The sequence below is a fragment of the Lissotriton vulgaris genome, chromosome 5 (assembly GCF_964263255.1).
Source record: "Lissotriton vulgaris chromosome 5, aLisVul1.2, whole genome shotgun sequence".
Taxonomy (NCBI): Eukaryota; Metazoa; Chordata; class Amphibia; order Caudata; family Salamandridae; genus Lissotriton; species Lissotriton vulgaris.
The window spans coordinates 143,117,771-144,271,203 of NC_141693.1; the positions used below are offsets into that span (position 1 = coordinate 143,117,771).

Consider the following 1,153,433-nt stretch of genomic DNA (forward strand, 5'->3'; position numbering starts at 1 on the left):
GCAATGGGTGATGTGCCTCATTGGAGCAAATAATGGTGAGAGCACTGTGTGCTCTGTATCAGGGGAGCATTAGCTGCTGTGCTTGAGCTGGAGTGCAGGGTATGGAAATGGACATTAGGAGGGCACAAGAATGTGATCAATGCAGTGGCATAGGATGAGCCTCATATCAATGCTCTCAAATGAAGCAAGCACCAGGGGGCGTGTTACATATACGGAGCACTTTCCCTGTTTGAGCCATGGTGCACCATTAAATAGTTGTGCTGTACGCAAACAGGGAAAGTGTGCCAAATTACCATGAATGTGCTGCCCCAAGGCAGCCGCCAGCTCATGCTGCCCTGGTGGCAGTGCATTTTAGTGAAATACAGAATGGCTGCTTCAAAGCCACTCCTTGTACTACTTGGCAGGTGGCAACCGTCCTGCACTTTAAAGAGGGAGAGGGATCCCTTGCAGGCGGGTACAGTAAGTGACTGTACCCATCTGCAAGGGGATGTCTGGGGGGGGCCATGGACCCCCTTTCTCCCCAACAGATGGCTGCCTTTAGGGGACACACTGAAAGTGTGCCACCTTTTTGAGGTGCATGTATTATGGATGTGGCAGCAGAGACAAAGTGATTCCCTCATTTGCATGGGTCCACACCCCCATGCAAATGAGGGAACACCCTCTTGAGATAGCGCTGGCACTACATGTGCTATCTTCCTATAAGACGAATATCAGCTATACATGAGTAATATAATGCCCAGTTCACAAATAAGTGTCTGCTATGAGAGGGAACCTCTACCACGGCATGTGTACATTTAATCACAACATTCCATTTTAGACATTCCAGCCAGGATGCCACATACCTCCCTCTAGAACAGAAATATTATGAGGACATTAAAAACAAGGTCAACTCTACGTGGGAACAAAACAAATGTATCTACACATTCTTGGCGGTAATCCTGCCACCATTGTTATGTATATTTGGTAATCCTCACCTATTTGTGGATAGTTGCACAACTGGTGGCCCCTCACATCTCCTCTCTTAACATTAGTGGGAAATAGGTCAGAACTTTCATACATTGTAATTCCCGCTGCTTTTAATCTTACTCCTATCTCAGCAATCTTAGCTAAGTGCCACATATTTTCACCTGACAGTTCGAAAATCTGGCTCTCAGCACTGGTTACACGTAAGGGTTCTGAGGATTTTGGCAAACCATATCTCACCACTAAAAATTCCAACATGCCCTCAATTACCCACATTGAATTTCACCTTTTTGATGTTCCTGTCACACATATTCCCTGCGTCTTCTTCCTGCCTTAACCCCTTCCACAATTCTAACATTCACAGCTGTTGAAGGTTGCACAATGCCACAGTTCCCCTCATTTTTGCAAATGTAATTTTCTCAGCTCAACATTGAGGTGGCGTATTGGTAGGCCTATCACCAGCTCCTTGGCCATTTCTCGCATCGCAGCACAGCGCAGCTCCTGATTGCTGGCTCAACAGACCTGACGCAGCACAATGCAGAGCCTGACATCGCAGCACTGCACTGCCCCCACACCAAGACTAAAAGGTACAACTCACAACAGGTTACACCTGGTCCTTGAACAGATCAGTGTTTCATCACAGTCAGCCTGAACTTTTGACTTTGTTCAATGTGACCAGATAACCGCAGTTGGTTCTTCGCAACTTTTTGGCACTATTTTCAACCTTAAAATTCAAAAGCTGATAAATCCAATTCAATTGATTGGATTTTTGTTGTTTTGGGGTCATTTGGTTTGGGATTGTGTTGTTTTTTCACTTTATGACTGCTTGAGTATTGTATATATACTTTACAGAATGCCTAACTGGTTTGTGCGAAGCTACTAAAGGTTCATTATTATTATTATTAGTATTGCAATGCATTTTTTTTTGTTGGAATCTCCGAGATATCTAATAGATAGGCTCCAGAGGATTCAAACAATAGCAGCTAAACTGGCATTGGGGAAGTCATGATGCATCTCTACTTCCTCTGCTCTGTCAGAGCTGCATTGGCTCCCGATATTGCAGAGAGTCCAGTTTAAATCCCTCAGCATTGTCTTTAAGGCCCTGCTTTGATCTGGACCAGAACTTATGCAGAGGAAATTTGCTTGGTATGTACCTGAGAGAAGTCTTTGCTCCTCGTCAACTAGACTGGTGAAGGTGCCAAGATTAAAAAAAATAAAATCAGGAGGTAGAGCCTTCAGTACCTCTATTGATTATGGAATAAGCTTCCGCTGGAACTGAGACAACTGGTGGATCTCCTTCCATTTAGGAAAAGACTAAAAACCTGGCTCTTCCTTAGTGCATAATATGGTTATTCTGACACATCTTCGGAATAGTAGTCTCACGATGCACTTATATGTTAGCGCCAGGATGCCTGATAGGTGATAGTGCGCCTTATCAATGCCAAAATAAATAAATTAATTATTTAATTAAAGTATTTTTGTGATTCACCCTGACAAGGACTGTGATCATTATTTGAGGTAGGTTCTCACCCTCCTCAACCAATACTCCAATTTCTTACAGATTTTATCCCATACACGTCCATACTGAAATGCTCTACAATATTTGTCTTTTGAGTTACATTTACAATATCCCACAGCACGCCTGGAGCAACACTGCTTCGAGACCACCATAATTGTTTAAAATTTCAAAAGGACTAAACACAGAAGCATCTGGGATAGCTTGTTTCATTGTAGAAAATACTTTGACACACATCTCACCCTACAAAAAACTTGTGTTCTTCAATAAAGTATTTGTGTGTACAGTTTTGTCTGCAAATATATTAAGCATAATATTAGATTAAAGGTGATGTTTTTAGGTCTCTCGCCTAGCATTGCAGTGCGCAGCCCTGCCTGCACAGGGCGAGACCTCTTGGAAGGGGGTTCAGAAAGCTGACCACACGCTTTTGCATGTGATCAGGCTCTCGCCGGCACACATTGGCTTTCACATGTTTGTTTTTTTAAAGGCACGCGTTTGGGTAAAGGCGGATGCATGTCCTGCCTTTGCAATGCCCATTCCTGTCCGTGTCTAGCACGCGCAGCAGAGCTTGTACGCCTCACTGCCGCCCTCCCTCCCCCCGCTCCTCTGTGGTGCGCACGCACCACTGGTTTACAGAATGCCAGCTCCCTTAAAGCTAGTTGAACAGGAAGCGGCCATGCTGCCACAATCATCCCGTTTTCAGGTCATGCTACTTCAGCGGAGTCGGAAGCGGTAGCGGCTGATTTAAAATTGTGCCACTTCTAAGATCGTGGAACCTCCACATGAGCAAAGGTGTAGTTTTTGGGGTGGTATGTATAATTACGGGGTTGCTGTCATCTTAATTGATTATTGCCTGCTTGTATCACTGCTGAAATTGCCGCAGTGGTAGAATTACTCACTTCATATCGCTTGTTTTGTCTAATGTGCAAGAAGCAGGTGCCAACTTCACTTGCATTTGGGAGGTTTTAGAAGGCTGTCAACCTGCTTTCAGAAGACCTTTCTGTAAAATAGCAGGAGAAGATGGAAGATTAAATTTACTTATATTGCTTGCAACACAGAAAGATAACTTTTTTAAACCAAAAATCTTGCTTTGAGGAGAGCCCTGGTAAAGCTGGAGATTACATCTAGCCCCCCCCCCCTCCTGTCCAAGAGGATGATGGAACGACCCTTCCTCCAATTTCCCTGTCAGATTTGAGGACTTGTGTCGCGTGCACCCGTCCCACGCTGCTCACAGAGACTGGTTGGACTTCCTGGATTCTACTTTCATATTTTTTAGCATGTTAAATTATTCTGAACCTGCGGTCCGGCAGCACGTGGATGTTATGTAAATCACCCGGTTACAAAAAACAATCTGAGCCCGTTCAACGGACGCCATGTGGCGTGGATACCCTGCCGGCCCTGCGTACCTGGTGCAGGCAGTCATTCTGAAAAACATGACTCGTCTCGCAGGCCATTGGAATTATGCGATTATGCTGCTGCTGCGCTTTCCGCATAGTTGTGCATGTGTTACATACTCCATCGTCTGCTGAGTAATTTGCATATGTTAACAAAAACAGTTTCTAACTCAAAAGTTAATAAAAACAAGGTTACACGTGTTGTTGCTTAGTGGAGAGTCCTTTTCGGTTGCATATTGCTTTATTTGGATGATAAACTGATACCAATGAGGCGAAATCATTGTCCAGTGTTATAACATTGGAAAATAATGAAGGAATAATATAACAAAATGTGCCTCATTACATTGCATAATTTATTTGGCTTTTCTTGCCGCATAATTTAGGCACCCCTGCAGCACAACTTGGCCATTCCCTGTCCCATAATTCCAGTGGTCCTGTTCGTACGTATTTAGTGCACATAGGACTACAACTCTGTCTCTCCGGAGCAAGGGACTCAAGAAGAAAAGCGCACTGGTCCTCCGAGTGTGGCTTTGTCTTCTTTGGCTTGTGCTGCTCCACCGACAGCACACATGGCAATAATATACAAGCATTTGCTGCACCACTCAATGAATTATTTTTATAAAATAATTCCTAAACTTGAATAAAAATGCTGGCAATTGAGAAAACGGTAGGGGTGATGTGCTGTGGCCGAGTGGATGAAATAAGGGGCGCGCCATGTACTACAGAATCACTTAGAACGAGCTAACCTCCTCCTGGGCAAACCAATTTCACGCCAGGTTTAGACATTTTACATCATGGTTTTTGAAGGTTTATACCTATGGCCCATTCAGACTGGTAGCCACGGGGCCTAGAAATCTGTTTTTAAATGTATGAAGCTCTGTACTTGAAAGTAATCTTTGTTCCCACCAGTGCACCATTTAATCTCTGTATCACATTGCATAAACTTAAAGAAAGTCCTGGTTCCTTCTTCCTGCCGATTCTTGCTTGACCGAAAAGTTGGCGAGGCACTGATAGAAAAAGAAAGCAGATGGAAACAGAGGCGATCTGGCCCCCGCTCTCCCGGACTGAGCAGCGAGGCCGGGACGGAGATGGAAGGGAGGGAGGGAGGCATGTCTTGGCCTGGCGGCGCTGATCCACAGCACGGATCGGAGGGAGCCGGCAGGACAGCGGCAGGAAGCTGGAGCCACGCTGCCCTTGGACCATCTCCTCTGCGGATCAATGAAGGGCGTCCGCTTCCTTGCCTGTCAATAGGGAGCCTTTCACGAGCACAGCGATTACTGGAAATAAAAATGATGCTTCAGAAAGGTATAAAAATGGCAGATGAAACACTACTTTGTGAAGAAGGGAGGAGGGAGGCCATTGAATTGCGGCTGTGCCTAGGACGGAGATAGAAATGTCCTTATTTTTTACAGTGTGGTACCCCTTTAAGGTTAGACACCACTAACCTATCATAAACTATACTACACACGCACACAGGTACAATGTAAGGCCCCAGATCTGCAGAATCTGATCAGAAGGTGTTACTTCGCATGTAAAGTATGGAAAGGTTTCTAGAGAGCCGGCAGGTGTTCAGAGAACCAGGGCCTGCTCCCTGCAGAGCCAGCAGAGTTCAGATGCACACCGAAAGATATCCAGCTCAGACAGGTGACAATGTGTCACGTGTTGACCCATGACCTCACCAGTGGGTGACGTCTCAGATTTCTGGAGCTCCACATTTCCTTGGAAGTAACAATCACATAATACGTGTGGCTGTTGAATCTGTGTTCAGCCCTGGGGGTGAATAACAGCTGCTTAATGGTACTCCTTTTACCGACCTCAGAAGAATGAGAGACTGAGTGGGTCCGCTGTTATTCGATCCTGTAGTCATGACGTCTGATTCATGCCCCTGGTGGGCACAGAGGCCCCAGATCACCCACCAATGCGAGGGCACCACTGCCAGTGTGTTTCACTGTGACTCACAACGGTTTGCAATGTGTGCACTGAGAGTGACAGCATCGTGTGAATTGCAGTGCACCTTCTTCCGTTCTGAATTAGGAGTTTGCATTTCCAAACCCAGTGAATTTACGCCTACTATGCATGGATATTTCTTCTGATAGTAACTTACCTACGTCACTCAGCTGAAAGGTAAGCAGTTCATTAGCCGGCAGAGCGAAGAAGTGTCCTCTTTCTCACACACAAAGAGGGAGGGATGATTGGATAAAGGTCTCTGCAGCTAGAGTGCTTACTAATCAAGCTACTGAAGTAGTATGGAAGTAGGGTAAATAATCCAGGGAGATCCAGTTCTAGTAAAGAGGTGTTTAATGGAGCATCCACCTTTCTGAAGATCAGCGGTGTAACTGACAACTGCCTGCTCTTAAGAATATAAGAAAACAATAAACATATTCAAATGAATACAAATCATGCACAGAATGCAATACAAGGAACATTCCAAATAGAGTGAACAAGGAGAATTCCAAAGGGAATTCTCAAATAGTAAACATTACATAAAGAATACAAACTTAACACAATACTACAGCTACTTAACCGTCTTAAGAAATAAATTCATATTTTCCTACGTACAGAAATCAGAGGAATTGACAAAATACAAAACATATCAACGATGCTCAAATGTAAGACCACACAAGAAAAATGTATTTTAATTGAAAGTAACTATTTCAGGATCTGCACACAAACTGTGGCTTTGTCGCTGGTGTCTTTCTGAGCATCTGTGCAAAGCACAGCACTGAATTACAAGGCGGATTCCGATTCTCCCTTTAGGGAGCACAAGCCAGCCTTTACCGCTGCTTCTCGTTTAGGGGGAATGTCTTGATACAGGGCCCTTTTAAATCCCAGGCCCTACAAAAACCTGTGCCAGTCATGCCCCAGTTTCAAACTCACAAAACACCCCTGGAAGACTTGGCACAATGAGTGTGCCATTCTTCGTCTCCATATAACACTGTGGAGGAGAGATGTGGGAAAAGTACAGGGGGAATAAAGAATAGGACGGATATAATAACATAAAAAAACAAGGGTATTTGGAGTGAGAGAGCGGACAGTGGCAGAAAAGAAGCATCAGCAGAGATGGGGGAGGGGCTCAAGACTGTGGAGGGGCCTGTGATAGGACAGAGGAACAGGAGACAGAACAGCACCGTACGTTTAACACCCTTAGGCCAGTGTAGTTCAGTGTTGCATATGTCACTCACTGTCACCAAGAGGAAAGTATATTACCAATGCAGACAGCCATGCCTCCCTAAACAAGACTGCACACTAATCCCCCTCTTCCTTTCTCCGCATTCCCATTTCTTAATTTGAAAAAAGACCCAATCAGATGAGCGCAGCGGCCCAGCGATACTCCCAGTTAAAACCATCTCAGCAAGGAGTTCTTGAACCACCTTGACTTCCCCAATTGTTCCTAAAACTTTTTTACCCTAATGGCATTTATGTCACATTTATTTCGCTTTGCCTTTTCTTTGCTCATGAATCAGTCCGATTCATGCATCTTTTATTGTATTAGACTAAAAATGTATTATTGTAAGTTGAACAGTATGTAGTAATCGCAGACACCTTTTTTCTTTTCAATAAAGATTTCTTTGAACTTAAAAAAGATGAGTGCAGCGGCCTAAACTTTTTGTTATGAGGCTCTAGTTTTTGGGCAAATTTGCCGAATACCCCCAGAGTCTAGGCTCGATTCCACCTCATGCTTTTTTCCCACCACACTGCACTCCCCCTCTCTTATCTCACCCTTGCAGGTAAAATGTAAAATGTAAATTGATACTTGTATAGCGCACTACTCACCCGCAAGGGTCTCAAGGCACTTGTGCGAATACCAATGTGGAACCCATCCTGGCTTTCCCTGTGAGGCATCCACTCCTGGGCACCCCCAAGGTGGAGGCCAGGCATCCTAGCACTGTTGGGGCTGTTGTGGAGATTAAGCAAGCTATTGCCCAGAGTTGCAGAGTGGGACTCCATGATTGGAATAGGCACCGAGGCGAGAATTATCAGGTCCGTGGAATTTTTAGAGCCCAAGACCCGCCGAGGCGGGGAATTGAACCCTGGTCCTGGGCTAGACCTCTGCATCAGGGTCTGCTGTTCTAACCATTGAGCCACACGTCCTTTTCAACTCCGATTACTCCCTGTGACTCCCTCCTCCTTGCTACCTTGTCTGCTTTTTCTTGACCTCGGTCAAAGTCTGATGGTGAAAATGAATTCCTAGTCCCCAATAATGGGTGCGAGTGACTACCAAAGGCAACCATCAGCAGACATTATCACTGCTCACTAGCTGCCTAAAATCACAGGGTTCTGAAGTTAGGAGCCGGGCTTCATAAATCTAAAAAATAAGTCATTGGTTCAGTTCAGTGCAGCTTTCATTTACATCAGACAAATTAGGAGGGCAGCAGCTATGCACCACAATCACACTGCAAAACCTTGTAGATACCACACAACATGTTTGCACTGTATTGAAGACTTAGAGTAGCACTCACTACCCTTATCATGACAAGCTTTAGGGTAGTGCGACCGGTGCAACCGCACCAGCCGCTGACTTTGGTGGGGGGGGGGGGGGGAGCAGGGGGGTGCTGTGCTTACAAATAACCTTTGGTTTAAAAGCACCAGAACTTCCTTGCGTGTCCATCAGTTTTTAGGCAACAATAAAAATGTCAAGGTAACTCTGGGGATTAATTTTCCTACTGGTGAGAAGTCCGAATTTTCTCTAGTGGCAGTTTTGCCTCCTCATAAAGTAACACAGAGGGTTAATGTGCCTGCGGCAAAGAGTATGTACATGCAGATCACAGAAATGAGTGTGGGTGAACTATAAGTAGCACCATAAAAACAAAAGTGCAATGTATGCCAGAGAGAAGCAATGGGGAGATGAGGTGCACTGTTGGAGAGTGGTAGTGAGGGAATTCATGAAGAAGTAGGTCATTAGGGGGGATGCCCAAAAAGATTTTGCACCGGGCTTCACCAGCTCTAAAGGCTGCCCTGACCCCTATGTGGGAACTGACGCTCTTACCCACAGAGACAGCAAGCTATACCATTTTGGGTGTCTGGTGGGGAGAGGTGTATTTTTTGTTTGAGCCCATATGGGAAGTGGTTTCAAGTCATGCATGATGACTACTGAGGTGTGGTTATCTATTATATGTTGCAGTGCATTATGGGTGACAGTATGCGAGAGATAGATGTTCAAATTATAATATTATTTAGCACCTGTAATAAGGTATGAATGAACCCTGCAGAGACTGAGAGCCAGAAAGGAATACATTATTCAAGAGCCAAATCTATGGTAATGGTGCAGTTTTGTCTTTCATTCCAAATGTCGCAAGAAAGGCTTTGCAAAGGTGAGAGCTCAGTGGGGGGATGAACACGGCGGGGACTCACTCCTCTAACACAGCTTCTTGTATTATGTTTGTTAAAGATGCCGGGTTCCCGGGGCCATAAACGCGCGTAAAAGGTCAGCCTCCCACCTGCATCCCTCGCTTGGGTTTCCTTCGGAGCTCCTTTGAAAGAGGCTCATTTCACTCCGGTGCATTTGTTGGCGCGCGCCTGTTGCCCTGGACCTCGGCTGAGTGTCGTGCCCCGCAGTCACATGCGCCTTCCATCAGCAGAAAGCAGACTCCCTGCATCCCGACCGTCTGCTCGACAGCATCCCTCTGAGTTCATACAGACTGACAGGGCGGCTGAGCACCGTGAACAGCGCATCATTGGACCGTGGGCAGTGGCCAGCTTCAGGACCCCACTGAACCCATCAGGGCTTTGTTGGGTACCAGAACTGAATGAAGCTGAGAGTGCATGACGATTACAGCTTCCTGGAGAGGTCTCTGTGCTTGAAGCATTAACAACTCACTCGTCATACTCAGTCTGGTTCTCTGGGGTTCAGATTTGCTAGAAGGCTGCGTGGAAATATGCAGCACCGTGCTGCACGAACTGGAAAAATGCTGCACATATTGACAAAGAGATGTGCTCACAGGGAGTCACAGCCACACTCACGCTAAAAGGCCAAGTCAAGTCAAGTCAAAATTTTGCTTTATTCGGTTAAAAATGTGAAAACCATCAAAGCGCATACAATATTTAAAAGGCATTTTAGCAGGATGCTTAGCACTTCGCTAAGGCACAAAGGCAAGACAGCGGTGCCTTTTGTGAAATTTGTCCCGAGGTGCATCCTGCAGTATTCATTTCAATGCGAGGGCAACTGTCCAAAGGGAAGCCACGAACAATGTGTAAATTCACAGAAATGATGCGTTGTGCATAGGAGCATAGGGACTTATTTACAAGCCCATTGCGCCGTTGGCCCTTCACTTTTATTGATGCATCGGCAGCACAATGGGCTTCCGCGTATTCAAAAGGTCATGTAAAGTCGCCCTGCGCTGAAATTTAAAACATTGTAGATATGTTTCCCTTTCACGCATAACTCTGCATGAAAGGGGCGTCCCATGGGTGTTGCTGCGGGTGTTGCTGCGGGTGCTGCTGTGGGAGTTCCCACGCAACAACCATGGAAGGTGACGCACTCCCAGATTAACAGCATTTTGTAAACCTGGGAATGCGTCAGAATCCTATGACTCCCCAGGGCAGGGGTAAGGAGGCGCAAAAGAGGAGAAATACAATTCTCCTTGTTTTTTCCTCTTTCTATGCGCGTTGAATTCTGCAGCACGTATGCAAAATGGCATAAGGGTGTCTGCGTTGGTGCACAGCTGCTGTTTGTGTGCCGGCGCAGAGGAGAAGGACAGGAATGTGCCATATCTTAGAAGAAAAATTCAAATGTACACATCAAAACACATTTAATATTGCAACAAAGACAAAAACCATAAAACGACAAAGACAATGAAGTTATCCCAGGAGCAGGGGGAAGAATACCCGCAATAAAATTAACAAGACTTAGGAGAGATTGACAAAATATCCACTCTCCTACTAATAACATTTTGGGTTAGCAGCCCCCAGTAGCTTAAACCGGCAGGATATAACATGTTAAGAAACATAAACTAAATATTCTGCTAGGTGTTAACATGTTAAATGAAGGACTGGTGGAAGAAAGGTCAATCACATTGTGTGTATTTGAATTCAGTGGGATAACTTTATTGTCTTTGTCATTTTATGGTTTTTGTATTTGTTGCAATGTTAAATGTGTTTTGATGTCTACATTTGAACTTTTCTTCTAAAATAAGTTTGCCCTTCATTAAAAAGACATGTAAGATGAGGTATATGAAACCTTGCAGCTAATAGAGAAGAAAAGTGAAATAAATCGCAAGGGCTAATGGAAATAATATTATTGATCCTTTTCTTTTGAGTAAGCATAATAAATACTTTGCAACTCGATACTTTGTTAGCATATAAAGTTTAAGGAGGACTAATCTAGTTTGCGGGCAAGGGCCCAACCCCTCTCTCTTTTAACTGTATAAGTATTTTGTCGATACGGCGCAATCCTGGCCTTTTATTTTGAAGCACAGCAGGAATGCCTGCTGCACTGCCAACTGTCAAAATATTGTAAATGAAGCCCATAATGTGATACTCGGCTTGTGTTTTGTATGCATCTGGTTTCATATGGCCAAAAGATTTATCAAAAAGCCAGACTCCCACTCTGAATTGATAACAGTGGGGCTTGTGCTCCACAATCGAAGGAATCTCGATGCTGAGCTCATCAAATTTCACAAGGAAAACGTCTTTTGCAAACGAAAGTGGCATAGCTTCCAAGTTTCCAAGGTCCATGTGTGATGTGCTGCTCCAATCCAGGGTTTTTTCCTTAGAATTCTGGGACGTGCAGTCCTATTTTATAATGGAATAAACAAGACTACAAGTCCCAGAATTCAAAGGAAAAACCTATACTGAAGGAGGCTGAAGGAGACTGAAGTTGATCAGCGCTGACGTTTGTACTGCTTGGTGTCACAGATTGCCAGTTAGAACTGTGCAAATGCTCCCGCAAAAAGTTAGCTAATATGAGCCAATGTGTAAAATTCCATAGCATTACCAACTTTTGGGATTACCCTAAAACTGCCAAAAAGAGAAAGAACTGTGCACCGGGACCTCCAAGCTTTGAGCACAGCAACCCTGTGTAGCTATGTCTATGTCAATGGCTGCTTCAACCTCGGCAACAGCTGATGCAAAACTGAATTTTAAAAAATTCGACCCAGAGCTGAGATGTCAATATTGTTAATGGTGTTAGGGCTTTCGTAATGTGCAAGGTAGTATGGACTAAAAATATTGAGATTGCAACTAATAGATGTACCCTTCCATTCACAAAGATTCTTCATGTTCCCATTTTGAATCCTCAATTGTCAAGCAAAAGAGGACTACGACTTGGTTGGAGTTTAGACCATGGTGAGATCACAGAGAACAGCTCCTGTCCCACCGAACACTCCAGCAGGCGGCTTCGGAGCAGTAAACATTCTTCTGCAAGACATGGACAGCCTCTTTATAATGGGCCTATAGGTGGCAGAGGCAAAGGGATAGAAAGTTGTCTTCACAATGATTTCAGAAGGAATAATGTCTTTAAGATGTATCCGCCCTAAAACGATTGACATACTACGGATACAAACAAACTATAAACTGTGAGTTTGTAAATTTTTTCCCATTAAAAACACGAGTCTGCATACACATAATCCACCCATCTTCTAAGGACCACAGGCTTCCAAAATATAGAAGGCTCCACTGCAGCATCTAGATCCTCACACCTCACATATATCTAACACCATTTCAATGCATGGATCTCTGAAAATCTCTGTTAAACCTTGGTTCCGATTCTACAGAGCACCAGAGCTTTAGCATGGGCCCTAATAAACTCTTGATGTTGCAATCATTCTCAAAAGCACAAAATTATTCGTCTGAACCTCACTTTACTGATCAAAGATATAGGGCCAGATGTTTCAAAGGGTTTTGCCCATTCTGGAGTTATGGGGAAATGTGTTAATACATATGGCCCTATAGTGCGGTGAGTTTATGCAACTAGTGTAGAGGTCCCTGTGATGGTCTGATACATGTTCAATTCAGGGGGAAATAACCTATAGCTATAGTCTTGCATCCTGTCAAGACTGATAATATTGATTCCATTGCAAAATTACCCATTGGGGTTCCTTTGTGGTTTACTCCAAGCAAGTCACATCATTGTTCTGTTGCAACTTTTAAAAAGTAACCTCACATCTTTTTTGTTCAGGGCTAATAAGTTAAATCCCTGCAGTTTCCACGTGCACACGTTTTGTTAAAGACAGAATTCAGCCCCTCATAGGTCTTGTCCTACATGTGCCATCGATTCTGGCATTTTTGGCCAACTGTGGAGACCGCCAAATGTTATAGATTTTTATGAGTACTCCTGCACCACCACACTTACACAGGGGGATTTTCCAAAAGCAACCCATTCCCCATCAGGAGGTATAACAGAAAGATGACTATGCACCTGTATCTTCCTTTTCGCATGAGGGAAAAGAAATTGCATTTCTTGTAGAATAAACCCCTTGAGTTCCTTAGATTTAGGAGTGGGCATATTGGAGTGGGACAGAAACTCTGATTCCGTAAGGTATCTCCACACATAAATCTGTGGATCATGAGTGATGTCCCCCAGAATAAGGAATAACATGTGGATCCAGGAATAACAGATCCAGGGCCCGATGTAGGTAAATCTAATTTACCACTTCTAAAATACCGAATCATACCGATTCGGTATTTAAGAAGTGGTAAATTAGAGGGGGGGAAATGTAGGTAATTCTGATTTGGTAAATACCGAATCTGTAAGATTTGGTATTTACCGATTCTGTAAATACCGAATCGGTATCCCCCATGGATTCCTATGGGCCTTGAAGCCCAAAAGAATCAATGTGGAATACCGAATCGGTATTTATCGATTCGGTAATTACCTATTCTTGCAAGGGTGCAGGGGGTGTCACTTTGACACCCTCTAGCACCCCAATTACAGGCTTGTGTGCCATGTGGCACACAGACATGCCCTATGGGCATGTCTGTGTGCCACATGGCACAGGTGTGCATGCACAGATGTGCATGCACACCTGGATTCGGTATTTTACCACCCGTTCGTTTCAAAAACTTTATTCGATACATAAATTAATCATAAAAGTATTGAACATACGATTCATCTTGCCTCATAATGTTAAAAGAATGCTAAATTAAAAGCACAATTATGCCCCAAATTTGTTTTTAAAAGGACATGATGATAACAATAAGAGAATATACAAAACATGATTTTCATTTAAGAAATTTCTATACATGTGGTACTACCCATAGTTCTTCCTGATCTTTAGTGAGATTCTAATGAAATTTAACATAGAACAGCAGATTTCTACTGAGGATAGTGATGACAAATATTCGTACCCTTCCTTATAAGTGCAAGGTTGCCTCCCCTTAAGGATTGGTTTGATAAACCGGAGTCTTGGCTCCTTATACAAGGAGCAAAAAAGGACCAGATGTAAGGTACTTTGCCTATCCCTGTTATTACAAGGACAAGGGGGCAGCCTCTCACGCCAACCCCCTTGTTTCGGAAATGCAAGTAAAAAATGGAGAGTCTCCAGTCTAAACCTTGTTAAAAGGAATCGCCATTGCGCGTTAAGGGTAAATTTTAGATAGAACTGTGGTTGGGGTTTACAGGCATTAACAATACCATTGTCAGTAACATTATCCATAGACGACTGGTTCAGAGACTTTAGATACTTTGCCTTTATGTTCACCTTATAGTTTCCCTCAATTTTTTCCGGGTTGTTAAAATAAGAACTTAGTACAATTTTATTCAACATGTTACAGACATAAGACAACCAGGGAATCTGTTTTGAGTTTTCTAAAGCCATGCAATCAATGATAATATCCTTAGTAAGTTGCAGGTCTTCAGATTGCCAGATTTTACCCCATAACAGTAAAGGGGACAAACGGATTGTGTCAGAAACACTGACCAAGCCGATTTCATTGTGGCAGAAAGTGTTTGAAGAACTTTTGGAAAGGGGCGACCACTCGGTCCCCCCGAACGTATGGTCGGGTGCCCCGATCCCCCCGGGAAACCATTTTGGGCGGGAGGCGTGTCACGGCTGGTATGCCCGAAGCGGCGTAGCCGGGGCGCGCCTTTTCCCGCCCAAGAGGGGTTGTCCTAGACACCTACACTGTCGGCCACGCCCTGTAGGCGGTCGGAGGAGGGTCCACGCCCTCCCAAAAGAAGAATAAAAGGAGCAACAATCCAAGGAAGCATCCTCTTGTTCCTGTGCTTGGAAGCTGCACCTCTTCGTTGCACGTGAGCCCGAGACGGAACAAAGAGCCAATTTTGAGAACTTGTAATTTTGTGTTTCTTCTTTCAGCGATTTCGAAGCTTTGATCCAGGACCTCGAGTCGAAGATACGTGAACGATGCCTGGCAAGAAGGTCGGAAAGAAGGTTGGGACCGAACAGATGCTTCGTATGCTGGTAAAGGACATGGCGAACATGAAGAAGCAGATGGCGGCAATGAATGGTACGGGGAGACCGAAAAAAGTAATCGGACCAGCATTGCCGGGAGTAGTCCCTACCGGGAGGGGTAAGAGGACCAGGAATGGGGCGGCAGGAGGGGAGGCTCCGGTTCCTGAATCACCTCCAGCGAGCCCGGTCAGTCCGGTCGAGGCCCCAGTTCCGGTCCCGAACGCGGGACAACCGATCCCTGTCGTGGTCACACCTGTGAACGAGGGGGATATGCCTCCTGAATTGGCTGCCCAATTGGCGGCATGGTTGGGCAGGGACAACGAGGGGGCCACGGCCGAAGAGGCCAGGTCGATAATGAAGCAGTTGTGGCAATCGAAAGATGCTGCGAAGGCACCTTGTCCTCTTGTATCCCCGCAGGTTCCCATGGAACAACCAGTATCGAGCGTTGGAACAGCAGCGAAAACAGTCACAGCTACTTGTTCGGGTAAGCAGCCGTTGCCAATAGCGGGGGAGGGATCGTTACCCTCAAGGAGGGAAAAAGTGGTTCAACATATCCCGATGGATGTGAAAGAAAGGATTTGGGCAGATAAATATGTGAACATGTTTTCGTTATTGACCGATCACTACAAGATAGAGCATGTGAGAAATCAGAAGGAGTTGTTGCATCCGAGTGTATGGCGTGCAAAGATGGCGGGTTTCAGAGTAGATGAAACGATCGCTAATTGGGCCAGGGCGTTTGGAATGTTCACTGCAATCATGGGGGAACGTAGGCCTGAAGTATTGTTGGAACTAGCTTGTTACCAGACACGTATTATGGAATTCTATGAATCGTACGGAGGCAATCAATGGTTTGGTTATGATAACAAATTCGTAAGGCCAAGGAGCACGACCCATCCCTGACGTGGGATTGTTTCGACTCCATTTCCTGGCAGAAACTGGTTGGGTCCAACACGGCGAAGTCGCCTTCTTTGGGCGGGAATGGGGCTGAGCCTTCCCGCCATCAGTGATCAGAACGCAAAGGGTAATGGGAACTCAGGTAGGAAAGGGGTCTGTTGGAGCTTTAACAGGGGCAAGTGCACTAGGCCACAGGGGACATGCAAGTTCAGGCATGAGTGTGCAGTGTGCGGACAGTCCTCGCACCCCGAGAGTTCGTGCAGAGCCAAGACTGGTGACACGGGAGGTAGAGGAGGCGCCAAACAGGTCTAAAATCGACCGAGGGGCACCGTTACCTACTCCCGTTGATATCATGGCAATAATCCCCTGGCTGAACGAATACCCTGATCATGTCTCCGCCGGGGTGTTGCGAGACGGTTTCTCATATGGTTTCCGCATCCCGGCGGGGGATTTTCGGGGGACAGCACAATGTAAGAACCCACTATCGGTTCAACAAAATGCGACGGTGGCACAGGCAAAGATTGCAAAGGAAGTGGCCCGAGGTCGGGTTGCGGGACCATATGGCAAGCCGCCAGTTGTAGACTTTGTTTGTTCACCGTTGGGAGTAGTCCCCAAGAAGGACCCAGGTGAGTTTAGGTTAATCCACAACTTGTCCGCTCCTAGGGGTCTTTCGGTGAACGATGCGATTGACCCGGGAGTTTGTTCGGTGCGGTACGCATCCTTCGATGAGGCCGTCGCCATTTTGAATCGCCTGGGGCCCGGAGCGCTGATGGCTAAATCAGATATCGAGTCAGCGTTCCGGTTGCTCCCGGTACACCCAGAGGATCAGCGTCTCTTAGGTTTTGTGTTTCAAGGACGATACTACATGGATAAATGTATGCCAATGAGTTGCTCCATCTCTTGTGCGTATTTTGAGAAGTTCAGTACCTTTTTGCAATGGGCTTTCACCAGGGCCACGGGTTTTACACTGGTCATGCATTACCTTGATGATTTTCTGTTTCTGGGGGCGGCCGGGGACACGGAATGTGCTCAGGCCTTGAGTGAATTCTGTAATCTCATGAAAGAATTTGGCGTGCCACTGGCACCAGGCAAGACGGTAGGGCCATCTACTACACTCGAGTTTCTGGGGATTGAGCTCGATTCTGTGGAGGGGTGCTTCCGCTTGCCCAAAGAGAAGGTAATGAAATTTAAGGCCTCACTAGAAATGTGCCTCGGCGAGAGAAAAGTAACTCTCCATCAGTTGCAACGAGCTGTGGGTCAGCTTAACTTTGCCCTTAGAGTAATGCCGATGGCTCGTCCCTTTTCCCGCTCTATCGCCCAAGCTATGGTTGGCCTCAAGGAAGGGCACCACCGCACAAGACTGTCAGCAGAGGTTCGCCAGGATATGCGCATATGGCTGGCATTTATGGCGGATTTCAACGGTCGTGTCGTGTGGAACAAACCACCAGTTTCCTCCGAAGAGCTGGGGTTGTGGACCGACTCGGCAGGGAGTGTTGGTTTTGGCGCCATTTTTTGTAATCAATGGTCGGCACGAACCTGGCCGGTCTGGTGGCACGACGATGGCCTCACAGGCAACATTGGGTTTCTTGAGCTGTTCCCCATTCTGGTGGCCTTAAAAACATGGCCAGAGGGGTTTCGTGATCGCTCGGTGGTATTCTGGTCGGATAATATGACTGTTGTGGAATGTATCAATAATCAGGCAGCACGCTGCAAATGGATTTTGAGATTGCTGAAGGAAATTGTCCTGTTATGTATGAGACTAAACGTCCACTTTAGGGCAAGACACGTGCCGGGTGTACTGAACCAGGCAGCTGATGCACTCTCTCGTTCCCATATGCAGGCCTTCCGGGGTTTTCTGCCCTCAGCGGACTTGGTGGCGGCACCATTTCCCGAAGCTCTCTGGTCTCTCGGTGCCCCGGATTACAAAACTTCGTGGTAGAGAGTCTAGCACCCAGGACAAGGAAGGCTTATGAAGGGGCGTTCCGTTCCTATTGGTCATTTTTGGGTTCAGCTAGGGAGGAGCAGTGGGGGCAGGAGGAGTATGTCCTGAAATTCCTGGTATCATTACATCAGGCAGGCAGATCAGTGGCCACAGCCAATAGGCACCGGGCCGCCATTTCCTTCATTGCACGGGCACATGGAATCCAGGACCCCACAGCGTCCTTTCTCGTACAGAGGGCACTGCGTGGGTGGCAACGCCTTGAGGGTCGTAGAGTGGATGAGAGGCACCCGATAGGTCTAGCAAGGTTGTCCCTGTTAATGTCCGTACTCCCTGCGACATGTTCATCTCAATCAGAGACGGTGCTGTTCCGGGCCGCTTTTGCATTAGCATTCCATGGGGCTATGCGGGTAAGCGAACTAGTAGCAAGGAACAAGCAGGATACGGGGGGAGGTCTGTGTCGAGAACACATTCAAATTAAGGGGGAGACAATGGTAGTCTCAATAGCCAGGTCCAAGACCGATCAGGGAGCGATCGGGGACAGTGTGGTAGGCCAGCGGATTCCGGGATCTCCCATATGCCCGGTAAAATGCGTAGAGGAGTATTTAGCGCAGAGGGCGGCATCATGGGGAGGAAGCTTGCTGAGGCACACCGACGCCACCCCACTGACTAGGTTTCAGTTTCAGCGGGTGTTAACAATGGCAATCGCGGCAGCGGGCTTGAACCCGAGCGATTTTGGGACCCATTCCTTCTGGATAGGGGCTGCGACAGAGGCTACAGCCAGGGGTCTGAGTGTTGAAAAGGTGAAACAGTTGGGGCGTTGGTCCTCGAACTGTTATAAAAGGTATGTGCAGTTGCACATGTTGTGAAGCTTATGTCATGTACTCACGCTTCTTGTTTTCTGTTTGGTTTACAGTTTCGCGAGCAGGCTTTGCGGGGCGGACTGTGCAGTTGACCCGACACCTGGGGACCAGCGGTCAAAGATCACCGGCTGAGGAAAGAGTGGTGTGGGTCATTGGCCACTCATACGTGAGGCGTGCCGCGGACGTATTCAAAGCAGGTGACATGATTCATGTGGCTGGGGAATACGGGTACAGGGTGACCTTCCACGGAAGGGGCGGGCTCTGTATTGACCAGTTTCAAAGTTTTATTGAGGGACTGTTAGGGCGGACGAGGTCACTGCCATGTGTAATCATAGTGCATCTTGGGGGCAATGATTTGGTGACCATTGGTCGACGAGTACTTCTCGAGTCAATTTTGTCCGCAGTAAGTTGGTTGTCGAGAAGGGTTCCGGGGTGCACAATTGCATGGTCACACATGATTCCTCGGAAGGTGTGGCGGGGGGCCCTCTCTGTGTCAGCTTTGAACCAGTCGGTAAAGAAGGTTAATAACAAAATGAGTAGGTTGTTTCGTACAGGTAAATTGCATTGTATTCCACACGGATGTATCCGGGGGGACCATATGTATTTGGAGGATGGGGTCCATTTGTCCCGGGAGGGTAATGTCTTACTCATAGGAGACTTCATAGCTTGGTTAAAGAGTTTACGTAGCCATGACCTTTAGTAGGAGCTTTTGTGGGGGGTCCGGATAGCCGGTCAACTATCCGGCCTGTGGCGGTAAGGTCATGATCGGTGAGCAGTAATTGGAAGATCCCTAGAGGTGGGGCGCCACCCATTATGGATGGGAGCGCCCGGGGGGAGGCGGCCATTGGCCCCTCACACGGGGAGGCGGTACCCTTCTAAGGATGGGACCGCCGAAAGGGAAGGCGGTCATAGGCCCCTCCCTGGGGAGGAGGGGCTACGGGCCCGTCCTTGGAATTTCCCGGGGCCAGGACATCCGCGACGGCGGATGTGGTAAGCAGTGTGGGGTGGGAGGGGGGTCTACGCTACCTTCTAGACACCTCACACGAGTCCTCGGACGACCACCAAGATGGCGTCGAGTAAATATGGGGCCCCCGTTACGACAAGGGAAATTGGAAGTTGGCACAGAGGTACAGTCCTCTGTGCGCCCGCCCCTCACAAGTAAAGGGGGGAGTTCTGGTATTAGGGATCTGACACCGGGTACCACCTTGCCGTTGGCCCGTAATGTTAGGATGTACAATTTGAATTTTGAGAAATGCATTTACAGGATGTTTTAGAATCGGCTAGGAGAACCTTTGTATTAGAGATATGTTAAGGTTAGCCAATAAACATCGTAATGTATAAATGAAATTGTACATGATATGAAACTGTTATTTTAATGTTTTCATTTTGTTTCATATTTTAATAAATACGGCCGGGAGGGTAACTCCCTCCCGCCTTCCAAAAGTTCAAGAACCGTTTCCGTCTACCCATTCTTGGGGATTGTGTTGGGAGGGGGTGACGGGTATCCCGGCCATATTGGAACTGATAGGAACCTTTTTATAAAGTTATTTTCCACCACCTGTATCACAGATGGCGTTTCAGTCCCCCACACCCCTGCCCCGTAAGTAGCTACAGATAAACATTTTGAGGTATAGAGGGTTCTGAGATGCATGATGTGCTTTTGCCCCAGTTTGCTACAGAACCGAAAAATACCCTCTATCGCCCTTGTCATATTCTGGGCTCGGACCTTCATTACCGGTGTCCAACTTAGTTTACTATCAAACAGATTACCAAGGTAGTTGAAATTTCCCACTTTCCCAATTATGCGATTGTTTACCACGAACTTCCTAATGGTTGACCCCTTTGGGCCACAAGACATTACAAAGGATTTTTCAAAATTTACCTTTAGATCGAGATCAAGCATGAATGTGTTAAAAGCATCTAAACACACTTGCATGCTGTTTCCTGTCAATGTCATTAGGACAGTATCGTCTGCATAAGAAAGCATGGGAATGCTTTTACCATTAATTTTTGGGAAGTCACAGCCCTGATTTAATAGGTACTGTTCTAATCCATTTGTATAAACCAAGAAGAGGAAAGGCGCCAAAATACATCCTTGACGCACACCTTCGGTTGAAGGTATCGATTTCGTTATTTCCCCTCCAGTGCCAAATCTAATGGATACATTTGTTGCTTCATGTAACCTACGGAGCAGTGTGACTAAAGGTTCCTCAAAGCCCATGTCGCTCATCATCCTCCACAACTTGTGCCTGCAAACAGTATCGAAAGCACTTGTCAAGTCCATGAAGGCTAGATGTACAGGAGATTTTTTGGCCTTCATGTACTTGCCCAAGATAAGTGCCAAATTAAGGCACTGCTCGTTTGTCCCCTTTCCACGTCTAAAACCATACTGGGAATCAACTATAAATCCGGTAGAATCTGCCCAACTTTCTAATCTCGCTAAGATTACCCTACCCAAAATTTTACATGAGGCATCTATTAAAGAGATCGGGCGGTAACAACGTGGATCAGACCTATTACCCTTCTTAAAGATTGGCACTACAGTTGCCTCCTTCCATGTGCCAGGGATACGGCCATCCACTACAGCTTTAAAAGCATTCAATAAAATGGGTGCCCACAGACTAACATTGGACTTAAAAAGATCCAGGGGGACAGCATCTGGGCCTGGGGCTTTTAAAGATGCTCCTTTCCCTAGGGCTTCCTCAATCTCAGTCAATGTAATTGAAGAGCTGAGGGTCAAAGCCGAGGGAGGTGACACCAGGTCCCCTGTCCCTTCGATGCTTGCCATTATTGCATATGAATTGGGATTAAAAATCTTACTAAAATGTTGAACCCATTGTTCAGCAGTGACCTGCATAACTATAGATTCCTTGTTATCACTCTTAAAGAGGGGACGATTGATAACCTCCCAAAGAGCCTACTGTCTTTTAGTCTTTTTTCAAGATCGTCCCAAGCCCTACCTTTCAAGTCCTGCTTTCTTTTTGTGATAGCATCCCTATAAGCCTTTCTACTGATCCTTACAAGCTCTTTGTTTCTTGGCTTTTGACACAGAGCTAATTTCAATGATCTATGTGTAGCAGAACACACAGAGTCAAACCATCTAAAAGCCTTTTGGCCTCCCTTCCCTTTGGGTTTTTTTAAGCACTGTCCTACATGGCAACATAACTTCTCAAAGCTTTCAATGACCTGATGGGGGTCGGATCCTGGTGCTAAACATGATTCTATTTCCGATTTACAATTTACAACAATATCTTCCTCCAGTTTAGACACATTTACTTTCCCCCATTTCAAAGTGACACCCTGGTTTTTGTTATACTCGATCGGCTGTTCCCAAGTCCTTGGTGGTTCTTTTGTTGGCACCCACAGTGATAACATTAAAGGGTTATGATCACTAGCGGGATTCGCCACCACCTCCAACTTGTCCACATACTTAAGAAAGGTGCTCGATACCAAAACAACATCAATTGTACTCATCTCCCCCCTCAAGCCCTGAAAGGTTGGTATATGCAGAGTGTCTGGGGGAGACCAGGGGTCTACTACACACAAATCATTTATGATGATTATATTATTCAAGGCATCCCCCTGTGGTGTATGTCTAAAGTGGTTTAGGGGCTGGGCATTCAAATCCTCTAAACCACATACATTCGATCCTCCATGACTGCACAATGTACAATTAAAGTCACCGACCCAAATGAGAGGCGAAGAAGGGTGCCTACTGCGGACATTACCCAAAGCATCCTCCAAACCTTGAATTATTGAGATATCATATCCGTTAAAGATGTTATAGTACCAATTAATTAGTAACACTGATTCAGGGAAAAGATGTTCCAATAACAGCACTTGGTACCAATTTGTCTCTACCAGTATCGAGGTTTTAAGCTCCTGTAGTTTTGTTGATAACGCTGTCATTATTCCACCTTTTGCCCTCCCCGATGTGGATGGGACAGCCGAGACAGCAAATGTTTGAAAGCCCTCGATGTCACAGGTGGTCCTAGACCACGTCTCTTGTAGACATAGAATTCCATGAGCTTCCACAAAATCTAACCATATCTCATCTTCTAGTTTGTTTATTAATCCGGAAATATTCCAGGACAGTAGAGATAGTAATGATGATGATGAGGGCTCTTGTATTCCATGATTACTCCCCCAGGCATCTCTTACGACAGTGGTATTTTGTTCGGGCAGTGATAACCTATTCCTATCATGGCCCTTGATGATGTTACCCACCGGCATAACAGCAGTCCCTATCTGCAGATGTCTACCATTCGCATTGTCAAGTGGGTAGTGTATGCAGAAATCTGCCAGTACATCCCCTGGGTAGGCACTCCACAGTAGATCAATGAAATTGATTCATAAATGATTTTCACTTTCAATGCTTTTATTCAGCATACATGTGTTCAATTGAATATTGGTTGCATATCAATTGGCGACATCTATTCCATAAGGGTTGTTCTATGAACTATCATCTCCAATGCATTTCGGGCGGGGGCCCTTGATCACAGAGCGCTGTGGAGGAAGGCGAGAGGAACTAAGGTAAGTGAGGGTGTGGTTGGTGAATTATTAATGGTGCTGATGTGACAACTTACTAAAAAAAGGTTGGTGCTCGTTGTGCTAAAGTGAAGGTAAGGGTAGTGAGAGGATATTAACGCGTGTGATGAGTCGGACCGCGTAGGGTAGACAGCGTGCTAGCAGGCATGTGATGGCGAAAACTGGGACTTACTTCATAGTGCCGGGAGGTAAAGCATACCGTCCTAATGCTTGCAGGTTGCGATGCGCTGGGTGCTGGCGAGTGCGTGCAAGTAAATGAGACTAAACGCGTGTGACGTAGGGTGTGTAATGGAGATAAACAACGGACCAGGGATAGGGTGAGCGACGCTGGGAAAGCGTGGCGGCCATCTTGGAACGGGGTAGGGGTGAGCGTGTAACTAACGTTAGGGGATCAGAACAAATGTAAATAAACAGTTACTACATTTTATACATATAGACATAAACAGTAAGTCATGTTACGGTGTTATAGGTAACAACTGTATTCGATGCGGTCGTTGAGACGTGTGGCTTCTGGGTCTGTAATGGATAGATCCATTCAAGTTCACGTTTCAGCAGGAGTTTGTTGTTATCAATGCCTTCACGTTTAGTTAGGATTTCAAGTACGATGTATTTGAGTTGTGCGATGGTGTGGCGTGCCTCGGCAAAGTGCATTGCCACATTGGATTTTTCTGCTTTCAGCCTGATGTTAGATTTGTGCTCGTTGAGACGAGTTTTGATTTTACGTTCAGTTTTGCCGATATATAATTTCCCGCAGGGACATTTCAATGCGTAGATTAAGTACATGGAGTCGCAAGTTGCATCAACTTGAAGTTTAATGTTATGCCCCTTCATGGGGTGTTGGATCTGGTTACCTTTGATGACACAATTGCAATGGTTACAATTCAGGCAAGGTATGGTTCCACGGTGTTGTTTGGTGGTTTCTGTGGGTTTAGACAGAATCTCTTTGATGTTGCGGCTACGCGTGTGAGCAAAAATAGGGGGTTCTGCAAAGATGCCTTGGAAGTCAGGTTCGACTTGTAGGATGGGCCAGTGTCTCCATATGATTTTTTTGTATGCTGGACTGGCTGTGGAGAATTTAGAAATTAATACCATCCGTTGGTCTGTCTTCTTTTCAGATTTTGAGAGACTGTCTTTTCTAGTGATTTGATCCACTCGTGTTTGGGCTTCATTCAAGGTGTGCTCAGGGTATCCTCTGTTGCGGAACCTCTGACGCATTTCATTGATGCGTTTAGTGTAAATGTGTTCATCGGACACTATGCGTTTAACGCGCAGCATCTGTGAAAATGGCAGGTGTTGCTTTAGAGATCCTTGGTGAAAGCTAGAAAAATGCAAGATGTTATTGCGATCGGTACTCTTCCTATGTAAATCAGTGATTAATCCTTCTGGTGTTATCTTGATGTGAACATCAAGGAAAGAAATTTCAATGTCACTGATAAGCCATGTAAGTTTAATTCTGGGATCCTTTGAGTTGACTTCTGTCAATAGCTGATTCAATGAATCTTTACTGTCAGACCACATGAAAAATAAATCATCTATGTACCTGGCGTACATTTTCGCGTGTTTCTTGAACATGTCATGGGTATATATGTATTGTTTTTCAAAGTTCTCCATGTATACATTCGCATACGTTGGGGCAGCACAGTTTCCCATCGCCATTCCGGATAGCTGTAAAAACCACTGGTTGTCTACCTTGAAGTAGCTGTGGTAAAGGATAAAGATCATCAGCTCCATTAAGAAGGCCTGCATGGGTGTGTTGATATCGCTGCTAAGCAAAATCTGTTCGATGGCTTCTATGCCCCCAAGGTGTGGTATCGATGTGTAAAGTGAGCTTACATCTGCGGTGCAGAGTATCAGAGGTTGTGTCTTTGAAACTTCAACAGTTGATAATTTCACTAGAAAGTCAGTAGTGTCTTTAATGTAACTGGTTGTTTTGTTTACATAAGAATTTAACGGATCCCCCGTTTAGACCAATCGTGTCCACCAAAGGGTCTATCCATGAGTCAACAGGCAAACTGCTGGACAAGTACCTACAACCTCTTATCGTCAAAACAACCAGTTACATTAAAGACACTACTGACTTTCTAGTGAAATTATCAACTGTTGAAGTTTCAAAGACACAACCTCTGATACTCTGGACCGCAGATGTAAGCTCACTTTACACATCGATACCACACCTTGGGGGCATAGAAGCCATCGAACAGATTTTGCTTAGCAGCGATATCAACACACCCATGCAGGCCTTCTTAATGGAGCTGATGATCTTTATCCTTTACCACAGCTACTTCAAGGTAGACAACCAGTGGTTTTTACAGCTATACGGAATGGCGATGGGAAACTGTGCTGCCCCAACGTATGCGAATGTATACATGGAGAACTTTGAAAAACAATACATATATACCCATGACATGTTCAAGAAACACGCGAAAATGTACGCCAGGTACATAGATGATTTATTTTTCATGTGGTCTGACAGTAAAGATTCATTGAATCAGCTATTGACAGAAGTCAACTCAAAGGATCCCAGAATTAAACTTACATGGCTTATCAGTGACATTGAAATTTCTTTCCTTGATGTTCACATCAAGATAACACCAGAAGGATTAATCACTGATTTACATAGGAAGAGTACCGATCGCAATAACATGTTGCATTTTTCTAGCTTTCACCAAGGATCTCTAAAGCAACACCTGCCATTTTCACAGATGCTGCGCGTTAAGCGCATAGTGTCCGATGAACACATTTACACTAAATGCATCAATGAAATGCGTCAGAGGTTCCGCAACAGAGGATACCCTGAGCACACCTTGAATGAAGCCCAAACACGAGTGAATCAAATCACTAGAAAAGACAGTCTCTCAAAATCTGAAAAGAAGACAGACCAACGGATGGTATTAATTTCTAAATTCTCCACAGCCAGTCCAGCATACAAAAAAATCATATGGAGACACTGGCCCATCCTACAAGTCGAACCTGACTTCCAAGGCATCTTTGCAGAACCCCCTATTTTTGCTCACACGCGTAGCCGCAACATCAAAGAGATTCTGTCTAAACCCACAGAAACCACCAAACAACACCGTGGAACCATACCTTGCCTGAATTGTAACCATTGCAATTGTGTCATCAAAGGTAACCAGATCCAACACCCCATGAAGGGGCATAACATTAAACTTCAAGTTGATGCAACTTGCGACTCCATGAACTTAATCTACGCATTGAAATGTCCCTGCGGGAAATTATATATCGGCAAAACTGAACGTAAAATCAAAACTCGTCTCAACGAGCACAAATCTAACATCAGGCTGAAAGCAGAAAAATCCAATGTGGCAATGCACTTTGCCGAGGCACGCCACACCATCGCACAACTCAAATACATCGTACTTGAAATCCTAACTAAACGTGAAGGCATTGATAACAACAAACTCCTGCTGAAACGTGAACTTGAATGGATCTATCTATTACAGACCCAGAAGCCACACGGTCTCAACGACCGCATCGAATACAGTTGTTACCTATAACACCGTAACATGACTTACTGTTTATGTCTATATGTATAAAATGTAGTAACTGTTTATTTACATTTGTTCTGATCCCCTAACGTTAGTTACACGCTCACCCCTACCCCGTTCCAAGATGGCCGCCACGCTTTCCCAGCGTCGCTCACCCTATCCCTGGTCCGTTGTTTATCTCCATTACACACCCTACGTCACACGCGTTTAGTCTCATTTACTTGCACGCACTCACCAGCACCCAGCGCATCGCAACCTGCAAGCATTAGGACGGTATGCTTTACCTCCCGGCACTATGAAGTAAGTCCCAGTTTTCGCCATCACATGCCTGCTAGCACGCTGTCTACCCTACGCGGTCCGACTCATCACACGCGTTAATATCCTCTCACTACCCTTACCTTCACTTTAGCACAACGAGCACCAACCTTTTTTTAGTAAGTTGTCACATCAGCACCATTAATAATTCACCAACCACACCCTCACTTACCTTAGTTCCTCTCGCCTTCCTCCACAGCGCTCCGTGATCAAGGGCCCCCGCCCGAAATGCATTGGAGATGATAGTTCATAGAACAACCCTTATGGAATAGATGTCGCCAATTGATATGCAACCAATATTCAATTGAACACATGTATGCTGAATAAAAGCATTGAAAGTGAAAATCATTTATGAATCAATTTCATTGATCTACTGTGGAGTGCCTACCCAGGGGATGTACTGGCAGATTTCTGCATACACTACCCACTTGATAATTTAATGGTGTTTGGACGGACAACACCACCCTGATTGAGCACCCAGAACCTCTTATAAACGACCAACACAACCATTGAACCTACGCAGTGCACCACCTATTTCCTATTTCTGAATTTACCATTCGCATTGTCACACTCAAGAGTTACCTGCACTAAATCATCATCATTAATGCATATCCCTGGTTCTTCATTCTTTCCCCCATTCAGAGTGGAAAATGCCATGTCTTTGATCCCGGGTGGTAGTCAGTCTACCTCATCCAGGTTCATTAAAGGGTCAAAGCGATTCCTCAATGGGATGTTGTTGTAGTTATTATTTGGAAGCCAACCAGGATAGTCTGTGCCCCTAAACCTTGATCTTCGTGGGTTATAAGGGATTTGTGTAAAGTTGCCCATACTTGGTGGCCCCATAAAGTGAACTGTCTCGTGCCAAGGGGTATAATGGTGATGCGGGCCTTGATTCATATTCAGGTTATGTGTCCAACCCGTTTGATATCTACCATTTGTGCTATGTCCTTGATGGAAGGGATTTTGGTCAGGGATAGTCTGATAGAGGTTGGGATAGAAATATTCGAGACCCACACACTGAATATCCCCCATCCTCCCAAACCTGGCCTTACTGCAAATAATATCCTTGACCCAATTGTCTCTAAAATTTATCAGGATGCAATAGCCCTCCAGGTCTTTTTTACTTGGTCCAACCCAGGGAACCCTCCGTACACTTAGGATTTTAGTGACAGTATCCTCAGTCAATGCCCTATTTGTATTTATCCAGAATTTTGTTTTATTTAAGAGGTCCTCGTTTTTCTCATATTTATTCTCTGGGATTAATGGAACACCTGTCAGGATTGCCATGTAAGGTGCAGACTCCGGGGGTATATTTACATAGATCTGTCTACCTTGTAATGGGGTTTTACTAGGGGCCTGAGGTTTACTCAATGGAATTTCTTTCTCTTCGGTGTTAATCGGGGTGGGGGCAGATGTATTAACCGGTGTAGTTACCACCAGCGAGTTACTAGGCTTAGGGCCCAGTGTATTCCCCTGCTTGATTTTATTTAAAGGTGCTGGTACTGCACAAGGGGTAGTACAAGGGGTGATACCACTAGAATCTGCAGGTGTTACAGATTGAGGTTGATGTATCAGGTTGGTCTTCGGGCCCTTTTTCCCTAAACTGGTATGATTGCTATTAGTCTTACCAACAGTAGTAACTGGTTGTTTTTTATTTCCTACCAGACTCTCCAATAGGGCGGTATTCTTAGATGTCAAAAACTCCAATTGATCTAATTTTGAGTTTATATAATTTGGGTTTTCTCCATCAGGGGATTCAGTAGACTTTTTATAAATTTCTCAAAACTGGCCATGAGATCTTTATCTTCCTTGCAAGGGGGTTTTTTCCCTGGATGCGAAAAGTTATTTTCAATGTTTGAGAGCTGGGATCCTATCTGTAATAATCTATCCTCGAAGGGATTTAAAAGCTTTTTAAGCGTCTCCCACACTACAGTCAGGAATTCAACATCTTCCCCATTTATAACACAAAGTGGCCCCTCATTGTTTTCCTTCACTATTGTCAGTTTGTCCTTATCTTGAATTATCGCCAGCGAGTCTACATCAACCTCTGATATAAAGTCAGAAGGTTGTGTATTAATCGCTGGGGACGGAGATGGCAACTTGGTGGATAATTGGGACTTTGCAACCTTAACTTTTTTCCTAGCGTATGATGTTTGGTTACCACGCTTCCTTTTAGTGTGTGGCCCTTGCTGTTTAATATCAGGAATTCCCCCAATCTGCTCTATAGATGTTATTTTTAAACCCAACACGGGAGCACCTTTTTTACACTCCTTCGTTACCTCTATTAACCCAGTCATAGGTGTTTTTAAAGAGTTAGGGGATAAGGATGATGATGATAAGATCTCCTTTGGTATGGGTGTAGTGGGAACAGTTGGCTGATGAATGTCTGCCATTGTTTCAACCAGGTTCAACGGCTGGCCGGTGGAACGGTCAGGGGTTTTAGCAAAGGCGATAGCACCTAAGGAAGATTTTTTGGCCGCAGCTAACTCCTGTGACAGCCTCCTTGCAGCGTCCAGTTCAGATGAAACTCGACGTTGCATTTTAGCAATCTCATTATCTATAGCAGAATGAGTTTGGTGATGAAATCGTCTAGGGTTCCATTTTTCAGTTTAGATTTTGCAGCCCTCTCTTTGTACTCCCGGGATGACATGGTATCTAATGACAACGATAGAGCCTGTATATTGGGACCTAGAGGGCTGGCCCAGTCCACTCAGTCCTCGAACGGCCTCAAACGGCCCGCTCTTTGCCCGGTCTTAGCCCCGGCCTTGGCCCCGCGGGCGTCCCGCGTGTGCGTTACTGTGTCAGTTTATCAAGAAGAAGGGCAGGTGGAGGGGGCGGGAAGAGGACCAGCTGCGGCCAATGAGCGCCGCTCAGCACGCTGGTCCTCGCAGTCCCGCCTCTGGCCTTGCTCTGTTGATGGACAATCGGCACCCGCGGAGCGGCACCCGCGGAGCGGGGGCCGCGAGGCGTGGCGTAGCGGCCAGACAGGAAAGCAAACAGGATAGCGGTAGCAGCACTCCTACAGGGTCAGAGGAGAGTCCCAGGCAGCTCACACTCCGCAGTGATTTTAGCGGGTGGAGGGGGCGGGAAGAGGACCAGCTGCGGCCGATGAGCGCCGCTCAGGACGCTGGTCCTCGCAGTCCCGCCTCTGGCCTTGCTCTGTTGATGGACAATCGGCAAGCGCGTTGGTGCTCCTATGCACGGACAGGGAATCCAAGGACACAATCCCCACCAGAGTTCTTAGCCTTCGAGCGGCCCCCGCGTCGCGGGGGCCGCGAGGCGTGGCGTAGCGGCCAGACAGGAAAGCAAACAGGATAGCGGTAGCAGCACTCCTACAGGGTCAGAGGAGAGTCCCAGGCAGTTCACACTCCGCAGTGATTTTAGCGGGTGGAGGGGGCGGGAAGAGGACCAGCTGCGGCCGATGAGCGCCGCTCAGCACGCTGGTCCTCGCAGTCCCGCTTCTGGCCTTGCTCTGTTGATGGACAATTGGCAAGCGCATTGGTGCTCCTATGCACGGACAGGGAATCCAAGGACACAATCCCCACCAGAGTTCTTAGCCTTCGAGCGGCTCCCGCGGAGCGGGGGCCGCGAGGCGCAGCGTAGCGGCCAGACAGGAAAGCAAACAGGATAGCGGTAGCAGCACTCCTACAGGGTCAGAGGAGAGTCCCAGGCAGCTCACACTCCGCAGTGATTTTAGAGGGTGGAGGGGGCGGGAAGAGGACCAGCTGCGGCCGATGAGCGCCGCTCAGCGCGCTGGTCCTCGCAGTCCCGCCTCTGGCCTTGCTCTGTTGATGGACAATCGGCAAGCGCGTTGGTGCTCCTATGCACGGACAGGGAATCCAAGGACACAATCCCCACCAGAGTTCTTAGCCTTCGAGCGGCTCCCGCGGAGCGGGGGCCGCGAGGCGTGATGTAGCGGCCAGACAGGAAAGCAAACAGGATAGCGGTAGCAGCACTCCTACAGGGTCAGAGGAGAGTCCCAATTGGATTGGGTGGTAAAATACCGATTCTTAAAGCCCTGTGGCACTCTGACATGTGCCAGTTACATCTTCATTTACAGAATCGGTATTTTACCGAGTCTGTATTTACCGATTTGGTATTTTTACAGAATCGGTAAATACAGAATCGGTAAAATAACGATTCTGTAAATGCATGCCCTACATCTGAAAACCCTAATACCGGTCGGAAACGGCCAAAATAAGCCGTTTCCGACCGGTATTAGGGCTCCTACATCTGGCCCTCAATTCCTTATAATTTTCTATATTTAGATGAAAATAACAAGCCCAAATCTGTTGCCACCTGCTAAGCAGGTGGTTTATGAGTGCAGTTCAGGGGTATAACACAGGCCCCTAAAGCCACTTCAGCGCATGAGGGGCCCCAACCCTTCAAAGGGCCCCCACACCTTCAGTGGGGTCCCCATTTAGCCCAAGGCCAATGTATATCTGTGAGATATGAGATACTCAGGTGCCCCTTTACACATACCTCGTGGGGCATCCTTTTGTGTCCTACAGGGTCAGAGGAGAGTCCCAGGCAGCTCACACTCCGCAGTGATTTTAGCGGGTGGAGGGGGCGGGAAGAGGACCAGCTGCAGCCGATGAGCGCCGCTCAGCACGGTGGTCCTCGCAGTCCCGCCTCTGGCCTTGCTCTGTTGATGGACAATCGGCAAGCGCGTTGGTGCTCCTATGCACGGACAGGGAATCCAAGGACACAATCCCCACCAGAGTTCTTAGCCTTCGAGCGGCTCCCGCAGAGCGGGGGCCGCGAGGCGTGGCGTAGCGGCCAGACAGGAAAGCAAACAGGATAGCGGTAGCAGCACTCCTACAGGGTCAGAGGAGAGTCCCAGGCAGCTCACACTCCGCAGTGATTTTAGCGGGTGGAGGGGGCGGGAAGAGGACCAGCTGCGGCCGATGAGCGCCGCTCAGCACGCTGGTCCTCGCAGTCCCGCCTCTGGCCTTGCTCTGTTGATGGACAATCGGCAAGCGCGTTGGTGCTCCTATGCACGGACAGGGAATCCAAGGACACAATCCCCACCAGAGTTCTTAGCCTTCGAGCGGCTCCCGCGGAGCGGGGGCCGCGAGGCGTGATGTAGCGGCCAGACAGGAAAGCAAACAGGATAGCGGTAGCAGCACTCCTACAGGGTCAGAGGAGAGTCCCAATTGGATTGGGTGGTAAAATACCGATTCTTAAAGCCCTGTGGCACTCTGACATGTGCCAGTTACATCTTCATTTACAGAATCGGTATTTTACCGAGTCTGTATTTACCGATTTGGTATTTTTACAGAATCGGTAAATACAGAATCGGTAAAATAACGATTCTGTAAATGCATGCCCTACATCTGAAAACCCTAATACCGGTCGGAAACGGCCAAAATAAGCCGTTTCCGACCGGTATTAGGGCTCCTACATCTGGCCCTCAATTCCTTATAATTTTCTATATTTAGATGAAAATAACAAGCCCAAATCTGTTGCCACCTGCTAAGCAGGTGGTTTATGAGTGCAGTTCAGGGGTATAACACAGGCCCCTAAAGCCACTTCAGCGCATGAGGGGCCCCAACCCTTCAAAGGGCCCCCACACCTTCAGTGGGGTCCCCATTTAGCCCAAGGCCAATGTATATCTGTGAGATATGAGATACTCAGGTGCCCCTTTACACATACCTCGTGGGGCATCCTTTTGTGTTACGCCACTGGTGTAGTGGGGCTATTTCCAGGGCTGTAGTGAGGGTGATCAGAGGCTGGGGCACCGATTATGTGCCCCCTCTGTTGTGTATTAAGTGGGTGCTGCACAAGACTTTGGATCCAGTGTCTTGAGCATGAGATTACCGTGTCTCACATGTTTAAACATGGAAGCCTGAAACGCTATCTACCCCCAGGAATACCACTCCGCCCTACTTGTAAAGAGAGTCTAAGTGAACGAACTTTGGGGCATATTACCAAGCAATAGCGATAATTATCGCTATTGCTTGGTTAGAGACAAAAATTTACCGCTGAGCTGCGGCGATTTTTACCGCAAATAAACCTTGGTATTACCAAGGTTTATCGCAAATGCGATAAAAATCGCCGCAATGCATGAATATTGCTGAAAAGTCAGCGATATTCATGCATTACCGAGCTAATGCTCTTAGCCATGTTATCCACCTCCCATTGGAAAACATGGCTAGGAACTGCTCAGGACAGGTGTTAGCTTTTGGAGATATTTGCACTTAGCGCGAATATCTCCAAAAGTTGGTAATAGGAGATAGCGATGTTAGCGACTGTTTTCAGTCGGTAACATCTTGGCACGCCCACTTTGCATGTCATTAGTGATAAATTTCACTGACATGCAAAGTGGGGCCCAAGATGGTCGCTATCTCCTACTATCTGTCGCTAACTGGTGTTAGCGACAGCTAGGTAATAGGGAGATAATTTTATCTCTGCTTTCTTGGCTTTTAAAGCCAAAAAAGCGGAGATAAACCCCTTGATAATATGCCCTTTTGTAATTCTACCTCTTAGTACCTTTGATAAGAGGGCAATATTACATTGAGGAGTTGCATGCGTGGGTCGATCCCAGCACACATCAATGAATTCTGAGAAATGGAAGGAGTAAATCAAACCCACCGAGACCTGTGCCGCCCCCCTCCTCCGACCCAACACCCTCCTTCCTCCCCGCCACTTTCAGGAACATTTCATGGAAAAATGCAAGTTTTAAAACTACATCCGTTTTCAGAAGTTGGCCAATACATCTATAAATCATGGATCCAAAAATGAAGAGCGCCTGATTCTGTAGGCTAAGCAGTGCCATGTACATCGAGTAAGCAGGTTAGATGAGTATTGTTTGCCTTGGCAGGTGGATGCCTGCACAATGATGGCAACAATTAAGAAAATGTTAAATGTACCTGAAGTAAAAGGTTAAAGAGCATTTCTGCGCAATGCAAGTGCAGGTAAGCATGATTTGAACACCAATCCTGATCGCAATATTCAATGACTTTTATTTCCAGTTCCCTCCAAAATTGTTCATAGTGAAACAAAAACGCCCACTTAACGAAATGTTGAAACCACATAATACATTTACCCTATTTTTTTTTATTATTATTATTATTTATGCATTTTTATATAGCGCGGACTTTACCCGAAGGCGTCAGAGCGCTTCACAATAGGAACACAAATGAAACATGATGAGAACATTACACAGGATTCCCTAAACTCGGAGGACTTCAACGGACCTGCTGTTTCGAAAGTGAGGAGGGAGCCGAGGGTGCTTGCTGCTGCTTGCCTTGCCTGTTGCCTGCTCCCGCCGCTGCCCCTCGCCGGACCCGCTTCGCGGGTCCCGCTTCGCGGCCAGGAGTGTGCCTAAGGCTGAAAGGGTTTGCTGTCTGCTTGATCACCGACCGGCAGGGCTGCGAGCTACAGGCGGGGGACTCCAAGTTCCAGGAGCCCCCGCGCGCCCGTGGTCATCTGGGCTGCTCTCCCTGCCGGCCCCGCCCCCACCTGGACAGTTAAAGCGGCGTCCCTCGACGCTTTCTGTGGATTCCCTAAACTCGGAGGACTTCAACGGACCTGCTGTTTCGAAAGTGAGGAGGGAGCCTAGGGTGCTTGCTGCTGCTTGCCTTGCCTGTTGCCTGCTCCCGCCGCTGCCCCTCGCCGGACCCGCTTCGCGGGTCCCGCTTCGCGGCCAGGAGTGTGCCTAAGGCTGAAAGGGTTTGCTGTCTGCTTGATCACCGACCGGCAGGGCTGCGAGCTACAGGCGGGGGACTCCAAGTTCCAGGAGCCCCCGCGCGCCCGTGGTCATCTGGGCTGCTCTCCCTGCCGGCTCCGCCCCTAGAGACCAACCAGCCAGTAATAAAGGAGGAGTATCATCCCCGCTGCGCGGGAGCGCGCGGGAGGGCGCCGGGAGAAGCCCGGGACAAGGGCGGGACCGTCTGTGGCCGTCCGGGGCCGAAGGAGGCCGGGCTGGGCCATCCCCCTTGATCCTGTGATACGCCATCTATTTCAGTAAGTGACACAGATTCTCTTGTATCACCTTGTATTCATTATGGCGACTGCTACTAACACTAGTCCTACAACCAGTCAACTGATGTCTTTTCCAACGGAGCCTGGCCCTTTGGCCATTGGTCCCTTAGATAAATTCTTTTTCAATCGCTCACTGGCAATAGATAAAGAACTAACTTTGGCAGAGAAGCGCGCCGAGCGTAGACTATCCATTGAAATACTCAAGAACTCTATGGACAAGTCTTCAAATGTTGTCTACCCCACTTTGGTAACCCCTCTTTCATCAGTGAGCCTTCCAGTTACAAACGAAGGCTCTGACGCCCTGGGTGACAACATAATCGGGACTCCCGCGACGGATTCAAACAATACTTGTAGTAGTACATCTCACCCATTATCGCTCTCAGATTTGGGCCTTCAAGTTATACCTGCCAATTCCAAAACTGGGGCTAAAAGGAAACGTCCAGTTGCTGCAAAAAACTGCAAAAAAATGGCCCGACCACCACCAAAAAGTAGGAAGTTACATACATCTGTGAACATTGGGAATACAGTTAATGAGCCAGTTCAAAGAACAGGACGTGTAACACCAACCACTCCTACTTCTCAAGATAATGGAGACAAAGTGGACGATTCTTGTTCTGTTCCAAAATTACTAAGTAAAGACAATGATGTATTATTCGCAAATGTGCTTCCTGTATTGGAAAAAATGTTTAGACTGGTACTCACTCCCATAGAGGATAGAATTGCTAAACTCATTGATAGGTTAAACCACTTTGAGCAAAAAACTTTAGACAATTTCTATTCTACAAAATCCCTGATCAAAGCAAGCAGGGTGGAAACAAATTCAAACCCTCAGGTCGTGAATACCCCCGACATTCAGGTTAAGGGTAGAAATCCTAGAAATGGCTCCCCTTTACCTTCCAAACAAAATAAAGCCCCAGCAAAAGTCACTGCAAAACCTACAGCTAGGGCCGATAAAGCGGCTTCGGGTTCTGAACCCTCACAGACGAATCCGATACATCCCATACAGTCCTCATTACCCCAGTCACAAAAACAACCAGCCAACGTAAATGTTGTAGCTAACTTGTGTCAACAAGTGGGTAAAGCACCAACATCTGTAAGCGCCACTACTAATACATGTATACCCCCAAACATCAAGGAGGTAGGAAATGGGGTTAATATTTATCAGCTGGCCGCTAAAGCCCCTGCAGCGCCCCTAGCTAATAGCAATCGGGTGCAGAAACCTGCCCTTCAACCTGTTCCCCAAGTTCCCAAATCAATACCAACGTCCTTGCCAAAGCCACCTCATAGAAAACCCCCAATCAATCTAACTCCAGACTCCTTCCCCTATGTGGCAGTTCTCATCAATGTACCACCTTTACCCCCAGGACAGAGAGAGAACTTCCAGATGCTCAAAAACAAGACCATGCACTGGTTAAAGGAAAATCGTCCTCTGCCGGGTGGTATAGATGGGCTAATAATAGGGGCTAGGAGAATTGACTGGATGGGCTATACACCAAAAACCCTGGGGGGGGAATGTATAGTGGTTAATTTCCAAGATCCTAGGGTGGTGGGATGGATAACAAGGCAGGGATGGGGAACAAATAAGGGCGGTATTGGTATTGTGGACCTTACCTTTTTTTACCCCAGACCTACAAGTGTAGCTACAAGCCTTCTAAACGAACCTATAATCCCCCCCATTGCGCAATGGCCAGTTGTTTCTTTACCACCTCCCCATGCTAGTTTTAATTATGCTCCACAAACATACACTAATCCCCACGTAGGATGGCAGGAGTCGGGCTGGGGATATTGACACACTGGTACTGACAGCATGGGCGGATTTTCAACAGAAGTAGAGGCGTTGGGTGATGTCTGTGGTAATATTATTGCGACAAATATAAAGGAGAACAACGCAGAGGCTGGGTGTGTGGCCGAAGAAGGTGGCTTTAGACTAGGAACATCAAATTCAAATGCAATATATCCTGTAATGGACGACTTAGTTGTGGGTTTAATGGATGACTCAGATAGGCTGGCTAATTTAATGGGAATTTCTATGTCACCCCACGAATCTTCGCTTGCCAAAGCTTGGGACGGAACAAATGCAGATATTGGCACCCTTTTGTCTTGGAATATCGCCGGGTTGGCCAGCAAGTTGGACTCCCAGCTTTGGGTAGATTTCATAAGCGGCTTTGAGATTTGTTGTTTTCAAGAAACCTGGGCTTGCGATCCACTTTTTTGCTTAGGTTACGTGAATTATTATATACCAGCAATCAAAGGGGTAAGGGGGCGGCCGAAGGGTGGCCTAACAGTGTGGGTCAGACAGGGTTTGCATATTGATATAAGAATCCTTGACTTGGGAAATAGTGATTTACAAGCCCTTAGAATCTCTGTTGCAAACGGCCAACCAATAGATTTATATAATATCTACGTGAGGGGTGGCAAAGTAACAAATCTATCCACCATAGAGCTGTTGTCTGATGTTATGGAGGCCAATTCCCAGGGAAATGCAAAGATAATTGCAGGGGATTTAAACAGGACCTTTGAACCCTTGAACTGTATAAATGACCCTAATGAGTGTGAAGAGGATAATCTCTGGGGAGTACCATCTTTAAACTTACAACCTGTGAAGCGATGGACCAAAGAGATTTTACAGTTAAATGGAATGTGTTTGGAATGTGGTATAAGAGCCCTCAATGGTAGAACACCTGGTGATAGGGAGGGCAGTTTTACTTTCGATAATGGTATTAACAGGAGCCGTATTGACTACATACTGTGTAGTCTCCAGTTGTGGAATGGGGTTGTTGACATGGCCGTTAGGCCCCGGGTTGAAAGCGATCATAACCCCTTATGTGTGTCACATAAGTGGTGGAATGCAGGTTTAGGAAACCCTACTGAGACACACGACGAAACTCCTCTTTTAAGTAACGATGAGCGAAGGCTAAAATGGCCCAAGGTGCAAGCAAACGACGTCACTATGACGTATATCATTAATAAGGTTGATGATGCAATCTCCGAGATTGAAGCTGCCGTCCCAGTGGCTCCCGGGGACAATGTTATCACTGAAATCCACAACAAGTTATTCTCCTCTTTAAGATCATGTTTTTTTATAAAGAAAAGAAAAGGGAAGAAAACTAAAGAAGTGGGTAGGTGGTTCGATAATCATTGCAGAGCTGCACGTCTAGATCTGGGGCAGGCAATAAGGAATAGGGATCGAGCTGCAGTGATCAAGCATAGGAAATTGTACAATGCAGCCATCTATCGTGCAAAAAAGAAATGGGACGAAGACCATTGGGCCAAATTAAAAGAAGCCTCCGATAATAAAGATTCAATGTTATTTTGGAAAATCATCAAGTGGGGTAGTGGTGCGGGCCCAGCAAAACCTGATAATAACGTACCAGTGGAATCCTGGGTCGATTATTTCGGGCCCCAGTATGCGGAAAGTAATACATCCGTGATAGCTGAAGATATAGTCCCGGTCTATGCAATCGAAGATCTATTCTCCCTCAATGAAACAGAAATTGCCATTAGTTCTGCGAAATCTGGGAGGGCGCCTGGCCCAGATGGCATCCCCCCTGACATTTTTAAACATGATGTGGCTAGATGGGCGAGATACATCCTGCTTGTAGCAAATGCCCTAGCAAAGGGGGCAATGGTTCCAGATATTTGGAAAGGTGCAACCATTATCCCCATCCACAAGAAGGGCGATCGCTCATTGCCTGCAAATTATAGGCCCATAAGCTTAATAGCCACTGTGCAGAAAATAGTTGGAAAAATGGTAACAAACCAGCTAATGGACTGGGTAGAAGACAACAGCGCCCTCTCCCCATATCAAGCGGGATTTAGGCGAGCTACTAGTACCATTGACCAGGTCTTTCGCTTCACAATATTGAGGTGGAAGACCGTTGAGCTGGGAAGGGGCAGCCTGTATGTCGCGTTTGTCGATCTGCGGGCTGCGTTCGATCTAGTCCCCAGGTACAAGCTATGGTCGGTGCTCCAAAAGCTGGGTATTCCTGCAGAACTGCTAACATTAATTATGCGACTGCACGAATCCAATTTTGCCAGAGTCCAATGGGGAGGAAGTAGTGAGACAACAGTGGACTTTCCTGTGGAAAGGGGTGTTAGGCAAGGCTGTTCTATGGCCCCTCTACTTTTCTCGTTATTTATTAACGGGATAGTCGAGAGAATGCTAAGGGCTAGTGTCGATGCCCCTTCGTTGGCGAACACCAGGGTTCCGATCCTGATGTTCGCTGACGACACTCTCATTTTGTCCAAGACTCCCATGGGGCTGCAGCGTGCATTAAGCATTTTCGATGCTTTTTGCGTGGAGCACGGGCTAGAGGTAAACGTAGGAAAAACCAAACTAATGGCCTTCACTGCTGGAAGAAGAAGCTTTCCTAAGATAACCCTAAATAACAGCAGGCTTGAACTAGTCAATGAATTTACATATTTGGGAGTGCAGATTGCAGGAGGGACTGGCTGGACGCATCATGTGAACAAAGTAGTCCTAAAGCACCAGCAGCTATCAGGTGCTTTAAGGGGGGAACACCGTAAATCAAAAACCAAACCTATAAGACCCGCACTGACAGTATATGATGCGAAGGTTTTGGGTGCCACCTTATATGGCGCTGAACTATGGGCTTGGAATAGTCTGATGGCTCTTCAGACCTCCGAGAACAAGTTCATGCGCGGGATTACTGGACTTCCGCAGAGTACCCCCCTGATCCCATTGTTTATGGAGCTTGGCAGACGAACGATCGTCGACAGAGCTCGATTGCAACCAGTTCTTTACTGGAGACGCCTTTGGACGACTCCAGAAATAAGACAGTACGCGGAGGGCTTTTTGTGGATAATCAAGGAAGATATCTTCCATAAGATAAAATGGTTAAAACATCTGAAGACCATGTTGGAAAATCTAGGGTTTTCAAATCTTTGGAATAACCCTGAGGGGGAAACCTTCCCAAGCAAAGAAGCCCTCAAAGAGCAATACTGGGATTGGGTGGGAGGCAAGATGCTGAATGATACCAGGGCAGATTCAATGTCTGGTCGTTTCCTGGAGACTAAAATTTTACCTGTCCTAGAAAATTATTGGGATAACATCACGGTACCAATGGACAGGAAACTTATTTTCCAGTTAAGGTCAGGATCTATCCCCCTTAAGAAATTGACATCTGGTTGGCACAGACCCACTAATAGCCTATGTCCTGCCTGTGAAAATGCCGAGGAGAGTATAGGCCATTTTCTCTTTTCATGTGTAGCCTATGTGAATCCAAGGAGGAAATGGCTCTCGCCGGTATGCAAAAATTTGGGGACACGTGATAGTTCCGTGGCCCTAAGAATCCTATGTACAACATATCAGGATTCGATAGTCATGGGTGTCGCCAAATACATGGGTTGGGCTTGGGCGATAAGAAGACGGTCCATAGGGGATTGCAGGTAATTTAGGGATTCCTTTTAATTAATTAATAAATTTTTATGTATTGGTATAAACTGTTTTATCTGTAATGTTGTATGAGCTGCACTGTGTTTAATGAATTTTTACTCTGTATTATGTATTTTGTGTAACTGTTCTGATTTTATGTGCTTTTATGAGAATTGTCTCGAATAAAGCTTATACAAAACATACAAACATTACACAGGAACCGATTACAAAAGTAGACGTTACATTGCATAAGGTAAAAGTGACAATTGTGAGCAACCAAAAATACATGAGGTAGTAAAGAGTGCAAAGAGGAAAAAGTGACAAGTGTGCAGGATATAAGAGAAAACAAGGTATAGTTAGAGGTATAATACTGCAATATGAGCTAGATACTCAGGCACAAGAACAAGCGTTACATAGGCAAAGGTGGCCCTTGTGCAAGTATCAAAGGCAGAAACATGTGAGAGTTAGCAAACCGTGTGTTACAAGGGCCAAGTGATGTGTGCATGTTACAAAAGGGTACCAAACACAGGTATATGGAAAATACTGCATAAAAAAAGGCAGGCATTCCAACCACAAGAACACACTGGGAGCCTACTAGATCATATACAATAAAAAAATAAGCAGAAATGAAATGTAATAAGACCAACAAACATGCTTGAAAACTGCCAGTGCAGTAGTACTGCTGCTCTGCGGCTTGAATCCATTTCGCTCAAGAAACTAACAATCCCGGCGCATTGCAGTTTAAACTAACAAGTGCTGTCTGTCCCTGACCCCTGGCTGCCACAATGCGACTTCATACAACTCCGCCAGCCGCAGGGAGATTTATGGACTGACTGCATTGAGTAAATGCCAATCTTGTAGCCCTGACCCTGTGACCTGCGGCACTTACCATTTCTAACCGCGGTGGCGACGTGAGTTCATGTCGTCATTTGCATAATAGAGTGTACTTGACATTTGGAGCGCACACACTTTCAAAATAGATGCTGATATCTGGAATCCCGCGACGCAGTCCGTAAATATCCGTTATTATCCATAAATCTGAAGGATGCAACCTTCAGCTTAGCCTTTGATTATGTCCAACAGGCAGCACTTTGTTGTAATTGTATAGGAGGGGGGCAGCAAATGCACTCTCTCTGCTCAGACACGAGACATGGTGTGACCCCCTCCTGCACGTGGCAGTTCTAGGCACGTGATAAGTACAGAAGAAGGTGGTTTTAACACAATGCAACGTTTTAGAGAATAAACAAATTGGTGTCTGGGCTACCAGATGTGCCCTAGTTTTTAGGTCTGGCCTAAAAACAGCCTTATTGGCTTGCCACCCTCATGTAACAAAAAGATGAATGCAGTGTCTGCTGTCTGCTGTCTGCAGCGAGGGCCCCTTGTGGTACCCACAAGGGACCCTCTATACCTCTTAGCAGCCAGTTTGGCACGCTGGTGCATAAAACACTCAGCAGGCACTGCCACCCAACATCTCCAACATCGCAGACGTGAAGGAGCACGCAGTGCAAAGTGGGAGCCCAGCTAGACCATGGAAGCAAGATTATCCCCTGTATACAGCATCAAGTGAACCTTTTCTGGAGTGGAGAGGCATTGCATATCACTGTGCTGTAAGCAGCCATGTAGGGCAGAGGTCGCAGATAGCGGGAGGCCTTGGGGGGAGCGGGGCTGCCCAGCCAGCACAGCATTCCTGGGCCTGGAAATGATGATCTTGCTGTATGAGGAGACGAGCAGGAATTGGGACAAACAAATATCAGTGCTTAATTTGAGCAGGTGGTTTCCGGTGCTCGGCATCGGCACTCAATTGTCAACACCGACATATAAGACAACTGCCACATGGTGGGGCTGTTTGTGTAATTTAGATGTGAGCAGAACAACAGTTGTTTATAAATTCAATATACATTAAAAACAACTAATACCTGACACCCAAGTCATTCTTATATCTTTGGAGGCATCGAACAGTCTGAATTGTCACACTTTAGTAGTGAAATGGTTGGTAGTTGTGTAGGAACTGTCATTGGCAGCGCTGACAGGGGCAATGGGTGGTACTAGCTGTGGTGTACCAAATATAATCCTCTAGGGTCTAATAAGTGGGTAGATGCCCTAAGCGAGATTATTCCCTGGATGCCAACAAGTAATCCAGATTCTGAAAATGGAGGACATTTCAGCTGAGCCCGTGCTTCCTTTCCCACTTGTGTGCAAATTTAGCAGTGTGCCATCCTTCTGGCAGGGAACCAGGCAGAGGTCAGGCACTTCTCAGAAGCTACACACAAAACCCAACCAGCCCCTCAAACCCCACTGGGCTGGAGAAAGACCATTGGGAAAGATACAGTGGGTCATGAGGCCCCGTTGACCTCTGCCTGTAGGTTCAAAGAGCGGAGCGGTCGGCTAGAGACCATTTTTTCCCCAGCATACAACTGCGTGCCCCCTGCACACCATATGACGCATTCTTTCTTGTGGGCATCGTGGAGAGGGCTTAGAAATTCTTCTCTCAAGTTTCATGCTGCACCTAAGCACTCTTACCTACATGGAGACCCTCAGTCCCCATTTATTGTGATGGATCTGTGGATGCAGACCGGCCTTCCCCCCAACCGCTTTACATAGCTGGACTGTCACTAGCCACGGGCCCTGTAACAAGACATTTGCATGTGATGACATAGAGCGCTATGACATTGATGGTACTTTTGCTAAAAATGGAATACAGTGCTGAATTGTGCAATAGAAAATATTGTTTAACTGTAAAATGCACGTTATGTCTGAAGAGGTTACTGCTCTTCCATGGACAAATGGGAATTTTGCTATATATTTGCAAAGATTTAATTTTTATTTATTTTTAAGAATTTATAAAGCGCGACTGTCACCATTGCAGGCATCCTGGCGCTGACAGAATCAGAGGAGAGCAGGAAGCAGAAACAGAGAGAGTAGGTTAGCCAGGGAAAAGCCAAGTTTTCACCTTTCTTCTAAACTGCAGGCGTTCATTGGTATGCCTAATCTCAATAGGGAGAGTGTTCCATAGTCTGGCGGCAACCACTTCGAAGGATCTACCTCCGGATCTGACCTTCCTAAATCTGGGGACAACTACCAGTTTAGCGTCAGATGAACGAAGTTGTCTGGTAGGAGCATACCATACAAACTTTGATTGTAGAGGGGCTGGACCGCAACCATGGAGGGCCCTAAAAACTATACAAAGGGCCTTAAATTGAATCCTCTGTCTAAGAGGAAGCCAGTGTAATTTAGCCAAGGCAGATGGTCCGTGAGATCTTCTCGGCAGCCCCAGGGCCAGTTTTGCAGCCGCAGATTGGACCCTTTGGAGCCTGTCCAGCAGAAACTCAGGGGACCCAAGCAGGAGGGCATTGCAATAGTCCAGCCTGCTCAGGATGGTACATCTAACCACTTGGGCGCGAGCCTGGGTGGGTAGGAGGGGCAGAACTTTCCTTAGTGAACGAAGGATGGCAAAGCAGCAAGCCGCTGTTTTTTGAACATGGGTCTCCATGCTGAGCCTATGGTTCAACATGACCCCTAGGTTGCGGACAGAGTCCGCAGGCCGTACTTTGGACCCTGTTTCCGGGGGCCAGAAGTTGTTAGGGAACGGTCGGGGGATCCTTGTTCCAGCGCTAAAGAGCACCTCGGTTTTCCCAGCGTTGAACTGAAGTGAATTATCCTTCAGCCACCTTGACGTGTCCCATAAGCAATTATGTAAGACCTTTTAATTAATCAAGCCAAAAAAAAAAATCTATATCTATCTACTGCTCCTACGAGTAGAAGGCTCCATGTCTTTTTTTTCTGTCTCACTAAAATACCTCTTCATTAGAAGACTGGCTTATTTCAGACATGGAAATTGCCAAGTTTGTAATCTGGATTTAAGCAAGCTTCGGTGAGCTTGCTGAATGCTCTAACAGCAGAAGATTTACTACTGATATGTTCATTAGTTGTATTAGCACTATCACAGAGTATGCCCTTCTTGTTTTAGTTTATTCTACTAGCTCTGCTTCAAGTTAGGGAACACTCACAAACGAAAACAGAGGGTTTAAACGTCATCAGAGGGAATCTTCATGTAGTGTTTCATTAGCCACAGAGAACCCCAATGGTCTAAATATAGAGGAAGGGATTCACATGTTTCCTTCTAACTGTACTGCCCCACTTCAAGAGAAGCACTATTGTGTGTGTTTTTTTATCTACTTCTGAAAATGTATGCTGTGTCATGTAAATAGCTTAATATGTATTGGAGCAATAAAGTGATCTATTTCACCTCCGTATGGTCAAAATAAGACATGAACAGGATGTCCACTTCCATGACTCCAAGTAGTTCTTTATGCACCATTACAATATTATTGGACTACTGCTGATAGCTGCCTATGAATGGAAAAATAAAAAGTTTGAAATTGAATTAAATGATGATATGTATACTATGAGTTTGTACTTGATACAACAACACATGTTGTCAATGGAACGTGGTCCAGTTTCTAAAATGAGTTTTACAATATTTGTGCCCATGAGCCACTTATGTGATGATCGATTCCTAAATAAATCCAATAGCATAACGTAACATAAGGTTACATAACATAAGACGGTGAGGGGTGTTGTCTGTATAATAAAGGAAGCACTGGAAAGAGTAGGGGAGTTCGAATACTTAGGAATTGGGTTGTGGAATCGGGATTGTGGGGCCCACAGATCCTTAAAATATCATCTACAATTAAATTAGAGCAGGTGCTATATGTAGATGTGTGTAAAGGAAACACAAGGAGATGATGGACGCAGCACTGAAACTTTTCAGACACTCACCCCCAGTCACAGACCTGGGATGAATCCATCATCATTCTTTAGCCTACTTCACCTCCCCAGTTCAGACACAGCCATATGCAAATCAGTTCTGACCCTGTGCCTCATGGGAACAGTCCAGACCGATCTGCCAAGCCATGTCTTCCCTGGGCTGGAAACAAGCATCCTGGGACCGGTTTCGGGGCAACACCCCTCATCAGTCAGGCTAGCTTGAATCCAATGGCAAAGTGAGCAAGGGACCCTGCCAACTTAGGGTGAACAAAGCACACACAAGGAGATGATGGACGTGTGAAAAGGGCCTCTTGGTTTCCAATTCTCCATGCTATGGAAATTTACAAATCACAAGCCAGGGGCGTGGCTCTGTGCGGAGCCGGCCTATGGGGTAACTGTAATATGAGCACTTTAAGTGTGTCTGATAACAATTTCATCAGCGCTCTTACTGGTTTAGGGAGTTGTGCACCATTAGTGCCACTAAGATTGGATTTGGGCATTAAAGCAATTGCAGAATTGGCTGCGCTGAAACCATTAATATACTGGGTGCGCATTTGGAGTACAAGAGAACTGCACAAGGATAGAGAGGGGCGTGCAGAGATTTTAAGATTATTATCATCCTTAAAAATAAAATGGTCGGTTGTGTAAAAAAAACGTGGCTTGATCCTAGCCTGACAACATTTTGGGAACAGCCCTCTTCTATCCAAGCCAATGCTGCCCTTATGGTGAAAAAGGGATTTTATGAGGAAGTTGCTGTCTGCAACAAGCAAAAAAATCCCATGGGCAGCCATACTAGATGCTTTTACTACACAGATTTACTAGTAAATATCAGGAATTTGCAGACTACATCCACCCGGCACGTACCTGAACACTTTCCTTCTTTGAAGAAACTGAGGAACACTTACTGTTCTTCTGTCCTTTCTATGCCAAAGCTAGAAGTAAGTGAGTTGTTCCCCTTTGTCAGTCCCCGACTTTGACTGAAAGAAGGCAAGCCCTCAGGATTTGCAAAAGTAATTCCTTATCAATAGTTGAATTTGATATGTCCAAGTGTTTGTATGCAGCCTGGTTAACCAGGCAAAAGTTACTATCCAATTTGATGAAACGATGTACAATGGGCCCTGTTTTGATGCACTTTACATTTTAAGGACTTTTTTAATTTGTTAATGTAGCACAGGCACATATGTGAGCATTTGGGAGTTGTAATGATTTATTGCTGAATTTGTTTTTATTCTATCCTTCGTTTTATGAATTTCTATGATATTTTGATGAAGAAACAGCAATTTTAATCAATCAATGAACGCGAATCTTGCCATGAACAGGATGTCCCCTTGCATGACTCCAAGCAGGTATTTATGCTCCATTTACAGGTTATTGGGCTACTAGTGATAGTTACCAACAAATAAAGATAAGAAGCTTGAAATGGAATTAAATGATTATAGGTACACTATGAGTTTGTTATTGATACAACAAAACATGTTGGCAATGGAACGTGGTCGAATTTTCAAAATGAGTTGCAGATATTAGTGACCACGGGCTACTTATATGATGACAGATTACTAAATAAATCCAATAACATAACATAACGCAACATAACATAAGATACATTGTTTTTAAATTTAAAGACGTACAATAAACACAGAAAACATGTATACATTATATCACAATTTTAAAATAAATGTTACAATAAAGTCACATCTGACACATGTCCACCCTTAAAATAAATATCACTAGCCAAAAAGACATTACTCATCAGATTTGAGATGCAGGTAATACCTCATCTTGGCAGCAGTGTGCTTTTTAGCTCTCCGCACAAAGGCATCGATCAAAGCCCCAATTAAGGTGTATTGTTACAGCAAAGTAGTCATCGCATCAATCCAATTTAGATAACCTTGAAAACATCACCTACTACTTCTATAAGGATAAGGCCCTATCCTATACAATGAAAGTATAATTAAATAGGGCCCTTCCCTTCATCAGGCGGTACAATGTAAAAATATACGTTGTATGGAGTCCCTTACATGCACAAGTGACCAGCTGTGTTTTAGCAGCCAAGATATACTTCTAGTGGCTGCTAACCTCAAGCAATGATAGCAGTCTGAATAACATCTAAAAGCATTCTCATTCACGGGGTAGATTCTCTTCCAAAAAGGTCTGTGGCCTAGTGGTTGCCTAGAAGCCAACATAAACTAATATTGATGGTGTAGTAGATAACACAGGCACATCAGAACAGTTCTCCAGCACACTGCAAGGTATTAATTTTGATTGGGAGCACTTGTATTCACTCTAGACACACAGCCTTCACATGAGATCCCACACCCAAAAAAAACACTTCATCTTCCTAAATATTCCGTCGCCTCAGCTCAACGCACACACTTTATTTGTTCTTCTCCTTTTATTGTGTCAATCAACGTCCAGTGATGCTGAACAATTTTCAGAGTAGGGGTGCTGCCATCACTGTTAAATCACCAAAGGGTCACATTTACTCAGTGTTGTCTTAAGAATTTTTGGGGCCCTGGCAAAACATGTTTTGGGGGCCCCTGTTCCTACGAACTCTGAATTGTATTGTCCAACATTATGTTAATTGTAACCTGTACAAGACCCAAACCATATTTCAGAAACTGGGATCACACAAAAACAGTTGAAATATGTTTTTAAAAGGGACCCCAAAAATCCTTGAGTTGACACTGAGCAAAAAAAGACAGAGGTAGACGTAAGCAGAGAGAAGACAAGAGGTTCATAAATAGAGAAATGTGAGCTAGAGAGGGATAAAGTTGACATTCCCTTGGGGGGCCAGGAAGGGTGGGGACCCGGGGCAATTGTCTACTTTACCCATAGTTTAACCGCATGCGCGCTAGCGGGTTTTCCCGCTGCGCGCTGAAATTTGAAAATCGACGGTTACGTGACAAAGCCAGCTCGTCATGCGCACAGCGCAGGTAACGCCCATGACGAGCTGGCTTTGTCATCCGCATCGAAGGGGTTAGAACATCTCTGCATTTATTATTATTTCACACAACGCAGCGCAGCAAGGAAACTTTTCTCTCTCTGTCCCATGCCTACAATAACCAATATAAGATCACAGGTAAAAAAGAAGTTCAAATCATATCCATGAATCGAAAACTGAGCCTGAAACAAAAGTACAGTCAATGACTGATGGTGATGGCTTAATCATATGCTGGAACATCTTCCAACAGACCCGGCACATGGAAACAGTCGAAATTGATATGTAGAGATATCTTCTGGAAATTCTGAAGAGGTGCAGCACTATGGGTTTGGTCCTCTTTGAACTCTTGGTTGCTTGTCACACAAAAGGCTAATCCACACCACTGTAATAATGAAAGAAATGTCTAGGACAGCCCAGAAACATATTTCCCTCTTTTGCAGCAAATACAAGGTTGCCTTAAGTGCTTTGGAATCTAACTGACAATGATTACATGAGTTGAGAAGTCCTGCATGTTTTTTCACTTAATTTATTTATTAGCAGAGTATCATAGAGCTGACAAGACCCAATGGGTGGTCAGAGTGCTTTCTATAAGAACAAAGTCCAACAAATAGGGCAAATATGACATGGTACATAATATATAATGATATAATACGATTTCATAGTATGTTATATAAAACAGTTACATTGGGTGACTATAATAAATAGTTTGAATAGCACATGATAGGATCAAAATATTGTCAAATAATGCACATACCAGAACATACTGCAAAGAAATTGGAACCTTTCAAAGTTCGAGTGGTGCTGAAATGGCAGGCTTCTCAGCTTTTTGAAAGTACCTTAAAAAAGGAATAATCCAAATGTCCAGTGAGAGAGAGCTCCATACTGTGAAGGGACTTCCTGAGATCAGTTGTTTTAGAGTTTTCGCCTTCTTAAATCATTGTGTTTAAAGGAGAAGTTCATTCTTACTCCAAAGGGGGCTCTGAATGTCAAAGATGGACAGTGTGTGGCAAAGGTAGTGGGGGATCCTAAGAAAAACCTTCTGTAGGATGGGTGCTAGTTCAAAAATGCACCTCTCTTCTACGGCAGCCAAATCAGGGAGGCTTTAATTGGTGAGATCCAGTCGAACATTCTAATGCCTGTGACAAGCTTGGCTCAAATGCTGTAGATGGATTTTGGAAATACCTATGAGTAGGTACTTTCTATAATCCAGTCTCAACATCACATAGGTTTGTATTACGAGACTGGATGCAGGATAAAATGTTTGATTTCATAGAAAAGTGTGTTGAAAATCTGACCAATTTACCATTGTCCACATCAAGTTATGTTCAGTTAATATATTATATATAGCACTCGAATACCCGAGGGAGTCTTGGCACTGCCTTGAAATCATATAAGAAGGGAGGAGGTTTGGAAACTTTTGATTAAAAAAGCCATGTTTTCAGAGTCTTTCTGAATTGAAGGAGAATTTGGGCTGCTTTGAGATTGATAGGGAGGGAGTTAAAAATCTTTGCAGTGCTGATCACAAAACTTTTTCCCCCCACCGTGCTTTCTTGAAGGTAGGTACTGTCAATAGTTTTGCATTAGAGGACTGAAGTGGTCTAGGGGGTCTGTACCAATTGAACTTTTGTACAAAAGATTTAGGGCCAGAATTATCTAGGGTCCTATAGGCAATACATAGGGCCTTGAAGGAGATTCTTTTCTGTACGGGTAGCCAATGCAGTTCACGTAAGGCTCAAGAAGCTGACTGATGTTTAGGAATGTTAAAGATAAGGCGTGCTGCCGCATTCTGTAGAGTTTGAACTTTTGTCAACAATTTCTGTTGTAGTTTTACATACAGTCCGTTACAGTAATCTAGTTTGGACAAAATAAGTGCTGTGACCGACAATTTTTGAAGCTGAATCTGTATAAATGGCATGATTTTCCTGATGGTCTTCAGAAGGTAAAACACAGCAGAGGCAATTTGATTTACCTGTTTTTCAAAAGTAAGTCTTTTATCAAAGATTACTCCAAGATTCAAAACTTTTTCAACTGGTGTTGGGGGAGGGCCAAGATTTATTGGTCACCAGTCCGTAAGCCAAACAGCAGACCTCAGTTTTGTCTTAAGGCTCAGGCAATTCTCACTCATCCAAGAGCTGATGTTTTGCAGAAAGTTGCAAACCTTTTCAACTGTCAGGGCATGGTTGCCTGACACTAATATGATGATTTGGTTGTTGTCAGCGTACAACACCACAGTGAAACAAAATTCCTAATAAATGTCCTTAATGGGATAGTATAGAGGTTAAAAAGTGTGGGACTAAGGAATGCATCCTGGGGGACGCCCCATGAAAGGGTGAAGGATTGTGATACAAAGCCATGGTGACTCGTTGCTCTCTCTCTGATAAGGAGGCTAGAAGAGATAGGGTGGTGTCTCTGATTCCCAGACCATGAAGGCGATTTGCGAGGATCTTATGACTGACAGTGCCCAAAGCTGCAGACAGATCCAGTAAAATCATAGCCGCATTATCACCTTGAACAATTATTGTTCTTGTGTTCTCAGCTGCCATTATAAGAGCTGTTTCGGTACTATGCTTTTTACGAAAACCGAATTGGTCAGCATTGAGTAGATTGTTTGCGCTGATAAAGTCTGATAACTTAAGGTTTAATGCTTTATCCAAGACTGTGGCTGGAAGGGGCAAGCGCGAGATGGGGGTGATAATTCTTAGGTTCTGAGGAGGAGGAAGTGCTTTTTTTATCAGAGGCAAGACTGAGGCTTTCATTCAAGGATTTGGGAACTATTCCAGTATTTATAATTTCATTGTAATTGGGGGTGAGCTGAGCAGTAATTGTCTCTGCATCTTAATGAATAATTTTTGGAGGGCAGGGGTCGTCAGCTAACCCTGATTTGGTTTTAAGAACTAGAGGGACTACTTATTCAGTGGTAAGTGGAGAACATTTATTTAGATTTTTAATTGGTTGAGATTGACTTATGACCTCAGTTGTGCATGGCGTCCCAGAGGTGACAGCTGAGAAGGCATTTATGACTTTCGATTGAAAGGTTAACGCAAGCATATCACAGAAAGAGTGACAGATATTAAGATTGTCAGAGGTGGGTGGAATTGATAGGAATTTAATTGTATTTTTTTGCCTGTTCAATTTTTCGTGTAAAATAATTTGATTTTTCTTCTAGAATCATGGATTAATAATTGGAAAGGGCCAATTCCAGTTTGTCAGAGGCTAAGTAGTGCCTCCGCCATCTTTCTTCCAAGTTCTGACACACTTTTGTTTGTGTTTTAAAATTTGTTGAATACCAGGGTTAAGAGGATCCTCTTGTATTATTTAGGTGTCTAGCAGGCGGGGCTAAAAGAGTTGTAGCATTTTTAAGCCATGAATGATAGTTGATAGCCATGTCATCTGGATCGATCCCCACTGCTTTAGGGGAAGATAAAAAGGTGCTATTGAGTTTTCCAGGGAATATTTTATGCCAGGGTCTAACTGTTTTCAGTGATAGGACAAAAGCAATTGGGCTAGGGCTTTCATTCATAATATCAAATATTAAGGCTGAATGGTCAGACCACGTGAGAGGGAGAACTATGCCGAAAGCAAGATTCCGTCCAATGTATGTCCGGCTGTGTGGAAAAGACGGTTCACAATTTGTTAAAGGCTGAAACTGGATGTAATGTCTATTAGATGACTGGCCTCTATGTCAAAAGAGTCTTCTAGATGATAATTAAAATCACCAAGGATAGTGAAATTTGTATAACAGAATCTAGATTCAAGACACAAGCTAATGGATTTTAAAAATTTGGATTTAGTTGTTGGAGGACGGTAAACGAGTATTCCATTAAAAGTATTTTTTGCATTTAAGTTTAGTTTAAATGTAAGTGCTTCGTAGTCCTCGTTATGGAGGAAGGGTGTGCAATTAATGGAGTAGGAATTTTTTAAAGATAACAGCGATGCCGCCTCCTCTGCACACAGGTCAGTCTAGCCGAAGTATGGAGTATTCAGAAGGCAGTGTCAGGTTAATATTTGGTCCTGCAGCTGGGTTTAGCCAGGTTTCAGTTAAAAATGCTACATCAATTTGATGTTGCTCGATAAGAATTTTAAACTCCATTCTGTTTTTCACTATTGATCTGGTGTTAATGAGTACACATTTTATAGGTTTGGCTGGTTGTTTATTGACAAGCCCTGTGTTGCGAGGAGCATTCTCCTTTATTTTTTCATTGCTAAGGGTGAGTTTGCAAGTTGTGCAAGTCTTGTTGTTAGAGTTATCCCCCGGCTACAGTATGGCGACTTACTTACTGGTTAGAGGGACAGCAACGCTTCTCTTGTGTTAGACTATTGTAAAATCGGATCTGATGCGAAACAAACAGGGGGGCTGGCGCTGGTCACGTTTGGGTCACGGATGGACGCAGACGGGCTTGCCTTCAGCGTGCCTAAGGCGCACCAGCAGCGCAACTGCGGGGGCGTGGCCACTCAGCACTAGAGCTGGAGCGGTAAAAACAGAAACAGTGAGAGAGGAACAAATTGCAAAACGGGAGTCCAGCAACTCCTTGTTGCCTAGCACAGGCTTCGATGCGGGTAGGCAACTACTGGTAAAATAAACAATATTTAAATGAATAGGGAGTAACAGTACAAAGCATAAACAGAATAAAAATGACCAATCGGTCTAAAGGTAGGGCGCTACCCTTGCAAGATGGTTCTGCTAAGCGCTGGGAGCCAGGCACCTGTTATTTTGACCTGTCGGATGAAGGGGAGCATATCAGGGGGTGTGGCACCAGAGCTAGAGCAGTGAAAACTAAAACAGTGAGGGAGAAACACAATGCAAAATGGGGGTTAAGGTTAAGGTTTTTGTCCTAGGCAAAGCTAAGAGGTTTAGCACACACCATCACTGAATGGTTAATGTTCAGAACCATAGGCAAATTGTGCATTGTGTAATTTGGGATAGGGAGGCTGGATGGGGATGACAGGAGGAATTTATTTAGGCAGTTAATTATTAGGAGGTGATGGGACATCCTAATTTGAATGTCCTCAAGAACTCTGGACATGAATTTCACCAGTGGAGGAAGTTAGAGGGAATCTGAATGGAAGCAAAGTGAAAATATAATCTTGGGTAACCACTTGTTGGAGCATCACAGTCGTACCAGTGGAGGTTATTAATTTCTGTACATTGACACTGGTTTTCCATGTATGGCAAGAATAAATTGAATGCTGCTCTATTCATACCCATTCCATTCTTGGGGATTTTCAGTACAGTGGCTTGGTTCACCATGTAAAAGAAGGATAATGAGGCAAGTACCTTTGTTATCTAATGTGCTGAGAGCATTTCTTATCCTTTTCATCTTGGTCTCCACCGGACTCTGTAAGACTTTAGCAAGGAAGGGAAGATGGGAGACTGGGCAAAACCTATTTGGATCCGTAGCTTCTGCTCTAATTTGTTTTAGTTAAATTGGCACTTGTTATGCATTCTGGGATTGTTGCTAGGTTTAATGAGATAATAATCAGGTTGCACAAACAGGATGCAACAAAAATGCTAATATCCATTGATAAGTGTGGTGAGAAGAATGTTCAGTTTTGGCAATTATATTGGGCAATACTATTGAGTGGACACCCGGAGCTGTAATGTACAGAACCTGGGAAGAAAAAAACAGTGAAATATTGGGCACAACGCTTGCTTTTTTTCCGTAATCCAGCGCCCCACACATGCCCACGCCTCCAGCACACGCCCACAGCACACGATATGAGACATGGCATGAAGGGCGGAACGTACCACATGCCCCCAGCGTTGTCACGCCCCCAGCACATGCCCACAGCACAACGCAGACCCGCCCACAAGGGACTACTTTGCTGGCACGGTTCTTTTACCTTTTAAATGTATATGGTGGGCGTCTGCATAGCCTACGTCCTTCGGCTGCAACTGCCCTTTCCAACGCTGTATTGGGTGTTGCTGGGGGCGTGACAAACCGCTAGGGGCATGTGGTACGTTCCGCCCTTCATCTGGTCTTAATGAAGACCAGATGGTGCTAGATGTTTAAGAGGTTTCAATGAGTGTGTGAAGAACACTTGAATTCCTCAACGCTTTCTTTTGTGATATTGGTGACCCTTAAAGCATAAATCGAGTTGAATGTTTCAGGACCTCCAAAATCATTTTTAGGCAATATTTTGCTTAGTCTATCTAGTTGGCTTTGAAGCTGTGTTTCCCTTTTCTTTTTTTTTGTTTGGATTTACAACTGTGCAAGGACCTCCAGAAAGTAATTTTGTTGCCAAATTCTTTTAGATGCTCTAAGAGTTTTTCCAACTTGGTTCAGCTCTTTAGAGTGTCATTGCAGCGATGTTTCTTGTCATTAAGTGTTTTAAATTAAGCCTATAAATCCCCCATCAGCAGGAATAAATTGCACTATGAATGCTACCTCTGGGATTATCATGAGAGTAACAATATTTTTCCAATCACTTACACAGCCCTTGGGTCTCTTGGCATGCCCGGTGGCTTCAACTCTTGAACATCAAACACTCACCTGTTTATTAATAGTCATTAGCCACACTCTGAGGGTATGACGTTCAATACAGGTGTGTCTATTTTTCAACTAGTTGTAGATTTGCAAAGCATTAGTAGTTGGACTTGGAAATGGAAAAACACTTTTTATTTTGTGCCACTGCACAAAAGGTTGGGGCTACGAAGGCACCACATTGTAAATATATAGCAATCACTTGCAGAATCAGAGTTTATTGAAAGGAAAAACTTTAGTTGTCTACGAAGATTCTATTGAGAGTTTAGAATTTAGAACACATTTTGAGCAACTATTCTCATTATCTGAAATTGATTAAAAACAGTCCTTTCATTTCTAAAGAACATTTGAAACACTTGTTTGTATGGTCATTATTGGAAAGAGCTTTTGAGGCAATACTTTAATGTCAGATTGAATCACGACTCATTGTATTAACTGCAGGTATCACAGTAGCAAGATGCCAAAATGGACAGTATATAAGCTACAATTAATCAAATAGTTTACTATCTTTTGGGAGTACATGTATAATCCCTCGGTACTCATCCAGAAACCATGACTGACTTAATGTACGCATCTATATGTAACATGTCCATGTTCAAGCATAAGTGTGACTTACTTCGATGTCCATAACTTTATGCATGTTATGTACACACATCATACATAGCACATGCTAAGGCAGAAAAGAAATTGCATAAAATGCCTTCCTTTTTTAAAATTAGTGTTAGTATACATGATTCCCTTTCAAAGACAAATGCTGTTTTGGCAAGGAGGCCAATTGCTGCACTTTTCTGCAGTTTCTACGTCATTTGCGCTTCATCTATATGGATGTAATTTATGGAGCAGATACATGCAGCAAATACATTCCTGAATTGTTAAAGTAGCTAAAAGTATCCTTTTTGATGGGTGGTTACCGAATATGCATTGCATTTCACTGGCCTCTCTTCTGACTAAGCATGAGCGAATTTTGCGGATCTCGCGTTCGCGAATTTTGCGGATTTGCGGATTCGCAATCCGCAAAATCCGCGAATTCCCGCGAATTTGCGGATTTTTTTTTTTTGTGTTCGCCCGTGTTTCTGCCAGTTCGCGAGGGTTTTGTACACTTTCGCAAATTGCGAACTTACCTGTCGGGTCGCAAGTTTCGCGAACTTGTTGTTTCTACGTGTCCAGCCTGTTTGGGACACTCTTCTTCATCACTGCCACTCTCTGTCACCACTGCCACTCTCTGACTACTCATGCCACTCACGCGAACAGTGCGAGCAGTGCGAGCAAAATCCGCTGCTCGCGGATTTGCGGATTTTGCGGGAGATTCGCAAATCTCGCGGATTGCGGATTTCCCGAAAATCCGCAAAATCCGCGAGCGGAACGGATTTTCCGCCCATGCCTACTTCTGACACGAGCTAGGTGCAGCCACATTTCATATAAGTGTCAAATTCTATTTGTGCATAATTCATGCATTACACCCAAGCTCTCACTCAAGCATGTATATTACAGGTTTAATCGCTTGTGTGAATCATGTAATATACACATGCATACATTATGGCCTTTATTCAGAACCTGCACAATGTCATACATAAAGTAATACCACAGTATGAAATGAAAGGAAATGATTACGCACTTGTATAGCGCACAACTACCCGTAGGCATCTCGGCGCTTGTACGAATACCGCAGAGGAACTCTTCCTGGCCTTTCCCTGTGAGGAGCCCACTCCTGGGCACCCCCAAGGTGAAGTCAGGCATCCTCAGCGTTGTTGGGGAAGTTGTAGAGATTAGCAAGCTATTGCCCAGAGGTGCAGAGTGGGACTCATGATTAGAATAGGCACCGAAGCAAGAATTATCAGGTCCGAGGAAATTGAGCCTGAGGCCCACCGAGGCGGGAATTGAACTCTGGTCCCAGCCAGACTACTGCATCAGGGTCTGCCGCGCTAACCATTGAGCCACACTTCTCTACAATAGTCAGTAGTGACACTTACTACAAAATGCAATCCATAAATGACAGGCCGGAGAGCTCTGTCTCTACTATCTTTTTCTGTGTGGAGATCTCCACTGTGGCAGAGATATACGCATACATAAGTATTCTACTTTGCAGTAAATGTAGAAGTGACCAGGTGCAGGGAAGGGAAAATGGGATTAATACCCAAAAATAAGTGGGGAGTATGGAAATTTAAGGAAGGGGCTGAGAGGGACAGACTAATGCAAAATGCATCCCCCAAAAGAGTAAGACATTAGCAGTTCCCAAGTTGATTGGCTGATCACTGCCTTTACAAATGTGAAAGGCAGCCATCTTGTTTCCAGCATTACTTTCCCTGTGTTCTGTGTTACGGTGTTCAATTAGGCGAGTATTAGGTTTGATATTTTCCCCATACCTATTACCACTTTAGTCAAGTGGTAATTGGTAAGATAAAAAAATCAGTAAAACCGCGGGAGTACCGAAAACCAACATGTCTGCCGTTGGTGGGAGTACCTGCCGGGCAATGACGTGGGGAGGGAGAGGGGCAGGGTGGGGGGTAGTAATGTATGGATTACGGAGTTTAACAGGTAAGTAAACATATAAATAATTAAAACAAATTTAGTTGCGTGCACGGAATCACCATATTCGATGCAGTGCACGCAACTAAATTCCTTTTATTTATTTATATGTTTACTTACCTGTTAAACTCCTTAATCCATACATTACTACCCCCAACCCTGCCCCTCCACCTCCCCCCCACGTCACCGCCCGGCAGGTACTTCCACCACCGGCCGCAGCTGTCTGCCGTTATCTTTTGTAAAGGCAATGATGACCTAATAAGCTAATGACTTGTGCTAACTATGTACCATGTGACTACCACGAAATACCCCCACATTTCTCGAACATACTGCAATAACAAATATAACTAACTTTCTATACATTAAAACATATGAAATCATTACATAACTTCCCTGCACTGCACAAAATAAACATGTGCGCACCATATAATGTAATCTTGCCAAGTTAAAAATAAGTCCAACTCCCGCTTTTCACACAACACAAATTACAAAAGTGAATATGAAATATATTCGATTAAAGCACGTTTTGGGACCTCCCTTTTTTCTGTACACCCCCTTCAGTCAACCCAGCAATAGGTTTACTCCTTCCAGAGTTAAACCAGTGGTAGAAGTCTGCTAAAATGTGCAGGCATTCCGCAAACGGGTGCAAAGTTATTAAACTATAACATATAAAAGTGGTAATAGGATGTTAACAATATTAAAACGCCAAATGTCAGCAAACCGTTGACCATACAATAATGCAAAATTGTCATAAAAACGACTTAGCTGATTTCGCCCTTTGGTAAACACAGCTATTAACCAATCACATCACCAGTTCTAAGCCCTATGCACTGTAGTATAACGTGAACTTTGCATGGTATATCATAGCACAATAGATAACTACATTTTATACAGTGTATACGTTTATATTTACTTACATTAGTTATGTATACATTCAGGAATTTAGCATTAAGATTTTAAAATAATAATTTTTCAGATATGACGTTCACATCTTTTCATATAAATATATATATATATATATACACACACACACATACATATATATATATATATATATATATATATATATATATATATATATATATATATATATATATATATATATATATATATAAAAATATATATATCACAATAATAAACTTAATTTAAATTATAATTTAAAATGTTTTTAAAAATCAAAACATTTCTAAAATGTACTATACATTAAATATGTATGTTTTACATTAAAACATATTCAAACAAAAATAAGGTTTATTAAATTTTCCTTTATTTTATCATAAGAAGATCTCCACCCCACTGGCGAAGAGCTTCACCGACTAGTGAATGTTACTTGTAGTAACACCTACATTTTGCTGCAGGAGACTCTATCCCTTCATTGGAAGGGGTGGAAACTTGTAAACCTACACAATGGTGTAACTCTCCAATTGGACATGGTTCATGGCAAAAAAGTGCTGATTTACACTTAGGTGTAGGAGTAGATTACATATGAATAAATCTATACATATATATTTACCATTGTGAATTGTGCCCTAGTTCTTTTAAAGGCATAAATCTAATATTGTAATTGGAAACAGGCCAGTGGAATTCTTATACTAACTACATCTCATGACCTGTATCTATTGTGTTATTTGAATTCGTTGGTTGGAGCTGTTTCAAGACCTTGATTTTTCAGAATATGTGATGGTTAAATGCCATTTAATATTAGCTAGATAGGCATGTCTCGAGATGTCTAACGTTTGTGAGGACTAACTTTTTTATTTCAACATTTAAGGCATCTTTCTGAGTCCAAGGATGGTTCCAATTGTAGTGTAAATGGTAGTTTGTACTGGTATTGCCATCACAAGTGGTGCATCAATACAACACAATTTCACCAGGTAAAATCTAGAGCAAAATGGATATGGAAAAAAACACATGTTCATAGCTTTGCAGTTGAGACGTGCAGAATGATTGTATTTTCCATGGCTCAGAGGTGTGGCAGGGTATACTCAGACATGAGTCCCTTTCTCACTGCTCCATCAGGATTCAAGCAAGCCGGGCCGAAGAAGGCTGAAATGCCAGAAACCGGTCCCCGGTAGCTTGTCTCCTTTCTGGTGAAGAATTGGCTTGGTAGTTTAGTCTGCCCTGTTCCCATGATGCACTGGGCCAGGGACAGACTGATTTGCATATAGCCAGGTTCTGAGCTGGGATGGGGCAGTGAGATAAATAACGGTGATGGATCAAGCCCTGATCTTTGGACTGGGTAAGAGTGGTCTGTTTAACTCAGACACTCTGTTCATCACCACCTCCCTTTTCTAAATCGTTTTTGGCCACTATAGGTGTGACAGGGTATACTCAGACATGAGTCCCTTTCTCACTGCTCCATCAGGATTCAAGCAAGCCGGGCCGAAGAAGGCTGAAATGCCAGAAACCGGTCCCCGGTAGCTTGTCTCCTTTCTGGTGAAGAATTGGCTTGGTAGTTTAGTCTGCCCTGTTCCCATGATGCACTGGGCCAGGGACAGACTGATTTGCATATAGCCAGGTTCTGAGCTGGGATGGGGCAGTGAGATAAATAACGGTGATGGATCAAGCCCTGATCTTTGGACTGGGTAAGAGTGGTCTGTTTAACTCAGACACTCTGTTCATCACCACCTCCCTTTTCTAAATCGTTTTTGGCCACTATAGGTGTGGCAGGGTATACTCAGACATGAGTCCCTTTCTCACTGCTCCATCAGGATTCAAGCAAACCAGGCCGAAGAAGGCTGAAATGCCAGAAACCGGTCCCCGGTAGCTTGTCTCCTTTCTGGTGAATAATTGGCTTGGTAGTTTAGTCTGCCCTGTTCCCATGATGCACTGGGCCAGGGACAGACTGATTTGCATATAGCCAGGTTCTGAGCTGGGATGGGGCAGTGAGATAAATAACGGTGATGGATCAAGCCCTGATCTTTGGACTGGGTAAGAGTGGTCTGTTTAACTCAGACACTCTGTTCATCACCACCTCCCTTTTCTAAATCGTTTTTGGCCACTATAGGTGTGGCAGGGTATACTCAGACATGAGTCCCGTTCTCACTGCTCCATCAGGATTCAAGCAAGCCGGGCCGAAGAAGGCTGAAATGCCAGAAACCGGTCCCCGGTAGCTTGTCTCCTTTCTGGTGAAGAATTGGCTTGGTAGTTTAGTCTGCCCTGTTCCCATGATGCACTGGGCCAGGGACAGACTGATTTGCATATAGCCAGGTTCTGAGCTGGGATGGGGCAGTGAGATAAATAACGGTGATGGATCAAGCCCTGATCTTTGGACTGGGTAAGAGTGGTCTGTTTAACTCAGACACTCTGTTCATCACCACCTCCCTTTTCTAAATCGTTTTTGGCCACTATAGGTGTGGCAGGGTATACTCAGACATGAGTCCCTTTCTCACTTCTCCATCAGGATTCAAGCAAGCCGGGCCGAAGAAGGCTGAAATGCCAGAAACCGGTCCCCGGTAGCTTGTCTCCTTTCTGGTGAAGAATTGGCTTGGTAGTTTAGTCTGCCCTGTTCCCATGATGCGCTGGGCCAGGGACAGACTGATTTGCATATAGCCAGGTTCTGAGCTGGGATGGGGCAGTGAGATAAATAACGGTGATGGATCAAGCCCTGATCTTTGGACTGGGTAAGAGTGGTCTGTTTAACTCAGACACTCTGTTCATCACCACCTCCCTTTTCTAAATCGTTTTTGGCCACTATAGGTGTGGCAGGGTATACTCAGACATGAGTCCCTTTCTCACTGCTCCATCAGGATTCAAGCAAGCCGGGCCGAAGAAGGCTGAAATGCCAGAAACCGGTCCCCGGTAGCTTGTCTCCTTTCTGGTGAAGAATTGGCTTGGTAGTTTAGTCTGCCCTGTTCCCATGATGCACTGGGCCAGGGACAGACTGATTTGCATATAGCCAGGTTCTGAGCTGGGATGGGGCAGTGAGATAAATAACGGTGATGGATCAAGCCCTGATCTTTGGACTGGGTAAGAGTGGTCTGTTTAACTCAGACACTCTGTTCATCACCACCTCCCTTTTCTAAATCGTTTTTGGCCACTATAGGTGTGGCAGGGTATACTCAGACATGAGTCCCTTTCTCACTGCTCCATCAGGATTCAAGCAAGCCGGGCCGAAGAAGGCTGAAATGCCAGAAACCGGTCCCCGGTAGCTTGTCTCCTTTCTGGTGAAGAATTGGCTTGGTAGTTTAGTCTGCCCTGTTCCCATGATGCACTGGGCCAGGGACAGACTGATTTGCATATAGCCAGGTTCTGAGCTGGGATGGGGCAGTGAGATAAATAACGGTGATGGATCAAGCCCTGATCTTTGAACTGGGTAAGAGTGGTCTGTTTAACTCACACACTCTGTTCATCACCACCTCCCTTTTCTAAATCACTAGGTCTTTTAAAGGCATAAATCTAATATTGTAATTGGAAACAGGCCAGTGGAATTCTTATACTAACTACATCTCATGACCTGTATCTATTGTGTTATTTGAATTCGTTGGTTGGAGCTGTTTCAAGACCTTGATTTTTCAGAATATGTGATGGTTAAATGCCATTTAATATTAGCTAGATAGGCATGTCTCGAGATGTCTAACGTTTGTGAGGACTAACTTTTTTATTTCAACATTTAAGGCATCTTTCTGAGTCCAAGGATGGTTCCAATTGTAGTGTAAATGGTAGTTTGTACTGGTATTGCCATCACAAGTGGTGCATCAATACAACACAATTTCACCAGGTAAAATCTAGAGCAAAATGGATATGGAAAAAAACACATGTTCATAGCTTTGCAGTTGAGACGTGCAGAATGATTGTATTTTCCATGGCTCAGAGTTGCGGAACTCAGAAGGTTGTGGTAATTTCATCCCCGAAAGTGCAGCACCCCACAGTATCACTATCTACCTGTTGTGGTATTAATAGAACAAAAAGCAGGCAAAATTAGGCCCTTAATCTGCTTCTTTTGACTCACTTTCTATGAGTACGTAATGATGTTAAATATTCATACAATAAGTTACCATACCTTATCTTATCTAACTGTATCTCAATCTTAAAGAAAGCTTGGCTAATCAGGCTTGAAGTTGAATTTAAATCCTCATTGATTTAAAATGGTTAGGCAATCAGTCGGTCCTCTTCAGTTTTTCTCCAAATAAACTGAGATAAGTCTGTTTAGACCAGCCCCATCTCTAAATGGCTAATGCTAAACAGACGTCTTTGTGTAAGCTGTATATCCAGCGAATTTGGTAAGCTTTGCATATGACAGCGTTCTGTAGTGTCATTGCCTGTAATTGCTATTCATTAACAAGCTAAGTATTGACAATGTTGATTTTAGCATTTTGAAACAAAGTGGTACACTGAAAGTCACAAATATAAATTATTCAGTGCTCCCCAAATTAAAAATTCAAACCAGAAACCACATATTAACTATACAATAAATTAACTATACAATAAAATAGCATCTAAACTTGTTTAAAAATGACTATTAAGTGAAGGAGATTCACAAGCTTTAATAAACTTTCACAGCCTAGGATCTAATACCACCAATTATATGATCTGATATTTCCAGGAAGGATTATCAGACTACCTCCTTGCTTTCTGCTGCATGGTGCTACATTTATCACATACCAACGTTTGGTGTTTCTTCCACACAGATATTGCAGGATGTAAAAATGTTGAATAGAGTGGCTCTTTCTTTTTATTTGATGTAAGAATAATGCCACCAGCCTCACCAAGTTAGTGCTCATCTTGCTTAGGTAGCACACTATAAACCAAAAGAGCATTGGCATTCTATTTATGTGCAAATTAGGCATGCAAAGGCACAGAAAAGGGTAAGCATTAGACCTGTTAACGGATACAAATATGGAGAGTTAACATATTGGCAGCGACAAACAGGAGACTGACACCGAAGCACTTGTGTAGAAAGCATTCATTATTAAAGCATTATTAATGCTAATGGTCTGGCTTTAATGTACCAAGTGATGCAAACACAGCCATTCACCAATGCTGTTCACATATACTGCGTTTAGAAGCATTCTTTGTCACAATAAATACATACATACTTTATAACCAAAAATGGGAGTTACCTATGACATGAATCTAGGTATAATAATGTATGAATATCTGTCGTTCACCCAAATTACTAATTCATAGTCTGCTAACACAAATACTCGAAGACTGATAAATATATCAAAAATTGAAATGTTTATACAAATAGTCAGACTTCTCCGAGATAGAATGCAAGTTGAAGAGTTATAATGAATTAAATATCTTGGATCATTCGGGAAAATATATTTGTTTTACTGCACAGTGCTCATGAAGTGCTTGTGCGAAAAGAGCAGTGAAAGAAGTGGCAAATAATAGGTATGTAAAACCATCAAATAATGTATTATGGTGACAGACAATCAATGGTATTGTCTTACAGTATAGTGCACTTGGTTGTATGTCATTTCGACCTGGAGGAGAATATATGGGTTATCATGATTAAATTAGCGAACAACTGAAGATGATTGCGAGACCACAAAATAAATATTACAAATTAGGAAAATGGTTTTGATTGTAAATCTGTCTATTAACTTGTAAAGGAATAGATGTACTCTTCCAAAGGATTAAAAAAGATTTAGGGTATGCAATAACTCGGAAAGGGCAATATGGGTCCAACATGTTTAAACCTAGAAATAAAATGGGAACAAATCATAAGTAATTAAACAATTCCTTTGGAATAAATATACACATTACTCCAGAGGAGAAATGTACTTATGTGGGAAGTAGAGTAAATGGGACAAAAAGTCCCACAATGATATCAATCGGGGAGAAAAGAACAGCATGTGATTGTTGCCTGAGGGACAGATTAGTCACCTTTACATTGAAAACGTAGGGCAATCTCTGGTATTTGCCAGTTAGTGCTTGAAAGTCTGAAAAGAGTAGCCACACTTCCATCATGCAAAGAAAATGGTTAAATGTGTAAAAGCTAATCAGAATTGAGGTGGAAGAAATATATCCATCATCTCTAACCGACACAACGGCAGGATGAAAGTACCCTGTTCAGAATCAGCAATGAATGTCAAATACTGTCTTATGAAAGATAACTCAACACGCATGTTATGTGACTGCAAAACTTGTCTGTGCCCAGTAAAGTCCCACAAAAAACATTGTTAGCAGGGAGGTTTAGAATGGGGGGGGGGGGTGAAATGGCTGTGGTATTCATTCACCAAGGATACAATGGAGTTACAGAGACTGGCAAAGAACATTCGCCACCACAACGTTGGAAAAAGTGACGTTGTGGTGGCGATAGGGGCTTGTACATATGCCCCTCAGACTCAAGCCTTTGTGCAAGCTGTACATCCAGCCAATATAGTAAGCATTAAACATGACACGGTTCTGTGGTGTTATTCCCTGTAATCACCAACATCTTTGTGTCTAACTCTTGTTTTTCATCAATACGCTAGGTACTGACAATAATTATTTTTAGCAATGTTGAAATAAGGTTGAAAACTCAACAACCACAACTGTAAATTATTTGCGTCTCCCCAGTTTGAAAATTCAAGACAGAAACCACACATTAAAGAAACTATACATTAATAGTAACTTCTAATTGTATTTAAAATAGAACATTAAATGGAGCACAGGCATTAAAGAAGTTTTACAGACTGACACCATATACTTGAACAGCTATATATATCTCTGTGTCTAACTCTTGTCTTTCATCAATACATTAGGTACTAAAAATAAAGCTATTGATTTTAGCAATATTGAAAAAAAGTGGCTAACTCAAAAACCACAAATATAAATTATTTGTGACTCCCCGGTTTAAAAATTCAAGACAGACACCACACATTAAAGAAACTATACATTAATAGTAACTTCTAATTGTATTTAAAATAGAAGATTAAATGGAGCACATGCATTAAAGAACTTTCACAGACTGACACCATATACTTGAACAGCTATATATATCTCTGTGTCTAACTTTTGTCTTTTATCAGTACATTAGGTACTAAAAATAAAGCTATTGATTTTAGCAATATTGAAAAAAGTGGCTAACTCAAAAACCACAAATATACATTATGTGTGACTCTCCGGTTTAAAAATTCAAGACAGAAACCACACATTAAAGAAACTATACATTAAAAGCTAACAATTGTATTTAAAATATAAGATTAAATTAAGCACAAGTATTAAAAGCTTTCACAGACTGAGACCATATACTTGACTTGTTTTTGCTGTATGCATCAACTTGTATTGTGTATGCTCTTCTTAGGGCTTCTGCTGGATAAAGAGTACAGGCTGTGCTATAATGCTGAATCATGTGCTTTCTTTGCTGTTATGTTTGGCTGTAATAATCATGGCAGCAGCTCAAAGGGCTAGTTTCATCTTGATTATGTCAAGTGTTTAAAAAAAACACATAGACAGTCTAAATATGTAATATGCGCAATGGCACATTTCACTGGCAAGCATAACACCAGTCTATGGACAAAAACAGAGGGGATTATTTAGAATTTGGCAGATGCAGGAAGGACATCCACCATACAATAGGCAGATGCCCTGCCTTAGTGATTGTGAAAAGCTGTGTATAGCCTCTAAATAGGGTGGATGTGGCAACCATCACGTTCTGCATAAGCCCGAAGATTTTTAGTATAGAGGCACAAGAAAGACAATCACAGAAAATATTCAGTAAAAACAGATAATACATCGTCTACACTCAACACAGACGCCCCTTTCAAGCAAACATTTTAATATGATAAAATACTTTTAATAACAAATGCAATAAAACTAACACAATTGTGATAATGTTAACCAAATATTCATCATAATAATCTATACTGCTATTATAAAGGAAGAACTTTGAACCTTTGAGGCGGGTAAACTCAGGAACCACAGCGCCAATTCACACACCCGATACATCATTGTAATCGTCAGGGTGTGCAGATGGACATAGGCTATATAAACGTAATAAATATACGTTATTTAAAAAATGTACAGAAAAAAAAGTAGTCCCTTGGAACAAGCGCCGGCAGCGACGTGCGTGCCCAACGTGAGGAGCGCAGGGAGCAGCGTCTAGGAGCGCAAGGAGGACTGACGGACATGGCGCAGGGAGGAGCGGTGAGGAGCGGCGGACAGGCGGTAAGGAGCGGCGGACAGGCGGTGAGGAGCGGCGGACAGGCGGGGAGGAGCGGTGAGCGGCGGATAAGGTAGGTTATTTATTTATTTATTTAGGAGCGGTGAGCGGCGGAAAAATTAAGCAAAAATGAAAATCGTGAGCAAGAGGAAGCAAACTTGAGCATTACAAAAGTGAGCCAAACGGTGCATTACAGGAGGAAAAAGTTACATGTGCAGGTTACAAAAGCGTACATCGTGAGCAAGAGGAAGCAAATGGAGCATTACAAAAGTGAGCCAAACGGTGCATTACAGGAGGAAAAAGTTACGTGTGCAGGTTACAAAAGCGTAGAAAGTAAACATAGAGGTATAGGAGGAAATATTGACGTGTGCAGGTAGCAAGAGGAAGCAAACTGAGCATTAAAAAAGTGAGCCAAATGGTGCATTACAGGAGGAAAAAGGTACGTGTGCAGGTTACAAAAGCGTAGAAAGTAAACATAGAGGTATAGGAGGAAAAAGTGACGTGTGCAGGTAGCAAGAGGAAGCAAACGTGCATTAAAAAAGTGAGCCAAACGGTGCATTACAGGAGGAAAAAGTTACGTGTGCAGGTTACAAAAGTGTACAAAGTAAACATAGAGGTATAATACTGCAATATATGGAGGAAGGCTCCGGGTGACCCACGGACAACGTTGGGGCGGGCGGGGGCCCTAAAGCCTAATTGCTCCCGGACAACGTTTGAGGTTCCGTGACAATTGTAAGTGGTGCTTCTGACTCGTACGAATATGGTCGAGTCTGGTATCTATGGACCGCAAATGAAGAGTTTAGTAAGTGTGCGCAGTTTCGCTGTGCTAGCTTAAACCGTTCATTTGTTATGTGGGTTTTTCATCTGTACCCACGGGTTCCATCTTAGATACGGCATCCATTTTGTCTCTTGCCCTCAAGTAGCCAGCGAACGGACGTTGTCCGCTTCGCGACCCTGGGACTCCCAAGATATTTGCGGAAGACACATGTTCTTTGTAAGTGTCTTTATGACGAGGGGGATGCTACTGTAAGGCAGATGACGCCGCTTGAGGCTCATCTTGCCGCACGGGCTTATTGTCTCAGCCGTGCATCTTATTAGGCACGTCCCTTTGATGCCTGCATCTCGTGTTTCCCATTACCTCCCCCTTTTACACCCTTTCCGATCTCACCACTGTCTCCGTCTTCCTCTACACCTGTCTTTGTTCCAATTTCGATCTGTTTTACTGCTGATTGGAATTTGCTAATGGTGGGAAGATGGGTTTTTTACAGTTGGGAACCGCCAAATGTTTCCGCACTTATGCTTCGGACCTTATGTGTTTCAAAGTGACCAAAGCGACCCCTCTGGGGGATAATTGTGGGAACCGGGTTGTAAACTTTGTGTTCAATGTTGTCTTATGGGTAAAAACTGTATAAAAGGAGCGATCCACAGAACCAATTTGAAGCAGTCTCCCCAAGTTGCACGCCGTGTACTTGTCGTGATCTCTGTGTTCCCTGCAGCAAATAAACCTTGAATCGTTGACGCCGAAGGAAGTGTCCCGTGTCTCTGTGACTTGTACGCCGGAGCAGGTTACCCACGAAGGTTTCAGGTGTTGTGCCCTGGCACCGCTGGGTCTTACAGAACCCAGTCCTTCAGTTGGCGCCCAACGTGGGGCTGCATCAGTGGTACCGGTCCAAGCCCGACGATCGTGAGGAACTTCGTGTGAAATCTCCGAGGGAAGGTGCACTCCGCTTCATCGATCCTGTTGTCGAAATAAGTGGCCCGAAGACTTTTCCCGCGAAGATTCCCGCCTCCGGACGGCTGCGACGGACTGCTGCCCTGACTGTAGACCTGTTTTGGCGCCTGGCGTAGACCTTGGTATAGCGAGACGATTGACGGGCCTTCCTGGTGACGCCATCGATTTTTGAGTTAAGTATTTGTGGGTCGCTCCCATAGCTCTTGGTTGTTGACACTTTAGCGAGTGTTTTTGTTGTACACGCTGTGTGAGTGTTTTTGTCGGTGACACTTTGCTAGCGTACTTTGTTGTGTTGTTTGACGACTGCAGCCGCCAAAGACCGAGGGTTTTGTTCTTTGCTGGGACTTGGTAAATCCCGTAACCCTTGAAGTTTGTGAAACTCGGCTAGTGTGCAAGATGCCTGGTCGCAGTACTTTGTTTAGTTGTTTCAGACCTTGTGGTGCGGATTCCCGACTGGAGGACTCGTGTCCGATACCTCCGGTTGGAACTCCTACTTATGATCTATATAGCAAACATGGGCTAGGCCCGATTACCTTTAACGATTATTGGATTAAATATACAAAGAAGGACGGCGACCTTCGTTGGCCACCTCACGGTAGCTTCGAGGCGTCAATCTTAGATAATCTAGAAATGAAGTTGTTCGAACGAAAATCAAGGCCGGCCATGTTTGATGCCTTTCGGTTGTGGCGCAAAGAAGCCCGACAGAAAGAGATCAGACAAAATAAACGTAGTCAGCGAGATAATGTTGCTACCATAGTGAAGAAAGCTGAGCAGTTCCAGCGTGATAAGGAGGATAAGGATAAGGAAGTGTTTGAGAGACTACAGCGTATGACCATAGATAAATGTTATCCTGCTTTGCCTACGGAGTCGGACAAGAAGGAAGAGGTAGTTGAGGATCCTTTAATGTCCTATCTTATGAAGTCGCCACCCCCGTACGTACAGGGTACCGCAGCTCCTGTGGTCCCTGCCGTACCTGTCCTTCCACCTATTCCTCCTCCACCTGTTCCTCAACCTGCACCCGTTCTTCCGACTGTTCCTGCTCCTTTGTCTGTTTCTATTCCTACTGCTCCTTCGCTTCCTCATACTCCTGCTCCCGCTACTGCTCCTGTTTTGTTAACCCCTGCTGTCGCTACTGTTTCTACTCCTTCTCTTGTTAGCCCTGTGTCTTATTCTTCTCCCTCTACCCGTAGTCGCAATTCTCCTCTTGCGGCTAGCTTCTTTCAGTCGCTCGGACCTGTTCATGGGTCCGCTGGTTCCGATGGTCCCCAGAGACGAAGTCAGCTTCCTGGAAACAGAGAACGCGTTGCGCTATATAATATGGCGATGGGTTGGATGGTAAATCCGCAGAGAAATCCACCACGTGTTGTCCTCGAAACGTTTTGTCAATTTAATATACCAACCCAGAGATACGTGTTTGATGAAATGTGCAAGTTCCTTTATGGTCAAATAGCGGCCGATGCGCCTGACGAGGTGCTGACCGCCCTGTCTGATCTTCAGCTTCAGTTCGCAAATGGACTGATAGTGGATACCAATGTTCGACGTGCTGTGGAACGATTGCTATCTTTTCGTCCCGCTCCGATCCCTCATGCATTGTTTGTTGAAGATATTGAAAAACAGCCAGATGAGTCTGGCCAATATCCTATGCGGGAAGTTCCACCAGTGTGGATGCCAGGCGATGCTACTGCTATTCCAATTATTCCGCCGCATTTCCAGAGAGTATGGATACATCTCCCATGGAAAAGATCGGAAGTGTTACAGGTGAAGCAATCATTGCCTGACCCTCGCAAAAATCCTGCAGGGTATTACAAAGAATTATCGCAGCTTGTAGATGCTACGATTATGAATCTTGCCGATATCGACATGTTGTTTGGCAATGTCGTACCGCAACCGGTATGGGCTAAGATTCGCCAGCAAGATCACGCAAATGAATTAGGTGGTGATTGGGCGGCCATCTTGGCGGCAGATGCTTTACAAACTGGTGGAGCTAAACCTGAACAGTTGATTGCTGCCCTTCCCCAAAGAATAATAACGTTAATGAAGACTCTTATGCCGGCTATGCGGGTAAACTGGGACAAATTGTCAGCCTGTAAGCAAAAGAAAGATGAGAGTGTTTCCGACTTCTTTACAAGGTTTGAGGAAGCATTCATTGACCATAGTGGTCAGGATATGGGTACTGAGGGTGGACAAAGGTTGTTTGTGGATAAATTTGTTTCAAATTTATTGCCCGACTTGAGCAATAAATTGAGAAATTCGGAGAGTGCATGGGCCGTTTCCACCTCAGCTCAGATATTGGCTACGGCACAATATTATGAGAATAGAGAGAAAGAAGAGAATGACCGTGCTGACAAGAAGACGAAAGATCTGAAAACTAAAGTGTTGTTGCAACAAGCGTATCCTCCGCGGCCAAATCAGAACAATTCACAACAGAATCGATCGCAGTCGCAATCGAATCGGTCACAGCCGCGTAATGATTCCTCCTCCCAAAGATCATCGTTAGGGTACAATCAATGTGCTTATTGTAGACAGGAGGGACACATTAAATTTAACTGCCCTGTTTTGAATGAACGTAATAGTGGTAACTCATCTAAAGGAGGTCGTGGTGGTTCGCAACAGGCGTCACGTGGTAGAGGTCGTGGTGCTCAGAATGATCGCTCAGATAACTCATCTAATTCTAATAATTGTTTTGATCAACGTGGATCATCGCAAGGACGATCTGCGCAGTACAATGTAGACGATTATTACGTCGATCAGGGAACTGACGACAGTAATTACTAGGACAGCCAAAGACAAGGAGAGGGAGTGGTATCAGTTCCGGTTGATCAGAGAGGGCCTTACGTCGCAGTTGCTACATCGGGCGTCGTTGAGCCTTTTCTGTTGGACACTGGTGCAGCGAAAAGTTCTATCATGCATTCCAAACTCCCTGGCGCACCTTTGTCTGGCATAACAAATGTTTCCGTTGGATTCTCTGGCGCCCCTGTTCGCAATCCAGTTTCGCGCCCTTTGCCCCTTCAAATTGGGCCACGTGAGCTAGAAGCTCCGTTGATTTTAACCACGGGTTGTGGCGAGAATCTCTTGGGCCTGGATTTGCTTAAACGTTTGTACGCAACTTTGTATTGTTCTCCTGCGGGTGTAAAGCTTACGTTAGGAGAGAGGGTTGTCTCTCCTATGTACTTGTCTCTTGATAAGCTTCCACCGGAATTGAGTTCTCTTCCTGCGTCTTTGTGGGCGACGGGTCCAAATGACGTGGGCCTACTTGATATCTCCCCTTATGTTGTTCAGTTGAAATCTAATGTGCGATTGCCACGTATTCCCCAGTATCGTATCTCCCTTGATGGTGAACGAGCGCTGTTGGCGATCATTTATGATCTAATCGAGAAAGATGTTATTGAAGAGACTCGGGGAAACGTGTGCAATAGCCCTGTACTGCCTATTCTTAAACGCACAGATCCTACAAAACCGCCTGTTTATCGTTTTGTTATCGATTTACGGGAGGTGAATAAAATTGTGGTTCCTCAATTCCCTGTTGTGCCTGACATCACGGCGCTCCTGACTCTGATTCCAGCTACTGCGTCATGGTTTTCGGTGATAGATTTGAAAAATGCGTTTTTCAGCATCCCGATTGCCGAAGAGAGTAGGGACCTTTTCGGTTTCTCTCTCGGTGGACGCAGCTTCCGGTTCAAACGCGCTCCTCAGGGCTACTGTGAAAGTCCATCGATTTACAGTCAAGCCTTGAAGGGTCAACTGGATGCGTTTAGGTTGCCGGTTGGTGCGGCCTTGATCCAATACGTCGATGACTTATTGGTGGCTGCCGATACTCAGGACATTTGTAAAATAGCTACGGTATCATTACTGCAACATCTCTGTGAGCTAAATCATAAGGTGTCCCCTTCTAAACTCCAATATTGTTGTCAAGAAGTAACCTATCTAGGTCACTTATTGTCAAAGGAGGGAAGGAGATTGACCCCAGAGAGAATTGCAACGATTGCGCGAATGGCTGTGCCAAAAACCCAAAGAGATGTGCGTGCCTTTCTAGGTATCACGTCATACTGCAGGCAATGGATTCCTAATTTTTCATTGCTAGCGAAACCATTGGTGGCTCTTACGTGCAAGGATGTTCCAACTCCTTTACCATGGACGGAAGAATGTCAGAAAAGTTTTTCCGAATTACGTGATTCATTGTGTTCGGCTCCTGTGTTGGGTACTCCTGACTATAGCAAGCCTTTTACATTATATGTTCACGAGAGAGAAGGTTGTGCTTTGAGTGTCTTGACGCAACCTTTTGGTGGTAAGCAGCGTCCATGTGCATATTTTTCCTCGACCTTGGACCCAGTAGCTAGAGCATTGCCGAGTTGTTTACGAGCAACAGCGGCAGCTGCGGTCTCCATCCGACAATCAGCAGGATTGGTCATGGATAATATGCTTACGGTGATGGTTCCGCATGCAGTCGATACTCTTTTAAATCGTACGAAAACTCAGCACTTGACGAGTGCGAGGTTGTCTGGGTACGAGTTGACGTTATTGGCAAGCCATATTCAGATAAAACGTTGTAATGTCTTAAATCCGGCAACTTTGTTACCAATTAGTGCAGAGTCAGATGAAGTAGCAGAACATGACTGCTACTTGAGGACTGAAGAGGAAACGAAAGGTCGAGTGGACCTTAAAAACACCCCATTGGAAGATCCGGATGGCACTCTGTATGTGGATGGGTCATGTTTTAAGTTGCCGAATGGTGATGTGACTACTGCTTATGCAGTTGTAACATTGAATGCTGTTGTTGAGACTGCAAGATTGAATCAGAATTCTGCCCAAGCTGCGGAGCTGATTGCTCTTACTAGAGCGTGTATGTTGGCGAAAGGGAAACGTGTGAATGTGTACACCGACAGCCAATACGCTTTTGGTGTAGCGCATAGTTTTGGACGATTGTGGCGAGAGAGAGGTTTCTTGACGTCGCACGGTACGAAGATTCAGCATGGCCAGCTTGTGAATGATCTTTTGGATGCATTGACTTTGCCTACGCAAGTTGCGATTGTTAAATGTAGTGCACATCGTAAGGTGACGGATGATGTTGGTCGTGGTAACGCGTTTGCGGATGAGATTGCTAAGGAGACTGCCCGGAACCTTAGTACTCGAATGTATGTGACGAGTTCGGTTAGGTGGCCTACGGAATCGAGTATGTGTGAAGACACCATCGAAAGTGTGAAAGAAATTCAGAATGAGGCCACCGAGACTGAAAAGGTGAAGTGGAAAGAAAGTACGGGAAAGTTGGATGCGAGTGGTTGTTGGATTGACTTGTCGGATCAGAAAAGATGGTTGTTGCCTGATGCGTATGTACTGGCCGTTGTGACAATGGCACATGGGTTAGCGCATATTAGCGTGAAAGGCATTTGTAAATTATTGTCGCCTGTGTGGAAGAATGATGGAATTACGAAATGTGCTGAACGATTGGTGAAGAATTGTATGGTGTGTATGATGTATAATCCTGGCAAAGGAACCCCAACTCCTCCTGGCAGTTTTGCTCCCCCTTCGTATCCCTTTGAGGTGATTCAATTGGACTTCATCCATATGGAGCGATGCAATAACCTGAAATACGCTTTAGTTGTGGTTTGCGCATTCTCCCGATGGATTGAGGCCTATCCTCTCAAAGACAATACTGCTTTGTCTACTGCGAAAATCTTACTGAAGGAATATTTTCCTCGGTACGGAATGCCTAGAGTCGTGTGGTCAGATAACGGAAGTGAGTTTGTTGGAAGTGTGATGAAGAGTGTGTGTAAGGGCCTTGGAATAAATCAAAAATTCCACAGCGCCAATCATCCCCAGTCAGCTGGATTGGTTGAAGGGTACAACGGCACCCTTAAACTAAAGCTAGCGAAGATTCAGGCTACGACTGGTCTTTCGTGGCCTGACGCTTTGCCCTTAGCATTACTGTCAACTAGGGCGACTGTACACTCCCGAATAGGGCTTAGTCCCTACGAAATAGTGTTCGGCCGTCCTGCGAATGTGTGGGGGGTTCCTAGGCCAGGAATGTTTTCTGATCTTGAGTATCCAATGTTGATTGACTATTTACATGACTTGACTGCTAAACTGAGGTTAATTCACCAACAGGTTTACGACGCATTGCCGACGCAGACGGAGGGTCCAGGCCACCAGCTCCAGCCTGGAGACTGGGTGGTGACACGCAACTTTTCACGCAAGAATAATCTGGACCCGAGGTTTACCGGACCTTACCAGGTGCTCCTGGCCACGAGGACTGCCGTTCGTCTTGAGGGGCGTAAAAATTGGGTGCATGCCACCCATACGAAGCGAGTCCCTATCCCTTTACCGGCAGACCCGTGGGTAAGGAAAGGCATTGCGTCAACAGAAACAGAAACATTGCCGGCGTTTGTACCTTTCAGCGACGCGGAGCCTGTTGGAGAATCCTCAGCGCAGCAGAAAGACACTGTTGAACAGTTGTCAGCAAAAGACTCAAGACCAGAACAATCGACTGATCAGCAGGACGCTGTCTCTTCAACGGATCCTTTGTTCGACGAGCAGACACGTCCCGGGAAACACCGATATTCTTTGCGATCCCGCACTAAGGACAAATAAAAATTTTGTTTTGCTGAATTAACGACTGCATTATCCCCGTTTCCCGTGATCAGTTTTGAACATTCGTATCACTGTGATTTTTTATATATATCTATATATTGAGCTTCCTCCCTTGTATCTTTTTACTTCCACAGCCGAGAGACTTTGTGTTTGTATATACATATTGTGTATTGAAGGCCGTAGGGCCGCGCGCGTACTTCCTTCTGGATAGTAGGTCTTGACGCTAGGTTAAAGGCCGTCGGTTCCTAGGAACTCCTAGGGATTGACTATTGCTACACAGAACGAAGTGCGTCAAGAAACGTTGCGGACGGTCGTAGGGAATGGCATTCTCGAAGCTGAATGATTTGGAGGGAGCTAAGGCGCACAGGTTTAAGCTGCAGCAACTCAGTCGTACCAAATGTTTTATATTCCAATTGTTTGTGTTATTTTTGACTGCTTCTGCATTATTGGCGGGTGGGGTGTACTATACGATGTCTTACTTCTTACCTGCTACACCTACTCCTACTCCTTACCCTAATCTCACCTCTACTGCTTCTCCCCATTCCTTTCATATGTTACCGGAACACGAGCAGGCTAGACGTGTAGAATTCCGCAACAATTCCTTTATTCAGCTCCTCCATCAGCATCAGTTAGTGGTTAACACTACTAATTGTTGGGTGTGTGGGTTGATGCCACATACTACGGATAAGGGAATTCCATATCTGGTGTTACCGTATAGTTCCCAAGGGTCAGCTCGAGCGTTCCAAACAATGTTTCGAAGCGCACTGGGTTTCCACCCCATTCGAGAACCACGTTCCCCCTACTCTGGTCCTACCTCGTATCAGAAGCCTTTGTCGATAGCCATAGAGGATTTAGATAGCGATATCTATGATCCCTCGCTTATCCCTGAAGAAGAGGTACAAGCCTATAGAGTCCTAAGTAGAGGTGAATATAGTGTGTTCACTAGCGAAAAGCAGCTTAAAAGCTCGCCTCCAATATGGGTCGTACCCCACACTGGTAATTTCTGTCTTATGGGTCGTGGTCGAAGATCGCAAGCCCGACTTGGAGCAAGTGCTTGCACTGAAAATTATATTCTGCCGATGTCCTCGTCCCCTGTGTTTCTGGCTGCCAAGGGTACATACTTTATCTGTTATGATCGCGCATATGCATGGTTGCCCGCTGACTTCATGGGCTCATGTTTCATTGCAAATCTGTTGCCTCCGACGTTCACTGTAGACGCCGATTATCACAAGACTAGAGTTGTGAGAGGCGTAATTAGCGAAGAGGATACTGCCGGTCAAGAGGCAGGAGACTTTTTCAAGGGTTTCCTCCCGTTTTGGGGACCTATGGTTAACAGTAGGAACCTGAGACAGTTGACTCGAGTGGTAGAATCGACAGCTAATATTACTGCCAGTGCCCTTGGTAATATCACCACAGAACTTCAGGCGGAGAGACTTATGACGTTACAAAACCGTATGGTTTTAGATGTCATCTTAGCAGATCGCGGTGGGGTATGTAAGGTGATCCATTCGAGCTGCTGCATTTTCATTCCAGATAATGCTCCAACTGTCTATCAAGCCATCTCGAGGTTGCATAAGATCTCCGAATCCATACACGTGGATGTAGGGGATTGGACGCTGCTGGGGTGGTTTTGGGGCCTGATGTCGACTTGGGGTTGGAAAATTCTGATGATCATCGGAGTTGTGGTAGTGTTCCTGTTCACGTGTTGCCTTTGTGTGCAGTGTGGTCCTGCCTTATGTGGCCTTTGTGCTACAACGTGTATGAGACAACCATCTGTTACCAAGGGGACTCAGTTGGACAGAGCTATGCTACAGCAACATCTCGATGGTCTGATGAATATCGAATATGATTCCGACTAGTGCTTGCCTACATGAGGGCAAAAGGAGCGTCTGAGGTTCCGTGACAATTGTAAGTGGTGCTTCTGACTCGTACGAATATGGTCGAGTCTGGTATCTATGGACCGCAAATGAAGAGTTTAGTAAGTGTGCGCAGTTTCGCTGTGCTAGCTTAAACCGTTCATTTGTTATGTGGGTTTTTCATCTGTACCCACGGGTTCCATCTTAGATACGGCATCCATTTTGTCTCTTGCCCTCAAGTAGCCAGCAAACGGACGTTGTCCGCTTCGCGACCCTGGGACTCCCAAGATATTTGCGGAAGACACATGTTCTTTGTAAGTGTCTTTATGACGAGGGGGATGCTACTGTAAGGCAGATGACGCCGCTTGAGGCTCATCTTGCCGCACGGGCTTATTGTCTCAGCCGTGCATCTTATTAGGCACGTCCCTTTGATGCCTGCATCTCGTGTTTCCCGTTACCTCCCCCTTTTACACCCTTTCCGATCTCACCACTGTCTCCGTCTTCCTCTACACCTGTCTTTGTTCCAATTTCGATCTGTTTTACTGCTGATTGGAATTTGCTAATGGTGGGAAGATGGGTTTTTTACAGTTGGGAACCGCCAAATGTTTCCGCACTTATGTTTCGGACCTTATGTGTTTCAAAGTGACCAAAGCGACCCCTCTGGGGGATAATTGTGGGAACCGGGTTGTAAACTTTGTGTTCAATGTTGTCTTATGGGTAAAAACTGTATAAAAGGAGCGATCCACAGAACCAATTTGAAGCAGTCTCCCCAAGTTGCACGCCGTGTACTTGTCGTGATCTCTGTGTTCCCTGCAGCAAATAAACCTTGAATCGTTGACGCCGAAGGAAGTGTCCCGTGTCTCTGTGACTTGTACGCCGGAGCAGGTTACCCACGAAGGTTTCAGGTGTTGTGCCCTGGCACCGCTGGGTCTTACAGAACCCAGTCCTTCACGTTGGGACGGGCTGCTAGTAGTTTATATAGCAAGTGTTACCTCATTTTTGCCATTTCTAAGCACTGTTATTCATAGCTGCCAAACAATATTTTTCAGCCGCATGGCTAATTACGTGCTTAGAGGTTTGTGGGAATTTGCAAATCTCTTCTCAAACATGAAAGTGTTTTGTTGAGTCTCTCTGAACCTCCCTGAATTTTAGGATCTCATGGACAGAATCGGGCAATTTTGGAAATAAAATAGAGACAACCTTTGGCGATTGAGGCCAGAGATTTGTAAATAAAAACATTCCTCAATATGTAGGTAAAGGGATACATGACATGAAGAAGGAAGCGGGAAAGTTAGGAAGTAAAAATTTGTCAGGATAAGGGGCAATATATAAAAGCCTTTATATACAGAAATACTCCTTTAAACTCCTTTATGAACTATAGCGAAAACATCTAAAATGGGGAAAAACTGGGATATTCAGGAACATTCAGATATAATTGGTACAAATAGAAGGTATTGGGTCCTGTGAAGTGTACTTCTGTAGTATTACTTCCCATACTCATTAAAGCTTTTTTGAATCTGCCCCTGGTGGTGCAAATGTTAAATTTTAGAGTGCCGATAATTATGCATGTGAATGTTATAGACATGAGGCAGGCCACTATATGTTGGAGAGTCCAGTGGACTAATACATCTGTCGCAAAAGTTGGTCTATAATCTAAAGGTCGGGCATTTAAATCTGAATGAGAACTCAGCCTTTCATCCTTTTAGCATGATCCTGTACAAGCACTATACATGGTGGAAAATCTACCAGAGGCATTTCTCCATCTCATTTATAGAAAGGTCGATTGTTAGTGAAAACTATTCTTCTCTGATAAATCTGAAAATTTATTTTTTCCATCCAAATCTAATTCAGGCCCAAATCTCCAGAAGATGATTAGTCAAGAAATATCGGACTGAATTAAACTAGAGGAAATTTTCAAACATGCTTGAGCTTTCAGAAATCTCTACAGAGCTGTCAAGAAGTACGACAGCAGGAGGAGGAGAAATGTAATTTTCAAGTAATTGCAAAAAAAGTTAACTCTCTGAAAAGTAACTATCGGTGATCTTTGTGCCCTCTTATTTTTCCCAGGTCTTAAAAAGAAGTCTCATTGCTTTTAATGATGTATTTCATTATTTGGTGTGCCATTGTTTCCTGATATCTGTTTCTGCACCTTACTTGCTGTTTAGAGCCTATGTGCTTGGATTCTTTGCTCCTGCCTGGTAATTGTGTGATTACTTGCTAAGGCTACAGTAATAACAACTTCTGGCAAAACCAATTAGTCTTGTCTTTTTGACCTACTGGCCTTTCCAATGCTTTTGCCACTCCTGTGTAGCATCAGTAAACAAGTATTAGCAAAGAGGTCTAGCGCTGGTCACAAACTTTTTGACTTTGCCAATTCTTGTGTTTTTCCTTTTTTGGTTTTTGCAAAAAACGTTTGTTGTGTAATCTGGTGGCTCATTATCAATCAAAAAGTGGTTGAATGCAAAAATGTCATTTGGTCTGCAAAAATGACACATTACTTAAGTAGTCCCTTCGACTGAAGAAACTACTTTGTGTGTGGATGTACTACTTTTGAAAGGGCAGTAGGCCGTAACTCACAGTAAAGTCAGGCAATGGCTAAAGGGGACTGACTCATTGCCCCATAATGCTGGAGTGGGTGGAAGAAAAATTTGAAAGACACAGCAACAGACTAATGGATGAAGTCTGGCTGAAAAGTCCTATACCCAACTATGCTACACACTTTGGGCCTATTTCGTTGTAGGGCGGAATAGCGTCCTGGGACTGACCGACACCCAGTTGGCAGTCCCGACCACCTCATTAGGAGGCAACCGAACACTGTTTGGTCGCATTCCCACGTTTCACCATGGGAGCATGCGTTACAGCTGTAAACCGGCCGTAACCGGTTACAGAGCCCAGGTGTTGGTTACAGGAGACTATTCCTTGGAGTCACTCTGATGGTTCAGGTTACAGGTCTAGTCCTTCCCACCCAGGCAAGAGGGCAGCAAAAGGCAGGTCAGCACGGCAGGCAGCAGTTCTTCAAGGCAGCAGCCAAGCAGAGTGGCAGTCCTTTCAGCTGCACAACAGTCCTTTTCCATGGCAGAATCTTCCACAGCTCCATAAGTGTAAAGCAGATTTGGTGCCTGAGGTCCAATATTTATATCTGGAGCTTTTTTTGAAGCAGGAGAAACTTCTAGAGGTTTCCCTTTGGAGTACACATATTTCCACTGCCCTAGTTCCAGAACAGATACAGGGGGTATCTGCCCTTCCATCCTGCCAGTGAGGGCCCATTTAGGGACACCTAAGCTTTATATTGTGTATGGGTGTCTAGGAGGAATGCACCAAGTCCAATTGCCAACAACACCCAGTCATGTGACCCAGAGACAGGCTGTAGGAACACAGGGCCAGATGTAGGTAATTTCTATTTACCGACTCTTAAATACCGAATTTTACCGATTCGGTATTTAAGAGTCGGTAAATAGGAAGGGGGGAGATGTAGGTAATTCGAATTTAAGAATTACCGAATCGGTAGGATTCGGTATTTACCAATTCGGTAAATACCGAATTGGTATTGCCCATTGATTCCTATAGGCCATGAAGCCCATAGGAATCAATGGGCAATACCGATTAGGTATTTACCGAATCGGTATATACTGAATCCTGCAAGGGTGCAGGGGGTGTCACTTTGACGCCCTCTTGCACCCCAATTCCGGGCTTGTGTGCCATGTGGCACACAGACATGTCTGTGTGTCACATTGCACAGGTGTGCATGCACAGATGTGCATGCACACCTGAATTCGGTATTTTACCACCCAGTAGGATTGGGTGGTAAAATACCGACTCTTAAGGGCCTGTGGCACTCTTAGGAGTGCCACCTATATATGGATTTACCGAATCGGTAAATATACCGATTCGGTATTTTACCGATTCTGTAAATTTACTGATTCAGTAAATTTACAGAATCGGTAAAATATAGGCCCCCTACATCTGAAAACCCTAATACCGGTCGGTAACGGCCGAATTCGGCCATTACCGACCGGTATTAGGGCTCCTACATCTGGCCCACAATATCTAACACAGAAAAATGCCATCTTTCTAAAAGTGGCATTTTCAATATTGTAATTAAAAATCCAACTTCATCATAAAATAGGAGCTGTCATTACAATTCCAAATACGCAAAACATGATCTGTTCCCCGTTTCCCATTTGGAAATGCTTAGCCCCGTAACCCTGTGGCCCATACATGGTCAGCCAATGGAGCATGGTCCACTGTGTCAAAGGCCACTGACAGGTCATGCAGCACCAATGCCTGAATTTTCCCCTTATCCATTTCTCTCTGCAACTCGTCCAGCACTGATGTGACCACTGCTTCAGTGCAGTGTGCTGGTCGAAGCCCTGTCTGACACTGGTCTAGAAACCATGACTTCTCTAAGAAATCGCAGTGTTGGTGAGCCACATAGGCTTCCAAGATCTTGGCTAAATATGGGAGACGGGACATTGGGTGAAAGTTCTTCATGTCTGAGGGGTCTGCCCCCACTTTCTTCAGGAGGGGTACGATGAATGCCTTTTTTTAAAGGATTTAGGTACCAGGCCCGAACTGAATAGTTAAGAAATTGTAAGAGACTGTCTACACCATAGGTGTCGTTAGGTGAACCTGATTTTACTTTTGTCATAAGTTCCATCAGGTCGTCCTGTGATACATTGGGGAAGTGCGAGAGCCTAAGGCTGTTCATGTTTCCCGGCAGAAAGTCAGGAGCAGACAAGCCCAAGGCGATGCTCCTTTTTAGTGTGGCAATCTTGTCCACAAAAAATTCATTGAGAATGTCACACAGCCTCTGTGATAGGGAGATTCACCCTGTCTAAATTAGATAATTCGTTGACGATTCTGAAAATTTCCTTGGATTTATTCGATGACTTGCCCTGGGTGCATATAGTACCACTTTGCCAGGGACTTATAAGTAAATTAAAAATGCCAATTGGAGATAGGCCTGTGTTAGCATGTTTTAAGGAATGAGCACATGCATTGTAGCACTGGTCAGTAGTGATAAAGTGCCCAAGGCCTAAGGCCAGCAAAAAAGTGATCAGCAAAAAATGAATGAGAAAGGCAGAATGTTTGGAGGATAGACCATCTGAAGCCTGACTGCTCTAACATGTTTCGCCCCCAGCTGAAAGTATGGAGAACTACCTAACCTGCAGAAGAAACTGGATAACCCGGGGCAAGATGGCGTCCGCACGACGGACGTGTGTGTGAGGGGCTCCTAACTCGGCTTTCCCGGAGACAATAGTGCAGCGTGTTTCGCCAGTGAGCAAAAGCTGGAAACTTGTCTTGAAGCTTTCGTAGCTTCTTTAACGTTGGTTAATGTGGAAACAAGTTTGTTTTTTCAGCAAGAGCCGCAGTGTCCACTATGTCCAGGGGTGTGTAGAGGAGAGCGGATCATGGAGCGTGGAGCACAGAGTGGTGCGGCTGTTGTTGAACGCCAGCTGGGCGCGTCGCAGCTCACCTGAGGCCGTTCGGAGCTGTTTTGAGTTTGTGTATGGCGTCAGGAGGAGCTGGAGGAGAGCTTTGCAAGTAAGGCTTGGAAAAGCTTTAACTAAATACACAGCGAGGACTGGTGTACAACGTACTATAGCGGTTTAAATCTCTTTCTGTGGAAGAAAACATCGAAGCAGAGCCGCTTGGAAAAGTTTCAGTTAAATAAAGGGGTGAGCACTGGAGCATAACGCATTATAGCATTATAGCGTTATAGCGGTCTAAATTTTTTGGGGAACAAGACGTGGAAGTAGAATCACTTTAGGCATTATTGGGCACCATTGGATATTGTTGGAAATTTCTGTGCTGCTGCAGACTGACGATAGACTAACAATGAAACCAATAAAAGAGCAGTTGAGACTATTTTGGTGAGTTTGTGAGCTGCTTTCTGAGAAGTAATTTAATATTGGAACCTTTTTAACCTCTTTGTTGTTGGAGCTCGTTAAAACACACCATAACAGGGTAGGGGGTGCTACATTGTGTGTTCTATCGGATGTATGACGGTACCACGCGTACTTTTACAACGCGTACCGTTACCACGCTACTTTTACCGTGCAAGTCGTTACAACGACTTGCGTGGAGGGGCGCTGGATAGTAAATTATTTAATTTACTATTCCAACTCCAGTCCCCGTGGACTCTAGGGAAAGGAGTTGGATAGTAAATTAAAGTATTTACTATCCTGGAGCGCCCCCCAGCGCATTTCGTTGTAACGACCTGCGTGCTAAAAGTAGCGTGGTAACGGTACCGCGTTGTAAAATATGAGTGGTAACGTTGTATACCGTTCTATCTTGAGACATTTTTTTTAGGCTTGTCATGGCACCCAAGGTCGCTCGTGGAGGAAAAACTAGAGCTACAGGGGAAAGTGTGGTAGGGACATGTGCAGGTAATGCCTCGTATTACGTCGACCATGGCCCTGTGGTTATGAAGCTGGCTCGTTTTAACATTATGAGGGAACAGCGATCATTTACATTTAGTAAAAAGCTTGTAAGCGATGAGGAATATATATGTCACATCCAACTTGTGAAACTCTGAGTTATGGCTGGGTTAGACAGAAGAAACAGAAAGCTTTAATAGTGGATTTACTGGAGGATTTAAGAAAGGCTGAGTGTGAGCTTATCTCAGTGCTCAGTGCCAATATGGACAGTCAAATAACACAAACTAAGGTAGCTTGTAGTAAGGCTAAGATTAATGGGGTCTGGAGTCAAGAAATAGCAACCCAGTTTAAAATACATAAATGTGAAAGATACGAATATGGAGAAACGACAGGTAGATGCCTAGCTCAAAGACTGCGGGGTAGGTAGGCCTCTCAACAAATTGAAATCTTGGAGAATGATAGCAGGGGTACAGCTGAGACAATGGAAGGCATAATGGAGGTATTTCATTCATACTATAAAGAATTGTATTCTTAAAATCCTGTTGCTCAGGACCAGATTGAGCATTACCTTTGTGAATTTGACCTATCTGAGCTAGGGCCTTTTGATAGAGAAGAGCTGGAAGCTTCAATTTCTATGCAAGAATTACAGACAGAACTAGATGACTTAGCGCTAGGAAAAGAAGCTGGACCGGATAAACTTCCTTTGGAGGATTATCGGATGCTTTTGCTGATTATAAAGGATGATATGCTTTTTACTTTTGCAGCTGCTCAAGGTGGAAATCCCCCTCCATCTTGGGATGATGCAAACATAGTGTTTTTTAAGAAGAAAGACAAGTCCTCCAGACTTCCTGGGTCATATAGACCTATATCATTAATAAATGCGGATGCCAAAGTGTACTAAAAAATACTTGCAACTCGGCTAGTGCAAGTCCTTCCACCATTGGTATCTCGGCATCAGCATGGTTTCCTGCCTGGTAGGAGCACGGTCAACCATCTGCATAGGGTTATAGCGTTGCGGGACTATGCCACTTCACTACAAAAAAACATTGGCATAATTTTTTTAGATGCTGAAAAAGCATTTGACCGCGTTTTATGGGCATTTCTATGGGCTGCAATGTGTAAGATGGGGTTTGGACCCCAGTTTTTGCTAGCATTATGGACTATGTATAAACGACCGTGGGCTAAGATCTGTACAATGGGTCAAGAATCATCTTTTGTATATATAACCAGGGGTGCACGGCAAGGATGCCCATGTTCGCCTTTACTTTTTGCAATATGAAGAAGGCTCTGGATTACCAGAGTCTGAACACGGTGCACCGCTTAAAGGACAACTAACTGTTGTCTCCCAATTATTTGCAATATATTTGAACAATAAACCAAATGGACTCAATTGTCATTCAAAGCTTAGTTAATTATTTATATGATAATTTCAACAAAGCAATCTGATTATTGCAAAAAGAAGTGATGAACATAATCAACAATTTCAACAAAGTAAATATCTAATGTGCTACATACAGTCTTTAAAGTATCACTGAGCAACTGTACAATGAGGTAAGTGCTGATTTGACAAAATGAAAAACCAAATCCCAATGAATTTCGGGTTCCTACATTTGAACCCTTCGTCAGGGGAAGACAATAAATGAACAAACAATAAACTTATTTCTCAGAATCAGCAAAATCCTCCAATTGTTATCATCATCCCCAGGAAGCCTACAACACAAAAGTTGACTACTGTCAATTCTAAATGGTATGCATAGTCATACCCAAACAAACTTCACCTTTTACAAAGTGATAACATAGAATTTGCACTCACGTGGAAAGTGAAACATGCTTGGAAATGAAATGGAATAGAGAGAAGAGATAAAGAGTGTGAAAAAGTGTGGAAAATGTAAAGTCCCCGGAGGGGTGCGAGTTGTATATGGTGATACTCGTGAATTGTGTCCAGTGCAAAATAATAAGGACATAATGAAATGTGTCATCCATGCTGTGAACCACGAGTTAAAAGAAAGTGAATGATCTACCTTCACCCCAACGGGTTAAATGAATTGTATTCTTACCCGTGTTTGGAGGCAATGAAACAGAAGAAAAGTTAAACTCTGGGTAGTTTAGATACACGTCGATAAAGACGTGTGATGGTTCTCTCTAGGGGATAGAGAAACAGTTGCACTTATCTGGCTGCTGTGTAAACGCTAGGATATGCGTAAGGTTATTAAGATAGGTCACTTCATTTGGCATAGAATTTGAGGCAAAGTTCAGTGACGGACATCACACGAAGATTGCAATTTTCGCTCAGATACAGATTACTGGTAAGCAACCTATCTTAATAACCTTACGCCTAGGGCTGAGGGAGAACAGAGAAATAAACTGACACATCTAAGGGCCACAGTCACTCTGCTGCTCTGGTTCAGAGTGGGGAGAAGTTAGCACCCTCCACTGACCCATCATACTCCTGGGAAAACAGGAGGTCAGGGAGATGTTCAGTCTCCTCTTCCACTCCTTCATCTGTCTCTAGGAGCATTTTAACTTCAAACCACTCAAATTGGGCCTGGAAGCAGTTTATGTGGTGCACCCTTAAGGGGCTTCAAGGGGTCTTGAGATCCATCAGGTAGGTGGGCTGTCCCTTCCGCTCCTTTACCTCGTATTGGCCTGTCCAGTGATCCTGGAGAGATATTGGCTCCACAGATGACCCATAACCCACACCTTTTAGCCATGCTCAATTTCAACCAGTGTGGGCTTCTGGTTATACCAGAGTTTCCCTGCTTCTTGACTGGCCTCAAGATTGTTTTTCGCCTTTTTTGAGAAATAATGTATTTGGTTGCAGGGTGCCAGCATGTAGCTGACCACATCCTCAGGGAGCTTCCTGGGAGCTTGTTCCCACCCCGCTCTGACAAGGCTGGTAAGCCTCCTAACAGAGTGTCGTTAGAGGATCTTGAATGGGCTAAACCCCACCCTCCTCTACGGCACCTCCCTGTAGGTAAATAATAGGCATGGTAGGAGAACATTCCACTTACGACTCATGGGCTCACGTAGGCCTATTATCATGCCTTTAAGGGTCTTGTTGAATCTCTCCACAAGCCTGTTGGTTTGGGGTGATAGGGTATGGAGAAATGGTTTGTGACTGCACGTTCATCCCACATGGATTTAATGTATGCTGACATGAAGTTTGTGTCTCTGTCAGACACAATCTCTTTGGGGAACCCCACATGGGTAAAAATCTCCATCAGGGCCCTGGATACCGCAGGTGCAGTCACGGACCTCAGAGGAATGGCCTCTGGTTAGTGGGTGGTGTGGTTCACTAATTCCAGGATTAACCTGTTGCTTAAAGCTGTCTTAGAGTAAAGGAACCAACAAAGTCAGCTTGCAACCACTCCCAATTTTTTTTTGAAAGACCACAAGGGTTTCAGGGAACAATGGAAGAGCAAGTGGGGGAAGCGGGTTGGGAGAAGAAACAGGGAGTGGGCAGGGAGTGAGAGATCAATGAAGGCACTTGAGGCAGGGCCAATTGGAGGCCAAATAAAACACAGAAGAAAAGCGAGGAAATGTTGGGAAAAGCAATGAATTAGCTTAGGGGGAGGGATGTGGGAGCATCACAGCGTGCAGGATGGGTGTTTGGGGAGACTAGCACACAAGGGAGAGCTAGAAAACATGCACACTCTCACTGAGTGCTTAAAGAGAAAGAAAAAAGTAGTTCCCTGAATGTTGAAAGTAGTAGAAGAATGCAAGTCATTGAAGCAAAAGTAGGGTAAACACAAGAAGAGGAAGGCAAACCATCAAGTAAGAAGCAAGCACATGAAAGTGACAACAAAGCCAACCAATGGTTACCCATGAGCTGGCTACAAGTCCACTGTACGTTTTTGGTATGGTCCATAAAAGGATTTTGCCTGTCAGATCAATAAAGTGTGCCTTACCACCACAGTACTATAAAATATTAAAAACTACCACTGCAAAAAAATATTAAAATGTTGAGAACTGTCAAAGGAACAGGACAGCCTGCTAGCCCCATTCTAGAAACAAGAGTTCATCCAATAATGGAAAAGGGCTTTGTCCTGCTTGGGGAAAGTTCTAGTCCACTAAGACCATCCAGTCGGAGATTTTACAATCCCAGTTACAGCTCTTGGAGCTCTGTTTTGCTTTTACACATGGTAAATGACTACTGCACCTGTCTGAGCTACTGAGAATGGAAAAAGAGCCAATGTGCGAAAGTTTCAATCTGATTTGCTCTCATCTGTTATCATAACTTCCAGTCTTCCAGGGTGAGAGAACATCTGGTTCTGGGAAGGTAGGCAGGACACCATTGTTGCTGAGGGCTGACAAATGAAGTTGCAGTAAAGGACAAAGTGAAACAGCTGAGTTTGCTCTGTTCATGACTAATACCTGTTCTTGACATTCCATCAAATCACTCGTCAAGTGAGGTTTGAGACCTTCTTAGCCAGAGGATCCATTTACAAGAAATATAGACTAAAGAATAAATAAAACCTACATATCTATATAATTCCGGGAGGGACCATACATTTGTTGAGACAGAACAAATGAATTCTATAGTGAGTAATAGATTCTCTTGTACCCTTCTTCAAAAGACAGTAAGGTGCCTCTCTCAAAGGGTGGGGAGACTTGTGAAGTCAGGTTTAGGACGAAGAAGCGAGTCAACGTGTTAACCACATGCGCGCTGCACTTCTTCTCCTCCTATGCTGACTTTTTAAAAAACCCATTGTTCATGACGAGCTGGGCTCGTCATCAGTGTTTGAGGAGGCTACACCATGACGAGCCCAGCTCGTCATCAGCCTCGAAGGGGTTAATGTGCTTTCTGAAGAAGAAACTCTCAGTGGCGGCTGTCAGGGAACGGGGTTGGTAGGGGTGGGGGGAAGAGGGGAGTATATATATATATTTTTTTTAAACTACCTTTTAAACAACCACCGTCTCGCTGCTTCTCTTCTAGGCGACATCTGAACCAGGAAGCAGCCAGGCTTCTGATAGCCAAACACACTGCTCCAATGCAGTGCTGTAATTGGCTCCCCATAGCCAATAATAACGCTGCAATGCAGCGTTGTGATTAGTCTGAAAGCTGTGGTTCGGCACTCAGACGGGGACAGGGGGCCTTTGCATGTTCCTCAACAGGCTGTGCATTACAGCCTGGTTGGCAACATGCAAAGTGCGCAGGACTGTTTGTCTGGGCCGAGACGGCCAGCAAAACAGTTAGGCGCACTTGGAGTGTGCAAACCACTCCTCTCCCTGTGACCCCAGCCCTACCCCAACCGAGCCCCATAGCAAAGAAAAATACAATGATAATAACAAAGTTATTATCATTTTGTTTTTGTTTGCTCTGTAAGCAGAGGGGCAACGCTCCTCCTCCTTAGCGGAGGTAACTCTACTAGTCTGGGATCTATGGATCGGAAGTGAGACAGGGATCCTCCTGCCCTCGTCCCTGATAGAAGATGGGTGCTTTTATGGGTCTGCCCTGAGAAAGCAGACATTAGTCATGAAGGGGAAGACCTCAGAGTATAAAATGAAGGGGCATATTATCAAGGGGGTTTATCTCCGCTTTTTTGGCTTTAAAAGCCAAGAAAGCGGAGATAAAATTATCTCCCTATTACCTAGCTGTCGCTAACACCAGTTAGAGACAGCTAGTAGGAGATAGCGACCATCTTGGGCCCCACTTTGCATGTCAGTGATATTTATCACTAATGACATGCAAAGTGGGCGTGCCAAGATGTTAGCGACTGAAAACAGTCGCTAACATCGCTATCTCCTATTACCAACATTTGGAGATATTCGCGCTAAGCGCGAAAATCTCCAAAAGCTAACACCTTCCCTGAGCAGTTCTTAGCCATGTTATCCAATGGGAGGTGGATAACATGGCTAAGAGCATTAGCTCGGTAATGCATGAATATCGCTGACTTTTCAGCAATATTCATGCATTGCGGGGATTTTTATCGCATTTGCGATAAACCTTGGTAATACCAAGGTTTATTTGCGGTAAAAATCGCCGCAGCTCAGCGGTAAATTTTTGTCTCTAACCAAGCAATAGCGATAATGGTAATATGCCCCGAAGTGTTTAAGGTCCCATGTTAAGATCATGTAAGATGCGATCTTTCGCACAGTTCAACAGTTAGCAAAATCCAAGAAGCTGACAGGGTTAAAATATTTTCGACAAGTGGAACATCAGTGAGAACAATCTACACATTGTTACAGCGCTAAATCACCATTGTCTTGGGAGCACTACACCTATTTAAACATGAAAAACAGGCTATCGTTTTCTTGTACTGATGGGACATTCCGAAAAGACGTGTTGGAGAAAAAACACCGTAAATGAATTTAAGAACGTCTGGGACAGTCAGATGAGAGAAATAGTTTTTAACAAGCGAAAGCAACTATGACGGTGATTGTAGTGATTATGTGTCAAGAGCAGACATCAAAGGTAGAGAAAGGGTATGCACACTCGTCTTGTCTGTCATCAGCTCCGTGACTTGATCTGTTCACCTGTCTGACGTAGGTAGACATGTTTTTAAGTAATTCATCATGGGAACTTGCACCTTTCAGAAGATCATGACCCAGGTATTGTTCCTTCATTCAACCCCTGAAAAACATTGGGCTGTCTCGATCTTCCTGTCTTTGTGATTAATGCTTTCCTGTTTATTCAGACACTTGGTCTGATTTAGGAATGCAAGCAGATTCTTGTGTATTCATAGACATTTCGAATAGACTGCTTATTTTAGTTATTTTCAGTCCACAAATAAAAACATTATGCTTTTCTGAGTTTCTCTTTAAATCTCTATTATAATGCAACACAATAAGGGAATGTGAAGTGCAGGGCAAACCTTGGGTTCAAAGCCCACCTCGCCAGTCTAGAGCCTGCAATCAATGGTAGATCCATGTCCAAAATGAGTCACTGGATGCCTGAGAATGATTTGTCATGCTGCCTTTATTCTCTACTTTTTGGGCTAGATGCATCAAAGGTTTTTTTTTGCCCATTCTGTGTCTATGGGAAAATGTGTTCATGCATATGGCCCATGTTTTAGAATGAGAATTATAAGAACTCAGATGTCATATAAATATGCAAATAGATATACACAGAGATCATAGCAGAATCAAATATCACTTTTTTAAGGTAATCTTATTAGGAAGCTGGGAAAGATTAAGTCAAGACTACGAGCCTGATATAGATATTGCAGTGCAGGGTACTCTATCGCAAACATAACTGAGTGCTCTCTGTATTAAGAAACGGCTGGACCATGAGCTCTTTGTTGACAGAACCCCCTTAGACTCCATTGACGGAAACCTTCCACTGACACAGCCCAACTGATTGGGTCCATCGGAGGTAAGGCATTATTACACCACTAGCCCTATTTAGGGAGGGTGGTGTGATGTCCCTTTTCTTCTTGCCATCATCAAATATATGACCCCCACATCCTTGGAAACCTCCCCAGGGTGTGGTCATTGTTAGTTTTTTGTTTCTCAAAAACAAAGTCCCACTTTGGGAGTTTGTTTTTGAAGCATTAAAAAATGTAAAAGTTTGGTGGACAGCCATCAAAACTGACGGCAGCCATCCGCCAAATGTTGTACCTTTACGAGAACTATCTTAATAGCGGTTCCTTTCAACACACGGAGATGACCTGTGGGCCAGTGGTCAGCTCTAAACCTAGCAGACAGTAATCTGTCAGGGTAGTGGAGGTCATTTCCTCTGCCACCCTGATGGGTGTTACTCCATTCGCCAGAGACTAAATCAGCCCCTGGGTGATACTGGAGAGAGGTTTGTAGTGGGTCTTAAATGTACTGGATAAATGACTCCTCTGCATAGAAATCCAGGAGGTCTCCCAAACCATTGTAATGATGTGACACCTCAGTTTGCAAGATAATATTTCATTTCAACATGGCATGCACGTTTATATTAATGTCAAGGTGGATGTGAAGTGTTATGTGACGTTTTGTGTTATGCGGTGTGATCGGAATTGTATGCCAGAAATGTTTGATGGTTCCAGAACAAGTCTAATGGGCCACAAAAGGCCTCATGGAGCTAAGTTGAACCTGCAAAGTACCTGCACTGATCGTGGTCTTCTACATAATTTAGCTCCAATGTACTAAAAAGATTTTAAGAAAATTCAGTTGTGAGCAGAAAGGTGGACTAATTATGTGCTAATATGCCACCAACATTAACTTTAGGAAATGGGAAAAGAGTGACAGAAATGCTGCACTATGGTCGTGGGAATGGACACACTGCCCATTGCTGAATACCAAATTAGAAACCGGGCGTGCAAGATGGTGACCCTTTGAGCCTACTTCCCTGCTTGCCGACAGCCCCATCTTCCTCTGCTCCCAGTGACTATGTGACTGGTGTCCCTGATGGACTGTGGCACAGTGTTACTTCTGGCTATTCTTTTCCAGTCACAGTCTGAAGGGTGCTTCCTTTTCACCAGATATAGTCTATGTCCATCTCCATTCCCATGTCTGCAGCTAATATTTACAATATTTTTATTATTTCCATGAATGCCATCTGGTGCTTGCCTTAATGTACACATATATTCAAAACGAGTGCTTGGAAGCCATCTCGGAGTTCCCAAAGACTTATTTAATAAAATAAACATGGCAGCTTGCAAAATGCAAATCTTTTTAATTGTCCTGAGCGGTTCCGGCTCCGTCTCGAGCCTTGCTCACAGGTAAAACAGGTAAGAATTTTATGCAGGCTGCAATGTGCCCTGTAGTTTTAAAACACCCCACTTCCCAGCATCCATTTGAGTAAAATACTTGAGTCATGGCATGTGCACATTGAATACATAGTACAGGTCAAATGCCTTCAAAGCACTGTGAAACATAGTGTTAAAGTCCATGATGCTAGAAAGGAAAGTGACTATATGCATATTAATATTCAAATCATTTGTGCACTGTGACACGTTTGAAAAAAACTGATCCTCATGTAAAGCGCTCTGATACCTCCGGGTCTGCCAGCGCTATATAAAACTCTGCAAATAAAATAAAATAAATAAATAAATAAAAGCAAAGGGATCCAGATCAAAAGGCAGCAGTTACTTACAGCGCCTCTCTCCCTTACTCGCCTTCCATGTGCCACATTCAGGGTAAGAGTCCTCTCGGGCCACAAAGGCAAGCTGGTCGTGGCCCCCAAATCCGTAACAAACAGCAGCAGTGGTTTCCTCCATTACCGGCTCTAGGCTCATGGTGGCCCTGGGCAGGGAGCGTAGGTAGGGGGCCCCGGAAGAGGGGGTCCGGGCGAGACGGAGCGTGGAGGCCAGTGAAGAGGGGGGGGGTCAGGGTGTTTGGAAGAGGAACAGAACCGGAGGCCGCCAAATCCCTGCCAGGGGCCGGCACGCAAATATGTATCCATCCTCAGAGGATTATTATATTAAGGATATATATTGGCGTGGTGGCCCCTGGGGTTTGGTGGCCCTGTGTAGGTGCACAGCTTGCACATGCCTAAGGCCGCCCCTGGGGGTCCATAGACCATGCAGGGCAGCTTCCAAGAAGTGGGAACAGAGCACCCGTAAATCAATTCAAAACGAGTGCTTGGAAGCCATCTCAGAGTTCCCAAAAATGTATTGCAGTTGAGCGACGTGGACATTTTATTTGACGCTGGGACCCATAAAATAGGCTGGGGAAATGTTTTAGTTAAAGATGTAAAAAATTAACTATGGTATTTCTAATATTTGCGTAGTTTAAATGTGCTGTGGAGATGGGTTCTATTATAATAACCCCTAGCTATAACTTACTTCTAACCTTTGGTTTATTGTGTGAATTTCATGGGTTTTTATGGTTTAAATCTTTTATTGATTTTCAATTAGGTAAAGAGAGAAAAAACAAGACCCCCTGCTTCCTAGAGACAATGCAGTACAGACACTGAGTGTCGCAATTAATAGCATTACCAAGGTAACATGCACGAAGCGGGTCTGCGGAAGAAGACATGTAGAAGGAGCGGAAGAAAACAGGACAACAAATGAAACCCCATATTACCACCCTCCACCCCATCTCCCCCCCCCCCCGCCTCCTGGGATTGCTTGTACACTTCTTCCTATGTTATTAATGTGATTTAAATATATATATAAATGTTATTATTTGTACAACAGCTGTTTTCCCACTTTGATAGAATTTGACTACACTTGTATAGCCTAATGTATTGTGTGTATATGTTACTTTTTAAAGTTTTTAAAGTACTGGTATGTTAGTTAAGGCTAATAATACATAGTGTTTGTTACGAAGGGTTGTGTTGTCTAGTGTACTTGTGCATTGTATTCAGGGATTTTTTCTGTTTTTGCCAGTACTTCAGTACTATCTCGGAAGTCCTGCAGTACTTTGTGATACTAAGGAAGCCTCTGATAGACTGGAAACATTTGGTATTAAACCAACAGGAAGCTGCTTTTTATTTCTCATCATATTTGTGTTTTTGACCTGTTCAAAAGTCTAACATTTCTGCTGCACCTTTTCCTGTGTTTGGGTGGAATTGTTCAACATGGCTGAAAGAAGAGAAGCCAGTGCTGTTGGTGGTGTTGAAATGGAGGAGGAAGAGGAAGCGATTACTGCAGAGGAGCAAGAACTGGAGTAGTGAAAGCTGCTACTTAAAGAGTTAGTGGTGTGGCAGTTCTTCACTTTTCCTGCGGGTGAGAAAAAAGTGAATGCCCGGCATGTAACATGCTCATTGTGACAAAAGGTTATCACCCATGGAAGCAGACTACAGTACTCCCTGGGGACAACAGGAATGTTAAAGCACCTCTGTGCCATGCATTCCATTCATTTGGCTCAGGCAGAAAGGAGAAGAGAGCTGGGGCTAGCCCAACTGGACGAAGGAGTGTTAGTCTCTAGTTGGTAGAGGTAGGTACCTCTGTCCAAATAGGGACGCTTGCTACTAGTCAGGGTAAGGGCAATACACACTTGAGATAACCCCTGATGACCTCCTGGGTAGCTTGGCACAAGCAGACAGACTTATCTCAAAGGCATTGTGTAAAGTATATGTACACAAAACAAACAGTAATAAAGTGATAACACCACAAATGGACATTACACCAGTTTAGAAAAATAAAGTATCTTTATCTAAACTCAACAAGACCAAAAAGACAAACATCCTACATACATGTAATAAGAATATGACTTTTCAAAGGTTTCAAGCAACTGGGTCCAACTGGGTCTCACAAAGTACCTGTAGATGCATAAAAATTCACAAGGCAAAACAGCTGCAGAGAGGGGAAGTGTCAAAAAACAAAGAGATGCGTGAATTCCTGAGACCATGAGGAGGCAATGCGACAGTTCTGGGACTAAATATGGGTAGCTCATTGGATATCGAGAATGCCTTCGATACTAGGGGGTGAACATACCTTTTCGCAGTGTTGCATACAATGGGGCTGGGACTTGACTTCCTTGGGTGGTTCAAACTCCTTTATTCTTCCCCAATGGCAAGAGTATGTATGGGGAACGTGATATCTGACCCCATAAGGAGGGTAAACTTCTGTCTCCCATAATTTTCACCGATGCTATGAAGACACAGGCATGCTTACTGCAAGCTAAGAGGCCAGACTGTAGAATTCAGGTGGCAGGGCAGTGACATATTTGTCCCTATACACAGATGATGCCCTAATCTGTATCTGTGAAGATGGTAACAACCTACAGAATCTTGCAGAATTGCTGGACAGCTTTGGTAGGATGACGGGCAACAAGATAAATTGGCACATAACATATCCTGCCGATTCCCATTGACTTAATTATCTGAAGGACAGCATATCTCACTGACTGTAACACCCATGGTATGGAAATATGACTCGACTAAATATCCGGGTGCTCATATATATAATAATGAAAAGGGACTCATAGCTAAAAATTTAGGGTGGGCACTGACATATGTGAGACAGTCGATTCCTTTTTGGCGCACGCTTCCGTTATCACTAGGTGTGGGCAGAATGTTTCATTCTGCCTGTTGAATTGGTGGAATTTGGCAATTCCACGTTATTCGTGTAAAGCCGACTTCCAGCCAAACTCCTCCAATCGCCGCGTGGCGGATTGTTTTTTCATGGGAGTCTCCTGAAACACGAGCTGGTGAGGACGAGTGAGATTTGGTGTCCCCTAGTGTGATTTTCTCACATAAGTGATCAGAGGACTGCTTTTCAAGTAGACTTCCTGCCGCTCAAGTAGATTTTCTTCTCAAGCGACAGCAAAATCAACTTTAGTGGCTGTGCGCTCTTGCGCACCGCATAGTGCCATTTGCACTGATTTTTCAGTGCTGCTCGCACCACTAGCACTAAATTGCAGCTCGAGGAACACAACATGCATATTTTCCTTCCGTTGGTGGTACTCCGTGCAATCTCGTTGAGTTTTTATGTAACTCCGCGGAATTCTGCGGAGTTCTCGCTGCTCCAAACTATCATCCATGGGAAGGATCTTGTTATAACAGTTGTTGGTTCTCCAATGCTTTCTGTATTTTTTCATTGCTCTTCCAGTGGTGCTTCAGAGAGGGTTCTTTCAAGAACTTCAAACTCTCTTAAGTGCACTAATATGGGCCATGAGAAGATGCAGGGTTCCCTTTATAACACGGTATGCCCTCGTATATGAGGGTGGGTTAGGAAATCCCAACTATGAGACTTATTACAAGACTGCGGGGCTACAGTGGCCGAATCAGTGGTTGATCAATGAGCGCTGCCTGGAGTTAGGTGATTGGTTCACAGATGGCACACGGAGGGGGAGTGCCAGCGTTGCTCATGGGAATAGGGCTGAGATTAGGAAATAACGAGGGAAACTGTCCTTATGAAGACAGCCAAGGCTGTTAGAGGAAGTACATTCAATGGGGCAGACAAACCCTGTATGCGCCGGGTCTATCCCTGTGGGTGTTGCCAGACTACAAGAGAGTAAAGACAATGTTTGTTTGAGGTCCTGGGCTGTGATCAGCTTCACACATGGTGGGACCTTGTGAATGACAAGATGCTCCAACCCTTTCAAGACCTGACAGAGACTTATGAGCTGGCCCCTCAGAATTTTCTTTTGTACTTAGCACTAGCCTGTTAATTCTTTTCAACTTGGGGCAGGATGCATGATGCTCCTGATACCTCTTGCTTGCTTCAAACACTCCTGACACAGACTAGTGTACAAGGGCAATAACATATCATTATAATGCACTACAGCATCAACAATGCTCAAAGAGTGGTGGAAAATCCAAATTGGACAGTAATTTACAGACACCATCTGGACACAGAATTTAAATAGCCTTTTCACAAATGCTAGACTAAAATAAAGGAAATGTAATTACTTACACCACACATTCTTGACACCTAACAGGATTAGGATTCACCCAGGTGCTCCGCACACGTGTCCACGGTGCGTGGAGAAAGATGCTGATTTTTTCCATATGGTATGGCTATGTCCAATGGTAATTAAGTACTGGGACAGAGTGTTGGCATGCGTCTCTGACATCACAGCATTTTAAGTATTTCGGGAGCCCGCTCACTGCCTTTTGAGGCTTACAACACATTTAAAAACCTCAAAGTATTTGAATAGGTTCACAGACCTTGCTTTTGTACTTGCTAAAAGGCATGTTGCTATGGCCTGAAAGTCCTCTAGGGTGCCATTGGTGGAGATATGGACCAGAGATTTAAGGAAATGGATGTATGTACAAAGAGGGGTAAAGTCCAAAGGCTAGCACAGGACAGTTTGGGGGGGGGGGGGCACTTGGATGCATACTTCGAGAAAATAGAGTCAGAGTTGGAAGGGCACACGCCTTGATGACCGTCATTCCTTTATATATAAGAATGGGTGGGTCATGTTTTACTCTCATGTCATCTATGCACAGACTACCATTTTTATGGCGGGCTCCTGTAGTTCTTTCCATCTTTGTCCACATTTTATTTGTTATAGATTTTTTTTCCCTCCATTACAGTAGTAGATGATTGGCACTAGCTACCTGTCTTTTTTGCTTAGTTCTTTTTTTCAGTTCAAAATTACTAGTTCTCAGCATATGTCATGAGACACAACATACTTACCCAGCCTTCTAAATGTGACTGTGCCGTTGAATATGTTTTAATTCAACATTGTGTGGTAATTTTGCTTTCGGAGGCACTAGTATTACCCTAATAATACTGTACAACTTTTGGAAAATTAATAAAGAAATACTGAGTAAAAAAGGTACACGTAATTGGAGTTAAGAACAGAAAAGCTATAATTACCTAAATGCAATTACCGTCACAATATTTTGGTTCTCAATATTTAAGTTCAAAATTAATAGTTTTCGACATATGTCATGAGACATGTTGTACATATAACAATGCAGTTATACGCTGCTCCATTGCTTCCCCAATTCTGCACAGAGGTAGAAGAAATTAAATCCCTCTCTTTGGCAAAAACGATACATTGAGATTACAAGATCTCCAGCAAAGGGTCCCCTCGAGGGGCCAGCTGGGTATTATAGCACCAACCCAGCGAGGAACACTGCCCGATGATGAAGCATGCCCCGGTGGGTGAGGGCCAGTGCATCCCATTAATGATGCGCTTGATGACCAGTTTAACTTCATCTACCTCAGTGCAGAGTTAACGAAGCAGCGGAACAGCCCACTATTGCATTGTTAGTTATTCTTATTGGGGAGGACGTGTGCAGGACCGCCACATTCCTCTCCATCCCCTTTTTTTGTTGCAGACGTGTTGTACATACCCAGATTTGCAATTCTGACTGTGCCTTTGAATATGTGTCTATGCAACATTATGTCTCCATTGCTGTTTGGGGGACTAGCATGACCCTAATAGTACTGTACAACTTTTTAAAAATTCTAAAGAAAAACTGAGTTAAAAAAGGTAAGTAGATGTGGAGTTAAGAATAGTAAATCTATACTTACACCTATATGTAATTATCTTTATCATATTTTGGTCCTAGATAGTTAGACCTCAATAGATTGGCCTCACAATATTTATATCCTTGATATTCTGGCATGCAACCACAACGGAGGGGATGTGCAGTTATGTAATCTGGGGGTCATGGGCCCTAGTCTAAGCAAGAAAACGCCCTCCTCAGTCAGATTTAAAATAAAGATATAATTGATACTAGTGTGCCAATGATGGCGCTGGACCTTGGTGTCACTGCACCTGCTGCAATAATGATAACTGCACTCTTGCTTACAGGTCTCTGAGTTTCCCATTCTATCTGGCATTCCTTCTCTCCTCCTATCCTCATCCATTTGTCATGTTCTTTCTCCCTTTCATGCTCTCTCCTCACTATCCCCTTCCTCTGTCTCACTTTTCCCCCTCTTCTGTATCTTTCTTAGTCTCCTTCCTATCTCTTAACATCCTTATTTCTGGCCCCATTCCTTTCCTCTTCTCTTTTGATCATCTTTGCCTCCTTACTCTTTCGCTCTGATACTTAACTCCTTCTCCCCATTCCATAACATCTTCCTATCCTTACAATCTTTCACCCACTCATTTTCTTTCATCATTTTCCACTGCTCCATTTCTCTCTTATCTTCTGCTCCCTACGTACCCAAGATGCTCGGACCCTCGCCGATGTGTAAACACAATGCCAGACCTCAGCTGTTTCTGTGTTTTAAAACTTTTGAAAGAGCAGCCTATGGAATAACAGTGTTGGTTCAGGGCAGAGTTGGTCCCCTCTCACCTCTGGGTCCTGGAGCCACTGTGCCCGCTGCTCCTCACATAGCTACGACCCTGACTCGCAGATTGTTCATGACATGCCCCTTGGGAATCAGCAGGAACGTAAACACCATAAAGCAACTTGCACGTAAATGGCATAAGTTACACACACTTTCCTGAACTTTTCTAAACGACCTCAATGGCTTTATAAATCAACAGATTAACAGAAACAGGGGCAGATTTACAAGGAACTGTCGCATCTATATAGATGCTTCAGATTCCTTGTGTCACCTCCAAATAACCTTGTGCCACAATGGGTATGCTATATTTACAATACAGTGCACCATGGGGCAAGGAATTACAGATACGTCAGAAATTCTGATGCATCTGTTGGAGGAAAAGTGACGCATTGTTGGAGTGTGTCACAAAAACAGACGCAACTCCAGCAATGCGCCAGAAAACATAGGCTGACACGAGCCATTCTGCCCGACAGCACTAGAGGTTACACCGACCCTAAACTAACAGAGATCGATACCAAGGAAAACTGAATTCCCGCCGTTCCTCGGCAGAACTCGCACTCCATTGGCAGGACCAGCCATGGGCATTGACCCGGTCCATTCACCGCTGAACACCGGCTCATTCACTTAACTGCCGGTTACCTGGGACTCCAGAACCTTCCCCACCCTGATCTCATGGCCACAGCCACTGTGACTCACCTTGGGTCCCAGCCCTGCCTACTCGCAAGGCTTGCATAACCAAGACTCAGGCAATGTAACGTTAGTCGTGATGATGATCCTTCATTTTTACAGGATCGAAACTCTGTCGACTGTTTATGTAGTTATACACTAGTCTTTCCATTGTGTCACTAACGTGTGTTTACTACATGGGGATAGCTAGACTATTCTCAATTTCTTTAAGTAAGCGTCCCCCGCTTAAAATTGCCTGGAATTACTTCCTTTTTCAATTGTCCCTGTTGGTTTTTAGGTTTCGCCTGGCGTCCACTGAGCAGCAGTGTTCGCGCAGGCGAAAACGTTTGATTTTCAGTAAGGGCCTTTCACCCACCTCTCTCTTCCATTGGCTAGCTCCATAAATGGAGGCTAGCCATTGGAAGATATGGTTGTCAATCACTCTTTTCCCCGTCACAATGCGATTCGTGGGCGTTTCTTGCTTTTTTTCTAATCTTGGTATTTAATCTTGACGCCACTGCAAGAACACGCCCCCGAATCTCGAAAATGCCGGAGCTTTGTGGCAGCCATTTCAGGCCAACCGCCGCCGGGTGACTGCTTGTTTTTTTTTTTCTTGCCTTCTGCCTTTTGATTGTGCCCGTTCCCGCCCCCCCTCCCGCTGTCCGTGTGCCTGTTCCCGCCCCCCCCTCCCGCTGTCCGTGTGCCCGTTGCCGCCCCCCCCTCCCGCTGTCCGGGTGCCCGTTCCCGCCCCCCTCCCGCTGTCCGTGTACCCGTTCCCGCCCCCATCCCGTTGAGCTGCAAATCCAAAATTGTGCATGTTACAAAGCACGTACATGTCCACACACACACAAGCAGTTGCCTACATTTCGCACCATCGGCGACCTAGGAAAAAACAGGCTCTCGCAGTCATAAATGTTTTTACTATCAGCTGACATTTCCTGTCTCCGATTACCGTTTGCTGCCTTTTTGAGTATTACACATAGTTGTTTTCAGAAGTTTGTCGGGTGTGCTCATTAGTTTGAGATTTTGCAACGACTTTGGACTCATGCATGTAAGCCGAGCCCCCCCTTGTTTTGCTGCTTAAACTGCCCTGACGAATCTGCTCTTTTCGCGGTCCATTATCTGCACGCCCATTATTTACTGTTTACTTTTCTCTCTGTGACGGGATGAAGCAGTCATGCGTCAGGGCTCCTTCTATATTTTTAACAGCTTTCTGCCTGCCCTTCCATTTCTGCACAAAAGGTCAAATAGAATGGAGCTTGGGGGATTTCTGCAGCTTTTCTTGCAGCGCACTGTACAAATCTGAGAGCTGCTACTTCTCTGAGATCAACCAAGGACTCAGTCTCGCGAACAAGCTAGCCAGCATGGAAAGGGAACAATAGTTTGTGAGTAGTAAATAAAAGGTTGGGAGGTGCTGCGCTCTGCCTGCAAAAAGCAAAGCCGAGACGGACACGGTGTGTGCTTCATGCAGTTTTTTGAGGCGTTAAATGCACTATTTGTGTCTTCATCTTCTGCCTGTAGAACACGTTAGCTGCAAGGGACTCGTACTGTGATTTTTTAATTTTTTATTTAGATGCACCACATATGTCCTGGTAAACGTATAAGGGCCAAGCTGCTTTCCCCGGAGCAGTTAGTTCGAGTGTGATTGCCAGGAGGGAGCTTTCCCTCTGCGATATTAAAGCTGTAATATATATTCTGGGCAGATTGAGTTGTTGCATGTGACAAGGACGGGTGCGAGCTGGGATGCGACCGTGCGTTTGGAGCTAACGCAGCGCGGGTTTGATTATAACAAGCAGTGATGGACATTCTTAATAATTAATAACACTGACGGGGCGGAGCTAGCCAGCAAGCGCAATGACCGCCTGAATCCGCAGCACTGCCGTGCCCGACATAATAATCCTACAAATATACCGTTGGAGAAGCGTTTGAAGCCCGACTCCTGCTTCCCCGGACCACCCGAGGTGTAGCCGACAATTGGCGGCAGCAGCGGTAGTGTGGAGTAACACACAGAGGGGTGCGGAGACTGAACGGCCTCCCCGCACTGGAGGCCGAGAAGCTACGGTCTTGCGTGCACACAGGTCTGCACGGCGTCACCTGACGTGCGGCTGCGGAGGGGAAAGCGGGCCGATCCTCCGACACGAGCCTGAAGTAGAGTGAGACGACTGCCACGAGAGGGCCTACTGAACAGACGGTCCCCTCTCACGACGATCCTTCGGTTTGGACCTCCTAGGGCTGTATTTCACTCCCGCCCGACGATACCATCATGCTGGGAGTCTCTCGGACGTAAGAGCGGGCATCGGACTGGCGGCCCCCGAGTTCCGCCTAGGCGACGGCCCGCAACAGAAGTGTCCTACACCCTCTCCAGACGTGGCCGGTACATTTGCTCGCAACAACACCCACTGAGCTCCTCAGCCTCTACTATCCCCATGGCAGGCGACGGGGAGATGCATTACTCTCCCTGAGCAGAGAGAGGGGCCACGGCAATACAGAGACTAACGGGGGGTGGCAGAGCGATTGGATAAACATGCGGAGCGACACGACATGGCAGAAAGGAGTGAGGTAATTGAAATTTTTATGGTCAGGTATGTCCCCTAACGTGTACCCCAACGTCTCCATGTACGAGTTTAAAGTGCATGTAACTTCCCTCCGCAACCGGATCTGAAGACGCAAATACATTTGCGTCCAACGTTAACATGTCCTCTATCAGATCCACCATGAATGGATCGATAATTCAGTTCTTAAGTATGCCATGCCAACGTCTTTACATGGTGCACTTTCACGATTTTCCTGGCTCTGCCGAGCTAGGCCCTGATTTCTGCCCTCGAGCCACTTCTGTCTCTGCCTCCGAAAGCTGCAGCATGGAGATGCATCCCTGACCTCTGCCTTACTTCCTGCCAAGCGAAGCGGTGCCTGGCTCGGCCTGGCCTGCCTGCCAAAACAGTATTTTGCCTTCAAGTTATCAGCGTAGCCAGCTCAGCCTCCTCGAAAACACATTCCTGTCTAGTGAAATAGGTAAACATATCCCCGGCTGCAGAGCAAAGGGCCAAGCCTTTCTGTCTCCTTCATGTAATTCATTGCTCCCGTTACCATGGTAGGCCCATGGCCCCGTGCATTGCACTTAGACACATATGCATTCAGTATAGAATAGCCTCTGCCCAAGAGACCTTTTACTTCAGATTGAACATCCCCCAAATACAAGATATCAGACATGTTATAGGAACAGGTCGATCTGACATGCCAGACTTCTGTCTCTTCTACTAGTGCTAAAAGTCAGACCCTCAGCTTTCCCCAGATACACGTCAATCACACGTCATACCAACTGCGCGCGCATCCAGGTCATAGGTTTCAGCTGACTCTGCAGAATCCTCTACGCAACCACCCACTTATGACACTTTCTGTGACGTTTCCAGCACACACCTCCGTGCACGCCTTTGTACACGCCTTTTTGCTACGCACATGTGTTCTTATCATATTCTTTTCACTTGTCACGCCTACTGTATCCATTGCCATTGTGTGTTTTACTATATATGTCATGTACAGTTAATAAATCGTTGACATCTTTTTGCCATCATTGCATATACCCCCGAACCCTTGTATTGATGGAATTGATTTCCATGGCTCGAGCCATCCCGATTAAAGCCCGTATGACTCAGACACCACGGACTCTGCCTCTCATTTGATTGAGCTATTCTTTTACCTGTCTGAAATTATATGGATAAACTTGTACGGTAAAATATATTTACCACATAATTTGGCGCCCGATTAGGGACCCCTCCCCCACCCCACGCGCCGGCGATGCATTGCAGGCCTTGCCCCCTACCACAGCCGTGACGGACTCCTATGCGCATCTGCAGGTTTTCCTGTATCTCCCTCAGGCCTACGGTGGAGACGGAGACTGCGGGACAGCATCCAGACGAGGCGGTGAGGAGTGCGGAGGATCCCGACCAGAGCCCAGCCGAGAGAGCAGTGTCCGAGGTGTCCAGAGGCCCACCTGTCCGAAGCGTTGAGGCGCATGCGTAGTGCGCAGCAGCAGTGACGTCGTAGCGGTCCAGTCCAGTCGAGTTTCCGAGGCCTTCCGTTCCGTGCTTCCCGGTGAGTACCGTTGCTGGGGATGCATCAAGACGGGTGCATTAATTTGTATCCGGTCAAGACGGGTTTGGGTACACAGATCCGGTCTGCACTGTTTTAGCAGTGTATCTGTACTGTTTAGCAGTACATCTAGTAATTCAGTTATTCAGTGATTCATTGTTTTTGGTTATAGAACTTATTAGTCAGTATCTGTTCGAAATGTTTCAATGTGTTTAATGTCGTGGTATGAGTGATTGTTTGCATTTCATTACTGTGTTTATTGTGTTCGCGTCCAGGGTAAGGTAACCATGCCGTTATTCTCAAAGTTACGACAGATAGGAACTAGGAAAGGGATACTCAAAGAAGCAGTTCCCGTCCCACCTAGGGACACTCCAGGACATTTTATGTACCATAAGCATGGCTTAGATGCCATACTGTACTTAGACTTATGGGTGGACTATATGAAAGACTTGGAAGAGAAACAGAGATGGCCCGTTACAGGGACATGGGATGCCGAGTGCATCATGAGAGTAGAAGAAGCATTATGGAAAAAGAAAGCCAGACAATCACAGAAAGATGCCATAGAATTGTGGCGTAAAGAATCGCATAGACGGACAGAGAAAGAACTCAGAAAAGCAGAGAAAAGTAGAGAGGATTCCGAAAAAGCTAGAGAAAAAGAACTACTAGAAGAAGGACAGCGAGTCAGAATGGAACAACACGACAGACAGAGTAATGCCCTTATAACAGGACTGTATCCAGTTCTGGCCGAGGGCCTGCCCAAGGCGACCCCGGAAATACCAAATGATCTGCCACCTCCATTGGTTCCGACTAAAGTACGTCATAAAAAGACCGCAGCAGATATTTTCCTTTCTTCCTATTTAGATGATGTAGCTCCCGCGTATACCAATGTACCCGTACAACCTGCTAATAATAATCTGCCACAGCATATTCCAGCTGATCAGGCCACGACCCCTCCACGTCACCTAATTCCCGCACCTGTTGTCACTTCCCCTACTGTTCCCCCTACTATTGGTCCTCTTAACCCTTTTGCTACAGATGCGACTCAGAGTCAGTCGTCCCCGTTAAATGTACCTTTCCCACACCCAATGACGTCAAGTCATGCTCATGGTTCTGCCTCAGGAGGTGCTTCAGGAGGTCCCTATCACACTCCGCCACAATTACATCGATTGACAATGAGAGAATTAGCAATGCAACGTACACCTAAAGCAAGCCCAGCTGAAAAGCTCAAACAAACAATTGGAGATTGTAGATATGATCCTGTCCCTGGCAAGCAAGGGGACCTGTTGTTAGCATCATTACGTTTAAGACGTGTTACAGATTACTTGATGACATTACCAGAAATGCCAGAACATCTAGACAAAATATATCACTTTATTCGATCGGGGGAGGGTCCAGAATGTGTTCGTGAAGCCATGGCATATCAGAAAGTCGAGACTCAAGGGTTAATTTTGCGATTTTTGATTAATTGTTTAATAAGGGAACAAGATCAGCCAGGTTATTCTCAAAAAGAAATGGAAGGATTGACAAAATGGAGTCAGAATATTGCAGATTGTAAGCATGACAAAGAGAAATGTATAGATGCCATGTCCAGAAAGATCCGTAAAGTAATAGTGGCCATACATGCCCGACGCAAAGCTGATAAAACACCCGAGTCAGACGAAAGGGAATCCTCAGAGGAGGAAGAACCAGAGAATCAAGCAGCGACTCAAGACACGATAGCTTACGTAGGTAGGGCGAAACTCCCTAAACAGTATTCTCTTGATAGACCTTTCGACAGACCCATTCGTCCAGAAAGCAAGAAACGTTACCTTTCCCCGATACCAGAGCAATGTTCCCTTGAACATATTTTCCAAGTTACTGATAAAATCCTGAAAGAAAGAGTAGGTTATCATGAACTCAATACCTTACGTGATCAGGAACTAGCCCGGTCCGCAGTCCAATGGGCCGGGGATGACAGTATATATAAAGATGATTTAGTAGTGCAAACATTTTTAAGTCTTACTCCAGAAGAACACCGACTAGCTGGTATATACATGACCCAACATCTTATTGTACAGTATGAAAACCAACAATCTGACCCAGGTCCGTTGTATAATCTATTGCAAGACTTACTCCTGAGAAGATGGAGAGGTCTAGGTACCGATTTAATTGACATCATTTTAGAACAACGTCACAAATATAGAACTTTCCTGACTCCACGTCTTGTTTCCGTTCCACCCCCAGTAAGACAACCATATCACCTAGATAGACAGAATCCTTTACGAGAAGTACATCCAATCCGGAAACCAGATGATACACTCGAACGCGTATTTGTATATACGCCCATAACTAAAATGGAATTATTGGAAATGAAGAAAATAGTGGCGAGTCATGATAAAGATCCAGCAGGGTTTCACCGTGAAATAAAAGACATGTTACTCATGGGAGATTACACATATCCTGATATTATGAAAATATTAAAGGTTTTATTGCCTGCAGGTATTTACGAGAAACTCAAAGAAAAAGAATGGGAGTTGGGAGATAAAAAGATTAATTGGACTAAATTGGAAAATGAAGAAACTGGTCGAACCCCAGGTTTAGGTCTTGGGGAGAAAACTAAAGCATTACCAGGTTTATTAGTACAGGTTTTGCCAAGATTGTTGACAACTAAAAAGGAGGACTGGGATGCAATCTCAGCCTGCAAACAGAAACACGACGAAGACACTAGTGATTTTTATTCCAGATTCGAGAAATGTTTTATTATTAATAGTGGCCTGAAAACAAGTAGCGAGTCATACCCACATCTTTTTGTGACCAAATTAGTAGAGAATTCATTGCCCCAGGTTAAGAACCGTGTATTGAAAGTCGAGAGCACATGGCAAGCAAATACGCCTTCCCAAATGTTACAAATGTTACAGTACCACCAGAATAGAATTAGGGAGGAACATGATCACGAACAGAGACGTATGAAAGACACGAAAATGAAAGTGCTAGTTGCTCAGTCAGTTCCAGCTGATGGTCAGAAAAGGGGTACGACACAGTCCAATAATTCAGCCGCTCCTGTTAAAGGGACATGCAACTATTGTAAACAGCCAGGTCACTACGTAAACGATTGTGCAGTTCTGAAACACAATATAGCTACAGGTAAAACTAAAGAGAGACCACGTCCACCTAGACAGGACCAGGTCCAACAACATATTCCGCAGCACGTGCAGCCTATGCAGGTTCCACAACAGACCGTAGCGGTACCACAGCCCCAGCCCATTGCCGCGACACAACATGTTACACAGCAGATGTACCAGTATGCACAATCCGATTACCCTGATTATCAGCAGTACACATGAAACAGCCTAGAGAGTGAGGTTGGCTTGCCTCTTATTGAGGTTCCTGTAGATCAAGAGGGTCCTTATGTACATAGCCAGGTATTAGGAAAGGATAGAAAATTTTTGATTGACACAGGGGCAAGCAGAACTACCATCAGTCATGACGAGGTTCCAGGGGCACCCCTCTCAGGCTCACAGAATGTTTCCCTTGGATTTTCAGGAAAGCCTATTGTTAATGAAGTATCGAAACCAGTTCCCCTTGCAGTTGGTCCATTATCCCGTACTACAGATTTATTGCTCACGAAATCATGTCCAGAAAACTTGCTTGGTATTAAAACCCTGAAAGCTCTAGGAGCTGTAATTTGTTGTTCTCCGGAAGGAGTGAGGTTGTTCCTTCGTGATTTCAAGGGACATTATGTATTGAGAGATTTTGATCCCAGGTTACAGAATGTTCCTGCACATTTATGGGCAAAAGGCCCCACTGATGTAGGTTGTATGCACATTACTCCATACCGTGTCACACTCAAGCCAGGAGTTGTACTGCCCCGAATCCGACAATACAAGTTACCACCTGATGCTGTAGTGGCTTTACTGAAAATCATTGACGAGCTCATTGCACAAGGAGTGGTTGTAGAAACCGACTCCAATGTTTGTAATTCCCCTATCATTCCGATTCTTAAACGCACTGATCCGAATGCACCTCCAGTTTATCGATTAGTGATTGATTTGCGAGAGTTAAATAAATGCATTGTACCACAGTATCCAGTGGTCCCAGACATTTCGTCACTATTGACAGCTATTGATTCAGAGGCGACGTTCTTTACTGTAATAGATCTCAAGAACGCCTTCTTTAGTGTCCCCATTGATCCGGAAAGCCAGTACCTTTTCGGATTCTGTTTAAATGGCCGTAGCTTCAAATTTGCACGCGCCCCTCAAGGATTCACAGAAAGCCCCAGCATCTACAGCCAAGCATTGAAAAGACAACTTGACAGTATTCACATGCCCCCTAACACTGCCCTACTCCAATACGTCGATGATCTATTGATCACCGCCCGAAGTGAACCAGAATGTGAACATGCGTCACTGACAGTCTTGTATTTTCTGGCGGACAAGGGACATAAGGTGTCTCCTTCGAAGCTACAATTCTGTGCCCAGCAAGTGGTGTACCTTGGGCACTTGCTGTCCAAGTGGGGTAGGCAGCTGACACCTGATCGTATCCAGTTAATTGCACATCTTCCGCAACCCAAGACACAGAAGGAAGTACGAGCCTTTATTGGACTCACTTCTTATTGCAGACAATGGATTCCGCAATATGCATTTCTGGCTAAACCACTTATACAGTTGACAACACAGGAGGCAGCGTCTTCGTCTGTTCTCCCATGGACTCAGGAACATACACAAGCTTTTGACGAATTAAAGAAAGCCTTATGTCAAGCACCTGTTTTAGCGACACCATGTTACAGCAAACCTTTTACACTTTTTGTCACAGAACGCGATGGCACAGCGTTATCAGTTCTCACTCAGATTCAAGCAGACAAACACAGACCGTGTGCTTATTTTTCGAGTACATTGGATCCAGTAGCCCAGGCCTTGCCTGCGTGCTTAAAATCAGTTGCAGCAACAGCTCTAGCAATCAGACAAAGTGACTCCATTGTATTAGGACATCAATTGACAGTACAGGTTCCACACTCTGTGGAAGTTCTCCTAAACAGGACACAGACTCAACACTTGACTATAGCACGACTGACAGGTTATGAATTGACATTGTTCCAACCACACATAGAGATCAGACGCTGCAATACACTAAATCCTGCTACACTTTTACCATCGAGCACAACAGATCCTACTCCACATGACTGCGTGGATGTCATTAATACAATTACGAAGCCCAGACAAGACTTGACAGATGTTGCATTACCCAATCCAGACCTGACACTTTATGTGGATGGTTCATGTATGAGAACAAGTACAGGAGAATTAGTGGCCGCATATGCAGTGACCACTGAAACTGAAGTCATAGAAACACATCGCATTGATACCCTGTCAGCTCAAGCAGCAGAGCTCATTGCTCTGACCCAAGCCTGTATACGAGCCAAGAACCTTAAAGTAAACATATACACAGATTCACGTTATGCATTCGGAGTCGTACACGACTTCGGTGTCCTCTGGCAAGAAAGAGGTTTTTTGACCTCTCACGGAGCCAAGATCCAGCATGGCCCCCTCATTCAAGCTCTGTTGGAAGCAATACATTTGCCTACAGCTATAGCCATCATGAAGTGCAAAGCACATACAAAAGTCACAGACACTATTTCCCAGGGTAACGACTTTGCAGATCGAACAGCGAAACATACAGCCCAGACTCATACTCATACGACTGATATGACAAGGACTGACGTATCTTCACTGACACATTGCATGACAGTCAGGGATCCCACACAAGATGTCATCGACATACAGACACATGCTACTCCAGATGAAATAAAGAAATGGACTGAACAAGGAGGGGTCCAGACAGAACAGGGATGGATGACGAGGGGAAAGACCACATGGTTTCTCCCCGACTCTATGGTTCAAGTTATCATCAACACAGCACACAGTCCAGCACATCTAGGAGAGAAAGCCATGTTAGACAGTTTACAGAACCTCTGGTTCAACAAACATTTACGAGCAGCAGTAAAACAGAAAGTGCGTACCTGCATGATCTGTTGTCAGTTCAATCCAGGAAAAGGGATTCCCGTGGAACGGGGTGGATTCCATCCTCCCGACCATCCTTTTGAAGTCCTCCAGATGGATTATATCCAGATGGACAGATGCCGAGGATTCAAGTATGTCCTCGTAGTTGTATGTGCCCTATCCCGATGGACAGAAGCATATCCCGTCCCAGATTACACTGCCCCGACCACTGCCAAGCAGTTGGTTCGTGAATTCTTCCCGCGGTACGGTTTGCCCCGTGTCGTGTATTCAGATAACGGTCAGCCATTCTCGTCCGAACTCATGAAGCAGGTTTCACTTCTGTTAGGTTATCAATGGAAGTTTCACTGTGTCCGACATCCCGAGGCAGCAGGTCTCGTGGAGAGACACAATCAGACTCTGAAAACCCGTCTTGCCAAAGTGTGTAAAGAGAAAGGCGTAGATTGGATAGTAGCTTTACCAGTTGCCCTTTTTTATATGCGAATGGTGGCTCATTCTAGGACAGGGCTATCCCCGTATGAGGTGTTCTTTGGTAGGCCTCCTAATATGTGGGGGACGCCTATGCCACGTAAAATAACCGATGTTGACAGTACTATGCTGACAGATTACCTTGCCTCCTTGATGTCTGCACTACTATCATGTCGTTCACAGGTTGCGGCAGCCTTCCCAGACAACACAGAGGTGAAACCGCATGAACTGGTCCCAGGAGATGTCGTCGTAGTCCGCAACTTCGATCGGTCAAGCCCTCTGGAGCCCCGCTGGAAAGAGCCGAAGATCGTTTTGTTAACCACCAGGACTGCGGTGAAATTAGAAGGAAGGAAAGGCTGGATCCACTCCAGCCATGTTAAAAAATTCTATGGACTTCCGCCAAAGACTGATTCCCAGCCCTCTCGCATTCCAGAGACTGATACCAAACTCCCCCTGTTAGAGAAAACTCCTCAGCAGGAGTACCGAATGAAATTGAGGTCTAGTAAGTCAGACAGTTTAATTGTTTAAGTCCCCTCCTGGGTGAAGCGGTTAGACAGTTTCTTGACATGTATAAGTTAGACCCCAATAGAGAGAGAGATAGACAGGAGACCAAGAAACAGAAATATTGTAAAAGTCTCCGAAGCCGTTGCATCTGCACATTACTTATTATGTTTTTTCTGAGTCTTACGATTATTGTTATGAGTTGGATGTTATATATGTACTTTCCCATTGCACATTCTTTTTCTAATATCACTGCAGAGCACACGTTTAGTGAACTACCTCCTCACGAATTGTCTTATCGACTTGCGCTGCGCAACAATACATTCATCCGTATGTTACACCATTCACACCAGATCAACAATGCTACTAATTGTTGGATATGTGGCCGACTCCCTCCCTATCAGAACTACAAGGGAGCTCTGCCCCTCTTTCCTTACCCGTTTACACATAATGGTTCCTGTGGTGCACGGTTTAGTTTAATATCCTCTTTAGACACTGAATCCAGAGTTTCCCAAGGCAAATGGATATGGGGAAACCTGAACACAGTCAGGAACAAAGCATGTTTCCCAGACGAAGAAGGTCTACCACAAATGACAGGGACCGATCTAGAAAATGAAGTGTATGGATTAGGTAACTTTACACTTAACCTCATGATTCTAAATGTTCAGTCAGAAACTAGTCCAGACTTGCCATCTATATCAGTCTTACCAGCAAAAGGTATATTATGCGTCAGAAAGAATGGTTCAGTACATCTAGGCCATAGTGACTGTACTACTGTGGTCGAATTCAGTGATGAAGGCAAGTCTACATTCAAAGCTTCCCGACATTCCTATTTCATTTGTGGTCATACAGCTTATGTACGTTTACCTCTAGACTGGGATGGTACCTGTTTCATTGCATTTCTATTGCCACCAGTTTCTCTAGCCCCATCTGACTATCACAGGAATTCCCGTCTCGATCTCGTTAGACACAAGAGAGATCTCCCAATAGTCGATCAGACTGAAACTACATGGGAACAATATACAGATTTCAATAAAGGATTCTTTCCCTATCTAGGCACTGTCTCCAATAGTAAACTGATACGCAAACTAACCAGAATCCTCGAAGCAGTAGTGAATGAGACTACTTCTGCTTTGGGCAACTTGACAGAGGAGCAGTCTGCTATGAGACTTGTTGTTCTTCAGAACCGCCTTGTCCTTGACGTCATCCTGGCCGATAGGGGCGGAGCTTGTAGAGTCATCGGATCCAGTTGTTGCGTTTATTCCTAATAACGCGCCATCAGTCTATAAGGCCATCACCAGACTTCACGAAATTGCCCATCAGATACATTAGAACCCAGGCTCCTGGACTTGGTCCGGTTGGCTCTGGAGTGTAATAACAGCCTGGGGATGGAAGCTACTGTCATTCCTAGGAATTATATTGGCCATAGTATTCAGTTGTTGTTTATGTCTACAATGTGGGCCGGCGATTTGCGGCTTGTGCGCCACAGCTTGTGTTCCCCATCCAAGTTCACGTTCCCATTCCCGAATAAAGAAAGATGAACAGATGATGTTATATGAACAAATAGATGGTCTCATGAAAATAGATATATCCTGATGGGTCCGTAGGGGATAAGGAGGGAATGAGGTAATTGAAATTTTTATGGTCAGGTATGTCCCCTAACGTGTACCCCAACGTCTCCATGTACGAGTTTAAAGTGCATGTAACTTCCCTCCGCAACCGAATCTGAAGACGCAAATACATTTGCGTCCAACGTTAACATGTCCTCTATCAGATCCACCATGAATGGATCGATAATTCAGTTCTTAAGTATGCCATGCCAACGTCTTTACATGGTGCACTTTCACGTTTTTCCTGGCTCTGCCGAGCTAGGCCCTGATTTCTGCCCTCGAGTCATTTCTGTCTCTGCCTCCGAAAGCTGCAGCATGGAGATGCATCCCTGACCTCTGCCTTACTTCCTGCCAAGCGAAGCGGTGCCTGGCTCGGCCTGGCCTGCCTGCCAAAACAGTATTTTGCCTTCAAGTTATCAGCGTAGCCAGCTCAGCCTCCTCGAAAACACATTCCTGTCTAGTGAAATAGGTAAACATATCCCCGGCTGCAGAGCAAAGGGCCAAGCCTTTCTGTCTCCTTCATGTAATTCATTGCTCCCGTTACCATGGTAGGCCCATGGCCCCGTGCATTGCACTTAGACACATATGCATTCAGTATAGAATAGCCTCTGCCCAAGAGACCTTTTACTTCAGATTGCACATCCCCCAAATACAAGATATCAGACATGTTATAGGAACAGATCGATCTGACATGCCAGACTTCTGTCTCTTCTACTAGTGCTAAAAGTCAGACCCTCAGCTTTCCCCAGATACACGTCAATCACACGTCATACCAACTGCGCGCGCATCCAGGTCATAGGTTTCAGCTGACTCTGCAGAATCCTCTACGCAACCACCCACTTATGACACTCTCTGTGACGTTTCCAGCACACACCTCCGTGCACGCCTTTGTACACGCCTTTTTGCTACGCACATGTGTTCTTATCATATTCTTTTCACTTGTCACGCCTACTGTATCCATTGCCATTGTGTGTTTTACTATATATGTCATGTACAGTTAATAAATCGTTGACATCTTTTTGCCATCATTGCATATACCCCCGAACCCTTGTATTGATGGAATTGATTTCCATGGCTCGAGCCATCCCGATTAAAGCCTGTATGACTCAGACACCACGGACTCTGCCTCTCATTTGATTGAGCTATTCTTTTACCTGTCTGAAATTATATGGATAAACTTGTACGGTAAAATATATTTACCACAGGAGGATGACCGAAGTAGAGGAGGCGCAGACAGAGTTTGATACGACGAATAAAAAAGTGGAAAGAATGATGCAAATACTACAGGACAAAACCGAGGATTTAGAGGCGCAGTCACAACGGTGCAACCTGCGCATCACGGGCCTTCCGGAGAGTACACAGACAGGCCCTATGGAACGATTTGTGGAGAAATTACTTACAACGCTCCTGGGGGAGGGAGTGTTCTCTGCCATGTTCACGGTGGAGAGGGCACACAGAACATTGGCTCCGCGCCCAAAACCAGGAGCGCCTCCACACCCCATAATATCGAAACTGCTTAACTATCAGGACAGAGACACTGCGCTCAGAATGGCGAGTTCCAAACAACAACTGCATTATGAAGGCTCCGCCATATCGCTGTATCCGGATTTCATGGCTAAGGTACAGGAAGAGCGCAAACAATTCATTCCACACAAAAAGTGCCTCAGAGAGATGGGTTTAGACTACGCTCTGCTATATCCGGCCAAGCTGCGGGTCAACAGACGTGGCCATTCTCATATCTTCACAGACCCTAAGGCACTGCAGCAAGCTATGAAGCGCTGGTCGAGAGAGCAGGACCCAGCGAGCGAAGATACTCTGGGAGCTGAGGAGGGCGGTAGTCGCCTGGATGACCAAGACTGACTGCCATGCCTGCAAAGGAACTGATTGCGCGTCAGCAGTAAGACAATCTGGGAAGTTCTTTAAGGGCTCTACACTGAGACGAATTCTGGGAGGTTGGCCCTGCCTGCGATGAAGACAGTCTGAACAGATGAGTGGTTCGGGGAGAGGGAGGGGAGTGGTGAAGCTTGTTATACTTAAAAAAAGGCCATGCAAGTTCGCGATTTTCCCTACATGCTACACATGTGATCTAATTTAGCATATTGAATGTAACCTCACATTACACAGGGATCGTTGAGATGGTAATGATTCGAGTTGGGGATAAAGCGACTAAGGGAGCACAAGACAAAATAATGGTTGGGAAAACGTTTCTCTATTCACAGACACAGTGCATGGCGGGGGCGGGTGATAGGCCACTCAATGGTTCTGAGACTTAGGTGGAGACTATGACCCCGGGCAACCTGTGCCCCCAAGCGTTAAGCACACTGGTGATGCTGGTGATCGAAGTTGGGGTTTTGAAGTTGGTGAGCGGGTTGGGAGATGGACTTCTGTCGGACCAGGTTGGGGTGGGTCTGCTTCGGGAGGGGGGATGGAGGTATGGGCAAATGGTGTTCATGTTTGTAGTTTTGATGCTGGTTCCTCAGGATGTACATAAGAGTGCATGTTGGGCTGTGATGACTCTCTACTATAGTCCTTCCCAATGGCACAGATGACTAGTTCCGCTGGAATGCACACTGGTAACCCAACGGAAACCCTTAGGGCTTTAACCTGGAATGTCAGAGGTTTGAACGATTACAGGAAATTGCGGAAGGTTTTACATTATTTACAAAGACATCATATAGACTTGGCCCTTATCCAGGAAACACATCTCCCTCTCACCAGTAAAATGTTGCAAAACAGGGGCCTATCGGGTAACACCACGGTGGCCGGGTTTACTACACACTCCAGGGGAGTCCTGACTTGGGTTAATCCGAAATCTAACCTAGACTTGAAACTGGTTCAAGCTGACTCCGAGGGTAGGTACCTCATCTCTAGATGCTCAGGAAAGGGACACGAGCTCCTAGTGGTTAATGTGTATGGGCCAAACTACGACTCTCCGGAGTTCTACGAAAAGCTAGCAAGATGTTGTTGAGCATTCCCCAACTCTCAGATGCTCTGGGGCGGGGACTTCAATCTGGTGATGGATCCGGAATGAGATAGGTCATCGGGTCCACGACGCGGCCCCTCTGCGGCTGCAGTCGCCCTACAGGCTGAATTACTGTCATTAGATTTAGTTGATGTATGGAGAGGGAGACACCCCACTAGCGGAGGCTACACACATTACTCAGCATTCCACGACATCCACACCAGGATTGATTATTGGCTGTCTTCCTATTCTACCTCTAGACACATACTGTCCTGCACGGTCCTCGCACGCACTCTCTCTGACCACTCGCCTATACTACTGGTTTTGGAGACTCCGATACATAAGATCTCCCCTTTTACATGGCGCTTTCCCCCCGCACTCACTGCTAGACGACAACTTCAGGGGAGAATTGGCAACAGAAATAGATCTTTTTTTGAGAAAAATATTGGCTCAGTTGATAGTTTTCAGGTGTTCAAGGTGTTCATCCGAGGAGTAGCCATGGCTAAACACTCCAGCGTTCTAAAGGCAATTCGCCATCGCCTGAAATATCTGGAGTCGCAACTGATAGACTTGGAGAAAAAACAACTGTCTGACTCGGACCCCGCAATAGCGACCCAGATTAGGTCCCTTGTCTCAGATTTCAATGAAGAGGCTGACAGGGAGGTTTACCACATGGGTAAATACGCGACAGCACGAACCTATGGGGAGAGTGAGCGTCCTAGTTCTCTATTAGCTAACATAATACGCACTAGCAAAAGAGCCCCCAAATTGTCTGAGTTGGTAACTGCCGCAGGGGAGGTGATCACGTCAGAAGATGAGATCTTGAGGGAGTTCAGAGACTTCTACTCGGAGTTATACACTTCTAGGACAGAAAATCTGGAAGCAGACATGGACGAATACCTAGAACACATACAAATGCCGTTTCTCACACATTCGGACAGGGAGTTCTTAATGTCCCCTATACAGCAAGACGAGATATTGGAAGCCCTGACCAGCATGAGCGAGCACAGCGCCCCGGGGGCGGATGGGTTGACCGTAGGGTTTTATAAGGCGTTTAAAGATAAATTAATTCCGCATCTCTCCTCTCTTTTCGATGAGATATGCGAGGAGGGCTCCATGCCTCAATCTATGAGAGAGGCCTTAATAGTTACCATTCTTAAACCTGGAAAACCACATACCGCCTGCGGTTCGTACAGACCATTATCATTATTGAATGTTGATGCGAAGTTGTAAGCGAAGGTTCTTGCCACACGACTTGCTTTAATAGCACCAGAAATAGTGGCTCCGGAGCAGTCCGGATTTATCCCAGGGAGGAACCTGAACTACAACATCCGAACAGTATTGGGGACCATTCAACATGTTAGGCAGGACTCAAAGGCTGTTGCCATCTTCTTAGACATGGAGAAGGCCTTTGACTCTGTGGAGTGGCCATTCATGCTGCGGGTTCTACGACGGTTGGGTCTCGGGGAACCGTTCTTGCAAATGATAGGCGCTTTGTACTGGAAGCCGATGGCCAGACTGCGCTTAGGGGATTGAGTGTCTGACCCCTTTGAAATCAGTAGGGGCACCAGACAGGGCTGCCCTCTCTCACCATTGTTGTATGCGCTGGTCGCGGAGCCTCTGGTTTGTGCGCTACGGGAATATCATTGGCACTGAGGAGTTAGCTTCCCGTCGTATAAGATTGTGATCTAAACCTACGCTGATGATACGCTTTTATATGTCCGTAACCCTGAAGCAAACCTGACTTCGGTTTTGCGAGAGGTGGTCCGCTTTGGAGCGCTTTCCGGTCTCAAAATTAACTGGAAGTAGTATTCCCACTAATTCCGGTGACGACCCGCTTTAATTTGGAATATCCGCTGCAGTGGTCTACTGACCCGGTGCGATATCTAGGAATAATGATACACTCGGACTCAGAGGTGCTGTTTCGTGAGAACTATGGCGTGGCTTTTAGCAAATGCGAAGATGACGTGGAAAGGTGGTGCAGACTCCCATTATCATTGATGGGGCGTATCACCATCATGAAGATGGTGGTGTTGCCCCGATTTCTCTTCCTCTTTAATACTTTACCTATCATACTGTCGAGAGCTTTCTTCAAAAACGAAACTTATGGTACGCTTAGCCTGGGGCGGGAAACAGCCTAGAGTGCAATGGAACACACTTACACTCCCATACGAGCTGGGGGGCCTGGGGGCTCCAGACTTGGCGCGCTATTACAGAGTCGCGCAGGCTGCCCATTTACATACGTGGCTGCATAGAGAATAAATCATCCCACATGTAAAGATGGAGAGACTATTTGCGGACCCCCTTCCACTGCCGGCCACGATATGATCTCCCATGGACCGCAGAGTTGGAGTGCTAGACTCCATCACCGCCACGAAACACACGTGGTATGCGCTACTGAAGGCCAGAGGAGGTAACTTGATTTACTCCCCCCTAATGGCTGTGGAATGGATGAGGTGGTTACCGCCGATAGAAGAGAGAGGCGTAATCCGAGCATTGCATGAGCTGGGAGTAGTGACTGCCGGGGAACTGTTTGTAGATGGCAGAGTAAAGACTTGGGAGCAGGTTACCCAGGCAGCAGATAGCACATCTCTCATACAGAAGTTTCAGTTTCACAGAGTTCGTAGTGCTCTGAGAGACATACTGGGTCCAGATATGGAGTAACCTCCTGAGCTTCCGGAACTTTCCCATGTTATTACCTCGGAGCAATCACGGAAGATGACAACGCACTTATACAAAGCGATTATTCCCCACAGAGCCCAGGAACCATCGAGAGCTAGGCTTGCTTGGCAAAGTGATCTACAGATCACTATAGATGATGCTATTTGGAAATACTGCTGTACGAACACCAGAAAGCTCTCCTTAAATGGAAGGCACCGCCTGATCCACTTTAAATTTTTGCAGAGGGTTTATTACACCCCAGAACATTTATATAGGTACGGTCTCAGACACTCCCCAAAGTGTGAGAGATGTCATGCCCTTACAGCAGACTTCCTCCACTTGGCATGGGGTTGTCCCAGAATACTCGGATTCTGGGAGTCAGTCATAGCGGAATTGGGAGAAATACTTGATTTTGAACTGCCGGTTGATCCGGCCCTCGCGCTACTAGGCCACTCCAGGACCCTACCGGTGGCGATGAGACGACTGGCAGACATGGGCTTATTGCTGGCCCGGCGTGCGGTGGCACAATGCTGGATGAGGGGTCCCCTCTCGACGAAGAAACGGTGGGCTAGGGACATGCTATATTGCTGCACCCAGTCAGAGCATTACAGTGAATTACTCCCCCCCACGAGCCGTCCGAAGAACTTCTGGGGACTATATACTACCTTCAGGAACGCCAGGAAGGGCACTCCTGACACCCAACCAGACGGTCAGGAGGAAACACAATAGTGCTGGTAAGATTCATGCTCACATGAAGCCCCACGGTTGAAGCACCCCGCTGTCTTGGTTCGGGGGCCGGTCAGGCACCCTACGAGGCGTGCAAGTCGATCCTCAGCAGAGTCACACACACACCGCGAGACCTGTGGCGTTTCTCTCATTCCTGACGCCAGTTGCCCGATATGGGACAGTACACTTACGACCTTCTGGGAGGACCGTACAAGGGGAGGTACATCACACTAACAGACGCATCCCGTAGAGAGCTAACTAGACAACACATAGACTTGGGAACTAGGTTAGAAACCAGGGGAGAGGGAGTTACAGGGAGTTGGTATTTTGAGGCTGGAGGGTGTTGTACTTAGGGGCCTTGGAGTTAGCGAGGATTGTCTTATTCCAAAAAACACACCTCTGTTACCAGCTGTTGATATAAGCCCTACACAGTACTTACATATAGCTGTTGAGATTCCCTGCGACCGGCTTTTGCATAGACAGTCCGATTCTTAGGAATATTATCGTTACATAGGAAGCCGTACGCCGCCGGACCCCAGGGTTATCGGCACAATGGCTGTGTATCCGCACATTGTTGAAAGCTCGATCATTGTGAATGTTGCGCTGCCGGCCCTGGAGGTTGTAGGCTGTTAGCCGTGTATGTATCTAAGTATGCTAATAAAGGTGTTTAAAAAAAAAAATAATAATAATTAATAACACTGACATCTTACTTCCATAATATATGCGACTAAGGTGGAAAATGTTACATTCACAACACACGTCGCCTGTTCATCCATTCTTAAAATATATTGTGTCATGAAATCTATCAGTATTTTTGACGACATATGAAAAGGCAAGCACATGCATACCGAAGTTTTTAACGTTGGCGCGTGTTTCTTAGGTGCAGGTAAGTTACCAAAATTGCTAAAACTGCTCAGAGCGTGCATCCTCTATTCAGCAGTTAATTTCACTGTGCTTGAGAATGAGGCCTGAAAGACCCCAGTAGCATGGCTGAAGAAATGGCACTGGCTAAGTTACACCTCGTGAGCTCCGCGGTTTCAAATGAAGTGTGCTGTGGTCAGGAAATGAAAGCTACAATGGCCCTTGAACAAGAGGTTTATAAGCCGCCGCATCTGTCAAGCAGAGGGGCTTGTCACATTCATCCTCCGCACGTCTGGTGTGACTGAACAGCTTTCAGTTCCCTGCACGAGCCCAGGATCGTGAATATTTCTTAGCTATGTTCAGTCATTTTGGCATGCACGTTAATTCACTTTTACCGTAATCCGATTTTAATCTCGTTTAACGACATACACATCTCCTTAAATGTGTGCCAAAAATATGAGAACACTCGAGGTTCATTCCCTACCAAGAATTAACTGCCAAAATAGTAACGTGAATCAACATAGTTATATTGCAACTGGGGGTTTCCATTCTGTAGCAGCATAAAACCAATCATTATTATTGCACAGCCACAAACGCTTAGTTTATGGCCATCGGGAGAAGTGACTGCCAGTTACTCTGGCTTTCGTGAGTAGCGCAGGACACCAGGGCAGCCCTAGAAAAGAACGGACGTGAACAACAGTGATGGTTGGGGCACTTCAGTTCATCCCAGCCACTGTTAATTACCTGGGGTCTGAGCAGGGGTCATCCAATGATTGAGAAGAGGTATTGTGGGGAAGCCATACTTATAAAAATGTCTCCTGCTGCCTCACTCCACATTGTGAAGTATTAATGATATCCACCCTCAAAAATATAAAAATGATACATCATATCCTACTGCAACCCCCCACTCCCATCCTCCATCAGTATTCTTCCACTCATGAAATAAGAAATACTATCTATTGGCCTAACAGCCATGCCAACTCTCTAGGCCTCACTAAGAAAGGTCTCCTGCCATCCCACTTTAACTTTTCTCCTCCTCGCTATGACTTCCATAGACTTCCCAGGGGTATTCCTGCAATCTTTGGTCCTTTTTACTCCAAATTTGACAGAAAAGCTACAGGAGCAGATTTTGACTTCCAGAGCTTTGGCAATGTGAATTCAATTCCGAGAGAGTAGGAACATCATCATCACCTACATTCACAAGCACTTCCATCAGGCTGGGCAAGGGAAGGGAAGGATTTAGGAGACACTGCTGCATGCCTCTGTTGCCTGCTTGAGATCCGGTTTTGTGTGCCTCTGTTGCCTGCTTGTGATCGGGGTTTGTGTGCCTCTGTTGCTTGGTTGTGATCCGGTTTTGTGTGCCTCTGTTGCCTGCTTGTGACCCGGTTTCGTGTGCCTCTGTTGCCTGCTTGTGACCAGGTTTTGTGTGCCTCTGTTGCCTGCTTGTGACCCGGTTTTGTGTGCCTCTGTTGCCTGCTTGTGACTCTGTTGCCTGCCTGTGACCCGGTTTTGTGTGGCTCTGTGTGTGTGTGTGTGTGGCTCTGTGTGTGTGTGTGGCTGCGTGTGTGTGTGTGTGTGTGTGTGTGTGTGTGTGTGTGTGGGTGGGTGCAAATGCAATAGGTGTCGCATTTGCGAGAGATTAGGCTATTGGCATTGTAAATGACAATGCCATTTATTTATCTGTTTTCAAAGCCAACACATAAATAAAAATGTTGTCATTTACAATGCCAATAGCTCTAACTTTTGCAAAGGCAAGACCGTTGCATTGTAAATGCTTGTTCTTTTTGTCATATATGTATTGGATACAGGTTGTATCCCACTGTATATTTGTTCACCTTATTCCTTTTGATTTTCTTACATTGATTAAATTAGTATCCAACTGGATACCTTTTGACTTATAGTACACATTGTTGTCTATAAATTATTAACTGGTTCTGAAGTATCTAATTAAGTTAAGGACCCTTGTTGCCTTATCATACTGTCACCCCTGGTCCTTGACTACCTAAAGGGTTCCCTTGTTTCTTTAAAACCAGAAAACATAGATAGGTCCCATGTAAAATGCCCTGTGTCAATGTTACGCCTGGTCTGAGCAGGCGTAGGGATTTTGACGCAGTGAAGGCGTAGAGTGACGCAGGGAAATCTTGGAAATTTCATGCGGCAGTTCTACGTGTCTTTTTGCGTGGGAATGCCTACCCTTCATACATTTGTTATGTTATGTTATGTTATTTTCGATTTATATAGCGCCAAATCACCAAACAGGTCTCTTAGCACTTGCTTTGGGAACCCGTCCTGGCTTTCCCTGCGAGATAACCCCAACTGGGCATCCCCAAGGTGAAGACCAGGCATCCCATCACGGGGGGCCGTAGTGGAGATTAAGCAAGCTATTGCCCAGAGTTGCAGAGTGTGAACCCATGATTCGAGTAGGCACCGAGGTGAGAATTATCAAGTCCGTGGAGGTGTAATGTGACGCATGGTTTTACAAATAGACGCATCTCCCTAGATGCAGCACGTTGTAAATGGGGTGCAACTTTTACGCCACCGCTGCGTCACAAAAGTGACGCAACAACGGCGCAACAGTGACGCATGGGGCTTGTAAATCTGCCCCATAGTGTTTAATGTGCCATTTCCAGCAAGTGTATAAATATGGCATGTTTCAATGTATTTTATGTAACTTTTTCTATTATAGCGGCAGATACCTGCAGGACAAATCGCAGCTCCAGCCCCTGAGAGAAATCCAGCCGAAGAGCGGACGCCACTCTTGCTGGAGGCGGTTTATGTAACAAGATGGCGGGATGCCCGAATACAGATGAGACGAGGACGGTTCTGTGTTTAGGGCCTACAGAAGCAATATTGTGGAGCGGCTGGTGGAACAGAAAGGAATCTGTTCACAGGAGCCACAGGGAGCTGAAAGAGAGTTAGAAACCCTCTGGTGGCAGAAGAAATGAGAAGTGATTGAAGAAAGCTGCTGGCACTGCAGCAGTGTGATGGATAAGACTGCATGAAAAGGAGAGCAGAGCAATGCTTTGTGAAAGCATCAAGTGGGTGGACCAACTTGTGCTCAAGACGCAGGGGAGATAGTCAAATTACAGAGATATCCTACACAGAGTATATCGCAGGACTAACATATAGATATCTTTTTAATTATTTAATAATTATAATTAATATTTCACTATGGTTGGTTCTGTTCTGTACACCTAATTCTAAATAAAAGTGTGCAAAAAAGGCCACTTTGCGAATGATTAATGTCAATAGCAGTCCACAGAATTAGGATAATGGGTAATGGGTATTTGTATTTGAATCAGCAAGAGGCATTTCCAGAGACTCTTCTCTCCTAAACGCAAAGGGGGGGGGGGGGGGGGGGGGGAGGTGCAATTTGGGCGTTTTTGAGAGCGGCGCCTTCTGGGTGTAAGTGAACACCAGCAAACAAACATGCCTTTCTGGGTATTCACACACCACTTTCACAGTTTCCCAGCTTGGAAACACACATAAATTAGTGATTCAAAGAGAGGATTACGTCCTTTTCCAGATTGGAAATAAGAAAGGAAACGTCCCAATATTTGATTGCATCGCTGAGTACAATGTTTCTCCACTGGGAAAACTATTTACACAATGGAGCAAAAAAAAGGTTAAATATGCAAAGGCTCATTAGTATCAAATTTTCAAAAGCTGCATATTTTCTACGTTGTGGAAATGTGCATGTTTTCATTTTATCTTGTGACTGACTGACTGGCAGCCTTTTTATAGTGCACTCTCTTGGCGCTGGATTTAAATACAGCCTTATTTTGGGTTTTTTTTTACAGTGAATACAACAGTTTTTCCCCCCAAAGGAATTAACTTGAGATTTTGCACTTTTGCCTGACTCCTTTGAACTTTCTCCTTCCTTGGCTGTTTGTCAGGAAACCATCCAGAGTGTAGTTATCTAGTGCCATGTAACTATAACCACAGCCTCAACAAAACAATGGAACTGGATGAAGGGGGGGGGGGGGGGGGGGTTGAGCACCTTCAGATAACACTGAAGGTGTTCAGCAGGGCATTAACAACAAAGAGGGATTCGGTTGTGTTTTCTAGCAGTACTTCTTGTGTCAAAGGCCAAGCATCTCCTCTGACAGATGCTAATTGTGCTGACATAAAGAGCTGTTTATCTGTCCCCCACTTCTAACTGCATAGTGAGGGCATAATGTAGCTTTCAGCCAGTGATGCACTTCCCAGGGTCCAGGAGAGTGTGCATAAGGACAATGCTGCACAATTATGGTTTACTAACATATCTAAACGGTATCATACTCCTAAAGCGGAACTGGAGTAGGGATTTTCCAACAGTCAGAACAAGCCAAGACACATTGGCTTCATTTTGCAATGCATGTCAGGTAGAGCCAGCTCTGATGTATTTCCTTTTCTCTAAATATATCCTGTTTTCAATGAAACTTGACACAATGTCAAACCTCAGAATTGCTGTTTTTTGCATCATGTTCCTTGCCATTGACCATCTGGGTGAGGCTGGCCCCCAACCTCCTATTACTTGCGTCAGTGCACAGGACAGTGGGTTTAGTGGGATCTAATCTGCCTAACGGTGGGGCGGAGGCAATGCTCTCCTTCACTGTGATGAACGCCGTTTGACAGTTCTCATTCCATACAAAAGGGGTCCTAGTTTTGAGTAATGATCTCAAATGCTTCACAATACTTGCATAATTTTTCACAAACTTAGCATAGTACTCAGATAGCCCTAAGAATGATTTCAAGTCTTCCACACTCGCTGGGGCAACTGTCCCTTGAATGGCCTCTACCAGGTCTACTTTAGGTTTTATACCATCCTCAGAAATCGTATGACCCAGGTACTCTAGGGATCCTACCCCTATGCGACACTTCTCCTTCTTTAATGTCAAACCTGCTGCTTCCAATTTGGTCAACACCCTCCTCAAAATGGCATTGTGTTCCTCCAAGTCTTTCCCGTAAATAAGGATATCGTCCTGGAAGCACATGGTACTAGGGAGGTCCTCCAGTACATGTTGCATGATCCTCTGGAAGGCAGCATCTGCTGATGCCAACCTGAAGGGCATGCGAATGTACTGGGAGGCCCCTAGAGGAGTTATGAAGGAGGCTAAATGGCGTGAGTCTGGGTGCAGTTCTATCTAGTGGTAGGCAGACGAGAGGTCCAATAACCTGCAGCAACTAGCAGCCTTGATTAGGGTAAGAACCTCATGTATGTTTGGTAATGGGTGCCTATCCACGCATATATTACTGTTTAAGTCTCTAAGGTCCCCACATAATCTGATTTCCTTGCAAGATGATTTGGTTGTAAGAACGATCGGGCCAACCACTGTGAGCTTTCTATGGGTTCAATGACCCCTTGTGATAAAAGTTTGTTTTACTCGGCTTGCAGGGGTGTTTGCATCAAGTGTGGTATAGGCCTAACTCTGTTAGCCACTGGTTTGGAATTACTTTTTAGCTTGATAGAGTGTTGGCAGTTCTTTATGAGGCCCAGCTCATCTATAAAGACTCTGAGGAAATCATCACAAACCTCAGTACCCCCACGGACTGGTCTACCAGGAGTACCTGGTCAGGGTTATTGGGGTGTAACTTGATGTCCAGTTCCCTTTGGTGCTTCCACCTAACAAGCTGGATGCTTTCTGCGTGACATAAATCTTGCCCACTGTGTTTCTACCTTTGAACCTTATGTTCATGGTCGTCATGCCTATCAATGGTATGGGGTCCCTATTGTAACCCCCGGGATGTATGTCAGGAGGCTGCATGCTCTGTTGCCACAAGGGAAACATTTTAGTGAATATCTCGGCTTCCACCAGAGTGTAGGGTGAGCAGGAATCAGCAAACACCGTCACCTCTCTTTTGTCCAAGGTGATGGCACAAGACGGGAAATACTTTGTCTTGTCGCCGTTTTGTAACTGGAACACCAGTTTGGATTCTTGGGGAGGTTCTTGCTCAATAGTCAGAATCGCTTTGGGTGGGTGATCTCTACATAGTCTGGCCAAGTGACCCCTCCTCCCGCATTTGTGACAGGTCAATGATCTAGCTTGACACCCTATATAATTGACCAATTATCAGGGGGGACAGAAACGCCGCACGGAGCGGAAAAAGCATCTTGCTCACCGGAGGCTGCCTGACTCACCTGCTCACCGGACACTCCTGGGGCCCTGACGCTGTTGGTCTCCCCTGCCGCCGCAAGCACCATCCCGCGGCCGCAGAGGGGGAGACTACAGCTCCCAGGCTCCTTTGCCTGCCCTGCCCACTTCCGCCGGTCAGCGCGCTCGGAGGCGCATAAAGGACAGGAGCTCCCACTGAGGGGCGGGGGACAGAAACGCCGCACGGAGCGGAAAAAGCATCTTGCTCACCGGAGGCTGCCTGACTCACCTGCTCACCGGACACTCCTGGGGCCCTGACGCTGTTGGTCTCCCCTGCCGCCGCAAGCACCATCCCGCGGCCGCAGAGGGGGAGACTACAGCTCCCAGGCTCCTTTGCCTGCCCTGCCCACTTCCGCCGGTCAGCGCGCTCGGAGGCGCATAAAGGACAGGAGCTCCCACTGAGGGGCGGGGGACAGAAACGCCGCACGGAGCGGAAAAAGCATCTTGCTCACCGGAGGCTGCCTGACTCACCTGCTCACCGGACACTCCTGGGGCCCTGACGCTGTTGGTCTCCCCTGCCGCCGCAAGCACCATCCCGCGGCCGCAGAGGGGGAGACTACAGCTCCCAGGCTCCTTTGCCTGCCCTGCCCACTTCCGCCGGTCAGCGCGCTCGGAGGCGCATAAAGGACAGGAGCTCCCACTGAGGGGCGGGGGACAGAAACGCCGCACGGAGCGGAAAAAGCATCTTGCTCACCGGAGGCTGCCTGACTCACCTGCTCACCGGACACTCCTGGGGCCCTGACGCTGTTGGTCTCCCCTGCCGCCGCAAGCACCATCCCGCGGCCGCAGAGGGGGAGACTACAGCTCCCAGGCTCCTTTGCCTGCCCTGCCCACTTCCGCCGGTCAGCGCGCTCGGAGGCGCATAAAGGACAGGAGCTCCCACTGAGGGGCGGGGGACAGAAACGCCGCACGGAGCGGAAAAAGCATCTTGCTCACCGGAGGCTGCCTGACTCACCTGCTCACCGGACACTCCTGGGGCCCTGACGCTGTTGGTCTCCCCTGCCGCCGCAAGCACCATCCCGCGGCCGCAGAGGGGGAGACTACAGCTCCCAGGCTCCTTTGCCTGCCCTGCCCACTTCCGCCGGTCAGCGCGCTCGGAGGCGCATAAAGGACAGGAGCTACCTCCGCGTCGCGGACGCGCGCGGGCGGCGCCGGGCTAAGCCCGGGCAAAGGGCGGGCCCTCTGTGGCCCTCAGAGGCCTGAGGAGACTGGACTGGGCCAGGGACCCTGTAGCGCCCAATTCTGACTATCATCGTGCGGTGTGCACGTAAGAACTCAACTTTTATAATTTGTTACTATTGTTGTTTTTACTTGATCGTGAGTGAGCACGCTAGTGTGTATTTCGTAGCCTCGCTTCTTATGATGTCCAAACCCAAATCTGACAAGGTTAAGGTAGGTCCAGCTTCACTGGATAATTTCCTGGTTAGGAAAGTAAACCAAATTAACAATAACAGACGTGCATCGTTGGGGAAGGCCAATATGACAGGGGACTCACTAGACACACCCCCTGATATTACTCCACCCATAGACCCTGTTGCTAATATTACTGATCTTATTACTATTGACCCCCTTGTGCCCATCTCTGTAAGTGTTGAGGTCTATGCCGAGCCACCAGTACAGCTAATTGACGACACCGGTGTTTTGAATGAGACCCAAACTGTAACCCAACCTGAAAATAGGCCCCTGAGAACCTGTAGAACAGTATCTCAAAAAGATAATGGTAAACCTAATAACTCCAAGGGTAAAAAAAAGGATGGTAAGACGACTAGTGGCCCTGCTACTATAACCCCTTTTGTCTTTACGGGCATTAATGGTAATGGGGTTCATCAAAATTCTGACTTGCTTGCCTCTTTATTAAAAAATCTTGAAGCTTCATTAACATCAAAAATTGAAGAGCTTATCAAGCCTTTAACTAACAAGATTGACAATTTAGCAAAGGAAGTTATAAGGCTGGGTGGTCTCTTATCATCACATAAGACTGCAACATTTGGTGGTTTAGTTCACAGTGGGGGGAAAGGGAAAGAATCTGATAAAGCCAATGACACACGGATGAAGGATAGGGATAGGGGGAATACTGTTATAGTGGTACCAGCGGAGCCTGATAGACCCAACATATTGGATACGCCAGTGGTATCAGCTCCACAACCACAACTATCTACAACACCCCAAAACAGTAGAACCCTTAGTCACCCAAGGCACAATCGCTACTTAAATCTACCACCTGATTGTGCTCCATATGTGGCAGTACTAACTAATGTCCCTCCTTGCGGCACACATCCTGCATCTCCTTATGATGAGTCCCATAGTTCCTTGAAAAACAAGACTGTAGCTTGGCTTAACAAAAATTGTGGTTTTCCCATAGCATACTCGGACCAGATCATGTTAGTTAGACGCGTGAATTGGGTGGGACCCTCTAGAAAATCTAGCTCTGGAGACTGTATAGTCATTAATTTTAAACACCCTCAGCATGTGGCGACTGTTCTCTTGAGAGCTTCTTCACTGGTCTATAATGAAAACAGTATCTGTGTACGCCCGCTAGGCTACTTTTATGCGCATCTCTGTAAACCTACACCACAACAGAGCTTATCCAGGCGGGCATTTGAACCTTACACCCCTGTTCAAGATTCTCAATTATTTTATAACATCATGAATCCTTGTAGGTCAGCTGGACCCATTGATGTTTATAACAGGAGTAATAGTGTTGGCCCCTATCGATATGGCACGGATCTAACTACACAGAACAGGTATGAAGCATTATCTGGCCTTGAAATGTGCGACTGACAGATGGCACCTGCGGCTCAGGATACTGTGGCTACAGGTGAACTTACAAACATAATCTCAGATATCCCGGAGGTTACTAACCCAGCATGCCAAGCTATTTCTTGGAATATTGCAGGTCTTGCGGCGAAAATGTGTGATGAAAATTGGGTGATCTACATCAAACAGTTTTCGATTATCTGCCTTCAAGAAACCTGGGAGGTGGGCTGTAACCTCTTTTTGGAAGGTTATAAGGCATTTTATGTACCCGCTTTGCCATCCTTAAGGGGTAGGCCGAAGGGGGGCCTGGTAATTTTTATTTCAATACTATTACCTTGCGGAGTACGCAGAGCTGAAGCCAAGCATACAGGTGTATTGGGCTTGGTCTTATCTGGAGGAAATGTCAGTGTGGGTTTGGTGAATTTTTACAATGCTATCTACGACAGTGAGGCTAGGAATGATATTTGTTTCCTACATTCTTTTGTTTCTAATAATATGAAAGACCTAGGCCATAATTTGCTGATTATGGGGGATTTTAACTTACATCCCTGTATAGATCCTTTACATAAATGCTTACCTGAAATGTTTTGTGAACGTGCATGTTATCTCCATATGGAACACACCAAGGAGGGGGAACTGTGTAACAATCTGATGGAGGATCTTGACCTCTCTTTGGCGTTGTCTTTTAAAGACCCGTTGTATCGTTTTGATACCCCAACTTTTAAGGGACATGGTAGGGGTACCTTTATAGACCATATACTGGCCTCTCGGACGATGCAAAATTTTTTAGACTCTTTTTGCATTGTCTCGAGCGTGTTCAGTGACCATAATCCCTTAACAATCTGCTTGAAATGTCCCTGGGCAAAGAAGGGAAATAAGACCACTACTCAAGGTAGCCTGGGAACAACTGATGGCAGGAGGAGGTTAAAGTGGTCACTGGAATCTGCAGATACCCTCTACAAAACTATTGTTGAGAGTTGTACAGAGGAGATTAAAGTTTGCATGATTAAGGGGGATGACCCCAGGCTAGTACTAGAATCTTATCAAAATGTGTCGGAGAAGGTGTCAGCGCTTCTTACTGTCCCTAATAAAAATCAGGCTAAAACAGGTCCGAAGTGGTTCAGCCATGACTGCACCAAAGCTGCACGCAATCTAAGGATTGCTTTGTCAGCCTCACCGAGGAACCGGGAGGAGGTGAAGGCCTGCAGGAGAGAATATAAGGCTATTACCATCGCCCGTAAGGAGCTCCTCAGGAAGGAGGCTTGGCAGGAATTACTTGATCCCTCCACCCTGAAGAGCAGCACCAAGTTCTGGGCATTGGTTAAAAAACCTTTTTTAACCGATGACCCCTGTATTGAACTTGCTTGCTGCATAACTAAAGCAGAATGGGAAAGCCACTTCAAAAGCCTGTACTTTCTAGAGGGTGCTGGTACTAGTGCTCCTGCCCCACTTCTGGGGAGCAGTAATATAACATTTGAAATAAGCGAGGTTCGGGTTGCCATCTTGGGTCTTACAGCCAATAAAGCACCAGGTCCCGATGGAATTCCGCCGGACCTTTATAAATATGATCCAGCTTTCTGGGCTCCAATTCTGGCTGCTGTATTTAATGCTGCGGCCAGGGTAGGCTGTCCGGAAACGTGGGGATTATCAACTATAGTCCCTATCTTCAAGAAAGGCGACAGGGGAAGTCCTCTTTGTTATCGACCAATATCCCTTATCGATTCACTGGTTAAAATTATGGGGAGAGTTTTACTTCAACGTCTAGTAAGCTGGGCGACCGATAATAACATTATGTCAACTTGCCAATATGGTTTCTGTGAAGGCCGCTCTACCATAACTCAGTGCCTTAATTTGTTTCTTATTTTGAATAAATATACTGTTGTTCAAAAAGGAGTAATTCACTTAGCCTTCATGGATCTGTCATCAGCCTTCGACTGTGTCAACAGGGGGAGGCTATGGCAGACCATGAGGGACAAAGGCGTGGACATGGGGATTGTGGATTTCCTTGCGGACCTACATAATGATACAAAAGCCAATGTGAGGTTCTCAGCGAATGGGGAAACCACAGGCAAGTTTAGCACCAACAAAGGAGTACGGCAGGGTTGTATTCTGGCCCCATTTCTTTTTAATTTTTATATAAACGACCTAGAGTCTGCATTGCAAGAGATAAAATCAGATTGTCCAAGAGCAGGAGAGAGGGGCATTCCCCTGCTTCTATACGCGGATGACGCAGTTTTAATATCACGAACAGAGAAGGGTCTTCAAGCACTGCTGAATGCTTTTAATAATTTTATGTCTGACAGGGATCTCATGGTCAATAATTCGAAATCCTACATTATGCATGTTGGCCGTCAACCAAAAAAGAAGTTTGTTTTTAAATTAAATGATGTTGTGATCCCTGTTACCAATACATTTTCATATTTGGGTGTTTTATTTGATACTAAGCTCAACTGGGCTCCACATCTGGCCAGAAAGAAGGGTGAAATGACCAGAGTGAATGCCTCGATTTTTAATTTTGCCAGTAAATTGGGGAAAAAGCCGATGGTTGCCATGATGCAACTATATAGTGCTAAATCCATATCCACCGCAGTATATGGCAGTGAGATATGGGGCTATACAAATGGTGAACAAATACAAATAGCCGAAAATAACTTCTTAAAGCGCTTGCTGTGTGTCCCAGGTAGTACACCAAACTTAGCTGTACATGAAGAGCTTGGCTGTCAGTATGTCTCAGACATTGTCGGTCTGAAACCACTGTTATGCTGGATTAAATTATGGTTAAGCCAGGATATACCCTTAACCCACCAGATACTGGAAGATCTTGTTTCAATGGATTATGCCATGTGTGTACCCTGGCTCAAATATCTGAAGTCCCAATTTTTGAAGCTTGGGCGCCCAAATTTGTTTGAAAACCCGGGGGATATAGTCAAGGGTGATGTTGCAGTAATTAAGAGGGCCTTTTTTATGAATCGTAGTGCCCTAAGAGATGAAGTGGAGCTCATGAAACCAAATGTCAGAAAGTACATTATGTTGAGAACATGTGTGACCAAATGGCTGGGGCTGCCACACCTGTAACACTTAAGTTTAGCCCCTGTGGGAAGAATGCTGGGTCCCTTACTCTTGTTCTCCTTGTGGACTTGCTGCTTGCTTATTGCGTTTACCTCTGTACCTTTCTCTCCCTCTCCCTTCATGGCTATCATGCAATCTGCAGTGTGTTCAAATCCCACTGCAATGTCAATAGCTTGCTTAAGGTCTGGATTGGCAACTAGGAGCCTCTCTTGTATTTTTGTGTTGTTGGTACACCTTACCAACTGATCTCTAATTAAAGAGTCCCGCAGAGCATCAAATTTGCAAGTGTTAGCCCAACCCTTCAAAGCCGCAATATATGTCTTCACTTTTTCATTCTTCCCCTGCACCCTTGAAAAGAACTTGTGTCTCTCTAGTAATACGTTGATAGTTTTCCCAAAGTGTTTTCAAGTCTATTGACTTCAAGTAAGTATATATTTTCCTCATCATCGCTATCCTCATCCAGTTCTGCTGATGCTGTGATGTTGTCATACGTCTTACGCCCTTCGTTCCCTAGGTTGCGAAGCAGTGTGTGCAGTTTCCGCAGTGAAGAAAACCTTTCCCCACCTATTGCAATGAGGTGAGACTCCAGCAGTCCAAACCACTGCTTCCATGGTAAAAGTGGCTCTCCCAGTTCATTTAGGAAAGGGGCCGGTTGCAACATATTTGTGATGGCCATAGCGGATTGGGGAAACCCTTATTTATTTTCCAGTAGCACAACACACGCTAAGGAAGCACGTTGAATAAAGCCTCGAATCACTGACGTACCCCCGTGAAAATTTACAGCTATGCTAGTCTGTGTATTATGTTAGACAAGCGTTTTGCACAGAAGGGTTAACCTCCCTGCCGATCTCCTTGTAATCCCCACGAAGAGTTAAGAGAAAAGAAAGGAAAAAAAACATTAACTTTGCTTGCTGTGCCTGCCAACGAGGACATCGGAGCAGGCTGAAGCAATCGGTGAGGAGAGAGTTAACTTTCCAAAATTTCTCTCAGGGGGCGGCCTCTCAGCATGCTTCAGCGGTAGGCGATGACGCGCTGAGGCGGAAGGCTGCCTGCTGGAGAATCTCCACACACCAAAGCCCGCTCTGAGAAGCACTTGAATATCAGGAAGCGTTTGGTACTGGGCTTTGGTTCGCTGCCTCACCACGCCGATGTTAGCCCAAAAAGACGGGTAGAAGGCGGCTTCCCCAGGAAATCTCCTCGCCGGATCCCGTTCTGTGAGGGACTCTCTCAAGTGATGGGACCCGTTTAGGCCTTGAATCACTGGTCCGCCTTCAGACCATTAAACACTGCTGCCCCTCACCTCACGTTAGACCTCTCCAGGCGAAGGATCCTAAGGCGGCCACCACCAGCTCCTTCTCTCAAAGTGCCTCACCGGAGGATAGTGGGGTAGGCGATACGCTCAGGACGAGCTCCTCCTTCCCGCGGCAGCCACCACTTATACAGGACTTGACAGCGCCACAGGTCACACGTCTTCCCCTGCTGCTCTGCCTCCCTGCTGGGTGCTCCAGTACTGCGCTATTCGCCACCTCCTCAGTTGTGACTACTGGAGAACTGGGATGTCCAGACACTCCGTCAGCCGAAATAACAGGTCCCACGCAGCTCTCGTGAAAGAATTCCAAGACACCACACAGTCCGCTCTGTTCGCCGTTTAGCGCTCCCATCCTCGTCGCCAGTGTTACAAAGACGAGGTACACGTAGTATTTATAAGAGTCTTCTTTATTCCATCTTAACGCCATTACAAGTTCCAGTCAGCTGTGGAAGGCTCACACATTCTTGCCTGGGCTGTACCATGTGGTGAAGGGGGCAGGGGAGTGGCCGGGTGTACCAAGAGGGATTGCAACACATACCATCCTGGAAAAAAGTAAATCCTCATAGCAAATCCCAGAGAATGTAAACTGTGAAATGTAAACAGGAGTGAAGTTGCTTCTCCCAGGCTGAAAGGGCAGGGTCTGTTTTTGCTGGCTGTTACCAAAGATGGGGGACAAGGCAGAACAGAACATTACCAAATGGCGCCCCAGCCCCACCAAGGCCCCCTCTAGTGATGCCAGAGAGATAGAGGCATAGTAACAGAGAAGAAACTATTTTACCTGCTCGAGTATTCCTTCCTCTCCCCTCAGAGGAACAATTAGTTTTTGGGTGTGCCAAACTTGAAATTCGGTTTTCTTGATTGGGTGTGCTAATTCCCTAACCAACAAAGCACACCAACTGAAATTCTGGCTGCAACAGCTTTACTAATTTCACACATTTCCTCAAACTTGGGTTGAGGAAGGAAGGGAGTGCAGGGAGAAGAGTTGTAGCCAGTGCTTAATTTGAGCTGGTGGTTTCCAGTGTTCGGCACCAGCACTTAATTGTCAACACCGTCACTTGTGACAGCTGCTAGCTGTTTGTGTAATTTGGAGATGAGTAGGGCAACAGTTGGTTAATAATTGAAAAGAGCTAATGCATGTCGCCCATATCATTCTTTTAGCTTTGTCGGCTTCTAACACTCTGAATTTCCTCATTTGTAAGAGTGTGATGGTTAGTAGTTGTGTAGGTACGGTCATTGGCAGCATTGGCAGGCGTTATGTATGGTGCGAGCTGCAGGTGCCTCCTTAAAAGGGCCCTGTAATTTTTTGTTTTGCAAATTAAGCACTGGTTATAGCACGGTGTCAGCTTGAGCTCTGTCATCACAGCTGTCTTTAGGACAGACTATCAGCAGGCTGTGAAAAGTATTTAAGCCCTCTCTTCTCTCCTAAAGTTTGCAGTCCAAGTCTGAAATCCGTTCCTGCAGCATTGCAACAAAATGTCTTCCAAGATGCAACAGCAAGGAACACCTTGGCTCACTCAAACGTTCATCTCTCCAAGACTGATAAATTAGCGGCCATGAAACTTTAATAATGTCTGGTTAATTTAACTCCTAAACCTTTGCAGTGTACAAAATACCTCAATTGTGTCACTGCCTGAAGGCAACGTGCTGAGTGGATATTTGCTTGTGTTGTTTTCTTCACACATTGAGCCATCTACAAACACCCAATAATTGGTGAGTGTGAACTGATAAACGGCCGAGCTCTCTAGTAATTGATTACTGTTAATAAGGAGGTGTGAAATGTTTCTCATCCACTAAATAATATCACTTTAGAATTAAGATAAAAGCCTGTGTGGCCTCGTGCGTGATCTGACCCTGATCAGGGAGACAACTGGAAGCGCAATGCTGCAAGCACCTGGGCTAATACAATGAAAGTTTATTTTGTTAAATACATAATGCGAGAAAAGCAAAAAATCTAAAAATGCAAAGCAACAAGTATTCATGTTCACATCATATTAAAAGCTTCGAGATAGCTGTTATATTTTGGTAGGTAAGTAGCTAGATCCAGCCTAGATGTTCTTCCTGGCTTTGAATGTTGTCTTATCCTGATTGTAACGTGGATTAAAGTTACAGGACGTGTGTTACAAATATATAAACAGTCACGCCCTACAGAGAGTGGGCTCAGAAACCCGGTATGAATTAGAGTGTTTCACATTCTCGTCAGGAGAGGGGCCTCCTCCATGAGAAGGGAGGAGTGTTGCGCCACAACGCAAAAAAAAAGACCCCAGAAAAGCCCCAGAGCTGAAAAATGAAATGGTAATACATTTTAATTATTACCATTTTTTTTTCGTCAACCCATGCCGAACTGAGTGTCAGGACAGGGCAGGGCTTTTGCTGCTGAGTGGCAGCAGGGAGCTGTGCACGTAACATTAAAACGCCCATGTCTCATTGGCAGTCGTCTTGAGACGGCCAGCCAGGCATGTGTTTTTTAAACCTCTCTAACCTAGTTGTCTAAGACAGCTGGGTTAGAGAAAGGGCAGGCCTCCAGTGCTCTTAAGAGTGCTGCGAGAGGCCGCTCTCTCCAATCCTGATGCATTTCTCATGCTGAGAGACGCGCCAGGATTGGTGGGTGTAGTTTCTTGGATCCTGTGTTGCCTTGAGATGACCCAAGTTTGGAGGATGTTGCACCAGGAAGGTAAGTACATTTAATTTACTACTTATTTATTTTTGAGCGGCCATCACTGCCTCTTCTCAAACAGGCATAGCAGCATATCACCACACTTCTCAACCACATGGACACTGCCATTCACATAATGAATTCCACAATGTGGCCTCCAGGTGACTACCAACTTCAATTATGCCTTCTTCTTTATTTTTTTTGTTGTAACAGCTTGAATGTCTGACATAATATCGACAGACAGAATATCGAAATACAAAAATATCGGCACAAAAATATCGACATCAAAAATATCGAAGTCATATCTTCATAAAGGTAAGTACAAAAATATCGAAAAAATAATATCGTAGTACAAAAATATCGAAATTAAAAATATCGTTTCTTTAAATGTATTAATAATAATGTAAAAATAATTTTAAAATACATATAATTTTACAAATATTAAATAAAAATATTAAAACAAAATGAAAACTAATACATATACATTTAAAATAAATAAAGCACTTAATAATTTAATGTAATTTTCTTTTTTTTAATTTCATTTAATTGATTTAATGTAAATTATTTTTATTTTTACCCTGTACGCCTGTACCACAAAAACCCAAAACTGACCCTGAACCCTTAAAATATCCCTGTACCCCAAAAACCCAAAACTGACCCTGAACCCTAAAAATATCCCTGTACCCCAAAAACCCAAAACTGACCCTGAACCCTAAAAATACCCCTTTACCCAAAAACTGAAAACTGACCCTGAACCCTAAAAATACCCCTTTACCCAAAAACTGAAAACTGACCCTGAACCCTAAAAATACCCCTTTACCCAAGAACTGAAAACTGACCCTGAACCCTAAAAATACCCCTTTACCCAAAAACTGAAAACTGACCCTGAACCCTAAGAATACCCCTTTACCCAAAAACTGAAAACTGACCCTGAACCCTAAAAATACCCCTTTACCCAAAAACTGAAAACTGACCCTGAACCCTAAAAATACTCCTTTACCAAAATTAATTAATGTTATTTAATTACCAATTAATTATTAATTAACAATAACAATAAAGTAAATATATTAGCACATTCGCAGTAATTAATTTAATTTAATAATTAATATTATTTTTCCCAATTAATTAATTAAGAATAACAAAAAATTATATATAAAATAATTACTCTAATTAATGTAATTAACTAATTAATATTAATTAATTACCAACTAATTAATAATTCAAAATATGTAAAAAATGATATTAATTAATTAACTAATTAATATAACTTAATTACCAATTAATTATTAATTAAAATATTTACAAACATATATTAATTAATTATTTATTATTAAATTACTTCCCACCCTATTCCCCTATAAACCCATAACCCGCTACAGAACATATTTATCAATTAATCAATTAATTAAAATTAATTAAAAATGAATTCTCAATTAATTAATTAATAATTCCTACTAATTAATAATTAATTTACCATAATTAAATTACTTCCCACCATATTCCCCTATAAACCCACAACCCGCTACAGTAGTAAAAGACAATATTTAATTAAATTACATTAAAAATAAATAATAAAACGTAATAAATACAATATAATATACACTAAATTTATTTAAAAATTGATATTAGTAACATCGAAGTTATTTATTTCGATATTATTGACATCGATATTTAAAACTTCGATATTACTGATATCATACTAATATCGATATTAAGACTGTCGATATTACTTACCTTCGATATTTTGTCCCATCGATATTTAAACTTCGATATAATTGTATATCGATATTTAAAAATCGATATTTTGTCTGTGTACCAACAGCTTTTGGTCTAACTTATTGTCATCTCAATCACCCCTTATCCTGAAGCAGAATTACTGTTGCGCTAATACGTCGAAGCAATCTATGAAACAACAAAGGAGCACGTCTTGATAAGTGTCTTAGTACTAATGGACCTCTGGCACTAGCTTCTTAGAATGTGGCACACAAACAGTATTTTTTCAAGTTTCTAGAGTTTTAATATGGAGTTCCACCTTCCAATTTACTTCTAATGTTATGCGCAAAATATTTTTCAACTTTTGACTGAAATTCTCAAAATGAGTAGAAAGTGGTTTAAGCACCTTTGCCTTTTTTTTTTAATAAGAGTTTCATTTAGAGAGAACTCAACCCGAAGATATCAGGTATCAGAACGCTTTACATGAGCACTATTTTCATCACAGATGGACACATTAATTTTTTGTTAAGCGCGAGAAGATTAAGTGATTTGCCCAAAATAATAGGATGTTGAACGTCCCTGCCGAGACTCAAACCCGGTTCCCCCAACTTCGAGGTCGACTGCTCTAGCCGTAAGGCTACATCCTCTCCCTGTTACAAATCCTTTTTAGTCTGATAAATGGGAACCATTTTTTGAGTGCATAAAAATACCACTCCTGTTCCATATAGAAAAGACAAAACCTTTCTGTCATTAAAAAAAAGTTTTTCTGGTATAGATATTCGGTACTCGTGTCTACGAGTCCATGAAAGACTCAAGTACAACATAATAGCAATATCAGAGCTCCAATCGCCTGCTGTGTCAAAACTCCACTTTTTCATGTAACTCTAATATTCTCTGTAATGGTATTCATTACCTACCCCATTTATGTTCTTGTGGAAATTAAGTCTGTAATGAAACCATTCAACTCCTTTGTAGTTTATTAATGCGGTCATCCAGATGTGGCTACTGTCTGATTTAGATTTTGGTGGACAGGATACTCTGTCAAAAACGTAAAGGATCTCCAGTCCGTCGTTTTACAATTGCCACAGGATATAATGCACTTGTAACATCAACAAAACTAGCTAACATCTACAAAGCCTCCAGGGGTGCTTATTGGTGTTAATACATAGAGTCCACCAGCCTGAATGCGAAATGTCCTCTTTGCTCATTTGCCTTACTTTTGTTCACTGTAAACGATTCTACTGCCCCTGGGCATGAAACACGTTTATAGGACAAACAAATTAGTAGAGCAAATTCAAGGTTGATGTTTGTACACAGCAGAGTTGATGATTCACTCCAGAAGCTAAACTAGGGCCTTCCATCACAGCACATACAGTGTCATGAATTGCTAATTTGGCTCATGTAAAACCTCCAATGAACAGATTGAGATATATTTATTTTAGCAAGTCCTGCATCATGTCAGAATAATGCAGTGAGCCTAAAAGCCTCACATCTTCATCTCTGGTTGGTTTACTGGCAGACATTAGTCAACTGTATTGGACCTTTAATGATCCTGTCTTAAGATATGCTTTATTGTCTGAAATTATCTCCAAACATTAATACCCACAGTCAGTGTCAGTATCACAGCACACAGCAGAGCACCAACAGAATAGATCGCAACTTAGCTCTGGCCTTCATGAAGATGGTGGTACAAAATACAGGTGCAATTTGCAGATGTGCAATGTGTGCAAACAATGCATGTGCACTATGTTCTCCTGCAGGTTGCAATGGGGTTCATCTGCCGCACTTCACCGGACCAAAAAACTCATGATTTGCACTCATGTTGCTGTTACCAAAAACAAGGTTACAAGCCACACTGTGATCGGGGCCAGGTAGGAGAGCGCAGATATGCAAGGCCACAACTATATATTATATATCACATGGGGATGTATTACACAAAGTGCCCCGGGGGTAGAACTGGGGTTAACGCCCGCTGTGCGCTCCTGTGGAGCACTTTGGTATTACAGAAGGGGCCGCAGACGTTTGTGCGGCCCCTTCTGTAATACCGGTAGTGCTGGTGCACATAAAGCACTAGCTCTATCTTCAGCGAGCATTCCCTCATTTGCATGGGGGTGTGCCCCATGCAAATGAAGGAATCCCTTTAGGTGACGCACTCTGAGTGTACCTCCTAGGAGTCATTTGCCTCTGCGCCCGCACCATATTATAGACAGGGGCGTAGAGGCAAAGAAGCTCTCAGGAGGCACACTGACTGTGCACCACCTTTTATGTGTCCCACTGTCACTGTGGCCCCTGATGGCAGCCCTCTGGTGGGGACAAAGGGGTCCCATGGACCCCTACACATCGCCTTGCAGGTGGGTGTAGTCACTCACTGAACTTGCCTGCAAGGGGATTTTTGAAGAGTCAGGACACATACATTTTTATAAATGGTGGTTTATTAAGATAACAGGAGCAGACCCCTGGGACACAAGCGCTCTCCAGTCCCTCAGCTCTACTTCTGCTCCCTACATTCCACTTAAGCATCAGAGCAGATAGGTTGCTAAGGAGCAGCAGTGTTCCTGAGCATTATATAAAATATGCAAGAGTAAATGATAAACGGAGAAGAATGTAACACGTCTCCCTCCTTTAAAACAATAAATAAATTACATTATGAACATATATAATCCTCCTATTTTTTAGGCATTGCAAGTAAACGTTCAGAGTAGTTCTGACTGTAGGAGTAGATACATTATTTGGACAAGGAACAGCTTTACATGCATTAGCATCTTGTTGAGAATTGGAAGACACAGCAACCTCGGTGTCTGAACATGGTGACACTTTTCTGGTGTTCCACCATATACCATCAGCAAGCTTCACACTGTTTCCTTTAACAAGAACAACCTTTTTTGGAGAAGACCATTTCGAACAACCATTTCTAGCTTTGTCTCCCACAAACACTCTTACAAACATTCCTTGCGTGAACAAACGTTTGGATTTCACAATATTCTTATTATGGTGATGACAATAAGCTTTTGGTACTTTTCCACTCTGTATTGTACTCTATTTAGATTCACATCATGTTTACCAGCTATGTTCATCCAAGCTGGTACAGCCACAGAACACGGTACTCTCCCCTTGAGTAAGGAGAAAGGTGTCTGTTTTGTCACCAAAATGAGGAGTGGCACGATATGACCATAACATGTCCTTGACTTGTTGCCTCCAAGACTTACCACTCATACATGCTAATTGAACACACTCAACCAATTCTCTATTAAAGCGTTCTACGAGGCCATTATCCCTTGGATGATAAGCAGGTGTAGTAGTGTGTTTGATGCCCCACTTTACAAGGAAAGTTTCAAATTCTTCTGAGATGAATTGGGATCCATTGTCTGTGACTATCTCGGCAGGACAACCCTCCCTTCTGAAAATATCTTCACAGAATGAAATAACACTAATGGACTTGACTTCTCTAACAAAAGCTACTTCCGGCCACTTAGAGAAATAATCTACCATAACCATGACAAATCTCTCAGACACATTCAAAGTGTCAAAAGGTCCACAAATATCGATGGGCAGTTTATCCCAAGGACCCTTCGGCATAAGTGACGAAACAATGATGGTTTCCTGGGAAGAATGGGTTTTGTCACTACATGCACAAGCTATGCAATCATGAACATAGCGCGCAATTTGAATGTCCATCCTGGGCCACCAAAAATCCTCTCTAATCCTTCTTTTCATGGCAGACATTCCACCATGCCCCTGATGCATGATTCTCAACAATCTTTCTCTCAACTTCTCAGGTACAACCAACCTACTCCCTCTTCTAAGTAAATCATCTATAACGTTCAATTCAGACCATATTAATTTGAATGAATCTAAATTTTTGTGTAATTTCCACCCTTGTTCGTAACATAAAACACTTTTGACATTATTCAATGCTTCATCCTCTTGAACAGCTTTCCTCTAATCCTTCTCACTAATGGCACTGCATACATCTGTCACTTCTGCCACCATCCATTCATCATCCTGAATTTTATCTAATGGTAATCTCGATATGGAATATATTTTATCTCAAATATATACTCTTGGAGGCGATATAACCACATGGCGATCCTATGGGTGGCATTACCTGCACCTCTTGTGGAGAAAAGATCTACCAATGGTTTGTGATCAGTATGGTGCTGGAATTTAGTTCCCCACACAAATGTTCGAAAATACTGTACACCCCACCAGCATGCTAGAGCTTCATTTTCAATGGTGGAATATGTGTGTTCTGCACCTCTTAATGTGCGGGAAACGAAAGCTACTACCCTTTCGATTTCTTTGTGCACTTGAATTAGTACTGTACCAGGACCATTTTTACTGGCATCAGTGGAGATAATGGTCTGATCTGCAGGATCAAATGGCTTCAATGTGTTAGTATTGGCAATGTTTTTTTTATAGAATCAAAGTTTTGTTGACACATTTCTGACCATTTAATTTTGGCACCTTTTTTCATCAATTTTCTTAGCTCATGTACCTTATCAGAAAAATGGTGTACAAATTTTGAGTAATATTCTGCGAGACCAAGAAATAATCTAAGTTGGGCTATATCACTTGGAGCAGGTGCTTTTTCGATGGCTTCAACTAGATTCCGTTTAGGTTTCACGCCATCACACGATAAGGTGTGGCCTAAATACTCAACTTCACTCACGCCAAATGTATATTTTTCCAAGGCTATTGTGAGTCCAGCATCTGAAAGTTTCTTCAAAACTTCTTCTAAAATGTCATCATGTTTGATTTTATCACACCCTGACACTAATACATCGTCTTGAAACACTACAACATTTTTTAAACCCGCTAAAATGGATTGCATCACTCTTTGAAATACAGCCGAAGCTGATGCCAAACCAAAGGACATGCGCACAAATTGGAAAGCCCCCTCTGGAGTGATGAAAGATGTGATGTGACTAGAATCTGCATGTAGTAATATTTGGTGATACGCTTTGGATAAATCCAAAGTGGTGAAATGTGTACCCCTTTTAACAGTTGCTAACATTTCATTGATACAGGGAAGAGGATGTCGGTCAATCCAAATGTTGTCATTAACGTCTCTCAACTCAATTCACATTCTAATATTTCCATTAGATTTTCGGGGCAAAACAATTGGACTTAACCACACAGATGCCTCAATGGGTTCAATTACTCCTTCATTACAAAGAATAAGCAATTCATCTCTGAGTTTTTTTCTTAATATGTAAGAGACATTTCTTACTTTATGTACCCTGGGATCTGCATCAACCTTTAAGATGATCTGATGTTTACATTTTTTTAAACATCCTAATTTTTTACTAAACAAATCAGGAAATGTTGTAACCCACTTGGAAGTGTTACCTGGTGATGTTAATAACACTTGCTGAGGATGATTCGGGTTTAACACAATATTGAGAGCTCTTTCCTCTTTCCAACCTAAAAGAGATTTTTCTATTCAAAAAGCACATTTCAGTTTCTACGTACCCCAAAACAGGTAGTTTTTTACTACAATACCCCTCAGGAATAATATCGGTAGATTGTAACTCCACTAACTTACCACCTAAACTTTCCCAAGTGGATTTGTGTATGATGGTAAATGGGGAACAAGAATCTGCCCATACTTGTACATCCTTGTCCTTGATTTTAATTGTGCATTTGGGAGGGCGATAGCTATCCTATTTGTCCACTTCACATTTGAGGGCCTGATTGGACTCTATGACCATTACTTCTACATCGTCATTATCACAATCACTCTCACACAATAAGCCTTCCATTTGAGACAAATTGGTTTGATCTACGAGATTAACAGATTTAGAGATTACAGAAGGTCCAGAACTCTTGCACCATCTCGCAAAATACCCCAATCTTTTACACTTGTGACATCTGCTTTTAACAGCAGGACAATAATTAGCATCAGCTGTGTGTTTTGGGCTACCACACCTGAAACAAAATGTAGGTTTGAATTTAGCATTTTCTTGTCTGTTCCCTGGAATAGATTTTTCCACCACTTTTTTAACACTTTTTTTATATTATGTACAGTTTCATCTTCTTGGACAATTTTTTTAGATACTGTATTACGTTCTTTTACATACCTGGAGGTGTTCTCCATCCTTTTAACTACAGACATTGTTTTGTCTAAAGAAGGATCCTTTAAACAAAGAAGTTTTTCTTGAATTTTGATATTCGACATTCTATTGATTAATTGATCTCTGATAAGATCATCCCTCATGTCATTGAATTTACAAGTGACAGCCAACATCCTTAAATTTGCAGGATACTGCTCAATGGTTTCTCCATGCGACTGCACACATGAAAATAATTTGTGTCTTTCCACCACACACTAACCTTCTTTCCAAAATTTTCTTCCAAAGCTTTTAAAGCAATTACATATACATCAATAGTGCTATCCGCTGCAGATTCACTGCATGTGTTGAGTTCAATATTAGTAGCTTCCATTAGAGGTAGTGTTTTTAAAACATTTCTACCTTCCAATCCCAACAATTTTTTCAGAATTGCTAAATTCCTTTTAGAAACATAATCATCACCCCCAATAGCTTCTAAATATGTCTCAAATGTTCCTGTCCAATGTTCCCACAACATACATGGTTGACCAGGACTTTGCAGATAGAATGGTGGTGCAGGAATAACTTGAGATGTCATTTCTTACAATGAAATCTAAAAAGAAATACAATAAATAACTAAAAGCTGCAAAACTGTTATAAATTTAGTAGAAAAACAAATGTCTCTGTATATGCATATACTATTTGTGCTTGAAAAGGTCAAAATAATATATACATAATAAATAATGTGTTGAATTTGCAAGGTGGAGAGTACCCCTCTGAATAAAAATGGATAATAGTATGTCTTGGAGTATTAAATTCCTTTCTGGAATTGACACGCTCGTAACGTTGTGCGTGTCCCCGATGAACTCAGGATAATGAATAAATGTTGACACGCTAGTAATGGTGTGCGTGTCACCGATGAACACAGGATAATGAATAAATGTTGACACCCTAGTAATGGTGTGCGTGTCACCGATGAAATGAAACAGCATGTGACCAGAAACAACACTGGACAGAGAGAAGAGGAAAGAAAAACAGTCCGTTTATTTCCCCAAAGATGGAGGCACGTTTCTCACGCACGCAGCGTGTGTGACGTGAGTGTCGGGATGTTCCTTCAACACCTTACACAGTGGAAAGCTTTGTTTACAGATGGCGTGGACTCCCAGCGCACGGACCTCAGAATGCAGGCAGCGATCCTTAAAGACTCCTCAGCACACAGATCACAGAATGCAGACAACTATCCTTCAAAAGTAAGCAGCGCACGGGTATTGTAACGTAGACTGCCACAATTTAAAAGTATACTATATGCAAAATTCTTGCAAGGGTTTTTTTTGTGTATTTAAACTTATTTAGAAACAGGAAATTGATCAAACTTAACTGCCAGAAATTTTGAGATCAACTTAAATTAATTAAAGAACCTGTTTTTCATCTGATTCAACACTTACTTGATTGACAAAGTGGTAACAACTCAGTGTAGTAAAATGCTACACGGGAAGTAGTTTTTATGAAAAAAGTTTTATATATCAAATTTTCATTTCATGGTGTACAATTTCTAAAAAGCAGTAAAAAAAAATCAACAATATACAAGTGGACAAGACATAGATGAATTGTTCTTTGAAATCCACTTGCGTTGTAGTCCACTCTTTTTAAGTTATAACACAACGAAACTTAGTCACTGTAACCAAAAATAACGTTACATAGAATTAATCTGACAAAAAAAGAATAGATGTGGACTGATATGTCTAAAAGTAAGCAATCTTCCCCAAGCTTGACTCCGCTGTATGTGTTCACGTCCAGGCTAATACAATGTCTATGAATCAAAGTGGAGAAAGTCGCACATTGACACAGATCTTTCAGCGCACACGCTCTATAGCGCTCGAACCCCTTTTTTTTTTTAACTCATCAAGGCGCAAGCAATGCAAAATACGGGCCTCACAACCGTCGTCGACTCGGAAGCTTCCTTCCTCCAAACAAAAATTCACGGTAGTGTATCAACACGCAATGAGTTTAAAAGACAGAAAATGTCCGTTGATACAGTGAAAGAAGCTCAGTGGCAATCTACCACAACAATAGCAGCTCGGGTTAGGATAGAGAGCTTTACTATTATACCAAGGAAGGAAGTCTTAGTCTCACAATGAAGATATCGTCATAGCTACAGGTTAAATCTGTGGCAACTTTCTGCTTTTTCACCCTTAATTCCCAGAGTAATGCCCATTCTTTTCTCCCAAAGGATATACTTGCTTTTGTTTTTGGCACCTGTGTATTTGGTAGAATATTTATTGCAGCAGGTTCTACCTGGATCTACCTGTGCACCTCTTGTCAATTCTTCAGTGGACCCAGAATTGTGCTGCCAGAGTTGCTAAAAATCTCCACAATACGATCCTCAGTGAGTTCTGTACTTGCTGGCAGTCAGGCAGAAGGTAGAATGTGAGGACCTTTGTACGGCCAAGAGGATACTGCAATATCAGAACTTATCAATGTATTACAGACTGTTAGCTTGCTCCTTTCGACGAGAAGGCGGTGAATACTGTGCTCCAGTCACATCAGGTAAGAACATACAGAAAGTCACTCTTTCAGCTGCTGACTGCCTACTCTGAAATAATCTAACTCCTAAAAAAAACTCTCATGGTCGTTTGTGGTGCTCTAGGGTATTGAAGACATTTTTTTCAGTTCTCCCTGTGGACGTTTGCTCTTTGTCATTTGATTCATAGTGTCTTTTAAGAACCATGAAACCAGTTGGGTATCTGTGTGCTCTAAAATTAACTAATTAGGACACTGCAATTACACTTCATTAATGGTCTTCACTGGCCACAACCGCAGACATTTGGTGTATCTGTGTACGTTGGATCTTCCACTTGCCAGTCCTTTGACAAATTAAATGTGATATAAAATAGGAAATAATTTACCAAATACATAGCACATATTGTACTGGAATGTTAAAATGCCATCTCTGAATTCAGGTGGCCTTTTCAAGCTACGCAGCTGTCACCAAACCTCCCTCAATGTCTTTATGGTGCAAAACTACAAGACACCAATAGCATCTATAAAGCTCGAACCTAGCTAGGGAGCAACAGAGAACTTTCCTTGGGGGGGAACAGTAGGCAAGCTAAGGGACATTGTTGGACAGGCCACGTGAAGGTCCGCTCCCCCTCTGCCCGACCAGGCCCGAGCCCGGTCCCTCCAGTGTCACACACCACCACTTCACGCTTTCCGTCCCCTCCGGGACCCTTGCCTCTGAACATATCGACCTCGTGGGCCCGATCTCTCACTGGCCCGCGCGCCCAGCCTGGGCGCCATCTTGGACACTCCGCCACGAGGCCGCGTGGCCCCCGAACGACCCCAACCCTGGGCCTGGCCAGGCCTCAGACATCCCGGCACCATCATCCACCCAGGAGGTGAGCGGACCACTTGGCAGGTCAATGGGAGAAAGAGGTGTCGATGGTTCTCCCTCGCCAGGTGCCGCTCGCCCACCATCTCCCCGGGCGCTGGCTCCACCCCCCTGCTGGGTGTCTGGACCCCTTCATCCCGGACCCCCCAACCTCCAAGGGCGAGGGTCCGGACATCAAAGAGGATCAGCCCTATAACTGGGGCAGCTCCAGAGCAGGAAGGCAGTTGTATCCTGGAGTCGAGAGACGCAGTGAAGAACTCATCCTTGACGGACTACTGGCGCTGCCGTAGCCCTGCCTTGCGAACCATCGTCCTGCCTGTTGGCGCTGCCGAAACCTTCGTAATCATCATCGTCGTCGGGACCTGCTGGCGTGGCCGCGGACCGTTTGTAACCACCATCTTCATCGGGACCTGCTGGCTCCGCCGCGGACCGTCGCTTCCTTCATCCATCTCGGGACCTGCTGGCTCCGCCGCGGCCCGATCATCTAGAACGCCGAGCTCGAGGATTGAGAGCTATTTTCATCTATTGGTAACAAGACTGTCCCGCTACCCTTTTCCCAATCCAGAGACCAGAATCGAGGGGACCCCTGAGTCCAGACCTCCTTGTATAATTTTACCGTAACTAAAGAATTGCTGATAAAGTATCGTTGAACCTTATCCTGGTGTGGTGTCCGTCTGTGGGGGGGAAGTTACTTGTCTGTACGATCGCTGGAGACGGCTCTCCCCGGAGACCTCTCCCCTTGTCCTCGGCCGACCCTCCCGGTCCGTCTAACATTGGTGGCCAGCGGCGCGATCCGAATCACCGCATAATCGTACAGAGAGTAGCTCACCCCACGACGAAATCACGATGACAACTAAAGAAAGCGGATCCACCGAGAAATTTCAAATGGAGAAATTGAACGAGTACAGCCATCGTGAACTAAAACAATTCTGCATCGAACTGGGTATCGCTACCACCGGTCTAAGTACCAAAGACGATTTTAAGCAGGCCTTAGAGTCCTGGGCAGAAACCGGGGCCGTGGAAACCACTGACCAAAATATCACAGCAGTAGAAAAAAACACCACGGCACCCGAGGAGCAAAGAACGGGTCTCTCGCAAGACGAGATCCAGGAACGAGAGAAAACACGACTACACGAACTAGAAATGGCCCGGCTTAAAATGGAGATTGAACTAAAACTGGCCGAACAAAAAATAAGCTTAGAGCACCTGCGTCTCCGAGAAGAAAGAGAGGAAAAACAGAGACAAAGGGAGCTCGAGGAAAAGAGGCTGGCGTATGAACATGAGCGCAAACTAGCGGAGATAGACTTACGCAAGCAGAACAGAGAATTAGGGGTGCCCGAGCAACCCTGCGACCCAGGGGCAACAGAGAAAAAGGTACACATCCCCAAGGATGTCGTCCGAGAATACTTCCGAGAGGACGACATCCAGCAATGGTTCAAGGCCTACGAAATCGCTATGACCGCCCACCGGATCGATCGAAGCGATTGGGGAGCCGGTCTCTGGGGGAGATTCCTCAATGAGGGCCGCGATGCCCTGCTACAGCTCCCGGACCATCAGATGACCTCCTATGACCACATGAAAGCTGCCCTCCTCACCCGCTATGGGCTCACACCCGAGATGTACCGTCAGAGGTTCCGAGACTGCACCCGCATCCCGGGTACAACTTGGGTGGACTACGTGAACTATTTTAGCCGAGCCTTCGAGGGCTGGATCAAAGGAAGCAATGTCACAACGTACGAACAACTCTTCAACCTCATGGTGTGGGAGCATCTATCAAACAATTGCTTCATTGAGCTCCGGCAGCACCTCCTCGACAGCAAATTGACTGATCCACGGCAGCTCGCAGCCGAGGCTGACCGGTGGGAAATCACCAGAGTGGGCCGAAATGGATCCTATGAACAGAACCGGAACAACAACGGTCAGCACCGTCCCCGAGGAGGAGGAGAGGGCCAAGGGCGAGGAAGAGACAACGCTCCGGTCGCCCCCACTACCAGCTCCACCCCCCCGGCCAACCGGGGCAGCACCCCAGCGCGACCGGGATACAGAGCCAATGTCACGTGTCACCGGTGCCAACGAGTTGGCCACTATGCAAACGACCCAAATTGCCCGCAGTACCAGAGCCCAAGACCCCGCCAAATGGCCGCTGCTGCCCTAGGGGAAGAACAGATCTCCGAGGAGCAGGAAGAATACGAACAAGAGCATCAAGAATGGGAGCCAGCCGCTATGACTTTAGCATGCTTAGGGGGGAAAGACATGGTCCCGCGGGTCCCCCTACCCGCTAACACCCGGAAGTACAGCCAATGGGTGAGCATCAATGGACGCCGGGCCGAAGCCCTCCGTGACACCGGGGCCAGTGTAGCAGCCGTCCGCTGTCACCTGGTGACCCCAGAACAGTTCATACCAAACATTCTCTGCCCTGTCCGTTCAGCCGATAACTCAGAAAGTCTGTGTCGGATGGCCTGCGTCCCTTTCGAATGGGGGGGGGTCTCCGGCATGTTGAAAGTAACGGTCCGAGATGATGCTCCCGTAGACTGTCTCCTGGGAAATGACCTTGAAAGCTCGCCCTGGGCAGCCGTAGAACGAAGAGAACACCTGGGGATGTTGGGCGTCCCGGACTGGGCGTGCGTCACCACCCGGCCCATGGCCGCCCGTGCCAATCCCCGACAAGAGGAACCCGAATGGCCGGCACCTCCTCCCCCGGTCGCCCCAATCGAAGACACCGACCGTGCCGTCCCCCCAGAACCAGCTCAACCTCCGGACCTCGCTGGCCTCGACCAGTGGCATCAAGAAGGGGGACCCACACAGGAACAGTTTCGCCAAGAGCAAAAGACCTGTCCCTCCCTCGAGGGACTCCGCCAACAAGCCCTCGCCCAGAGCGCAGGGGATACCTCCGGAACACATTGGGTCTACTGGGACAATGATCTGCTATACAGTGAACAGAGGATCGCGGAGTTGGGGGCCAGCCGAGTGCTAGTGGTGCCCCTCCGTTTTAGAGACTTCTTGCTAAACCTAGCCCACGATGTCCCCCTGGCGGGACACCTGGGTCAGGATAAAACCTACAGCCGCCTAGTAACCCACTTCTTCTGGCCCAAAATGAGGAATGATGTTCTCCAGCATTGCCGATCTTGCCCCACGTGCCAAGCCAGTGGAAAGAGCGGCCGCAAACTAAAAGCCCCCCTGCAACCATTTCCCGTGGTCACCACCCCGTTCGAGAGGGTCGGGATAGACATTGTGGGGCCCCTGGACCCCCGTACAAAACAAGGACATCGGTTCATCCTAGTACTAGTGGACCACGCCACCCGCTACCCCGAGGCTATTCCCCTGCGAACTGTGACAGCCCCGGTGGTCGGTCGGGCCCTGATGGGGATCTTCTCCCGTGTGGGCTTCCCCAGAGAAGTCGTCAGCGACAGGGGCACAAACTTTATTTCCAAGTATATGAAGTCCCTCTGGCAACAGTGTGGGGTCACCTACCGATTCACGACCCCCTATCACCCTCAAGGAAACGGACTCGTTGAGCGGTTCAACCGCACGCTCAAAGGAATGATTGGGGGGTTGGAAGAGCCCCTCCGTCGCCAGTGGGATGTGCTGCTGCCGTGCCTCCTCTTCGCCTATCGAGAGGTCCCCCAGAAGTCCCTCGGCTTCAGCCCGTTTGAGTTGTTGTATGGACACCCCGTACGGGGGCCTCTCAGTCTAGTCAAGGAAGGCTGGGAATTGCCCCCTCTAAAGAACCCCCCGGATGTCTTCAAATACCTCCTGACCCTCCGCAACCAGACCCGACGGTTCAGAGAACTGGCAAAAGCAAACCTGGAGGCCAGTCAAGAGGACATGAAAAAGTGGTACGACCAAAATGCCTCCTCCATCGAATTTGAACCCGGACAACAGGTATGGGTGATGTCCCCCACCGAGCCCTGCGCCCTGCAAGACAAGTGGACAGGGCCCTTCAAAGTAGTCGAACGTAAGGGTCCTGTCACCTATCTCATCGACATGGAATCTTCACGAAACCCCCTCCGGGTCCTCCACGCTAATAGGCTGAAACCCCACTTTGTGCATTCAGAACTCAGCCTCCTGATGGCCACAGACAATGGAGCCGAAGAAGACTCTGAACCCCTTCCTGACCTCCTACGGACTCGGGAGAAAGATGGTTCCGTGGATGGGGTCCGACTCTCGGAGGCCCTCACCCTGGAACAACGCCAGGAATGTCGGGACCTTCTGTTGCAGTTCACCGACCTGTTTTCCCTCACCCCAGGTGTCACCTCCTGGTGTGTGCACGATGTGGACACGGGGGACAGCCCCCCTATCCGCCACCGGGCCTACCGCGTACCAGATCGGGTACGGGCTTGCATCCAGGAAGAAGTGACCAAAATGCTCACCCTCGGGGTCATTGAGCCCTCAGACAGCCCCTGGGCCAGCCCAGTAGTACTGGTCCCCAAAGCAGCCGCTCCCGGCACCACACCGGAACTCCGGTTCTGCGTCGACTACCGGGGCTTGAATGCGGTCACCAGAACAGACGCACATCCCATCCCCCGGGCAGATGAACTAATCGACCGCATGGGAGCTGCCCGCTACCTCAGCATTTTCGACCTGACGGCGGGCTACTGGCAGATCGGCCTCACACCCCGGGCCCAAGAACGATCTGCATTTTCCACTCCTGATGGCCATTATCATTTCAAGGTCATGCCCTTCGGCATGAAGAATGCCCCCGCAACATTTCAGCGGCTAGTCAACCAGGTCTTGGCCGGGCTCGAAGGATTCAGCGCCGCCTACCTAGACGACATCGCTGTGTACAGCCACCACTGGTCCGACCACCTCCGAGCGGTGCTACAGGCCCTTCAGCAAGCCGGCCTCACGATCAAGGCCAGCAAATGCCAAATTGGTCAGGGGTCCGTAACCTACCTCGGACACCAGGTGGGAAGCGGCCTGGTGGCCCCCCTGCAGCTTAAGATTGCCGCCATCCAGTCCTGGCAGCCCCCCATCACCCAGACCAAGGTCCGCGCCTTTTTGGGACTCACGGGCTATTACAGACGGTTCGTGAAAGACTATGGTACCATAGTGGGGCCCCTCACGGAGCTCACGTCCAAAAATCAACCCAAGAAGGTCAACTGGACCCCAGATTGTCAAACAGCCTTCGAACAACTGAAGGCCGCCATGTGCTCCGCCCCTGTGCTCCAGGCCCCCGACTACAGCCGGGAATTCGTCGTACAGACGGATGCCTCCGACCACGGCATTGGGGCGGTCCTGTCTCAATTGAACACCGAAGGCCTTGATCAGCCAGTGGCCTTCATCAGCAGGCGACTCCTGCCTCGAGAACAACGATGGAGCACCATCGAGAGGGAGGCCTTCGCCGTGGTGTGGGCCCTCAAAAAACTCCGGCCCTACCTCTTTGGCACACACTTCCGGGTGCAGACCGACCATCGACCCCTGCAGTGGCTGATGCAGATGCGGGGGGAAAACCCAAAGCTACTACGTTGGTCCATCTCCCTACAAGGGATGGACTTCACTGTTGAACACCGGCCTGGGCCAGACCACGCCAACGCAGATGGCCTGTCCCGGTTTTTCCGCCTCGACGAGGAGAGTCCCCAAGAGGATGGGTGACTCTCCCCGCCTTCAGCTGGGGGGGACGCATGTTGGACAGGCCACGTGAAGGGCCGCTCCCCCTCTGCCCGACCAGGCCCGAGCCCGGTCCCTCCAGTGTCACACACCACCACTTCACGCTTTCCGTCCCCTCCGGGACCCTTGCCTCTGAACATATCGACCTCGTGGGCCCGATCTCTCACTGGCCCGCGCGCCCAGCCTGGGCGCCATCTTGGACACTCCGCCACGAGGCCGCGTGGCCCCCGAACGACCCCAACCCTGGGCCTGGCCAGGCCTCAGACATCCCGGCACCATCATCCACCCAGGAGGTGAGCGGACCACTTGGCAGGTCAATGGGAGAAAGAGGTGTCGATGGTTCTCCCTCGCCAGGTGCCGCTCGCCCACCATCTCCCCGGGCGCTGGCTCCACCCCCCTGCTGGGTGTCTGGACCCCTTCATCCCGGACCCCCCAACCTCCAAAGGCGAGGGTCCGGACATCAAAGAGGATCAGCCCTATAACTGGGGCAGCTCCAGAGCAGGAAGGCAGTTGTATCCTGGAGTCGAGAGACGCAGTGAAGAACTCATCCTTGACGGACTACTGGCGCTGCCGTAGCCCTGCCTTGCGAACCATCGTCCTGCCTGTTGGCGCTGCCGAAACCTTCGTAATCATCATCGTCGTCGGGACCTGCTGGCGTGGCCGCGGACCGTTTGTAACCACCATCTTCATCGGGACCTGCTGGCTCCGCCGCAGACCGTCGCTTCCTTCATCCATCTCGGGACCTGCTGGCTCCGCCGCGGCCCGATCATCTAGAACGCCGAGCTCGAGGATTGAGAGCTATTTTCATCTATTGGTAACAAGACTGTCCCGCTACCCTTTTCCCAATCCAGAGACCAGAATCGAGGGGACCCCTGAGTCCAGACCTCCTTGTATAATTTTACCGTAACTAAAGAATTGCTGATAAAGTATCGTTGAACCTTATCCTGGTGTGGTGTCCGTCTGTGGGGGGGAAGTTACTTGTCTGTACGATCGCTGGAGACGGCTCTCCCCGGAGACCTCTCCCCTTGTCCTCGGCCGACCCTCCCGGTCCGTCTAACAGACATCAAGTGGTGATTATACAAATACAATGAAAACTTTTAGGCACATGGAGATTAAGTGATTTGCAAAGAATCACACAATATAGAGTTAAGGCCAAGAGTGGGATTGGAACCCAGGTCCCCATGGTTCAAAGTCAGCAGATTTAGCCACTAGGCCACATGTCCTCCCCTATCCTTCAACAAAAGACACAAGTGCCACGTAGCTAGGCAGAACAGGGCACCCTGAGCCAGACTGGTGAAAATGTAGCGCTGGCAAAAAAAATCCCTAAAATAGCGCTCCCATGATCAGGGGAAGCGTCCCCTTGGTGCACTACTGGTATCCCTGGTTAGGGGTGTATTCCAATAGTTTCAAAGATTTTTTTCAAATAATTTGACTTAAACTTGCAAACTCGTGTCTAGGTTTTTCAAATTGACTTCTTTTAAATAGCCTCACTGTTACATTCATGTCCAATTGCACGACAAACGTTTTCTATTTCAGAATTAATAACATCCCATTTTTTTCAAATATACCGATGCATTTCGGCAGGGCCCTGCCTCAGGAGATATATTATCCTGCAAAGTGATGAAGATGGTGAAAATCGGACTATAACCTTCAAGCGTAGGTCAGTATACAACATAGAACCATGGGTGTTACCCAATCGGATTCCCTTGTTGTAAGTGCTCTGTACTTAATACCTATGCTCAAAGATCGTCAGTTACCATCCACTGTGAAGCGGATGATATGCAGCCCTAAGAAGAATGAAAGTTTCACTAAAACAGAAGGTGACCGGTAATACTAGTCAAAATAACAGCCCATTGCAGTCGTACATGCTAGGCAAGCTCATTCAAATCATGGTAAAACTAAAAGTGCGAAAAAAATAAAATACATACATAGTAGTTTTCAATGTGTGTGATTGTGCGTGAGTTCCAAATAGAATATACGTGCATGTCAGACAATAGTGACCAGATAATTAGAACAAAATTGTTTGATTGCTCCTGTGAACAGAACACATAATTGTAACAGATGGTTAAAAAAAATCACCTACTTCCTGTCTGTCTGGCTGGTTTTTGGCATTCCACTGCGGTGCCTCAGAAAATGGGCGCCACAATGGGAATGCCAAAAACAGTTCCTGCATGGCGTGAACTAAAAAGTCCATGCCGTGCAGGAACTGGGGTGCATGCACATGTTGTGCCCCCCTGTGTGGATCCACATGCAGAGGTTGTACTGGGGCCCCTGCAGGGCCCCCTATGTTTTCAATCCACCACTGTGTTCATGGAAGAGGAACCTCAATGGCACCACCAGCGGAGAGGAAACTAGTAATATCCTCGGCAGGACCGCAGTTGCCCTCCAAGCATATCGCAGCCTCCTGACTGCAGCAACACCACCAGGGAATTCTTGTTCCCTGGCGGCTGTGGCTGGGCTGTAGCAGACTGTCTGCCCTAGTTGTAATAGGGGTCGGGAGACCGCCATGCCCCACGAGTTGCGGTCTATGGACCGCCAGACTCGTAATCGGGCCCTAAGTGTGGTTAAGTACATGTGACCGGGTGTCAGGGCCACACCAGGTGGTCTCAACAACTATGCCAGGATGATTCACCACGGCCCCCCCACACATATGACACCACACCGTGAAATGGAAATACAACCATCCACACAATTGATCTCACAGACATACATACCGGCAGCTCAACAACATCTTCCCAGTTCACCCCCCAAGTCAATACTTTTTCTCCTTCATCGACATTTCCGAGCCCGATGACTCTAAAATGGGAACGCATCCATGCAAAATTATCTGTGATAGCACACAAAGGTAAATGTGGGGATAAAACAACAATTCACACTTATTGGAAACTAACCAGGCCAGGTTTTAGAAAGAATAATACTGCAGGAAACAGAGTACGGCAAGGGGGTCCCTCCCAGAATATGTTTATTTTAATTTATTTATTTTAATTTCTTGTATAGCGCAAGAATCGACCCCATACGGGGTATCTCCGCGCTTTTGCTCGCAATGAGGTATGGCAGGTGTTACCAGAGGGTGGAGTCGTCGACTGATGATTAGTTATTTATTCTTCCAGGAACAAGCAAGTTTTTAGTTTTTTCCTGAAGGAGGAATGGTTGGATGTTTGTCTGATGCAGGGGGGTAGGTTGTTCCATAGGTTGGGTCCTATCAGAGAAAAGGCTCTGCCACCTTGTCTGGTTTTTTTTTACCAGTGGAGTTTTTATTAGTAATTGATTGCTAGATCGTAATGCTCTGTCAGGTTTGTAGAGGGGTAGCTTTTGGGTCAGATAAGTGGGGGCTTTCCCGAACAGGCATTTGTGAACAATGCAGCAGATTTTGAATTTGATGCGTTGTCGTATTGGCAACCAATGGAGTTCTCGGAGCAGAGGTTTGGAGGGGGTTCTGGGGGGGGCGTTCAAAACCAGTCTTGCCGCTGTGTTTTGGACTACCTGGAGGCGGTTTATGGCATCCTCGTTGGCTTGTATCAGGAGCCCGTTGCAGTAATCAATTTTACTTATCACCATGGTCTGCACAAGGGTCTTTCTGTGGTTATCAGATAAGTATGGAAAGACTCGTCTTAGCAGACCAATTGTGTGGAAGCATGCCCCCGCAACTGCACTGGCATGTTCCTTTAAGGTTAGATTTTGATCTAACTTCACCCCCAGATTCTTTACTGTGAGTTTTGGGGTGGGTACTGGACCCAGATCTAGAGGCCACCAGTCGGGGGACCATAGTATGGACGCTTTTCCAAATAGCATTAGTTCCGTCTTTCCAACGTTGCATTGGAGACGGTTGACAGCCATCCAGTTGGAGATGGCCCTCATGCCTTCCGCGAAATTGTCCCTGACATTGGAGTTTAGGGAGTGGAAAGGATAGAGGAGTTGGGTGTCGTCAGCGTAGGACACCGGGGTGAATCCGTATTTTCTCACAATCTGAGCAAGGGGGGCCACGTACACATTAAACAATGTGGGGCTTAGGCATGAGCCCTGTGGCACCCCCTTCGTGAGCGTTCTTGAGGGGGAGCGATACGGTCCCAGGCTGACGGATTGTGAGCGCCCGGACAGAAAGCTCTCAAGCCAGGAGAGGGCTTGTCCTCCTATGCCTACTCCCTTTAGACGGCTCAAGAGGATCTTGTGGGACACAGTATCAAATGCGGCCGACAGGTCTAACAGCACCAGAATCATAGAGCCTCCTCTATCCTGTGACATCTTGATGTTGTCGGTCACGGAGAGGAGTGCAGATTCGGTGCTGTAGTTGGGCCTGAACCCAGATTGTGAGTGGTCCAGGCCCCCTGTCGCCTCAATGAAACTGGACAGCTGGGTGTTGACATGCTTCTCGGCCAGTTTACTCAGGAGCGGCAGTAGGGAGATAGGACGGAGGTTGGAGAGCTCTGTCCAGGGGGAGATGGAATTTTTCCGAATAGGATTCACCACTGCCTCTTTCCATTGTTACTGTGCTTAGTCTATAAAGTTTGATTTGTAGTAACAATGTACATTCTATTCTGTACAGTCATTTTTCTATCTGTCTGCAACCACATGTCAATATACTATACCGATTTTATGTGTTAACATGTAACATGAAATGCTCAATCCCAATAAACACATTTTAACAAAAAAAGTACATGTTACCGGGCGTCATAAACATAAAGGAAGGTCAACCTTGATGCACAACCCGGGCCATGATGGAATAATGACTAAATCAAGTGAAATCAGCCAATGCAAAAATATTCCTGGTGTATACATTGTCAAACAGTGTGATGTTGGTGCTCATACGCTGTATCCTGCTGCAGTGGTGTGCCATGTCTAAAAACATCACCATTATAACATGTGTGCCACGACAGGAGTGCATTACCCACCCACTGTTGCTACACTACTTTTCTGATTTGAGACTTTCCCAGGTGATCCTCTATCTGCTGGGTCCCCTCTTTTGGAATCCTACTCTAAAATTTGAGAATGTGTAACTCAAGTGCAGATGTAGCTTTTTTGTTCTCACACAGTTCAATGCTCATTCAGTTCAAGCTTTATCCCCTTTGAGAATATTGTGTGAATTGGGTATACAACAATTGAATCTTCAGGTATTGCTTGTAGCTTAGAAAGCCACTGAGATTGGGCAGTTCACACGGCTCCTGGGAAGCTGGGTGCAGGCCACGAATGACTGCATGCCTGCCCAGCTTCTCTCTCAAGGCTGCTGCACCAGCTCTTTGGCAGTTGCGGTAATGTGTCCCCACCTTGGCCTATGACTGTCGCGGTTCTGATTAGGCCCATGATGATCACAGCAGTTAAAGCCCGAGTTGAGGCATACTGTGCTCACGGCAGGTGGAGCCAAAGTCAAGATTAACAATAATCATGCATTGGAGGTGGATCTCACCAGAAAATGAGCAGAAGGACTAGGAGGACAGGTCTCTCCCAGTTCCCTCTCAGGCAATCAGCTATCTCTGAATGTCCCTCAACCACGGATGGCATGCTGGGGCTCTCTCCTCCTGAGGGCCAGGCAGTTTAATCCCTCTTTTGGAAGTCAGACAAGATTTTAGCTGTGTCAGGCAGATCCACAGCTCTTCCAGAAGAAAGTGCAGACTTTGGGTGATGTCCCCTCATCTCTGGAAGACAGACTGCCAGGTAGAAACCAGCCCTAGTCATACAGCTGTCCTTTCAGTGATCTCCAGGGCACTCCCTTCCCTGGTCATTAAAGACGTGGAACTGGAACTGAAGATCCACTGCCTGAAACTGCAGAAAATATTGTGTTAGTTGTTCTTTGACATGTCCTACCCTCTGGCTGCTCTCCGAACACACACTTTGTGCAAAATGATGCTTCTCCCAGCAGGAAGCACTGGAGCCGTCTCCAACACAAAGCTTCCATAACATGGGCACATAATCTGTCGGGTTTCTGTACCGGGCTGTCATCAGCCCAACTGATGAATAATCAGTGACAAACAAAAGGGCTGTAGTCTCAACTCTCGTCCCTACCATCCACACATGGTGGTTCTCAGGAAGAGTAATCAGCAGACCTTTGCTATGAAAAGGCCTCATCAAATTCCTAAAGTTCAACCTGTCTCCTTCCTCCTCACTTCAGTACCTGATACGCCTCCATCAAGCTTCTGTAATGCAGGCAAAACACGTCCACTGATTGGGAGCACAGTACTCTCCCTCCATCTTATGCTATGGAGGCAGGGACATCCAAAATGGAACCTATCGGGTCCGATTACTCAGCATCACCCATTCACACAGCTGATGACCACAAATGTGTTCCATGCACTGCACATGCGCACTCACTTGAGATTCATATGGGATCAATCACTTATTTGTAGAGCGCACTAATCACCTGTGAGGGTCTCAAGGCACTGAGCGGGGGTCGGGGTGCAGTTACTGCTCGAAAAACCAGGTCTTGAGAAGTCTCCTGAAGGTCAGCAGGTCCTGGGTCTGTCGCAGCAGTGTGGGGAGGGTGTTCCATGTCTTGGCAGCGAGGTAGGAGAAGGATCTGCCGCCGGTGGAGGTCCTGTGAATACATGGCGAGGGCGAGGTTGGCGGAGCAAAGCTGGCGGTTCGGGATGTGGAAGGTGAGTCGCTTGGTGAGGTATGCTGGTCCGGCGTTGTGTAGTGCTTTGTGGGCGTGGGTGAGGAGCTTGAAGGTGATCCTCTTCCGGACTGGGAGCCTGTGCAGGTCTTTCAGGTGGGGAGTGAGGTGGGTGTGGTGGGGTATGTCTAGGATGAGGCATGCAAAGGCGTTTTGTATGCGTTGGAGCCTTTTCTGGAGTTTGATCATGGTCCCTGCATAGAGGGCGTTACCGTAGTCCAGTCTGCTGCTGATGAGGGCCTTTGTGGCCGTCCTTCTGGTTCCGGTGGGGATCCATCTGTAGATCTTGTGGAGCATGCAGAGGGTGTTGAAGCAGGAGGAAGAGACGGTGTTGACTTGCTGGGTCATTGAGAGCGATGAGTCCAGGATGAACCCCAGGTTGTGTGCATGGTTGGTGGGTGTGGGTGCAGCTCCCAGGGCAGCTTGCCACCAAGAGTCCTCCCAGGCGGCGGAAGTGGATACAAGGATGAGGACCTCTCTCTTGTCTGAGTTAAGTTTCAGGCGGCTGGTCTGCATCCAGCTGGCGACAGCCTTCATTCCTTCGTGGAGGTTGGTTTTGGCGGTGTCGAGGTTTTTGGTGAGTGAGAAGATCAGTTGAGTGTCATCGGCGTAGGAGATGGTGTGGAGGTTGTGCGAGCGGATGATGTTGGTGAGCGGTGCCATGTAGACGTTGAAGAGGGTAGGGCTGAGGGATGATCCTTAGGGCACGCTGCAAATGATCTTGGTGGCTTCGGAACGGAAAGGGGAGGTGGACCCTCTGGGTTCTGTCAGTGAGGAAGGAGGTGATCCAGTCTAGGGCTTTGTCGCATATTCCTGCGTCGTGTAGGCATGTGTGTAGGATGTGGTGACAGACTGCGTCGAAGGCGGCCGAGAGGTCCAGGAGGATGAGGGCCACGGTTTCGCCATTGTCCAGTAGGGTCCTGATGTCGTCTGTGGCAGCGATGAAGGCGGTTTCGGTGCTGTGATTGCTGCGGAATCCGGATTGGGACGGGTCCAGGATGTTGTTCTCCTCGGAGAAGTAGGTCAGTTGCCTGTTGACGATCTTTTTAATGACTTTCGTCAAGAATGGAGATGGGACGTAAGTTCTTGAGGTCCTTTGGGTCCACTGTGGGTTTCTCTGCGTGCTTTCAGCTTTCCATGAAGGTGGGGTTTTGAAGGAGCTGTTGATGATTTTCTGAAGTTGGGCTGCAATGATGCGGTTTGCTTTGTTGAAGATGTGGTGAGGGCAGAGGTCGGACGGTGAGCCGGAGTGGATGGTGTTCGTGCTCTTGATGGTGTTGTCTTCGTTGACGTGGGTCCAGGATAGCAGGTGGTTTGTGAGGATACCAGTGCCAGGCTCTGTGCATACACATATTAACAGGACTTTGCAGTGAGCAAGTATACCTTATTCCAGTAACACAGATAAGAAGGTCTGGTCACACTAGTGATCCTTCTGAAAAAGACAGTATGCTGCCACAACCACGTTATGTGCTACGCTGAGAACAGAGACATTTAGTACTCTGCCAAAACTAAGGGCACACTTGGTACATCGCTCCAGACAGTTTCAAGACCTCATATAGTCCAGGAAAGGCCTTGACCTCTGCACAGACCCTTAGTTTAGCATGACACCTTGTCTAATATAAATGTCGATGTACCAGATATGCAAGCAGCTGGATTTAAGGGCAGTTAAACACACCTATATACCATACTTCGCGGTGGAGTTTGAGTTTAAGTCTGAGTCTATTTATTTGTGCTTTTAGCAAGAAGAACAGCCTTTCACACAGGATGTGTTACCATATCAAAATCTAACAAGAGTGAAAAAGAGAAAAGAAAAAAGGAAATGAAAAAAATTCTCACGCCATGTGTTCCTAAGGATAACTTCATACGGTTTTGCAAATGTTTTGTGCAGGAAGGGTGTATCATACAGGGAACAAATATTGTCCCAACAAACACACTTACAGGCATATTTTCGAAGAATTGGGTAGGTCAGCATCGCAAATCATTTTGCTGCGCAGCCCTATGCCATTTCGAAAGGACAGGAATGCACCATAGTTACAAGATGTGGTGCATTCCTATCCTTACTGCTAGGGCACATTTTGCAGCCATGCACCATGGCACAAGGAAGTCTGTGTTTTTGGCACAATTGTTTTTGTGCAAGAAGGGGACCAGATGCAGAATGCAGCACACGTGGAAAGAGGAAAACACAAGGAGACATGTAAACATTTCTCTTCGTTACACCTACTCCAGGGAGGCGCAAGGTTTTGGCACAGCCCCAGGTTTACCTGATGTTGTGAATCTGGGGCAATATCAAATTCCATGGGTGTTGAGTGGGAACACCCACCACAACACCCATGTACCGCCTCTTTCATGCAGAGTAAGGCAAGGCAGCAAATTGCACTGCCTCGCCTTGCTCCATATCTAAAAGAACATATCACTCCATATCTAAAAAATATAAAAAGCCATACAGAGTGGCTGTACGTGTCCTTGTATATATGGTTAAGTCCTGTACGCCACGGGACCGTCACAAAAAGTTATGTTCTGGCTGCGCCCAGGGCTTGTAAATATGCCCCTTAGTCTTATTTTTAACAAGCTATCTTTCAAATTATGCATTAATAAACCCCTTAGCTTCTTCATTTCCTACAGCAGGCACCATACAAACAGGTATGAGTTTCGGGGCTTCTGTTCCAGAAGCACGACTTCCATGACTGCCTTCCTTTTGTTCTGTCTTCTAGATAGAATCTCAGTACTCTATTTTTTTTCGAATGTAAACTATTGACACATGGTTAGTTGAGAACACATAATTCTATTGAAGAACGACGATAGCCTGGCAGTGAACCCCCAATTCACATAAACCTCCACCCCTCAAAAAATCATGGCACGGTCCGTGATGAATTTGTCGTGGGTGCTCGGCTGTGCCATCAGCTCTGTGAACACTTTCGAAGATGCACCTAATATAGCATTAATATTTGCAGCTGGCAGGTGACAGTGCAGACAGTCCCGGCAGATTGTACTGATGACATAAACTCTAGCAGTGGGTATTCCTGCCCCTGTCTTTCAGATAGTGGTCCATCTCGCCTTCTGACAGGACCAACCACGTAAATACAAAAAAGCAACAAGCATTGGCAAAGCTAATATAGTTCACTTCTGCAAAATCTATTGGCATTGTCAATGTGTGTTTTATATGTTGCACAGCAGTGCACTGCTACTTACAAGAAGGCAAAGGGATCTAGGCCATGAAAAAGCACAAAGCTACCCATCTCCTGCTTCTGCAGTAAGAGCGCAGGTCACGGTGTTGTGTGCAAGCATAACACACGGATGCTGCTTCACAAACAAACACAACGTTTTTCGGTAGCATTCTTGAAACAACTGTCTGGGAAAGGACAACTGGATATTGTGTTCATTTCACCTAAACAGAAAAAAATGCACAAGCAAACAGTGTTTGCTGAAGTAAATCTCGAACAGGCAGACAAATGCAGCCGAGCTTTCCTGTGTCGTTTTCAGTTTTCACCCTGCATGATGGAGGGTGAAACAACAGTGGAGGGCGGGCGGAAAGAGGGTGGGGGCGGATTTTAAAAACAATGGAGGGGTGGTTTAAAAACAAGGAAAAGCTGGAGAGGCAAGAGGTGGGTTTGAACAATGGTGGGAGCAGGGAAGGTGGCTGGAAGGTGGGTGAGCAGGAGCAGGAGGAGGTTGAAACAATAGATAGCGGGAAGAAGGGGTGGGTTAAAAGCAGGAGGATATAAAGAAAAAGTAACTCCAGCAATGAAGGAAGCAGATGAAGACTTCAAAAGGAAGAAGTACTTTGGTACACACTACACAAAAAAGACAAACACACGAGGGGAGATGTTAAGAAAACAGAAGCCTACAGGAAATGGCATGCAATAACCAATAAAAAGCAGGGATATTTGAGTGACAAGCATGCCAACAAGTGGTAAGTAATGGGTGGGCTATAAACCCATGTAAATTTTTTATTTTATTTACAAGAGATTTCAAAAGTACAGCGCAATATAAATGTCGATGTACCAGATATGCAAGCAGCTGGATTTAAGGGCAGTTAAACACACCTATATACCATACTTCGCGGTGGAGTTTGAGTTTAAGTCTGAGTCTATTTATTTGTGCTTTTAGCAAGAAGAACAGCCTTTCACACAGGATGTGTTACCATATCAAAATCTAACAAGAGTGAAAAAGAGAAAAGAAAAAAGGAAATGAAAAAAATTCTCACGCCATGTGTTCCTAAGGATAACTTCATACGGTTTTGCAAATGTTTTGTGCAGGAAGGGTGTATCATACAGGGAACAAATATTGTCCCAACAAACACACTTACAGGCATATTTTCGAAGAATTGGGTAGGTCAGCATCGCAAATCATTTTGCTGCGCAGCCCTATGCCATTTCGAAAGGACAGGAATGCACCATAGTTACAAGATGTGGTGCATTCCTATCCTTACTGCTAGGGCACATTTTGCAGCCATGCACCATGGCACAAGGAAGTCTGTGTTTTTGGCACAATTGTTTTTGTGCAAGAAGGGGACCAGATGCAGAATGCAGCACACGTGGAAAGAGGAAAACACAAGGAGACATGTAAACATTTCTCTTCGTTACACCTACTCCAGGGAGGCGCAAGGTTTTGGCACAGCCCCAGGTTTACCTGATGTTGTGAATCTGGGGCAATATCAAATTCCATGGGTGTTGAGTGGGAACACCCACCACAACACCCATGTACCGCCTCTTTCATGCAGAGTAAGGCAAGGCAGCAAATTGCACTGCCTCGCCTTGCTCCATATCTAAAAGAACATATCACTCCATATCTAAAAAATATAAAAAGCCATACAGAGTGGCTGTACGTGTCCTTGTATATATGGTTAAGTCCTGTACGCCACGGGACCGTCACAAAAAGTTATGTTCTGGCTGCGCCCAGGGCTTGTAAATATGCCCCTTAGTCTTATTTTTAACAAGCTATCTTTCAAATTATGCATTAATAAACCCCTTAGCTTCTTCATTTCCTACAGCAGGCACCATACAAACAGGTATGAGTTTCGGGGCTTCTGTTCCAGAAGCACGACTTCCATGACTGCCTTCCTTTTGTTCTGTCTTCTAGATAGAATCTCAGTACTCTATTTTTTTTCGAATGTAAACTATTGACACATGGTTAGTTGAGAACACATAATTCTATTGAAGAACGACGATAGCCTGGCAGTGAACCCCCAATTCACATAAACCTCCACCCCTCAAAAAATCATGGCACGGTCCGTGATGAATTTGTCGTGGGTGCTCGGCTGTGCCATCAGCTCTGTGAACACTTTCGAAGATGCACCTAATATAGCATTAATATTTGCAGCTGGCAGGTGACAGTGCAGACAGTCCCGGCAGATTGTACTGATGACATAAACTCTAGCAGTGGGTATTCCTGCCCCTGTCTTTCAGATAGTGGTCCATCTCGCCTTCTGACAGGACCAACCACGTAAATACAAAAAAGCAACAAGCATTGGCAAAGCTAATATAGTTCACTTCTGCAAAATCTATTGGCATTGTCAATGTGTGTTTTATATGTTGCACAGCAGTGCACTGCTACTTACAAGAAGGCAAAGGGATCTAGGCCATGAAAAAGCACAAAGCTACCCATCTCCTGCTTCTGCAGTAAGAGCGCAGGTCACGGTGTTGTGTGCAAGCATAACACACGGATGCTGCTTCACAAACAAACACAACGTTTTTCGGTAGCATTCTTGAAACAACTGTCTGGGAAAGGACAACTGGATATTGTGTTCATTTCACCTAAACAGAAAAAAATGCACAAGCAAACAGTGTTTGCTGAAGTAAATCTCGAACAGGCAGACAAATGCAGCCGAGCTTTCCTGTGTCGTTTTCAGTTTTCACCCTGCATGATGGAGGGTGAAACAACAGTGGAGGGCGGGCGGAAAGAGGGTGGGGGCGGATTTTAAAAACAATGGAGGGGTGGTTTAAAAACAAGGAAAAGCTGGAGAGGCAAGAGGTGGGTTTGAACAATGGTGGGAGCAGGGAAGGTGGCTGGAAGGTGGGTGAGCAGGAGCAGGAGGAGGTTGAAACAATAGATAGCGGGAAGAAGGGGTGGGTTAAAAGCAGGAGGATATAAAGAAAAAGTAACTCCAGCAATGAAGGAAGCAGATGAAGACTTCAAAAGGAAGAAGTACTTTGGTACACACTACACAAAAAAGACAAACACACGAGGGGAGATGTTAAGAAAACAGAAGCCTACAGGAAATGGCATGCAATAACCAATAAAAAGCAGGGATATTTGAGTGACAAGCATGCCAACAAGTGGTAAGTAATGGGTGGGCTATAAACCCATGTAAATTTTTTATTTTATTTACAAGAGATTTCAAAAGTACAGCGCAATATAAATGTCGATGTACCAGATATGCAAGCAGCTGGATTTAAGGGCAGTTAAACACACCTATATACCATACTTCGCGGTGGAGTTTGAGTTTAAGTCTGAGTCTATTTATTTGTGCTTTTAGCAAGAAGAACAGCCTTTCACACAGGATGTGTTACCATATCAAAATCTAACAAGAGTGAAAAAGAGAAAAGAAAAAAGGAAATGAAAAAAATTCTCACGCCATGTGTTCCTAAGGATAACTTCATACGGTTTTGCAAATGTTTTGTGCAGGAAGGGTGTATCATACAGGGAACAAATATTGTCCCAACAAACACACTTACAGGCATATTTTCGAAGAATTGGGTAGGTCAGCATCGCAAATCATTTTGCTGCGCAGCCCTATGCCATTTCGAAAGGACAGGAATGCACCATAGTTACAAGATGTGGTGCATTCCTATCCTTACTGCTAGGGCACATTTTGCAGCCATGCACCATGGCACAAGGAAGTCTGTGTTTTTGGCACAATTGTTTTTGTGCAAGAAGGGGACCAGATGCAGAATGCAGCACACGTGGAAAGAGGAAAACACAAGGAGACATGTAAACATTTCTCTTCGTTACACCTACTCCAGGGAGGCGCAAGGTTTTGGCACAGCCCCAGGTTTACCTGATGTTGTGAATCTGGGGCAATATCAAATTCCATGGGTGTTGAGTGGGAACACCCACCACAACACCCATGTACCGCCTCTTTCATGCAGAGTAAGGCAAGGCAGCAAATTGCACTGCCTCGCCTTGCTCCATATCTAAAAGAACATATCACTCCATATCTAAAAAATATAAAAAGCCATACAGAGTGGCTGTACGTGTCCTTGTATATATGGTTAAGTCCTGTACGCCACGGGACCGTCACAAAAAGTTATGTTCTGGCTGCGCCCAGGGCTTGTAAATATGCCCCTTAGTCTTATTTTTAACAAGCTATCTTTCAAATTATGCATTAATAAACCCCTTAGCTTCTTCATTTCCTACAGCAGGCACCATACAAACAGGTATGAGTTTCGGGGCTTCTGTTCCAGAAGCACGACTTCCATGACTGCCTTCCTTTTGTTCTGTCTTCTAGATAGAATCTCAGTACTCTATTTTTTTTCGAATGTAAACTATTGACACATGGTTAGTTGAGAACACATAATTCTATTGAAGAACGACGATAGCCTGGCAGTGAACCCCCAATTCACATAAACCTCCACCCCTCAAAAAATCATGGCACGGTCCGTGATGAATTTGTCGTGGGTGCTCGGCTGTGCCATCAGCTCTGTGAACACTTTCGAAGATGCACCTAATATAGCATTAATATTTGCAGCTGGCAGGTGACAGTGCAGACAGTCCCGGCAGATTGTACTGATGACATAAACTCTAGCAGTGGGTATTCCTGCCCCTGTCTTTCAGATAGTGGTCCATCTCGCCTTCTGACAGGACCAACCACGTAAATACAAAAAAGCAACAAGCATTGGCAAAGCTAATATAGTTCACTTCTGCAAAATCTATTGGCATTGTCAATGTGTGTGTTTATATGTTGCACAGCAGTGCACTGCTACTTACAAGAAGGCAAAGGGATCTAGGCCATGAAAAAGCACAAAGCTACCCATCTCCTGCTTCTGCAGTAAGAGCGCAGGTCACGGTGTTGTGTGCAAGCATAACACACGGATGCTGCTTCACAAACAAACACAACGTTTTTCGGTAGCATTCTTGAAACAACTGTCTGGGAAAGGACAACTGGATATTGTGTTCATTTCACCTAAACAGAAAAAAATGCACAAGCAAACAGTGTTTGCTGAAGTAAATCTCGAACAGGCAGACAAATGCAGCCGAGCTTTCCTGTGTCGTTTTCAGTTTTCACCCTGCATGATGGAGGGTGAAACAACAGTGGAGGGCGGGCGGAAAGAGGGTGGGGGCGGATTTTAAAAACAATGGAGGGGTGGTTTAAAAACAAGGAAAAGCTGGAGAGGCAAGAGGTGGGTTTGAACAATGGTGGGAGCAGGGAAGGTGGCTGGAAGGTGGGTGAGCAGGAGCAGGAGGAGGTTGAAACAATAGATAGCGGGAAGAAGGGGTGGGTTAAAAGCAGGAGGATATAAAGAAAAAGTAACTCCAGCAATGAAGGAAGCAGATGAAGACTTCAAAAGGAAGAAGTACTTTGGTACACACTACACAAAAAAGACAAACACACGAGGGGAGATGTTAAGAAAACAGAAGCCTACAGGAAATGGCATGCAATAACCAATAAAAAGCAGGGATATTTGAGTGACAAGCATGCCAACAAGTGGTAAGTAATGGGTGGGCTATAAACCCATGTAAATTTTTTATTTTATTTACAAGAGATTTCAAAAGTACAGCGCAAGGGCTATGCAGATGAAACCTAAAACTAAAAACAAGCATTTGCAATGCAATAGGTCTCGCATTATTTAAGTTTGAGCTATTAGCATTGTAAATGGCAATTGTTTTTTGCTTTATGCTATAGTTTTTTTTTTACATAAAAAGCTTCATATAAAATATGTTTTATTAAAGTTATTTATGCAGTATCTAAATTTTGTTTGCATAAAACAGTATAATAATATCTTAGTAAAAAAGTCAAATATTTTAATGGAAATTCACCAAATGTTCATTTATGTGTTGGTTTTGAAAATAGCTAAATTAATAGCTTTGTCATTTACAATGCCAATAGTTATAACTTTCGCAAATGTGACACCTATAGCATTTGTAATGCAACATTTGTATTTACGTGACTTAGATGTATTGATATTACAAATAACAATGGCTTTTAATTTTTTTAATACTTAATAAAAGTGATTGTAATTTATAATGGCAATAGCTTAAACTTTTGTAAATAACTTTTGTGAAGATTATGTTCAGTGTATTTTATTGTAACAAAATCCAAGAACAGAAGTGAAATATTAACATCTTTTTGTGACATTTGTAATAAAGCTTGAAACATTGAGAGAACATATTTGTGCTGTGGTGGTGCTGAGTGATGCTGTGGTGGTGCTGAATGGGGCTGTGGTGATGCTGAGTGATGCAGTGGTGGTGCTGAGTGGTGCTATGGTGGTGCTGTGGTGGTGCTGAGTGATGCTGAGTGATGCTGTGGTGGTGCTGAGTGGTGCTGTGGTGGTTCTGAGTGATGCTGTGGTGGTTCTGACTGATAATGTGGTGGTGCTGAGTGACTGTACTCACTGTCACTCTGCACTCACTGTCACTCTGCACTCACTGTCACTCTGCACGCACTCTGCACTCACTGTCACTCTGCACTCACTGTCACTCTGCACTCACTGTCACTCTGCACTCACTGTCACTCTGCATGCACTCTGCACTCACTGTCACTCTGCACTCACTCTGCACTCACTGTCACTCTGCACTCACTGCCACTCTGCACTCACTGCCACTCTGCACTCTCTCTGCACTCACTGTCACTCTGCACTCACTGTCACTCTGCACTCACTGTCACTCTGCACGCACTCTGCACTCACTGTCACTCTGCACTCACTGTCACTCTGCACTCACTCTGCACTCACTGTCACTCTGCACTCACTGTCACTCTGCACTCACTGTCACTCTGCACTCACTGTCACTCTGCACGCACTCTGCACTCACTGTCACTCTGCACTCACTGTCACTCTGCACTCACTGTCACTCTGCACTCACTGTCACTCTGCACTCACTGTCACTCCGCACTCACTGTCACTTCGCACTCACTGTCACTTCGCACTCACTGTCACTCTGCACTCACTGTCACTCCGCACTCACTGTCACTCCGCACTCACTGTCACTCTGCACTCACTGTCACTCTGCACTCACTGTCACTCCGCACTCACTGTCACTCCGCACTCACTGTCACTCTGCACTCACTGTCACTCTGCACGCACTCTGCACTCACTGTTTCTGCACGCACTCTGCACTCACTGTTACTCCGCACTCACTGTCACTCTGCACTCACTCTGCACTCACTGTCACTCTGCACTCACTCTGCACTCACTGTCACTCTGCACGCACTCTGCACTCACTGTCACTCTGCACTCACTGTCACTCTGCACTCACTGTCACTCCGCACTCACTGTCACTCTGCACGCACTCTGCACTTACTGTCACTCTGCACGCACTCTGCACTCACTGTCACTCTGCACGCACTCTGTACGCACTGTCACTCTGCACGCACTGTCATTCTGCACGCACTCTGCACTCACTGTCACTCCGCACTCACTGTCACTCTGCACTCACTCTGCACTCACTGTCACTCTGCACGCACTCTGCACTCACTGTCACTCTGCACTCACTGTCACTCTGCACTCACTGTCACTCCGCACTCACTGTCACTCCGCACTCACTGTCACTCTGCACGCACTCTGCACTTACTGTCACTCTGCACGCACTCTGCACTCACTGTCACTCTGCACGCACTCTGCACGCACTGTCATTCTGCACGCACTCGTCACTCTGCACTCACTGTCACTGCACTCACTCTGCACTCACTGTCACTCTGCACTCACTCTGACTCTGCACGCACTCTGCACTCACTGTTTCTGCACGCACTCTGCACTCACTGTCACTCTGCACTCACTGTCACTCTGCACTCACTCTGCACTCACTCTGCACTCACTGTCACTCTGCACTCACTGTCACTCTGCACTCACTGCCACTCTGCACTCACTGCCACTCTGCACTCACTGCCACTCTGCACTCACTCTGCACTCACTGTCACTCTGCACTCACTGTCACTCTGCACTCACTGTTTACAAAAGCATTAAAAGTCGATTTAGTTAGTTGTGTGCCTTGTGCAAGAAAGCTTAACTGTGCACTCACCCAGTATGCTTTCAAACGCTCATCAACATCAAGGTTGTCACTGTATGTGACCTTTTTCCAACAAAATACCAAGCCTCATAGGTTAAAAACACATTTATCCCACATCAACTACGTGCAAAGGAAAAGTAATGTATGTTGTACGTCTCTTAACAGCAGCTAAGTGGCCCCATTTCAAGTATGACGCCTTAAGCAAGTGCAGGCTGTTGTTAAGTCAATAATAAGTAGCATTTGGGGATTTGTCTTAACTTTGGACGTTTGTAAAACTCCTGAAAAGTGCTGGTGGTTAAACGACTAGGAGTGAAACTCTGCCTGTGATAAATAGGCAGGATGTTGTCTTTGTCTGACATTTATGTGGGAAAATCTGGTGTTGTATGGAAGCTTGCACTGAAAGAGCTTTGGCTATGTTTTGTAGCGGATAAAGCAGTCACAAATCAAAGACCATGTGCTTAGCGTGTATGTAAAACTCTGAGAAAATGACAGGTGTAAAAAAAGAACAAACGGAAAAGCGTTTTCAATCTGTTATATTAACTCATAAGTGACGGTCAAAGTGTTCCGGTAATAATATTGTTGTTGTTCCAAATTGAGAAGTGGGCCATGAATGACGAGGTATTTTACTACAATCATTCTTATCTAATAAATATTTTAGCGCCTCGCCAGGGATAATTAGCACTATATGTAGTAAATACTCACAGCCCGGTCGGGGTTCTCGAAGCGGTGCGGTGGTCGGTCTCGAACTTTGTGAGACTCAGACTGCTGCTGTTCTTAATCAGCTGGATTGTCTGATCGCTGCCTGTAAATCGCTCTTCACTGCAGCGAATCCACTAAAGAGAGGCCATGGCGGTGGTGCTCGTAACTAGTATATTTTTCTGTACAGCGCGGGGACTGGCTGAAAAAGATTCCCAGGGCCGTCATTAGCGCTTTCGCGCGCTACCAGATTGACGGCCCTGGGATCCACATACACTGTAGGCCGAGCCCTGCACCACCACTAAGGTAGGTGGTGCAGTATTTGCAAGCATGTGCGCTTGCACTTTCCAACACGTGTGCAGTGCCAGCTGCTCAGTTATAGCCGGACGTCGGGGGTGACCGGCTTGTACATCACTGTCCCTTTCAGTCCCGACTGACTCCCTACCAAAATCCTGCGCAGCCGCCGCCCGCAATTTAGTGCCGCCTGGGGCGGACCGCCCCCCTCGCCCCCCCCTAGCTACGCCAGTGGCTGGAGGGGACGCGCGCATTTTTTATGCAGCGTTTTGCGCCGGCCTGCGACCAGGAAGTCAGGCAGGCCGGGCGGGACAACCGGAAGTAGGAGGGCGGGAGCCTACCCCGCCTCCCACGGAAGAGCCGCGATTGTTTGGCGCACCGGAGCAGGCAGGAGCCTACCCTGCGCCCCGGTGCCGAAGAAGGGAAGAAGAGTCTTGCTGCCGGTGGGAGCCGCTGCACTGAGGATGCCGGTGAGTGGGGCTTCGCCTTGTGGGGGGGGGGGGGGGGGGGGGGGCATCTGTGTGCGCGCGCGCGCGGCGGCGGACTGTGTATGTGTGTGAGCGTGCATGTGTGTGTGTATGTGTATGTGTCCTGGAGTCTGTGTGTATGCGTGTGTGTGACGGGGGGGGGGTTGCCTGTCTGGGTGCCTGCGTGTCTGTGTAAGTGTAAATGCGTGTGCGTGTGTGTGGAGCCGAGAGGAGAGGGGCTGGTGTGTGTGGAGGGGTCTCTGTGTATGCGTGTAGGTGACGGGGGTGTGCGTGTGTATGTGCGCATGCGTGAGTGCTGTGTATGCGTGTGGCTGTGATGTGCGCATGCGTGAATGTTGACGCGCGTGCACGCAGCTCAATCCAGCCAGGATAAGCTCGTCACAGTTTCTTGTCCCTCATTCCCCCGTGTCAGGCAGCTTTAAGTCTCCAGCCTGGACGCATCCTTCGGATGCGATGTCCAGGCGAGACCTAACAAAAGAAGATTGTGTGGCTTAGACGTAAATTAGGAACCTATCTTCCCTCATCAAATCCCAAGCATGACAGTATCACTTTTAATTTTTAAGAAATTGTCTGTTGTGAAGATTAGTGCTTCCTAAATTAGTGAAATAGACCTCGAAATATTCATGCGTTTGCATATCAAGGATTCCCAAGTAGAGATAAATCGAACATTGTACATGACTGGCGATGTATTGCTATTTGTTTAAAAGTCGTTATGTTTAAAAATGCTAGCTCCTCTAGTGCAAGAACTTTGGGAGTCAGTGAAATGCGTTACTGCATTGGTTGTCCCCCCCAAAAAAGAGACTTGGGCAGGGAAAGCAAAAGTCTTCACCCAGTTCAAACGGGAAGTTGTGCAATTTCATCGACATCTCCACTCTCCACAGGTGGGCTCATTTTCAGTCACATAATATCCCCCCAAAAGAGGGCGGGGCGTCCTTCATATGACTGGGAAAAAAACAAGGATCGAAAGATTTGGCATGGGCCCCGGGAGGGGCGGGGAGAGGGATACAGGACTGGTCAGGGGAGGGCCCGAGAACGGCCTGGCATGGCTGGAGACGCAGCAGGACGGCCACAGGGGTGGGTGTTCCTGGAAAGTGTGTACTTATAATCTATATTGCATACTTCCTCTAAGCTCAAGAGACCTTTGATCACACATGGGAGGTACCGTGTAAACGAAGATCTGTTCTAAACATGCTTCATAGCAGAGCAAAATAAGGAAGCAAAGATGTGAACACAGATCCCTATCAAAGGTGGAGTCCGGAAACCGTGGTGGAGAGCTGGCCTGGATCAGAGGCATTCTGACAAGTATGCCAAGAGAGTCCAGCATGATGTCACCAGTCTTTCACTTCCGGTAACAGCCTCTTCCTGGCGGTATCAATGGGAGAACGATGGGGTCTGACACATTTATAAAGCAAGGACAGGCACAGCAGCTTCCAGGCGCAGAGATCAGCAAGTCAGATGAAATCTGGCCGAGCACAAGTACTCAAAGCTGAACCAGAGAAAGAGCAGGGCACAGGGGCAAACAAACCCATCAATTCGAAAGTCAGACTACAGCAAGATTAGTTCAGCGACCAGCAACATAAATGGAACCCCAAAACAGCGAGGCTGGAACATTAATTGCAGATTAATTCTCAAATTACAAGGACGAGGACCCTCTTTAACTTAGCTACAAGTACTTTTCTGTAGCAAGAACTTACCGCACAGCACATATTTCATGCATTACACTCGAGCTCTGATGGTCAGTAGCAGTATGTGGCATGAACCTGTTAGTGAGAGTATGTGGCATGAACCTGTTACTTAGCGACAGTTTGCAGCATGAACCTGTTAGTGGCAGTATGTGACATGAACCTGTTAGTGACAGTATGTGGCATGAACCTGTTAATTAGTGACAGTATGTGGCATGAACCTGTTAATTAGTGACAGTATGTGGCATGAACCTGTTAGTGAGAGTATGTGGCATGAACATGTTAGTGGCAGTATGTGACATGAACCTGTTAGTGAGTATGTGGCATGAACCTGTTTGTGAGTATGTGGCATTAACCTGTTACTCAGCGACAGTTTGCAGCATGAACCTGTTAGTGACAGTGTGTGGCATGAACATGTTAGTTCAAGTTCAAGTTCGGTAATTTGTGTAGCACACTGCTCACCCAGAGGGTCTCAAGGCGCTTGGGGAGGGGGTTCGTTATTTGTCAAATAGCCAGGTTTTAAGTTCTTTTCTGAAGGAGATGTGGTTCTGAGTAAGGCGAAGGTGAGTAGGGAGTGAGTTCCAGGTCTTGGCAGCAAGGAAGGAGAAGGATCGGCCACCCATGGTGGGTTTTCGGATGCGCGGGACTGCGGCGAGGGCTAGATTGGACGATCTTAGTTGGCGGGTGGGTTTGTAGAAGGACAGTCGAGTGTTGAGGCATTCAGGTCCAAGGTTGTAGAGGGCCTTGTGTGCGTGGGTGAGAAGGCGGAAAGTAATTCTTTTGTTGACGGGAAGCCAGTGGAGGTCTTTTAGGTGACCGGTGATGTGATCTTGGCGAGGGATGTCTAATATAAGTCTCGCTGATGCGTTTTGGATGCGTTGGAGTTTTTTCTGTAATTTTGCTGTGATTCCGGCGTATAGTGTGTTACCATAATCCAGTCGGCTCGCCACCAGTGCGTGGGTGACAGTCTTTCCTGTCTCGAGGGGGATCCAGCGGAAGATCTTTTTGAGAATGCGAAGTACGTTGAAGCAGGAGGATGAGACTGCGTTGACTTGTCTGGACATCGAGAGAGAGGAGTCTAGGATGAAGCCAAGGTTGCGCGCATGGTCTGTGGGTGTGGGTGCTGTGCCCAGAGCGGATGGCCACCAAGACTCGTCCCAGGCAGAGGGGGAGGGTCCTAGGATGAGCACCTCCATTTTATCTGAATTGAGTTTGAGGCGGCTATGTTTCATCCATTCGGCTACTTCTTTCATGCCTTCGTGGAGATTGGTTTTGGCGGTGTTGGGGTCTTTGGTGAGGGAGAGGATTAGCTGGGTGTCGTCGGCGTAAGAGATGATGTTGAGGTTGTGTTGACGAGCGATGGAAGCGAGTGGACTCATGTAAACGTTGAAGAGGGTGGGACTGAGTGAAGATCCTTGAGGTACACCACAGATGACTTCAGTGGCCTCTGAGTTGAATGGGGGAATTCGGACTCTTTGAGTTCTCCCGGCAAGGAATGAGATGATCCAGTCCAAGGCTTTTCCTTGTATGCCGATGTTGCTAAGGCGTTGTATAAGGGTGCTGTGGCAGACTGTGTCGAAAGCGGCGGATAGGTCGAGTAGAATGAGGGCCACTGTTTCTCCGTTGTCCAGAAGTGTTCGGATGTCGTCGGTCGCTGCAATGAGGGCGGTTTCGGTGCTGTGTTTGGCTCGAAACCCGGATTGAGATGGATCGAGGGAGTTGTTGCATTCAAGGAAGCCGGCGAGCTGGCTATTGACCGCTTTCTCAATGACTTTGGCCGGGAATGGGAGGAGGGATATGGGTCGGTAGTTTTTGAGTTCGGAGGGGTCTGCTGTGGGTTTCTTCAGAAGGGCGCTGAGTTCGGCGTGTTTCCAGCTTTCTGGGAAGGTGGCAGAGTTGAACGAGCAGTTGATGACGTCACGGAGATGGGGTGCGATGATGGAGTCAGCTTTGTTGAAGATGTGGTGGGGCAGGGGTCGGTTGGCGAGCCAGAGTGGATTGAGTTCATAAGGCGGATGGTGTCTTCGGTGGTGATTGGGTTCCAGGCGCTAAGGTTGTTTGTTGGCGGGGTGGGATCTGAGGGGGGGAGGGTTGATCGTTGGGAGTAGTCTCGAAGCTGTTGTGAATGTCGGCAATTTTGTTGTAGAAGAAGGAGGATAGCGCATTGCAGAGGTCTTGGGAGGGAGTGATGTCGTTAGATGCTGCGGCGGGGTTGGTGAATTCTTTGACGATGTTGAAAAGTTCCTTGCTGTTGTGAGTGTTGTTGTCAAGGCGGTCCTTGAGAGCTGATTTCTTGGCGGATCGAATCAGTTGGTGGTGTTTGCGGGTGGCTGCCTTGAGGGTGGCCATGTTGTCAGTGGTTGGGTTTTTTCTCCATGTTTTCTCCAGGGAGCGGCATAGCTTCTTGGATTTTTTAAGGTCATCATTGAACCAGGGAGCCTTTTTGCTGGCTTATTTGGTGTGGTGTTTTTTCAGGGGTGCTAATTCGTCAGCACTGTGGGTAATCCATTGCTTGAGATTGGTGGCCGCTTGGTTTGGGTCCAATGAGAGGGTGGGAGGGTTTAGGCTGAGTGATGTGCGGAGTTGGTCGGAGGTGATTTTGTTCCAGTTTCTCCTAGGAATAGGTTGTGGGCGGTTGTGGTTCAGGGTGGTTTTGTAGCTGAAGTGAATGCAGCTGTGATCCGTCCAATGGAGAGCTGTGGTGCGATCGAAGGAGATGTGTTTGCTGGAGGTGAAGATAGGGTCCAGCGTGTGTCCGGCTGTATGGGTGGGGGTGTCGACAAGTTGTTTGAGTCCAAGGTTGGCCAAGTTGTCCAGAAGGGTGGTGGTGTTGCTGTCGTGTTTGTTTTCAAGGTGGTAGTTGAGGTCTCCTAAAAGAATGTAGTTCTCGGAGGCGAGGGCATGTGGGCAGACGAAGTCAGTGATGTCATCGCTGAATTGAGTGCGGGTACCTGGAGGTCTGTAGATGAGGGTACCTCTAAGTGTTGTCCTAGGGTCGGTGTGGATCTGAAAGTGGAGATGTTCGGCGGTTGCAAAGTTATCGTCGGAGCTGGTCGTGATTTTGATGGTGTTCCTATGGATGATGGCGATGCCTCCTCCTGTTTGGTTGGTGAGGTCTTTTCGGATAATCTTGTAGGCGTCTGGTATGGCTATGGCGATATCGGGTGCAGATGATGAGTTCATCCATGATTCTGTAAGGAAGGCGATGTCCGGTGACGCGGTGTCGAGAAGGTCCCAGAGTTCAGTTGCGTGTCTGGGGACCGAGCGGGTGTTCAGCAGGATGCACTTCAGGCGGTTAGGTTCGGAGCTGTGTGTGGAGGAGGTGGGTTTGGTAAGGGTTCTGAAGCAGTTGAACTTGCAGGAGAGGCAGGCGAAAAGGCCGTGGGTACGTTCAGGGCTGGCTTCGCAGCATTGTGGTGTGCGTCCGGGGTTGAGGGCGAGGAGGGTAGCGGCATTGTATGTGATTCTAGAGGGGTGGGAGCGGCGGGGCCAGGGGGACAGGAGCTGGGCGCGGTCCAGGCACGGACGGGCGCAGACGGGCTTAGTGGCAGTATGTGACATGAACCTGTTAATTAGTGACAGTATGTGGCATGAACCTGTTAGTGACAGTATGTGGCATGAACTTGTGATGAGGTCGTGTTAGTGGCTCCCCCATCCAAGCATTGACTGGAGCGGACACACATACTTAGCTCAAAGTCGGAGCAGATGAACACCAAAACCAGATCCGCCTTTGTTATAGCATCGTTATGGAATTGGTCAGATATCTCTTCCTCCAACATCAGCCCATTTTGTCCCCTCTGAAGCCTCTTAAAGGCACCATCACATAGTAAAATATCAGATTTTCAATGTAAAGTCCGAGAAACAGGCACACATCGGACAAACACACACACAATACTTAAACACACACATCAGACACACATTCATGCAAACACATCGGACACACACATGTGCGCACACATACGTGTAATGCACACAAACACATAAACACATCAGATACACACAGATGTTAGATGCTCTCAAACACATCAGGCACACATAGACATGCTTGCACGCTTACTACACACACAAAAACATCTCAAGACCTTCGAAGGCAAAACATTTCTAGCACTCCTACTCAGTGGCAAAGAGTGTAGTGCTATCAGAAGATTCCCAACAGGTTCTGAATGGGTCAGAAATAAGCCCAGGCACCAAAATATAAGTGACCCTTATTAGCGAACCAGATGGCTACAAAGTGGGCCACATTCGCACATCTTGACAGTTTTGAACTTGTTAAGTCAAGCCGTATGACTATGGATGATTGCATGCATTTGTATTTGCTTCATGCAATGCGTGTGGTAATATCAGGGAAATCAACATTAAAAACCGACGAACCTGGCCAAATGAATGTGTCCTTTTGTAACAAAACTGGTGCTATGTAAAGCGCTCTGATACCCGATGTCTCGGGTCTAGTTCGCTCTATATAAAACTCTAAAAATAAATAAATAAATAAATAAAAAAGGGTCACAAACTGCTAAAACAAAGTCCAATACACTGCACTATCAGAACAACTGATTGGGCACTGTCTGACTGTCCTATAGACCAATCTGACCCTGAATACAATGCCTTAACGTAACTCTTAATGTGCTCTAAAACACAAGAAAATTTGTCATTTTTCAAATACAGCAAAGGAGAAATTCCTGTCTGTGGGTATAAACCACACCAGAAGAGGAACTGCATTCTGATTACCCCGGGTGGATGCATGCTTTATATTCAAGCCAGCAGACTGAAAACTCCGGTTCCTCTCAAGTTTTGAACAAGGCATAATGCTCCTCGGGGCCAATAAAAAACTCTCAAATCAGATGGCACAGGTTCAGATTTTGCTGTCAAATTCCCATCCTCTTTTACTCTCCTGCTGCAATGTTTTCTTGATCAAAATCTAGCTTTCTGCCAAACGGGTGTAATTGAGATCTGCCATTTTTATTGTATCATCGTTCAATTTTCCTTAAAGATTTTATATATATATATATATATATATATATATATATATATATATAAAAGATGTTATATGTATGAAAAAACCAAATGTTAGAGGGATGTAATCGTTAGGCTCAGGTTTCACTCATACAAAATCAATGAAATTCAGCAGTTATAGCTAGCTGTGCTAATTATAACTCATGCCCCCGCAATGCACTGCTTATGACCTCACTTATTACATGACTCATGACATGGTCAATGACACCACTCATGACATTTCTGATGACATCTCAAATGACATCACTGATGACATCATCTGAATTTAAGGCAAACCCATATCTGGGGGGACAGGGTATTCATACCCTGCCCCTTTTTGTTTTTTTAGAAATATTTTTGTGGGACTTGACTTCAAGCCAAGTCCCAAGATGACTGCCAACATTTTCTGGTTGAAGTGCTGGCAGCCAATCAAATTTCAGTAGCATTTCTGTAGGATTTTGTGCTCCCACATATCAATTTTCTTTTAAACTTAAATATCTCTGAAACTACTGAACAGAACAGAACAGAACCAAATTACAAATATTACACTTTCTGGACCAACATCTATCTTTCTGTCAAATTTGGTGTCATTCCGCTCAGTGGTTCAGGCTGTAGTTGTGTTAAAAAAAATGAAAAATCCCCATAGCATAACATGGGGAAAACACATTTTGAGGCCCCCCCCCTTTTTTCTCGGCTCCTGCTAGACGGATCACCTCCAAACTTTCAACACACCAGCTGCACCAAAAAAGGGACGTTTTTTGAAATTACGTGAAGATTCGTCAAGCAATACCAAAGTCATTGGCGAAACAGAAATCACTTTTCTTATTGTAACTTTGGTCCAAACTATAACTACCTACTGGATATCGCCAGTAGGATACATATATTACCTACTAGCAGTCACCAATAGATAGTCAAAGTTAGGACCTAGTTTCCATAGAAGAGTTTTTTGCTTTGCTAAAAACGTTGGTGTCATTTGACGCATTTTCACAAAATGTTCAAAAGTAGTTTGCCACTCATTTCAGCTGCTGTCTGGAAAGTTTTATTCTATTAATGTGCCAACAAGGGAATTTTTTCAAGGATTAAATCAAAGGTAATTGATCACTTGTACTTTTGTACATAGTAAACAAAAATACTCAAGAAGAAGGAAAGCTACACGGTTATTGAGTTTGTAAAAATGAATTATTCTTCACGTCCACTTGGATAGAAAGGTAACAAAATGATTATTATATCTTTCACAGGGGGTCTCTACTCTCTAAAGATTGAATTGTCCTGAGGATGGCCTTAAGAATTTAACAACTACAAGGCCGAAACGTCGACTTCTTTGTCCATATCTTTTAAGTTGAAAGAAACTCAGACAAAAGAATCATTGTTTTAAGTTATGCAAGATTCATTGTTAAAAATTCACTAAGAGTGGACCACAGCGCAAGTGGACGTGAAGAATAATTCATTTTTTCCAGTCCATTTGTCTTTGATGAATTTTTCTTATTGTAAAAGTACCCTTCTTAAACAAATATATATAAAGAGATATTATTTTACAAACTCAATAACTGTGTAGCTTTCCTTCTTCTTGAGTATTTTGTTTACTATGTCCAAATTTATGTGACAATTCATAATAATAACAGGTATCAATTTAATTCAGTTGATTAGAAGCACAAAAGTACAAGTGATCAATTACCTGTGATTTAATCCTAGAAAAAATTCCCTTGTTGGCACCTTAATAGAATCAAATTTTAGCCCAAGCTCGCAAGGGTATATTGGGTCACCCACCTCCTCTATAACTATGTCTGGAAAGTTTAGGCGTGATTTTTGAAGCGGGCCGAGAAAAAGGGTGGGGGTCCCAAAACACATTTTCCCCATGCATTTTCACATAGGGATTTTAGACATGACTACAGCCTGAACTGCTCAACGGAATTACTGCAAATTTGGCAGACAGCTAGCTCTTGGTCTCTATAATTTGGTGTAAATCTGTTCAATAGTTTTGAAGTTATTAAAGGAAAAAGATTTATGTAGATCTAGAGATGCTGATCCAACATGGATCCACTGCTTGTGGATCCATGATTCCATGCACCAGCATCAATGCCATGATTGGCTGACCACAACCTGAGAGAAAAGTTGTGGCAACCATTTTGAAAATTGGGAGATGGTTTCCAGGAAGTGAATAAAGTTGAAATGGACATAAGGGGTCAGGATAGAGGTATCCTGACCCCATGGGACTGCTGGAGGAGTCTGTGAGGACCCTTCATCGGCAAGAAATTGTCCATAAATGTTTTATTTTCATGCACGAGGATCCACGTATCCACCGCGGTGTTCAGTGTGGCCCGCTCTATGACTCCGCTGCAGATCCGCTCATTGTGAGGGGCTGTATGTGCATCTGAGTGGTCTTCTGGGTCTTCTGGGTCTTCTAGGAGTACTTTACCACTCCTAAATGCCTTTTGCCAATACCGAAAGTCATAAAGTTAGGATTTTGTCTCAGTTTAGGAGTAGTAAAGTTAGGAATCCTAACTTTACTACTCCTAAATGCCTTTTGTGAATACTGAAAGTCGTAAAGTTAGTATTTTGTCTCAGATTACTTTTGTGAATCAGGCCCACAGTGACTTGCTAAGTACAGGAGTATGAGTGAGAGCACAGCGGAAGGGTAGCCATTCTAGGTAATTTTCTACTGAGAGTGAAGGAGGTTTGCCATAGTTCTGACTTGAGATTTGCTGTGGAAAACAGATGGTAATAGATGTTAAAACAAACGTGGGACAACAGCAAATAGATTTTGGAATTAAGTTGTACTATAAAAAAGTATATTGTAAAAATAAAAAACAATGAGTGTATATAAGCAGAAAAAGAAAATGTGTAGTTTATAGACTACAGTAAAAGGCAAAATAGAAGGGTGGTTAGATGAGAAAATTACCTAAAAGTATAGTGAGCAGGAAAGGAGGAAGAGGAATTGCAATACTGAAAATATAGTTATTATATTGAGCCAGTATGAATGTATGTGTTTGAAATTAGATGTGGGTGTTTGCTTATAGAATGCAATTTAATTGTATGTAATTTGCATCCACTCATACAGTCAGCAGGCACTCACACACCCAGTTAAACTCCCATAAATGCACTTATGTTATGTTAGTATGAATTTGTAGAGCGCATGTTCACCCTGGGGTTTCTTGGCGCTGTGTACCGCTGGGGAACCCATCCTGGCTTTCCCTGTAAGATGGTCCCTATTGGGCATCCCCAAGGTGAAACCAGGCATCCCCGGCAGTGAGGGGGCCGTTGTGGAGATTAAGCAAGCTATTGCCCAGAGTTGCAGCGTGGGACCCATGGTTTGAGAGGCACCAAGGTGAGATTTATCGAGCCCGCTGACATTGGTTCCGTATCCTGCCGCGTCGGGAATTGAACCCTGGTCCCGGGCCGACCTCTGCTTCTGGGTCTGCCGCCTCTAACCGGTGAGCCACCCTTCTCTACTTATGTACCCACCACTCATATAGCAAGAAGGGTGACTGACACACTATATCACTCACCCTTAAAACCATTCACACACCCAGTTACCTACCTATACATCCACTTACATAGTCATTTACACAACCATACAGACACTGTCACACCCACTCACACTCATACACAGCCCTTCATGTACCCAGCACTCAGACAGTCAGTTACACATGCACCTCCCAGTTATACACCCAGTCACCACCCATACAGTCACTCACCTACCTATTCACAAACCATACGGCCACTCACATGCCAGTCAGATAGCGACAGAGGCAGTTACATATCCACTCACACAGCACTTATGTACCAACACTAACTAAGCCACTTGCACACAGTTACATACCCAAAAACCCACTAACATAGCCAGTTACTAATCCGTACAACCACTTACATACCCATTTAGACACCCATACTGTCACTAACACACCCAGTCACACACAGCCAGTGATACATATCTACTTAACCACTCACAGACCCAGTCGTCCATACCCATTTATACACTTATACTCAGACACTTACACAAACACTTGCCCACTGACATAACCACTTATGCAGCTACTCACTTGCTTATAGTATGTAATTTACATTTAAATGAATTCTAAATTTGCTTTTCAGATATCTACTTGTGTTTAAAGAGGAAGGAAGGTGGAACAGTGATGGGAAAAAATGTAACAATTATCCTTGTTCACAGCATCCATAAACTGTGCAACAGATGAAATTTTTAGTGCAATTGGCATATGGTATTTTCCTGAATGAGTAACCATGTCCTGTAGTTTTGGTGAAACAACGGGGATGGTAACTATCTGTTCAGTAGGTAAGGGTCCCACAGATGGTCCAGCTGCTGCTGATGATACACCACCTTCCCTCTCTCTGAACCTGTGATATGTGTTTGTATGTATGGCTTTGAGGGGCTTCCAAATAGAGGACGTGCCATGTGAATACTTCTTCACTGTACCTCTTGAAAGTTTTTGCTGCATAGATTGCATTGAACTCATTTTGGAAGAAATTTCATTTTCTCCTAAATGGATGGAGAAACACTTTCAAGCATTGGACAAATTCTTTGGCGGTGGTAAGCCTTCTTCTTTTTCGTCTTGCTTTTTCTCTTCTCTTCTATGACATCTTAACTTATAACTCTCTTCTTTTGAAGGAAAGACAAAAAATTATGAGGCTGTGATTTTCAGACTGTCTTAGGAGAGTCGTGAAAAACAAATAACTGCTTTAGGGTGTGGTTTCCAATGTCAATGGGTGGAGACTTACTGTCTCCAAAAAGAAGTTGAGGTTTGGGTGTGTTCCTGAATTTGCAGCAGATTCATGGTGGTATCGCAGAGGAACAGTGGATCCATAAAATGAATACAAAAAAGAGAAAGACTTGGTGTATTGCATTTATGGAAAGTTTAAATTACTTACATTGAATTGTTAGTTCCTTTTAAAATGTATAATAGCAATACATGTGTGAATAAAATGTTTTATAAACTTGCAAAAATATTTATTCCTAAATTGAACTTATAGGTGAAATTGTGGTACAAATTATATTTAAAGAAACAGGGAAATTCACAAACAAACCAATGGTTATAGAGATGTCATGGTTAGGAAATAGCATTTAAAAAACGCAGAAATTCACTGAAAAAACAAAAGGTTACAGGCACATTATAGTTAAATAGAATTGAAAAAACTCTAGAAATTCACTGAAAAAAACCTAAGGTTGCAGGGAGAATATAGTTCAGCTCAGTTTTTACACACACAAAACCATAGTAATTCAGCAATTATAGTTACCCGAGCTAACCAAATCTTCCGCTGCTGCAATGCACTGCTTCTGACCTCACATTTATTATTATTTTGTTCTTATTTATATACTGTATTTTTCTTTTTAATATTTTATCCTTCAGAAATGTGATAGTCTTGATTTGACCTCACATCTAAAATGACATCACTGATGACAACACTGATGACATCATACAGTGAGTGTGTTTTGTAAACTTTTCTGAGGCTTAAAGATAAATACTAAGCTACTGCAAAAGTTACATTACTATTCTTTCTGTAGTACTAATGAGTAATACCATTGCAAACATATTTCATCTGATCTATAATCCTGTTTTTTAGCCTGGCCCCGCGCCCAACCCCATTATGCACACGGCCAAGCTTGTTACGTTAAATTATGCAATTACGCCAACTTTGCTTAATTATGCACCATTCAATGTAAAAGTTGTCTGTGAATGACCCCATTCATGATAAAAATGTTACCACAATAGTATGGGAAAAACAGAACTGGAGTGGCTATTGTTTGTGGTGCATTTGTTTAAATTCATCTCCATGCCAAAAATTGAGACAAGGACACTTTTTGCGCTATAATAAACCATATAATGACTGTTAGAAACGGGACCCTGGCCGGCCAAGACTCGCGTCGAGGTCAGTCAGGGATCGCCATTTCTAAAGTCAGGGCAAGGGAGTCACACACCAAGGTAACCCCCACTCGCCCTCTAGGTAACGTGGCGCGAGCAGTCTAGGCTAAACTTGGAGGCGGTATGAGTTAAGTATTTGCGCACGCACCCCAGCAACAACACCCAAGGCCCACCACAAAGAAAGACTCCACACAAGGATATATAAAAAATAGCCTTTGTATTATAATAAACAAAACACATTAGATAACACACGCAAACTGTACAATGTGCCAGGGGCACGGGCAGAATTTACAAGGGGAATTATGTACAGGACAGGGCCACATGGACCACTGTCAGGGTTAGGCACTTGTCAGAAAATAATACTGGTAGATATACACTTATGTCGTAAACATAGAATGATTAGCACCAAAATTATAAATGCAACACACATCCAGTAATCACTGGAACAGAGTAAAGACCTCCTACGCAACCCTAAAACACTGTAGGTAAATCACGCAGGTAACTAGGACCTTCTCATCAGGACCTAAGGAAGGAATACCAACACCTAAGCAGTTCACTCTTAGCAAAGGGAAGGAAACCTATACATAAAATGAAACATCAACAATCCTCTATGCAGATCACATTTAGCAGAGTGGATAAACCTAAACAATCCTCTATGCAGGTCACATTTAGCAAAAGGGGATAAACATGAAATACCTAATCAGGTCACTTTTAGAAAAGGTAAGCGGACATAAACAATTGCACATGAGGCATTAAACACAGAGGTGCAGATTAGAACATTTCGCGCAAGAATCACATACACAGAAATCACAATGCGCGGGGTGCACACAGCACAACACTCACAATGTCCCTCAGGCCAACTGGCCTCGAAAGGGGCGGAATGCCCTGAGTCTCAGTGTCAGGGAGGTCTGCGCAGGCAGCACAGAACACAAAGCCTAAACGTGGCAACTGTCCACTAAGTGCTGGACAGTTGTTAAACAGGACTGGGCAACGTTGGAGCCAGGAGGGCTCAAGAACAAGGTGGGCAAGGAGCCTCTCAGGGGCTCACCAAGCAAATGTACAAATAGAGCTTCAGCGCTCTCAGGATAATCAAAATGCCCCAGAGCCTCTCTCAGGGCTCTCAATCACGATGTGGGCGTTGAGCCTCGCTGGGCTCGTGGATTGACTGTGGCAATGAGCCTCGCCGGGCTCTCAACGAACAAATGGCCCCCAGGAGCCTCGGGGCTCCAATCTCACGCTGTGGCCACGTTGGAATCCCTCACGGGGGACTCGAAGATAGATAATGCCCAGAGCCTCTCAGGGCTCGTCGCTAATGTGGCCAGGGGGGGCCCCTCTCGGGGGACCCCAGAACAACTGTAGAGCCACTCGGGGCTCAAAGAACAAATTGCCCCCCAGGAGCCTCGGGGCTCCACACAACAAGGATGCGGGCGTCGGGGGAGCGGCCCTCTGCCAACTGGGGCTGCTCGGGTCACACAGAGAAACGCCCCCGCACTCACCGGGTCTCGCTGGGCCGGATGCGTCTCCTCTTCGGGTCGGCGCGGGGCTCCCCTTCACTCCGGGAGCCTCGAGGGCAGAGCCGGCTGCTTCCTCCTTCGCGCTGCTCGGCTGCGGGGCGGGACTTCCGGTCGGCCTCGAGGGGCCGCGCTGTGATTGGCCCGTCGGCCAAATACTTCCGGGTCGCCGCGGGCAGCACGGCGGCTCGCTTCAGACAGGCAGGCGGGCTCTCAGTACCCGAGGAGTGGGCTCCCTCGTGGTAATTACGAACCCAAGAACGGGGCAATGCCGGGTGGGCTCCGGCTTCAAAAATAAATATGGCAATAATCCGAGGTGGGCACTCGGAAGTCAACAAACGGCAAATCCCCACGGGCAGATGCCGGGTGGCACCGGTTGTGCAACGAGCGCTCCCCAGCACTCAGGGACAAAGCACAGCGCTCTCAAGCGCCAAGGGAAGCGCGCTCAGCGCTCCAAGGAAAAATAAAGCGCGCCCAGCGCTATAAATCAAAGTCAGGGTGCCTCCAGGCACAACAAAGCTCCAGCAGGGTCTGGAGGCAGGCAGAGGGGCAAGGCAGGGCCAGAGCCAGCACACTGGGTCTCCAAGCAGGGAGACAGCCAAGTGGAGGTCCTCTTGGCCCCTGCAGCAGCAGCAGCCCCCTCTGGCAAGGTCCAAAGCAGAACAGAGAACAAATTGTATGGGGACACAGCCCCTTCTTATACAGCAAAATCCCTTTGTCTCAGGGTGCAGGGTGGGGGAAAACCAGTCGCAGCTGGTTCTGAAGTACTCTGTTTACCTCAACCACCCTCTCTATTCACTGGCAGGGCTAGGGCCATCAGTCGCACTACAGGGGGTGGAGCCAGCATTGTCTGGGGAAAGTCCAGGCCCATCAGGGACCAGGGGCACTCCTCCCAAGCCATCAAGCATGCTGATCTCACACTCACCACCGGGCAGACCCATCCAGCCTTCCTGGAGCCAGGCTCACCAGCCAGCTCCAGCCAATCACACTGCAGGCATATTTTACAGTAATATGCCAAGTCCCAGAAATGGTATTTCTACTCGTGACACACACATGCCACCTACACCATTGCAAAGCATTCATTCTCACGAACTCGCACATACCAAACTCGAGCATGCACTCCCCACACATCAGGAACTACTAGGGACACAGACATTCCCCATGCATCCCTATGGGAGAGCAGGCCAGCCTCACTACATGCACGCACTTTGCTCTGGGACACAGAGAAAAAGTGCGCACAGACCAGAAAATCATCCACGCATATCACAGATCTAAAGCAAAAAGATTAGGGGTGAACCTGCCTTAAGGGCCAAGTCCAACACAACCCCCTTCCAGCCAAAACGCAGGGCAGATCAATCACCACCGTGATGGGCTTCCCTGCTTGGGGCGATAAACACGGACGCGGGCCCGCAACTGCAGGGACACCCTCCTGTTTTACGCCACTGTGAACCCCTGGGGTTCTTTCTAAAGCTACTGTAGGGACTAACTGGGCTACCCCACTGGTACTCTCCAGCTGCCCTCGGCCAGGATCAGGCCCTAGGCCACCTAGGTGCCACTGGATCCTGCCAACTCACTAAGTGGGGGGTAGTAACCCCTGGCACATAACAGCCATGCTCCACTCTTCCTGTCTGCAAGACAGGGCTAGACTGCCACTGGTTCTCCAGCCTGGGGTCTACAACCTTAGGTGGACCAGGAGTCTCAGGGAAGGCTCTCCTCCCCTTACCTCTTCTCCTAGGGTTCCTCCTCCTCCTGCGAGGGGTACCCTCTAAACACCACTCTCCCAACCTAGGGTTTAACCCCTCAGGTGGTACCGGGGTCAGAGGTGGGCTTTCCCACCCTCTGCACCCCCTTCCAGAGTCCTGCTCCCTCCCAACCGGGGCGGTACCTCTGGAGAAAGAACTGGTTAGGACACTGCTTACAGTATTCCCACCCTTCAGGTCAGGCAAACCCTGAACCTGGACCTCCAACCTCCGGTCTAGAACCTTTGGTGGAATCACTGCCTGGCACTCCAGGACTTCTGAGGACTCACAGGTCACTCCCAAATCACTCCTTTCACTGGACTTCTGTACTCTCCCTACTGGAGCAGTACTGCCAGACTCCACAACTATAGAAGCTCCGCTCACAGATGCTCCAGGTCCTCCACACACTAGGAGATCTCCCTCAAGTGGACTAACAGGAAAGCATAGGTCCCCACCCTGGTGTTCCCTAAAGAAACCATCCAGGCTCTGAGGCAGGGCTTCGGGCATCTGGGGACTCTCAGTCTCACACTCACTTCCGCTCCACTGAGACAGACAGCAAGCCCCTACACCCTCCTCACTATACTGAGACCCAGCTGGGCTACTCTCACCCTCCTCCACCACGCTGGGTTGGAGAAAACCTGACCCACTATTATTGGAATCACTCGCTAGCGGCGCTAAGGAACCTCTTGCACCTTCCCATTGGTCTGCTTCCGCTGCAAGCTCAAATGCAATGAACGATCCAAACTTCAACAGGTGCTGGCGCAACTCTGGCACACAATAACTGAGCAGGTGCTCTGTGACAACCATGCTAAACAAACTGCCAGACTTGCCGTTCACGTGAGTCTCTCTCCAATCAAACAGTGCTCCACAACACTCATCTTCAAAGTCTTCCCAAGACTGATGAGGCAGTTTCCTAAGTCTCCTGAACTTCAACCCAAACTCTTCTGCGGGGGAAACAGGCAACATACTCGGGGAACTGGGAGTGGGACTGTCAACACCAACACTTAAAAAGCTGCCACCACTGGACTCCACCCTCCCTGGGGAATCCAGACAATTACACATGCACTCAGGGTGTAACCTACTCTCTTGGGCTACCTTCTCCCTGAACAAGGCCCTCTCTTCCTTCCTATCCAACCACTCCTCTGGGGACAGGGAAAGGGATGGGGCGCTGGTACTGACACTGGACCCAGCAAGGGACTCCCTATCTATGGGGTCCTCACTCTCTGCTGACATCCATACACTGTCATCACCATCCAACTCACATTCATCATCAGAATTTTCAGGGCTCCCCACAGACTCACCACCCTCATGGCGTGTGGCCCGGGCCCTATCTCTCTCTCTGTGCTCAAGATCCCACTGACCCTTTTGCCACAGGATCAGGCTGTCCCTAAGCTGGGACTGAGTAACCAACTCACTCACCTCTATGCCTCCCTTTTCGCAGAATCTGACCAGCTCTAACCTACTGTACCTAAACAGACTACAGAGATCAAAAACTGGCTCCATTTTGGCGGACGTTCTCGGGAAAAGTTTGACACAGGGAACCTGGGGGTCTGAGCTAAACAGGAGAATACAATCACAAAATTCAGCAAGATTCCTATCTCAGAACTTGCACTCCACTGTCCAGCGTAACACACACTCATTCACACACAACCCTCCCCTCGGACTGGTAAGGCAGTTTCTACCACCCCTGATTTTCTCAACCTGACCAATAGCGACACAGGTACCAAACTCTGGGAGCAGGGCGGGGAACAAGGTACTGGACAAAATACAAAATGCCACCTTTCAGGAGAAGCCAAACTGAACTTCCCTAAAAAACAATAATCCCCAAAATGCGGTTATCTAAAAAATGCAGAGCTTTGAAGTGTGGCCTGTCGCCACTGTGGTACAGCGCAAACACAAATTCTTATCCTCACCGCTGCCTGCCAATGTTAGAAACGGGACCCTGGCCGGCCAAGACTCGCGTCGAGGTCAGTCAGGGATCGCCATTTCTAAAGTCAGGGCAAGGGAGTCACACACCAAGGTAACCCCCACTCGCCCTCTAGGTAACGTGGCGCGAGCAGTCTAGGCTAAACTTGGAGGCGGTATGAGTTAAGTATATGCGCACGCACCCCAGCAACAACACCCAAGGCCCACCACAAAGAAAGACTCCACACAAGGATATATAAAAAATAGCCTTTGTATTATAATAAACAAAACACATTAGATAACACAGGCAAACTGTACAATGTGCCAGGGGCACGGGCAGAATTTACAAGGGGAATTATGTACAGGACAGGGCCACATGGACCACTGTCAGGGGTAGGCACTTGTCAGAAAATAATACTGGTAGATATACACTTATGTCGTAAACATAGAATGATTAGCACCAAAATTATAAATGCAACACACATCCAGTAATCACTGGAACAGAGTAAAGACCTCCTACGCAACCCTAAAACACTGTAGGTAAATCACGCAGGTAACTAGGACCTTCTCATCAGGACCTAAGGAAGGAATACCAACACCTAAGCAGTTCACTCTTAGCAAAGGGAAGGAAGCCTATACATAAAATGAAACATCAACAATCCTCTATGCAGATCACATTTAGCAGAGTGGATAAACCTAAACAATCCTCTATGCAGGCCACATTTAGCAAAAGGGGATAAACATGAAATACCTAATCAGGTCACTTTTAGAAAAGGTAAGCGGACATAAACAATTGCACATGAGGCATTAAACACAGAGGTGCAGATTAGAACATTTCGCGCAAGAATCACATACACAGAAATCACAATGCGCGGGGTGCACACAGCACAACACTCACAATGTCCCTCAGGCCAACTGGCCTCGAAAGGGGCGGAATGCCCTGAGTCTCAGTGTCAGGGAGGTCTGCGCAGGCAGCACAGAACACAAAGCCTAAACGTGGCAACTGTCCACTAAGTGCTGGACAGTTGTTAAACAGGACTGGGCAACGTTGGAGCCAGGAGGGCTCAAGAACAAGGTGGGCAAGGAGCCTCTCAGGGGCTCACAAAGCAAATGTACAAATAGAGCTTCAGCGCTCTCAGGATAATCAAAATGCCCCAGAGCCTCTTTCAGGGCTCTCAATCACGATGTGGGCGTTGAGCCTCGCTGGGCTCGTGGATTGACTGTGGCAATGAGCCTCGTCGGGCTCTCAACGAACAAATGGCCCCCAGGAGCCTCGGGGCTCCAATCTCACGCTGTGGCCACGTTGGAGTCCCTCACGGGGGACTCGAAGATAGATAATGCCCAGAGCCTCTCAGGGCTCGTCGCTAATGTGGCCAGGGGGGGCCCCTCTCGGGGGACCCCAGAACAACTGTAGAGCCACTCGGGGCTCAAAGAACAAATTGCCCCCCAGGAGCCTCGGGGCTCCACACAACAAGGATTCGGGCGTCGGGGGAGCGGCCCTCTGCCAACTGGGGCCGCTCGGGTCACACAGAGAAACGCCACCGCACTCACCGGGTCTCGCTGGGCCGGATGCGTCTCCTCTTCGGGTCGGCGCGGGGCTCCCCTTCACCTCGGGAGCCTTGAGGGCAGAGCCGGCTGCTTCCTCCTTCGCGCTGCTCGGCTGCGGGCGGGACTTCCGGTCGGCCTCGAGGGGCCGCGCTGTGATTGGCCGGTCGGCCAAATACTTCCGGGCCACCGCGGGCAGCGCGGCGGCTCGCTTCAGACAGGCAGGCGGGCTCTCAGTACCCGAGGAGTGGGCTCCCTCGTGGTAATTACGAACCCAAGAACGGGGCAATGCCGGGTGGGCTCCGGCTTCAAAAAAAAATATGGCAATAATCAGAGGTGGGCACTCGGAAGTCAACAAACGGCAAATCCCCACGGGCAGATGCCGGGTGGCACCGGTTGTGCAACGAGCGCTCCCCAGCGCTCTGGGACAAAGCACAGCGCTCTCAAGCGCCAAGGGAAGCGCGCTCAGCGCTCCAAGGAAAAATAAAGTGCGCCCAGCGCTATAAATCAAAGTCAGGGTGCCTCCAGGCACAACAAAGCTCCAGCAGGGTCTGGAGGCAGGCAGAGGGGCAAGGCAGGGCCAGAGCCAGCACACTGGGTCTCCAAGCAGGGAGACAGCCAAGTGGCGGTCCTCTTGGCCCCTGCAGCAGCAGCAGCCCCCTCTGGCAAGGTCCAAAGCAGAACAGAGAACAAATTGTATGGTGACACAGCCCCTTCTTATACAGCAAAATCCCTTTGTCTCAGGGTGCAGGGTGGGGGAAAACCAGTCGCAGCTGGTTCTGAAGTACTCTGTTTACCTCAACCACCCTCTCTATTCACTGGCAGGGCTAGGGCCATCAGTCGCACTACAGGGGGTGAAGCCAGCAATGTCTGGGGAAAGTCCAGGCCCATCAGGGACCAGGGGCACTCCTCCCAAGCCATCAAGCATGCTGATCTCACACTCACCACTGGGCAGACCCATCCAGCCTTCCTGGAGCCAGGCTCACCAGCCAGCTCCAGCCAATCACACTGCAGGCATATTTTACAGTAATATGCCAAGTCCCAGAAATGGCATTTCTACTCGTGACACACACATGCCACCTACACCATTGCAAAGCATTCATTCTCACGAACTCGCACATACCAAACTCGAGCATGCACTCCCCACACATCAGGAACTACTAGGGACACAGACATTCCCCATGCATCCCTATGGGAGAGCAGGCCAGCCTCACTACATGCACGCACTTTACTCTGGGACACAGAGAAAAAGTGCGCACAGACCAGAAAATCATCCACGCATGTCACAGATCTAAAGCAAAAAGATTAGGGGTGAACCTGCCTTAAGGGCCAAGTCCAACAATGACGGATTTGCAAATTGTGTAACCACGCATAATGTTCCCTGAAATTATAAGGAATTACGCAAAAGCAAATTAGGTGAATTTTGCACACCCTAATAAAAAATAAAATTTTCACTGGAACCCAGGAAATATGGAAAATATTTTATGGGTGCCTGTGAAATATAGAAAATATTTCATGGGTCCCTGAAAAACGCAAGTGTTTTCTTGGTAAAGACAGCGGGAAACGACTCAACAGAGGTTCATTATTGTCTATTGTCCATTGTTTAGTCAACAATCAAAATTATGTTCATGAAAGGCAAACAAAAGTTATATTTCCGATCAGTTAATATATAGGTACATTGCAGAAAACAGCTTCAGCAATCTCTCCCTTATAAGAAAGAATGTTTTTTTAAACAAAGTATTGTGTGTGTGTGTGTTCGTGCATGCACAAGCCCACGTGTCTGTGTGTGTGCATGCATCAACACTTATACCCATCATTTCTTGACCCCTGGGCTTCAATCCATCCATTTCGTCCTGTAAGCAGCAGCCGCGGCCGGTAGTGGGAGTACCAGTCGGGCGGTGACGAGGGGAGGAGGAGGAGCAGGGTGGAGGGTAGTAATGTATGGATTACGGACCTTAACAAGTAAGTAAACATATCAATAAATAAAACAAATTTCGTTGCGCGCACTGCATCACCAAATGCGATACATTACATACATTACTTCCCCCCACCCTGTCCCTCTCCCTCCCCCTCCCCACGTCACCGCCCGGCAGGTACTCCCACTACCGGCCACGGCTGGTAAGCGGGTGTCAGGTAGCCTCTAAACTCGCTTGTGTTCACTCCACTTGGAGTCAGAGTAGATTAAAAGATATAACGTAAAATAGAAAATTGTGCAAGGGCAACAAATACTATGTTCTGAAACGGCATTATTAACATTAAAATAGGAGCGGACCGCAAAGTTAAGCTTGTTATTAATCTTTAGAAATACAAACACTTTAAAAATCTAACACGAGCATCAACTTTAGTAAATGCCGTTATCAGTATTTACAAAAAAAATAGCAAATAAGATAGGCTCATGCAATCTTTAAACAACGGCACAGAAGCTGATGGACCTGACGCGTTTATCAGTATTTTGACAGGAGTTGATAAAAATACCTTGTAAAGGTGCCTCAGATCGGGAACAAAAATATGAGCTTCTGGTGGACTGAATAAAGAGCTGCAGCTGAAGGCCAGCCTACAGTGATGTCATTAAACACAGTTCATGTTGTTGTTTTTAACCCTGTCCTCCGGTAACGTCCTCAAAAAAAGCCAAGCACTGTTTTCCAGGGAACAAACAGAAGCTCATTAACTGCCAGGCAAAGGCACAGACTTTGAAATATTAATGGCATGTTTATGGAGTAACTGGGAAAATGTGTAGCAATGACCTAAACATGTACTAGTCTCATTTGGCATTAAAAAGAAACATCCACTCTTCCACGTCATAATTACGCAATATCAACGTTACTTTAGCACATGTGCCTTGTGTGGACTTAATATCAGTGGCGGCTCCTCTATAGGGACGTTTGGGCGCCGCCCCCTGCTTTCTCGCAGTGCGAGAAGGCAGAAACATAAATGGTTAAACTATCATTTGTTTCTGCCTTCTCGCACTGTGAGAAAGCAGAACTTCCTGGTTGGGGGTGGGCTGTGTTGCTCGAGGGCAGGGGGGAGTGGCTGCCCAAACAGTCAGTATTAACAACAGTGGGCTAGCCACTCCCCCCTGCCCTCGAGCAACACTGCCCACTCTCCCTGTCTCTCTGTATGCTGCAGCATACAGTGAGAAAATGACGCAAGTGGGGCAGCGGCCGCACCAACCACAGCGCTGCGCTGTGGTGGAGGGGAGGGAGGCTGCCTGCCGCCTTCCTGATGATGAGCACACTGTCTGAAGGAATTCAAAATGTAGGACGGCACGGCGGAAGTCGGGAGTCTCGGGACTTCACCGAAAGCGGGACGGTAAGTTTTACAATTACTTTTATTTTATATATTTTTTCCTCTTAAACCCCTCCCGCCTCCCCCCATCCGCTCTGCGGCGCGGCAACCCCATTCCCCCCCCCCCACAATGCCGGCCGCGACAGGTCACTGTTAAAGTGAGCAACCTGTTCCAGGGTTCGAGTTTGCTAGGTAGGATCGACAAACAGAAGAAAAAAACATAATCACAAAGCCAACAGCTCGGTTGTTAGTTTGTGGATCTATGGAAGGCTGAGTGGGTTAGTATGAAAATAAGTCGATGATCACGTGAAAGGATGGACGAGGGACTTTGTGAATTCAGGAGTGAATGTTTACATAAAATGATGGAACGGTGACAATGTGTGGATAGAAGAATTGAAGAAAGGGAGCACGTGGATAAATGGTTGAATACACTAAAACAGGACATATACTACAGGAGCACACAAGTGCAAACGTCTCCTGCTTACAGAACAGGCAGAGCATGGGGCCTCAGCACTGTGACCTTCCAGCCCTCACACAAAGATTTTTATTACGGGGACGGGAGAAAGGGCAGTGCCAGGCACACGGGCAACGCAGCACAGGACACAAGGGGGCGCAGCAGCACACACAGAAGTGCACAGTGCACTGCAGGGTCAAAGAGAAGGGGAGCAGAGCACTCTCCATGGATGGGTGGGGAGGTAGGAGCACAAGTTTGGGGCTCAGCTTAGGTTTTCTGCGGTGCGCAGTCCAGGGTTTAAGATGGTGGAGGTTGTTCAGGATCCAAGACAGTGACACATGAGCAACTTTACCAGCGCAGCTGCGTATGTGAACCGGATATGAGCACTGACAAATTATTAATCAAGTATCTTCATACATATATGTTGCCTGGAAAGTAATGACTAGACAACTGTACTAACACTGTTATCTAAGGAGATTCTTTTTACTTAATTATTTTATCTGCGCATATTGTTGATTGATTTACAGTTGCTTATATTTTCTGTGGAATACTAACGGCCCCACTGCCACTGAGAGTAGATTATCTTAATTTCCACTGCTGGTGCAAGCAGGACTTTTTCATTAGCTCCCCCTCCTTTCTCCTTTGCCTTTAACCCCTTCGATGCTTGTGACGGAACCATTCCGTCATGCCTCACGGTTGAGCTGTGCGGATGACGGAATGGTTCCGTCACGACCACACCCGCGAATGGAATGTTCAGCACCGGGGGAGAATCGGCGCAGCATGCAAGGTGTTAAACGTTACTTATGAATGGGAGGACTGTTCCATAATTAAACAAGTGCCTGTAAGATTTACCAACGGAGCAGCGATAGTTCAGGCCAGGCCGATCCCCTCCCCATCAGGGCTTGATGGAAAACTTATGGCTTAGCTGGCCGTGCCCTCAATAGTGAACTACTTAACACCTTGACTCCACCAGTACTTTAGTGAACCTCCCCTTCTCTCATATAAGTGGTTCCTGCGGTATGTGCAGTTGTTCTGTGCTTGCACCTCAGAAAGTCGGTCCAGTGCCAATGGTTTCCTGTCGGGGCAGGCAGGTGAAAGCGATTTGTGACATGCATTAATACATCAGGCAGCGATGGCTCAGCTGGACAAGAAGAAAGTGTGACTCAGACAGCTGTTGTCACGTCTTTAAGATGATTGCAGGGGGTTGTGCATGTCACTCACAGGAAGGAACAGTGCTGGTGTTTACTTGTGCATGTGAATTGGAGGAAGAGGAATCATACACTGTAAATCTGGCACCTTTTAATGCTTCTTTTCACCTGGTTAAATTCTGTTGGTTGACTTTAAGTTGCTCATTAAAGCATGTCTATTGCGGCTGGCTTTAGAAGTAATCCAGGCCCTTTTAAGTAAAAAGTGACACATGTTTGCATTTTCACAATTGCTTCATTAACCTTCCTGCTATCTCAAAATTGCTTAAAAATGCACCATTTGCTCACTCTTTTTTAAAAAAATTATCGGCGGGGGAACTCCCAGAATTCCCCCCGTCATTGCAGTGCGGGTATTGTTTTACGCCTCACCACTTTCGAATGTCACCAGCCGCCACTGCTTAATATCACTATTGAAGTGTGTTCTCTCTAGAATTAAGAATACATATATATACTGTGTGCCTCAATTCATTAAATGGCATTTATTGTTTTGGTGATGGCGTTAAACCACCCTCATGTTATTAAATGTATTTTCTTTAGAAACAAAAATGGTTTATATATTGTGTGCACTATTGTTTCACCTTTGCATTCATTATGTACTTCTCAGTCACATTTAAAGATGTGTACTCAAGTTATTTTACCTTTATGAACCTTAATGTGAGTCTAATGTACTGATAGTTTTATTCATATGTGTTTGGAATTGTAAACGCATATTTAGGCCCTCATTATGATAAGAGTTGGAGGCTTTCCGAGCCTCACAGTGATTTCAATTTTTGGAGTGCAGTTTGACCTTGCAAACATATTTAGGAAAAAACCCTGGAATGCTCAATTTTCATACATGTTGAGCTGGGTGCAAATGCAGTATTGGGTCCACACTTGGGATTGGTCCTAAAGCGCCCCTAAAAATCCTCTTACACAGTACATGCCAAAAATTTGTGGAAAGCTAAATCACCCACTCTGAGTGATCTTAATCAACCTCTGCCTCACACACAAACACTTCAATAACAAAATACAAAATTCCCCAACAGAAAAATAAAACATTACACCTCCGTATGATTAATCCTCTTCACCAAAGATCTACTCCCCTAATTTTTAGAACATTCTAATCCTTAAAGATGCATCACACGTATGTATGTATGTATACAGTATTTCTACAGTGCAACTATAGCTGGAAGGCAAAGGTGCGCTATACACAATTGAAGGCAAAGCTACAGTCAACTTGTGATTTGAGGGTAGCTTGAAATTAAGGAAGTGGACTGTTAATGCATTGTATTGTAGTGTTCTTAAAAGATGTGGGGGCATATCATCAAGAGGGGGCGATAATTATCGCAAAGCACAATTAGCGCTAGGATAATTATCGCCCCACAACTCTAAATTTTATCGCGGAGATAGCGTGCTATCAGCAACGCTTATCTCCACAGCGATAAAATTCAGAGTGAAGCTGCCTAACTGTGCGATTATCGCTGGAATTCCAACGTAGAAAGTACAAAGTGCACCCCATCATTTCAAGGAGCTAGATATAGAGCAATCATCAGACTGGGATATCATTATAAACATTAAGGTGGGAGTGGTACTGGGAGAGTCGCTGTCAGCAAATAATAGAGCAGTGCTACAGACAAGTGAGTCTATATTGTAGAGAGGATGGTTTTCTCAAAGAGGCTCTTTTAGGATCAGAAGTCCAATTTTCTTTTGTTTTTGTCGCTTTCTGGGCCACCCAATGTGACCACCCTGCTTAAAGTCTTGTTATATTCCGCACCATTTCAACCATTAAAATGCCTTCTGAGTCCAAACACTCCACAGCATAGCATGTGAGCATTGGCTAATTAGCAACCCTAACAGAATATCAGGAAATGCATTGTGCGTGAAACAGCTAGAGCTTTATCGTGCAGTCCATCTCTCACAAAAGCATGATGATAGTTGTATGTCACAATATTATGGTAAAAGATGACAACCAGCCAGACGGAGGGAGGTATTGATCTCCCGAACCTCCGACACTACTACTGGCCCTCACAACTTCTGACAGTCATTGACTGGCCTTTTTCATCGCAGCATGAGCCCGCCCTATGGGGCTGATTACGATTGTGGTGAGACTGCCACCAACAGGCTGTCGATGGCGGTCTCACCGCCATCGGAATAATTTTTACCACCCGCCACATTAGGATGGTGGGCGGAGGGGTGGCAGTCAGAAAGACCCACTGCCACAAATCCAATGGGCTCCTTGAGCCCGCTGGTGCGGTGGAGGGGGTTGTACTCCCTACCATGGTGGTGCCTGCCAGGCACCGCAGTAGGGATTACAATGTCCCTTACCGCCAGCCTTTTCATGGCTGTTAACCCTGCCATGAAAAGGCTGGCCCTCTGATGTGGGCACTGGGGAGGCACCTATGGTACCCCACCTACAAGTCCCTGCCCAGGTGGCAGGCACCGCATGGGATATGTAAAGTGACCCCTTTTTGTATTGCTTGTGCTGCAGGCAGTAGCACCCCCATAATAAAATGATAGGTCGCATCATAATGCCTTTTATGAGACCGTCGGATGGCCCCGATTTCCGATAGTCCGCCTGCCATCATTATCAGCCCCTATGTGCGGATCGCTCAGCTATGACCCCAGAGGGATACCAACATTGTGTAAATGGAAGCATAGGGCTCCCCCCAACTCCGACACAGATGGCAATTACCATATGAAAAAGGGCAACACGAACATTAGGATGGAGGAGTAGGGTGATGTTACGGCCTACTTCATGGCCTAAGAGATATATAGGTCCACTAGAAGTGGGATCTGTTGGGAATTTCCCAACTGGGGAATGTCTGGAGAGAGGGAGAAATAATATCTTTTGAAGAAGTGCAATTGGAAAACGACCTCTACGGGGGCCAATGCCTGCGATACCAACAATTGAGGTTCTTACTCACAAACTGTGAAGCATTATAGGGCAAGTTTGAGAAAGAATCCCCATTGGAGTGTAGTGCAGTTGTAGCCTTCCCTCAATGGACCTATTGCGGGATAAATGGGAGAGGGATCTGGGCAGACTAGAGGACGATGACTGGGCTCATGCATGTGGGTACCCTAGAGATGTAGCAATTTGAGCAGGGTTCTGACTGATCCTGTTAAAAATCCTACATAAGGCATATTATACCCAGACTTGCCTGTATCATATGGGGCGGGCACAGGATGATTAGTATCTCAGGGGATAGTGTGGGTAAACAAATCTATGAGATTTGGGGTGAAGAGGTGAAACTTACGCCCCAATTGGTCACACTGTGAATTTGGAGCGAGCAAACGCTGGACCGCTATGCCCTTCTCTTTTGTAATGTGGCTTTGATGCTGGTTCGTAGGGATATTTTGAAACAGTAGGGGGTGCTCACTCCACCCACACTGCGGGAATGGGAGGATGGTTTGAACTGGTTCCTGGGAGCCAGGCGAGAGGGTGCCTGAGTAAATTCGAAAACATTTGGAGCTCATGGAGAACAGGGAGTGAAGAGGCTGGGGGTTTAGGGGGAAGAGGCTACCCAGATTGTGGAAAGACTGGATACCCCCTAAAAATAAGAAGGAGACAGAGTCTCGGACCTCGGGCCTGATTCAGTGGGAGGAACACTGTCTGACACGTCTACCCTTGACCCTGACCGGACCAATAAGATGGGAATTGTTGTAATAAACGTGTATCTAGCCTACATGCAATTGGATGGTGGGAGGGGGACTTTTGATGTTTGCATCTTCTCCAAAACAAATAGATTCTAAAACAAATGTCAACCATCACATATATCGACTGCACAATATTGACTGTCAATATATCGTCAAGGAAAGCATATAAAAGAAAGCATGGATTCATCATTCTTAACTTACGTTGACTCATATTGAGAAGTCGATCGATACAACTGTAGGTTGGAAGATGTGCATAGGCGTGTGTTTGACTCATTCCCTAGTCACATGCAACCAAAACGCTTTTCACTATGCAAATACAAAAACATATGGCTTTATAAGTGCTTGTTTTTCTTTATCAACTGGGACCACATATAATGATGTGCAAAGTTATGTATTTTGCCTATGTGAAAAAATAAAAAGTACAATTGCTATAAAGTGTTAAGTCTTAACATCAGACCCTGTATATATTAGCAAGACTTTCGAATTCTAAAAAGTCTTAGCACAGAAGAAGACTTAATGAGCCCAGTTCTTTTATGTTGTAAGGACGAGGAAATTCATGCGGCAAATCTGTTTCCGTATGCTTAATATTTGCCTTTGTGCAAAGAGTACAAAATAGACCCCAGAGGTACTTGTGCAGCTCCAGGCATTTCTAGATGTTCTCACAAAAGCCCATGCCTGCTGACTTCACATTCCTGTAATATCCGCAGAGGTGGCAATGCTGTACGTTCTGCAAAGCCTGTATAATTATAATTGTTAAATTCAAATTCATAGAGATAAAAACTAAATCACGAGAAGAGTGAAAGAAAAAAAGGAAACTTCATTTGAAAGCTCATAGGACATAGTTTATAGTTAGTGGATCAGATGTTGGTTTAACTCTATAAATGTGAACATTTTTATTTTTCGCAGAAGTAAACCAACTATTTGGGCTGGCTTAGTGAACAGAAGATGGTGGATTCAACCCAGATCTGTGACTGGGGGGTGAATGTCTGAAAAGTGTCATCACTATGTCCATCATCTCCTTGTGTTTTCTTTGTTCGCCTTAAGTTGGCAGGGTATGCCCATTGTGGGTCCCTTGCTCACTTTGCCACTGAATTCAACCTAGCCTGGCAAATTAGGGGTGTTATCCCGAAACCAGTCCCAGAATGAATGTTTCCTGTCCAGGGAAGACCTCGTTTGGCAGTTCAGGCGGGACTGTTCCCATGAGGCACAGGGTCAAGACTGGTTTGCATATTGCTGGGTCTGTACTGGGGAGGTGAAGTGAGCTAAAGAGCGATGATGGATTCAATCCAGATATGTTACTGGGGGTGAGTGTCTGAAAAGTTTCAGCGCTCCATCCACCATCTCCTGTGTTTGCACGGAATACAGTTCTCTAGCAAAGTTTTTAGAAAAGCTTACTTCACAACAACATCCACATTACGGGGGTGCTTTGGTGAGCCAAGGGATCAAACTTTGAGCGGGTGGCAGGTGGTAGGATGCTTTTTTAATCCTCCACCTTGTACAATTGTTGAATGTCTAACAGAAAACAACATTTTTAAAAAACAATGGAATCTTAAAAGGAAGTCACTGAACTTTTTTAAAGGGGTCATCCAGGTATTTGTGAACTCTAGTCACATGGGAGGATGGCCCATGTTTCTTTAGGCTGAGCCGTGTAAGTAAAGGTTACATGATGTGCTTTCCATGTAAAGATAAAAGATGTATGAAGGAAGTTTTAGCAATGTTATGTATGTCTAAACTCTATCTTAACTCTACTCGCTATGCATACGGTTAGCAAAAACAGCCATATGACTTGAAAAGTACAACATCGATACATTTCATACGCATATAGCTTCCATGTCTCCAAAATACAATACTCTAGTCTTGTGGTATTATTTTATAAATCATTGTTTTTTAATGTCTTAGTTCAATTGTCCCAAATGACTACAACACCCAGAGTACACTACTTTGTTAAACCACAACTCAGTGCTAGAGCACTATGTCAGTGGTGAAATTAAGTCAGCGGGTAACATTAAAAATCATACATCTCTGGAGTGGGTTGGTTTACAGAATATTAAACAGCGATAAGTGAAAAGCATGCTCGATGTTTTTATATATATCTCAGGCATGTTAATCCGGCATACCAATGTCATGCACGCCCTGGGCTTATTACATCAGTTTCAGGTATGTTAAGGATATTTATTTAAGTATAGCTATGCTATTGTGATAACTAATAATAAGGAGCGAGGGATCAGATGAGATTATTTCAAGTGGGAGCGGTGAAAGTAAGGTCACTTCGCATTTTGGACTTGTATATGGAAAAAACATTTTTGTAGGGTCGAGAAAGTATAAGCAATAAATAAAAATACCTATACATTTTGTACATGTCACAATATCATATTTTTTTACAATCTCCTCTCACTTTGCAGTCAGAGGAAATAAAGGAAAGTGGATGATGTGACAATCGTCCTAGAGTACTAAGAATGTGAAAGGAAAGACTGCAACACGCAACTAAATGTAAATACTGTACACATTCAACAACTAGGAAACCAAACTCTATTACTGTTCACTTTGTATGCACTGCTTGATAAAAATTAAAATGTAAATATGGTTGTCCTACTTTATTTGCTAACAACTATAATGATGTGAACCAAAAAATACACAGTTCCACCTATTTTATCAGTATTTTGTTTCTTTAGAGCAGTGCTTCACAAACCTTTTAGAACCACAATGCACTTTTAAAATTAAAAACTTTCATGACCCCTTTTGCTCTAATGGAGAGGTGGTGGGCTATTTTTCACTGTAACTAAAGCACTGTGTATCAGTTCACTCATTTACAGATGGCACATTTTCCATTGAATGGCCACTAAATTTGCACCGACATACAATTTTACTACTCAAACTATAATGAGTACAGTATTTATATTTTGGTGTGTGATGCAAAATAATTACCTACTACAGCTTTTCCTTTGGCACTCTCAATACTCCAGCAAGATCATCACATAATTCACTTAACTTTTCTTTCTCTGACTGCAAAGCCAGAGTAGATTGTAAACGTCAAGCCCTACGTTACAAAACAAAGCAGCAATTTGTCAGAAGACATAGCCTGACTATTGCCCTCTGTCTTTGAAGGACAGTAAATGTGACAAATTCAGAATTTAAATGCATTTTTATTTATTGCTTGTACTTTCACAACCCACCAAAAATCAACTTGTGACCAGGGCACACTGATTTAGATGGAAATCTGATTCTTATCATGATAATTGGTCCTACAGCTATGAATGTCTCAAGATACACACTACTGAATTGTTCTGATGGAAAATAAAAGCCTTTGCTTGCTATCCAAAATGCTGTCCGATGATAGTCTTGAAAAAATTGGTTACACATCTATTTCATATGAGGCTGGATAGTTGCCCAGGTTACTAACATGAGGCATAGATGTGCTGCTATATTCCTCAGACTATTAGAAATGAAATACAAGAGATAGATTCACTGCCAGATGCTTGAGCATATGAGATCTCAGTAAGCTAAAGGATAGTTCTGTTGTAAGGGGCCTTAAACTGTGAGATTTGAGTAACCCAGAGGAATAGCATGCTCTCAGATACCTCATCCTTTAAATTATGAGTTTTCTCAGGTAATACTTTGTGGTCTAAAATCAAGCTTGTAATGTATTGTCATGTGTGACAAGAGTTCACCCCATTTTTCCAAAATGTGCCTTGGGTGTAAGCATGGGCGGAAAATCCGTTTCGCTCGCGGATTTTGCGGATTTTCGGTAAATTTGCAATCCGCGAGATTCGCGAATCTCCCGCAAAATCCGCAAATCCGCGAGCAGCGGATTTTGCTCGCACTGTTCGCGTGAGTTCGCGGCTTCCCAGTACAACTTCGCGCCCCGCGAATAAGTGCAAAATTGCAGAAATACGATCTTAGCAAAACTGAAACTACTTACCAGGTTCAAAAGTTCAGGCTCATCATTAGTAGCCATTTCCTGTAGTGCTTCCTGAGGGGCCCCTCCAGAGTTCAGTTGCCAGTTGCAACTATTATGTGACCCTGCTCTGAACCTCAGAATAGTTACACATATGCCACAAAGGTCCTGAATTACAGCTAAGGGAGACAAGCAGGAGCCAGGCTGGAAGTTCAAATCCATTAATCAGCCCCTAATTCATTATTGTCAGTTGGGGCAGGGCAGGTGTTGTAACTAATTTTGCAACAATGAAAGCACTTAGCAAGTGCAAAAGATCACTAATCAGGAAGCACTAAGGAAGCAGGTGCCAGCTAAAAAAATATTCTGTGACACATTAATCAGCCCCAAATTAATTCAGGTCACTTGAGGCAGGGAAGGTGTGCTTGCGTTGCCACAATAATGTACACTGACTGGACAACCAGAGGGTGCTGTGATGAAACAGAGGGTGGCATGGGTGGGCCAGAGGGTGGCATGAGTAGTCAGAGAGTGGCAGTGGTGACAGAGAGTGGCAGTGATGAAGAAGAGTGTCCCAAACAGGCTGGACACGTAGAAACAACAAGTTCGCGACACTTGCGACCCGACAGGTAAGTTTGCAATTTGCGACATTGTACAAAGCCCTCGCGAACTGGCAGAAACCCGCGCAAACACAAAAAAAAAAAATCCGCAAATTCGCGAGAATTCGCGGATTTTGCGGATTGCGAGTTCGCAAATCCGCAAAATTCGCGAACGCGAGATTCGCAAAATTCGCCCATGCTTACTTGGGTGTTCCCCATATGTTAAGAATGATCTCCAGGGTGCCAATGTTACCATTTTGTCATGAACACCTCCGTAAGCCAAGAATTAAATACATTCTATCAGTACCAGAGTTTTGCCATTGTTACTGCCCGTATACCATGGGTGACCCATATGTGAAAGATTACCTCCAGTATTTGAGAGACAGCATTTTATCAAGGCTTGTCTTACCGAACCTGACCTCTCAGCCACAATATGTCAGGATTGCTCTGTCTCCAGTATGCAAACACCAGCATTTTCCTATAGGTGTCTAAATATGTCTTCTAGTATATCTGGTCTACATTTTGCCATGCACCCCCTGCTTTATGCTAAGAATTACCTCCCATGTCCCAGCTCTGTCATTTTGCCATGTCCTATGTTAAGAATGTCCTCTAGTATGCTATTGCCAGCATTTTTTTTAAAGGGGGCCTGTTAAAAATGTGAGTCTCTAGTTGGCAGAGGAATGTACCTTTGTCCAAGTAGGGTCCCTATTTCCTAGTCAGGGTGAGGGGGATACACTTCTAAAATTACCCCTGCTAAGCCCTTTGGTAGCTTGGCACGAGCAGACAGGCTTATCTCAGAGGCAGTGTGTAAAGCATTTGTGAACACATGCAGTAATACAGTGAAAACACTACAAATGGACACCGCACCAGTTTACAAAAATAAGTAATCTTTATCTAAACCAAAACAAGATCAAACGACAAAAATCCACAATACCGTACTAAAAATATGATTCTTAAAAGGTATAAAGAGTTCTGTTCCAAGAAAATGTTGGATGTGACACTTTTACACAAAGGCCCTTCCTTGGCTGCGTCGAAAAAGGCAAGCAAAAAGGGTAACAGGGATGGTGATGCGTTGGCTCCTTACACTCAGGGAAGGTGATGCATCGGTTCCTTGCTCCGGGGAGGTGATGCGTCGGTTCCTTACAGCTGCGCAGGGGAGGTGATGCGTTGGTTTCTTACTGCATGGGGAGGTGGTGCATCTCTTTCTTACTGCGTCCCCCAATGATGTGACAGACTTAGCGCTTCAATACGGGGCGTGACAATCTGGTACAATGCGATGCGTGAAGACCCGGGATGCGCAGCAATGACTTCAGCTGCGTCCCTTTGATGTGTCACTTCTTCTCCAACAAAGCCTGCATCAGAATCGGTGCAGTGTTCTCAGACGTCGGAGATCGATTCACAGGATTCGTCGCATGTCAGACACTTCAACTGCGAGTAGGTGTTGCATTGATTCGTTGGTGGTGGCAATTAGTCAGAAAATTCTTCTTGCACCACTGCGATGCGTTGGAAACAGACGATGCGTTGATTTTTACAGTTCTTGCAGTTTCCAGTACCAAAACAACCTTCAGAGGTCCAGAGAACTGGCAGGCACCTCTCAACAGTTCAGAACTCCCAGCAAAGGAGTTCAGGGGGGACTCGGGGTGCAGTCTGTGTGTCCCTGAGACTTTATAACAGGAGGCAAGATCAATTTCAAGCCCCTGGAGATCTTTCTCAAGCAGGGGACACAGCAAATGGTAAAGTCCTTCTCCTTGACTTGGCAGAAAGTAGCCACTGCAGGACAAACCCAGACAGAAAACAGCACAGGGGCAGTATTCCTCCTCAATTTCTCCAGCTCTTCTCCTTGGCAGAGGTTCCTCTTGATTCCCAGAAGTGATCTAAAAGTCAGGGGTCTGGCCCTCTCTTTTATTAATCCAAAATCCTTTGTTCTCTGTGGCAGAGAAGCTCTTTGCCCAGTCACAAACAGTTCTGTTCTCTCTGGTGCAGCTTCCTGGCAGGAGGCAGACCAGGCCAATTCAGGTGTGAAATAAATCTCCTTCCCCTACTCTGTATGCAGCCCAGGTCTCTTTAGCGCAGCCCTGAATCCCCTGGAAAGGCAGGAAGCACCTCAGCCCCAAACCGGCTATTGAACAGAATGCACATCGCCAGCCCCTGTCACTCAAAAGTCAGACAGTCAGTACACAACCTAAGCAGAGGCCTACTGGAAGGTTACGCAAGAAAATGCCTGCTTCCTAAAAGTGGTATTTTCAAACCCAGAATGTAAATATCACCCTCACTTAAAGATGCATGTTAACATTCTGAGTGAAAGGTATATCAAACTTTATGTTCACATTTTGTTCCCATGGGCAGTAATACTCATAAGATGTTATGAGCAAACTACCCATTCTAGCCTATGGGGACAGATAGCCTTTCAATAGTGAAAAACTAAATTGGCAATAATTCTCTATCAGGACATGGCACACACATCAGGGCATGCCCTATCTTTCACCTATCTTTCACCTACACTGTACCCTGCCCACAGGGTACTTGGGACTACCTTAAGGGTGACTCACATGTAAGAAAAGAGAAGGTTAGGGCCTGGAAAGTAGGTGCACTTGCCAGGTCAACATGGCAGTACCAAATTGCACACAGACACAGCAGTGGTAGGTCTGAGTTACATTCAAAGGCTGCTGATGGGGGAGGCACAATCAGTGCTGCATTTGATTTACCGGCCCTGGGCACACGCCATACACTGTACTAAGGACTGACCAGTAAATCAAATATGTCAATCATGGAATCACAAATCCATAACAACACTTTACAGGGAGCACATGCACTTTGGTACTGAACAACAATGGGAAAAAGCCCAAAGCATCTAGACCAGCAAAAACGTAGTCCAACATACAGCAAAAACACAGGAGGCAAAGGCAAAAATACAGGGGAAATCCACGCCAATGATGCCAGGTCTAACAGGGCCCATATAAAAACAATTACTTTTTGTATGTAAGGTTCCGTACTTTGCCATGGGTGCCCTTCCTAATGCAAGGAATCACCTCTAATATGCCAGTAGCTACTGTTACCTTGGGTGCCCCCATAAACCAAGAACTATATCAAATATGCCACCGCCAAATGGACACTAACAAGCATAAAATACGTAAGCAAACACACTCTTACTCACTCGCCATATCTCACTCATTTTCACACACTCCCTCATTCTCTCTCTTTCCCCATCACTCACTCTAATTCGCTCCCGCTTCATCATGTATTCATTCTCGCTAATAGTCAGTCCCACTCACTGTCACTCATACACAAACATACTCACACTCATTAGTTCGCACTCATGTACAAATGCACTTACACATACCCTTTCAAGCTCACTGACTCTCACTCACGAATCCTGATGTGTAAGTACTCTGCTTTAACAACAGTATTCAGTAGGCCCCTCTGGGTCCAGGTACAGCTGAATATGATAGCTGTGCACCTGATTCACTTTAACACCCTGTAGCAAACACCTCTCATCGCTCCTAGTTCACTTACAGTCCTTCATTCTCTCCAGCACACTATTTATACTCCAAGTGATTCTCACTCATTTTCACTCTCATTGACACTCTCAAACACACACATGCACTCAACCTCATTCACTCTCAAATCACTCCCAAACAGACACTCACACATGTAAAGAGAAACTACTTTTTTTACTTACCTTGCTTCCTTTGCTACCAGCTGGGAGGCTCCATGGCAGCAGTGTTGGGCATTGGAACCAGTAAGCCAAGATTCCCAACAAAGAGCTGGACAGAGCAGCAGAGCCACATTTATAAAGGGGAAGGCACACCTCAATCCCTCTCACAGCTTCTTGAAAGGACATTAAAGTGCAGCCAAATAAGAATCTTGGACAGATCTAGGAATCCTGCCCCTGCTGCTCTCTTCTTTGGCCTCTTGGATGGACTGATGCGCGCCCTGACAGCCCCTTTTTAGCAGATATACTGTTCTACCTGAAACATATATCTGATAAATAAAATGGATTGTGCCTGTGTGAGAGGATCCTAGTTGAACTACGCCCCTCTCATGCACAATTCGGACAGCAATCTACAGAGTATCATATTTTAAACAGCATTCTGTAGATGGGCGGTGCCTCAGCCCCCATAGCCCACTCCTTCTTGTCGTCTTTAGGGCAGGAGACAAAGCCAAGAAGGCTGATCTGCACGCTGGAAGTGTTCTTGAAAACACAAATGCCATGGTTCAAGAAGTCTGCTCATTGAAATATGAATCCGTTGTAGGCAGTAACTGGTGCTCCACAGGAGTCAAGACTATGCCCATCAAGCCCCTTTTAGGGAGTTGCCACGGTTTGTCACTGATGTGGTGGTGCAGTCAATACATCATAATGCAAAGCAAAAAATGTGGGTAATGCACCTAAATTACATTGTGGGTATATTATACCTTAATAAATGCAGCCATGCTTCTAGACAAACGTGATGGATATCTTAGATTTTTAAATTCCCTAGAATATAAGATCTCTGTAACCTCCTAAAGAATACACGTGTTGTTATAGATAAATTCGATGTCCAGTAACTGCGTTCAGCAACCTAAGTGATAGCTTTGCAGTCAAATTCCTGAGCCTCTAAGATCTTTGGCACCTTAACACGACCTTTCTTTCAGAGGACTTAGGGCCTCATTTATGACAAGTGACGCATCACTGCGTGAAAGCAGCGATGCATCACTTCTCAGTGCACCCTCCTAGCGACATGGTTGATGCATCAAGTTTACTGTATGACACTTCATGTTGCAGGGAGTTACAGATACGTCAGTATTTCTGATGTATCTGTATGGCGCAAAAGTGACGCATTGCTGGAGTGTGTCACAAAAGTGATGCAACTCCAATAATGTGTCCTTTCACATAGGGCAAGCCCCATGTGAAAGGGCCTGCGTCAGTCTTACGCCTGCTGTGAGATAGGCGTAAGATATTGACGCATTTGCGTCCTAGAAGTGGCGCGGTGAAATCTTATAGATTTCACTGCGTCACTTCTATGACCCTTTCTTGCATCAGAATGCCCCCCCCCCCCCCGTATAATGTGGCGCAGGGGTTTACAAAGTGACGCATCTACCTAGATGGGTTACTTTGTAAATATAGTGCAACAAGGCACATTTTTTACGCTGCTGGTGCTTCACAAAAAGTGACACACTTGCGGCGTAAAAGTGAGGCGCGGCCTCATAAATAAGGCCATGAGTATATAAGAGTTGGGGAAACAAACAAACAGCTCAGATGTCAGAGGACTTGAAACTAATATGTTACTTAGGAGTCTGTAGGAGTTCTGTAACCTGATTAGTAAGTCTCACAGTGAAATGACTCAGCAACTCCAGATGGACTACCAACAATGCATTATTGCCCCATATGGTAAAATACAAGAGTGTTGGGGGGGAAAACTAATTTCTCTCTCATGATCCCCATCTTACCTGCCTCTTGGCACATTTCACATGTCTTTGAGAGATGCTGGTCTGTAACTGATGGACATCTTTGGAGGCTAGCTATCTGTGACTCTTTTAGATTTTTATAAGGTGCCAGGTTGTAATTGTTAACCTTCTTTGAAAGGTGTCAGTCTGTGATTCTACATGTTTGAGACAATGTTAGATGGATGCATAATCCTCATCTGTGCACATTGTGGAAGGAGACCACCTGTGCCATCCATCATGCAGAAGTGGCCCACCTACCTCAAGCAAAAGATCAAACCTGCTTTTAATTGACTGATCGGATATAGTGACATAATATCAAATATTTGGGGGCGAATTTCTTGCAAGTGCTTCTCAGAAATGCCCACCCTACGTTTATAAAGCAAGCGAAACACTCATGTCAGATTCCAGAAATGACTTTCAGCGCATCTCATGGCTGATGGTCTGCACTTTCAAAAGCACGATTTAGCAAAATATCTTCTTTCATAGACAAGCTATCCAAGGAATTAAGGGCTAAGCTCTTTGGAGACTGTTACCTTCTCAGCAAAATATCCCAGATGACTTTTAAAGACACTTTAAGGCAAACGTTAACATTATTGCCTGGAAATCATGCTGTGATTTAAAAAAATCAATGTTACATTCCGGCCAGGATACATAAAAAGATATGTTTATTTAGATGAGCTTTTTCCTTTGAGCTTTTCTGGGCTGCGTTAACAAGACAGATTGCTGGTAAAGCCGTCTGCAGATGTTGTCGACAGATAGACTGACATATGCTGTTTTGCTGGGCTCCTTGACCTCACTGCGAGAGTATGTAATAAAGAGATACTTTGCTCTGTTTGTTTACCTACACACACACACACAGCTATTTTCCTCCCATTGTTATATAACTAGAACACGGAAGCAAGAACTTTCCATAAGCCTTTATTGTTCTAGCACTTTTTTTGCATTTTAATTGCACATACCTTTCACTCACATAGACACCTGCGTTCCTGCCTGTGTTAGATCATGGGTCAAGGAGTAAAGTTTTCTTTGGCTTAGCCTCATCTAAACAAACATCCACATAAAAAACAAATGCTCAAAGTAGGTAGGCTGTCCCAGCTTTTCACTTCCTGGTGTAGAGCAAGCTGTGACTGATGTCCACAAGGGTTCCGCTTCATGTCTGTTCTACAACTCGTCCACCTTTGCAGGCAAAAGTTTGCAAACTATCAAAAGGGTATAAGGATTTCATTCTAGCATTAATTGCAGTGCCACAGTAAAAGCGCATGGCAGCACATGAAGTACACCTATAGGACATCTATAACAAGCATTTACAATGCAATGGTTTTGCCTTTGTTAAAGTTAGAGCTATTGAATCTGCAGCTCCACTCTGAATCTGCAGCTCCACTCTGAATCTGCAGCTCCACTCTGAATCTGCAGCTCCACTCTGCACTCTGAAGCTCCACTCTGAAGCTCCACTCTGAAGCTCCACTCTGAAGCTCCACTCTGAAGCTCCACTCTGAAGCTCCACTCTGAAGCTCCACTCTGAAGCTCCACACTGAAGCTCCACTCTGAAGCTCCACTCTGAAGCTCCACTCTGAAGCTCCACTCTGCACTCTGAAGCTCCACTCTGAAGCTCCACTCTGCACTCTGAAGCTCCACTCTGAAGCTCCACTCTGCACTCTGAAGCTCCACTCTGAAGCTCCACTCTGCACTCTGAAGCTCCACTCTGAAGCTCCACTCTGCACTCTGAAGCTCCACTCTGCACTCTGAAGCTCCACTCTGAATCTGCACTCTGAAGCTCCACTCTGAATCTGCACTCTGAAGCTCCACTCTGAAGCTCCACTCTGAAGCTCCACTCTGAAGCTCCACTCTGCACTCTGAAGCTCCACTCTGAAGCTCCACTCTGCACTCTGAAGCTCCACTCTGAAGCTCCACTCTGAAGCTCCACTCTGAAGCTCCACTCTGAAGCTCCACTCTGCACTCTGAAGCTCCACTCTGAAGCTCCACTCTGAAGCTCCACTCTGCACTCTGAAGCTCCACTCTGAAGCTCCACTCTGAAGCTCCACTCTGAAGCTCCACTCTGAAGCTCCACTCTGCACTCTGAAGCTCCACTCTGCACTCTGAAGCTCCACTCTGCACTCTGAAGCTCCACTCTGCACTCTGAAGCTCCACTCTGAAGCTCCACTCTGCACTCTGAAGCTCCACTCCGAAGCTCCACTCCGAAGCTCCACTCTGAAGCTCCACTCTGAAGCTCCACTCTGAAGCTCCACTCTGAAGCTCCACTCTGAAGCTCCACTCTGCACTCTGAAGCTCCACTCTGAATCTGCACTCTGAAGCTCCACTCTGCACTCTGAATCTGCACTCTGAAGCTCCACTCTGAATCTGCAGCTCCACTCTGAATCTGCAGCTCCACTCTGAATCTGCAGCTCCACTCTGCACTCTGAAGCTCCACTCTGAAGCTCCACTCTGAAGCTCCACTCTGAAGCTCCACTTTGAAGCTCCACTTTGAATCTGCACTCTGAATCTGCACTCTGAAGCTCCACTCTGAATCTGCACTCTGAAGCTCCACTCTGAAGCTCCACTCTGAAGCTCCACTCTGAAGCTCCACTCTGCACTCTGAAGCTCCACTCTGAAGCTCCACTCTGCACTCTGAAGCTCCACTCTGAAGCTCCACTCTGCACTCTGAAGCTCCACTCTGAAGCTCCACTCTGCACTCTGAAGCTCCACTCTGAAGCTCCACTCTGCACTCTGAAGCTCCACTCTGAAGCTCCACTCTGAAGCTCCACTTTGAATCTGCACTCTGAATCTGCACTCTGAAGCTCCACTCTGAATCTGCACTCTGAAGCTCCACTCTGAAGCTCCACTCTGAAGCTCCACTCTGAAGCTCCACTCTGAAGCTCCACTCTGCACTCTGAAGCTCCACTCTGAAGCTCCACTCTGCACTCTGAAGCTCCACTCTGAAGCTCCACTCTGCACTCTGAAGCTCCACTCTGAAGCTCCACTCTGCACTCTGAAGCTCCACTCTGAAGCTCCACTCTGAAGCTCCACTCTGAAGCTCCACTTTGAAGCTCCACTCTGAAGCTCCACTCTGAAGCTCCACTCTGAAGCTCCACTCTGCACTCTGAAGCTCCACTCTGAAGCTCCACTCTGCACTCTGAAGCTCCACTCTGAAGCTCCACTCTGAAGCTCCACTCTGAAGCTCCACTCTGCACTCTGAAGCTCCACTCTGAAGCTCCACTCTGCACTCTGAAGCTCCACTCTGAAGCTCCACTCTGAAGCTCCACTCTGAAGCTCCACTCTGAATCTGCACTCTGAAGCTCCACTCTGAATCTGCACTCTGAAGCTCCACTCTGAAGCTCCACTCTGAAGCTCCACTCTGAAGCTCCACTCTGCACTCTGAAGCTCCACTCTGAAGCTCCACTCTGCACTCTGAAGCTCCACTCTGAAGCTCCACTCTGCACTCTGAAGCTCCACTCTGAAGCTCCACTCTGCACTCTGAAGCTCCACTCTGAAGCTCCACTCTGCACTCTGAAGCTCCACTCTGAAGCTCCACTCTGCACTCTGAAGCTCCACTCTGAATCTCCACTCTGCACTCTGAAGCTCCACTCTGAAGCTCCACTCTGCACTCTGAAGCTCCACTCTGAAGCTCCACTCTGAAGCTCCACTTTGAATCTGCACTCTGAATCTGCACTCTGAAGCTCCACTCTGAATCTCCACTCTGAAGCTCCACTCTGCACTCTGAAGCTCCACTCTGAATCTCCACTCTGAATCTGCACTCTGAAGCTCCACTCTGAAGCTCCACTCTGAAGCTCCACTCTGAAGCTCCACTCTGCACTCTGAAGCTCCACTCTGAAGCTCCACTCTGAAGCTCCACTCTGAAGCAGTCAGTGCTCGGAGATGCGAAAAAAAGTATTTCACAGTGCAGAGTAACAGTCCTAAAATCCTGGCTGAACATAACAGTCTGCAGTTTCACACGTTACATTTGTGTTAGCTGCATTACGTCATAATTTATTGTCAAAGGCGAAATTCTGATTTAAATGGTGTATTCTGCAAACCGGACCCCGTTGTCTCCACTGCCCAGTGATATGATCAAATGCTTTCAGATGTTAAATCTACAGAAAGTTAAGCACTCCATTGATAGGATTCTCGTAGAATGGCCTGTAATTAATTTGGCCTCCAGGTTCGGAAGCATTCTTGAACTGCAGCAGGTATTAATGAGCGGGAGGGCGGGAGGGGGCGGGAAAGGGGGTGGAGAGACGCAGAAGACGGCCGGAGCAGGAAGGCGGGTGCCGGCAATCCCGGACCAGATTCGGGGGCGTTCCCGGCGTCGCGTGATGTCGGCAAAAGCCAAAGAATCTCGGGAACGCCCCCGTGTCTGGTCCGGCATTGACGGACAGGCCCCTCGTCCAATGGCTAGGCTCCATTTATGGAGCCAGCCAATGAATGACGAGGGCCGACCCAAACCCACACACAGTACTCATTAGGTTTTTGCCTGCGCAAAAAAGATGCGCAGAGCGCATCTTTTTCGCGAGGCAAAACCTAAAAACGAAGTCCCTGATTACGAGTGGGCCAGTATATTCAGACCTGTGCGTTACCCCCTGATTAAGCACGGGTTGGAATTATGGGTTTGGCTGGATGTAACACATCTGATAGTTATCAGATGCGTTAAATACCTCAGCTGTCGTAAAATTCCGACATCTTAAACCTGCCAAAATGTAATAGGGGAAATGGTACGGTATTTATCACACCATGTGGGTTTTGGGGCATTAAGCAACAAAATGTACATGTTATTCCCCACAAACTCATGATAGGAGTTATTTATCACACACAATAAATAACTACCCTGTGGTATCGCTATTTATCATGTGCGATAAATAACTAAGGGCCCGATGTAGGTGGCCATTTACCGGCCGGTAACGGCCGATTTCCGCCGTTACCGACCGGTAAATGGGTTTTTGGGATGTAGGGGGCCAATTTTACCGAATCTGTAAATTTACCGAATCGGTAAAATACCGAATCGGTATTTTTACCGATTCGGTAAAATACCGACTCAGTATTTTTACCGATTTGGTAAAATACCGAATCAGTATTTTTACCGATTTAGTAACTTCTAGATGTAGGTGGGACTCTTCTGAGTCCCAAAGGCCTATCAGATTCTGTATTTTACCACCCAATCCAATTGGGTGGTAAAATACCGAATCCAGGTGTGCATGCACACCTATGCCATGTGACAGACAGACATGCCCTTAGGGCATGTCTGTGTGCCACATGGCACACATGCCTGTATTTGGGGTGCTAGAGGGTGTCAAAGTGACACCCCCTGCACCCTTGCTGGAATTGGTATTTACCGAATCGGTAAATACCGATTCGGTAATGCCCATTGATTCCTATGGGTTTCAATGCCCATAGGAATCAATGGGCATTACCGAATCGGTATTTACCGAATCGGTAAAATACTGAATCTTAACGATTCAGTATTTACCGATTCTGTAATACCTACACCCCCCCCCCCTCTATTTTACCACTTCTTAAATACTGAATCGGTAAAATTCGGTATTTAAGAAGTGGTAAAATAAAATTACCTACATCTAGGCCTAAGCTGTTAATCAGGGCCTAAGTGTGCAACAATAAGAGAGACAATGTTCTTCTTACTCACATTCACTTATTTTTACTCTCTCTCACACTAACAATGATTCTCCCTCACTTTCATTCTCATTTACAACCTCAAAAGCACACGCACACACTCGATTTCATTCACCTGCAAATATACGTACAAACACACACTCACGCATACAAAGAGAAACAACTTTTTTAACTTACCTTGCTTCCTTTGCTATCCACTGGAATCTCCATGGCAGCAGCTTTGCAAGCCATGACCCACAACAAGGAGCCACACAGAGCAGAGGCCAGGTTTCAAAAGGAGTAGACCGACCTCAATCCCTCTCCTAGCTTCTTGAAAAGGTTGGAAGCTCAGACCTGTAAGAACCTGGGACAGAGCTGGGAATCCTGCCCCTGCTGCTCTGTGTGGGTCCCCAAGGGCCCCGGGGATGCACTGAAGTGCCTGACATTTCAGCAGATATACTGTGCAGCTTAAGGAATTCAAAGTATGTCTGATAAATAAAATAGATGCTGCCTGTGTGCGGGGGTCATAGTTGAACTACACCCTTCATAAGCACATTCCACACATCAACCTACAGATTATCATGTTTTTCACTAGCACTCTGTAGCTGAATGGTGCCTCAGCCCCATCATCATCCCCCCTCAGCTCCCTCGGCCTCCTCTCAGAAAAAGTCTGGAAACGAGCCTGAGAGGAATAGTCCACACACTATTCATAAAAATACATAAGTCATATTTTCATGAACACTGCTCATGTAAATAATTAGCAGGTGTAAGCAGTACCTGGCTCCTCATAAGAGTCGTGGCTTTCCCAGAAGCCCTTATTAAGGAGCCATTACTGCTTGCCACTGAAAGGGTGGTGCAAACAATGCATCATAATGCAAAGAAATGCAGGGCATACACTTGAATTGGTATTTTGGGAAGATCATACCTTAATAAATGTAACCATGCTTCTAGACAAATTAGATGTGGAAGTGCTGGTGAGGCAGCCTGACTGAAAGGTAATGTAAATAAATGTACAGAACAATCTGTTTGGTTTTTGTGGGGGTAAACAGAGCAGGATTTGACTCAAATGCCAACACGCTCTGACCAAATGCAAGAGCAATATAAATAATAGCAAACTACGGATAAGCCACAGATAAAACGAAAGATGTAAGAACCCTTTCCCCCGAGGAATTGATGCACTATTAACCTGTAGAATCTTGGTAGCCTGAGGAAAAACCCTGTTGCCCGAAGTCTGAGCCCTCAATATTTGGGTGATCTGAGGGTAGCATTGAAGTCTGGTTTTGATTGGATCACAGTTGAGATGCAAGATTTCCCAGAAGGCTGCTAATAGGTGCGCTGACTTTTCCGCTGACCCAGGAAAATGCACATTAGCACTAATGCAGCCCCAGAGTAAAAATATGAAACTGCAACATCTGTCCCAAAAATGTATGATGAATTTCTTCCTATCCCTTCAAAAGGATTGTTTTGCTGTGGGCTTCAGGGTTTCTTTTGGTTTCCACCACATCCCTCTGCAGTATCAGATGCCCAATAGTAAAAGGTATACAGATCTAATGAGGGATTATTGCTCACAAAAGCCTACGGATCGGAGATCTTTGTAACCTAAGTCAAATTTGTCTGCATGAGTCCTTAGCTTGTAAGATCTTTTTTTACTGAGTAATATGCTTTTTAATAACTGTGAAACCTATTCATTGCTCTTGTCCTTCTATCAACGAAGAGTGAGGTGGCAGGTTGCTGGGCTAGGAGTAGACACCCAACATGCCAGAATTGCCTACCTTCATCTATTGCAATAAACAACTCCAGCTTTATGCTGATTTGCTACCGCTGACCTCCAGACACAGACATATCAAGGGCCTCTTGAAATGTTATCTCCTCACATACAGGGATGACCCACCATCTACAAAAGATCTCAGCCTTTGGGGAGGAATGCCCTTACCCACCAGATAATTAGTCACACTGCGCTGTGCCTTCTCTTACCTCCTCAGCATTCTCCTAATTGACTTTCAACCCTCCTTGGGAAGTTGGGTTCCGATGACACGGATCTATCAAATGTCGTAATGTCGTTCAAACTTTGTAGTCAATAGACACTTTTAGGTATTTCCATTGATGTGCCACTGTCGCCTGTGCTCGTTGACTGTAAATTACCACTTTTTTATTCTTGAAGTATGATGCTGTTTCTTCTACATCAATGCGGGCATACCAGGCTCGCCCTCTCAGACGTGCTGGGGTGGTCGTTATATCCCAAAGACTCTCCCTAAGATAATGCATCGCTTTATATGTTTTCTGTAAAGAGATGCGTAAATAAAACATATTTCACAGAGGAACTGGGAAACTTGATGGATTGCTTTGATCTAAGATTCCCGAGCTTGTAAGATCTATGTACCCTTCTTAAGAGAACATCTGTTGTCATATAATTTAGTTTTTGAAAATGTGTGCAAAGTGAGGGATAGCTTCGCAGTCTGTTTGGGTTCTGCAACCTCAGTGATGATAACTTTGCTTTCAACCTCCTGAGCCTGTAAGATCTTTGGAACCTCAAAACTAGTTTTATTTTCAGAAGACTAAGCCTATAAGAGAAGGAATAAACAAACAGCTCTACTGCCCGAGGCCTCGCCAGTTGTGTTATATGTACATGAGTCGATAAGAGTTCTGTACCTTGATTGCTAAGTCTCACTGTTAAACGACAACAGATTCGTGGGCTACCCACAAAGTACTATGGTCTCATATGGTATAGTGCAAGCGTTGTTGGGAAAAACAACTCAAACCCCATGGTTTTGCCCTCATTTTCTCTATCTTCCCCTTCCCTTTTCTTTCTTGGCACCCCTCACTAATGATATTGGTCTATAACTGTGGGACATCTTTAAGAGCTACCTATTTGTGAATGTTCTACATTTTTAGAGATTCCAGGTTGTAATTGTTAAGCATCTGTGTGAGGTCTCAGTCTGTGATTTTACATGTTTGAGACATAACAGTATTTAATTGTTAGATGGATACATAAACCACTTGTGTCATATATTTCTTGTTGCACACATCTTGGAATGAGGCCATCCATGTCTTCCATGATGCAATAGTGATCCACCTACCCCGAGAAAATGATCAATCCTCCTTTCAGCTGACTGAGCTGATGTAGGGACATAATATCAATATTATATTAAATATTTGGGGGGCATTTGCTTGCAAGTGCTTCTTAGATATGCTTTCACCAAGTTAATAAAGAAGGTGAAATTCACATCTGATTCCAGAAATGACTTTAAGCACATCTCATGGCCTGCATTTCCAAAACCACGATTTCGCCAAATATCTTCTTCCATGGAAACGGAATCCAAGGAATTAAGGACTAAGGGCCAGATGTAGCTAGCTAAATACCGGTCGCTAATGGCCGAAAATCAGTGAATTTCCCTTTACCGACCGGTATTTAGCCCCTTCTAATGTTGAGGAAATATAAATTTTATGGTCAAGAAATGTTCCCTAACGTGTACCCCACCGTCTCCATGTACGAACTTAAAGTGCATGTAACTTCCCTCCTGTGACAGCTATGAAGACGCAAACACATTTGCTTCCAACGTTAACATGTCCTCTTTCAGACCCACCCTGAACGGGTTGAATATTCCGTTTCTAAGTATGCCTTGCCAACGTCTTTTTGTGGTGTACTTTACACGTTTTCCAGCCCAGGCGAAGTAGGCCCTGAATTCTGCCATCGAGCCTTTTCCTGCCTTCAGACTCTGAAATGCCTCAGCCTGGGCCGGCCTCTGTACCCGTGACCTCTGCCTTACTCCCTGCGCGGCTCACGGCGCTTAGCTCAGCCTGTTGCCTGCCAAGACTGTATTCAACCTTCGAATTATCTGTTCCGCTCCTCAAAAACACATTCCTGCCTACTAGTTTAAGTAAACATCCTTCCAGCTGCAGAGCAAAGGGCCCGGCCTCACTGTCTCCGTCCAAGTAATTCATAGTCTCTGTTACCATGGTAGGCCCATGCCCCCTCGCATCTCATGCAGACACCTAGACGCTTATACACGCACTCACAGTCAGTATAGAATAGCCTCTGTCCGAGAGACCTTTTCCTTCTAGATAATATGGTTCCCAAACATCAGATACCAGATATGATATAGGAACGAGTTGATCTGACATGCCAGACTTCTGTCTTTTTCCTCTAGTGTAAATGTCAAGTCCCCTGCACCCTCCAACTTTACGTCAGTCACACGTCATGCAGCTGCGCGCGCATCCTAGCTACCGATTCCTGCTGACTCTGCACTATTCTGTCATAGAGCCACCCACTTCTGACACTTACATGTGACGTTTCTAGAACACACCTCTGTGCACGCCTTAGTTCACGCCTTCTGATTACGTATTGCCAACACGTGTGTATCTTTATCTTGTCTCTCTCCGCTGTTACGCCTTCTGCATTGACTTCTATTGTGTATATTAAGTATAAAAGTAATGTAATGTCAATAAAGTATGCTCTATCCCTTCCTGCACCCCAGTGGTGGCAGGAACCCGATATCCGGTACCTGACCCATTCCTTTTTAAGGAATAAAACCCCTAAGAACTCTAACACCACGGACTCTGCCTCTTTCTTTCCGATTGAGTTATTTTTGTTTAAGTACTTACCTGCATAGAAATTAAGACGGTAAATCAAATATTTACCACATTATTCTGGCGCCCGAACAGGGACCCCTCCCCCACCCCACGCGCCGGTTGGTGCGTTGCAGCTTTGGTCCCCTGCCACAGTCGTGACGGACACTACGCGTACCCGCAGGATTTCCTGTATCTCCCTCAGGCCTACGGAGGTGACGGAGACTGCGATCAGCACCCAGACGAGGCGGTGAGGAGTGCGGAGGATCCCGACCAGAGCCTAGCCGAAAGAAGCAAGGTCCGAGGTGTCAAGAGGCCCACCAGTTCCGAAGTTCCGAAGTATTCACGTATCGAGTCGAGTCGAGTCCAGTCCGGTCCAGTCCAGTCGAGTTTTCCGAGGCCTTCTGTTCCGTGCTTCCCGGTGAGTACCGTTGCTGGGGACGCATCTAGACGGGTGCATTATTATGTATCCGGTAAAGACGGGTTTGGGTACGCAAACACGGTCTGCACTGTTTTAGACAGTGTATCTGTGCTGTTTAGCAGTACATCTAGCATACAAGTTCTTGCACTGTTCGCAACAGTGTATCTGTGCTGTTTAGCAGTACATCTAGCATAAAGGGTAGTCATATGTGTTCAAAATGTTTTATGTGATTAATGTCGTGGTATGAGTGACTGTTTTGTGTACATTACTGTGTTTTTGTGTAACTAGCTGTGTTCAGAAGTAAGTAACAAGTATCGAGTATCCAGCACTAAGTAAACAAGATGCCGCTTTTCAATAAGTTAAGAAAGATAGGAACTAGGAAAGGGATGCTAGAGGAAGAAATTCCTATCCCCCCTAGGGACACTCCTGGAAATTTTATGTATCATAAGCATGGCTTAGATGCCATACTGTACCTAGATTTATGGGCCGATTATACTAAGCACCTAGAAGAAAGACACAGATGGCCCGTTACAGGAACTTGGGATGCCGAGTGCATCCTGAAAGTAGAAGAAGCGTTATGGAAAAAGAAAGCCAGACAATCTCAGAAAGATGCCATAGAATTTTGGCGTAAAGAATCACATAAACGTGCCGAAAAAGCACTCCGAAGAGAAGACAGACATAGAGAAGAGTCGGATAAAGTCCGAGAAAACGAATTAGTTAATGAGGGGATCCGAGTAAAGGCAGAACAAGTAGACCGCATGCGAAATAACCTTGTAAATGACATGTACTTAGTGACCGAGGGTTCGCCTGAAGCCACTTCAGAAATACCGAAAGATCTGCCACCGCCATTGGTTCCAACTAAAGTAACTCACAGGACTACAAAAGACATATTCCTTGCTTCCTATCTAGATGACGTAGCTCCCGCTTACACCAATCCACCTGCCCAGGTACCACCTGCTGATGGTGACGGAGGTGGCAACCCACCCCAAGACCATATCCCGCCCTTACCACAACAAAGTTCACCCATCCGGAATCCTGTTCCACCTATTCCTCCACCACTTCCTACACCTAAGATGGATACTCTGAATCCGTTTAGGCCTGACCCTGGAAGAACACCAGTTCAGTTACTTACACAGTCCCCACAGACAAGTCTTGCTCAAGCCTCCGCCTCTGGAGGTGCGACAGGAGGTAACCAGACCCCGCCACAACAACATAGGTTAAACATAAGGGACATATTAAAGAACCATACACCCCGAACCACAAATTTCGACATGCTAAAAGAACCCCTTCCAGTTTGCAGATACGACCCAGTACCCGGTAAAGACGATAGGATGTTATTAGCATCTCTACGCTTACGAAAGGTTACAGAGTACTTAATGTTGTTCCCAGGAATGACTGATCACCTAGATAGAATATACCATTTTATCCAGACTGGGGAAGATCCTGACTGTATTAAAGAGGCCCTGGCTTACCAGAAAGCTGACACTCAAGGTTGTATATTACGCTTCTTCATAAACTGTCTAATAAGAGAACGAGACAGGCCAGGGGTAGACCAGGACGAATTGGATGCACTAAACAAATGGGGCCAGAACATAGCCGAGGGAAAACACGATAAACAGAATTGTATAGCAAGTATGTACAAAAAGATCAGGAAAGAAGTAATAGAGATACACGAAAGAAAGAAACAAGAAAGGGAAGCAGATGACGGTAGGCTTGATTCCTCAGAGGAGGAAGACCGAGAGGAACCCGAACAACAACCTAAAGAAACGATAGCGTACGTAGGTAAGGGAAATTACCTTAGGAAAGGTATTCGCCCAGAAAGCAAGAGAGTTTTTCTGTCTAGTATATCAAAACCGAATTCTTCTGAATATCTGTTTCAAGATACTGATAAAATGCTTCAAGAACGAATGGGGTACCATGTACTCAATTCTATGGATGAACAAGAACTAGCCCGGTCAGCAGTACTATGGGCTGACAATCCTAGCATATACAATGATGATACCGTAGCACAGACATTTCTGAACCTTTCCCCAGACGAGCAGAAATTAGCGAGTGTATACATGATTCAGCATCTTCTCACGTTATACCGAAACGAACATTCGGACCCAGGTCCTTTACCTGATACATTAGAAGCACTACTTATGAATAGATGGAGAGGTCTAAGTACCAAGTTGATTCAAATAATTCTAGAGCAACGACACAGATATAACGCTTTCTTAGGCCCTCAACATGTTTCAGCTCCGCCCCCAGAAAGAAAAATGTTTCATTTGGAGCATTTGGACAGACAGAATCCTTTACGAGAAGTGCACCCAGTTATGGGTACTGATAATACCCTGAAACGCGTATATGTGTACACACCTTTGACAAAGTTAGAATTGTTAGAAATGAAGAAACTAGTACCCTGTCATGATAAAGACCCTGCAGGTTTTCACCGAGAACTTAAGGATATGTTACTCATGGGAGACTACACATATACGGATATTATGAAATTGTTAAAAGTACTGTTGCCTACTGGCATCTATGAGGAACTCAAAGAAAAAGAATGGGAGGTGGGAGAGAAAAAGATTATATGGGCTGAAATAGAGGACGAGGAAAAAATTCGTACTCCAGGGCTAGGCCTTGGGGAGAAAGCTAAAGCATTACCAGGTTTGATAGTACAGGTCTTGCCAAGATTATTGGCAACTAAAAAGGAAGACTGGGACGCGATCTCAGCCTGTAAACAGAAACACGATGAAGATACTAGTGACTTCTATTCAAGATTCGAGAAATGTTTTATTATTAATAGTGGCCTGAAACCAAGTAGCGAGTCATACCCACACCTTTTTGTAAGTAAATTAGTAGAAAATTCCCTAACACAGGTTAAGAATCGTGTATATAAAGTCGAAAGTACATGGCAAGCAAATACGCCATCCCAGATGTTGCAAATGTTACAATATCATCAGAACAGAATTAGAGAGGAACAAGAACATGAACAAAGACGTATGAAAGACACGAAAATGAAAATACTAGTTGCCCAGACAGTCCCAGCTGACGGTCAGAAAAAGGGTGGGACGCAGACAAATAACTCAGCAGCTCCCGTTAAAGGGACATGCAACTATTGCAAGCAGCCAGGCCACTACGTAAATGAATGTCCAGTCCTGAAACACAATATAGCGACAGGTAAAACTAAAGAAAGACCGCGTCAGCCTAGACAAGACCAGGTCCAGCCACAGACTTCACAGAACACACAGCCTATACATGCTCCATCACACACCGCCCAGACCGTAGCGGTATCACAGCCACAGCCCATTGCCGCGACTCAGCAAGTTTCACAGCAAATGTACCAGTATGCCCAATCTGATTATCCCGATTATCAGCGATACACATGAAACAGCCTAGAGAGGGAGGTTGGCTTGCCCCTTATCGAGATTCCTGTAGATCAAGAGGGTCCTTACGTACATAGTCAGGTATTGGGAAAAGACAGAAAGTTTTTAATTGACACAGGGGCAAGCCGCACAACAATCAGCCATGACGAAGTCCCAGGGGCACCCCTCTCAGGCTCACAGAATGTTTCCCTTGGTTTTTCAGGAAAGCCTATTGTAAATGAAGTATCAGAACCCGTCCCCTTAGCAGTAGGTCCATTATCACGTGTTACAGACTTGTTACTCACGAAATCATGTCCAGAAAACTTGTTAGGAATAAAGACGCTGAAGGCTCTAGGAGCTGTGATATGTTGTTCTCCGGAAGGAGTTAGACTTTTCCTGCGTGACTTTAAGGGTCACTATGTATTACGAGATTTTGATGTCAGATTGAAAAATGTACCTGAACACCTGTGGGCACAAGGCCCAACTGATGTAGGTTGCATGCACATTACACCATACCGTGTTACACTCAAACCAGGAGTTGTTTTACCCCGAATCAGACAATACAAGTTACCACCTGATGCTGTCGTGGCTTTACTGGAAATCATTGAAGAGCTTATTGCCCAAGGAGTGGTCGTAGAGACCGACTCCAATATCTGTAATTCCCCTATCATTCCAATTCTTAAACGTACTGATCCCAATGCACCGCCTGTATATCGGCTGGTGATTGATTTACGAGAACTGAATAAATGCATTGTTCCACAGTACCCTGTGGTTCCCGACATCTCATCTTTATTGACTGCTATTGATTCAGAAGCGACGTTCTTTACTGTAATTGACCTCAAGAACGCCTTCTTCAGTGTGCCCATCGATCCGGAGAGCCAATATCTCTTCGGATTCAGTTTAAATGGACGAAGTTTCAAATTTTCACGCGCACCTCAAGGATTCACAGAAAGCCCCAGCATCTATAGCCAAGCACTGAAAAGACAACTTGATTGTATTCAAATGCCAGTTAACACTGCCTTACTCCAGTACGTCGATGATCTGCTGATCACCGCACGAAGTGAACCTGAATGTGAACAAGCATCATTGACAGTTTTACATTTTCTGGCCGACAAGGGACACAAGGTGTCTCCTTCGAAGCTACAATTCTGTGTTCAGCAAGTTGTGTACTTGGGTCACTTGCTGTCCAAAGTGGGGAGACAGCTCACTCCTGACCGCATCGAGTTAATTGTAAATATGCCACAACCCCAGACACAAAAGGAAGTGCGGGCCTTTATAGGCCTCACCTCGTACTGCAGACAATGGATTCCCCAGTATGCATTTCTAGCTAAACCACTCATTCAGTTGACAACACAGGAGGCAGCGACTTCGACTGCCCTTCCTTGGACTCAGGAACATACACAGGCTTTTGAGGAATTAAAGAAAGCTTTATGTCAAGCACCAGTTCTAGCGACACCATGTTACAGCAAACCTTTTACACTTTTTGTTACAGAACGTGATGGTACAGCATTGTCTGTCCTCACTCAAGACCAAGCAGGTTCACATAAGCCTTGCGCTTATTTTTCGAGTACATTGGATTCAGTAGCCCAGGCACTCCCTGCGTGCTTAAAGTCAGTTGCAGCGACAGCCTTAGCAATCAGACAGAGCGACTCAATTGTATTAGGACATCCATTGACAGTACAAGTTCCACATTCTGTAGAGGTCCTTCTAAACCGAACCCAGACTCAACACTTGACTATAGCACGGTTGACAGGTTATGAATTGACACTATTCCAGCCACACATAGAAATCAGACGCTGTAACATTTTAAATCCTGCCACATTGTTACCCTCGATTATAACAGATTCAGCCCCGCATGATTGTATAGAGATCATTAATGCAGTAACAAAGCCCCGACGAGACTTAACAGATGTTCCACTGACCAACCCAGACCTGACACTTTATGTGGACGGTTCATGCATGAGAACAAGTACAGGAGAGTTAGTGGCCGCATACGCAGTAACCACTGAAACCGAAGTCAAAGAAACACATCGTATTGACACACTGTCCGCTCAAGCAGCAGAGCTTATCGCTCTGACCCGAGCCTGTATACTAGCCAAGAACAGAAATGTTAACATATACACTGATTCTCGTTATGCTTTCGGAGTCGTACACGACTTCGGAATGTTATGGCAAGAACGAGGTTTCTTGACTTCCCACGGAGCCAAGATTCAACACGGTCTCCTCATTCAAGCACTGTTAGAAGCAATACATCTGCCTTCGGGCATATCCATCATGAAGTGTAAAGCACATACTAAAGTTACAGACTCTGTTTCCCAGGGTAATGACCTGGCAGATCAAACAGCAAAACATACAGCATTGACTCACACCCAGACAACTGATGTGACAAAGATTATAGTACCGACACATTGTATGACTGTTAAGGATCCCACACTAGATGTAATCGATATTCAGACACATGCCACTCCAGATGAAATCAAGAAATGGACTGAACTAGGAGGGATCCAGACAGATCAGGGATGGATGACGAAGGGAAAATCTACATGGTTTCTCCCCGATTCTATGGTTCAAGTCATAATAAATACTGCACATAGTCCCGCTCACCTAGGAGAAAAAGCCATGTTAGACAGTTTACAGAATCTCTGGTACAACAAACATTTACGAGCAGCAGCAAAACAGAAAGTGCGTACTTGCATGATCTGTTGTCAGTTCAATCCAGGTAAAAGCGTCCCTGTAGAGCAAGGTGGATTTCATCCTCCCGATCACCCTTTTGAAGTCCTCCAGATGGATTATATCCAGATGGACCGATGTCGAGGATTTAAGTATGTCCTCGTAGTTGTTTGTGCACTTTCCCGTTGGACCGAAGCATATCCAGTCCCAGACTACACTGCTCCGACCACTGCCAGGCAGCTGGTTCGAGAATTCTTCCCACGGTACGGCTTGCCTCGTATCGTGTACTCAGATAACGGACAGCCCTTCTCGTCCGAGCTCATGAAACAGGTTTCACTCCTGCTAGGATACCAGTGGAAATTCCATTGCGTCCGACATCCCGAGGCAGCTGGCCTTGTAGAAAGGCATAATCAGACACTAAAGACCCGTCTTGCTAAAGTTTGTAAAGAGAAAGGGGTCGACTGGATAGTCGCCCTGCCAGTTGCATTATTCTACATGAGGATGGTTCCTCATTCGAGATCAGGGCTATCCCCGTATGAGGTGGTTTTTGGCAGGCCACCAAATATGTGGGGGACGCCCATGCCTAAGAAAATAACTGATGTTGATTGCAATATGCTGACAGATTACCTTGCCTCCTTGATGTCTGCACTCCAATCATGTCGTTCACAGGTTGCCGCAGCCTTTCTCGACAACACTGATGTAAAGCCACACGATGTCCGCCCAGGAGACACGGTGTTGATCCGCAACTTCGATAGGAGGAGTCCGCTGGAGCCCCGCTGGCAGGAGCCGAAGCTCGTCCTTCTGACCACAAGGACCGCTATCAAGGTTGAAGGCCGCAAGGGGTGGATCCACACGAGTCATATAAAAAAATGTAATGAACTTTTACCAGAAACTGACTCTTCCACCCCTTCAAAGGACTGCCTAGAATCTAGTGACTTTAAAGTTGCCAAAAGAGAAAAAACTCCGCAAGAAGAGTACAAAACTAAATTACGATCTAGCAAGTCAGACAGTTTAATTGTTTAAGTCCTCCCCTAGGTGAATCGGTTAAATTAGTTTCTGACATGTATCCCCTAGATCGAGATAGAGAGAGAGAGAGAGACGACTCAAGAAACGTGCATATTGTAAATCACTCCGTAGTCACTGTATAGTGACATTATTGATTCTGTTTTTTCTGAGCCTTCTGATTATTGCTGCTAGTATATTGCTGCCTGTATATTACCCTATCTTCAAGCATACACAATCTGCTTACAATGTTTCTGCCGAACATTCTTTTAGTGAATTACCATTACATGAGTTATCTTACAGACTTGCGCTGCGCAACAATACATTCATTAGTATGTTACATCACTCCCATCGGACTAACAATGCTACCAACTGTTGGATATGTGGCCGACTCCCTCCCTACCAGAAATACAAGGGAGTTCTGCCTCTTTTTCCGTACCCGTTCACTCACAATGGCTCCTGTGGTGCATGGTTCAGATTAATTAATTCTTTAGATTCTGATATTGCTATTTTCGAAGGAAATTGGGTTTGGGGAAACCTGAACTTAGTTCTGCTTAACGCCTGCTACCCTGACAAGAGGGGACTTCCCACTAGGACAGGAACTGATCTAGAAAATTAAGTATATGGTTTAGGTAATTACACAATTAACCTCATGATTCTTACTGTTGAATCCGAAGCTGCACCAGTTCTCCCTGCTATGTCAGTATTACCAGTCACTGGTGATTTATGTCTCAGAAAGAAGGGTTCAGTACACTTAGGTCATAGTAAATGTACCACTGTGGTCGAATTCAGTGATCAGGGCAGGTCTACATTTAGAGCTACTCGTCATTCCTACTTTGTTTGTGGCCATACCGCATACATACGCTTACCTCCAGATTGGGATGGTACCTGTTACATTGCCTTCCTTCTGCCCCCTGTTTTCCTAGCTCCTCCTGATTATCACAGGAATACAAATCTAGTAAACAGTAGACTCAGACGAGATCTCCCGATTGTCGACTATACTGAAACGGCATGGGAGCAATATACAGACTTTAATAAAGGTTTCTTCCCCTACTTAGGTGCTGTTTTTAATAGTAAACTGATACGCAAATTAACTAGAACCCTCGAAGCAGTAGTGAATGAAACTACCTCCGCTCTAGGCAACTTAACAGAGGAGCAGTCCGCTATGCGGGTTGTTGTTCTTCAGAATCGTCTCGTTATTGACGTCATCTTGGCAGATAGAGGCGGAGCTTGTAAGGTCATCGGGTCAGAAAACGCGCCAACTGTGTATAAAGCTATCACACGTCTTCATAAAATTGCAAGTTTGATACATCAGAATCCAGGCACCTGGACTTGGTCCGGTTGGTTCTGGACAACGTTGACTGCTTGGGGATGGAAGATCCTATCCTTCCTAGGCATTGCCCTTCTCATAGTATTCAGTTGTTGTCTATGTCTACAATGTGGGCCAGCGATTTGCGGTCTGTGCGCCACGTCATGTATTCCGCATTCCAGTTTTCATGCAAAACGTGAAAAGAAGAAAGAAGAGCAAATGATGTTACGTGAACAGACTGATCGGTTCATGAGGATCGATATATCATGAAGGGTCCTTAGGGAACAAGGAGGGAATGAGGAAATATAAATTTTATGGTCAAGAAATGTTCCCTAACGTGTACCCCACCGTCTCCATGTACGAACTTAAAGTGCATGTAACTTCCCTCCTGTGACAGCTATGAAGACGCAAACACATTTGCGTCCAACGTTAACATGTCCTCTTTCAGACCCACCCTGAACGGGTTGAATATTCCGTTTCTAAGTATGCCTTGCCAACGTCTTTTTGTGGTGTACTTTACACGTTTTCCAGCCCAGGCCAAGTAGCCCTGAATTCTGCCATCGAGCCTTTTCCTGCCTTCAGACTCTGAAATGCCTCAGCCTGGGCCGGCCTCTGTACCCGTGACCTCTGCCTTACTCCCTGCGCGGCTCACGGCGCTTAGCTCAGCCTGTTGCCTGCCAAGACTGCCAAGACTGTATTCAACCTTCGAATTATCTGTTCCGCTCCTCAAAAATACATTCCTGCCTACTAGTTTAAGTAAACATCCTTCCAGCTGCAGAGCAAAGGGCCCGGCCTCACTGTCTCCGTCCAAGTAATTCATAGTCTCTGTTACCATGGTAGGCCCATGCCCCCTCGCATCTCATGCAGACACCTAGACGCTTATACACGCACTCACAGTCAGTATAGAATAGCCTCTGTCCGAGAGACCTTTTCCTTCTAGATAATATGGTTCCCAAACATCAGATACCAGATATGATATAGGAACGAGTTGATCTGACATGCCAGACTTCTGTCTTTTTCCTCTAGTGTAAATGTCAAGTCCCCTGCACCCTCCAACTTTACGTCAGTCACACGTCATGCAGCTGCGCGCGCATCCTAGCTACCGATTCCTGCTGACTCTGCACTATTCTGTCATAGAGCCACCCACTTCTGACACTTACATGTGACGTTTCTAGAACACTCCTCTGTGCACGCCTTAGTTCACGCCTTCTGATTACGTATTGCCAACACGTGTGTATCTTTATCTTGTCTCTCTCAGCTGTTACGCCTTCTGCATTGACTTCTATTGTGTATATTAAGTATAAAAGTAATGTAATGTCAATAAAGTATGCTCTATCCCTTCCTGCACCCCAGTGGTGGCAGGAACCCGATATCCGGTACCTGACCCATTCCTTTTTAAGGAATAAAACCCCTAAGAACTCTAACACCACGGACTCTGCCTCTTTCTTTCCGATTGAGTTATTTTTGTTTAAGTACTTACCTGCATAGAAATTAAGACGGTAAATCAAATATTTACCACAATGTAGGAGACTGGAAATAAGGATTCAGTAATTTACCAATTCCTTATTTTAAGGAATCTGTAAAATACCGATTCCTTATTTTAAGGAATCAGTAAATTACAGAATCCTTAAAACCTATGTAGGTAGCACTTAAGTGAGTGCATTTTTGCTTTAAGGATTCGTTATTTACCACCAAATACAAGTTGGTGGTAAATACTGAATACCTTTCAAAAAAGCAATAATTTGCTTTTTTCAAGGTGCCATGTGGCAGACATACATGCCCTCAGGGCATGTATGTGCCCCACATGTACACACATGCACAATTCAGGGGTGCAACAGGGTGTCAATGTGACACCCTGCCACCCTTGAATACGCTCCCGGTATTACCGATTCGGTAAATACCGAATCAGTAATAGTGAATGGCTTCCAGGCCCATAGGAATGAATGGGAAGGTATTCCTTATTACCGAATCGGTATTACCGAATCGCTAATAAGGAATATACCGAATCGGTAAATTTTACAGATTTTTTACCTACATCATATTTACCGATTCCTAAATACAGAATCGTTAAAATTCGGTATTTGGGAATCGGTAAAATGAGATTACCTACATCGGGCCCTTAGTCCTTTAGAGGCTGTTACCTTCTCAGCAAAATATCCGAGACGACTTTTAAAGGTACATCAAGGCAAGCATGAACATCAAAAATCCTGCTGTGATTTAAAAAATCAATGTTACATTCCGGCCAGGATACATAAAAGATATGTTTATTTAGACAAGCTTTTTCGTATGAGCTTTGCTGAGCTGCATTAATAAGACAGATTACTGGAAAGGCATCTTGCAGATGTTGTCGACAGATAGACTGACATATGCTGTTTTGCTGGGCTCATTGACCTCACTGCATGAGCATGCAATAAAGGGAGACTTTGCTCTGTTTGTTTACCTACACACACACAGCTATTTTCCTTCCACTGGCAACATGGAGGTAAGAACTTTCCACATACCTTTATTATTCTAGCACTCTTTATGTATCTCAAGTGCACAAACCTTTAACACAGGGACACCTGGTGTGGATGTTCCTGTCTGCGTAAGGTCATAGTTCAAGAGAGGAAAGTTTGCTATGGCGCAGCCTCTATTGAACAAGCATCCAGGTGCTTCAAGTCTGTTCTACAGCTCTTCCACCTTTGGAAACAAAAGCTTTTAAAGAAAAGTTAGCAAATGATGAAAATTGTTCAGGTCTTACATTCTTGCGTGAAATCCAGTGGCACATTTAAAGCGTATGACAAGAAGAGAAGTGCACGTACCAGAATGAGACATAATTCTTTCCTCTGCTCTGGTGACCTGGAACAGGGAGGACTGTGTCTATAGATTAACCTGGCGAAGACCAGGATTTCTGGGTAGTCTGCTGACAGCATGAGAGCTCATTAACTCGCCTCTTTTGAATCGCATTTCCTCACCTGATTTATGTCCCAAGCATGCAAATCAGTGTCACACAGAGCACCCGGTGGCCTTTGCACTCAGACTGCTGCACCATGAAGGACAGCAACTCCGGAGTTAATGAAGAGTGTTCTGTCTTTCCCAGGCCAGGAGCATACAGATGAGTTACGCTACACAGGAGCTGCGGTCAAGCTCTGCTTTATTCTTCAGCATACACTCATACACTGTGCATTACACCATACTTCACAGTTAACCACACCCTAACACCTCCCCACATATTATGCATTTCCTCTTCAGAGTTCGCCCAGAACCACAAGGGTCCTAGCGCGCATAGCAGCAATATGCAAAGGAATTACACCAAATTTGGCAGAAAGGTAGCTTTTGGCCCACAGATCACGCTATCAGTTATTTGATGTAAATCCAGTCAGAGGTTTGCGAGATATTAAAGTTAATACAAATTTGTATATCTGTGGTTGGGAATCCCTTGAGAACAATGGCAAGCTTGTGCAGAGGTCTGCAGTGCTCTGATTGGCTAACAATACTTCAACCAGGAAGTGTTGGCAGCCATCTTGGGACTCAACTGAGTCCCAAAGAAAAAATGCAAAAAAAAGGGGAGGGGGGGAGGGGGGCAGGGTAGAAATACCCTGACCCTCTAGTTCTGGTTCTTGACCCTACCTGAGCAAAAAAGCACTTTTTTTTAACTCTTGGTCTTTTATCCAACAAGAGTTCACCGTTTTGCACAAAATATCTACCCAACTGGAGTCATTTCTGCTGGTTAATTACTAAGTGCTACCTCGTTGGGTAAATGTCCAGTATGTATTCTACACTACAGCTGTGAAATGGACCACAAGGAAATGTTACCAGTGACCTTGTGTGCGTTTTGGCAATTTGATTGTTCCTCATGAGTGTTTATTCAGAAATATGTATTACATGAATCTTCCTATAAAGAGGACAACAAGACTACAAAGAGGTAAATCTCCACCAAACAAGGGTCCTACTTTTTAACTATATGAAGTAAGTGCTTCGTTGTTTGGTGGAGATGTCCTGATATTCCCCAGCATCAAGAACACTTCACCAAAATCAGTGGGAAATGTTCTGGAGGGGGGCCCCTTGTTAAACTCTCCATCATCCTAGAATAAGGCTGGAAGATCTTTGCATAATATTATGGTGGGCATGGCCAAATGGGCGATTTCCTCATTTGCATACTCATAGTAATTTAAAGGGAGAGCAACGGACTCTTCTCTCACCAGGTAAGGACAAGGAAGAAGACACTTGTCGCTGTCACTACAGATTGCGCTCCAATAGATCAATGATGCATTCACCAACCATTATTTCAGAGAATTTTTTTTCAATGTGGAATTGCAGAGAAAAAACATGTGCTTTCCCCCTACCAAGCCCAGGAGGTCAGGATCATGTTTCCTTTATAGAAGGGGATGGGCTGCAAGTGCCCCCCTCCTTCCTGGGCCGATTTCATCTCCAAGGACCCCATTACCTAGAGCCCGGCCAAGAATTAACGGGGGAGGGGGGCCACACAGCCCCGCTCCATGGGTCTATTTTTACCCCAGGCCCCCATCCCCTGGGGCGCGGCCAAGTATTGGTAAGGTAGTAGGAATGCAGAGCCCCGCCTTCCAAGGCCAATTTCAGCTCAAGGGACCCCACCCACCAGGCCAACCTCTTCATGCTGGGTGCCCTAGGGTCCACCCAAGGCTCCCAATGTGTAACATCGGGAACCACGGAGAAAGCCCCAATGCCCCCAAAGTTCCTGCCTGCTCCCTTCGCCTCCAGCGGGAGCCGGCAATGCTCCGGCATGTAGAAAGCAGCCAAAAATGCTGCTACATGCATGCAGAAGCAATTCTTTCATCTGCTTTACTGCCTGCATGACAGCGGGCAAGAAAACAGTTGAAAAGTCTGCTCTCGTTTGGAGGGAGCTGTCAAAGTTCCTGCCAAGTAAGAGCAAACAGCTATGTCCCAGGGGTGAGCACCCCGGAACATAGGGAGCTGGACCTAGGGCATGACAGTCCCCAGGCCATTAGTGGCTCAAAGAGGGGGGCCACGCTGCTCTCCTCCTTTGTTCTTGTAGGGTCAGCCCTGGGGAAATGTTAGTCCCTGGAGCCAAGAACGGCCAGGAGGGGAGCGCTGTTTGATGCAACTTCATGAATTTTTAAAAACTAGTTTGCCACTCATCATCATCACCATATATCTTTATTCGGTCATTTGTAAAAAAAAAACATCAAAGTATACAAGGTATAAAACATAAATATATCTACAATTAAAATAGTATTAAACCATTGCAATCACAGATACAAACGACATCTCGAATCAATTTAAAAACATGAATACATGTACCGTCAATCTAATCATGCATAGGAAAGGAAGCAATATGACCACCAAACATATGAGAAATTAACCATATAAATCAGCTAAGGATATAAAATACATGTATATCATGATAAAATAAAATAAATGGAATTAAAATGGTGTCGTAACTAACAAAGGAATTTTTAAAATGGTGTCGTAACTAACAAAGGAATTTTTTGCGAATCAACCAAAAGGATAACAGGAAACGACTGAGGGAAAAAACAATTGGCCTGGAAGTGTCTGCTTTTAAGATTCTAAACGCAATCTGATACTTCCTAACACCCATGTTGAGGCAAATAGGTCTAATCCATCTCCTGCGTAACTGCCTGTACTTGGGTCAAACAAACAATATATGTTCTTCGGTTTCGTCAGCTTCGCAGCATGACGGGCAGATGTCTATAACTAGGCCCCTCTCCTCTTTCCCCGGAAATTTCAGTAACAGATTACCATACCTAAACCTGATATACAGGCCACTCACTTCAGATGTTGTGTTAAAAGTTTTGAATGATTCATCAAGTGGGGGGCTGAGTAAATGGGGACCCCAATATGCGTTTTCCTCATGCAATTTCCCATTGGAGTTTTAGACACGACTATAGCTTGAACCGCTGGACGGAATTATACCTAATTTGGCAGAATGCTAGAACTTGTCAAGAAAGATCTCTTTTTGGAATTTGGTGTAAATCTGGTCAGTAGTAATGGAGTTAAGTAAGAAAAAAGGTTTAAAGAGCTCTAGGGGCGTGGACCCACCACAGGGGAACCATGGATTCGCGTTACGCTAGCAGTCCCATTATTGGCTGGCAGCAACCTGTGAGGAAAGTTGCTGCCATCATTTTATATCAGGACACAGTCCTGGGCCCGAAAATAAAAGTGAAAACTGATAGAAGGGGTTAGGATAAATGTACCCTGTCCCCGATGGGTGTGATGCATGTTGAAGGACCATCAAATGGGCAAGAAATTACCCACAACTTTTCTTACATGCACAAGGATCCGTGAATCTATTGTGGTATTTAGCATGGCTCCCCATGTGAATCCCCAATGGTATGAAGATCCAGAGGCCAATAAAAAAATACACCCACTCGCAGACTCACTCAAGTAATGTTTCACACCCCCACTCAGACACCCACTCAAAGACTCATGCAGCCATTCATGCACCCACTCACAGACCCATACAGCCACTCACTCACACACCCACTCACAGACCCAAACAGACACTCAAATACCCACTCACAGACCCATGCAGCCACTCACACACCTACTCACACACCCAGTAAACCACTCACACACCTACTCCCAGACCCGTACAACCACTCACACACCTAATCAAAGACCCATCCAGCCAATTTCACGCCAACTCACACACCCACAAAACCACTCATGCACCCACTCACACACTATCTGACACACTAATATGCCCAGTCACACACTGATATACCCACTCACACAACCACTCACACATCCACTCACAAACACGCAAACTCACTCACACACCCACTTACACATGCACACAAGCACGCACACATTCCCACTCACAGTCCCACCCACCAACTTACATACCCACACAAACACTGACATACTCTCTCACAGACCCACACAGCCACTGACAAACCCACACACACAGATACTGCCCTATGTCGGGCCCACGGTTTGGCTGTCTTTGTGGTGTTGGCCACAGGCCAGGCCTTATGGCCAGCCCCCTGCTGCACATGTTATGTTATGTTATGTTAATATATATTTATTAAGCGCTCGTACGCCCGGGGGATTCATGGCGCTATAGAAGAGGAACACAACACAACAGTTAAAAGTGAAATACAACTCAGCAATAGGCCTGCATGAACAGTCAGGTTTTAAGAGAATGGCTGAAGCTAAGAAGGTCTCCACTCAATTTCAGTTGTAGGGGAAGCGAATTCCAAAAGGTGGCTGCAAGATGGTCAAAGCAGCTGCCACCAAGACGCTTCCTTTTGAAAGATGGAACAATCAATAAAGATTTTTTAGCAGAGCGAAGGTTTAGAGATGGATTGTATCTAGAAACAAGATCTTTTATAAACTTCGGGGCTGAGTTTTGTAAGGTTTTAAAAATAATACACCCCGTTTTAAATGCAATTCGCTGCGCAACAGGTAACCAGTGTAGTTGTTTCAAACCAGGTCTAATAGATTGCCACTTTGTAAGTCCAAGAATAAGCCTGGCGGCTTGATTCTGGGCCAACTGAAGTCGTTTTAGCTCGCCCGCTGGGAGTCCCAAGTAGAGACTATTAGAGAAATCCAGTCGGGATAGGACAAGGGCAATTATGACCTGGGTGAGAGCGGCCTGCGTAAGAAAGTGAGCTATTTTCCTTATTTTTTTGAGTTGAAAGAAACTGGCCAACACTACGGTACCTACTTGTCTTTTCAAAGAAAGGTCTTCACTTATTGTTACTCCCAAGCTTTTGACCGAGGACGATCTCGTAGGTGGAGCCCCCATGCTAGAAGGCCAAAAGCATGGGCTCCAGCTTAGCTCACTTTGCCCAGGCAAGACCAATTCAGTCTTGCCTGGGTTAAGTTTCAGATGATTAAGACTCATCCATCCCTGAATGTGTGTCATGGTGTTATAAAATTCTGCCACAGAGTCCTTGGTGTTTAAAGGGAAGATGAGTTGTAGATCGTCCGCGTAGTTATAGATGGTAACTTTAGCATTTCTTAGGGAGTACAGTAGTGGGCGAAGGTACAAATTAAAAAGCAGAGGTGACAAAGATGAGCCCTGGGATACTCCACATGTGGTGGAAATAGTGGTAGCTGTAAAAGGGCCCAATCTTACTGATTGAGTGCGGCCTGTGATAAAGGAGCGAATCCAACTCAAAGCGGGCCCCCTAAGGCCAGCTTGTTCGACAAGGTTGACCAGAATGGAATAGTCAACCATGTCGAATGCTGCCGAAAGGTCGAGTAGTACCAGGGCCTGGTGGATTCCTTTATCTGCATTCCGCCTTAAAGTATTTTGTACCGCCAATATTACAGCTTCCGTTGAATGACACGAACAGAAGCCTGCCTGATTGGGTTCAAGATATTCCGTTTGTTCTATGAAATTAGACACGTTTGCACAGACGTGGGCTTCCAATAACTTAGAGGTATAAGGCAGCAGTGATATAGGCCTATAATTTAACGGATCAAGCGGATCTGCTCCAACTTTCTTGATCGGAGGGATAAGCAAGGCCTTCTTAAGGCTATTGGGGACTTTGCCCTGTGAAAGTGATCCATTTAGCAGAGGATGCACGCCCTCAGGAATGGCTGTCCCCACCTCTCTCAGGATGTGCGGAGGGCAGGTATCATCAGGTGAGCCAGATTTAACCCTTGCAAAAAGGTTGGACAAAGTCTTTCCATCAATAGGGGGAAAGGTTTCTAAAGTGTGAGGATTATAGTAAGCATCATCCAAAGGTGGAGGGGTCAAGGAATTTAAGATACTCTGTTTTATGGTGCAAATTTTGTTAAAGAAAAAAGCATTCAATGAGTTACAAAGATCCCGGGTAGGGGTAACCGATGGGGTGGTTCTGTCACTACTACTGAGATCATTCACAATATTGAACAGGTCTTTCGTCTTATTACGAGAGTTCAATATTTTTTCAGAAAAGTTGTCAGTTTTTTGTTTTAGGACGAGTTTTTGGTAGACTTTACGAGCCTTGCAATAGTTGGCTTTATCTTGTGTCAAATACCCAATTCTCCACTTCCACTCTTTTTGACGCACTTCCAATTTTAAAGACTTCAAATGTGGAGTAAACCACTTATGTGCGTCATTAGGGCGGGAGCGGGGAATGTTTATACAGAGAGCGTAGGCGTAAGCTGCCTGACGTAACCAGTTAGAATAGGCTTCTTCAATGGCATCGATGTCCTTGGCCATGGGGGAGAGGGACAAAGCCAAGGTGTCCAAAAAAGCTGATGTATCAATGTCCTTCCATTTTCTGATTTTCCCACCTGTTTGGAAAAGCTGCTTTTTGCCCTTCTCAATGATAAGTGTAAAGTGTATGAGAAAATGGTCCGACCAGATACAAGGAGTTATAGAAGAAACAGAGAGGGGGATATTCTGGGACCAAATTTGGTCAAGGCTGTGCCCTTTTTCGTGGGTTGGCAAATGGATCTGTTGTATTAAGTTGAGATCTAAAAGTAAGTCCTTAAGTTCTGCTGCCTGAGCGTCCAAGTCAGTAGCATCAAACCAAAGGTTCAGATCACACATGGCATGGGGTTGGCTGCATGCGGGGAGTTGGCTGTAGGGCCTGTGGCCAACCCACCCACCTCTCATGGCCTTTGGCCATGCACAGCCACAGTTGGATTAACGTATGGTAATTAAATATTACTTTACTTTTTAAAAAAAATAGGAATTCACTGAAAAAAACAAAGGTTACAAGGATGTTATAGTTAGGAAGTAGAAATAAAAATTCTTAGAAATGATCTAATAAAAATCAAAGGTTACAGGTACCTTATAGTTACGTACAGATTTTAAATACACAAAAACGCAGTTATATTTCCAGAAACTGCAACACGAGTCCTAAGGTAACTATAACTCATGTCATCGCCATGCACTGCTAAATATCCCAGATCAATCATGACATCTTCTATGACATCATTTATAATATCACTGAAATATTTCCAAAGAGAAAAGTGCGCATAGCGTGGGCGAAAATTATAGTTCCCTTAAGGCACCAATCCCAGAGGCAAAATGGGCCCGGGGTCTCCATCTCCCAAGACCAAACATCTAACTGTAGGAGAGGGGGACGAGCGACCACCCTCGTCAAGCCCAAATGGGTCTTGGAGACCCCATTCCCGGGGCCAGACACTTTATTGTAGGGGATGAGCTATGCTGCTCCACTCCCTGAGCTTAAATGGGCCCTATGGACCCCATACTCCATGGTCAAATATGTTATTGTCGGGAAGGGGGCACGTGCCTCCTCCCCAAGCCTTAGATGGCCCCAGGGAACACCATGACCCAGGGGCAACTCACAGACTGTTTCCCGGGAGCCCACCTGGGATACAGTAGCATGTTTGCTTCTGCCTGATGGGATCATTTTTAAATCTCCTGCTGAGTGGGAACAAAGATGCCTTTGCTGCCTGCAGAAGCTCAGACAGGGACGGCATATCTGCTCCCACAGGATGGGAGCTTTAAATATGCTTACGCTGGGTGAGTCAGTCAGGACGCGATCGCCGAGTGTGACGCTGGATCCTCTTGAGCCCAAAGAATTGTAACCTGCAGATCGTCCGATAGTGGCATTTCCACACATCCATACTTCTACCATTGATGCCATTACCTCGAAATCGTCTACAATTTGATGTCTTCATTACCACATGTTCCGTGTCTAAATCGTGATTCACATAACCCCGCACCACCCCTGTCCTGAGGAAGACCCCCCTGTAAGGCTTCACTACTGCCTACCGTTTCGTGGGGTCGAAACGTCGACAACCTGCCCTATTACCAGCTTCCATCCCAAATGTGACAATTTATGTATTCCTAGAAGCATGGTGGACCTGATTTGAATTTTACAAACATTCATTTTTTTGTGTTGGGCGGATTATGCCCAGTGTATATTTTTGTTTATTATGGTCGTTTGACCTTCACTATGTCACCAATCTCTACCTTACACTACTCCCTACACAGACACCCTTCCCATCTTTCGCTCTGGGGCACTAATATTTGATGACTTTTCAATGCATTTGTGTGTGTAAATACATTACGGATACCTTGTGATTAAATAACAATGTTTCCCTCACCTAATTTGATCACTCGTGTTCTTAATTTATAAAGGAATACCCATTGTTTAACTACATTATAGTGTTCTGGGACCCCTCTCTCCCGTACTGTGCCCGCTGGGTGAGAGCAGACTTTTGTTTCCCTGCCCATACTTTTCAGGCAGGGATACACATATTGCTACCGACCAGCGGGAGCAAGTATAAGTAGCTGCTCCCTCCAGGGCTCGGCCGTGACACTCATTGAAATGTTTTGGGTGTGCCTCAGGTAGGCACCGGGTCACCCACTTAGACTGCAAAATGCCCTTGGCCTCCTAAGTCTTGGGGAGGAGAAGCACACGCCCCGTCCCCTAATATTCGGGGTTGGCCCCTAGGGATGGTGTCCCTGGGCACATTTTGACTTGGAGAGGGGGGCCACACGCCCCCTCCCCTAAAATACCTGTTTTTGGCTCTGGGAGATGGGGTCCCAGGTGCATCTTAAGGTTTGGGCCAGAGGCAACTCACCTTCCCTACCCTAAAATTAGTATATTTGGCCTCCTCCTCTGATATAAATATGTTTGGCCCCAGGCATGGGGCCTCAGGGCCTCTTGAGGCTTGAGGGTAGGGGTCCCTAAAATTAATGTATGGCCCTGGGGGATGGGGCCCTCAGCCATGTGCCACCTATGAATACTGTATGTATATATGTACGTCCTCCAGGTTAGCCCTCTTACAGGTGTGTGTAGGTGCTCTTAAAAGTATCACTGTGAGGTGATGTGTATCTCCTCTGTTGGCACTGTGCAGTGCCAAAGCACATGGAACAAGTGCATAACAGTGATTGGGAACAATTGACATACTATGCCATTGATCAAGTAATGAGAACAGAGAGGTGTGGTGGCAGAGACAGAATCCTGCGACAGAGAGAATCAAGGCACATACTGGTGATACATACCCTTATCCCCCAGGGGCTTAATCAGGATGAAGAATTACATGTTCACTTTTAGGAATGCATGGCAATTGATGTAAGGATTCATCAAATCAAATGTGGAACAAGAACAAAGATGGAGTGAAGTCACACAAAATACAAAGAGGTGGAATATACACCAAGGATAAAGATTTATCCACCAAGGGATACACAAATCGAAAATGTAAAGAGGACAAACCCACCACCTAGTTTACCCAATCTGACTTGCCATAATGTACACAAAAGAAGGCCTTAAGATCATGTAAAAGAAACACAGATATCCTCTCAAGTTTATAAATCCTTGGCTAACTTTAAATACTTGTGTGGAGCCCGAACTATGTCCCTAACTTGTATTGCTGCTACTCAAACCATGGGTTCAACCACAGTCATGAATAGACTATGTGCACAACATACAAAAATAAATCACCATTGAAACAGATCACCAGACATGAAGCTCAAACTCTAGGGTATCACTTTCCCTAATGCCAACCCCAGTAACCACTATATCTAAGTGTAAAAACAGTGCTGGTGTTGCCACTAGATCTCCAAATTGCGCTATCCCTTAATGCAGGAAAATATACTTGGATGTGAAATTGGTGTCATTTAAGGCCTCTAATATATCAATTTAACCTCCTTGTAATGACCCTCCACAAATGAAATGCTAATGGTCAAAGTCAAACATGCTTCAGACTTCCGGACAACATGTTATATCACCTGTGTCCATTTGTCCAGTCAACGCATTTATCTGCTCCAGTCAGGAGCAGATAAATGCTCTGTTACAACATACACCTCAAAAATTATCATAGTGCCCTCGTGTGAGGATCAACTTTTACATATCTTCAATAATCATCTAAAAGAACTTTTTTCCAATACTATGATGATTAGCAATATCACCGGTGATCAAACACCAATCTATACAACAATAATTGTATATGAATTCCTACAGACTCCCACACTATCACACATCCACATTAATGTTGTTTCTTTTAGCCATCTTTCTGCTGACATACAACACGCAAGCACAATGTCAATTAGTCAGATGGAACCAAATCTAGTGACTGCAAAGGAAAAGAGAAAGACAGGAGAGAATAACATAACCCCTCGGTATGAAGAATTCTCTGTCATTTTCAGCTAGAAGGGGGCAGATTCATACTCCCCAAATCGGAAATATGACTACCAAATTGATTTGATGCTTGGAGAGGCCATTTCTCACAGCAAAATCGACCTCCTGACAGTAATGAAGATAAGGTGCTCTAGCAATAGCTATGAGGAAATTTAGAATAAGGGTTCGTCCAGCACTCCACATCACCTGTTGGGCGCGGATTTTCTTCATGAAGAAAAGCAACTGGGAAATTTCAAATGTACGTATTACAGAGAACTAAATGCCATCACTACAGGCAACTGATATCGGCTTCTCCTAGTCTCCATACTCTTTAACCATGTACATTTGTCAAGATGTTCTCTAAACTAGATCTAAGATGAGCATATAACCTGATACATATAAGAAACACAAGAAGATAGTGGTGGCAATAAGGGTCGCACCACAAGAGTTAGAAAAAGTATCGGCCTTATACAATAGAAAAACAATCGTTACATGAAGACAATCAGATTGGTGCCACTCAGGGTGAAACACCCCACTACCTAAGGGGTAATAGCACAAGAATCAGCAGGAACGTTTTCGAAAAAAAACCCTTTCACTCACAAAATATCAAATTTCATTAAAGACACTAATCTGTCAGTTTGACCCATAGAAAAAGAGAAGAGAAGAGATTCCTCATGACACAGCAAACAAAGCAGATGCAATCATACATTCCATTAATAATGAATTTCTTATATATTAACAATGTGTTATACTTGCTACAAAAGGGCAAGGACTAAGGCATCAGCAGTAATGGAGACAGAAGATGACTGAGACACTGCTACCTTTAAACTTTAAAGGGTGATTTTAAAATTAGATGGATTACGGGTCTTGAGCTGTCAAACTTCTCTCTATTATCTGGACAATATAGAGCCTTGAGAAAGTCACGGTGGAGATGAAACTCGCGTTGGCTGTTTTTCATGTGTTTTCTGAAACAAGGACTGGACCGTCATTACATCCTGAAAGAAATCTTTGATAATTGTGTCAAGCATGATTTATTTGTCTTAGTCCTTGCCCTTTTGTAGCAAATATAACACAGTGTTGATATATAATAAATACATTATTAATGGAATATATGATTGCATCTTCTTTTTTTCCTGTGTTAAGAGGAATCTCATCTCATCTGTTTTTCTTTGGGTCAAACTGACAGATTATTGTCTTTAATGAAATCTGTGATGAGTGCCAGGGTGTTTTCCGAAAAAACCTGATACATATGTGAGGGGAACAATTGGAAAATGGCATTTAATACTTGTTATGGACTTTTGATATTCAAACATGAGATCAAATATAAAAAAGTATTTTGAAGTGTGTAACATATGTGAAAAAGTCATATCATCCCATATAGCAGCAACAGGAGTTTTGCAAAACCTTCCAAGTCCTACACCATAGCATCTATGGAACATCATCCCAATGGGCTTTATATTTGGCCTGCCCCCTTTTCAGGATTATACCACAGTATTGCTCCTTATAGACTATTTCACTATGGTCGGCCACTTCATTTCCATAAATAAACTTGCCACAGCAATTGAATTGAAAGGGATTTTTATTGTTAACATTTTTTTGTTTCAATGGTTTACCTGCAGTAATAATCACTGACAGAGCGACTAGCGACAGAGCTCTCTTTTGGGCAAACCTCATAAAAAGAGTTGGCAACAGGCACTTCAAAGCAACTAGGTACCAGCCTTAAACTGATGGACAGACAGAATAGTTGAATCAGTTATTAGAAAAATACTTATACTGTGTTTTGATATACCATCCTACTGCTTAGTACCGCTGCATTGCTGTAGCTGAGTTTGCACACTTTAACTCATTGCATTCATCACTTGAAAGGTCCCTAGGACCAGACTCCATCTTGAACGGGAATAGACTCAATGTTCTCTATTTTTGTAGAATCATTGACATGTCTCCCTTTGACACAAATCGTGTCTATGCTTATCTTTCCAAGAATCTGTGAAAGTGTCAAGTCATCCTTGACTATGACATTGATAAGACAACTGATGATGTGCAGGCAACTATCTCGATAAGACACCTGATGAGACATCAGTCTAGAACAAGTTCCTTGTTATATCTCTCCCAAGGTCAGATAATGATTACATAAACAGTGTAGTCTGATTTGTATTTTTACCATATTTGTTAATAAGAATTTGTCTCAGACTAGCTTATTGATACACATAGGTTATGTCAGACATTCCTACGTTTATGTCAGAAATTACCATTTCAGATAAAATACAGTATAAATGATCCATCAATTGACCACTTGGCAGGAGAGATCCTCTGCCCCAGATGCAAGATACAGCCAGAAGATCTTCAGACTGCCCTGATGCTGCTGCATCCTGTTCTGCACTGAAAGCTGATACCTTGCCAAGCCCGGGAGGAGAAGAATTGATTCAGTTGCATGTTTTTCTTTCAAGGGAAGGCTCCTGACTGCTGATAACTACAGTGATTTGCTGTAAACAGTTATGCAGTGTGTTACTTCTCCTAAGAAATTCTACATGCAAGTTACACTACTCCATGCTCCCCTAATATAGCGCATAGAAGTAGGTTTTAGAATGTCTCCTGGTCAGTGTCAGGCTCATAACAGCTCTATCCACTGCAGGAACTGGTAAGCTAACTTCCACTTGTTGTGAGTTGTTAGTAGCTGGATTCCTGCTTACTATCTGCCCTCTGTCTCCCAACTGGTTCAGATCTACAAAATCCTGCCTATGCAAGTTGGACCATCCCTTAAAGCAGACAATCTTGAAGGGGTGTGGACGCCAGTCCAGGATTTCTCGTTTACTTCCTTTCTCTGTTTCTCCTCTGATTCCCAAATCTGGTGCTGTATTCAGTTTCTGCCCATCAGCATAGGTATTCAGGGATGACTGGGACTTTCATTGGGTCTAAAACTGCAGATCCTGACATCAGAGGATAGTGTTCAATTGGAACAGAGAGTGCAACCTATTTGTTTACTGTGGCATTTTGCCTGCACATTGTAATGTTCAGCCACTTGGTGATTGTTGTTATCCCCGTGTACTATTGCTATTATGGCATTTAGGACCTGAAGGCTTGATTGTGCTGCATTACAATCAACAATCAGTATTTTCAATTTATTAAAATTGTATTTTAGATATCAGAAAACCGCATCAGTGCAGATTGTCCATAACTAGGTCTCCACCGAGTACTGGATGACTTCAGCATGGCTATCCATGAAGTAGTCAATGATGTTGACACTAGTGCACAATAAATCAATAATATTATCAAATGAAAAATGGTTCTTATATAAAAGTCTATTTACCAAGTGCCTGTTTCAAAGGAAGAGAGGTAAAATGGTGCAAATGATGCAACTGTGGTCAATCCCCAAACCTTCCTCCCCATTCAGCCATCACAAGCCTAATCATGGTATCAAAATGAGCAATGGATTGTACAAGCAGCACTAGTCACAATAGTGACTAAATTGATGCAAATCAATACTAAGGTGACTGATGGATATTTGCATTTCAGAAAGGTCAACCCAGATGTTGCCTTCAATAGCTGAAGTTGTTCTATTTTGTTGGCCATAAAACTCTGTGCACTTTACCTCTATCAACTAGTGGTAAAGTGCTTGTGCTCTGCATTTCAAATGTTACAATTGGTATACACCTATTTGACACATTTAGTGTACTTATAAGTCTCTTGTATATGGTATTATCAGTACCTAGAGCCTGTAAATTAAATTGTAGTTGTGGGCTGGAACACTCATTATGCCACCCACTAAATCAGCACTGTAAAACATGGCTCCATGACTGCTATTGCAGCCTGAGGGTGTGCAATTTTAAAACTGGCATTTCACCCAGGCAAAACAAAGCTTTTGCCAGGCCTCAACATTCCTTTTCAATATTTGTAGGTCACTACTAAGGTAGACCCTACATTCCCATTGGGCATGGTGTGTGGTATGTCAAATGGTATACATGTGTATTTATGTGCTGTGGCAAGGAAAAACCTACAAAGTCGTTTTTCTCTGTGGTAAGGCTGGCTCTCCCATATCTAACACTGTTACCTTTTATAAGTGCTAAATTCATTTTGGGAGTGGCAAGAAAAATAGTTCAAGGACTAATTTTTATAGTAATTAAAAAATCCAACTTGAAATTCAAGTCGGATTTTCTATTACTATTTTGAAAATGACACTTTCAGAAAGTTTGAATTTTTCTGCCTAAAACCAAAAGGCTTTTCTACCAGTGCCTAGCTGTCACCTCACCCATGATCGCCGTGCATTGCTCCCAGACAGAGGACAAAGGGCCCTGGGAATGGGGAAGGGAACTCCTCCCTTGAAACAAGGACATGGAAGCTGTGGCAGCCCTTTCCTGAGCTTCAAAGGATTCATACCCTGTCGTCGGTAGATGAAGCTCACACCTAGGCCTGTCTCTCTTTTGTTTCTCTAGACTGGCCAGTGCTAAACGCAGTGGGAGGTGAAGAACTGACCAGAACTGCTCTATGGTATGGACAAAGACTTGCCCTCCACCCACAGCTGGCCCTGGGCATAACATTGGGCCCCACACATCTCTCCTCAGAACACATCTTGACATGTGGAGAACCAGAAGGAGGACTGCACTGCTGTTTGAAAAAACAGCAGGAAGACTGAACCTGATTGCCTTCAACCCAAACGTGACTTCATGGGGCACTTGGCTGACCTCCTGTTTCAGATACAAGGATATTACAAGCTTCCAGAGGCCTCCCTCATTGCAACTGCCCAGCTGACCAGTACCAACTGGACCTGCTGTGGACCCTGCTGCTTGCCTCTGTTGGAGTGAGTCCTAACCCTCCAAGTGGTGCCCCAAGGTTATTGGCCCTTGGCTGCTGTTATAGGGTACTACTCCTATAACCAGTGCAAAAGCTGAGACTCAGAAATTATTTGCCAATTTTTTTACTGGAGAACCAACAAAGACAGGGATCACTGTAGAAACCACAGCCATCAATGTCAAATCTCTGATTGACCTCAGCTTGCTGGTTTGCTCTGCTGAAGGGGATCAGACTTCCAGAAATGTTTCTCAGTCTGAACATAGAGGGCTTCATCAGGACAAGCCCCAAGCAGCCATCCCTTCAGCATCGAGGCCTTCATGGGCACAGACACTGGACTTCACCTGCTCAGGACTTTCCTGCCTTAGTGGCCATACCAGGGGCCTACTCTTCAGCAAACCAAGGTCATCATGCACCATGCTGGATCCAGCTTGCAGCTTGTCCCACCAATGACTCTTCGGCAACCATTTTTTCTCCATAAATATCTCTAAGTCAGCCATAAACATCGTGGTCAGCCTTAACTCTCAACTTTCACCCGGTCTGGTCACACCATACAAGCACAGTTAGGGCTTTGTGTTTTTTGGCTCTATTTTCAATTTAAAACTTAAATATTCATAGAATCAGTTCTACTTATTCAATACATGTCAATTTGGTGCCAATTTATTTATTAAATGTACTCTATTTTTCTAAATATGTCTTGCCCTGTATTTTCACTTCATTACTGTATGAGCTCTGCATAAATACTTTACATATTGCCCCTAAGATAATCCTGTTTGCTTTGTACCAAGCTACCAGAGTGTTACACACATTTAGGGGCCTATTACGATTGCGGTCTTTACGCATCCTCCAGGCCGGCGGAAGCCACCGCCGGCCCGGAGGATGCGGAAAAACCGCAGCGGACCCACCAAAGACCCACTGCCACATTAGGACGGCTGGTGGGTCCTGGTTTCCGTCCGCAGCTTTTCCACCGCGTTTGGCTTACAACCGCGGCGGAAAAGCTCTAATATGGTGGCGGTGTCTCTCAGACACTGCCAGCCATATTAGGATGGGCTTTAAAAAGTGCTTTTCAGCGGCGGGTTTTCCGCCATGGAAAAGCATGTGGAACTTCACTGCAGGGGCCCTTTGCGGGTCTCCTGGGTGAAGGGGGGGGTGCACATGGGGGGTACCTATGGTACCCCCCTGCATTTGTATGCAGAAATCGGCAGGCACCGCACAGTGCCTGCCGCTTTCTGCATACAAATGCAATGTATGCATTTTTACCATTGCAGCGGGTGCAGCTTGTAGCCGCACCCGCCGCAATGGTAAAAATAGAGGATGTGACCTCTAGGGTGGCGGTCACATCCTAATTGGACAGGAGGGAACTCCGCAGGCCATGCGGAGGTTCCCACCTCCTCTATGGTTGAGGACGGACTCAAGTCCGTCCGCGATTGTAATGGGCCCCTTAGTTTGTGACTATAGCAGTTCACCCTGACAAGGATAGTGAATATTGTTTGAGGCATGTTCTCACCCCTCTCAAATAATACTCCAATGTCTTAGAGTCACCAAGCTCCAGCAAATCCACCACCTTCATGTTCAGTGGCTATGACTTCTTTCCTTAGCATGGTGCTGTCGATGTGCTTTTTGGAAGGAGCATGCAAAGCAGTCAGCCAAACCAACACAAAGGTGGCTGCAAAGTGTATCACTCTCTTGGTTAAGACCTCTTTGTACTTGACATCACTCGTAAAAAATCTAAATTGAACTGTGTATGGTATCATCATATATTGCCATTTCTTGCAATTTGAGACATGTATGTAGAGGCAGGCCAGGGGAACATTTGGACACCTATCGGCCAATACCTCAAATTAAGTTTACCCATGAGTCTTAGTAGAACCAGGGCCTGAAGTCTAAGAATGCAGGTTTTCTGGTAAGAACAACACAACAAGCAGATTCAAGCAAGATACAAGACAGATTATTTGTACACAGGAGTACTATTTGGCCACTATTGTGACACAAAGTCACACAGCCTGCTGAGTCACTTTATTCTTGTTGCTGGCAAGACTGACCTAAGGCCAACTGCAAATGGTGCATATGCAAGATGCAGAAGTTATCTCAGGATAAGAGAGTTCAATGAACAGTCTAATCTAGATGACATCCTTGAACATCGAGCTGCATATTGTAGGAAATACAGCGTGGTATGCCAATTCAATGTATTGTATTTACTTCTAACTTCTTTACTATGCTGTTCCTTTATTTTTCTAAACCAACAGCTAGATTCATCAAAGTCCCGATTTGCGAGTCCTTAATAGCGATTTTTAAGGAATCGCTATTAAGGACTTGCAAATCGGGATTCATGTAGAAATCGCAAAATAAATTGCGATTCCTACATCCTCCTTATTTGCGATTGGCCTTTGGCCCATAGGAATGAATGGAGAGTTATTCCTTATCTGGCCCTTTTGCGAGCGCATTTCGCTTGATGAATCTGGCTGCAAGTTTCCAAAGATCCCATTGGATATTTAATGACAAAATTATCCTTAATCAAAGACAAAACCTGCCCCTTGGTTGCTCTACATTTTAGCCTTCCAAAGTTGGTTGAAAGATAATTGGTTGAGCCTAATTGCATTTAAATTCGAGCTGTAGTTGGCCGTTTCCCCCAGAAGCTTAATAAAGTAAGTTCCAGCTATTAGCATGGGCACATGGAATCCTGGGGCGGTAAGGGGAGTCGGGGGGGGCCATCTTCCAGCATTGTAAAGAAAGAACCCTGGGAAATAATTTTTTAATTCAACAAAACAAGGAATGGCAATTACTGTGGTTGTCTCGTTATCAATTTAGCCAACATTGATCCTGTGCAAAATGATCCCCTTTTTAGAAAAACAACAGGTAGTATTGCAGTAGATATTGTGGATACGACGAGAAGTCGCTGCATTGCCTTGCTACTTGCCTCAGCTGAGAAGCACATCCATGGATCTCAGGCCTTGCAACCCTCTGCGACCACAGCCATCGCTAATATTGTTAAAATAGATCATATGTCTCTCTTTCCCATCCCATACAGAGCGTGAAGCTTCAGATACACCTTAGTGAGAAAGCTAAATACCCACTTTAGGGGACTGGTATTTGTCAAACCTTGTTTTACCACATACAGATCTGTCTTCCAAGACACCTTGTATTTGTAGAATGTTAGTCCCTTATTCTGGTTTACTAGTTTTCTGAGCGATTACAGCATTTTACACAGGATCTCCAAGACACTTGATTTAGGAGTAATACTGGAGAAAGTCAAGATGCCTTCTAAATGGAATGATAGCACAACTAGAACAAACAACAGAATTTCAGCAACACGCCTCTACTAATGGGACGACGAAAACAATGTGGCCCTAATATCTTCAACGGTTATAGGCATGTCTTGTGATAACGAGTACTCCCCCCACACCATCACTCCTCTAAAAATAGACAACCTCATGGAGTTGGGGTTCTGAGTTTCTGACCTGTATACTACTGATTAGTAAACTTGTCTATTAAAGAATACTGTCAATTCTATACAAATAATTAATGAACGAGCTGTAGGTCTCTCTCCTAGCGATGGTAGGCAAAGGTATCCCACCAGTAACGTAGATGAATAGGGCATTCATGTAAAGTATGTGTTGTCTACTTAACTGAGAATCTAGCAACAAGGCCATAGATAGTTGACACCTACTGGCCAGCAAGCGTCTTATAAGACAATATGTGGCAGGTTAAACAATAGGTCATACAATATGGGATTCTTCTGATTCAAACTAAATCAATTTATTAAACTCTTCTTATCTAGATGGGAAAGAAATAAACAATGACATGCAACAAGTATAAACTGATGTATTCTAAGACATCTATGCACACATCACAGTGTACTTCATCATACAGCTAGTTGGATGACACATCCACCCTCCTGGTATCTCTCCACATCCAATGGAATATAGCAATTTGTTGGTGTCCTGGTGGTGTAAGCGGGGGTGGGGCAATGGTGCTTTAATCCAGGAGCATTAAAAGCCGCCCCTTGATATGATCCAGGTGAAACAGCGTCTCCAAGCTGTAGCTAAGCAGAGCAAGCAGACCCTCACAACATAGAAATAGTGTTAGAAAATTGATGATGGCGATATCGCAAAGCAATGAGGACGACCAATATTGCAATGATCCATCATACTTGTTTATACAGCATCTACAGATAAGGGACAGGGGAAAATGTATTAAAATTAAATGGACCTCGTTTACTGGGGAGACACAGGGAAAGAGCTCAGTCCACACAAGATCACAAAGGGGCATAGGAGCTGATAACACTGCTCATCCCCTGAAAATTATGCGACAGATTGCTTTTCAGCATTTAAGGCAGGGGACCCACTCAAAGAAGTAAAAGGAAAGCAACTGTACTGTTCATATACTTCAGTCCTGTTGTCCACTCTTGCAAAGTAAAACTAACAAATCCTCTGAACTGTGGCAGAGCAGAGTTTACCATTCTTAGAGTTAGCAGCCAATTTACCAGAAATCAGGGTGAAGAGATGATGCAGTCTTGCATGCAGCAACTCATATCGACCACACTGGATGGGTAGTGGAACTATGCAGGTCACTCTGGTGCTGGAGAATGGGAGAGGAAGGGAAATCCAGCCTTCTGCTGTCCAAACACAGAAATAGTCTTAATGTCAGTCACAAACAGGCTCAGGGAAACTAAAGCCTCCCTCCAGACTTATTGTTTACTTAAAGTGGCTTTGAATCAGCCCATGGTTCACAATTGGATGGCTTTGTCGCCTATGCCAGATACCTGCTCTTGATTTCATGGTGTTCCTCCCTATTCTTGTGTGGGTTCCAAACAGGAGCTTTTTGGTCGTACATCCCTCTGTTTGAATGTGTTCTAGCCTGCCAATGCTGACTTTAGGGACTATTTTTTTCTTTCTCTTTCAGCTCTCCTTGGTCTCTGCTTGTTCCTCATGACCTCCCTACCCCCTGCTCTCTCCCCCTGCAGGGAAACATCCGGAGCAACGAATTTGGAAGAACGACTAACCTTAACAACGAAGACAGTACCACGACGAACCTTGAACAACGAAGTCCTAAACCACGACTTTCAACAACAACAAAGATGAATCGCAACAAGGAATATGCCACTTTATTAGGATTCGACAGTGTTGGAGTGTTACGTCACACATTTCCGCTCCCTCATCACTCTGAACTGCACAGCAGTGCAAATCAAAAGGCATGTATGTTACTCTATGACGCTGCAACAATGATTGGCACATCACCTTTTTTTCCGGAATACACTCCTCTTCGTCAACGAAACGGCATTGCTGCAATCAGGATGGCAGGCGACGAGGAATTCTCTTCAACACCAACCACACGGATTCAGAAGTGTTGCCTCTTGGTGACGGACTCTAAGGAGTTGGGGGAAGCAGTTTGCTCTCATCATGCTTTCGTCATGGGAACAGCGTCTTTGGGAATGCTATGTCATTGTAAGGTGCATTTCTAATTCATATTAAAAATTTGTTATGCCGCAAATAAAGTGATCAATGCAGTCAGCATTGTAAAAATAGATGATGGACTGTTATTTTTGTGTCTCCATGCGCAAAAAATTTACTTATTACTGTTCGACCGGTATTGTAAAGTATGTCTTTAAATTAGAAAAAATATATTTTAAAGAATACTCACTTAAAAATAAATATTAAAAAAGTGTATTTATTATTACATTATTATTAAGAATAAAAGGTCAAAAACATGATAATTTAAAAGTAAATAGTGTCATTTGGTAAAGAGAAATGTAAAGAATTTTCGTGCTTCAGGAAGTCGTTGTTTAAAAAGTAGTGGTTTAACAATGCTCGTTATTTAGCATTCGTGGTTAAGGCAGTCGTGGTTTAGGCAGTAGTCGTTTAGACATACAATCCTTTCTGCACCCTCCCATAACTCTCCCTCATTCCTCATATTATCGAGGAGAGCCTTATATGTCATGCGCTCTCTATTTACCACCCTACTCTGCTAAACTGTTGCTCCCTGATAAACCTTCGTCCCATTCCCAAGCCCACTCACCACTATGATTTTATTTTCCTTTTGTCTGTTTTTTTTTAAATACAAGCGCCTGGCAGCTGCAAAGTGCTACTGGGAGGCGTGCTTCCTTATTTTCATGCTCCTGAGTACTACCTTTATTACTATTAATGTACCTCTAAAGCATCCATCTGCCATGCCAGAATGGTAAATTAAAAATGGCAAAAGGCTGCTGGCACGACACGACACATGCACTTGCAAATGTCTTGATGCAGGCACATGCATGCGTTTGCATCATTGGCCATGTTGGAAGGGCTTCACGCATCACAACGCATGTTCACCAATGCACATTGGCAGCCATCTTGAAATGGCTTTTCTTTCATTAAAAACCTATTCTAAGATTGCCATCCACGCATCAAGAAGCGTATGCAAGCATCATGACACTCTGGCGGCCATTTTGGCATTACCTGATGCTAATGCAAACAGCCACTGACAAGGCTCTCATAGTCAGGGCCTAGTGGCGTTTCCAGTGCTTGTAGAGTAAGATATTGCACAATTGCAGGATTGCTGTTGAGCAACCCTCTTCTAAACCTTAAAGCGCTCACACAAACATTTCAGGCTATACCTGAGATATGCAAAAGGGTTGTCCCACATGGGCACCTTGAAACAATGAAGTACAGGGAGAGTCCATCCTCGACGTTGCCTGCTTCAGTGAAATGCTTAAAACTCAGAAGTCTCCCTGTACTGGCCAGTATCGAGTGGGACAGCACAAACACTGCATTGGACTTCACTTTAAGTAGCATAAGCCTAAAATGGATGCTTGAGATTCTGAAAAGAATTAGGACTTCTAAAAAAAAGAATAACATTCATACAGTGTCAAAAAAAATAGCAACAGCATGGAAAGTGGCATAACCAGAGTGCCAGGTACACTAACACAAGCATGGCAAATGGGTCCCTCATTCTTCCAATTGGTCTTAAAAGACAGCCATAATTGTGGTTTAGTGGGTCCCTCGCACCCATGGGCGTTGGTGCCACTGAACCTACTGCATTATTAATAGCTAAACCGCTGAAAATGCCTACGGGCAACAAAAGGCTAACCTACTACAGAATACGCCATTATTTTATATATTTATATATAAATAATTATATTTATATTACATATTTAATATTGCGTTTTCACAAAGCATTCCTTACCCTCTTATCCCTTAAGTAACTGAATCTTTAATCATTTAGTAAAACGACATTATCAACTAATCGATGTATTATATAACCAAATCTCCTCTTGTAACCCCTGTTAAAAGGAATTATTGTTAATACGAAACTGATCCAGCAAGCTTAGAATAAAGAATGAAATTATGCTCAGAGTTGCCGCATTATACAAACATAAACATGATATAGAGGATTATTTATATTGTGCATGTATAGCACAGTGCCAAGCAAGGCAGGCTAGCTTAGAAGCAGTAATCACGGCTCATATATTTTCCTTTTGGAATAATATAATGACATCCAATTTGTAGTTAAGATATTGAAAGTACAAACAAGTCACTCTCAGCCTGCGTTGCTGATGAGAGCTAACAGCTCAGCAATCATTCTCTGTAGTTTGACAGCAGGAATGACTGTACACGGTGAAACATTTGATTACTGCATTACTTACCGTATTGTGGAATACACAACACAGGCATTATTCACCAGAAGGATAACTCACTCTGCACATTCTGCAGGTAAGAGGAAACCACTGAGAAGTCTCAGGTGCAAGTATTGAGTTTTTACTTCAGGGATAAACAGAGGCCTCAGAATAATGAGCCATCGAGGGACCAGCACATGACTGAAGGCGGTTCATGATGCTCTAAGGAGACATCTCACTAGGGAGAGGCAGAGAGAGCACAACGCTTTGCTCCATTTTTATCCAGCAGTAATGGGCTGGATGCGAGCAGGCGGCATTCATGTATGCCTGTGTGGTGCTGTAATGGTAGTCAAGTGATACCTCTCAGCAGATGTAAAATACAGTTCACTCTTAGTTTTATTTGTACTAAACAAAACAATTACTTGTAACAACTTTACTTACGGAATAAACTGATGATCAGTGCATCTTTCACTAAATTACACATTGGTCCACTTTTATTTGTTTTTTTCTTTTAAACACGTTGCACGGTCTTAAAGAGCACAACATTTCCCAAGGTTTTCTAAAACATTGGGGCATATTATCAAGGGGGTTTATCTCCGCTTTTTTGGCTTTAAAAGCCAAGAAACCGGAGATAAAATTATCTCCCTATTACCTAGCTGTCGCTAACACCAGTTTGACAGCTAGTAGGAGATAGCGACCACCCTGGGCCCCACTTTGCATGTCAGTGATATTTATCACTAATGATATGCAAAGTGGGCGTGCCAAGATGTTAGCGACTGAAAACAGTCGCTAACATCGCTATCTCCTATTACCAACTTTTGGAGATATTCGCGCTAAGCGTGAATATCTCCAAAAGCTAACATCTGCCCTGAGCAGTTCTTAGCCATGTTATCCAATGGGAGGTGGATAACATGGCTAAGAGCATTAGCTCGGTAATGCATGAATATCGCGGACTTTTCAGCGATATTCATGCATTGCGGCGATTTTTATCGCATTTGCGATAAACCTTGGTAATACCAAGGTTTATTTGCGGTAAAAATCTCCGCAGCTCAGCGGTAAATTTTTGTCTCTAACCAAGCAATAGCGATAATTATCGCTATTGCTTGGTAATATGCTCCATTGATTTGTTTTTAGGCTATACACCGCCCTAATTCTGTTTTTCCTGTCATGTGGGAAAAACAAACCAATGGGGAAGCCAATAGATCTGTGCTCAGGCATCATGGGTGAGCCATATTGGTCTTGCCAATGCTTGTTCTAGATCCAGTAAGCATTACAGTACTGGTCCTCTTTGCCCCCCCTCTCCGTGGAGAGCTAATGTGAGTTCACCTTTCTCAAGGTCAGTCCAAGAAGCAACAACCATCTTTTTTGGTGTTCATAATTGTTCTGCACCCGTTTGTTTCTCTTCCCCTTTTTCTAAACTCCTTCAACCAGATCGTATTAGACACCAACTTGTTCTTTGCGAAATTGCGGCCCACCTTCATTTTGTGATGTGAAAGATGTACTTCTCTGTTGGTGCTCGAAAGAATGGGATTCTCAGAATCCGGCCCCATTAGTATGAGCGAGGCCGGATTCTGTCTGCAAATCCCACCTAACCTGTTGCAAATGCAGGGATGGAGGCCGGCGAGGGCCAACAGACCTCAATCACTGCATTTGCATTCGCACAATGCCTAATTCCAGCTCCTCTGACTTAAGGGGATGGGATCTGCAATCAAAACATAATTAGGCATTCTGAGAATGTCATTGGGAGAAGCAGGCAACCACTGTTCCCAGTGAGAAAAGCTCACATCCACCGAGTGGAAGCTGTCAGAAAGACTTTCCCAACTCACAGTGTGCCTTTGGCTATGTGTGGGCTTTGTGGTTGCAACATCTGTGAGTTTGGGAAACATAGGCTTTGTAACAGCAAATTCACTTAGTATATATGACTTCAAATATGTATGGTTCCCTCTCCTTCCCAACTCATTTACTTCATGTCCAGATGGTCCACAGACCTGTTCATCTGAAGATCTTTCTTTCCTTGAGGATAATGTGTCCCCGTGAAACTATAGGCATTAGGGTGGATTCTGCTTTCCATTTACATGAGCCAGTAAACGTTTGTGGCTTTCGCTTCTGGATTTTTTTAAAGTGGTTTGTAGGGGCAACCATATATAATGCATGCCCTAGCTAAGACAGAGGGTGGTTTCTTCAGATAGGTAAAGACTATAGCTCATATGTTATGGGCTTGACACATACCCAGCATTATGCCTCGTTGTTGTAGCAGAGAGCAATAGGCTGATAGACACCACACAACCCTAAGAGTACCGACGGTGACTGCTCATGGGTTAGTATTTCCAGCTTCCATTACTTTAATGCCCATTGCTGTCCTGCCTCTGCCTCAGTGCCAAATGAGAGATTTCACTGGACCTATGTCATCATTACTGGCCCACCACAATGTCCAACGTAGAGTAGGACACCAACATCATTGCCTGATTCAAACCAGTGTGAAGTTTAAGGATAGCACGAACAGGGGTAGCATAAGTCCAGATCTAAGCTGGTGAAAGACCCTTTCTTCCTGAGCATGATGAAAAAACATCAGGTGCTTGGAGGGAAATATGGTGGTACAGCACCCATAGATAAGTAAAATCCTTGGGATTTCCTCCAAGCCATTCTTAACCCTTGGAATTGCCCCATGCATGGCCAGTGGATAAAAGTATTTGGAATCCCTATGCATCTAAGGCAAGGGATTCCCATGTATACCAAAGATCCCGGCGAGACCTTTTAGGGAGGAAGGGGGTCATTTACGCCTCTCTATCTACCTGAATGTTATTTATCTTAGGTGATCATTAAATCTAAAATTTTAGGATATTGGATGAGGTGGTCTCACCCACGTGATGTGGCATGCTTCATCATTGTTATTGAAAAACAAATGAAGGAGTATCCCCCGATGAGTAGGTTGAAGGTTTTCCAAACGTGGAATGAATATTCCTTGTAAAAAAAACCTCACTCACCACCTAGTGGTGACATGCTTCATCATCGGGGTCCACCCTGGTGGCCTAGCGTCACCAGGGTCTGCTTCGACACCTGAAATGCAGTGGAGCAGGTTGTGAAGTGTAGGTGCAAAAGAAAATACAGTGTTAAAAATTGTCCTGGTTTTGGCTTTGTGAATAAATTTTAATGAAAAAGCAACTGGACAATATTAAAATAATAAAGAGTGAGATACTGGAAGGGGAGTTACGACCTACGTATCTCAATTATGTGTTCGTAGTGCATTGGTCAACATGTTTCAACCATCTGGGAAAAATCCCCGGTATTCTTCAGGACCAAAGGAGATGGGAGGTATGAGTCCCCTAAAAGACTCACCCTGTCCTAAATCCTTAATAAACCAGTGGTAAAATGTACCATTGGTAGGACACTCACAAAAATGTGGAACATCAGTAAAAACCTGTGGAGAAAAGAGATGAAAGAGGGAATCAGGCGCAGAGTATTGTTACTAGCCTGTAACGTTGTGCAGACTCTTAGTGCAGACTCTCAGTGCATACATACTGCATACCACAGTGGTGTTTGGAAAGGGCTTCTAACGTTGATAAGCGTGCTCATATGGTGGGAGTGAACGCTTATCATGAAGGCTGGGATACCGTTGTATCAAGAGCTATAGGTGCGTGCAAAATAGCATGCAATAATTTCATATTATATCTTGTGGTTGGATGCGCAATGGAGATCAGATTCAAATGTTCTTGGTGATATGCGCCATAGTTAAATTATATAGACGAATGCGCATTTGCGACATGAGCAAAGACCATGTTTTGGCCCTTAGTGCTAAAACATCGACATACAAGACTCACAAACACGTAACATGGAGGTATTCACAAACGTAATATGGCAGAGGGCAGGCTTACTTGAGGCGTTTTCTTATTAGGCTTCAACGTGCAGGGGGTAGGTGCCTCACGAAGTACAACGTATTCTAGGTAAAGAAATGTTGTACCCGTGGTTAGGTATAGGGTTTGGTTTCAAGGTAGTTTTAAAGGTAACCGCTGAAGAACAGGTGAGGAGTGTGGCATCTGTTCGCGTCAGGATACTGTGGGGGAGGAAGATTTACTTACAGTTTTTTGCGTGGCAATATGCCTGTTACCTACGTCTACCGTCCGCTGCTCGGCTATGAGTGCCGTGTAGCGCGAGGCTGGTAATAACGTGTGGTTGCTTCCGGGTGTGGTCACGTGCGATGCCCGTCACCAGTAAGGAAGCCTGTTAGGCCGTCTGTTGCCATGGGGACGGGATATGGAGAATGCCACGCAAGAAACTATAAGTAAATCTTCCTCCCCCACAGTATCCAGACGCGAACAGATGCCATACTCCTCACCTGTTCCTCAGCAGTTACCTTTAAAACTACCTTGAAACCAAACCCTATACCTAACCACGGGTACAACATTTCTTTACCTAGAATACGTTGTACTTCGTGATGCACCTACCCCCTGCACGTTGAAGCCTAATAGGAAAACACCTCAAGTAAGCCTGCCCTCTGCCATATTACGTTTGTGAATACCTCCATGTTACGTGTTTGTGAGTCTTGTATGTCGATGTTTTAGCACTAAGGGCCAAAACATGGTCTTTGCTCATGTCGCAAATGCGCATTCGTCTATATAATTTAACTATGGTGCATATCACCAAGAACATTCAAATCTGATCTCCATTGCGCATCCAACCACAAGATATAATATAAAATTATTGCATGCTATTTTGCACGCACCTATAGCTCTTGATACAACCGTATCCCAGCCTTCATGATAAGCGTTCACTCCCACCATATGAGCACGCTTATCAACGTTAGAAGCCTTTTCCAAACACCACTGTGGTATGCAGTATGTATGCACTGAGAGTCTGCACTAAGAGTCTGCACAACGTTACAGGCTAGTAACAATAATCTGCGCCTGATTCCCTCTTTCATCTCTTTTCTCCACAGGTTTTTACTGATGCTCCACATTTTTGTGAGTGTCCTACCAATGGTACATTTTACCAGTGGTTTATTAAGGATTTAGGACAGGGTGAGTCTTTTTCGGGGACTCATACCTCCCATCTCCTTTGGTCCTGATGAATACCGGGGATTTTTCCCAGATGGTTGAAACATGTTGACCAATGCACTACGAACACATAATTGAGATACGTAGGTCGTAACTCCCCTTCCAGTATCTCACTCTTTATTATTTTAATATTGTCCAGTTGCTTTTTCGTTAAAATTTATTCACAAAGCCAAAACCAGGACAATTTTTAATACTGTATTTTCTTTTGCACCTACACTTCACAACCTGCTCCACTGCATTTCAGGTGTCGAAGCACACCCTGGTGACGCTAGGCCACCAGGGTGGACCCCGTTGATGAAGCATGTCACCACTAGGTGGTGAGTGAGGGGTTTTTCACAAGGAATATTCATTCCACGTTTGGAAAACCCTCAACCTACTCATCGGGGGATACTCCTTCATTTGTTTTTCAATATTCGTGATCAGGGGATCAGGAGTATTTCTCGTCCATCGTTTATGAACAAACAGGTACATGCATCAATCTCTGCATTTGCGATTCCTTAATTGCGATTTTTAAGGAATTGCAATTAAGGAATTGCAAATGCCTATGCATTAAGAAATCGCTAAATAAATTGCGATTTCTAAGAATTCCTTAATTGCGATTAGCATTTTGCGAATCGCAATTAAGGAATCCCTTCCCATTCATTCCTATGGGCCTAGAGGCCCATAGGAATGAATGGGAAGACAATCTCAATTTGCGATTCGCAATTAGCTAATCGCAAATTGAGATTGCGATTTCAAGGGTGCAGGGGTGTCCAAAGGACACCCTGTTGCACCCCTGAAATCAAACAATGCACATATGTTGTGTACACACATGCCCTAAGGGCATGTGTGTGCACAACATGAAAGTTAAAAAAATGCACAAAATTGCATATTTCTAACATTTCGCAAAATTATCATGAGGTCCAACCTCATGGTAATTTTTTCTCTCTAATTGCGAAATCGAAATTTCTTTCAGTTTCATGCATTGCTTTTAAGGAATCACAAAATTGTGATTCCTTAAAAGCAATCGCACTTTAAAAAATCGCAAAAATAGCGATTTCTTCACTTTTAGGATAATGCATCCCAAATAGTGATTTGGGAATCGCAAACGGCCGAATTTTGCGATTCGCACCGTTTGCGATTCCTAAATCGCTTGATGCATGTGCCTGAATCCCTTACTCTCCATTTTGGTGTTTTGGATGCTTCATCATTGGCCACCTCAGCCCACGCTGGTAAGATGGTACTACCAGGGCGGACTCAACCTCACAATTGTTGAGGGAGTCCTTAAGATATAATAATCTTCTAGATAAAGCTTCAGGGATCCAGTTATCATCTAAAAATACCTTATGGAATACCACACGGATTACCATTGGTAGTACGGTGGAGGACCCACAACCCCTGGCAAGAATGTAGAGATAATCCAACACAGCTTTAGTACAGTGGTAAATGTTGCTTATTCTACTAGAGGAGCAACATGTTCCATCTGACAGAGGAATCCATGCTCCAAACTATGATGTTTCTTTGGCAGCAGTCAGGCTAAGGCAGAGAATCTACCAATGCAAGCCGGTTGGCTGGCGGGTTACTGTATAGAGATTTGATACAGCATTTTCTGGGCCCACTTGTTTACCATTGGTCCTCCAATGGACCTTTTGAATCCGACTGAGAGGAGATGGGAGATAGAATTTACATTCAATCAAATTTAAATTAACTGTGCAACCCATTTGGCTGCACAATGAGGACTAGGATTCGGGAGTTTAAGAAGGGTGATTACAAATGAATAATCAAGTTCAAATACAGAACTCTTAAGACTTGCTTTAAAGGAACAGAAAAGCAACAGGAAGTCCCAACCTGTTAAAGAAATTGAGGCGGACTAGTATTAAACAAACAAGCAATTCTTTAATGGCCATGCAAAAGAGGAGCATCAATATTTAGTGCTAAGAAAATGGTCTAAGACTTCCTCGCCTGCACATTAGAAATCTAAATATCCCAAATCCAGTCCAAGTCAAGCGGATGGTTTTGAAACCTGAAATCTCTCCATCTAGGAAGTTCCATAAATGAATTTAGAACAAGGCAAAGCAAAACAAGGAAGAAGGTATTGGCATCTCAGAAGCTTGGTCAAGAATCTTCAAAGGATCAGTAATAAGTGTTAGCCTAAGTCACACTTAGAACAGAATCAAAGGAAAGCATTGAGGTCTAAACCTCACAAAGTCCATTCAGGTAGTTGAAAATCAGGGAAGGTGTCTGATAGGAATTTGGCAACAAAGATCTGAATAGAGTCTGCCGAAGGGTTCAGTGAAGCAGTTCTGAAGTCAGGGAAAGTTGGGAGGGTGTTCTGAGGGGGACGAGACACACCGACACTCTGCACACTAAGAAGCTCCCGCCGTGAGGGAAATGGGTGCGAGGCTTCTGAGCTTCACTATCCATCGCCGTAAGGGCAACGGCTTGAAACTCCAACTCCCAGGTGCCCCAGGGACCCCCGGCGCACCGGTGACCACACAGCCTGCGCCCGGAGGCGCTACTAAACAGCGGAGCGCCGAGCGCTCAGGGGGGACGAGACACGACGACACTCTGCGAACTAAGAAGCTCCCGCCGTGAGGGAAACGGTTGCGAGGCTTCTGAGCTTCACTATCCATCGCCGTGAGGGCAACGGCTTGAAACTCCAACTCCCAGGTGCCCCAGGGACCATTGGCGCACCAGTGACCACACAGCCTGCGCCCAGAGGAGCTACTAAACAGCGGAGCGCCGAGCGCTCAGGGGGGACGAGACACGCTGACACTCTGCGTACTAAGAAGCTCCGGCCGTGAGGGAAACGGCTGTGAGGCTTCTGAGCTTCACTACCCATTGCTGTGAGGGCAACGGCTTGAAACTCCAACTCCCAGGTGCCCCAGGGACCACCGGCGCAGTGGTGACCACACAGCCTGCGCCCGGAGACGCTACTAAACAGCAGAACACCTCCCGTCCCGCGGGATGCTCGCGGGCGGTGCCAGGCTAAGCCCGGGCAAAGGACGGGCCATCTGTGGCCGTCAGGGGCCAGAAGAGGCCGGGGTGGGACACCTCACTAAGTCCCATAAATGGGTAAGCGAAAACAATTATGTAATGGGGGTCAGGGGGGCCAAAAATCAAAGTCCCGCAGAAATCGTACTCTATTATTTCTTATCTAACCTCAGCTGTGGGTGTTATTAGCAAAGAAATTGCAAACGCAGAGAAGGAACTGGGATTGAGTCCTTCGGTAATCCCTGTAGACGGGCCAAATCGAAACAAAATGATCCCGCCTGGGGCAAACGCAGAGATTCTGCCAGCACAAAAAGACCCTATATCAGTGAGCGAGGCAGAAGATACTATAGTGGAAGAAACAAGTGAGGTCATTTTGGCCTCTCCGTCACTCCCAGATGAGTTACCCAGTCTAAGTGCTCAACAGATCAAGGGTAAACGAAGCACAAAGAAATGCGCCAGAAATACAAAACATGTTATCAATCCGCACATCATTAATGAACAAGCTATTTTAAACAAATTGAGCAGCAAGATAGCGGAAATGTTTAACACCTGTTTAGAGCCAGTTTTATTGGGAATTGCAAAAGACATTGTGGATACACTTAACACTTGCGTCTCAGGACTTTTGAAGAGATGTGACGTAATTGACTCTTTTGTTAAAGAATATCGAGGACAACATGATGTAGCGATGCATGTCCAGACAGCACATACTTCTGGCACAGGGCGGAAGGAAGGCTATCCAATTAATGCTAGGCCATGTATTTCCCAGGCTAAAGTCACCTTGACATCAGTTAATAAAGAACAGAGTATAACTGCCACGCCAGTGGGGAACCCTCCGCTACTAACGGCATATGCATTTGACATTTGCCTCTAGAAAGCGATCAAAACTCTAAGAAGAAATCTTTATTACCCTGTGAGACCAAGTTGCACCTTCCCCCTGAAGCAGTCCCCTTGTTGGCTGTATTAACAGGAGTACCCCCGCTAGAAACATATTGTAGAGAGACTACCCAAGAGCTCCTAACAAAATCTAGGAACTGGTGTAGGCAGTACTCTAGTGGGGCGATAAACATTTCTTCATGTATTAGCATGGTTAGAAGCGTAGTATGGGTTGTTAATTGCCCTAAGAATCTGGCAGGAGACTGCATTGTTGTAAACTTTAACAAAATCGATGTAGCTGATAGCTTATTTTGGGATGGTTCCGATCTGTCAAATACCGGCATTAGGTCTTTACCCTTAGGTTATTTTTATCCACCACCTACTACCCAGAGAAGTGTTAGATCCATGTCCTCACTGCCCCCATCACAGATAAGGTACCCTGCCCTACGGATTGGCGAAATTCCCGCTTTGTCTCGAATTAACACCCACCCACCCCAGACTTCTCAAGTGACTCCGAATATCCACACGGGGAGTGAAAGTTCACAGGGTATAGGTCTAACCCTGACTAATCGTTTTTCCCCTCTGTCATCCCGTGATTTTAGAGGTGGCCCCTTGGGACCTTTTGGGATTTAAGGAAATACAGGTTACAGGAGTTAGCGACTTGACACCAAAAGACCAGGGTAAAAGACTTAAATGGTCTAAGGTGGTACCGGAAACCTTCCTGTTGGAAATCTTGACCAAGGTCGAACCTGAGGTGGCTATCTGTTTGGATAATGCGGCACCGAGTATAAAGATAGTTGGTGCTTTTGACGCTATCTGCAAACAAATAAACACCAACCTGATGGCTAAAAATAGACCTGGCAGGCATAAAGATAAAAGATGGTTCGACAGTAGGTGTTCCAAGGCACACCCTGCCCTGCTTAAAGCTTTGAAAGTAAGTCCTAGAAATAGGGAACAGATAGCAAGTTTAAGGAAAACATACAACCAGGCTATCCAAGTTCGGAAACAGCAGATTAAAGAGGACGCCTGGAGCAAACTTCTACCAGTTGAGGTCCTGCGGGAAAGTGTGAAATTTTGGTCGACCATTAACCAGCCTTTTTTTTCAGGTGAGGAGAACTCCCCTCTGGAGTGTAATATCCCAGATGACCGGTGGTTAGCTCATTTTGGGAATATGTACGGGCTCCAGAGGTGTGAGATCCCCTCAACGGCTATTTCTCTCCCACAACTAGTTACCCCCGTAGTTTTTCATGCAACTGATGTGGAAAGAGCTATTGGGGAGATGCTGAAGAACAAGGCGCCGGGCCCAGATGGTATTCTTGCTGACCTGTATAAGAGTGCCCCTAAATTTTGGGCTAAGTTCTGACAAACATTTTTAACGCATCAGGATCAAACTGCTTTCCCGCTTCTTGCGCTAAATCTATTATTATCCCGGTTTTTAAAAAGGGGCAAAGAGGAGATCCCTCCTGTTACAGGCCTATCTCCTTGATAGACTTTGCAGTTAAAATCCTGGGAAGAGTCATCTTGTTCAAACTGACGGATTGGTTGGAGGGCAGAAAGGTCTTGTCTAATGTCCAATATGAACAGGTCAAAGCTGTTGCAAATTTTATTGGATCTGGGCATTCATCCTCCCCTAGTTAAATCTTCATTGCGGTCTTTTAGCTTCAGTTAGGGTTATCCAGGAGGGGAGATGCACAAGTCACTTTAGGTCAGAGAAGGGGGTAGGCAGGGGTGTATATTGGCCCCTCTTCTCTTTATGTTATATATTAACGCATTAGAGCCTGCCTTAAGAGAGGCTTCTTTGGATGTGCCGCGTATGGGAGAAACTGTCATCCCGGTCCTCCTTTACGTGGACGATGCTGTTCTTCTAGCTCGATCTTGGGTGGGTTTGAAAAAATTGCTGGATATTTTCGGCAATTTTATGGAGTCTCTGGACCTGTAAATAAACACAAAAAATCACAGGTCATGATTGTAGGGGAATATAGTAGAAATAAAAAAGTGAAAACTTTCTTCTGTTGTGGTGAAGAGGTGAAAAGGGTGCCCATTTTTACATACTTAGGGCTCCTCTTTGATGAAAGAGGGACCTGGGGCCCCCAACGGAAACATAAAAGTAACGCACTGGCTAGATCCACCTCAGCCCTCATGGGATTTACAAAACGGCTAGGGGTTAGACCAATGGAGGCAATCTTAAAGGTATATAAATCTAAATATTTAGCAATTGCTACTTATGGTTCAGCAATCTAGGGTTATAACCCACAAGATCAAATTCAAGTGGTTGAAAACAAATTTCTAAGATCTTTATTATCAGTGCCACAGTCTACCCTTACTTTTGCCATCCATGCAGAGTTAGGGTTGGGGTATGTTACAGACTCACTGAAAATCACCCCCTTGATCTGCTGGCATAAGAACTGGCTTAACCAGGAAATTTCACTGAACCATCTGATCCTAAAAGATTGCCTCGCCCTGGATAGAGCCAGTAGGATCCCATGGTTGGTCTATATTAAATGAACATTCTCAAAATAAGGGCGACCCGAACTCTATTTTTCCCCTGAGTGTATAAAGAAAGAGGATGTAAATCAGATAAAAACCGCCTTGGTAAACCTTTTTGCATCAGAGAGGGAGGAGCTGGAAATTAGAAAACCCACTGTAAGAGCGAATTACGTACTAGTAAGCTCCCACAGACTTGAGCCCTACTTGAACTTAGTAACGCGACCCTTCCATCAGTACTTGCTAACTAGATTTCGTTTTAATTTAATTCATCTTACATTGGGCTCTTTTCCAACATGGGGCACTCCGGATAATAACCCCTGCAAGTGTGACAATTTTTCCGCAAAAGACACTTTACATTTTACCATGTTTTGTGAGTACTATTCAGATATTAGGAAAAAGTATTTGTTGCCTATTTTGAGGGAGGCGGGGTTTATACAGGTCAGGCCTGCCCTTCTTTATTTGCAACTGCTAAGTACTCCCCGTGTTACATTTCATGTCGCTAGCTTTTTAGTAGCCGGTGTGTGGATCAATAAGAAGAGTATATGTGCCCCGAATATCCCAGTTTGTTTTTGAATGTACTAGAGGGTTATTTTAAGATCCATTATATGAATTAATTGATAAATTGCCATTATGTTTTAATAGTACCCTGATGAATTTAAAAAAAAATTAAATGTAAATTGTTTGTTGTTCATTGTACATGAATGGATTGTACCTGTGTCTTTTTATGATTTTAAATTATCAAATAAAAGTGTTTTGACTGACTGACTGACTGAAGGGGTTTGAAGTCCTATGGGATCTGCAAAGTGATGTGAACAGAATTACAGTGGGGTCTGAAGTTAGATTTACATTTACATTTGCATCCAGAGAAAATCACCCGTTGAGCACGGCAAATACATCTCCTTCTCACACTCAGAGCAATTTGGCACATTGCTAAATAGGCTTTTCAGTTAGCGCTCTAGCTCTCCCTGTAAATTCTTCAAAGTTTTCTTTTCATGCTCCTTCCTCTATCTCTAGTACAGTACTATATATATTCTTAACTAACAATGCTTGAGAATACCTGCAAGAAATGTTGTGTTAGCAGAAAATGGAAAACAGTAATTTATGAAATACAGCATTGTGAAATACAGGCCTAGATTGTTAGGTCAAGCTAAACATTAACTCAATGGTGCACATCTGAAATGTGTGTGCACATTTAAACACAAGTGAATATATGTTTCCAGCACATGTTATTAAATTCATACTACATGTGGCATACAGTAAATATTTGATCAAGTGTATGTATGGTTTAGAACTACATTTAAATGCATATCCATGTAACATTAGTGCACACATTACATAAACAATATCGTTTTACCACATTCTACATATATGAGGATGGTTTTAATCAACATTTCAAGTCATTACGTGTTATCCATATAAAATAGCACATATTTACGAGAATCGAATTTCATCTTCTCAGAAAGTACATTATCTACTAAGAGAGAATGGTTTTAGAATTCATTAATACTTCAATTAATAAGTATATTAGAATGATTAAAACACACACACATAAGTACATTCTCTAATTCCACAGTAAAATCATTCTTTAATAAAAATGTTGAATGCAACATTTTCATTAATCATGTAGTCATGTAAGAAACATGTTAGGGCACATCATGTCACGTATCTATTAACATTTATGTGACGAAATTGTGACATGTAAAAAGTGGGCCAGCTTGTGCTGCACCAATTAAGAACATGCAGTGAAGAGGGTTCTCATTCTGCAGTGGCACAACGGGTATAGAGGTGAGCTCCGCTTGCACAGCAAGAAGGAAGAAATGCATCAATTACATACATGCTCCAGAGTGTTTTCAATTTTCTTTTCTCGCCTGGTGTTCCAGACCCTTTGCAGCAGATAGACATCTTTTATGAGTGGTAGTGAATTTTATATATGAATTTTATCAATATTGTTATTTTTGCGCTGTTCTGTACAATCAATATTCTCTATTACTGACTGGACAGAAGACGAAGCAGAGAGCAGGTTCCACAATCCACACTTAGGGACAGATGGAAGGAATTGTCCCGAGATGATCACATTTCCAGTTTTGTAGTGACTTTGCAGTTCCTTTATTGCTTCCAATACCAAAGCCTGTTCTCCAATCTGCGGCTGAGATTAGTTCCTTTAATAAAAGTCTTTGTTCATGCGCTTCCTTGTCCTCTGGGCTTCTGTTACTGTCTTTTCCTTTCTCTTTCATTGCCTGACAGGTAAAATGGAACAAACTACTTCCTTTCCACTGCGAGTGGGTTAATACATTTTCTGCACGTGTAGCCCACCCCTGTCATTGGTTTTATTGGCAGCTTAAGCCAGGGAAACTCAGTTAGGGTAAGCAGAGTGCAGCTCGAATGCCGCCAACCCTTCGCTGGGCTGTTTGAGCTTTCTGTCAATACCATGTACATTAGTAGTTTGAAGGCTGTGAGCAGCCTGGAATGATTTTGACAGATCTGCCATACGTACATAAAAGTGCTTTCTGTCATATTACGAAGAAATAGATGTCTTCGGTATTTTTTCCCCGGTATTTATGTTTTCATGAAAAAACAGGATTTTGCTAAGAATTGTGATAGTAAAGGCATAAAAAGAAAAGTTGGGGTTGATCTTCAGCAATAGATGTGCACCTCTGTTACAGATGTTTGAGCATGCAAATGTAAGGGCACAGCGGAAACAGAGCCGGTGCATGGGCACCAGCACTTTACGGCCAAAGAGAAGATAATTTTATTTTGCGTAATGTTACATTTAAACATGAAAAGGTGCACTGAATCACAAGCGATCGTATTTGTGCAAACAGATCCACGTGCTAGGCCCTCACTTACAGTATTGTTCTTGTGCTTTTCACGACGCAAGGTAGTAAGGAAACGTGTCTAGCAGCACACTGATTGATTATTTACACTAATATAGCTCACTAACAAGACAGGCCATTTATAGGCGCTGCAACTGGAAAGCCAATACCCATGTCCAGGAGCTCCAAGGCTGGAACTCGAATGATATAAGTCGGCATGTTTCCAGTCCATTCACTCCCTGCGACTTTCTTTCATCTCTACCTATCTTTAGGGAAATGACTGTCTATAGCAAGAACCGCATCTGGATTATATCATTTATTTACTTATGTATTATGTACGTATGTATGGGAATGTATGTATTTTTATTCTAACTAATTTTATTATTACAGTGGTATTATCATTATCGTTATTCTTATTATTTACTATAACAAAGATAAACATCATCATCATCATAATAATAATATTAATAATAATAATAACAACAATAATAATAATAATAATAATAATAATAATAATAATATTAAAAATAATAATAATAATAATAACAATAATAATAATAATAATAATAATAATAATAATAATAATAACAATAATAATACAAATAATAATAATAATAATAGAACTAATTATCATTCTTGGCATTTTTATTAGGATTATTAACATGAATATTAATGTTAATATTATTACTGTCATCATCATCATCATCATCCTTAAAGAACTGTATAAAATGTGGCATTTCCCCCACCCGGTCCCTTGGTGATCAGCTAAAGAAAGTGAATTGGACTGGTCCAGCAGTACAGGACTGGGTACAGGTTTAAAAGTCAGGCCGATAGGGCATTATGGAATGGAGGGGGATGGGAAAGCTCTGATTCCAAAGGCCGAGATTGTGAGAATGTTTCACTGTAGCGTGGCCAGGACAACTAGGGCATGTCTGCCACTTAGTAAGTTGTGGAAAGAAGGGCTGGAAAGGGAGCGGCGGAAAGAAGAGTTGCGATTACTCATGTGGTTGTACTAGTGGACTTTGGCCAAGTTGGAAGGTGTGTTTTTTGTTTGTGGAAGGTAGAGTGAACGAGACACAGGACCTGTGGACATTTGGCTATAAAACTCTAAGCCTCTGTGTCTGCACATCTATAAAACTAGGTAAACAACCTTTACAACGCAACTTTTACCACGTAGTGCCTTTACGACGCAACTTTTACAACGCAAACCATTACAACGTATTGCACTGGGGGGGCGCTCTAGGATAGGGAATATGTTTAATTTGCTATCCAACACCTTCCCTACTATCCACTGGGACTGGAGTTGGAATAGTAAATTAAACTATTCACTATCCAGCGCCCCAAAGCACTATGCGTTGTAAAGGCATGCATTGTAAAAACCGCGTTGTAAAGGCATGCGTGGTAAAAGCATGCGTTGTAACGTCAAACATCCATAAAACTATGGTCCGTGCACATTGCAATTAAATCATACTGGGATGAAGCATTAGACCACAAGTCCATATCCCATTGTCACGCTTTGTGTTGATGTAATTACCTTACATATCAAGCCCAAGAATGGCATCATGCATAACGGGTGCTCCACGATACTAAGATGTCACATTCCTTAAGGACTCTTTTAGTATGTCACAATATTTATAGACTAACAGGTGGCAGTCACAGAAAAAGCATAAAGTGGCTCAACACCCCAAAAATTATGATGCGGTCTGTCGATCTGCCGAGGCAGTGAAGAGGTCACTCTCACTTTTTACTCACTGTGTCCTGGGTACTGTAGGGAGAGAGATCCTGAGTTGTAAAGTGTTCCAACCTAATGCTGTTCTATGCCTGGCCCAGTTGTCTCTAAAGTAAATCATGAATCAGTCTCTTTCCGCTGGCTGGAAGTTGAATGATTACCTCACTTAAGACAGGGAATTCAACTGAGGTTTGCACATGTCTGGCCCAGCCACGGCCCGTGGAGGGAGAGGCGGGGCGGGGAGGGGCAGGGTGGGGGGTGCTAAAAACTGGAGTATGGATAATTGAAGGTAAGTATACAATTTAATTAATAAAACGAATTTTGTATCGCGACCTGCATCGCAAAATGCAGAACTTGACAGTTTTGTAGGATGTGAATAAGCCCCTAAACGTTTTAGAAAATTGGCCTGATAATGAAGACTTGTCACCCTAAACAATTATCAGCAACACTAAAGATGTTACTTTGTTTGATCTCCTACAAAAGACTTTCGTTTATCAGAGTACTCGATTTAGCAAGTGGAGTACTTTCTCCTTCTTAGGTGTCTTTTACTATTTCTAAATGAACAAAGACTAACACCAGGCATGTTTCATATCATTCCTTTCCGCATCATCACAAACTTTGCATGGTAAAATGTCCCGAAGGAATATGAGAATTGCACAAGGAAATTTCAACAACACCCAACTGGGCAATTGTTGATCGCCCTACAGAAACCGTTTGGTCCGGTGTCTGCGGCTCACCAGGTGGTTACATTGGTTATTGACTGAGGCAGGGATGGATGTATCTATATTTCAAGCCCCTTCTGTGCGGGACGCAATGCCTCAAAATCTTTTTTCTGGGTACTGGATTAGAGGACATCATGACCCCAGCAGATTGATCATCTGTATCTACATTTAGAACCATAAGCCTATTGTAGACATAGCCACTGTGGTTGTGGGACACCTTTGAACAAGCATACTCTGAGCCTCTGATCCTAACATAGAATGTACATTTTTCTAGCTTAAACTTCAAGAATTTAAAAATCTATTAAGGACACGGAGGCGAGGATTATCCCACCCAATGACTAATGTTGGTGTTATGTTGCTATTGATGTTATTATTGAATTGTAATGAAAATTAATTTAATTGATATATGGATATTGTGCATGTATTTCTTGTTGTTAACGCACACCGCTTTGATGTTATGTTCAAGATTCTCGTTATAATTGCTACGAGTCATTTCTTTTCTTGTGTGGTTTCAGGTTCTGAAGGCAGACAGGGGTGACCTTCCATCTCACTGGATCAAGGATGGGCAGAGATTTGGAGTATTTCAGTTCACAAAGGATATTGGAGATCCTACCAGTTTATTTCTATTTCTGTAATTGTTGCCAAGTTGGCAGTGTTCACGTTGGCCATCTGTGGAGAATCTAGGACTTCTTACGTTCACTCACTGAAGAGTTCTTATTCAGTTCTAGTTCAGACTTGAGCAAAGAAAGGAGGCAATATTGTGTTTCTAACATTTATGGGGTGAGGTTCAAACTCGGGTCATGTGACCTCTGGGAATGTTGAAGTGTTTGTGGGTAATGTAGTTTTTTGATTGTAATGTTTTTATTGGCTTCTGTGTTTGTGGCAGTAAAGATTGAGAAGCATAATCCGTGCCTTTGTGTCCTTAATAGAATTGAAAATTCTTGACGCTTAAGCTGGAACATTTTACACTGTTTGCTAGCTTGTGAGTTAAGCAAGTGTCAGTCGTCAGAGTGTATTGCCGACTTGAATAAAACAGCTGATTTTCTCCATGCACAGGATTCAGAGTCCTTTCATCGCTTATACCAAACATCTGTCGTGGACTTCAAGGAGAAGTTGCTCGTCGCCAAAATGTAGAGTTGATTCAGGCGCTAAAGACTGAACAAGTAAATCCAAAAAAAGTAGCTAATCCTTCCAAATGAAGAAGCTCATGTCTGAGGAGTCCTAAGAGTTTCCAGCAACTGACAAGCTCAGGGCGCTGAAACTCTCCAGAACCTCCAGAGGAATTCCAAAGTGGAGCCAGAACAATAACATCAAGGTTAAAAGGACAAGATGTTCATATTAACAAAAATAAATACATAACAATGAAACAAAAGCCTACCATAACCCCCAAAGTTATTAAAGGTTACAATGAATGGGTTCTCCTCTTGGTAGTATATTTTCACTGTGGATGAATTCAAATGCTATATGCGTTGATGCCAGGCACGGCCCGTGTCGGGCGTTATACTGGGGCGGTGACGTCAGGCAGGGGAGGGTCAGGGTGGGGGGTTGTAAAATGCGGGATATGGACCATTAGAGGTAAGTACCTAAAAAAAAAAACGAATTTCGTTGCCCACACTGCATCACATTTGGCGATGCAGCGTGGGCAACAAAATTCGTTTTATTTCGTTTTTTCGGTACTTACCTCTAATGGTCCATATCCCGCATTTTACAACCCACCACCCTGACCATCCCCTGCATGACATCACCACCCCAGTATACCGCCGTGCCTGGTTGATGCACTAATCTCTTAAACACCTTCCAGTGATGTGTGTAATGCTTTGGTTAATAGGAGCCAGTGCAATGACTCGCGCTGCATTCCAGTCCATTGTTTTGCTCACTTTGCCTCTTCAGACAGGGAAATCTGTAGGCAAATCAGACTTGAACCTGCTCCAACAGGCACAGTCCAGTCAAACTGCCAGGCTGTGTTGCCTCTGAAAGGACGAAGCAACCCCAGACCAGTTTCAGCCTTGTTGGGTTTCATCAGTGGAAGTTCTACAGCACAGGGCCCACATCTGGGCGTCCAGATCAGGCAAAGCTTCAACAACGCTGAAACCGGTGTGCTTCTAGCGTTCCCTTTCAGAAAGGACCTCGCTTGACAGCCCCTTGTGGGGCTAATTTGCATATATCTAGTCCCTGTTTGTGGCACATAGACAAGCTAAAGAACAACGCACTCCAATGTGACCTAGAGCAATCACCAGTAGCTCGGATTAAATAAAAGCAGTTCATTCATAACTTTTTGTCCTCCTCTTAATGCGTGCTTGTGGCTTATTTATGTATTCGGTTTTCTATCTGATAGAAAACACCAGCGAATAGATGTTAGACATTTCAGGACTCACAGAAATCTACAACTGTTGTATATTTCCTGAAGCAATCCTGTGATTCTTTGTTAATCGCTTAATAAGCAGAATTTTAACAAAACGTAGGATCATGAGGGAACACTCTGAGTTGGGGTCAGAGTTGCTTGAATGCAAAATAAGAGGAGAGCGAGGAGACTGGAAACTTTGAGAAAACACAAACAACACGTAGGAACTGCAGATGTAGGAATAAAGAATGTACCGAAAAGAGTTACTAATTAAACACAAAGGAGGAGAACTTTCAACAAGAAAGATAAGCAAGACGCTGTAAAAGAAAAGTTTAGAGAGTTAGACAGAGCAGTAGAGCGGCAGATGTGCATGGAAAGATGGGGTAATTGAGCTTGGCGCTATCAAAGGAAAAGAGTGAGTGAAAACACATACAAAACACAACGTAAAGCTTTGAATTGGTAAAACATGTTGACAATCGCAACAAGGCAGTGAGAGTTTAAAAAAAAGAGTTATCCTTAGCGGGCCAAAGCAAAACAGAGAATTCAAAGTAAAAAGCAAAATGAGGCTCGTTTTACAACTTGGAGAGTTTCATTCAGGACTGAGTTAACACCAACGAGACCTACTTTGTGGAGCAGACTGGGGACATATCTCATTACTTGCTTGCCCAGCTAGATGGGGTCTGCCCTTGCTTCCAAGTTATACTTGTGCTACATAAAATACACACATACACTAAGTACATGTATAGACACAAAATACATTAGTGCACCAAGCACAGGTATTAGAATCTGACAGGACTGCATGGGCTGCCAGTGAACTATGATCCGGCCCCGGTTCATAAAGAAGGTAGTAGACCTTCGCTCACAGATTTACGCCTACGTGTACGTAGATATTCAACTTATGTGGGACTCACAAAAATGTTTGAAATCTGCACCAGGTGTTACCTACTTAATATCCATTTTATGAGGACTTCGGGGGGGGGATCTTTCCTGTCGGTATTCTATTCCTATAGAGAAAAGGTATTTTAAAAAAGAAAAATCATAGGTACATTGCAAGAAGAAGAGAAGCATACAATATTTAAGTGAAGGGATGGGAACTAAAAGTCAGAAATAATGATACTGTTAAAAAAAAGACCAGATACTTTGAAAATGCAGTGGTGGAGGACATTTTGTTCAATCACCACTGCACCAGTGAAGGAAAAATGTGTTTTCTGCTCCATGAATATATATGAAAAATACATAAGAGAGAGTCGATAAATTATTTAAAGTAGCCCCAAGGTGATATTTGTTATAAGTGCATGTGGAATATACCTGCTATGTGAGTGCAGTTCTTTCAGTAGACGTGTGCCAATTTTAGGATGTGACAAAACTGCCTCCAGGCTACAGAAATGACAAATATCATGCATGCACCTTCATCATTGAAATGGGGCGGGATATTTCTTCAGATGACTTACAATTTCTGTCACGTTTCTTAATCAGATTTTATCCCAAACAGTTTCAATAATATGTAATGTATTTATTGAAAATGAGATATTCACTATTATACACAGAAGAAAATAAATGTAACTCTTCAACATCTACCCCTCCCCCCTAACAAATGTAATACACCTCACTCTCTACTACAGTGAAATATGTTTAAATTTATTTGTATATTCAAGTTTAATTGAATCTTAAACCACTAGCCCATACTGTTAGGTTTCCTTGGCTGAGATACCAGGCCGCTAAGAACTTTAGGCCCACGTGAGTATGAACTTTGCTCTATCATTCCTTATACTATATATCCCGGCTGATATTGCAGCTGTTGTGGGGGCCACAGCCCCCGGGGCAGAGCTGTAGGTCCCATTTTGAGGACTTGGGCATGGACAAGGACGTTGTGGCCTGCCAGCAGTAGGCCTAGGCCGGAGGAAGGAGAGGAGACTGGGTCGCCTGCTGCCCGGACATGTCCGCATTGAAAAGGACCAACGGCCAGTCTTTTCTGCTCGGGCCCGGTGGATGGGCCGCAGCCCCGCCTCGTAGGCATGCCGCAATGAAGGAGGCCAGGTCTTCCCAGGTTCTCAGCCAAAGTTGCTTCCCAGTGATCTCCTGACTCAGAGCACAGGCCCTAATGGACTTGGGCCAGGCCTGGGGAAGCATCCATTGCCACTGCAGCAGTCATGTGGTCCGCGACCGCCGAGAATGGTGGCTGCACTGTGGATCCTGTGATGCTGCCTTGGCTGTGACCACAGACGTTGTGGCAGATGAACAAAGGGCGTACCGAGGGAGACGGAGGGGCTGGGGCAACCTGCTGCCCAACACAGCTGCTTTATGAAGGACGGACGGCTACTTTATTGTGCTAGGGCCCAGCTGGTAAGCCACCATCACAACAAGCGTGGATGACATCTGGACATCACCAGCTTGGGAATCCCTCCAGGCCCAAGATCATTGCCTGTGACTGCAACAACACCCTGAAGGCTGGGCTGAAAGCAAGAACCCCAGCAATGGCAAGATGATCATGCTGTGTAAATATGTATATATATTTGTCCAAGCGTGATCGCTTCAAGATTTCATAAAATGTAACTGTTGGATTCACTGCTGTGAGGCTGCCCTCTCATAGGGATGCAGTGGAGATTCCCTGATATGTGCTTCAGTGGTAATTCCTGACCTGAAAGGTCATCATAATTTTCCGACAGAGTGATACCCAAGTACTCGAAGGTCTTCACTCTTTCCAGATATGTCCCATTTAAAAGAGGGTTAGGGCGAGTTTTTTTGGGAGGGTTAAAAATCATAAACTTGGTCTTATCCAGGTTTATCTCTAGCCCGCGCGATTTGCAGAAAGCTGCGAAACCGTCCAACGTGCGCTGAATGCCCGTTGATGTTTAAGATAACAACAAAGTGTCATCTGCAAACATCAAGGCGGGCACCCGCCCAGTCACCAGCCTTGGGGCATCATTATCTTTTACTCGCTGCAGATGATCAACTAGCCCATTTATAGCATAGGGTTCGGCCTGGAACGCTCCAGTGGGACACCTCATCAGACTACCCTGCTCTCTTTCCCCCTACTTACCTCTGATGGGTTTGACAAACTTGCGTTGCAAGTTAAATCTGGATCTCCATCTGATCCAGTAAGACCTGCTCTCTTTCGAGATCAGACCTTCATGGGACGCCCCGCTGTGCGTTCCCTTGTCAACCTCTCCCTGGAGTCGGGTGTTGTTCCAGGTAAGTGGAAGCAGGCGGTGGTGTCCCCAATTATTAAGAAGCCCTCCTTGGACCCGTCTAAGCCCGAAAGCTACCGTCCCATCTCGCTGTTACCCTGGCCAGCAAAGATTACAGAGGCCCACGTCAATCTGGCCCTGTCGGAACATCTAGCCCGGACCAACGCCCTCGACCCCACACAAAACGGCTTCCGTGCTGGACACAGCACGGAGACCGCTCTTCTTGTGATGGTGGAACATCTCCGTGCGAGGTTGGATGCTGGTCAAACGGCGGCGCTGATATTGTTAGACCTTAGCGCCGCCTTTGACACGGTATCTCACAGCATCCTCCTGCATCGGCTTGAGGAGATAGGTATTGGTGGCCAGGCGTTGCAATGGTTCCGCTCCTTCCTCGACAATCGTTCCTTCTGTGTTGCCATCCCTCCCTTCAAGTCCTACTTTCAACCTCTGGCCATGGGGGTTCCGCAGGGATCCTCGCTGAGTCCCACGTTGTTCAATCTTTACGTGAGGCCGCTGGCTGATGTCGCTAGGCAATGGGGCCTAACTCTGGTCTCATATGCCGACGACACACAGCTGGCGGTTACCCTCAGCGGGGATGCGGAACAAGATGCCCCCAGGTTTCAGTCTGGACTGAAGGCGGTGGCAAGCTGGTTGACAGGAAACTGTCTCCAGCTCAATGCCACTAAAACGGAGGTAATGATTGTCGGCAGGGGAGTGGAGCTGTGGGGCGACCAATGGTGGCCTCTAGAGCTGGGACCTACTCCAACCCCGGTGTCGGAGGTGAAAAATCTGGGGGTCTGGTTGGATGCGGGTCTCACCTTTATAGGGCACACCAAAAAAACAGCTGCCTGTTGTTTTGGGCTGTTGAGAGGTTTGAGACCTGTACTCAAATTTTTTGACGCCCTGACCAGGCAGCTGGTAATCCAAGCAACTATCATCTCTCGCCTGGATTACGCTAGCTCTCTTCTGGCGGGGGCTAATCAGGCTGAGTTAACTCGCCTGCAGCGGGTCCAAAATGCTGCGGCTAGGGCTGTTGTCGGCCTGCCCAGATTTTGCCCGGTGGCAAGTGTCCTTCGTTCCCTACACTGGCTTCCAGTGAGGAAGCGTATCCTCTTTAAGGTCCTTTGTTTGACCTTTAAGATTCTGAGAGGTATAGGCCCTGAAATCTTGTCCAGCTGCCTTTCTTTTTATGTCCCCACTCGTACCCTCCGATCCCAGGGCCAGGCCCTTGCTGTTGTCCCCAGATTCAGACTAAGCCGCATGGGGGGTCGTTCTTTCAGCGTAAAAGCTGCCTTAGCTTGGAACTCCTTTCCCGTTGAAATCCGTTTGCTAGAGGACCTCATGTCCTTCCGGAGAGCGATAAAAACATTTTTGTTTTAGCTGCCTCTATTATATCTTATCTTTTCCTGTTGTGTTATGTTTCTCCTTGTATATGCGCCGGGACGCTCCTTGGCTGGAGTAGCTGTGCGCACAATAAATTAATATAACATAACATAACATAACATAACATAACATAACATATAGAGGCAGAACAAAGTTGGGGCCAGGACATATCCCTGACGTACCCCTTTGTTGACAGGGAAGCGGCCCGACAATTCCCCGTGCCTCCCACACCTAACTTGAGCATAGTTGTTCATATGGAGTCTCATCAAAAAATCCAGCAAGTAAGTCGGTAAACCCATAACTAGCAATACACCCCACAATTTTTCGCTCGGTACTAGATCAAATGCGGCCCGCAGGTCCACAAAGATGAGGTAGAGGCTGCCACCCTCTAAACTGATCAGTAAATATGACATTGCAAGCATAAGCTGCAAACCTAATTTTCTCTAAGGAGGTTGTGCCTGAAGATCTCAAAGTGAGTACCACAGTGTTTGAAACCCCAGAGGATGCACTGGTGGCCAGACGTTGTGGCGAGGCCCTGGAGAGATGGATTCTGGACCGTACCAAAGTCAGTGAAGCGTGAGCCACGCTCATAAATCAAGTGAATAAAACACGTATTATGATAAAGTGTGATAAATACCCGCATCGACATTTGCAGCGCCCCTGATAATTTACCTTCATTTGTTTATCCCAATGCAAATATGTAAATATCATCATTATGCAATTAGAAATGCAGTTAGAAATGTTTTGCTGCGCTGATTAGATAGCAGCATGATTCAAACTGTGCAGGAAAATAAATTAGACATGTCTGAACAAGTCCCACTGAGGGGCTTATTTGGCTCATATTGCACTTCATTTTCAGATTGGAGATGGACAACATGGAGAACGAGCATGCATCCAACTCCTTCTTACCTTATGTTGTGCGTTTAAAGGCTTAGTAAAAGCTGGCATTTGTTCAGAGACCCCTTCAACCAAAGGTCCACCGGTAGAGGCACTGGGACAGTCAGAAGTTTCAGTGTGCATTCTAGTGTGCATAATAGAAGCTTAGTGTGCCACTGCATGTTTTTCAGTCTTAAGAATCTGGCTTTCATGCACTTGGTGGTAATTAAATTAAATATAGTCTTTCTGTCTCATTGTATTGTATGGTATTGTAATTGCATTTATATAGCGCTTACTACCCCTGACAAGGCGTCAAATCGCTTTTTCGGCAAGTAGCACGCTACTCCGGAACCCATAAAGGATTAGTGTTGAATTGGTATAGTGAAATATGAAAGTAATTTGAATGGTAGATATTGGTCAATTATTTGGATGGAGAAGGACAGTGCAGGGATTGAAGAGCTGAAAAAAGGTTTGCATTTATATAGTGTTTGGTACCCCTGATGGTGTTTTGAATCTTTTTTTTGGCAAGTAGCACGCTACTCTGGGACCCATAAAGGATTAGTGGTGAGTTAGTATAGTGAAATATGAAACATAACCACATACTGCAAATTACACCACATGTGAACAAGGAAAAGACAAAACAATTTTGCCATTACTTGCCTTGCCCCAGAATGAAACGTTTGATGGTCATGTTCACAAAGACCCAAGAAAAGCCTAGGAATGGGACCAGATTGTACATGAAGTGGTAGCCCTTCTTCAGGTGTCCAAATCGGTCTTTGGGACGTCTGTCATGTCACTTCTTACTTCACATCAGCTCTTCTATCTCACCCTTCTCGATTTACGGCTATTCCCTTATACCTGTATCTACATACCTATGTGCCTACACATTTTTCTATTGCAGCTCAAAAGGTATATCTAGACGGCAGCTCAGTCTCGTGTATTGGAAAGCGGCTCTATGCCCAACGAGTGATGAAATGATTGCTGATATTTTCCGAATGCTTCTACACCTTATACTTAATTGGGTAACGTGTTTCCTACCACCAAACAGGTGACCGAAGTTCCGCGTCTCAACAAGGATCCAACCGCATCATTGAGCAGCTTTCCAGTACACAAGACTGAGCTGCCGTCGACATATACATTTTGACATTATTATCCCTCGGAAGACACCTTAGGACATACGAGATCTGGGATCCACAAAATTGAAAATTGGAAATAGATACAATCAAAGGACATTCCTGGAATTGAATGCATTTACAGATCAGTGACAGGATCTGTTTGACACATATATGGCTTACTGACAAAGGCTTTCTGCCGAAACACGTGTAGGAGATTGTGTTATACAGCCATGATAGATAAAATGAAGGAATGAGCTTATACAGCCCTTGAGTTACAAGGTTGTCTGGAGATTGGATTATACAGCCATGACAGATCAAATGATGGAATGAACTATACATCCCTTGAGTTACAAGGTTATCTGGAGATTGGATTATACAGCCATGATAGATCAAATGATGGAATGAACTATACAGCCCTTGAGTTACAAGATTGGCTGATGAAGAAGGAAGAATATATTGCATTGTTATTGTTTAGATATTATACCGGATAATAAGGATGTTGGTCCAACTTTAGGAATAAGAACTCTTTTTTTTTAATACTAACTGATCAAGGGGCATATGTATGAAATAGCCGTTTTGCGAGTCCTTAATACCAATTTTTTGCAAATCGCTATTATGGACTCGCAAAATGCTATGGGCCCGATTCACAGAACTAACTTAAGAGAAAATCCTAAACGTACTACTTTTGGTATTCACAGAAGTTAGGATTTTGTCTTAAGTTTGTCTTAAAACAGACTTAAGACAAAATCCTAACTTCTGTGAATACCAAAAGTAGTAAGTTTAGGATTTTGTCTTAAGTTAGTTCTGTGAATGGGGTCCTAGGTATGTAGGAATCGCAATAATAATTCTGATTCCTACATATGCATTAATTGCGATTCGCAGTTAAGGAATACCTTTCCATTCATTCCTATGGGCCTAATGAATGGGAAGACATTTGCAATTTGCGAGAACGCATTAGGTACTCGCAAATTGCGACTGCAATTTCAATAGTGCAAGGGTGTCAAAAGGACACCCGTAGCACCCCTGAAATATGTATGTGTGCACATGTGGCCACATACTTGCCCGAAGGGAACATGGCACATTGAAAAACGCAAAAAAGTGCATTTTTCAAAGAAATCGCTAATTACCACCAACCTGAAGTTGGTGGTAATTTGCAATTTCTTAAGCCAAAATCGCACAACTTGGGTGCTTCCTACATTGCATTTAAGGAATCGCAATTTGTGATTCTTTAAATGCATTATCAAATTAGGGAATCGCAAATTTTGCGATTCCCTATTTTGCGAGGGCTTTTTGGGATGATACATCCCAAAAGGCTTTTTCTCGTTTGCAAACAGGCCAATTCTGAGAATCGGCCCATTTGTGAATGGGAAAGGGGCTTGATACATATGCCCCCAAGTCTCTACCATCCTAAGTAGAAAGGCATGTTATATTCTTGCATGGGCCTTAAAATGATTATATGGAGGTGACACTTCGCACTGTGTGGAAGGATGAGAGGGGATGTATGATTGTATGTTTGAGATATTTATGAAATGTAATAGGGATGGTATGTTTTAAATGAAGTTTAAACTATACTGAGATTATGTATGTAAATTGATATAGATACAAAAAACTATTTTAGATAAATAAAGAATTGAATAGTCCTGGGTCTCTGGTCATTGGTTAGTATGTCCCAAGACTATAAAGATAAGACTAATTGACTGTTGAAACATAAAGTTACCTAAGAATTTTCAGTACAATCTGTTCTTCCACTTGTGACAGCACTGTTAGAGGTGTGGTTCAGATTTCATCAGTGTGTCCGAAAGGCATATTTAAACATGAGAAGTCACTGCACCTTGACTTTCACACAGGCTTGCATAGTGTGGCACAGCATACAGGCCGAGGACTAGTCGCTGCCCACTTCCACTGTGTCCTCCCCCCCACCCCTGGAGGGCTCCAGAGAGGGAAAGGAAATGCAGAAGGGAACTATGAGCAAGCTGGTTGCTGGGTCTCCAGCCGAACGTAGTGCGCCCAATTATCGCATTTTACCCAAATTCGAGTAGGCCAAGAAGTTAGGCCAGAACAGGACAAAATGAAATTAATTAAAGAGGGAATAAAACACTAGTTTGTCAGAGTCAAAGTGTGCACCTCCAGCCAAGTCAAAATACTTCTCACATTAGTCTATTGGGGTGGGGAATGGCGGCAATTGTAGCAGGAAAGTAAGAAGAGGGAGGTAAGTGCATATCTACTTGAACTATTACAATTTTAACCCCTTCGATGCTCATGACGGAACGGTTCCGTCATGAGCATCGGTTGAGCTGTGCTCATGACGGAACCGTTCCGTCATGACCACACCCATTTGAAAGGATCCAGCACAGGAGGAAAATCTCCATAGCAGCGATGAGGTTAAAAACAATCAGCTTAAGATAATGAAACTTTACAAGGAGCTTCTCAAAACGTTTACTCTCTCTTCTTTATCTTGCTGTTGTATCTTATTCTACAATTAACCTACTCTTTGAGTCAAAGTCGTTTTCATTATTCCTATATCATGACACGTGCCAGGAAGAACTGTGTCCAAGTAGGGACCAGTAAACATATAGAGGTAGTGGAAGAAGAAGAAGGAGGAGGAGGAGGAGCAAATGTGGCATGGCATCAGACGAGAACCCACTAGCTGCTTCTCAGTCAATAAATAAAATCACATATCAATCCCCAATCACTATTTTGCTCTGCCAATAACAAACTATCACACCCCTCTTCTTTAATATAGGAAACAAATCCTGTTAGACCTGCCAGTGTTAGTGTGGTATTCCCCCAAAACGTTTTGCTTTACTCCTCCATTTTTGCTGATTTCGTTTTTATTGGCCTCAGGACTCTGCACACCTTACCAATGCTATCCAGTGCTAAAGTGGTTGTGCTCTTTCCTCTAAACTTGGTAGAACTGGCTTACACCCAATTAGCACATTTAATGTACCTGTAAGTCCCCATTAAAGTTTCAATACATGTACCCAGTGGGGTGGGCCTGCAGCACTGATTATGCCACCCACTTAAGTAGCCCTTTTAAACATCCCTCAGGCCTGCCCTTGAAGCCTGTGTGTGCAGTTTAAACTGCCATTTCGGCCTAGCGAAAACATCTTTATCAAGGCCTAAATCTTCCTTTGTAATACATACAAGTCAGCCCTAGGGTAGGCCCCAAATAGCCAAGAAGGAAGGGGGAAATTAATATAAAAAGTTGAACATGTACTTTTAAGTGTTACCTGTCCTGGAAGTGAAAAACGTTTACATTTGTTTTCCCTAAGTGCAAGGCGTACCTCTCCCATGGGAAATTATTGGATTGCCTTATTACAATGAATGAGTGCTAACTTTTAATTGGGAGCATGAAGGAATGGTGAGTTTGGTGTCTAAAGAATTCTAGTTTAAACCCCTCTTTAATGGTAACGTTGGATTTTAAGTCATAATTCTGAAACTGTTACCTTTAGAACATTCATAATTTCTTTGCCCAACCATTTGGTGCCTGCAGCCTGTATCCTGGGTCATATGACGAGGTGTAGCTGGCAGTTCGTCTTTGTAAATTGGACCCAGACACTGTTCTCCACACCACTGGAGTCAAGCTATCCTGGCTGAAGACGGCTGATAGCCAGAAACCGGTCCTAGGAGGCTTGATTCCAGTCCAGAAAAGACATGGCTTGGCATTTTAGGCTGGACTGTTCCCTTAAGGCACAGGGTCGGGGCTGATTTGCATATGGCCATGTCTGAACTGGGGTGGTGTGGAGTGCAAAAAAACGATGGATTTAGGCTCAGATCTCTGTACTGGGGTGAATGTATGACATTGTTCTGCATTCTGTCCATCAACTGTTGTTTTTGCAACGTTTAATTAGGAGCATGAAGGAAAGGTGAGTTTGGTGTCTAATGAAGTTGTAGCTGGCAGTTCGTCTTCGTAAATTGGACCCATACAATGAAACAAAAGAGAATAGGCCTTGGCAGGATAGATCATCTCTGACTTGATAGGGGGGCGGCGCTGTCACCTCCCACACTTACACATCAAAAAGCCTCTGACTGAGCACACTCACAAAGGGTTTGTCACTAGTATTTTGTGTCCCCAGACAAGATGGTCAGGGAGGCAAGAAATTTCAAGCACCTCTCAGGTGGAAGCCTCTAGAAACCTCTCCTACTTCAAAGTCGGTACCATGTATAGATAATGGACACCCAGTTTCAACCCTTCACTACACTTTTGAACCTGTGGAAGACTCAGAAGGACTGCTGTACTGTTCTGCAAGAAGGGCTGCCACTCTGTTGCCTTGCTGCCTGACTGAAAGAACTGGACCTGCATCTTGATTCTAGGACCACCAGAGTGATTCCTGGCTAGCCTCCTCAACAGAGCCTCCGGGACAGAAAAAGCACCAACAACCTTAACAAAGCACCTAAACTCAGCTGCTGTGAATCTTGCCCCCAAATTGGTGCCACCCCAGTCCTGAAGCCTTGGAAGTGGGACTGAAGTCTGTGCTCCTATAGTCATGACTGGCGCAGGTGATGCATCACCTCTCAGCCCAGCAGCACGATGCATCCCCAATGCCGGACCTCGCGTCACAGCCCTCAACCTCCTCAGAACCGCTGCTGCTTTGCGCAACCTCGACACAGGCCTCCACATCACAAGCCCCTTGTCAATGGCATCCTTAATGATGATGCAGGACATCGCAGCTCTCATGCTTCTATGGAACCACTGGTGCACAACACATCTATGACCGGGGATCTCACAATGCTCCACAACCAGGACTTAAGGTACTTTGTTCAGCAGGCCTAATTTTTCCCTGTATATGGCCCGTGCTTCATCACGGTCATCCTGAACTTGTGACTTTGTCCCGGTCAAGTGTGACCAGATAACCACAGTTGGTGCTGTGTACTTCTAGGCACTATTTTTACTTAAAACGTCTTAATTGCATATCTCCGGGTCTAAAGGTTGGATTTTTGTTGTTTTGGTCTCAAATAATTTATTAAATTTAAATCTATATTTCTAAGTTGTGTGGGATTCTTCTTGTTTTGTGTTTCACTTTATTATTGTTTGTGTGCTGCATAAATACTTTACACATTGACTCTAAGTTAAGCCTGACTGCTCTGTGCCAAGCTACTCGAGTGTTGAGCACAGGTTAATTTGGAGTTAGCTTGTGTTTCCACTGATAGAGATTGTGGTTGCGGCTTGAGTAGGGTTTCACCCCCTCAACCAGTAACCCAATTTCCAACAAATCTGTAACGTAATATAGTACTTTAAATGCAACCACTGGAATTAGCTCAGTACATTTTTCTACTATCATTTCTGCATAAGCCTCTAAGCTTTCAAAATTAGAGTCAATTTACAGCTGTGATGATTTTCAGACACCAATGTTAATGACAGCACTGATCCGTTTTCAGTTCGTTCAGGTGATCTCAAGTGATCTCGGAACTCTAGCTCCAGCTTTCAACCTCCACATGAAAAATTCTATCAAGAATTTAACAATATTAGCAGAAAACTTGTGAAAATATCCATCATCTCATACCAGTATCATTCGACACATTAGAAACTTGGAGCTATTGTGAACCCCACTTCTCAGGGCAAGGGTCATTCAGAGGGGAATCTCCTAAGACTGAGAGAAATAATACGTAGCATACCCTCCTCAGATAAAAGGAAAACGAAATGGCTCTATCATAGTCCCAATTTTTAAGAAAGGTGACACATGTGATCCAGGCTGTTATAGACCCACATCTCTCATTAACTCTACAGTTACATTGTTATGAATTGAATTCAGGTTGGAATTCAGACCTGGAGTGATGCAAATGTCCTACTCAGAGAGGTGCTGAATGGATATAGTAAGGGTTTAAACAGGTGGTGACAATGGCTAAAACTGCATATTATTGTAAAATATATATATATATGTGGTTTAAAAATACAGATTAGTCCTTCTGGGAGTTAGAGACCTGGCATCTGCTTTAGATGATATTAATAAGATACATTTCCTGTTAGTGCTCTGGTAGGTGATCCACTCCAGATCATATGTAAGTAATCCTTGATAATATGCATATTTGTAAATTGCTCATTCAGCCAGAAGGTTATCTAGATGCTAAATGACAGGTGTTTATTGCTACTCAACTCAATTGGACTCATTTTATCAACCTCAGAAGGATGAAGTACAGAATGGACCTGCTGGAATGTGACCAACAGGCCAAACGCAGACCCGAGCAGTGGATTTATTAGCACATTCAGCCACCAGACCCATCATTAGCATGGTAATGAACTATGGTGTATAAAAACATCAAATAAATATATAAACATATAAATAAATAGAAATATCCTAAAAGAGATAGGAACAGAGCCCTCGCTGATAATCTTTCTATATAAAATTCATTCACATTCCCAAGCATCAGCCTGGTGTGGGCCCAAGGGTAGTGCACCAAAATATTCGACCACTCAAAGCACGTTTTGTCCTGGTAGTCTTATTTTTTGACAAATGCAGCAGCTGTTTGGACAACAAACTCCAGAAAGATTGCTGGGATCTCCAATTATAGAAGACAGATTGGCTCTCAAGCTTTTATATACAGATGATACTATGTTAATTGGTAGGAGAGCTAATGGTCTCCAGTCATTAGATAATCTGGATGTCCTTTCGACAGGATCTCTTGTCCTAACCACAAATTTGAAGAAATTGTAGAGAAAATCTACCCCTAAAATTAAGCCATCCTATGCTGGTCATAGAGGACTATGTATTGAGAAGTTTTTCACTTATTTGAAAAAGAAATATGACTGTCATTTTAAATAGAAACTGTTGCTGGCCCTCAGTTAACCTAATGGAGCAGTATTTAGCCCATCACGTGGAAAGAATGTGTGCCCTGCGTAGCCTGTATAGCAAGGGTAAGAGTATCCCAACCAGCGCTTAACTTGTAAAAGAATAAGCGCAGGGCACAGTTTTTCTCTGGAGCTCGTTGCTAGTGCTCCGGAATGTCCTGATTGGCAAATACCTATGATATCTAATCTTGATCCCATCTCATGCCTCTTTCATCCACTACCATACACTCCTTGCCCATTTATATAATTTTTGCAGTTTCTTTGCCATCATTGCATTCCCTTTATCATTGTTACTCCATCTTTATCTCCCTCCTTCCTTTCTTTCTCTTGTTTTAGGTCAAAAACCAAAATAAACTCTTGGGGGTATATTTATGAGTTCTGGCGCATCTTTGCAAATCAGCAGGGATGCGCAAGAACAAATGCATCATGCAAAACTACCCTTGCGTCACGGCGGATGCGCCGCAATTACAATGCGGCGCGCCGTGGCGCAAAGGTAGGCAAATGCACGACGCATTTCATGACGTAAGGGTGGCGCATCGCTGGAGTTGCGTCGCAAGCGAACCCGACTCCAGCAATGCTCGGTTGTGCCCTATACTTAACCTGCTGCGTCAGTCCTTACGCCTGCTTCAGGCAGGCGTAAGGAATTGACGTTGCAGCGTTGCACAAGTGCCTGCGTGAAATCTTGTAGATTTCAAGCAGGCACTTTTGCGAGGCACACCTGCCCCGGAACGCCCACCCTGCGCCGGAACGCCCACATGTGGCGCAGGGCTTTACAACGTGACGCATCTGCCTAGATGCATCACGTTGTAAATGGGTCGCAGGGATGCGCCACGTTTACGCCGCCGTTGCGTCACGCAACGGCAGCGTAAACGTGGCGCAAGTGCCTTGTAAATCTGCCTCTATGTCCCCAAAAATGGGTGCTGGGTGGTCCCACATGTAACCATCAGCTCAAATTAAACACTGATCCCACCCTCTCTGTGGAGCAGGCATGGGAGGATGTACAAACAAATCTCTTTTAGAGGGTTAGTAGGACAACCACAATCTGTTTCCACTCTTTCCACACTGGGATTATAACTTTACCTAAAACGGAGGATTACATAATTTTTGTCTTGCCTCAAATTAGCCCCATAGAAGACTGGTTTTTCTGGGGCCTTTCAGACAGGGAACAGACTGAAGAAATATGAGATAATTAAAATATCAGGGCTCAAATACACTAAACATTTGTATCTTTATCTAGGTGTACCTGAATTGCTTCACTGACCCCAATTCTCAAGTTATAAAGAAAACTGGGGGTATAAAATCGTTTTTAAATGTCTGGAGCGCTGAAGACGAAGCAGCGAAAGGGTAGACATCTGTTTGATTGTCCATTTTCCTGAAAAGATGTACAGGCTTGGAAATATATTTAAGTTGGGAAATGATTGGATTCATTTGATATCTCTTCGCTCTTTCTCCCGGGTGTGGCCGTTTCTGACAACAATACATGCAACTATTGCAACAACACACCTTTAGAGACGATTATGCATTTTTTGTTTTATATGTACATGTTATAACGCAATAAGAAGGCTTTTCCTTATAGTTAAAAAAACGTAGTGGCTTTTAATAGCCTCCGCCAGCCCTCCTTGCACTGTTATTAAAGAAATCTTCAATGGAATGTTTGGCCATTGGCAAATTCATTTCAGCAACTGTCATGGTTAGAAAAGGGTATAATTACAAAACGCTATGTTGTGAGCTGAGCCCATGCTGTCAATTCTGCACTGCAATTATGTGGGATGGGTGGAAGTTATTTCTACATTTTATGATAACTAATGAGTTCTGATTTTATTATGTTTATAGTAACCCGGTATTTTCGAAACTCTATTTTCAGTAACGAGAACATCTACAATATGTGTAACGGATTTCGGTGTATTATTCAATAGAATTGTTTTAGATATAGTATTTATTGTGATTTTGTTGTGGTTTTAGGTTTTTTTCATTAGATAGTGAATAAAGCTAAAATCGAAATTAACTGAACGGAATCGAATTGAGTGTAAAGAGTTTCAGCGGTCTGCCTCAAATCATTCACTACTTTTGTGACTTTTTTCACAGGGTAAATGAGATCCAAACACTGTTCCAATTTAGCTTTTTTTCTTTTTTACATAATAGAACAGTTTCAGTGCATCCTTGTTATCTGACAATGTGAGGGCCCATCCATTTGCCTGTATTTCCTCTGCAACGATCTGAGAAGTATTATGCAGAATGTATGCCTGACAATTCTAGGTGCAAGTGAAATAGTGCCTTCAAGCTGAATGATTTCCTAGCATAGCCAGAATAAGTCCTTGGACAGCTCACACTCATCACCAGAATGATCTCCTTGGAGGTACCTTTCTGCCCCTGCTTAATCGGAGCACCATTTATCTGAAACAAGGCGCCATTTCACAAGACTGGACAAAGGAATCCGCAGGATTGTGGGGAGCGCCCGTACAATAAGGGGCGCACATCAGCAGTGAGGCCATTTAGATGTTCACTGGTACAGCTGCAAGATTAGGGTTTAGATCCATCTTTGGCATATGGTGAAGCATCATTGTTTGGCATAAGAATGGGTTGAAGGTGAGCTCAGGGGAAAGCATCAGCTTCCTAGAAGAGTGTGCGATGCTAGTGTCCAAATGTGCTCACAGATGCCTCGTACACTGGTCGCACATTGGGCCAGGGGGAACAAACTTCAATCGTCATTCAGCCGAATGCCCCACACCAGGAGCCTACCGGGGTTCGTCCTCCATTGGCTGCGTTGTAACATCTGATTGTCTGTTAAGTTTGCACGAGGTGCAAAAATAACATTGCTGGTGATTATTTTAATTCTAAGTGGAAGTCGTTCAGCAGACTGGGGCCAGGGGTAGATCAGCAACTGACAGCTTCAGCAAGATCTAAAGGCTAGAAAGCTCACAAATGTCAGCGATGACTTCAAGGCGCTGCATAGCCATTACTATGCCAGTCACTCACACGGTGTCTGTGGAAGTGACAAGGGTCTTTGTCCTGTGTACTAGGCTCAACAAAAATAATGATCTCCAATGTCAAAGAAAACAGAAACAATAGCTTTTGTTGACTAATTCAGCAACGCCACTGCAGAGGTGTCCTCGTTGTGGCATTCTATGGAACAGTCAGGGCAGTGAGTGAATATGTTGTGTGCAGAATGGAATTCACCTGCATGGTGCAAAATGCTGGGTAGAAGCAGATCACAGGAGCAGCAGATCACAAATCACAGGATCACAGATCACAGGAGTGAGACTCTAAAATGGATCAGAGAAGTAAGAGGCTGGGTATTCTTGGGATTATTGTTTGATTGGAAGACCTTTCCTGTGAGGGCAACTAGAGAACTGGTAAGAAACATACGACGCTGTTGAGTTACGCTTTTCATTGACCTGGAACACCCTCCCCATCCTCCTACAGCCGACACCCAACACCTACTAACCTTCAGGAGGCTTCTCAAGACCTGGATTTTCGAGCAGTAGCAGCAGCGCCACCCCTCCCCCCTAGCGCCTTGAGACCCTCACGGGTGTGTAGTGCACCCTACAAATTTCCTGATTGATTGATTGATTGACAAGATTGGCATGAACCTTATACGTTTTGCATTGGCTTGCAAAAGATTTAATCAAAGGTGTTCATAGCAAAATGTTTTGGTGGTACTACAGACAATTCTTGCAGGTCTGACCTGTGAAGTGATTGGAGATAGTATGCCTGGAAAATCCAGTGATTTCAAGCTGTTTGTCCTTCTTCATATCTTAATGGGCATAAGACTCGCGCAGGGTGCTCCGTGATTTCATATTTTTGCCTCTGGGAAAAGCTGATTTTTCAAATGGGTCCTAAAAGTTTTCGATTTTTTGAGGAGCTTTGGTTGAGTTGCAGGACATCCGGACTGGTCTTGCATTTCCAGTACGCTAAGTATGCATGAATGATACACACAGGAATATTTACCCATTCCTCACTACCCTACTCACCCTCCACACCAGGGTTTTGTCTGTCGCAGTCAGCCTTCTCAGAGAGCCATGCTCTATGCTTTTCTCAGATGTACCAGTGGAATGTGACTCCTTCTTTAGTGCAAGTAACTTCTACAAATTTGCTAATCTTGAGTGCACGCTCTCAGATGTCCAGCCCAAAGGAGAACTTCACAGTGGACAGGACATTGAGGACAGTACAAATTTCTGTTATGCTACTTTTTCAGAAGTGTGACTGATACCCATGAGGGATGTAAAAGTAATCACCAAATGTATTAGCATGACTGGTAAGTCTAATAGGACTTTCTATGGAATGATGCTATTGGTTCAGCCAATGATCATTAACTTCTGTTATGTGCCTGCACTACAGTTAAGGTTAAACTATAGGACATGGAGGAGCCCTGGACAATTGTCTTGCTTGTCTGCTTGCCAAGGGTAAACTTAGAATTCGGAATGGTTAATAGGGCAGCATCTATTTTCCACCTCGCGTCACCTCATTTTAAGCACTCGCCATCGGGTCAGGCCTATAATAGTTCGGCAGGCTATTAACAACTGTTAACACCCTATACTGAGGGAAGTAACACTGATACTCACTCATCAGAGATCAATAACAATTACTGTGTAACAGAGAAGTGTGGTGACTAGTGTAGGCAGGCAAAACGATATTTAAGTAGGTTCTTACACTATCACATAAGAAGGCATCAGGGATGAGTCGCTCCACTCACTAATCAGGTTACGCTTATATCACCGAGTGGCTTCCCACAAGTCCCAGAGTCGTGACCCCGTTTCTAACCTATTTGCATGGCAGACATATGCATGAAAGCTATCTGCATCAGGTAACATGTAAATGAGAATCCATGAGCTATCTGTGCTCTAGTAAAAGTCATTTCCGAGTTTAAGGTATCACATGTCACAAGCCAGAGAAGGGCGACTCTATGAAGCGCCAGTATCCCTTACCTGGGGCGCGAGGATTCATGTTCGCGACACTCAGAAAAATAAATGAAAGCACAACTTCCCTCCTTTTAGGAACCTTACTTAGAGCATCCTACCAGACTCCATACAGTGCTTTCTACTTTGTTTAGTGCAATTCATTTTGAAATGCTGGATCACAAGATTGAAATCAAATGAGTCTTTTTTTCAACTTCTCCAGTAATTACTAGCTTAGGTTGTTGCTATTATGAGTTTACCGCTGACTGGATTGGCCACTACTCACATGTAATGAAATCTTCTTGCACTGGGTCATCCTGGAAACCTGTCTCCTTTTACAGTAAACCAATAGTATCCCTTCGCAGTAGAATATCAGTAAAACCTCTATTTGACCAGTTCATCTGCAATCCAATAATCCAAGCATACCACAGCAGGCTAAAGAGGGTTTCATCTGAGAACCGCACTCTAATTTACAGGCTCCTATGTCGAGCATTTAACTTTCAGCTGAAATCCTCCCTTGGCCTTTCACCGCCTTGACTGGTCCTTAAGAGTAGATCTCTGTGTCCTAATTACATAAATTATGTTGTGAAAACCCCCCTCTTCATTAACTTGCCACTCAGAGGAGTGCCTGGCAGAAGATATTTGCTGGAACTGGTATGTCTCGATCCATTATTCGTGGAGTTAACTATCTAACACTCAAAGTTATCTAGAACAAAGTGTTCACTGACGCCTGCCAATCACGGTGTACAGGTGACTCAGCAATATCAAAAGGCTAATTGTAATTGGACATGTTTGAAACATAAAAATTGAAATCCAGCCAGACGTACTCAGTTATCTGCTGTTTCTAAAATGGTGCACAAGCGTCATTATCCATTGAATTATAATAAGGCATATCACTGAGTCATGTTTCCAGATTAGCAGAGAGTTACATGCATGCCACGAGTTACAAAGCCATTGCAATGCAAGAAAAACTCTAAGTGACTCACGGTTTACAGATTTTCCAATATTGTGTTTATTCAGGACTTCTATATTTCTGGATACCCGTAGTTAACCAGTTAAAATAAATAAAGCTACTCCAAAGAACCCAAATTAATTTCCCACGGTTACAGAGGGTTATCTTTGCTTTGTAATTGCTATATTATTACCCAAAGCCCTACAAATAATGCAAGTTAATCAGAGAGACAATAGCAGAATATATCGGAGATTTTCTAGAGCTGAGGTGAAAAGTGCAATTCACTGAAATATTTTTATCTGCCATTCACAAATTTCATAGCAGTGAATCCTAAAATGTCACACACTTTTCCAACCTTAGGAGTCGTTCCTCCTGTAAATACCATCAGGGGAATCCCCAAAAGTTCATGTTCATGCCATGAAACAGTATCTTAATTATACAAAAATGAAACTCGTGCATTAAAATCTCATAGAAACAATATTCTAGCTTCCCTGATGAATGAATGATTTAAAGTTACATTACTGTTACACTGCGTTGTCTTGGTGCTAGATACAACTGTATATCAGGTAGTCCTCCGAGTTCAACATTTTGTAAGGAACCGCAGAGTAAGAGGCAGAGATTCCATCAGGTGAGACCTTCACCTAAGCACGAACAATTAGATAATTGAATGGTCAAGAGTCATGGAAAATGATCTAAGAGTATGACTGGGCACGTAGGGCCCAACCCTATTGCGCAGATAGAAGCGGTCTCAGTAGTGACAGTTTGGTTTACTAGGCAAAGACATTACCATGAGCGGTATGTAACACTTACAACGCAACTTTTACGTCGTAATGCTGTTACAACGCAGCTATTACAACGCAGGATCCATTACATCGGATGCCATTACAACGCATGGCATTACATAGCAGATGGTATTACAACGCATACCATTACATCGTAAGTATTGGTAAGTATATAATTTTTTTTATTTTATTTAATATTATATAATTGATTTAATTATTATTAATTATAAATAAAAATAAATAAAAATATTTATTTATGTTTTTAAATATTATAAATTAAATATATTAATTTAAGTAATTTTGGGGTGTTTGGGTATTTTTAGGTTTTAGGGCAGGGTTTGGGTTTTGGGGTACATGGGTGTTTTTAGGTTTTAGGGCAGGGTTTGGGTTTTGGGGTACAGGGGTGCTTTTAGGTTTTAGGGCAGGGTTTGGGTTTTGGGGTACAGGGGTGTTTTTAGGTTTTAGGGTAGGGTTTGGGTTTTGGGGTACAGGGGTGTTTTTAGGTTTTAGGGTAGGGTTTGGGTTTTGGGGTACAGGGGTGTTTTTAGGTTTTAGGGCAGGGTTTGGGTTTTGGGGTACAGGGGTGTTTTTAGGTTTTAGGGCAGGGTTTTGGGTTTTGGGGTACAGGGGTGTTTTTAGGTTTTAGGGCAGGGTTTGGGTTTTGGGGTACAGGGGTGTTTTTAGGTTTTAGGGCAGGGTTTGGGTTTTGGGGTACAGGGGTGTTTTTAGGTTTTAGGGCAGGGTTTTGGGTTTTGGGGTACAGGGGTGTTTTTAGGTTTTAGGGCAGGGTTTGGGTTTTAGGGTACAGGGGTGTTTTTGGGTTTTAGGGCAGGGTTTTGGGTTTTGGGGTACAGGGGTGTTTTTAGGTTTTAGGGCAGGGTTTGGGTTTTGGGGTACAGGGGTGTTTTTAGGTTTTAGGGCAGGGTTTGGGTTTTGGGTTACAGGGGTGTTTTTAGGTTTTAGGGCAGGGTTTGGGTTTTGGGGTACAGGGGTGTTTTTAGGTTTTAGGGCAGGGTTTGGGTTTTGGGGTACAGGGGTGTTTTTAGGTTTTAGGGCAGGGTTTGGGTTTTGGGGTACAGAGGTGTTTTTAGGTTTTAGGGCAGGGTTTGGGTTTTGGGGTACAGGGGTGTTTTTAGGTTTTAGGGCTGGGTTTGGGTTTTGGGGTACAGGGGTGTTTTTAGGTTTTAGGGCAGGGTTTGGGTTTTGGGGTATAGGGGTGTTTTTAGGGTTCAGGGGTAGGTTTGTGTTTTGGGTTAATTAAATTATATTTACCATTTTTAAATTAATTAAAATATATTTAATAAATTAAATTAATTTTATTACCTTAATTACATTTTTATATTAAATTAATTAAATTAAATAAATTATTTCAATTAATTTAATTTAATTTCAATTATAAAAATATGTACATTATGTTAATTGTATTATTTTAATTAAATTAATTTATTTCCATTTTCTATTAAAATTACATTTAATAAATAGATATTATTTTATTTAATTAAATTAATGGCTATTTTAAAATGTATTTTATTTAAATTAATTAAATTAAATTAATTAAATTAACTTAATAACATTTTTAAAAAAAAGTTATACTTACCTATACTTACGATGTAATGCCATGCGTTGTAATACCATCTGCTATGTAATGCCATGCGTTGTAATGGCATCCGATGTAATGGATCCTGCGTTGTAAAAATTCTGTTGTAACGGAATGCGTTGTAAAAATCCGCGTTGTACTGACACCAATCCCCATGAGCTAATGTTCTAGACATATTTTTTGTCTAGAAACCTTGGGGTATCTAGTGGTGTTGAGGGGTTGAGAATTATTTGTATCTCCACTGACATGCCCATTGTGCTGGGAACAGCAAAGTACTTGGGGTGGGCATGGTCCATTAGGCGGAGGGCTTTATCTCCCAATATGAATTGAAATTTTATAGTAATTTTTATCATCCTTCTTGTTAAAGCTTGCACAACTGTTCTAAATGTATTTTTATGTATGGAATATGAATTTTAACTACAATGTATTTTAAAATGTATGTATTTTAAAATGTATGTTTGTGCTTTTATGAGTCTATAACTCGAATAAAGCTTTTTCAATCAATCTAGACATATTGATACTTTGGAGTGTGCTTTATTTTCAGTGCATGGGGCAAAAGGCACTATAAATATGAAAGGTGCCGCCCCAGTCCAACCCACCTCCCCAACCCATTTCCAAAAACTCTAAATTGTGCAAAAGACCTATCATTCTAAGGAGTAGGAACATTTTATGGGCCAGAGTGATCCTCTAGTAAGTATTAGATCTCTCATCCTTAGGGTGGTCTTACCACAACTTTTTGCCTGCTTACCTCCACTTTTTGCTGACCTTAGGACTCTGAGCACTTTACCACTGCCAACTAGTGCTAAAGTGCATGTGCTTCTCCCCTAAACAGGGTGGTATTGGTGTGTACATGATTAGCATATTTAGTTTATGTATAAGACCCTCGTGAAGTGGTATACCATATACCCAGGGCCTGTGATCTAAAGGCTACTAGTGGGCCTACTTTTCTAAACCTGTGTGGAGTATTTATGTGGTGTTTTCATTGTGTTACTGTGTGTGCATGTGTGTTGAACAAATACTCTACACATTGCCTCTTTAGATATGCCTTTCCGCTCTGTGTGAAGCTACAAGAGGGTGAGCACAGGTTATCTTTTTGTGTGTGTCTAGGTTGTCGAGGATTGTGGTCCCTACTTGGAAAGGGTGCATACCTCTGCCAACTTGACACCCAGTTTCTAACAGTAACTAATTAAAGATGTTATATTAACAATGGCAGGAGTAAAGTAAATATAGACTTCCTTATGTATACAGTCTATGGCAATGAGAAGTCATACATTATTTCTTCGCAGTATCAGGGAGCATCAATAGGATAAAAAAAAAATCCGGTCTACTGTTTTTCTCTCAGTGGAGGTCCATGAGACAAGATGCAGAAGGGGACGTTTATTCATCTTGTGGCAAGGAGGTTTCTAGGTTCACTAGAATAGGTCAGGAAAGTGCTGCAGGCATTTATCGGCATTGCTGGTGGGAAAACATTCTGATTCACATAATCACACTTTCCGAATAGACTGGGAATGCCAAAGGTTAGGGATGATATAGTGTTGTTCAGACTCACCACAGAATTTGTATCCATGTTAGAGACCTTAAGTTATTTGGAAGGTACAAAAATGGGTACCGAGTAACGAAGGTGACCATTATCTCTTTTGAGCATTCAGTGCTGTCTCAAAATGCATGGAAATCTGTGATTGGATGATGACAATAATGAAGATAATGGTTCTGCAAAGCACACTGCTACCTCAGGAGGCTTCCTGACTCTAAAGATGTTGTTGCTACACATACAGAATTTAGCTATCAAAAGTGTCAAATAATCGACTAGGATCATTATACAAGTGATCATTGGATTTCTTTCGATCACAGGAGATGCAATTACTTCATTCATTTACCTGGCAAGAAAACCCCAACATACGAAATTTCTAACAGCTTAACAACTAAAAGAGATGACAATTATTTTTGGGGGATTTAATTTTTTCAGCCCATATTACAGTGCAGTGCAGTTCAAAAACTATAAACTGCATTGTGGATCATATCACTGTAAACTCAAATGCAGATTATGTTGTGAAAGAATTGGGACTACTGAATGATACTATGGGGTTATGCTGATATTGAAGTTTAATATAGTCTGGATGCAAGTAGTTGATAGTAGTAATATGGATGCATGGTTGGTTGAGAATCCACATTTCCCAGAGAAAAGGTTCTATCTAGCCAGCTGAAGTCAATGTAGTAAGCCTACTAATCTACTGATTTGGACCATGGATGGTCGCAGTCAACATTTTTACTATATTAAAAGTAGATCTCACCACTGATGTGTTTAACAATCTCAGTTTCACATGGTACAAAAAACTATTCCAGACTAGTCACGAAACACTGCAAAAACACCATCTATGTCAGTCACTGGTAAAACTGTTCCCTCAAAATTGATGTCAATCAAAATTCCCACAGAAACACAGGACTATCTCACTGATTTTGAAAACAGGATAATTGAATGTCAGAATCACACTGCCACTGTTGTAGAATATAATTAAACAACAGGGGGTGGTGATGGACAGAGTTTCTGAATTAAGCAGAATACTCTAACCCAGTCAAGAGATCAGGGCTTAATCCAACACCGTTTTTTAGCTCACTGCACCATCCCAGCTCAGAACCTGGCTATATGCAAATTAGTCTGTCCCTGGCCCAGTGTATCATGGGAACAGGGCAAACCAAACTACCAAGCCAATTCTTTCACTGGTAAGGAAACAAGCTACCGGGGACCGGTTTCTGGCATTTCAGCCGTCTTCGGCCCGGCTTGCTTGAATCCTGATGGTGCAATGAGCTAGGGACTCACGTCTGAGTATACCCTTCCACGCTTATGGTGGACAAAATAATTAAACAACAGGGGGTGGTGATGGACAGAGTTTCTGAATTAAGCAGAAAACTCTAACCCAGTCAAGAGATCAGGGCTTAATCCAACACCGTTTTTTAGCTCACTGCACCATCCCAGCTCAGAACCTGGCTATATGCAAATTAGTCTGTCCCTGGCCCAGTGTATCATGGGAACAGGGCAAACCAAACTACCAAGCCAATTCTTTCACTGGGAAGGAAACAAGCTACCGGGGACCGGTTTCTGGCATTTCAGCCGTCTTCGGCCCGGCTTGCTTGAATCCTGATGTTACAATGAGCTAGGGACTCACGTCTGAGTATACCCTTCCACGCTTATGGTGGACAAAATAATTAAACAACAGGGGGTGGTGATGGACAGAGTTTCTGAATTAAGCAGAATACTCTAACCCAGTCAAGAGATCCGGGCTTAATCCAACACCGTTTTTTAGCTCACTGCACCATCCCAGCTCAGAACCTCGCTATATGCAAATTAGTCTGTCCCTGGCCCAGTGTATCATGGGAACAGGGCAAACCAAACTACCAAGCCAATTCTTTCACTGGGAAGGAAACAAGCTACCGGGGACCGGTTTCTGGCATTTCAGCCGTCTTTGGCCCGGCTTGCTTGAATCCTGATGGTGCAATGAGCTAGGGACTCACGTCTGAGTATACCCTTCCACGCTCATGGTGGACAAAATAATTAAACAACAGGGGGTGGTGATTGACAGAGTTTCTGAATTAAGCAGAATACTCTAACCCAGTCAAGAGATCAGGGCTTAATCCAACACCGTTTTTTAGCTCACTGCACCATCCCAGCTCAGAACCTGGCTATATGCAAATTAGTCTGTCCCTGGCCCAGTGTATCATGGGAACAGGGCAAACCAAACTACCAAGCCAATTCTTTCACTGGTAAGGAAACAAGGTACCGGGGACCGGTTTCTGGCATTTCAGCCGTCTTCGGCCCGGCTTGCTTGAATCCTGATGGTGCAATGAGCTAGGGACTCACGTCTGAGTATACCCTTCCACGCTTATGGTGGACAAAATAATTAAACAACAGGGGGTAGTGATGGACAGAGTTTCTGAATTAAGCAGAATACTCTAACCCAGTCAAGAGATCAGGGCTTAATCCAACACCGTTTTTTAGCTCACTGCACCATCCCAGCTCAGAACCTGGATATATGCAAATTAGTCTGTCCCTGGCCCAGTGTATCATGGGAACAGGGCAAACCAAACTACCAAGCCAATTCTTTCACTGGGAAGGAAACAAGCTACCGGGGACCGGTTTCTGGCATTTCAGCCGTCTTCGGCCCGGCTTGCTTGAATCCTGATGTTGCAATGAGCTAGGGACTCACGTCTGAGTATACCCTTCCACGCTTATGGTGGACAAAATAATTAAACAACAGGGGGTGGTGATGGACAGAGTTTCTGAATTAAGCAGAATACTCTAACCCAGTCAAGAGATCAGGGCTTAATCCAACACCGATTTTTTAGCTCACTGCACCATCCCAGCTCAGAACCTCGCTATATGCAAATTAGTCTGTCCCTGGCCCAGTGTATCATGGGAACAGGGCAAACCAAACTACCAAGCCAATTCTTTCACTGGGAAGGAAACAAGCTACCGGGGACCGGTTTCTGGCATTTCAGCCATCTTCGGCCCGGCTTGCTTGAATCCTGATGGTGCAATGAGCTAGGGACTCACGTCTGAGTATACCCTTCCACGCTTATGGTGGACAAAATAATTAAACAACAGGGGGTGGTGATGGACAGAGTTTCTGAATTAAGCAGAATACTCTAACCCAGTCAAGAGATCAGGGCTTAATCCAACACCGTTTTTTAGCTCACTGCACCATCCCAGCTCAGAACCTGGCTATATGCAAATTAGTCTGTCCCTGGCCCAGTGTATCATGGGAACAGGGCAAACCAAACTACCAAGCCAATTCTTTCACTGGGAAGGAAACAAGCTACCGGGGACCGGTTTCTGGCATTTCAGCCGTCTTCGGCCCGGCTTGCTTGAATCCTGATGGTGCAATGAGCTAGGGACTCACCTCTGAGTATACCCTTCCACGCTTATGGTGGACAAAATAATTAAACAACAGGGGGTGGTGATGGACAGAGTTTCTGAATTAAGCAGAATACTCTAACCCAGTCAAGAGATCAGGGCTTAATCCAACACCGTTTTTTAGCTCACTGCACCATCCCAGCTCAGAACCTGGCTATATGCAAATTAGTCTGTCCCTGGCCCAGTGTATCATGGGAACAGGGCAAACGAAACTACCAAGCCAATTCTTTCACTGGGAAGGAAACAAGCTACCGGGGACCGGTTTCTGGCATTTCAGCCGTCTTCGGCCCGGCTTGCTTGAATCCTGATGGTGCAATGAGCTAGGGACTCACCTCTGAGTATACCCTTCCACGCTTATGGTGGACAAAATAATTAAACAACAGGGGGTGGTGATGGACAGAGTTTCTGAATTAAGCAGAATACTCTAACCCAGTCAAGAGATCAGGGCTTAATCCAACACCGTTTTTTAGCTCACTGCACCATCCCAGCTCAGAACCTGGCTATATGCAAATTAGTCTGTCCCTGGCCCAGTGTATCATTGGAACAGGGCAAACCAAACTACCAAGCCAATTCTTTCACTGGGAAGGAAACAAGCTACCGGGGACCGGTTTCTGGCATTTCAGCCATCTTAGGCCCGGCTTGCTTGAATCCTGATGGTGCAATGAGCTAGGGACTCACGTCTGAGTGTACCCTTCCACGCTTATGGTGGACAAAATAATTGAACAACAGGGGGTGGTGATGGACAGAGTTTCTGAATTAAGCAGAATACTCTAACCCAGTCAAGAGATCAGGGCTTAATCCAACACCGTTTTTTAGCTCACTGCACCATCCCAGCTCAGAACCTGGCTATATGCAAATTAGTCTGTCCCTGGCCCAGTGTATCATGGGAACAGGGCAAACCAAACTACCAAGCCAATACTTTCACTGGGAAGGAAACAAGCTACCGGGGACCGGTTTCTGGCATTTCAGCCGTCTTCGGCCCGGCTTGCTTGAATCCTGATGGTGCAATGAGCTAGGGACTCACGTCTGAGTATACCCTTCCGCGCTTATGGTAGACAAAATAATTAAACAACAGGGGGTGGTGATGGACAGAGTTTCTGAATTAAGCAGAATACTCTAACCCAGTCAAGAGATCAGGGCTTAATCCAACACCGTTTTTTAGCTCATTGCACCATCCCAGCTCAGAACCTGGCTATATGCAAATTAGTCTGTCCCTGGCCCAGTGTATCATGGGAACAGGGCAAACCAAACTACCAAGCCAATTCTTTCACTGGGAAGGAAACAAGCTACCGGGGGCCGGTTTCTGGCATTTCAGCCGTCTTCGGCCCGGCTTGCTTGAATCCTGATGGTGCAATGAGCTAGGGACTCACGTCTGAGTATACCCTTCCACGCTTATGGTGGACCTTCACCACCCCCTGTTGTTTAATTACTGTTGTAGAATATGGCCTAGCATGCATGAATTTTGTTTTGGAAGTGGGTCAAAAGAGCAGACAACCCTTGAATGCTTTAGTATAGCAAGCAAAGTACAACATTTTGTTGACATATGTGGAGCATACCATTATGGGCACCAAGGAAGTCTTACAGGACAATCCGTCTCGAAATGCCATTAAGAAGCTCTTTGAGGATTTGTAAGAATTTGGTTTACTGTTTGAGTGGGGGGAAACCTTACTCAAGCAGAATCCACAATCCTTGCCACGGTGAAGTCACAAGCAAACCCTAAATTAACCTGTGCTCACCATCTGGTAGCTTGGCACAGAGCAGTCAGGCTTAACCTAGTGGCAATGTGTAAAGTATTTGTGCAACACTTCAAACAGTAACACAGTGAAAACACACTATAAAAGAATCCCACACCAATTTAGAAAAATAGAGTAATTTTTATTAAATAAACCAAATCCAACAAAGGAAAAATACAATCAGTAGAACAAGAGATATGAGGGTTTACAGATTTCAGTAAAAATAGCACCAAAAAGCACAAAGTGCCAACTGTGGATATCTGGTCACATCGTACCAGGACAAAGTCACAAGATCAGGTCGATTACAATGGAGCGCGGGCTGGCTACAGGGACCCAGTTAGGCCCGCTGAACGAGAGTACCTTAAGTCCTAGTTGGGGAAACTTTTGAGCTGACACACTGAGAAACTGGACCAAAAGCTGACCTTGAAGGAGCACACCAATTACATCGCAGGATTATGCTTCTACACTATTGGCCTGCTTAGACGTGTCTTTCCGTATCTTCCTGCTTCTTACAGGAAGACACTTGTGCAGGCTTTAGTGACCAGTCGTCTGGACTACTGCAACGGCCTGCTGACGTTAGCAAATGCTGACGCAGTATGTCGTTTGCAGGTGGTCCAGAACACGGCAGCAAGACTGGTTATGGGGGCACCAGCTAGGACACCCTCCAAACCCCTGCTCAGGGAGCTGCATTGGCTCCCAATAAGACAGCGCGTCGATTTTAAGATCTGCTGCACGGTCCATAAATGCATCTATGGCACAGGTCCTAAATACCTGTCTCAATCTTTGGTGCCATATCAGCCCAGTAGGTCCCTTCGCTCAAGCAGTCAAGCCTTGCTAAAACCCCCGTCCACAAAGAAGTCCAGACAAGGAGACCGGGCCTTCTCCTCAGTCGGACCTGCCTTATGGAACAGACTGCCCCTTGAAGTCAGAACAACCACTAATCACCTATCCTTTAGGAAAACACTAAAAACTATCCTTTATCAAGAGGCATTTCTGCCCATCTAATTAATGTTCCTTATTCACCGACTGAGTTTCCTACTGCTGGCACAGCGCGGAGATACCCTTACGGGATTGATTCCTGCGCTTTAGAAGAATTTAAATAAATAAATTTAAATAAATGCGTGAACAGCCAAGGTGATTCGCCGGTACCGAGGTGCTGCTACGCTGAGATGCAAGGTTCTGCGTCATCGCCGAGGATCCTTTCAATGAGGGCTTGCGATGAAAAGTCTACTATTGAGGATGTGTTGCACAGTGAAGGTGATAGGTCAGTTCTAAGGTGCTGTGTCTCTAGTCAGGAGGCCAGACAACTAGCTATTTGTGTGAGTTTGGGGTCCAGGGCTCAATAGATGCAGGTCCAGTCCTCTCACCCAGGCAACATGGTAGAAGGTCAGCAGAGCAGGGCAGCAGTCCTTCAGAACAGCAGTCCAGCAGAGTGGCAGTCCTTTCAGCAGCACAGCCTTCCTTCTTCCTGGCAGAGTATCCACAGGTCCAGAAGTGAACTGAACAGTTGGTGTCTGCGGTCCAATATTTATACCTGGTGCCCTTCCTCTGGATGGTGGAAGAGGCTTCTAAAAGTTCTCTTTGAAGTGCAGAGGCTTCCTGCCTCCCCTGCACTGGCTCCAGCATGACTACAGAGGGTATGCATCCCTTTGTGTGGCAGCAGGGCAGAGCCAATTCAAGTGAAAATAAGTCTGTGCCCACCTCTGCCCTCTTGTCCACCCACGCACACCTACACTCTTTATAGTGGGTGCAGTCTAGGAAGAATACACAAAGCCTAACTGTCAGCCACACCCAGTCATGTGACCCAGAGTCAGGCTACCGGCAGTAAATGGCTAAGTAAGAAAAATGCTAACTTTCTAAAAGTGGCATTTTCAAAATTATAATTCAAAATCCAAGTTCACCATGAGAGAGGATTTTTCATTACAGTTACAAAGACACCAAACATGAACTGTGACCTGCTCCCATTTGGAAATGATCACTTATTAAATGTAACAAGGTAACTCCAATGTTAACCTACGGGAGAGGTAGGCATTACAGTAGTAAAAACGAATTTAAGAGTTGTTCGCTGCCAGGACATGTAAAACTTATAGGTACATGTCCAACTATTAAAATGCCCTGCACCCTGCCCTCTGGGCTGTCCAGGGCCGACTCTAGGGATGACATATTCATGAAAAAGGAAGCTTTGAGCCTGGCAAAAGGTTTATTTGCCAAATCAAAATGGTCGTTTAAAACTGCACACCTACAGGCTGCAATGACAGGCAATGGCAGGCCCGAGTTTAAAGGGCTACTTAAGTGGGGGGCACAATCAGTGCAGGAGGCCCACTAGTAGCATATAATATACAGCCCTGGGTATGTGTACTACAAATTTACTAGGGACATACAAGTACATTAAATATGCCAAAAGGGAATAAGCCAATGCTATCATGTTTTAAGGAGTGAGCATATGCACTTTAGCACTGGTTAGCACTAGTAAAATGTGCAGAGTCCTAAGGCCCGCAAAAACGAGATCAGCAAACATAAGAGGAAGAAGGGAACCATTTTGGGGGAAGTCCGCCCTAAGACTAACAGCTATAACAGGATATGTCTGCTGAGCTAGCAAATGCTGTAGTGCAACGGAGAACATGAATACAGCAGTAGCAAACTTGTGGCCTGACATCAAGGAATCACTTAGAACATTGAGTGGGAAGATCATCAGTCTGATGAGTAGCATACATGAATTGGACAGGTGTCAAATGAGCATCAATTTCACAGATACCGCGATTGCAAAGAGGTATCACCATGGCTTTGCAATGCATTTGTAAGGTTTGAGCTCTTGTGCACACTCAGTCCCCTGCTAGGTCTCAGGGTGAGAGTCACATCAGTCTGTGTTTGAATGATTATCAACCATGGGGGACCATGCCGATGAAGACAAGAAAATAGCTCCATGACATAGTGTGCAAAGTTAAAGCATAATTTCACACTGTATGAAAGGGAATCCTAGTAAAACATTGGCAATTAACAAAGTTGCTCTCAATGCAATGTCACCAAGTAATATTTGATAAATTACAAGTTGGTTCATGGTGAATGTGGTTACATTCACGTGTCTGATGTGTGCTTCGAAATGCACAGGCAGTTTCAGAGAGAAATGCATCTACAGATATCTGGGATTCATCTTAATTTTGTCATTGTTTACAAATATAGAAGGTTTCTTTATGAACATTTGCATCTTTGCTAGCATGTTTTCCTCACTCTACTGTGCACGATGTGTACAGCTATTGCACAGACTCACAGGTAAAGAATTCCTGTTTGAACGTGTCTCCGCATTCTTCTATTCTGTAACGCTCTGTCAGAGTTGTAGTCTGTTTTAATGTCTTCATTGTGATGTTGCACAGCGCTGTCATCAAGTGGCATTTAACTTATACAGTGAAGTTGTGTAAAGTGGAACAAATTAAAATCTTGTCACATACTATTTCTGTTCTGTTCAACAGGGATATGAAACTTGATTTGAGAATGCCTTCACTTCTCTCAACCATTCTGTGTGTCTCTCTATGCAGTACTGTATGCTTTTTTCTGCTGCTCTATATGTAGACATCTATGAAGTAGTAAGTTGCGTTGCTGTTGTAAATAGATGACAAGATAGATGACAGGATACTTCTAGTTGATTACATGTAGATTTATTCCAAGACACAGCTGAGTACAAACCTCGCCAGCTGACCAGACCATCAACTGACACAGGTAGAACACTCTGGTACAAGTTAGAACACTCACAGGTATTCTGGGAGGCTGAGAAGGTGAAAACACTAAGGAAGGGCTAATGACTACTGTCAGCCATATTACAAGAAGAATCAATATTCAACAGTTGCCTATGGCAAAGTCACTAGCCTTCACTTTTTGTATGATGAAGCCTGGTTTGGGGACCTGAAGTGCGGTGTGTTTTGCTCAACAGTGCCTCCGGAACGGGTGGCAGGACTACAGATAATGCAGTTAGTGAGACAGCGTCTCCTTCTGAACATGTGATGTCGAGGGAGCCTGATACCAGCAGCTGCAGGGAGAAAGTAATTTAAAAAGTGCTGAGATTGCATTGGACCTGCCTATTATTTCCTCAAGGCGCGGTGAGAGTACGCCTTCATATTATTAAACTGCTCAGTCTATACATTTGTTTGCTGTAGTCTTCTAGTCTGGTAAACCAAACAGGCCCAGACTCACTCTGAATATAGGTTTCCTACCTATCATTCTATGCGGTTAATTTTTTGGAAATGACACTAGCCGTTGTCTTTGTGAGCGTATTAAGGCCTCCATTCTGATTCGCTTGTGGAAAGGGACATTCTCAGTACGTTTTACTGCCCACTAATTGCACCTGTTCTCATTTTATGTCGTCTTTTATGTTTTCTCCCGCGTGTTAAGTGCTATTATGTTGTGTGAGGTTGGTCAATTCCATTTTATGGTGTTGCCTGTGCTTAGTTTGTAAAATAATAGGTGCCAGGGCCCTGACGAGGAGGCCACTGCAGCTTGCACCACCCTTTGCCCCTGACAACGCTGCCAAAGGCGGTACCAAAACAACTGCTAACCATCTCTCTCACCTGCGGGTGCACCAGTTCAGATTATTCCAGGTCCCCAAAGCTAAAGGAATGGCTGGAGAGGCAGGTATTAGTAATTTTTTATGTAGAATGAATTCATAAACAACCATTGTTTTGCTCCTCTCTAATTTAGTCAAGCAGCTCCACCATGTGGCAGACTGTCATAATTGTGGTGTTGACAATTAAGTGTGGGTGCCGAGTACCGGAAACCACTGGCTCAAATTAAGCACTGCCTATGGGATTTTTCATTGAACATACCTGGTTACACGCATGTTGCATGCGATAGTGGCGATCCCATAGCTGTGTGACACTTACAAGTGCATTTATTTGCGCTGCCCTTGTACGGCTGCTACTTGTTAGCAGATCTGTTCCTACATTAGTGTTTATAACACATACTAAAGAACATTAAATTATTTGCATTTTTTAAAGTGTTTCTGGCATTTCATCATTATAATTAGGGGTGGGCAGAATTTGTGTAGCCCGCTACGCAAAGCTCGGCGAAACGGTAAAAAATGTCCGTGAACATGCGGAATTGCTTGTTCTGCCCTTTCGCGATGCTCTTTTCCTGTTCGCCAAATGCGTTTCAGCGCACACAATTAAATTTGTTTTAATTATTTATTTACTTACATTACTCCGGTTGGCCATGAGCCGGAGTTTACTAACCCCCACCCTACCCCTCCCCTTCCCTGCCCCACCACCCCGTGGCACTCGCTCCTCGGGCCGCTACTGATTTGAAAGCAATTTTCAACCGGTCAAACATATGCAAACTTTAGGCCTGATTCACAAAGTAAACTTGCACTTTTGTATGAGTTTACTATTGTTTTTGGTGTTCTAAATCTATGAGTTAATAACAGGACTGGACTGGGAACTCAAAGCAGCCCTAGAAGTTTTGTCAGACAAGCCTCTGGGGGAGCATGGGGGTTGAAAGCACTGCTGCTTTTGTCACTGGGGGCTGATATTGCAGCACCACTGCAAAACCGGCCCACAGTAACAAAACCTGTCCCAATTGCTGCAAAACCAGCCCCCATCCTTCCAGCCGGATGCCCGCTACCGCCATTCCAGCCCTGGTTAATAATCATTTTGATTGATTGATTGATTGAGTGATAGGCTTTATTTCGTAAAAAGAAAATACCGTAAAAGCTTACAGCAATACAATTTACAATAGTTATCAAATGCAATCTGTTTACACACAATAGATTAAAACAGGGAAAAATTGATTAAAAAGGTTAAAACCAGAATTAAATTGACAAGGAAAGCCTTCTAGTATGAATCAACCAAGCCCATTTTAAAAATTTTGACACAGCACATACAATCACAGGGGATGTGTCAGTCATTAAAATGCGCATTGCCACTATACACTGGCGGGTGCCTAAGAGTCTGCATAGTGGCTTTAGCCAGCGAGTCCTCGGTGCACGATAGTCCGGACATTCAAAGAAGATGTGGGCTACAGACTCTACTCGAGTGGAACAGGATGCACAAAAAGGGGAAAGTTGATAAGGCCGCTTCCAGTGGGCGACTACCTCACCTACTGGTAGAATCCCCACTCGAAACTTAAAATACAGGGTGCGGTCAAACGGAATGGAGATAATGTCTAAGTAGGGTTCATATGCCACCACATCCTTGATCCTCACAAAAGCTACAGTAGAGTTGCAATGGCGTGAGTCTAGATGTAATTTTGCAGAGACCCAGTTCCAATACAACTTTTTAATAGTAGCTTTTGGTGGGGCGGTTTTCAAAGTCCATGCATCAGGTAACCCTATCTCCATTAATAATCTTTTGACATCCCTCAGCCATTTGATCCTGAACCACCCTGCCATGGCCATAACCTCAGATAGTGCTTCCGCATAGGAGACTAGTTCGGGCACCCGCCATAACCGTGCCCAAAGGAGCAGGGGACGAAGTTGTGCTTGGTCCCTGATAGGTCTGCAACCTAAATCCAGTAGCACTAGCACTGTTTTTTTTTTTTTGAAAACCTTTATTATAGCATTCAAGAAAATATAGGCATGGGCCTACAACCGCGGGGGCTGGCCGCTAGATAGAGTAAGACCACCGATATTACAGTACTACACAGCCCATCAGCCGACAACCCAGAGGTTCGGCGGCGATTCTGGACAAAGCTGGTATAAGAATGCATAATTAAGTTTCAGAATGAGTCAAAGGTTTCGTTTTCTTTATATGAGAGAGGATCAGGTGCCATACAATCAAACCAGATAATGCGGGGGACAGGGTAAGAAACAGGATAGACACATAATAACCAATGTGATGGAGAATCGGCACCATAGGTTACAGATCGATGCAAATGAACACACAATATACATTCCATGTTGTGCCAATTCTCGGAGCCTGCCCACCCGGAACTTGGATATCAGAAAAGCATGGGCACTAGAGACAAGCATACGATAAAAGTCCGAATGATTCGTAGCTATACTGATCCTTAAGAAAGAAAAGAAAGGAAAAGAAAGGCCATGGAAAATAAAAAAGGCAAAATAAAAAAAAAACCCGTCCAGCCCCCCACCCTGCACCCCTGCAGATGGCTACAGCCTAACCTCACTAGCAGCGTGCCCCTAATAACTAAAACCCTAAAGGAAGGAAAAAGAATGGAGGAGGGCATAGACATTCGGGTTCCCAGCCCCGTTAGACCCCCCGCCAGATACAGCCATCCCCTATCAATAAAAGAACACTTATGACAACACTATAGAAGAGAGTAGAGGGTACCGGAAAACACCGCCCAGCCTGTTAGAGCAAGCAGTTACAGGTCGAACACTTGTGAAAGTCACTCCTACCCTTCCCGACCTAGTCAATCCTAACCTTGGCCCTTCCGAACAAGAACACGGACCCCTCCCGTCGAGACCCCAAGGCACACAAAGAGGTAATAAAGGAGAAAAGAGTCATCAAAAAACAATCCATGGCGACTCGCAGGCAGTAGGTCCACGGGAACTTTAGACTCTGAAGACCTCTCCCTCCTGGCTGAACAGTCCCAATGTATTCTGCACAGGAGTCGTAGAGTCACCAAGAGAGGAGAAGACGACCACAAAGTGAAAGGAAAGTCACAAACAAAAGTCTCCAGGAGGGGAACGCCTTTTGATATCTCCAGAGCCGGTAGCGGCAGAAGGTTCGGTGATACCATAACATCCTCGGGAACACCGTCTCCCAGGGCACCATCCGATGGTTCCAATGCCGGTTTCCTCACGGGGCTCTCGCACAGAGTCAAAATGGCCACGGTTTGAATGGCTGCAGATTCCAGTTTCAATCGTAAGGCCGGGTCCGGGTCTACCAAGAGCATCTCTGATAGGCGCGAGTTCAATTTGCTCAATAAGACATCAACCTGTGATCAAAACGCCCAAATTTCCGCCAGTACTGACTTCAGCGATGGCTCATGCATCGTTCGATCCACGGTCTCATTCCCGATATCAATCCCAATCACCTCCCCGGGTGAATCTGACATCCTGGGGGAGGACAAACAGGATCGCGAACGTGCATATGCAGAGGGTGACCGGTCTTTGCTCGCAGCCACTGTCCACACTGTTAAGGCCGCAGGCCAGAGGCCCCGAATCACGAACCTCGGCGGCCCCACTTACGGGGTCCGCGGGACAGGGACCCCCACTCACAGCCAGCAATAAGCAGGATCACTCCTCCATCGATAATGAGCTATTGAAACGATTGCCTCCAAATTCGGGTTTAAACAAAGCCTCCACTCCAGTTGACCGGACCCAGCCTGGATCTTCTGGCCGATGTTGTTGCACTGCAGCCCGGCTGTGAAAGTACTCGAGGCCCCGGCTTCACCGCTGGAGCAGGCCGCAAACTTCAACACGACAGAACTTCTCCCAACAAGCCGATAAAAGTTTCCGGATTTCACCATCGGAGTGCGGAACAGTTCACGCACACAGAGACTGGGCGAAAAGTCAGGATAATGCACAGGATATTGCGGCGGGTTACGGAGGTCGGCGGAGCCGGGAGCCTAAGCAGCCAACTTGTTTGCTGACGTAGCTCCTCCCCAGCACTAGCACTGTTGGTGTGCTCCATGGGAGAGCCATCAGATCTTTCAAGAATTTGTTCTCTGATTTGGCTAGTGGATCCTATCATAATCATTTTACGAATGCAAAGATTCCCCAGTCAGGGCGGAGAACTTAACTCATAAAAAAGATAAGACAACAATATATTTTCATGTGCGGAATTCTCCGCCTTGACTATGCATTCTGAAGCACACATAGAAAGAGGAAAATGCCTCCAATTATTGTGCACGAAGGTGTCCCATTCATGCCAGCAACATGGGCCTGTGTTGGCGCACGGCTGCTAATTGTGCGCCAGCGCTGGCTGAAAGGACAGGAATAAATCATATCCTGCCCTACGCCAATTCCTTGTAAATAAGCCCTACAAAGTTTTTCATCTAGAGGAAATTCCACATGGTCGAATTTTACACATGTGAATTACTACTGGTAAGCTACGACGGCCAGAGTTTCTAGAATTCCTGTAATTCTTTTTAAAAAATCCATAAAAGTGGGACATTTGCTGAAAACGTAGAAATCCCACAGTAGCACATTTTCACCATTTTTCACTTACCTTTTATGAAAACAGCTCTAGGTCTCTCTCAAATTCTGTATCACATTGTGTGCCTTTTTCTCTCATTAAAATCTGCCTTCCATGAATAGCCAGAGAATTACTCTGTTAGCGTCTGCCACAGGAAAAAGAAAAAAGATGTACAGGTAACAAAATGTAGTTTTCTACTGACACAGAAAGGCAGCCACGTCACGTGGCCAAAAGATGCCGCTATTTGACAGGTTCGTGCGACGCATTAGCAGCCACATGCATCAAGTGATTTAGGGATCGCAAACGGTGCGAATCGCAAAATTCGGCCGTTTGCAATTCCTAAATCACTATTTGGGATGCATCAATTAAAAATACATGAAATCGCTATTTTTTGCGATTTGTAAAAATGCGATTGCATTTAAGGAATCGCAATTTGCGATTCCTTAAATGCAATGCATGACACCTTAAAAAATTGCGAATTCGCGATTAGGAAGAAAAAATTACCATGAGGTTGGCACATATGTTGGGCATGTGTGTGCACAACATATGTGCATAGATTGATTTCAGGGGTGCAACAGGGTGTCCTTTGGCACCCATGCACCCTTGAAATCGCAAATTGAGATTGTCTTCCCATTCATTCCTATGGGCCTTTTGGGATTCCTTAATTGCGATTCGCAAATTGTGAATCGCAATTAAAGAAAAATAAGGAATCGCTAATAAATGTGCCATTTTTTGATGCATTGCCGTTTGCGATTTCTTAATTGCGATTCTTTAATTTTCGCAATTAAGGAATCGCAACGGCACCAATGATGCATGTACCTGTGTAGAGTACGTATATACAACGTTGATTGTAGGGCTTTGGATATGTCAACAAGCTTTACTCCCTAATTTCTTAAACCCGGTGACTGAATTTTGATCCAGATGTGCTACAGTGGTTTGCTCTCTTCAGCACTCTCTGTTAATTAACAACAACAGAAACATTTTGGATTTCGGCTCTTATTGAATACATTGTTACATGATAGCAGAAACATGTCACTGGCCCACCAGCTAGATGTTTGATCGGCCGCTGCGCCGCAGTGTGAGGGGTTACAGATGTCAGTTCCGCCCAGCAGGTTCCATGCACTTTTCCTATCGCTGCATTATTCATGCTAGCGCTGCAAGCCTTGAATTCAGACCCAGCGCTAATATGCTGACACAACACCTTCCCTCGCGAGCATCTATAAAAAGATCCGGAACATCTGTTTTTCCAATGCGTTTTGTGCTTGTTAAAAGCGTCAGATAGACAGTTTTGGAGATTCAAAACCCCCCTGCAGGCAGGTACAAAGGCCTGCGCTCTATCGCTCAATCCCCCCCAAGTCCTTCCTTGTTCAGGAGAGATGGCTGTTCTGTCTCAGTGAATCAGTCTCTGGAACTCAGCCACTTAGAGCCTGATCTGGAAAGATTTCAGACAACGTGGGAATCTGTTTGCATCTACCTGAACACATGGCACTCACTCTGGAGTACCATGAATTTGTATGCAAAGTCCAATCATAAACAAAACCAACAAACACAGGGGCCCTCAGTGGCTGCTGCTCAATTTATTTTAAAACAGTGTTGTAATTTTTAAAACTTGCACGACCTACCTCTATTCACTCCCCTGCACTACTCCCCTCATAGCCGACTAGGCGCTGTCACGGGGATCAAGCCGCCATCTTGGGGGTAGACCGGGTTGCGGGTACAGCTGTCCGGCCACTTCCTCTTTTTTTCCTTACATAATGAGTACCCCCACCGTCCGCAGCGAGCACGCCGTGGGCGCACCGAAGGCGCGCCCAAGGCAAGCCCGTCTGCGCCCGTCAGGGGCCACAACCCCTACATGTTTTTCTGGATATCGCAGGTGTTATGGCCCTAACTTCCTCCTTAATCTAAGAACTAAGGTAAACGTGCCGTGTCACCATTCTTATCATCCATTAGCCCTGCCCGCCATTTGCTCCCAATGTAACACTGAGCTTGGTATGACTCATTGTAAAAAACAAAGGCTGGAGATTAAAATGTTTCTTTTGAATTGCAGGTCCCTACCCAAACACCGCATAGAAATCGCTTTGCTACTGGACGAACTTGCACCAGACGTTATGTTCTTAACCGAAACTTGGTTTACTGCGGACTCCGAACCTGATTTGGTGCAGGCACTTCCCCAGGGCTATCAGATTGTACAGAAAGACCGCCCTTATGGGAAAGGAGGCGGCATAGCAATTATTTGTAATTATATTTATATGTGCCCCTGTTCCTCTGAATCTCTCCCAGATTGTGAGAGTCTCACTTTTTCCATCGATTTCTCCCCCAATAGGAGTTTCTCTGGAACTCTTGTATACCGCCCCCCTGGGCCCCTAAAACAGTTTCACACTGTTCTACCCGCCTTTATTGCTGACTTAGCGACCACTCCCTCCAATTTTACTTTGTTGGGCGATTTTAATATTCATTTCGACAATACCTCCGATCACACTGCCTCAGAACTAACAGCCAGTCTCTCCGCACTACAATTGGAACAACTTATTCTCTCCCCCATGCACACTATGGGTAATCTTCTCGATACGGTGTTTAGCAACTGTGCTGACCTTAGGGCAAGCTCTCCCATCCGTCTTCCTTGGACGGACCACTTTCTTATCCCTCTGGTCTGAAACTCACATAACTCCCTCCCCCCCATCCCCATTCTAAGAAAATCACGTAATTGGTCCAAACTCCCTCTAGATAAGTGGACCGGAGCCCTTGAAATCTCCAGGCCCCCAATGAACCAAGAGCCCATTTTAGCTAATACCAATTATTATTATTATTATTATTATTATGCTGTTTTATAGCGCGCTTCATTACTGCCGGAGTATCCTGGCGCGAAAAGAAAAAACAGAATAAGATGGATCTCAGATACACTTGACTCCACACTCCCTTTTCGCAAAACTGCCCTGAAACGATCCCGCAAAACTGCCCCCTGGTATTCGACGGGGCTCAGGGAGAAAAGTGGCAGTGTAAAAAACTGGAAAGGAAGTGGCGTCTGGGCTACGCGGTAGCAGACAAAACCACATACAGGGAGGCGATACGATCTTACAAAAATGAGAATAAAACTGCGCAGTCCGTTTTTTACACAGGGAAAATTACTGCGGCCAGTTCCAAACCAAAGGAAATTTACTGAATTGTAAAAAGTCTTATTAAGCTCCCTCATATCCCGCCACCCAATTACAACATACAATCTCGCTGTGATGGCTTGGCAGAATTTTTCTTTCAAAAAATTCATCAAATTTATCAATCATTTCCTGCGGCCGATATAGATCTTCACGCTAACAATTTTCCACCGCCCCCTCAAGAAACTATGCGACACTCAGCTACTGTTTTGGACCATTTTCCCCTGCTGGACCTGGAGATGCTCAGTCCTTTACTGCTTCAAATAAAGTCAGGCTCCCCTTGTGACCCAGCCGCTCCTTGCACCCTAGTGGCTGCTTCTCATACCATTCTTCCAACCATTCTGGATCTACTTAGTGTATCCATATCCTCAGGTACTGTTCCCCTGGCGTGGAAACAAGCCATGGTTCGAGCACTTTTGAAAAAACTGAATCTGGACCCTAACAACTCCAGTAATTACCGTCCCATCTCCCTGCTTCCCTGGGTAATCAAAATCCTCGAGAAGCACGTCAATGGCCATCTGACGGGGTTTCTTGAGAGTAACCATCTGCTCGACCCTTTCCAGACGGGTTTTCGCCCCAAACATGGGACGGAGACTGCCCTGCTTGCGGTAACAGAGGAAACCAGAGGGATCCTGGATCGGGGGGGATCGGTGGCAGTCATCTTCCTCGATCTAAGTGCTGCATTTGAATCATAGAATTTTACTGCATCGACTCCTTAGCCTGGGAGTATCAGGGAAAGCGATAACCTGGCTTAAGTCATTCTTGAGCGAGAGATCTTTACAGGTCTTTGAAGGGGACATTGTCTCTTCCAGCAGACCTTTGGACTGTGGGTTACCGCAGGGGTCATCTTTGAGCCCTACGCTTTTCAATGTGTACATGAGACCGCTGGCTGAGATCGTCCGTCCATATGGCCTTAAGATCATTACATATGCGGATAATACCTAGCTGGTGGTCTCTCTCACACAGCAGGACGGCCAACCAGCACAGGCTGATCTGGCAGGTTGCTTGGAAGAAGTTAACAACCGGATGACTTCCTCCTGTCTTAAACTTAACGGAGACAAAACGGAGCTTATGCTTCTTGGCTGTTCTGTCTCCCCCACGATCAACTCAATATGGCCCTCCTGTCTAGGTTTACCACCAACACCCAAAGACACCATAAAAAGCCTTGGTATCTGGCTGGATAGGCCCCTTACTTTTAATAGCCAGGTAACAAACTGTCGGCCATTTGTTTTGGTCTCATCAGACTTCTCAAGAAAATTCTTCCCCTCCTGCCTTTTGAGGCCAAACAAATCGTAGTCCAGGGTTTGATTCAGTCCGGCCTTGACTTTGGCAACGCCCTCTATCTAGGAGCCCCCGAATACACCCTTCGGAAGCTTCAGTTGATCCAGAACTGCGGTGCGCAAACGCTACTTCAGCTTCCTCACAGGCCCGCAGCCAGGCCCGGGTTGAGGAGTCTACACTGGCTCCCTGTCAGGGAGAGGATCAATTTCAAGTCCCTGTGCATTTCCCACCAAGCATACTGGAAAACGGGTCCGACGATTAATCACTCTCTTATCATCCCATACCTCCCTAATAAACAGCTCAGTTCTGCTCATGTTTTCCTTGCTACGATCCCCAAAATCAGGAGATCAAGATTAGGAGGCCAGTGGTTTTCCTACAACACAGCCAAAATGTGGAATTCACTGCCTCTCTATCTTAGCTCCAACTCCAATCTGTCTTTATTTCGTAAACAGTTGAAAACTTTTCTCTTTAACAAACCCGACTAATTTTTTGTTGTTGACCGTTTTCATCAGATAACATTATTTTCTGTTAGCGCTTGGACGCCCCAGGGCAGCTATCGCTCTCTATACATTTTCTTTTCATTTAATTTCATTTCAGTACACGTTGGTTAGGGTTGGGTGTTTACCACAACTGGAAACTACCATTACCCCAAGTTGAAGTATTGCCCAGGACTCAGTGCTTGATTTGTGAAAAAAGAAAACAAGTGCCAGGTCTTTGTCAGGAGACCATTGCAGCTTGTACCACACATAGCACCTGTCATGCTGCCGATGGTAATAGCAACACAACTACTAACCATCACACTCCTACAAGTGTGACTATTCAAACTATTCCAGGCCACACAAAGCTATAAGAATGACTCGTGCGGCAGGTAATAGTCATTTTAATGCATACTGAATTAATAATTGACTGTTGTTGTGGTCATCTCAGAAAGCACCACCTTGTGGCAGAACCACAAGTGCAAGTGTTGACAATTAAGTGCCAGTGCCGAGCACCGGAAACCACCGGCTCAAATTAAGCACTGGCCAAGGTGTGGTAACTTCCTCCTATTCTGAGTTTTCCACTTGATAAGGAGGCATACATTACAAACTCGGTTTTTAACATACCAAATTCCACGTTTCCAAATTCCTCATATTTTAGCTTTTTGTCTGCACCCTTTACGTTGTCGATACATTTCAACAGGATTTCTCTTCTGGAATCTGTCAGGGGACTACTGCGATGGTATGATACTGATCACACAACTCATAACTCCAATCACATGTTTGCATAGTGATTTTAATTTAGCCCTGAGCATCCTATGAGGACCATGGTGTCAGAGTCTATCAACAAACATAGGCCTGTACATGTGACGTTTTTTATTGCTCTGAAGCACAACATACCCTATAGCTTCTTGGTGCTACTTTAAAAATAACACAACTCAGACAATACAATTCACAATGACAGAAAAAAGTAAGGGTGGGTGGCTCTGACAAAGAGTATACACAGCTAAAAAGCAAGGTTTTTAATTTCTTGCGATAGAATTGAGGATGGTAGTTGGTGCGTAATTTCATTGAATGCTTTATCCAGGCCTTTGCTGCAACGATGGAGAAGGCTCTGTCACTAACTGTTGCAGACTTGAAGACTGATTTAGACATTGGCACACTGAGAGCAAAGGCAGTCAGAAAGGCAGAGGACTTTACGCCTGCCACCATGCCTTTACTCTATCTGCCAAATTTAGAGTTCACCACCAAGTCGATGGTGAAATCTATGGATTTGTTTGAGACAGTTCACACCAAGCCATTTACAAGTTTGGTGTGCATCCATCTTTGATGATGGACAGTAAAAAAAAGTCACCTGACTCCCCACACTAAATAGGGCGGTTGATTGGATGGCTTACCTCCGACAGCAGAGCAAGAGATGGCATACAGTTAGTCCATAATAACACTGTCTGCTAAGCTCTAAGGGGCTCATTCCAATGTCAGTCATTGCAGTAAAAGTGAAAGCACCCGACTAGTAGTCGGCGGTCCCACTCCCAGTATTCTGATGCACCCGCCAGCATAGAGGTCGGAAATATGCCTTTTCCAATTGCAGATTGTGCCATGGCCTGAAAGAGGGCAGCAGCCTAAGCTGTAATTGGAAAAAGCATATTTTACACATCCATGTCCCTGGTGTCAGGCACACTGTGCATGGACATGTGGGGAGGCACCACAATTGCCCCCCAGATCCCATAGAGGAGGCCTAGGGGGGATGGAGGCACTGCTAGGGGACCCCAAAATCTCTTTCTGTCTGCCATTTCATGGCAGTTGGGCCGCCATGAAAAGGCAGAGGGAAACGGGCATTGTGATCCCTATGGCGGTGCCTCAGCAAGCACCGCCCTTATTGTAGGGATTACTGTCCATCTGCTGCACTAACAGGCTCCTTGAGCCTGTCGGAAAAGCAGCAGGTGGGCTCCCCGCCCAGTGCATCCTACCACTAGATCAGAATCCGGCAGTTGGACCGCTTCTGCAGATGTTGGTTGGCCCGCCACCGACAGCCTGTCGGTGGCGGGACCACCGACATCGGAATAAGCCCCCAAATGAGGCCCTGGGTTTTCTGCCAGACTGTCTGAGGGCATGAGGTGAATTAAATTGACCTGATGGAGAGAAGGGATACCAGTGACTCCATTACGCGAGTACTTAAAAAAATAAAAGATCTCAGTCAACATGTGTGCTCTGTAGTATATTTATTGAGGATCTCTGTTTTAAGCATCAATTTTTTAAATAAAGAATTGGTTGACACCAGGTAATTGCAGTGTTATGTTGAGTGAAATGAGTTAAAGAAATAAAAAAAAAAACTCACAATAATAAGCAGGAGAGAAAGTGTAGACTCTTAGAGCTAGACAAAGTAGCCTGATTCAGCTGTGCCACGCAGTTGCAAATCAAGAGGAATGTTCCGATAGCTAAGGGATCCACCTAGGGATGGAACCACGTGGCCAGTCACTGCGAAGCACCTTGCCCTACTCGGAACACCCTAGCCTCACCAATACTTGGCCATTAAGAGCCATAGGCTGGTACTTCCCACTAGGTACAGATCCAAAACAGATGGGATTCTAGTACAAAAATTTCCAAGAGGCCTCTTCAAAAATACTTTTAAATAATGGTTAGTGATACGCCTAAATAAAAAGCAATTAGGAATGACAGTGTGACTTATGCATAATTATTAATCATGTTAAGAGGTATATTTTTGTGAAGATCATAAAAGTTGGCATTTCTTACCTATGCAATTTGGCATTAACCGGAAAGAGCTGGCATCAACAGTGGTGACAAAAGAACTTTGATAGTGATGGAGACCCAAGCACCGTCCTTGTATTACGGAGAGAGTGAGTGGAGCAGGAAAGTCCTACTTTCTCCTGAGGTGGTCATGTGGGTCTTTCCCTCAGAAAATGTTTTCAATCTTTTATGACTAAATGTCTACTTGGAAGATGCAAGGTGGAAATACTAAAAGTTGCCACACCTCAATAGATGAACTGGATGCCCATAATATGCCAAAAGTCGATGCCATTATGCCATGGGTGGGCCCTGGTATTTTTGAGGGGTCACCAAACACAACAGAGTTAGAGTGTCTAGAATGGGATGTCGATAGGTCAAGGGTCAAACAAAAGCAAGTAGACACACATACAAACACACACAAAGGCTTGCCCACAAAAACCCTGAACTGATGTGCATGTATTAACATGCTGATGCATGCACGCACATGTATGCCCAAACACATGCCCCAGCCGCCATGATAGCAATCAATTTCTTTTACCTGCCAGTCACCTTGACTTATACTCTGGCTCAGTCCTGCAGAGGGCCCACATCACAATCATTCACTCCATGTTCTGTGTTCCACTTTGTAGTCCCTACACCGTAGCACACAGTGTGATTGACTGTGCTGCACCTCCTACATTAGCCAGTCATCATTTGCCATGTTGCAAGCCTGATGCACACCATCAAGCAGACATTGGGCCCGATTCACAGAATGAACTTAAAACTCGATCCTAAACTTACTACTGTTTTGGTATTCACAGATTGCACTTACTACTTTTGGTATTCGCCTAAATGCCTTCTGTGAATACCAAAAGTCTTAAAATTAGGATTTTTCTCAATTTAGTAGTAGTAAAGATAGGAGTCCTAACTTTAATACTACTAAATTGAGAAAAATCCTAATTTTAAGACTTTCGGTATTCACAGAAGGCATTTAGGAGTCCTAAAGTTAGTAGTCCTAACTTTACTACTACTAAATTGAGAAAAATCGTAATTTTAGGACTTTCGGTATTCACGGAAGGCATTTAGGAGTCCTAAAGTTAGGAGTCCTAACTTCTGTGAATACCGAAATGAGTAAATTCATTCTGTGAATACCAAAAGTAGTAAGTGCATTCTGTGAATGCCAAAAGTAGTAAGTTCATTCTGTGAATACCAAAAGTAGTAAGTGCAATCTGTGAATACCAAAACAGTAGTAAGTTTAGGACTGAGTCTTAAGTTCATTCTGTGACTCGGGCCCTATGTCTGTGAGCATAGCACCATGCAATTTGCTGCTCATGCTCACCAGTTCCATTAGAACAGGAGTATTGCACCAGTAGCACACTACACAAAATTAAAAAAACAATCTTCATTGACACCATCAACATAGGAAACAGTGATATGTGCTCAAAATTGTCTAGGGATATAGAGGTCGGTTTTCAAGATACTCTTGCAAAACAAACTCAGTCAATGTGCCAATCGGAATCTGAAAATAAGCTATACTGCAACCATTCAACAACCCTCTGAACCCTATTTGAGTGAGATGTCTTTCAGATAATGATCAATCCTATAATATGTTACAGGACTAATTAGTGGAACCCCCAAACCTTCTTTCATTGAGGAATAACACACTCAAGAACACTAGAAATCCTCTGCCAAACCAATTGAAGACCCAAAGTACCGCCTCAAGAGTTGGGGTGGAATGGGCTTAGTCTCCGCCACGTCCAAATTATGGAACTCCCTGCTGCCTCACTTAAAGTGGGCTTCTGATCTGCTAGCTTTAAGGAAACCACACAAAATATGCTTCTTTATTCAGTAACATGGGTTAGTTCCAATCCCGATGTCTTTTTGTGGTTATTTTTTTCTCTATTGCAAGTTTTTTTTTTACTTTCTCAGAGTGGGCAATGCCAAGACGGCTCTGGGCATTAGTTGCGCTCTACAAATAAAATGTAATAAAATATCATATCATATCAGAACATGAAGGATAGATTTTAAAGATTTATTTTAAATCAAAATCTAGTGCACAGTATGTGAACTGCAATCACAATAAAGACAAGTAAAACGGCAGTAGCAGCATTCCCCAAAAGCTTAAATTATAGGAACCACTCAAACATGATTGATGTTTTAAATCTATACCAAACCTACCCTCATTCTGTTACTTCTAAGCGCTGATCTAATTTTAGCACAGGAAAAGAAACTATTTTGAGTGTCAGAGATGGCATGCACCTGCATACCTGTTTGAACAATAGAGTTTTATGTTCAATGAAATAGCAAGAACTGCCATTCTCAAGTGGTAACCATAAGACAAAGACAACAGCCCATGAAGACCGCACCGGACCTGTGTTCCGAATATGCAATTCACATGAGTAGTTAGAAGGGTGTGCACATGCTACAAGCAGATGCTGCCAAGGTGCATGTACCAAACAGGTTTCAAGTAAGAATATAGAACTTGGAGGTGCACCACATCGATAACCCAGAGAGGATAAGGGGAGAACACCCCAATCAAACAAATAAACCACTTTATGTGGTTCTTGTCTTTATTTCATTTTCTTAAAAAGCATGACATATATGCTGTGAAGACTGCCGCATATGTGTGATGGTTTTCAATTAAAGAAAGACAGGAACCACCTGAAGTTCATTTGTTTGATTGGGGTGATTTCTCCCCTCATCCTCTTTGTGTTATTGATGTGGTACACCTCTAAACTCTATATTATTACTGCTATTCTCATGTCATGAAGTAAGCTGCATTGCTAAAAGCATCCTGTCCATGTAGCCTTCACTTAGGAGCAGAGATGTCATTCTGTATGGCCTAGCCCAGTGTCACCAGTTAGAGATTCCCCTCTGCCCTTCACACTCTGTGCTTGGTTTTTAAAACCTTATTTCATTGTTGTTAAAAATTATTTGGCATAAACAATGAATAGAAAGCGGCCTAATGCCCTTCCACTTATTTTCATTCTGGCAGACTAAGGGCCCCATTACGATGGCGATGGGACCGCCACCATCAGGCCATCGGTGGCGGTCTCACCACCATCGGACCCTGCAGGACCACCTGCTGCATTACCATAGCAGGTGGATGTAGGGATGGTGGAGAGACCGACCGCCACGCATTCGACGGGCTCCATGACTGCAATCCCTACAACAGTGGCGGTGCCTGCTTAGGGACCACCGTAGGGATTACAATGTCCCTAGCCGCCAGCAGTTTCATGGCGGTTAACACGCCATAAAAAGACAGGCAGAAAGGGAATTTGTGGGCCCCTAGAGGGACCTCTGGTATGGGGCCTGGGGCAAGGTGCCCCCCCCCTAATCATCCCTGCACCGTGTGGCAGGCACCGCATGGTCAAGGATGTTCACAAGCATGCCTCTTAGCAGTGAGGCTTGTGCTGCAGCCATTTTTCGGGCCGCAACACAAGCCTCAATGCTGAGAGGCATGTGTTTGACCGCCTCCACGGCGGTCGGATATTAATTCCCCTGGCTGGACCAGCCACTGACTCCCTGTCGGCCGGTCCCAATCCCGACAGGATGGCGGTGACATCATAATGGGGCCCTATGTTCTTTTGAATAATAACAATAAACAAGACATGTAATTGGCAAACTTCTGGAAACTCTTAGAAATTAGGAACAAAATACTACAAAATTAGGCATCAGCATTTAGATAAACTACTGCGTATATATTCATGTAAACTTAATTATCCCTGCAAATCATAACAACACAAACTATACACGCATCATATTAATCACGGGTATCCACTTTTGATTGATTGTCTGGCACATGCAACTCAAGTAGGGGAATGCGCAGAATAAACAAGACATAATACTCATAACAACAATAATCCTCGACAAATAAAGGAAGCCAGGATAAGACCACATTTCATTTGTCTTGAAGCCACTTTCTGAGTGCGGGGATGTGGCAAATACCTTTTGCCCATCTGTTAATTTGTCACTGCATCTTACAATGCTCTTGGCATGAGATGGGCCTAAAAGACCCGCTCCTGTCCACGCGACGACCGCACATTGTGCCTTGGCGCAAACCGTTTCAGCAATCTCTATGAGTGGTCCTTAATCAGGAACTCTCATCCGGGAATCAAGGGATGATTTGAAGGCGAAGGCACTCAGAATCACGAGTAATTTACTGGCCCATCACTTGTCTCCAGCTGCTGCCGCTGTGTTCATGACCTACTTTCCTCTTCACACGTACCGTTTTCAAGCAAATTTGCAGAACCCTTTTCTTTATTTATGGGCTGGTATACCACGTGCTCCATTACTTCACCAGGAGACGGTGTTGCTGCTTTACAGACATTAAACTGTACAGACATTAAGTTCCACAGACAGTGAGTGACACGCTGAAATCACATTACCTAAAAGATAGGAGGACAGACCCGGCAAACGAGGAGATAGTTACTATAGGAAAGCGTTTTGGTAGCTTTAAGGGTTGGATGTCAGTTTAAAGAGCGGGATTTTCAGGACTTTTCTGAAAAAGCGGTAACAATTTGACTTTTCATGAGTCTGGTGTTTTTTTAATTCTGTGTTAGAAATTGACAGCTTCGCTTGGCAGAAAATCATAGCTTTGCCTGTCCTAAGCCCTCACTTGGGGTGCGGTTTGCGGTCAGTGGCTGCAGGGAGCAGAGTACGGCGGGCACCAGAGGTGGGTCAGAGATTTGAAAGGTTTAGATGTCAATCCCAGCAGGACTGACTCCGCTTTTTATTCTCCAGGGTCAATAAAGAAGATGCAATAAATAGCACCTGTTATTTGAGCAACTTTTAAAGTGTTATGTTTTTAATTTATGTAAAGATGTATTATGGTGCAGGGGAACTATTGAAAGTATATTGGCGCTCTACATCTCATCAACACAAAAATCGTAGCGGTAAATGTGGGGTGGGAGGGTAGTGGGAACAGTATGCATGGATACCATAAGCCTAGTGTTCTGTATAAATATTCCAAATTGTAGACCAGGTGGTAACTTCCAAGTAGTTCCTTTATTAGTTTCAATCGTAGATGTAGAAAGATGAAGGTAAAATGGTAAATAAGATAAAATTATAATTGTATAGCCCTACCAGGAGCAGTCTCCCTCTGCTCAGCCTCTCAGCCTCCAACTGACGCTCTCCACCAGTCCACACACCAACATTCCATGACATCATACATCATTCTCCTGCCATGCAGGCTGAACAGAAGAGAGAGCATTGATGTGAAGAAAGAAGAAAGGAATTAACCATTACAACATATAGCAAGATTTAAATAGGCCACAGTGCAAGCAAGTAAAATTCCCCACATCTGGCCTGCCTCAGATTAAATAGTAAAAGACAGCTGTATTTGGGATGCAGTGGGGCAACTCAGACTGCTGGGCCACGGTGCCACTGCACCTTCAGCACAATCGATAGCCTCAGCCCTGATGGGCATAGACTATAACAGGCTGAGTCAAATAAAATTGAGCTTTTAGATGTTGCCTGCACAACAAATGGGAAGGTCTGAAAAGAATGGAATTTACTGCTTATGAAAATGAATGCTGGTAAGCTTGGGAAATTCAGAATCTCGGGTGGTTTCAGCCTTTAGTCTGTTAGCTCTGTGTGTAGTCTTTTAATTACTATGATTTTGATACTCAGGATTCTGAAGTTTAAAAAGAAAATGTTTTAATCCACTGTGGTGACTTAAAGGTGGGTTTAATGTCTGGGCTTTTGTTAATTATAGAAAGACAATTGCACCCAAAGTTATCATTTGGTGAGATAAGAAATTGAAAAAGCTAAATAGCCGCTCGCATTCAATGAAGAATGACAAATTCACGCTCAAAACCATCAAGGCACTTCAAGAAAATATGCATTTATAATGTACAACAATGTTCAAGTTTTTACAAAATTGCAGATGACAACCCTTAAAAAACGAATTCATAAATACTTAGTGCCCCCAGCACAACAGAACCACAAATAACATAGGTAGCCTGTAATACGAGATAACATTTTTGTTATAACACATACAATTAACGTAATTAGTCCATCGTCCTCAATGTGCTATCAAATTGTGTGTTTGTTTTTTACACTTTGTCAACTAAGTTTCAACCCGAAGGAAGGAATAACCGGGCCTCATCAGGACCTAAATTGACAAGGGGATCATCTTCATCCAGATATTAATGTAAGAGAAGGGCAAGTTTAACGCACACTTGGGAGCAAATACAATCCACTTACTAAGAGGGGGGAAGGATACTCAGAGGGGGAAGGATACCCCGAGTACAAGGAAATAACCTCAAGGTTTCAAGACATCAAGGCAGATTGCTTACCTCAGTGAAAAGCAGTAGAGCGACCAACCATCTCCGACTCCTGTAGTGGTGGCCATCACTGTCTGAATCCTGTAAGGGAGACCATGACTGTCTGAATCCTGTAGCACCGCTACAGGATTCCAGTGACGGTGGGTGGCCTTACTGTCTTTCATTGATGGAAGCACTCCTTCTTGGCATCTTGGATCCTTGCGGTCCACGCCGTTACTTTCTTGTTTCTTCACATCAAGCCAGTGGCTCTGTCTAGGGTAGCTTGAAATTAAGGCAAATTTACTTGACCAAAAACAACTCTAACAGGTTTGTATTAATAGGTTGTAACTTGTGCAAAACTTACTTAGCAACCACAGATAAATGAATTTGAAAAATTCTAGGTGAGAACGGACAAAAATATTCAAAACCATGCTAAATCACAGAAAAGGTAGAAATCTTATTAGGTTCTCATATATAAGGAGGTTCTAGAAACTTCATAGATTTTGCTAACAGCAGAAAGTTAGTCAATCAAGGCTCCCCAGTTTCTCACTACATTTAGTAGAGTAGCGCAGATACAAATTCAATTGGCCAAATGGTAATACCCAAGTACTTGGAAGAAGTTTGGGCAAGCAGGATATTTGAGTTAGAAGGATTCCATTTTTAAGTCTATCGGTAGTCTTAGACCTTTTGATTGTACAAAAAGGATAATATCCTTACTTTAACACCTTGGCTGCTAGGTGTTTTCCCCCCCTGTGCTGGAAACTGCACTTAGGCTGTATTCATGACGAGCTCAGCTCGTCATCAGCACAGCTCAACTGTGCATCATGACGAGCTGAGCTCGTCATCAGCATCGAAAGGGTTAAGGGGGCTTTCCATCAGCTTTCTTCAGCAATTGTTCTGTGTTTGTATCATTTACATTTTGCTTCTGCCACTACTGCATAAAACAAGGGTCAGTTGGTCAGCCTAATTGAGCCATGTGTTAACTTCAATTTGAGTAAGTGGATTTTGAGCTCGACATTAGCACATCCGCACACAAAGTAGTTTCCTTCAATACCAGTGTTTTTGTTTTTGCTTTATAATTACTTTAGTTTTGCCTTTGTGTTTAGAGCCTGATGTGACAGCAGTACGTTTCTACTAGACGTGAGTCCATGGAATGTTTCTGCTTTAGTAGCTTCTGTCTTTTGCCAATGGTGGTGTAAATTCCTTTTAGAGTGGCCTTTGTTTATCTGATTAATAGTCATTTCACAGGATAACATTACGTCCACCTTTTGGAGTGCCCTTTGTTTATCTGAATGCTAGTAATTTATTGGCAAACAGATTGCACTCATTTGACTATTCAGTATTAAAGGTTGTCCTCTTTTTACTATGCAAACACTTCACATATCAAACGCTTCAAGGCTATATGATGTGAATTTAGAAGCCAATAATTCTGTAGAACAAGTTTGTTAAAAGCAAAATGACAATCGTGAACATTACCTGCGCCATCTTGTCTGGTGCAAATTTCTATGTGCACATAAGCTGCAGTCATTTTAATCTATCGCAGCCATTTTTTACACTGTTGATCACCTTTGTTTCACCCTGCCCTTTCTAGTATCCCTCTGACACTCTGACCGACCAGGTATGTGTGCTGGGGGCTATAAACTCTATTGCCACGACACACCTCAGCGCCACTTACTACCACAAACTCGTTTTTCCTCTCATCTCTGTTTACAGGCAAACCCTTGGACACTCTACATCTTACTGCACCTAGTTACACAAACAGGTTCCAAATACCAAAAAGAACTTTGCAAACATATTTTATTGCACTGCAAACAGCAAGACTTGTTTATACCAACAATGGGACCTGTTTTTATCAACAGAACGTACTCTTAGATCTGGCCGGTCTCACATGTTTTAGACCCTGAATCAAGGTCCAGCTGCAAGATAAGATTGTCTGTTTGACCTGGGTGGGAAGAGAATTACTGTTGGGCTTGTGTGGCAACCTGCCCGGGGCGGGGACTCCAAGCTTGTGTAACCATGTTGATGAAACAAATGCATTGTGTGAAACCTGTATAAAAGGAAGAGCCAAAGTAGTTATCAGCAGAACACCTTCCTCAGACATCTCGGTGTCTGCAGTTGACGTGGTCTCCTCATGAGAAATAAACCTTTTTCTTGTCTTCTAGATACCAGCGCTTGCCTCTTTATTTTGATAGAGAACGCAAAGTGAATTATAGGTGGAACCCTGCACCGGGCAGAATGGAGGGTCTTAGAAGACTCGCTGCCTTTCACAAGTTTATTAGCTCTTTAAGAAACCTTGCCTAGAAAGAAAACTGGCCTTTATAGTGTTTAAAAACCAGCGCTTATAACACTATCTTCCTTTCTTTCTTTCTTTTTCTTACTTTCCTTACTTCTTTCTGCCTTTCCTTCTGACTTTCTTGATTTCTTTCTCTTACTCTCTTTCTTTCCTAATTAAATTTCAATTTCTTATTGTTTCCTTTTTCTTCCTTACCTACCTTTATATTTTACTTTCGTCTTTCCTTCTTTTTCTATTGTATTCTTTTGTTCTTTCCTTGATTCTTTGTTGTTTGCTTTCTATCTCACTTGCCTTCGTATTTTTTCTTTACTTATTTTCATTTTCTTGCTTTCTTTCTTGTTGCCTTTCCTTTCTCCTTTTCCTTTTATGTCTTTTCTGTACTTTTGTTATTGTCTTCTTTTTCTTTCTTTTGTTCTTACCTTCTTTTTATTTCCTTCTTTCCTTCTTTTTTCTATCCTTTTTTCTTGCTTTCTTCCTTCATATTTGACTTTATTCATTTTGTCTTTCTTCTTTCTTTCTTTTTTCTTGCTTCCCATATTTTTTCCTTTCCTTCCTTCTATTCTACCTTTTTTCTTTCTTTCCTTCTTCCTGTCTTGATTCCTTCTTTGTTTCCTTCTTTCTCAAAGGCTAGAAGCTGGAAGCCAATTTCACAACAATTGGGTCAGTGTTAGCCAATACCTTTTGAATTTACTACAGTTTTGTGTATGGGAGATACATATAGGGGATTTTAGCCACACTTGTCCCATATGTCTATGATTGTGTCATTTACATTTTTCTTCCACCCACTTGAGCATCATCAAGGGGGTACATGCCGGCCCACTTCAGCAATTGTTTGACTCTACTAGGAGTTATGGCATGCTGCCCTTTTACAAGGAGCACATGACCCACAAAGTAGTTTCCTTCAGCGCCAGCGAGTACTATGGTAATGTGTGCTTTTTTGAGGCCATAAAATATTTTTGTGTGTAGCCAATGTTCTGTTTTAAATTGATGAAGGCCCATCAGCTTCCTGAACAATAACGCATTGCAAAAATCATGACAAAACAAAACGAGGATTGCCAAAAGGCTGGCGGGCAAAGCCAGACCTATTGGCTTTGCCATTGCCTGTTTAACGTTTAGGTTAATACATCAACACACATGGTCCAGAACCTTAGGGACCCATTCAGGGGTGCTCAACAAATTCTGCATGTTGTCAGTGTAGATGAAGAACAAGACGTTTTTTACTGGTGGTGACATGCAGAAACAGCATCTACCCTAAACAGGGAGGGTAGAAGAATGCTCTTCCTAGTAAGGCCACTGGAGGAGGTTTTCTATTCACTGAGTGAACAGAGCCTACATTGGCTCAGTCAAGAGAAATCCCACTTTCTTTCTAGCTCTAAATGAGGTTCATGGGCCAGGAGTTTGGTGGACAGGGTACTCCATCACATTTGCAATAGAGTACCCAGTCTGGTAAACTCTAATTTAAGCACTAAATCAGGCCCTTAGTGAGTTTGTCCTCTCTGTTAAACTCTAATTTAAACACTATATGAGGCCCTTAGTGAGTTTTCAGATAAAATATCCTGTTTTGGTAACAGCACTGAACTACAAGATGAAAGGTAGGGTTTGGGTACAAGAGTGCCCCACAAGCTTCTAGTCACATTTCCAAGGGTCAGCTGGAGCACTTATCACCAGAATCACCGTTTTGTTGTGGTTTCATGTTTAGTTTGTTAACATCTATGCTTTAATCATGAATGTTTCCAAGTAGGCTGGCCACCTTGGACATATTTTGAATATGACTAGATACCTTCAGCAAATGTATAGAGCTTTATCATAATGTGCCTCAGTTTTAAATGTATTTGTTTAGGTAATTCCAACTTACAGGTGCATAACACCTGATTTATGAGTTCCTAACCACTTTTCTAACTCAGAAGGTTGCTTTAAACTCAGAAATGGATTTGTACACAAAATGATTTTCAAGTAGGTAAATCAACAAGCGGCGGGAGGGAGTGTTTCATTGTAGAAATGCACTCATTTTAGTCACCTTGTAAGGATGAAAAACTAAGTGACCCTACTGATATTTAAAACGGTCACCATGACGTCTAATGCAGATCCTGGAGTAGGTTCATTAGTCCACTGAGCCACTAGTGAAGAACCAAAGCATTCCCCTTGATGAAGGATTGTAAGTGCACATGCTCATTTAAATCTCACTCCACTTCATTCCATATCAAGCATGAGTGCAGATACTCAATTAGACCATCAGAAGAAGGGCATTCCACTTCACATTATTCACAACAACAAATCATTCGTCATCATCCCCATAATGGCTTTATGTCAGCAACCTATGCCAGAGCACTGCTCTGGTCACCAGGTACAACGTCAAAAAACCTTCTCAGACAGGTTGAACTACAGCTCAAAATTCTTCCAGTCAAGCACTTCCTAGGATTTAACGTGCTACACATCTGATAAAGTGCCTCACTTCATCATCAGGAATATAAAGTGGTATTGAAGTTTAAATTGCTAGAAGCAACAGGATGCATGTTAACCAGTCTGTTGAAACTGCAGGCTAAGACAAGGCAGAATGAAAGGCGGATCAGATAGAGCCAAAAACTGTTCACCAAAAACAGTGACAGCCTCATTCCAATTTTATGAATATGTATTTTAGCAGACAGAAAGACAGATGAGCCACTCAATCTGAGCTACATAAATGTTTTCATTCACTAACAGCCCCACCTTTGCTAGATTGCATAATACTTAATAGGTCAGAAAGGAAGTCAGCTCAGTTAAGAAGAAATGTTAATATTTGTTACTCCTTTGTTATCAACAAACATTTGTAACACTCCGCACTAGAGGAGGTGCTGTGTTTTTTCTTAGAAGTCGTCTTGTGTTCTTTGACACTGTGGCTCTTTTCATAAACAGCTGATTTTCAAGCCAAATACAAAAGGAACCTGTTGGATTTTACATTCTAACAACCATTCTCCAGATGTTACATCTAAATTTGTTAGAGATAAGCACTGTAGCATAATGATCTTGTGCGCACTGGGGCCCGCATTCTTTTTCCACCACTGCCATTTGACACTTCTAAGAAGCAGAACATTGGTCCAAGGTGGGCTGCGTGTATCAAAACATTTGATGACTTCATAGATGCACTAGAAGGAGAAGATAATCAAATACTTAAAAAACCTTGCAGGCGATTGAGAGAAGGAAGTGCTAAAGGAAATTTAACAGACTAATGCAAAATCATTTCAAAAGGTAAAAGAAACGTTGGAGGCCAAGTTCAACCCAATGTCGAATGTTGACTATGAAAGTATATCTTTAACCAAGCACAACGACAGGTTGGTGAAACAATGTACACATTTGTTGAAAGACTTGATACACTCATTAAGCATTGCAAATTCTGGAATTTCAACAACAAAGAAGACATGCGCTTCTGAGCCATTGATGGCTGCCTTTCAGATTTGTTTAGAAGGCGCATGTTGAGAGAAACACACAGCTTGGAGAAAATGCTGATGGCTGCCAGAGCAGAAGAATGAGCAGACCGACAAGCTGCTGACATGGAAGCGGGAACAGCACACATTGAATCAGCGCTGCTTGTGAAAAGCAAGTAGTAGCATAAGCAAGATACATGTAAGTCGAAATCTTCAAAGAAAACAAAATTATGCTTCCGATGTGGATTTTCGTTTCCCCATGAAAGAGAATGTGGACAAGTCTGCAAAGGTTGAAAGAAAAAGAATCCTTTCATAACTGAGCGCCGAGCTAAAGAAAAATCAAGTGCATCACAGTGGAAAGAAAAGATGGATGTGAGAACGTTCCAGAAGCATTCTTGCCATTCCCACAAGGCCAAAAAGCAACATCAGCTACAACAGGTAGCGACCAGGAAAAATCAATCGTCATCAAGCTCATTGTACAAAGACTCCTCAACATCATTATCAAGTGCCTGTAAAGAAGATGTTGCATGCTGATGATGTTTGCCAAAGGACAGCATGCACATGTGGGGTTAGCCACTTGTAAGGAAAGTCACAGGTCAAAGACAGCTCACCAAATAAAGCGACAAAATTCATTTGGACACTGTCCACGATCACATTGAAAATGAATGATCACCTCATAATTTTCATCATAGACAGTGGTGAGTCGATTAACATCATGCCAGTGGGAAACTTTACTAGCCTGTATATACCCTGTGCCTCTCCTCACTCTGTCAGGCACAAATGTGTACACCGGGGCTGCTTCTGAGCCACTGTAGAGTCAAGGGTCGTTCACAGCGACGATGCGACACAAATAGACATTGGTGTGAGACACCATTCATGTTCTAAAAGGGACTTCATCGATGGCCTATTTGCTCAACTTTGCCACCACAGCTGACACGGGGTGGATATCCTTTAACTACAAACTCTGTTCTGAGATCACAAGCCGATTCCCGTCGCTGTACCTTGGCCTGGGAAAACTAAAAAAAATTAAAGTACAGCTTCATATCAATGAAGACATTTGCCCTGTTGCTCAGTGACACCAAGTTGCTTTTCATCTACAAAAATGCTGTAGAGAAAGAGTTGGAAGCACTTTTAAAACATGATATCATCAAACGCTCCACAGACCCTATGCCTTGGGTTTTTCTCATAGCTGTAGTAGTACCAAAAAGGACAATAGCGGAGCGGTGCACATCTTTGTGGATATGTGCCAGGCAAACAAAGCCATTAAAAGAGAAAGACACCCAGATCTACACATAGCGGACATGATCATGTAATTAAATGGTGTCAAATGGATTTCCTGGCTCGACTTGAATAAAGGATACCACCAACTTGAACTGGAAGAGAACTGCAGGTACATTAATATCGTTTCGACTCATGTGGGTTTGTTCCGATATAAGAGACTGAGTTTTGGAGTACCTTCTGCTGCAGAGATATTTCAGGATGTCATTCGCCGAGTAATCAGCCAGTTACACATGCTGTCAACTTCAGCGATGACATTCAGTTTTTTTGGAAGAAAACAAGAAGAATACGAAAAAGCCATTAACCAAGTGTGCCAGTTATTTGTTGATGCTGGTCTCATTCTGAATGCTGCAAAATGTGTATTTCACAAAACGAAACACACGTTTTTTGGGAACATATTCTGACGGGGAATGACTTCAGACCTAGACAAGGTGCAAGCACTATCATCCATTTGCCTCCGCCAAGTTTTTACCATGCTACGGTCCTTTCTAGGTATAGCTAGTTATTGATTAAGATACATTCACAACTTTGCTACGATGAGCGCCCCATTGCGAAACTAGACTAAGCAAAATGTACCATTTCAATGGTCTTTAGAATGCGACAGCAGTTTCAAAGACATTAATCATGAAATTGAAAATGCAACTGAAATAGCCTACTTCGACCCCAGACTATATACTCAAATAATAGTTGATGCAAGTCTGTTAGGGCTAGGGACAATCCTTGCTCATGTGGGCCTGCAAACATTTTCATGTATTCCTCTACGGAAAATGATTCACTGTCATCACAGATCACTAGGTGTTACTTACAATTTTCGGAAGCTCGAAGGCTAAGATGCCCCCTCCCATCAAGAGGTGGGGGTTAATACTACAAAATACAACTATGAGATTGTGCACAAAATGGGAAAAGGATCAAAACCCAGCAGATGACTTTTAGCGAGTGCAGCTACATCATCACAGTTCAGCATACAAGACAGCTGAAGCATTTCTCAACTTTATTGTGCGTTCCAGCACACCAGTGGCTCTATCAGTGGAACAAATCTTGCTGCCACTATTGCTGAAAAGACATGATCATCAGAGAACATATTGTTACGCAGTCATGGAGGAGAAGTACCCGGCCTCTTGCTGATGATGTTGAATTCCAAAAGTTTCAAAATTTGCAGGATGACTTAGCCATTATACAAGAAAGAGTAATACTGAGAGGTTCGGGAATTGTCATGCCTGAAAGCTTAAGACAGCGGGTCATATTTGCAACGTGAGGCATTCCTAAAATCCTCAAATCTAATAATGGCTCATCTTTCAAAAGCAAAGAGCTCAGAGAGTTTCTTGTTTGACTCAATGTCAAACACCAAATGAGTACACCTCTCTGGCATCAAGTCAATGATGTAGTTAAACAATTCATGCACACCCTCAAGAGAGTCATCCAGTGAACGTCCATGGCAGGAATTGATCTTAACCAAGCCATGTGCCAGGCCTCTGGGCCTATTGATTGACCCTCACTTCATAACTGGTGAGAGTCCCACCACCTCGCTCTTTGGGAGAGACAGCAGAAGAAAACTACCTCAGTGGACCATGGATCGACCAGTGAATACTGATCACATTCGAGACATCAACACGACTCAGAAAAGGAAATGAAAACATATGCTGATCGGTGTCGTCATACCTAGAAGACAGTCTTTGACAAAGGAGATTGGGTATTGGTTAAGCAGAAACAAAGATGAAAAATGAACACTCCTTTTGCCGCTGATCCTCTACGGTTGTGGCATGCAAGGGACATATGATAACAGCACATCATCCCAGAAAATCTATCCCTTGCGGCACTTCACAATTCATTTACCATGACACTTGTCAAGTCCTGAAACCATGCATGAGGCCATCCTGCCAGTAAGTCCAGCTTCACCACCTGAGCTTATGCCACTGGTGTCCAATCAGAGTGGACCATATTCATCTTGGAGCACCAGCTCTGTACGAAAAGTTCATTAACCTCGCCGTTTGAAGAGATATGATTTTCGTGATGTTCACTACTTTTTATTTAACAAAGATGAAGATGTTGTGTGCCCTGGGACCCTCGTGATTCAGTGGCGGACTCTGCACAGGAACTGCGTCATATGCGTGGAGGTGGTAAGTATGAGTTAATGCGCAGTATGTGAGGGTATGCTGAGGAATAAAGAAGCGTTCAACTACAGCTGTAGTGATCTATCTGTGTGCTCCAGGGCTGGGGAAGATGCTACAAGCACTTCATGAGCAATGACAGCTCATTTTAGAAGTTAAAAAATTACTTTGTATATGATTCATAACAGAGCAAGAATACCATCATTTTTGCCAATCAGAGTTTAGACCATGATGGCCAGGGATTTGGAAGCTTCAGGTAACATGGAATGTCATAGTGTAAAGTTGTGTCTTGTGTGAAGAGTCTTGAGGTCAGGGACTTTGAAGCTTCATGTAATATGAGGTGCCATGGCATTATGATTCGACTTATGTGAGGTTCATTGAGGTCTGGAACTTGTAAACTTCATGCAAATATGGTGGTATGTTATTTCTTGTGTGAGGTGCCTTGAAGTAAGGGGATTTGAAGCTTCATGTAACATGGAAGTCAGAGTGTTATGTTGTGTCTTGTGTGAGGTGCCTGGAGGGGTGGGACTTGGAAGCTTGATGTGTAACACTTAAGCACTAACCTATTTCTTTCTTTGGGTTGTGTAATCTTGTAGAAGCGAGTTGTGATCCCAGAAGTAAGTACCCAAATGCCCCCCCAAGACAAGTCACTGCTCAAATCCTGCCTAAAGAGTCAAGTTGCAGCAGACCTCAAGAGAAAGAGGAAGTGAATTAAGAAATGAAAATAACCTTCTCTGTTCAGCCAGGTACCTTTCCCCATAGGTACTGTACACCTCTCAGGACATGTATAAGTGCATCTATTAAAACACAAGAAACTGTGTAAACTACCGACTATTCCAACACAAACTCCCTTTCAACTAATACCGCCCCTAGTACCCAGCTTATCTAAAACTTCCCTCTAGCTTTTAGGACTCAGGTTTTGGTGGAAACATCTTCGGACTTCAGTAACTGCTAGAGGCAAAAACAGATAGAATAACCACGTGAGCCCTTATAAGAAAATGTTTGTATTTAGGTACACCCCTTGACTACCTGATATATCACTCATGGAAGTCATTCACAATAATCAAAGTTGGAAATTATAATATCATTCCCAAAGACACAATAAGCTTTTTAGGCAACAATAGAAGCATACTGTGTCAGAGGAACATCAACTTGAAGTCTCAAAAATCCAAGCATGAAGTACCATCAACAGTCTCTTAGTGGTTGGAAAATGCTCTTTTGTCCTCCATCAATTTATACTTTATCCTTATTTTTCAGGAACTTCAAAATCTGGAATAGAGATGAGCAGAGAGTATCCAGTACGCTAAATTGAACTCCAAACAACATTTATATTTTACTCTTTACCATCTTTTTATGAGCATTCCTCTGGTAAGGGATCTCTAATCCTTTGTCTTGCAGGTTCCTCGGTGTTATCCTGAACACCAGAAGTGCAGGAGAGACTAGCAGCCACAGGATGAAAATTGCAAGCATCATGACTTAGGGCACGCCAGAAAAAACAAACTGAAACAATGGAAATCAGGTAAGTCAGATCGGGTCTGAAAAAACAATAGCAGGCACCGTGGTGCTCGCAGATGTGGCTTTTGTAATCTGCTGCATATGAGCACTATGACCGTTAGGGGTCATTCTGACCACCAAAAGTGCAGGAGAGAGCAGCAGCTAAGGGCATGCCAGAAAAAAACCTGAAACAATGGAAATCAGGTAAGTCAGATCGGGTCTGAAAAAACAATAGCGGGCACCGTGGTGCTTGCAGATGTGGCTATTGTAATCTGCTGCATGAGAGCAATAGAACCGTTAGGTGCGCAGACTTATGGGCCACGATGCAATGGGTGAAACAAATAGACTGCATCCTGTGCACCTAAACTCCACCTTCGCAGTTCAAGCTGTGCAGGTGTGCTCTCTAAGGAGCCACTGTGTAAATTTGGGGGTTTGGCCTTTACCTACAACCACCTTGGGCCTTAGATAATTGTATACACAAAACACATCTTCACTTATGCATGAGATACATTTTACTTAATAATCATGACCTCCAATTTGTTTTAGTAATGATTGAACACAAACGTTTTTTTAAACTTTCACATTTGGTGCGATAAAAGAAAGGACAATACACATTCAACTTGATGGATATACAGTGAAAAATATTTGAAAAACGTGTGAAATATGAAAAGATAAATCAAAAATACATTGTGATAACGCAAAAATTATACATGAACTAGGCTAAAATTGCATCTTCACCAATTCAAGATTTTACAAGACCAGAGCATTACATTCACATTAAGTGCTCTTAGTACTGGAACGTATAAAGGGTCCAGAGGTATCTAATATGGGCTTCCAATATTTTCTTAGAGGCAAATGAATTTATAAGTCCATATTGATACTGGTTGAACTAGGATCCCTTATTGATCCCGGTCGACGCGTTTTGAACCCACACTTTCTTTGGGGTTTCTCTTCAGGACAAAAGTTTGGTGAATTCTTAGGGGGCACGACAAAAGTTTTTGATTCCGACTAATCAGTTATCAAGGTAATTAGGGATTTTTACTCATGCACCAAATCAAAGGAGCAGGACAGGCTTTTCTGGATTGCTCATGTTGTTCTGTGAGTCTCTGTGATTTTTATTTGTTTAGAAGTGAATACTGGAGGCCAATGTGATTCCTTTAAAAAAACTTGTTAGGGCACCCTCTGGATCACATCGTCCTCCCGGCACATGGACAATGCGCCACAGCAGCCATGACAGTACACCCCTACCAAGGTCTGGTCCTCTCCATAGGTTTGAGCTTGGTTGGATTCTTCAAATTAAACTTTAATAATAACCCCGGAGCAGGTACAAGACCCAGAAGTTTCCAGGACCTACTCTCAAGACCATTTCCTTTCCAATCAATGAGGTAGAACAGGCATGCTCTAATCCTCTTAGAATCTAGTGTGGCCTTAGTCTCATACTCAGTGTGACTCCCTATCTGATTTATATCCTTCCTACAAAACCGCTCTCAACTAATAAAAATAAGCAACCAGACCTCTGATACAATGGCAATAACCTGGGGTGTCCTGCAAGACTGCGCTCACTCTGTTTAACATCTACATGGAACCCCTCACCGTCATGCTCCTTCCATCCATACACAGATGACACCTACATATAAATGGAAATCTCCTCACCAGAAAACACACACCGGCTAAACTCTACCCTCAAAGAAGTCCAACACTGTCTATGTCGTAACTACGTAAAACTTAACCAAGACAATGACCAAAATTCGCCTCATATCAAAATCAGAAGTGTCACCCCAGATGCAAGATTAGACAAAATCCATAGATGCTCTTAACTGCATTCTAACCCTACCTAGCTCCATCAAATCTTTAGGAAACCCACTGGACCCTAAATTGACCATGAAAACCACATAAAGAACAATGTGAGGAATGCCTTTTACAACCTGAAACTATTAAACAAAATCAAACCCTACCTACCACTCAATGATCTCAAGTCCGCCACGCACGCTCTAGTGCTGTCTAGATTAAACTATGGGAACTAAGTGACTCTCACCTTGCTCCCCTCAGAAGCACTCTCAGTGCACCAGCCAGAATGGTCACAGGATTAAAAAAATATGACCACAACTCCCCCGCCCTGAAAGAATTGAAATGACTCCCTAAGGAAGCCCGGTGCAGCTTCAGAACTGCTTGTCTCAATCACAAAGCCCTCCAAACTAGAAAACTTGTCTTCCTTGCCTCAAAACTCAAAAAAGCAGGTGAGACGAAAAACCTAAGAAGCTCAAACACACTACTCCTCATTACACACAAAACCCATAAACAAAAAACTCTGGAACGCTTTTTCTCGAGCAATGCCCCTGAAATCTGGAACTCCATACCAACGCACATCATGACAAACCCCTTCCTCAGCTAAAGAATTTCCTCTTCAAGAGCCACCTCAACTAGGGGAATCATCACTTTCCCATCTCTTCAACCCATGCTCTCTTTATACTCCACCCAAGCTACTTCTCTCCCTCTGTGCTCAACCGATGACTCCATTGAACTCAAATCAGCTGTCCTGATTTAACTTGTATTTTGTGTAAACGGAGTGTGTGAGCTGTAATGCGCACTGATACCCTCGGGTCTTGCTTGTGCCATATAAAACTCTTAAACAAATCTCCACAGGTGGTACTGCTGATAAATGAGTTTCATCAGATTCTGGTTTGATCAAGGAAACTGGGTGTACTGGTAGAGAGGTGGGGTTATCTAACTTGACAACTGCAAGGTTAAACACTTCGATAATCGTAAAACTTGGGTAAAAATTTGTTGCGACCCCCCAGGCATACATATTTTGTAAATAACCATACCTGTTCCTCGACTTCACATTTTCTTGGTATTTGTCTTTGACTGCAAATTCCTTATACCTTTTCTTCTACTTGTTCTAGATTATCCTGAGCAGTATTCTGTATGTCTCCAAGGCGTTCATGAAACTCATAAGCTGCAGGTAACACATTTTATTTGTTAAATTGCACATAAACAGCAGGGCCCTGTAACCCAGAGGCGTCTGCACAATCAGAGCATGTAATGCTGACCTTGACATTTTTCATAATGATACCCAGGAAAAAAGAAAATTGAAGGTAATACAATAAAAATCTAACTCCCCCCTCTCCCAACTCTTCCCCCTGATCGCACTATACACTCACTCTCCGACAAACCCATTTGAATATTGCAGTAATGCAAACCACCGGGGTTCAATGTCCAATCCTGCTCCCTGGATCCTCCCCGAGAAACCCAGCTCTCTATAAGTGCGGGTCCTGGGCCAATGGAACTGGCTCTAGGAGCAGTCCCCGATAGTCTGCCCACCTTTTCCATATTTTAAAATGTTTTTGGGGCACCCAATAACAATGAAAATGGGTTTTTCTAGGCTCATGTAAAAGTCCAGACCATTCTTCTATGCGGCTACTGCAGGGGGGCCTCGGTGCTTTCCACACCCTCGCTCTGTCCCGTTTTGCTAATGTAAGACCCAACAGTAATAAATGGCGTTTGTAAACATTGGCACCTATCCCCTCCATGACGTGTAATAAGGCAAGTTTCGGTGAACTGGGGAGGTCCCACCTGAGGACCTCTGATAAACAAGTGTGAACCCCCCTCCAAAAACGATCCAGGGAAAGACACTGCCAAACCGTATGTACCAGAGTACCTTCCTCCCGGTTACATCTAATTCACACCAGAGAGGGAATCAACCCTGCTTTCCACAAACGCTTCTGTGTGTAGGAGGCCCTGTGGAGGTATTTAAACTGGATCAGACGCACCACTATGGCCGTCCCGCACGTAGCAGCCAGGGCCTCTGCCCAGTCCTCCTCCTCCAAGGGACCTATATCCCCCTCCTAATCCTCCAGGAGTTTCTGCAGTGTGGAGGAGCAATGAATAACAAGAGTTTGGTATATTCTGGAAATCCTACGATCCTGAAGCTCTCCCATAAAAACGTTGGCTTCCAGGGGGCTGAACTCAGCCAGGAACTCCAAACCTTCCAGACTGGGGGACAGGGCGTGCCAGAATTGGAAGTACTTGATGAACTGGGAATTTGGCATACAGACTTGCGTCTGAAGGTCCTGGAGGATTTCAAGACTGGACCCCTCATAACGTCCCGCAAGACCAATATCCCTATACGATCCCAGCCCCGGAATCTCTGCAAGGCAGCTAGTTGCGGTACCCACCCGTTATTCCAGAGGGGAGTCTACCGTGTCATTGTGTTCCACCACCCCATCCTACGCAATGCCTGTCTCCAGACCTGGAATATGACCTGCGTAGCCGAAGGCAACAATACCCGCAACGGTGCTGAATATAATACCCTGTGTAGCCAGTGATCTCCAATGAGCCGCCGCTCCACTGCATAAGCCGGATGCTCCCTATTGCCATACCACCGTTCATTCAATACAAGCAGATAGGATGCTTGATAGTAAGACAAAATGTCAGACGATGCTAGCCCCCCGCAATAGGTAGATAAGAAGCACATACGCAGGGCGACACGCACCTTGCCCCCTTCCCACAAGAACTGCCCAAGAACCGCATTTACTTGCCGGAACCATCAGGGGGGATCGGATATGGGTGGTTCTGCATCTGGTAGAGATGCCGGGGAAGTGCCACCATCTTAAATATAGCCAATGTGCCATAAATGGTCTGGGGCATACGGGACCAGATCTTCATGTACTCGCTCCCACACTGGTACCAGATTGCTCTCCCAGGAAACCACAGGCACGTCCATTATTAAGACGCCTAATTATTTCAATCCTCCCACTGCCCACTGAAGCAACAATACCCAGGCACCTAATTCCTTTCGCCCTCCGAGCATCCACAACTTTGATTTACGGGGTTTCATATACAGACTAGAGGTCTCCCCAAATATTTGCAAAATACGCAGGAGTCGAAACCCCATTCGATCCACATTCGTGGGGAGGAATAAGATGTCATCCACATATAATGCGATCCTACCTGCCAATCCCTGAGCCCATTCGAATCCCTGTACCTGCACATCCATTTGCACCCACGCAGCCAGCAGTTCTGTTGCAAGGGCAAATAAATAAGGGGACAGGGGACAGCCTTGCTTCATTCCCTGACCAATAAACGTGGTGAGGTCCGTATATAGAAGAGTCAAATAGGATATAAATCGTGGTCTGAAATTCAGCCTACGTATTAAGGCAAAGAGATACACCCAATTAAGGGAGTCAAACACCCTATCCCGTGGATCCGTAAGTGGCTCACCACCTGGGCCCAATATGCCTGGAAGAGTCTGGGAATGAAACACCCGCTGACAGAGTCGGTGGATCATCTTGCATCTTGCTAGATTTCCCCCCCCCCACCCACTGGTCTACTCTATTGTGCATCGTCAGCCAGGCTTGCCAGGCCTCGTCCAGTAGTAACGCGGTGTAATTTTGTTGGGCAAACATCAATTTTCAACTGGCCTGATCACCACCAGCTTCTCGATCCTGACGTTCAAGATCTTCAATGTCCGCCTCTGCCTGTAGTAATGCCTCCCCACATGTTCTGCGAGCCGCCGCCCACCAGGATATGTCCGTCCCCCTCAGGGTAGGCTTTATTGCCTCCCACACTGAATCGGCCCCGGAAACAGACCCCACATTTACTCTCAGATACTCATCTATGGCGTTACACATATGTTCTCTATAGTCATCGTTTTGCAAGTGCCACACCGACAGGCGCCACCGAAACGGTTGCCTCATCCGTCCAATCTGTATGGTGATGGCCACTGGAGAATGGTCCAATAGACCCCTTGGAAGAATCTCTGCCGCCTCCACTCTGCTCACTTTCACTCAGGGGACATAGAGATAGTCAATCCTGTAATGTTTGAGACATTTTTATCCTTTCAGTTTGATACTGGGAGTGGTGACTAGAAGATAGCCTAAATTTGATACTAATGGGATTATAGAGTGATCACCAAAAATGTTAAATGAACTCTGAACCCCCACCTGAAATAAGCACTGAATGGATTAAATGTTCCCAAACTACTGATTGAGTAAAGATTTCTGCTAATCTTTTAGGCAGATGGCACTCAGCTCAAGGGAAGCGAAATGTGCCATTTTTTTCAGATGATTAACAAAATTGTGTCGAGCCTTTCATGAGTGTGGGGTATCTCTACAATGAAATCAAGAGAATCCATGTGCCAGGGGTGTGGTGGAACTGGGATCGGTTGGAGCACACCAGTAGGGGCTGCATGAAAGGCCTGACTTTGGGCACATACAACCCATGTTTCCACAAACCTTTTAGAATCCTTGAGTATAGTAGGCCATCAAAAGTACTACTTCATCAAATTCAAAGTTTTGCTCTCTCCTGCGGATGTCCTGCCAATCGCCTGGAATGACTGCAGTGTGGGGTCTGTCATTGCAAAGGACTGGTCGGTAAGTATAGTGCCTCTCTCACATAGTGTAAGTCATTCTTTCAAGTGCTTAAATGTTAAGCCAATACCATTTTGATCTCTTCAGAGTTTTGTTCTTTCTGAACATAAATTCAGTGTCTGATATACCTCTACCAATTTATCAATGTATATAATCAATAGAAGATCAATCAGCCCATAGCAGGACAAAACATAATCTTTTCCATTTCTCTTTTCAGGTTGAAAAGTAATAATGAAACCATAATCACTAGATGATTGTGCCCAATGTAAATGTCTGCCAGAAAGGCATAGGCTGATTTCAGAAACTTTAAATTGTGAATGTCTGTCAAAGTAATTGTATGATGAGCGCCCAGAAGGTAATGACACCCTTCCTCAAACACCACTTTTATCGCCAATAATTCCCTATCTGCTACTGCATAATTGGTCTCTGCGGGGTTAAGGATGTGCTAAAAATATGTGACTGGGTGTAATTGTCAAGTATATGGATCATGTGGTGATAATATTCCCCCGATAGCACTTTGTGAAGCATTAGCTCCCACAATGAAAGAAAGGGTTAAATCTGGGTGGCTAACTATTGGTACCATCACAATTCTTTCTGTTAAGACCTGAAAAGCTTTCTCAGATTTAGAATCTGAGGTTGCGTGATTCTGAACCCATTCAATAAAGGTCGTTGGATAAAGACGATTTTAGTATCAGCAGACCGCAAATGACGAGTGCGGCATGTACGAGTGTTTTCGTCATAATCGATCTATGGAAACACTACGTATTCATGGATTTCGTTCGAACCTTCGGGTTCCATTTTGTGTACGGCAGCCATTTTGTGGTTGCCCTCACATAGGCCGATGACTACGGCCGAACGAGTTCTTGGGACATGTACACCTTTAGCTGACTTTTGTGTGACCTGAACAAGCTGACTCCCTTGCCCGAGGCTGACCTCGTTGAGCCAGTTCCTTGTTAGGCAGCTGGTCAGATAGAGATCAAAGAGCAGGACATTGCTGAGTTTATGGTACATGCACACACCCTTCTATCTTGCTTCTCATCTGTTTCTGTTCCTTCCTTTATGGCTTAATTTCTGATATGGGTTGAGGCCTTTTATTATGGGTTCGTCCGGCCTGTCCGAGCAGGAATGTTGGATTTTGCCTTGTCATTTCTGGTGGGCTGGACAACGGAAAGTGGGTTTGTCGTCATGCGATATGTTTGAAATGTCATCATCTGATTGGTTCATTTGAACGTAACTGATGCTAGCCAGGAATGTGATTTTTAGCATAAAAGACGATGCTTCGCTCTATGAATTTGTGCAGTCTCTAGCGAACCACCCGTGTTGTGCTTCGTAGACCTCTGTACCTGGTTTCAGCCAATAAACTTGGTCTTTGACGTCACCGAGAAGTATCCTGTGTCTCTGTATTCTAAGACAGGTGAACCCGAAGACATCAGGCGTTTCCCCTGGCGCCGCTGGGTTCTAAAACCCGGTCCTTCAAATCCCATAGAAATGTTACCCCTTTTTTCAACAAACAACTAATGGGAGGGACAATAGCAGCGAACTGGTTTGGCGGACATGTCTAAGTTTGGGAGGCGGCACCTCCATCAGACAGAGAAGAGGGCAGTCCGTCCCAAAAGAAAATCTGACTCTTAGCTGACTCGCCATATAAACATGAAGGTGCTAAAGGTGCTGTGTGTTGAGTAATAACCCAAATTACTGAAAATGTATCTACTCACCTGTTCGCACCCTCTACTCTAAAGACTAGTGTAGATGGAGAGTCAGTGTAAATAAAGGTAGGTGGACTGATTGAAATTGTGGTCCTGCACCTCCTACTATCATTTGTTTTTCCATGATACTGTTGTACTGTTGGGCATAAATCCTTAATCTCATTTTGTAGGGCTACTACTACATTGACTACATCTACTAGGGACAATATATATATAGGCGACCTTGAAGGAGCGAGATGCGATCCCAGAATCAAGTTCCCATTGCGATTTCATGTTATCATGGTGACAGATTCGGTATTGTTAGTAAGCCTTTCCAATAAGGCCCTTTGCTTGTCAAAGAAGTTGACAAGTGGCTCTTCTGCAAAGCCTCAAAGGTAAGTAAGTGAGCCTTAAACATGAAGGTCATAAAGGGAGCGGTCTGTTAAATATAACTGGTGAATTTGTGTGGTTTTTGAGTTCAAATCATTAATGTTGTCACTGACATATTCACCTAACTTTAATGTTACTTTATTCTTTGTTTTTTTCAGTGACTTGCTACTAAAGTTTTTATTAAACACAACAGACCTTTTTATCACACCTAACTATAACAATACATTAATGTTTGCTTTTTCAGTACATTTCTAGTTTTATTTTTATAAGGAATGTAATATTTTATCACCATATGTAACACCAACACCATGCCGCCAGGTCCAGCGGCAAATCTCCCAAAGTAGCCCTACCCCATTCTGTGCATGACCTTCAGCCATTTGCAGTAGTGGGTTTACAAAAGGGCCTGGCCTGTAGTCTCCTCTTCTTAATAAGTCACGGGGAGTGGGGCTGTGCACCTCATCTTCTAAAAAAGGCATCCCCACATGATGGGGACCCACATCATGAGGCCCCTGGGGCTGAAAACAGCTTGGGAGGGGGCTGCATGCCCCCTCCTGTTTGTAAAGAGATTGGGCCCGGGGATGAAGTCCCATGGGGGAAAAAACAGCTCGGAAGGGGTGTCCTACTGAAACCCTCCTACCCCATTTAAATATATTGAAATAGTGGTTGGCCATTTATTTTGGGGGGTTTTGCCGCAATCCCTTGGGTGTCACGCAGGATTGTGGCAAAATATGCAGATTTGTTTTTTATTTGGGCCTTAAGGGGGGTTGCGGAGCATTGTATCCCTATCATGCCCATTTATATAAATTTATTTCTAAACTTCAGGACAGGGTACTAAGTCCAAGAGTCCTGAAATGGCTACTAGAATTTTTTTTCTCATGTTGTTGGCAGCCAAATTGAGCACTCACTCCTGCAGTAGTCTGACTCCCGCAAGAGTGAGATGGCACAAGGGAAAAAAAGCACCCTGGGCCAATCGGAATGCTCTATTTTTAAACTGACACTCCTGCAAGAATCTCGCATGTCTCTCGATGACCCAGCCATCCAGATATGCAATTATATTTGTACCTTAATTTCTCAAAAACGACAGAATGTATTTACACCAAATCATACAAAGCACGCTTTCTGGACCAAGATCTAACTTCATGCGACATTTGGTGTAATTTTGTTCAGCAGTTTTTGTTGTAGCTCTGTCTAAAAAAAGTCTATGGAAAATTCATGGATATTTTGCATTTTGGGAACCCCTTTTTTCTCAGCCCCCACATGACAGATCACCTGTGCAAAAACTAGGCAATACAAAGCACTTGTTTGGAAAGTTTTGTGTAGATTCATCAAACGATGCCATAATTATTAGCAACCCAATAAAAGCAATTCCTATGGAAACACTGACCTACCTATAACTACGCAGTTATAACTGCCACTGGGTAATATACATATATATGTGTGTGTGTAAATATATATAAATATATATATACTAGCAGCCCGTACTGACGTTGTCCGGGTATGAATTGCTGCCGGCCAGTAGTATATTGTTTTGTAAGATTTCGTTTTGATAGCATTTCTTGTCTGTGACAGGCCTGTGAAACACTCTGATTCACAGTGCACTGCTGATGCACTTAAGAGTGCGCGTTCAGTAGTGTGTGAACTCGAGTTTCCCTACTTTATTTTTCCTTGCAATATTATATAGCGCAAACTCGACAACATGGCATGAGCACAATTTACATTACAGAAGAACACATTCATTTGTGGTAGGCACTGGGAGACAAAGCGATTTGCCCGGAATCACAGGATGTTGAGCTGATGCCGGGATTCGAACGTATCTCCCCAGCTCTAAAGTTCGCAATTCTAGAACTTGTGGCGGGAGGTGTGTCTAAAAGTGTATGTCGGTGCTGCCCATCAATGAGAGAGACCTGTGCATTTTTCAAATGAGTGATGAAAAAATATGAGTATGTTGCTGGAGATGTGGGCCGCCGTGCCACCAATGTACTTACCGGGGGAGGGTAAACACCCATTATTCCGCAACTTTCTTTTCGCATACCATCACTCCGCATACTTTCATTACGAAAGTACCATGACTCCGCAATGCCATTATAATGCATGGCATTACATTTTATATGCTTTTACCACACATACATTTACAACGAAATTCGTTGTAAATGAATGAAGGGTAAAAGCATGTTTTTTTTAATGTTTGGATAAGGTAAGTATGGGTATATGGGTATATGTTTTGGGGTACTGAGGTATATGTTTTGGGGTGTTTGGGTATTTTAAGGGTTCAGATATAGTTTTGGGTTAAGGGGTACAGGGGTAGTTTTAGGGTTTAGGGATAGGTATGGGTTTTGGGGTACAGGGGTGTTTTTAGGGTTCAGGGATAGGTTTGGGTTTTGGGGTACAGGGGTATTTTAAGGGTTCAGGGCTAGGTTTGGGTTTTGGGGTACAGGGGTATTTTTAGTGTTCAGGGCTAGGTCTGGGTTTTGGGGTACTGGGGTATCTTAGGGTTCAGGGGTAGGTTTGGGTTTTGAGTACAGGGTATATTTATCGGGTTAAGATGGCTTATTGTTTAAGGGTGTTGGGGTATTTTACGGAGTAAGGGTGGGTTATGATTATGGGGTGAAGGGGTATTTAAAGGGAGCAGGGTGGGATTAGCACATGAAATGAAACATGGCATGAAGGGCGGAACGTACCACACGCCCCCAGCGTTTGTCACACCCCCAGCACATGCCCACAGCACAACGCAGACATGCCCACAAGCGACTACTTTGCTGGCACGGTTCTTTTACCTTTTACATGTATATGGTGGGCGTCTGCATAGCCTATGTCCTTCTTCTGCAACTGCCCTTTCCAACGCTGTATTGGGTGTCGTGATTGGTGCTGTGGTTCCTGAGATTACCCGCCTCAAAGGTTTGGGTTCTCTCTTTATTATATTAGTATAGATTTCACGCTTTGGTGAGTCCGCAGAGCCGGCAGATCTCACAGTGAGAACTGATTGGGTGCCATCACCTCAACCAGGAAGTAGTGGCAGCCATTTTAGGATTAAGAATTAGGTCCAGAGTTCTCAGAAAAAAAAGACATAAGGGGGCAGGGTACAGATAATACCAGGTGATAAAACATTTTTTTTATTTTGCCGTGAATTTGCAGAGGATGCGTGGCACCATTTTTTGAAAAAGGAAGCACGGTCTTTCACATTTCTTTTTTAAACCGCCGGGGGTGGGGTAGGGCCCAGGGTACAATGGTATTTTTTGTCGGGGGGCTGGGCATGCGTGGCCCCCACCCCAGGACATTTCGACCTCCGGGGACCCCATTTCCCGGGGCTTGATGCATTTTTTAGAGGGAGGCTGCATACACAACCCCTCCCATGCCATCTTTGGCCATGGGGATCCCATCCCCTGGGGCCTGAATTATGTTTTAAGGGGAGGGAAATTGGGGCCCCCTCCCCAAGCCACTTTTTGCCCAGGGGCCCCAACCCGGGGCCTGAAATTATTTTTATAGGAGGAGGAGGGCAGCCCCTTTTCTAGGCCGAATTCGGCCTGGGACCCCATCCCAGCTGGGGTGTATGGAGACAGCCCTGGGTGGGGACTTCTTCACCCACCTTTAAGTAATGTGGGCCCTGGAGGATGGGTCCCCAGGGCTGATAATGGATCAGGGAGTGGGGCCGTCAACCCCTTGCCCTTTTGTTTTAAGTAGTGGCCCTGGGGGATGGTGTCCCCATGACCTAAAAAGATTCAGGGAGGGGGCATGTGGCCCCCTCCCCTTTAATTTTAAAAAACAGCCCTGGGGGATGGTTGCCTTGGGCCTAATAAGGCTCAGGGAAGGGGGCCATGCGCCCCCACTCTCTTTTAATGAAAATAAAAGAAGGCCCTGGAAATGGTGTCCCCAGTGTCTATTAAGGCTCAGGATGGGAGATACTCGGCCCCCTTCCCCTTTAAAATAAATATGGCCCTAGGGGATGTATCCACAATGTTATAACAGTCTCAAGGAGGGAGGCACGTGGCCAGCCTTCGATTAAAAAAAAAAAAGACCCTGGGGGATGAGGTCAAACCTCCCCCCCCCCGCACGATCAAAGGTTCTGCACAGTGTGTGATTGGCTGTCTTTAGAGGGGTTGGCCACAGAGCAGTTGTGCGCAGCATGGAGTTGACTTCATCTTGGTTGACTGCAGGGCCTTCCACCGGACAGGCCTTGCAGCCAAACCCTGCCACACAAGGCCACCCACCATGCGCGGAGGGGGGCTGGATGTACATTAGTTATTACATTACATTTAAAAAATGTATACTACACTATATACTATAGAAACTATATATATATATATATATATATATATATATATATATATATATACACACACACATTAACTGAAAAATGTGTATATATATATATATATATACACATTCACTGAAAAAAGTAAAGTAGTGTTAGTTGAAAATTTCAGTAACAACGTCACATTGTAAACTAAAAAAACACTAAAATTAACCCTTTTATATCATTTCAAGATACTAGAATTATGCCCGAAAGAAACTAGAATTGGCACCCTCGCCATGCGCTGCTAATGACCCCATATATTACATCAGTCATGACATGTTCTATAAAATCACTGGTATCATCACTGATACATTTGAAACTGTTAAACCTTTGTTGGTGGCCCCCTCCCATTGTTAACTGTGGCCCAATGTGTGCTTCCCCATAAAAATTCACTTTTATAGGTGCCAATGGCTCTTAGCTCGCGCCTTTTCTGCCTTGGTTCTACCTTTGTGCATTTTTATGCTGAATCTCTGGAGGCAGTGTAGTGCTTATCATATTGACATACTATCTATCAGAGTACAATGTTATATTTGAATACTGAAGTCCACAATACAATGTTAATATGACTCACTATGTTGATTCATATCTTCAGGGTATGATTAGATACATAGGGCCAGATTCATCAAAGGGTTTTGCCCATTCTGTGTCTATGGGAAAAGGTGTTCATGAATATGGCCCATAATTTACTGTTGCAAATCATGCAGGTACATAAACATCGCTGATATGACCACAATTACATAACAGTTCATACAAGTTTTTTCTAATACCATACATGATACACTGTGCAGAGTGTGCATGTGAACTATGTTAATATACACCACGAGGGCAAATGTAGTAAACACTGAGGATATGAAGATTGCAAAAATATATAGTCTGGTGAGTCAACACAGGAGACCATATAAGCCACAAAAATACAAAATAAAAGTGATTAATCAAAGTGACCAGCAAGTCTTAATCCTCTGCAGGCTTTTGTTTAAGACAAGAGGGCATAAATCAACAAAGGTGTTTTTAGTCCTACCAAGAAGGCTTCTGGCTATTATGCATGCACTGCACTATATATTAACATCTCATTTCATAAATCAGTTGTTGGAAGAGATTGCTGTCCCAACGTATAATACTCAAAGATATATCATTATCACCCACATTTTGTAACGCATATTAATGGCATAATAGTAACCTATTTGCGTTTTAAGTATTTCAAGAATTATTATATGACACAGTTCAAATGCAAATTAGCTGTGCTGTGTCATAGTGATGCCCCTACTTGTAGTACCCGTAAAGGAATGTTTGAGCACTTGAAAATCCACTCTTGAAACTTACATCAAAAATATGCTTTTCCTACTTTGTTTTTTTTACATAGAAAAGAGAAAGCCGAATGAATTACACATGGTTATGTAATCAGTCACAATTATGTACTCTACCATCATAACCAGTGACATAATAGAACGGTGAGCAAACTGTATTTCGCACTTGCTATCCCTATGTGGGTTCTTAAAAGCTAGCCTACCTGGCTAAGATGCTACACCGTGTAGCTTGGGTTGTTTTTGTTTTCATCCAATGTAGCAAGTGTTTCGCGGGTGATGATCAGAGAGGTGTGCTGGTCATGTGTTGGAATGCATCACCTAGCAGTGTCAGGGTTTGCCAAGGCGCCTACCAAACATTGAAGAACTACATCTCCCATAAGTCCTGGTAGGGGGTGTGGCTCTATAAAGGAAGGGTGGGACCACATGACTTTGTTCGTGATTTTGTGCAAACAACCATGTTTGTTAGTGACTAGAGTGTGTGCTGTTTAGTTATCCTCTCTGGAAGAGGTTTGGTTCCTGTTTCCTAGTTTGTTCAGCAGCACGAAGGGATCGAGAATTGTGCTTGGGATTGACGCGTTCTGGGTTTTCTTCAGTAGCGCGTGGAATGCGCTTTCTGTTTGTATAGAACATTTCTGGAGTTCCTGTTGCCGTTAAAGAATAGACTGCCGGCGGAAGATACAAGCGGAGAACAAAGGACCGGGACTACGCTGTTTCAGTACTGTGAGTTTTTGTGCAGCGCGTGAATGTTAACGCGTTGTTTTGCCAAAGAGCCGATGTGTTCTGCAGCATTTCAATAACCGGCAAAGGGAAAATTAAAGCGCACATGAGTTCACAGTCGGATTGAAGGGTTTGATTTTGGTATACAGTGAGAACGGAGTACGGCGGATTTAACCCTTCTGCGTACTACCGTTACGAAGTGAGTCACTAGTGCCTATCACCGTAAGTGCCAAAGCGGAAGGTAGTGGGGGGGAATCCTACACCTTTCCGTATTTGGAGAGGAGAACAATTAAAGAACACTGTGTTGTTGTTTTGAGAGCGGAAGATGGTAGTAGGCGCTACGTCTTACCGTGTCCTTAACGGATTGAACTGATACCATTGTACATAGGCGGACTGGCTTCTCAGAAGATGAAGATTGTTTTGGAATTCACAAAGATTGTTTGATAAGCACAGGTTTATTATTTATGCACGATTCAACACAAGGCAGGGTAGGTACAACACCAATAGAGAGCATTGTATTTTGGTTCTGGGAGAAACCAGAAGTTAACCAGTGTTTATTTTCCTTAGGAGCTAGTGTGACTCTTAACACTATTCAAGACACAGGGAGGAGGTGGAGCACTCATCTTTTTGGTAAAGGTGAATATCTATGCATACTTAGTGAGAATGAAACGAGAGTAGGATTTCCTGATTACCCATTATAATTTGTATGCTTGTTCTCTTGTCTTTCAGCTATCCCTTCCCTGCAGTTCCCTTCCGTCCCCTCCTTGTTTTGTTTTCCTGTTTTTTCCCTCGCCCTATCACTCGAACACGCTGTGTTGCTAGTACTAGCGTGTTGGTGAGATAGGGAGGTGGATTCATATGTGCATCATCCGGATTCCGCAGAGTGGGGTCTGACAGAATCACGAACCCACGAATTGCATTCTGCCTGATCCGGTTGGGGTACATATGGCCACCTTGGATGATGTGTTGAGGGCCCTGGTTTTGGTCCAACAGGAATTGGCAGCGTCCAAGGCGGAGGCTGTAATTCTTAAGGATAGGGTAGAACAGTTATCAAAAAACCCTTTTTCTTCAGGTCCTTCTCAGATTCAGGTTACTATTCCTCCCCCTATTCCTTTGGCTACCCCTGAACGATATGGGGGGGACCCTCGTAAAACACAAGCTTTCATGACTCAAATCTTGCTCCATTTTTCTTGTAAACCAGCCTCCTTCCCTACAAACCATTCCAGGGTGGCGTTTGCAATATCTTATCTGGTGGGGGACGCGGCCAATTGGGCGGTCCCTCTGGTAAAAAGAGATGATGCCATGTTGTCCAACTGGACCGCGTTCAGGGACGAATTCGAGAAGGTTTTTGACAGGAGGGCCACCAATTTCAGCGCAGATAAGGAGTTATTGTCCCTGCGTCAGGGTAGGAGTGACTTGATTACTTATTTAACCATGTTCGATCGTTTGATTGCCGAAACTGAATGGCCCGAAGGCAAAAGAATGTCTCTATTCTATCAGGGTTTGAGGGATGAATTGAAGAACGCTGTGGCCTATATAGATCCTCAACCCACCACTTGTGTAGAAATGGTGAACTTGGTCCTGAGATTGGATGGTAGGCTGACTGAGCTGAGTGGGGATAGAAGAAAATGGGACAGGGGTTACAATAGTATAGTGAGTTCCCCTTCTAGAGTTCTAGAGGCATCGGAAAACGGGGCAGAACCTATGGAAATAGGAGCTATTAGATCCCCTTTGTCCCATGATGAGAAAGAAAGCAGAAGAGTACACGGTCTTTGTATGTACTGTGGCAAAAAAGGGCATTACGTGCGTGAATGCCCTTCTAAGCCCCAAAACCCCTCTAGTTGGAATAAGAATAAAAGAATAGCGGTTTCCTCTATGGGAAGGGAGACAGACAACTTGTTAGCACTTTCCTCCCGAGAGAAAGAGATACCTGATTGGAGACTCACTTCACTATCTTCACCTGGTATAGGAGTGAATGGGTCACACCTGGTTCTTAACATGTCATTAGAGTATGAGCAAATAAGTCATCAAGTTAGGGTTATGCTGGACACAGGAGCCACAGGTAATTTTATTGATAATGGGTTAGTGTCTCGCTTAGCTATACCCAGAGTACCTAGAGATATACCAGAGGAGGTCTTGGCAGTAGATGGACAGCCTATAAAATCTGGTCTAATAGTTGAGAAGACGGCTGAGGTAATGTTGTCCATAGATGTGTCAGAAGGGAGACATGTGGAAATGATAACATTGAACATCATAGAAGCTCCTCAATACGAGATCATATTGGGGATGCCGTGGTTTACGTTCCACAACCCTTCTATAGACTGGAGAACTCGAACAGTACACTTTTTGTCTGGGTATTGTCAGGAACATCTGATGTCTTCTGCATCCTCACCTTTAGCGGTAGTCGCATGTCAGTTTAGGGTGGCCACCTTGGCAAAGAGAGAGGGGGTCACCGTCCGCACTGGGTTGAGTAGTCAGAAGACAGGCACATTAACCCAACTGATACTGCCAAGCAAGGAGGGAGTGGACGATAAACAGTCTATCATTCGTACAGGGAAGGTTAATTGCATGATGAGGGCGGAGAGGTCCAGTAAGAATGTGTGGCATAGGTCCCCTGGAATGTTCCCCTTCCTAGCTAAATCTGGAACTGATGCCAACTCTTCTCCGGTTGATATTCCTGTTGATCTCCAATTTCTACCTTTAGTCAAGGAAAAGGCGTTAATACTGCAGAGGGCTCGCTATGGGGTACAGGGATGTTTGAACGAGGTCAATGAGGTGAACATGCAAGGGGTGGGCCGTTCTGAGGTGCCTGCTCATGGGAAGGTGCCGTCTCTTCGTTACTGGTTCCCTGCTAAGCCTGGCCATAGAAGGCGCTAGGGACGGGGACATACTGTCAGGGTTTGCCAAGGCGCCTACCAAACATTGAAGAACTACATCTCCCATAAGTCCTGGTAGGGGGTGTGGCTCTATAAAGGAAGGGTGGGACCACATGACTTTGTTCGTGATTTTGTGCAAACAACCATGTTTGTTAGTGACTAGAGTGTGTGCTGTTTAGTTATCCTCTCTGGAAGAGGTTTGGTTCCTGTTTCCTAGTTTGTTCAGCAGCACGAAGGGATCGAGAATTGTGCTTGGGATTGACGCGTTCTGGGTTTTCTTCAGTAGCGCGTGGAATGCGCTTTCTGTTTGTATAGAACATTTCTGGAGTTCCTGTTGCCGTTAAAGAATAGACTGCCGGCGGAAGATACAAGCGGAGAACAAAGGACCGGGACTACGCTGTTTCAGTACTGTGAGTTTTTGTGCAGCGCGTGAATGTTAACGCGTTGTTTTGCCAAAGAGCCGATGTGTTCTGCAGCATTTCAATAACCGGCAAAGGGAAAATTAAAGCGCACATGAGTTCACAGTCGGATTGAAGGGTTTGATTTTGGTATACAGTGAGAACGGAGTACGGCGGATTTAACCCTTCTGCGTACTACCGTTACGAAGTGAGTCACTAGTGCCTATCACCGTAAGTGCCAAAGCGGAAGGTAGTGGGGGGGAATCCTACACCTTTCCGTATTTGGAGAGGAGAACAATTAAAGAACACTGTGTTGTTGTTTTGAGAGCGGAAGATGGTAGTAGGCGCTACGTCTTACCGTGTCCTTAACGGATTGAACTGATACCATTGTACATAGGCGGACTGGCTTCTCAGAAGATGAAGATTGTTTTGGAATTCACAAAGATTGTTTGATAAGCACAGGTTTATTATTTATGCACGATTCAACACAAGGCAGGGTAGGTACAACACCAATAGAGAGCATTGTATTTTGGTTCTGGGAGAAACCAGAAGTTAACCAGTGTTTATTTTCCTTAGGAGCTAGTGTGACTCTTAACACTATTCAAGACACAGGGAGGAGGTGGAGCACTCATCTTTTTGGTAAAGGTGAATATCTATGCATACTTAGTGAGAATGAAACGAGAGTAGGATTTCCTGATTACCCATTATAATTTGTATGCTTGTTCTCTTGTCTTTCAGCTATCCCTTCCCTGCAGTTCCCTTCCGTCCCCTCCTTGTTTTGTTTTCCTGTTTTTTCCCTCGCCCTATCACTCGAACACGCTGTGTTGCTAGTACTAGCGTGTTGGTGAGATAGGGAGGTGGATTCATATGTGCATCATCCGGATTCCGCAGAGTGGGGTCTGACAAGCAGTGTAATGGATGACGAAATGCACAGCGGATAGTTTTTAGTAAGCTGCCAGCTTTGAACAACTCTACAAATCTCTTTATGTTATTTCTTATTATCATAATGCACTAACCTGGGTACCACACTGGATTGTTCATCTGAGATCTTTATTTTATAGTTTAATGTAGTTAGAAACAAATGTGCTAGCCAATAATATTGATAGATCAATTGAACCCCACAAAACATCACAAATCAAGTTGTGTTGTTGGCCTCTAGGGTAGATCTACCTACCCATACATCAGAGAATGGACAACAGTTGTCCACAATATATGCTTGTGTTTCATTACATGCGTCTGACCCGGCTGCACCTACTCTCGCAGTACTCAGATGCTCCTTTGCACCTGATGCCAATTCTGTTCTTACACTCGCCCTGGATGTCTGCACTCTCCCCTCTTTAGGTCAAGGACTGAGCGTCCCCTGTCCGTCAGTCCTTTTTCTGTTTTTATTTTGGAGATTAAAAATGACACTGGTGCACTGTCCTGCTAAATGATGTTGTATATCTGTTTAGCATCAGAGAAAGGAGAAGTACACTGTGCAATGTGACCACAGCCATAGCCTAAAAGGCATGCTCTAGTCCTTTTCATTATTTATAAGTGTATTTTTATCATATTGTTCATATTTTGCAAACGTTCTTCTTAGCATTGAAGTTTTATCTGAATGAACGAAATATTGAACAATAAGTGTACTAAACAGAATAGGGTTTTAATACCGCCAGACATCATTTGCCAAAAAAGGAGAAATCATTGGAGCACTACTATGCATTGACTGAACAGAAGCGTGGTATGCAATGACATCTCAATGGATGGTGAAAAATACCCATCAGTCACCACTCGGATCCGCCCTTCATCATTTGGGATTTATCCAGACCATCTGTGTGAGTATGTATTGTCACAGACGTAAGGAGACCAGATGGTAAATAGGTCACCTTCGCTGTACCAACAACAGTATGGTCTACCACTCTGTGAAACCTTGTGAGTGGTAAGGCGTGGTGTGACTAGGGAGTGCAGTGCAATAAACGTGAAAAAAACATAAACAAAGTGTTATAAAATTGGATAAGGGAGCATAGAACCAACTTTATTCAAATGATGCTCGCTTGACCAAGATTAAAATTTTTGTCAAAGACAGTTAGAAGGAATGGGCTGTCTAAAGGTGGAACCAGGTCAACATGTTTCAGCAATTTAGGACATATTCGTCCTTGCTTTCATCAGGACCATATAACAAAAAGAATGCTACTGCAAGATATGAAATAAATAAAAAGTGACAACTACGAAACAGTGTAAAACAAACAAGTGCAAAAGTCGCCTGCAGTTTCCAAAGTGCAATGTCTTGTCGTAAGCTTACAGCTAGTGTTGTTCACATAGTCTGTAAGATATGAAGACCTCACCCCACCTGGCAGTGGCTCAGGAGCAGAGTGAAGCACCGCTCTGACCGTCGGTACTCCTTAGCCGGCGTCTGAACCGACTGCCTCCCCAGTCGGTTCAGACGCCGGCTAAGACTATGCTGTAAGCTTACGACAAGACATTGCACTTTGGAAACTGCAGGTGACTTTTGCACTTGTTTGTTTTACACTGTTTCGTAGTTCCACCTTTAGACAGCCCATTCCTTCTAACTGTCTTTGACAAAAATTTTAATCTTGGTCAAGCGAGCATCATTTGGATAAAGTTGGTTCTATGCTCCCTTATCCAATTTTATAACACTTTGTTTATGTTTTTTTCACGTTTATTGCACTGCACTCCCTAGTCACACCACGTCTTACCACTCACAAGGTTTCACAGAGTGGTAGGCCATACTGTTGTTGGTACAGCGAAGGTGACCTATTTACCATCTGGTCTCCTTACGTCTGTGACAATACATACTCACACAGATGGTCTGGATAAATCCCAAATGATGAAGGGCGGATCCGAGTGGTGACTGATGGGTATTTTTCACCATCCATTGAGATGTCATTGCATACCACGCTTCTGTTCAGTCAGTTTAAGGGTGTTGTATATTTGGTCTGGTATCTGCCATTTGCAAACTCTTCCCCTTTCTAGACCCTCTGGTACTTCTTTGTAGTTGTTCTGTATTGGGGACTGTATCCAGAGTTTGGTCTTTAAATATTCCCCTGGGTCCTACCCCACCGTTGTGTTTTTGTTGCACTACTATGCATTACCACAAAGTATCAAATCTTTCCGTAAAACTAAGAAAATTCCAACCAAGAGGACCTTTTTATTTGATGTCAAAAAATCTGTTTTGGTTTCATTTCCTTATCTGAATAATTGTAAAGCGTTAGGTGCTAATGACAAGCTAAAGTAATACATGTTTAATGTTGTTATTCTCAAAATACCAGCTACTATAAAAAAAATCATGTAAACAGGGATTAAATATTTACTTTCAGGATACAGATAAACCTAGAAAATATACATGAAATACCTTAAACCTGGTGCCTTGCCAAAGTAGCTTTGTTGTGGCTTGCAACATTGCCACAATGCCTAGGGTCTTTCTAGCAACATTCTACCAAATGCAAACAAGAGAAACATTTTACCATATGCATGGTTATTTTAAGTACGAATTAAGTATTGTTCTCTTTAACCTATGCAAATAAATGCAAATTAATAGATGCTAATTGCAGGCATAAATAATTATTATTAAATGTGTGTTCTCAAAATAACAGCTGCTGCAACTGCAAAAAAGATCCACTTAACACAGATGGAATGTTTCAAAATATGGATAAATTGAAAAATATGAATTACTTTAAACTTGCTACCTAGCCTCCTCAAGTTGGTTAGTCTACGGATTGTAGTGTAAATGGTTCCTTCTTTTAACTAAACCTGCAATCCTTCACTATCACATATTATTGGCCTGCCTTTGACTTGGCCTTGGACCAGTTGTATGATTGCCAGTAGCTAGTTTGTTTAGGACCCTTGTCATCACCCCAATATTAAAATTCTTGCATTTACTTCCGGAGTGGAGTTTGTCATCCACTCCCTGTCGCCACCCACCAACACCACTATGAGTCTCAACAAAATATTCAGACACCGTCAAGAACTTGGTGATCCAATGGGATGGCATAATAACCTTAGGCCTTCCCTTCAACGAAGTGGCCAAAGACTCTTTCTTAAAACGTCCCAATTACACGGAGTCTTCTACTTTCTTCCAGATCACTCCTGTTCCCTGGTGGATGGGACCTTACTCATTTCCAAGCTTGACTACTTAAAGGACACATGTGCTTCTTCCTCCTATTGCACATCTTGAACTGCCACCATTTTCTTCAATTTATAAAACAACAGTGGTCCTTAACGTATTTGATACAGAAAAGGTCATAAAATATAGTCAACAATGTGTGCTATATTCAAAAAGAGGTGTCCAGCCGGACACAGCATTTAATCAATGTAAAGTACATAGAAATTTTAAAGAAAAAAATATACAGTGGGATACACTCCTGTATCCAATACATGAAAACATAACACAAAATTATAAAGAAAGGTTTTCAGGCAACGGCAAAGAGGATGCTTAAATTCAGTAGTAATGCATATCAAAGCTATCCAAAAATAGTTAGCACACGAATAACACCCAATTGCAAGCTGTGTGTAACTATATTACTGGTCGACGGTGTTTCGATCCCAAACAACAGTTAACGGGATCATCATCAGGACTTGTGAGTATTGTGCCTGAATGTAGTAAGCAAGCCTGTAAAGAATTGAGGGAGAAAAAGGCAGGGAGGGCTTTAAACAAGAGCACACAGCTTAGTTTCCTTACAAGTATATAGTGACCATGCACGGTCGGGCTAAATCACGTATGGTGGACAATCCGAAGTATGTGCCAAATGGTGCGGATCATATTTTAAATGGAATTGTCATAAAAAGTGTTAAAGAATTTCAAACATGCATCAGCAGCGGCATGCATGCATCAGCAAAGGGACATGCAGGAAGTGAGGAATGACAGTGCTTCATTGGCGAGTGGTAGCGAATTACTGATGGTGAGAAAAGGATGACCAGTGACCAAGTCGGTCGTGATTTGGAAACGGCGGCGAACGGGTGATGAAAGGGATGCCCGGTTACTAAGTTTGGACGTGATATGGGACTGCAGAACAGTTGGGTGAAAAATTGGATGACCACTCCCTACAGTCGTGATGCGGACATTGCGCCGAGGGCTGGTGAAAACTGTAGTGCCTGTGTGGAAGAGAGCTGGCACGGAGAACTGGCGCAGAAAAGCCGGTATTCACTGAAAGACCAGAAACTCCGTTCGGTGGCGAAATTACAATGAGGCGGGTGACGACCGTATCAATGGTTTCGTAATGTGCGCTAGGTGAATTTACAGGGTGGCTAATGTGTGTGAAAAACAGACCAAGGGGACGCAATATTGGTGGAAAGAGTCTAACCTGTATTTACGGCAATTGCGGGGAGGATCAGGTCAACGATTTAGAAGGAATACCATGGATCCTCATTTGTTTGGGAAAAATTGTCTCAGTGCATCAATGGGGCACCTGGGAGAGCCGGTGGGGAAAAGGGGAAGTTAGCAATGCAATTCTTACCGAAAAATAAAGGCAGGGTGAGAGGATTACACACGGCTGTGAGGTTACCTTGGGTTGGAGCTGCGTAAACAGAGGTTATTAAAATTGGCACAGCGTTAACTGCGGGCAAGAAGCTCATCGTCGTTATCCTTGGCTGAAGGAAAATGCCTGCCAGGGAAATCAAGTAAGAGTTTAGCGGCATTTGTGGGTATAGGAAATCGTGAATTGTTTGTATCACGAGTGGCGCGCTTACCTTCCGGCTTGTTGGCGATATCACGGGCTTGATTGCTCGAGGGCGTGTGCAGTGATGACGGTGTATTTAGGTTTAAATAGGCGGAAGTGAGGGCGGACTAGGGCGGCCATCTTAGGTGAGGAAGTGATGTGAGTTAAACGGATGTGTTAACCGGCCAACATGTGAGAGTATAGTGGAAGGAGATAAAGCGCTAAGGAACACTTTACCAATTAGACACATTATGATGAAAATAGAGAAAAGTATATGTTATTTAGCAAGAAACGGGAGCGACATTTAAGAACATAAACAATTTGTGATCAATTTAGCAATTCAGTTAAAAGGGTACATAGTGGTAATTTTCATTCGGCGAATTACATTCTACTGGGCAAGTGTTATAGGAGAGAAGTCCAATCTTCGTTCTTATTCAATCCAGTTCTGATACTGTCCATGAGAATTATCATTTTGAGTTCTTCTTTGTTCAAAAGGAGCGCCATATCTCCACCACGTGGGGGTAGTTTTAAGACTTTTTAGAACTGTCCATTTTATGTCGTTTTCATTGTGGTCTGCTTGTATGAAGTGATCCACAAGCGGTGCGTTGGGGGTTTTACATCGCACCCTGCTCCTGTGCTGTCCAATCCGGGTTTTTACCTTCTGGGTGGTCTGGCCAATGTATACTTGCAAGCAAGGACACTAAATTAGGTAAATTACATTGCATGTATTACAGTTCGAGAAAGACCAACAGTCTATTTTGACATTATTGAAGGTGAAGGACTTCCCTTCAATCTTGAAATCACATACATTGCATGAACCACATTTTGAGGGCCCCACCAATGGAGCTAGATTCCAGTGAGCATTGAGGGTGGAGTGTTGTGTAGGGCTAGGAAATGCTGCTCTAACCAAATGGTTTTTCAAGTTGGCACTTTTGCGGAATGCAAATAGGGGCCTTTCAATGCTGAGACCTCCATTTTCTTCAAGTCATACTATTAAAGCTTCGCTCCCTTTCTGCTCCTGAGCCCGATTCTATTCTTTTTGCAAAGGGTCCTTTCACAAAACAATGGCTTTCTTAATTTTTATTCTTATCCTACTTTCACTCAAGCAGGCAAACAACATCTTCCTGATCAGCCTCTATAAGTCCTGGAAGAAACTTCTGCACAGAGTATCCTAGAACCTTCATGTAAATCTTTGCCTCTGTGTTCAACAGAGCTATTAAGCAAATTCAAGAGCAGCAACAATACTTCTTATCTGGTTTCAGTCTCACTTATAAGCAGAACATTCAACAGCACTGTTAGGGTCATACTGTGTTGCACACCTGTAGGAAACCTGTCAATCTAAACTGCCCCTCTACCTGTCTGAGTTCAGTTTCAATTTTTTGTTAAAAGTGGCAGTGGACTCTATTTAGCCAACCACTATGTTGTATTTGTACTTTTGTATGGTTACTTATAAAGCACTCTTTCATCCCTAATAAGGTATCATGGCACTGATTTAGAGATTTCCAGTAAACATACAAATACACCACTACCTCAAGCTACTATGTGCGAAGGAACAGCCAAGAGTCTTTCATGAATTCCAAGAGGTCTGATTGACAACGTAGATGCAAAGTGGGCAAGTTCCATTAAAGGGCAGCTGCAATGAAAAAAGCTCTATTGCCCATTGATTTTACGTGAAAATTTGGAAATGTAAGAAGATAAAGGTTAGCAGATCTCAATGCATGAGCAGTACGACACCATTTAAAGTGATGCTGGCTCGGTACCTTCCAAGGAGAATAAATCACTTTAATCACTTTATGTACCAGACAAGGAGAGTTGGAAAGAATCTTTCTAGCCATCACCTTCATGGCATCTCAGGGTATCAATGGGATTGGCTCCACATCTGTAATGTTTCATGTAGCCCAAAATACATTCCTGTATTTACCTCCTAATGTGTGCATCTTTAAAAATATGATCTCCTATTCTCCATGCTTTCGATCGATGGTCCACTGCCATGAACAGCGACATCACACACCGGAGCATGATCAGATACTTATATTGCACTTCCCGGAAGACATAGCTCACAAGGTTATGTGAAAGAAAATAAGTCGTCTATCCTACATTTTGTCTTGTGCATTTCTAAGAAAGTATTTTACCCTCCTTAGGATGCCTGTTTGTTCAAAAATACCCAATTCCTCCGAAGCCCTTGATTATCTTGAGGTAGCTCTACTTGATCTCACCAATTTCAGATCCATAACTAGGTTCAAGTATCTTCCTTTTATCCTTACAAGTTAATCAAACAACCAAATGTCCTGAGCATGCTCAGTAAAAATACCTCCTGAACCTCATTCGGGATATTACCTGAACACAGTGAAAATTCTTGAATTCACAGCAGTCCCCTCAGTAGGATAGATCCACAGTGTTTACTCTCATCCATGTGCTCTCCTTTTAAGGTTTTGTTTGAAAACGCTATTTAAATTTTATAGCAAACTAGCAGCCCGTCCCGACGTTGTCCGGGTATGAATTGCTGCCGGCCAGTATTATATTGTTTTGTAGGATTTCGTTTTGATAGCATTTCTTATCTGTGACAGGCCTGTGAAACGCTCCGATTCACAGTGCACTGCTGATGCACTTAAGAGTGCGCGTTCAGTAGTGTGTGAACTCGAGTTTCCCTACTTTATTTTTCCTTGCAATATTATATAGTGCGAACTCGACAACATGGCATGAGCACAATTTACATTACAGTGAACACATTCATTTGTGGTAGGCACGGGGAGACAAAGCGATTTGCCTGGAATCACAGGATGTTGAGCTGATGCCGAGATTTGAACGTAGCTCCCGAGCTCTAAAGTTGGCAATTCTAGAACTTGTGGCGGGAGGTGTGTCTAAAAGTGTATGTCGGTGCTGGCCATGGCCATCAATGAGAAAGACCTGTGCATTTTTCAAATGGGTGGTGAAAAAATATGAGTATATTGCTGGAGATGTGGGCCGCCGTGCCACCAATGTACTTACCGGGGAGGGTAAACACTCATTATTCCGCAACTTTCTTTTCGCATACCATCACTCCGCATACTTTCATTACGAAAGTACCCTGACTCTGCAATGCCATTATAACGCATGGCATTACATTTTATATGCTTTTACCACGCATACATTTACAACGAAATTCGTTGTAAATAAATGAAGGGTAAAAGCATTGTTTTTTTATGTTTGGATAAGGTAGGTATGGGTATATGGGTATATGTTTTGGGGTGTTTGGGTATTTTAAGGGTTCAGATATAGTTTTGGGTTAAGGGGTACAGGGGTAGTTTTAGGGTTTAGGGATAGGTATGGGTTTTGGGGTACTGGGTTATTTTTAGGGTTCAGGGCTAGGTTTGGGTTTTGGGGTATAGGGGTATTTTAGGGTTCAGGGCTAGGTCTGGGTTTTGGGGTGCAGGGGTATTTTAGGGTTCAGGGGTAAGTTTGGGTTTTGGGGTACAGGGTTATTTTTAGGGTTCAGGGCTAGGTTTGGGTTTGGGGGTACAGGGATATTTTTAGGGTTCAGGGGTAGGTTTGGGTTTTGGGGTACAGGGGTATTTTAAGGGTTCGGGGGTAGGTTTGGGTTTTGGGGTACAGAGGTCTTTTAAGGGTTCAGGGTTAGGTTTGGGTTTTGGGGTACAGGGGTATTTTTAGGGTTCAGGGCTAGGTCTGGGTTTTGGGGTGCAGGGGTATTTTAGGGTTCAGGGGTACGTTTAGGTTTTGGGGTACAGGGTTATTTTTAGGGTTCAGGGCTAGGTTTGGGTTTGGGGGTACAGGGATATTTTTAGGCTTCAGGTGTAGGTTTGGGTTTTGGGGTACAGGGGTATTTTAAGGGTTCAGGGCTAGGTTTGGGTTTTGGGGTACAGGGGTATTTTAGTGTTCAGGGGTAGGTTTGGGTTTTGGGGTACAGTGGTATTTTTAGGGTTCAGGGCTAGGTTTTGGTTTTGGGGTACAGGGGTATTTTTAGGGTTCAGGGGTAGGTTTGGGTTTTGAGGTACAGGGGTATTTTTAGGGTTCAGGGCTAGGTTTGGGTTTTGGGGTACAGGGGTATTTTTAAGGTTTAGGGATAGGTTTGGGGTTTGAGTACAGGGTATATTTATAGGGTTAAGATGGGTTAGTGTTTAAGGGTGTTGGGGTATTTTAAGAAGGGTGGGTTATGATTATGGGGTGAAGGGGTATTTAAAGGGAGCAGGGTGGGATTAGCACATGAAATGAGACATGGCATGAAGGGCGGAACGTACCAGACGTCCCCCGCGTTTGTCACACCCCCAGCACACGCCCACAGCACAACACAGACACGCCCACAAGGGACTACTTTGCTGGCACAGTTCTTTTACCTTTTAAATGTATATGGTGGGCGTCTGCATTGCCTATGTCCTTCTTCTGCAACTGCCCTTTCCAACGCTGTATTGGGTGTTGTGATTGGTGCTGTGGTTCCTGAGATTACCCGCCTCAAAGGTTTGGGTTCTCTCTTTATTATATTAACTAGCAGCCCGTCCCGACGTTGTCCGGGAGCAATTAGGCTTCAGGGCCCCCGCCCGCCCCGACGTTGTCGGTGGGTCCCCCAGAGCCTTCCTCCATATATTGCAGTATTACACCTCTATGTTTACTTTGTACGCTTTTGTAACCTGCACACGTAACATTTTCCTCCTGTAATGCACCGTTTGGCTCACTTTTTTAATGCACCGTTTGCTTCCTCATGCTACCTGCACACGTCACTTTTTCCTCCTATACCTCTATGTTTACTTTCTACGCTTTTGTAACCTGCACACGTAACTTTTTCCTCCTGTAATGCACCGTTTGGCTCACTTTTGTAATGCTCCGTTTGCTTCCTCTTGCTCACGATGTATGCTTTTGTAACCTGCACACGTAACTTTTTCCTCCTGTAATGCACCGTTTGGCTCACTTTTGTAATGCTCCGTTTGCTTCCTCTTACTCACGATTTTCTTTTTTGCTTCATTTTTCGCCGCTCACCGCTCCTAAATAAATAAATAAATAACCTACCTCATCCGCCGCTCACCGCTCCTCTGTTAAAACCTAGACTGCAGTGTCAACATTATCGGCGCCATCTTGTTTCCCTTTTGAGCCCATTCATGCGGTAAGCGGCAGCCATTTTAAAATACCATGGCCTCTCTGCCCATCGCCCACAGCCAGCGCGTCTCTCTCCCTCTCTCGACCTCGCAGGTATCCCCCGCGCACTGACAGCCCCCGCTCTCACATGCCTTGGGCTATAAACCCCTCTTCAGCGCAACTCTGCCTCGGAACCCCATCCTGTTCCCAGCTCAACACCTCCCTCCATTCCTTTCATGATCCGGGGTCCTTTGATAAAACCCCCCCTTTCCTCTATGCCCGATTGTCTTACTCGTTCCCAGGCCGCCACCTGGCCCTGCGGATGCTGTTTATTGCCCCCCCCCCCATACAGTAGGAAGCTTCTCCCATCAAAGGATCCCCGAGTTGATCAAAGCCCCCACCCCATGAGATCCAATCAACCACATACATTCCGTGAATCGGCGGAATGTCCAGCTGCGCAACAATCGTCACCTGTTGTGACCGGGGTGGGAACTTCAACTGAAAATGTGTGTCGGAACGGGCCTGAAGCGGGGATTCCGAGGATGTCCTTTCATACTTCAAAGCATTCGCAAGAATGTACCACATGCAATAAACTGTAATAAAGATCATAAACCTGTGTATAAGAGGCCAGGCCTGAGAGATGCGATTAGAGCACCTCGAGAAGATACCCTGTTGTCTGATTTGATGTGTTCTGCTCCATCGGAATAAAACTTCTGTTTCCTGCCTTCCAGTCTCCAGCGCCTGCCTCTTTGTTTGGTAACTTGAGTGGTAATAGAGGCGGTTAACGCCGGGCAACTTTGAAAAAGGTCATCGGCCCTACCTTTTTCCACAATTGGCGTCCCAAACGTGGGGCCCATCAGTGACTCGTGGATCCAGTGGGAGAGGTCCTGACGACAGAGTGAACGACTGCAACGATCGGGAGTGCACCTGCCCGATAGACCCTCGTCTGGCAGACGATCATCCGAACTTCACTGGTTCCGAACAGACCTGTCTCGAGTGATCTACGGTCCTGACTGGGAACCATCAGGAGTGCCGCGAAGATCACGAAGAATAGAGGACGATCGGGCGCTGGATTCGGAAGACAAGAAACTGTCCATGCGGTCCGGGTAAGGTCGTGTAACGCGACAAAATTGCGAAATGATTGTTTGATTTGGATAATACTAGTATTGAATTGTTGCTTCTTTTGGAGATTCACTGTCTGCAAACGGAGAAACAACAGGCTCTCTCTTTGCAAGCAGTGAAGGATAGGTAACGCAGACTTTTGTCCCCGTTGTAATCCGTTGTGCCTATCTTCCTCCCCCACTGATTGATTGTTTGGCCCGAACTGTTGTTCGCGGATTGTTTTCTGGAGATTCTCTGTCTGCAAACAGGGAAGAACAGGTTTCTCTTTGCAGGTAGTGAAAGGGTAGGTAACGCAGACTTTTGTCCCCGTTGTAACCCGTCGTGCCTACTTATTCTCCCCATTGATTGTTTGATTGACCGAACATTGACTGTTCGATATTGGTTCTTTTGAGGTATTCACCGCCTGCAAACAACGAAGAATAGAAATATTCTGTCTAGTCTTTGCACGCAGTGATAAGATAGGTAGTGCAGACTTTTGTCCCCGTTGTAATCCGTCATGCCTATCTTCTCCCCACTGATTGGTAGCCTGTTTAGCCCGGACCGCTTATTAGAGATGAACCATCCAGCTCCACTGGAGGGCACCCCTAATAAGGACATGTTCATGAAGCATGGATTGATCGCTATAGCTTATAGCAAGCTGTGGCATTAATATACGAAGAAGGATCAGAAAGGTCAGTGGCAACTGATAGGATCCTTCAACGAAGATAAAATAAGCGCGCTAGAAACAGCCCTTGGGAAACACAAGACAACGCCCACTATGCTTGATAGTCTCGGCATGTGGCGCAAAGAAACCGAACAGCGTAAAAAGAGAAATGAAAGTAGGTTGGGAAAAGAGCTGCGAAAGGCAGCCCACCTAGCTGCTAAGAAATTAGAAGAAGAGATTAAGGAAAGAGAAGAAGCCAAACAGAAACTAGAATTAGAGACATCAAGCCAGTGTCCGGTTAGAACACCCTCTACGCTCTATCCTGAATTGCCCTCGAAACAGCGAGCCCACGATGATCTTTTGTTAGGTCCTCCGATCATCTACATGCCCCCTCCATATGCCCCTTCCCAACCCTTAGCACAGCACTCGCTACCCCCAAGCACAGACGAGAGTAGTACCAGAGCTTCGGTCCCCATGGCCTCCGCGCCGGCCGAACCCCTTGTACTAGATACAGCACAAGCGACAGTGTTAGATGACCCAGAGACCCGTAAGGCAGATTCCACAAGAATGAACAGATTAAGCAAGGATGAGCAAGCAGGGATTGACAAGATAGGATACTGGTAGAAAGAAAGGAAAGTGAGGAGCACATCACGGATATGTTCAACTCATATGCAGGGAGCCACAGACGGCATTTTGCCGTACGACTGTGTTATCATGCCCTGAATGCGTATGAGGACCGATATCGAGACAAAGGTCCCGAGAGCCTAACGACTCTGTATAGAAAGGTCGATATCGGGGATGAGGGCGAGTGTGACGTGACGGACCTCCTTATGCATACGCTTGAGGTTTTCCGCCACCTCACTGAACAAGAATCGGAAGCTAAACCCACGACACCCGTAGCAACCGAACCACAAACTGAGCGAGCTAGCACCATGATGCCTATAAGAGAGGCTGCCCCCTACTGGGTTCCTCCACGAGGTCTAGGAACACACGATGACGTCAACCACCAAGATGCAAGAGGGAGGGTAGTGTACAACTGGGTCTACCAGCCATGGGATCGGCAAGATATTCTGACGTTCTGGAAATCTCTGCCCTATTTACGTAAAAACCCCACTGCCTTCTACAATGAATTAGGTACAGCCCTAGGTTCAACGATTATGACCCTGGCTGACATCGACTTGTTTTTCGGGTTATGTCTGCCAGCTGATGTGTGGAAGCAAATCCGGAAAGTCGACCACCTTGAGCTGTTCGGACATACCTGGTCACAACTCGATGGCATAGATAGGCAACGAGAACCTCAACAGCAGCCTTTGAAATCCATTTTAGACCTCCCAGACAAAATTATACAGAAATTGAAAACCCTGATCCCAGAAAAGAAAGTGGACTGGTCGATAGTAACGGCTTGTCGTCAGAAACCCCAGGAAGACGTATCGGACTACTTCTCCCGGTTTGAAACGGTGTTCTCCGATTACAGCGGCCAGGACATGACCACTGCAACCGGACACCATCTGTTTGTCCAGAATTATGTAAAGGGTTTGTCTTCGGAGGTCTCTCAGAAACTGCAGGCCAGTGAGAGTAGTTGGGCGGCCTCCAAACCTGCGGCTATCCTTCAGATGGCCCAATATTACGAGCACCAGAAAAATGAAAACGATAGAGCAACTGAGAAAAAGAAGAAAGACTTAAAAGAGAGGGTAATGATTGCGCAGTTGCAAGGGGTGACTGTAGGACGAGAGCAATACAAAGGAAACTACCAGACAAATGTCCCTAGGACGCACCTCCTAAAGACCGCACCCCAAAACCCCACATTGGACGTAGAGACATTAGCGAGGACCAGTGTGCCTTCTGCAAAGGATTCGGTCATTGGAAATCCCAGTGCCCGGTTCTGTTGGAGATGAACAGAAATAGGGACCCCAAGGACGTAGCGGGTGGACCGAGAAATAGAGGACAGCAACGGGGGTCCGCAAATGACACGACTAACGATAGATCAAACAGACCAAATACATTTGACCGACCCCGACAGAACCAGTACCAGCAGTCTGACTGCGACGATGCCCACGACTTCGCATAGAACTGCCAAGGGCAAGGGAGGGATCCAGTCGAGCTCTATGTTGACCAGCAAGGTCCTTATGTCACCGCTAAGGTCCTGGGTACAAAATCTCCATTTCTGGTAGACACTGGCGCGGCACGTAGTGCGTTATCTAAATGACTGATTCCAAGGGCACCCTTGTCTGGCTCACTTGTAACATCGATAGGTTTCGATGGAACGCCCTCCACTAACCCTTTGTCCACACCGATCCCCTTTGACTTAGAGAACAACACAACTGACACGACGTTTTTGCTTTCCGCCAATACTCCTGACGCCATTATGGGACTTGACTTGCTGAAGCATTTCCGAGCGACTATTAGATGTTCCCAAGACGGAGTTCGAGTTTTCCTGTACGACAACCCCATTCTGCTCAGACATTGCCCTTCCCGACGCATGTTTTCTATCACTGACACTGACTCGTCCCTACTTGACACTCTGCCTCCGTATCTGTGGGCCAAGACAGATTCGGACGTAGGATGCATGATGATTGACCCAGTGCACATCACTGTTCGACCAGACGCAATACTCCCAAAACTTCCACAATATCGGATATCGCCCGAGGGCGAGAAGGCATTGGTAAAGATTATTCAGTCACTGATAGACGCAGGAGTGGTAGAGGAAGTGGTTAGCAACGTTTGCAACAGCCCTATCTTGCCCATCATCAAGAAACAAGGAGAGGGAGATGAGAAAGCATACCGCTTCATCATCGACCTTCGAGAGATCAACAAAGTAGTTGTACCCCAGTACCCCGTGGTCTCAGACATCACCACTATCCTGACTTTGATTCCTTCTACTGCCACCACCTTCACTGTCATTGACCTCAAAAACGCATTTTTCTCTATCCCCATCCACCCAGACAGCCGATATCTCTTCGGCTTCACCCTAAAAGCCCGCTCATATAGATTCTGTCGAGCACCCCAAGGCTACACAGAAAGCCCCAGCATCTACAGTCAGGCCCTCAAGAGACAACTGGATAAGGTCCAGTTGCCCGATGGAGTGGTGTTGATACAATACGTCGATGACATCCTTTTGGCGGCCGACACCACTCCACTAGCAGTCACCACCACCATTCAACTCCTGCACTTCCTTGCGGAAAATGGCCACAAGGTCTCCAAGAAGAAGTTGCAATTCTGCCAACCCCAGGTCACTTACTTAGGCCACCTTTTGTCCAAAGACGGAAGGAAACTTACTCCCGACCGGATCCAAACCATTCTTGAAATCCCTGTCCCTAAGACTCAGAAACAGGTCCGCTCCCTACTAGGCCTCATCTCCTTCTGTCGGCAGTGGTTGCCAAACTTCAGCCTCATTGTGAAACCGCTGCTTTCTCTGCTGGCTAAGGATGTCCCCTTCCCACTCCCTTGGACCCCTGAATGCCAATCCTCCTTCATAGAGCTACGAGATGCCCTTTGTTCAGCCCCGGTCCTAAGAACCCCCGACTACACGAAGCCCTTCTCCCTCTATACTCACGAAAGGGAGGGGTGTGCTTTATCTGTCTTGACCCAGTCCATTGGCCCAAAGCAACGACCATGCGCTTACTTCTCTGCCACTCTTGACCCCGTAGCCAGAGCCTTGCCTGCCTGCCTTCAAGCTGTAGCTGCCGCTGCTATCTCTATCCGACAGAGTGAGGGGATCGTGCTCTCGAATTCCCTCACGGTATTAGTACCCCATGCAGTTGACACCCTCCTGAACCAAACTAAGACGCAACACCTGACAAGTGCACGACTGACTGGATACGAACTGACTCTGCTCGCACCCCACATCACCCTGAAAAGATGCACCACACTGAACCCGGCAACTTTGTTGCCCCTACCGGAGAACGATCCAAATGTGTCCCCTGTACATGACTGTGTGACCCTCACAGACGAACAGACTAGAAGTAGGGTTGACCTCAGAGACACGGCTTTTCCTGACCCTGACGGAGAGCTGTGGGTGGACGGCTCTTGCATCAAACTCCCCGATGGCACCACTTCAGCTGCCTATGCAGTCACCACGGCCCGAACTGTAGTAGAGACAGCCCGCATCACACAACGATCAGCACAGGCAGCAGAACTGATTGCCCTGACACGAGCATGCATCCTAGCAGCAGGAACCACAGCGAACATTTACACCGACAGCCAGTATGCCTTCGGGGTGGTTCACCATTTTGGGCTCCTTTGGAAGGAAAGGGGATTCTTGACCTCACACGGCACCCCCATCTTACATGGAGATCTAGTCTCCACCCTGATCGAAGCTGTCCTTCTCCCCAAAAGACTTGCGGTCATCAAATGCCAGGCACACAAGAAAGTGACAGACATTATTGGACAGGGAAATGCACTAGCCGACATCACTGCTCGAACCACAGCTGAAAATAGGACGACGACACGCATGTACGTGACCAGGTCCCAAGCAGAGAAATGGACCGACGCTAGGGACACTATTAGGGACATTCAAATGGCTAGCTCACAACACGAATTGACTGAATGGGCACGGGTGGGACTGAAAGACGATGAAGGCTGCTGGCGGACAAAAGACACAAACAAATGGTTGCTACCTGACTCATACCTGATTCCCATACTGACTATGGCACACTCCCCTGCTCACATAGGATCAGCCCCCATGATTGAACTTGTCTCCAGAGTTTGGCACAACGACAAAATCACAGACTCCGCCAAACGTCTGGTCCAACAATGCTTGATATGCTTGCAACATAACCCCGGGAAAGGAACTGTGGTACCCCGGGGAGGGTTTGGGGTTCCCAATCACCTGTTTGAAGTCCTGCAGATGGACTACATCCAACTAGACAGATGCCAAGGCCTGAAATACGTACTTGTTGTGGTGTGTGCATTCAGCAAATGGGTGGAAGCATACCCAACCCGTGATAACACTGCTATGGCCACTGCAAAAGTACTATTAAAATAATTTTTCCCTCGCTACGGCCTTTGTCGAATTTTATGGAGCGACAATGGCCCCCACTTCGTAGCCGAATTTATCCAGCTCATCTTAAAAGGGCTGGGTGTAAAACAGAAGTTCCACGCAGTCTTCCACCCCCAGTCTGCTGGACTTGTTGAGCGACACAATGCCACACTAAAACTAAAACTAGCCAAGATAGTGGCTACCACAGGACTGAAATGGCCAGACGCTCTCCAACTGGCATTGCTATCGATGCGTTCCACCCCCACCAAACACCACTTGACACCTTACGAGGTCGTTTTCGGCCGACCCATGAGCGTCTGGTCTGCACCAAAACCGACTTCCATTCATGACGACCCGGACGTCCTAATGTCTGATTACTTGTATAGATTGACTGAAACTCTGTCTGTCATTCACCAACAGGTGCTGCATGCCATCCCTGACGCTTCCAGGGGTCCCGGACACAACCTGCAACCCGGGGATTTTGTATTGGTAAAGAATTTCCCGTGCGCCAAGAGTCTGGAACCCCGGTGGACGGGCCCCTGGCAAGTCCTACTCACCACCCGAACAGCTCTTCGAGTGGAAGGAAAGCGGACCTGGGTGCATGCGCACCACTGCAAACGGATCCCCCCGACTCTGACGACAACAGAAGACGTGACCGTCCAGGAAGAGCTCCTGAACAAAGACCGACCATCGCTGAACTGCTATCCAGACACAGAGACACTCGAACTAGCAAAGATTCCTGACCCCACCGTGCCATCCAAAGAAGGGTATAACCTGCGACGAAAGGAGGGAGTTTCGGCTAAGCAGACCATTGACTAAGTCATAATTATCAGATCGGTGGCCTAACACTACAAAGGCTGTCAGGAGAGAAAGCCAGACAAGGTTTTTTGGTTCTGCCCGCTACCGAGCTCCCTTGAAAATGATGGAAGCGCCCGATAAGAAGATGATGGAAGCGCCCGATAAGAAGGCGATGAAAGCGCCCGATAAGAAGATGATGGAAGCAACCGGACATCCGAAAATTCGCTACAGAAACCCAAAGACAGACAGAATCCACAGTTCAAAGACAATTGCACTTTTTATCACAATCCTCTTCTGCCTTCTCCTCATGACCACACTCTGGATTGTGGAAGAAAACGCACCCGCTCATGAGACATTCCTGACCACTGCACAGCCTACCACCATGAAGGAACATTATTTGATTTCTCTCTCTCCCCAACTCAGAGAAAGGCGAAAGGAGTTTTGGAACAACTCCTTTGTACAGCTGCTGCACCAGCACAATCTTGCCACCAATGCCACCAACTGCTGGATCTGTGGGTTTGCCAACCCACGCCACTGGACATTCGATACCCTTCATCCCTTCACCCTTCTCAATTCACGGCTCCTGCCTTGCTTGGCTGATCCTCCTGCAAGAGAGCTATAGGGACAATGCCACCTCCAGCAATACCATGACGCATTTCTTTCATGAGGTCTGGCGAAACAAAACGAAGACACATTTCTGCCCGCAGACCTCCAACGACTCTATCCACATGGACATCCCTGCCAAAGAACAAATTGAAATGCAGGTGTTCAACAATCCGACCAGACCCACCTTCTCCTACCTTCGGAAGCGAACAGCCGCCACCCTGACTGTGGCCCTATCTGTCATCAACGTCACAGGCCTTATGTGCATAGAAGGGCTTGGGGCACAGCTGGTGGGCCGCAGTGCTTGCCGCATCACCAGAACTTTGGATTCCACCGATCCACCTTCCTTTGTATCCTCGCCAAACATGTACTTTGTTTGCGGCACAAAAGCTTACACCTGGCTCCCCAAGGGCTGGGGGGGCACTTGTTTTATCTCCTTCATCCTTCCTCCGACCTATGTGGCTCCGGCGAATCACCATAGACAAAAACGAGCCAAGAACATTGAACAAGCCGACTCTACAGGAGCACAGTTCCTCGATGCAATGAAGGGACTTGTTCCACTCTGGGGCCCGATGGCAAACAGCCGTGCCATCCGACATTTGACTCAGGCAGTCGAGACAACAATGAACATCACAGCTGGTATCCTTGCAAACAACACAGCCGAGCTTCAAGCGGTCCGCCTGGTGGCTCTCCAGAACCGCCTTGTTCTAGATGTGGTTCTAGCGGATCGTGGTGGAGCATGCCGCATTATTGGGTCCAGCTGCTGTACATATATACCGGACAATTCACCCTCAGTGTACAAGGCCATCGAACATCTCCACAGACTCTCCTCAGAAGTTCACCAGGAGCAGGAAGAATGGTCGCTTGGTGGATGGTTTTGGAGTACTGTTAAGAACTGGGGCTGGAGACTGTTTACCATTATCCTGATTCCTGTGGTTGTAATACGTGGGTTCTGCTTAGGAATTCAATGCCTACCGCCTCTGTGTTCATTATGTGCGAATTGTATCTGCCCTAAAACTGTGGACTTTGGAAAGGAACGCATGGGAGCACTGTATGATGTCGGGGTTAGGAATCTAATGCAGATAGACATTGAGTAGACAAGCTGGCTAGATATGTTGAAAAGGGAGGACTGTTAAAACCTAGACTGCAGTGTCAACATTATCTGCGCCATCTTGTTTCCCTTTTGAGCCCATTCATGCGCGTAAGCGGCAGCCATTTTAAAATACCATGGCCTCTCTGCCCATCGCCCACAGCCAGCGCGTCTCTCTCCCTCTCTCGACCTCGCAGGTATCCCCCGCGCGCTGACAGCCCCCGCTCTCACATGCCTTGGGCCATAAACCCCTCTTCAGCCCAACTCTGCCTCGGAACCCCATCCTGTTCCCAGCTCAACACCTCCCTCCATTCCTTTCATGATCCTGGGTCCTTTGATAAAACCCCCCCTTTCCTCTATGCCCGATTGTCTTATTCGTTCCCAGGCCGCCACCTGGCTCTGCGGATGCTGTTTATTGCCCCCCCCCCATACAGTAGGAAGCTTCTCCCATCAAAGGATCCCCAAGTAGATCAAAGCCCCCACCCCATGAGATCCGATCAACCACATACATTCCGTGAATCGGCGGAATGTCCAGCTGCGCAACAACCGTCACCTGTTGTGACCGGGGTGGGGACTTCAACTGAACTGTGTGTGGGAACGGGCCTGAAGCGGGGATTCCGAGGATGTCCTTTCATACTTCAAAGCATTCGCAAGAATGTACCACATGCAATAAACTGTAATAAAGATCATAAACCTGTGTATAAGAGGCCAGGCCTGAGAGATGCGGTTAGAGCACCTCAAGAAGATACCCTGTTGACTGATTTGATGTGTTCTGCTCCGTCGGAATAAAACTTCTGTTTCCTGCCTTCCAGTCTCCAGTGCCTGCCTCTTTGTTTGGTAACTTGAGTGGTAATAGAGGCGGTTAACGCCGGGCAACTTTGAAAAAGGTCATCGGCCCTACCTTTTTCCACACCTCCCCACCTGTCTGCCGCTCCTCACCGCCTGTCCGCCGCTCCTCACCGCCTGTCCGCCGCTCCTCACCGCTCCTCCCCGCCCCATGTCCGCCAGTCCTCCTCGCGCTCCTGGACGCCACTCCTCCCCGCGCTCCTCATGTCAGGCACGCACGTCGCTGCCGGCGCTTCTTCCAAGAGACTACTTTTTTTCTGTAAATTTTTTAAATAACGTATATTTATTACGTTTATATAGCCTATGTCCATCTGCACACCCTGACGATTACAACGATGTATCGGGTGTGTGGATTGGCGCTGTGGTTCCCGAGTTTACCCGCCTCAAAGGTTCAAAGTTCTTCCTTTATAATAGTAGTATAAATATAGATATGTGAGCGTAGCATCAGCATTCATAAGTGATCACATTTCGTAGGTATCAACCAGCGAACTTAAATTGGCATTCATCAAAAACAAGTTCTTAATCCATCTCAATAGTGGCTTTCCAGAGACATTCGATTCAACACACCATTACTTGGAAGAGATTAATATATACAGTACACTGTAACAGTGGAGTTTATGTGTCATATCTCAGCAGCCAAAAATCTGTCTTCACGGTCAGCAAGTAGATGCGTAAGGGATCCCAACAATTTTGGGGGCTAGCAGCAAGATGAGATATTGCCGGGACATTTTTTGTGTGCATTGGAGAACCCTTCTGATTACCCTAGCAAGGCTACTAAGGGCAAGGTCTCTATACATGTATTAGTCATCAATTCTATATAGAAGAGTACTTCCCACCAATACCTTCACACAGGAGGACAGAGCTAAGCTAAATGCAGAACCCCCCCATTTTCTTCTATACACTTCTGACATCTAATTGGCCCATCAGTGGTAAATTTAGGCATACATTGTGTGTGATATATAGTCTATGTAGGAATTTAAAATGTATGAGTTTGTGTTTGTAATTAAACAGGGCACCTCAGACTTGAATACATCAATATTTCCAACATATATCCAAAATTGGATGTCCAAGCTCTGATTCTCACTTACCTTTAGCCACTAACACTACTCTTGTCTCAACTTTAATAGTTTTAGCCACAGGAAGGGGACAGTTTTCCCCATCTCACCATGTTAATGCATTTTAGGGATCATAAGTAGTTCTTCCAGTGGGTTCGGAAATGTTGACTACAAACTTTTGACAGCGAATGACAGACAGTAGTATATCAGAATAGCCAGTGGGTTGTCTCTACCACACATTCGTATTCAGTCTATAATGGATTTCTCCGGGACAACGTCTCCTATAACAGTGATGTTTAGAGAGCACACTATATCAGCATTCCCATTTTCCAATAAAATTTGAAGACAAGGATGATTTTGGTAGGACATTAGAGGGGAATAGGGTAACCCATCCCACTTTCTATGCTAGGTTCCACCACGCAGTACAGATGGATGGCTGGAAGTGTATCTATGTGCCCCAAATAGTTGGGCTTTCTAGTCAAAATCATAGGCAGCGAAAGTTGTTTGGCCAATATATGTTCCATCACAACATGTTAGCATGGAGTGAGTGGGAGCAGCAAAAAATGAACAAATAGTTCCTGTGAAGTTATATAGTACCGGTACAAATCAGGAACTGTCTGTGAGCCTTCCATCTTCTATGTGGGTGGGTTACAAGTACCTTCCATTTAATACGTGGTTGTTCATCTTTCAAGTTCAATCTTATCACTTGCTGTCTAAGAGATGGAAAAATTCCATCAGTGGGCTAACTGGTAAATTATTAAACAAGCAAAGGAATTTAGGAAATATGATCATTTTAATAATCTAGACTCAGCCCACCTGCAATATTGTTAAAGAGATCCACCTGCCTAACTTTGTTCTCATCACTTGTGGAATGCCATAATTCTGCCGGATCATCACTAGCACCCTTTTAGAGCTCTGAATTCCTAGATATTTCACACTCTCTGGCTGTAAACGAAGCAGATGTTCCCCTTGTATTTCTTTGCCTCGCTGCTGCCTCGTTTGCCGATCGCCGGCTGCCGCCGCTGCGGTTGTTTTTGCCCTTTGTTTTTACGTTAATTTGTGCCTGCTTTGTTTTTCCCTCTTTTTGCCCTTGTTTTTGCGTTTTTTTGTGCCTGTTTTGTTTTAATTTGTATTTTCCCCGTGTTCTTGCTTCCTTCCTTGTTGTCCGCCTACCCCGCCGCCCTCCGCCCTCCCTTCCCGCCACCGCCGCTTGTCCCCGCCCCTTTTTTCTCTTCTGTAACCCTCCCCGCTCCCGCCTCCCAGCTGCTCCGCCCACCCGCGCACTTCGCCTTATATGGCGACCGTGCGAACGCGCAGCGGTCACGCGCAGCGGGCGCGCCGATTGTGCACCGAAGGCGCGCCAAAGGTAAGCCCGTCTGCGCCCGTCCGCGACCGGATCGCGACCAGCGCCAGGACCCCTGGCCCACGAAGACCCCGACCTACCCGCCTGACGTACTCAGCCGCCACCCTCATCGCTCTCAACACCGGCCGACTCCCAGAATGCCATCAAGCCACTCCAAGACGTACCCACGGACCTTTCAGCTGCCACGCCTGCAAGTTCTCCTGCATCCGGACCAGCCCCGCACCAGCCCCCGCCAAGTCGAACACCAGCAGCACCCACCTCAAGTGCATCCTGCTCAACACCCGCTCCGTCCACAGACACGCCATCGAACTCTGGAACCTCCTAGACGCCACAGCCCCTGACGTTGCCTTCCTCACGGAGACCTGGATGAACGCCTCTTCAGCTCCAGACATCGCCATCGCTATCCCAGAGGGCTACAAGATCGTCCGGAGGGACCGAAACGCCAACCAGATGGGAGGAGGCATCGCCATCATCCACAGGAACACCATCCGTCTCACGACCAGCACCGACAACACCCTGACCAGCGCCGAACACCTGCATTTCCAGATCCACACCAACCCGAACACCACCCTCAGAGGCACCCTGATCTACCGACCCCCTGGACCACGCACGCAATTCAGCGAGGACATCGCCGACTTCGTCAGCCCGCATGCCCTCCCCTCCGCTGACTACATCCTCCTGGGAGACCTCAACTTCCATCTGGAGAACAACAACGACCACAACACCAGCACCCTGCTCGACAACCTCGCCAACCTGGGACTCAAGCAACTGGTGTCCACCCCCACCCACCTCGCCGGACACACACTCGACGCCGTCTTCTCATCCAGCACAGACATCGACTTCAGCCACGCCTCAGAGCTTCAATGGACGGACCACAGCTGCGTCCACTTCACCTTCAAGAGAACGACGACCCACCATCACCAGCAACAGGCCGCCCGCAGAAGCTGGAACAAGATCACAGCAGACCAGCTCGCCACCTCCCTGAGCCAGCACCCTCCTGCCAGCTCAGCGAACCCCACCCAGGCCGCCGACAAGCTCACGAAGTGGATCAGCAACTGCGCGGACGAACTCGCCCCGCTGAGGACCCCGCCTAGCAGACCCGGCAGCAAGAAGGCCCCATGGTTCACCGACGAACTCAAGAGCTCCAAGAAGAACTGCCGAGCCCTCGAGAAAGTCTGGAAAAGGGAACCGACACCGGACAACAGGACCTCCTTCAAACTTGCCACCCGGAAACACCACCAGCTGATCCGCGCCGCCAAGAAAACAGCATTCAAGGACCGGTTGGACAACAACGCACACAACTGCAAGGAACTCTTCAACATCGTGAAAGAGCTTTCCAACCCCAGCGCAGGAAACAACGACGTCACCCCATCGCAAGACCTCTGCAACTCCCTCGCTTCATACTTCCACAACAAGATCACGGACATACACAGCAGCTTCAACAACCAACCAACGCACACCACGACCGAACAACCACCCCCCACCACCACCCTCCACGCCTGGACCCCGATCAGCACCGAAGACACCATCCGCACGATGAACTCCATCCACTCCGGATCACCGACCGACCCCTGCCCTCACCACGTCTTCAACAAGGCCGACGCTGTCATCGCACCCCACCTGCGAGACATCATCAACACATCCTTCGACACCACCATCTTCCCTGAGAGCTGGAAACACGCCGAACTCAGCGCTCTACTCAAGAAACCAACAGCGGACCCCACCGACCTCAAGAATTACCGCCCCATCTCGCTTCTCCCGTTTCCAGCCAAAGTCATCGAAAAGACCGTCAACAAGCAGATGGCCGCCTTCCTTGAGACGAACGGATCCCTCGACCCCTCACAGTCTGGCTTCCGAGCCAAACACAGCACCGAGACCGCCCTCATCGCCGCCACCGATGACATCCGAGCCCTGATGGACAATGGAGAAACAGCGGCCCTCATCCTCCTAGACCTCTCCGCGGCATTCGACACGGTCTGCCACCGCACCCTAGTACGGCGCCTCAGCAACATCGGAATCCAGGACAAGGCTCTGGAATGGATCATCTCCTTCCTCGACGGAAGAACACAGAGAGTCCGCCTACCACCGTACAAGTCAGAGGCCTCCGAAGTCATCTGCGGCGTCCCCCAAGGATCATCTCTGAGCCCCACCCTCTTCAACGTCTACATGAGCCCCCTCGCGGCCATCGTACGCAAACACAACCTCAGCATAATCTCCTACGCCGACGACACCCAGCTGATCCTCTCCCTGACCAACGACCCCGCCGCCGCCAGAGCCAACCTGCACGAAGGGATGAAAGAGGTAGCCGAGTGGATGACGACCAGCCGCCTGAAACTGAACTCGGACAAGACGGAGGTCCTCATCCTGGGCTCCTCACCCTCCGCCTGGGACGACTCCTGGTGGCCTCCCGCCCTGGGCACCGCACCCAAACCGACAGACCATGCACGAAACCTGGGCTTCATCCTGGACTCCTCCCTCTCCATGACCAGGCAAGTCAACAACGTCTCCTCGGCGTGCTTCAACATCCTACGCATGCTACGGAAGATCTTCCGGTGGATCCCCACAGAGACCAGGAAGACCGTCACCCAGGCCCTCGTCACCAGCCGACTGGACTACGGCAACGCCCTCTACGCCGGTACCACCGCCAAGCTCCAGAAGAGACTCCAGCGGATCCAAAACGCCTCAGCCAGACTCATCCTCGACATCCCACGAACCAGCCACATCTCCGGACATCTGAGAGACCTTCACTGGCTCCCCGTCAACAAGAGAATCACCTTCCGCCTCCTCACCCACGCACACAAAGCCCTACACGACCAAGGCCCGAGCTACCTCAACAGCCGAGTCAACTTCTACGCTCCCAAACGCCACCTCCGATCAGCCAACCACGCCCTCGCCGCCGTCCCCCGCATCCGAAGAGCGACTACAGGAGGAAGGTCCTTCTCCTACCTGGCCGCCAAGACCTGGAACTCCCTCCCTCCCGACCTGCGCCTGACCCAAGACCACCTCTCCTTCAGGAAGAAGCTGAAGACCTGGCTGTTCGAGCAGTAGCGGCACCCCCCCCCCCCCACCCCCCCCCCCAGCGCCTTGAGACCCTACGGGTATGTAGCGCGCTCTATAAGTGTCACTGATTGATTGATTGATTACATATTATAAATAAGTCTCATTCACAGTGACACTCTCTTAGCAAGCAGGCCAGAGGTCCGATGGCAATATTAAACATTTATGGCGATAAATGGCATCCTTGAAATTTGCTCTGTGTAATGTTAAAAGGGGCGGATCAAGAATTGTTCATCATAGTCTGCTCCATGGGTCGTTTGTACAGAAGGCTAATTATAGTGATGAAGTACTTGACCATGCTGTTACATCAGTGCACGGCAAGCAAAAAAGCCCATTTAAAGAAATTAAATGCCTTTTGGCCATATGGCAACCACTGGCAGGTAAGGGAATATGTGACCTAGAATAATAATAATAATAATAAATCATTTATAAAGTGCCTGATTACACCAGCTGGTGTGTCCCCGTGCTAGGAACCACTATGTAAAAATGGATGAAAAGGACAGAAGTAGTGAACAGGAGCAATACGAACATAGAACCTCAGAGCTGGAAGAGCCAAGTTTTCAATATTTTATGGAAAGTATTCTCCAATGGCTGTGTTCGGAGAGAAAGGGGTAATGCATTGAACTTCATATTAAGCACATTTTGTGTTGTCGATCTTTGGTGATAAAATCCAGATTGGTCTAGTAAACTAAGTGTGACATCAATAGTAATAATCAATTGGTGATGACTTTGGCTAAACTTTTATTATCCACATTAAAAAGGGGCAGTGGTCAAAATGAAGAAACATTTTGTGGATCCCTTCCAGGGATATGGAGTGCCATGATCACTACTTCAAGTGTGGTTAGGGCTTTACTGCGCCATACGTAGGGTCAAATATTTCTTCAGTCAATAAAGGAATCTTTAGGAGGTCACAGATTTCTCCCTCAGCTAAAGAGAACTTCACATCATTGACGAATTCTGTGAATTGATGCGGAGGTAGGAAAAGTGAGCTTCATATACCTGTATATACTGATGGGATAAGGTATCTGAAATCTCTAATGGATGTGATGTAATATTCTCCTTGGTGTCAGCGATGCTTACAACCTCATGGTCTCCTGCGTGGCCTAAAAGGGATCATGCATGTTCTTTGTCTGCACTATCAACTTCACCAAATCTTCTTGAGTGACCATACTTCTCTAAATATAGGGTTTCCTGAACTGCGATGTCCCTAAATGCTCTGAATGTGTCATGTATTTTGAAGAATAGTATCTGACCCAACTTGCAATCATATTAAGTCTCTAGTTGTGTTAGGGTTTTTTCTAGCTTATATAAGCATATGTGAAAAGCCTTCAACAGTCCCGCTACCATCGCTATACACACCCCACGAATATAGGCCTTAAAGACCTCCCATAAAACATCAGTCTCTGAGACCAAACCCATATTTATTTTGAAATATTCAACTAGAGAGGCTCTAATTTTAGATTTCAATACCAGGTCCAGTAATTCGGTCCACCTCCTGGATAATTGAAGCAGAGGGCAAACATTCAGAGTCAGTGGTAAGAACGTTTTCTAGTCAATATCCTAACATTTTAAACTTTGCACATCGTAGCTAGCGACATCAGCCACAGATCTATTTGAGAGCTAATGTCCTGCACTGAAGAGTAGCAGGTATACTGAGTCTCTGTGCAGTGAAAAACTCTGCAGGCATCAGAAAGGTCACAGAACGTATGTTTTACTTCTGGAACTGCTCTCGGAAGTGGTGTGACAAAGCACACAGATCTATCCGGCTATAAATCTAAGGTAATGTTAAAATGCCCTCATCACACTATAGTCATGTCCACAAGGGATCAACATTTCTTCATAATCATGTCAACATATTCCAGTGAGTCTATGTTAAGCAATATTAACAAGGTAATGGGTGCCACCTAAAATAACCCTATTATCATTACATTTCAGCCCTGAGCATCATAGGAACAAGAGTATTCCCTAAAGATGAGGGTCTTACAAATCAGTGTAACTATGCCTCTAGCAAATGATCAGTAAGACAAAAAGTATCCATGTTGGCCACAGGAATCAGGATAGGTATAAGTGTCATGCGGCTGCAAATGTGTCTCCTGTAATAAAGCTACATTTATACCATGGTAATCCAAATAGGCCATCACCTGCTGTGCTTTTCAGTGGGTATTTAGACTCCTCATATTCAATGTAAGTGTTTTTATGGACTGTGCATTAGGTGACATGGTGCTGTGTTAGAAACATGACACTGTGGATTCAAATAAGCATCTGTATAGCTTTAGGCAGTTTTGAAGACTCACTGGCTGTGGCACTGATGCTAGCAAAATTGAACCTATGTAGAACCATAAAAACATCCAGCCCCTCCTCCCCCACCAGCAACAACTCTAATCGTCAGTGCACATCTGGTATAGATCAACCATTTATATTCTCAAATTTCACATAAACAGAGGGAACATCAACTTTTTCTCTCTGTGGCAATATTACTGTGATATCAATGTTAACAGCCCTTATACTGCCTAGGTCACATATAAGTATACCTCTGCCTGTTTCTTCTCAACTATAATTTTTACTATGTCCAGATACTACTTAAAAAGTGGATCATATTGCTTCTGCATAGTGTAGACAGTCATAAAGACTGCTCTGGAGATGTCAAATTCTGGAACACCCTCCCCCTTTCCATCAGAAATCTTCCATCGCTAATATCCTTTTGTAAAGATAAATTCAAAAGGGTATGAGAGGCAACATATATAAAGTAAACAGTTAGTATGTACACAAGATCTGATTGACATTCCCACGCCGTAACAGGACTGCGTTGGACGCGGCTCGCATACGGAGCTCTTCTCACAAATATTCTTTACATCATATTACAGATTCAGTCTAACTTCGAGGATTACTCAAGACCTCCTAAAACAAAATACAAAAAATAATAATTTGGGGGACTATCGTTTCTTCTAACTTCAAAGGTTAATCCCTTTGACATCTTCTGTCCTGACGTGGACTTGATTGGAATTTGGACCTGACTTTATTTACCTGGCATATTGAATATTCCACACCATCGCCCTGAAGAAGCCCATGTCTGGGCGAAACGCGTTGGCTGTCTTCATATGAAAACGAAGTGCATCTTTAATAAAAGACACCTTAAGATCAAAACACTACAATGTGGAATTTCTTCTTTCTCTTTTGTGCATACTGACTGTTTACTTTATATATGTTGCCTCTCATACCCTGTTGAATTTATGTTTAACTTTGTGGTCATGTGGTAGCTGGCCATCTTTGGTGGGAAATATTTGGTTACGATTGTGACTAGTCTTGGCAGTGCAATCCTCTCTTACCCGGCTGCCTCTTCTTGTGTATTATCCTTTTGTAAAGAATAGTGTCCCTGCCTGCTTCCGGATTGTTAGCGCCAATACATAACAATCAGTAACATAACATAACAAAGGCTGCAGTCTGGATCTGGAAGATCCAGAGCTCATTCCAAGCAGATCTTGATGTGCATTCCAAACAAAGTCTAAAGTTGTGTTCAGCCACAAAAAGAAGAGGGCTTTTCTATCACACTTAGTCCTCAACTTCGCTGGAAACAGCACTGCAGATTTGGCAGTCTTCTTTCGAAGAATATTTTTAACCTCCAGAAAGGATCTCCTGATGTCCTGCTCGGCAGCCATTAAGTACAGATAGAAGGAAGCAGGAGACTCTTCATATTGCATGGTGGGCTGGACCTGCTGAGTCAAAGTATTGTGTCTCTATTTTTATAATTGAGTCATTTTGCATTAATCTGTCTTGGGATTTGCCCGGTTGAGTCATTAGTCCGAGTGCCCTGGGTGCTCGTTCAAGAGTGAAGACTGGTGAAAAAGCATCTTAGCCAAAAGTTGCACCAATAAGGTCTCCACAACTCTCCTGCTTAGGTCATTTGTTGCACCAGTCCTTCAAAATCATCATATTTTGCCTTGACTGCCTGAAGTTCTTTCATGTAGTCAATAAGTTTATCTGATGCTGCTTTCCCTGAATCTTCAATGTCTGAGATCCTAGTTTCCACTGAAATTAGCGGATTGGGTGTTTGTCAATGCAGTCTTTCGGTTGGTCCAGTCTAAAGGTCAGACGAGCAATTTTATCATCATCTGTTGTAAGGCTGATTTTCATGTCCTTTAGCAAGGCTGTCACCTTGTTGTCAATAGGGCGCCACTCTTCTGCAATCGGTCCACAATTTGTGAAGCACCCTACTGAAGCTTTCCTTGTACATATCACCAATTTAACGTTAGCATGATCAGCGCCCCTCTCAGACTCCGAGCATAACAAAGTCTGAGCTCATGACCAACATTTATTTTGACTTTACAATTGAATAGAAGTACTAGGTTGTGTGGTGCAGCTTCCTTTCCCTACGTGGGTGGAGGGCTGGTTTAATAGGGGGAATCTTTGCGGACTGTAGTGTGTGCAAGCAGATCAGTTTCTAGGGAGGCGGGTATCAGATTATCACCAGGAGCATACCCACATTGCCTCAGTTTAGTGAGCAATTTCCAGGGTCGCAGCTTGATATTTTCACTGATAAGCACACCTTCACAGCACAATCACAGTTCTGGACAACAGTTTGCCATCAGGAGAGCAAACTCAGATAAAGTATAGGGTGAAAGTAACAGCTCTCAGATGTGTTGCCCTGAGTATGCATCTCCAATCCCCATTAACGAAGATCACATCCCGCATTGAAGCATCCTCTCTCTTTCATGAGATCCAGATCAGCATTCATCTGAGCTCTGTCGCATCCACTAGCCGTCAGTTGCCGAGCTCTGAGTAGACCCTCACCGAGCAATGAGAGGACTGCCCCTCACCTCTGAGTGATGAGTGTATACTATGGGGCTGTGTAGATGAGGTGATGTACTGCTTGAGATTGCGAATAGAGGCAGAGAGGATGGAGTCTTGACCCACCGGGTCAAGAGCTGCTGTCTGGAGGACAAATCAGACACAATGGTCAGCTGTGCAGCCCCTTAGCTCTCCCTTGACCCATCTGCCATGCTTTTGAGACGGGTAGTTCAGCTCAAGTGAAAAGAAAACATAGCAAAAAACATAAGGTCAGGATACAGTAATTCAGAGACAGAGTTGAGCGGAATTAACAAGGATAGTGGAAAAATTCAAACGGGGGAGAGAAGGTAGAAAGTTAAAGAAAGATAATTAATACTCGCTGTTAGGCTGTAGGCTTTGGTCTCTACACATCTTGCTCACTCAACCACACAGACCAGTAGGAAGAGACAGCGAGAGTCACTGGGATATGGTGCTCTCCTCTGGCCTTACTAACCGCCTCCACTATTGCTTAAACCGGTGTTCCCTTTTCTGTCAAATCAGCCACTTGCTTTATAGAGAGGTCTTCTTTCCCCTCATCAGTGGGAGTCAGAGCAGGTTCCAGAAGCCAGCAGAGTGAGGCAATCAGTGGTTTTCCTTGCCTCCCCAATCACTGTGAACGACTCGCTGTCCCACTCCAACTAAATCACTGCTTCAAATGATTGTCTTCACTGGGCCACCAAAGCCCAGAAACCATCAACTATGTAACAAGCTGCTCCATCTTGTGAATGTTAAATGTTGGGACCAAGTATTAAGCCCTGTAGTTTTCACTGCCTCATTGAAGCCAATGGAACCTGCAACCGTCCAGGCTCAATTCATGGCCATGCCCTCACAGGCTGGACATAGTCAGCAATTTCCTGAACAGAGAAGATTGAGTTTGTAGCAGAAGTCCTGAGAGGAATCTATTGGTGATTCTGAGCAGGGTGGTTAAGTAAGAACTGCATGGTTTGTAAGAGATTAAGAGTTGGATGAGTTCCAGGGTCTGTTGGCCTTTTTGGGTTGAGGATAGCTTTACAGTAGATTTAATGCACCAGTCTGAGATTGGTGAGGTCGCATTGAGTACCAATTTCCCTCTAGATGCCTCCATTTGTATTTGTTTTTTTTTTTAGATATGAGCGGAACAATGTAGATGTGATTTGAATATGAATTGCAAAGCTCTGTGAACACCCAGAACTCTTTTTGGTGTTAAAAAAGACATACTTCACAAAAAATGAAACAGCGATGAATAACTTAGAGAAAAAGACATTTCCACAAACTCAAGAGAAGGAATTCCAAAAAACAAGAAAATTGAGTGCCTTTCTGCAAGCCACTAGGTACTCAGGTGATTTATGGGAGGTCATTGTAAACTAGATTACACATCACCATACTAAGACTGCTTATTTCCCGCTGTGTGTAGGAGGGATAGGGCTCCACAACTTTTAAAATAGACTAAATACTCTTCTAGTCTAGGGAACCGAGACCACCACAGACCTTGTTAATCATACATGTAAAGAGAATCAGCTGACGTACTGGGAGCCTGTAGAGGGCCTTTGAGGCCTGTGATATGATCGAATTTCCTCGACCAACCCCACTGGGCAGTGACATTTTGAACTCGCTGTAACTTCTCCAGCACTTATACAAGGACCAGGCAGAGGATGTTACAATAATCAGGGGAACCCACAGTTTCGCATCATCTTCCGGAGGAAGAAATGGCAGAATCTTCCCACATATTAGAAGCGAAACGCAACATTGCTAGAACACATCAATGTGTGCATTGAAGGAGAATCTCGCATTTAAAATAATACCCAGGAGCGTGATCTTATGGGCTGGCACGGGAGCCCTCTGCAATGGAACCCACTATGTATTCCATTGTTGTGTATGTTTGTGTATCACCAGATGCTCAGTTTGGCTATAATTTATCAAAAGCTGGGCACATCCATTGCTGAATGGCAGCCAGTCATCAATTTGGGCAGGAAATATTATCTGGAGCGCATTAGTCTAAGTGAACAATCAGCTACAGAGTCATCAGCATATGACGAGGCACAGGACTCAAAGGATCTGATTAAATGAGCATGTGCCCACACATACACAAGAAACACTAGTATGGAGGTGCAGTGGGTGGTCCTGGTGGCAGGGGTGGCCAAGCAAAATATTGCGAGGGAGGGGAGACGCGCTGCTCCACCAGGGCAGAAGAAATGGAAATCTGTCCTAGATTGGTGCCAGAGAGCGGAAAATGTGGTCTATCAGAGTAGGGGGGTGGCACAAGAAGTGGCAAACGGTGTGGGGAGCCTGGAGGGTGTATAGTGGTACTGAAGGGTGATACACATACTTAAAGGGTTATGATTACTTGTGCTTGAAGGGAGATTAACAATTGCCATATAGTGTGTGCTGTGCAGTGAAAGCGCCTTTATGGATTGCGACCAGAGTCATGCTTTTGAATGTTGCCTCTTCTTAAACTGACATGTATGCACCATGATATCTGTTATGTCTTGATTGTAAGCATTGTATGATGAGCATGGTTTCAATAAAAAAAATCTTTTAAAAATATAGGGGCATATTATCAAGGGGGTTTATCTCCACTTTTTTGGCTTTAAAAGCCAAGAAAGCGGAGATAAAATTATCTCCCTATTACCTAGCTGTCGCTAACACCAGTTAGCGACAGCTAGTAGGAGATAGCGACCATCTTGGGCCCCGCTTTGCATGTCAGTGATATTTATCAGTAATAACATGCAAAGTGGGCGTGCCAAGATGTTAGCGACTGGAAACAGTCGCTAACATCGCTATCTCCTATTACCAACTTTTGGAGATATTCGCGCTAAGCGCGAATATCTCCAAAAGCTAACACCTGCCCCTGAGCAGTTCTTAGCCATGTTATCCAATGGTAGGTGGATAACATGGCTAAGAGCATTAACTCGGTAATGCATGAATATCGCTGACTTTTCAGCGATATTCATGCATTGCGGCCGATTTTTATCGCTTAGGAGATAAACCTTGATAATACCAAGGTTCCTAAGCGATAAAAATCGCCGCAGATCGGCGATAAAAATATTGCCGCTAAGCCAACATAGCGATAATTATCGCTAGTTGTTGGTAATATGCCCCATAGTATGGAGGTACAAGGACCCTGAGGCATCCCACGGCAAACAGCAGAGGTATTTGAGCAATAAGGAAGTAAGGAAGAGCAGAAAGAAAGGCCACTAGATAAAGTGCAATATTGAGTCATTAAAAAAAGGGGTAGGGTAACATTCATCCCCTTGCAGTTGCATGCATTAAGGTTTAGGACATAAGTAGACCCTAAAACAGGCTATTTACTGACATAAACACTGGGGGGCATATTAGCAAGAACCTCGTTAAAACTATCGCTGTTTTAGCGGCAGGAAACTGCCGCTAAAACAGCGATAATGGGCTTGCTAATATGCGCTATAGAATTCCAATAGAAGCCCAGGTTAGATGTCCTGCACATCTAACTAGGGCTTCTATTGGAATTCTATAACGCATATTAGCAAGCCCATTATCGCCGTTTTAGCGTCAGTTTCCTGCCGCTAAAACAGCGATAATTTTAACGAGGTTCTTGCTAATATGCCCCTATATTTGCATGAATCTGGGATATTCGTCGGTCATTTTATTTGTTACATAGTAGTTGTTCCTGGGTCGTGTGCAAGGCGTGCTTCTATGTGTGCCTCCTCCTTGCCTTCCTGCGGGGTTTCTTATCATAACATATTGGTCAGTGTTGTTGAAAAAGGAGTGAATGGAAAAAGCCATCTGTATTGTATGTGCTTAGTGTTGAGTTCCATTGTCACTTCCCGCATTTCCTTCGGTATTGCACGCTGTTGTGGACGAGCTGTGGTATCTTTAGATATTTGTTTTTAGATGTAGCAGAGTGGTGCTCGGTCCCTGGCTTCCTTAACTATCCGATCTTTAAGCTGATATTTTCACCAGAATGTCTTTTCCTAATGGTTTTCCTCAGCCTGACCGATTGGTGTGGTCTTTCTATTCCATCTTCTAAAATGGTGCACTCCAGCATAATGTCGCTGAAAAGATCCATCACATACACTTGAGGTGTTCTTTTCCAGAGCCTCCCTTAACTTTATACAAGCAAATGTCTCTTCAGAACTGGTCTTCAGCATCATCACACTTGCCCTGGAGTGATCAAGCCTATTCTTCTATAGACTTTGGGCCAGATCTAGAGATAGGCAGATGGTTTAATGTCCGTCAGGGCGACAGAGTAGTTTAAAGGGCATCCCATCCACTAAATTTAGAGATGTCCATCGGCCCCACGCACATCTGCATAAATTGTCATGATCCGCTGTCAGAGCAGTTCCTGTTAATGTTGGAAAAGTTTGTCGGATGGCCCTGTCAGACATGACAGCCAGCCATCAAACTTATCCAAGGTTTTCCTTGTTTCAAAAACAAATTCCTAAAACTGGAGTTTGTTTTTGAAAAATGTAAAACTAAGCACCCACACCAAAGGGAAAGTTTCCCTAATGGTGTGGAGGTCATCTTTACTGCCCCTCCCCCCAGGTTCTACCGAGTAGAGACGTACAGCAACAATAAAAAAAGCCATCTGACGGCACGCTCTATATTGGGTGGACAGTCGTATGGCTTAACTCTGGCAGCCCGTACTGTGTTGTTGGGCAATCAAAGGAGTTTATTGGCGATGGAGCCAGAGTAGGTTTCATCATTGACTTACTGTTGGTCGACTCAGCCCTAAACAGGTGGGGGGGTCGAGAGTTTGCCAGAGAGGGTACTTTGTCGCTCAAGAGACAAAGTGCCCTCTTTGCCAAAGTCAAATTCAGCCCCTTTATCTTTTCTGTAGAATCATTTAATGCATCAGACCACTCCTGCAGCTCCAGTTAATTTAACGTTGTCCAATCTGTGGAATAACTGTCTTAACATTAAATTGATTTGTCATTTCTACCTTCATGTTTTGGAATTTAATATTGAAAATTCAAGTTCAGGTGCCCTATTATTCTTTGAGGTACTGAGTAAGTTCTACTTTTCTTAGTGTTGTATATTCTGCTCCTTTGCCTAGTATGCTGCCATCAGCACTGTGTACACTGACTGTCATGTATACCCTCCTGTGTACACTAACTGTCATGTATACCCTCCTGTGTACCCTAACTGACATGTATACCCTCCTGTTCCAGAACGCCCTCTGGGCACTTGGTTTCCTTCTTTTATGTATTTCCTTATGTAAAGTAAAACAACAATTAGCTTGGGGAATGTCACCTCGTCTATTGCCAAGGGCACATTTTTCTGAAATCTAATGACAAAGTGCTCTAAGCTGCCACACTTTGGAACGCTGAGTGTTTGTGATGAGTAAACACCCCACTGCCACTGTTCATCAAGTTAGTTCCTATGTTTATTTAACTCTATTCATGAGCTGTCATGTGATCCTTGCTATTCTTCATGTAGGCCACTTGAGTCAACTTTGGTAGAGCCAATCTATTGTTCGGGGTGTAGTGGCACTTGTCGTATGGTGCAAACTGTCAGGGGCATTGCTCCATGGGTGCCTCTTCGTTTCCCATGAAACTTCACTCATGGCCTCTCCTTGCCTTTGCTAGTCACTCCCACTTTGTATCTAGTTTGAGTAGAAGCCTCTTTGGTGGTTTTGTGTCCCTAAAACTCCGAATTGGCTCACCATTGGATGATGGTCACAGCGTGCCTCCACAAAGACTCCCATATCCACTTTCTAGTGCACTCCCAACATCCAATCCAGGGCCAGCACTCCCCCCTAGTTATGTTATGTTATGTTATAAGTGTTTATATAGCGCACGGCTGCCCCAGCAAAGGGGCGTCCTGGCGCTTAGTGCCTCTGTGACCACCTCTTGGTAAGACTGACGCCTGTTAAATTTCACCTTGGATAGCTTGGCGTGGAAGATGGCACAATCTGAGCTTCAGATCACATAAGAAGTGCCTCTCACCTGACAATCCATGTTTTGAATGATTTCCTCTCCAGGACTGATGTGCGGACTTGGTCCTCCTGGTGCTCAGGTTCACTTTCTAGGGACTTACCTCTCTGTAGTTGTGATGATGTCTCCAAACAAAGCATAAGCCACTTGAGGCCAGATGTGCAAAGCATTTGTTGGTTTGCAAATGGCCTAATTCTTCAAATCTGGCTATTTGTGAACGGAAACATGCTTTTTTAAATGTACAAAATTCACAATGTGACTCAGTATTTGGAAGGGGCGTGTTTAGGGCGTCCATTCCTAATTCCGAATCCGCATGGTATGTATTACTGTTTTGCGACCAAATTATTGTTGCGCAACAGTAATACTTTACCACCAGTTTAAAACTGGTGGTAACCCCTTCGCAAAGTGCAAGGGGTCCACTGGGGGCCCCTTCCCCTTTGAGAATGAAAATAAAAATATTTTTTTAGATCAGGCAGATCACTGCCTACTCTTAAAAAATGAAACTTCAAAGTTTAATTTTTTCTTTTTAAATGCATCCCGTTTTCCTTAAAAGAAAACGGGCTACATTTTAAAAAATGTTTTTTAAAATGATTGCTATATCAAAAAGTAATCACAGTGGACCACAATACCTGTGATGGTTGCGATTCCGAATTGGTCACAAATTGGGACCTACCTTTTTAATATGCATGAGGTAGGTCGATTTGGGACCCACTAGGAATAGCTAATGAAACTCAAAAGAGTTTCATACATTAGGAAAACTGATTTCCTAATTGTAAATTGGAGAGATTCGCAATTAGGAAATCGGTTTTCCTAATGTTAGTACATTGTCCTGTTTTGCACTTTATATTTAGCCCCTCTGTCTTCCTTTTTGGTCCTTATTTTGCGAAATACAAACTTGAGAAAGCATAAGGAGGGGCTCATGTTCTTGCAGCGTCTTGCCTCAATAGAGGTTTGTTATGCAATTTTAAATTTTATACGTGTGGCGTTTATCATCAGGAAATGGTATGAGCTTTTATGTTCTGTGATGTCGATATATTTCTCTGCATTTATTTTGAAGACTCTATTTCCTACATTCCACAGAAGTGGGGTCCTGGATGTGGAAGGTACGTGATGGATTGAGGAGGGTTGCCGCATTTGAGGCTAATGTAAGAGCTTTGGGTGCATTTATACTGGACTGAATAAAGGACTCACAATCCCAAAATACAACGAGTTGAGCCAAATGACCTGCCCATCCTGGGCGCACGATATCGCTTTAATTGAGTTAATGAGTCACTATTATGCACTCTTTCTGTCGGCCGCTGAAGAAGAGAATTGTGAAAAGCGTCAGGCCAATCAGATGCTTTTAAAAGAATAAAGGCACGGAACTCCCCATACCAGATTAAATGCTTTGGGGAAGGCTCACGCACGCCGAGTGTGGCTCGATTCTTGGACACCCCAGGAGCGTAATGCAACAAGCAGCCGGAAAAGAAAATGGGGGCCACTGGACTCAGTGATGTCATTTGAGATGTCATCAGTGATGTCATCAGTGATGTTACTGACCATGTCATGAATGATGTAATATGTGACATCATCAGCAGTGGATTGCGGGCGCGTGAGTTATAGTGAGTCCAACTAACTATAACGTGGGAATTTCAATGGTTTTGTATGAGTAAAATGTTCAGCTAACTATAACTGGTGTGAAACCTATGGTTTTTTCAGTGAATTTCAAAAGTTTTTTAAATGCTAATTCCTAACTATAACAAGTGTGAAACCTATGTTTTTTTCAGTGAATTTCAAAGCTTTTTTTATAAGTTAATTCCTTGCAATTTCGAGTTTGTAACCTACGATTTTTAAAGTGAATTATTAATAAGCTTTTTTAGTTGTTTTTTATAACTATTAATTATTATATTTTTTATAAAAAAAAATGTTTCTAAAATTAATTTCCAAAAGTATTTTTCATGGTTTTTTTTTTTATCATTTTACCCCGGAGCGCTCAAGGTACGCGCACCGGTGAGCGCACCTGGTAGCGTAGTGAGAGCGCTATTCTCGCGTGTGGAAAAAAAAAGTATGTATTTAAAGTAAATAATAACGCAAGACATTCAGTGGCATACTTATAAAAGTAGTATTTTTGATTTTAAATAACCATATTTTAACTTTAAACGCATTTCCTAAAATCTAGCAAAACATCATTTAGGTGCGCCGCGTAAGCACCCCCGGAAGCGCCTACGTACGTGCCGCGTAAGCGCCCCCGGAAGCGCTTCGGTGCGCGCAGCGTAAGCGCGTCAAGTCATGTGACCTTAAAATAACACTTTTCATTGGATGGTAACAGTTTTTTTTTTCAACTAATGAAAACCCCACCCATTTCCTTCACTACCACTTTCACTTTGGAGAGAGCAAGACCTATTCACTTCTTGTTTCCAATTCTTTCCAAAGAATGGCTGCAAGACCACCAAGCAGCAGTGATGAGTCTGATGGATTTCTTGAGGCGGACCCTCCTCAGCCAAAGGTGAAGGAGCACTTCATATGGAAATTTTTTACAATTCCAGAAGGGGAGAAAAAGGTAAATGCACCTAAAGTGGAGTGCATGATTTGCCAAACTGTTCTTTCTCGTGGTGACCGTACCAAAATATATAGTTTTGGGAACTCCACGATGATTCAGCCTGTTCAAAGGAGGCACCCCCAGAACTATGCCCGGGAGAGTGTCAGAGACCTGGCACGGAATGCCCCGAGAGATGGTGCCTCAACTTCCACCGGAGGACAAACATCATCGGGGAGAGGAAGATCACTGGAGCTGATACCCAACATTCAGCCTGTTTTCAGTGACATCAACATTAGGTGTAAGCAGTGTAATGAACTGCTTTGTGTTGGAGAGCTGAGCATCCTCCTGATTGTTCGCAAAAGGGAAGAACACCGCTGCCCTCCCCAGCCCTAATTTTCCCCTTTTTTTTGCTCCTGTTGAGCAGTTTGGCATTCCCCATTTTTGTTTTTGTTCTGATAAAAATACCCCAAAAAAATTAAAACGTTCGGAAAAAGACAAAAAAAAACTAAAAAAGAAGAAAAAAAACAGTTCTTTTTAGAACTACCTCCAATTTTCCAAAAATAGCTATATTCTTAACAAATTCAAAAGGAGTGAGTGAAGTGGAGTGCAGTGAGAGAGGAAAGGAAAATGAGTGAGGGAGCAAAGAAAGGGACGAGAGGGGAAGGGAAGCGAAGTAGGGGGACTGAAAGAAGGTGAGTGTGGGAGGTGAGTGAGGGGAAGGGGAGTAAACATGGGAAATGAGGATAAGTGAGGAAAGCGGAGTAAGGGAACGGGGGTGAGAAAGGGTAAGAGAAGAGCAGTAAGGTTGAGGAAAGAGTGGTGATAGAGAGTGGATAAAGGCAACTGAGCGTGAGACAAGGAGAGTGAGGGAGTGAGGAGACAGAGTAAATGAAGGAAAGACTGAGAGAAGAGGACTAAGTGAGGGAGCAAAGAAAGATAAGTGAGAGAGTGTATGTGAGTTATACAGAGTAAGTGTGATGGAAGAAGAGTGAGAGAGTGAGGGGACGGAGGTAGTGAAGCTTAGACAGAGGGAGTGAGTGAAAGAGAATGAGGATATGACAGGACAGAGGTAGTGAGAGAAAGAGTGAGTGAAGTGGAGTAAGGTGAGTACGGTAAGGGGAATGAGTGAGTGAGCGAAGGAAGGAAAGAGAGGGGAAGAGGACTGAAGCATAGCTACTGAGAGAAAGTGAGTGGGGGATAAAAGTAAAGGGAAAAGAAGAGAAAGATATGGAATGAGGGGTAGTGAGGGAACCAGACTGAGTTGACATATTATTCATTTTTATTTCTAATTTATGAGGTAGTATCGAAGTGATTGTAGTATAATGTGATACTTATAATATAGAGTGCAACACTTTTATGTAACATAGTAAGTTTACTCATATTTACTTCCCTTCTCCCACTGTATTTTTTCCAAAGTATATTTGACATCTCTTCTTCATCTCCTTGCTCTCACTATCTGTCTCTGATGCACCCTATCGCCCCCATTTTGTGTAGTTACAGAAGAGAGTGAAATATAATACTTCAAAACGTGAAAAGGGAGCAGGATAGGGTGCCCCACACACCCTAGACCTTCTCAGGGCTGTCCCAAAAGGATCTGTTTCTGCTTTCCTGAGCGACTATGGTATGAGTTCAATATACCACAATAACTTGCATTACAACATGCAAGATATCTACAGAGGAGACAATGTACATTTCTCAGATGAGGAGAACAGAGTCTTTCTCTTGAATTTTAGACTCTGCATCGGTACCTACTTGTAGGTACTTAAATCACCCACATAACACAACAGCTCTTTTTCGAGCTACCCTACCTCTAAGCAATCAAAATTCTTATGTAAAACTATTTTCTTTCACTGTTTTACCCTGTGGTGCGCTCAGGGTGGGCGTACCGGTGAGCGTACATGTGAACGCACCCAGCGCTTACCCCGCGAAAATTGCCAAAAAAAAAAAAAGTTTTTTTGTCCTTTAGGGTCCTTCTAGGCCCCCCTCAGAAAACCTAGGGGGTCAGGGGGAGTCTACCCTGCCCCCTTTTAAACATTTCCCCCTTTTTATTTTCACCTCTTGTGTCTCGATTCTACCGAGACACAAGATGGCGGGCTCTCCGGACTGTTTAGAATGTTGACAGACATCCGACAGCCAATCAGCTTTCCGCTCGTGCGCTCCTGTAGCGCGCCGGGTGCGCTCCCCGGTACGCGTACCGGTGAGCGCTTGGAGCGCGCCTATAGATATGTATGTGTTTTTTAAGTTAATTTAAAAAAAAAACACCAAAGCAAATTTCACCAAATATAGCAAAGGCACATCTGTGTACCAGTCCCTACAATTTTGCAAAGTTTGGCGTAATTCCGTTTAGCGGTTCGGGCTGTAGCCGTGTCAGAACGTCCTACGGAAAATTGCATGGGAAAAACATGTTTTGGGACCCCCCTTTTTTCTCAGCCCCCACTTCACGAATCCCGCCGAAACTTTCAGGGAAGGAGCGGAGCGGAGCTGGCCAAAATTTTGGAAAATTACACGCAGATTCCTCAACCTGCGCCAAAGTTATTCCCAATACAATGTTACGGATATCCTATGGTAGCTAGGTCCTAACTATAACTACCTACTGGTGACTGCCAGTAGGTAATATATATATATATATAAGCGCTGAAGACTCACCTGTTTAGAATAGCTGTCTAGTATGTTTGCTGATCTATGCTCTGCGTCTACTGTTCCCCTCTTTCCGCGCCAGGATACTCCGGAGTAATTGTGCGCGCTATAAAACAGCTTAATAATAATAATAATAATAATAATAATATATATATATATATATATATATATATATATATATATATATATATATATGTGTGTGTGTGTGTGTGTGTGTGTATATATATATATATATACATATATCACACATATAGGTTACCCTCAAGGAAGAGCCGCACAGGTAAGTATCACTTCTGTTTCTTTATTGATGGAGGCTGCAGTTAAATGAAGGCAGAAAACTGGTCATCTTCGTATTTTCGATAGACGCGTTTCGGGTCTCTAACCCTTAATCATTGGCGTGCTCAAGCAGTAAGACAACGTTCTATGATCAGTTTAAACTCTTCCAGACCCCCCAATGTGCGTTGTTGCTCCCGCAGCCTTCAGGTTGAAGTAGTTCATTCAAGTATTCCTTCAGTGAGTTAGGTCTTTAAGCGAGCCAGTAAAAAGTTCAATAAAATTCACAGTGGAGTGATGCACAATCTCGTTCTCCAAATGTATATTATTATACATAAATAAACAAGCATCATCATTACAAATGTGAGACAACTCATAATCTCCGGTTATGCACAAGTGATGGAACTAAAATGATGGAGTATATAGAATATTATTAAAAAGAAATAAAAAGGCATTAGCCAGCACCTCCCTAAACAGGTTGCTGAAGGACCTTTAATACTTCAATTCTACTTCAGGGAGAAAAAGCAGAAAAGCCATCTTAGAAGGCAGTGTGAGTACACCAACCCCCATGTCAAAGTAAAGGGACTTTGTACTGTGCCTCCTCCTACGTTTTGTATGAATAACAAACTTCAAGAGTTGCAGGAAACGAAGTTCCAGTTTCTTGTTCCAATGGAGGAACTGTGAATCCCAACATGTATTTAAAACCAAATACAGGCAACAACCAAAGGCCAAGTGCCAAGAAAAGCCAATGTATACTGGGGGTTGTCAACTTGTGGCAGGCTGTTCTCCCTAGGGTAGGTTGGCTGCAGGGCCTGGTCTTGGTGATGCCCAGTGTGTGCAACTATTGACCTTGTTCATCTCAGAATTGCTTGCCCATGGTGGGTTGGGCACAGGGCCTGGACAGAGGCCAGGTCCAGCGCTCAACTAATGCTGTGAATGCCTGAAGGCAGCATGTAGAGCATGTAGCACAGTGTATCTACCTATGGCAGGTTGGATGCAGGGCCTGCAAGAGATCTGTCCTGAAGTCAGTAGGGTTCTTCACCTACAGTGAATTGACTGTCAGACCTGCTTAGGGGCCAGCTAAAGTGCATGGTGTCCTCCAGTGGGCGGTTGGGCATAGAGATGGGCTAGAGCCCTGGCGCACAAGACAACCCGCCATGCCCATGCCTGAAGGCAACATACTGCATGGGTTATCTGCCCACAGCAGGTTGAATGTCGGCCTGGCCAGAGTTCTAATCTTGCGAGCAAACTCTGCAAGCAACCCTGGTGAACATGGTCAAAGACTGTGTGCAGAGGGGTTGTCTGCCAGAGCTGGCTAGGAGGCCCTACAGGCAACTCCTGCTGCACACGGCTGCAGAGGGTGTGTGCATGTGGTGGGCTGGCTGCAGGGCCTAGTAGGCGGCTAGGCCTTGTAGGCAAACTCAGCTGTGCACGGCTCAAGGCCTTGCATACAAGGGGTTGCCTGCTCACTGAGGGTTGGCCGCAGGGTCTGGTTGGAGGACAGGCCCTGCGGGCAACCCATGCTGTGCACAGTCAAAGGCCATGTGTAGCGGAGAAGTTCTGTCCGTGGCAACCCCACAGTACTATCCTCTCTACTCCATTCCTTACTTTCACACATTGGGTTACTGACTCTGTCATGCACTTTCATTCAACCATCTCCCCTTGTGTATCACTTGCACTGACTCTCTTTCAGACTCACTCACAAACAAAACAAACAAAATACATTTTTATATTTCTTACCCATTAAGTTGGATTTTAATAGAACCATTTTTTGTTTTTATGATTTTTTTTTGTTTGATTTTATGCTTTTTTTTACTCGGGAAAAACAAAACAAAAGTTCAACTTTAAAAGTGATATTAGAACTGGGTAAAAAGCATTTTTTCCTGCATTTCTTCTGGTAGAGATAATTGCCAATCACACTAGGCAGTGCAAACCAACATTGACAAGGCATGGATCGAACTTGTATTGCTTGCACTGTAGGACATCTCGGGGCAATCTCTCACCCAGGATGGATGGTGTGCCAGAATGCTGAGGCAAATGTAGACGCCTCTTTGGCATCCCTTTCCCTGTTCCTCTTGCTAAACTGGCACTCATACCGAGCATTAAGATGATTGTGCATCGAAGATGCACCAATGCTGTACTTGCATTGCCCCCACTACCAGCACCTAAAGGCTTCTTTTTGCCACAATGTGCATGTCACATACATTAAGGTGAGTTTTTATTTTTACCTGCAGGGATAGTAAAAATCCTTGGTCCCATTTCCCTAGTGAAGATGCAAAAGCAACAATCTGAGGGAGGGAACGTGAAAACCTTTGCAGCAGAACTCCTCCAAGCAGCAGAAGAAATCCGCATATTGCAGCTGTTCTCCGCCTAATACAATCTATGAAACAAGCATTGGTTTCGCCTATGTTGTGAATAAATTACTGTTTTTATCAGTCATCAGTCAACATCAGTCATCATCTGGAAGAAGGAAAGAGCTCCCTGACAAATAACACAAAGGATGTAGCACAGTGGCCAAAGCTGCTGACTCGAGAGCTGGGGATCCCGGTTCGAGTCGTGGGGCAGCAACATTCTGTGATTCGATACAAATCACTTAATCTCCTCGATAATAAATTGCTATGTGAAAAGAGGCAAAACTTTATGACAAAAAAGTTCCACCAAAGTGGATGTTAACAGTATTTCTGAGATGGGGATCTGATAAGAGAAGCAGACCAGGAGCAAGCATTGGTAAATGTAGGAAAATATACTACAGCCAATGGAAATGAAGGAAAAGTAAGTAGCACGCACAGGAATCAATGAGAAGCTGGGAAAGAGGGGATTTAAATTTGTAATATAAAGAATAGATTTCTCAGGCACAGCACAATCACTGTGCAGGCGAAACCTAAAAAGATACTTTGCTTGAGGAAAATAAACACAAATACTACCTCATGGGCAATGAAGTGGAATTTAAAAAAGTACTATTAGTCCTTCTTTGAAATGTTAACAGTACAAAAAAAAGGAAAATTATTTTAAAAACGTGAATTTTTTTAAAAGTATGAAAAGGTAAAAAAAATTAACATGAAAAAATACCAAAAGAAACAAGCTCCACTAAAGAGATGTATAAAATTACATAGACAATTTTTTAATGATATAATATGTTATGATATCAATGATGTCATGAGGTAACTATGCAGTGCAAAGGGGTGGCGCGAGTTATGGTTTGCACCATGAATTATATCCAGCAGATATCAGTGGCTTGTTACATTTCAGCCAGAACCATAGCTCTGTTTTTGCACTTTATGAAGTGAAATAGATTGGATGGATGGGTGAGTGGACAGACAGACAGAGACAGACAGATAGACAGATAGATAAGTAACAAAGTAAATAATACATTTCCTGCAGAATTGTGTGCACCCTCTCCAAAGTTATGTAACAACAATATGTATGCTTTGCAGACAATAGTTACTGGGCATGCTGTAGGCATAAGAGGTCAGCTCAACATACAGAGCTACGGGATTCAACAACATTCCAGCACAAGTTAATGTGATGTTTTAACAGCTTCCCGCCCCAAAATATTCCCTCTGGCAAAAACTCATGTAACATCATATGCATAGAAAATTGTGCTTTAACGGCGTTGAACTGAATAGCAAGTTGCCATTCAGGTTATGCTAGTTAACAGCCACTTCTTAGACAGAACAAGAAATTCTGGAACAAAAGTAACAATTAAAATTACATCATGTCACAGGTGCCTAGTATGAACAAACATTTCACTCAGCGTTTGAAATGTTAAGCTGGTGTAGCAACAGCAAATGTAACATCTCCCTCTTCAATTGTCAAAACAGACAAACCACCTGGCAAGCTTATTGGGTAACTAATTGTTAAATTAATGCCTATTGGTCACTTATAGGGTCACTCATTGTTAGATTAATGCTTTATTGGTCATTTATTGGGTAACTTTTTATTATTATTATTGAGTGTCTGGCAGCACATGGCTACCCAAGGGGGTTGCTCAGTGCTTTGGGTGTGGGTAGGTCATTTGGAGGGCTAGAAAAGCAGGGTCTTTAATGCTTTGTGAAAGCTAAAAAGGGAGGTGCAGCATCTCAAGGATTCAGGAAGTGAGTTCCATAGTTTAGGACCATGGAAGGAGAAGGATCGCCCCCCCCTCCCCCATCTGGACTAATTCCACTCTTGGAACTGCAAATAGCAATTGGTTTCTAGATCGTAGAATGCGAAAAGGATGATACAGGGACACCAGGTTTTGCATGTATTGTGGTCCTAAATAGGTGTGGATTTTGTACATATAGCAGAGAGCTTTGAAGTTTATTCCCTTATCCACTGGAAGCCAGTGTAGTTGACGGAGGAGCTCAGATACTGAGGAATGTTTAGGAAGACGAAATAGGAGCCTTGAGGCAGAATTCTGAAACACCTGTAGGCGTCTTAATGGCGCCTTATCAGCCCCTAGGTACAAGATGTTGCCATAATCAAGTCTGGATAATATCATGGCCTGGATAACTGTTCTCTGGGCAGAAAAGGGAAGTATCCAAAAAATCTTCTTAAGCCATTTCATAATGGCAAAGCAAGTGGAGGCTACTCTGGCCACCAGTGGCTTCATAGACAAGGTGGATTTGAGCCAGAAGCCAAGGTGTTTAACTTTATCAGTGGGGATAGGTGTCATACCCAGCATGGCAGGCCAATACTGAGGGTCCCATAGCAGAGGGTGGATTTCTGATACCATCACCTCCGTCTTGTTGTCATTCAATTTCATGAAGTTGGTGTTCATTCAAGTGGAGACCAGGCCTAGGCAGGAGTTAAGGTCTTCAGACAACCCTCCCATATGACCGCGAGCAAATGATCTGGATGTTGTCTGTGGAAGAATACAGAGGTACCCCGCAGCCTCCACCAGATCCACTACAGGACAGATATAGATGTTGAAAACCATGGGGATGAGGGTGGAGCCGTGCGGAACTCCTGAAGTAAGTGGGAGGCATTTAGATTTTGATGAGAAGACCTGAAATATACAATCCGTAAGGAAAACAGAGAGCCAGGCCAGTGCCGTGCCTTGAAGGTCCATTTGGTTCAATCTGTCATTCGTGAATTTTGTATGATATGGTGCTGATAGCCGCACTAAGATCCAAAAGGATCAGAGTGGCAGTGCCACCCCGAGTCTGGCATTTGCCTTAGGTGCTCAGTGGCTCCTAGCAGGGCTGTTTCGGTGCTGTGCCCAGTTCTGAAACCCGACTGAGAGGGGTGAGGGCACTTCGCCGCCTAACTCATTGTTAGATTAATGCTCTGTTAGCCATATCTAGTTTTTGTGCTCTCAGGGAGACTTGCTAAAGTATACGCATGATGACAGAGTATTTTTCATTGATATCTATCTCAGAAACGTTAGCTTTGAAAGTTCCTAGAGACCAAGTTATATGAAAGTGTTCTAGCATAAGAGTAGTGGACATATTGGAGAGAGATCATTAGACAAACATTGTCAGTATTTGTTCAATTGATTGCAATGTTGCCCGGTTTATATTTTTAGATATTAGCCTTCATTATGTGTGAGGAGCAATTAAGTGAGACAATTTATTCCAGGTGGTCTGAATTCCATTATCAGCAGGAATCTCTTTGTATAAGGACCCCCACTACAAGCTAAAACCCACAGAATGAGAAATAACTGCATGGACCCAGATTAAGCAAGATGAATTCTGGATGTTATTACCAATTCTGTGGGCTTTAATGTAGAGATTTACAACTTCCTGTGTGCCTTTGTGAAATTTCTATAGGTCGCCAGTGCACTGCAAACTAGGGAGGGCAGGGGTGGGATGCAGGGTAGGATTGGGCTCAAGAATAGCCCAGAGTAACCTAAACAAAATTGCCCAACATTTGCGGATTTTGCCTTTTCGCAGAAATCTGCTTTTGTGTTTGAAGTATTAAGAAAAGAAGGAGGGGGTTCTCTAAAAGAGGAATGTTTTCTTATCTTCCCTGAGCTAAAAAAAAAATTCATTTAGCCAGGACTCTTTGTGCACGGATTAGTTTGCAATGGTGAACCCCACTTGAATATAAGTGAGACCACTTCTGCTCAGGACCCCTGCTCAATCTGCATACATTAATGGGCCGGCCCAGTGAGAGGCTGGGAATGACACCTTTGCCCCATGGGTAAAAGGGGGTAATAGAGACCCATCTGCCTCCAGAAAGCCGCTCAGGCACCCACTGGGCTGCTGGCGGCATATGAACTCTATTATACAGAAACAAAGGTCCTTAGCTTATATAGGATCAGGAAGAGAATAAAATATAGGCCATAATAGGTGACTATATTTGTCCACTGCCCAGCCGGACAGGGTTTTTTATTTTTCAATCAATGTAAACAATTAGGAAAATTGGTTGTAAGGGACAATCCTGTACTATACTGGAGGGAAAAAAACAACATAAAAGGGAGTTACAGGCAAAACATGAGCATTGTTGGCCACTTTCAAATCAGTGTCAAATTAAAGTATTACCAAAAGAGTGCTAGACACAACAAGATTAAACATAATAGTCGGCCAGATCGCAGGTACGTATCTGGGGTCACAGCCCACAAGACAGGGCGGTTGTATTACAATTGTGCCAGGCAGGCAAATGTTGATATTGTCAGTCCTGATGATGGTCCCACTAATATAGAGCATAAGGGATCGAAACGTCGACTTCTTACAGTGCTTTCACAAGCCGACTATTATGTTTAATCTTGTTGTGTCTAGCACTCTTTTGGCAATACTTTAATTTGACACATTTAAAAGTGGCCAACAATGCTCATGTTTTGCCTGTAACTCCCTTTTATGTTGTTTTGTTTTTCCCTCCAGTATGGTACAGGATTGTGACTTACAACCAATTTTCCTAATTGTTTACATTGATTGAAAAATAAAAAACCCTGTCCGGCTGGGCAGTGTACAAATAGTCACCTATTATGGCCTATATTTTATTCTCTTCCTGATCCTACATAAGCTAAGGACCTTTGTTTCTGTATAATAGAATTGATACCCACGGTCCTCAGCAAACTGTTTGGGTTCCCTTGTTTATAAAAAAGGCGGCATATGAACAGCACAGACACAGCCCAAATCAGCCACCACGCTGGGCACAAAAGCAGCCCACACCTGCAGCTTAGATACCATCCCATTGCCTGAGTGCCCGCCTTATCCAATCCAACTCTGGTGTGATGGAATGGCCTGGGAGAATGCAGTAGAGAGGGTGGGGAAGAATACAGCCTGAAAAGGTGAGCATAGGATGCTCCCCCTGTGCCTTGAGGGTGGGTAACAGGGAGGACCTGGCCTGGCAGTTCGGGCTGGACTGAGGCACAGGTTTAAGACTGATTTGCATATGGCTGGGCTCAAACTGGAATGGCATGGTGAGCAAAAAAACTATGGATTTAGGCCCAGATCTCTTTACTGGGATGAATGTATGACATTGTTCTGCATTCTGTCATCAATTACTCTTTTTGAATTTGTCACCCCGAGTGGGCCAGGTATGCCCAGACGTGGGTCCTGTGCTCTCCATGCCACTGGAGTCAAGCTATCCTGGCTGATGAGGAGTGAAACCCCGAAACCGGTCCTAGGATGCTTGTTTCCAGTTCAGGGAGGACCTGGCCTGGCAGTTCGGGCTGGACTGTTCCCATGAGGCACAGGGTCAAGACTGATTTGCATTTGACTAGGTTTAACCCCTTGCATGCCCATGACGAGCTCAGCTCGTCATGAGCTACAGTGCTCCGGTACTCATGACGAGCTGAGCTCGTCATGGCCTTTAGAACACTTGCACGCTGGGCTAATTCCCCTGCTGTGCTGAGCGCTCTAAAGAAACGGGTGCGGCTGTGACGAGCTGAGCTCGTCATGAGCATGGGAGTGCTGCGCCCTCCCACCCCTCCCCCCAGCACAGTAGGGGAATGTGCCGAGCAGGGAAGGGGTTAACTGGAATGGCAAGGTGAGCAAAAAAAGGATGGATTTGGGCCCAGATCTCTGTACTGGGGTGAATGTATGACATTGTTCTGCATTCTGTGCAATCAATTGTTCTTTTTGCACTTAAAAAAAAGGATGGATTTGGGTTAAGAAGGGGCTGGGCACTGGGGACTGACAAATGGGGCCAGGCAACACGGCAACCCTTTCTCAAAGTGATATTACTGGTCAGATTTCTGGATGATAAAACTGGGCCTGGTGTTCCAGCACAGTGAAAATCAAAGTTGTGAATATCAACCCACATATAATTGTGTGAAGCAGAACTCTGTACAGGAATGCTACTCAGTACAACTCATGACTTGGGCCCATGTGTTTAACCCCTCATTGGAAAGTGATAATAATTACCTTTTGTTAAACGCAGTGTCATATTTGCACTTTGGGACACGGTATAGGCGCAACAATACTTTCTTACAAAGTATCTAAGTAGTTCCATCAGGAATACTCCTATTCCATTCCATTTAGACTGGAAGAAAAACTGTTTGCAAATTTGAAATTTTCTTTTTTTGATTTTGTTTATTGTGGTGATATGTTACTATATTGTTAAGTAGTGTGAGACTTATGTCTGTGGATTTGTGAGTGTTTCACTAAAGCACTAACTGCCCCACACTGAACACCTATTAATTCTAAATGAGTCGGTAACAGCAGATTTACGAGTTGAGCAATAACTCAGATCTAGTATCTTTCACTGGAGGTTCCGTATGCTAAAGTAGGAGGAATGTGAAACAGGATAACTTTAGAAGCCTTTCCAGAGTCATCGGATGATCACCCAACTTGATTAGTAATTTTCTCATCATCAGACATCATCAAGTACCTGAAGTCATCAGCAGAGTTTAGAAACCTGTACCTGTAGGTTTGAGGATGACATGGTAGCAGCCCATTAGCTTATGAATCTGTTCATCCCAGAGAAAAAGAATTAAAAAATAAAAAGTAAACTTTAGGGAAGGAAGTAGAAGAGGGGTGAGCATAAGTTGCATATTTCGCTGAAGCATAATTATGCGAAATTCTACCAAAATTTGGGAGCTTACGCATCATTTTGCAGGCACGGTATGCATGTAGGTGTCTACAAATGTACGCGGTCAATGGTGGTCGCATCATCGGACCTTTTTTGTTTTGGTAATCGTGCACAGTATCAGCAAAAAATGCTCTCTGACAATGCTGTACAGCACCACCAAAAGGTACTGGCAAAGCCATTGGTCCTAAAAGCGAGACCTACAGGCTTTGCCAATGCTTTTTATGTTAAGAACTGTGTTGCAATGTTTGGAAGGCTATATTTAATTTATGTAAAGTGAGGCTGTCTGTGGCTTCTTCTTCCTCTGAATGGAGGATGGATGTCTCCAAATACTGAATGGCTGCTGGTTCCTGGGCCACAGCAGCATACTCCCCCAGGAGAGATGCCCTGGGCGGAGTGCCCGGACTGCACTAGCATCCGAAAGAATATTGTTAGGGTCACTGTTAGACCTGGCATCATTGGAGTGAGGCTCCCTTCCATTTTTGATGGATTGCATCCTCTGTTTTGATATGTTTTTGCTGGTTTTATGCTTTGGGCACTGTGCCACTGCTAATCAGTGCCAGAGTGCAAGTGCTCCCTATGTTAAATTGATGTACTAATTGGCTACTTTATGATTGGGTTATTTGATTTATCTGTCAGCCCCTAGTACAGTGCACCATGTGTGCCCAGGGCTTGTAAATCAAATGCTGATGGTGAGCTTGCAGCACTGGTTGTGCCACCCACAGAAGCAGCTTGTAAAGTGTGTCTCAGGTCTGCCTTTGCAAGGCCTGTGTGCAATCTTGCACTGCCATGTCGACTTGGCTAAGTGCACCCACTTGCCAGTCCCCAAACCTTCCCTTTGCTTCATATTAGACACCTCTATGGTAGGCCCAATGGCAGGGTGCATTGTAAGTACAATGTAGGACATGCTCTGATGTGTGTAGCATGTTCTAATAGTGAATTACAGCCATTTTCGTTTTTCAGTATTGAAGGCTACCTGTTCTTATAGCCCAGAATGGGTAGTTAGATTATTACATTCTTATAATCCTAACTGACTCAGGGAACATGGTAGAAATTCGAATTTAGTATGCCTGAACTCAGAATATTAAAATAAACCTTTTAGTAAAGTTGGTTTTTAATATTCTGTGTTTGAAAATACCACTTTTAGAAAGTAGGTATTTTCTTGCCTAGCTATCCAGGCCTGCCTCTGTTAGGTTGTGTATTCCATGTCTGGTTTTGGGAGTAGGGTATCAAGAGGGGGTAGTACCCAGCTGAAGTCACTGGGACCTGGGTTGTCAAAGTGATAAGAGGAAGGGGTCCCAGTAATTAACGAACAAATTGCAGAACAGAAATAAAAATAAATCAATCAAGAAACGAATATGTCCACATTGTTTTAATCACAATGTGAATGTATATACCAAATATATACTTATATGTCAAAACGGAAGTACATTAGTGGTTTCACAGTGCCCCAAGGGCTTGAACTGTGCTTGCCTCCTGCTGAAGTCTCAGGGACAAAAGACTTCACCTCCAGCTCCCTCCTGAATTTCCTTGCTGGGAATTCTGACTCCAGTCACTTGCGTGCAGCTGATAGCTGGAAGCACGACGCATCGAGAAGAAGCGTGTCGCCGCCGCAGCTGAAATCGTTGCAACGCAGGAGAAGCGAGCCTTCGCCGCATCTCCCTGGAAGCCTGTGTTCATCGAAGCTGTCTGCTGTCGCATCACTGGAGAAGCGTGACGCCATCGTGAGAGTTGCCATCGCATCACCAGAGAAGCGCGTCGCAGGGCCTGTCGCGGCTCCAAAGTACAGAGTCGTCGCAAGGCTGCCAGGGCGTCACCACATCGTCATCGCATCGCAGCATCAAGGTGCCTTCTTGCGCACCGCAACGGGCCCGCAGGCCGAGAATCTACGCATCAGCTCCGCACCGGTAAGGCTCATGACGAGTCCCCTACTCTGCGCAAGCATTGAGGAAGGACGCAACCGTTCCCCTGAGTCACGGAACCGACGCATCTCCGCTTTTGCGAGCCTTTTGTTCACTTTGCTTTACGCATCCAGGTACTTTGTTGAGAACTTCGTCGCATTTACCAACAACTTGAACTAAGAGACTTTAAACATCTTTTAAGTAATCTTAAGCGTAGTATTGTGGATTTTTGTCATTTGTGGTCTTGTGTTTAAGTCTATATGAAGAATACTTATTTTTATAAAACCTGTGTTGTGTCTATATGTAGTGTTTCCACTGTATTACTGTGTATATTTACAAATGCATAACACACTGCCTCTGAGATAAGCCTGTCTGCTCGTGCCAAGCTACCAAGGGAGTGAGCAGGGGTTATTAAGGAGTGTAATCCCCTTATACTGACTTAGAAGTAAGGGCCCCTATTTGGACAAAGGTGAATACCATTGCCAACTAGAGACCCCCAGATCTAACAGCCACCATTGTCCCATATCAGTATTTTGGGTTCTGAATGGACGACTTGGGAACAATAGATGGACTAAGAAAAAAAACTCTGGAGAAGTTAAATCCTCCTTTCTACTCATTCGATTGTCCTTGGTTGTATGCACTCGTTTGCACATGCATCCTTCAAAGAAAATCGGTCTTTTCTGTGAATGAATGCCTCCTAACACTCTTGCAAAGTTACTACGCACATCTGGTGGCACCATAGGTTACGTGACACGCCGTGCAAATGTTTGTGTGAACTCTTCATGGAAGCTGAAGAGCTGCTACAGGGGAAAGGCATCACCAGCAAGCAAGTCGGATTGGATTGTAAAATCCCAGCGGGCATCAAGTAACAATTGAAGGGCAATGTTTATTTTCTTGTTTCTAGGGATACATTTGTGTAGAAATTCAGGTGTAGTCTACCCTTCCTGGTTTCATGTTGGCTATGAGCGTGAAAGCATGACTTGAGGGAACATGCTTTTGTAAATAATAAAAGTTTGAAACCAACTAAAACATCAAGAATAAACCTTAGCGGCTGAATTGAATATTTGTTTAAAACATACGCTCTTCTTTTCCATTCAGCTTAGTTACTTTGCGTGTAAAAAATTACATATCTTGTCAAACGTGTTCTCTTATCTCTCTCTGCTTTCAAAAACTATGCCAGTCTTAGGTCTTGTGATCCCCTTTAAGTACAGTAGGGAGAGCTGCTGAAGTATTGCATGCAAAGATACATAAAGAAAGTGTCAAAGCATATCTGATGGTCCATAGCTTATATACATCTCCTCTAACATTGAATACAATGGTTGCCTCTTGGCCACATTCCATTGCTGATCATAAAAGTCACACCGTTCTGTTTGTACTGCGAGTGCCTGCTATTCATATCTGAGCTAACTACTAACTGTTCTCGAGGCCGTATGTGGTCAGCTGAGTGCTAAGGTCAGTAGGATATTTTTGGAACTGTGTGTACTTTATACCAATGATCAAGACCCCCAACTCGGTGACCAGTATTGTATTGCATGTATTAAAACTCTGGTTTCAGAACATAATTTGCTGGTGTGTCTATTTATGTCTTTTGTGCAAAAGGGAGTCTGTTCACAAGATGGAGTCACTGTGGGTATTTCTATTTCCAAATTCCCCTCTCTTGTTTATTGATCAACAATTATTTGGTGCAGGTAATCTTGTAGCTGTGCCTCATCTCCACTATAAACATTAATCACTTCCTCGCATGGTACTACTTCATATACCTTACCCCAATTGTCCATTAAGCAAATTTTTGTTCTACCTGAACAAATTCCTATTCTGCCCATGTTTCCCATCCCTCCCTGGCAGCATTGTAGTATTATCTGGAAGCAACGCCAGCATAGCAATAGTACTTTTATGGTGGGCAGGAGGGCTTTAATTAACCCTGACATCCAGGGTGGTAACCATGAAAATCAACTTGAAAACCAATCAGTAGATTTAGTTTGTTCGTTGCCATGTTTTCTTTCAGAGTGTGCAAAGCTAGCATTGCTTTGAATAGGGTATTGTTGTATTCAACATTTCCTCGAATGAACGTACAGCAGGAGGAGCCAGTCTGGGCACACACTCCTCACTTCCATGGCCTTTAGTAAGTGCAGTACAACACGATGCTGCATTACCATTGTTTTCATTACGCTATATTCTTCTCGGATAGCATAAAAACCATCATTTCTGCCGCTGACCAAAAACATTGGTTCATTTACCATCTGTTGCAGCCATCTGGCATTGGCAACTGTTGGGAACATTGGAAACAGTCCTCTGGGGACATACTCACACCCCAAACCTCACTTTCGGAGAACAAAAAAGCTCTTCTGGCACACCTTTCACGTCCAGGGCAAATTGTTGATGGATGCTCTTCTTCCACTTGTGTGTTCGGACATGTTTTCTCTCTTGTGCATGTGCATAAATGTCAGCCACTGTAACATTTTCATGTAATGGTACCACCAGCATTTGAGACATTGGCATAGTAAGGGAACCAACAACTATCCTACTTTTGGGCAATTGATAATGGGCTTGTGTACCACATGCCCAGTAAGTACCCATCAATGCTGCTGTTTCTTCCTGTAGGCTTTGAAGGTCTATTATTCTCTTACTGTTTTTGTTTTGTTTCGATGGGCTCTGTCCCACTCCCTCGAAAACTAATTGTACTTCAGGGGTGTAAAATATGTATTGGCACTGTTAATGGGTCAAAATTAATCATACCAATGACTTCTTGGTCCCATGGAGGGCTACATATATAGTGTGTGGTATTGTATCTATCTGTGACATTGAATGACACTTCAGTACTCTGGAGGGACATGTTGCAACAGTGTTATAAACCCAGAATCCCTATCTGTGGTTGGTTCCCCAAAGGTAAGTGTAGGCCATTCTTCACACTCCTGTGCCATTGCTACAATGTCTTTGTGCTCTTCATTCTAACACTGCTGTGTTGTTATTTTTTTCTGAACTAAAAGTTTACTTTGAATACTGTGTCTGGCCCCCAAAGTGTCAAGACATTAACGCTAAAAGACACGTCGGATCTGTTCTTTCATTCATTCTCATTGTTTCAGTGGTATCTGCAGCATGTGGTATTAGTGAGCAAACAAAGCATGATATGTTGGAATTCTCTCCAACAGTGGTGTGTAAACTACTATACCAAGCATTCACCATCCATAATGTAGGTAAAATGTGTGCTGTAGAGTTTAGTTTTTGCCTGGAGAATCAAACAGATACGTTCCTGTTGTCCCAAGGTGCTTGTGGCGTTACATTTGCATTGTTACTTAGCAGATACTTATTTCTTAAGGAGGGCATCAGCAACTCTTTGCTAATACCAGGTAGACCCTTATCTCATAAGAAGGAGCTCAGCAACATCTGAAAATGACTATCTAGTGGGCTCTACCCTTTATTAGTGTGACAGACAGCATCACAAACAAAAACAATAAGTAGCATAGAATAAACACAGTGTTACTGAGTCTCTTACTCCTGGGGAGGAAGGCGTATGTACTGTGATAGTCTTATGTCGGAAAGGTGTATCCAGTGCTCCAAGTTCCTCAACCTGCACCACCACCGGTGTGACTTGAAAGACATTGAATGGCCCGAGGAAATGTTGGCCATTCTATTGTCGCACAAAGTATTTCATGAAGACTTGACATCCCGGGTGGATGTTTTTCTGTGGTACCACTGGTGGGGCAGTGGAGCTCGCTTAGTGCAACTGAACCTGTTTGGAGTAAACTTGCACAGCGCGTTAGTGCATTCATATATGCTGACATTTCTTGCCACACTAAATCAATCACTTTTTGTGCATCAATATATTGTTTCTGATGTACATCGCCCATAGGCATCAATCTGCCTGAAACAATTTGATGTGGTGTCAAATGATGGTCTGAGGAGGGAGCATTCCTTACAGCAAACGGCAATGGTAAACAGTAAAGCCAATTTGTATTTTGTATAACTGTTAGTTTACGTACTTTGTCTTTTAGAGCACCATTAATGCAATCAACAATTCAGTTACTTTGTGGGTGATTCGCTGATACTAAAGCGAATTGTATGCATAATAATTTAGCAATGTGTTCAAATATATGGTTGGCAAATGTTTTCCATTGTACAAACTAATCCATTTTGAAATTCCCCATCTTCTGATAACTTCTTTCACTAGGAACATAGCTGCACTTTTGGCATCTGCAGTGTGGCAAGGACCTGCTTCTATCCATCTAGAGAATGGACAGACAACTACAATCACATCTCTCATGTTCTGGCATTTGTGAATAATTTCCACATAATCAATGTGCAACTCTTGAAGGGCCCTTCGGGTTGTGGAATGGATGATGCTGGTGGTTCTGCTGTGCAATACTGTTTACGTATAACACATTGATGGAAAAAGAGGTTATTAACTTAGGAAGATATGGGACAAACCAAGCAGCTGAATTTGTGTCTAATAGTTTCTTTTTGGCCACATAGGATGGAAAATGTAATTGAGTCAATGCTAGGTGTAGCAATAGCTGTGGCATTATTAATTTCCCTGTGTTTGTGTGTCTATAAAGGAAATCGGTTGAAACTGCACATCTTCTTTGCTCCCAAACCGCTTCATCTTCTGGTGGAGCTGTTTCTTGGATGTCTTACAAATGGTGTGCTGCTAGTGTAAGATATGATACTTCAGTGTGTTCAATTTGTTCTTCTAGTACTGTACATATCGGTGAGGACATCTGTTCTGCTTCTTTGACTGCTTCATCTAATAAGTTCTTCCCTGGGGGAAATGGTGCCTAATCCCCTAGTATGTGCTTGACATTTCACTATTGCTTTTACTTCCCCTCCCCGCTTCTTAGTTTTGAAATCCATTCTTGTAAGAGGAGGCCACGTGCTACTGGTGTTCCATCACTTTTCTTGAAGCCCATTCTTTACCATTTACTGAGGCCTGAATGTACTGTAGAGGTGATTTAAGCTGAATCGGAATAGACAGTAACATCACTTGGATACACTATTCTTAATCAATCAGGAGTTTGTTAAAGCGCGACTACTCACCCGTAAGGGTCTCAAGGCGCTAGGGGTGGGGGGGGGGGGGGGGGGGGGGGGGGTGCAGGTTCCATTCCATCAAGGAGGGGGTCTGTCGAAGAGCCAGGTTTTGAGGTTTCTTGCGAAGATGGGGAGCGATGTTGTCTGTCTGAGGTGGAGCGGAAGGGCGTTCCATGCTTTGGCCGCGAGGAAGGAGAAGGAACGGCCTCCCGATCTGGTCTTTCTGGTGCGGGGGACCACGGCGTAGGAAAGCTGGGCTGATCGTAGGGTCCTTTGGGGTGCGTGGAATTTGAGTCGGCTGTTCAGGTATGCTGGTCCGGTGCCGTGGAGGGCCTTGTGTGCGTGGGTGAGCATCTTAAAGGTGATTCTCGCCTCGACGGGGAGCCAGTGGAGTGTGCGCAGGTGCTGGGAGATGTGGCAGTGTTTTGGCAGGTTGAGGACCAGTCTTGCGGCGGCGTTCTGGATGTTCTGTAGCTTGCGGATGAGGTTTTTATTTATTCCGGCGTAGAGTGCGTTGCCGTAGTCAAGTCTGCTGGTGACCAGGGCGTGAGTGACTGTCTTTCGGTGTTCGAGGGTGATCCATTTGAAGGTCTTAGGAAGGATGCGGAGGGTGTGGAAGCAGGAAGATGAGACAGAGTTGATCTGGCGGTCCATTTTGAGCTCGGAGTCCAGGATGATTCCCAGGTTGCGTGCGTGGTCTGTGGGGGTTGGCGGGTTTCCGAGGGCGGTGGGCCACCAGGTGTCGCTCCAGGCGTCGGGGTTTGGGCCCATGATGAGTACTTCTGTTTTGTTGGTGTTTAGTTGAAGGCAGCTGTTTTTCATCCATTTGGCAACGGCTTCCATGCTTTCTCGAAAGTTGCGTCTGGCGGTGTTGGGCACGTTGGATAGGGAGAGGATGAGCTGGGTGTCGTCTGTATATGACACGATGTTGAGTCCGTAGGTTCTGACGATGGGGGCAAGTGGAGCCATGTAGACGTTGAAGAGCGTCTGGCTGAGGGAGGAGCCCTGGGGGACTCCGCAGGTGATCGGTGTGGGGTCCGAGAGGAAAGGGGGGAGTCTGACCCGCTGCGTCCTGCCGGAGAGCAAGGAGCAGATCCAGTCGAGGGCCTTGTCCTGGATTCCTGCATCGTAGAGTCTGCGTATTAGGGTGCGGAGGGAGACTGTGTCGAACGCCGCTGATAGGTCGAGGAGGATGAGGGCTACTGTTTCTCCTTTGTCCAGTAAGGTGCGGATGTCGTCTGTTGCGGCGAGGAGGGCGGTTTCCGTACTGTGGTTTTTTCTGAAGCCGGATTGGGAGGAGTCGAGGATGTTGTGTTGTTCAATGAATGTGGCGAGTTGGCTGTTGATGGCTTTCTCGATGACTTTCGCTGGGAACTGGAGCAGGGAGATGGGTCTGTAGTTTTTGAGGTCGGTGGGGTACGCTGAGGGTTTCTTTAGGAGGGGGTTGACCTCGGTGTGTTTCCAGTCGTCGGGGAACGAGGCGGTCGCCAGGGAGCGGTTGATGGTTTGGCGGAGCATGGGTGCGATGGTGTTGGCGGCTCTGTTGAAGATGTGGTGGAGGAAGGGGTCCGTGGGGGCCCCTGAGTGGATTGACTTCATTGTCATCAGTGTGTCTTCGGTGGTGAGTGCTGTCCAGTCATCAATCGCTGGTTTCCGGGTGTCGGGGGTGGTTGGTGAGGGTTCAGTGTGTTGGTTGTCTTCGTCGAAGTTGTCGTAGATGCTCTCGATTTTGTGGTGGAAAAAGATTCTGAGTTTGTCGCAGAGGTCTTGTGAGGGAGGGATGTCGGTAGACTCGCTGGTGGGTTGGGCGAACTCCTTGATGATGCTGAAGAGTTCCTTGCTGTTGTGTGCGTGGGTGGAGATTCGGTCTTCAATAGCTTTTTTCCTCGTTTCTATGATGAGTTGATGGTGGGCGTTGGTGGCGGCTCTGAAGTTGTTGTGGGCTTCTGTGGATTTGGTGTTTCTCCAGGCCTTTTCATGCATGTGCGCCTGGACTCTCGAAGTTCGGTGGTAAACCATCTGGCTTTCTTGGCACAGGTGTTGTTTTCCTTGAGGGGGGCTATGGTGTTGGTGCTGTCCGAGATCCATCTATGCAGGGTTCGGGCTGCGGTGTTGGGGTCGTCGTTTTCCGCGATGGTTGGGGTGGAGTTGTTGAGTGAGGAGGTGAGCTGGTCATCAGTGATTTTGGTCCAGTTTCTTTGTGGAAGCAGGTGCTGGTGTCTGTGGATGGTGAGTGTTCTGAAGGTGAAGTGGACGCAACGATGGTCGGTCCAAGGGAGTTTGGTGGTGTGGCTGAAGGTGATGGAGTTTCCTGTAGTGAAGAGGGGGTCGAGGGTGTGTCCTGCTGAGTGCGTGGGCTCGGTCACGATCTGGCGGAGTCCAATGTTGTGGAGGTTGTCCAGGAGGGATGTGGTGTTGGGGTCCAGTTGATTGTCGAGGTGGAAGTTGAGGTCTCCCAGCAGGGTGTAGTTGGTGGATGCGATGGCCTGCGGGGAGATAATGTCCGTGATGGAGTTGGCGAAGGGTCCGCGGGGTCCAGGGGGTCGGTAGATGAGGGTTCCTCGGAGGGCGGTGGTGGGGCTGGCCAGTATCTTGAAGTGAAGGTGTTCCATCAGTTCTGTGGACTCGTCAGGGAGTGTGCTCAGGCGGAGGCTGGATTTGTGGACGATGGCGATTCCTCCTCCTGGGTGATGGGGCGGTCCTTCCTGGAGATCTTGTATCCTTGGGGGATGGCGATGTCCGGTCCCGAGGTGGGGTTGGTCCAGGTTTCGGTGAAGAATGCTACGTCTGGGGTGGTGCTGTCGAGGAGGTCCCAGATTTCTGTTGCGTGTTTGTGGAGGGATCGGACGTTGAGGAGGATGCATTGCAGGGTCTTCGGTTCGGTTGTGTTCTTGTGGGCGGGTTGTGCTGGATCCGTGTTCTTGGCGGTGCTGCAGGTGTGCCGGCAGCGGTGACAGCTGAAGGGTCCATGGGTGTCGGCTGGTGATGCTAGCTTGCAGTTGTTGTTGCAGCCTGGGTTGAGTGCGTGGAGTGCTGCTGGGTCGTAGCGTTGGCGGGGCGGAGGTCCAGGGTTCCTGGTGCTGGTTGCGGACGGGTCGCAGACGGGCGCAGACGTGCTTGCCTTTGACGCGCCTTCGGTGCACCAGTGGCGCGCCCGCAGCCGCGCAGTGGCCGCCATTAAGTAGGGGTCGGGGAGGGCTGGACAGCTGGGAGGCGAGCTGGATTGGGCCGGTCGTGCTGGGGGGGGAGGGGCCGCGGGGGCAGCAGCGGCGGGGAAAGGTAAAGGGAGGAAAGAAGGGATAAAGAAAAAAGGGAAAATAAGCAGAAATCTCAAAGCTTGTATCAAGGTTTTCAGTTCAGCAGCTTGTGCTGAAAATTTTGATGGCAGCAGTAAGTATTGTAATACTGAATATATTACATTTGATGCTACTCTTTTTGTTCTACTATTGTTGCACCTGTTTGTCTTATTCTTGTCTGTTGGTCTATTAGGAATGATGCATTAATGTACAGCAGTCTGCTGCAAAGTAAAAGTATTTGAGGCATATACTTCTATTTTTTCTTGGTGTGTTGCACAATCATGGTCACCCTTTGTCAAGGGTTCTATTAGAATTTGAGCGGGCTTTACATTGAGAACGCAAATTATCTTAACTGTATTTGAAAGTATCACTTCATATCCATATGCTGAGTTGTCAACACAATTTTTACATACAGTGTTTTAAGACTTCCTGTTATCATGGCTATGAATGCAGCAGCTGCCAGTCCCTGCTCACAGGGAAACTGCCCTTTCATTATTTCATCTAGCTGTACACTAAAATAAGCAATTAGCGTGTGACCCATTGGATATTTGTGTGTTAGTTTGGCTATCATAGTATTTCCATTTGTGTAGGAAAACAGAAAAATACTCTCCGTTATGATCTGGAGTCGCTAATACTGGGGCAATTGCTATACACTCTTAATTCTTGGAAGTGTTGTTGTAATTCTGGTGACCAGTGTAACAAAGTGGTCCATGAGGCCATGCCCCTGACCATCTGGCACAAGGTAGCACTTTTGGAACTATAATCAAAATGTAATTGGCTCAAAAAATTACATAGACCAAAAAACTTCTGTAATGCCTTTACTGTCTGAGGTAGTGGTTGGTTTCTAACAGTTTCCAGTCTGTCATGGGCAATGTGGCTGTCATCAGCTGACACTATCTGTCCTAAATATTGTACTTGCTGTTGTGCAATCTGGGGTTTCTGTTTTTCAACTTTGTAACCCTTGTGTGCAAGAAGAATCAGTAGTTCTACAGTGTCCTTTGTGCACTGATGCTTTGTACTGCTACAGATCAAAAGATCATCAACATACTGTACTATCACCTTGAAAATTCATCATATACATTATTCAGAACTCTGTTAAACACTGATGGTGATACACAATACCCTTGGGGCAATCGAGGATACAAATATTGAACACTGGAAAATGCAAAGGTTGTTAGATAATGGCTTTCTGGGTGCCATGGCCCTCCATAGAGAGCATTTTTCAAATCAATCACTGCAAACCATGTTGCAGTACTTGGAATGTTGGTTGATATCACCGAGGAGTCTGGTACCACACAAAATTCCTGTATTACAATAGCATTCAAGGGGTGAAAATCCTATACGATCCTACAATTCTTTCCTTGCAAATTGAGTACTGGAAAAATCGGGACATTGCATGTAGATGGTGAGGGATATAACACCCTGCTTCTCTAAGGCTTGTATGGTAACTGCTATTCCTTCACTGGCTTCATGTGAAAAAGAGTAATGTTTAACTCGTGGTAATTGTTACTTTCGATTCAACGTCATCTTGGAGGGTTCTGCATTTATTATTAGTCCTACATAATTGTACTGGCCATCAATGGGAATGGAGACAAGGTAGCTGTAAATTTCCAAGAGGGCATGCGAGCGATTGGTGATTGGATGGCCTCCAACTGCTTGAAGCTAAATGCTGAAAAAACAGACGTCATATTTGGACACCTCTCCCCCGGATGGTCAAATACCTGGTGGCCCCCAACGCACGGAACACCCCCTACACCAGCCACCACCGTCAGAAACCTGGGGGTGATTTTTGACGATAAACTGACTTTTATGGCCCACGCTAATAAAATAGCATCAACAGCCCACCATAAACTCAGGCTTATCAAAAAAATCAAACCGTTTGCCAATTTCTGCAGGTAAGACGCTGGTAAGCGCTCTCGTGTTGTCATCTCTTGACTACTGTAACGGCCTATTCACCAACACCCAAGCAAGAGTGACTAACAAAATGCAGACCATCCAGAACGATGCAGCTCGTCTCCTGTCGGGACTCCCAAAGTTCTCACCTATCTCTGATACTATAAGGGACTTGCATTGGCTTAAGATTCGAAACAGGATCAAGTTTAAAGCGCTGTGCATACTCTATAAAGCTTTGCACAACTGTGGTCCACATTTCCTGAAATCCCAACTCAGACACCAATCCTCCAGAAGATCACTCCAATCTAGTAACCTCAAATTACTACAAATACCACGAACAAAAACTGTCAACTGGGGCGATAGAGGCTTCCTTGTGGCAGCTCCCAGACTATGGAACTCCCTGCCAGTCTCCATCAAAGACAGCCGTTCCCTGATGCATTTTCGCAGAAAGTTAAAAACCTGGCTGTTTGATCAAGAATAAGCCCCGGTATAAACCTCGGGAATACATCCACAGTTTTCTAGCGCCGAGACGCCCACGGGCAATTGCACGCGCTGTATAAATCTCAAAAATAAATAAATAAATAATTTGAATCTTGGGGCTGTAGTGGTACTCTTGTAAGTTCATCGTTCTCTTCTGCATCTATTTTGGGTATTTGGGGTGGACACATTTTCACCTGTATCTCTGTTCCTGCTGCTTCTGGAAAGACTATCCAAATATCATCTTCCTTATCCTCTAATAACACACTGTCTGCGATATCTGACATTTTAACTCCTGGGTTAGTAAATATTGCTGTAGCCCATGCATTTCTTTTGTGATCTTCTAGGACCCCAAATGTTTTTGTCAGTCGTATGCTTTTTAGGGATATTACTAATACCTCTTCTGTTTCTAGATCAGGGAATTCTAGCCTAAACCGTAGCTTAGATGGTACTTCTATCTATTTACCTCGCAAACTTGGTTCTGTGATTATGAATCTTATTATGTGCCCTTCTGTAACATGGGTGTGTTCAGAGGTATTCCTCTCATTAGGACTTCTGTATTGTCTGATGTAGTTTGTAAAACAATGCACAAGGATGGTATTCCTGGAGAGGAATAAAGCATTGCCCCATCAGAATGTAATATAATTGGCATGTTGAGCTTATGTCATACATCTCTTCACATTATATATGTAGGAGCTTGAGGTGCATACAATAATGATTCAGATACTACAGAATCTACCTTAATTGGAATTTACAAGTGTATGGTACTGTCATTATTTCATCTGAGAACCCTTGTGCTGCTGTTTTTCTGAAAGCGGTAATACCCCATCCTAAATGCATGATTTAGTGGCCCCTGTATAAAAAAAAAAGTAGATTTTCTTCCCATTATTTTAATAGATGTTATTGGCTCTTGTTGGTAGTGTTATGTTTTCGCTGTCATAGGGCACAATAGAGTCTCAGGTTGAGTCTGTCATGTTGTACAGAATGGGTTTGTCTCAGCTTGGAAAACGGTGCCTCCCCTCATTGGCGGAGGTACCTTTTGTGTCTGTTACTGTTCAGTATATTGTGGCTGGTACACACTAGTACCTGTCCTGGAGTGGATGTGCTTCTTGTGAAAGGGAGGAATACTGTCACTGATGGTAAAGCTAGCTAAAGGCTGAAGTGGGCTGACCCACTGCCCCCTGCTGTTCCATAATGGACGGATGAAAAATATGAATGACAGTAACAGTCCAATGGGTGAGGAGTTCTGGCTGAAAGCCTCAATAACTAAGTATATTACAGATAAGATTTTAGTAAGATCAAAATGTTTTAGCTAACGGCAGACTTAAAAATAGAGCTACGGGGGCACGGCCAAGATGGCGGATGCTGAGATGTGTGTTTTAGTCTCTCCACTCTGCCGCCAGGCCCAACCGCCTAGAACAGCATCGGACCCTGCTGGGGCCCCTTCCTGTCCTGCTGAAGACCCCAGGATCCCCACAACAGCACAGGGTACAGGATATAAGGCGTCGCACCCCATGAATCACAGACCGGGGTGCGTCAATCCCAAGGCCATCCCCACTGGTGGATTTCTCGTGCCCGGCCGCCCGCTCGCTCGAGTAGCGGTCGGAGCTGAGAAGAAGTGTGCACATCAGCCCCAGAGAGAGAATTGTAGCGGCTGAGCTGGGATTGCACTCTGGAACAACGCGAGGTTCCAGAATACCGAGGCGCACAGGGGGAAACACGATCAGCATCGACCAGAAAGAAGCCCGGGCCCTCTCGAGCCGGGAGGACCACCCGTTGAGGTCCCCACCACGCCGCACAGAGGTAGAAGTGGTGCGCTGGGAGTGTGGACCGGGAGGGAGCAGTCGCAGGTGGGCCCAGAGAAATGGAGGTGTCCCGGCATGTTGTCTCCCCCCCTCAGAGCAATCAGGTGGGCCTGGCCTACTGCGGTGCGGCAGACCTCATACAGCCGAACCAACCAGCCAGATTGCATACACGGCGGCTGCAGTGGCCCTAGAACCAGCAGGCCCAAGCGACACAGAGGTTCGGACTCGCCATCGCCTGGAAAACGCCCTGGTTGCATTGCACCAGGACTCCCAAACGAGGCCTACCCAGGAGGGAAAGAAGGCGGAGGAAACAGCAAGAGGGGCCCGAAGGCTGGGCACCCCGGGCCTGATTCCTCCCATTGGAGGCTCAGTGAACAGATCCAGTTGGCAGTGGCGGGCCCCCCAGGTCTGACAAGAACGGGAGACTGCGTGGGGGCGGCATAGCGAATATGAGCGGGTGATCATCCCACAAACACTGACTATAGGCTGTCGGGAAAGAAACCTGGAGCAAACTAGAGACAACCCTGCAGTACTAGAGGCAGCCGAAAGTGGGGAGGCCCGGGAGAAGACACAGGAGGGGAGCCACCGAGTGGCGAAGACTCTTGGTCCTGACTCCTCAGGGTGCCTAATAACCAATCCTGGCTGGACTGTGACCACAGCAGGTCCCACATACCCGAGGGGATAAAGGCCACTTGAAGGATTAAGGCGTGACCTCCCCCCGACTCAGAGAAGAATTCCGAGGCAATTACAGCCTATGAATCAGAATCCACCCACCACCTGGCAAAACCAACTTGAACCAAAGCCCACAGAGCCTGGCCGATGGACCAAGGCAGACTATCAATCAGTACCTCACAACTCTAAGCGCTGGGGAGTCCGACGGAGCCGGTCCCACAGACAGTATATAACAAGCAGTCCCCTACCAGAACTTTAGAACCCCGCAGCAGCAGCTGCATGGCAATAGCGGGTGGAACACGGGGCCCTTGGAAGCGGTCCCAGTCGTGCATCCTGGGGCTGGCCCCCGGGAGCGCTGCGTGGCGACGGGCCTCGGGTCATATCGGCATGGATGGGACTACCGGGATGACTTACGAACCTGTCACGTCAGGAGCACACTGACCTTGATGCAGTGGGTAGAATAACGGACGTCCCACATCAGGAGGGAGCAAGCTGCAGAAACCCAGAACATGCTAAAAAAGTATACAGGCCAGCCATCCCAGACTACCAGTTGCATCGATCACAGGATCCTTCCATAGCCCGACACCTCTTGCATGATAGTATTCCAGGTACTTAGCCAACCCCCAAATGGCGGCTGCGAGAGGGAAGAAGGATCTCGACCTTAAAGACATGCATATTAAAGTACCTGGAGGATCCGGAGGGGATACACCTTCGGAAGCGGCATCCTGGAGCTGGGGTCCAGGATGAGCCGATCACTCGCCCATATCTGTAATCAGTATTTGCCACGCTACGTGAAAACCTCCAGTACTTCAAGAAAGAGCTAACCCAGGAAATTAAAGATACCCAACGAGACCTGGATGAGCTGGGTGAGAGGATCTCTATGCTGGAAGAGCATGAAACAAGCAGAGAGGAGGAAATTGAGCAACTACAACAGCAGATACTTCGACTCCAAGATCAGCACCCAAGACCTTCAAGCCCACACAGAGGACCTCAAGAACAGGTTGCCCCGGAAAAACATCCGCATACGGGGATTCCATCTGGGGAAGAGGGATCCAACATCACCTCATTCCTGAATGACCTCTTCAGATCCATCTAGGGGCCTAGCCCAGAGGTGGACATCAAATTAGATGGAACACACAGAGTGGGCCCCAAGTGCTCTCTCGAGGCCCTACCTCCGGACATCCTCAGGTGTGTTCATGACTTCCCTCTGAAAGAGCACATCCTCCAGCAGGCGGGAGACAAGCACCCCATCCACTACAAAGGCTTTCAACCGGTCCTATATCAAGACCTTGCAGCCATGACATTCCAGAAGAGTAAAGCCTTTTGCCCCATCACTACGTACATCTATGCGGCCGGGGTGCAATACTCATGGAGTTACCACTTTCGCATAACCTTCCGTCATGAAGGGAAAGTACACCACATTCGATTAGTGTAGGGTGCACGTCGCATACTGGGTCTGGAGGACAACCCAGCCGACTCTACAAGAAGGGACAGAGAAGTCCATGGGCTTCCAAGGCTGAATACAAACCAGATCTGGCAACAATAACCAGGCAAAAGCAGGCAGTCATCGATTTGCTCTCCAGATCATCTTCAAGACCAGCGTCACCTTGACTTGCATGGTGCGATCTCTGTGGGACTTTCACTTTGCTGTGCTCACCTGCTCCGTCCGCTTTAGCCTCACCATATTGCCTTAATCTCTGGATGTGATTGGTCCGGGCAGGAAGGAGGGCCACTGCCATGCTCCCAAACTCAGGAACACACAATTGACTCACCAGAGATAGACTTTGACCAATACCCCTTAGTCTTGATTTGTTGTTGCTTTTTCACCATGCATTTAGGCGTTTTTTTCTTTTAGTTCGGCCCGGGCACCACCTATACAACACTGTGACACTCCCACTCTATAGTGCATGACGCACTACATACTTTCCATATCTGGCCTTTTGGTCATACTCTCACAGCCCCAACAGAGTACCTCATCAACCCACTTGATGGCAGACAAACTGAAAGTCCTCAGATAAAACGATAAAGGCCTCAACCACAGCTTGAAAAGAAAGGCTATCTAATCATACTTGGAAAACTCCGGTGCGCATATTTGCCTATTGCAGGAGACACACTTGTTCCCAAGTGATTAACACAGGCTTTGCTCCAAATACTTCCCTCACCAATACTTCTCATCTCTCACGAACAAGAAAGCATAAGTGGCTATTCTACTTGCTCGACACCTCAGGGGCAAGGTTTTAGCCAAGAGGCGGAGTTAAAAGGGAGGATGTTAGCGCTTTCAATACAAATAGGCCCCAGAACACACACAATAGCTACTATATATATACCCAACTAGGGTCAAGAACCATTTCTGAGATAGCCGGTGACGGAGATCATGGGGACTTAAAATCGATAATTCCTAGTTGGGGGGGGGGGGGGGGGGGGGGGGGGGGGCTAAACCTTATCTAGGACAATTAACTAGACAGGTATGCTCAGAGACCTGGCCAGTAAGGTGCCCAGGCTAAGGGGGGTTTGGACTGGTTTAAAGACATCAGCCTAGCTGACCTCTGGAGGACCACCCATACACATTCCCGAGACTACACATATTACTCATTTGCACACATAACTTACGCCAGACTAGATTACCTCTTGGGCTCACATGAATTGGCTTCCCTGCTACAAGAAGTAACTATTGAACCTCTATCCCTATCAGACCACCCTGCAGTAGTCGCTACTTTAGAAATCCCCAAGCACACTTGTAGCCACAGGACATGGCCTCTGCGAGACAAGTCTCTTGTACAGACCGGAGAACATAGCCCATATCAAAAGAGCCATTGAAACTTACCTGGTCCTTAACAACAAACAAGACATAGCCAACTCCAGCACGTGGGATGCATTGCAGGCCGTGGTTAGAGGGGAACTGATTGCCTTGTCATTGACTGAAAATAAAGAGCGTAGGGACAAAAGAGAGCCTCTTTCCCTCCAAATGGCAGAACTCGAACGCATTCTCAAACATACTGGAGCCCCAGGAGTTTGGAGACAGAAGCTGCCAGAACCCAATTCACTGGCCTCGACACAGGGCAGAATACGCTGCACTTGGCCTAAAACACCGTTACTATATCGTGGGAGACCGAGTGAAGCGCCTCCTGGCCAACTGGCTGAGGCTCAACAGCAAGAGCATTGGATCCAGGAGGTTCTGGATACAGAGGGCCAGGTAATGACTGAAGACCCCCATATAGCAGAAACATTTTGGAACTAATATCAAGAGCTGTACGTGGCGCAGAATCTCTTTCGGTGATATACCGTCCTGCCTCTGAGAAGCACACACCTCCACCCTAAATTCAGACCAGAGACAGTCTGGACAGCCCCATTAGAACGGAGGAGGTCGTCTCCTGCATTGCACGCGTAAAGCTCAACAAATCGCCATATTCAGACGGTTTCCCAGCCATTTTCTATCAAACCTTCTTCCAAACCTTGGCACCTTTTCTTACCCGACTCTTTAATGCCCTAGGGGACTCCATGACCATCCCCCTTCTCTGAAGATGGTTCCCACTGCAGTGATTCCTTAACCAGGGAAGGACAAAACCCAATGCTTTTCTTACACACCTATCTCCCTTTTAAATGTCGAACTTAAAATCTTTACAGGAATCCTGTTGGCGCGCTTTAACACCGATGCCAGGTCTTCTTTAACCGAACAAAGCGGGTTTTATCCCTCAGCGCCAATGTTGCAACAACACATGCAGGGTCCTCCATCTAATAGATAAGATGTAGTGAAACGACCAAGAGTGAATGCTTCTGTCGGTAGACGTTGAGACAGTGTTCGACAGAGTACACTGGCCCTACCTTGAAGCCACCCTGGAACATTTTGGTATAGGTGACAGATTCAGAAAGTAGATCTCCAGCACCTATGACAGCCCAACAGCAACAATACGGGTTAATGGCTACTCCTCCAATCCATTGACCAGACAGGGTTTCCCCTTATCACCCTTACTTCTCACCCTATACATGGAAACCATGGCACAGAGACAGATTCCATCCCACAATCAAGGGGATCAAATGCAGTGGCGAGCATCACACAATTAGCTTATACACGCACAACATTTTGGCAACCCTGGAAACCCCATCCTCCTCCCTACCAGCGTTTCTAGATGAGCTTGCAGCATTCTGTAAGATGGCCGGGTTCATAATGAACATCCACAAATCACAAGCCCTCAATCTAACCCTGCAGCAGCAAACACTAACCACCCTTCAATGAACATTCTATACCTCCAGATCACCTCCATGATTTCTGAGACTACAGGTCGTAATTACTGCACTCTGATATGTCAGATACGCTCTGATCTCAGTCGCTGGCAGAAACACTACCTCTCGTAGCTTGGGAGAATAGCTGTGGTGAAAATTACAATATTACCCGCATCTTATTTTTATTCCAAGTACTCACAACCGACCCATCGCCGGGCTCTCTCGTGCACTCCAAGACGACTTGAACAGATATTTGGGCGGACAGGCGTCCCAGACTCCATAGAGACATAGCATACAGGACCCCAAACCCCCGAGGGCGGCTTGGGTGTACCAGACCTGGCCCGATATTTTCAAGACACCCAACTGAAAATTCTCGTGGTGTGGTCACTGGCAGAGTTGAAAAAGCATTGGCTCTTTATGGAACGGGCTCTTGCTGGGCAACCTCTGTGGAGGATCCCCTTCCTCCCTAAAACCGTTCAGCCACCCAACTTATACCGCACTTTCATTACAAAGCCGTTCCTAGCCATATGGGACAAAGTAGCAACCAGAAGGAACCTTACCTCTTTTCTCTCCCCCATGACTCCCATAGTAGGAAGTCCCAACTTTACACCGGCCCTCTCTGACCAAGCCTTGCACTGCAAGACCCAAACAGGATGCAGATCGGTGAGACACATGTTTGATATAGAGTACCCTATACCGTTTGAAGCTCTTCGCTCTGAACAAGGACTTCCCCCGAGAGCGAGAGATGGCATTACACACAGATACGTCACTGGGTGTGGCAACCTTCAATTCGCCCCGGGGCACAGCAACATTTTACCCATATGAGCTTTGGTTGCCTTCCTCGCAAATACATGCCTCATCACAAATTTATGCAAGCGATTAAGCCCAGACATCCACTAAATCCCCTGGTCAGCAGAGGTGGGTATCCGAAATTGGCCGCAAACTGTCTCAGAAAGAATGCAATGTCAGACACAAGGCCACTAACATCCCAGGCATCGAAAACAACCATCAAGGGACCGATTCACAGAACTAACTTAAGCCAAAATCCTAAACTTACTACCATTTTGGTATTCACAGAAGTTAGGAGTCCTAACTTTAGGACTCCTAAAGGCGTTCTGTGAATACCGAAAGTCTTAAAGTTAGGATTTTTCTCAGTTTAGGAGTAGTAAAGTTAGGACTTCTAACTTTATGACTCCTAAATGCTAGTACAGCAGTGGCGGGCCCACCACTGAAGGGCCACCGTGAGTTTGGCAGTCCTTGGACAGCCAAACTCATAATTATGCATTAAATAGCATTCTGTTGACATATGAAATTGTGGCTTTGTCCCAACCTTAAAGTACAGCACATCACATAAAATAGGATTGAAATTAAAAAACTGATAGTGTGGCTTCTGCTCCACAGGTCTGATTAACAAATTTTCCATTTACAAAAAGTGTTCGCAAATGGGTTGAATTTTGCGAACCAATCTTTGTACTAATGAGTCAGTTCACTAAATTCTGAACCATTGTGGGTCGCAATTTGACCTACCTCATTAATATGCATGAGGCAGGTTGTAATTAAGACATACTACACTTGGCTAGAGTTAAAGGAATGGTGGCCTGCTGGGGGTAGCAGACCAAGTTAGTGATTGTTTTCAAATGAAGCAATGTTTTTTTCTTTTTTGCAATCCTGTTTTCCTAAGTGGGAACATTTTAGAAGGAGGCAGTGGTTTCATTGAAAAACTGTCTACTCCGTACAAACTTTTTTGTCAACATTCTCAAAGGGGAAGAGGTGTGGAGAACATTTCCCGTTTGCGAATGACTTACTGATTTGGAAGCAAAACATCAATACATCTCAAAGATTCTTGGACCCATCCGGATGAAGTGTAATCAATGGGTCAGAATGCAATTTTTACAAAATGGAACATTAGGAACATAAGTTAAATGGTAGAGGTCATGAAAATCAGTTTGGGCAGGAAAAAGGGTGTGACCAGACACTGCATCACGTCCCAGAAAAGTTCTCCTTTGCATCATGGTACATGCAGTGCACAATTTGCACTCCCCTCAGTGTTGACGGTAGTGTTACACCAAAATTTGGTGTAACACTGCAGTCAACACGGAGTGTGGTGTAGCACAAAAGTCAATACTGAGGGGAGAGCACATTGTGAACTGCAGACCACCATGTATGTGATTGGTCTTAAATGAAGTAATTTTATTTTAGATGCACTTCATATGGTATCTCCAGGGGTAAGAGTTCAGCTCCAAGCTCCAGTTCATTTGATACACGGCCCTCTTTAAGTGGGAAAATGAATTTCAATGAGCACATTTTCTTGTGGACAGGGGAATAAAATCATATATTCACCAAAGAAGCTGCAAGAAACTACACCTTTATTATGGTATTTATGTGGATATGTTTATATTTAACACCTAGGTTGCACAAACATTTGTTGAATGAAACATCTTTTAAGAATGTATTTTCTTACAAAATATCCTCTTTCTTATTTGATAGACCCTCATTCGTCATGGTTTCCTAGTTGCGAAGAACAATCAGTAGCGCTGACCATGATTTTATAGAGTCCTCCATCAGATATTCAGCTTACAAAGACACCACCACCACAGGATGAGCCACAACCAAGGCAATGTATAATTTGATGATCGTGAATACAGTAACTTGGGGCCAGAAGGGGAGGAGCCATGCTCTGATTTAATAAAAAATAGAAACACTGTCATAGCGTATCCTACAGTACTTTAGATGAGATTGTTTATAAAGCGCCTGGTTACTCCAGATGGAGTGTCCCCAAGCTAGGAATTCCCCTCTCTGTAGAGTCACCCCTATCCGAAGAACATTTCTCTAGTACCAGTCTACATGGGATGCCCTAAACAACGCTTCTGAGGGCAGCATCCTAAGATCAAGTGGTAGTTGGTTCCGCCTGTTAGCTCTTAAGAAGTTGAAAGACCTGCCTCCCAAACCTGCCTTTTGAATTTTCTGAACTGTCAACTTAACATTACCTGCAGACCTATGGTTCCGAGTAGGTCTATATGGGGCGAGGAGAGGTCGAAGGTAGCTATCTTCCTCCAAGCATGGGTTCAATTTTGCACCAAATGCAACTCCAACTTTTGCTCTCCTTCCAAGGATCATCTTCATGAGGGGTTTTCTCTCAAGAATTGTGCTGGCAGCCCCCGACTGACCCTCCCCTGCTTAGTTTGCCCACTTCTAGGAGCACGCCAAGGATTTTCCTCACCATCTTCCTTTTTTTGGATGCTATACTTCTGGATCCCACAGGACATTCCATTGTCTTACTGCTACAGGGTCACTTCCGTCTTCTCAGATATTTAATCTCTTGGGAACTCTTTAATGACCATGTCTTTCGAGAGTTGCTGCAGACTCTGTAGATGATACCTGGGCTCCTAGAACCAGTCTCCATTTGATGTGACATGTCAAATTAGCTTTATTGGGGCTTAAAGTGGGATCTGGGTCCTCTTGCTTCCTCTCCTACTGCTTTGGTTAATTATCAGATCCTGTAGAACCAATCAAAATGTATCCTTCGGCAATCACCAGGCACCTTTCCCTCTATAACTACTTCAAAGTGGTCGAGTAGCCCCACAGGATATCACACAACTACTGATTTCAACTAATATAACTCTGCATACCTTACAAATATATTACCAGATATGTAGCAGTCATGCTCTTCAAGGCATGAAAAGTCATGGAGTGGGCCCAGTTGCTTGGCCAGAACGGCCAAAGTACAGCAAACTGAAAAAAAGTTGGTTTAATATAGCAAAGTAATCCTGGCCTGCAAATCTGGCGCTCCTTCCGATTCCTGCACCCCACGAATTCTCCATCAGCTAATTGATGTGTTGAATCCCATCATAAATGGGATTGTAAACTCTTCTCTCAACACAGGTATAGTTCCACGAGAATGGAAACAGGCTGTTGTGAAACCTTTGATGGAAAAGCTTAATAAATCCACCACAGACCTCGCCAATTTATGTCCAATCTCACTCCTCCCAGTCTTGGGTAAGATTACTGAACAGATGGTCTACAAAGAGCTAAGAAGCCATGTAGAAACCTACAATGTCCTCCATCCCCAACAATCAGGTTTCCGTCCTCATCATTCTACGGAAACGGCCTTGATCGAACTCACTGATTCTATAAAGCTACTGCAGGATCAAAGAAAGAACGCTGTCTTGATTTTATTAGACCTCACAGCAGCGTTCGATACCATCTCGCACTCAATACTGTTAGGTAGACTAAGAGACATTGGTATTTCAGATGTGGTACTGGCGTGGATAACCTTTTTTAACAGATAGATCTCGAACCATTGCACTGGGTCCTTTCCTCTCTAAAGAAAAAAAGGTTTTGTCTGGAGTCCCTCAAGGCTCCATTTTGAGCCCTTTATTATTTAATATTTATTTGGTCCCTCTTATTTCCTTGATTGAATCATACGGCATACTTGTTACATCGTATGCTGATGCTACTCAACTCATTGTGCCCCTTGATGAAAACTACTAATGCTGAACAAAACCTTAAGAACTGCCTGAAGGATGTATTCCATTGAATGGAAAAAAACATCTTAAATGTAACGCCAACAAGACAGAAATCCTCCCCATGGGAAAAAATTGCCATTTCTGTCCCAGCAAATGGTGGCCAGAGGATTCCACTGCTCCCCCTCAGACAGTGGCGACAGCAAGAAATCTCAGTGTCCTGTTTGACACAGAGTTATCATTCGACCAACATGTAAGGAATGTGGCAGGAAGCTGCTTTGGTATCATAAAATCTCTAAAGAAGTTTTTTGACTTCCTGCCCACTGACTCAAGAAAGGCGGTAACAGTGGCCTTAATTCTCGCCCACCTCGACTATTGTAATGGCCTGATGGCAGGTGTGAAAAAATCCACGCTGAAAAAACTTCAAAGTGTACAACATTCAGCAGCCAGATTAGTACTAAAACTACCAAGGAAATCTTCAGCATCGGCTGCTTTGAAAACCCTTCACTGGCTACCTCTGCATAAAAGGATACTATTCAAAATCCTGATCATCGCCTTTCGTGCATTTAATAGCACAGGCCCAAAGTATCTTACTAGGCGTTACCCCCACTACAACCCTTCCAGGAAGCTAAAATCCTCTGGTGATAATCTGATAAAATTAGCCAAATTTAACTACAAAACCAAGGGTGGTAAGACCCTAACTTTCCTGTCCTCCAGAGTCTGGAATGCAATGCCCAAGAATCTCAGGTTTTTGACCCAGGAAAACCAGTTTAGGAAGCAACTAAAAACCTGGATTTTCAATCTTCCAGATGATTATGTCATGGCCGCTATCCAATTCTGTATTGGTAATTGTTTGCACACTATCTAGCTAGCGCCAGGATGCTCCTTTCGGAGCGATAGTTGTGCTTTATAAATATACAATACAAATACAATGTGGACACACTATGAAAACACTTTTGTTGAAGGACCCAAGTGTTGGTCAAGGATAAGTACATAGGCTTGCACTCAATTAGCAATGTTTATGGTAAATTGTTCCCAACAGTATGCCATATTTTCCCACGATACATGGGACATCTATTTTGGGATGCTCAGCATTACAACCTCTCCAGCCACTTTTTTGAGCATCTTCTTACACTTGTCATTTTCACCCAGATTGAAAGAATAGGACCAGACCGAACCTTCTGTAAAACCCTTTGAACACCCTTTCCTGTCAAAGGTAAATGTTTGGCTTATTACTAAGGTCCATGGAAACACTGGTTCTGATTAATAATTGTGTTTTAGTTACCACAGAAGGTAGGAGTACACCACCAACCAGCACCCAGGGGACAGGGGAGGGGACACATTATGAGAACAGAATTGTTAACCCCCCCGGGCCGCAACTAAGCATGGCCGTCGTACCCGCAAAGGACAAACAACCAAGTCCACCGAAAGGCGAAGGTAGAAGGACTCCCAAGGCAATAACTTATGATAACTTACTTATAGCTACCTGGAACATCGCAGGGCTAGCGACAAAGTTTACATCTCAGGACTGGCTCAGCTACATAAGGAAATTCCACATCCTATGCCTCCAAGAGACCTGGGCTACTGAACCGCACGAATATAGCATGGAGGGCTATAAAAGCTTTTTCGTTCCTGCAAAAAAGGCTACCTCAGGGAGAGCGAGTGGGGGGCTCGCGATTTATGTCCACCTAGACATTGATGGCACCTGGTCCAACACCAAATGGGTCACACGTCACCTTCAGGTACTAAGGTTTACTTCGTCAAGCCTAACCTTCCTGTTAATGAATTGGTATAATACACCGGCCATAACTGAGAAGGGAGTAGCTATAAAAGAACTTGAGATTTGCTTGAACTTTTTATCTAAGACACCAGAGCCCATGAATTTAATTTTAATGGGAGATTTTAATTGTCATCTCTGCGAAAACCTGTTACCTGCCAATAATGACTGGTCAAAATGCACAATCATGAAAGGCCCACACTTCACCCACTCACCGGAGGGCTGGGACCTAGAGAGACTAATGAAAAGGTACAACCTCGCCCACACCATGGATCTTGCCATCCTAAACGAGAGAGGAGAACTTACTCCAACATTCAAAGGCAGGGGCTGTCATTCTTATATTGACTTTGCACTAGTTTCGGCTCATTTAAAAAGACTTATTAGCACAAACTTCATAGAGGCCAGTAGCTTCAGCGATCACAACCCGGTGATCATCAAAATGGAAGGTTTTGTCTTTTCAGCGGTAAAGGGAAAGGTCACATTGGAAAGAGTGGTAGACCAGGGCAGAAGAATTAAATGGGCCAATATTGATGGGAGCTGTTTTTATAAAAAACTCTTATGTGAAGCATCAGCAGCGATCGACAAATGCCTCGACCCCTGCGTAACTGGAGGTGCGGTGGTGAAAGCATTTGAAGAAATCGCGCAGGTAGTAAATAACGCCCTTCGAACCAAGGGAGCGAATAATAACATGCCCACAAACCCCAGATGGTTCGATTCCAAATGCACAAAGGCGCTGAAAAACCTGAAGGACCGTCTACATGCCCAACCAAGGGACAAAATAAAGGTGGCAAGGAACAGAGCCGAATACAAAAAAGCCGTGAAGGCACGAAAACAGAGCATACAAAACCAGGCTTGGGTAGACCTAAGGGACGCCGCAGAAAGAAAGGACTCTACTGCCTTCTGGAAAGTGATCAATGCCCCATGTTTTCAGGACCAAGGAGCCCCAAAAATCCTGAATACCATCTTGCCGGAGCAATGGCAAAAACACTTCCACAGCTTATACAACCATTCAAATCATGCACCCCAAGAGGAGCTTTCCAAGGCCCATCAGCCCACTAAACCAAATTTCACCTTAAAGGAGGTCGAATTGGGAATAACCGGACTAAGCAAAAATAAGGCGCCGGGTCCGGACGGAATACCACCAGATTTATTCCTAAGCAAACCAGAGCTATGGGCTCCGCTACTCACGAGGGTGCTAAATGAGGCAGCGGAGGTAGGCCTCCCCCAGTCCTGGTCAACGGCGACCATAGTCCCTATCTACAAAAAAGGCAATCGGGACGACCCCCAATGCTACCGACCCATCTCACTCATTGATGTGACTGCCAAGGTGCTGGGTAGAGTCATCCTATCAAGATTGCAAGATTGGGCAGAGGAGCACCAAATCCTCTCCGAAACACAATATGGCTTCAGGAAAGGCAGATCTACCACCGACCAATGCCTAAATTTATATCTCCTGATCACAAAATACACCATCGCCGGGAGGGGGACAATACATATGGGGTTCATGGACCTCTCTGCGGCTTTCGACCGCGTAAACAGGAAAAAGCTGTGGGCTCTGCTAATGGATCTAGGCGTGGACCACTCCCTAGTTGAGACCCTACAAAATCTACATCGCAACACCTCAGCAAGCGTGAGATATAGTCAGGAAGGAAAAAAGACCGACCCCTTTAGTTGCAACAGTGGAGTAAGACAGGGGTGTATCCTCGCCCCATTCCTTTTCTCCATTTATATCAACGCATTGGAGCAGGACCTTCTTAAACTTAAAGTTGACTCACCCCAAATCGGTCATCGAGCAGTACCTGTACTACTTTACGCCGATGACGCGGTTTTGCTCTCAAGAACACCCCTGGGGCTACAAAAATTAATCGATGGGTTCGTCAAATTCATGGACAAATTGGACCTGGCAACAAACCTGGAAAAATCCTTCATCATGACATCAGGGAAACCAACGAAAGGATCTTTCTCCTATAACATCGGGCCACACAAAATAGACCAGGTCAAGTCCTTTACATATCTGGGGGTATTATTTGACCACGACCTATCGTTTAAACCCCTGATCGAAAAACACTCGACCAAATTGGCGGCCGCAGTAGGAGCAATCATGGGGTATGGGCAGAGACTAGGGAAATGGTCCCCGGAACAAATCTTGACTTTATATAGATCCATTTGCTGTGCAAAAGTAAATTATGGAGCAGAAGTGTGGGGCTTTTTGGGAAAAAAAATCCAGCCACTCCAGACGGAAGAGAATAAATTTCTACGAAGAATACTGAAAGTCCCACAGAGTGTTTCGGCTCACATCATACATGAAGAGCTGGGAGAACCCTTCCTGGAGGATAAAATTAAAATCAAACCCCTTCTGGCTTGGGTGAAGGTATGGACCAACCCCGAGGCGGCCCTAACCAGACAAATTATCGAGGATTGCCTCAAAAGAGACAAGGGTCATGCAATCCCCTGGTTGAAATTTGTTAAAGATTCGTTAACAGAGATTGGCTGCTCTGAATACTTCTTAGCCCCCGACTCTTTAACCCCGGAGTGCAAAACCTCGGTCAAAAAACTTTTTTTAGCACAGCTGAAACTGACAAGGGCAGAAAAAGAGAGGCTCAAATCCACCAATCTCTCTTATAACAATCTCACACCGAAGCAAGGTATGGAACCTTATCTAAGGGTCATGTACAATGCGCAGGATCGCTACCTCATAACCCGATTTAGAATCAATATGTTACATCACATCCTTGCAGTACCATCTGGATTTACCCGCACAGTGGAGGAGAAGGGTACCTGCGGCTGCGATCATAGATCTCCGCAGGATACCCTTCATTTTGTCCTACTGTGCCCCTTTTACGCGATACCAAGACGTAAGTTCCTGGTGGGTATCCTGAAAGAGCAAAGATTTAAGCAAGCGAAACTGGCGTTGAGATTTTTAAAGGAAGCAGAGGACGCTTACACTTTATTCTGCACGATAAACTTCATTCGGATCGCAACAAGACTGAGGACTACCAGAGATATTGTCCCTTAAAATTGCATTGGACAGTTAAATTCCCTAAAACTATCCTGGCCCTTCCATCAAGTACATAAAATCTGAAACATTTATATTTTTTAGACTAAATATTTTTAATATTGCTTTTTAACTTGTGTATGTTGTATCTGTGCTTTTATGGTGTCTTTTTAAGAACCGAATAAAGTTTATAAATTGAAATTGATTAATAATTGTGTTTTAGTTACTATTACAAGCTCTTAATGTCTTAAGTACAGAAGATCCAATGCCACATTTTAGTCCACTTTAAAATCAGTGCCCTTGATTACAGTCAAGTCACCCAAAAGGATACGATGATGGAAATATCCTGAAATGTGTTCTGGAGATCCCAATCACAAAGCAGATTGCTGCCAGTCCATATGGACAGCTAAGTGTTAAGAGCGTAGGACGACAAAGCAACCTAAAACTCACAATATCAGTACATGCATACCACAAGGAACAAAATGAGCAAAAACAACTCCGTAAAATGGCCTTAAAGTGGAGTCCGAGTCCTCTAGACAGCTAGGATCAGCAGGTAACTGAACTGCTTATGAGCATTTTACCAATGGCCTGTTCAAATGTTTATCTAAAAAAAAAAAAAAGGATTTTTTTTTCCAGTCAAATGAAAAGAAACTGATGTCAAACAAAATGCAAAAGTTAGACCGTACAAGGTTTTACAGTAAGTGGTTAGCTGAATGCATAAGTTTAAAAAAAAAAACATAGCTCATTTATTGAAATACAGAGCTAAGTGAAGGCTATCAGACTCCTGCTGCGGATACAAAAGTGCATGGTCTGTATAACAGAAGGTACAACCACCAACATGACGTTTATATGAGGTGGGGGCCGTCACGATCTTTAACATTTACGAATAACATCAGTTAGGTCTTTATGCAGTCAACACTAAAGGATGTAAAGAAACTGAACTCTTAGACCATACGAAAGCCTACTTGCACCAACGTTATCGTTGCTGTATTTCATTACAGTACATGAAATGGTTGGAAACAAAACACGCAACACTTGACCGACTGATTCTCTCAGTCCTTACTGTGCGCAGTTTTTAAGAACGTTATGTGAAGATGGTATTGAGAAGGAAAATAGGTTTACAGGTTTGTTAGCACATTAATAAAACAGAACTGCGTGTCACAGTCTCATGCGGTGATTCGTGATAAGCTGTCTGTACCATTACTAGTTTGTTTTTTCCAAAGACGGTTGCTCTTGCTTATTAATAGTGCCCAACACAATGCACCCCTAGCCCAATTGGCTCAATCACAGATTAGAAAACTGAATGGCTGAGATGCTGCTGGTAGCTATGTAGTGATGCAGGATTGTTCGTTTTGGTTTTTTTAAATAGTACATCTACATTTCTGCAAAGGTTTTAATGTTTAACTGGGGGACTTGGGCATTCTTTTCTTTTAGCAAAGGACAGCCCCAATGATGTGAGGTCGATCAAAAGCAGAGGAATGGAGTTAGTATAAATATCTTACATTTATAACGGCAGGATCCTTCCTATAGCTGCCACCTATTTGCAAAGTGCACGTAAACATGCCTATTTAACAGCAGTAGAGATTACGAGTTTCTACCGTGCGTTTATAAACCAGACCTTTACAGAAGAAAAAAAGTCTGCTAACAAAAACATGTGGCGGAAAAGTATTGTCGTGCTTTTTAAGCAAACAGAAGATGCTCTGGAGTTCCCAGATATGCAACACATGAGACTAGCGAGAACTAAGTCCATGAAATCAACACTTTGTATTGCACAAAACATGTACTTCTGCAAATAAATTGAGCTAATGTTTCCTTGATCACCAATCCTGATGACAACAGTATTAGGAGTATCATGTAAAAAGATTAACTTATGTTGTGCGCAGTAAGCAGATAACCAGCGACATTACGTATTCCTGTTAATAAACTATTCTTGGTATTGTGTAGTCTCTTGAGCATCCAGTATTAACCACAGTGTCGCAATAAAGTGACCAAGGGGATCTACATGGCCCTTCCTTAGCCACACAAGCAGTGAAGGTGAGACACTGCCTTTGGGGAAGACTTCCTTTGAACCTGCATCAAGCATGCAAAGAACAGATACAAGCGAAAGAGTCCTGAGCTAGGTACTACCTCTGCAGAATCACTTCAACTATACTGACACTGATGCAATCATCAGAAGCGTGCTTGAAATGGATATTTAGGCTGAGAACTGGTAGTTGGATGGGAACACAGGGATACGCGCAGTATACCAGGCTATCACTACCATCGCACATTTTCCAGAGCAGAGCCGTAAAACAAACTCCGCGACTCGCGTGTCAGATAAAACAACCCGAACATTGTTTTAGTGATCCAGTGTTTCTGTCCGATAACACATATCTCTCCCGGCTTCTTTACTCGCGCCACTCTGTATGAAATGATATGGTTGCTAAAGTGCTTATTATGGACCCGACCGGGTACCTAAATCTACTCGCCGGTATCCCAAAACTGTACATTTTTGGCATAGCAATGCACGTTCGCATGCCCATGGTCGCTGGGACTTCCCAAAGAGGGAGCAGCTTGAAAGCACGAAGAAATGCATACACATTACGTTCAACAAAAGGAGCGACTCTCAAAAATACCACTTCTGCAACAAGCAACTCCAACGAGTTAGTCCACATGCACCAGATAAACATACTCTAGTGTCACTCCCAATAGTGACCGCGGTCTGATCTTGGAAGGAAGAAAGGCTGTGTCGGCCCTGCCAGGAGACGAGCATCCCACCTGAATGAATCTAGTCCATAGCGTGAAGTACTAGTCTCCTAATTCGGCAACGCCAATCCACTCCATGCTCCGTCACCGAGCGCGGCGTCTCGTTTCTGTCAGAAGGCACGGATCCGCAGACTCAGTCCTTCGCTCTCGCTCCACCGTCGAGGTGCCAGCGGTGTCTCGCTGTCCTGAAAGCGCCTCACGTTACTTTTTCTGAGGACAACCAGCCACTCTCCGGCAACTCGCCCCCTCTGAGCCTCGCTAACCAGACGCCTCATCTTCGGTCAGCCTAGGAGAGACTCGGACCGACGCACGTGCGATATCTTCGGACTACGCAACACGCTGGAACCAGTGCCTCACCTAGGACATGCCGAGACACACAATACATAGAAAAACGCATGTGCCCCGGTGAGCAGCTCCAAAGCCCGCACCGAGCCGCTGTACGGGCACCCAGCGAACCAACCGACTCGGCCAAACAACAAAACGCACATCGAGGGCACCGCGATTGTTCTGCGCACCTCGCACGCGCGCGCCCACCACTAGGGGCGGGGCCAGGGGCCGCGCGGGCACGCCAGGCTCCGCCCTCCTCCCCGGAGCGGCGGCGGCACCAGCTCTGCCTCCTCTCTCAGGTGCGGCGGCGGTGGGAAAGGGGAGGAGGCAGCGCGGGAGGGGAGGTGGGCTCGCGCAGCGTCTCCCAGCAGCGCCAGGGACTCCGTGCTCGCTGCCATCGGCCTATCGGCGCCTCGGGTGCCCGCACACGTGACTGCCCCGGTCCCACCAGTTCTGTGAGGGGAAGAGAGAGAGAGCGAGCCAGATAGAGGCACTGAGAGGATAAGGGGGACCGTGGAGGGACTCGGCACCGGCTGCGACAGGGTAGGACGCCACCTTCGCTTGGGCTGTTTTTTCTGCCGTCTCTCTTTCATTTCAATGCGGGCGCGCGCTTGCGGGAGACTGCGCGTGGGGGGACAGGCGAAGGGGCTGCGCGAGCCGCTGACTGTTGCCCAAAGCAAACCGGCAGGGGTAGCGCTGGGGACGCGAATTTCAGCGTGACAGTCTCTGGAGAGGGGACAGGGCTGTGGCGACCCGGGCACCCTGGTGTCTCACCCTTCCGCTGTCGCAAAACCCACTGTCCCCTTCCTCTGACAGTGTCACTTGGGGGTGAATGCAGCAGCCTGTGCCTGTTGGTGATATGGACGCAGGTCTCACCTGACTGGAATAAACATTGCACTTCTGCTTCAATTGTATGCCCTTGTTTGGATTGAGCGAGACCTGAATGCGTGCAGTATGCTTTGGAGTATGGTTTATCCCATTTTCTAAATGATAGGCGCACACAGGACCGGATTACCGCCCGTATGCGGAAATAAAGTGCGGCATTTTTATTTGTCAGGTGAGACCAGCGTCCCTTTAGTTGACTTCAGAGCCGACCTCCGTGCTGTCTGGAAAGTTCCACCCTCACCCTTGGACCTGCGAGGAAAGTTGCTGTCATGCCCTTCAGTATCCCGAGTGCAGCGCTCAGTGTGGATACCCCTGCTTGCTTGTTGTGCTGGGTCTCGGTCCGGTGTCATGCCCGTCCGTACCGGTCTCCCAGGAGTCTGGGCCCCGGGTGCTGAGGCAGGTTGCTGGCAGGGGATGAATAGGGGATGTGTTCTCTCTTCTCGCCCCTCCTGCTCGCACGCTTGCGCACTCCGCCTTTGCATCCGCTGCCAGATGGTGTCCCCTGGGACTCGGGCGTTTTTTGTTGGTACTGGAGCTTTTTCAGTACGAGGACTTATCCCCTTGCAGTCCTCCGCTTTTCCCAACCCCTCACTCACCCTAGGTTTGTCTCACCTTTCCCCAGCCCCTCACCCACCCAAGGTCGGTCTCCCCTTTCCCGCTGCTGCTCATCGTTCCTCATATATTCTATCTTTCTCCTTCCCAGGACCATCTTAATTATCTCCCTTCACCTCCAGTCACACAGGTACCGCCCCCACCACCGAAGTGCTCCCATCTCTCTAGCAACCAGCGCTCACATACATCCCAGCGCGCGTCTGTGATTGAAAAGTGTATTTGTAAAGCACGCTTTACCATAACCAGTCTCTGGGCGCTGATGCTGCGCCCTTCGGTCAACCTCTCAGCAACCACGCTTTAGCGGTTTCATTAAATGGTCCATTGAGGAAGTGAACTGTTCTCCAAGGAGACGAAGTTATAGATACTGACGCCTTGTATAAAGGACCTTCCCTCATTCGACTCCAGCTTAAAACAGAGAATGGCTTGGTGATGTCGCTTGAAAAAACAACATCGCAATGATTTGATAGGAAGTCTGGATTTACTTTAACGTGTAGGTTGATTTGGGATTGCATGTGAATGCATTTGTATGCCGCGCATCTGTGTTCCGAAATCACTATCCGCTGTAGACAGTTAATGAACAAACTCCCTAGACGCATTTTAGCTGACGCTCAGCACAACCTTTATAATAGAACAGGATACCCGTTTGCACAGTGAAAAAACATGCTTTGTTTTCAAATTACTCTTCACAAACTTCCTAATTTCGGGCAATTTGAAAGCGATGACTGATTGCTTTGAGAGGTGAATGTCTGCAGCCACAACTAATGTTGTCCTTTGTTAGGTGTGGGAAGGGGACTTGTTTTTTTGTAAGAGCGAAATGCAGAAAGAAACAGTTTGGGAACTCATTTATGATACTTAATTTGTCACTGGGATTGCATCTACTTTTCAGCTCAGCCCTAACCCCCCAATTACCTTTCACCTCTCCTCACTAGCAGGTTTCTCTAATTAAAGCAGGCCTTCCCATTGATCTTTCCCACAGTTCTTGCAACGTCAGCTTGCGATTCTTCTTTGTAACCTGTCTACCATTCACACACTTTTGTTTACTTCCTTCCGTATTTATCTAGAAATCTCTCAAGTATTCTCACAACTTTGATATATTTCAAATCGTCACACAGTTCTCACCTCTCTTCCAGACTCTCTCTCTCCCCCTCTCCTCGCATGTGCTTTGTTTGGAAGACCTGTCCCATTTAACCCTAATGTTACAGGTCAGTGAATAACTTTTCAACTCCAGAGTACATTTGCAACATCGCATGTGCTTTGTGACAATTGCTTTTTCTTCGCCCAGGTCAATTATTAAAACTCGTATGGATATCTATCTCTCTCTAATCTCAAAATGCACTGAAAAAAAACAAAGGTTAAAGTGACGTTATAGTTTGGTGAATGTCAGTGATAACATTTTGAAGTATAAAAACTTACAGAAATGTACAAGTTGTAGTTATCACCATGAACTATAACTTGCACCCCCATGCACTACTTATGACATCACTCATGACATGTTCTGTGACATCACTGACATCTCAAATGATATCATTGATGACATCTCAAATGACATAACAAGTGTTTTTTAGTTTTCATAATATAACAAGTGTTTTTTAGTTTTCATAGAGGCGCGTGCATACCATATTACTTTTCTCCCTAATTTTGTATAGCATGTGTCTGTCTAATAGGTGTTAATGTTTACAAAACGCATGTGTAGTAAAGCATCATAGGTGTGTAGAGGTACTGAACACGTTATAAATCTTTGAAGAGTGGTGGTAAATTTCTTGGGGGAAATTTAATTCCATGAAACATACTCAATTAAAACATCTAATTTTGCAATATAATCAATCACTTTAGGTAACACCTATAAAATCTGAAGCCGAACAAGAAAAAGCCAAACAAGAAAATGTGAAAATGAGCAATTAGTAGCATTTTATCACCAAGTAGCACCCTGCCTTTTTACCTTAGCCCTATTGAGAAAAGGTACTTAAATTAAGCAGACTTGAAGTAGATGCATCGCCCTTCAACACCCTTTAAGCCTCAATATGCCTCCTGACTCCTAAGCAGCTACACATTGGATGCATCCATTTGCTTCGGGGTTTGTTATATGTGGGGCAAAAAACAAGACCTGGCTTATGCTTTCTTTAGCTGGCTGGCAGCACTTTGTACAGACATCAATAGATTTAGGGCTCCTGCCATCGTTCTGCCTAGATGAGAAGGATCCTGTTTCCAGTGTGTCATATCTGAACTTGAAATACAACGTTTTTGCCAATTGCTGTTGGGGGAAATCTACAAATGCTTCATATAAGTTACTATCTTCGAGCAAAAATTGATTAGTCAGTCTCCAGTGGGTAGACGTTTAATGGAGACTGGCTTGGGTATGCTCCCAATAGCAATATTTTAACTGGTTCTTTGAGGCTACAATCAACAATCTTGGATACCACCAAAAGGATCTAAGGGCCAGCTTTTTCTGACCCTGATTGGATGTATCTAAACCACGGGAAAGTGAGGCCTTAATCTAGAGACATCAGTTTCTCTACTACGTTCTGATATGGCTTGAGCTCCTTCCTATTCCAATTCCTCACCCAATATACAAGTAACCTTAGCCAGGCAATTTTTCCCACCCTTTTCAGCGCCACATCAAGAAACATGGGGGTTTAGGGAGTGCTCTTAGGAAGGTGGATACGTGAACAAATGTACTTGTTTTCGCAAAAAGTCAGTGGCTCTGTGTTCAAATTGCCCCAAATTTCAGCACCATGTAAAGTAGCTCATTAAGCCTTTAATTTGTATAGCTGTGTGACCGGCAGTAGGGCTCTAGTGATTGTTCCCTGGTATTTTTTGTAAATAATTGAAGCTTGGTGCTGAAGCACCACCTTTATCTTATGGGTATGGGGATCACAAAACCCTGCTATCTAGCATAATACCCAAATTTGATAGGGCGGTCCACAAAGTAGGCTTCTATTAATGGAACCATGCCACCTGTGTTTCAATAGTCAAGCTAACTCTAGCCACCAGGGGAGGGCATGGAGACACATGATTTTGTCTTTCAAGTACCAAATGTTATACATTTTTAATGCAAGACAATTGTATGTTTTAATGTGTACTTTTATGTTGCCGAATAAAGAAATTTTGATTGATTGAAACGCAACTTTCAAATCTAATAATTCCCTCCACGTTCTCATTGCTCAAGCCTAGGGAATTTCTTAAGGCTTTGCGGATCTAACTACCATGATTTTTGTTTTTGAGATATTAATCTCCAGGCCCCTAGCTCCACAAAAAGTATTGAAATTATCCAGTAATTGCTGCAGTCCCATAGAGGTCTGGGAGACTAGGACGTTGTCGCCTGCAAATATGAGAGCATGGACACTTGCCCCGCCAAATTAAGGAGCATCTGTTTTTCCGTAGGAAAGACATCATTAACAAATGAGGATAAGAAAGTAGGGGCCAGCACGCACCCTTGTCTCACCCCTCTACATATTGGGATTGTCTGTTAGTTGTTCCTGGGGTTCAGACCACATTTCGGTGCAGTTATGTTGGTGAAGTCTTATTAACTGTCCTTGGAGGGTTTCGGAAACCCCTAAGGTCTTTAATGACACCCACAACAACCCACTAGAGACCAAGTCAAAGGCTGCTTTGAGGTCTACAAAAGCTATTTAAAGAAGACCTTCTTTGAGCCTTGTGTACTTTCAGATTGTAAGTAGCAGCCTCAGGTCTTGGGCTGTTGTACTGACTTTAGGTCTGATCCCTGCTTGATAATGGGTCAAGATTTCTGCACTCTGAATCTAATCGTTCAATTTGCTTAGCAGCCGTCTCCTGTAGACCTTTTGGAGGATATCCAAGAGACTTATTGGCCTATATTTACCAGGACTTCTCAGATTCCCCCCTTATATAAATGGGGATACATTCTGCCCCTTTTCACGTATCTGGGAACGGAGCCCCTGGCATTGCTCCAACAGTTGACATATGTTACCCAGACTGACATCATGGCAAAGTAATTCTCCAGGAATTTTTTTGGGGACTGGAGCCTTTTTCAATTTAATTGCAGCAATAGCTTCCCTAATTTTCTCAAGAGTAAAGTGTAGGCCTGGGGAAATAGTCTAGGCGGTAGCAGGCGGGTGCACTGAGGTCTTGCTCATAAAGTTTAGTAAAGTGGTTTACTCTGGCCCCTGGGTTTAGATAAGTCAATCTGTAAATTTGAGCACCTGCTCCTATGAGCAATTATTTCCCAAAATGATCTGTTGTTCCCGGACCTGGCAGCCACAACTTGGTCGCCCTAGCTAGCTTCCTCCCACTTGCGCCATCCAGTTCATAATTGTTTCTTCTACGTGTCCCTTGCAATAAGAACCTCAAAAAGGATTTTATTTTTTAATCCATTTAACATTGTATGGAAGAGTAACTCCATGTGCCAGTGACTTGTGTTGATTATGTTCTACACACTTTTTTTTGGGAACTTTAGAAAATGTTTACAGCAGGGCAAAGATTTTACATACTAGGTATTGTAAGCAGCCTTAGGTTATGAGACATAATAGTCTCAGCATGACCATTTCTACTCAACATAGAAGATTGTTTGCACCCATAAATAATTTATGTACATGTCCTTGGTTTGCTTCAGAAAATGGGTAAGAAGTCTGCTGGTAGTATGATCTTCAGCACCTTCAAACCGTGGTTATTTTAAGTGAATAGTCGCTGTTTGGATAAGTTTTGCATAGAGTGTACTCTGTGCTTAGAAGATACGTTTTAATATTCTGTGGTGTATTTCTCATGTGAGTTTCACTGTCTGAAAACAGTGTGGTACAGAGTAAACTCTCCCATAGAGTAAACAGTCTTAATAGTACCCATTTTTCTACTCGTATTCAATTCATTTCTCAATGTAGGTTCAGTAACTGTAATCGGTTTGATACCGGTAAAGACAGTCTGCAGTAGGGCATTACTTTTGTATCCGGGTTCAAGTATCTGGAGGAACTTGATGTTCCCAGAACAGTTGTATACATATTTCAGTGGTGTGGAATTTAATAAACTATCCATTTGTCCTTGGGACAGGTTGCTTTATAAATCTACTTGTCCTGTAAAAAAGTCCACTTGTCCCTTTGATGTCATGTACTGCAGTGACAAATTGACAGCAATTTCATTATATAAAACTCTGATATTAGCCTCTTTGATCATGCCAGGGCTCATGCTATAATAGGGTTTGAATTCTAGCAATTTCAATTTTTTTCCACCTTTCCACAGATCTACATACTGGGGCTGGAGGTTGCGTTCAGCAATAGTTCCAGGGTTGGAATGCCCCATTGGGTCTGTGCAAACCTACTAAATTGCATATTTTAGGGGTTTTGACCAGCTTTTATCAATTTTTGTTTCCATACTGAGAAAAGTTGGAAATGTACTCCTGACAATGGCATAAGTAAGACTCCTTCTAGGGTTAGGAAAAAGTGGTTGAGGTAAAGTGAACTTGTAAATGCGCAATAGATTTTCACATGAGGAGATCTACACCCACCTATTTGCTCACGCTAAAAAGGCAGTTCACAAATATTTTCTTGAAGTACAACTTCCTGGCCTAATTCTGTAAATTCTCTTGAATTCATGAAAGCTGTAAATATGTACTGTTGCACGGACATATACCATGGGTGCAATTATGTGACTTTCTTTAAGAATTGCCCCCCCCCGCTGCCCCCCCACCCCCACAATTAGGTCTGGAGTTAACTAAATCCTTTTTTGTTTTTATCGGTCTATCTAGGCACACAAAATAGTTCTGTTCAGTGCCAGGGAGGACTGTGCTTTTTGAGACAAAGCAATATTATAATTTTTTTGCCAATGTTTGTTATAATGGTGAAGGACTGGCAGATCCCGTAATGTTTTACAAAAATCATATCAAACAAGACAAGCATTGACAAAACCAAAAGGCTGACCACCAATATAAGACCTATCGGTTTTGCCAAAATGCTTGTTTATTTTCATGTTTTTCCTTAGCTTGTTGAAAGTGGTTGCACTGATTTGCCATTATGAATATTTTTAGGGGAAATACCAGCATGCATCAACTCTTTGCTAAACAATCTTTCAAAGAAATGTTCACTACAATATCACAGTAAGTGAGCAAAACCTTTTTTTCCCCCAAGTTGCATTACATTTTTTTTTTTTTTAAAGCAAAGGATCATCAATCTTGCTTTCAAACTTCTGTAGATATGTGCATCTAATTAGAGAGCATTCTAGGAGCACTGTATGTAGCCGCATATTGTTATACTTTGAAAACGTGGAAAAGATCTGCGCCCACAGAGAGAAGTATAGGCAGGGCTAGACACCAGCCTGGGTGGGCATTCTGATGTAACTGAACTGTAGGGCTGGGAAGTCATGATGGGAGAATGGAGGACTCGCAGGGGAAAGCCCCTCATTTTCCAACTCTGTATACCATGGATTGTTTTCACCTCTATCTTTGTTAATCGCATTGATGTGTCCAGTGACTGTTTTAATAAAAAAAGTTAAAAAAAAGAAAAAAAAACTTTGCAAACCTGTTAACACTGGCACCGCTGTGAATAGTGCAGTCCGAGCTTTCATTTCAATAGCGCGCTCGCCCTAATAAGAAAGGCTTTGTATTAAATGATCCATAAATACAATTTCGAACAGCATTAACATATGGTCACCTAAATATTACATTCAGACAATCCCCTTCTCAGATCCATAATGTGATACTGTAAACTGTCATCCAGAGGGTTTATGCTGCAGGGGTTGGGCCAATTTGTCCCAAGGACAAAATAAACATGAAAACCTGTTGTCATTGATTCCAAACAATATGTCCTGGGAGTCGGGCTATAGGTGTTCCACAACCCTTAGATTGAATACCGTGTGCAGGATAGATAACCAGTTCATTTGGTGGTCATAGTCAACATAAACTTGGCTACTCATGAAGTGTATGGTATAGGGTCAGTGTTGGAGAGAAAACAAGCCTGCTTTTCCTATGGGGGGGCTGTATGTATGATAGCAGTAAAGACGTTACATATTATTCGGAGCTATTTTGCACTTACTTTCATAGCGCCAATAGTATAACTGTTTAAAGAATGATATGTTCAAAATAAGCTTGGATGATGCCATCAAATGATGTCATTAGTGATGTCATAAATGTCATCAGTTATGTCACAAGTAGTGCATGGCAGGGTGCAAGTTGTAGTTAGTGCTGCTAACAGAAATTGACCAGTTGGTGTTTTTCAAAGATTAAAACATTTGTCCTCACTCATTCACCTAACTATAAAGTTAAATTAACCTTTTGCTTTTTTCAGTGGATTTCTAAGATTAGAACAAAATAAACATCTTTTTCTCACACACGTAGCTATAACGTTGCTTTAACCTCTGTTTTGTTCTGTGATTTTCTAGGTTTTTTTTAAACGTAAAGTAATACTTAATTAACTCACATAAATGCAACCAACCACCGCCCATGGCCATGCACAGTGGGGGGTTGGCTGCAGGCTGATTGATTTAATGTCCCATCACTTATCTCTGTGACTTGTGTGATCCTCGCCAGGTGGCAGCGCAGCGCTGTTCGCCCGGGGCCAGTGCCTATGTAATCCTCTGGTGGTGTCATGGCATCTCATGCGCTCTTATTATTGTTATTATGTCAGGCGCAGGGGTGCCAGTCATATTCCTAGTCACTCGTGGTGAGCGAAGCGGGGGACGTCCATATACGAGCCTCCCTCGCCGCGCTAGGCCTCAGGACTGCGCATTCCCTGCAGCGTGGACCTGCCAATATGTCTCCTGCGGCGGCACAATTCTAAGTGATGCCTCTGCTGTGTGTGTCCAATGCGGGCCTCCACTGCCCGTGGTTAATCAACAGTACGCGTGGTCAGTGGTCTCGCTCGGGTGTCCCGGCCCGCTCGATCTCGCATTGCGCAGCTCTGCCACCAGCCCCCCCCCCTTTTTTTTTTTTTTGGACCCTTAAATTCTCAAACTACTGAACTGATTAACACCAAATTTCAAAATGCACATCCGTGGGTCATGATCTAAATTCGATGTGATTCCAGTCAGCAGTTTTGGCTGTAACCTTCTCTTAAGAAGTCTATGGAAAATCCATGGGGATTTTTGGTTTTGGAACACCCACCCCCTCCCCAGGGGTGTGGAATTCAATAAAATATCTACTTGTCCATGGGGCAGTTTGCTTCATAAGTCTATTTGTCTTGTAACAAAATCCACTTGTCCGTTTGGTGTCATGTAGTGCAGCGACAAAATATGTCAGTAATTTCATTGTATAAGAGTTTTGATATAGCCTCTCTGATTATGCCAGGGCTCATACCATAGAAGTGTTTGAATACTTGTAAACCCCTTATGTTGCTGGGACTGAAGGTAGTGTGGTAAGCAATAGTTCCAGGGTTAGAATGCCCTTTTGAGTCTGTGCAAACCTACTAACTTGGTATTAACTATGTTTTAAGAGTTTTCAACAACTCTTCTCAAATTTTTTCACATACTGAGAAATGTTGGAAATGTAGTCCTGACAATGGCAGATGTAAACCTTCTTCCAGAATGGAGAAAAAAGTGGTTGGAGGGAAAGTGAACTTGCGAACACTCGGATCTACACATGCATATTTGCTAATGCTAAAATGTAGTTCACAAATATTTTCTAGGAGTACTATTACTTGTCCTACTTCTGTAAATTCTTGGAAATTTACGAAAGCCGTATAGTTGCACTTAATGCAAGGACATATACTACGGGTGCACTTTTGAGACTTTCTTTAATATTTGGCCCCCTAATTTGGTCCGGCGTTGACCATGACGTTTTGCGTTTATTAAACTTGTCTCCTTGTCTCTCTCCCTCTGCTTCACTGTGAGTGACAGCATTATGATCTTTCACAAGGAGCATATCAGCACACAAAGTTGTTTTGTTCAGTGCCAGTAACTACTGTCGTAGTGTGTGCTTTTTGAGACCAAAAACTATTTTTGTTTTTGCCAATGTTTGTTATAATAATGAGGGCCTGGCAGCTCTAACACCAATAAAGTTTTACGAAAACCATAGCAAAACAATTCACACATTGACAAAACTAAAAAGCTGCCCACAATTTCAGACTCACTGGCTTTGCCAAGGCGTGTTTATTTTTTTGTTTCACATTTTATTGAAACTGGTTACGCTTATTTTCTATTATGAATATTTTTTGGAAATACTAGCATGCATCAACACGTTACTAAATGATGCTGCAAAGAATTGGTACCTGAAATTTGAAAGTAGTTTAGCGATTTCTCTTTTTCTTTCTTCCTGCTTTGATTTTTTTATGAACATTTTAATTTTAAAGCAACGCATTGCTTTCAAGCTTCTGCAAATATTTGCATCAAATCAGAGTGCATTCTGGGAGCATTATACATAGCCTCATATGGCTAAACTTTGAAAAACGTGTGTACACTTACCTATACTGGAACCACTGCCAGTAGTGCAGTCAGAGCTTACAACATTACTTAGAGCGCTCACGCTAATAACGGGTTTTAAATTAATGAACCACGAATATGAGTTTGAACAGCCTTACCATATGGGCAAAATACATTACCTGCAGACATTGTCCTTCCCTGATGCATACTGTGGTACTGGAAACTGGCATCCAAAGGGTTTGTGCTGCAGGGCGTTGGGCCTACTGGTCCCAAGAACAAAATGCACATGAAAACTTGTTGCCCTTGATCCCAAACAATATATTCTGGGCGTCGGGCTATAGAAGTTCCACATCCCTGTCCCCCTCTTTTTTGCCAAAAGATCGCTTTTCCCATTTTAATTCCCATAGGATAGTTTGCTGTTTACGAAGAATACTTCTGAGCTCTGTAGCAACAATATCAAGTTCAAATTATTCAAGGAATGTCCTTTTTAGTTTTCTTTATTTCGTCTTCTTGTACATCCATTAATCTGGTCTGTTCTATATCCAGATGTTTTGTTATATAGGCGTATCAACCAATGACTGCCTCATGGCTACAATAACAAAATAAAAGTGTGTACTTATCAAGTTCAAATTATTCAAGGAATGTCCTTTTTAGTTTTCTTTATTTCGTCTTCTTGTACATCCATTAATCTGGTCTGTTCTATATCCAGATGTTTTGTTATATAGGTGTATCAACCAATGACTGCCTCATGGCTACAATAACAAAATAAAAGTGTGTACTTATGTACCAAGAGCACACTAACAATGTTTCTACCATAACTGCACCAATCGTGTCGCATATTTGGCTTCCTAAGTTTTAGAGCCATAAATTAATCCAAATAAGACATGGAGGTGTTCATCAACACATAATGGGGAAGAGCAAGAAAATGAAAATAAAGTGATGTTTAGAGATTTCATATTCAGGCATCATTGTAGTAAGCCTGTGCAGGAGAGGATAGAATATATCTACCTTATTTTCCCAAAGTGATCGTGTAAAACAAGCCAGATAATGTGCAAATCATGAGACGTTTATCAGAGTAAAATAGTAACCCCATAATTACCACTATTCTTATTAACTCTTACCTAACTTAAATTCTAATCTGGTATATTAAATAGAGAAGTGTGGCTCACTGGTTAGAGGCGGCAGACCCTGAAGCAGAGATCAGGCCCGGGACCAGGGTTCAATTCCCGACGCTGCAGGGTCTAGGATCAATGTCCGCGTACTCTATAATTCCCGCTTCGGCGCCTTCTCTAATCATGGGCCCCACGCTGCAACTCTGGGCAATAGCTTGCTTAATCTCCACGACGGCCCCACCAGCGCTGGGATGCCTGGCTCCGCCCCTCACAGGGAGAGCCAAGAAGGGTTCCACAGCCTAAGGGCAGAGATACCCCCATGGGTGATTCAGCGCTATATAAATTAATAACTATAATTCAATAACTAGAGAAGCAGTCCACAGTCAAGATGGAATCCACCATCTATATCCTAGAATGGTACACCTTAATATTCAGAAGTTTTATACTGGCGACTCTTATTTACAGGTCTGCAAAGTTTGGGTTGGATAAATCAGTTCAACATACACATAATTATTAGCCCTAGGGGGTGAAGGCCAATTTATTGTGGTGTAGGACCCCAATGTGGATAAGTTCGAGACTGGTACCGGATCAGGTATTTAGAGAACAAGTTGGGGTTCTTAGAAGGCTATAAACGCAAAATAAAGTTAAAAACAGAGAGCTGAGTCATTGAGGCATAAGGTCAGGAGATTACCACTGACAGTAAGGGAAGAATTGAGAAAAATGGTAGCTGAAATGGTGTCAGTGGGTATAATTAAATTGGTAGTGGTGATCGAATGGGAGTCTGCAGTGGTTAAAGCAAACGCAAAGAGGTGATGGATGGAGTGCTGAAACTTTTCAAACACACACCCCCAGTCACAGATCTGGGTTGAATCCATCATCATTCTTTAGCTCAGTTTGCCACCCCAGTTCAGACACAGCTATATGCAAATCATTCTGGACCCTGTGCCTCATGGGAACAGTCAAGCCAGTCAAGGGTGAGTGTTTGTAAAGTTTTAGCACTCCGTCCATCATCCCCTTGTGTTTGCTTTCTTCGCCCTAAGTTTGCAGGGTATGCCCAGACGTGGGTCTTTGTTGTCCGTGTTCGCGGAGTGAGATATTTTGGGTAATTTGATTTCTCTAGTGCGTTAAGCTCTAGGTTTATTTTTTTATTTCTCTGTGCTTTGATACCTATAATTACACCTCTAACAGTTGCTTTGAGTGCATCCTATAGAGTGGGGGTGTTTACATCAGGGAGGTCATTTAGTGTGATGTATTCCTTAATTGCACTTTCAATCTTCAGTTTGTTTGCTGGATCAGAGAGTATGTTATCGTTAAAACGCCAATGTTTCGGGGGTAGCATGTTGTGGGTACCTGTGAGTGTTGTGCTGATGCAGGAATGGTCTTAAACTAGTTTGAGAGCTATATCTGTTTCCTGTATCAGATGTGTGAACGAACTGGAAAGTAGGATGTAGTCAATCCTAGAGTAAGTGTTTGTGGCGCTGAATAAAATATGTAGTCCCTCATATCTGGATGCTTGGACGGCAGCGGTAATGGCTGCCTGAATCAGTCACCCGGTACACAGGAGAGATTCTAACGCTGCAATCGGGAGATAACCTGCGAGATAGTGAACACACAGTCCAGTTTTCCACCCCGCCAGGACCTGTGGAACAGGTCGGGACCGAGGGAGCCTGGTTTAACGGCCCCTAACATGCCAAACTCAACAACGCGTGGGCCGATGCGTGGTCACCGGCTGGAAGAGCCAAAATGCAGGTGGCGCTGAGGCGATCCTAAACCTCGAGTAAGTGGCTGACTCGCCGTGTCTTCTGCGCGCATATCCTTCTCAACACCCTGTGCAGTCTACACCCCTAAGAAGAAGTGAGTGATAATCTCCAGGGCACCGACTGATAGCAGACGAGACCCCACACCGAGATGCCTGACTCAACAATGGCGGCATTGGCGGCAATCGCGGTTCTGGCCAGAGCTCGGGGCGAGCGCTGACTTCCACATCAGACTATGTTCATACCTATCAGCATCTCTCAGCAACGCCACGCTCTCGCAACGGCAGTTAGAAGGCGAGCTATTCACTTTGTGGTGCCTGACTTGGTAATGGCAGCAATGACGGCATTTGTAACCCGGACTAGAACCCACTGCCCAGCGGTTATGCATATCTTCAGTGCCCGGCGAGCCGCTCACTCTGGGAAATCCAGGTCTTCCTCTGCTTCGAAGATCAAGAGGGAGTGAGCGCCCCGACCTCTTCCTGCAACCGAGGGAAAGCGGATCCTTTTTCACCCGGCCGCTTAACCTCCAGCAACACAGGGAAAACGCATGATGCGCCTGGTGCCTGACTGTATGCTGAAAGCGGGTTTTTGCCAGGATCCCCACGAGATGATGCCCGGCTTCCTTCTTGACGCATACACATGCTAGCATATTTAACCACTCATAGACGGTTTCCTGTGGCGGTGACTCCTTGTGCACACAGGGACCGTGACTCTTACTTCCACCGGGCCGCTATCATGGCCTCCGTCTCCGCTCTGCCTTCTATCTCCTAATCCGCCCACAGCATTGTCTGATGCCAGTGTACCATCTATACGCCGAGGGAAGAGCACTCCTGCTGCCGCTACTAGTTGTGCACGGTGGGGGTACTAAGGATCTCTAGTAGCTAGCCTTTCATTGTTGGCAATTAGAGCCACACTCATTGCCACACCAGAACCTCAACGGAGCTCCGCGAACAATACTGGGGATGCACTGGGTTGTCTGGTGCTAACCGGAATCACCGTAGAACCACAACACCTCTCAGTGCCGGGTCACTACACCTACTCACAGCCATTGCTCACCGCCCTAGAGCTGCGCTGTCCGTCTGACCCACGTAGCCTACACGCGCATTGGTGTGTGCGACATCCCTGCACTATCTGCACTGATAGAGTCTGTGCTTTAGACACCAATAAGAGAGAGACTGCCAATCAAGACCCACTAGGGAAGGGCTTGAGCCAACAGTTTACCACCTCTACCACTTCAACCCTGTCAGACATTGGCGGATAAGGAAAGCAGAACCAGCTATAAGAAAGTACGACCGGAACCGGCAACATCAGACTCTCCTATAAAGGCCAAACCAGATCTGAACAGCACAATGGACATGATATTAAAAAAATTAGCGGAGGCCCACGATCTGGCTAAATCGACGAAAAATAACACACTCTATGCAGTTGGAACTTACAGCAATCCGCGCAGATATGAGCACTATGAACAAGAGCATCTGTGAAGCAGAACAAAGATTAAGCGAGGTTGAAGCTATGACCTCCCAAGCCTCCAAAGAAATTAAGCACCTCCAGATCGTCACAAGTGAGCTATAGACAAAACGTGGAATTGGAGGATCGAAACAGAAGAGGGAACATATGCATCTTTGGCATTGCGGAAGAATCAGAGACAGGTGCCGGCTCATGTGTGGCCTTCCTTGAGTCCTGGATACAGATCATCACTGGGATAAAATTCCATCATGGCCTGGAATTGGACAGAGTGCACAGGATGCCAACGTTCAACTCTCCAGGTAGGAAAGGATCTTGCCACTCTGTTATTAGCACGCAGAAGCCATTTTACAATTTGCCAGGAAAAATCATCACGACACCTGGGAAGATCAAGGCATAATCTTCACGCAGGACTACTCCAAGGAGATTGTTGACACAAGAAAAGGCTTCCTACAACTGAGGGACAAACTGAGGGCAAAGAACGTTCAATTCTCTTTTGCAGGCCCATCGAAGTTTAAGATTGTGGAGAATGGCAAAACACACGTCTTTACAAATCCCCAAGACCTCGCACACCACCTGGAGGACACTCTTTCCCAAGAGATGGATCTATCTGGAGGATCCTCCAACAAGCGGAAAACCTTTTATCCTTTGAACTGATATCCCTTGATCTGTTTGCTCCACTGGTGTTTGTCTTCTTATAGGAATGCTGTACTTAGTTCTGTCGAGAGCCATTTATCTCTCGCACCAACACATTGGCACATGCATTAATAGGTATCCACAGAAGCCCCACAATGATGCTGCCTCACAGTCATGCATACTCCACATTGCTCTTTTCCCTTTGTAGAGTGGTCTTGTTCTCACTATATGAGGGCTAATCACAGCTTGGGTTATTGACCGACAACCCTCAAGACCTTGCTGGTCACTCTACTTGAAACACCTTAATGCGCTCTAGTGGCTCTGCGAATCTGCCTGCTCTGTAGCTCATACACGCTCACAATCGGTCTTCACCAACCACATATGGTGTCAGCAGATGGATCTTCTATCTAGTTTTAATCACGTGCTACAAATTGTTCTTCCATCCTGCAGTGGTACTCACAACTCCTTATTATGAACCTCTTTGCTCGGTAGTTCATACAGTTCATAAGTGTTTATTTACGTTCATATACACTCTGTGTTAAACATACATGGTTACAACAGCTCATATACTCATTCTCTTAGTGGTGCCCATGTGCCATAATTACCCTTCAAGTCTGCAATGGGACTTGTAACTCTCTTCTTACGCACCGTCTCTTATAGTTATGTCATAGTTCTCTTGCAAATGTTTCTCCTGTTGAGACCATGCTCCATCAATTCTCTCCGGGTTGCCCTCAGACAGACCTGCCGTCACAGCTAATGTGTTTGAGTTTTTCAGGGAGCGGGGAGGGAAGGGAGGGCTTGGGGAGGGGGACTAGGGGAGGAGTTGGGGGATGCAGGGACAGTGGGTTACCGTAAATTTGGCTGTTTCCTATCTGTTTTCATTTAGTTTATGTCTACTTGTTGACTTGCGCTCTAATGTAGTATCACAGGCTCTATATTGTACATAGGCTCAGAATCAAACCCCACGAGTATGCCATCATGAGGAGTGTTGCACTAATGTTTAGACCCATGACCCGCTACACACGATTATCCTGTCATACTTACTTAGAGACAACATTTCCACGCCTACACCCACGGCAATGCTATTCACAAATATAGCGACAACAGACCCGTAGATGGCTAAGACTTAAACTCTGTCAGAAAACCTTACTATTGTTTCTCTGAACGTCAAAGGCCATAATCACCTGGCGAAGCACAGAAAAGTCTTTGAGTATTTAGCAAAATCTAAAGGGGATATCATTCTTCTCCAGGAAACAAAACTCTCAGAAGAAGATGTAGGGCTCATAAAACACAACTGGCCGACCACAAGAAAATAGGAGTGATCACATTTATTTCCCCAAAAAATCCAACATTACTACTACCTCACACAGTCACAATGTGGATGGAAGGCTTTTACTCACTCATCTACTGAGAGGTGATGACCCCATGCACGTAGTAAACATATATTGGCCTAACACCGACGATCCCGATTTCTGGGAGTCCGTCTCAGGAAGACCTCATTGTATTTGGCGGTGACTTCAGCCTCCCGATGGACCCTCCTTATAGACCGGCAGTCTAAATGTACATACCAATCCTCTCATTCACATGAAGCCCTCAAACGAATATGCTCCAAGTTTAACCTGATGGACATCACTTCTTACCCAGGGCATTTTGCAGGGGTACTTAATTTGTTGATTAGACTACAGAGTGGAAACACAGCTAGAGTGTGCTGGGGCACAGTAGCCAAAACTACACTTCATTTCCTCATTGAAATATGTGGGTGTGTCAGGGCAGCTCACTAGCTCTTGTACTATTCTCCTTATATAATAAACAGGTAGTGAAAGCTGCTGAACCATGTCGTAATGATGCACAGAGAATTGGGGTGTCCACAATTGCTACTCTACTGTTTGTAGATGGTGCTCTATTTGGGCTCCAAGACACCAAGGGGCCTATAGAACCCGCTTAATAAGTTTGGTGGGTTTTGTGAAAAAACAGGCTAGCTATTAATAAGTCAAAAATATATTGAATATTTCCTCCTCGTAAAGGGGCCAAAAACTACTTTAGAGTGGACACCTCTTGCATAAAGCAAATGAGAGAATTTGCGTACCTGGAAATTGATGTAAAACACTATGCAAATGGAAGAAGCACACACAGGAAGAGCAATCTCCTAACATAGCAATATTGCGCTTGGGAGGGGGGAGGAGGGTACTTTATTTCTCCCACATTGAGGTAATTAGCTACAAGCTCAGAATGGAGCACTGTTTGAAGGACAGATCTCGGGCTATTCTAATCTTTCAGAGCTAGCTAGTGAAAGCATTTCTTAAACATCTATTACATTCACTCTCCAGCAGCCTAGTAGTGCCATTATGTCTCAACTGTAGGATGCTGGATACTTCTTGGTTAGCAAAGCTGATATGGAGCAGTATAAGAAGGTGCTGCAGGAAGTGCATTCCCTCACTGGAAGTGGCTCATTAGCTTGACTCAAACATGTCCGAATCATTTTTTGACACCTGGGTAGTTCTGATCTATGGACTAAGTCTGATTCTATAACACAGGGAGTTGTGAGCAAGAAAAAACTTGCATACAAAAAGTGGTGCATGGAAATGCTATATTCCGACATAACCAAGGACGCGTTAACTAAGGACCTTCCTGACAGTAAGTGTTCTCCTTTTTCTGAGACTTGGAGGAGGTTGAGCCCTCATTGGCCTAAACTTTGTATGTTATGCTAAGACATGGCACCTTGCCCCTCAACCATTTCATGTGTAAATGGGGGGAAAGGTTATGGTAAAACCTACCAGGATTACATTGAAAATGCAAATCACTTTTTATATTTCTGTCCAATGTATAGCTGCCCCATGGCAAAACGCATAAGATGCTCCGTAAGTTCCTTCCTCTGCTTTCAGAGGAACATAGGAAGACGACGGTGCAGGCCTTAATAGGCTCAAGATTGGACTATTCCAACGTCCTATATCTCGGCCTGCCGGAATATCTCCTGCAACGGCTGCAGGTGGTCCAGAACTCGGCCGCAAGGGCCATCTTCGGTCTGTATAGGCGAGCCAGAGTTTCCGGTCTTTTGCAGTCGCTCCATTGGCTGCCTATCCGGAAGCAGATAGTTTTCAAGGCTTTGACCTTGGCCCATAAGGCTCTCCACGCCTCGGGAGCCAAATATCTGCAGAAGAGGCTTGCCTTTTACCATCCGGCCAGATCTCTGAGGTCTGAATAACTGTTTCTTGCTGTGGTCCCACGACTAAAAAGGGCTCGTATTGGAGGTCGCTCTTTTAAGCTGTTGGCGCCACAGCTTTGGAACACTTTGCCCCTAGCATTACGCAGTACCTCTAATCTGCTGAACTTCAGGAAGGGCCTTAAAACCTGGCTTTTCGCCCTTTAGGTTGCTCCTTTTTCTTTCTGCTTGGTCCGTTTATTTTACCGTGTTGTGTTTCTCTCTGTTACTGGTTCGTCAATAAAAGCGCCGGGACACTCCTTGGAGTAGCCGTACGCTATAAAAAAACCATATTAACCTAACATAACATAACATAAGATAAAGCACATTGTTCAAGACAAATGTAACTTATTTTTTAAATAGCTCTTTGTCTCACAATCCTGCTTTTCCTAAGCATTATACCTAAAAGGTGTTCTGAACCTGATACGCAATTTACAAACTCTGATGGATGGCAGGTTGAAGTGGAATTCTTGGAATTAAAATCGTGCCTTGGAAATCCCTGCATGTTTCAGTGGTGAGCATTCAGTTCTCTGACCATTCTGCTGGTTAGGTGTGGTGTGCATGGCCTGTATTGTATACAATTTATTTTGTCTTATAGCTAGTGCTTGCATTTGCGGAGCAGTCCGATTGCTACTGTTGGTTGACCTCTGCATCCGTTTTGCCTTTTGTACTACCAACATGGTAAAACACTGTATTGAACCGTTGATACTTTGTCAACATACTTTTTCAAAATAATTCTGTGGTTGCACCCATTTTTTGGTCTTGCCTACGCAGCGCGCATGTGCTGCATAGGAGGTCCTTTAGCCGTTGCTCTGCTCATTTTCAAGCACACACTCGTGCTTGTGGCGTTATCCACCTTGCGGGAGTGCGCCACAAGTGCAGTGCTTGAAAATGAGCAGACAGCGCGCGCACGTGCCACTCCCAGGCTCACCTCATGCTCCCCCCTCTCTCTCACGCACGCATCTCTTTCAAAAACATATGTTTTTGTAGTCCCTTTTAATATCTAGTTTTCAAAATGCACTTCCCTGACACTTCTAATATAGGTTCTCTATATATTTTATTGACCTTCAATGCGCTGTTTTCTAAATAAGATTTTAGGTACCTTTTTGAAAGATTGTTGCCCCTACACTGTTTAATTGACATGCTTTTACATCTACTTTTAGGGCTTTTCTATGCTCCGCTTTTGTAATCTCTGTAGTTGATTTTGGAGACACTTTTGTTACATGCTATTGTACAGGCAGATTTATAGACACCTAATACAATTTTTTAAATATAAATTAAATCCTCTTTTACATATGTTCTAAATGCATAGTTTGTACATTGGCTTTTTGTGTGCTTTTAATGCACAGTTTTCTGTACTTTCTTTTCCGACATTTAAAATACTGTTTTATATACAAGTTTTTAGGTCTCGCCTGGACATCGCATCCGAAGGATGCGTCCAGGCTGGAGACTTAAAGCTGTCTGACACGGGGGAATGAGGGACAAGAAACTGTGACGAGCTTATCCTGGCTGGATTGAGCTGCGTGCACGCGCGTCAACATTCACGCATGCGCACATCACAGCCACACGCATACACAGCACTCACGCATGCGCACATACACACGCATACACAGGCACACCCCCGTCACCTACACGCATACACAGAGACCCCTCCACACACACCAGCCCCTCTCCTCTCGGCTCCACACACACGCACACGCATTTACACTTACACAGACACGCAGGCACCCAGACAGGCAACCCCCCCCCGTCACACACACGCATACACACAGACTCCAGGACACATACACACACACATGCACGCTAACACACATACACAGTCCGCCGCCGCGCGCACAGATGCCCCCCCCCCCCCCCCCCAACAAGGCGACGCCCCACTCACCGGCATCCTCAGTGCAGCGGCTCCCACCGGCAGCAAGACTCTTCTTCCCTTCTTCGGCACCGGGGCGCAGGGTAGGCTCCTGCCTGCTCCGGTGCGCCAAACAATCGCGGCTCTTCCGTGGGAGGCGGGGTAGGCTCCCGCCCTCCTACTTCCGGTTGTCCCGCCCGGCCTGCCTGACTTCCTGGTCGCAGGCCGGCGCAAAACGCTGCATAAAAAATGCTTAACAGTGGTTCCCAAACTGTGCGCCGCGGCGCCCCGGTGCGCCGTCATGAGCAGCCAGGGGCGCCGCGCTCACGTTGGGAAAATTGACCTTATTGCAGCTGCAGCGCAAAAAACTTGCTGCCTGCACAATCCGGGAAAATTATTTGGCCCAAGAGCGCACGTACGTACGAGTCGTGCTTTCACAGGCGTAGTAGTCGCCATTACTGGCATATGCAGCTCGCCTCTGACCGTTTGAGGCACGTTATTGCTGCCCACCGTGGGATCCTCTTCGCAAGTAAGGTAAGGAACTGGCATGGGAGGGATTCCTGTTCAGTAGAACAGGAGAACAGGAGTACGGCAGTGATACACAAGCCAAGAAGCCAGACTGTAAAAAAGCGGGCTCCACGGAGCTTGTTAAAGCAGCCAGAGAGAAGGCTTTGCCTTGTCTTTTTATGTCTGATTTCTTTAACGAGCTCCGTGGACCCACCTTCTTACACTAAAACTAACGCAGGTGATACAGGTGTAAAACGGAGGTTGGGCAGAAGATCGGCATGGCATTTGATTATCATCAATTATTAATTAAATGACATGCCGATCTTCTGCCCAACCTCCGTTTTGCACCTGTATCACCTGCATTATTTTTAGTGTAAAAAGGTGGGCTCCACGGAGCTCGTTAAAGACTCAGAATGCGGGCATGATGTTCCCCCCAGATCCAAACAGCGTACAGATGCACATTTGGCTCCCCTCGGAAATGACATGGTAGAAGTAGTTTTGGCTGTCATGGTTGAGCAGCACATATTGGGAACATATTACTACGTGACAAACAGCACATTCAGGCCTAAAATTGGTATTTCCTTAGTATTCCCCCTCAGCGAAAAAGTTGCAAACCTTTGGTAATGTTTGGTGTAATGGATACGGTTTTCTTTCTGCAGACTCTTTTTGCGTTTCCTGACAGTCCTCAATTTAGGTTACTCTGCAAGATAATTTTAGGAACTAAAATAATTAGATGTTGCTTTGCCTTTTAAACACTCCAAATCCTAGATGGCTGGTGTCGAAAGAGGTAACATGAGACAGAGCTCTGGGAATGCATGTACAAAGTGTTCTGAGATCCCAAGTTTTTTGACGGATACATTTTAAAGGTAAAGGAGGTGCAGATTGGGAAAAGTGTCTCCTCAGCACCAGTGTTACCAAAAGGATGCAACTATGCTACTATGAATCAAATGCCATGCTGATCTTCTGCCCTACCTCCGTTTTTTACTTGAACTAGATTTTATATACTGACAATATCATGTAAAACACGGCTGTAAAATGTAGTTCAAGTAAAAAACAGGTTGGGCAGAAGATTGGCATGGCATTTGATTGGGATTGCTTGGTGCCTAACTGCGTATCGCCAGTGGTATGCCTGGAAACCAGTGGTTAATTTGTAAAATAAAAAGTGCTGGGGCTCTCCTCAGGAGGAAGCACTAACAGGAGAAATAAGAAGGTGCAAACTGCCTCCTGAACAAAGCCCTGGCACTTATCCTTCTGGAGAGGACTGGGCCTAATAGCTAGAGCTAATGATTTCGTAGCTGGGAAACCAGGTTCGAGTCTTAGCGTGGTTCAAAATCCTGTGATTATGGGGGAAATTGCCTGCCTTCCAAATGAATGGGTCCTTAATTGGTGCTAAAAGCACTGGTGCTGAGCACCTGAAAGCCCCTGCTCAAATTAAGCACTGCTGGAAACTTTCCACTGCCGCAGCTTTGCATGCCATCTACTTGGAATGTTGGTGAATATGAAATCAGCCTAAAAATACCTTCAGTCGGAGAAGTAAATCTCTGCCCATGTTTTTATGTTTTCTTTCATGAATGGGACTCCATGTTTTCTTTCCAGCAATAGCAGCCTCTCTACTTGCACTTGGTTTGTACGTAGCCGTAGTTTCAAAGCGTGTGTGCGCTATTAATCTTGCAATGTTTGTCACTTAACAAGATTTTATTAAAAAACTGTTATATTTTTATTTTGTTACAAATATGAGTATAATACCTTCAATTCTTCATTGCATCCCAATTAATTTACGGAAGACAACAAAGGTCGGGCTTACAAACCTCCCCCCAACCCGCCCACCGGTAAAAAAAATGGTGGAACCCGCCCACCGGTAAAAAAAAATGGTGGGGAGCCACGGCCAACTGCCAATTAGGTCAAGGGAGCCACAGGTCAAAAAAGTTTGGGAACCACTGGCTTAGAACAAAGGCTGCTTCTCAGTTTCCGCGACCGCGCTCCGGTTACCGGCGTCTTGTGTTTTTTCTTTTTTAATTGCGACGCAGCCTGTATTATTATTATTATACATGAATCAAGATTCGTTTATTTATGCTAACCTTCTATAACTGAAGTTTTTGTAAGGCACAGATCCACTATTGAATTAATTCAATGTGTTCTCAAACGGGATGGCTAAGGAAAAGTGAAGTGAAGCAATGGGCCGTGGAGAGTGCGTGCAGAGTGAGTGCAGAGTGACAGTGAGTGCAGAGTGACAGTGAGTGCAGAGTGACAGTGAGTGCAGAGTGACAGTGAGTGCAGAGTGCGTGCAGAGTGACAGTGAGTGCAGAGTGAGTGCAGAGTGACAGTGAGTGCAGAGTGACAGTGAGTGCAGAGTGACAGTGAGTGCAGAGTGACAGTGAGTGCAGAGTGACAGTGAGTGCAGAGTGACAGTGAGTGCAGAGTGACAGTGAGTGCAGAGTGACAGTGAGTGCAGAGTGACAGTGAGTGCAGAGTGCGTGCAGAGTGACAGTGAGTGCGGAGTGACAGTGAGTGCAGAGTGCGTGCAGAAACAGTGAGTGCAGAGTGAGTGCAGAGTGACAGTGAGTGCAGAGTGACAGTGAGTGCGGAGTGACAGTGAGTGCAGAGTGCGTGCAGAGTGACAGTGAGTGCAGAGTGACAGTGAGTGCAGAGTGACAGTGAGTGCAGAGTGACAGTGAGTGCAGAGTGACAGTGAGTGCAGAGTGACAGTGAGTGCAGAGTGACAGTGAGTGCAGAGTGACAGTGAGTGCAGAGTGACAGTGAGTGCGGAGTGACAGTGAGTGCAGAGTGCGTGCAGAAACAGTGAGTGCAGAGTGAGTGCAGAGTGACAGTGAGTGCAGAGTGACAGTGAGTGCAGTCACTCAGCACCACCACATTATCAGTCAGAACCACCACAGCATCACTCGGAACCACCACAGCACCACTCAGCACCACCACAACATCACTCAGCACCACCACAGCACCACCATAGCACCACTCAGCACCACCACTGCATCACTCAGCATCACCACAGCCCCATTCAGCACCACCACAGCATCACTCAGCACCACCACAGCACAAATATGTTCTCTCAATGTTTCAAGCTTTATTACAAATGTCACAAAAAGATGTTAATATTTCACTTCTGTTCTTGGATTTTGTTACAATAAAATACACTGAACATAATCTTCACAAAAGTTATTTACAAAAGTTTAAGCTATTGCCATTATAAATTACAATCACTTTTATTAAGTATTAAAAAAAATTAAAAGCCATTGTTATTTGTAATATCAATACATCTAAGTCACGTAAATACAAATGTTGCATTACAAATGCTATAGGTGTCACATTTGCGAAAGTTATAACTATTGGCATTGTAAATGACAAAGCTATTAATTTAGCTATTTTCAAAACCAACACATAAATGAACATTTGGTGAATTTCCATTAAAATATTTGACTTTTTTACTAAGATATTATTATACTGTTTTATGCAAACAAAATGTAGATACTGCATAAATAACTTTAATAAAACATATTTTATATGAAGCTTTTTATGTAAAAAAAAAACTATAGCATAAAGCAAAAAACAATTGCCATTTACAATGCTAATAGCTCAAACTTAAATAATGCGAGACCTATTGCATTGCAAATGCTTGTTTTATTTACTTTTAATATGTGGTTTTCTGTCCTTGAAGTAACTAGGACACATGTAACAAACGTAGCTTGGAATTTTGCGACTGAGAGGTTCACTTTGACAGCTGCATGAATGTTAGTTTGTTAATGAAGGGCTATTCTGTTTTCCTTTTGACCCAAATTGGTGGCCGCAGTCCCAACAAATGCAGAAATGAGGGGGACCCAGTTTGATCCCAGTCCAGCAGCTATTATTGAGCTGAACTGGTGTCCAACTTTTTTATGGTGTAATCTGCAGACACCAGGACACATTGAGCTGTACTTGCGTGCTATCTGCTTTCTGTTCAAAGAAGCAACCAGCAGGCGGTGAGTGGTCTTTATTATTTTACTTCCAGTTTGGCCCAAAACAAAGGCCTGATTTAAAGGACCATCAGGCATTTTTTGTTAAGGTATCCTCCTGGCTGGGAGCTATCTGGAGTCTAACACCTAGACTCCAGTGTAATAGTGGAAATAAAGGCGCACAACGTGTAATCACTTGTCTGTCTCAATGAATAGTGTCAGTGTTTTCATCACATACATTATACAGAGACAATATATCATACACGTGTATAAATCAATGCACAGAAAATGTCATACAAGGCAGTAAGGGTTACAGGGTGCAGGAAGCACATATCGTTCTTACTGGTAGGCATTAAATATAAAGAGTACATCGTCTGGAAAAACACAAAGTCAAGTTTAAAACATAACACAGAGGTCATGGCTGACTGTACTAATAAGACTTTATTACCACCCACAGGAACCCTTTTTTCAACCATAGAATAACAAACAGATTGAGAATAAAACAATTCGGTTGTAAACCCGTGCCTTGCAGATTGCATGTAGATTATTGATTCTGGTTCATAATTCATTACTCAATGTGCTATACTAGAAGGGTTGTAATGAATGAATTCCAAATAATAACTAGCATTGGCGAAGCCAATAGGTCTCGCCTTTGGGACCTTATAAGTGTTTAGCCATGCAACACTTGATGTTGCACCAAGGATATTGTGCTGGATAACTAAACACTTATAAGGCCCCAAAGGCGAGACCTATTGGCTATGCCAATGCTTGTCCATTAATAGAGTATAGCACAATAATATCCCAATGCTGGTATTGCCTAGACTTGAATCCTGGGGGTTTTCATATTCAATCTTCATGTTGTGTTCATCAAACAGCGCAATGTCAATAATTATGAAGGCGTCTGTGATATGTTTCGTCTGTCCACTCATGATTTAGTAGGACTCTGCTTTCCTCATTTTCTGAGAACATCACATTTATTTTTTATGTGCAAAAACGTAAATGTGTAATTTTGATTCCTGTTTGAGACCGACACGGACTGGTTTTATATTAGCCCTACAAAGGTCACAGGTTTCTTTCAGTTCAGTGTTCTACATCAAGCATACTGTGCAGTGTTATGGGCAAAGTGTCAATATTGAAGGTGATTTTGGACCAGTTTTCCTCTTCACGGAAGAACGCTAATGCAGCTAACAACAAGTTTTACTAACTATATAGGCTGCGTTACAATGCTGGATATGCTTTTCATAAAATAGTTTGACAGTTTTGTTCTTAGTGACTTAAATATCTTTTGTCAGCGAAAACAGCCCTGTCACAGCTTCAAGTCTCAAGTTCTGCCATTTGACAAAAATCATGTGATTGCAGGCAAAGCATTGTATTGCCTTATTCAATAAGTTGGTAATATCAGAAATGTAAAAATGCGTATTAGAACATTGGAATGTTGAGCGCTCCATTAAAAACAATTGAGTGCTCTGGTCTTCTACTGTCCGGTAGAAGCCTGGAGAGCAACATTCCAATATATTTTTTCATTCCACAGCTCTTGCTGTGAACAAAGGCCTCTCAGAGCCCGAGGGGATTTAAACCTCCTCGGACTCCGAGAGCCTTAGTCTTTACAAATTAGAACATTCTGCTCTCTAGGGGTGGAATGTTCTAATAGCCTTAGGACCCAACACTTCCTTATTAAAGTCCCTCGCCTTTAATGGCAGGTAGAGCTTGCTACTTTGGGGTCTAGGGCTATATTCGAACATTGGAATGTTGAACCCTCCTTTGAAAACTATGGAGTTCTCCAAGCTTCTAATGACTGGTCCAATGTTTTCCTTCACAGCTGTTGCTGTGAGCAAAGGTGTTACGGAGCCCTAAGTGATTTCAATCCCCTCTGGCTCTGCGAGACCGTTGTTGTTTTTGTTGGAATGTTCTGCCCTCTTGTGGTGGAATGTTCTAGTAGCATTATAGCCCTCCATAGCTGGCCAATACTGGCATTAAAACCCCGCTCCTTTGTTAAAGGCCTGGGTCTAACGCTAGAGTGGACCTTTAATAGCTGTAATAGCTCGCTACAGCAGTCTAAAGGCTATATTGTAAATGATTTGCATGCAAGACAATTAAATGGCATAAAATGCTAATTCATTCATTGCCAGTACTCCCAGCAGCAAATCTACATATGCGGTAAACTGTAGGTGCATAATTCTGCCTCATACCTCTAAAGTTGTGCAACAGCACATCATCAATAGAGTAAAACTCTTGTCTCCTATCTCAACCCAAAAAAATATTTTCAGTCCGACTTGTGACTAATATGTAGGGTTTCTGTCATAAAGGTAAATTAATCATTTCTGTTTTCATGGGACAAAGGACACACTCAGTCAGCATAGCACTTTTTATTTCCGATTTATTTTTGATTTAAAGTTTGAGTAGAGAAGTGCGCACTCCGGATATTTAATTTATTGAATTGATATTCCTGTTTCAACCTAGCTCACGTTTCCTATTAGTGGGTGAACAATCCAATGTTTGGTGAATTTTGCTTCATATTGACAGAGCAGAAATCCAGCTTCGTAATCCAAAAGTTTTAGGTTGGATAATTTTCTAAGTATTGTCTACCTTCTTCCACTTGGAGATTTTTCCATTTTTTAAATTATTCTTTTCTCCTTTTGTAAGATGCTAATAATTGCAAGGAGCAGTCTAGGATTCGGCTGTCTTGATAGGTTTAATAGTTTTAGGTTGTGAGTTTTGATAATTGTATCAATATATTGTTTATTAGAACATTTGAATATTGGAAGATCCTTTGAAAACACTGGAGTACTCCAACATTCCAATGCTTCTTTGTTCTCTTGTTGACAGCTCTGGCTGTGTACAAAGGCTTCAAGGAGCCTGAGGGAATTTCAAGCCCCTCGCGCCCACTAAAGCCTTTGTTTAATTTGTTAGCGCATTCTACCCTCTAGTGGCAGAATGTTCTATACCGGCTATTAAAGTCCCGCTGCCATCTTAAAGCCCCTTGCCTTTGGTGCGGGTCTTTAACGCGGCAGCGGGCCTTTAATAGCAGCCATAAGGCTATATTCTATTTTCTGCATACATGTAAGAGTAAGCAATGTACAAGCTTGAAGATTCTCTGAGATACAATAGATTGTTTACATTGTTAATTCCTATAGCTTTGCACAGGTTTGCTATGCCTAAGCCACCATGTGATATTTTTTAGGACAACAGACCATCGCAGATGCAAGCAGGTAGATGCAGATAGTTTGTGACATATTTCTTATTGTCTGGTCTGGTGCAGAGAGTCTTTTTTTCCGTGCCTGCCATTTACAGTTTGAATGACAACTTAGGAACCAGATATTGACATGGTATTTTAACCTCTTGTGTGGCCTTGAGTGGTTGAATGTGGAGCTTTTTAGCCCACTCTGTTAGCATCTCGTTTATTTTGCTGTTTTTGTATGACCTGTGTGAGGATCAAAGTTCAATCCGAGGTACCTCTTAGTATCACCTGAATGTATGTTATCAATGGGTTTTTTCTCCAAACTGCTGTGTTTTGCAATAATTCACCAGAACGTTGTCTTTGTGATGACTTATGAAAAACCGATGTGTCTTTTTGACATTTAGTTTTAGTACTTTTGTTTTACTGAATTTTTCAATGAGTTAGTACTCAGCCATCCTATGTTTATTACTTTGTACTGCTAAGTTTACAAAGCTAAAGAAGTGCTTTGTTCAATAAGTCCATCTGAGACGAATTTAAAGCCTTTGTGATTCTCACTTTGTTCAACCCCAGACTTCATTATTATTAGAACATTGGAGTCGGGCCTGAAGCCTGCCGAGTCTGGTCAAGTCCGCCCCGGGGGAGCTCTACGCAAGGTGCGGTGCGGCGCAGCAGAGGTGGGTCCGGCGTGCTCGTGAGTCTCCGGGGGTGGAATTGCCTGGAAGCTACTGCGGACCCACCGACAGCTGTGTGGCCCGGCCAACACAAGTCTCAGCTGGAAGCCTCGCAGTGGAGGAGACAGGAGCGGCCGTAGGTCGGCCGAGGTCTTTTCGTATCCCCACTGGTGGCTGCTAAGGGGAGTGGAGCGGGGGCCCGGCGGCTCCCGCGGCAACATGGAGAGCGGCGGCTGGCGACTAAGGCTCCTGCGGTCGGAGCGGAGGTGAGGCGCGGCATAGCGGCCTGGCGGACGGACTGTGGAAGTACGGCCAGAAGCACGTGGAGCGCAGGGCCGGTCCCGGCTGGCTGCTGGGGAGTGGTGCCAGTCCCGCCTAGCACCTGAGATAGCGGACTGTGGGGCTGCTGGAGCTAATTGGGAGCAGGAAGGGAGTCGACCTGTGCTCCCTTGCCCCCTGAACAGAGTGTGAAGAGCCCCCATACCTGCTGAGAGACCTGAGCTGGGATTGGGCCTGCGAGGTGTGTGGACTCTGTAAGCAGTGAGCCTGGACCGGCAGGAGCTTGCAGTTTGTCGGCCTAGTGGGCCCGGCGCTTGAAGAGCCGAGAGTGGTGGCTCGCCCTGGACTTTGGTGCCGGGGAGACCGGGTGGAGATTCCCATCCCACGGCTGGAGGTCAGGCCTTGGGGATCGCCGGCGCACACTGGAGGCTACCCCGTGGTCGAGGGGGGGTCTTGGTAGAGGACGGCTGGAGGGAGAGAGTTCGGGTCGGCCTGGTTGGAAGCACCCATCGGGTGAGGACTTTTGAGCGGTTCCCGTGCCAGGGCAGGCGGGCACAGAGCGTGGTTTGGCGGGCGCTCTCCTGGACTCGCAAGGGGAGCTCTATAGACCACGTGCTGACTAGTGCATTGCGAGCCGGGGGGGAGGTCCTTCTCAACGGAGTTACCCCTGGGGTGGAGTCTCTCTTCGAATGGGGTCAGGTGGACGGACTTTGCTCGGGAGCTGCTGCCTCTTTGGCCTAGGGGGGAGCCCTTGTGCTACCCAGGGCCCGGAGGCGTGCTCCCGCAGACTATGTCCGCAACTAGGGGCCGGAAGGACAAGACCATCAAGGACCTGTTTTCTAAGGCCCCGACGGACAAGCAGTCGGAATCTACGGCAATGGCGCCCGGTCCGCCTGCCCCGGGCCAGTCGGACGACTCAGAACCTATCACTAAGTCCTTTCTCGAATCCCTATTCAATACCCTAGGGGATAACATCCATACTTTGAAGCGAGAACTCGAGGAGGAGATCAAGGAGGTCAGGCGGGGCACGGACGCCATAGGGGAACGTGTGGCAGACCTGGAGGGCAAGGCCGAGGGCGGGATGCAGAAATGGAGGCGCTACAGCAAGAAATCATTCGTATTCATGATCAGCAGGTGGATCTCCAGTCCCATGTAGAGGATCTTGAAAACCGTTCTTGATGTCATAACATCAGAATTAGGGGCGTGAAAGTGGCCGAGGACAATAAGGATCTCTTTTCATTTGCTCAGAAGCTGTTCGACCACATATTGGGACGCCCCGCTGAATCAGAATTGTGTATTGACAGGGCACACCGAGTGGGGCCGCCGCGCTCGGCTTCTGCCCCACCTCCTGATATCTTGGTCTGTGCCCGGGACTTTCGTACAAAGGAGGAAATCCTTCAAAAGGCCCGCCAGTTGAACACCCTTACGTTTGGAGACCACGCACCGATCCTATTCCAAGACCCATCTGCAATTACTCTCTGCAGAAGTGCAGGTCCTTCAAGCCAGCAGTCCCTGCTGCAACAACGCAATATCCCATATAGCTGGGGTCACCCGTTCCGCCTGGTGTTCAGATGGGACAATAAGGTTTACCGACAGAGGCCTGTCGGCTTCTAGGCATCGAGGAACCGGTGAAAGACAAGGAGGCTTCTACCCAGGCGAGTACCGGAGATGACTCCAAGCCGCAGTGGCTTCAGCAGAGGAGGAGGCGACGTGCCAGGCGACCTCCAGTGGCAGTGATTGAGGAGGGCCAGAGAGCAGCGGTAGAAACGGCGGCGACGGAGTTGGCCGCGACTAATTGTGGCTGAACTACAGTTTACATGGCCTTTGATGTTTGAATTCCTTTTTCTGGCAATGGCCGGCAGCGGGGGATGGGGGGGCGTGGTGAGATTGTTCGAATTACCCATATTGTTGTATTACCACGCATCTACGGATGATGGACACACTGTTTGGACACAACGTTTTTCCTTCTCCTTTTTCGGGGTGGTTGGTAGGTTGGGGTGGGAGGGAGTGGGTCCATTGGTCCTTAGTCCATTGGCAACATAGGCAGGTTGTTGATTGCCCAGGACTGCTGCGAGGAGTGCCTGTTTTGTGGGGGGGTAGAGCAGCCTCGCGGTGACTCGTAAGTTTCACTAGCTACTCCACACATAGTGATTAGATGCCAGTAACAGAAGTGAAAATACTCACTCTTAATGTAAGAGGGTTAAATAATCAAGTCAAGCGTAGGGTGGTGCTGCTGTCCCTAAAGCAGACCCACGCTGACATTTGCCTCCTACAGGAGGCACATCTTACAGCGGGACTTTCATCGCCTGCAATCTAAAAGATGTCATCTACAGTTTTTCTCCTCTAGTCCCACTAAGACGGCAGGGGTAGCCATCCTTGTGTGGTAGAGGTTCAAGGGGCAAGTTTTGGATAAGCTTGCGGAGATTACGGGGCGCTTACTTCTCTACAGATTTTCCTTAGGCTCTACCCTTTTCTCTATTGGCTCAGTTTATGCACCCAGTAAAGGACAGGAAAGGTTTTTTTCATAGGCTTCTTACAGAGGCCACTTCTACTTCGGATCGCCACATTCTGTTGGGGGTGGGGGGGGGCCTTAACCTGGTATTTGATAATGTCCTAGATAGGTCCTGCCAGCGTACCACACAAGCAGGGACGTTGTCAGATGAAGGATTAGCCAGGTTGCAGGAATTAGGCTTTAGGGACCGCTGGCGCTGTTTTCATCCGGGGGAGCGGGAGTACTCATATTTCTCGCATGCACACAAAACATATGCTATATTGGATTACCTGCTCGCTACAGGACCCACACATGCCTTAGTCACGAAGGTGGAGATTGGAGTTGCCTCTTTGTCGGATCATGCCCCTGTGAGTGTCAGTCTGGCTCTACCTCCAGTTCAGAGCGCACAGCGGACGTGACATCTTGGAGAATCGCTCTTGCATCGGAAGGAAGGGATTTCTCAGATACAGCGCCCTTTAATAGATTATCTCTCACATAATGGAATTGACCGACTACACGGGCTGTCCAACAACCCTGAACCACGGACACTAGATTATAACACCTAACAAAGGTTCAGGTGAAAAAGTCAAAGTGAACAATCAAACTTTAAACATAGAAAAAATAAAGGAAAAAGAAGAATGAAGAAGCCTACATGTACACATGGGCAAATTGTGCAAAAACAATTACAATTTATTATACATGAACTTTTTTGAAAGGTTCCAGGAAAGAACAAAAACGCTCATAAAGAATGTTGGCATAACAATTACAAATAATTCACAAGCCAAACAAGTGGCTAACAGACAGACATTATATATACAAAAAGGAACAACAAAGACAAAAGGATGTCTCCTTTAGAAATTATGGCCACAAAATGCGTCGACAGCGTTTCAACCGCTAGGTTACTATGCGGTCATCATCAGGACCGGAGATGGTTTGAGCATTAAATTTCTGTATAATAAAGATTTAAACATTAGATTACATATGAGGGGTAGGCTTCTTCAGAGGAAAAAACTAGGGGAAGGGAACCACCAAGTGTAAATAGTCAGAGTTAAAACAGGGAGACAGAGGAAACTGGCACCACACCACTTGTGAATCCATCAACCACATAAATACAATCAAATTAACCTAGGTATAAAAAGCCAGTCGAAAATGGAGTGGCATATAGGTAGAACTTCCAGCTCTGCAAATAAAGCGGATATACATTTAGTAATAAACCGCCAGTGCAGTGAGGCAAAGAGTCGCAATAGTCAGTTCGGAAATTCAAAATAAACTTACTCGATAAGGCCAGTGATAGAAGCAGTCTTATTCTTTAATTCCAGGCATGCAATTACTGCCCACTGATATCTCCCATACTAATGAATATGGTGGGTGGCCTATAAGTTGCGCCCACCAATATGCCCAATTAATTGGCTGCAAAACAAGAGAAAAAAAGGGAAAACTAACTAAATATGTTCCATGCCAAAACTAACTAACAGACAAAATAAACAATAAACGTTTCGGCATTAGCTCATCAATGACGAAGAGAGATGTTGCTTCAAGTAGCCGGAAAAAAGGTGAAATTCCTTATACTTGTTAAATTACATTCGGCAATCATTTGCATTAAAAGCGTGTCAACCATAAAGGAGACACGTTTTCTTTATTACTTATCCTGCCATTTATTAGTAGCAGGGTTTACACTTGAGCACTATTTTCTTACTGCCAATATCCTTCAACTTTTTGTTGGAGTATCGGCAATGTAGGCGCACCTTTTACGAGTCACGATTGGCCACACTTTACTGTAAATGTAATTTTTATTTTTATTGCCCGATTCATTCGGCCTGATCTCCGGTTTCAAGGTCAACCTGGGCAAATCGGGTGCGCTTGACTTGTCTCTGGAGAAGGGCACCCGAGAGCTACTTGCTACGGAGGCGGTTCCTTACTTAGGAATCAAGTTGGCCCCCTCTTTGAAAGATACGGTAGAAATCAATTACGCTCAGCTACGAGCCAAAATCCGGGGGCAACTAAGGCAATGGAAACACTATCCTTTGTCATGGCTGGGTAGGGTTGCAGCGATAAAAATGACTGTTCTGCCACAGGTTTTATATTTATTTTGCACCATCCCCCTGCGCTCCCCCAAAGACTGGATAAAGCAGACACAATCCGAACTGGCACAAATTATTTGGAATGGGAAGAAGCTGCGCCTTAAACTTCGAATAGCGTTGCTTCAGCCGGAGGCGGGAGGGATTGGCCTCCCAGACTTGTCATTATATTTCCAGGCGGCGCAGCTCCATCTCTTGGTGGAATGGAGCAGGTGGGAGTCAGAAAAGCACTGGCTATTCCAAGACCAGGCAGTGGCAGGCAGACCTTTGCAGGGAGTTCCTTTTATCCGTAGGCACCATTGGAAATTTGGGACAGGACGAATATTTGCCACGAATTTACCACCTCTCCGTTCCCTCTTACACCGATCTTAGATAACCCGGACTTCATGCCAGGGCTGGATGCGGTGGCCTTCGGGAGATGGCGAGAGGCGGGATGTTGCTTCCCCTATCATCTTTATACACCAGATGGGGTGGCTTCCTTTGCTCAACTTCGTCAGGACTATGGACTGGCGGAGGGGGAACGATTGCGTTACATGCAGGCACGTCACTGGGCCCTTAGTGTACATGTTCGCTCAGGAGCGGATAGACGACTTACGGCCTACGAATACTGGTTAATCACCCGTAAGACAGACAAGAACTTAATTTCCGATTTGTAACCGATGCTTTTGAATAAATACACGTATGTCTACAATGCTGGTAGGGCGCGCTGGGAGAAGGAACTGGATAGGACTTTTACCCGTACAGAATGGGAACGCATTTATTTTAGGGCGCACCATTCCGCTTAACATATGGGGCTGACAGACACGCTTACCAAAATTGTAACTTATTGGTATTACACCCCTGAACGGCTTCACGAAATGGATCGTACCAAGGATGCACTTTGCTGGCGGGGTTGTGGACAGGTGGGGACTCTGGTGCATTTGCTCTGGGATTGCCCACATCTTAGGGGCTATTGAACATAAGTGTTGGATGAGGTGGATTCACATTTTGACACGGAGATTCCCCGCCTCCCATCGTATGTCCTGCTGGGGCTTCCAAACCCTCTAATGTATCCACTACTTTCCCGTAGAGGTCCCTGATTGCGATTGCGCTGGGCTCCGCATTGCAGAACATTGTGGCTCATTGGCGGACAGCGACTGTGCCCTCGTTGCTTGGTTGGCTCCACCGCCTGTGGATGGTGCTAGGCCTGGAAAAAAAGTTTCGCGAGGTTACCTGTCCTGGGTATCTCAGACTGTTGCGTCTCTCTGACACCGGCGATGGAAAATAGGATGGCATGTGAAGGCTTGGCTTGAACTGGATGGACTGGGACCGTGGGGAGGGGTGGGTTAGGGGGGGTCGGGTGGGGGGATAGGTTGGGGTTGGGGTTAGGGTGGGTATGCTTTCTTTCTCCCCTTCGTTTTTAGTCTCTCCCCTCTACCTCTGGATGGGTTGGCGGAGGAGTTACACGCCTATACACATTGCATTGCTTTGACCTGTGATTGAGGCTTGGGTACGATTTATTTGGTGTATTAGGCCTTAGACAAGCTACTTTCAGTAATATCACTGATATGTTTTTTGTGTATGCTTTCCTGTACAGTTTTCTCAATAAAAATGATTTAAAACTAGAACATTGGAATATAGGTAGCTCCTTTGTAGATAATGGAGTGCTCCATGCTTCTACAGGCCGGTAAAGTCCCGCATAGGAACAATCTAATGTTTTACAAAGGCCTTTTGGAGCTCGAGGGTATTTAAATCCCCTCCAGCTTCGAGAGGCCTTTGTTTTATTTGTTAGAACATTCTGCCCTCTAGTGGCAGAATGTTCTAATAGCCCTATAGCCCTTCGTAGCGGGGCTATACCGGCTATTAAAGGCCCAGTCCATTGTTAAAGTTCCTCGCCTTCTGTTCGGGCATTTAACGCGGGAGCAGGTCTCTAATAGCCGGTATAGCCTGCTATGGTGGGCTGTAGGGCTATATTATTCTTTCTGGTATAGATACATTGGTTCTTCTCTTGAAAAAATTTAGATTAATCTGTGTATACGTCTCTCATTTAATCTCGGATATGACGGAACCTTTTCTTTCTAGACTCTGTATGATGTGATAGTGACTGAGTCAAACACTTTTAAAATGTCTATTACCACCACTGCAAGCAAGTGTTTATTCATAAGTGCCCTTTTTATGAACTTTTGTAGGAGTGTCAGGTTTTGGAAACATCTCACTTTCATGAAACCCTTTTGTCTTTATTCAAAGAGTCTTTTAGTCAGGATTATTGTTAGTAACATCATGAATGCTGTACCAGTTGTAGTCTGTGACCAATTGGTTATTGTGTTCAGATTTTTATGGGTATTTTCTTGGAAATAAATATTGATCAGTTCTTTTTGATATATTCTGGGACTCTTTCTGGTTCTAGCCAAGGTGATAGCATTCTGGGAAGCAAAGTTGGTTCTTTCGAGTAAATATTGTATACATCATTTTAGCCAACATTGTAATACCCACTGCTTTGTTTACGATGGCTTTCTCAATTGCATCAGTTATTTCAAGAGCTGTGATGACTTTACACAGATATTTGTAGCCCCCTTAATTCTGTGATTCAGGCAATTGGTACAAATTTCAGGGTTTTCATATTTTCTTTTTTAATAATAACTTCGTTACTGATAATGCATATCAATATTACAATCTAGCAAGTGGCATCTTCTGCCTCACCAGTAATTATTCCCGTAATTTTCTTTTTATCTTTCTTGAACGTTACCCGATATTCTTTAAAACTGTCATTTGATTTAGTAGATGTTTCTTAATATTTTTAGCGAGCTTTCTGTTTATATCTTTCTCGGGTACTTTTTGCTTTGTACTGAAACAGTCTTCAACAGTGAACAGTGCTCATAGGCTCTGCACCATTTTCGTTAGGTGTTTTACTTTGATTTTGTTTGGCTGGTTTGGATAGCTTCTGCTGGTATTTTCTGTGATATGAATCACAATTTCTTCCATTATGGCTTAACAGCTTCGTAATGTTCAGGATTTTTGCAATAGTTTTGCACTTCTGATTGTAGTAGACATCACGTTTGTGATTTTAGACTGTCTTTTCTGTTTATAAAGTCTTTAGACATTTATCCCATTGTTCCCACTTATAGTTCTAGTTTACCATTACATTTGTTTTCACTATTGGTTGCTTGTTGAACATCATTTTCAAGTTTTTTTGCTTTTCACGCTTAGATTCTGCCTTTTTTCTGCAATCTGTTAAATATTATTGAAGTGCACAACCATAAATACATTAATTTTCCTTTTTGTTTTCATTCAAATTCAAGTAGCAATATTTAACCTTATCACCAAAGTTTTGAAAGTTTGCTGCTTGATAGAGCCTCACTGGGACATCAACATTTTTGCCGAATTGCAAATCACAAAAGCTACATAGGAAATATAGCTCTCCTTTCCTTTTTACACTTGGCATAATGACTTGCAGTTTTATGAAACTCTGCTTCTTTGTCACATTTCAAGTAATACAATTTTAGGAAGAATCCTTTGTGTGTGTGTTGGAGACGTTATTAGGTCTCGCCTATGCAGCGTGCAATTGCTGCTTAGGAGGGAACCTTTTGGAATCGCTCAGGTCTTTGGTTCAAACTCGAGCATGTTTTGCACTATTCTGTATTGGCACTCGTGCACGTTTGGCGTTTCTTTTGTGGGAGCGAGCAGAGGCACCATCTGTTTTTAATTATCTTGCTCGTGCTTTTGAAACAGATGGCGCCGCTGCTCGCTCCCGCAAAGGGAAACGCTGTGTGTGTCTTGTCCCCTTTTTGAATGCGCCAGGTGCCGAGGTGTAGCTACCAGCATATGGAGCTACCAACACAAAGCCAGGGAGGAGCACTGTTCAAGCCTATAGCCATGCCTCCAGCTTGCCACCGCATGCTCCCGGTGTCTGGCTCATTCCAGCCAGGAGGCATCGCCCACCTTCTGGTTTCTTGCTCCGTTTTGGCGTCCGCTGTGCAATCTGTGTCCTCAGAAACTGTTTGCATTTTGTTGTCAGGTCTTGTGCATAGAACCGCCTCTGCTAGAAAGACCTGCAAAGAATCTGGCTAGGGTTTGGTCTTTCATCTAAACCTTCTTGGTAATGTGCAAGTCAACAAGGCTGCAGGCATCTCCTCTAGGGGGGGTCACTCACACAGTTACGTTAATTTGTGCTCCGCGAGACGGCCGAGCGTGGAACAGTATTTTTCCCTCAACTGCATCCGCCAGACGAGGAAGCTTGATTCCCACAGAGGATATAAGTCTGACATAACCAGTTGTAAGTATTTGCCTTCTTTGAAGCGTTCAAACCTAACCCGCCAAGTGATGGTGGACGCACTTTAGTGTGTGTCAGGTATTTTAATTGCTACCTATCCCACCTGCTTATCCTTTGCCTCACTCTTAATGAGGACAATGCACACAAGGAGGTCTTTTACAGTCTGCTTATCTTTAGGGGCTGTTGGGGGTAGGTAGGTCTCCAAGTGTTTTGTTTTCACTCTGTAGGCCCATTCATTCTCTGCCATATCCTCAGAAATAGTAGTGTGTTCCAAAAGGTTTTTGTGGGGACTGTTAATAATTTTTCTTGGCCTCTGTGTGTGTTTTTACTCGGTGCATGCCTGCAGCTGTGCCTAAATCTTACATGCAGTCAATAAATATGGGACCTAGCGGTGCTGTTTACTAAGATGGCTGCTTCCGCTCCACCGGATGTCTTTCCATACATAATATGTTGTGTTCACCTTTTGGAATAGCGCAGCAGTTTACAGACCAGTCACTTGCGTTTTTTGTCTCTTGGCACTTCTCTCTGGCCTTTGACTTCTTGTTTGGTGTTGAGACAGCAGACGTTGCTGTGCTTCAAAAACATATAAGCTATGCTCTATTGTTATCCAAGAATGCACCATCGGGCAAGCAGGCCTACTTTCTCCTGAGAAGAGGAGCTCGAGTTTAAGCATTGCAGACCCAGGTAATGAGATTACAGGTAGCGTGTTTTTGGCGGTCTGAGGGAAAGGTTTACTGGTGTATTTAGCATTCCTACACACTTTTCTTGGCATTCGGTGCCATAGCAGCTCAAGTGTAAGCATTTCCAAATCCGTAATTTAGCGCGTTCTGCATGTGGCCTTTGGGAAGCATTTTGGCAACAAACACAGTTTAAAGTACACGTTTATTTTTAACTCCAAATAATCCTGATGTTTCCCTATCCAAAATATTTCCTCACTATCCTATCCTGTTTTTATTATGTACCACATAAGCAAAGTTTCTTTTGCCACCCTTACTGTTTTAGTGAGTAAATTTTCTTGCTCACAGCAAAGTAAGATTTGCACTGCTATCGTATTCGCGCCATCATTTTGGATTAAATGCAGGCTTCACCAATGAGTAGCTCGTGAGCTACTGGTAGGTCTCCTGCTATTTGTAAGTAATCTCTTGTGAGCAGCCCAGCCTACTACATTAGGTTTTACATGGTTGAGTTCATATACATACCAACATTAAAATTATCCATGTGGAGGCATTCGACATTGACAACAGATTTTTACATTACTGGTGACTATCCTGCCTGATACTCCAAGGTGACCACTGCTGCCACTAATTCTATCTCGTCTCAAGTGGTCAATATTAAAGCTCTAATATTAGTAGCATGGGATGATTTTCTTGAACATAAGTAGCTCTTACTACAGAAAAGGTTGGAGACCCCTGAATAATGGGTTATGCCTAATTACGTCTTTGCAAGTCGGTATTTTAGCAGGGTGTTTTTATGAAGATTGGTTTTGTGGGGGAGAAGATTGCTGATCGCGCATTGAATTCAGTTGGAATCTTTTAAAAACGTTTTTTATCAACGAATACCATTGACAAAGCCAATAGGTCGCCCCTATGTGAGAGCTACTGGCTTTGCCAATTTTTTTTGCAATATTGTAAAGCAGCGTGGCTGGTGTGCAGCATGGTTAAAAGTGATTAAAAAAAAGCGCTTTAATGTGGCCAGCACTGGTCGCATCAGAGCATTTTTTAGGTCGAGCCTCACCAACACATGCACTGCTCTGCGAAGCATGCTGTATTCGAGCATGGACTTGTAGCCCCACCCACTCACCGCCCATATTTGTTATTATCTTGTGTCACTGTCCTTCGTAAATGCTGGCTTCTGATTCGTTAAAAAGTTTGTTAGTCACTCCTTGGTACCGCCTTGTCTTAAGTTGTAACCGCCCATGAGGACTAGCCCTTTTACTTTGGTTGTTACAGAGAACGTCTTATTTAGTCTGTAGGCACTATTTGTTTAATGGGTTTTCCTACAGCTGGCACAACATGCTTTTCTGCAACAGACAACGCGCCATGCACGCATTCACTTTCCAAACATCCCGGGACAATGGCGGGCGCTTCTTTGAAATGCAATTGGTCTCGCGTTTACAAGACTTTGCGCTATTGTCAAATGACAAAGCCTACTATTTATGTGTTAATTATCATAACAGATAAATAACCAGCATCGACATTTGCAATGCCAGTAGCTGAAACTCTCGCAAATACGAGACCTATTGCATTGCAAATGCTTGTTTAAGTTCTGTTATGTCTCGACAAAGATCACAATAATTTGTTTTGTTGGAATTTTTTTATTGTGTAACTTTCTTGGTGAAGTCACTTTTCCTGGGCTTGTGGGAGTAAAACTGTATCCCAAAATGTATCCACCCTAAAAATTGAGCACCCCACAATTTAACCTCATATGGTTTTCTGGCAGATTGAATTGCCCATTTCCACAAACGTCAATTAACAGAGTAAAGAATTTCCTTAAATAATAGGGCCTATTCAATTATTGATTTCTAGATCAGTAAAAAAGTTAGTTTATTACAGAAATTCAAAATAAGTGGCACGGAGTAAGTGCCATGAAGGCTCTCTGATGCAAAAGTATACAGAGTATGTACAAATTAGAAAAATTTGTCAATGAGCAGCAAAATCTTAAGGAAATTTGGCAGCATCCCTAGCAGCAAAGGAAATTATTTCTCAAAAACTGGCTCACCCTTAAAATCAAGGGGTTCTTATACACACTTCTTGCATAGCAAATTAGAGAAATTGCAAGATCATTGTGGTGTGGGCAAGTGTATTGCTTCTTTAGCAAGCCAGAACACAAAATAAAATGTCATTATCTTAACACATAAGCACCATCCCATTTCTAAAAAACTAATTCATTACCATCTATGCTAATGTCATCCAGAGATGTTCTAACTAATGTGAAACATTGAATAATAATAACTTTCGGCGAATGAATAGACTAGTGATCACAGCGGAAGGCAGTGGTAAGAGACCTTGAGAAACCTTACAATTTGGCCTGGGCGGTGAACTTCGCTCCGTTTGCTGAGTTTGCGAGTTTTCTGCACTGCGCACTCCGCGGAGCTGGCAGAGTGCAGCAAACTCCACTTTGTGATGTGCAGCAGAGTTTTTTTCCCCGAAACTGCAGTTCGTACTGCACTCCGCCACTCGCGGAACTACGTGGAGTCATTTTGATCCGCGTAGCAAAACTCCGCCCAGGCATACTTACAATAGAGAGCAGGGAAGAGTTCATCAAGACCAATGAAGTCATAAAAGTGGAAATAAATGACTACACATCGGCTTGATTTGCTGCCTGGAGCCTGTGGGGAGAAGATGTGTGCAAGGGTTACAGGAGTTGTTGACAGATGACTTCAATCCAGTCTAAAATGTCGTTTTCCATGAAAATGTTGCAGAATTAAAGCCCTTAATAAACATGTTCCTTCATATCGTATGGAATTAATTTCAGTTTTAATTATGTCAGTTCAGTGTGTGTGTGTACACACATATAAAAAGAAAATATTCCTAAGCATTATTTGTGCACAAAATAGAAACCAGAAAAAACAATAGTTGCACCTGCATAATATGTATTAAAAAACTTCATACATGGAAGAAAATTGCACGCTCACTTGGGGAGAGGTGAAAGAAATGTGTTTATTCACCACATCAGCACACCAGATGCGTTTCGGCCCAGCATGTGACCAATGCCTGCGTGGGCTGAAGCGCATCTTGTGTGGTGAATAAGTATGTTTCTTTCACTTCTCCCAGAGTGAGCGTGCAATTTTCTTCCATGAATGCATATATATGTGTTATATCATTGCCTAAAATGGAAACCACGAAAAAAGAATCTCACAAACGTCATCCAGTTTTTCCATTTTTAATGCATGTGTTACTCCTCTAACTGATAAAGTTAAAAACTCGATTCTTTCACTGAGGTTGATAATTTCTGCATCAATTTGTAAGGAGATAGAACGTGGTGACAAATTGTGATTCATTTTGTTATTAATTGTGTTATTGGAGATGGTGTAAAGTTCACTAATTCAGCGAGGAGGTAAATGATTTTCGGAAAAGACAGCACTGGCTTTCGCCATTTGAACTCAGTTTTTATTATCCAGGAACTATCCTATCTGGAATTAGGATAATTAGCTTTGCCATTTGTTGCTGTCATGGCCATGACAATGAAAAATACCTTGTTAGGCGTATCTCTACAAAGAGATTAGTGTTATAGAGATAGTTACCAGCAAGCCCACCTGAAGGTAAAGTCCACTATGGCTCAGAAGAGGTTAAGTGAGGCCGTTACTCCTGTTTACCCGTGCTTCATTGAATTTCTTCACTTTGACAATCAGAGGACTGGGCAAAAATGACATTGCCTCAATGCCAGCCTCGGGCCTTCGCAATGATTTGTTTTAATTAAATAGTAAGATTCCCCTGCGCACTTCAGTTCTAAGTCACCTGCTAGGTGCCGGCTGAGGGTGCTGTCCCGGTGACTTGGCGAAGGGCATTTGATAATCCTACTGGGTACTGTACATACAATTTGGAGGATAGAAACATCTTTAGAGCCCGAGAAAAGGATTCCAAAAAGCTAGATTCGGAGATGGTCAGTCGTTTTTGCCAATTCAGAGAGTGTTTATCTATATCATTCTTCATTCGTTTATTGAGGAGGGAATAGATAAATCCAATGGAGGGTTTATGCCCATCAACCAGGTCACACCTTTGAAAGCCAATCGGACCTCCTCCCTTGCAGTATAAGAAATCCCTAACCTGGAGGCATTTAAAAAAATTCTTTCTGGCTGATATTGAATTACTTCCTGATCTCTCGGAACAACCCAACACCCATGGGGGAGAAAAAAAGGCCCACCTTATTTAGGCCGCTTTTCACCCACCGTAAGATGTATTGACTCCCAAAAATACATGGCAGGTACAAATTATTATTTAATGTGGTGTGGAAATGTAATCACCCCAAGCCCATTATTTTACGGACATTTTACCACACTCTAAAGGTGTTCAATAATACCTTAAAGTGAACTCTCTTGCAATAGTTGAGCTCAATTTGCCTCCACAGGTTTCCCCATGCCCCGTCTTCCCTGTAATCGAGGAGATAGCAGTTGAAATCTCTTACCAAGGGGGACTCCCCTCTAGACCCTGCTGCTGTTATTCACTAAATCTCAGGAAATTAATCATATCCGTTTCCTGCCCCTTGCTGGATTCTAAATATAACGCCTGATAAAAACTTTTAAATGCTACCCTTATTCCAACACGATCAGATATAATAATTTGTACTGGGTCCCGTATTTCTCTTGCTTCATTTTGGCCGACATTCTGTTTTGCCCTTATGGCAAGGGTATGTCCAACTTGCTCACTACATTCATAGGCTTGCTCCCTGCCGACTGTAAATTTGTCAGCTACTTTTGCTATTATGATCTCATTAATGACCCCCATCTGGGCCTCTTGAATATTCTTTCCCTGTGGCTTGGCACCTATTAATGTCCTCTCTTCCATTGCTAGTGTGGTATTTAGCTCAATATTCTCTGTTTCTCCTGAGTTAAGGTGAACTGGAATGGTTTCTCCCCTAATCCCCGCTTTCAATGCATCCCAGACAAATTCCAAGGAGGTACTACCTAAGTTTTCCTTGAGGAATAATGGTATCCAGCTCCTCAAATGGCATAAGTATTCCCTATTGAGCAATAGTGCTCGCTCAAAGCTCCAATTATTGCCTTTTTTAGGATACCCCCCTTTTTGATTACCAATATGAGGGGATTATGGTCGGACATGACCCGGGGATAGATCTCAGTATCACAATCTTGAATTATAGACCGAGACACCAAAAAAAAAATCTAATCGAGCAAGCGACTGGTGAGGAATGGAAAAAAAAGCCTGGTTCCGGAGGTTTCTTAACATGCCATACATCCATTAGGCTGTGATCTTTGCAAATTTCTTTTAGGGACTGAAAACTTTAGGTTTCCTTTCGCCATATTTATACTATTCCTCGCAAGACCAGTTAGTGGATAGGTTAATGTTTAGGTCCCCACACAAAACTATGGGAATTGGCCAGGATACAAATTCATTAGTTAGCTAATCATATATCCCCGGGTCATCTAAAATGGGTCCATATATTGAGCACAAGGTAATTACTAGCAGGAGAGCGAAATTCCGTAATGACCCATCTTCCAAGTCTATCTGTGTGTGTCTGCATGAAAAACTGCATAGAGTTTATTTTAGCTAAGACTGCCACCCTACAGGTCTGTGTACCTTGTAGAGTTCCCCCAACCAGGTTGAATCCCCGTGTATCCAATAAAGAAAGTTGATCTCCCTCAATATGGGTCTCTTGGAGACAGATAATGTTGGCCTCTAGGGCTTGTAATTCTAGAGTTACCTTAGTCCTCTTTTTTTTATCGTTGAGCCCCCAGATCTTCTTCAAGGCAATTTTTAATTTACTCATAACCTCCCTTTTTTAGGTTCCTTTTGGACACTTTACACCCATCAAATTGATGCTGATCTTCCAGAAGGATCATCCTATAAATCTCCTATAAATCTGTACCTGTTGTTCCCTTGTGTGGCATTCACCCAAATCCACCACCCGTGCCCAATCACCCCCCCCACCAAATGAGCAATCCGGCCGCAAGCCTGATGGATGACGCTAGTGAGAGCAAGCGTCACCCGTCACTCCCTAAAGGAACAGGATTAAAGAAGCAGAACTAGACGCCCCAGACCAAGACAATATGTAACGTAAACCAAGAAATCAAAACATTAGGTTCAGGAGATACAAGATACTTTCGTCTGACTTGACACCCTATTTCATAGTTTGGAGTCCAGCTGGAGAGGCCTGCTACTACCTAGCATTAGGTTGCCTATAGTCTTGCTATAATCTTACTGCTGGACCCCCACTAATTTCTTTTAAATATTCATGGGCTACAATCTCAGATGTAAAGCTAAGGGTGCATCCTTTATATTCCACTTTCAGACAGACTGGGTTCTGCAGATAGACTTACGCCCAAAGTTGCTGAAATGGATTAAACGATTGCTGCAGCTGCCATCGTCTCTCTACTGTGGCATGTGCAAAATCTGGGCTTACAAAAAAGTGACACCACCGAACTACTTTCTAGCATTAAAGGTCTGGCTTGTTCGAATATTTCTTGGTGCAACAAGTAATTCTCCAAGTAGAGTAGGATGGCCCTAGGCCTTTCCACTTCATTAGGGTGAGTTTTCCTTGATATTAAGGGGAATCTGTGGGCATATTGGATCTCTGCCTCACAATCCCACTGTACTTTTTCTGGAAAAGCACCCCTTAACAGATTGATAATGTAAGCTCTGGTGTCTGCGCCTTCCACGCCCTCAGGCACTCCCAAGACCCTGAGGTTTTTGCACCTCTGTCTGTTCTCTTGATCCTTAAGTTTCCAAAGGACATTGGACATAGCTGCTTCATGCGAGGATTCCTGTAGTTTCAAAGCATTGACTTCAGTTTCCAGGCTTTCAGTTCGTTCCTCCACCATTGTGATTCTGCTAGCGACATCTGAGCTGGTTTTATTTAGTCTTTTTGATAGTTCCATGTAGTTTTTTTATAGCTAGTCTGGCCCGGCGGCTAGAGCTTCTAGCTTCTTCCCACACCTGTTTAATTGTTTGAAAAATTACTAACAGTGAACCTTCCACGGTGAAGGGTTGTAAGGGCAAGGCCGCCTCTGTGCTATTAAGATCTTTTGGAGTACCTCCAGGATCCTCTCCTGAGAAGGCCAGCTGTGTCACCAAGTAGTCACAATGTAGGTTCTCCGTGGAAGTCTCTTTTCTACTAGTGTTAGAATCTTCACCTCCGCCTCCCCTTTTATTATTCTTCTTCTTTTAAATGTGTAAACATTCTATTTATTTCCCCGATTTTCTACTTTATTTGATCTTCATTATCTATGACTTCCGTGAAGTGCTGTAACACCGCCTGACAGCTGGTTTGCAGGAAAATAAAATAAAATCTATTAATACATCAATTAGTGATAGAAAAAGAACTAAACAGGGGTCCTCAAATACACTGTGACAAGGTAACATCTAAATCCAGCATAGGGAATACGAGGCAGAACTATTATAAACGCATGAAGAAAAGCTTTTATCGCGGACATGCACACACTGTAAGCTAAATGGTTGATTCGCTGATCATATGCACTGATAGAATGGAATGTCGCAGAAACATATGAGCTGAAGGGTTTCGGATTGCTGGGATAATCCAAGATCAGCAGAAAGCAGTTAACATATGAAAATGCACAACAAGGGTAAGAGAACGCTTTAGTGTGGGGAAAAAAACTCTAACTTAACCACCATACGTAAACCGATCGAAATATATAGCATATCTCTCTGTATATAAGCATTTATTTGTACCATAGGTATGTACCTATATGTGTATTGCTTTATATAAACGTGTAGAATACTTATGTTTAAAAAAAATTATATCTAGATATTCATTAGTCCTGTTAAACAAATTTACATATTAGTGAGTTATATTATTCTATGTTTTAACATGAATATTAGTGCATTAATAAGTACATCTTTTTATCATAACTATCTATCTACAATTACTTCACTATTGATTTCCAAAAAAAGATATGTATAATATGTATAATATGTATGTGTGTATGTATGTATATGTATATATATATATATATATATGTATATATGTGTGTATATATATATATATATATATATATATATATATATATATATATATATATTATTTTAAAACAAACACTTGAAAGCCAGAGTTGATTTAATGCATCTTTAATTGACATATACTACTTTCCTTTATGCATCTATACACCTTCCATGTACTTATGGATCTATATCTTTATTACTTTTGGATCTATATATTTCTTACTTTGACTTTTCTTCTAATTCAGCCTATCCGATGCACTATCTTATTTTTCACCCTATGCCGCTCTCAATATATCCTCTAGCTCAACTCTGACTCACCTCAAACTTCTTTCTACTACTATTCCCAATGCAATAGCCTATTTCTCACCCTATAACTCTATCAATATATCCATTTCATTCCAGTCTCTCATTCATCTCAAACCCCGGCCCCTACTATGACCCCCAAAATAATGCTTTCGAGACTCTTCCATACTCCATCCCTCCTTGCATAATCTCATACCTCATTTTACTGTTCAGATCCCCCAGGACAAGCCTTTCTAAACCCTCCCTCTGAGTCTTTCCCTCTACCTCCCTTTTACTCATCCCAAGCCTCCTCCTACTGCTATGATCTTCAAAACAAACACGCAAAAAAATGAAATCCCTCCCTTGTGTCCCTCCCCTATCCTTTTCAATCCAAATAACAGACTAACATATCCACCAGTCAAATTACTTTCATATTTCTCTATATTAATTCACCACTAACACAGCATGGGTTCCAGAGTAGTGTGCTAATCGCCGAAAAAGCACTTCAACACCCCATCAGGGGTTGCGAAAGCTATATAAATGCAAATCTTTTAACCTCCTCTATCGCTCCACTATCCTTCTCAATCCAAATAAATGACTAACATATGCCCCACTCAAATTAATTTCATATGTTCACTATACTAATTCTCAAAGAAAAGGAGGACCCCACGCAGACTTGCGAGGGACTGGGGGGAAGAATATTTAACCCCTTCCATGCTGGGCCGATTTTCCTCGTGTGCTAGGCTTTTAAAGAATCAATGGCTTTATGACGGCCCCCAGCCGTCATCAGCACACGAGCACTGTAATGCATGACGGATGGGGGCCGTCATCAGCATGGAAGGGGTTAAAAGAAAGAAGTCCCAAAAGAATGGACAGTATAAGGATATGCCCAATTCCAATACGTACTCCTAAGGGTATACCTAAGCTATGAGGTGTCTTATTTGTAATAGAAAGGAGTGAGGCCCCTTGAATAATAAAAAAATTTGGGAATAGAACCGAGACGGATGGGTTTTTGAGATGTTTGCCGGTGTATAAATTAAAAACCGAAACCAAGCAGAGTACAGAGGACGTTAGAGACAGTTGTTATATGGTGGCACACATGGTGAGAAGTAGTCACAAAAGAATATACCATCTCTAACACCTATACAGGTAATGACAAACTGATGAGGCCAGCCCCATTTTGTCCTGTGGTTCTCCACTAAGAACGGACCCAATTGAAAGCGGACCGTATTGGAAGAGGATCGAGATTATAGGAATGACTCCTTTACCTAGCTTGAATGGTGAGTCATAAATCAGTACTTAATAAGGTCCCTTTGTATTGATTCACTAGAATGGTAATTAAAGCATAAATTGTTAATCCCTTAGGTAAATTCACGACTGCAACGATTATATAAACGGTGGCTCCTCCTGGCAGACTAAATCAAGCAAGATTACGTCCTAATTACAGGTACAAGATGAATGGAACCAAATTAAAACAAATAGATGGATATGAGCCATGCAAACCTAAAAAACTAAGGGTTTTCTTTGTGTGTTTCTTATGTTTTAGAGACTTCCATTCATGTTGAATAATAGAGACAGATGACCACAAAAAGGAAGGTTGTTAACACTTCTCTACTAGGGAGGTATGTAATGACGATATAGCCCGCCCAAATTCAGCAAAGACATATAAAAATATTATCAAATAAATAAGATTCGTTTTTCTATTTAGAGACATCACACTTTGCTAACTGAGTACAGCATCCTGTGACGGGGCAATCAACCAAATAGCCCATAGGAATTTTGTCAATCAGCATTTTCCAGTAGAGATATAACCTCCATCTGGAATAAGGTATGCGTGCTGAAAACATTATCACAATGGTTTTAAATGTCCAATATAGGGAGTGACGGCATTGGACAAACGGGTCCAAGGGAGAGGCAAACAAATCTAGATGTGTAATAGGTGTATAAATATGTGCAGATAATAAACATCACAAATGCCGTAGGGGATGACATGTATATTAGACTAAAGAGAAAAAAGAAAAACGATAGTGTGTTGTGCAGTAACAGTGAAAAAATATGGGCAATTGTTGGGAAATGGTTATTGGATTTATATGACAATACTAAAGGGCAATCACTTGTGTGATATTGTGTCAGATATAGAGATATGTCCTCGTAAAACTGTACCCAAAAAAATGGATGGCAACTCTGTGTTTTCTTAAATTCATTTAGAATCAGTCCTGAAGAAGGTGTACTAATCAGAAAACCGAAACGCCGCGTCGACTCTTTTGTGATTCTTTGTGTTTTTATTCTTTAATTTTTAATAAAATGTACAATATGATGTTTTTAATACTGTGATTGTGAATGATGAATTAATTTTTTATATGAATAAATCCAAACAGACTTTTACCAAACATGTATTGTGATGATCATGATTATAATTAGGAATTGTGTCATCAGTTTAAGATAATCCATAATTGCCCTTTTTTGTGATACTGTTATAACTTGCATACACCACTTTGTACCTTTGCCGCCCAATTGATGGCATGCTGTTTGTAGAGAATAAGGTATACCCTTAGGAGTACGTATTGGAATTGGGCATATCCTTATACTGTCCATTCTTTTGGGACTTCTTTCTTTTAAATACACTATACTAATTCAACACTAATCCTTTGTGGGTTCCGAAGTAGTGTGCTACTTGCCGGAAAAATGCTTCAACGCCTTGCCAGGGGTAGTATGTGCTATATAAATGCAATTACAATACAATGCAATACTTTTTATAAACATCTGACTAGTTGCTCCATTTCAGCTCAGTTGCTTAATGTAAAATGCTGCAGTGTGAAAAATTGCTTCTTATGAGTAACCACGTGCCCAATGGTAAAAATATAATTTACTAAGCACGACTAGTTTTATCCATCGTTTATATGAAGTAAAATTATTCCATAAATAGATTATTCATTGTTGTGGCTTCCACCCTCATCCGGACATCAATGTGTTCCAACTTTCAAGTTGTTGTAGCCTGTTTTGATTGACGTCTTTGCCATTGTTGTACGTTTCCTGCCCCCACCCAATAAAACAGTCTGCAAATGAACATCACAGGGAGTCTGAGTTATCTACTATCCCTGAATATGTCCAGCAGAATTGTTTCTGCAGTAGCACTTGTTTCTTCTTCTTTTTTGTTTTTTTAGGTTTGCGCCATCATTTAATCTTACAAAGATTTTCATTTTGGCCTGGTAATTCCCTGACGTCAGATGACTATTTCACTGTAATTTTTACATCGTGCTTGTCGTCCGATCGGAAGCAGGACTAGTGATATTGTTTGTTCAACGTGCCATGACAAAATGGACATTCTGTTTTGTTTTGCATATGGAATTTTCATTACGACTGTAACCTTTGTAGGGGTGGGTCATTGTTACTAGATATAGTTAGTGGGGCAGTATATGTTTCTTTTATTGATGCTTTAAATATATTCGTTTACATATATTGATTTTGGTTTAAATAATTTCTGGCACTTAGTCCTTGGGAGCTGATGCTGTGTGTTGATGCTGCGTTAAGGTGTGCTTATAAAAGTGGTCTGGTGGTGCAGTTTTGATTGTGGCTTTTAAAGAAAATCGTGACTATGATCTTCTGACCACCGAGATTCTCAAGAACTCACATCTGCCAAGACGTCGTTATCTCATGAGTTGACATATCCTTTTTAGGATCATACCAGTTGGAGAGGTTTAATTCAGAAATATGTGGTTGGCATGTGATTGCTGATCTATTCTGCACATATTATGGCCGGGGTTGGTCTCCCACAATCCAATCACATATTTAAAAGAATTATACCAGTGAGCCTGTGTTCACATATTAACTACTATAGCACAAATGTCAAACCCCACATTTTTAACATTGTCTTGGCAAGTGAAGAAATTGCTACTTGCTCCTAACAGATACCACCTTACAATCGCGTTAAAGTAGAAAAGTAGTCCCACACACACAACTGGCTAATCAGATGTTATACTGTTGCACGAAAACAATTCCAGATGTTGTAGTTAAGTACTTTGTGTACAGTGTGGGGAGAGCTGGCATTTAAGGCAGCTGTTTGCTTATAGTCCACATGTCGACTATTATCAACTTTTCAATATTTTGTGCGGGTCTGTGCCTACACACTGTTTAACTTCTGGATTTTTACTACTGCCCTACCATCATTCTGCATGTCCAGTGTCTATTCATGGAACGTTAGCTTTCGAAGGTAGCTTTGTGGAGTGATTCTGCGGGTTCCAGGTAGCAACCAGAATCCAACATGGTAAATTGGTGATAGGTGGTCATGACCTCGACCACTGCTGAGAAGACTCGCACAACAACATTAGTGGCGGTCTCTGGGACTGCTGAGTCTCCACTTTACTGTTTGTGAGTCTGCATATTCTCTTAGGCCTGGATTCACAACTGCCTTCTGCCATCTGCAAGTTGGGCATCTATGCCCGACATCTCCTCCAAATTAGATGGGTGTATTGAGATGTATTTCATGGGCATTATAACTGGATAGAGACATGCCGTCGTTCCTCGAACTAGCTGAGTTTTCACTCGTTGGCTTTTCTTGATACTGCGTAATTTGCCTTCATAGACCTCACTGACTTGAATGGTCTGTAATGAGCTACACTTTGACACTGTTCTTCTGATTGACAGTTTGTGCTGTTTGTTGACACTTTGGTTGTGCTTCTCTTTCCCTGTGTTGTATGGTGTTCTTTATCTGGAGCAAGACCTAGTATTATTTTTTAGTGGCCGGGGTTGGTCTCCCACAACCCATAAGTGAGATCACAGCCCTTCTCCTATTGTCATTTTGTCTTGTCATGGTAACCTCATTCACTTATGTGGTACCTATCTTGCTCGAGTGCTACCAACCGTTTGGCCATCCCTTCATCCAACTTGTTCTTAGCACACTGAACAGTTCTAATATTGTCTCTGGTTTTCTGTTCATTTCTCATCCACCGAATGCCTTGGTTAACTAGAAAATGCAATTAAGTTTTATCAGAGCATCACCCTTGTTACTTGCTTTCTCTACCAACGTTAAAACGTTAAACCTAGCACTGTCTCTGAGTCCAAGTTACTACTGATTATTATTTGCATGTCTTGTGAAATATTGTTACTGAAGTTTATGCCCCGAAATGTGACAATGTTTCAAATAATAATTCAACAAGCAAGCTTGGTGTGCTGTTTGCACCCAGTGTTGTAACTGAGGTTGCGAAGGCATACAGGCACTGATCCTACAGCTACATATCACTGGGTGCATTTACAGGAACAGTTGGTGTGTTCTTTCCAGATACCGAGAGAGGACACTATACAACAGCCTGAGAATTGTCTGCTAGGAGCTGTCTAGTAGGTTTCAGCAAACTTCTAAACTGAAGTGTATGGTATTTGGCCTCAATGACAACATCACATAGAGCAATTGGGGCCGAGTGATGTAGCTGCGGCTGTTGATTGACACAAGACCAAGAAATGGAAGAAGCATTCTGATATAACCACATTTGACTTCTGGGTCTGTTAGAAGGGGATATATGATGTTAGCACGCATACTTTTAGCACGCATACCATTACCACGCATTTTTTACAACGCATTACCTTTTACAAAGAATACCTTTACAACGCAATACACTACAACGCAGATACTATTACAACGCATGCCATTACAACGTAAGTATAGGTAAGTATATATTATTAATATATAATGAAAATAATAATTATTTTAAATTTTTAAATAATTATTAAATATTTTATTATTAAATATTTTAATTAAAAATATTAATTTTTATTTTATAATTTGTAAATATATGTTAAAAATACCCCTGTACCCCAAAACCCAAACCCAGCCCTGAACCCTAAAAATACCCCTGTACCCCAAAACCCAATCCCAACCCTTAAACCTAAAAATACCCCTGTACCCCAAAACCCAAACCCAGCCCTGAACCCTAAAAATACTCCTGTACCCCAAAACCCAATCCCAACCCTTAAACCTAAAAATACCCCTGTACCCCAAAACCCAAACCCAACCCTGAAACCTAAAAATACCCCTGTACCCCAAAACCCAGCCCTGAAACCTAAAAATACCCCTGTACCCCAAAACCCAAACCCAGCCCTGAAACCTAAAAATACCCCTGTACCCCATAACCCAATACCCCTAATAAATGTTTTAAAAATGATAAACTTACCTTTACTTATACTTGCGTTATAATGGTATGCGTTGTAATAGTATCTGCGTTGTAGTGTAATATGTTGTAAAGGTATGCGTTGTAAACGATCCTGCGTTGTAAATGTATGTGTGGTAATGGTATGCGTGGTAAAAGATGCGTGGTAACAGTTACATATCGTTAGAAGGAAGTGAAAGGATTCAATATAGCCCTAAATTGAAGGCTCTGTCCATCAATGGTTGTACAACATTACCACACATGTTGTTAACACGCATAATTTTACCACACATTCAATACTACACATTGACCTTTACATTGTGTGGCAGTGCATCATGGACCTCATTTCACCTGCCACTGCTGCTGTTTCACGTGCAATACCGAAGCCCTCACTGCATCCAGACAGCCGTCCGCATGCCTAGAAACCGCTCCAATGCATACTTCTCAACCTCTGCTCCCTTTGCAAACCCGCAACTGCAATCTGGGACACCGTAACCACCTTCACCCTAAGGGTGATCATCACAGAGACCTGGCTCACCCCCTCATCAATGCTTGACATTGCCACACAACACCCTATAGCTACAGAATGATGCACTGAGACTGCTCCAACAAACTCAAGAGGCCAAGCCATCCTCCAATGCACCACCTCGAAGGCGAAAATGTGAACTTCCAGATCAGATGCAAAACTACCATCTGAGGAAACCTCGCTTACATACCCCCGGGCCTCTGCTTAGGCTTCTGCAATGCCATCTCAGATTTTGTCACCCCCTGGCAGTAGACTCCAAGCACCACATTTTCCCCGAAGACCTAGACTTTCACCTTGACAACCCCAGCAACACCAACTTGCCCAACCTCCTAGAAAGCATGAATGACATTGGCCTCACCCAGCAAGTCAGCAGCCCCACGCACAACGCAGGATACACATTAGACCCCATCTTCACAATCAGCAACAGAATCAAGTTCTCCCATGTAACCGATGTTAACTTGGACCGGCCACAGCATCATCCACTTCACTTAACTTCCTACTGAACCCCCCCAACCGTCCTCGCCAAAGATGGAGCAAAATCAGTGACCCTCTAACCACCGCCCTCAAATCCTCCAGGCCTGAACCCACCACCATCCTCCAGCTAGACTTCCAGAACTTGTCCAACTGGTACTCTGCCGACTATGTTTACCTCATGGGAGAGGCCAGCACCAGTGAATCTATCAAGCAAGCAGGCTGGTTCACATCCGAGCTCCGACACCGCAAGCGTGGATACAAGCAACTGGAGAGATGGCGCCCAAGCAGGAAACCCCGCAGACCTCACCACCTTGAAGTCAGCCCTCCGTAGCTACCACCACCACCACCTCAGGGAGGCCAAGAAGGACGCCCTAACCAACCGCATCGAAGTGAGCTTAAACCTCACTAAAGAACTCTAAATCATAGTCAGAGTGCTCCTTCCTGGCTGCCACCGAAAACTTGATCTGCCCATCCCAGGCCCTCTGAAGGCAGACTACTTTCACAGCAACATATCAGGCATCTACAGCAACTTCGACCCAGAACCCACCAACCTCAATCACCGCCTTACACCCACCGAGACTGCCAACATCCACTTGTTCACTGAGTGGCAACAGCTCATCACATAGTGCACAGTTATCATCATGAACTCGATCCACTCCGGCGCACGGATGGACACCTACCCCCACCACATTTTCAATCTGGGATTACAAGAAATCGGCAGCACCCTCCTGAACATCATCCCATTCAACACCTCGGTCACTGTTCCTGAAGCATGGAAACACGCTGAGGTCCAACCACTCCTGAAGAAACCCTCCGCCAATCCCAAGAATACCTCCCCCATCTCACTGCTCCCCTTCCTCACCAAAGTCCTGGAGAAAGCCATTAATCACCACCTCACTGAGCACTTAAAAGAAAACAACCTGTTAGACTCTTCCCAATCCGGCTTCTAATTCAACCACGACTCTGAGACTGCCCTGATTGCAGCTGCCGATGAGGTCAGATGCCTCCTAGACCGAGGCAAGACTGCAGCCCTATCTTCCACAACCTCTTTGCAGCCTTTGACACTGTATCCCACCACACCTTAATCACCAGACTCCATCACATCAGCATCTGGGGCAATGCCCTCAAGGGGAACACCTCCTCCCTCACAGGACGAACACAGAGGATTCGCCCGCTACCCTTCACCTCGGAATACAAAACCATCATTTGTGGTGGTCCACAGGGCTCCTTTCTCAGCCCCACCCTCTTCAACACCTACATGATGCCACTAGCCGACTTCGACGGCACCCATGGACTCATCATCATCTCCTAAGCCAACAACACTCCACTCATCCTTTTCCTCGCTGTAGTCCCCCCCTCCCCCAACCCACCCACCACCAGATCCAACTTCAGAACGCCATGACCAGTGTTGCTGACTGGATGAAGTCTAACTGCCTGAAGCTGTACATGAACAAGAAGGAAGTTCACATCTTCCAAAACAGCACATTGCCATGGGATGACACCTGTGTGACCCATGGTCATACCATGGGTCCGCTGCACGGGGAACGACACCCGCAGACCACTCCCGTAACCTCGGCATCCTCCTAGACAGTCAACTGACCATGAAACAACAGGTATCCACTGTGTCATCTTTCTACTTCCACACCCTCTGCATGCTCTGCAAGTTCTTCCCTTGGATCCCCATCGCCCACCGGAAAACAGTCACCTAAGCCCTCATCTCTAGCCCACTCGACTACGGTAACACACTCTATGCCGGAAACACCAACCATCTCCTCAAATGTTTTAAGACCAATCAGAACACCACAGCCAGACTCATTCCAACCTCCCAAAACTGACCAGCACCACTCCCCACCTCCGAATCCTCCACTGGCTCCCCGTCCAGAAGAAATGCCATTTTAAACTGATGACTCACGTCTACAAAACCCTCCATAACAGATATGTCACTTTACTCCGCCCCCATTTACAACGCGTGCTGTTACCCCGCATTTTCCTTTACAGACATCACGCATTCCATTACAAGATATTATTCATTACAAAGCAATTTATTATTCTAACGCCACGGGCGTTGTAATGGGGAATGCGTTGTAATGGTTTGCGGTGTAAAGTCCTATGTTGTAAAAGATTTTGTAGAGTAAAAAATGCAGGGTAATGGACTTGCTTTGTAACGCAGTCGTTGTAAAGGATGTTTACCCTCCACAACATCAGACCCACATACATTAACCACGGTCAGTCATTCTATCTTCCCACCAGGAACCGCCGCTCCGCCTCCCTCACACGTACCCTGCATCTGAGCTGCATCAAAGATCGTTCTTCCTCCTACCTTGCTGCCAAGTCCTAGAATGACCTCCTCCTCTTCTGCCATTCTCCCTTTAAATCACCAACTTCAGGAAGGGGCTCAAGACGTGGCTCTTCGACTAGAGTCACAGATCCTCATCACCTGGATACCCCCAGGGATTATAGGTGCATGCCGATTGATTAGTTTACCATGCATTTTAGTTTTTTCTCTCTTTTGCTATACATATATATAGTATGTAGCCTTTTTTTGGGGGGTAGGATGCTCTATCCTCCTTTCATGCCAAACCCCCTTTGCCTCCCTTGAACCCTAAAATTACACTTACCTCCTTTACATCTGCCCACACCCAAACCCTAAAATGACACTTACCTCCCTTTCCCCACTCCTGAACCCTAAAATGGCCCCTTACCTTCCTTTACCTCTACCCACCTAATCACCCTAAAATTGCACACACCTCTTTACCTCTCGCCTCCCCTAAACCCCAAAATAACCCTTATCTCCCATTATCGCAACCATTCTTATAACTCTAAAATCAGTTTTACCACACTTTAGCTGAACCTTTACTGCCCTTTTGTTTTTTTAAATAACATTAAAGATTATTAAGAAAATATTTACCTGCGTTGTACAGAACAGTGTGGTAAAGGTGAAAATACTGACCTGATTATTAGAGACTTAGTGGTAAAGGTGCTGCATGGTAAAAGTATTTTACCTCAATCAGCTCTTCCCAGGGAAGGCGAAGTTGTAGTATCTATTTATTGCAATAGCCAACCGATCTACTGATCATTATCTTCTTCCAAACTACTCTCTTTGACCTGTGATTTGAGCCATTAACAGTCGGCTCAACCGCCTGGCTGCAGCCAGAGAAGCTGTACAACATTGACATAATGGTGTTAAATTGTCCTTTTCCTCCTGCCTTTTCACCAAAATAGTATGCAAAGGTTATGGTGCAGCTAAGAAACAGCTAGCTTCTCTCAGGATGTAGTATACCCTGTTATAGACCACAGCTACTGGTAAACTAGCTAGAGTTTGATAATTCTAAAGAGGTTCAATAATACCCACCTACAAAGCAGCTATGCTGTTTTTGTTTACTTTACCATTCAAAGTTAGCTTTGGATGTTGGGACTTGAATTATCAATGTACTGCTTACTTTTTGGGACCTAGAGTCTGTATTATGCACTGGTTGGTAGCCAGGAGCTGCTGGTATTTCTCGTTTGTTGCATTATGTCTAGACTTTGCTCATCCCACTTCAGCAGTTAACTCTTATTTCTCTATGAATCCTTATTAAATGTACTACTGTTTTAAAGTATATTAGTTACAAATATTGTTATCCATGCTTAGAACAGGGTATCTGAAATTCAATACTATGCTGACAAAAAATTCGCCAATCTATACATTAACCTATAAAATTGTCAAATCATTTTATATATTTTCATAGATTTTGAATGTGATCAACAGGAAATAAAGAATACACTATTAATTTGTACAAAGACAGAAGAAAAACAATTCTTAAAAAACTGTATTGACACTATCTCTATTTAACCAAATAGCCCAATGCATTTCGGGAAGACTCCCTTCTTCAGGGGCACTGTGAAAAAAAACAATGTGAAAACGTGATATTAACAATCTATGTACTGAACTGACAATATTCTTCTCTTTCAAAAATGCTAAACATGAACACAAGTACATATATAGAATTTACTCAAAGAACAGTTCTGAACGCAGTTGTAAATTCACAACAAGGAATACAGAGTCAAGTTTCATGATGGGCTTATGAATAGGTCAAGAATGGTGTACATTGAATTCTACAATCACCATGTCTCTGTCGATGTTTCCAAACGAGAACATGAAGTGTTTAGGGCTCAGTTAGCCGACATCTTAGGATATTATGTTGCTAAAAAGAGAGTATGATACCTGACAAAATAAAGGAAGATAGTTACGGTTAATGGTTTATAATTACCTTGGCATTAACAGTCTGAGCAACATTTGCAATACCTTGGAGGAGTTGCTACAATAGTATTAATATAAATATACACGCAGTAGACCGCACGCAGTTGTGAATACAACCATGTTGTCAAGGTAATTTTTTCCCCTAATCAGACGTATTAATATTCCATTAGGTTGTACCATCGAGTAGTCGCAGACACTATTTCAGGACCACTGCTCTAACAAGAGTTCATTTTCCCAAAAGTAAGTAAGCTCTTCAAATTTTCAGGTAACACACATTTTCACTTATAAATGGGTTTTCAACTTCCACAACTGCGTCCATGCTTTTGAGCTATAGTTGGAATTCATAAACAAATGTCTAGTAAACATATCTTTATTTTGGTGGAGGTTTCTATCAGTGGTGTCTCTCACATTTTTGTAACATTTTATTCACCGTGGCTAACCTTGACCTATTCATAAGCCCATCATGAAACTTGACTCTGTATTCCTTGTTGTGAATTTACAACTGCGTTCAGAACTGTTCTTTGAGTAAATTCTATATATGTACTTGTGTTCATGTTTAGCATTTTTGAAAGAGAAGAATATTGTCAGTTCAGTACATAGATTGTTAATAAACGTTTTCACATTGGTTTTTTTCACAGTGCCCCTGAAGAAGGGAGTCTTCCCGAAATGCATTGGGCTATTTGGTTAAATAGAGATAGTGTCAATACAGTTTTTTAAGAATTGTTTTTCTTCGGTCTTTGTACGAATTAATAGTGTATTCTTTATTTCCTGTTGATCACATTCAAAATCTATGAAAATATATAAAATGATTTGACAATTTTATATGTTAATGGATAGATTGGCGAATTTTATCTCAGCATAGTATTGAATTTCAGATACCCTGTTCTAAGCATGGATAACAATATTTGTAACTAATATACTTTAAAACTGTAGTACATTTAATAAGGATTCATAGAGAAATAAGAGTTAACTGCTGAAGCAACACCTTACTCCTGAGAGCCTGCTAATTCAGGCTTCTTCTCGCAGGTTTAATCTCAACTCATTTCTCACTCCCCCCTACCTCGCCACACACCTCTCTCAACATAGTGGAAGAGAATTGAGGCATTTGGGAAACGGATGTTCTCCACAGGTAGCCTCACCTTTAAGTATGTGCCAGCTGCTTGCTGGGGAGGTACTCCACTTGCTATGGGGCATTGTTGCAGAGACCTTGGCAGCCATCCCAGAGAAATTTCATGCAAGCCATTCCGAATGTCAGGATGCGCCCAAATATGTCATATGGTCTTGCCTGGAGACTACAGACTATTTTGGCATAGCAGTCGGGACTTGTGTGGTACTCCGTCCCCATGAGAAACCACTGGCTTCTCTGGAGATTTTCAGGCATCACTTATCGATCTGCCTTTTGACGGGTCTCACTTATTTGGAGAAAAGGCAGATTCCGCCCTACAGCACTTTAAAGAAAGCAGAGTGACAGCACTCACCCTCAGTCTCTCCACTCCTGTAGTGCACTATTCTCAATGATTTTACTCCTTTTACGGTATTGCGAGGGGCTGTGCATACAGGAAAACCAATGCCCACCCCACCAGTAACGAGCACACCAGTGTGTTTTGGTTGGGGATCTAGCAAACAATGTTCAGACCTGCAGGGACCATGAACCCTCATATCCCCTGCTTCACTAGCAGCAGACCACTCAGTGGGAGGCAGAATCATGAATTTTCTCCACGGGTGGCAGACCATAACACCTCGGTCCTACAAATAGTTCAGTGGGGTTACATCCTGTGATTCCTTTCTGACCCACTGCATCTTCCACCTACATCGTGAGGCTTTCAAAAGAGCACTTGTCAATTTTGCTGCAGAGATTTGAGGCTCTTGGCAACAAGAGCCATAGGGAGTTTCCTGGCCTCTGAAATCGGAACGGGATGTTACTCCTGTTATTTTCTAGTGCCTTAAAAGGGCAGAGGCCTTTGTCCTGGTTTATATCTCCGCCCTGTCAATTTTTTCCTGCTAAAGGACACATTCGAAATGCTCAGGCTGGCCCTGGTTCGATCAACCCTAGATCTTGGAGACTGGATAGTAGTGTTGGACCTGTAGGATGCTTATTTCCATGTTTCTCAGGCTCACAAGCCCTACTTGGGGTTCAAGTTGGGCATTTTCAGTTTGCTGTGCTTCCATTCAGCCTCGAGTGTTCATGAAGGTGATGGTCGTAGTATACCTTTAGAGGTCTGAGATACCAGCTTTCCCCTATCGCTCCAGCTGCCTGCTGAAGACAGCGGACTGGCCATCATCAGTTGTGGACTAGGTGACAGCAAACCTGACATTGTTTGGGTTTGCTATCAAGGTGCCAAGGTCACATCTGAGTCCTTTGCAGAGGCTTACTTTCATGGTACCATTCTGGATGTGGTGAATTATTGGGCTTTCCCTCGAGATAAGTGAGTCCATGACATTTGGGTTATGATACCAACGTTTCAGCCTCGTTCCTGGCCCTGAGCGAAGGTGGGTCTGAGGCTTATTGGTGTATTGGCCTCCTGTGTTCTGCTTGATGACTTAGACAGAAGGCATATGTGTAGTGAAATCTGATGTTTCAGTAGACCCAGCACCAAGGGAATCGGTCACATTCTCCAGGGTATTGTGCTACTTGGAAGATCTGGGCAGGAGCATCTGTCCTCTGATCACGCTTCCTTTTTTGAGAGGATCTTCTGTTGCAGCAGAATGGAAGGGTCTAGCACATAGACCTGCACAATCTACACCTTAATGTGTGGAGATTGAGTGGCGGCAATTGACTGCATTTGATATTCCTCTTCAAGTAGTGGACGTCATCCTTGCGGACAGGTGTCCTTTTACTAAGTCTGTTTACACTGGAATATGGGAGAAGATTGTGGCTTGGGGTGGCACCCAAAATTAGGACCGGTTGCTGGCCAAACTGTCAGATGTAATGTTGTTTGTTTTGTATATGACTCACCATGGACTTGGACTGGGCACTGTTAAAGGTTATCTCTAAGCCTTTTTCGCCTTTTTGAGTTTACCTACCAGCTGTCCTTGTTCAAATCACCTGTTGTGATCCGATTTCTTAAAGGTTTGCTTTATATGTTTCCTCCAAAAGCCTTCATGATGCCACAGTGTTCTCATTTGGGTTTTACTGTATTTGCACACCTTATGAGCTGATGCTCAGCTCCTCTACACACCTCCTGACTCTAAAGACTGTCTTTTTTTGTCGCAGTAACTTCTGCTTGTTGTGTGAGTAAGGTTTAGGCTCTTTCAGTCCAGCCTATTCCATTCCTTTCAAATTGTATTTCTTGAAAATGTATTTATATTACTTCTTCAAATAAATACTCAATACATTATCATCAATAGTTCATATTTGTCACTCCAAAATAGCTCTTCACTCAATTATTTTCAGAAATCACCTCTCTTGCCCAATTCTTTACTGAGTATTTGTTTATATAATGGGATGGTCGTCTTCGAGTACAAGCTATCAGCTTAATGTGCTACCTTTTCGTTTGAAAAACAGTTAGTCTTTATTCCATAACAGAAACCAATATAACCGCATTTCAGCAAGGAATGGCGATCCAGGGCAGTTTTTGCTCACCCAGGTGTTTCTTTCCACTAAATGAATTGACCCAATCCACATTGATAAAAGAAGCATTGGCAAATCCAGTAGGTCTGGCTTGCATTTTGAGTCCTGACTAAAACATAAAACTCTGCTGTAATTATAAAAAAACATAACAAACACGATTGCTTTTTCTATAAAATACCTATATTACTTTTGTGAGAGAACGCATTTAATGTGTGCTGATTTGGTGTACTTTTTGAGCTGTTAAATGTTCCTTCTTCCATATCAATTCTAGTAATCCATAGAAGTTGGAAAAATGTATTAAACAGCCAATAGAATGAGATGAGAGAGAAATAGTGTTTTGGGTGGAGCCAAAGCTAATTTTATGTGTGTGTTAAGGATTTGGCAACAAAAGGTCATAGTAGTTGCGGTCAGTCCAAATGAAATGAGCATTGGCAAAGCCGGTAGGTCTGACCTATGGGTGAGCTATTGGCTTTGGTAAGTGTGATTGGGTGATGAACGGGAAGGCGGTGGTTGGTGAATAGCAGAGTGTTTAAAGAAAAAAAAGTGCAACGAAGCAGGAAACACTGCCTGCATCATTTTTTCCCTTCTATCTGTAGGGAGGGCGAGAGTAGAACCGGGGGCAGATGGGGATGAGGAGAATAACCAGGGACGGGGGCTGGTGTGGATGGAGGGAAGGATTAAATCACCTAAATAACATTCAATCTGTTTACAACCCATAATCATGAAAAATCTTTTGTACATACCATAACGTGAAGCTTTTATTTTCCAACATGTTAAGATGCACTTTAGAGAAAGCAACAACAACATGTAGCTATTTAATTTTTTTGCGTGGTAATGTTGACTGTTTTCTTCAACTGTTAACTTCTTGAGTTCCTTAAGGGACATACTATAAGTTGCAGGTTTTGCTGAGTATTCCCTCTTGGCTATTTTGCAGGTGCACAACAACCAGGATATAACCCAGGTTTGTGACCCTGTAGGCGGTGAAATTTCAATCCTAAATGGAGGTCCTACTAAATTAATCTGCATTCAACAGAAATTAAAGTGGAAGGTTACACATACGGGAAGAAGCTGCAGTTCTCCATCAGACCATGGTTAGTAAAGTTCTATATTAATGCCTAAATTGGTCTTTTGTGTACTATGTTATCAATCACTAAGCTAGAGATGTTTTTCTGTTTAGAAAGCTTTATTGAATATGATAAGCATAGTAAAACATCATTACAGAAACATTTGGCATTAAAAAGAAAATGATATTAAAATAAAACATATATGCAATTCAATTCCAAAAAGGTATATAGAAACTATACCAAGGAAAAACGTTTAAAGGTATTTTGATTTGTGGGAATGAGGGGGAAGGAAAAAGAGAGAGGGGAAGAAAGGGGGAAGGAGAGAAGAAAGGCAACATGAAATACAGATTGAATAATGAATAATCCATAAACAAATAAGTGAAATGCTAATTAATAATAACAATAGAATATTGAAAAGGAGAAAAGGGAAAATTCAAGGAACATGTCTAGAAAGAAAATCAGTTAAAGGTAACCATAACAAGTCCTTTTTGATAAATAGAGGTACTGTGGTGGCGAAGGCACGGTCAAGTCTATGATGATGACATAAAAGGTTCCACCTGGACCTGTCGAAATTTTTGAAGCATCCTTCCAGTTAGTTGTGGTGATCTGAAAGGAAATAGCTAAATACAGATCTATAAATTTACATACATTACACTGAACATTGCATAAAGGTGAGGAACCGCCCAAAAAAAAAAATGAACAATCTCAAAAGGAAAGTCTGTGGCTAAAATGTTTAGTTTTGACCAGCTGTGAAACCAAAGGGATTTAACCAATGGGAAATGAAAAAACATATGAAGAAAATCACTATCAACAAGTACTCTGAATTTATATAGATCGGATGGGGTGAAAAAGAGTCTGTTATAAAGATTTTTTAAAAAAAGTATAAAGTCTGTGTAGTGCTGGCAGAGCGGATGTCAGGCGGATTGCCCCCGCCAGGTTGGCGGTGGCTACCGCCAGCCTGGCGGGGGCAATCCGCTTGACATCCATGCTAGTTTCCCCTCCCCGCCATTTTAGTACGGCCGGGGAGGAAAAGTAATAATATGGTGGCGGTGTCTATTAGTCACCGCCAGCCATGTTACGATGGGCCTGGGCAGGTGCCTTTCCGTGGTGGCAATGCCGCTACGGAAAGGCATGCGGTCTTCACTTTGGGGGCTCCCTGCGGGCCCCCAAAGTGAAGGAGGGGTGCATCTGGGGGATACCTGTGGTATTCAACTGCATTTGCATATACAATGCAGTAGGCACCGCGCGGTGCCTGCCGCATTGTGTATGCAAATGCATACATGCATTTATGGCATTTTGGCGGGCCGTGCAGAGAGCACCGCCCGCCACAATGTTATAAATGCAGGATGCGGCCGCCGCATCCTAATTCCAACCACGGGACCCCCGCCCTTATGGCGGGCGGTCCCTAGTCCCGGTAGGATGGCGGGCGGACTAAGTCCGCCCGTCATCCTAATGACCCCCTATGTGTTTTAGACCATATAGAGTCCCAAACCTAGAAAGAGCATTCCGGAGCTAGATAGTTTTCCCATAAAAGTTCTAGTTTAGACTTGGACCTATCGACAGATGGATGGGAAAGTAGTTTATAAGTGGCAGCATCTTTGTGAGGAATAGAAAAGTCTGGTAGAGGGGAGAGGGTCGGAGCAGGAGCGGTCTGGGAGCTATTTTGAGAAATAATAGAGGCTAGGGCGTTTTTTTAGCAAGGGGTATTAGGAAGAGTGTGTTTTGGAAATATCAAATGAGTCACGAATGTCTGAGAAATCCCTCAGGGAGTTATCTTTAAGTAAATGGTCATAAGTAATGATACCTTTATCAATCCATTCCTTCCAGAATATGGCTCTATTATTAATCTTTAAGATTTTATTATACCAAATCGGAGTTTGAAAGTGAGAATCAGCATGTGAGAGAATGGAACGAGACAACAAAATAGCAAGTGCTTTGGAGTGTTTAAATATGGGGGTGAGAAAACGCTTCGGGGCTGAGATAAACGAGCAGCTGTAAGGAATGAAAAGGGTGAGAATTGCGCGAGCTCAATTGAACTCCAAGCTTTTAAGGGAGGACAAAACGAGTCCGTTAAAAAAGGCCAGATTTTTTTAAAGTGAAAGCAGAGTGATTTGGATTAAGGTTGACTCTGTGGTTTATGGTTTTAAAGAAAAAAACAGGAGAGAAATAGGGAGCATCGAAAGATAAAAACTAACGATGGGGAGGAGAATCATTTTAATAGTTGCTAGCCTCCCCCGCCAGGATGAGAAAAGAGGAGACCAGCCTTCAATGAGTACAGAAATCATTGTATGTCCGTATGGTTAATTTTAATAGTTTCTCTAATGGTGTTAGCGTAAAGGATGCCTAAACACTTGATATTCCTGGGATTCCATTCAAAGCCAGAACCATGAAACATATGGGAAAGGCAATATTTGTTTAGAGGTAAAACTTCAGATTTGTCTATATTTAATTTGTATCCAGAGGCTAAGGAATATTCTGGTAACAAAGAGAAAAGAGAGGGTAAAGAGGTAGACGGGTTAGAAATGTAGAGTAGGATATCCTCAGCATAAGCAGAAAATGTAATATCAATATTCTGAAATTTGAAGCCTGTATAAGATGGTGAACTGTGAATTTTTACTAGGAAAGGTTCTAAAACGAGAACAAAAGGAAGAGGGGAAAGGGGACAAACTTGTCTGTTGCCTCTACTAAGAGAAAAATATTTAGATTAAGAACCATTAACCCAGATAGAAGTAGAGGGGGCAGAATACAACAATTGAATATATTGATTTATAGGGGGGCTAAGCTTACTCTATCAAACGCTCTTTCAGCATTCAATATGATAGCTGCGACTGGGGAGTCAATTTTTTAAACAAGATGGATGATGTTAAGGAGAGTTCTCGGTAATTGATCTACCTTTGACCAACCCAGATTGATAGATAATAATACATTCAGGGATAACCTTGTTAATATGAATAGCTAAAATATTGGCATACATTTTACAGTCTGTATTGATTGAAGAGATGGGCCTATAATTTTTGCAAAGGGAGGGATCCTTATCTTTTTTAGGGATTAAGCATAGCGTTGCCTGTGTAAAAGATCCCCTGGTCTCTCCTTTGGTAAGAAAAGGGTTAACGAATGAAAGTAAGTGTGATATTACATTTTTTTTTAAAGTGGAGATAAAATCGAACAGTGAAGCCATCCGGACCGGGCATTTTTTCTTTGGGTAGGAGAGTAATGGCATTAATTATTTCCTTTTCTAAGATAGGAATTTCTAGGGATGAAAGATCTGTAAAATTATTGGGAGATTTAGGAATAATTTGAAAGAAAGAGTCAATTTGTGTGGAAGAAGGACTGGACTCGGGAGTGTATAGGAAAGAATATTATTGGACGAAACAATCAAGAATTTGATCATCAGTGGATTGACGGACTCCATGGTTGTCTTTTAGACCTCTGGAAGAAATAGCTTTATAAAAAGTGTTCTGCATCTTATTGGGAACGTACCTGGTTTGTGATTTCCGGTCCTAAAAGGGATCCATGAGTTGGTTACAATCACCACCCACAATTAAATTATCAGTCGCATGCGAAGAAAGAAGTGTGGAAAATTCATTCCAAAAAGTTAAGTCAATGCCATTTGGGCCATAAACATTACAAAAGGAAAATTGTGTGTTGTTAACAGTAGTATTTAAAAACAACCATCTACCATTATTATAGTGAAACTCATTTTGTAACTGAACATTTAATGACTTATGAAACAAAATAACGCCATTTTTATTATACACTGCCGGGGAGCAGAAAGCGTCTCCTACCCATTGTTTACGCAGTGAAGACAGATCTTGCAATTTGAGGTGCGTTTCTTGCAGCAATGCAACTTAACATTTCAATCTCGCTAAATGAGATAAAACACATTGTTTTTTAGCAGGATTATGAATGCCTTTAACATGCCATGAGATAATGCAAAGACCACTCATCCATGGAGTTTGAAAAAGGGTAGGCTTGAAAGTGATAAAGTCAAAAAAGGAAGGAGAAGAGGAGGAGGAGGAGATGAAAGAGAAGATGAAAAGATGAAGATAGCAAAGGACATCAAAAAGAGAAGAAATTGCACTTTATGGCCACCACATGAGCAGGCTGAGAGAAATAAAGGGAAAAAGAACTGGAGAACAGAGCAAGAAAAGGAGAAGCGAAGGAAAAAGAAAGGGAAGGAAGAGCAATAGAGGAAGGGAGAACAGTCACATGGGAAAAGTTAGAAAAGAGGAGATGACAGAAAGCCAAATGGCTTTAGCCATAACAATCAAGAAAACAAAAAAACTTAATGTAGGAGGAGGGACAGCTAAAACCTAGACGGCCACTCCACTGGGAAGAACGAGAGGAAACCAAGGGCACCAAGACAATGAAAAAGGTAGGGTTGAAAAACTCCCAAAATAAAGATGATAAATGAATGACACTAGAAGGAAGGGACTTACCAGACATTAGGGAACAAAGCAACGAGATGAATCAAACATTATAGATAAACAGATGGTGGAGTCATGAATCTTCAACAACAGAAAGTCACAGTCAGAACCTAAAAAATATGAATGAGAAACATACATGAGAATTGACATTACTAACACCTTTCATTAGTCCTAGGGGATAAAAATAAGCGTAGAGAACAAATAGCAGGTCATTCAATGCTTGCAAAGTACTCCTCGATGAGTATGGATGAACTTCCGAATGTCAGCTGGATCCTCGAAGGAGAATGTTCTATCTTTATAAGTCACTTTGAAGAAGCAGGGGTATATTAGGCAATACCGAGCATTCATGGATTTCAAAGCTGGTCTAAGATCAAGAAATTCCTTAAGTCTACTAGCTGTTGGTTTAGAGACGTCCTGACTAAAAAAGGTTTTGTGGCCAGACCATAGCATTTGTTTATGTTGTTTGACAACATTAAGGTTCGCCATACTATTAGAATACAACAGAAAATAGGCAATGATACCTCTTGGTTTAGTAGAAGATGCATTCTGAGGTCCTAGTCTGTGCGCTCTTTGGATATTGAAATCCATTGATTTTGGAAGGCCAACAATCTGTAAGACTTGAGATTTCAGGAAGGAGATCATGTCAGTACCTTCAGAACATTCTGGAATTCCCTAAATGCGTAGGTTATTATGCCAATTTCGATTTTCCAAGTCCTCTGAAGTTTTCTTGAGTTGGGTAACTTCTTTGGTGAGACTGTCGCCCTTGGCAATGACATATTGTGTGTTTCTTATATTTTGTTCGACATCAGAGAGTCTTAATTCAAGGTCAGACCATTTGTCTTCTTTTCTTTAGAGGGTAGCAGTGGTGTCCGACATAAAGGGGTGAATGAGGCGAAGGTCATCCTTAATATCTTCTAGTGTGAGGGGAAGAGGTGATTTAGGTGGAGAGGAAGGATTCCATTTAAGTTGCTTACTAGTATTAACTGAGTCTTTTGACCTCCGGAAGAAGCACCTGCACCCCCATGAGGTTTGTTAGACTGCGAGTGATCCATGGTAAAAAGGATAAGTGAGGTGGACACAAAACACCACTTGTAAAGGCCAGGAAAAGATAACAAAGTCACAATAAATATAGTCAAGCAGAGGCAGAAGGGTGCTGAGCCAGGGGCTCACACACAAGTTGCACACGAAAGGGCCTTTTATCAGAAATAAATACCACAACTTGACAGATGCAACCAGCAGGCTTGTAAATAGGTTGTAAAACCAAAGCCATAGAAAAAAGTCTGTTACAAACATTATTTAGTAGTGCATAAAGCGCTTTAGAAAGTCCAAGCAGACATTGTTGTTAGCCTGAGCACTCTTTCCCCTCCTGAGGCGCTGCCGGGAGGTTCTTCACTCTATCCCTTACCTGCCTTGTTTTTAGCGCAATTACTTGTACCCTGCTTGATTAATAGGCAGTGGTTTTTAACTTGCATTGGGAGCATTAGCTAGTGTTGTTGGAAGCTTCTCTTACCTCCTCCGCTACTCTGGACGCTCTCAGCTGAGTATTGACGCTGAGAGTTGGTCCCGAGTAGGCAAAGGGAAACGCGGCGGCCATCTTGGGGGTGAGACTCACTGTGACGCGCTCTAGTTGATCATAAAAGGGCTGTCCTGGCTCGGCGTCTGTTGTTAGCCTGAGCACTCTTTCCCCTCCTGAGGCGCAGCCGGGAGGTTCTTCACTCTATCCCTTAACTGCCTTGTTTTTAGCGCAATTACTTGTACCCTGCTTGATTAATAGGCAGTGGTTTTTAACTTGCATTGGGAGCATTAGCTAGTGTTGTTGGAAGCTTCTCTTACCTCCTCCGCTACTCGGGACGCTCTCAGCTGAGTATTGACGCTGAGAGTTGGTCCGGAGTAGGCAAAGGGAAACGCGGCGGCCATCTTGGGGGTGAGACGCGCTGTGACGCGCTCTAGTTGATCATAAAAAGGGACATCCACTCTCCGCGTAGCGGACGTGTCGGGCGGACGCGCCGGACTCACGCCGGAGTCATGCCAGAGTCCTGCCCGTCTGCGCCCGCCCGCGTCACGGCAGCGGACGGCGCGGCGGGAGGCGCTGGCCATAGGCTCACTTACACCGCTGTGGACCTACTATCTTTCAAGACTAATACTGCCACCTGTCGCCATGTCTTCTCTGGCCGATATAACGGTAAATGCGGCTGTCCAGGTTGTGGGTGGTACCCTAACCTATATCGGGCTTCTGAGGGGCCCCATATACTCCCCATTAACAATTTTAAGTGCCTATTACTCAACACCCGCTCTCTGCACAGGCATGCCTTAGACATTTTTGAGCTGTTGACATCAGAAAAACCACTATGTACTATGTCTTATGCTCACGGAAACTTGGCTCAATGAGTCTTCTAACCCAGATATCGCAGCAGCCATTCCTTCCGACTATATACTTCACAGACAGGATAGGGTACTGGGTAGGGGTGGTGGAGTCGCACTTGCAGTTCAAAGATCTTTCACTTGTGCGATCATACCATCCTTGCCTATTTCTGATTTCGAATCCCTCGCCTTTTCCATCCCTCTGTCCCCTCACCAATCGTTTTCTGGGCTTGTGATTTACAGACCTCCTTGCCTGCGGGGTTCTTTCTTTGATGAGTTTCAATCAGCTGTCACCACTCTTTGCCTGAAGGTTAAACATTGTATAGTGCTAGGGGATTTTAACATCCACATGGATGTCGAGTTAGACAGTGAAGCTATCAAAATCAATGACATCACCGCCCCTCTAGGTCTAACTCCTTACATCTCGAGTGCGACTCATGACAAGGGTCACACTCTGGATCAAGTGTTTTCCACCATTCCCCTTATTACGACCTGTTCTATCCCTGTTCTCTGGTCTGACCACTCCTTGATCCGTTTTTTAATTCAGGGCAGAAGTAAATTATCCTGCATAAACTCTAACAATCCTAGGCACCCTAGTAGACCTTACCATAAAATCACTCCCGAAAGCCTTGCTCAAGCGTATCAGGAACATCCCTGCATTCTATCTGGTCATTTAGAGAGGGATCTTGATACGTTTTAGAAATGTCTGACCGAGAGGCTTGATGATCTTGCTCCACTTTCTATGCCTCGTTCATCTACCAAGCGTAGTTCGGCTCCTTGGTTCTCAGAGTCACTTGCTCTGGCTCGGCGTAACTGTAAGTTAGCCGAAAGACTCTCGCGGAAGCAATACGATGCGGAAGCCAAGTCCGCCTACAAATCTTCCATCAAGTCCTATCACGCCGATATTCTGGAGGCAAAAAAGAACTATATTGCCAACAGAATTGAGTCAGCATCAAGCTCCTGTAAAGAAATCTTCACCATCGTTAAGGAGTTTGTCTCTCCTAAATCCAGCACAGCTCAGCACAAGTTTTCGGAACCTTGGGTAAAGGAGCTGGCTATTTTCTTCACTACTAAAATCAAACTGATTCAAGAATCTTTCCGTCCCTCTGTTCCCAGCTCATTTCTCACCGATTGTAATCCATCGTCCTTTTCATCTGATTACTTTCCCGTTTTATCGGAGTTTCCAGTTCTATCGGAATCTGTTTCTCTGGATCTCCTACTTAGGATCAAATCAGGCTCTCCATTGGACCCCTGTCCGGCGACCTTTCTAGCCAGCAACGCCAAGATTCTGAACTCGTTAATTAATCCTGTTCTTAATCTGTCTTTGACAAGTGGCACTGTCCTGCCGGCCTGGAAGAAGGCAATTGTTGTTCCACTCTTGAAAAAACCTGGCCTTGATCCGGAGAAACATGCCAACTACAGACCCATATCTCTCCTGCCCAGTTTAGCTAAGATCGTCGAGAAGCACGTCCACTCTGTGTTCTCCTCCTTCCTTGACTCCACCCTACCCAGTCAGGCTTCCGCTCCAATTTGAGCACTGAGACCGCTCTATTGGAAGTAAATGAAGCCATCAAGGAAGCTCTCGACTCAGGCGGAAGAGCTATGCTGGTGATGTTGGATCTGTCGGCGGCCTTCGACACCGTCCCTCATGAGGCCCTCTTGAGGAGACTTTATGAGATCGGTCTCAGAGGGACGGTGTTGAGCTGGCTGAGATCTTACCTAGCGGGTCGTCGACAAGTGGTCTGGGCACCCCCGTACTCTGCCGAGGTGCCGCCGATGGATGTTGGAGTCCCACAAGGGTCGGTGCTTAGCCCGACCCTCTTTAACATCTTTATGACTCCATTGGCGGTACTGGCGGAGTCTCTGGGTGCCCAGATCATATCATACACTGACGACACCCAGCTTCTCTTCACCTGTAAAAAAGGCACGGAGTTCGACGGGGAGAGCATCCGCGGTTGCCTTGGGGCTGCCTTCGACTGGTTTCAGCGAAGCATCCTCAAGTGCAACCCCGACAAATCGGAGGTGCTCTTCTTTGGTTGTCAGGTAGACCCGCCTTGGCAGGAATGGTGGCCAGTGAGTATTTCACCCCCTTCTTCTTCCTCCACGGTTGCTAAAAACCTTGGGATTAAAATTGACAACACCCTATCACTGAAATCCCAAATTACAGGTCTCACCAGTACTTGTTTTGGTCTGTTAAAAATGCTACGCAAATTCCTTCCTCTGCTCCCTTTGGTCCACAGGAAGCTGACAGTACAGGCTTTAATTTGTTCCAGGTGTGACTACTCCAATGTCCTCTACCTTGGTTTGCCAGACTACCTCCTGCACAAACTTCAGGTAGTCCAGAATTCCGCGGCAAGGGCCATTTTTGGCTTACCCCGCCATGCTAGGGCATCGGAGTTGCTTCTTTCCCTTCACTGGCTTCCTGTCAGGAAGCGGATTACATTTAAGGCTCTTACATTGGCCCATAAGGCACTCCATTTGGTAGGTGCCTATTACATTCAGAAACGGCTTTCTCTCTATAAGCCCACTCGATCACTTAGATCTGAATCTCTTGGCCTGGCAACTGTTCCACCCATTAGGAGAGTCAGGATAGGTGGACGCTCGTTTAAACATCTCGCCCCTAAACTGTGGAACTCCCTTCCCGTCGATCTGCGCCGCATTCTCAATCTGCTGGCCTTTAGAAAGGCCTTGAAAACGTGGCTTTACAATCAATAACTGGTATGTCCCCTGTTTCCTTATCTCTCTTTTCAGCTACGGGTCAGAAAGCGCTGGGACACTCCTTGGAGTAGCCGTGCGCTATATAAGACACCTATTAACATTAACATTAACATGCCTTGTAACAAGTGACTTGCTGTGATAAAACCAGTACATCAGCTGATCAGAAATGACGCAAAGGAGCAGTGCTGACATCATGCCGAGAAGAAAAAATTACAAGTAATGAACAGAAGCAAACAATGAAATGTTGCTTATTATCACAAACATCATGGATGCAGAAGTAGGAGCAGTGCCAAAACGCTCAGTGTGTGGGCTGTGAGGAAGGCAGCATAACGGTTATTTATGCGCCAAAGCTGGAAAGCACAAAATGGTGGCCGCTATACTAGAGGCAATGAGGTTATACAATAAAGATGTAAAGAAAAGGGTCTAACCGGCCATAAAATCATCCGGAAACTTGCCTTGTTCCTGGCAGCGAACAGCTGCGTTGCGAAACAAGGGACCCTTCACGTGAAAACGTAGGTCGGCGCTATGGAGCTTCTCAGGTCGCTGCCATCTTGCCTCCGCCGCACGCTCTCTCCAGCTAGAGATGTTTCAATATTAAGAATTGTGAATCTCTTTGAAAACATTTGATGTCCTAAATGAGGTTTAAAAGCCTACGTGATAGAGACTTATCCCCATGAGTCAGACTGGATCTGGAAATATTTTCATGAGCAGTACCCCTGTGTGAAGGTAGATGGCGTCGTTTGAGTCTTCTGCACCAGAAGTTACATTTGTGGTGCCTATATAGGCACTAACCTAGGTGAGCTGATGTCTGTTTTTTTCTTTCTGCCCCAGTCAGTGCTGATCCGGAAGAGCTACAGCTTTTTAACTAAGCTTTTTTCGACAGTTGTTGAAGTCTTTTTTTTTTTTTTTTTTTTTTAGGTCTTACCTCCTGTTGTGGCAGAAATGTCATCTAAGAAGGCTGGCTTCAAGCCCTGCTGCGCCTGTCACCGTCCGAGACCTGCACCTTGTTTCCCTCTGGTGCCTCGATAAAGACCGTGACCAGACGGCCTGTACCGATTGCCACATCATTCAACCGAATGCCTTGAGGGAGTGATCCCTCAAGCTCTTGGCGGCACAACGTGTGAAGCTCGAGGTCCCGGTCGAGAGCAATGTTTCAGTGTCTGATGTAGTCATCGCATTCCAAGCCCTTGAGCAATTTGGGTACGTTTCGGTCCCACACAAAGAAGTCGTTGAAGCATGCTTCGACTTCACCTTGTCCATCAGCTGACGAGACGAAGGAGCGTCACTCAATGCCTGACTCCATAGTTGAGCCAGTGCCTGCCCATTTCTGGGAGCAGAAGCGACCTCGCTCAACTTCAAGTGTTTTATGAGGCCGTGCGCCTCATATTTGAGGGGCCCTTTCCCTCTGGCGTGCCTTTGGGCTTATTGGGTTCGGGAGGGGCCCATGGATCCACAGGTGGATCCGGATTGGCACCGGTCATGCCATACTGACCTTCCCCAGCGCCAGTCCAGGGGCTGGCGCTGTCAGCGCACATCGGTGGCGCCATCCTCATTTACATTCCCGATTCCGACATGGAGCCAGAGGGGCATCACCCTATGCCGACTGGAGCCAGGCCGGAGCCTGAGCCCTATTCCTAAGTGCTGGGAGTTGGGAGAGAACGGGAGAGTCGCTGGACCATGAAGAAATTAAGCCTTATGAATCGAAATTTGCCTAGCTTAGTAACGGTAAGTTTCAATTCTATTAAGGACACGGAGGCGAGGATTATGCTTTTCCTTCTTGCTGTTTAATATAATCCAAACACACAGCAGCCCAGAGAAGCTTCACAGAAAAATGCTTGTATATCCAAAACACAGGAAAAAATGTTTTTAAAACAAGGAACAAAAAACGATTTCCACATAAATCAACTACAAATCCCATCATTCCATCATACTCCCGAGTAATATCAGTCCTTCCATAGTGTCCATGACCATTAGATAGGGTGTCCATCTTGTGTCTTCTCCCTCTTTCTTCGCGCGAGTCATGCCGACTTCACATCAGTCTTGCTTGGAACCTTCATTCCCTCAGCAGCGTTAATCAGGGTACCCACCGCGCACCCTGCTCCTTCCTCTCCAGCCACGCAAGCGTCTTTCCTGCCCTGTCGCCAAGCTCATATAGCCTATGTTGGGTAGCTGCCTGTTTAGCCAACATGTGTTCCCGTGCCTTGAGCTTGTATTCCTCCTTCTTTAACGTCAAGCAATGCAGTGCCTCCTCTGAATAACGTAACGCGTGAGCCGCCTCAAGCTCTCGGAGGGCTTCTTCTAGCTGTATCAGAATCTCACGCCTTTTTGCAATATATTTCACTTTCAATAACAGGGCATATCCCTTTAGTACCACTTTATACGCCTCCCATATTGTTTGCGCTGATGCCACCGACCCTAAGTTTTCCTCTAGGACATATCCAGTCTGCACCCCAAGTTCCTCCCTGATATCCGGAATTTTCAACAGCCATGGGTTAATGACAATGGCGCAAGGCTGCTGCTTTTCCCCGTGAGTGAAGTCCACTTCCACTGGGGAGTGATCCGAAATACCTCGGGATACGTCCGGGGCTGTCTAAAATTACCCACCGAGGCCGTGTATGTTAAAAAGTAGTCTATTCGGGAGAGACTGCCATGCACACTAGAAAAATACGTAAAGTCAGAGCCTACGTTTTGCAGCTCCCGTCCCACATCTGAGAGGCCCAATGCCGTGGTAAATTCCGCCATAAGCTCATTTGGCCTCGCCCCTGCCTCTGCGGTACCTAATGATCGCATCCTCCATTGTCATGTTATAGTCCCGCCCATTAGCAAAGTACCGTTAGGAAGGTTAGTCAATATTCGGCCTAGTTTTACTAAGGCATCTCTACCCAACGCTGGTGGCAGATAAACACAAACTATATTCAAAGCCCTTCCTTCCCACTGGGCCTCAGCCTCCGCAAACCGCCCTCCTCGATCCGCCCATGTGTTATGTACGTTCAGTGGTGTGTTTTTCCAAACCAGGATACCTGTGCCCCTAGACCCAGTGATATAGTGAGCATTCACTAGGAGCCTGTACCCCCATCTATTAGGAGCCTTACTTTTATTACCAAGCCAGTGAGTCTCCTGCAGGAGAACCAGGTCTGGGGACTAGTGAGGCAGGTTGTTTAAATGCAAGCGCTGACCTCGCATAGTCCTTTCACTTTCTTTTTCCCTGACAAGTTAGTACTTCAAACTAGAACTGCTTCCCTACCCAAGGTAGTGACCCGATTCCAATGCTGTAAGTCCATTACTCTTTTTTTCTTTCATCACCTCCACTTCCCGCTAAGAAGGAGGAGAGGGTGCACAGGCTGTTTCAAAAGAGGGCAGTCGGCTTTTACATCGACTGCTCTTAGGAATTCCGAAAGGACGACCATCTTTTTCGTAGGGTGTTCAGGCAATAAAAAAAGAAAGTGGTGCAGATGAGAGCTCAGTTTATGTGAATCATTCTGTGAGTCGAATTTTCTATGTTTTTGGCCATAAAGATGCTATGGAGGATATCTGGGCCCATTGCACCAAAGCCAGGTCCTTCACAACGGCATTGGCCAGAGAAGATCTGGCAGCTGAAGTGCAAAAGGCCATTTTGCTTGTTTTGTTCTCCAGGACTTCCTGGTGTAAATGTATTGGCATTTATATAGCGCACTACTTACCCGTAGGGTCCCAAGGCGCTTCGACCGCTGCGAAACCCTTCCTGGCTTCCCTGAGAGATGGTCCCTTAATGGGTATCTCCAGGGTGAGACCAGGCATCCCCGGCGGTCTGGTGGGGCCGTTAGTGAAGATGAGGCAAGCTAATGCCCAGAGTTGCCGAGTGTGATCGCTGATCAGAGTGGGCACCGAGGCGAGAGAATTATCGAGTCCGCTGACCCTGGTCCAGAAACCTGCCGCGCCGGGAATCGAACCCTGGTCCCGGGCCGTCCTCTGCTCTCGGGTCTGCCGCCTCTAACCAGTGAGCCACACTACTTCACTAGTGGTGTAGTCATCCCTTCAAGACCTTCCTCCATATGTGTACTGCTTGGCAGAGAAGGCCAGGAATCTGCAGATAGAAATATCTGTCAGAATTAAAAGTATCTTTCTTTGGTAACATCATTCTAGTGGCTACTCTTTCTACCTGCAGATTCCTCACCGATCCCACCCTCCGTCACCGCCTTGAAGGATGGCCATAAGCTGTTCATTAAGGCCTCAATATTACGTCCTGCCGATAGTTGCCTAATAATGATCCAAATGTTTCTTTCACTGCACCATTATCTGTATTGCGGTCTCAAGTCCTACCGCCTCATTGGGGTAGGAAGAAATGTTTGGAAAAACTGATGTTGCACAGCCGGTGAGAGTTCCCAGGCATTACCATGTCGTTGATTCCATTGCCTATGCAGAAAAGGTGCCTTCTGCCTGTATCCGAAAGCTATGAAAATGTTCTGGACCCAGTCTGCGCCAGAGGATATTCAGAAAGTAATGAATCGGCAGGTAGAGTGCACACCAAAGGTAAGCAACTTTTTCATTTATTTTACCCCTGCAATTACAAATCGTTATTGAGTTAATTCCACAAAATACCTAATGGAGAGAGCAAGAGGGGGTCTAATGAAATGGCATCTGCTCTGTTTTACCTGGCCAGTGAGTGTGCATCAATAAGATTAATGTTTTACCACAGCTATTATATTGTTTTCAAGCACTTCCAGTGATTAACACCTAAAAGTTGGCTACTTTGCAAGCAGTGTTTGACACCTTTGTTTGAGATGGTAAGACCTGAGGCTATCTAGGAAGTTGTTGAAGTCAAAACAGACCTGGGAAAAGGGGAATGGTAGTACTTCTCAATGGATTATCAGGCAGTTTAGCTATGCATAGTGTTTCGAAAATCAGTATTGGAATGCACGATTCACTGGATTCACATGGAGGCTGCGTTAGTAATAAGACTGCTATGGGGCTTGGCTTTGCTAATAAGTCATAGAACTGCGGTAGTATACATCTCAGATGTGATAAGGCCAACAATGGATGCACGATGAAGTGACAAAAGGTCAGTGGCTAACAATTTTTGTTTTGCAATTTACTCCACGGTTCCATAAGCTGTTTATCACACCAGTGAGGGAGGAAAGGAGACCGTGGGATCCTTTTCAGGATGGTGATAAAATAGTTCGACACCTGTGAATATGAGTTCACCACACTAGATACATTTGAGAGGCTACACCAGTGGTTCCCAAACTTTTTTGACCCGTGGCTCCCTTGATCTTACTGGCAGTTTGCCATGGCTCCCCACCATTTTTTTACCGGTGAAAACATTTTTTTTATGATGCGTAAAAGCACCTGCTGCCCCATTCCTGGCATCTAGCAGGCGAGATCAGAGTTTTGTCTAATAGAAGTTTTGATTCGAGGAAGTTGTTATTCTTGGTTAGGTAGTGCAGAGGGTTGATATGCCTGTTGCACAGAACATGTACCATGCAGATCACAAAGTGAATGTAACATAAACAGGTCCGTGGGTTACTGAGTTTGTCCTTTGTCTTATGTAACATGTCCTATATGCTGATTTGCACACCTATGATTGATAGTCTCAGTGTAATGTGTGCGTTATGTACAGTGCTCTAACACCATTCACTCAGGGCCGGCTCAAGGGCGGTGCAACCGGTGCCACCGCACCGGGTGCTGACTTCACAAAGGGGCGTAAATACAACAATAATACTGATTCTTACATTATACAGGCTGTCGATGTGACGGCTATGCTTGCTGCAATGTTAAAAAGCATTTATTTTGTTTCAAGGATTGGAAACAATCTAACGTTGATTATAAAAGTGAGTTTGTTTAGCATATACAAAAACAGCAAAGCTTGTTTGCTCAACATTGATTGAAAAGGCGCTGCCTGGCCCTGCTAGCCCTGTCTGCCTGCCTCAACTGTGCCTTGGCTCTCTGGCCCGGCCTCGCCCTTTTGAGCCCAGCTGCTGCTGCACTAAATCTGAGACCCACATCTGCTTCTCTATTTTAGCCTTCTTTTTCATTTCTGTCTCTTGCTATTTGCCTTTCACCTTTTTTCAGTTTTGCCTTTCTGTGATTTTGCCTTTTCCTCTCGCCACTTTAACCTTTATGCCCCTTTTGGCACCTTTAAGCCGCCGTGGTTCCCAAACTGTGATTAGCATTTCACCAGCATTATTTTTACTGTAACAACGGAGCACGTTAGAAATCAGACATAAAATATAAGCCAAATCAAGGCGTTCTTCTCTCTGAGAGAAGGCCTTGGCTTGGCTTATATTTTATGTGTAATTTCGAACATGCTCCGTTTTTACAGTAAAAATAATGCTGGTGATACAGGTGTAAAACGAAGGTTAGGCAGAATGCCGATCTTCTGCCCAACCTTTGTTTTACACTCGTATCACCAGCATTATGTTTACTGTAAAAACGGAGCACGTTAGAAATCACACATAAAATATAAGCCAAGCCAAGGCCTTCACTCTAGCTTCTTGGCTGCTTCACTTTCCCACATCGTGCCACGGCGCCCCTGGCTCCTCATTACGGCGCACAGGGGCGCCGCGGCGCACAGTTTGGGAACCACGGGGCTACACTGTTGCCAGTTAAGACTGGCTAATATCCCAAAACAGTAAAGAGGCAGGGTATTAACTCCTTTGGAAAAACTGTTCAACACATTTTCCTCCAGAAATATTGATAGTGAATATTTAATCCTGACTGTCAGAGAAGGGTGGAGAGAAAGTGGGCTACTCCCTCCCCTTCAAGACTACCCCTCCAATTAAGCAAGCTGCTAGTGACAGGTTGATGAAGGATCATCTTTCCTTGCTCCATTAGGAAGTGACGGCTCTCTTGGCCAAGGGGGCTAAAGAGAGGGTGCCGAATCCAGAAGTAGGTTGTGGGTGTTAGTCCTGCTTCTTCCTGCTGCCTGAGAAGTATAAAGTACTCAGGCCTATCCTAAATCTGCATCCTCACAGTTTCTTCCTCAGGAAGCAGAAGTTCAAAATGTTCACGCTTGCTCAATTCTTGTCTGACCTGGACCCCGGAGTCTGGATGGTAGCGTTGGACTTGCGGTACACATATTTACACATTACCATCCTTCCTGCCCACAGGGGTTACCTGCAGCTCACAATGGGCCACAAGGGCTTTCAGTTTGCTGTGCTCCCTTTTGACCTCACCATCGCCCCTCTGGTGTACCATCGCCTTTTGGGTGTTCACCAGGCTGACTGCTGTGGTTGCAGCTCATCTGGGGAGATAAGGCGTACCAATCTTCCCCTATCTCAACAACTGATGGGCTTGTCTCAGACTGTTGTCTTCCACCTCCAGACTATGGCGAACCTCCTTCATTTGCTGGGGTTCACTATCAACGTGCCGAAGTCATACCCGACTCTCTCACACGCTCCCCTTCACATCGGTGCTGTTCTGGACACAATGCAGTTTCTGGCCTAACCTCCCAAATGGCGAGTCCAGGATATTTGAGCTATGGGATTTCGGTGAGACTGACTGAGTTTGCTGGGCATCATGCTGGTGACACATGCCCGCTGGCATATGCGGGCTATGCGGTTTGGCCTGAAGTTCCAGTGGGCACAGCAGCAGGGAAACCTCTGACAAGGTCCAGGGAGCTGCCCAAGATCTGTAGTGGTGGTTAATAAACCGCAATTGGGTCAGTGGCAGACACCTCTCCCTTCCCCAATCGCACCTGACATAAAGTGAAATGTGTTACTCCTCGGATGAGTGGAAGATAAGAGGCCTCTGAGCACTGGCTATATCCGAACTCCAAATCAGCCTGTTGGATCTGGCTGGCATTTATTCTTTCTTTCCTCCAACAAGGGAAGGCTAGCGCAGGTGTTCCTGGACAACACCACCGCCATGTGGTACTGCAACAAACCGGGCTATGTGGGGTTGTGCACTCTATGTCAAGAGGCACTGCATCTCAGGATTTGGCTGGAACATCAGGGCATTTCACTAATAGTTCAAAACCTGGTGCACGCCTTGGTGAACGAACTCCGATGCAGATGCCTTGCAAATCACAAATGGATTTTCTATCTGGAGGTGGTGCAAGTACTCTTTCAGCAGTGGTATGTGTCTTGGTAAAATCTTTTGCCACCGCAGAGAAAGTGCAATGCTTGCAGTTCTGCGTGCTGGAGTTTCCAAGGCGAATCTAGCTCTGAGACGCTTTTCTTCTTGAGTGGATGGGAGAAAATAGGATTTTGTTGCAGTACCCCCCACTTTGTGCCTGGATTTTGATACAACTTTAACTTTAGAGTACTGAGTCCTAGTTGTCCAGGTTCCCAGTGCCTGTGTTCTTTCCCTAAAACTGTGCCACAATTGGCCTTTCATGTCCTCTAGAAGTCCCTAGTAATGGGTACCTAGGGCACGGGGATGGAAGAGGGTCCCTTAGGGACCCATCACATGGGCCGTGCAGGCTGCCACTGCTGCATGCATGGCCGGGTGCAGACAAAACAACAAAGTCGACCTGGTACACTGCAAGTGCTAGGAAAGCCATGGAGAGTACATGGGCTGGGAATTTGACAACTCTAGTTCCACAGCAACATGATGGCTTCACTGAACCCAGGAGTGTTTGGTACCAAACGACTCCTTGTAATAAATCCACACTGATGCCAGTGTTAGATTTATTACAACATGCACTCAGAGGTGCCCCCTAAAACTTACCGACCTTGGTTTGGGCACTGACTGGCTTTAGGCAGCCTGCCACACGCAGACATGTTTCTGGACACCTGGGTGGAGAGCCTTTGCTCTCTGGAACTAAAACAATGCACATCTTTGGCGGAGGTTTCACACCTCCTCCCCCAGCATCGTCCACAGCATGTTTATGTCTGCTAAAAATTAAGTCCTTTGCAGACTCTAGACAACTAAAAGATAACTCTTCATAAAACATTCTATTGATACTTCAGTACAGTTAGAGGGAGCTACAGTGTCGATTTCCACCCCTCTCTTCACATTTGGCCTAATGCCAGAACAGTACAAAGTGCTCTCAGTGCAAAAAAAGTGCTTCAAGTATTTTAAAGGTCTTATCTTGTGTTTCGCTCCAACATGGTTTGCTCGTGCTAGACAGAGTTGTTCTGGGCTTAGTATGATGTTTAAAACTGTCCCCCTTTAAAATGTGGCTAGGTGGAAGCAGTAGATCATGCCTAATGCTCGTGGCATGGGAGATGTAGGGATGATCCAAGAAAACCTCCTTGGTCGTAAGCTCATCCATTAGTCTGGCATTTTTTTGCCACCAGTCTCAGAAACTTCACAAGACAACAGTTCAACTGTGGATCTCCATGTGCAACCAAAGCCAGCACTGCTCTTCTCCTAGTGCATATCCCTCGTTGGTTAAAATGAGGTTTTAGTAGTTTTTTCCTTGCTTCCGAAAGTTCTTTGCATGAGCATAGGAGATGCTGGAGATCTTCTGATACCTTAGTTGCTGGGTTTCCCTCATGCGCAATGACGGGGTGTCTAAGCTGTATGGGAAAGCGTTTGCAAAATGGCAGTCCAAAGAAAATCTCTAGATATTTATTTTAACTAGGGATAAGATTAACAAGTTACATTTTTCACTGTTAAAGGGTGCAAATCTGCGAAGTATGCAATTTTCACTAAGTGGCTGCTATATAGAACTCCTGCCATCCTCCATAAGATTAACCCCTTGACCACGGTGCAAATTCCGCCGCGGTGCTGGGCAAATAATGAGTGGGCGGGGTTCGGACGGCCCCCGGACGTCCTCGATACACGCCCACTGTGACGTCGGACCGACACATGCAAGGGGAAAATCGGCTGATTCTGGCAAATTGCTTTCGATGCAATGCAGAGCTAGGGGGCAGTTGGATGCATAATGTATGGATTTGCCAAAGTAAGGTAACTTCTAGGATGAGATTAGCTAGCTTTGCAGTCACACATTGCAATTGCAACAACCACTAGATATCCAGACAGCCATTTTTAAATATTCACCTGATCTAAAAGCTGACTTGCTATAGAAAAAACAATTGTAGATTGTAACTTAAATGTTTTAAAGGTAATTATGCGATTGATTAAAATGTTTATATTTTGTTGGTATGTCTGGAATTTTAAATGCTATGGCAGTGATGAAATTGCATGACATTTTCCTAACTTTATTTGTGATGTTTTAATGAATTTTGTACACAGATACACTTTTTTAATAAAAAGATATATAAAAAAAAAACAGAAAAAAAACCTGTGAAATGTCAAACTTAATCTTTTTTTATTTTTTATTGATTGGATTCAAATATGTGATCATAACTGTAGAAGTCAATCCGGTCTTTTGGAAATAATGATGATCGCCATGTTATGGCAAAACATGCAACGATCTACCCATCTCCAGAGGAACTCAAAGCTGTTCAAGATATGGTATCTACAGTTGAATGTGCTCTTAAGCATGTCTCCGACTGGCTGGATGAAACCAGCAGGTCTGTTAAAGTGGATAATGATGTTGTAATGAAAGACGAGTCCACAGAGATCACAAGCAGGTGAGTGCACCATGTTTTGTTTCCAAATCAAAACAATACGTTTCTTTTTTTGTGCGATGTTCAACTTGTTTTTTTTCCAGTTTCCAGACATTGTTTGTTATGACCGGTATTGCCACACAATTCATTTGTGTTGAGATAAACATGTAAACCTGTTTTGAAACATACACAGTTAATTTTAGCAAAAAAGTAGCAGTAAAAGTCGAAATGCTAGACTGTTAAAATCTATTAGAACATTTGAGATTTACTAGCTTCTAATTAGAGCAGCATACTGTAGAAAGTCTGTTGATTAGATCACTTGGGATTTTTACCCTTTCCATGTCTCATTTCTTGTGGAAAGGGAGTAATTGTCCAGTGTGCATCTTTCGGGACCTTTGATCTTTATTGGCAACCAAAACACTTACAGAGTTTTAAAAGTGTAACACATGTTTATTTCTAATTACAAAGTTCAGATGAGAACCTTCTAAAAATTAAACATATCTATCCAACCATAATGCTGAGCTGATTTAGACCTGTTAGTCCGAGTAACGGAGGAATCGCTGTGCAATCGCTTAGATACCTCGGGGTGATATAGCGCTTTATAAATGAATAATAACATAACATAACATTTAACAGTATTGGATCTTACCCAATTTATAATCTTTAGAATAACACCTGCTGCCATGTTGGCCTTAAACGTGCCTCATATTTTATTTAAAACTAGCAGCCCGTCCCGACCTTGTCCGGGAGCACCAGGCTTACCCGACCCCCGCCTGCCCCGACATGGGTCCCCTTACCTCAGCCGCCGCTCCTCCCGCCTGTCCGCTGCTCGCACCGCCGCTGGCCTGTCCGCTGCTCCTCACATCACAGCTCCTCCCTGCGCCATGTCCCCCGCTCCCTTACCTCAGCCGCCGCTCCTCCAGCCTGTCCGCTGCTCGCACCACCGCTGGCCTGTCCGCTGCTCCTCACGTCACCGACCTCCCCCGTGCCATGTCCACCGCTCCTCATCGTGCTCCTGGACGCCGCTCCTCCCCGCGCTCCTGACGTGAGCACGCACGCACGCACGTCGCGGCCGGCGCTACTTCGGAGGGACTACTTTTTTTTTTTACTGTACATTTTTTACAAATAACGTTTTTTTTTACATTTATATAGCCTATAACCATCTACACACCCGGACGATTCCGACGGTGTATCGGGTGTGTGGATTGGCGCTGTGGGTCCCGAGTCTACCCGCCTCAAAGGCTAAAAGTTCTTCCTTTATTATAGTAGTATAGATAATGTCTATCATATACAAAATAATTTCTCTTCTTTCCCTTTCTTTTTTTTACTTTGTACGTGTCACAAACGGGGCTTAACACTACAGCACCCAAACAAAAGGGTGGGGGGGCTTGTTTAAATGTTTTTGGAGGTTGGTGCTTGTCATCAGTCAGAGAAAACCAGCCTCCGCAACCTTTACCTTGTTTCTTTTTTTATGTTCTTCAAAGTATGGCTGTGCAATAATTGCATTGTAAACAAAATGTTTACTCCATCATTATTGTCGTTTTTTAATTCTGTTTAAACATTCTTTTTATTTAACAGTCGCTTAGTACACCATTACAGATAATGCAGAGACAGGGTACAGTTTGAAGGCAGTGAGCAGAGAGTAATACAGACTATGAGAAGAAAAACTCAGTTTCTTCCCCCTACAACTCGTAGTCACACTCCTCAGCTGTTCCAATACTTCCACACACACACACTACATATTTAGCTTCTATATTCCTCCCACGGGGTCCAGTTTTTAGGTCTCGCACCTGTGACGCATCGCGAAGCGATGTCGCAGCGAGACCTATAGTCGGAGAGTCTGCTTTCAAGGAGACATGAGATGGGCACGCGCAGCATGCCGGAATCGGATCAGGTTGCGCGCGTGTTCACCATCTCCTGTCTCCCTTGAAAGCCTCATGCACTTCTCGCACACACACACACACACACACAGCCACACCCCCCCTGCTTTCGTTTCGCTTTCGCACACGCACACATACGAGCGCACACACAGACGCACGCACACACACGAGCGCACACACAGAGACGCACACACAGAATGACGCGCACATACACGAGCGCACACACAGACACGCACACACACAAGCGCACACACAGAGACACACGCACACACAAGTGCACACACAGACGCACACACACACACGAGCGCACACACAGACACGCACACACACACATGAGCGCACACAGAGACGCACACACACGAGCGCACACAGATGAACACACACGAGCGCACTCAGAGAGATGCACGCACACACACGAGCGCACACACAGACACGCACGCACAAGCGCACACACAGACACGCACGAGTGCACACACAGAGAGGCGCACACACAAGCGCACACAAAGAGACACACGCACACTCACGAGCACGCACACAGAGAGACACACACACGCACACTCACGAGCACGCACACAGAGAGACACACGCACACACACAAGCGCACATACACACACACACAAATGCACACATACAGAGACACACACCACACACCCTCCGCCACCAGTACAACTAAGCCCCACTCACTGCATCAGCGCCACTCGGGACTTCTGCAGCCTCCGCGGGGCTCTCCCTCGGGCATGGGAGCCTCGCGTCACCACTGCTTCTCAGGGTCTGCCACTCCGCGGGCTTCAGAAGACGGAAGTCCCGCCCCACAACAGGTTTCGGTTTTGGCAGTGCACGCTCACGTCTTGGTTTTTTTTTTGTGGCCGGCTGTAGCTCTCCATTGATGGGGCTGCGGAAGTCTTTCCTCACGCTAGAACTTTTTGGGACAAAAGTAGTAATTTTAACAAGTTATTAATTCACTGTTATATATTTTGTATAGCTCTTTGCCAGCTAACACTGAAGAGGTAGTACCCTGTCCGCAAATGCACACTAAAGAAATTGTGTGCGTCCTGCCAACGTGCTCGGAGGATACAGCACCCCCCCTGCCAAAGCGTAGAGGGGAGACAGGGCACACAATGCCACCCGTTAGCAGTCTAAAAGCAGAGCCCGCATTTACTAAGCGCAGGGGGGAGACCGGGTCCCAGATACCAGCACGTCCCCACGAGGCAGCAACCACCCTGTTGACGTGCAGAGAGGAGTCTGAGCCCACCCTGCCAACGCGCACTGGTGAGACAGTTCGCACCCTGCCAGCTTGTATCCAGGAAGCAGTGCCCCACCAGTTGGCGCACACCAGGAACAGCGTGCACTGTCTGCCCGTGCACGGTGGTGACACCGTACACTGCCTCCTTGGGTCTAGTGCTCGGATGTTGCATAGTACACAGTGCGGACTTGGTGCACTGCCAGCCTGTGCCGTGCCAGCCCCCGCAGAGAATGCTCCATGCCCGGGCAATTACCTGGGAGTGCAGTGCTGCTGCACGGCAGGGGCTCAGGACACTACCTTCTTGGCCTCGCCCCTTGCAGGCTGTGCTCCCTGGCGGGGGCTGGGCCCTCACCTGCACAGGTGCAGCTCTCAGCGGTCTCCCTTTGATGCATGGAGCCTCGGCAGCAGCGGGACACGGCCTGGCCGGCAGGTGACCCGGCTCATACCTCCGAGCCCCTCCGCAGCCGCCAACCATCCAAGATGGGAGCCAACGGCCTCTACATTCTCTTCCAGAAGCTGACCCGCCTCCGAGGGTCCCAGGAATACCGGCCAGTGGGGAACGGCAAGCTCCTGAAGGAGGTGAGGGTCGCTGGGGGAATATGTGGGTTAGATGGAATAAGAGGGGGCTGAGGGCAAGTAAAGGGGTCTCCAGCAGCAGGGAGGGATGGGGCGTCCCCTGAGACGAGGAGACTGTATGGTCCCCAAGGAGGTGAGAGGGTGAAGAGTTCCTTGAGTGGCAAAGAGAACTGTCAGGGTTAAGGGGGGGACTGAAAAAGTAGTGGAACGATAAAGAAGTGACTGAGCCCTCCCTATACTACTTCGAAGGTAAAGTTCAGTGGTGGTGGGGATCCCTTAGTAGCCATAAGATGTTCAGGGGTACGAATATCCACATTGACACTGTAGGGCCCGGGGTTGGCTCTATGAGTAAGCAAGGGCGCCTGCTCCTAGGGAAAGTACCATGAGCGTCACGGACTCCCGTCTCCGACACTGTATTGAAGGGGGGTGTTCCTACAGTGTGAATGTCCTGTTTAATGTTTACAGATCAATGGTTAATGGCAGGACTTGTTGCTTTACTTTGTGACATGGAATTTCTCAAATGTATCTACGCACAAATTTGTCTAGTTTTTCAGGAGTTGTCTCTCCCAGAGTACGGTACCATCCGGCTTTTTTAATTGAATTATTTACTCGCGGCAGGAAGACAGTGAAGCAGAAACCACTCACGACTCAGGAGTAACAGGCAAGACACGTGGTACCTGTCACGGCCCCTCACATCCCCTTATAATCAGGAATTTAATTGTGGTTCTTGAATACTAATACTTTCAGTTGTGTTTTATAAAGTTGTGATTTATAGACCAGATAACATTTTAAGAACAGGAGCTTATGGGGTTGATTTTCACTGAAGATGCGACTGAGTTTCTTTATGGGAACGAGGACAGGTGGGTAATGCATCCACTGCAAAAATCTGTGTTTTACTGTATGGTCACATGTTTCAGTCCTGGCAGCTTCTCATTCAGCCTTTCATTCTTCCGAGGTCGATAACAGTTCCTAAACAATAAACTTCTGTTATTTCAGTCTAACACAAGATATTGCTGCTAGGGTGAACGTGCACTTTACAAATGCAATTGGTATGTTACAAACCTCAAAATGAGTTGCAGAAACACCAACCCCAACTGTGTGTGTGGTGGGGGACTCTGTGTGCTAATAGCTGCGCTGAAGCATTTCCCAAGAGTTGTAAACAAAGGTACAGACGTTAAGTGATGTACGTGAACCCAGGCGGCACATTGTGCCCTCAGTGGCTGAGTTTAGGTTTAATTTGCAGCTGCTTGCTTGGTTTATTGCATATCAAATCTCCACCAGTAGCACGTTGCTAGTAACCAAAGGTGGGGAGTGTCTTGTGGGTGTAATGCTACGGACCAATTCACAAAGGCATTCATGTGTACCTGGAGCAGTATTCTCTATTACTTTTCCACGTACTCTTGCATGCCTTTGTGAATTGGCCTGAAAACTTCTAAAATGGGAATATTCATAAATAAAAACGAGCAAATGCAATAGGTCTCGCATTATTAAAGTTTGAGCTATTGGTGTTGCATTATTATTAGCAATACCAATAGCTCTAACTTTAATAATGCTAGACCTATTGCATTGAAAATGCTTGTTTAAACATTTTTTGGGACATCACCATCTCTGGTAAACTACTTTCTCCGCCTGCCTGCTGGCACCTCTCTAAATCGTGTTTCCAATCCCGAACCCCCCCCATGCCCTCGTAATATTCTTTTTCCCACTCATGAGGCAATCATGAGCCAAGTTTTTATGTGCTTAGGCAAATTCTTCTCGCCTGTCACTCCCAGTAGGTGCCATCTTGCCTCCACCAGGACTTGGAGACACACAACATTAGTCATAACCCGTGCCACCCCGGTCCAGTAATGCTGAATTTTGGCCCAGGCCCAGATAATGTGAAAGAAGGTCCCGACCTCGCCGCATCCTCTAGCGCACCGATCTGAGTCAAAATGACACAGTTGATGTTGGAGTGTCCTGGGTATATACGACCTGTGTAAGATCCGGAATTGTATCAACCAAAAACGTGCTTGTATATCAATCTCTCTAGGGCTCTCTATCACCTCCGTCCAGTCTTCATCCTCCAATAGGCCTAAGTCTGCCTCCCACACCGGTCTCAAGAGGCCCGTAGGGTCTGGGAAATTAAGTTTGAGCTTCCGGTGAGAGAAACCGCCTTATGCACCATCGCATGGCATATTTCAACTGCATGTAGTGGAGCCGCTCCCCGTTGGGTATTTGATATTCTTTCTGTAGGTCCTCAAATTTGATCATGGCCCAATTCCGCCAGACATCTCCAAGGCAGTCTATCCTGTTGAGGCTCCACCTACGAAAATGCTGCAAGCGCCCCACCTTGCCCAGCAGCCACATTTCCAAAGTGTGGTTTGTTCCATCAGTTTGGTCTCCCCCCCCTCATTAATTTCGTGGCCTCTCGCCATGCCTGTACCACTGCTCGCTTGTGCGCAAGAAGTTTCTCGTGGCCCCTGCGAAACAGCATGGCCGGATAGCTTCTGATTCCCATTGTGTGACAGCCCACCTGATATGCTGGTTCAATGTGGGGTGAAAAAACCCAGTCATCTATATTAATAAGCTGGGATGCCAGGAAATAATTCCTAAGGTCTGGAACAGCCAACCTGCCCTCATAGACTCCTCGCTGTAATTTGCTTAACGCTATGCGCGGGCTGCGACCCTCCCACAGCAGGCTGTGCAGTTCGCCCTTGGTTGTCTGAAAGAACATACTCAGGATTTTATAGGGGGTGTTCTGTAACACGTGTAACAGGCGAGGTAGGGTTATCATCTTAAATAGGACGCCCGACCCCTTAGAGAGACTAGGAGCCGCCCTCAGCGGGCGCCATTACCCTGCAGTCTCTCCAGATAATTGTAAATTAAGTCATGAAGTCCTCCTCCAACTTGGTAATCTGAATACCTAAGTATTTGAATTCCTCTCTCTGTACCAATGCCGCACAAGCGGATGCAAGAGGGGGGATTTCGCCGGCCAGGCGAAAGACCAGGGACTTGTCCCAGTTTATCTGATAGCCTGAGTAACTGCCGAAAAGTTGAAATATGTGAATGAGTCTATGGAACGTCTGGTGAGACTTGCATGCATAGAGCAGACCATCATCCACGTATAGGGAAATTTGCTCCTCCCAGCCACCCTCACCATCGATACCATGAACGAGAGGATCCTGACGTACCCACGGCATGAGTGGCTCAAGCACCAGCGCAAAAATCATAGCGGAGAGCAGGCACCCCTGGCGCGCACCCCTATGTAGTGCGAATGACCTGGATTACTATACCGCAGTGAAGACTGCGAAAGGCGCTTACTTTGCGACCAGAATCTTAAAGGCGGATAATAATAATGAGATCTTCACTATAGTCCAAAGTTTTCTGTCGCCTTTAGCGGAGCAAAAAAAGATCCCGGTTTCTGCCGACTGGTGTGAGGAGCTCTCCTCCTTTTTCATTAATAAGATAAAGCTTATTGAAGAGGGATTAGCCTTGAACAATGCTGCCTCACACCCTTTGGCGGAGACGTCCGGTACTACTCCTAGCAGTTGCCTTGCCAAATTTACTATGGTTGATCAATCGGACATTCTTGCTCTGCTGAAATCTCTTAAATCGGGCTCCCCTTCGGACCCTTGCCCGGCAAGAGTTTTGGCAGGAGTAGCAGATTGTGTAGGGCCGGAAGTTACAGCTATGGTAAATTGGTCACTGGTACCTAGGCAGCGGAAGCAAGCTAAACTTCTGCCTCTCCTGAAGAAGCCATCAGCAGACCCCCTTATCGCAGCCAACTACCGCCCCATCTCCCTGCTTCCGGCACTGGCTAAAGTCTGCGAAAAGGTTGTCTTTCGGCAGTTGAACGCCTTTGTGGAAGAGTCTGGGGCACTTCACCCAGCCCAGTCGGGTTTCAGGGCCTCCTTCAGCCTGGTGGAGGTGGTGGAAACCATTAGGGAGTGTACGGACAAGGGTGGCAGAGCGGCGCTAATTTTATTGGATCTCTCTGCCGCCTTTGATAGGGTCCCTCATAAACTCCTCCTGGCCCGCATCACTGATATCGGCCTCACTGGGGCTGTGTGGTCATGACTGGAGTCTTTCCTGGACTCCCGATACCAGCAAGTCTGGATGCCCCCGTACTCCTCCTCGGACTGGTTAGTTCAGACTGGGGTCCCACAGGGCTCAACATTGAGCACACTTCTTTTCAACATTTATATGACCCCGCTATTCTACCTGGCCGAGGAGCTGGGTGCAAAAATTATGGCTTACACTGACGACACCCAGCTCCTGTTCACCTGGGGTAACTCGAAATTAGAAACGGCTGCAGCACAAAAGTGCCTGGCGGCTGTATTTACCTGGTTGGCCCGTGCCGAACTTAAATGTAACGAGGGAAAATCGGAGATCATACTATATGGCCAATTTCCAAACCAATTTACTGAACGAGTTTGGCCCCCTGATTTCCCCCGCCCCCTCGCTGAAGGTGGCCCAGCCAAGAATCTGGGTATCTGGTTCAATGAAGATTTGAGGTTCTCAGAGCAGATGACTGACGGGTGCCTGCTTTGGGACCCTAAATGTCTGGGCAGATTCTTCCCTCTATTGCCCCAGCCGGCCAAAGAAACGGTCGCTAGAGCCCTCATATTGTCCCGCCTGGATTATGCTAACGCTCTTTATTTGGGCTCCGCCTCCTTTCTGTTAAACAAGTTGCAGCTCATCCAAAATGCGGCCGCGAGACTTCTGCTGGGCATTCCCAGACACATCAGCATAAGATTGCAAATAGCCACACTCCACTGGCTGCCGGGGGCCCAAAGAGTTCAATTTAAGGCTCTGGTTCTCACTCATCGAGCCCTACATGATATTGGCCCCGCTTATCTCAGGAAAAGAGTGACTTTCCACGTCCCCCGGCGAACCAGATTGGGCGGTCAATCGTTCTCGGTCAAAGCGGCTACCCTCTGAAATTCCCTTCCATTCACTCTCAGGGATACCAGAGACCTTAGCTGCTTCAAAAAGCTCCTTAAAACTCACCTCTTCAATCAAGCGTACTAAAAATGCTGTTTTCTCTCGATTTCTTTGTGGTTCTGCTCCGCGCCAGGATACTCAAGAGTAGTTGTGCGCGTAATAAATACCCATATAACATAACATAACATAACATTACCATCCCATTCACACAAACTCTCACCAGCGGGTCACGATATTGAAGTCCAACCCAGGCACAAAACTTCGGTCTGAAACCCATCCTAGACAATACCGCAAACCGATATGGCCATTTGATGCTCTAAAGAGCACAGCTGTGGCTTCAGCCTGCCGAGTCCCTGTCACATGCATGACGCCATATAGACATCGGAGATTAAGCTGTGTGCTTCTCTGTGGCATAAACCCCTACTGGTCGGGGTGTATTACCATGGAGATACTTCAAAGTAGACGATTAGCCAACACCTTTGCTAGGACCTTGGCCTCAAAATTGAGTAGGGAGATAGGCCTGCAAGAGCTGCACAGCGCTGGGGGTCTATCCTTCTTTGGAATAACAATTATGGTGGGGAATAGTAAGTCCTCTGGCAATCGTCCATCTTTCTGCGCAGTTTGAAACATATTTAGCATCGGCTGAGCCATTTTGTCCACTCCACATTTATGATTCCACAGGCAAGCTGTACAGGCCTGCTTCCTTTCCGGACTGTAAATCAGGAATGGCCCCCTCCATCTCCTCCCTTGTCAGGTCTCAATCAATTTCCTCCCTATCTTCTGCCTAGGGTTCTGGCTGGGAGATGTCATTGAGCAGCTCAGCACTGTCATCTCCCATTCTACTAGAGACTGACTTTTATATTGCTTCTTAGTAGGCTGCAAAGGCCTGGGCTGTGACCGCTCCGTACACGCAGGGAGGACTGTCGGGCATCCGCAGCTCCAAGACCCAATTCCGGTCCCTGTTCCTCCTTTCCAGCCAGGCTATTTGTTTGTTGGCCTTATCGCCTAGGTCATATAAATGCCTCTGCGTGGCTATTGCATGTGAGCTGGCTGCATTCTCCTCCAGATGCCTTAGTTTCTTCTATTTGAGGTGCAACCGGTTCCCCAAGGTAGAGCCAAGAGACCCCCCCCTACGCCCCATCAGCGCCTCAGTGATTGTGATTTCCTGCTCTAACTCTTCGCACAGAGTGCCGCTCATTCCTCTTGCCCCCAACCACCGCTTGGACATAGCTCTTGGCCACCACTTTTTAGGCCTCCCACATGGTACAATGCAAACGTAGTGATCTAGAATTGAAAATAAAATATTGTTCAGTTCATTCCCTGAACTGATCTCTGAACTCTCGGTCCTTAAAGTGCCAGGGATCTATTCGTGGTGGGAGAGTGTGGTCCTGGGCAGGCCCGGGAGTAATACCTCACCTGGCAAGTGATCCGATATATCCAGCACTCTGTCGCGCTTAGCAGAACTGCCCTGCATGCCTGCATTGTGTGAAAAAGTGGTCAATCGTGACCCACTACTATGTTCCGCCGAGATGTACATATACTGCCTAGCAGTCGGATTATGTGCTCGCCACAGGTCAGTTAGCCCCATTGCTTCCGTGAACGCCCACAACGTTTCTGGACCTGGGGTCCGAAGAGCTACTGTGGCTCTATCTAGATCTGGGGGCATTGTGGCATTCATGTCCCGTCCAGTATTAGGACGGCTGGGGGCATGTGGAGTAGTATTTTACTAAGTCCGGAAGGGTTTCAGTATGTAACCTCAGTGGTATGTATACAGAGCACAGGTTAAGAGCACAGACCTCCCATGTCCCGGCCAGCACCACGTATCTGCCAGAGGGGTCCTGCCAAATGTGACCCTGCAGGAAGAGAACCATATTCCTAACTAGAATCACCACACTTCTGGAGCATGTCATAAACCCAGCATGGGCCAGGAGAGGGTATCCAAACCTGTTGTGTGATAAGTAATAGCTATCCCGCAGATGTGTCTCCTGCAGAAGAACTAAGTCGGGGAACTGTCTACAAGAATACTGCAAGACCATGGTACGTTTGATTTTGTCGCCTGGGTCGTTGACACTCCATGTCGGAACCTTCAGAGCAGTTTCAGATTGTAATACCCTATCTTAACTGGGGGAAAATTTGGCCTATCCTCCCACCCCTCCGCCCTCCCCTACTGGGTCTGAATGTCATGTACCTCATGAGTTGGTGTCCCTAAAGCTGGATCAAAAAAGAACATAGAACTTGCATAGCCTAGAACTACATAAACAGATCCCCATTAGAAACACCCACCACCCTACTACCCTGCACTGTAGGTCTAAAACTATCATCCTCCCAACTATCGCCATCACAGTGCACTGGGATCAGCTATCACTATCATATCAAAACAGGTAGCGGCCCCCCACTCTCTATATATCCCTGGTTTTTAATGCATGTCCATTTGTGTGTTGTAAAGAAGTCCCATTACTTAAGTGACCTTCCTAAGGCCCTGAGTCTGAGACGGTCCCACTCTGCCGTCCTCCAACTTCAAGCGGAGTTTGATTACTCTCCCCCGTCTTTCACCTGAAGCATCTACTTGCAACTCGTGGTAAGAGCCTCCACTCTGTTCCTTGGGCCACCGCCGGTCACGCTCCTGGCGCCGCTGTTGCTTGGCTGCTTGCCCGCCTTCATGCCAATCCCATACCTTCTCCGGCGCTGTAAAGTACCAGGACTTGTCATTGTCAAACACCTGAAGTTTAGCCAGGAATAACATCATGTACTTGAGATTTTCAACAAGCAGTGCTCTCTTAACCTTCTCAGAGGTTCACTGTTGGCGTTGCACCAGGATGGTAAAATCTGAAATAAATGGATCATTGCATTTCATATGGCAGGTCTCTCCGAGTGCGAGCAGTCTGCAATATGGGGTCTCGGTCGAGTTACTTTAGGATCCTGGCAATAATGTTTCGAGGGAGGAGGGCAGCAGGCTTTGGGATTGGTGCCCTGTGTGCCCTTTCAAAGTAAAAAAAGTTTGAGAGGCGTTTGGGCTTCAGGTGATTGATGAGGAGATCCTCCAGAAAAAGGTCCTTACTCGGCCCCTCATCTTGATGTTATTCTTCCGGGCCCTCCCTTCCTGGTCTTTGCAGCCATCATCTTATGTTGGTGGGACAGTTGCTGCACCCGTTCTTCCAGTTTATGAGTGGCGGATTGGAGTTAGTTAATGGCTCCTACATCGACCTTCTCGGAGGTCTTATTCTCGGAGGTCTTATTTATGTCCGCCCAGAGGAGGATTACCTCTATGGTCAGCTTCTCCATTTTGGACTCTGGTCATTCCCAGATCCTGGATGGCCGCCATTATGGCCCTCAGCGAGGGCTCTGCCGTCTCTTGAACCCCCAACACTGCCGCGCCCTCCATCATTGCCTGTGTGGGCACTGTGTACTTATCCCGTTTGTTGGCCTGGGGCGCACTTTTAGGCCGCATGGTGTCCTCCCTGGGGGAGAGTTCCCTTTCCTCCGATCTCCTCCACCGGTCATAAACTAGGTTCTGGTAGTTGCTGCCGACCATGTGCCCTGACAGGCGCGGTGATAAGAAAGGGGGGATCCACCAGGCCACCAGTTTCCACCAGGCGTCGTCTCCCTCGCCGACCCACTCCCCCTCTGTCTCAGCATAGACGATCGAGGTCCACACCAGCATTAGCAGCCCAAGGGGCGAGGGGCGCTCTCTCAGGCAATCTTGACTTGGCGTACCCATCTGCCACCGGTTGTCTCCCCTGGGTCCCGAAGCTGAGGCTAGAATCCTAGGATCTGGATGACTGCCTCAGGGGGTGACATTAGCTTTCAGGGCAGCAGACCTCACCCCTGCTCAGTACAAATGTGCACTGTTGGCCCATTCAGTTCTTATGCCCCATGCTCCACAACTGCCTCTGCAGGCTGCTGCTGTCTCAGCCCTTAGCTGGGTAGTGGTCCTCTGTCCCTGCCAGCAGTGACCTTGCATTCGTCCACGCCCACCACCACGAAGGGCGGCTCTGGCACACCCCGCTGCAGGCAGTCTTATCCGTCCGGAGCCGCCTCACCCCAATCAGCAGCAGATGCAGGCCCTGGTCGCTGCCTGCCCCCCCCCCTGGAGCTCGCTCCAAGACACCGCAGTCTCCTCGCACCGTTGCGCTACATCACTCTCAATGGAGGAGAAGAAGGCCCCCTGTCCCGGGCCAAAGCAGGAGGAAGCGATTGCCATTGAGCCCTGTCTGATCCACAACTGCAGGCTGCCACCCACATCCCATGAGGCACAGCTCCCAGGACTGCTGAGCACAGGCCGTCTGAGGCCTTGGTGCTGCTGTCTGCTCAGGATCTCTGTCCCTGGACAGAGTCTGGCCCCAGTGGCTGCTTCCGGACAGAACTGACACCTCGATATGCCCCATTGCCCCAGTATTGGAACTTTCATAGATTCCCATGCTTTGTATCATTCCCCGTTGTCGGAATGTGAGCCTCGGAAAATAAAAAATACCATAGCAGTAAGCACAAAGTGAAAAACTAGGCCTAGGCCTCATCTCATTTTGTAGCTTATCCACCTCTATTTGTAAAAGAGACCAAATTCTTGCAATAGCCAATCAGAGCACCCTCACCCCACAGAACCTTCCTGAGAGAGCCTCAGAGCCTCAGATTTTCTACCGCACGTTGTGCAAGGGAGTCTCCATTGAGCTCTGCCCAATTTTCTTCACTTCTGAGTAGATATGCCTGTTTTTTCGTCATGTCTGACAAAGAGAAGAGAGCACTTTTTAGAGCCTGTGCTACCTGCTCAAAAAAGAGGTTGTTTGTTGAAGACAAACACGAAGACTGTATATTCTGCTTGTACCCGGACCATAAGGCCACTGAGTGCAAGATTTGCAGGACCTTCTCCACTAAGACCTTGAGGGACAGAGAAGGCCGACTGCTGACTTGGTTGCAAAAGATGAAGGATCGCTAGGAGGTTCGGTCTTCGGAAAGTGAGGGCTCTTCTTCTGCTGTGTCATCAAGAAGATCAAGGAAGAGGGGTAGGTCTTCCCCTTCAACATCTAATGAGCCCCATGTGAAGGCCTTGCCTGGGACCTCTGATAGGTCTGATAGGCCTGCTTCCCTAAAATCTCCTCACCCAAGTGAAAAAGAGAGGCAGGGACAGCCTGAGGAGTTGCAACCTACAAAGAAGGCTATGAAAATAGTCTCTGTGACTTCACCAACTTCAGAGAAAGAAAGAAGGGTGAAAAAGCCTTCGTCTACGCCGCAGGACATTGCTTTAGACAAGAAACAGCGTCTGCGACGGTGAAAACTACAGTACCTCGACAATTCCTGTCAAGAAAGACTTGTCTCTGAAAATGGCCGCTTTGACGGGCTCGTCGACGATGGCTACGTCAACGGCATCTACACAGTCGTCGATGTTTAAGACGCCTGATTCCTGTTAGTCGTCGGCGAAGCTGACATTTTCCACGTTGACGACGGGAGTAGTGTCGACGCCGAGGACGACGACGAGAACGTTGACGACGACAGCTGCTATGATTCTGACGACGAGCTCGTCGACGACGCCGTCAACGATCCAACCATCGTCAACGAAAGCCATCTCACCGTCAACGACTCAGCCTTCGACGATGAGCACAGTCTCTTCGTCGGCGCTTCCGTCGACGAAACAGTCGACGAAGATTCAACCGTCGACGACGTCCCGTCGACGACTGGGAAAACCTGCATTTCTCAAAGGAAGAGACGTATAACTCCAGAATTGACATCTCCACGGCGGGTTACACCGTTGCCTCCTTCATTACTGCTTGATGATGACTCTGAGGAGGAGAATGACCGCGCTTATGGGCTAGCTTATAGCCCATCTGACATGCAAGTCAAATTACAGGAGGTCAGTTCTGAGGAAGGCGAGACGGAGCAATACCACTATGCTCCGCAAGACTGTTATGACCAGCAAGAGGGGCCTTGCATGCATGATCATTCACAGAGATCTCCACGAAGGTCTCAACAGGAGATGGTAGCGATGCCGTCCTCACTCATCTCAGACCTGCAATTAATGTTGCAGGACTATCGGAGGCGGTTTCCAACTCAACAGGAGGTTCAACACGTACGTCCTCCAACACCTCTACCTCCAGTACCGCAAGCAGTGGCGGACGCCTCTTTGCCCTTAAGGGTGCATGACCCAGAGCCCGTAGAACATCCTCAGGAGGTGGTTGACACTCGGGATGATGATGATGATGATGCCTCATCAGATGCGGATCAGAAGGGGGACCCTGACCAAGATCGGAATGTGAACTGGAATCAGGATGGCCTTCAAGATCCAGATGTAACAGGGCCTGATACCGCAACCTCTCCTCCAGCAGATATTGGAGGTTTTCACAACCTCATGGAACGAGCATCTAAGAGATTTGGTCTTCCCATTACCACAGTTCAATCTGACTGGTTTTTGTACGACTTCAAAGAACCATTCCGGAAGTCAGTTCGTTCAATCCCCATCATTGAGCATGTTTGGTCAAACGGAATAAAGGCTATGCAAAATCCAGCCACGGTCCTCCCAGTGCTTCCCAGACTGGAGAAAAAATATAAGGCGGCGGAGGGCAGCCCCGTATGTCTTACAGGTCAACCAAAACCGGACTCTGTTATCTCCCAGGCCGCACAGAGTAAGTCCAAGAACCCATCAACACCGCTAACGACACCACCTGATAAAGAGGGGAGGCGTCTGGATAATGTAGGAAAAAGATTCTCTACAATGGCCAGTCTCCTCGTTAGGGCGGCTAATGCTCTGGCGATTTTGGGGAGATATGATCGCCAGATGTGGTGTGACCTATCCCGTTTTTGGAAGAACTTCAGGATGGGTCTAAGGACGAGGTCAGGAAAATCTTGATGGAAGGTGAGCGCGCCTCTTCGGAGATAATAGACTGCGCTATGGATATAGCAACAACGGCCTTCCGAGCGCTAGCAGGCTCGGCTGTTTTGAGACGCCAGGACTGGCTGCGAGCCACGTGTTTTAGACAAGAAGTACAGAACAAAATTCTGGACTTACCTTATGACGGAGAGATGTTATTCGGTAAACACGTGGATGACGCCCTACAAGGCATAAAGAAGGATACTGACACGGCTAAATCCTTGGGAACATTACAATACCGCAAAGTTCCTTTTAAGGGGGCAAGAGGAAGAGGTTTCTCATCCTACAGAGGCGGCAATCAGCAACGCTTCTCTTCCTACTCTCAACCTGGTCAGTCATACAAACCCCAATATTCGCAGAGGCATGGTCTGTCGGGGTCTTTCTCTCGCCATCCGCCGAGAGGACGTCAGGGACAACAGAGGAGAGACAATTCTAAGAGACAATAGCGGCCATGTCGCTCTTTCTACTGTTCCTGTTCCCTCGTTAACACCAGTGGGGGGCAGGATTGCCCATTGCCTAAACAGCTGGAAGGTCATAACATCAGACCAGTGGGTCCTGAACATCATCAAAAGAGGACACACGTTGGAGTTTCAACATCTTCCTCCAACGAGAGCTCCAGACGCCATTACACCCAAACATCTAGGACATCTTCGTCTCGAAGCCCACCAACTCTTCATCAAGGGGGCAATAGAGCCTGTACCTCAATCCCAAAAGGGGAAAGGGTTCTATTCCAGGTTCTTCCTGGTTCGCAAAACGAAGGAGAAGTGGCGTCCGATTTTAGATCTACGGGAGCTCAACACCTATCTCATCAAGTTGTCTTTCAGGATGGTCACCCTTCAGGACATTCTCCGTCTTCTCAATCCAGGGGACTACATGGCAACCCTAGATTTGGAGGTTGTATATTTCCATGTGCCCATTTATCCAGCTCACAGGCAATATCTTCGATTCACAGTAGGCAAGAGCCATTTTCAATTCAGAGTACACCTTTTGGTCTCCGGTCCGCACCAAGGATCTTTACAAAGGTACTAGCTCTTGTGGCAGCTTTTCTCAAGAAGCAGTCTTTCGAAGTCTTCCCATATCTGGACGATTGGCTAGTAAAGGCTCCTTCGTTCCAAGAAGCGTCCAGGGCAGTCACGAGCTGCAGTCAACGGTTCGAGCAGCTGGGCCTTCGGCTCAACAAGGAGAAATCGATTTTGCGCCCCTCCAAAACAGAGAAGTTTTTGGGTGCTATCCTGGACACTGATTGCTGCAGGGCTTTCCCTTCGGAAGAGCGCCAGACCAAACTGATTCTCTCAGCTCGCCTCCTGCAAACAAGGAAGTCTCGGTCAGTCCGCCAATACAAATCGCTTCTCGGATCGATATCATCCTGCATACCATTGATACCGCACTGCAGGCTTCGAATGCGTCCACTCAGCTGGACAAGCAATGGCGTCGGGCGACAGGCTCCTTCGACGACAAAATTGTGATCACACCAGAAATGCGGAAAGCAAGCAGCTGGTGGTTGCTAAAAGAGAATCTTTCAGGAAATTTGCCATTCCAACTTCCACCATCTCCCATGGTGTTGCCAACAGATGCTTCCATGGAGGGGTGGGGAGCGGTCCTCCGAGAACTGAAAGTCAGTGGTCATTAGAGCACAGTCCAAGGCAAGTTCCACATCAATCTGCTGGAACTTATGGCCATCCGTCTAGCCTTACAGGCTTTCCTTCCAAGGATCCGCAACCGTTCAGTACTGGTTCGTACAGACAACACCACAGCCATGCACTACATAAACAAGCAGGGCGGGACGAGATCCTGCACCCTTTCGAAGGAAGCACAGAAACTTTGGAATTGGGTGATCCAACACAATATCACTCTCTCAGCGGAACATCTTCCAGGCACACTCAATGCCACAGCGGACGCTTTGAGTCGCCAAAGGTCTTATCAGCCACGAATGGGAATTGGATCAGACCATTCTAGAGGAACTGTTTTCATGTTGGGGGACCCCAACCATCGTTCTGTTTGCGACTCCTCAGAACGACAAATACCAGTGCTACACAAGCAGGGATCACCATCAGGGATCCTTGGGGAATACGCTTTTGATAGCCTGGTACGGTGCATTTGTTTACGCCTTTCCACCAATTCTGCTGATCTCGAGATTGATCCGCAAGCTCAAGGCGGAGCCGTACAGAATGATTTTGATTGCACCAGCATGGCCCAGGCAGTTTTGGTACACAGAACTTCTTCTTCTCTCTCAAGATCAACCAATTCTCCTGCGGCCTGTTCCAGCACTATTAACAATGGCTCCCTGGCAGGTTCTGCATCCAGATCTGAATTCACTCCAATTGACAGCGTGACTTCTGAGTTCAGAGAGTTCCAAGGTTTGATTCTTCCAGGAGAATGTAGAGGCATTTTAGCCCACGCCCGAGCGCCGAGTACGAATAAAACCTATCGGGCGAAGTGGAAGAGGCTCTGCCTTTGGTGTCAGAGACAAGGTCTACATCCATATATTTCTGCACCGCACCAACTCTTGCCTTATATCCTTTTTCTTGCAAAATCTGGATTGGCTCATTCTTCTGTAAAGGTTCATCTGGCAGCCATTTCTCGATTTAGAGGATCCTCATCAGGTCCTTCCCTTTGGTCTGCGAGGATTGTTAAACAGTTCCCGAGAGGCTTGTTCAGGGTTTTTCCTCCAGTCCGGCCTCCACCACTAGCCTGGCATCTTAATTTGGTCACATCTGTCACATCTGATGAAGGCTGCGTTTGAGCCTATTCACAGGGCCGATATGAAGTTTGTATCATGGAAACTGGCTATTCTCTTGGCCCTGACATCGGCTAGAAGAGTTAGTGAGCGCCAGGCATTCACAATTGAGGAACCCTTTCTACAATTCAAGAATGATGTTCTCATCCTGCGGACAAATCCTAAATTTATCCCAAAGGTCCCCTCAGAATTCCATCTGAATGAGCCGGTGATTTTAAAGTAGTCTTCCCGCGGCCCTCCACACCAGCAGAGAGGGCGTTACATTCATTGGACATTCATAGATGTCACAAATTCTTCTTGGAGCGGACAAAACTGTTCAGGAAATCTTCCCAGCTTTTTGTCTCATACAGTGCTCCGCGAAAGGGTTGTCCAATTTCTAAACCTTGTATTTCCCGCTGGATATCAAGTGCAATCCAGTTTTGCCATCGAGAAGCAGGCAAGCCGCTTCAGCGAGCAGTTCGTGCTCATTCTACGAGGTTGATGGCTTCATCGGTGGCTCTATTATCAGGTGTCCCGATCAAGGACATATGTAGAGCGGCGACATGGTGCAGTGTCCACACCTTCACTCGCCACTAGTGCTTGGATTCTTCTGTGAAAGAGGATGCGGCAGTGGGCTAAGCGGTCTTGAGGAACCTTTTTCAATAAGTCGGTGAGCTTTCCTTTGCATCCCGCCTTCCTGTATTGCATATTTTGTATTACTTGTGGTTGTTCTGCTTTGTGATGCCATGTGTATCTGTTTTTTCTTATCAGGATTATGTATGACTTTACAGATATACAAATGACAAAATATGCTTTCTCTTTACTGCTAACTATTCTGATACAAAGTATGGGAATCTATGAAAGTTCCAATACTGGGGCAAGAAAACAAGTTACTTACCTGTAACTTTAGTTCCCCAGTATTGGTAACTTTCATAGATTCCCATGCGCCCACCCTCCTCCCCTGGGAAAGCTCAGCCTTATTGTACAATGATGTTGCTGTTCACAACGGCTACGAAAATTTGAGGCTCTGAGGCTCTCTCAGGAAGGTTCTGTGGGGTGAGGCTGCTCTGATTGGCTATTGCAAGAATTTGGTCTCTTTTACAAAAAGAGGTGGATAAGCTACAAAATGAGATGAGGCCTAGGCCTATTTTTTCACTTTGTGCTTATTGCTATGGTATTTTTTATTTACAGAGGCTCCCATTCTGACGACGGGGAAGGATACAAAGCATGGGAATCTATGAAAGTTACCAATACTGGGGAACCAAAGTTACAGGTAAGTAACTTGTTTTCTTTGCCAGGGTCGGGCAGATTATGTTCGGTAGGGCTCTTAAACTATGCGCCCATCTTGGTCACACTACTCTTTAATCAAATTTGTACATTCAGATGTGGCTCTTCGTAAACCTTACCATGGTGCTAATCGACTCTCCAGATACTGGGCGTGTATCAACATGGAATATTTTTGCTATGCTCTGGCAACATCGCTACCAGACACTGACCTCCCTAATGTTGTTCGATTTGAGGGAGAGATTGCTAGGTCGCAAACGCAGGCCAGTGATATTCACATCCGCTTCATAAATTAAACCACCTCGGCCCCATAATGTGCTAAACAGGTTTTCTGAAGACTTAAAGGCAAGTAAATTAAAACAGCACCAAGCTGAACAAAAGTGGACGAAGAACTATTCCCCGAATGATGAGGAGGCATTTATGTTCCAATTAAAACATTATAAAAGACTTCTTATTCAGGCTAAAGCTGCTTTTTTCTCAGGAAGGGTTATACATTCCACCAATACGTCTAAGGACATCTTCATAATCGTGAATGAACTATCCAATCCGGATAGAGTGACTATTACTGTCACACCGACTCTGAGTCTTTGTCAAGCTCTTAATTTCCGTTTGGTGGATAAGATTTCGACCATCAAAGCATGCATTCCTTTGGGACTGTCTGAACGAGGGGTAACAGCGGAAGACCATAATCTTAAAATAAAGTCTGAACTTTCTGTTATCAGTAAGGATAGTTTCATGAGATTATTAAATAAAGTGAAATCAGGATCACCTGATGACCCCTTTCCTCCCCCAGGTGCTAAGGACAGTGTTCACCCATTTTCCTGAAATAGCTCTAGCTCTTTTAAGTCAGTCTTTGAGCTGTGGAAAGGTTCCCATTGCTTTAAAGGAAGCCACAATAGTACCCCTGTTGAAGAAAGTCTCGGATGATCCTTTAGTATTAAAAAATGATCTCCCCATTTCACCCTTTCATACTTGGCAAAAGTACTTGAGGCACATGTAGCAGATGGTATCTGTGCTTTTATAAAATACATCAACTTCCTTTTTAGTTGAAATAGCTTCATTATTGTAATGATAAAGAAAATACATTTGCCTTACAATAGCAGTACACAACAATCAGAAGGAAATATATAATAATGAAGAATTTACTAAGGGACTAAATAACAAATAACATCGGGACTGGAATAAAAAGATGTCAAAGTTATCACAGAAGAATGATCAGATAAATATCTTAATGGGTATTACAAATTCATCTAATATCTGAAAGAGACACGTTAGTGATAGATTCCTTACCTTAGAATATCCCCAGGCGTCATACTGGATCCGGAAATGTTTGCGTAGCAGTACCCTTGCGCGTCGGTAGGCGTCGTCTGCGGCTCCGCGTCCGTCGTCTGCGTCGTGGGCGCCGTGATGACGTCGTCGGAGTACTTAGACGCCGCCTCCGCGTGCTGACGTCAGTTCTTCTTTTTTCTGCGCCAGCAAGCGCAGATCTGGAAAAAGCAGTTACCCTTAGCCAATTTTTGACTAACTTTTTTGGATCATTGTTTATCATTTCTCGAAGTCTTACGACTCCGATCGGTGCCGTAGGGATGCCTGGGTTCAAGCACTGGAGGATTGCGACCGCACGATGTCGGTCACGGATCCTCACCACCTGTACCTAACTTGTCTAGGCGTCGACCACGACGACAAGGCCTGCTCCGACTGCCGGGCCCTCTCTTCGAAAGCCAGGCTGGAGCGGTCCCGCAGGCGACTCGAACTCCGGCAGTCGTCCCGCGCCGTGAGGGGTCCCGGTCCCACGGGAGGTCGAGGGACAGGTCGCGGGCTCTGAGCCACCACAGTTCCGAGAGTCGGCACCACTCCTCCGGGTCGAAGTAGTCGTCCGGTAAGAAGCACAAGAAGTCGAAGAGGCGTCATCGCTCTTCTGACTCCCCCCGACGCTCGCGCGATGCGGCCAGGGGTTCGGGTGACACCGCCCACGCGGCTCCTTCGGAGTCGCGGGCGTCGCGTCCCGCTCCACACCCTCCGGTCCCTGGGTGAGACGCGGCGCCAGAGGAGATCGAGTGCTTCCTCATGGCCCTGAGGTCCCTCTCACCGACGTGCTCCGCGGTGCCTTCAGGCCCAGCGGACCCCCTAGGGGTCTGGGTCTGGGGCCCCTAGCGGGTCGGGGGCTTCGGCCCGACGCAGTCGGGTGCTTCGGCCCGACGCCGCTGTTGCCTTCGGGCCCGGTGCCGCGGGGCCCCACCGTCCCGACACCGCCGGCGCCTTCGGGCCCGGCGCCGCAGGGTCAAGCGGTCCCGCCGCCGCCGGTGCCTTCGGGCCCGGTGCCGCGGGACCCCACTGGACCTTCTTCGGGATCTGGATCGTCACGGGTGGACCTTACGACCCCCCCCGGTGTCGGTCCGTCAGGTGTCGCCTCCGGCGCCGTCCTCTGGCGGCGCCACCCCCGATGCCTCCTTCGCTCCGGTTCCGACGTCGGAACGGCACCGCTGGGCGCCGCTTTCGACGGCGTTTGGAGATTTTCACTTCTATGAACCGGCCCCATTGATTGAAAACCCTGAGTATCAGGAGATGGGTGATGAGGAGGATTGGGAGGGGTCTGAGGAACCTCGGATCAAAGAGTGTCAGTCTCAAGAAGACTGGCCAGGGGAACTTGGAGGCCAGTGGCCTGGACACCTCTCCATACACTGGTTTTGTCTCCCCTCCTACCGTGGCTTCGGAGGAGGGGGCAACCTATAGTGTGGTGTTGATGAGGGCTGCCAAGGCCTTGGGCCTTGAGCTCCCCGTAGCGTCCGTGAGGACTAACCTCCTCACTGAGGTCCTTAAACCGTAGTCAAGCTCGGCCGAGCCTCTGCTGCCCTTTAATGAGGCCTTGACCGACGTTCTTTTGGGCACTTGGTCCAGGCCCGCCACGGGTTCGCCCATAGATCGGAACGTGGCCAGATGCCACCGCCCGGCCCCGGGCGACCCAAGTTTCCTGTCCACCCACCCCACCCCCTAGAGTCTGGTTATCCAGGCCTCCAATTCCCAGACCGCATTCCCGTCGGCTTCACCGGACAGGGAATCCAAGAGGTACGAGCAGTATGGAAAAAAGATCTTCTCCTCCCTTAGTCTGGGACTGCAGTCTTCCAACACCGCATGCCTCTTGGGCCGCTACACCCACTCTCTGTGGGAGACGGTTGCGGAAGTGCTGCCAGAGTGTCCATTGGAGGTATTGGCCAAACTCGGCCAAGCACCTGTGGAAGGTCGGGATGCAGCCAAATATTCCATCCGGTGTGGGCTGGATACCACCGGCTCACTAGGTAGAGCGATGGCAACGACGGTGGCGGTTAGACGCCACGCCTGGTTGAGGTCCGCCAACTTTTCGGCAGATGTCCAAAACACTCTGATGGACATGACGTTTGATGGGCGTCGCCTTTTTGGCGACAAGGCAGACCATGCGCTTGAGAGCTTTAAGGACTCCAGGGCTACGGCCAAGTCCTTGGGCCTCTCGGCCCCACGCCAGCAATCAGATGCCTTTCGCTCCTTTCGTGGCCAAGGAAGGGGCGTCCCCACACGGGCTGTCAGCCACACGCCGCAGGCTAACATCCAGCGCGGTGGCAGACGTGGAAATTGCCGTGGAGGTGGTCGGGGACAAAGGCGAGGCCAGTCCACACCTTCCCCTGCAGCATCCGCCTCTAAACCCTCCTAGTCCGTGCTTCTCAGCCCATGTGACACCAGTGGGGGGCAGGGTTTGCCATCCCCAATCTCACTGGCGCACTGTCACTTCGGACAGGTGGGTGCTGCAGATCGTCTGGAGGGACTACTCCCTCCCCTTCGAGACGACCCCTCAAGCCATGCCACCGCAACACCACCGCGTATCGGGGGATCACTTGCGACTTCTGCAGGAGGAAGTTTCAGCCCTCTTGGCCAAGAAGGGGGCCATCGAGCGCGTTCCTGGCCAGAAGTAGGACGTGGTTGCTACTCCCACTACTTTCTGGTACCCAAGAAGGGCAAAGGGGGCATACGCCCTATCTTGGACCTACGGAACGTCAACGGCTTCCTCTGGAAGGAGAAGTTCAAGATGCTGACTCTGGCTCATGTCTTAGCTGCCCTGGACCCAGGAGACTGGATGGTAGCGTTGGACTTGCAGGACGCTTATTTCCACATCCCCGTCCTGCCGGCCCACCGGCGTTACCTGCGGTTCACAGTAGGCCACGAGCACTTTCAGTTTACCGTGCTCCCCTTCGGCCTTAACAGCGCCCCACGGGTGTTCACGAAGGTGATGGCGGTGGTCGCAGCTCATCTGCTTAGGTTAGGGGTTTGTCTTCCCCCTAACTCGATGACTGGTTGTTGAAGGCGGGCTCGCCCCAGACAGTCGTCAACCACCTCCAGACGACAGCAGACCTCTTCCACCAGCTGGGGTACTCCATCAATGTGCCGAAGTCACACCTGTGCCCCTCTCAGAAGCTCCTTTTCATCGGAGCGGTTCTCGACTGCGTGCAGTTTCGGGTTTACCCACCCGAACAGCGGGTTCGGGATATACAGGCTCTGTTTCTAATCTTCCGGCCTTTATCCCGAGTTTCGGTCCGGTTGACGCTGCGGCTTCTGGGGCTGATGGCTTCCTGCATCCTTCTGGTGCATCACGCCCGGTGGCAAATGCGGGCTCTGCAGTGGGACCTGAAGTTTCAGTGGGCCCAGCATCAGGGCAACCTGTCCGACCATGTCCTGATCTCGGAGGGCACTGCGAGACAGCTGCAGTGGTGGCTCACGGACCGCGATTGGGTCAGCCAACGGCAGATCCCTCTCCCTCCCCCAACCGGAGCACGTAGTTGTGACGGACGCGTCCCTCCAGGGCTGGGGAGGTCACATGGGAGAGGCGGAGATCAGAGGCCTCTGGTCTCCGGAGGAGTCCCGGCTCCATATCAACCTTTTGGAGCTGCGGGCTATTCGTCTAGCACTGAAGGCACCACCTGGACCTGCTCCTGAACGGTCGCTCCCTCCCTCCCTCCCTTGCTGGTCTCACGCACTGTGGACGCCGCAGATCGAATTTGGGTGACTAGCGCTGTACTTTGTGGTGACGCTGTGTTGACATTGTGCTTTGTGCTTTGCGCTGTGCCTGTATACTTACACTGCATTATTAGCCCTTAAGCGCCCGTTTTAATTAACGCTGTGCCTGTGTGCTTACACGCCCGATTTTAATTAGCGCTGTACTTTGCTGACGCTGTGTTTGTTATCCGACCTGCTGGTCCATTTGCTGCCCCTGCCTCACTTTCACTATCACCCTCCATTTTGCTGGTTGCAGTTTCCTGGCCCGCCCCTCCTCCCCGCTACCGCCTCCCAGCTGCTGCCCCTCCCACGCTCCGCCCCCCCCCAACATCCATTTATGGCCAATGTCCCCACGCGCAGCGTCCACGCGCTACGTACACGCCGAAGGTGCGACCGCGCCCAGCGCCAGACCCCCTGCCCCTCGCGCTGCCCAGCCCTCTCGCATTACCTACGATGCCGCCACCCTCCTAGCCCTTAACCCCGGTCGCGCCCCCAACTGCGTCCAAGCCGCCACTGGCCACACCCATGGACCTTTCTCCTGCTACTCCTGCAAATTCAGCGGCACCGACAACATCTCCGCCACGACTACACCACAGATTCCCGACCCCGGCCGCCTGCAGTGCATCCTTCTCAATACCCGATCGGTGCACAGGCACGCCATTGACCTATGGAACCTACTGGACACCTTCTCTCCAGACGTCGCCTTCCTTACGGAAACATGGATGAATGCTTCCTCCGCTCCAGACATCACCATTGCCATCCCTGAAGACTATAAGATCACTCGCAAAGACCGTACCAGCCACACAGGAGGAGGAATCGCTATCGTCCATAAGAAATCAATCCGCATCTCAACCAGCTCTGACACCAACCTCGCCAACTCCGAACACCTTCACTTCCAGATCCACATCGACCCCAAAACCACACTCAGAGGCACCCTCCTCTACAGACCACCAGGACCCCGCGCAAAATTCAGTGAAGACATCACGGACTTCATCTCTCCACACGCGCTCCCCTCCAAAGACTATATTCTTCTGGGAGACCTCAACTTTCACCTTGAAAAGATAAACGACCACAACACCGCCACCCTCGTGGACAACCTCGCCAACCTCGGACTTCAACAACTAGTCACTTCCCCCACCCACATCGCAGGTCACACACTCGACCCCATCTTCACTTCCAGCAATCATGTCTCCTTCAGCCACACTACGGATCTCCTCTGGACTGACCACAGCTGCGTCCACTTCACCTACAACAAGCCGAAACCCATCAACTACTCCCAACCTACCCTGCAAAGAAACTGGAACAAAATCACCACGGACCAAATCTCCGCATCGCTCCTTCGAAACTCCCCAGCCCTCTCCTCTAACGCCAACGAAGCCGCCGCCAACCTCACCCTATGGTTATCCTACACCGCCGACACCTTAGCACCACTGAAGAAACGTCAAAGCAAACCTGGCAGCAAGAAGGCCTCATGGTTCAACGATGATCTTAAGAAATCCAAGAAACTCTGCCGCTCCCTTGAAAAAGCCTGGAAAAAAGACCCAACCACCAGCACCAAGGACGCCTTCAAAAGCGCCACCCGCACTCACCACCAACTGATCCGAAAAGCCAAGAAAACAGCATTCAAGGATCGACTTGACAACAACGCCCACAACAGCAAGGAACTTTTCAACATCGTCAAGGAATTTTCCAATCCCTCGGCCAACTCCAACGACATCACCCCCTCTCAAACCCTCTGCGACTCCCTAGCCTCTTTTTTCCACAACAAGATTGCAGACATCCACAACAGCTTTGACAACCAACCCGGAAACCAACCCACCCTACCATCTGCTGACCATCTTCCCCCCGCAAACACCCTCGACGCCTGGAACCCAATCTCCACTGAGGACACCATCCGCCTGATGAATTCCATCCACTCTGGATCCCCCACAGACCCATGCCCTCGCCACATCTTCAACAAAGCAGACTCCGTCATAGCACCTCACCTCCGAGACGTCATCAACTGCTCCTTCAACTCCGCTACCTTCCCAGAAGACTGGAAACACGCTGAACTCACCGCCCTTCTGAAAAAACCCACAGCGGACCCCACCGAACTCAAAAATTACCGCCCCATCTCGCTTCTTCCATTCACGGCCAAAGTCATCGAGAAAGCCGTCAACAACCAGCTCGCCTACTTCCTCGAAGCCAACAAATCCCTCGACCCCTCACAATCTGGCTTCCGAGCCAAACACAGCACTGAAACCGCCCTCATCGCAGCAACAGACGACATTCGAACTCTACTGGACAATGGAGACACAGTCGCCCTCATCCTCCTCGACCTCTCTGCAGCATTCGACACAGTCTGCCACAGCACCCTTCTACAACGCCTCAATAACATCGGAATCCAAGGAAAAGCACTCGAATGGATCACCTCGTTCCTCACCGGAAGAACCCAGAGAGTCCGCCTTCCTCCATTCAAGTCCGAGGCCTCTGAAGTCATCTGCGGCGTACCTCAAGGATCCTCACTCAGTCCCACCCTCTTCAACGTATACATGAGCCCCCTCGCGGCCATCGCCCGCCAACACAACCTCAACATCATCTCTTACGCGGATGACACTCAACTGATCCTTTCTCTCACCAATGACCCCGGCACCGCCAAAACTAACCTACACGAAGGAATGAAAAAAGTCGCCGAATGGATGAAACAAAGCCGTATGAAACTGAACTCAGACAAAACTGAAGTCCTCATCTTAGGTACATCCCCCTCTGCTTGGGACGACTCCTGGTGGCCGGAAGCCCTCGGAAAAGCACCCATCCCGACAGACCACGCACGGAACCTTGGCGTCATCCTGGACTCTTCACTCTCAATGAACAGACAAGTCAGCGCCGTATCCTCTTCCTGCTTCAACATTCTTCGCATGCTCAGAAAAACATTCCGCTGGATCCCCTCCGAAACAAGGAAAACAGTCACCCACGCTCTGGTCACAAGCCGACTGGACTACGGAAACACCCTCTACGCAGGTACCACCGCTAAACTCCAGAAGAAACTCCAACGAATCCAAAACGCCTCAGCCAGGATCATATTAGACATCCCACGCAACGAACACATCTCTGGTCACCTTAAAGACCTCCACTGGCTTCCCGTCAATAAGAGGATCACTTTCCGACTGCTTACCCACGCACACAAATCACTCTACGACATCGGACCAGACTGCCTCAACTCTCGACTGTCCTTCTACACCCCCTCCCGCCAACTGCGTTCTTCCAGCCAAGCCCTCGCCACTGTACCTCGCATCAACAAGACCACCATGGGAGGCAGATCCTTTTCATACCTGGCTGCTAAAACATGGAACTCACTCCCCGCTTACCTTCGCCTCACCCAGAACCACCTAGCGTTCAGAAAGCAGCTTAAAACGTGGATATTTGACAAATAATCCTCCTCCCCTTCCTAAGCGCCTTGAAACCCTCTGGGTATGTAGTGCGCTATACAAATTATATGACTTGACTTGACTTGACTCCCCTCTGTCCGACGGAGTGTAGTGCAGGTGTTCACGGACAACACCACCGCCATGTGGTACTGCAACAAACCGGGCGGGGTGGGGTCGTGGACCCTCTTCCAGGAGGCTCTGCGCTTCTGGCAATGGCTGGAACATCAGGGCGTGACTCTGGTGGTTCATCACCTGGCAGGTTCTCTGAACACCAGGGCGGACGAACTCAGCCGCCGGTGCATGATGGATCACGAGTGGCGTCTGAACTCGGACGTGGCGCAAGGTCTCTTTCTGCAGTGGGGAGAGCCTTGGTTAGATCTATTCGCCACCGAAGAAAACGTGCAATATCATCAGTTCTGCGCGTTGGAATTTCCAAGGCGGCACTCGCTCGGAGACGCTTTTTGTCACGAGTGGAGTTGCGGTCTGTTGTACGCCTTTCCGCCTATACCACTTCTGCCCAGAGTGCTGAAGAAGATCAGGCGCGGCCGGGCACAAGTCTTCCGGACTGGGCACGAAGGTACTGGTATCCCGAGCTACTCAGTATGTCAGATGATCCCCCGGTTCGTCTGCTTCTTCAGGAGGACCTTCTGTCGCAGCAGCAGGGGACTGTCTTCCACCGGAACCTTTCCAGTCTCCACCTCCATGCATGGAGATTGAGCGGCGACAGTTGAGGCCATTTGACTTGCCTCCTAAAGTCTGTAACATCATTCTGGCAGCCAGGCGTCCCTCCACAAAGTCGGTATACGCCTGCAGGTGGAACAGATTTGTGGCATGGTTCACAGCAAAGGCTGTGTATCCTCTTTCTGCCCCTCTTTCTGAGGTTCTTCTTTTTCTTCTTTCTCTTGCCCAGCAGGGCTCGGCTCTGGGCACTATCAAGGGCTACCTTTCTGCTCTTTCGGCCTTTTTGAGGCTGCCTGATCAACCTTCTTTGTTCAAGTCCCCTATTGTTAATAGATTCCTGAAAGGCATCACGCATGAGTACCCTCCTGTGCCCTTTGTGATGCCTCAGTGGGACTTGAACTTGGTTCTTACATTTCTGATGTGCACTCCCTTCGAGCCGCTTCACAACTGTCCTCTTCGCCTTCTTACTTTGAAGACTGCCTTCCTGGTAGCCATCACCTCTGCCAGGAGAGTGAGTGAGCTCCAGGCTCTATCCTGTAAACCTCCTTTCCTTTCAGTCCATCCGGACAAGGTTGTGTTGCGGACAAGGCCCTCTTTCCAACCCAAGGTAGTCATGGCCTTCCACATTGGGCAATCCATCACCTTGCCCACCTTCTTTCTGCCTCCGCATCCCTCGAGAGAGGAAGAGAGGCTCCACCGTCTAGACCCAAAACATGCGCTCTTGTTCTATCTGGACCGCACACGCCAGTTCCGGGTGGATGACAAACTCTTTGTTGGTTACGTGGGCGCTAAGAAGGGGAAAACGGTGCACAAGCGGACCATCTCGTGGTGGATCATCTTGTGTATCCATGCGTGTTACTCCTTGGCAAAGAAGGAACCCCCTGTTGGGCTGAGGGCTCATTCCACTCGAGCCACAGCGACTACAACTGCCTTGGGCCGAGGTGTGCCCTGGCAGGACATTTGCCAGGCGGCTACGTGGGCCTCGCTGCACACGTTTGCAAGACACTATTGTCTGGACAGTCAAGTCCGAAGGGATGGCTTCTTTGACCATTCCGTCCTCCAGGACTATCTGGTGTGATTATTGGTTTGCAGACCCACCACCGGGGTTGGTATTGCTGGGGTATCTATTCTAAGGTAAGGAATCTATCACTAACGTGCCTCTTTCAGATGCACAAGTTACTACTTGTGTAACGATATATCTGTAAGAGACATTAGTTAGTGATAGATTCCTTACCGACCCACCCATCCTCCCCGTTCAGCGAACCGATATCTAGGGTTAAGGTCATCCCCTTTCAGGGCCCTAGTTTCAAGGCACCAGTGTTGGTTTTTAGCATAGCTCTGCGTTTCTGGCGCGGAAAAGCTGTGTCTAAGAACTGACGTCAGCACGCGGAGGCGGCGTTTAAGTACTCCGACGACGTCATCACGGCGCCCACGACGCGGAGCCGCAGACGACGCCTACCGACGCGCAAGGGTACTGCTACGCAAAAGTTTCCGGATCCAGTCTGACGCCTGGGAATATTCTAAGGTAAGGAATCTATCACAAACTAATGTCTCTTACAGATCTATCGTTACACAAGTAGTAACTTGTGCATTTAGAATAATCCCAGGAAGATGGGACAGATGGAACATCTATATATATATATATATCCCAGTGCATGTATGAGTTTGTATTGCTTGGTAAATAGTATACATAAGCAGGGGGAAAGGAGTGAAAATACACCAACTTCCTAAATTCTCATCAAGCCGGGTTCTGAACAGCTCATTCCATGGATTAAATAATTTTATCAGTAGTAGATGATTTGTGGAGGTGTGCTAATAAATGGACTAGCCAGGCTCTGGTACAGCTTGATCTTTCGGCGGCCTTTGACACGGTTGACCACACAATTCTGGTGGACCATGTCGGGGCCGCGAGGTTGAAAGGTTACCCTCAAGCTTGGATTATCTTGTTTCTCATGGATCGTGCACAGTCAGTTAATGCTCTCTTCCTTTTGTGCTCCGAAGGTCAAGTTAATCTGTGGAGTTCCCCAGTGCTCGTCCCTTTCTCCCTATCTGTTTAATTTATACATCCACCCTTTAGTGTGTGTGTTTTGAATGAAATGCATGTCAAAAAGTATAACTATGCAGATGACATGCAACAGATTTTACCATTAAGGATTCACCGGAATCAAAATCTTCCTTCCAGGATACAATGGTGTTCATCCATTGGAGGAAAAATAACCAACTTAAATTGAATTTTGACTGTAATTGTTATCATTTGTAAATAACCCATCCTGTGGAACGCTGCTTTCTGGCTCCTTCTCAATGGGTGCTCCACCCAAGCTCAAAGATTCAGGCAAAAGTCTTGGAGTTGTGATTGACTCCAAATTGTCAATGAAATCCCAGGTAGGGGCGTCTCTGCCTCCAACTTTGAAAAATTAGGATTGGTAAACCTTCTTTTTTTTTTTTTGCAGCTTTAAAACAAGACCTCATCGCATTGGTCATCGCTAAAGTTGACTCTGCCAATTCCCTCTACTTGGACCTTCCTAAGGGCCTAGTTGGCAGGCTTCAAATAGTTCAAAACCAGTCTGCAAGGATCTTGTATCAATTACCCCGCAGGTGTCACATTACGCCCCTTTTGCAGGAGTTGCAGTGTTACCAACTGAGCAACGCTCAGTCTTCAAGGCATGCTGCATTGTTTTTTAATCCTTACAGGTTTGCCGCCCTCCCCTTTATTTCAACCCATCTTGACAAATATGTACCTGTTCGAAATCGAAGATCTTCCCATTTGAATTTTCTGTCTATTCCTGGGGGGCTCTTTTCTCAGCACTTGCTCCTCGTATTTGGAATACTCTACCTTCCGATATTTTGTCTCTCTTGTCTGTCCAAATAAAAGAAACATTTGAAGACTCTGCTCTTCAGGGTAGTTTAGTATTATGGCTCCCAGTTTTCAGTTTTTACTGCTTCCTACGGATAAATACAGACCGTAAACAATGTGTTTCCTGTCTGTCGGTATTTAATTTGAAATGCCGAAAAATACAGAAAATTGTGCTACTTGTGAATGAATCTTCATGCTGTTCTTCATGCATTCCAGGTCAGCAGCAGAATACATAAACAGCAGGGGGAGGTAAAAAATGGGATGAGATGTCCTTAAATACAGGCATAGCTTAACGCATATTTGTACATAAAGCTAATATTTACCTGAAGGTGTAGTGTTTTGTTATTTTTGGCTACCTAATTTGCTAAAACACTACAGGCATCAAAGTATGAATGCAAATGTTTCTGTTAAATAAATGAGGAAATATACCGTTTTATGACGCCATTTGCTTTCAAAACACGAAATAAATATGGATAAATACAGACGTAAATGTTAAAAAAATAAATACCATAAAACTGGGAGCCCTCCTTTTTATTAATTTGTCAGAGCACAAAACTGTGATATTGCTTTAGTAGCTCTATCGCCAAAAGACCTTATGGTGGACATGCGTTCTATAAGAACTTGCTAACCTAACATTCCAGCCTCAACCACTGGTCATATTCCTGCTCCAACATACTCCAACAAACTCCGCTTTTCAGGCCCTGAGAGGTAAGAAGAGCTATTGCAAAAAATTCTGGATTCAGTCTGACATCTGAAATATTCAAAAGGGTAAGGAATCTACAGGTAGAAGATACGCCAGAAAGACTGTTACTGAATGCAAGTTACTTTTTCAACTGTATTCGTTTGTGCACTCATTTAGTAGGTGACCATTGGGTTTATCACAAGGCTTGGCAACAGTTATTTGAAGGATATTACAGTAATTATGGTTCTGGATGGTTTATTCTTTGCGGTTTTTAATGTAAATGATATGTCATAAATATAGTTTTGTGATTTTTATTGTTTTTAATTAAGTGCAGAATTTCTGAAAATCTGTATTTCAGGGATCAAAGCTGCCGTTTATTATGTGGTGTCCTGAGAATTGGCTTGGTGGCAAAAGGTTTGCTGATTAAAGATGACATGGACTTGGAACTTGTCCTTATGTGTAAAGATAAGCCATCTAAGACATTATTAGCTACAGTCAAAGAGAACCTTCCAGTCCAAATCCAGGTGAGTTAAATTGTACTGACACGTCCATTAGATGTATGGGACTTTAGTTTTATTTCCTTGTTTATATCCAGCTGATATAATCACTCTGCATAGCAGCCACAAGTTACTATTCAGAATATATGCATGATTGCCGAAGGCACTATCGATACTGCCTTCGTGGACCTCAAATCTGTGTTCGACCTGGATACAGGGAAAAAACTCTGGATGGTTCTTATGGACCTAGGAATTCCATCCGACCAATTTATCCATAATTTTCGAACTACTTGAGGACAACTTTGCACAGGTTCGATGGGGTGCACGGGGTAACATTACAGACCGATTTCCCGTATCTAAGGGTTCGCCAAGGGTGGTCATGGCCCCAACTTTATTTTCTTTATTCTTGAATGGGCTAGCACATTTCTTTTCCTACCCATCCAACAGATGCTCCGGTCCTTGCAGGTATAAAAATACCAATACTCATGTTCGCAGACGACATGCTCATCATTTCTAAAACACAGAGCGGCCTGCAGCGAGCACTTTTGCGTTTTGAAGATTTCTGTAAGGTGCGAGACCTAGTGATAAGTGCGAGTAAAACCAAATTTATGGTTCTACACAAGCATTGGGCAATCAAGGGCAATGTATGTCTAAGTAATGAGCCCCTCAAACAGACCAATGTTTTTATTTATCCAGGGGTTATCTTAGCTAAAAACTTACTTGGAAACCCCAGATCGAAGCTATGCCCTTAAAACATTGTCAATTGGCTGGAGCATTGGTGAGAGAACACAAAACATCATTTACAAAGCCATTTAGCCCTTCCTTAAAGATTTATAATACCAACGTTATGGCCTCAATACTTTATGGTTCAGAACTATGGGGCTTTGAAAAGTTGAGGCCATTAGTCTCAGCCCAAAATAAGTTTTTCAGAGGTATCGCAGGTCTTCCGTAAAATACCCCTTTAAAGCCTTAGTACTACGATCTAGGATGTAAATCACTGGATGAGGTAGCGAGATTCCGACCATTAGCATACTGGCGTAGACTATGGACTATTCCAGAGCTAGCACATTATGCTGTGGCACTTAAGGACGTCCGGGAACCTGACACCACGCAAAAGATCAGCTTGTTCCAAAAAGTTAAATGCTCACTGGTAACAATGTGTTTGAGACACCTATGGGAGGATCCCAAGGGCCAACTCTTTCCCTCAAAAAGGGAAATGAAAGAGCTATACCGGACTATGACCGTAACTGACATCATAAGTAGTACCGAGAGCTCATCATTGACAGGAAGATTTTTAGAGTTCATACCTAGTCCCCTGTACGAACCATATTGGGATCTCATTTCCAAGCTCTCAGATAGAAGACTCTACTTCCAATTTTGGGTGGGCACGTTACCATTAAAGTCTTTCACACACAAATGATACAACACAGATGACTGTAGATGTCAACTATATGTAGAGCTAGTGGAGACTTATTTGCATATACTTTTTATTTGCCCCGCCTATGAGGCCCCATGGAAAAATTGTTAAAACCGTTATGTAAAAATGTAGGTACCAGGAGCAGCAATACTGCACTCCAATGCAAGCTAGCAGTGTGTAATATCTGTTACCAAATTTTTAGGTTGGATGTGGGTAATACGCAAAAAAATGCAAATTATCCCTTGGGCTACATAATATAGTAGTCAATTAAGTAAACAATATGTAGCTCAACTAGTAGGGGGTACAAATTATAGATTAGCAAAGCCCAACTTCATTTCAATTATTTTCAAAATATGTTTGGTAGAAGTGGTGTTTGTCACAAATCACTTTATGGGTATTTGTACTAGTTTAGGACTTGTAAGAAATATAACACATAGCCCACCTTGTTGCCAAACATGAAAACTTCATAATACATAGATAGCTATTTGATTAATATTGATCTTTTTAAACAGCTATGGCTAAAAGTTTTTAAAAAAAAATAGAGCAAAGAATGATATCAAATGAATTTCTTACTTTTTAATGAAGTGTATTTGTCTTGGAAACAAATGATTGTTAATTTACTTATATAAGTATATATGCTTTGGTTTTATGTGATAATTTTGGTAAATGTGGGAAAAGGTTTTAAGTTTTTATGTGAACGTAGTTTTTTGATCTTGGATATCGAAATAAAGATTATGATGATGAATATGTATGTATGTTGCTAAAAAAACATTTATTAATATATTTCAAGATTTTCTCTTTGGTATTGTCTCTAAACCTACTTAAGCTCACAAATGTGAAAAATTGTGCTGTAAATGTACCGTATCACTTTTTTGTTTTAAATTATGAGTTTCCTGCCAGGTCTTACTTTTCAGCTGTTAACTATCTCACTACATCAATGGAGTGTGGAATGTTTAGGGAGAGTTAAGTAAAAGCTGCTGTGTTGGGCAGTTGTAAACATAGACTTTGGTTGTGGTGTCCTTGAAATACAGCTTTTCTGCTACTTACCCTACTTTGACCCATGAGTTTGGACTGGACCCCAACATGTTAGGAGAAAGCCCACTCAACTTAAGACGTCATACTATTGGTAATGAGTGAGGACTAAGAAAATAGGAGACGCTGTTAACTACTGCACAGCCAGAGATCCCCATGTTGCAGATATCATGCACAGAGAAGTAGCCAACGCCAACGTGGTAGTGTTTTACAAAGCACTGTTTTACATTGTGTGGCAATTGTTATTTTCAGTAGAATTCAAGGCTGCTTTTTGCATTCCAACTCAACCCTCGAAAGTTAAGCCTTCAAGACAATCCGCCCGATCATCTCCAGGGGAATGCTTCAAAGACCATAGAGGAGAGTGCTGAGGTCATAGTGGAGACCATGTACAGTGCTTTGCTGCCTTCTGGCTTGGTGTGGGCTAAAGAAATACCGTATAGATAAATATGTACATGGAGTCTTAGTGATGAGCAGCTTATTTGGCCTCTGACAGTGAGCCTGAATAACTTCCGGAAACTGCTGTTGAAAGTTTTAAGAGTTCACCAGCAGTCATAGTGTGCTAGTGATAACAGCCACCATACAGGAGACCACAATCGCCAAGAGCTACAGGCATACAGTCATCAACTCCTGTTCTCGGTGACAGGTACTCCATTTCATGACCTTTTCCCTCTTGTAAGTAAAAGATTGTGGTGCAGGTGCACCTTTGCATGACCTTGAGACTGGAAGGTTTTCACTGTATTTTGCGCCACGTATAGTTCTTTTGATATTGACAAATACATTTAAAAAGAGAAAAGGTGAGAGAATATCATTATATTGGACTGTTCTTCTAATTCATTGGTGATTAATGTATCATTTGATTAGAAGGCGTGTTTAGAATAATTTAAGTGAGATAATTAGTTAATTGTGTTGTAAAACTATTTTATTTAGTAGAGCTTACATATATCTTTTTTCATGTCGGCACATGCTTGTGTGTACTCAGTCTCACAGTTGAAAGGTGCTGTTCCTATTAGTTAGTGTAGGGATTGTTGAAGAGTGCTAACATGCAGAATGTGACCCGTTGCTCATTCTTTTAAGTCATCCCAGAGAGCCACCCATTCGTTGGTGTATGTGAAAGAATTTCCTCTTAAACTATGCAAGGGTGTGTGAAATAAATTTGAGGGTTGAATGCAAACATTGCTTGGGAGCGGAGCGTCCGCTAGTCTTGGCTAATTGGGCCAAGTTTGGCAAGGGGTTCAGTGCATGTCACATATATTTAAGAATACTGAATCTGCACAACCTTTCTTTTGTCAGTACCTTAATGGAGAGATAGTATTTTGGTATGAGCGTTCAGGGGGACGAGGAGACAGTGGAAGAGTACTTAGCAGCTCTGAGAAATTTTTCAGGGTCCTGCAAATTTGACGTTAAATGATTTTAAGTTCATATGAAAATGTTACAGATGTGAGACAGTAGCCCATGTGGCCAGTAGCAAATGGCGTCTGCTGATCAGAGCTGTATGTAATAATTGCGTGTTTAACAAGAAGCTGGACTTGTTGAAGACATACATAGACACGATCATATTAAAAGAGGGACCTAAGCCAGTTGCATATAAATTGAGGCTCTTTCCTTCGCTCTGGATGCAATGAAGGAAGACATTAGAAGACTCCCTGAGTATGGTGTGTTGATGCCTTCGAATGATTGCCACTTGTACTTGTGTCTACAAAGGCTGTGGGAGAAATTAGATTGTGTGTCGATTTGAGGGAACTGAATAAGTGGTGGTGGATAAATTCCCCATCCCCGCAAAAATAGAATTATTGTCCTTGCTGCTATAATCAAAGGTCTTCACCACATTGGATTTGGCTTCTGCATAATACGGGATTATACTACTTAAGAATTCTCAGGTATTGTTCTCCTTCATATCACCATTCGGAGCATTTACATTTGTTGGGAAGCCTTTTGACTTGGTTTTCACAGCTTTTGTCTTCCAGAGAGCAATATTTCGATGGCTTAGAACTCTACCAGGATGATGTACCAGTTTTTAGAAATACATGGGAGCAGGATAAGGAGAGTCAATATGGCTCTGACAAAATCTGCAGAGTATGGGCTTACATTGAGGACCGACTGTTGCTGTTTTGGTAAACAAGACATTACATATTTGGGGCATACTTTAGGTTCAACAGTCAAACCCCAAAAATTTTTGGTTGAAGTTGTTTGTAGGCTATTGTCCAAAAAAGTGCATAGTGTCACTTTTGGGAATGATAGAATTCTTGGAAGATTTGTGGGTTGCTTAGGAGAAAAGACACAAGGAATGTTTAGTATATATGGTATGACCGATGTGATAATTAATTTCAATTAGTCAAAGGTTGCTTATATAAGGCTCCAAATCTGCAGCCACTTGTGTCTGGTAGGGATTGTGGTGTCATCAGAGATGCAAGTGTGATGGCTTAGGTGTCGTGTAGGCACAAGTGGATGCTGCAGAGAGCAACCAATTGTGTTTGCATCCAGGAGTCTGAGGCATGGCGTTGAGGAAAGGCTTTGGCAGTTAGTTGGGCCCTTGGGAAGGTGTTGTATTGCATTTTAGGTTAGAAGCTTTGTGTAGAATGTGGGGAATAGGAAATGTGGTGGTAGAGTTTTGTGAAAAGGCAGTTACAGGCTGGACTTGCCTGGGGCGGTCGTACACTACAACTGTGAATAACTCCTTCCTTTGTATGAGTGTCCGTAAATTATTGGCACTCTGCATCGCATTAGTGACGACTAGCGAAGACTGCACCAGCCCGAATTTAGGATTGCATGGTCAAGCAACCCAAGTTCTTGTGGGAACAGTGTTCCGCTGCTGAGCAGTATCCTGTGCTTGTTAATACTGCGTTGGAGGCGTAAACACAGGGAAGTCACTGGTAAGTGGACGTCAAAGGACCAAATACAAGCTAGGTACTCTCCAGCTGCCGGAGCAAACTTTGGTGTTCACAGCAGCCCCAGATCTCTGTGCCCAGAGCAAGCTGCTCAAGCAAGCGCTTGTGATCAAGGCAATAGAGCTTGCGCTTCTTGTTTGTGCACGAGCTGTGAATGCAGGCCACCGAGCACAATCGCTCTGAGTTTGTCAACGCGCTATCCACATCCTACGCTATGCACAAAAATCTGGTGGGTCTCTTTTTAGAATAGGCAAACTTCTTTTGTTTTTGAAATGAAATGAAAAATTACATTTCTATAGCGCATAACTACCCGGAGGCCTCGCAGCGCTTTAGACTGATTACTGTGTCGGGCCTACGGGTAGTTAGTACGCTTTTGCAAACAGGTAGGTCTTTAAGGCCTTCCTGAAGGACTGTAAGTTACTGTCTTCTCTCAGGGTCACAGGCAGAGAGTTCCAGAGCCTTGTCGCTGTATGGCTGAAAGAGCGGCCGCCCCATCTGGCCCTCTTGACTCTGGACGAAGTTGCCAGATACAGTGTTCCAGAGCGAAGAGCTCTGGAAGGGGTGTAGAGTGACGCTAGAGGATGTAGAATGGCCGGGCCTGTTCGATGAAGAGATTTATGTAGAATACACATGGCTTTAAACTGTGCTCGGGCAGCCACCGGGAGCCAGTGGAGATCTTTTAGCGCCTTCCTGGCGGACTGCCAGCGAGGGATGTTAAACAGCAATCGTGCGGCACAGTTTTGGGTGACCTGGAGCCTGTTGACCACTGCCGCAGGGGCTCCCAGATATAACACATTTCCATAATCCAAGCGGGAGAGTACAAGGGCCTGCACCATGACCCTCCTCGCCTGGATTGGGAGCAAAGGGAGCACTTTGCGGAGCATTTTCATCAGCCCAACGCAGGTGGAGGCAGTTTTGCTGGCTTGAGCTGAGAAGTCCAGTGCTTTATCGAGCCAGATTCCCAAGCTTTTTATCAGGGGCTTAGGGGGAGGGGGGACACCGAGACATGAGGGCCAGATGGAAATTAAGTTGGTCAGAGGAGAGTTGCCCAATAACATGATCTCGGTTTTCTCCCCATTAAGCTTAAGGTGGGAAGAGTGCATCCACTTAGCAACAGCCTCTAGACAGGGGCCTAAGTTGTTAGAGGAGCCCTCCGCGTGGTCCAGGGAGACCACCAGTTGGGTGTCGTCAGCGTATGTAATAATACGCACACCGAACGGGTGGACTATCCCTTCTAGCGGCTGCATATAAATGTTAAAAAGGGTGGGGCTCAGGGAAGAACCCTGAGGCACACCACACCTAAGCGGATGCTTTGATGAAACCCCCTCACCCTCGAACACCCGAAAGGATCGCTCGTCCAGGAAGGAGGTCAGCCATGCAAGGGCCGCGCCCGACACACCCATGTTCTTCAGACGATGTAATAGTGTGGCATGGTTAACAAACTTCTTTTGTTTTTCTGCTTTTAAACAAAGACATTACTTACCAGCGCAAAGATGTCAGTGAAACAAATAGATTCCCAAATCCTACAGTGTGCCATCAAACACCTATAAATGCATTGAGCTATTTAATTTAACTGCTGGGGAGATCGGTCATTGGCTGGTCAAAGGCAGTTTCTTGTTGGCCAACCCTTGGAAGTTGGAAATACTTTTACTGTGTCCATTTATTTTTTGGAATCTATTAGACTACGGTGACTACTTTTTGTATTTCAGTTTGTTTTGTTTAGAACAAAAAGGGGGCAATTATTACAGTTTGCATCTCCTTTAGTACACTACTGATATGCATCATGCAATCAGTTGCTCCTCCACCTGTTTTTGCGTCTGCACCAGAGGTACCCATTATTCCATGGGAGGATTGGCAAGAAGCATTTGAGACCTATTTAGAAGCAATTGGGGGTGAAATGTTTGTTGCAAAGAGAAAATTGTCTTTATTAAAACATAACTTCGCAGTAGAGGGTAGAAAAGTGTTGAAGACCTTGCCGGCATTTGTTGTTCACAGTGAGGGAGGGGCCAAAGGCTTCGACATGAATGAACAGATGGATGACAAGTTTGGGTCTAACTTAAAGTTTCTGGAAGAGATTATCGAAAAAAATAAGTTATGGTGGAATGACACAAGTTTTTCTCTCGGGCACAATTACCAGGTGAAATAATTGACCAGTATGTGGCTGCGTTGCAAATCGTGGCTGCAAAGGGTAAATTTAAAGAGCTCTATGAAGAGATAATTAAGGGCCAATGTATCAAATGTTTAGCATGATCATTAAAGAGAACTTGTTGAAGGAAATGTCTTTAAGATAATCGATAATGGTAGCCAAACGCTAGAAATTATTTTGTTATGTGGACGAACTAGCCGTGAAAGATAAAGGGTGCAGGACCAAAGGAGAGTGGGCACAGTCCATGCTGCAGGGTACCGGAAAGCCCACAGGAAAAAGAGACCAGGTTGAAAGTCCCTACTGGGATGGAGAAGAGAGCAGGTTAAAAATGCTGAAGTATAAGACGTGAAAACGTCTTCAAATTGTCTAGAGGTAAAGGCAAATGCTTTAGTTGCCAAAGAATATGGCACTTTTCAAAAGTATGTAAGCAGGGGACTGCAAATTTGTGTGTGTGAATGTGGTACAGGAGGTCTGGGGTGGGGGGACGGGGAGTAGAAACTGATGAGGAAGTGTATGCATTGGTGATCTGTGATATAACTAGGGAAACCATTGTTTGAGTGGCTTTGGACGTAAAATTGTTATGAAAAAGGCGCTACCCAGGTGGTGGCCAAAGTATGTAATGTTCCATTGATTGTGAGGGATGCCTAAAAGTGTGAATTGAATCGGTTGACCCAGAGCAATGTTATCAAGCCTGTAGAGGCCTTTGAATGTCTGAGTCCTGTTTGTCATTGCACGCAAACCTAATGGATACATTCAGATGTGTGTAGATTTAAGAGACCACAACAGAAATATTTGGGTTGATCAGCATCTGTATCCCAATATAAATGAAATGTTGGCTGGCATGAAGGATGGGAGTATGGTGAACCTGTCTAATGCGTACCATCAAATAGGGTTGCACCTGGACTCTACACACCTAACCTCATTTATCCCTACAAAGTTCTTTAATGGAAAGTTCCTCTGTCGTGAAGAATGAGAATTGGTGTGTTTGTGCATGTAGGGGCGTATGCCTTTCAGACAGGCATCTGCTTCAGCTGCATTTCAAAGGATTATGCAGCTCCTGTTAGGAGGTTTGGAGAATGTGAGGTTCTTTCAGGATGATGTTTTGCTATGGGTAAGAGACTGAAGGTCATGATGAGTTGTTGGGAAAGGGGCTTGGCATTTTAAGAGGCGAGTCTTGCTGTAGTGATTGAGAAATGTAAGTTGTCTCTGGAAAAGGGGGAATATTTGGGACATTGCGTCTCCAAGGTAGGGGTCAGGCCAAAGATCTAGCTGTTACAGGCAATTGAGGAAGTGCCTCGTCTCTGGGATAAGGATCAATTTAGATCTTTGCTGGGTCTTGCAGAAAGTTATGCCAAGTTTATTGACCACTTCTCGGACAAAATCCAACCGTTAAAGCTATTGATGAAGAACGGTCCAAAGTTTGAGTGTTCTCGAGAATGGCAAGAAGCGTGTGTAAAGATTAAGGACTCTATTGTGAATGCTGTAGAACTTAAAGCTTTTAATGTCTATGATCATACCATAGTAGCAACTGATGCGCATATTATGTGGGCCATGCTGATGCAATCCTATAAGGGGCATGAAAGGGTAGTAACCTTTGTCCTGAGAACCTTGAGAGATGCTGAAATGAACTGTTTTATGATCGAGAAAGCAGTTTTAGCTTCTAGGTGGGGAATACATCATTTTAGAAACTATGGTTGGGGTATTGAATTTGAGCTACAAACGGACCATACGCCCCTAATAGACCTGTTCACCACGATGGGGGCAAGTAAAGCAACTCCTTGCATTGCAAAATGGGTGTACCGTTTACTAGAGTACACCTGTGTCACCAAGTATGTTCTATTAATCTGCCTTGTCAATGCTGATTGCCTTTCAAGGCTGCTAGTGTGTGTGGGGACAAATGATGAGGAATATGATTGGATGGTGGGAGCACTGGTCTGTAATGGGATGAAGGCCATAGCTGAGGACGAGTGGAGAACGAGCCTGTTGAATGATAAGGATATGCATCAAATTGGTGAACTGTTACCCAGTAGGGAATAGTTATAGAGAAATGATGTTCCAGAATTAATTGATTATACATCGATATGGCATGAGCTGTCTTATCAAGATGTTATTTTGAGAAGTAGAGACAGAGTGCTAGTACCTGCGGAATTACGTATTTTTTTTTAAAGATGGTGCATGAAGGACATGGTGGGATATCTGGCATGAAAAGAAGAGTGCTGGAAGATTTTTGTTGGCCAGGTTTGGATCAAGACGTAGAAAGTTTTGTGCATGTAGCGACAAATCTCAAAAGGTGGTGGAAACCGCTGCAGTACCCACTGAATTTTGGGGGAAAGTTTGTCAAAAGGTGACTATGGAAGAATGTGGTCCTTTTGAGTTGCAGAATACCTGAAAGAAATATGCACTTGTTGTCATGTATTATTATTCAAAGTGTCCAGAGGTAAGTTCAATGAATGAAGTAAGATTGAAGGCCCTTATAGATTTCTGTGAGGAAATATTCAGGAGAGATGATCACCAATAACAGTCCACAGTTTGTATCAGAAGAGTTTGAGAGGTATCTGGAGTACTGTGGAGTAGGCCTTTACAACTACTGCCATTGGGCATCTCTGCACAAAGAGAGATTCAACAGGTTTTTAGGATAGAATGTGCAATTGTCATTACATAGTGATTTGGATTGGTGGGAAGAGGTGAAATAATTGACATGAAGCTATAGGGCAACTCCTCATTCCACAACAGGACGGTTACCTTTGGTGTTGCTGAATGGTCAGAAACCAAGGAGTTTTGGGATGGAGGAGTCGTAACAAGATGCAACATGTCACTATATCAGAGGGATCATGAGAAACAGTTGAAGTATACTCCAAGTGGATTTCAAGATTTGGAGAGAAGAGGTTGTGTGTTCCAGGTTGGCGATTATGTGAGGTGCATATTGTTTTCAGGGTGTGAAGAAGTGTTCCTCTAAATGGTCGGTGCCAAGAAGGGTGAAAGTGGTTAGGAAGTGTATGGTGAAGCTAGAAGATGGATAGAGAGGGGATGTGAGGAATGTGGTTAAGTGTGGTGAGGTCGCAGTGAAGGCATGGAAGGAGCAAGCATCCCAGTGGGTAGAAGAATGTATCATTGATTAAAAACAGCAGCCTACTGTGACTGAAGGTTTGCGGATAAGTAGCCTCTTAAGTGCTTCGAACGTTCGGCGGCCGACGGCACCACTCCCTCAGCAGTGCTGCCGTCGGCCATTGAACGCTCGAACCTCATAGCTGCAATGGAACGTCCAGCACTGGAGCTGGACGTTCCATAGCCGTTATGAGGGTAAGACACACCTTCGAAATTGAAAATATTATGTCTTAGGTTACATTTTGGAACCTCAAGGTGATCAGATAAGTTTACGCAATTTTGCTTTAGTCATATGATTATTAGTCCAGTTCTGTTCACTATCTTATATTAGTGTTGGAAAGATTGTTTTGAGGCTGAATTGTTTGTATATTATGTTACATTTCCTTTAGAAGGGGGATGTGTTGTATTTCATTGTATGTTAGAAGCTTTGTGTAGAATGTGGGGAATAAAGAATGTGATGGGAGAGTTCTGTGAAAAGGCAGTTACATACTGGGCTTGCCTGTGCTGGTTGTACACTACAGCTGAGAATACATCCTTCCTTTAGGAGTGGGCTCATAGATTATTGACAGCCTTCATCATATCAGAAATTTGTGCGAGGTGGAAGATTCTTAGTGAAATCAGATCATAAGCCATTGAATGAGAGCTTAACCCCTTCGCTGCTGATGACGAGCTCAGCTCGTCATCACCCACGGTGGTCGTGTGCGGATGACGAGCTGAGCTCGTCATCTAACGCGGCTTTTCGAAAAAAGCCGCACAGCGGAAAAATAACCGCCGCAGCGATGCGGTTAAAGAAAAGGGAATTGGATGTGTTTTGTTGGACAGTTACAGCACATTGCGGCTGTGTTGAGTTGGTAATAAAAACGTACCCCTGCTATACAATAGCTTATACTCAAACTTCCGTAAATGTTCCGCACTGCATATTCCAAGATGGAGTGTGACAGCAGCAGAAAGAGTAAGACCACACACCTTCCCTTCATGTGGGGCATTTTGTGGATCAAAATTCTCTTTCAACTTGTGTCTCAACTCAGTTTCTCATTCATCTTCAGTGGACAGCTTGACGCAACATTTCAACCAATCCAACCAGCCTGATACAAACAATCCCATGATCCAGATTAGTCATCCGTGGATCACCCCTGTAGTAGTGGAATATTGCTTGAGTACCTCTTCAAAACTGCTGTTACTATTCAGTAAATTGCTTAAGAAAATGATATAAAGTAATAACCAACATTTGGCTTTGTGTTTTCTAAAAAGAACCACTCATGGGTAAGACCAGACTTGCTCTTCTTGTTCAATGCAATATGAAGGTGTTGATTGCAATCTTCCTGTTTTAAAATGTACCATCGCTGCTAGTCGTTCCAGTTCATTTTCCTTTAGAATACACACTTTCACTTTCTGGAAGGAATAAAATGCAGTGGATTCTAGAAGAGAATATAGCCACTGCCACCCACGACTTTAGAGTATGAGAATAGTGCTTCTGACCTGCCCCTCCCCCCCCAATATTTTGCGGCTTTTATGGCCCCTTGTTCCTGCTGCATGATGTTGACTTTGAACAACAGAAACCTTTTTCCAGCAAAATCTCTTGGTCTGCTTTTGTACCATAGAGCCTGCACAGCCGAGAGTCCTTCGTGTTTCACTTGTGTCCTTCTCATGGTATAATTTTGGAATTACTTTTACTTGTGTACTTTGTAGCAATTGGCCCTGTTCTTGTACACATTCATTTGTCCTGGGCCTTGCTTTCCAAAACACTGTTTAACAGAAAGGACATACATTAAATTGACTTTCATTTAAATCGCCTAAATCCTCAAGTCATGCTTGCGATACTAGTGTCTAGCCAGGAGTTTCACAAAATGAGCTCGTAAAACATTTTGATTTAGCTTTGAATTCATTGATCGTTTTAGTTGTATTCATCATCTAGAGAGAGCCTCTTCTTGTCCCCCCCCCCCCCCAGGAGTTAGTAGAGTACAGACTAGAAAGTATATTCCCTAGTTATGCTAGTATCTATATTTTAACATCCCATGAGCTCTCTTTTACAGCTTGCCACTGTGCATGTAGAAGACTTGCCGTTAGACAAATTACAGCATTTTGAGTAGCACTGCAAATGGCACGTTTTCCCTGCTTTTTTTGTTTTTAGGTCAAACCTAGGCAGCGCATGCACCTCTCTGCGAGGCATGCTGTAGTAGAGTATGGACTTGAAGCTCCACCCATATTTTTTATTGGTGTGTCATTGCCCTATGTAAATGCTGGCTTCTGATTCCTTAATAGGTTTGTTAGTCCCTTCTTAGTAACGCTTTTTCTTCATTTGTAATCTCCCATGAGGACTGGCCCTTTTACTTCCCTTGTTACACGGTATGGTCTGTAAGCACTATTTTCTTTAATGAGTTTCTCCTACTGCAGGCACAACATGCTTTCCTGCAACATTCAGTGCGCCCTATGTACTTTCACTTTCCAAGCAGCCTGGGACAATGGCGCCCGCTTCTTGAAATGAAACCGGTATCGCATTTACAAGAGTTTGAGCTATTGGCATTGTAAATGACAATGCCTTTTATTTATGTTTTCATTATCAAAACAGATAAATAAGAGGCATTGTCGTTTACAATGCCAATGGCTTACACTCTCGCAAATGCGAGACTTATTGCATTGCAAATGCTTGTTCTTAATGTGAACCTATGTGGTTTTCAGAGCAATGGCCACATTATGTTTGCACAGAAGCCGATAATTTGATAAGTGCCTGGCTCTTCTCTACCATTCTCCTGAGTTTACTGCATCAAGTCAGTATTAAGTTCAAAGCTCCTTCTGTGTTGAATACTGTTAGAACTGAGGTGTCATTGATACTCAGTGATATATTTAGTGGTTCGTTTAGCCTAGGACGCCTGTGCAGCCTGTGAATCACCAGTCCTTTTCTTTGTGCAAAAGAATCAAATTGAGTTTCAGCTTTCCCATTGTTCTTCTACCAAGTTCTCCTCTTGATTCAGGTGTACCTGGTTGTTGTAAGTTGACTTTCGGATAACTTGTTTATTTTATTTCATATGTTTATCTGATTTTTAGAAATTAACAGATGAGACCTATCAAGTGGAGCAGTGCACGGAGGAGGCAGCTCTTATAATTAAAAACTCCAAAGAACCCAAGCTTACACTGAAGGTGATTCTTACTTCCCCATTAATAAGGGATGAAAAAGACACTAAACCTGAAGGTATACGACGTTTTATTTTTGTGTTATTCCTGATATGTTTAAGGTGACTAATCTTTGTCAAGGGCAAGCTAAGTGATTTATTTCCATTTTTTTTGTCTAAGCAGATAACCAAACCGTTCTACAGGGTCGGACTAAGCATATGTCATCACTTGCTCAGTTTGCAAGTTGAGCATAACTTGAAGTAATAGTTTCTTTTGTACCGTGAAATGACAATCCCTTTTTTTAATGTAATAATGGTCACCCTGTTTGGACCTAATAAAACAGTTATGGGATACAATAGAAGGTGGGCAATTTGAGTGCCCTGCCACCATTCAGGTTGTGCATTTTCTACCAGTATCTAATATTATATTGACGAAATTTGTGTATATTCCTAAGTGCCAAATAATGGGGAAATAAACATTTGAGGCCATTGGTGAGGTATTGTCATTCTTCCGTGAGGGCTCACCACTATTATCGTTTTCAAAAAATAAATTAGTCAAAACTAAACCTCCTGTTTATTTCCTTACTGATTTTCGTGTTGTTTTTGGGATACCATAGCAATGAAACATGTATATTAAGAAACGTGACCGTTGCTGATTAAGTCATATTACCTGTCATAATGCCAACAATTTTTTTTGCTTCAGTTTTCTGAGCCTGTTTCTTGAAACTTTCCACACAGCATTGGACTATATCAGACCTTTGACCAACTGGCTACAATCTGTCATGACAACTGAGGCAGCTGGGCCCATCTGGGCAAGAGGGTCTCCCTGTTGCTGTTTTCCCATTTCAAGACTTGCCCCAAGTCCCTCTACTTGTTGCTTGTATGAACTCTGCTATGAGAAATGTTGGTCAGTTCCATTTTTGTGTCAAATACTGCAATACTTTATGTAGCAGAAACAATATCAATAAAATAATTGAAAAATATATCTGAATAATTTATTAAATAGGATACATGTCAGCCCTTTAACCTCTCATGCAGTTTTTTAGATAACCATTCCAAAAATAGATATTTACAAGAACATTAAAAAAAAGTTACTTATGATAAAATGATCATTATAGCAACTAGGTAGTTCCAGTCAGAATACCACATATACCAAAATGTTAGTAATCCTACAAATTGCTTAACATTCAGATTCTCTGTCATTTCTTTGTTTCATCAGGTGCTGCCCATGAGCTTTTCGTTGGTGGTTGATCTGTGAGCCTTACCCTCTTTGATATATTGTGTTCAGATAATTCTATGCCAGTTGGACAGGGTTCAGCGTGTCACAAAGTTCCCGACCCACCCAAGTAAAATAGCTCCATTAGTTAGAGTATTTGAAAATAGCTTCATTTATATCATTTTGGTATTGGGGCATTTAGTTAAAACAGAGGACAGAGGAGTCTATTGCTACAACGTATCGTGTAGGGGTGGTTTTATAGATGAATGAATACCGCTTTATTAACAGCCTGTAAAATTATTACTGAACAGTAAGTAACGTTTGTCAATACAAAAACATTTCTTTACCAAGTATATATTTATTTTTTCTATTTTTTTTACTTGGGTAATTTATTGTTGCTTTGCTCTGCTTGAGCATATTGAATTACATCAAACACCATAACTAACTAAACATTTTTGGTGGGCACCTATTTTTCTCAATCTACTTGCTTGGAGACTCCAGAGAATATTGAATATTGTCGCATTTTATAAACCATTTCTCTCCATTTATGACTTTCTTTTCTGTTAAGACACAAGACTGTTCTTAATTGATAAGCCGTAGATAAATTGCTTCAAATAGGAAAATATAGCACAGTTGAATTCATCTTAACACTGTGTACTATTTTTCTGCAGTATTGTCCCAGATTGTGCTGAAAAGTAGAAAGACACTACGACCGTCTGTTCCCCCAGGCAAACAAATCCATGAGTGTAAATCAAACACTGATAGGTTAGAGTTAAGAGGATTAAAGAAGTGGACAGGTAATGATGCTACCTCTGATAAGGAAGAGGTGGGGGATTGTAAAAAGTCGACTAACCGTGAGGGTGACCCCCACTTCAGAATTTGGGCTTCAGGACATAGAGAACAAACAAATACAGTTATATTTCTTGATTTATATATATTTTGAAGGTACTGGGAAGGTCACGGGGACGCCCATGTTCATACAGTGGCAAAGAAAAGCAAGAAATAGACATGTGACCTCAGCTGCTCTGTAGAAGTAGGATACTAAAAATGATCAAGTGCTTTATTTCCATGCCTAAGTAGCCCACACATCATGAAGTTCTTGCACCTGCGATCGAAGGATCTCCGTTTTGGTCATCTCAGTAGTTGTTCCTTGGGTCTCCATCTACTGGACAACATCATTCCACAACAGACTCTGGCGCCCCCAACTTCAGACAAATGAATGTATTTTTCCAAAAGTCACCAGAACCATGCCAGAACAAGCTAGATCCCACAGTGCACCTTTCCAGTGCTTTCTTTTACAATTCCTGCATTTATCTTCTCTTTTGTGACCTTCATTAGACTTAGCTTTGGCACCCAAAGGACGCCGCTTCCCTTGTTGTACAGTTTTATCTTAACTGCTATAGCTTTCAAAGATCACCTTCTTAAACTTTCATCTGTAAAGCCACCATAATCATGCCTCCAGTTTTCTTTCAGTTTTCTTATTTGGATGCCTAATTGTTCTTCTAATGACAGGGTTATGGGTAACGAGCACCATCTTCAGAACCTTCAGATGGAGAAGAGAATAAAGTGTCACCCTTTGGTCTGTGCCATCTCCCACCAAAGGCCTCTCAAAGAATTCTATCTCTGTTTTAGTTTTCGATCCTGTCCATTTGATCCTATAATAGTATAGTGGAACTTAGTGTGAACGATTGGAATTCGGAGGTAATAGATTTATCTATTTTCATGTGTTATATTGTGGTCAGCACTGTCATTACTTTCATTAGAGCTCATGAGATCCCTTCCCATTGGTTCCATCGTGGCGTACAGGGCATATGTTTCTGAACCGTAATGCCTAATTTACTGTGAAGCTACCTGTTGGAGACTGTCAAAAGAATCTCTCCTTTAGTGAGGGTAAAAATGAAATTGTGGTCATTCTTCACTCGTTGAGGTGCAGAGGAAATTTGCCATTACAAATCTGATTGTGGCAGCAGGGTATCTCGGGCTAATGACCTTATGTGCAGACGATTGTCCCTCCTTCTCTGGGCTCTCCATCAACAACAATGCTGCTAGCCACACCGAAATTCCACTCTGGGCGTAAGGAGTGGAAAGGTGAAAACCACCTGCACCAGGCTTATGCTCGACCTGCTTCACTCTCTTTGCTTCCTCTATGCTGCCTTAAAACATTGTGGGAGGTTGTCATAAAGGTGAGGGGTAGAGGGGAGGTGCTGCAGCAGATTTTGTTCCTCACTAATCATTCTTTCTCATTGGATATACCTGGGACTTTCTCACCAAGCCTTTGGGCGACCTGCTTCATTTTCTTTGGTTCCTCTATGCTGCTTTGCAGCAGCAGTGTTAAGGGGGACGGTGTCATATAGGTGAAGGGTAGAGGTGAGGTGCTGCAGCAGAGTTTGTTCCTCACTAGTCATTCCTCCTAATTGCATATACCTGGGACTCTGCCCTCGCCAGTGAAGGTTTCGACTCGTGTACCTTTTTAGATTTGCTTCTGCCGTCTTTTTTCCAACAAGCACATTGGACTTGGATCTTAACTTTTGGTTTGTTCGGGGAAAGGAAAGCCAGAGAATGTGCATGGAGCTGAGAATCTGTAGCCGTCTTCGAGCTCACACCGCTATCTTTTTACACTGAGACTATTTTTGCTACCTTTCTAAACCCTCCATGTGGAAAGTGAGATTTTATTTTTCACTTAACCATGCTTTTAGTAGCCAATGAGCCCAAGCAGTTTTAAATGTAAGAGTGCCAACCAGTGTATGAATGTGTAGGTTAACAATATCAAGAACACTAATCATTTTCCCAGTATCTGTTTGAGTATCTCACTTGGTACCATGTAAGGCTGGGGCAGAGCTGGGAGTATGAAGCAAGAAGGATTCTAGCAGAACAGTGAGAATGAGCTCCTATGCCTTTGTGTTTTTAAAAATAAATTTCTGTTTTGTGTGCTTTGGCGATATTCCAGAATTCTTTACTTTGTGTTGGCTTAGGTAACAGCTATGCTTGTTGCCCCTGATTGCCATGCTGAAGCAATTTTAAGCATTGCCAAAGTATGGGAAACATTTGTGGCAGTATCTGATCAAAAAAGATTAACGGCACACTATAGAGTTTGGCAGGCAGGGTACTCTGTTGTAGAGACAACGGTGTAGCCTGTCTGCCAAATACTTGGTCCACCCACGTCATTTAGAGCAGGCATAAAGTTTCCTTCAACAAGCCTCTGTTGGCTCAGTTGACAGAACATTTCTAATGATGATGGAGTAGGAAGGACATTTCACCATCAGCCCTATTTAGGTTGGAGGGTGTAATATCTTTTTTCCTGTTTGTACCTGCTTGGAAAAACCTGGCGAAGAGTAACAGGAATAAAGGGATCCCCCCCTTGAAAAAAATCCTAATTTATGGGAGTCGTTAGTTTTGTTTTTTCTGAAACAAACTCCCAAGCTTTTAGGTGACCTGCTTCTTTGGTTCCTCTATGCTGCTTTGCAACTTTGCACTATGGCCCTACCCCACCCATGCTCATTTACACAGCTGCCGAACAAAATGGTATCCAGCAGGGGATGGCTGCTACAGTGGGAGACCTGTTTTGTCCGTAACACGGGTGCGGGGCAGCCGCTATCGAAGGTGTAAGCGGCCGAGACTTCCTGGGAAACCGGGAATTCGGTAGGCGTATCGGTGGGACCTGGAGAGGGCTATACATTCTGCCGACCTCTCACGAACCAGCAGATATCCTTTAAACAGGGATTGGGATCAACTGTTCTAACTAGCCCACCGGCCGCCACTTGCTTCAGAGGGGAATGGAACGTTAGGAGTGCCCCGCGCTGTGCCACTGACCACAGGACTATTGGTGAGTGGCCTAACCTGCTGCAGGGAAGGGTAGAAGTGGGCGAGACGCACAAGCATGTACCTCTTTGCGATTTCAGCGTGCACCGCTTGAGGCTTGCGAGGTTGACTCCTGGGGGAAGACAGATAACTCTTGGACGAGGAACAAACGCTGTGCCCACAATTGCCCCCAAAGTTAGGAATTGTACCTGATCTAGAGATCGAGCCGTGGGACTTGGTTGAGGCCAATTTATTCTTTGCAGAGCCTTCTCAGGGCAGTGCCGGACTTCAAGATGGCGACTGGTACCAGTCCTGACCACCTCTGAGGGGGACTCCGGAGGCTCCGGGCCACTCATAAACTGAGCTGTTGGGGCATCCCTTCTGATTCCCCTTTACATAGGCGCTCCATCCTGGGGGCATTTCAAGGATGTGATGTCTACTGTACTATCGGGCCAGGAAAAGGCCTGACTCTTAGATGGTGCCTGCCCCTGTTCGGCCCGCTGTCTTCTCTAGCTCTCTGGCGTCTTCCTCTCCCGGCTATCGAGCCTCCTGCTGATGGTGCCTTGATAATCACCGAAACAATATTCCCATGCCCATCTGGATTTTGTTTGGACAGTAGGTTTCTCATCTCTCCAACTCACTACCGGACATCCGGCTTAGCCTTTCCCCATCTCCCTGTTTTGTCTTCCTTCCACCCCACCCCCTGACAGGGGAGTCTGAGCATTATGGCCGATGCCCGGTGCCAGACCGCTATAGAGGAGATCTGCACTGGTTTATCCACTTGACCGTCGCCAACCCAGCCGGACATTGAGCACAGTTTCTCCCTGTTCTCCGCGTTTTGTCTCCTTCCTCCCCCTCCCTTTGACAGCGGAGTCCGAGCATTATGGCCAACGCCCGGTGGAGCTGCCAGACGGCTATAGAGGAGATTGGCCCTGGTTCTTCCCCTTGGCCGTCACATACCCAGTCAGACATTGGACACTGTTTCTCCCCGTCTCCCTGCTTTGTCTCCTTCCTCTGACGAATTTACCTTAACACTGCTTTTTAATCCTATGTTTGATTATGCTTTGTAACAAATGTAACTTGTAACCTGTAATTCACTGATCCTCTTGTAAAGCGCTCTGATACCTATGGGTCTAGCGAGCGCTATATAAAACTCAATAAATAAATAAAATAATTTGTCGTCTACGAGAGCTGCTAGACGACAGGAGGACCCACTTTTCCAAAGCCGCAAAGAAAACTTCATTTCTCCTTCTTACCGTCTTTTCACTCCTCTTTTTACTTCAATTTTTTCTCCCTCTAGCTTTCTTACTTTTTTTTATTATAAAATTACTATATGCACAGCCTTTTTGGTCATTTATTCATTTTGACTTTTTTATTTCTCTTCCTTTTGACATTTTGTTAACATCTTACTATGTTGACTATACAGCATACTGGTTTATGTTATGATTTACTGTTTTCATTCACCAATAAAAAATAATAAACTAATAAAAATAAAGAAACCTAATTAGTTGTGAAAGAAGCTATTTGTCCAACATGTAGGGACTAGCTCCAGCTCATACCCCCGCTTTTGAACAAAATATGTCTAGTCAAATTCTGAGCATTTTACACGAGCACCAGTTATATTACACAAAGCCAGGATTTTTTTTTGTTCTCCATTTGTTAGGCATTGACCAAGGTGGGAGAGGAGGCACAGTGATACATCCCAGGCCATAATAAACTGGAATATATGTTGTGCTGCAGTTTACTTAAGGCCTACGAAAGGGCCCAGGCCAACCAGTTTGCACAGGAGACTCATCTGATTTTCTGCAGCAGCAGTGTGACCCTGCCCAAGCATTCTCTGTCATCTTGGCCTTAGCCTCTCGATTTACCTCACCCTTTTCAGAGGGAGGAAATCAAACAAATCATATTAATTTCCCCTTGTGACCATCGGCAGCCCTGCTTCAAACGACCCCTTGTCAACCAGACACCCAGCTTGTATAAGTACTTGTTTTAATTATTCTCTAGCAGCTATGCAACACTGGCACGTTGAAGCTGTCAAGGTTTTAGTTTGATACTGTGTGGAATTTCCATGTTTTATGGCATGTATGCATGACTTTTCATTGCATTATGAACCAGAGGGGCACTAGGTTACAAGCAGGATGAAACAGTCCAGTCCATGCAATGAGGACTGGTACGTTGTAGATATTACCCACCTTTCCCTCATTGTGATCAGTCTTAAAAAAATAATGAAACTCCTGATGCATTCATGCAAGGTCACTAACCTAACCCATTGCTAAATTGCTGTTGTGTGGTGGCATGCTTGCGCATCCACATGTATCACAGTACATGGGCAGCCATTTTTTTCTCATCTTTACAGCAGGGTCAGGGGTAATGTTCGATTGATAAAATGAAATGCATTGACAAAGCCAATATGTTGGCAATGACCTGTTAAGGCGAGACCTATTGGTTTAGCCAATGCTTGTTTGATTTGCTGCTGCCGCCTTTTTTCCAAATTCTTGGGAAGCACATTGGACTTGGATCTTAACTTTTGGTTTGTTTGGCGGAAGAAAAGCCAGAGAATGTGCATGGAGCTGAGAATCTGCTGCCGTCTTCGAACTCACTCAGCCATTGTGTGGTCGGCCAAGAAACCTCTTAGGCTTAAAACCGAACTACAGTGACTGCGGTTTCTTTAAGCACACAGAGATTAGAGCGGCGATCACCTTAAATTTTATCCACATGTGTAAACTGTACGTTTAGATGACGAACAAAAACCATAGTCTGACAAACCTTCATCTACTTGTCTCATTGTGCTTTTCGTAAATGTTTGTAATTTGAAATCCCTGCATGCAAGTTTTGACTGAAGCACATCTATTATAAGACTCCAAAGCTCAGCTCCCCAAGTTCTTTCTTTGTGCTTGTACTACAGAAGTGTTCCTGCCTTCATGCAATTACTTCTGGGTTTCATTCGATCTAGTAGCACCAGTTGGCCCAACAGTGAAAACTACTTTTATTTTCTTCTGGAAAATGAGACGAACATTTGAAGGGAAAAAACTTATTAGAATGCATCCCTTCATCCCCTTGTAAATTCGTACGAACTATGATACTTCTTGAGTTAGTTAAACTCTATTCTTGTTTTGTACTCCTAATGGGAACACTGACCCCTGTACAAGGCTTTTTTCCAGGGCCTTCCTCATAGTTTGTGCTGAGATGCTTTCTGTCGCTCCTTGGTAGCAGCTGCATAGCACGGATCCCGCCGGCTGCCTGAATCTTCCATTGAGCTGGACTTTCCTGCTGCACCCTTCCTATATTGCAGAATCTCTGTGCTATGATTCAGCAAGTTTACTCGCGGCTGCTTTTCTATGCATGGAATATACATATTCTTCAGCTAATTCTGGCTCCTCCCTATTGGGTTTCACCTGCACTTTCAATTGCATTCTGCCCTTTTGATTACTCATTGTTCTAGACTCCATGTTTTTGCTTTTATCCATTTTTTCTCTGACATTTGAATCATAGCAATTGGACAACTGCAGTGATTTCATTAGATAACTGATCACCTGTGTGATCCATCGTCCTGCTCTTAATTTTGAAAAGGCCTTTTTTCTTTTACCTATTAGGACTCCATCTGTATCTTCAACCTGCACTCTGGCTTTCTTTATAATTTCTCAGTCCTGATGATGATCCATCATGTTTAGGGGATCGAAACGTCACCTGCTACTTTTTTTATTGGCCTAATAATTTCTTTGTGGTTATGGTCGTATGTAAAAGCAGTATGTGTTAATATATATATCTGAAAAAAACAGGTTAGTGTTAGAATCCTCCCCTTAAAATATCCCCAGGCATCAGACTGGATCCAGAAAGTTTTGCGTAGCAGTACCCCTGCGCGTCGGTAGGCGTCGTCTGCGGCTCCGCGTCTCTCGTTGGCGCCGGGATGTCATCGGAGTACTTAGAGGCTGCCCTCGCGCGCTGACGTCAGTTCTTCTTTTTTCTGCGCCAGCAAGCGCAGATCCGGAAAAAGCAATACTCCTTAGTCACTTTTTGACTAACTTTTTCGATCTTTTTTTGATCCTGTTTCGAGTCGTAAAGACTATCGGAGCCGGTAGGGATGCCCGGGTTCAAGCCCTGTGCCGATTGCAACCGACTGATGTCGGTTACCGACCCCCACCGCCGGTGCCTGTATTGCCTTGGGGCCGACCATGACGACAAGTCGTGCCCTGACTGCCGGGCCTTGACGTCGAAGGCAGTCGGCCCCGCGCTGTTCACTGTTTAGGTCGAGGAGGAGGTCGAAGGACCGGTTGCGGGGCCACAGTCATCAAAACTCGGCGAGTCGACACCATTCATCGGGCTCCAAGTCCTCAGGTAAGAGGCACAAGAAGTCGAAGAGACGACCTCACTCTTCTGACTCCCCCGACGCTCGTGCAACGCTGCCGGGCGTTCAAGCGACAATGCCCATGCGGCTCCGCCGGAGCCCTAGGCGCCGCTGCCAGCTGCATACCCGCCGGTCCCTGAAGTGAACGCGACGCCGAAGGAGATCGAGGCCTTCCTCAGGGCCAAAAGGTCGCTCTCTCCTCCGTCGGGTCCTGCTGTGGCGCCTTTGGGCCCCGCAGCCCTGACTGGGAGCCCAAGCGAGGCGGGTGCTTCGGGGCCGTCGATGACTCCGCTAGTCGACCTTACGACCCCTCTGCCGGCGCTGACCCCCAGGGTGTCGCCCCCGACGCCGTCCCAGGATGACGTCGTCCCCGGTCCCTCCCTCGGTCCAGATCCGGCATCGCTCGACGCCACACTCGACACCGAGAGAAGAGCAATTCTTCTATGATCCGGCCCCATCCTTTGAACCTGACTATCAGGAGATGGGAGGCGAGGGGGACTGGGAGGGGTCTGAGGACAGTTGTTTCAGGACTGGGCAGTGGATCCAGGGGAGGCCAGTGGTTTGGACACTTAGCCCGACACTGGCTTTGTCTCCCCTCCTACCGTGGCTTTGGAGGACGGGGCTGCTTACAGCGTGGTGCTGACGAGGGCGGCCGAGGCCTTGGGTCTTGAGCTCCCCGTCGCGGCCGTGAGGACTAACCTCCTCACCGAGGTCCTTAAACCGCAGGCATGCTCTTCGGAGCCTCTACTACCGTGTAATGGGGCCCTTATTGATGCTCTGTTGGGCACTTGCTCCAGGCCAGATACAGGTCCCCCTGTAGATCGTAACCTGGCCAGGCGCCACCGCCCGGCCCCGGCCGACCCTAGCTTCCTTTTCACCCACCCCACTCCCGAGACCCTGGTAATCTAGGCCTCTAACTCCCAGACCGCATTCCTGACTGCACCACCTGATCGGGAATCCAAAAGGTATGAGCAGTTCGGTAAGAAGCTGTTCTCCTCACTTAGTTTGGACTTGTAGTCGGTCAACACCGCTTGCCTTTTGGGCCGTTTTACCCAATCTCTGTGTGACACGGTCACGGACCTGCTGCCAGCTTGCCCGGAGGCCCGGGTCAAACTCGCTCAAGCTCGTGCGGAAGGGCGGGATGCAGCACGGTATTCTATCCGATGTGGGCTGGATATTACGGACTCACTGGTCAGGGCGATTTCCACGATGGTGGCGGTTCGCCGCCACGCCTGGCTGAGGTGCGCCAACTTTTCGGCTGTCCAGAATTCCCTCATGGAGATGCCGTTTGATGGCCGTCGCTTCTTTGGCGACAAGGCAGGCAATGCGCTTGAGCGTTTCAAGGACTCCAGGGCTATGGCCAAGTCCTTGGGTCTGTCGGGCCAGCGCCAGCAGACTTCTGCCTTTCGCGGCCAAAGAAGGGACGCCCTCTCATGTCCTGCCAGCCAAGGGGCGCAGACTAACATCCAGCGCGGCGGCGGACGTGGTAACCGCCGTGGCGGTGCCAGGGGACAGCGGCACGGCCAGTCCACATCCACCCCCACAGCATCCGCCTCAAAGCCTTCCTAGTCCGAGCTTTCAGGCCCATTCAACGCCAGTGGGGGGCAGGGTTCACCATCACCTCCTCCACTGGCGCTCCATCACATCGGACAGATGGGTGCTGCAAATCGTCCGAAGGGGCTACTCCCTCCCCTTCGAGGCGACCCCTCCAGCCATGCCACCGCAGTACCACCGCGTGTCGGGGGGTATCACTTGCAACTTCTGCAAGAGGAAGTTACGGCCCTCTTGGCCAAGGGGGCCATCAAGCGCTTTCCTGGGCCAGAAGTAGGGTGTGGTTGTTACTCCCTCTACTTTCTGGTTCCCAAGAAGGGCAAAGGGGGCCTACGCACTATCTTGGACCTGCGGAACATCAACGGCTTCTTCCGGAAGGAGAAGTTCAAGATGCTGACTTTGGCTCAGGTCTTAGCTGACCTAGACCCAGAAGACTGGATGGTAGCGTTGGGCTTGCAGGACTCATATTTTCACATCCCCGTCCTGCCGGCCCACCGGCTTTACCTGTGGTTCACGGTAGGCCGCAAGCACTTTCAGTTTACCGTGCTCCCCTTCGGCCTTATCAGCGCCCCTCGGGTGTTCACGAAAGTGATTGCGGTGTTCGCAGCCCATCTGCGCAGATTAGGGATGTCAGTCTTCCCCTATCTCAACGACTGGTTGTTGAAGGCGGGCTCGCCCTAGACAGTAGTCGGCCACCTCCAGACGACTGCCAACCTCTTGCACCTGCTGGGGTTCTCTATCAATGTGCCGAAGTCAAACCTGTGTCCCTCTCAGAAGCTCCTCTTCATCGGAGCGGTTCTGGACTGGTGGCGGATGCGGGCTCTGAAGTCGGACCTGACGTTTCAGTGGGCCCAACATGAGGGCAGCCTGTCCGACCACATCCTGATCTCGGAGGGCACTGCGAGACAGGTGCAGTGGTGGCTCACGGACCGCGATTGGGTCAACAGCAGATCCCTCTCCCTACCCCTACCGGAGCACGTAGTAGTGACGGATGCGTCCCTCCTGGGCTGGGCGGGCCCCATGTGAGAGGCAGAGATCAGAGGCCTCTGGTCTCCTGCGTACTCCCGGCTCCATATCAACCTTCTGGAACTGCGGGCGATCCAACTTGCAATGAAGGCATTCCTTCTTTCTGTCCGGGAAAGTGTAATGCAGGTGTTCACGGACAACACGACCGCCATGTGGTACTGGAACAAACAGGGCGGGTGGGATCATGGGCCCTTTGTTAGGAGGCTCTTAGCCTCTGGCAATGGCTAGAACACCAGGGCATCACCCTTGTGATTGAACACCTGGCAGGTTCCCTGAACGCCAGGGCAGACAAACTCTGCCGGCGGTGCATGATGGATCACGAATGGCGTCTGAACTCTGACGTGGCGCAAGGTCTCTTTCAGCGATGGGGAGAGCCTTGATTAGATCTATTCGCCACCGAAGAGAACGCGCAATGTCATCAGTTCTGCGCGTAGGAATTTCCAAGGCGCCACTCGCTCGGAGATGCTTTTCGTCGCGAGTGGAGCTGCAGTCTATTATACGCCTTTCCGCCTATACCACTTCTGCCTAGAGTGCTGAAGAAGTTCAGGCGCGACCGGGCCCAAGTCATCCTTTTGGCTCCGGACTGAGCACGAAGATACTGGTATCTCGAGCTACTCAGCATGTCAGTCGATCTCCCGATTCGTCTGCCTCTTTAGGAGGACCTTCTGTTGCAGCAGCAGGGGACGGTCCTCCACCCGAACCTGTCCAGTCTCAACCTCCATACGTGGAGATTGAGCGGCAACAGTTGAGGCCATTTGCCTTGCTTCCTGAGGTCTGTGATGTGATTCTGGCAGCCAGGCGTCCCTCCACAAAATCGGTATACGCCTGCAGGTGGAACAAATTTGTGGCATGGTGCACAGCAAAGGCTGTGGATCCCCGTTATGACCCCCTATCAGAGGTTCTCCTATTTCTTCTTTCTCTTGCCCAGCAGGGCTCTGCTCTGGGCCACTATCAAGGGCTGCCTCTCCGCCATTTCAGCCTTTTTAAGGCTACCTGATCAGCCTTCTCTTTTCAAGTGCCCGGTTGTAAATAGATTCTTGAAGGGCATCACTCACATGTTTCCTCCTGTTCCTTTCGTGATGCCTCAGCGGGACTTGAACCTTGTTCTTACTTATTTGATGTGCACTCCTTTCGAGCCACTTCACAATTGCCCTCTTCGTTCTCTCACTCTTAAGACTGCCTTCCTGGTTGCCATCACCTCTGCCAGGAGAGTGAGTGAGCTCCAGGCTCTTTCTTCCAAACCTCCTTTCCTTTCTGTCCATCCGGACAAAGTTTTCTTGAGACCCGCGTCCCTCTTTCCTGCCCAAGGTAGGCACAGCCTTCCACATCGGGCAGTCCATCACGTTGCCCACCTTTTTTCCGCCTCCGCATCCCTCGAAAGAGGAAGAGAGGCTCCACCGTCTGGACCCAAAACGTGCACTCATTCTATGTGGAGCCCACACGCCAGTTCCGGGTGGACGACTAGCTCTTTGTTGGTTACGTGGGCGCTAAGAAGGGATGGGTGGTGCACAAACGGACCATCTCTCGGTAGGTTGTGTTGTGCATCAAGATATGCTACCCTTTGGCTAAAAAGTAGCCTCGTGTTGGGCTGAGGGCCCATTCCACTCGGGCCACGGCGTCTACTACTGCCCTGGGTCGGAGAGTCCCCTTGCAGGACATCGGTCAGGCAGCTACGCGGGCCTCGCTGCACACGTTTGCTCGACACTACTGCCTTGACAGCCAAGTCCGGAGAGATGGCTTTTTCGGCCGTTCTGTTCTCCAGGACTTTCTGGTGTGATCATTGGTTCGCAGACCCACCACCGGGGTTGGTATTGCTGGGGTATCTATTCTAAGGTGAGGAATCTAACACTAACCTGTTTCTTTCAGATGTACAAATTACTTACTTTCGGTAATGATATATCTGTAAGAAACAGTAGTTAGTTAGATTCCTTACCTCCCCACCGATACTCCCCGTTCTGCGAACCGATATCTGGGGTTAAGGTTCTTCCCTTTGAGGGTCCTAGTTTCATGGCACCAGTGTCTGTTTTTATCATGGCTCTGCGTTTCTGGCGCGGAAAAGCTATGTATCAAAACTGACGTCAGCGCGCAAAGGCGGCGTCTAAGTACTCCGACTATGTCATCCCGGCGCCAACGACGCCGACGACGGACGCGGAGCCACAGACGAAGCCTACCGACGCGAAGGGGTAGTGCTACGCAAAACTTTCCGGATCCAGTCTGACACCTGAGGATATTCTGAGGAATCTAACACTAACTGCTGTTTCTTACAGATATATCGTTACCAAAGATAAGTAACTTGTGCATTATGAAATGTGCTACCATTGCCAGGAAAGAGGTACAGTCTTTTAAACACTCCACATAAACTGACAAACCTGAACTATTCTATTTTTGCAGATAAAAGTAGCTGTGAAAAACAGCTATTTAGTCCATCCTTCTCTTTCTATTCCTATGACCAAATACTTGGTATATGTCCTTCCTTCCTTCCTTCCTTCCTTCCTTCCTTAAAAGGACCATTATCACTTTCTATTATCATGTTTCACACCAAAGTCCCTGAAAGGTACCCTTTACTTTAATATCCAGGGTAGAAAATATGAATTGACAAAGTAGTCATTATATATTGCCCCTTGAGATCTTTTCTTACCCCAGGCATTTTTCAATGCTCAAACATGCCCCTTCTGGTTGCAAACCCAATATCTGAGGACGCATGCACTTAGTTTGAGATCTAAACAAGCAATTTCTGAAGCCCAGATTATCTAATGCACCTCAAAATTATCAGCTAGGCCAAAACAAATTAAACATTCTAGTGGAGTTGATGACTCTCCTGATATGGAAATACTCTGCCTACAATCCACTTGAGCAGTAGTATTAACTAATTGGCATGATAGAGGTGACTTATTGAAACTGAGGGACGGATTGGCAATAGTAGCTTCTGATAATGAGCAAGCAGGGAATAAAATGCATGTCTCACCATCACACTAATTTTATTATAAAAGATTCAATTTATGAACTTCCCATCAAAGCAATTTTATTATAAAAGCTTCAAGAAATAAACTGAGAGCGTTCCTATCAAGAGAACACTATTAATGTATATGGAGTATGTTTTAGAAACATTTTGTAAGTAATTATTTTTCCATTGCATTTATTAAGAACCCTTCTTTTCACATGAATCTTCAGTGACCAAGACACCGTGGGAATTTTTATAGAATTTGGATTTAAAGATTGGATTGAGATGTCATTTTGGTAAACTGACCAAGATTTCTTATAGTATTGTTTCATTACACTAATCATCTTCTAACCAAGTACACAAGGTTGAAATGCAAAGGACATCTTGAGTGTATATAGCCTTTCAATTTGAATGTTTGTTACTTCGTGCTCTGTGAACCCTTATTAAATACATTTTGTTAAAAGATTTTGTGATTTAGACTTAGAATATGAGAATACAATATAATTCTTACTTTTGGCAAAGAAAATGAGTGCTGACGCTAGTCAGTAGTTTAAAACTATGCAGTGAAATCTTAGGTTTCTAATTTGGACATTCATTCCGAAACAGTTGAGCTTTAGTCTGTTGAGATGTGTGCTCAACAGTAAGGTATTAATTTTGTCTTTGTTTTAAAATAAGTTAATTTGATCCATGTTTCTCTCTAATTGAGCAAGTGAATTCAGCAGTACTAGTTTCTCCAAAACATTTAACCCAGTTGAGTAAAATATTGAGAAGCTGGAAATGAGTCGTCACAATGTGAGTTTGGTAATTTATTCTCACTCCCAACCAAAAATGAAGTGTCGAGTCACATCAGATTTTCAACTGGATATTACCTCACATTGTAAATATAAAGCACTCTACCAAAAGCTTTATTGATTCACATTTTAGAAGAAATTTTTGCAAATACTACTTTTTTTTCTCACATTTTTCATATTGATATCAGAAATCCTAAAAAAGTCTTACTATAAATAGGCACCTTTAAGTCGTTTACCACAAAGAGTGTTTCACACATGATTTTAGTGTTTGGAAATGCAAAGATCTTAATATAAACACATTAACGTAATTGTAGCCATCTAATAATTTGTGAATGAAATATACTTCATTGTAAGCAACTCAAATTATGGCATTTTTATTAATGTTCTCTCAGTGAGGATGGTATTAAGGTATAGCTGATTTAAGCTCATTCATTTGATATCACATTTTGCAGCTATATTTGGACCAGAGGCTGGAACACGCTGAGAATCAAGAGATTTTCCATTATCTGTTAGAGTTAATGTAGTGTAAATATGTGTTCGAGGCATATGACCTGTAGATCACATGCTTTGCATACTCCTGCCATCTTGTGTTGGGTCCGGATGTTCTTAAGTTGTTTTCTTCGAAGAAGTCTTCCCAGTCACGAGATGAGGTGACTCCTCCTTTCGGTGATATTGTGCATGGGCATCAACTCCATTGTTAGATTGTGTTTTTCCCGCCATCTGGTTCGGATGTGCATTCCTGCGCTCCGTTTCGAAACTGTTCCTCAGGTTCTCCTCAGTGCACAATTCACTTACCCTCAACGGTATTGTTATTCGATCGCGTTTCCCATTCTCTGCGAATCGTATTGGTTTAAGAAAAATCTCTTTTGATTGGAAACTTTGTGGAAAGCCGTCGGGCCTAGCCGCGTCATGCCATCTCACTGTCTATGGAACGGACTCCATTTAAAATCTATCCTGGGTGCCACGCCAAGTACCTGCACACCGACTCGCACAAAGTGTGCAACTTGTTCCTCTCCCCGGAGCACGACTAACAAGACTGCGACATGTGCAAATCATTCCAATCCAAGAAGACACAAAAGGCAACACCAACCAGCGGCTCCATTCTGGATCTCTTCTGAGAAGATCCCGAACAAGATGACGACGCGCAAGGAGCTGAGGAAGAAGAGGGGCTTATTTCCGTGTCAGAAGCTGGACGAAGAGATTCTGCAGGGTCAGCGTACCGTGAGTACCGATCCTCCCCTGCGCCAAACTCCACCTCTCCCCAAGAAAAAGGCCCCGGTCTCTTCTCTGCCATCGGGCCAAGGTCAGCACTGAGAACACGTTTTCAACGCCCCGCTTTCGGGTTCGGCACCAAAACAAATATTAAAACCTTCCGGCTCGGGATTGAGTCAGCCACATTCGGGCACCAAGCCAGAAACAGAGGACACTTACCACATTCCTCTTAAGAGAAAACATGTTCGTAATAACCCCTCTCTTCCTCCCCTAACACCTACTTCCCCAAATAACCCAAATGTGTTGATAACACAGACAAATTCCACAGGAGCACAAACACCTGGCAACCATGATGATGGAGATGGGGTAGATGATGATAATAGTCCTGATGCATGGAACAATTATAACACGGATCCAAAAACAGATAATTATCCAGATCTATACTCTACAAAACCCTCCCCACCTGATTATAATGTAGGGTACATAGAACTAATACATAGGGCTGCTGTATATCATGGAGTTCAGCTTTATAAAGAGTCACTTGAGGTGGATTTTCTCTTTGAGACACTAAGCTCTTCCCAAAGATCCACTAACACACTGCCTATGCTTAAGGGTATGCTAAAACATGTGGATGACAAGTTTAAAGATCTGGTTCGCTCACAAATTCTTACATCAAGGGTAAATAAAATCTGCACCATCAGATCCAGTTTACATCAACGGTCAATTACTATTAGATTCCTTAGTGGTTTCTAATGCCCGTAAACGAGCAAACTCAAACATCGGGGTACGCCCCTCCTCCAGACAAGAAATCTAAACTATTAGATGCCTCAGGGGAAAGAGTTGCTGCACAGGTAGCCAATCGACTGAGCGCACTACGACGAATTGGAACAATTGCTCCAATTTCTACCTGATGAACATAAGTCAAAGAACACGACCAAGTTCAGGAAGTAAAGCTACTTTCAAACACATCTATGTGATGCGCTTTAGATGCAGCGGACACTGTGGCTCATTCAATCAACACCAGTGTATTGCTAAGAAGACACGCCTGGTTTAGAACTTCAGGTTCTATCTTAAACTTACCTTTTCATAAAGAGTATCTCTTTGGTCCTGTTTTAGACACTTCCTTTGAGAAGATGAAGAAGGACACAGATGTGGCAAAATCTCGGGTTTTCTTTTATCACTCCTACTGGGAGGGCACTAAAAACATCTTCAGACAGCACCTCTACATCGTATAAAGGTAAGAGTCAGTCATCCTCTTCAAGAGGTTACTTTTGAGGCGGATTTAGAGGCAATAATGGCAAGTGAAGTGGTAAAGTTTCCACACCCACACCTCCCCTCAACAAACAAACCGTAACTTCCCTCCCCTTCCCCCGACATTCCACACCTGTAGGGAGATGTCTCTCTCAATTCCTCACCATCTGACATACAATCACTTCAGTAATTTGCTGCTAATCGGGACGAGACGCGACTCCGATTGCCATCCGTGGAAGAGGTTCACCGTATCTTGGAACTGAACGCGGAGCACATTTGTGACGGCGACACACAACGGCTTCCTTAGATCTGACCACATAACATTATTGGGCAGATTTAATACCGATTCAGAGCAAAACATGATGAACTATCGAATGATAGGATCGCCCTTGTGATGAATGAGAGTTCACATTTGGAGGACACAACACGCAAACTGTGATAAAAACAAATTGAGGAAGTATTTTTAGAAGGCACACACAGGACCACCATCAGAAAAACACGGTGTAGCCATTTGGAGGATTTATATACATTTTTGGGCCCTATTGATGTGACCCAGGAGATATAATTGAATTTTTTATATTGTGAGAAAAAAGAGACAACCAACTACTTTGTCTTGAGAAAGGTGGTGCATATCAGGCCGCACACTGAAACGCATCGATGCCATTGTTTTTAATTAAATCCGAGGAACTATCGTGTTGTCATCCGCTGATACTAGCCTGACTTTGTGTATAGATTTAAACGGGTTAATGACCCAGTATGGTTTTTAAATGAATTGCCTAAATCATGTCTCTTTTTTGATTGTATTTTAACATATTATGATTGTTTGTCTTGAATATTATGAATGTACATTTTTTTTTATAATTGTGTTTTTAACTGTCGATTGATCAATAAATGTGACTATTTTCTTATAACTTAGGAGTTGCAATTGAAATGTGTTTGTGCTCATAACTGTGGGGAGCCCTGATTTTGAAACTGGTGTGGATGAAATACTGCTTGAGCTAGGGTGATTACTAGTGACATTAGTCCAAGGAAATTTATTTTTTACTGACCTTGTTGGTACCCGGTCCCTTGGTTGGTTGGGCCACTCCCTCTATTATTTTAAGATACACTCACTTCAGACAGATGGGTCCTAGGAATTATCCAGTCTGGTTATTGCCTGGAGCTTACCAACAATCCCCCAAACTTTCCTCCACGTTCACACAATGTTACAGAGCATCTACACCTCCTCAAACAGGAGGTTCACTCTCTTCTGCACAAGGGAGCTATAGAGCCCGTACCATTAAAATATCAAGGATGGGGCGTGTACTCCTATACTTTCTCATACCCAAAAAGAACGTCTCTCTCGGGCCTATATTAGACCTCAGAGAGCTAAATCAGTATATTCACTCAGGTCACTTTCATATGGTCACTCTTAAACAAGTGCTACAACAAGGCGACTTTGTCTCCTCTAGACTTAAAGGATGCATACATCCATATTCCAATACATCCCGATCATCGCAAATATCTCAGGTTGGTGATAGCGGAACAACACTAACAATTCAAAGTGCTTCCATTCAGAGTCACCACTGCTCCCAGAGTATTCACCAAATGCCTCTCAGTAGTCGCTGCTCACCTGCAAAGACAGCATATTCATGTCTTCCCATACTTGGATGACTGGCTTTACAAAAGCCAACTCTTACCCAGAGTGTTCTCCAGCACACTCAAATAACACTGCAATTATTGCACAACCTGGGTTTCACAGTGAATGGTTTGAAGTACCACCTCCAACCCTCCAAAACACAAACATATTTGGGAGCCACTCTCAATACTCAAAAAGCTGTAGACTGTCCCAATGCAGCCAGAATCTGCTCTAATCGCAATGTTTCTGCCTGACCAGTCACTACCAGCTCAAGTATACATGCAGCTACTGGGAATGATGGTGTCTTGCATCCTGATAGTTCCTCAATCAAGACTTCAAATGCGTCCCCTTCAAGAAAGCTTAGCACGTCAGAGGAATCAGTCTCAGGGTCAATTGTCAAATCTAGTGTTGGTAGACAGCCGCACTCATCGCTCTCTGCAGTGAGGGAATCCACAAAACGTATCCAAAGGGCGGCCCTTCATCAACCCAGTTCCTCAGACCGTGCTAACAGCAGACGCATCTCACATTGGTTGGGGAGCTCATCTCCATACTCACACAGTTCAAGGTTTGTGGAGTCAAAAGCAAAAGGAACTTCATATAAATCTAGAGCCGCTAGCATTATTTCTTGCGCTCAAAGCCTTCCAGGCTCACCTTGAACACAAAGCTGTCATAGTCTGCACTAACATGACAGTCATGTATTACATACAGAAACAGAGGAGGGATACACTCTCTCCAGCTCTCACGCCTTGCGCAAGCAATTTGGAGGTGAACCATACATCACAATATTTCTCTCCTGGCAGAACACCAGAACACCTCCCAGGAGTAAACAATCAAATCGCAGACCTTCTCAGCAGGCAGAGACAGCAGATTCATGAGTGGGAATTTCACCCTCAAGTTCTCCTCCCATTCTTTCAAATGTGGGGTTTTCCACTAATAGATCTGTTAACCACACATCAAAACCTAAAATGCCCAAACTTCACCTCCTGGCATCCACATCAATTGCCCAAAGGCAATGCACTATGGATGAACTGGTCAGGGATATTTGCCTACGCTTTTCCGCCTCTCCCACTCGTTCCACAATTGTTTTGGAAGTTCAGACAAACAGTCAAACTTGGTTCCCTACCTAACTTGGTTCCCTACCTTATTGGAGCTGTCAGTAGTTCCTCAAAAACTACATCTCACACCCAGTCTCCTCACACAGAGCCATTGAGACATAAGACATCCAGATCCCAAAGAACTCAGCCTAGCGATCTGGCACCTGAAATCATAGTTTGGTTAGCTGAGCCTTCCACCAGACTGTAGGATCATCATTAAAGAGACCAGAAGGCCTACTACAAAGGCTTGCTACGCAGCTAAATAGAAGCAGATTGTTATATATTGTAATATCGACCATATCAACCCGTTACATGCTTCCATTCAAAATATCATTTGTTACTTGATACACGTGCTGCAGTCAGGATTGGCTTGCAAATCCATATGCTTACATCTTGCTGCAATGGCTGCATACCTTCAAAATAGACAACATCAGTCTCTTTTCAGAGCACCTGTTATCAAGGCTTTTATGGAAGGACTCAAGAGTTATTCCACCAAGACTTCCACCTGCTCCAGTGTGGAATCTTAACATTTTCCTTACCAGACTAATGTGTCTACCCTTCGAGCCATTGCATAAATGGGAACTACAATTTCTCACTTGTAAAGTTGCTTTCCTCATTGCTATTACATCACTGAAGAGAGTGGGTGAGCTTCAGGCACTAACCATAGAAGAACCATTTTTCCAACTCCGCAAAGACAAAGTGGTTCTTCGCTCTAAACCCAAGTTCTACTCAAAGTGGTATCTGCCATTCACATAAATCAATGTGTTGAGTAGCCTCTGTTCTTTCCTCAACCAGAATCCATGGCAGAACCGGCCCTACACACTTTAGATGTAGCCGAGCCTCATTGTGTTACATAGAAAGGACAAAACCATTTTGTCAAACTTAACAACTCTTTGTGGCTTTTGCTCCACCACACAAAGGCAATCCTATTTCTATTGCTTGACGGATTGTTAAATGTATCCAAACATGCTATGCAAAAGCAAAGAGGACTTTACAGATACCCCCTACAGTGCATTTCACCCGCAAACTAGGGGCTGTTATGGCTTTCTTAGGAAACAACCACATAGCTGACATCTTTAACCCTTTCGATGCTGATGACGAGCTCAGCTCGTCATCACCCACGAGTGTCGTGTGCTGATGACGAGCTGAGCTCGTCATGGTGCCACTAAAATGGCATTTTCCAGCACAGGGGGGGAAAATGACCAGCATCCATGTGGTTAAAGCTGCAACACGGTCTACACCACACATTCACCAAGCACTATTGTGTAGATGCGTTATCGAGACAACAAGCTAATGTAGGCCAAGCAATTCTTAGAACACTCTTTCAAACAACTGCAACAGGTTAACCACCGCTTTAGGAGAGTACTTCTGTATAGTCTATGCAAAGCATGTGATCTACAGTTTCCCATGCCTCGAACGGAAAATGTTACTTACCCAGTAAGCATCTGCTCTTGGCATGTAGAGCTGTAGATTTACATGCGCCCACCTGTCTCCCCGGGTACCTATACCGGTTGTAGTTTCTTACTCCTATACATACATATGGACATCTTTATTCTACACTTACTAACTCCATTCTCACCCTCTGCGGGAAAACAATCTAAGAGTTGATGCCTATGCACAATATTACTGAAAGGAGGAGTCACCTTACCTCGTGACGGGGAAGATCTTCGAAGAAAACAACTTGCGAATATCCAGACTACTAGATGGCAGCAGTATGCAAAGTATGTGAATCTACAGCTCTACATGCCAAAGAACAGATGCCTACTGGATAAGTAACATTTTCCTTATGGAAGCAGGGTAGATAAAATAGAAGTATTTAATTTAAGCCTCATTCAGAATATTTAGAGTAGAAATTCTTGGAAATAATAAAGGATTATTTTTTTAGCTTGAAAGGAATGTCAGCAATTTTAAAATTTACCTGTGTAAATTCTTTGAATAAATCATATTGCACATATGTGGCTCAAGCTGATATATATCATCTGAATAGATGTATTCATTTGCAGTGCCCTCAAATATTAGGGTGGACAATCTCTGATAACGGTTTTAGCTGAAATCCTTCACAGGGCATGAGAATTGGAACACTTTGAAAACAAGTGAGAATTTCACAGAAGTTTACCCCATTGGAAAACAGAAGGTGTCCTTTCCCAAAATAGAACACTTTGAAGGAATCAAGACTATAATGTAATCTTCTTTGATGTCCATGTACAATCCGTAGACTGCTGACAATGCTGTCATCTTTTAAGTTTCATCACACGCAAGCATAAAAAAATGGATGCTGCTCTAGAGAAGATTCATAAATAGTACATACTGTAGCAGTCTTGGAGCAACACTTTACCCAGACTTTCAGGGAAAAAGGAAATCGTTTACACCCTATATTCCATTTAAAGAAGAAGGTTTGTACAAACAGGATTAGTAGATGTTACTCATGTGGATCAATTTCTGGCGTTGCCCAGTACAGAGAAGAAACTAATGAGTAAGTAAAGGAAGAGAATATATGATACCCATTGGTTGCGTTTGGCAAACGACATCCTAATCTTTGTCTAGGAAATGAAAACCAGACTACCACAAAAGTGTATTACCATGCACTTTTAAAATAGTATATATACTTACCGTTCTGAGTCTTCATGCTTACCACAGGTTTGAAATCTTTATCGGAAAAAGAGCATTACAGCAATCTTGTCATCTTTTAGTAGAAAATATTAGATAGAAATTGAGGGAGCAATTGCTTGCAGTATTTCTACTCCAGCTCCTGCATTTTAGCAGATTTAAATTACTGTGCAAAGCTCTACATGAAACATGTACAGCCCATTGTGTAGTACCATATGCCATATCTGTTTTATATTTATTCACATTTTGCTGTAAATACCACCTTTTTAGTCCTGGAATTACCTCTTGTTTACTTCTGCCAGCGCACCATCAGTATACATAAAACTATAGGTTTGCAGTATACTTTTTGATTTGCCACAATGCAGAAGATATGCAAGCACTCCCAATAAAGCACATGGCTACTGTATTTTGCTACTTATTAGTTAAAAAGAATGGCTCTTCCACTTGTACATAATTTGTAGTAAGTGAATTGAAACCCAATCAGTAAAGCTAGCAGACACATTAAAATAAATGCATAAACCTTCAAATCGTAGTCTTGCCTAGATTTCTGCATTTTTTGTTCTTCATGAAGTGTGCTAAAAGTATGGATAGCAAGCTAGGTAAATTGTGGTATTTCAGGTATGCATAATTTAATGGGATGTTACACATTGTGACCAACCATGGCTGAAAATTACGAAAGTACATTTTCCTCTTATTTTATTCTCAACTGGGAAAGGTTTTTTTCCTCTACTCTCCAATGAAACATTAGGGTCTTCTCTTTACTGTCTTGGAAGGGAATTATTGTGGCATTTAAAGGAGTAATTGTGTTTTTCCAATGTGGGAATAAACAGGTTACATTCATGTGAATTTCCTCAAGATTACTGGTTTGTGGGTGCTTGCTGCATTTAGTGTGCTCCCTTCATGCGGTTACCAGTGTAGTTAATCTGCTTTACTGGCCAACTGATCATACTTGTAAGTCAGATCTGTGAACGCAAATGTCGACCGATTTTTTTAAATCGTTTTCCTCGTTTAATATGGAGTTTTCGCCCACAGATTTGTTTATTTCCACATTTAAGTTCAGCCTATGGGTGCAAATAACTTTCAGTCGAGCGTGTATTGCTGGTGTCCGCATTAAGCTCATGAACGCTTATCCATGCATTTTACAGCTTCTATTACCACAAAGAAAGTACAGCAATAGTAAATTGTGTTTAGGCGTAGTGTTCAGTCTGTCACCTAATTGGCAATCAGAGCATGAAGAAACAGATTTTCTTTTTGTTGGTGATGACACTGAAGATGTAAAAGGGAATCTGGTGCAAGTCTGACTCCCCTGCTCACTGCCTGATCCTTTCACCTTGCCTTTTAATGGAATCCTGCCAATAAGTGCTGACTGCCTGCAAAAAAAAAACTAAAACACTATCTTTTTTTCAGTCACCAATATCGTGTCCCTGATACGAAAAAATACAGATAACACTGTGCAAAACTAATTAAGAATTCAGTTGCATTTATTTTTTCTGTCAGAACAAAAAGAATTGTTGAAGTTATCTGTTTGAATTTCAGAATGTTCATGTTCTGCCTTAGCATGCACAACTTTATTTGCTTTGCACCAGCTGTATCATGTCCTGGGAAGATGTGATGGTGTCTAGAGGTCTGAACACTGCAAATCTTTTAATGTTAGCTTTGAAAAAACAACTGCAGTCGTTTTTATGATTTATTTTGCAGGCAGTCAATCTTAATCATCTCTAACTTTATTTTGAAACTAATCGCTCATTTACAAACTTTTTTTTAAACAATGTGTTGGCTTGATGCAGATGTTTATATTGGCTACATTACAAAATACATTAGCTCAATAAAGAAAAAAAACCTTAAAATGGAAATCATTTTGTGCATGTGACATATGTCAATCGTACATCATTTAATCCTTACAGCACCTACAAACTTCATGAGAAGCAATGCAAACATCTGCTGTGACGTTCACAATGTCAGAAAATGAGCATGTAGCATTTGCTCTTTTAACCCTTTTCATATTATACAGAAGCTTCAGAACAAGCAAATTCCTCCTAAGTAATGAGAAGCAGCCGGAAAACTGATTATCATCTGTAACAATTGAGTATGAGGGGGCACAGGGATTTATGGTCACATTTGTACATTATTTCTACATCGAGTAGGATTATATACTGTATAATTTTAAGTGGATTATCTTTCATTTGCTACTGTATAGAATATGCTCATTTATTATACTTCTTAAATATTCCACTGATATTTTTAAAGTTTAGAATAAAATATCTAGTACATGGAATGTATTCCTGCAGAGCAAGGAGGGACAGTTGTTCCTATTTTCAGCTCCTTTCATTTTCATCTTTCTTAAAAGCTCTGCAGGATATTGGAATGATTACTATTTGTCTTCCTAGTGACTGCCACTGTGTGTCATGTTTGCAACTAGAGTACCTAAGACTTACATGAATGACTAGATCCTTTGCCAAATTTGTATGTTGGAATCAGAGTTGAAGGCTCCTTTTCCATTTATTACAATCTTAAGGTCACCATTTAAATTCATAACCCCATCCGGAGTACTTTCCTATATTCAATGCTGAGATTGATTAGCCTTTTAATACATGCTTTAAAAGTCCTCTCATTTTATTATTTGTAAAAGGCTTACTGGCGCTTGGACCGAATAGGGGCAGATTGGAAATTTCCTCTCCCCTGCTAAGTCATTGCAATGCGGGGTGCCACAGGGGTCGGGCCTTAGTCCGACCCTGTTTAACATCTATGTGGCCCCCTTGCTAGACTAGTAAGATCGCAGGGGATGGAGGTGGTGTCCTACGCCGACGACACCCAGATCATGGTGTCACTGGCTCACTCCTCTGTCCATACATCCGCCATTAGCTTTAGGTCATGCATGCAGCATGTGGCAGACTGGATGATCATCAATTCCCTAAAACTAAATGGCGACAAGACAGAGGTCTTGGTCTTTGGGAAAAACCAAGATGTTTGGTCGAGCGAGTGGTGGCCTTCATCTCTTGGCACCTGCCCCACTCCCTCCCAATCAGCCAGAAATCTCTGCGTGGTTTTTGACACTTCACTTTCTATGACGCTCCAAGTAAATAGGACCGTGGCCACATGCTGGGGTGTTATCAGGATTCTAAATAGGATCCGTAACTATCTTTCTCTCCAGGCTAGGAAGCAGATTGCAATCGCTCTTGTTGGCTCCAGGCTTGATTATTGCAACTCCCTGTATGTGGAGTCCAACAAGGGCCTTATCCATCAACTGCAAATCGTGCAGAATGCTGCTGCACGTTTTGTTCTGGCCCTCCCTTTGGCATCTTCAGCCACGACTGCCAGGAGAGATCTACATTGGCTCCCTGTTCAGCATAGTCTTTTTTAAGATTCTATGCCTTACATACAGAGCTCTTGCGGCCGGCACGGACGATGCACTTGGGTCCCTGCTTACCCGCTATATCCCAACCAGATCTCTTCGATCTGCTGGATTATTTCAACTGGTAGTGCCCCGCACAAGGCTAGCCAGATGGGGAGCGAGAGCTTTTTCTGTCGCCGCTCCTAAGCTCTGGAATTCTCTCCCAATTGAGGTTAAAACCCTACCCTCAATTGATCTGTTTAAAAAGGCCCTTAAGACGTGGTGCTTTACCAAAGCCTACCAATAAGAGAATGCTGGTTTGATCTGCGAGCTGTACTATTTGAATTAGGCGCCTTGACGCCCATTGGGCAAAGTTTGCGCAAGATAAAACTCATTTAATTTCATTTCATTTCATTTATTTCCAGAGCATATGAAAACCCTTCACCTAGTTTAGGGTGGTGGTACCATCAGGAGAATGAGTTCATTCAAATTTGATAGCCCTGCGAAGCTATAGATCTGTAGTACTTTGAAATATAAGTTTCAATTTCAAGGTAAGTCAAGAGCCCTCTCGGAAACCCACAATGCACCAGGACCACAGCTCCACCCTTCAGATTGTGTTTTTCTGCCATGCAGTTCTTGCATCCTTTTGGACGGCCAACACTGCTGAGACTCACATAAGTAGCTTGACTCCATTGTCCAGTATCTCCTCCAATTAGTTGCATTTTGGGAACTATGGATAATTCACCCTTCCAGTTTTGCACCAAGTGCACCAGTAAGTTCCTTTGGTGAGACCATCACTTTAATTTTTCTAGAGATATATATATATATATATATATATATATATATATATATATATATATATATATATATATATATATATATATATATATATATTCATATATATTCATAGGCCCCGTTGAAAAAAACCTGCAACCAGAACATAGGCTGCATCCAATAAACTTATTCCATAGATAATCCTGAAGTAGAGTACATCATTCACTTTCTTTTTGAAGGTACATATTTGTTTGGACCACTGTGGAGACTATGATGGTGGCACTCCAAATGCATTCTGGTAAAACTTGTTTTCGGCGAGTGGAGATGCTAAAGCTGCAGCAACTTAGCAGTTTTCTAGCTTTCAGCAGCTTTAAACATTTTAGGAGGAACAGCCTCAAAACACCTACACAAGATGTGGCTTTAGAGGTAACGGCAGAGGTGGGTAAGGAAAGGGCGACTATGCCTAAAAGCACTGATTTGCCTACCATCCATCTATTACATAGAACCTGTTGGAGGAGGGACCAGGTTATTCCTTCCAAAGTGGAAGGAGATAACCACGAACTAGTGGATCCTGTCACTCGTTTGACAAGGATACTGCTTGATGTTTAAATCATCACTGCCATACATCACACCTGGCTTTAACTCAATCACTCAAGAGCTTCAGATACTGCTGCAGGATGTACAAGCATTAGTTAGCAAGGTTGCTATAGAACCTGTTCCTCCACTCCAAAGGGAGTTCAAGGAGTATACTTACTAATCCCCAAGAAAGACGACACACCATGGTCTATCCTTGACCTTATGCTGTTAAATTGTTACACACTGTCAGCCCATTTCAAGATGACGACCCTGGATGGAATCATTCTGCTGCTCTGCACAGATCCTATAGCAACCCTAGATCTGAAAGACTCTTACTTTAACATCCCCTCCCACCCTTCACATCATCGCTACCTCAGATGTATGGTAGGTGGATAACATTAATAATTCAAAGTCAGAGTCAACAACTGCTGAGAGTATTCACCAGATGTCTAGTGGTGGTCGCCGCTCCATTCATGACTTTCTGTATCTAGCAAAATGGCAGATGAGCAGCAATGCCTAGCACAAATTTAATTGTGTTAGGTCTTCACTGGTTTGTTTTCATACTGTTTGCCAAAAAAATCACATCACTACCTGCAGCATCTCTCTTTAGGAACGATAGTGAACAAAGTGACACTCAAATCCTCTCCCAAACTGGAAAAGGTGATGGCATTTCAGAGGCTACTCCCTTATCAGATGCCACATCCTCAATCAGTGAGGACAATCATGAAATGGCTGGGGAAGATAGCATTCTGCATTTGGATAGTGCCACACAATCACATAGACATGCATTCACTACAGAACTGCCTGCCCAGGCAATAGGTAGGAATGACAGATAAATGGAAAATTTAGGGTTTGTACAACTCACAGTTCAGCACAATTGAAAATTGTGGCACAACAGGTGCTTGTTAATGAGAAGATTGTTTGTCTACACTCAGCCGCTGGTGACCGTTACTACAGACCCCTCACATGCTAGGTGGGCTAAGCATCTAGTAGCATGGCTGTAAAGGCTACCTGGACATAGCACCAGAAAATGAATATATGTTTCTTGGAGTACACAGCAGTCCAAATGTCACCTGAAGGTTTTATACATCAATTGCAATAAGAGAATAGCATTCTTGACAACAGGCTGCTTGACTGCATCCAGAAGTAAGGAGGCACTCACTCAACACTGGTCAATCTTCACCAAATCATGTTCTTAGTGGAGCATCTGTTAGAAGTGGCCAACAAGGGATTTTTCTTAGTGGAAGCATCAACAAAGTACGCGAGTAGGACATTGATCCCAAATTCTTCAGCAGTACATTTTGAATTGACACCCACAGTTGATCTTTGCCACCACAGAAAATGCGAAATGGCCAATGTTTGCCTCAAGGTGCCCACACCCTCAGTACCTGTGCATTTGTCCATGAATGAGCAGGTGTGGCGTTTTTGCCTATGCTTTTTCTCCACTAACTGATCCCTTAGGTAGAAAAAAAGTTAAGATGACACTCAATGTCGTCGCTTTGAGGTGGGCAAGGCAGCAAGGACACAAGGTGCTACCGGAAATACCTGTCAACTGGCTCTGCATCAAGATCAACTGAGGTATCCATATCTGAAACAATTGAACCTCGCTATTTGACATCTGAGCTCCCATAGGTAGGGTATCCACCTCTTTGAGAACCGTGTATGCTCATTTTGTATGAGGCTTGCAAAACAACCAAACAGTATTGCTATGCTGCCAAATGGAAACACGTTGTCAATTATCGATTAACTAGACATTCACAGCTTCTGCAAACATTTATTCAGGATGTTATCTGCTACCTCTTGTATTTTAAAAAAATATTTGAAATCTATTAGGCTGCATTTAGCAGTGTTAACAGCTTTCAGGCAGAATAGACAACATACATCTTTATTTAAGATTACAGTAGTCAAAGGATTAATAGGTCTTAAACAAGTTAGTCCCTCCTGACCCTCCCGGATACCACTGGTCCTTAAGTGAGCCCTTAATGTAGTTTTCACAAGCCTCATGGGACCTCTGTTAGAAGTATTGTGTACTTAGTGTGTGAAGTACCTTTCACGGATGGTAACATTTCTAGTAGCAGTCTCTTCCTTGTGTAGAATTAGCGATTTGCATGCCTTAACAGAAGAGGAACCTTTCATCCAAGTACTTAAAATGGGATCATTCTGAGTAAAAAACTGTGATACATTTTTCCTTAGCCTCTAAGAAGGAAGTGACTGATATTCTGGTGGGAACCTGAAATGAAACAAGGAATTTGTCTGTCATAGGCATGTGGTGTGGGGCGGTGGCACAGGCCTGCGCTGGACATCCAGACTTTCTTTTGTGGCACATTAATCCAGAGACCTTGGTGTTGCAGTTGTCAACTATTCACCTAAACCGCAATTCTTTCCAACTACACCACCTGAAGTGGAATCCAAAAGGATGGAGACATACACAAAGCAAATGTTCCCCCCGTTTCAAACTTGCCTTATGCTCCAAAACATGTTGTCTGTGAAGATAATTGCATGCATTATGGTACAGAGTGGCAGACATCTTGCCAGATACCCGCCTAGAGGAACTCCGTCCACCCTTGCAGAGACTTAATTTGGATAGGCTTACTCTTTTAGATCCAGTCTGGACTCTTTCAACTGCCTGTGTAGGGAAGTTGGCATCAGAGCTAGTGTTTAGGTGTTACACCTGGATTCGCACCACTTGCTTCTCATCTGATATCCTGCAATCTCTCATGGACTTCCCCATTGATGGCTTTAGGCTTTTTGGAACAAATTCAGACATGAACCTTGAAAGATTCAAGAAGAGTAATGCCTCTGCTTGCTCTTCAACCTTAGCTGCACCAGTTCCACAGTCTGCCAGAACAGGAGCACCACTTCGAAGGTTTTAGTAGGGGCTACAAGCAGAGGCAGAGAGAATATGCACCTCAACAGCCCTTCCCCTTCTTTCGGGTCCGGTGATCAGGCTGGCAATGTCCAGGCCCGAAGGGGCAAAAAACAATCCAAACTCCAGTCCTTCACATAACTTTTCACCTCCCTAGCTGGAGGAGCATAACATCCGATTAATAGGTGTTCCAGATTGTTCAAAAGATATAATCCTTGTCTCTTGTGTCCTAACACCCGGACATGCCACCCAAACCACAACACCTCCTGGAGGACCACTTGTCCATACTCCATGGAGAAGTTCAAGGTCTCCAATGCGTAGGGTGCCTAGTTGCTGCTCCTTTTACTTTCTGGACATTTGCCCCATCCTAGACCCCATCCTAGACCTTTGCCCGTTGAAGGACAAGTTCAAAATCCCCCCCCCCCCCCCCCCCCCCCCCCCCGGTTCACGTTCTGTCTGCCCGGAATCCAGGAGATTGGATGGCAATGTTTGATGGAAATGCTAGACTTGTGGTCACATAGTTTCACATCCCAGTCCTACATTCCCACTGATGTTACCTGTGGTTTCAGGTAGGCCAAGAGCACTTTCAGTTCACAGTGCTCCCCTTTGGCCTTACTAGGGGATCTTGGGTGTTCACAAATGTGACAACGTGACAGCAACCCATCTGCGGAGGCTGGAAATCCCAGTTTTCCCATACCTCAATGGCTCCCCTTCCTAGACAGTGTTTTTGCGGCACATTCCTCCACCTTAACAAGTCTGTGGCATTCAGGCTCTGATCCTGATCTTTCAACCCTTAGCATGGATTTCATTTGGAGCGGCTCTGATGCTTCTGGGCCTCTTGGCCATGTGCGTTCTATTTGCTGAAAAATATCAGGAAAGAAGTGGCTCAAGTAATTCTAGTTGCCCCAAACAAGGCTAGTAGAGTGTCTGCAGTTAGAAGTTTGTATCAGAAGAACAAGTTACTTACCTTAGGTAACATATTTTCTGGTAGAGACTATCTAATGGCAGATTCCTAACGCACCCACCCTCCTTCCCTTTTTGTCGAATGGACTCCCATGGTCCATTAGCAAGATCCCAATCTGAAAGTCTGCACACTGACACATTATGATTTCAGTAGCTCTGCATCTATCGGCGCAGATGGAGATGAGAAAGAAACTGATAGCAACCCATGAAGGTGGCACAGATATAGTAACCTGACGTTGTCATGTCTGGGCGGGAAGGACACAGTGCAGAGCCACACAAAGCCAACTGTCCTAGTGCCTTGCAGGTTTCAGGGAGGGATCATGAGTTGCCATGAAATTATAATGAAGACTTTGAAAAACAACTGCTAGCAATTCCCACACCAAACACTAGTTTGCAGGAGTGTGCAACGTATGCGATCAATGTAAGATCTTTCCTTTTGATTTCTTTGAAATCTGATTTCCTAGAATGACAGCGTAAGGAATATTTTTTCTTATGATTCCAGTATTCTTAGTTCTAACTCTTCCCGTTTCATAAGACTCGGCCACCCTTTACATTTTGTAGCATATGTTGTAGTCCTAACATATATGGAAGAAAAGGCGTGGGTACCAGTGTGTGGTCGGTTTGGGACACAATCCACCAATCGGGGATTGTAAGCACGCTACTCAGCCGTAAGAGTTTCAAGGCGCTGGGAGGGGGGGGTAAGCAGAACCGCATAGCAGAAGAGCCAGGACTTGAGGGTCTTTCTGAAGGTGTTCAGGGAAGGGGTGCTCCTGATGTCTGCCGGTAGCTCGTTCCAGTTCTTGCTGCAATGTGGGAGAAGGATCCTCCGCCTGCTCTAGCTCTGTGGATGCGGGAGGTTTTGGCCAGGGTGAGGTTGGTGGATCGGAGGTTTCTTTTCGGTATGTGGAAGTTGATTCTGCTGTTGAGGTATTTTGGCCCGTTGTTATATAGGCATTTGTAGGCGTTGGTGAGGATCTTGAAGGTGATTCTATTCTCCACGTGGAGCCAGTGGAGTCTACATAGGTGTTGGCTGATGTGTTTGTGCCAGGGGATGTCTAGGATGAGTCTGGCAGCGGTGTTCTCTGTTGTCTGGAGTAGGGATTTGTTGATGTCGGCTTAGACGGCGTTTCCATAGTCCAGTCTGCTGGTGATGAGTGCGTGGGTGACCGTCTTTCTTGACTCAGGGGGGATCCATTTGAAGGTCTTGTGGAGGATGCGGAGTGTGTTGAAGCAGCTGGAGGTGACGGCCTTGACCTGTCGGTTCATGGTGAGTGATGCGTCGAGTACTATGCTGAGATTTTGGGCGTTGTCTGTGGGGGTGGGTGGGCTTCGGAGGGCGGTCGGCCATCAGGTGTTGTCCCATGCTGAGAGGGTGGTTCCAAGAATGAGGACCTCTGTTTTTTCGGTGTTAAGCTTCATGCAGCTGTTGGTCATCCAGACTGCGACGTCTTGCATTCCTTTCTGGAAGTTTAGTTTGGTGTTGGTGGGGACTTTGGTGAGGGGGGGGATGAGCTGGGTGTCGCCAGCGTAGGATACGATGTTGAGGAACTGGGCTAGCTGACAGGAAGGGAGCTCTTGTACTTTGTCCCTCTAAAATAAATAATGACCATTATTTGAAGAATCTACTCGATGTAGGAATTCCTAACTAGCAGTGAGGAAGGTAGAGGAATGACCATGTTCCTTGTTTGTTTCACTATGATGCATTAAGCCGAATTCCGCCAAAAAGTGTCAACACCAGTCCCCTTTCAAAACACTTGATTATCGAGAGAGCTGAAGGCTGTTGGTTCCAGTCAGTGCTTCTGAGCATCTTTGAAGCAACCTTTTCTTGGTATCGAGCCTTAGCCAGCATAAAACTCTCTTTAGCCATGATATTCTGTTCATGTAAGTATGAAGCAACTTGAGTATTTGTACATTACATAAAATCCTCTTATATGTAGAACTTTACTTCCTGTCTCACCTCCATGGTTTGACTTTTTATTTTAATTTTACCTCGTACAAACCCGCCACTCCCACCTCTTTTCAACCTACCATTCATGATTACAAAACGATTCAAATTGAGATGTCACCTACGATATCAAACACTTCTTGCAGAAGAAGGTATCTTTAGTGGGCTTAATATCTATCAGAATAGGAAAATCTTTGTATGGTTTGCCTGTAACAGAACTTGTTTAAACAGGAATGGCTCAAACCCTTGACTTGACAATTTTTCCTTTTTTGTAAAGTGATATGTCGGCCCCTGGGGGTCTACATCCTGCTACATACTACTGTAAAATAGTATATACAATGGTGACCTCCATGCAATGCAAAAGAGATGCATAGTTCTTTTTTGTGACATCCCACACACTATACACCCCTGAAACCAAAGAGATGCTTTCCAGTTGGAACTGTCTTTGAATAGTTGAGCAGTGATAATCAGTTTTCCGGTCTCTGCCTGACAATATTTGCACAGTTAAGGATTTAGTAGTCCATGTTATGAGATGGATGAGTAACCCAGTGTATGTTGGCTAACAAAATTAGTCCCACTTTGATTTAAAGAAATGTCATCAAATTATTTGGTTGTCTCGAAAGATTCGTTGTTCTGAAGAACTGTACTTCTCGAAGCAGTGTATTAGCTGTAGAATGTATATGTTGAGCATATTCTGTATAGTTGAAAAGAAATGCTACATGCTATTTTTTTACCCTGTAATGTGTTTTGCATTCTTAATAAGATCCCAGATTGTATGTAGCTGTTGTTGTCAATTTGTATACTGAGCGAATGCCTTTTTGCTTTTGCAGCACATCTGCACAATACTACTTTTATGGCTGTTTAATTACAGTGCACCTCTTGGATATTACACTTCTGGGAGTCTTATTAGCCCATTGAGATGCTCTACCCTTTTTTGTACTTTGACAGAATCCCCTTGGTCAAATTGTATCTGTTTTTTTTATTCCGTTTTACCAGTAGAAAATGTTGCGATGAAAGATCCTCCGGATTTATTGGACAGGCAGAAATGCCTGAACGCCTTGGCGTCACTGCGTCATGCCAAATGGTTTCAGGTTGGCTGATTTGTTCTTATCTTGGATAGCCTTATGAGGTTTTCATTTAAACGTCTATAATTTCACATTTCAAATGTTTAGTGATTCATTAAATATAATCTTTTGGATTTCGAATAATGTTAAATTAGTGAATTATATTGAATAATCTGGACAGTTGACTAGCCTGAATCTATGATTAGGCTACAAAAGCGATTTATATATAATGTGTTTCTGATTTATTGTAAGTCACCACTTTTAAGAGTCAGGTAGATGCCTTTTTGTATTATTTGTTTGCATGATTAAAAGTAAACAATTAACAAAAAATATTTTAAGATCTATCCCATGGTTCTGTGAATAAAAAGAAAAATTGTATTTATACAGTTGCATTGCAACCCCTTTGTTTGTTTTAGGCAAGAGCAAATGGATTAAAGTCATGTGTAATTGTTCTACGTATTCTGCGTGATTTATGCAACCGAGTACCAACTTGGGAGCCATTAAAAGGATGGGTAAGTATGACACTGACAAATCCTAATTGGTCTTATTTTTGAAACCTTAGAAAATAATTTAGTCAACAGTGGTGTAATAACATTGAGTAAATATTGATTACTTAAAGATTATTCTAAAATGGAGCGTTAATGTAGTGGTTATCGAAAATGTGTGCTTGTGTGTTTCCTATTAATATTAAAAATAATGGTATTGCTATTCATGTGCAGTGTCTTTGAAGTCTCTTCAAAATCTAATGTAATTGAACTCCAAAAGCATGCTACTTTTATAGTTCGCTTATCATCCAACAGAAATTCGAAAGCAACATTTGCTACCTCCTGTTCAAACCTCAGTTTCCACAAAGAAAATTAACTTTGTAGGTTTTCCTAAACACATAATAATATTCCATTACTTTAAGAACATATCAACTTCTTCATAGTCCTAGAGACAGTGCTGCGCCAGCCTTCTTTAATATTTTTGTTCTGTGGGCTAAGAATCTGTGAAAACCACTGAAGTATCTTGAATTGATATCTCAAATGTACATTAAGAAGAATCAATGGACAATTTGGGATTCATGTAGGTTTCTTTATTCAGCAAGTTCAGTAGTACATACTATACCTCGTAGGAACCATAAATGTTCATAGCTCAACAACTTCTTCTAAGTGGCACAGCAGCACTCCAATCACAAGTCTCACTTAAGGATCACATTCCTAGAGGTGCATCTTTATCAATAACTAGCAGCCCGTCCCGCCGTTGTCCGGGTATGAATTGCTGCCAGCCAGTAGTATATCGTTTTGTAGGATTTCGTTTTGATAGCATTTCTTATCTGTGACAGGCCTGTGAAACGCTCCGATTCACAGTGCACTGCTGATGCACTTAATAGTGCGTGTTCAGTAGTGTGTGAACTAGAGTTTCCCTACTTTATTTTTCCTTGCAATATTATATAGCACAAACTCGACAACATTGCATGAGCACAATTTACATTACAGAAGAACACTTTCATTTGTGGTAGGCACGGGGAGACGAAGCGATTTGCCTGGAATCACAGGATGTTGAGCTGTTGCCGAGATTCGAACGTAGCTCCCCAGCTCTAAAGTTCGTAATTCTAGAACTTGTGGCGGGAGGTGTGTCCAAAAAATGTATGTCGGTGCTGGCCATCAATGAGAGAGATCAAATGGGTGGTGAAAAAATCTGAGTATGTTGCCGGGGGAGGGTAAACACCCATTATTCCGCAACTTTCTTTCCACATACCGTCACTCAGCATACTTTAATTACGAAAGTACCATGACTCCGCAATGCCATTATAACGCATGGCATTGCATTTTATATGCTTTTACCACGCATACATTTACAACGAAATTCGTTGTAAATGCATGAATGGTAAAAGCATGTTTTTTTTTAAATGTTTGGATAAGGTAAGTTTGGGTATAGGGGTATATGTTTTGGGGTACTGAGGTATATGTTTTGGGGTGTTTGAGTATTTTAAGGGTTCAAATATAGTTTTGGGTTATGGGGCACAGGGGTAGTTTTAGGGTTTAGGGATAGGTATGGGTTTTGGGGTACAGGGGTATTTTTAGGGTTCAGGGGTAGGTTTGTGGTACAGGGTTATTTTAAGGGTTCAGGGCTAGGTTTGGGTTTTGGGGTGCAGGGGTATTTTTAGGATTCAGGGCTAGGTTTGGGTTTTGGGGTACAGGGGCATTTTAGGGTTCAGGGGTAGGTTTGGGGTACAGGGTTATTTTTTTAGGGTTCAGGGCTAGATTTGGGTTTTGGGGTACAGGGGTATTTTAAGGGTTCAGGGCTAGGTTTGGGTGTTGAGGTGCAGGGGTATTTTTAGGATTCAGGGCTAGGTTTGGGTTTTGGGGTACAGGGGTATTTTAGGGTTCAGGGGTAGGTTTGGGGTACAGGGGTATTTTAAGGGTTCAGGGCTAGGTTTGGGGGTTCAGGGGTATTTTAAGGGTTCAGGGCTAGGTTTTGGGGCACGGGGTATTTTTAGAGTTTAGGGATAGGTTTGGGTTTTGGGGTACAGGGTATATTTATAGGGTTAAGATGGGTTAATGTTTAAGGGTGTTGGGGTATTATAAGGAGTAAGGGTGGGTTATGATTATGGGGTGCAGGGTATTTAAAGGGAGCAGGGTGGGATTAGCACACGATATGAGACATGGCATGAAGGGCGGAACGTACCAAACGCCCCCAGCGTTTGTCACGCCCCAGCACATGCCCACAGCACAACGCTGTCACGCCCACCAGGGACTACTTTGCTGGCACGGTTCTTTTACCTTTTAAATGTATATGGGGGGCGTCTGCATAGCCTATGTCCTTCTGCTGCAACTGTCCTTTCCAACGCTGTATTGGGTGTTGATTGGTGCTGTGGTTCCTGAGATTACCTGCCTCAAAGGTTTGGGCTCTCTTTATTATATTAGTATGGATGTTATGGGGTTTACGTTTAATGAAGAATGCAGTATGTGACCTTATAGACTGGTTGCTAAGGTACACACTTAGGCCCACGATAAACAGGCAAACCTCGTTGTAATGTGGGACTTCCAACTCACTCACATCAGTAAATGCAGCGTAATAATGGAGAAGTTATTGGAAGGGGGCAAAGAGGAGATTGAGAGAGGAGGCTCCATGACAGTATAAAAAAAGCTTGGTATATAGTAGTCCACAAGCTTTAGAAAGACCTCTGTAGACCATTGTCCATGATACTTGTCAAACGTAAAACACTTTAGTAGCCAAAGTGAAACGACTTCTGACAGTAGTCACAGACATAATACTAACAAACCAGTCTAGATTTATTCAGTACTAAAATACCATATGTAACTTGAGATGATTAGCATGTGTTACATTCTATCTGGCCAGGTAGCCAGATTGTAGTGGCTTTTTTAATATTGAAAAAGCCTTTGGCAGCGTTAGCTGGGACTCTCTGTTGAAAGTATCGTAGAAATACATTTTCAGCCCTGTTATTGCTTGATGGATAAAACTACTATACGTGTGGTCCCAGGTCCATGTACATACTAAAATGATAGTGTCTTAGAGCTGGATATGGGGTGATTTACTCAACAGGAATGACCCTTGTCACCTAGATTTGCACTCGCAGTAGTATCCCTGACGGGCAAGTTGAGGCAACAGATGGATGGACCGACAATAAAAGCTGGGAAAATCAACCACAATATGCTGCTGATGCCGTGGTGTACCGGAGTATGTGATCCATTCACCTCTTGACTGTCTTTTAAAAAGTAGATGGAACTCTGAACTAACGGGGCAATATTGAAAATGCTCCTACTAGGTAGGTGACCACATCCAAGGTGCTTTTGTGTTCCACAGGATATTCAGTTTGGTACCTTGGCAAATAATCTGTGAAACGTATGGGAAGGAACCCATCCGAGATTGAAGCTAGGCCAACGTACACTGTCATATAAGTAGTACCAAACATGGAGGCCCTGATTATGACAGCAGTCAGTCAGACCCCCATCGCATTTTAGCAGGAGAACGGCTCCCCCCTTGCCCCCTCTCCCAGGCTTGATAAAACCACAAGCACCATGGTCGTAAAGTGCTTCCTAGTACTGTGACATGTGCTGCGGTCCAGCACGAGCCACAATGGTAAAATGCACTTTGTGCACAATCATGCAGAGTGTGCCAGGCCACAAGGTGCATGGATGTGTGGGGATACTACATGTGCCTCCCAGGTCACTTAGCAGTGGCCAACGGTAGACTGGAGCCCTGCTTGAAGCCCCAAAAGTCTTTTTCTGTCTGCCTTTTTAGGACTGTGGGACTGCCAAGTAAAGGCAGTCGGAAATGGGCATCCGAATCCCTACGGTGGTGCCTGCACAGGCGCTGCCTCCATTGTAGGGATAGCATTCAGACTGCAGCCCCAACAGGATCTTGGATCCTGTTTGAGGGGGTGATCTTTCTCCCAACGTCTGCGCTCCAACCGCCAGTATTGTAATCCGGCGGTCGGGTCAATGACCTGGATGTTGGATGGACCTCCACCGATGGCAGTCTGTGGCGGTCCGCCCCCCATCGCAATGAGACCTGGAGTGTTGGTTTTCAGCGTACCCGCTGCAATACTTCCCTGAACGGCTGTCACTCATGTTATGGATAAAAGGCTTCTGTATGGCTGCGACAGTGAATCCAAGGCATCCGGTTGGATTACTGGATGCTGCAGGTTTATAGGAGACCTATACAAGGGTAAGGCCTTTCACTTCTTTGATGAGGTGAAACAACATATGGGAGTCTTTGGGGACATTATCTGCTGTATGCATGACTGATCAGAGCACCCCATGGGACAGATTTCCAGAAACAGCAACAAAATTCCCCTTGTGTGTGGAGTTACTGTTGTTGGCAGGAGAAAGATGGCTAGTTTCATACTCTTCAGATTGTTATGCGGCAAATGCCTAAGACTGGACTAACCGTGATAACTAAGTTTAATAGAGAATTTGGAAAACACTTAACCACATGACTGCTAAGGCAATTCCCCTCCTGTGCTGCAGATCCTTGAAATGCATTATTTCATGACGAGCTCAGCTCGTCATGAGCACACGACCAGTGTACTGCATGACGAGCTGAGCTCGCCATGAGCAGCGAAGGGGTTAAAGAAGGAAAAATAGGGTACTGTAATGGACTATCGAGAAAAGGCAGCAAGCAAGGGTCAGAGTGTGCCTCACGCACTAAATATTTCCATAGAACTATCCAGACCTCAGTAATAGGTTGTATCCTACAGTGCAGGCGTACTACCTGAGATTTCAACGTGAGAGGGTGGAGGGACAGCACATAATTTGGACATAGAGGATTTGTACAGAATTTATGGAGTCAAGCGCTCACACTCCTGCATCGGGGAAAATGGTGAAACATGATAGCAAAAAGTGTTTTTACATAGTGAATCTTCTATTGATTCAAATGCTTTGTATTAATTCACCATCTAGTGGTTGGGTCCGGAAGTCGCCTGCTGTATTAGTCTCTGTCTTTTTTTTTTTTTGTTGGGTTGTTTTTGGGTGTTCTCACCATTTGTTGTGTTGCCCATCCTCCATGTGTCAGACATCCTCCCTGGAAGCCTCTACCTGTAGACTCCATCTTCGGATTCTTTTTTTCCGTCATTGGGTTAGGAAACATCGCTGAAGCTCTCGAATCATCGAAAGGATGAAGAATAAAGAACAAAAGGTATCATGAAAAAAGATCACAGACCTAGAGGAAGCTCATTGCCACACAGAAGGAAGGGAGTGTCATCTAAAGATTTCAGACTTCCACTGAAAGCCACCGAAGTAAGTGGAAAGAGCAACAGGCGAAGGATGGAGAATGCCTGGTCTGGGGACACCCCTGTTCTGCATGAAGTTTGCCCAAAGGGAAAACCAACATGTGTGCAACCTCTACCTGCCGATAGACTACAAAACCGACACCTGTGAGGCTTGCACAGAACTCAAACCAGACACTGAGGGCACAAGAAAAGCAAAGGCAGGTGCTCTATGCAGAAGTAACCACTATCTTTGAGAGACCTCAGACTATCAAGTGAGGAAGAGGACCATTCCACCGAAGATGCAGAGGAAGAGATCTTGGATGTTGAGCAAGAGATCGTAGATGTCGAGTGGGAACACAGGAAGCAGAAGGAGAAGCATTCTTGTGTAATGCGAAAAAAGATGGGGACTGTCAAGCGGAAATCTTTGAATTCTAGATCACAAAATACTGCCTTTGCGCCAAATATTCATCTGACAGAAGCCCCTTGGGTCCCACACAAGGGACACCACCGGATGTCGAGCTTCAGAACAGACTCCGGGCTTCGAAACACAATTGAGGTCAATTAAAAGTCAAGAAGTTAGCCCGGATACTGGCAGCCTAAACCTTGACACAGAAGAAAAGACTAGAGACCACAATCCATGCTGAGTAACATGCCCTCAAGATCGAGCTCAAGAAAAGACAGTGTGTGGCTGAAATGGGCGCGGTCCTTAAGAAAAAGGACTTCAACTCCTCCCTCCAGGGATTCAGAATGCTGTTGAAACTTTTGAAGAAACGTGTATAGGAGGAGAAAGACTTGGGAGAACTGGACCCCCCTATGACACGAAAGCTGCAAGAAAAAGAGGAATAAGAACTCTTCTATGAAGAGGAGGTCCCAGAGTCACAGGGTCTTTTCCAGGACTTCACAGGGTCAGAAAGCATCGAAGAATAATGGCAAGACCTTGATGAAGATTCCCCAGAAGAGGGTGTGGACACGTATCCTTAGAGGCCCTCGCCACCGTATGACATTGCTGTGTGGAATCCAGTTGTAAAAAGGGCAGCAGAACGGTATGGAGTCCAGTTGGATGAAGAGAGGTTGCAGTCATGCTTTTTTCTAGAGACACTTTTACCCTCACATAGCCAGAGCCAATTCCTACCAATGCTTCAGAGCATCTTAGACCAGGGAGGGAGGCGTTCAAGTATTTAGCAGCCTGCAGGTCAGTAACACCCTGGGTCGAATAGAAACATAAACATTCATCGAAGGACCCTCCAACCATTCGGGCAATGCAGTGGCAGACTCCATCATTGTAGTCACCACCAGGAAAAGAGCCAATGTGCCAACTACTTCTGGGCCACCCCAGATAAGGAAAGTAATGGTATGGAAATAGTCGGGAGAAAGTTCAAGAGGGGTGCTTCAGCATTGTGGTGCATAGCAAACTTGAACCGCCTGTTTAACAGTTATGCCCATCACCGCTGCGAAAAAGATGTCTTAGACAATGAAGAGCTCCTGTCAGTACAATACCAGAAGTGTGATTGAGCCCTCACAGATGAGGGGAAGAGCATTGCAAACACGTGTCTAAAATCAGCACTCTATGCCACTGACACAGCTGTAAGACCGAAACTGGGGGCTGGAACAGCCTTAAGGAGGCACACCTGGCTGCCAGTCTCGGGATTCAGAAATAAAGGGAACGCCAAAATCATCAACACCCATTTAAATGGAGAATGCTTGTTTGTGAGTGCAATAGATGAGACACTGCAACAACTTAAAAAGGTGACTGACACAAAGTCAATGGGGGCTCTACAGTTTAGAGGACAGCAAAGAAGGGCAGTCATTCCACTAGAAGGCTGTGGGAAGAGAAGTCTTACAAGCCGGCACGACTCATCAAACTATTCAGCACACAAGTCCAGAACAAACAACAGTAGAAATTCCAGGTGCCACGGAGACTGCCCTTTCGCAGGTGAGCGAGAGGCGAAGGACAGCCATCCAGAGCGGCAGCAAACGAGTGACTCCAAAAGCCAGGAGTCCTGCCCACACACAATACCTGTTGGGAGACGAAGAGGGAGCCTTCTCCAGTAGGATATAATAGAAAAGTGGATACTCCACATCATCTAATACAGCTTTTGCATAGAACTGTAAAAGCACCCACCAAGCCCATAAGAAAGTGAAGAAAAACTATCTTCATCAGGAAGTAAACGAATTGCTACAAAAACAAGCAATAGAGAAAGTGCCCCTGAAAGAAATCACCCATGGAATCTACTCAACATACTTCAAGGTACAGAACCCAGGTAAATTGCTAGAACCCATACTAGGCCTTTGCTTCTTAAACAAGTTCATTAAAACACAGGCGTTCAAAATGACAACCGTACAAGAAGTCATCTCCTAAATTGAGCTGGGAGGATTACATGGCAACCATAGACCTTAAGGACACCTATCTGCACATCCTAATAAATCAGAAGCACAAGAGGTTTCTGCATTTCATAATCGACAAGGCACAATACCAATTCAGAGTTCTACCATTTGGGATATAATCGGCTCCCAGAGTGTTCACAAATTGCTTTGCGGCCGTAGCCGCTCATCTGAGAAGGGAAGGAATACATGTGTACCCCTACTTAGATGACTGACTGGTAAGAGCAAGTTCCGCCCGCAATTGCAGACAGCATAAGAACAGTAATGATGACACTCGACAGACTGGTATTCACCATAAACTTGGTGAAATAGTTACCCACGACAGAAGAGGATAAGCTCTTCTTGAGAGGAAAAATAAACACAGCGCAAGCTTAGGCATTCCCATGCAAAACAAGAGTACAGACAAGAAGCTCAACACTACCAGAAAGTCAGTCTGACAGTGAGGACTGTGGGAAAGCTGCTGGGAAAGATGGCCTCCTGCTTACCATTTAATACCACATGCAAGTCTAGACATGAGATCAATCCAGGGATGGGTCCAAAGCCAAAGCCAATGCCAATGGTCACAAGCAACAGTTGGCTAGGAAGTTCTAGTTCTCTCTTAAAAGGTACAGGAAGAAAATATGTGTGGAATAAGACCAATACAACAATAGGAAGACCCTTCAGGCAAACCCCACAATGACATCACCATTAGGGGGTCTGGAAACCACAAGAAGAGATACAACACATATGTTTGCTGGAACCAAGGACAGTGTTCCTAAATGTAAACGCTTTTCAGAAGCAGCTGTGGAACAAATCAATACAAGTTAAACAGACAACACAGCAATGTTGTAACTCAACAAATAAGCGGGGACAGAATTATTTGTCCTATCATGTTAGCACATGAGATATGGAGGTGGGTCATCCAGAGAAGGGTAACTGTAACAACAAAACATATAACGGAAGTTGACCGCATGTAAATGGACAAACTGATCACACAAGCATCCACCTCACTTGAGTGGGAGTTGAATCGGGCAGTAATCGAGAAGTTATTCTAAAGGTGGGGGACACCAGAAATATACGAAATGCCAGTTCTTTGCATCCAGACATCCACACCCCCACTCTCTGTGGACTGTGCTGACCATAGACTGGTCAGGGAACTTTACTTACACTTTTACCCTGATCCCACTATTATCAATAGTGATCAACCAGTGCAGAGAATCACTGATGCTGATACTCATCACTGCCCAGTGGACAAGACAAACTTGGTAGTCAGATCTGAAATAAATGATGCATAACATAAAGAGCTCTCAGTATCACAAGAGCTACTGTCCAAGAAGGGGGGGGAAGGTTCTTCATCCAGAACCAGACACACCGAGTATTTCAGTATGCTCCTGATGACTTAGAATTCAGTCATCTGGCACTGCCGGAGAAAGCAATAGCACTCCTCAGGGAGGCAAGAAGACCAACAACTAGGAAATACTATGCAGCCAAATGGGAGAGAGACACACGATGGTGCTAGATATCTGGACTTTTTCAGGACAGACAAATCATACTACAGTCCTCAGATTGCTTACACATTTTCTAGAAAGCTAACTTATGCTTCATTGAAGGTACATCTAGCAGCAATAGTGGCCTACACAAGAGGATGCATAGGAAGAGGTTTCTTCACTGCACCAGTGGTCAAACATTTAAAAGAAGGGGCAAAAGGAATAGCTGCCAAAGAGTGCTCCAAAATATATGTGGGACCTAATCGTGGTGCTCATCCAAATGATGAACTTTTATAACCACTCCACATTGCTGCTTTAAAATTCATCATGCTTACAGCAGTGTTTCTAACAAGAATGATATTTCTTCACAGGGTAAGTGAGCAACAAGCATTCACGATAGAAGAACTATGCCTACAAATATACAGGGATAGGACCAACCCAAGCTTTCCACGAAAAAAAAGTCCTATCCCACTGTCACATAAATCAGACAAATACAGAGTTTTTTCCAAAATCCAAAGTTTCAGGTGAAAGAGCAGTGCATATGCTGGACACCCGCAGGGTCATAATGTACTACATGGAGAGATTAAAGTCAATCAGTAAAAGGAAACATCTCTTGTATCATTCGTAGGCAATGGGAAACAAGTCACAAAAAACACCAGAGCGAAGTGGATAACTCAAACGATCCAAATTTGTCACAGAAAGACTGGCAGGCAGCTAGAAATTAAACCACAAGCACACTCGACCAGAAAGAAGGGAGCTTCTCGCAAACATTCCTTTGAGCAATATAAATATCGTGGCCGCATGAATGTCAGTACACGCATTCACAAAACACTACTGCATCACTGTCCAAGTGAAGAAAGAAGTGCAAGTGAGACAGAGTACTGAAATACTTGTTTACAAACTCAATCTCATTGCCAACCCAGCTACAATGGTGAAGAAACCTCTACAAAGTCAATGCACAGCATGTGAATCCAGAAAAGGTCCATGCTGCAAAACAAAATGGAACTTAGCTGTAGGAGTAGTTTTGCTTGAAGAATTTTCTGGATTCACATGCAACCATGCTCCTCCCCAGGAAATGAGGCAAGACAAGTAAGCAAAGACATAAATAACTAAGGTACATTCAAGAGGAAGCCACTTCACATTACATGGACAATCACTGGCAAAAAATAGAATCTGAAGATGGCAACCAGAGGTAGAACGTCTGATGTCAGGAAAGGCTAGGTAAAATACCAAATGGTGAAAACAATTGACACCCAACATTAAACAAGCATTTGTAATGCAATAGGTCTAGCATTTGTGAGAGTTTAACCTATTGGCATTGTAAGTGACAATGCCTTTGTACTTATGTTTTAGAAACCGATTCATAAATAAAAGGCATTGTCATTTACAATGCCAATAGCTCAAACTCTCACAATTGTGAGACCTATTGCATTGCAAATGCTTGTTGTTCTTCCGGCTCCCACCTGTCTCTCTCCTCTGCCTCACCTGGTCCTCCGGTATCATAGCTCATAGCTTAGTGCGAGGGGCAGGGGTGGGGGCTGAGCCTTCTTACAGTGCCGCTGCTCTCCATGAGTCCTGCTCCTGATTCTTATCCCCCTCCTCTGGGTCCTTCCCCACTTACCCCGCAGAGAGCAGCCTCCCATCTTCCACCTCTAGGCTTCCTCGCCGCCAGACAACCGCATCCTCCCCGCTGGTGAAGAGGGGCACATAAACATTCTGACATATAAAGTGATGTTTCACATTTGCAGTGCCCAGATGCAGGGGCTTTTTAAAATAATAATGACCTCGGAGATAAGCGTGGAATAACCCGACGTGAGATAACATTTCTCCCAGAGCTCTAGCCTGTCTCACAAGTGCCGTTAATGACTGACTTGGCTTTGTATGGGATACTCACTGAAGGGAAATCAGAGGAAGAGGATGTGGTTCAGCGGTCAGAGGAGCTGACTCAGGATCTGGGGACCAGTGTTCGAGCCTCTGCTTTGGCTTAACATTCTGTAGTTATTAGAAAATCCCTTAATCTCTTGCCCGGGATGTAAGCGATTTAAATTTAAAACAAACAAACTGCAATTTTGGAGGTGTGCCGGGTGGAAAGACACATTTTAAAGAACACCTTGGGGCAGGCAAGCAGTGAAGCATCTGAAACAAATGGTGTGGAGTGCTGGAGCAATTCAAAGTAAACAAGCCAGCCACAAAGTAAACAAAACACCTGAGGGGGAAATGCAGGAACAGATGCCCTTGGAACCCATCAGATGAGTAGGAAACGAAGAAATGCATATGCCAAGTCTTTTAGGCAGGAAGTATGCGCCATTGCTGAAGCTGGCGTCCCATGAGTCCTGTGTACATTAATTAATTAAATAAATCGTTTTTAGAACTTCTAATGAAAGCTCCCAAGTAAGGACACATGTAAGAGGGCTGGTCCTCATGAGAGGTAACCAGAGAAGACAGGGAGGTACCAAGGAGGGACTGATAAGCCTATTAACAAATCAGAAGCCATTTACAAAGAACAATGATACAAGCCAGTGAAAAATAAAGCAGAGAGTGGGCAGAGCTTCAAGTCCATACCTGAATACAGCATGTCTCGAAGAGACAGTGTAAGCGCTGCCTAGGCAAGACCTCAAAAATAGTAAAGAACTACTAAAAAGAGGAAGTTCTGGACCCAACTACTAGATGGCAAAATATTGCACAACATGTGAGTCCACAAACTTCAAGTTGCAAAACTACTCCTACTGGTAAATAACCATTTAGATTCTGAGACTGCACCTGAGATCAAAATGATGAACAATTGTTTGATCTCCCTGGGTCTCTTTCTGTTAAAAAGACCCATTGTTGTTCCCCCAGTAGAATCAGGGAGCCCCAAGTTCAACATCGTGCTTAATTATGCATGAGAATGGGTAATGACGGAGAACGGTATAATGGTTTGTAGTGCGCTGTTGTCCTAAACTAGAAGAGGGCTCTGGTCCTTGGAGAGTAATAACCAGAAATCTCTCTGACAATACTGATCAGATACTTCCTCTTAAATAGCTTGAACTGTACCTACTGTGACCTAGTATTAATCCTGTTAGTATGGCATATATTCACATCTCCCTAGGCCAATAAAAAACAGTCAGAAAACTAACGTAAACCAGTGATTGTTTTATGTTTCGAGAGCTAATATGTGATGAAACACCTTCTATAAAAATGATTTAAAAAAATAAAGTGGTGCAAGACCAGAGCCTTTTGGTATGCTAAATCTAACCTGATGAAACAAGAGTCCCTCTGCATTTTTTGGGGACAATCCATTAGAAAGGATTGGATTCGTTTTATGAACCCATCAGTCACTACTGTCTATTTTAAAATATTTTAAAAAGAATTGCACTGTATCATAATCCACTTAGAAATCATGGAGTTCGAGGGGGGTTGTTTGCCATCATCTGGGGCTAAGCCGTTTTTAGGTCTCGCCTAGGCAGCGTTTGCTCTGTCTCTTCGAGACACGCTGAATTCAGGATATGTGCATAAAGCTCCACCACTTTCCATCCATCGTTTAAAGTGGTTCCTGTCCCTGTCCTTTGTAAATGGTGGCTTTTCATTGCTCAATAGGCTAAGTAGTCCCTCCCTTGTACCATCCTGTCTCTTCTTGTAACCTCCCATGAGGACATCCCCTGTTACATGCGTTGTTACTCCTTAGTCCTTAATTACAACCTCGAGGCACTATTTTGTTAAAAGGCTTTAATGACGTTATTATGTCCACCTTCATGTCAAACTCGGCACCTTCAAGGTATAAATCTGCCCACACTTGCCATAGCAAACACGCGGTGGTTTGGAGCAGTTAGACTATCTACTTGCCCGACGTGCCCTGCTACTGCAAGTGCCGAAGGAAGCCGACCCTCTAGCAGACCCACTGAGAGAGATGCTGTCTTTTTCTCCTGCCGAGAAATCCAGCTCCAGTGTTTCTAAGCTACCCTTGCGGGTTGTTGGGAAATAGAGTCCTGAGCCTGACCTTCTTCATTCCAAACTAAGGTACGGAGCTGATTAGACCCTAAGAGAAATCTTGGACAGATTCTTGGCAAAAGAATAATCTATTATTCTACACCTCACTTACTACTTCCCTTGTACTATGGTTAGGTTAGGTACATCGGGGTAGGCGTATTTTAGAAGCACCAGTTGAGTACTTTTAGCCTCTGTTATTTATGCATGTATTTATCTATGGTTTAGGAACCATACAATGCTCTTACAGTATTTTATTCTACTCTTTATACTGTTTGCATTATATTTTATAAACAGTTTTACAATTGTAGCAGTTCATTTCTTATGCTTGAGAAAGAAGACTGTTCAATAAATATTTTTATTGAAAACGCCCGGCTATCTATTTCTCTGCACCTCGAAACGAAGCATGCACGATTGACTGAGTGAAATATATATCTATTGTTTCCACGACTCTGAAGATCAGTTTTAACTTGGGGAAACAAAGTGGTCATGTTTATGCGGTTGTCTGCAACTAATCCCTTCTTGTTTATTCGAGAACGTTTCTAGTGACCTCTGAGCTAGCTGGCACTCACACTTAAGTCTAATATATTCAATAGAGACCTATTAGACCTCAGTCCTACGTCACATCTATAGGATCTGTCATTCCAATGCCCAGAGCCTATTGGGAATATGGGAACTACACTACATGGCGCCCAATGTTTGGTAAGGCACTCATTTAAGGCTAGATACTAGAGTAACTCAGTCGTGCTTTTCACAGAGACCCCCCTTTTCCCGTGAAGTAGTCCAATAGACGTCTGGAGTCGGTAAAAGGATCAAATATCCACCATAACTGAGTAGGACGAATATCCTATGTATTAGTTTTTTGTTTGTTCAACGTTGAAGGATACAGTGTTCCAAAATATTGTGCACCTTATCTTTGTTTCCTTGATACTTTCTCTGAAAAACTTGCAACAAAATGCAAGATAGCGACGAAGAGAACGGTGGACCTGCAGGCACTATTACCCGACCGGGTTTAGACGAGACAGGTCTCCAACAAAATTAACCGGATGCTATAATCATCCCGGAAAACGTAAGGGAAAACAATTAGCTATAAAGCTTATAGAAAATGGCCTATCACCAAGAGGTGGTAGAGTCATATTTGTCATAGAGGCACATGAATATCGGCAGACAGAGGTATTCTATTCATGGATACTTTCCACAAGCAAATCTAACAACACATGTGTTCCACTTCTACAAAATGGAGGAACCTCCAGCGGAATACGCTCCTTTCGAGGACGTTGAAATTCCACTAACTTACCAAGAGCATCAGCTCTGGTATAAAGGCGCCCTACAACATCAAAATCACATTACCAGGCTAGGTCCACTAGGTAGATCAGGAGCAACATGGCCGGTACTAGCCAGCTATACACCACATCCTGCCATAGAACAAATGACAGGTCCAGAACTATTAGCTCAGCTAAAACAATTAATTAAAATACATAGACAATTGGTACAATATTTCATGCAGACTTTAATAGTCCAACCTGATTTAAGAATTCCACAGCACACCTCATCAGGGGAACACAAACAAAATCTCTCCACAGACTATACAGTCAGTCATCGGTAAGTTGCCCGCAAAAAGGGAACAAATTCCATTCTGGTTAGCCCAGAAAATTACACAAATAGAGGCAGTATTTCCCGATAGTACACCTCCTGAGAAACACTGGATTCTAACTATCTGTTTACCAATGGGGATTGCACCACACATGGAGGACTGTGACACTTGGGGTACAGTCTTTGCTTCAATCTACACAAAAACACATGGTGTCCCGTCTATCGCGGTGATACCAGACATTCTGAAACAGATTCAAAATGAATACGGTCCAGAACCAGCCTTCAATCTTGGTATAAAATTACTAAAATATTTCAAGCAGGTCTCGGCTATTTAATTAGCTAACATTAAAGGTGAAGCAGCATCAGTAGCAATCAGCCAAAAATTTAAAGAACTGGATATTACTGAGCAACCATATGAACTTGCCAGAATTATTGAAAAATTCTATGAAGAACAAGTAAGAGATAGTTTGGGAGGGAAACCTGTAATGCCAGAATTAACAGAAAATCCCGAAAAAGTTTTTTTTATCAAAAACAATCTAACTACTACTAAAAGGAAATGGGATAATAGTAGACAGTCACTTCTTAAAGAGAAGCGCTCTCAGTCCAGAGGTAGATCTCCTCAAAAGGAGCACTCTGAAAAGAGGTATAACCTTAGAAATAGGGATAATTTAAGAGAAACCTGATAGATATCAAGATACTGATACACAATCCTCTCGTACCTTTCAGACTTCCTCGCAGAAATCCGATAGAAGAGGATGATCAGAACACAAAGAACGCGTGAAGTCCAAAGACGATCAACACGTTCCAAAAAATAAGAAAACTCAATTCTCCAAAAAGAAGGTAGCAAGTATCAAAATCGGACATGCAGAGGATCTTGAGGACACAACTCAAGAACGGGGAGTGGGCCCAGACAATGCTGGACAGCGCAGCAGAGGTCACCATAGCTCGCAGGATCCTGAAAGATCTGGAGACAGTGGATCTGAATGAATGCATTCAGGTTGAAACTGTCGACACCAGGGTTAGTGTACCACATAAGTTACATGAAGTAACACTCCGGATAGAGGGGGACATAACTAGAAAAATAAAAGCACTTTTTTGGGAAAATTATCTAAGTATTATGACATCCTACTGGCTGAAAAAGACTGGCCACTTAAATTTGTCTGAGAGTGCCCACATGGCGAAGAGATCATTATGCCAGCCTTCTCAAATCATATTCTGATTCATAAAAAATACACCTATGCCAGAAAATGGGCTGTGGCCCAGGCTCCAGCATTATATAAAAATCATGTGGGATGGGATGAGGACTCTAAAATCCAGTTAAAAACGCAACCTACTGCTCAGAGGCAGTACCCAGTAAAGCAGGAAGCTAAAAAACAAGTCAGGGAGATCTTAGATCAACTTGAATACCAGGGGGTGATTGAAACATGCACCTCGTCCATGAACAATCCTTTGTTTCCTGTCTCTAAACCAGACGAATCATATCGTCTAGTTTTGGATTACAGACATTTAAACTCTTGTTGCAAAACTTTTGCAGTACAAAATGCACACAGTGCAGCACTGATGAAAAACATTGTGCACAAAAAATACAAAACGACATTAGACATTTCAAACGGTTTCTTCTGCCAAAATATCGCACCGGAAAGCAGGTATTTGACCGCTTTCTCAATGATGGGGACACCACATTAAATTTGCCGTCTCCCCCAAGGATTCAAGAATAGTCCAGGGTTATTTTCAGCCAGAGTAACAGAGTTACTACAAACGTATGATGATGAGGCAATATCTTATGTCAATGACATCTATCTTACAGATGATTTGGGCAGGTACTTGAACAGGGTGAACACCATAATACTTGGATTCCCCTCTGAAGGGTATAAATTCAACTTTAAAAAATCAAGAATTGCCCACCTCAACATCCTATTCTTGGGATACGAACTTTCAAGTGAAGGTAAAAAGCCTGGCAGCCAACTTTTTAGAAAAGTGCGCGCTGCTCCAACCTCCAAAAACGCTGAAAAACGTAGTCAATTCTAGGTTTCCTGAATTTCGGAAGAACTTACATTCTAAACTACGCAGAAAGGGTTAAACCTCTCTACGAACTAATCAAGTCTGATTTCAAACATACAAATTGGACTCATAAACACACAGAAATTTTGCGTTCTGTACACACAGATATGTTGTCAACAAAACATTTACAAACGCAACAATGTACGCAACCTTGTAATCCGAATCATCCCAGGGAGATGCGGATTCACATACCTAACCTTTAATGAAGGTGAAAAGGTACCAATAGCTTACAAATCACACTTGTACACACAAACTGAAATGAAATTCACTTCAACAGAAAAAATTCTGACAGTGCTTCAAACTGCAGTAGCAAAGGAGAGAGCACTAGCACAGGGTAAATGCATTAAAATCGTTACACCGGTACCTGCCTTAGAGGCAGTGACAAAGGCAAGCATTCCAAATGCAAAAGCTCTACATCCGAGATGGATACAATGGGTTAATTCTCTTGCTGCGACAGACGTTGAATACGTTTTTGACCCTTACTTGAAGACACAAGAATTTCTCCAATACGAACAGGAATGTCCTCTGCCTACTGAAATTCTGCCTCTAGAACATTACGGCTGTATAATATACACAGCGGATCAGCACAGCCCGCAATTGGGGGTAAACAAGCTTATAGTGCAGCATGCGCGATTGTTAAGTCGCTGGTGCGATGGTAAATTCCGACCTATGGTCACAAAAACTCAATCTCTAGGAGACTGTACAGCTCAACGAGCTGAACTACAGGCTTTCAAGATGGCGCTTGAAAATACTTATCGTGAATTCCCCACATTCATAGTGTGCGATTCGTATTACTGCGTCCAGTCTTACAATGAATACGTGCAGAACTGGGTTCAAAACGGTTTCAAAGACACAAAAGGTGGCACAATCAAGCATAAAATGCTGTGGGAACAAGTAGTTCTTTTGCAGAAAGAACTACAAAAGACGTGATCCATACACTGAGTCATCAGCGTGATGGCGTTCACGTTGAAGGGAAATCATTGGCTGATGAAGCTGCGAAGGCAGCTGTGCAAACGGCTTCAGTAGCTACAATCACTCGTTCGAAAACTGAAATAGACGGTGAATAAATGCTCGCTGTCAATGCCACGAGCAAAGGCAGTGGAGCCGCGTTCCTGTGAATTATCCACTCAAATATACATACATAATTGATGCAAACTCTGTTCCTTTTGCTCGAATCCCTGGAGTGGGGGATAGGGTAATTTCAAACAGGAACCGGAGAGGTGCTCCGATTCATGAATCACATATGGGAGAGGGTCTAATGCATCAAGGGATCTCTAAATCTCTATTCGAATTAAAAGAGATGTACTGGTGGCCAGGGATGAAAGCTCACGTATACGAATTCGGAATTAATTGCGATGACTGTTACAAATACCACAGCTTTGAACACCACCAGATTCCTGACTACAGTGTAGCCAGCCCAGTACAGACACCATTGTTAGATGGCATTAGACTATCCATGCTCAAACGTCCCAATGGACAAAAGCGGTCCCACATATACTAGGGCAAGATTCATTTGGATGTGGCCTCAGCACTCAGCTGACACCCGAAGTGTTATAAAAGATTTGCGAATCTTTATCGGCACATTCACAATCAGCATGCTACATTTGTACCAGGGTCCTGCGTTTAGCTCTAAGGCTTTCAAGGAGGCAATGGCCAGTTTGGGCGTTGCATTGCGATTTTCAAGTACATTCCATCCTGAGGGAAATTCGATTGTGGAGAGAAAAAAAGTGACATAAAGCAATCCATAACAGCTAGGGTATTAGGTTCGGGTGATGGATGGGTCAAACATCTGATAAATGTCCAACGTAGTCTTAATAACCTGACAAGAAATTCTCTGGGTGGAATCACTCCATATGAACTTCTTTTTGGTGCTAGAATGTTAGTTGAAGACCTTGAACGTCACACTTCAGTGGTGGAACAAAAACCATTTGATATCAAAGAACGTTTGGCTGTTTTGCAGGACTTAAATGAAACAAGAAGTCTAAGCAACACCAACGAAAAGCCAACGACCACTGAAGAAAAACAACCTGTCTCAGCAAGACCTGTCTGGATTCCAAAGATTGGGAATCTGGGAATCTGGTCAGGGAGAAAATAGCGGACAAGAAGGAATTTGGGCCTTCTTACAGAAAACCAGTACCACTAATAGCAATCCACAGATCAAGAACAGTGCTACTGCCGGCCCTTACCGCCCCTTGCTGGAAGAAAGGAGAACCGGTCTGTATCAATTGGCCCGGTAAAACCACATCATATGGCCGATAATAAGTAATCGGCCCAGTGGGCTCCCAAGATGTAGCAGACGACCAAATCTTGCTACTATCAAAGAGGCTCAAACTGAAAGACTCATCACCTTTGAAGATTCTAAAGTAAGAAAGACTTTTCAAGTGCCATTTGAGAGACCCTCCCACTTGCTGGAATTGCCAGTCTGGTAATGGCAATCTAGCACATATGCTCTTTCACTGCCCCTCCCTTCAGACATATTGGGGGAAGATCTTCGATTGCATACACCATGTTTTTCATATTCACCCGGTGAGGGAATTTGTATATGTCATATTGGGGGCCCTTGAGCCACGCTTGCCAAATGCTCAGGACCGCCAACTCTTAGACTTGATGCTTACATTGGCATGTAAGGTGATTTTATGTAAATGGAAAAACACATCAGAGGTTAATTTTAAAATCTGGCAAGAATGGCTTTCCTTCCTGAGGGGAGCAGATAATCCGGCGCTGCAATCTACCACCTGGAGATCATCAAATAAGAGACTCTGGAAGTCACTTGATATGTCTTCATTTCATTTTGATCCCTCGTGATGATGTAACACTGATTGCTGTAATTTTTTTTCAGGGCGCGCCTGTACATAACGTAGTCCAGTGTCTGACCTACGTACTGATAGCTTGGATTTACATGTAACTGCACATTTTCTCTATCTATCTTTTATCTTTTTATCTATTATGTTTACTTATTCCCATGTGAGCCGGATTCGGGCATCGCCAGACAATTGTAACTTTGATTTTCTTTTAGTTTTGTATTGTTGTTGAATAACGCAGGTGATTCAATCTCGCCTTACTGTAGTGTATTTTTGTTTCTTTTCTCAATAAAAATGATTTGAATAAAAAAAAAAAAAGAAAAGGACTATGCAACAAAGCCATGGAACTTGTGCCTCTTGAAACCCAGATAACAGTTCGTCAAGACACTCCTGTCGACAATGATGTAGCATCTGACTATACTAATATGTCAAAGGAACAAGCAGCTCCAGCGATTTCAAATAATCCGGATGCAATACCAACAATTGACAGAACTGCCTCTGGCTATTTTATCAAGTTTGATACATTTTCTGAGGATGCCAGTGAGCCTGAAACGACGCCAGCAAATAAAACTTTCAAGGAAAAATTAACAGAACTTGGTAAAGAGCTTGCAAAAACATATCTGGTTTCACTATGGGTTGAATTTTTGATTGGATTAGATGTATGTTATCTCCTGCTATGGCTCATTCTTAAGTTTGGGAAAGCTGATAGATGGAAAACACATTAAAATGGACACAGCAAGAAAGAACATCAACTTGCTCCCGAAGCCACACAAATCAACTCATCGTTAACAACGAGACCTGTTATCAGTGAACATCACAGCGGTTTCTCTACCTGGTGGAATAGCTTGGGATACAACTGATTATGACATTTATGGCCCTGTCGAGCTGCTGAAAATTCCACACCAATTTAAGGTTTCCTTGAGTGATTTCATTTCACCCAGATCTTTTTCTGATGATTGGGACTTTGAAACTGCTAATAACATGATGGCAGACTTAGAAATGTCAGCTAAATTTGCAAAACATGAATACTTAGAAGGTTCATCAAATTATGAAGAAATGTATTGTTTTAATCATTTTGGTCATCATTACTTGCACAAATCTGCAAACCCTAGACAAGTTTTGACTTATAATCAATGGGAACATTGTCCAACACCTCCAAAAGGTAGTTCTAAAACATTTTAAAGAACATGTCCATATTTTACAAGTTTTAATGTTGCAAACCCAGAAAGTTTCTACTTTAAAAATGTTAATATGACAAGCATGAAAAGTATGTTGACAAACACTAAACAAATTTATTCTGCAGCTTTTTATGCTCAATTGTCCAATTGTCCACCTTAGGCTTCAACTTTTGGAAAGACAACATTGAGACAAAAACTGTCTAGGGCAAAAAACACTGGCAGGTAGAAGGTTTAGAAGCATTGTCCAGAGCCAGAACAAATACTGTTCTTAAACGAAACTGTTCAACAGTAATCTTGTCTTGGCCTGGCTAAGATAAAAGATTTAAACAAACCGTCCATACCTAAACCCACACCTGATAGCAATTTAACTACAGATGAGGAGGTAGACGTACATTTCATTTGACTACAAAACAGAACACATCCTGATTGGAAATAATGGTTAATCGGGCCCACAGACACGAATAACTGTCAATATAGATTCCTGAAAAAGACACAAGGGTTCACAGTAACTCTGCCAGATCCAAGATATATCCAGAGACAACATCCAGGGATAATTACAACTTATAGTGTAGGAAAACTATGCCTTGAGTGGCTACAGAGATCCACACTTTGAAAAATAAAACAACACTTATCTTTGCATAAAGATGGCTTTGATTTACGAGATTTCTTACTCGGACCTCATAATCCACGTCATAAACGTTTCATATACGCCGGTATATACGCTGCGTACAATGAAGCATGGAAAGCCACGCAAATGGAAACAGCTGAAAGAATATGAGAAATTGAGTGTATTAATTTAGAGAAAGCACTCTCCGTAGTTGGCAATGGATTAACAACTCTGTCGTCTAGAATATATTCTTTGGACAGCATTGTATCCTCAGCCATTGACATAATGGAACAGGACTTGGTAATGTTACAAGATAGCCAGTCTCAATTACGTTCTATAATGCTGTTAGGCTGGACGTTGCAAACCCTTTGTTCTGGCTATGTGCCTTGGCGTTTAATCAACACTACGTCATTGTTTACTGTGTTTAACCTTACAGATAAACAAATCACGTTGGCACAGAGGGGAGCAGACTATACGGTGCTGAGCATAAAAAAACTGGAGAGATTATCGGTTGAATGGATAATACATGGCACCATCACGATACCAGTGACGATTTTCCAGTTTCAGTATTGCTTAAAACACATAGCAGCAGGCCTGTATGAAAGGTTGGGTAAAGAATACATTAAGTCGACCTGGGAATTACCATACACATACAAATGTTGGAGTGGGGGGAAAGGAGGCATTTCTTAGTGGCAAAAATTGCAAAAATTCACTAAGCGGTACACTGCTATGTCAAGGTATTAATTTACACGGATCCTGCGAGGGTTCTCCCCATAACCTTGCCACCTGCAAGGTTCACCCGCAGCGGTGTTCGATCCAATTTTCAGGCAGCTTTCCAATGGTAGCTACATTATGTTAAATGATCACAGCTGTTGTGGAATGATGCCAGGAATAGGCTGTCTCGTTAGTGTGTCAGCCAGGGTCACTTGTTGTATGCAAGTATTGTTCCTAAAACCAAGACAGACGGGGTGTCACCACTAGGGCCTTCACTGAGCATCTGTTCTATACAAATTGATACTTCAAGCAGAATGAAAGCCATTCTTTTACAAAAAACTGTGCCACTGACCTCGTCCAGAGAGTCATATGATCTGCAAGTTGCAAGGTCCTCTGCAGAAAATACATGCATTATTATCAACAAACTGCCCAAACCAGTTCTCAGAAATATTAGGTCGTATCTTTAACATGTCTGATACCAGCGGTATTGCACATGTATATAAGACACTTTTTTCGTGACTGTTAGCACCCTTTGAAGCAGTCCTGGGCATTTTTCCTAACTTCGTACACTCTGTGTTCGACGGCCTGCCTCTCATTTTGGGACTCGTAGCAGGGATCTTATTTTTATTCCTCCTGCTCCGTTGTGGCAAATCGGGCCACCAGCGATACCTAAGTCAGCATGGAGAATCCGCTCCTAGCCATGAGGTATCGTGACACAATAACACAGATCATTGCCTTGGCTCGTTTGAGAGATCTGAATACCACATGGTTCCTGTCATTCAGACCAATCTGGCAAGATTGCATCTTACCTGTTCTACAATGCCTGCTTTGTGGAGAAGAATGCGTGTGTTGGATATCTGTCTAACACTACCATCGGCTATGCCAACGGATGTTGACGCATTACTAGGTCCGGTAACGGCTCATATGTTAAGTTGCCCCCAATGGCTACCAATCCTGATGACTGCATTCATTGAGATCTCACTAGCAAATCCAACTGGAAGTGAGATATGCGGACCGACAGGAACACAGGTACCATCTGCTATGAACATTGCTAATAAGGCTGACGGCGATGCTTCACATCTGTGTACAATTGACCTTCTTAATGAAGTAGTTGAACTTTCATCTACTGTGGTAGACTATTTCTTTGCCAGCCTTGAGGACTTAATGTTTTCTCCTGACACCGAGAATAACTTTTGAAATTAGCACACAGCGTTCTTTCTTGGAACAAAAGCTTCCACGTTTGTAACTCTATTTTCACTACAATTTGATTTGACTTTTTCCATAACAGACTGTACTTTGGCACAAAGCAATCTGCTTAAAGTAGAACTATTCTTAGAGAACAAGAACTCTTTGACTACTTCCTAGAAAAAATATTGACTTAATGCACAAATCGAACTAGCTTGTATATTCTGCTATGGGATGGTCTCGACCTTTTTTCTGTATCTAGAGCCATTTCATAAATTTAAATTTTGTGATTCGTTTGGTTAGCATTGTTAATATCCTATCATATGCTTACAATGAAATCAATGCCCTTGGATGCATATTGTACAAATGCTCATTTTGTGTACAACCATTTTTTTAATACATTTTATGTATTTTTTGGGTGGGATTGTAAAAACACATATTCTAGCTTTTTTTGTTTAGTACTTCATCTTAGATGAACATGATAACGTGGAGTGGGTGTTTTGAACCATTTTAGGACACTATTGTAAATTTCCCGATTCATGCCCTTATATAGGTATAAATCACTGTATCCTTATATAGGCATAAGAATCATAACCATATTTAGTCATAGCTCATGCAGTCCGAATACGGCAGAGCTACTTCCACTAGTTCCGAAAATGTACAACGATTTCTTGTAAAACTCAGCTTCAGCAGCTAGGGATTTTCCCTTGCTCGAGAACTGACTTGTCCAAGAACCCATGGAGTTTTCAAAGAACTGAGAGTCTTTAATGACGTTATTATGTCCACCTTCACATCAAATTCTGCACCTTCAAGGTATAAATATGCCCACACTTGCCATAGCAAACACGTGGTGGTTTGGAGCAGTTCGACTATCTACTTGCCCGACGTGCCCTGCTACCTCAAGGGCCGAAGGAAGCCGACCCTCCAGCAGACTCACTGAGAGACACTATCTTTTATCCTGCCGAGAAATCCAGCTCCAGTGTTTCCAAGCTACCCTTGCGGGTTGTTGGGAAATAAAGTCCTGAGCCTGACCTTCTTCATTCCAAACTAAGGTAAGGAGCTGATTAGACCCTAAGAGAAATCTTGGACAGATTCTTGGCAAAAGAATAATCTATTTATTCTACACCTCACTTACTTCTTCCCTTGTACTAAGTTTAGGTTAGGTACATCGGGGTAGGCGTATTTTAGAAGCACCAGTTGAGTACTTTTAGCCTCTGTTATTTATGCAAGTATTTATCTATGGTTTAGGAACCGTACAATGCTCTTACAGTAATATTTTATTCTACTCTTTATACTGTATGTATTATATTTTATAAACAGTTTTACGATTGTAGCAGTTAATTTCTTATGCTTGAGAAAGAAGACTGTTCAATAAATACTTTTATTGAAAACGCCCGTCTATTTCTCTGCACCTCTGTTGAAACGAAGCATGCACGATTGACTGAGTGAAATATCGATCTATTGTTTCACCGACTCTGAAGATCAGTTTTATCTTGGGGAATTAAAGTTGTCATGTTTATGCGGTTGTCGGAAACTAATCCCTTGTTTATTCGAGAAAGTTTCTAGTGACCTCTGAGCTAGCTGGCACTCACACTTAAGTCTAATATATTCGATAGAGACCTAGGAGACCTAAGTCCTACGTCACATCTATTGGATATGTTATTCCAATGCGCAGAGCCTATTGGGAATATAGGAACTATACTACAACTTAGGAATCTACACAGTACAAATCAGAAGGAATTAAATCCCGGCCAGGTGCTTAGAACTTTTTCATACTACGTATAGCTATTTCCACCTCTAAAATCTATTTTGCTTGTGTTTTACCTACCACACTTGTGCTGTTTGCTAGAGGTATGTGAAGACCAGATTGTGAGCTGCTGTATAACTGCTTGAAAAGGCCTACCAATTCTTTTAATCCAATATGGCAATCTAACCTAGGCATAAAACAGTTTCCAACATCGTAGATAATTGTGCAGAATTTCCTTTTCTGTCTGTTTCCTCTATTATCTCCAACTACAACTTTTGTCTAATATTAATTTTGTTACTTTTCATCAAGTTTTTATACGTTTTTCTAAGCTGCTGAAATACCATTACATCTAGTGCAGAGAGGTACTGAGTAAATATTGCATTTGAATCTTTTTTTTTTTTTTTTACAGCTAGGCACTATGAGTCAAACCAACTATTATTTTGCCATTTCATCGATCATGGTTTCAGCTTCCTACTTGGGTGTGATCACATGTGCGATGTAGCATCGAACGGAAAGAATCAATAATTCCAGATTTCACATTACTTATTTCTTCTGCTACCATGCCACCATTTATATTACTAAGGAGGTCTGCTTCATCCCAATATTTGTCAATGTTCCTGCATACTGCCTTTCTCTCATTTGACAGCACCAATTCGCAGTAGTACTGCAGGGAGCCCTCCCTCGCTTCCACAGATCCATCCCCACTACCTTTCAGAATTTGATTTGCATATGCATATGGCTGGGTCCAAACTGGAATGGCATGGGGAGCAAAAAAAAATGGATTTAGGCCAAGATTTCTGTACTGTGGTGAATGTATGACATTATTCTGCATTCTGTCCATCAATTGTTCTTCTTGCATTTGTCACCCCAAGTGGGGTGGTATGCCCAGATGTGGGTCCCGTGCTCTCCATGCCACTGGAGTCAAGCCATTCTGGCTGATGAGGGCTGAATGCCCAAAACCGGTCTAGGATGCTTGTTTCCAGTCCAGGGAGGACCTGGCCTGGCCTTGCCTGGCAGTTCGGGCCAGGCCATCAATTGTTCTTTTTGCATTTCTCTCATTTGACAGCACCAATTTGCAGTGGTACTGCGGGGAGCCCTCCCCCGCATCCACTGGTCCATCCCTACTACCTTTCAGAAGTTGACTAAGATTGGGTAATTTACACTCTATGCCCTTGGTGAAACTTCCAAATAACATTTCCCCAGCTTTTAATGTTAATAAAACAATAGTGAATCAGCAATGATTTAAAACCCTGGTTAAATGTATTACTAGCTAGCCAATCTGACCGTGTACTGCCATTTAAAAACTGTGGAACTTTTAACATAAATGAAAAAGATTTTCCCTTCTTTGCAGACCGCTTCCCCTGCATACATGCTTTTGTGGTGTTATTACCGCTATCTTTCTTAAGGACCTCATTATTGGCTATTTCATGAGTAGGGAAAGTATTAAAATTGCTGCAGATGAATAATAGATGACTGTCATTAAATTCCCTACTGGTGTTACAACTTTTAACATAAGATTCCAACCCATCCCAGGTAGGCTAAACCTCCATTTTCCATGGAGGGGAATAAACATAAAAAATGGCTTTGCTGCCAAAATGGCTCCCAATGTTCGATAATCCTATGTGAAAAATATTTGAATGACAACACCCCACAATGATTTGCTGCCATTTATACTTTAACTTGCAAGAATCATAAATTGAGTGCCCCCCCCCCCCCCCATCAGTCTGGTTTGTGAATTTTCATGAAAGTTTATGTGAGTCTACCTTTGTGCCCATGTTTCGCGTAGCAGCAATTTTCATACTGTCACATTAAGCACAACCAATACCTATCATCTAATTTGCAATTAAGCCTTCCAATATTCAATGATAACCTGGACAGTGAATCGTCATGTTCCCCGTCAGAGGAAGCGTCTCTAACCTGGATGGGCATGCCCTAACTCACACTATAGTCAGCCACTGGTTAAATTGTGAGCATGAAAGAAGTAATAACGTAAAAACACAAACACTGAAGGGAACTATCTTGTGTGCTAATGTGCACTTTGTAAAGAAGGAAAATGCAGTCACTCAAAGTGAAGTTAGCAAGGGACTGAAGTAGGTCACTGCTCCATTCTGTATGATGTGGTGGGCGGAAGCAAAACAACAAATGAAGAGAGCTTTTTGAAAGCCCTTTTACGTAACTATATTATCCATACAATTTTACGCCAGACCTAAAAGTGAGGGGCAAACCGACAATTGAGATTCCCATTGATCCCTAGGGTTCTCAATCTGGTTTGCATGTTTAAGGTTCATGTTCTGTTTAATGTATTGAACTCTGCCAGGAGGCCTTGGTTTCTTCATCTCCTGCAGCACAGTTGTGTTCCAGGTATACAGTTTCCATAAAGGGACCTTCCATTGTTGCTGAGGGTAAGGGAAGTTCCAATCTGGACACTTTTTAAAGTTAAGAACTTGCAACTTGAAATGTTAGTACCTGCCTCCTGTAATCTTCAGGAGGAGAATCAGTACATTGCTGCCTTTGTCATCCTTACCTCTTGTTATATTGTTCTAAAACTTCTTATGCTAAGGGTGTAAGCTTTTTTGCCTACGGTTGCTACTGACTTTTGTCTCTGCCAGGATATTTTGCTTTCTTCTTTTCATCCATTGCCTCACCCCTTGGAGAAAGATGAGCATCTATGTAAGCTTGATAAAAGATAACAATTTGACTTTGTCATATAGAATTGATTAAAATAAATTGATAGGCTATGGTGGATCTCATTGATAGTCCGAAAATGCCATGAGCTGGTGCGTAAGAAGCCTTCTGATTGTTTTTGTGCGCAGGTAGCTGGACTTCTACTTTGAGGTGCTACACAAAGGCTTCTGTTAAGAAGTGTGCCTGAGCAATTGGTTTGTGAGGCTGTTACTTGGTCGATAGTGTATTATTTGGTCAATTGCAGCGCACGTCTGAAGAGAAACAAGTTACCTCATTTTCATAGAGGGGTCTTAAGTCTTTTTTGTATAAGGATGAGCTCTCCTTTCCGCCACCTGGATGGTTGCTTTGGGATTTGTAATCCTAAAGAATCTGAGGAAGCAGCTATCCATTGAATGAGTTACAATTTTTGCAGTTTTATATAGCGCGAACTTGACCTGAAGGTATCAGAGCTGTTAGTTGCATCGCAGATGGACATATTCATTTTTTTAGGCACAGGGAGAATAAGTGATTTGCCCAGAATCACAGAATGTTTAAGCCTCCTGCCAGGTTCGAACCTGGTTCTCCAGCTTCAAAGTGGCCTGCTCTGGCCGTTGAGCCACATCCTCTCCTTAGTTCTGAAGAATACTTAAACTCCCATAGATTTCTTACTGCCCTTCCAGTTCCCCTCCAAAGACTACTTCTTTATATTGTTTGTTTCTTGTAACAGTTGTTTGCAATTTTTTTTATTAGGTTCCATCTACTGCGTTTGCATTTGTCATTAGCCCAGAAGTTAGAGTGGAGCTGAGGTTGCTTGTGCAAAGGTTGCTGCATTCATCTGCTATAATGTCATAGTCCTTGCAGATTTGACAGTGACGTAGAGTAGAGTCACTTGGTGTTGGTTGGTGCCCATACAGTTGAAAACTTCCAGTCCAGGTGTCTGGAGGTGGTCCTGGTGAGGAATGTCTGGGCGCTGAACAATCTGTTGTAGCATCGAAGTAACTCATTCTTCACTCTAATCTTTGGGCCTACATTGTCAGCCTCATTTTAAGCAGACCATCCATTGGCAGCACTAAACCTCAGAATCTTAAAGGTTCGGTTGAAGTCCATTGCAAATTGCCTACTTTGTGCTTTATATTAAACTGTGAACAATTGATATTTTCATATTGTATTTCACAATCCGGCGGGGTTTTAAAAAAAGTTATCTCTTCAGAGAGTTGTCATACAGATTTTAACTCATTGCTGATTTTTATTCTAGCCACTAGAACTAATATGTGAAAAGGCTATTGGTACCTGTAATAGACCCTTGGGTGCAGGCGAGGCCTTAAGACGAGTAATGGAGTGTTTGGCGTTTGGAATTCTACTTGCTGGTAAGGGCTTTGAAACACCACATTTGTCATTAAAAGTAAGCAACATCAAGTCTTTTAACATTCAAAGTTTTGTTGAAATGGTTGTGTTTGAGTTCAAGAGAATGTCAAAATATCTCATTGCTCCTGTATGGAGCATGTTGCTAACCAGTGGTGTAAATTGGGAAGTGGAAAGTGGTATCTGAAAATCAGGAAATTCGCTAACGTCATCCTTAGCATCACATGACTTACGTGAGAAGAGAACCTTGCAAAGTGGGGTATTCGATTGCTAGTACTATAATGCACCACTTTCTGAGGAATTATTCTAACCGCAGATACCTCACCTTGTGTATCCTCCTTGGCACCAGACTGGATTGAGAATCCTTCTTTTGTTCCTACATGCTAGAAGATATCATCATCAGGATTCTGTCAGGACTCCATTCACCTCTGCATGTGTCGACACAGAGTGGCTTACAGCTACCATCCTGATCCGCTGATGTCATTCTACATCTATAGATTCTCCAACAACCTATGGTGGTATCTTCCTCTAAAATAGCAGGTTTTAAACTGTGCTGCACCAGCTGACATCTGGTAAAAAATGTTCAGAGATTTTACCTGAACAGATTTAGTGGTCGCATTATAGGTACCATTGTGTTAGTATGTCTGCATTCCTGGATGACCTATGGCAAGTGTAGAAGCTCTCTTCTTACACCATAGCCAAACATATTTAATCTTCCCTCTAACAACCCGTCGAGGCCAGTTGTGGGCAGGATTAAATATTTTTGCCTCTGCTGGTATTCCATTGCTTCAAGCCAGTGGGTCCTTTACAGTGTTCAGTTTGGTTGTGCCCTTCCCTTTTCAAAAGTTCTTCCACACTTTCAGCTACACTTTGCATGCCAATATTTTCGCTCAAAGTGCATATGTTGCTAGCTATAGAACAAACTTGTCATTGAGGTAAAGAGCGGCTCTGTGTCTTACTGGCCGTATTTTCTTGTGCCCAAGAAGGACTGAGTACTGAGCCAAATTATAGACATCTGACTCCTGAACTACTTTTTAAGTCATGAAGTTGATGCTTGCCCAGGTCATGTTGGTCATGTATCCTGAGGATTGGATGGTGCCCTTGGACTTACAGGAAGCATGCTTCCATATGTTGGTTGAACACTCAACAAGACGTACCTGCGCTTTGTTCAGAGTTCTGAACTTCAGCATTTTTTCCAGTATTTCAGGTAATCCGAAAAGTCACATTGGTGGTTGAAGCCCATTTCCACAGGCTTGGGATTCAAATATTCCCTTACCTGGATGACTGGCTGTTGAAGAGGAGCTAAACTCAGGTAGTCTTAGACCACCTTCAGACAATGGTGTCACTAATTCCCACCCTCATATTATCCATTAACGGGCCAAAATTCAGTTTTCAACCTGTGCAAGGCATTTCTTTTTTTAGAGGCCATGCTTGTCAAAGTAGTGTAAAGAACCTGTCCTGTTCTTGCAGTGAATCTAGGACACTTAGGTGATGAACGTAATATTTTGGGCAGAAGTGTTTTGATGCTATTGGCTTTGTGAATCTAATTGGTGTTGCATTCCCATTGACATCTTCACACCCTCCAGTGGACCCATGTTTCCACTAAGGATTGGGGGTTCAGAGAACATCTACATTTCAGACAAAGTGTCACATCAAGTGACGGATGTTGGATGCCAACCTGGCGTGCAGTAGGCTGTTCTGCTTATCATATCCAGTACTCACATTTCTAGTGGGTGCGCTATCGCTAGGCTGGGGTGGTCACCTTGACAATGCAGAAATAAAGCACTACTAGTCCCCACAGAACAGCTAAATCATAACATTCTGGCACTGCAGGCAATTGTTGTGGTCTTGATGGCCACCAGGGGAAGGGTGGTCTAAGTGCTATTGACAACATGACTGCCATGTGATACTGCAAAAAAAACTGTGATCTTGGATGAAGGCTCTGGTGTTAGCTGGCTCTTCATTTTATTTCTATGACCGTCAGTCACTTGGTGGGCTCCCTCAAGGTCAGGGCAGACAAGCTGATGAGGCACCATTCTGCCAACCATTTGTGGTGTCTGCATCTGGTGGTGGTATGGCAGATATTCATCCCAAGGTGCATCCCTTTGGTAGATCTGTTTGCTACTTCTAAAAATCTGCACTATTCTGTGCCCTTTTAGTTTCCTCCTCAAAGGTTCACTGGGAGATGCATTCAGTCCTCTGTGAGACTATACACATTCCCAGCTACCGTTGATCCTGTTGAAAGTCATACAGGACCAAGCACAGCCTGGATGTGCAGGTTTGGGACTCCGAGGCTCTGACTCGGAGCATTTGCTCTCTACTTAGGCTGCCACTTTAGGAGAATCTGCTGTCTCAGCCTCCATACAAATACATTGAATAAGAAGCAATTGTAGGGTTCGATCTTCCAATGGAAGTGTTGGATGTAGTCTTGTCTGCTCCCTGTCTTTCCACTGGATCTGTGTGTTCAGGTGAAGTTTGTCATCCCTTATGAGGAACATCGTTTGCCCCTTTACAGGTGAGACTGTCTGATCTGCTGTTGCTTTTATTGTTTTTAGGCCGCAAAGCCTGGTGCATATGGTTCCTTCTGCTCCTTTTATTATGCCGGTGTTGGAATTTAGCTTAGTTTTGACCTTCCTGATATGTGCTTTCTTAGAGCCTCTCCACAGCTATACTGTTGTTTCATGACCCTTAAAACTGATTTTTTTAGTGAGGTGACTTTGCGTCGGTGCGCTACAGGCTTTGTCAGTTTATCCTCTATATAAAGACTTTAGCTTTGGGACTCCTACATACTTTCTTCTGAAAGTGGTGTCATAGTTACTTAGGTACTCCATCATGTTTCAAGCAGTCTTTTTCCCTCTGCATCCATCCAAAGAGAAAGAATTGCTTCAGTTGGATCTAAACATGCTGTTAGTATTTATATTAGTAAAACTAAGGTGTACCATATGGATGATCAATTCAGTGTGAAAGAAAGAAAAGCATCCCAGAAGCAATCCTTTTCCAAATGGATTGTCCTCTGCATCAAAATATTTACTGCCATTGCTAAAAAAGGACCTCCTCAAGAGCCTTAGGGCTCATTCCACCGAATCAAAGGCTGGGACTGCTGATTTAGAAGGTGTTCTGGTTTAAGAAATCTGCCTGGCATCTGTGTGGGCACCTGTCCATACTTTCACCAACCACTACTGTATCAATTGTCAGGTCTGCAGAGCGCCATTTTTCCTGCTGCTCATTTCTGAAGGCCCTGGTATATATTCCACCTTCAGAACCACTCCTTGGAAGGGGGTATTGCTTTGGTATTGGTTAACACTTTGTTTAAAAGTATTCATCAGGAGAATGTTACTTCTTTTCAGTAACTGCCTTTCTGTTCTCTAACTTCACCAGCGGCTCTCCCTGCCCATTTTGTTTTAGGGTGGACGTTAAGGACTTTATGCAATTGCAATGTATCTCAAAAGGTCAAAGAATATCATATCTCTTTTAAACAATGAGACTATTATGTCAAAGTTTGAAGGGTTGTCACATTATCCCGCTCGAGTGTTGCTTCCTGCTTGACAGTGTAGACTTAACATTGTTCTTGCTTCTATAATCTATACAGCTTTGGAACTCATGCTTCGCGTACTTGTCCAATATTTGAAGAGTGATTTAATAGCAAAAGTATTTTTCTACTAGTATACTTGCTATATAAAATTACAGTCATTATGGCAGAAAAGTCTACTGAGTTCTTTTGATGCTGATCTTTGTGGTGAGGTTGGACTTTTGGACCGATTATGGGGTCTTTGATGACCCTCTAAAAGTTGTGCCCAGGAAGTCCAACTAGGACTCTTGGCCAAATTTATATTTTGGTGGACGGGGTTTACGGCCACGTTGACAAAAATTAAATTATTCTGTCACCCTGATGAAGTCCCCACCTGCCAAATTTTGAAAAGTCCACTGGCCCAGCCGAAAATTTCTAGTATTGGCAGGAACCACTGTCAAGTGGTTCCTGTCAGTGCATTGTCCTGTCCATGCTTTGTAAGTTTGATTGATGGCTCCACCAACCTGATGAAGATGTCCGTCAAACTCACAACTTTTTATTTTCAAAAGGAAAATCTCAAAGCAGGATTTTTGTTTTAGGGGGAAAAAACCAATGCCGGACGTGTGCTGATCCTGTGGAGACCTCAACATGGCTGATTCATCAGAGTCCTTCAACGTGGCCACTAGCCCCAGCTAGGCCTCCTGACATGGGGATGCCCTCACTTCCAGTCCTGGCCGTGACCTTCCCCCTTTTGAAGCTGAGTCTGAAGGGATCCTGGGAGATGTTCTCCCAGATGAAGAGGAAGATGGGGAGGAGCTGATTGGAGATGGCATGGAAAGGGATTATCGTCCAAACCCAGAGCTTGATATTTACGAAGCTGAAGGTTTGGATGACGAAGATCTAGAAGAACTGACAGCGAGCCAGCGTGATGCAGCAGAGCAGGCCATGCGGCAAAGGGACCATGATATGGGGCATGGATTGGGCTGTATGAGGCGGGGTCTTCTTTACGACAGTGAAGACGAGGATGAAGACCGACCAGCGCGCAAGAGAAGGATGGCTGAAAGAGCTGCAGAGGGAACTGCAGAGGAGGAGGATGAGGAGATGATTGAGAGCATCGAGAACCTGGAGGACATGAAGGGCCACTCTGTGCGGGAGTGGGTAGTCGTGGCAGCAACAAGACTGGAAATCTACCACCGCTTCAAGAGCTTCCTGAGAACCCACGTTGACGAACATGGGCACAATGTGTTGAAGGAGAAGATCAACGACATGTGCAAAGAAAATAAGGAAAGCCTGGTGGTGAACTACGAAGACTTGGCTGCCCGTGAGCATGTCTTGGCTTACTTTCTGCCCAAAGCTCCTGCGGACATGCTGAACATCTTTGATGAAGCTGCTAAGGAAGTGGTCCTTGCCAAGTTCCCCAAGTACGACCGCATTGCACGTGAGAGTCATGTACGCATATCTCACTTATCGCTTGTGGAGGAGCTGCGATCATTGAGGCAGCTTCACCTGAACCAGCTAATCCGGACCAGTGGGGTCATCACTAGCTGTACAGGGGTCTTGCCTCAGCTCAGCATGGTGAAGTACAACTGTATGAAATGTAACTTCATTTTGGGGCCCTTCTTCCAGTCTCAAAATCAGGAGGTGAAGCCAGGCTCCTGTCCGGAGTGTCAGTCCCTTGGACCCTTTGAAATCAACATGGAGGAGACTGTGTACCAGAACTACCAGCGCATTACCATCCAGGAGAGCTCTGGTAAGGTGGCAGCTGGACGGCTGCCCCGCTCCAAGGATGCCATTCTGCTTTCTGATTTGGTGGATAGCTGCTAACCAGGAGATGAAATAGAACTGACGGGAATCTACCACAATAATTATGATGGCTCCCTTAATACTGCAAATGGTTTCCCGGTGTTTGCCACTGTTATCATGGCTAACCACATCACTAAGAGGGATGACAAACTGGCCGTTGGGGAGCTGACTGATGAGGATGTAAAGAACATTGTGTCGCTCTCCAAGGACGAGCGGATCGGAGAACGAATTTTTGCCGGCATTGCTCCATCTATTTATGGCCATGAAGACATCAAGCGAGGACTGTCCTTGGCCTTGTTTGGAGGAGAAGCGAAAAATCCAGGTGGGAAGCACAAGGTCTGTGGTGACCTCAATGTTCTCCTCTGTGGAGATCCTGGCACGGCCAAGTCCCTGTTCTTGAAATACGTGGAGAAGGTGTCCAGTCGCGCCGTCTTCACCACCGGCCAGGGCGCCTCTGCCGTCGGTCTGACCGCTTATGTCCAGAGGCACCCGGTCAGTAAGGAATGGACCCTGGAGGCGGGAGCTTTGGTGCTGGCGGACAGAGGGGTCTGCCTGATCGATGAGTTTGACAAGATGAACGATCAAGACAGGACCAGCATCCACGAAGCCATGGAACAGCAGAGCATCTCCATTTCGAAGGCCGGCATAGTCAATCGCTGCAAGCGCGCTGTACCATCATTGCAGCTTCCAACCCCATCGGTGGACGCTATGACCCATCCCTTACCTTCTCAGAAAACGTTGACCTAACAGAGCCCATTGTCCCACGATTCGACATTCTGTGCGTAGTGCGAGACACTGTGGACCCTGTGCAGGATGAGATGCTGGCTAGGTTTGTGGTCGGCAGCCACATTAAACACCACCCCAGCAGCAAGGAGGCTGTAAATGCGGGCGCGGAGGAGATGGTCCTGCCCAACACTTATGGCGTGGAGCCGATTCCCCAGGAGGTGCTGAAGAAGTATATCATCTACGCCAAGGAAAAGGTGCACCCCAAGCGGAACCGGATGGACCAGGACAAAGTGGCCAGGATGTACAGCGACCTCCGGAAGGAGTCCATGGCCACCGGCAGCATCCCCATCACAGTGCGTCACATTGAGTCCATGATCAGGATGGCTGAGGCGCATGCCCGCATGCACCTGCGGGACTATGTGGTGGAGGACGACGTGAACATGGCCATCCGCGTGATGCTGGAGAGCTTCATTGATATACAGAAGTTTAGTGTCATGAGGAGCATGCGTATTGTAAGGGGTGCTTGTAGAGCGCACTGACACCATGGGTTTCCTGGCGCTGGTTGGAAATAGAGGGGACAGAAAGACTAACCAGATTGGGGAAAAAGCCAAGTTTTTAAAGACTTACGAAAAAGGGTCAAAGAGTTAGAGGTTTTAAGAGAAAGAGGAAAAGAGTTCCAGAGCTTGGGGGCCAGGTATGCAAATCTCCGGCCTCCAGATCTGCAGAGCTTGTAAGAGGGGACAGTCAAGAAATGGAGATGAGAGGATCTCAAGTTACGGGTTGGGCAGTAGGGTCTGATGAGGGATTTCACGAAGGCGGGACAGGGCCCAGCTAATGACTTGAAGATGAGGCAGCCGGTCTTGAAGGCTGCCCTAGAGATGACAGGGAGCCAGTGGAGTTTGGCAAGGAGGGGCCTGGCGGATTGCCACTTCGGGATCCCTAAGGCCAGTCTCGCCGCCTGATTTTGGACCACTTGCAGTCTGGCCATCGATGTTTTAGGCAGACCATGATAGATCGCTTTGGAAAAATCTAAGTGGGAGAGGACGAGGGCCATGATGACCTGCAGGAGGGCATCAGGTGTAAGGAGGTATGCCACTTTCCTGATCCTGCGCAGCTGGTAGACACAGGACGAGACCACAGTCCCCACCTGCGGCTCAAGCGATAGAGCGGAGTCAATTGTGACCCCCAGGCTCTTCACCAAAGCCACGGGAGTGGGAGAGGGGCCCAGTTCCGCCGGCCAGAATTGTGGCCCCCAGAAGGTGGCGCTCCTACCGGAAAGGAGGAGCTCCGTCTTACCGGGGTTCAACTTTAGCTGGTTATGGCCCATCCACTGGAGAATGTGGGACATGACTGCCTGAAAGTTGGGAATAGCAGAGGGGGAATTGAGAGAAAAGATGAGTTGCAGGTCGTCCGCGTAATTAAACACAGTAACGTCCCACTGCCTCAAGGAGAAAAGAAGGGGGTGAAGATAAAGATTGAAAAGAAGAGGGGATAAAGAGGAACCCTGGGGGACCCTGCAAAGCGAGTGCTCCCTAGGAGCCCTGAAGGTGCCCAGGCTGAGGGTCTGAGACCTGCCGGTCAGGAAGGATTTGACCAAGTAACGGGCAAGCGTAAGACGTTTGCCCGTTACTTGGCGTTCAGACGTGACAACAACGAGCTGCTGATGTTTATCCTGAAGCAGCTGGTGGCTGAGCAGGTGATGTACCAGAGGAACCGCTATGGAGCCCAGCAGGACTCAATTGAAGTACCCGAAAAGGACCTGGTGGATAAGGCACGCCAGATAAACATTCACAACCTGTCTGCCTTCTACGACAGCGAGATGTTCTAGATGAACCGCTTCAGCCACGACTTGAAAAAGAAGCTCATCGTCCAGCAGTTTTAAGTGCCTTATTCAGTTTGTCAAAAGCGTCGGCCACTCGGACTCTACTTTGCCAGAGTGCCACAAATCTTCCAGCGGTGTCTGCTGGAAAACAGTGGGCCTTCTGGGGAATTTATGAATTCTCTGCTGCAAAATGACCTTCGTTCACGAACATTTGGTGTGTGCTAAATGGAGGAAGATGGCTGGTGTGGGAAAAGGTATGGCATCAGAGGCTGCCTTTGATTCACCCACCAGTCGTTGCCAATTGTTTCTGAGAAACAAAACCCGAAAATGGAAAGTGCAGTTGGTGCTTTCTTAGTAAAGAGTAGAAACGCACAACTTAAAACCATTTTATAGGCAACCTATCTTATGAAAAGAAGTACTCCATATTTTTGTATATTCACCTCTCTGTTGTCTTATTAGTGTCAAATGACACCTTGACTGGTTGCACATTTTGAAGTATGGCCTTGTCTATTGCAGGTTTCTTCATAAGCAGAACTTCAATAACCCACTTACACGTTGTAAACTTTGCCATTTAATACATTCAATAATTTAGTCTTTCTAACCAGGTTAATCACATTAACTAAGCTATGTAAGAAAGCTTTCCAGAGCCAACGTTAGTGGGTATTTTCCTGCTTTGCAAACTGTTTTTTGGCAAAGCCATCAATCTTTAGGGTGACTTGTTCTGGGGGCTATAGGCAACTAGCTTTGAAAAGCTGGTTTACTTACGACCTGCTGTGCTGCCAATATGTAATTATGGATACCTTAATCTGCTGTCTAATGCTTGTGCCTTTGAAAACAGTCCAGTTAATAAGTAAAACAAAAATGAAAGGAGTTTTCAGGACCCTTATGTTCCATAAACATTGGTAATGTCTTTTGGTATTAAAGTAAGGTTTTAATTCAAAAGTACTTTACTAAGCTTGTATACTGATCCCTCCTTAAAGCCTAGACCTGCATAGCGACAGTATCTGCCATACGTGCACGGGTTAAGGGAAAAAGTTGTACGTGGATGTTACACCACAGAGGTCAGAATGTAAATTTGAGGGATCCCTGCTTATGTAAAACATTTTGTTGAGAGTTCAACGTTGCAACACATGCCTTTTACTATACATATCTTTTTGCCGCCACTTTTTGTATATTAAGAATTCTTGACGCCCCTTACTTTTCATGTGGAAAAAAACAAGAAAAAAACAATGCCTCGCCATAGCAGATTTCTCCCATAGCGAGAGTGGCATTGAGCACTTTTTAAAAAAATTCACAGAAACCTGTGGTATGGGGAGCACTGTTCACACATTCACAATTACGTGCTAAGTTTTTTTCTTTGTTTTATCTACACATCTTTCATCAATTTAAAGCATTATGGTCCAAAAGAAATTATTCAACATATAATGTTCACAAGCTGTATCGACAGTCATACAGGTCGGACTGAGAACATGAAAAACAACAAAATAAATTCTCTTCAAACAGTGCTTTGTGTTTCCTTTCTTCAAAATAGTTTTATTCTTCTTTTTTCATCAATGAAAATTTGGATTCCTCAAACATCATATGAAGCCATGTCCCAATGCATTTCGGTATGCACCTTCTTCAGGGGAATGTGCTACAAATAACATAAAGATCTATCACAAATGTATCAAAGAAAATATTTACAGTTTCATACAACACCTAGTTTTCATGAACAGAAACCAGAAGATCTCATGAATTGTGACTACGTTACTTGTGCAGTAAAAAAACCATGCTCAACAAAGTTCACCTGCCACCTGTTAATCCAAAACATGGTGTACAACCAATACTGCCACCACCTACTTCTCACTACATGCAAATGTGAACAAACGTAAATGCCAAATGAAACCATGTGTGCTACCTAGTAATCCGAAATTCAAGAAGTGTCACAAACGTGCACTCTTACCTTCACTCACAGCAACACGAAATAAAATTCCAAACTGTCCTTATTCTAAAAAATAACAACAACACCGAGAACCTTACTATGCTGTCTCCAATCCTAGATGTGTGCTCAGTCTAGATTGAATCGACCAGTACTTACTCGGTCTTTTTTGACCCCACGTTTTAATCCTTACAACGGTTTTCTAGTAGACTCGTGTTGTTTACTCTGAAATGTAAAGGCAGGAAGACTCCTTAGTATTTCATTCAATTTTACATGAGCATTGCTCTAGTAAAACCTCCGGATTATGTCTCACCTCTCGCTTCGTGTATACTGCGTGCCTCTGGGGTTCTTTCGTATAACTCTCCCTGTTCGATCAGAACCGTGTTGGAAACGCCGATTCTAGGCGTCTGACATCATAGCGTGTTAAACATGGAAAACGGACTACGCGCTGCCTCGTCCTCATCCAAAATGGCGGTTGCATTAATTTACTCGGCAGAACTTACACAAAAGATTCTCTGCCTGAATTTATTAACTAGTGCTATACTTAATAAAAAAACGTAAAAACGTAGATAGTATCTATTGCATGCGTAGTCTAGTATTGTTGGTGAGATTTATTGAGCATAGATAATACATGATATATATAAACAGATACATGAAAAATAGCATGAAAAGTTGCAAAATTACAAATAACAGCACTAATATTGCAATACTAGTTTACAAAAAGTAAATCATTTCAATCTTATCATTTAGCCCATAGGGGGTCAGCGTCCTAAGGGACTTAATCCAGTATGTCTCTCTTTGTGCCAACAATTTCATAGTGTCAACATGTGGTTTAACCACCAATCTCTCTAGCACAGTATATTTCAGTTGAGGTATCGTATGTCCCCTCTCATGCCAGTGTGCTGCCAAACATGATTTCATGTTTTTTGTACGTATCATGCTCTTATGTTCGGTCATCCGAACCTTCACCTTCCTTGCAGTGCGTCCAACATAAACAAGTCCACATGGACACTTGATCGCATATATTAAACCACTTGAATTACAGTCTGATGTATGTCTCAAGGTGATCTTTTTACCTGTGTGCGGGTGCGCAAAAGTGTTCCCTACCAATACATTGCCACAATGACCACAGTTTTGGCACTTCATCATGCCTTTCTGACCTAGATCCGCTTTTACCAGCTTGCCACCTTTCAAAATTTCTTTAATGTTCCTTGATCTGGAGTGTGCAAACAGAGGTTTGTCTGGAAATATCTGTCTGAAATCAGGTTCTTGCTCAATTATTTCCCATCTCTTCAAGATACATTTCTTTATTGCCTCTGAGGCTGTAGAAAATTTCAATACATAGACCTCTCTCCTGTTTTTGCTTCTTTCTCTCTTTTCTAACATAGTGGATCTGGGCATGGTTCTAACTTTGTTTTCAGCTTGGTCAAGAACTGTGTCCGGGTACCCCCTTGCTGTATATTCTGTGCGCATTCTCTTTATTGTTTCTATCCCTTGATCCTCATCTGAACAAATTCTTCTTGCCCTGATGAATTGCAACAATGGAAGGTGTCTCTTTAGAGATTGTGAATGAAAACTCTCAAAATGTAAGGCATTGTTTCTGTCTGTTGCCTTCTTAAATACACTTGTTTCGAGTATGTTCCCTTTTCTTGTGATCATGTCAAGATAGTTAATCTGCTCTGTGTGAATGGTGTATGTAAACTTGATACATGCATGGCAATTATTTAGCTCTTGGAGTTGTATTCTTAAGTTATCTTCTGAACCTTTCCACACTATCAGTATATCATCAATATACCTAAGGTATAGTGCCAGATGATCTTTCCACTTCTCTTGCTTTAATATATGTTCATCTTCGAACTTGGACATGAACATATTGGCATAGGTGGGTGCCCCAGTAAACCCCATAGAGGTCCCGGTCTTTTGTAGAAAAAGTGTCCTGCCACTGGAAATATCCATGGTACAAACAGAATTGCAATAATTAAAGAAGAAAAATATTGTGACTCTCCTCGTACTCATGTTGCAAAAGCATCCACTCTGCTGCCTCTATACCTTCTGTATGCGGGATTGAGGTGTACAGGGCTGAAACGTCAACCGTGCACAACCATACTTCCTCATTGTCAGAAATGGGCACAGTCTTCAATTTCCGCAAACAATCGGTGGTATCTTGCACAAAAGTTGACCATTGTTGCACCAGAGGTTGCAAAAAATGATCTAAATATCTTCCTAGTGGTTCATGCAATGACCCGCATCCCGCCACAATCGGTCGGAATGGTGGGTCAACCGGGTCTTTATGCATCTTAGGCAGCATATATATATGCGGCCTGTTGGGATACTCCGTGGTTAGATATCTTTTAGTTTGTTCGTCAATCCTACCTAGCTCTATACCTCTTTTCAAAATTTCAGATAGAATCATCTGAAATTCCATTGTGGGATCTGCCTCTAACATCAGGGGCAGGAGCATGTGCAGAAGGCACATCTAGTAATCAAAGTAGGCAGCCTTTTTTAGAAGGGGGCCACAGTTCCAACCACCCACCGGACGAACAAACACAACACACACAAAACAAAACAAACGAACAAGGAGGGGAAAAGGCAAAAAAACAAGATGCAGTAAGACGCAACCTGAAGAGGAATTGATTATGAACATTTCAGACACTGTATTAACTTCCACACAAATAGCAGTACTGAATAAGGGCATGTCCTTTGTACCCACATATCAAAGTAATGACCTTGAGACTGAAGTCTCGTTTTTTAAATTTATGAGACTCAGGTGGTTCTTTAACCAAATAACCACAGATAATCCTGAACATACAGCAGACACTTCAGGGATCAGAACATTCAAACCGAAAAGTACATTCATGTCACCAATGACGCATAAAGCTCTAGATCTGTTTGAAACTTTGGTAAAAAAAGATCTTGTTGAACTAAATTACCATCGAAAAACAAAAAGAAATTTGACTAGACAAGAAACCTTGGCACTGAACGAACTTGCAACAAATGAGACACTCACCATAGTCTCTGCAGATAAAGGCGGGGCACTAGTGGTGCTCAATTCTGCCTATTACCATCTGAAGGTAGATCAACATGTGAAAGACACCAACACCTACATTCAGTTAGAGGCAGATCCCACAATGGAATTTCAGATGATTCTATCTGAAATTTTGAAAAGAGGTATAGAGCTAGGTAGGATTGACGAACAAACTAAAAGATATCTAACCACGGAGTATCCCAACAGGCCGCATATATATATGCTGCCTAAGATGCATAAAGACCCGGTTGACCCACCATTCCGACCGATTGTGGCGGGATGCGGGTCATTGCATGAACCACTAGGAAGATATTTAGATCATTTTTTGCAACCTCTGGTGCAACAATGGTCAACTTTTGTGCAAGATACCGCCGATTGTTTGCGGAAATTGAAGACTGTGCCCATTTCTGACAATGAGGAAGTATGGTTGTGCACGGTTGACGTTTCAGCCCTGTACACCTCAATCCCGCATACAGAAGGTATAGAGGCAGCAGAGTGGATGCTTTTGCAACATGAGTACGAGGAGAGTCACAATATTTTTCTTCTTGAATTATTGCAATTCTGTTTGTACCATGGATATTTCCAGTGGCAGGACACTTTTTTTCTACAAAAGACAGGGACCTCTATGGGGTTTACTGGGGCGCCCACCTATGCCAATATGTTCATGTCCAAGTTCGAAGATGAACATATATTAAAGCAAGAGAAGTGGAAAGATCATCTGGCACTATACCTTAGGTATATTGATGATATACTGATAGTGTGGAAAGGTTCAGAAGATAACTTAAGAATACAACTCCAAGAGCTAAATAATTGCCATGCATGTATCAAGTTTACATACACCATTCACACAGAGCAGATTAACTATCTTGACATGATCACAAGAAAAGGGAACATACTCGAAACAAGTGTATTTAAGAAGGCAACAGACAGAAACAATGCCTTACATTTTGAGAGTTTTCATTCACAATCTCTAAAGAGACACCTTCCATTGTTGCAATTCATCAGGGCAAAAAGAATTTGTTCAGATGAGGATCAAGGGATAGAAACAATAAAGAGAATGCGCACAGAATATACAGCAAGGGGGTACCCGGACACAGTTCTTGACCAAGCTGAAAACAAAGTTAGAACCATGCCCAGATCCACTATGTTAGAAAAGAGAGAAAGAAGCAAAAACAGGAGAGAGGTCTATGTATTGAAATTTTCCACAGCCTCAGAGGCAATAAAGAAATGTATCATGAAGAGATGGGAAATAATTGAGCAAGAACCTGATTTCAGACAGATATTTCCAGACAAACCTCTGTTTGCACACTCCAGATCAAGGAACATTAAAGAAATTTTGAAAGGTGGCAAGCTGGTAAAAGCGGATCTAGGTCAGAAAGGCATGATGAAGTGCCAAAACTGTGGTCATTGTGGCAATGTATTGGTAGGGAACACTTTTGCGCACCCGCACACAGGTAAAAAGATCACCTTGAGACATACATCAGACTGTAATTCAAGTGGTTTAATATATGCGATCAAGTGTCCATGTGGACTTGTTTATGTTGGACGCACTGCAAGGAAGGTGAAGGTTCGGATGACCGAACATAAGAGCATGATACGTACAAAAAACATGAAATCATGTTTGGCAGCACACTGGCATGAGACGGGACATACGATACCTCAACTGAAATATACTGTGCTAGAGAGATTGGTGGTTAAACCACATGTTGACACTATGAAATTGTTGGCACAAAGAGAGACATACTGGATTAAATCCCTTAGGACGCTGACCCCCTATGGGCTAAATGATAAGATTGAAATGATTTACTTTTTGTAAACTAGTATTGCAATATTAGTGCTGTTATTTGTAATTTTGCAACTTTTCATGCTATTTTTCATGTATCTGTTTATATATATATATCATGTATTATCTATGCTCAATAAATCTCACCAACAATACTAGACTACGCATGCAATAGGTACTATCTACGTTTTTACGTTTTTTTATAAAGTATAGCACTAGTTAATAAATTCAGGCAGAGAATCTTTTGTGTAAGTTCTGCCGAGTAAATTAATGCAACCGCCATTTTGGATGAGGACGAGGCAGCGCGTAGTCCGTTTTCCATGTTTAACACGCTATGATGTCAGACGCCTAGAATCGGCGTTTCCAACACGGTTCTGATCGAACAGGGAGAGTTATACGAAAGAACCCCAGAGGCACGCAGTATACACGAAGCGAGAGGTGAGACATAATCCGGAGGTTTTACTAGAGCAATGCTCATGTAAAATTGAATGAAATACTAAGGAGTCTTCCTGCCTTTACATTTCAGAGTAAACAACACGAGTCTACTAGAAAACCGTTGTAAGGATTAAAACGTGGGGTCAAAAAAGACCAAGTAAGTACTGGTCGATTCAATCTAGACTGAGCACACATCTAGGATTGGAGACAGCATAGTAAGGTTCTCGGTGTTGTTGTTATTTTTTAGAATAAGGACAGTTTGGAATTTTATTTCGTGTTGCTGTGAGTGAAGGTAAGAGTGCACGTTTGTGACACTTCTTGAATTTCGGATTACTAGGTAGCACACATGGTTTCATTTGGCATTTACGTTTGTTCACATTTGCATGTAGTGAGAAGTAGGTGGTGGCAGTATTGGTTGTACACCATGTTTTGGATTAACAGGTGGCAGGTGAACTTTGTTGAGCATGGTTTTTTTACTGCACAAGTAACGTAGTCACAATTCATGAGATCTTCTGGTTTCTGTTCATGAAAACTAGGTGTTGTATGAAACTGTAAATATTTTCTTTGATACATTTGTGATAGATCTTTATGTTATTTGTAGCACATTCCCCTGAAGAAGGTGCATACCGAAATGCATTGGGACATGGCTTCATATGATGTTTGAGGAATCCAAATTTTCATTGATGAAAAAAGAAGAATAAAACTATTTTGAAGAAAGGAAACACAAAGCACTGTTTGAAGAGAATTTATTTTGTTGTTTTTCATGTTCTCAGTCCGACCTGTATGACTGTCTATACAGCTTGTGAACATTATATGTTGAATAATTTCTTTTGGACCATAATGCTTTAAATTGATGAAAGATGTGTAGATAAAACAAAGAAAAAAACTTAGCACGTAATTGTGAATGTGTGAACAGTGCTCCCCATACCACAGGTTTCTGTGAATTTTTTTAATTAGTACCAACTTGGCTAGGGGCTAGTCAAGATATGGGTTAGCACCATATATTATTTGATAAAACTCAGATCAAGGCGATGAAATAGGAGTGCTTATCACATAACATTGTTTGAATATTGAGCACTTTTTAACACACTTTACTGAAAGGTTTTTCCTTATGGTGATGGACATTGAAAATCGTCTGCATGTCCACTCATCTAAATTAGATATTAGGTGAGCGGACCTACAGCCTTACTGTGTTAGGCTGTTGGATAATATTGACCATTGGTTGAGACAGAGTAGTCTCCGCATCGTTAAACTGTTGTCCACCCGAATCAAAATCTAGTGGGCAGGTTTTAATGTTGGCAGGGAAAGAACTCCGTTGCGGCAGAGTTCCCTCTCCACTAACATTTAATCAGGCCCTATGTTCTGAAGGTCTAGAAAAAGGCATCTAGATTGTACTAACCAAATGCTGCTGAGCAATAATAATTCTGTAGAAGAAAACTGCAAAATTTAGAGTAAGCTTTTGAAGTTCTGTGGCGACATAGCAGTTCCTAACAGATCCAGACTGCCTGTTGACAGCTGTAACCTTCCAGCAAATGTTCCGGGACCCCAATCCAAGTTCACAGAGCTCTTCTCGAATACAACTCTGTCATTGTCTGCTGGGAAAGGTCATGCTTCTGGAAATCCAAAAAGAAGAGAATTGATGTAGGAAGAGCACCACCAGCATGTTGCAATCTGTCACTGAATATTTACCTTCAATTGGCACCTCTTATTAGCTGTATGTTTTGCCTTCAGGACACTTTTTTAGGTTGAGCGTGAGCCAGCGTGCAAGCGCTGCTTTGCGAAGAGCTATGGTAGTTCAGTACGGAGAGAAGCCCCGCCCACTCCCCTGCCCTTATTTTTTATTGGCTTGTGTGTCTGTCCTTTGTAAATGCTGTCTTCTGATTCATTATGAGGCTTGTTAGTCCCTCCTTAGTACGGCCAGGCTGTCATTTGTAACCTCCTACCGCTACTGACCTCTTTACTTCGTTCTTTCACAGTACTGTTATTTTTTGTGTTGTAAGCACTATTTTCTTTATTGAGTTTGCCCTAGTTCGGACAGGACAACATGCTTTATTTATATTCACTGCGCTGTGCACGCTTTCACTTTCGAAGCTGCCGGGACAATTTTAACCACTTGTTTTTATTGCTTGTTTTCTCTTGCACCACTATACTTCACTCCACTCTGTGCTACTGCACCATTCTAATTTACGTCACTGCATTCTACAATTCTCCATTGCACGTTACTGAATTCAATATCTCTGCACTCAATGCCACTATACTCTGCAACACTCTGCGCCAATGCACTCTACACCAGTCCACTCAGCGCCACTCCAGTGTGGCACTCAATGCGACTCCACACTGTTCCACTCCAATACACAACACTCTATTCCACTCTACGCCACCCCATGCCACTCTCTTCTACGCCACTAACTTTTAGCCATGCTGAACATCAACAATGTCGGTGTAAATCATGGCTAAAACACATTGACAAAGCCAATAGCTCTTTCATAGGCAAGACCCATTGGCTTTGCCAATACTTGTTCTTTCTTCCAGGCTGGACTATGCCAACAGCCTCTATATAGGTCTACCAAAGCATTTAATCAGGTGCCTTCAGATGGTCCAGAATGCGGCTGCGAGACTGATTAGGCGGGTCCCTTTCCGAAATCATGTCTCTCCGCATTTAAAAGAACTCCACTGGTTACCCTTTGATAAAAGGATCGAATTTAAGGCTCTGACGTTGGCTTTCCGAGCCACCTATGCCAACTGCCACAGCTACCTGAAACTAAGACTACGTGGTTACAAGTAGACGAGGTCGCTAAGGTCTAACTCAAAAAGCCTGCTCTGCATACCCCGTTTTAACAAGGCCCGCCTAGGAGGTAGATCCTTCAAATTGGAGCAGCAAAATTGTGGAACTCCCTGCCAGATGACTTACGCAACCTAGATGCAGAGCCTCTCTGTAGGAAAAAAGTTAAGACCTGGTTCTTTAGGACAGAATAATGGGCTTGTGGCTGCTTACCGGTTTTCCATCTGCATACTGTCGATTGCCTGGCGCCGGGACACATCTGCTTCAGGTAGCTGTCGTGCTTTGTAAGTGTCTGTATTATTATTATTATTATTATTATTTCCTGTACTTTCTGGTATAAAAATTTAAAAGATGATTTAAAGTACTTGCATTTCTATGTTTAAAGTATTTTATTGAAAGAGTACATGGATAAGAAAGACATTCAAGCAATGACATTTGTGCTGTAACCCCGGGAGCCCATCTTCAAGATAATGCTACGTGTCCCGCAAATGCAGTAGAGGCTGCGTGAGGTCCGTTTCCATCCACATCACATTAAATAACACCCTGAGGTAGAAATGAAGTCTCTGTTCCCTTTCCCCTTTAAAGAAACAATTCCCCCCCCAACTGCCCCCCCCACACAACCCCCCATTGCCCCCCTACCCCCCTCCCAGTACCCCCGTCCAGTGTCTTGTCTAGCTAAACCTTCTGAGCTCAGCCCACACCCCTATCCCTATCCAGCCTGTGGTTATTAAGCGGTGAAGTCCAGCGGCGGTGTCAGTCTCAAGAGCCTCAGGTACCTCGAACAGGTTAGTTCCCTGAACTCAGTGGCCAGTAGTGCATGAAAGGGCTGCCACAACTCCTCGAATTGATCTACTTCCCCGGCCATCATCAGTGATAATTTCTCCATGCCCAGGACATGCCATAATCTATGTAGCCATCCTGTGATGGATGGAACAGTGGTAGTCCGCCAGCGTATTAGAATTTTCTGAACGGCGGAGCCCAGTGCTATAGCAATTTGTCTACCCCTGCGCGATTTTAGTGGATACATCAGCCCGTTAGGCAAGCCCAACAGGACGTATGCTGGGAAGCGGGGCAACTCTATCTCAAAGTGGGTGTCGATCTCATCTAGCACCTCCTTCCAATAAAGGCTCAACAAGGGGCATTCCCACAGGATATGTGTCAGTGTACCAGGTTGCCCACACTCCCGCCAACAGGTATTATCAATATGTCTATCCATCTCATGCAACCGCTCCGGAGTGTAATGCCAGTATGTAGACACTTTAGTGAATGTTTCAGTTAGTCCTATATGGTATGCAGAGTGTCGTGTGCGGTATGAAATCTGGTCCCACTCTTCATGGCTGTGTTCTTCCCAGCTCCCTGTTCCAGCGTTTCCTACCTGGGCTATGAAAGTGTGTGGGGGGAGGCTGTAACATTTTATAAAGATCCGTGATGAGCTTAGTATCCGAGGCTCGCGTCACTAACCACTTCTTGTACGGCAATAATTTCCTGTCTGCCAGCTCACGCACCTGTGGCTGCAAAGCCCAGTGTCGCACCTGCCTGTAGCGCATCCTATCTGTCTCAGCCAAACCATACTCCTCCTTGAGAGTCTGGAAAGGGAGAACTCCGTCCGGCCCGTACACATGGAAGAGGGTCCTGCAACCGGCAGCACGCCAGTGTGCAAAAGCCCCCTGGGTAATCCCCGGCGTGAAGTCCGGGTTGTCTGCAATAGGTGTGAACGAAGAGGGGAACGTGGTAAGCTTGTGTGCATTGCTAGTAGTATCCCACACCCTCAGCGGAACCCGCGTTACAAAAGACGCGTAGAGATTCGGGGGGCGATGAGCCCTACGCAGAAAGGGCACCTCTTGTAAGGGACGGCCCGCCACCGCCTGATCCTGGAACAACCAGTGCTTGTCCGACTCCCATCGGCTCCATTCGACCAGGTATCTCAGCTGCGCCGCTTGAAAATATTTGCGTAAATCTGGGACCCCCAGTCCCCCCGATTCCGGTGCCAACGTAGAGAGAACCCTCCTCATCCTAGGCTTGCGGCCTTGCCAAATAAGACGGGACAGAGCCGACTGTGTCTGCTGGAGCCAGCCCTTAGGCGGCTGCAACGGCAGGGCCCGGAATAGATATAAGATCTGTGGGAGGACCGTCATTTTAACCGCTGCCACTCTCCCGAGCCACGATATCAAGCCCTTACTCCACCTCCCCAGTTCCTCCTTAATCTTTCCAGTCAAAGCCGTATAATTGGCTGTCACCATGGCCTGCAATGTGGGTGCCAACAGGATACCCAAGTACTGGACCTGGTGGGCCGACCAATGCATGGGGAAGAGGCCCTGCAACTCCCGTCGTGTTGCAGGAGTCAGGGAGATGTCCAGTGCTGTTGATTTACCCATACTCATTTTGAATCCAGCCACCCGTGAAAAAGCCTCCAATTCGTCAATGCACGCAGACAGAGCACGCCTCGGCTCCTCTAAGGTCAGAATCACATCGTCCGCATAGAGGCTGACCGTGTGAATATATCCTCCCATCCTCACTCCAATCGCGTCCGGGTTCTGCTGGATTCTCTGGGCGAAGGGCTCCATGTACATAGCGAAACGGAGTGGGGACAGTGGGCAGCCCTGTCTGGTGCCCCGTTCAATGCAAAACCTTTGAGAGCTACAGCCATTCACCCGCACCACCGCCGACGGGAACCGGTAGCAATTAAAAACCAGGGTGCGAAATTTTTCACCTATGCCCATCCTCGCCATAACCCGTTCCAAACAGGGCCAGTGCACCCGGTCGAACGCCTTTTCAGCATCAACCGATAGGAGCATTCTTTCTCCAGGAATCCGGGAAGCCTTCTCCAGAATATGTACTACCCTCTTGGTGTTATCCACCGTCTGTCTCCCGGGGACAAAGCCAGCCTGGTCCGACTCCACCAGACCCGGCAAATGGAGCGCTAGGCGCGCCGCCAGAATTCCTGTATAAAGTTTTAAATCCACGTTCAAAAGGGAGATCGGACGGAACGAGCTGCATTGGGTTCGGTCCTTCCCTGGTTTAGGTATGACCGATACTGTGGCCTGCAGGAGATCCGGTGGGATCGCCCCTGGTTCAGAGAAAGAATTAAACAATTTAGTCAGTATAGGGGCCAACGTGGCGCTGAACGTCCTGTAGAAGAGCGCTGTGTAGCCGTCCGGGCCAGGGGCCTTACCATGTTTAAGCCTGGAGATGGCAGCAATTACCTCCTCGACCCGTATCTCCCTTTCGAGATATTCCGTTTGAGATGTTTCTAGGGACGGAAGGGTGACTGAGTCCAGGTAGTCCTCCGACTCCTGCGCCATCAGGCTCTCCCCAGTGTATAATTCTGCATAAAAGCGGCGGAAGGCCTCGGCTATCTGAACATCCTCCACGACCAGCCCGTCATTTCCCGCCGCAATCTCCTTCACCCGATGGCGTTCGTGGGCCACCCTGAGTTTGTTCGCCAGAAGGCGGCCACACCTGTCCCCCCGTGTAATAAGCGTGTTTCAGTCGTAGTGCTGCATATTCCGCCCTATCCATGTCCAGGGATGACATGAGCTTCCTCGCTGCCTTCAGCTGTTTCCAAATCCTGGGGTCCCCTGTACGGCGGTGCACCTCTTCCAGTTCCCTGACTTTTTGCGTGAGCTCGTCCCGTTTCTGTCTCCGTTCCCTGTTCTCCTCCGAGGAGACCGCAATGAATTCCCCTCTGACCACTGCCTTAAGTGCAGCCCACTGCGTCACCACTGAGGTGTCTGCGTTGTCATTATGCGTTTGGAAGTCCCTGATCGCCGCCGTAACCCTTTGCACGACTGTTTTCTTATGTAAAAGAGCATCTCTGAGGCGCCAGACCCCACGGGGGTCCGATCAGCCGGCAGAGAGAAACTCCCCGAGACCGGCGCGTGATCAGATAGAGAGATGACCCCCACCTCCGACGTCGTAGCTAGATCACGGACTGGGCCGGTAACTATGAGGTGATCCAGCCTTGCGTATGTTTTGTGTGCGTGAGAGTAGAAGGAGTAGTCTCGATCCGTGGGGTGCAAGTGGCGCCAAAGATCATGAAGATCCAGGTCCACCAGTTGGGATTTAACTACTTGTGACATTTCCCCTGTCTGTGGGGAACGCTGGGCCGACCTATCCACAGCCGAGTCAACCACCATATTCAAATCTCCACCCAAAATTATGTGCCTGTACGGGGATGCTGTCATGTCCAATAATGCTGATTGAAAGAAGCCATCCTGATGTTCATTCGGACAGTAAATCGTCCCGATGGTAAATGTCAGGGCCCCTAGTTAGAATCTATGCGCTAAGAGTCTCCCCTTCTGCTCTGCAAACTTGTGTAGTACCTCCCCCCTAAAGGAGTTAGACACCAATATTGCCACCTCAGCCGTCTTGGTGGTGGACGAAGAAAAGAACTGCGTGGGAAATGTGCGGGATCGTAATCTATGGCAGTCCCGCGCAAGCAAATGAGTCTCCTGTAGAAGACAAATATCAGTCTGTGTGTTCTCTAGCAAGGACAGGACTGCCCTCCTCTTGACAGGGTTATTAAGCCCCTTAACATTAAGGGTCACTACCTTAAGGGTCGCCATAGAGAGTCAAAACAGAATGAAACATGCATTGGATCCTTTGCATTGAAGGAGGGTCTGTGGGCCTCAACTGCCCAGAGCTCCCCATCGGGGCAGCGTGGAAACATCAAGAACACTGAACGGACTGTACCCACCCCTTCCCCTACGCAACTCCCAACCCCCCTGTCCCCCAACTCCCCAACTCCCCCTCCTCCCACACCCCTCTCGGTGCCCCAACTCCCCCCCACCCCTTCCCCCCCCCCAAACCCCCAAACCCCCAACACCCTCTGAGTAATTGTCCCAGCCATGTCCTGTCCGGACAAGTCCGTGGTAACGTATCGTAGTGGACGTCCAGCCACACCCTTCCTCCCTCTGCTCCCTCCCCACCCTCCATGGCCCTAAGCCAGCAAGAACAGTAATGCAAAGTCGTTCTCCCCCCGGAGCAGTCTTACGCTGTTAGCGCGACACCTTTGGGCACCACGGTGTCTTCTTGGATGGCGCTCGCCATATCAGCCCTGATGGTAGGCGAGCTCGGACGCTGGGATGCCGCTGACGTTCTGCGCCTCGAGACCCTGCGCCACCCGTCCTCTGTGGCGCGTCTTCTGCGTGGCGTGGCCGAGACCTCCTCCTCCGCTGTGATCCCCAGTACTTCGCACGTGTCCTGTAGGGACCTCAATTGATGTAGCACACCGTTCCACCTGAAAATAAGGCGGAAAGGATGACCCCAGGAATAAGGCGTTTCATGCTGTTTCAAGAAGTCTGTTGCGATTTTGAACGCTTTCCGCTTTTGGAGGGTGATCACAGACAGGTCCTGATATAAGGCCTCGGGGTGTCCTCGAAACGTCATCGAGGGTTTTTTCCGGGCCTCCGCCATGATTTGTTCTTTCAGTGGAAAATCAGGAAGAAAGGCCAATATGTCCGGAGGTGGGGCTGTTGCGCGCCTCTGAGGGCCCACTCGATGAGCTCTATCAATCCGTACCGGAAAGTCCGCTGCTTCACCCAATATGTCCCTGAAGAGCTCCCTTAGGTATTCCGCTACATCCGTCCTCTCTTACGTCGATGGCACTCCCCAGACCCTGAAGTTATTCTGCCGAGAGCGGTTTTCCATATCTTCATTATGGGCCTGGAGGTCCATCTGTTGGTCCCTCAAACGTAACACTTCTTGTTGTAGCTGCGTGATTTCCTCGTCCTGTCTCTGTGTGGAGCTTTCCACCATGGCCACCCTCTCACCTAGACTGTCCACTTCTCTTCGGATTTCGCGGACCTCCCCGGCCACCTCCTGTTTCAGCGTTTGAAAATCGTCTCTCAGTGTGCCAAAAAGTGACTCCAAAAAGGATCTGGTGACCGGGGGTTCACCGCCTCCTGCTGTGTGGGAGCCACTCGCCGCGTTCGGCGACGGTTGATGTCTGTCTCCCCTGGTCTGAGACCTGCCAAGCATCTCGGGGAGCGTGCGGTTGTTCCGTTTATTGCCCTTCTGGCTCGCCATCTTGTCCTCAAGGCCGCTCTGCCGAGTACGGGCACCGCACCGGCCAGACACCCGAGCTTCGGCCCCACCTGCCTCTTCTTGCTATGATGTCTCGGTCCTCTGCCGCGGGGTGCTCCTCCAGAACCCACCGATTCTGGGAAGGACCTCTGTGGCCCGGGCACCACTATCCGCCCCGGCCGCGCAGCGAGCAAGTGCAGGGACCCTTCCGCGACCTGTGCAATCCAAGTCCTCGCGGCTGGCTTTTCCTTCGGCGGCCGCTGTTGTTGTCTACGGCAAGCCGACCATCCGCAGCGCAGCTCTCAAGGGCACCACGCACCACCGTAGTCTGCCGGTTTCGTCACTACCTCCAAAAGCAACTATGGCGGCTCTTCACGCCTCTGCAAGTTGTTGCACCCCTTCCGGTGATGGCGCAGCCTCCGGGTATCTCTCCGTTCGACCCCAGGACCAGTCGCTAGTCGCCCAGGAGCCGACGCCTCCGTAGCAGTCCTTGGAGGGTCCCGGTTCCAATCCTCGTCGCTGCGGCCCTTGTTCCGCCTACGCTTCCAGCGACACCGCCCTTCTGGCCTGCAGAGCCTCCGATCAGCTAGGCCGCAGCCGCGGCCTCAATTTGCGACGGGACCGACAACCAGGGGCGGGTCGTCCCCGAGGACAGCAGGCGCTTCTCGGGGCCTCCCAGAACCGTCGCGGCACCCAGGTGTGCCCCCTACTTCCTTCCACTGTACCACTGCTGACTTCTGCGAGCTTCGGAGACAGAGCTCTGCCCAACCCCGGCTAGGTCGCTATCCGTCTTCGCTTCCGGTCTTGGCGTCGCTCCGTGCCGCGGTCCGGACTACGGGCCCCTGGCCACTCCAGAGCTGGACTTCGGATCTAGCACAGCCCGACCGGTTCCCGCACCGTCCCCAATCGGTTTTATGCCAATGGGGGGGAGAACAAGCTATACAGAAGGCTCAGGGCCCGGATCGGGTCGGGAGCTCCGGGCGAAAGCGTCTCCTCACTCCGCCATCTTGGCCACGCCCCCAGTACTTGCATTTCTATCTAAAAATACGCAGCTTTTTATTTACTCTAGTATTGAAACTTTCAGAGATTCACATGCTTGAATCATTCCCTGTTGTCGAAATGAGAGTCCCCAGAACTATACAATAGCAATGCAATGTAAAGGAAAGAGCTAGACCATCTCAACACATATCTCAAACAAGCATTGGCATAGCCAATAGGTCTCGCCCTTGAGAACTTATAAGTGTTTAGCCATGCCGCACATTATTCTGGGTGTTGTGCCACCAGTGATTAAATAGCTATGCAATGCTGTCATGAATCATTGTGGAATGAAAAAAAGATTGCTTGATCAACTGGATGACCAAACTGTATTGTTCCGTTTTTAACTAATTTGTTTTTTTTTAAAAACATTACTTGTGAAAACACATATTTTCTCGTGCCTGCTGCATTAAAATGAATATTTGATATATTAAAAAAGCCATCTTGGAGTTCTGCTGACATTTACAAACCACTCTGCTTCCGGCCTCATGGGTTATTTTGACACCAGAAACCCACAGTGGCATAAATGGACCTTAATACACATTTTATATGGTATATTTCAGAATATAGACATACTGCTGTATAAAATACTGCTGAAATTGACTGTGACCTTAGAAAATGTCCTGCCAAACAATCCCTGTTATCAGAGGATGCTCACAGTGCCCCATTTAGTCAATAAAGTCAGACTGCAGCGTATCAAGGAAGCCTGGCTTTGCAGTTGTCAAAGCAACGCACCCTGCAAGCTTAGGCCTACTTAATTCCTCATTCTTAGCATGGGTGCACGCTTGTCATTACTAAGAATGGGCAGCCATCCTTTCATTAGGTGGTCACAAGAATGAATGCTAGTTCTGCTGCTTCAGTATACACAAGCGCAGAAGTATACCACGCCAATATAGCGCCTGGGGAGTACTGCTAAACGCTGGAAACGTGAATGTCTTATTCTGCACCTTTGAGAGCGAGACTTTTGTAAGACACCCGTTGTAGCAAAATTGTAGCACTCTGCGTCGTGAGTAAAACCACCGCGTGTCCAGCGAATATGTGGAGAGATGAAACAACAGTTATGCACCAGGCTCATTTCCAGGGAATGCCGGTTTTCCTTTCAGAGCTGCAAACATGCTCAGTACATCAACCCGTCCGTGGATCATGATTCATGCCAGACACGCACAGTCGGAGCGAGGGCAGTTCTCTGTCCACAGTAGGGAGCTTTCGTTTGGCGCCCTTCGGTTGTTTTGCGTTCCTTTTTCTCCCGTCCCCCCAGAGCCAGGTGCTACACAGCCTGCTGCGACAGAAAAAGAAAAGGCTGTGTGAAGGGGAACATTTTCTCTCGGTCTCCACATAAAACAGGGGATTAGGCTCGGTGCATGGGAAGTCAGTTTGGCCGCAGTTCAGAAAGCGTTATCATGTTGACTCCAGGTATGCTGTGGAAGTGTACTTGTGTTAATGTAAAGCAGTATAGGGTTTCTCTGTTTTTTAAAACGACAGCGGTGCATTTCAAAAGGAAACAAGCACGCGAGTGGTGCGTAAACGCGCTAATGAAAAACAGATGACGCCCCTGCTCCTAACCACAAGCCATAGGCCGCGGGTGGAAACATTTTCGGGGAAAGGTGGGACATGCACCCACCTTTGCCCAATTCCATGCGGTCTTTTTTAGAAAGACGCATGCAAAGACCAATAGAAAAAAGACCAAAAAAAAGTGTGAAAAGTCCAGAGCGATTCCAAGAAGTCGTTTTCCTAGAGCAGCGCATGCTTTACCCGATACTATTGCCTAGACCCGACTATAAGGCATGTAGCAGTAGGCCAAGTGGTTCTAAGACATCTTTTCCTGTAAAGGTGAGCTACCTCTTTCTTCCCGCCAGCCTATTCTAGTTCTGCAAATTGCCTATAATATGTTTTCTTTCTTAACACAATACTGAAATGTTTTCATATGTTTGACCTCATATTCTGACATATTTTCGCGTTTATATCTTATTCTATGTATGGATCTATTTTCTAGAAGGGGATATATTTCTATAGCATTGTATTCCTAAAAACTCTCATACAATGTGTCTCCCTGCAGCTTTATATTTTAATTCATGAAAGTTCCAATACTGCAGTAAAAAAATATATTGCCAATAATTTACTTTTCAAGTATTGGATCTTTCATAGATTCACATGCTTGAATCATTCCCTGTTGATGAAGTGGGAGTCCCACGGTACCTTAATAAAGCAATATGTATCACTATCCTAGGCTATAATAGCAATGAAGAAGTCAGGTAATGGTGTGTCTATATCCTTTTTTAAAATAGGGCCATGTTTGAACTATAATAAATCAGGGGACCGCATGCTCTAGAACACTCCCAACTGAAGCAGGGTCCCTTAGAATTTCTACCACACGTCCTATAAAGGGAGTCTTCTCAGTTTCTTCAGCTATTACTACTTTTTTGATCATCCAAGTTCATATTCATTTCTCTGTTCCCCTGGCACTAGGATGTCAGAGTAGCATAAAAAAAGGTAAAGGACTACAAAATACAAATGTTCCTAAAAAAATGCTCACGTTTAGATAAATGAGGCTGTTATTGGGACTACAGAAACTTGAATCTGTAATTTCTGATGAGGAAACAGGATTCCTTCACCTCAGAGTAGAGGTCCAAGGGAGAGGTTGCGCCAAGGGTCTCCAGAAGGTGCAAAGCAAAGCCAAAAAAATGCTTACAATGAGTCTTCATAAAACACTTCTCACAGAGAGACAAAATGTCAAATAGCTCTAGTACTAGCCCTACAGTGCAAGTTACAGGATTTCTACGAACACTTTCCAGAACCTGCAAGGTCACATAGTGCTCAATATGTCTGCATTCTCTGATTCTCCTGCCACTCCAACAAATATCCCAGTCTCAATTTTTGCCATGCATCCCGGACTGACCGCTTCACATCTAGTGATGATAGAGAGAGGCCTACAACTGGTGAAATCCCCACCAGAGGATTTTTGGTGGTTCCCAGATCCTTAGCGAACGAACATCCAAGTGCTTTCATCTTCCAATAGCAAGGAAGCATTTGGTTTGTTTTCTTTATGATTTGAATTAAAAATGCTGTCAGACCTTTTCCAGCTGTTAATATTTCTGGGAAGAATTACAATCATAGAAAACCATGCTACTCATAACCCTGCCTAACCAGCAAAGAGATGTTCTCAACTATGTCTGGTGCTAATGTATGAGCTACCAATTCACTGGCAATACAGGGCAGGTATAACCACCAGATTTGGTCAAACCTTGCCACATACATATAATTTCTACTGAAAGACACAAAGGGTTGTAACAAAAATATTCTGCAGGGAGGCGAAACGTCCTCATCAGAAAACAGATAGCACTATAGATATAGCTTCAATAGAATTCCCACAACTCGCAGTCACTGGTCCTTAGATGCTAAGGTTAGTTCATGGCCACAACATGTAGTACCTGAGGTGCAAATATCTAATATTTTTACCTTCCCATGGAGGGTCTCTCTTTAGCAAGCATGTTGATGATGCCTTGCAAGCACTCAAGGCTGACTCTGTAAGATCTTTTTGGCACAATACAGTTTCGAAAGAAACACCCTTTAGAGGGACCCACAAAAGACATTTATCTGTATCAAAGAGAATACCATAGATATCATACTTATCAACCTCTCATTAGCCCTCAACTAGGTTACCTATAGTGACAATGTTCTGATTGTGTTGAAGCCATCCTGTGGGAGAAACAATTCCAAACTTTTGTCATCTATAGCGGGAAATGGCATCGGACAAATAAGTCCTGGATCTCATCACATGGTCGGAGGTTAGAGATCTCCCAGATGGCGCCCACCGCATCTCCATCTGCTTCGGAAGGAAGTGCTAGCTTTGCTAACCAAAGGTTCTATAGAGAAAGGCCTACATTGTCCGCAAGGAACGGGTTTCTGTTCTCAGTTTTTCCTCATAGTCATGAAAACAGAGTACTGGCTATCCATCATAGACCTCCGGAAACAATACTTTAACGAGGTCACCCACAATTTACAGGAATCATACTTCTGCATTCCCACCCACGTAAAGTTTTCCCATTTGACTTCAAGTTAGCTTCCGGCATTTTTACCTACTGCCTAGCCCTTGGAGAAGATTGTACAGGAGGGGCAGTCATCGGGCATTCCTCCAACTGGTTGATAAAAGCACCAATGGCATTTCAAGCAACCAAAGCCACAGAGGCTTGGCCTAAACTTGTTTCACAAATTAGGTCTCCTTGTGAATTATCAAAGATCTTCAACTCCTCCATCCAAAAAGATAACTGTTCTTGCGCCGCAACATTAGATACTGTCCAAGACACAGACTTTCTATCCCAAGATAAGCAACAAAGCCTCTAGGAACTTGGGCCAGATGTATCAACATTGCATTTTGCGATTCTATAATAGCGAATGTTACCGATTCGCCAAACAAATAGCGATTCCTACATATTCCTTAATAGTGACTAGCAAATTGCGATTCACTATTAGGAATACCATCCCATTAATAGAAATGAATGGGAAGGCATTCGCAATTTGCGATTACCAAATTTGTAATCGCAAATTACGAATGCAATTTCAAGGCTTATAGGGGGCCAATAGGCCACCGTGATGCACCCCCAAAAATGTCATGTGTGCACATGTGGTGCACACATGGAACTTGGAAAAATGCAATTTTGTGCATTTTTCTAAGGATTTGCAAATTACCACCAACTTGAAGTTGGTGGTAATTTGAGATTCCTTAATGCAAAGTCGCATTCAGAGAATGCTTCTTGCAATGCAGTTATGGAATAGCATATTGCGATCCCCTAACTGCATTAGCAAAATAGGTAAGGTAAGGTAAGGTAATATTTTTCTTTGTATATGATTAATTAAAATCTTTACAAAAATATAAAACGCCATATGACAGTAAAAATGATTTAAAATACAGCAATTACTATTGTCAATTCAATAGCAAAATAGGTAATCACAACAATTGCGATTATCTACTTTGCGAATGCCTTTTGGAACGATACATCCCAAAGAGCTGCGAATCGGCCCTTTTGCGGCCGGTAAAAGCCATGATACATCTCTTGAACTACATTTTTTGTTTTTGTTTTTAAATATGTGCTTCTGTTCAATTAGCTTCCGGACATCATGTTCTCACTGATCAATATGATCCTTCTTGCACGCCTAAAAATTAGATCCTTACTGGAACAGCTAGAAAAACAATAGGTTCAAACAAAGGAAATTGTCACGGGTCTGGTAAACTTCACACAGGTGTGATGGAAGCTCTAGCCTGGTTGTCCCAGACCTCCCACCTGTCAGAGGACCTCATGTTCTTACCTCAAATACCTCACTTCGTAGTGATTACAGATGCCTTCCTGGAGCGCCGCGGCAGTCCTCTACAGAGCCTGCAAATTCAAGGAAAGGGGTATCCACTCCAGAAGAAGCATACAAAGCACTCCTGGCGCTCAAAGCCGTCTAACTTACATTCCAAGCTTTGTTCATTTGCACGGACAATACCACCAGCATGCAGTCCGTGAACAAACAAAGGGACACACGATCACTAGCATTGTCCAAGGAAGACCAGGAATTCTGGTGCCAGTTAACAACACAGAGAATAACTCTTTGGGCCAAATATTTTCCCGGAACTGGCAATCTCTCAGCAGACATACTAAGCAGAACTGGACACAGCCTCCAGTCAACACTAAATACGATCTTCTTGTTCCAAGGCAAACCGGCTCTAAATCTCATTGCAACAAAAGAAGCTGCACATGCCAGTTCTATGCAAGTTGGCATCTACATCCAGGATCGTGAAGGAATAGAATGCCTTTCGACAGATGGTCTGGGATCTATGCCAAACTTTTCCTCCGATAACACCAATGGATTTCAGCAAGAGGAAAGCGGAGCAGTGTCATCTCATCCTGATAGCCCCCAGGTTGCCCACGCAGCATTGGTTCATGGAGCTTCTCCTACTATCGGAATACAACTACATTCACCTATCAACATACTGTAAACGTTTGACGATGAACTATGGCCAGGTTCTTCATCCTGACCCGACCTCTCCCTTTTTATGTGCACAGCTCCTTCATTCCAAGAATTCAAAGATCTCAGTATTCCTCAGGGCTGCAGGTCTATTCTCTCCAAGTCAAGGCGGAAGCCACAATATAGACATGTAAACCATAGTGGAAACGTTTCTGCCTATGGCGCAAGAAATCAAACCTACATCATCTACTAGCACAATTTAGCTTATAACTACACGATCTCCTCTCGCAAGATCGGTCACGGTTGGTACATGCGTCTGTTATGGCACAGCTTGCAGAAATTTCAAGATATAATAAATAGAAATACCAACATTTGTAAAGCGCACTGCTACCTCTGGAGAGGTGTCCTGGCGCTAAGGGCCGTTGGGAAGATTAAGTGAGCTATTGCCCAGAGTCACAAGGTGCTGGGCTAACCTGATGTCGGGGATCGAACCGTGAGCCTCTGTGTTCCGGAGACAGCTGCTCTGGTCGCTGCACCACACCTCTTCCCTTATATATGCTCATCACATTTTCTCTCTTCCTGCTCTAGCAGAATCATCAAACCGTTTGTGAAAGAATTTGTCATTTTTTTCCTCCCGTAAGAGCTCCTTCCATGGGCTTGTACCTGAACATAGTTCTGTCTCATCTCATGAACAATTATTCAGACCCATTTACAGAGTACACCTCATTTCTCACATGGAAGGCTGCCTTATCATTAGTGCTCACTCTCACCAGAAGGGTAGATACAGGCTTTCTCAACTCAAGGACCTTCTTGCACCGCACAGCCAATACGAAGGTTTATTCCCAAATTTCTTTCAGATGTTGCCTCAATGAACCTATAATGTTTCCGATTTTCTTCCAGAATACAACATCACCAGCTGAAACGACTATTCATACACTAGGTAGCAAAAGATATCTAAAATTCTACTTGCATTGCACTAAACTCATGAGAACTAACCAACTGTTGGACTCAGATGGACACTCATAAGGATGCTCTAGTCACAATGGCAACCATCTCTTGATGTTTTTCAAATGCAATCCAGGCTGGCAAGCCCCTCACAGTGAAAACAAGGGCACACTCAACTAGGGCAGTTTCCACCTCAACTTCTTTATTTACGGAAGTGCCTCTGGAAAAGATATATCGTGCTGCAACTTGGATAAGTGTGCATATAAGTCATCCAGCCTTATTACCTGGATTCAGCACAATGCAGTGATGCTGCAGTTGAACAGGTTTTACTACCTACTTATTTCAATAACGGAGCCTCTTTTGGATCCATGTGTTTGCTTATGTATTTATGCAAATGTAATGTATGAGATATATATATATTATTTGATTAAATTGCATATGAATGTTACGTATATATTTTCTACCCACCATCCGCTACTTGCGCTAATACTATAAGATATATAAATACAGTAACTTCTTGCTATTTTTATTCAAGCATATGAAACTATCTAAGATCCAGTACTGGAGAAGAAAATAAGTTACTTACCTGTAACTGCAGTTCTCCAGTATTGATATCTTTCATAGATTCACAGGTGACCACCTTCCTCCTCGGAGAGGCTCCCCTTGTAGCACGGGATTCTTTATTCCCACTTGTGCTTGAAAATCTGAGGAAAGACAGATGGGCTATTAAACTGACCTTTTCATTACCATTATAACCTATGAGAGTGATACATACTGATTTTTGGCGGGCCCATGAGACTCCCACTTAGACAATTCAAGCATGGGAATCTATGAAAGATACTAATACTGGAGAACTGCAGTTACATGCAAGTAACTTATTTTTTACCTGTAACTGTCTTTCTCCTAGTTCTCTAGTATTGAAATCGTCCATTGATTCACATGTGACCCATCCTCCTCCTTCCCTCAGTGGCTCACATTTCCCTCCTTTGAGTGGTTCTCCTGAACTTGTTCTATGGAAAATCTGTGGGACTGTAGCTTCTCTCTGAAGTGAGCTAGAGGCCAAACAGCCTGATTGGCTGAAGTCTAAGTTTGGGCTCTTGTTTTTTAAAGTAGAGTTTGATAGGTTGCAAAATTTAAAGGCATTAGGTCTTCATGCTCTTCTTTGCTTTTGTATGGTACCGGGAACTCCCATCTCGACGACAGGGAATGTTTCAAGCAGTGGATCTTTGAAAGATTCCAATACTGGAGAAATACAGTTACAGATAAGTATCTTATTTTCTTCCATTTATGAGAAAATTGTATTTGTTGTTTGCTGTATTCAAATTATTAGTATACATTTTTGAATGGCGTTAACTTGACCTATTTGTTTCTTGTTTCTTTACAATTCTTTTTGAAAATGTAAAATTAAAAATGAAGAAATGTGTGTCTTTGTAGGTGGGCCAGGTCTACATGATCCTTGCCAGAAGGAATCAACAGATGCATTGATGCATATTACAACGCAACAGAGAGAGCAAATTACCCACAGCGCACAGGTATATCTTGGTGAAATGCAGAGAATGAGCCTGTAATTCAGTTGATTCTACACTAATGCTCACCTTTTTTCAAACCTTGTTTTGAAAAGTAAGTTATTGAACAAGGTGCCGCATTCACGGACGTTCGAATTGCTCAATGAGCTACATTTTGATAGGGACTTATTATTTGAGTTAACTTTGGGTTACAAATGAAACTATTTTTATGATTTGCATTTGCGTCTCAATCTACAGTGGAGCTAAATTACCAACGCAAGCCAGCAGATTCCCTCACAGAATTAAACTCTTGTTCTGTGTGCAACTTGCAGGTCACACTGGTTCCACTGAGTGCAGTTAATTTGGGATATATTAATCTCTAAAATCCAGAAAAGGACCTCACACCAAGAATAAATAAACAAATCTTTTTGTTCTGCTGTTTTAATATCCTTTCTAAAAATAGAAAAGAAAGAGTGTGAAGTACTTCAGCTCAGTACAATCAGAATCATTAAACAACCTTTGTTAAATTTCTCAGTTTTCCTTAAGAGTCCTTCCCACACATATTACTTACAAAGAAAAACCGCTCTTAGCAGGACCCTTCTTGACTCAGTCTTGATGCCTCTTATTATAGTGTGGCAAAGCTCTGCACCTTAGTTACTCCTCCTGCACTTCCATGGTACTGCTGGTATTGGCACGAGTAGCTATCTTTGTGTCTTCATTTTCACTTCTAGTGAACACTGAGGATTTTCTGCTGCCATCCTGTGCTTTAAAGCACTTTGAATCATGGTGATGAGAGCACAACTTAACGTTCTTTGGCACTGAAAGTGTTTTTTAGTGTTGAGGCAATAAGTCGTTGAGCACAGAGTGGTTCATGCCCTTGGAGTCTGGCTCTGGCGGGGCAAACCAGTGCTTTTTGGTAGTCTACATACTAGCTTTATATAGGTTAGAAAAATGCTTTCCCTCAAGAGACGCAGAAGCTGAAAACGTTAACAATTTATTTTGTTTTCTTTTTTCTTATTAAGCAAAGTAACATATCCATGTCTTATTGATGATATTCTTTTGATCTCCTGGTGTGTGATTGGAATTTATAATATTTGTATTTTTTGGTACAGGATAAGTAGCTCTTTGTAACATGGAAATGCTATGTAAACAGTGCATAACTCACTTATTCCTTTGATATGACTTTTAATATTGTGTGCTTTGCATAGAATTGGGTTATTAGGCTAGGATAGTCATATACTTCCTTTCTTGGCAACTGTGGACTTTTTATGTATACCGAAGGAATTATTGACCCTCTGTTCTTGTATACTGCACACTTATATTTTCATGAACTGATGTATTCATTCAACTAACACTATCTTTTAGGGAGATGATTACATTAGTGATGAGGTATCTACCACTTATCTTCTGCTTCTCCAACAGGATGTTTTTAATGTTTTTACTTTATTAAATCAAAAGGCAAGATGTTATTGGGATAATGTTTTGAGTGGGGTTTTATTGAATTGTCTACATAGAAAACAGTATTTCTAAGTATGGAACCTTGTCTTCAGGTCTTGGATAGTTTGTCTTTGGGCACTCCTCCCCAAGACTACTGTAATCTTCACCCATCATTGAAAGAAAGAAAAAATGGGCTGTAATGACTGTATTCTTCTCTTATTGTAATCAGTTTGTGCTACCAGAAGTGTTTCCCTCAACAGGAAACATGATGTACCAGGCCCTGTTACCCACCACATGTTTGCTTTCTTTTACCTGTGAACCCACTCTGGTTGTGCAGTACTTGGTAAACCATGCCACCGCTTTCTATTATGTTCTAAAAAAAAAAAAACTTGTAATACCAAGATTTCTGATGGTTATTTCTACCTGCAGATTCCTCGCCTTTTGAAAATTTCAGGCAGCATGCTGGGTCCAGAAAGGTTTCCAAAGCTCTTTCACCCCAGTAGGTGGCACTGACTTTGTGTCGACATTGTGTGCAACGTTATCAGTACATCACCAGAGTTTTAATGTACTCACCCTTGCATGCCAGTGTACATTCCCTTTTTTCCAATTCTTGCTCTTTGACAGTTCTGTCAGGAGTTCTTCAGCAATTTGTCTCATAGTTGTGATGCTATCTTGTATACACCTCCAAATGTTCAGGCTTCAAACTCTGCAGTGACTGGGAGGTTCAGATGTCTATTACTGACCCTCATGACATCTGCCTATGGTGTCTAGGATCAAACCACATCTCCAGATCCTGGGAGTCTTGTCAGAGCATGCATCCTAAACCTATAATGGAGCAGAGAACAAAGCAGTTCATCGCCAGGGCCATACACGACTGTTAGAGGTCAACCCGGTCCCCAACTTTGATGCTGTGGGAGAAAAGACGTAAGCCTAAAACCAAGAAACGACACAACTACAAACATAAGATACGTAAGTGGCCACTGATACTCTAACCCAACAGATTTGTTATCTGAGCCCGAATTGGTGATTTCTCCATGCCCTGACCGGTTGCTGTGTGGTAAATTAATTTTACCTAATCATTTTTCCATATAATTATCAATACAAGACAGCTCATTCAAATGAGAGGCAGAGTCCGTGGAATCTGAGTCATACGGGCTTTAATATAATGCTTCGAAGCATGGGACATCGGGTTCCATCACCACTCAGGTTCAGGAAGGGACATTCAACCTTTTATTAACAGTACACATTATATATAGTAAAACGGTACAATTGGAGCCAATACAGTAGGCGTAACAGGTGAAAAGAGAGAGATAAGAACACATGTACGTAACAGGTGGTGTGTAAGAAGGTGTACACATGGGCATGCACTGGACATGTCAGAGAAACGTAACATGAAACGTCACAAGTGGGTGGATGCTTAGTGAAAGTTTGCAGAGTCGGTAGAAACTTCTAACCTATATGCGCGCGCAGCTGAGCATGACGTGTAACCGGGGAGAACTGGGGGCTTTGACTTTTGCACGAGTAGAGGAGACTGGTGTCTGGGGTGTCAAAACGACCTGTACCTATAGCATATCTGATATCGTATGTTTTGAGGATGTAGTGTCTGGAGTAAAAGTCTCTCGGGCAGAGGCCGTTCAACACTGAATGCGAGTGCGTGCAAAGGGATCTTCATGTAGAGTGCGGGGGCCATGGGCCTACCATGGTAACGGGAGCAGTAAATTACTTGCATGGAGACAGGAAGGCAGGGCCCTTTGCTCTGCAGCCGGGAATATGTTTACCTATTTCACTAGACTGGAATGTGTTTTCAAGGAGGCTGGACAGATAACATCATCTTGGCAAGCGAACCAGGCCGAGCCGGGCACCGCTCATCTGAGGCAGGAAGTAAGGCAAGGGTCAGGGATGCATACAGCTTTCAGAGACAGGAGAGATGAGACTCGGGACCTCGTTTAAGGGCCTAACTCGACTGGGCCAGAAAACGTGGACGAAAACGTGAAAGTGTACCATGTAAAGACGTTGGCACCGTAGGTCTAAGAACCTAATTAACAGGATATTTATGCATGGCTGGATAGCTGACATGTTAAGGATGGACGCAAATGTGTTTGCGTCTCTCTAGCATGAACAGAAAAGAATTTACACAAATACAAGGAACATGGGTGCATGGATAGGGTGCGGGTAGGGGGACACTTTGGCTACCTGAAAATTTCTATTACCTCATTCCCTCCTTGGCCCCTACATCACCCTTTAGGATATATCTATATTCATGAGACCATCTATCTGTTCATATAACATCATTTGTTCGTCCTTTATCATTCAGGAACGGGAACTTGGACCTGGAATACAGGCTGTGGCGCACAAGCCGCAAATCGCTGGCCCACATTGCAGACATGGACAACAACTGAATACTATGACCAATATTATACCTAGGAATGATAGCAATTTCCATCCCCAAGCGGATATTACACTCCAGAGCCAACCGGACCAAGTCCAGGTGCCTGGATTCTGGTGAATCGGGTGAGCTATTTCATGAAGCCTAGTAATAGCCTTATACACGGATGGCGCGTTATTAGGAATAAACACGCAACAACTGGATCCGATGACTCTACAAGCCCCGCCCCTATCTGCCAGGATGACGTCAAGGACAAGGCGATTTTGAAGAACAACAATTCTCATAGCAGATTGCTCTTCGGTCAAGTTACCTAAAGCAAAAGTAGTTTCGTTCACTACCACTTCAAGTGTTCTCGTTAACCTGCGTATTGTCTTACTGTTCTGGACAGGACCTATGAACCAGAAATATCCTTTAACATAATCCCATGGAGAACCAGAAACCTCAATAACAGGAGGTAGGTCTCTTCTATGTCTAATATTCACAAGACGTGAATTTCTATGATAATCAGGTGGGGCTAGAAAAACAGGTGGCAGGAGGAACGCAATATAACATGTCCCATCCCAATCAGGGGGCAGATGAACATAAGCGGTATGTCCACAAATAAAATAAGAATGGCGTGAGGCTTTGAAAGTAGACTTTCCTTTGTCACTGAATTCGACCACAGTATTACAATCACTGTGTCCTAGATGTACTGAACCATTCTTTCTGACGCATAATTCACCTTTCACTGGTAAAACTGAAATAGACGGCAAGTCCGAATTAGTCTCAGACTGCACATTCAGGATCATGAGGTTAAGTGTAAAATTACCTAATCCATACACTTCATTTTCTAGATCGGTCCCTGTCCTTTGGGGAAGACCTTCTTGGTCTGGGAAACATATTTTATTCATGACTGTATTCAGGTTCCCCCATATCCAATTACCTTGGAAAACCTTGGACTTACTATCTAGGGAAGACATTAAGGTAAACCATGCACCACATGAACCATTATGTGTGAACGGGTAAGGAAAGAGAGGCAGAGCTCCCTTGTATTTCTGGTAAGGTGGGAGTCGGCCACATACCCAACAATTAGTGGCATTGCTGGTCTGATGAGTATGATGTAACATACGAATGAATGTATTGTTGCGCATTGCTAATCGATAGGAAAGTTCATGGGGAGGCAGGTCGCTGAAAGTGTGCTCCACAGTGTCATTAGAGGAAGCATGTACATGTGAATCAAGAGGGAAAAAGACATGTAACATTAAACTTATGCATATTATCGTAAGACTCAGAAGAAACATGGAGAATAAGGCGATTATGCATCCGCTGTGCAAAACTTTACAGTGCTTTTTTCTTTTCTCGTTACGCCTATCTCTCTGACTACTTGGGTCTATCTTGTTCATGTCAGAAACCTGTCTAACCGCTTCACCCAGGGGGGGACTTAAACAATTAAACGCTGTCTGACTTACTAGACCTCAGCTTTAAACGATACTCCTCTTGGGGAGTTTTCTCTAGCAGGGGAAGTTTAGAGTCAATGTCCGGGAGGGGGCAGTCCTTAATCACAGTATCTGGACACAGTCCATGAATCTTCTTTATGTGGCTGGAATGCACCCAGCCTTTTCTTCCTTCCAGCTTGACCGCAGTCCTCGTCGTCATCAAAACCAACTTAGGCTGTCTCCACCTCGGCTCCAGCGGACTTTTCCTATCAAAATTCCTCACGAGGACGTGTTCGCCGGGGACCACTTCATGTGGTTTCACTTGGGTGTTGTCTGGGAAGGCAGCGGCGACCTGTGAACGACAAGATTGTAGTGCAGACATCAAGGAGGCCAAGTAATCTGTCAGCATAGAACTGTCAACATCTGTGATTTTCTTTGGCATAGGCGTACCCCACATATTGGGAGGCTGCCCAAAAATTATTTCATAAGGAGACAATCCTGTCCTAGAATGGGCTACCATACGCATATAAAAGAGTGCAACTGGCAACGCTATGATCCAATCTACACCTTTCTCTGCACATATTTTGGCTAATCGGGTTTTCAGGGTCTGATTGTGTCTTTCGACCAAACCAGCTGCTTCGGGATGTCGTACGCAGTGGAACTTCCACTGGTAAACTAACAGGAGTGAAACCTGCTTCATGAGCTCGGACGAGAATGGCTGTCCATTATCTGAGTACACGACACGGGGCAAGCCGTATCGCAGGAAAAATTCACGAACCAACTGCTTGGCAGTGGTCGCGGCAGTGTAATCTGGGACTGGATATGCTTTTGTCCATCGGGAAAGGGCACATACAACTACAAGGACATATTTAAATCCTCTACATCTGTCCATCTGGATATAATCCATCTGGAGGACTTCAAAAGGATGATCGAGAGGGTGGAAACCACCTTGTTCCACGGGAACACCTTTGCCTGGATTGAACTGACAACAGATCATGCAAGTACGCACTTTCTGCTTTGCTGCTGCTCGTAAATGTTTATTGAACCAGAGGTTTTGAATGCTGTCTAACATAGCTTTTTCTCCTAAGTGTGCAGGACTATGTGCTGTATTAACGATTACTTGAACCATAGAGTCGGGAAGGAACCATGTGGCCCTTCCCTTCGTCATCCATCCCTGATCTGTTTGGATCCCTCCTTGTTCAGTCCATTTCTTTATTTCATCGGGAGTAGCATGTCTGTATGTCGAGTACGTCTAGAATGGGATCCTTCACTGTCATACCATTTGTCTGTGATATTACGTCAGTCTTTGTCATGTCCGTTGGGATGTCTGTCTGAGCTGTAAGTTTGGCTGTTCGGTCTGCCAGGTCGTTACCCTGGGAAATAGTGTTGGTGACTTTTGTATGTGCTTTGCACTTCATGATAGCAATGGATGCAGGTAAGTGTATTGCTTTTAACAGAGCTTGAATAAGGGGACCATGTTGGATCTTGGTACCGTGAGAAGTTAAAAAACCTCTTTCTTCCCAAAGAACTCCGAAGTCGTGAACGACTCCGAATGCATACTGTGAATCTGTGTATATGTTTACTTTCTTTTTCTTGGCTAGTATACAGGCTTGGGTCAGAGCGATGAGCTCTGCTGCTTGGGCAGACAGTGTGTCAATGCGATGTGTTTCTAAGACTTCAGTTTCAGTGGTCACTGCATAGGCGGCCACTAACTCTCCTCTACTTGTTCTCATACATGAACCATCCACGTAAAGTGTCAGGTCTGGATCGGGTAATGCAATGTCTGTCAAGTCTTGTCTGGGCTTCGTTACTGTATTGATGACTTCTACGCAGTCATGTGGTGTCGGGTCAATCGTGCTCGAGGGTAACAATGTGGCAGGATTTAGTATGTTGCAGCGTCTGATTTCTATGTGTGGCTGAAACAATGTCAATTTGTATCCGGTCAGATGCTGAGTCTGGGTTCGGTTCAAAAGGACTTCCACGGAATGTGGAACTTGTACTGTCAGGGGATGTCCTAATACTATTGCATCGCTTTGTCTGATTGCTAGAGCTGTCGCTGCAACAGATTTGAGGCACGCAGGCAGAGCCTGGGCTACTGGATCCAATGTACTCGAAAAATAAGCACAAGGCTTATGGTGTCCTGCTTGATCTTGTGTGAGAACAGATAATGCTGTGCCATCGCGTTCTGTAACAAAGTGTAAAAGGCTTGCTGTAACATGGTGTCGCTAAAACAGGTGCTTGACATAAGGCTTTCTTTAACTCGTCAAAAGCTTGTGTGTGTTCCTGAGTCCAAGGGAGGACAGTTGAAGTCGCTGCCTCCTGTGTTGTCAACTGTATAAGTGGTTTGGCTAGAAATGCATACTGGGGAATCCATTGTCTGCAGTACGAGGTGAGGCCAATGAAGGCCCGTACCTCCTTTTGTGTCTTGGGTTGTGGCAGATGTGCAATTAACTGGATACGTTCTGGTGTCAGTTGTCTCCCCCATTTGGACAGCAAGTGCCCAAGGTATACCACTTGCTGGGCACAGAATTGTAGCTTCGAAGGGGACACTTTATGCCCCTTTTCGGCCAAGAAACATAGGACAGTCAGTGACGCGTGCTCGCAATCACGTTCGGTCCGTGCAGTTATCAATAAGTCATCTACATATTGGAGCAGAGCAGTGTCAGCAGGCATGTGAATACTGTCTAGTTGTCTTTTCAGGGCTTGACTGTAAATACTGGGACTTTCCGTGAACCCTTGAGGTGCACGTGCAAATTTAAAACTTCAGCCATTTAATGAGAATCCGAACAAAAATTGGCTTTCCGGATGAATGGGGACACTAAAGAAGGCATTCTTAAGATCAATTACAGTAAAGAACGCAGCTTCGGAATCAATGGCAGTCAACAAAGAAGATATGTCTGGCACTACTGGGTACTGGGGAACGATGCATTTATTTAGCTCGCGAAGATCGATCACCAGTCTGTAGACTGGAGGTGCATTTGGGTCTGTTCGTTTAAGAATCGGGATGATTGGAGAATTACATACATTGGAGTCAGTTTCTATAACTACTCCTTGGGCAATCAATTCGTCAATGATTTTCAACAAGGCCACTACAGCCTCCGGGGGCAATTTGTATTGTCGGATTCGGGGCAGTACAACACCTTGCTTGAGAGTGACACGATAAGGTGTAATGTGCATACATCCTACATCAGTTGGACCTTTTGCCCATAAATGTGCTGGTACATTTTTCAATCTTGAATCAAAATCACGTAACACATAGTGACCCTTAAAGTCACGTAAGAACAATCTCACTCCTTCCGGAGAACAACATATGACAGCTCCTAAGGCTTTCAATGTTTTAATGCCAAGCAGATTTTCAGGGCATGCTTTCGTAAGTAACAGGTCAGTAGTTCGGGACAATGGGCCAACTTCAAGAGAAACTGGCTTTGATACTTCATTAACAATAGGCTTTCCTGAAAAACCCAGGGAAACATTCTGTGAGCCTGAGAGGGGAGCCCCTGGAACCTCGTCATGACTAATGGTAGTTGCCCCTGTGTCAATCAAAAAATTTCTGTCTTTCCCTAATACCTGACTATGTACATAGGGACCATCTGGATCTACAGGAACCTCAATAAGAGGCAAGCCAACCTCCCTCTCTAGGCTGTTTCATGTGTACTGCTGGTAATCGGGATAATCTGACTGTGCATACTGGTACATTTGTTGCGTGACATGTTGAGTGGCAGCAATAGGCTGTAGTTGCGGTTGGGGTTGGGGTACAGCTACTGTCTGTGAAGCTTGCTGTGGTGACTGTTGTGTATTCTGTGCGACATCCTGTGGGACGTGTTCCTGTCTAAGAGGACGCCGTCTCTCTTTCGTTTTACCGGTAGCAATATTGTGCTTCAAAACCAAACATTCATTAATATAGTGACCTGGCTGTTTGCAGTAATTGCAATTCCCTTTAACGGGAGCTGCAGACTGACCTGGAGGTGCTGTACCCTTTCTTTGACCGTCTGCTGGAATAGTCTGGGCTACTAGTACTTTCATTTTCGTGTCTTTCATACGTCTCTGTTCATGTTCCTCTCTAATTCAGTTCTGGTGATACTGTAACATTTGTAACATTTGGGAAGGTGTATTTGCTTGCCATGTACTCTCGACTTTCAGGACTCTATTCTTAACCTGGGGTAAGGAATTCTCAACTAATTTGGTCACAAAAAGATGTGGATATGACTCGCTACTTGTTTTCAGGCCACTATTAATGATAAAACATTTCTCAAATCTGGAATAAAAATCACTAGTGTCTTCGTCTTGTTTCTGTTTGCAGGCTGAGATTGCATCCCAGTCTTCCTTTTTGGTTGTCAATAACCTCGGCAAAACCTGTACTAATAATCCTGGTAATTCTTTGGTTTTGTCCCTAAGACCTAAACCTGGGGTACGTCTCGTTTCTTCGTCTTCTAATTCAGTCCAGTTAATCTTTTTATCTCCCACCTCCCATTCTTTTTCTTTGAGTTTCTCGTAAATACCTGCCGGTAACAATACCTTTAACATTTTCATAATATCGGGATATGTGTAATCTCCCATGAGTAACATGTCTTTTAATTCACGGTGGAACCCTGCTGGATCCTTATCATGACAGGGCACTATTTTCTTCATTTCCAATAATTCCATTTTACTTAAGGGCGTGTATACAAATACGCGTTGAAGCGCACCCCCTGGAGTCGTCTGTACGGGATGAACTTCTCGTAAGGGATTCTGTCTGTCTATGTGAAAAGGATGGTTTACTGGAGGTGGAACGGGAACACAATGTGGAGTCAAAAATGTTCTGTATTTATGACGTTGTTCAAGAATCACATTAATCAAATCAGTTCCTAGGCCTCTCCATCTATTCAGGAGTAATTCATCCAATATATTGTATAGGGGACCTGGATCAGAATGCTGACTCTCATATAGCATAATGATATGCTGGATCATGTATATACCAGCTAAACGTTGTTCAGTTGGAGTAAGACTCAAAAATGTTTGCGCTACTGAATCATCTTTATATATACTGCTATTATCAGCCCACTGTACTGCGGACCGTGCTAGTTCTTGTTCACGCATTGTACTAAGTTCGTTGTAACCTATTCTTTCTTTCAGGATTTTATCAGTGGCTTGGAACAAATGTTCAAGAGAACATTGCTCTGGTATCGGGGGAAAGGAAACGTTTCTTGTTTTCTAGACGAATGGGTCTGTCAAAAGGTCTATCCAAAGAATACTGTTTAGGGAGTTTCACTCTACCTACGTACGCTATCCTGTCTGTATTCTCTACTGGAGTCTCTATTTCTTCCTCCTCCGAGGATTCATTCTTGTCTGATTCGGCTACCTGTTCAGCCTTCTGTCTGTTATGTATTGCTACTATTTCTTTACGGATCTTTCTGGTCATGGCATCTATACAAGTTTGTTTATCATATTTACAATCTGCAATATTTTGACTCCATTTGGTCAGTACATCCAGCTCTTCTTGAACTACACCTGGCCGATCTTGTTCCCTTATCAAACCATTAATTAAGAATCTTAATATTAACCCTTGTGTCTCAACTTTCTGATATGCCATGGCCTCACGAATACATTCTGGTCTCTCCCCAGTTCTAATAAAATGATATATTTTATCTAGATGGTCTGGCATTTCTGGTAGTAGCAACAAATAATCTGTAACACGTCGTAGACGTAACAAGGCTAACATCATGTCTCCTTTCTTGCCAGGCACTGGATCATATCTACAATCCGTAATATACTGTTTAAGCTTTTCATGTGGCATCGCTTTCGGAGTACGTTGCGTTGCTAATTCTCTGATTGTCATTCGTTGTACTTGGGGCGGGGTGTGAAGGTGGCCTCCTACGGCACCTCCTGAAGCAGAAGCGTGGGCATGACCTGACGTCATGGCGGGTGGAAAAGGTACATGTGATGGGGTTGGACTCTGGGTTGCATCTGTCGAAAAAGGATTGTGAGGACCAATAGTAGGGGGGCCAGTAGCAGCCGCAGCAGCAGAAGAGAAAGTGACAACAGGCGCGGGAAGCGAGTCTTGGCGTGGAGGGGTCGTGGCTTGAACAGCCGGAACAGGCTGCTGTGCATTATTAACGGGTGGTATGGGTACATTAGTATATGCTGGAGCTACATCATCTAAATAGGAGGAAACGAAAATATCTGCTGCGGTTTGTTTGTGACGGAGTTTAGTCGGGACCAATGGTGGTGGCAAGTTACGTGGTACTTCCGGGGTCGCCTTGGGCAGGCCCTCGGCTAGAACTGGATACAGTCCTGTAATAAGTGCATTTCTCTGTCTGTCTTGTTGTTCTATTCAGACTCGTTCTCCTTCTTCTAGTAACTCTTTCTCTCTAGCTTTTTCGGATTCTTCTCTACTTCTTTCTGCTTTTCTGATTTCCTTTTCATTTCGTCTATGAGCTTCTTTACGCCATAATTCTATGGCATCTTTCTGGGATTGTCTGGCTTTCTTTTTCCACAATGCTTCTTCTACTCTCATGATGCAATCTGCATCCCATGTCCCTGAGACAGGCCATCTATACTTTTCTTCCAGACCCTTAGTGTAGTCTGCCCATAATTCTAGGTACAGAATGGCATCTAAGCCATGTTTATTATACATAAAATGTCCAGGAGTGTCCCTAGGCGGGACAGGAACTGCTTCTTCTAATATCCCTTTCCTAGTACCTATCTGACGTAATTTTGAGAACAGCGGCATGGTCGGATTACTTTAATCGTGGACACCGTAAAACACAGTAATGAACAGCAAAACAATCATTCATACCACAACATTAAAACACATTAAAAACATGTTACCTAACACATAGAGAACACAAAAAAGTGAGACTGAAACTCGAGTTGCAACACTAGAATACTGAATCACTGGTTTACTAGATGCACTGCTAAAACAGTACAGACCGGTCCCATAAAGAGACACGTCGGACCGTATCCACCTAAGTGAACACGTACGGACCAGGTCTGTGTACCCAGACCTGTCTTGACCGGGAACAAATTAATGAACCCGTCTGGATGCGTTCCCAATAACGGTACTCACCGGGAAGCAGAAACTGAAGGCCTCGGAAGCTGGACTGGACTGGACTTCGTCAGGTGACGATTCTCCTACGCATGCGCTTCGGAACAGGTGGGCCTCTGGACACCTCGGACTTTGCTCTCTCGGCTAGGGGCTCTGGTCGGGATCCTCCGCATTCCTCACCGCCTCGTCTGGACGCCGGACCGCAGTCTCCGTCTCCCTCGTGGGCCCGAGGAAAGATAGCAGGAAAACCCGCAAACGTGCACGGTTTCCGTCGGGGCTGTAGAAGGGGTCAAAGGCCGCGTGACTTCACCGGCGAGTGGGGAAGGGGGGGTCCCTGTTCGGGCGCCAAATTATGTGGTAAATTAATTTTACCTAATCATTTTTCCATATAATTATCAATACAAGACAGCTCATTCAAATGAGAGGCAGAGTCTGTGGAATCTGAGTCACACGGGCTTTAATATAATGCTTCGAAGCATGGGACATCGGGTTCCATCACCACTCAGGTTCAGGAAGGGACATTCAACCTTTTATTAACAGTACACATTATATATAGTAAAACGGTACAATTGGAGCCAATACTGTAGGCGTAACAGGTGAAAAGAGAGAGATAAGAACACATGTACGTAACAGGAGGTGTGTAAGAAGGCGTACACATGGGCATGCACTGGACATGTCAGAGAAACGTAACATGAAACGTCACAAGTGGGTGGATGCTTAGTGAAAGTTTGCAGAGTCGGTAGAAACTTCTAACCTATATGCATGCGCAGCTGAGCATGACGTGTAACCGGGGAGAACTGGGGGCTTTGACTTTTGCACGAGTAGAGGAGACTGGTGTCTGGGGTGTCAAAACGACCTGTACCTATAGCATATCTGATATCGTATGTTTTGAGGATGTAGTGTCTGGAGTAAAAGTCTCTCGGGCAGAGGCCGTTCAACACTGAATGCGAGTGAGTGCAAAGGGATCTTCATGTAGAGTGCGGGGGCCATGGGCCTACCATGGTAACGGGAGCAGTAAATTACTTGCATGGAGACAGGAAGGCAGGGCCCTTTGCTCTGCAGCCGGGAATATGTTTACCTATTTCACTAGACTGGAATGTGTTTTCAAGGAGGCTGGACAGATAACTTGTAGGTAAAACATCATCTTGGCAAGCGAACCAGGCCGAGCCGGGCACCGCTCGTCTGAGGCAGGAAGTAAGGCAAGGGTCAGGGATGCATACAGCTTTCAGAGACAGGAGAGATGAGACTCGGGGCCTCGTTTAAGGGCCTAACTCGACTGGGCCAGAAAACGTGGACGAAAACGTGAAAGTGTACCATGTAAAGACGTTGGCACCGTAGGTCTAAGAACCTAATTAACAGGATATTTATGCATGGCTGGATAGCTGACATGTTAAGGATGGACGCAAATGTGTTTGCGTCTCTCTAGCATGATCAGAAAAGAATTTACACGACATACAAGGAACATGGGTGCATGGATAGGGTGCGGGTAGGGGGACACTTTGGCTACCTGAAAATTTCTATTACCTCAGCTGGTTGCTAAAAACAAGCTGCTGTTGCCTCCTCCACTTCAGGAACCACCCTACTCTGAGTTCTCTCCAGGTTTGGATCCTGCATTTGTCCTGAAAACCATGATTGAGGTGTTTGAGAGAGCGAAGGTCCCATCTGGAGCATTTATGGACTCCATAGGTCTTTTTAGCTGCTCCCTATGGCCTTCCCCTAATGTGACTTCGCCCTGTGATGTTTGCTCCCATGATGCCTCAGGTCCCTTTGGCGCCCACACCTTCAGGCACAGTACTACCAATGGCCCAACTGGTCCCAGCAACTCCTCCTGTGTCGCTGCCATCTCTCCCTCGGCGGCAATTGCGAAGTCGGATGACCCTGTTTGCAGAATGAAAATGAAATGTAAGAAAAATCAGGAAATTAACAATTAAAATTCAGACGTCAATTTGAAAATGTTGTTTTTGATGTCAACTTACAAAGGGGATTTTATCTTAAATCACTGATTTGTACTGCAAAACACAAGTCCTGGATACCACCACTGCCCCAACATAAAAGATTAGATTATTTGTGGTGGGCGACTATCTAACTCAAGGAAAAATCACGATTTTTGTCAGGGTGAATCCTCAAAGTTGCAAAATTAACTAGAACTCAACCCCCTGGTAGCAATGGCATAGAGCAGCCAAGCTTAATTTAGGCCAATGTGTAAAATATTAATACAGTACCAAAACAGCAATAAAGTTAAAATGCAAAATCATCAAAATCCCAAACTGAATTAGAGAAATAAAATAATGGTTCTTAAACAAAATGACACCAAACTAAGAAAAATCCTGGTAAACAGGAGATATGAATTTTTAAAGTTTTAAGTAAAAATAGTGGCAAGTAGCATAAAGAACCAATGATAATCAATAGTGATGCGCACATTGATGCTGACTGCGATGGAGCTTGCATCTGATACACTAACCAGGTTTGTCATGGTCAAAGTTTTTACCTTTTGACTTAAATCCTTTAAGTCACAATCCTCCACAGGATTATACTTCTTCCCCCCCGCTCCCACCCAAGAACTCACTGTATGCACTTAGAGACTCACAGACTGTCAGACGGAGACCAGCCCGGAGGGTCCAGATGCCACTCGTCCTGTGTATTTCCAGGAAAAGGCCTCTTATAGCTTGTTGTGTCCCCGTAGGTATCCAAGAATTGTTTGGCATCCTATTTGTCTTCTTTTAAAGTGTGCCCCCAGTGTCATATGTAAAAGCGATAAATAGAAGTGTGATGGAACAAAAGTAGGTCAGAGGCTTAGGATTGGTTGATTTGTTAATAATCTTTCTTTGGATTCATAGGCTATATAGTCATTATGTTCCTTTTATTGTCCTGACTTAAAATTTGAGAGATTATTACAACAATTCAGTAGTGACAAAACAACACGTTTGAGTGGGTGTTCTTGGAGTAAAATGTGTACTCAAGTAGTATTATTAGATTATCTAATGTGATTCACAACTGCATCCTTTGCTACACAAAGGCGCACAGGGAAAGATTAAATGGTTCTTAGATGAACTGTTTGAAATTTTGCAATTTAAGAATCATCTGTAAATGTAGCCAAAAACGATTGTCTCTACTAGATATTGATAATATTATGATAATAGTATGGGCATACTCTATCGTTCATCTATACCCAAACATCTGCCTGAGGTCACTAAGGCAGTATTCCAGACCTTGAAGTCGGTGCTTCACTTGACTGGGTAGGACCCAGAAATGATAGGCCAAACTCCTCTTTGGCATGGACGATGATTGAAACGCATCACCCAGTTGACTGAGTTAAGCAAATGCGACCTGTTTGGCATTACTAATTTGGGAGACGTCTGGCAAGGGTCGCACATGAAGTGATTTCAAGAACTTCCATTGTAGACTGGTGAAAACCCAGTTTTATAAATATTTTCAAGTTTCCATGTCCTCACTTGCCACCAACCTCAGCTCTGAGAAATACCATAACACAGTCCATTAGGCACCTAAGTCCTGGTTGGATAAAGTAGGGATCTCACAGAGTTATTGCTCCTTAGTTATTATCACCCCATATACATTTTTAGCTCTTAAAGAGAAAGGGGATGGGTGGCTAATATCCCTTCGCCACCTTGAATGCTGGAGAGAGGCCAGAATGACCCTCCAGAAATGGTCCTCTCGTCCTATTTTAGACTTATAAAACTGAAATATCTTCATACAGAATATTTCACACCCCAACAACTGTGGTGTGCTGGTAGGCTGTCTCACCCCTCTTGCTTGCACAGTGCAGATGATCTGAAGGGGCCCTAAAATTGCACATTACTGGCTATCAGTTAGAAATCTATTTACCTGTGTCCTTGAGAGACCAGAGAGGCATAGTTGGGCCTTCAGGAATATATAGAAGGCTTCCAGGGAGAGCGAGCCTTCATAGACATGGACACAATAATTGAAAAGAGAAGGTATTCCACGCAACTGCAACGACAGACTCTCTCAAGGTGCCAGAATAGCAAGCAGGAATGTATTGGTGTTCGAAGCTTAGGCAGCCTATTTATAGCGTCAGAGGATGTCCTCGTAAACACAGTAATATCTGTGGGATCGTGGTGGGAATACTGTGGATTGACAGGTGAAATATGTGCTGTAGATAAGGAATGTCTTTAGAGACATTATAACAGAAATGGTGACTGTTGTAATGGATACCCATTGTGTTATCTTGTCAGTAAAATCAATAAAGTTGATTTATAAATAAAAATATATATATATCGTTGCGAGATGCAATTGTTTCACTCTCCTTTATTCCCCAATAACCAATATGACCTGCCATCAGCATGCAAAATAGAAAATATATGCCATAATAGATAACCTTTGTAATTGACATAAAAGGAAAAGAGGTTCTCATCTCCCCCTAGTTAATTAAACAGTCTTGCTATCAAATGTGCTCATTTGTGCTGCCATGGCTCTCCATCCAAGAATGTGTTGATTACCATCTCATATATTCGATCCACTGTAGTAAAGCAGTGGTTTGCTACTCTGCTAATGAAAATCAGCCTACTGCTCTCATTCTTCTTGATCTGTCTGCAGCTTTTGACACAGTAAACAACCAAATTCTGCTATTGTAGCTCGAGGAGCTCACTGCTTTACAGTGACTTAAAATTGTCCTGAGCAATATAACTTTTCGGAATCAATACCTTTTCAATCCAGAGTTCGACCTCTTGCTTGCAGTGTCTGCCAGGGATTGTGTATGGTGTCCATTTTTAATATACATACCTGATACCTTTGGCACACATTAGTCAGTTTTTCTCTTTTCATGTATGCTGCCGACAGCCAAATATTTCTGAAAATTGCAAGCAACCATGAAGTATTTATTTGCTGCCAGGCTTCATGAGTGTTTCATTGCCCTCCATGTTTTGGGAGGTTTCGTTTTAGCCTCAGTCTATTAGTATAAAGTCCAAATACACCTTATGTAAAGAATCTAGGTGTAAAATAAAATTTGGATCCCAATTTACTGCTTTAATCCTTTTGTTTCCTTCAACTACGTGCATTCAAACGAATCCTACCTTCTTTTTTAATTTTTGCACAAAATCCATATAATTAATGGCTTAATTTCTGCTTGTTGGGACTGGTGTAGTGCACTCTATTTAGACCTTCCTCTGCACCCTATGCATGTTATGTTATGTTAGGTTATGTTAAAAAGCTTATACCGCGCACGTACACCGAAACGGTTTCTTGGCGCTCATAACAGACATATCGGACCAGGGCAGAAGGTTTTACTCAAAGGCCGCTTTGAAAAGATAAGTTTTTAAAGTTTTTCGGAACAACTCATAAGAGGGGCAGTGACGGAAGGAGGAAGGGAGAGAGTTCCAAAAAGAAGGGCCAAGAAAGGAAAAGCGCAGTCCGCCGTGTTTTTTGCGGCGGTTAGATGGAATGCATAGAAGATTGTCAGCAGAGGAACGGAGATTGCGGGTTGGGAGATATCGCTTTAACTTGGAGGAGATGAACACAGGTGCACAGATATGAAGGGATTTGAATATGGTGCATCCGAGTTTGAAGGAACACCGTTTGGCCACTGGGAGCCAGTGGAGGCTCCTCAAAAGGGGGGAGACATGCTGGTGTTTGGGTTGATGGAACACCAAGCGAGCGGCCTGGTTCTGAATTAACTGGCGTCTTTGGAGCTGATAGGCAGGAATCCCCACATATAGGATGTTTGCGAAGTCAACCCTGGAGATGACCAAAGCCAGTATGACTAGTATGAGTGCCTCTCTGGTTAGAAATCGGCAGATCTTACGGATCCTGCGCAGCTGAAAGAAGCAGGATGATGTTACAGCCGAGATCTGAGATTTCATAGATAGATCCTCAGAGATGACCACTCCCAGGCTTTTCACAGAGCTGACCGGGCGAGGGGGGATGCCAAAAGAGAGGGGCCAGTAATTATCATCCCAAGGGTTGGTAGGACCACCCACCAGAACAAGTTCCGTCTTAGACGGATTCAACTTGAGCTGGCTGTGAGCCATCCAGTCGGAGATGTATAACATTGTGGTTTCCAGGTTCAGAATTCTGCTACCAGACTTGCTATGGGTCAGCACTAGGCTCCTTATGTTGCCTTCCTCAGAGGGACAGGCTCATTTGCAGACCTCTTTGTCTGGTTCACAAAGCTTTTTATGATCCCAGATCCTCTCCTTTGACCCATCCCTTTAAATGGTATAAGCCCTGTCTCTGCCTCAGATCAGCAAGAACATGCCATCCTGAAATTTCTAAAGTGAAGCTTACTTGTATTTGAGGTAAAGCCTTCTCCTTGCTTCTGCCACTAAATGGATGCTATTCCGATGGATGGAATTTTTGCGTGCCCTGAAAAGAATCGGCTAAAGTTCACAAAGTATTTTAAAATGTGGTTCATCGCCGCAATTTCTTACCAGAACTGAATCCCACCTTTTAGGAGTGTTACTAATGCCAAGATACTCTTTAGGTGAACGTTGCTCTCTGTACCAAAAAAAGTGACAAATATGTTCCAAAGACCCATTTTCACAATATAATTTTAGGCATATGATGTGCGAGTAGCTATTTGGATAAACAAGACATTGTTCCATACCATGGCAGACTGCTTCACATCCTATTTTAACTATTCAGTGTTTTGCTCTTAGAATAGCAAAGGCTTGAATCTATAAATGCAATGGTCGTGTTCAATATTTTGTGTATATATATGATAAGGATTTTTTAAATAGACTTTTGATCCAGCGGAAGCGGTGTAAATGCTCATTACTATTTACAATATCCTCATTACACCATAAACTAAATCTTAGATAAATTACTATATCAAAGAGCTTGGGCCCATGGAAACCCTATAACCACTTACAATCATAAGGTCCTCCAATAGATCTTTGGAAGAGCTAATGGGGACTCAGATAATTATAGATGGATGCTATTTCCTTCATGAGGACCTATAATAAAAAAATAGCTAATTAGCAACAATAATCAAGTATGTGTCATGTCAAAATAACTCCTCAATAAAGACAAACTCTGTATACTTTTCCAGATTTCTTTGATCTAAATAATCAAATATGGATAGTCAATACACAAACACATTAAAATGTCACTTTCTTTTATTATGTCAATGAATACAGGTAAATCACAAAAAGGAAATAAAGATAATGGCAAATGCATCATAAATCAATGACAAGTGTGAGAAGAGAGTGAGAGACAAAAAGATCTACATTGCAATTTCAGTATGCAATTCAAGACTCATACAAACCTAAGATTAATAAGCTAATGCACAGCGTGCAAAAGTCAGAAAATAGCCAACCCTTCAGCCAAAAGGTATAACTTGTGTAACATCACCAGTCGACGAAGTGCAAGGTAATCCGGATAGTTCAAGGGAGAATCAAATTCAGACTGGCAGCATGTCACGCCCAGGATTGCAAAGATAAAAGCCAGCCTGAGTAGCATAGAGAAATGCAGCAGCAAAAGGCTCTCTACTCATCATCAAACAGCTACTTCCAAGTTCCTTTCCCACAAAAGTAATTATACCCCAAAATGTTCACAATTCCAGCCCCCAAATGTTTCATTTCCCCAGTTTTACACAATTCTATTGGTTAGGAGTCATGAGGTGATCATTCTCCAGGCAAGTCCATCCGGAACTTTAACAAGATAGTCCTTTGTTAATTTGCAAAACGTCATTGACCCATCGGAAGTAGGAACACACCGAGATTTATTCATATTCACGTGCTCACTTCCACATCAGGTTGCAACATAGTTGACACAATTCATAGAAATAAATACTCCAAACGTAGGAAGGAAATATTAGGGATATGATATGCAAAACCTAAGCTAATAAATCAGCATTTTAGAAATATCGAAGGACAAAATACATTCTTCTGAGTTCTACGTTATAAAGTAAAATAACACTAGCAGGTTTTGAGTCCTTCACAGAAAAACCACATCTTTGTTTTCTAAAGAATAAAACACACTCTCTTTAATAATGTATAGAAAGATTAAAAAAAAACATAAAAAACGATGTAAGGACATTTTTTATTTAAATTAATAAACATCGTCTGATTTCAATTATTTCAAAGAAGAGAATAACATAAGCAATCACTGTTTCTATTATGACACTTCATGATTAGAGAAAACAAACGAGAAACATTTTACTTCAAGTATTTTCATTATCATATTTTCTAAATTCTATTTGTAAATTACTTAGTCCATTATTAAGTTTCTCTCTCGTGGCAGAGACATTTCTCAAAACACTAGTTTTCATCTTTCCTGCATGCTTTTAATTGCGGCTTCGATTACTAAATGTGTAGTATCTCTCTTGCACATACTTCACGTTGCATTTTTAGAATTTCCAACGTTATTAATCCTCCACAGTTAGTCATGTTTATTAAAATACATTTTATGAGCAGATTTGATCAAGCAAGATTATTTGCAAATAATCATGCTCTATCACTTTCAAATCCTGACATTTCAAAGTGCTACTTGGATTGAACTATAAAGAAGATATTTTTGGTGAAGGCCGTCAGTGATTGAAAAAAGAATGCCACGCTAAGCAACAAGATTTGTCATTTGAACATAAAAAATTATTTTGTTATTCTTGCTGGGTCTTTATTAGTGAAAACATTTTATGAAGTAGAATAGAAGAGATTAATTAGCACCCTATCAGATGTTGGGCTCAATGGCAGTGATAGGGTGTAACCTTCCTTGTCAACTGCTCCGTTCAAACAGTCCCCATCAGAAGAATGACAGCACAAATGTTATGTCCTATACAACATCCATGGAAGTGTTACCTTCTGTTTGTCTTTAGCATGAGCAAATGATTGCTTCAGACCTTCAATAACACTTGGTTTTACATAACGCAGTTTTTTCAAATGTATAAAAGCTCTAAATACAGGTGTTTCTTTTAGCTGATTAAATACACAAAGTCTATATAATCCTATGAATTTACAAAGAGGCTTTCTATATAATATGACAGTGAAAGTTGGGTTTTTATTTTGTTGTAAAGCAGCAATAGAAGAGAGTCTAAGATTGTATTCACATTATTTGGTGATCGTTAAAGTTCAGGGGAAACGAGCCCAGCCTATGTCAAAGAAAATAACCTACCAAGGGAATGTTTTGGGAAATAGTCAGCTAGTTCTTTGTCACTCGAAGGAAGAAAGTTGGATGTTGTTGGTATATATCAGTTCTATCTAAATTTGCACATTGTGGCAAAAGTGTCATTTATTTAATTTTAAATGAGTTCAGATACTTATATGTTTAGTGATGTCCAGTCAGACTGGAAGGAGGGATATCTGATCTATATCCCCAAGGAACGTGGCATGAGTAACTGCAAAAAACTACAGAGGGATAACTCTTCTATCAACCCCAGGCTGAGTGTTCAACAGAGTCATTCTGAATATAATGAAGGAACAAGTCAACGCTCAGTTGTGAGACCAGAACGCTGGCTTCCACAAAGATAGATCTTGCATAGACCAGATTGCAGCTATCCGCATCCTCATTGAGCAGTTGATGGAATGGAACTCCCTACTCTACGCCAACTTAATTGACTATGAAAAAGACCTTCAACAGTGTGGACAGAGAGACTCTTTGGAAACTCCTCCGCAACTACAGTGTGCCAGATAAACTCATAAGAATCATCAGAAACTCTTAAAAGGGAATGACCTGCAAGATAGTCCATGGAGGACAACTCACAGAAGCCTTCAAAGTGAGACCGGAGTCCACCAGGGTTGTTTGCTCTCACCTTTTCTCTTCCTGCTGGTCATAGACTGGATCGTCAAGACATGCACTGTAAGGAGAATGAATGGGATCCAGTAGACCCCTTGGACACAGCGCGGCGACATGACTTTGCAGATGACCTGGGCTTACTCTCCCATACCCATCTACAGATGCGAAAGAAGCCTAACAAAGCAGCAGCCACATCAGTAAAACTTGGCTTCAGCATCCACAGGGGTACAAACAAGATCCTGAATGCGGAAGGCTAACTAGGCTACAACAACTGCAGTCACTCTTGAAGAGGTGAGGCCTTGACCTACCTTGGCCGTGTCATAGACAAGCAGGTTGATACCAAAGGGGATGATGGACGGACGCTTGACCAAATCAAAAACTCACTCCCAATCTACTTATCCAGGTTTAATCCATCATCATTGTTTAGCTCACTCCACCACCCCAGTTCAGGCATGGCCATATGCAAACCAGTCTGACCCTGTGCCTCATGGGAACAGTCCAGCCCAAACTGCCAAGCCATGTCTTCCCTGGACCGGAAACAAGCATCTTGGGACCGGTTTCGGGTTCATAATCCTCATCAGCCAGGCTATCTTGAATCCAGTGGCAAAGTGAGCAAGGGACCCACGTCTATTCTCAGACGTGAGTCCTGTGCTCTCCATGCCACTGGAATCAAGCTATCCTGGCTGAGGGCTGAAAGCCCGAAACCAGTCCTAGGATGCTTGTTTCCAGTCCAGGGAGGACCTGGCTTGGCAGTACGGGCGGGACTGTTCCCATAGGGCACAGCGTCAAGACTGATTTCATATGACTAGGTTCAAACTGGAATGGCATGGTGAACAAAAAAACGATGGATTTAGGCCCAGATCTCTATACTGGGGTGAATGTATGACATTGTTCTGCATTCTGTCCATCAACTGTTGTTTTTGCATAGACAAGTAGGGTGGCACATACACCAAGGCAAGAATCGGCAAAGCAACGGCTGCCTTCATTCAGCTACAGCAGATTTGGCTCTCCAAGGACTTAACACTGCAAACCAAGATCAGGCTTTTTAACACCAATGTAACATTGGCCCTTCTTTATGGAGCAGAAACTTAAAGGACAACAGTGTCCACAACCAACACAGTCTAGACCTTCATCAAATCCTGTCTAAAGAAAATCCACTGGCCAGACACAATTAGCAACAAGACCTATGGTATCAGACTTTTCAACTCCCTGCTCATGAAGAAATCAAGAAATAAAGACCCTGGGACATGATAGGTCACAGACCCCTGCATGCCTGCATCAAGCACCACCAGGCAAGCCCTCACCAGGAACCCGTAGCGCCAGCCTAGCTGATCAGCAACAGGGGGCTGCACAGGAAGGAGGTGATGATAAACAAACTAAAATATTATCATAATACAAAATGCTGATAATGCAAAATGAAATAATAGACAATAACTATAATACAATTCTGAATGCAGTCTGAACAAAAACTAAAATGTATTACTCTTCATTAGTACTTCCCAGATTCCATTAATGTACAGCAGAACATGTGCTAAGCTCCAAGGGATTTAGTTAATTCGCCAGTTCTTAATTTTGTCATTTGTGTTGCGGGATAATATAATTGGTTTCCAGAATATACTACAGTGGCAGCAGTTGCATTTCCTTGTCCTTGCAGTGGGATTAAAGGAAAGTTAAAATGTGTGTGACAACTTGACCAATTTTGCAAACTGATTTGATTTAAGGAAAACGTGCTGAGTTAATACCAAAGCAGTGTAGGGCTGAAGGGGATTTATTTAAGATGGCGGTATAGCTAATACAAAGAGCCACACCAATGTCCACTTTTTAATACTGGTAATGAATCTTGTACAGCACGATAAAATTAGACTCTTCTACTGTGAATAGGATTTTAACTAGGTTGCTAATCTATCAGTAGTCCTGATGTAGAAGCTTTATCATTTTTTCTTCTGTGACTTTGGTGCTGCTAGGGTAGTTTCTATTTCAAGACAGTACTCTTTTAGGCTTAGAGTGCCACATAAAGTATGCAAAAATAAAGAACTCTGGGTAGTTCCCAAGTTTAGGCGGAGAGTAGGTCCTTTATATGGAGCACCCTACAACACCATTAACACTCTGAATCTGCTCACCTCAAATGTTTGTTTCTGTAGCAGAGGTTTTTAAGTTTAGAATTAGCACAGTACCATCCACACCGTGCTAGGGAGTGACAAAGCCTTTTTCCATTTTTGGCGTCAAACCCCTGCAGGCAAGAAACTCCATGCTGTGCATGGCCTTTGGTCGTAGCGGCAGGAGGTTAGCCATAGGGCCCGGCCTACGGCTAGGCCAACAGGGGCTGGGGGATAGGACTGCGTATTCCAACCCCTGCCATTATGTTTTATTTTTTTTAACCAATTTTTGCCAATCAGCACGCTCTTTTTTTTAATCAAGCTTGTTAGACTCTCGCAACAGTCCCTTGAACCCAACCATCCAGATCTACAAATATTTTTACCCTTAATTTCTCTAAAACGTCTGAACAGATTTGCACCAAATCACAAAAAGCACACTTTCTGGGCCAAGATCTATCTTCCTGCTAAATTTTGTGTAATTCTGTTCAACAGTTTGGGCTGTAGCCCTTTTCAACAAAGTCTAAGGAAAATTCATGGCAACATTTGGTTTTGGAAATCCTCTTTTTGTAGTCCCAGCTTCAGATTTCCCCCCCCCCCCCCCCCCCCCTTACCCCTACTGAAACCTAACAGGAAGGTGATGGGGCTGTTGCAGGGGTTCTGCTCAGAAACAGAACTATGCTTGGGGCCATAGAACATCAGTAGTTAGGGACTGAGTAACCATACCACCTGAGTACCATGAGCCTGAGTCAGACTAGCGGTAGTGTCTCACTTGCCCTCCTCATAACCTGAGGGACAAGTGAATTGACACCCCACAACACAACACTCCTGACCCTCTAAGGGATCGTTGCAACAGAATACTCCCTTTCGCTCGCTTACCCATACTCGTCCACAATAAGATATGAAAGAGACATGAAGGAAGTGGAAAAGCGTACAGTGGAGTAGTGGCGTAGACTGGAGTTGCGTACAGTAGAATAGAATACAGTGGAGTGGCATAGAATGGAGTGTGATGGTGTAATAGCGTACAGTTGAGTACCGTAGGGTGCAGTGGCGTTTAATAGAGCGGTGAACGGTAGAATAACTTAGAGTGGAGCGGTGTTAAATGGAGTGGCATAGACTGCAGTGGCATACAGTGAAATAGTGTGCACTGGAGTAGCATCCAGTGAAATAGCATACAGTGGAGTAGTTTAGAGTGAAGTGGCATGGTTCGAAATAGGGGACAGTGCATTAGCGTTGGGTTCAGTGACTTAGAGTGTAGTGGGGTAAAGTATAGTGGCATAGAGTTGAATAGTGTACATTTGACTTACGTAGAGTGTAATTGCGTACAGTGGAATAGTTTATACTGGAGTGGAGTGGGCACAGTGGAGTGACGTTGAGTAGAGTGTGGTGCAGTAGAATAGCATGCTGTGGAGTGCCGTAGAGTGGAGTGTTACAAAAGGAGGTGGTGATGGACGGAGCATCTGAACCAATCAAACACTCACACCCAGTCAACAGATCTAGGTTTAATCCATGACCGTTCTTTAGCCCACTCTGCCACCCCAGTTCAGACATGGCCATGTGCAAATCAGTCTGACCCTGTGCCTCATGGGAACAGTCCAACCCGAACTGCCAAGCCATGCCTTACCTGGACCGGAATCAAGCTTCCTTGGACCGGTTTCTGGCCTTACAGACGTCTTCAGCCGGGCTTTCTTGAATCCAGTGACAAACTGAGCAAGGGGCAATGGAGTGTGGCACATTGTAATAGCGTTGATTGCAGAAACATTAAGGAGAGTGAGGTATATTTTAGTGATATGCAGAATAACAAACAGTGGTGTGTCATGGAGTCTAATATGTTATAGTAGAGTGGTTACAGAGGAGTAGTGTATAGTACAGTGAAGTGGGAAAGCATAGAGTGGAGTGTTGTACATTTGAGTTGCATACATTGTAATAGTGTAGATTGATTTGGTGTACAGTGTAGTGACGTAGACAGTAGTGTTGCAGTGGAGTGGTGTACAGTGCAGGGGCGTAAAATTCAGTGTGGTAGAATGGACTGGTGCACAGTGAAATAGCTTAGCTTAGAGTGATGTGGAGTAGAATAGAGTGGCATAGAGTGTAGTGGTGTAGAGTGGACTGGCGTACAGTGTGGTGTGCTTCAATGAAATAGCTTAGAGTATAGTGGTATAGAGTGGAATAACGTAGAGTTCTCTCTTGGGGAATCTCCATTAATAGTCATAATAGTTCCGTCCACATGTAGAAATCCCATAGCGCTTCTTGATAAAATATCTTCTTACGGGTAGACGTTCATCTTTCTTCAGGAAGACCTGCAGAAACACTTATGAAAGAACATATACAGCCTGGAAAACAGGCTACTGTAGAGAAATTGTTCCGATTGTACTTAGAAAAGGGCTAAAGTACCCATATAAAGGTATAATTTGACAAATGTTTTAAACAGCTCAAATCTCTTTTACAAACCCTTTTCTGTAAAGTAAGAGATGAAGGATAGTAGAACAGTGTAGCCCCACAGGCTGCTAGTTTACAATAGTGGTTGTTCCTTTGAGGACCCAGAGAATACCAGTATCCCATCATGCTCAACAGGTGGCAGTTGCCTTTACCCTTTTCTGTAAAGTAAGAGATGAAGGATAGTAGAACAGTGTAGCCCCACAGGCTGCTAGTTTACAATAGTGGTTGTTCCTTTGAGGACCCAGAGAATACCAGTATCCCATCATGCTCAACAGGTGGCAGTTGCCTCAGTTCATTTTTCCAGCACCTGACAACAGGATCCTGGAGCACTAAGCTCAGCCTTTAAGGCTTTTTTTCCTTCAAAATTCACCTGTGGAATTTTGTTTTTTTGGACTCGCTCAACATCTTCTTCGTACTCTCACTTGCTTATACCTTTACTGATAGAATTGTGAGGCATTTTGTCATTTATTAGGTCTTCTTTGTTTGATAAGTTCTACCTGTGGGAGGAAGAAGTCCAAATCGGACCCTCACAACATCTGTATACTCTGCCTTCCATGTGCACATGTTCCAGAGCAGTGCCAATGCTGCTAGACGTTTTCACGTTGCACCCTAGGAGAGGGAGAATATTCACCTTCATGTCACAGAAGAGCGGTGCAAACATTAAGTTCAGTCTCAAGGTGAGAGCTCAGAATGAGGAGAGGGTCAGTCCTCTACCAGGTACAGCATCAACTTGCTCGCTGTCCAGGAAAAGGCGCAGATTAACATTGAGGCAAGGTAGAACTCAAGTGCCGTTGACATGCTCTGTACGATTGACTTCGAGGAGTGTATTGACATCGAGGTGGGGGTGATACATTGTTGCTGAGGAGCAGTTCAATGTTGAGACATCGAAGGAGATCACTGCCTAGGAGACAGTAGATTTCGAAATCCATCTAGACTTAGGTGACACAGGAGAAGAGAAGAAAAAGGATGCGCATCTATTTGTCACTCCATTCAGAGTACACGAGGGCTTACTCCCCATCTTCCCCGATGTACAACAGGACTCTCCACCACCTTCTCTGCCTCCTCCTCCACCAACATCTCTGCCTCCCCTACCTCCTGCACCTATTGCTCTAGAGCCAATGCCTCAGCCTGTAGCACCGCCAAGACCTAAATCGTGCTCCATAACATGCCATTGGTCACGCCATCACAGACGTCTTTCAAGGCATTCATACTCTTATAGGCTCTTTCGCAATCGCAGCCATCAATCCAGGACAGATATCGATCAAAACACACATCGTCCTGTTCTACAGCAACATGATGATATTAGCCGACACTGTCGGATTCTTCACCTCCGTGCATCTCTTCGGTAGATGACATCACTACCTTCCAGGAGGTTCTGGTGTGGCAAAGCGTAATAGTCGGATGTCGGTCCCCATACCTAGTACATCGTTTATATTTGAGACTCTACACCAGTGGTCAGCTTCAAGACCTCTTCCAGTGGTGCCAGGTCTTTTAGAGCCATCTGTGGAACTCACTGACCCCAGCCTCAACCAAAACAGCTGCTTTGAGGCTACAGAAAAAATATAGGCCTCCTGAGCAAGATCCTCTTTTTCTCCAATCAGATCCATCTCCTGACTCGGTTGTCATTGTGGCGGCCAAGAAGCATCATGCTATCACCCCTGCATCTTCAGTTCCTCCTGGTAAGGAGAGTGAAGAATTGGTGGTTCTCAAGGTGTGCAACACTGCCCTAACCACCACGAAAGCGGCCCCTCCTGGATAGATATGATAGCATGCTCTGGGACTCTATCCATCAATTTGTGGACGATCTACGCAGGGACAGAAGGGAAGACTTCTTGGATTCAATTAACAAAGGCCTCATGGTGTCCAGCCAAGTCATCCACGCCGCAGTGGACTCCTTATTAGCGGCACATGAATTTTGTTATGGGATTGCTTTTAAGGTGGTATAGCCTAACATCTCCTAAATCAGAGTCTCCTCAAAGGATTTTTTATCTTTTTTTGGGGGGTCTACCCTCTTCGGCAGCCACGCAGACGATGAAATGGCTCACATGAAATCTGAAATGGACACTTTTAAGACTGTCTGCCTAGAAAAACAAAAAAGAGCAAAGGCATTCCTTTAGGCCTTACGAATGCCTGTTTTACCCTCAGAGGGTTAAACCCCTCATTGGTAAGAGTCCCCAGTATCCACAACAGCAGCAGCCATACCAGCAGCAACAGTGAAGGCAATCTTCCCAACAGCCCGCCCAAGGGGCTAAACCCACATCAGGTGCCAAACCTTGACTCTTACCTTCCCCCTCTTCCATTACCCAGGGGGTAGCATCTCTGGCTTTCTGGCAAAGTGGTAAAAAACATCACAAAAGTTGTATGGCTTGTGAATATTTTTTAAAAATGGCTATCCCCCCTCCCCCGACGATACCACCCCACCAAACCCATCCAGCCATCATCTGCACATGCTTCAGAAAGAAGTCAACATCTTGTTACAGAAGCATGTGGGGAGGTCATTCCCCCACAAACAGTGGGGTACAGGCATCTACTCCAGATATTTCTGGTGAAGAAAAAAAGACAAAGAACAAATTCAGACCCATTCTCCACTTAAAAGTAACCAACAAATGGATTTAACGAGAAAAGTTTAAGATGCTGACTTGGCATCAGATCGGTCACCAACTACACTAGGGAGATTGGCTCTGTTCCATAGACCTCCAAGACACATATTTCCATGTACCCATCACCAAGAATAGTGCACATTCTTGAGGTTTGTAGTAGGACAGAGCCACCATCACTGCCAGGTCCGTCCACTTGGCCCCAAGTTGGCTTCCAGAACTGTCTCGGAGTGCTTGGCTGTAATTGCTGCTCAGATCAGGAGACACCGAATCTATCTATCCCTATCTAGACCCTTGGTTAATCAAGGCATCAACTTCCAATGAAGCCCAGTGGCATTACAAGCGGACATGCAATGTTCTGTAACGATTGGACTTTCGCATCAACCTCAGCAAGTCAATCGCCACTCCAATTCCGAATCTGCCATACATAGTGGTCAAAATTGACACAGTGCAGGCAAGATTGTCTCCTTGGGAGGAGAGATTTTCATTGATCTGTCAGAAATGTCACTCTCTCATCAAAGCCTCTTATCCCACGATAAAGTCAGTCTCATCCCTTCTCAGCTCCATGGCCTCTTGTATCTTGCTCATTCCAAATGCACGCCTCCACATGCGTCCCCTTCAAGGATGTCTCTAGGACGAGTGGGACCAGGCAACTGGGAAGACAAGATCACTGTCCTCCCGTATGTAGAGCATGGGGATGAACCTCCTTCATCAGATGCCTTTCTACCAGCAGGCTCCTTCTCAAAACCATAGTGACAGATGTATAGTCAGTGGGGAGGAGAGCCCACAAGGGTCATCTCCAAATTCAAGGCACATGGTCTCCGAAGGAGATTACATATCGCATCAATCACCTCGCTCTCTGGGCAGTCCACCTTGATCTGAAAATGCTTTGTCAGTCAAGACCCAGTCCCTGCTTGTTATGATGGACACTATGACCACCATGTATTCTCTCAAGAAGCAGGTGAGGTACCAGGTCCAGACCGCTATCCCACAAAGCCCAAGCAATCTTGCAATGGCTCATAGCCAAAAACCTGCAGATCACTGCAACTTACCTCCCAGGTGTGCAAAATGTGCAAGCAGATGGCCTCAGCAGGATTTTGCATGAACACGACAAATGGATCCTTCACAACGACGCAGTGCAAGATATCAGGCGGTGGGGCTCTCCATACATTGCCTTGTTCATCACTGTGGAAAACAAAAAATGCCAAGACTGCCTCGAGTTACCTCCAACAAGGATCTCTGGGAATGCCCTATGGATCAACCGGTCAGACCAATTTCAGCTAATCCCTCTGATCCTGGCAGTCCTCCAAAACATGTCCTACTTGAGGGCCAGACTCATCCAGATAGCCTTGGAGTGGCCACATCTGCGATGGTTCACTCCCTCTAATGGTCACAGCATCCACATCTCAAGCTGCCATGCTGATAAGACCTGCTAACAAAGTTCGGAGGCCAGATGCTTCACCCCAATCTCTCCTCTTTGAATTTGGCAGCTTGACGCATGAGCTAGTGCAGTATGGACACTTCAACCTGCCACAGTACTACATCAACATTCTTAAAGAGGCTAAGCATCATCGAACCATACAGCATATGCATTTTGGGTGGAAGAGATTTAGCATTTGGTGTTCCCCCTAAGAACTCCTCCATTTGTCCAAATCTGGCTTGCTATTCTCTTCCATAAAGGCTCTTACTGCCTATAGAGTATGTCCTTCACAAACCTCTTTCTTTCAAAATCCCAGTAATCAAAGATTTTTTACAAGAGTTAAAGAAGGTCTTACCTCCTGTTAGGCATCCTTCCCCGCCCTTCGAGCTTAACATAGTACTTTCTCGTCTCATGCAGGAACCTTTCGAACATATTCATAAGGCATCCCTGCAGCATTGGTACTGGAGAACACCTTTCCTCGTAGCATTTACATCCGCTTGTGGGGTTAGTGTAATCCAGGCATTACGCTCTAACAAACATTTGACAATATTCCACTCTAACAAAGTGGTTATAAGGACTCACCTGAAATTCCTTCCTAAGGTTATTTTGTATTTTCATGTCAACCAGACAATCTCTTTATCCACCTTCTTTCAGAAACCGTCAACACTGTTTGAAAGAGCACTTCATTCCCTAGATGTAAGGCAGGTTTAGAAATGTTATCTAGATACGATGCGTGACATCCGCAGATCGGACCAACTTGGTCAATTGTGACCAGGTCCATACAGGCTTAGTCCCTTCCAATGGCTAGTCTCCTGCATACTTTTATGTTACCAAAAAGCTTACAGGTCTTTATCAGCTTGATCTAATGCCCATTCTAGGGGAAAAGCAGCTACAGCATCTGTAAAGAGAAATGTCCCTATTGCCGAGATTTGTAAAAACTGCTACATGACCACAGATTAACCAAACACTGATTTTTTGGATTTGGAAGCTAGAGTAGATGCTCCAGAAGGACAAGTCTCTCTCAGAAATGTATTTGCTTAATCCAGTCCTATCTTCTCTCCTCTGATCTTTCCATCGCAATTGGCAGGGATGGGCTTGCTATTCAATTCAAATGCTTTTGACGGTTAATTTAGATCCCCCTAATTATATGTTGTGTATATATATATATAATATATATATATGTATATATATATATATGTTATGTTTATTTATAGCGCGCACTGCTACTCAACAGAGTGTTTCGGCCCGTGCAGTGGAAAAAGGTAACTAAAGCCAATCAGTAACTTGAAAAGAAGGGTTTTTCATTTTTTCTAAAAGATCGTAGGGTCCTGGATACCACGTAATGCCAGTGGCAGTGCGTTCCAGGCTAGGCCAGCTTTCCAGCCAAAAGAGCTGCTGCCAAGCCTATGGCGGTTGAACCTAGGGGTCTGCTTCAATAATTGAGAGGAAGAACGCAACTGTCTTCCTGCATTATAAAAGGCAAATCTCTTCTGTAGATAGATCGGCCCTGAGCCATAGAGAGCCCTATGGACAATAGTCAGCATTTTAAATTTTATTTGAGACTCCACTAGGAGCCAGTGCAGGGTATGTAAATGAGCGTGCACACTACATCTATTAGACAGGCCCAGTAGGAGTCTATCAGCCAAGTTTTGTACTACTTGCAATTTTTTTAGGAGGTAGCCAGGGATACCCACAAAGAGTGCATTAGCTTAGGCCAGGCGGGACAGGATCACGGCACGGGCCACCGTTTCTTTGGCCGGTCTGGGTAGAAAAGGGAGAAACTTCCTCAACGCTTTAAGAGTGCCAAAGCAGGTCCTAGCCAATTTCTGTGTAGAAAAGTAAAAATTTTCGTTGAACCAAACGCCCAGATTTTTTGCAGCATTTCTGCCTTCACTGGGCAGGGGGAAGCCAGGGGGCCACAGCCTCTCTCTGAAGTAGGCGGGAAATGAGCCATATAGGAGAACCTCAGAATTTCCCTTTATTACACTTAAGCTCCGCCTGGGCCAGCCAGTGAAAACAGAGGACAGGCAGTGGTGCGCGGCAAGGACTGAGTCGTCATCCCTTCCCCAAGAGAACAAAAGCTGGGTGTAGTCAGCATAGGCCATCACCTTAGCCCCTAATGATTCAGCTAAATAAACCAGCGGAGTAACATATATGTTAAAAAGAAAGGGGCTAAGGGATTACCCCTGCGTGACACCGGTGGCCACCTTCTGAGGTGTCGAGGCAAATGGAGGAAGCCAGATCTGCTGGACTGGCCTTCAAGAAAAGACCCGATCCTAGGCAGCACAGACCAGGATATGCCTATCTCCGAGGAGCAGGGAGTGGGTCACTGTGTCGAATGCCACAGAGAGATCTAGCATAACCAAAGCTGCTCTCCCGCCGGCGTCCAGACACTCCCGAATCACCTCTGACACCTCGAGCAATGCTGACTCTGTGCTGTACGATGGCCGGAAACCAGATTGTGCCGGGTGCAACAGACACAAAGCCTCCACATGATTGGTAAGTTGATTTGTAACCACCTTCTCACAGACCTTAGCCAAACTTGGTAAAAATGAGATAGGGCGGTAGTTACGGGGGAGCAGCGGGTCAAGAGATGGTTTTTTAAGAAGAGGAAGAATTAAAGCCTGCTTCCAAGACACCAGGACAGCAGCCTCTCGAAGAGACATGTTGACCATTACATTGACTTCGGGATTGATGATGTCCGCAGCAGCAGCCAGGAGTCTGTCAGCACAAGGGTCAAAAGGAGAACCTAACTTCAAAGCCTTAAGGATTTTAAGTGAGCAGGACAGATCTATTGGCATGAAAGTGGAGAACAGATTAGCGGGGGCCATAGCATATGGCCCTAGCGGTGCAACTACAGCCACGCTGGTAGGGGCCGCAAAAGAATCTTCTATACTGCGTATTTTGTCCAAGAAAAACAAAGAAAAAATGTTGCACCAAGACTCCAAAGCAAGCGCGGCAAGAGCCTGAGCGCTGGGGACATTAAGCTTTGCACAAGCGAAAATTTATATTGAATTATTGTTCGCCAGGTCAATGCGTGAAGTGTAGTATCGGCCTTTAGCGACCACGATGGCAACGTAATAGCTTTTTTGTTTGACTCTAAGTGCGAGTTGAGCTTTCGAACAATAACCACTGGAGCCCCAAGCCCTCTCCAATACTTTGCAGTCATGTTTCAAGGCTTTCAACTCGGGAGAAAACCAGGGCTTAGAAGGGGACTCCCTTGTCAACTTAGGCCGATTCGGGCAGATAGGGCAGACACCGAATCAGCAATCCAGTCCGAAAACCTGGACACATTGCCCTCAAGGTCTTCTTGAAGAGTGGGCCAGGAGGCAGCCAAAGAACTAATAAATTGGCGGGGGTCAATTTTGCTATAGGTTGGGTGACGATGACAGTGGGACGGTCGTACAGGCTGCGTAACTTCCCAGGAAAAAATATAGGGAAGTGGTCCGACCAAGAGACAAGCAAGGGCTTGCCAAGCTGGATTGGAAAGTTCGAGCAAATAGGATCTCAAGTGTGGCCCCCTTGATGGGTAGGATGGCTGACCCATTGAAAGAGCTGAGTCAAGTGGAGAGAGTCAAGAAAAACTGCAGAGTCACCCGCTTCGGGTTGATCGAGGGGAAGGTTTACATCACCAAGAATCAAATAGTGCAAGAAGCGCAATGCACGCTCTGCCGCCGCGACCCCACAAGATTTAAGGAAGGCGCCAACCGGGCCCGGGGGACAATATATTTGGGAACCACCGAGAGCTGCATATTGAAGTCCAAGGCCTCACAGTCACCCAAGAGACTAGATGTTTCACTATGTAGATCCCAATTATCCCTATGTAAAATGGCCAGACCACCTCCCCTCCCGACACGGCGGTCCGCCCGATGAAATTTATATTCAGCGGGAGTGGCAAGGCAATGATGGGGTTAGAAAAAAATATCCAACCATGTCTCAGTGACAAACAAAAGATCTAAAAGAATGTAAGAGACCAGGTCAGCTATGTCCACATAGTGCTTCCTCAATGATCTGGCATTTATAAGGGCAGCTCTGATGCACAGAGCTGTAGATGATTTCATAAGTGTGTTGTAAGGGGGGAGCTCAGACAGGTGTAAGGGTGAAGCCACAGTCAGAACAGACAAAGTCCGAAATAAAGGGCAAAGAGTGGTCACCATGTGAAGAGCATAATGTGGGTCTGAGGGTTTTTAAGTACCCACTTGAAAATGTAAGAATGTTGCTGGTAGACGGCTCAACTAAGACAGCATTGCTGGCCCTGAGCGCTGACTTAGCGCAGACGGGCTTGCCTAAGGCGATTACCGGAAATCCCAGTTCTCTCTTGAGGGAATGTCCATTAAAGTCATAAGCGACCCTCCCTCCTCCCCGGTGGACATAGCAGAGGAAATGATTGGACTTACCTGTCACTCACTCATCAGAAAGAACTGAGGCAACTACCACCTGCTAATCATGGTGGGATACTGGAGGTCTCTGAGCCTTAAAGGCACAGTCACTATTTTAAACTCACAAGAGCAGCCTATGGGCTTCACTGTCCTACTATCCTTCATCTCTTACTTTACAGAAAAGGGTTTGTGAAAGAGATTTCAGCTGTTTTGTAAAACATTTTTGTCAAATTACACCTTTACATGGGTACTTTAACCCTTTTCCAAGTACAATCTGAAGAATTTTTCCACTGTAGCAGGTTCTCTAGGCTGCATTTTATGTTCTTTCTTAAGCGTCTGTGCAGGCCTGCCTGAATAAAAGGCGAATGTCTACACTTAAGAAGATATTCTATGAAGAAGTGCTCCTGGATTCCCACACGTGAGCGGAACTATTTAAATGCTTATGACTTTATTGAAGATTCCTCCAAGAGAGAATCTGTATTACAGGTAAGAAGCAATACCTTTACTGGCATACAGTGGAGGGACGTAGAGTGGAGTGGCATATAGTGGGGTATGGTACAGTTGAATATAGTGGATTGTTGTAGAGTGAATTGGCGTTTAGTGGGCGATGGCAGACTAGACTGATAAAATACTGTGGTGTTGAGTGTAATAGCATACAATAAAGTGGTGTGGACTGGAATAGTGTGTACTGGAGTGGCATAGAGTTGAGTAGCATACAGTGGTGTTGCCTAGACTGGAGGTTCATGGAGTAGAATGGTGTACAAATAAATAGTATATATTACAGTGGCGTACAGTGGAGTGGCATAGAGTGGGATAGCATAGAGTGGAGTGTTGTACAGTGGAGATGCATACAGAGTAATAGTGTAGAGTGGATTGGCATACAGTATAGTGAAGTAGACTGGAATGTCGTACAGTAGAATGGCATACAGTGGAATAGCGGTTACCGACCCCCATCGCCGGTGCCTGTATTGCCTTGGGGCCGACCATGACGACAAGTAGTGACCCGACTGCTGGGCCTTGACGTCAGAGGCTAGGCGGGAGCGGTCCCATAAGCGCCTCGAGCTCCGGCAGTCGGCCCGCGCCGTTCACGGTCCAGGTTGAAGAGGAGGTCGAAGGGCTGGTCACAGGGCCACAGTCATCGCAGCTCGGCGAGTCGACACCATTCGTCGGGCTCCAAGTCCTCAGGTAAGAGGCACAAGAAGTTGAAGAGACGACATCGCTCTTCTGACTCCCCCCGACCCCCGGGGGTTCAGGTGACACCGCCCACGCGGCTCCGCCGGTGCCGCAGGCGCCGCTGCCAGCTACATACCCGACGGTCCCTGGGCTGAACGTGACGCCGGAGGAGATCGATGCCTTCCTCATGGCTATGAGGTCGCTCTCTTCTCCGTCTGGTCCCGCTGTGGCGCCTTCGGGCCTGCGGCCCCAGCTTGGAGCCCAAGCGGGCCAGGTGCTTCGGCCCTGGCGCCGTCAACGACTCCGGTCCCGGCACAGTCAACGACTCTGGTTCAGACGCCGCAGGGCCCCACCAGATCCAGGTCGCCGCTGGTCGACCTTAGGACCCCTCCGCCCGCGCCGACCCCCAGTGTGTCGTCCCCGGACGACGTCGTCCCCGGTCCCTCCCTTGGTCCGGATCCGGCGTCGAACCGGCAACGCTCGACGCCGCATTCGATGCAGAGAGAAGAGCAATTCTTCTATGATCCGGCCCCATCTTTTGCATGTGACTATCACGAGATGGGAGACGAGGAGGATTGGGAGGGGTCTGAGGACCCTCTGGCACGAGAGTGCCAGTCGTATCAGGACTAGGCAGTGAATCTAGGGGAGGCCAGTGGTTTGGACACTTCGCCCGACACTGGCTTTGTCTCCCCTCCTACCGTGGCTATGGAGGAGGGGGCTGCTTACAGCGTGGTGCTGACGAGGGTGGCCAAGACCTTGGGTGTTGAGCTCCCCGTCGCGGCCGTGAGGACTAACCTCCTCACCGAGGTCCTTAAACCGCAGGCAAGCTCTTCGGAGCCTCCACTGCCGTTTAATGAGGCCCTTACTGACTTTCTGTTGGACACTTGGTCCAGGTCTGCTACAGGTCCCCCTGTAGATCGGAAGGTGGCCAGGCGCCACCGCCCGGCCCCAGGCGACCCTAGCTTCCTGTCCACCCATCCCGAGAGCCTGGTTATCCAGGCCTCTAACTCCCAGACCGCAATCCCGACTTCTCCACCTGAGGCCCGGGTCAAACTCGCTCAAGCCCTTGCGAGATGCAGCACAGTACTCTATCCGATGTGGACTGGATACCACAGACTCGCTGGTCAGGGCGATTTCCACGACGGTGGCGGTTCGCCACCATGCCTGGCTGAGGTCTGCCAACTTTTCGGCTGATGTCCAAAATTCCCTCATGGACATGCCGTTTGATGGCCGTCGCCTCTTTGGCGACAAGGCAGACAGTGCGCTTGAGCGTTTCAAGGACTCCAGGGCTACGGCCAAGTCCTTGGGCCTTTCGGGCCAGCACCAGCAAACTTCTGCCTTCCTCTCCCTTCATGGCCAAGGAAGGGGTGCCCCCTCACGTTCTGCCACCCATGGGCCGCAGACTAACATCCAGCGCCGCGGCGGACGTGGTAACCACTGTGGCGGTGCCATGGGACAGCGGCGAGGCCTGTCCACATCCACCCCGTAGCATCCGCCTCAAAAACCTCCTAGTCCAAGCTTTCAGGCCCATTTGACGCCAGTGGGGGGTAAGGTTCGCCATCACCTCCTCCACTGGCGCACCATCACATCGAACAGGTGGGTGCTGCAAATCGTCTGAAGGGGCTACTCCCCTTCGAGGCGACCCTTCCAGCCATGCCACTGCAGTACCACCGCATGTCGGGAGATCACTTGCAACTTCTGCAAGAAGAAGTTACAGCCCTCTTGGCCAATGGGGCCATCGAGCGCGTTCCTGGGCCAGAAGTAGGGTGTGGTTGTTACTCCCACTACTTTCTGGTTCCCAAGAAGGGCAAAGGGGGCCTACGCCCTATCTTGGACCTGCGGAACGTCAACGGCGTCCTCCGGAAGGAGAAGTTCAAGATACTGACTTTGGCTCAGGTCGTAGCTGCCCTAGACCCTTGAGACTGGATGGTGGCGTTGGACTTGCAGGACGCATATTTTCACATCCCCGTCCCGCCGGCCCACCAGCGCTACCTGCGGTTCACGGTAGGCCACGAGCAATTTCAGTTCACCGTGCTCCCCTTCGGCCTTACCAGCGCCCCTCGGGTGTTCACGAAAGTGATGGCGGTGGTCGCAGCTTATCTGCACAGATTAGGGGTGCCAGTCTTCCCCTATCTCAACGACTGGTTGTTGAAGGCTGGCTCGCCCCAGACAGTTGTCAACCACCTCCAGACTAAAGCCGACCTCCTGCACCTGCTGGGGTTCTCCATCAATGTGCTGAAGTCACACCTGTGTCCCTCTCAGAAGCTCCTCTTCATCAGAGCGGTTCTGGACTCGGCGCGGTTTTGGATTTATCCTCCCGAACAGCGGGGATATTCAGGCTCTGATTCCGATCTTTCAGCCTTTATCCCGGGTTTCGGTCAGGTTGACGCTGCGGCTTCTGGGGCTGATGGCCTCATGCATCTTTCTGGTGCGTCACGCCCGGTGGCGGATGCAGGCTCTGCAGTGGGGCCTGAAGTTTCAGTGGGTCCAGCATCAGGGCAACCTGTCCGACCACGTGCTGATCTCGGAGGGCACTGCAAGACAGTTGCAGTGGTGGGTCACGGACCGCGATTGGGTCAGCTGCAGATCTCTCTCCCTACCCCAACCGGAGCACGTGGTCGTGACGGATGCATCCCTCCTGGGCTAGGGGGCCACATTGGAGAGGTGGAAATCAGAGTCCTCTGTCTCCGGCGGAGTCCCGGCTCCACATCAACCATCTGGAGTTACGGGCGATCCGGCTTGCACTGAAAGCCTTCCTCCCCTCTTTCCGGGGGAGTGTAGTGCAGGTGTTCATGGACAACACCGCCGTCATGTGGTACTCCAACAAACAGGGCGGGGTGGGGTCGTTGACCCTGTGTCAGGAGGCTCCGCGCCTCTGGTAATGGCTGTAACATAAGGGCATGACCCTGGTGGTTCAACACCTGACAGGTTCCTTGAACGCCAGGGTGGACGAACTCAGCCTTCTGTGCATGATTCTCACGAATGGCGTCTGAACTCTGACGTGGTGCAAGGTCTCTTTCAGCAGTGGGGAGAGGCTTGGTTAGATCTATTTGCCACCGAAGAGAACGCGCAATGTCATCAGGTCTGCGCTTTGCAATTTCCAAGGCGGTACTCGCTTGGCTACGCTTTTCATCGTGAGTGGAGCTGCAGTCTATTGTACGCCTTTCCGCCTATAGCACTTCTGCCCAGAGTGCTGAGGAAGATCAGGCGCGACCGGGCCCAATTCATCCTTGTGGATACTGGTATCCCGAGCTACTCAGCATGTCAGTCGATCCCCTGATTAGTCTGCCTCTTCAGGAGGACCTTCTGTCGCAGCAGGGGACAGTCCTCCATCCGAACCTGTCGAGCCTCCACCTCCGTGCGCGGAGATTGAGCGGTGGCAGTTGAGGCCATTTGACTTGCCTCCTGAGGTCTGTGATGTGATTCTGGCAGCCAGGCGTCCTTCCACGAAATCAAATCAGTATACGCCTGCAGGTGGAACAAATTTGTGATAGGGGATCCACAGCCTTTGCTGTGCACCATTTCTGCCCCCCTTTCAGGGGTTCTCCTCTTTCTTTTTTCTCTTGCCCAGCAGGGCTCTGCTCTGGGCACTATCAAGGGCTACCTCTCTGCTATTTCAGCCTTTTTAAGGCTACCCGATCATCCTTCTCTTTTCAAGTCTCCTGTTGTGAATAGATTCTTGAAGGGCATCACTCACATGTTTCCTCCTGTTCCTTTCGTGATGCCTCAGTGGGACTTGAATCTTGTTCTTACTTATTTGATGTGCTCTCCTTTCAAGCGACTTCACAATTGCCCTCTTAGTCTTCTCACTCTTAAGACTGCCTTCCTGGTTGCCATCACCTCAGCCAGGAGAGTGAGTGAGCTCCAGGCTCTTTCTTCCAAACCTCCTTTCCTTTCTGTCCATTCGGACAAAGTTGTCTTGAGAACGTGTCCCTCTTTCCTGCCCAAGGTAGTCACAGCCTTCCACATCGGGCAGTCCATCAACTTGCCGACCTTCTTTCCGCCTCCGCATCCCTCGAAAGAGGATGAGAGGCTCCACCGTCTGGACCCAAAACGTGCGCTCTCATTCTATCTGGACCGCACAGGCCAGTTCCGGGTGGACGACCAACTCTTTGTTGGTTACGTGGACGCTAAGAAGGGACAGGTGGTGCACAGACGGACCATCTCTCGATGGGTTGTGTTGTGCATCAAGGTATGCTACTATTTGGCTAAAAAGGAGCCTCTTGTTGGGCTGAGGGCCCATTCCACTCTTGCCATGACGGCTACTACTGTCCTGGGTCGGGGATCCCCTTGCAGGACATCTGTCAGGCAGCTACGTGGGCCTCGCTGCACACGTTCGCTAGACACTGCTGCCTGGTCAGCCAAGTCCGGAGAGGCGGCTTTTTCGGCCGTTCTGTTCTCCGGGACTTTCTGGATTTTCGCAGACCCACCACCGAGGTTGGTATTGCTGGGGTATCTATTCTAAGGTAAGGAATCTAACGCTAACCTGTTTCTTTCAGATGCACAAGTTACTTACCTTCGGTAACGGTATATCTGTAAGAAACAGTAGTTAGTGTTTGATTCCTAACTGCCCCAGCCCTCCTCCCCGTTCTGCGATCCGATATCTAGGGTTAAGGTTCCCCCCCTTTGAGGGCCCTAGTTTCATGGCACCAGTGTCGGTTTTTATCATGGGTCTGCGTTCCTGGCACAGAAAAGCTGTGTATAAAAACTGACGTCCGCGCGCGAGGGCGGTGCTTAAGTACTCCGACATCATCCCGGCGGCGACGACGGAAGCGGAGCGGCAGACGACGCCTACCGACGCGCAGGGGTACTGCTACGCAAAACTTTCCGGATCCAGTCTGACGCCTGGGGATATTCTAAGGTAAGGAATCTAACACTAACTACTGTTTCTTACAGATTTATCGTTAACGAAGGTCAGTAACTTGTTCTTCCAGTCAATACGCTAAGTGCCATCTTAACAACAATTTGATAATATGAAGGTGACTGTTGACTAAGATCAATTGAGCTGAAGTAACAGTAATCTTATCTTGCGCTTGTTACTGTCGCAGACTTTGATGTACTCCATTAGTTCCCCTTCAAACATGCCTGTAAAACCTATGCATTTATAGTCCGTATATTTGAAAAATTGTCACAATGTTTATTTTGTCTTTTATTTTCACAAACGTTTTCCATGTAAGTTCTCAAGGCCCAATTTCGTCTTGAATAGCTCAGGCTTATTTTCTCTCTCAGTTCAGTGTGAGACTGAGAAGAACTATTTTGCCAGTTGTGCTTTTTCGTTCCCAGTCTGACCCTGTTACCCGAAGTCTAGCTTTCTTGTTTGAGTCAAATTTTATTCCTGGGTCATTGCATGTACATGTCAGTATGTTGTTGGGTTGAAGAGAGTTAGAATATGCAATGGAGAAAATTCTCAAATATAAGAAAAAATAGCCAATTATAAACAAGTAAATTACCAGTAGGACTTATTCACTTCTAAAGAAAAAGTGAGTTTTCCTAGTCATAAGGTTTTAGATGTTTTAGACGACAGATGGTCTCTGTTTAATACCTATGCCTAAAATATAAAAAGATTGTTATTTGCATATGATTCGTGTGTGTATTTTTTATTAGTGTGTTCTAACATTATATTCCTTTATTCCATTAGTTCTTTATTTACCTTACTTCCACTTAATTTTAAAATCTCCTTTAAATTGTGTGAGGTGCATTGTGAATGATATGACTATTGTAGTTATCATAAATGCCATAATTTGTGTTCAGCTAGTCAGCACACTTGAAAAAATGTTAATATAAATCCTACTTCACTTACAAAATGTAATCTGAAACATTTCCTCTACATTCTTTTCTTATGTTTAGCATGCACTGCGGTTATTGGCATTTGGTCAGATATACAAAGTGCTTCAGATGGATCCACTCCCATCACATAAACCCTTTCACAGATATTCTTGGTCTGGCACAGAGAGAGAAGGTAAGCATAATTTGTTCATTTTACAAGTGAGATTGAGATTGGTTGTAATTTCAATGTACAGAGTAGTCTATTTCTGCAGCATTTGAGCCTTCCAAACGAATAAAGTTTTTTACCCTTATAGCTATCGTTAGCACGGGCGCATAACTTGTTTATGGAAGAGCCAGCCTTCTTTCACTTTTTTATCTGCTACCAAGGAATGATCTGTGGACACAACAGTGTTTCTATAGAATTGTTGAGACTTTTAATACAGACGTTCTTGTTATGAGCTGATTGTTAAACTGTTCAAGCAGTTTAAAGAGCATGAGTCTGGAAATCAACAGGCTCTGCACATTTCTTTCCTTAGACTCTGTTCTTTGTTTGCCTCATTGACCATCCAAATTATTCATCTTCTGACTGAGATTGAACAGGCAGATTGATTTAAGTATGTAGGAATGGTATTGAGTGGTAGATCATCGTATAGGAAACTTGAGACTCAGTTTTTCAAAATTTGTGTCCAGAAATAATATGGGTCCGCTCGGCAACTTAAGCTGGTGGAAATGCTGCGCCTGTGAGTGTCACTGCTTGCTTTAGGACTGATGAGCTTTTCCTGCCCTTCGTTGTTTTTAATTAAAAAAAAGGTTTCAAAAGATTATCAACTGCAACAAGGACAAACGTGGAAGGAAATATGGGAATGGATAAGTTGGTGCTATCAGTATCACCAATGATCTCCCTTCTGCTCTGCTCAGTTTCCTTAAGTTGTCTTATTTTTCTTCAAAAGGATTCGAGCTAGCCTGGCCGATGAGGGGTGATACCCCAAAACCAGTTCCAGGAAGCTTGTTTACGGTCCAAGGAGGACCCGACTTGGCATTTCGGACTGGACTGTTCCCATGAGGAGAAAGGGTCGAGACTGATTTGCATATGGCTGGGTCCAAACTGAGGTGGCGTTGTGAGCAACATAACAATGGATTTAACTCAGATCTCATGACTTGGGTGAATGTTTGATTTATTCAGCATTCCGTCCATCATTTGTTGCAGCAGTCTTTTCTTTTCTCCAGTATTGGTTCTTGCATACATTCACATGTTTGTATCATTGCCAGTCATCAAGCTAGGAGTCCAACAGTAACGTTAAGAAGGCATACTAAAACACGCCTGAAGACTGTACATGTGTCACTTTAGCAGGGATCACATTTTCCGCTTTAAGCTGCCTGGAAAGTGGCTTTGTGGGAGGAATTAGCATCCTCCCCTCATGTTATTCTTCAAGCAGTATAATAGGTCAAATCTCCAATTGTCCATCAAGCTTCTTTGAGAATGCAGCCTGTTTTCTGACTATAATCGATTCTCTCCAATTACATCTTTGTGAATGGCATGTCCTCTGTAGATCTTGCATAGTTCACAAGGTCCTGTAGATGGTCTCTCGTAGGCGAGGCCCTAAAAAAAAGAATTTCTATTCCCTTTTCTTTTAAATGAAAACTAAAACTGGAATGGCAACCCATTTTAGAACTACGGAAACTAAACAAATCCCTTAGGAAACAATCCTTTCACATCTTAACCCTTCAAGACATCCTGCAGCTCCTCAATCATGGAGATTACATGTCAGCCTTCAATCAACAGAATGCTTACTTTCATGTCCTCATTCATCCAAAACATCCCAAATTCCTGAGATTCAGGGTAGCCAGTAACTATCAAATCAGCCCCTGCATTATTGCAAAATGTTTAGCCCCAGTGGCACCTTGCCTACCACAGAACGTCTTCCAGGTATTCCTATACATCAACAATTGTATGATAGAAGCACAGACTGCTCATGAAGCGTTATGCTACAGCAGCTTGTGTGGCATTGTTAGACAACTTAAGTCTTACTGGTAATCATCAAATATCATTGATACATCCATCAACCAGAATAACGTTCCTGGGAGCAGTTTTGGATACAATCCAAGTCCAAGCATTCTTATCAAAGGAAAAGCAAAAAAGACTCCTCCTACTCGTGCAAAGGCTACTGAAAAAGTTTGTTTCGGTACGCCTGTTCAAAATGCTTCTAGGGAGGATCTCCTCTGCCATTTCACTGGTACCTTTTTCCCTACTAAGAATGTATTACAGTAAGAATTGGATAACCAATGCATTCAAATGCAAGGATCATTCACCATCCTAGTCCAGATCAATCCAAACATGGCAACCGCTCTACTTTGGTGGACAGAAGCCAGCAATCTGTACACCAGAGTATTAACATTCTTATTAAGTTGTTACGTCTTCAAGCATTCTTGCCAAGGACAAGATGCTCGTCAGTGCTGATCCACAGGACAATACCACCAGTATGCATTATGTGAACAAAGAAGGAAATGTTCTCTCCTGGTGTGGTAGGATGTTGCCAAAGAAATCGACTGGTTTCAAATCATTGTGGTACCTGTCTATGACCGAGCCACACTTGATTTATTTGTGGTGCTTAAAGTGGAACCATGACTTAGAGACTAGCGAGGACTGCTGAGTTATACATCCAAGGCATGAGGAAGTAATCCCTCAAGCTCCTCGCTACCTGATGTCGGACGACCCTGCAACTAAAGATCCCAGCGGTGTGGAAAGTCCCCAGAGTGTTTGCAGAACTGCACCTGATGATTGTCCTGCTCAAAGTCATCGGGTAATTCCCACAAACATAAGAAGTCAAAGATGTTCAAGAGGTCTTTGACTTCGCTGTGCTTATGGAAGTCTTCTGACAAAGGCGCAGGAGCGTCAGTACTCCAGGTCTCCTGAGTCAGGGTCTGCTCCATGCTTCTCAGACTTTCCCGGAGCTGCAGCATATCCTGCCCAGCTTTTGTCAGAGATACACCATCTGATGTGCGCAGTGCAGGGATCCTCGTTGAGCACTAAACTGTTTAATTTGTACGTCCGGTCCTCTATCATATCATTTATTACCTAGGTTTCCCAATTGGTTCTCACACGGATGATTCCCAGATCATCGTCTCGTTGTCACCCAATACTCAGTCAGCCTTTGTCAGATTAAATTCCTTTCTGGAACAGGTAACCAATTGGAAGGCTACTAGTTGCCTTAAGTTAAACCTGGACAAAACAGAGGTAATGGTGACCGGAAAACTTATATTTTCATCTAAGCAGTGTAAAAGTCCTCATGTGTCCTCACCTTGTTCTCTCCGCACCGGGAAGCCTGCTGTGGGAAGCAGTACACTGTAAAAGAACTTTTTTTTTCATTTCAAATAATTTTTTGTAGGTAATTTTACAAGAAAAGTGAACCAAAATACAGAATGGCTGCATTAACATGAGTATCATCCACGTGGTCGATACATGGTATTAGTCGTACATTTTCAAACATCCAAGATATTGTTTACATATTCAGATTCTGACGGTTGTCCGTGGCATAAGTCATGCATTTTTAAATTTCTAAGATTTTGTATAAGACTTCTTTCATCATTAATGGCATGTTTTTGTATTTTGAGGTATGAGGCTAGCGATTTCCCTGCTTTGTTGTACTCGCGTAGACTTAAGCGTTTCTATTTATATATGCAAACACCTGCTTTAGTACTGACAACTTTATTATATTTGTATTTCTTGTTTAGTATTTTGGCTCCGCCGGATGAGGACTCTTAAGAGATTGGAGCAGTTTGGCAAGTGGTTGCTCTCTTCAGCCAGCTTAGGACTGCGGTCAGGGAACACCACGTGCCTTTTAGGCCACTATTCCCACGTGGTGTGGGATTCCGTGGCTGAGGTGTTTCCTCGGTGCCCGGAGGAGGTCCAGACTGTGCTGTCTCGGGCTGTGCCTGAGGGTAAGGACGTTGCTAGATTCGCCATTCGTTGTGGCTTGGACACTGCGGACTCCCTCGGTAGGGCAATTTCCACGACCATGGCGCTTTGGCGCCACGCCTGGCTGAGGTCCCATGGGTTCTCCCTGGACCTTCAGAGTTCGCTCATAGACATGCCTTTTGACGGCATTTGCCTGTTTGGTGATAAGCCCAACACGACACTGGAGCGTTTTAAGGACTCTCGAGCTACAGCCAAGTCCTTGGGCCTTTCCACCACGCGCCCGGCCACGTCCGCGTTTCATTCCTTTCGTGACCATGTCAGAGGCACCCCTGGCCGTTCATTCAGTCAAAAGCCAGCGCAGAACCAGGCTCAGGGTGCCTGTGGGCGCGGCGGCCGCCGAGGTGGCTCCGGGGGCGACGTGAGGTTCAGTCCACCTCCACCCCGCGACGTCTACCTCAAAGCCTTCCTAGTCTGAGCTTCGGGTCGCACCCCACACCAGTGGGTGGCAGGATTCGCCATCAACTTCCTCATTGGCGTTCTGTCACTTCTAACAAGTGGGTGTTGCAGCTCGTCCGGAGGAGCTACTCCCTCCCCTTCGAGTCTACCCCCCCACGCCACGTCAGTTCAACTGCATGTCGTGTATCACTTTGCACTTCTCCAACAGGAAGTCACGGCCCTCTTGGCCAAAGGGGCCATCAAGCGCGTTCCTGGGCTGGAAGTAGGACGTGGTTGTTATTCCCATTACTTTCTGGTGCCCAAGAAGGACAAACTGGGTTTGCGCCCCATCTTGGACCTCTGGAACGTCAATCGCTTCCTCCGGAAGAAGAAGTTCAAGATGTTGACTCTGGCTCAGGTCTTGACTGCCCTCGACCCTGGAGACTGGATGGTAGCGTTGGACTTGCAGGACGCATATTTTCACATTCCCGTCCTGCCGGCCCACCGGCGTTACCTGTGGTTCACGGTAGGCCAAGAGCATTTTCAGTTTGCCGTGCTCCCCTTCGGCCTTACCAGTGCCCCTCGGGTGTTCACGAAAGTGATGGTGGTGGTCGCAGCTCATCTGCGCAGGTCGAGGGTGTCAGTCTTCCCCTACCTCCACGACTGGTTGTTGAAGGTGGGCTCGCCCCAGTCAGTCGTCACCCACCTTCAGACTACGGCCGACCTCCTGCACTTGCTGGGGTTTTCCATCAATGTGCCGAAGTCGCACAGAGTTCCTCACAATACCTCCCCTTCATCGCAGCGGTTCTGGATTCGACACAGTTTCGGGTCTATCCTCCCGAACAGCGAGTCCGGGATATTCAAGCGATGATTCCGATCTTTCAGCCTCTATCCCGGGTTTCAGTCAGGATGACCCTCTGGCTCCTGGGCCTGATGGCCTCCTGCATCCTGCTGGTACAACATGCCAGATGGCATATGCGGGCTCTGCAGTGGGACCTGAAGTTGCAGTGAGCACAGCCTCAGGGGAATCTGTCTGATCACGTCCAGATCACGAAGGGCACTGCACGGCACTTGCAGTGGTGGCTCACGAATCGCAATTGGGTCAATGGCAGATCTCTCTCCCTTCCCCAACCGGAGCACACAGTGGTGACGGATGGGTCCCTCCTGGGATGGGGAGGCCACTTGGGAGAAGCGGAGATCAGAGGCCTCTGGTCTCCGGCAGAGTCCCGGTTCCATATCAACCTTTTGGAGCTTCGGGCGATCCGACTTGCACTGAAAGCATTCCTTCCCTCTGTCCAGGGAAGTGTAGTGCAGGTGTTCACCGACAACACCATCGCCATGTGGTACTGCAACAAACAGGGCGGGGTAGGGTTGTAGACCCTATATGAGGAGGCTCTGCTCCTCTGGACATGGCTGGAACATCAAGGCATTACCTTGGTGGTTCAACACCTGGCAGGTTCTCTGAACCCCAGGGCGGACGAACTCAGCCGCCGGTGCATGATGGATCATGAATGGCATCTGAACTCTGACCTGGCACAAAGTCTCTTTCTGCAGTGGGGAGAGCCTTGGATAGGTCTATTCGCCACCGAAGAGAACGCGCAATGTCATCAGTTCTGCACGTTGGAATTTCCAAGGCGGCATTCGCTCGGCGACGCTTTTCGTCGCGAGTGGAACTGGGTTCTGTTGTACACCTTACCGCCTATACCACTTTTGCCCGGAGTGCTGAAGAAGATCCGGCGTGACCAGGCCCAGGTCATTCTTATGGCTCCCGATTGGGCACGAAGATGCTGGTATCCCGAGCTACTCAATATGAAGATCGATCCCCCGATCCGACTGCCTCGTCGTGAGGATCTTCTGTCGCAGCAGCAGGGGACGGTCCTTCACCCGAACCTGTCCAGCCTCCACCTCCATGTGTGGAGATAGAGAGGCAACAGTTGACCGTTTTCTATCATCCTTCCGAAGTCTGTGATGTCATTCTGGCAGCCAGGCGTCCCTCCACGAATACTGTATACGCCTGCAGGTGGAACAAGTTTGTGGCATGGTGCACAGATAAGTCTGTGGATCCCCTTTCTGCCCCTCTTTCCGAGGTTCTTCCGTTCCTTCTTTCCTTGGCCCAGAAGGGCTCTGCTCTGGGCACTATCAAGGGTTATCTTTCTGCCATTTCCGCCTTTCTGCGGCTTCCTGATCAGCCTTCTCTTTTTAAGTCCCCGGTTGTTAACCGTTTCCTGAAAGGCATTATGCACATGTTTCCTCCCGTGCCGTTCACAATGCCTCAATGGGACTTAAACCTTGTCTTGACATATTGTAGTGTAGTTCCTATTTTCCCAATAGGCTTTGCGCATTGGAATAACATAAACAACAGTTTAGACGTAGGACTGAGGTCGACCAGGTCTCTATTGAATATGTTAGACTTAATTTAGGTTTGCCAGCTAGCTCAGAGGTCACTAGACACTTTCTCGAATGAATAGGGAGGAGTGAACTTCCCTGATTAGACAAGAAGGGATTCAGCTTCTGACAACCGCATAAACATGACAACTTTGCTTCCCCAGAATAAGGAGTATATCTCCAGAGTCGTGTGAAAACAATAGATAGCTATTTCACTCAGTCGGTCGTGCATACTTAGTTTCACCAGAGTGCAGAGAAATAGAAAGGCAGGCGTTTTCAATAAAAGGTGTTATTTTATTGAGCAGTCTTCTTTCTCATGCAAGAGAAATGAATTGCCACAATTGCAATACTTGTTATACAGTAAAGTGCGTACAGTAAAAGGAGTATTATGAAATAATACTGTAAAAGCATGGATATGGTTTCTGAGCCATATGATACTTAAAAGGTATAAAATAAATACAGTTACATACAATGATAAAAGTTTGACTAAAGGTACTCAACTGGTGCTTCTAAATACGCCTACCCCAGTGTACCTAACCTAAGCCTAGTATGTGGGAAGGAGTAAAGGAGTTTTTAAGTTAAGTTAGTTTTGCCAAGAATCTGACTCATGAATTCTCTAAGATCTAATCAGCTCCGTACCTTGGTTTTAGAATGAAGGAGGTCTTGTATCTGGCTCTCAGGACTCGGATCTCCCAGTAACCCGCAAGGGTGACTGGAAACACTGGAGCTGGATTTTCTCGGCAGGAGAAAAAGACAGCGTCTTTCTCAGTGCGTCAAATGGGAGGAACGGCTTCCTTCGGCACTCGCATCAGCTGGGCTTCGGATAAGTAGATAGCCGCTCTGCTCCACACCACCGTGTGTTGCTTAAGGCAAACGCTGGTATATTTATACCTGGAAGGTGCCGTGTTTGACTTAAGGTTGGACATAAGACGTCAATAAAAGATGTCACTAAGAACTGGCCGTTCTTTTAGTGCTCGCAGGAGTTATAGGACAAATCAAAACAAAAGCATGAGGAATTCCCAGGTTGCTGGAGGTTTGGTTTGTTGAAAGAACTCGTTGGGCTCTCTAGGAGTCTAAGGAAGTAGCCTTGCCGTATTTGTTTTGCATTGTCTAGTACTAAATATGGATTTGATTCATATGCCTTTATTAGGGTATGATTTGTTATAACCACATAAGGGCATAAATCGGGAATATTTAATTAGGGTCCTAGATGCAATCACAACACCCACTCCACGTATAATGTCCATCATTACTAAATACTAAGCAATATATAAACCTATAGGTATGCATGTGTTTTCCAGCCCACTCAAACATACATTAAATGCATTTGAAATGTTATAGATACACGAAAATGAGTATTATACTGTACGCATTTAAGCAGTGGTATCATTCAGATCATGCAAATATAAATATAACTATCAGCTGAATGAATTGCAAAACTTACATTTATGAAATGGCTCTTAATACAGAAGAGAAGGTCGAGACCATTTCATCACAAATTTATACAAGATATTAAGTGTGCTAGAGGCTGATTCAAAATATTATCTCCACAGTCTCTAGAAATAGAAGCTCTGTTCTCTAAGAATAGTTCTACTTTAAGCAGAGTACCTTGTGCCCAAAAAAAGGTAAATATTTTGGAAGTTGCGAAAATAATTTTTCTTTCAGGGGAAAAAATAGCTCCGATCGTTTTCAGCAGTGTTGCTTATCAAAAGTGAAGGCCGAATTCAGAGTTCAGGGAACGCTGTCTGCTCGCTATTTCAATTGTTATTCTTGTTGTTAGGAGAGAACATTACCTCAGATAGACCAGCAAAAAACGCGTCTATCACAGTAGGTGAAAGTTGCGCCAACTCTGAAAAAGTTGAAATTGTGCATATATGAGATGCATTGCCATCATGGGTGTCTAGATCAGCAATGTTCACAGAGGGTTGTACCTGTGTGCTGCCGCTTTCATCTCATACTTCACTGCCACCTATTTGTAATGGTGAAGTCTCCACGAATGCCGTCATCAGAATCGGGAGCCGCTGGGGACAACACGTTGCGTGAGTCTTTACCGGACAAAGCAAAGTGTCAACATCCATTGGTACTGTTGATGGTAGTGTAAGACAGACGTCTAACACGTATTCTTCTCCGCATAGCAGACATCTAAGCACAGGTAAGATGTAATTTTGCTAGATCGGTCTGAATGAAAGAAACCAGGTAGTATTCAGATCTCTTAGCCGGGCCAATCCGTGGACCTTAGTGATACGGTGTCGGTATTATATTGCTAGGATCGTTTTTTCCATCGTAGCCTGAGTTTTTTTCTGTGACTTGGCTTGCCATATCGGAGCAGAAGGAACAAAAATAAAATTCCAGCTACGATTCCTTAAATAAGAGGCAGGCCACCGAAAAGAGTGCACAAAATTCAGCAAGATGCCCAGGACTGTTTCAAAGGGTGCTAACAGTCCAGAAAAAATTGTCTTAAATACATGTGCGATGCCACTGGTATCTGACATGTTTAAAATTTGGCTTAACATTTCTACGAAATGCACCCGGCAGTTTGTTGGTAATAGGGTATGTATCTCTGCCGCTGTCCTTGCAGCTTGCAGGTCATACGTCTCTTTGGACGAGGTTAAAGGCACAGTTGTCTGTAAAAGAATAGACTTCATTCTGCTTAAAGTATCAATTCGAATAGAAGAGCTATTCACAGAAGACCATAATGCCGCCTCCATGTCTGGATTGCTATTTGGATACAATACTTGCATACAACAAATTACCCTGGAGGTAATGCTTACGAGATTGGATTTTCCTGGCATCACAACAGCTGTGGTCACTTAATATAACGTAGCTACCGTTGGAAAGATGTCTGAAAAATGGCTCTATCTGTGTAGCCGGGGTACCGTGCAGATGACCTGAAAGGTTGTTTGATAAACCTTTGCAAGATCCATGCAAGTTTATACCTTCGCATAGGAGTGTACCGCTCAGTGATGTTTTACAATTTGTACCACTAAGAAATACCTCTTTCTTTCCGCCACTCCAACATCTATGTGTAAAAGGTAAATTCCAGGTTGATTTTATGTATCCTTTACCCAACCTTTCATACAGGCCTGCTGGTATATATTCTTGTCAGTATTGAAACTGAAAAGTTGTTTTTGGGATTGTAATGGTGCCATGTATTATCCATTCAATGACAGGTCTTTCTGACATTGTCAATGGAAATCTCTCAAGTTTTTCAATGCTTAGCACCGTTTAGTCTGCTCCTTTCTGTGCCAACGAGATTTGTCTATCAGTAAGATTAAAGATAGAAAATATTGACGTTATGTTGATTAGACGCCATGGCATGTGACCTGAACGTAGGTTTTGTAACGTCCAGCCTAGCTGTACAATAGAACGCAATTGGGACTGACCATGTTGTAACATTATCATATCCTGTTCTATTATATCAATAGCAGATGATACAATGCTGTCTAGTGAATAGATTCTGGAGGACAGAGTCGTTAACCCGTTGTCCACTACAGAAAGTGTTTTTTCCAAATTAATACGATCAATTTCTCGTATTTTTTCAGCAGTTTCAATTTGATTTGATTTCCAAACGTCATTGTAAGCTGCGTATATACTGTTGTATATGAAACGTTTTTGATGCTGTTTGCGAGGTTCCAGTACGAAATCTCGCAAGTCAGCACCGTCTTTAAGTAAAGTTAAGTGTTGCTTAATTTCGGGAAGTGTGGATCTCTGTAGCCACTTGAGGCATAGTTTTCCTACACTGTATGTTGTAACTATCCCTGGATGTTGTCTCTCGGAATATCTTGGGTCTGGCCTGTTCTGTTTGAACCCCTGTATTTTGTTCAGGAATCTATCATGACAGTTATTAGTGTCAGTGGGCCAGATCAACCATTTGTTCCAATCAGGAAGTGTTCTGTTTTGTTTAAAATATAGGCCACGTCAACCCCTCATCTGTAGTGGTGTTTCTATCGGGCATTGGCTTTGGTATAGACGGGTTGTTTAAATCTTTTATCTTGGCTAAATCAAGACGGGTTGTTTGCTCAATTGTGTCATTCAGGAACATTATTTGTTCTGGGATCATGCAGGCTCTGAACAATGCTTCTGCACCTTGTACCTGCCATTCTTTTGTACCCCAGATGGTTTTTGTCTCAATGTTTTTCCAAAATTCAAAACCAAATATAGACATTTTTTCATAAAATTTTTCAGAATAAATCAGTTTAGTGTTTGTCAACATGTTTTTCACTCCTGTCTTATTTAACATTTTAAAATAGAATGTTTCAGGATCAGTGACATTGAACCCCGAGAAGTATGGTAATTTTTGTATGAGCTGCCTTTTGGCGGGCTTGGACAATGTTCCCATTGATTATAACTGAAAATATTTCTAGGATTTGCAGATTTATGCAGATAATGATGCCCAAAGTGGTTGAAACAGTACATTTCCTCATAATTCGACGAACCCTGTAAATAATCATGTGCTGTAAATGTTGCTGACATTTCTAAATCTGACATCATATTATTAATATTTTCGTAATCCCGATCATCAGAGAAAGTACTAGGTGATACAAAGTCACTTAAAGAAATGTTAAATTGGTGTGGATATTTCAAAAGCTCAACCGGGCCATGAATTTCATAGTCCGTTTTGTCCCATGCTATACCACCAGGTATAGGGATGGCTGTGATGTTCACTGATGACAGTTCTCTTTTTTCGATGTGTGATCACCTGTGTGGTTTCAGGACCAAGTTGATGTTCTGGCTTGCTGTGTCCATTGTACTATATTATCCATCAATAAATTTACCCAAACTTAAAACCAAGATGAGCCATAGAAGGAGGAAAAGTACGCCAGACACAATACATATTTTAATCCATTGTGAAGTTAGATATGTTTCTCTGAGTTGTTGAAAGAGTACTGTGATTTTGTCTTTGAATGTTTTTGTTGCTGGCTTGTCACCATGTTCACTTGGATCATCGGAAAAGTCATCAAAGTTGATAAAGTAGCCAGATACAGTTCTGTCAATTGGTGGGATTGCCTCCGGATTTCCATTGATCTTTGCATTGTCTTTTGTTACATTTGTATAGTTCGAGGCTACATCGTTGTAGACTGGTGTCTCTTGTTGAACTGTTGCAATTTGGGTTTCAAGAGGCACAAGTTCCATGGCTTTGTTGCATAGTCCTTTTTTAATCTGGTAGGTTTGTCAAATGTGATTAGTCTCTCAGTTTGAACCTCTTGGATTCTAGCAAGATTTGGTCTTCTGCTATTTCTTGGGAGTCCATGGGCCTACTACTTATTATTGGCCACCTGATTGTGGTTTCACCAGGTCGATTGATACAACTCAGTTCTCCTTTTTTCCAGCAAGGTGCGGTAGTACAACTGATCTTGTTCCGCTGACAGCTAAGACAGGTACTGCTTTTCTGTAAGAAGGCCCAAATTCCTTCTTCACCGCGATCTTTTCTCTGACCAGATCCCCAGTCTTTGGAATCCAGACAGGCATTGCTGGGACAGGTGTTTTTTCTTCAGTGGTAGTTGGCTTTAGCTTTTCGTTACTCAGACTTTTTCTTGTTTCATTTAAGTCCTGTAAAACAGCCAAACGATCTTTGATATCAAAGGCTTTTTGTTGCACCACTGAAGTCTGACAATCCAAGTCCTGAATTATCATTCTGGTACCAAATAAAAGTTCATACAGACTGATACCTCCTAGAGAATTTCTTGGCATATTATTAAGACTACGTTGGACACTTATTAGATGTTTGACCCACCCATCACCCGAACCGTATACCCTCGCTGTTATAGATTGCTTTATGTCCCGTTTTTTTCTCTCCACTACCGCATTTCCCTCGGGATGGAATTGACTAGAATACCGCATTGCAATGCCCATGCTGGCCATGGCCTCCTTGTAAGCCCGAGTGCTAAACGCAGGACCCTGGTCAGAATGTAGCATGCCAATTGCGTATGTGCCAATAAAGACTCGCAAAAACAGTTATGGCGTCAGCCGAGCGCTGGGGCCACATCCAAATGAATCTCGTCCTAATTTTTATGGGACCGCATTTGTCCGGTTGGACGTCTGCGCATAGATAGCCTGATGTTGTCTAATAGTGGTGTCTGGGCTGGTATCTGTTCCGGTTCACAACTGCGATCTCTGTTGCAGTCCTCACAATTCATTGCAAATTTGTAAATTTCTACGCTCATCCCCGGCCACCAGTATTGTGATTGTAATTCTATTAGAGATTTTAGGATCTCTTGGTGCCTCAGACCCAATCCCATGTGTGCTTCTTGTATCAAGAAGACTCTCCTGTTTGTGTTTGGAATTACTCTATCCCCCACTCCAGGGATTTGAGCAAACTGAACGGAGTTTGCATCAATTATGTATGTATTGCCGAGTGGATAGTTTAGAGGTAACGCCGCATAATTGCCTTCCATTGAGGCTTTTACTGCAGGCAGCGTTTCGCTATCTATTTGTTTTTTCGTACGCATTTTTGTAGCTACGGAAGCCGAGAGATCAGCTGTCGCCGTGGCTCTGTCAGCCAATGAATTCCCTGCAATGTGAACGCCATCACCTTGAAGACTCTGCGTATGTACCACGTGAGTCTTTTGTAGTTCTTTCTGTAAAAGAACTACCTGTTCCCAAAGTTTTTTCGCTTTATTGTGGCACCTGTCTCATGTTTGTAAGATCGGAGGCAGTAATGCGAATCACACACTATTAGTGTCGGGAATTCGCGATCGGCATTTTCAAGCGCCATCTTTAAAGATCTTATTTTAGCTCGCTGAGCTGTACAGTTTGAGAGATTCAGTTTTAGTGACCATCGGTCTGAATTTACCTAGGCGCCAGCAACCTTTAACAATCACGCACGCTGCATTGTAAATCTGTTTTTCCACAACAATAATGTTGTGCAAATCTGTCCGTGTAGATTACACAGGTGTACTGTTCGAGGGGCAGAATTTCGATCGGCAGAGGACATTCATTTTCACATTCCAGATATTCTAGTTTTTTCATTTTCGGATCAAATGCGTAGGTCACGTCTTCTGCTGCAAGAGAAGTTTCCCATTTTATCCATTTTGGATCTAGAGCTTTAGCATTAGGATTGCCTGGTATTGTTACCGCCTCAAGAGCTGATACTGCTGTTAAAACAGATATCCTTTTTCCCTGTGCAAGGGCTCTTTCTTTTGCTACAGAAGTTTGAACCGCAGTTACAATTTTTTCAGTTGAACTGAATTTCATTTCAGCTTGTGTGTACATATGTGATTTGTAAGCTATTGGTACCGTTTCTCCCTCATTAGAGGTCAGGTACGTGAATCCGCATCTTCCTGGGATGACTCGGATTACAAGGTTGCGTTCATTTGCGCGTGTTTGCAGTTTTGTTTTAGTTAACATATCTGTCTGTAACAATCTTAAAAATTTGTGTGTTTTTGAGTCCAATTAATTGGTTTAAAGTCAGGTTTTATTAGTTCGTAGAGAGGTTTAACCCTCTTTGCATAATTTAGAATGTATGTTCTTCCGAAATTCAGGAAACCTAGTATTGATTGTAAGTTCTTCAGCGTTTTTGAAGCTTGGAGTACTGCACACTTCTCTAAGAAGTTGTCTGCTAGGCTTTTGCCTTCACTTGAGAATTCATATCCTAAAAATAGGACAGTTAGATAGGCAATTCTTGATTTTTTAAAGTTAAATTTGTACCCTCCAGCTGCGAACCCAAGTATTATGGTGTTAACTCTTTTCAAGTGAGTCTCCAGGTATTTGCTTATGTACTTTTATGGTGTCTTTTTAAGTGCCGAATAAAGATTTAATTGATTGAGTCTCCAGGTCATCGTCTGTAAGACATATTATAATGCCTCATCATCATACATTTGTAGTAACTCTGTTACCCTGGCTGAAAATAATCCTGGGCTGTTCTTGAATCCCTGTGGGAGTCGACAAAATTGTTTTTGTGACCCCATTGTTGAGAAAGAGGTCAAATATCTGCTTTCAGGTGCTATGTGTTGACAGAAGAAACCATTTGAAATATCTAATGTTGTTTGATATTTTTTGCGCACAATGTTATTCATTAGTGCTGCACTGTGTGAATTTTGTACTGCAAAAGTTTTACAGCAGGAGTTTATATGTCTGTAGTCCAGAACTAGACGATATGAATCGTCTGGCTTGGAGACAGGAAACAAAGGATTGTTCATTTGTGAGGTATATGTTTCAATCACCCCCTGATATTCAAGTTGATCTAAAATTTCTTTTACTTGTTTTTTAGCTTCTTGCTTAACAGGATACTGCCTCTGTGCAGTAGGTTGATTTTTTAACTGGATTTTATGGTGAGGAGAATCCTTATCCCATCCTACATGATTTTTATATAATGCAGGGGCTTGGGCCACTGCCCATTTTCTAGCAAGTGTGTATTTTTTATGAATTGGAATGTGATTTGAGAAGGCAGGCATATCATTTCTTCACCATGTGGGCACTCCCTGACAAACTCTGGTGGTCGGTCTTTTTCTGCTAGAAGGATATCATAGCCTTTAGATAGATTATCCCAAAAGAGACCTTTTTATTTTCCTAGTTTTATCTCCCTCTATACGTAATGTTATTTCATATAGTTTATGGGGCACGCTCACTCGGGTGTCTGAAGTTTCCACTTGAATGTATTCATTCGTGTCCACTGTCTCCAGAAGATTCATCAGTATCTTGTGAGCTATGCTCACTTCTGCTGCGCTGTCAAGCATTGTCTGGGCCCACTCTCCGTTTTTCAGTTGTGTCCTCAGGATTCTCGGCATGTTTTATTTTAATACTGGCTACCTTCTTTCTGGGAAATTGTAGTTTATTACTTTGATGAGCAGGTTCCTTGTCTTTGGTCTTGACCCGCTCTTCTTTATGTTCTGACCGTCCTCTTCTTTCCGATTTCTTTGATGAAGTCTGAAAAGATCGAGAGGGACGTGTATCAATATCTTTATCTGTCAGGTTTTCTCAAATTGTCCCTATTTCTAAGGTTGTATTTTTTTTCAGAGGACTCTCTTTGGGGAGACATGCCCCCCACCCTTCTGGAGATCTATTTCTCCGTTGGGGAGACCTTCCTCTGGACTGAAACTGTTTTTCTCTGGGAGTGGTTTTTGTTACCCTCCCATTTCTTCTTTTGAGGATTGAGATTATTTTTAAGTATTGCTGGGGTATCTATTCTAAGGTAAGGAATCTATCACTAACGTGTCTCTTTCAGATGCACAAGTTACTACTTGGGTAACGATACATCTGTAAGAGACATTAGTTAGTGATAGATTCCCTACTGACCCTCCCCTCCTGCTCGTTCTGCGAACTGATTACTAGGGTTAAGGTCATCCTTTTCAGGGCCCTAGTTTTCAATGCACCAGTGGTCAGTATCTTGCTTGGCTCGGTGTTCCTGGCGTGGAAAGTCGTGTACAGAACTGACGTCAGCGCACATCGTTGGCGCCTAAGTAGTCTCTGTGACATCATCTCGGCGTATATGACGCCAGCGACTGACACGGAGCTGCAGGACGACACCTACTGATGCGCAGTCGTACTGCTAAGCAAAACTTTACGGATCCAGTCTGATGCCTGGGGATATTCTAAGGTAAGGAATCTATCACTAACTAATGTCTCTTACAGATATATTGTTACACAAGTAGTAAGTTGTGCTTTAAGCAGAGGGGTTGAGTCCGTAATGGTCAAAGTGATACAGGAGTGGTCAGAAATTACCCTGGGTTATATGGTAGTTTGATCCATTCTACTGGTTGCATTGCCTGAGATCAGAAAGTTGTCAATACGTGAATAGGAGTTGTGCGGGCAGGAGTAGAAAGTGTAGTCTCTGTTGGATTTTGCAGTCTCCACGCATCTATCATGTTGAATTTGCTACATAGGACTTTTAGGGCCTTATGGGACCTGTTTGGTCTGAATTGACACATGGACTTTGTTTCCAAATTAGGGTGAAGAGGTACGTTGAAATCCCCTGCAATAATTAGAATGTCAGAGTCTGGGATAGATCTGAATTGTTTTGTTAGGTCTTCCCATAACTTGGGTAATCATTTGTAGGTGTGTATATTTGTTTGCAATATATAGTGTAAAGTTGTTTTTTCAGTTTCGAAATCATCTATCTGCCTTGAGTATCGTAGAAGATGAATCTATCACTGTTCTAGCTTTCCTTGTTACCACCGTGAGTACCCTGTTTGTTTAACCATCTGCCGGCGAGTAAGCTATGTCTGTGTATTGATTGTTATGGAACTATTCTGTTTGTTTAGAATCTAGTTTGGTTTCTTGTAGACGAATGTCTGCCTTCTGTTTATGGATATCGTCCAGAATTTTCTTCCTTTTCACTGGGTGGTTCAGGCCCTTAACATTCAGTGATACTGTTTTAATATTACCTCAAGTTTGATTTATCATCTTAAGTGTTTACCAAAGATCTTGGAATTCATAGTCATCATTTTTCCTAATGCTTCCATATCTAGGGCCAGCTTTTGTCTCTGACGGACTATTGATAGAATCAGTGTGGTCAATAATGGGCAGTATTTTCCATGGATCAATGTCAGTAAAAGCTTACTAATGGGCACCCTCATCCTTCGGTACGTACTAGTCAGGTTTAGGAGTGTGTGCGTTCCAGTGGCGCTAAATAAAATATATTCGGATAAACGCATGAACAACCAAAGGTAGCAACAAAAGTGCTAATAGAATAGAAACATGTGAAGGGACCAGGACCCTTTTTTCCTTCCCCACATTCCTAACCCACACTTCCTCCCCCTTTCAGAGCAAAAGGCATGGCGAGAACAAAGGAAAGTGTTCCGCCGAGAGACACCTGTTAAGTTATCATATTACGTAGCCACGTGGTAAACATATGAAAAAATGCATATAAATGCTAAATATATGTAACATGCAAAACTTTAGAAGTACACCTAACAGTGTGTTCATGGTGTACATGTTGAGCCTGTGTGTTCATGTGAAGTGTTAAGTATTTGAAACATTATGCTCTAACAATTTTGAAAAACAGTGAGAAAGCACTGCACGTGTTTTAGCAATCAGTATGTTAACTAGGTGTATGTTGACTATACTTCCGAAAGCATGAACATCCAAAGAATGTGTTGCTAAAAACATGTCTAGTCTCTTGAGACTATTCTCTGTATAGTATCTCTGTGTATTACTTTCATCTACAGTAAAAGAGATCTGCATCTAGAGGAACTATATCAAGTCTTCTTATGGGTCAAGTATCTACTAGTTCTGACACTAATGCCTTAACAGTTTGAGACCTTACATTATGCAGAAGTGTGGAGTCCACAACGTAGACGGAGAAAGTTGGTGCTTAAGTCTAGCCGCCGGATCACATGGCACTGAGGTGTTTATCTACTGATCTTCAGCTTTTTCCAGAAGTCTTCTGAGGGCTTCGCCTTCTGTAAAAAAGTGAGGAGCTCCTTGAATCACTACTCGGTATCTCGCTGGCCCTGCGAAATAGAACTGGTAGCCAAGTTCCTTCAGTAGGGGTCAGAGGGCAAGAAAGCACTTCCTTGTTTCCACCGTCTTTTTGGAATAATCTTGCAAGATAAAAAAGTTTGCCTTCCCAAACAATGCGATTGTGTTTCCTCGTATAGGCCAGAATGATCTTGACATGCTGGTATCTTAGTGGTTTGCAGACTATCTGTCTGGGCTGTATTTGGTTCATTATTCTTTTGACAGGAACTATATGTGCTCTCTCAAATTCTAAGGGTTCTCAAAGGTTAGCTTGGTGACCTGTGGTAGCCATTTTCCTAGGAAAGTCTCACATGAAGCTGCTTCATCTTCTAAGCCTTCTGGCAGACCAATGATACGTAGGTTTCCTCTCCGATTTCTATCCACCAACTCGGATAGCTGTTTGGCAAATGTGCATGCAGAGGATTCAGGTTTTGGTATTGAATTTTTTGTGGAGGACATTCCGTCTTTGTGAGACAGTGCCGTCTTTCTTGCCTTGGTATGCCCCCACTTTTTCTGAACTGCTGATGTGCTTTGACTGAGTGTGCCCTGGGTTCCTGTCAACCAGGTACCCAGGGCCTGTGTTCCTTCCCTGAAACTGTGTTGAAACTAACACCCAATTGGCATCTCTAGCCACCTATCAGCCACTAGTAAATGGTACCCTAGGTACCCAGGGCATGGTGACCTGAGAAGACCCCTTAGGACTGCAGCACTTTTTGTGCCACCCTCAGGGGCTCTGTACCCTGACACCCACACAACTGCCTTTGCAGGCTGAGTGTCGAAGTGCAGAATTAAACAAAGAGGTGCCATGTCAAACATCCCTGTGTGCCATGCCCACAGAACCCACTGCCCTGGCATACTTCAGTCACCCCTCTAGCTGGATGCCCTTTGCCAGAGGTGTGGGCACAGGTGCATGAGCCCTGTGCCCCTACAGTACCCAGGGCCATTCCTGGGAACTGTAAGTGCAGTGATGCCATTGAGAGTATATGGTGCTGGGAGGTTGTCATTACGAACTCCACAGCACCATAATGGCTACACTGAAGACAAGTTTGGTACCAAACATCTCAGCACATTAAACACGCACTGATGCCAGTGTGGGATTTAATGTAAAATGCACCAGAGGGCATCTTAGAGATGCCCCCTGAAAACCTAACCTACAATCCATGTCTGGGCTGAGAGGCTGCAGAGGATGCCACACAGCAGACATGTTGCTGGACCCCTGGGTGGAGAGCCCCCCTCTCTCCTGGGCCTGCAACAATGCACATCCTGGGCGAGGCGCTAGGTCTCCTCCCCCGGGATGGGTAGGGGAAAGCTTCAAAGGCATGCCGCCTCTGTGAGCTTCTCCAGATCATTTGCTGTACCCAGCAACTAGCCCCCACCAGTTCTGACCCCAATCTGGCGGGAAGACTGGTGTGAAAAACTACATCAGGAAGGGGGGTGTGCCAGCCTATGCCAACCCCAACCCTCAGGTGGGATAGACAAGGTGAAGCAGGACCCCGGGCTCTGGCCATCTTGAAGATGGGGAACCCTGCCCAATCACAGCTAGGCTCCTGTCCCCCTCCCACAGGAGAGGAGCAGGCTAGGTGGTGTACCCACCCCAGGACAGGGACCTATTGGTCCCTGCCCTTGCCCTACCTGTAACGCCCCTAAATTTGGCATTTAGGGGCTCCCTGAACCTTCCTTCCTCAGATCCAGATTATGAAACAAGAAAGAAGATCAAGGAACACGAAGACCTGCAGTGCAGCTGCTAAAAAGAGGAAGACACCAACTGATTTGGCCCCAGCCCTACCGGCCTGTCGACCCTCGAACCTGCTCCTGTTAAACCCCGGCATCTCCAGTGGTCAGCAACCTCAAAAACCCCAGAGGACCTGACTGCCTTGTGACTCTGACTACCTGGGTCTCTCACGAGCAGTGGTACTGCTCAAAGCTAGTAACAAGCCCTGGCATCAGCCGGGAACCGCGAACCCTGCACCCGCCAAGCCTGGCCTGTGCCGGAGTGAATCAAGACCCCGAGGACGTTCCCCTGGCGATTCTGACCTGAGATCCAATGCCCAAGGACCCTCCTTGATGACCCTGACGACTCCTGCAGCCTCAGGACAAAGGACCCCTCCGACCGCGACCAGCAGGGGGTTAGATTTCCCGACCTCAAAAGACACCGTTGCACCAGGCGCCCAACGGCCCCCTGTGCCCAACCCCTGGGTGCCTACCTATCCTCCAAGATCCCAACTTACCCCTTGAAGTGTTGGTCGCTCCAGAAGATCCACCGTCCCGAACCTGCAGCCTTTGTTCCCTTTTCGAGATCCTCATTGAATAACATTGTGTGCCCAACGGCTCAAAAGCACTCTACACCCTGCCGCCCAAGTGCCCCTGGGAGTACAGCCTTTGCCCTATCCTACTTCCCCATTCGACCTGAGCAAGTGACCAGGAGCCCAGCTCCCACAGCCGCGTGGCCTGCTAGCCAGCAGCCACCAACCGAAGGCCCCCTGCCTCTCATTGGATAACATTGGGCCTAACTACCTCTGCACCCGGCCGCCCCTGTGCCGCTGAGGGTGTACCAACTGTACTTACCTGACCCTGGGAGACCCCTGAGTCTATGCACAGAACCACAACTTCACCAGTCAAGTACTCACCAGGAAACCGGCAACTCACTTACCTGCCATTGAATAGCATTGACTGGTTTGATTTGAAAAATCTTCGAAGTGTCTACTTTTGAAAACTTAAAATATTCATATAAAATCATCCGAATTCCGAAAAATTCATCTGTGATTAGAAGAGGGGCCAGTACTGTACCCTGTAGCCCAGTACTGAAACGCAAAAGTAATCCCTAGCGGGTTTACTGGTAACTTGTATTTTCTCAATATAAATCCATTGTCTGCTTTTCTATGAAATTTCTACTAAGTGTCTAATTTTGAAAACTAGAAATAGTCTTAAAAAATCATACGAAATACTGAAACGTAATTACTTGTTTTAAGTTGAGACCCCAGTGCTGGCCCCAGGAGTCCAGTACTGGATTAAAAAATAACTAGATCGTACTTTACCTGCAATCTGAATTTTCTCCCATTGGATAACATTGCCAGGTTTCTGTTGAAAAGTTTCTAAGTGTGAACTTTTAAAATAGCTTTTTATTCCTGAAAAATCACTACAATACCTAAAACGTTTTTGCTAAACTGTTTTCAGCTTAGACCCCAGGACTGAACCTAGGAGCCAGTCCTGGAATTACCAAAGTAATCTACAAAGTAATCAACTGTGGTTACATAAGGAAATCCATTGAGCTCAATGATAAATTGTGTGGAGAATTGTGTTGCCTACTGCAACCCCTGTACCTATTGTATTTACAAAGTTAATTGCCTTTCTGCAAAGTACTCATCTGAGACCTCTCATATGGAGAACAGTACATTTTGATATGTTGGTTCTAGAAATAAAACAACTATATCTCTTGATATAAAAACAATTGGACTGGAGTTCAGTCTTTGAGTGTGTGAAACCTTTTGCTGACTGAGTGGGTGCAACACATGCTTTACACTGTCCTCTGGTACTGCCTTAGTGCTCGACCAAGCTACCACTTTAGAGAGTAAGGTCACACCTGGATTTAACCTCTGTTATACCTCTGGGGTTTGTGGACTCTATACCCACTGTACCTTATTCTGTTCCAGTGTATATAGAGCCACTTTCTCACAGTCTTCAAGTTGGCTTATACTGTTTTCCACTTCCACCAATTGCAGTTTGCGGAGATTTCTGTTTGCATAGAGTCTGTTTTTTTCTTTAGTCCATTTAGCTAGCTCATGGTCTTATGCAATTTTCATCAGGATCGTTTCAATTGTTGCATTAATGTCTTGTTTGTTCTTGACTGGTGGGTCTGGATTTGGGGGATCTGATTTGATGTCCTTTCCATGTCTAGGGAACTCATAAACTCGGTTGCTGATTAATGTCCGGAAGACGACCTCTCTAGTGAAGCTTCAATGGTATTATTGGTCTGCCAGCGCAACGTTGTGCGCTTTGATAGCTTATTCAGCGCTATTGGAGAAATAGGGTTTCCAAGTAGTGTTTATCCTTAACTTGCGTGGATGAATCATTTAAACATATATCCTTATGTCGCCTTATTATACCCCACATTTGTTGAGCCACTAAATTATGTTAGTGCATTGTACACACACTTGGTCAGACCATCACGAAGTTCTATATGATCTTTTAAATAATAATAACTGTCTCAACCTAAAGAACCTGAACTCTCTTTTTTTTCATATAAAATTGATTCCGCTTGAAATGTGCTCCACCTCTTTTCCAGCGCTAGTTACCATAATTTGGATCCTTTTTCAAATACACCTCTTATTACTTTACCGTCCATTCCATTCCATTGCTTTAGCCTTGACCTCTCCGATTTTCTTGTAGTGGAATAAAAGACGGAATATGGCCTACTGTAATTATGCAGCTATGGGGATTGGCAGGAATACTGCGGTGTATATAAGGTCAGTTAGGTATAGTGAGAAGAACGAGGTGTCACTTGGTTAACTGGGATATTCAAAAGTGATTGTTGATGTGACTATTGTACACTCTGATGTATAAGTTGATATAGTGTACAACATGATCTCACTCTACTGTTGATTGAGCACGGATTAATAAAAAGAGTTAATAAAAAAAAGAAATGATGCAGCTATGTTATTTCGTGTATAGGTGTGGGAATATCACACTTGCCATTTTTTCCACCATCTGCTCAAACGGTTCGAAAGATTCTGAAATTAACAAGGGACTCATGTCTGCACTGTGCTGGACCACTGTAGTCAGGTGGTAATTGGTGTGAAATTGTTCTCAGTTCATGGACTGGGAAAGGGCTTATTTTGCATCTCTAATATTGAAGAGTCGTTTTGTTGAAGTAATGGTTTCTCCTTTGTTATGTAGATCTGTTGTTCTTTTTCATTGCACATTCAGGTGACACTCTACTCTAAGCAGCAGTTGTTTTAAGAGGACAGACATATCCTACACTTATTTTACTCCTCTTTTAAGGCCTGATGACAAGAATGTTACCATGCCTTCTAGCACGGCACTTACCATATACCCGGGGTATGCACAATGCTGTTCTGCAGGATCCTTTCCTAATTGAAACAAGCATTGGCAGTGGCCAGTAGGTATGGCTTTAAATGAATGTTGCATAATAATTTGAAGTATTACAAGTAAATAGCATTGGAATGGATCTGTATTTGCATGGAAGCAAAGAACTGTAGAATAACACTGGTGTAGGTTTAAAGTCAGGTGACAGTTGCACTGTCAAACCAGACCTAAACATTCTTGTAGGCTAATGACTTCCCTCCTGCCTGTGCAACTGCCAGAGGTAAACACCATACATTACAGTTTTCAGCGGTTCCCAAACATTTTGGAACTACAGCCCTTTTTTATTTATTTTTTAGAATGACCAACTTGCATGACCGACCTAGCTTTAATGACATGAGATCGGGAGATTTTTTAATATAACCAAAGAAATGTGTGGCAGCCTGCTGTCATCTACAGACAGCACATTTTCCATTGAAATGGCCTCTAAGTTTGTACAGTCATACAGTTGCACTGATAATAGTTAATAGCATTCAGCACTCACATGATAATGTGTTGAATGGGGCGTCTGTGAATATTTATCATTCTTAATTGTGTATCACCAACTAAAGTGACTAGGGGCCTCATTACGATGCCTCAGACCAACATCGCCTCGGTGCCAGAACTGCCCAACCTTAGGCCGGCGATTCCACACACCGAATTTGGATGCGATTCCCATTTCTCTATGGCATCTTTTGCAGCGTACAGAAAATGCCCACAGCTCAAGCTCCCATTGAGAAATGGGAGTTTGTGAAAATCCCTGCACCGTGTGGCAGGTATCTCATGGTGCCTGCCACATTGTACAGGGATTTACAGGAGGCACCATAGGTGCCCCCAGGGCCACAACCTGAGGGCCAGGGGCAAAGTGGGCCCTGCTAGGTGCCCCCAAAGTCGCTTTCCGTCAGCCTTTCAAAGTCGAAAAGGCGGATATGGAAAGGCTGTTTGAAACCAACACCATAAACCCGATGGAAGAGGCACCTTGCTTGAGGGATTATGAGCCCATTCCGACTGGCAAACGGGCTCCTTGAGCCCGTCGGAACCGAGTCGGTTTCCCCATTTTAGTAATCTGGCGATCAGAGTGTAAACCTAAAATGTCGTTCCGAAAGCCTCCAACCAGCGGTCGGAGCCTTTCCGACCAGCATTGTAATCAGGCCCTATGTGTTTTTGATTCTATTACAGTCTGTTTCCAACACACTACAAAATTACCAAAGAAATTACTTCATTTTTCCTTTCCTAACTGCTGAATCCATACAGTTAATTTACAGGTACTTACATTTTGTTGAAAAATATTTTTTAAAACTCCTCTCACTCTGCAATCAGAAAAAGAAAAGTAAGCACCAAACCCATGTTAAAAGAATAAGCTGCGTTTTATCTGAAGACATAGGCTGACGTTTGACCTCTGTCCATGAAGCTTTGCAAATCTGACAAGATAAGCACAGAATTAAATGTGATCTTTTTTTATTGGTCTGACTTTCTCAACTCACCAAAAATCGGCTTGTGCGACCAACACTAATCTAATTATGTAAGAGACTTTATCAGTTTTACAATGTCATGTAAGTGCCCCTGAAAGGTCAAGCTCAGGCAGCTGGATAGATAAACAAATTAATACAACTTTATGCAGAGCAACCACATTTTTGTGGAATTACACAACTTCTGCCCAAATTAAAACATGTACTCTTTGCTCCCATCTTGTGTGAGTAGCCATAGCCCCCCTCTAGTGATGCTCACATAATTGTCTGGCGACAGCTGCGCTGTCAAGCCAGACCATTAGAAGGTGCATGTAGAGCACAGTAAAAAAGTGCACTTTTTTGGGGGTACTAGAAGTGTGCATATGTAAGCTTGTTTTCTGATGCTCAGCAGAAAACAGGCCTGTACATGCTCACTTCTCGAAGTCTTGAAATAGTTAATTGATATACTTAATTCTGGGTGACAAGTTATTGAGTTGAAGAGCCTCTAATCATGGGAACGTGTTTGGGGGTATATTTTCAGTCCAAGTGAAATCGGTTTCCCAGTCCTTTACCCCTTTTACATTTACCAACTCCCAAATTGCTATATCTCGTGTGAAGAATATAAAAGTTCATTTTTAAGACGATACAAAGTAAGTTAATATTAGTTCTGGATCACTTCTTTCGTATTCTAGAGCATTTACAGAGTTTTAGGCAGCTTTTTTGTAACATTTTATGGTGTGTTAAGGTTTTGCACTTTAAAGCCAAACTTTGTGGATTATTGCGGATCATGGATGTTTAATGTTTTCTTCCTGTAGAAAAGTTATTACATTTGAACTAATTAAAATAAGTCATGTAAGTCGTTTCTACAAAGTGAATGTGGCCCACCTAAACAAAGACCACTTAATATAGCCTATGTGCCAAATCTACGCAGGCTTAGCAGCAGGTGAGCACATGTTCGAAATGTTAAGTGCCTAAGCCATCCATTAGATGTACTGGTGCGTTATGCTCTGTGATTTTAATTATTCAGTTGATTCTCATAATTTGTTTATAGGCTCGTCTACATTAAAAAGGCCATTTGAAGATGGGTTAGTGGATGATAAAGATCCAAACAAAAAGATGAAGCACAATTTAAGAAAAGGTAGGTGGAACATCTGTTATGTTTTTTCATGCAATGTTATGGACACATTTTTCGGCACTTATTCTGGAGTGTTTTGCTTTTGAAAAAGTACAGAACAGTCTACACTTAACTATTGTGTGTTGAACATTGACTAGTAGATTGTAGAAAACACATAACTCGTAATCAATTTGAAGCGTTTATTTTCACAGGATTTTTATATTTGTCGATTTGTAGAGCGGTCTAATAACTCGTGAGAGTATCCAGGCACTTACTCTTACTCTTGCAACCCTCTAGTCTGGTTTGCCACCCAAATGGTAGATGCGGCTTATTTTAAGTTACTACCTACCTAGTGCAAACCCACTACAAAATCTTTAAAATATAACTTATCTAAGAACGCCATCTCTCTGTATGTTAGAGTTGTTTGTGTGTACATCTCCCTCTCTATTGCTAGACAGTTTTAGAAAGTTGCACACAGTAGTGGGGTTCAAAGTGCCTGGGTTCCATGTAAGAAAATATACTGAAAAATATAAAGGCTCATTTTCAGTGTGGAAGACAGACCGCCAAACTCCTAGTGCAACAAAGGACCAAGGGCAACCTCCATGCCAAATCTAAAGGTCGCTTCTTGTGTAGTGGGTTTGTTTTTAACGGAAGTGCTAGGGCCAAAACCAAACAATGCCCCCTACCTCCCAGGGTTTTATTTGTGTAAAATGTTTAAGCAAGTTGCTGTTGTGGAGTTCTCTCTCCAAATGCCTGGGGACATTGATTGTTCTTCATTGCAGTCTTGGGCATGAGATGGAAATGGTTTCATTGCATCCAGAGGAACTGGAAACTCCGTGTCATCCCCAGGAACCAGGAGTTTGATGACGGGGTCATTTTGGACATATGTCGCATTATTGAAAAACTGTAAATATGAACTACAAGCATTAAAGGTTCTAGAGACATATCGTCCTTCAAAAGTGTGACCTGTTAAATCGCTGTTCAATGACCTGTTGTAGCATCATTCTTATAAAAAGTAGTCACCCAGCCAAAGTGTAGTAGGTAGAATTAGCAGAAATGTGTGACACCCAGAGGACAGAGAAAAAGTAGGATGAAAGGACTAATGTGGTTGTCTGGAATTTTAATGGGTGTAATTATAACCTACAGTTCATGCCAACAAAGTGTACAAGAGGCCCCCATTTTGTCACCTAGACAACATTCATTGCAATTGCAGTTGAGGATTGCATTTCATTTATAAACACCGTAGTGCCAATATCATACACATTTGATATGAAGGACCCAAGGGATACATTGACCTTTTGTACCTTTTTGTTTTTTTCTTCACTATAATTATCTGTATTCAGTTCTGATACCTTATGCTGCAGTGCCTTTTGATCATGTTACCAACAGCAGTTGGAGACATAGCTCACATGCTTAACTCTTGCATTCCTTACTTGAAGAACAGTCATTTGGTACAAACTTGCGCTGCCATCAAGAGGCCCATTTTTCAAGTTGAGTAACGATTAGCTGAACCCCGACAAGAGACATTGGATTTCCTGTTAGTCAAGAGATGTGTAATTGGTTTTGAAAACTGCAAGCGGTACCAAGAACCTATTTAGACACTCAGGTAGTGAGGAAGAAACCTAAAGCACCCTCAGTTTCCCATGTGATGGTCCCCTCACTACCCAACATAAGTGGTGCCATTAATCTCAGGGAATGTAAAAGTGCCTGCATAACATTTTTCAGACAGATGCAGTTGTCGCATTTGAGGAAACAGGCTACAGGCATCAGAACACCTTAGTAAACAAATGCCCTGTGGATGAAAACCCATTATCACAGATTATTTTGTACCTCCCATTCAAGCCCAGCTGGTCTTCTGGGCACAGAGGTCCTACCTAAGCTACCCTTGCAACAAGAGTTGAGCAAGGCTCTCATTCTGAGCTCATTGTTGCAGGTCCAAGGTGTTGAGCAGATCTGCCTCTTTGTGTGTGGGTTCCATATTGAGCCCAAATGCAGAGTTTGGTCCTTGCTAAGCTAGATTATCAGGACACCCAACTATAACTGTTGAATGATATATAATTGTTGAATGATTACCACAACAACACAAACACATTGCACCCAGGAGTATGTAACTTCACCACCCACATTCCAATCCAGGCATTAAAGTAATAGGAGTTAGAACCAATCTTTCCAACACAACCCAAGCAGTTTCTTGTACCACGGACATCTCTGTGCATGATTCAATGTCCTTTTCTCTCTCTTCTGACTGACTGAGACCTCCCAACCCCCATCCACTCTCCAAGGCGGAGTAGAATCTATAGCACACATATCTGACTTGTATGATGCTTCAGAGTCTTGAGACCTGAGTGGAGGCTTTGATATAATGTTGTCCACAGGTTGGTGATAAACTGACCACTTGTGAGTTCCCACCAATTTTAGGACCCCTTCAGTATCAGGGCTGCTCTCACCCAGCATCTGGGTGGCATTGCTATAAAGTTTGTGATGGCCTGAATTGTGCTTTAAAAAAGGCACTTTCACTTTCTATAAGTGGTTACCCTGGGATAATGATGATCTGGTTTTCCTGGCAATGTATTTTTTTAGTGTGAGGACAGTGACAAAACATGTACCTGTCAGAAGTGAATGCTGTTTGAACTTCAACACATTCTGCCCGTATTACGCTTGTTGAGGCTTCCTCTCGAGTCAGTGGATCATTTGGCCAAGAATGGTTCTGCAACTCAAGTCTAAGCTGCTCGATACTGCCTTCTCTTACCCCTTTTATACTCTCAATTGCTATTAAAACTACACATACCTTGAGACTGGAAAAGATCCAAGATGTAAAAATTGGATGAAGTTACCTTTTTGGTAGCTATTCTGTTCGTAATTTGTAAACTTCTGTTGTCAGTGGCCTCCCAATGTGCTCAGAGAAACTAGAGGTTATAGCAGCTACAATGTCATCCACCTTTCAGTTGATTTAATTCAATTTTATTGTGGTGGATAAAAGTAGATTACACTTTAACTAGTGGAAAAAACGTTTCACAAGGTCTATCAATATTCTGTATAAAAAATGATTTGGGGATCACATCCCTCCTTCCTAATTCGTCTGCTCAAGAGCTCATAAGCTGTTTGTCATGAATGTCATAGAACTCATTCTGTGTGAAAAAGGAGGTACGTTGTTATGTTAGATTCTTTGCATTAATACATTACTGAGGCCTTTGTTAGATTCTGGACCTCTTGACTGCTGTCAAGAGGTCTTTGGAATGTTCTTGCACCAGAACATTCCAACATTGCATCTGACTGCAGGAAAAAGTATGGCTATCCTTGAAAGACCTCCTCAATCCATGCTTACTATCTGATCTGGGTATCACAATTTCCCCAGATTTCTGACTGCAGTATCCATTATCAATAGAAAGTTTGCGCCTTATTTGTCAACTTTACAAAATATTTATAAACCAGGTGAGGTGGATGCAGGCTATCTTCTTAAATAGGTCACTCACTTGCGCTGTTCGGAAACAAGTAACAAGGACATAACCAATAGAATCCATTGTTCATTTATTCATTTTCTTGGACATTTAAATGCAGTTCTTCTCAGTGACCATGAAAAAGATTGTTGAGCTCAATCTTGAGTTTACCTTTCATTGAACCATTCATAGACCAAATTCAAAGCAAACCGTTGCCGCCCCTGGGAACAGTTGCCCCTTAGCAAAGTTCATCATTTTCAACTGACATAGGCTGCATTTGTGGTTCCAAAGGATTCTAGGACAAATGGTATAGCCATTTCATTTGTAGATTTATTATTTCTGTAATAGCGCTCCACTGCTCGCCCCAACCTCTCCCTGCTTACAGTTGTTGTTATTGTTGCAGCCATTTGCTGGCTGTGACGTCCAAGCCCGGCCCTCCAATCACGCTCCCGCCTCCCAGCTGAGCCTGCCTCGCCCCTCCCCTCCCAATATCCTCTTATGACAGAAGCTTTTGCGCGCAGCGTTCACGCGCAGCGACCACGCCCCAGCCGCGCCGAAGGTGCGCCAAAGGTAAGCCCGTCTACGAACCGTCCGCGCCTGGACCGCGCCCAGCGCCAGACCCCCTGCCCCTCGCGCTACCCAGCCCTCCCGCATTACCTACGATGCCGCCACCCTCCTAGCCCTTAACCCCGGTCGCGCTCCCAACTGCGTCCAAGCCGCTCCTGGTCGCACCCATGGACCTTTCTCCTGCTACTCCTGCAAATTCATCGGCACCGACAACATCTCCGCTACAACCCCACCACAGATACCCGACCCCAACCACCTACATTGTATCCTTCTCAACACCCGATCAGTCCACAGGCACGCCATCGACCTATGGAACCTACTAGACACCATCTCTCCGGACATCGCCTTCCTTACGGAAACATGGATGAATGCTTCCTCAGCACCAGACATCACCATTGCCATCCCTGATGAATATAAGATCACACGCAAGGACCGCACCAGCCACACAGGAGGAGGAATCACTATAGTCCATAAGAAATCTATCCGCATCTCAACCAGCTCTGACGCCAACCTCGCCAATTCCGAACACCTTCACTTCCAGATCCACATCGACCCCAAGACCACACTCAGAGGCACCCTCCTTTACAGGCCACCAGGACCCCGCGCAAAATTCAGTGAAGACATCACGGACTTCATCACTCCACACGCGCTCCCCTCCAAAGAATACATCCTTCTGGGAGACCTCAACTTTCACCTCGATAAGATCAACGACCGCAACACCGCCACCCTCGTGGACAACCTCACCAACCTCGGACTTAAACAACTGGTCACTTCCCCCACCCACATCGCAGGTCACACACTCGACCCCATCTTCACCTCCAGCAACCATGTCTCCTTCAGCCACACTACGGACCTCCTCTGGACTGACCACAGATGCGTTCACTTCACCTACAACAAACCAAAACCCAACATCCACCTCCAACCTACCTTGAAAAGGAACTGGAACAAAATCACCACGGACCAAATCTCCGCATCGCTCCTTCAACACACCCCAGCCCCCTCCTCCAACGCTAACGAAGCCGCCGCTAATCTCACCCTATGGTTATCCAACACCGCTGACACCTTAGCACCTCTGAAAAAACGTCAAAACAAACCTGGCAGCAAGAAGGCCTCATGGTTCAACGATGATCTCAAGAAGTCCAAGAAACTCTGCCGCTCCCTTGAAAAGGCCTGGAAAAAAGACCCAACCACCAGCACCAAGGACGCCTTCAAAAACGCCACCCGCACTCACCACCAACTAATCCGAAAAGCCAAGAAAGCAGCATTCAAGGATCGACTCGACAACAACGCTCACAACAGCAAGGAACTTTTCAACATCGTCAAGGAATTTTCCAATCCCTCGGCCAACTCCAACGACATCACCCCCTCTCAAACCCTCTGCGACTCCCTAGCCTCTTTTTTCCACAACAAGATTGCAGACATCCACAACAGCTTTGACAACCAACCCGGAAACCAACCCACCCTGCCGTCTGCTGTCCATCCTCCCCCCGTGAACACCCTTAACGACTGGAAGCCAATCTCCACTGAGGACACCATCCGCCTGATGAACTCCATCCACTCAGGATCCCCCACAGACCCATGTCCTCACCACATCTTCAACAAAGCAGACTCCGTCATAGCGCCGCACCTCCGAGACGTCATCAACTGCTCCTTCAACTCCGCTACCTTCCCTGAAGACTGGAAACACGCTGAACTCACCGCCCTTCTGAAAAAACCAACAGCGGACCCCACCGAACTCAAAAATTACCGCCCCATCTCGCTTCTTCCATTCCCGGCCAAAGTCATCGAGAAAGCCGTCAACTGCCAGCTCGCCGCTTTCCTCGAAGCCAACAAATCCCTCGACCCCTCACAATCTGGCTTCCGAGCAAAACATAGTACTGAGACCGCCCTCATCGCAGCAACAGATGACATTCGAACTCTACTGGACAATGGAGACACAGTCGCCCTCATCCTCCTCGACCTCTCTGCAGCATTCGATACAGTCTGCCACAGCACCCTTCTACAACGCCTCAATAACATCGGAATCCAAGGAAAAGCACTGGAATGGATCACCTCGTTCCTCACCGGTAGAACCCAGAGAGTCCGCCTTCCTCCATTCAAGTCCGAGGCCTCTGAAGTCATCTGCGGCGTACCTCAAGGATCCTCACTCAGTCCCACCCTCTTCAACGTATACATGAGCCCCCTCGCGGCCATCGCACGCCAACACAACCTCAACATCATCTCTTACGCGGACGACACTCAACTGATCCTTTCTCTCACCAATGACCCCGGCGCCGCCAAAGCTAACCTGCACGAAGGAATGAAAGAAGTCGCCGAATGGATGAAACAAAGCCGTCTGAAACTGAACTCAGACAAAACAGAAGTCCTCATCCTAGGCACATCCCCCTCTGCTTGGGACGACTCCTGGTGGCCGGAAGCCCTCGGAAAAGCACCCATCCCGACAGACCACGCACGGAACCTTGGCGTCATTCTGGACTCTTCACTCTCAATGAACAAACAAGTCAGCGCCGTATCCTCTTCCTGCTTCAACATTCTTCGCATGCTCAGAAAAACATTTCGCTGGATCCCCTCCGAAACTAGGAAAACAGTCACCCACGCCCTGGTCACGAGCCGACTGGACTACGGAAACACCCTCTACGCAGGCACTACCGCTAAACTCCAGAAGAAACTCCAACGAATCCAAAACGCCTCAGCCAGGCTCATATTAGACATCCCACGCAACGAACACATCTCTGGTCACCTTAAAGACCTCCACTGGCTACCCGTCAATAAGAGGATCACTTTCCGACTGCTCACCCACGCACACAAATCACTTTACGACATCGGACCAGACTGCCTCAACTCTCGACTGTCCTTCTACACCCCCTCCCGCCAACTACGCTCTTCCGACCAAGCCCTCGCCACTGTACCTCGCATCAACAAGACCACCATGGGAGGCAGATCCTTTTCTTACCTGGCTGCTAAAACATGGAACTCACTCCCCGCTTACCTCCGCCTCACCCAGAACCACCTAGCGTTCAGAAAGCAGCTTAAAACGTGGATATTTGACAAATAATCCTCCTCCTCTTCCTAAGCGCCTTGAAACCCTCTGGGTATGTAGTGGTCTATACAAATTTTATGACTTGACTTGACTTGACAATTTATTGGAGTTCAACTTTAGCCTTTTTTTCTGAAGTGCATCATCTCTGGCTCTTTGAGAAGCATTGATTATACAAATTGAATGTGACAAAGTACATTTTGTGGATCAAAAGGCTTTTCCGCATGTAGTAGACAGTTGCAGAATACTAGTATATGTGATTAAAATAATAGTGTTTCATATCAATAAGCAGGGGTACCTCATTCCTAGTTGGAAGTTTTGACTTGGGACGGAAAGAAATGGTTTTCTGAAGTTGCATCACATCTAGTAGAGGAAGTTAATCATAGTTTATATTGGATGTGCAGATTATGGGGCAGCCCCTTATATGTTGGCAGTGCATCCGAAAGTGTTGCATCCTATTTTTCAGATGTTTAATATTCACCCAATACATTTATTTGCAGTTTGTGCGATACAATTAAGCATTCTCATTTCAAATAATTATAACTTTATTCAATACTTTTCAGTTACATAAAAGTATGCTACAAAGTGCTTTAAGAACAACTAAAAAATTTAAATTACTCTTAATAAATACAGTGCCATTGTTTGCAATCAAGAGTGTAAACAGGTAAAAAAGTAAGCCAGTTTCTTGCCCTCAGCGGCATTTTAGGGAGACAACAATTATAGTAAACAACCAGCATACTTTTCCTTATTTTAAATACCTGCCACATATAAGAAGACATTGCACAGCATACAAGCGGGGTGTGTAATTGTTGTAAGAATAAGAGTGCTGGCCCACATTACAGATAAAATACATCTCATCCTCGGTATTCCATAAAATTTACAAAGAAAATGTGCAAATTGGTTATGGATGATAGTATTACTAGCTCGGACATAGAGTGACAATTATCTGGGAATCCCACCATCAACCTTAACATCTTTGCCCTGAATCAATCAGAATGAACCTCTGCTGATCATTACATACCAGGGTCAGATATAGTTTTGAACCCTCTTGGGGGGGGGGTCATACTATTTTAGGCGACTACAGATTTATTTGTTACCTCTGCTCTCTCTCTCCTTTCTATTGCATTATTCTGAGCTTGCTGTTTCAACTGTTCATTACCTATTTTACTGGATTCTGAATTGGAGAAAAGCTTCATTGATCCAATCACCTCACATGTGGATTTGACATATCTCAGCCTAGGGATTTTTATCACGTACTCTAAGTTCATTGCATTACTGAGCATTAGTTTATTCAGACTCATTTCCTCATGTGTCCAAATCGAATGCCAAAGCAATATAGTGGCTATCTTCAATCTATCAGAGATGTGTGGGATTCCCAATTCAGCATGGGCCACATAGTTCGACGTGCTGGAGGGAAGGGAGAGAATGGATTTAAGGAATTAGTCTCGACTATTTGGATACTGTGTATATTGGCCAATCCACCAACCCCAGCACCATAAAAAGCCACTGCTTTAGTTATGTATATATTAAGGAGTTCCCATATTGCTTTAAAGCCCAGTTTATTTATAAATGTAGATATCCCATTAATGGATTTTTCCAATAGTGCACATCTAATAGCTACCATTGGGGACCACAAGCTCTTATTATCAAAAAGTATCCCAAGGTAGCAGAAGTTAGGTGATTTGCTCTGTTTATATTCCTCTGCATAGAGAGCAGGGTTTGTCTTGGGTTTGACCCCATATGTCATTGTATAAGTTTTGGAACAGTTCAATTTCAGGTCTAGGTCCGCCATAAAAGTGATAAAATCTTTTATGAGAGCTTGTAACCCCCTCCCAGTTCTAGCAATTATTACAACATCTGCATATAATAGGACTGGGAGGGGACGAGAGCACAGCATCACTGTATCCCTAGTGGATAAAGATAGGCCAGATTCAACCTGGTTCGTATAAACCGAAAATAAAAACGGGGCTAAGACGCTACCCTGCCCAACCCCTTTTTGATGTTAAAGCTAGCCGAACACTCTCCATCCCTTCCAAAACGGACCTGGGCGTTCGCATCTGTATATAATTGCGTTATGTAGTTGATAATTCCTATTACAGTCCACAGATCCTCCATGATTTTCCATAGCCTCGAATTTGATACGCAGTCAAAGGCTGCAGGACAAACCATGAATCAAAGGTAAATTGTCCCATTTTTTGCCAATGTGTACTTTCCTACGATGGTTCTTCAGTTCAGACATTGATGGAAAGTGCTCAAACCTTTTTTGAAGGAAAGATTACAGTGATGTTATTGTTAAGTGTTGAAATGAAATAAGAGCAAATGTTTAAAAAAGGGAAAAAACACTAACATTCGCCACTTAGGATAGGATAGGATGTACATTTGTATAGCGCGAATTGCTGCCCGGAGGCGTCCAAGTGCTAGGAGAACCGAGTACCTACAGCAGGCCTTGAAAGAGAATTAGTGATGAGATTAGCTAAACTGAATGAAATAAATGGGTCTTTAGTTGTCTGCGGAAGGTTGAGAGGTTAGAATTAGCTCTAAGGTGCAGTGGGAGGGCGTTCCAGGCTCTAGCCCCGTTGTAGGAAACAGTCCTGCCTCCGGATCTGGATCTTTTTATTTTGGGGGTTTTTGCAAGAAATGTTTGACTGGAGCGAAGGCTTCTGTTAGGCACATAATGGGTAATTAGGTCTTGGGTAATTTTAGGACCAGTGTTCCAGAAGGCCTGGTGCGCAGTGCACATGGCTTTAAACAGGACCCTCTGTCGCACCGGTAGCCAGTGGAGAGTAGTCACTCTATAGTTTAGTGAACGGACTATGATTTGGGCCCGTTCATGCCCTGCTTATGAATTCTCATATTACATCACTCATGCCATGGTAAATTACATCATTGATGACATTCCTGATAACGTTATTCACTTATTGCAACTTTGTGGACTGCAAGAATTCAAAAAGCTAAACGTTGTGGCCAATTTTCTATCAGTCCAATAACTATGTTCATAACCTTTGGCCACTTAGCATGTCTGTCAACTCACACACATTTATTGGTTGTGACTGTCTTTTTACTGGTATTCAACTGCCTAACAAACAAAATTGCCTCTATAAACTTCAATAGGGTCACCAAATTTCTAAACCTTGAGCACTTGCCAAGAAAAAGTGTTCATTCTCTATTCACCTTAGGGCTGTCCTATACTTAAATGATAGAAGACCTGCAATTTGGGTCAAGAGGCAGGTATGTTTTAGCCACTGACAAGACACCTTCAGCCAGGCCCTATAGACAACGCTCCTTAGTTTGGTAAGATACCCTACATACATTCCTGTAATGAGCGCAATGACTTAGTCTTAAAGCCATGTGTACAACCCCACTGAGGGTTAAACAATATTTAAGTGGGTGACCCTGTATTCTACATTATTCAACGATTGTCAGTGGCTCAACATTTTAAGTTCTGAAAATAAATATCCACACCTTACAAACGTCTCGTTTACATAAACTTTGTTTATAGCACTATATAATAACTATTTAACATAGGCACTTGCTCATACATGCACTGGTGCTTCATCTATTCTAAACAGACTTGACCTTTCACACAGGTTTTCTTTTTTTTTTTTTTTTGCAACAGGCTTTGGCTTGAAGCCAACAGCCTATTTTGGAACATGCTTCTGTAACTCTGGTGTGTTCATCCTTTACCTTGTTTAAAATGGAGTATTTCTTGCACCCCAAACTTTACTGGTTGGTAAACCATGCACCATATAACTTTCACCATGCACAGCCACATTTGCCTCCAGAGCTTACACTATTTCCATACTATGCCCCCATATGTGTGTATATGGTAATTATGTGGTGTATTTAACTGTATGACCATTTCTATAAACTTTTACTTTTAAATGATGTATGAGTTTATGGAGTAATGTAAATAACAGTATAATGGATGATGTAATTAGTGATGTCAGTGGTGTCATTTAAAATTACGAGTTTTTTGATGTCATAAGCTGTGCTTAATGGAAACGCACGTTATAGTTTATAGCTGACAAATTTCAGCTTTTTATCGTGTTTTAAATGTTCTAAATTGTATTTAAACGTTGAGGTTTTTTTCAGTGAATTTTTGAGACTGTGTTTTAACATATGTTAGGAGCGACCCTTGACCCTGTTTCCAGGCAGGTCGCTCCCCATGCCGCGCAGCTCCACCTATCTGCACCCGTGCTCTGTGCCCAGCTGTCGCTGCTGCTGACCAGGTTCGAGGCCCGCCTCCACCCGCAGGCTACTGCCTGCGACTCATCCCTGGTGGCCGATGGTAGGCCGTAGGTCTGATTCTGGTATTTGTACTGTTTTTCTGATTAAATTACTTTTCTTTTTTTCACGGTCATCTGCACTGCATTTTGGTTCAATTGCTGCTCTGTGATCGTTTCTGTGCCTTTGCATTTTGCCTTTTGCTCCCTCCCATTTTCCCGCCGCTGCGTCCCCTGCGGCCCGCCCCCCCCGCCCGCCCATTGCTTGTTGATATTTGTACTGCTCTGTGTTTAAATTGCCCTTCTTTCCGTCACAGCCATTTTGTACTGTATTTTGTTTCATTGTTGCTCTGTGATCATCTCTGTGCCTTTTGCCTTCTGTTCCCTCCCATTTTCCCGCCGCTGCGGACCCACCCCGCCCGTCCATTGCTTGTTGATATTTGTACTGCTCTCTGTTTAAATTGCGCTTTTCTGTCACTGTCATTTTGTACTGTATTTTGTTTCATTGCTGCTCTGTGATTGTCTCTGTGCCTCTTGCCTTCTGTTCCCTCCCGTTTTCTCTCCACTGCGTTCCCCCCCCTGCTCACCCATTCGTCCGCTAACCCCTCCCAGCTGCTCCTCCGTCCCACCTCCCCTTCTTATGGCGGCCGCTGCGCTGTGAAGTGAGCGACACTTGACCCTGTTTCCAGGCAGGTCGCTCCCCACACCGCGCAGCTCCACCTGTCTGCGCCCGTGCTCTGGGCCCGGCAGCCGCTGCTGCTGACCAGGTTCGAGACCCGCCTCCACCCGCAGGCTACCACCTGTGCTCCATCCCTGGTGGCCAGTGGTAGGCCGTAGATCTGCTTCTGGTATTTGTACTGTTTTTCTGATTAAATTACTTTTCTTTTTTTTCACTGTCATCTGTACTGCATTTTGGTTCAATTGCTGCTCTGTGATCGTCTCTGTGCCATTTGCCTTCTGTTCTCTCCTGTTTTCACGCCCCTGTGGCCCCGCTCCCCCACCCGCCCATTGCTTGTTATTTGCACTGCTCTCTGTTTAAATTGCCCTTCTTTCTGTCACTGCCATTTTGTACTGTATTTTGTTTCATTTTGTTGGACTTGGCCCTTCTTGCAGGTTCACCCCTGAACTTTTTGCCTGGTGTTAGTAAATAATTATAGTGATGTCTTTGTTTCTGCGCACTTTCACTGTGTCCCAGTGGAAAGTGTGTGCGCACTCTGAGTGCGTGTGATGAGATAGGCCTGCCCTCCCATAGGAATGCATGGGGAATGTATGTGTCCCTGGTAGTTCCTGATGCGTGGGGTGTACAGGCTCGAGTTTTGTATGTGCAGACTCGTGTGATTGAATGCTGCGCAAGGATATATGCATATTTAACAACAAGGGGTGGTGATGGACAGAGTTTCTGAATTAAGCAGAATACTCTCACCCAGTCAAGAGATCAGGGCTAGATCCAACACCGTTTTTTAGCCCACTGCACCATCCCAGTTCAGAACCTGGCTATATGCAAATTAGTCTGTTCCTGTCCCAGTGCATGATGGGAACAGGGCAAACCAAACTGCCAAGCCAATTCTTACACTGGGAAGGAAATAAGCTTCCGGGTACCGGTTTCTGGCATTTCAGCCGTCGTCGGCCCGGCTTGCTTGAATCCTGATGGTGCAATGAGCAAGGGACTCACATCTGAGTATACCCTTCCACGCTTAGGGTGGACAAAATATTTAACAAGGGGTGGTGATGGACAGAGTTACTGAATTAAGCAGAATACTCTCACCCAGTCAAGAGATCAGGGCTAGATCCAACACCGTTTTTTAGCTATATGCGGCATGATTGTGTCTAAAGTGGAAGTGCCCCTTCTAGAAGTGTGCCTGTTTGTGTAATTTGTGTCTGGCTTGTGATTGGCTGGAGCTGGCTGGTGAGCCAGGCTCCATGAGTCATGATGGGTCTGCCCGGTGGTGAGTGTGAGATTAGCATGCTGATGGCTGGGGAGGAGTGCACCTGGTTCCTGAATAGGGCTGGGCTTTCCCCACACAATGCTGGCTCCGCCCCCTGTGGTGCGTCTAATGTCCCTAACCCTGCCAGTGAATAGAGTGAAGGGCTGAGCACATCAAGGGTGCTCCCAGACCAGCTGCGACTGGTTCTTCCCCCACCCTGCACCTTTAGACAAAGGAATTTCATGTATAAAAAGAGGCTGTGACCTCTTCTAAAATGTTCTTGTTCCCAACTTGAATCTTACCAGGGGCGTGCTGCTGCTGGGGCCCGGGGGAAGGCTTGCCTCCCTGGCCCCTGCCCAGCCCCTGGACTACCGCAGCCCCTGGACCCATGAAGGACTCTGCTGGACTGTTGCCTTCCATAAGTGCCTGGAAGCGCTTGTATTTTCCTTCTAGCGCTTGGGAGTGCATTGTTTGGTTCTTAGCGCTTAAGAGCGCTTCCCTGGTGCTTCGCCGGTGCCCACCCGGCGTTTTGACCCGATTATTGAATTGCCGATTTTCGGCACGGCTGCCCGCGCCGCTTATTGCCCCTCTTTGGCTGTGTTCTTTATTTTATTGCGAGTGCCCACTTCGCTTGTATATTTCTTTTATGACCGAGGGAGCCTAACCCTCATCTGTGCCCCCTTCGTGTCACCGCCGCGGCCCTCGCGCCTCAAAGAGGAAGTCATACGGCCTGGTGCATGGCGTTGGGCTGGACTTCCTGTTTCCGAAGGAAGTCCCGCCCGCTGCTGTGCCGCGATTGGCTGCCCGGCCGGAAGAGGAACTGCTGTCCAAGGAGCCACGAAGGCTCCACATGAAGTCCCGGTCCCGAGATGGGGGACCGGGTGAAGAGCGGGTGCATTGTGAAGGCGGGGCTCCCATGAGGAGAGAGAGCCCCGCCGAGCGCTACCGCCGCCCCAAGAAGAAGCCTTCCCCCGCCGAGAGCCGAATCAATGTGAAGGGGCCCCCAGTGGGGGTCCCTCAGGCACCCGAGTGGTGCCCCTTGCCCTGTCCAGAGCGGCCCCGGATGTCAGCAGGCCGCTCCTAGGTTTAGGGGGCATTTTGTATTTAGAGCCAGAGAGGCTCCTGGGTACTTTGCGATTTTGAGTCCCCCGAGCGGGACTCCAACGAAGGAGGCTCCTACTTTCCTGAGGCATTTTTGAAGAGTAGAGCGACCCCAGTTGGCAGCGGGCCGATCCCCACGCCCCCCGAGCTAGAGGGCTCCACCGTGGGGCATTGGTTTTGTGCAGAGCCTGCGAGGCTCCCACGTGATGTGTGCAGCAGCATGGTCCCTAGAGCCTAGAAGGCTCCGAGTTGGGCGCAGTTTTGCTCCCCTGTGCACCATTTGTATCTCTAGAGCCTAGAGGGCTCCAACAGGTGGCAGATGTATTCCTAGAGCCTAGAAGGCTCCCAGTGTGCGCAGTTTTTGGATCCTGAGGGGCTATTGAGAGCCCCTGGCTCAATTTGCTTCCCAGCTGCCCAGCAAGTAGTGGGCAGCTGCTACGTTTAGGTTTTGCTTTCTTGGGACATGTTCTGGACTTAGGTCTGAGTCGCACTCCTTCATCCCTACCCTGGCCTTCCCCAGCTGCGCAGCACTTAGTGCCAGCTGCAGGGTTTAGGCCCTGTTCTGTCCCTGTCCTCAGCTGCCCAGCAAGTAGTGGGCAGCTGCTACGTTTAGGTGTTGGCGCAGTGGCGCAACCTGGACTTTAAAGTGATTCATGTGCTATTATGATTCTTGCGCTAACTGTGGTTTAGATGCGGTTATGATCTATGTCCTATTGCTTTTGGGTGTTAGGAAATGTACTGCGTGTTTTATGTTTTGCTCACCCTGTGTTCTGCACCTCTGAATGTGTTTTTATGCGTCATGTGCCTTGTTTATCACACCGCGGAATGTAGATTCTGCATCATGTGTTTTCCTCCCCTACACCTCTGAATGTGTTATGATGCATCATGTGTAATGTGCTTATACCCCTACAGTTATTATACTTAGGTGGTGGTTCTTTCTAGTACAGGTGGTGCTAGTGAGGTCCTGGTTCCCTGCGTGACCTGTTCCTAAGGTGGTTAGGGTTGCATAGGTGGTACTTACCTGTTACCAGTAGTTACTGGTTGTGTGCTATTTTGTGCTACAGTGATTATTATTCTAAGTTCTAAAAGTGCTGATTCCTGACAGTGGTCCACGTGGCCCTGTCTTGTACATATCCCCTGTAAATTCTGCCCGTGCCTGTTGGCACATTGTAAAGTGTGTGTTTTATCTAATGTGTTTTGGTGTAATACAAAGGCTATTTTTATATATAACCTTGTGTGGAGTTTCCTTTGTGGCAGGCCTTGGGTGTTGTTGATGGGTGCGCGCGCAAACACTTAACTCACATTGCCTCCGAGTTTAGCCTTGCTGCTCGCGCCACGTTACCTAGAGGGTGAGCAGGGGTTATCTTGGCGTGTAACTGCCTTGCCCTGACTTGGGAGTGGTGGTCTCTGACTGACTTTGGCGCAAGCCCTGGCCAGCCAGGGTTCCCATTTCTAACAATTGTTGCTCTGTGATCGTCTCTGTGCCTTTTGCCTTCTGTTCTCTCCCATTTTCCCGCCGCTGCGGACCCACCCCGCCCGTCCATTGCTTGTTGATATTTGTACTGCTCTCTGTTTAAATTGCGCTTCTTTCACTGCCATTTTGTACTGTATTTTGTTTCATTGTTGCTCTGTGATGGTCTCTTGCCTTCTGTTCCCTTCTATTTTCCCGCCGCTGTGTCCCTGCCCCCAGCCAGCCCATTGTTCCTCTACCCCCTCCCAGTTGCTCCTCCCTCCCACCTCTCCTTCTGGCGGCCGCTGGCGTGCCGAAGGCTCTCCTAAGGCAAGTCCGTTTGCTCCTGGACTGCGCCGAGCAGCAGAACCCTGGTCCTCGCGACCGCCACAACACCAGACACCGCTACGATGCCAGCACATACGCCCTTGCCTCCATGAACTACATCCTCAGAGGGGACCTGAACTTCCACCTCGAGAACAACAACAACACCAACTCTACCAACCTGATCGACAACCTTGGACTCAGACAACTCTTCACAACACCCACCCACTCTGCCGGCCCCACGCTTGACCCCATCTTCTCCGCACGCTCCCACGTCACCTTCAGCCACACCACGGAACTCCACTGGACTGACCATCGCTACATCCACTTCACCTTCCGGAAAAGCAGCACGCACCACCGCATCCAACTGATGCCCTGCCGCTGCTGGAGCAAAGTCACAGAAGACCAGCTAACCACTACCCTTGCCCGAAGCCCACCCGCCGACACCGCCACCCGAAACTTCAGAGGATCGACGACTGTGCCAACACCCTCACCCCGCTCAAGAAACCCTCCAACAGCCACATCAGCAAGAAAGCCAGCTGGTTCACTGAAGACCTCCAGGCCTCCAAGCAAACCTGCTGAAAACTAGAGAGGAACTGGCACCGTGAACGAACACCAGACAGCTACGGAGCCCACAATAACGCCACTCGCAGACACCATCAGCTCATCCGATCCGCCAAAAGGGCCTCCTTCAAAGACCGCCTAGACAACAACGCACGCAACAGCAAAGAGGTCTTCAACATCGTAAAGGTACTCTCCAACCCCAGCTCCAACGACATCCCACCTTCGCAAGACCTGTGCGACTCGCTGGCCACCTTCTTCCACAGAGAGATCGCAGACATCCACAACAGCTTCAACGCCACGATTGCCCCGACAAACACTGAGACCCACGACCACCATCCGCACCAACCGCCTGCTCTCCTGGAGCAACATAAACAACTACTACACCATCAAGATCATGAGCACCATCCACTCCGGATCCCTGTCAGACCCATGCCCACACCACATCTTTAACAAAGCCAGCATCGCGATCGCACCCCATCTCCGGAAAGCCATCAACATTTCCTTCAAGGCAGCAACCTTCCCAGAGAGCTGGAAGCACGCCGAGATCAATGCCTTACTAAAAAAAAAAAAACCAAGGCTGACCCCAAGGACCTCAAGAACTTCCGGCCTTCAACAGACAAGTGACCCGCTACCTCGAGGAGAACAGCATCCTGGACCCGTCCCAGTCCGGGTTCCGCAGCAACCACAGCACTGAAGCTGTCCTCATCGCCGCCATCGATGACATCAGGGCCCTACTAGGCAACGGAGAGACCGCAGCCCTCATCCTCCTGGACCTGTCAGCCGCCTTCGACACGGTCTGCCACTGCACACTACACACACGCCTCCATGATGCCGGGATCCAAGAGAAGGTTCTGGACTGCACCACCTCCTTTCTATCCGGCAGAACAAGGAGCATCCGTCTCACCCCCCCCCCCCCCCCCCCCTTTCCGCTCCGAAGCCACCAAGATCATCTGCGGCGTACCCCAGGGCTCATCCCTCAGCTCAATGCTGTTTAACATCTACATGGCACCGCTTGCCCACGTCGCCCGACTGCACAACCTCAACATCATCTCTTACGCTGATGACACCCAGCTGATCCTCTCCCTCACCGCCAAAGCCAACCTCCACGAAGGAATGAAGGCCGTCACCAAATGGATGAGTAACAGCCGACTGAAGTTGAACTCTGACAAGACAGAGGTCCTCATCCTCGGATCTACCCCCTCTGCCTGGGACGACTCCTGGTGGCCGACCACACTGGGAACTGCTCCAACACCCACCGACCACGCATGCAACCTAGGGGTCATCCTCGACTCCACCCTCTCCATGACAAAGCAGGTCAACGCCGTCTCTTCAGCCTGCTTCAACACCCTCTGCATGCTCCGCAAGATCTACAAGTGGATCCCCACCAAAAGGAGAAGAACGGTCACTCAGGCCCTCGTCAGCAGCAGGTTGGACTACGGAAAAGCCCTCTACGCTGGAGTCTCAGCCAAACTCCTGAAACGGCTTCAACGCATTCAGAACGCCTCTGCACGCCTGATCCTCGACATCCCTCGCCGCAGCCACATCATACCCCATTTGAGAGACCTTCACTGGCTCCCCGTCAACAAGAGGCTAACCTTCAAGCTCATTTCCACAACACCGGACCAGCGTACCTCAACAGACGACTCCGCCTCTACACCCCCACCTGCCAGCTCCGCTCCAACGACCCCGCCCTCCCCACAGTCCCCCGCATCCGAAGAGCGACCTCCGGCGGCAGATTGTTCTCCCACCTCGCCGCCAAGATTTGTAACACCCTCCCCATCCACCTACGGCAGACCCAAGACCTGCTGACCTTCAGAAGACTCCTCAAGACCTGGCTCTTCGAACTGCAGCAGACTCCCCCCCCCTATGCCCCCTTAGCGCCTTGAGAGCCTCACGGGTAATTAGTGCGCTTTACAAATGCTATGATTGATTGATTGAACATATGTCAACATCTTACGTAGCCACGGGTATGCCTATACGTGAGTACCATGTTTACTTTGCCACTGAAACCAAGCTGCACCTAACTAAAGAGGCCGAAACGGGCCTGGTTTTCTTTTGTTTCCGTTCAGTCCTGTCTTAGCAGTTCCGGCCTGTCTGTTTCCGCTGGAGCTAGACCAGAGCAGATTTTCTAATGGCTGTGCCTAATGTGAGGTGGCAGGGTGAACAAAAAAAAGATTGGGTGGAATTCTAGTCAGAGCGATTGTTAATGGTCAGACTATTTCCAAGCATTCCTTCCATCACTTTTTGCATGTTTGAAGATCTTCCTTCCATACCCAATTGTGATGTTACTTCACAGGGCGCCCCAGCTTGAATAATAGGCTGAGACCCGGGTAGAAGGGATGTACGGGCCAAAATCGGCCTAGCGATGGATGCCACGTACCCTCTTCCGCTTTAACAAGATGTTGGGCCCTGGTGCTTGGGGGTTTGGGGGGGTCCCACAGATGCTCACATTCCCCCCCCTGCCCCCCTACCCGCCCCCCTACCCCATCCCCCCCCCACCATTCCCCCGCCCCCCCCCCCCCAAAGAAACGTGGCCCAGGCCAATCCTCCTCGAATTTGCAGCAAAATAATTTGTTTAAAAAAAACGTTTTTAGGCCTAGGGGACCAGAGAATTATTACCCAACCCCTATGTATTATTATTATTATTATTTTTACTTTCTGGGGACTCTGGACTGAGTCCTAAGACAGCTGTCACCATTTCCTGAATGAGGTGATGGCATCCAATCAAATCTCAGCATGAGATATGTCTGGATCCGTGGAGGCTCAGCGTCCCTAGATCTACTAGTTATTTGAGCATTAATTGCGCAAAAACTACTGAACTGATTTACACCAAAGCACGCAAAACACTCTTTCTAGACCAAGATCTAGTTTTCTGCAACAATTCTTGTAAATCCATTGATTAGTTTAGGCTGTAGTTGTGTCTAAAGTTCGCTTGACGGATCACCCCTAAACTTTACATGCGAAGCTAGTCAAAAGTAGCACTTTTTTTAACGTTTCTGGGAGATTTGTTAAACTGCATTTCCACTAATAACACAATCCTAACTATATATATATATATATATATATATATATATATATATATATATATATATATATATATACTGACGCTCCCACAGCGCACCGCACAAGCCAGCACTCTCCAGGAGAAGAACGGACACCAAATCCGGTAATGGATGCAGCAGAGTTTCTTTTTATTTCATTTGTGTGTCAAGGGTGCCGCGATCCGATGCATTTTGGCGATCCTGTCACCTTGCTCACCAGATACAAGCGTTTGTGAGTGCATAACATTTAAATTGTGAACCACCAATCACAGCACTTTTTGTCATGTATCACGTGACCATGAATCATAGCTCTTGGTATAGAAGACAGACTTACTCATAGTCGGCTTTGCTATGGTAGTTGTAGCAATGTAGATAATAACTGTTTAAATACAATAACATTGCACATAAAGTATTTTATAGGGGAAAACAAACAATACGATATTGTAGTCTCATTGCCCAAATTAATATCTAATACAATAAATATTATGATCATTATTAAAAGCATAACAATACATTGCAATGAAAAGCTTATTTTCTTATAACTTCTTAATACAATATTGTTTACATCCCAACAAATATGTATCAATTTCATATATATATATATATATACTACAAAATGAAATCTTGAGATAAAACTGTTAATTTGTGCACTAAATTACACAGGTTTGAGAAATTGCTCCTCCGTCCCATGTTCTCTTTCTGTCGAAAGACGATAAACAAACATTTTTTTTAAACTGTAAGTAATAGTTTAAATTTTATCTGTTTTTCTAAATGAAGGAATTTGGAATGTGTGTATATGGTAATTATGTGGTGTATTTAACTGTATGACCATTTCTATAAACTTTTACTTTTAAATGATGTATGAGTTTATGGAGTAATGTAAATAGCAGTATAATGGATGATGTAATTAGTGATGTCAGTGGTGTCATTTAAAATTACGAGTTTTTTGATGTCATAAGCTGTGCTTAATGGAAACGCACGTTATAGTTTATAGCTGACAAATTTCAGCTTTTTATCGTGTTTTAAATGTTCTAAATTGTATTTAAACGTTGAGGTTTTTTTCAGTGAATTTTTGAGACTGTGTTTTAACATATGTTAGGAGCGGCCCTTGACCCTGTTTCCAGGCAGGTCGCTCCCCATGCCGCGCAGCTCCACCTATCTGCACCTGTGCTCTGTGCCCAGCTGTCGCTGCTGCTGACCAGGTTCGAGGCCCGCCTCCACCCGCAGGCTACTGCCTGCGACTCATCCCTGGTGGCCGATGGTAGGCCGTAGGTCTGATTCTGGTATTTGTACTGTTTTTCTGATTAAATGACTTTTCTTTTTTTCACGGTCATCTGCACTGCATTTTGGTTCAATTGCTGCTCTGTGATCGTTTCTGTGCCTTTGCATTTTGCCTTTTGCTCCCTCCCATTTTCCCGCCGCTGCGTCCCCTGCGGCCCGCCCCCCCCCCGCCCGCCCATTGCTTGTTGATATTTGTACTGCTCTGTGTTTAAATTGCCCTTCTTTCCGTCACAGCCATTTTGTACTGTATTTTGTTTCATTGTTGCTCTGTGATCATCTCTGTGCCTTTTGCCTTCTGTTCCCTCCCATTTTCCCGCCGCTGCGGACCCACCCCGCCCGTCCATTGCTTGTTGATATTTGTACTGCTCTCTGTTTAAATTGCGCTTTTCTGTCACTGCCATTTTGTACTGTATTTTGTTTCATTGCTGCTCTGTGATTGTCTCTGTGCCTCTTGCCTTCTGTTCCCTCCCGTTTTCTCTCCACTGCGTTCCCCCCCCCTGCTCACCCATTCGTCCGCTAACCCCTCCCAGCTGCTCCTCCGTCCCACCTCCCCTTCTTATGGCGGCCGCTGCGCTGTGAAGTGAGCGACACTTGACCCTGTTTCCAGGCAGGTCGCTCCCCACACCGCGCAGCTCCACCTGTCTGCGCCCGTGCTCTGGGCCCGGCAGCCGCTGCTGCTGACCAGGTTCGAGACCCGCCTCCACCCGCAGGCTACCACCTGTGCCCCATCCCTGGTGGCCAGTGGTAGGCCGTAGATCTGCTTCTGGTATTTGTACTGTTTTTCTGATTAAATTACTTTTCTTTTTTTTCACTGTCATCTGTACTGCATTTTGGTTCAATTGCTGCTCTGTGATCGTCTCTGTGCCATTTGCCTTCTGTTCTCTCCTGTTTTCACGCCCCTGTGGCCCCGCTCCCCCACCCGCCCATTGCTTGTTATTTGCACTGCTCTCTGTTTAAATTGCCCTTCTTTCTGTCACTGCCATTTTGTACTGTATTTTGTTTCATTTTGTTGGACTTGGCCCTTCTTGCAGGTTCACCCCTGAACTTTTTGCCTGGTGTTAGTAAATAATTATAGTGATGTCTTTGTTTCTGCGCACTTTCACTGTGTCCCAGTGGAAAGTGTGTGCGCACTCTGAGTGCGTGTGATGAGATAGGCCTGCCCTCCCATAGGAATGCATGGGAAATGTATGTGTCCCTGGTAGTTCCTGATGCGTGGGGTGTACAGGCTCGAGTTTGGTATGTGCAGACTCATGTGATTGAATGCTGCGCAAGGATATATGCATATTTAACAACAAGGGGTGGTGATGGACAGAGTTTCTGAATTAAGCAGAATACTCTCACCCAGTCAAGAGATCAGGGCTAGATCCAACACCGTTTTTTAGCCCACTGCACCATCCCAGTTCAGAACCTGGCTATATGCAAATTAGTCTGTTCCTGTCCCAGTGCATGATGGGAACAGGGCAAACCAAACTGCCAAGCCAATTCTTACACTGGGAAGGAAACAAGCTTCCGGGGACCGGTTTCTGGCATTTCAGCCGTCGTCGGCCCGGCTTGCTTGAATCCTGATGGTGCAATGAGCAAGGGACTCACATCTGAGTATACCCTTCCACGCTTAGGGTGGACAAAATATTTAACAAGGGGTGGTGATGGACAGAGTTACTGAATTAAGCAGAATACTCTCACCCAGTCAAGAGATCAGGGCTAGATCCAACACCGTTTTTTAGCTATATGCGGCATGATTGTGTCTAAAGTGGAAGTGCCCCTTCTAGAAGTGTGCCTGTTTGTGTAATTTGTGTCTGGCTTGTGATTAGCTGGAGCTGGCTGGTGAGCCAGGCTCCATGAGTCATGATGGGTCTGCCCGGTGGTGAGTGTGAGATTAGCATGCTGATGGCTGGGGAGGAGTGCACCTGGTTCCTGAATAGGGCTGGGCTTTCCCCACACAATGCTGGCTCCGCCCCCTGTGGTGCGTCTAATGTCCCTAACCCTGCCAGTGAATAGAGTGAGGGGATGAGCACATCAAGGGTGCTCCCAGACCAGCTGCGACTGGTTCTTCCCCCACCCTGCACCTTTAGACAAAGGAATTTCATGTATAAAAAGAGGCTGTGACCTCTTCTAAAATGTTCTTGTTCCCAACTTGAATCTTACCAGGGGCGTGCTGCTGCTGGGGCCCGGGGGAAGGCTTGCCTCCCTGGCCCCTGCCCAGCCCCTGGACTACCGCAGCCCCTGGACCCATGAAGGACTCTGCTGGACTGTTGCCTTCCATAAGTGCCTGGAAGCGCTTGTATTTTCCTTCTAGCGCTTGGGAGTGCATTGTTTGGTTCTTAGCGCTTAAGAGCGCTTCCCTGGTGCTTCGCCGGTGCCCACCCGGCGTTTTGACCCGATTATTGAATTGCCGATTTTCGGCACGGCTGCCCGCGCCGCTTATTGCCCCTCTTTGGCTGTGTTCTTTATTTTATTGCGAGTGCCCACTTCGCTTGTATATTTCTTTTGTGACCGAGGGAGCCTAACCCTCATCTGTGCCCCCTTCGTGTCACCGCCGCGGCCCTCGCGCCTCAAAGAGGAAGTCATACGGCCTGGTGCATGGCGTTGGGCTGGACTTCCTGTTTCCGAAGGAAGTCCCGCCCGCTGCTGTGCCGCGATTGGCTGCCCGGCCGGAAGAGGAACTGCTGTCCAAGGAGCCACGAAGGCTCCACATGAAGTCCCGGTCCCGAGATGGGGGACCGGGTGAAGAGCGGGTGCATTGTGAAGGTGGGGCTCCCATGAGGAGAGAGAGCCCCGCCGAGCGCTACCGCCGCCCCAAGAAGAAGCCTTCCCCCGCCGAGAGCCGAATCAATGTGAAGGGGCCCCCAGTGGGGGTCCGTCAGGCACCCGAGTGGTGCCCCTTGCCCTGTCCAGAGCGGCCCCGGATGTCAGCAGGCCGCTCCTAGGTTTAGGGGGCATTTTGTATTTAGAGCCAGAGAGGCTCCTGGGTACTTTGCGATTTTGAGTCCCCCGAGCGGGACTCCAACGAAGGAGGCTCCTACTTTCCTGAGGCATTTTTGAAGAGTAGAGCGACCCCAGTTGGCAGCGGGCCGATCCCCACGCCCCCCGAGCTAGAGGGCTCCACCGTGGGGCATTGGTTTTGTGCAGAGCCTGCGAGGCTCCCACGTGATGTGTGCAGCAGCATGGTCCCTAGAGCCTAGAAGGCTCCGAGTTGGGCGCAGTTTTGCTCCCCTGTGCACCATTTGTATCTCTAGAGCCTAGAGGGCTCCAACAGGTGGCAAATGTATTCCTAGAGCCTAGAAGGCTCCCAGTGTGCGCAGTTTTTGGATCCTGAGGGGCTATTGAGAGCCCCTGGCTCAATTTGCTTCCCAGCTGCCCAGCAAGTAGTGGGCAGCTGCTACGTTTAGGTTTTGCTTTCTTGGGACATGTTCTGGACTTAGGACTGAGTCGCACTCCTTCATCCCTACCCTGGCCTTCCCCAGCTGCGCAGCACTTAGTGCCAGCTGCAGGGTTTAGGCCCTGTTCTGTCCCTGTCCTCAGCTGCCCAGCAAGTAGTGGGCAGCTGCTACGTTTAGGTGTTGGCGCAGTGGCGCAACCTGGACTTTAAAGTGATTCATGTGCTATTATGATTCTTGCGCTAACTGTGGTTTAGATGCGGTTATGATCTATGTCCTATTGCTCTTGGGCGTTAGGAAATGTACTGCGTGTTTTATGTTTTGCGCACCCTGTGTTCTGCACCTCTGAATGTGTTTTTATGCGTCATGTGCCTTGTTTCTCACACCGCGGAATGTAGATTCTGCATCATGTGTTTTCCTCCCCTACACCTCTGAATGTGTTATGATGCATCATGTGTAATGTGCTTATACCCCTACAGTTATTATACTTAGGTGGTGGTTCTTTCTAGTACAGGTGGTGCTAGTGAGGTCCTGGTTCCCTGCGTGACCTGTTCCTAAGGTGGTTAGGGTTGCATAGGTGGTACTTACCTGTTACCAGTAGTTACTGGTTGTGTGCTATTTTGTGCTACAGTGATTATTATTCTAAGTTCTAAAAGTGCTGATTCCTGACAGTGGTCCACGTGGCCCTGTCTTGTACATATCCCCTGTAAATTCTGCCCCTGCCTGTTGGCACATTGTAAAGTGTGTGTTTTATCTAATGTGTTTTGGTGTAATACAAAGGCTATTTTTATATATAACCTTGTGTGGAGTTTCCTTTGTGGCAGGCCTTGGGTGTTGTTGCTGGGTGCGCGCGCAAACACTTAACTCACATTGCCTCCGAGTTTAGCCTTGCTGCTCGCGCCACGTTACCTAGAGGGTGAGCAGGGGTTATCTTGGCGTGTAACTGCCTTGCCCTGACTTGGGAGTGGTGGTCTCTGACTGACTTTGGCGCAAGCCCTGGCCAGCCAGGGTTCCCATTTCTAACAATTGTTGCTCTGTGATCGTCTCTGTGCCTTTTGCCTTCTGTTCTCTCCCATTTTCCCGCCGCTGCGGACCCACCCCGCCCGTCCATTGCTTGTTGATATTTGTACTGCTCTCTGTTTAAATTGCGCTTCTTTCACTGCCATTTTGTACTGTATTTTGTTTCATTGTTGCTCTGTGATGGTCTCTTGCCTTCTGTTCCCTTCTATTTTCCCGCCGCTGTGTCCCTGCCCCCAGCCAGCCCATTGTTCCTCTACCCCCTCCCAGTTGCTCCTCCCTCCCACCTCTCCTTCTGGCGGCCGCTGGCGCGCCGAAGGCTCTCCTAAGGCAAGTCCGTTTGCTCCTGGACTGCGCCGAGCAGCAGAACCCTGGTCCTCGCGACCGCCACAACACCGGACACCGCTACGATGCCAGCACATACGCCCTTGCCTCCATGAACTACATCCTCAGAGGGGACCTGAACTTCCACCTCGAGAACAACAACAACACCAACTCTACCAACCTGATCGACAACCTTGGACTCAGACAACTCTTCACAACACCCACCCACTCTGCCGGCCCCACGCTTGACCCCATCTTCTCCGCACGCTCCCACGTCACCTTCAGCCACACCACTGAACTCCACTGGACTGACCATCGCTACATCCACTTCACCTTCCGGAAAAGCACCACGCACCACCGCATCCAACTGATGCCCTGCCGCTGCTGGAGCAAAGTCACAGAAGACCAGCTAACCACTACCCTTGCCCGAAGCCCACCCGCCGACACCGCCACCCGAAACTTCAGAGGATCGACGACTGTGCCAACACCCTCACCCCGCTCAAGAAACCCTCCAACAGCCACATCAGCAAGAAAGCCAGCTGGTTCACTGAAGACCTCCAGGCCTCCAAGCAAACCTGCTGAAAACTAGAGAGGAACTGGCACCGTGAACGAACACCAGACAGCTACGGAGCCCACAATAACGCCACTCGCAGACACCATCAGCTCATCCGATCCGCCAAAAGGGCCTCCTTCAAAGACCGCCTAGACAACAACGCACGCAACAGCAAAGAGGTCTTCAACATCGTAAAGGTACTCTCGAACCCCAGCTCCAACTCCAACGACATCCCACCTTCGCAAGACCTGTGCGACTCGCTGGCCACCTTCTTCCACAGAGAGATCGCAGACATCCACAACAGCTTCAACGCCACGATTGCCCCGACAAACACTGAGACCCACGACCACCATCCGCACCAACCGCCTGCTCTCCTGGAGCAACATAAACAACTACTACACCATCAAGATCATGAGCACCATCCACTCCGGATCCCTGTCAGACCCATGCCCACACCACATCTTTAACAAAGCCAGCATCGCGATCGCACCCCATCTCCGGAAAGCCATCAACATTTCCTTCAAGGCAGCAACCTTCCCAGAGAGCTGGAAGCACGCCGAGATCAATGCCTTACTTAAAAAAAAAACCAAGGCTGACCCCAAGGACCTCAAGAACTTCCGGCCTTCAACAGACAAGTGACCCGCTACCTCGAGGAGAACAGCATCCTGGACCCGTCCCAGTCCGGGTTCCCCAGCAACCACAGCACTGAAACTGTCCTCATCGCCGCCATCGATGACATCAGGGCCCTACTAGACAACGGAGAGACCGCAGCCCTCATCCTCCTGGACCTGTCAGCCGCCTTCGACACGGTCTGCCACTGCACACTACACACACGCCTCCACGATGCCGGGATCCAAGAGAAGGTTCTGGACTGCACCACCTCCTTTCTATCCGGCAGAACAAGGAGCATCCGTCTCACCCCCCCCCCCCCCTCCCCCCCTTTCCGCTCCGAAGCCACCAAGATCATCTGCGGCGTACCCCAGGGCTCATCCCTCAGCTCAATGCTGTTTAACATCTACATGGCACCGCTTGCCCACGTCGCCCGACTGCACAACCTCAACATCATCTCTTACGCTGATGACACCCAGCTGATCCTCTCCCTCACCGCCAAAGCCAACCTCCACGAAGGAATGAAGGCCGTCGCCAAATGGATGAGTAACAGCCGACTGAAGTTGAACTCTGACAAGACAGAGGTCCTCATCCTCGGATCTACCCCCTCTGCCTGGGACGACTCCTGGTGGCCGACCACACTGGGAACTGCTCCAACACCCACCGACCACGCATGCAACCTAGGGGTCATCCTCGACTCCACCCTCTCCATGACAAAGCAGGTCAACGCCGTCTCTTCAGCCTGCTTCAACACCCTCTGCATGCTCCGCAAGATCTACAAGTGGATCCCCACCAAAAGGAGAAGAACGGTCACTCAGGCCCTCGTCAGCAGCAGGTTGGACTACGGAAAAGCCCTCTACGCTGGAGTCTCAGCCAAACTCCTGAAACGGCTTCAACGCATTCAGAACGCCTCTGCACGCCTGATCCTCGACATCCCTCGCCGCAGCCACATCATACCCCATTTGAGAGACCTTCACTGGCTCCCCGTCAACAAGAGGCTAACCTTCAAGCTCATTTCCACAACACCGGACCAGCGTACCTCAACAGACGACTCCGCCTCTACACCCCCACCTGCCAGCTCCGCTCCAACGACCCCGCCCTCCCCACAGTCCCCCGCATCCGAAGAGGGACCTCCGGCGGCAGATTGTTCTCCCACCTCGCCGCCAAGATTTGTAACACCCTCCCCATCCACCTACGGCAGACCCAAGACCTGCTGACCTTCAGAAGACTCCTCAAGACCTGGCTCTTCGAACTGCAGCAGACTCCCCCCCCCCCCCCCCCCCCCCCCTATGCCCCCTTAGCGCCTTGAGAGCCTCACGGGTAATTAGTGCGCTTTACAAATACTATGATTGATTGATTGAACATATGTCAACATCTTACGTAGCCACGGGTATGCCTATACGTGAGTACCATGTTTACTTTGCCACTGAAACCAAGCTGCACCTAACTAAAGAGGCCGAAACGGGCCTGGTTTTCTTTTGTTTCCGTTCAGTCCTGTCTTAGCAGTTCCGGCCTGTCTGTTTCCGCTGGAGCTAGACCAGAGCAGATTTTCTAATGGCTGGGCCTAATGTGAGGTGGCAGGGTGAACAAAAAAAAGATTGGGTGGAATTCTAGTCAGAGCGATTGTTAATGGTCAGACTATTTCCAAGCATTCCTTCCATCACTTTTTGCATGTTTGAAGATCTTCCTTCCATACCCAATTGTGATGTTACTTCACAGGGCGCCCCAGCTTGAATAATAGGCTGAGACCCGGGTAGAAGGGATGTACGGGCCAAAATCGGCCTAGGGATGGATGCCACGTACCCTCTTCCGCTTTAACAAGATGTTGGGCCCTGGTGCTTGGGGGCTTGGGGGGGTCCCACAGATGCTCACATTCCCCCCCCTGCCCCCCTACCCGCCCCCCTACCCCATCTCCCCCCCCCCCCCCCCCCCCCAAAGAAACGTGGCCCAGGCCAATCCTCCTCGAATTTGCAGCAAAATAATTTGTTTAAAAAAAACGTTTTTAGGCCTAGGGGACCAGAGAATTATTACCCAACCCCTATGTATTATTATTATTATTATTTTTACTTTCTGGGGACTCTGGACTGAGTCCTAAGACAGCTGTCACCATTTCCTGAATGAGGTGGTGGCATCCAATCAAATCTCAGCATGAGATATGTCTGGATCCGTGGAGGCTCAGCGTCCCTAGATCTACTAGTTATTTGAGCATTAATTGCGCAAAAACTACTGAACTGATTTACACCAAAGCACGCAAAACACTCTTTCTAGACCAAGATCTAGTTTTCTGCAACAATTCTTGTAAATCCATTGATTAGTTTAGGCTGTAGTTGTGTCTAAAGTTCGCTTGACGGATCACCCCTAAACTTTACATGCGAAGCTAGTCAAAAGTAGCACTTTTTTTAACGTTTCTGGGAGATTTGTTAAACTGCATTTCCACTAATAACACAATCCTAACTATATATATATATATATATATATATATATATATGTTCGAGGCATATGGGCTGCAGATGGTACATTATGAATAGATCGCCATCTGGTGTTGGGCTCGGATGATTGCACTTTGTTTTTCTCTTGGAGAGTCTTTTGTATCTTGGTGACTCCTCCCTTAGTTGGTAGTGCGCATGGGCATCGGCTCCATCCTTAGATTGTTTTTTTCCGCCATCGGGTTCGGATGAAGATCGAGACGCTCCAGATCAACTTCTGAAGAAAGTGATTTTTCGGCGCGTATTCCCTTTCCAATTCGACGGTATTGTTAGCGAACGCGTTCTTTTCCATTCCGACGCGTTACAAATTCAAAATAGAAGAGAAAAACTTGGATCTACGTCGAGGAACAAGAGACCTTTCTCGGCGCAGTCAAGCCCGGAGTCCATGGAAAGGACTCCATTCAAAAAATGTCCATCGTGTGGTGCTAAGTTCCCACACAAGGACCTACACGAGGTGTGCAACCTCTGCCTATCGCCTGAACACGAATCCAGGGACTGCGAAGCCTGCGCAGCATTCTCCTCCAAGCTAACGATCAGGAATCGTCGAGCTCGAAGGCACGAGGCTTCCAGAATGCAGGCGGAGGCGATCCCGGAGCTGTTCGGAGACGAACAAATCGAGGAAGAAGAGGACCAGTTGGGGTCGGAAGGGGACCAGTCGGAGGTTGAAGAACTCTTCGAGCAACAAACCGTGAGTGACGACGTCCCCTTACCGAAAAACCGACCCCGTGCGGTAACGACCCCGCCCTCGGGCCCGGTCAAATCGCTGAAAAAAGTTTCCGACGCCCCGCCTTCGGGCCCGGCAACGAAACCGAAACTGAAACCGAAACACTCGGAATCCCACCACGTCGGATCCGAGAAAAGGGCGTCATCGACTTCGACACCGAGGCGGCATATAAAGGAGAGCTCGGTATCGAAACATTCCATGTCGAAAAAGAAATATGATGTATCGCCCAAAAGACACTCGATACCCAAAAAGTCGGAATCGAGCAGACATTCGGTGTCGAAACCAGAAAGATCGGAGGATCGAAAACAAAAACAGCTCTCGGAACCAGGACCCTCGGTACCGATTCAAGAGCAACAAACAGATCCCAAGCAAAAGATCTTGTTTATTGACCCACAAACTGGGAAAGTGGTCACGAAGAAGAGAAAGAGTGAACAGTCAGAAGATAAACCTCTTCCTCCAAAAAAGAGAACAATGGGGACGAACATAACTCCTCCTGCTTCTCCTCGTCCTAAAGACACACCCTCTTCTCCTATTCCTCACAATAGGCCACATATTCCTACACCCTCCACACCAAGACCAGCTACACCTCAGTCAGATGTAGACAGTGATATAGGGGAGGGAGAACCTCAAGGGGATGACGAATCTATCCAGGATGAGGAAGATCCATGGGAAAATTACGATGTAGGGTCAGATGAGGACAACGACCCAGAGCTATACCCCTCAAAGCCTTCACCACCTGATGATAACACAGGTTTTGTGCAGCTCATTAATAGGGCAGCAAAATATCACAAACTAGATATGCACACAGAACCTCAGATAGAGGATTTCTTGTTAGAGACTCTACCTAGTGCACAGAGAACATCAGGTACTCTTCCTATGCTAAAGGGTCTTCTCACTCACACAGAAGAAATATTCGAAAACCCAGTGAGAGCCAGGGTGTTAAACCCAAGAATCGATAAAAAGTATAAAGCGGCTCCAAAGGACCCAATATTTATTAGAGGGCATGTACCCCTAGACTCGCTGGTGGTCTCAACCGCCTGTAAGAGAGCAAACTCATTATCTACAGGAGAGGCTCCTCCACCAGATAAAGAGTCGAAGTTAATAGATGCATCAGGCAAGAGAGTAGCATCACAGGCAGCAAATAGCTGGCGTATAGCTAATACACAAGCTCTACTCGCACGTTACGACAGGGCACATTACGATGAGTTAGAAAAACTTCTCACACATCTTCCAAAAGAACATCAAAAGAAGGCAGACCAATTAATTCAGGAAGGTAAAATAATAACTAATACTTCCATTAAGTGTGCGTTAGACGCAGCAGACACTGCAGCAAGGTCTATTAACACTAGTGTCATGCTAAGAAGGCACGCATGGCTCAGAATCTCAGGATTCAAACAAGAAGTTCAAACAGCCCTACTGAACAGACCATTTGATCAGAAGACATTGTTCGGTTCAAGTACAGACGAGACATTAGAAAAGATGAAAAAGGATACAGAAACGGCTAAGTCAATGGGAGCATTGCAACAGCCAACGCACAGAGGTTCCTTTCGTAGATCCACCTATAGAGGGGGCTCAAAAAACACAGGAACAAATCAGCAATCCACATCTTTCACACCAACATCACCCAGAGGTAATTCAAGAGGTAATTACAGAGGTAACAACAATAAGGGTAGAGGCCGTGGAAATAATAACAACCGCAACGCCTCAACACCAAAACAGTGACTTCATAGATCTCCCCCCAGACCACATAACACCGGTCGGGGGACGTCTATCACAATTCCTACCTGTCTGGGAAGACATCACGTCAGACAAGTGGGTGAGACAAATTATCCAACATGGTTATTGCCTAGAACTCACAGCTACCCCGCCAAACATCCCCCCCAAACAGCGCCCAATGAGTCAGGATCATTTGACATTGTTAAGAGAAGAAGTGCTAGCACTTCTACAAAAGCATGCAATAGAGAAGGTCCCAAAGGATCAACAAGGAACAGGAGTATACTCTCTATACTTCCTGATCCCCAAAAAGGACGGGTCCCTACGACCAATATTAGACCTCAGACCTCTCAATGCTTACATAAATTCGGAGCACTTCCACATGGTCACGCTCCAACAAGTACTCCCTTTACTGAAGCAAGGGGACTTTCTTTCTACACTGGATCTAAAAGACGCTTACTTTCATATCCCAATTCACAAAGCCCACAGAAAATACCTAAGGTTTGTGTTAGAAGGACAACACTACCAGTTCAAGGTCCTTCCGTTCGGTGTCACAACAGCACCGAGAGTTTTCACAAAATGCCTAGCTGTGGTGGCAGCACACCTAAGAAGACAACAAATACATGTCTTCCCATACTTGGACGATTGGCTAATAAAGGCCAAATCCAAGGAAGAATGTCTTCACAACACACAGAAGACAATTCAACTGCTGCACCACCTAGGGTTTACGGTGAACTACAAAAAATCACACCTGCAACCAAACCAGATCCAGCAATACCTGGGGGCTACAGTAGACACAGAAAAGGCAATAGCATACCCCAACCCAATCAGAGTACAGACAATGGTCGGGTTAATACAAAAATTTCAACCACAACACTCACTACCAGCACGAGTGTTTATGCAACTATTAGGCATGATGTCCTCTTGCATACTGCTAATACCACATGCCAGACTACAAATGCGCCCACTACAAGAGTGTCTAGCGACACAGTGGAATCAGGCTCAAGGTCAGATTACAGATCTGGTGTTGGTAAACGACCGGACGTATCGCTCTCTGAAGTGGTGGAACACAGAAAACATTTCCAAAGGACGGTCGTTCCTAGAGCCAGTTCCACAAGTAATAATAACAGCGGACGCATCGCTCTCCGGATGGGGAGCGCATATGGACAAATACACAGTACAGGGGAAGTGGAGTGCGCAGCAAAAGAAGCTGCACATCAACTACCTAGAACTGTTAGCAATATTTCTAGCACTAAAAGCTTTCCAAATGCAAATAAAAAACAAGGCAGTCCTGATCAGAACAGACAACATGACTGCAATGTATTATATTCAAAAACAGGGGGGGACACACTCTCTCCAACTGTCCAAACTAGCACAGGACATATGGAGATGGGCCATTCCTCAAAAAATCTACCTGTTAGCGGAACACCTACCAGGAATTCAAAATCAAATAGCAGACATCCTAAGCAGACAGTCAGAGCAAGTTCACGAATGGGAACTGCACGACCAAATACTACAGCCATTCTTCCAAAAATGGGGGCAACCAGAGATAGATCTGTTTGCAAATCATCAAAACGCAAAATGCAAACAATTCGCATCCAGGTACCCACACCAAAGGTCCCAGGGCAATGCACTGTGGATAAATTGGTCCAACAAATTTGCTTACGCGTTCCCTCCTCTACCACTAATTCCACTACTGGTGAGGAAACTGCAGCAGCACTCAATGACAATGATACTAGTGGCACCCACGTGGGCAAGACAGCCGTGGTTCACCACGCTGCTACAACTCTCACAAGTACCACATCAAAAGCTAAGATTATTACCCATGCATCTTACACAGAACCATGGAGAAATAATGCACCCAGATCCCAAACAACTGAACCTAGCGATCTGGCTCCTGAGGTCATAGAGTTTGGGTATTTAGATTTACCACCAGAATGCATGGAAATCATTAAACAGGCAAGACGTCCTACCACCAGAGCATGCTATGCAGCAAAATGGAAGAGGTTTGCTATACACTGTAACAGTAAGCACATCAACCCTCTGGACGCATCCACTAAACAAATCATTTGCTACTTATTACACTTACAACAATGTAATCTAGCATATACATCTATTAGGGTTCATCTAGCAGCCATAGCGGCGTACCTACAAAACAGACAACACCTGTCATTGTTTAAAGTACCAGCAATTAAAGCTTTCATGGAAGGACTCAAAAGAGTCATTCCACCAAGAAGACCACCTTCCCCAGTCTGGAATCTCAACATAGTGCTTACCAGACTAATGGGGCCACCCTTTGAACCTATGCATAGGTGTGAAATACAATTCCTCACATGGAAGGTGGCCTTCCTCATAGCTATCACGTCACTTAGAAGAGTAAGTGAACTACAGGCTTTTACGATTCAGGAACCATTTATGCAGCTACACCAAAATAAAGTGGTTCTTAGAACAAACCCAAAATTCTTACCAAAGGTTATTTCAGCATTCCACATCAATCAGTCAGTGGAATTACCGGTTTTCTTTCCAAAACCACAAACAGTAGCGGAAAGAGCCCTACATACACTGGATGTTAGGAGGGCCATATTGTACTATATAGAGAGAACACAAACTTTCAGAAAGACAAAACAGCTATTTGTTGCGTTTTCTCCCACACATAAAGGCAATCCCATCTCCAAGGCGGGCATTGCCAGGTGGATTGTAAAATGCATTCAAATATGCTACTTAAAAGCAAAGAGAACATTAACTGTTCCTCCTAGAGCTCACTCTACACGTAAACTAGGAGCATCTATGGCATTTCTGGGAAACATTCCACTAGATGACATATGCAAAGCGGCTACCTGGGTTACACCGCACACTTTCACAAAACACTATTGTGTAGATGTGCACACAACACAACAAGCTAGAGTGGGACAAGCAGTATTAAAAACATTGTTTCAGACAGTTGCAACAGACACGGGCGACCACCGCTAGGGAGAGAACTGCTGTATAGTCTATTCATAATGTACCATCTGCAGCCCATATGCCTCGAACGGAATATGCTACTTACCAGTATGCATCTGTTCTTGGCATAGAGGGCTGCAGAGTGGTACATGCCCTCCCAGCCTCCCCGGAAACCTGTGTCTGTTCCAACACTATCTTATTTAGATACACTTACATGGGCACTCTTATCTGTATTCTACTATACTACTCCATCTAACCCTACTATGGCAAAACAATCTAAGGATGGAGCCGATGCCCATGCGCACTACCAACTAAGGGAGGAGTCACCAAGATACAAAAGACTCTCCAAGAGAAAAACAAAGTGCAATCATCCGAGCCCAACACCAGATGGCGATCTATTCATAATGTACCACTCTGCAGCCCTCTATGCCAAGAACAGATGCATACTGGTAAGTAGCATATTCCATATATAGATATAGATATAGATATAGATATAGATATAGATATAGATATATATAGATATATATATAGATAGATATAGATAGATATATATAGATATATATAGATATATATAGATATATATATATAGATATATAGATATAGATATATAGATATAGATATAGATATAGATATAGATATAGATATATATATATATATATATATATATATATAGATATATATATATATATATATAGATATATATATACTGACGCTCCCACAGCGCACCGCACAAGCCAGCACTCTCCAGGAGAAGAACGGACACCAAATCCGGTAATGGATGCAGCAGAGTTTCTTTTTATTTCATTTGTGTGTCAAGGGTGCCGCGATCCGATGCATTTTGGCGATCCTGTCGCCTTGCTCACCAGATACAAGCGTTTGTGAGTGCATAACATTTAAATTGTGAACCACCAATCACAGCACTTTTTGTCATGTATCACGTGACCATGAATCATAGCTCTTGGTATAGAAGACAGACTTACTCATAGTCGGCTTTGCTATGGTAGTTGTAGCAATGTAGATAATACCTGTTTAAATACAATAACATTGCACATAAAGTATTTTATAGGGGAAAACAAACAATACGATATTGTAGTCTCATTGCCCAAATTAATATCTAATACAATAAATATTATGATCATTATTAAAAGCATAACAATACATTGCAATGAAAAGCTTATTTTCTTATAACTTCTTAATACAATATTGTTTACATCCCAACAAATCTGTATCAATTTCATATATATATATATATATATATATATATATATATATATATATATATATATATATATATATACTACAAAATGAAATCTTGAGATAAAACTGTTAATTTGTGCACTAAATTACACAGGTTTGAGAAATTGCTCCTCCGTCCCATGTTCTCTTTCTGTCGAAAGACGATAAACAAACATTTTTTTTAAACTGTAAGTAATAGTTTAAATTTTATTTGTTTTTCTAAATGAAGGAATTTCGAATCCTCCGCTCATATAGGATTATTGTTATGGTAGGGGTGATCGCTGATGGCAGTGAGCTACTGTTTCAGGTCAGTAACATATCCATGTTTTCTGCTAATTTGATGTGTCAGTCTGGCTAGTTCTCTATGAATGGTGAAATGTCTTCTATTGTATTTCATAATTTGAAACTTGATCTTTTTATGTTTCCTTCTAGTAATATTAGACAGCAAAGCAATAGATGCCAACCAGCCAATGAATGCACTAATGAGACTGAACCAAATCAGGCCTGGTCTTCAATATAAACTTCTTTCACAGTCTGGTCCTGTTCATGCACCGGTTTTCACAATGTCAGTAGATGTTGACTCTACAGTATATGAAGCATCTGGACCTTCCAAGAAAACAGCAAAGCTACATGTAGCGGTGAAGGTAAATAGAATGTTTATTTGTAACTATAATTTCTGATGGATACTTCTGACCACAAATTCCTCATGCTGTGAAAACCCCCAGAGGTCCGACTGAATCCAGAGATTTTTCCCCGCAATTCCCTCACATGTCAGTCAGTGGAGTCATGCAAATCCGCGTCTGGTTCGTCCCTTCTTGGAAGTGACTTTGGGCCCACAATAAAATCTCTACCTCTGTGCCTCGGCTTTTGTTCCTTTCTATCTACGTCTTGAAACACAGATCTGGAGCTGGCTTCCTCAATTTCTGTCACTGCACAGAAATTGTCTTAACATTTTTCCAGTGTGTAAGTAACATTTCTGTATTTTTACACTGTAAAGATTGCCACAAACAGATGTCAGTAACAAACCCACATGAAGTCTGTCTCTGGTGTCTCATGATCTCGCATGACTCGAAGTCGTGTAACAAATGCACTCAAGTGAACCTGAAGGCCATCTCTGACCTCAAGGCCAAACTCTACGTCATTTAGCACCCTAGGAAGGCCTTATCAAAATAGATGACATAGACATGGGTACCTCCAGATCTTGGTTGCCCACCACTGGACTGACTGCCGCACTGATCCCATTCCGGCCAGAGTTCCTGGATCCTTTGGCAATGCCACAGCAGATTCAAGCTTTCAAAGAGGCTATGTTCTAAATGTATTGCCCTTCAAGGGCACGTTCAGATGCCATGCATCCAAGGAAGCAGCCCCATTCTGATTCTGAAATGCTTCCGCTGCCTCACAGATTCTCTGTCCTGGAGCCACATGACGATGATGGCAATAACAATCACAAGTATACACAATGCAAATCCTTTTCTGAATCTCCAGGAGGCCAATGGTCTTGATACCAATGCAGATACTGGACTCAATTCCCTACCTGGGCCTTCTACGGGGGAGTCTGCCTTTTCTCTGTGGTAAGTAGAAGAGCCACAGAAATTATTGACGTCCAGGTTCCCTCAATGGAGGTTAAACAAATGTACTGAGTCCAGGCCTCTTCTGAATCATTGCCTCAATTCAATAAGACCCTCACTGTCTCCCTCTTTGCATCTTGCGAAGGCAAGCTCTTCCTCTTGTCAATAGACAAATAGCCCAATGGCAATGACCAGCTCAGGGGTGCCAACACTTTTTCCTTTAGCACCCAACACCAAAGAGCCTCATGGTTCAGGCTTCCATCAGTCGACTAGCACAATTGTGTTTTTGTTTTAACCATCCCACCAGACTATGTTGTAACACATGATGGTATTCAGGAAAGTGATGTTCTCCTCAGCCTGCTTTGCCCTTAGATCTATCTATGTGAGTTGCCTCCTGGGGATTTCCTCACGGGTTGTGGACATGTTTTCACAATATCTTGCCTGAGGACCTTCATGCAAAACACCTCTAACAATTCAGGAAGGTCAAGATGGGGTGAAGCACATGATCAGGCTGGGCCTGGACACTTCTGACTGTCGAATTAAGCAGTTGGTTCCTGTGTAGTCCTTCAGCGTCACACATGGATAAGATCCACAGACTTCTCTAGTGATGTCTAACAGTCCTCCATTGACATACCATTTGCACACGTCTTTTTGGAGACAAGGCAGACTGCATTAGAGCACTTCAAAGAAAGCAGAGAAACCAAGTGCTCTCAGGGCCTTGCACCACCCTCACATGGCTTCGGAAGAGGGATCTAGCAGAGGTCCTAGCAAAATATTTCTCTGCAACAGACCTCTAAGGCTTTTTGAAGCAGAGGTCGGGGGTCCTTTCTTTCAACTGCTCCAATGCCTCCCGGGGCACTATACTGCCCAAACCCTACTTCGCCACTGCGTCAAAACCTCTTAACCTCACCATCTGTGGCGCACTGTCACCCAGTTAGAGGCTGGACAAGTGGCAACGCATCGTATCAGACATATGGGTCCATTTTGGTTATGCCCTCCCCTTCCTTGCCCCCTTCCAGACAATACCGCCTACACCACAAAATCTTACAGAGGACCACTTGACAATTCTCCGACAAGCTGTTTAGGCTCTCATAGAGAAGGGACCCATTGAGGGGTACTGGCATCAGAGGTTCAATCAATCAGGGTTTGTAAAGTGGAGCTACTCACCCGCAAGGGTGTCAAGGCGCTTTGGGGAGGGAGGGCGGGGGGGCGCTCCATTGAGTGCTGGGGTCATCCGAAGAGCCAGGTCTTGAGGTCCTTCCTTAACTGGGGCAGTGTGAGGGTTTGCCAGAGGTGGATGGGGAGGTCGCTCCAGGCCTTGGCTGCGAGGTAGGAGAAGGAATTTCCTTCTGTTTTCGTCTTGTAGATGCGTGGGATGGAGGCCAGAGAGAGGTTAGCTGTCTCTTGGGTGCGTGGAAGGAGAGGCGGTTATTTAGGTATGCTGGTCTGACGTTTAGAAGGCCTTGTAAGCATGAGTGAGGAGCTTGAAGGTTATTATTCTTTCAATAGGGAACCAGTGGAGATCGCAGAGGTGTTGGGTGATGTGATGGTGGTGGGGATGTCTAGGACCAGTTTGACTGCGGTGTCCAGGACGGTCTGGAGCTTGCAAAGTAGTTGCTTGTTAACTCCGGTGTAAAGAGCGTTGCCGTAGTCCAGTCTGCTACTGATGAGGGCGTGTGTGGCCATTTTTCTGGATTCGGGTGGGATCCATATGAAGGTTTTTCGGAGTGTGCGGAGGGTGTTGAAGCAGGCCGAGGGTACAGCGTTGATCTGGCGGTTCATCATGAGCAATGAGTTTAGTATGATGCTGAGGTTTCGTGCATGGTCTGTCGGGTGAGGGTTGGTTTCTGAGTGCGGGGGGGGGGAGGGGGGACGCCAGGTGTCGTCCCAGGCAGGCAGGGTGGAGCCAAGGATGAGGACTTCTGTTTTTCTCGTATTTGAGCTTCAGGCAGCGCTTCTTCATCCATGTGGCGACGGCTTTCATACATTTTTGGAAATTGTGCCTAGTGACGTTGGGTTCTTTGGTGAGGGAGCGGATGAGCTGGGTGTCGTTGGCATAGGAGACGATGTTGAGCCCGGGGTTTCTGACGATGGTTGTGACGGTGGGCCATGTAGATGTTGAAGAGGGTTGTGGCTGAGGGAGAATCCCTAGGGCACTCCACATTTGGTCTCTGTTGGTTCCTAGAGGTTGCCTGACTCGCTGAGTTTGGCCTTTGAGAAATGAGCATATCCAGTTATGAGCCTTTCTGCGGATGCCGTGTCGTGTTGTCTGGTGGCTAGTGTGTGGTGGGAGACTGTGTTGAAGGTCGCTGAGAGGTCCAGGAGGATGAGGGCTGCCATTTGGCCCTGGTCGAGGAGGGAATGGATGTCGTTGGTGGCTGTGGAATTAGGATAGGGAGGTGTCTAGGATGTTGGCTTCGATGAAGTTTGCCAGCTGGGTGTTGATGACCTTTTCGATGCCTTTTCCTGCGAATGGAAACAGGGAGTTCTTAATATTTATTTCATTTGTAAAGCGCTCTGTCACCTAACAGGCATCCTGGCGCTGGCAGACTCAGAGTACAATGTGGGAGCGTGCAAAAAGAAAGGCAGATAAAAGGCCACCTAGACTTGAGATCCATCTGGTCTGCAGAGAGTTTTTGTCAAGAGGGGGTTGACTTCGGCGAGTTTCTAGTCATCCGGGGATCTGGCGGTTTCGAGGGTGCAGTTGATCGTCCGGCGTAGTTTGGGTGCTATAGCTGTGGCGGCTGTGTTGAAGACATGGGGTGGGCAGGGGTCTGAGGGTGCTCCAGAGTGGATGCTCTTCATGGTCTTTAAGGTATATTCGTTCTTGAGCGGGGTCAGGGCGAGCAGGGTTTGTTGGGTTGCAGAGGTCTTGTGATGGTGGAACGTCATTTGAGGGGTGATGTGCTGTGGTGGCTGCTCTATATGTGGTGCATGTTCCTCCATTTCATTTTGAGTTGTTGGCAGGAGCGCTTGGATTCTTGGCGTGTATGGATGAACCAGCTTGCTTTCTTGGTGTGGAGACCGGTGGCTTTCTTGAGGGGGGAGAGGATGTTGGCGCAGTTTGTGATCCATCGGTGGAGGTTGCATGCCGCAGTGTTGGCGTCTGGCGTTGTAGGTGATGGTGAGGGCAGATGTGAGCTGGTCTTCAGTGACTTTGTTCCAGCTTATACGGTGAGGCGGCGTGTGTACTTGTGTGCGGCGGGTTTCCTTCTGCTAAGACAGTGTTGAGTGTGTGTCCCACTGTGCATGGGAGCGGTGACAAGTTGCTTGAGTCCTATGTTAATGAGGGTTTCAAAGAGGGCGGTGGTGTTGGGGTCGTCTTGGTTGTCCAGGTGGACGTTTAGGTCTCCGAATAGGATGTAGTCTGGAGGCGAGGCCTTTGGGTGCAATGAGCTCGGCGATGTCAGTGAAAGGAGCGTGGGGGCCAGGTGGCCTGTAGATGAGGGTTCCGTGGAGAGTCCTTTTCGGGTTGGTCTGGATCTGAAAGTGGAGATGCTTCATGAGGGTTGTAGTGTCATTTGGGCCGGTGGTTGTCATGCATAGGGAGCTTTTATGGACGATGGCGATGCTTCATCCTGGGCAGGTGGTGTGGTCTTTCCGCAGGATCTTGTATCTGTCGGGGATGGAGGTGGCGATTTTGGGCACAGAGTTAGCGTTTGGTCCAGGTTTCTGCGAGGAAGGTGACATCTGACACGTGGATATTGAGGAGGTCCTAGATTTCTATGGTGTGCTTTTGAAGGGAGCGCACGTTGAGGAGGATGCAGTTGAGTGTTTTGTGAGCGGTGGGGTCCGGTAGGCTGGGGGCTGCTGTTGGGGTCCGGAGGTGGGTGACGGTGCAGCAGCAGTGTCGACAGCAGATAGGGACTTGGGTGTTGCTCGGCGTCAAAATCTGACAGTTGTTTCTGCATCCTAGGTTGAGATTGCTGGATTCGTAGTGGAGACAAGTCAGAGGACTAGGGTGCAGGCTGGCCTGCCTTTGGCACGCCAGCAGCCATCATTAAGTAGGGGCGAGGGGGGTGGAAGGGCCGTCAGTTGGGTGCGGCGGGAGCAGGAAGCACAGTGCAGGATGGGCTGCTGGGTAGAGCAAGGGGTGAGAGAAAATATCAAGAGAGAGAGCATGTCATTCATAAAAGGGAAAAACAGGGCACAGAAAAAGCCAAAAGAGGGGCGGAACAGCATAAGAGCCGAGTGCTCTCCCACTGGAGCAACAGGGATGAGGTGCAGGCAAGAGCCTGCAGGTGGGGGCTGGCCTTAAACACCTACCTTGCACAGAGGCTCAGAGGGAAGTATTACAACGGTGGAGCTGCTCGTCAGTGGTCTTCCTCCTTTGGGACTGGCTGCTTCTCCCGCTACTCTGTTGCCAAAGGAGGACAGATGCCTTTGTCCTTTTCTAGACCACTGCCCCCGGAATTACTTCCTTAAGAAGGAAAAGTTCAGAATACTTACTTTGGCCGAAGTTCTGTCTGCCTGAATACCGGTGACTCTTTTGTGGCATTGGATTAGTAGGATGCCTATTTCCACATCTTTGTCCTGCAATCTCACAGACACTGCACGCGGTTTTATGTAGGCCACAAGCAATTTCAGTTCTCCTTTCTCCCCTTTGGCCTCTCCAGTACCCCTCGGGTGTTCACAAAGGTAATGGTGGTGATTGCTGCCCATGTAAGGAGGTTGGACGACTGGTTGTGAAAGGGGGACTCACATCAAACAGTCAGGAACCACCTCCAGTCGACAGACGACCTGTTGACATCCCTGGGATTTACCATTAATGTGTCAGTCTAACCAAACTCATTGACTGAAGCTCCCTTTCATTGGACCCATCTTGAATACAGTGCTGCCTCGAGACATTCCTTCACCTCAACGAGTACAAGATATGTGGTCTATGATCCCGATTTTTCAGTCTTTAACCTGGGGGTGTGGGGGGTATCAGTGAAAGTGGCTTTGTGCCTCCTACATCCTACATCCTGCTTGTGAACCTCTCCAGGTGGCACATGCAGACTGCGCAGTGTGATCTAAGGTCTCAGTGGGCTCAGTACCAAGCAAGAACCTCTTGGATTCCATCCAGGTGTGGTGAGAGACCGTGAAAGAGCTAATAAATGTACTTCAGGTGGCCCTCCACCAAAACCATCTGTGCATGATGGTTGGAAAAGTTTGTGTGGTATGCTTCTAGGCATATCCATCCCCTGCAAGCCCAGAGATCTGATATCCTTTTTTTGTCCCTTTAGTTGGCCCAGCATGGCCTTGCTGTGGTCACAGTTAGTGGTTATTTGTCAGTCTTGTCGACTTTTCTACGGTTACCTGATTAGCTGTCTGGGTTTAAATAGCCTGTGAAGCATTTCTTATGGTTGTATGTCAGAACAATGCATACCTATACTACACATGCTGATACTCCGCAGTGTATCAACAACAAGGAAACCTAGGGGTCTCTACAGGAAAATGTCTTGAAAATTCCTTATTAACTAACCTGACGTCTAACATAGTACATCAAGAAAGCGTCAAGACTAAATAGTTCTGGCAGAAGACAAGATATCTTAAGCAGGGGGCCACCTGTGATTATAGATCAAAACTCTTGTAGGATTCCCATCAAAGACTTGTAATGATCAAGTACCCTATGTTGGATTAGGGTTCCGACCCACAATCCCTGTTGGACCATGTGGTATTGATCTGATGGAATCAGGTGCAGTGCAAAAAATAATAAAAGTGGTGAATTAAAATAGGATAGAGGACCAAAAGTAGGAATTTTTATTAGAGAAGGCCTCTTCCTGTTAAAACCGAGAACAGCGCAATATCATAGCAGTTTAACCAAATTTCTGCATGGGGGTCAACATGTTTCAGCCTAATGGGAAAAAGGGACCCAGGCTTTCTTCAGGGCCTCTGTTCTCATTAATAGTGCTACTGCATATAGTGCAGACCATGTGCCAACGTGAAATCGAATAAGACAATTGTGAATATAAATCTATAACAGCAAAGGATATATCTTTGTCGTCTGTTAAATCTCCTCGGTGACACCTGGTGTGTTTGTTACATCTACAATAGAAAAATCACAGCGTGACCCCGCTGTAAAAACTAATTGTCTAAGATAACATGTCCAAAGTATTACAATGTAAAGGACCGTATCTACTCACCCAGTGTGCCCGGGATCAGACCTCACCTCTCCTGGACCTGGCTCAGGGACTGTGAGACCCCGCCCTGTAGAAGTAAGACAACCTGACCTTAAATACAGCAGAGAGAATAAGCCTGTCCTGCTCTGCCATGTATATGCCTAGTCCAGGCTATCACGCAGCTTACTCCCAGAGCCAACTTCCTATCCTAGTCCTGTCTCCATGGATCTGTCCACCAAGACACAGCACACAACCCCTCCAGTGTAGCAGCTTGTAACTATCTTTTGCAGGCCATTGCTAGATCTTAATTGCATAGCCCTTTTCACTAGGAGTCTAACAGAGAACACACTCACACAGCCCCTAGTGAAATATACCTGCTGTAAAGCATGTTGGCAGCAGGGTCTATTTAAAAACACACGTGGTGGGAAACAAATGAATTGCTTACCTGTCCGTCGTTGCCTCTGGCTGGTACGGAGTCAGAGGGAGGCAATGAACAGGACAGGTACAGCCTTTAAGAATGGTCAGAAGCATTCATGGTCAGCAGTGTATACAATGACTGCGTCTTTACCACAGATTCCTTTACCATACATATTGTTACAAAAACAAGCCTTAAGGAAATCGCTGGACTTTGGAGGGTTATAATTTTCTAGTCCAACTCCAGTCTGGGCAACAGTAGGGAGTGTTGGACTTTTAAGTCCAACGCCGCTTTCGGTAAGACTTGTTGTTGTAACGACATGCTTGGTAAAGTAATGCATGGTAAAGACCCATTCCATGTAATGGGTGTTTTGTATTGGCAGCACGTGGTTCGGTCGGCGTGGTAAAGGCCGTTTCCCGTTTCTTAATAGGGCTGACCTACATATTTTCACAAAACCTTTTGTGGTGCCTCAGTGGGATCTGAATTTTGTTCTCACATTTCTAAAGTGCACCCCATTTGAATCCAGGCATTTGCCCTCGGAGGCTGCTAACCATGAAAATATTGTTATTCATATTGATCACGTTAGCTTGTTGTGTGAGTGAGATACAGTATTTTCATTCCAATTCCTGTACTTCACCTTCTTCCCAGAGAAGCTATGCCACGGACTAAGGTGGCATCTCTTCTGAAAGTTGTCACGCCCTTCCACATTGGGCAGTCTTCCTACCAGCATTCTTTGCCCCTCCTCTCCCATTTAGGGAGGATAAAATATTCCATTGCTTAGACCCTCTGTGCTTCTACAATGATCGCACCAAGGACCATAGGGTGGAACATCAACTCTTCATTGGGTTCTTTGAAACAAAGAAAGAAAAAGCAGTACGGAAACTGACCTTCTCCAGATAGACTGTCCTTTTTATTAAGATCTGCTATAGATTGGCTAAGAAACAGCCTCTGCAAGCTCTGGCTAACTCCTCCAGGGCCTAGGCTACCATACTGTGCTGGTGTGTGTACTGCCAGTATTGGACATCTGCAAGGCTGTTTCGTGGGTGGGTGTCAGTCTACATGTTTACGAGGGGAAACATCCTTAACAACGAAGTTTGAAAAACAACTGACCTGAACAACGGATCCTAAACAACGACCAATCTGTTAACCACGACTCCTTAACTACGATTTACACGAACAACGACTTTCCTAAACCACGAAAATAAACGATCCAGTGACTGGCCAAAAGATGGCACTATTTTAATAACCATGAAAAGCCTGGGTCTCAAGACTGCCAAGGTCCTTATTTCCTATATGTAAAAGATTTACTAAAGCAATCACATAACTTTTAAAATCAATCACAGGCAATTTTTATGTGAGACACTTTTTGGGAAGGATTTCTGCCTTTTCATTTCAAGCTTCTGGGTACTTTATTGGAAAAAAGAAACGTGCACGAAGGGACTACATGATAGATAAAATGCATTTAAGCCTGTCTTTTTTTACGAAACATAAATAAAATGATCGGGGTTAGAATGAGGAATTGTTTTGTATGACTGTGAAGCTTTTTTAAAATCTTTGTGTAAGTATAATGGTTTAGAACTTACAGGCACATTTTGAAAGTACCACGGCCTGACGTGGTGCACTCCCCACCATCCTCATCAGAGATCTTATAATCCCTAGGTGTCCAGCATTAGTACAAAATTCTTGTCAGATTATTGCAGTGTATTCTGGGACTCGTAGTCCTGTTTCTAACACTAAACTGAGGGCGAGGAGAACCAGCATCCAAAGCATAAACCCTGGGCTGGGTGAAGCGCTCATGTTCGGATCTGGGCCCTGGTTCGATTCACGGTCAAGGAAAGGGACTTTTTTCAACCTGATACTTCTATTTATATTTTGATCGTATCTAAACACATTTTTTGAAGTTTTACATCACAAGTTCTTTGTTACATACATTTTAGCTTTACTCGACTTGACACCTGGTAATAGCAATGTGAGTTTTCAGTGACAAAGACAAAGCACTGAGGGAAAAGTGAATGCTTGTTCGCAAAGCTTATTCTTCCCAACTGATGTATTGCCACTTGGCGGAAGTATTGGGAAATCTAGGAGGCCTCTTTGTATTAATTTGTGGGCTTTGCTTAGAGAAACACCACACTGATAGGCATTTCATTGTAATCAGGCAAGCATGGAGATGGGTAGCCAGAGCAAGACCGAAATAATCCTCATTGAAAACACATATCAGCAGCCTTCAGAGCACGGGCCCCAATACACAGTACCAGTGCGAGGATGCCTATGCCTCTGTCACAGTCTTTGTTTATTAACTAAATTAGGTAGTAAAAAAACACATCGACCTAACACTCACAAGCTATTATTTACTACACTTCGGAAAACATTGACAGACACAGAAAACACACTAATTTCAGGCACACCCCGAACAAAGCAATTTACTGAACCTTAAATAGACCCAAATCTCTGAAGACTTTCCAATCCGTGAAAAACATCCGGATTTTAAAGAACATAGTGGTGGGAACGGGTAATGAGCAAATTGAATATGTTCGAGGCATGTGGGCTGCTGAATTCATATCTGTGCATAGATTGCCGCCTAGTGTTGGGTCTGGATGATTGCACATTGTTGTCCTGGAAGAGTCTTCGAAGTATCACGAGATAGGTGGCTCCTCCCTTGGACTACAGTGCGCATGGGCATCCTCTCCATCCTTAGATTGTTTTTTTCCGCCATTGGGTTCGGATGCATTTTCCTGTACTCCCAGTTCGGAATCGAAATAAACTTATCTAAAAGGCCAAAAGGCCTTCGCATTAGTCGGTATTGTTTTCGATCGGGGCCGAAAAGCTTTCTTCACAATCTACTTGCACTCCGGTCGTCGAATCGGGCGTTAGGCCTTCTCGACGCCACGTGGACCGCGATCGATGGAACGAAGTCTATTCAAATATTGCCCGCAGTGAAACTCAAAGTTTCCGCATACAGATAAGCATCCTGTATGCAACAAATGTTTATCACCAGATCATAATGAAGGCGATTGCTTAGCTTGTGCCCAGTTCCTGTCCAAGAAGATGATACGGAATCGGCGGGCGGCAAGGCAAGAGCTGCAGAGGTCGACACCGGAGCCCGAGAATATCTTCGACGATGAGGAAGAACTAGTTGACGTCGAAGACTCGGATCAAGAAGAGGATCAAGACTCCGAGCACGACTCTGAATATTATATCGACGAGGAAGAACAAATTGTCGACGTCGAGGAATACGACCAAGGCATCGTAGCTGTCGAAGACGACTCCGATGACAACAGGGGGCGAACCGTGAGTACACCACCCCACACAGACACTACGTCAAAATCAGAGACTCAGGTCGAGGCATCGCCAACAGGCCTTAGCCAAGATCTAAACACTGATTCTATAGCCCCGCAATACAGCCCGGCTAAGAATATACAAAAAGAGCCTTCTGAGACACGTAATCCAAGAGCGGTTCAACCGAAACTGAAAGTCATCGACACGACAGTCTTCGGACCAAACATCGTTGAACCGAAGGTGATAAACACAAAGGGCGCCGAGCCGAAGGCCAGCGTTCCATATAAACCTTCAAAGCCAAGGCCCGTCGACTCAAACAAATCCAGTTCGACAGCCAAGAAGGGACAAAAGGTTGTCTACGAAAGCAAAAGGGCTACGCCAAAGGCGGTCGTCAAACCGAAAGCGAAACCAAAAGTAGACCAACCAAGAACGGTTGAGCCGAAGCCCATCGATCCGAAGAAGGGCATCCAGCCGAAGCCACAGGCTCAGAGGACACCTCTACAGCCGAACAAGCCAAGACACCCGATGAAGGTTATCGAACAAACAAAACCAATCGGGCCAAAAAAAGTGGTGCAACCTGTGAAATCTGTCGCACCAACAAAACCTGTCAGACAGACACTGCCCATAAAGCCTCAAAAGCAGATCCAGGCACCGAAACCGATCGACCCGAAAAAGGTCAAACCTAAAACATCGGCGCAAAAGACTGTGAAAGAGGAGATCATCCATCCAGACCCCTCTACAGAAGATCAGTCTAAACTATATATTGACCCAAATACTGGGAAAGTGACTGTTTACAAAAGGAAGAAAAGACCAGCGCCTGCTGAAGACTTTTCTATTATTCCACTCAAAAAGAAAAGAGACTGTGCAACCTCTCCTATTCTTTTTTGGAGCCTATCTCTCCAGCTATGCCTACTACTCCATATGCACCATACTCACCTACACGCTCTGACTACGACCCAGATGTAGATCATGAACAGATGTTAATTTTGGATATCCACAAAACCCAGATGTAGACCCCAACTCACAGCCATGGGGAGATGGCCCAGACCCTGATGAGGCTCAACCCATTACAGACACACCTGCATACCCAGCTAAACCATCACCTACAGAAGACACGGTGGCATTCAACTCATTATTAGATAGAGCAGCGCTCTACCATAATGTAGAAATGCATGCAGATCCTATAGAGGAAGATTTTCTGTTTGATACGCTTGCAACATCAGAAAATAGTGTCAAAACACTTCCCATGTTAAAAGGGGTCCTAAAGTACGCAAATAACATATTCAGAGACACTGCTAGGGCACGTGTCATCAACCCTAGAATTGAGAAAAAGTATAGGGCTGCACCATTAGACCCTACTTACATCAGGGGACAGCTGCCTCTTGACTCATTGGTAGTCTCCAACGCACGTAAGCGTGCTAATTCTCAAACTACTGGAGAGGCTACTGATAAGAAGTCAAAGATTTTAGAAGCATCAGGCAAGAGAGTAGCTGCTCAAGCAGCAAACTCATGGAGAATTGCCAATACTCAAGCCTTGTTGGCTAGATACGACAGAGCGCACTATGACAGTTTAGAAGCACTTCTCCAACACTTACCTGAGCCTTTCAAAGAGCAGGCCGATGAACTTGTACAGGAGGGAAAGTTCATTACCAATGCCTCCATTAAGTGTGCTCTAGACGCGGCAGACACAGCTGCCAGATCTATCAACACAAGCGTACTACTTAGGAGACACGCATGGCTTCGCATATCTGGATTTAAGAGTGAGGTCCAGACCACAATTCTTAACCAGCCAATCAATCCAGATTTTTTATTTGGTCCAGCAGTTGACTCAATTCTGGACAAAATGAAAAAGGACACAGAGACTGCAAAGTCAATGGGGGCTCTTCAGTCACAACAACACAGAGGCTCCTTTCGTCGCTCCAACTACAGAGGAGGAGCGCGAGGTAATATATCGCAGCAATCCTCCACATACAAAAGTAATACGCAATCCACATACAATAAAAACACAAATCGTGGTGGATACCGAGGAAATAATAACAAGGGCAGAGGGCGTGGAGGCAATGCCAATAGATCCTCCACTAATACCAAACAGTGACTTCTTGGCACTACCCCCAGACCATACAACACCAGTCGGGGGAAGATTACAACAGTTCCTACCAGTCTGGCTAAACATCACTACAGACAAGTGGGTCAGTCAAATTATCCAACATGGCTATTGCCTAGAACTCACATCCACACCACCCGTACACCGTCCAATGTCAAAGGACATATAACATTATTGCAGCAAGAGGTCATCAGTATGCTGCAAAAGGGGGCCATAGAGCCAGTCCCATTAAAACATCAAGGAACAGGAGTATACTCACTGTACTTCCTCATTCCCAAAAAGGACGGTTCTCTCAGACCAATATTGGACCTCAGGCCCCTCAACCAGTACATTTTATCAGAGCATTTTCACATGCTCACTCTGCAACAAGTCTTACCACTGCTGCAGCAGGGAGACTTCCTAGCAACTCTAGACCTCAAAGACGCATACTTTCATATACCAATACACCCTGCTCACAGAAAGTATCTCAGGTTTACAATTCAAGGACAACACTACCAGTTCAAAGTCCTACCATTCGGTGTAACAACAGCTCCACGGGTGTTCACAAAATGCCTAGCAACAGTGGCCGCGCATCTCAGGAGACAACACATTCATGTGTACCCATATCTGGACGATTGGCTAATACAAGCACCATCGGCCCAGCAATGTGCCAGCCACATGTCAAAGACCATTAATCTCCTGCACAGTCTAGGTTTCTCGCTGAACTACCCAAAGTCACACCTACAACCCTCCAACGTACAACAGTACCTGGGAGCTACAGTAGATACACTAGCAGCAAAGGCATATCCAAACACAGCACGGATCAGCGGAATGCAAACGTTAATCCAAAGGTTCAAACCACAACACACATTGCCAGCGCGAGTGTTCATGCAACTAATAGGCATGATGGCCTCGTGCATATTCATAGTCCCTCATGCCAGACTACACATGCGTCTGCTACAGGAGTGCCTAGCAAGGCAGTGGAACCAGTCTCAGGGACAATTAAAAGACCTAGTGCTGGTGACCAATCGGGCATACAACTCTCTGCATTGATGGAATCCACAAAACCTTTGCAAAGGACGGCTGTTCCAGGAGCCTGTCCCACAAATAGTGATGACGGCGAACGCATCCCTGATAGGCTGGGGAGCCCATGTCCTGCATTACACAGTCCAGGGTCTATGGAATATACAACAGAAGAAGATGCACATCAACCTACTAGAGTTGATGGCGGTCTTTCTAGCACTAAAAGGGTTAAAAAAACACTTATGCAACAAGACTGTGTTGATCCGAACGGACAACATGACAGCTATGTATTATATTCAAAAACAGGGAGGAACACATTCCCCACAACTATCGCATCTAGCTCAAAGTGTGTGGAAATGGGCCATTCAGAGGAACATGTTTCTCATGGCAGAACACCTCCCAGGCAAGAACAATCAAATAGCCGACCTGCTCAGCAGGCACAGTCAACAGATGCACAAATGGGAGATTCACCCCAATGTGCTCCAACCATTCTTCCGGCAGTGGGGACAACCGGAGATAGATCTGTTTGCCACAAGCGAAAACGCAAAATGCCAGTACTTTGCCGCCAGGTTCCCACATCCGCAGTCGCAGGGCAATGCGATATGGATGAACTGGTCAGGCAAATTTGCGTACGCTTTTCCCCCAGCTCCATTAATAACGCTAGTGGCACGCAAAATGCGCCAACATTCACCAACGCTAATCCTAGTTGCTCCCACATGGGCGAGGCAACCATGGTACACCACCTTCCTAGAACTGTCAGTGGTGCCTCATCAAAGACTGCGACTCACACCCAATCTTCTAACTCAGAGCCATGGAGAAATACAACACCCAGATCCGCAACAGCTGAACCTGGCGATCTGGCTCCTGAAATCCTAGAGTTTGGATACCTGAACTTGCCTCCAGACTGCCTGAATATTATCAAGGAGGCAAGAAAACCCACTACCAGGGCATGTTATGCAGCGAAGTGGAAACGTTTCGTCATTTACTGCAGTAACAATGATATAAACCCATTAGATGCTTCTACACAGAACATCATTTGCTATCACTTGCACCTACAACGTTGCAATTTAGCCTACTCATCCATCAGGATACATTTAGCTGTGTTAGCAGCATGTCTCCAAAACAGGCGACACCTTTCCCTGTTTAGAGTGCCAGCAAATAAAGCATTTATGGACGGACTTAAACAAGTAATTCCCCCAAAGCACCCACCTTCACCAGTCTGGAATCTAAACACCGTTTTAACCAGACTTATGGGACCACCTTTTAAACCACTACACTCATGCGAACTACAATTTCTTACTTGGAAGGTGGCTTTCCTTATTGCCATTACTTCACTTAGAAGAGTTAGTGAGCTGCAAGCCCTAACTATTCAAGAGCCATTCATTCAAGTACATGCGAATAGAGTAGTTCTCAGAACAAAACTTAAATTCATGCCAAAAGTGGTATCCCATTTTCATATAAATCAAACAATAGAACTGCCAGTGTTCTTTCAAAATCCACAGACAGTTGCTGAAAGGGCCTTACATACTCTAGATGTCAAAAGAGCTCTGCTATACTATATAGATAGAACTAAGGCATTTCGCAAAACAAAACGGTTGTTTATTGCTTTCTCATCGCAACACAAAGGCAACCCTATTTCGAAATCAGTATATATCCAGATGGATCGTTTAGTGCATTCAGATATGTTAAAGGCAAAACGCACCTTAACAGTTCCCCCTAGGGCGCATTCTACACGCAAAGTAGGGGCATCCATGGCTTTCCTAGGAAATATTCCTTTACACAAAATTTGTAGAGCAGCCACATGGTCAACCATACATACATTTACCAAACACTATTGTGTAGATGTACATTCCAAACAGCAAGCTGCTGCAGGACAGGCTGTTCTCAAAACTCTTTTTCAGACTGCTGCAGCTGGCACGGGCAACCACCGCTAGGGGAGATACTGCTATACATTCTATGCACAGATATGAATTCAGCAGCCCACATGCCTCGAACGGAATATGCTACTTACCAGTATGCATCTGTTCTTGGCATGTAGGGCTGCTGACATTCATATCGCCCACCCGCCTCCCCGGTGCCTGTCGCAGCTGTAGCATTCACTCTTTGCATGGCCATCTCTTACTGTACTATACTCCATCTCTGCCACAATGGCGAAAAACAATCTAAGGATGGAGAGGATGCCCATGCGCACTGTAGTCCAAGGGAGGAGCCACCTATCTCGTGATACTTCGAAGACTCTTCCAGGACAACAATGTGCAATCATCCGGATCCAACACTAGGCGGCGATCTATGCACAGATATGAATGTCAGCAGACCTACATGCCAAGAACAGATGCATACTGGTAAGTAGCATATTCCTTTTCGTTGTTTAGGTACTCGTAGTTAAAAATGTAGTGGTTTTGCATTGCTCGTGTTTAGCCTTCGTGGTTAATGAATTCGTTGTTTAGGCAGTAGTTGTTTAATAATATATCCGTTTACGAGACACTACTGCTTGGATTGCCAGGTCAGGCAGTAGGGGTGATTTACCCATTCAGTCCGGCAGGATTTTGTGGTCTGAGACATCCACAGACTCACCAAATGTGGGGAAACTGCTTTAGTATCTATTCACAAGTTGAGAATCTGCAGTTACAAGTATCTATCAGAAGAACAAGTTACCTTTGGCAATGTTCTTTCTGGTGTACACTTTATCCTACCAAGGATTACTGATCAGCCTACCTAACTCCCAATTCTAAATGAACTCCCTTGCTCTGTATAAAAAAAAAAAAAGTTTCCACCTAGAGCTCTACCCACTGACAGTCTGATTATTGAAGGGTTCATCATGTCCAATATCGCTGACCGATATGTCAAAGGAACTGATGTCAACATTCGGAAATGGCCCCAACGTCACTTCCAAGGTGGGATGGACCCAATAGGGAGCCACAAAATGCCACCATTTGGTGCACAAGGGACTTGCTGAGAAAAATCTCCAGATCCAGTCTGGTGTCCGGAGGGGGGGTATTCACAAGCTAAGTAATCTGCAGTTATGTAGAGTATCCACCAGCAAGAGGGTTACTGAAGATAAGTAACTAGTTCATTTATCAAATACTCCTTTGTTTTGCCTGTTGGTATTACAACAGCTGTCAATCACCCATATTACATTTAATCGTGGTCCTTTTGTTATGTTTTTTGCAACTCTTCATTTAACTCTGAAAAATATTATGGTCCTCTTCCTGTATTTTCTGTGGCACTGGCTCCATCCTTTGCCTTGGGAAATACTGGGGATTGACATGTCTTCTAGGTGAAATTCATGGAGAATATCTTCAGAAATCTTTGTTTTTACATTGATTACCACAGGCTTGGGTCTGGGGTCCAAAGACCTGTGCGCTCGCTCCACTATCATAACAGCTGACAAGGCTGAACCAAACAGTTCACGCAGTAGCTCCTCTACAAACGTCTCTCACTTTAACAAAGACATAAAACATGTTCTCTACTACAACCCATTAAATTGTGCTGTTGACTTCCTCGTATGCAAAACATCAATTCTTGTTAGACTCGTTTGGACCCTTCCACATAGTGGAATAAAAATGTGAAAATCTTGAAAACTGCATCTGTCTGTACTATCTTTGTCTACTTAATTCATTTATAAATTGCCTACGGCTGGGACAAAGGGGCTGTCCTTATTTCAGGTGATAACTTGAATACTGTCTAAGCAAGACTACTCCTAGAATACTGGCTAGCCTTAAAATGTATTTGGCCCAGTCAGCACCCCTGACGATAATTAGGATAAGTTGTGAAAAACCTGGTCCCTGGCAAACTGTCCCTTTACTGCATTTATAATGAAAGTGCATACTGCAAGGACAAATGCTGCTCCCCTTGTTTCAGGTGAGAAAGTGAACACTGCTTATGCGAGACTACTCCTAGAATACTATCTAGTCTTAAGCTTTTTTTGGCCCAGTACCCCTGACGATTTATATGCACGATTATGGAAAACGTTGTCCCAGGCCGACGGGAGTGTGGGGTAGCACTTAGCAGGTTATTCTACGTGCCTGCAAGTACTTAATTTTGCAGATGCAAGCAGTTAGGCTTTATTTGTGGAGTGTGTGTGATATTTGCAAAAGTGCACTACTTATTTCAAGTAACTAAGCGCATTCTGTTTGTGCAAAACTGCTCTTTAGCTGGATTTCTTGCCTTAATCTTCCTCTAGACCGGTACCCCTAAGCTTTCCTATTTGTCAAGTGCTTATGGCTAGTGCAAAGAATGCATCCTTCAAGTAATGAGGTGCATACAGCTCGTGCTAACTGCCCATAAAAGGGCTTCTAAGCCTTAAAGTGTCTCTGGCCCTATAGCCCTAAGCTTGTTCATGATCAATTTTACAAATATTGATTTCTAGCAAGCTAGGGGGATCGAAGTGTCTCTTAGCCAGGTAGTTACAGCTTGCCTGCATGTACTACTTTGCAGGTTCAAGAACATTGGCTTTAGCAATTTTTTCCTATGGGCCATAACCACTGGACATATACAAGAAAATGTGCTAATGTCTCTAGTTTGTATCCGATTGGCAACATCTTAAGTCTTCTGGTGGACTCTTCCCGGTTGCAATGCAATCGTTGGTGCCTACGAACCCAAATTGACATAACAAGAACTGTTGTTTAAATGCAGGTGAAAAATTGGCTGAAGTACTACTGAGGTCTCAAGGTTTTGACCAGTTAATTACTGTGTAAGCATGCCTTCTCTTTGCAAAGTGTTTTTGTCCTCTAAAATAGACTGAATATGGGTTGAGGAGTTGGTTAATCAGTAAAAGACAGATTTTACTATGCTGCTAGCCCATGGATCTTGGATTCCTAGTTCCTCAATTGCTCAGCCTAGGTATTCTCCCCAGAAGTGTTTGTTATGGATCCTCCGTTCTTCCTCTATTTCCTTCCAACATTGATTAGTAAGGAAGCCACTCTCAGAAGCACGCAGTCTACAGCAAAGTTTGACAAAGGCATCATTCTCTATGAATGTGGTGTGGTATTTTAAACCTAATTCAAGATAGACCTGAGCAGGCAACACTGGTTTTGGTTTGCAAAATAGACTTGTAAACGTTTGTTTGGAGCTTTGTTTGAAACTGGGTTTCTGGTTGACTAACTGGGTTTCTGGTTGGCTAAGGTATGCACCCAAGTCAGGTTATGGGAGTTGCTCACCCAAAATTACCCCTGCTCACCCCCTCAGTTGCTTGGCACGAGCAGTCAGGCTAATGTAATGTAATGTAAAAAAAAAGTATATAGCGCAACTAACACCCAGCGGTTTCTTGCCACTCAAACATAAGGAGACAGATATTCCGCGGGCGAAGAGTGTTAATTGTAGGCATTACAGAACAAATGTCTTTTAAGAAGGGATCTAAAATGGGTATAAGGAGAGGCAAGTCTTAGACCCAGAGGAAGTGCATTCCAAAGAAGCGGGGCAAAGACTGAGAACCTCAGTCCTCCCTGTTTCTTGCGTTTAAAGGTCGGAACCTTGAGAAGGGCTAGATGAGAGGAGCGGAGATTGCGGGAGGGGACATATGGGTGCAATAGTGAAGAGATAAAAGAGGGGCCCATACTAGCAAGGGACTTAAAAATAATGCAACCTAGTTTGAATTTACAGCGCTCGAGGACAGGGAGCCAGTGGAGGGATTTTAACAAGGGACGAACGTGATGGTGTTTGGGCTGATGATAAATGAGACGTGCGGCCTGATTCTGGACAAGTTGCAGCCTCTTCAGTTGGTATGCTGGTATACCAACATAAAGGGAATTGGCGTAGTCTATCCTAGAGATGACTAAAGCCAACAGAACCAGGGTAAGAGCCTCAGTGGTCAGAAAGCGAGCGATCTTTCGGATTTTCCTTAACTGAAAAAAACTAGCGGATACTACCTGATTAATCTGGGGCTTCATCGTTAGGTCATTACTGATGATAACCCCAAGACTTTTTACTGAGTCGACCGGAGTGGGGGGAGGACCCAACCTCGCAGGCCAAAAGGTGGAATTCCATGGGTTGGCCACACCCCCGACAAGCACCAGCTCTGTCTTGTCGGGGTTGAGTTCCAGGTGATTCACCCCCATCCAGCCGCTGATTTGGCAGAGGGTAGACTGAAAGTTGTCGATGGACTGGACCGAGGAATTAATATCGAAGCCCAGCTGAATGTCATCCGCGTAGTTAAATGCGGTGACACTGCTGCCTCGTAACGATCGAATAAAGGTGGTCACATATAAATTAAAAAGAAGAGGGGATAGGGAGGAACCTTGTGGGGCGCCGCAAGTCAACTCGACCTGTCAGCAGGAAACTGAGAGAGTCGGACCGCCTGGCGGCGGTTGCTCAGAAAGGAGCGAACCCAGTCAAGGGCGGCGCCTCGGATGCCAGCCTCCCTGACACGGCCGACCAGGATATCGGGGTCGACCGTGTCGAAGGCGGCCGACAAATCCAGGAGCACCAGAACCTGACTGATGTTAGAGTCCGCCCCTCTCCTCTGTTCCTCCATGACTGAAAGTATAACAGACTCCGTAGAGTGAGCGGGTCTAAAGCCGGCCTGTTGGGAGTCGAGAAAATTTGAATTTTCAATAAAGGTGCTCAAGATGTTGGTAACATGAGACTCCATGATTTTGCTGAGGTATGAAAGGAGGGAGATGGGACGAAAATTGCTCATGATCGTAGGATCTGCCGTAGGTTTTTTAAGGATGGGCATAACCTCAGCAATTTCAAATGAGCTAGGAACTAGGCCAGAGGAAAGAGGATTGTTCAGTAGCGCCACCCCCTGTTCTGAATCATTTTGTCCACCATAAGCGTGGAAGGGTATACTCAGATGTGAGTCCCTTGCTCATTGTACCATCAGGATTCAAGCAGGCCGGGCCGACGACAGCTGAAATGCCAGAAACCGGTCCCCGGAAGCTTGTTTCCTTCCCAGTATAAGAATTGGCTTGGTAGTTTGGTTTGCCCTGTTCCCATCATGCACTGGGATAGGAACAGACTAATTTGCATGTAGCCAGGTTCTGAGCTGGGATGGTGCAGTGAGCTAAAAAACGGTGATGGATCAAGCTCTGATCTTTGGACTGGGTAAGAGTGGTCTGCTTAATTCAGACACTCTGTTCATCACCACCCCCTGTTCTGAATCATTTTGTCCACCATAACCGGTCCAGAAACCAGTCCTAGGATGCTTGATTCCGGTCCAGGGAAGACATGGCTTGGCAGTTCGGGCTTGACTGTTCCCATGAGGCACTGGGTCAAGACTGATTTGCATATGGCCATGTCTGAACTGGGGTGGCTTGTTTAGCAAAATAATGTTGGATTAAACCCAGATCTGTGACTGGGGGTGAATGGTTTGCCATTGTGCAACATTCAGTCCATCATCTTGTGTGTTTTGCTGTTCACCCTATGTGGGAAGGGTATGCCCAGACGTGGGTCCCGTGCTCATTAAGCCACTGGAGTCAAGCTATCCTGGCTGAAGACGGCTGATAGCCAGAAACCGGTCCTAGGATGCTTGATTCCGGTCCAGGGAAGACATGGCTTGGCAGTTCGGGCTGGACTGTTCCATGAGGCACAGGGTCAAGACTGATTTACATATGGCCATGTCTGAACTGGGGTGGCTTGGTGAGCAAATTAACGATGGATTAAACCAAGATCTGTGACTGGGGGTGAATGTTTTGCCTTTGTGCAACATTCCGTCCATCAATTGTTGTTTTTGCATTTGTCACCCCGAGTGGGAAGGGTTTGCTCAGACGTGAGTCCCGTGCTCTCCATGCCACTGGAATCAAGCTATTCTGACTGATGAAGGCTGATAGCCAGAAACCGGTCCTAGGATGCTTGATTCTAGTCCAGGGAAGACATGGCTTGGCAGTTCGGGCTGAGCCGTTCCCATGAGGCACAGGGTCAAGACTGATTTGCATATGGCCATGTCTGAACTGGGGTGGCTTGGTGAGCAAAATAACGATGGATTAAACCCAGATCTGTGACTGGGGGGAATGTTTTGCCATTGTGCAACATTCCGTCCATCAATTGTTGTTTTTTCTATTTAGCAATCAGCAGGCGATCAGTCGAGAGCTGATCATCTCTTCACGAGTAGTGCTCACCAGGCGCTGGACACATCAAGAGGCAGAGAGAGGGCTCCCCACGTGCTGAACTGGAAAATAAAGAAAAGGTGAAGAACAGTCAAATCCTTCTCCTGCTTCAGACAGGAGCCGCAACTGCAGGCCGACCCACCCCCCATACATTAGGGGCAGTGCTCCTCACACAGCTTTTCAGTTCTTTTTTTTTTTTTTTTACGGAGCTATCGGGTATCAGAGCGCTTTACATAGCACCAGTTACATTACATGAGGACACATAAAATTTTGTTAGGCACAGGGAGATTAAGTGATTTGCCCAGAATCACAGGATGTTTTGTGTCATTGCTGAGACTCGAACCCGGTTCCCCAGATTTGAGGTCCACCGCCCTAGCCGTTCGGCCTACTCCTATCCTCTTCTTTTAAGCAGGTTTCCTTTGGGATCAGCAAGGATTTTTCCTGAAGTATTTTATCTCCCTGAATCTTCCAAAAGGCAGCAAGCACACTCAAGCCCTTGGAGATTCTTCACAAGTGCAGGATACCACAGCAGGGCAAAAGAGTCAGTCCTTTTCCTCCACCACAGATGGAAGCAGTGACTGCAGGCCAGCCTACCAACCCACCTCTCACAGAGAAAGGGTAGCACTTCTCACACATCTCTTCAGCTCTTCTTCTTGGCTGGGCGCCTTTGTTTCCAGAATTAATCTAAAGTCCTGGGGTTGAAGGGCTCATACCTCATTTTTTCATTGTTCTCTTTGCTTCTGAGTCTCTGAGCTCAGTCCAAACCAGTTTTGTCCTCCCTCGTGCAGACCCGGTCTATTCAGCCTGGAGATTAGTCACCCATGCAAGGCAGGACACAACTTAACCTCCCTTGTGACTGTCTTGAGTTAATGCACATCCCCTGCGACTCCAAAACAAGACTGTGAATACACAAACAGGCAGATGCACACAGAATGGTAAAGAAAGAAATTGCCCACCTTCTAAAAGTGACATTTTCAAATACACAATTTAAAAAACACCTTTACTAAAAGGTGTGTTATTACATTCTGAGTTCTGAGAGCCTAAACTCAGTTTCTCTGTCTTGTCCCAATTGAAAGTTATCCATGTAAAATGTTACAGTACAGCTCCAATGATAGCCTATGGGACAGACAGCCTTTCAACAGTAAAAAAGGAAAAACACTGAATTTCACTATCAGGACTTGTAACGCACACCAGTACATGTCCTACCTTTCATATACACTGAACCATGCCATGAGGGCACCTTGTGTCTTCCATAGGGGTGTCTTACACGTAAGAAAAGCGAAGGTTTGGGTCTGGCTGGTGGGTGCACTTGCCAAGTCAACATGGCAGTTTAGAACTGCCTGTGCAGACACTGCTGTGGCAGATCTGAGGCACATTTACAGGGTTAATCATGTGGGTGGCACAACCAGTGCTGCAAGCCCACTACTAGCATTTGATTTACAGGCCCTGGTACACTTGGTGCACTTTACTAGGGATTTACCAGTGAATCAAATATGCCAGTCATGGATAACCAATCATAATCATAATTTACACATAGAGCATATGTACTTTAGCACCGATCAGCAGTGGTAAATTGCGAGAGTGCTATAGCCAATAAAAACAGGGTCAGAAAAATAGGAGGCAAAAGGCAAAAAGTTTGAGGATAAACCTGCGAAAAAGGGGCAGGTTTTACAAGCTTGTTGAGCATTACTGACCATGCATGATTTCGATGCAGTTATGCCACTGTGGACATTAGCTGCGCCGTCAAAACTGTTCGCAAATGCCTGAGTGAATGGCAGCTAAGTTTCTTTTTAGCAGTTTGAATCCAAAGATTAATGAATGTGCGTTTGCCTGTATGGTGGCTAGATGACGTTTAAAGGTCATTTTATGTTCCACTTTAATTCCTAGATATTATATGTGGTGGCCACCTCAACTTTTTAATCTTCTATGAACTAGGTGAATTACTTGTAGTCCACCAATCAGACCACTTTGGTTTTACTTGGGTTTAGTTCTAAGACTTGCTGGTCCATACAGATTTTTAAAGTATTCATGCTGTGTTGCAGGCCTATTCATTTTTGGCTGTATACTGTAAGTATCCTATTTTTTCTTTTGCCAAAATTGGAGGATGGCCTCCTTCTTGTGGGAGGTAACGTACAAGATCTACTAAATATAAGTTAAAGAGGCTCAGTGATAGCATGCAGCCCTGTTTGAGGCCATTCTTTGTGGCAATTCTTTTCGTGACTGTAGTCCAATCTCCTATTTTGACCTGGGCCCAGGTTTCTGTATACAGCGCTATGATTGACTTTAACAATCCTCTTGAGATACCACATTTATTAATTTTTGCCCACAGGTGGCCACGTAGAACCCGGCCAAAGGCAGATTTAAGGTCAACAATGTATGCGAACAGACGAGTCTTGCACCGTTTTGCTTTTTCTTCCAAGATGGCAAGTTCTGCAAGATTTGTAAGGGTCCCTATACCTGATCTAAATCCAGTTTGTATTCACGGTATCAAGCTGTTTTTGTTGACCCATGCTTATAAATTTTGTAGTAAACATGATGCATATTGTTATACCTTCAATGTCAATAAGGGCAATAAGTCTGTAATTACTTGGTGAGGATAGACATCCATTTTTGTAAATGGGGTGGAAGATGTTACCTTTCCATGGTCTAGGAATGATGATTATATGAAAAAATAGCTCAAAAAGGGATAGCTAAATAGCAAACCTAGTAAGTGATGTCCTGCTTTAAAACCCCTTGCATGCTCCGGGCGGTCATCAGACGTCACGGTGGGCCGTCCGAATGTCACCCACTATTCAAATCGCCCCGCACAGCACGAACATGTGCGCCGCATGCAAGGGTTTAAGAGTGCATTGGGGAAACCATTCAAGCCTGCTTCCCCTTCTGACTTCAGCTTCTTTAGAATGTGTTTTAGTATTTTAATATTCACTATTGAAGGCACGTTGCTCATGTGGTTCTCTTGGTGCTCTGTTTCTACGGGGCACGGTTGGTTACCATAAGTTGCCTATACTTCCCTCAGTTCATGGGTCTCCCAGGTTTCTTGTTCTTCATCTTGCCAAAATTCTTTACTATTCGGTCGTTTTTCTGGACCATGACAGCTTGTTCCAGATTTCTTCTTGGTATTTTATTTTTGCTCTCCAGGATTCCTTATAGTTTTCTAATCTCACGGTACACAGTGGGAATTTTTCGACCTTCCCTTTTTTGCATCTGCTGTTAGTTTCCTCACTTCTCTTGATATTTGCATCTTTATCTTATGTAACCTGTTGGTATACCCGCTTTGCATTTTGCTCATTCCTTTGTTTTTTGTGGTGATCTAGCCGAGAATTTTGCCAGAAGTTTGGAAATTAGGTTTGCCCAGGCTTTTTTGTGTTGCCTTGTTTCAGATATTACATCATCTGGATTTCCTGTTGCTATTTTTACCTCTAATAGAGTTCCTGCATAACAATATACTTCGGACATTATCTTCCCTGTCCATGGTCTGCGCCATTTTAATCTTTTTAGATTATAGGTGACTGGAATGGATTTTAGATCATTTGTTGGATGCAGCTGGTGATACTTGCAGCCTATCCTTCGAATTTGTGGGAAAGGATCGCTCTCCGTGTGTGGACTGATTAGAAATTGACTCACCAGTTGCAAGGTTTCCTTCCTTATTAGCATGCAGTCAATAGTAGATCTTACTCTGCCACAAAGGCAGGTAATGGACGCTGGGGAGTCCCCCTTGGTATTGCCATTCAAGATCTTTAGGCCCACTTTTGCCAACTGCTTTTGTAGCTTAGTGCTGCAAAATGGAATACCCCAGATTATTCTGATCTGGCTTAAGTTTGTGTCAAAATCCCCAGAGATGATAAAGATCGATTGCCGGTATGAACTCCGTCAGGTCTTCATTAAATTGAACAAGATTACAATTTTTCCCCTCTTTCTTTGCTTTGCATGGATGAATGTAGACTTTTATCATAAGAATTGACTTTGTGGGGTAGTCTGTTTGTTTTATTATCTAGCCTAATTACTTGAATCCAGTTTATTCCACAATCAATCTATTCTTTCACCCTGTTAAATGTAATTGAGAAAAATGTGGCCGGGCCACCAAGGGGTGCTGGAAGCTGGAGATCTTCACAGCTGGGTTGTGATGTTCACGTGACAAACAATTGGTGTGGGTTCTAAGCAGCAGGTTTCCTGGATTATAAATATGTCAAACGTTTGGAAAAATGACAATGTATCTCCAACATGCAACAGGTTCTCGAGGGCGCGGGTGTTCTAGGTGCAGATATTAAAAAGATCCGGCTGTGTAGCTGAGGTATTGGTGTCAGGAACCAGTTGATATCTTGATTGTGGGGGGACCCACCATGATTTGTTTCCACTCTGAGATTTTGATAGTGCTGCAGATCCTGTCTCAATTGGTCATTGGTGCCTTGATGTTGCACTGTTGTAATATTTTGAATCTGGGCCAGATATGCTCCCAACGCCCCCCTCAAGACCGAATAACTTCCTGCTGCCGGGAGTGGCCTGTCAGGTGAATTCTTTGAAGCACAAAGAAACAATGGATCTGGATAGCAAGATTGATAGATCTTTTGTAATTCAATTCCCCACGATTGAAATTTATTTATGGCGAGATCTATGTTGTTACCATTGCCTCTGTTTTTTGTGTGAGGGTGTGGTTTGAATTCTGTTGGCAGTACTTCGGAGTTGATGTGTGCAAGCTCTCTTATTTCCTTTATCTCTAAAATGTCTCCTCTGTTTAAAATGTCAAATGAGCCTTTTGATATATAGGTGGGCATTAGCAGAAGTTTTGTACTCTGGTGTTCCCTGGTCAGCACTTGTGTCTTGGGATCTCTTTTATCCCAGAGTGAGCCTAGAATTGTGTCTGATGGAGCCCCTTTAACCATGTGTGTTGCCCCTGTGCTTAGGCCCAGGGTAGTGTCTCCGTACTGTGCAGGTGTGTCTTGATGTTCCTATTCCATTTCCTCCTGTTTGGATACTAATTAAGAGTAGTCCAGTTTTGCTGCTCCTGGCTTTCATGCATTTTTGGATGGTGAGGGCTCTGGAATGTTTTTCCTTCTTTTCACTTTGATACTGGCTGCTGTGTTTTCCGCTTGTGAGATGGATACCGCCTGATTGCAGACCAGGCATTGAGCAGGATCTTGGCCCTTGTGCTGCCCTGATTGTTGTTTTGGCCCACTGTGTTGTTTGCAAATAGAGTTGTGTGTGGTCACTTGTCCTTGGCTTTTCTCTCCTGGATTTTAAATTGGGGTGGTTTCTTCGCGCCCTGGTTCCTCCTTATCGCTCACTAATGCTCTGTATTGAGTAAATAGCTGAAAAATACTACTTTGCTGAGCCCCTCTGCTTTTTTGCCGGTTTCCTTTGCTATTTTCTTTCCCTTTTGGTTAGACCTGAGCCTTTACTTTCCTCTTTATTTGTCTCAGATGATTAGACTGGAGCTGATACTTCTGATCTTTCAAGATTTGCGCTCACCCTACCTCCATCAGCCGTTGGCCTGTGAGCTGATTCCCCTTCTCTGCAAGTCTTCAATGATGGGCTTGCGCAGAGTGTATTTAAAGCTGGTGGGGACGGTTGGTCCACAATTGGTTGTCCCTTAGTAGTTGGTTCTAGATATTTTAGGTCATGATCTTGGACCTGCATTCTTTCATGTGATCTGATTGATTTTCTTACTTTGTGCAAGATGTTATTCAAGATTGTTGGAATTGCCTGAAGTCTATCCCCTATGTTTGCACATTGGCATGGGGTTTGCTGGATGTACTTGTGGTTTTGGGCTCTGTCTATCAGATCATTTAATGCTTGTAATTTCTTATCAATGACCACAATGTGTACTGCCAAAATGTTAAGGGGGTCGATCTGTAGCACCTGCTTGTCTGCTTTATATCGAATTGCCAAAGACATTGCCTCCCTTGTGGACAAAAGTGCCCTGCAGGTACCTTGCAGTTCGCTACTTCAAATGGTTCTTCCACTGAGATTTCCGAACTGGGAAACGTCGCTCTTTCTTGTTCATTTGGAGCGGGGTTCAGAACTGCCTCCATCAGGAGCCTCTGATTGGACTCTAGGGGGGGCTTTGCCACAAACATAAATTTGTCCTTGGTTGGAGAGCTTCTGCTGCCAACCCAAATGGGTTCAGACTAACTATTGATTCCTTCTGCCGTAGTGCCACTTGCGGTGGAGAAATAGCAGTACAAGAGGGTTTTTGGTTCGATTTTCGTCAACACTGTGCAAGGTTAATGTTGGTTCTGTGAATTTAATCATTGGTTGAGCCCGAATTTCAGGGGCTTTAAGCAGGACATTTGAGGTAGTTGGAGCAGAACTTGGGTGGAGGAAATACCAGTTACTGAGAACCGAAACATTCAGGAATGAGAACAATTCTGATCAACCGTTTTGTGTACTTCTGCTTGTGTTGTGTGTATTTGTACTTGGCAGATTTGCTTCTGAGGAGCGAACATCATGCATATTTTACTTGTCGAGCTTTACTCTCCCTGATGCAGTTCCCGAGTTGGCTAATGCTGGAATCATTATATTTTCAGTGGCATTTTAATTCACTGTGTTTTTTTGGGTTAAACAGTCTGTTATTTTGTAGCTCTCTTTTGTATACACTGTTGAGATCTTACACATTTTGGATTTCTGTTTCGATCAAGAGGTTTCCAATTCTATTACTTCATCATCCTCCAGACATATTACCGAGCCCCGGTCTGGTATTTGTGTTCTTTTTGGTGCCTTTTTCTTGCCCTGACCTGGGTCCCGTCTCGTCCTAATGGACTGTGTTGTTGTCACTATGACTCCATTCAGACCCTTTTTCTTTGTAAGGTAGTACCATAGATGGAACTTTACTTGTCCGCTTCTGCAGTAGTGCCTTTCCAAACTTCGCTCCCTATGGGTTAAGTTCTTAGGTTCGTTTGATTCCTTGCTGATTTAAAGGACCCTCAGGTTCAGTTTCAGCCTTTCCCTGGCCTATCTGATTCAGCTTCTGGATTATCTGCCAAAGCTTTCTTGCCCAATCGTTGGAGAGGCGGGAGGATTTTTGTGGCGGCAATGTCGAGCCTAGTTCTAAATTTGGGTGTGGTTCAACCCTTCAGGCGTTGTTTGTTTTGTTCTGGTGCCGCCTTCTTCCTGCGAGTCTCCTGCTGCACCAGAGCCCTGGGCGCATCAATGATATGACCCACTCAGGGAGGCATAAGCACACCTGTTATTCCCTGCCACCTGCTCCCCCTGCACAGCAGCCCCTACTGCCTGTATCAGTCTCCCACTTGCAGTAAGTTGGTAGTCTATTTAATGTTAAATATGGGTGTGTCTTTTCATGACCTTTTTAGCTTCTTTACAGGACCGTGAATGATTTGCGAGCCACTTATTGCATGCCGGCATCTCTCTCTGTATCATGACCACTAGCTGCTGGTCCCGACGGCGAAGCCAACTGCTGTTTTCCTCGGAGTGGTATCTGAGGCCGATGTACAAGGTGGAGGATGGTGAAATCAGATGAGAATGATTGCCTTTTTGGTTGTGGCTGCTACAACGTGACTTTGGGTGCAGCGACTTGGCATGTGCGCAGTTTCTCAGGCGCTGTCTGAACTGGGTCGGCGGAGTGAGCTAAAGAATGATGATGGATTAAACCCAGATCAGTTGACTAGGGGTGAGTGCTTGCAATGTTCAACACTCCGTCTATCATCCCCTTTGGTTTTGCTTTGTTCGCCCTAAGTTGGCAAGGTATGCCCAGACGTGAGTCCCTTGCTCACTTTGCTACTGGATTCAAGCTAGCGTGGCTGATGAAGGCTGATTAGCCAGCAACCAGTCCCAGGATGCTTGTTTCTAGTCCAGGGAAGATATGGCTTGGCAGTTTGGGCTGGACTGTTCCCATGAAGCACAGGTTCAGACTGATTTGCATATGGCCATGTCTGAACTGGGGTGGCGCAGTGAGCTAAAGAATGATGATGGATTAAACCCAGATCAGTTGACTGGGGGTGAGTGCTTGCAATGTTCAACACTCCTCCGTCCATCATCCCCTTTGATTTTGCTTTGTTTGCCCAATGGTGGCAGGTTATGCCCAGACGTTAGTTCTGTGCTCTCGATGCCACTGGAGTCGAGCTATCCTGGCTGATGAGGGCTGAAAGCCCGAAACCGGTCCTAGGATGCTTGTTTCCAGTCCAGGGAGGACACGACCTGGCAGTTCGGGCTGGACAGTTCCCATGAGGCACATGGTCAGACTGATGTGCATATGGCTGGGACCAAACTGGAATGGCATGGTGAGCAAGAAAACGATGGATTTAGGCCCAGATCTCTGTACTGGGGTGAATGTATGACACTGTTCTGAATTCAGTCCATCAATTGTTGTTATTGCATTTGTCACCCCGGGTATGCTCAGACGTGAGTCCTGTGCTCTCCATGCCACTACTCCAGAAGTCACGCAATCACTGATGGAAAAACAGCTTACCAAAAAAACTATCTTAACTGGTCCTTGGCAACTGGTGATTGACAGTTTCAAATGGTTGGCGCAAACTCTCTTTGGATTCCAACCCCTTGGCAGATAAATGGAAATACAAATATTCCGCATTCTGAACCCTCAATTTGCATATTTGTGCCTTTAACATAGCTCTTATTCCTCAACATAGTTAGAACTTGAGATAGCCACCTATCTTAAGTGTTCTTATCTATAGCATACACCAAAACATCGTCTTTGAAACATACAACACCAGGTACATCTCTGAACAAGTTCTCCATCAAATGACAGAAAACTGTTAATATTAGAGCTGTATGCATGCTTTGAAACAGAAAGCCCCTGCAGCAGTTATAAAGAATGTCTAATGGTTTGATTCATGATGTAAAGCCAAATGATGATTGGCAGAAGCCATATCCTTGTAGAAAAAACTACTTGCTTCTCCCAAGATAGACCCGATTACAGTAATGTTGGGCTGAATACTCCTTCGAATTCCTTTGAAACTCCTGTGCCTATTAGAAAGAAATATGGCCTATTAACATATTATTTGTAAAATCCGGTCACAGCATCACATACCAATTTTCCACCCTCTTTTGTTCAGTTGTTCCACACACAAACAGACATCGCCTTCACTAACGCTCGACTCAACTTCTCCATGTAATTCACTGAGTTGACAACCTTGCTCATTCTATTCAGACTTGAATTGCAAACTTTAGAAAAATGTGTTACATTTATTACATATCCTCTATATGGCCCTTTAAATAGCCACAGTGATCTATTTCAGGCTTAGTGCAGTCTCCTTAGTCTCTATGTACTTCATTCAGTTTTCGGACCCTTTGTTCCTAACACTCTTTTTATAACACCTTTATTATACTCATTCCATCTATGGTATAAAGTGCGATAATGATCAGACAGCACAGCATTATTTTCTGTCTTCGTAGTCAGTATCTTCTCCGTCGTTTCTAAGCTCCAGTATCTGTCTCCCAGTATTTTCATTTGTTTATCAGCCACCAAACAGTCAACCAGGATTATCTCTCTCTGCATGTTATTTATCTATCTTTGCCTTATAGTGGCTTTTACAAATACTGTTTATCAGCCTGATTGTGTCTCGCCTTGGCCTTAGGTAGAGTTTCAACCATTTTCGGGTCTATGAACACCCCCCCCCTTCAATAAAGTTGAGCGATGTACATTTCAAGAGCACTCATTTCGTGCCCAAACACTGATAATACTCCTTTTGTCATTGATATGCCACGGATATATACCTTAAAGGCACTCCATTCTGTTCTGGTTTCATCATTCATAGCTTTATTTAATTTGAAGTATTGGCTAATCTGTGAACCTCTCATTTCTCTGAACTCCTTATCTTCCAGCACCTCAATCTTATATTTCCAGGTCAAGATTATACGGTCTAACGTGCCCCCACTCAAAACCAATCAGAATCTAAAGTTACTTTGGCTAATTGTTCAGCTTGAATCAGTGTTCCGACTAGGTGTTCAGTATATAGTATCAGATCTTGCCTAGAGTATAACCTAAACACCTGTGAATAGTGTGGATATCCCTGCTGTATTGGATGGGTCATTTTTCGAGCGAGCTGTGCTACTTGATGTAAGAATTTATTCTACTATATTGTATTATATCCACATGGTAATTTACTCAAAGAGGAAAAAAAGAAAGAAATAGTATAAACATCAATGCTGTGGGTCCTTTGTGCAGAACCGTGCTCGGTGATATCTTTTAAGTGATACACACTTAGGGTCCGTAGTTAAAGTAGACAATACTTCATTTTGAACCCTGTGAGAGTTGCAGTATCATCAAAACTTGAGGATAAAGGCGCCTGAGGAAGAAATGTGTTCACAATGATTTGAGGTCTCTTATTTTCCTTTACTGCATATGCAGATTACGCTTGTGTTAAAATAGGGTTTGTGGTTGGCTGAGTTATACACCCATGCCAGGTAGGAACCACCACTTTACTCAGGGTAGGCTAGATGCATACCAAAAGATAGCCTGTGCTCACCCTCTGGTAGCCTGGCACAGAGCAGTCAGGCTTATCTAAAGAGGCAATGTGTAAAGTATTTGTGCAACACACACACTCTGTAACAAAATGAATACAGCACAAAAGACTTCACACGGGTTTAAGAAAATAGAGAATATTTAGCTGACCAAAACGACAACAGTCCAATCATTTTCAGTCAGGATGTGAATTTTTAATGATAAAATCCAAAAACATTGCTTAGAAGTCACTAGCATTTAAAAGGTTACTTGAGGTTGAAAGGGACCGGTGGAAACCCAATGTTCAGGCTGACCATGATGAAGGGCAGGCTGGCTGCAGGGCCTGCTGAGATGGTACTGTGGATGGAGAACAGCGTCTACACTGAGGGCACGATGTGTTAATCTTTTCCATGCAGTCGAGTCTCTGCGTTTTTGTCGAGCACCACTGAGGTGAAGGCAATGCATAGTAGTCGAGCTGCCCAGAGCGGCTTCATCGGGCTGCTTAGTCTGTAGAACCAATGTTGTCGAACAGCGCCTGTGTCTAAGGGCGAGGCATCTGTTCTGATCGGCACAGTGGTGACGATGCGTCAGTTTTGTAGTAAAACAAATGGAGAGCCCACTACTGAAGCCCACTTAGAAGGCAGAGTCAAGCAGAATTGAGAGGAGGGTGAAGTAGAGACCCCTGTAGTCACACTTACATCAAGGTTCATCGCTCTCCTTGCTCCTCCTAGCTGTGTTCTCTCAGAGAGACTCACCTTGATGTCAGTGTGACTACAGGGGTCTCTACTTCACCCTCCTCGCATGGGTTGTGTAGTAATACCATAGAAAGTTTCTAGTAACCCCGTTGGTAGAGTGTGACACAGGTCCACCTACCCAGTGGTAATTTCACCCCAAAGGTTTTGGGAAGATAGGAGCCCAATCGTTCTTTCACCCTGAAAAATGCCACAGACCTTTTAGGCCATATAAGCAGAAACATGTTGACGACCTCCCAACATTACGGTGATGGGGTACTAATTTTCCTTCTTCACCACTTCTATTTTTAATATCTAGTAGTTATCACCTGAATAAATGTATTTATGGTAATTACATTGATTTTTAAACTATCACTATCACAAGTCTCCCGGTGTAGGCCCTCTCTCTATCAAACCAAGTTTTTAGAGTGAGGACTGCCGATGATGAAGCATGACGCCTGGTGGTGTGTGAGGACAGTCCTTCACTTTTCGTAGGATGCCAGGCATTCCATCTAACTCTTTATAAACTTTGGTCGTGTTTCACTCAGGGTAGCCTTTTTTGTGTACACGGTATGGAGGCCAGCTCTCCCTGAATACCCCGTGCTTCAAGTTCCCTCCCCTGGGAGTGACCAGGGATTTTTTGTTGCATAAGTAGTTTTAAATGCCAAGTCAAAGTGACCGTAAACTGCACACACAGGCACTGCAGTGGCAGGCCTGAGACAGGTTTGAAAGGGTACTGCTGTGCTGTAGCCCACTAGCATTGGATATATGGTATTCTACTTCACAAGGGATTTACCAGTACAACAAATATGTCAATCAGGTATACACCAGTGTCGTCATGTTTTAGGGAAGAAGCGCATGCACTTTAGCACTAATAAAGTGTTCAGAGTCCTGAGGCCTACAAAAAGAGTTCAGCAAAAAGAGGAGGAGGAAGGCAAAAAGTTTGGGGTGACCCTTCAGAGACTGCCATTTTCCAGCAGCTTGGAAGAGGACGTGAGAGCCCAGAGCAAATGGTACCAGGCAATATAACCAAGGAAACTTCCATGCTGTGCCTAAAGATGCGGCGGCTAGCAGGTATGCTCATAGAGACATGTGTATACCATCAAGTACACCTGAAATATAATGGGCACAGGCTGCTTGCACAGGTGACACCCTCCAAGGCTAAAATGAGGAGAAAAGTGCAATGGATCCAGTGTCAAAAGTTACGGCAGCCAGCCGGTCCGTTCAATGAGAAGCGCATCAGCATTGGATGGGTCATCTCTAGCCATCCCATATATTCCAATGTTCCAACCAGGCTGCCATCTCATCTGAGTCTTTCGAAGTACCTGTGGTGGGGAGTGTCAGAAAGGATCCATCCAGCATCCTGTTGGGTACACCATTGAAGTCTCCATTCCAGATAGCTGGGGTGGGAAACTCAGCACCCATCCATTGTTATACTGAAAGCAGAAAATCTCCCTGATAAGTATTAGGTACATAAATAGTAATCAAAGTAAGTGCCTTACCATCTAATCAGCCATGCACAAACTCAAAGCTACCATTAGGGTCTATATGTACTTTTTACTTGCCACACTTGGGGTCCTGTCTGATAGAGACATATGGCATGTAGAAAGTAGATATTCACAGATATTCAGTGCTATATAACAGACCCTTCCTTTTTATCTTTTTGTTTTTTTACATACCCCTCACCTTCTGACCTAGCTAAATGTACCTCCTGTAGGCATGCTACATCAAGACTTCTAGCTGCAGATTCCACACCTTTTGAATATTCGGCAGGCATCAGACTAGATCTGGAAACTTTTCATTAGTACCTCTGTGTGCCAGAAGGTGACTCGGACTGATGCCATTTCACTCTGGAAATGATATTCTGAGCGTATATAGGTGCCGCTCCTTCATGCTGATGTATGTTCCTTTCTTTCCGCACCACCAGACTTAGATCCAGAGCTCCCAATCATCTTTTTGAGACTCCCTTTACCTCTTCAAAATTGTAAAACAGTGTGCAAGGGAAATGTCCCCTACCATCGTCTCACATGGTCGTCCAGGCCCATATCAACACCTAAGGCTCTTTGCAGCCTCCACCCACTATCGGATAAGAGGTTAGTTAGCTCATGTAGCAGCCAGATTATCCCAGGGGTATGTTGCTATGCCACGGAACCCTGAGTCTGATGCCCCAAATTGGCCATTTTGACCAGCATATGCCCAAAGATGGTAAATTGTTAAGTTCATGCTGTACCAGCAGTGCAGAAATATTCTTGCAAAATGTATACAGCATTTTTTATGCTACCAATAAATTCTTGGGAATTGGAGCGTAACGTGACTTTGGAGTAACGTAGTCATCGCAATGTGATGTTACCCTTTTGATCCTGATTGCTGATAAATGTTTTTTTCTTCCAAATACTTTGTCTAAAACCTCTTTCTCCAAAGATCAGACTTTATAATTCAAAAGTTACCCAGTGAATCAATCAATATAGTTTGTCTTTGTTTAGAATAAAACGAGCATGGGAACCAAACAGGATGTAGGCATAACTGTAGGGGAGAGGTTTTAGATTGTTTCCTTTTGCTTCTTCCTTGAGATGTTTGCTCGTACAGTAGATAATTTGTGTGTAATGTGCATTTCTTTATCATCGATTTATTTGTATTTCTACAGGTTTTGCAAGCAATGGGTTACCCAACTGGTTTTGATGCAGATTTGGAATGTACAAGTTCTGATGAGAAATCAGATAATGAAGGCAAAAATGAAATTATATCTTCAAACTCAAGCAATAATACAGGGACTTGTTCAACAGATGGCTCCAATGCACTGGAGGTATTTCGTTTAAAACCTTTAAAAAATAACTTCAAATCAAGTGGTGCAGAGATTTTTATCTAATTGTTTTAGCATAGCATTGGCACTGTCCACCACCTGGATAAAAGCAATTTGCCCAGTTGGTGAATGGGAGTATTCCTGTAGGCAGGACCCACAAGCTTAGAGACTTAATGTACTGGTGAACTTTCCATGCTACAGATGGGCAGTCATGAGTGATACAATCCGTAGGCCTGTTGCAGCATATGTATTCTGTGGTGCAATGAATAGATGAAGCAACAGATTCCAGACCCAAGAGTCTGCCCACTAAATGTTTCTATCTCACTTGGTAGAACATACCATTCTTTTTTGGTTGGCCAACATTGGGCTTCTGCTCGACCTAAATACAATTAGGTTAGAGAGGTAAAATGGCACACGGTTATAAAAGGCTGTATATACAAGGCATAGTATATTAATTTAACTGGATTAGAGTAACACTGGTGCTGGTGAGATGCATTCTGTGAACTTGAAGTTCAGAGTTTCTTGTTTAATAATTTTGCTGTCTTTGCAGCATGGCCTTATTTTATCCTCCTACCTGTATCCTGTTGTAATAGACAGATATGGAGGAAGCCGCTTCTAGTGACAAGAGAAATTTCTGAGGCCGGAGTAACAGCTGAATTATTCCATTGATTCTTCAAAAGGCTCAGAAAGCATTCTTGTAAGTGTTAGTTACCCATGAACACAGGGATCAGTTATCACCTCAGGTGATGTCCAAGCTCCTGACCTTTTGAAAGGGAGAATGAAGAGAACCTACCCATGGACGTCACTTCATGGAAGGGATGGGATTCCACAGACCATGGGTACCTTAAAATCCCCAACATATGGGGAGGAGTAAAAAAGGACCAATTTAGTCTGGATACATTTTGTGTAATAAATAAGTTAGTAATATTAAGTGCAAATTACACCAAACATAAAAAAGGTTCAGCACTAGGGGTTCTGGTGCTGAGCCTGATGTGTGAAATCATTTGTTTATGCAGTGCTCTCTTTGGGTCCCACTATTGTATGTCAGTGGGGTTGAGATATGTAATTAGATTTTACCAGCGGAAATACATTTATATTCCACCGTCTTGTGTATTCTGATACCTTTTTTATTCGTAATTCAGAGTGTGAGAATACAACGTAAGATTCCTGACCTGGACAGAATGAGGACCTATTTAGTCTAAATGTAATGTAAAATTTTATTTATATCGCGCAGCAATCGCTCCAATGGAGCATCTAGGCGCTACCTCCGGCAAATTACCAGATGACAAAGTGACTCAGAGTTGGACCAAATACAAAGGCAAGCATCAAACTAGAGTTCTGGCCATGCTATCTTGCAGTTTAAATATCCAAGTTTTTAGTTCTTTACGGAACTCTGTTTCTTTATCTAGAGTTCTCAGGGCAGGAGGCAGAGTATTCCAAGCCTTTGCACCCAATACTGCCAGGGACTTTCCTCCACGGGTTTTTAAACGAAACCTAGGAACCACCAGAGTATTGGAATTTGATGATCGTAGGCTTCTGGTTGGGCAGTATCTCTTGAATTTTTTCTGTAGATATAGTGGTCCTGTTTTGTGCATTGCTCGAAATGTTATAATCAAAACCTTGAACAGGATCCTTTTTACAATAGGAAGCCAATGAAGAGTTTTTAATGCCCCTGAGGCTGACTATCTTTTTGGCCATTTTAGCACCAATCTGGCAGCAGCGCTTTGCACTAGCTGAAGCCTGTAAGTTACTTCTTTATTTGTGCCAGCATACAAACTGTTGCAATAATCTAAGCGCAACGTTACCAACGCTACTGCAACAGTTTTCCTCGCCTCCAAAGGGAGTATATCAAAGAATTTCCTCAGGCTTTTGATTAAGCCAAAGCACATTCCTGCCACTTTTATTGTCTGCTGCTTGAAGGCAAGATTGTAATCGTTTCTGGGAGGATCATGACGAGACCACCAGCTGCTAGACTAGGGTGGGCTTCATCTTATTAAAATACCTGGCCATTCAGTTAATGCCACAGTTTACATTATTTTAAAAACAAATTTAGATGAAAAGTTGAAGGTAATAATTTTTGGGCATTGATTCCATTGTCTATAATGGGAAGTATTGTAGTTGGTAAATGCATAGTTTTTCCATGAGTACTGTGTCCATTTCAGTGCCTTCCTTGTCTTCTCCCCAGAAGATGTTTAAATAAATAGATAACTTTTGTGGTGCACATGAATCTGCATATGATAGAAAAGAGCATGGAGTCTCCAAATTCCAAAGCTACTACAATGCAGCCAACTAAAATATGTAGTTTAACTACTGCCTGCTTGATGGAGAAGGCCTTAACAGCGTGATTCGCTTATGATAATATGAATGACCGGATTTTGCAATTCAGTAGAGTGATTTTGATCTGTCAGTATTGCAGATCCAATTTTAATGTATAAAACACTCCATAACAGCACAAATTCATATAAAAGTCCATAGATAAACAGTATTAATAGTCCAATAGTCTGATGAAACACAGGTCGATAGGTATGTGCAGAGCGGACACGTGTTTCGTCATGTTGATGACTTTTTCAAGGCTTAAAATTGTTATGAAGCTAGTTTGATCGTCTCGAATCGAGGATTTTGACATCAAAACCCGACTTACGTCTCAGAGGAGTGTACAATACGTCCAAGCCCTAAGAGCTCGAGACCTGGGTGGAACAAATATGAAATCTAATTTCGACCTCCGGTAAAGAATCTGGTGCTCGCTAGTGTCTGTGTTGCACCTCTTATTTTTTTTTTTTTGATAATCAAATTTTATTGAAGTTTTTGGTACAAGAAATTGTGTGTGTGTATATTGTTCCTTTTGGGGATTCCACACTCTCCATACATCGCAAAAACCCATTGCCGAGGCCCATCCTACGAGGCCCTTTGCGGAGGTCAACCGGTGTGCCGAAGGAGGGCCCGTCACGTCCCTTTAGGGCTGTAGGACAGCAATAAAGTCCCCCCCTCCCCCGATAACAGAGAGGCCTTGGGGCAGGGAGGAGACCACTTGCGTGAGTCGCCGAAGGGTGAATGACAAGAGCGCCGGGGGGACATAGGTGTAAAGGAGGTTCATGGGATTACCCTCCACCATCCCCGACACGGCCACAAACGTCCCTTGTGTGTCAGTGGCGACGTCGACTACAGTGAATGGGAGCCCCCGTCTCAGAAGGATGGCCAGCCCCCGGGAACCTCTGGCAAAGCCAGAGTGCCAGACCCGGTCAAACCCGTAGCGGGCCAGGAAGTGGCACTGGGAGCCCAGAAGGTGCGTCCCCTGGAGAAGCAGAGCATCAGGCATGCGTTGGGGGGCCGCTCGGAGCACTGCGGTACGTTTAATGCGGTCCAGGAGGCTATTCACATTCCAGGAGAGGATTTGGAGGGGCTTGTTATTAGTGTGGGTCATGTGTGAAGGTGAGGTCTGCCGTGAAGCAAGTGGACACGAAGGACCCCTTACAGTCAGGGGGAAGGCTGCGGCCGGGTCTAGGGCACCAGGGCATAGTTGATGGAGACAGGTGTGTGTGTGTGACAGCTGAAGAAGATAGTAGGACACATGACTACCAATGGGAACAGAACATGGCGGCCCTTGGGCGGCCAAAACAACAAACTCCTAAGAGACAACGGTCTCTCCCCCGCCCCTCTTCCCCCAACTCCCCCACCCTATACTTCAGAACGGGAAGAATCTGTCACCCTAACAAGTCACTAGCACCTCAAAGGGAGGCAAAAAGCTAAACTAAAATGGTTAGCAACCACAAGATTGGGACATGGCTGAGTCGGACCCCCCTCCAGGTGTTCGGATAAAATACTAACAGCAGATTAAATGAAAAGAGAATAAACGTGCATCTGTGGGGCTAATGTGTTCGAACTCCGGATTACATCAATGTCAATACCCCAACAGACCAGACTGGCGAGCGCAGTACGAGCTGGTTCACGGAGTCAAAGGCATGCTCGTTGATGATGAGCCCCTGGTTGGAGCCCCAGGTGCAGGTGGCAGCATCAATCATGACTCTGTGTCCACATCAGAGCCGCGGATCACAGTGCTCCCGGACAAGTCGGAGTCCGACCTGGCTCGTCTCAGAGTTTCACTGGGTCCGGGGACGCTGCCCAGGTCGATCAAGGAGGAGACCAAAGGCGGAGGAGCGGGCACCGTTTCTAGGTCCGGGCCGAAGATTGTTGGGTCCGTGCCTCCGGCGACTAGGAGCCACCACCCCGGCGACCGGCCGTCTTCCGGGATCCGGGCCTACGTCGCCTGGGCTTCGGCGTGGTCTGGTTCACTCGCTCCAGGGCTCTCTGGGAACGAGAAAGAGTCTCCTTCGGCCGGAGGGGCCGCTCCTCCGTGAGCCAGGTCCTTGCGGCTTGGGGAGAATCAAAGAAGAAGGTCTTGTTCTGAAAGATCACTTTAAGCAGGGCCGGGAAGAGGAGCCCGTAGCGAAAACCCAGCGCCCTACGTTTTTGCTTGAATTCGTCATATGAGCGGCGCTGCGATTGAACCTCCCTAGAGTAGTCCGGGAACACCATTATCCTGGATTCTTGGTAATGCAGCGGCCCCAGCTCCCTGGCCGCCCCTAGGATGGTCGCGGAAGTTTAGAACACGGAGGATGATGGGACGAGCAGGGGCACCAGTCGGCGGCTGTGGGGCAAGGGAGCGATGAGCTCGTTCCACCGTGAACCAGGGGGAGAGTTTCTCCTTGGGCATTCAGGAGCAGATCCAGGTCTCCATAAAGGCGGCGGTGCTGTCCTTCTCCACCCCAGGAGGTGTAGGTTGTTGCGGCGCGCCCTGTTTTCAGCATCCTCGGCCCGGCGGTGGAGCTCCAAGTTCTGCGACTGGAGACGAGCCATTTGAGACTTGAGGCTATTGACGTCATCTTCCACTGTGGACTCTGCTTCGGTGATACGTTCCGTGGCCTTGCGAAGGTCCTGGCGGATGAGGGCCACGTCGATCCGCAACTCCCCGATCTTGCTTTCAACTGACGCTTGTGACGCGTTGATCGCTTGAAGGATGGTCGAGAGGTCCCCTCTGACTGGGACGGGGCCGGACGCCGCCCCCCCACCGGGTCCCCGATCCGATTTTGCTAACTGCTCCATTGTTTGGGTTGTGAGGCCGGGGGCGCGGGGTTTGCCCATAGTTGCAGACAGCTAACCAACCCGAGCTAGGGAGGATGGGGTGTAGTTCACAGCAGCGCCCCAGCCACCCGATATGATGGCCGGTCTGCTCCCCAACACCCAGTCCGTCTATGACAAAGCCTTCCTAGCGGGCGCCCCCGGGGAGGGGGGGAGCGGGGGCACTCAATGCGTTGGTCGGTCTTCCTGGGGCCAGACTGCACCCTGATACCTCACACCAGGTACGATGGTGCTTCCAGACAGGCAGGTCACTGGGTCCGGCCGCTCCTAGGCTCAGCAGTGGGTACAGGGCACATTGCACACCTCCACGGGCACACTGCTCCGGGCAAGCCAAGGCTCGGCGGCCCTCCTCGGGGAGCCCACGTATGCCTCAGCTCCACGTGTCTCGTTCAGGGTGTCAAGATGCAGGCGCTCTCCGCCGCCCGGGAGGAGGATGGCTCACAGAGCCGCCACCCACGGCCTCCCGGTGGTGCCCAGTTCTCTACAGGGGTGGGCTCTTGGGGCACGGTCCATCCATGCCAGAGCCAAGGGATCGGAGGGCCGCCTCGGGGGGAGTACAGAGGCGGAATCAGCATGGGGGCCCAGGCTCCAGGGCAGATCTTGCAGGCCCAGACTCGCCCCCCGCTATTGTGGCACCTCCAGCCAGCGGGCCCCGTCCTCAGAGGATCAGCCTCGCCTCTGTGCAGCTCGACCTCCAGCCGGCAACCCTCACTGCCTCTCGACGTCTCTGCAGAGCCAGCCGCCGCCGTCCCCAGGCCGCCGGCCCTGCACAGGCGGCAGGGGGGTCGATGGTACCTCCGCTCAGGGGGATAAGGAGCCACAGGGCCGCCGCCCACAGGCCTCCCAATGGACCACAGTCCTCCACAGGGTTCTCAGAGTTCAGGCGGATAGCGGCAGGGCCAGCGGGCCGAAGGTGCAGCCTCTCGGGGTGTACCGGCGCGGCCAACAATAGTCCAGGGCCTCGAGGTGGAGAGCATGGGCCCAGCCGTCCCTTACCCCTAGGAGCTCCTCACTGGAGTGGCGTCTCTCTCGCAGGTCCGTAGTTCCACCTCACCTGCAGCACACAAAGTCCCCTCGCCTTCTTCGCCAGGCCAGCCGCCGCTGCGCCCTCGCCGCAGACCCGATCAGCCTCTTCAGGATGGACCCGGGCCCAGTGCCCCTCGTGAGCAGCCCAGGCCTCGGGGAGCGCAATCAACGTCCTTCCAACAACGGCCCCCGGCTCTCTCGGGAAGTGCAAGTCACCGTGGCAGCCAACGGCCCCTCCGCTTCTCTGCCCCAGCCGCGGGGGGGGGCCCCAGCACCACAGGGAGACGAGCGCCCGGGCTACGGCCCGCGCTACCTGGGGGCCTCCATTTTGGTGAAATCGGGTCTCTGGCGGCAAGGAGCAGAACAGGGAGAAGGGAGCTCCGGAGCGGCCCCCAAAGGACACCGGGGGACAGCGGACCGCACCAGGATCCGAACTCGGCAGGTAGATGTTAGGTAGATAGGCTGTTAGCGGTGGATGTCAGGCGGATGACAGAGATGGTCCAAGAGCACTCTCAGAGTGCGACCGCCATCTTGACGCCGCAGGCCATGCCCTGCACCTCTTAGTTTAAAGTGAAAAAAAGTTTCAAGAATCAACGTGGGCGTAAGCCAGACTATTGTCCAGCTGTTCAACTCTGACAGAATACTTCCACTGCCTGCGCCAGGCAGGTCTTTAATTACACTAGGCACTTCCCGGGTGGACTGGAGCCTTTAGAGGGCAGTTTTGAGGGCCCACGGCTGCTTCTGGTACCTCTGTCACTTACCCCAGCTCCTTGAGGTTAATTGGAGCCGGCACCAAAAGGCTTCAAAAGAGAGGGACTCAGAGATTGAGGGAGAGGGAAGGTAGAGGTAAAGCAAACAGAGAGGAAGAAGAGAGCAAAGGAGAAAGATAGAATGAATAGATTGATGGAAAAAGATTCCGCAAGGATTCGCACGGGACTGCTTTCAGCAGGGCTGATTTTGGTTCCTCAGTCCTCCAGCCCTGACCACTGTCGGAAATGCTCCATATTCCTCAGACTCCTAACACAGTCAACCTTGTGATAGAGGTGACTGGAATGATGCATACCATTTTTACGATGAGGACAATCTTTTTATGGACCTCCGAGGTGCCAAGGAATTAATACATCTCCAGACATGCGGCCAGTGGCTAGTACTTAGAACAACAAAACCAAAGTGCTCAAAACAGGCTGATGTTAAGAGCTGTGAAGTTAGGCTATCATTCCACCTTTCCCAGGATTAGAGGTTCATCGGTACTCAAAAGGCCAGACGGTATGACCAGGATGTTTTACATCAACAATGTAAGAGGAACAAGGTTTGGTCTTCTCTGAGCAGAAGCTCAAGACTGAGCTTTTTCAGCTGAACATTTACCAGAGGAAGACTATAAATGGGTGGAGTCATTTGGCAGATCCTCATGGTAATTCCATAGACGTGAATTGAACCATAAACTACTAGAAAACGTGTTTCAGTGGTGGGAAAACCAAGCCTATATCTGTTTGAAATCAACATTAACCAAAAACAACAGTTGTACACTATCTGATAGAGACATCTAGTCGCAGATTCCTTAACATAGAATTATCCCCAGGCGTCATACTGGATCCGGAAACATTTTTGCAGCACCTCTGCACGCCGGGGGACGACGCCACACAACCTCGCCCTGACGCCGTCCACGGACGTGATGTCAGCGAGGTCATATAAGTCCCTCCCGGCGCGTTGACGCCAGTTTCCTTCTTTTCCGCGTGCAACGCGAATCTAGAGTAAGCTGTTCCTCTGGTCTGTTTTCAGGCCCCTTCTGACGCTTTGCGTCTGGAACAGTCTGAGAGGCCTTAGGGCTGTAAGACATGTGCCTCCTGTTCACGGCAAATATCTGCGATGGACACACACCTTATCTGCATGTGGTGCCTGGGCGAGCACCACGACTCAATGGATTGCGATGCCTGCCAACAGCTCAAGCTGAAGTCCCGGCGGGAGCGTCGGATGAAGTTGCTTTCGGCTGGCCTGTCCCATTCTGTTTCGTTACGGCCCCCGGCCTCCTCTTCGGCTGCAGGTCGTGGTGGCAGAGGGCTCCGTTTGCGACGTCGATCGTTGTCTGGTTCCTGTGTGAATCGTTCGCCCATCCCTGGTAAGTCCTGGCGCCTGTTGCCAAGGTCATCGACGTCCCTTCCTCCTGTTGTAGGGGGAACTAGTTCCCCGACTTCTCCGGACGTGCGCCTCAAGAGTCTGCCCTCCCTTATCCGCCATTTCCTGCCTGGCGCGGGAGCGACTCGGACCCAAATGGTGGCTTATGACGCTGCCCTGCAGGGATCCCTTGGTCCCCTCCTCTCCCTGGGGCGTCCTCGGACCCTGCTGCCGGTGGGTTCGCCCCTGGCGCAGACTGAGCACTTTGCCCCAGGGGATGGAGGTATGGCGTCTTAAGGACGCGGCCCGGCTGGGGCCCCCTCTTAGGCCTATAGTACCTCTAACGTGTCACATAGTCCAGTGGGGCTCCCTGTGGTGTCGCAGGTGATCGCTGATAATCGCAGCTCGTCTCAGAGTCCCCCTCTGACCTCCGGACAGGCGGCTGACTTTTCAGAGGCCCAGCCGGCGCCAATCCGGCGCCGTAGACTTGCTTCCCGGCTCTGTTCCTTACTTTGGAGCCAGAGCCTGTTGTTGTTGAGGCCGAGTTGACGCCGGTCCGGCGCCGTAGACTTGCCTCCCCGGCTCCGTTCCTTACTTCGGAGCCGGAGCCTGTTGTGGTTGAGGCAAAGTCTGCTCCGGACGAGGCCCAGTTGGCGCGCCGCCGAGGACGCCCGGGCACCGCCTCGACGCCAGGTCGTCGACTCCTCTCTGGGAGGTGGGCGCCAGATCATCGACTCCTCTCTGGAGGCCTCTGGAGAAAGTTCTGCATCACCCCGACATCCGTCGACGCCAGATCCGTCCTTGCCTCTCTCTCCCTTGGAGTTCGTGGCTCCGGTGGACTCGCCGCCTCCTTAAGACCCACTTCAGGACCCTCATTCCTCCATGGGGCTTCCTCCCTTTGGATATTGGCAATCCCCTTGGAGTGGGCGGCTCAGCTTACAGCCCTCACCCACGGATGAGTTACTGTCCCCTCCCCGGAGGGCTGGTGTGGCCTTTGTGAGGGTGATTTCCATGGCCGCCCGCATTCTGCGTATGCAGCCCCCTACAGTTCCCCTGCCGGTTGACCCCCTGTTGGACGTTCTCCACCACGGTTCCGGGAATGTAGAGCTGCTTCTGCCTTTAGAAGCCTCCCTTTATGATGCCCTTCTGGGAACCTGGGCTCGGCCGTGTTGGGTCATCCGGTGGCTCGTTCCATCATGCACCGCCATGGCCCTGCCCCAAACGATCCGGTTTGCTGGTTTGTTCATCTGGATCTTCAGGGTCTCGCTCTGCAAGCTGCCTTTCCTTACTTGCCTCCGCTGTTGCTTCCTCCCTCCGAGGAGTCTTGATGGCTGGAGTCGTGGGGTCGTAATATTTTCGCCTCCACTAGCGCGGCTCTTCGCTCCCTCAATACAGTGTGTGTTGGCTCGGGCTACTTCTGCCCTTTGGGACTCTGTTGAGTCTCTTCAACCTCTGAGGGCACTCGTGCTGACCTCCCCCATCATATCTGTGATGGACCTGACCTGGCAGAATTTACTATCCGGTCGGCCCTGGATACTTCAGACTCCTTAGGCCGGGCTATGGCCAGTTCTGTTGCACTATGGCGCCATGCTCGGTTTCGGGATAGCGTCTTCCCGGAGAATATTTAGGAGCGCCTTGTTGACCTGCCTTTTGATGGGGTCATTTTGTTTAATACTGATGCCCCCACCATGCCCCCCCATATGCTTGTACTTGGCAGGTCTCAGATCATTCTACACTGGGGTGGTTATCCCTCCTTCCTTGTGCAACTTTCATTCAGCGTCCACAAGTTGGACTGTGTGTTTTTGGGCTGACAGTAAGTAAGCCGACTGTGGCGGTGTTCCACAGGTTGTTTGTGTCTTGACCTCTGACTGTATATTACCCTAATAGGTGTTCCCCTGTTTTTTGTATTTTTGGGGGGTGATATACCCCAGGTGGGGTACCTGTATGCTATTATATAGCTTTGCTCTGCGCCAGGCGGGCTTGAAGGTTCCTTTGGGCTCCGCTCTTCCCCTGATGTCATTATCTTACCGTTTAGGGCGGTTTTCCGTGTTGTGCCTTCTGGCACTGCTTCCCACAGGCCACAGGTTCCGCCCTACTTGCGCCTCGTGTGTGTTTCATACTCCTCTTTAAGTTTTTTTTATCCCTTGTTAGTAAATTATTCTTGAAAAATTGTCAGTTGGGATGTCTTTTCAGTGTTTTTCAACTGGCTTCTTCTGAGGCTACCAACCTGCCACCGGTGCATTAGGCGGGTTCCTGCTATAGCGCCCACAGCTGCGTTGGTCTCATGGCTCACCCTTTCTATAGATACCCGCATGTTGATGACCACTGGGTAGCCTTTTTTATTACACCTCTGTGTTTCTTCGCTTCTGCGAGGTCTGGTCCTCTATCCCTGTTTTTCAGGGAGCAGTTGGGTGCCGTGTGCTCAGGTTTGCAATCGCTCTACACAGCAGCGTTTCTCTTTTGCGTGTTTTATAGTAAACTTCTGTGCTTTTTCATGCTGCTTTGGCAACAAGGGTTCAAAGGGTTCTGCTCCCTGGGCTGAGCCTCCTCTTCTGAATGCTCTTCTTCTTGCGGGTATTGTCTGTCCTGTTCATGTACTAAACACTTCCTCTCTTTTTTGGGGGTGCTTTTCTCCTCACAGTCCGAGGTGGTGGTTCCAGAGATCTGAGGTTGTTCTCCAAAGCTCAGCGTGCATTTCTTCACGGTTCCTGTAGGCACCTTCGGTGCCTTGGATGACACACCTTTGAATGTGTCTCTTTTTCCTTCAGGTTTCCTTCTCATCTGTGTCTGCGGTGCCTGCGGTACTGTTCCTCTTCTGAGGGTCATCCCGGTTGCTGCGCCCTGCCTCTCTCTCCCTTTGGATGCGTTCGTCCCCTTGGCCTCCAGGTTGCCTTGTTGGGCAGTCCCTTTATCGTCTTAGCCACGCCACTTGCTTTGTCTCCGTAGCTGTCTGCTACATGCATTCTCCTCATTGTGGTCCGTCTCGGTGTGCTTCAGCGGGTTGCTGTCCGACATTGTCGCTGTCTTGTGACTGAGTATTGCACTTGGTGTGTCTTGTGCTTCATGCCTGCGCTTCTGGGACATTGCTCAGTCCCTGCCTCTTGTCCTTCGCTTCCTTGCTGCTGCCTTCCCACCCTCCCTTGTGTAGGTCCGCCAGGTAGGCTCTGGTTATGTCACATCCGTGGACGACGTCAGGTTGGGCCGTGAGATGCCGTCCTCCGGGGTTTAGAGGTGCTGCTGCAAAAAAAATTCCAGATCCAGTCTGACGCCTGGGGATAATTCTAAGTTAAGGAATCTACGGCTCGACAAAGTCTCTACCAGATACATCGTTACCGAAGGTAAGTAACTCGTACAGCAGGCATGTACTATCAGGGTTAGAGGGGGGGGGGGGTGGGTGGGGGGGGGGGATGTTTTTCAATAGCATGGTCAAGGACCATTGCCTATGCTTTTACACCTCTTAGGCCCTTCCTAACAGTGCTTCTGATGCAGAGAGAGCTTTGTTGCATAAATATGATAGCCCTGGTGTGCCCTAAACAAACTTAGTACACAGAGATGCTTCTCCTTTCAAAGGTTCCACATGCAAAGCTACCACCCGTAGCAGACCTATTATCATGATGAAAGGGTGCATCACAATCCAGTATCATTAAGCATCATTGTTCTTATCAGCCTGTCTCCAGAACGGAATAACAGAACTGTCAAGACAAAATGTATTAGTCCTGATTTCTTTCCACCAACAAGGTCTATAAATCAAAGTACTGATATTTTTGTAATTGGTGTGAAAAGGGATTTATCCTTTCAGTGACACACTTTCTACATTTGGTACTTGCAGATTTGAAGCACGCCTCTATTAAGGTTCTTCTCCCAGCAGTTTCTCGCTTCAGATGAGAAGGGAACCAACCATCCCTGTGCTAATACCCTTTAAAGAGTTCATCAAAGGACTTTTCATAGTTTGTCCTCTTATAAGTTGGCTACCTTTGTTCTGGCAAGTGAATATAGTATTATCCCAGTTAGTATTCAACATTGAGGTGAGTAGGTCTGAAACCTTGCAGGACTATGATTTGTCTTACATTTCTTTTGAAATGTACTACGAGACAGTTGGCAGGGATGTTTCATGCATGTGACTCTGAAAGATACAAACACTGGAAAACCATTGTTACTGTTAAGTAAATTTTATCTTGATCCTCAATCCGTAGTTCTTATTAACTTAATTCTTTCCCTCCTTTCACTCCCTCTCCAGACCCCTCAAACTCCCGGTAGAAGTGACTGTACGAAACCACCACATCTGGTTTCTATTGCTGTAGGGGCCTTTTAAAAATCGAGGTTTGAAAAAAGTTTGATGCAACCACAGGAGATGCAGTGGGAAAAAAAACATAGTATGACTTTGTTGTTTATTTAAAAGTATTATATTTTTTTATATATATAAAAAGAGGGGAATATTTGGAAAAAGTTAAAAGCAGTCCCCTTATGCTTTTAAAATCAAGTTGGACAACTGGAATATGCATTCTCTAATTTGCTCACTTTAGGGAAAAAGGACCTGAAGTCATAATTTATGATTTATTTATTGTCAATGTATAAGACAGCGATTTCTTTGTTGTGCCATGGCCTGTCTTGCGTCGGAGTATTTAAAATTTGCGTGTGCATTTTTTTTAACAGAAATTTTTCCTAGTGTATGTTACTTTTGCGCTGACTTGCTGTGTTTATAGCTTCCTGCATCCATGGTAATTATTTCCTTATGCCCAAAACCACACCCCAAAAAGGTCCTCCATGTGACAAAATTTCAAGATCATCTTAAGCTCTGAACTATCTTTCATCTCCTAGACCAATATGGTTGAGGTATTTCGTGGTGCTTGCATCTATTCTGCTAACTGTGTGGTGTAGTGAGCTAAGGAACCTATGATAGATTTAACCCAGATCTCTTGACTGGGGGGGGGGATGAAAGTTTGATTTATTCAGCATTCCGTCCATCATTTGTTGGTGCAGCACTCTTCGCCCTAAATGGGATGGAATGCCACGTCGTCCCTTGCTCAGTGGGCCACTGTATTCAAGCTAGCCTCTCTGATGAGGGGTGTTACACCGAATCCAGTCCCAGGATACTGGTTTCCGGTCCATGGAGAGTCAGCTTGGCAGTTCCGGCTGGACTGTTACCATGTGGAGCATGGTCAAGACTGATTTGCATTTGGCTGGGTCCAAACTGAGATGGTGTAGTGAGCAAAGGAACAATGGATTTAACCCAGATCTCATAATTGGGGGTGAATGTTTGATTCAGCCAGCATTCTGTCCATCATTTGTTGCCGCAGCATCTATTCTAGGGCATCCTCCGGACTTCCTTTCCCCACATTTCAGCATGAAGCCTGACGTTGGTGACATCAAGCTTCAACCGTGTGAAATGTCATATATATATATATGCCTGGATTACAGCAGAGTCCAACCTATAAACATTCAGTAGGCATCTTCACTGAGACACACCACAATAACTGCATCATCTTTGCCCAGAAATGTTTGCATTGGTTCCAATATTTGAAACCTTGTGGGAAAGAGAAACTTTCAGAAGTTGTGGCTGAATAGGCAAAGATGTTGAATAGGTTAATAGAACCACCAAATAATTGGTCACCTTGAATTACAGGACTACTGAAATGTACATTACTGTTTATACTTTATTTCTGGCACGATCAACACATGTGAAAAGAGATTATGCTTCAAGGGATTTGTAATGCCGTATAGAAATTATATGTACTGATTGTATTTTATGAACTTAGGAGTTTGACTGTTTTCCTTTTATTGACTCTATGGTGTTGTGAAATCTGTTGAAGAAAAGTATTAAACATAAGTTTAGAAAAAAAAAGCATGTGCTTTGAAAAGTTCTAAAATACTGTTACAAAATCGTCAAGCAATATTAAAAGGCCACATTGCCAATGTAGACGTCCTCAAATAGTTTTTATCTAATGCCACTAATTACAAAATATTTTGGATGCAGTGTCCCTTCCACACCCAAGGATCCATTCTCTAGGACTTCCTCTCCTTTAGGTCCGACTCATTGTTTCCAAACCCAGCCATTTATATCCGTTCAATGCCTCCTGGCAATAAGCCTTAGTCAAGGCCATCATTAAGGTGATCTTAGCTTGGTATTTATTACCAGGACTTGATAGCTCCTCGCAGAGGGCACCAGACTGGAATAGTTGACTGCCTTCCTTCACATCCTGTGAAGCACTCACAAGGGCTTGCAAAGATTTGAAGTGCTCTAAAAACACACTAACATAATGTTACAAATATTCCCCTGTATTTCTCAGCTAAGATCTAGACTTTTATGTTTTAATTCGACTGGTTTACTGCCATCACAATTGAGGGGCATGAGACCAGGGCATGTGTGAGGAGGCTGAAGCTCTCCAAGTGCTGCTCAGAATATATTTACTATTCTGCATATTTGCTTAACCTGTGTAATTGTAATATGTGCTTAATAATAAATAGATCTCACTATCTTTTTGTGCCCTACTTGAAGATAATATAGTGATCCTAAGAGGCTACAGACTAGATATCATTTATTATTTGAAGATTTGTAAAGTGCAACAGCTACTCAATTGAGTGCCCCAGCACTAAGTGGCAAGTGTGATCCCAAATAACAGAGTACTAAAAAGCAGAACCAAAGAGCCAGGTATGAAGAAGTCTCTTAAAGGTCATAATGTCCCTGGAAGCATGGGGCTGAACTTGGAGGGCATTCCACTCCCTGGCAGCCAGAAAAGAGATGGAGCTACCACCTCACTTTTTCCGTCTGAAGTGAGGAATTACTACATGCAACGGAATTGGATGAACAAAGAGACTGAGCTGATTGGTAAGGTGTGAATCTGTTTGGCAAATGTTGAGGGCCTTTGTGGTAAACATCTGTTTGCCAGGACCAAACGTTGGAATCTCACACGTTCTTTTGTAGTCGACCAGTGCAGTTCCTTTAAGCCTGGTTGAATGTTGGCTTTCTTGGGAAGAAGCAGTAAAAGCCTGGCAGCAGCACTCTGCACCAGCTGTAATGTCTTCAGGCGATAGGCAAGTAGGCCCCAGTACAGAGATTTACCATAATCCAGCCTTGAGGTGATCAATGTTCCAAGGAAGGGGGCTGATGCAGGTGAAAAGTTAACAAATGTTCTAAGGAAGGGGGTTTTGATAAATGTACAATAAAAAATTAGTTTATATCCATTAATCATTGTAAGAAATTATTCGAAAACTCCTATAGTCAGTATAATGAATTATTTTATTTTTATTTGAAATAGCATATTGGCAGAAATTTAAACGAATGCAGAAAGGTTGATCCCGAAACCATGACAACTATTTTTATTTCTTATTGTAGTAATTGATTTGTCCCTAATGCAAATCATTTGTTATGTTTGCTTAGGTGAGAACTCAGGGTCCAATTCTAACAGCAAGTGGGAAAAACCCAGTGATGGAGCTTAATGAAAAAAGAAGAGGTCTCAAGTATGAACTTATATCAGAAACAGGTGGAAGCCATGATAAACGGTTTATAATGGAGGTGAGTTGCAATTTTGAATTAATGTGAGGAATATAACTTACATGTCTGTCTTTAGAGTACTTGTTGGGCCATATGTCTGGGTTCTATTGGACTTAGTGATACTAAGTAATCCTTGTGACATATTGTATTTACCCCTGTCATCACAAGAGTCGTCTTTAGCTGCCTCCCATCCGCTTGTAATCACATAAGTGATTAATAAAATATATTTTAAATGACTTACAGATAGGGGTTTTAGGAGCAGGCCATTTTAGTCTCTGCTTATTTGGTGTTTCATTCAAATGTTACATCAGGCCACCAAACAACACACTTGGAGTTCAGGAATGGTCTGCCCCTTCATCCATTGGCTTTGTTGCCAGTGTTATTTGTGTTTGGATCAGCGACTGAGTGGCCATTCCAGTATTTGAGGTGACAGGAAGTATGACTGGATTTTGTCTCATCCACTTCTGGTACACCAATTGGGGAATGAGCCTATCTCCTGCTTCTACCGGAGCACCGACCGTCCAGGTAGTGTCATGGGATGCAATCGTAATCGCTAGTTTCCATAATAAATCTGTCCATCTACTAGTAACTTGAAGTGGGAGTCCATCTTCTTTGGTAAATTAAGATTTTGGGCAAAAATGTACCAGATGTGTGAAGTTAAAATTTAAATCTATTAATAATAATCCTTGGTTTTTTTTGGTTTTTTTATTCAGTAAGTCAAAGAAATTCAAACAACATTCTTCGATCCTGCCATTTACTTTGAATTAATGTTATCAAACAGAAATTGACTTTAGACACTATGGGCCAGATGTAGGTAAGTTCCATTTACCGATTCTAAAATACCGAATTTTACTGATTTGGTATTTTAGAATCGGTAAATGGTATGTAGGTAAGTATTCTGTAAAGTTTACCGAATCGGTAATATTCTGTAATTACCGAATCTGTATTTACCGATTCGGTAATGGGGGAATACATTCAAGGGTGGGAGGGTGTCACATTGACACCCTGTTGCACCCCTGAATAGTGAATGTGTGCACATGTGACACACATACATGCCCTAAGGACATGTATGTCTTCCACATGGCACTTTTGAAAAAGGCACAATTTGCTTTTTCAAAGGCTGTTGATATTTACAACCAACTTTTATTTGGTGGTAAATACAAAAATCCTTAATCATGCAATGCACTCATTTGAGTGCTCCCTACATTTCAGATTCGGTAATTTACCGATTCGGTATTATAAGGAATCGATAATTTACTGATTCCTTAAATTACCGATTCAGTAAATTAACGAATCTGAAATGTAGCCACCTACATCTCAATATCCCAATACCCGTCTGTAACGGCCGAAATTCAGTAATTTCGGCCGTTACCGACTGGTATTGGGCTACCTACTTCTGGCCCTTAATTAGTAAGGTTTCTGCATCCTTCTCCCTGTATTTTGTTTATTTAAAAAAAGGCGTGAGTGGCATGCTCACCAGCAGTAAAAGTTGCAGGATGGGCACTCATCAAGCTTTTTTGTTTTTTTGCTGGTTTTCTGTGTTTTGAAGAGTTAATGAAGGATGTCACTGTCTGTATCTGTTGGACTTGGCACTTTTGTCAGGTTCAGCCCAAAACTTTTTGCCTTAAGTTCGGGCATGGTGTTGGTGGTTTTAGGCATCTGGGCACTTTAGCACTGTGGTCCAGTGTAAAGTGTGTGCGCTCTCTGTGTACATTTGATAAGGTTAGCCTGCCCTCCCATAGGAATGCATTGGGGATTCCCTGATCAGTGTGTGTCAGTGGTAATTCATGGTATGGGAGGAGCAGCGTGGTCAAATTTTGTATGTATGGAATTGTGAGAATAAATGCTGCGCAATGGTCTGCACAGATTTATTGTGACTATGGGAGAAATGCCACTTTAAGAAGTTGGCATTTCTGTGTCTGCCTGACTGATGTGAATTGCAGGGGCTGGGAGTTGTGTGTGGCTCCTGGAGGGGCAGGGTGAGTCAGAGCTGGGCTGAATAGGACATCTGGGCTAGGAGTAGTGGGAGGGGTAATCCCCTGACTCTGAATAGGATGGTGCCTGCCCTGGTGAATGCTGGCTCCGCGCCCTGTGGTGTGTCTGATCACTTAGCCCCCACTTGACAAAGGTGGAGAGGGGCTTGCAAAACAAAGTGCTCCAAATCCCCCTTGAACCAGTTGCTTCTGGTTCCCCATGCCCTGCTCTACAGACACAGGAAATGCGGGTATACGTAGAGGGGCTGTGACCCCATGAAGTTGTTCTCTTCCATGATGCTGTGCTGTTCCTGACCTTGCTGGGCGTGCTGCTGCTGGGGCCCAGGAGGAATCGCCATGAGGGCTGCCTCCCTGGGCCCAGCATTACCCCCTTAATTCCTAAGGACCTCCAGGACTTCTTGTGATCATAGCGCCTCGTGAGCGCTGTTCTGGGTTTTCTTATTTGCTGCAAGGAGAAGGAGAACATGTGGGCTGCGCAGCGCTGAGCTGCCGCCCTTTGAGAGGGAATCCCGACGTGAGAGATTCCCCCATGATGCTGGAAACAGCGGGTGCCCACCCCGCTTATTCCATCTTAATTACGGGTGCCCACCCCACTTATGCGTGTATTTAAATAGCGGGTGCCCACCCCGCATTTGCCTGCTTGAGAGGGAGCCTACCTCTCATTGCCGCCACGAAGAGAAAAGAAATCGCGATCCGCGCCCACCTGGTTGTGGGCGTGGACGGAAGCGGAAGTGAAATGAGGCTGGAAGAGAATTGCCGCATTTAAAGACCCAGCCGGGAGCCCACCCCGTTCTGGGACGTGCTCAGGAGGAGGTCTGGAGCCTTGCGACTTCCACATCCAAGTCCCGGGTCCCAGGAGGGGGCTCGGGTGAAGTGAGGAGAGATGCAGCAGCTGATCGGCGGGACTCCCATGAGCGAGGGAAGCCCCGTGACGCAAGAGGAGACAGAGTGATGCTGCCCAGCGAGTCCCGATGAGTGGGGGCTGGAGATGTGCAGAGTGGTGCCAGTGAAGTCACCATGCCTGTTTTCCTGAGCGGACCCTCCGTTGCGAGCTGCTCCAATGTTGGGCATGTTTGGTTTGAGAGCCAGTGTGGCTCCAACGAGGGGCATAATTATTGTTACAGGGCGCAGAGGGTCCCGTGGTTTCCCACCCATGTGGCCTTTTTCACAGTTGCCCCGCATGGCAGTGGGCAACTGCAATAATGGGGACATGTATTTGGAGAGCCCCAGTGAGGCCCGAGGGCCAGCTGTGCCATGACCTATTTGCCTATTCACAGCTGCGCTGCATCTATGTGAGCACCTGCAAAGTTTTATGCAATTGTCCAGCAGGCACAGTGAGTGCCCAGGCCTCCTTTGCATCCCAGCTGCACGGCAAGTAGCGTCAGCTGCAACGTGTAGGCTGTTAGTTCCTTGGGGCCATGTTTTAGGGGATAGGAGTAAGAAGCACTCCTCTGCCCCAGTGCAATGGCGCACTTTAGATTCCGCTGCCTTGGCAGCAGCCCTGACATTTTGGACATAGGGCATTTATCCAGTATTGGATTATCTTTCATAGATTCACATGCCTGAGTCCTTCCCCGTCGCCGAGGCGAGAGTCCCACGGTAAAAATACAAAAGCAGTGCCTTAGAAAAAACAGTAGTATGCTAAAAGAAAAGTCCATAGGCCTAAAACTTAGTAGCCTATCTACATCATTATATGAAAAGAACTAAAAAATAGTTCCAACCAATCAGCTATCAGCACCCTCTAGAACCTTCCCAGCAGAGGCAGTGCTCCTCAGATTTTCACCGCACATCGTGAAGAAGAGAGACTCCCTGAGTGCCTACTCAGTTTCTTCAACTTTTATTCAAGATGTCTGACAAGAAAGCTCTTTTTAGAGCTTGTAGGACCTGTGAGAAGAAGAGGGTCCATATGGACGACCGATTTACAAAAGGGGGTGGTGATGAACAGAGTGTCTGAATTGAGCAGACCACTCTTACCCAGTCCAAAGATCAGGGCTTGATCCATCACCGTTATTTATCTCACTGCCCCATCCCAGCTCAGAACCTGGCTATATGCAAATCAGTCTGTCCCTGGCCCAGTGCATCATGGGAACAGGGCAGACTAAACTACCAAGCCAATTCTTTACCAGAAAGGAGACAAGCTACCGGGGACCGGTTTCTGGCATTTCAGCCTCTTCGGCCCGGCTTGCTTGAATCCTGATGGAGCAGTGAGAAAGGGACTCATGTCTGAGTATACCCTGCCACACATATAGTGGCCAAAATCGATTTACAAAAGGGGGTGGTGATGAACAGAGTGTCTGAATTGAGCAGACCACTCTTACCCAGTCCAAAGATCAGGGCTTGATCCATCACCGTTATTTATCTCACTGCCCCATCCCAGCTCAGAACCTGGCTATATGCAAATCAGTCTGTCCCTGGCCCAGTGCATCATGGGAACAGGGCAGACTAAACTACCAAGCCAATTCTTTACCAGAAAGGAGACAAGCTACCGGGGACCGGTTTCTGGCATTTCAGCCTCTTCGGCCCGGCTTGCTTGAATCCTGATGGAGCAGTGAGAAAGGGACTCATGTCTGAGTATACCCTGCCACACCTATAGTGGCCAAAATCGATTTACAAAAGGGGGTGGTGATGAACAGAGTGTCTGAATTGAGCAGACCACTCTTACCCAGTCCAAAGATCAGGGCTTGATCCATCACCGTTATTTATCTCACTGCCCCATCCCAGCTCAGAACCTGGCTATATGCAAATCAGTCTGTCCCTGGCCCAGTGCATCATGGGAACAGGGCAGACTAAACTACCAAGCCAATTCTTTACCAGAAAGGAGACAAGCTACCGGGGACCGGTTTCTGGCATTTCAGCCTCTTCGGCCCGGCATGCTTTCAGAGACTCTGTCCCTCACCACCCCTTGTTGTACATATGGACGACCAGCACAAGGATTGCATTTACTGCCTACATCCTAAACATGTTAAGGATTGTAGAATCTGCCGGACTTTCCCTGCTAAAACTATTAGGGACAGGGAACCCAGGCTTCTTTTATGGTTGAAATCTTCCTCGACTGAGGAGGATGACAAGGCCTCTACATCTAGCAAGAGAGCTAGATCTCATGAAAGCTCTTCCAGCGAGGAAAGGAAACATCATAAGTCTTCCCGTGAATTTTCTGACCAGTTACAGAGGTCTCCGAAAATCTCCTCTGGGTCACAGCGGTCTTCATCTCCTGAGGTTTCCAGTAGGCCTTCAACCACCAGATCTGTGAGTAAAACCAAGATAAAGACCCTCTCTCTGGTTTCCTCACATACGGTTTCTGTGACTTCTGCTGCCCCGATGTCTACAGCTACGGTCTCCACTACTTCCTTATCTTCGCCTATTGTATCTTCTAAGATCTCTACTTCTAAAGTCTATGGTGGCGAAGGATTCCTTCTCTAAGTCTGTCGACGACAGCGTCGACGTTGAGCTTGTCGAGAATCCGACGACGACAACGTAGACGAAGACTGCTTCAATAAAGTTTATCCCATCGACGACTAAGAGCCCATCGACGAGTACTTTGTCAACGGCGTTTCCTCCAGTATCGCAAACCTATCTCCTACACTCATTTCCAATTGAAGACTGACCATAGACAGGATTATAGTAATATTTCTCCTCTCTTTCCATCTGATATCCTGGAAACATATGTTGAGGATGACGACTTTGAGGAGGAAGATGATGAGAGACCATCCGCATTGCTCGCCACCCCTCTGAGCTTCAAATAAAGTGTCAGGAGGACGATGAGGAAGAGGACTACCAGGAGCAATACTACCAGGAGCACCTCTCTACACCATATCATAGACCTCCCAGAAGGGTTCCGGACCCAGGAGAGACAAGTCATCTGCCTCCTACACTCATCCAAGATCTTTAAGCCATGCTGGCTGATTACTGGCAAAGATTTCCTCCAGTGTCAACCGCTTCTGATTTGCCTCCTGTACCTACTGAAGTACCAGTCTCTCTGCCACAAACGGATGTTCCTAGTTCTCCATCACAACCTGGAGCAGTTCCTCATACGCACCATGATACTTCTTCTTCAGACGAAGAAAGTGTTTAAGGAGGAGAATTAACCTACAATGCTGGCAATGTGGATCCCTGGGACGATTGTCATTCCCATCCCTTCACCACCTATTCCTCAACAGTCAAATTCTCCGCCAGAGGACATCAGCGGTTTTCACAACCTAGTGCAGCGTGCTGCAGCAAGATTTCAGTTACAAGTCACAATTGAACATACAGATTGCTTCTTACATGATTTCAAGGAGGAATACAGGAAGGTGACTAGAGCGATCCCCATCATTGACTACATTTGGAATGAAGGGATAAAGATAAGGAAGACGCCTGCCTCTATACCTGCGGTTCTTCCGCGCATTGAGTAGTACCGAGCTCCTCCAAACACTCCATCTTGTCTGATCGGTCATCCTTGACCGGATTCAGTCATATCACAGGCTGCGCAGCAAAGATCCAAGAATTTGGCTACGCCAATTTCAATGCCGCCAGATAAGGAAGGAAGGAGGTTGGACCTCATAGGGAAAAAGTTCTCATCCAATGCAGCGCCTCCATTAAAGCAGCAAATTTACTGGCCATACTGGGTCGTTACGACCGCCAGATGTGGTCAGACCTGACTGAGTTCTTGGAACTTATGCCGGAAACCTGTAAACAAGAAGCGCAAAAAATTCTCTTAGGAGAGCGAGCGGCATCCGAGATTATAGACTGTGCTCTAGATAATGCAAATACCCACTTTAGGCAGCTTGCTGGAGCTGCAGTACTCAGACGCAGGATGGCTTAAAGCTACATCTTTTAGGCCAGAGGTGCAAACAAAAATATTGGACATGGCCTATGATGGTGATTCCTTATTTGGAATATAGATATAGATGAAACACTTTTAGCCATAAAGACGGATACAGCAAAGTCTTTGGCTGCTCTCCAATACAAACGTGGATCGTTCAGAGGGGCTAGAGGTCGTGGTTTTACTTCTAGGTGGATACCAGCAACAAAACAGACAATATCAAACGCAATATAGACAGCCATACAGCCAATCGTCTTACAGGCAATCTTCCTCAAGTGGTTTCTCTCGCCAGGGCGGGCGAAAGCATTCAAACAATCAGGGTTGCGATTCCAATAGGAAGCAATGAGTCCAGCAGGACGCCAGTCCTCCCTACTTCCCTCCCTGTGGGCGGAAAGATTTCAGCCTTTCTTCAACAATGGCAACAAATCCCTTTGGATCAATAGGTTCTTGATCTGGTCGACAAGGGTCACATCCTGGAATTCGTCAAACGACCACCTATTACCCCGCCCAAGGGTCCCCCTCCCCCTCGTCTTCATTTACTTTTCAAAGAAGCCTTAAAAATGCTCCACAATGGGGGCGTGGCTTAGCGGGCGATCATGGCGGACGTGGCTTGCTAGAGCTCCCGCCGGCCCGACACTTATCCTGGCATTATCCTGGTCCCTGAACCCTACGGAGTGTACCACGACCGAGGAGACCCGAGCGGACGTCGCTGGGAGCCGTCCGGTGCCCGACACGAAGCGCGGAGACCATCTGGCGCGAAGAGGCGAGTGGGTGAAGCGAGCGGCCTGGTGCCCGTCGGACAGGCCGGGGCCTCAATTTTGGCGTGCCCGGGCCGGACCCGGGGCAGACGGCGCCGCTCCCGGACGGCGCTCCGGGGCTACCCACTACCAGCGGCCCATCGAGGAGTGCCCTATCTCTCCCCACATTGCCAGCGGTGGGGGCCCGTGCCTCTGTGGGAGCCTTGGCGGAGCTGCGGCCTTCCTGACCTCGGCGGAGCCGGGGCCTCGAGTTTGGCGGCCCCCGCACATCGTGGACCCTTTGATCCTGGGACCCTCCGCTGTTGGCGCCTGCAGCGCCCTACATCCTTTGGCGCATTCTGCTGCCGGCGGGCACGGCGCTCTTCACTGCAGCCAACCGCGGTGCCAGGCCGTCGGTGCGCGCCGCACCCTCCGCCCTCGTGGACCGAGGCGAGTCGGGCGGGGGCGGCCAGTGCCCGTGACGAGCCGGGGGCGCCGGTGAGACCGGTGTGGACCGGGCGCCGGCCCGCTGTGGGGACCGCCGAGCTGTGCAGGAGCAGGTGCAGGACATTGTGCCCCTACGTACATTGGGGCTCGCTGGTTCCACTGGCATAGATCGGAGGAGTCGGACACCTGGGGAGAGGCTTACATGCGCTGGGATCTGGCGGGGCTGCACGACCTGAGTCCCTCCCTGTGACCGACGGCTCGGCGACGGCGAGATCCTGAGTGGACTGGTGTGCTTCGGCCGCCCCGGCTGGGGCCTGAGCGAGGGACCCTCGAGCGGTGCGACCCCCCTACAGGTGCGTGCTCCTGGTAGATCGCCTTTGCCGCCGCCATGACCAGGGGCACGGCCGCCACAAAGACTGGGCCAATCGACAAATTTACCGGCCCCGGTGGAAGTGCTGGAGCGGCTGGCGGGGGCCAGAGTGCTGGACCGGACAACGCGGCGCTGCTGACGGCCATCAACCAGTCCCGTGATATGTTAGATGCGAAAATTGGAGCGGTGGGAGCCGATGTGATGCTTCTGCGCCAGGACCTCCGCAACGCAGTCGCTCGCATAACGGAGACGGAGACCAGGGTCACGACAGTGGAGGGTGATGTTGGCGTCCTTAAGAAGAAGATTGCCGACATGGAACAGACTCAACGAGGCTTGGCACTGCGGGTGGAAGATGCCGAGGGGCGGGCGCGACGGAACAACCTGCGCTTTGTTGGCTTTCCGGAGGACTGTGAGAAAGGGCCCATGGATGTCTTCCTGTCTCGGTGGCTGGAGAGCTGGCTGCCCCCGGACGCCCTGTCGAGCTGCTTTGTGGTGGAGCGCGCGCATCGCACCTTGACGCAGAAACCGCCGGTTGGGGAGCGACCCCGCCCGATCATCGCAAGGCTCCTTAACTTTCACGACAGGGATGTTATTCTCCGGGAAGCGCGGCTCAAGGACACGCTGCTCTATGACAACCATAAGATTATGATATTCCCTGATTACACCAAACTGGTTCACCAGCAGAGGCATTCCTTTCTGGAGGCAAAGGCCAAGCTGCGAGGTCTCAAGATCCAGTATTCGCTGCTGTACCCGGCTCGCCTCCGGGTGGTCTTCAACTCAAAGACTCTCTTCTTCGATACACCGGAGGCCGTCTTCAATTGGACTGATGAAACTGTCAGGATTCGCCCACACGTCCAGCCGGGGTTGCACTCCGGGTCGCCACGTGGCTCCTCGCCGGACCGGAGCGACCCGCCTGCCAAGGGGAAACGCCATCGCAAATCCCGCTCCCGACGGAGGTCCCTGTCCCGGGATCCCTTGCTGGGGGACACACAACCTGACACAGAATAGCCTGGCGAAGACTCAGGATTGTCGCAGGCCGGGGCTACCTACTGGCGGCCTCTCATCGATGTCCTTACCCCGTGGCTGCTGAACTCTGGCCGATGGAGCAGCCGTTGACTGGTGCAGTATTGACTCCTTTCCTGGTGGGGGTGTGGACGCTTGCGGTCTGACACCCCTTGGTTTGTGGTGCCTTACTACTGATGTTGCTGTTTCCCTGGAGTGGGTTCGGGGTGCACTTTATGGGCTGCCTCCTCCGGATGGGGTTGGGGGGTGGTTCTGGGAGTGTGCCTGGTTGGTTTTAAGGGGGGACTAGTTGGGATCCATTGGTATGACTGGCTTTAGACGCTGTGTTTTGGGTCTGAAGTACCGTATACCGCGACAGATGCTTCATTGTTTATTGAGGTATTGGGGTGGGGGAGGGGGGTTCTGGGGTGTTTGGTTGTTGGGGGATCGGGTTGGGACTAGTGGGGTAGCGGGGGTTGGGAATGTGTTCTGTGGGATGCACGTGTTTCGTATGCTGTCGGCGGCTGGTGGGCTGGGAGTTTGGGTTGGGTTGCGGGGATTGTGGACACGGACCCATTGGGACAATGGCTGACGCCCCACGACTTGTGCCATCTACTGCTCTCATGCGCGTACTGAGTTGGAATGTCCGGGGGCTCCTGGACAAGATCAAACGGGGGGCTGTGCTCCGCTGGGCAAAAAGGGACCTAGCTGACGTGCTCCTCCTCCAGGAAACGCACATGCTGGGTACGAAGGCTCTGAGCCTACAGAGGTTTGGCTTCCACCAGGTGTTTCATGCAGGGGCTCGAGGGGGGGTGGCCATCCTGGTTCATAAACGACTAGCTTATACCCATGAGCGTCAGTGGCTCGATCCGCAGGGCCGGTTTGTGTTTGTGCAAGGGAAGATTGGTGTGGAGCCCGTAATCCTTGGTAGTGTGTATGCCCCTCCCCCGCTGCAGTGGGCCCTTGCGGAGCGACTGTTTACCCTGTGGGCCGAACTTCCCCGTTCTCTGGCGGTAATTGGTGGCGACTGGAACGATGTGTTGGATGTGGCTCTGGACAGGCAGAGGAGGCAGGGGGTCGCGGCTGCGGCCTCGCCTACGAAGCTGAGTGCAATGATTGATGGCCTTGGATGGGTGGATGTGTGGAGACACCTTCATGCAGAGAGACGAGAATACACCTATGTGTCTGCTGTGCATGGCTCCCTCTCACGCTTAGACTGTGTATTTGTACCGGGGACCTTCCTTGATAGAGTAAAGGGGGCGGCGATCCGGCCCCGCGGGCTGTCCGACCACTCCCCTGTGGCGGTTCAAATTGACCTTTGCAAGGCGCGCCAACCATTCAGGTGGCGGATGTCTACATGGCACCTGCAGCAACCGGGCTATTCTCGGCATTTGCGCAGTGCGATCGCCCACTATTGGCGGGACAATCTAACGGAGGAGGTTGATGCAGTGACAGTGTGGGAGGCCATGAAACCCGCCATGAGGGCTGTCGATATTGCCTGGTGCGCTTCTGCTCGCCGGACCCGACAAGAAAGTATTGCCACTGCGGCGGAGAGTGTGGAAAGGCGGGAGGCACGACACAGGGAGGCGGCCGATGATATGACGCTGCGGCTGCTGTTACAAGCACAACAGTCTTACTCCTCGGTCTTGTTGGATGAGGCCCGCCAGGCGTGGCTGGCTACGCGTAGTAGGGTGTACCAGTGGGGCGACAAGTCCTGCACCATGCTCCACCGGTTGTGTCAGCAGACTTTTCAGCCGATCACTTTACCGGGGCTGGTCGACGGCGCGGGGGTAGCAATGACAGACCCTTCGATCCTTGCTGCGAGCTTCGCGCGCTACTACGAGCGTCAGTATGCCCCTCGCGAGAGCCTCTCCCCCGATGGCATTGAGGCTTACCTCGCGGCGGTCCGCCCGCAAGCGGTACCTGATGAGGTCCGCGATGCCCTGGATCTCCCCCTGACAGCTGAGGAATTGGGTGACGCGCTGGGTCAACTCAATGCGGGTAAAGCACCTGGGCCTAGTGGGTTCCCCAGTGAATTCTACCGGAAATTCCACCTGCAGCTTGGGCCGCATTACAGGCGGGCACTGGAACTGGCTCGGGAGCGGGGTAGCCTCCCCCCGGACTGGCGTCACGCCGAGATTGTGGTGTTTCAAAAGCCAGGCAGACCCCCCGAGCGCCACGAGTCCTACCGACCCATCTCCCTTATTAATTTTGAAGCCAAACTCCTGGCCAAGGCGCTTGCGAATCGCCTGCTTCCTCACATATCGGCCCTTGTCCACCCGGATCAGGCGGGATTCATGCCGCACCGGGCGACGCGACACAACATTCGGCGGGCGCAGGCGGCGATTGACGCGATCGGGACGACTGGGGACCAGGCGGCGCTGTTGTTGGCTGACATAGATAGTGCCTTTGACTCGGTCAGCTGGACCTACCTCCTTACCCTCCTGCCACTACTGAACCTGGGTCCGGTTTTCGTCTCCTATGTAAAGCTACTCTATACCGATATCACCGCTTCTGTGCGCGTCTCTGGGGCGATTTCCGCGCGATTCCCCGTGGCCAGGGGCACTCGTCAGGGGTGCCCCCTCTCCCCGTACCTCTTCGCGCTGGCCATGGAACCTATGGCCGCCCGAGTGCGCCAGGACGCGCTCTATCGGGGCTTTGTGTGGGGGTCTGGCCACTCGGACCGCATTGCCCTATATGCGGACGACGTGCTCTTCTTCATGACCGACTTACACCGTACAGGGCCTCGTGTACTCGACATAATGCGGGAGTTCGGCCAGACGTCGGGGCTCTTTCTTAACCCTCGCAAGTCAACCCTGTGGATTCTGGGGGGTGCCTCGGTGAGTTGCCAGTGGGCTGCGTCTCTTCAGGTGGCGGTCGACGGCATGAAGTACCTGGGCGTTTACCTCTCGGCCTCGCCTGCTGTGGCATGGGATCGTAACATCCAGCCGGTGTGGGACAGGGTCCAGGTTGACGTTAAGACCTGGACGCGTATGCCCCTCAATATCTATGGCCGGTCGGCTATTTTCAAAATGGTGGCCCTGCCTCGGCTCCTCTACCAACTACAGAATCACCCGTATAAAATAGACCCGCAGTGGTTCCGTGGTGTCAACTCGGTGCTGGGCAGATTTCTGTGGGCCGGGGGTGCCTCTAGGGTGGCACTGCGTACCTGCTTCCTCTCTACCTACTGTGGCGGCTTGGCGTCCGCGGACCTGCTATCGTATTACCAGGCCTCCCACCTTCTAGTGCTCAACGAGTGGTGGTACGGGGATCGTAGCGATCCGGCCTATGCACTGGAACACTCCTTGATGGGCGGTGCCACTCTCCACACCCTGCTGTACTCGGCCAGGCGGAGGAGGGCCTTGCCAAGGGTCACCCAGGTGGTCTTCGCGATCTGGCGGCAGGCTCTGCGCCGCATGGGGTGGTGGGGCAGGCTGACGGCCGAGACGCCGCTGTGGCATAACGGTCTACTACCAGAGCTGGCCTCCTTGTCCGGGTTCGGCGGCTGGGACGCGATCGGGATCTCGTCCCTCGGTAATGTTCTCAACGGAACCACGCTTAAGTCCTTCCAGGACCTTAGCTCCGAGTATAATTTGTCCAGGTCCCAATTCTTTCGCTATCTTCAGTTCCGACATGCCCTTGGCCCCAGCCTAGTGGGGTTGGAACAGCTCCCCGACTTTAGTCCTCTTGAGGCTAAATTGTTTATGGGCGACCTGGGCGACAAGAAAGTCTCCCAGATATACCGCTCCCTGGTCGTCAACTGCTCCCCCTCCCTCTCGACTTTGAAGGCTGCCTGGGAGAATGATGTGGGCCCCTTGGATGATGATGATTGGCGGGAGGCCCTCGAATCCCCTCGGAGTGCAGCTATAGCCGTCCGTCTTCGGTTCATTCAATTTAAATACCTCCATAGGGCCTATTATACTAGGGAGCGGCTGTGGCGTGCGGGCCTCATAGCTGCCCCTGAATGTCTGAGGTGTGGTGCTGAGAGGGGGACGCTTTTCCATACCGTATGGTCCTGTGAGAGGCTGACCCGATTCTGGGCGGGTGTGTGGGACTGCCTGTCGGAAGTGCTGGGGTGGGATGTTCCCCGTACCCCTAGGCTGGGTCTCCTTCATATTCTGGAAAATGTTGGGGGTAACATTTACAAGCGCCACCTACTGCTGTTGGGACTAGTGGTGGCTAAGCGTGACCTGGCCCATGCATGGAAGTGCGAACGTGCCCCCCCCCTGAGTGCGTGGAGGGCAGGTTTAGACTATCTGATGGGTTTAGAATTACCCGTGTTTGAGGCCAGGGGGTGCCCCCGGAAACACTATAAGATCTGGAAGCGGTGGGCAGACTACAGGGGTCTGGACCTCGATCCCCCAGCTGACATTGATGATGTGCTGGCCCTTGATGTGGACCCCGGGCCCTAGGCTATTAGCCAACTCTGACATTGCTTCCGTCTCCTGTTGCTGACTAGCGATCACGTGCACTGGGTTAGGGTGGGATAAGGGGTGGGTAGTTGGAAGGGGTGTTGGGGGATGCTGTTGGGAATGGGTGGGCTGGGGGGTTTAGGGGCGTGCCCCTTTGTTTCCATAAAACTCTGAGTTCACTACCATGCCTTTCTCTGTCTGTGTTGTTGACAGTCTCCTCCTGACTGTGGAGGGCTGTCCTGAATCTTGATTGAACTCTTAATAAACACGGTTTTGAAAAAAAAAAATGCTCCACAATAATGCTATAGAAAAGGTTCCATCATCTCAAAAGGGAATGGGGTTCTACTCTCGTTTCTTCCTCATAAAGAAAAAATCAGGAGAGTGGCGCCCTATTCTCGACCTTCGCTGGCTCAACAGGTTTTTAAAGAAACAGTTTTCGGATGGTGACGCTTGCCGAGGTTTTAAGCGGACTCAGAGAAGGGGATTTTATAGCTTCTCTGGATTTGGAGGACGCATACTTCCATAGTGGCTGTCATCCACTATCAGTTCAAGGTTCTCCCGTTCGGGCTGAAATCGGCACCAAGGATATTCACGAAGTGACTCGCACCAGTGGCAGCATCTCTGAGATCTCGAGGAATACAGGCGTTCCCTTATCTCGATGATTGATTAGTCAAGGGACCTTCTCAGCAGGTAACCAACGATGCCATATCAACATGCTTACATCTCTTCTCAAAGCTAGGACTCACTCTCAACGAAAGCAAGTCACAATTACGTCCTCGTCAAACAATTCCCTTTCTGGGAGCGATGCTAGACACCATACAGTGCAAAGCATTCTTGTCAAGAGATCGCCAACAAAGTCAGCAAAAGCTGGCGATATGAATTTCAAAAAGGTACGTTTATGTCCGAACAGTCGCTTCTCTTCTGGGGATGTGCTCATCGGCGATAAACCTGGTACCTCTTGCATGGCTCAGAATGAGACCTCTGCAAGAGGAGTTGCTTCTACAATGACAGCAAGCCGTAGGGTCTTTCGACGACTCCATCAAGGTCACATCGCGCACGATAGACTCTCTGCATTGGTGGTCTCAGAAAGCGAACCTGATTCCGGGCCTCTCTTGCCCACTCCTCCAGAATTCGTTCTAACAACAGATGCCTCCATGGAAGGATGGGGAGGCCATCTCCAGGATTTACAAATTCAGGGAAGATGGACCCAGGAGTACAAGCAACAACACATCAACAGACTGGAACTGCTTGCCATCTTTCTCTCTCTGCAAGCATTCCTCCCGAGGATTGCGGGATCTTCCGTGCTGGTCCGTACCGACAATACGACCAGCATGTATTACATCAACAAACAGGGGGGAAGAAGGTCACAGTCTCTGTCGCAGGAAGCTCGGGAGCTGTGGGAGTGGGTCACAGCCCACAATATAACATTAAGAGCAGATATTGTCATAGGACTTCAAAACACTTTGGCAGACACCCTGAGCAGATCTCTCTCGGGCTGTCACGAGTGGGAACTAGAAAAGGAACAGCTGGAGAAGATCTTTCACGTTTCGGGCAAGCCAACATTAGATCTTTTTGCAACAAGAGAGAACAAAAAATTCCAATATTACGCCAGCAGATTCCCTCAACAGGGATCCAGAGGGAATGCCCTGTCCATGCGATGGTCAGGGATTACTGCGTTCCCTTTTCTCCCGATACAGGTGATCCCGAAGGTACTTCAAAAAATGAAGAGAGAAGGCTGCCGTCTCATACTAATTGAACCCTGTTGGTCAAGGTAATATTGGTTTCAGGAAATGCTCTTACTATCCCAGGACAATCGGATACATCTAATCCCAACGCGAAGGATGCTGACAAGGGAGAAGGGTCAAATTCTTCATCTAGATCCACAATTACTGCCCTTGCACGCATGGCTCTTGATTTCTTAGAGTTCAGAGCCCTGAACATCTCTCAAGACTGCCTGGAAATTCTAGCTAAGTCACGTGCCCAGAGTACAGTAAAAACCTATTGCTTAAAGTGGAAGCGATTTTGTCATTAGTGTGAGGCGAATGCTCTCCATTCTATTCAAGCTCCGCCGGAGGATATTCTTCCCTATTTATTATCCCTGGCCAACCCTGGTCTGGTGTTCTCCTCTATCAAGGTTCACCTTGCTGCAATTTCCAGATTTTGGAAGAACTCTAACAAAACTTCACTTTGTTCCTCTTTTCTTATCAAACAATTCATGAAAGGACTTGTTCTAGCTTTTTCGCCAATGTGTGCGCTTCCTCCTAAATGGGAGTTGAACACAGCGTTCGCTCAAATGATGAAAAGACTGTTTGAACCCATACACAAGGCTGAGCTCAAGTTCCTAACATGAAAAGTGGCAGTTTTATTAGCCATTACTTCAGCTCAAAGGGTTAGTGAAATCCAAGCTTTTACCATCTCAGAACTCTTTTTGCATTTCTCCAGAGATTACGTCACTTTAAGGACAAATCCCAAGTTCATCCCTAAGGTACCATCTCAATTCCATTTAAATCAGCCTGTAAAGCTTAAAACTCTCTTTCCAGACCCAACCAAACCAGCAGAAAGAGCTTTACACTCGCTCGATTTCAAGCGTTGTCTTGAGTTCTATTTACAGAAAACTAAAGACATCAGACGATCCAATCAGTTATTCGTCGCCTATGGTCAGGTCACACTCGGAACTGCTGTCTCTAAAGCGACAATAGCCAGATGGATTGCTTCAGCTATTCATTTCTGTCATGACAAAGCCAACAAACGTTTGCAGAGAAAGGTCAAAGTGCATTCCACTAGACCTATGGCAGCATTTACTGCGTTATTTGCTGGTGTGACATTGGAAAATATTTGTCGTGCTGCAACATGGAAGAATGTCCACACGTTCACGAAACATTACTGCCTACAATCTGCATCGCAGGACGATACAGCTGTAGGACAAGCCGTTCTTCAACATCTCGTTTACAAAGGTTAGACTTACGTATTCATTTATGCTGCAATATATATGTGTATATTCATAATATATTTAATTCATTTCAAGTGATGCTTATGCTTGTATTTTAAATGTATCTCTCTTTAAGTACAGTTACTTTACATGCATTCTATAATCTGAAACTGTATATTCCTTGTTAATGTTCTAACCTTCCCGGATGTGTTTGGGAGTATATAAACTGTCTCCCACCGCCCGCAAACGACACCATTTGCTTTACTGCTTACTATTCTGATTCAGACATGTGAATCTATGAAAGATACCCCATTACTGGTTAAGAAAACAAGTTACTTACCTGTAACTACAGTTATCCAGGATTGGTATCTTTCATAGATTCACATGCACCCACCCTCCTCCCTGGCGAGACAGTTCTTTACTTGGGATCCCTACTTCCCACTTGTGCTACGAAAATCTGAGGAGAACTGCCTCTGCTAGGAATGTTCTAGAGGGTTCTGATAGGTGATTGCTTGGAACTATTTTTTAGTTCTTTTCATATAATGATGTAGGTAGGCTACTACGTTGTAGGCCTATGGGCTTTTCTTTTAGCCTACTACTGTTTTTTCTAAGGCACTGCTTTTGTATTTTTACCGTGGGACTCCCGCCTCGGCGACTGGGAATGATTCAGGCATGTGAATCTATGAAAGATACCAATACTGGATAATTGTAGTTACAGGTAGGTAACTTGTTTTCTTGAGCACCCTTTGAGAAGGCCAGTTGGCCAGGGGGACTGTTGGGTTTGTAGGGTGCCAGGCCCTAATGTGATTTATGTGGTGCTAGGAAATGTGATTCATGTACTATGATTTACGCACCCTGTGTTATGCCTCTAACTGTGGTTTATGTATGAGTTTATTTGCATACTGTGGTCTATGCTAGTGAGATTATTCTCTACTGTGAGTTATTCCCCTAATGTGAGTTATGCTTAGGAGTTTAAGGTATAATGCGTTTAGACTTATGAGATGATTGCATAATGTGTTTATGCTGGTGAGGTTGGGGCAGAATGTAATTCACGCCTAAATGTGAAACTCTGCATAATATGGTTTATGTTACAGGATGATGCTGAATACAGTGTTTGCCAGTGATTACTGGCTGTGTGATACATTTATGATATGTCCTACATTTACTAAGTTCACTTTGTGATGGTTCTGACAGTGGTCCAGTTGGCCCTGTCAGGTGTACATAATCCCTTGTAGATATTACCTAGTGCCAGGTGGCACAATGTATATTATGTGATTATTATTCTAATGTGGTATGAGAATACAAAGGCTATTTTTGATATAACCTTGTGTGGAGTTCCTTTTTAGAGGTGCCTGGTATGTTGTTGCTGTGTGCGTGCGCAAACTCTTTACACATTGCCTCCGGGATAAGCCTGACTGCTAGTGCCAAGCTACCAAGGGGGTGAGCAGGAGTTATCTTTGGCGTGTAACTCCCTTGCCCTGACTAGAATGGTGGTCTCTGCCTGGCTTTGGCTTAAGCTTTAGGCAACCAGTGATCCCATTTCTAACAGTATCCAAGTCAGCTTTTACATGTTCGTGTAAAAGTAGCTCAAGATTCTTTATTGTCACTAACACAATATTTAAAACTAGGATTATGGGTTATTAGTACTCTTTCATTCTTGTCTGTGTCATGTAGGGTGACATGTTTCTGTTCATTAGACCCCAAAGGGTCAGGGGCATTCGATTGGACTGATACTACCCATAATGCACTGTGTTTTTGTCCTCTGCTTTGTTAGGTCAAGCAGTGGTGATTGTGAGTGAGGCGTTCCCTGGATAAACAGGACAGCTTGAATGTGTCACCAAGTTCGTAATTGATATTCATTCACAAGCAACCAAAGACCAGTTTTGTACAGATTGGGGCTTGTCAGTCAGATGTAGCTTGGTTCCAGTGACAGTGAGTTTGGGACCCATGCCTGGTCATACCCTTGCCACTTAGGGTGGTACATCAGACACAAAGCATAATGGGAGGAATACTGGCAATAGGTCTAACCAGTCGCCATTCCTTGGGGGAGCATCCCAAACCATTCTTCTTTTGCCCATCATGCCACCTCAGTCTAAATCTAGCTATATGCATATGTCTTGAACCTGCTGAAATAGGAACCGTCCATCTGAAGTGCCAGGCCAAGTCCTACTGGAACATAAGCAACCCAAGACCGGCTTCACCCTGATTGGAGCTCTTTAGTTGGGTGTACTTTCGTTCCAGAGGCATAGTGAACACCGGCCCCACGTCTGGGCATACCCGCACCACTTGGGGAAGTATAATAAGCACACACAAGATGATGAGAGGAGCCCTTGCAATAAATCTAAATGCTGGCAATCACTCGGGCTAGCATTCCAACTCATTGTTCTTTTGCCCACCATGCCACCTCAATTTGAACCCAGATTTATGGAATTCAGATTTGGTCCTGTTCCCATGAGGCACAGGGATGTTACGGATTTCCATAAGGTGGGCCTTTGTCTAGAGTGACATGGTGTGGGGAAAAACAGTGGATTGCAATATTACCCAGATCGATTGTCAGTGGTTAAGATAAATTGAAGCATTCCATCCATCACTTTTTTGTTATTGATAAAAACTCAAAATTGCCACTAATGGAAGACAAATGGCAAGGCCCTGAAAGAAGTGTTCAGCGCTTGGAGAAAATAAAACATCAACATCTTTGCCACGCAAATGACCAAGAATTGGCAGTATTGGCCAGGCAGACGTTCACAGGAAATCTCATGGGGACATGTGTTTTTGACCACATGATCTGAAAGAGACACGTTAGTGATAGATTCTTTACCTTAGAATTACCTCCAGGCGTCAGACTAGATCCAGAAAGTATTCGTTAGCAGTACCCCTGCATGTCGAAAGGTGGCTTTGAGCCCCTCCGCATCCTTCGTAGGCGTCGTGATCGCCGGGATGACCTTGTGGCTGCTACTTAGAAGCCACCCTCGTGCGCTTATGTCTCTTCTTTCTTTTCCGCGCCAGCGAGCGCAGATCAGGAGAGAGCGGTACCCCCAGTCAACTTTTGACTGAGTTTTTTGGGACTTTTGTCTCTCTCTTTTTTGAGTCTTTGACTTCTGGTGTTTAGAGATGCCCGTTTTCAAGTCTTGTGAGGTCTATCCCCACATGAAGTTCGTGAAGGACCCGCAGCGAGAGTGTCTCTACTGCCTGGGGCGCAAACACGACCCCGCGTCGTGCCCCGACTGCCGGGCCATGGCTCCGAAAACTTTGCGGGTGCGGTCCTGAAAGTTGCTTGAGGCCCGTGAGTCGGCGCCGCACTGTTCAAGATCCCGGTCCCAGAGCCGCCACCATCGTTCGCAAAGTCTTCACACTCAGGTAAGACAAACCACAAGAAGTCGAAGAAGCGGCGTCGCTCTTTGCCTTCCCCTAGCCTGTTAAGCCACACGGCTCAGGGTGCGGGTGGTGCCTCCCCCGCGGCTCCGGCGGAGCCTACGCAGTTGCCGTCTGCCTACCCGTCCTTCCCGGGTCCGTAGGCGACTCCGACCCAGCTGCAGGAATTTCTGTCAGTCGTGGCTGCCTCTTTGGCCTGTCTGGCCCCACTGGCACGCCTTTGGGCCCTTTAGGTCTGACATGGGGTCCTCGCCCTTCGTTGGCAGCTCCAGCCCCTACGTCGACTACGGCTCCACGAGACCCCGTAGCCGATGTCTGTTGACGTCGTACAACCTCCACTGATTTGAAAGTGTACGGCACCGCCACCGGCGTCGGCTGGCTCCCTGGCCAATGTCGTCCCCGGCTTCCACCCCGACATGGAGACGTGCCTGATCGGTGTCGATCAACACTGATTCAGACGCCGATGGGGAATTAGTATCCCTTTCTCCACCCTCATCCATCTTTCCCACCTGCCCAGCAGGTCATAGAGGACGGGGAAGACTGGGAGGGTTCTGAAGACCCTCTCGCAGCCCAAAGCCAGTTAGACCTGGATTGGCAGAGGATTTGGGGGACGTCGGTGATCTGGATTTCTCACCCGCACCTGGCGCACTGCCTCCTTCTACCGTGGCTATGGAGGAGGGTGGTACTTATTCAATGGTGTTGCTTAGGGCAGCATAGGCTCTCCACCTCCAGCTCCCTTCTGTGGCTGCCAGGACTAACCTCCTGACAGAAGTGCTTTGACTGGCGGCTTCCTCCGCGGAGCTGCTGCTGCCCTTTAATGATGCACTTTCAGACGTTCTTGTGAGCACTTGGTCCAGGCCCAACTCAGGGGCTCCTGTGGATAGGAACGTGGCCCGATGCCATCGCCCCAGGCGACCCAATTTTCCTCTCCCTACACACTACCCCTGAGAGCTTGGTTGCCCAAGCCTCTGCGTCTCCGAGCGCATTCCCTTCCGCACCTCCGAACAGGGAATCCAAGAAACTGGAGCAGTTTGGGAAGAAAATGTTCTCTTCCATCAGTTCAGGGTTGCGGTCTGTAAACACTGCATGCCTCTTTGGCAGTTATTCCCACTCTGTTTGGGATACGTGGCACAGGTGCTGCCTCAGTGTCCATAGGAGGCCCGGACGGTGATTTGCCAGGCTATTGCTCAGGGGAGAGATGCAGCCAAGATCATGATTCGTTGTGGCCTTGATGCCGCCTACTCAGTGGGCAGAGCGATTTCCACAACAGTGGCGCTACGCCGTCATGCCTGGCTGAGGACGACTGGCTTTTCGAAGGATGTCCAGAACACTCTGATGAACATGCCTTTTGATGGTACTCGCCTTTTTGGTGACAAGGTGCGTTGGACAGTTTTAAGGACTCGCAAGGAGTCCTTGGGCTTTTCGGCCACACACACTCCTCCGGCTTCTGCTTTTTGCTCCTTTCGTGGCCAAGTAAGGGGCGCCCAAACAAGTTTGCTTCAAAGCCACAAGCCTGCGCAGCAACGGTCAGCGCAGCTGCGGATGTGGGACCCGCCGAGGTGGGTCGCGGCGTCCCGCGGGCGGGTCAGACCACCACCTCCCCTGCCACCACTGCCTCCAAACCTTCCTAGTCTGGTGTTTCAGGCCCACCAAACGCAAGTGGGCATCAGGATTTGCCATCACCTCCCCCAGTGGCACTCTCTCACTTCGGACAGGTTGGTTTTACAGATAGTCTGAAGGGGCTACTCCCTCCCCTTCCAGACTACCCCTCCAGCCATGCCACCTCAGTACTACCGCATGTCGGGAGATCACTTGGCACTTCTCCAGCAGGAAGTTGCCGTCCTCTTGGCCAAGGGGGCCATCAAGCGCATTCCGACGCAAGAAGTAGGTTGCGGTTGTTACTCCCACTACTTCCCGGACAAGGGCCTGGGTCCGATCTTAGACCTTCGGAACGTCATTCGAAATTCAAGATGCTCACACTTGCTCAGGTCTTGTCTGCCCTAAAACCGCAAGACTGGATGGTTGCGTTTGACTTGCAGTCGCTTCTTTTCATATCCCCGTCCTGCCGGCCCACCGGCGTTACCTGCGGTTCACGGTAGGTCACAAGCACTTTGAGTTCACTGTGCTCCCTTTTGGCCTTACCAGCGCCCCTCAGGTGTTCACGAAAGTGATGGCGGTGGTCGTAGCTCATCTGTGCAGATATGGGGTGTCAGTCTTCCCCCTATCTCAATGACTGGTTGTTGAAGGTGAGCTCGCTCCAGGCAGTCTCCCACTTCCAGACTACGACCTCCCTTCTGAATTTGCTGGGATTCTCCATCAACGTGCCGAAGTCGCACCTGATTCCCTCTCATGAAGTAGTGTGGCTCACTGGTTAGAGGCGGCAGATCCGAGAGCAGAGGACGGCCCGGGACCAGGGTTCGATTCCCGGCGCGGCAGGTTTCTGGACCAGGGTCAGCGGACTCGATAATTCTCTCGCCTCGGTGCCCACTCTGATCAGCGATCACACTCGGCAACTCTGGGCATTAGCTTGCCTCATCTTCACTAACGGCCCCACCAGACCGCCGGGGATGCCTGGTCTCACCCTGGAGATACCCATTAAGGGACCATCTCTCAGGGAAGCCAGGAAGGGTTTCGCAGCGGTCGAAGCGCCTTGGGACCCTACGGGTAAGTAGTGCGCTATATAAATGCCAATACATTTACAATACATTTACTCTTTATCGTAGTGGTTCTGGACACGGCGCAGTTTCAGGTTTATTCTCCTGAACAGCGAGTCCGGGACATTCGGGCTATGATTCAGATCTTTCGCCCCTAGTCCTGGATTTCGGTCAGGATGACCTTAAGGCTGCTGGGCCTCATGGCCTCCTGCATCCTGCTGACCAATCATGCCAGATGGCATATGTGGGCTCTGCAGTGGGACCTGAGGTTCCAGTGGGCGCAGCATCTAGGGGACCTGTCCGAGTACGTCCAGATCTTGGAGGGCACTGCACAACAGTTGCAGTGGTGGCTCACGGACCAGTATTGGGTCAGCTGTAGATCCCTCTCCCTTCCCCAACCGGAGCACACAGTGGTGATAGATGCGTCCCTCCTGGGATAGGGCGGCCACATAGCAGAGATCAGAGGCCTCTGGTCTCCGGTGGAGTCCAGGCTCCATATCAACCTTCTGGAGCTCTGGGCGATCCTACTTGCACTGAAGGCATTCCTTCCCCCGGTCAAGGGGAGAGTAGTGCAGGTGTTCACAGACAAGTCCACTGCCATGTGGTACTGCAACAAGCAAGGCGGGTGGGGTCCTGGACCCTTTGTCAGGAGGCTCTGCATCTCTGGACATGGCTGGAACGTCAAAGCATTTCCTTAGTATTTCAACACTTGGCAGGTTCTTTGAACGCCAGGGCAGACAAACTCAGTCGCAGGTGCATGATGGATCACAAATGGTGTCTTCACTCGGAGGTGGTGCAAGGTCTCTTTCAGCAGTGGAGAGCCTTGGTTAGATCTATTCGCCACCGAAGAGAACGTGCAATGTCAGCAGTTCTGCGCGTTGGAATTTCCAAGGCGGCACTTGCTTTGCGACGTTTGTCGTCACGAGTTGCGGTCTGTTGTACGCCTTTCCGCCTATACCACTTCTACCCAGAGTGCTGAAGAACATCAGGTGCGACCTGGTCCAAGTCATTTTTGTGGCCCCAGACTGGGCTTGAAGAGTTTGGTATCCCAAGCTACTCAGTATGAACGTGGATAACCCGATCAGACTGCCTCTTTGGGAGGATATTCTGTTGCAGCAGCAGGGGCCGATCCTCCACCGGAACCTGTCCAGCCTCCACCTCATTGCATGGAGATTGAGCAGCGACAATTGATTCCATTTGACTTGCCTCTTGAAGTTTGTGATATCATTCTGGCAGCCAGGCGTCCCTCCACTAAATCGGTATACGCCTGCAGGGGGAACAAAATTGTGGCATGGTGCACAGCAAAGGCTGTAGATCCCCTTTCTGCCCCTCTTTCAGAAGTCCTTTTGTTCCTTCTTTCTTTGACCCGGCAGGGCTCTGCTCTGGGCACTTTTTAAGGGATACTTTTCAGCAATTTCTGCCTTTCTCAGGCTCCCTGATCAGCCATTTCTTTTCAAGTCCCCTGTCGAAAGTAGATTTCTCAAAGGCATTGCTCACTTTTTCCCTCCCATTCCGTTTGTGATGCCGCAGTGAGACTTGAATCTGGTTCTTACTTACACTCCTTTTGAGCCACTTCACAACTGTCCTCTTCGTCTACTGACTTTATAGACTGCTTTCCTGGTTGCCATCTCCGCTGCTAGGCACGTGAGTGAGCTCCAGGCTGTAATCCTCCTTTTCTGTCCGTTTACACAGACAAGGTTGTGCTTCGCACTCTGTCCCTCCTTCTTGTCAAAGGTTGTTACTGCCTTCCATATCAGGCAAACTATCACCCTGCCCACTTTCTTTCTGCCACCGCAGCCTTCCAGACAGGAAGAGAGGCTCCACCGTCTGGACCCAAAACGTGCGCTCTCGTTTTACCCAAATCGCGCACAGCAGTTCCGGGTGGATGACCTGCTATTTGTTGGCTACGTAGGCGCCAAGAAAGGCCAGGCTGTACAAAAGAGGACTATCTCCCGCTTGGTCGTCTTGTGTATAAAAGCCTGTTATTCTCGGTCTAAAAGGGAACCTGCGATGGGGCTGCGCGCCTATTCTACCAGGGCGACAGCAGGTACTACTGCATTGGAACATGGTGTCCCCCTGCAAGACATCTGTCAGGCAGCCACTTGGGCCTCGCTGCACTCTTTAACTAAGCATTATTGCCTTGACAGCCAAGCCTGGAGAGACAGCTTCTTTGGCCGTTCTGTTCTCTGTGACTTTCTGGTGTGATCTTGGTTCGCAGACTCACCACCGGAGTTGGTATTGTTGGGGTATCTATTCTAAGGTAAGAAATCTATCACTAACATGTCTCTTTCAGATGCACAAGTTACTTACCTTCGGTAACGATATATCTGTAAGAGACATTAGTTAGTGATAGATTTCTTACCGCCCTACCCAACCTCCCCGTTCTGCAAACTGATTTCTAGGGTTAAGGTCATCCCTTTTAGGGCCCTAGTTTTAATGCACGAGTGGTCAGTATCTTGCATGGCTCTGCGTTCCGGGCGTGGAAAGTCGTGTACAGAACTGACGTCAGTGTGCAAAGGTGGCGCCTAAGTAGCTGCCGCAATGTCATCCCGGCGATCACGATGCCTATGACGGACACGGAGCTGCACTATGCAACCATCCGACGTGCAGGGGTACTGATGACAAACTTTCTGGATCCAGTCTGACGCCTGGGGGTAATTAGAAGGTAAGGAATCAATCACTAACTAATGTCCCTTACAGATCTACTGTTACCGACATATGCTTTTCTCCCACTTTCCCTTCTTCCCAGAGTAAACACAAAGCTGAAACAGGAGCTTTCGCTAGATGAGCTGCATTGTTCCTGCTAGGAAGTCTTGTCACCACTCGCATGTCCCCTATGAAATGCTACAACCAAACCAACTTCCTCACTCCCAGCAGATCAATCCCTTGTCCTGTCTGGTCCAGCAGTATTTCAGTCATTACCAGACACAGACAGCAGGGGAAACTGTGGTATCCAGCAAGATACACATTGGAGTAGACTTAGTAGACCCGCACTAAGACACTAGCCAACGAGTAGGTCTTTCCTTGTTATTATAATACAGATACCCCAGGATGATGAAGAGCAGACCTGATCATAAAAGCTGGTCCTGTAGAGGCTGGGACTTGGACTTTTTTATGTGGCCCTTTGTGTCTTGAAGCCCACTTGGACTCCAGCATGTGTGGCCCTCATCGACTGGGCCTGAAGAACAACTCAAAAGAGTAAGGACGCTTAGCGGCTGAGGATCAGTCCCACAAGATTATGAAACTCTCCCAGACCATCTGGAATTGTCTGAAGCTATATAAACGCCGCCCTCTGGTTTCTCAATGCTCATTATTGAGATAATCCAAAGGGGCAGAGAATGACCGGAGTTCTGAGGTCTGCTTGTGCTGCACAGACTTGCTGCAGCTGATTGCCAAATAAATTTCGAGGCAATTCCAGGCAGAGTTGTGGAGCAAGAGAGTGACCAGTGCCCGATCTTTTAACTTTTGATACTAAAATACTGATATGTCTCTGCTCTTCGCTCTAGCCCTCTGAAATATTCTGGGTGAGACGATTGTCTATTGATGGCATTGATGTTTTCTGTAGAGACAATTGCAAACTCAGACATTATGCATATACTGATCCAGAAAGCTTGTTTCAGCCTTGTTATTTTCTGTTTAGTGTAGGGGCCATCCTCTAAAGGCGCCCGGTGATAGCAAGGGGAATCAGGAGGACTGCTTGTGGCCGAGGGCGGCTGAAGAGGTGCTGGGGAAGGAGGTGCACCCGCGGACAGTGCATAGACGATTCTGCCGGGTGCTTGATGACTGAGCCGGCCACAGCAGTGATACAGGGGTGTAAGCTGCCGGAAAAGCACCGGGGGATGAGTGAGTGGGTGAATCAGTGGCTGAATCGGTTAGTGAGTGTGTCAGTGAGGAGCTGTATAGGTGACTGAGTGTGTGTATGGCTGTGTGGGTGAGTGAATGGACGTGTCAGTGGAATATGGGTAATTAGAATTGTGAAAGGCAGTATAGGCGAGTGTTGGCGTTTATGAGTGACTGTGTCTCTGAGTGAGGGATTGTGATAGCGGCTGTATGTGTGTGCTTGTGTCAGTGACTGTATAGGTGAGTATGTTTTAGTATCTGTATGAATAAATGAGTGAGTGCGAGTATAACTGTATATGTGAGTAAATGGCTGTGTGGTTAACTTCATGGGTGAGTGGGTAGGTGTGTGAGTAGCTCTATGAGTGACTGACTGTGTGCAAGTGTCTACATGGGTGTATGAATGGATATATCAGTGGCTGTATTAGTGAGTGAGTTGGTGTATGAGTGGCTGTATGGGTGACTGAGTGGATGTGTGTAGACCTATTATGAATCAGGGAGTCGGTTAGTAAGAACTGGTATCGGTGTGTCAATGGTTTTGAGAATGGTATTGTGGAAGTTGGAGTGGGTATATGAAAGGTTATATGGGGGTGTGAGTGGGTGCGTCGGAGATTGTGAATGATGTCATCAGTGATGTCACTGACCATGATTTAATATGTGAGGTCATAAGCAGTGCATTGCAGGGGAGCGAGTTATAGTTAGCTCAGCTAACTATAACTGCTGAATTTCACTGGTTTTGTACGATTGAAATGTCAACCTAACTATAACGTCCCTGTAACCTTTGGTTTTTTCAGTGCAGTTCTGTGGGGGTTTTTTAGCTAATAGTCATGTTTGCAGGATGGTTTAGACAGGGGTTAGGCCATCCGGCCAGCTCTCAGGAATTCTGCTGTTTAAGACTTACAGGAGGGATTCCTGGTCCCCAAGATCCCTCAGCAGTAAAGTCGACTTCATCCCCCAACCAGTAGTGCACCAGGAGCCCTGTTTGCTGAGTGGTGGAGAAAGGGGGTGTGGTCTCTCAAGACCTCTTAGCAATTCCGCTGTGTGGGACTTTCTGTGGGTAACAGGAGCGTTAGTTGGCCCCAAAGGATGTCCACAGAGGACACTGTCGCTAAGGCCACCTCCAAAGACCCCTCTATCCCACTTGGCAGAGGAAAGCTCTAAGGTCCCCAACAAGATCCAGGTTACCTATGTAGACCACTCCTCATTGCAGAACATGAAAATAATTTTAAAGAAGTATAAGGCTCCGGATCAGGACCCTTTATTTCTGAGAACCGACTCACCACCAGACTCCTTTTTTATAGCCGCCGCCAAGAAAACCCACTCCAATGCGGCTTCGTCATCCCTCCCGCCAGACAAGAACAGCAAGCATGTAGATTCCTTGGGCAGGAAAATGTGTGGCACCTCTGCCTCTTTTTTAAAAAAAAATGTAAAGTGTCTAGCGCACAAGCTCTACTAGGTCGTTACGATAGATCTCAGTGGGACTTACTTGCCTGATCCACAGAAAAGCTTCCCATGGAAGATAGACAGGACTTTGAAGAAATCCTGCAAGAAGGAGGTCTGGTTGCTAACCAAGTAAGTAATGCGGCCCAAGCTTGCTCTGACCTTGCGGTGCATGGATATTTCCAAGGTATATATGCCAGACGTTCTACATGGCTTCCCCGTACAGGCCTGAAGCCAGAGGCACAGCAACGCATCCTCAATCTCCCTTTCACCTGTAATTCATTACTTGGCTCCCACACGATGATGAGGGCAAAAATGAAAACTGATTAAAACACACACTAGGCCGTGTGCCTAGTAAAACGGAAGGACTTCTTTCGACGGTACAGGACCTATGACAGGCGTCATTTCCATCCGAGGGTTCAAACTCATCACTGGGCCCAGCACCAACAAACACGCCAACAAGCCAGGTTTCACAATCAACCCCAAAGATCAACGCTTGGACAAGGAGCTAATAGTCAACCACCAGATTCCTCCAAGACACCAGGTAAACAATGAGGTGTTGCTTCTGTTACCATACTCCCCTTACCTGCCTTCTTATGTACCGCCCTCCTCAACCGTCGCCTACCTTCTTGGACGGATTTCAAGAACTGGCGGCCTCCCTAGCTGTAAACAATTCATCCGTCCTGCTCCTGGGTGATTTTAATTTCTGGCCTTCCGACCCAGCTGAATGCTCCACTTCCAAGGAATTTTCTGAAACCTTACGCTCTCTTAATTTCATCTCGCATATCAATACCCCGACCCATATTCATGGACACACGCTCGACCAAATCTGGTCTCTGAACTGCCCTATTTCTTCTCTGTCCATTTCTCCCTGCCCCTGGTCTGATCACTCATTGATCTCTTTCTCCTCTCAACTCGGACCGCCTATCAAGTCCTCGCACCCCAAAAACATCTGGGCCCGTTCCTGGGGGCGGGTAGACCTGGCTGCCTTAGCCTCCTCTCTCTCCTCCTCCTGCCCCGATCTGTCCGGCCTGCCCTCAGCGGATCAAGCTAATTCCATCAACTCGTGGCTACTCTTAGCCTGCGATTCCATCGCTCCCCTGAGGCGCATTTCCTCCAAACGGACTAATGATTCCAACTTGTGGTTCAATAACGATCTGAAGGCACAAAAACTAGCGGTCCGCCATGCAGAACGAGCATGGAGAAGACAGTACTGCCCTCAGCTTAAATCACACTACACTTCCCTTTTGCAGCAATATAAGAAATCCATACTGTCCACCAAAAAAGAGTATTTCTCCTCCAAAATCCTAGTTGCGGAGAACAAATCCAGAGAAATTTTTGCCATCATTAAGAAACTCGCATACTCTGATCGAACCACCCTTACACCCTCCCCCTCTCAACCTCTTTGTGATACCCTGAACTCCTACTTTTTGGACAAAATTGCGACAATCAAGGCCAATATTCCTCCCCCTTCCCCCTCTTTCCGAGTCCCTCCTTGTCCCCCGACAGATGCCCGCCTTCACTCATTCCCTCCTTTAACAGAAGATTCTTTCCTTTCCCTCCTCCCTCTGGTCAAATCTGGCTCCCCTCACGACCCTTGTCCTGCTCATATTCTTGCTCATGTCTTCAACAACTGTCCGCTACCCCCCCTCACCTTTCTTAACAGTTCCTTGGCCCAAGGCGTGGTCACCCCCGCTCTCAAATCTGCCATAATCCTGCCCATTCTAAAAAAACCTGGATCAGATCTTTCCGTCCCTGCTAACTACCGCCCCATCTCCCTCCTCCCCTTCCTAGGGAAAGTCCTGGAGCGGCATGTCACCAAAGCACTATCTTCCTACGTGGAAGCAAACCGAATCCTGGCGCCCCGTCAGGCCGGCTTTCGACCGGCTCACTCCACCGAGTCGGTCGTGCTTTCTGTACTGGACAACCTGAGAGAGGGAATGGACACTGGCATCCCCCAGGCCCTGGTGCTACTCGATCTCTCGGCCGCATTCGACACGGTAGATCACTCCATCTTACTCTCCCGTGTCGGAGCGGCGGGGATCGGAGGCACCGCCTTGGTCTGGCTGTCCTCCTTTCTAAGCGGACGTACCCAGGCAGTTCGCCTGGGGGACTTCTGGGCTGAACCACGGAAGGTAGTGTGCGGGGTCCCCCAGGGCTCCTCCCTTTCCCCCCTACTGTTTAATTTGTATATAGCCCCCCTCATCTTTGCTCTTCAACAGATGGAGGTCTCCGTATACAATTATGCGGATGACCTCCAGCTCATTTTTTCTCTGTCTCACTCCCCTGACTCCAAATCCAAATTCCAATCCACCATGCTTTTCATCCGGGACTGGATGAATCACAACCACCTGAAACTAAATCCAGATAAGACAGAGCTTGTTCTGACAGGTGGTTGCTCCAGTCCCTGGTCCCCCCTCTTCTGGCCCTCCTCACTTGGTCCTCCCCCACCCCCTACCTCCTCCGTCAAAACCCTGGGCATAAAAATCAATGATCAACTCACTATGCACTCCCAGGTGAGCTCGGTGGTTTCCTCCTCTTTTCTATCCCTTCGCACTATCCGTAAAGTCTCCCGCTTCTTCTCCTTCACAGCCCTGAAACTTATTGTACTGGCCATGGTCATCTCCCGCTTGGATTATGCCAACGCTCTTTACCACGGCATGCCAGCCTATAGCGTACGTCGTCTCCAGCTGGTCCAAAACCAAGCGGCCCGCTTGGTATACAACCTGACGAAATCCCATCACGCCACTCCCCTTTTGAAATCCCTGCACTGGCTCCCTGTGCGCGAACGCTCCCTTTTTAAGGTGGGCTGTCTCGCCTTTCAGGCCCAGCTAGGCAGGTCCCCTGCTTTTATTTCCTCGGAGATCATACCTTATGTCCCCCCCAGGGAACTTCGCTCCTCTTCTCACCACCTACTCACAGTTCCTCGCTTCCGTCGTAAGAAATGGGGAGGGTCTAAATTCTCCACCCTCGCCCCTGTGTTCTGGAACTCCCTTCCGATGCAACTCAGAACTTCCAATCAATACCAGCCCTTTCGAAAGGCCTTAAAAACCTTTCTTTTTTCCAAAGCATTCCCCTCATAATTTCTCCTCATTTTCTCTCCCCGCTCCATGACCTCAGAGACTCTGCCTACTGTAGCGCCATGAAACCTTTGGGTGTACGTGCGCTGTATAAATATTTTAAAATTCAAATTCAAATTCCCCCATCCCTGGCAGCCATTCTGATGGGGGGCATGGGGGGGATCATCAAACATCGACACGAGTGGCACAACATCACCAGTGACAACTGGATGCTGAATATTGTTAAAAAAGTAAAATTTAAAAAAAGGGTCCGCACTGGGTTTCAAGTCCCCACCTCCGGCAATTCCACCATCAAATACCTTGCCATTAAGAAAGGCTTCTATAAAACGGAGTCTTCATTCTGCTGCGCAAAGAGGCGGTTCCCCTCACTCAAAGGGGAGAGGGAATGTATTCTCGGTATTTCCTCATGAAGAAAAAAGGCCCCAAAGAGAATGCACGCCTATTCTGGACTTGCACCTTCTAAACAAGTACATACAATTAGAGAAACACAGAATGCCCCCAGCTCAATCGGGGGGACAGGATGTGTTCCATCGACCTTCAGGATACCTACTTCCACATCCCAAACCCCAAAAAACATTGCACGTTCCTGAGTTTCAAAGTGGCATCCAAGCATTACCAGTACATGGTGCTGCCGTTCGGCATTCTCCCAAGTGCTTGTCCAATGTAGAAGCAGCCTTAAGAAGGAAAATCATATTAGTCTATCCCTACCTAGACGACTGACTGGTGAAAAGCTCCTCTCAAGCAAGGAAATTTACCAGATTTGTATTGAGACCCTCCAATCTTTCAGTTTCCAAGTAAATGTCGAGAAATCCATCCAGATTCCAACTCAGTCTATACTACCTAGGGGCAACCCTGAACATTAAAATAGCAAAAGCATGTCCTTCTGAGGAGAGACTATCCGCAATTGCTCGGAAGTGTTCCAACTTCTTCCACATGCCGCACCTATCAGCTAGATAGATGACTTCGCTACTGGGTCAGTGTCCTCAGGCATATTCCTGGTCCCCAATTCCAGGCTGCACAAGAGCCTGCTCCAGCCGAGCCTGGAGGATCAATGGAATCAACTCTCAGACCATTGGGGCAACAAACTCACCCTGTCACAAGCGGCAAAGTGTTTGCTACCGTGGTGGTCTCAACAGAAGAATAAACTCATTGGGTCCTGTTTCACCAGGGTACTCTGAATCAAATGATCATTCAAGATGCGTCTCTTCAGGGCTGGAAGCTCACATTGGTACCCTACAAACACAGGGCCTGTGGTCAGCCAAAGAGCAACTATACCATATCAACATGGAGGAGCTGCTGGCTCTCCATCTAGCCCTCAAAGTCCTTCTATCATTCGATCCAAACCAGCGCGCTCCTGGTCCTAACGAACAACACTGCCATGATATACTACCTAAACAAGCAAGGGGGCACTTGCTCTCGCCCCCTATCCATGGAAGCACAGGCCATCTAGAATTGGCTCATAGCGAGAAAGTTGACATTTTCAGTGATTCATCTGCTAGGAGTTAGTAAACAACAAGGGGGACAATAAATGCTTGATAAAGGTCCACCGTACTTGCCCTGGGTAGAACTAGAAGACGAAAGAGGTACGGGTTCCTGGGTGGCAAGTTGGCCACCTGGTGAGTACTCAGAGTGTGGGGAGGTGGGGAATACCTCCTTTCGGAACTAGGACCCTCATACACTCAGCAAACTAGGTGTCATGCTCATCATATGGGTCTGCTCCTTGTCAAGCGAGTGCTGCAATGCTCGACGGGCACCCATAAAGGGGCTCTTTATCGGAGATCTTTTGTTCCTTGCCGTATTGGTGCCGTGGGTGTGAGGGGGCCTTGTAAGATGTAGATGTGGTGTGTGGGTTAAAACAGGTAAGTGAATCCTCTATAATTATTTTTATTCTGGAGAGGTCACAACCTGATTAAAAAGTAAAAAGGAGGGCGACTATTTTGTTTTAATCTGTCAAAAATTACGCTCTACCCCTTAGAGTCAACATGTTTCTCGCCTATAAAATGTCTCTAATAGATCAGTTGGAGATTCCTCAGGACCTAGTGACTTAATGAAAACTATCTACAGAGTGTGATGTGGCTCTACATACCACTTCTTCTCTCGGTAGGACGTTGCCCCGGAGAAAAGCAGCCAACCTAGAGTACAAACAAAAAGGATCAAAACACCAAATGGAGATATTGGTACATCGTCCTATTAATTCCAGTGGGTGTTTCACCGTACACAACCTCTTTGAATCTATACAAGTGATAAAAACAACATGATTTCATGCATATGTGCCTCTTACCTCTGAATACCTCTCTGCTACATGATATCGACAGGCTAGTCAGATAAGGAGATTAGGCAATGTTAGGCATTATTAATGAGGTAGATTTCAATTTGCGACCCCCTAGGAATCTCTAAAATCACTGGGTTGGTGGCCTGCTGGGGTCAGCAGACCACAATGTCCGTGATTGCTTATAAATAAAGCAATCTTTTTTTTTTGTAAAGCATCTTGTTTTCCTTAAAGGAAAACAGGTCTGGCTTACATCTCCATTCGCTTGCATTTAGCGGCAGTGGCAACATACTTGCAGAACATGGGACAGTCTTTGCTGTTCATTATCCCCGTCATTAAAGCATTTATGAAGGGGCTGAAAAGGGTTATCCCTCCTAGCTTACCTTCAGCCGCTTCCTGGACCCTCAATGTAATTCTCATTAGATTCATGGGGCCCATGTTCGAGCTCCTTTACTGGTGCCCTCTCCAGTTTCTATTTTGGAAGGTAACATTTCTAGTCGGTATTACTTCCCTTAGACAAGTTTTTGAGATCTAAGTCCTGAACCTGGATGAACCTATTTCAAGGTTCATGCAGACAGGGTGGATTTTTAGGACGAACTCGAAATTTTTTGCCCAAGGTGGTCTCCCCCTTCCACCTTGACCAAACCATTGAACTGCCAGTATTCTTTCTTGCTGCACCCAGCTTCTTTAGCGGAGAGAACTCCTCACATATATTAAAAAGGCCCTTTTCACACTACACAGCAGCAGTTTGTCCCCTACACTAAACCGCATAAAGGTAGGGCTATTTCTAAAGCAGGAGTGGATTGCTATCTAGTCAGGTGATTTCAAACCTGCTATGCCAAAGCCAAACGCCAACTCTCCGTTCCTCCCAGGCCCATTCTACACTCAAAAAGGCTGCTTCTATGCCTTTTTTGGGAAATGTCCCATTAACTGACATCTGTAAGTCAACTCTCTTGTCCACAGTACACACATTTACTGAACACTAATGTGTGGATGTCTTAGCTTGCTAACAGGTCCAAGAACTTTGTCTAGATGAAGGTCAGCTATACATTAATATGTGAAACCGTAGACTCTTAAGGTAGTGTCCTTTTTGTTTTCACATTCTTGTGTATGTTGCCCAAAACGTAAATATCCAAGCAGTATGACCTTTTTACATTAATGGAGTGAAACTTTAATTCTTTTTTTATCATCAAAAAGTAGTACCACATTAAAACCATGCAATACCCCAATACTCTATATAGATGCTATTGTCAGCTTAACAATTCTAATTTTGTTAAATGGTATCTGTGTACCATCTCCAGGTTCGCCTGAGTGGTTCCAACAAAAGCGGGAGTAGCCAAGCACAGCATCTGGCCTACCTGGAGGTTGCAGGCACTCAACTAATCAGTCTCACGTACTTTGCTGCATGCTTTATGCAGCAGTTTAAACGTCAGGCAGAGACGCTAGGGCTGTTAAGCACACTGGCCTTAACATTGAGCAGCGTTCTCTCTCAGTGGTGTAGCTGCAATTAGAACTGCAACAGGGGAGTATGTGACCCTTTGTCTTTTGGATGCATTGTTAAGGGAAAGGTGGAGTAGCCTTCTGCTTCAGTGGGCATTTGTGAGAAAGGTTGAGGCTGCTGAGTTGAAGGAACCATGGGCTCATGTTTGCATTAGGGCCCTACGGGGAACCGGAACAATTCGTTAAGGAGGCACCTAAGGATTGCAGCCACAGTGTTTTAGTGAGAGTGTCACTCACGTTCTTTCAAGGTTGCAGACCCCCAGGGCTACTGTCTTGGGGCCAGATGTAGGTAAATGAGATTTACCGATTTTTAATTACCGAATTTTACCGATTCGGTAATTAAAAATCGGTAAATCTGAGGGGTGGATATGTAGGAACATCCAGATGTTCCTTTTACCGAATCGGTAAATATCTGTATTTACCGATTCGGTAAATACCGACCGGTAATGCCCCATTCATTCCTATGGGCTTTGAAGCCCATAGGAATGAATGGGGCATTACCGGTCGGTATTTACCGGATCGGTAAATACCGATTCTGACAAGGGTGCAGGGGGTGTCACTTTGACACCCTCTAGCACCCCCAAAAAAGGTTCGGGGGCCATGTGGCAGGCATACCTGCTCTAAGGGCAGGTCTGCCTGTCATATGGCACAGGTGTGTATGCACACATGTGCATGCACACCAGAATCAGTATTTTACCATCAAATAATATTTGATGGTAAAATACCGATTCTGTAATGCTTGTGGGACTCAGAAGAGTCCCACCTACATATCAATTTTACCGAATCGGAAAAAATACCGATTCGGTATTTTACAGAATCGGTAAATTTACCGATCGGTAAATTTACCGATTCTGTAAAATACAGGGCCCTACATCTCAAATTGCATTTACCGGTCGGTTTCGGCCGTTACCGACCGGTAAATGCCTACCTACATCTGGCCCAAAGTTCGGAGTTTGGAAACAGATGTTCTCTGTTGAGCAAAAACTTCCATAGCCCTGGAGGCCACCAGGAGAGAGGTGCCTGACCTCTGAAGAGTGCTGGGAGCACCCAGCGGAATTGAAAAATGTACCAGAAAAAAAGAAGTTTAGACCTCAAAATCTCAATTTTAATGAAAATCATGAAAATACAATACACCATTTTCTGACAGCGAAAAGGCACCATTTTGTGACTAAACTCAAATTTTCATAAAAATAAACTTTTAAAAACTGCAGCAAAGATTTCTTGCCTGTGGCATGCTTGGTGTGTGTGGATCATGGCGGCGGCCTTCAGTATGGTGAGCTTTGCCTTGTGCATATCAACACTGGTGAATTTCAGTGTCGTTTTAGGTTTTTGTGTTCGCTGAACTATTGCTTTCTTTTAACTGTTTTCTTTTTTTTCTGTGAAACTATCAGTTTTTTTTAGAAGCACCCATTTTCATTAGACACTTGATTTTGGCTGCCTATTATGTGGCTATATTAGCTGAATATCACTTAATTTATTTTAAAAAGAGAAACTTTATGAAAAGGAATCAATGAAAAAGAATAGCAATAGAAAAAACTATTTTGCCCACCTTTTTTAAAAAATAAAGTCCGGAAAAAAGATCTAAGTAGACAGATAAGCCATATATCCAAAAGGCTGGAAAACTGCCACTTTTCCTTTAAGGCAGATTATCCCATCAGTATCACATCATGTCGTATCGCTGAATGTTGAGCCAGTTTGTTTTTTATGGAAATAAAAGGATCCGAAGTAACAAGGACTCCTTACTCTTTCCTATTAGGGATGGCTGTATATTGTTTGTTGCTGTGAATTTGTGAGAGCAATACTAAGTCTAAGTAACTAGACATTGAGAAAGATTGGGACATTTGTTATTTTTATTATGATGAAATATGTTTTGAATGAATTTGTTATTATTTCTAAACTATTGTATCTTTTATGGCTGTGTTCACTGCAGAATGAAGATAGTTATTTATTAATATTATTATGGATGAGGGGGTGTTGCTTATGAATTTTAACTAGGAGTCCCTTGTAGGAGAACTAGGAATACTGATAAGTTTTTATCTTTTTTTGCTTGTCCAAAGGATCTTCAATAATGCTCATAAGCACTGACTATAATAGCAAGGCAAACTCTCATAAAAGCAGAGGAAATACTATTGTGAAGTGAGTCTACCAAGAGTCTCCTCCAAGAAGCCTGACCCATGTGGGCATCAGCCCTGGAATCTGATTGTAGAAGATGTGTTCTGAATGTTTGTATAGACTTCTAAGGGAGGCCTTTATTTATTTATGAAATTGGGAGATTCCTTAATAAGCCTATTGCTTTTATAGTAGTAGAGGGTACGTTAGGCCTCTGAGGGAGCATTTTGTTCACCAACCAGTGTCCAAGGCGAATACATAAATCAACCCACCTTTAAATGGAACCTATTTTGCAACATGTTTCAGACTGAGATAGATCAAAAGCCTCTGTGTTTCAAGAAAAAGTTCCAGCTGAGAATTTAGGTATTCACCAAAATGTCAGCTTATATAGGCAAAGGGAAATAGGATGAAAATAGTTACGGTTCAAAGGGTCTGCTATTGCTTTTTTCTGAAGGTGAAACAGCTCCTTTTTTAAGACAGAACTTTTGGAAATGAAAGACAACATCCATGCCTAAAAAGCTTTTCTTCTGTTGGCTAGTCCCAAGGCGCCAATGGAGCACACATAGAACACTACAGTCCTTTTCTATGTCAACAAATAGGAAGGTACTTTCTGAACACAATTTCACGATCTAGCACTCTAACTTAGGAGCCAGCCATCTCCCAAAATGATGTTTTTCATCTCTCACATCAAATAGGTACTCAGCCAGAAATTAGATAATCCAAGCAGGGAACTCCACACGCACCATGAATAGGAACTGAACCAGAGTCTTCTGCTCCATCTTCCAGACCTGGCAGTGCTAGACATGGATACTTTTCCAACACATCTGAACAAGAAATGCCAAACGTTCTCTACTGAATGGTCAGTGTTCCCAGATTCCTATGGGATGATCTCCTATTTGACCTGCTGGAAAGATTTTTCCAGATTGTTCTTGTTCAGAAGGATCTCTAGAAAAGAAAGGAAAACCTTGCTGTTAAGTCACTCTGAAGGCCCCCAGGGTTGGGGGGGGGGGGGGGGGGGGGGGGAGGGGGGGGGGATGTTACAAATACTAGTCACAGGTTAAATCAATGTATTTCTAAGCAGACGAGGATAATACAATGAGACAAATGAAATGTAGAGCAATAGGTTCCAAACTCCAAATGATGAGCTGTGCACTGCTAAAGTCTCACCCTGTGAGTTTTGTTGCATGAACTTCCAAGCAGTACAATTGTTTTTTTTGTTGGATATACCAAATGTAGTGGTTTTTGAAGTGTGCTGCATCTTTATGATAAATTTCAAAAAATGGGCACGACCATGGTAAGTCTGCAACCCTATACACGTAAATATCTCCACAGAAATAGCACGTCTGTCCATTATAATAGAGATGCAGCGCACTGCAAAGACCACTACATTTGGTATGTACAACTAAAAAAACAATTGTACTGCTTGGAAGTACATGCGACAAAACTCACGGGGTGAGACTTTAGCAGTGCACAGGTGCATCATTTGGAGTTTGGTACTTTTTGCTTCGTGTACCTTATTGCAGTTGTTTCCCTTCTTGACCATCGGGTACACCACATGAACATTTTGGGCTGGTGAACACGCAATCGGACATGCCGCATGGACAAATCCAGATTGGATTTTACGACTTCATTATTCCCATTTTTGCCTTAAAGTCTGAGTACAGACGAACCACTTGTCTGCTAAATCGTGTCCTGGGAATCTTTAAGAAACAAATAAAAGAATTATCTACTGATGACGCTTGTGGACTATCTCAATGCTCTACATAGAATTTGTCTCATTGTATTATCCTCGTATGCTTAGAAATACATGGATTTAACCTATGACTAGTATTTGTCAAATACTTTCTTGGATTGGTTTACATAGCAAATGGTGTGCTGTAACAAGCTTCTTTTCTTGTGTATTGATATGCATGTTATTTTATAACGTGCTGACAGCACCTCTAGGTAATAGGTGTTTGAGGCTACCTAAGCACCCCGCTGTACATACAGCTAAAAATAATAATTATTCACGCTCATTATTGTTAGTTAAAGATACAATTTTTTTTTTGATGTGCGGTTCTTTCCCTCTTAGGAAACACTACTACCTATCAGTTGTTTAGTTGCTTATGTGCTGATGAAATAAAGTGTACACTTGTTGTTGACAAAATATAACATGGTGCTTAAATGCAACATTTTCATATGTTCTATATGCGTAAAATAATACTCCATGTTGAGAGACCTCTCTGCTCTTTTTGATTTTAAATTATTCTCATTGTTTTTATACTTTAGGTGGAGGTTGATGGCCAGAAGTTTAGAGGAGCAGGCCCGAATAAGAAAGTTGCAAAAGCAAGTGCTGCTCTTGCTGCACTTGAGAAACTCTTTTCAGGGCCTACTGCTGCAAATAATAAGAAAAAAAAGATTATTTCCCAGGTAAGGACTAGAAAAAAATGATTGTCTTTGCTTTTTGTGAAACGAAAAACATGTATTTATTCAAAGTGATTAAGTGTTCCACATTATCTAGAGCTAGTATAATATGTTAATACTCTAAAATAATTTCTGTCATTAGGTTGCTATTTTGCATTTTAAACATTTTGTATTTATTACTAGCATTTAATATTTCAAAAGAATACTTCCCGTTGCAGGAAGTAGCATCACTCTCCATAAATATCCAGATGCCTATGCACCATCCCGTTCGGAAAATGTTCAACATAATGCGTATCTTACCCCAACCTCCCCCCATGAAAATCTCGAAGTCCTTTTGATGCACTGCAGAGCTAATTGGTTGCAGATGCAGGGAATTGTGGCTTCATACCAGGTGGGTAACACCAGCTATTCCAAAAGTGGCAAGGGTTAATGGGCATTTGAAGTCTTCCTGTCTTAAACATTATCCGGCAGAGTCACCAGCATAGGGCTTAAGAACAGGTAACCAGCATTAAAAAAAATCCCTAGGAGCTGCATGCAAATACTCTTTCAACATGCTCTACCTGTTTTTATAACTGGTTGTTTCACCTTAATCTTAGGAGAGACACAATGCACCTCCCTTTATTTTTCGTCATGAGGTGTTCCCAGCATGTTACTGTTTTTATTAGGCTATCTGCAGGGTGCCTCAGTTAACGACTCAATACTTTATATTTTTGGGGTTTTTTCCCCTTTCAGGTCAACCTTTTCTTGATGGGCATTTTCATCACCCTTCCTTTATGTTAATTGGCTTTTTAAAGTTGTCTTGAACTCCCATATGCCGTAGTCTGTCTGTTTAAAGCAATGTATGACAACATCAGGCAATTTCCAGAACTTAAATGCAGAGAGCCTATATTTTCTGCTTCTGACATTTTTATTTAGTGCGTTCCTGCATACTCTGCCCATGAATACAAGGAAGGAACGGGTTGTGTGGAAGTGCCAAATTAGTTTCCAGTACAGGCCGTAAACGTTTAAACATCGGATGGCTTACGAAATACAGCAAGTGGGGTTTTTAGTATTTTCAGGGAGAGAAGGCGCACTACCTAATGTATACGTTCAGTGTGAATCCTTAGCTAAAAATGGCGTGGTGCGGAAGAGCGAGCGGAAAAGACCCCATAACCGTTCAAAATAGGTCTGAAGACAGACCTACAGGAAATAACAATAGCAAAGCTCTCGCACACAACAAGCAAGGTATAACAATGGTAGTTGAACAGTAAAAAGCATTGTAAGTCTAGAGCCAAATAACATGACAGTTGCAATTTCGTAAAGTTTCTTGAAGATGGGTATATATTTAATGGTTCCACAACCAGCCGACACGTGTTTCGTCGTGTGGGAACAACTCACAACGACTCTTCAGGGCTGAAGACGCAACCTACACTCATGTAGGTCTGGAGGGGAAATTATCGAATGAATTTGATATCGTCAAATCAGAATAACAATTGTAGAGGCTTGATTAATATATTCCATTTGGTAGTATAGCGATGATAAGCACATAGAGTAAAAGTGCTGTAAGGCCGTGCTTAATAAGTGTGTATATTAAGCCCAAAACCGGGAGGGGATCCACCGACAAGTTCCTTATCATGCGGGTACGGCTTAAACCAGGAAATATCAGCAGCGTGGCCTCCCTCCTCCTTTGGTTCTCGGTCGCTGTTTTCCAACAACGGATGGCTTACTGTACCCGGGAACGACATAATGCTATGGGTAACATAAAATTATGTGTGCTGCATTTAAAAATCAGCGTGCCATAATTTCCATAAAGGTATAAAGACATTCAGATATGATTAGCAGGCCTGTTTCCTGACCCACTTGTAGGCACATAAACTAAATTTTATGGTCTATAAATAAAATAATAGTCATAATTCAAATAGTGAGTTCTGGACATGCCCTCCAGAAATAACCTGGATCTGAACTAATTTTGCAGAGTGGTTTACCCTAGAATTAAATGACCTGTAACAAGAATGCTGCAGACAGTAGAGAAAATAGCAAAATAAATACTTGCTTTTGATAGACGGAGCATTTTTTGGTTTACTAATAACTTTGTCCCCGTTTGACGAATGGAATAAACAATTCAGCAGGAAGCTAGAACTTGGTTTGCAGATTGTGCTTTTTGTGATTTGGTGTAAATCCTTTCTTTAGTTTTTGAGAAATAACTGGTAGTTGGGCTCGCAAGAGTCCCTATGGCGTACGGCGAGAGCGCAAATGAAAAATTGGAGCCCTGTGATTAGTTGAGAGGCCAGTTTTTCCCGTAAGCCTTCACGCCCTCGCGGGATCAAGAGACTCCCGGTAGTCGAGCGAGTGCTCTGATTGGCCGGCTGTTTAAATGTTAGAAAATAATTACTGTTTACTGTGAAAAATTTAAGGTTTTGTGGAAATAAAATAAAAAAGCTAAATAAGGTGGTAGCAGAAAGGCATGCTGTCCCCCTCAGTTTTGAGAGGTGGTGTCAAAGGGATAACTACAGTGAAGAAAATAAATTAATATTTTTTTCTAACTAATTTTTACGATCCCTTGGGCTGTCTTTCCTCTCCAGGGTATCTTGCAGAGGCTTACTAGATCTTTAAAAAAAGAGAGCTTTCTTTACATCTCAATTGCAACAATATTTCAACAGTTTTTCTACCTTAAACAACATTTCTTGCGTCTTATTTTCTTCAAAATTACAAAAGTACACAGTTATGAACTTCATTCTAAATGTGTGATCTCGCGAGTGGACCACAAGAGCTGGAGAGGAAGTATAGCCCCCTTGGAGTCCTTGCAAGGGATTGTGTGGTCGACTACTGCAATTGTCTCGCGGGAGCAATATTTGAAAATAAAATATTTAATACAATATGCATACTGTAATGATTCAGTTTAATAGATTAGAACAAAATGTAGAACTATGAGCTCGTGATTCTCCAGCGAAAGCGATCACACAACTTAAAAATGAATATACATAGTGAAAGCGCACAGGGCTTGATTTAGATCTTGGCGGACGGGTTACTCTGTCACAATGGTGAGGGATATTCTGTCTATCAAAATTTAAATCCCATAGGATAAAATGGGATTTGCCCCAGTATTGCAACTTTCATAGAATCCCATGCTTTTGTATGTTTCCCCGTCGTCGGAATGGGAGTCTCGGAAACAAAATAACATAGCAGTAGGTACAAAAGAGAAAGAAACAGGCCTAGGCCTCATTCCCTTTTGTAGCATATCTGTAAAAGAGACCAAACTTAGGCATCAGCCAATCAGAAGAGCCTCACCCCATAGAACCCTCCTGAAGGAACCTCAGAGCCTCAGATTTTCTACCGCACGTTGTGCTAGGGAGTCTCCTTTGAGCTCTGCTCAAACTCTTCTCTTCAGAAGTTTTCTTCAGGATTTTTTCTTCAGGATTCTAAGCTGTTCCTTCCAGGATGTCGGAAAAGGAAAAGAAGAAGACCCTTTTCAAGCCATGTTCCACCTGTGGCAAGAAAAGGCTTTTTGTGGAGGATAAGCACAAAGATTGCATCTACTGCCTCTATCCTGACCATAAGGCTGCGTACTGCAAGATCTGCCGCACCTTTTCGACCAAGACCCTCCGGTATCGTGAGTGTAGGCTTCTGACCTGGCTCCAGAAATTGAAGTCCAGAAAGGACACAGTCTCCAGTAACAGTGAGGACTGTTCATCTGCATCATCCTCGAGAAGGTCAGTCAAAAGGGGTAGGGTGTCCCCTTCTCCTTCTGAGGAGCGTTCTTCTAAGGCCTCAAAAAAGACCGCCAGAGAGTCTGAGAGCCAAGGTCCATGCGAATCTCCTCACCATGGTGAAAAGGAGAGGGCAGGACCGTCTACGCCTTCTGTGGGGATGAAGACTGATCAAGCCTTCAAAAAACCCTCCTTCTCAATCTTCTGGAAAATCTGGCACAAGTTCCAAGTCGCCGACGATGAAGGCGTCGTCGACGAAGAAGGAATTGAAGCCTGCTCTTCAAATGGTACCATCGGCGGGCTCATCGACGGTACAATCGACGTCGACGGGATCGTCGACGAAGAAGGACTCGTCGACGACATTGATACCAATGTCGACGAAGGCGGCAACGACGTCAACAGGGATGTCGACGACGACAGCAACGTCGATGAGGATGTCGGCAGTGACGACGAAGGGTTCGTCGACGGTGGTGACGACGACGGTGTCGTCGTCGAAGCCCTCGATGACACCGTCGTCACCACCGCCGACAAACCTTTGTCGTCACTGCCATCGTCGACATCCTCGTCGACGTTGCTGTCATCGTCGACATCCCCGTTGACGTTGCTGCCGCCGTCGACGCCTTCGTCGACGTTGGTATCAATGTCGCCGACGAGTCCGTCGACGACAGCAGGAGCGTCGACGGTCTCTTTGTCGACGGCATCGACGCCCATCTCGTCGTCAAGTGTTCTTTCGTCGACGACGTTTATTCCGTCGACGACGACGGCAATTTTACTAACTCCATCCTCGGCAATTTTGTCGTTGGAAAAGAGGATTACCATCTCTATGACGAGAATCACACGGGACATGACATCTCCTTGGAGAGTTTCTCCCTTGCCTCCAGCTCTGCTTTTGGAGGAGGATGACGATGAGTCAGAGGAGGATGGACAGGACTTGTATGGCTATGCGAATAGTCCTTCCCAGCTTATAGTCAAGTGTCAGGAGACAGATTCTGACGGAGAGTACAGCCAGAATTGTGGTTATCACCATCATCATTCTTCCCAACCACAACAGTACTCAAGACAGGACATGGTGTCTGTTCCTTCATCATTATTGCAGGACCTTCACAGTATGTTGCAGGACTATAAATCAAGGTGTTCACAACCGGTTGCCGCAGTTCCGACTGTGCAGGCCTTGCCTGCCCCTACAGCTACCCCAATGGCTGCTCCTGAAATGCCATCTCAGGTGTCATCTCGGCCACAGACACCGGTTCCACAGGAGCCGTCGTTTCCTTTGGGCACCCATGATGATTCGTCGGAGTACCATGACAATTGTGATGATAAGCCTTCTGTTTCCACTGAATGTTTTTAATATGATTTCAAAGAGCCTTATAGGAAAACAACAAGATCCATTCCCATTGTTCAACATCTGTGGGATGAATGCCTTAAGGCGATGAAAAACCCAGCGACTGTGGTCCCTGTACTACCGCGCCTAGGCAAAAAATATAAAGCGCCTGAGGACGGTCCGGCGTCTTTGATGGGGCACACGAGGCCGGACTCGGTCATCTCACAAGCGCCACAAAGGAAGTCTCGCAACCCCTCTGCTCCTTTGACGACTCCTCCCGATAAAGAGGGCAGGAGGATGGACAACGCCGGAAAAAGATTTTCTTCAATGGCGAGTTTGTTGGTGAGAGCGGCAAATGCCTTGGCGATATTTGGCAGGTACGATCACCAACTTTGGTGTGATATTTCACCACACCTAGACCAACTTCCTCCAGAGTCCAAGACAGAGGCAAAGAAGATCTTGCAAGAAGGGGAGGCAACGTCAATGGAAGTCATAGACTGTGCCATGGATATTGCCACAACAGCTTTTCGTTCCTTAGCTGGAGCTGCAGTTCTTCGTCGCCAGGGGTGGCTTAAGGCGACCTGGTTCAGGCCCGAAATCCAGAATAAAATCTTGGATTTGCCCTTTGATGGAGAAGCACTATTTGGAAAGCTGATTGATGACACCCTCCAAGACATTAAAAAAGATACTGAGACTGCTAAGTCTCTGGGCACGCTTCAGTACCGCAAGGCTCCTTTTAGGGGTTCCAAGGGCAAGAGCACCACCTACAGAGGCTCTTATCAGCAACAAAGGTACTCATCATGTGGCTCAGGTTCACAACAGTACCTCCAACCGTACCAGCAGAGGCAAGGTCAGTCTTCGAATTACTCAAGGCCTAACAGAGGGAAGCAGGCTCGCCAAGGACGTGATGCGTCCAAGAGACAATATTTATTTATTTCATTTATTTATTTCAAAGGTTTTATATAGCGCTGCTGGACCCTGGAGTATCAGAGCGCTTTACAACAGAGTTAGACACAATAAGATAAAATAGCAATATATGCAGAATTAGCAACGGGATACAGTATTGCAATAAGTATATGATAAGGGGGGAGTTAGAGACCGGTAAAAATTAAAAATAGGCGAAACAATTAACAGGGGAGATAATGTTGGATTCAGACAAGGTGGTGGTACAAGAGTAGAAAGAGTGGATGCTAGGTACCCCAATATTTGTTGTGGAGAAGTAGTTTGAGTTCTTTTTTGAAAAGAGAGTAAGAGGGGTTGCAGCGAAGGTCTTTGGGGAGTGAGTTCCAAATGGTAGGAGCATTACCAGAGAATGCACGGGATTGAGTTTTTTGACATTTAAGTCTGGGTGGGATCAGGAGAAGGGAGTCAGTGCTTCTCAGGGACCTGGTGCAGCCTGCTTTATCTAGTTTTGTTGCAAGGTAGACGGGGGTGTTTTGGTGAAGACCTTTGTGGGTGATACAGGCAATCTTGTAAGAGGATCTTCCTTCAATTGGGAGCCAATTAAGATTTTTGAGGACGGGAGATATGTGGTCAAATCTTTTACAGTCAGAGATAAGTCGGGCAGCTAGATTGAGGACAGATTTAATTGGTGCAAGATGGGCATTGGGGGTGCCGGCAAGGGTGGCGTTACCATAGTCAATCCTGGAGAGGACTAGCGATTGGACAACGATTTTGAAATCATCAGCTGGAATGAAAGGTTTGATTTACATGAGGTGGAGAAGGGTGAAAAGAGCACTTTTGGCGGCATTTTTAATGTGGGGGATGAGGTTGAGATTCTGGTCGATGCTAATGCCAAGGGATTTAACAGAGTTAGAGGTGGAGAGGGAGCAATTGAGAGCTTTGATATCATCGATCCAGTTTTGGATGGGAAGGGTATTGTTTTTGGGGGTGAAAAGAATGATTTCTGTTTTTTTGGGGTTCAGTTTGAGATGGTTGAGATGGAACCAGGCTTGTACTCCTGGCCTCCTGGCTCTTTCCACTGTACCCACCTCTGCAAAATCATCAGTAGGAGGCAGGGTCTCACAATACCTTCGGAATTGGTCCAAGATAACATCAAACCAATGGGTGCTCAACATCATTCGAAAGGGGCATACTCTGGAATTCACGCAAATCCCACCATCCAAGCCCCCGGCTGCCATTCCATCAAAACATCTACGTCTTCTGCGGCTCGAAGTTCCTCAGATGCTCTTGAAAGGAGCGATAGAGCTGGTTCCTCCTGCCCAGAGGGGAGAAGGATTCTATTCCAGGTTCTTCCTGGTAAGGTAGACACTAGAGAAATGGCGCCCAATTTTAGATCTCAGGGAGCTCAGTACCTATCTCATCTCCCTATCCTTCCGGAGGGTCTCTCTTCAAGACATTCTATGTCTTGTCAATCCAGGGGATTTCATGGCCACGCTCGATCTCGAAGATGCGTACTTTCATGTACCGATCCACCCGGCACACAGAAGGTTTCTACGATTCACAGTAGCCAAGAGCCACTTTCAATTCAGGGTTTTACCCTTTGGACTTCACTCCGCCCCGAGAATCTTCACAAAGGTGCTGGCACCGGTAGCTGCGTTTCTACGGAAGAATCATTTATTAGGTCTTTCCTTACCTGGATGATTGGTTGCTGAAGGCTCCGTCCAGGGAGGCTGCGAGGGAAGCAGTCAACGCGTGCACAAACCTCTTCCAGAATTTGGGTCTCACTCTGATCAAGGAAAAATCATCTCTGGTTCCGTCCAGGAGGGCACGCTTCCTGGGAGCCATCTTGGACTCGAATCTCATGAAAGCTTTTCCAACTTTGGAGAGACAAGAAAAACTGCAGACCATGGCGCTGGACGTACAAAGAAGGTGCCGTTACAAATCCCTTCTGGGGGTAATCTCTTCATGCATTCCTCTGATTCCACACTGCAGATTGAGGATGCGTCCTCTTCAAGAGCAATTGGACATCCAGTGGAGACAGGTTCACGAGTCGTTCGACAAGGTGGCCATCACCTCAGCAATGAAAACAGCTGCTGTATGGTGGACACAGCAGGAGCACTTGTCCCAATGTCTATCCTTCGTAAGCGATCCATCTCCTCAGGTTGTGATGACGGATGCGTCATTGGACGGTTAGGGAGCAGTACTGCAGGACCTACATGTCAGTGGGCATTGGTCTCCTCAGACTCGTCGGCTCCACATCAATCTCTTGGAGCTCAGGGCAATCAAACTGGCTCTTCAGGCTTTTCTCCCTCGTCTAAGAGGTTCAAGAGTTCTCATCCGGACAGACACCACGGCCATGCATTACGTGAACAAAGAAGGGGGAACCAGGTCTCTCCTGTTGTCTCAGGAAGCTCAGGAAATCTGGGAATGGGCGATCCTTCATGGAATTTCACTACAGGCAGAACACCTGCCAGGAGTTTTAAACGAAAATGCGGACAGACTAAGCAGGTCATCCTCAGTCAGTCACGAGTGGGAGCTGAACCAGCAGGTTCTGGACGAGATCTTCCGACAGTGGGGCAAGCATGCGATAGATCTATTTGCCACACCGACCAACAAGAAATGCCGGTTTTATGCAAGCAGGCTTCACCACCAAGGGTCATTGGGGAATGCACTTTCGATAGCCTGGTCAGGGACATTTGTCTAGGCATTTCCCCCCATTCCACTGATCCCGAGGCTTATCTGGAAGATCAAGGTGGAGCCATGCAAGATGATCTTGATAGCCCCTGCTTGGGCGAGACAGTTCTGGTTCACGGAACTCCACCTGTTGTCGCTGGTTCCTCCACTTCCCTTGCGGACGATTCCAGATCTCCTTACAATGTCCGAAGGGCAAGTTTGGCATCCGGATCCTGCGTCGTTACACCTGACAGCATGGCTCCTGAGCAGCGAGAGTTCATGAACCTTCCCATCTCAAATGAAATAAAGGAAGTTCTCTCCCAGGCTAGAGCCCCTTCCACTAACAGGACTTACAGACTCAAATGGAAAAGATTTTGCATTTGGTGCAGGAAAGAGGATGTTGATCCCTTCTCTTCACAACCTCATCACGTTCGGCCTTATCTTTTGTCCCTGGCGAAGTCTGGGCTGGCCCATTCATCCATAAAAGTTCATTTGGCAGCGATTTCTAGATACAGACGTTCAGCGTCTAGACCTTATCTTTGGTCTTCCAGGATAATAAAACTGTTTCTTAACACCTTGACTGCTAGCGGATTTCCCGCTGTGTGCTGGGATTTCGAAAATCCCGAGTAACATGACGAGCTCAGCTCGTCATCAGCATACGAGCGCCGTAGCTGATGACGAGCTGAGCTCGTCATCAGCATCGAAGGGGTTAAAGGTTTATTTTGTGTCTACCCCCAGGTGAGGCCTCCGCCTCCCACGTGGCAGTTGAATTTGGTCCTTACACAGCTCATGAAGGACCCCTTTGAACCAATACATCGGTCAGATATGAAATTCCTTTCATGGAAGTTAGCTCTCCTTCTTGCCCTCACATCAGCAAGACGAGTTGGGGAATCTCAATCACTCACAATCCAAGAGCCTTTTCTCCAATTCAAAAGAAATACTGTGATTTTACGGACTAATCCAAAGTTCATACCCAAGGTGCCCTCGGAATTCCACTTGAATGAGCCTGTTATTCTTAAAGCTTTCTTTCCGCACCCTACTTCACCAGTGGAGAGGTCGCTACATTCTCTGGATGTGCAGAGGTGCTTGAAATTTTACTTGGATCGCACCAAAGGATTCCGAAAATCCTCACAATTACTTATTGGTTCTGGTGGTCCTCAGAAGGGCCTCCCTATTTCCAAACAAGGGATTGCAAGGTGGATTACGAGTGCCATTCTACATTGCCATAATTCAGCTGGAAAGCCGCTGACCATCAGGGTTAAAGCACATTCCACAAGATCAGTGGCTTCTTCAACAGCTCTCTTCGTGGGAGTGCACATCAAGGACATTTGCAGAGCTGCGACTTGGAGCAGCGTGCACACTTTTACTAAGCATTACTGCTTGGAATCCTTGCAACAGGAAGATACGGCTGTGGGCCAGGCGGTCCTGAGGAACCTCTTCCACTAATTGGTGAGCTTTCCTTGTCTATCCCTCCTTCCTTTTATTATGCACATTTTGGTTTTCATGTAATGATGACTATTGCAATGTTTATTTATGCCACAAAATGTGCTGCTTGTAGATTCATCAAACGATGCCAAACTTATTAGCAACCCAATTAAAGCAATTCCTATGGAAACGCTGACCTAACTATCACTACGCAGTTATAACTGCCACTGGGTAATATACATATATGTGTGTGGCAGGATGAAACCAGTTGGGCCCCTTGGATCGGGTGCTGGATCTGCAGTGGCGTTGTGAAAAAGTCATCATTTTTGCCCTGATCACCCCCATTTTATGGGTAATACTGGTGGTTACTGACTTTGATTGTGCTCTGGGCCCTGCTAACCAGGGCCAGTGCTTTACCTAAAAGGCATATGGTAATTAGGTGTAATTACAATTGGTGTGACAACCTACATGTAAGCTCCTAGTGTGTGGTAGAGCTTGCAGGTTTAGAGGCCGTATAGATTTAATGCACTTAAGTGAGCACTTTTAAAAGCCAGCCATGCCTTATAGGCTGCTCTTAACATAAAACTACCTTATTGTTACATATAAGTCAACCCTAAGGCCTACCCTAGGTGCCCCAGGGGTAGGCTGGCATGTTAAAATAAGCAGGGACATTATAAAAGATCTTCTATAGGCTAATTTTTCATTTTTCCCAATTGTAGTGCATTCGCTCCATAGTCTAATGCAGGAAAGATTTATTAAACTTTAATAAAGACTAACTATTGATAGGAAATAACAATTGAAAGTGTCAAAATAATAGTTAGAATAACCCCAACAACTGGCCAAGGTTGGACCTATTATAACTGACAGAAAAGAAGTTATAAAGCTTGCTGTTTTAATTTGCCTGATCCAGCTCTGGGGCAACCTTTCCTGATTGGCCACCATTTACCAGGCTGAGCCAAACTGTTCTCATAATGTGTGAAGGGGTCTACAAGGAAACAGAAATCTGGTGGGAGGAGATCTGCAAGCTGTAGAGCAAAGAACAGGAAGTAGGCTGGGAGGCCAAACTGGTCTTCGAAGAGGGAAAGACACTTAAGACAGGACCCAGGCACCCCCAGCCATATAGGAGCCCCTGCAATTTAATTATCAGAGGGACTGGAAGGGGAGTGTTAGGGAAGGTTAGCCACACATGTAGGTTGGGTTAGCCAGACCTGAAGCTCCAAGAGAGATTTTCTCCATCTTGGTTTTTAAAGAACTGTGCTTACTGCGAGAAGAAAATGCCACGCTGCTGGTGAAAGGATCATCATTGAAAGTGTCACACTGCACACCATTGGTCATGGGTGCTTCCTGCTTGCCATTCCAGAAGAAGCGACGCAGATGTCGACGACCGCATCGACGACGACCGCGACGACGAAGATTGTGACGACGACGGTGTCGTCGTCGAGTGCTTCGACAACATTGACGACGACGGCAGCAGCAGGAGCGCAGACTGTCTCGACGACGCCCATCTCGTCGTCGATACTTCGCTCGTCGACGAAGTCTACTCCATCGACAACAGCATTACCACATATAACTCGGGATCGCCGACGATACTGTCGTCAACAAAAAGAATCACTATTTCCATGAAACTGATTACACCTGACATGACGTCTCCGTGGAGAGTTACCCCCTTGCCTCCAGCTCTGCTGTTACAGGAGGATGATGACGACTCAGATGATGAGGATCAGGACTCATATGGATATGCACACAGTCCATCTCAGCTGCAGGAATGTGGGTATCAACATTCCGCTCAGCCACAAGAGTTTTCGAGGCAAGACATGGTGTCTGTACCATCTTCTCTCTTGCAGGATCTCCACAACATATTACAGAATTACAAATCTATATGTTCACAGCCTGCTGCTGATCCGACTACGCAAGCCCTGCCTGTCCCTACGGCCCCTGCAATGGTTTCTCCAGAGTTGCCAGCTCAGGTGATATCTCAGCCGCAAACACAGGTTCAACAGGTACCTTTGATACCACTGGACACTCACGATGATTCCTCGGATGAGGATCAAAACTTTGATGGCAGACCTGATCAAGGTACAGAATGGGACGAGTATGTTATCCCGGACCCATCTTCACCATGTCCGGATCCGGTGGACTCCCCTCCAGTGGATATATGGGGGGTTCCATAAGCTGATGGAGAGGGCGTCTAGCAGATTCAAGCTACCAATGCCTTCTGTTGCCACCGAATGATTTTTATATGACTTTAAAGAGCCTTATAAAAAGACTACTAGATCTATCCCTATTGTTCAGCATGTTTGGGAGGAAGGCTTTAAAGCAATGAAGAATCCAGCAACAGTGGTCCCTGTACTACCGCGCCTCGAAAAGAAATACAAAGCACCTGAGGATGGTCCGGCATTTTTGACGGGACACCCAAAACCGGACTGGGTGATTTCACAAGCGGCACAGAGGAAGTCACGCAACCCTTCAGCTCCTTTGACAACTCCTCCAGATAAAGAAGGCAGGAGGTTAGACAACACTGGGAAGAGGTTCTCTTTAATGGCTAGTCTTTTGGTGCGGGCAGCAAATGCCTTGGCAATATTGGGCAGCTACGATAGCCAACTATGGTGTGACATTTCGCCTCATTTGGATCAACTACCTCCAGAATCAAAAGGAGAGGCGAAGAAAATTTTACAAGAAGGGGAAGCAACGTCAATGGAGATAATAGATTGTGCCATGGACATCGCCACAACAGCCTTTCGTTCATTAGCTGGTGCTGCAGTCCTTCGTCGCCAGGGATGGCTCAAGACGACTTGGTTCAGACATGAAATCCTTTCGATGGAGAGGCATTGTTTGGAAAGTTTATAGATGACACTCTCCAGGATATCAAGAAGGATACCGAGACGGCTAAGTCTCTGGGTACGCTTCAGTACCTTAAAGCGCCATTCAGAGGTTCTAGAGGCAAGAGTACCACGCACAGAGGCTCTTACCAGCAGCAACGGTACTCATCGTCTGGATCAGGTTCACAACAGTACCGCCAGCCTTATCAGCAAAGACAAGGCCAGTCCTCGACTTTCTCCCGATCTAATAATCGAGGAAAGCAAACTCGCCAAGGACGTGATACGTCCAAGAGGCAATAGCGGCCTCCTGGCTCTTCCTACTGTGCCCACCTCTGCAAGATCATCGGTAGGAGGCAGGCTATCTCAATACCTTCAGAATTGGTCCAAGATAACATCAGACTGTTGGGTGCTGAACATCATTCGAAAGGGCCATACTTTGGAATTTGCACAAATCCCACCATCCAAGCTCCCGGCCGCCATCCCATCGAAACATCTGCGGCTCAAAGTTCATCAGATGCTCCTGAAAGGTGCTATAGAGCCTGTCCCCTCCGCTCAAAGAGGAGAAGGGTTCTATTCCAGGTTCTTCGTGATAAGGAAGACGCTAGAGAAATGGCGCCCCATTTTAGATCTCGGGGAGCTCAACACCTATCTCATCTCCCTGTCTTTCCGGATGGTCTCACTTCAAGACATACTATGTCTCATCAATCCAGGGGATTTCCTGGCCACGCTCGATCTCGAAGATGCGTATTTTCACATACCGATTCACCCGGCACACAGAAGGTTTCCACGATTTACAGTAGCCAAGAGCCACTTTCAATTCAGGGTTTTACCCTTTGGCCTTCGGTCAGCCCCAAGAATCTTCACCAAGGTGCTGGCACCGGTTGCAGCTTTTCTACGGAAGAATCACTTTCAGGTCTTCCCTTACCTGGACGACTGGTTGCTGAAGGCTCCGTCCAGGGAGGCTGCGAGGGAAGCGGTCAACGCATGTACAAATATTTTTCCGAATTTAGGTCTCACTCTCAACAAGGAGAAGTTATCTCTGGTTCCGTCCAGGACTGCACGCTTCCTGGGGGCCATCTTGGACTCTAATCTCAACGAAGCTTTCCCAACCTTGGAAAGGCAGGAAAAACTGCAAACCATGGCGTGCTGGCCTTAAGAAAAAGAAGGTATCTTTCAGTACGCCGTTACAAATCTCTTCTGGGAGTGATCTCCTCATGCATTCCTCTGATTCCACACTGCAGATTGAGTATGCGTCCTCTGCAGGAGCAGCTAGACATCCAGTGGAGACAGATTCACGGTTCGTTCGACGACAAAGTGACCGTCACCTCGGCAATAAGAAAAGCTGCCTTGTGGTGGACAAAGCAGGAAAACGTATCCCAAGGTCTATCCTTCGTAAGCGATCCGTCTCCTCCGGTTGTGACGACAGATGCGTCATTGGACGGCTGGGAGCAATACTGCAGGATCTGCATGTCAGTGGACATCTGTCACCTCAGCACCGTCTTCTTCACAACAATCTCTCAGAACTCAGGGCGATCAAGCTGGCTCTTCAAGCTTTTCTCCCTCGACTGGGAGGTTCGAAGGTTCTCATCCGGAAGGACAACACCACGGCCATGCATTAAATAAGCAAAGGAGGAGGAACCAGGTCTCTCCCGTTATCTCAGGAAGCTCAAGAAATCTGGGAATGGGCGATCCTTCATGGGATTTCAGGGCAGGCGGAACATCTGCCAGGGATCTTAAACGATAATGTCGACAGACTAAGCAGGCTTTCCTCAGTCAGTCATGAGTGGGAACTGAAACAGCGGGTTCTGGACAAGGTTTTCCAACAGTATGGCAAGCCTTCAATAGATCTATTTGCCACTCTGACCAACAAAAAATGCCGGTGTTATGCAAGCAGGCTTCACCATCAAGGATCATTGGGGAATGTGCTTTTGATTGCCTGGTCAGGGACATTTGTTTACGCCTTTCCCCGCATTCCAATGATCCCGAGACTTATCAGGCAGATCAAGGTGGATCCATGCAAGATGATCTTGATAGCCCCTGCTCGGCCGAGACAGTTCTGGTTCACGGAACTCCATATGTTGTCGCTTGTTCCTCCTCTTCCCTTGCGAACCAATCCGGACCTTCTCAAGATGTCCGAGGGGCCGATTTGGCATCCGGATCCAGCTTCATTGCACCTGACAGCATGGCTCCTGAGCAGCGAGAGTTCATGAACCTCCCCATCTCGGATGAGATAAGACAGGTTCTCTCTCAGGCTAGAGCTCCTTCCACGAATAAGACTTACCGTTTTAAATGGAGAAGATTTTGTGTTTGGTGCAGCAAAGAAGGCGTTGATCCTTTCTCTTCTCAACCTCATCAACTTCTGCCTTATCTTTTGTCCTTAGCTAAAACAGGCCTGGCGCATTAATCCATAAAGGTTAATTTAGCGGCAATTTCTAGATACAGATGTTCGGCATCTGGACCTTCTCTCTGGTCTTCAAGAATAATTAAGCAGTTTCTCAAGGGATTGTTTCGAGTTTATCCCCCAGTGAGGATCCGCCTCCTACTTGGCAACTGAACTTGGTTCTCACACAACTCATGAAGGATCCTTTTGAGCCTATACATCGGACAGATATAAAATTCCTTTCATGGAAGTTGGCTCTCCTTCTCGCCCTCACATCTGCAAGACGCTTTGGGGAGCTACAGGCTCTCACGATTCAGGAGCCGTTTCTCCAATTCAAGAGGAATACTGTGTTCCTATGAACTAATCCGAGGTTCATACCGAAGGTACCTTCGGACTTTCACCTGAATGAGCCAGTGATTCTCAAATCTTTCTTTAGTTATCCTTCCACACCAGCAGAGAGATCACTGCATTCTCTGGACGTGCAAAGGTGATTGAGATTTTATTTGGATCGCACCAAGGAGTTTAGTAAATCCTCACAACTTTTCATTGCTTTTGGTGGTCCTCGCAAGGGCCTCCCTCTTTCAAAACAAAGTATTGCGAGATGGATTTCCAGTGCCATTCTCTATTGCCACTCAACAGCGGGTAAGCCGCTGACCAGCAGGATTAGAGCACATTCCACAAGATATGTGGCTTCTTAGACAGCTCTCTTTGCGGGAGTACATATCAGAGACATTTGCAGGGCTGCAACATGGAGCAGCGTGTACACCTTTACGAAGCATTACTGCTTGGAATCCTTGACACAAGAGGATACGGCTGTGGGCCAGGCAGTCCTGAGGAACCTTTTCCATTGATTGGTGAGCTTTCCTTCCTATCCCTCCTTCCTTTTATGCACATTTTGTTTCTAATGTAAGTGAGGATGGCTATTGCAATGTATGTTTACTTATTTTCCTGCGCTGAGGCCAGAGTGCGGTCTGTGTGGCTGCGTGTTTGGTGGGGGCTGCCTTGCCCTGTCATCTGACAGAAACTACCTGCGGGGGCCAGAGCGCCGAGGAGGACGATATTCTACGTCCGGATTTGCCCCAGGAATCACGAGGACTACCACGACCAGCAGCCCCTCTGCAGGCCACAGCACCGGGAGCACCTGAGGCTCGTTAGCCTCGCAGGACTCTTAACATCTTGCAGCACCCGCTGGCGCGGGTGCCGCTGCGCTGAGGCCAGAGTGCGGTCTGTGTGGCTGCGTGTTTGGTGGGGGCTGCCTTGCCCTGTCATCTGACAGAAACTACCTGCGGGGGCCAGAGCGCCGAGGAGGACGATATTCTACGTCCGGATTTGCCCCAGGAATCACGAGGACTACCACGACCAGCAGCCCCTCTGCAGGCCACAGCACCGGGAGCACCTGAGGCTCGTTAGCCTCGCAGGACTCTTAACATCTTGCAGCACCCGCTGGCGCGGGTGCCGCTGCGCTGAGGCCAGAGTGCGGTCTGTGTGGCTGCGTGTTTGGTGGGGGCTGCCTTGCCCTGTCATCTGACAGAAACTACCTGCGGGGGCCAGAGCGCCGAGGAGGACGATATTCTACGTCCGGATTTGCCCCAGGAATCACGAGGACTACCACGACCAGCAGCCCCTCTGCAGGCCACAGCACCGGGAGCACCTGAGGCTCGTTAGCCTCGCAGGACTCTTAACATCTTGCAGCACCCGCTGGCGCGGGTGCCGCTGCGCTGAGGCCAGAGTGCGGTCTGTGTGGCTGCGTGTTTGGTGGGGGCTGCCTTGCCCTGTCATCTGACAGAAACTACCTGCGGGGGCCAGAGCGCCGAGGAGGACGATATTCTACGTCCGGATTTGCCCCAGGAATCACGAGGACTACCACGACCAGCAGCCCCTCTGCAGGCCACAGCACCGGGAGCACCTGAGGCTCGTTAGCCTCGCCCTATCCTCTACATCACTGCCCACTGCCTACGCAACGCGGGACGCACGCGGGCGGCGCCGGGCTAAGCCCGGGACAAGGGCGGGCCGTCTGTGGCCGTCCGGGGCAGGAGGAGGCAGTGCAGGGCCACCCCATTTTCATCTATCGTACCAGTCTCAACCTGTGGTACCGCATCTCAGCATGTCTACACGCTCCGGTAAGGCCTTGAGGGGTTGCGGGGAGAGTGCCCCCGGGGGTGCTATGTTTGGCTCTATGGACAAATTCCTGACAAGGGTGGCGGCTGTCATAGACAATGAACTTGCCATATCTGAACGGCGCCTTTCACTTGACTTCCCTCCTGCCAAAAGTCCATCGCCAGGAATAGTGTTGTCCCCTCTAAATCCTACTCCCCTTGCACCTTTGCTTGGGGATTTACCTGGGGATTCCCTTATTGCACCCCTAACGGGTGGTCTAGAGGGGGTAGAAAGCTCATTGCCCGGTGTCCACGGTACCAGTTCATGTGCCGTGCTTATAGATCCATGCAACGAGCTCTCTCTAGTAGGTGCACCTGGCATTCAGTCCCCACACTGCCCTGAGGTTTCTGCTCCCGTCCCACAAGCGCCGACCAAAAAGCAACCCACCCAGGAGCCTATCAAAAGGAAGGGGAAAAGGGCACATTACACTAGAAAGGGTCGCCCATTTAAGATCTCTAACCATCCCAGGTACCTGCCCCTGAGGGGACCCTCCCCCGAGAGTACCGCAGGGCCGGTATCCACAGGGACAGCCATTTGCGCCTCGGCTGTCACCGATATAGTACCACCCTTCTTGTCGGCCCCACTAACGCCTGCTCAGGACAACGTGGGTCACTCTATGGAGGCGTTTGAGAAGATGGTTAAGTCTCTTGTGTTGCCACTTATAGTCCAGGTCAAGAGGTTGGGGGAAAGGCTTGACTGCTTTGAGCAGGCGACTAGGGATAATTTTTTTGCCCTAAAGACCCTTCTCAAGCACCAGCCAAAGCCCAGTAAGGATAGGACTGACAGGTCAGATGAGGCCAATAGGATAGAGGTCCCAGAGACACCCCCCTTGGGAGACCAACTGATACAGCCGCCCAAGCTCCCTGCACCTGGAAATACGATCTTGGCTGCTCCCAAGGTTGGTCCTAGACAGATAAAGTCGAAGGGTCCCACTCATGTTGCCAACGTGCATGCTACCCTTCCCCCAGCAGCAATATCCCCGGTGGCTACCCAGGTCCCAAGTCAACACAAGAAGGGAGGGACGGGCCCTGCTTTGCAGCCTGGGGTTGTTATATCTGATGCAACTGGTGGTGTTGCCTCAACCCCTAAGGCTGCATTTATTCCCGTCCCACCTACAAATCGGCTCCCTCTGGGTCCTCCCCAGAACAGTAGACGCAAGTGCCCCCCAGTTAACCTCCCCCCTGAGTGCCACCCGTATGTTGTCATCCTCACGAAAGTCCCCCCTATTGGGAGTACACAGCGGGAAAACCATCAGGCACTAAAGAATAAGGTCATCCACTGGCTGAAAGACAACAGGCCCCTGCCTGCGGGAGTGGATGGAATTATTCTTGGTGTACGCAGGGTGGGTTGGATTGGACACGGGAAAAAATCGCTTGAAGGGGATTGTGTGGTTGTAAATTTCCAAGATGCTAGGGTTGCCCAATTTATATGCTCTCAAGGTCAATCCACGGCTGGTTCGGGAATCGACATAGTCGACTTGACATTCTTTTACCCACGGTCTATTATGACCACCCCCTCCATCCACCTTGGACTGCCCTCCTTCATTGGCAGCCCAGGGGGCCAACTTTTGGTGGAAAACACTGCCCATGGCCCTCTGACCCCGGGGGTTCCTTCCCAGCAGCTATCCCCAGCTCTAGTGATACCAAACTGGGGACCTGGGAGTTGTTGACTCAGTCATGATCCGGGGGAGGTCGTTGTGGCCCCGGGTTTTGTCGCTGAGTCAACACCACACCCCAAATCCAATGGCTCCTCCTACCAACCGCAGACTCTGACTACGGCCGGGTCTGTGGAGGGGAAGGGGGAGACTGGGGCTTCCCATAATTCTACGCCTGGTCCCCCTGATGTGGGTCCTGCGGACTTGTCATCCCCTGTCGAGGATTGTAGCATTGCAGCTGTAACGGACCCCCAGATTAGGGTTTTCAGCTGGAATGTTGCGGGCCTCGAGAGGAAGCTGGCATTGCCGGATTGGAGCGAGCACGTGGAGCAATACTCCATATGCCTGTTCCAGGAAACCTGGAGTCGGGTGCCCCTTCACAAGGCGGGTTATTCCACCCACTTTTTGCCGGCGGCAGAAAGTGTAACTGGCAGGGGCCGCCCCTCTGGCGGTCTGTTAATCTGGGTAGCCACCGCACTTAACTGTAGGGTGGAGGAGAAGGACACTAACTGCCCCGACCTCCTAAACATTTTGCTTAGAAATTCCCAGGGCAGAGTCATTCTAAATATTTTTAACATTTATGCCCGTGGTACTAAGGGGGGAAGAGAATCCCCAGTTATAGCTTGCTTGGAAGCGCAGCTCCGCTCATCTCCATACAGGTCTTGTACACTGTTGGCAGGTGATCTGAACTGCACTTTCGAGCCTCTGGATCTGGACATCCTAGCAGATCAGGAGGAACTTGATAATGGGTGGGGGATTCCTCCCCTCGAGCTTGGCCCTGTTAAAAAATGGACAGAAGTGGCCCTCCAGATTAACTCCCTAGTTATGGAGTTTGGGCTAAGAGCTGCCAATGGCAGAACCAGGTCCGACAAAGTAGGGGCGCACACCTACAATAGGCCAGGACACACGTCACGGATTGATTATTTCCTCCTTGACATACACCTGTGGGGCATGGTGGAGGACATGGTAGTTTTACCTTCTGTGGAGAGCGACCACAATCTCTTGTCCCTCACCCTGTCCCACAGGTGCGTCAACAGCACCGTGAGTGGTTCTCCTTGTAACCCCGCGCCAGACCTGTCAGTGGTCACGAACTGTGGGCGAAGGCTAAAATGGGCGAAGCTGGCTCTTTCGGAGGAGAAAACCTCTGCGATTAGGCAGCTTCTGGTTTCAGCCCTGGCCAATCTTGATTGCCAAGAGGAAGGGCTGATGGAGGTGGCACCTAGGTTTTGTGACATAATTCAGACCATTGGCGACCTTTTTGTAGTCCCAGCCCACCCGAGCGGAAGGAAACCTGGCCTACGACCGGGTCAGGGCTGGTACAACCAAAAGTGTAGGGAGGCGAAATCACTTCTTATTGAGGCAGTCAAGTCCAAATTGCCGCTTAGGACTAGGGAGGCCAGGAGACACTACACACTCTGCCAGAAAAACGCAAGGATGGAATGGGAGGATAACTTCTGGCAGGACCTTCTGGCTGCCAGCCGAGGGAAAGATGCTAAAGGTTTTTGGGACATGGTGGGTAAAAGGAATCGTCCCGCCGATTCCCGGAGGACTTGTGCGATTAATGCCCAGACCTGGTTTTCCCATTTCCAAAATCTGTACTCTGCTGTTGAAGGCCCCCTTAATGATCCCTTTAACATCCCAGCCTTTACTCTAGACCGTGACCTGGATCTGTTTTCCCCCCTTGATGTAACAAAGCAGATCAAAACCTTGGTCCCCTTGAAAGCAGCTGGCCCGGATGGCCTACCAGGGGACATCCTCCGTGCTTACCCGGAAGAATGGGGGGCTCTAATCTCTGCACTCCTCAATGCAATCATGGGGGGAGGGCTTGTGCCTGACTCCTGGAGAGGTGCAGAGGTGGTCCCCATTTTTAAAAAGGGCAGTCGGGATTTACCCGGGAACTATAGGCCTATAAGCCTAATAGACTCCAGCCAGAAATTGGCCGGGAAAACCATCTTGGGGAGAATTACTCAATGGGTGGACGACAATCACATTCTGTCCGACATGCAGGCTGGGTTCCGTTCGGGTACAGGAACTATTGAACAGGCCTTTAGGCTTTTGTTGTTACACTGGAAGGTGGTGGTGCTGGGCAAAGGCAGTCTTTATCTGGCCTTTATTGACCTTAAGACTGCCTTTGACCTAGTACCAAGGGAGGAACTTTGGAGGGTGCTTCATGGTTTAGGGATGCCCCCATACCTATTGAACCTCCTCATTAACCTGCACACCAACACCTATGCCCAGGTTAGATGGGGGTTGAATGGGGAAAAGACCGATAAGATCAGGGTCGAGAGGGGAGTAAGACAGGGCTGTGTTTTGGCCCCCACCTTATTCTCCCTCTATATTAACGGGGTGGTAGATCATCTATTGGGCGAACCATCAGATGCCCCCAGCCTGGGTGGAGTAAAAATTCCAACTCTGTTGTTCGCCGATGACACCCTTCTCATCTCCAAAACCCCCCAAGGTCTACAGTTTTTGCTGAACCGCTTCCAGGATTTCTGTACCACTAAAGGCCTTGTCATTAACATAGACAAGACTAAGTACCTAGTCATGCACCCACCCCGCAAACTTGGTCGCCCTCCAATCCTGAACTCCATACCCTTAGAAAGAGTGGCGGAATTTGATTATCTGGGGATCCGCCTGAATGATGCAATGAGCTGGACTGCCCACATTGATAAAATGACTCTGGCCCACAAAAGGGTGGGGGGCGCCCTTCTTAAGGAATACAATAACTCCTCCAAACATTGTGTTGCACCCACACTGGAGATCTATAAAGCTCGTGCAGTCCCTGCTTCTCTCTATGGATCGGAACTGTGGGGTTTGGGCAAAGTCGATTCATTGAGTAAGGCCGAAAATAAATTTATCAAGGATCTTCTTGCTATCCCATCAAGCAGCCCGACCATCCCAATGCTCTTGGACACTGGCTGTAAAGCCATAAGGGACCAGGCTCGGCTTCGCCCCCTTCTGCTCTGGGCACGTTTGTGGAGGGTCCCGGAGCTACAATCGTATGCCAATGGTCTAGCAGAAGTGATGCATGCTGACGGTTGGAGCAGCATCAAATGGCTGAAGGACATAAAACATCTTTTAGGGGAACTGGGTTTGGCTTCTTGCTGGCATAGTCACTCCGCTCCACCTAAGAAGATTCTAAAAAAACTTTACTGGGAGTGGGTTGACGTGAAGCGTTCTAGTAGCCAGCAGCATTGCAAAACCACCGCAGTTTTCCTGTTGTTCAAAGACGTTGTCTTGTATGAGCCATATATGGATATTATAACAGTGGCTATGGATAGGTCCTTGTACATTAAATTTCGGCTAGGAACCTTGCCTTTGGCGGATCTCTGTTCAAGGTGGAATAAAGCCCAGCCCACATCACGCTTTTGTGCCTCTTGTCCGGACAAACCAGAGACGGTGCCACACTTCCTTTTCGAATGCCAGGACTATGGTCGCCCCAGATCGCGTTGGCTTGCCCCCATTTGCAGAGAACTGGGGACTCGTCAGCACTCTGTTGCCCTACGGATTCTTTTAACTAATACAGCCCCTCCTATTGTTTGTGCTGTAGCAAAATTTTTAAAATGGGCTTGGTTGTTAAGACTTAGAAGACTGTCCATAACAATTTAATTCTTTTTTATCTAATTTATGCTGACACACCGTGTTTTAATTATCATCCCACTTGTACAGTCTTATTTATTTCGACATGCTGTTTTTATCTTTTTGTACTGCTTTTATGATATGTGCATATCGAAATAAAGCATCAATCAATCAATATTTTCCTATGAAAATATGCATACTGGAGTATTTGTGTTGTTTTATGCCACAAAATGTGCTTTAGGACTTACTGCTTGCTACTCTGATTCAAAAGCATGGGAATCTATGAAAGTTCCAATACTGGGGCAAGAAAACAAGTTACTTACCTGTAACTTTGGTTCCCCAGTATTGGTAACTTTCATAGATTCCCATACGCCCACCCTCCTCCCCAAGGAAAGCTCAGCCTCCAGCAGAGATGGTTACTGTTACACAACGGCTGCGAAAATCTGAGGCTCTGAGGTTCCTTCAGGAGGGTTCTAAGGGGTGAGGCTCTTCTGATTGGCTGATGATTAGTTTGGTCTCTTTTACAAAAAGAGGCGGATATGCTACAAAAGGGTATGAGGCCTAGGCCTTTCCTTTCTCTTTTGTACCTACTGCTATGTTATTTTTTGGTTACCGAGACTCCCATTCCGACGACGGGGAATGATACAAAAGCATGGGAATCTATGAAAGTTACCAATACTGGGGAACCAAAGTTACAGGTAAGTAACTTGTTTTCTTGTCTTGACTGCCTGCATAGCTAAGAGTTCTCATGGCTATGGATGTTTATTGACGCAAACATTCACATGCTACAGTGGAGGTGTATTTTGCTCCCCAGATTAGACACAATGATGCATGTAACTTACACTACATAGATCTTATTCCCTTTGACCCTCAAATACCACATGCACCAAGCCATGGCGGCCCATCTGGGAACCTCAAAAAGTGACACATTTCAGAGTCTCCGGTGAGGCGCCATAAAAATATGGCCTGTTCCTTTTCTTACTAAAGCACTCATGAAGCAAAACACTAGACCTTTTAGTGTACGTTTCAGGGAATACAAACATCCCTTAAGGGGTAAAAACTATCTATATAAGTGTCAAAGACCAAACAAAGCCATCCCAATATCCTCTACTGCCCCTGGATTGAGTCCTCATCAAGCAGACTCCCTTGGTTAAAAAAGGAAAACTTATAAAAAAAAAAACAATTAAAAAAAACTTGTGGCAAACTTCGACCAACTGCGCTGGGAGACTATAGAGTTTGTGCAGCCCCTAAGCCAGATTTCGTTGCCCCGAAAAAAGAAAAACATGGTGGGAAAAGCGCAAACTGTGAGAGCAGAAGCAAGCTGCACCCCATGTGGGGCAGGACACTTAAGTAGGATGTAAATATAAGACCTGCCCAGCATACATTGCACAACAAGCAACCCCCCTCAAGTGAAAGTCTAAATTGGGTATCGGCTGTTTCTAACTACAAGGTCTGAATCCCTTGCCTGACCCCAAGATGGCTGCCACAGTGTTTCCTACCACGTAGTGCTACTCCTCTGAGAAAAAAACGGACTTCAACCAGACCGCGAACATATCCCCCATCTGGCCTAAATGGCAACCCCAGCTTTTTTGCTGGTTTGTTTTTACTCCCCTCCCCCCTTCTTTTACCTCTATCCTCTAGTGGGGACATGCTCTTCCACTACTTGACTATGCTACTGTAGCCTATTTATCTATTCAAAAGTTTTTTCCTGAACGCTGAGACCTGAGCAACATGGCTGATGCTCGGTGGAGCTTCTAGACACATAATGAGGAGATTGGCCCTGGTTTCCCCCTTCGACTGTCACCTACCCAGTCGGACATTGGGCACAATTCTTCCTTGTCTCCCTGCTATGGCTCCTTCCTCCCCTCCTTTCCTATGAATTCTCTCAACCTCATTGTTTGTTTACTTTATCTTACTACGCTAATGTAACTGATATTACTTGTAACGCAATGTTCCACTGGTAAAGCGCTCTGATACCTCCGGGTCTAGCCAGAGCTATATAAAACTTTTCAGATGTACCTTGTAATGCAGCAATCCCCTGGTTAAGCGCTCCGATACCTCAGTGTCTAGCCAGCGCTAAATAAACTTCTCAAATCAAATAAACTCAAAACTGATTTTCCTGTAGGCTGAGACCTGAGCAACATGGCTGATGCCCGGTGGAGCTGCTAGACCGCTATTGAGGAGATTGGCCCTGGTTTACCCCTTGACCGTCACTTACCCAGACGGACATTGGGCACAGTTCCTCCTCGTCTCCCTGCTTTTACTCCTTCCTCCCCTCCCTCCTACGAATTCTTGCAACATTGTTTTTGTGTACTGTATCTTGTAACTGATGTAACTTTTAACACAACGATCCTAAATGTAAATCGCTCTGATACCCTCTTAGGTCAAGTTTAAATAAATGTATTTCTGAGTGTAGTCAGGGCACGCCAAAACTGCTGACAAACTCGCTCCACAGAAGGACCTTACTACCAGTGAGCCTTATTCACAAAAGAGTTGCAGTTATTCGACTCGCACATCATTGCACTCACTTAATACTAGCCAGAGCACAACTCTTATCTACGCCCCAAAATGAACTGCATGACCTCAAACCAAAGCTTAATCACCTTCGTGTGATGATAAAAACACTCTAATGTCAGTTTATTTTACTAACCCCTTCCCCCTCATTCAGTGCCTACTTTGAGTCGGTGGGTTCAGGTGGGGTCCATCTGCACTCATTTTTGAGGACTGCACTTATTTTACTTCAAAAGTCTTTAATTCAGAGCAAGAGAAAAACATGAAGGGGGAGAAGAGGAAGAGAAAGACCGAAACAAAGTGGAAAAAAGGAGAAAGCAGGGAAGAAAAAGAACCGCCAAGAATGAGATAAAGCGGCAGGGTGTGTCTAGTAGAGGTTTAAAGAAGCATTAGGTGGAATCACGTCAACACCCCGAACTTTGATAGCGTCAGCTATGGATTTCTGAGCAAAACTTTGTGCCCCAGCATTTATAATTTTGCAGATTAAGTTCTGCCGTCATTAAACGTCACTTGGCACACCTACTTCCAAAGTCTCCACCTCTTAAACAAATCACATCAATGCTCCCCCCCTCAGGAAGTGTAGTTTGCACTCTCTAATGAAGCGTCCATGTCTGCCCTTATACTTCATCCTACAAACGTATTTCTTACACCTATTATACAATGATTCCTACCTCAATACAACAGTAAAGCCTGATTGCCCTTAAATGCTAACTCGCTGAACTCCTCCACCTTCGAGTGCCTCACTGTGGAGACTATTCAAATAACTCCTTTACCACTGTAGTTGAACATCTTATGCCATCCACTTGGCAGCAGTTTTAATGACAGTTTCCATTATTATATCACTGATCAACTCTCCTCCCCTTGGCTAGATGTTCCTCGGAGATTTCAACCTCTGCGGGTAGGAAAAAACAAATACAGCCAGACATCATTCCTCAAATCAGTATTTTCAGGCAACAGCCTACTACCACATTTGCACCTTGCCTGCCAGCAGTGATGGCTCTGCCCTGGAGATGACTACCATAAAGTTCACATCAAACCTCTTTGATTTGACTGGACAAATCACGTAATTCCTTTCAAACCCTGAATTTAATGTACTATGCCTATGCTAATCCAGAGACAAAAGTGGTAAAATCTAAAGAATTTAAATAAATTAACAAACATTTGGCAAAACTAGTCGGTCTTTCACTGATTTACTAAGATGCACCCAGAGGCATGCACACATGCACACAATCATTTGTGCCCTATGCCTGTATCATGTATCTGAAAGAGACACGTTAGTGATAGATTCCTTACCTTAGAATATCCCCAGGCGTCAGACTGGATCCGGAAAGTTTTGCGTAGCAGTACCCTTGCGCGTCGGTAGGCGTCGTCTGCGGCTCTGCGTCCGTCGTCGGCGTTGTGGGCGCCGTGATGACGTCGTCGGAGTACTTAGACGCCGCCTCCGCGTGCTGACGTCAGTTCTTCTTTTTTCCGCGTCAGCCAGCGCAGATCTGGAAAGAGCAGTACTCTAGTCAACTTTTGACTACGTTTTTTGAGATCTTTTGATCCTTTTCGAAGTCTTTACGACTCCGACGGTGCCGTTAGGGATGCCCGGATTCAAGAATTGCGCGGAGTGCGACCGTACCATGTCGGTTACGGATCCCCACCGCCAGTGCTTGCTGTGTTTGGGCGTCGACCATGACGACGAGGCCTGCCCCGACTGTCGGGCCCTTTCGAGGAAGGCCGGGCGGGAGCTGTCCCGCAGGCGACTCAAAATCCGCCAGTCGACGCCGTCGGGTGCTTCGGCCTCGACGCCGCCGGCACCTTCGGGCCCGGCGCCGCAGGATGCAGCGGCCCCGGCGTCGTCGGTGCCTTCGGGCCCGGCGCCGCAGGATGCCGCTGGACCCTCGTCGGGCGATGGACCGTCCACAGTGGACCTTACGACCCCCCCGGGGTCGGTCCGTATGGTGTCCCCTCTGGCGTCGTCTTCGGGCGGCGCCGGCCCCGATGCCTCCTCTCACTGGGTTCCGACGTCGGGACGACGTCTACCGACGCCGCTCTCGACGCCGTGCGGAGAATTTCAATTCTATGAACCCACCTCATTTGCTTATGACCCTGAATCCCAGGAGATGGGGGACGAGGAGGATTGGGAGGGGTCTGAGGACCCTCTGACAAGGGAATGTCAGTCTTCCATGGACTGGACAGGAGACCTTGGGGAGGCCAGTGGCCTGGACACCTCTCCAGACACTGGATTCGTCTCTCCTCCTACCGTGGCTTCGGAGGAGGGCGCTACTTATAGTGTGGTACTGATGAGGGCTGCTAAGGCCTTGGGCCTTGAGCTCCCCGTCGCGGCCGTGAAGACTAACCTCCTCACTGAGGTCCTTAAGCCGCAGTCATGCTCCATTGAGCCTCTGCTGCCGTTTAATGAGGCCTTGACAGACGTTCTTATGGGCACTTGGTCCAGGCCCGCTACAGGTTCGCCTGTGGATCGGAACGTGGCCAGACGCCACCGCCCGGCCCCGGGCGACCCATGTTTCCTGTCCACCCACCCCACCCCCGAGAGTCTGGTTATCCAGGCCTCTAACTCCCAGACCGCCTTCCAGACGGCTCCTCCCGATCGGGAATCCAAGAGGTACGAGGCCTATGGCAAAAAGGTGTTCTCGTCCCTTAGTTTGGGACTGCGGTCTTCCAACACCGCATGCCTCTTGGGCCGTTAAACCCACTCTCTGTGGGAAACGGTGGCGGAAGTGCTGCCGGAGTGTCCGTTGGAGGTACAGGCCAAACTCGCCCAAGCCCTGCTGGAGGGCCGGGACGCAGCGAAGTATAATATCAGGTGCGGATTGGATACTACTGACTCGCTGGGCAGAGCGATGGCTACGACGGTGGCAATACGACGCCACGCCTGGCTGAGATCCGCCAACTTCTCGGCAGACGTCCAAAATACACTCATGGACATGCCGTTCGATGGCCGTCGCCTCTTTGGCGACAAGGCAGATCACGCGCTTGAGCGCTTTAAGGACTCCAGGGCTACGGCCAAGTCCTTGGGCCTCTCGGCCCCGCGCCAGCAAATGAGTGCCTTTCGCCCCTTTCGTGGCCAGGGAAGGGGCGCCCCCACACGTGCCGCCAGCCAATCGCCGCAAACTGTCGTCCAGCGCGGCGGCGGCCGTGGAAACCGCCGTGGAGGTGGTCGGGGAAACAGGCGGAACCAGTCCACACCTGCCCCCGCAGCATCCGCCTCTAAACCCTCCTAGTCCGTGCTTTTCGGCCCATGTGACGCCAGTGGGAGGCAGGGTTCGCCATCACCACTCTCACTGGCGCGCAGTCACTTCGGACAGGTGGGTGCTGCAGATCGTCCGACGGGGCTACTCCCTCCCCTTCGAGACGACCCCTCAAGCCATGCCACCGCAACACCACCGCGTATTGGGGGATCACTTGCGGCTCCTGCAGGAGGAAGTTTCGGCCCTCTTGGCCAAGGGGGCCATCGAGCGCGTTCCTGGGCCAGAAGTAGGACGTGGTTCCTACTCCCACTACTTTCTGGTACCCAAGAAGGGCAAAGGGGGCCTACGCCCTATCTTGGACCTGAGGAACGTCAACGGCTTCCTCCGGAAGGAGAAGTTCAAAATGCTGACACTGGCTCAGGTCTTGGCTGCCCTAGACCCAGGAGACTGGATGGTAGCGTTGGACTTGCAGGATGCTTATTTCCACATCCCCGTCCTGCCGGCCCACCGGCGTTACCTGCGGTTCACGGTAGGCCTCGAGCACTTTCAGTTTACCGTGCTCCCCTTCGGCCTTACCAGCGCCCCACGGGTGTTCACGAAGGTGATGGCGGTGGTCGCAGCTCACCTGCGCAGGTTAGGGGTTTCAGTCTTCCCCTACCTAGACGACTGGTTGTTGAAGGCGGGCTCGCCCCAGGCAGTCGTCAACCACCTCCAGACTACGGCGGATCTCCTGCACAGGCTGGGATTTTCCATCAATGTGCCGAAGTCACACCTGTGCCCCTCTCAGAAGCTCCTTTTCATCGGAGCGGTTCTCGACTCGGCGCAGTTTCGGGTTTACCCGCCCGAACAGCGAGTCCGGGATATACAGGCCCTGATTCCGATCTTCAGGCCGTTATCCCGGGTTTCGCTGCGGCTTCTGGGGCTGATGGCCTCCTGCATCCTTCTGGTGCATCACGCACGGTGGCGGATGCGGGCTCTGCAGTGGGACCTGAAGTTTCAGTGGGCCCAGCACCGGGGCAACCTTTCCGACCATGTCCTGATCTCGGAGGGCACTGCGAGACAGCTGCAGTGGTGGCTCACGGACCGCGATTGGGTCAACGGCAGATCCCTCTCCCTTCCCCAACCGGAGCACGTAGTTGTGACGGACGTGTCCCTCCAGGGCTGGGGAGGCCACTTGGGAGAGGCGGAGATCAGAGGACTCTGGTCTCCGGCGGAGTCCCGGCTCCATATCAATCTGTAGGAGCTGCGGGCGATTCGTCTGGCACTGAAAGCATTCCTCCCGTCTGTCCGAGGGAGTGCAGTGCAGGTGTTCACGGACAACACCACCGCCATGTGGTACTGCAACAAACAGGGCGGAGTGGGGTCGTGGACCCTATGCCAGGAGGCTCTGCGCCTCTGGCAATGGCTGGAACATCAGGGCGTGACTCTGGTCGTTCAACACCTGGCAGGTTCTCTGAACGCCAGGGCGGACGAACTCAGCCGTCGGTGCTCGATGGATCATGAATGGCGTCTGAACTCGGACGTGGCGCAAGGCCTCTTTCTGCGATGGGGAGAGCCTTGGTTAGATCTATTCGCCACCGAAGAGAACGCGCAATGTCATCGGTTCTGCGCGTTGGAATTTCCAAGGCGGCACTCGCTCGGAGACGCTTTTCGTCGTGAGTGGAGCTGCGGTCTGTTGTACGCCTTTCTGCCTATACCTCTTCTGCCCAGAGTGCTGAAGAAGATCAAGCGCGACCGGGCACAAGTCATCCTTGTGGCTCCGGACAGGGCACGAAGGTACTGGTATCCCGAGCTACTCAGTATGTCAGTCGATCCCCCGGTTCGTCTGCCTCTTCAGGAGGACCTTCTGTCGCAGCAGCAGGGGACGGTCCTCCACCCGAACCTGTCCAGTCTCCACCTCCATGCATGGAGATTGAGCGGCGACAGTTGAGGCCATTTGACTTGCCTCCTGAAGTTTGCAACATCATTCTGGCAGCCAGGCGTCCCTCCACAAAGACGGTATACGCCTGCAGGTGGAACAGATTTGTGGCATGGTGCACAGCAAAGGCTGTGGATCCTCTCAATGCCCCTCTCTCTGAGATTCTTCTCTTCCTTCTTTCTCTTGCCCAGCAGGGCTCTGCTCTGGGCACTATCAAGGGCTATCTTTCGGCTCTCTCAGCCTTTCTGAGGCTGCCTGACCAACCCTCTTTGTTCAAGTCCCCTATCGTAAATCGATTCCTGAAGGGCATCACTCATACTTTTCCTCCTGTTCCCTTCGTGATGCCTCAGTGGGACTTGAACCTGGTTCTGACATTTCTGATGTGCGCTCCCTTTGAGCCTCTTCACAACTGTCCACTTCGCCTTCTTTCTTTAAAGACTGCCTTCCTGGTAGCCATCACCTCTGCCAGGAGAGTGAGTGAGCTCCAGGCTCTCCCTTGTAAGCCTCCTTTCCTTTCAGTCCATCCGGACAAGGTTGTTTTGAGGACTAGGCCCTCCTTCTTGCCTAAGGTGGTCACGGCCTTCCACATTGGGCAGTCCATCACATTGCCCACCTTCTTTCCGCCTCCGCACCCCTCGAGAGAGGAGGAGAGGCTCCACCGTCTGGACCCAAAACGTGCGCTCTCGTTCTATCTGGATCGCACACGCCAGTTCCGGGTAGATGATCAACTCTTTGTTGGGTACGCGGGCGCTAAGAAAGGGAAAGCGGTGCACAAGAGGACCATTTCTCGATGGATTATCATGTGCATCCAGGCGTGTTACTCCTTGGCTAAGAAGGAACCACCTGTTGGGCTGCGGGCTCATTCCACTCGAGCCACGGCCACAGCTGCCTTGGGCCGAGGTGTGCCCTTGCAGGACATTTGCCAGGCAGCTACGTGGGCCTCGTTGCACACGTTTGCGAGGCACTACTGCTTGGACAGTCAAGTCCGGAGGGATGGCTACTTCGGCCGTTCCGTTCTCCAGGACTTTCTGGTGTGAATATTGGTTCGCAGACCCACCACCACGGGGATGGTATTGCTGGGGTATCTATTCTAAGGTAAGGAATCTATCACTAACGTGTCTCTTTCAGATGCACAAGCTACTACTTGTGTAACGATATATCTGTAAGAGACATTAGTTAGTGATAGATTCCTTACCGACCCACCCATCCTCCTCGTTCTGCGAACCGATATCTAGGGTTAAGGTCATCCCCTTTAAGGGCCCTAGTTTCTTGGCACCAGTGTCGGTTTTTGTCATGGCTCTGCGCTTCTGGCGCGGAAAAGCTGTGGCTAAGAACTGACGTCAGCACGCGGAGGCGGCGTCTAAGTACTCCGACGACGTCATCGCGGCGCCGACGACGGACGCGTAGCCGCAGACTACGCCTACCGACGCGCAAGGGTACTGCTACGCAAAACTTTCCGGATCCAGTCTGACGCCTGGGGATATTCTACGGTAAGGAATCTATCACTAACTAATGTCTCTTACAGATATATCGTTACACAAGTAGTAACTTGTGCTTTTATTCCCTAAGCTTGCATTGCTGCTTTTTTGATTTTCTATGCTTGTTCACTTTTGGTTTGCAGAAGCCACAAGCGTGGGGAATAAATAACAAGGAAAAGACAAAGAGTCACAAAGTGTTGGGTATTGCTTAAATAATATGTGCTTAGTTGTGTATGTGCCTACGCTTGAATGTATTAGCACATTCAGGCCCTACCTGTTGGTTTTCTCTTTGCTTGGTTTTAAAATCTGTTTGTTTCTGTGAAGCAAGTGGGGATGCAGAGGTCTGAAGTGTGGTTGAGCGTGATTTAAAGGGTTTCCAGATAACCAGAGGCTTGTGGAACTAGACGGTGAATGGGCCTTCAAGCGATACTCCTAGTTTCCTTTGAAATTTTTCCGATTGTGATTTTAAAACACTTCAAATAAGCGGTGTCCTTGACGGGTTTCACAAGTATACTTGATTATGTCCCATGAGCCTGCAAAATGACATACACAGCATAAGGCCACTCTCAGGATAATTGTTATACAGTTCTTTAAACAGCAGAGAATGGACTTTGAGGTCTTTAAGGGAGTATGGAGAATGTTGTGAGTTGAGGGTTGTGTTTTTTGCCAAAGTAGGAACAGATCTACGACATCCAGATATTTCCTTTTTCTTATTCACATAACCCGCAAGAGGACTTTTCCATTTTTTACAAGTATTAGACACGTGTAAAATAATAATTTAAAAACGGCTGATGTTGCTCTTATTTCACATATGTTTTACATTTGTTTACTTGCTTTGTGAGCATAAGGATGTTGTGTTTTTTAACAGAATAAAGGTGTTGTAAATTCAGCAGTGTCTGCAGCTGTCCAGGCAGCCCGAGGTAGAGGAAGGGCGGCATTGACACGAGGGGCATTTCTTGGAGCAGCCGCAGCAGCAGCAGCTCCAGGGTACATAACAGGTATGTGTCTTTTTGTAGGGGTTCTTAGCAAAACACCTGCCATATATAAGCCACTGAGGTCCCCTGCGGTTTAAAAGGATGAACCACTAGGTCTAGCAGGCATAGCTTAAAATCTCCCAGCCTATAAGACCCATTTGATAATGTCTTGATTTATATTTGTGAAAAATGTTAAATTGTTGTATCTTAGTATCTGAGGAATTATATATTTTAATTGTCGCAGGTACGGAAACAAAAACCATTTATTCTATTCAACCGTCTAGGATTATTTTGCATTTACTGCCAACCATTTTATAACGTGAACCTCCGGTAGAACAATTATTACAACATCATCCCCTCTTCAGGAGTCCTTGATTATTTCAGGTTATCCTATTCAGGAGCACAAAATTGTATTTGAACCTCACCTGAGACTTAAAGAAAAGGCATCGTCCCTTTATCAGATTAAAACTATAGGAGACTTTAGGAGTTGTTTTGGGTCGGTTAGAACGAAACAGAGATGGTCCAGCAGGGAAAGGAATGTATCTAAATGTCAGTTGGGATTTTCAAAAACAAAGCTTTAAAATTGTGCTTCCTCACATCGGCTAACCAAATGTGGGCATGGTTGCGGCTTTTGTACCTTCACTCACTGCCCTGTATGAAAGTCCTAATTGCAGACTTGCTGGCAGCAGTGATGAGAGCGTACCCAGCATGAATTTAAGATGCATTACCTTAGAGTTTCCCTGTAGCCATGCAGAAGAGAATGTCTGGAAAAGACGCACATTGATTCCTATGTCACAGAGCGAAAGTGGCTTTGGTAGACATTAGCTCCTCCTCTTAAAGGACATAGCGAATACCACATGGGGCTGCTAAAAAACCCTTAACTCACGGCTGGCAGCGGAGGTATGAGCAAGCAGGGTGGTTTCCTAATACCGCACATCTAATGCAGCCACAAACCTCAGAGTCTTTGACACCCTAGAGAAGTGGCTGCTGGCCTCCTCAGTCCCCTACAGAGCCACTCTGTCCTATCCGTGAATTGCTTTAAGTTGAGACCCCTTATCGGGTCAAAACTGAGGTCAGTGGGGCCATGGAAAATACATCACCTGCTGTATGCTGAACAACATCTCCCCCACCTGCTGTATGCTGAACAACTTCTCCCCTGCTGCTTCCCCTACCCCTCTTTAGTGGGCCACAGCCTCTTCCTTTCCATTCTTCTGGTCCTGGCACTCATTACCCTGATAACCTCATGTCTCCTTGTTCCACAAGTCTACCGTCGACATTCCTTCGACGACTAAGATTAAAAGTGTCGTCGACGATTACCTTGTCGACGGTCCTCTCGTCGTCTAGGTTCGTCTCTTCGACGATCACTTCATTGACGCCCGCCTCGTCGACAACTACTTCGTAGATGGCTACCTCGTCGACGCTACAGCTGTCTTCATGCATGGCTCTTCAGGTTTGGTCTTCGTCTACGCCCACAGCATCTTCTACATCGTCTACGACTCAGCCGACAGCAGCGCCTTCTTTGCTACAAAGACATGGAACTTCCTCGGAGGTCCTCTCTCCAATTTGTATCTCCACTACTAAAGTGCCTCTTGTGTTACCTGAACAGTTGTTGGATTCTGGAGAAGATGATGAAGAATCGGATGAGGGTGATAGGTTTCGTACTGCCAGGAGCCCTTCTGAGCTTTTTATTAAATATCATGATGTGGACCAAGATGATGATTACTGCCCGGAGACGGTTCCTTCCGCTCCAGATCTAATCCCTACTACCCAAATGCCTTTGGCTCTTCTAAATAATCTGCAGTACATGTTGGACGATTATTATCGCAGTTTCCCTCCATCTGAATCGGCTTCTTCTATACCACCCATACCCGTTCCTCAATCTTCATCAGCATGGAGGTCGCCAAGACCACATTCTCCGGTACCTTCGCTTCACTCTCAGGACGCTCACACCACAGGCGACAATAGTGAGGAAGGAGATTTGGATGACAGGTCACGCCTTACGGAATGGGATGACTTCCAGATACAAACTCCGTCTCCTTCTACTCCTGCTCTGGTCGACTCTCCTCCTGTTGACATAGGAGGTTTTCTTCTTCTCATGGAGAGGGCAACACAACGGTTTCTCATTCCTATGGAAACAAAGAAGGATGATTATTTTCTTTACGGTTTTAAAGCTCAACAGAGGAAACAAATACGGTCTATCCCTATTATTGATTTCATTTGGCAGGAATGACTAAAGGTTATGAAAGCACCTGCTTCTATTTCTTCGGTCCAGCCCGCCTCAAGAAATACAAGGCACCAGACAATTCGGCAGCATCTCTGATAGGCCTAGCCAAAAGCAGATTCCATTATCGCCCAAGCAGCTCAACTACGAGCGCGGAATCCATCCTCTCCGCTGTCAGCTCGTCCCGATCAGGATGGGAGACGTCTGGACACTATTGGGAAGAAGGTTTCGACCATGGCAGCAACGACCGTCTGTGCAGCTAACTCACTGGCTATCTTAGGACGATACGATAGACAGATGTGGTCGGATATTTCACCCTACATCGACATGTTGCCTGAGCCCTCTAACTCAGAGGCGCTCAAAATCCTTCAGGAAGGGGAACGAATCTCGGCTGAGATTATTGATTCGGCTGTGGATGTTGCATCTATAGGTTTTCGACGACTGGCAGGTGCCGCAGTCCTGCGGCGGCAGGGCTGGTTAAAATCCACATCATTTCGCCAGGAGGTTTGGGCTAAAATAATTGATATGCCTTTTGACGGCAAGTCTCTTTTTGGTCAGCACGTTGACGAGGCCCTCCTGGCCATTAAAAAGGATACAGAGACAGCAAGATCTCTCAGAACTCTTCAGTTTCGAAAACCGCCTTTTTGTGACGCTAGAGGTCGTGGATCCTTCTCTGGTCGAGGAGGCTATAATCAACAAAGAAGAAACAGAAGATAGTCTTCCTACTGCAGATGCAGATGTGGACTGCAGACGTGACAACTGCCACCCGCTCTACCGCTTACCTCTTTGAAAGTTGAGGAAGAATTTCCAGTTTTTACTCAAACTGGTCGGCTATAACAACCGAAAAATGGGTCTTGGACATTGCGGCCAGAGGCCATGTTTAGAGTTTGTAAAACCTCCTCCGAATTCTCCTCCCAAAGGACCACCTCCACCTCACCTCTCAGAGCTTTTTTCCCAAATAAATTTGATGTTACGAAAAGTAGCGATCGAAGTAGTTCCTCAGTTGCAAAAAGGGACCGGTTTTTATTCCAGATTTTTTGTAATAAAAAAGAAATCGGGAGAATGGCGCCCCATTCTAGATCTTTGCTTCCTCAACAAATATCTAAAAAAGTTATCCTTCCGGATGCTGACTCTTCAAGAAATCCTTAAACTCCTCACGGCGGAGGATCACATGACCACCCTCGACCTCAAGACGCTTATTTTCATGTACCAATTCTACCCAGACACAGAAAGTACTTGAGGTTCAGAGTGCCTGGCAGGGATTTCCAGTTCAAAGTCCTTCCTTTCGGACTGCGTTCCGCACCCCGTGTCTTTACCAAGGTCTTAGCACCGGTGCCTGCCACCTTCGACTGGAGGGAATTTTCATTTTTCCTTATTTAGACTGCCTTATTAAGGTGAATTCTTTCACAATCGCAAACGCCCATACTCAGAGTTGTCTGTCTCTTTTCCAATCTCTGGCCCTCTCCATCAATTTCGACAAGTCTCACCTCGTCCCGTCACAAAGGATAACGTTCTCGGGAGCCATCATAGACACTCTGCTGACAGAAGCCGAAACTCAAACAAAAGGCAACTGAAACTTTGCAATCTCGCCCAGCTACTGTGATCAAGAAGGTGCATTTCAATCCAGCAGTTCAAGTCACGTCTGGGGATGCTTTCATCTTGCATTCCCCTGATCCCCAACTTCAGTCTCAAGATGAGACCTCTGCAAGAGGAGCTCAACAAGCAGTGGTTACAGGTTTCAGGATCCTTCGACGACCTCATTCACATCAATCCCCAGATAAGGGAAGCTTTACACTGGTGGGCTCGCAAGAAGAACGTGACGACAGGCTGCTCATTCCTAGTGAAAGCTCCAAGCTTAGTCATCACCACAGATGCCTCCCTCGAAGGATGGGGAGCACACCTACAAGGACTCACAGTCCGCTGCAAATGGGATATTCAACATCGAACTTGGCATATCAACCTCTTAGAGTTGCTAGCTATCTTCCTGGCCGTAAAATATTTTCCCACCATCATTCTCGGAGCAGCAGTGTTGATCCGGATGGACAACATAAGTATGTTTTACAGGAAAATTGAGAGGTCAGACTATTGACGATACTCTTGTAGCACCGACTTTGAAGGTACAACCACATTTTGGACCATCGGATTTGGATGATGCCCTGATTAAATTCCCAAGGCACTAAAGGGAATGAAACGCGTTGGCTGTGCTTGTGTATTTTGAAAAAGAGAAGATAAAGAACCCATTAAAGAAAGAACAGAAGACTCACAAAATTGATGAACTTTTTGTACTATTGACTTCATTGAGTGCACCTCTCAATTTTCCTGTAAAACTATTTATATGACAGACATCCCTGGCAGCGGATGGTGAGAGTGGTTGCACCACTAGAAATTTGGAAACAGACGAAGTTGATGTGCGAAACCTTGGTCTGCTGCTGTGTGCTTTGGTTTTTTGTATAACATAACAAGTATGCACTACTTAAACAAACGGGGAGGGACAAAATCCGCTTTACTGTCTCAGCAAGCCCAGCAGATTTGGGATTGGGCGATCCGACAAGGGTTAAGTCTGATAGCAGTTCATGTCCCGGGAATTTCCAACGTTCTTGCGGATTCTCTCAGTAGGTCCACAATTTGCAATCACAAGTGGGAGCTCCATCAACCAACTTTGGATCGTATTTTTCAAAAGTGGGGTCTATCCGATCTGGACTTGTTCACGACCAGTCGGACTGCAAATGCCCATTCTTTGCAAGCTGGCTTCCCCACAACAGATCGTGCGGGAATGCATTTTTTATGAACTGGTCGCGGATCTATGCTTACGCTTTTCCACCGATACCGTTGGTTCCCAGGGTTCTCCAGAAAATGAAGGAGCCTTGCCGCCTAATACTCATAGCTCCCAGGTGGCCTCGCCAGTTCTGATTCACTGAACTACTCCTTCTCTCCGAGTGTGATCCAATTCAGTTGCGACCCATACCGAACCTTCTATCCATACAGAACGGACAAATCTGTCACCCGGATCCTGCATCTCTGCGCTTAGCGGCCTGGCGCCTGAACACCTTGAATTCGCTCACTTAGACATTCCTTCGGACTGTAGGGAAGTCTTGGCCAATGCTAGGGCGTCTTCCACAATAAAGACATACAGACTCAAGTGTAAACGATTTTGCCTGTGGTGTGAAGCCACCAACATTCATTTAATTCATGCAAAACCGGAACAAATTCTGCCTTTCTTTTTACATTTGGCAAGATCAGGCCTTTCCCATTCTACTCTTAAAGTATTCTTAGCGGCTATCTCAAGATTCTGACAGGATGGTTCCAACTCTCTTCACTCCTCTACGATCATTCAGCAGTTCTTCAAAGGATTGTTTTGCATGTTTCCTCCCATCCGCCGTCAACCTCCATCCTGGCATCTTAATGTTGTGATCTCACAACTTATACGACACCCCTTTGAGCCTATTCATAAGGCAGATTTGAAGTTTATTTCAAGGAAAGTGTCTCTGCTGTTGGCTCTCACGTCAGCTAGGCGGGTCAGCGACATTCAACCGCCTTTCCTTCAATTCACCAGGTACTCTGTAGTGCTACGCACTAACACCATTTTTATGCCTAAAGTGCCTTCGGACTTCCATCTCAATGAACCGATCATTTTAAAGAGTTTCTTTCCTAATCCTCAATCACCTGCGGAAAGGGCTTTGCATACTCTTGATGTCAAGAGGTGTCTAAAATTCTATTGACAGAGGACATCCTTAATTCGAAAATCTGATCAACTATTTATAGCTTATGGAAAGATGCGTACAGGACACCCGATATCCAAACAGTCTATTGCTCGTTGGATTTCCGCTGCGATTTGTTTGTCATCAGCATACAGGCAGACCATTACAAACAACTCAGAGAGCGCATTCTACTAGAGCAATCTCTTCCTCTACTGCTCTCTTTGCTGGCATGCCGCTTCATCAAATCTGTAGAGCTTCTACGTGGTCCATGAGGCACACCTTTACCAAGCACTACTGTCTGGAGGCTGCCAGCAATGCAGACACGTCTGTGGGACAGGCGGTTCTCCGTAATCTTTTTAAATAAGGTGAGTCTCTGTTCTTCCCTCCTCCTCTTGGGTATTTTCTTACGTACATACCTTCTATGATTATATATATATATATATATTTATATATATCCATATCCAAAACCACTCCTCCCCCTGGAAGAAGCAGAAGCCACATGAAGGGACGGGCTGGGAGTCTTTTAATAGACTTGCACAGAAGTGTTTGTTGGCATAATGCATTTCGGCCGGGTTTAGCCTTCCTCAGATGCCGTCTCACACAGGATACTCTTTACCCTCCGTCCTAAATGTCCCGCCTTGTTCTCATTGCTGGGAAACCTGCTCCACCCCAACCATGTGATCGCGCACCAACTGGCAGTACATAGGAACTACCAGTCCCCGAATCCTTCACTTACGGTAGGTGCTACGAGGTGTTGTTTGATTGAAGTCCATGTGGAATTACAGCAGTATGCGGGGCAATCCACAATGTGGTTCGATGTTTTGAGCCCTGATTGGTGCAATGTCTGTAGACTCCCTTAGGTCCCCTCAAACGCTCCGGCCTGCTGGTTCGAGTGTCCACCGGGCAGGGGCAGGGACCACAATGTATCTCATCCGAAGTGCAGTCACGACCTGCCTCGCAGCCACCCCTTGCTTTCTCTCGAACTGTAAGGCGGGCCTGGGTCAGCCGATCCCTCGGAAACCAAACAAGCTGCTGCTGCAGCACCCCATTGATGCCCAGGCCAACTAATCGGAGCCGGGCCTCTGTTAGCGTGCCTCTGGCTACACGCAAAAATGTCCAAAACAACTCCTCCCCCTGGAAGAAGCAGAAGCCACACGAAGGGACGGGCTGGGAGTCTTTTAATAGATTGCATTTCGGCCGGGTTTGGCCTTCCTCAGATGCCGTCTCACACAGGATACTCTTTACCCTCCATCTTATATGTGTCCCGCAATGTAGACACGTCTGTGGGACAGGCGGTTCTCCGTAATCTTTTTAAATAAGGTGAGCCTCTGTTCTTCCCTCCTCCTCTTGGGTATTTTTGTTACGTACATACCTTCTATGATTGTTTATGGATAAATATATATATTTGTAATTACATATCGCCTCTGATATGCATATGTTCTTATGTTGTGATGATAATCTCATGAGTATTATTATGGATTTACTGCTCTCTACTCTGATTCAGGCATGTGAATCTATGAAAGATACCCCAATACTGGAGAAGAACAAAAGTTACGTACCTGTAATCTATGGTTCTCCAGTATTGGTATCTTTCATAGTTTCACATGCAACCCACCCACCTCCCCTCAGGGGTTCTTCTAGGCTCTTTTTTCACTCTGGATCACACTTGTGCTAGAAAATCTGAGAGCCCGAGCCTCTGAGGAGAACATTCTGGAGGGTGCTGTCGCCTGATTGGATGTAGTTTGGACTATATATAATGACTCGGACGAGTCATGAAAGTGGAGGATTTTTTCCTTTTGACTTCCAGCTACTTTACTTCCTGGTTCTAGATTACCTATGATATGGTTTCTATATGCATAGTTATTGCTATTTTTATGTACCGTGGGACTCCCTCTCCGACGACGGGGAATGATTCAGGCATGTGAATCTATGAAAGATACCCATACTGGAGAACCACAGATTACAGGTAAGTAACTGTTGTTTATATAGACATATGCCTGAGCATGGTGGCATATTAACGAGGCAGTCCTGCTACAAAACGTGTCCTCTATACAAATAAGAAGCACACCTCTCTTAACCTCTCACCAGCACTCTTTCCCCGCCCTTTCTACTCATGAATAAAATCAGAATGTTGGAGCCAAGACCATGGTGATTGTTTGGTGATAGATCATTAAAGGAGATCCTGACAAGGGATTTGACATTGTTTGAAGGAAAGGGCTATATTTTCTTCCCAGGGTTGCTATGTAAAGCAGTTTGGTTTAGAAGAATCTAAACTTGAAATTGTAATTTCTCTAGAATTGTATCTTTCATAGATTCGCATGCTTGAATCATTCTCCATCGTTGAAGTGGGAGTCCCTCTGTATAATTAGAAGGCAGAGACAAAGCAGAGAGGAAGATAGATGGTTAAAGAGCTAGACCCACCCTCCATACATAACCAGAAAATACAACCCAAGTTAATGGGCAAAGAATCTAGCTAATGGGTAGGGTTGGCTTTCCTGACCAAACTTGATAGGAAATGCCTACAGGAAAGAAACATTTCTTTCTTGAATCCCCTCACTCACCAGGGTTTCCCCACGGTGACTTGCTTCATCATTGGGGCCATCTCAGCTCTCTACGAGCTGAGGCGTGCTGCGACTTGCGAGATTACTTAGGAGCACTTAATGGAAGACTATGTGTAGTGCAAACGTGTGGAGGAGTGGGTTAAAGTAGATTTAAAAATACCTTCCTAGTGGGCGAGAATATTTTATTGTCGCTCCTAGACTGGTATGTCTAAAAACGGGGTGATGCCAGGGATCCTAACTGTAATGGGCTAGTGACTTTGGGTATGTGTCAACAAGTTTCGAGCATTCCCCAAGATCTTCCTTAGGACCACACAGGGACCAGCCCTTTGTTTGCCACTCCTATGTAAACCTAAAGGCGGTAATATAAACTCGATAAATAGATTACAAAGGGGAAAAAATGCTTCATGTTCGTGATTTGAGTGCCTCGCAGAGTAATACCTAGAGAAGTCTTCCCACCGGTTTGCATATGCGGTCCGGTGGGGAGACTTCTCTAGGTATTACCCTGCGAGGCACTCAAATAACGAACATAGGTTTCGGAGTACCTTGCCCCATACGGTCCATGGGGCACAATTTTGCTTCAACCAAAATACTTGTGACAAGTCTTGAGCGTATGTATGTAATTAACGCATGCTTTATTAGTTGCAGCGTTTTTTCACCTTTGTATTCATTGAGTTTATATTACCGCAGTTAGGATCCCTGGTATGACCCTGTTTTTAGACATACCAATCTAGGAGCAACAATAAAATATTTTGCACTTTTGCACTAAACATAGTTTTTCATTAAGTGCTCCTACGTAATCTCGCAAGTCGCAGCACGCCTCAGCTCGTAGAGAGCTGAGATGGCCCCAATGATGAAGCATGTCACCGTGGGGAAACCATGGTGAGTGAGGGGGACTCAAGAAAGAACTCTTTCTTTCCTGTAGGCATTTCCTATCAAGTTTGGTCAGGAAAGCCAACCCTACCCATTAGCTAGATCCTTTACCCATTAACTTGGGTTGTTTTTTCTAATTAGAAAGCAGTACAGTCTAATATGAAGCCTATAACCGCCAGAAAACATTTACTTCATTAACTTATCCACATTATTTAATAAGAACCAATCTTCAGCCAATCAGGCAACATCACCCTCTAGATCACTTCTGTAGGAAGTGTACATTTTTGCATGGTTACTCCCCACTTTTTGTCTGACACATGACGCACTTTGACTTGTTGTGTCTGGGTCCCTGCCAATCATGTTCCAAGTGCCTGTGTTCTTTCTCAAAGCTGTACCTACAATTGGCACATCTCTGGCCACAGGTAAGCCCCTTGTAAAAGGTACCATGGGTACCAAGGACACTGCGAGCAGGGAAGGGCTCTAAGGACTCAGCACCTATTATGCAGCTCTTAGAGGCCTTGTACCTTAACACCCACACACTGCCATTGCAGGCTGCGTGTTTTGGTGCAGAGAAAAGTGAAGAGTTGACATGGCACACATGCCTGCAACCCACTGTCTGAGGCCTTGGTAAGTCACTCCTCTAGCAGGGTACACTAGCCCCCAGGTGAGGGTAAATTGTCTGTCCATTCTCAGTCATTCTAAGTGTGGTAAAACCCTAAAGAGTATATGGTCTGGGAGTTGGTCATTACGAACTCCACTGCTCCATAATGGCTTTACTAAAACCTGGGCAGTTTGGTAGCAAACTTCTCAGCACATTAAACCCACACTGATGCCAGTGTGGGATTTAATGTAAAATGCACACAGAGGGCATCTTAGAGATTCCCCCTGAAAAACGACCAACCCTGCTGAGTATTCTGAATGGTGCCCGCCATTTGCCACCATCAGACAAGGTTTTTGGACCCCTAGGTAGAGAGCCTCCGCTCTCTGGTTCCAGAAACAAAGCCTATCCTGTGCAGAAGTGTCATGCCTCCTCCCCCAGGACGGGCTGGGTCCACAAGAGGGTAAGCTTCAAAGGCCTGACTCCGGAATCTGGGGATCATGGTTCGATCCCCTGGGCCGGCGGCAGATTAGCCCAGCACAATGTGACTCTGGGCAATAGCTTGCTTAATCTTCCCAACGGCCCACAGCGCCTAGAGACCCTTACGGGTGATTGTGCGCTTTACAAATGTGGATTATTATTATTATTTGTTAGCTGTCCCTTCCTTTTGCTGCCTCCAGCAACTGGCCTCCACCAGTTCTGACCCCCACTTTGGGCGGGATAATTGGTGGGAAAACCGAGCTAGGAGGAGAGGTGTGCCCATCTTTGCCAACCCCACCCCTCGGGTTGGGGAGGCAAGGTGAAGTACACATTTCAGTCCACTTCATCTTGGAGATGAGGGGACTCGGCCAATTAGGAAGAGGCTCATGCCTCCTCCCAGTGGAGGGTGGCATAATAGGGGGTGTAACCACCCCAAGGAAGGGACTCATTGGTCCAGAACTGCACACACCTTTTAATGCCCCTAAATTCAGCATTTAGGGGCAGCCCTCAACCTTGTCTCCTCAGATTCGATCCTCAAAAGGACCGAAGAGCCGTGCTGACCCAGGAAGAAGACACTTACTGCTTTGGGACTAACCCTACCGGCCTGTCCCGACTTCAACCTTCCTACAGCAAGAACCCCGGCTTGTCCAGTAGCCTTCCCAGAGCCCGGAGAACCTACCCTGAATTTCTCTAACTGACCCTGTCTCCCGTGAGCACCTGATTAGCTCAACAAAGACTCACCCACAGAATCCGGATCCAGGCGGCTCTGCGATTTTGCACCACTCTGCACCAGATGCCCACCGCCCGAGTTCGGGTGGCCCATCCCAGCGAACATGACCTGGGATCTGGTGCACTCCGACCTCTCTCAAGCGTGAAGATGACGCTTGCAGCCTCAATATGAAGGGCCCCCAACACCGGAGATGGTAAGAAAAACATGATGCCGTAAGACTCCCCTGCATCAAACGCCCGCTGGCCCTGGGTGGCTCAACCAATGGTGTCCAGGCATCCCCTAAGAACCATACTCACCTTTCCAGCCAGTGGTCATCTTCCGGAAGTCTCCCTGCCCGAGTTCTGCAGCATCTTTGCCAAACCAAAGGTCTCCATTAGTATTCATAGAGTCCCGGATGTTTCGTTGGCACACTGCATCCGGCCCCCCTGTGCTGCAGGTGGTGCAGCTCATGCACTTATTATTGGCCCCTGCAGTGCTGACCTTAACCCCAGGAGTTTTTGCTTCCACACCCCAGTGGCCTGCTCGTAAGCAGCCACTGACCGAAGCAGCCCCCTTAGCCTCATTGGCTGACGTTGGGACCATGCACTCTGCACCTGGCCCTCCCAGTGCTGCTGGTGGTGCAATTTGAGTGCCTACCTAGACCTTGAGGGAACTTTGGTCCTAACCCCTAAATTCCTGCTTGTAAGTTGTTTATTTACCTGAGAACCTTTAATCCTTTTCTCCTATAGGAACCAATGTTACAAGTTTTGTTCCTTTAAATGGTTTTCTGAGCTGAACTTTTGTATGAAAGAAAAAGTAACTAAACAGCAAACCTTCAAATGTCCGTCTTATCTTGTATTGTGAGATCCCTGTTGTATCTAGGCATACCACAGAGTAGTCAATGTAATCCAAAAGTAATTATTGTGTAATTTAAACAGTTTTTTTAACCCAATCCAAACCTGAAACGATTGCAAATTCAACCACAACTGCACTTCCTTGAAACGTCTTGCATTTGAGAGTATAATTTACTTACCTGTGCAGAGTACTGCTAGGTTCTAAAAATAAATCATAAGTGTACCTTTTTCATACTTGCCTAATTGGTCTGGATTCTGTCTCTGAGTGCGTACCATCAGTCTTGTTTGAGTGAATCCAATAAATGCTTAACACACCCTCTGGATAAGCCTAACTGCTTACCCACTCTACCACAAAGAGAGCTATTGGTACTTACCTAATTTAGCCTCTGCTGTACCTCTGGGGACTCCCTGGATTCTGTGCACACTGTACCTTACTTTGTTATAGTATATTTAGAGCCAGCTTCTTACAACTCCCCACAGAGGCCTCACTCCATCACATTTCCTACTGGACTTCGTGTGATGAGTCTCCCTGAGCTCTGCATAGTTTCTTACCAGTTTTCTCTTATATAGAGGCTTATTCAGCAGGAAAACCTGTTCCAACCTGCACCTGCCTAGCTCTGATTACTAAGGATGTCAGAATCAACTAAGAAAGGACTTTTCAGAACATGTGGTACATGTGAAAATAAAAGACTACACTCAGAAGACCAACATAAGGAGTGTATTTATTGTCTATATCCTCCGCACAAGTTAAAAGATTGCAAAAAGTGCTGTACCTTTTCTTCTAAGGCACTGAAGGATAGAGCGAGTAGGCTTTTTATATGATTTCAAAAATTGAAAGCTAAAGAGGCTTCAATTTCTGACCAAAAAAGGCATAAAAAAAGACCGATCATGATTCTTCAGGAGGGCATATAATATTAGGAGAGCACTCACAAATACAAAAAGGAGAAGATCTCCTTGGATAAAATAAGATCTGAGCCTACCACTCCCTCACCTAGATTGGCATTACAATGAAAGAAGGTCTCCTCAGTGCTGTCAACTCAGAATTCCGTCTTAATGGTTGCCACATCAACCTCAAAATTGTCAACAATAACGACGTCAACATCAACACCAATGTCGGCATCAACACTGAAAATGACAACATCCACATGGACTACGACAACGACACCTTCGCCGTTAGCACTGTCAATGAAGAAACCATTGATGCTGTCGGCGATGGAAAACAGGATTTAGCCAACGATAAAGATTACAGTTCGATTGTCAATAACACCATCGGCAACAAAAAGAATACAATCTGAAACTTTAAAGCCTGGTCATACCTCCTTAAGTAAAGTGCCTCCTCTCTCTCACACCCACTTACTGAATTAGGAGGATTCGGTCGACGATGGACTATTTGAAATGGTCCATAATCCTTCCGAACTGAATGTTAAATATCAGGTGGAAGATAAAGAGGAATATTATGAAGATTATTATTCCTCAGGACCATAACAATATATAGAGACACCTCCTCAGTATATGGACTAATATTAACATTATGGTCACCATCTTCAAGGGGACATAGCTCAGGTGGCAATAACTTTAGTGAACGACCTCCCAGGTATGTTGCAGGATTAGTACAGGAAGGTCCGGAACCTACAAAGGCTGCATCTCCATCACAGCCATTGAGGACGCCAAAATCCACTCAAGTACAAAGCCCCACTCTGTGCATACCGCATACTTTACCTATGCCTCTGACACTCTGAAGAACACCAACTTCAAACATTGCAGTGTCACCTACATGAGATGGAGTACCCTCGGATGAGGGTAAAGAAGGGGGAAAACCTGAAAAGCAGTTAACATCCAGTGAATGAGATGATTACCTAATTCCAGCACCATCTCTGCCGGCACCACAACTGGCGGATTCCCTACCAGATGACATTGGAGGATTTCATAATTTGATTAATAAAGCTGCGAAGATGTTTCAATTACCATTGACTGTCAAACAATCATTTTTTTCATACAACTTCAATAAACCTGCTAAAAAATCAGTAAAGACAATCCCTATTGTAGATTTTATTATCGAGAAAGGGGTTAAAATAATTAAGAACACATTTACAGTCTTTGCGGTTTTATCTAGACTAGATAAAAAAATATAAAGCACCAGAAAATTCACCTGCATGCGATTGGTCATCCAATACCAGATTCTGTTGTAACACAAGCACTTCAACATCGATCTAAGAATCTGTCTACGCCATTTTCAACATCACTTCATAGAGAAGGCCGGTGCTTGGATAACATAGGGAAACAATTTTCTACTATGGCTGCAACTACTGTTCGAGTCGCCAATTCATTAGCTATTCTTGGCCAATATGCCAGGCAAATGTGATAAGACATCGTCGCATACATAGATCCCTTGCCCGAAGGTGTAAGAGGAAAAGCAAAAAAGATCCTACAAGAATGGGAAAGAACTTCCTCACAAATGATAGACTGTGCAATGGATATCGCATCAACGGGTTTTCGCCACCTTGCGGGAACTGTTCTTGGAAAGCAAGGATGTTTGAAAGCCGCATAGCTCAGATTAGAAATCCAGCTTAGAATCTTTGAAATGCCATATGATTAGGAAGCAGTGTTTGGCAAACATGTGGACAATGCCCTACAGGCGATTAAAGAAGGCACAGATAACACAAAATCTTTAGGTACTTTACAGATGAGAAAAATCTTTTCGAAGAGGAAGAAGGTTATTTTCATACAGGGAGGGATATCAGTCATATAGATATCAGCAATATCAGCCCTTTCAGCTGCAGTATTGACCTTCATGTCCTAAATAATAATTCAGACAACCACCAACAGCAGCTTATAACAAGCTCATAGAAGAAAGCGAACTTATCAAGGAAGGGGGCACTGGTAGAAAACAGTGACGAATCATTGGTGCCGGTTACACCCTCTCTATCCCACCAAACAATTTGGGCCAGAATCTCAAATTATTTACATCAATGGAAACTGATAACAGACTGGTGGGTTTTGGATCTAATCACCTACGCTCCCTTGAGCTACTGAACTGACCGGCTTGTGTTCATGCATCTGCACCCAGTAAGTGGCACAGAGACCAGAGAAGACTTTGGGCACCATTTCCAGCACCCCGAAAATGAGTTGTTGATCTCTACTGATGAAGAAATAAATCCAGAAACACTTGTCTATACCTACTCAGCACAGGCTGCTCCAACAAGGGTGAACAATTAAAGACTATTGCTGATGTAAGTGTTATTATGCACTGCATTTACCATGATGCATTGGAGCGAGTTGAGTGTTTGGATGCGAGGCAGTGTGCTCCCACCCTCGTCCTCTTCTAGAGGGCTATTTCCTGATTGGCTGACATTTGGTTCTTAATAAATGATGTGGTTAAGTTAATGAAGTGAATGTTTTCCAGCCATTATAGGCTATGTATTGAACTGTACTGCTTCCTAATTATACTGTGGAGCTCCCACTTTGATGATGGGGAATGATTCAAGCATGTAACTATTTGAAAGATGCCAATACTGGAGAACTAAAGTTAAAGATAAATAACTTATTTCATCTGTTAGCTTGTCAAAATTACACAGACGTTTGCTATAAGTGTTTCCTTATGACAAAAGCATACTGTTCTTTTCTTTTTCTAGGTTATGGGGCACCATATGGATACAGCACTGCAGCACCAGCCTTTGGTATGAAGTGCATCAGTCAAAATATGTTTTTATTCTTGGATAATGATGTTTTTACACCTATATGTGATGAAATGCAGAGGAAAACCCAATACTTCTATTTTACCGGACTGTTTCTTTGACCCTCCTTGAGTCATTCTAGGAAAACATCCTTTCTGTACTTTCCTCTCTTCTGATCATTAAGGACTTCTTCCTTGGCTGTTTCTAAAGCTTTATTTTAGCCTGAAAACAATATTGTGGAAGGAATATGGAACAAGTGAGAATTGTGCCATACCTAAAAGGGAGGTTGAGATGAAAGGTGAGGGAAAGTAGATTTCTTGATAAGACACCATTAGATTAGGAAACGTTGAAATTCATGACGATAGACTGCATGAATTTATACAAAGCACTTAATGTCTTTTATGGAGCATTTTTTCTTTCAGATATGGAATAATTTAAGATTCCCTAATAGCCAACAGGGCACTATGGAAAAGGTCACCGCAACATTCATGCAAAGGAAGCAACATTACTTCTCAGGGCTTCCTAGGTACTTTCATAGGCGAGACCCCTGACATTCAGTTGTTCTTCACTAAACTACCATACTTTTGGACTACAGAAGTCTGTGACAAATTCTTGGCATTACCAAAGCCATACATATTTAATCATATATAATTAAAATTTCAATAAAAAAAAATTCTTGCCACAACAGAAACTGCACAGAATAAGATGGGGTGGCAACATTCTTTAATTCAATTGCTAGGTGACAAGTACCAGCAGAGCTAAATTAATGTTTTTTTATTTATACATATTCATTTTAAGATTGATGCAAACTACAGGGAGCTGCAGTTGACTAGTACGCATTCCGTTAGTCTCTGATGCGAGAAGGATCAACAAAATATTATGTTCATCCATAGGAATTTTAAGTGTCTCATTAGTTTTATAACACGTTGTTTGATAACCTCCTACTCTTCGTGCCTGGGGTACACCCAATAAGACAGAACACTGGAGAGAACATAAACTACTCTTACACTCCTCTTTGGACCAGAAACTTCCTGCAAGAGCTGCTCTTTCACTCTGTTAAGTCGTAGGGTTTTTGTAGCTCGCTATCATCCATTTCAGAAAGCAGTCATTTTTTTCTTCAGTGTTTTCCCTAGGAATGACACGTCTAATCTATCAAATGCCTTTTTGCGCCCAGTGAAAGCAATGGCCTCCCCATGGTACTTAACTTCTAAAAAGACGAGAGGGGAATTCGATCCGGTGGTTCCAAGTCTTTACTTTGCCTTATATAAACATCCATGGTAAGACTGTCTACAGTTCACTAGATCACCTGTTTCATCCTGGTATTCATCTATCTGCCACTAGGGAACATCCTGCTTGTCTACCATTGTTTCCTAAGAGTGTTTTGGCAGGCAGCCCTTCTTAAGGGCTCCAAGTTAGTGTTATTGCCTGCAACAAAACTCCCTTTGATGAAAGTACTAATCCATTGGACTTCTCCTTCCTACCTTTATATTACCTTAAAACTAAACTTAAAATTGAGTATGTGGATAGACATGATGAACTTTAGGAGCCCTACCTACCCTACTCAAGGTCAAAAAACGCAATGTTTGAGCCTAAACCTTTCATAACTAGGGTGTCAAGAGTATTTCTCTGCCTGCTTCTGTGCAGCCTGAGGGTCACGTTTGTTCAACCGGACAAGTTTGAGGAGTCCTGGTGATCATTTTACACTACTTCCCATGAGAGTGTGGTTGGTATGGAAATAATACCAAAGGAGAGCTCATTCATTCGCCAATCCTATCTTCGAGTCAGTGTGTCCATTGTATTGTATCTCTGCCTCCTGGTGTTATTCTAATGGAGTTTCCCAGCAAGCTTACTCTTCAGCCATTGAGTAAAGGAAGTGTTGCAAGGTAACCATTAGAATCACATTAGACAATTACATAAAGTTAAATGTTTGGACACTGTTCTGGAGACATTCTTATCGTTCTCCTTTTTTGTTACTTTCATACATTGGCAGATTGTGTTACAGGTTGCCTGGCTTCATTGGCATTTTTCAGTCGCTTGTGTGTGACTAAACGTAATCTCAGCATCACTTCAAGATTGTTATCTAGTACTCAGGGAGTCCTTTTTTATACACCGGCACAGTCTGCCCAGATTTTGAATTGAAGATCAATAAATCAACATTTAAGGAGTTAGTGAACGAACCACACAGAAGCTATTTTACTTTTAATATTGACAGTAAATCATCTTGTTTGTCCATGGAACATACATTTGTCAGAGGAGAAAAGCGTTCAGACAGACTCCCTGAGAATGAATGCTTAAAAGACATAAAAGCGGGGGTCAGAAGGTTCTCTGTGATATTTTCAGTATCTGTGATCTTTCAGATTGAATGTTACCTCACCAGCAAATCTACTTTTAGCCAAGCTGCACCTATGGGTTTAACAAGGGATCAATGGAGCATATACACTGGGCATGTAAAAGTGTCAGAAAAAGTTAGACATTTAAAGAGCTGGTGAAAGGGGCCCCTTCTACCAACAGTCTCTTGAAGCCTTCTGAGGTCCCCAAAAGAAGGAAACCTAATAAGACATTTTAAAATTGAATCTGAGATTTCCCATTTCATGCGGAGTTAAAGGTTCTTTAGCCATATGTTCATCAGTGATCAACAGTGAGACATCATTTGATGAAGAAAAAGAAGCATATGAGGGTAAAAGGTTCTAGATGTGGAAGTACCCTTCAGGCCTGAGACATCTAATTTTCAACGTTGAGCGTAAGAATACGAGAGTCAGACCATCTGCCGGCAAGTTTATACTCGGAGAGCATATCATGGTTCTGAAGCATACGTATATCTGCAGATTGCTTGCTTCATGAATCCTCCTAAGTGCTGTATTAGAACCAGAAACTTGAAATAGTTCTCCTTCGCTAGCAAGTGGGGCCATGGCTCCATCTCGGCTTAGTCTCCTCCCCAGATGTGATCTCACAGAGCCATACAAGGTGGCATCCAGCAGGCTGATGTTGGTTTCTTTTTTTTTTTCTCCTTGGATTTTCTTGTAGTTCCAGTGATTGGGGTTTAGGGACACACATTTCCTCTAGGCTTGTAGGTGTCCTGCTTCACCTCATCTCATCTTAATCTCCTTTCAGTGGGCATTCAGATGTCTTCAAGTGACAGCCCAGGAGAGGGTGAATCTGGGCAGATTACTTTTTGGTTGGGCCCTGTATCTGACAGCTGTTTCACATCTATTCACTTGACGGGAGTCTCCCCTCTTCCCTCCCCTACTTCCCCCAGCCCATTAATTGGGAAGGTCTCCTTCTCAACCCCATTTCACTCATTTGGATCAGTTGGATAGAGGCCTGATGCCAGTGCCTGGCTCCATTCTGGCTCATTGCCTCGTTCTGTCACACACTCCTCAGATTGCCTGACACTGATCCATCTCAGGTGGTGATGTTGCTAGTAATGTTCCACCCTCCGTGGGCCCTCTCTGGTGTGACTCTATACCCCAAGGTACTTTACTCTTTCGATCTCGCCTGCACCAGTGGCTCCTACACCGGCATTTGACGACCTACATGGTCTTGTCAACGATGATTCTACCTTGACTGTTGTGGTTCTGCTGGAAGAAACCTCATTAGTTTCTTTGCTTTGATACTGTCATTATCAAAACAAAGGAATTGCCAATACTGTTCACCTTATTTATACTAAATCTCTCACTACCTATGAATTAAACATTGTGTCGCGACGCCTTGTTTCATGAATGAATCTTTATTTTCTCATTTTATTTCATATTCATTAATTTTGGTTGAATTTTCACCAATTTAACATTTTAGAAGAACACACCTATACAATACATATCATATTCCTCAAAATTCAAAAAGTACTATACATTCATATACATTGAAACCACAAGTCCATACCTCACTCATACCATCTTCCACATTCACACACAGCAAAAAATTATTATGTACATTAAAATTGCATTATTGGAAACACCATAGATCAAATTGTTTTTCTTTTATAGTAAATAAGGGTATTTCTTGAAAAAATCTTATGGCTCATATAGCGGTCTACGCATTTCGAACTCAACACTGTTTATGGAGTTCTTATCAGGACCATGCTGTAAAATAAAGAAAGACAAAACCTTTCTTTAATATGATATTCTTGTGTCAGCATTTTTTAGTTTAGCTCCTCCACCTAAGCCAGGTGCTTCTTACCTCTCTAGTACAGAAAAAAAGGCTTGTGACTCGCCCACGACGCTGAGCAATCTACAACCAGAAAGTAGATAAAGGACCAGATTTAGCCTCACATGACTTCGCATTTAACTGTGCTTGTTTATAAGCTCAATCTAGCCACTTACGTGTAACTCAATCACTCCTCTATGAAAAAGTTGTTGTATGGGAAGCAACCCTGCAGTCCAATACCTAATGGGGGACGTGGAGAAATTAAATCGCTATTCTCAGTTTTGTGTTGAGGTCGATACTTTCAAAACTTGGAAATGAAGTAGCAAGCATTTATCTTACTTTGCGTGGTTGTTTCGACGGTGTGTAGCGGGGTGAAAATCAATTGGCCATGTGCGAAGGAAACAGGAGTTTTTATTAGACCTCTGCGCATGTATTTTAAATGCAGTGTGCAAGTGGGGGGGTCGGCGGCTACCAGGGACCTTAGCTCACCTACAAGTTGACGGCAGTTCTCCGAGAAATGGATTCCGGTTTGACGATCATGATGCGATCTGTGATTGTTTGTGCCAAGACGCCCGTTTTAGTGCATGGAAGCCACTTCCTGGTTTCGAAAGGGCTCTTGGGAAATGTAGTTTGTACCATGGTGTTTGTTTATCTCGCATCCAGGTGCCATCTTAGAATGTACAGTACTGTGCTTCATATAACAGTATGTTTCGAACAAGGTTGCGTATGTTAATTAACATTTGTGAATCTGCAAATTCCGTCATACTTTAATCAGCCGACTCTGTCCGATGTATTTTACTAGATATATGTTGACATTCAACTGCTTCCGTTTCGCCAAACGGGTCCCATACTGTTTTGCTCTATTTATGTGAGGGCTCACTTGTCATGTGATAAAGTTTTCCGACCACGGGCACCATCTTTAAATATCCTATACTATGCTTTATGTAGCTGCATATTTCCATTATTGTTTATTTTAAGGGTACCGGAATCTTGATCCTTTCGCCATCTTTTGGTGTCCCACAATTACCTTCGATTAGTCGGGTGACTTGTTTCTCTATTCATTCGTGTATATACAAAAAACTGTGTAGTATGTGTCGATTTATTTTTAAATTCAATTTGACCTCATATTATTTTCTTATTTAACTCCAAACTGTTGATCCTTCGAGATTTTCTTTTTTCTACCCCTACCGGTCCTCCACTGTTTTTGCCCTTTTGTCCCCTTTGCAACCATTCGCATTGCATCCAGCTTAGTTCAGTTCAGTTTATAAATTTCGGTGAGTTCATTTAATCCATGTACTGCAGAGTTGAACTTCACTATCAGCATTGCTTCTCTCCTTGCTAGTTTTACTACCAGGTCCCCACCTCTCCAGTCTTGCTCGACTTTTGAGATTACCGTCCAGCGTAAGTCTGTATCAGAGTGATTATTCAACGGCCAATGATTTACCAACGGGGCAGTTTGCACATTCTTTTCTATTCTGGATTTATGTTGTTGAATTCTGGTTCGTACTTCTTGATTAGTTTTTCCTATATATAATAGGTTGCAGGGGCATTTCACTCCATAAATTACAAAACGGGACCTACAGTTGGTAAATGTCTCATTTTTCCATATCATATCATTATGTTTGAAGACGGTCCCTTCTTCAGTAGATGGACAGCAGGGGCATCCTCTGCATTTATGGTGACCCTGTATCGGGGGTAAGCCGATCATTGTTCTTAAAGTCGTCTGTTCTTTTTTTGATAGGGCTGGTCGCACTAGTCTGTTAGCTATGCTGGTATACTTTTTAAATGCGAACAATGGTGGATTGTTTAAGGAAGTGTCCAGATTGTGTATCAAATGTCAATTGTTGTTCACTACTTTCTTTAGCATATTAGAATTTGGGCAATATGTTGATACTAATACCATTCGATCTTGTTCTTTTTGAGTTCTTCTTTCTAAGAGGCATTCCTGTGGTGTCCGAAACGCTCTTTTCATTGATCTTTTTAGGAGTTTTTTGGGGAACCACGTTGTAATAAATTGCCCATCAATTTCGTAGCATGCTTCATGTATTCATCCTTGTATTGGCAATTTCGACGAATTCTAAGATATTGATTTCCTTAAGGCTGCGGGGATGGTTGCTAGACCTCCCTCTGACTGATAAATTTCAACATCCAGGATTGGCATTCGTCTTTTTGAGTGATTAAGGCTGAATTTAATCTCTTGTATTCTGTTATTGACCCAATCGTGGAACTTTAATAAGTCTTTTTCCGTGCCCGTCCATACGAAAAAAAATATTGTCTATGTAACGACTCCAATGTTTAATCCATCTTTCATATGGATTATTTTGATAAATGAAGGTTTCTTCATAGCTTGACATGAAAATAATTGCCAGCTCTGGTGCAAACGGGCATCCCATGGCGACTCCGCCAGTTTGAAAGTAGAAATCGCCATCGAAATTAAAGTAGTTCTTTTTTAATATAAATTCTGCTAATTTCATGATGAACTCGGTGGGTATCTTTTGTGGTTTGTCTCTTGATTCTAGGACCGACTCCAACACAAGCAATCCTTCGTCTTGTGGAATTTGTGTGTATAAGGACTTTATGTCCATGGTCACTAACCAATGGTTGTTCTCCTCAAAGTTAATGCATGACAGTTTATTGATGAAGTCTGTTGTGTCTTTTATGTATGATTTGACCTTTGGTAGAAAAGGCTTTAAAAAGAAATCAACAAATTTAGCGATGGGTTCTAGTAAAGATTCACAACCGGACACTATAGGTCGTCCAGGCGGTGTACTTTCATTTTTATGTTTCTTTGGTAAAACATAAAAAAGCGGAATCCGCAGGTTTTTGTTTTTTAGATATTCCATTTCTTTTTTGCCTAAGAAACCATCGTTGTTCGCCTCATCAATAAATGCATGGAGTTGATTTTTTAATTCAAATGTTGGATCCTTATTGATTTTCCGATAGCATGTGGCATCGTTTAGTTGTCTTTTCACTTCTATTATATATAGGGTGCCGTCCCAGACTACAATCGAGCCATCCTTGTCTGCTTGCTTGATAATCACAGACGTGTCTTTTTTTCAGGTTTATCAGTGCATCTGACTGCAATTTAGTCATGTTATGTTTAATCCACTTTTTCTTTTTTTCCATATCCGTAATGGCAGATAAAATAGTTCTTTCAAAGGTGATCACCTCTTTGGGTACCTTATTTGATGGAGGACAAAATACTGATTTGTTTCAGAACCCCGTTGTTTCTGATCCAGAGTCAAATGGGCTGTCACTAAAGAATGTTTTTAATCGAATTTTGTGACAAAATTCTATTGCTTCCGTTTTTAGTTTCACAACATTTGTCATTTTTGTTGGAAGAAATGACAACCCCTTCTGAAGTACACTTTCTTCCTTGTTTGTTAGAATTTTTTAGGAAAGATTGAATATAGGGGAGATTGTTAGCTCTTGTAATTGTGTCGACGAGTCGACATTTCCCATGGTTGGTAATTGTATCGTACTTTTGCTCTGGGTTTCGTTTGGCCTCTTCCTAAAAAAGGCCCCTGTTGAGGCTGTTGATAAGGACCCCTTCTATTGTTAATCCTACGGGGGTCTGAATTATCTCCTTCACTGCGGCTACCAGAAGATGATGTATCCGAAAAAGTGATAACATTGTTTGTTGACTTCCCTTGATATTCTTGTAAGTGTTTATGTGATTCTGGTCTTGTGTAAAAGTCCAACTGTAGATACGGGTAGACTTTTCCTAAATGAAAGTTCTTCTTGTCCTTCTCAAATTGATTGTTTTTTTGATTTATAGTGTAATCCTTAAAGTCTCCAATTTCTTTTTCTACTTTTTCCAATAAGGAATCGGCATCCACTATTTGCTGATTGGTTGAAATAGCAGTTTCCCAACTAGCCATTTCTTCTAATTGAGCTTTGGATAGTCGTTGAGCGGTTTCTACAGTCAAGACCATGAGGTCACGGCTACATTTATTTTCGATGTAACTGTAGCCCTTTTTGTAAATTGGGTGCTCCGTGAAAATCAGATACGTTTTTAATTTGAAGTCCATCAGGAATTGTTCCTGACCGTAAATGTTGTAGGAGAAAATGTCCGTGCAGGTCTGTATGAATTTGTTTTTTGTTAAGTCTGACCAATTTGTCAGTTTCGTTCTGATTTTGAGCTGAGATACTTGCAGAAGCAAAAAGTGGGGGAGCTGCTAATAAGTTCTTAATATGATCCTCGCTGTAAGCAAAGGTTTTGTTTTCTGACATTCTGGAACAATCACTCCACACTCACCATTCAATCACCCTTGTTTCAAACTAACAGACGATACCAACGTAGGAACCTTATCCTACCTACCACAAAGGTATCTCAATTCAAACAACAACAATGTTGTTGTTGTTGTTTGTTCCTACGTCGGTATAGTCTCTGTTAGTTGTAGTGTAGTAGCCAGTGGCTTGGCCTTGCTGTTGGGAGCCCATACCCAGTGGTGTTTTTTTGATACTGTCATTGGCACAGAGGAATGCGTCCTCAACTCAACCTCCTTCTCCCTATTCTATGGAATGACACTGGGTCAGTCAAGATTGCATAGATGATGAGCCTAGAAGTGCGGCTGGGGTTCTAGCAACTCCTGTACCAGCTTTGAGCCTTTGCCCATCATACAGTTGCAAGCTGATGTCGCTGTTGAGGATGGGGATGGCCCTTTTCTCCTTCCTCTGACTCTATGAAAGGGGCACTTCTTGTATTGCCATTCTGCCGAGGTTTGATCTTTGAGTACCAAGATCGTCCTTGGAGATCATCCTGTCCTTCATTCCTACCTACGTAAGGCAGCTTAAGTCTTTGAATTACCCCTACCTATAATAAAGGTGGAGACCTACTTAATACCAGAAACCCTACAGCCTTGTTCCTGCTCACAGGTACCCGTCTCGCCTTTATCAGGGGCACTTAGGATACCTGTTTGAGCAATCGGTGGCAAGCCTGCCAAGCTCCAGCTATTAGCTCTCAGATCACGCCCTAAAATTGCCCAGCTCGGGGCGTGGACCAGTTTTATTTTTGTTATCTGTACCACTCGTAGATGACTTAGTATGGCCCTCTCTCTTTGCTTCCCATTTCCAATGACCCTTTTTCTCCTTCCTCTGCCTGAGGAGTAGTGACATGTGGATGCATTAGGAAGGACAGTGTCCTTGATCAGTGATTTCACCCACTGTTCTTGTACTGCCATGTGATTGTTGGCCTATTACTCCTTTACTACTCCTCCCACATCCTGTAAGCAGCCTCTTTGCAGATGTGGTGCATGATGTGTTTGGTGCTGCCAGACATTAGCCAATCCATAGGTTGTTTCCCTGCATCACTTTGCCAATTTATGCTGCTCCAAACTCCTGGGGATGTTCAGGATGCCCTTACTGGTGTTGCCCTTCTGTGGTTTTCACCTCTTGGGTGAAAAGGCTACTTCACACCTGGAAGCTTTTGGTTTAGGAGGTGCCTCCAGTATTTCTGGGAAGAAATGCCCGACCCCTCTAAACTCTTAGGCAGCCAATATTTTCTGATGGTTGCTTGAGGGCTTAATGTGTGTTACGAATTTGGTCGGATTCAAATCTTGCCCCAGTATTGGAACTTTCATAGATTCCCATGCTTTGTATCATTCCCCATCGTCGGAATGGGAGCCTCGCTAAATAGAAAATACCATAGTAGTAAGCACAAAGTGAAAAAATAGGCCTAGGCCTCATCTCATTTTGTAGCTTATCCACCTCTTTTTGTAAAAGAGACCAAACTTTTGCAGTAGCCAATCAGAGCAGCCTCACCCCATAGAACCTTCCTGAGAGAAGCTCAGAGCCTCAGATTTTCTACTGCACGTTGTGCAAGGGAGTCTCCATTGAGCTCTGTTCAGTTTCTTCAATTCTAAACTAATTTTTTCAACAACTTGGATTTCTTTCAGTCATGTCTGACGAGGAGAAAAAAGCCCTTTTTAGAACCTGTGCTACTTGCTCCAAGAAGAGGTTGTTTGTCGAAGACAAACATATGGACTGTATATACTGCCTGTATCCGGACCATAAACCTACAAACTGCCAGATTTGCAGAACCTTCTCATCGAAGACCTTGAGGGACAGGGAAGGACGTCTCCTCACATGGCTTCAGAAGATGAAGGACCGTAAAGACATTGTGTCTTCAGACAGTGAGGGCTCCTCGTCGGTGGTGTCATCTAAGAAGTCTCAGAAGAGGGGTAGGTCTCCCCCTTCTACTTCAGGCGAGTCCCTTCACAAGGCCTTACCAGGGACCTCTGATAGGTCTGACAGGCCTGCTTCCCAAAAATCTCCTCACCACGGTGAAAAGGAGAGGCAGGGTAAGCCTGAGGAGTCGCAACCCTCAAAAAAGGTGAAAAAGGTTACTACTATCTCTTCACCTCCCTCTGAGAAGGATAGAGGGGTCAAGAAACCTTCTACTTCAGCACAGGAGGTCATTTCGGACAAGAAACAGCGGCCGTCGACGGTGAAAAACACAGGTACGTGGACGACGTCTGTAAAAAAGGATATCTCTGTGAAAGTTGCCCCGTCGACGGGCTCGTCGACGACGGCTGCGTCGACGACGCCTGCACCGTCGACGGTATTCAAGACACCTGATGCCTGTTCGTCGTCGACGAAGATCACCTTCTCCACGTCGACGACGATGACAGCAAAGATGGCTTCGACGGCGATGACGACGACGAGGACGACGTCGACGACGAACAGGCATCAGGTGTCTTGAATACCGTCGACGACCATGTCGACGACTCCTGTTTCCATGATGCTGACGACGAGTCGTCGACGATCCCGTCGACGCTCCTTCCATCGTCGACTATGAGTTTCTGCTCGTCGACGACGCAATCCTCGACAACGAGAGCAGTATCTTCGTCGGCGCTTCCGTCGACGATGCAGTCCTTTAAAGAGTTACCGTCGACGACAACGACCTCGTCGACGATGTCGTCGACGACGGACTCATCTGAAAAACCTGTTTTTTCGCGCAGAAGGAAGCAGATAACACCAGAGATGACGTCTCCGCGACAGGTTCCAAAACTTCCACCTAGTCTTCTGTTGGATGACGACTCTGATGAAGAGACTTTTAGCGAGTTCGGACAAGCGTATAGCCCTTCTGACCTACAAGTTAAGGTTCAGGATGTTAGTTCTGAGGAAGGAGAGATGGAACACCAACACTATGTTCCTGATCATTACTATGGGGAAGAGGACACAACTACCAGGCAAATGCCTTTGCAGAAGCCTTCACGTCAGTCGCAAGAAGGGATGGTGGCGATGCCATCCAGTTTGATTACGGATCTACAACTTATGTTGCAGGACGCGTTTGGGGAAGCGTTTCCCTACTCCCCAAGAAGCTCAACGAGTGCGTCCCCCGACGCCTCCGCCTCAATCGTTACAGCCTGTGGCAGAACACTCTTTGCCTCCAAAAGAGAGTACCACTGCGCCTGAAGAGCGCCCACAAGAAGTGGTGCAGGTGCATGACACAGATGATGATACTGCCTCTTCTGATGCGGACCAACAAGTGGATCCTGACCAAGACCAACAAGTGGATTGGAATCCAAATGACCCACGGGATCCAGACGTCGCTGATCCAGATAACGCTACCTCACCTCCAGCGGACGTTGGAGGTTTTCACAACCTGATGGAACGGGCTTCCAAGAGATTTGGTCTCCCAGTGACCACGGTTCAGTCCGAATGTTTCTTATATGATTTTAAGGAACCATTCAGGAAATCGGTACGTTCCATACCAATAATTGAGCATGTCTGGTCTGAGGCCCTGAAGGCTATTCATAACCCGGCCACAGTCCTCCCGGTGCTACCAAGACTGGAGAAAAAGTACAAAGCACCAGATGGAAGTCCGGCGTGTCTGCTTGGTCAACCAAAACCGGGCTCGGTCATTTCTCAGGCCGCCCAGAGCAAATCTAAAAATCCGTCCACACCGCTAACTACACCACCAGAAAAGGAGGGCAGGCGCCTGGACAATGTGGGTAAAAGATTCTCCGCAATGGCCAGTCTTCTGGTTAGGGCAGCTAATGCTTTAGCAATTCTGGGACGTTACGATCGCCAGATGTGGTGCAACCTTTCTCCGTTTGTGGAGGAATTACAAGATTCCTCTAAAGAAGAAGTGAGGAAGATATTGCTGGAGGGGGAGCGGGCCTCTTCGGAGGTCATTGATTGTGCTATGGATATAGCGACCACAGCATTTCGAGCGCTGGCCGGTTCGGCTGTTTTGAGACGCCAAGGATGGTTAAGGGCCACATGGTTCAGACAGGAAGTGCAGAATAAAATTTTGGATCTGCCATACGACGGAGAAATGCTGTTTGGCAAACACGTTGATGACGCCCTACAGGGCATAAAAAAGGACACTGATAAAGCCAAGTCCTTCGGAACATTGCAATATTGCAAGGTACCCTTCAGAGGAGCAAGAGGTAGAGGATTCTCCTCTTATAGAGGAGGCAATCAGAATCGCTACTCTTCCGGCTCACAATCTAGCCAGACATATAAACCTCAATACACTCAGAGGGGTTCTTTCTCTCGCTAACAGCCCAGAGGACGACAAGGGCAGCAAAGGAGAAACAACACCAGGAAACAATAGCGGCCAGGTGGCTCTTTCCACTGTTCCTGTTCCCTCATTAACACCAGTGGGGGGCAGAATTGCCCATTGCCTCAACAACTGGATGGTCATTACATCGGACCAGTGGGTCCTACAGATCGTCAAAGAAGGACACACGTTGGAGTTTCAAGACCTTCCTCCAACAAGAGCGCCAGACGCCTTTCCTCCCAAACATCTCAAACTCCTTCATCTCGAAGCCCACCAACTCTTCACCAAGGGGGCGGTAGAGCCTGTACCCCTTTCTCAGAAGGGGAAAGGGTTCTATTCCAGGTTCTTCCTGGTTCGGAAGACAAAGGACAAGTGGCGTCCAATTTTAGATCTATGGCAGCTCAACACTTATCTCGTCAAGTTGTCCTTCAGGATGGTCACTCTTCAGGACATCCTCTGCCTTCTCAATCCAGGGGACTACATGGCGACCCTAGATTTGGAAGACGCTTACTTCCACGTTCCTATTCATCCAGCTCACAGGCAATATCTTTGATTTACAGTGGGCAAGAGCCACTTTCAATTCAAAGTACTGCCGTTTGGTCTCCGGTCCGCTCCGCGGATCTTTACAAAGATTCTGGCTCCGGTAGCAGCTTTTCTCAGGAGACAGGCTATACAAGTCTTTCCATATCTGGACGATTGGCTGCTGAAGGCTCAGTCTTCCCAGGAAGCGTCCAGGGCAGTCACGTCCTGCAGAGAACTGTTCGAGCAACTAGGTCTTCGGCTCAACAAAGAAAAATCAGTTCTATGCCCCTCCAGGACAACGAGGTTTCTAGGGGCCATCCTGGACACAGAGTGTTGCCTAGCCTTTCCTTGGGAGGAACGCCAAAGCAAGCTGATTTGTTCAGCCCGCCTTCTTCAAACTCGAAAGTCGCTGACAGTTCGCTAGTACCAATCGCTTCTCGGATCGATTTCATCCTGCATACCATTGGTTCCACACTGCAGGCTCAGAATGCGTCCACTGCAGGAACAGTTGGACAAGCAATGGCGTCAGGTCACCGGCTCCTTCGATGACAGGATTGTCGTTACCCCGGAAATGAGAAAGGCAAGCGGCTGGTGGTTGCTGAAAGACCATCTTTCCAGGGGTTTATCGTTCCAACTTCCACCATCTCCCATAGTTTTGACAACAGATGCTTCCATGGAGGGATGGGGTTCGGTCCTCCAGGAGCTGAAGGTCAGTGGCCATTGGAGTCCAGTCCAAGTCAAGTTCCACATCAACCTGGAACTTCTCGCTATCCGTCTGGCTCTACAAGCTTTTCTTCCGAGGATCCGCGACCGTGCAGTGCTGGTTCGTACAGACAACACCACAGCCATGCACTACATAAACAAGCAAGGCGGAACGAGATCCTCCACCCTCTCGAGGGAAGCCCAGACACTTTGGAATTGGGTAATCCAGAACAATATCACCCTTTCAGCGGAACATCTAGCGGGGACACTCAATGTCAGGGGGGACGCTTTGAGTCGCCAAAGGACTGACTCACACGAGTGGGAACTGGACCAGACCATTCTGGAGGAACTCTTTGCACGATGGGGGACACCATCCTTCGACCTGTTTGCAACTCCCCAGAACGCCAAATGCCAGTCCTACGCAAGCAGGGTTCACCATCGGGAATCCTTGGGGAATGCGCGTTTGATTGCTTGGTCCGGCGCCTTTGTTTACGCCTTTCCTCCCATTCCGCTGATCCCGAGATTGATCAGCAAGCTCAAGGTGGAACCGTGCAGGATGATTCTGATCGCTCCAGCATGGCCCAGACAGTTTTGGTACTCAGAACTTCTCCTCCTCTCCCAGGATCAGCCAGTTCTCCTGCATCCTGTTCCAACACTGTTGACAATGGCTCACGGACAGGTTCTCCATCCGGACTTGAAGTCTCTGCGATTGACAGCGTGGCTCCTGAGTTCCAAGGTTTAAATCTCTCAGGAGAATGTAGGGACATTTTGGCACAGGCCCGAGCGCCTAGTACCAACAAGACCTATCGGGCTAAGTGGAAAAGATTCTGTGTTTGGTGTCGGAAGGAAGGTCTACATCCATATACTTCTGCACCGCACCAACTCTTACCTTACATCCTTTCTCTGGCAAAATCTGGATTGGCTCCTTCTTCTGTAAAGGTACATCTAGCGGCCATTTCTAGATTCAGACGTTCATCATCAGGTCCTTCCCTGTGGTCGGCAAGGATTATCAAACAATTCCTGAAGGGTTTATTCAGGGTCTTTCCTCCAGTCCGGCCTCCACCACCAGCCTGGCATTTGAATTTAGTCTTGTCATATCTCATGAAAGCCCCTTTTGAGCCTATTCATAAGACTGACCTTAAGTTTCTCTCGTGGAAACTGGCTCTTCTCTTAGCCCTGACATCGGCTAGAAGAGTTAGTGAACTCCAGGCTTTCACAATTGAGGAACCTTTTCTACAATTCAAGAATAATGTTCTCATCCTAAGAACAAATCCTAAATTTATCCCGAAGGTGCCCTCAGAATTTCATCTAAATGAGCCAGTGGTCTTAAAATCGTTCTTTCCACAACCTTCCACACCCGCGGAAAGAACTTTTCACTCTTTGGACATTCACAGATGCCTGAAATTCTACTTGGAGCGAACAAAACAGTTCAGAAAATCTTCACAGCTTTTTGTTTCATTCAGTGCTCCTCGCAAGGGGTGTCCAGTTTCTAAAACCTGTATTTCCCGCTGGATTTCCAGTGCTATACATTTTTGCCACCAGGCAGCTGGAAAACCACTTCAGCGAGCAGTTTGTGCTCACTCTACAAGATCAATGGCTTCATCGACTGCTCTATTCGCAGGTGTCCCAATCAAGGACATTTGTAAAGCGGCGACATGGAGCAGTGTCCACACCTTCACTCGCCACTACTGCTTGGATTCTTCTGTGAAAGAGGATGCGGCAGTGGGCCAGGCGGTTTTGAGGAACCTTTTCCAATAAGTCGGTTAGCTTTCCTTTCTATCCCGCCTTCCTGTTTGCATATTTTGTATTACTTGTTATTATTATGCTTTATGATTCTAATGTGTATCTGGTTTTCTTATCAGAAGTATGTGTGAATTACAAAATATGCTTTTTCTATTTACTGCTGGTTACTCTGATACAAAGCATGGGAATCTATGAAAGTTCCAATACTGGGGCAAGAAAACAAGTTACTTACCTGTAACTTTGGTTCCCCAGTATTGGTAACTTTCAAAAATTCCCATGCGCCCACCCGCCTCCCCTGGGAAAGCTCAGTCTTATTGTCTTGTGAGATAGCTGTTCACAACGGCTACGAAAATCTGAGGCTCTGAGCTTCTCTCAGGAAGGTTCTATGGGGTGAGGCTGCTCTGATTGGCTACTGCAAAAGTTTGGTCTCTTTTACAAAAAGAGGTGGATAAGCTACAAAATGAGATGAGGCGTAGGCCTATTTTTTCACTTTGTGCTTACTACTATGGTATTTTCTATTTACCGAGGCTCCCATTCCGACGACGGGGAATGATACAAAGCATGGGAATCTATGAAAGTTACCAATACTGGGGAACCAAAGTTACAGGTAAGTAACTTGTTTTCTTCTCCCCCCACCTTAGTATTTCCACCCTGTTTTGTATTCTAGTTTTATGCAGCAAAATGGACTGGTTGTGAGATGCCTATTTGATTTGCCTATCCGCATTCTCCAGTTGATACAGTTGTTTGCCCTGATGGCGTTGTTCCTACCATTCCCTGGTGGTCACACACAGTGTTTTTGTGTGCATGCTATTGACGTGGAATCCATTGGTTTCTGTTGAGGTTTTCGGTTTTCAGTTTTCAGCGATGTTGTTCTACCTATTTCTACAGTGATGGAGCTCCATTCCATTCTTGGTCTTTTTTCGTGGTTAACCAGACTTTTGTTTGCCCAGAGTATCACCGATTTGTAGTTCCTCCTAGTGTTGGAGGCGTGGCTGTCATCCCCTTCCTTTGGGTGTTTTTTTTCTGAGCCTGCAAATCTCATTAGCATTTCAGCATCGCTGCACACCTTGGATCTTCTGCAAGGGCTACTCTGGTTGAGCCAGTCTCCTTTTTGTTATTAGTGGTGCTTTCCACCACACCTCTGACTATTGTGGTGGGATGTTGTGTTGAAGTCAGATCACTGCAAAGTGAGTCCTTGCTGTCTGAACTCTTTGCCACCTCCTGGATCAGTCTGCTTTTCTCGGTCTCTTTCCTATGTAGTTCTTAATTTGTTCTGAGCTGTGTTAAATATGGGCACAATATTTCTATCATTCTGTTACCGCTGGGGTCTTCCTCCCTCCCTCTGTTCCGATTTGAGTTGCCGCTTTTCTGCTTCTCTGTCTCCTTTTATGGATGGGCATTCATAGCCAAATTATGCTCCAGCTATTTGGGGGACGGTGGTCTGCTGGGGCTGTTCTTTGTATGGTGACGTCATGGTAAACCTGTGGTGGTAGATGGTAGGCTGTGGGTGAGATTTGTGCCTTAGCTCTCTGCTTGACAGGCACTGTTGCCTCAGCTAGTGTAGCCTTTGCTTGTTACTTACAGTATGTGTTCCATGGTGTGGGTGACGAGTGGTCTGTGGGCAGTGAGTCCTTTTGTCCACGGGCCGTGTAAATGGGTTGGGTTCTTACTGTCCTTCTTGCCAAGTGTAGTCGTTATGTCTAAGGCTGATGGTTTCCATTTTTTCGGGTGCTCTCTTGCACTGGCATTTAATGAAGTATTTTGTGACAAATTGAATGTGTGGTTCCTCCTTGCTTAGGTGGTCTCTTGGACAGTTACCCCTTGAAGTCCTCGACCATGCAAGGTGTGTGGAGGTCTTCTGTTCTTGCTGGGCCCTGGTACCTTCTTTTCTTCCAGGCATTTCTGTCCCTCGATATTGAGACCCTTCTCTGATTGTATGAATCAGCTGCCACCTTGTCTACCCTTGGATTGGGTGCACCTTCGTTTGGGTCACCTTAGCATGCCTTTGGCTCTCAGTTTGGTTGCTTTTCCACTTGTAATAGGTTTTTCTTCTCCAACGGTTCCTGGTTCACACCTCTTGTAGGTTCCTTGTTGCTGGCTGTTTCGGTTTCACCCCATCTTCGGTGGTAGGGTTTTATCCTTGATTTCGTGACCCTGGGATTGTTGCAGTTTTTCCTGCTGCCTTATGGCATATTACTCTGCCTGTTCCATTTTCATAAAGCTTCTGTCTGGAGTTGGATGAGATTATACCCTTGCTTCTAGTGCTCCTCACAATGTTTGAGCCCTATGCAAGCCTTTAGTACCACTGTACAGGGTTTCTTCTATTAAGCTTGCATACTTTAATTGTGAAAGCTTTCTACTGGTACTCTGTTGTTGGGCCATGAATGTATGTTGGATTCTACCTGTCAACTTGCGCCCTGCACCAGAATTTAATTTCCTTGTGGTGCTTGTAATTACCATTTGGTCGTGTTTGCTGCTCCAATATAGCTGATCTCTGGCTTAGCCTCGCGTCTTAGAGCATACTCTGCTTGTAGGTGGTATTTGCAGAGTGTCCAACCTGTCCTTTGACAGGAGTGGTCTTCACTGCACTCAAAACCACATCCATTGGAGACTGCCTTGGTATTGATTCTTAAGGTGAGCAATCTAGGTAGAAGTATCCATCAGAAGAAACAGTTATTTACTTTCACAAACAATCTTTCTGGTAGATACTTTTTCTACCTGCAGATTCCTCACTGTTCCTGCCTGCACCGAGGTGTGGGGATCTGTGGGTTGGCTCTGACTGATTTTCTGCACTCTCATGCTTCTGATTTTCTTATCCGATAGAGACGGCTAGCTGCACTTTACTTATCTTAAAATTATCCCCAGGCTTCTGAATGTATTTGAAAGTGTTTTCGTGAGCAGTACCCTTCCACAGTTGGAGGTGGCATTGTTCGGCTCCACTTGGCGTCCACACCGGAAGTGATTTGCGTGGAGCCTATATAGGTGCCACAGTAGCACACTGACATCAGTTAATTTCTTTCTGGGCCAGTCAGCGCACACCTGGAAAAGGGCTGCCCCTTATTCAACTTTTGTCAAAATCTTTTTGAGGTTTTTTTCACCTGATATGGCACAATGTCATCCTGGAAGGCCGGCTTCAAACCCCATGGTGCTTGTCAGTGATTGATGTCAGTCCTGTACCATGATTACCTCATGCGTCATTGCGACCCGAAAACCTGCACCAATTGCTGCACCATTAACTGAAGGCATTAGGTGAGCGATCCCTTAAGCTCCCGGCTGCTTGATGTGCAACACCGATCAAGGTCCCAGTCGAAAGGAAAGTCCTCGGAGTGGTTGCAGAGTCCAAGATCCTCATCTCACTCCAAGTAGTTGGATCATTTGGGTAAGTCACACAACTGCAAGAAAAAGAAGTCAAAGAGAATTTCGACTTTAGCACGTCCATGTGCCAATGGGACGAGGGAGCGTCTACATTTGAGGCCTGGCTTCACAATAGATCCGCGACCTGGACAGTCTCCGCCCCTTTCTGAGTTTCTCGGACCTAGAGCAACCCCCACCCATCCAAAAGAATTCTCCATCCCAATTCTAATCTCCGACACTTAGCCGGAGGGGCTGTTGTCCAACGCTGACTCTAGCACTGACTGGAGGCTGGCCAGAGCCTGAACCATATTCTTATGTGCTAGGACTCGGAGAGGAATAGGAGGGGTCGCAGGACCCTGAAGAATACCAGCCTTATGACACCTTGGAGTAGTATTTTAGTATCTGGGTGAAGCCACTGGACTGGACACTTCTACAGATACTGGCATGCTTTCTCCCCTTACCGTGGCTACGGAGGAGGAAGCTTCCTTCGCAGTGGTGGTGAGAAGGTCGACAAAGGTCCTGGACCTCAGATTGCCCTTGGTGGCAGTCAAGACAAATTGGTCCAAACCTAGAACAGGGCCTCCCCCGAACAGGATGATTGCCACCACCTCGCTTCAGGAAACCCAAACTTCCTCACAAAGCACCCCACCCAGGAGAGCTTGGTAGTCCAAGCCTCCACCTCCCTTGCAAATCCTGGTGCATTCCCAGTCATGCCACCGGTTTGGGAATCCAAGAGGCTGGATGCCTTAGGAAAGATGTTTTCTTCCACCAGCTTGGCACTGCGGTCTGTGAACACTGCGTGCCTTTTGTGCCACTATTCCCACTTTCTGTGGCATACGGTTGCGTAGGTGCTGCCAACAGTCCCAGAGGAGGCCCCTACCATACTGTTTCAGGCTGTCGTCGACTGGAGGGATGCAGCGAAGTTCACAATACAATCTGAACTAGACACAACTGAGTCACTGGGCAGAGCAGTGTCCTAGATCGTGGCTTTATGATGCCACATTTGGTGGAGGACAACTGGCTTTTTTGGGAATATACAAGCATCTCTTATGCCCTTTGATGGCTCCCGTCTCTTCGAAGGCTGATTAGCCCCAGAGCATTTTAAGGACAGCAGGGCTAGAGCCAAGTCCTTTGGCCTTACAATGGTCCCTCGCCACCCCCAATCTGCCTTACGCGGCCTAAGAAGGGGCTTCTAGCTGCATCTGTACCACTGCAGCGCACAAGCTTCACAGCCCTCTGCGTGGCCGAGGATGCAGTACCTACTGTCCCTGTGGGTCAGGCAACCAGCGGTCGGGTAAGTCCACTGCCCCCTCCCCACACACACACCCGGCAGCCACAGCCTCCAAATCTTACTAATCTACCCTCTCCTTCATGACTACACCCCCCCCCCATTCGTCCAACTTGCAGCAGGCTGGCGGAGGTTCACCTATCTCTTCCCTGCCAGGAAGTGACGGCTCTCTTGGCTAAAGGGAGCCATAGATAGGGTCCCAAAGTAGGTTGTGGTTATTTCCACTACTTTCTGGTGCCCAAAAAGACGGAGGCTTTTGTCCTATCTGGACTTGCGCCTTCTCAATTTCTTCCTTAAGGAGGAGATGTTCAAAATGCTCATGCTAGCTCAGGCCCCGTCTGCAGGGAGACTGGATGGCAACGTTGGACTAGCAGGACGCAGACTTTCATATCCCTGTCCTGCCTACCCACAGGCTTTACCTGTGGTTTACAATGGGCCAGAAACATTTTCAGTTCTCTGTGATTCCCTCTAGCCTTATCAGTGCCCCTTGGGTGCCCACCAAGGTGAAGGCGTTGGTTGCGGAGATCATGTGTGCCAGTTTTTCCCTAGCTCGATGACTTGTTGTTGAAGGTGGGTTCGCCTCAGGCTGTCGTCTTCCACCACTAGACTACGGCGGACCTCCTGAGCTCGCGGGGTTCACTGTCAACATGCCAGACTCCCTCTCCGGCGCTCCCTTTCATCTGAGCCATTTTGGACACAGTGCAGTTTCGGGCTTATCCTCCTGAATAGCGAGTCCAGGATATTCAGACTTTTATATTGATGTGTCAGCCTCTATTCTGGATTTCAGTGAGTCTGCCTCTGAGGTTGTGGGGCCACATGGCCTCCTGCATCCTTCGGGTGAGAAATACCCTGGCATATGCAGCCCTGCAGTGGGACCTGGCTTTCCAGTGGGCTCAGCATCAGGGGTCTAAACTGCCTCTTAAGTCTGGAAAAAGTGATGGCCTGTGATGTCAGCGTCCTCAGTGGCTTTTCATGAGACGGCCACATCATTGGGGCCATCCCAGTTCTCGACGAAAAAAATATCTTTCTTGAGTCCCCTCACTCACCGGAGTTTCCTCACGGTGACATGCTTCATCATTGGGGCCATCCCAGTTCTCTACGAAAAGGGGCGTGCTACGACCAACCTAGGAGCAGAATAAATTATTGAGGCCCACTAGCACGGTATTTTTAATTCACTCTTTCACCCACTCCACCCCACTACACCATTTTTGCACCACACATAGTCCTTCACAACTAAGTGTTCCTACATAGTTCGCAAGTCGTAGCACGCCCCTTTTCGTAGAGAACTGGGATGGCCCCAATGATGAAGCATGTCACCGTAAGGAAACTCCGGTGAGTGAGGGGACTCAAAGATATTTTTTCTTTCTTATTTTGGCTACACTTAATAATCTTTTGTGTTTAGCCACAACTCAAGACAGGTCTCTGAACCCAGGAATGTGGGCTCGCTTTTTTCATATGATGCTCTAGGAGGGCGACCTGCTCTTAAGTACCTCCTTTTCCCTCTAGTTATATGCTTTTCATGAGACTCCATGATGATTCGTATGGGGAGGACCCAAAGTTGAGATGGAGCCCTGGAACGACCTCCTGATACAGAAGAGCTATATCTACTTTCCATATCTAGTCTAGTACCTGCAAATAACCAGAGTTTCCCTTTGTACTGGGGGTAAGTAACATGGTATTTACTCAAGATTGGAGAAGCAGGTCATTGACATTACAATCTCTCCCATCAGTTCCTGCTCAGATGCCACCTCAGACACCTTTGGCGTTTTAAATACTGTTGGATCCACTAGACCATTGGATGCTACTGCTCATAGGAGATCCCTACATGTAAAAGTTAATTTCGGTTCACCAACGACAGAGCACTCAAGAAGCCACCGCCATTGTGGAGCTTGTATTCTGGGAAGGAACAGTATTCCTAAAACATGTCACATACGAGATCCCAACTCCTCAAGCTTATTTGTTAGAGACAACTACAATGAAGACTTCTTCAGATGTGAGGCTCTTCCTTCTAGAGCTGCTCCTCTTGTTGACATAATCACTTTCCATACAGTTTTGTCAGGAGTGTGGGTTCTGGCCGGTCTTGGGGGGGTCTTCTGAAATACACAAAAGCAATGATTGAGCGCACGTGTTTAGTGCTGTCAGGTTTTCTATAATTTTTCTTTTTGCTGAAGAAGCTGCCCATCTTAATGCCATTTTCAGTGGGATGTAGATAGTGAGAGTCAGTGTGGTGGTTAATGCAGGGCTTTTGTGAATGTGTCTGTTGGTGATATTGCTGGAATACAAGGCTTCTGATTGTTTGGATTTGCACTTTCGAGTTTTGAGCGTGGCATCAATGGTTATCCAGGAATGTCTTAGTGTCTTTATGTTTAGTAGGCATGTAGAAAGATGATGAAGATGGTGAAATGGTAGATGAAGTCCAATGATTTGCGGTACGTTGTTGGGGAGGTCAAGAGGACCAGTTTGAGGACGTAGCCTTTAGAGTGGGGTTGTTAAATGACATGATGATCCTATTGAGGGGCTGGTCACAGTTTTCTTTGTGCTTTAGTTTTTGGGGACTTGGAAGTCTTCAAAGAGGGTGGAGTGTATACATCAAATGGAGAAAGTGAAGAGGATGACAGATGTAGTCTATAAAGTCTGAGGCGGAAGATGGCCAGCTGGGCAGCAGAGATTTGGGAGATGATGTGAGAAGCTCCTTGGACTGGAGTGTTGCTTGTTTACCTAAGGGTGCATGGTCAGGTTGATTTATGTATGACGGCAATCTCTAGTCCTCTCTTATGTGCAACGTGCATCTTGAATATGGTTCCTGTAAGCACAAGAATGTTAATGTTAAATGTTAAAAATGTCTTGTAGGGTGCACGTACACCGGGCGGTTTTTCATGGCGCTATAGAAAAAAACATAAATTGTTACTCAGGAGAACTTCAGTTGTAGGCTTGCTCAAACAATGAGGTTTTAAGGGATCTTCTGAATTTCATAAGATCAGAACAGGCTCGGATCTCCAAGGGGAAGGAGTTCCAAAGTCTTGGGGCGAGAACAGCAAATCTGCAACCTCCAAGGCGCTTCCGCATTAATGAGGGGTTGTGGAGGAATGAAAGGTGGGCTGAGTGTAAGTTGCGGGAGGGAGTGTGCCTGAGTATCAAGTTATTGATAAATGGTGTGCTTTTGCCGTGCAGAGATTTAAAAATCAGGCGTCCGGTTTTAATTGTACAGTGTTGGGGATGGGAAGCCAGTGTAGTTTCCTTAACAGGGGAGCAGATAGTTGCCATCTGGGTTGTCTTAGAATCAGTCTGGCCGCATGGTTCTGGATAAACTGTAAACGTTTTTGCAGGTAGAGAGGCATGCCCAGATAGGTGGCATTGGCGTAATCCAGGTGTGAGAGCACGGTAGCTATCACAACCTGGATCAGGGCTTCCTGCATGAGAAGGCGGTGGATCTTCCTGATTTTTCGAAGTTGGAAGAAGCATTTGGAGACTTCTAAACCTACTTGTGTTTTAAGTGAGAGATCGCTGTTCAGTGTGACTTCGATTATTTTTGCCAAAGAGGAGGGCGAAGCTCCCATCTCTGAAGGCCAGTAATGCGGGCCCCAGAACTTGTGACTGTCTCCTGTAAGTACCAGCTCAGTCTTTCCAGGATTCAGCTTAAGGTGGTTTTGGTCCATGTATGTGTCTCATAGTGGCCTGAAAATTGGTGATTGACTGGTCAGTGTTATCAATCGTAAAGACAGTTGGAGGTCGTCTGCGTAGTTGAAGACAGTCACATTCCTGTCTCTGAGGGATTGAATCAGGGGGAGGATGTAGAGGTTGAGCAACTGGGGGGACAGGGAGGAGCCCTGTGGGACACCGCAGGTAATTCTCTGTTTGAGGCCCACATTTTATTTAAATGGAAGGCCTGAGACTTGTCCTCCAGGAAGGAGCTTAGCCAGCTGGCGGTTGTTCCTTGGAGGTCAACTTGTTTGACACGTTCAACCACAATGGTATGGTCGACCGTGTCAAACGCAGCAGAGAGATCCAAGCGTGCCAGAGCCTGTGGAAAACTACTATCTGCGTCGTCACGGAGGGTGTCCAGTACAGCTACAATTACTGTTTCTGTCGAGTGGGCAGGCCGGAAGCCCGCCTGATGCGGCTCTAGATAATTGGACTGTTCCAAGAAGAGACACCTAGCAACGTGCGCCTCTAAGACCTTCGCTAAAAAGGGGAGCAGGGAAATGGGGCAGTAGTTAGGCATGCAGGTGGGGTCGGCTCCTGGTTTTTTCAGGAGAGGGACCACTGTGGCCTCTTTGAAAGCTGTAGGGACGTGGCCGGATGAAAGAGAGTTGTTGAGGATGGTAAGTGCGGGATCTGGGAGGGAAGAGAGCCAATTTTTTAGTATGTGAGGAGGACAGCAGTCAGTGGGAGCTCCTGACGTGACCTTAGCTAAGCCCTCCTGAAAGGTCTCCGAGTTGATGGTAGGAAAACTGTTGATTGTATATTTGTTTTTATGGGAAGGGGGGCGAATTGTATTGGAGTGTTTAGGGATGCTAGCTTTAATATTCGAGATTTTGTAAATAAAATAACCATTAAGTGAGTTGCACAGAGATTGAGTGGGGGTAGCCTTAATGAGGACTCTGGCTGGGTTGGACAGTTCTTTCATGATAGAGACGATTTCTTTGGAGCTTTTATTCGAATTAAGGATGCCTGAAGAGAAGTGGGTAGCTTTGGTCAAAAGGATGGCCTTCATGTATTCTTTCCGCGCTGTGATAAACTGACGTTTCATTTCTGGGGCATAGTTACGCAGCCACTGTCGCTCTAGTTGGCGTAAGGTCAGTTTGTGAGATTTAAGTTCGGTAGAGAACCATCTCTGGGCGTGTGTTCGGCGGGCATGTTTAACTTTCTTAAGGGGGGCATGCATATTATTCGTAGCGAGATACCAGCTAGAGAGATTAGCTTCAGATATGTTGATGTCAGGGTGAGGTAGAGGAGCTGTTCTGGTCAGCGTGTCAAGATATTACTTCCTATCTAAGGCGTTCCATTTCCTGGCCAGTCCACCAGCGACCGTCGGAGTTTTCCTTGTGATAGTATGAACTAACGTAAATTGAATTAAGTAATGGTCGAACCCTATATAAGGGAGCATGGTGGGGGTAGTTCTAGTCAAGCAGTTGGTCCACATTTGATCAAGGATGTGCAATTTTTGATGGGTGGGAGAAGAGACCTGTTGAGTGACATTCAGGTCGGTGAGGAGGTCGGTCAATTCAGTAGAGTGTGGACTTTCGTGAGGGTCGTTGAACCAGTAATTGAAGTCGCCCACGAGAAGTACTTTAGCATGGTCGATAACAAGGTTGGCGATCTGTACGCTCAAACATAAGGGAAATAATGGCCTATAGACTAGTACACAGACCAGTGTCACAGGTAGATTCCAATTTGATTACAAGGTTCTCCTACTCAGGGAGGTTAAGACAGGTCAAGGTGTTGAATTTGAATTTAGCGTGTATATTTGCTGCGACCACCCCCCCCCCCCCCCCCCCCCCCCCCCGTTTTGCGGTCGGTATGAATGATGTAATAATCTGCGGGTAGCGCAGCCAGTATGTCAGGGGAGGAGTCGAAAGACAGCCAGGTTTCAGTCAGTAACAGAATATTGTTTGTCCGTAGTAGTAGAAAGATATCTAATTGGTGCTTGACAAGGGAGCGGGTGTTGAGGTAGAAAATGACTAGAGGGTGGGAACTGGGTTGGACCGGACTTTGAAGGGGTTGTGTGGCAAGGCTAGCTTGTCTTAGTATTTCTGGGAATGAGCTACGTTCAGTGTAGATTTCCATTTTAGTTGTAATACTGCATATTTCGTGTGGGAGGATGAGGTGAGTCGCATGCAGCTTCTTGAGAGACTCAGAGGAGCAAATGGGGGAACCGGCATAGTGGCTGGTCCCGGAAGGGCGCAGATGGGCTTGCCTTTAGCGCGCCCGCTACTAGCGTCCGCTGCGCTTCCGTGCTGTGTGCTGCATAAGTCTCCTGGCCCCGCCCCCAGTTTCGCCCCTATTCAGCATGATTGGCTGTGATGAGGGGAGTGAGGGGGATCAGCTGGGACTCGGAGTAGCCGCTCTGAGCGCTGCGTGCAGTTTTAAAAATACAGGTAAATTAGTAATTCAATTCACGTTTTTGCAGAGAGCGTGCCTGAGCAGCGTTCTAGCGGTAGCGACAAGCGCCTAAAGGAAGATTCTCACGCTGCGGTAGCTTAAGTCTCCTCGTTCTGCCCCTATTCAGCTTGATTCAGTGACGAGGGGAGTGAGGGGGATCAGCTGGGTCTCGGAGTAGCCGAGTATGTAGTATGTTTGAGGATGTGGGGGCGAACCATGTTTCTGCGATAACTGCATCGGGGTTGTGATCTGTGATGAGGTTTGAGATGTTTATTTATTTATAAAGTTTTATATCGCGAGAGATTGTTTTTGTTTGTGGGATGTGCAGGAGGTTGTAGCTGTATGCTTTTAGAGATGTGATGCAAGTGTTTTGTCTGGGTGTGAATGTGAGGAGGAGCAGTGTGTCATGTTAATGTACTACCAAGTATCATCTTAATGCACCATTTTGACTTTTATACTACACATTACAGATGACTATCTTATGGAGTATCAAAGTGAATGGGATAAGTAGATTATGTGGTGGTCTTTTTCCTTAAACTTTTTTGTCAGGTGGAATCTACCAGAGTCTCCTTTCTTCCTGTGAATAACCTACCTTTGTAAAGCATTTGAGGTTTAGGGTAGGACAATGGAGGTTCTCAATTGAGTTGTACTGTGAGTCGACTCTTTAAACTTTTAGCTTGACTCCACCTGGCACCTGTTGAAGCTAGCAAAACTTCACCTCAGGGTGAGAATTGCAGGTAAGCAAATCATTTAATAAACCTAATTTGTAACGTATTTGCTCTCTATTGTATTTTGGGTAAAATATACATTACTGTGTAGCAAATGTATTTGTTTGGCAGAAAAGCTGAAACATGCTCAAATGTGCACTACATAAAATTCAAAATGTTAGATCAGTTATAATAAGTATTTTGTTGCATGGTTATCTCCATCATTTAAAACACTTTGACGTTTGAATTGCCCATTTTGATTATTTTGAATGAAGTTTATGTGGTTATATGAACATAACAATTTGAAGTCTGCAACATGTTCTCACATTGCGTAATGTACAAAGAGGATCCATTAACTAGGAAACATAATTCAGTCTCTTTTTTTGTTTATAGGCAAATAACATGTATGGGCAAAAAACATGAGTGGCTTCCATACATACATCTATTTTGCCTCTGAAAAAAATCCTACATTTGTTTGGTTCTCACAATTATGCTCCCAGGTCATATCAATTCAGAGCTTGAAATACTTGAATACATTACTCTCTTCCTAACACATTTTTCGTATTATCTAAGCCCCCATTATCACAAAAGTAAAATATAAATCAATGTGCATTATAACTATTTGATAATCAAAACCGTAATTTTTAATTCCAAAGTCTGGTGTTCAAATGTCATTTCCCCATCTAACACCTGATTCATATTCTCATATCTTGTGAACCTTGTTCTAGAAAATATTTGTGGTATAATTTTCCTATGCAACCATTATCTGAATCAGTGGTCTCTTCCAATTGGTCAGTGCCAGGACGTGACCTCATAGTAGTGAGAAATATAATGGATTGTCTGCCATGAAAATATTGTTCCATGGAAGGGAGGTCTTGTAATACACAACTGCAAAATGTGCAGTGTCTTGAGTTTCCACAGCTCTAGAGGAGGTAGATTGGTGGGGCCCGTGTTGTCCAAACCCATGGGTAGCAGCCAATCTCTCATGTCCAGTGACAGTGCTGCTCTTCACTTTATCTAAAAGAGAAAGTTGGAAGCAGCCTGCTTGTGGTTGGGAGGGTGGTAAATATATTGTAAGGTTTTTGAAGTAAGGGATAATTAGGGAGGTTTCTTTCCTCAACAGAGCTGAACTTCCAGGAAGGGAGGGAACTCCTTTGGGAGGGGGCATATGTGACATAAAGTTGGGCATAGGGAGGTCTTATCAAAGGCTATTTTTCCACTGCTTTTCTGTGTGACTTAATAGAAAACTCAAACTTCTGTTACACTAATTTCAGTTTAGAATCCTTTTTTCATATTCAGTTTAAATGTGTAATTGGGTGATTTGTACATGTGTTAGTATCTGCCCACTTGTTTTGTGTTTCTTTTGCACCACTCTACATCAGTTAAGGTTTGGATGTCACCTGGATTAGAATTTGGAGCTCAGTGTCAGTTTTTTGGCAAAGAGGCTGCCAGGTGGGACAGCGGAGGCTCTGCCAGTGTAAACATGGAACTTCCTCTTACTCAAACGTGAGCAGGTGGGCCACAAGTTTGATGAGACAAGAGGATAGCTGTTCTCCAACTCTCCAAACTCTAAATCAGGCCCTTAGTTTACCCAGCTCTTACAGTGCTATTTAATGGTACCTCTGCCGTACCTTGTCTACAAAAAGTTGATCAGACTTTAGCATGATTCCCCTATAGGTTTTATTGCACTCCAAATTGCACTTCTACAGAAGAGTGTTGCCACTTTTACCAGGCTTTCTTTATCCCATAGTTGATGTGTACTCTTCTAAATTATTATTATTATTTATTGAGCGCACAGCTACCCGGAGGTTTCCCTGCGCTTGCCTTGGGAACCCGTCCTGGCTTTTCCCTGTGAGTGGTAGTCCATAGAGCCCCAACCTATTAGTTGCTCAATTGCCCTCTGTGGAGACTAATGATAAGTTGCTCACTGTCATTTTGCAGTCTTGTCCTTGAACTTCTGAACGATTGTTGCACTTTAATGAGGCACTGATGTAGCCCCTAATGGCAGTCTGGCCCTAATTTTGCTCAGTGCCACCAGTGACTCATACTATTGTTAGGCACTATGGATCTGCTCCAGAAGATCAAGCCTTTCTGACATAGCACCTGATGCTGGTAAGATCAGCCAATGCCTTTCCCACAACGGTGTGGGATAGGGAATCTGAGCTCATCGATGCTTTGGGAAATAGTGTATTTCCTCCTACAATCTGGCTCCTAGGTCTAATGCAGTTTGCCTTTTGAGTGATACATTCATGTCCTCTGTGATAGAAGGAGCATATCTTGCCTGCCTTGCCATATGAGCTCTGGAACTCATTAGCTCAGATAGTTAACAGTGGTCAGGGTGTAGCCAGGTATATTTTGTGAGACGGTCTGTACTCCATGGACTGAACTAACTTGTTGATGGGCACCAGTATGGTGGTCCGCTGCTTTGTCTTGATTCGTGCCTCAGGTTTTTCCAGTGATGTGCAGGCTTCCTAGATGGAAAAGCATTTTGATGATTACATGCTTTTTGTAGAAAATCTGAACACTGCATTGGAGCACTTTGAAGATAGCCAAGCTACTTCTGGCTCCTAGGTTTGATTTTCTCCGGTTCCCCAATTTCCCCAATAGTACTGGAAGTTCTGGTGTGACTTCAGATGCCTTGCGTATCGCCAGCGGCAGCCCTCCCAGCCTGTTCAACATGCTGCTCAGCCGTTTGGAGCCAGGGGGAGAAGGTTTTTTTGTTCATTGTCTGTTTAGGCAGATCCCAACTTAGATCGTTTTGCGATGAGGTTTTCCCACTTTTTACACTCGGTCCAAGGTTTCTCTGGAAAATGCATTTTGATTTATTTTATTTGGTTTACCTCCATTAACCGGTTCAGTGGATCAGCCATCATATACATCTATTTGATGCTAGCCAGGTAAATCTAGTTCCTATAACTTCTACATTTTTCGATTTGCCTGCCTAGCTCGGAAGTTCTCCATTATAGACATTTGAGTCTTATGTAAGTCTGTATGAGAACATTAAGGTTGTTTAGGTAACCTCCGGAAAATATGCTTTTGACAAATGGATTGGTTCTTAAACAACAATCACAGCTTTCTTTTGAGTCAGGGAACACTATAGGCCTGTTACTCTTCATCTTTTAAATATAGCCAGAACAGTCTCACAGTTGTCTGTTGAAATATCAGATTTTCCCTCAGGGTATCTCTATTAATAGTCAAAAGCACTGAATAGTCCCGCCCACGTGTGAGGATACCAGAGCACTTTTCCATAGTATATCTTCTTAATTGTAGATGTTTGCCTTTCATCAGGAAAGTCTGTAGAAAACACTTGAGAAGAACATTATGCAGCCTATAAGAAAGGCTACAATAGACAAATACTTCAGATTGTACTTAAAAAATGGCACGAAACCCATATATATGTATATTTAAAGCCAATGTTTTGAAAAAACTGATTACATCTCTCACAAACCATGTTATTAAAATTTGAAAGATGAAGGATAGCAGAACAGTGTAGCCTTATATGCTGTCCTTATGCGAGTGTAAAAACAGCATCTGTGCCTTTAAGGACCCAGAGACCCCCAGTATCCCATCAAGCCCAGCAGGAGGCAGTTGCTACAATTCTTTTTCCGACTCCTGGTGAAAGGATTGTGGAGCACTGAGCTCAGCCTTTTTTGCCTTTTCTCTTCAAAAATTACCAGTGAAGTTTTCTGACATTAACTTAATTCGACAGTTTTCAACTGTCCCTTGCATTTTCTTTCTTGTTCTGTAAAGAAATGTGTGGTATTTTGTCAAATTAAATGGCCCCTTTATGTGACAGGTGTCCTGCCTGGGGGAGAAAGATGACCAACTCCGACCCTCACGACATCTGCATCCTCTGCTTTCCAGAAAGCTATGTACCTGACAAATGCCAGCACTGCAGGAAGTTTTTAAGGCGTCCTCTGAGAGAAAGGTAGAACATTTGCCTCTCTGACACAGAAAAGTGATGCAGGTGCAGTCTGAAGGTGGGGCTTCAGAGCGAACAGAGGGTCAGTCCTCTACCGGGCTCTTCCATCTACCTCCAAAGGCCCCAGGTGTGGAATGTTTAAAAATCTTCCAAGGCCCAAAGATTCTCCACACAGATCGCATTCAAGAACTCGCCATCAGCCGTGCCCTTCCAGACATCACCACAGATCTCAGTGCCCTTCGTTTCGTCCTTCCTCAGGAAGCTCCTATCATCAACATGCGTCTAGATCTAGATCACGCACAAGATCTAAACACCATTCCTACTATTCCACCTCCTCCTCCAGCGCAGGAAAAAAATTCTCCAAAGCTATTAGACTTTCTACCTCCATGGGTCTCCAGTGCAGGATGTCCTGATAAGAGGGGCTGCAAAGCTGAATAACCTGATGTCCGTTCCAGCTCCTTCCACATCGGTTATATTTGAGACGCTTCACCACCAGTCAGCATCAAGACCTTTCCTTCCTTTGGTTCCGGGTCTATTGGATCCAGCGATGGAATTATTCTTGACTCCAGCTTCAGCAAAGTCTGCTTCATTGAGGCTACAGAAAAAATACATACCTCCAGAGCAGGCTCCACTTTTTCTCTGCTCCTACCCACTTCCAGACTGTGGCCATCTTAATGGCTAAAAAAAACATGTGACCGCTACTTTGTCTATAGTACCACCTGACAAGGGAAGTAAGAAGCTGGACTCAGTGGGTAACAAGTATGCAGTACAGCTGCAACTATTAAGAAGGCGGCACGTACATCTGCTCTAATGAGCAGGTGTATAGGACTCCTTACGTAAATGGAGGACTTCCTGTAGATTGTCAATGAGGGAATGATGGTCTCCAACCAGATCATCGTACCACAGCCGATTCATCCTTGATTGCGGCACACAAGTACTGTCAGGCGGTGGCAATAAGCAGACATTCTTGGCTTTGTCTCGCGGCCCTCAAGCATGAGTCACAACAAAGGATCCTTAATCTGCCATTCTCAGGATCCATGCTCTTTGGCAGTCATCCAGACGATAATGCATTTCGGATGAATTCCGAAATGGAGACCATGAAGGTGGCTGGCTTAGAAATGGCCCTACCAACAGCGTTTTTTTCCTCGGAGGGTTCAAACCCCTCACTGGTACCAAGGTCGCTAGCAATCCCAGCAGCAGAAGCCTTACCAGCAACAGCGGCAGCAGCCTAGATGGAGTACCGCTGAACAACTTGCTCAGGGGGCAAAGCCTACAGCAGGCTCAAAGCGATTAATCTTTCCCTTCCCCTCTTTCTTTACCTACTCCAGAAGGGGAAAGCATTTAGCATTTTCTGATAAAGTGGCTATCCATCAGAAAAGATACCTGGGTAAATTACCATCTACAGATGCTAAGATCAGAAGTCAACATCCTTCTGCAAAATCATGCAGTGGAGATCGTTCCTCCTGAACAACGAGGAACTGGCATTTATTCACAATACTTTCTGGTAAAGAAAAAAAGACACAGATACCAGTTCAGGCCCATTCTCGATTTGAAATTAGCCAAAAGGGGGATTTGACAAGAGAGGTTTTGAATGCTGGTACTGCATCAGATCTGTCCCGAGTTACACCCAGAGGCTGGTTCTGCTTGATAGACCTATAAGATGCATACTTTCATATCTCAATAGCCAAGAAGCATCACAATTTCTTGAGGTTCGTTGTGGGTCAAGATCGGTATCAATACAAAGTACTTTCATTTGGCCTCAAGTCAACCAACAGAACTTTCTCAAAGTGCATGCCAGTGGTAGCTGCCCACCTCAGGAAACATAATCTTCGTCTAACCTTACTTAGACGATTAGATCATCAAGTCGTCCACTTCGTAGAAAGCCCATCTGCATTACCATTGGACAAGTGATGTCCTTCAAAGAGTAGGGCTACGTGTCAGTCACAAGTCAACGTCTACTCCTTTTCAGACAATGCATTATTTGGGGTCCTCCATCGGTACCAGTCAGGCAAGAGCGTGTGCTTTGGAGGAGAGACTGTTTACAATCTGTCTGAAGTGTCACTCTCTCATGAAAGCCTCTCAGCCCACAGTGAGGACAGCGTCTTCTCTCCTCAGCTCGATGGCTTCATGTATCTTACTAACGCTGAATGCCCGTTTCCACATGCGTCCTCTTCAGGAATGTCTCAAGGATCAGTGGGACCAACTCAAGGGCAGTTGGGAGGACAGGATCGCACTCTCCCCTCATGCAATACTCTCTGAAATAGTGGAGATCTCTGACGAATCTGCTTCAAGGGGTGCCATTTCATAAGGATGGTAACAAATGTATTGTTACTAGGATGGGGGAGCACACATGGATCATTTTCGACTCCCAGAACATTGTCTTCAGGAGAGATGACCTACCACATCAATCCCCTCGAGCTCTGCGCAGTTCACTTGGTGGTGAACACTCTTCTCCCATCGTTCAAGACCCAATCCATGCTTTTTCAGACAGACAGCACAAAAACCATGTACTACCTCAACAAGCGGGAGGGATGAGGTTCAGACCTCTTTCCCACGAGGCCCAGACAGTATGGAAGTGGCTAATAGCCCAGGACATACGGATCATGGTAACCCATCTCCTGGTAGTGCAAAATGTTCAAGTGGACTCCCTAAGCAGAGTCCTGGAGGAAATCCGTCAATGGGTCCTTCACAATGACGTAGTGCAAAACATCCTCAGACATCAATGTGTTCGTCACCACCGAAAACAAAAAATGCCCAGGCTGCACCTCGAGGTTCCTCCAACCAGGAACACTGGGGAATGCCCTATGTATTTAGTGGCCTGCCATATTTCTCTATTCCTTTCTCACTGGTCAGAGCGTACACATCTCAAGCTGCTGTGCAGACTAGAACTTCTAACAAAATTCAGAGGCCAAATAGTTCATCCCAGCCTCACCTCCTTGAATTTGGCATCATGGCTCCTGAGATAGTTCAGTATGGACACTTGAACAAGACTGCATGAACATTCTCAAAGAGAGTAAACGGCCATCAACTCCTTCTGGAAGAGATTTTGCACTTGGTGTTTTAATAAAAATGTGGATCCAACTCCCTGTTATCAAAGATATTTTTAGAAGGGTTGAAAAAGGTGTTGTTTCCTCCCAATAGGTGTCCTTCTCCTCCCTGGGAACGCAACATAGTTCTCTCGCGCCTCATGCAGGCCCCTTCAGAGCCCATTCACAAATCGGCCTTACCACATCTTTCATGAAAAACTGTTTTCCTCGTAGCGATCACATCAGTACGTAGGGTTAGCGAAATCCAGGCTTTATTTGTCACAAACCTTACACAATTTTTCACTCCAGCAAGATAGTGCTAAGGACTTACCCGAAATTTCTTCCAGAAAGTCATTTCAGATTTTCACATCAATCAGAAGTTTTTCTTATCAAACTTCTTTCAGCATCCTTCCTCTCCAGCTTAAAGAATTCTCCATTCCCTTGCCGTAAGACGATTCTTAAGGTTTTATCTAGACAAAACACGAGACTTACTTAGATCAGATCAGCTGTTTATAAATGACAGCCCTTTCTGTACAGGTCTAGCCACTTCCAAACTATCCATAGCCCGATAGATAGTACGGTGAATCATTTTATGTTACTAAAAAGCCACTAAGACTTTACCCGCTAAACCTAAGGCTCATGCTACAAGGTGCAAAGCGGCTACTGCCGCTTTGATGAGAAATGTCCCTGTAGTTGAAATTTGCAAAGCAGCTACATGGAGATCTGTTCACACGTGTACCAAACACTGTTGTTTGGACTCTGATACTAGAACAGATGCTCAAGTAGGATATGCTTCCCTGAGAAATGTATTTGCTTGATTTGGTTGTTTGATCGCTCCTCTGTCTTTTGCACCTCTCTTGGTGTGGATGGACTTTCTACTCTATTCAGTCCTTATGACTATCAATGGAGATCCCCTGAGAGAGAAGGAATGGTTTCTTACCTGTAATCCCAGTTCTCTCTCAGCAGAATCTCCACTGAATTCATAAGCAACCCTCCTGCCTCCCTAGTGGAGAGAACAGAGGCAATTATTGGACCTTTCTATCACTGCCACATCTCGTAAAAAAGAACTGAAGCAATGGCCACCTGCTGGGCATGATGGGATACTGGTGGTCTCGGAGTCCACAGGTGCAGTTTTAATGCTCACATAATGACCGCTTATAGGGCTACACTGTCCTGCTATTCTTCATCTTTCTACTTTTACAAAAAGGGTTAGTAAAAGAGATGTAAGTATTGGCTTTAAATATACATATATGTTGGTTTTGTGACCCTTTTTTAAGTACAATCTAAAGATTTTGGCCATTGTAGGCATTTTATAGGCTGCTTATTGTTTTTCTCCTAAGTGTTTTCTACAGACCTTCCTGAAGAAAGGCGAATATCTACACTTACGAAGATATACTATGGAAAAGTGCTCTGGGATCCCCGCATGTGTGTGAGACAGTTCAGAGCTTATGAGTTAAATGCAGATTCCCCTGAGAGAAAACTGGGATTACAGGTAAGAAACCATTCCTTAAGGAAGGTCCTTGTTAGTCATGATTTGTAGAGGGCTTTAACCCCTAAGCCGGAGGGCAAATTCTAGGCATGAGCGGGAAATCCGTTACGCCCGCGGATTTTTGGGAAATCCGCGAATTTTGCGGATTTCCCGCAAAATCCGCAAAAAGAAATCCACGGACGTAACGGGTTCAAAAGTTGAACCCCCACTCATGTAACTATTTTACAATGGCGCCAGCAAGCTGCCAGCGCCGTTGTAAAATAGTTACAAAGTTAGCTTGCACAGGAACCACTAGATAAAACGAAGCAGGTGCTGCTTTATTTTATCTAAGTGCTTCCTGTGCAAGCTAACTTTGTAACTATTTTACAACGGCGCTGGCAGCTTGCTGGCGCCATTGTAAAATAGTTACATCATACATGCCAACATTTCAGAAGAGCAAAGTGGGAGATTTTAAAAAAAAATCGGGAGAATGGGGCCTTGAATCGGGTTACTGGCATGTTTGCACGGGTTTCTGCAAGTTCGCGGGGGTTTTGTACAATTTCGCAATTTGCGAAATTGTACAAAACCCTCGCGAACTTGCAGAAACCCGTGCGAACACAAAAAAAATTAAAAAATCCGCAAAAACATTTCAGAAGAGCAAAGTGGGAGATTTTTAAAAAAAATCTGGAGAATGGGTCCTTGAATCGGGTTATTGGCATGTTTGCACGGGTTTCTGCAAGTTCGCGAGGGTTTTGTACAATTTCGCAATTTGCGAAATTGTACAAAACCCTCGCGAACTTGCAGAAACCCGTGCGAACACAAAAAAAATAAAAAAATCTGCAAATCCGCGAGAAGTCGCGGATTTTGCTGATTTTCGCAATTCGCAAATTCGCGGATTGCCAATCCGCAAAATCCGCCCATGCCTAGCAAATTCCCCTGCGGCGCAGGGGAGGGCGGCCGTGCGCTGCCCCACGATACTCATGGTGAGCCCACTGTGCCTCATGACGAGCTGAGCTAGTCATAAGCGCCGAAGGAGTTAAAAAATGGTTTTCACAGAGGTTCCTGTTTTTTTATGTGCATAGATCGAAGTTATGAAATTTCATCATGAGTTATGAAATGTCCTTATGAAAAACAGCTTATCTGCTGACTGATCTATCATCAAAACCAGTTAATGAGATTCATATTGCATAGACTATTAAGTTTGTTACTGTGTTCTTTAAGGACTTGGCGGATGTGAAAATGTAGCCCCAATTTATTTACGACTCTGTTTTGCAAATCACTTGTTTAAGCTCTTAGATCTATCCCAGAACTATAAACTGCAAAAAGTCGCTTCTTCATAATGTAGAGTGAACATAACACCAAACTTAGGATAAATGCTATGTGAGACAAGGGAGACACAATGTCATTTTTTGGGAATGTTCTTTTATCAGATATCTCATAAGAAGCATACTTGTAATTTTAACTACTTCGATTATGGTGCTAGAATGGATATGCATGTGGATCTGGCATTCTTGAAAATGCAATAGGAGCTTGTTTCCTTATATGTCCCTGACTTTTGGTGGAGATAATGTTGTGTAATCAATTCAATTTGAAGATTTTGACAAATGTTTGCTTGAGAAGAACCGATTACCCGCCATTCATAAGTTTCATTGATGGTATTCTCCCTATATTCACAAGCAACCCTGCCTTCCTCTTCATAAATCATATGCAAGGGATCGACAAGTGAGCTTATCATGAATTGAAATGGATTTCACGGTATGAGCATTCTAGATGTCCTCTGTCCTAGATGTCCTTTATCATGGGCAGTGGTCCCTGTTGAAAGGGCTTTACTTCAGTGAAAATAGGAGTTCTTGCGATGTTATCCTTTTTTCCTTAATGGCTACTTGTGTTGAATGACAGTCTTGGACTGGGTATTTAATTTTCAGATTACTCATTGATACTGTGATTTAGTGAAAGAGGCAGTCTCTACCGTTTTTACAGTATGAGACTTGCTGTGTCATTTAATGCTTTTGTTTTCACTGGTCCTCAGCCTTTTGTCAGCGATGACCGGGAATCCAGCCTTAAAACATCCTCCAGTGAGGCCTGTTATTTTGATTACAGAAACAGCAATTCCAAATGATGAGTTTTGCTCCAGGATTCATGCTGGATAACTAGCTGTCAGTGAATGTAGTTGGCAGAGAGACTGTGGATTGAGGTCATCTCTACCCATGTTTTTCACTCTCCTCAGTGTACTCTATTTGCAGGGTTTCCATATTCCTCATGATGAGATAAAGCATATGAGGCTGTCTGTATATGCGTTTGTCGCAGCAGCAGTTTCTTCTCTATGGATGAGGTCTTTAATATAGAGCTCTTGTTGGGAGGGAGTTTAAAATTCTGGGTTACTTACTCGTTTTATGGGCCCACTGCAGCCCTTACTCATCCTTTCAGGTTTCGAGGTCAGATGATGTTACAAACATTCCTGACAAAGAATAAATGACCCAATCATTGGCACTAATACTATAAACATTGCTATAAAGGCTAGATTTGAAGATGAGGAGCCAAGTCATATCTGATGCATGTTGAATTTACATGGTGAATTTGAAAGTGCTTACCTAAGACTTTAGCTCCCACTTAAAGAAGTAGCTAAAATGGGAGATGTTCTTGCCACAATGATACATGCCTTAGGTATTTTTGACCTAGACTTAATAGCCAGTGCAAGATCACCATCCTTTTTCCATTGGGAAACCTGGATGTTTGTTTCATAGGGACCTTGCTTTCCAACGTTTAAACTAGACTTCTTCCATTATAAGGGTTTGAGAGAAGCAATAAGCGAATCATCAAAATCACTGTGCACACATAAATGGCTTTGATTTTTCTAACATGAATGAAGAACATCATTCTTCTCCTTTATCGTGCTACTCTGTAGGCTCCTATTAAGTTGTCTTGGCTAGTATTTGGACTGTCACAAAAAGTCCTGATTTATTATTCTTTTGTCCCTTCTAACAGGTGTTTTATTTGATAAGTGTACATGTCTTGTGCTATTAGTAAGCATATTGTCAATGTGATTTGAATATTGTTTCATCCATGTTGACAAACTCGTGTTATCTTTTAAATTAATTTGACAGTGACAACTGTGTTCCTGGATGCCAGTCCCTCTTCTAGACAAACAAGTGAACCACAGTTTTTTTCTATTTCAGAGCCTTACGTGGTCTTCCAAAGTGATGGTGGTCCTATGATCCCACCCGTCCTTAATTCGAAAGGTAATTTCAAGATCATTTTCACATCCTTCTACCCTAGATTTCACGCCAACCTTTTGAGGAAATATGTCACAACCTCAATGTAAAAAGAGCTTTTAGATACTTCATAAACCACATGAGGACTTTAGTCTGCCCCTGCAAGCTCTTCCTTCTGTCGTGGCAATGCTTCAGAACAAGGAAATGTTTCTGGATTCTGTCATTCACTGATGAGCATCATATCAGTTGAATGACATACAAGGCCTTTCTATCTGAAGGCATTTTATATTCTGGCTGTTTGAGACAAAATATGACTTTTCAGCAGAATGTGGCAATCAAACTGATCTGTTATAAACCCACATAGTTTGCTTCACGTCCATTCTATAAGCATTAGTCTCTTGTTACCATTACAGGAGGAGATGTGCAGGTTGGACAAGATGTATGTAACCAATGATCTTAAGTCCTGACATTGGGTTATGCCGTGACCTATTCTTATTTCTCTTGTTCTTTGTAACCTGTTGACCGGATTTTTTTATATGAATGTGTATGATGTCAGAGCAAATATATTTACTCACAATATTAGCTCTAGTTTCCTAGCTCATTTGAGCTCTTCATATTTCCAATAGCTTGTAAAGCAGTTGACTCACATTATTCTTGTAACTAGCTAAGCACAATAAGGTACAAAAAGGATAGCCAGGATGGTGGCAGTTGTGTTGACCACGTGTCATCTCAGTTTCTAAACCTAAAAGTTTCATTCATCATGCAGACTGTGGTCCCCGAGTGTTAATTTGGCTTAGAGTTAGTCATACGAGAAATATACTTAATATCGTTAATGACGTTAACTGATTTGACAAAACGATCATCTGCATGTCTACCTCCTAGGTAGAAGGCTTTCATAAATACTGTTGAGGAAATAATTTCTCTTTGTTTAATTCTGAAGCATACTTCATAATTCTGTTGCATGTACTATTTATCAATGAGACTATTTTAATTACACTAGGGTAAAATAGGGACAGGTTGTCCTCGTTTCAAGGACTGACCCTTCTAATGTGAAGCCCCACACTTGTTTGCATAATTTTCCTACAGATTAAATTTGATGGCATTTTACTGTTGCCCGACAACTGTGATCTGCCTTAAGAGTCAATTTTCTTATTTGCTAAATGGGTAATGTATTTTTATTCTTCTACTTTTGAGACATATTTTCCTCATTTAAATGTGTATTCTACTTTAAATGGAAAAATCTGAATCTAAGAATATATGTTTTTCTACGGAAAAGATATTGAAAGAAAGCGCCATTTTATTTATAAGTTTTTATTTATTTTGGTTTGGAAGCTGCCTCAGAATGGCTTTCAATTTTAAGGATAAGATTCCGTAAGGGCTGCAGCCTGCACTTTTTATTTACAAACAAAATTATTTTGGGTTCGGGCTGCATTTTCAACCAAATAGTATGTGCATGTAAAAAAGCCTGCAGCTCACCAGAGTCTGTTACTCTTTTCAAATATAATTATCTTTCCTCCCAAACATTACGGTTTTCATTAATTTTAGAGGCTTGTTTTGAGTTTGTCCGAGTAGATGAAAAAGCGTATGTTTGGGAACTGTATGTAGCTGAAGTCTTTTCCAATTCATTTGATTTTTAAACTGCTCAGGAAATTCAAACCACATTCTACCATATTTCACTGCATTGTGAAGTTGGCTTTGAAAATCATTCTGTTAATTGCTTAGGACATTGAATAGGGCTTAAGCTCGAATTTGACCAGAAAGATTTATACTGTTTTGAAATAAAGCCCAAAGGCAGAGTTTGTTTTTATCTGCTTTGCAAGGTAGACAATCCTTAAAAAATATAACATGAAAGTCTCTGTGCTCACATAATTTCCAGCTACGCAATCTTTTAATACCCACACTGTGTGTCTTTTTTGGAACTAAATAATCATTAATCAACAGTCGTGCACCCTGTACAGAATATTGCACATGTTAAAAAGTCAGTACAACACAATTAAAATTGATTTACTTGTATTTAGCATCCATATATTTGACCTTTTGTAGTAGTGTCATCTCTATGTAACTAATCACAGGACATAAGGTTCCTCTTGTATTTGTTTAACATATTGCCGACTTCAAATGGTTTTGCAGCTCTTGTGCCCATTCTTCACTTAATCGAGGATGTTTATGTCTTAAATGTGATGCAGACTTGTGATCAAATGTTTTTGGCTTTGAGGTAAATATTAATTTACCTCTGTAATATGTTGCATGTTGGGAGATTCCATTTCTTGATCATGTGGTACTGTTAAATACCTCCTGTTGCTGCTTTGTGATTTCTAACTGGATTTATAGTTTACAAAATAAATGGGCGCCATTTCCAATGATCACACAAGTTTGTGAGGCCACAAGAACGTCATAATCTGTAATTGAATAGAAGTTAATCTTTCCAGATGTCAGTTAAGTAAAATACAAAAATTAATAAAATGATACGCATCTCCAGTATCTGCTTTATTTGCCCATACTAGTCAACTCTACAAATACACGGTCCATCTATGTCAGCATTTATTTTAGTCTGAAAAAATTTAAAAAGTAATTCCAGTGTCAATTGGTTTTATACATTTACCCACATTTTTTGCGGCTCAGAAAAATGAAAACAATCAGTCCTGCTCTATAGCAAATAGCTTTGAAGTAGATATGTATCTGATAGAGACTTCTACCCGCAGATCCCTTACCTTTTGAATTTCCTTGGGCATCAGACTGGATTCAGAAGCTTTTTCATGAGCAGTAACCCTGCACGAGTTGGTTGTGGCGTTGATCGGTTTCGTGTCCGTCAGTGTCCATGCCAGAAATTATGTTGCAGTACATATATAGGTGCCACCCAGGTGCGCTGACATCAATTCTTTTTTTTCCATGCCATCTAGCGCTGATCTGGAGACAAGCTACTCCTCTGTAGTTTGTTGACAGGCTTTTTTCTACATTTGTGTCGACTATTTAAGTGGTTTACCTACTGGTGTGTCAAGGAATGTCTTTGTGCAAGTCTGATGTTAAGCCCTGCAGTACCTGTAACGAGCCTATGTTTGTGACAGATCATCACATTGTTTGTCTGTGGTATCTGGAGCGTGACCACGACACCAAGGTGTGTTCCGGTTGCCAGGCCATGGATCCGAAGGGTATGGTCCCTGAAACTGTTAATGGCCCAGCATGCGACTCTGCAGAAGTCGAGACCCCAGGCAAGAGGAAGGTCCTAGGATCGTTTGCAGAGCCTGAAGTCATCCTCGTCCCATTCAAAGTCCTTGGAACACTCAGGTAAGAGGCACAAAGGAAGAGGAGAAGTCGAAGTACTCTTTGAATTCTCATCCTTTGGCCGACGAGATGAGGGAGCTTCGGCGTTCGAGGCCTCGTTCCCCGGAACCTGCATCTGGGCCAAATCTGTGTCTCCCCGAGTATCCGGAGGCCTGAGTCCCCCTGCCCAATTCAAAGATTTCTATGGGGCCTTGCGCCTCATATTTGTGCAACCCCACTTCGTTGATGCGCCTTCGGGCCCCGTAAGGTCAGAAGAGGCCCCATCTGATTCCGCGCCGGAGGCTCTGGCCCTGGCTCCAGTGGGGACTCAGGGATCCATCCCTGGATCCGGACCAATCCGGTCGTGCCATATTGACCTTCCCCGGCACCGGTTCCGATGCTCCTGGCAGCGCCACCCCCATTGTCATCCCCGCTCCGGTGTCGCCTGATGCCAGTAGGAGCCTTGCCTTCTAGATCGGAGCCGGAGTCTTATTTTTATCGGGCAGGACTCTGAGAAGACTGGGAGTGGTCACTGGACCTTTTAGAATACCAGCCCAATGTGGAAGAACAGATTGTGGACTAGTGTGAGGGTCTGGGCAAGTCATGGATACGTCTCCAGATGCTTGTCTGCTTTCTTCCCCTACCGTGGCTACAAAGGAGGCAGCTTCAACGCAATGGTGGTGTAGAGGACATCTGAGGTCCCTCACCTTCAGCTACCCATAGTGGCAGTCAAGACTAATCTCTTGACTGAAGTGCTGCATCCGGGAGTCTCCACATCAGAATCCTTAAGCTCATCAATGATGCCCTCACTGACGTCCTGTTGGGTATCTGGTCCAAACCCAGCACAGCAGCTCCTGTGAATAGGAGGATTTCCCACTGCTATCGCCACTCCCCTGGGGACCTAAATTCCACACGCAACACCCTACCCCTTAGAGCTTGGTGGTCCAAGCCTCCACCACCCAAGGTTCTTTCCCTACTGCTCCACTGGATAGTGAATCCAAGAGACTGCACTCCTTTCGGAAGAAGGTGTTCTCTTCTGCAAGCCAGGCATTGTGGTCCGTGAACACTGCATGTCTTTTGGGCCTTTATTCCCACACTTTGTGGGATATGGCTGTGTAAGTGCTGCTACATGTTCCGGAGGTGGCCCGAGCTGTACTTTCCCAGGCTATCACCGACAGGAGAGATGAGGCACAGGTCACTATTCAATGCAGACTTGACACAACCAACTTGCAGGGCAGAGCGGTTTCCATGACAGTGGCCCTTAGGCGCCATGCCTGGCTAAGTAAAACTGGCTTTTTGAGGGAAGTCCAAGCTTCCCTTTTGGACATGCCCTTCGATGCCATCTGTCTGTTCGGAGACCAGGCAGATTCGACGCTGGAGCGCTTTAGGATTCTCCTGCTCCGGCTAGCCCCATAGGCCTCTCTCTGGCCCCATGCCCACTTAAATTTGCCTTTTGCTCCTTTCATGGCTGTTGAAGGGGCTTCCAGCCACACCAATTCCCGGCCAGCCACAGTGTCATGTCGGCTCCCCAGCTTTTGCATGGCCAAGGGCACGGACAGCAGTCTGGTTAGTCCACGCTCTGCCCCCCTACCTGTTCCGCCCCTTCTTCACAGCTGCAGCAGCCTCAAAACACTCCTAGTCTGCCCCTTTACCATCATGGGCACCCATTTGTCGGCAGGATTCGCCATCACTTTCCCCCTCGCTGTCCATAACATTGGATAGGAGGGTTTTGCAAATTGTCCGACGGGGCTACTCATTTCGAGACTCCCCGCCCTCATTCAACCAACCATTTAATAACCTTCTGATGGAGGACCATCTGTCCCTTCTTTACGAAGAGGTCTCAGCTTTCTTGGCCAATGGAGCCATAGAGAGGGTTCCGTACCAGAAGTAGCCTGTGCTTGTTATTTCTGCTGCTTTCTGGTTCCCAAAAAGAACAAGGACCTTTGCTGTATCTTTGATCTCAGCACTCTCAACCTCTTCATCAAAAAGGGGAAATTCAAAATTCTCATGTTAGCTCAGGTCCTTTCTGCCCTGTATCCAGGAGACTGGATGGTAGCGTTGGACTTGCAGGGTACTTATTTTCGAATTCACATCATGCCTGCCCACCAGCACTACCTGCGGTTTACGGTAGGCCACAAGCACTTTCAGTTTACTGTGCTTCCCTTTGTCCTTAACCGTGGTGGCAATTCCGCCACGATGTGGCGGTTCAGCGGAGTGGGCGGGGCCCCGACAGCCAACGGACGTGCGCAGCACTGGGGAGGGAGTGCTAGTGACGGCCGTTGGCCGACGAACGCATGGTAGGAGTAACCAGCGACCCTCTGTGTTCTCCAAGGTGATGGCTGTGGTTGCAGTTCATCTGCAGAGGTCACGGTTGCCAGTCTTCGAATACCTTAATAACTGGCTGCTGAAGGCAGGGTCGCCTCAGGCTGTTGTCTCCCACCTCCAGACTACAGCGAGCCTCCTGCACTTGCTGAGGTTCAATATCAACATGCTCAAGTCACATCTGACTCCATCTCAGATGCTCCCTTTCATCTGAGCTGTTCTGGACACACTCCAGTTCTGGGCTTATCCTCCTGAGCAGTGAGTCCAGGATATTCAGGCTATGAAACCAATATTTCATCCTCTATCCTGGGTTTTGGTGAGCCTGCCTCTGTAGCTGCTGGGCCTCCTGCTCTCCTGTATCCTGCTAGTGATTCATGCCGGAAGGCAAATGCAGCAAGACCGGAAGTTTTAGTGGGCACAGTATTAGGGGAATCTCTCTGATCTAATCCAGATCTAGGAGGGAACTGCAAACGATGTGCAGTGGGGCTCAAGAACTGCAATTGGGTCAGAGGCAGACCCCTCTCCCTCCCCCAACCAGACATCACAGTAGTGACAGATTCGTCACTCCTGGGTTGTGGCAGCCATCTGGAAGAGGTGGAGATCAGAGGACTCTGATCTCCAGCGGAATCCAAACTCATCAACATTCTGGAACTCTGGGCGATCCAACTGACATTGAAAGCCTTTCTACTCTTCTTCAAGGGAAGGCTGGTACAAGTGTTCATGGACAACACCACTGCCATGTGGTACTGCAACAAACAGGGCAGGGAGGATCATTGACCTTTTGACAAGAGGCTGTGTGCCTCTGGATATGACTGGAACGCCAGGGCATTTCTCTGGGGGTTCAACATCTGGCAGGTTTTCTGAACGCAAGGGTGGACGACCTCAGCCAAAGATACCTAGCAGATCGCAAATGGCATCTCCATTTGAAGGTGGTGCATGGTCTCTTTCAGCAGTGGGGTGAGACTTGGTTAGATCTGCTTACCACTGCCAAGAATGTGCAATGTCCGCAGTTTTACATGCTGGATTTTCCATGGCAGCAATCGCTCTGAGCCTTTTTTTATTTCATGAAGCCCAGGCCTCCTGTACGCCTCTCTATTCCACCACTACTACCCAGAGGTCTCAAGAATATCAAGAACAACCGGGCCCAAGTCATCCTTGTGGCTCCAGACTAGGCAGGGAGAGTCTGGTATCCCGAGCATCTGAGCATAGCCATAGATCCTCCATTCAGGCTGCCCCTTCAGGAGGATCTTCTGTCGCAGGAGCAGGGAAGGGTTCTCCACCTGTACCTGTCCACTCCATCTTATTGTGTGGAGATTGAGCGGCGACAGTTGATAGCTTTCAACCTACCTCGCAAAGTCTCTAATGTCAGCCAGGCATCCCTCCAACAAGACTGTGGATGCCTGCTGTTGGAAAAAACAGGTGCTGTTGAGTGCAGCAAAATCTGTTGATTCCCCTTTCTGCCCCTCTTTCTGAGGTTCTGCTTTTCATTCTTTTTCTTTTCCAGCAGAGCCCTGAACTGGGTACTCTGAAGGGCACTCTCTGCTATTTTTGCTGCTTTCATCTGGTTGGCTGATCAACCCTCTTTGTCCAAGTCCCCTATTGTACAAAGGCTCCTCAAGGGTGTTACTCATCTCTTCCCTCCTTCACCATTCATTATGCCTCAATGGGACCTTAACTTGGTTTAAACTTTTTTGATGTGTGCTTCTTTTGAGACTCTACACAATTGTCCCCTTGGGCATCTCACCTTGAAAACAGCCGCCTTTGTGGCAGTTTCACCTGCCCGCAGAGTAAGTGAGCTGAAGGACTTATCTAAGCTGCCGTACCCCTCAGTCTACCCTGAAAAAGTGGTACTTCTCGCAAGAGTCTCCTTTGTACCAAAAGTGGTCGCTTCTTTTCATGTAGGCCAATCTATCACATTGTCTGTATGTTATGATCCGTCACATCCCTCTGAAGAAGAGGAGTGACGCCACAGTCTTGACTCAAAAAGAGTGTTTTCATTCGACCTTGACTGCACATGAGAGTTCTGGGAGGACGACCAACTCTTAATGGAATATATCGGTGCAAAGATAGGCCGAGCAGTGCAGAAGTGGACCATCTCCAGATGGGTTGTGCTCTGCATTACAATCTGCTACGCACTACCAAAAGGCAGCCTTCTGAAGGTTTGCGAGATCATTACACCAGAGCTAAAGCAGCCACGACTGCTATAGTTCTGATCCTGGATATCTGCCAGGCAGCAACATGGGCTTCCTTGTACATGTTCACTAAACATTACTGTCTGGATAGATCGGTCCGCAAGGATGGGCACATTGCCCGTTCTGTCCTGCAAGATTTTCTCGTTAGTTTGTACACCCTCTGTGGATGGTATTGCTTGGGTATCTATTTAAAAGGAATCTGCGGCTGGAGGTCTCTGTCAGATGAACAAGCTATTTACCTTTGGTAACTCCTTATCTGGTATAGACTATATCTAGCCACTCCCCCACCCTCCCAGCTCTGCGGATAGATTTCTAGAGGCAGGGATGACTCCTTTCAGGCCGCTACTTTTGGCACACCAGTGGTCAGTGTTCTTCATCGCTTCGCCCTTTTGGCGTGGAAAGTCATGAAAAGTAAAAGATGTCAGTGCACCTGGGTGGCGCCTATATAGGTATCACAACATCATTTCTGGGGTGGATGACGAGGAACAAGGAGCCGATCAACGCCATCTTTTGGGGCGCAGGGGTACTGCTCACGAAAATTCTTCACTATCCTTTCTGGCACCTGGGGAATTTCCAAAGGTAAGAAATCTACAGCTAGATATAGTCTCTACCAAATAAGGTGTTTCCAAAGGTAAGTAATGTGTTCTTTAGAGACTGGTGCAACTAAAAAAAATCATGTTATATTTACTGCTCTTCAAAAGCCTGACCCCCATATCTTTCATTTATATTAACCCCTTCCATGCTGGTGACAAACCCCAGCTGTCATGCACTACAGTGCTCGTGTGCTGATGACGGCTGGGGTTCGTCATGGCCCGCCCGTGTTCTGCCGGCGGCCGCACACGGGGAAAATCGCGGCCGCACGGAAGGGGTTAAGAGCCATGTCAACAACAATTGCCTTTTACAGCATTATCCTGTTAAATGGGCAGCATAATCGCTCTTGTTTGTATGCTGATAAAATTTTATTGACTAATCTGGAAAGACTAACACTGACTTTATTGAAAACACTGAACTGATTTTATTGGATATTTAAACTTATTTGGAGCCGTTTCCGTTTCTTCTCTCTGTAGGTATACCCAAGAGAATGGTTCTGTTACCAGTTATGAAATTCCCAACATATCCTGTACCGCACTATTCATTCTATTAACTAATGGCAGAAGCTGTTTCATTTTGAACCAGACACCACAGTACAGAATGTTAGAAGAACAAGGCCTTTTTATCCTGTTTTCTTTAAGCACATACTTGAGAAAAATCATTTGTAAAGAGCATCTTTTCCTAATATGATTTTAACAAAATGGAAGTTAGTTATCTAAAACTTGAAAAAATGTACTGTGAAATGTTACCTCATTCTCAGAGTATAACTTATACCAGCCTTCTGTTATATGGAAGAACTAGAAGTTACAAACTTACATTTTAAATGAAGTATCAGAGTCTGTAAAATTTAAAGTAAATTTGTGAAGGATGTATAGAGTATAAAGCACTGATCACAAATAAAATGTTTTGTCCTAAAACCGAGTACTGCCTGGTTCATAGCAGATAACATTGTTAAAGAAAATTTTTACATTCCCGGAGGACTATTTAATTCACATGGCAAACAGAGAAGAAAATCTACATTCTATTTTTCACTGAAGGGGAGCTTTTCACACACAAACCATTTCGTTTTTCATGTTGCTCTTTTGAAATAAGATTGGAAACGTCCCTGTGTACTAGAACGAATAGAAGTGTTTTTATAAATGGAAGTTAGGCAGACGCTGCCTAAATGCAGATAGAATCGGTTTCAACCTAGAACTTAAAAAACTAAGTTTGACACAACTGTGTAAACTATTGGAGTGCAATACTTAGAAATGCCAGAAGTGCTTGCTTTGTAAATGACTTTTGCTTCAAAGATGAGTCTTACCCATCCGTACAGACCCAATAAAATACAATACTACACTGCACGTTGATCTACGTTATTTTATGAATATACATGAAATTATATATGGCTGAAGGTCCAAGTGTTTAATAAGTGTTTTCAGAACAATAGAATCCTTAACTGTTCACTGATTTTCATAGTTTCCTAATTATCTAACAAATGAACTATTTTATTTGTTCAATTTCAACAGTGCATGTAAGCAGGATTTAGTTTGCTTTTATCTTCATTAAATTAAACCTCCGCCCACAAACAACGTTTTAGTTAGTTTTTTTTTACTTTCATTAAAATATTTACTGAGCTACCCCTTCTAATATTTCAAAAATATAAAGCAAATGTTCTTGTGGCCTTTTTCACTTTGTAAAATGCTGTATGCTTATCTTAGACTTATCTATTCAGTATTTTGCAGAAAATTAGCTTTTATTGACCATAGTTATCCCTTAGTGTAATACTAAAAGAATCTGAAGCAGCAACAAGGTCCCCATGGAAACCTGCCATTTACTTGTTCTTGTTGAGTGCTGCTGTGAAATAGTGTCGAATTTCAGCCATAGGTCAGCATTGGTTTAATATTTGTTAGTCGGTGCAAGAAATCCTAATGGAAAATAAGTGTTTGTCCATCGTATATTGCATTCCTATTATCATGTGTTAAGTGTGTGCCTATCCAAAAGGAGATGTGCATTGTTCTATTAAAGTCTGCATCCTTTGTGAAAGCTGATCTATCCAATATTCCACCTAAATGTTTACATGCTTTCCGGAGGTGGTCCAAGTGGTTATAGTTCGTTAGCCAGACGCCTTATTTGATTGGCTAAGTATATAGCACAGCCTGTCCCCTCATACACTAACAATAAATCCTGTGCACATTTGTTCAATTGGTACAATTAACAATGTGGGCTCAAAAGAGGCTTTGGAGTAAAATAACAGATAGTTGTGATAAAGGTTCGATACAGGCTGTGTATCGAACTCTTCAGAGCAGCAGTATACTTCTTTTCTTGACTGCAGCTTCTGTTATTTGTTTTTTTCTGAGCACTAACATTGGTAATATTTTAACAATGTCATATCGAAAGTTTTATTACGTGTGTTCACCCCCACAAAATTATGTGTCTGTTATTCATTTTGTTAATTGTGCTACTTCAAATATAATTTAATACCTTCCACGCTTGTAGAAACTCCATTCTCGAGTGCCAAGCATTTTGTGTGTTATAAATAAGTAGTTTATAACACGGGCCATGGGAACGGAGATTTCTGGAGCGGTGAGCTAAGGTAGTGTTATCCTCAACCTACACCTAGAAACTATGATGGACCATTTTGATGGAGTACGTTTGCTGTGTTCTTGAGATGAACAATACAGTTTTGTGTGTATTTTCAGTCTCAACCATTTAAGTCTTAGTCTTTATTTTGTGGTGGTGTTACTTGTAATAAAATGTGTATTGGCAAGATGTTTCCGTTTGCCATCAGCTAACTTTTGCTTTGTAATCACAAAAACATACTGCTGAATAATTCAATTGTTTTGCTGGCCTGTGGATGAAAGAAAGCCATCTCTGACAAGAAAGAGCATGACCAATATAGCCAATGTTTGTAATAATTATGGACCTGTTGCTTGGAAGCGAGCAATCAAGCATTTTGAGAATAGATTGTTTTTGTTGTTTTAAGTACAAGTAACTCACATTAATATTGCTCAGAGTATTGATTAAATTATTTTTAATTGTGATTCTCCGTAAGCTGCTTGCAACATGATGGCAATCACTAGAACGTATTTGTGTATGTTTACCAATGGCTTTTTTGTTTTCTACATGCAAAAACAACACTTGATGGACAGAATGCAGAACAATGTCATACATTCACCCCAGTACAAAGATCTGGGCCTAAATCCATCCCTGAACTGGGGTGGCATGGTGAGCAAAATTATGATGGATTAAACTCAGATCTGTGACTGGGGAAGAATGTTTTGCCAATGTGCAAATTCCGTCCATCATCTTGTGTGTTTTACTATTTTGTTTTCTATTCAGTTTCTGATGACGTGTGTGAAAGTCACAATTAACTGCAAATTTGAATGTTTTATTTTTTCTTCAGAATTATCCAATTTTCAATAATTTGTGCTTGTAACCGGTATTGAGTATGTGTTTTCCATAGTCCAGGGCTGGCCATTTGCAATGAACATTTTGCTTACAAGTTAAAGACTGGAGAAATAAGAGAGAAGGTAAAAATTATCTAATACAATGTAAATTAACATTCTGTTTTACTGCTAAACCATACTTTCACTTTGCGTACTTTCTTTTTAATTTGTTTTTATTTCAGTATAAATTTTATTAAGGTTTTATATGAGTAAAGTACAGGTACAGTACAAATATAATGAAACAAAAAACAAGTTTCTCTGGGGGCATCATAAAGACAGCTCAAATCAATACTATAGTTTTTGATTGGAAAAACAGCATGCACTGTACATAGTGTGTGTAGTTGCAGACAGTATTTTGTAAAGATGTGGGTTTTTAGTGATGTTTGTATGGAGGATTAAGAGGAACAGACTGGTAGGTGGCCATCAGAAGTTGGTCATCCGGCTGAGCGTATGGTCTATGAAGGGAAGGAGAGGAAAAGAATAGAGAGAAGATAGGCCAGGCAAGAGGAGGGTGGAAGTGTACTTTATTTGCATACTTTCTTTGGCCCTCCTTGGTGTTAACCGCCAAACTTCATACGTTTAATTTGGTACCTAATTCTGAATGTTTTTTAATTCAAAACCCATGAGGTTGGGTTGCACAAAACTAATTCCAAATCCAAAATTAAGTCTGCTTCAAGCGTGTCTGCTCACAAATGTGGATTTATGCAATTTGCACAGTTCTGTTTGAATATTTTGAAATTAAGTTTGTATGATCAAATGTTCCTGACTGAAATTATATGATTCACTGAAGCACTGCTAAGGACTCGAATATTCACCACGTTGCTGGTTCCTTGAGCTTTTGTCCATCCCAACATAATTATTGCAATAACTTGAGGCTACTTACAACTACCTTTATAAATAAAATTATGTTTTCAAGGCATGTGAGCTGTAGATCACATGCTTTGCATACTCCTACCATCTAGTGTTGGGTCCAGATGTTTGCAAGTTGTTTTCCTTTGAAGAAGTCTTTCCAGTCACGAGGTAGGTGACTCCTACTCTCGTTGATAGTGCGCATGGGCATCGACTCCATTGTTAGATTGTTTTATTCCGCCATCTGGTTTAGACGTGATTTGCAGCGCTCCGGTTCGGCACCATTTCTCGGGTTCCCCTCGGTGAGCAATCCACTACCCTCAACGGTATTTTATTCAATCGCGTTTCCCATTCTCCGGATATCGTACCGACTGAGAAATCTTCTATCGGAAACTTCGTGGAAGGCTGTTGGGCCTAGCCGCGTCGGGTCAACTCGCAGCAATGGACTGGACTCTATTTAAATTCTGTCTCTGGTGCGGCGCCAAGTATCTGTGCACTGACTTGCACGAAGTTTGAAACTTGTGTCGGTCCCTGGAACACAACAAACAGGACTGCGAAACGTTCCGATCTTTTCGTTCCAAGAAGACACTCCTTGACCGTTGGGCTCGACATCACAAAATGCACCTCCCAGAAGAACATTCTGACCAATAGGTCTTCGAAGCTCGTGGAGCTGAGGATGAAGAAGAACACCTCTCCGTGTCCGAAGCCGATTCTGACATGGAAGAAGAGATTCCGCAGGGTTAGCTTCCTGTGAGTAGTGATACTCCCCTGCCCCAAACTATGCCCAAGAAAAAGGCGCCGGTCCTGCCTCTGCCCATGGTCTGCAATGAGATCATGTTTCAAATGCCCTGCCTTTGGGCACTGCATCGAAATATACACCAAAGCCTTCCAGCCCGGGACCGAGTCTGCCCCATTCGGGCAACGAACCAAAATCTTCGGCACCGAAATCCAAACACGTCTTCGCGACTATCCATCCGGCACCGAAACCTAAATCTTCAGATCCGAGCATCTCGGCACCAAATCCTTCGGTACCGAAAACTCTGGCACCGAAAGACAAATCAGCTCCTCCTCCAATCAAGGAGCCTCATTTCAACATCCCGCCTTACAACACAGACCCAAAACAAAAATAACTTGTTATTAATCCAAAAACTGGACATATTCATGCAAAAATTTCAGTTAAACGCAAGCCAGTCTGAAGGAAGCTTACCACATTCCCCTTAAAAGAAAAATGTGGGTACTAATCCTTCTCCTCCTCTTACACCTCCTTCCCCACTAGAACTCAATTTGATAATTACACCTACAAATTCACCACCACAGTCAACTGACCACCAAGATGATGGGGATGCCCCAGATGACATTATTCCAGATCCATGGACTGATTGCAATACAGATCCTAACACTGATAATGACCCAGGTCTATGCCCTTCAAAACCCTCTCCGCCTGACGACAATGTAGGGTATATAGAGTTGATAAATAGGGCTGCTCAATATCACGGAGTTCAGCTTCACAAAGAGGCTCTTGAAGAGGATTTTCTCTTTGAGACTTTAAGTTCTTCTCAAAGAGAAACTCTAACACTGCACATGTTTAAAGGTATGCTTTAACATGCAGATGGTATTTTTAAGGATTAAAGGAAAATAAGTCCCTGAGTTTAAGGATATCCCTTATGCCGTCATTGAAAGAATAAGAAGTATTATCATCAAAGTGCAATCTATTACCTAAAATCTCTCAAATTTTGAGTTATGTTGCGAGATTGAATTCTTTTAAAGAAAGAGATACATATTGTAAGGTTATATAGAAAATATGTACAAGTAAGGCATGATCAACAGCAGTGGCCATATGTATATATACATAAAAAATGGTGAATAATCATCTATTAATGGGCCTTTCTTAAAAAACAGTGATCACTACTATGTACAAACTTCAGTTTTATTTTTTGCGTGTACGCTATAAGCACTGCAACATGTGATTTTACAGCACACTATTATAAGTTTAAATGTAATTTTCAACGTCAGCATGCATTAGGACTTTGTTAGAAGTAAATTTTAATTGTGATATTTCTTTTTAGTGATTTAAAAAAAAACGTCCTGAAGGTGTACCTATCCACAAAAGACACTGAAACGCTGCGTCGACTCTTGTTTTTTTTATTGTTGTGTAATTATGAAATGTTTTGAATCATGTACTGTGATTTTCAGATATGTTATTATAAATTGATGGTTTTAACTGTTTTCTTATAGTAGTTGATTTTTACTTGTTGTATGGTTTTCATAGAGTTCCCAAACTGACGTTAATCACTATTTAGTGAGCAATCATAGTTCGAACTGGACTATATGGTTATTCTTTGAGTCGAGTGCAGCCATCCATAATAGATTTTGGCTGGTTGTATGATGGCATAAGGGATATCCTTAAACTCAGGGACTTCTTTTCCTTTAATCTTGTTCACCCTGTCCCATATTGGTTCAGAGGGTACCTCCCTTTTGGTTTTTGGTATTTTTAAGGACCCAGTGCATGCAAGAATTTTAACTCCAAGGGTAGATAAGAAATATAAACCTCCACGTACAGACCCTGTCTACATCAAGGGTTAACTTCCCTAGTGATATCTAACGCTCGTAAAAGGGCAAACTTACAAACGACAGGAGATGCTCCTCCTCCTGACAACGAATCCAAACTCATAGATGCCTCAGGCAAAAGAGGAGCTGTGCAGGCAGCCAATCATTGGCGTATTGCCAACACGCGGGCTCTTTTAGAGCCATATGACCGGGCTCACTACGACGATTCGGAAGAATTGCTCCAGTTCTTGCCAGATGAACACGAATGTAAGGCGCATGACTTAATTCAGGAAGGAAAACTTATTTCTAACGCTTCCATTAGGTGCCCTGACACGGTTCCTTGCGCTGTTAACACCAGTGTTGTGTTAAGCAGGCTACTATTTACAACCTACCCTTTGATAAAGAACACCTATTTGGGCCTGTGTTAGACACTTTTCTGGAAAAATGAAGGAGGACACACAGGTCGCAAAATCCACTGCAACTTTGCAGACCCCATCCAATCGGGGTTCCTTTTGCCGCTTATCAACCCTTATCACTGGTCCCCTCCTGTATTGTAAATATGTTCTTTTCAATACTCGGAGAGTATTTCTGAAATGCTGTATAATCTTGCTGCTTAATCACATGTATTGAGGCTGCATGCCTCCAGAAATATAAACTAGACAAGATGTTCCAAAATTATCGAGGATCAAATAACAGCAGCGTGTTGCTGGCCATAAAGTCCGAGAGTATATAATCCCGTGTTAAGTCTCCGTTCCTTCTTAGCCAATGGCGTCCTGCCCGTGTACAGGCAAGCGTGTGATTAAGCAGCAAGATTATACAGCATTTCAGAAATACTCTCCGAGTATTGAAAAGAACATATTTACAATACAGGAGGGGACCAGTGATCAGGGTTGATCCTGACTCTGTGAAGCCTTGATGAAGCCGTAGGTGTCTTGAACCTAGGCAAAACGCGTTGGCGCAAGGAGTGGACTTTTGTGGAACAAAAGACCTCTGTCATAAACATCATTACTGTGGAGTTGAATTTTGGACTTATAATTTGCAATTGCATTGAATTTTCTGTGTGCTCCGAGACTTTGTGTTATATGTAATTTCAACTTTTGTTGATAATCAGTGGAGGAGGGGTGTTATCTCCCAAAAACTTGCATGCACCAGCCATATAACTAGAGGTATAAGATTCATATGTTCTAATCTATATGAGCGCCAGTCACCCGTAACACCCAATAGTGTATACGTTAAAGGACGCATACTTCCATATTCCAATACACCCCACTCACCGCAAGTATCCCAGGTTTGTGGTAGCGAGACAATATTACCAGTTCAAAGTGCTTCCATGCGGAGTCACCACTGCTCCCAGAGTATTCACCAAATGCCTAACAGCAGTCGCTGCTCACCTACGAAGACAACATCTTCATCTCTTCCCATACTTGGACGACTAACTCATCAAAGCCAGCTCTCTCATAAAGTGTTAACAGCACACTCAGAGCACAGCACAATGACTGCACTATCTGGGGTTCACAATAAATCTGTTGAAGTCCCATCTACAACCCTCCAATATGCAAACCTACGTGGGATACACAGAAAGCTCTAGCCTGTCCCAATCCTGTCAGGATCCGCTATATTCAGGCTCAAATTTCACAGTTTCAGCCAAACCACCCTTTACCAGCTCGAGTATTTATGCAACTACTAGGAATGATGGCCTCTTGCATCATGGTAGTTCCCTATGCAAGACTTCAAATGCATCCCCTTCAGGAATGTTTAGCACGTCAGTCGAACCAATCTCAGGGTAAATTGTCAGATCTAGTTTGGGGGACAGCCGCACTCATCACCCTCTGCAGTGGTTGAATCCACAAAACCTATCCAAAGGGCGGCCCTTCATCAACCCTGTTCCACAGACCATTCTAACAGCAGATGCATCGCTCACTGGTTGGGGAGCTCATTTCCAAACTCACACAATTCAAGGTATGTGGAGTCAAAAGCAAAAACAACTTCACATAAATCCTTTAGAGCTGCCAGCAGTATTTGTAGCCCTGAGAGCCTGCCAGACTCCCCTTGTAGCCAAAGCTGTCCTGTTACGCACCAACAGCATGACAGCCATGTATTACATACAGAAACAGGGGGGACACACGCTCTCCAGCAGTCACACCTTGCACAAGCCATTTGGAAATGGGCCATACATCACAAGATTTAGCTCCTAGCGGAACACCTCCCGGGGGTAAACAATCAGATCGCAGATCTGCTCAGCAGGCAAAGACGACATCCAGATGCCAGACATCTCAACCTTGCGATATGGCACTTGAAATCATAGAGTTTGGTTATCTGAATCTTCCACCAGACTTTATGACTATCATTAAAGAAGCCAGAAGGCCTACTACAAGAGCTTGCAATGCAGCAAAATGGAAGCAGTTTGGTATATATTGTAACAACAACCATATCAACCCTTTAGATGCTTCAGTTCAGAACATTTGTTATTTGCTTCATTTACAGCAAACGAGTCTAGCGTACACATCCATAAGCCTACATCTTGCTGCAATAGCTGCATACCTTCCAGATAGACAGCATCTGTCCCTTTTCAGAGTACCTGTTATCAAGGCTTTTATGTAGGGACTCAAGAGTTATTTCACAAAGACTTCCACCTGTTCCAGCGTGGAACCTTAATATTGTCCTTACCAGACTGAGTCAATCCTTTGATCCATTGCATAAATGTGAACAGGAATTTTTCACTTGGAAAGTTGCTTTCCTCATTGCTATTACTTGTTGGTGAGGTTCAGGCATTAACCATAGTAGAACCATTTTTCCAAGTCCACCAAAAGGAAGTGGTTCTTCGCATGAACCCCAGTTTCTTACCCAAAGTGGTATCTGCCTTTTACATCCAACATTCTGTTGAGTTACCTGTGTTCTTCCCTCAACCAGATTCAGTGGTAGAATGAGCTCTACACACTTTAAACGTAAAATGAGCACTGTTATATTACATAGAAAGGCCCAAACCTTTTCGTAACGCTAATCAACTCTTTGTTGCTTTTGCGCCACCACACAAAGGCAATCCCATTTCAAAATTAGGTGTTGCATGGTGGATAGTTAAATGTATTCAGACATGCTCTGCAATTCCCCCTAGAGCGCATTCCACCACAAACTAGGGGCTTCTATTGTTTTTTTAGGAAGCATCCCTATAGCTGACATCTGAAAAGCTGCAACATGGTCTGCACCACACACATCTACAAAACACTATTGTGTAGATGTGTTAGCCAGACAACAAGCTAATGTAGGCCAGTACACTTTTTCAAACAACTACAACTGCTACAGGTTAGCCAACCTTTTGGGAGATTACTACTGTATAGTCCATGCAAAGCATGTGATCTACAGCTCACATGCCTCAAACGGAAAATGCTACTTACCCAGTAAGCATCTGATCTTGGCATGTAGAACTGTAGATTCACATGTGCCCACCCACCTCTCTGGATACCTCTACCTATTGCAGTATTCCATTCTCACCCTCTGCAGGAAAACAGTCAAACAATGGAGTTGATGCCCATGCCCACTATCACGGAAAGGGGAAGGCACCTACCTCGTGACTGGAAAGACTTCTTTTGAAGGAAAATAACTTGAAAACATCCGAACTCAACACTAAATGGCAGGAGTGTGCAAAGCATGTGAATCTACAGCTCTACATGCCAAGAACAGATGATTACTGGGTAGGTAGCATTTTCCTTTTCTATGCAGGGTGTCTATATTTGCTTCACATTGTATTCATACCACAAATGATGGTGCAAGTTACAAATTTTTTTCTTGCAATTTAGTGCATTTTGACATTTTCAGTTTATCTTCAACACGCCCATGTTTTGTCACAATCATGCATGAATAACTTTTGACGTAGCATTACATTTATACGTTCCTTCAACAAACTCTGTTAAATATTAGACTTGCATTAGAAGTCCTTGAACCACACCAATTTCCTATGGATATCTTCACCTATTACATTTTACAGTGCAGACGTGGACATACATTTTCGTGCGAGGTGTAAATCTAATTTACTACATGTTGCTCATTCAGTCCTCGAAGATTTGTGTATGTGCAGACATCCCTTTCTATCTCAACATGGTTCTGGCATGCCGTTTCCTGAAAAGGAAAGACTAATGAGTTGCTGTGCCAAGTTTTGGCCTCTATGGGTAGCAGAATGGTGTCCCTCTCACTGTGTGTAGGTCCCCACACATTGTAGACTTTTTGTATTGCAATGGCTTCTGTTTCAGCTGTCTTATTTTTTAAAACAGCTAGTATCCATGTTTTAATATATTGACGTTCCAATTCATGGCTTTATGCTTTTTTGGCTAACACCAGAGTCTGAACTACACATCTGCATGTTTGTTTTAGTTTCTTTGGTCTGTGCATCAGGCTCCACAGGCATGTCATGGGGGTGTTTTCAACTTTTTCCCTGTTAAGTCTGTGATGTTACCAAGTATGTCACCTCCAGATGTGTTTGATCATCGCTGAATCACACACAATGTGAAATCTGCTTTTATTTTATGTCGCCTTGGGTACAGAGCTGCTGCGTTGGAGTAAATTTTGGCTACTCTCCTGTGCAGCATGCCTTATTTAGCCAAGGATAACGTTACCTACTGAGACCGTGTCGCTTCATCAAAACATTGTTTAGCACTCCGCTGCATGGTAGTGACAAATGTGCTTGTTTCAGTCAGTGCCTGAAGAGGTTGATCAAAAACACGTGAGTGAAGACAGCAAAAAGGCTTGTGTGTTACACAGTAAAATACATTACATTTGATATTAAATCATTCTACAGCGACAGACTAAATGTTCTCATCTGTAACTAGCTCTTCATTCCCTAAATTTGTTATCTTATGAACCACTCTCTGGCCTCAAACTGAAATAAATGTTGAGATAAGAATAGAGCTTACCACTGATGTGCTTGAGACATTTAGAAAATATGCAGCATTTCCTAGCATGGCACACACCTTAACTCAGATTGATGTAAATTGTCTATCCGTACATGTGAGCATAGGTACTTATTACTTGTGACATGACCATTTAGTTCCTCTTTTAGTCACATAAAAAATGCCTCAGCTCAGTAGTTTTCATGACTTCTCCCGTGTGTTCTCCCACTTCAATGGTTTTACTTTTATAAAGACACAAATAACGAGGATATCCACGGGTCTGCTTCTGCCGCTGGCTAAGTAGAACACAACAATGTGAAAAAGGCATACCGAATAATAGGACGGATTCCCATCACTCACCGAGGTGACATGCTTCATCATCTGGGTCTCCTCCTAGCTTCACACTAGTGACGCCAAAGGCTACAGCCCTTACACTAAGAAGGGGAGCTCACAGATGTTTTCCAAACTAATTAGAAAATGTGCAATAGCGCACTACTGGGGGGACCACTAGATGTGAAACAAGAATTTGCAATACAATAGGTCTCGCATTAGGAAAGTTTGAGCTATTTGTATTGTAAATGACATTTTTTATTTGTGTTGGTTTTGCAAATAGCGAAATTAATAGCTTTGTCATTTACAATGCCAATAGTTTTAACTTTCGCAAACGTGACACGTATAGCATTTGTTATGCAATATGTGTTGTATATACATGACTTAGATGTATTAATATTACAAATAACAATGGCTTTTATTTTTTTTAATAATTAATACTTAAATAAAAGTTATTGTGATTTATAATGGCAATAGCTTAAACTTTTGTAAATAACTTTTGGGAAGATTATGTTCAGTGTATTTTATTGTGATGAAAATCCAAGACAAAAGTGAAATAATAACATATTTTTGTGACATTTGTAATGAAGCTTGAAACATTGAGAGAACATATTAGAACCAGTTGTTGTTGAATGGTTGCACAGAGTGATGCTGTGGCGTTCAGTGTTGCTGAGTGATGCTGTGGCCTTCAGTGGTGCGTAGTGATGATGTGGCCTTCAGTGGTGCTGAGTGGTGCTGTGGCCTTCAGTGGAGCTGAGTGATGCTGTGGCGTTCAGTGGTGCTGTGGCGTTCAGTGGTGCTGTGGCGTTCAGTGGTGCTGTGGCGTTCAGTGGTGCTGTGGCGTTCAGTGGTGCTGTGACGTCGAGTGATGCTGTGGCATTGAGTGATGCTGTGGCGTTGAGTGGTGCTGTGGCGTTGAGTGGTGCTGTGGCGTTGAGTGGTGCTGTGGCGTGGAGGGGTGCTGTGGCGTGGAGGGGTGCTGTGGTGTTGAGGGGTGCTGTGGTGTTGAGGGGTGCTGTGGTGTTGAGGGGTGCTGTGGTGTTGAGGGGTGCTGTGGTGTTGAGGGGTGCTGTGGTGTTGAGGGGTGCTGTGGCGTAGAGGGGTGCTGTGGCATAGAGGGGTGCTGTGGCATAGAGGGGTGCTGTGGCGTAGAGGGGTGCTGTGGCGTAGAGGGGTGCTGTGGCGTAGAGGGGTGCTGTGGCGTAGAGGGGTGCTGTGGCGTAGAGTGGCGTAGAGGGGTGCTGTGGCGTAGAGGGGTGCTGTGGCGTAGAGGGGTGCTGTGGCGTAGAGGGGTGCTGTGGCGTAGAGGGGTGCTGTGCGCTTAGTGATGCTGGGGTGCTGTGGCGTTGAGTGATGCTGTGGCATTGAGGGGTGCTGTGGCATTGAGGGGTGCTGTGGCATTGAGGGGTGCTGTGGCGTGAGCGGTGCTGTGGCGTTGAGCGGTGCTGTGGCGTTGAGCGATGCTGTGCGCTGAGCGATGCTGTGCGCTGAGCGATGCTGTGCGCTGAGGGATGCTGTGCGCTGAGCGATGCTGTGCGCTGAGTGATGCTGTGCCCTGAGTGATGCTGTGGCGCTGAGTGATGCTGTGGCGTTGAGTGATGCTGTGGCGTTGAGTGATGCTGTGGCGTTGAGTGATGCTGTGGCGTTGAGTGATGCTGTGGCGTTGAGTGATGCTGTGGCGTTGAGTGATGCTGTGGCGTTGAGTGATGCTGTGGCGTTGAGTGGTGCTGTGGCGTTGAGTGGTGCTGTGGCGTTGAGTGGTGCTGTGGCGTTGAGTGGTGCTGTGGCGTTGAGTGGTGCTGTGGCGTGGAGGGGTGCTGTGGCGTGGAGGGGTGCTGTGGCGTGGAGGGGTGCTGTGGCGTGGAGGGGTGCTGTGGCGTGGAGGGGTGCTGTGGCGTGGAGGGGTGCTGTGGCGGGGTGCTGTGGCGGCGAAGTGCGCTGTGTCGTCGAGGGGTGCTGTGGCGTCGAGGGGTGCTGTGGCGTTGAGGGGTTTGCTGTGGTGCTGAGTGATGCTGTGGTGCTGAGTGATGCTGTGGTGCTGAGTGATGCTGTGGCGCTGTGCTGTGGCGTTGAGTGGTGCTGTGGCGTTGAGTGATGCTGTGGCGTTGAGTGATGCTGTGGCGTTGAGTGATGCTGTGGCGTTGAGTGATGCTGTGGCGTTGAGTGATGCTGTGGCGTTGAGTGATGCTGTGGCGTTGAGTGATGCTGTGGCGTTGAGTGATGCTGTGGCGTTGAGCGATGCTGTGGCGTTGAGCGATGCTGCGGCGTTGAGCGATGCTGTGGCATGGAGGGGTGCTGTGGCGCCGAAGTGCGCTGTGTCGGAGAGGGGTGCTGTGTCGGCGAGGGGTGCTGTGTCGGCGAGGGGTGCTGTGGCGTCGAGGGCTGCTGTTGCGCTGAGTGATGCTGTTGCGCTGTGCTGTGGCGTGGAGGGGTGCTGTGGCGGCGAAGTGCGCTGTGTCTAGGGGTGCTGTGGCGTGGAGGGGTGCTGTGGCGTGGAGGGGTTCTGTGGCGTCGAGGGATGCTGTGCGCTGAGGGATGCTGTGCGCTGAGGGATGCTGTGCGCTGAGGGATGCTGTGCGCTGAGGGAGGCTGTGCGCTGAGGGAGGCTGTGCGCTGAGGGAGGCTGTGGCGCTGAGGGATGCTGTGGCGCTGAGGGATGCTGTGGCGCTGAGGGATGCTGTGGCGCTGAGGGATGCTGTGGCGCTGAGGGATGCTGTGGCGCGGAGGGGCGCTGTGGCGCGGAGGGGCGCTGTGGCGTGGAGGGGCGCTGTGGCGTGGAGGGGCGCTGTGGCGTGGAGGGGCGCTGTGGCGTGGAGGGGCGCTGTGGCGTGGAGGGGCGCTGTGGCGTGGAGGGGTGCTGTGGCATTGTGGTACTGAGTGATGCTGTGGCGTTTAGTGATGCTGTGCGCTGAGGGATGCTGTGCGCTGAGGGATGCTGTGCGTTGAGGGAGGCTGTGCGTTGAGGGAGGCTGTGCGTTGAGGGAGGCTGTGCGCTGAGGGAGGCTGTGCGCTGAGGGAGGCTGTGCGCTGAGGGAGGCTGTGCGCTGAGGGAGGCTGTGCGCTGAGGGAGGCTGTGCGCTGAGGGGTGCTGTGGTGTTGAGGGGTGCTGTGGCATTCAGTGGTGCTGAGTGATGCTGTGGCGTTGAGTGGTGCAATGCAGTAGGTCTCGCAATTATGCGGGTTTGAGCTATTGCATTGTAAATGACAATGCATTTTATTTATGTTTTCGTTTGTAAAACATAAAAAAAGGCATTGGCATTTACAATGGCAATAGCTTAAACTTGCGTAAATGTGAGACTTATTGTATTGTAAATGCTTGTTTGAAGAAGGTTTAGCCTTGTGTGGCCGTATTGTTGGAGTGCTAACAGCTGTGGGGACTATGGGCAGTCACAGGAAGCACGAGGGGAGGAGAACCTGGCAGAGAAGGGTAATTTAAATTTACAGATGTAGCAGTGCGGCGAGGTGCTCTTGGATGCCGCTCAAACACAAACAAATTTTTGTAAAAAGCTGTCTCCACTAAACAAGCAATGCGTGCAACTAAATAAATAATTAAAAGCGGGCAGAAGTGAAAGGGGAGAAGAACCTGGCATTAAAGGGGGTGGGGGGGGTTTGAATTTATAGATGCAGCAGTGCGGAGAGGGGATCTTGGTTGGCACCAGAACAAAAGTGGAGTGAGAAATTGTAACGGAATGGGGCAGAGAGGAGGGATAGAAAAGGTTGGGGGGGGCGGGGAAGCTGATGAGGAGGTGGGGAGGGGCAGCGAGGCTCTTGGGAGAGCGCTGTGCTTTGAGGCATGACTTCCTGAAGGAAGGCGATACATTGTGGAAAGAGGTCAGGGGGAGAGTGTAGCAAGAGCTAACATCTGGCTCTGCCAGTGGAAAACTTCCTGCCGGCCCAACTCTAAATGAGGCGGGCAGAGGGTATGCCATCGCAATTGGAATGGAGTACCCCTGGATCGCTCTGACAACTTCGGGTAATGTTTGCGCTATATGAAATCGCATTAAATAAATACCCTGTTTGCAAGACTCTTAATCCAGCCCCAGCAGTGAAATTATATAACTCTCAATTTGAGTCAAAAGGAAAAACAAGCTGTAGAGTGAGAAATATTCATCTAACAGTTGTAGAGTTAATGTACAGGGCACCGGGTGTACTGCGAGAGCAACCACACGCGGCGCCATTCACGCCGGTGGAACTGTGCGCGGGGCCACCAGCTCTGGATCACCAGGGCCGCCTCGTTCTTCTTGTGAGACTGGCAGTGAGGCTGCGGCAAGCTGTGAGAGACGTGGAGAGAGCCCTGGGGTGAGGGTGAAGGGAGAGGAAGGCAAGAGAGAGGGGGACCGCGTGGAACAGAGAGAAGAGAACGGGGGAGACAAAGCGGAAAAAGAACGAGAAGGAAAAAAAGAGTGATTCAGCAATAAAATGAAACAAACAAAAAACACAGGTAAGAGAAGCAAAAGGGAGAGACACTGCGAGAAACAAATGGCGAAAGACAGATGAGAGTCCCAAGTTAGAGGGGAAAGTGTTGGTAGGAAGGGAAATATGGAAAACATGGAAAGGCAAAGATGGAGAAATGAAGGGCAGAAGTTATAGGGGCAGGAGAAAGAAAGGTAAAATATATAATGAGGTGATGTGATACAGACAAGAGGTAACCATAAGAGCGAAACAAGTCGGATGGGGGGGCAGGGGAGTGAGCGAGTGGGAGGGAACGAGCATATGGGGTGTGAGTGAGATTCAAGAGCCTGGTGGTGTGCAAGGCTTACTTGCAAGTCGGATGGGGATGGGGGTGAGGGTGGGGGGGCGGGGGGGAGCGAGCGAGTGGGAGGATACGAGCGAGTGGGAGGGTACGAGCATATGGGGTGTGTGAGGCCAAGCGCGCGCTGGCGAAGCGTCACACTTCAATAGATCACATGCATTGGGAGGAATCCGCTTGGAATCCGCTTTGTTCAAGAGTGTTGTTTCCCCTACAATATGTCAGAGCTATAAATAGCTCGACCTAAAAAGTGTTGTAGAAGAGTGATGGGTGCAGTGCATGTGGGTACAAAGGTGATCTAAAATGAACACCAGGAGAACATTTTTTTTATTAAATATCTCCTAATGTCCAAGTTAAAAACAGTGCAACAACAGTTTAAACATAACTGTCAGTGTCTTCCCCTTTGTATAGTGCCGGGCCCATTATGTATACGACGTTTGGGAAGTCCATCCTGGAGCCAAGAGAGGTTGTAACTACTGCACCATCGGGGGAATCTATTGTGCAAATTGATTATAAGGTTATTTCATGGAACATCGCAGGATTAGCGGGAAAGTTCCAGGATCCAATGTAGGTGCAGTTCATCAGGCAATTCCCTGTGATTTGTTTGCAGGATACTTGGCTCGTGAACTGCAATCTATTCTAAGAGGGCTATAAAGCCTTCTTTGTGCCGGCTTCCCCGTCAGACAGTGGTACAGCAAGGGGTGGCTTGGTTATTTTTGTAGCATTGGATTAGAACTGCAAGATCAAGGAACTTGCCCCTGCATGCAATGATTTCCAAGCCGTCGTTTTTAAGCAAGGCAAAGCCAGTCTTTGCATGATTAATTTTTACAATGCAGTAAATAATCCGGGGATTTGTAAGCTTGCACAGCTGAGCGATTTTATTAGACAGCATTGTGGTCATGTTGCACACAGCCTCATGATAGCAGGGGACTTTAATGTTCACCCGTGTGGTGACCCCGCGACTACTAGCATGCGTGAAATGGGCTGTGCCAGGATGCTGGGACTTTACTTTGAACACTCTGTCCAGGGGCCGCACTTAATGACCTACTTAATAAGTTTGACTTCAGTTCTTCTATATCTTTTGTTGCCGAACATAGTAAACAGCTTGTTCCATCGTTTAAAGGGCGTAATGGGGGGTCCTTTATAGATCACATTTTGATCTCGACGGGTTGTCAGTCTATACTCTGGGGATTCTCTATTATGGAAAGTATTTTTAGTGATCATAACCCGGTGTGTGTACGCCTGGAGGGTGGTTGTAGGAAGGTAGATACCTGAATATGGTTACCCCCGACTTTTTGCCTGGTGTTTTGCTGGTTTTCCGACTTAGTCGACCTGGGGCCCTGCCAATCAGGACCCCAGGCCTACTGCTGTCTCTCTAAAATGGATTCCATGTACCTTAGGCACATTTCCAATTGGTACTGGGCCACCTTGTCAGACCCTGTAACTCAGGGCATCGGTGTACCCAGGGCCTACCAGGGGCTGAAGCATGTATTATGCCACCCCTGGATGGCCATCTAAATCTGACACAACTGGCTGCACGACAGCTGGGGCAACGTGGCGTACTCGCCCGTTGCTTTGGATATAGTATACCTATATCTAACCCTAACATGGACACCCGCATTCCTATCAGGCACTCCTATGGCAGGCCTTGACAATCCTGAAGGCAGAGTGCGTGGAATCGTGTGAATTGGGCTCTGGCACGAGCCGAGCCCGGTTGCAGCTTGCGGAACCAAGACCCAATGGCTGTTCCATGATAACGCATACCATATCGCTAACTTCGGTATCGCGTTATCAAGACATGTCGAGTAAGGTGTCATACGGATCGGGATACTGACCCCTCACCAATGCTGGCGATGGGGTTAGCATTCCACCCTTCTAGAGGGACACGACATGTACGTAACTGTGAACCCTGGTTAAAGTTAACTGAAGCCTCACCTCCACAAAATGGATGCTGCCACCACAGACACGAGTCTGACCTCCTGCTGCTGGGAGTCCTTCCAGCGAGGAGAGCTTGGACAAAGGGTTTCCTGTCCGGGGCGGTGCTCGCACCATCCCAGACAGGGTTTTGTGTATCCTGGGTAGGCAGGGCTTTACAAGAAGGTGACGGCGGAGTGGCAGCCCGGTGCTCACTACGCATCTGCCGGCTAGAACCAGTTCCAGGGGCGCCCAGCCCCTGACCTGGGGAAAGTCCGGCAAGGGAGAGGGGTGTAACTACCCCCCTTCCTGGTCCCACCCCTAGGGCAGGACCTAGTCATGTACCTACCCCTTTCTTGAGGATAAAGGCAGGAGCGGGGACCCTTCCAAATTAGATCATCTTTGAATCAAGAATACTTTCTACGAAAGGAACTCTCGACTCTTCTCAAGATTTCTCCCTTGTGGCTAAGGAGTAGTCACCCTGCATCCGCAGGCACCATCTAAGAACTCTGCGGTTTGCTGCAAGTCCTTCCTCAGGAATCCGACTGCCCAGCTCGACGAGAACCGGCTTCCCTGGCACCTCTGACCTCTACCCACATCGTCAGCTCAGCTGAGATCCGTGGGTGCGACGAGACCTCGAGGGACCGGCCATCATCAAAACCTGCACGCTTTCTTAAAACAGCACGACCGCCGAGGGATCCTCTGGTGAGTGCTCTGGGGTCCGAGAAGCCCCGACCCTGAGCAGCTCCAGCACCGAAGCTCAGCCTCCCTGCATCTCACGATCTGAGTGGGGCCCTTCTGCTTTCCGCTGCTCAGCACGTTGTCTGGTTACTAGCCGCTGGCTTGTGACCTTCTTGACGACACTCGACAACCATCGCTGCTGGTCTGGTTGCTCCAGACTGGCCTTTGCTCCCTTCTGAGAGAGGAGCACCCCGGGCCTTCCTGGTCCACTCAAGACGCCATTTTAGGCCCACCACGTGGTCCTGAAATTTGCCAAGGCTTCTTGCCCCAATCCTGGGCCCAGCGACGCCGACAGCTTCAATCTTCGTGGGACAGCTCGCACCTCCATCCTGGTCGCCGACAACGCCTCCTGGTCCGCGAGACTGCAGAGCCTAGCGTCGCCCACTCACCTAGTCGAGGTGACGATCATCCGGTGCCCTCCTGGTACCCTCTGACTACTGGCTAGTAGTTACGAACTTGGTCCCCTCTGCTTTCAGGTGTCATCCATCTCTGATCCAGGCTTGGTTCTCTACGAACTATCTACCCTGGTCGCCGGCCAGCAACTCCTTCCTTCCGGCTCCTGGCTCGTCAGCGAAGACTCCCGACGTCTGTAAAGACTTGTGCAGCCGCAGCCCCTGGGCTAGGTAACTTCGGCATTTCGGTGCCCGCATAACCTCCTTATTGAAGGGTCCCGAGTCCCTTTCGCTTCCGACTTGCCTTATCGAGTCCGCCCGAGACCACTAAACTTTCCGTGCCCTCTGTAACTTGTATTGATTGTGCACTTGAAGTATTTTCCTAAGAGTTTCGTTGTGTGCTTAGTACCCTGTCCTCATAAAGAGTACAGGGCTGTTGTGATTCTAATAAATATACTGTTTATTTTCATAACACTTGTGTGGTGTCCTTTCACTTGGTGTTCAAGGGGTATGTGATGGTATAACAGCTGGCTTAACACGCCCTCTAGAGTTTAGCCCGAAGACTGCTCGTATCCACGCTACTAGGATAGCTGGTCTAAGGTTGACTTACAACCAATCACCATAAGGGTCGTTTGGACTGATGCATAGTGATCACTAGAATAGTGAGCACTGCATATCAGGCCAACTTCTCACATAAAAGCAGGCAAGAGTGTTGGCGCCGGGTACGCTGAGAGTCACGGATGGGAGGCGACGTCTCAAGTGGTCCCAGGGGACCCCGGAATTATTTTATGATAAAGTTTATGAATCCTGCGCCCCAGAATTAGCGTTGTGTGTCCCCTGATTTACCTGCCGGGGGTGTCCTTAAAGCTTTTGAGGGGATTGTGTTTAAGGTGGGAGCCTTACTAACTGTCCTGGACACAGCATGCTGCCTAGGGATCTTAAATGGTTTGACCATGTATGCTCTAAAGCTTCCAGAGAGTTAAAGGCCACTTTGAAAGCAAGCCTGAGAGACCAACCCCGGATCCGGGCCCTCCGTCTTAGTTATAAAAAATCACTGTCAAAATGTAAAGCCGAACTAAAGGATGCAACATGGAGAGAACTTTTAGACCCAAGTACGCTAGGTAGCAGCACGAGATTTTGGGGGCAAATTAATAGACCCATGTTTGAAAGAGAGTGTGCAGAGGATATAGGCAGTAACATAACTGAAGACGAATGGGTGTCCCACTTCGGGTCTATAATCAAGAGTGCCACAACCCAAATATCTTTCCAAGCTGGAGCTCAAAATAAAATGTTGACCCCTTTTACGCAGCATGAGGTGGAGAAAGGTATCTCTGGGCTAACGTGTAATAAGGCCCCAGGTCCGGACTGTATTTCGCCGGATCTTTTCAAATCAAATCCATTTTTGTGGGCTCCTGTCCTTGTGGCCGTAAAATGCAGCGGCAAGGGACAGTTGCCCAGAGTCATGGGGCACTTCAACAATCGCCCCCAAGAAGGGCGATTGTAACTGTACTACTTGTTACAGACCGATCTCCCTTATTGACTCATTGGTTAAGGTCGTGGGCGGAGTTGTCCTGAACAGACTGGCAGCCTGGGCAGAAGGTAACCGGATTATCTCTGACATTCAATATGCGTTTCGCCCCGGGCATTCCACTTTGGCACAATGCCTTAACCAGTACATGATGCTTGGGAAGTACACGCTGGCCCGACAGGGCACAATCTACATGGCGTTCATGGACCTTTCCTCCGCTTTCGATTGTGTAAATCGGGGGAAATTGTGGCAGTCCATGGGGGTGGGGGCCAGCCTGGTTGACTTCCTGAGGGACCTGCATAGGGATACTAAGGCAAATATAAGATTCGCCCATTATCTTGGGGTATCTAGGAATTTTAATTGCGAAAGGGGAGTACACCAGGGGTGTATTATGGCCCCGTTTGTTTTTAACTTGTATATCAATAACCTTGATAGAACTTTGGCAGAAACTGGGGCCGATTTTCCCTATGTGGGGTGCAGGGTTCTGCCCATCCTGCTTTACGCGGACGACGCGTTCCTCCTCGCCAGAACCCCTAAAGGCTTGCAGTCTCTACTTAATACCTTTCGTAGCTTTATGGCTGAACATGACTTAGCTATAAACAAATTTAAATCTTATATAATGCAGGTCGGGTCACAACCGAAGCATGAGGTGGAGAAAGGTATCTCTGGGCTAACGTGTAATAAGGCCCCAGGCCCGGACTGTATTTCGCCGGATCTTTTCAAATCAAATCCATTTTTGTGGGCTCCTGTCCTTGTGGCCGTAAAATGCAGCGGCAAGGGACAGTTGCCCAGAGTCATGGGGCACTTCAACAATCGCCCCCAAGAAGGGCGATTGTAACTGTACTACTTGTTACAGACCGATCTCCCTTATTGACTCATTGGTTAAGGTCGTGGGCGGAGTTGTCCTGAACAGACTGGCAGCCTGGGCAGAAGGTAACCGGATTATCTCTGACATTCAATATGCGTTTCGCCCCGGGCATTCCACTTTGGCACAATGCCTTAACCAGTACATGATGCTTGGGAAGTACACGCTGGCCCGACAGGGCACAATCTACATGGCGTTCATGGACCTTTCCTCCGCTTTCGATTGTGTAAATCGGGGGAAATTGTGGCAGTCCATGGGGGTGGGGGCCAGCCTGGTTGACTTCCTGAGGGACCTGCATAGGGATACTAAGGCAAATATAAGATTCGCCCATTATCTTAGGGTATCTAGGAATTTTAATTGCGAAAGGGGAGTACACCAGGGGTGTATTATGGCCCCGTTTGTTTTTAACTTGTATATCAATAACCTTGATAGAACTTTGGCAGAAACTGGGGCCGATTTTCCCTATGTGGGGTGCAGGGTTCTGCCCATCCTGCTTTACGCGGACGACGCGTTCCTCCTCGCCAGAACCCCTAAAGGCTTGCAGTCTCTACTTAATACCTTTCGTAGCTTTATGGCTGAACATGACTTAGCTATAAACAAATTTAAATCTTATATAATGCAGGTCGGGTCACAACCGAAGAAGCAGTACTCTTTTATTGTGAATTATGAGAAAGTGCCCATAATGTCAACCTTTTCATACCTGGGCGTCCTTTTTGATGACCGTTTAAATTGGGGCGCTCTAGCTCAGAGAAAAGCGGGGGAGATCATAAGAGCGAACACAGCTATTTTAAATTTTGCCGCAATGATGGGTAAGTGCCCAGTTGCGGCAATGTTGAAAATATATCAGGCAAAAAGCGTTGCAATTGCTAATTATGGCAGTGAGCTATGGGGTTATGCAGCATCCGAGGGTATCCAGGTGGCAGAGAACAACTTTTTAAAACAGCTTTTGGGGGTACCAAAAGGAACCTCAAATTTAGTAGTTCATGAAGAAACAGGGCTACCATTTATTTGTGATACCCTGGCAATGCGTCCCCTGCTTTTCTGGCTTAACTGTTTGTTAACCCCTTCGAGGCTGATGACGAGCTGGGCTTGTCATGGTGTAGCCTCCTCAAACACTGATGACGAGCCCAGCTCGTCATGAACAATGGGAAATGGCAATATCCAGCACAGGAGAAAAATAACCACAGCAGCTATGTGGTTAAATAAAGATTTAGTTCTAAACCAACAGTTATTGAAAGAAGACTTGTGGCTGGATCACATGCCTAATATTCCATGGCTAAAATATATAAAAGGTTGTTTTGTGGAACTGGGGCACCAAGACCTTTTTTTAAGACCTGATTTTATCACCGCTGTGGATGTGGAGTTCGCAAAGAAGACTTTCACTTTACTTAAAAAATGTAGCAGAGATGGGGTAGATTTATGCAAACCTAGCGTCCGCAAATTTGTGATGCTTAAAACCACACCATCCACGGAGCCTTATCTCCTGTGGCCCTTGTCGGCCCAAGAGCAGTTTTTTTTAACCAGGTTTTGAATGGATTAATTCCATCTTTTACTTGCAGTACCAAAAGGAAGCCACAGAGGCCAGGTGTTACCATCCGTGGCTGCGACAGTGTGTCTCCTCAGGAGCTGGTGCACTTTGTTTTTTGTCGCCTTTATGATGCTCCCCGGAGGTTCTTTTTAAAGCCACTTTTAAAAAGTTTAATTTTACTCAGGTCCGCCCTGCCCTTTGCTTCTTACAAATGTTGAGCCCAGAATGTACCTTATTTTTGGTTGGTTATCTGAAATCCTCATTGAAAATTAGAAACCGCATGGAGCATGAACATGTCCCCACATTGTAGCTGTCATTCTAGTAGCTATCCCCTAGAGCCTATAGGTCTGTTATAGATGACTGTTTTTTACTGTATATATATATATCCTCTCACCTCTATAGGAATGATTATTTATGCATTGTGATTATGAAATATGTATATGTGCTCCCATGAATTTTAATAATTTTATTGGATGTAAAGTAACTTTTATGTTTTTACGATTTCTAAAACCGAATAAAGTAATTTGACTCTGACTCTGAACTGTCAGTGTCAAAAAGGAAGAACAATGGTCTACACGTTTCAGCCTAACGGATTAACTAAATCAATTGCTTTCTTCAGCACCAGAAACACTCAATCATTTGCTACTGCGAAAAAAATGTGCTTAACAAAATAACATAAACAATGAATAAATCGTAAATAGTGTCATGTTTGGATCAATCACAACCATGTAACCTGCATTAGTAAGTTTTCCAGTTCCTCATGTGTACCAGGAAAACTGTAAATACCTGTGAGAGACAAACACAGAGGAGAAAAAACCTGTCATGTATCCACTAAGCCATATAGTCATTACTAAGACATTAACTTCAATACTAGTGGAATCACAATGATCATCTAGTTGCTGGAATAGAAAATATGCCTTACCCGTATACCAAGAGAAAGACACTTCACCTTTCCTGGCAACGGCTCAGGATAATGAGGCCCCGCTTTGTTGGGGATAATAAGAGCAAGCAGATGCTCAGAACATAGTACCTATGAAGTACTATGGTTAAAACCACTTTATCACATCAGAAAATCAAAAAGGCGGCACTGTACCATAAGGTACCATATGCTTACTCTAAAAACAATTAATCGACTCAGTGCCATCTATAAAAGGTAGTATGGTCTATTGAAAGACCGCATTATCAATAGAAATCATTTCCAGTGAGAAGTTAAAACAGGCAGCCATTTGTCATCTTCTCTAGATCGTTAACAACCCTGATCCCAAACTAGTTGTACATGGATCTTTTTTAGTAATGTATAACCGCATATCTTGGCGGTTTGTCTACTCTTACATGCAGCGCGGGGATTCGACTAACACTTGTGACTGCTCGTTGTTGTTTGGCAAGCAAGGGACTGTTGTTGCTATAGAAAAGCCTTCTAAACGTGGCATTACAGACCTGTAATTTAAAAACCTACTTCACTAAAAGATGATTTTAAATTGTGAGTCCAGAGATATCAAACTCTAATTTTCAATCTGCACCCAATTGGAAGATACACTTGTAAGATGTTACAAGGCAGCTTTAAATGTTAACCTATGGGAGAGATGGGCCTTGCTGTAGTGAAAAAACGGATTTAGCAGTTTTTCGCTACCAGGACATGTCCTACTTTTTAAATACACGGCACCCTGCCAATGGGGCTTCCTAGGGCTCCACTCATACAAATATACTGGCACCTCCGACTTATGACCATGCCCAATAGTGTTTCAGTACTTTGTAGCGCCATTATTTTAAACTAAAGGCAATCTCAATGGGGGGGCTACAATTCTAAACCACAATAAAAATGTAATTTCAAATTTATTTCAATACCACACAGGCTCAGATCAACCTATGCAATTACTCCATCTATCCCTCAGCACTTTATGGTGGTAAATAATTGCTGCCACCCTCACATCCAGTGTGTTTTTTTTTATATATATATACTAGATTGACACCACCAGCCAGCGGACGTTCATCTCAAATGTTAATTCATATGACTATGTGTGGGCAACTACCTTGTGACACTCAATAAAATTCAGACCCTGTCGGTCCGCCTTTACCTGATAAATCCATCTGGCTGCCTTGGTGATCGGTCCGTTCTCAATGCTCGGAGCATCCCCCCAAACCTTCTCCAAGATAACCCATTTGATGTCTCTGGGGTGGTGTTTCTATTCTCAGTAATGCACCACCAGGCAGGTGGTCAATTTGCTGGCTTTAATAGTACTTAGATGTTCCTGGATCCTGATTTTGATCTTCCGGGTTGTCAGACCAATATAGTGAGCCCACACGGACATGTCAGCCGGTATATAACGTTGGTGGTGTTACAGTTAGTAAATTTATTCATGTACCACGTTCTCCCATCTACCAGTTGCACATTACTCACTTTCTCTGTCAGATCGCAAACTTAGCATCCACCACACAGGTGGTGCCCTGTAGGGAGTCCCGTGGTCCTCAACTCTTGCCTCGGGCGGGTGTGTACCAGTTGGTCCCGCAAGTGTTTAGATCTTTTAAAGGCAAATGTGGAGTGTGGCATAGTAAAGCAATTTGTGCTCAAAAGGTGCCAAGGTTTCCTGATAATTTGGCGTACCCCTGTGGATAGTGGATCAAACGTAGTAACGACCGGGAGGAACTCCCGTTTCTCTTTGACTTTCGTCTCTAACAAGGCTGATCTAGGTGTGTTTAATGCTCCTTTGCGAACCCTGTTTACAATTTTCCTGGGGTAAGAACGGTTCTCAAGCTTGTCCATCAATTCTGCTGCTTGCTCTACAAACTTCTGTGGTGCTATAATTCCTCCGATACCTGAGGAATTGGCCCACCGGCAGATTATCCTGTAGGGCACGGGGTTGAAAAGACCTATAATGCAGTAGAGCGTTCTTATCAGTTGGTTTTTGATGTACATTGGTACACAACTGATTCTCCACTCCACAGATGTCCAGATATAAATATGTCACCATGTCCCTACTGATCTTCCAGGTAAATTTCAGGCACTCGTCCAATCCATTCAGCCAGGAAAGAAATTCATGAAGGTTAGTTTCCGTGCCAGACCAGATACATAACACATCATCTATATGCCTCTTCCAGAGGTGGATGTTATTCTGGAAGGGGTTGATGTAGTTCGCTTCAAACTGGCCTACATAACTGCAGGCCAGACTGGGGGCAAAAGTTGCCCCCTTTGAAGTACCATACACTTGAACGTACAACTGCTCCTTATACTTGAAGACATTTCTAGTCAGAGCTATCTCCACACACTGGGTAATGACACTCCCATATGGAGCAGTTTTTTTGTGATTCACTATTAACATGCCAAAGTCACACCTTACTCCTACACGGATCCCTTTATAAGACAGTTCCTGGATATGATGCAGTTTCACATCTCCACTGGAGCAGAGTGTCCAGGACATTCAGGCTATGATCCTGATGTTTCAGCCTCTGTCTTGGGTCTCAGTGAGAATTGCATTGAGGCTGCTAGGATTAGTGGCCTCCTGCATTCTGCTAATTTGCAGTGCCAGATGGCACATGCAGACTTTCCAGTAGGATCTGAAGTCCCAGTGGGCACAGTACTAGAGGAACCTGTCATATTCCAGCAAGGATCTGGAGGAGACTGCAAAAGATCTTGGTGGCTGCTAGGGTGTGATTGGGCCAGTAACATGCCTCCACATCAATTTGTGGCCTTGCAGGTGATCCACTTGGTATTGAAGGCCTTCCTACCATCTATCAAGTGGAGGCTAGTAAAGGGTCTCACAAACCACACTGTCCCATGTGGTACAGCAACAAGCAGGGTGGAGTGGTTCTTGGGACCTGTCCCAGGAGCCTCTAGAAGTAGCTGACTCACATGGGTAATTTCTTTTGCCGTGAACCACCAGGCAGGATCCATAAACAGCAGGGTGGACAAACTTCATCATCAACACTTAGTACGTCCTAAATGGCAGTTACTCCCAGAGGTGGCACAAGTTATTTTACAGCAATGGGTATTACCCTGGTAGATCTTTTCGTCACCGCAAATGCAGAATGTCCCAGGAAGGCTCGCTCTCTAATATGCAATTCGCCCAGGGCAGAGCTCAGGAGTCCTGCATGCCTTTTCACATCTAACTCTCTTGGCTTGTTTTCTGTAGAAGATCAAGACTTATGGGGACCAAATCACACTGCCGGCTCTGGATTGGGCCAAGAGGTGTGGTATCCAAAACGTCTGGCATGAGCATCTGTCCTTCAACCAGGCTGCCACTTCTGGAGGCTCTGCTGTCGCAGCAACAGGGCAGTGTCCTCCACCTGGGCCTCCACACTCTACACCTCCATGCATGGAGATTGAACAGCAGCAGCTACTTTCCTTTGATCTTCCTCCCAAAATTGTTGATGTAATTCTAGCAGCCAGGTGACCATCTAGGAAATCAGTCTTTGCAGGGTGCTGGGACAAGTTTGTGTTTCGATACGGCACTCATTTGATTGATCCACTGCAAGCTAAGCTGTCTCGAGGGTTGTTTGTTTTGTTTTTGGCCCCTCAGCTCAGTATCATGCAAATCTGGGCAATAGCTCACTTAATCTCCCCGAAAGCCCCCATCGCCTTGAAACTTTAAGTGGTTTACAAATATGGGTTATTATTTACAAATATTGGTTACTGTTAAAGGCTTTTTGTTGGTTCTTGTTTTTTTTAGTTTGGCAGATCAACCTTCTATGTTTAAAATACTTGTTGTATTGAGATTTCTTAAAGGTTTACTGCATGTTTCTGCAGAAGCCCTTTGTGACGCCTCACCTGAATTTGGTTCTTTCTTTTCTAATATGTACCCCATTTGAATCAATGCCCAACTGGTCACTAGGTTTCTTGACTCTGAAACCAGTCTTTCTGGTTGCGATCACGTCATCTTGTGTGAGTGAGCTGCAGGTCCTCTCGGTCCATCTGCCTTACACAATATTCTTTCAAAAAAACTAGTTTTGAGAACCTGAACTGCATTTCTCCCAAAGGTAGTGATGCCTTTCCGTGTCAGGCAGGCTATCACCCTTCCAACTTTCTTTGCCCTTCCTTACCCCTTGAAAGAGAAGTAGAGACTCTACTGTTTAGAACCTAAAAGAGCCCTCATTCTCTATGTTGATCATACCAATGACCATTGGGTGGACAATTAGCTCTTTGTGGGCTGCTTGGGAGCAAAGACGTGCAGGGCAGTGCAGAAAAGAACCACCTCTTGGTGTCCTCATAAAAATGTGTTGCGCTCTAGCTAAGAAGCAGAAACTTATGGGATTGTGGGCTCATTCCACTTGAGCCACAGCTGCTACTTCTGCATTAGGAAACAGAGTGCCTGTGCTGAATATTGGTCAGGCTGCTACATGGGCGTCGATGCACACATTCATGAAGCACTATTTCCTTGACAATCCGGTCCATCAGATGGCGTTTTGCCCATTGAGTCATGTAGGCCTTTTTGGTTTGACCCACTGTAGGAAATTGCCCTTTTTGTATGGTCACCCCCGCACTTTTTCTCCAGTGCTAATGAGTGTGATGCTCAAAGTGCACTGAGACCTGCTAACAAGGCCCAAGTGCCAGTACTCTCTACCTAAAATATGATAAATGTGAATTGCAGCCCCAATTAGCAAGGATTTTCACCCCCTTATAAGTCCCTGATAAGTGGATACCAGTGGTATCCAGGGTTTGGGAGTTAAAGGGGTCATCAGGGCATGCAGCACTAATTGTGCCACCCTGAGTGACCCAAGTAAAGAGGTGACAGCAGACCTGCCTTTGTTGCCTGCAGGAGCAGTGCAAACTGCTCAAACTCTATTTGCCCTCACCATGAGTGGCAAGGTCACTGCACTATTTTTATTGTAAGCCAGTCGCGCCTAAGGTAAGCACCCTACCTCCTGGATCCAGGAGGCAGGGTGTATTAGATTAAAGGTGTGGATATATACGAGCAAGCTTATATACCCCTATAGTAACCATTAGGGGCTACTATAAATGTTGAGGGACGGCATAGGATTGCATGGGCTGGCACCCCCAGGTTGTCAGCTCCATTATGGTCCCACTGAAAAGTGTCATGTTTGATATCAAATAGCTTGTCTCATCAAGCTCGATCTTTTTCTAAATTCTGATTTAATGTGACTTACAACCAGGTGGCTACCTTACAAGTTTCCCACATGATTGCCCCAACCTTTTCTGTGCCCTGCAGCTGCTGCAGCCAAGACAGAAATCTGACCCACTGCCAAGAGATCTGAACTCTCTCAGAAGACCGAACGAAAAGCCTGCCTGGTCAGGAGGTGTCACCTCCCTCTCTGGCTGGATGGCTAGTGAAGTGGCACATCAAGGCCATCAACTTCAAAGCACTCGCTGCCTTTTATATGCAACCACTTCATCCCAGGGGAGGAAAAAGCCAACCCTCTGGCCCATGCGTATGTGCTACCTGGGCAGGTGGGAAAAATTAAGTAGTCAGGAGGCATACACCCTCAGAAGGCTAGCCATACCCCTCAGGTGGGCTACCTGGTCTGTACAGCCGAAGAAGGATTCTGCTATTTTTAAAAGTGGCAGAATAGAGGTTTATGGGTAGAAAAAGTGTCAGGTGGAAGTGGTCACCTCTGGGGTGGATTAGCCGCTGGGCTATTAGCCCATTGGCCGCTAGCAGGGCCGGCTCTAGGGCGGTGCGATCGGTCCCACCGCACCAGGAACTCACTTGGGGTGGGGGTGTCATTTTTGCAAGTATATTATCACCTGCTGTCACGTTCCTGGCCTCCAGCAATTTCAGGCATCAATTAAAATGTCAAAATAACTCTGGTGACTCGAGGTTTGTTTAGTGGATTGACTCATCCATAGGTAGTGCAGAGGGTTACATTGCCTGCTGCTAAGAACGTGTACCATGCAGATAACAAAGCGCATGTAATGTAAATAGGTCAGTGGGTTACTGCTTCTGTAAGAGAGCTCCTTTGGTTACTTGTCGTTTGTAAATCAAAATCCAAATATAGAAAATTGAGCTATTAACTGACATCAAAGAGCTGCATGTAAACTGCAGGGTATATGTTGAGCTGCATGTTTTTTGCCCAGCCTTTCATCATCCTAATCTTGCCAAAAGGGTTCATTTGGGTAGAAAACAATTTTTGTTATTAAAGAGAACCCCTAACAATGATGTCACATTTTAAATTCTGAATTTGTGCTTTTCTAGAATAAGGACTCTTAGGCTATAATGCCTACCAGTATCGATAACATGTCACTCTCATACGACACCTTGTAGTCCTGTCTGACACTTTACACTGGTAAGATTGGTGCTATAAAACAAAATGAATCCGAGAGACAATGGTTCTGGAGACTTGAGGGGCACTGTTAAAGGACGGTGGTGAGGGAATCTGTGGCAGAGGTGGTCATTGGGGGGCTGCCAACAAACATTGTCGCCCTGGGCACCACCAGTGTTTAAGCCAGCCCTGGCCACTAGCACTCACATCCCTAACACCCTTAAATATAGGATTTAAGGGGTCTCCTGGCACCAGAACCTCCGATCTGATCGACTTGCAACAAAGAAGAGACCCAAGTTTGTACCTTAAGGACTTGTAGAAAGCAAAGTTGCGATGCTGTGCATCTGTGGCAACCACCCTAAATTTGCACGACTGCAACTCGTCCCGGACCATGGACCGGTTCCAAAGGAAAGAGAAACCTTTCTGAAAGCCTAAGACAAGACCAGAACTCCTTTGGACTAGCAATACTAGTCCCCTGCAGTCTGCAGGTTTAAGCATGCTACAGGATACCATGCTACAGGAACCAAAGAATCACTGGCCATCAAGTCCACCGAGGGATCGCCCAAAAGTAAATGGTCCAGTGCATTGAGGGAAACCTAGTCCTGACCTCCAGCAAGTTTCAGGCTGCTACCGTTTTCTCCCAGACGTCGAAATACCCCAAGGCGGAGCTTGCAGCCGCCAAGGCTTGTTGGTGGCCAGGCCTTCTACCACTACCTGTGTTCGACACTGTGACTCGAGGAAACCCCACAGCATCGTCATCACCCTGCCTCAGTGGCACAGTTGTCGGGTTTTTACTTTCCTTTTCTCACCAGTATCGTGTAAGCGTTAAAAAAAGTGCTAAAGCTCCTACTCCAGCACCAGGGAAAGCCATGGCAACTCTGCACCTGGGCCGTACGAGCCAGGTAAAATTCAACGGACTGTCGGACCCTGGTTGTGGGACTTGGATCCCCTTACCGCCCAGTGGTTTTCACTGACCGTGACCTGCAAGTGACAGATTGTCACCAGTGCTTTTTCCCATTGACGACAACATTAAAGTTTTACAAAAGTGAAATGCACTGGTTTCGTTTTCTTTTAAAAATCCATAACTTGGGTTATACTCCTCTGATTGCCTTTGTTTTGGTGTCTGCATTTATACACAAATCAGCTTTATTTTTATATATTGGAGTCTGTGTAGTTTATGAAATAAACATGTCAAATATTGGACAAAAAAATAGCATTGAAACACAGTGAGGACATTATGCGACTCAAGGCATACAAGAAGGTAATCCCGCACCCAGCAAATGCTGCTATGATGCGATATTTATCAGGCGTGTTATTTCTTTACCATTCCGAGCTCTAGACCGAGGAATGAAGGATCACGTGGTGATAAAACATTTTTCGATTGTTGTGATTGGCAAAACTGCAGTTATTGCAGTATTTCTCCATACAATTACTCCTAGGATTCACCTGAAACACATGTATGTTGGGGAAATATTTTCACACAAGTTGGAATCTCATCCCATCCAAGAGTAAATTTCAGGACAATAAACCCACACTCTACATTTTAGCAAAGTATTTTTTTAATATGTGCTCCAAAATACACTATTGGACTTCCTATTACTCCCTACGCCGTTCACTATCACCTCGTTTTGCACAAAACAGGATCCCCTCCTTAAGGACTCTGGGGCACTCATAAGTGGCTTATCAAAATTCCCATTATTTCCCTACACCAGAATTATCATTGCCTGAGGCCCCTGTAATTCTGGGGGCAGGGAAATGACGGGGTTTGAGACTTTGGGGACTGGCGCGTGGGAATATACGTTTGGGCCCGTTCCCGCATGTTTTCCTTCCTGAGTTTCACGCGGAGATAGGCCGAAATGTGGACCATATGTAGTGTTTAATTCTAGTGAGCCGGGTACTGGGACCACCAGAATTTATAGGCTAGGCTGATGAGAACCTCGCTTTTTAAGTAGCATTTTATTATTCATAACCCTTTCTCCTTAGTAAGTTGATGTTGCTGGCCAGCACTCCACACCGTCCAAGAGACCTTTGTTTACTGTCTTCCCCTTTTAGGAAGGTGTGGACCGAAGTGGCTCCTATTAAGAATAGTCACAGAAGAGAAACAAGGATACCATAATAATGCTGCAGAGAGAGGAGTGCCACTTATCTGCAGTGATCGACACCGTAATGGACATGGCTGGACCGACATGTATCAGTTGGCCAGTGTGGCGGTCCTTCACAGGCTAAGTTGCCTCCAAACACCTCTTTCGGACCAGAGGTTAAAACTTTAAGCTCCACATGCCGTTCAATGGGAAAGTCCTATTTGGCTGTCACATTGACAACACATTACAGGACTTAGAGACAAATCGCAATGTCACTGGGTGTTTTTCAGTTTTGCAGATGAAAGCCCTTTTGTGGAGACATGGCTCACTGACAGTTATCCTTCCGACAAGCCTAACAAACCTACCAATACAAGCAGTCTTACTGGCATCAGTACTATTCACAACTGCAATCAGGAACATCTTCCAGATCAACATATTGTAGGAAATCAACTCAGTGACAAGGAGCCATCTTGGCCTGATCGCAAAATGGAAGTAACTGGTTCACTTTTAGCCCCAGCTGCTAGTTCCATCTGCTCACAGAACCACATAGAAGAAAAGATCTCTATCTAATTGGCCCGGGATATATTTGCATAAATCTGATGGGTCATTGGCTTATTCCAGCTTTGGCACACCCTCCGGATGATTGAAAGGTCTCTTACAAACACCTTTGTCACATTCAGACCTCATGCTGCTGAAATCGGCCTTAGAAACCCACGCCAAATTATAGTGGAATAAAGAGTTTTATTCTGGTAATTTTTTTCGTTCAAAATGAAATAAGGCGATTAATTATAGTTCACAAAACAAGTACCTCGATAAGCAATTGGTCAGCATAGTAACACTTTAAGAGATACTCCATCTTCATCAAGAAAGTAAGTTAGTGATATTCTGAGACTTACGGGATGCTTACTTATATGTTGCCACGTAGGTCAACATTCATTTGCAATGCAGGGTCTTTTTTGGGGACTAAATCAGCACCATGGGTATTTAAAAAGTGTCTCACGCACTGGCCTCACTAATTCTTAAAGTCACCAAGTCATCCCGTACCTTGATGACTGTTTTATGCCTTCCCACTCATCGAATGGTCTCAAGGGAAATCTAGCACAGAATGTCTAGGGTTCATCCATGAGGCTAAACGTATTTGCAGTACCACTCAGGCCAAAACCAGGAGGCCTAATGTGGAACTCTTCCCTAGATGTGCACAACAAGATATTCACTTTTGGCACCATTCACCATTCTTGTGGCTATCCTCTTAGTCACCTGTAAAACTTCCTGTGAAAAGTTCTGGGTTTCATATAGACAGCAACAAGGTGATGGATGGAATGCTTGAATTAATCTCATCCACTGGCGTTTGCTCTGGCCGCATCCCAATCCATCGTTTTTCACCCACTGTGCCACCTCAGTTTGGACCCAGCCATATGCAAATCAGTCTTTACCCTGCTCCAATAGGAACAGTCCAGTGCGAGCTGCCAAGCTATGTCCTCCCTAAATCGGAATACAGCAACCTAGCACTGGACTGTTCCAATTGGTGCAGGGTCAAGATTGATGTGTATATAGCTGAGTCCAAACTGAGGTGACAGGGTGTGCAAAATAACGATGGATCTGAAAGAGACACGTTAGTGATAGATTCCTTACCTTAGAATATCCCCCAGGCGTCAGACTGGATCCGGAAACTTTTGCGTAGCAATACCCCTGCGCGTCGGTAGGCGTCGTCTGCGGCTCCGCGTCCGTCGGCGTCGTTAGCGCCGGAATGACGTCGTCGGAGTACTTAGACGCCGCCCATGCACGCTGATGTCAGTTCTTCTTTTTTCCGCGCCAGCTAGCGCAGATTCGGAGAAGCTCTACCCCCAGTCACTGTTTGACTGAACTTTTGATCTTTTTGATCACTCTTTTTCTATCGAGTCTTCGACTCTATCGGTGCCAGTAGGGATGCCCGGGTTCAAGCCCTGCTCTAAGTGCGACCAACTGATGCCGGTCACGGACCCCATCGCCGGTGCCTGAAGTGCTTAGGCCTCGACCATGACGATCGAACCTGCTCCGACTGCCGGGCCCTGACGTCGAAGGCTAGGCGGGAGCGGTCCCGCAAGCGACTCGAGCTGAGGCAGTCGGCCCCGCGCCGCTCCAAGTCCCGGTCCCACGAGAGGTCGAGGGACAGGTCGCGAGGTCGGAGTCATCGAAGCTCCGGGAGTATACACCGGTCGTCAGGCTCCAAGTCCTCAGGTAAGAGGCATGAGAGGTCGGAGCGACGTCATCGTTCCTCCGACCTGCCCGACGCTCGCACGATGCGGCCGGGGGTTCGGGCGACACCGCCCACGCGGCTCCGCGAGAGTCGCAAGCATTGCCGCCTGCCCCACACCTTCGGGTCCCTGGGCACGGTGCGACGCCAGAGGAGATCGAGCGGTACCTCATGGCCATGAGATCCCTCCCTCCTCAGTCGGGTTCCGTGGCGCCTTCGGGCCAAACGGCCCCGACCGGAGGTCCTAGCGGGTCGGGTGCTTCGGCTCCGACGCCGCCGGGTGCTTCGGCTCCGGGTCGTCGCCGGTCGACCTTACGACCTCCCCGGCGCCGGCCCCATGGGTGTCGCCCCCGGCGCCCGTTGTGGACGCCGTCCCCACCGCCTCCTTCGGTCCAACTCTGGCGCCGTAACAGCGCCGCTGGGCGCCGCATGCGACGGCCTTTGGAGATTTTTATTTCCACGAGGAGGCCCCGTCTACTGATCCTGTTTTGCAGGGTACGGGTGACGAGGAGGAGGATTGGGAGGGGTCTGAGGACCCTCTGGCACTAGATTGCCAGTCTCAACAGGACTGGACATATGAGCTTGGGGAGGCCAGTGGTCTTGACACTTCGCCAGACACTGGATTTAGCTCTCCTCTGACTGTGGCTTCGGAGGCGGGCTCTACATGTAGTGTAGTGTTGACGAAGGCAGCTAAAGCCTTAAACCTTAAGCTCCCTGTCGCGAGGACTACCCTCCTCACTGAGGTCCTCAAACCGCAGTCAAGCTCCAGTGAGCCTCTGCTGCCGTTCAATGAGGCCTTGTGTGACGTTCTTGTGGGCACTTGGTCCAAGCCCGCCACAGGTCCGCCTGTGGATAGTAACGTGGCCAGACCCTGGCGACCCATGCTTTTTGTCCACCCACCCCACCCCCGAGAGTCTGGTTATCCAGGCCTCCAACTCCCAGACCGCATTCCCGTCGGCCCCGACGGACAGGGAATCCAAGAGATACGAACAGTTCGGGAAGAAGGTGTTCTCGTCTGTTAGCTTAGGGCTGCGGTCTGTGAATACCGCCTGTCTCTTGGGCCGCTACACCCACACTCTGTGGGACACGGTTTCGGAGGTGCTGCCACAATGCCTGGAGTAGGTCCAGGCTAAACTCGCCCAAACCCTTGCGGAGGGCCGAGATGCAGCACGCTTTTCTATCCGGTGTGGACTGGAAACAACGGACTCACTGGGCAGGGCGATGGCAACGACAGTGGCGGTTCGACGCCACGCCTGGTTGCGTTCCGCCAACTTCTCGGCCGATGTCCAGGCCACACTCCGGACATGCCGTTTGATGGCCGTCGCCTCTTCGGCGATGAGGCAGACCATGCGCTGGAACGTTTTAAGGACTCCAGGGCTACGGCCTAGGCCTTGGGTCCCACGGCCCCACGCCAGCAATCGGGTGCCTTTCGCTCCTTTCGTGGCCACGGAAGGGGGGCCCCCCCACGTACTGCCAGCCACGCACCGCAAAATGTTCAACAGCGCGGTGGCGGACGTTGAAACCGCTGTGGCGGCGGTCGGGGACAACGGCGAGGCCAGTCCACACCTCCCACAGCAGCACCCGCCTCCAAACCTTCCTAGTCCGAGTTTTCAGGCCCATGTGACGCCTGTGGGAGGCAAGGTTCGCCATCACCTCTCCCACTGGCGCACAGTCACTTCGGACAGGTGGGTGCTGCAGATCGTCCGAAGGGGCTACTCCCTCCCCTTCGAGGCGACCCCTCCATCCATGCCACCGCAATGCCACCGCGTGTCGGGGGATCACTTGCAGCTTCTGCAAGAGGAAGTCACGGCCCTCTTGGCCAAGGGGGCCATCAAGCGCGTTCCTGGGCTAGAAGTGGGGTGTGGATGTTACTCCCACTACTCCCTGGTACCCAAGAAGGGCAAAGAGAGCCTACGCCCTATCTTGGACCTGCGGAACGTCAACGACTTCATCCGGAAGGAGAAGTTCAAGATGCTGACTTTGGCTCAGGTCCTAGCTGCCCTGGACCCGGAAGACTGGATGGTAGCGTTGGACTTGCAGGAGGCCTTATTTTCACATCCCCGTCCTGCCGGCCCACCGGCATTACCTGCGGTTCACGGTAATCCAAGAGCACTTTCAGTTTACCGTGCTCCCCTTCGGCCTTACCAGCACCCCACGGGTGTTCACGAAAGTGATGGCGGTGGTCGCAGCTCATCTGCGCAGGTTAGGGGTTTCAGTCTTCCCCTACCTCGACGACTGGTTGTTGAAGGCGGGCTCGCCCCAGACAGTTGTCTGCCACCTCCAGACTACGGCGACCTCCTGCATTTGCTGGGGTTCTCCATCAATGTGCCGAAGTCGCACCTGTGTCCCTCTCAGAAGCTCCTCTTCATCGGAGCGGTTCTCGACTCGGCGCAGTTTCGGGCTTACCCTCCCAAACAGCGGGTTCGGGATATACAGGCTATGATTCCAATCTTCCAGCCATTATCCCGAGTCTCGGTCAAGTTGACGCTGCGGCTTCTGGGTCTGATGGCCTCCTGCATCCTTCTGGTGCATCACGCCCGGTGGCGGATGCGGGCTCTGCAGTGGGACCTGAAGTTTCAGTGGGCCCAGCATCAGGGCAACCTGTCCGATCATGTCTTGATCTCTGAGGGCAATGCGAGACAACTGCAGTGGTGGCTCACGGACCGCGATTGGGTCAGTGGCAGATCCCTCTCCCTACCCCACCCGGAGCACGTGGTTGTGACGGACGCGTCCCTCCAGGGCTGGGGAGGCCACATGGGAGAGGCGGAGATCAGAGGCCTCTGGTCTCCGGCGGAGTCCCGGCAACAGATCAACCTTTTGGAGCTGCGGGCGATTCGTCTAGCACTGAAGGCATTCCTCCCCTCTGTCCGAGGGAGTGTAGTGCAGGTGTTCACCAACAACACCACCGCTATGTGGTACTGCAACAAACAGGGCGGGGTGGGGTCGTGGACTATATGCCAGGAGGATCTGCGCCTCTGGCAGTGGCTGGAACATCAGGGCGTGACCCTGGTGGTTCAACACCTGGCAGGCTCTCTGAATGCCAGGGCGGACGAACTCAGCCGTCGGTGCATGATGGATCACGAATGGCGTCTGAACTGACGTGGCGCAAGGTCTCTTTCAGCAATGGGGAGAGCCTTGGTTAGATCTATTCGCCACAGAAGAGAACGCGCAATGTCATCAATTCTGCGCGTTGGAATTTCCAAGGCGGCACTCGCTCGGAGAAGCTTTTCGTCGCGAGTGGAGTTGCGATCTATTGTACGCCTTTCCGCCTATACCACTTCTGCCCAGAGTGCTGAAGAAGATCAGGCGCGACCGGGCCCAGGTCATCCTTGTGGCTCCGGACTGGGCACGAAGATACTGGTATACCGAGCTACTCAGCATGTCAGTCGATCCCCCGATTCGTCTGCCTCTTCGGGAGGACCTTCTGTCGCAGCAACAGGGGACGGTCCTGCACCCAAACCTGTCCAGTCTCCACCTACAAGCTTGGAGATTGAGCGGCGACAGTTGAGGCCATTTGGCTTGCCTTTTGAAGTCTGTGATATCATTCTGGCAGCCAGGCGTTCCTCCACAAAGTCGGTATACGCCTGCAGGTGGAACAGATTTGTGGCATGGTGCACAGCAAAGGCTGTGGATGATCTCTCTGCACCCCTTTCTGAAGTTCTGCTCTTCCTTCTTTCCCTTGCCCAGCAGGGCTCTGCTCTGGGCACTCTTAAGGGGTACCTTTCTACTCTTTCCGCCTTCTTACGGCTACCTTATCAGCCTTCCTTATTCAAGTCCCCCGTTGTTAATAGATTTCTGAAGGGCATTACACACATGTTCCCTTCGTGATGCCCCAGTGGGACTTGAATCTTGTACTCACTTATCTAATGTGTGCTCCCTTTGAGCCGCTCCACAACTGTCCTCTCCGTCTTCTTACCCTGAAGACTGCTTTCCTGGTTGCCATAACCTCTGCCAGGAGAGTGAGTGAGCTCCAGGCTCTTTCTTCTACTCCACCTTTCCTATCTGTTCATCCAGACAAGGTGATGTTGCGTACACGACCTTCCTTCCTGCCCAAGGTTGTCACGGCCTTCCACATCGGGCAGTCCATTACTTTGCCCACCTTCTTTCCGCCTCCGCATCCCTCGAAAGAGGAAGAGAGGTTCCACCGTCTGGATCCAAAACGTGCGCTCTCCTATTATCTAGATCGCACACGCCAATTCCGGGTGGATGACCAACTCTTTGTTGGTTACGTGGGCGCGAAGAAGGGAAAGGCAGTACACAAGAGGACCATTTCGCAGTGGATCATCTTGTGTATCCAGGCATGTTACTCCATGGCAAAAAAGGAGCCCCTGCTGGTTTGCGGGCTCATTCCACTCGGGCCACGGCAACAACAACTGCCCTGGGCCGAGGAGTCCCCTTACAGGACATTTGCCAGGCAGCCACGTGGGCCTCGCTGCACACGTTCGCTAGACACTACTGCCTGGACAGTCAAGTCCGGAGGGATGGCTTCTTTGGCCGTTCCGTCCTCCAGGACTTTCTGGTGTGATTATTGGTTCGCAGACCCACCACCGGGGTTGGTATTGCTGGGGTATCTATTCTAAGGTAAGGAATCTACCACTAACATGTCTCTTTCAGATGCACAAGTTACTACTTGTGTAACGATATATCTGTAAGAGACATTAGTTAGTGATAGATTCCTTACCGACCAACCCATCCTCCCCGTTCTGCGAACTATATCTAGGGTTAAGGTCATCCCCTTTCGGGGCCCTAGTTTCATGGCATCAGTGTTGATTCTATCATGGCTCTGCGTATCTGGCGCGGAAAAGCTGTGTATCAGAACTGACGTCAGCGCGCATGGGCGGCGTCTAAGTACTCAGACTACGTCATTCCGGCGCTACCGACGCCGACGACTGACGCGGAGCCGCAGACGACGCCTACCAACGCGCAGGGGTATTGCTACGCAAAAGTTTCCAGATCCAGTCTGACGCCTGGGGGATATCCTAAGGTAAGGAATCTATCACTAACTAATGTCTCTTACAGATATATCGTTACACAAGTAGTAACTTGTGCATTGGGATGAGGCCCAAAGTAATTAATTACCAGTGGCTGAGAATAATTCAAGCCTTCCATCCATCACTTTTTTGTATACATTAGCGTGTCGCCCTAAGTAGTACAGGTATGCCCAGACATGGGTCCTGTGCATACTGCGTTATTGGAACAATGCTGTACCCAACTGATGAGCCCATAACTTGGGCGAAACCGGTCGTAGGTTGCTTGTGTTCCTGTTCAGGGAGGACCTGGCTTGGCAGGGTCAAGACTGATTCACACATAGCTGAGTCCAAACTAAGGTGACAGGGTGTGAAAAATAATGATGGATTGGAATGTGGCCCAGAGTAATTACGAGTGGCTGAGATTAGTTCTCGAGCATTCAATCATCACTTTTTTGTATACATTGGGGGTTTCATATGTAGACATCATCTGCGAAACCGATGGGTCTCAACAAACTAAGTGGAGGGGATGTTTTTTAAGAGTTACAGTGCTATGGAGCAAGGGTTCTAGGTGTGAAGTGAGCCTCTCATGACGCTCATCTGCCTGCACCAAAAGCAGCAAGTGGGCTCCAGGCAATGCAGAACTTGTCACCTGGGACCATCAGTGGTGCTGTGTAGTAGTGTTCACCCCTACCCCAGTCTGACACTAGCCTGTTCATAAAGCTCAGCCGAGCCTGTGAAGCTGGATGATGCACTGTGCAGCGGCCCCTGTAAGCATGGTTGGGTGAAACTCACTTCTAGAGGGGGCTGTGCAACGTGTATACCAAACTGAACTTTATCTGCCTCAAGTTAGGAATGGTCGCTGCCTAGGCATTGCTGCAGACTGAAGCCGTACCTTTCAAACCATCAGAATCACATATCATCGTTCCCATCCTCGTTGCTTTATGAAAAGGCATCTAGATCATCATTCTCCAAGTCCATAGCATCCATGGACAGTGACAGTTTGGCAGTCGGGGTCCTGAAGGCTTGGCAAAAATGCGGGAGCACAAAGCTCCCACCTCGTCTTTGCTCGCTGTATCTTGCAGTAGCCGATACAGCCCAAGCCGAGACTTCCACCAGCATACGGAAAGGGCTCCTGGCATCTTCCTCTCAGCCCCATGTGAGGTAAGTGATGTGTGCATAGGATAAGATGGGATTTCTTTGCACTGTGGCAACACAAACGGCTGATCTGTGGGAAAGTAGGGGCTGGGCTCTTTCTGCCTGGCCTTGCAAGAAATCTATCTGTAGCAGACTGAAAACAACCCCCTCTTAAGACAGACTTGAGACAGACATTGGCACTGTTTCACTGTAGCAACTATCTTGAATGAGATGAGTATCCTTGTTGGCCAATAGTGAACACAGTGGTGTGTGCAGGGGATGAGATGCACCGCTGCTGCGGCAATACAGTCAGCTGAAATAGGGAAGTAGTGATTCATGGCTCTCTTACCAGCCTGCCAATGGCTCTGCACCAGTCTTGAGCCTATCTTTCATCCAGGCCATTGCTGTATCCCTTGGCACCAATCTCTAACACCACTGCATCACTATGTTTTAGTACGGTGAGAGCAGGGGCGCTACTAGGTCTTAATTTCGGGGGAAGCTAACATGGCAAATGAAGGGGCGTGGCTAATGTTAATCAATGGGGCAGGGCTAAAATGGCAGATATTCAGGATCGCTTAATGCTCAGGTCAAGCGGAGAAAACATGCAACCCTAAAATTACCCCCTCAGACCCCAAAACCCATTATCACCCTGAACCCTGAAATCATCCCCCTAGAACCCCATACCCGCGCTGATCCCTAAAATTACACCCTTACCCCCCAAAACCCATACCCACCCTGAACCCTAAAATTACCTCTGGCACCCCAAAACCCATACTGATCGCTAAAATTACACCCTTGCCCCCTCAAATCCATTACCACCCTGAACCCCAAAATTACCCCCTGGCACCCCAAAACCCATTACCACTCTGAACCCTAAAATCAAACCCTGGAGCCCCAAAACTCATACCCGCACTGACCCTTAAAATTACACCCTTGCCTCCCAAAACCCATACCCACCCTGAACCTTAGTTACCCCTGGCACCTCAAAACCCATACCCATGCTGAACATTAAATTCTCCCCTGGCACCACAAAACCCATACCCACCCTGAACCCTAAAATTGCCCCCCCCCAACACCCCACACCCACCCTGAAACGTAAAATGTCCCCCCTCACACCCTAAAACCCATACCGCACTGAACCCTAAAATGAACCCCATGGCACCCCAAAACCCATTACCACCCTAAACCCTAAAATTACCCCCTGGCACCCCAAAACCCCTACCCACCCTGAACCCTAAAATTGCCCCCCTGACATCTGAAAACCCACACCCACCCTGAACCCTAAATTCCCCCCTCACATCCTAAAACCCATACCCACCCTGAACCCTACAATTAACTCCTTGCACCCCAAAACCCTTAACTACCCTAAACCCTAAAATTACCCCTGGCACACCAACACCCATACCCACGCTGAACCCTAAAATTACCCCCTGGCACCCCAAAACCAATACCCACCCTGAACCCTAAAATTACCCCTGGTTCCCCAAAACCCATACCCACCCTGAAGCGTAAAATTATCCCTGGCACCCCAAAACCCACACCCACCCTGAACCCCTGAATTACCCTCCTGGCCCCCAAAACCCATACCCGTCCTGAACCCTAAAATTACCCCCTGGCACACCAAAACCCATTACTACCCTGAACCCTAAAATTGCCCCTGGCACCCTAAAACCCATACCCACTCAGAACCCTAAAATTACTCCCTGACACCCTAAAACCCACACCCACCCTGACCCTAAAGTTACCCACTAGCACCCCAAAAAATGAACACTACAAACTTACACTACATTTGCATGTTCGGAGGGAACTCTCCTCTTTGACGTTTCCATGTAAGTCAAAAACAACATTCACTTAGAGTAACCTAGATATGCAGGCTGTAGGTAATGCTGTGCTGAAGAATGCATTAAAGTTACTGAAACTTACATAAAAACGGATGCCTGCTCTTTTGATACTATTCAGTTGAGTTGGGCTGATCAGCAGCACTGCTTCCTGGCATCTAGCCCCTCCCGAAAATCTCAGTGTGGACAGGTGTGGGTCAAATGTTTCCTGGTTTCTCCTTGCCTGGGCCTCCTCTGCTTCTGCGTCGTTGGTGCCCTTGGATGCAAAAAGAGAAATGACCCTGTTCACCATTTATCTGGTGAGCAGCGCCCTGGTTGTGAATTCCCAACAAGTGCACAGACAGCAGGGGGAAAGGGATGTCCAGTGCAGGTGAAGCTTTTCCTTTGTAAAATAATTCCTGCTGGCGTCATAGCCCTGGGTTTACTGTCTGTGCACTTGTATGGAATACACTTCCATACAAGTGCACAGAAAGCACACCCTGGGCTATGACGCCAGCAGAAATTCCTTTACAAAGGAAAAGCGTCACCTGCACTGGCTGTCCCTTTCCCCCTGCTGTGTGCATCTTCCCACTCCCACCCCATGCTGAACACATCAAGTGCTTAGGTGAAAACCCTGCCTTCGGGCAAGGATATCACCTCGGCGCCAGTAAAGGAAAACAAGAGGTGGGGGCAGGAGGTTCTCTTTAACTGTTCAGAGGCTGGCTGGCTCAGGCTGCTGGGCCTCTCAGAAAGCATCATAAAAATGACATTCTCAGCTCCGATGCGCAGTCATTTCAGTGCGTGTCAAATTAGCCCGGGCTGAAGAAGAGAACGGGGGGGGCTGAAGCCCGGTGAGCCCAATGGGTGTTGCGCGCCTGGGTGAGGGGAATTCCAGTTCCAGCCAGTAGGACTGCTCGGTCAGTTTTGTGGCGATTTAGCGCTCACGTGTCTTCTCTTAATGTTGTGCAGCTTGATGTCCGTATATAAACTCGGTATAAACAGGTTTCCAAAATGTATTTGTATGGGCTGGTTCTTCCACTCAGTACATATTTTTTTTTTTATCTATTCCTTGTGACTTCACCGACAATACTAGATAGATTTTGGACCTGCACATTTTAGAGGATACTCCATAGTCCAAACTGGCTAGTACAGCCTTCCTGCAAATTAATATTTCCCACGATTGCCTCCAGCCTCAGAAAGAGTATGTCTATTCCACCTTCCATTTACTACCCTGTTAGTTTGTTCATTTCTGTGCAGAAACCCTGTTCTAAGTAATTGTGCAAAGGGGTCGAAACGTTAACATAAAAATTTGATTGTGGTTGTCGACACTCGCATCATGAGTGCCGTTCTTGTCAACATATTGTCCCGATCAGTCACATGTATCGTGCAAACGTACTTAATCACTTCTCGTCACTTCCACTGCTCCGTCATCCCGTAGGAGCACCTTTGGCCTTTCTGAGTACTATGAATACTGTCATACTCCTCTGTACCGTTTTTGCAATATAAGAACAATATTACTAAAATAAATTAACCTATTGCATAACTGTAACTAAGTCGCAGAGGACTGATTGATGCATTGGCTCCACTTGCCCTCAGATTCAATCATTGCCTAACCCTAGGAGATTTTAATGTCCACATGAACATGCCCGAGAGGTCGGAAGACTTGTCACTCTACGAGGCTTTAGCGTCTTTGAATATGCTACCCCCCATAACTAGTCCTACACATGAGAAGGGTCACATATTGGACCAAGTCTTTTCAAACATTCCGGTCCAAACAGAAGAGCCAATTCCTCTTGTTTGGATCGATCATTTTCTGATAGGTTTGAAAATTGCCAAAATCAGTAAGGTTGGACACACTTTTAAAAAGCACCCCCTTTTTAAATCAAGACCCTTCCTCAAAATACTCCCCGAAACATTGAACACTGTGTTGTCAGCACTTCCCCTCTCCAGAAGTAATGAGTTAGAGGTGGACGCAGTTAATTTGGAAAACTGGATAAAGCAAGGTGCAGAGCTCCTGGCGCCGGAGTCCCTACGCCCTCAACGGACGTTCACTCGATCTGCCCCCTTGTTCAACAAAAATTTGCGCGAATGTAAAAGTGCCTGGAAACGGCTGGAAAGGGCGTGGAGGAGAAATTTTAGTCATTATAGCAAAACACTATATAAAAAAATAACTAAAATTGTACCATCATAAAATTCTGGAGGAAAATAATTTGTTCTTTGCCGCACAGATTGAGGAATCGGCCAATAAGAGTAAAGACATTTTGTTAATTGTAAAACAGTTCACGTCGCCCACAGCAATCACCTCCAAAGGTGAAGCATCTGAAGGCTGGACACACCAGTTAGCTTCGTATTTTCATAAAAGAATAGCTGATATCCAAACTCTTTTAAACCCTCCCTCCAGTATATTGACTAATCCTCAAGTCTCGGGTGCCAATCCATTATGTAACGCCTCCTTTCTTCAGTTCCCTCCGATCACCTTGGAACAATCCCTCTCGATTATGAAAAGTTTAAAAACGGGCTCCCCATCAGACCCCTGTCCTGCTAAAACTTTGGCGAAAGTGGCAGACGTTATTAACATTGAGGTCAACAAAGTGCTGAATCTGTCTTTAAGCAGCAGCCAGGTTCCTTCTATTTGGAAGCAGGCTAAAATCTTACCGCTGCTGAAGAAACCTTCAGCGGATCCATTAGCAGCCTCTAACTATAGACCTATCTCACTTCTGCCTTTTTTCGCCAAAACAATTGAAAAATATGTGAACCAAGTCACTACTGAATATATTGAACCGAATAACCTTCACATGAGCCAATTTGGTTTCCGCGCTAACTTTACCACGGAAGCGGCTCTCCTTGAGATCTCTGATGCCATCAAAGGGACTCTCGACTCAGGCGGAAGAGTGGCTTTATTGCTGTTAGATCTGTCAGCCGCGTTTGACACCATGCCCCATGATATACTGCTTCAGAGATTGAGGGACTGTGGAGTGGGGGGCACGGTGTTGAAATGGTTCTCCTCCTTTCTGGGGAACAGAAGGCAGGAAATCTGGAACCCGCCTTTCTCCTCCTGTATGCCTCCTATGAAGGTTGGGGTACCACAAGGGTCTATGCTAAGTCCTTTACTGTTTAATTTATACATGACCCCCATCACTCCTCTAGCTGAAGAGGCGGGAGCCATAATTATATCTTATGCCGACATCACTCAGTTATTGTTCACCTGTTCAAAAGGAGAAGTTTTTGACGGCGAGAAAATCAATAACTGCCTGAGAAAAGTCTTCTCCTGGTTTAGTCTTAACCAGCTTCAGTGTAATCCGGCAAAGTCAGAAGCGATTCTCTTCGGGGCCTCTGATCCAGATGAATGGAGGCAGTGGTGGCCGTCTGTTATGTCCCCCCCCCTCAGTCCTCGGTGAGAGTAGCCAGAAATCTTGGGGTACAAATGTATGATTTTTGGGATATGAAGAAGCAAGTTCAATCAGTGGCAGGAACCTGCTTTGGAACTTTGAAAGCACTCCATAAATTTCTACCTCTTCTGTCACTCGCCCACAGAAGGACGGTAGTCCAGGCTCTTATTACATCACGACTGGACTATGCCAACGTCCTCTATTTGGGTCTTCCGGAATATCTATTAAGTAAACTCCAGGTGGTGCAGAATGCTGCAGCTAGAGCCTTCCTTATGTTGGGCCCTCGTGCTCATATTTCCTCCCACCTTAGGAACCTACATTGGCTCCCTACCCTCCGTAGTATTCAGTTTAAGGCCTTGACATTGGCTTTTAAAGCTCTGCACGGCTCTGGTGCTCATTACATCAGGAGAAGAGTGAGCCTCTACTCCACTGGCAGAGTCCTAAGATCATCCCATCCATATTTGATGTGTGCCCAAATTTGCACGCTCTCTTAAAGGTGGCCGTTCTTTTCAAGTTCAAGTTACCCGTTTGTGGAATAAACTTCCTGTCACATTGAGGGAATTATCTGATATCCGGCTTTTTAGGAAGCAGCTCAAAATGTGGCTATTCCATCAATAATTCTCCCTCTCTTTATGAGTTGTCTCTGCTTGTTTCCATTAAACAAGTAGTGCCGGGACACTCATTTTGAGTACCTGCGCGCTCTACAAATACATTGTAACATAACAGAGGAGATCTTTATCTTACAATTGCTGTGGAAGTCCAGGGTTACACTTCACCCATAGGGACCAGTTTTTGATAATAATTGACTGGCCCAGCTCCCAGGGTTGCTGCGTTGCCCCCTTTCTTCTAACACTACCACAGAATAGGGCAGTTCTAGACCCGTAAGTGAGCACAACAATGTGTTCACCCCATCACCCAATTGGGTGAGAGTTGTGCCTAGACCAATACTGCTTGCGTCAGTGGTAAGAAATGTACATTTATTGGAGTATAATTTGCCATGGGAATGGGCATTACTGATGGAAGAATTGATCAGTTCAAATGCTTCCTGACACTTTGGTTTCCATGCAAAATGAGCATTTTTCTTTGAGAGTGCGCAAAGGTTCAATTATGCTAGCAAAATCTCTTACAAACTTTAAGTACAATTCAGCTAGTCCTAAAAAGGACTTGAGTTCCTCTTTGTTCAAAGGCAGTGGAGCTTTGGTGATAGCTTCTACCAGATCTGCTTTAGGTTTAGTGCCATCACGCGAGATGTTATGTCCAAGGTATTCCACCTATCCCACCGCAGCATTTCTCTCTCTTTATAGTGAACCCAGCATGCCTTAATCTCCCAAAGAATTCTCTCAAAGCGTAATTGTGTTTTTCTTCATCTATTCCAAATGAAAGTATAATGCCCTGAAAGCATTGGCCATTATTTAAACCCTTTAATATGTGTTGCTTTATTAGCTGGAAAGCCGCCTTCATGGACGCCATCCCAAATGGCATTCTGGCGAAGCAGTACTTTCCTAAGGGTATAATAAACAATGTCAAACCACATGATGATGGGTGCAACTCAACCTGATGATAGGCTGTTGATCAGTCACGTAAGGTAAATAGAGAAGCAGCTCTGATAAAGACTAATATCTCATGAATTCGGGGAAGTAGGTGTCTGTTGACCCACATGTTAGCGCTTAAATCCCTTAGGTCAATGCAAAGCCTAATATCTCCCCGTTTTGGTGATTATGGCAACTGGTTCTGATACCTTGTTCGAACTACTTCTTTCTTTAGTGCGGTCTGCAAAAGGTATGGAATAGGCCTTTCTTTGTGGGCTACTGGCTTAGCCTTATTTTTTATATTGATAATATATATGTAATCTCTTAAAAGGCCTAGTTTATCCATAAAGACTTCCAGGCATTCTCTACAAACTTCTTTACAAAGTGAGGGTTCGATGAGCAGAACTGAAGGACCAGGTTTTAGAACCTAGCGGCGCCAGGGAAAACGCCCGATGCCTTCGAGTTCCCCTGCCTTGGCAAACAGAGACACGGGACGCTTCTTGATTACGTCAAAGACCAAAGTTTATTGGCTGCAACCAAGAACAGAGATCTACGAAGCACAACACGCGTGGTTCGCTAGAGACTGCACAAATTCAAGGAGCGGAGCATGGTCTTTTATGCCAAAAATCACATTCCAAAGTAGCATCAGTTACATACAAACCAGCCAATCACATAGTGACATTTCAAACATATTGCATGACGACAATCCCACTTTCGGTTGTCCAGCCCACCAGAAATGACCAAGCACATTCCAATTTCTTGTTCGATCAGGCCAGACACACCCATAATAAAACCTCAACCCAAATCAGTAATCATGTCGTAAAGGAAGGAGCAGAAACAGATTGGAAGCAAGATAGAAAGGTGGGTGCAGTGTGCTGTAAACTTCGGCACGCCCTGCTCTTTGATCTTTATCTGGCCAGCTGCTCAACAAGGAACTGGCTCAGCGAGGTCAGCTTTGATCAAGGGAGTCAGTTCGACAGGTCATTCAGAAGTCAGCTAAGACGTACGTGTCTCAAGGACTCGCTTGGCCGTAGTCATCGGCCTATGTGAGGGCAACCACACAAAATGGCTGCCGTTCACAAAATGGAACCCGAAGGTTCAAACGAAATCCCTAAATACATAATGTTCTCATTGATCGATTAATGCGAAAACACTCGTACATACCGCACTCATGATTTGCGGTCCGCTGACACCAAAATCGTCTATTTCCGACTACCTTTATTGAACGGGTTTGGAACAACCGAACATCAGACACTCAAACTACGGAACTACAGAACTGGGTGCTTACTATGATGGTCACGTTTGATACCCAATTCATGCTGATTTCTCCACCCAAGTAAATTGGAACCATTTCTAGCAATGTAGATTTTCCCAATAGTACAGCTCTACCTTTAAAATTAATGTTCATTCTCAGTATGCCCTTGAAAGGAATTGGATCACCATTATAACCCCTTGCATTTATGTCCGGTGATTCTACGACATATTTGTTCTCTCAAAACAGTTTGTTAAAATCATTGCTATCAATAAGGGTAAAATGGGAACGAACACAAGTCTACAAAACCATTGACCAGTACATCACCTAATAAGATTTCAGATTTAGGAGCAGTAGGGTCACTGTGGCATTCAGATAACTAATATATTATTGTTTTATCCTCAGTATCAATTAAATCAACAGTGTGCACATTCTTGGGAGAAATATCCTTGCAGAATCTTGTGCAGTGATCTTTTTTCCCACAGTTGCAAGATGTGACACTTCCATCTTGACATTTCATACTATTGGCTAGATGCCCATTAATTCCACAGCAGAAGAATTTCAGACATTCATTAGTAGGCAGCAAATCTGTCTGTCCTTGGAATAAAGTCCTTGTACTTCATTGTTATATCATTCTTGGTAACGATATTGACTTCAGGGTGTGGCTCCATTGTAATTTTCAATTCCTTTAGACAATCAGCAGTATGTTCTATGCTGTCTGCTATTAAAAAGGCATTTTTAAGACTGGGTTTTCTTACAAGAGTTTTCCTAAATCTAAGGATTATTTTTGCATTTCACTAGTTAGTCGCAAATCAAAGATTCAGTGAGAGGTTCAAAGTCACATGTGTCGGAGAGGCCTTTTAAAGATGCAGTACATGCAGTCACTTTTTCCTTGAACCCTCCCAAAAACATGTGCCTTTCTAGCACTACACTTATCTTTTGTCCAAATTGCTCCTGCAGTTTGTTAAAGGTGTGTTGATGCACATCCAACTGTGTGTCGGGTCCTTCTTCCTCCATAGTATCTGGTAAGTTTTTATAAACTTTTCTTCCTTCAATCCCCAGGTTGTGTAGAAGAATGTGCTGTTTGCACACAGACATACATTTTTCTCCACTTATTGTATAAGGTAAGACTCGAAAAGTTTGGCCCATTGTTTCCAAGGAAGGGAGGGTTCCCCAATATCACGTAAAAATGGGTGCGGTTCCAACATGATAGCTGCTGCCATATTGGACTACTAAAGAGGTTTGCAGTAAATATGAAAAAGTAAAGAGTTAAACCTGTATCTGATCACCAACAAGATTATAAACTGTGTACTTTTTGAAGATGTAGAAAATTATTTCAAGACGTTTCAATTTAGGTTCAGATGTTTGTGGAAAATCCTATTTCTTTGTTTACTGCCAAATGCTGAGGAGAAATGGAACCACCCCTTGCATATTCGTGAGGAGACGATTCATACGCGCTGAAGAGAAGGAGGAGCCTTTGCCACCGCACCGTCAACCACACGGACAGTTGCCAGTATTATAATCGGATACAAATTCAGAGGTATTGTAATAAAAGCTGGTTTATTCGGCTCAACAGTGCTTCTCAGCTGCCGCCCAACAACCTGTCAACGTTCTCAGCTGACAGTTGATAGCACTTGGAACAATCCAGTCAACAGTAAGGTAAGGGGGTGGAAGAGAAAAGGGTGAAACATTCTAATCAATGGTAGGGTAAGAGGGTGGGAGAGAAATGGGTAAACTAGCATGTTTATTAAACAAGGTGTGGTTCAGTTATAAATATATATTATAGGAATAAGAACATATTACAACAGCCACCCATTATGTAGGCCTCATAGCCCACAAGGCAGGGTGCATGATACCTAAAAATAGAACATGTGAACATTTTTATGTTAACATGTTCTACAATGTCTAGCACTCAAAAGCTATTTTCACAGAGACAGGCATAGCTGCCATATGTAGAAAGCCAGAGTATAGATTAAGATACTAATACTGTACCTCTGAAATGGCACCAGCTGGAAAAATGATTGAACAATTATTTCAATTCAATGATAGTCGGGTTGTTTAATAAATAGGAAGGAAACATACCTTTTTCATTTCTGTATTTCCTGCAGGCCAATTTACAAAACTAGCTTCTCCCAGCTAGTTTCTAGCCTTGAGTAGGTGTGCAATGCCTCCCAAGAGCAAACAATAGACTGGTCAGAATGGACAAAGAGGATTCCCCTGAACCCCACAGTATATGCAGGATGGGGGTTGTGGGCATCCTTTTTAGGTCTCGTAGCGAAAACAGCGCGTAAGCGCTGTGTCTCGTCAGAGATCTTTTGTTACTGACTGTGCTTCCCAGGAGACAGTACCCGGCCGCGCGCATTTCCTGTTGGAAATCGGCGCAGGCCATGCGCGAGCGAACACGCTCGCCGTGTCTGTCTCCTGGGAAGCGCATACATACACAGGCACACTTCACCCTGCACGCATGCGCACACAGACACACACACGAGCGCACATACACGCACGCACACATACAGAGACCCCCGTCGCGCACACACACACACACACGCACGCTCGCACACACACAAGCGCACCGCCCCCCGTCCCACTTACCGCCAGTCCGGTCTTTCCCCTCATCTCGCGCACAAGCTGCGCTGGACACCAGTTTATGCATCCCCTCTCCTCGCATGCCACAGTCCATGTCGCACGTCATAACTTCGGGGCGGGGCTATCGGTTGGGGGCGGAGTCCAGCAAGGCGTGGTGCGTTAGAGCTTTGGGATTGTTGTGACGTCACCAACCGGCGCCGGACCAGAAGTAGAGGAGGCGGCCGAGCTGTGACAGGTGAGATCCCAGGGAGAGCAGCTGGGCACGGGCCCTTCCTGGACACTTGTTTTCTTGGCGCTTGTATAAGCTGTCTTGTGACTCAGCTCAGTGGTACTCATTTTACGGCCCTCGAGAGGATGACAAGCTGCATTGGACATGTCCGGGCTTAAATCCATGGCCTCTCCTGGTAATTTATAGATATGTACCTCCCCCAAAGAGATGTGCCCTTAATTAGAGGGTTCACAGGGGCCCTGAAAACTCAAATCAGCTGTCATATGCAAGGTGAAATGTTGTCCGACCCGGTTATTATTTTTTGAAAACTTTTAGAAACCTACAATCCTTTAATAAGTTGTCTTGTCTTCTTGTTCGCCGATAGTTTTCGCCTTTCTTTTTACGAGCCGCACCTTTCTTTTCCTCGGCGCCGTTGGTTCGCCCCCTCGGTGGCTGGCATGAATGCATGTAGCGCCTCTTGTCTGCTGCCTCTCTGCAATAGCTCTGGCTGCTGTCCTGTGCCGGGTGGTGGTCCTCAGTGCTGCGCCTCTCGATGGCCCTGGATGCGCCAGTCCCCATCACTCCTTCGTTCCCCTGGGCGGGGCTCCTGTGTACTGCCCCCGGGGTAGACCTTGCTCTGCGCGCTCATCCCCCAGGGCCAAGGGAAGGAATGCGGCCTCTGAACCGTGGAAGAGGGTGGGAGCGGAGTCACATACCTGACAACACTGGCAGCCCCCCCCTCCGCAGCCCCGCACACACGAGCACCCAAAGTGCTGTCACGTCTGCAGTTACAATCCGATGCCATCAAACCCGCACACCGACACCCACGCTGTCTTTACAACTATGCCACCCCTACACAACTCTCAACGATAACCTTCACCTACACGGAAGCACCTTTCCCCCTGCCACTCAGGCACCGCAACCTGCACGCTGGCGCCCCCTGACTACATCCTACACACAGAGTAGCACTGACAGACTCTGATGCACTGACTGGCCACACTTCTACACCATTGCCATAGTATCCCTCACCCAACCAGCACTGACAGCCCAGGCAACACACTTCCCCCTCGCACTCTCCACACACTGAGCCACTAGACCCTGTCACTGCACACCGACAAACCCCACCTTCACACCTCCCTATCACTGACAGACTCCCCAGACTACCACCCTGTCACCTGTGACCCTGCCACCCATCAGTACGCTCGCCGGATGACAGCCTCACCATGCCTCCCTATTTCATGAAACACCGATGCTGCTCTCGCCCACCCCCCTACAGACACTGATGCCCTGATGCTCCTGGGCACCAAGCAGATTTCCACTTCGCCTGTTTTGAATTAAATCTGTTTATCTTCATAGTATTTTCGCATCATGCAAAAGCGTGTTATGAGAGCAGAAGAACGCGAGCAGCAGTGAGGGACCCCTTTCTGCACTCCATATACAGTATGACTTGCATTCCTAGAGCCAGGCGGCTCTGATCAGGGGCGTCGCTTGAGAGGGGGATGTGAGGTTCAGGTTTTCCAACACTCACTTCAGATGCAATGTTAAAATACATATTACAAACAAGCAGGGCTTATGAGAGGGGCTTTAGGAGCAGTGTTAAGTTAGAATAATACAGATTCGTGGGGGTGCTAGATGGAAAAAAAAAAAATTAAATTGCCAATATTTTCGAAGACTTTCAAACCAGAGAGGGTGTGTGCGTTTTTGTCTGTGTGTATGCACAAATTCCTTGTGAAATACAACAGACACCTCACCATACCCGGCTGAAGGCACCTGTACTAAACTATTCACCAGAAAGGACATCAATTATGGGTTTGTAACACCCCAAACACCCCCCCTGAAGCTACGTCCCTGATTCTGGAAACAGGCCGGTCCTAATGCCCATCCCAACTCTAGGTGGCCCCCAATGAGAGCATGCTCTCCGCGAGCACCTTCACATAGAGAGAAGGCGCTCCCAGGAGTGTGGGCAGGTGGTTGTCCACTGAAGCAGCAGAAGCTCAATTCCTGGAGGTACTAAAAAGCCACCAGAAAATACTTTGTAGAGTCCACTGGGACAGACAGAGGTGCAACCCCAGAGGGGTGGTTACGCACCAGTTCTAAGGTTCTAATTGGCACCTCTCCCAGTTTCGGGTCAAAATGTTGAAAATTTCCACTTTCTCTGTCTGGACTGAATATATTATTCGCAGAGAGACCATATTAATTCAAGCAATCGCCTCTATGCTATGGATGTAAATGTAGCATAACAGAAGGCACTCATGCGCAGGCATCTACAGCCTTATACATTTCAACAGTCTTTCTTGTGGCTACTCTTAAGGCCACTTGATTCCAAGAAATGCAGCGTCCAACAATCAACTGTTTGTATTAAAAGATGGCGTTTTGGTGAAAGACCTCGACCGAGTCCCCCAAGCTGCCTAGAGTTCTCTTCATACATGGGATGCCAATTCTACACTACTTCGGCATATATGATAACACTGCTGCACACCCCTCTCATGACAACAATGAAAACGAGCATGGCACAAGAGTGAAAAACTTACTAAAACAGTGTGCACTGCTGCCCCTCGCAGAATGCAACGGAGATCAGTGTGCAGTGACTGCTCGTAACATACATATGTGGAGTGGCGGGCCGATATATCCATGATTGATAAACTCGATAAGATGCCGAAAGCGGTGACGTACGAGTCATTTGGGGCCCTTTGTTAGTAGAGCAGGAGAGGTGTATTTCAACTCTGTACAAAGGGACAGTGCGCCGTGAGGTGCATCCTCAGAGCTGTGTATATAATAACTGCGTCAGTCCCGTGCGTGAGGTACATCATCAGAGCTGTATGAATATTAACAGCTGTGAGCCCGTGCCTGAGGTGCATCATCAGAGCTGTGTGAATAATAAGTGCGTCAGCCCCGTGCGTGAGGTGCATCATCAGAGCTGTGTGAATAATAACGGCTGTGAGCAACAGCGTGCTCTTGCACACACTCTCACTGCTCATCAATTCAAAGTTTGCTAAAAACTTTATGCAACGCATTGTCATACACAATGCCAATATCTCAAACTTTAATGCTGCGAGACCTATTGCATTGCAAATGCTTGTTAAATCTACAGTGTCAAATCCGGATTGACAGGTATGCTGGGTTTACATCTAACCCTCGGGGCACAGTTGAATTGTGAGATAGAATACAGATGCAATGTTTGCTAATCCAGTGTCTGGTTGCTGAAGGACTTTGCTTTCCACCTACTTTACTTCTATCTCTGGGTTTATTGTGGGTATAGAGGCTGCCTCAAACAGGATATTGTGTTCAATGAGGGAGAACCCTAGGATTACCACAGTGCACTTCCCACACACACTCCCAACCCTGAGCCCATTTTTAGTTTGGTCGATGACTATAGTCATCTTGAAAATGCCCAAAGAGGATAGGGTTGGCCTGGGAACATATACCCTATTACTAGTGGCAGGTACCTGCAGAAGATCAGAAGAGGATTCAGCATTCGGTCTGTGATTTGATGGGAGCCCTGAAGGACTAGATCTTGTACCCAGGAAAAGAAGTGGACTCCAAGGGTCACAAGGCTACAAGAGGCCTTAACTTGGAATTTTCCAGCTGACCAGTGGCAACTGGACCTGGACTGAACCGGACCCTGCTGTTGGCCTCTACCTGACACCCTGTGAGTCTTGAAGTACCTCTCCTGGGGTCATGGAGACATTAGAAGTGAATTCTTGTGGTGGATTAGGATATTAAAGACTAAGCCAGAAGCTAAAATCTTTGACCAGGCGGAACCTGGTTTGTGTATCTGACTGGTTCTCCATGGCAGCCAGCCTCAAATCGCACTCAGGTCCCTGTTTACTCGGCCATTACTCTTTTTCTATTTCGGTTTCAGATTTTTATTGTTTTTTCAATTGACTTTATTATTGTTTTGGTACTACATATACACTTTGCCCTAAATAAAGCGTATCTCCTCTGTGCCCTATCCACCGTGGGTTCAGCTCCGCTTAATTGTGTGACTTGAAAGGCTTACCCTAACAAGTATTATGATCATTTCTTGAAGTGGGCAGTCACCCACCCAAAAGAATCCATTTCTTACATCGTCTACATGGGAGATATCGACATCCACAAAGACTTAACTCAATCTCTTGAAAGCTCTGAACATAGAATTTACGTCTATTTTGGACAACCACTACCTTCTGCATATATTACAATCTGGCTTTAGAAGTGGTCACAGCACTGAGTTGGCTCTGGTAGCTGCCACCAATGGTATTAGAGGGATTGTCGACAGAAGAGGCTCTGCCGTACTTTTTTTTGCTGATGCTCTTGGCTGCATTTAATATGGTCTGCCACTCACTGCTCATGATTTACTTAGCCCATCTAGTGATCAGGAATGAGGCCTTTGAAATGAAAAGTTTCTTTTTGACAGGTAGGTATCAAAAATTAGTTGTAGTGTTATTATGAACCATTCTCCTTATTGTTGGGATACCTCAAGATTATTTTGGCTCTCACTCTTTTCCTTTACAGCGGATACCTAGATAATTGTCAACATATCTGATGACACCAAATCTGCAGCGGCAGATTTTCACAACTGCATGCATGAGGTCTTCATCTTGAAAACGAATTGCCTTAAGTTAAATGCAAAATAGAAGTCTTTTTATTTGGTAAAAACTCGTTATGCTGGTCTTACTATTGGTGGCCAGCCAGATTTATTACCTTACTGTTAGAAATGGGGTTACCACTTCTACAGGGGGTAGCATGGAGCAGAGCGGGCAGGCCAAACTCCTGAGGACATGTGAAGTATCCCCGCAGTACCCACAGACGACACACCAGGCACACCACAAAAGAGGCACAACACCAGTTTGGATAGAAGAAGAATAACTGTTGTATTGTACCAAATATGCAAGAGTAACACCCAGTAATCGCAGTAATCACAGTAGGGCACCAACGGGCGCCAGGGTAATGGGTTCCAGGGGGATTCTTTACAAGGAAAAGGGGGCAAAAAAAAGGTAAGTCAGTCCATGGGTGTCCAGAGCTGAAATAAAAACCAAGTTATCAATTGGAGTGGGACATTAAGCATGAACGCACATCAGGCATTATAACTTCAGCATCACCCCTGTAAAAAACATGAGCTCTCAGCATGAACCTCAGGCCTAGGCCTTAGGTCTGAGGCAGGACACCTGTAATAAAACATCAAGGCGTTCTCATTAGCATGGAATCAGCGTCAGCTCAACCAACAGGCGTGAAACATCAGGATACATTGGCAACAGGACACGACTGATCCTGGGCAGGGGGCGCAGTAACCTAAGCATCCAGCTTTACCATAAGGCTTGGCCCTAACTCATGGGCCAGGAACACCTGTAATAAAACAGCAAGGCTTCCGCAACCATAACCCTGTGGATATAAACATCAGGCGGAGCTTGTGAGGCATGAACTCTTCCATGGGCACCTTAGGGGAACAATAACACATGGTGTATAGATCCTGAGCAATACCATGGGCATCAATCACATTAGGCTATGGTGATGACCATCTCATCAGGTAAGTAGAAACATTTCATTCCGCTGACATATACCTTCCTCATGTAACCCGGGGTCCCAGTGACGGTCCCCTCCACACCCCTACAAATGAGGCAACACTTCTGGGGGAAACTTCGCATCAAAAGGTTAGGCAACATTTCAGGAGGGGGGGGGGGGTGTAGGCCTAAATATCCTCAACAGATGGTCGCTCAGTACTTCAGGTGGGCTCTTGCCCAGTTCGGACGCCTTGCAGGGGCCACCAGAGCCCAACAACAGTCTCCCAAGAACAGGGGGGCGAGCACCGACCCTGTGCTTCGACTCCAGCTCCTAACCACCACGTAGCTGAGCCCCCACTCACCGGGCTCCTTGGGATGTCCTTCTGGCTCTCACCACAATGCTGGCCCCTTTGTCGAGGGGGACGGTCAGGAGGCTTCACGCGATCTTCTCCTGCAGGCTCTAACCCTCGTCTGTGGGGTCCTCGGGACTCTCATGCAAGGCAGGGGCGGGGCAGGCAATGACACGTGTCTCGACACCCCCTCCCTCTCGCTCCATATCGGTGGGCACAGCGGGGCTTCCCTCTTCCTCGTGGGAGCCCCGCCAACAGCTTAGCTCCTCTCCCGGGTCCCTCTGGGATTTCTGTGGGCCTCCTCCGGTCTTCCCCTGGCCGGTGGGGCTCAGACCGGCGGGGTGGGCTCCGGTTGCTTTTCCCGGGGCTCCCTCCTCTGCACGGGAGCCCCGCAACACCTCCAACGGCTTCACCCGCGTTCCCTCTGCCTCACGGGGACCCGGGACTTCGATCTGGAGCCGACGGGCTCCGGGTTCCCTCCTTGATGCCGCGGCAGCCTCCACCAATGGTTGCGCGGTTAGACAGGAGGCGTGGCGTCCACCAAAAATCAGTGTGCGGCGTGGCTGGGGCGCGGCTGGTGACGTCACCAGCACCCCAGCCATGTGATGCTTGTTTCTCCGGCTTCATTCTCCCATTCCGGTGGCCCTCTCCTGGTACCCGAGGCCGCTGCGATGATTCCCGCAGCAGCGGGGGGGGGGGGGGGGGGGGAGGTTCTCCTAAAACAGCGGCGGTGATTTTCGGCCACTTACAACCTGCGCGAGGCAGCGCCAACAATCCCTGGACTGCGGCGGTGAGATCGGCAGCGATAAGGGGTAGGCTCCCTTTTATTAATTATTCTAAACACACCATAAGCACGCCTGCACACGGGGTAGGCTCCCCCGGCGCTATTCACTCCTCCAAAAGGGCGCGAAAACGCAGGGTAGGGTCCCGCAGCGCTTCACTTCCCTAGCGCTTAACTTCTCTAGCACTTTGATGGGGCCATACCAGCTTCCTGGGCCCAGGAGTTCAAAGGGGCAATACCGCAGGCAGAATCATAGCGCTTCACAGGGGCCCAGCGCTTAGAGGACGTAGCGCTCTGTAGGTACAGCGCTTCTAAAGGGGCCACAGCTTCACAAGGATAGCGCTTGATAGGCACACATCGCAAGTAGGGCAGGCAGGTCCACAGCCAGCCCCAGGGGCACACTCCTCACCTCCTGGGGGGTTAAAGTCCACAGCACTCCTTCCCTTTTTGGGTGCTTCTTCACGCAGCGCTTGCGTGGTGCGAGGTCCAGACAGCTCCAGGGACCTAGGGTGGCCCTCTTTCTTAGGGCCACCCTAGGGGCCCTGAGACCGAGCAGTAGCACTACTTGGCCAGGTCAGCAGGTGGTGGGGGCATCATCAAAGCAGGGTGGTAGGCTTTCACCATCCCCACTGCAGCATGGCCCTCCTCCCACACAGCAGCCTTGATCTCCTGAAGTGGGGCTTCACAAGCCCTGTGGACAGTAGGGGAGTTCTGGATGGGTGCAGGGTCCAGCAAACAGGCCCAAGTGGCGGTATCCCCTGACAGCAGGTCCCCTCGCATTCCTGTCCCAGCTCTGTCTCACTGCATGGTGGCACATCCCCCTTACTTATACCCTCATCCCAGTCAGTGCCAGAACCTTCTAGAATGTTGGCAAAACTGGCCTAAACTGGCTCAAGGGGAGGAGTAGAGCACCCTGGGTGCCAGGCTTTCCCTCCAAAATCTAGGGGTGACTGGGTACCTAACAACTAGACTGCTAACCTCCTGCAGTCAGGTGGCACACACATAGCCTGGGCATCCATTTTAAAAACACAGCATTTCACCAGGGTACATTTTACAAGGGGGAAATTGACAAGTGCTCATGGCATTGCATATTAACAAGGGGTCTCACACCACACATGGCCTATACAGGTTTATTACCATGGGGGAGACGTTTCAAATTAGGGGGCAAAGAGCGAAAATGTTTGGGGGAAAAGGGCCAAGTCCAACACTTACCCACACCAGTTAAATCAGGCAGGAATTTAGGAGTCATTTTTGATGATTCATTGACTTTTTCATCTCATGTTACGGCCTCCTTGCATAAACATTTTCATGATTTTTTAGGAAAACCTTTACATAAATCCCTCTCACTCTCTTCGCCGAAAGCATTAGTCTTGGCTCTTATTTATTTCTCGAATACTGCCACATGCTATAACTGGGAATTAACTAGCTTACCCTAAATGTATTACAGGCATTATGGAATGTGACTGTGCGCCTCATAGTAAATATACCTAAACATCAGTTGGTTTCTCAGGAGCTAAATTACACTGACTTCCTGTAAGGAAGAGGGTAACGTTCAAGGTACTTTGATTAGCTCACAAAGCTCTTTATATTACTGGTCCCAACATCTTAGCATCAAAATTCCACTGGTATATCCCTAAATGTCATCTTAGATCAGCAGGTATGAAGAGCTTAGCCGTACCCGGAGTAATGCACGGGCACTGGAGAGAAGTCTTCTCTTATATATCGACCAATTTGTGGAAATCTCTGCCCCTAGAAAACAAGGTCTTAGAATGCCACATCCACTTTAGGAAAGACCTGGGTTTTTCACCCTTTAACCTGCTTTATTTTCTTCGGGCTGTTTTGTTTCTCTGACTAGCTGGTTATTAGTGCCAAGGCGTCCCGGTGCAAGTGCTCTGCAAAAGTGAATTAATTCAGTCATTCTGTTGACTTGGGCTGACAAGTTGTCTATCGACCTACTACAAGACTCAAATTCTTGGGAACCATCTTGTTTACTCATCTTAGCAAAGAGTTCTTATCTATGGAATGCCTCACAAAGTTGGAAAACGTGGCCATTAGCTTCTTCAAAGACCCAACGTATGAATCACCTATGCCTCTCGCATCTTCTTTTCATGCATGTAGCTAGTTCAGTTGTGCTAGGTCATATGTTTCTACTGGATGTCAATGAGGTTACGCATCACCTTAAACGTGTTCTGCTATCGTACAGATTTCTGAGAAACCTAAACTCAGGGCTTCTGTTTCAGCTTCAATGAGCCAATTATATTTTAATAACACACACCTCCATGCACTGGGTTACTCACACGCAAGAACATTCCAACTAAAGCTTATGGACGAACAGAGAAAAACACCTTCTCATCACCATGTTAGTAGACCAGTCTATACTATTCAGAACTGATGACACGACTTCCGCATACTACAGCACTATGCAAGGGAGAAGTACAATATGTTGATCCCAGACAGTGTGGTCACACGTCCTCTGGGACTAAGCTATTATGAACTAGTTGGATGTCTTGGCGGAAAGTTTTCCAGTTATACAGAGCAATCAAGTTGATACCCTCAGTCGCTCCTTGTCAGACTGTCACATGTGGGAGTTTCATCAGGGCCAGTTGCGGCAAGACTTCATATGGTGGTGCCAACTCTAGTTAAACATATTTGCCATGCTCATGACAAGAAAGGCCAGTTCTTCACAAGCCGGTACCAACAACCAGGTACCTAGGGCAATGCATTTTCATTGGAATAATTAAACATCTTTGCCTAGTCTTTTACCACTATCCCTGATTCCTACCAAAAGAGAAGAACGGGTCATGTTCCTTGTTTCTCATGACTCCAGCAAGGCCACACCAGTTCTATTACAGTGATCTGTCACACCTTTCTCAACAACTGCTGATAGTATTGACCCCCTTCCCAGCCCCCGCACACATGGTTACTTCTCCAGACAGAACAGGCAGGTGTTGCACCACATTTTGAACTCCTTAAACTTCTCGGCCTGATTCATGGTTACTTGGACTTTGGTTATTTGGACATTTGCTCAGACTTTAAAAGAATTCTGGCATGGGACTGCAACATATCTATAATTAAAACATGTATTACTAAATAGAGCAACTTTTCCCCTCGGTCTTCCAAAGAAGGCCTTCATTATAGCCTCATCTGGTTCTATTATACGGCTCAATTTGGCTCAAGGTGGTCTTCAATATTCGTTTGTTTGAGTCCATCTGTATCCATACTCAAAATTCTGAAGTTATTTCTTCCAGAGATGTTGTCGAAGAGTTCATGAAGTGCCTCATCGTCTGTTACATTCCCTGGTATGCTGTTCTTCGAATACTGTGACAACTGACTGCGGTGATCTGCCACTTTATATCCAATCCATTTGAACCTAGTCACAAGATAGACTAGGAATGCCTATTTTGCAAGACCACAGTCAATTTGGCCTTAACGTCGCCAAGGAGAGTAGGAAAGCTCCCAGTTCACATGGAAACATTTCTGTATGTATTCCAAATGTTGTCCTCTTACAGATTTTTCCTTAAAAGAGCTTGTCTTTCTCTGATCTTTCTGAGTTTTTCAGCAGTAACATATATATTCTATATGCATTCAATTAAATAACCAGGTTAAAGTGAAGTTATGGCTAGCTTTGCTTCTTATACTTGAAAGTATTTTTTTTTAAAAGATCTACAATTCACTTTAAAATCCACATTTAGAGTTAATGTTCTAAATTAAAACCAAAACCATTTAAAATTCACCAGCTAGGGTTAGATAGACCATTCATAACTCATAGCTATTGAAACCATAATGTACACACCAAATGCAATACTGTAGAAGGAGAGGCCTTCCTAAGTAATAAATCCCAAAAATCCGTCGAGTTAAATAAACTATCTCAAAAAGTCACATTTCTTTTTATCAAACCCTGATAGTTATGGCACAGAGCAGACCTACTTAATTTCGGAAAAGTGTGTAAAAGGAGTAGCAAAAGAATTAAAAAGTAAAAACAAAACCCAATAAAAATCCCACTATAAATTTCTGAAATTCAGAAAATGTTAATAAGAAAAATGGCAATGATGAAGATTCAGTTGGGGAACTTGGAGATATGATTTTTTAAAACTTTTGTTTAGGGCAAAAGTCGGCGTTAAGAAGCAATGCGCCAATCAGAAGTCATTGTTTGTGGTTGACCAGGACCTAAGTGCGATTTCAGCGCGACTTCTGTGGAGCAATGACTGGATACCAACCAGGTTCTTTTTACCTTCTGACAGTTGTCTTTGTTTAGCCCCAGGACGTCTGTCAGACAGCTGTGTCCTTCATAAATGGCTTACTCATTCATTTGAAAATCGAAATCCTCCAGTGGGTCAAGGTTGAAGGCTGTATCTGAAGAGGTCCACTTGAATTTGGATACCCGTTGGCTGAGGTCAAACTGAAGCCATTTGTTTTGGCTGAGTGGGTTGGCATGTAGGATATGCCAAGCCTAATTTCTCACATGGTTCATTTCTAAATACTAGGCACCATAACTTGTGGGCAAAAACGCATACTAATGGATGACTTAATATTAAAAGTAAGGTTTATTTCTGGCTCAAAGGGTGAAAACATTGCAGCTGTCAGGCTATGCATGTAGACCTGAGGCCATATTTTCCTTTGTTGTAGATGGCACAATGAGCTTCAGTGTACAGGTGACATTTAACACCCATGCCATTGGTGTATTTCTTGTAACATGTGTTATGGCCTTGTTGTAAAGTTAACTATGTCGATTGGGGATTAGCCAATTTTCACATGTCTTAGGGGTCAGAGCACATAAACTGAGGACTGGACAGCCGGACCACAGTGTGCACAGTTCAAGCACCAGCAGTGCTACTCAGCAACAAATGAGGGTGACCATGCAAACAGCGGGACTTTCTCAATGAATTAAACCATGTGTTCCAGAACAGCACAACTGCGGTGGAAGAAAGATTACTTTCATGACGTATGCAATAGTGAACAGTTTTGCATGTGAAAAAAGATACATTTTCTTTGTTTAACTGTATATATTTGTCAACTGAATTAAAGTATATACATTGCCATACATTCCCAGCCCTTGCCAACGCAAATCTGTGCAGTTACAACATTGTAGTTCTGAGAAACATATTTGCCTCAATGCTGATATAACATAACATGTCATTTTGTATAGCGCATGTATTACCCGAAAGTCTCAAGGCGCTGAATAACAGATGTATATTGTTACCCAACTCAATGGTACGCATGTTATCGATCTCAGATGGATGAAAGGCTGAGTGTACCTGTCGGGATTAGAACCTGTGACCCTGAAGTCGAACACAGGCCCCTACAGTGGATGCATGTATCCACTGCACCACCAGCCCAGGCGTGTCTCTGTGTGTCAGTCTGTTACTTTCTCACTCGTTTGATTTCCATATGTAAATATTCTAAATATTTTTTCTGACAAATGTACAGTTAAAGTGCAGTTACGGTTACGAAACCTAAAAATCACTGACATTTGTGAATTCTGGTTAGGTAACCCAACCCTATCTTATGCTTCTGTCATGCACGCTTTACAGCCTTAAAAATGATATCACTCATGGCATTTAAACAATATTAATGGCATCTCAATTGACCTCAGTAATGTCAGCATCTAATAGCTAGCCCTAGTCCCAGGCCCTGTTCCCAACCCTCTGTGAGCAACCTGCGTATGACATTCACTTGTGCACAACAGGGCTAGATGTAGGGTCTGAACTGCAGCTGAGCCCTCACTAACCACAACTTTTGTCAAACTTTGCTATTTTCTGTGAAGTTCAGTTTGTTTTTCTGTAGATCATGTACCACATGCAGCTGCTGCTTGCTCTGGACCTCCTAGTTACAGCCAACCCCTACTGTGCAAGGCCTACCTGTTCAACTGAACCTGCTGTGGGCAACCAACCCCAGCGGTTTCACACCAAGCAAAGGCACTTTTTGAGTAAAGTTCTACTTTCATGCCATGTTTGATGTAACTCTATTCAGCTGTTTTTCTATATCGAGGAGCAAAGAATCCTGCGGGTATTAATAAAAGGAATATGTCACCTTTGGGCCTCCTTTCTTTGGACCCCCGCTTGGTGAATCTACACAAAATCATATATGTATATGGTATATTTATGTGTGTGTATTTATGTGTGTTTTCATTTTCCAAGCTGGATCTCTTTCCATAATTCTTTCTATACCACTGTCTCCATAATGCTGCATTTTCTCTGCCCATCTGAAATGGGAGCTTGAAGCGCGGCAAATCAACTGCTGTCCCCCTTCACATTTCACCCCCAAAATACCTGGAGTATGAGGTTCACAAACCACGGTAAACACTGGTGGCAACTGCTCAAAAATGGCTCATGTTAAATACGGCAGCATGTATATTGAGAGACAAACTTTGATATAAGATCAAGCACCAGTTCTCCACATGTTTGAAGGTGTTATAATTATTGAAGTGATGAATAAAGAAATTCTGAAATAACTGTATTGCATATCATTATAATTGTTTGTTTCCAATCCAGAATGATGCAACTTTCTTTTAGTATGAGCCTCTTAATCTTCAAATCAGTACAATGACATTTGGGCTTTGGCAGCCGTGGGTAGGTTGCGTGATGCGACTTCTAGTTCTTGGTGTGGTGGAGGTTGTGTTTGTGATGGCAAAATACTGCAGAATTAAAGTTGCTTTGATTGAGCAGGCACACACTAATTTAGGAAGTGGCAGCCACAACTGCAAAGGTAACTTGTCCCTTAACCGCATTCTCTGCAAAGTCTGAGGTTGACCTAAACATGTAACTGAACATTCTAGTACTACTTCTACCAGGCTTATTATTTCTGCCTTGACATGTGGAAAGAAAGAAAGGAAGGAAGGTTGTCTCCAAGAACTTGGTCCGGTTTCACAGCTAGAAGAGTTGTAAAATCTGCTTGTCATTCTCCCTTGTTATAAGGATTCTTTTATGAGGATGTACTATGAATTAAACATCAGTTTGAGAAGACCAAGAAAAAGCCTACTATGGCCTCCAAACAGATGACATCCTTTGAACGCCCAAGCCCTAATGCGGCTTCCAGACAGGAGGCCCCTCAACCATCAATATATAGCAGAGATAGTCCCTCAAGTGCTCGGCAGACTCCAGCAACCAATAACAAATTCGCTCCAGTGCCTTCCTTTTCAACTATTGATGTCACCCTCAGCATGATGGAACAAGAAGTCCAGCTCCTTGGAGCGGAAACTATAGTCATCAGGCCCTTAAGTGTTGGTTGCTCATCTCGTGATATCAGAGTCGGCATCAAGGTTTTCAACAGTGAGCTCAGTATAAAACGGAACCCCCTTTTGAAACCAAACTGCCTCAAGAGTAGAACCTCTCAGTATCTCCCTACACAGAAAGAACTACCCAAAGAAGAGTGCAGTGATGCTGGTATCCTGACTCCCAGTCCATGGCCTGCACAGCCTACTGTGTCTCCAGCTATGCACCAAGTTCTGCATTCCTCAAGAGGATTCTGCTGCTGCAATTTCAGCAATCCTGCAGTCTCAACTACTGCTCTTTCCCCAACTGAGCTCACATCAATTAAAAGGATGCCACTACAAGAGATTGCACTATATGAATATGGCTCTGATGCAGATTTTGAATTAAGTAAAACACTCCACAATTGCTGAATGTCACAGATGCTTGCTGTTTTGTGACAGGTGCCTTTTCACACAGCACGGCAAGGTCATCATGCTGTGAATTTGCTTCATATCCTGTGCTGGACGGTTTAATTTGGGTGAAAGGTCCTCTGTTATATTATGAGGCAGACCGAGAAAAACAGATTAAGACGTGTTTTCAAGTGTTTTTCAAATAAAATAATATTTCTGATTTCTCTTCAGGTTCATGAGGTTTTGGTACTGGTAAACAAACTACGGATTGATAAGTCAATTTATGCTGCCTTTGAAAATGAAGGTTTATATTTACATATTTTTAAATAATACAGAAATGTATGAATGTACAGTGATTATCATGAAATTCTCGAAGCTATTACTTCCTAAGAAATGTAGAATTTTACACAATAGCAACCCATATGCGTTTTCCTACTCACAGAACTCAGTGAAACATCGAGGAAATCTTATTAACACTTGTAGAATAGTTTACTCTGCACAATTTGTTGAAACTCCTGCTGTCCAAGGCTCCAAGCATCGGAAAGAAAATATTACTGACAATAAGTTTGACTTATTTGGTTTTAATGTAAAGCCTTACAGTTTCTAGATGTAAACATGCATGTAAAGATTTCATTTCAAGGCTCCTGGTCCAGACCAGCTTCCAGTTATCTGAGATCCTCCCACCTCAATTTGCTAGTTGTTCCAAAATTCAGACTAGCTACCAAAGGTGGAAAATACATTGTGGTGTTAGGCTCCAGAGCCTGGAACAAACTTCCTCCCGCGCTCCGTCTAATTTCATCTGAATCTCTCTTTAGGAAAGTCTTAAAGACCTGGGTCTTTACGCTCACTGATGCTGCCTGTAGGGCTCTAGTGTAAGGTTTATGTTCTCAGGAGTTGTTCCAGCTAACCACCTGTTTTCACTCTAGGTTGGTATACAGCGCCAAGATGCTCCTTGAAGTGATAGAATGCGCTATAAAAAAGCTATTTTACATTACAGTTATAGAAGTGTATAGGCGTCTATATTATAACAGTGAGCACATACAGCATAGGCTTCCACATTCCAATCTGATTACCATAAAGAAACATCTGACCATTAATTTTCTTTTATCTTACACTTCTTAGCAATGATTAATGTTCTAGTACGCCCACATGTTACCTGTACAAAAACAAATGGAATGCTTTGGTATTATTTTGTCATTTCCAATGAAGAAACATTTTTGAAAGCGTGCCTTGGCCCACAACCGATTTGATAAAATGTGCGTAATGGCAAATTGAATTAAGCTTGTTACGACCTAAATTCCAAAAGATCATCTTATCTTCAGCTTCAAGAAAACCCTTTTTCCTCCAAACAGATTTTTTAAAATCTGAGATGTAAAGACTTTCACAAACTAAATTTCCTACTGACTTTGGTGACCTGTTGCACAACATTTTCTATATTTAATCAAGTCACAAGGAATAAGTTACCTACAGAGAAGCTATGCCATAAAGATTTGGTATTCTGTTTCGGAACATGATAATTAACTATCTGAGAACAATTCATGGACCTAAATGAACTGTTTCAACCAAATAGGCTGCACTAATCTTTTGCATTGAACTGCAGTAGCCCATCCTGATTTATGCAGAATGTGATGGGTCATAAAACCACCAACTATTGATCCACCAGCAGCGCCAGTAGCTGATCTCGCCAGAGGCAGGTCACTGGACATCTCCTCTTTGCTGGATTCCAGTCAGTCACCAAGGGCTAAACTGTGTTCTATGGCTTCAGCCTTCAAATTCTGTAAAAAGCTCACATCCACATCATCAGCAGAAAGAAACAAAGGTGACCTATCTGAATCACCATGAAAGAAATTAACTGTACCTGCTTTTTTGATGTTACATAAATTAAGAGATTTTTGAATGACTGTTTACACCTTTTTGTTATCTTCATATTTTTCTTTCAATTTTGCACCCAGCCGAAATAATCAGGAAAAGAAATAATTAAGTTCACTTTTTATTTATCATTGCACAAATAACCTGTGCATATAAGCATTGCATATGATGTTGCGTATTATCACGAATGATTTATTATTCCAGGGAAGACATAAACACTATGATCACCTTCCTTAATAAATGTATTATTTTATGAATTTTAATCACTTGCTTTTAGGCTTCTTTCTTTTCCTTTTAGTAGAAGGATTGTGGCATATTATTATCAAGCCTGTGCGCTAAAATGATCGCCGCTTTATCGGCCGAAAACGGCCGATAAAGCGGCGATAATGGGCTTGATAATATGCTCTGTGGAATTCCAATCGAAGCCCATGTTAGATGTCTTCACATCTAACATGTGCTTCGATTGGAATTCCACAGAGCATATTATCAAGCCCATTATCGCCGCTTTATCGGCCGTTTTCGGCCGATAAAGCGGCGATAATTTTAGCGCACAGGCTTGATAATATGCCCCGTGGTTCTTAAAAACATGAAGGACAGTTTCTATTTTAGTTAGCCTGGCTGCACTTTAGTTCACAATCAGCATTTTTTAAATCTTTCACAGAACTTTCTGACAATGGTATTGATGTCTAATCCCCCTTCAGCCTGAAATGTTATGCTATCAGGTGACAAAAGTCTACTGCATCCACTTACTATCTACATCTCACGTTTTTAGTAGCAGACACTTCAAGTAAACATGAGCTAAAGATGACACAAATGCTTAGGGCTTTTTATATAGGTGTCTTACTTCGCATCCCACTTGTTTAGTCCGATTAGATCTAGTGTTTTGAAAACCCCATTAGATTCTGCAATGGAGGCTAAAAGTCATTGGTCAATCCTATATAAGATCCCAGAACTCACTACTGAGGAGAGAAAAACTTCACCCTGGGCATAAATCCAGATGGGCATGACACTAGATTCCACCTCATCCCAAGAAGGCTACGGCAAGAATCCTCTGAAGCTCTGCGAAGCATTTTGCCTTCAATGACTGGTGCCAGGATTGTGTTCTCGAACAGACGCACTTTCTTTGCCTTTCTACTCTTAATAGCAGGCAAGCTTTTCCAAACAGACAGCAAACCATGTTGTGCAAGGTACGCGAACCCCCTCTGAAACTTGAGAAGTAGGCCTATTTGTTTATTTGCTTGAACTAGCATGGCGCCTAAAGATAGCACAGTGGCGGTGTTGGGCTACAAATTGTTATAATGGTGTTCCAATTTGTCTCTGTTGTTATTTTATTTTTTTATTTTATAAAGTTTTATATAGCGCGAACCAGATCCCAAGGGATATCAGAGCGCTTTACAATATGAAGAAGTTAGAGTAACAATTTAGTATCAATAACAAAAGAATGCCAAACAGTTACTGTTAATCAAACGCTTGGGTGCTTTTACATTTTATCTGCTGTGATGTTACCAATCAATATTGTGTGAACTACATTCAGGAGTTTAAAAAAACGACTTTAATAAATGTCAAAATGCATATCTGGTTTCTATTTATCATTGAATGTTTACCTCATTAATGAAAGATCGTTTGGATTACCACTGCTTCCCTGAACTCTGTAAGGGACTTTTAGTATCCAAGAAAGCACAAACCCCACACCAGCACGAATGTTCAGTGGGTTGTGCTGGACTATAGTAATTTGGACTTCCATGCTGAAGTGATTGTGCACTGAGCTCAGTCCCAGCACCGTCAATTTGGAGTTGAAATCGTATAGACCTGGGCCAGAGCCTCAGGATACACAGCATGGCACAGAGGGTAAGGGCACAGAGCAAGAGGGGAGCTGGAACAACTGCATGCACGGACGTCTCTTGTAAAATGAGAGATTTGCTCAAAATAAATATACTTCTCTGATGTTGCAGTAGGACACAACAGCAATCACAACACCGGTCTGGGAGTTGCACACAACTGTTTTCCGACTGCAGCGTATTAGGGCATTAATAAAGGCCACTGGAGTCCGAAACAAATCTTTCCTTTCAGGCATGAGTACCTGATGTAGTTAATAGAGGTCCCTGAAGTTCCTGCTATACTGCTACAGTGCCTTTAGCCATAACTTTAGGTCTCTGAAGTAAAACAAAAACTCTTTTCTGAACAGTCTGCTGTACTTTTGGTTGTTACCAGGGGCTCCCGGAGCCGAAGTCCAGGGCCGGCTGCCAGTGGTGCTTTGAGGAGGCCAGATACGAACCATTTCTATTCATAAAGACGCTTATTCCGAATTTGCTATACATTATTACCCCTGAGGAGACATTCTTTTTTGCATATTTTGTAGACCCCTGAAGAAGGGACCATGGATCCCGAAATACATAAGGCAAGGGCAGCGTAAACATCATCGTGGAACTCACAGATGAAGCAGAATCGATCATAATCGATAACGCAATATTATGTGATTTTTTTTATCCAAAAATAAATTGATGCTACAAACGTTAATATGATTTTGTGAAACTGATTTATATTATGTAAACATGAACGCATTGAGATTAATATTGTGTAAGAGTTGAATTAATTGTATTTGGATGACATGGTAATATGCTACATGTTATACACAGGTTGTTCAGGTAATCTTTGACTTGAAACACTTTTGTGACTACATGGTTGGGAGTTCCTTATCCCTGTGTGGCATGCAATAATTTAATTAAACACACGGAAACGGCGGTAAAGTGGAAGAACACGTGTGTACCTCCCACGGTATTTCTTCAGTCGCATTTAGGACTCCAGATTCCACCATATGAGCTGTGGACACATCCCATGTTTTAGGTGTGGCTTCAGTGCACAGGCGTCTGTCCCAAGGTTACGGCAAACATACTTGACATGCCATTATCTCCTATGTCCAAAATAAATATGATAATGGTGGGATGAAAAATAGGCCCGGGCGGAGCTTCACTCCGCGGAGTTCCTTGAGCGAAGTTTGTGATCATATCTGAAAAGTGCAGCCTTACACATGTAAAGTGCAACCCCACTCATCATGGAACGCTCAGCCTCACTCGCACAAAGGGCAGCCCCAGTCATGCTGACATCAGTGCTTCAGAAGCAGAGTTTGAAGTGGTTGGGCCTATCAAACAGCATACATAAACTAATTAATAAAAAAAACTAAGGGGCAGATTTATGTTAACTGGCGCATCCCGAGGGATGCGCCAGTTAACATGCGCCACAGTGCGCCACAGCTACGCCACCCATGGTGCGCCGCATTTATGATGCGGCGCACCATGGGGCAAAAACGGCACAGATGCGTGACGCATCTGTGCCGGAAATGTGGCGCATTGCTGGAGTTGCGTCGCAAGCGCGACGCAGCTCCAGCAATGCTCTGGGGGGGCCTATTCTTTCAATGCTGCCTCAAGCCTTACACCTGCTTCAAGCAGGCGCAGGGTTTTGACGCAGCATTGCCCTGAAAGTGACTGAGTGAAATCTCATAGATTTCACTCAGCCACTTTCAGGAGGCGTTCCTGCGCAGGAACGCCCCCCCTGCACAGGAACGCCTCCTCATGGCGCAGTGCTGTACAACGTGACGCATCTCCTAGATGCGTCACGTTGTAAATAGAGCGAAGGGATGCGCCACGTTTCCGTGCCGTTGCGTCACGCAACGGCGGCGTAAACGTGGCGCAAGCCCTTCATAAATCTGCCCCTAAATGCACAGGCAGAGTGCAAACTCACACGCAGTCTCGCAGATCACAGCCTCGCATAGGTTATCGTCAGAGGGGTCTTGCTGCACAGACTATGAAGAGACTAGGACAGGTCAGCCCTTTAAACAGTACACATGTATTCATGCACACAGAGACAACTGCTCCCGGTGGGACACTGAAGCGCAACATGGGTGGCATGAAGGTAACAATTTGTCAAAGACGTCTTTCTGCCTCTGGTTTACAAGGATAAGCAGGACAAAGATACCCTACATGTGGGTCATATTTGAAGTAGTGCACATCATCAGGTGGGGAGGTGACATGTGTTGAGCTTTGCATGTGTCTGCACAGGACTCGAAACAAGGACGCGCACAGATAAGGCCTGTGTTTATTTATTCACCGAGTATGTCCAACCAAGAAAAGGCAATCCTGAGGCGCTTTGCTGAAAAACAATTTTACCAAACCTTCTAAGGGTGCAGTCGTGCAATAAGGGTTGTATAAGGCCAAGTGTGCGTGTGCATGAGATTGTGTCCAGGTGAAGTGTGTGCGTGTAGTGCATAAGATTGTGTCCAGGCAGAGTATGAGTGCATTTGTGAGTGTGTCTAGGGTGGGGAAGTGTGACTGATTATGTATCAGTCCAATTGCATCTTAACGAAATGGAGTGTGCATGAGATTGTGCCCAGGCAAAGGGTGTGTGTGTGCACGAGAGGGCAGCGCAGCGGTGCCTTTGAGTCTCAGTCATATTGTATTGAATTGTATTGTAATTGCATTTATCGCTTACTACCCCTGACGAGGCGTCAAAGCGCCTTTTTCGTCGAGTAGCACGCTACTCCAGGACCCATAGAGGATTAGTGTTGAATTAGTATAGTGAAATATACAAGTACATTTTAAGTGGTGGATAGGTTAGTCAGATAATTGGATTTGGAATGATAGCAGAAGGATAGAGGAGGACAAAGGTTTGTATTTATATAGCGCTTGTTGACGCGCGCTATTCAGGAAGCCTACAAAGGTTTAGTGGTGAATTAATATGGTGAAACGTGAAGTAATTTCAGTGGTGGATATTAGTCAGTTACTTGGAGTGAGAAGGATAGCAGAGGGATAAAAGGGGAAGAGAGATTTGCATTCATATAGCACTTGTTACCCCTGATGGGTGTTGAAGCGTTTTTCTGGCGAGTAGCACGCCACTCCGGAACCCATAAAGGATTACTGTTGAAAATTAGTATAGTAAAAAAAATATGAAGTAATTTGAGTAGTAGATATGTTATTCAGTTATTTGGGTAGTATATTAGTATAGTTTAATATGGAATTTGAGAAGTGAACATGTTAGTCTGTTAATTTCGATTGAAAAGGATAGTGGAGGGATAAAACCGTGAATGGTTTTTTTTTTATTTAGGTCTTAGCAGTAAGAGGGGGTTTTTGGATGAGTAAAAAGGGGTTTTGGAGGGGAGGACTCAGAGGGAAGAGTTTAGAAAAGTTTGTTTTAGGGGATCGGTATAGTAAAAGAGGTGTCAGATGATGCAAGGAGGGTTAGTGTAGGAGAGTCTAGAAAGGGTTATTTTGGCAATCATAGTAGTGGTATGGGGTTTGGGATAAATGAGAGAGTGGATGTAGAGGATATATTGATAGATATATAGGATGAGAGATAGGGTAGTGCATTGGAAGGAGTAGTAGAAGTTTGAGATGAGTCAGAAGGTTGGGCTAGAAGGTATATTGAGCAAAGTATAGGCTGAGAAATAGGGTAGTGCATTGGAAATGCAAAATTAGAAGAAAGTGATAAATATATAGATCCATAATTACATTGAAAGTATATAGATACATAAAGGAGGTGTAGATTAAAGATATTGATAGAGGCACAGGATAAGAAATAGGGTAGTGCATTGGATATGCTTTTTCAGGAGAAAAGCAACAGACACACAGATCCAAGTACATGGAAGGTACATAGATGCACAATGGAAGTATGTACATGTAGACCAAAGATGATTTTTATTTATTATTTTTTTTTTCTCTCAACAACATAATTATTTTACATGTTTATACAAAGTAATACACAAAGATAGGTACATATCTATAATGAAAAAAATGGTTGTATACAGAGGGATATGCTGTAAATTTCTGTTTGCATATGGTGCTTATGTGGGGAAGAGCCAAATCTTGAGTGGTTTTCTGAAGAGGTTGGAGAGTGATCAGTATTGTGTGAGTTTGTAGCAGGTGTGTTTTTAGTGCCGGTATTAGCTGTATTAGGATAGCAATTGTGTAGCTGTTCAGTATCGTGTTCCTCATCCAGCATGCTAAGAAGGCATTTGTTTGGGTCTGCATGTGTATGTGTTGGAGATGGTGTTTGAGAGTGAGTTCGAGTGCTGTATTGCTTTTGTGGTGTAACATTGTTGTGAAGTAGATATGGGGAAGCCGCTCGCAGCCTTCACTGGGGAAATCTTTGCTGAAACTTCGGATTTAAACACCCTATTTTACGGACTGTTGGTTCCTGCTCCCTGCATCACGAGGACCTTTGGAACACACGCGGACGCTGCCGGGGCTGGGACTGCGAGACCCAGGGTGCCTAGCGCTTTAACACCTCAGCGTACCTGGAGTGTCTTCCCTCCCCCAGCTCTCCTCTTCCCAGCAGCTTGCATATTTCCTGTGGCTACTTAAGGCTCGCGGCCTCCGCATCGCGGGTGCCGCTCGCAGCCTTCACTGGGGAAATCTTTGCTGAAACTTCGGATTTAAACACCCTATTTTACGGACTGTTGGTTCCTGCTCCCTGAATCACGAGGACCTTTGGAACACACGCGGACGCTGCCGGGGCCGGGACTGCGAGACCCAGGGTGCCTAGCGCTTTAACACCTCAGCGCACCTGGAGTCTCTTCCCGCCCCCAACTCTCCTATATCAACGCACTGGTGATCGCGCATGCGGGATGCACGCGGGACACAGCCCGGGACACAGCCCGGGGCTAAGACCGGGCAAGGGTGGGCCATTTGAGGCCGTTCGAGAATGTGAGAGACTGGACTGGGCCACTCTATATACATCAGGTATTTCCCTTAGACTTACCTCTGGACACATTATTTTATTGTTACACTCTTAGGTGCCCTTGACCCATACTCACTATGAGCAAAATGGAGACAAGGAGCAAAGCTAGCCTGGCAGCTAATGGCCCCATTACAACCGCCCCAAATCAAGGCAAAATCGACAACTATTTTCTGAAGGCTGGTTCCCTTTTGATAGATGATATCACCCTCCTGGAAAGACGAATTTCGCAGGAAATAGAATGGGTCAGGAGGTCATCGATGGGGGTTATAGCAATGGCAAAAACTCCTGAGGACAGGCGGGTCATAGATAACTCACAGCTTGGTGCTTGCGGTGGGTTACAGCAAACCACTAGTATAGATCTTTCCGAAGGAACACTAAGTGATCTAGATGATATGAGCCTTCTTTCACTCCCCTTAACACAAATCACCCAACCACTAAACACTACAGAAATGGGGGAGGATACTGATATAACCATCCAAAGCCCTATCTCCCTGAGGGAAGAACTTGCCACAACCACAGTGGATACCCCAAAATTACTAGGGCCATCTAAAGTAGATCGAGGGTTAAGGGAGGGTGCAATACAAAAGAGGAAAACTGGGAAACAGAGTACTAAGGAAAGGAAGGTAAAAAAAACGAGGCAAAAGGTAGGGTCAATACATAATACAACTAGCACAGATCATAATACCCAGGATAGAACACCTCCTGCGATATTAACTGACCCCTCCCAGGAATCGCCCACTGATACCCTTACTGATCCGCTACCTCCCTCCGCTGAATACAATTCTGAATCAGCTGAAGAGGACATAACATTAGCTGACATAGGCCACCTCCTTAAGTCAATTATAAGCCCCTTGGAAGCTCGCCTGATAAAAATGGAGGCGAGATTAATTAAAATTGAGAAGACTGCCTTACAAGTTATGGATGGTTGGAAATCGGGGGCCCCTCGCCCCACATCCTCCATCATTGATCCAAAACTTAACAACAACTTGGGTCCCCCTAAACTTGCAAAAGCCAATGAGGCAGGAACAACAACTGTAGCGGGGGCTAAAAATACTAAATTAAATAGTAATCAACCATTAAAATCAAAAACTAATTTGGCAACCCCAGTGGCTTCTGGAGGCGTCCCCAACAAACAACCCCCTATCACGCAACAACAACCGCCGATAGCTAATGACAATACGCAGCCTAATTTACAACACAAAAGCCCCCCCAAACCCCTGTTGAACACCAATCAAAATGCATCTGATTCGAATAATCCAATGGTAAAACCACCAAGAACAGTCACTGTCAATCTCCCACCTGAGGTAGCTCCATATACTGCTATTTTAGTTGGGGTTCCCGAATTAAAATCAGACTCATATGAGACTGGGGAGTCACTAAAAAACAAAGTAATTAATTGGCTCTCAACACATAGACCGCTTCCTAGAGGTAAGACCAGCGATATTCGCATGGTAAGAAGAGTCTCGTGGGTAGGCAAGAGACCTAAATCAATCAGTGGTGACTGTATTCTAGTGAGTTTTAAAGAACCAGGAACAGTCTCATTCATCTGTAGTTCTTTTCTGGAGGATGAAGGGAGTACTATTCACCCAGTCCCTCTTTCGTTTTTCTATCCACCTAACGACCATGTAAATAATGTACAGAGGAGAGGATATCATCAGGACTCACTGGGAAATTGGGAGGGTAACCAGGGAAGGAGGAGAATCCCCCTTAATAAATTATGGATACCCCCTATCCATCCATCCACATATAGCGATTCCCAGGGATGGGAAACAGTACAGAGAAGAGGAATGGGAAGGGGTGCACTTGATAGAGAGGAGCCATGGCCACCAAGATTCTATCAGCCACCATTTCTACCACTGTCTAACCGTTATGACTGTCTAGAAATGGTGGACTGACAGCTGGCCTCTGTAGAAGGGGCAAAATAGAGTCCATCAGGGTTTGATCAAGGCAACCATGTCTCCCTTAATCTCAGGGAGGAGAAATCCACTGCCGGGACTCCAGACCTATCCTATGAGTTAAATAAAAGGGAAATTATCCTTGAAGTCTTATTAATGGATAAAGGACAAATAGACAGTGCCTCATGTCCAGACCATACTAGCCCAAGTGCTAGCCAATTTGGCACACAGACCGCCCCCCAAATCCTAAAAAAGCTTTCTTGGAATGTAGCAGGCCTTATTAACAAAATAGATTCGGATTCTTGGGCTGAGTTAATACATCCAAAAAGCGTTTGCCTCTTTCAAGAGACCTGGACAAGGGACAAGACTTCTTTTAGGGGATTCCAGGCGTTTTCAATCCCCGCTTTATGGGGTGGGAGAGGCCGACCATCTGGAGGTCTAGCAACCTGGGTTGCTTCAGACCTAGGATGTATAGCCTCAAGATACCCAGTAGACTCGCAAGATATACTGGCCGTACTACTAGAATGGCCAGGCCCTTTTAAATTACTAGTTATAAACATTTATTCAAGGCCAGTTCAAACAGCGGCCATTTCCAAAACCATAGAGTCACTGTCGTCCATTCTAGAAACCATCCCTGGGGACATGTCTTACCTAATAGGGGGGGATTTCAACTCTCATTTTGAGCCATTACCTGGTCTACTTTATGGACCCTCCCTAGAGGAGGATTCAAGTTGGCAGGTCCCTCAGACTGAAGCACCCCCTCCCAGAGCTTGGACACCGTTGGCCGTTCAAATAAACACATTAAATCTCACCTATGGTTTGAGAGCCTGTAACGGCCGCACTAGGTCTGACATTCTGTCCAAATGTACATTTAATAAAGTAGGGAGACAATCCAGACTAGACTACTTCCTGGTACAAATGCAGGTATGGAAAAGGGTACTGGATTTTAAAATAATAGATAGGCATGACAGTGACCACAACGCCTTGGAATTAGAGTACGCCATCCCTTCTCCGGGGGAGACGGTGTTATGTGTCCAGGAATCGATAGGAGGACACCTCTTGGAGAATAATAGGAGGCGGATAAGATGGGAAAGGCTCTCCTCCAGTGGAGAGAAGCTAGCCGCCCTTTATGCTGGGATTATTCCTATCCTCGAGGAGGCTTTTGACCTATGGAGCCTTGACTCCATAAAAGATACTAGTGAGGATTTAGCTCATCTACATCTACACTTAATCAAGAAGCTTGAAGCTGATCTTTTCAGCACAGGGCGAACAAGAGCGCAGGGTTCCACCAAAATTACCTGGTACAATTGCACTTGTAGACGGGCAAAGCGAGACCTCTTATATACTATAAAAGAAGGAGGTTCCAGGGAGGAGATCCGCTCTAAAATGAGTGCTTACAAATCACTTGTAGCCAACGCTAAAATAGAGTGGGATGTACAGCACTGGGAGAATCTATCTGAGTCCCTAGCCAAAAGGGACTCCCGTAGATTCTGGAGAATAATTAACCATGGAAGCGGGGATCTTCCCTCGGCTGTTGAACCAAACATCGCTGCAAGCGTTTGGCAGGATCACTTCCAGCAGCTATATTCTTCCGAAAATGAGGAGTTAGTAACAACAACACCTATTACTCACAACACATATACTTCTGCCCCTTTTACCATTAAAGACATCAGGGTGGCAATAGCAGGGCTTTCCTCTGGAAAGGCCCCGGGCCTGGACGGGGTGCCGGGTGACCTCTTCAAACAGGAACCTGGGATCTGGGCACCCTACCTGATGGTGTTATTCAATGCAGTGCTGGGGGGGATGAAAATACCGGACACTTGGCTGGGAGCGGAGGTGGTCCCGATATTTAAAAAGGGGTCGCCCCTGCTCCCCGCCAACTATCGCCCAATCAGCCTCATTGACGTAACCCAAAAGTTGTTTGGCAGATTAATCCTGGATAGGCTTCAAAGCTGGATGGAGGAGACTGACATTCTAAGCCTTCTCCAGGCTGGATTTAGGAAGGGAGTCTCAACAGTCAATCAAATTCTCAGATTAAACATCCTGTATTGGAAGACAACGCATCTAGAAGGTGGGTCACTGTATGCGGTCTTTGTAGACCTCCGTGCCGCCTTCGACTTGGTCCCTCGGGCCAAGTTGTGGGCGGTACTGGCGGGTCTGGGTGTCCCTGGAGATATACTCCAGATTCTAATCAGGCTACATACAGACAACTACGCCCGCGTAAGATATGGAAAGGGCGGTAGGCTGACAGACAGGTTCCCTGTCCAACGAGGGGTGAGGCAGGGATGTGTGTTGGCGCCGACCCTGTTCTGTCTATTTACGAACGGGGTGATAGAGTATTTGAGCAGGATCCCTAATGTCGATGCGCCACAACTAAACAACGGCAGGGTGCCAGCGATCATGTTCGCGGATGACACCCTGCTGTTGTCAAAAACACCAATGGGGCTGCAGAGGGTCTTGAATGGATTCTTGGAGTTCTGTAACGAAAGGGGATTAGAAATACACCCCTCCAAGACCAAATTCATGATTCTCAGCAAAAAACCCAAAAGCTGACCTCTGCATCTCTAGAAAGAGTCTTTGTAATTGAGTACCTGGGTATAACTCTTAACCAGAATCTAACTTGGCTGCCACACAAAACAAAGGCAACCATAAAACTAATTCAGAGGGCTGGTGCTATTACGAGAATTGCCAATAAATCCTATCTTCGCCCACTGGCACCTGCAATACACATTTACAAAGCCCAAGCTCGAGGAGGCATTACCTATGGGGCCGAGTTATGGGGACATACATCGCTCCAAACTATACAGGTCGCTGAAAGTAACTATATTAGACAACTAGCGGCTCTCCCACCGAGCAGCCCCCTTCTCCCCTTAAGAATGGACTTGGCACTTCGTCCAATCACCGAAGAACTGGGCCTCAAACCTTTGACATACTGGAGACGCCTGTGGAGCAGCCAGGATTTGGGCCACTATAGAAGCGAATTACAGGAGCTACTTAGGTCAATTCATGTGTCCAAAATCCCCTGGTTGAAGTACATAAGGGACATGTGTACGACCCTCGGAGTCCCGGAGCTATGGAGTAATCCGGAAGTAATGTCCACAAGGGTTTCGAGGAAAGAACTTTGCAGACTGTTTTATAGTTTTATGTTCCAGAGATCTCTGAGCTCAATCCGGGAAGGTTCTTTAACCGACATATTTACCAAAGTAAATGACTCCTGTAGCCCTGAGTATGTCTTAGATGCCATGTCCCCCGTGTACGTAAGAAAGATTTTCCTGCAATGGAGAAACGGCTCGCTACCGTTGAGGTCCTTTACTAAATCCTGGGACGGTAACTCTGAGTTGGCTAACTGTCCAGCATGCAACTACAAGCTGGAAAGTGACCTACACGTGGTTCTGTTTTGCAGGGCCTACAGTAAAATCAGGAGCTACTGGCTGGTCCCCTATTTAAGGAATCTGGGCTTTCGAACTTATGCCCCAGCCTACAGAGTGCTCAAAACAGACTTAACAGCTCCAACTGTGTTTGCCATGGCAAAATTTTTGACGGCAATGTGGAGGGTACGCGCAAGAATTATAAAGGACTCTAATGCGGCACGATCTATTAATTCTTAATCCAAAATGTTCTTACTTTTTTAGACTGTAATCATGAACTTTTAAAAATTTCCAAATACTGAATTCATTTTTATAAGTTTTATGGTGTGATAATGTGCATATCTTTTATGATCTGTAACGATCGAAATAAAGATTTTTGAATTGAATTGAATTGATATGGGGAAGCAAAGTTGTGAGGTGTGGCATGTTGCTCATATTTTTTGCGTGTGTTTAAGGCGGAAGGTGTATGAGTCAGGTGAGGTGGTGCAGCATGTGGGTCATGTAGTAATGTTCTAAATTGTTCAATGGATGAGAGGCGGTTAGAAGAGAGGTGCTGTATTGCTGTAGCTGTGTTAGGTGTGGTGGAAGAGTGAAAGCTTGGCATTGGAGCTTGTTCCTTTGTGTGGTTTGAAAGGTGGGTATATGTTTGTATTTTGTGATGGTAAGTATTATGAGGTGTTGCGCTTTGAAGATTTGTTGTGCTGGTGTGTGTGGTGTAGTGAAAAAGGGGGCTGATGTATATGTTTCATGTAATGGATTTGGTTGTGTAGTATTGTTTGTGAGAGGAGGTTGTGACGTAGAGGGGGTGGTGATGTGTTTATGAGTAGAGTGTATATTATGTGTAGGAGGGAATGAAGTAGAGATAAGAGTGATTATCTTAGACTAGTTTGTAGCAAGTTACAAAGGGGCATATTATCAAGGGGGTTTATCTCCCCTTTTTGGGCTTTAAAAGCCAAGAAAGCGGAGATCATTTTATCTCCCTATTACCTAGCTGTCGCTAACACCAGTTAGCGACAGCTAGTAGGAGATAGCGACCATCTTGGGCCCCGCTTTGCATGTCAGTGATATTTATCACTAATGACATGCAAAGTGGGCGTGCCAAGATGTTAGCAACTGGAAACAGTCGCTAACATCGCTATCTCCTAAGCGCGAATATTTCCAAAAGCGAACACCTGCCCCTGAGCAGTTCTTAGCCATGTTATCCAATGGTAGGTGGATAACATGGCTAAGAGCATTAGCTCAGTAATGCATGAATATTGCTGACTTTTCAGAGATATTCATGCATTTCGGCCGATTTTTATCGCTTCGGAGATAAACCTTGATAATAGCAAGGTTCCTAAGCGATAAAAATCGCCGCAGCTCGGCGATAAAAATATCGCCGCTAAACCAACATAGCGATAATTATCGCTAGTTGTTGGTAATATGCCCCAAAGTGTGGTGGTGTGCAGTGTGTGTGTTGTGTGTTAGTGTTATTATGGTAGAAGGGAGAGGAGGGTGTTTGTTGGACAACTGATGGAAGGATGATTATATGTTTGTTAGTGATAAAAGGTGGTCTGTTAGGTGTAATTACAACAGGGAGAGTGTGTCTGAATGGGAGGTAGTTATGTATGGTGTTGATTGGCGTTGTGTTAGTGATGAGTGTATTGGTTAGTGGTATAGGATAGAGTTGTGATCTGTTTGTAGGTGGATATGTGTGGTAGTTGGGATAGTAGGGTGTGTAGATGTGGTTTTGTTGGGTTTGTAGTGCATGTTGGTACATTAATCTATGCATAGTGTTGTGCGTTGTGTACATTTGGTGTGAGTGTGTTGCTCTGTTTGTGGATGTGGATGGTGTGGGCTGGGTATTGCTAAATGAGAAAAAGGGCAACATTTCTGGCCCTAGTCCCGACCAGTCTCGAACAGGCTCAAACAGGCAACTGCCCTTGTCCTCTCTGCCCTTAGCAGGCTCAAACAGGCAACTTCCCTTGTCCTCTCTGCCCTTAACAGGCTCAAACAGGCAACTGCCCTTGTCCTCTCTGCCTTTAGCCTCGACGCCCGAGCTGAGACGCCCTAACCCTCGCCTGTTTTATAGCCCTAGTAATCAGGTGACCCCTTCAGCCAATGGGAACCCTAACACTATCCAATCACAACACTAGCCCTAAAATCTAGAACCAATAGAAGACAAGGACCTTACAGCCAATCTTAGCCCTAGTTCAAGCACCCAATCAGGTCAAAAAGCCTGATCTCTACATCCAATAAAGGCCCTAGACCTACCAGTAGTCCCAAAACATGCCCTTGCAACCAATGGCACAGGTAGCCCTAGTCCCTACTTCCAATAGGAAGCCTAACCCTACTCCAAGTCCCACACCTAGTCCAGCAACCAATCACACCAGAAGTCCTAAGCGCTACTTCCAATTACAGGTCTAACCCTAGCCCTAGTCCCACCCTACTCCCAACAACCAATAACATAGGAAGCCCTAGTCCCTACTTCCAATATAAATCCTAACCCTAGCCCTAGTCCCAACCCTACAATGATTGAATCACAGACCCAGAAACCAATCAGAACCCTCAAACACCCAACCACTGAGGACATTAACCCTAATCAAATAGAAACACCAGATACAACCACCAATCAGTGTAGACATGTATCAACCACTAGCAGACCATATAAGGTCCCAGCGAATTCAGACAAGGTTTGCTGGCCAGGGAGTTGGAAGCTGCTTCTCCTGTTCAGAATCTCCTAGGAGACAGACAGGCTCAAACCATGGTTTGGACTTCAGAAGGTAAGGGCTTCACTAACTTGAAATCTAACAATACTGTTTGAATAAACCTTTACTCCCTCTGCTGGCCAAAAAGCGAACTGCATAGGCTCTAGTAAATACAGTTTAAACAGCTCACAGAAGCACCCTCTGATGTAGAAAATCCCTGTTGCTGGGGAGGAAAGGAGGCTGGTCACACTGGCTTGTGAACACAAAATTGGGCCTGGGAGTGCACTGTTTTAACATACAGGTCTTAGCACAGAGCAAAGGAGAAATTTGGAGGGAAAACAGAATTGTCACCAAGGAATGAGAGGGACAAACTACAGAGGTTGGACTGCAAATCCCGCAATTCAACACGCTAAATGGAGGCAATCATGAGCAGGGAAAGCCACACGTTTAAAATATGCAATTACAGGCAGGCTAAAACTACAATTTTTAACTATAACAACTACAGGCAAAGACAGTAAAAACAGAAAGTGAAAATTGTTTTTTAAACAACTTTTTGTCTTGGGAAGAGACAGCACTAGTCTGTCTCGTTACCATTTCCTGGACTCTGCTCACTCCAATCTGGGGCACAGGTAGGCTGCAACTCACAAGATGGAGGAGAATGATTTGGGGTGCACCCACCAAGGCCTTGAGGGGCCTGGGCAGGTGTGAGAGGAGGACACAGACGTGCCTGGTTGCTGAATAGCCAATGGTCTCCTGGCCCGGGGGTGGGGGCTGGGCAGCTGCTTCTCCTGTTCAGAATCTCCTAGGAGTAGGAGACAGACAGGCTCAATCCACACATTTGGACTTCAGCAGGTAAGGGCCTCACTAACTTGAAATCTAGCAATACTGTTTGAATAAACCTTTACTCCCTCTGCTGGCCAAAAAGCGAAGTGCATAGGCCCTAGTAAATACAGTTTAAACAGCTCACAGAAGCACCCTCGGATGTAGAAAATCCCTGTTGCTGGGGGCAGGCCCGGACTGGTAAGGTCGGGCACCGGGCAATCCCCCGGTAGGCTGGAGGGGGCCGGTTTTGTGAGAGGGGGCCGGTTCTATTGCTGGGGCCGATTTGGCCGTTTGGAACCGATCCCTGCATGAGTCAGAAAGAGACAGTCATGAGTCATTACGAACAGCCAGGCATTACCTTCTCTTTCCTCCTTTCGTTGTTTTTTTGCTTCTCTGTGAAATGGATCCAAAAACGAAATACACAGTATTGCCAAGTTTCACGCATTAGGCGTATGCGTATTTCACCACGCATGCGCAATCGAACGTCTTTCTGAGCTGCCAAACACAGCCACCGCGCTTTTTACCCTACGCGCGCAACAGCGTGATTAATCATGGGAGCGGCGCCGCAACAGAGTTCTGTGCCGTGGGTATTTATCTCCGTCAAACACTTGAGGGTTCTGACCGGCGGCGGCCACTGGAGTTACTCCTCAGCAGCTTTAGAAGCACACCAGACCCTCACAAAGTAAGTTGCGCCTCTCAGGGCCGGCCGTGCAAGCTGGGTGTGGACGGGGACAGGGGCATGCGACCTTACTTAGCACCGAAAAGCCCCTGTTACTTCCCTTGCGTGCTTGTGGCTCTCCTAACTCCCCCAGTCAAGCCTTCACGAGACTCGAATAACACCCCCACTTAACAAGAAAAATGCACTAGATCCACCCCACCTGTCTCATGCTGCTATGTAGTCATTTTGAAGACTGTCTTTGAGAGACATCAATTTTATTTAACCCCGGGTCATTGGCCTGTCAAAACTCCCTAGAATGAGGGTTGAGAGCAGTTCCTATGGAGCTTTCCCAGTGCAAAGGGCGCATAATGTTCATGAAAAAGAGTGGAATTATGCTTGTTAGACAAAATGTGCTTGGACAGTATCTTGCGCGAAAACTATAAGAGGGCAAGGCTTCTGTACATAATTCTCGTAAGACATCTCTGCCTTTTCTTACTCAAGCATAACGTTTCTCATGACTGTAGCACACATCACTTTAACAGTTCCTGGGAGACACTTTTTTTAACTGGGATAAGCCTCCCACAGGATTATATTACACACAAAAAATAATTGCTTAAATAAACAAGCATATGCAATGCAGTAGGTCTGCATTGCTGAAACGTTGAGCTATTGGTGCTCCATTATTAATTTAAATGCCAATAGCTGAAACTTTCAGTAATGCAAGACCTATTGCTTTGCAAATGCTTTTTTTAATTGCAGCTTGTAATATTTTACCTCTGTTGTGGGTGCATGCATTTTAAGCTATATGCCTATGGGTTGGAGTAGCTTGTATGTGCATGCTGCAAAATATCTGTTGTTCAAGGCTGGCCTTTTCTCTTTCATTATATGCAGTGCTTTAAATGGAAAAAAATAAGTGCAGGTACTCACCAAAAGAGCAGTGGGCGGAGTTTAGGGCGGGGCTAAGGGGGAACAAGGGGCGGGGTTAACCTTTTGACCGTGCCAAGGTTGTATGCACGAAATCTGCATGCATTTTATCAACCGCCTAAGGATTACATGCTGCTTCAGCCTGCCTTAAATCGAACCGGTGGCCTACAGCCCACTGAGCCATCTGTCCAGTACTGGTACTCTTTTGTAACATGCACACGTCACTTTTCTTTTGTAACATACTGTTTGCTACCGCTTACATTTTGTTTGCTTTAGATACTTGCACAAGTGCCACCATTGCTACTTGTAACGTTTGTTCTTGTGCTGGAGTCTGCCATTTATTGCAGTACTATACCTCTACTTGTACTTTGTATGCTTTTGTAACCTGCACACATTTCACTTTCTCCTCCTGTAATGTACCGATTGCTACCTCTTGTATTTTGTTTGCTCACAATTGTCACTTTTGCCTCATGTAACTTAACGTTTGCTTTTGTAATTTGTTCACTTGTAATTTTCTCCGCATGTATCATTACTGTTCCTATTGTGAAGCCTCTGACACCTTCGGGTAAAGTCTGCGCTATATAAAAACGCATAAAATAAATAAACAAGTCTCTCCTGGAACATTTGGAAACCGGAGTTAGGACCAGAGCTGACAACGTCTGTACTGGGAACCAGGTGCCAATCTCCACATTTTTGACTGGTCTTAAGGTCTGTCCAAGGTCGATGAAATAGGAATCAGCGAGTGTGGAAGTGGAAGTGTGCAAGAAAACAATTCAGATGCGTGGCGACTGTAAAAGCCTTCCCATACGTTCTTTTGTTATGTCCTGAATAGTGCCTCCCACCGCCACCCATTAGATTTTACAGCCCCCTCTTAGCGCCCACTGTGAAAGATCTTTGGATAAGCAAATGACTCCGCAGACAGACCCGTGCTCTGATTTACAAAGCAGGGCTGGGTCCTGGTGACGAGCTCCATTGATTGATTCCGTGCAGTGCTTGAAAGGTGTTGCCGTAGTATAACTTGAGGGATAAAGGGAGCGCGCTGCCTCGGATAAAGTCAGATCCCCAAGAGTACCGGTACTCTCTATCTTCTAGAACAAAGTGCCGGTACTCAAGGGGAGAAAATGAAGAAGTGCCGGTACTCAGTACAGGCGAGTACCCGCCCATTTAAAGCACTGATTATATGCATGCGACACCTTATGCCACTGTTTCACTCTCAAAGCATGCAGTTTTATTATGTACCCATTATGCCTGATTGCAAAACACACAGGCTATAGAGCTACATGCAGCAGCGGACAAGGCTGCATCACACCACCAAATGCGTGCAAGATCAAAAAAGCTTGCTTGTAATAGAGCATAAACAGAAGCATGAAACTGACGTGATGCCACTTCCTTTCCTTTTGTCTCAGATAGCTAAATGGGAGCTGGAATGAGCAGGAAGGGTGCAAGTAAATACTGCGCAAGTGAAATGCACTTCTAAAAGAATTTTTTTTTTTTTAAAAGGGCCGAAAATGAAGGTGGTAAAGCAAAGCTATAGGCAGTGGAAGAGAGAGGCGTGGGAGGGGGGTGGAAGTGCTCACTGTGACGTAGGAGAGGGTGAAACCAGGGCCGTCTACAGTCTGAGGCCCCGGCCCGTGTGATTTTACCTGCTGGATTTTCATCAGGTCTCCTTTTCCCGCACACAAGACATCTGAGAACTGGAAAACCTGGCCAGTTATGAAAAGACAGAGTGATAATGCTCCAGGGAATATCTGTCTGTCAGACTTGTAATCAGGGCCTTAGTATTAATGTATACAAGGCCACAGCTTTCATGAGTGCAGCAGGAGCAGTGGCACCGGGATTCAGGCGTGCAAGGAGTCTATTACTCCTGGTTATGACTGCCTCCGTCTACCTTGCGATGGACTGAAAAATGCACCAGGCTAGTTGGATTTCTTTCCATCGTGGGTGCATTATGCCGTCCAATTTAAAAAAACGAACTTCATGACTAGAGATTTGGACTTAAGAGTGGAAACAGCTTTTTGGCGCACCCAAATACCTCTTTGTTACACAAAAAGTTTGTGAGCCAGACCCTGAATTGAAGGATACGTAATTCACCTCATCATTTCAAGGAAACAGTTTAGGCACAGAAGAAAGCTAATCAGTGGATTATTTTTCATATATCATTATATAGTATGAAGTATTGACATTTAGAATATTTCTGTAATGTCATATCCCACACTATAGAAGAGAATAGGACAGGACAGCTGGACTAATGTGACATAAGCTTTCCTAATGCCCTGTGATGCAGATGTGGCGGCCACTTTGTCGAATAGAAACATGGCCGTCTGAGCCAACGATCGTTTGGATGCATTCTTGGCGATTTTAACTAATGACATTTGAATATCAGCGTTTCATTAATTAACAGTTTTTGAAAACCTTAGAATGGCACTTTTTGCTATGACACACAAAAGGAAGGGAGATGCCTTCAGAATAGAAACGAATCATGACTGCCAGCAGGAAGAACAATAGTGACCAGAAGAGCAGAAGAATGATGGTGGACAAAGTCCCGCCAAATGAGCGAATCAAAGAGACAGTGAAAAATGCCTCATGAGAGTGTGAACGATGCAGTGAGGGTTGTTGCTAGACAATAAACGTCAACGACAAAGGAGAAAATAGTCACCTCAAACTGGTGGCAAGCTATCTCAGAATCCAGCACCATGGGATTTTGTAAGGGGACATTTAAAGCCTACTTGTCACATGCATAGTACAAGGCCATATTTCCCTCTGCATTCTCGGACTTGTAGTCCCGATGTCAGACTAGGATAAATGCTAATACAAGTACCAGCATGCACAGGAATGCCTTGGACCCGGAAGGGCCCTCACACACCCACTCTCCTCAGTGGCCTTTGAAGAGGATTCTCATTACACATGGGTTTTTAGTAATAACATCTTTTAGGCATGTGCTTACTGGCCAGTGCCTAAATAGTTGTCTTGCACAGTTTCATAATGAAACATTTCAGTTTAGAATTGGGTGGACTGGGTCAGCAGGAGATGGAATTGTGCAGGGCTGGGATAGTAGGTGGTGCTGTGGAATTGGAGTCGGTCAGCGGGAGGTGGTATTGTGCGGGGCTGGGACAGTAGGTGGTGTGTGGAATTGGAGTCGGTCAGCAGGAGGTGGTATTGTGCTGGCTGGATCAGTAGGTGGTGTGTCGAATTGAAGTGGGTCAGTGGGAGGTTGTATTGTGCAGGGCTGGGACTGTAGGTGGCGTTGTAGAATCGTATGTTTTCTCTGCACCCCAAAGATGGCTGTATTTTTCTAACCACTTGGTGGCAGCTGCTGGCTGGGGCCATTCCTTGCTTTCGAGCCCGCGAGGCAATTGCTACGCCGCTGCTTGTGGTACATCAAGGACTCGGACATTCTATTTTTAGCAGACTTTATTGCCGAAACACTTTGGTGGGCTGCGAACAATGATGAAGGATTCAATTTACTGTAAAAAAAAGACTGGATTAGTGACATGTGTGTTAACATCCCCCTTACTCCACAGGAACTGTCTATGACATTCGGAAAAAAATCTTTTTTATCAGCCAATAGTTCTGTATTCAAGGAATTTCAATAGATATTGGGCTGGAAAACATTTTCTCACCCTCAACAAGTTGGAACCTGGATTTATGACAGAAAGGAAAATGATGCTGCACCACCATAGGGTAACAAAATAACAAAAGTGGCCCCCGTGAGCAGATTCAACACCAGGCTCCATTTTTAAAAAGCGTGATACTGGCACTGGAGTGCTGAAACACATTGTACAAACCAATATTATATGACTGGCCTCGGAGCGAGCACACGTCTATTGACATTTTCTACAAAATATCCTGCCAGGTGAATTTGTTTTCAACACGTTTCTATAACATGCTAGCTCCTGTGTCATGGTTATAAGAGGAAACAATACTGAATGGCTGGACCTCACCAATTAAAAGTTATTCGATTTACATGGAAAATTACTCAGCGCAATATATAAATATATAATTTCTAAGAATGGCACTTGTCCTTCACTTGTCATCAAAGAAAGCTAAAGAAATAAGCTCTGTTCTCAGTCCCGTTGCTGTAGCGCTCCATGCAGCTCGAGGCAAAGTTGGGACTGTCGCGTGATTTCTGATTCAGGACGCCGATGGGAAATCATTTTCAAACCAGGCTGTTTATGCAGTTCAGAAGGAACATATCAGCAAGATTCATTGGAACTTAAATGCGTTTCATATGGTGAAATCCTGAGAAACAGAAGGCTGGAGATGTAGAATTTGATTTTCTGGATGTTCCCCGGTGAAAAGTTTAACGATTCTAAGAAGCAACGTTATTTGGACTACTTTTCTAGCCGCCCTTATGTCTATCGAGCCCTTATGCTTTCCAAGGCAAGATAGATTATACATTCAGCATCAAGCATTATCTACGTCATAGGCTTTCAAAGGATGTTTAGAGCTTCCTTCCTTCACAAAAACAATAAATTACAACATTTACCTTTGCTCTTTTCATAATTGTCACACAGGAAGTTTATTTGCTCGAAGTCAAAGGTTCAACGTTTGCCCCATGTACCTGTTTCCATGATGCGTGCATGTCCACCTGTGAGTTTGGGACTCTCAATGCTGGGAGAGTTGGGTGAGTGGAGCAGAGTGGTGCTCCAGATGTGTTTGGCTTCTCTGGTCGTTTCACTGGTTGAGAGACATAGGGCCGAGCTGGCCCCCGGATCTCTCACAATCGTGTTGGGCCTCAATGAGCCATTAGTGGGTGTGCTGCTTGCTGGTGCATGTCAGGTCAAGCTGCTCTGGGCTGCCCTCTAGTCTTTCATGCCAGTTGGAGCATTGCCCTGCATACCGCAACTGCCCCTGGTTCAGACTCCGAGCACAGACGTGTGGATATCCCTGCACCTCGCACGCACTACTTTGTATGGGCCTGGGCCCGAACTGACCCTTGTGCCCCGGTCTCGTGCCTCTGCAGAAAATCTTAGGCCTCGTCTAGCCCCGGCGTCCCATTCTGGGACCAACAATTGCCTTCAAAATCCTGGCACCCTCTCTATCTGGACACACTACAATTAACTTGAGACCTCACCAGAGACTACTGCCCGGCCCTGCACACAAGCAGATTCACTCTGCTTATTGCACGGTATGACTTAATCCTTTCAGCGCCTCACATGTGCTCCACAGACTGTGGTACCAGCATTTAACAAGGGACGCCAGATGCTTGACTTCAACTGTTAAATCATTATAGCAGCCATTTAGCACCGTTGTGTAACCTTCTACCTGTCTGTTCCTCTTCAGAAGGCTGTAGGGTCATTTTTACACCTATAGGTAAGATTTTAACATTGGCACATGTATTTTGTACCACCGGGTGCTACTACTAGTGATTATTTTTCACACGGCCTGTATCATAGCCTTCCAACTGAACAATGTTTCCTTCAAGTGTGTAAATCCTTAGCTCCTCGCCGATCTTCACAGGCAGCCCTCTGCTTTTAGTCTGTTTGTGTAGACTGTTTGTGTACCACCCCATTATTTAGGACCTCCCTCGTTTTCAAGGAGATCCATGAAAGTTGTTCCCGAGGGTTGAAATGCATAAATAAATAAATAAATAAATAAATGCAATCCACTGACTTCCACTCTCCCACTCTGAGGAAGATCCCTACAAACAGTACCAAGGAAACACTGGGAACAGAAAATGAATACTGAACAATAAATTAGCCAACTTTGAACCTACACCTGTCTCCTAGGGATTGACTGACCAGACTTACTATATCATACACCAAGTACTCAAAGGACCACGGTGCAGTCTGGAAGTCTGAGCTTGTGTATGGCCATTACGAGCCCATGGTACTAGCGTCTGTATCCCGTGTCCCTCTGCTCTTTCAACAATCTCAGTCTAAAGGGGGTGGTGGCCTTATAGTCCAGTTTTGTGTCACTGATGTCGATGCGGTCAATCTTACAGAAGTAATGAGAAGAGTTGTTGGCGTGTGTACGCCACGCCCGGACCTAAAGCAAATGTGCATTCCCTTGGCGGATGGCATGGTGGTGGAAAGTCATGCCCCTCGGCCGATGGTGCACTTTTGCCCTACAGTTAGCCCAGTCCAAGCTGTGCTCTGCTGTTGTGTGCGGATGCTCTGTTGCAGAACCATGAGCAAGCTCCCCACCATCAGACTGCCGGCTTCAACCCCCACAGGACCAATGAGTTGCTGTTGCTAAGGGGAACAACCCCACACCATGTGGCTTCCCTGTGAATGTGCTAGTAAGTTTGCATAACATGATGTAGGTAACGCTATACTTGCTGGTTTGAAGAGGGATGTGGCTCTGCAGAGGGCGGGTGTTAGATATCGTGGATAAGAAATGAGGAAGGATCATTGGGTAAGGAGTGTCCTAAACTGCACAGAGACAAGGAGGGATGCGCTGTTGCAAGTTAGTGGTTATCGCCCGTCTATAGTAACCGAGGTCCCTTCCATGCATCATGTGGTGAGAGGTTTCTCCAGTGAGTCAGTGTACAAGCAAACTCACACCCTTAGTATGATGAGGTGAGGTTGGTTGAAGGAAATGCCTTAAAATATTGCAACATCCAAAGTAGCTTTCATCAAAGGGAGAGTTTATACTAGTGCTCAAAATGGAAATATAGAACCGTAGGTACTCCTCGTCTCAGACTGCCTGTTTGCTGCTGAGATGTGCTGGTACTCTTCCATTAAAAGAATTGGGGGCAGTGCAGAGAAGTGCCTGTACTATTCCTTCATAATTAAAGTGCAGGCAGCAAGCACCTGGTAGTCCCTGCACAATTAAAGCACTCTTGTTTAGGTCTAGCTACAGAAAAAGTCCCAGCGCCATTAGCACATGCAAAATGTTTTTTTAGATACATATTGTTCATAATGACTGCTGAGACAAGGTTAGATAAGTGCCTGTTGGCCTCTCATTACAACAAAAAGGCAATTTTTGTTGGCTCTTAGGGCTCAGTGCACTTTACCACCACTAACTAGTGCTAAAGTGCTTGCACTCTTTCCTTTCAAACATGGTAAAATTGGCTTACACCGAATTGGCAATTTTAATTTACTTTTAAGTCCCTAGAAATGTGGTTCTACATGTACCCAGGGACTGTACATTAAATGCTGCTAGTAGGCCTGCAACACTTATTGTGACACCCACTTAAGTAGGCTATTTAAAGATGTGTCATGTCAAGGCCAGGGCCTTTGTGTTAATTGTTCATGCTTTCTGGCCAGGGGGCCATTTGAGACATTTCCATGCCTTCTATCAGCCTGGGTGCTTATGTGTGGCGTTTCCATGCTTTCTGGCCTGGGTGCTTAATTATGTGTGCTATTTCCATAGTTTCTGGCCTCAGTGACCTGGAGCTGGTGGCTCATGTGCGACATTGCCATGCTTACTGGCCTGGGTGCTTATGTATGATGTTTGCATGCTTACTGGCCTGGTGGTGTGACCAGGCCTGAGTCAGTGCCTAGGTGCTTATGTGTGACATTTCCACAGTATTCTGGCATCAGTCAGTGGCCTGTGTGCTCATGTGTGACAACATGAGTGAGAAGTTACTATGCTTTAAAAGGTAATATAATCTAATATGTAATGGAAAATGCTTTGTTTTGGCCTTTCTGTCTCTCATATTTTCTTGGGGGGGGGGACAAGTTCAACCCCCTAAACTCCCCCTAGTAGTGGTTGCTCACTGCGCTTGCTCACTACACACCATGTGGGGGGCTGGTCTCACTTTTACTTTGTTCTCTCTGATTCACTACTTGTGTCTATTTTTGGTGCTCTCTGAAAGAATGTCTATGGGTACATATGACTGGGTGGGTAACCTGGTGCTCTTTAAGGTCATCATCTACTATTTACTGTGCTTTGAAAGTTGATACAATTGAATATATAATGAAAAAAGTGCTGTAAAATTCACCATTTTGGTCTGTCGTTTTCCAAAATTTTCTCGGGGGGAGAACCCCCCCAAGCCCCCCTAGTAGGGGTCGGGCTCGCTCGCTGCGCTCGCTCGCTACGCGCCACCCGGGGGCTGGTCTGCAGAAATTTGCCAGGGCTGCTTTCAGTTCCCAGTCCGGGGATGGCTGGGGGGGGGGAGGCAGGGGGGCTGGTCACACTAGCTTGTGAACACAAAATGGTGGCTGGGAGTGCACTGTTTTAACATACAGTTCTTAGCACAGAGCAAAGGAGAAATTTGGAGGGAAAACAGAATTGTCACCAAGGAATGAGAGGGACAAACTACAGAGGTTGGACTGCAAATCCCGTATTTCAACACGCTAAATGGAGGCAATCATGAGCAGGGAAAGCCACACGTTTAAAACACAACACAGGTGATCAAATATGCAATTACAGGCAGGCTAAAACTACAATTTTTAACGAGAACAACTACAGGCAAAGACAGTAAAAACAGAAAGTGAAAATTGTTTTTTAAACAACTTTTTGTCTTGCGACGAGAGAGCACTAGTCTGTCTCCTTACCATTTCCTGGACTCTGCTCACTCCAATCTGGGGCACAGGTAGGCTGCAACTCACAAGATGGAGGATAATGATTTGGGGTGCACCCACCAAGGCCTTGAGGGGCTTGGGCAGGTGTGAGAGGAGGGCTCAGACATGCCTGGTTGCTGAATAGCCAATGGTCTGCTGGCCTGGGGGCTGGGCAGCTGCTTCTGTTCAGAATCTCCTAGGAGTCAGACAGGCTCAATCCACACTTTGGACTTCAGCAGGTAAGGGTCTCACTAACTTGAAATCTAACAATACTGTTTGAATAAACCTTTACTCACTCTGCTGGCCAAAAAACGAAGTGCACAGTCCCTAGTAAATACAGTTTAAACAGCTCACAGAAGCACCCTCTGATGTAGAAAATCCCTGTTGCTGGGGGGTGGTGGAGGCAGGAGGGCTGGTCTCACTGGCTTGTGAACACAAAATCGTGGCTGGGAGTGCACTGTTTTAACATACAGGTCTTAGCACAGAGCAAAGGAGAAATTTGGAGGAAAAACAGAATTGTCACCAAGGAATGAGAGAGACAAACTACAGAGGTTGGACTGCGAATCCCACAAATCAACACGCTAAATGGAGGCAATCATGAGCAAGAAAAGCCACACGTTTAAAACACAACACAGGTGATCAAATATGCAATTACAGGCAGGCTAAAACTACAATTTTTAACTGTAACAACCACATGCAAAGACAGTATAAACAGATAGTGAAAATTGTTTTTTAAACAACTTTTTGTCTTGGGAAGAGACAGCACTAATCTGTCTCCTTACCACTTCCAGGACTCTGCTCACTGCAATCTGGGGCACTGGTAAGCTGCAACTCACAAGATGGAGGAGAATGATTTGGGGTGCACCCAGCAAGGCCTTAAGGGGCCTGTTCAGGTGTGAGAGGAGGGCTCAGACTTGCCTGGTTGCTGAATAGCCAATGGTCTGCTGGCCTGGGGGTGGGGGCTGGGCAGCTGCTTCTCCTATTCAGAAACTCCTAGGAGACAGACAGGCTCAATCCACACTTTGGACTTCAGCAGGTAAGGGCCTCACTAACTTGAAATCTAACAATACTGTTTGAATAAACCTTTACTCCCTCTGCTGGCCAAAAAACAAAGTGCACAGGCCCTAGTAAATACAGTTTTAACAGCTCACAGAAGCACCCTCTGATGTAGAAAATCCCTGTTGTTGGGGGGGGAGGCAGGGGGGCTGTTCTCACTTGCTTGTGAACACAAAATCTGGCTGGGAGTGCACTGTTTTTAACATACAAGTCTTAGCACAGAGCAAAGGAGAAATTTGGAGGGAAAACAGAATTGTCACCAAGGAATGAGAGGGACAAACTACAGAGGTTAGACTGCAAATCCCACAATTCAACACGCTAAATGGAGGCAATCATGAGCAGGGAAAGCCACACGTTTAAAACACAACACAGGTGATCAAATATGCAATTACAGGCAGGCTAAAACTACCATTTTTAACTGTAACAACCATAGGCAAAGACAGTAAAAACAGACAGTGAACATTGTTTTTTAAACAACTTTTTGTCTTGGGAAGAGACACCACCAAATCTTTGTAAATATCGTTTTGCGTCAAAAGGCATGGGTGGTTGTATGGGACCACCCATGTAACGCTCCTTCGGAACAAAGTAACGAAAAGCAGGGCTTTGCGCTACTTAGAGGGTGCTTTCCACTAGAAAGAAAATAGCAGCATATTTCTTTTTAGCTGGTTTGTGTCACTTTTGGGATGCTAAACCAGGGCAAAAGGTTTGAAAATCTCCCCCTAAGGGGTCAGGTAGGAGATTTAGAAGACATCATGTGACGAGCCAACCAGGAAGTGTGTTCAGCAATCCATTGACTTCTGTCAAGGTTTCAACTCCGGTCCAATAAACAACTAGAGTGATAACAAGACTTTCTTCCAATAAACAAGAAGTTAAGTTACCCCCATGCTGCAGGACAAACCAGGCTAAGTAGTGTGTGGTGGATGGCAAACTCCGCTACACAGCGGATCATGGAGCCTTTGCCGAACTACACACTCCGCTTGGAGCACGTAGTGGCAAAACACTGTTAACTCTGTTGGCAGAGCGGAGTTCGCCACCCCACCCTTATTTGTCAACTTTAACAGCATGTTTAGAAACTGGGATCACTGTGCATTTGGGTGTAGAACTTTGAAACACCAACCTTTGTCCCCAAAGGACACCTGACTCTGACCAAATCTCCCACCCTGGAAATCACCATCCTTAACTTCAATTAATTTTACCTGAGCTTGCTTTTGAAATGCGCCCTTCAATGTGTCGACAGACTTCCTGAATATATTCAGGAAGTATACCATGCTTGCCAGTGTTCTCTAGCACCAAAATACATACAAAAAAATGACAGTCCCTCATCCTGCCCTCAAGTCTCAGCTAACTGAATTGTGTTCTTTCAGCATTGCCACCTCCGCTAAGGCGGAGGACCGTCACCCCACTGCTTTAAGAGCAGTGCAAAGGAAAAATAAAATGATAATACTAGAACGTTATTATCCTTCTATTTTTAGTAGAGAGCTTTGCAGTTGCTGCCAGATTAGGTTAGGGCTGGACTGCCATGACCCTGAGGGGGCAGGAATGGTTGCTGCAGCTTAAGTGTGCAAGACAGTTTGGCCGTCCGTCTTAGGCCGGCCAAACCGTCATGCACACTTTGTATGTTCTCCACCAGCTATATTGCACAGCCTGGGTGGAGAACATGCACAGACTCCCAGTCCCTCTATGAGCACCGAACCACGACGCTCAGACCAATCAAAATGTTGCTGTAATGCAGCGTTGTAATTGGCTTGGGGAGCCGGGGAGCCCGTATGCTACCTGGTTCATGTGTCTGAACCGGCAACCAGCAGGCACGCTTTCTTTTTTCTAACCTCTCTGCCTCCGTTCCCTAACAGCCGCCACAGTATTCTTGATTAACCTATTCACACTCTCCACCATTCCATTACTCTGGGGACTGCAGAGTGCAACAGTCAAATGTTTGATACCAAGTGAAGAGAGAAAACTCTCTATCACTTGAGATTTAAATTGCCCTCTGTTATCAGTAACCAGATTTTTAGGAATAACCTCCAGAAGAAAGAGACATCGAAAAATATAAATTACCCACTTTGGTGTCGGTGATATCATGAATCCGTGAAACACCCATTTAGAGTGATAGATTACTATGACTAAGGCATCCCTCATGTTCTCGTTGAGTGAATATATGCGCCCTATATAATCTGTACTTAGTTTCTCGCAAGGCAATGCAGGGAACTCCACATGCAATAATAGAGTGTTATATGTGTGCAAAGATTTGTCAGCACAACCATCACAATCCACAACAATGTCTCCACTTCTGCCTCAATCCCTGGCCACCAATAAAATGACAGATATATTTTCTTTGATCAAGTTAAACTCACATGACCTTTACCAATCTTTCTATCAACTCCAGTGGAGGAATTAATAAATTACCAAGTAAAATGAATTCTCCCTCAATGGTCAACAACTTCTTTAACTTTTGAAAAATGCCTTCATTCAAACACAAATAACTTTGTTATTGGGAGAACCTTGACCAATGTGTTTTTTAAGCAACATTTGACAAATGTCCTTTCTCCACATTCTTCTTGAGAAACAACACCATGAGCAACAGTGATGCCATCAACAAATCTCACAACACACTCAACATCATCTAGAGACTTTCTTGTGATGCCATCATGAACAGGACATCTTGAAAGAAATCCGTCGTGCAATTCTTACCATGGGGAATATGTTTCACTGTGAAATTGAATTCTTGCATTCCTGACAACAATCTCACTAGTCTATGACTAGACTTACCATAATTGCAACCATTCAAAAGATAAACCAAAGATTAATGATCTAAAGAGCAATTTCTTCCCCATAAGTAAGAAGAAAAATGACCAGTCGCCCAAACACATGCTAGCGCCTCATACTGTAATTTGTCTCATCAAGAGAAAAACAGCTGAAGCAAATGCCACTGTATTCTCCTTCATTTTAACTATTTGACAGCTTAGCACGCAGATCTACACCACTTGTATTACACGTTACAATGGATTTGACATTTTCATTGAAGGCCTGCAAGGCGGAAAATGTACAATCGTATATTTGTACAAATCAAAAGTCGTTCTTTATTCTTGACCCCAAAAGTACTTAAAACTTCTTCTCAAAAGCTTCTTCAAGGGCCCAGTTTGATAGTCCTTCATAAAAGATGAGTAATATTCCCAAAGACCTATGAATGATCTTTGTCAGCTGGTGCAGGTGCATCCTTTATTGCCTTCAACAAGTCGGATTTGGGCCGAATCCCTTCAGAGGATATGTGGTGACCAAGATATTGCACCTCTTTCAACAAAAACTGAAGAACTATGGCATCTTCATCTGTACTGAAAATCAAAATGTCTTTCCGATGCGCCAGGTCATTTGCTATCTCACCTAAAATCTGAAATATCAGCTTTTAGAATACCAATGGAGCCGATGCCAGAGTGAACGGCATGTCAACAAATTGAAAAGAGCCTCTAAAGGAATGTTAAAAGCAGTCAAAGAATGGAAACCCTTACTTAGGTTAACATGATAATATGCTGCCCTTAAATCAAAAGTGGAAAATACATTGGCACTCCCAGTTAGGGCCATCATCACCTGAATCTTGGGTTGGGGAAATAAATAACCCTAATTGTGTCTGTTCAAAGACATGTGGCCAACAGAAAGCCTCAATTCCTTGCATTTCCTCTTGGCTACTACTATCAGTGAAATCCAGAGTGGGGAATCAATAGGCTCAATAACTTTTTCCTTGACCAGATTATCTAAGTGAGTTTTTAACTCATCTCTGACACTTAAAGCTACATTAAGCACATTGTGCACCAGAGGAACCATATAAGGTTTTAGTAAAATTTAGTGTTCTAAGCCCTTGATGGAACCCAACCTATCCTTGAAAATAGTCTTGTTTGTTCAACAACCCATATAAAGAATGTCTTCTGAGGTCAACAAGATCAGCTAGGGAAATGGGCTGCTCTTACCTGGTCTTTATAACATCTCAAAAGCATCTTGAACGCTCCACTTTAATTTATTGTACACCCTGTTTGCAACATACCTTTTGGTATTAATGAGCCTATCCCTAAATTTGATGTCTTCCCAAAAATAACTCAAAATATCTATTTAAAACCTCCAATTGCCACTTAGCTGATATCACAAGGTAATAGGTTGAGGAGTCCTGGGGCATATTATCTGCTCCACACCAACGTGTGTTTGTATATATTTATACCTGAAAGGTGCCAGGTTTGACGTAAGGTTGGACATAAGACATCACTGAGAACTAACAGTTCTTTCTGGACTTGATTTTTATCACTAATGACATGCAAATTGGGCGTGCCAAGATGTTAGCAACTGGAAACAGTCGCTAACATCGCTACTCCTATTACCAACTTTTTGAGATATTCGTGCTAAGCGCAAATATCTCCAAAAGCTAACACCTGCCCCTGAGCAGTTCTTAGCCATGTTATCCAATGGTAGGTGGATAACATGGCTAAGAGCATTTGTTCGGTAATGCATGAATATCGCTGACTTTACAGCGATATTCATGCATTTCGGCCGATTTTTATCGCTTAGGAGATAAACCTTGTTAATAGCAAGGCTCCTAAGCGATAAAAATCGCTGCAACTCGGTGATAAAAATATCGCCGCTAAACCAACATAGCGATAATTATCGCTAGTTGTTGGTAATATGCCCCCCTATTCCTTGAAACAAAGTATAGGAGATAATCGAGATGAGAGCAATCCACTGTGACCTCATTTTCATCACAAATAGGTTCTCCTTTATTGCTATGTGAGTTCAACATTTTGATGGAAAGAAAATCTCGACTGACTGCTACATCCGTTTGAGATCTTGGTTCCTCAGATTGTTGCTTATTCCTGAATGCAACATTCTGGATGTTCTTGCACACTGTAGCAAATTGTCCACCTTTCCTGCATTTCATGTAACTCTGGGTGTAGTGGGGCTATGCGGAGGTCCACAAATTTGCCAACAAACTTTGGTAAGCCACCCGCCTCCACCCCCCTATATTAACAAGTAATTCTACATTACTTAAAAGTAAATTAAAACCACTGACCTGTTCTGCGGCGTCCTCAGGCTGCCCTCCTCCTCTTCCTCGCTGTCTGGGTAATCCTTGAGAAAACTGCGCAGACAGCAAGGAAGAGGAGGAGGGTAGCCCATGGATGCCGCAGTACAGGTAAGTGTTTTTTAAAATTTACTTTTAAGTAATGTAGAATTACTTGTTTATGTAGGGGGGTAGAGGCAGGAACTGGCCAACTCCGCTCCACGGGACAAGGAGGAGGCAACTTTCCGCACACTCTGCCGGCGGAGCGGAGTTCTCTGCTCAGGCTTAATTTCTTGCACATTTTGGCCAAAGTAGGACACGTTTTGGAGTTGGCTAGGTAGCACCTTGCTTCACATCTGAAATACACTCCTTTAGTGACTGACATACTCCTGTCCCCTTTTTTTATTGTGAGATGATTGTGCATTAGTGTACACCCTGTGTCTTGTGATATTAACAAACTCTGAGTCATCCAACTGCTTAAACATACACAATTTTTTGGAGGCCTTAACTGATCTCTAACAATTTCTAATATTTCTTCCAAGGTAGGATTTCTATAGCACAGACATTACTCCTGAGTAATTGTCCAAGACTCCATCAAATGGCAAAAATCGATCTGTTGATTCGTTAGGATATTCGGGCTAAGTTCCAATCTCTAACCTGGATTATGTGAGACATGTCCAACATCGTCAACACAAAATCATGCTAAAAACACACAGCAATTGCAACTCTTCTAATGTTATCTACGCAATAACATTCCCGTGCCAAAAGATCTATATTGGGCAAACACAACAAAAGGTGAAGGCTAGAATTCTACAGCACATGAGTAGGATTAAATGCGAGGTACAGGGGGCACCCCTAGTAGATCATTTTAAGGTTGCGGGACATCCCCCGGATAGCCTCAGATGGGTGGTAATAGAGAAAGCCGTTCTGGGCCCACGAGGTGGCAACATCACATGTATTTTAAATACGCGTGAATTGAAGTGGATGTACTTCTTTGACTCTATTGAAACTGGCCTGAATGAGCATGACAGCTCTTTTTCACAACTGGCAACGTTACCTTGATTTTGTTCCCCCCCCTGCATCCAACACACAATATGCATTATGGGTCAAATGGCTTATACCTTAGGTACACTGTATAAGTTATGACTATGCCAAACATCATTAACATCATAAATATATATTACCATTAACTGAACTGGCTTTTACCCTCATGTGAGAGGTACGCCATATCAATTGTGACAATGTAACCCTAAGATACTTTCTCTATCTGGAATGGCCTTTACCCCATTGTTGGAGGTACGCCACCTATACAGCCAGAGATTAATTGTTTTATCTAACATCGTACATGACCAGAATTCGGGTTACTAATTATGTCTGGTAAACTCCTACCAGGGCGATCATACCTGTACAGTTAAACGCAGTATTTATGTCATAATTATTTTTTATTGTGTGTATAAGTCCAACAGTCACTGGGCTTCTGTTTTGTATTGACCGATAAATGGTGTGAGATTTATGTATTTATGCAGTGCATTTTAAGTATGCCAATAATGAATCCTGCAAACAATTTCCATTGTTAGTAAATACTAACTGCAGACCGTAATATCTGAAAACATCTCAAGTTCAACATCGAACACAACCTGAGTCTTTCCTCTAGCTCCATACGTTCCACACGCCTACCCTCTACCACGTGGTACGGTTCCCATAGTGATAATACTAACAGGAACCGCGGATCGTCATCGCAAGTTGGAGTGGCGTCTCAGGTCCGATTCAGTCGGCACATTCAAGTAAGTCCCCGATATCGGTCAACCTTTCCATGCAAAGGTTACTGTTTATCCACGGGTTGTTTCGGCCACTAAAATAACACCCTTGTAATTTATCTAACAGACACCCCGGATTTAGAATAATCGCCGGTTCCAGGTGCGTCTTCCCACCAATTCGGGTAAGCCGTCGGCCTTTTCTTTCTGCAATGCGATTTGTCTCCTCCTTTTTAAATTGACTGAGAGTGACTGGCTCTCCTTCTAACCCACAGGAACCAACAAACGTTTTGTAAACCATTCACTGCAACCCGTGGCAACATTTATTTTTACCACGTGGTAAGTCAGCTCTATTCTCAATACTAACTGTGTTGTCACCGTTTTGTGATTAGTTTTGGGTCTCATTTTGCGTGTTCTATTACAGATACGAACTCGCAAAAGGGATCTAATATGATGGTGGCTCTTGACCTAGCTCTGTAAACCATGAATCAAGGTAAACCACTACCACCTTTCATTATCTCGGTATTGAGAACGCCATAGTCACCCTTCCATCCAGGCCACATTTCGGCTCCTAACGCTATTTCCAATAATTGTGATTTTTACTCTCTCAGATGGGCTCAGCTCCGCCTTTGGATATAATGTTACCTCGCCTAGAACCCTTCTATATATTTCTAATTTTAAGTTCATAAGACACCCAACAGTCCAGGTTACAGTGTCTATACTCACCTACTCGTCATAAGAATTATCAACTTTACTGGTTTAATTTGCTTAATTATGTGTGCTCATATGGTTTTAGTTCAATATGAGGCATGTCCCACTATCCTGAAACTTAATTCTATATTTTATACACAGAATTAGGTTGCCTGCCCCCCTTTTCTGTCCTGATGAAGACCTTACAGCAAGGGCACAACTAATTCCTGCAATATTTAGAGGGTCGAAACGTCGACAACTCCCTACCTGACCATCAACTTCACGCCACTATTTGTTTCATTCATTGTTCTATGTGAAGTATGATCGCCTGATTCAATGTTTTGAACCATCGGTCCACTGTACTGTATATGATTCATTAATACAGTGTTTCTAATTGATTGATTTTACTGTCACGTTTTCATTTCCATCACCTTATCCTCACCTGATCACCTACCACCACCTCTCCCCCCATTTTACCCCTGGGGCACTGTACAACCAATTGAAATTATTGATTTGTTCATCTGTATATTCAGTATACCTAGTCCCATTGTGAATAAAACAATGTGGATTCATTTATTGTTTGTGTAATTAATTGTTTGGATTATTTACATTATATCACACTGACGCTGGGACCCCTTACTGTACTCAAAGAAGAGCATTGTCATTCTACAGTGACCATACCAGAGAGGTTTGGATGGATGATCAACTCTTCATTGGGTTCATTTGGGTGAAGAAAGGAAAGGCCGTGCAGAAACTAATCATCCGACAATGAATAGTGCTCTGCACTAAAATCTGCTACGCATTGGCTAAATCTGTTCGCAGACCTACCTCCAATGAGGTATTGCTTGGGTATCTATTCGAAGGTAAGGAATCAGCAACATGAAGTCTATCAGATGAACAAGTTACTTACCTTCGGTAATTCCTTATCTGGTAGAGACTCTGCAAACCCTTTTCTCTATATCGGGTAACCCTTATAAGGTTCTTAGTGTCTGCACCTTTCGTTGCTCCGCACTTCTTGGATATGAAAATGTCAAGAAAAATAACTGATGTCAGCGTGCTGGGGTGGTGCATCTATAGGCGCTGCCCATGTCACTTCCTGTGGCGATTTGGAGGAAATCGATGCCACCTACCGGCATGTAGGGGTACAGCTTGGAAGGTTTCTGGATCCAGTCTGACACCTAGGGAATATTCTTAGGTAAAGAATATGCTGCTAGATAGAGTTTCTACTACATAATGCGTTACCAAAGGTAAGTATCTTGTCCTTCTGTATATTAAATCTACATTGGGAACTTAGCCCATAACACAGATGCTAGGGGGCCCATTAGGATGGCGGGCGGATCGCCCCCGCCAGGCTGGCAGTAGCGTCCGCCGGCCTGGCGGGGGCGATCCACCCGCCATCCTTGCTGCAATGACCCCCCGCCAAATTAACATGGTTGGGGGGTCCGCGGCGGACAGAAAGACCATCCGACGCTTTTCCGCCCCGGTCGCCTTGCGAGGGGGGCAGAGCAGGGTTTATATGGTGGCGGTGTATATCAGACACCACCAGCCATATCAGGATGGGCTTAGTCAGATGCCTTTCCGTGGCGGCAATGCCGCCACAAAAAAGCATGCGGTCTTCACTTTGGGGGCCCGATGCAGGCCTCCATGGCGAAGGCGAGGTGGGGGGTGCACTCTGGAGAAGTGTGGCTCAATGGTTAGAGCGGCAGACCCTGATGCAGAGGTCTAGCCCGGGACCAGGGTTTAATTCCCCGCCTCGGCGGGTCTTGGGCTCAAAATTCCACGCACCTGATAATTCTCGCCTGGGTGCCTATTCCAATCATGGAGTCCCACTCTGCACCTCTGGGCAATAGCTTGCTTAATCTCCACAACGGCCCCCACAACGCTAAGGATGCCTGGCCTTCACCCTGGGGGTGCCCATGAGTGGACGCCTCACAGGGAAAAGCCAGGATGGGTTCCACAGCAGTATTCGTACAAGCGCCTTGAGACCGTTGCGGGTGAGTAGTGCGCTATACAAGTATCAATTTTTTACACATGGGGGTTACCTGTGGTACCCCCCTGCATTTGCATACACAATACGGCAGGCACCATGCGGTGCCTGCCACTTTGTGTATGCAAATGCATGACAAGCATTTCTAACATTGCAGCGGGTGCTGGTGTAAAAACTGCCCGCCACAATGTTAAACATGCATGATGTGCCCGCCACTGTGGCGGGCACATCCTAATACCCCCCACGGGAACCCGGCCCTAATGGCAGGCGGTCCCTTCCCCCGATGGGATAGCAGGCGGACTAAGTCCGCCTGTCATCCTAATGACCCCCTAGGTGTCCCAAGAGAGAGACCAGCTCAACGCTTCAGTGCCATCTGCTATTATTAGGTTCCAGAGAGGGAACAGCACAAGCCATCTGTACCCCAGGATGTGACTAGGTGGCCCACGAGACAGCAGCACAAGGCCGCAGTGCCATAGACATTTCCAAAATTAAATAAGAACTGTTGCTATTTATTAATGTGGCAATGCAAAGTCATTGTTATATTACCTCAAACATTTAATAAATGAAGCAGTGTGTATAAGAGCGAGACAGGATTCATCATTCGTATAGAAAATATATTATATTTAATAAGGACCACAAAGGCACATACAAGCGGAGACACAGAAGAGTACAGTGGTACATACAACTAGCAACAATGAATAAGGACCACAATGCTAGGTTGCACTAGCATGAAGAAGGAACACAATGCCACATACAGTCTTTTTTGTGTGGCACGCTGACAATGGAAATAAAGCAGCAAGTCCAACATTGGGAAGGAAGCAGAAGCCTGAGAAAAAGAAATGACACAGCTCACCCAAAAAGGAATGGAGATGCTGGACAATGCATGTCAGGTAATCATTTTAACTTAAATAGTGCTTTATGTATGAGTTTTTGCCCCAAATAGAAAAAAATAATTTCTTTGAAAATAGGATGACACATAATAAAGAGTAGTTAGAGGCCTATTCACATGCTGCATTTTGTAGTACGTTTAGTAGAACTACTGCAGTACTACAAAATGCCATTCACATACCTGCAAGTGTAAATATTTATGTCCATTTCTTCTACCTTTTCTATGGGGATATCCTTTCACATTTAAATTTATACTAAATGGGAGGAGTATAGGAACCAGTAAGGAAAGGTTTATGGAGGGACCTGCACCTACCCACAAAAGAGTAAGCCAACTGCTATTCACAAACTACTTTGAAAGTTACTACAGCCAAAAATAAACCCAAACCAGTTGTAACTTACTCCAGCTCAGAGTAAGTCCAGAACCACATATTGCCAAACATTGATACTGCAACAACCTCCCATTGAAAGTAATGGAGGTAGGGACTTAAAAGAAAATCTTATATAGAATAATGGTAAATTCAATTAAAATATTTAAAATAGTTAGATATAAATAAATATTCAATGTTAATAAAATATCTCAAAATACATCAAATGCATTCTTTAAGTATAACATTTTAACATCTTTTTAGGATTTATAAATTAATGTAACATTCATTTGTATTAAAATTTAATGAAATTATTTTTAATTAAAACTATAGAACATTTATTAATTATTAATGCATAATAAAGAAATACTTTAGATGGGAAATTATTTCTTAGATTTAAGCCTCAAAAAAGTGAATTTTAATTTAACACATTTAAATTATTTAAAGATTTAATAAAAATATTAAGTAATAGTGCTGTGGCATTTTTATATTTTGGCCTACATTTAAAATATATCAAATTAACTTACCTAAATATTTAACAATCATATTTTCATAATTTGTTTCTTTCATGGTTTATACTTTTCTCATAACTTTACCACAGGGAAACTCCACAGTTGGGGCAGAAATCTCCTTATTGTAAAATATAGCGAAAATTAAACATAAAGTTATAAAACTTTATTATAAACTTTTACAAATATTTTATGTCAAATATTAATGTAAATTAATTTTATATATTTATAAGTATGTTTGGCTCCACTGCCTTTTTTAAGGGTTGAAAAGTGTCAGTCTACACTTCTGCGTGAGGAGTTTGTGAATAGTTTTTTTAACTTTATTTTTAGTAACAATCAGGCAAAGCAGGATAAACATTTTAGCACAGACAAGGTACTTAGGACAGGTATAGACCAGTGTAGGTTTGTAGCAAACATGTCCCTCATACAAGGTGAATATGCTGTGCCACAATCTACATTCAACGGCGAATAAGGACAGTACCATCACAATTAAATATACTATATTCTACATGAGTTAGCACAAGAATAGTAATACAGGAGCACCCATCTCAACACTCAGTACCACCCTATGCAGAGGACGAGTGTGCAAGCAATACTACACCCATCCAAACCAGCAATTAGGGTTACCACTCAGCGCAGCAGGCTAGACTACGGCAACGCCCTCTAACCGAGAACCTCAGCCATACAGAACGCCTCATCAACATCCCCCGCCACAGCAACATCACTTCCCACCTGTAAGACCTGCACTGTCTCGCAGTCAACAAGAGGATCACCTTCAAGCTCCTCACCCGTGCTCACAAAGCACTCCTCAATGCCGTACCAGCGTACCTCAACGAAAGACTCACCATCTACATCCCGAACCGCCAGCCTCGCTCTGCTGACCTTGCCCTCGCCACCGTCCCCCGCATCCGATGAGCGACCGCGGGTGGCAGATCATTCTCCCACCTCGCCTCCAAGACTTGGAACACCCTCCCCATCTGCCTGCGACAGACCCAGGACCTACCGACCTTCAGAAGACTTCTCAAGACCTGGCTGTTCGAGCAGTAGCAGCACCCCACCCCCCGCTTCCCCTCAGCGCCTTGAGACCCTCACGGGTGAGTGGTGCTCTCTACAAATAGATTGATTGATTGAAGGTTGTAATGTGGGTAGTGAATGCCATGGCTTGCATGGTACTCCCACACTGTGCAAGCCAGAGGCTCCGCAACCAGTGCATAGAGTAATGGGGACAGAGGGCATCCCTGGTGCATGCCTCTCATGATATTAATGGGATCTGTCACACAACCTTTGATCCATAGCCGCGCTGTTGGTTCCATGTAGAGAGCCTGTACTAGTTTCAGGAACACATTGCACACTCCCACTCTGCACAGTAGACCAATCATAAACAACCACTCGATGGAGTCGAACTCTTTCTCCACATCTAGGAAGATCGCTGTGGCTCGCACCTCAGGATCGATGCAGGAGATTGCGCCAAAGAGGGTGTGAAGATTATATATGAGAGATTGACCAGGTATGAAAATCTTTGTATCTGTATTTAAGAGTGACAGCAGTCTGTAGGCCTAGCAATGTTCAGCAGACTTATCTGTCTTAAGTATAGTGACTAGCAAGGTCTCACACATGGTAGGGGGGCATAGGCTCGTCACGTATAATCTCCTCGAATAGACGGATCAGGTGAGACACTAGCTTGTCTAGATTATAGAAGGCCACCATCAGATTGTCTGTACCTGATGCTTTTCCGCTCAGCTATTTATCAGCGCAACCTCAATTTTGTAGGCATAGAGAGATGCCAAGAGCCGCTCCCTATGCGCATCAGTGAACCATTTCCTTTTGATATGAGTGAGAGTATCTGGTGTGGCCTGCTCATTGTACTCAATTTGAGAGGCGTAAAGTTCATAATAGTAGAGGTAGAACCGGTCCGCCACCTGGTTGGCCTGAGTGAGAGGCACGCTCTTTTACACTAAAATAGGCAGTATTTGGCTCTCTCCGTAGCTGGGGATATCAGTATTCGCCCTATCCAAAGATCCTAGCCGTTGAGTATCTGCCCAGGTGTGTGACTTCCCTCTGACTATTTTGGCCCTGATCTCCCCGAGTAGTTTCTGCTCTGCCATCTCCCTATGTGTATGCTCTATCTCAGCACGATCCACCTATAGCCGTGTTAGTCAGCCTTCAATCGAGCAAAGAACGCCAGCATGTTATGAAATGGTAACTTCGCTGCCTTGAAGGCGGCCATATGGTAGCGAATTTTTCAACCGAGCCTAGATTAATACAGAAGTATTTGTCAGTAGCCTGGGCTAGTTCCTCGTGGAATACTGCATCCAACAGCGAATACTGCGGAAATCTACAGAACGTGTGGGCCCGCAAGTTAACAGTACAGGGGAATGGTCTGAGTATGTTTGAGGGAGATGAGAACACTGTGGGATCCTGAATAGTAAGCTCTGCTACATAAGTCAGTAGTCGATGCATGTGTGTATGTCATGGACCATAGAATAATGGGTGTACTCCCTGCCCTGTGGAGTGTGATAGCGCCATATGTCTACCAGAACACATGGCTATGGGTTGGATGAAGGGGCCGTTGCCTACACTAGCAGATTGGTTCAATGAACTATCATTTTGTAATACACTTTCTGAGAAGTACAATGCCCTTAGGCCGATAAGCTGCAGACCGCAAGATATTTGGGAACTATATCTTAGACGCAAAGCTGCGGATGAGGCAGGGACAGAAAGTGAAGACGGAGGCAACAACTGGGTTGGTGGTGTGCTGCTGGCCACATACATTCCTCATTTCAGTAGGGATGATAAGATAATTTGAATATATAATTTGGATGTGCAATATATTAAAGCTTTGAAGGATTGCTACTAAGTTGGTCAAATTTAAAATGTACAAACTTATAACCATGTATGCTTGCCCTGCCGATGAGTGTCTGCAAAATGTTGCTAAATGGCTTAGAAACTGCTTCACTGATTGTTCTTTTATTGTATACCTAAGTTGTCTTCTCCAGCGTTATATGTCTGTAACAATACAACACTGTAACCGATAATATGTTTAAAATGAAAATAAAGTTTAAAAAAAAGAAATGAAAATGCCTACCAGAGCACCTTTCTTGGTTACTGCTGCTGTAGTGCACCTCTGGAGATAGCCGTCAAGGAGGGCCCTAGCAGCGATCAAAATCAGATGACAAGACGCAATTAAAATCTCCACCCCATATCTGGGGCAGGTCATCATAGATAGACTGCTTAGCCTGTAGAGTGTGGTAAAACTGTGAATCATCGTGATTAGGCCCATATACCCTCACTAGGAAAGCAGTGAAATCCTCCTTGTTGCAGCGCACCACTAAAAAGCGATCTCCAGGATCTACATAAACTTTCTGCAGCTTAACTCCAGATTCACGCCGGGGCCATATTAAGACAAAGCAAGTGTGCGCAGTGAAGGTCACAGCATGGCACGTACCTCAAACACCTCTGCGCAGGAAGTCCGCTATTGGAGGGCAAGGGAGTTTCCTGCAAGGTGGTTACATCTATTTGATGGTGTTGCAAGTACAATACAACTTTTTGGATTTATCTGCTAGCATTCAGCCCTCTAACATTCTAAGTGAGAAAATTCTTCTGAACTGGGCACCTTTCAGTAGCCGTGATGGTACCCACATCTTCAGACATATCCACTCCCTGCTATAAATTTGCTGTGGTCCCAATGTGGAACTTGCCTGTGTCTTTCAACATGTTAGACGTGCCTGCAACCTCCCCCTTCCCATGCAATTCCCATAAACAGTCAGTACGCCAATGCAGTTCCCACCCAAGTCCCACCCAACCCCACATAGAAGGAGCCCCAAAGCAAAAAATGTGGTGTACACAAGGAGACAGATTGCCCCCCAAACACCCCCGCAACTTAATACTGCAGAAGGGTTACAAAACAGATGTAAAGTACATCAGTTACACAACAAACAAAGTGTTAGGGTTTGTGCACAGCAAAGAGCATGTCCCCTCTCATTGCACTAGTGGTCTCTGTAATAGCTCTCTTTAAACATACTACTGAAAGCCTTTCTTGTTATCTCAGCCCCTCCCTAAGACTTCTGTGTATGTTGCTCAATGTATTCACAAGTTTGGACATTACTGTCTTGTTTGCACATTGGACCTTGCTTTTACCAAGGCTTATTAGAAAACATTGGACCTTGCTTTTACCAAGGCTTATTTAGAACACTCCTCCCTAGGCCATGTGTTACTTCAACTCATTAGCATAATAACTGAAGCTCTGCACACCTGCTTGTGAGAACCACACCCACTTCTTCGAACCACACCCAGCTCTTCGAACCACACCCAGCCCTGTCTATAAAAGGCAGCCCCTGAGCCTCACCCAGTGCTTGTGCTCGTCTACCTCCTACCTTCATGAGAACAGATCCTTCGGCGCTGGCACTCCTGCTCTCTCCAGACCTTCATTGACTTCAACAGGCGCGGCTTCTGGCTCTTCCTTCTTCTGGTTTCCGGCGACTTCTTGCCTCAGCCCCTCTTCTGTCCACTGCAATCGACCTGCAAAAGAGAAAAAGGTCAAGGTTAGACTGATCAGTATCCCTTTTCAGCAACAAGTAAGTGCAAAACCTTTTATTACCTGAAAGAACTTTATCGGCGATTTCTGGATTCATGTAAAGACAATTTGGAAAAAGATATCTCCTACGAACTTTGTGGTTCAAACCCTTTGTTACAAGACTTTGTGGAACTTTGTGAAATAAACATTGTTTTACATGGAACTTTTTAAAGAATCGAACAGAGGAAACCATTGACAGCGAGGCAAACAGTAAATCAAGGACTTGCACAAATTACCTGCTGTATTTTGATGTAAAAGTACAGTATTTGTTTTATAAATAGTCTGGAAATGTGTGAAAAGTGAGTTTGCTATTAAGAATTTAGGCTTTAGTTATATTAAGGTGAATGTTAGACGTTGGTAATTCTGATAATAATATTCGTTTGATTTTACAGAAGTTTTCCAGTAATAGAAAGCACATCCCAGAACAGTAACACATTCCAAACCTGGAAGCTTGAGACCAGAATCCAAGAGGTACTTTTAGAAGAGAATTTCTAATAAGATTAAGGTTTAGTCAGGAACACATTTAGGCATAGGTTGCACTTATCTGTTCTTTGTTTATGTTTCATTAGGCACCAGTTTCTACAGAAGTCAGAGAGGGCCGCAGATTTTAGCAGCTCTTCTACAGTGGAAACGCAAGAGCGGTGTTGTCTCTCTTTTTTTATTTTATCCACTTCCCCCTTCCCTTGAGCTTCTGGTTCTTAGTGCAGTGTTTTGAAACTAGTGTGCTGGAACAAGCAGTTTCAGGGTGGGGTCGGACTGTCTTCAACCTCCATCAGAACTGAAAAGAAACTCAGGTGAGCTGGGCTTTGACACAAAGGGGCATATTCTCAAGGATTTATCGCTAAGTTATCGGCACTTTATTGCAGCCAAAGTGTCGATAAATGTATCGCCCCATTCACAAGCTGGTGCCAACAGCCCATAACACCAGTTTACCTGCGATAGCAGCCGCAAAAAACATCGCCACAGAGGACCCCAGCAACTATCATTAATGAGAGGCAGGAAGGCGTTCCTGTGTAAAAAGCCACAACAACACCACACCGCAACATTCTCTACGACCAACCAGATCGGCGATAAGAACCCAAAACAGGCGATAAGGCACATTAGCAGCAGGAAATTAACACCTGCTCTGACCTGGTGTAAAGTTGGATGACAGCCTGCACCAGAAAAGGGAGCCCATCCCAGAGCCACACCTGAAGATCAACAGATGCCACGGAGCCACTGATCATGCAGCTCGTAGCCCCAACAGGGGCACAACACCTACCGCCACCACCCCCAGGACCACTGGGGAATCTCCACCAATGTCGTCGCCAACTACCCAGGCAGTGTGCATGATTCCTACATCTACGGACATTCCATCATCAACCAGCGCTACCAGGACAGCATCCATGGAAATGTACTGCCTGTTGGAAAGTACTAAATGAACACACCACACACCTCAACTCCACAATCATGCAACTCACAACACTGGAAATGCACATGTTAAACTCACATACAACATGCCAAACAACATGCCCACCCACCAGACACAACAACACAACTTATTGTGGGTACCTGGGCCAGCCATGTACATTCGCCATCAACGGCATGTCTCCTCAGCCACACAATAGCATATTGTGGGGAGAGGTGGGGACCAGGTATGTGCGAAGGAGGCAAGTGACCCATGAATGAGAATGTATACAATGCCAAGTTTGGCATGGATGTGATGGCCAGACTGCAGTATGCAGACCACCTACACCGCTGGTGTATGGAGTGTAGTGGACAGTGGATGCAACCATGTCACCCCAGTCAGTGGGGAAGATCGCGGAAATGTAGCTTGTTACGTCCCCCCCTGTAAGCGTGAGCGGAGTGGACTGGCCCGGTGTACTCCAGGCCAGTGTAGGGGTGTGAATAAAAAGCACGTAACTCTGGGCGTGGTTCTCTTCTGGAATGCCCAACATCTCTGCTAGGGAGGCGCCTCTCACCCTGCCACAAGGCCAACGCCGTTGCCGTGAGCGGAGTTGCCTGCAATCCTGTGAGCCTGCTGCACCCCAGGCCACTGGTCCCCGAACCCGTCTTGCCGGCCCTGTGCACCCAGACCCCACTGTTCACCTGCAGACACTGGTGTGTGTCAAAGAGGGCCCACCACGTGCCGGTACAAGCTCCAAGCCCAAGGCCTGCGCCCTTGGCAGCCTCCTCAGACCATCACAGCCTCCGCGAGCAAGGCCGCAGTTCTCCGTTCTCGTTGACGTACTCCACCGGCATACACAGCGGACTAGTAGGTCACACATTTGGAACTGAGTCTTGATTACACTATGGCAGAGTACATTCTTTATGGCAGAGTGTATATCACTAAGTCTGTTTCCCGACATTCATGGACACTTTCTGTTTGAACTTTGGTGGCATCTGAGTCTAGGTACTTGGGGTTGTCTTAATCTTCATGTAGCTGATACCAACTTGGTGGTAATAACGAGGCTGTAGTATTCCACTCCTCAATTTGTCGCTACCGGAAGGCTTCTGCCCTCTGCATGATGCCCTGGAGGACACCTTCCACTGTCCCCCGCAACCCTCCACCACATTCACCCTCGACATCGACGAGGCCCCGCTCAGTCCGCATGGCCCTACCTCAGTGCAGCTCAAGTCAGGGACCCTATCTGATGATAGATTGGATGGCCTCTGAGACGTTGGCCTTGTGGTCATCAACGTCATGTGTATGTGGCCCTGCACGATCCGCTGCCTCCGGCCTCAACTGCAGTCCACCAGGGCACACACATCAAATCAAGTCCTGACCGGCCCAAACATCACATCACTGCAGGAGACACACACCACCACCGCCAGGACCACCTCCAAACGCCAACTGAGTTGTACCAGTCGTACTGGCAGACTAACGGAGTTGCTCACTCCTATCGTGGATGCCATCATCTGCCTGATACCCTGCTCAGCACTCCCGGTGCCACTAACTCAGTACACCACAACTCATCGACCATTTCTGATTGAGTAGTGTGCTGTGGAGAGCTCACGCAATAATGTCACATCAGGCAGTGTGGGAGACCTGGACCGATGATGAGGAAGATGATGCAGGTGTAACACACCCCACTGCAGCTGCATCAGGAATATCCCGAAGGGACGCAATTCTAGGCATTTTCTTCACATGAGCGCGCTAAGCTCTAGTGCCCCAACCTCAGTGCACTGCAACTCACCGACACTTCTGTTTCATTATTGAGTGACCTCTGTACTTGCTCCGGCTACCACCATGATGCTCCGCAGTTGTCTCTGTAATGCTGATGTTTTCTGTTTCCTTTTTAATAGTGTACACTGTTAAAGTTGTTGCCAGCACCAACCACTCCTTGCGAGCTGGCTTACTCACCCTACACACATCCAGCACAGGCATCACTGTACATGTGACCCTGCCAATAAAGGGGCCGGGTGCACGTGCCCGTAGCCAGTTCTACAAACTATCTGCGTGTGGTCTTAATGTATGCCTGAAGGACCCGGGCCCTACAACATTACATTGTGCTGTGTACAGCGGATGCAACCATGTCACTGCTGGCAGCGGGTAAGACCTTGGACATGCAGCTTTGTCGTCATCCACCCAATACGTAAGAGGAGTGGACTGGGCTGTCATACAGAGGACCAGCTTGGGTGTGTGCATGATAATTCCAGGGCTCTGGGCGTGGTTCATTACAGGAAATGTGCAAATGCATGTGTCTCTGTCGCAGTGTGGGTCTCCTTTGTGGGGTGTAGGTGGTCCCTGACGGGACTTAGACACCCACATTTGTGATCTACTTCGGCTTCAATGAGCTCTGACCCCACCCGCTTCTGTTCAGCCATCTCCTTTTGGCATTCTAACACCTGCCATTGGTATGCGATGTGTGCCTCTGTAAAGTTTCGAGAGCCAGCCGTGGTGGCGGGTGCTTCCTACTGTGTGGTCTGTGCAGGGGCTGGGGTCTCCTCTATGTAGTTTGGCTTCCCTGCTCCTGGGGCTGGGTTGCATAAGATGTCCATGCGCTGTTGTAGAGTTTCGGTATCGAAGTTGTGGTGGTCCTCTACAGCATCACTGATGAGTTGTCTGGTCTGCTCTGCTGGAGGTGTTGTTTGTCCTTCTGCAATATGAAGGGGAGATGCATGTTGACATTATGTTGACATGCATGTTGACGCATTGTTCTAGTTTACATGGAGACTGTAAGACGATGTACATTGTGACAGTTTGGGAGGTGCTGAATATTTGATGCGGGATAGTGGACATTTGGACTACATGACGGCTGTTGTACACGTACATTTCAATCTCACAGTTTCCTGCATGTTAGATGTGATTGGCCTGTTTCTGCGCATGAGCGGACCCAGTTGTGTCCTCTGTTCTGCAGTGTCGATGTTGCACTGTGTATCACATTGTCATCCGATGTCCTGTGATTGCTATGTGTGTATGCTGCAGTGTGCCACGGGGATCAGAAACATGATCCTGGGTCATTGTAAGTGTGCAGTGTGCTACACATCGTTGTGCATGTGTGCCATTGTGCCCATATACCCCCGTCCCCCCAGTCCCGGTCGTTTCTCACCCTGTTGATGTTGTGTCAGGTCCTATCGAGCTGTGTCCGTACTCCAAACTCCTTGCACAGTCTCCACACTGATGACCGTGGACTCCATTTCCTCCAGCTCCTCCTGTGGCGCAGGACTCCCACCTCCTGTTGCCGTTGCTGTCTTCCTGTTGGCAGTGGGTTTGTGCTTGGTTTAGCTTTTCACATCATGCCACCGCCTCTTGGCCTTCTCCATTGACCTCCTCGGCACTCTGACTGCATTCACGTTTCTCAAATTAGCGTTCAGTTGATGGTAGTGTTCTGTCACCTCTGTGATGCTGATCTGGTGTTCCTGCAGACTGCTTCCTCTTCTCCTTGCCCTTCCCCGACTCCGAGGTTCCATACTGGTGGTCTGTGGGGCTAGTGGGGTTCGCGTTGGCCTCTGCACTCGGTCCAGGTGCATCCATGGTGCTATGCGGTTTGTTTTTGTTTCCCTTTGTTTTTGTTCTGCTTTTATGGTGATTTTTCCTGCCTGACGTGTGTGAATTGCAGGCCTGTCGCGTTTTTTTGCGGATTTTTGTATCATGATTGGCCGCATTGCACCTTTTTTTGCGTTCGTGTTTTGCGGCGTCGCTTGACTTTATTGCGGACATTTGACACGTTATCGGGAGCCTATTGTGTAGTACCGCTGTGTTGAGAATACTACGTTAACACAGTGTTCTTTTCCCGTGGTAGTCAGCGATGTGAAGAGTTGCGTTAAGCTAATTTTGCAGTAATTATCACACATTCTCGAGAATATACCCCACAGTGTTGTTACTCTCTCTCTCACAGATATCCCTGCATGCTCCACACATCAGTACCAGCTCTGTCACCTATACAGAAGACCTGTCCAGCTCCAATAAAAACATCAGCCATGTCATTGTCCACCCCGGGCAAATACACAGCGCGAAAGGCAATATCATGATGCAAGCAGACCAACACAAACACTCTCAGCAACTTAAAGACTTGCTCATCCCTAGCTGACTGGTCGTTCACAACCTCCACTACTGCCATGTTGTTTATCCTGAACGTTACCTTCTTGTGTGCCAGCTGTTCCCCCATAGCGTGACCGCTACCACCAGAGGGAAGAATTCCAGAAAGGCTATGCTCCGACCCCCTCCTGCTCACTCAGGGGGCCAATGCTCCGCACACATTTTACCTTGCCAGTATAAGCCAAAACCCTCGCTCCCTGCTGCATCAGAAAAGGTTTGCATATCCCACACCAAGTCCGTCTCCCTCATCAGGGGGATCCCATTGAAACTCTGTAAGAAAAACTGACACATCCTCAGGTCTTCCCTCACCCCTGCCGACAACCGCACATGATGATCTGGAGGTCTCTGTCCTGCAAGTGCCCTGCCCAGTCGCCTACAAATTGTCCTCCCTACTCTTATCAATCTACAGGCAAAGTTAAGGTGCCCCAACAGCACCTGAATCTCCATCGCCGTGACCTTATGTTTTGACAACATTGCCACCAGCAGCCCCAACATCTGCTGCTTTTTGTCCACTGGAAGGCGTGCCTTTATCACATTAGAGTCCTACTCAATGCCCAAAAAGGACATAGCCGTACAGGACTCCATAGTTTTTTTCCGGTGCCAGCGGCACGCCCAATTCCCCCATGATCTCATTGAACCTGTCCAGAGCCTTCTGGCAGTCCGCGGAGCCTGGGGTGCCCACAAAGAAAAAGTCATCCAGGTAGTGTGTTACTCCTTGGTGACCCGCCCGTTCCATAAACAACCATTGCAGGAACGTGCTAAAACATCCAAAAAGTGCGCAAGACATAGCACAGCCCATCGGTAAGGCTTTGTCCACGTACCAGTGACCGTTAAATTGGATCCCCAAAAGGTCCCAATCCTCTGGATGGAATGGAAGCAGCCAGAAAGCCAACTTTATGTCGCACTTTGCCATCATCGCCGTTGCGCCCCCGGTGGCCACGTCAACCGATGAATATGTCACAGAGGCCTCGCTCATCAATGAAATCATTTACCAAGCCACCTTCGAGCCATGACAAATGCTGTATGAGGCGAAACTGCCCCTGCTCCTTCTCCGGCACCACTCCAATGGGTGACACAATCACATTTTTTAGAGGCCAATCGTCAAAGGGTCCCGCCATGCGGCCCTCACGCACTTCCTAATCCAATTTGTCCTGCACCACCTCTGGTGTCTTCTAGACGGGAGCCTAACGCAAAAGATTTGGAGGCCATAGCTCTTCTCGAAGAATGTGCACCAAAAAATTAGGTATCAATGCCAGCTTCTTAACACATCTGGCTAAAGTAGCTGATGTCACTGGTCGGAAAGGTTTGTGTAACAAAATCAGCAGATAGCCTCCGGGAATTTGACAAAACTCCCTTGTGCAAACCTCATAGGCCTTTACACATCTTACCACACAAAGGTTTTGATTATCGGGAAAAGCAGGAGAAGTGGCACTTCGGGAATGAGTTTTAGTCCTCTTACAAATACGAAACAACACTCCAGTAGGAGAAAACACTTCCTGTCAAGTCCAACGCATGCACATATGAGACTCTACTTTGGGAAATAAGGCATAGAAGAACAGTAAGCTTTACTGATAACTATTTCCTAAATAGGTCTTCATTATCTGGCCATGATCGAATAAAAAGAAACACCCGAGCAACATCCCATAATTCTGAATACTGCTGCTTTGGAATAACGTTTGTGTGTGCCAGGTGCCCGGAATTGTTTAAGGAAGACTGTTCCAAAAAGCCTGGCATTTGCCAGCATCTCCTGAAGCCATCAAAGCCATCAGGACAGTGCTTAATTTGAGCCGGTAGTTTCCGGTGCTCGGCACCGGCACTTGATTGTCAACACCAGAGCTTGTGACAGTCTGCCACAAGGTGGTGCGGTCTGGCTGATCTAGATATGACCACAACAACAGTTCAATATTAATTTAATATACATTAAAAATGACTATCACCTGCCGCCCAAGCCATTCTTTTAGCTTTGGAGACCTGAAATATGTATACATTTTTTTGCAGATTTATATAGCACAAACTCAACCCGAAGGTATTGGAGTGCTTTACATGAGCACCAGTTACATTACACAAGGACACATTAATTCTTTGAGTAGGCACAGGGAGATTAAGTGATTTGCCCAGAATCACAGAATGTGGAGTCGACCCGAGGCTCGAACCTTGGTTTCCCAGCTCCCAAGACGGCAGTCTAGCCGTCAGACCACATCCTCTCCCCTTGGAATGGTCACATGTGGAGGAGTGTGATCGTTAGTAGTTGTGTTGTTACTTTCCTTGGCAGCATGGCAGGGGCAATGGTTTGTGCAAGCTACATTGACTTCCTGACAAATTAAGTACTGCATCAAGAACAGCTGACAAGATCAGAGGATGCAGATGGCCTAATGGATCTGCTAGGAGGGCCTGGAAGATTAGAATCTGAATCAGATTCTGACAAGGCATCTCCAGTAACAAAGGGAACCAGGGCTGAGCCTTCCATAATGGTATCAACAAAACCAGTTCCACCTTTTGTCATTGCATCTGCGATATGACCATCGGAATCATGAGAAAGCGTACACTCTTCGGCAATCAGCATCAGGACACTCCTTGGAGTAGAAGTTGCACTTTATAAATATCTCTACATAGACATAGACATTGACCAGTGATTTCTCCAGTAAAATTACAGAAAACGCCTGTGAGGGTGAAAAGATAGGAACACAGAGGTATGCGTTCTTTAAATCTAGCCGAACTAGCCAATCATTCACCTTTCGAAGATCCCTGAGAAGGTGGATACTCTCCATCATGAAGTGGCAATAGCCCACCCAAGAACTGAAAAGTTTCCGATTGAGGACTAACCTGTATGTGCCTCCTTTCTTTTGTACCGGAAAGATCATGCTGATGAATCCTTTGGGCTGAGGATGATTCCGCACAATCACTTCCTTCTGCAAACGTTCTAAGATCTCTTTGTTAATTAAATTAATCTCTTGTTGAGAAAAGTATAGGGGGCATTGGGGCTACCTGTTGGTTAGGGGTCCCATAGAACTTTAATTTGAACCCTTGAACATTCTGCAAAACCCAAGGGTCATTTGTTATCTGTCGCCAATTGGACAGACAATGGCAAACACGCCCCCCTAGAGTAACATGTAAAGGGGAAACCAGTGTTACCTGTGGAATCCGCGGGTCTTGATGAGCTGCCACGATAGCCAAACCGTCCATAACCTCCTCGATTTTCTTTGTTCCTGGTTGGGGAGAAGGTATCTTGGTTGAAGGCATTTTTCCAACCTCCTTGCCTCTTGGTAACCTCTGTGGGAAGCCTGCTGATATCCAGGGCCTGATGCTCGTCCCTTAAAGCATCCGCCCCTGCCAAAAAGTGAGCTGTGAAAAGTTTTTTCAGGGAGGATTTGGCCTTGTTAAGTTCAGAAAAAGCGGACACATACTTGCCTAAATCTTTGACAAAATGACCGCTGAACAACTGCCCATTGGCAAATGGGCAAGCCTCTGCTGTCGCTCGCTCTGCCAGTTTGGGGTCTATTAGCATGAGAGTAGCATATTGAGCTCTGAAAAGATGGCACAATGTGCATTGCCTAGCAAACAAATAGCATGTTGGCACCCGCCAAGCAAGACATCTGAATCCACAGGAGAGTGTGTCTCTTTAATGTGGCCCACCATTTCTAGTATCTTCGCCAAGGGACCTGATAAGTCTGAAAACTTGCCATGGCACCCAAGCTGCGCCTGGTCAGTGCCTTTCTTAGGGTCTTTGATGTACTTCCACATGGAAACTGCCATTCTCTGAACAATCTCAGGAGTTTCAGCCACCTTTCCAAGAAGTGAGGGACGAGGACATTTGTTGTCAAATTTCCCCCTTCCCTCATTTTCAAAATTCTTGCAGAGATGCGATCAAACATATTCTGCCACCTCTATTGATAGACATAATTCCAAAGAGCTTGGGTGAATGATGGTGTGAGGGTCAAAACCCAAGAGACGCTATGGGTGTGTTGGGGATTCTGGAAAATTAGATTTGTGAGTCCCCTGTAAGAGAGTCAGAAGAAGCAAGCGACAAGACATCATCTTGCGACTGTTCAGAGGGTCTTGGGGCCGTAGAACACTTATAAGGCCCCAAAGGCAAGACCTATTGGCTATGCCAATGCTTGTTCTACTATGCTCCGATTTGAAGTTTGCAGTGATCAAGCCAGTTACATGTTGGGGCAGTGGCAACATCTTCCAAGATGTTTGTTCTTGTATGTATTTACATGTTGTTTGTTGCATATTTTATTTTAACAGGTAATATGGGTTTAAGAACTCCAATGTGAGAATTCTTTATTCACTATCATAATAGATGTGTCTATTGGCATTGTTAGGGTAAACAACAACACCGCCTAATATAGCCAACCCATGGTAGATTATAGCACTAATGCTGGTCCTGAAAAATTGCTGCTGACTGATTCGAGAACAATAGGCAAGATACATGTCAACCTTCACATAGAACTTATGGTCCATTATTCCCCTTACTGGTTCACAGGTCATCTTGGCATGGAGTTACCTCTAAAAAGCTTGGCATTTAGGCAACTCATAGACAATTTTAGCTGAAGACCCCTATTTGTCCCACTCTACCACCCACTCCAGATTTAGTAAACAGTATCACTCTAATGTCTGGCCAACACAAGACATTGAGATTAGATGATCTCCGGCAAAGATTCCCAAAGAGAGGCCCGCTGGGTAGTGCGGAGCCCCCCCAGCGAGAAGCACAACTGAATAATAATGCATGCAATTTCATTGAGTGAGGGTCAGAGCATCCTATAACGGATGCCCTCATTGACTGTTCAGAATTCCATCGACCTCAGTGTAATGTTAGTGGACCAGTGGAGCAGCACACCTTAGCTCCTTATTGCTAATAAGTGAGGGGATGATGTGCCCTGGATCGCCCAATTTCCTCTCAATCCCCTCCTGTGTTTCTGGAAACTTTCAGTGCCTTCAGAGGACCCACCATGGCAGCTGATCCCTTGATGGCACAGAGATATATACAAGGCCAACAGAGATCTCTACATATGGTGAGCAGAAGTCCACCAGGACCCAACTTGGTGGGCGGCGCACCACCCGCCAAACTGTAAAAAAAAAAGTCCTTCATTTTCCCAAGAATTTAAAAACCCATTGTGATTTATTTGATTTTACTTTAATTGAATCAATGTAAGAGATCAAGATGCAATGAATGACATCGTGAGAAGCTCACCTCTTGCTTGTTTGAATTTGTTCATTAGAGATCTATGGGGCATATTAACAAGGGCTATATCGCCGCTTTCCTGGCACATAGTGCCGGAAAAGCGGCAATTTACACATCGCACAATCATCAAGGTGGCGCTAACATGCATTAGCGCATGTTAGCTGCTGTTTACAAGACGCCTCGCATCTTAGCGATATACATCGCTAATCAGATGCAAAATAGGCATTGCCTCGAAAACCAACATGAATAAAGTTGCTGAGGAAACACTGCGGTATTTACAACCCGGCCCCAAACACGTGAAGCGATAATTAGTTTTCGCCGGATTCCTACGTCTGCAAAAATCCTGTCTTAGCTATAAGTTAAATGGGAGGTGGATTGCAGGGTTAAGTCCACATCTCCCTATTTACAACATTCTCATTAGCGCTGTTCTTATGTCACTGTATTCCGCCGCTATTGATGTGTATCGCCATCTATCGCCGGGTTTCATATCGCCTGTCAGTAAAGTGTTGCAAATTCGCCACTAACACGGCGATGTGAACCGACGATGTGAACCAGCAATAATGCATATCGCGCTAAGCTCGATTTGCGATGATTACCGCAGCCCCTGTTGTATTTCTATCTAGGACCCTAATTCGATATTCCCGATTCATGCCCTTATGAGGTTATAATAAATAGTATCCTTATAAAGGCATAAGAATCATATCCATATTCAGTAATAGCACATGCAGTCAAAAGCACGGCAAGGCTACTCCCATAGGCTCCTAGAAAGCACAACGCGTTCTTTACACAAACCAAGTCTCCAGCAGCCCGGGAATCCCCCCCCTGCTCTTGTTTTGATTTGCACAAGAACTCCTGGAATCCAGAAAGAACTGTTAGTTCTCAGTGACGTCTTATGTCCAACCTTACGTCAAACCCGGCACCTTTCAGGTATAAATATACCAACGTTGCCTTAAGCAAACACACGGTGGTGTGGAGCAGAGCGGTTATCTACTTATCCGAAGCCCAGCTGATGCGAGAGCCAAAGGAAGCCGCCTCTCCCCTTTGACGCGCTGGAGAAACTGCCTTTTCTCATGCCGAGAAAATCCAGCTCCGGTGTTCCCGAGTCACCCTCGCGGGTTGCTGGGAGATCGAGTCCTGAGAAACGAGATACAAGACCTCCTTCATTCTATAACCAAGGTACGGAGCTGATTAAAACCTTAGAGAGAATTCTTGATTCCGATACTTGGCAAATAACTTAACTTTAACTTAAAACTGCTACTTACTTACTTACTTACTCCTTCCCACGTATTAGGCTTAGGTCAGGTACCCCGGGGTAGGCGTATCTTAGAAGCACCAGTTGAGTTTGTTAGTCAATGTTTTTATGTATGTATATATTTTATCCATTTTAAGTATCATATGGCTAAGAAACCATATCAATGCTTTTACAGTATTATTTCATAATACTACTTTTACTGTACGCACTTTACTTTATAAGTATTGCAATTGTGGCAATTCATTTCTCTTGCATGAGAAACAAGACTGCTCAATAAAATAACACCTTTTATTGAAAACGCCCGTCTCTCTATTTCTCTGCAATCTGGTGGAACTAAGCATGCACGACTGACTGAGTGAAATATCTGTCTATTGTTTTCACACGACTCTAGAGATACACTCTTTAATCTAAGGGAGCTAAGTTGTCATGTTTATGCGGTTGTCAGAAACTGAATCCCTTCTTGTCTAATCAGGGAAGTTCAGTCCTCCCTGTTCATTCGAGAAAGTTTCTAGTGACCTCTGAGCTAGCTGGCAAACCTAAATTAGGTCTAACATAGTCAGTAGAGACCTAGATGACCTAAGTCCTACGTCTACACTGCTGTTTATGTTATTCCAATGCGCAGAGCCTATTGGGAAATAGGAACTACACTACATGGTGCCCAACGTTTGGTAAGGCGATAATCTAACGCAAGACACTAGAGTAACTCAGTCGTGCTTTTCACACAGACCCCTCTTCCCGTAAAAACTCCAATAGACGTCTGGAGTGGGTGAAAGGTTAATATCCGCCGAAACTTAGTAGGATGAGAATCCTATGTATTAGTTTATGGTATAGTCAACGTTGAAGGATACAGTGTTCCAAAATATTGTGCACCTAATCTTTGTTTCCTTGAAACTTGATCTGCAACAAAAACTTTCAGTCAGTAAAAATGTCAGAAAGTGACGAAGAAAGAGAAATAGTTAGACTAGCAGCTCAACTCATAGCGGACGACACACTTGTCCAAGGAAACGACCTAGATGCAATACTCATCCCGGTCAATAAAAGGAAAACCATTACTATAAAAGTTATAGAAAATGGATTAACATCAATAGGTGGTACAGTAGTATTTGTGGAAGAGGCACATGGGTTTCGGCAGACAGAAGTATTCTATACCTGGATAAACTTTCCAGTAGCACATTCTGTAACACATGAGTTCCACTACTACAAAATAGCTGAAGCTCCAGAGGAATACTCTCCTTTCGAGGAAGTTGAAATTCCACTAACATACCAAAGCACCTGCTCTTATTTAAAGGCGCCCTAAAACATCAAAATCACATCACCAGGCTCAGTCCACTAGGTAGACCAGGAGCCACGTGGCCGGTTCTAGCCAGCTACACAACACACCCAGACATTGAAGCAATGTCAAGCGAAGAACTTCTGGTTAAACTAAAAGAATTAACAAAGGCATATAGAGAATTAGTTCAATTGGCAAGGGACGATATAAAGTACCTCCAAAAATTGAAGGAGACGGACATAACAGACCAACCATTTGAACTTGCTAAAATAATTGAAAAATCCTATGAAGAATTAGGAAGAGATAGTTTTGGTGGTAAACCAGTAAAACCATAACTAACTGAAAATCCTGAAAAAACATTTATTAGAAATAATCTAAATACTCCAAAAAAGAATTGGGATGGTAATAAACAATCCACTCCCAAGGAAATTATTCCAGTCCAGAGGAAGGTCTCCTCAGCGAAGAGAAAGATCCCCTGGCCAAGGAGGCAAGTCTCCCGAAAGGGAACCCTCTGAAAAAAAGATATAATCTTAGAGATAGGGATAAAATAAGAAAACCTGACAGATATCAAGACATTGATACACGTCCCTCTCGATCCTTCTCACTCAATTCTTCTCGATCTTCCTTACAGAAATCGGAAAGAAGAGGACGGTCAGAACACAAGGAAGAGCACATCAAGCCCAAAGAAAAAGAACCTGCTCATCAAAGTAAAAAAATCACAATTTCCCAGAAAGAAGGTAGCAAGTATTAAAATTTAACGTGCCGACAATTCTGAGGACACAACTGAAAAACGGAAAGTGGGCCCAAACAATGCTAGACAGCGCAGCGGAAGCGACCATAGCTCGCAAGATCCTGATGAATCTTCTGGAGACAGTGGACACGAATGAATACATTCAGGTGAAAACTGCAGATACACGAGTTAGTGTACCCCATAAACTATATGAAATAACATTACGTATGGAGGGAGATAAAACTAGGAAAATAAAAGGTCTCTTTTGGGAGAAACTTTCAAAAGGCTATGACATCCTGTTAGCTGAAAAAGACTGGCCACCAGAGTTTGTCAGGGAGTGCCCTCATGGCGAAGAAATGATTATGCCTGCCTTCTCAAATCATATTCCAATTCATAAAAAATACACATTGGCAAGAAAGTGGGCAGTGGCCCAAGCCCCTGCATTATACAAAAATCATGTAGGATGGGATGAGGACTCACCCCACCATAAAATCCAGTTAAAAAATCAACCCACTGCACAAAGGCAGTACCCAGTTAAACAAGAAGCTAAAAAGCAAGTCAGGGAGATCTTAGATCAACTTGAATATCAAGGGGTGATTGAAACATGCACCTCTCAAATGAACAATCCTTTGTTTCCTGTATCCAAGCCAGACGATTCATATCGTCTAGTTTTGGACTACAGACATTTAAACTCCTGCTGCAAAACTTTTGCAGTACAAAACTCACACAGTGCAGCACTAATGAACAACATTGTGCGCAAAAAATATAAAAGGACATTAGATATCTCTAATGGATTCTTTTGTCAAAATATTGCACCTGAAAGCAGGTATTTGACGGCTTTCTCAATAATGGGGTCGCAAAAACAAGTTTGCCGACTCACACAGGGATTCAAGAATAGCCCAGGATTATTTTCAGCAAGGGTAACCGAATTACTACAAATATATGACGATGAGGCATTATCATATGTTGATGACATCTATCTTACAGACGATGACCTGGAGACTCACTTAAAAAGAGTGAACACCCTAATTCTTGGGGTCGCTTCAGAGGGTTACAAATTCAACTTTAAAAAGTCAAGAATTGCCCGTCTAACAGTCCTATTTTTAGGATATGAATTATCAAGTAAAGGCAAAAGCCTGGCAGACAACTTCCTAGAGAAGTGTGCAGTATTCCAAGCACCAAAAACACTGAAACATTTACAATCAATACTAGGCTTCCTGAATTTCGGTAGAACATACATTCTAAATTATGCGGAGAGGGTTAAACCTCTCTATGAATTAATAAAACCAGATTTTAAACCAATACATTGGACTCAAAAACGCACAGAAATTTTGAGATCATTGCAAACAGAAATGTTAACTAAAACAAAATTGCAAACTCGCGACAACGTACGCAACCTTGTAATCCGAGTCATCCCAGGAAGATGCGGATTCACGTACCTGACCTCCAATGTGGGAGAAACGGTACCTATAGCTTACAAATCACATTTGTACACTCAAACTGAAATGAAGTTCAGTTCTACAGAAAAATTTCTGACAGCGGTTCAAACTGCTGCAGCAGGAGAAAGAGCCCTAGCCCAAGGCAAAAGAATAACTGTTTATACAGCAGAATCAGCCCTTGAGGCATTAACAAGTCCACGCAATTTGAATACAGTGGCATTAGATCCAAAATGGATACAATGGGAAAATTCTCTTGCTACAGAAGACGTGAAATACTATTTTGATCCGAAACTGAAAAAACTAGATGATCTAGAATACGAACAAGAATATCCTCTGCCAATCGAAATTCTGCCTCTCAAACATTATACCTGTATAATCTATATGGACAGATTTGCACACCATTACAATGTAGAGGAAAAATCCTACAATGCAGCGTGCGCGATTGTTAAAGGTCGCTGGCGCTCTGGTAAATTCAAACCGATGATTACCAAAACTGAATCACTCAAAAACTGTTCAGCTCAGCGAGCTGAAATAAGATCTTTAAAAATGGCGCTTGAAAATGCCGATCGTGAATTCCGCACACTAATAATGGTGCGATTCGTATTACTGCGTCAAGTCATACAACAGTGACATGCAGACATAGAGCAAAAACGGTTACAAAGATGACACAGGTGCCACAATAAAGCATAAAACGCTTTGGGAACAAGTAGTTCTTTTGAAGAAAGAACTACAAAAGACTCACATAAACATACACTGAGTCATCAATGTGATGGCGTTCACGTTGCAGGGAATTCATTGGCTAACAGAGCCACAGCGGCAGCGGTTCAACCGGCTTCCGTAGCCACAAAAAAGCGTTCAGAAAAACAAATAGATGGAGAAACCATGCTGACGGTAAAAGTGTCATTAAAAGGCGATTATGCAGCATTACCTCTCAACTATCCACTCAATAATACATACATAATCGATGCAAACTCCGTTCCTTTTGCTCAAATCCCTGGAGTGGGGGATAGAGTAATTCCAAACACAAACCGGAGGGTTTTCTTGATTGAAGACGCACACATGGGACTGGGTACGAATCACCAACAGATCTTGAGATCTCTAATACAATTACAATCAGAATACTGGTGGCCGGGGATGAGCTTGCAAATTTACAGATTTGCAATGGATTGTCCAGACTGCAACAGAGATCGCAGTTGTGAACCGGACCAGACTATTGCCAGGACATCTTTATTAGAAAGCATCCGGCGATCTATAACGCAGAAATCCAGCCGAAGAAATGCGTCCCCATAATTATTAAGACTTAATTCACTAAATATTTAGACCCCAGCGCTCGGCTGACGCCAGAACTGTTATAAAAGATTTGCGAGTCTTTACCGGCACATACGCAATTTGCATGCTACCTTCTGACCAGGGTCCTGCGTTTGGCTCTCGAGCTTACAAAGAGGCCATGACCAGCATGGGCATTGCATTGCGGTACTCTTCTCCCTTCGATCCTGAGGGAAATGCGGTAGTGGAAAGAAAAAACCATGACATAAAGCAATCTATAACGGCAAGGGTATTAGGTTCGGGTGATGGGTGGGTCAAACATTTAATAAGTGTCCAACGTAGTCTTAATAACATGTGAAGAAATTCTCTAAAAGGTTTCAGTCCGTATGAACTTATGTTTGGTACTAGAATGATTATCCAGGATCTGGATTGTCAGACTTCAGTGGTAGAAGAAAAACCTTTTGATATCAAAGATCGTTTGGCTGTTTTACAGGACTTGAATGAAACAAGAAACAGTCTAAGTAACACAAAGTTTAAGCCAGCAACCACTGAAGACCCACCTGTCCCAGCAAGACCTGTCTGGATTCCAAAGATTGGGGATCTGGTCAGAGAAAAGATTGCGGTAAAGAAGGAATTTGGGCCTTCTTACAGAAAAACAGTACCTGTCTTAGCTGTCAGCGTAACAAGGTCAGTAGTACTACCGCCACTTGCTGGTAAAAAAGAAAACAGAACTGTTTCCATCGATCTGGTGAAACCACAATCATGTGGCCGATAATAAGTAGTAGGCCCAGTGGACTCCCAAGAAATAGCAGAAGATCAAACTTTGCTACAATCCAAGAGGTTCAAACTGAAAGACTAATCAAATTCGATAAACCTGCAGTAAATAAAAAGGGACTATGCAACAAAGCCAAGGAACTGGTGCCTCTTGAAACACAAATTGCAACAATTTGTGATGATATACCAATCTACAACGATGTAGCATCAGAATGTACAAACGTAACAAAAGAAAATGCAAAGATCAATGAAAATCCGGAAGCGATCCCACCAATTAACAGAACTGCATCTGGCTATTTTATCAACTTTGATGACTTTTCCGATGATCCAAGTGAACATGGAGACACGCCAGCAACAAAAACTTTCAAAGGAAAAATAACAGAGCTTTTTTACCAACCAAAAGAGACATATCTGATTTCACCATGGATTGAATTTTGGACTGTGTTAGGTGTACTTTTCCTCCTGCTTTGGCTCATCATGGTTTTATGCTTGGGTAAATTCATTGATGGAAAATATAGCACGATGGACACAGCAAGTCAGAACATCAACTTGGTCCTAAAGTCTCACAGATCCTCTCACATCGAGAAAAGATTACTATCATCAGTAAGCATCACAGCCAACCCAATACCTGGGGGTATTGCATGGGACAGAACTTACTATGATATTTATGGCCCAATTGAGCTCTTGAAGTATCCACACCAGTTTAAAATTTCCTTAAGCGATTTTGTGAAACCAAGTTCTTTTTCTGATGATTGGAATTTTGAAAATATTAATAATATGATATCAGATTTAGTAATGTCAGCCACATTTACAGAACATGATTATTTACAGGCTTCGTCCAATTATGAAAAATTATACTGTTACAATCACTATGGTCATCACTATTTGCATAAATCTGCACAACCTAGAAATGTTTTTACTTATAATCAATGGGAACATTGTCCAACTCCACCAAAAGGAAGTTCAAAAACATTTTATGAGAAATTTCCATACTTCTCAGGGTTTAATACCAGTGATCCAGAAACATTTTATTTTAAAATGTTAAATAAGACAGGAATGAAAACAATGTTGACAAATATTAAACTGATTTATTCTGAAACATTTTATAACAAAATGTCAACATTTGGTTTTGAATTTTGGAAAAATAACATTGAAACAAAAACCATCTGGGGCACAAAAGACTGGCAGGTACAAGGTCTAGAATCATTAGTTAGAGCCTGCATGATCCCAAAACAAATGTTATTTCTGAATGATACCATTCATCAAACTACATGTCTTGGTTTAGCTAAGATAAAAGACTTAAATAAACCGTCTATTCCAAAGCCTATACATGATAGTAATAGCACTAGTGATGTGGAAATAGACGTATCTCATATTTTTCACCAAAACAGAACAAATCCTAGTTGGAAAAAATGGTTGATCTGGTTCACAGACACAAACAACTGTCAAGATAGATTCCTGAACAAAAGACAAGGGTTCAAAATGACCAGGCCAGACCCAAGATATTCCCAGAGACAACATCCAGGGATAGTTACAACATACAGTGTAGGGAAATTATGCCTTGAGTGGCTACAGAAATCCACACTGGCTGAAATTAAGCAACACTTGACTTTACTTAAAGAAGGTGCTGACTTGCGAGATTTCATAATGGGGCCTCGCAAACAGCGTCAAAAACGTTTCAGATCGGCCGGTATATGCGCTGCATACAACGAAGCTTGGAAAGTAATGCAAATTGAAACAGCAGAAAAAATACGAGAAATTGATTGTATAAATTTGGAAAAATCACTTTCTGTTGTGGACAATGGGTTAACGACTCTGTCTTCCAGAGTATATTCACTGGACAGTATTGTATCATCTGCCTTTGATATAATAGAGCAAAACTTGCTAATGTTACGACATGGTCAGTCCCAATTGCGTTCTATTGTACAGCTAGGCTGGACGTGCAAAACCTAGGTTCAGGCTACGTGCCATGGCGTCTAATCAACACAACGTCATTATTTTCTATCTTTAACCTTACTGATAAACAAATCAGTTTGGCACAAAAAGGAGCAGACTATACGATTCTGAGCATTGAAAAACTTGAGAGATTACCATTGACAATGTCAGAGAGACCTGTCATTGAATGGATAATACACTGAACAATTACAATTCCAATAACAACTTTCCAGTTTAAATATTGCCAAGAATATATACCAGCAGGCCAGTATGAAAGGCTGGGTAAAGGATACATCAAAACAACCTGGGATTTACCTTACACACACAAATGTTATAGTGAAGGGAAAAAGGAGGTATTCCTTAGTGGTAATAAATGTAAAAAATCACTGAGCGGTACACTTCTGTGTCATGGTATTAACTTGCATGGAGCCCGCGAAGGGTCTTCGAATAACCTTTCATGTCATCTACAATGGAACTCCTGCAACACAGATAGAACGATTTTTCAGACCACTTTCTAACGGTAGCTACGTTTTAATAAATGACCACAGCTGTTGTGGAATGGTGCCAGGAGAATGCTATCTCGTAACTGTTACTTCCAGGGTCGTTTGCTGTATGCAAGTATTGTATCCAAACAGCAATCCAGACATGGAGGCGGCAATATGGCCTTATGTAAATATATCTCTTCTATTCGATTTGATAGTTTAAGCAGAATGAAGTCTATTCTTTTACAGACGCCTGTGCCGTTGACCTCATCCAAAGAAACGTATGATCTGCAAGTTGCAAGGAAATCGTCAGAGATACATACCCTTTTGTCGACAAAATTGCCCTGTGCATTTCGTAGAAATGTTAAGCCAAATTTTAAACATGTCTGATACCAGTGGCATTGCACATGTATTTAAGACAATTTTTTCGGGACTGTTAGCACCCTTTGAAACAGTTCTGGGCATCTTCACAAATTTTGTCCATTCTGTCTTTGGCGGCCTACCTTTAATTTTGGGACTCGTGGCAGGAATTTTATTTTTGTTCCTTGTGCTCCGATATGGCAAACCAATCCACAGACAAGACTCCAGCAATGATGGAAGAAACGATCCTAGCAATACGATACCGAGACCGTATCACTAAGGTCCTCGGATTGGCCCGGCTCAGAGATCTGAGTACAACTTGATTTCTTTCATTCAGACCAATCTGGCAAGATTGCATCTTACCTGTGCTTCGATGTCTGCTATGCGTAGAAGAATGCGTGTTGGACATCTGTCTTACACTACTATCAGCAGTACCAATGGATATCGACCGGTAACGACTCCTGCAACGTGTTGTCTCCAGCGGCTACCTATTCTGATGACGGCATTCGTTGAGACTTCACCATTACGAGTAGGTGGCGGTGAAGTACGAGAGGAAAGCAACACCAAACAGGTACAATCTTCTGTGAGAATTGCTGATCCAAACATCGATGATAGCAATCACGCAGAGAACTGCACAGTTGCAGTATTTTCAAACTTAGTCGAACTTTCACCTGATGTTGTAGACCAATTTTTTGCAAGCCTGTCTGATATGATGTTCTCCCCTAAACAACAAGAATAACTTTTAAAAACAACATGCACACAGCGTTCCCTGAACTCTGAATTTGGCCTTCAGTTCTGTTAAACAAAGCAACTGAAAACATTTGGAACTATTTTTCCCCTGAAAGCAAAATTATTTTTCTTTCATGTCAAAATATTTACAATTTTTTCCGGCATATGGTACTTTGCTTAAAGTAGAACTATTCTTAGAGAACAGAGCTTCTGTTTTTAGAGACATTAGAGACAATATTTTACCTCAGCCTCTAGCACATGTACATTATCGTATAAATTTGTGATGAAATGGTCTCGACCTTCTCTTCTGTATACAGAGCCATTTCATGTGTAAGTTTCGCAATTTGTTCAGCTGATATATATGCATTTAACTGAATGATAACCCTGCTTGAAAAAGCGTACAGTACCAATACTCATTTTCATGTATAAGCCATACACCATTTCAAATGCAATTTATGTATTTTGGGGTGGGTTGGAAAACACACATGCAACGTTATAGGTTTATATTGCTTACTATTTAGTAATGATGGACATTAATACGTGGAGTGGGTGTTGTATTTCTATCTAGGACCCTAATTCGATATTCCTGATTCATGCCCTTATGTGGTTATAATAAATAGTATCCTTATAAAGGCATACGAATCATATCCATATTCAGTAATAGCACATGCAGTCAAAAGCACGGCAAGGCTACTCCCATAGACTCCTAGAAAGCACAACGCATTCTTTACACAAACCAAGCCTCAAGCAGCCCGGGAATCCCCCCCTGCTCTTGTTTTGATTTGCACAAGAACTCCTGGAGTCCAGAAAGAACTGTTAGTTCTCAGTGACGTCTTATGTCCAACCTTACGTCAAACCTGGCACCTTTCAGGTATAAATATACCAACATTGCCTTAAGCAAACACACAGTGGTGTTGAGCAGAGCGGTTATCTACTTATCCCAAGCCCAGCTGATGCAAGAGCCGAAGGAAGCCGCCCCTCCTCTTTGACGCGCAGGAGAAACTGCCTTTTCTCACGCCGAGAAAATCCAGCTCCGGTGTTCCCGAGTCACCCTCGCGGGTTGCTGGTAGATCGAGTCCTGAGAAACGAGATACAAGACCTCCTTCATTCTATAACCAAGGTACGGAGCTGATTAAAACCTTAGAGACAATTCTTGATTCCAAAACTTGGCAAAAAACGTAACTTCAGTCCTGCCAAGCGTCACGCAACAGGTGTGACGCTCACGCATTTCAGTGCGGTGATCCGCATCACCACTCTGAAATGAATTGTCACACATTTTGCCACCTGCTGCCAGGCCCGCGCCTGTGATTGTGCCCGGGCTCTATCCGCTGCTCCGAGAGAGGTGCGCCTGCTTCCGAGTTTCTAAACAGTTAATCACAGACTGCTCTCAGCTCTGAGCGCTACAATGCATCTCTCTGCACTCTGCCAGGAGCTGCCTATTGCCCTGTAAACAAGAGACCGGCGCCAGCGCGGCTCATCATGAATCATCACACACTGCAGGGGGGCCGGGCTGCCCTCATTCCGATAGTACTGCAATTGTGTCAATCACCGACCGTGTCACCAGGGGGCCGGGATTAAATCTGGATGTGCGGCGGTAGAGTGCCGTCACGTCTGGAGGAACAGAAAGTAATTTAGCAGAAGCGGCGGAGGAATTTGAGAGAGAGCAGGCTGGTCACGAGACAGCCTCTCTCATCAACCAGTGATTATTACAATAGGATCTTACTGCAGCCGCGTTGACAGGTGTGTGCATTTATAGTATTGTTGGGATCGAATGTTTCTTTGGAGTCAGCCTGATTTTGTAACTTTCAGCTGGTTCCCGTTAATGTTGGTTAAATGACAGCAGCTGAGCTGATGTCCGCGCTGTTGCCTATCAGCCTTCGCAGTCATTCCCACGTGGACATAGCCCTGGCCGCCTGGTCAGACTCAGTCGTGCGTGGAATCATTGATTGGATTCCTGCAAGGCTCCTCACACCAAGGAGCTGGGCATTTAAGTACACAATGTGCGCCCTCCATCGCTGGTATGTCAAATAGACGGCAATAACAATAACATTGTTTTCGTTTTGTGCCTCTGCTTGGCAGTTCAGCCGAGCCCTGCCTCTGTTTGCTCTAACCTCCACTGGCTGTAAATATAACTAATACAGGACCTGGCAGTGCCTGTTATATAGTTAATTTAGAGCGTCACTGCAGCCTGACAGAGAACCTGTTACAGCTCTACTCTCCCAGGCTGCACTGAGCAGCGCAGCTTAGTTCGGAGCATGAGTCAGATCTCATTGATTATTTATAGTATTGTTGGGATCGAATGTTTCTTTGGAGTCAGCCTGATTTTGTAACTTTCAGCTGGTTCCCGTTAATGTTGGTTAAATGACAGCAGCTGAGCTGATGTCCGCGCTGTTGCCTATCAGCCTTCGCAGTCATTCCCACGTGGACATAGCCCTGGCCGCCTGGTCAGACTCAGTCGTGCGTGGAATCATTGATTGGATTCCTGCAAGGCTCCTCACACCAAGGAGCTGGCCATTTAAGTACACAATGTGCGCCCTCCATCGCTGGTATGTCAAATAGACGGCAATAACAATAACATTGTTTTCGTTTTGTGCCTCTGCTTGGCAGTTCAGCCGAGCCCTGCCTCTGTTTGCTCTAACCTCCACTGGCTGTAAATATAACTAATACAGGACCTGGCAGTGCCTGTTATATAGTTAATTTAGAGCGTCACTGCAGCCTGACAGAGAACCTGTTACAGCTCTACTCTCCCAGTTTGCACTGAGCAGACAGCTTAGTTCGGAGCATGAGTCAGATCTCATTGATTATTACAAGTTATTTACTATTGCCTCATGTAAATTGAACTATACGTAAGAGTCAGTCCCATCCGGTTTTTCGTTTAATTGTGGTCAGGTGACGTCCATCAGTCACGTAGTCCAAATGTCCACTGTCCCACATCAAATTGCCAGCACCGCCCAAACAGTCACAGTTATTGGTGCTGGCAAAAAATACAACAGTGAACACTATTAAGATGGAAACAGAAAAAAACAGCATTACAGAGACAACAGCGGAGCATTGTGGTGGGAGCCGGAGCAAGTACAGAGGTTACCCAATGAGCAAACAGAAGTGTCCGTGAGTTGCACTGCACTGAGGTTGGGGCACTACAGCTGAGCGCACTCATGTGAAGAAAATGTCTAGGATTGGGTCCCTTCGGGATATTTCTGATGCAGCTGCAGTGGGGGGTGTCACACCTGCATCATCTTCCTCATCATCGTCCCAGGTCTCCCACACTGCCTGAGGTGACATTGCTGCGTGAGCTCTCCACAGCACATAACCAAAACAGAAATGGACGATGACTCGTGGTGCACTGAGTTAGTGGCACCTGGAGTACTGAGCAGGGTATCAGGCAGATGATGGCATCCAGGACAGGTGTGAGCAACTCCGTTAGTCTGCCAGTGCAACTGTTTCGACTTTGACAGTTAGCGGTTGGAGGTGGACCTGGTGGTGGTGGCGTGTGCCTCCTGCAGTGATGCGATGTCCGGGAAGGTCAGGACTCGATTTGATATGTGAGCCCTCGTGGCCTGCAGTTGAGGCCGGAGGCAGCGGACAGCGCAGGGCCACATACACATGGTATCGATGACCTCAAGGCCATCGTCTCAAAGGCCATCTAATATCCAATCAGAGAGGGTCCAAGACTTCAGCTGCACAGAGTTAGTGGCCCCGGATGCACTGCGGCCGTCACAGGCACACCGCCACAGGACGGTGACTTGTGGTGCACTGAGGTAGGGCCATGCGGACCAAGGGGGTCCTCATCGATGTCCGAGGTGAATTTGGTGAAGGGTTGCAGGGGACAGTGGAGGGTGTCCTCCAGAGCATGATGCAGAGGGCAGACGTAATCGGAAAGCAGCAAATTGAGCAGTGAAACGCTACAGCCTCATCATTACCAGCATGTCGGTATCAGCTACATGAGGATGACGCCAACGCCCAGTCCATAGACTCAGATACAACCAAAGTTCAACCAGAGAGTGTTCATGAATGTTGGGGAACAGACTTAGTGGCACTGGGACTGAGAGAGGATGCAGTCTGCAATGATGCCGGTACAAAGATATGAATTCGGCCATCAAGACTGAGTTCCAAATGTGTGTCCTACTCGATCGCAGTGTAGGCCGGAGGCAGCGGTCAGCAGTGGCCCACAGCCACGTGTTGTTGCCTCACGAGGCACAGAGTTAGTGACACCAGGGCAGTTGTCGGTAGTGTTCGATCACCTCCGTATCGATGATCCTTTTTGCCTCATGGCTTAAACACGCTTCTTCTTACACTTCTCCTTCCGTGCAATGATATGTACTTTGCCATTGCAAAATCAAGACTCAGTTCCAAATGTATGACTACTCGAGCTTAGTGTGGCCCGAGGGCAGTAGTCCTCGTGGGCCCACAGACATGTGGGGTCGTAATGCTATGCACAGACTTAGTGGCACCACATCGAAGGAGTATAGTGACATAAACTCTGCCATAAATAATATTCTCTGCCATAGTGCAATCAAGACTCCGTTCCAAATGTGTGATCTACTGGTCTGCTGTGCATGTCGGTAGAGTACGTCAATGAAAAAGGAGTACTGCGGGCCTGTGTCGCGGAGGCCGTGATGGTCTGAGGAGGCTGCCAGGGTCGCTGGCCTTGGGCTTGGAGCTTGCACGGGCACGTGGTGGGCCCTCTTCGACACACGCCGGTGTCAGCAGGTGAGCATTGAGGCCTGGGTGCGCAGGGGCGGGCAAGACTGGTTCAGGGACCTGCGGCCTGGGGCACAGGAAAGCAGGCCGCTCTGCTCACGGCGATGGCGACGGCCTCGTGGTGAGGTGTGAGGCCCCGCCCTGGCAGAAATGTTGGCCAGTCCGGAAGAGGACCACGCCCAGAGTTACTTGCCTTTTATTCACACCCCTACTCTAGACTGGCGTACGCTGGGCCAGCCCACTGCACTCATGCTTACAGGGGGGATGTAACAAGCTACATTTCCGTGGGTTTCCCCACTGCCTGGGGTCACATGGTTGTGTCCACTGTCCACTACACTCCAAAAACCAGCAGTGTGTGTTGACGTGGATATGTGTGTGGTCTGCATACTGCAGTCTGGCCAGCACATCCACGCCACATTTGGCATTGTGTACATTCTCATTAATGGATCACTTGCCTCCTTCGCACATGCCTGGTCCCCACCTCTTCCGACATTCTGCTATCATGTGGCTGAGGTGCAATGCTCTTGATGGCTTATGTGCATGGCTGGCCCATGTTCCCACAGTAAGTTGTGCTGTCGTGTCTGGTGGGTGGGCATATTGTTTGGCATGTGGTATGTGAGTTTGTAACATGCATTTTCAGTGGTGTTCGTTGCATGATTGTGGAGTTGAGGCGGGTGGTGTGTTCATTTGGTACTTGCCACCGAGCAGTGCTTTTCCGTAGGTGCCATCCTGGTAGCGCTGGTTGATGATGGACTGTCCGTAGATGTAAGAATCATGCAGACTGCCTGGGTGGTTGGCGTCGACGTTGGCGGAGATTCCCGAGTGGTCCACTATTGCCTGCACATTGATGGAACATGTGTGCTTTCTGTTGGGGTTCTTTTGTGCAGTATTGCCAGGGGGCACAAGGAGGGCATGTGTGCAGTCAATTGCCCCCTCACACGTTGATGCCTTGCCAGGTCTTTAGCTGTTCCTGCACAGTGTTGGGGAAGTATAGATATTGGGGTACCAGGTTGATGATGTCATCCACGACCTTTGTGTGGAACTTGTATTGGGCTGGCTGTGAAACTCCTCTGACTCTGGCGGTTGTCGGTTGGTAGGTACCAGTGGCCCACACATGATGCACAGCCAGCAGCTTTGTCTGAGGTGCTATGTTGGTTGTCCGCTGTGTTGGTACCGTCAGCCTGTAGGCAATGATGTTCTTGATGCGGAGGATGATTGTCCCTTTGAGCCTGTAGTGGGCAAGTGGGCAATTGCATTCTCTAGTGTTGGGTCTGTGAGGTTGGTGCGTTTTCTAAGGGTCGCTGTCTTTGCTTGCGCTGCCTCAGTGTTGGTCGGGGGGGCTTTAGGTGTCCGGGGGGGTGGGGTGTGGTCTTGGATGTGGTGGCGGTGGGTGTTGTTGTCTTCTTGGGTGTCCAGCCTGCATGATCAGTGGCTCCATGGCATCTGTTGCCCTTTAGGTGTGGCTCTGGCCTTGGCTCCCTTTTCTGGAGCAGGCTGTGGTCCGACTTTACACCAGGTCAGAGCAGGTGTTAATTTCTTGCAGCTAATGCGCCTTATCTCCTGTTTTGTGATCTTGTCACCGATCTGGCTGGTCGTTAAGAATGTTGCGGGTTGGTGTTGTCACAGCTTTTGGCATGGGAACGCCCACTCTGCATCTCATTAGCAATAGTTGCCGGGGTCACCTGTGGCGATGTTTTTTGCGGCTATCGCAGGTAAACTGGTGATATGGGCTCTTATCACCAGCTTGTGAATGGGGAGATACATTTATCACAAATTTGGCTGCGATAAAGTGCTGAAAACTCGGCGATTGCTCCTTGAGAATATGCCCCATAATGTTCTAACCTATACCATGTAGTTTGCATGCAGCTCTTAGATAGTTCAGAGGCCACTGTGATATACTAGGATTGTAACTTATCAACTGCAAGTAACAAAAGGATCTCTGTGACAAAACCAGTAGCCCATTGAGCTGTCCCCATAATAAACAGTTCTGTGATCTTCATTGTATGTTCTTGTCAAAATTGCTACTAGGCAAACGTCTGATCTCTCTCCAGCAGGACCATTAACCACCAGAGTTATCTTGACATTTTTATTGTTGCCTGAAAACTGCTGAACACACAAGGAACTCTGCTGTAGATACTTTTAAGCCCCGGATCAATGAGTTCAGTGCCAGTTGCGGCTGCACCAGTAGCACCTCCCTAAAGCAGGCCCGGTGCATCATTACACCTTGTAACCAGAATATACACACACACATTTGAATTTACTCGTATTTTTTTCATGAAACATGATTTTGTGAGATTTCTCTCTGCTACTCAAAGTGAAATTTGCCAATATTCCATACCTCTCCACCTGTCTCTGTTCTGGTCTTCTGCTGTATATGGTAAATGACAGCAGAACAAGCAGAGAACTGGCAGTGATCAATTCTCTACTAAAACTAAAAACGAAAATGATTATCACAGGATATTCCATTGCTTTGGAAGTTAGTCACTCGATAGTTCACTGCTACAATTCTTTGCCATGTCTCAATTAGATGGAAGAAGCAGGAGGCAGCTATGATTGCCTTGACAACATTGTTTTCTTACTCTACACAAGCAGCACAAATACAGCTATTGATTTCGAGAGCTCCTGATTGTGTGACTTCTTTGTGTGCCACAGCTGCTGCTGATGTTAATCCATAAAAGCAATCTGCAGACTCGGTCCCTGGCATTGATTTGCAGAACATGCATTTTTTTCTGTTTTGGATGGGAAACTTTCAGCGCAGAATCTCGCTTTGCATTTATTTGGACATATGGGGGCTGAGTCTCAAAAGCATGCACGAGCATGGGATGCAGGGTTACATAACGCAGGGCACTTTACATCACTATTGCCGAAGCCGCGGAATGCTTCCATTTAATATCCACTTTTGTATTGCATGTTTGGCTTACTGGATGTGAAGGTCCAAGTATTGGGAGTCTTTCCTTTTAGAAGACCTCACCTCTTGAGTAAGAGTGAAAACTTGCATCCCTTGCTTTTAGACTGGGTTTAGACCCGCCAGGAGTACCCTTAACAACATCATGCCTAAAGCGAACCCGGTATATACAAGAACGGACACTTCCCCACTCTTTGTCTGTTTTATCAATGTTATTGCCTTCAATGGCACAAAAAGCAGCAGGTTAGACTCTTGGGGCTTCCCCCGCCAGTCCTACAGTTTAAAACAATTCTTTCCATATACAGCAATAAACCATTTCTCCCCCAACTGTAAGAAATCCTCCATACAGAGTAAGGGGGCAGAGGCCGAAATTTGTGTGGTTGCTTTGTTGAAGCTACTTTAACCTCCTAGTCTGGGGAACCCAACAGAAGCCAACCACAGAGCTCCCAAACTAGGAGTGGCCAACATAGCTCCAGATGTCAGCAGATTTTCAGGATGATGATTGATTATGTAAAGAATTTCAAATTAGACGCAATGGGTTCCTGTAGTAATCAAGTGTTCTACAGGTGGAGGAGTGGAAAGCATGTAATACATAATAACCAGGATATTACAGTTCCTTTAAAAAAACATTTGTGGAAGTTTATCTTTAACACACAAATTAAAAATTGACAAAGCGTGAATTTACATTTGTAAATCGATTTACTGACAATGTATTGTGTGATGTGGAAGTAAGCCTTGAGGAGAAGGCTTACTTCCTGGAAAGTTTGTGGAAACCCTGAAGGTGAATACACCTGTTTCCACATTTTGATGGACAGAGAGCACCCTCAAAATGTGTTTGTGTGTAGGTTTAGAGGCTTTTCACAGCAAAAAAAACATTCCCTGTGGAGCAATAAGAAAAGAAAATAGGAAGTATAAAGTTGCTTTGGACCTTTCGGTCTTTAATCTTTAAATTATATTTAACTAGCCAACATGAATTAAGTTCATACAGACACAATGGTCCATATAATATAGCCTTCTTTCTAGGGCTATACCGGTTGTTAAAGGCCTTGAACGGAGTTATAGGCCTGAACCGCAGATAAAGGCCTATAACAAGGAAGAGGGACTTTAACAACCGGTATAGCCTGAGGCACAAGGGCTATAAGGCTATTAGAACATTCCACCCACTGAGGATAGAATGTTCTAAGTTAACAAGGGAGAAATAAAAAGACAGACATTGGAATGTTGAAGCAGAAAGCATATACCAGCCATTATAAGCCCAGAGCCACACCATCGTCTTCAATGGAGCATTCAACATTCCATTGTTCTAATAAAAAATTTACAACATTAATTACAAAGACTAAAATACAAGTCAGCTATTTGTCTGAGTGAAGAGTGAATAGGCAAAAGCCAGCAGCAGTGTCCTAGAGTTTTTCTCTTAATGTCCAAAACTGATGCACAAAACCCTGCTTATTGCTGGACTTGGGATCCTAAGCAGGTAAAACAATGCCCTAGTTGATCTGATTATTTAAAGAGAAAGTTAAAGAGCACTTCATCCTAATCCAATGTCTTTCTGCATGGAAGGATGGCTCAACCGGGTTAACCCCAAGGTAATAGTTCGATATTGCAATCAACTCCCTTTGCACCGCAGAAAAAAAGGGCCATACCTTAATGCATACTGGTTACAAAGATGGGACAGCCTCCGCACAGCCTGCTGAGTGGGACGTCATCGGGGTGAAACCTTTCCCACATTCAGCTGCAATAGAGTTTATATCATTCCTAGTGAGTGAAACTGTATTCCATATCAGCCTGCAATGCTTGTAGTTTGTTTATAAAGTGCATAGTTAATTAAAACCATTACACTAACAATAAAATCTGAGACAATCTTTGTCATTGCATGACTGTTTTTCATTCAATTGCATTAAAATAAGCCTCGAGGAAGGCATTAAATGCTATATGTGCTCATTAAAATGTAAACTTAGCTGTGTAATTTTGCACATTTATCAAAGTGGCAGTATATTAAAATAACAAGGCTTGGCCAGACACAATGCGGTTTCTAGACTCCTTCGTTAGGGGCCTGGCGAAGAGGGCTGTGAGCAGACGGGGCACCCTTAAGCGTAGTGTACGGCCACTACTACGCTGCCAGTTGCCTCAGGAGGAGGTAGTCGGAGAGGGGTATGTGTCCATTTAATGTTCCTATTCAAAGTTTATTGTGTGATTACTTAAAATCATTACAATTTACGAAGAAATAGAAATATCATGACATGCCCAACAAAAATAGCCACTGAACCATAACAATCACTATTCACGAGGCAGTGCCAAACAACGTATGATTAATAAAATACGAACGGTATAAAATGTAATACACAAGTGGGTCTTGGGCTAAAGTGCTGAGTGCTGTACCACAGGCGAGAGTTCTTCTAAGTGCAAGTATCATGATAATGCTTCCTCACAGACGCGGATGTCTTTCTGAGTGCAAAATAGCATTGTAAGAATTCTTAAACAGCAGCCGTCGCCGTTTGCTGCTTAATGAAGCTCAGGTGGCACAGTTAATCTGAAGAAGTGCTGAAGTGCCTAGAAGAATTGGTCCTGTAAGGTATAAGCTACTACAAAGATGCTTATGTCTATCTGTGTTTAAAAAACTTTAAAACAGAAAGTTCAGTGCATTCGGAAATTATTAAAAATGTTGGTCATACTTAAAGATCCTGCTGCAAGTTTTGTCCAGTTTATACATTTTTACCTGGGACCCTTGCTTATTATGTGAATGTACAAAGTGCAACAGCATTTGGACTAAAACCCGTTCAATGTTGTATCTAGGCTGTGCAAAGTGCAGTAAGAAGGCCATGACCGTCTGTCTGTGCAAAGAGAGTTATGGTCCTCAACCTTTTATAATGTTCTCACTTTGTCCCCACATGCAGCACACAGAGCCAGGGTATGTTGAACTGGTTTATTGCTGAAAGAACAATACTCGCTAAGACCTAGAGCGCCGAGCGTCTAGGTTACAAGCGCTCCGGTCGCCAACTGCCGCTTTTCCCTTTCGCGCTCTTCTCTTCGTCTCTGCTGCGCATGCGCGCCAGTTCCGCTCTCGCCTGTGACGCGGCGCGTCATCGCATATGCGTCCACAGACTAGAGCGCAACACCACATATCTCCCCCTTTTTTACCAATAAACAGAAATAGCAATTTTAGTCCAATGTCTAATTCCCACTCATTTCAAAGTCTTTATATCTTGCTGGCAATGTGACTCTTCTACCAGAGCGGGTACTTCTTACCAGTGTGCTTCCTCCAGCTTCTCTCTCTCCGCTCATCTTTTCATCGTCTCTAGCTTCCTCTCTCTGTCCACTTCTGGTAGGGGCACCTTGACCCCTCTCTACATCTGCAGTTTGAGTCTCACTTACTCCACTTCCTCCTCCGTCTTCATCGGCGCTAATCGTGCTTTCCTCAGGTGTCGGTACTTCTCCTCCCTCACCAATAGGTATTTCTTCCTCCTCCGGTTTGGGCCACCTCACAATCCTGTTTACTCTCGCCATGCGGTCTTGGGACCACACCTTGCCGTCGCTTAGAAGGGCAGCTCTTCCTCTCACTTCTTTGACAAGTAACGGCCTGCTATACTTGCTCTCTCCTTTCTTTTGCAGTGTGGGGAGCTTGACTCGGACCCATTCTCCTTCTTCCAGTTCAGTCTCCTTGGTGTTGCATCGCCTGTCATACTGGGCGTCATATATCCTTTGGGCCTTCTCTAAGTTGTGCAAGACCACTGCTGGGGACCACTTGCTGGTTATGGTTTTTTCTCTCCACACCACGTTGTCTCTGGTGAACGGGTATCGGCCTCTCAACACTTGGAAGGGGCTGTATCCTACCACCGTGGGGGTGATCCTATACGCCCACAGCATGCTCTGTATTTCAAGTTCCCAGTCCTTGCCTTGCGTGATGGCTGCCTGGATGGACCCCATCAAGACGCGGTTAAACCGCTCGACTTGGCCGTTGCATGCCGGGTGGTAGATAGCCGTGTGTTTCGACTCTATCCCGTTCCTTTTCATGAACCGCGACCATTTTTCTGAAACGAACTGCGGTCCGTTATCGCTCAGTATAGATTTGGGTATTCCTTCTCTTAGAAACAAGGAAGTCAAGAACATCAGTACAGTTTCGGTGTCCATGGACTCTTGTATATCGACTTCCGGCCATTTGGAATACTTGTCGATGACCACACATAAGAATTTGTTTACTCCTCTGTTATCCAGTACTGGCCCCAGGATGTCTATGGCAAGGTTCTCCCAAGGGTTGAGCGGGTTCTCGAATTTTCCTAGAGCTGGTCTGAGAGGTCGGAGTATTTTGTCTGCCCCTTGGCATTGCTCACACTCTCTCACTTGTCTTTCTATTTGGGCATCCATGCCAGGCCACCAATACATAAGCTTCACTCGCGCTTTGGTCTTCACTATGCCCAGGTGCCCCTCGTGCAGTTGTTTTAGTAACGTGGGTACCAGGGTTTCGGGAGGAACCACCCTCTCTCCCCTGTATAGGAAGACCCCTGAGTCGCTTAAGGATAGTTCTTCTCTCATCTCGTAGAACCTCCGTACGCCCGCAGTGAGCCTCCTTTTGTCCGGCCAACCTGAGGTAAGGTGTCGCTTAACTTCTGTTTTCTCTGCATCCTGGTCATATGCGGCAGCCCACTCTTGCTTGCTAATGGTCATCTCAATGTCCTCTAGGCTCGCTACCATTTCCTCCGCTTCCGGAGAGCTTTCCGGAGCCTCCTCCATGGCTGAGGCCCTGCTGAGGTAGTCCGCCGCCTTGTTTTGAGTGCCTGGCAAATATTCAACGTCATACGTGTAGTCCAACAATTTGAGCGTCATTTTTGCTATGCGTGGGGTTGCTGTGTCGTGCCCAGACGACGTTAGGACTTTAACCAAGGGTTTGTGATCCGTCTGGAGCTTGAACCTGGTGCCCCAGATGAACTGTCGGAACTTGCCCGTAGCCCAGGTGACCGCCAGCATTTCCTTTTCTATGACGCTGTATCTTTGTTCCGTCGGGGTGAGAGCACGTGAGGCAAAGCTGATGGTTTCTTTGGACCCGTCTTCTCTCTCCTGTGCTAACACAGCTCCTAACCCCTTGTCGCTAGCATCTGTCGTCAAGATGGATTTGCCCGAGGGGACATACCCTTGCAAGGGAACGGCTTCACTGATACAGTTCTTCACTGTCTCAAATTCACTCTGCGCTTCATGGTCCCACTCGAACTTCGACTTGTCTCTGATGAGTTGACGCATCCTATATGTTCTGGTGGCAAAGTGTCTCACAAACTTGCTATAGTACTCGGCCATTCCGAGGAATGACCGTACCTCTTCCTTGGTCGTCGGGGCCTTGGCTTCTTTGATGGCTCTCACGTTCTGTTCCTTGGGGGATATGCCATGCGTACCTATCTCATGTCCCAAGTACGTGACAGATTTCCTTCCTATTTTGCATTTGCTCCATTCTGCGGTGAGGCCTTTATCATGTAATATTTCCAGGACTCTGGTTAGCTTTTTGTCGTGATCTTCTTTGGTGGATCCCATTATCAGTATGTCGTCTTGGAAATACTGTACTCCTTGTACCTCCTTGAACAACCGATGCATCAACTTTTGAAATACCGCTGCGGCTAGCCCGAAGGGCATGCGGCGGAATTGATAACACCCAAATGGTGTGATGAAGGCGGTGTATTTTCTACTCGAAGGATGCAAGTCTATTTGGTGATATGCAGACGTAAGATCGATGGTTGAGAAATGGCTAATACCTTTAGTCCTCGCTAGCATCTCCTCTATCCTGGGAAGGGGAAACTTCTCTATGATGAGGCATTTGTTGAGTTCGCGGAGGTCCACGCAGAGACGGACCTTCCCATTTGGTTTCTTGGCAACCACAAGGGGAGACAACCAATCCGCGCTGTCCACTGGTTCTATGATGCCCTGTTTTTCCAGTTTCTGAAGTTCTTGTTGTACGGCTTCGCTGGTGGATATGGGAATGTTCCTGACCTTGTGGGTCACCGGTATCGCCCCCTCCTTGAGTACAATCTTGTGGACAAACTTGTCAAGTTTCCCCACTGTTCCACCGAATACTTTGGGGTAGTTGGCTTTCCAGTCTTCTCCTTTGGGAATGGGCCATTCTTCCGTCAGAAGAATTTGTTCTTTGCCCCCAGGGTTGAGCACGATTCCCAAGTCGCCAGCATCTCTCCAACCTAGGACAGACGGACCCTTTTCAGCTACGTACAATGTGCAGGTGGCAGATCTCCCTCTGAACTCGAATTTGAAGTTTCGGCAGCCCACCAAGGGAATGGCGTTCTCCGTGTATGAAACCGCACGGATGTCCGGCGGCCACAGTTCCTGCCCCACCACGGGTACGAAATCCTCCTCCCATATGGATTTTTGTACTATTGTCCAAGGGGAACCCAAGTCCACGGCTACATGTACCTTCACACCCCCGATGAGCATATCCGTGCGGGGTTTGTCCCTGCGTTTCCCTGCTACGTCTAGGACTTGGTCTTCAATGCACAGCACCATCTCGCCATCTTCTAGATCCTCTTCTTCACTGAGGTCAGCCGTCGCAGATTCCACGCACTTGACTGTGGACTTGTTGCCTTTCTTGCGGCACACTTTCTCATAATGGCCGACCAGGCCGCAGAACGCGCATCTGGCGCGACATGCCGGACAACGTTTATCCTGAGCTGAGTGCGCAGTGCTGCCACACCTGTAACACGAGTATTTTCTGTCCCCAGTCGTGCGAACAGGTTGTTTCCCTGACCACTTGGCTTCACGTTTCTGGTCTCCGTACGAACTTTTTTGTTTGATGGTAGCAGGGGCTTCGTCAATTTTGTTGACCATTTGCTTTGGAGTGCTTTCACGTTGGCTGCATCCGCACACCGTTTCGACATCTCCGCCTTTTTTACCATGGCTATTACGTCTTTGAGCGATGTTTCATTCTGTGCCCATAGTTTGTCTTGCACTGATCTGTTGGTGGTATGCATGACTATCTGGTCCTTTATATACTCGTCTTGCAGTGGTCCGTATTGGCACGTGATGGCCAGACGACGCAGTGCAGCCACATAGTCATCTATGGTTTCTCCAGTTTCTTGCTTTCTTTGCTGGAAATTGTAACGGTCTATGGAAACACATACTGCTGGGCGGAAATGGTTGTTCAGGTCATCTAGTGCGTTTTTAAATACGTCGGTTTCTGTCGCTTCTCGTTCTTTGGGTACGATATTTTTGAACACCCGCACCCCTTCGGGACCTAGGTTGTGGAGCAACAGTCTCTTTTTCCTTGCAGGCGTGTACTCTTCTCCATTTTCATCTTCTAGCGCTTCTATGTAGTTACCAAAATACTCCCTCCAATCCTCCCATTTCATTTGGGGTTCCCCTGGCCTGGGTAGGAACGGAATGGGGGCCATCAGCGCTGATGCTTGGTTTGCCATCTTGGCTTCGCCTCTGGGAGCTTCTGTTTGGGCTCTGAGGTTGTGGGATACACTGGGGGCCTCTGCTCCTACTGCAGTGTCTCCTTGGCTTCTGGGACTGCCAGGGGTGTTGTCCACTATCCGTTGCGTAGGGTCAGTAGTTTGTGCCCCCTCCTCTGGCTTATGGCTGTCGCTTTTAGCTGCCAGCTTGCTGGGTTAATGGCTTCTTGCCTCTGGGGTTGCACTGACCTGCGTCACGCTAGTGTTGTGTCTCTTGTCACGTGTTAAGGGTACGCTGCTGCCACGCTCTATGCCTCTGCGTCCTGGCTGCTTGGTTGTCGGGTTCTTCGAGCCCTGAGCGGAGATGGTTCCTGGATCAGCGTTCTCTGTGGCTGTGCTCGGACGGTGGGTGGATCCCAGCCTCGTCGCCAATATAATGTTCTCACTTTGTCCCCACATGCAGCACACAGAGCCAGGGTATGTTGAACTGGTTTATTGCTGAAAGAACAATACTCGCTAAGACATAGAGCGCCGAGCGTCTAGGTTACAAGCGCTCCGGTCGCCAACTGCCGCTTTTCCCTTTCGCGCTCTTCTCTTCGTCTCTGCTGCGCATGCGCGCCAGTTCCGCTCTCGCCTGTGACGCGGCGCGTCATCGCGTACGCGTCCACAGACTAGAGCGCAACACCACACCTCTGTATTGCTCATTATTTCCCCAGTCTTATTTTCAAGCGCAGTTCTTCCAAGGTTACGCTCGACTCGCCGGCGTTTCACCAGCCAGCAGTTCAGCTATGTGTCCGCCGGTATGGATCAGGCTATGATGGCGTGTCTGCAGTGGCACAACCCCCTGCTGTCAAACATTGCTTTTCAGGATGAATTTTCGATCATCCATGGTGGATGTACATAGGCAAATTATGAGGGGCCCGATTTACAGAAATAACTTAAGACAACATCCTAAACTTACTACTTTTGGTATTCACATAAGTTAGGATTTTGTCTTAAGTTTGTCTTAAGACAGACTTAAGACAGACGTAAGTTAGGATTTTGTCTTAAGTCTGTCTTAAGACAAAGTTAAGACGAAATCCTAACTTCTGTGAATACCAAAAGTAGTAAGTTCAGGATTTTGTCCTAAGTTAGTTCTGTGAATCGGCCCGAGGAGCGTAGTTTCCGGACCCTGTCTGCATAGCCGACACCGCTCCCTCCCACAGTGGGTTACCATTGCGGCTGATGTAGAAGAGAGGAAGGCGCCTAGTCAGAATTGCAGACACCTCCCTTTGATGTAAGTGTTGAACCCAGGGTCAAGGTACGGTTGGGGTATCAGGTTGGGGTATCAGCGCTGTGTAGCTGGCTATTGTCATCCAGGTGTGGCATCGCTTGGAGAAAGCTTCTTTGTCAGTCAGCAGTGAGACTCACTTCATTAGTTTATTCACTGTAGTTTTAAATTGAAGGTAGCTGGTCTGAGTGTCCTAGAGACAATTTAGACCAAGAGCTGCCAATGACCATGCGAGGTAGGCTCTAGCTGGGGAATGGGCTCTTGTGGACATTTCCTGCCATAGATGGTAGTTTAAGATCTGTGTTTCGCCCCTTGCCTAGCCAAGGCTTGTTTTGTTAGGCCGAGTTCCAGCTTCAGCTAGGGAGCTGTGTGGTGAGGCACATGGAATAGGGACCTGATGATTTTGGAAATGGCGGAGCATGGTGCTCCAATATTTGCCGCAGCTCCATGCTCTGTCATTTCCTTGTAGATTTGCCCCTCAGTGTTGTTTGTGTGCATAGTTTCTTATTTGCACCGTCGGTATGTGAAGGTATTTGTATTAAGGGTTTAGACTTCTTGTCAATCATGTTATTGCTTGTGTGTCTTTGTGCCATGGACAGTGTTCTGTGTAAAGCCCTCTGATTTTCTTGAGCCTTTTATACACTATATAAAATAATCAAAGAATAAATAATAGGACAGGCTTGAACACAAGGCTGTTTATTAAGCACAATAGAGTGGCAGTGCACGAGCACCAGAGGTCTTGAATGTTTATACTTGGTGGGCCCCCAAACGTTCCTAGGTGTTCATTCGACAAGGCTGACGGCATTCAAGGAACGGTCCTATGTAATATTTACATTGGGACAAGGCTTAGTGCATACGCTTTAGATGAAGCTCAAATATAATTTTGCCTTAAAAATACATGAATAGATGTGTACTTCCTCGCAGGTACTGCAGGGCTGCTAGTGTAAAATACAGCATTTCTGTTGTGGAAAGAATGCGACACTGCAGTATATACGAGCACATGCTGTCCTGCCCTCGGCATATCAGTTTGAAAAGAAGTCTGGTTCCAACCCTTTTCAAGCTTGGCAAGCAGCCATCGCTGGCAGCAGCAGCAGGCACTCCAGGGGTCGAGGAGCATTGCTAGTATCTGCTTGGGACATCCCCAGCCAGGAAAGGTCAAGTGACAGCCTCCCTGTGGCTTTAGAGTGATCCACAGAAACCTGTGGCGCGTGCAGTTGGCTGGCAGGGGCCTCAAGGTCAGGCCCAGTCCCTGCACCGGCGGGCCTGGGTGGAAGCAATCAATCACTCCCTGGTATTCAACTCCAACAGCTCTGATGCAAACTGAAATGCAATAGCACCCATTGCAGATATCTGATCAAGAAATAAAGACGTCAGCTTGAGTAAACGGGCCATTCGCTGATGGATTCTGGGCTGCACTGTCTGAAAATAGAGCAGTAACTCAAAGAAGTGTCCTGCAGGCGAATAAAACAGGTGCTCCCTCTGTGCTGCACCAGAGAGATCCCATTATGAGATGGCACTAGGATGGTACATTCTACATTCCTTACCCTTTAATTGAATGATGATGAGGAAGATGTGTTCCACGTCTCGCACAACATTGCAACAGCAGCTTTCATAGTGTGTAACAGTGTGGACAGCAAGGCCTTTCATTGTGGAACATGGCAGCTGTTCTGCCTGACTTTAAAACCACTTTCCTTAAATGTAGACACTCTTCCCTCTAGTCTGTGCCAGTGAGGCTCCACTGATGATGTGAAGCTGCGCTTTTATACGTCCAGCCAGACCAAACCTGTCCACACCAAATTTAAGACATGAAGAAAAAATAAATAAAAAGAAAAGTGCTGAGCGGCGTATCATCGACAGAACAGGAGCCTCTGCAGCACATCCAAACAACTGGAGGGAGTGAGGCAGTCTTCGCACACTTGAGGGATCTCAAGTAGACGGGACACTTAAGAAGGCAAAACCCAGTGGTCCCCCACTAGCATCAAGTCTGGTTATTAAGACTGAGGGCATTCCTCGACCCAGGCAACAGTGGGAGGTAACAACAGGGGTCCCATCTGACTTCCAGGACTTGTATTACTTAAAGAGGGACGGAGGAAGTGACGAGACGAGCGAAGGAGCGGAAGGCGGCTGAGCGGGTGCCAGGAACTGCGCAGGTCTGCAGGTCTAGCCAGGTGAAAGCAGAGTCAACGCAAGGGTGAGGGATTACATGCCGAGTTTAGAAGCTTCATACCTCAAGCCCGACAGTCAGGAGAGAACAGTGGTATTGGGTGAGGCTAGGGCTGCGGAGGCAGCCGGCATTAGGCTGCTGCAGCTTGCATGACGGTGAGGTCCCGTTTCACTCCTCTTCACCAGCATCTGCCATACTACCACTCGCATCAGTGTTCTAGGGGCAGAGCAGGGCCAAAAGGAGCTGGAACAAGTTGACCCAAGAGTCGAAGCAAGCTGGGAGCTTGCTCATTAACCTGTCTGACCAGCCTGATCCCCCTGACCTGACCCGTCCAGTCCATCAAAAGATCCTGAAGAAACACAGAAGGACTGCAGGCTTGCTTTTTTCTCCTTTCTTTACCCCAGCCAGTCAAGGCGTACCAGTAAGAGTGTGTAGAGTACCGTGAAGGGTAAGTGCGGTCGCCATAGCTGGCAGCTGCGGAGTAAAACTAGGCCTGGGTGGTAAATTCCGTTCTGCTTGCGGAACTTGCAGAATTTGGGTAATTTCGCATTCCGCGGAGAATGCAAAATTGCCCAAAATTCTGATTTACGCGACTTCGCAAAATTTTTTGCTTGTTCGTGTTCTCAAAATGCGTGTTTGCTAGATATTTCCCCCGAGCACACAAATAGAGATCGCGAACAAGAAAAAAGCAACGCGAACAGGCAATTCCGCCTGTTCGCGGAATTTCTGCTTGTTCGCGGAGATTTTTTACCGTTTCGCAGAGATTTGCGTTACGCAATTATGCAAATTCCACCCACCCCTAAGTAAAACCCCCAGGCAGTCTGCGGAAGCGGCCTGGCTAGAGCCGGGTGTGGCCTGCGGATCCACCTCCAGTGCCCCACCACCAGCAGCAGCCAAAGAAAGAAGCATAACTCGGATATCCAGGGCCCGGAGAGGAATTGTATCCCAGGAATCTTGCTTTATTTATCTTGCCTCCCACTGTACTCACCTGGCAGGCATAGAGGGGCAGGCCAGCAATTGCAGCCCTAGCAGTATAACAGGGCAAAAGCCAGCCCCATCAATTGCGTTAACCACCTATAAGGCACAAGGAAATCCTGTTGGTCTGCAGGATAAATACTTTCTATGTTACTCATTGTAAGACTGAAACTAACCTGCAGAAGAACAGATTTATTCTGCAGCAGCTCGCTTGGATTCAAAGCAGTAATCTCCTCTAAAATATTGGGGGGGCTAAGTACATAAGACTTAGTGAACTGCAGTTAAGCCTGGTCAATCCCAGCTCCCTCTCCCTGTACTTCATGGCCTATAAGAAATTAAGAACTCGAACAATTCATATGAAAAGACATGGCAAGGAACAATCCACAAGAAAGAGCATGTGCAAAGCAGCCCATATTTGATCAGAACCTGATCAGAACCTGAGAAATCAAAGGACAATCATTTCATACAATCTACCAAAGGATATGAAAGAAAACCGGCAACTGAGTATACAAAATCAGTTGAGCATTTGGAGCACTAGGAATTATCACTTCAAACTACAGAAGTGGCATGAATTTCCAATACTAGATACATATTGTATTTTAAGATATAAACTATAATTCTGGTCCCCCACTAAAGGTATCTAAAACAACAAAAAAGACACTTCAATTATTTAATAGCACTCCAAGCAACATCTCTGATATAGCGAAAAATCTTTCGCAGTCTCTAGAATTCCCACTGTTCAACATTTTGCAATCACCCATCAGGCAAGATCCCATATCCAGTACTCTATTTACATTACAAAGGATACTGGAATTAACCTCTTAAGTGCTGCGCCTATACCAGCGGCCGACGGCACCACTACCTCGGGAGTGCTGCCGTCGGCCGTTGGACGTTCCATCTGCACCTGCGCAATGGAACGTTCAGCACTGGAGCTGGACGTTCCAAAGCAGCTAAGGTGTTAATACAGGCTCTTTTAGAAAATTATATGGAAAATCCTAACCAGATCCTGGAAACAACAATGGGAATACTTCAATACCTAGTGGACCTGAAGAGGAAAAAACAACTTGAGCAAAATCCTTAAACTCCAATAAGAAAAAAAAAAGAAATTAAAGGGGGGAAAAGATCAAGGCCATAAAGTTTCATCATCATCTGAAGAACATTTACCTGTCAAGATACAAAAGGCAACCCAAATGGGTAGAACCACCCCAAAAAAAGAGAAAAGTAGGAATACTAAGGATGAGAATATTTACTCCCTTCGTAAATTATTTAACCTCATCGCTGCTGCCGACGGCCAACGGCAGTCGTGTGCACTACCTTGGTAGTGCCGCGCACGTCCGTTGGCCGTCGCGGCCCCGCCCGCGCAATAGAACGTTCCGCACTAGCATGGAACGTTCAGAGCAGTTAAGAGGTTAAGGTCCCTGTAAGTGAAAATAACGCACACAACATGATCTAACTTTTCCAAGTCTTCCATCAGAGATGATCTCAAAGGTCACCAAACCAATAAATAAATAAAGAAGAAACAATGACACCAGAAACGCCAGCTACAAAGTAGTTCGGGTCTACGCCAAAGAGAAATGAAAATAGAAATAAAAGAACAAAGGGGAAAAGTAAAGAGAAAAGAGCAAAACGAAGATTCCTAAAACAAAAGACACGGAATTAAACATTTCTGCAGTCTCTGTCTCCCCAACGGAAAGTATCAGCAAACGTACAAATTTCTATGTCTCCAGAGTCTATTACAAAATAAAGATCATCATGAATTACAATTCGAAAGTAAAGAAGAACAGAAACAACTAAATCCCTTGGCACCAAATTTTTTCATAAATCCAATAAAAGATCAACAGTTTATGACCAATTCAGATGGAGAAATCCTATCAAACTCATGGAATTTAAGAGGAAAGGGGCTGCAGATTCACTACTGTACTCTGGAAATAATGGACTTATTCCCTCTATGAAATGATCCACTGAACCTTGGAAAAATAGTAAATCTACTCCACAAGATCCATCCACTTCACTCACTAACAACATCAGAAATAAAACTAGTGGCTTTCCCAAATAAATCTCAACCTACAGTGGCAACTGTTGAGTTCTGGTCCAACGTGGTTCCCTCCAAAATTCTAAAACAGAGTGAAACTCTTTATAAATATGGATATGATATAGTAGGAGTTCATCAAAAAGAAAATGCAATACAGCAAGAACAATCCAATGAAGAGGAATGGGAGCAAGAATTAACATCATGATTGAAGAACTTTTGATCCCACGGTCCCAATAAATGCTCCTGAAGAAAATTTAACAATCTTTATCAAAGATGGAGAGGCGTGAATCTGAAACAACAATCCAATAAAAGCAGAGACACCATCAAGGAAAAATGCTTGATCTTGGATTTCCAGTAACCTGAATAGCAACAATCAGGGAAAGGCGAATAAATTACCTTTTTAGCAGGAGTCTAAAAATTGTGTCGTGGAATATTGCCTGGAAATATTCTGAAAAGTTAGCATTAATCCGGGAAACACCCCGCGATAGTGACTCTTCAAGAAACATGGACTCTAAAAACTTTTGACCAAAAAGACTACTTTGTATATGATGTTTTGGCGGAGGCTGTGAGAAGTGGCCACGCAAAATGTGGACTTGCACTCCTCTTAAGGGAAGAAATACAGTGAGATTTGGAAGTAATTAACATGTTTTTCATGAATGCCCATTGCATTCAGATCAAGCACTGGAAAGAAAGTTTGGACGCCGCTCAAGACCGTGCTAATCTTTAATGTTTATATACCCCAGGACCCACATTCAATTCTTTAATGATAAAAACATTTGAGAACATAGAATCAGTAATAGAATTTAAAGGGTATCCTCCTGTAAATCTAGCAGGAGATATCAATGGGAAAATCTCAAATGCACTTCAGGTAAAATGGGTGATTTATGAACAAGAGGAAGCATGGTCTATTCCACTACCCTTATTTCCAACAAAGATAAAAGCAGACAGACGTGGGAAAATACTTCTCACTTCAGTGACTGCAATGAATGGAGTCATTCTAAATGGAAGAGTAGAAGGAGAAGTCCCTGCTGCTTTTACGAGAAAAGGTATCTCTAGCTCCTCAATTTTAGACTACATAATTTGTAGTCAGGACTTATTCAGAAAAGCCCAATTATCTATATAAATAAAAATGTAAACGTTCGTTTGTTCAAAATCCTAAATCTCCGAAAGTTCTTCACCGATCGCTTTAAATTTTTGACACAACGTTGGATTCGAATACGAGCGTGTTTTTATATACACAACGTTGGATTCGAATACGCATGTGTCGAATACATGCGTGTTTTTAGCCATAAGCCTAAACAGACACATAAAAATGTCAATGTTGGTTTGTTCAAAATCTTAAATCTCCAAAAGTTCTTAACAGATTGCTTTGAAATTTTGACAACGTTGGATTCGATAAATTGCGTGTTTATATATACACAACGTTGGATTCGAATACACGCGTGTCCAATACGCGTGTGTTTTTAATCGAAAGGCCGAAAAAGACCCTATCGATCTGCTTGCTGCGCAAAAACTTCAAGGGACACATACAGACAATAGTCTACATACATTAGGATGGACAGTTGGTGTCAGGATGGCAGACCGGGAAGTGGGTGGAGGGAGGGGGGAGGAGTTGGTTCACTTTGCAACATTAGCGCGTGTTTATATATAGACAAAGTTGAATTTGAATATGCGCGTGTCCAATATGCGCGTGTTTTTAATCGAAAGGCCAAACAGACCCTATTGATTTGGTTGCTGCAATACAAGGGACGCATAGAGACAATAGTCTACATATATTAGGATGGACAGTTGGTGTCCGGATGGCAGACCTGGAAGTGGGTGGAGTGAGGGGTGGAGGAGTTGGTTCACTTTGCAATATTAGGAAAGGACGCATAGAGACAATAGTCACAAAAACATATTGTATACCCTCAAGCATTGTGAAATTAAACATATCAGAAACATGCGCTTACTCTTTTCTTTATCTTCCATTTAACCAGACTGAGCCACAGCAACACGTGGCTGGGAACAGCCAGTTAAATATTACATTTACACAAGAAAATGATCATTCAATTCTGTATTTAAAAATTGAAGTTTTAATGCAGTCTGTTCCCTCATGGTTCTTAACGCAGGTGAGCGCCACCACCGAAGTAGAACAGAAAAAAGGACGGCTAATATGTGATTCCAACACTATTAATGAAATGAATTATGCAATTATCTCCTCACAATTAAACAGTATAAAAGCCCATCGGATCCCATTACAAGATATGAAGACATCGTTTCTACTGTTGTGGCTACCCTTCAGGAAATATCAAATGGCCAGGAAAAGAGCCCAGACTACGAAATAACTAAGTTAAACAGACTGATCAGATTGCAATTTCAGCACTTTTGGGGATCAGACAGAAAGAAATTATAAAGTTAAAAAAAGTTCGTAAACGTAAAAAAGAGAGACAACGTCAAGATCAAAAGGATAAAAACTGGGTCGACATCCAAACAGCAGTAAATGGAAAAATAGCAAGACATTTTGGAGTATAAATGCTAAAGAAACAGGAACAAGTAAACCCCTATGAGCTTCTCCAGTTTCATCATTTGACTGGGAAAAATATATTTATGAGTTGTACGAACCAAATATGAGCTCTGAAAAACTGAGTAAATATATCCACAGGAAGATAAAAAAAAAAAGAATCAAGATACTTTAGCCCCATCAGTTCAGCAAATAGCCCATCACATACAGGCTGCTAGATCTTCTGCAGCAATGGGACCTGCCAGAATTCCGATTAAAGTTCTTCAAAGCAACCCAGAAGAGTGGATTACATTTTTAGCCCCCCTATACTCCTATTGTTATGCTTACGGAAAAATTCCAAAATCATGGAGGGGGAGCATAGTGATTCCTCTCTTAAAAAAAGGCTCTCGGACAATTCCCAACAACTATCATCAAATGGTCTTGTAGGATGCCACCATGAAGATCTTCATGGCTAGTGTCCTGGACCACTTGAAGGATTGCACCTTTTCTAGAGGGGTGATTTCTATGACTCAAGTTAGTTTCCGGCCAAAATACTCTGCAACAGATAATAATGAGGCTTTACAGACAATTATAGACAAATATGTAGTGTCAACATGACCAGTTGCCTACGTGTATTTGTTAACTTTACAACTGCTTTCAACAGAGTAGAGTAGATAGGCCTACACTCTAGAAGAAACTATAGAAGTTAGCAATACCTGATATCCTTATTATGATAATGATATCACTACATACAGCAACATGGTGCAGAGTACAAATGGGGGGAGAAAACGGATTAACCCGATTAATAGCTACGCCGACTGGATTAAAGCAATGTTGTCTTTTGGTCCCTCTTTTATTTTCCCATCTCCTAAATTGTCTTAAGAATTTTCTTCCAAAAATAGCATCCAGTAGTATCCATTTTTTTATGTATGCCGATGACGTTGGCCTATTAGATCTTTTTAATGTGTTTTATGTGAATTTATTTAGAAATGTATTTATGTATATGCATATTTGGAGTGAATTAAGATATTGTAAAAATAACTTTGGAATTGATGTAATTCCCTCTTTTATCTTGTATCGGTATAAACTATGTCGTTTATATATGCAGTAAAACATATTTTTATAATAAATACTTTTTGACTAGACACAGAGGAAACAACATTCTGTTCATCTATTAGACCCAGAGGTATACAACGTTTCAGTACAATTTTGGTTCAATGCACGCTGTTTGATCATAGGTGACCTAATAATATACAGCACAAAAGGGATCCTTTTGTTTTGATATTAGATCTTACACCATCGGCCTACAATGAAAATTAAATGCGCTAACGTGCTACTCTTAAACTTCTTAGTGCCAAATATTCTCAAAACAAAAGTTGTACCCTTTAGAGGAAAAAAACAATCTCATTTTAATTGGACACTTGGGGGTAAACCCATAGAGGTAGTCAAAGAATATACCTATTTGGGGCAAATCTGTTCATAACCTTTACAAAATTCCTCCCATTTCCAGCACATAGGCCTTAAAGCAGACACCCATGTTGGCGCACTGCAGCGGTTATATTCTTCCTCTGGGAATAGACATTTTCACTCTTTATTAGAGGTTTACCGTATGAAAAAACCTCCTATTTTATTTTATGCTGTAGAATATGTCCCAAACAATAACTGGCAAGCAGCAAAAATAAGAGAAGGGAACTTGCTACGTAAATTGATAAAAGTCAAACAAGCAGTCCCAACCCAAGTATTACGTCTTGATCGATCTTTAGTCAGCTCTTATACTAGAGCTATCTCTAACATATTAAAATTGGCTTATAATCTCTTACATACAGATATAGGATCTTTAAGGGTTATGTTAAAATTGGAAACCTTTAAAAATGAGTTGTTGCAATATAGCTTCAATAAGAACCTTAGTATAGCACTAAATCTTTCACACTGCATGATCAGATAGAAAGCATTCTATTTCATCATGTCTACTTCCACAGCAACCTCCTATGGCACAGAGCGACCATTAGCTCCCCAAAGTTCATACTTCTCCTGCCGCATTAGCCTCACCTAGCAAGCCCGATTGTTCAAGCATAAAAGTTACTTTCCTTCGGTAACGCTATATATGGTAAAGACACAGTCTAGCCACATATTCCTTAACTTTCAATTATCTTTAGGTACCAGTCTGGATCCAGAAATTTTTCAGCAGTACCTCTGCGCGCCGGGGGATGGCATCGTACGGCTCCGCGATTACTTTGTCATTGGACATGACATCAGTGGAGCTATACAAGTTCCCTCCGGCACGCGGACGTCAGTTTCTTCTGTGAAATCATTTCGCACCAGAATGTGAAGCTACTATAGAAACTGGATGTGAAAACAGTGTGCCAAAAAAGATCAAAAATCTTTGAAATATTAATAAAGAAAACACATCAAATGGTATATTAATACCAGAAGTGGATTTTAAATAACACTTCTGAAATAATCGACGAACACAGGGCTACCTGAAACTCTACGCTCTGGTGACTAAACCCTATAATAGGGAAACGACTATGCACTCTATAAACCATTCCTCAATGGCAAGAAAAGCTAAGGCCAAGGCCAACAAAACCTACACCACCAACACCCAGTTGTGTGTTGAATCACACCATTACGTGATAATTGAAAGCAGCAACGTAAATGTATGAAGACAGCAAGAAGACTTCATAGAAAGAACAAAGAAATTAATACTACTCACTGGAGTTTCACCCAGAGGAAAAAGAGAGGGGACCCCCCCCCCCCACTCTACCAACCACATACATTTGAAAATAGATGTTATGGCAAATCTAAACAAAAGCTAAGTGGCCAGGTCAAGCGATTTGTTTAGTTCCAAAATAGATTGAGATAGTGATCACTGGTATAGCAACGCTACACTGAAAGGGTATAACCCTTACCTCAAGGTCATTCGCAGAGTGGGGAGGATGGGCAGGGCGTAAAGGAATCTGCAGCTAGACTGTGTCTCTACCAGATATTGGGTTACCGAAGGTAAATAACTTTTACATCTGATGGAGACATCTAGCCGCAGATTTCTTAACTTTGAATTACATACCCCACTGGAGGAGGGTCTGCAAACTAATCCGACAAAAGTTCAAGGAGAACTAGCCGGTCAACTAAAGTCTGACCAAGAGCATGTGGGATACAAAAACAAGAGCTGCCTCTTAATAAAATCTATGACTTCTGTCATGGAGCATACAAATAAAAGCTACTGTACAGGCCCATGAAAATCATGAGGAAGAGAGTCGGTGTCTGGAGAGAGGCCACGTCCCACTAACGGAATTCGCGCAGTCTGCTGGATGTACGTCAGGCGAGGCGTGGCGAGCGAGGGGGCGGTGTTGGGGCTGGTTGGTTCCTTCCTCAGGGCACTGTCGGCGTCTCATGACCGGGACCCGGGTGGCAGGCACATACCGGTAAGTCAGCAAGAAGCGTGCGGGGAGGTGTGCGGACGTTTCTGCCGCCCCCGCTGCCGTTGTCGGTTGTTGGTTGTGGGCGGGGTGCTTGGCGCTTGGCTGGTTTGGTGGATCGCATCTTCCAGCATAATTTAGCCCGCCCTCCTGAACCGCACGCCGCCGCATGGAGGTTGCACGTCCCTGTACTCCCTGGGCTACCTCCTGAGCAGCCGTGTCAGTTTTTAGCCCTCAGTGGCCTTATAGGAAGCCCTATCATGCTTTGCCTCGCTCCGCTCGGCGTCCGCTCCGGCACTCCCTCTCCCAGTCAGCGTAGCCTGCCGGCCGTGTGGCACACTCGGCTGCTTTTTCCAGCTCTGGGGCTGCTCCCCCTGCCGCCCCTCCCCTGAGCTTGACAAGCAACGGCCGGCTCCACTGCCTGCCCGGACCGTCGACAGATTGACTGGCTGATTGGTGAGCTAACTGACCCCCTCACTCCACTATCTGTGCTCCCGACCCCATTTGGGGTAGCACAAGAGGTGAGGTCCTGACTTCCAGTTCAGTCTAGTTAGCCCAGTCCAGGTTCGAGTGGCGCGGCAGGAGTGGGTGCTTGTGGACAAACGGAGGGGGTCGGGAAATAGTCAAAGAGCGGGGGGGGGTTGGTGTGCCTCGATCCAGCTAGCTACGATCCAGCCAACGATGAGGTACACGCCCAAAAAAGTGTTAAAAATGCACCTCATTCAGCCAACTACTAACCGGCAGTCCCTTGACGACAGGACAGTTTACAGTCCTTCGACAGTGCAGCAAGCTAACAGCTCAACACCAGTTAGTCAGCGACGTCAGAACTGGTAGAACTCCCAGCTCCCAGATACATCAGAGCCTGCTGAGCCATCAGAGTCATCAGAGATCCAAAGCACTACAACCTGTTTCAGACTTTCAATTTTCTTCGGCAGTGCCACCCCAGCCGCTTCAGTCACCACTCTCACTCCAGCACAGAATTGGTCTTAATAAATTAACCAAGCTATGAGATCTGGGAAATTAAGAAAGACCACAGCGGCACCAAAACGGCGGAAATCAAAACAGCCGGCATTAAAAGAAGAGCCCCATTCGGGTAACCACAAGCCCTCCTGGACCTGTCAGGAAACAGCGACAGTGTTAAAATCTTCACCAGATGGGTGCTGTAACCACAGTCTTAAAGGCAAGAGTACAGATACGCCAAATGCCTTAAAACTCCCGAACCTGTTGAACTATTTAACCACAAGCCCTCCTGGACCCGTCAGGAAACAGCCACAGTGTTAAAATCTTCGCCAGATGGTTGCTGTAACCACAGTCTTAAAGGCAAGAGAACGGATACGCCAAATGCCTTAAAACCCCCAAACCTGTTGGACTATTTAAAAAAAAAAAATCAAAAACACACCAACGTTCTCTTAAAACCCCAGCCTCAGGAGTTAATCAAACTTGTAGCCTCGGACCAGCAGGCCGAGATAAGTACGTGCCCCCTACAGCTGCTTTCTCCTCTACAGTGGCCAATGAGAACTTAAGAGTCAGCTCAACCTCCAGGAGTTTACATCTTTGGAGCAGCACTTAACGACCTATCCCCGGCCTGGCAGAGGGGGACCAGGCTCTAAACAAAACTTATCTAGTCACCACTCAGAGCCGCAACCTGGTCAGCAATGTTCATCTACAACAGAGGTCAAGCAAGGAGTATGCCCGAGGCAACCCTCTCCGGGGAGCCAACAACATCACCCAAGTTCCTCCATAGATCATATTCAGAAACCGGAAACAATAACTACTCCCCCCCCAACAAGATTTTCATGTGTTAAAGGAAACCACAATGGTTCCACATCATCAATTAACCCTTGCACAAACACATGCGCAAAACTCGTATGCGCACAACAACATTCTTCAACTGTCCCACTCATCCCAAACCATAAGTACACCTAAGGAGCACTTGGATGCGTCAAGTCCCCAGCACATAGCTTTCTCACCACCGGCACCCATAACGATATCCCCACAAAAATCGCCAAAAAAATCTGATTCAAATGATCAGCTTTTAGCTGATCTGTCATTTTTCTTTAAAAACAATCAAAATTCAACCAATCATAAGCCAAACCCAAAGCTCAATCAAGAAGAGCCTACAGCCACTGGGGTTTGGCCGCAACTTCTTCAAACCTTTCAACAAACAGTCAAAGCACTCAACTACCATTCGGACAAACTGGATATGCAGGTCGATCTTCTGAACACCCTAGTATTGTTCACGGCAGGGATCGATAATAAACTTGATAAACTGAACAACTTAATACTAGGAGTGCAAGCCTCAACACAGCTTATACAGTAAGTCTGTTGCTGTTCCCCAATTATTGACTCACTCTCATCGCTCCCAGATTTCCTAACCAGTGTAATAAAAGAAGTCAAGCTGTTGAAGGGAGTCAACTTACACATAACTCCCTGTCCGGAATCACAAAGAATACAAGACACTACCCAAAATATAGCTAACCGATGGACTACTGCAAACAAAGGCACTAAGTCAAGCGGGGGAACTGTTCTCTGTCCAAACCTGCCGAGTGAACAGTTAAAAACCGGCAAATCTTACGCAACACTAACGGGGCCTGTCCCGACCAAAGTGATGACAGAAAATGCCAGGGCCCCAAGTGGGTGCACTACCTGTCCGGACCATCAAGTGACAGGGCCAACGGCCAGTTTAATGACCTCGGACACTCCCAAAGCTGAAGGACCACCAGCCCCTCTACCACCCTGTAGCAAGAGAGAGCGTAAACGTTTGCGTAAACAGAGAAACAAAATAAGGGCAAAAACAACAGCTGCCCACCCGAAATTCTTTCCCCTCTTTGAAACGGCGGCTAACAAAAAAGCTCTAAGTGAGACAGCTACACCATCACCCCCAGTAAATCCGAGTGTTAACAATGTAAAAGTGGTTCCACTAGCACCCACCATCCAACTATCTGTGGGGAGTTCTCACGACCCAATCGAACTAGCTGCGCGAACACCAACAGACGAGCCCAGCACAGTCACAGAACAGCAAAGGACGATAACTGATGAACTAATCTTACCCGAGTCCACAGTGACCCAAGAAAATTCTAAATCCGTCTCAGTCTCGACTCTGCCTCGGGTGGACCCCACAATAACAGGAATGAACCTCACAAAAACAATTCATAACCAAAAAACAATTTTACCTAAAAGTAATCAGCCTTTGTGGAAGGCCCCCCCATCGTCCATCACAACAGGAGCAAGATTTGGACGCAGGCCGTTTTTTTAATAAACTCAATAAGACGGCCCTAAGTGAAAAAAATAAGGAGAACAACAATGACTCATCTCATTTCTATATTTTACTGGCACCGGAATATAAATCAAAGGGTCGGCAAGACATCCTTAACAGGTCGAACATAATAAAATTAGCGGATGGCATTCCGGGGATCGCAGGTCTGGTATCGGATGACATCGAAGCTATTGAATTCCTCCCACCTAGAGGCGCCAAACCATCTGAGGTTACCTTGGTGTCTCTTAAGTCGGCCAGTTGGGTAGGAGCATTTTTGGATCATAAGGACATCCTGCGGGATTGGGGCATTCGAGTATCCATATTCCACTCCAGGCTACCCCACTGCCCTATTAAATCAGCCAATCACTCCTCGGAAAGCTGGAACTACCAGACTGGAGGAACTCCCCAGACCGTATTCGATTTTAAAAAATGCATCAGGACCAGAAGAACAATATAAAATTCCTCCAATATTGGTCTCCCATGTCGACACAAGTCAAGGTTGGAAGTGGCTTCCAGCCATCCTGTCAACCAAAAGTATAGAATGACCGTCCGAAGTAGAGTGCAGGGGCCCCAAGCTCAAAACCCTGGCAAAGTCATTCCCCCTAGTAGCCTCACCAGCAACTGTGCTTTACTTACAAGCAGACTCCACCTTCTCAATGTGTTCCTGGAACACAAGTGTCCTCCATCAGAAAATTACGAATTCTGAAACATTTTCCTTTCTATGCGAGCATGCAGTAATAGTTATACAGGAAACTTGGGCCTTACAAGGACGCCCCCTTATTGGCTACACTGAAGTATGGAAACCAGCACTCAGGGATAGCCGCTACGGTCACTCTAAAGGGGGCCTGTCAATATACATATAAAACAACTTAAAAGGCCCAATCTCACGACTATCCATCGACGAAGAATGGTTACTCAGGGCCAAAATCAACTCATGGCGGAATCAGCGCTCACTTTTCCTTCTAAACGTGTACATTAATCCAAGCACGCATACAAAAAAAGATGATCTGGCTCGTCAAACAGAAATTATGAGCGACATAGCCGCGGAACACCCCAACTCAGATTGTATCGTCACAGGTGATTTTAACACCAACTTATTCCAAGGCAAACTAGCAGACACCGAAGGGCCCTTTTTATTTTCAATCAATGAGGCCGTTACACAAATAAAACAGCCCAATCAAGCTTATTGCGGACTGGGCGAACTCTGTGTGATGCGATTTTATAGTGCAGGATATCTGGTAATCAACGGAAGATCGGTGGGAGACACCCCCCCAAACTGGTCTTGGACAAATGGCAGCAAGCGTTCTTATTTGGACTATACCATGTGTAATTCATCATTGCTTCATTGTCTGGCAAGCTTCCGTATCCATCCACAAATTGAAAGTGATCATAGACCTCAGGTCATATCCTTCAATATAAAACCAGTAAATCACAAACCTGCTACTTCAACCTGCCAAGCAATATACACAGAGAACCTGAAGCGCCTCAAGTGGAGTGAAGACATCAGCCAGAATATCCTGCAAGAAAGCATGGACATCATAAGAGGCGGAACCGATGAAGAAGTCTCGCCGATTGCGACATGGTCGATGCTCTGCTCTCACCTGATCAGCCTTTTTCCAGCGAAACAACAGCCCCAAAGGCCAATCAAGTACTGCATGTTCACAATGTCAATACAGACAAAGTCACTTAAGAAAGCCAGAAACAACGCTTTGCGGTCACTCGCAAAATCTCCAGGGAATAGCGAATGCCTAAACCTTTATCAAGCTGCTCAGAAGTCTTTCAGGCTGGCGATGACTAAAGATAAACAGTCGCATGAAACTCAATTCTGGTGCAAATTGGTGTGGGAGAGTAAGAGTAAAAACTCAAGAAACTTTTGGGCCCTAATTAACCACACTAACCCGAGCACATCGAGCTTCGGAACAGCAAACATCCAAGAATCCGACTGGGCAACATTCCTCACCGACCACTTCAGATCCTCAGAACATCCAGGACCAACAGGATACAGCCCCCCAAGAGAGACTAATTGCTTACACTCTGTCAATGAGGACTTTGAGGTGATGCATGAAAGGGTTGCTACAGCAGTGACAAAAGCAAGATCAGACAGAGCACCGGGTCCAAATGGCCTGCCACAGAGCCTGTTTAAATCTGACCCAGCCTTCTGGTCAGGAACATTAACAAATCTTTTTAATTATGCTTTGAATACTGCAACAATCCCAGACTCATGGATGGAGCCATAATCCACCCAATTTACAAATCTGGATCCCGCTCCTTGCCGAACAACTACAGACTCATTTTCCTATTGGATATTGAGGCCAAGCATTACGCAGGCCTCCTTTTGGAGGACCTGAGGTTATGGGCAAAGGAACGCAACCGGATCCCGTTGAACCAGACAGGGTTTGTGGCCAACTCAGGGACCATGACCAATCTATTAGCTGTATCAACCATTGTCGACAAAGCACTTTTAACATCTAGGTCAGTGTTTTACTGCTTTGTCGATTTTAAAGCAGCATTTGACAGGGTCCCTAGGGCAGATCTATGGGAAAAACAAAGAAAGTGGGGGACCCCTGATAAACTCTTGGAGGCAATCATTCAACTCCACTCCCGCACCTGGGTTCGGGTGAAGTTGGGGTCCGGCACACATCTCTCGTGGAAAATTATGACAAACAGAGGCGTGAAGCAGGGATGTGTGCTGGCCCCTCTTCTTTTTAACCTGTTTATATCAGATCTGTCAAGCACCCTGGATGATACAAACAGTCACCCCCCAAAGGTGGGAGGCACGGCTATAAATAACCTATTGTATGCCGATGATCTGGTTCTCCTTAGCCTCACCAGGGTCGGGCTGCAAAGGCTCCTTGACAAACTGCTTATTTATACAATCACTTACCAATTAGAGCTCAACCTTAAGAAAACGCAAGTTGTCCCTTTTGGTAAAAAACGACACGCCGGTGGTGGGTGGTTATTTAACAAAACAAGTCTCGCTATAGGTCAGTCATATAAATATCTAGGTGTCCATTTGGACTCCAGATGCAATCTATTAAAACAGCGCAATGAGATCGCAGTTAAAGCCACGACCCTGGCGGTGTCACTAAGCAAGCTTTCTAAAAATCTATCAGGTCCAACACTTACACCTCTCTTGGAAGTCATGAGAGCTATAGCCCCCGCTTCTTACCTGTCTTGCACATACTCACTGTACCTAAAACGTAGCCTTATAGCTATTAGAATGGGTGACTGGCTTTTTTTGCAAGACCAGCCCCCCTGGCAACGTATGGCGGAAGATACAACCTGTAGAGGGTGTGGCAAAACGGCCGAAACTCTGCTGCATGTGGTCTGCCTTTGCCTACTTTTTAATCTTCAACGCAGGTGCAAACTAAAAGCTGAATGGAATAGGTTGGGTGCCCGTACCTGTAGGCAACCCATTATTGTGACCTTGAACCCAGAAAATACAGTCCTAAATATAAGGCTAGCTAATTTCATTCAGCAAGCATATCGTAATTTTAAGCAAAAGAGATCCCATAAAGCCTCCCCCTGATCCCTTTTAACCATTTAATACACTTTACAACATTTACCAACTTCTTTTTTTTTTTTTAAGTTCAAGTTTATTGAAACCAAAACATAGCATAGAATACAGAATGTAATACACTCAATCAATGAAAGGTATATGAGATACAAAAATAAAATTGAGAAGGCATAATAAAACAGAATCAATAAACACCTATATCTAAGTCATGGAAAAGGAAACAAAACAAAAAGGGAAGTGAAGTATGAACATTTCAGAAAATATAACATTGTATGCAGATATTAAAACTTAAATAAAATGTATACAATTGACAGCGAGTAATAAATAAGCATAAAACTTTATAAATCGAAGGAAAAACATAAAACAAACATTTACCAACTTCTAAGGAAGATAAACTGAAATGAGCATGAGATGTATCTTTTTATATGTATGATACCACTGATTGCGCCTATTTTAAAATGTCATGGAATAAGAAGGATCAAGTTGTGGATGATCTCTATTTTTATATGACTGTTAAATAATCGATCGCGTCTTTGTACTTATTTTAACATTTGGATCATAATGTGAATTTTGTATTCTTCTTTTAAAGACATCTGTGTTATATCTAAATAAAGACATTTGATTTGATTTGATTTGATGTGGAAGAGTAAAACAGGTGCTTGGCTCTTAATAGCACCTATGACTTCTGTCATGGAGCATATAAACAAAAGTAACTGTACATGCTCGATAGTCCTTGAAGGGAAAGAGTTTAAAAGAGTTTTAAGAGTCATCTTTAAGCTTTAAGCGTCCTCTGGCAGAGGACAGAAATGACCACCCCACAACAGTGTATGTGATTTGTCAGAAGAAAACAAGTACATATACCAAGAACCTTCACTAGAAGGGTGAATGTAACAATTTATGATAACTTGGGGCATGGTGGCCCAAATGCAACCGTTGCTAAAATACCACACCACGGCATGGAGCAGGGATAAGTATACCGCCCCACAATGTGGAGCAAGGGTAGGTATGCAGCATGGGTAGATATTGACTGTACTGGGTTAATAAAATCATGTTTATACTAGAAGCTGTTCTTTACCCTAAAGAAAGAACTCACAAGCAAATAGTCGAAGAATGCAAAATGTGAATCGTGAACTAGAGAACGTGCCACCTGATAAACATCTTCAAAGCTCTGATGCACTTAAAAAAATACTCAGGAAGCGAAACAGATTGCACAGAAGCCACAGGTTTGGAAAAAAACCATGCGTGAAAATGCAACAGAACCTTGTGAAAGGCTATCACAAGAAGAAAAGAGAGCCCTTGCTCACTACAATAGTCCTCGAAGAACATAATGCGAAGTCAGAAGAGGACACAGCGGTACAACAGACAGAGTTTACAGTAAAGAAAGACTCTACCAAGGTAGTACTCGTGAAGAGATATAACAATAGCAAACCAGTACTACACATAGTGTAAACATATACCCATAAAAAGGGGTATATTCTCTTGAGCCCAGCTCTTTATCAGAGATAATGGAAAAGAAATGAGACCAGCTACCCAGAAGCAAACCCTATCGGCGAAGTAAAGACTAAAACCTGAAGAGTAATAGTCTACCACAAGTCTAAAGTAGTGCTTACACTTCCACACTATCAATGTCATGAAAACCATAACACAGAGAGCACAGATGTGGACAGCCTAGAAAAAAATAAACAAGACCCAATGAGGTCTAATCACAGGTTGACTGCCATGACACACTGGACTGCAGAATCAGCATTGCTATTGAATACATTGAGACCATCCAAAAGCAAGTCCTTTAGGCTCTCCTGAACATTCTTGAGGAAACTAGAAACACACAGCCAAGCGTGCCGCCTTAAGCTATCAATCTAGCCATAGCTCTACCTACGGAATCCATAGTGTCCATACCCGACCAGATAGTGAACGTAGACATTTTACGACCATCCTGTACCAGCTGAAAGAGTTCAGCTCTAACTTCTTCTGGAAGAGAAGGAAGTAGACAGTCGAATGAATCCCATAGGGCAAAGGAAGCCCTTCCAAACACACATGACATGTTCAAAGACCTTAGGGCCGGACTAGTGGAAGCAAACAAATTTCGGTCTCCAACCACTGAGACTACCTGCTGGGTGGAAGCAAAGGAGGAATTTCCAAATTCCACGAATCCGAAGCTACCTGCACAACAAGCCCTCTAGCCTAACGTTGCTGAGAAAGAAACAGGGTCATCGGGAGAAGGTCGATGATGGTGTGCAATGGCACAGTCAACAGAGACTCCTGACGTTGGCTTTGTCCATGTCCCCAAAAGAATGTTGTATAGTGACTCTCCAATAGGAAGCAAAGGATCAACCCCAGTGCCTCCTTGATGGAGCAGATCCAATAAAGGAACAGAGGGCAAAGGCACAACAGGAAGCTGCAGCTTTAAAATGTCAGCAGCCCATTTAATGACACTAGCAAAACTGCACTAGCCTCTGTAGCTATTGTAGGAGGTGAAAGCAAATCATAGGTGGTGAGGGACGGTTGAAAACTGACATCCCCACCGAAAAGCAAAGTACCTACTACATGTGGCTGGCCGAGAGCACCCAAATGTTCAATACTACCAGCATCTGCAGGCTCGTCCTGCAACACTGGGGAAATGGCAACAAAAGAAGTCTCATCCTCAATTTGTAGAGGAGATGGAATAGGAGCCTCAGTGGCAAGAAAAGGTGTTGTATCCATGTCCACCATCACAGATGTCATCGGTGTCTCACAGCTTCGAGGCAGTGCCAAGTCACCCTCTGCGGACACCACAGACTTCATAGCAGGAAGCTGCACCGGGCTGCTTCCAGATGTCATAGCGACTCCAGTTACAGAGTCAAGGTCCTCGATCGGCACCGAGGGTGAACCCACAAGCAAACATCTAATCAGAGTCCCCTCAACCTCTTTGGGACCCAAAAAAAGGCCTGTGAATCCTAGAAATACACTTTCATTTGGGATCTAGTCGCCCCCTCACCAGGATATGGTGGAAAACTCGGGGCCGTCTCCTGGGCACCGGCCATCGGCAGGGACCGGGAGGAACTGGCACTAGCATCACGACTTCACGAGGCGTGGGCCTCTGTGACTTCGATCCCTTCTGGTGCGATTTACCAGACTTCGACTAGCGACGCCCACGAGAACAGCTCCTGGATGAGCGACTTCCACGGGAACAGCATCTCGACCTGTCCCGAACAGAATCTTTAGAAGAGGCAGGAGATCAGCCCGCTTTGATTCCAAACGGGACAGCCGGGCGGATAGCAACTTCATCAGACGCTCCCGTAATGACTTTGGCTTCAACTTCCGACAGGCGTCGCCTTCCTCTGAGTCATGGTGCTCTCCCAAGCACCACATACAACTGGTATGTGGATCCGTTGCAGACATATGCCGCGTACAGGTCTCACATGTTTGAAAGCCCGAAGGCATCGGCACACTGTTCCAGACGTGATAGGCGTTAAGTAGGTCAGCGTTACAGCGGGGAAAAGAAGAAACTGATGTTCGTGCGCCGGAGGGGACTTATATGCCTGTACTGACGTCATGTCCCGTGACAATGTAATTGCGGAGCAGTACAACGCCGTTCCCTGGAGCACAGAGGTACTGCTGAAAAATGTTCAGTTCCAGACTGGCACCTGGAGAGAATTCAAAGTTAAGGAATATGTGGCTAGATGTCTCTATCATATAGTGCTGTCACAATTGCAAATGCTGACTAATCCGCATGGTGGTGTACCGTCGCTTTGGCGCCAGTAATTACTGACCTTCTCTCGTGATTGCCTGGAAGAAGTAGTAGTAGTAGTATGTGAGGAGTGCGTGCAGTTCATAGAGGAGAAACAGGAGCTAGGCCTACTGCCTCTGAATAATTACAGCCCAAACCATAATCCTCAGCCATCAAATGGTCCATCAGTTAGTTTATCCTGCTTACGAGGCTCCTTAAAATATCTCTAACAGCGAAGCACTCAGAAAATTATGTGTACAGAGAACGGTTAGTGCCAGCTTCCATGGTCCCTCTAAAAAACCGAACGTGGCAGAACAATGCTTAAATGAAAAATGTCCATGCCAAAATTCTTCAGTTTCCATGAGAATCAAAATGCCACACATTTAACTCTACTTCAAATGATAACGTCATAAAACTGTGGCCATCTGAAGTCCAAGTATTGCCCTGATGAGATAGCATCCATTGTTAGGTCATGACAAATTTGCTGAGCATTCAAAGACAGAGATCAAATGTCAGGCTCTATCTTCCCGGGAGCTCTGTGTGTAGTTTTCTTCCTCAGACATCAAGTCCGCACTCTTTGTAAATCTACTCTGCACAACTACACACTACACCATTGCAATCTATATAAAATTACTCTGTACCACTCTACGCCACTGTGCTCTACACCATTGCACTCTATTCTGCAACACTGCGCTCCCCACCACTGAACTCTTCACCACTCTACTCTGTACCATTGCGCTCTGTGCCTTTTCACTCTACCCTGCTCCACTCTACACAAATACACTCTACTCCAATCCACTTTATGCCACTATACTCTAATCTACTGGTCACCACTGCAATCTATGACTCCACTTTATGACTCTACGCCACTTCACTTTATGTCTCTCTACTGTGCACCACTCTATTCTATACCAGTGCACTCTATCCCACTCTTCTATGCACAGCGACACACTACACCACCCAAGTCTAGGCCACTCCACTCTACTCTACTCTCCAACACGGCACTCTATGCCTCTGCACTCTATGACAAGGCACTGTAGGCCACTACTCTATGCCACTCCACACTACTCTACCCTGCACCCTACCACGCCACTTCACTCTACTCTGAAACAATCTACTCTACACCACTGCACTCTACTCTGCTGCACTCTACTTCACTGAGCTTTATACCACTCTACTATAAACCACTGCACTCTACACCAATGCCCTCAACACCACTTTACTCAAAACCAATGCACTGTACGCCAACTACTCTGCACCACTGCACTCAACACTATGCTCTGTGGCACTCTTCACAACTGCACTCTGTCACTGCACTCTACCCCACACTATTCTACTCTGCACCACTCTACTCTGCATCACTCTACTTTGCGTCACTGCATTCTGCATCACTCCACCCCACTCTAATCTATTCTGCACCACTGCACTCCAAACCACTCTACCCTGCAACTCACTCTATGCCACTTTGCTCCACTCTATTCTACACTCGGACACTCTACTGCACTCTACTCCCCATGACTTCACTCTACTCTGAAAAAAATCTACTCTATGCCACTGGATTCTACGCCACTGCACTCTACTCCAATGAAATCAACTCTGCACCACTCTACTCTATGCCATCACACTCTACTCTAGTCCACCTCACTTAAAACCAATGCACTCTATGCCACTGCACTCTACACCATTCTACTGTACACCACTGTACTTTGCCACTTTACTCAGGGCCACTCTACGGCACTACACTCTATTCCATTAAACCCTACTCCACTCTATGCCACTCTAAAACACTGCTCTACGACACTCTATGCAACTCACTCTACGCCACTTTGCTCCACTCTATTCTACAAACTACTACTTTACTCTACTCCACTACCCGCCACTCAACTCTATGCCACTCCACTTGACTCTACAACACTCTAATCCACACTATGCCTTTCCACATTCCTACACGACCACTGTGCTACTCAACTCTACGATACTCTACTCCACTGTACATCACTCTACTCTACAACACCCTGTGCAAGACCCTCTAGACTACTCCACTCTGCTCTAAACCACTCGACACTCTTAACCACTCCTCTTCACTGTGCTCGACTCGGACACTCTACTGCACTCTACTTCCCATGACACTCCACAACACTCTACACCACTCCATGACACTCCACTCTACTCCACTTTTTGACAATCCACTCCACGCCACTCTCCTTTACCCCATTAATTTTTAGCCATGCCATGGCTAAAACATCTTCGCAATGCCAATAGCTCTTGCATGGGTCACATCTACTAGCATTAACAATACGTGTTACGTTCTTATCATGGAAAAAAAGACAGCTAGAAAGAGGAGGTTTTTTGTTGGGCTCTCTCGTCCAGTGGTTCCCTTTGGTCTGCAGTCTTTAGACATTGTCTGGTAAAAGTCTCAGGTATACAGTGGTCTCAACGTCTAGACCATCTCTTTTCCAGCCTCCAGCCATTTAATTGGTAGGTTAGGCCTCCAAGTTCACCCTCGGACCACTTCTATTATAATGCATGGTCTGTCGAGTGTCATTGCAGTGCCTGTTATTATTGATATTTACGCTGAAGATATGCGCAGTGCCAGCAGCACGCACCTGGAATGACACTGGCTCCTCCGAAAGCGCAGCTTGAGCACTTATACTCTTGCATGGCTGCCATCTTTGAGAGGCACCAGATGCCTTTTATGAAATCTCACCACTTCCTTCATTGCCTACTGAGAGTAAAGTACAGGAGTTATTTTTCAGCCACATCCATGGAATACAGTGACCAGTGTCGGCTGCTGGCGAACTTGGCACAACCTGCAGATGCCGCGAACCCACAGTTTCTCCCAAGTAAAAAACATTGCTCACATTCTTGAATACACAGGATGACGTGAGGTTTAAGATGTTTTGACAGCTGTATTGTTTCAGGGGTCATTCTTGTTTTCCAGTTCTCCGCATTTAGTATGCTAAGGCTAAAGTTCCAAAAAGAGAGTGGTCTGAGCCAGAGGGAGCACTAATGTTGGTTCAGTATGATTTAGATACTTTATTTAACTGAAGAGAAACTTTCCCTTCCAGGGAATGTAGCTAATAATGTGGGAGATCTCGATGCACTGCTGAACTGCTTTACCCAATGTTGCTTACACACAATCCACCGTTCCAACACAGTCTCCATAGTTCCAATGCTTCAAACAACTAGCCGAGACACTCAAAGAATAAGTTATTTACCTTTGGTAACCCTCTTTCCACTGGATACTCTACCTAACCACAGCTTCCTCACCTAGGAAATACAACCAGGTACCTCACTGGATCTGATATGTTTCAGAATATGGGGGCAGATCTACAAGCCCCTCGCACCACTTTTGCGTCACTTTTCCCATGTTAAATATGACACAAAAGTGAAGCAAGGGCCTTGTGAATAAGCCCATTGGTGTCATGCGGCTTCGTGTTGGCTGCACCTGCCCCAGTAGGGACATCTGAGGTGCATATAAGCACCACCCATGTGCGCCGATGTCAATATTTTTCTTGACTCTAAGACAAGGAACTTAGCAGTACCCTTGCGCGTCGGTAGGCGTCATCTGCGGCTCCGCGTCTGTCGTCGGCGTTGTGGGCGCCGTGATGACGTCGTCGGAGTACTTAGACGCCGCCTCCGCGTGCTGACGTCAGTTCTTAGACACAGCTTTTCCGCGCCAGAAACACAGAGCTATGCCAAAAACGAACACTGGTGCCTTGAAACTAGGGCCCTGAAAGGGGATGACCTTAACCCTAGATATCGGTTCGCAGAATGGGGAGGATGGGTGGGTCGGTAAGGAATCTATCGCTAACTAATGTCTCTTACAGATATATCGTTACACAAGTAGTAACTTGTGCATCTGAAAGAGACACGTTAGTGATAGATTCCTTACCTTAGAATAGATACCCCAGCAATACCAACCCCGGTGGTGGGTCTGCGAACCAATAATCACACCAGAAAGTCCTGGAGGACGGAACGGCCAAAAGAAGCCATCCCTCCGGACTTGGCTGTCCAGGCAGTAGTGTCTTGCGAACGTGTGCAGCGAGGCCCAAGTGGCTGCCTGACAGATGTCCTGCAAGGGCACACCTCGGCCCAAGGCAGTTGTAGTCGCTGTGGCTCGAGTGGAATGAGCCCTCAGGCCAACAGGGGGATCCTTCTTTGCCAAGGAGTAACACGCCTGGATACACAAGATGATCCACCGCGAGATGGTCCGCTTGTGTACCGCTTTCCCCTTCTTAGCGCCCACGTAACCAACAAAGAGTTGGTCATCCACCCGGAACTGGCGTGTGCGATCCAGATACAACGAGAGCGCACGCTTTGGGTCCTGACGGTGGAGCCTCTCTTCCTCTCTCCAGGGATGCGAAGGCGGAAAGAAGGTGGGCAAGGTAATGGATTGCCCAATGTGGAAGGGCGTGACCACCTAGGGTAGGAAAGAAGGTCTTGTCTTTAACACAACCTTGTCCGGATGGACTGAAAGGAAGGGAGGTTTACAGGATAGAGCCTGGAGCTCACTCACTCTCCTGGCAGAGGTGATGGCTACCAGGAAGGCAGTCTTCAAAGTAATAAGGCGAAGAGGACAGGTGTGGAGTGGCTCGAAGGGAGCGCACATCAGAAATGTAAGAACCAAGTTCAAGTCCCACTGAGGCATCACAAAGGGAACAGGTGGAAACGTGTGTGTGTGATGCCTTTCAAGAATCTATTTACGATAGGGGACTTGAACAAAGATGGTTGATCAGGAAGCCTTAGGAAGGCTGAAAGGGCAGAAAGATAGCCCTTGATAGTGCCCAGAGCAGAGCCCTGCTGGGCAAGTGAAAGAAGGAAGAGAAGAACCTCAGAAAGAGGGGCAGAGAGAGGGTCCACAGCCTTTGCTGTGCACCATGCCACAAATCTGTTCCACCTGCAGGCGTATACCGACTTTGTGGAGGGACGCCTGGCTGCCAGAATGATTGTACAGACTTCAGGAGGCAAGTCAAATGGCCTCAACTGTCGTCGCTCAATCTCCAAGCATGGAGGTGGAGACTGGACAGGTTCGGGTGGAGGACCGTCCCCTGCTGCTGCGACAGAAGGTCCTCCTGAAGAGGCAGACGAACCGGGGGATCGAATGACATACTGAGTAGCTCGGGATACCAGTACCTTCGTGCCCAGCCCGGAACCACAAGGATGACTTGTGCCCGGTCGCGCCAGCACTCTGGGCAGAAGTGGTATAGGCGGAAAGGCGTACAACAGACCGCAACTCCACTCACGACGAAAAGCGTCTCCGAGCGAGTGCCGCCTTGGAAATTCCAACGCGCAGAACTGATGACATTGCGCGTTCTCTTCGGTGGCGAATAGATCTAACCAAGGCTCTCCCCACTGCAGAAAGAGACCTTGAGACGTTCGAGTTCAGACGCCATTCGTGATCCATCATGCACCGGCGGCTGAGTTCATCCGCCCTGGAGTTCAGAGAACCTGCCAGGTGTTGAACCACCAGAGTCACGCCCTGATGTTCCAGCCATTGCCAGAGACGCAGAGCCTCCTGGCATAGGGTCCACGACCCCACCCCGCCTTATTTGTTGCAGTACCACATGGCAGTGGTGTTGTCCGTGAACACCTGCACTACACTCCCTCGGACAGAGGGGAGGAATGCCTTCAGTGCTAGACTAATCGCCCGCAGCTCCAAAAGGTTGATATGGAGCTGGGACTCCGCTGGAGACCAGAGGCCTCTGATCTCCGCCTCTCCCATGTGGCCTCCCCAGCCCTGGAGGGACGCGTCAGTCACAACTACATGCTCCGGTTGAGGAAGGGAGAGGGATCTGCCGCTGACCCAATCGCGGTCCGTGAGCCACCACTGCAGCTGTCTCGCAGCGCCCTCTGAGATCAGGACATGGTCGGACAGGTTGCCCTGATGCTGGGCCCACTGAAACTTCAGGTCCCACTGCAGAGCCCGCATCCGCCAACGGGCATGATGCACCTTAAGGATGCAGGAAGCCATCAGCCCCAGAAGCCGCAGCGTCAACCTGACCGAAACCTGGGATAAAGGCTGGAAAATTGGAATCAGAGCCTGTATATCCCGAACCCGCTGTTCGGGTGGGCAAACCCGAAACTGCGCCGAGTCGAGAACCGCTCCGATGACAAGGAGCTTCTGAGAGGGGCACAGGTGTGACTTCGGCACATTGATGGAGAACCCCAGCTGGTGCAAGAGGTCTGCCGTCGTCTGGAGGTGGCTGACGACTGTCTGGGGCGAGCCCGTCTTCAACAACCAGTCGTCGAGGTAAGGGAAGACTGAAACCCCTAACCTGCGCAGATGAGCTGCGACCACCGCCATCACCTTTGTGAACACCCGTGGGGCGCTGGTAAGGCCGAAGGGGAGCACGGTAAACTGAAAGTGCTCGTGGCCTACTGTGAAACTCAGGTAACGCCGGTGGGCCGGCAGGACGGGGATGTGGAAATAGGCGTCCTGCAAGTCCAACGCTACCATCCAGTCTCCTGGGTCCAGGGCAGCCAAGACCTGAGCCAGCATCTAGAACTTCTCCTTCCGGAGGAAGCCGTTGACGTTCCGTAGGTCCAAGATAGGGCGTAGGCCCCCTTTGCCCTTCTTGGGTACCAGAAAGTAGTGGGAGTAGCAACCATGCCCTACTTCTGGCCCAGGAACGCGCTTGATGGCCCCCTTGGCCAAGAGGGCCGAAACTTCCTCCTGCAGAAGCCGCAAGTGATCCCCCAATACGTGGTGGTATTGCGGTGGCATGGCTTGAGGGGTCGTCTCGAAGGGGAGGGAGTAGCCCCTCCGGACGATCTGCAGCACCCACCTGTCCGAAGTGACAGTGCGCCAGTGAGAGTGGTGATGGCGAACCCGGCCCCCCACTGGCGTCACATGGGCCAAGAAGTACGGACTAGGAGGGTTTAGAGGCGGATGCTGCGGGGGAAGGTGTGGACTGGCCTCGCCGTTGTCCCCGACCACCTCCACGGCGATTCCCACGGCCGCCAATGCGCTGGATGTTAGTCTGCGGCGTGTGGCTGGCAGCACGTGTGGGGGCGCCCCTTCCATGGCCACGAAAGTAACGAAAGGCAACCGTTTGCTGACGCGGGCCGAGAGGCCCAAGGACTTGGCCGTAGCCCTGGAGTCCTTAAAGCACTCAAGCGCATTGTCTGCCTTGTTGCCAAAAAGGCAACGGCCATCGAACGGCATGTCCATCAGAGTGTTTTGGACATCTGCCGAAAAGTTGGCGGACCTCAACCAGGCGCAGCGTCTCACAGCCACCATCGTTGCCATCGCTCTGCCTAGCGAGTCGGTGGTATCCAGCCCACACCGGATAGAATATTTGGCTGCATCCCGGCCCTCCACGAGGGCTTGGCCGAGTTTGGCCCGTACCTCCAACAGACACTCTGGCAGCACTTCCGCAACCGTCTCCCACAGAGAGCGAGTGTAGCGGCCCAAGAGGCATGCGGTGTTGGAAGACCGCAGTCCCAAGCTAAGGGAGGAGAATATTTTCTTTCCATAATTCTCATACCTCTTGGATTCCCTGTCCGGCGGAGCCGACGGGAATGCGGTTTGGGAATTGGAGGCCTGGATGACCAGACTCTCGGGTGTGGGGTGGGTGGACAGGAAACATGGGTCGCCGGGGCCGGGCGGTGGGGTCTGGCCACGTTCCTATCTACGGGCGAACCCGTAGTGGGCCTGGACCAAGTGCCCAAAAAAACGTTGGTCAAGGCCTCATTAAAGGGCAGCAGAGGCTCGGCCGAGCATGACTGCGGTTTAAGGACCTCAGTGAGGAGGTTAGTCCTCACGGCCGCGACGGGGAGCTCAAGGCCCAAGGCCTTGGCAGCTCTCGTCTGGAGAGGTGTCCAGGCCACTGGCCTCCCCAAGTTCCCCTGTCCAGTCCTCTCGTGACTGACACTCTCGGGTCAGAGGGTCCACAGACCCCTCCCAATCCTCCTCATCACCCATCTCCTGATACTCAGGGTTTTCAATTAATGGGGCCTGTTCATAGAAGTGAAAATCTCCAAACGCCGTCGAAAGCGGCGCCCAGCGGCACCGTTCCAACGTCGGAACAGGAGCGAAGGAGGCATCGGGGAGGACGACGCCGGAGGCGACACCTGACTGATCGACGCCGGGGGGGTCGTAAGGTCCACCGGCGACGATCCAGATCCCGAAGGAGGCCCAATGGGGTCCCGCGGCACCGGGCCCGAAGGCGCCAGCGGCGTTGGGATCACTTGACCCCGCGGCGCCGGGCCCGAAGGCGCCGGCGGTGTCAGGATAGTGGGGCCCTGCGGAGCCGGGCCCGAAGGAGCTGGCGGCGTCAGAGCCGAAGCACCCGACTGAGTCGGGGCCGAAGCCCCCGACCCGCTAGGGGCCCCAGACGGGTCCGAAGGCACTGCGGAGCCCGTCGGAGGAGAGAGGAACCTCATGGCCATTAAGAAGCGTTCGATCTCCTCCGGCGTCGCATCGCGCCCAGGGACCGGATGGTGTGGAGCGGGACGCTACGCCCACGACTCCGAAGGAGCCGTGTGGGCGGTGTCACCCGAGCCCCCGGCTGCATCGCGCGAGCGTCGGGGGGAGTCAGAAGGTCAATGACGCCTCTTCGACTTCCTGTGCTTCTTACCTGATGACGACTTCGACTCGGAGGAGTGGTGCCGACTCTCGGAACTGTGGTGGCTCCGAGCCCGTGACCTGTCCCTCGACCTCCAGTGGGACCGGGACCTCTCACAGCGCGGGACTGACTGCCGGAGTTCGAGTCGCATGCGGGACCGCTCCCGCCTGGCTTTCGAAGAGAGGGCCCGGCAGTCGGAGCAGGCCTTGTCGTCGTGGTCGACGCCTAGACAAGTTAGGCACAGGTGGTAAGGATCCGTGACAGACATCGTGCGGTCACAATCCTCGCAGTGCTTAAAACCAGGCATCCCTACGGCACCGATCGGAGTCGTTAAGACTTCGAGAAATGATCAAAAAATTATCCAAAAAGTTAGTCAAAAATTGACTAGGGTTACTGCTTTTTTCAGACCTGTGCTTGCTGGCGCGGAAAAAAGAAGAACTGACGTCAGCACGCGGAGGCGGCGTCTAAGTACTCCGACGACATCATCACGGCGCCCATGACGCCGACGACAGACGCGGAGCCGCAGACGACGCCTACTGACGCGCAAGGGTACTGCTACGCAAAAGTTTCTGGATACAGTCTGACGCGTGGGGATATTCTAAGGTAAGGTATCTATCACTAACGTGTCTCTTTCAGATACATAATTTAATTCCCATAGGAGCCTTACATACCTGCCCAGTTATTCCCCAGCAGGCAATCCCCCAATCTGGACTTGATATAGAATGTAGGTTTCAATTGGGGATAGATAAGGTCCAGATACAACTTACTACTGGGCCTTGCCTGCTCTAAAAACACCGCCCAAAATCTTATAGATTAAAACTTCTCCCCCAATAGCGCATAATGATAGTCCTACCCTGCTTAGAGCGTTCCGTAGGAACCCCAGTTGTGTATCACTTAAAGTACTCTGCACATAAGCCATCCAATTACTTCGGCCCAAACTGCTGGAACCATTTAAATCTTTCAGAATTTTTATGTAGATTGTTGCTTTCTCGGCAACCTAATTCAGTACAACACTGCTAATTCAGTGGATGGTTTAAAGCCAAGTTCCACATAGAGTGCTAACAGGGGAGTGTCAGGCCCCAAACTTAGCAAAGCCCTTAGGAAATTATTTTCAGCTATTTTTGCAGTGGACTTAATCTTCATACCCTCCAAAGTTTAGCCCCATAAAGTGCAGCTGCTTTCTGCTTGTAAATTTGGGGAGTTACATTAATGCATTGTGCATCTGCTTTTGGTCTAAATTGTAATGCCACCCCCCAAGTCTGTGATATGACTGTGCTTGCCTTCATATTTCTGTCTTTCCAATTAAGTTGTTCGGTAAATGGCAAACCTCAAGTAGTCATGTTTGACATACTCAATATACACATCATTTATCATTAATCTTCTCTTTGGTCTATTGGACAGTTTTAATGCCACACTCTTTGTCTTATTACAATTAATATTCAGAGCCTTCTTGTGGCAATAATATGTAAATCTTCGTTACAATGTAAGCATTGCATTTTCTGTTTGGGCTGCAAAACTGCACGGTCAGATCAAATCAAATCAAATCAAAAAACATTTATATAGCGCGCTACTCACCCGGAGGGTCTCAAGGCGCTTGGGGAGGGGGGGTCCGCTACTGCTCGAACAGCCAGGTCTTGAGCTGCTTCCTGAAGGCGAGGTGGTCTTGGGTCAGGCGGAGGTGGATCGGGAGGGAGTTCCAAGTCTTGGCGGCCAGGTAGGAGAAGGACCTTCCTCCTGCTGTGGCTCTTCGGATGCGGGGGGATGGCGGCGAGGGCGTGGCTGGTCGATCGAAGCTGGCGGGTAGGAGTGTAGAAGTTGTGGCGGCTGTTGAGGTATCTTGGGCCTTGGCTGTGTAGGGCTTAGTGTGTGTGGGTGAGGAGACAGAAGGTGATTCTCTTGTTGACCGGGAGCCAGTGCAGGTCTCTCAAGTGTCCAGAGATGTGGCTGTGTCGAGGGATGTCGAGGATGAGTCTTGCTGAGGCGTTCTGGATCTGCTGAAGTCTCTTCTGGAGCTTGGCGGTGGTTCCGGCGTAGAGGGCATTGCCGTAGTCCAGTCGGCTGGTGACGAGGGCCTGGGTGACCGTCTTCCTGGTCTCGGTGGGGATCCACTGGAAGATCTTACGTAGCATGCGCAGGATATTGAAGCAGGACGAGGAGACGGCGTTGACGTGTCTGGTCATGGAGAGGGAGGAGTCCAGGATGAAACCCAGGTTGCGTGCGTGGTCTGTCGGTTTGGGTGCGCTGCCCAGGGCGGGGGGCCACCAGGAGTCGTCCTAGGCGGAGGGCGAGGAGCCCAGGATGAGAACTTCCGTCTTGTCTGAGTTCAGTTTCAGGCGGATGGTCATCATCCACTCTGCTACGTCTGTCATCCCTTCGTGTAGGTTGGCTCTGGCGGGGTCGTTGGTGAGGGAGAGGATCAGCTGAGTGTCGTCGGCGTAGGAGAGGATGTTGAGGTTGTGTTGGCGTGCAATGTTTGCAAGGGGGCTCATGTAGACATTGAAGAGGGTGGGGCTGAGCGATGATCCCTGTGGTACGCCGCAGATGACTTCGGTGGCTTCTGATCTGAACGGTGGAAGGCGGACTCTCTGTGTCCTTCCGGCGAGGAAGGAGATGATCCACTCCAGTGCCTTCTCCTGGATTCTGACGTTGCTGAGGCGCTGCACTAAGGTGCGGTGGCAGACAGTGTCGAAAGCCGCGGAGAGGTCCAGGAGGATGAGGGACGCTGTTTCTCCGTTGTCGAGCAGGGCTCGGATGTCATCGGTGGCTGCGATGAGGGCGGTCTCGGTGCTGTGGTTTGCCCGGAAGCCAGACTGCGAGAGGTCGAGGGATCCATTCGTCTCGAGGAAGGCGGCCAGCTGCTTGTTGACGGTCTTCTCGATGACTTTGGCCGGAAACGGGAGGAGCAAGATGAGGCGGTAGTTTTTGAGTTCGGTGGGGTCCGCTGATGGTTTCTTCAGTAGAGCGCTGAGTTCGGCGTGCTTCCAGCTCTCCCGGAAGGTAGCGGTGTCGAAGGAGGTGTTGATGATGTCCCGCAGGTGGGGAGCGATGACAGCGCCGGCCTTGTTGAAGACGTGGTGAGGGCAGGGGTCGGTTGGAGATCCGGAGTGGATGGAGTTCATCGTACGGATGGTGTCTTCGGTGGTGATCGGGGTCCAGGCGCGGATGGAGGTGGTGGGGGGCGTTGGTGTGGTCGTGGGGAGCGTTGGTTGTGTGCTGAAGCTGTTGTGTATGTCTGCGATCTTGTTGTGGAAGTAGGAGGCGAGGGAGTTGCAGAGGTCTTGCGATGGGGTGATGTCGTTGTTTCCGGCTTTGGGGTTGGAGAGCTCTTTAACGATGTTGAAGAGTTCCTTGCTGTTGTGTGCGTTGTTGTCCAGTCGTTCCTTGAATGTAGTTTTCTTGGTGGCGTGGATCAGTTGATGGTGTTTTCGAGTGGCGAGCTTGAGGGTGGTCATGTTGTCTGGTGTTGGGTCTCTGCGCCAGGCTCTCTTGAGGGCTCGGCAGTTCTACTTGGAGCTCTTGAGTTCGTCGGTGAACCACGGTGCTTTCTTACTGGCGGGTCTGCTAGGCGGGGTCCTCAGTGGGGCGAGGTCGTCTGCGCAGGTGCTGATCCACTTCGTGAGGTTGTCGGCGGCCTGGCTGGGGTTCGCTGAGCTGGTGGGAGGGTGCTGGCTCAGGGATGAGGCGAGCTGGTCGGCAGTGATCTTGTTCCAGCTTCTGCGTGCAACCTGTTGCTGGTGATGGTGGATCGTGGTTCTTCTGAAGCTGAAGCGGATGCAGCTGTGGTCCGTCCAGTGGAGTCCGGTGGCTGGCTGAAGACGATGTCCTTGCTGGATGAGAAGACTGGGTTGAGTGTGTGTCTGGCGTAGTGGGTGGGGGTGGTCACCAGCTGCTTGAGACCGAGGTTGGCGAGGTTGTCCAGTGTTGCGGTCGTTGTTGTTCTCCAGGTGGAAGTTGAGGTCCCCGAGGAGGATGTAGTCAGCGTAGGGGAGGGCGTGCGGGCTGATGAAGTCGGCGATGTCTTCGCTGAATTGTGTGCGTGGTCCCGGGGGTCTGTAGATGAGGGTGCCTCTGAGGGTGGTCTTGGGGTCGGTGTGGTTCTGGAAGTGCAGGTGTTCGGCGGTTGTGAGGGTGTCGTCGGTGTTGGTCGTGATGCGGATGGTGTTCCTGTGGATGATGGCGATGCCTCCTCCGGTCTGATTGCCGCAGTCCCTACGTGTGATCTTGTATCAGTCCGGGATGGCGATGGTTATGTCGGGCGCTGAGGAGGCGTTCATCCAGGTTTCCGTGAGGAAGGCGACGTCTGGAGATGTGGTGTCTAGGAGGTTCCAGAGTTCGATGGCGTGTCTGTGGACGGAGCGAGTGTTGAGCAGGATGCAACTCAGGTGGTTGCTGCTGGTGCTCGGCTTGGTGGGTGATCGTGTAGTGCAGGTCCGGATGCAGGTGAACTTGCAGGAGTGGCAGCTGAAGGGTCCGTGGGTGCGTCTCGGGGTGGCTCGGTAGCATCCCGGGATCCGACCGGTGTTGAGTGCGTTGAGTTCGGTGGAGTCGTAGGTCCGGCGGGTGGGCTGGCGTCTGCGGGGGCCAGGGGTCCGGGCGCTGGGCGCGGTCCAGGCGCGGACGGGCGCAGACGGGCTTACCTTTGGCGCACCTTCGGCGCTCAATCGGTGATCCCGCTGCGCGCGTCCGCTGCGCGGTCGCTCGGGGGGCGTCATAAGTAAGGGACCGGGAGGGCGGGTCAGCTGGGTGGCGGGAGCGGGGCGGCGAAAGGGCTGGTGGTGGGCGGTGCCGCAGGGAGGCAGCGGCGGGAACTCTGGTCAGGCGGGCGGCTCAGCGGCGGCTGGGTCGCTCGGAAGGCAGCAGGAGGCAGCGGCAGGCGTGAGCAACAGGAGGGGTGACCCGGCCTAGTCAAAGGCACAGTGGTCAGTGGTCAGAGAAGAGCAGGATCAGGACCTTTCGTCCAGCAATTATCAGAGCATCAACGGGGTTTCCCAATAAGTAGTCTACAACATAATTTAAAAAGAGACTAAAAAGTAGGGGGGCTAGCACACATCTGTACATCCCTTTCAATATGGAAGTGTTCCCTGCATTTACCTGCCGTCAATACCCAACTCTAGCTGAATTATTGATATGAAGCGCCATTAATGCTCGCAAAATGGAGCCCTCTTATCCTTGCTTCACCAATGATCTCCATAGCCTTGTTCAATGCACCAGGTCAAATGCTGACTTCAGATCAACAAAAGTTAAATACAGTGATGACTTTCATTCTATTGCATAACAAATCATATACAGGCAAACCGATTGATCTACAATTTCTACCCTTAATCTGAAACCAGCTTGTGCCTCAGTTAAAATATTTTCCCTATTCACCCAGCCTTGTAGTCGATTTATTACAATTTTACCCCCAAACATTCCAGCCCCATCCAAGAGAGAAATTAGCCGGCAGTTGAAGGAGCAGCCACAGTCGCCCTAGTTGAATAGGCGTACTAAAATAGTTCAACACCAAGAGAGCTATTATTGGCTAGGGGTGAGTTGAATACTTGTGTGAGTCTCTGGCCCACAGCTGTGGATCTTCCTGAAGAGATCGATAGGTACGAATTCCAGACCTGGTGGTTTGTGTTTTTTCATACGGGTCAGTGTTTTCTACTTTGGGTACTAGAACGTTCAGTGTGGCGTGGTTTTCATATTGTTCCTCGCTGAGCCACAGTGGATTGCATGCATTATTAACAATGTCTTTATAAGGACTGCCAAAGTATGTCACCCATAAATTTGGGCCTAAATGGCACTCTTGCATGTTTAACACCACCCCCCACCTCAATGCGGGTGTCAACTGCCCACAACCTTTTGGTCTTCGTTTTGCATATGTGCTGTCTCTGCTCAGCCCACAGTGATTTCTGTGCTGCCAGTTTCTTTGTTTTTAGCAAGTGTTTGTACTCTCGCCTGTAGGCTCAGAAAACTTTATGTATGGTATGATGTCGCTGCCTTGAAGCCTGCAAGACTTTGCGTTTCATGTTGTAGCATTCAGCGTCAACCCAACTACAATGGTTGCAACTGACTGGTTTGAGCTTTTTTTTTAGATATTCTTTTTATTGATAATCAAGAGGGGGTATATCAACAGCTTTGTAGTGCGTTCGTTATGACGGGACATCGTATAAAGAGATCATGAATTAAACAGTACAATAACCTGTATTATGGTCTTAAACCCCCACTGTCAATCTGGCTTGACCTGTTTTGATACAATCAGCTGTGACCACATCAGTTCCAGTTCCTTTATCATTAAACCACATATGGCCAGGATATCGGGGTTGCTATTGTTTGGGGTATTCAGAATAATAGGACCCTATTTTGACATAATATCTTCGAACAATGGAATTATATATTGATATTCCTTTTTATTCCACCTTATGTTTCTTCTGTTATTGATCGGGAAGATCTCAGGCCCACACGCTGTCCTGCTATTAATACTACGATAAAGCAGTCTCCTCGTGCGCATTTCGATGGTTACTACGAGAGGGTCATAGTCGCTTTTGACTCTTAACTGCCTTATGAGAAATATTTCCAAGCATTTCAAGTTGACTATGATTTGGTCTATTAGTGATTACCTGTGTGTTGGACTGGACTCTGTTGTATTTGATGGGTTTTACAAATTGTGCAATACTACGAATTAAGAATAATAATGTATGCATTTATGAATTGATTGTATGCACTTTGATGGTTTTAATTTAACCGAATAAAGTTATACTTGACTTGACTACCTCTACCATTAGGCATTTTTTCTGGGCTGTCAGAAGGGGTACGACCATTAATAAAACGTAACTGTTGATTTATTAGAAATGATGAGAATCAGTTAGCCTTCTTGTTCGCTTTTGGTAGACTCATGACCGGTTTGGGGATACCTAGACAAGGATTGACCGGCAGTACCTCTTTGCTAACAATAATATCGGATGAATATGTATTAAACTCTCCACATACCAGTATCAGGTGCTTGTTTCCTCTGCCCCTTCCACCTTTATTTCCTCCCGAATAACTTCAACATATTCAACAAAAGTACCCCAACCATCTGAACCTCAGATGCAGGTGGTATATACATTCAGAATACCATCAGAATCCATCTTCCTTACTGACCTTGGTGAGCCTCACATGCAGCACATTTGAAGAAAGGTATTTTTCACCCAGTTGCTTCATCACACAATTCATCTTACAAGACTCCCATATTGAAAGACCCCGCGCCAGCTCCACTTTTTGAAGCATTTTGCAGGTTCACAGATCTCATACATCCATTTACCGTTTTCGGACAGGGCCCCTGAAGCAGAATATCACATAGCTATTAATTAACTTTAATCAATCCCCTTCTTCCAATGTACTGTCAATCTAGCAATGCTCCATGATAGAATTTCTAAACAACCCTCTTTGACGCAACTTATTTTTATCCTTGGTCGTTCCAAATGTCGCCTTTTTTGCTGCCTGGTAATTGTTGGTTTCTTAATGATCAGTAAAGCTGCTCTTTCATTGTGCTTCTAACACAGCTTGCCAGGGCTGTAGCTAGCTATGACCAGTTTTGGCCTCATGTCTTGAGTGCTGCTTTTCCGGTGCCTAATAATTTGATTATTCTCGAGTGGTCGTTTGCAATCATTCAAGATTGTCAAAGTTAGTCCCTTTGTGACCCAAACAGTTGCTTATTCCGACTCTTCACGAAAGGCAACTCTCACTTGAATTAGACAACTTGACGATATTCCTCAATGGCTGACTGTACAATGGTGGGTTGTTGGCCTTGGGTATTTGCTGATGGTATGGGAGGACATCTACTCCCATCACAAGGAATTCGTCCTGGTGGTTTAGGACTAACCTACTTATACTTAACACTGCAAACTCCACCTTCATTGTTTGAACTAGTTGATTGACCAGTGTTACTCTTTTTTTGTCCTGTGATGTCTCTAACCTTAGCTCTGAGACAGCATAAAAAAGCCTAGTTCTATTAAGAAGATTTCTGGAACTTGCACTGGAAAAAAAGATCAATGAAGTCTAGGTGCCAGGTAATTGCATTTATATCACTTATATCAAGCCTTACCGTACTAGGATCACATTATTGGTCTCAACTTCTTTTTCTACCACAGAAAAGGGGAGGGCGGTGGGGGTTTAGTATTTGCACTGCCCCGGACATATCCGCATGCCTTTTCAATAGTGTCTAGTCTAGTACCACTTCTTTCTGGTGTTGTTTCTGCTGATGGCATCTCGACTCTCTTACGTTTAAGGAGCTGCTTCTTTTTATGCACTTTTTTTTCTAAGACCTTTTTAGTGGTTCGCTAATATCATCATTACCCACTTGACCATCTTGCTCAGTATTTACTTTGTTCTCAGTACCCGGCCTCACCTTGGGTTGACAGATGGGGTAGTTTGGTACAACTGCCTGATCGTCACCACATTCAATTGCTTTGGTTCCCATATTACTTTTGGGTTTGGTCCCAGCTTTGCCCTTGTTAGATTCGGGGAAGAACTATTTTAATGAATGAAGAGGGAGGTTTGTTTCCTTTTTTCTTCCTCTCTCCATTATTTTTCTTTGCAGGGGATCAGTCGTCCAGATAACCCTCCGAGTTTCACAGGGTTAATGTATTACCTCTACTTTTGCAGCCCCAAGATGGTTCACAGTCTGCTCGTCACCTCCCTCTCCCTTAACCCTTAGACTTTTTCTGATGTTTGACTACTGCTTGTGTTTTCATCAAACTTAATTTGAGTTGCCTTATCATTTGGCAGTGCTTTAGCATCATTAACTATGATTAGACTCCACTATTAGCTTTCACAATTTTACAGCTGGAGATCAGATCCTATGCAGTAGGTATGGATATATTTCTTAATCTGTGGAATCTGGGTCTCCCTTACACGTTACTTCCTTTTTTGATTTCTCGGTGTCTCTCCAAAATCAAAAGAGATCCAGTTTAATTGGTAATTACACTGCTTTGGCAAGCTCAAATCTTTCACTGTTCTTCTACAAATGTTGGTATACATTCCAATTCTGTCGCGTGTTACCCCATCGTCTTGAAAAAACCATCAGAAGTATTGTCTCCTTGCACTTTCAGGCAACCTCAATCAAATAGTTTGGAAGGTGTGGGACCTACCTGGGGCTGTATTACACATTGCAGCACATTTTAGTTGTTGCCGCCAGAATACGCATTTCGAAAGTTGCGCCCTGCGCAAAGAAGCAGAGTGTGGCGTATTAGATTGAAAGCACTGCCCCCCCCCCCCCATCCCCCCAGCCAGCAACACCGAACTAGGGCCAGCATATTCAAGTGAAATACAGAATGGTTTGAAGCAGCTGCTTTGTGTTTCACTGTGAAGGCAGCAACCAGGCTGCACTTTTAAGAGGGGTTAGAGATCCCCTTGCAGATGGGTGCAATGAGTAACTGCACTCCCTGGCAAGGGGATGTCTAGGGGATCTTATGCAGACAACACACAGATTATCCTCTCCCGCACCAACTAACCCAGTCGCCAAGAACTACTTCAACGAAGGGATGAAAGCCATCAACCTGGATAAGGGGCAGCTGCCTCAAGTTCCACTAAGACAAGACAATAGTCCTCATCCTAGGATCCACCCCTTCCGCTTGGAACGACTCCTGGTGGCTTGCTGCACTGGGAACACCCCCCACGGACTACACATGCAACCCCTCCCCAGGAGCAAATGCCTGTTGCATCCCTTGGGCACTTTGTATGAAGTGGTCCCTGGTCTGTTCAATGACTATCGGCAAACAAACTTTCCATTTTATCAATAAAGCATGGGCTCCAGGAACAGCTAAAGCTTACAAATCAACTTGGTCTTTTTGGTCCTGCTGGTGCTTGGGGACCGACACATATTCTGCATTGTTAAACATCACTCCCTAGCAAGTTATTCAGGTCGTCTGGCCTCTTCAAGTAAGTGATATAGAGCAATCAGCAACGACAGGCAAGCCATATAATTACATCATAAGGTTGTTGATGGAATACCTTTTGGCTAGCATCTATTAATTTGAAAAGTCTTTTGCGGCACTATGATTAGTATAACCCCCAGGTCTAAATACACATTTGTGGGATGTAAATTTAATTCTGTTCATTGTTTGTCTTGACAATACTCATCACTGAAAATGCCATCAGATAAACTGACACTGTTATTGTGTTTAATCTCATTCAAAGGTGGATTCCAATGTTAAAAGTCTGGGGTACCAGTAGTCATAATCTCCATATTTAGAACAAAATCCCTGACTTCTTGATTGGGGTATCTTGCTTTTCCGAAACACTTAGAACTTGGTGTAGTGAAATGCTGGAAAGAATACGCGCCTCAGACAGTGCCTCTTAATACATCTTCTGCTAAATTGTTAATTTCTTTTATAAAACCCTGTTCCACTGCACCTTTAATCATGGTTAAATGGTTAATATTCCAAGTGGGTATTGTCATTTCCACTCTAGGGCTTATTCCTCCAGAGGCATTATGGTGTCCAACGATTTTTATTGCTGGAGCAATGCTAGAAGACCATCTAAGAGTATCTACTTTTAAAGCTTATTACAAAGCAATCAATCATTTTTTTTGCCGGTTGTAAATTTACACAAAAAAAAGCATACCTGGACCCTCGGGTTTTGACATAAAATGCAGATTTGCAAGAGCTTTCATTGAACAATCCTAATTTTATTACAGATACGGAGGAAAGAATTATCCCATTTTATATTATGGGAATACTACTTTTTTTCTGTTAATTTTCTCTCTTTGATTTTGTATATTATTTTTTTGTTTTCTTTTCATTTTCACATTCAACCGTGCTCAAATCGACACAGTGATTCAATGGAAATGATAGAATGGATCATGGTATTCCTTCTCGGTTTGTCTCCATTTTCTTTGTTTTGTATACTGTTATATAATTGATGAACTAGTTCTACAGCATCAAGAAAGAGGCAGTGATAGAACTATGTAAATTATTTATAGATATTTCAATGATACACCTGTGTCGTTTACATTAGTAGTCCAGCAACAGTTATATTAGGCTTTGTAGTTCTTTGTTCCATATCTCTTGCTACTATATAGCTGCTGTAGAATAAAATAGCAGGGAAAACATCAAATACTCATCTCCATGGCTTTAATAAAATTAGGACTTTGAAGTAAAAGCTCTTGGGAAATCTGCATTGTATTGCTCTAATTTAACGACATCATCCCCACAACCTCAAATGTTATTGAGGCGTTACATCTTTTCATGTAACTCAGATAAGGGCAAGGGTTATTTACTTCAAAGAAGAGGGTAAGGAAAAGTATATTAAATATGTAAAAGTGAGAGGACTGTGGGTGTCTCTTCTGCTTCTAAAAATTAAAGCCCCACAATCTAGTGAAGGTAAATTAGTGGTGGCGATCATGTATTACACAACTGAATGCTTGTAGGTCTTTTTGAAGATACACGAGTGCCTGTGAGTGGATATTTGCTAATGTTTGACGGTTTGCTTGCTTGATTTCACAAAGGTGTGTCTTTGTGTGCATTTGGGTGCCTGTATGTCCGTTGGTCTGTGTGCCTTTAGTTTGTTGTTTCTTTATGCATACTTGCAAGTGTTTAGCTGTGAAAGTAAGTAGGAGTATAGTGGCAAGCATGTGTGTTGTGCCTTCATGCACATGCACTTTAGAAGCACAAGACCTATTGACTTTGCTAATGCATGTTTTGTTATTGTAGGAGTTCGAGAGGAATGCCGCATCCTTTAACTGCTATAAACAGGAGCCTTCGGGAAATGAAGAGTGAATTTTATAGACAACTCAAATGTAATAAGAGAAAGGTTTAGATCGTATTTTTATTTTGTTTGGGGACCCTGGGATACATTTTTTTTCCATGGGAGGCTCAGGCTTGACAAGTTCCCTGAAAGCTTATGCCAGCTTCATATGAGATTGCAGACGCCTACTCTGCATGCATCAGTAGCAGATACTGTGCAACTGTTTCCAGGCAGACATGCGGGGAACCTAATAATGTCAACTACATGCTGTTGGAGATGATTTCACAGCATCATGTCACTCCAGATTGGCTGAAAGTCTTATTTCTGCCCCTGCACCGAAATTCAAAAGTAAAATAAGCAGCCTTTTGGATTTGCCTCTGCTTATTTTGTTTCATCATTGCTTTTGCAAAATGCTACTGTTGGAGCTGCTGGGCACTCGACATATGAAAAAACAAGCACTGGCGTTGCCAATAGGTTTCGCATTTGGAAAGTTGGAGCTATTGGTTTTGTAAATGACATTTTATATTTATATATTGTTATTGACAATGCCAATAACGATATATAAATATAAAATGTAATTTACAAAACCAATAGCTCCAACTTTCCAAATGCGAAACCTATTGGCAACGTCAGTGCTTGTTTTGCTTAAGGCCTTTTTGGATTCCCACAGAAATCTAAGTGGCCCAGAGACTGGCGAAGAAGTCACGACTGCCTCTCGCCTGCACCACAGGCCGGGCAGGAGCTCCCGGGAGGGGGTGTGGTGCGTGTCAGAGCCTTCCTGTAGGGGAGGGGCCGAGGGGAGTGGTGGTTCTAGTGTGTAAAGCGTACTACAAGGCCCCGCCCGTGAAATGTCAATAATATAAGTATGTGCCTGCTTTCTGGGGCCGCCGCGATGATGAAACCTGAGCCAATGATGTTTGACTGGTTGTTGATTAGCATCTCAAACGGGAATGCGCTATAGTGCTTTGATCGAGAGTACATGATTCCCCTCTCTGGTGAGCTCTTACGGGACTGCCTGTTATTTTTTGGTTGACCGTGACTGGATGAAGGGGTGGGATGGCCGTGCCTGGATTTGAACCCGGGACTTTCATATCATCACAATGAACGATTTTGGTTCTAGCCTCAAGAGTCAATGCTTAGAATGTCAGCGTCATGCGTGTAGAGCGACCACCCTCAATTAAGATTTTGTCACAAACCCACTCTTAATTTTGCCACGCACCTTGTCGCACATTTCACTACATAACACGTAAACAGATGAGGTGCTGCCCGCTGTGGTTAAAAGTTCCTGCGTTAAGCTCCGGCGGCATGTGGTGATGCAGTCGGCCACTGCCGCACATTTCAAATACTGTTCCATTGGACTTGATGCCAAGGTAAACGTTCCTAGAGAACAGACTGCATTACAAGTCCTTTAGTAACCGTAATCAGGAGTTGAAGGATCCTTTAGTAGGCTCAATATCCTGTGATTCTGGGTAAATTACCTAATCTCCCGAGCATACCAAAAAAAAAAAACCAGAATGTATCCTTGTGTTACATAATTGGTGCACGTGAAAAGTGTTCCATTACATTCGAGTCGATTTCGCGCTATATAAAATTGCAACAAAAAAACCAAACCTACAGCAGGAGCCATCGTATTCGACCAGCCCTTTTCCAAGTGCCTCTCGTGGCTCCAAGGCTATGGTGTGTCTGACAGGTAGAGAGCGATGGGCGGCCGATCGCAGCGTTTTCTCCGCATGCCAGCCTCTTGCAAGGTGTCGTCAAAGTTAATGTTTCTATGGTGCATTTTTTTTTTCAGAAAGGGATTCCACTCGGGGCCGGCGGGGTAGGCGAGCTGTGCAGCGGCTTTCTTATTCAGCGTAAAAGGCGCGTGTGCACTCCCTGGCATTCCAAGGTCCATGTGTACTGTCCCGCAGTCCCGCATCTGCGAGAGGGTGGGGTTACACCCGAGGTGCCTGGGGGCTTCACTGTGCGGGCATGCGTAGAATCCAATATGTTAACGGAGTACGACTGTGCCAGGGGAAGCGCGTGCAACCCCCTAGCTCTAGTGAGAAACAGATGCAAACAGATAGAAATGAGGAAGTCGCAGTACTATTTCTGAGTGGGTGGGAGTGCATAGGCAGTTTAAGAGAGATTACTAACTGCAAACTGATACGTATTGTAGCGATAGGAGTTTACATTGTCAAGCTGCGGGCGGAGGAGAGCTCCTGGCAAATGGCCTCGCAATGCTGGCAAATGGCCGGAGGGAAGCCGGATGGGGGCGGGAGAGCCTGGTGGGGGGGGTGGGAATGCGAGCGAGGGGAGGAGAAGTGTGGCAGGCGGATTAGGGAGATGCGCGGAGGGAAGGCAAATGGCCTCGCAATGCTGGCAAATGGCCGGAGGGAAGCCGGATGGGGGCGGGAGAGCCTGGTGGGGGGTCGGGAATGCGAGCGAGGGGAGGAGAAGTGTGGCAGGCGGATTAGGGAGATGCGCGGAGGGAATCCGGATGGGGACGGGAGAGCCTGGTGGGGGGCGGGAATGCAAGCGAGGGGAGGAGAAGTGTGGCAGGCGGATTAGGGAGATGCGCGTGCTTGTGTGGTCACGTGACCCGCTTTTGTGGTCACGTGACTCACATTCACTGTGAAAAAACCGCAGTGGTTTGACGAGTCGATGGAGCACTTGAATTCTCGCCTATTACATTCGCAAGCAAATGATAATAGGCGAGACCTAAAAACTGCCCAAAAGGAAAAATATGTTTTGGTCTCTAACGCACAAGTTACTACTTGTGTAACGATATATCTGTAAGAGACATTAGTTAGTGATAGATTCCTTACCTTAGAATATCCCCAGGCGTCAGACTGGATCCGGAAAGTTTTGCGTAGCAGTACCCTTGCTCGTCAGTAGGCGTCGTCTGCGGCTCCGCGTCCGTCGTCGGCGTCGTGATGACGTCGTCGGAGTACTTAGACGCCTCCTCCGCGTGCTGACGTCAGTTCTTAGCCACAGCTTTTCCGCGCCAGAAGCGCAGAGCCATGACAAAGACCGACACTGGTGCCAAGAAACTAGGGCCCTGAAAGGGGATGACCTTAACCCTAGATATCGCTTCGCAGAACGGGGAGGATGGGTGGGTCGGTAAGGAATCTATCACTAACTAATGTCTCTTACAGATATATCGTTACACAAGTAGTAACTTGTGCATCTGAAAGAGACACGTTAGTGATAGATTCCTTACCTTAGAATAGATACCCCAGCAATACCATCCCCGTGGTGGTGGGTCTGCGAACCAATATTTACACCAGAAAGTCCTGGAGAACGGAACGGTCGAAGTAGCCGTCCCTCCGGACTTGACTGTCCAGGCAGTAGTGCCTTGCAAACGTGTGCAACGAGGCCCACGTAGCTGCCTGGCAAATGTCCTGCAAGGGCACACCTCGGCCCAGGGCAGTTGTAGTGGCCGTGGAATGAGCCCTCAGCCCAACAGGGGGTTCCTTCTTAGCCAAGGAGTAACATGCCTGGATGCACATGATAATCCATCGAGAGATGGTCCGTTTGTGCACCGCTTTCCCTTTCTTAGCGCCCGCGTACCCAACAAAGAGTTGATCATCCACCCGGAACTGGCGTGTGCGATCCAGATAGAACGAGAGCGCACGTTTTGGGTCCAGACGGTGGAGCCTCTCCTCCTCTCTCGAGGGGTGCGGAAAGAAGGTGGGCAATGTGATGGACTGCCCGATGTGGAAGGCCGTGACCACCTTAGGCAAGAAGGAGGGCCTAGTCCTCAAAACAACCTTGTCCGGATGGACTGAAAGGAAGGGAGGCTTACAAGAGAGAGCCTGGAGCTCACTCACTCTCCTGGCAGAGGTGATGGCTACCAGGAAGGCAGTCTTCAAAGAAAGAAGGCGAAAAGGACAGTTGTGAAGTGGCTCAAAGGGATCACACATCAGAAATGTAAGAACCAGGTTCAAATCCCACTGAGGCATCACGAAGGGAACAGGAGGGAAGGTATGAGTGATGCCCTTCAGGAATCGATTTAAGATAGGGGATTTGAATAAAGAAGGTTGGTCAGGCAGCCTCAGAAAGGCTGAAAGAGCCGAAAGATAGCCCTTGACAGTGCCCAGAGCAGAGCCCTGCTGGGCAAGAGAAAGAAGGAAGAGAAGAAACCTCAGAGAGAGGGGCATTGAGGGGATCCACAGCCTTTGCTGTGCACCATGCCACAAATCTGTTCCACCTGCAGGCGTATACCGTCTTTGTGGAGGGACGCCTGGCTGCCAGAATGATGTTGCAAACTTCAGGAGGCAAGTCAAATGGCCTCAACTGTCGCCACTCAATCTCCAAGCATGGAGGTGGAGACTGGACAGGTTCGGGTGGAGGACCGTCCCCTGCTGCTGCGGCAGAAGGTACTCCTGAAGAGGCAGATGAACCGGGATATCGACTGACATACTGAGTAGCTCAGGATACCAGTACCTTCGTGCCCAGTCCGGAGCCACAAGGATGACTTGTGCCCGGTCGCGCTTGATCTTCAGCACTCTGGGCAGAAGTGGTATAGGCGGAAAGGCGTACAACAGACCGCAGCTCCACTCGCGACGAAAAGCGTCTCCGAGCGAGTGCCGCCTTGGAAATTCCAACGCGCAGAACTGATGACATTGCGCGTTCTCTTCGGTGGCGAATAGATCTAACCAAGGCTCTCCCCATCGCAGAAAGAGGCCTTGCGCCACGTCCGAGTTCAGACGCCATTCGTGATCCATCGAGCACCGACGGCTGAGTTCGTCCGCCCTGGCGTTCAGAGAACCTGCCAGGTGTTGAACCACCAGAGTCACGCCCTGATGTTCCAGCCATTGCCAGAGGCGCAGAGCCTCCTGCCAAAGGGTTCACGACCCCACTCCGCCCGGTTTGTTGCAGTACCACATGGCGGTGGTGTTGTCCGTGAACACCTGCACTGCACTCCCTCGGACAGACGGGAGGAATGCTTTCAGTGCCAGACGAATCGCCCGCAGCTCCAACAGATTGATATGGAGCCGGGACTCCGCCGGAGACCAGAGTCCTCTGATCTCCGCCTCTCCCAAGTGGCCTCCCCAGCCCTGGAGGGACGCGTCCGTCACAACTACGTGCTCTGGTTGGGGAAGGGAGAGGGATCTGCCTTTGACCCAATCGCGGTCCGTGAGCCACCACTGCAGCTGTCTCGCAGTGCCCTCCGAGATCAGGACATGGTCGGACAGGTTGCCCCGGTGCTGGGCCCACTGAAACTTCAGGTCCCACTGCAGAGCCCGCATCCGCCACCGTGCGTGATGCACCAGAAGGATGCAGGAGGCCATCAGCCCCAGAAGCCGCAGCGTCAACCTGACCGAAACCCGGGATAACGGCCCGAAGATCGGAATCAGAGCCTGTATATCCCGAACCCGCTGTTCGGGCAGGTAAACCCGAAACTGCGCTGAGTCGAGAACCGCTCCGATGAAAAGGAGCTTCTGAGAGGGGCACAGGTGTGACTTCGGCACATTGATGGAAAATCCCAGCAGGTGCAGGAGATCCGCCGTAGTCTGGAGGTGGCTGACTACTGTCTGGGGCAAGCCCGCCTTCAACAACCAGTCGTCTATGTAGGGGAAGACTGACACCCCTAACCTGCGCAGATGAGCTGCGACCACCGCCATCACCTTCGTGAACACCCGTGGGGCGCTGGTAAGGCCGAAGGGGAGCACGGTAAACTGAAAGTGCTCGAGGCCTACCGTGAACCGCAGGTAACGCCGGTGGGCCGGCAGGACGGGGATGTGGAAATATGCGTCCTGCAAGTCCAACGCTACCATCCAGTCTCCTGGGTCTAGGGCAGCCAAGACCTGAGCCAGAGTCAGCATTTTGAACTTCTCCTTCCAGAGGAAGCCGTTGACGTTCCTCAGATCCAAGATAGGGCGTAGGCCCCCTTTGCCCTTCTTGGGTACCAGGAAGTAGTGGGAGTAGCAACCACGTCCTACTTCTGGCCCAGGAACGCGCTCGATGACCCCCTTGGCCAAGAGGGCCGAAACTTCCTCCTGCAGGAGCCGCAAGTGATCCCCCGATACGCGGTGGTGTTGCGGTGGTATGGCTTGAGGGGTCGCCTCAAAGGGGAGGGAGTAGCCCCTTCGGACGATCTGCAGCACCCACCTGTCCGAAGGGACTGTGCGCCAGTGAGAGTGGTGATGGCGAACCCTGCCTCCCACTGGCGTCACATGAGCCGAAAAGCACGGGCTAGGAGGGTTTAGAGGCGGATGCTGCGGGGGCAGGTGTGGACTGGCTCCGCTTGTTTCCTCGACCGCCTCCACGGCGGTTTCCACGGCCGCCGCCGCGCTGGACGACAGTTTGCAGCGAGTGGCTGGCGGCACGTGTGGGGGCGCCCCTTCCTTGGCCACGAAAGGAGCGAAAGGCACCCATTTGCTGGCGCGGGCCGAGAGGCCCAAGGACTTGGCCGTAGCCCTGGAGTCCTTAAAGCGCTCAAGCGCGTGGTCTGCCTTGTCGCCAAAGAGGCGACGGCCATCGAACGGCATGTCCATGAGTATATTTTGGACGTCTGCCGAAAAGTTGGCGGATCTTAGCCAGGCGTGGCGTCGTACCGCCACCGTCGTAGCCATCGCTCTGCCCAGCAAGTCAGTAGTATCCAGTCCGCACCTGATTGAATACTTTGCTGCGTCCCGGCCCTCCACTAGGGCTTGGCTGAGTTTGGCCCGTACCTCCAACGGACACTCTGGCAGCACTTCCGCCACCGTTTCCCACAGAGAGTGGGTATAACGGCCCAAGAGGCATGCGGTGTTCGAAGACCGCAGTCCCAAGCTAAGGGACGAGAAGATCTTCTTGCCATAGTTCTCGTACCTCTTGGACTCCCTGCCCGGCGGGGCCGTCGGGAAGGCGGTCTGGGAGTTAGAGGCCTGGATAACCAGACTCTCGGTAGTGGGGTGGGTGGACAGGAAACATGGGTCGCCCGGGGCCGGGCGGTGGCGTCTGGCCACGTTCCTATCTACAGGCGAACCTGTAGCGGGCCTGGACCAAGTGCCCAAAAGAACGTCCGTCAAGGCCTCATTAAACGGCAGCAGAGGCTCCATGGAGCATGACTGCGGCTTAAGGACCTCAGTGAGGAGGTTAGTCCTCACGGCCGCGACGGGGAGCTCAAGGCCAAAGGCCTTGGCAGACCTCATCAACACCACACCATAAGTAGCACCCTCCTCCGAAGCCATGGTAGGAGGAGAGACAAATCCAGTGTCTGGAGAGGTGTCCAGGCCACTGAACTCCCCAAGGTCTCCTGTCCAGTCCATGTTAGACTGGCACTCCCTTGCCAGAGGGTCCTCAGACCCCTCCCAATACTCCTCTTCCCCCATCTCCTGAGATTCAGGGTCGTAATGGAATGAGGACGGTTCATAGAAACTAAATTCTCCACACGGCGTTGAGATCGGCGCCGATAGGCGTCGTCCCAACATCGGAACCGATTGAGAGGAGGCATCGGGGACGGCGCCGCCCGAGGACGACGCCGGAGGGGACACCACACGGACAGACGCCGGGGGGGTCGTAAGGTCCACCGGTGACGATCCTTCGCCTGAGGAGGGTCCAGCAGCGCCCTGCGGCAAGTGGCTGACCAATCACCCATACTGCATGCAAAAGAGGATGGAAGCAAAATATGACAACAGCACATGAAGAGGGTTGGCTCGAAGCTCGTGAGTTAAAAAAAAATATATACTTATTAATATATAATTTTAGTAAAATCAAAAGATCTTGGCTAAAGCCAGACGCAAACCAGCTTTGGAAATGCCACTAGGTTTGGCATTGGCTGCCTGCCTTCAGCTTTGTGAATGCTATTTTGTCAAGACTTACGTAAAATATTATTGCTCGGGGACTCGCCTTAGCCTCACCAATATCACACAAAAAGAACACTTTGTCATAATAGTCCCTGGCACTGGAGGGAACTACTTTGTGTGAGGCTGTGCTCCATGTGAAAGAGTACAATGAACAAGTTACTTACCTCCAGTAACGCTCTTCCTGGTACTAACTAACCAGAGATTACTCACCTTCTGAATACTTCACAGGCGTCAGACTAGGTGCGGAAACTTTTCAGCAGTACCTCTGCACGTAGGAAGGTGATGCGGCTTCACAATGATGCTGTTCAGCTCCGGGAATGACGCTCAGGGCTTCTATTGGTGCTACTCCCACAGGCTGTCAGTTGCTTTCCAGACTGACCACGCCCCCAGACACAGAGCACCAAAAGCAAATCCTTAGACAGTGTGCAGATTCTATGACTTGGGATGTTATTAAAGGATAGAGTCCAACCATCGAACGGGAGGCTTGGTGAGGAATCTGCAGCTGGCTATAGGCTCCACTAGAAAGAGCATTACCAAAGGAAAGTAACATATTCTGATGATAGAGAATTCTACCCGCAGATTCCTCACCTTTTAAGTAGATACTAAAGTAATACATATTTGAAGGTGGGTATGTGGATAGACTCAAACCAGAAAGACACAGCGGGCAACCTGACTGATCTTGGAGAGGTGAAGATCAAAGGCATCTGGTCCTTGGCGGGGAGGCCTGCCTTCACATCAGCCTTCTGGAGTTGGGGCTGATCCGCTTGAATTTGAAAGCCTTTCTGCCATTCATAAAAGGGAGGCTGGTGCACGTGCTCAGAGGCAATACCATCACCATGTGGTACAGAAACAAGCAGGGCAGGTGGACCCTTTGCTACAAGGCACTACCCTTCTGTGAGTAGCTAGAGCACCAGAAGAGAGTCCTGTTGGTAGACCACCTGGCAGGATCTCTAAATGCCAGGGTAGACAAACTCGGCCACCGATGCCTAGCGGATCACAAGTGGCAGTTGCAGCCAGAGGTGGCACAAGGTACCTTCCACAAATGGGGAGAATCTTGACATGATCTGCTTGCCATAGAAAGAATGCGAATGTCTGCACTTTTCCATGCTGGAATTTTCCAGAGGGCTCTTTTTCGTAGATGCTTTCCGTGTAGAGTGGACCTCTGGATTTCTGTACACCTTTCCTCTGCTAGGTCTGCCTACCCAAATGCTGAAGAGGATCAAGAACGACTGGGCCCAATTTCTACTATTGGCACTGGATTGGGCCAGGATAGTGTGGTACCTGGAACTCCTGGGCATGACCACCTGTCCTCCAATCAGGCTGCTGCTTCAGGAGGATCGTCTGCTGCAACAGCAAAGCAGGGTCCTGCACCCAGGCTTGTACAATCATCACCTCCATACTTGGAGATTGAGCCATGGCAATTTACTGCCTTTAACTTCCCTTCCGGGGTTCTAGATGTTTTCTTGGCAGCCAGGGACCCTGTCACTAAATCTGTAGTCCCCACCATAGAAACAAATTTGAAGCTTTTTTGGGGTACTCAGTAAATCAACTCGGACGGACCAATCTAAATGGATATCCAACACTGCAGTGCCTGGCACCACAAGGGTTTGTTAAAAGAACCCTCACACACCAACGCAGGGGTATGGCTGAAGAAAAACTCTCTGGATCCAGTCTGACGCCTTGGGGTAATTCTAAGGTGAGGAATCCATAACTGTCTCTTTCAGAGACAGTGCATTCCTTGCCATTGAAGATTTTACTGAAATAGTCCACCCATTCCAGTTTGGAAATATTTGCCTCGATACTGCAGGTAGTACTATCAAGTACCCCAGATATTTATTTCCAAACTATTTTAGGCCCTTTTACTTTGCAACTTAAAAGCTTTTATGACCACTGGATTGATTTACTTACTTAATTGTAATGGAACCTCAAACTTTTGGGGAACACGAGTTAGCAAATAAGCATGTCTGATTTGTGGGGTTCATTTATTTCCCAGGCAGTTTTTTATCTTTGTTACTCCAGGCCAAAAGAAAATACATCGTCCGTCATAAGAATATATCAAATAATCTTTAACATACTTATCCTGTCATACTTTCCCTCTTCAAATGGAATTTCCATCATCCCACTGCTTTTATCTGGAGATTACAGCAGATCAAATGACTACTCTTAACTGAACTTTCCCAATTACAATCCGTTAAAACAAGCATTTACAATGCAACGGTCTTGCCTTCGCAAAAGTTAGAGCTATTGGCATTGTAAATGACAAACTTTTTATTTATGTGTTGGTTTTCAAAACAGATAAATGGCATTGCTATTTACAATGCCAATAGCTTAATCTCTCGCAAATGCGAGACCTATTGCATTTGCACACACACACACACACACAGAGCCACACAGACACACACAGAGTCACACACACACAGAGCCACACACACACACAGATCCACACACACACACAGCCACACACAGAGCCACACACACACACACACACACACAGCCACACACACACACAGAGCCACACAGCTCTCTGTAGGCACAGCTATGTCACACTAAGCAAATGTAAAACTTGGCGGCTATTTGTGGTTGTTTTACACCTCTATACGTTCAAGACAATGGACTGCGGAGGTCACCTGAATCAAAACCAAGAGAAATCGCAATGAACGGAGATCCCGAGGTGATCTCTCCAACTTCGCAGTGCAAGGGTGCACGGCAGAAGTGAACTTCACACAGTCAGGGCAGAGGTGCACTTCAGACAGGTAAGGCAGGGGTACATTTCACAGACAAATGTTTAAATAAAATTCACATAGGCAGGGCTGAGGTACATTTAACAGAGAGGACATAGATGCACTACACACAGGCAGCACTGAGGCACATTTCATACAGATAGTGCTGAGGTACACAGACAGGGCAGGGGTGCTCTTCACAGACAGGACAAAGGTGCACTTCACACAGATACATTCCATATAGACAGGGCAGAGGGACACTTCACACATGCAGGGATGAGGTAAACTTTACACAGACAGGGCAGAGATGCACGTCAAACAGGGAAAAGGTGAACTTCACACATGCAGGGATGATGTGCAGATCACAGGCAGGGCAGAGGGGCACATCACAGACAGGCAGAGGTGCACTTTACAGAGGCAGGGAAGAGGTGCACTTCACACAGACAGGACAGAATGGCACATCACACATACAGGACTGAGGTACATTTCACACAAGCACGGCTGGTGTGTGCGTGCCAAACAAGCAGAACAGGGGTGCAATTCACGAGGGTAGGTTAGAAATGCATTTTACCGGGACGGCAAGTGCATAGACCTGACCCTCGCGGGGCAGGTGCCCGTGTTACACATGCACCGCAGTCCCATTTCAAGCAGGCGTCATACGGACACATTTTATACAGGCAGGCAGAGGTACCTTGCACTGACTCTCGTGGGGTAGATATACATACGTGGGGTTGGGAGGGGGGTGAGGCAGCAGCCCCGGCGATGTGCCCTGGCAGGAAGCGCTCTGGTAGAACAGGGGGTTG

The 1,153,433-nt window shown here is 45.6% G+C and overlaps 1 protein-coding gene and 1 pseudogene across 6 annotated transcripts; both read left to right on the top strand.

The window, feature by feature from the left end:
- Window positions 1-435,183: 435,183 nt before the first annotated feature.
- Window positions 435,184-953,397, top strand: STRBP (spermatid perinuclear RNA binding protein). Of its 6 annotated transcripts, none has more exons than XM_086921075.1 (19): window positions 435,184-435,425; window positions 497,909-498,065; window positions 517,784-518,004; window positions 550,463-550,628; window positions 564,232-564,376; window positions 599,198-599,292; window positions 599,682-599,777; window positions 628,598-628,709; window positions 661,891-661,988; window positions 703,874-703,985; window positions 729,504-729,590; window positions 765,928-766,139; window positions 801,796-801,954; window positions 817,604-817,738; window positions 856,939-857,079; window positions 889,643-889,772; window positions 905,372-905,416; window positions 944,079-944,141; window positions 952,957-953,397. In XM_086921075.1, exons 2-19 carry the CDS (start codon window positions 498,063-498,065, stop codon window positions 953,031-953,033), a joined length of 2,097 nt encoding a protein of 698 aa, XP_086777201.1. In that variant the 5' UTR covers window positions 435,184-435,425; window positions 497,909-498,062; the 3' UTR covers window positions 953,034-953,397. The 6 variants fall into 6 exon arrangements, with proteins under 6 accessions (XP_086777201.1, XP_086777203.1, XP_086777202.1 ...); XM_086921076.1 differs by having other exon boundaries at window positions 435,249-435,425; window positions 599,201-599,292; XM_086921077.1 differs by lacking the exon at window positions 944,079-944,141 and having other exon boundaries at window positions 435,221-435,425.
- LOC147710386 (DNA replication licensing factor mcm2-like) lies at window positions 632,861-636,623 on the top strand (annotated as a pseudogene).
- Window positions 953,398-1,153,433: the final 200,036 nt, after the last annotated feature.

Coding starts and splice junctions, on each gene's coding strand:
- STRBP (XM_086921075.1), top strand. Junction 564,377..599,197: donor AAAAGACACTAAACCTGAAG/GTATACGACGTT, acceptor CCGTTTTACCAG/TAGAAAATGTTGCGATGAAA. Junction 661,989..703,873: donor AAATTACCCACAGCGCACAG/GTATATCTTGGT, acceptor TCTTATGTTTAG/CATGCACTGCGGTTATTGGC.